Source organism: Bacillus rossius (genome assembly GCF_032445375.1).
Source record: "Bacillus rossius redtenbacheri isolate Brsri chromosome 9 unlocalized genomic scaffold, Brsri_v3 Brsri_v3_scf9_1, whole genome shotgun sequence".
Lineage (NCBI taxonomy): Eukaryota > Metazoa > Arthropoda > Insecta > Phasmatodea > Bacillidae > Bacillus > Bacillus rossius.
In genome coordinates this window covers 9,080,758-10,234,190 of record NW_026962012.1, presented here as the reverse complement: position 1 = coordinate 10,234,190, position 1,153,433 = coordinate 9,080,758, and the positions used below count along the sequence as shown (strand labels likewise).

General features: G+C 37.2%; 9 protein-coding genes and 1 long non-coding RNA gene across 17 annotated transcripts in view; 4 read left to right on the top strand and 6 right to left on the bottom strand.

The window, feature by feature from the left end:
* The window catches only part of LOC134542709 (uncharacterized), a 15,604-nt gene extending 5,285 nt beyond the window's left edge, over positions 1-10,319 (bottom strand). The window contains exon 1 of the mRNA XM_063387176.1: positions 10,102-10,319. Within this exon, the coding sequence (XP_063243246.1) occupies positions 10,102-10,319 (218 nt within the window). The remainder of the gene's footprint in view (positions 1-10,101) is intronic.
* Positions 10,320-23,725: 13,406 nt separating this feature from the next.
* Positions 23,726-44,082, top strand: LOC134542657 (uncharacterized). Its single transcript, XR_010076840.1, has 4 exons — positions 23,726-23,983; positions 24,867-25,040; positions 27,873-27,958; positions 43,741-44,082. It is a non-coding gene; the product is annotated as an uncharacterized LOC134542657 (long non-coding RNA).
* Positions 44,083-54,115: 10,033 nt separating this feature from the next.
* Positions 54,116-82,568, top strand: LOC134542578 (sodium channel modifier 1-like). 3 transcript variants are annotated; one of them, XM_063386954.1, is made up of 8 exons: positions 54,262-54,349; positions 58,845-59,241; positions 60,485-61,022; positions 61,865-61,935; positions 63,053-63,141; positions 68,603-68,809; positions 72,819-73,089; positions 82,381-82,568. In XM_063386954.1, the coding sequence occupies exons 3-8, from the start codon at positions 61,002-61,004 to the stop codon at positions 82,475-82,477; spliced, it is 756 nt and encodes a 251-aa protein (XP_063243024.1). In that variant the 5' UTR covers positions 54,262-54,349; positions 58,845-59,241; positions 60,485-61,001; the 3' UTR covers positions 82,478-82,568. The 3 variants fall into 3 exon arrangements, with proteins under 3 accessions (XP_063243023.1, XP_063243024.1, XP_063243022.1); XM_063386952.1 differs by lacking the exon at positions 60,485-61,022; XM_063386953.1 differs by lacking the exons at positions 58,845-59,241; positions 60,485-61,022 and having other exon boundaries at positions 54,116-54,349.
* Positions 82,569-91,006: 8,438 nt separating this feature from the next.
* On the bottom strand, positions 91,007-101,246 carry LOC134542567 (uncharacterized). The gene is made up of 2 exons (XM_063386938.1): positions 100,022-101,246; positions 91,007-99,734 (listed from the first exon to the last, which is right to left on the bottom strand). Exons 1-2 carry the CDS (start codon positions 101,176-101,178, stop codon positions 99,470-99,472), a joined length of 1,422 nt encoding a protein of 473 aa, XP_063243008.1. The 5' UTR covers positions 101,179-101,246; the 3' UTR covers positions 91,007-99,469.
* Positions 101,247-109,237: 7,991 nt separating this feature from the next.
* Positions 109,238-140,603, bottom strand: LOC134542708 (uncharacterized). The gene is made up of 5 exons (XM_063387175.1): positions 138,428-140,603; positions 137,107-137,368; positions 111,862-112,455; positions 111,364-111,577; positions 109,238-109,510 (listed from the first exon to the last, which is right to left on the bottom strand). Exons 1-5 carry the CDS (start codon positions 140,559-140,561, stop codon positions 109,238-109,240), a joined length of 3,477 nt encoding a protein of 1,158 aa, XP_063243245.1. The 5' UTR covers positions 140,562-140,603.
* Positions 140,604-181,754: 41,151 nt separating this feature from the next.
* On the bottom strand, positions 181,755-850,013 carry LOC134542610 (uncharacterized). 5 transcript variants are annotated; one of them, XM_063386987.1, is made up of 8 exons: positions 849,624-850,013; positions 398,458-398,581; positions 317,260-317,345; positions 272,851-272,946; positions 234,855-234,917; positions 197,630-197,716; positions 184,804-185,041; positions 181,755-182,833 (listed from the first exon to the last, which is right to left on the bottom strand). In XM_063386987.1, the coding sequence occupies exons 1-8, from the start codon at positions 849,696-849,698 to the stop codon at positions 182,679-182,681; spliced, it is 924 nt and encodes a 307-aa protein (XP_063243057.1). In that variant the 5' UTR covers positions 849,699-850,013; the 3' UTR covers positions 181,755-182,678. The 5 variants fall into 5 exon arrangements, with proteins under 5 accessions (XP_063243057.1, XP_063243058.1, XP_063243060.1 ...); XM_063386988.1 differs by having other exon boundaries at positions 182,066-182,833; positions 184,712-185,041; XM_063386990.1 differs by having other exon boundaries at positions 182,066-182,833; positions 184,787-185,041.
* Positions 850,014-879,926: 29,913 nt separating this feature from the next.
* On the top strand, positions 879,927-995,719 carry LOC134542629 (inhibitor of Bruton tyrosine kinase). The gene is made up of 18 exons (XM_063387027.1): positions 879,927-880,179; positions 890,810-891,889; positions 894,791-895,012; positions 898,373-898,594; positions 909,697-909,942; positions 912,163-912,293; positions 913,473-913,634; positions 922,532-922,832; positions 930,307-930,429; positions 939,030-939,247; positions 948,572-948,856; positions 949,159-949,357; positions 952,645-952,964; positions 960,525-960,694; positions 966,541-967,210; positions 967,510-967,746; positions 978,822-979,023; positions 985,939-995,719. Exons 2-18 carry the CDS (start codon positions 891,545-891,547, stop codon positions 986,068-986,070), a joined length of 4,185 nt encoding a protein of 1,394 aa, XP_063243097.1. The 5' UTR covers positions 879,927-880,179; positions 890,810-891,544; the 3' UTR covers positions 986,071-995,719.
* On the bottom strand, positions 905,105-907,033 carry LOC134542632 (uncharacterized). Its single transcript, XM_063387029.1, has 4 exons — positions 906,470-907,033; positions 906,167-906,307; positions 905,832-905,920; positions 905,105-905,704 (listed from the first exon to the last, which is right to left on the bottom strand). Exons 1-4 carry the CDS (start codon positions 906,771-906,773, stop codon positions 905,597-905,599), a joined length of 642 nt encoding a protein of 213 aa, XP_063243099.1. The 5' UTR covers positions 906,774-907,033; the 3' UTR covers positions 905,105-905,596.
* Positions 968,711-978,811, top strand: LOC134542630 (tigger transposable element-derived protein 6-like). Its single transcript, XM_063387028.1, has one exon. The coding sequence runs from the start codon at positions 968,798-968,800 to the stop codon at positions 970,445-970,447; it is 1,650 nt and encodes a 549-aa protein (XP_063243098.1). The 5' UTR covers positions 968,711-968,797; the 3' UTR covers positions 970,448-978,811.
* Positions 995,720-1,040,352: 44,633 nt separating the features above from the next.
* Positions 1,040,353-1,079,811, bottom strand: LOC134542564 (juvenile hormone esterase-like). 2 transcript variants are annotated; one of them, XM_063386933.1, is made up of 12 exons: positions 1,079,618-1,079,805; positions 1,078,656-1,078,799; positions 1,075,741-1,075,878; positions 1,074,711-1,074,870; positions 1,074,387-1,074,572; positions 1,046,867-1,047,072; positions 1,046,241-1,046,403; positions 1,044,170-1,044,348; positions 1,043,065-1,043,215; positions 1,042,745-1,042,871; positions 1,040,954-1,041,079; positions 1,040,353-1,040,695 (listed from the first exon to the last, which is right to left on the bottom strand). In XM_063386933.1, exons 1-12 carry the CDS (start codon positions 1,079,684-1,079,686, stop codon positions 1,040,662-1,040,664), a joined length of 1,683 nt encoding a protein of 560 aa, XP_063243003.1. In that variant the 5' UTR covers positions 1,079,687-1,079,805; the 3' UTR covers positions 1,040,353-1,040,661. The 2 variants fall into 2 exon arrangements, with proteins under 2 accessions (XP_063243003.1, XP_063243002.1); XM_063386932.1 differs by having other exon boundaries at positions 1,040,374-1,041,079; positions 1,079,618-1,079,811.
* Between the last annotated feature and the right edge of the window lie 73,622 nt (positions 1,079,812-1,153,433).

The window sequence follows — 1,153,433 nt, the reverse complement described above, 5'->3', positions numbered from 1 at the left end:
ACTCACTAGGACCCTCAGAATCCCTGCTCCAGGGAGTACTCACTCGGACCCTCAGTATCCCTGCTCCAGGGAGTACTCACTCGGACCCTCACAATCCCTGCTCCAGAGAGTACTCACTAGGACCCTCAGTATCCCTGCTTTTGGGTGTACTCACTCGGACCCTCAGAATCCCTGCTACAGGGAGTACTCGCTCGGACCTTCAGTATCCCTGCTCCAGGGAGTACTCGCTCGGACCCTCACAATCGCTGCTCCAGAGAGTACTCACTAGGACCCTCAGTATCCCTGCTACAGGAAGTACTCACTAGGACCCTCAGAATCCCTGCTACAGGGAGTACTCACTAGGACCCTCAGAATCCCTGCTACAGGGAGTACTCACTCGGACACTCACAATCCCTGCTACAGGGAGTACTCACTCGGACCCTCAGTATCCCTGCTCCAAAGAGTACTCACTAGGACCCTCAGAATCTCTGCTACAGGGAGTACTTACTTGGACCCTCACAATCCCTGCTCCAGAGAGTACTCACTAGGTCCCTCAGAATCCCTGCTCCAGGGAGTACTCACTCGGACCCTCACAATCCCTGCTCCAGAGAGTACTCACTCGGACCCTCACAATCCCTGCTCCAGAGAGTACTCACTAGGACCCTCAGAATCCCTGCTACAGGGAGTACTCACTCGGACCCTCAGTATCTCTGCTCCAGGGAGTACTCACTCGGACCCTCACAATCCCTGCTCCAGAGAGTACTCACTAGGACCCTCAGAATCCCTGCTACAGGGAGTACTCACTCGGACCCTCACAATCCCTGCTCCAGAGAGTACTCACTAGGACCCTCAGAATCCCTGCTACAGGGAGTACTCACTCGGAACCCATAGTATCCCTGCTCCAGGGAGTACTCACTCGGACCCTCACAATCCCTGCTCCAGAGAGTACTCACTAGGACCCTCAGAATCCCTGCTCCAGGGAGTACTCACTCGGACCCTCACAATCCCTGCTCCAGAGAGTACTCACTAGGACCCTCAGAATCTCTGCTACAGGGAGTACTCACTCGGACCCTCAGAATCCCTGCTACAGGGAGTACTCACTAGGACCCTCAGAATCCCTGCTACAGGGAGTACTCACTCGGACCCTCAGAATCCCTGCTACAGGGAGTACTCACTCGGACCATCAGTATCCCTGCTACAGGGAGTACTCACTCGGAAGCTCAGAATCCCTGCTACAGGGAGTACTCACTAGAACCCTCAGAATCCCTGCTACAGGGAGTACTTACTAGGACCCTCAGTATCCCTGCTACAGGGAGTACTCACTCGGACCCTCAGTATCCCTGCTCCAGGGAGTACACACTCGGACCCTCAGTATCCCTGCTACAGGGAGTACTCGCTCGGACCCTCAGTATCCCTGCTACAGGGAGTACTCACTCGGACCCTCAGTATCCCTGCTCCAGGGAGTACTCACTCGGACCCTCACAATCCCTGCTCCAGAGAGTACTCACTCGGACCCTCAGTATCCCTGCTACAGGGAGTACTCACTCGGACCCTCACAATCCCTGCTCCAGAGAGTACTCACTAGCACCCTCAGTATCCCTGCTACAGGAAGTACTTACTCGGACCCTCAGTATCCCTGCTTCAGGGAGTACTCACTCGGACCCTCAGTATCCCTGCTGCAGGGAGTACTCACTCGGACCCTTAGAATCCCTGCTACAGGGAGTACTCACTCGGACCCTCACAATCCCTGCTCCAGAGAGTACTCACTCGGATCCTCAGAATCCCTGCTACAGGGAGTACTCACTCGGATCCTCAGTATCCCTGCTCCAGGGAGTACTCATTCGGACCCTCACAATCCCTGCTCCAGAGAGTACTCACTAGGACCCTCAGTATCCCTGCTACAGGGAGTACTCACTCGGACCCTCAGTATCCCTGCACCAGGGAGTACTCACTCGGACCCTCACAATCCCTGCTCCAGAGAGTACTCACTAGGACCCTCAGAATCCCTGCTACAGGGAGTACTCACTCGGACCCTCACAATCCCTGCTCCACAGAGTACTCACTAGGACCCTAAGTATCCCTGCTACAGGGAGTACTCACTCGGACCCTCACAATCCCTGCTCCAGAGAGTACTCACTCTGATCCTCAGAATCCATGCTACAGGGAGTACGAACTCGGACCCACAGTATCCATGCTCCATGGAGTACTCACTCGGACCCTCACAATCCCTGCTCCAGAGAGTACTCACTAGGACCCTCAGTATCCCTGCTACAGGGAGTACTCACTCGGACCCTCAGTATTTCTGCTCCAGGGAGTACTCACTCGGACCCTCACAATCCTTGCTCCAGAGAGTACTCACTCGGACCCTCAGAATCCCTGCTACAAGGAGTACTCACTAGGACCCTCACAATCCCTGCTCCAGAGAGTACTCACTTGGACCCTCAGTATCCCTGCTCCAGGGAGTACTCACTCGGACCCTCACAATCCCTGCTCCAGAGAGTACTCACTAGGACCCTCAGAATCCCTGCTACAGGGAGTACTCACTCGGAACCCATAGTATCCCTGCTCCAGGGAGTACTCACTCGGCCCTCACAATCCCTGCTCCAGAGAGTACTCACTAGGACCCTCAGAATCCCTGCTACAGGGAGTACTCACTCGGAACCCATAGTATCCCTGCTCCAGGGAGTACTCACTCGGACCCTCACAATCCCTGCTCCAGAGAGTACTCACTAGGACCCTCAGAATCCCTGCTCCAGGGAGTACTCACTAGGACCCTCACAATCCCTGCTCCAGAGAGTACTCACTAGGACCCTCAGAATCTCTGCTACAGGGAGTACTCACTCGGACCCTCAGAATCCCTGCTACAGGGAGTACTCACTAGGACCCTCAGAATCCCTGCTACAGGGAGTACTCACTAGGACCCTCAGAATCCCTGCTACAGGGAGTACTCACTCGGACCCTCAGAATCCCTGCTACAGGGAGTACTCACTCGGACCATCAGTATCCCTGCTACAGGGAGTACTCACTCGGAAGCTCAGAATCCCTGCTACAGGGAGTACTCACTAGAACCCTCAGAATCCCTGCTACAGGGAGTACTTACTAGGACCCTCAGTATCCCTGCTACAGGGAGTACTCACTCGGACCCTCAGTATCCCTGCTCCAGGGAGTACTCACTCGGACCCTCAGTATCCCTGCTACAGGGAGTACTCGCTCGGACCCTCAGTATCCCTGCTACAGGGAGTACTCACTCGGACCCTCAGTATCCCTGCTCCAGGGAGTACTCACTCGGACCCTCACAATCCCTGCTCCAGAGAGTACTCACTCGGACCCTCAGTATCCCTGCTACAGGGAGTACTCACTCGGACCCTCACAATCCCTGCTCCAGAGAGTACTCACTAGGACCCTCAGTATCCCTGCTACAGGAAGTACTTACTCGGACCCTCAGTATCCCTGCTTCAGGGAGTACTCACTCGGACCCTCAGTACCCCTGCTGCAGGGAGTATTCACTCGGACCCTTAGAATCCCTGCTACAGGGAGTACTCACTTGGACCCTCAGTATCCCTGCTCCAGGGAGTACTCACTCGGACCCTCACAATCCCTGCTCCAGAGAGTACTCACTAGGACCCTCAGAATCCCTGCTCCAGGGAGTACTCACTCGGACCCTCAGTATCCCTGCTCCAGGGAGTACTCACTCGGACCCTCACAATCCCTGCTCCAGAGAGTACTCACTAGGACCCTCAGTATCCCTGCTTTTGGGTGTACTCACTCGGACCCTCAGAATCCCTGCTACAGGGAGTACTCGCTCGGACCTTCAGTATCCCTGCTCCAGGGAGTACTCGCTCGGACCCTCACAATCGCTGCTCCAGAGAGTACTCACTAGGACCCTCAGTATCCCTGCTACAGGAAGTACTCACTAGGACCCTCAGAATCCCTGCTACAGGGAGTACTCACTAGGACCCTCAGAATCCCTGCTACAGGGAGTACTCACTCGGACACTCACAATCCCTGCTACAGGGAGTACTCACTCGGACCCTCAGTATCCCTGCTCCAAAGAGTACTCACTAGGACCCTCAGAATCTCTGCTACAGGGAGTACTTACTTGGACCCTCACAATCCCTGCTCCAGAGAGTACTCACTAGGTCCCTCAGAATCCCTGCTCCAGGGAGTACTCACTCGGACCCTCACAATCCCTGCTCCAGAGAGTACTCACTCGGACCCTCACAATCCCTGCTCCAGAGAGTACTCACTAGGACCCTCAGAATCCCTGCTACAGGGAGTACTCACTCGGACCCTCAGTATCTCTGCTCCAGGGAGTACTCACTCGGACCCTCACAATCCCTGCTCCAGAGAGTACTCACTAGGACCCTCAGAATCCCTGCTACAGGGAGTACTCACTCGGACCCTCACAATCCCTGCTCCAGAGAGTACTCACTAGGACCCTCAGAATCCCTGCTACAGGGAGTACTCACTCGGAACCCATAGTATCCCTGCTCCAGGGAGTACTCACTCGGACCCTCACAATCCCTGCTCCAGAGAGTACTCACTAGGACCCTCAGAATCCCTGCTCCAGGGAGTACTCACTCGGACCCTCACAATCCCTGCTCCAGAGAGTACTCACTAGGACCCTCAGAATCTCTGCTACAGGGAGTACTCACTCGGACCCTCAGAATCCCTGCTACAGGGAGTACTCACTAGGACCCTCAGAATCCCTGCTACAGGGAGTACTCACTCGGACCCTCAGAATCCCTGCTACAGGGAGTACTCACTCGGACCATCAGTATCCCTGCTACAGGGAGTACTCACTCGGAAGCTCAGAATCCCTGCTACAGGGAGTACTCACTAGAACCCTCAGAATCCCTGCTACAGGGAGTACTTACTAGGACCCTCAGTATCCCTGCTACAGGGAGTACTCACTCGGACCCTCAGTATCCCTGCTCCAGGGAGTACACACTCGGACCCTCAGTATCCCTGCTACAGGGAGTACTCGCTCGGACCCTCAGTATCCCTGCTACAGGGAGTACTCACTCGGACCCTCAGTATCCCTGCTCCAGGGAGTACTCACTCGGACCCTCACAATCCCTGCTCCAGAGAGTACTCACTCGGACCCTCAGTATCCCTGCTACAGGGAGTACTCACTCGGACCCTCACAATCCCTGCTCCAGAGAGTACTCACTAGCACCCTCAGTATCCCTGCTACAGGAAGTACTTACTCGGACCCTCAGTATCCCTGCTTCAGGGAGTACTCACTCGGACCCTCAGTATCCCTGCTGCAGGGAGTACTCACTCGGACCCTTAGAATCCCTGCTACAGGGAGTACTCACTCGGACCCTCACAATCCCTGCTCCAGAGAGTACTCACTCGGATCCTCAGAATCCCTGCTACAGGGAGTACTCACTCGGATCCTCAGTATCCCTGCTCCAGGGAGTACTCATTCGGACCCTCACAATCCCTGCTCCAGAGAGTACTCACTAGGACCCTCAGTATCCCTGCTACAGGGAGTACTCACTCGGACCCTCAGTATCCCTGCACCAGGGAGTACTCACTCGGACCCTCACAATCCCTGCTCCAGAGAGTACTCACTAGGACCCTCAGAATCCCTGCTACAGGGAGTACTCACTCGGACCCTCACAATCCCTGCTCCACAGAGTACTCACTAGGACCCTAAGTATCCCTGCTACAGGGAGTACTCACTCGGACCCTCACAATCCCTGCTCCAGAGAGTACTCACTCTGATCCTCAGAATCCATGCTACAGGGAGTACGAACTCGGACCCACAGTATCCATGCTCCATGGAGTACTCACTCGGACCCTCACAATCCCTGCTCCAGAGAGTACTCACTAGGACCCTCAGTATCCCTGCTACAGGGAGTACTCACTCGGACCCTCAGTATTTCTGCTCCAGGGAGTACTCACTCGGACCCTCACAATCCTTGCTCCAGAGAGTACTCACTCGGACCCTCAGAATCCCTGCTACAAGGAGTACTCACTAGGACCCTCACAATCCCTGCTCCAGAGAGTACTCACTTGGACCCTCAGTATCCCTGCTCCAGGGAGTACTCACTCGGACCCTCACAATCCCTGCTCCAGAGAGTACTCACTAGGACCCTCAGAATCCCTGCTACAGGGAGTACTCACTCGGAACCCATAGTATCCCTGCTCCAGGGAGTACTCACTCGGACCCTCACAATCCCTGCTCCAGAGAGTACTCACTAGGACCCTCAGAATCCCTGCTACAGGGAGTACTCACTCGGAACCCATAGTATCCCTGCTCCAGGGAGTACTCACTCGGACCCTCACAATCCCTGCTCCAGAGAGTACTCACTAGGACCCTCAGAATCCCTGCTCCAGGGAGTACTCACTAGGACCCTCACAATCCCTGCTCCAGAGAGTACTCACTAGGACCCTCAGAATCTCTGCTACAGGGAGTACTCACTCGGACCCTCAGAATCCCTGCTACAGGGAGTACTCACTAGGACCCTCAGAATCCCTGCTACAGGGAGTACTCACTAGGACCCTCAGAATCCCTGCTACAGGGAGTACTCACTCGGACCCTCAGAATCCCTGCTACAGGGAGTACTCACTCGGACCATCAGTATCCCTGCTACAGGGAGTACTCACTCGGAAGCTCAGAATCCCTGCTACAGGGAGTACTCACTAGAACCCTCAGAATCCCTGCTACAGGGAGTACTTACTAGGACCCTCAGTATCCCTGCTACAGGGAGTACTCACTCGGACCCTCAGTATCCCTGCTCCAGGGAGTACTCACTCGGACCCTCAGTATCCCTGCTACAGGGAGTACTCGCTCGGACCCTCAGTATCCCTGCTACAGGGAGTACTCACTCGGACCCTCAGTATCCCTGCTCCAGGGAGTACTCACTCGGACCCTCACAATCCCTGCTCCAGAGAGTACTCACTCGGACCCTCAGTATCCCTGCTACAGGGAGTACTCACTCGGACCCTCACAATCCCTGCTCCAGAGAGTACTCACTAGGACCCTCAGTATCCCTGCTACAGGAAGTACTTACTCGGACCCTCAGTATCCCTGCTTCAGGGAGTACTCACTCGGACCCTCAGTACCCCTGCTGCAGGGAGTATTCACTCGGACCCTTAGAATCCCTGCTACAGTGAGTACTCACTCGGACCCTCAGTATCCCTGCTCCAGGGAGTACTCACTCGGACCCTCACAATCCCTGCTCCAGAGAGTACTCACTCGGATCCTCAGAATCCCTGCTACAGGGAGTACTCACTCGGATCCTCAGTATCCCTGCTCCAGGGAGTACTCATTCGGACCCTCACAATCCCTGCTCCAGAGAGTACTCACTAGGACCCTCAGTATCCCTGCTACAGGGAGTACTCACTCGGACCCTCAGTATCCCTGCACCAGGGAGTACTCACTCGGACCCTCACAATCCCTGCTCCAGAGAGTACTCACTAGGACCCTCAGAATCCCTGCTACAGGGAGTACTCACTCGGACCCTCACAATCCCTGCTCCACAGAGTACTCACTAGGACCCTAAGTATCCCTGCTACAGGGAGTACTCACTCGGACCCTCACAATCCCTGCTCCAGAGAGTACTCACTCTGATCCTCAGAATCCATGCTACAGGGAGTACGCACTCGGACCCACAGTATCCATGCTCCATGGAGTACTCACTCGTACCCTCACAATCCCTGCTCCAGAGAGTACTCACTAGGACCCTCAGTATCCCTGCTACAGGGAGTACTCACTCGGACCCTCAGTATCCCTGCTCCAGGGAGTACTCACTCGGACCCTCACAATCCTTGCTCCAGAGAGTACTCACTCGGACCCTCAGAATCCCTGCTACAAGGAGTACTCACTAGGACCCTCACAATCCCTGCTCCAGAGAGTACTCACTTGGACCCTCAGTATCCCTGCTCCAGGGAGTACTTACTCGGACCCTCACAATCCCTGCTCCAGGGAGTACTCACTCGGACCCTCAGTATCCCTGCTCCAGGGAGTACTCACTCGGACCCTCACAATCCCTGCTCCAGAGAGTACTCACTCGGACCCTCAGTATCCCTGCTTCCGGGGAGTACTCACTCGGACCCTCACAATCCCTGCTCCAGAGAGTACTCACTCGGACCCTCAGTATCCCTGCTCCAGGGAGTACTCACTCGGACCCTCACAATCCCTGCTCCAGAGAGTACTCACTCGGACCCTCAGTATCCCTGCTCCAGGGAGTACTCACTCGGACCCTCACAATCCCTGCTCCAGAGAGTACTCACTAGGACCCTCACAATTCCTGCTCCAGAGAGTACTCACTAGGACCCTCAGTATCCTTGCTACAGGGAGTACTCACTCGGACCCTCAGTATCCCTGCTACAGAGAGTACTCACTCGGACCCTATTATCCATGCTTTAGGGAGTACTCACTCGGACCCTCACAATCCCTGCTCCAGAGAGTACTCACTAGGACCCTCACTATCCCTGCTACAGGGAGTACTCACTCGGACCCTCAGTATCCCTGCGCCAGGGAGTACTTACTAGGACCCTCAGTATCCCTGCTACAGGGAGTACTCACTCGGACCCTCAGTATCCCTGCTCCAGAGAGTACTTACTAGGACCCTCAGTATCCCTGCTACAGGGAGTACTCACTCGGACCCTCAGTATCCCTGCTCCAGGGAGTACTCACTCGGACCCTCACAATCCCTGCTCCAGAGAGTACTCACTCGGACCCTCAGTATCCCTGCTACAGGGAGTACTCACTCGGACCCTCACAATCCCTGCTCCAGAGAGTACTCACTAGGACCCTCACTATCCCTGCTACAGGGAGTACTCACTCGGACCCTCAGTATCCCTGCTCCAGAGAGTACTTACTAGGACCCTCAGTATCCCTGCTACAGGGAGTACTCACTCGGACCCTCAGTATCCCTGCGCCAGGGAGTACTCACTCGGACCCTTACAATCCCTGCTCCAGAGAGTACTCACTCGGACCCTCAGAACCCCTGCTACAAGGAGTACTAACTAGGACCCTCACAATCCCTGCTCCAGAGAGTACTCACTTGGACCCTCAGTATCCCTGCTCCAGGGAGTACTCACTCGGACCCTCACAATCCCTGCTCCAGAGAGTACTCACTCGGACCCTCAGAATCCCTGCTACAAGGAGTACTCACTAGGACCCTCACAATCCCTGCTCCAGAGAGTACTAACTAGGACCCTCACAATCCCTGCTCCAGAGAGTACTCACTCGGACCCTCAGTATCCCTGCTCCAGGGAGTACTCACTTGGACCCTCACAATCCCTGCTCCAGAGAGTACTCACTCGGACCCTCAGTATCCCTGCTATTGGGAGTACTCACTCGGACCCTCAGTATCCCTGCTACAGAGAGTACTCACTCGGACCCTCAGTATCCCTGCTCCAGGGAGTACTCACTAGGACCCTCAGTATCCCTGCTATTGGGAGTACTCACTCGGACCCTCAGTATCCCTGCTACAGAGAGTACTCACTCGGACCCTCAGTATCCCTGCTCCAGGGAGTACTCACTCGGACCCTCACAATCCCTGCTACAGGGAGTACTCACTCGGACCCTCAGTATCCCTGCTACAGAGAGTACTCACTCGGACCCTCAGTATCCCTGCTCCAGGGAGTACTCACTCGGACCCTCACAATCCCTGCTACAGGGAGTACTCACTCGGAACCTCAGTATCCCTGCTACAAGGAGTACTCACTAGGACCCTCAGTATCCCTGCTATTGGGAGTACTCACTCGGACCCTCAGTATCCCTGCTACAGAGAGTACTCACTCGGACCCTCAGTATCCCTGCTCCAGGGAGTACTCACTCGGACCCTCACAATCCCTGCTCCAGAGAGTACTCACTCGGACCCTCAGAATCCCTGCTACAAGGAGTACTCACTAGGACCCTCACAATCCCTGCTCCAGAGAGTACTCACTAGGACCCTCAGTATCCCTGCTATTGGGAGTACTCACTCGGACCCTCAGTATCCCTGCTACAGAGAGTACTCACTAGGACCCTCAGTATCCCTGCTCCAGGGAGTACTCACTCGGACCCTCACAATCCCTGCTCCAGAGAGTACTCACTAGGACCCTCAGTATCCCTGCTCCAGGGAGTACCCACTCGGACCCTCACTAGGGAGTACTCACTCGGGGCGGGTCCGGAACTTGAGCCTCCTGCAGACGCTGGTCGGGCGGGAGGCCCCAGGCGCGCAGATGCAGCAGTTGCATCCTGGGCGGCCGTGGCAGCAGCACAGGCAGTCACAGCCGTCCATCCCTGGGCCGTGGCTGGGCGCGAGACCTCGTGGCCTGGAGTAAACAACCGCGTGCATGGAGGAGCGTCGAGCCGGGCTCCCGCCATAGAGCATGCGGCATTGGAGAGCCTGCAGCTCGCAGGCACTACCCGAACTCTTCCGAAGTCAACACAGGTCAATGTAAGGTTGTATTCAGTCAGTAGTAGTATGTAAATGTATTTCCTAGATCAGGATGCAGGATGTGGTGGTGGTGTCGGTGTCCGCCATCTTGGATTTGTGACGTCACGGCGGCAAAAATTCCTCAAAATTCCTCAAAATTGACTCAAAATGACTCAAAATTTCCCGTTTTAAGAAAAAAATTCCCGTTTTCGAGGGAAAACTTCCCGTTTCGAGGGAAAATTTCCAGTTTTAGTCCTTAAAAATCCCAACGGCTAGAAATGTCCTGATAGAGGCTTAAGCATCCTTAACTCAAGCCTCAGTTAAGCCTCTATCAGGATGTGACCTTGACCTTTGACCTTGACCCCGACGGCCATCTTGGATCCACCATCTTGGATGACGTCATTTAGTTTTCTCGAACATTCCGGCATTGTGTTATCGGGCATTTTGAATGATGACGTCACCGCTGCAATTTTCGTTACGGCCGCCATCTTTAAATTTATCATCCGATTTTAATGAAAAAATATTTTAAAATTATAAAAAAATTAAATAAAAATTTTTTTAATAACATATTTAAAAAACAAACATTTACAACACGGAGCTCGGAGTCCTCGGTTCTAACCCGACGAGTGCAAAAAAATAAAAATGACGACCGATCCTTCCCCCGCGGTGGCTGCAGGCATACTGACTCCCTCCACTTTTTTTTTTCAAAGCATATATATATATCGTCAGGTAGTATGACGTCATGTCCGCCATCTTGTCCTCGTCTGCTGGAAGCCATCATCAGTGTATCGTCGGCGAGAGTGCGCTGACGTCGTGTTAGTTTAATTCTTATCCGCTAGAGTGCAGTAATCATTTATTATTGCTGTGACACCCGACATATTGTCATTTGGCCGCCATCTTGAAAATCCATAATTATTTAGCTAGAAATTCGGGAAAAATTCCAAAATTCATTAAATAAATTTGTAATCTATATACTGATCGATTAGGTCGACTAAGGTCCTTGGTACGATCTAGGACGATGCAAAAAAATTAAATATAACATCAATTTAACATAATAGTAACAGGTTCGAGGAATTAAACACCACAAGTTCTTTTACAAACATAATATTTATTACATAATTTCTATTCTACTACAGGATCATTTGCGAAAGCCAGCAATCTTATAATCATTTAGTTCCGCAGCGGTGTGAAATGACTAATTCTTAGCTCCAATCGGTTTATACTAGACAGAGTCCAGCCAGAACCTTTACAGACATAGTCCACCTCTTCTTGACAGAGTTTCTGGATACTGTTTTTAACAGTTTGCTTCACATCGTTAGAACTGTAAATTACTGCAGCCGATGTCTTGAATGCACACTTCTTCACTTTGTCATCGAACGGATATGGCTTTCCATATATACAGTCCAACCACAAGTTATATTTCAAAGGTCCGTTTGTTGCTACATCATCAGTAAGCTGATTGATTATGTCCTCTCTGATATCATCAAGAAAATTACAAATGTCTTTCGACTCACCTAACGTATTTAAATAATAGTAGTCCTTCAATGTTCCACGAAATGCAGACTGCGCCAAGTAGAAGCCATTATCGTTCACTTGTAATGCGCCGAACACAGTCGTAGGTTTATTTTCCTGTTCAGACGTCATACCAATCGGTTGCTGCACATCGGTTTTCTTGCTTGTACGCTCACGAGCCTTCAACCTCAACCGAGGAGTCGAAATTTCTGCAGGTAGTTCAGCAGTAGGCACACGGACTTCACCTTTACAGTTTTTCGCATGTCGTCGCAAATTATCAATTCGAGTAAACCATTCATGACACTCATCACATCGAAACTTCATGCGAGATGGATTCTTCGTGCATTTGCTCCGCTCATGTCTTCGTGCATCATGAGCAAATGCGAACGACGTATCACAGTAGCTGCAAGGATACCGTGGTAATAAACACGAACCTTTCAGACCCGATCCAGATACTGACGTTGCCGCAGTTGCACCATTTCCAGGCATTCTCTTATGAACATCAATACATCGTTGTTGCGCCGAAACCTTTACTTTCTGCCGCACAGCAGGACCTTTGCATGCCTTCATGTGCGTTTTCATATTATCTTTTCTGGCAAACTGCTTATGACATTTCTCACAAACAAACATTTTACGATATAGGTTCTTGGCACATTCACTCCTCTCGTGACGCCGAGCATTGCTGTTGTTTGAGAAAATATTGTCGCAGTAACAGCACCGATGTTCGTTAGTTGTTGTCGATTCGGCATCCATTGAAGTCTTCATTGAGGTCGTATCGTCGATCGTCGTGGTTTCCTGCACATCCAGCTCAGTAGTCATTAAGCTATCTTCTGCTGGCGGTACCACGTCTGTTGAAGTCTCCTCCAGTGTTGACATCGACGTTGCCAACAGGATCTGCTCCACCATCGACGACGCTGACGTCATGGTTCCCGTAGACGATGATACAACCTCCATCGAGTTCGGCGTTAAAGTCGGTAAAGATGCCATCGAGTTCGCAAGAACAGGTAATTACGCGACTTATGCACCAGAAGAAACAAACTAGGCGATCCTTACAACACCGACGTCAGTAACAAACTAAGCATCCTGCTGTCTAGGACTCGCTTATATTCATGCACCGTATGGAATAATACGATAGTCAAATCAAGATCAATTTACTAAAATACTAGAGTCAAAACAACATTAAAAAATAGAAGCACCATCAACAAAAAAAGGAAGCACCGACAGCGAAAAGGAAGCACCTTCAAAAAAGGAAAAACAAAAGGAAGCACCGACAACGAAAAGGAAGCACCATCAACGAAAAGGAAGCACATTTGGAAGCACCGACAACGAAAAGGCAGCACCGGCATCGAAAAGGAAGCACATTTGGAAGCACCGACAACGAAAAGACAGCACCGGCATCGAAAAGGCAGCACATTTAGAAGCACCGACAACGAAAAGGCAGCACATTTGGAAGCACCGCCAACGAAAAGGAAGCACATTCGGAAACACCGACAAAGAAAAGGCAGCACCGGCATCGAAAAGGAAGCACATTTGGAAGCACCGACAACGAAAAGGCAGCACATTTGGAAGTACCGACAACGAAAAGGCAGCACATTTGGAAGCACCGACAACGAAAAGGCAGCACCGGCATCGAAAAGGAAGCACATTTGGAAGCACCGACAACGAAAAGGCAGCAACGACAACGAAAAGGAAGCACATTTGGAAGCACCGACAACGAAAAGGCAGCACATTTGGAAGCACCGACAACGAAAAGGCAGCACATTTGGAAGTACCGACAACGAAAAGGCAGCACATTTGGAAGCACCGACAACGTAAAGGCAGCACATTTGGAAGCACCGACAACGTAAAGGCAGCACATTTGGAAGCACCGACAACGTAAAGGCAGCACATTTGGAAGCACCGACAACGAAAAGGCAGCACATTTGGAAGCACCGACAACGAAAAGGCAGCACATTTGGAAGCACCGACAACGAAAAGGCAGCACATTTGGAAGCACCGTCAACGTAAAGGCAACACATTTGGAAGCACCGACAACGAAAAGGCAGCACATTTGGAAGCACCGACAACGAAAAGGCAGCACATTTGGAAGCACCGACAACGAAAAGGCAGCACATTTGGAAGCACCGCCAACGAAAAGGCAGCACATTTTGGATGCATCATCGAATAAGGAAGCACATTTGGAAGCTCCATCAACTAAAAAAGGCAAAAAGGAAGCACAAGTTACGAGATCTAAGTCTTAGTAAGAAATCATAATACAAGAAATAAAAACATTACATTCTTATAATTTAAATTATTTATTTTATTGCTTTACATTATACAAATGCAAGTAAATCAAGTCATTATTGTATGTAGCCAGCATTCCTCAGTTCCTTGATTATGAAGGATATTTCTTTGATGCACGACTAGTTTCCTGCACAAAGCGAACCATGTAGAAGTCTTAGCCGGTCAACCAATATGTTTGGATCTTTCCATGATGTGTAATCATTCTCTTCTACAACCATCTTCCTTGCACCTTTATAAAAAATATTATGATCTCTGGTGTCTTCCGTTTTACCACCAACCGCAGGGTAACTTTCATGTTTGAGACGGTGATCATCACAAGCTTGATCAGATTTATTTAATATATCACGTCGTTTCCATCGTTTCGGTCTCAGGACACCGCCACATTCTTCGATCTTGGCAGCTTTAGGTGCTTCATCATAGTCTATGTCTTTGTCAACAGCCTCAGAGTCACTGTTGCAATCACCGTAGAAGGAATCGTCTTCACCCAATTTACCGTAATAATTCGATGTTGATAATAAAAAATAATAAAAATGCATAAATTTCTGGCTTGTACAAGAACTCTATCTTTGCTCAACAATGATAAGTTTACAAGCTAGCAGAAACTGTTTATGCATTTTTATTTTTTTTATTTTTTTATTAATTTATTTTTATTTTTAAATATTTTTTCTTGTAATTTTATGATATCAAAGAAAACATGTGGTGGTTTTCTCTGTGTGCTTCCGATTAATCTGGTCAATATTATGATAGTTTTCTCCGTGTGCTTCCGATTATTATTGTTAATATTATGGTGGTTTTCTCAGTGTGCTCCTGATTATTCTTGACAATATTTTGATGGTTTTTCCCGTGTTCTTGCAATCATTCCTGTGGTTTCTTCAAGTGTTTCTGACTATTGTGAGAAACCGCTCTCTGCATGGATTTTTTTTGGTCTAATGAGACATGTCATTTTATTTGGAGTTACATTTAATTCGATAATTTCTGCTACTAAATCAAAACTTGCAATATTTTTATCAGGTGGAATTAACAAATATCATTACTCAGTCAAATTAATATTACGCCATGAGACATCTGTGGAGCAACAACATGCAATACGAACTTCCTTTTCCTTGGAGTCTAGCGAAGCCATCCTTCTTTTGCGATCGTTAGTGAGCATCCCGCATCCCGCATAAAAGAACTAAATATTATTTACCTGCAAGCAACATGTGGCGACATCTGTTGTTGAAAAGCAGAACTACATGCATAAAGTACTTTTGCATGAGATATATTAATTCTCGCTGATGAAATATGAAAAAATTTCTATTTAAGTATTGAATCTAATTTAAAACACTCAATTGGAATCTGGCATTAGTCTCAGTAACTAATATGAATTCCGATTTGGGATCTGACGCTGTATCGAAAGAACATAGGTGTAAGTTTTGCAGTAAAGAGTTTATCTTGAGAAAGAATAAAAGACAACACGAGAAGAATGACTGTGTTAAAAATCCACTGCGCAATATGATAAGTTGTGTTCGATGTAGCAAGTCGTTGACGCGGAGAGAGAGCCTAAAAAGACATAGCAGAACTTGTAGCGCCAAGCCTGCGTACAAGCTAGAGGACAACGATGAATCTACTAGCCTAAGGAAGAGTGATTTGCATTACGACAATAATTTTCTTGGCTCTTCCGATCTCGACAAAGAACTTAAATTGAAGAAGGTTGATGATTTACGGAAGAATGAAGACAATGGAAGAATCCTTAACGTGAAAAGTAGGAATATATTCCAGCCGAATTCAAGTAGATCTTTCCTACTTTGTAAAAATGATGGACTCCTAAAAAGGAAGCATGAAGACGATGAAGACACTTCAACATCATCAACATCGAATTATTACGGTAAATTGGGTGAAGACGATTCCTTCTACGGTGATTGCAACAGTGACTCTGAGGCTGTTGACAAAGACATAGACTATGATGAAGCACCTAAAGCTGCCAAGATCGAAGAATGTGGCGGTGTCCTGAGACCGAAACGATGGAAACGACGTGATATATTAAATAAATCTGATCAAGCTTGTGATGATCACCGTCTCAAACATGAAAGTTACCCTGCGGTTGGTGGTAAAACGGAAGACACCAGAGATCATAATATTTTTTATAAAGGTGCAAGGAAGATGGTTGTAGAAGAGAATGATTACACATCATGGAAAGATCCAAACATATTGGTTGACCGGCTAAGACTTCTACATGGTTCGCTTTGTGCAGGAAACTATTCGTGCATCAAAGAAATATCCTTCATAATCAAGGAACTGAGGAATGCTGGCTACATACAATAATGACTTGTTTTACTTGCATTTGTATAATGTAAAGCAATAAAATAAATAATTTAAATTATAAGAATGTAATGTTTTTATTTCTTGTATTATGATTTCTTACTAAGACTTAGATCTCGTAACTTGTGCTTCCTTTTTGCCTTTTTTAGTTGATGGAGCTTCCAAATGTGCTTCCTTATTCGATGATGCATCCAAAATGTGCTGCCTTTTCGTTGGCGGTGCTTCCAAATGTGCTGCCTTTTCGTTGTCGGTGCTTCCAAATGTGCTGCCTTTTCGTTGTCGGTGCTTCCAAATGTGCTGCCTTTTCGTTGTCGGTGCTTCCAAATGTGTTGCCTTTACGTTGACGGTGCTTCCAAATGTGCTGCCTTTTCGTTGTCGGTGCTTCCAAATGTGCTGCCTTTTCGTTGTCGGTGCTTCCAAATGTGCTGCCTTTTCGTTGTCGGTGCTTCCAAATGTGCTGCCTTTACGTTGTCGGTGCTTCCAAATGTGCTGCCTTTACGTTGTCGGTGCTTCCAAATGTGCTGCCTTTACGTTGTCGGTGCTTCCAAATGTGCTGCCTTTTCGTTGTCGGTACTTCCAAATGTGCTGCCTTTTCGTTGTCGGTGCTTCCAAATGTGCTGCCTTTTCGTTGTCGGTGCTTCCAAATGTGCTTCCTTTTCGTTGTCGTTGCTGCCTTTTCGTTTTCGGTGCTTCCAAATGTGCTTCCTTTTCGATGCCGGTGCTGCCTTTTCGTTGTCGGTGCTTCCAAATGTGCTGCCTTTTCGTTGTCGGTACTTCCAAATGTGCTGCCTTTTCGTTGTCGGTGCTTCCAAATGTGCTTCCTTTTCGATGCCGGTGCTGCCTTTTCTTTGTCGGTGTTTCCGAATGTGCTTCCTTTTCGTTGGCGGTGCTGCCTTTTCTTTGTCGGTGCTTCCAAATGTGCTGCCTTTTCGTTGGCGGTGCTGCCTTTTCTTTGTCGGTGCTTCCAAATGTGCTGCCTTTTCGTTGTCGGTGCTTCTAAATGTGCTGCCTTTTCGATGCCGGTGCTGTCTTTTCGTTGTCGGTGCTTCCAAATGTGCTTCCTTTTCGATGCCGGTGCTGCCTTTTCGTTGTCGGTGCTTCCAAATGTGCTTCCTTTTCGTTGATGGTGCTTCCTTTTCGTTGTCGGTGCTTCCTTTTGTTTTTCCTTTTTTGAAGGTGCTTCCTTTTCGTTGTCGGTGCTTCCTTTTTTTGTTGATGGTGCTTCTATTTTTTAATGTTGTTTTGACTCTAGTATTTTAGTAAATTGATCTTGATTTGACTATCGTATTATTCCATACGGTGCATGTATATAAGCGAGTCCTAGACAGCATGATGCTTAGTTTGTTACTGACGTCGGTGTTGTAAGGATCGCCTAGTTTGTTTCTTCTGGTGCATAAGTCGCGTAATTACCTGTTCTTGCGAACTCGATGGCATCTTTACCGACTTTAACGCCGAACTCGATGGAGGTTGTATCATCGTCTACGGGAACCATGACGTCAGCGTCGACGATGGTGGAGCAGATCCTGTTGGCAACGTCGATGTCAACACTGGAGGAGACTTCAACAGACGTGGTACCGCCAGCAGAAGATAGCTTAATGACTACTGAGCTGGATGTGCAGGAAACCACGACGATCGACGATACGACCTCAATGAAGACTTCAATGGATGCCGAATCGACAACAACTAACGAACATCGGTGCTGTTACTGCGACAATATTTTCTCAAACAACAGCAATGCTCGGCGGCACGAGAGGAGTGAATGTGCCAAGAACCTATATCGTAAAATGTTTGTTTGTGAGAAATGTCATAAGCAGTTTGCCAGAAAAGATAATATGAAAACGCACATGAAGGCATGCAAAGGTCCTGCTGTGCGGCAGAAAGTAAAGGTTTCGGCGCAACAACGATGTATTGATGTTCATAAGAGAATGCCTGGAAATGGTGCAACTGCGGCAACGTCAGTATCTGGATCGGGTCTGAAAGGTTCGTGTTCATTACCACGGTATCCTTGCAGCTACTGTGATACGTCGTTCGCATTTGCTCATGATGCACGAAGACATGAGCGGAGCAAATGCACGAAGAATCCATCTCGCATGAAGTTTCGATGTGATGAGTGTCATGAATGGTTTACTCGAATTGATAATTTGCGACGACATGCGAAAAACTGTAAAGGTGAAGTCCGTGTGCCTACTGCTGAACTACCTGCAGAAATTTCGACTCCTCGGTTGAGGTTGAAGGCTCGTGAGCGTACAAGCAAGAAAACCGATGTGCAGCAACCGATTGGTATGACGTCTGAACAGGAAAATAAACCTAAGACTGTGTTCGGCGCATTACAAGTGAACGATAATGGCTTCTACTTGGCGCAGTCTGCATTTTGTGGAACATTGAAGGACTACTATTATTTAAATACGTTAGGTGAGTCGAAAGACATTTGTAATTTTCTTGATGATATCAGAGAGGACATAATCAATCAGCTTACTGATGATGTAGCAACAAACGGACCTTTGAAATATAACTTGTGGTTGGACTGTATATATGGAAAGCCATATCCGTTCGATGACAAAGTGAAGAAGTGTGCATTCAAGACATCGGCTGCAGTAATTTACAGTTCTAACGATGTGAAGCAAACTGTTAAAAACGGTATCCAGAAACTCTGTCAAGAAGAGGTGGACTATGTCTGTAAAGGTTCTGGCTGGACTCTGTCTAGTATAAACCGATTGGAGCTAAGAATTAGTCATTTCACACCGCTGCGGAACTAAATGATTATAAGATTGCTGGCTTTCGCAAATGATCCTGTAGTAGAATAGAAATTATGTAATAAATATTATGTTTGTAAAAGAACTTGTGGTGTTTAATTCCTCGAACCTGTTACTATTATGTTAAATTGATGTTATATTTAATTTTTTTGCATCGTCCTAGATCGTACCAAGGACCTTAGTCGACCTAATCGATCAGTATATAGATTACAAATTTATTTAATGAATTTTGGAATTTTTCCCGAATTTCTAGCTAAATAATTATGGATTTTCAAGATGGCGGCCAAATGACAATATGTCGGGTGTCACAGCAATAATAAATGATTACTGCACTCTAGCGGATAAGAATTAAACTAACACGACGTCAGCGCACTCTCGCCGACGATACACTGATGATGGCTTCCAGCAGACGAGGACAAGATGGCGGACATGACGTCATACTACCTGACGATATATATATATGCTTTGAAAAAAAAAAGTGGAGGGAGTCAGTATGCCTGCAGCCACCGCGGGGGAAGGATCGGTCGTCATTTTTATTTTTTTGCACTCGTCGGGTTTGAACCGAGGACTCCGAGCTCCGTGTTGTAAATGTTTGTTTTTTAAATATGTTATTAAAAATTTTTTTATTTAATTTTTTTATAATTTTAAAATATTTTTTCATTAAAATCGGATAATAAATTTAAAGATGGCGGCCGTAACGAAAATTGCAGCGGTGACGTCATCATTCAAAATGCCCGATAACACAATGCCGGAATGTTCGAGAAAACGAAATGACGTCATCCAAGATGGTGGATCCAAGATGGCCGTCGGGGTCAAGGTCAAAGGTCAAGGTCACATCCTGATAGAGGCTTAACTGAGGCTTGAGTTAAGGATGCTTAAGCCTCTATCAGGACATTTCTAGCCGTTGGGATTTTTAAGGACTAAAACGGGAAATTTTCCCTCGAAACGGGAATTTTTCCCTCGAAAACGGGAATTTTTTTCTTAAAACGGGAAATTTTGAGTCATTTTGAGTCAATTTTGAGGAATTTTGAGGAATTTTTGCCGCCGTGACGTCACAAATCCAAGATGGCGGACACCGACACCACCACCACATCCTGCATCCTGATCTAGGAAATACATTTACATACTACTGTCAGTGTAATACATTTATAATACTTCATTTCCCCCCCGGAAGGATAGGTTATGTTAGGTTAGCGTTATTTAAAACATTCCGTGAGAGTAAAAAATATATATCCTTGCATTATGGTGTTTTCAGGAGCGTTAGTTGAACTTCAGAGAACTTCGGAACCATTCGTATGTGGCTCACGTCCCCGTGAACTGTAGGCTTCTCTGCAGCATTACGGCCAGTCCACGGTCATATAGTAAGGTCTGGCAACTTCCCATACTCTCCAACTTGAGGTCGTAGAACAAGGCTTAGCGTGTCGCTGTGATATAAATCGACACGCCCAGTCTTATCATTTGAGTTTAATGGATGTTTAGAATAAAAAAGAATTTTATTTTGGTACTTTATTTGTTATTATTTCATATAATGTTTATGATTTTCCATTTATTTAGGTACCTCGTACTTGTTCAAAGCTTGGCAATGACTTATAATTTTGCAGCGTGTGTCAGTTGAAGTTGAAGTGGTGAGACTACAGAGCCCAAATAAACTCATTTATCTCTTAAGAGAGCATTTTTAGGTTATAAATGCGTATTTTAACTAAAAAGTTTAGTGTGTTATAACTTGTAATCTTCAAGGAAGGTTAACAATTAAAAATTATACTTTTGTGAACCAGTGCTAATTGGTTTTTAAATGTGAACTAAGCACTTGAATACAAACATTAAAAATTAGTATTCAATTTATAACTGTAAACAATACGAATGTTTGTTTACTTGCATTAAGTTATATTGCTGGATAGCACAAAATAAATTTAAAGAATGAACTTTGCTCAAAGATCAAATTGTATAACACACTTAAATTCCTGTTCTAAATACTCATCTTACTACTTGACATTTAACACATAATTTAAAAAAAAAGACAAATATGTGTTTGGGTTCTGCATTCTTACTTCTAACTTAACTGACAGAAACGGAAAAAATTACAAGTTTTTTCTATGAACTAAATACATACAGAGTTCCTAAATAAATAAAAAATCGTAATCTCGAAAAGATGTTTTAAAAACGTGACATTCTGTTGAACACACTGCTACATCCGGGCGTGTTGACTACCAGCGCCAATAGTTCGCCAGTCGCTGCGATCTTCACTGAGCGGACGGAGAATAAAGTGAAGTTGCCAGACCTATCTTTATATATATATTTCTTGTGTGCGTGTGTATGTCACTGAACTCCTCCTAGACGGCTGGACCGATTTTGATGAAATTTTTTGTGTTAGTTCACGGGGATTTGAGAATGGTTTAGATTCACAATTTGGTCCACTGGAAAATGTTTATTTAATTAATTTTTTATTTATAAATTGTTGTTGATCTTTGAATGGTTTAAGTTTACAGTATATATATATGTGTGTGCTGTGTATTTATTTATGTGATGTTGTTAATCCTTGGATGGATTTTATGAATTGTTATTACATTAAAATTAAAATATAATTGGTTATTGAGATTATTGTATTTATTTATTTAAATAACATTTTAAAGTGTAAATAAATATATAGGTGCAAATTTGTGAGGTGCAGTATTGAAGTGAGTATTTTACATGATTTTTCGTGATTTTAATTATGTATACACGTGAATTCAATACCAATCAACTTAACCTCCAAATTTAAATTGTCAGTTCTCATTTTATTTTACATATTAAAATGTAATAAAAAATATACATTGTGCAAAATATGTAAGGTGCAGTATCAAAGTGAGTATTTAACACGATTTTTCATTACTTTTAATTATGTATAGACGTGCATTCAATAACAATCAACTTAAAATACAAATATAAGTTTGTAAAATAAATTATAACATTATAACATTTATAGTATCTTATAGTAATTATAGTGATTTTAGTTCGACCCGGCAGATGACGCTGCGATTAGATTCAGGTAAATTTCCTGTAAATTTTCGAATTTAAAACGTTTGAACAGAACAACGTCGGTTGGGTCCGCTAGAAAGAGAGCTAGAGAAAGGTATAATATATATGTATATATGTAGATAGAGATATAGAGAACATGTGTGTACCAAATTAAAATAAATTTTTAAAAAAATTGAGGCATTGCAACGCATGTCGGGCATTAGCTAGTATAATATATATCCGTGGGACATGCTGAACGAAGGGAATCCTTTTTTCACAGACGAGAGAGCCAAACACCCGATCGTGCATCTTCGGGTTTTTTTTTGTTCATTGTAAATAAATATGGCGGTGTTCATAAAAGGATACTAATGGTCAATTAGGTTAGGTTAGCTACATTATAAATGCTTTAAAACATTGTGGACGGTTGATTTGGTTAGGATAGATACATAAAAGATACGGAAAAAAAGCATGAACTTCGGGGTTTGGCTCGCTCGTCTGTGAAAAGAAGGCTTCCCCTGAACGAAGTTCTATACATTTCCTAACTCCATGGGTGTTATAGCACATGGTCTATAAACGTTGAGGCTAAACCATGAAGGTGTTAGTCTATGTAGTGCGTGCCCTTTGCGAAGTTGAAGTCACTCTGGCTAGCAAAACATAACGTAATTTCACAAGTGTAATAGCTAAAAAAAATTTGCGGAATGGTACAGATGTCATCAAAACGTAAGTATTGACAACACATCAGCAAGTAATTATCAATAGACATTTAAAAAAAATTGTTTTTACAAACCATATCAGAAATTATATTATAGTTTTAATATGGAAAATATTGTATACAACATCTCTCTAACTCATTATTTTAATGGGATGTACAGCCAACATTTTTTGCGCAAACTAAGTGTTTCACCTATTTTTATCTTTATATTTATCCTAAATTGTTTCTTACAGAATATTTCAACAAAATTTAATGAGTCAATTTTACACTCGGAAAAATTTTAATAATTTTACTTTCTTTTTTTAAGAAGGTATTAAAAATTAACTTTGACTCTATAAAGTTTTAAATATAAATATGCACAAAAATCTCTTACAACCAAGTGAAGAATTAACGATGAAATTCCCTTTTGCAATGCCAATTTTTGATAGTGATTAAATGAACTTCAGATAATATTATTATTGTAAATTTCTCTCTCCACCCCTATTTACCTGTTTGATAAGCCAAATTAATAAAATTGATTATAATTACACTACGGTCTGTGGCTTCAGTTTTCTTTTTTAGGTCTTGTTACGACCCTCAAAGTCTGTGTATCAGTACAGCGACAAATATTTATAAGTAAAGATAATTTAATTATTTTAATAAAGTTAATGATAAATTAATATTATGTTAAATTTTCACAATCATTGTCAAAACTATAAACTAGCTTTCAAGTTAAAGTTGAGGAATTGTGATCAACGTTTAGGCATAGATTGTGGCTCATTTGCTATTGTCTGTCTAGATATCTCCTACTATCTCTTCTCTATGGAATATTTACAATACATTATTAAAGTTACTAATATCAGTTTTATTTTTTCTGTGATAAATGCTTTATCCTCATAAATAACAGCAAGATGTAAAAAATTACCAATTTCAGGTTTTTCAGTAGAATTAAGATATAATATAAACACACATATGTTAAGCTGACAGTACGTGCTGAAAGCACTCAAAATTAGATATGTCAAAAAGACTCTTTTAAGGTTATGAACGCAAGGAAATCAAGTGATAAAAAAAGAAAAGACAATTGTTTGGTTCGTAAATATTTCAGAATTATTCCATAAATTAATTATATTCGTAGTATGTATTTATTGTTAATCTTCACCATCTGATGTTTTATTGTGCAATGTGAACTTTAATCATGGCTTTAATTTAAGACTTAAAGCGTTTGAAACGAAAATACTGCATTGCATTTTCTGTAAAGGGGACACATAATATACAAAATTTAAATTAGAAATAATTACATATATTTAGCTTAAAATATAGGAAGGGTAAAACTAACCTTTTTAATTTCAAGTAATGGTGCTCTTTATTTAGTAACATTTGAACTGAATCTGGGACATTCATTATATACTTATATAGCAAAATCCATTCTATAGCCGCCCTAAGTTCAGCTATGTTAAAAACATTATTTTGATAGTTTGTTTCGACAGCTTTTTTCTTATGTACTGCTTTCATTTCACTTATTCAACTAGTTCAGCATTTAATTCAGTAGTTATCTTAAGATCTGTGGACCTGATGATATAAAAACTATTTGAACTCGCTGTAACAAAGAAGTAAAAGTCCATCAAGCAATTTTAACTTCCAGTAATCAATTAGAGTTATGGTGAATTAAAAAATTTCATCTACTTTCAATATTATATTTTTTTTAGGAATGTTGTAATTTATTATCTAATCATTTGCTATTTGGTAATTCTATTTTATAAAAATAATCTTTATTCTTATTTAAGGAATGACACTTCAGATTTGCCATTTTTGTTATATGTTATTAATGCATCATATTAAAAATCCTGAAGATAACATTTGAAAGCAAGGTGAACATAAAAACTTAATACAAATATCTTTACTATTTTAGAAGATTACGTTACTTAATAGCAGGATAGTGAAAAAAACATGTCTTACTTTGTGTGTGTACAGGCAAGGTCATTAAAAGCAAGCAAGCCCTTATACGAGCTAGAAGACGAGGACTTGAAATCGACCAGCAGCTCTGAAGATGACACTAAAGAGGACACTAAAGAGGACGATAACTTAGTGATGGCATTTATAGTCAACACACAAGTTGTCAAGGACATTGGCAGTATGGCAATAGAGGTATTCACGAGCATTTTTATGTTATAGTAATTACATTTTTTAATGTTTCTTTATTGTGAAATAGGTTGTCAAGGAGTAGTTTTTATTATAACGCTTATATTTAAAAATAATTTTACTCGTCATGGAAAATTTTACTAAAATGTGAACGTATATCAATTTCTGCTCAAAGGTTATAATTGTAACATTTTTAATTTCGTATTTAATCCGAATATTCTGTGATTTCGGTTTGGTTTTACTTTAACTTTTTTTTTCTGTTTTCCTAAAAAAAAAAAAAATATTCAATAAAAAAAATCCTTTATACTTCAATTTAGTAAACCCAATAAAAGTTATTCTCGAAACATTCCTGTAAAAGTGTCTCCTTAAAAGTAATAGCTTCTCCGTTTCGTTTTAAATGTTGTCTCATACACTGTCATTGTTACTTTATTTTCATATAATTATTTTACTTTTAAGGTTTTTACTTTATGAACTTCTTAAATATGTTATTACTTTATTTCAATCACAAAATTACTTGCTTCTAAAACATCAGCTAATATCATCTCACGACTGCAAAATCAGTAAAATTTATCAATAATCGATGTGTGGAGCTGTTACTATCTTACTGCAAAGTCGGTTAAAACGACTACAGAATTACTTACTATAAATTATTTTCCTAATTTGATTAACTATTAGTTTTAGCTTATTTACATCCAAATTTCTCTGATTTGGTGGAATTAGCCACGATTGGCACTTTGTTTACTAAATGCCAAAAAAAAAAAAAAAAACATGTAATTTAATCAAATTAGCCATTTTATATTTTTTTTTGTTTTTAATGGGCATTCTATATGTATTTATTTTTCATAGTTAAGAAATGCAATATATATATTTATATATATATGTATGTACTCAGTTACGAAGTATGTCTATCGAAGATGTGAAATAAGAAAAGTAATCGACTCCCACGTAGCGCGAGAGACGTGTTTCTCAGGGCAGTGACGTCACAGGAGAATATCTCCGCAGCAACGCAGCTCCGGCGAATGAAGGGCGGGTAGAACGTGCACAGACACAGATATGCTAGATGCTGCGTCATGCATTAGTTGCGTAGGAGTATACAGAATACAGAGAATCTTATGGACGAAGAGTTGGACAGAGTAGGCGAAAGTCTACAATGCGTAGTCCTCTTTCATATTCTGTATCTATTGCTGGATTCATGCCAGTCAGCACCTAAAACTAGAGAGGATAGAAAAGCAGCAAAATTTACACACTAGATACTTCATTAATTAGTTTCTATGATATTCACATATCACAGCCAAGACGTGGGTGCATATTTCTTGAAATTATACTAATATGAAATAGGCCTACTAAAATTTAATTTATTGTTTTTGTATTTAATTTTCTACATTTTGTTGTTTTTATATTTCTTATATTTTTTCCTTAAGGCTATTACTTAGTAATAAGGGCATAGACTCTAATATAACACTACTTTAATTGCGACTGTAATGATGATAATTATCGAGGAACTGCCGGCGTATAGAAGTCACAGGCGAATGGAGAAACAACCATTCTTATTTAATCTATATGTTTGTAACGTATAATTTCCAAACCCAGCGCATTTCTGTATCGCAGCTGGAACTGGAGGCGAGGCCTGCCAGGCGGACATAGTCAGCCCTGGAGGTGGAGTGGGGGCTAGTGGGGGGGGGGGAGGCTAGGAAGAGGCTGACGAGGGAATCTCAGCAGTGCGACCACATCATCGGGCCATCCACTCAGACCGCGTGGCCGAGAGGGGGGGGGGTTGGATTCTCCCCCGACCCACTTCTGAGCTTCCAACCGTCTCGAGTGGAAGACTCCGTTGCGAGCGTTCAATTATTCCCCCCTCCTCTTTCCGGTCCCCTGTCCCACCTCTGCCTCTACAAAACAATCTTACTTCCTTACTTTTTAGTCATTTTCCTAAAAGCACCGCCTCAACCGGAATCAAATCATCGATGAAAAAATAAAACTTCATTAGGATACAATAAAATTGCTTTCGTTATTCATTACAAAAAAACAACCTGTAATTACATGCAGTGGTGTACTACGATACCGACATGAATATTCATATTCCAGAAAAATTGATCAAATGAGCACAAAATGAAATTATGTAATGCGCCTACTTTGGTTAGGTATTGGAAATTTTATTTTTTCCCGTAACTCGTTTCCATGCAATGTAACATGTGTTCAATAGTGCATTTAAATTCTCATGGAAGTTTCCACAGGACGTGTGTCTCATTGGTATGCCTCGAAAATGTCGCCGCACAAAATATAGATTTGATTCTTGTTCCTGTTTGCAGAGCTCACGCTAGAACACGGCTTGCATGCAGTTACATTAAAAAATGATACATATTTATATTTTTTTATGTATTTATTTCCGTAATGCTGTTACTTAGAAATAAGGTCAGGGATACTAATATACACTACTTTAATTTAATTTATTCTCCGTTGTTTACTAAAATTTCACCCTCAACGTGCCTAAAGAAGTATAACGTTAATCAAATAATTTCTTATTGGCCCTTGGGTAAGGCCATGTCTGTGGAAATTATTGTGAGCCCGACTTTTTCAAGGTTTGTTAGAAACCGAAATCCTGGTGTTCTGGCATAGTATCTGTTTAAGGTGATTCACAGCCGAGCTTTGATTTGTGCCTTTAGGCGGCCATTATTGGAGGAGGGTCAGGCCAATAAGGATGTCTGCTTAGTATGTGCAGCAGCTTTGACTGTGGCTAATTATTGGATGGTGACCGCAACTAATTACGCCAAAACAAAGAATTTCATTCAGATATTACAAAACATTTAAAATATAATGATCTATATTTTTTGTGTACAGATTGGTCACGGTGTGATGGCGATGTTACGTCTGTTGGAGAAAAACAAAAAATACAAGAATAAAAGTGACTTTTGGGCAGATAATGGGTATGTATTTAGACATTGCTTCATTTAAAGATGAATAGTAGCTGGTTAAAATGGTTGTTTTTTAAACCTTCATATCGACTAACAGATGGGCTGCTTACGTAGGGCTTGATAACACATTCCAAGACTTACGCGTTTACACGGCTCACGCTGTTAGTCTGTGATGACGTCATTTGTAAACATGTCTTTGCTCATCAGAGTTTTCAGAAAAAAAACTTAATATATTTCGTTATAAATTAGTCAAAATTAAAATGATTTTGACTAGTTTTGATTTAAGTAACTGTTGTCCATCATATTTTTTTTTTCAAATATTTATAACTTTTTGGTAAGTAAAATCAATCTTTTTAGAGTGAACGTAGTTTTTGTTAAATAATATTTTATAACATTTGTAGAGAACGTTTATTTATTTATTTTACTTCTTCAGTTACCAAAAAACAATGTCAATACGGTTTTCGCTTCGACCAAACATCACAATCTGTTGTATTTCGACATGTCAACCTACTTTGAGGGTTAGAAAGAATATTAATCTGCACTTTGTGCAAGACCACTCCGCGAGAGTCTCACAGAGAAGTCGTGTATAGTGAAGTGGTGATGGAGTCAACATTACGCTCGCTTTCGGGCCAACCTTAGTCCAGCCTTTGAATATATATACTGTATAGAAGTCGCCAGTCCAGGTTAAAATTTCTAATACGGTTTTGAGGTAGTTGGTTAATTCACCGCCGCAATCGCCACCATCTCTAGGGCATCGACTTGTGGTGGTCCCTAGCGGACAAGTGTCGAACTCTTCAAACACCCCTTCCCCCTCACGTTGAACGACCTCGAGCTGCAGTGAATGATGGATGAGGGGTGTGGGGAATGACAGCGGGCGACAGTGCTGCGCTCTAACGTTTAAATAACAACTAAGACAATACAGGGCGTTACGGCAGCGCACTGCAGCGGTGAAGTTCCCAAGCTGCTCATTTTACGCTCTTGAAAAACGTAGAGTAAATCCTATCCACTCGCGACTTTTATACAGTATATATATTCAAAGGTCCAGCTATCCTCATTTCCTTTTTTTTTTTTTTTTTTTTTGTGATTTCCTGGGCGGTTCAGTAATATTTGCAATTATTGTCATTGTGTCCGTTGTACGTGACTGTCTCTAATGAACTCTTTCAACGAGACAAAAATAAATATATGAATTAATGCGTCCTTCTTTGTCTGGTTGATGATAAAAATATTTCAGAAGATCTTTGAAGAAATGAAATTTTACTCGAGAACGCGAATTGTATAAACAGTTACTCCAGTCAGTTTTTCAAAAAATAACATATCAGAGAAAATGTATTAAGATTGTAGCAACAGTCTTAGACGATAATGTGCTAGCAATTTGTTTTATATTTTATGTTACATCATCACTCATTTCGTTTCCTATCTCTTCACGAATAACATTATCACTAAGCGGTCCTCCATTAACAAGCATTTTTCTTTCGATTTTACTTGGTAACTAAACATTCTTATTTACATCAATGTTAAAATTTTTTTAATAAATGAAATATAAAAACTAGTTTGCCAGTAAACACTACAAACAGTATAGTAAACATTCGCTAATTTCGAGGCGTAAATTTAATGTGTGTCAGGGAATGGTAAAAATCAAGCTATTTTTACTTAAGGAACGTATGTCCCGAAACGAAACCTTGCAAAGTTACAGGCGCGATCAGTAGCGCACAAATTTGAATTTGGCGGGCTTCAGGGGACCAATCACAGGCTGAGAGGACGCGCGATCACAGCGCGGTTGCGGTTAACAGTAGCAACCAGTATCCTGGTGTACAGCATTGTGGACGGCTGGTTGGTTGTGCATTTTACACATTTGGCTTTGGGCAGGAGCATGCACAGAATTCCCTTTCGAAGGGAGGAGAGATATATGAGTCGTATAGTTCCAAAACCTGCCTTTTCCACTTTTGGTGTTTTTACAATAATCAAGGAAAACGTATTCATATTGATCACACAATAAATTTAGCAAGATTTGTGTTTATATCAAAATAAAATGAATCAAAGGGCAGTTTTTTCAAAGCTAAATGTTCAAAAAATGTTAATTGTAGTAGTATAGGATAGCCGGTCCGGGCGCAGGCTTCAGGCTGTGGAGCCGAGAGCCGACTCCGCCATCTTGGATTTGTGACGTCACGGCGGCAAAAATTCCTCAAAATTCCTCAAAAATGCCTCAAAATGACTCAAAATTTCCCGTTTTAAGAAAAAATTTCCCGTTTTCGAGGGAAAAATTCCCGTTTCGAGGGAAAATTTCCCGTTTTATTCCTCAAAAATCCCAACGGCTAGAAATGTCCTGATAGAGGCTTAAGCATCCTTAACTCAAGCCTCAGTTAAGCCTCTATCAGGATGTGACCTTGACCTTTGACCTTGACCCCGACGGCCATCTTGGATCCACCATTTTGGATGACGTCATTTCGTTTTCTAGAAAATTCCGGCATTGTGTTATCCGCCATTTTAAATTATGACGTCATCGCTGCAATTTCCGTTACGGCCGCCATCTTTAAATTTATTATCCGATTTTAACGAAATTTATTTTAAATTTATAAAAAAAATTAAATAATAAAAAATTTAATAAAATATTTAAAAAACAAACATTTACGACACGGAGCTCGGAGTCCTCGGTTCAAACCCGACAGAAGCAAAAAAAATAAAAAATGGCGACCGATCCTTCCCCCGCGGTGGCTGCAGGCATACTGACTCCCACCACTTTTTTTTCAAAGCATATATATCGTCAGGTAGTATGACGTCATGTCCGCCATCTTGTCCTCGTCTGCTGGAAGCCATCATCAGTGTATCGTCGGCGAGAGTGCGCTGACGCCATGTTAGTTTAATTCTTATCCGCTAGAGTGCAGTAATCATTTATTATTGCTGTGACACCCGACATATTGTCATTTGGCCGCCATCTTGAAAATCCATAATTATTTAGCTAGAAATTCGGGAAAAATTCCAAAATTCATTAAATAAATTTGTAATCTATATACTGATCGATTAGGTCGACTAAGGTCCTTGGTACGATCTAGGACGATGCAAAAAAATTAAATATAACATCAATTTAACATAATAGTAACAGGTTCGAGGAATTAAACACCACAAGTTCTTTTACAAACATAATATTTATTACATAATTTCTATTCTACTACAGGATCATTTGCGAAAGCCAGCAATCTTATAATCATTTAGTTCCGCAGCGGTGTGAAATGACTAATTCTTAGCCCCAATCGGTTTATACTAGACAGAGTCCAGCCAGAACCTTTACAGACATAGTCCACCTCTTCTTGACAGAGTTTCTGGATACCGTTTTTAACAGTTTGCTTCACATCGTTAGAACTGTAAATTACTGCAGCCGATGTCTTGAATGCACACTTCTTCACTTTGTCATCGAACGGATATGGCTTTCCATATATACAGTCCAACCACAAGTTATATTTCAAAGGTCCGTTTGTTGCTACATCATCAGTAAGCTGATTGATTATGTCCTCTCTGATATCATCAAGAAAATTACAAATGTCTTTCGACTCACCTAACGTATTCAAATAATAGTAGTCCTTCAATGTTCCACGAAATGCAGACTGCGCCAAGTAGAAGCCATTATCGTTCACTTGTAATGCGCCGAACACAGTCTTAGGTTTATTTTCCTGTTCAGACGTCATACCAATCGGTTGCTGCACATCGGTTTTCTTGCTTGTACGCTCACGAGCCTTCAACCTAAACCGAGGAGTCGAAATTTCTGCATGTAGATCAGCAGTAGGCACACGGCCTTCACCTTTACAGTTTTTCGCATGTCGTCGCAAATTATCAATTCTAGTAAACCATTCATGACACTCATCACATCGAAACTTCATGCAAGATGGATTCTTCGTGCATTTGCTCCGCTCATGTCTTCGTGCATCATGAGCAAATGCGAACGACGTATCACAGTAGCTGCAAGGATACCGTGGTGATGAAGACGAACCTCTCAGACCCGATACAGATACTGACGTTGCTGCAGTTGCACCATCTCCAGGCATACTCTTATGAACATCAATGCATCGTTGTTGCACCTAAACCTTTACTTTCTGCCGAACAGCAGGACCTTTGCATGCCTTCGTGTGCGTTTTCATATTATCTTTTCTGGCAAACTGCTTATGACATTTCTCACAAACAAACATTTTACGATATAGGTTCTTGGCACATTCTCTATTCTAATGTCGTCGAGCATTGCTGTTGTTTGAGAAAATCTTGTCGCAGTACCAGCACCGATGTTCGTTAGTTGTTGTCGATTCGGCATCCATTGAAGTCTCCATTGATGACGAACCAGCGTTCGCCGAGTTTCCCTGTGCAGCCAGCACTAGCGGCATTAAAGTCTCTTCTGCTGGCGATACCACGTCTGTTGAAGTCTCCTCCAGTGTTGACATCGACGTTGCCAACGGGATCTGCTCCACCTTCGTCGACGCTGACGTCAAGGTTCCCGCATTCGATGGTACAACCTCCATCGAGTTCGTCGTTAAAGTCGGTAAAGATGTCATCGAAGTTCGCAAGAACAGGTAATTACGTGATTAATGCACCAGAAGAAACAAACTAGGTGATCCTTACACCGACGACGTCAGTAACAAACTGAGCGACCTGCTGTCTAGGACTCACTTATATACATGCACCGTATGAAGTAATACGCTAGTCAAATCAAGAACCATTTACAATAATAATCGAGTCATAACAACATTAAAAATAGAAGGACCATCAACAAAAAAGGAAGCACCAACAACGAAAAGACAGCACCACCAACGAAAAGACAGCTCATTTGGAAGCACCGACAACGAAAAGGCAGCACATTTGGAAGCACCGACAACGAAAAGGCAGCACATTTGGAAGCACCGACAACGAAAAGGCAGCACATTTGGAAGCACCGACAACGAAAAGGCAGCACATTTGGAAGCACCGACAACGAAAAGGCAGCACATTTGGAAGCACCGACAACGAAAAGGCAGCACATTTTGGATGCACCATCGAATAAGGAAGCACCGACAAAGAAAAGGCAGCACATTTGGAAGCACCGACAACGAAAAGGCAGCACATTTGGAAGCACCGACAACGAAAAGGCAGCACATTTTGGATGCACCATCGAATAAGGAAGCACCGAAAACGAAAAGGCAGCACATTTGGAAGCACCGACAACGTAAAGGCAGCACATTTGGAAGCACCGACAACGTAAAGGCAGCACATTTGGAAGCACCGACAACGTAAAGGCAGCACATTTGGAAGCACCGACAACGTAAAGGCAGCACATTTGGAAGCACCGACAACGAAAAGGCAGCACATTTGGAAGCACCGACAACGAAAAGGCAGCACATTTGGAAGCACCGACAACGAAAAGGCAGCACATTTGGAAGCACCGACAACGAAAAGGCAGCACATTTTGAAGCACCGACAACGAAAAGGCAGCACATTTGGAAGCACCGACAACGAAAATACAGCACATTTGGAAGCACCGACAACGAAAAGGCAGCACATTTGGAAGCACCGACAACGAAAAGGCAGCACATTTTGGATGCACCATCGAATAAGGAAGCACCGACAACGAAAAGGCAGTACATTTGGAAGCACCGAAAACGTAAAGGCAGCACATTTGGAAGCACCGACAACGTAAAGGCAGCACATTTGGAAGCACCGACAACGTAAAGGCAGCACATTTGGAAGCACCGACAACGTAAAGGCAGCACATTTGGAAGCACCGAAAACGTAAAGGCAGCACATTTGGAAGCACCGACAACGAAAAGGCAGCACATTTGGAAGCACCGACAACGAAAAGGCAGCACATTTGGAAGCACCGACAACGAAAAGGCAGCACATTTGGAAGCACCGACAACGTAAAGGCAACACATTTGGAAGCACCGACAACGAAAAGGCAGCACATTTGGAAGCACCGACAACGAAAAGGCAGCACATTTGGAAGCACCGACAACGAAAAGGCAGCACATTTGGAAGCACCGACAACGTAAAGGCAACACATTTGGAAGCACCGACAACGAAAAGGCAGCACATTTGGAAGCACCGACAACGAAAAGGCAGCACATTTGGAAGCACCGACAACGAAAAGGCAGCACATTTGGAAGCACCGCCAACGAAAAGGCAGCACATTTTGGATGCATCATCGAATAAGGAAGCACATTTGGAAGCTCCATCAACTTAAAAAGGCAAAAAGGAAGCACAAGTTACGAGATCTAAGTCTTAGTAAGAAATCATAATACAAGAAATAAAAACATTACATTCTTATAATTTAAATTATTTATTTTATTGCTTTACATTATACAAATGCAAGTAAAACAAGTCATTATTGTATGTAGCCAGCATTCCTCAGTTCCTTGAGTATGAAGGATATTTCTTTGATGCACGAATAGTTTCCTGCACAAAGCGAACCATGTAGAAGTCTTAGCCGGTCAACCAATATGTTTGGATCTTTCCATGATGTGTAATCATTCTCTTCTACCACCATCTTCCTTGCACCTTTATAATAAATATTATGATCTCTGGTGTCTTCCGTTTTACCACCAACCTCAGGGTAACTTTCATGTTTGAGACGGTGATCATCACAAGCTTGATCAGATTTATTTAATATATCACGTCGTTTCCATCGTTTCGGTCTCAGGACACCGCCACATTCTTCGATCTTGGCAGCTTTAGGTGCTTCATCATAGTCTATGTCTTTGTCAACATCCTCAGAGTCACTGTAACAATCACCGTAGAAGGAATCGTCTTCACCCAATTTACCGTAATAATTCGATGTTGATGATGTTGAAGTGTCTTCATCGTCTTCATGCTTCCTTTTTAGGAGTCCATCATTTTTACAAAGTAGGAAAGATCTACTTGAATTCGGCTGGAATATATTCCTACTTTTCACGTTAAGGATTCTTCCATTGTCTTCATTCTTCCGTAAATCATCAACCTTCTTCAATTTAAGTTCTTTGTCGAGATCGGAAGAGCCAAGAAAATTATTGTCGTAATGCAAATCACTCTTCCTTAGGCTAGTAGATTCATCGTTGTCCTCTAGCTTGTACGCAGGCTTGGCGCTACAAGTTCTGCTATGTCTTTTTAGGCTCTCTCTCCGCGTCAACGACTTGCTACATCGAACACAACTTATCATATTGCGCAGTGGATTTTTAACACAGTCATTCTTCTCGTGTTGTCTTTTATTCTTTCTCAAGATAAACTCTTTACTGCAAAACTTACACCTATGTTCTTTCGATACAGCGTCAGATCCCAAATCGGAATTCATATTAGTTACTGAGACTAATGCCAGATTCCAATTGAGTGTTTTAAATTAGATTCAATACTTAAATAGAAATTTTTTCATATTTCATCAGCGAGAATTAATATATCTCATGCAAAAGTACTTTATGCATGTAGTTCTGCTTTTCAACAACAGATGTCGCCACATGTTGCTTGCAGGTAAATAATATTTAGTTATTTTATGCGGGATGCGGGATGCTCACTAACGATCGCAAAAGAAGGATGGCTTCGCTTGACTCCAAGGAAAAGGAAGTTCGTCTTGCATGTTGTTGCTCCACAGATGTCTCATGGCGTAATATTAATTTGACTGAGTAATGATATTTGTTAATTCCACCTGATAAAAATATTGCAAGTTTTGATTTAGTAGCAGAAATTATCGAATTAAATGTAACTCCAAATAAAATGACATGTCTCATTAGACCAAAAAAAATCCATGCAGAGAGCGGTTTCTCACAATAGTCAGAAACACTTGAAGAAACCACAGGAATGATTGCAAGAACACGGGAAAAACCATCAAAATATTGTCAAGAATAATCAGGAGCACACTGAGAAAACCACCATAATATTAATAATAATCGGAAGCACACGGAGAAAACCATCATAATATTGACCAGATTAATCGGAAGCACACAGAGAAAACCACCACATGTTTTCTTTGATATCATAAAATTACAAGAAAAAATACTTAAAAATAAAAATAAATTAATAAAAAAATAAAAAAATTAAAAAAATGCATAAATTTCTGGCTTGTACAAGAACTCTATCTTTGCTCAACAATGATAAGTTTACAAGCTAGCTGAAACAGTAAGGATCACCTAGTTTGTTTCTTCTGGTGCATTAATCACGTAATTACCTGTTCTTGCGTACTTCGATGGCATCTTTACCGACTTTAACGACGAACTCGATGGAGGTTGTACCATCGACTGCGGGAACCTTGACTTCAGCGTCGACGAAGGTGGAGCAGATCCCGTTGGCAACGTCGATGTCAACACTGGAGGAGACTTCAACAGACGTGGTATCGCCAGCAGAAGAGACTTTAATGCCGCTAGTGCTGGCTGCACAGGGAAACTCGGCGAACGCTGGTTCGTCATCAATGGAGACTTCAATGGATGCCGAATCGACAACAACTAACGAACATCGGTGCTGTTACTGCGACAAGATTTTCTCAAACAACAGCAATGCTCGACGACATGAGAATAGAGAATGTGCCAAGAACCTATATCGTAAAATGTTTGTTTGTGAGAAATGTCATAAGCAGTTTGCCAGAAAAGATAATATGAAAACGCACACGAAGGCATGCAAAGGTCCTGCTGTTCGGCAGAAAGTAAAGGTTTAGGTGCAACAACGATGCATTGATGTTCATAAGAGTATGCCTGGAGATGGTGCAACTGCAGCAACGTCAGTATCTGTATCGGGTCTGAGAGGTTCGTCTTCATCACCACGGTATCCTTGCAGCTACTGTGATACGTCGTTCGCATTTGCTCATGATGCACGAAGACATGAGCGGAGCAAATGCACGAAGAATCCATCTCGCATGAAGTTTCGATGTGATGAGTGTCATGAATGGTTTACTAGAATTGATAATTTGCGACGACATGCGAAAAACTGTAAAGGTGAAGGCCGTGTGCCTACTGCTGATCTACATGCAGAAATTTCGACTCCTCGGTTTAGGTTGAAGGCTCGTGAGCGTACAAGCAAGAAAACCGATGTGCAGCAACCGATTGGTATGACGTCTGAACAGGAAAATAAACCTAAGACTGTGTTCGGCGCATTACAAGTGAACGATAATGGCTTCTACTTGGCGCAGTCTGCATTTCGTGGAACATTGAAGGACTACTATTATTTGAATACGTTAGGTGAGTCGAAAGACATTTGTAATTTTCTTGATGATATCAGAGAGGACATAATCAATCAGCTTACTGATGATGTAGCAACAAACGGACCTTTGAAATATAACTTGTGGTTGGACTGTATATATGGAAAGCCATATCCGTTCGATGACAAAGTGAAGAAGTGTGCATTCAAGACATCGGCTGCAGTAATTTACAGTTCTAACGATGTGAAGCAAACTGTTAAAAACGGTATCCAGAAACTCTGTCAAGAAGAGGTGGACTATGTCTGTAAAGGTTCTGGCTGGACTCTGTCTAGTATAAACCGATTGGGGCTAAGAATTAGTCATTTCACACCGCTGCGGAACTAAATGATTATAAGATTGCTGGCTTTCGCAAATGATCCTGTAGTAGAATAGAAATTATGTAATAAATATTATGTTTGTAAAAGAACTTGTGGTGTTTAATTCCTCGAACCTGTTACTATTATGTTAAATTGATGTTATATTTAATTTTTTTGCATCGTCCTAGATCGTACCAAGGACCTTAGTCGACCTAATCGATCAGTATATAGATTACAAATTTATTTAATGAATTTTGGAATTTTTCCCGAATTTCTAGCTAAATAATTATGGATTTTCAAGATGGCGGCCAAATGACAAGATGTCGGGTGTCACAGCAATAATAAATGATTACTGCACTCTAGCGGATAAGAATTAATCTAACATGGCGTCAGCGCACTCTCGCCGACGATACACTGATGATGGCTTCCAGCAGACGAGGACAAGATGGCGGACATGACGTCATACTACCTGACGATATATATGCTTTGAAAAAAAAGTGGTGGGAGTCAGTATGCCTGCAGCCACCGCGGGGGAAGGATCGGTCGCCATTTTTTATTTTTTTTGCCTCTGTCGGGTTTGAACCGAGGACTCCGAGCTCCGTGTCGTAAATGTTTGTTTTTTAAATATTTTATTAAATATTTATTATTTAATTTTTTTTATAAATTTAAAAAAAAATTCGTTAAAATCGGATAATAAATTTAAAGATGGCGGCCGTAACGGAAATTGCAGCGATGACGTCATAATTCAAAATGGCGGATAACACAATGCCGGAATTTTCTAGAAAACGAAATGACGTCATCCAAAATGGTGGATCCAAGATGGCCGTCGGGGTCAAGGTCAAAGGTCAAGGTCACATCCTGATAGAGGCTTAACTGAGGCTTGAGTTAAGGATGCTTAAGCCTCTATCAGGACATTTCTAGCCGTTGGGATTTTTGAGGAATAAAACGAGAAATTTTCCCTCGAAAACGGGAAATTTTTTCTTAAAACGGGATATTTTGAGTCATTTTGAGGCATTTTTGAGGAATTTTGAGGAATTTTTGCCGCCGTGACGTCACAAATCCAAGATGGCGGAGTCGGCTCTCGGCTCCACAGCCTGAAGCCTGCGCCCGGACCGGCTATCCTATACTACTAATTGTGAGCATTATAATGAAATCAAAATTGAAGAAGGCATGTTTTGGAATTAACAGTGGTGTTAGGAAACTTTTGGAATAAACACACATGGATATGACAGCTTTTGAAAATAACAAGAAAACTTAAATTTTCAGATTTAGGTTTTGAGGTGTTTTGAAAATACAAAATTTGAAGTTGTAATCAAGAAATACGTATCTCTATAGAAATGACGATGTTACAATTACATGCAATTAAATATCTTATACATAAATATTACTATAAAATACAGTTACAATCTGTCAAACAAATGTAGCTTAAAATAAAAGCACTTTCAATGTTACACTTTCATTGTAAAGAATATACATATTTAAAAAATATTTATATTCTCAAATCGTTTTCTTCATAGCCACCTTCACAAAACTCGTGCTCCTGGTATGAACAATCCTCAAACTCATTATTACCACTATCTAAATTCTTGTAAAATGAAAGCACTGGCAGGTTTTGCCATATATCTCCAAAATGTTTTTCAAGCAACTTATAAACATCTTTTACCTTCTCCTTTTTTATTCTGTTTTTGCAGAATGGGAGCACTGAGGCGCTAATTTCTTGTACTGAATTATGTTTCTTAACAATGGAACTATTAACACATAAAATGTCACTTCTGTATGCTTCTTCTCCCCTGACAAGCACTAAAGAGCTTTTCTTAGACTTACTGAGGATAATACGTTTACTAGGTTTGAATTTGAAGTGCCATTTCCCAGGTGGTAGTTGGACGTCACTCACAGCTGTTTTCCAATCATAGACTGGGCATTCGGCAGAACCTAGGCAATGTAAAGTTCCATGGTGAGAAAATACCTGCATGTATTCACATGGTTCAATTATCGTATCCTTCCGTTTAATCACTTTCTCAATACGAGCAAACACTCGATCTGCAGGCATTAAAGAATGACCTGTCACGGGAAATATAAGTTCAATGGTATTCACATTTTTTGGTGCCTTAGAAAGAAGCCACTTTGAAAGCATTCCGACGATAATACCATTCTTGTTTTGTCCTCCGCACCCATCTGCAAATAACCTAACTTTATTTACAGAAGGATCCACAGGATATGAACATAAATTATGATATACAGCACTTGCTATTTCATTCGCACCTTTAGGATGATCCTTTTCAGTCCAACAATAAACAAATACATTCCCTTTATCCAGTGTGTCTCGAGATGATCCTCTGCAAACAGTAAAATTAAATATAAATATTTGTCGACTATAGTACGCTGACTGGTCTGGTACTTTAGGCAAAACATGATTTTTCTGGCAGTCATATGACAGAACAAGCGTTTCCTCATTTTTCTCTTTCAAAAGCTGAAAAAATGCTTTAGCTCGCATTGAATGTACTCGCTTCTTAATTATCAGCTCAGATTTCTTTTCACTGTCGTGGCAACGTTTAATTTGCTCTGTTAACTGAAGACACTGAGAGCAAACGTCCATTGCCGGCTGGCCAAAACCTATATTGAAGTTTCTATTAACATAATTCCTGAAAAAAGATTTTGTTACTTTCAAACTTACTTCAGTGCACTGGGTATTATACATTCTCCACAGTTTATTGATCGACAAATCGCTTGGTAAATAATGCCTATTGCTTTTACCTCTGCAGTAGTGGGATTCAAGTGGTTTTAATTGCTCAATAAATTGTGCAATAGATTTGCGCTTTGGTTCATAAGCTTTCGACCTGGTGTCCCCACCTCGGCGTTCATTCAACACCTCACATTTCATGAAATGCTTCTTACAAATGTTTTGTACTCTTGTCTTTTTAACTCCTAAAATGCCTAAAAATGTATTTTGGCAGACAGGAATCTTACCAGGTTCTCCTGGTCTCAATGTTGCCTTCTTAACGTAATACGTTATTGATATACCTTTACGTGAACTTCTTTCTTTTACTGCCCTTTTTCTTTTCGGCAACGATGCACTGCAGTACTTAATAATAATATAATCCTGTACAAGTTTATTTGGTGTCTTGTAGAAAAGAGCATTGAAATGATTTACATCCCTTTTTGTCAATGTGCAGCACTTGTATGCGTTTGATTTGTGACCACATTCGAGCTGCTTTGGTGGACACTTGGACCTGTATCTGAAAATAAATGACATTTGTAGAGTTGTACAATTGCAAATGTAATAAGTATTTATATTCTTTATAGTTATATTTATATTAATGTTTTATAATGTGATTTTTCAAAACAAAAGCTTGCAAATAATATTTCACCCATTGGTGGCGACAACACTTACCTTTCTACTTTCTTTATGTTTTTTATCCACTTTGCAGGATCTCTTGTTCTCTTCCTCCCCCGTTCTGTAGTTTTGATGACAGAAACATCTAGTTCAGAATGTGTGTCCATTATGTGAGATTTATGAAGAAAAACACTATTTAATCTACATCACAGCACAAACTTCTTTCAGATATAACTCAGGAGCACAGGAACACATGATTTCTTTTCTGCAACAAATGAATGTGATAAATTCGAATACAGCCAGAATGTACAGCCTAGAAAAGAAAAATTATTAAAAATACAATTGTTCTGAACCATTGGTAGTTTCATAATAATAATCTTTAAATAGGCATGTTTTGGAACAGAAATGGATATGGCAGACTTCTAAAAATGAGGATAAAGCAGCATTTGGAATAAATTGAAGTAGGCATGTATTGGAACTAATTTAGAAAGGAGAAGGCAGTTTTTGGAAAAAAACTTAGATTTGCTATGGTGTTTAAAATAGGAATAGATTTTTTTTGGTATAATCTGACAACATCAAAGGATGCGAATTCAAAAACAGAAGGTGCCAGTACCACCAACTCATTTTGTGATTTTTGGGGAGAAGGCAGGTTTTGGAACTATACGACTCATATATACCCCTCCACAATTCCCCTTTACCCTTTTTCCGTACGCCTGTGGCTCTGGGTGACTATTCGTTAGTAGTGAGTAACTTGTTGTGACTACAGATTTACCAAACAGAAATAACTCGACCAACTTTACATTCGCCTAGATGGCCGTTGTGTTTATGGTGAACGGGCAGGCGAAACAAACAAACTGCAGTAGGAGCAGTGCGCATTCACCAAGGGCGCTTGCCCAAAACAGACGTGTGGGATGCCGAACAGATGACCTTCGTGCAGCTTCAACGAGCAACTACCTGGAACTGGGCGTCTCGTGCCGGGTATGGCTCCCACATTCGATTACCGGCCCTGGACCCAGGATTGAAGACCCCCCCCCCCCCCCTTCCCTACCCAATTTTACATTCACGTGCTACATTATAATTGCATGGTTATTTCTTACCTACACTCTTTTTTAGAATGTTATTTAACCTGAGAATACAGGGTATAATTATGGTTACTATTTTATAAGTCCAAACTAAGCTATTCCATACTTTTTTTCTACTTTGTAAAAAAATCATAATAGTTAAACGTTTAAGAATAAACATGTGGTCCACCCAGCCCCACCCTTGTGGGGACCATGGTGCCGGGAAAGGGTGATCAATGCACAAAGGGCTGCTGGTTGCTGGTGCGTACGTACGTACGTACGAGCATGCTCGCTCGTCGCTGGCTTCTGGACGTCACTGTTCTGCGTACGTAAACTCTCAGCCAGCGAAGCAGTCCCCTGAAGTTCGCTAAATTAAAATTTGCGCTCTACTCTGTAGGGTTTCGTTTCCTTTCATACGTTCTGAAACAAAACAATTTTTTTTTTTTTTTTTTTGCATTCTCTGCCCACTCATTATGTTTATGCCCCCTAATTTGCAAACATTATTTATAAAATATTTGTTTCACGTGTTTCGCTTTCATTAATGGTGTACACGAGAAAGGGTAAATTACTTTCATCTCTAGCACCTAAATGCATTTTAAGATAACTGAATATAAACAAGTATTTGAAGATAATTTCATAAAGAGTTGCAATTTTCGTTACGTACAAGCAATATATCAACAAAAGTAAAGTATTTACCAGCATTATATCAACAAGTGGTTAAAACCGGGTTAAAACGGGTATAGGAAATTACCATATCTAATATACTTTTGTGAAAATAAAACAAAAAAACTCAGGTTTTCCTTGAGTTTTATTTTCCGGTGTTCTATCATTCCGTTTATACTGATTATCTTTAATTTTCTTGAGCAAAGAGTGCTTAACTTTAAAATATTTTATTGGCTAGGTACCTACTGCTAGGTTATTAATATAACTTGTCCTGGTTTAATGTGAAGAGTACGAAAAAGCAGTGTGTGTTTTATATTTTATCACTAATTGTTGCTTAAAATCACCAATGATGTGTTTTGCAAAATATACTATATTTACTTCCAAATTTAAGCAGTCCTTTCAGGCTTAAGCAATTTGTTGTTTACTATAGAGATTACTAATTCCATATGTTTATATCATTAGATTATTCTTTAAGTCCCAGAACTGTTGGATAGTAATTTAAACAGCATAAATATATTTTTCTTATTCTGCGGACACAATGTTGTGGTCTTACAATGAGTACCTAGTTGACTGTAAACCAACAAATTAAAATCTCTATTATTTGATTTCAATTTAACGTATATCATTTAAAGTGAAATATATAGGCTTATATCAATTTATAATTACATGAATATAATATTTATTTTATAAGTTTAATTTTGAAATTAAATGTACCATGATCATTTTTACCTTCGTATACATGGTCTGAATTTTGTTACACGTTCATGCTCGTCAGTTAAATTTTGTTTGTATTCTTTGCTTTAATTCTATGAAGCCTTCGCAAGGCACTCCTTACTTCAACTGAGAATTATCGGCGGTCACACGCACCCGCCAAGTCGCACGGTCGCTCGAGTGGTGGGTATCGATTACTCTATACATCGATATTTGCGTGCGGAATCGTAAACCAGAGGTCTTCAGACTATCGAAATATTAAGTTTCTCATCGTGAAAATAGTCCATGTCAATAGTCAATGCTTATTAAAGTTTCAATAATTTACGTGGCTAATCCATGTACCTATGTTGGATTGAATTTACTTACTGCCATGAATTATTTATTTCAGAGCACCGAGTAAAACACTTTTTTTTTTAATTACGTGTATAATTCCCGAGTGTCCGCCGAGTTTCCGTAATCACCTCTGTTTTTGTTTCACGTTTCAACATTATTTACACTGTTCTTGTCACAGCATGTAATACTAAGTAACGTGTACCCAGCTGAATTTCAAACTGTTTCAGGAGAAGAAAAGTGATTGTGGACGGAGTAAACTACAAGATGTTGCACCTACTTGAAACAAAAGCTTGGGCAATGGGCTTGCCCACCACTATAATTCACGACAGACATTACTGCTCATTGGGCACTGTGGAGAACAAGTTGGCCGATACTCTGTTGGTTGTATTTGGTGAGAGAAAAGTCATTAAAACGATAACATGCCACTTGGGCAAATTTTGAATCTTGATTTAATGCAGTAAATGTCCAATTACTTGATTCTGTCTGGATGACATCCATTCTCCAGATTCTCGAGCATGAATGTGGAAAGATGTTCGGAAAATAAAATTATTTGCAAGAACAAGTAAAAATACTTATCATTTAATGTTCAATTTACCAAGTACACTTAGAAATCGTGTGAAAATTCATCCTATGGTGAAGATTATTTTTTACTTTAAATCATTTTAATCTTAATTAAACTTCCAATTTTTGTAAATCAAGACAGATTTTCCGGACGGAACATTGCATGTGAAAGCTGTCTCTGATGAAATGATTCTCCTCAAGATTATTGTAAAACTGGATTAATAATTAAATGTCATCATTATTTAGTTGTTACAAGTATATTTTTTTATTTATAATTACTCGCGTTTTATAGCATTATCCCTCTTAAACAAAATTTTATCCTCGATTGTAACATTCCGAACTTCTGCCCACTTGTTGGTGGCAAAATCTTTAAATCGATTAAAGCATCTTAGAGATTCGCCAAACTAAGTGCATTTATGTTGACGACCTGCCATCTTCAGCCCGTTGATGAGGTCGCCAACGAGCTATAATTGCGGATCATGCGAGCTAGTCCGCAGGTAGAGCTGAGAATCGTATCAAGGCATGAGGTCGCCATGTGGTCAGCAAACAACAGGTTTTGGCTCGACGGAGAAATCCTGGCCGTGGCAGCCACCGAGGTTGAAGTTCACTAGATACGAAATGATATTTATGGATTTTCTGACATGATTGTATTTACTCGTATATGTCCCTCGTACATACGCAGCCTGAGACATGGTCTGTCCTAGTCCCGGAGCCTCGACTCTTTGCAGCACATATTAGTGGTCATGTAATCGTGATTGACGGTGACGAACGTAGGCTGTTGATGGATACTTAAGGACGATTCGGCCTTAGGTCCTATGATTAACAGGACAGGCGCCGACGACGTGCTACATTGAAATGTTAACTTGCGAACAAAACACAATTAAGTCTTACACCTAGGCGACGCTTACGATATGCGACTTGGCAGAAACAAACATGGAAACTACAAAAAACTGGAGCCATCCCTCAATAGCGACACTACATAAACAAGAATCGCTAAATCGCATACCGGCAAGAACACGAAAACCAATTGAAGCATGGTCAAAGTATTACATATGTATGAGGCGTAGATTAACCTATATGACCCTGGGCCTTAAATTAATGAAATGCCACATGGGCTGAAAAAAGGCGAACCCTAGGGGTGTATTAAAGGTTAATAACGTGGAGCACACTGTTCACATAATGTGGTAGTCTTTTGCGAGCCAAGATCCAAATATCTCTTGACTAATGTCAATTTCTTGATGCTTGGACTCTATCCCTCGACTATTTGAACTGCCAGCATATATGTGAGTAGGGCGCTGGTATTCTGCAATACAATTGGACACACTGCCCTTCGATTAAACTTCATTTGTCACGAATTTTTTCCCCTAACCTAACTTAAAGCTATGAGTGTGTGGGAGAGGTCTGGGTAGAGAGGACCCTATGATCTAATAATTGCATGTTGTTAGCCATGCAGGGGAGGTAGCATGCATCATGTGCTAGGGGGTAATTGGCTAGCCATGACTAATTCTTCTCACTGGCCTTCCTAGATTAAGGCTCGGCTAGATGGGTCCAGGCTTTGAATATATATACTGTATAGAAGTCGCCAGCCCAGGTTAAAATTTCTAATACGGTTTTGAGGTAGTTGGTTAATTCACCGCCGCAATCGCCACCATCTCTAGGGCATCGACTTGTGGTGGTCCCTAGCGGACAAGTGTCGAACTCTTCAAACACCCCTTCCCCCTCCTGTTGAACGACCTAGAGCTGCAGTGAATGATAGGCGGGGGGTGCGGGGAATGACAGCGGGCGACAGTGCTGCGCTCTAACGTGTAAATAACAACTAAGACGATACAGGGCGTTACGGCAGCGCACTGCAGCGGTGAAGTTCCCAAGCTGCTCATCATACGCTTCTGAAAAACGTAGAGTAAATCCTATCCACTCGCGAGTTCTATACAGTATATATATTCAAAGGTCCAGGTAAGATCTGAGATCATTCGTGCAGGGTGCAAGATTTATGCATTATGCATCCAAGTTGGTTTCAGGACTAACCCTTTGACTGATTTTTGAAGTTATACTTCTTTCGGCGTGTTATGAAAAAATGATGAGAGTGAAATTTTAAGATGCGCGCGCATCACTGTAACACAAAATTAACAGGTTGAAGCTGCGCGCGCACCATGTATCGACATTTTCACGGGAAGATGGCAGACCCACGTGTATGAACATAAACCCAAATTAGGTGACATACCAAATGTATTGGTGTGCCAAATGAAACTTTATGATAGTGAAGTTACCATGGAATTTATTTTGGTAAACTAAAATAGTCATAGTAAAGAGTACATTGAAAGGTTAAAAAAAACAACACATTATTTTGGTATTACATCAAATATAATACACATCTTCCTCGTAACTATCTGTCAGAGCAGTGGTTATACTGCGCGGTCAATATGCTGAAGGGCCGTAGTTCAAAACTCGGCGGTAGGTATTTTTTTTTATTTTTTACTTTTTTTGAAGTTATTGGAGTTATACTTCTTTAGGCGCGTTATGAAAAAATGTTGAGAGTGAAATTTTAAGATGCGCGCGCATCACTGTAACACAAAATTAACAGGTTGAAGCTGCCCGCTAAATCGCTCATTAAGTCTCGAAAAAAAGCTACCAACAAAATAGAAATAGAACCTCTATTAGACGCGCATGTTGGCACGCTCATCTCCTCTGATTACTGTTCTCATATTTTTAATATTATCCACATGTTTCTAGTTTCTACATTCTTAACACGTGTTTTAGTTTCATACTAGTGCGAATTATATACCTACCTGTATGTGCTAATAAATTATATTCAGTAGTGATTTAAATAGAATATTTTGATTAATATTATTTACTATTCGTAAATATTAATAGAAAAATTGTGCTTATATACTTTTTCAAGTGCTCCAATATAATTGAGGGTAACTATCCTTAGGTATATATTATTTATTGATATAAATTAAAATATTATTATTTAAAATAATTAATACTAAATATTATTAAATTATTAATGTTAAATATTTTTTCATTGTTTATTTAATATTTACAAAAGAAATTAATAAATTAAATACAATATTTAATAAAAAATTTGTGATAAAAATTAAAATCGAACATCAAATTAAAATATTAAATTTTATTATTTATTGAATAAATAAAAAAATTTTAAAAATAAATGAATAAATTTAATGAAAACGTTTTGACAAATGAAAAGTGAATATAAAATTAAGATAATAATAAATATTAAAAAAATGAATAAACTAAAAATATTTTTTGAATTTATTATTAAATTTAATTATTTTCTTTTAAAATATTAAATAATCAATAATAAATATTTAAAATTAAGAATCTTATATTATTTAGTACAAATTGTCTTATATAAGTATTAATTATTCTCTAAATTTTTTTATTTAATTTTTCAAATCTAAACTGAAAATTATTGACTGTGTTGACTATCTTTTTCCAGCCCTTTTATTACTTTAGTGTAATTAATTATTTGCATGCAATGAAAAACTTTTTTAATAATGCCAAAGAAGTATAACTTCTCACGCACGTACCTAAGTTCTGTGCCGGAAATTAGGTTTTTCGAAAAAATTTTTTTCAATTTTATTATAATTTTAAATTATTTTTGTAAATTTTATTTGCTTTATAATTTGGTTACTATAGGGTGATTTACACTTTGTTAGGCTGGTGTACTCTACGTAGTTAAACTTTGTGCCAGTAGAATGAAGCACCTTTCCCAGAGACCTATCAGATCTTTTGCAAATCTAAGACTTCGTTGGCAGCCCGTTTGACATTTCTCCCGCTTGCTGGCACGTCCCAGGTCTGTAACATTACTTCACTTCATGACTAAAACTGCATACAACAGCTCTGGACGAGTTGTTACCATTTCTCAGAGACGAGCCTACCATAGCCTTTACCGTCACGAATACGTATTAGGTTCACTCCCCGAAAGTCACGGCTAGGAGGCCCGTTCCCAGCCCGGTTGCGTTTTCTGCCCCCCTTCCCCTTACTCCACCTACACCCCACCTGGATTCTAAAATTTAGCCCAAGAGCATTGCCCAGGCGTGAACTCCGCCAAGCGTTGACCGACTCCAAGGACGACTGGCATAAAAAATGTGTGTGCAAAGATGGACCACACACGACATCTAGCGGCGGACATAGTAACTTCTTCTCGTGTCACGAGCCCGTGGAGCTAACCCCCACAACTTCTAGTGGCAAACTCGCTAACCTCCCCAGCTACCTTCCCCTGTAGGCCGCCAGAGTGCAGCACCAGACTGGAACATTATCCCCAGGTTAAAGCAGACGCCTTGGGCGAGTCGATTCTTTTTTTTATTTCAGACACCCCTCAACAGGTAGCGCTAAAGTCGGCCAGTGCTACCAACTTCGAGACATCAAAGTCAGAGTTTTTATGATGCCCACTCGGGGAACTTCGGAACCTTTCGGTCCGGACCTCCCAGTCCTCCCCCCCTGACCACCACTTTTGGTTGAACATTTACTTTTAATTACGAGACGCGGTTCTTCGTAAGACACTTCGCGTCATGACTGCAGAAGGACCGTTTGTTATTATCGGCGGATCAACGCACTGCAAGACTTCCATCCGGCCGCAACCGACGATGTAGTCGATTAAATAAGGGATGCTATCCCTGTAATCTTTTTTAAGTAGTTTAGTCCGTCTGCGTAGTACAACGAATAGTAGTTATTTTCTTTTAAATAATTTCTTTTTGATATGGTGGAAACGTCCGCGCCCAGCCGCGTATTCGCAGGCTCCAAATTCGGACTGGCGACGCATCGGAAAATAGAAGCCAACTTCCCCGTCTGGTGAGTTATGATCCGCGACATTCCCCAACCTCCCCTTAACTTTTGCAGGCATTCTCTGCCCAGTTTATACTGTCTGTGTACTAGTTCTGATCAGTTTTGATTCGGACTGTTCCAGACAGGGTCCGAGAGCCGGACACCAAGTTGGCATTTTCACCACCCTTCCTCAACATCACACAGGCGCCCTGGCATCACGTTCCCGATTGATCTCCGGGAAACGAAGCCCCGACCTCCGGTGCTTCTGTATCTTTTAACCTTTTTCTGAACTTTCTTAAATTACGCCGTCAGACGAAGTTCATCAGATAAACATCATTTCTGGACTTTAAGTATAATTACTGGGATTGTTTAAACATATTTGTATATTTTTTATTGGTTTATGTATTTTTTAATGAAACCTTTTTATATTTTAATTTAGGGCCGGCCCATATTTTTTTCTTCTTACTGAATATACCTAAGATCTGTTTAAGTACCTACGTAATTGAAATTGTATGTTAATATTTGTGTTAATATATGTTATAAGTTTTCTAAGTATGGAGTAATTATATTCGGACGGAATCACACCTTGTTTCCGTTCATTTCTAATATCATTGCGAAACTTTAAAGATCCACCCAGCCCAAAACAGTACACGCACCCATTTTTTTTCCTAACCTAACTTAAAGCTATGAGTGTGCGGGAGACAGGCTTACCCACCCAGACCTCTCCCTGGGAGAGGTCTGGGTAGGGAAGCCTATTCGCTCTAATTATGCAGGTTATGAACCATGCAGGAAAGGTAGCAGTAACTTTTAAGCATAAATTTAAAAAATACACTATATCATGCATGCACTTAAAAATTGGTGTAGGACTCAGAAAGGACTAAACTAGGTTAAAGAAGTGGGACAAGTACCTATGCAAACTGTTGATATTTTCTAAGTTATCCAAGATTAGTTAATTTGTGGTTGGAAAGATCGCCATAGCCAATGAGGCAGAAATATAAACAAGTTTTACAATCTGAAGAAATTAACAAAGTAGGTAGCTTGGTCCTACATAATAATATGTTAATCTTCTTGTTTGGTCATTATGTTGCCATCAATAGTGTACAATAGGCATAACCTTTCACACATTCCGAACATATTCAGATTTATTTAGTGTTCAGTGTCGTATTACGAGTACATGCCAATTCAAATTTAACTAATATAGGTAACCTAAAAGTAGAAATAACTCACTGGTTATACTTTAACAAGCGCATAAACAGAAAAACAGGCTTCAAACAATACATGGAACAGTAACTAATAATAAAATAATCTATAAATACCTGTGAAAAGTGATTTTACTAATACCTACTTTCTTTCTCCAATTAAAAAATTAGATTTTCGTCCAGTTCGGTTACTACAGCCGAATGTTACACAAGTCATTTTCGTTTATCCTACATCTAGTAACATAAAATAATAAAGGTAGCAGATCATGTACACGTTTTTTATATCAATATATTCAAGAAATGTTAGTTTTAAGCCACTAAATACATATTTACACCAATTTTGAAGCTGAACACCACCACCTGCCCAATGCAATCTTATGAGTGTTTTTCGGAAAATGGAATCTACCAATATGGCGGCCGGATAGTTCCAGCTGATTCCTTCCCCCCCACCCCCGCAAAAAGGGTAATAACCCTCGTCAATCGCACGACCTTGTGCTTACCATGTGGTGATAGTGATGTCGTGTCGCCCAAGGCCAAAATGGTGGATATGACAAGTTTTTAATAGTATTAAAGCACAATAACAATTTTCTGCATTTTAGTATAGAATAATTGAAATTCTTAAGATAGAAATCACTCATTAAGGGGTTTAAAATATCAGAAAGTTACTTTTAATGTCAGGGGTTGCACTAATAGTACAATAATTTAATAAATCCAAATTAGGAATACAATTAATTGTAAAACGGTTATGACCTAAAAAGTGTTGAAACCAAGATTGCTTCATTCAGTGTTGAAACCAAAATTGTATCATTCGGTTTCTATCCCTTCTCTTAAATCGGCTGTAAAATTAACTTAATAATTTAAAAATAATAGTACAAAAAAGTAAAAAAAAATGTTTTTATAATGTTTTGACGTTATACCTCTATGCTCACAAAGCCCCCAGTCCCCAAACCTCTAATATCCATCCCCACTGGTGTCACGCATGCTCGCATAGCATCTGCGCAGGGCCTGTGAACAGGGGCGTAGCCAAGGAAGGGGGGGGGGGTTAGGGGTTATAACCCCCCACCACCCATAGCCTCAATTATTTTTTCTTAACTGAAAGAAGGTTAGCTGAAAGCCTGGGTGTCTTTCTGCCATCACCGGCGTTGACTGGGCTTCCAAAAGTGTAATGATCACTGTGTGTGGATAGAATTGAGACAATGACATGGTGTCATGTAACTCTTCCAGCTAAAGCTATAATTGTTTCCAGGAATAGATCAGTTCTGCCGAAACCCAACCCTTTTTATTCCTTTTTTTTTTTTTGTATTGTCGAGCTTCGAGCATGATTTATGATTTTGAGTGGACGTAAACAAGGCACTTGGATTGATAAAAATATCTTTAATTAATTTCTTACTTCATCACTCAAACAATTTTTTTATTAAAAAATTAATAATATTTTTACCATTACAATATTTAAAGTTAAGTACCGAAAACTGCTAAAATAGCACTATTTTACACCTTAAAATCCAGTTTTTTCCCGGGGGAGGACCCCCGAACCCCCAGCTCTATTAGGGGGGGGGGGGGAGAACATGCTTCTTAACCCCCCCCCCCCATACACAAATCCTGGCTACGCCACTGCCTGTGGACGACTGTAGAGAGGGCCCTGTAAATCCTCGCCTCCCCCTCACCCAAATTAGAATGAATACATCATTTTCATCTGGTTAAAAACCACAAAAAGGGAAATGCACTGTAAATATGTGAATGGTCCATAAAGGGCATTATAGTAAATCAGCACTCATTATTCGTGGGTACTGTCTTCAGTACAATTTTATGAGGAAAGTTTAAGTTTGTAATATTAAATTGAATAGTCTAAGCAAGTGACGAACAATCTTCCCTTTAACTCTAACAGCCAAATATTATTTAAAACATAAATAATCACGTAAACTATAAAGACTGTTAAATTAATGATCAACAATATTTAATTAGGAATAAAATTGCTGTAGGACTATTAGTTTGTAAGTTTACGTAAGAATATTTAAGATTTGTTTGCATGGATTTGGTGCGAGAGGATGCTTCCACCCCTCTCGGGCCCCTTCCCTGTCTCCAGCAGTCTGCATCCAGACGCGGTCCAGAGTGCATGTGTTTCATGTCGCGGGAGTTTCTTCAATGTTGTAATGTTAATCGAGTCGTTCTGTTTCCTCAAATGCCGGGTGATCCTCCCACACACAATTTGCTTACATAAGGGACTGGCCGACTCCCATCCGAGATCTGCGGATACTTGTGTCACGCCCATACCTACCGAATGCACTATCATTCTATTAAGCTATTTGTGTGTAGAATCCACTCCATAGGACTGACCATTTAATGGTATCTCGCGCACTGTCTGTGGGACACGTGGTTAAAGAGACTACCACAGAATCAGGTCACAAATTTTTACAGTACATTGTTTTATAGTGTCTGATGTGCCAAGGTGACTGTGTAGTGTCCCAATAAATGCATGTAATAAAAGTCTATTTACTAGACATAAAATTTTTAAATATTTATAGTGATTTCACCTGTCCATGATAGTTAGGCATCAACATCTTTAGCTGAGTTTGGGAGTAACACATTAATAGTCATAATAGGTCATGAACTATCGCAGCCTCGAACTCAGTGTACCCTTTGGGCCGATTACCCACCTCTCTTTCGTGTTTAGCTCTAGATATTAGCCTGGGGTTCTTCGCGGAAATTCTTATCCACCACACTGAGTTCACCCCGAGGTTTTGAACACAGGACAACAGCAAATTTTGACCTACGTGATGGGTTACCCAATCCAGGATAAGCCAACAGAAGTCAGATGCCCACCTGGAAACAGCCTCCAAAATAATTTAAAAATTATTAATATTAGTCCCTTAAAGCAGGTACCACGAAAAATGGAGCAAAACAATAAAACACACAACATTTAAGGTAAGAATCAAATTCAATAACCTTATTTAAAGAAATTACACAACTAGAAAAAACATTCAACACTTTATTCAAAATTAGGTAACTCTGAGATTGAACATGGTACCTGTAGCATGCAATGTATCAGCGCACATTCAATAAGAGTTACAATAATTTGCTACTACTGTAAATTCTACTGGCTATAATTTTAACTTTCAAAATCGTTTAATTCAAGTTTTCGGACAGTCCTCTCGCGCGACCAATTGATATGAAGTCGCAATATTTGTACAGTCAAACTGGGTTGCCATGTAACATAGCTTATTCCGCCCACATGAATGGAATGGCTTAGGGGATGGAGCTGATGACATACTCGTTAATTGAAGACATCACTGAGAAAACTAAAGTCTCCTGAACATGTGCCGAAAACTCTATTTTTGGTGATCCACCAAGCAGCCACTTAAAGGCATGCCCGGCTCTTAGACCTACTGGTCGGGCGCACACGCACTTGTTCACCACGAATTCTGCTTATCGAATGCTCGTCCAGTACTCTCGACTCGTGCATTTCAAATACATAATTATACATAAAGATATTTAAGTTTAGCCATCACTCCTGTACAGCCTGACCCGATCAAGGCTACCTCCCTTGAGACTAGCGAATGCACACAAGTTCAGCAACAGTCAGCTGGGTCCGGGCGAATGCCTCTTCGTACTCGTCACTATATTACTCTTTACCTTCCTCTCCTACCGGCCCTGGCGGCAGACATTAAAACAGTTTTTATTGGTGTGCAAGTTCGTTAACGTATTTTATAGTTTATACTTGTCCAAGTATTTTAGGCCTCACGAAAAATATACGTTTTACTAAAATAAAAAGCCAAACAAACTAAAAATGCTTAAAAAAAATAACTTGATAAGAATAAGGCTGTCAACTTTCCCTTAAAATAACTAGACAATTGTTGCTATCGCTTAAGTGCCAAACAAATGAAATAAAAGTGCTAAAATTAATTTACTGAAGTAAACAAACATTACTTAAAATTTAGAACCAATCAATAAATATAATTAACAATATTAACCAATTAAAACACATTTACAAGAGAAGTTGCTGTAAACCTCTGGAAACCATTAGGAAACTGGCCACTCTATGCATTCTATCTTCGATGTACTCTACGGTAGATGCACTCTACGGTTGCTGTATCTATGCTTGCGTGTTTATTGTATATTTTTATTAACCTCACACAATGTTTTAAAATGTAAAATGTGTGATAGGTTATAACAGTTATTTACTTTTTACTTGTTTTTTCTATCGAAAAACTGTAAATTCGTTTATTTGAGTAACAATACAATGTCATTTAAAAGAGAAGGTGATGACTATGATTTATTACAAAATTTAAAGGTACCGTTTTCTTTTGATTATCTAACTAAAACTAAGAATATTTTTATATTGTGGTCCAGGTTAGGGAGGGACATAAATATGACACAGGTCAAAGCTTTTTCATTTGATTTGTTACACTCGCGATTGGGCTTTTACCAGGTGGCAAGGAGTTCTCCCTTTTTCTCACTACTTCCCCCCCTTCCTTTTTAGTCGTTTCCTCAGTCCTTTGCATCTTTCACCCTGAGCATGCGTTCCTCCAGCCCAGGGGCGTAGCCAGGGGGGCGGGGGGGGGGGGGTTTATGGGTTCTAACTCCTCCCCCTTAGCCCCGATTATTTTTTCTTATCTGAAAGCAGGTTAGCTAAAAGCCTGGGTGTCTTACTGCTATCACCAGCCACTGCACTGGAGGGGAAGAGTAAGCGAGCCCTACCGATTCTCCTTCCCTTCCCCTACCCCTGTCGCGAGCAGAAGCTATAAGGTTGTGTCGCTGTGACGGGTCCCAAGCTTTCAAATACCTTACACCTACTGTATTTAGCCAGCACGGTAATTATAAGCAGGTGGTGACTGGGCTTCCAAAAGTTTAAGGATCACTGTGTGTGTATAGAATTGAGACGACATGGTGTCATGTAACTATTCAAGCTAAAGCTAATTGTTTCCAGGAATAGATCAGTTCTGCCAAAACCCAACCCTTTTTATTCCTTTTTTTTGTATTGTCGAGCTTCGAGCATGATTTATGATTTTGAGTGGACGTAAACAATTGATAAAAATATCTTTAATTAATTTCTTACTTCATCACTCAAACAATTTTTTTATTAAAAATTAATAATATTTTTACCATTAAAATATTTAAAGTTAAGTACCAAAAACTGCTAAAATAGCACTATTTTACACCTTAAAATCTAAATTTTTTCCAGGGGTGGACCCCCGGACTCCCTGTTTTAATAGGGGGGGGAGGGCACCATGCTTCTTAACCCCCTCCATACACAAATCCTGGCTACGCCACTGCTCCAGCCCCCTTCACTACCTCCCTATCCTCACTAGGAAAGCATGCCTCCCACTTTCCCTCTGAACTTCGAACTGCTCTCTGTACTCACCTCGGTGCACTATAGTTCCCAGCTGTCCTCAGCCCCCTTCTTCCATTATCACCTTAAACAGCCTGACTAACCTTTCCACCCTCCTCCTCCCCTGTAATGCTTCTCACCGAAGTCCTTGATCATTTCTGAGGGACTATGCGTTTTTCCCTCTTGCCCGTCCCACCTCACTGCTCTACGCTGCACTTTCTCCAGTTCCCTTACCACAGTCACTAGGTAGGGAGGGATCCCAGATCACATCATTGGCCTGACCCACGTGGGTCATGGCTGGGGATTAGCCATGTAGGGAAACGTTCACATGCATAGTTTGCTTTGCTTGGGGATTGGCCAGTTACGGTACAATGTATGCCATGTCTGACTCCTCTCTCTTAACCCGTCATTGGTCGCATTGTAAAATGGTACACCAGTGGTCGCGCATGAGCATTTTGCTCACAGACTTAATTTAACGATTAGAGTCATGCTTAACCACTTTTAAAAGGCCAAATATTTTTACTTATTGCAAATGAAACCACTCTGCTTGTTTAAATTATATTTTACATTATTATCACATAATTTTTAAATGTTTTTTACATAAATCATTATCACAATAAACTACTTGGCTGTATAGTGAGTTTCCTTTGTCCGCCTACGAATACATCAGCAATAAATGCAGAAGTGTTGGAAGCAACAGAAAATCACACATTATTCACAATTTCATTTTCTAGCACAAAAATTATTAAATCTACTGAGTCTTTTGAGGGCACACTAATTTATGTTATACATTTGAGACTATGACTAATAGTACACACATTATGCAATAGAGAATTTCTACATCAAAATTAACTGCTTTCATGGAAATTTACATTTTCTAACACCTAACTTTATTAGGATTTTTCAACATTAATTTGGTCAAAATTTTGATCATTGGCGGCTGCTTGGTTTTCAGGTGGTAACCTCTCCGGCAACCATGGTGGAACTTTTGTAAATACAAAGCACAGAATATATATTACATTACTGAAAATTCTAGTGAAAAATAAAATAGAAACATAAAACTATGGAAAGACTACAATTACATATCTTCCTCTGGAATTCCTAAGTACTTTTCCAAAATTATAAAATCTTTTCTCACTTTTATCCAAATTCAGCTTACCAGCTTCCGTAAGCTTATTCCAAATTAATTTCTTATTTTATACGAAAATCAAAAATTGTGTGACAAAATGTTAATATTTACTATAATTGATGTTAATTGATGTTTTATGTAATAGTTGTTATATATTTTTTTTTGTATTTTCAAAAAAATATTGGTAATTATAACACAACTTACCTGTTATGGAACATTCAGCGATTTGTTGAAGAGCCAAAGCCACAATTTTCTTCCCCCGATTCATTTCAATAAGTAATACCACGAAACATTAGATTTAGTCTCACGAGAATATATTCCACGACTAAACACAGCACTTTGAAAACCGAACAGTCGTCACAAGTGTAGCAACGCGACTGGTCGCACTGTGAGCAAACTGCTCATGCGGCGTGCATGCCTGTAAGCGATATCTTATATTAAGGCCAAGTATCAGTTACATCCTGTCAGCCACCTAGTGACTTAATAAGGAAGGTTCAAAACTCAGCTAGAAAAAAGGACACCTCCAAGCAGCAATAAAAACAATAACAATAAAACACTATTTCTGAGGGTGAGCAAAATGCTCATAGCGCGACCAATGACGAGTTAAATCTAGACAAACAGTTTAGGTTGGTCCCAGGTATAACATGAATAGACAGTCATGCAGGGTGTAATATACATTAAGAGTGAAAAAAAAAAAAAAAAAAAAAACAGGATAAAGAGGATGATCTGAATGAAAAATAAAATAGGTACTGTGTAATAGGTAATAATCTAAAGTGAGACTGTTAATAGCGTAGCTGAGAGCAGTTTACAACGCAGTACCATAACAATCTACTTCACCAACATGGTGTTGGTAATGTCAATACCAATTCTACATTCTTACGGAACAAGTGCGGAAATTTGGGGGTTTTGGACAGAATATTTAGGTTTGCACAAAATATTTTTCTTTAAGAAACTTTCTTCTCGTATTGTACCTATTCTAGTATAGAACATAATACCAAAGATATATTTGCCATGTTATTGTATTATATACTACAATTCCACCCAGTTAACTATATTTTGAAATACCCTTTTTTAAAATTTATTTATTCATTTTCAAATATGTTTTATATGTCTCAAGTCTCGTAAGGTACTCTATAGCCCTACGTATTCTAGTATAGAATATAATACCTACTATTCGTACTCTATCTAGGGTAGGCCTACCTATCATATTGAATACCACATTTTCACCTGGTTTAGTATATTGTGCAATACATTTATATATTTTAATTGTTTATTATTTTTTACTATGATTTAAACTTGTCAGGTAATAAAAATCAAACTTCATTCTAGTGTAAAACACAATACTGAAAATATATTCCCTACTCTAATGTAATTTGCTCAAAAACATATTTTGTGCTAAAAAGAAAAAAAAAGAATCTTCCTCATCCAAAACACCCTTTTCCCACGCTAGTACCATAAGAATGTATCGGGTGTAATTACTTCAGCACCACCTTGTCGGGGACTTCATCAAAATTGTTACCATATCGCAATGCAATCTTATAAAAGTTTTTGTTGTAGCGGAATAATCTCTCCAAACCTTTTGCTTTGTTTCAATGTCTTCAATGAGCGCAAAACCAACCTCACTAATAAAAACAAGACATACCTTATGTAAAAAACAAATTCAACATTTTTTTTAAAAATAATATCCCATTCTTGTTGCAAAATGAAATTTGGTGGAAAAAGTCACACAACTGCATTATTGACATATTCTTTTCCAGGCGAATTGAAATTGTTGTTTTTGTAGTTTTATTAAAAAAAAGTATAAAATTTTTGAATTTTTTTCTTTCTCTAAGTTCCCCAAGCATAATATCTAATTAGGCTATAGCCTATTTTCAAGCGGGCTTTAGATAAGCCCTGTTTGAGCTCTCTGGGTACAATGGTTAAGAAACAAGAGACATTTTAGTGAACTAAAGCTGGCCATACATGTTACGGTATACCGGAGAGGTATACCTGCGCAGGTGACCTGTACAGGTATACCGGAGCGTGTGTGCGAGCCACTTCAGGCAAACCTGCACAGGTAAAACAACCTGCGCAGGCGACTGGAGAAGAATCAAATTTCAATTCTTTTTACCTGCACAGGTGTGCTAGTCTGAGCACCTGAGCGTGTGTGTGGGCCGTCCGGTATACCTGCACAGTCTTGAGTCAGTTGTGGCGAATACTCCGACAAGAGAGCTTCGCATTGCTGTGTTCTGTGTTCGTGTTGTGCTTACTCCATTGTCTATTCTCTGCATTTGCGCGCCACTGGTCTTCAAGCCTGTTCTATATTGTTTACACCTTATTGTTTTGCAGTGTTTCCATCATCATGGCTGTCCGAAAAGTGAACCGAATTCTAGAGGAATTCATTGAAATTTACAGATCAGAACCCTGTTTGTGGCGAATTAAGAGCAAGGAATACCATGACCGTGATGTGAGAGAGGCCGCTTATGACAGACTTGTTACGAAATTAAAGGAAATTGAGCCTAATGCGAATAAGAGTTCAGTAGTAAAAAAAATAAACAATTTTAGAAGCAATGTGCGCAAGGAAAAGAAAAAACGTTATATGTCAATGAAATCTGGAGCGGGTACGGACAATGTGTATTCACCAAAGTTGTGGTCCTTCGGTCTGTTCGACTTCCTAGGAGATACCGATGTGCCCAGTACTTCTTCGTCAAACTTGGACGATGAAGATGGAAGCGAGATTGATGAAGTAAGTACACATAAATTACAGCACAGTTTGATAGAATTGGAAAACATTTATTAACACATTTTACAACACAAATTAGATAATACACTTCTCTTTTAATAAGGTAATAAATTGTTTAGAACCAAATGATTTTCAAACACAATACGAGTGTATACACCACACAATAGTTCAGTCTTCTGTTTGTTTCTATACACCCGTGTGTCTTGCCATGAAACTTTGCCTTCATTCACGAAGTTGGAAGTGTACTCATTTCTTAGCTCTTTAGCAGCATTACCTATGTTCCCTTGGTTAAGACGTTGCAACGGGATCATGTTTGATTCTGAGGAATCCAAACCTGGGTTAGAAATAGTGCTGTCACAATTTTCTTGATATGTACTACTTGGAGGGGCGTAAGAGGTTGGTTGTCGTGCGATAAAAAATTATCCAATGCACAAGTTGCCTTCACTACTGTTGTTATGTTTTCTGGTTCCAAATTGATTTGAGTGTGGAAGATCCGGAATCTGGCTGCAAGTATTCCAAAGCTATTTTCAACAACGTGTCTTGCTCTTGAAATGCGGTAGTTGTAAATTTCTTTGTCAGCTGAATCTAGCTGCGCTTGACGAAAAGGCTTCAAAATGTTTGTTGTGAGAGGAAAGGCGTCATCGGCTACAAAAACATAAGGCACTTTTTGGAAATTTTCCGTAACATTACTCGGCTCCGGTAGTATTCTGAAGAACGCCGCCATCAGAATTGCGCCCATTTGTTCCAAAGTCCACTACGAGGAATCAATAGCTAGAATCTACTATTGGAAGAAGTACCATACTGTGTCTGCCCTTGTAATTGAAATAAACTAATCCTGAATTTGCTGGCGGAACTATGTCAATATGCTTGCCATCCATGGCACCCAAACAGTGAGGAAAATTCCACCGATCTTCAAAGGACTTAGAAAAAATGTCACTCCATTTCTTAGTAGAATGAGGAAACTGAAACAAAAGCAAATATATAATATTCTTTTGACGTGTATATTTAAGGGGGGGTCGGCCACATTAAGGTTGAAAAATTTGATTTTCTGTTTTAGTGCAATTTATGTTCTACATTTAATTACCTTTTAAAAAATACCTGCCTGGAAGAGGGGCGCGGTAATTTATTCATGAGATAACAGTATATCTTGTTAATTTTCATATCGTAATATTCATATTCACTATTGATACAAATTCAAATACCTATTTATTGATATCAAGATCTAATAATACTTTTTCCCTTTCAGGAGGGAACTGAAGATACTGTCCAACAGTCTCCCCGCAATGAAGAATCGTCAGAGCAAACCACAATGTCTCCCGTTCATGGAACTCTACCGCAAACAGAAAAACGTTATGCCCCTCTGCGTCCGGATATAGCTCAAAAATGGAAATCTGAGAAACTAAATACAGAAGTTTTGGTTTCAGTGAGAGATCACTTTAAGAAACCTCCACCTCAAGATCACCGCTATGACCTCATGGGAAAATCTTTCGCAGTGAGGATTAGAGGTTTAGAAAAACGTCAGCGTCTGATCGTTGAGAAAAGAATAAACAACATTATTTTTGAAGAAGAAATGGGAATGCTCAATACGCCAACAACTCGGACAACTTATTAGACTATAGAAGTTCAGGCTCTAGTAGGAATACAAGTCCTTCAAATGCAAGTTTGTTCGACCTCAATTCCCAACAAGTCAGAGTTGCAGTACCTGGAACTCAAGAGGAACCTCACTCCTTGGCTAACTACTTGAGTGAATTCAGTGATATTTGATGATTAGTAATAAAATAAAGGTCATTACATGTAAGTGTTTTTACTTTACATACCTGAAGATACCCTTTTTTCAGCACAGTGTAGATGGCCTCACATGTCTCAGGAATTATTTTGCCAAGAGCTTGAGGTGATATGATTGTTGAGTACTTCATGCATTCATAAGAACGACCCATTTCTAAGAATCTTAAAGTGGCTGTAAGTCTCTCATGTGGTGAGATAGATGTTCTCATCACCGTGTTTTTCTTTTGAATTAGGGGCGTTACAAGTGATAGCTATTTGTTGTAAACTTCTTCACTCATCCGCAAATAGTTACGATAATCCGAAGGATCTGAACACAGTTCTTTCAATAACTTTGTATGAGTATACTCACTTCTATTTTGAAGCCAGTTTTTACACCATGTACTGCGTTTTCGTCTTTTTTTTACTGTTCATAACCACTAACAAACCCACCAAAGCAATCATGTCATCTTGTTCGCTCGCCATTTCTCTACTGTAGAAATCCTTCACCTTTCCGGTTTACCGTAGTGAAGAACCTCTCCGGTTTACCGTAACGTGTGTGAGCTCCCGCCGAGGTATACCTGCACAGGTATACCTCTCCGGTATACCGTAACGTGTATGGCCGGCCTAATGTTCACCAAAAATAGCAGTATTTTCTCATTGAAATAGTTTACTAAAAAATAACTATTCACTCAAAAAATTAGGTTTAGGTATACATATTTTTAAGGTTTTTCACAGGAACTAATTATGTAAGTACCAAAAATCATGAACATCCGAGACTACGAGGTTAAAAATATACCTATGTATTATTTTTATTTGTCATGGAATGACCCTGGGGCATGATGTGTTAATCTCTATTTTTCAGCACCGTCGTGTCAGCGAGCTTCTTGCCAACTATGTACCTGAGGATGAAGCCAAATTACTAAGCAATGGAAGGTGAGAGTGTGTTAGTAATGCACGTATATTCTGCTAGAATTGCTTAGTCTGCTGATTCATCTGTAACATGAGCTGATGGCTAACATTTTGCGGTGTGGGCCTTCGAAAATGTTTAATGAAAGTCTTGTGCCAGCATGCTAAATTTTAATCTAATGCAATTTAACAAAAAATATAGGTACCAATTTCAGTAGCCAACTATTTGGAACATGGAACTTATTATACAGTAATACTTTGAATCAAACAAGTACTTTTCTTGAAATGCTTAAAAGGGTTAAGATAAGCCAGAATAACTTTAAAATAAGGAAGTCTGCCAATTCCATAACACAGCTTTGTAAAGCCTGTGAAATCTGGGGTTAAGCATTGCTTTCTGTATTTGTCTGTACACCATCGTTAGACCACAATTTTTGCTGGCTCCTGTTTAATTTATCTTGCCTATACTTATGTAGCAGTTTTGAGGCACTTTTTTTTTTTTTAATCTTGTTCTTCCTAGGTTACTTCAATAGAGTTTCAGATCCTCATAAAATATCACAGTCTTCAGCATGTTTTATCTTCAGGTAATACATAGAAGTATAATATATACTTGCAACATTATACCTCTTTCTTAGTAATCAACCAGTCTACTTATAATAGATGAATCTGTACAGTCTCAGTTGAAACGTGTCTGCATTCTACATACATACTGTTATAGCAACCAATTTCCATAGTTGGTAGGAAATTCAATGGCTGGGTTGTTGCACTGCCATTGGGTGTCATTAGCCATAACTCCATAAGTGTGTAATATAAGGACATTAGGTAGTTCAGAACAATCTTTCATGTACACGTTTATGTTTAACTACCATTTATAAGTACGCATACATTTGTACATGAATTATCTGAACACTTAAGTCAATTTATTCATTTTAGTTGATTAATTATAGTGGAGACGAAGTTCGCTAGCGCATATAGGTCCTTCAGTTTTTGTTTCATTATCTTTTTTTTTTTGTTGGAAGTACCCAAAATTTATTACTTATGTAATTAACCAAGATGCTAAAAAACCATAGTACAGAATAAACATTATTTATGTCTGATGTTTGTATAATTTCTAGTTGCTGAAGTAATGAAAGGTGTTGTTTTGCAGATTAACATGTCTGGTATGCAGTCACAGACCAATATTTGACACAGTTTCTATGCTGTCACTTCATCGTAAAGGAAAGAAACACATTAGTGGTAAGTTGTGTGGTCTTTGTAGAATAAGGGTGTATGCCTCCAGGTCTACTTTATGTATGTATGCCTACAGCTGTCCATGACAACTATGCTTGCTTTGAATCATTCTTACAATGGGGAAGATTAATTTTAAGTGTTTTTTTGGACATACGCCAATGCTGGTTGCACTGGTTGTAGTAGAAAAACGTCAATGCCAGGAAAATATAGATGAATACATAAACACACTTAAAAAAGCAAAATCAACCGATGTCAAAATTTAAATGCATATATTGCACACACAATTCCACAAAGGAATAAGAAAAGAAATGCCACAGACCAGATAAATGCAGTGGGCTGACAACGGTGATACAGTTGCAACAAAAACAGTAAATAAAGACAAAAACAGCGTTGGACAACACAGCAACAAGCAGACAAACCCAACAATGATGCACATCAGATCATCTGGACCGAAAAAGACAACTGAGATGCACAGGCAAACCCAGTGATCTCATCGTTGCCAGCCCGCTGAGTTCGTCTGTGCTGTGACATTTTTTCTGACTAATATCTTCCACGAAATTCTGTGTGCAGGCTATGCCTTTAAATTTTAACATTGGCTGATTTTCACTAGTTTTCTGTGTGTTTGCGGACTTTTTTTTTTATGTGAATACGTCTTTAAAATTGCTTCCATAGTAGGAGGCAATTAAAAAAACAAAAGATATCGAAGTCGGGGAATACAGTTTGGTGTTGCAGCTACATATCTATCATCTTCATCCAAAATTTAATCACACCACTGGATTCGTTACGCTGAGTGAGGACTGTGACGCATCGCGCGCGGTGGAGGGGGAAGCGCCGCCATTTTGAGGTCATTTTGCTGCGTTTCGAGATTTCCATTTAGTAAAAGTTTTGACTCCGAGAAGCTACTCATCCACACCATGCTCACACCACTTTTGCTCCACCCTCATCATAATTTTTTACTTCAAACTTCAGGGAAGCAAATGACGGAGGCCTTCCTTTAGGGTGGCCCCAGTTAGAACCAGGGTATGTTGATTTTAATCAGCATGATTTAAATCATGATTTTAATCATTTTTTTTAATCATGTGATTTTTTTTAAATCAGTGGTTAAAATCAATTTATAATATGATAATATGAACGTTAATATTTCCTATACTGTATTGTTTAAACCAAGTAATCATGCCTACTTTCATAAAAATTGATTGCTGTGAAGATAGAATGAAAATTTAATAGTACTTAATTTCTTCTACAATGTATTTTTAGTTATTTTGAAACACTTGTTAAATATAGGTGGGTGGAATGTACCTTTAAATGTCACCTCATTTTCTCTCTTCTCTCCTCTACCTCATGTGTTTGTGTTGTGTGTGTGTCATATATCTCCTTGGCAACAGGATTGTCTTCCAACAATGTCAAATGCTATTTTTAGAACTGCAGGAAGGAAATTTTCAGTTCTTTGGTATGTCTGGTTGTTACGTTGTATGTTTTGCCCGGCTAAGCACACAGAGAAACGTAACAAAACAAAGACAAACAATGTTCCTTAGGGATTTTTCATTACGGTGGTTCTACGTTATTTGGAAATAAAAGAGTTTATTAAATTATCTTTGTTTATTTTTTTTTTAAAAAAATGTTTTTTCTCATCGTTACATGGCCTCAGTACACAATTTGACAAATGAATTTAGTTAGAAAACATCGTTACTTGCACAGTTTTTTGTCTTTTCTTATACAAATTTTAATGATGTCTTTGAATTTTGATAGGATGAGGTCCAAATACATACCACAGCACCATACATCTTGTCATTGATGGTCGAGGAGTCTTGTCACTCGCCAAAGAAAAAAAAACTTAGTAATGTCCCTTGGTTAATTACATAACTCAAAATCCCAAACACGCATTTACAAAGTGAAAAATATCTTTCTGGCGCCAGAGTGTCGCGCCTGTCCGCTCTTCCTTCTGTACCTTCCAGACTATTCTCAAAATATTACACTAGCAATATCCAATAAAATATAAAATTACCCAAAAAAAATTCAAATACTATGTACAAAATTTAGTAAACAAAGTTGAAATTCATACCATATTAAAAACTTTTGTTTAAAAATGATGTCCTGTAAAATTATAATCTATACTGCTTTAAACAAAACAATTACTGACATTAATTATCAAATATCAAAATTAATTATTATGAACTGGAGTTAACCCTCAAATTAATAATTAAGTATCTCAAGCAGGGTGTCTACTGACCCTGGAAAACTTGGAAAACCTGGAAATATCAGGGGATATTGTAATCAGGGAAAAATCAGGGAATGTTTTTAAAAATCAGGGAATTTTGGTTTGGTAGGTTGTAGTTGGCAATGCAATTTTTGTTTATTGATCAGCTTGCATTGACGTAGCATCATGTGTATCCCCTCCCATTTTTATTTTTGAATGTCAAAAAACGAACAGTTTCCACGTCCATTTTCTTTTATTTACCACCGGATTTGGAAGTGGCAACATATCACTTGATACAAACTGGTTCAAGCTAGTCTGTTATCCTGCTGACGTGACGTGCTGCAGCATGTGCTTCCCACGTTCAGATTATACCGACAGGTGCATTTAATTTTAAGTACCTATCTATGGATGCCCTCAAAGTAAACTGGACATTTTTGTTAGCTTTGAAAATACATATCACACACACTTTTGGTGAAGATTCGCCATCGTTGCTAGAAATTGGTAGCTGTGGGCTTCATACGGTCCATTGTGCTTTCAAAACTGGAATTTCTGCTACACAATGGAACGTTGTTAATTTTTTGAGGCACAGTTACTATTTGTTTAAGCGCGTACCTGCAAGGAGGGCAGATTACATTAGAATAACTGGATCAGAGCTTTTTCCCAAGAAATTTTGTGCAATCAGATGGAATACTGCAGTTGCTGAGCGTGCCATGAAACCGTTACCCCACCTAAAGAAATTTGTTAGTGAAGTTTCTATTTCATCTCTCTCTTTCAGTGTAGTGAAAGTGCTCTTGAAGATAATCTTCTAGAAATAAAATTGACATTCTTCCACTTTTTGGCATCAAAGCTGGAATTGTTTCTCACAATGATACAAAGTGAAGCATCCATGGCACCTTTTCTCTATGATTCACTGGTAGACATTTTATTAGCTTTGGCAGGAAAGTTTTTGAAATCAGAAGTACTGAAGAGCTTTAGGGAGAAACGCAATGTATCTCGATTGGATGTAGATAACCAGGAAAATCTATTGACTGCTAACAGTATCAAGTTGGGTTATGCAGTACGCCATGCCATCAAGAAAGAGAAAGTACCAGAAAAGTCTGTCCTGTTGCAGAAAAATGATAGGACTTGTCTAAAGGTTATGGTAAAAAAACTTCAAGAAAAAAGTCCCCTGAAGTACAACCTTACCAAGGGAATTCCTGCTTATGTCCGTCTGTGGCTTTAAATTCGGGTGTGAGGAAACAGCGTGTGAAGTACAGTTTAGAATGTTGTCTTCAAAACAGGTGGCTATCAGGACAAGAAGCTGATAACATTGAGTGATCATGGAAGAGGATTTTCAGTGAATTCTAATCTGCTGACTGAAAACATGCAGGAAGAAATACTGATCGCACAAAGACAGATGTATGACTTTGTTCAATGTTCTGGAGGTGTAGAGCATGTTGATATCACCAAGTCCATGTTACAGTATGTAAGAAATGCTAGTTGTAGGGGTAAGGAAGCCCTGCAAACAAAACAAAAAGAAAAGGAAGCTACAGACAAGAAGAAGGCAGAAAAAAGAAGAGTTGAAGAGGAGATCGAGGCATTGCAGTTGAAGAAGGCTCGAATGTTGGATTTGGCTCGTTCTGAAGTAAGTGCAATAGACGCAAAAGTTGAGTCACTGCGAAATTAAGGGGAGCTTCCTTTTACTAATGTTTTTTTGAAAAAGGAAGTGTGTGAAATATTTGTAGCAGCATGTTTTATTTGCCATCAATTGAGTCACTTTGATCACGTCTGGAAGAAGGTAATTTTTTTTACTAATTTAAGTAAGTTGAAATACTTTGAAACCCGTCAATGTAATATTATGCAGTTTTTTTCAGTTTCTTGGAATGTCGTAATTGTGTTAAAGAAAACCTGGAAAAATTCAGTTTTAGACCTGGAAAACCTGGAAAAATCAGGGAATTTAATTTACTAGATCTGGTAGACACCCTGCTCAAGGAAATAAGTATTTTAAGGCTTTCCATGAAATTTAACCAAAGTAATTAATAAAACTTCTTAACAACTCGGAACTATCCTTATCTACATATTAAATAATTACTATCTTTCATATCAAAGTTATTCTTAATCAATATTCTTGACCCAAAAAAAAATATGTATATAACAAATCCTCATTGTGCAATGCTACATGGTTTGGTTCAGTCAACATTAAGAAATCAACTGGGTACAGAAAAAGCTGCAAAACTTTTATTTTTGTTTAAAATTTTAAATAAGTTATATTTTATATAGAAGTTTTACTTTGAATACTCTCGTATGTGTGCAATTCTGAGAAGAAGAAAAAAAGGAATTTGTGGTTTTGGTTTAAATTACTTTATTTAGAACAATTGGACTATAAGACTATAAGGGATGACAGAAGTGACAAAGTTACATTTAAATATGATATATTTTCAATGATGTAGTTATTTTCTATAAGACATCTTTTTTTTTAGTAATGTTAACTATGTTACTGTACTAAAAATTTTCATAAAGTGACATCATTAATGTTTCCTTCAAACATTATGCAATTTAAAATGTGGTTATTTCAAAGAAAGAAAATTAGGCTAGTTGTCTTTACAAAATGAATTAATCTGTTATTAATTGTACTGCAGAGCAAAGTCAAGTCATGAAAACAGTCATTAAAATGTACTGTATATTACACAGATTAAAATTTTGTATATTTTAATCAAAAAAATTGTATTTTAATAAAAAAAAAACCCGATTTTAATCCAAAAATCTGATTTTAATCCAAAAAATCAGATTTTAACCAAAAATTCTGACTTTTTTGATTTTTTTAAAAAAATCAGGATTTTTTCATACCCTGGTTAGAACCAGGTGTCTCGCATGTCGAAGCCGCTTCAGCCAGGAGCAACGTGGGGACTATTCCTCGTCGTCTCTCGCTGTGACTCGTGGAGTGGATGTGTAACTGACGGGGCGTCGAGAGTAAATGGTGGGGTGGGGGAGAAGGGGGGAGTGACACAAAATGCCTGGTCCCCTGGCTCCAGGGGTCCTGGCTGAGTTTCGAGATTTTTTTAATGCACAAGTTCGCCCTGATGGTATGGCGAAGTTACATGTTTATTGCTAATGCAGCAGTTATGCAGTATACACAGTTTATTTACAGTCATGACCATGACAACTTTATTATTATTATTATTATTTTTTAGAGTGACGAAAATAAAAAAATTTATACATTAAGTAATGGGGAGCAGATTATTTGCCCCCTGGCCCTGGGGGCCCCAGTGACAGAGCGCGTGCTGGTTGCAGAGCTGAGCAAGTACCTGGCCAGGAAGCGGGAGCTGGAGCTGAGGAGACTGAAGGCGGAGCACGGCAGCTACCTGGGGACGGGCTCCGTGCCGGCGAGGCCAGAGCCGCCCGCGCCCGCACAGAGCCGCCTGCTGGCGAGCAGAACGCCCTACAGCAGCTGCTGCCGGCCCCAGCGTCGCCCGGCCCTGGACGTGTCCTGCCTGCCAGGTGTGCTCACAGGCTCTTGTTTCCCGTTCCCTGCGTTCAGGAGCTCGCGGAGAGTTTCATTTAGAACCACTTGGCCCGTTGTTTGATTTCAAATTCTTTCCTTTTGTTAGCGGGAGTGATAGATATTTTTTTTAGGATTTGGGGGTGTCAGATGTATCCCACCCTACGTACGCCTCTGACTGCATTACGTTGATGAAAACTGACTACAGAAAATCCCACCCGAAAAGTTTTTTTACTCAAAAAGTTAAGCAGTTATTTACTTCATATGTAAAAATGCTGGCGATAAGTATAAATTATTAAGTCTTTTAAAAAACATTTTACATAAGTTTTTCTATTGTAATAGAAAGATAACTTAAAAGCTATAATGAGCAAATTCATAAAAGATATTTATTTTTAGGAACCTCACATTTTCGAACATATGTACACAATGTTAATTTTTCTTTTATTTTATGTTTAATAGGCTATAGCACTTACTCTTTTTGCAGTGTGTGCTGTAATAGGGATTTACTCTTTTTTTTTTAAGCACATTATTTCCTATTAGCACTGTTTCAGTGTGCATGGTTGCCATAAACTTTACAATGTTTTATGAAACCTGTTTGAAATATTTCCTAAACATTGTGTACTATGTAAGGAAATTTGAAATTTAGTTTTGGAAGATGCCAGCATGGTTTAAACCATTTAGGTAAAAACTTTTTCAATCATTTAATGGAATGCCTGAACTTAATGGTGACTAGCTGTTACAAACAGTTTCTCCTGTGAACAAATAAGTAGTAAGTAAGTACTAAATTGAATTTATTTTTCAGAAAGACTACAAATGTAATAATGCTGTAAATAAGCAAAATTTTATAATATTAAAAAGGTCATTTAAACGTAACTTAAATATGCAAAGATAATTTAATTTACAATGTAATACGAAATAATATGGCTAGTGTATGCAAGCCATATGATTAATTTTCGAAGCACAAATACTGTTTGTTGTATGGTAGTATTACTCTACTGCTGTTAACTTTCCTTTAAAAGAATAGGGTCCCAAGAGGACTAGACTAATGAGCGAGCGTGAATGCATAACTATGATAGCACACAATTTATTTTAAATTTCAAAATCCAAAATAAAAAAAAAAAACAACTATTTGCATCTAAAATTCCAAGTTCCATTGTAAGCTTTCCTCTCCTATGTCACCGTGTCTGTGGAGGGAATATACTTAAAACTGAGTAAAATTACACCTCTCCCATCTCTCTAGCTCAGTTATGAGAAAAGCTATGCTGATCTCAAAATATGTCGGTTACGTTTTTTTGGCGGATTTTGGGAAACTTTACATAGCCGTAATTTTGAAATTGTTTGCGATATTTAAAAAAAAAAAAAAAATGGGCATTTTTCTTAATCCAAATTGCATGAATTAATTTAGCGCGATGTTAATTTTACTGCCCCAGTCTTGAATAACACGTCTGTAAATTTCAGTTACCATGAAATCACCACAGGCAAAAAAGAAAGTAAGGCATGACGCTGAGGCCACTTGTGGCGGCCTCAGTCGTCTTGGTTATTACTATTACCTTTATTTTGCGTAAAGTTTATTTTAAGATGAGTAAATTTTTTCAATAACATTATTTATGTGTTTATATTATTTAATGGTGTATGTTATTATTTATTTATAGTAACTTTTTAATCGTATACCTTTTTTATTTTACGTTAAGTACCCTTATTCTGGAGTGGGACTTGCAAGAAATAACCAGAACGATCTAGCGGAGTGAGGGGTGGTGGTAGAGGAGGGAGGTGACGTCAGCTGACGTGACCAGGGGAAGCGACGGCCAGCTGTTTGCAGCGGGGAAGTGTGTGTTTGACCACCGGCCGCGGAACTACTCGGTGGATAGTAGAATTTGGATCCCAGCGATGAGTAACTGGTGTTACGTTACGTGAATAAGATTTAATATGACGGTAACGCCATGACACTTTGGGCGAAGCAACATAAGTGGTGGTATACGAGAACGCGATATTTTGGGGGCCTAGTGCACGGGCCACCGATACAGCGCGATGCAAGAGGCGCTAAAAAGTGAGTGGGGTTTACACCCGACCCCGGCAGTTGCCAACTACAGAGGTATGCTTCAGTAACAAGTAAGTGCGAGAACTGGATTTTGTACTTTGTGCCCGGCTGGTATGACTTATGGAAGACGTGTTTGAAAGACAGAGTGCGGCGACGGGAATTGCTGGTGGAATTTATCTAGACTGAAGGACGTCACTATTTCGTTCCCCCCCCCCCCCCCCCCCCCTCCGTAATAGACTTTGTGGGACTTTGGAATATAATTAAGTTTACTGTAAGAGTGTGTATACAAATGTCGCTACATGCGTTGAATTCAATTATAGCAATTTAAATGATATCTCGAATTAACCTTTTAGATCCCTTTACCCTTTTACAGTACTTAATTTTGAGCAACTTATTTTTGGTAATTCATTATTATAACTATCACAATAGGTTATGCAGGACTGTCGGTAAATTTAGCATGCTAATGATTTATTTTGCGCACTGGCCAAATGTTACATCAGTCCATGCGCGTCTGTTGAATTTAATTTTACTACACTTTCAATATCAGCATGGCAGTGGTGACGCGTATACGGGACTGGCGTGGTGAGTGCGGACGTGTGCAACTACCCCGTTATAAGGGGGGTTGGCCACAACGCCACGAATTCTGCTTCAACTTGATAAACAACAGATGTACAGTGGCGTACAGTTGGCTATACGAGGGGGGAAAGAGATGTGCGCACAGGTCTGACTACGATATCGGATGTTGCACAAACATCAGTTAAGGCAAGTTCAGTTGCAGCTATGGCGTGTAAGAGACCAAATGTTTTTACATCTGCGCGTGTACCGCTCGCCACAGTCCAGGCCGTGATGAATGTCAGTCACACACACACACAAACACAAAGCATCTGCCGGTAACTGTACGTGCACAATCACCTTCAGTTGGAATCATAGTGGAATCATGTCTTCCAAGTGAGAGTGTAATGCATCTTGTTCAAGTATTTGAGACAAAACTAGAAGTATTACGGCGTGCAGAATGTCATGAAGGCCACACTTATGTTGGTTGCACTTAAGATTTAAACAAGTTAACTGTGCGCACAATCGTATGAAATAAGGACTCTATCAAACGTTTCTATGAGTCTAATGTTAGCAGGAATATATTTGACATTATATACCGGAACAGAAATGAACAGATGATTGGCATGGAAAAGGTTGTTAAATGAATGATGCAATGAAAAAAAAAATCACATTCTGACAGGATTGGTGTGAACCAATCTGTGATACGCGATCAAGTACTCTAATTTTTTTAATGTAAAAATGTAAATACCTGGACAGTAATATCTGTTTCATTGCCAGTAACTGATGGTTTGGAAATTCGTGGAAAGGTAAGTGACGTGACTTGAAGGTCATGCCCGGGTGGGCGAGCCAACCAGCCAACTGACAACAAGTACATAATTACATATCTATCTCCCGTTACGCGGTGTCGTATTTGTCATACAAAGTGTTAGATGGTAGGCTTATAAAGATAATTGGTGTAGCATATTTATCATTGAGTGTTATTCTACGCATTAATATTACGTAAAGAGTATTTCCCTACACATTTTGTAACACATTTACCTAGTTAATTAGCAGTTCGTTCTATTTATGGAGACTAATGCTTGAGAATACACATTTTCGAATAACACAAACATTTTTAGGAACGCATTAGTTGTGCTAAATGAAGGATTGATGTACTGAATTCTTTAACTTTTAAAACACTTCAGTTCAGACGTAGTATATCACCCCATATTCTGAAAAGATGCACTAATGTCCTTATTACCTAATTACCTAGAATAAATTAAATGAATTTAAATTTAAATAATAAAGCTTAAAAAAATTCATTCTAGTTAATTTTTCTATTGTTTTATATATTTAGATGGTTGCCTTTAGAGGAAACAAAAGCTTGTGTCTTGCATCCTTCAGTTAATTCTGTATTTATTTTTGTATGTTTTCAGGCCAGTCAGATATGACCCTAAAGAAAGTGGACACCATTAGTCTTCCTTCAGCCAACTCTCAAGTGAGGAGGTACTTAAAAGATTTGTGGAGAAAAAGGCCGTTGGAGAAGGAGGTTAAGAGGCGCAGGGAAAATTTTGGAGGCACGACAGACTGTGACACTGGGCCAACCTCAGAAGTTAATCCTGCAATAACTATAGAAGCCAAGGCTGACACGAGGAAAAGTAATCCTGAGGCAGAAAAAGAGGCTGCATATAGTTTACAACTTAAAATGTGAGTAATTTCATATGTAGTTACCGTTTGGGTCATAAATTTTTATGCTAATTTTTTGTGTTATAAAATGTGCTGCGTCCCATATGCAAAAATTTACATTTTCCATAAAAAAAATTAACATAGCACTGTTGTGGTTGTCTGTATGCCAAAATAACTTGCCTGTGTTGGTTTGAAATTAATATGCCATGAGTAAATATAAAATGTATAATTAAAATATCTCAGCAGTGAGTATAAAGCATCATGAACAGCACCATTAAGCTATGCACATGTGCCGCCTGTCGTGAGACTACCCAGCCACAAGAGGGTAAATCTAAAAATAAACCAGCCAGAGAGCTGGAGAAAAAGGGGAAGGGAATGCATGCGTGTGGCCATGCAGCAGTTTTTATTGTTCTCCCTTCCTCTCTCATAGTTGTGAACTGGCACCCTACACAATTATCACATCTATCTTGACAGGTTTTTGTGACAAAACTGTGTGCAAGCATTATTTTCGTGTGAGATTTCCTACGCTTCCTACTGAAACATTTCATTCAAGTCAAAACTGATGTAAACAGTGTGCTTGTTTTTATTGAAGAAACTGACAAAAAAATTGAAAGGAAATAACTTTCGGTCTTTTCTCTCTTGGGGAAGACGAAGAGGGAAACATGGGTATAAAAAATAGCTTACTTTTCCTTTGTATTTTTTTTTTATAGTGCTTGGGAGAAGGGGGAGGGTGAGGAATGACCATAAAGGATGAAGAAATGAAAGACGGCCCTGGGCCGTGTTTTGAATGTGGCAATAAGCTGAGACACGGAACATAAAGACATCACTTGTATTCTATTAAAGACAGTTACAGGGTGGCCAGCAAGTCAGTATAAAAAAATTCCCTGACTTTTCCCTGACTTTTCCAGGTCTAAAAGAAAATTCCCTGACCACTATAAAATATAAAATTTTTACACGATATAGGGTAGGCCTATCAATGCAGCTACTTAAAATGCATTAATTTCTCAGCAAAGATACAAAAATAATGTGGCAACTATGCCAACACAGAATTACTGAAATTTAAAATTATATGTGAGTAATAAGCAACATGTAATAAATTTATTCAATGGAAAAATTGACAAAAATATGATTACTCACCCTGGCGGCTTCAAACTCTTCACAGCAGTTCACATAAAATAAATTGCACTTTAATAGTGTGTTTATTAAGTAGTTTAAACATTTGATCACACATTTGAAAATAGCATGCCTGTTGATGTGATGTTCAACAAAATGACAAGCACAATGTTCTAAATCTGAATAAAGTTGGTATTGTTAATAAATAAATAAAAATGCTGAAGACACAGGTATAATTACTGAACACTATCCAAAATCTCACTTCTCATGTTTGCTGGCCATAAGTTTCCCACACAGCCATCCTAAATTGTAAAGAAATCACTAGCTGAAAAAACTTGAAACATAAATGTATACACACTTGTTTTCTTTTGTAGCTGCGAACAACAACATATCACTAATTCAAAGACAAAATTTCTTTTTCAATTAGTTCAACTTCCCTTTGTGCATTTAACATAAGTGCAGCTTTTTTTGCCTCGAGCTCCTTTACCAGAGCGGCAGCTTTCCTCTTCTTCAACATTTCCTTTGATAACGCATATTCTGCTTCCTGTTTCTTTTCATTCGCTTCTTTGTAGCGAGCATGGGCATTTTTTACAGAATGAATCAGAGGTTTGGTGATGGTTAACTTGTTCAAACCTCCAACGTTGGTGACAGCATCATACACGACTCTCCTTGCAATCAATGATTCTTCTTTCATATTCACTATCAAACTTTCAGCATTTACCGAAAAACCTCGCTCAAGGTTTGCATTCCCATGGGACAAGCATGTTACCATTTGCATGATCCGTGAAATATGATTAGTGTCATGGTTTTCAGAAAATATTTTAGACCAAAAGTGATCCACACGTTCAGCTTTGCGGGAATACACTTTCAGCTGTTGTTGGATGTGTGGAACAGAGCACAACATTTTGAATTCTCGAGCAGCCTTATCAGCACTTGAACCATCTAACCAACTATGATCTACTAGTTCTGTCAGAAGAACATCAAGTCTCTTTTCTGCAAGAGACTGACTGCTGGCTGCCAACGTGGGATCAAAACAAGATACTGCTCTTGTCAGTTTGTTCTTAAGAGGTGACCTCTGAAGCATGCTGAGTAAAAATTTCTGCAAACACTGTCTAACATCTTGACGGAATTCAAGAATCTGCACTTCTTTTAGCCCCTTTATATTTTTTAATGCACTTTTAGTTGCAAAACCTAGCTTAATAACTTTCGCAGGCATTAAAATATTATTATTACTGATGTCAACTTTAACAACTGAAGCAGCAACTTCAATTGCTTCAGGTTTTACAATGCGTTCCAACTGTTCTCTCATTATTGCAGTGAGACAAGAATGCAAAAATGGAGAAAGTGGAGCATCTGACTGAAATTCAGAAAGAAATGGTTCCAATTCCTCAGCAAACGATTTGAAAAATGTTAACTTTGCAGGAAGAAGAGCATCAGCAATGGCTTCCTTTACAACCCTGAAGCTACCACAAGAGGGAGAACTTTTACTTTTTTCCATTTCATTTACAAAAATAATCACACTTGGCAACATCTGAATAGCCCGCTGAGCTACACAACTGTTTTCAAGCCATCGCACAGCACAGAACTTCACAGGAAAAATTTGAGAATTTGTACATGATGTGTACATTGCACGTCTTGCTGGGACATCTTTGAAGAGATTGTAGAGGGCTCTCAAAAACTCTACAATCCTCCATTTGGTGATCTGCAGTCCCGCTTTGAAAGCACCATGTCTGGGGAAGAAAAGTAAGCTATAAAACATAATAAATTTTTCAGGTAAGGAAATGCAACAGAACATAAATAACTAATATACTTACACTACATGCAGTCCACAACTTCCAATGTCTAACATCTCTTTATCTACACCATCAGCTTTCATATCTGCCTGGAGATCCCTCAAAAACTTGTGGTTGACGTTTGGTCCATCCATAGATATTTGCATAATTTTCTTGGCACTGATAGGAGAAATTCCATCCTTGAATGCAGACACCATATGAGTTGCTGTGGTACGTGTAAGGAACACTGATTTTAAGTAACGAGCTTTCACTTCACTCACAGAACTGTCCCAGAACTTTACATTGATGTCCATCTGTTGCTTTTGTGATACTTTATTAAGGGATTCATCAAATCCAAGCACTAGGAACTCACACTCTGATAACTTGCTTAACAGTTATTTTTCGAAATATGGAGCAAGTCCATAAACCACTGTGTATGCTATTTTCAACCTCTGAAGCTGCATCTTTTGGGCAATTTGGCTGTCAGGAAACATTTCCTTAAACAGAAGAACATCTTTGCCTGCAGACCTGAGTGACTTGTGAGTCATAACAGTTTGAAGACACCAAAGAATATCTGCTTTAGTTACACTGTCATTGAATAAAAAAGTCTTTATGCCTAATCCTTTTGACTTGTCACACTGCTGCTCCAAAACACCCAATGAAGTGCTGACATCAGACTGAATTGCATCAGTATGAATCACATCAGGCTGAACTGTAACTGGATTTAATGCATGTGGCATAATATTTGAGACAGAATCCGTTGAAGTGAAGAAATTCTTCAGTGAAGTAGAATCCCTTGCAGAGTTGCTAGCCAGCATATGGCTTTTAGAAATTACGTGGCTAGTCACCGCACGCCGTCCCATATTACTCAAAGAAAAACTTTTGAAACACAGCTTGCAATATGCCATATTTATGCTTTTGGCATCTCTCTCCAGCCAAGAAGAAAATTGGGGCTCCTGCAACCAGTTCGACTGAAACCTACATTGCTTTTGAGTTGACATTTTTTATATGAAAGTCTGGGCTACTTGCAAACACAAGAACAGATGAACAAAATTAATAAATATAATACTAAGTAATTGACTACACAAAACACAAGGCATTCATACCATTTCCTTACAAAAATGTTACTGAGTTAGCAGTTAACATGAAGTTTAAGATAAAAATCTAAATAGGTAAATATGTAGTGTACGGATTATCGTCAAAAATTTTTTTAAAAATCTGAAATAACTTTCATTTTATGCTCTTTTACGTCCTCTTTTCATTACAGCTTGCGGAGATAAGAAATTCCAATTACTTATTTTGCAATACAAGACCTATGTAATCATTCGACCGTCGCCATTTTATATTTTGCGGTGTGTGCGTGAATGCCTAAATAACAGAAATTTTCCATTAGGTAAGGTTAGTTACATTATAAATACTTCAAAATAAACGGAAATTAAAAATAATATCAATTAATTTTACTTGTTGTATAGTTTTAAGTATTTATAATGTAACTGACCTGACCTAAAAAAACGGGACAAAGGTAGATTAGGTCACGTCAGCTACATTATAAATACTTTGAAACTGAACGGACATTAAAAATAATAAAATTAATTTTAATGGTTGTTTAGTTTTAAAGTATTTATAATGTAGCTGACCTGACCTAACAAACCGGGACATAAGATGAACAGTAGGAACTCACGTAATTTTCTTTTTACTTATTACTTGCGCAACAAATAAAACATTAAAATTTGAAACGTTAAAAACTCTGCATGAGTGCACAGGATGAAAATTAAAAAATTCGATATCTCCAAAAGTATTTCGAATTTCTTATCTCCGCAGGCTGTAATGAAAAGAGGACGTAAAAGAGCATATAATGAAAGTTATTTCAAATTTTTAAAAAAAATTTTGACGATAATCCGTACACTACATATTTATCCCTAAATATCACTTCTGCATTTTAAAGTGTCAGAGAAATGATAATACCAAGCGCCTAATGTTTGATTTAAAAAATACCGAATACAAAAACGAAACCAGCAAACCGCCATTTTGGGGTACAGCCTAACCACAAAATCTGTGTAGAAACACATTAAAATGTAGAGAATACTTACATGATAAAAAAAACACTGCGGCGACATTCCACTTCAATCAGCATTCGCAGTTTCGCATATCAATCACATTAAAAACGTATTACGTAACCAAGAAGTCAATAACGAATAAGTGCATAGCGACGCTCACGTTTCTCGCAGTTGCGCATTTTACATTCGATTACGATATTTTCAACTGCATTGGGTACCAATCTCAATATCTCGCAGTCACGCATTACAATCGATTACGAAAAGTTCGATTGCTCTCGAAGACGTAGTCTGATGTGTTACGAGTTGAACATCACGATACATTTAATAAATACAAACGTGCTTTTCAAATCTTGAATGAAGATTTATGTTTATAAAAGATTTTAAATCGCTAAACACATGACATTTTTCATAAAAGTACATAAACGCAGACTGAATCACTTACAAAAAAATTCCCTGACAGCTAAAAAAATTCCCTGACTTTTCCATGACTTTTCCAGGTTTCCTGGAATTCCCTGACTTTTCCCGGTTTTCCCGGTTTTCCCGGTCGCTGGCCACCCTGAGTTACCTATATGGCGCAACTCATATTCGAGGGCGAACCTTACGGTGAAAATGTTAGATTTTTTGGCCCAAAATTAAGAGTACTGCCGATATGAAGGAGCGACCCTTCTGAAAGTAAATACGGTATTCTGTAATGTTGTGCAGCAAGCAATTAAAATTTTATATTTCATTTTGGGATCAATCAACAGTCTAAAATATTGTACGGAATTAGAATTTTAAAAAAAATGTATCATTCTTAAGTAGAATTTCAAATCATGCTGTCTTTATTTTTAAACTTAAATACCTAGTATTCGTGCCTCATATTGTTTACAAAACATCAAAAAAAAAAATATTTATAAAATAATTTTTCACATCATTTGTTAACGAAATTTGCCCACTTTCTTCTGTTTCAAACATATTATTTTGAATTTTACTGAAGCACGGTCACGCAAAACGCTTTATCATTATCATTAATAGTTCGGCTGGAGCTTCAAGTACGCCATGATGTCAGCTGGTACACTTTCTTAAACTCAACAAAAAGCATTTATTCATTACCTTAATTATGCCATCTATGCAGGAACTATATGTATATTGAATCAAACTAAAACGTGAATATTTGGTGTACTTTTTGTTACATTCTTGCCAATGTAGTTAAAAAAATGTTATGTGAACATTTAATAAAATGTCTACAAATCTGATCCAGTTTATCCGGAGATCCTGATGGAGATCCAGATAAGCAAGGTTTTTCTGTACTCTATTGGATGAATGTTGAAAAGTACTCTACCTTAAGAGACTTTATTTAATGTTATTGTTTGTTATTGGATGTATTAACACAGCTTTTTGTGATTGGTTATTACGTTATTAGTTATTCTCCTTGGAGGAAAAGATTGGCTAAGTTAGTCTTTGCTTGGAGGTTGATCTGAATGATTGTTGTTCAGTTGGTGGCTCACCAATAAATAATAATATATGTGGTTGAAAAGAAATGTCTGGTTTGTGGTTCAGGCAGTGCTTTTTAAACTTTCATTTTGGACAGCCTATATCGGACTACAGGCAATAGTGTAGACTTGGGTGAAACCATGATATTTTCTCTGTGTTCCTCCAAGAGAACAATCTGTTGGCCATTGTACCATAAGTTGCGAGTGATCACAGGATGTAAGAATCATTTATTTTTAGTTAGTCAAAGAACATCAAACATTTCTGAAACCTGTATTCATGTGAGGTACTGTAGTGAATCAATCTTAATATGAACATTTTTCTCTTTGATGTGAATTTGATAGCAGAAAAACTAATTGATAAATTTTAATAGATTTTTTTATTTCTGAAAGAAAAAAAACATTCTAATTCAATATCACCTAATCATTACCAATTTTTCAAATTGTACCAGTAATGTCTTTGATCTTCTGGAGAGTTATCAATTTTTATTTTCCTGAATTGCAAAAGTGTTCTGTTTTATCTTCTGAAGTCATTGGCATTTAGAACTGAATTCATTTTTGAGAATGATACAACTGTAATTATGTGTGATTTCTGTCTCAGCAAAGGCAAATTTACACTATTTAACATTAAAAAATATCATGACTTTAAAGAAAACTTTTTAAACCCATGTGGTGTCTTTGAATTCCTACTAATGAGGCTGACAATATGCAAGCTATATCTAAAGTACATGTGAACGCTATATACATACAAATTTCTAGCGCCAATACCTTGTACAGTACGATACACTGGATCCCTGTTATGTGGAATGTCAAACCAGCAAGGTATGCAACGAACCACTGTTCGGTAATCTAGTCTGTGATGGACACACAATAGTTCACCCCAAGGTTAGTAGAGAGAGGTTGTCTCGATCCCATAAGAACAATGTAGACAGCCCGACACTCCGCTCTGACGTCATCTGCAGCCCCGCCGTTCCCAGCCGTAATACTGCACCCGCTGACTGACGGCTTTCTCTTATCAGCTCGGCTCGTTTCACATGTCTGATACGCAATACTTATAGTATTTCATTTATGCTTTGTTGATTACTGTTAATTATAATCGTTTTGATATGCTTTTCAAATGACAAAATGCTGTGACTGAAAACAAGGATGAATTATTATTTCAACATATTTTTAAGTGACAGTAAAACTTTTCAAAATATCAATGATGAATCCATGAATTTTTAAAAATTAATATAATTAACATGTAACTAGTAAACAAAATGGTTTATTTGTATTTATTTCTCAGCAAGATTATAATGTTTAAAATAATTGCATATCAATTTCTTAGTGTTTAATAAAAGTAGCCATAGCTCATTAAAACGTTTTGGGAATGTTTACAATATAAATAAACTGAAGTTAGATTTAAAAATAAATTTCTAACATGAATAGAGCAGTTTTTCGTGTAATCGTTTCATCCTGTTTTGCATCATACTGGAGCGTTTTCTTCACTTTTACTTCGTCAAATGAAAGAACAACAATGCGTTCGAAGTCTAGCAACGAAGAACGTGCTACATTCAAAAATTCAAACATGTTTACTAGGATACCTTTTCTCATGTCAAATGAAGATGTCCATCGTTGAAGAGTTGAAAGTCCAGGTAATGGGAAGTTAAGTTTCTGTTTTAAAAATAAATAACATCGCTTACTGAAATAACGCAAAGTGAAAGCGAGAGCTATTTCCTCATTGGTCCAGTTTACTCTTTTTTTCAACGAAAGTAATGTCACTTTATTTTTTGAAAAAAAAAAAAAAAACACTTGAAAGAATATTCCGCATGCGGAACTCTAACGAAGAACGTTTTTTTGTTTGTTTTTATGATTTACGTTTTCTTTTTTGAGTTTTTTCATGACTTCCAAATTTAAAACTGACTTTCTTTCGGCAAGAAACAAATTTTCTTTAAGAATTTGGATTTACTTCCTAAGCATTTCAACCGAGTCATTGTTAGAACAAGACTTTGAATGCTTTAACTGACTACAAGAACAGGTTTATTCCTCACTTACATTTTCATTTGAATCTACGATTAATTTACAAAACAATTTTTTTTTGTTTTCCCTGCATTTAACTCGGTCTTCTCGGCGCACACGACTTTCCAATGTTTCTACAGGTGTTGTAATTCCAAGTTTTAATGAAGGTAGAGCATTTTGTTTAAGACGTCTTTTAGCGCATGCATTTAACAACTCAGCTTTCAAGTCGCGCTCGTAATCATCATCTGTAAAGTGATCTGAACATATGTAAGTTGTTTTTGGATTCCACTCACCATCACGTCGGCATTTCTGAACCCACACTTTCAACAGATGATCATCACATGGGAATCGATGATATTTTATATGATTTGTTTCAGGTAAAGATTTTGTTTTTACAAACTATTTGTACACACAGCCACTGTACACCGCGTACCTGGCATTTTATGTTTAAATACAACTTGTTAACAGCGTTTAGCCTAATAAAACAAATTCACTTTAAATTCGTGTTCTTAACGTTTTGCCTGCTAGTTATAATTAACGAAGCACCCGTGCACTTATGATATAAGCAACACCAACATTTTATAACACACGCACTCTCAATTAAACTCCTCACAACAATAACTTCCCCTGAATTACGCTGTAGTTTGACACGTTATTACGAGCAGATGTGCTTGTAATCTAAGTAACTGATAGGAGCGGACGGGCTGGCAAGCCGAGCCGGGGCTGCAAGTGACGCGATGCGCAGAACGATGCGCAAGCGATCGAGGCAACCTCTCTCTAATAACCTTGAGTTCACCCTACCTCTTTGGTGCTCTGGATTGCTGTCTGGTACAGTAATTCTATTGTGCAATGAATAAGTTGTAGTTACTTTATCATTAAATAAATGTTTATTATTTTTTTAAGGTCTGGCTGGATAAAAGATTCCAATGGTCGCTGGATCAAAGACCCAGAGGTGGAGTTTGACAGTGACGAATATGAGCCTCCTCCTCCGCCCAGCTGACAGAAGCTGAGTCTACTATGTCACTCTGTTTTCACACTTGTCTTGTTTACCAAAGTACATTTTGTAATTAAATAATGTTTTTTCAAGAAAATGCAGTTGTGTTCAAACTCACTCACTTACACTTTTTTATACTAGAAAAACTCATTTATATTTGGCTTATTAAAGTAACATTTTGTTTTTTCATAAATCCATTATGTGTACAAAAAATTAAGCAATTTAAAATGATTAAAAAAGAAATATAAAACTTTTCAGAATAATATAATTTTTTTTGCTAAGCCAAAACTACTATACCCCTACACATTGATCTACCATACTTTCTTTAATGAGCATCATGCAATTTACAGTACTAGGTACTTATTCTGTCCTTGAAAAAATTTTTCCCAATTACACCTACAGTTAATCTAAAAATTACACCTTAAATGCCAAAATTTCAGGAAAAAATACCCAGTAAAGGAAGGAAAATAAATGTTAACAGTGCATTACTTAAAATGTACTCACATACTCACACCATTGCAATGTGTTAAAGTTCTCTTGGAGATTTAGTTTGATGATGTTTACTATTAGTGTATTTCTGTATGAGCAAATCCTCATAAATTATTGACTAGTTTGAACGTGAGGTTTAACAGTTGCAATGTTATTAAAATGTAAACACCAAACAGTAAAACAAAAAAAAATTGGTTGTCTGTAAAGTCAGTTTATGGACGATAGTTTAACGTGACGTCATAACAAAACATTGATGAAATGATTGCATACTTTTATGAATAAAATTGAATCATTTTTATTGAATTATCACTATTTTTTATGGATACAAAGGAGTGAAATTAAATCTACAATTTAATTGATAAATTTACTTTTATTAGCACTCATTAATTCAAATATGCTTATTAATTTAATGAACAGATTATTTTAACTATAACTTTTTGAATGAAAGTGATTGTTTAATTGGAATGCTCAAATGGCTCCATAAAATAGTATATTCCCTTGCAATATCGGTTAGGCGGTTCAACCTGATATTAAAATTTCTAAAAAAAATTTTATTTCTCTTTTATGTTTCTTTTTGTTTATTGCTCTTTATTTTCGAAAAATTGAAAAATAACCAAAAATATTAATTAATAAAAAAATAGTTTAGTTAAAGTACTAAATTTAAAAGCTACTTTTGAAAAGCCCGCCTTAACCTATTTAATATAATAGTAGATTCATAGGCCAATCGAGTGGAAGATAGATGCGGCGCAAGTGTACAATACGCGCAACGGGACACAGTGTAATGGGACAATGTGCATAATGGGACACTTTTTTGTGCGTGCAGCCGGCGTTCATCGATTTATTAGATTTCACTTCAATAAACTCCACATTGTATTTTGATAACAATTGAATGGCGCAACCGATCAACTGGCACACACAGATATAATTCATCCATCCATTTGTCAAAAGTATAAGTTTGCTAAAATTTTGATAGTCAGACAGAATTTTTCATAATTTCCCAGATTTTTAGAGCAGTGGAACAACTAAAAATACCAGGGGTTGGTTTTTCAAACGTCCTTATCATCTACATAAGAGCTGAAGATTTAAGATATTGTGAATATTTGGTTCAAGTTGTCCACACAAGTGTGGCAGCACACTATTTTGTGGCTTCTCACTCAAGCACTAAAATTCACGGAGTAGGTGACAGTGCCATCATAAAAACAGACTTCATTCAACACCTAAGATTAGAAAGATGGAAAATGATTGAACATGGCATACTCAAACCAATTTATGGCCACTATTTATATGCACAATAAAATAAATTAATTTTATTGTGCATCTCTAATTGAATCACTTTTAAACCATAAATTCTCGCTAATTTATTTTTATTTGTCCGATTTAGACCAATATATTATAATTTATTTTATGTAAATATGCTGTTTTGGTGGAGTATTTCAAAACTGTATTTACAGTGAATCCTCATAAATAAAAACCCCATTAATTCAAAACTTTCATTAATACAAAGTTTTTTACAGACCCTAGAAATTACATTGGAGTTACTTGTCTAATATAAAAGTATGTTTTTTATGGAATACAAAAATTTTTTTGTTATAAGTTTAAACAATTACATGTAGTAAAGGAGGTTTTAAACAAATATAATATCCCATTATAATTAAAAGAAACAATGTGAAATTTAAACTAATATTACTATATGATGCCATTGCTTTGGTCCAGTGTAGGTTAGGTAAAAAGCTTAAAAATTACATATTCTACCTAAATGGTGTTTTGCCTTTTTGTAGGTACATTTTTTTTTCTAAACCCTTGCTTTATTCTTCTATCTTTCTTACATCCTACTAGCTGCAGTACCCGGCGTTGTCCGTGAGTTAAAGAAAAATGGATAGCGCTATTTGACAGTGTGGTGGACATAGAGAAATGACACACAATTGCTGTTTTTATGTCTATGACCTATGATTTTCTGTTTACCCATGGCGATCGGTTGAACGGTGTAGAAGTTGCACTGCAGCACCATCTAGCTGCACATTACAAAAAAATTGGATAGCACAAAACCTTTCTCCATTAAAAACACTTCGATGAACCAACTTTCATGGCGATCGGTCAAACGTTGTCGGAGTTTATCAACTTCATACATACGTACATACATAACATCCTATTTTATATTTATATAGATAAGTCATCCTAAAATTGTATCTTACAATCCCTAAAAAAAAGTACTGTTGGTGCTGTATAAAATTGTGTGCAAGTTTCCTTTGAGCATATGTATCTTTGGACGTTATGCATGTACTACATAAAAAATGTAATTTATTTTTTTAATTTTTTGTTAAATTAGTAGTTATTTACAAATTGTGATTAAATTTTGTAATGGTTTCATTAATAGAAACTTTGTTATTGCAAAGTGGCAAAATTATGGTCCCTTCAGGTTAGTATTACGTAGAACCCTGTTATAATGTATTTCAAGGGAGCACAAGAAAAAAACATTATAAGCAGGAAATCTCAATTTAGCACTTAACAATGTTCGAGCTTTGTACCAATGGACTCACCAAGCTATGTAAACAACTTTAATGTTAAAACCAAAGATAGTATACTTGATTATCCCGGGCAAGGGGGTTCCCCCCCCCCTTTTCTTTTTTAACCCAGCGCTCTTAGCCGATAGGCCCTACCGCCCTGGGGCCCCCATGGGCATGGATGCGGATACACCGCATACACAACCAGGAAGAGCGTTAGAGCTTTTGGCTATACACAGAGGCTGAGGCTACCCATCCCAGCTTATGTACCACCTCCGGCCCCCTACATGAATTTTCTGAAACAAGCCAACAATTTTTATACTTTGTCTTGTTCCCTGGTTAAATTTTGTTTGTCTTTAAAGATACACTGCCACATTTTTGTGAAATTATCTCATGATTCATGATGATAACATTAAGAGTGAGAATGTCTACTCCTTTGCCACCTGAAAATGTTTAATTTTGGGATTCCTACGTATGAATGAAAAAAAAAATTATTTTTAAGCAATAGAAAACACTTTTAGTTATGCCCTCGCTCAATGGTTGGCAACTTAAATATCGTAGGACTATGTACGTGCATCTGAATACCCACTGGAATGGCAAGGAAGAGAAGAGTTGACTAAGGGTGCCAACTGACACGTAACTATGAACATTGTGTACCTTCAGTATATTGAATAAAATTGTATTTTAACAAACTTCATGTACTGTATGGCAGTGATTGTAAACATAAACATACATAAAGGAAACTTTTTATCGTAAGTGTTGGAATAATTTGGTTTTAAAATATTTTTTCCCCATTTATTGAATGTTAGAAAGCAAACATTATAAGCAGGAAATTACACTATTTATGAACGTTATATGCAGGAAATAACATTGTCCTTATGGGGGAAATATTGGGACTTTAAAAATATGACATTATAAGCAGGAAAACATTATATGCGGGAACATTATAACAGGGTTCTACTGTATTGAGTTTTGACTATAAAAAAAAGTAACACTGAAATCTTCTGTTTCAAAAACAATTGGACTAAAAATAAAACCATAAAATCTTGTCCTGAGTTATGTGTTATCAACTATCATCTCTAATTTACTTCTTGGTGGATAAAATGTTATATCCCAAATATGTAAAAGAAAAATTAGGAAATATTTGTGTGAAACGTAAGTCCAAAAATTACAACAATGCAAAAACTTCTGCCTTAGAACATTCATTGAGTAGCAAAAAACTTACATGTACGGATAGTAGAAAAGGTATAGAAAGCTACAAATCCAATTTTCTGATTATATGGGTGCAAACTTGCTACTCAGGAAAACATTACGACGTTGTGCACACCTCGTGGGATACAACGTTAAATCTTGACCGTATTACGTGAAATATCACGTCTGATAAAAAGAGAATTCAGTACAATAGGAACATGAATAATGAAAGTTATTAATTGCGATAACTGTCAATCACCACACCTTTAGTAAACGGGCTAATGGTGCAGACATGAGCTGACGGGACTAACTGTGACAGCGTTAATTAAGGAGAACAAACACGTTCAAGAAAAAAAATAGTAAACACCCCTAAAACGAAAATCACAATTCAAATTATAAGGTGGAGGCCTACATGAAAATTTTTACAAGAGAAAATAAATTTGTGAATAGTTCAGTTATGGACAACTATAAATAGTTGGGCAACAGTTGAAGAAATTAAAGGCAGGGGTATGCAATAACAGTTATATTAGGGATAAATTCAATTTGTATGTTTGTAAACAATATATGTAGATATTAATAGGTAGTGCTTGGATATTACAGTGAGCGAAATGGCTCCCCAAGGATTCTGTGTAAGCTCCCACTGTGAACACACGTAGATAACACTATGAACATACCCTGAAGTATGATTTTTGCTTCCTATTATGTCAACAACTATAGTTTTTAATTTGTGAGAAACAAATGGCGAAACAAAACATTAAGGTAATTATTACAGATCAACTTTCTCTTAAAATGTTTTACCCCACATATGAGAATAACAGAAATATGGTTAACTACAACTAAAAGACTCGCTCGGGGTTTACACCGTCTGGTGTACTGCGCGTTACTCCCGCCCTGACACTAGGGCTGTGTTGTCGTCACTCGCCTCTTCTGCTAGTCCCTACGTCTTCTACGTCCCAGCAGGTGGCAGACGACGAACACCTGATGGGGCCTCGTCCATGAACAGCCTCACCGGGTCCTCAGCCGCACGGTGGTGGAACTCGGGCTGCTCCGGGTTGCAGACCGGGAAACGTTAGCCATTTCTTTGCTGCAGGAGTCACGAGTTCGGGACCTGGCACAACTCATCCCGTGGCGGCTCCAGAGGCTTGATTCCCTGCTTGTCGTAATAGGGGCTAGCCCCAGGACTAGCACGCCATTGTCAAGTCCTCCCTCGCTTTGCTCGGGTCGTGGATTATTCTTGAGCCGCCTGGTCGTGGATTATTCTTGAGCTGCCTCGCCGTGGTCTGGGTCTCCGATGTGACATCACACCCCCAGGGCTCGAAATCTCAACTCTTTTTCACTCGGGTCGCCTAGAACAAGGGCTGCCCAACCGAGTTTGTGTCTCTTCCAACAGGGGCACCAGAGTCCATCCTGGCTGCCCTTCCTCAGGGTTGCCCTGCGGGGTGACCAAGTGACGAAGACCTCTGGTACCGACCGCGTCGCTTGTGTTGACCATGGTCGGGTTGTGACGTCAGCGGGCAGCATGACCGCCGATGTCAGCCAATGGTGTCGTAGCCGGGTATGCACTCTCCTGGTTCCTCCATCGATGTCCGACGTCTGCTTTGGGGTCTCCACACTTCCCTTATAAATGTATCTCAGGAGTGATTCACTGACTCCCAGTCCATCTGAGCGTTTCGACAACCGCCTGGCGAGGAACTGAGGTCGGATTCATTGTGTCTCGTTCAGGGTAGCAGTTTGTCTCGGAAAAAACAAAACGTTACCGAGTGGCGGCACCGGTAACAGCTCGTACTAAAAGGTATCACTGGCTCGATACCTGACACCATGAACAAAACAAATATTTAATAAACATTTACTATTTGCCCCATATCACTTGCACTGCTAAAACTTGTTTTACTGACTCTTTTTATGAACTTTTTATACCGAGACAGCTCTCAAATGTAAGACAGGCACTTTTCCTATGCATGAAGAGAGCAGTGGAGGAAAATAAAATTATCTATTTTTTGATTACAGTTATTTACAAACATACGAGCATAACCCGATATAATAATTTAATTTTGTTCTTCATTTCATGCAAGATAAAAGTATAGACCACACAAAAGTTAAATTGAAAAATTGTTTGTTTTTGGCCTTTAAAATCATGAGGTTTTTAATATTTTATCATGAATATATATGTATATTTTTGAAGATACTGATTCAATTCAACTTTGGTAGAACATAATTTTGTTTAAGCTACCCATTGTTATTTTACATAATTTATATAATTTTCTTTTGCCTAATAAAAATTTGTATGTGATGTTTTAATTTTTGAAATGTTTAATTTGATTTTAATTCTTAAGGGGTATATTGGTGGAGTGTGAACCATAACTTTTCCTTTAGGGGAATGTTTGGGAATACCCAAAATATGTAGTTTGTTTCATAGCTCGAGAAAACAGTGTACAGATAATGAAGGTGGTAAAATATAGATACCCTGATAGGTTAATAGAAATACATAAATACAAATACCGTATTTACTCGTGTATAGCGCGCCCTCGTGTATAGCGCGCACCACGATTTTTGCAACTAATTCCAAAGAAAAAAAAAATTGAAAATTTTTTCCCCCCATAAATAAATTTTACTAACATTTTGTGGTACCTAATTATTTAAATTGATGTGTGGTGATGCGTCAGGAAAATACATAAACTCTGCTGTCTAAACGGAAGATAATGAAGCGCTATATCGTCACAACTGGTACGTGGAAGGAAGGAAGGGAGGGAGGCGTGCCGCGCTACGTTGCTAAGCTGGCGCGGAGAACTTGATGACTCACCGGTGAGGAATGGAGGAAGCGAAGAAGTTGCAGGGGGGGGGGGGGGAACTGGTGACAACATTCTCTCTTTCTCTCTCTCTCTTTTTACTAGCTTCTGAGCTGGCTTTCTGTAAAGGGGGGAGGTCTAAAAATAAACAAGAGACCATGATGTGCGAGCTTGCGCGCGCGCGTGTGCGTGTGTGTGTGTGTGTGTGAAACAGAGGCCTTGTTGCTTGTGCGTATGTGTGGGGGCTGGCCAGAAACGTCACCCGTCACCCGGCAGTTAACGACTTCCACTCCTCCCCGCCTCCCCCCCCCAAAAAATTTTTTTCCCGTGTATAGCGCGCATCCTTATTTTTTTCCTTTACTTGAGGGGAAAAAAGGGCGCGCTATACACGAGTATATACGGTATGTGAATTTTATTAGTTTTTTCATATTTGAGAATATTTTAGGCCTAGTTCATGTATTTGAATCCTCCAATATGTGAATATAAATATTCACACAAAAACACAATACAACTGTGAAATTAAATGCTTGGATTTAGGAAAATAATTGCTTTTTGTAAATATTAGTTGACAAAAATACAAACATTTGAAAATGAAAATTTTGACAGAATTAAATGAGGGCAAAATATGTATATTTGAATGATTTGAACTGCTGTGTTGAGTGTGGATATAGGTACAACTTACAGGCTGTGTGTATGTGCAACTGTGCTATTTGATGCTGTTTGCATGCTAGCACGAATGTAGCCTAGGCTTATTGCGGCGTTGAGGGTCACAAGTCACAGAGACCTTGCACACCAAACCTTCTTCCAAGCTGCTTGTTTTGGGTCAGGTGGTTAAGTCTCTCCCAGTTCTGTTTCCATCTGACCTACACCAGGTTGCTCAGGTCATGTGATACACAAGAGACGGAATCGGGTGCAAGGCTAATAGTGCATCCTTGGCGTTCCAACGTCTGCTTTTTTCGACTTCCCATTGGATATAGCTTATAAATCTATTATATTTAAAGAAAAAAATTGGCTATCTGTAAAGTCGGTTTACGGACGATAGTTTAACGTGACGTCATAGCAAAACATTGATGAAATGATTGCACTCTTTTATGAATAAAATTGAATCATTTTTATTGAATTATCACTGTTTTGTATGGATACAAAAAGGAGTGAAGTGATATCTAGAATTTAATTGATAAATTTACTTTTATTTGCACTCATTAATTCAAATATGTTTATTACTTTAACAAAGAGATTATTTTAACTATAACATTTATACATGTATGCTCTTTAACTTCTTCCAATCTGTGTTATTCTGTTAAGGATAGGACGATAATAGGAAAAGTAGGAAACAAATGGGAGTGTTTCAAGTTTAATGTGCCTCGAAAAAGTCAAATCGATGGCTGTTCCAATCAAGTGGAAGAGAGATAGATGCGGTGCAAGCGTACAATGAGTGTAACGGGACAATGTGTGCAACGGGACACTTTTTCGTGCGTGCAGCCGGCGTTCATTGATTTATTAGACGTCACGTCAAAAAACCCAGTGATTTTAATAATAACCAAATACTACTGCTACAAAGAAAGCCATTTTACAAAAGCGAAAGATTTATTAAATACACTTTTATAAATTAACAGTACTGTTGTGTGAAATATAAAAATATCAGGTTACGAAAATTGTACTAAAACAGTTGGAACAATAATACCCTAATTAGCACCATTAAAATTAATAAAAAATACCTATCCATTTTTTAGCGGACACAGATTTTTAAGTAGTACTTTTATGTTAAAATATTTTACAAAATTTACTTAGAAACTAAGACTATTTTATCCTACAATAAGAAACTTCTGAAAAACAGGTCAGTCTACACTAGAAAGCTTCTAAGTCGTACAGGGATATTCTTCTGGGGCAAATCCCAAACATTTACGGATAGTACAAAAAATATTGTAGCTTAAAATATAACTGGAATAAAACAAAGGTCTTCGTCTAATTGTGTCTGCATTTTAAATACTGTATTTACCCAATAATAATGTGACTGAATATAATGTAAACCCAAACTTTTTGATCATGAGTTTATGTAAACCACTCTGTGGAATGGAATAGCAATCCAAGTATATAGTACTTGAAAATTAATTAAATTACTGAATTTATTCCATAATAACTAGACCCTTTCTGGTGATTTACATGGTCTTTATTCAAACACCCAAGCCACAGTTAGAAAAAATAAATCCATTTGCACCCTCTTCATCCTGCATCTCTTATTTGTCACGCCTGTGCACAGGTTCAGTAAGCCCCGGACTAAAGTGAGATAAGTAATGCAGTTCATAGGCAGAGCGTGCAGTTTTTCAACTAAGTTGAGGTTCAGGAGGCAGTAATTAACAGTGGTCTAAAGTGACATAACTGAAACAGTTAAAAGACAGCATGTAGTTCTAAAAATTGAAATTTTCCCATTGGCAAGATATGTATAAGTTTGCGATTTTAACACAACCACCACTTTTAGCTTCCTAAGTTTTGAAAAAACTATAGCATTATATTCAGGTAAATAAATACCCTAGTGACACTGCTTTTTATTTTAATCCAATTGTTATCTCTGATTATCTAAGACCTACTTCAAAAGAACTTCTCTTATGTTTTGAATCAACAGTGATTTCTTAAGTATTCATTATGATCACGCAAACATTTTTAAAAACCTTTTCAATGGATTCAAGTGCACAGAGTAATAAATGTATTTACTTTTACACCAATCCCTCACTTAGCACGTCTTCTAATTGCGCGAATTCATTCAGCGTGATGTTAATTTTACTGCCCCAGTCTTGAATAGTACATCTGTAAATTTCAGTTAGAAGGAAATTGCTAAAGGCATAAAATAAGTCGGGCATGACGCCAAGAGGTCTGCTTCAACTCAAACAGATGTACTGTGGCATACAGTTCGCTATACGACGGAGAAAGAGATGTGTGTGCAGGTCTAACTGCTATTAACTGTTGTACAAACATCAGATATAGCAAGTTCAGTCAAGGGGTATTAAGTGTAAAGGACTAAATGTTTTTACATCCGTACATATGCCGCCAGGCCGTAAGATGTCGCCCGGCCACAGACCGGGCCGTGATGAACGTCAGTCTAGCCAGTGGTAGGGAACTCGCACAACACAAAGCAATTCATCTGCCAATTCATCTGCCAGTAACTGTACATGCGCAAGCACCTGTAGTTGGAATCATGGCTTCCAAGTGAAAGCATAATGCATTTTGTTCAAGTATTTGAGACAAAACTAAAAGTATTACAGTGAGCAGAATGTCATGAAAGCCACACTAAAGTAGGTCGCACTTCAGTTTTAAGCAAGTCAACTGATTGCACAATCGTACAAAATAAGGACTCTATCAAAAGTCTGATGTTGTTGGTTGCACTAGCGGGAATATATTTGGCATTAGATACTGAAACAGAAATGAACAGATGATTCACATGGAAAAGGTTGTTAAATGAATGGTGCAATGAAAAAAAAAATATCACAGCCCAACAGGGTTGGTGTGAAACAAGCGGTGCTATGCGATCAAGCATTATAATTTTTGAAAAATTAAAATGGAAATACCTGGACAGTAACATCGGTTTCACTGTCAGTAAAGGATGGTTTGGAAAGGTATGCAGCGTGAGTTGAAGGTCACGCCCGCCCAGGCGAGCATGCCAACCAGCCGACTGATGATAAGTAAATAACCACCTATCTCCCATTACGCGGTGTCGTATTTGTCATACAAAGTATTATATGGTAGGGTTATAAAGATAAATGGTGTAACATATTTATCACCGAGTGTGAATTATACCCAACAACATTATGTAAAGAATATTTCCCTACACATTTTGGAACACAGTAAGTAAATTAGCCTTGCTATTTATGGAGACTAATGCTTTAGAATAAATGATTTTGAATAACACAAACATTTTAGGAACACATTACTCATGCTAAGTGAGGGATAGATGAATTTGTTAAAATAAAAAATAAAAATTTTACAGTGATTTCCACTGAACTTCCTGTAAACAAGCATAAAAGCACTACAACCAAGACCATAAATTAAATACCCAAACACACACACATACATTAAAACTATGGGTAACAGTTCCATATTAAGTATCCAAGTTTATCCCTTGAACCTGATGGCATGATACTCTACATTTTGATCCTGTAGTACATGATGCCTGCGGTTTCGATTTAGTATGTCTAAAGATGACAAAGATAATTGTCTTAAGTTGAATAAAAAGGAAACTATATTTTGTGTTCAACTTAGGATTATTTATTTTTATATGACAAGTTTTTATGTGCGGGATCTTTCGACACACTAAATTAAAACAGCAAGCCTCATGTACCACAGAATTAATATTTACAGGATCATGCCATCAAGATCTAGGGATAAACTTGGATACATGATACAGAACAATTACCAAACTGTGTTACAATCATTTCTGGATTGGAATGTCAAAAAATCACATAATAAAGACCAAGAAAACTAAAATGTTAACAATACTGATATTAAACATTATAACTAGATACTAACTAGATACTACATCATTTTTAAAATTTCCAAATTTGTCAGTAAACAAAACATATTAAATATGTTAACATTTTTGTGGAAATAAACTATTTCTGTAATAGTACTTTTTTATCATACAGATAATAAAAGCTAAAAATTTACTAAATAATAGCTAGGGCTCTTAGTCTAGTGCCTGCCTAAAAATAATGTAGACCTATATGAAAATTTACTATTTACACTACACCTAAGTATGTTGAAATAATTGTATACTATATTTTTTTGAATATAGTGCACTGGTTAGTGGTCAAAATGAGCATCATTCACCTTAGTACACAGATACTTAAGTTTAACATAATATACAGAATTATATTCCAGAGTATTACAGCAAACAAGCCTCATCACAAAGTGACAATACCATTCACAATATTTTTTTTATTATCAGGCAGTTTTCTAACAATAAAAGTAGTAAAAGTTATGTGGGTAATTTCATGCCCAAACACCTAGGACTATGTGCTTCAATACCTATAACATATATAATTTTCCTAAAGAGCTAACGATAAAATAATAGGGTTATTAAATTTTTATTTATGAAACTAAGAAAAGGGTACAATATTGAATCATAAAGTTTTGAAACACATTCTGCACAATTAAAGCCTAGATAAGAAAGCTGTAATGGGTACAATTATCTTATTTTACAGGTTATGAGGCCCATTTAGATGTCCAATTTAATTTATTTTTTACTCGCCAGTGATGTGTCAACATCTAACTTCGGTAACGAGCAAATTCATGTATTCTCATGTAGCAAATAAACTTTTACAAAACTTGGTCATATTTTAACGTAGAAATTTTAAAATAATGTGAAGCGTTATGATATACGAAAAGTATTCAAATAAATTTTCCCTTTTTTAAAACCACCTAACTATAATTCTGTTTAACAAGATGGTACTATTGATTTCTCAGGGCTAGTTGATCAACAAGTAGTACCGAACACTTCACATGAGACATTTCCCTCTAGACCAGAAGTATCAATGCCTGCATTTGAAACTTTATACATACATACTTCTTTAAGCATGTTGAGATTGAAATTTGAGTATACACCAGAAATGAAATGAAATAGGCATGCAAAAACTGCTATAGCCATGAGCCGAAGTTGTCAAGATGGCAGACCCAAATGTGGCAACATGCACCCGTATGTATTAACTTTCGCAAACTTGAGGGATCTACTAAGCTTATTGGTATGCCAAAGTAAGATTTATGGTACTGACAAACTATCCTGGAATACATTATGTAAACCTGAATAGTCATAACACGATATATTTGAACTTTAAAAATACCTATAATTTATTTTCCAGGGAAATTGTGTTGGAACAAACATGGCGTCAAAGATATTTTACTTTTGGTTGGTTTTCTAGATCATTAACAACGCAGCACTATCTTCTAAGTTGTAGTCCAATAGACATTAAAACAAAATAAACCTAAAACAAAGTAGGTATATGTATATTTGTTATTGCTTAAACGACAGATGAGTCCATAAAGACTTCCATGTACTATTATAAAGTTTAATTTTTATACCTATGTGCAGTGTAAATTCTGTGATGCTGATGAAATCAATATTAATGGATGGATCACACAGGTCTGCAGATTTTTACTATAATTCTGAGACTTCCACAAATAGCAGCATCCTGTTTACACATTTTGCCGTTCCATTCACGAAATTACTCCTACCAAATTTTCTATACTGAGAGCTAAGATATTTGCACATCAAAAATTATATAGACTGACATACATACAGAAAAGAAATAAAAAGTATGCTTTCTGTACTTTGTAATTGATCTTTTAACGTTGAAATGGCAATGCTGGATTGTAAAGTGTTCTTCAGTTTTTTTAAAGGGTGTTATGACAAAATACCAACCAGCTACAATGTGGAAAACTCACACACAATTCTGTACTATAATTTTAATGTAATAGGTACTTAGACCAAAATATGAAAATAATAATAAAAACAGTGGCTAAAGTATGCTATGCCATGTTGTAGAACACACAGTGAAAAATAAAAATGAAATGTAATGGGCAACATTAAGGTACATAAAACAGTCAGGTATTGATCAGTTATTAAACAAAATATGAAAATATATTTCTGGTTTTAAACACATAAAAGCAGCAATTTTTCTCAACTTCTTTAACCATCAATATATTTGATAACTGAGTAAACTTAGCAGGATAGCTTTCAGTTTGTGATAGGATATTAATTATTAGATTTTAAAAAAAAACATAAACATTTGCAATCAGCCTAGTCAAGATTTTCTCCATGAATTATTGTTTGAAATGCATTCTGTGATTTTTATGAGGAAAACCACTGTTTGAGTTCAAGGTGTTTGGTTCAGTATGTTACCACCCACCACCTCTGGCTAGCTCAAATTTGGTGATGAGTGGAACATACAGGTTGCAGATCACGAAGAAAGAAGTAATTTATACGCAAAGTTCGATGTATTATCTGGTTTTAATTATTCATTTAAAAATCACAAAATATTTAGCACAACAGAGCACACAACAAAAATTTAACCGCAACCTCCATAAAGGGAATAAAACAAGTAGACTTATTACAAATTACATTATATTGCCAGAATAAGTTCCGGGCAGCGACGGCTGGACAAAACCCTTTGTTGCCTCGCTGTGGGCTTCGCCTACGACTAGGGTCAAAAATTTCTAATTTATTTAAATGTCAGAAGATAAAAAAAAAAGGTTGTTAGGCGTCGCCCAAACCGTAGCCGCTAAGTTGTAGTTCAATATTACATTGCTAAATGATGCGAGCCATCGCCCGACCACGACCTCTCGGCACGGTGCTCATACAATGACTGATCTTACAGCCTTCCTTTCCTTCGTGCAGGCAGTGTCCTGGGCTCGCTGACGTAATTTTCAGCCAATCACGGCGCATGGTAACAGAGGCTTCCACGAAATGCTTACTTCTGTTCCCACGATGCAGCGATTTTGTATCTTTCTCGCACTCCTGTGACCGTGAATCACACGCCTAGCGTGAGAAACAAAGCCTCGATCGTGGAAAAAACTAAGGAAAATCACGTCAGCACGCCTTCCCACACATAGAAGCTAGCAAAAAAAAAAACTAGAAAAATAAATTTATGAAATTTGGAAATAAAAACAATAAACCCAGAGAATTACGTTTACAATAACTTTAAAAAGCAAAAACTTTACATTGAACCCAAAATATGACAAAAAATTTGTAACATATTATTTTAATGGATTGCATGAGGAAGGCTGTAATCTGGGTTGTTACAAGTACATTTTGTTAATTTTTTTTTTAAATAAAAAATATGTTCTGTGGACCATCACCTACAATAAGTAGTTTGTTCTTAATCAAACCAAAACATGATTTGTTATTATGTTATGTATGAAACAATTAATTATAAATGAAATCAGATTATGAAGCACAATCGTATTTCCAAACCAGGTGATTTAGCATGAAATACCCCTTCTTTAAAACTTAGTGAACTAAAATACAGATCTTGTTAGAATGAGATTATTCACAGGTAAGATGTAAATTAATGACATGGAAATCTAAAAATATTGTAAAAAATTACTACACATTTCACTACAAAATATTGTGGCTTGTCTTGCAATAGTCAATACAGCCTATCATTTTTGGCACAAATTGGTCTGGAACTATGAATAACACTAGAATGAGTAGTAGTTCCAGAAGTAAGCTCAATTTTGTGAATCCTTACATATTTACAAAAAAAAAATTCAAAAGCATACTGTATTAAGTATTAGCATTGTCGAGGCTTACCAAGAATGGTTTAGTTACTGCTGTATTTGACTCCTCATTAGTTATAATTCAATTATGTCAAAAATAAAACAAATCAACGATCTTGTTAAGGGCACCCGCCTACCTGGGCACATATATGGTGTGGAGAGCTTCAGAAAACTACTTTATTAGACTTATTTTACTTTACACAAAATTTGTCACAGTCTCCAAAATAACACAAAATTAATACTGTTCATAATGACTCATAGCTCTGTACAGAATAATTTGTTTGATGTCAAGTAAATGGTGAAATTATTCAATGCAGTAATTCTTTATCGACAAGTGTCCTGCAGTCGCGTCTGAAACACAGTATGGCCAAGGAAACATTATCTCTTCAGGACGATGCATTCATGGAATGCTGAATTATAAACATTTTTTGAACAATGTAAATTAAAATTTGTTGTTCATAGTCATCAGTGTAAGCCTGCCACAAGACTTTGAAATTTCCTTTTAGTACTTGGCTTGTACCATAAGTTTGTGTATAACCTTGGGATGTAACTAACCTTAGTTCATCGGACATCTCGGAACTATGTAAAAGTAAATTATTTTAAAAGAGGCAAACTTTTTTAAAATTGTTTTTCTTGGTTTATTTGGAACAGTGTTGTGATTGGAAGATGACCGGTTGGAAGATGGCTGCCATTGCAACCATTTTCAGTCAAGGATAATAAAAAAAAGTAAAAATCATTAATTGTTCTTGATTCACTTGACATCCATCATAAATCATTGAAAGCAACATTTTTATGGAGCTTGAAAATTTTTCAACCCAGCAAATTCTTTTCTTATAGTGTTCTAATGTATGTACATCTAGACCATAGCTAGCTTATGAGGTCAAGACTGTTACAAGGGGCCCACCTAGTCAGGAGTGTATTTGTGTTGGTGAGGTTGGATGATAAGTGTGACGCTCGCTGGTACTACTAGCACGGTTATCACCTCTAAGCGCAAGGCTGTGGACTGATGTGCAGTATTTATTATCATGTGCACACAGCAATTATGATATGTTAATAGTAACCATGTAACATTACATGTCAGATATATGAAGATAAAAATGTAATGTATGTCCCTCTAGTACTTTAAGAATCTGTACTGAGTGTTCTATGCCTAAAAATTTATCTAAAAACACAAGTTTCAGTCATTTTCACACTCCTATAAATATATTTAAAACTAAATACAGAAACAGAACTACTCATTTGCCCCCAGCATATGCTTAAATTCTTTCCATAATCAGACACTAATCTGATATTTTGGGTGGTTTGTAAATGATGTGTGGTTTTATCTCAAGCTCTGCAAACCATATGTGCCCAGGTAGGCAGGGGCTGTAACATACTATTTTCAAGATTTCTCAAATAAGTGAAGTAACAGCTGAATAATCATCATTCAAAAACTGAATTCTGAAGATAAGTTTATATAGTCATACCTGCAATGCATTGTAAATAATACATAAATATTGTTTTACTGGTCCAAAAGATTGTCTTGCTTGCAAATATTGTCTAAGTAACATTAAAAATGTAATAAATATGACTGGTTATATTATTTATGTAGTATGTCAAGCTGATTCCAGAAATCTTTTACCTATATAATGTGCACCAATGTGTCTGTGGTAAGGAATGCACTAGTGTGTGCTTGTTTTAGAATTGAAATGAGACAATTTCTGTTACTTGTAGTGAGTTTGGTGAGATGAACATGATGCGTGTGTAACGACTTGCAGTGCTGTCAGTCAGTGCGCAGTTGCAACAGCGGATTCGACGGGAGGAGTGTTCCGGGTGCGCAGGTTGTATCTCCTGAGGGATGTCAGGCCACCGCCCGGAGTGACAGAGAACTCTGTCTTCACTTTGTAGCTCCTTGGAGTTGGCGGGGTGAGTTCCCTGCTGGGGCTGCAACGCACATGATGCCCGAGAGACGACACGCTACTGTCTGGAGGAACAGCGAACTCTGTCTTCACGTCGTAACTCCTTGGTGTGGGAGTTCGTTCCACGCTCGTTCTGCAACACACATCGTGACGACACTGTAGACCAGGAGCTAATGTCTGTGTGTTCAACACAGCAATGTATAGTACACTCTCAATAGTCGAGAGTTGACGACAGCTTCATAAACCGAGTACTGAAAAACCACGGCACGACATACAAGTAAAATATAATTCAACATTCTGCAAACTAAGGAAAGTACTGAAGTGTTCTGTTTTCAGAATATTAAATATTATTTCCATGATTAGTACATAGAATAAAACTTTTTTGCAAAAACACTCGAGCAAATCATGTTTTTGTCCTACCTGGTTGCCAGAGTATTGCTGGGCAGTCTTTGAGACTTGGAAATACTTGGAATGTTGCATACACCTTCTGCAGCAGGAATATCTTTTTGCTTGTGCTTCTGGAAAATAACTTTTAAAGCATTTAACCGATGGTTTATGTTTTTTATCCATTTAAGACCAAAAATATTATTCTCGGAGTGATTGTAGCCAGAGGTAAAGATCAGTAACACACACAAAATAAGTGCAACTTTCCTTGTCATCCATATCCACCCACTCAATTCATCTGCTTCTTTAATAAGTTTGTTTTCAAAAAAGAATAAATATAAGATATTTTCTAGAAACACATTAACAGACAAAATAAAAACTATACGTAATCTAGCATGGCAAACTTTAGGCTGAACTGTAAAAGCATACATACTTGCAACACTTACAATATAAAACATTACTGTTCCTAGCCAATAATATCTATCTAAAGCCCATCCATTTAGTCCAGAAAATACATCATAAATGGTCAGTACCAATTTTCCATGTTTATCAGCAACAGAGACATATTTTTCAACAGTATTATTCCAAGCAAGTTCGTACTTTGCGAATATCTTATTCACTACTGACATTTTCTGTCTAAATTTGTTCTGAAGATTAATAGTCTCCTTCTGGCTGTGAAGTAATAAACTTTTAGCTTTACTAGATGCTTTTAAATTCTGTGTCAGCAAAGCAGAGCTCACTAGCAAATTATTAATATTTATTTGCGTTCTTTTGTGCCACCTTTCACTTTCCAAAAAGAAGCAGATGTTTTGTACGCTGATAAAAAAACCTGTGTAAGCGTGATAACCTTTCGAGGACATACTTTTAATGCATTGTTTCTTCTCCACGTCACGTAATAAGGCACAGCCATGGCTTTGTAAACCACACGAAGTTACAAAACAATCACTGTATCTGAGCGCAATATCCATTTGGACATGTTCTGTTAGGTTTTTACAACCGTCAATCATGTAATTTATACTTTCTGCCCAACAAGCACTAGTCTCCCCATTCTTCTGTATGTTTTCATAATCTTTCTTGCCCAATTCAAATAACTCGGCTAATTTATCAGTCACATTAAAATATGTATTTGTTTGGAATCCACTACAGACATAAAAATACAAACATAATATTTCAATATATGTTAATACCTTCATTTTGTACGTAACTGTAAACACACAACCAATTCAAATTCAGCACCATGATATTTAAAAAAAATAAAAGTGAATAGTTTGGTTTTGCTATTGGTCGTATTTATATTCTTACACATTGCTGCCTATCTTACAGAAAGAAATTTATCTTCTGAAAACCCAAAAGACACGAATTTGTGTTTATTATTTATACAATCGCTGAGCCGTTGGTAATGATAGAACAAAAAGTTTATGAAAAATATGTTTGAAATTAGGGCAGTATAATTACTAAAGTGGTAAAAAATATAAATTTCTACACTAAATTATGTACATGAAAACCGTAAGTGAGGTGCAAAATATTTTGGTGAACATAATTCATGATTTTATTAACAGAAGAGAAGGTAGCCTCAAACTTCCGGAATAATGACGGTATTCAAAGACGTAAAAATAAAATACATTTTCTTAAAAATCCTGAGTTTAACATGTGAAATAATGCATTTTTGTGTTACGTATTAGCTACGCTAAATTCCCACACGATTGGTATTTTGTTTACTGGAATATAGCTGGAGCAATCTTAGTCAGTGATTATTTTATTTTATAATATTATACTTAAGTATACAACTGTTGGTTGTCATTTGGAAAGTCAAGAGCATTTAACACTCACACATTTAATGTTTGTTGTTTTGTTAATTTTCAAGGGCTCGGTAGAAAATATTAGTTCCCCAAAACTAATCACACCATGTTTGTACATTTCTTACATTTAGTTTAGAGTACTCACACAAGGGAGGGGGGGTAAGGGGTTCAAACCCCCCCCCCCCCCCCCCCTTAGCTACAAATCTTTAATTAATTTCTTATTCATTACTCAAACAAATTTCATATTAAAATTAATAAAATTTTTACCATTACAATATTTAAATTTAAGATGACGTCGTCCGACCAAGGCCACCCTAAAGCCCGACCTGCAACCGCCAGTATTCAACCCCGCTAACGGAACGCGCCCCTAGCCATGGCCCACCCGAGTCAGGCGAGCCACCAGCAACCAAGGTAGAACCCGGTCCCCTAGTAAACAGACCGACATTACAGCCGACCATGTTGCAAAAACGAACACAGAATATTAAACAATATTATGTATAAATTAAAAGTTTATTAACAAAAGTGCGATGTAGGAGTGCCCGGGCACTCACGTGTGTAAATACGTCGATACGTGTGTGTTAGTGATTAGTTAATTAACCATGTGACATAATTATTAACCCCTTGTGTTCGTTATTAACCCCCACCAGAGCAGTCCGGCAAGAGACGAACAGTCGCTGGTGTGACGTATAATTTAGAGGACATAATTCGTAAAGATACTAACTCTAATTTGTAAAAGGGGCGAGTGATGTTAATTAACCTTTCATAATTAATATAGGAATTTAGCGCCCTTAAAATCTCTTATTAACGTGTCACATTAGAAACTAACCTAATGAGGTCAACCCTGACGCGAGGACCACCGAGCCTCGGCCGGGCGCCATGACATCACGCCAGTACAGCGCGACTCGTGGACCGGGGCGGACGCACGTCCCACGGAGAGACATCATCCATTGTCTGCATTGAACACACTTCTGGTAATTATACTCACTTCCTCGAAACCTCTTTTTACTTATCTCTCCGTGCGTACCCGGTCAAATTTTCGGTCCAGGACTTAATCCGGCCGCATAACTTTTAACACCCCCTGCACCACACTTGGTCTGCGGGGTAGTTTCAGCATACGGCACGGGCCGCCTCCCGAAGAACAGAACTTTAACTAAAACCAGTCGCTCCGGCTCTGACACCACCCCGTAAGGGAACTTGAGCGAATTTAGCTGCGGTCCGCACTCCACTACAGTGGACGCGAATACCGCCTCGAGACATTGATTTATGGGATTGGCCGCCTCCAATCGCCCTCACCCCTCTTTTGAGTAACCAGGCTCAGAATCGCCGAGTGCCACGCTAATACGTAATATTTAGTAACTTTGTGCGACGCCTTGAATCTGGAACGTTTTCTCTTGTAAACTTGTGCGACGCGCCACCGCGTAACATTTAATCAACTTGTGCAACGCACCTTCGCGTAACATTTTTGGGAACTTGTGCCACGTCTTATTACGTAACTTTCAGACTAACTTTGTGTAATTGTGTAACTTCTGTATTGTGTGACATCACCCTATGTACGACGTGGCGTGTAATCAACGGTATTACACTAAAACCACAGTCGCATGAATAAACAACACACGTAATTTGTTGCATCCCTTCAGCATCTGATTAATTAACCATACGACTCCCAACCACCGCCAAGTAGGGAATTCCTCAGAACCCACGCAACACCGCCGACGGTCCTAGTGGGCCACGCAGGGCAATCGACCCCACGACCCACCTATCGACTAGAAACAGAGCTAGTCTGGCGCCCACCCGGAAACATTACATCCACAACAGCCATTCCCGCTAGGAGCCACACCGGAACTCGAGCCCGAGACCCCGGACGACGGCATTTGGCGCCCGCTGTGTGGGGCGAAGATAAAAAAAAATCAAGATTTTCTCCATACAAAATTACAAGAACTCTCACGAAAACACGAAAAATTTGAGCCATTATTAAGTCTTTTTTTTTCCCCCGGCCACACCAAGCCACAGCACGGACACGGGATGGCCATTTTGCACAGGCAAAAGTAATTAGGGCCAGACAGGCCGGCACGACAAAGCAAGCGGACAAAGGGGCTTCAACACCCCCCCAACCCCGCTCGACACTCCAGCGCCACATGCGACACAGAGGCCTACGTCAAAGGCCGACCTCCCTCTCCACAGCGGCCATCATCGGCCTCCACTTTGTGCGAGTGTCCGGGCGCCCTCGCCCGTTGCCTCGCACGCCCGTCCGCACCCCCTCCCCAACGCTGACAGTTTTCGACCTCCGATTTGTGCGGCTGTCCGGGCGCTCTCGGCCGTCGCTGCGCACAACGATCTGCGCATCACCTCCGCCGCGGCCATTCTCGGCCTCCATTTTGTGCGGCAGTCCGGGCACCTGCCCAGCCGGCGAGCGCGACCCCGCGCACAGACCTGCCCCGCGCACACAGAGCCACGAGCGAGAAGCACGAACCAACACCGCTAAACACGCACCATAACTGGAGCAACATGTAAACCCAGAACTCCGACGTTGTGTGCGCCCAGTGCGTATTGCCTAGGGGAGCGGATCTACTGACGGGGTCGAGACCATGGTACATGACCTGTCAATGCACCCCCCACAGTAACGACCCACACAATCACTCATGGGTACAACCGTGGGACGGACAATTCCCAGGGAAGAACCACGCACAACCCGTAAAGACGGAAACGGAAACTAGCACCACCGTGGTGAGCACTCGCCCGACCACCTGCACGACGTGCACACACGCCACACAAGGGGAACGCCACGCGCAACAGCCAACACCACTTGCCGACCCGAACCTCGTTACGTACAACCACCCCCAGGGTTACCAGGGCAAGTTCACAATACCTGAATTAGGTGGCCTCTCACATGAGGACCCACGAAGTTTCGTGGAAAACTGTGAAGTGCGATTGACCCGGGCAGGTATACCCGTAGACGAGTGGTCGGGACAGGCCAGCGGACAGCTGCGAGGCACAGCACACGAATGGTGGGACATATGGGGACGTTTCGGCATGCCGTGGACAGAGTTCGCCGGCGCACTAACTCGCCGCTTCGACACCGAACAGGCGTTGGTCGACTGCACTTCGCAGTTCTATGGCGAGCGGCAGAAAGACGGCGAAACGGCCGAACAGTTCATAGCACGAAAACTACGTCTCTTCGCGCGCGTCGACCTGCACGCTCGACCCACGACAGCGCTACCCACCATGACGGCGTTACTCCACACTGGCCTCCAGCCATTCATGCGTTGTTGTCGCCCGGAGTCGGTAGAAGAATACGTGCAACAGGCAGCAGCCATCGAGCAGAACCTGCGCGACCTCTGGCAACAGGGAACACCGGGCACGAGTCGGGGACGCCTCAGTCAGACATCACAACGGGGGGGAGCTGATACCCAGCCACCGACCCGACGACGAGCTATCGAGAACACACCCCAAACCAACGCAACGCCCACCCGGTCAGCATCACAGGACGTCCCGGGGCCACCACTGTGCCAGCGAGGTTGCCCCAATGGTACACGCCACTGGCACAAAGACTGCCCATTACCACCTCCTCGCGCGACCCATACAGTGGTGGGTAGAGAAGTAAAAATAGTGCATCTTGCCTAAATGTGGAACAACAACATACAACAAACAATTTCACAAAATACTAACTCACTATATAATGCTATGATGTAGGGGGGGAAAAAAGTATTGTGAAATGAATCTCTTTGTGATTGAACTACACCTTGAACAAAAGTCTTAAAACACTTGTGTATAAAAAAAATTGTCTGTGTGGAGCCCATGCTTGACAAAAAAAAAAACTTCATACTTATTAGGTATAGGTAGAGATAAATATTAGTATCTATATTGAACAAAAGATAATAATTAAGAATAGTAAGGATGCAGGTATGATCTCAAATAACACTATTATACAATACAGTGCCGTCAGCCGCGGTCTCGTGTTCGAGTCCGGGCGCGAGTTCTAGCGGGGTGGCTGGTCTGGTTAACGTTTTATGTTCCGGGAGGGCGCCAGGCTAGCTCGGTGTCTAACCAATGGGGGTTCGTGGTTCGTTGCCCCAGCGTGGTCCGCTAGAACCGTCGGCGGTATTTCTTGGGAATTTACGTTAAAGAAGAATGCGTGGGCTTGCCGTAGTAGCGACGTGCCTTTATTCAAGGGATTGACGTCACACCATACAATTACTGAGCACAGACATGCCCCTGAGGGCTACTTGTCCGTTGCGGGGTGCAGGCCGGTATATGTTCAATGTTTCGTGGCACTGGTTTCTCGGGTAACAGTATGCAGGCCAAGTACACTTGATGCAAGAGAGGCGCGCACAGATGACGTGGCGCAAAGTTACATTAACAAAGTACACTTAATGAACATTAGGCGCGCACAGATGACGTGGCGCAAAGTTACGTTAACAAAGTACACTTAATGAAAATTAGGCGCGCACAAATGACGTGGCGCAAAGTTTCGTTAACAAAGTACACTTAATGAAAATTAAGCGCGCACAAATGACGTGGCGCAAAATTACGTTAACAAAGTACCCTTAATGAAAATTAGGCGCGCACAAATGACGTGGCACACAGAGTTTGTGGGTGACTGGAGTAAGCCAGTCCCGTAAGCGATTGTTTCTACGCGGGTGCCGTGCCCACTGGGTGGTACACGCACCGCCACTAAACTTGGCGAAGTTTCCCTTGCGGGTTTGTGGTCCGCGCGAAGGCGCGTGGCCTTAAGAAAGTTCTGTGGTTTGCGGGAGATGGCCCGTGCCGTATGCTGAAGAACGACCCTGCGCACCAGGTGTGGTGCGGGGCGTCTTTACGTTTACGCGGTCGGATTAGGTCCTGAACCGTAAAAAACGGACCGGGCACGCACGGAGAGGTGAATAGAAAAAGGTTTGGTTTATGCTAAATGACTATATTTACCGGACGTTACTTGCGATGAAGACAATGGTTGTGGTCTCTCCGTGTGACGTAGAACCGTCCCGGTCCGCGAGTCGTGTAGAACTGCGGAACTGGCATGGCGTCCGGTGGCGCGTCGGCCCCTGCCGCGCCAAGCTTGACCTCATTACGTTAAAAACTAAATGACTGCTTCTGGGAGAGACTTTAAGGTCGCAAAATTCGTAATTAATTGTTTGAGGGGGAATGGGTGTAGTTCGTCTCTAGTCCACTCAGATTTAGTGTGCTTTATAATAATAATGTCTGGTTTGGCCGTTCGGCTCGGTGGCTCGCTCGACTCGGGTGGGCCACGGCCAGGGGTGCGTTCCGTTAGCGGGAGAGTATACTGGCGGTTGCAGGTCGGGCTTAGGGATGGTCGTCGGTCGGACGACGTCAAACGCCCCCCCCTCGAGAAGCCCGACCTTGCGCCGCTTATGGTCCCGCCACGTGGTAGCACCCCTTGCTCCGGCAGCCCTGTCCAGTTGCGGTTCGCGGCTCTTCAGCTGATAGGCCCCGCATTCTGGAGCAGGTGTGCGCGCCCGTGGGTCGGCAGCTGGTAGGTTCGGCGCTCTGGACCTGCTGTGTACGCCACCCCGGCTGTCGCAGTGGTGGACCGGCCGGGGGCGGCGTCGTGGCGCCTGTGGTGGCCAGCGGCTGGTAGGGCCAGCGCACTGGACCTGGTGATTGTGGCCGACTGGGCCAGCATGCGCGCCGCCCCGGTTGCCGTCGTGGCAGGCGTTCCGGGGGCGGCGTCGTGGCGCCGGTGTGGGGTCGGCGGCTGGTAGGGCCAGCGCACTGGACCTGGTGTGTTCGCCACCCCGGCTGCTGCTGTGGCAGGCGGGCCGAGGGGCGGCGTCGTGGTGCTTGTGGAGGCGGGAGTGTTGCCGCCTTAGGGGTGGCAGCACGTCCGAGCTGGCGGGGGCCGTGGCGGCCGCAGCTGGTACACCCTGTCCCTTGCGGATGGGTCGTCCTGGGTTGGCGGCTCGGAGTGATGGGTGGTGGTGTTTCGCTTTGTGGGTCTCCCGAGGTCGTACTGAGCCAGATACCCCGGTTGTCGCCGGTCTCTTTGGGGTCTTCCCGTCTGTGGGGTTGGTGGCGCGGGTTCTGTTCCGTGCGTCGAGTGTGTCCTTGAGTGCTGGCATGTTCGGTTGGTCGGGCCGCAGTTGTTGGTCCCTGACGTCACCCGCTTGCGACCCACTTGCGTAGGGTTGCCTCCTGCGCTCCGGGATACCTGGAGCTTCGCTCGTCTCCGTGTCGTTGGGGTCGAATAGCTGGCGTGGCTCCGGTCCTGGGCGCGGTGCAGGGTTTCCCTCATCGGGTTCGTCTACGAACATCCGGAATGTGGCGTCCGCGAGAGAGGCCGTGTGTCCCCATGCTCCGCGTGTCGGGCTTGCTAATTGGTCCGCGTCAAGTTCCTCTGGTTCCACTGCGATTGCCGTCACGTCATCCGGTTGCGGTGTTAAGTCCCCAGTCGTCATTTCGGTGATCGTGGCATGTTCGTATTCTGTCGTTCGTCCTGGCTGGTGCGGTTTCGTTGCCTCGTGCGGGACTTCTGGCGCGGGTGATAGTAGGTCTTCTGCGTTCTGTGCGTTCGCCTCTAGTATCGGTGGTGCGTCATCGTGGCCGTCACCTGCGGGTGGTGGACGGTGACCCTCCTCAGGTTCGTCGTATCCTGGTGGTTCGTCAAAGTTCTGGTCTCCTGGGGGAGGTTCCCCGGGAATCGAGGCAAGGCGTAAGTCGTCGCAGTGGATTTTACGCACTCGTCTGCCCCCAAGTCGGACCAGGTATGACGTCCTCCCTAGAGATTTCTGCACGGTGTAGGGCCCCCCCCAGCGGGGTGCCAGCCCGGCGCAGTAGTTGCGAGGCGCTGCGGACAGTGGATGTACGCGAGCGTATACGCGATCACCTGCTCGCACCGCGGGGGGCTCCCGCGCGGCTTTGGGGGTGATTTCCTGCGTATAGTTCGTTTGGCGCTGTCTGGCGGCCTCGTGCATTGCTGTTAGGCGCCGTGCACGCTCCCTCTCTCCTTCCCTGGTGTGTGGGACGCCGTGAGTGGCTCACTCGCCTGGTAGTGGGAGGTTGTTCCCCTGTACCATTTCCGCCGGGGTTCGCCCGGTCGCGGCGTTTACGCGGCGGCGGGTACAAAACAACGCGTCGGCGACGTGCTGGTCCCACTGGGTGTGGTCGTCGCCGAGTCTGAGGCGGAGTTGGACCTTCAAGTCCTGGTTCCTGCGCTCAGTGGGGTTGGCCCGGGGGTGGTAGGCTGGGGTGGTGTGGTGCTGGATGCTCATCCCGTTACACCACTCCTGCCACTGTTTGCCAAGAAATTGGCTGCCGTTGTCCGTCAACGCTGATTGCGGGTAGCCCCACCGAGGCAGGAACTCTTGAGTCATGAGTTGGATGATGATGTTGGCCCTCGCGTTGCTACAGGGGTAGGCTTCCGTCCATCGCGTAAACATGTCGGTCACCACGAGCAAAAATCGTTTGCCTCTTGTTGACCTGGGGTAGGGCCCCATCACGTCTAGCGCGATGGTCTGGAATGCCTGTGTTGGTTGGCGGGGTTGTTGTTGTTGTTCGCCGTCCCGTCGGCGTGCTTTACGCACTTGACATTCTTCGCATTCGCGCACGTATTCCCTGACGTCCCTTGCCATCCCTGGCCAGTGGTGGTGTTGTGAGACCGCTCTCTGGGTTTGGTCTGCCCCCGGGTGGCCTGCAAGGTCGTGGTCGTGCACGAAGCGGAGTACCGCCTCGCGTTCTTCGGGTGGCACGTATGTCTTCCAGCCTCCCGCGCCCCCTGGGGCACGATTTAGGATGCGGTTAGCTTCGACTCTCCAATTTGCGTGGGGTTCCTCCCTTAGGCGATGTCGCCGTCGGTCGGCCTCGGGAGACTGTTGTTGGGCTGCTAGTACCCGGAGGTCCAGGTCAGCGGCAGTGTTAGGTGGTGTGTCAGCTCCTTCCTCATCCGTGATTATGCGTGTGCACGTGGCTGGTGAGTGGTGCCAGATGTCCTTCGGCATCTGTTACTTCGTGCTGATCGCTAGGGTGTCTGGATAGCATGTCTGGCAGTTGGTTTTCCTCTCCGGGTACGTGTTCCACTACGAAATCGAACGATTGGAGAAGGAGGGCCCAACGTATCAGCTTCCCCTTACGCCCCTGCATGGTCTGGAGCCAGGTAAGGCAGTGGTTGTCCGTGCGGAGGGTGAATGTCCGCCCTTCGAGGTGGGGACGGTACTTTTTCACGGCCCATATCACGGCTAAGCATTCTTGTTCATTGCTATGATATTTCCGCTCAGCGGACCCGAATTTCGCGCTGGCGTACTCGATGACCTGCTTGTTCCCCTGGTCATCCGTTTGAAATAGTACCGCTCCTACCCCTAGCGCGCTTGCGTCGGTCTGGAGGATCAACGGGCGTTCGGGGTCAATGCGTGCTAAAGTATGACACCTGGTGAACGCGCCCTTTACCTGTTCAAATGCCTGTTGGGCCCAGGTGTTCCAGCGATAGCGGGACTGGGGGGACAGTAAATCCGTGAGTGGTGAAATTACGTGGGAGAAGTTTGGTATGTAGTTCCTTAACCAATTCACCAGGCCGATGAATCGCTGCAATTGTTTCGGTGTGCGTGGGGTTTCTGCCGCTGCAATTTTTTGCAGGTGGGATGGTTGCGGGTGGCTCCCTTCTGCATTAACCATGTGCCCTAGGAACTCTACTTCCCGCGTGCCTAGATGACATTTCGCCAGGTTGGCTGTTAGGTGGTGGGTGGCGAGCCGTTCGAGGACTAGGGCAAGATGGCGGCAGTGGTCCTCCCACGTCTCCGAGAAGACGATAACGTCATCTAAATATGCGAGAGCGAACTGGCCAAGGTACCCCTCCAGCACTCGGGTCATCATGGCTTGAAAGGTTGCTGGCGCGCATTTTAGGCCAAACAGCATGGCCCGGAATTGGAAACGTCGGCCATCGGGGACCGTGAATGCCGTTTTCTCCCGGTCTTGCTGCCGTATGGGCACTTGCCAGTACCCCGACTTGAGGTCTAGGGTGCTGAATATCCGGGCTCTACCTAGACTGGCTACAGCGGTCTCGACGCTGATCCGTGGGGGGGGCGAACTGATTGTCACAGCATTTAGTGGGCGGAAATCCGCGCAAAAACGTAATGTGCCGTCCTTCTTAGCGGCCAGCACTATGCATGCGTTATACGAGCTGTTGGAGGGCTCTATTACTCCGCTGTGTAGCATCTCCATCACCTGTTCGCGTATTACCCGCTGTTCGCGAAACCCGTTCCCGCGAGGTGACTCGTAGATGGGTTGATCGGTGGTGGTGGGGATGGAATGTTCGGCTACCGTGGTGCGCCGTAGGGGGTCGGTGGTCGTGAACACGTCCCGTTGTTCGCGTAAGATCTTGTTCACCGCGGTTTCGTATTCTGGGGGAACGTTATGACGCAAGTCGGCGAGAGTCACGCATCCATTTGCCGGTGTGGGGGCTCGTCCTATGGCGTAGACTACGAACCTTTCGGACTGACCGACATTCACTTTGGCGGGGCCTAGTTCCAGAACGGCGTCGTGTTCGGCCAACCAGGGCTGACCTAGCACGAGTTCTTCACTTAGGTCACTCACAACGATGGCGGTCACGTTAGTACTTAGCTCTCTTAGGCTTACCTGGACGTCAGCGTACCCCACCATTAGGCCGGCGTGTGTGGCGGTGGCCAGGCGTAGTTCACCCCGGTGCGGGCGGAGGGAGCCGGGGGGTACCAACGAGGGGTGGATGAACACGTGGCTCGCTCCTGTGTCCACGAGTGCAATGGCTGGTGTGTTGTTGACCTCTACCGGTATGCGGAGCAAGTTGTCCGGTGGTTGGGTCAGCTGCCCGAGTCTTGGGGGTTTGTGCCCCCCGTGGGTCGTGTTGGTCATCGCGTTTGTTGGGTCGGCGCGGTGGTTCGTTACCAGTGCGTTCGTGTGTGCGGTAGTTCCCGCGGCCGTTGTTGTCTCTGGAAGGTGGGTGGTGGTCACTTGGGGGGTTGGGGGACTCTGTTTCAGTTCCCCCTTGGCCCGGTTCCCGCCGGTTGTGTGTCGCGCGGCCCTTGTTGGCGGCTCTCCCTCTGCGTATTCCCATTCCGTGGGCACTCATTGTGCCAGTGGTAAGTGCCCCTTGGGCACCCCAGTTGGCAGTGAGGCGGTCGGGGGGCTGTGTTGGCGTCCGCTTGAGGCGCCTCCAGCGTGTAGGGGGGGCGTCGGTTGTCGGGGTGTGAGGGCCTGCGTTGTTGGGGCGGTGGTGCCCCTTGGATGGCTAGTGGGCGCCGGTCGTTCGGCGGGTTGGGGTCCTCCCGGTTGGTCCTGCGCGGGTTTCTCCACCAGGCTCTCTGGAAATTTTGTTCCGTGGCTACTGCCAGTTGGACGTAGTCCTCGACGGTGGTGGTGCGTCCTATGCGTAGGAAGGGCTGGAGTTCGTCTCTGAGGAGTAATGTGATGGTGGGTAGTGCCCTCGCTGGTTCTACGAGTGGTGATATCCGGCGGAATAGTTGTAGTTTGTGGGCTATGAAATTTTCCACTGGTTCTCCCTCCCGCTGCGTGCTACTGTAGAATTGTGAGGTGCATTGTACCAGTGTAGCCCCGGCGTTGAAACGGTGGTTGAGGGCCTCTGCGAACTCGGGCCACTCCATGTCGGCCTGCCCCCATAGTTGCCACCAGTCGAGGGCGGGTCCCCGCAACCGTTCGCTGGTCCTCTCAGGCCACTCGTCGACGGTTATCCCGCTGCGTGCCAGGCGCACTTCGCATTGGTGTGTGTATGCTAGGGGGTCTTCGTGAGGTGCTCCGCTAAACTCTGGTAATTTCGCCATGTAGTTCGCTGTCCGCGTCGTGTAGGTATGTGTGGCCTCGGGTTGGGTGATGGCCCCACCCTCGGCAGCGGTGTTGGCGCAGGTTGCGTGTCCGCACTCCTGGCGCGGTTGTGGTTTCGTATCGGTTGCGGCGGTTATTGGTACCGGTTGTAGTGGTATGGTTAACCCCGTCTCTATTTTTCCCTTCCAGATTTGATCCCAATTCACTTCCCATTGTTCGTGTTTCGGGTCGGTCTCCGGTGGTGTTCTGTTCAGTGATCGGCATTGGCAGGTGTTCTGCCAAGGTAATGGTCCCGTTAGTAGGTCCATTGTTCTCGGCCGTTGGCATCGCGCGCATGTCGCGTGGGCTCCGTGGGGCAGCATGGTGCGTGGTTATTGACAGCTGAATTCTGTTGACAGGGCGGGCGCACGTGTTGTCTGTTCGCCAGCGGCGCAGTCTGTGCTGTTAGGCTGTTCCACGCGCGGGCCGCGCTGGCCGGCTGGATGGGTGCCCGGACAGTCGCACAAAGCGGACGGGCGGAGGATTGAAAGGGGATGGGAGCTGTCCGGATGGCCGTGCGAAGTGGAGAGTTGATAGGGGGTGGATGGGTGGGGGTTGAGCGCCCGGATGGCCGCACAAAGCGGAGAGTGAAAAACGAGGGTGGTTAGGTGGGAGGGGTGGCAGCCAGTAGGCGGTGCTGGATGAGGGGGGGGGGAAGCTGCGCGCGCACTCGGCTGGCCTGGCGAGAGAGGGGTAGGCGAGGGGTGGGAAGAGTACTCTGACCGCCGCGCGAAAGTGAAAGCGGGCGGGTGCGGGAGTGACGGGGGGTTGGGGGTGGTGCTGGGCTGTGATGTTCGCCTGCGTCGCACGCTCTGCTGGAATGTCAGCGCTGGGGGTGGGGGTTGATGGATCCTTTGTCCGCCGCTCTTGGTGCGTCCAAGATGGCCGTTTTCTTGCCGTTTGCTCAATTTTCACGTTTTTTGCTTAAAATTTTGCCACACGCAGGGGCGCCATTTGCCGTCACCCGCGGTCTCGTGTTCGAGTCCGGGCGCGAGTTCTAGCGGGGTGGCTGGTCTGGTTAACGTTTTATGTTCCGGGAGGGCGCCAGGCTAGCTCGGTGTCTAACCAATGGGGGTTCGTGGTTCGTTGCCCCAGCGTGGTCTGCTAGAACCGTCGGCGGTATTGCTTGGGAATTTACGTTAAAGAAGAATGCGTGGGCTTGCCGTAGTAGCGACGTGCCTTTATTCAAGGGATTGACGTCACACCATACAATTACTGAGCACAGACATGCCCCTGAGGGCTACTTGTCCGTTGCGGGGTGCAGGCCGGTATATGTTCAATGTTTCGTGGCACTGGTTTCTCGGGTAACAGTATGCAGGCCAAGTACACTTGATGCAAGAGAGGCGCGCACAGATGACGTAGCGCAAAGTTACATTAACAAAGTACACTTAATGAACATTAGGCGCGCACAGATGACGTGGCGCAAAGTTACGTTAACAAAGTACACTTAATGAAAATTAGGCGCGCACAAATGACGTGGCGCAAAGTTTCGTTAACAAAGTACACTTAATGAAAATTAAGCACGCACAAATGACGTGGCGCAAAATTACGTTAACAAAGTACCCTTAATGAAAATTAGGCGCGCACAAATGACGTGGCACACAGAGTTTGTGGGTGACTGGAGTCGGCCAGTCCCGTAAGCGATTGTTTCTACGCGGGTGCCGTGCCCACTGGGTGGTACACGCACCGCCACTAAACTTGGCGAAGTTTCCCTTGCGGGTTTGTGGTCCGCGCGAAGGCGCGTGGCCTTAAGAAAGTTCTGTGGTTTGCGGGAGATGGCCCGTGCCGTATGCTGAAGAACGACCCTGCGCACCAGGTGTGGTGCGGGGCGTCTTTACGTTTACGCGGTCGGATTAGGTCCTGAACCGTAAAAAATGGACCGGGCACGCACGGAGAGGTGAATAGAAAAAGGTTTGGTTTATGCTAAATGACTATATTTACCGGACGTTACTTGCGATGAAGACAATGGTTGTGGTCTCTCCGTGTGACGTAGGTCCGTCCCGGTCCGCGAGTCGAGTAGAACTGCGGAACTGGCATGGCGTCCGGTGGCGCGTCGGCCCCTGCCGCGCCAAGCTTGACCTCATTACGTTAAAAACTAAATGACTGCTTCTGGGAGAGACTTTAAGGTCGCAAAATTCGTAATTAATTGTTTGAGGGGGAATGGGTGTGGTTCGTCTCTAGTCCACTCAGATTTAGTGTGCTTTATAATAATAATGTCTGGTTTGGCCGTTCGGCTCGGTGGCTCGCTCGACTCGGGTGGGCCACGGCCAGGGGTGCATTCCGTTAGCGGGAGAGTATACTGGCGGTTGCAGGTCGGGCTTAGCGATGGTCGTCGGTCGGACGACGTCAACAGATTCACACAAGTAATTAAAATAAAAGTTTTTGCTAATATGTCCAGTGGCATGGTGCACAATAATAATATCAAACTCAATTGTATTCCTCTCTGCCCATATGGGTTGCAAGTACATACTCCCTTTAGTCGGGGTGGCTTCAGTCACAGACGGGTCCCTACCGCTGTGACCAGCCTATGCTTACCATATTGTATGGTTAAACCTGAGTCACACGCCACCACATGGAGGCCGCTCAAGGTTGCTCCAGTGATCACCGATCGTACCAATGGCCCTGGAGTGGTGATAGTTCGATGTGCTACCCCCAAGAAACAACCATGCATACACAAGTGCGCAATTGCGCGAGAGCGCAATAGCAAAAGGGCACGAATGGTCGAATATGCGAGTGGGTAAAGTGCGCGATAGACAAGATGGCAAGAGTGCAAGTGTACAAGAGTGTGAGTGTGAAATTGTGCAAAAGTATGTAAAAGTGTGCAAGTGTGGAAAAGTGTATAAACATATACAAGTGTAAAAATGTTTATAAAAGTGTATTAACATGTATAAAGTCTGTAAAAGTGTGTAATAATATGTAAAAGTGAATAAAAGTATGTTAAAGTGTGTGTAAAGGTATGCATAAAAGTGTGTGTAAAAGTTTGTGCTAAAGGCTGTGTAAATGTGTGAATAAAAGTGTGGGTAAAAGTGTGTATAAAATGTGTTTTAAATTGTGTGTAAAAGTGTGTTTAAAGTTATTTGTTAAAGACTGTGTAAAAGTTTATGTTTAAGTTCCCCACCACATAATTAACTATTTTCCCCTCCTCTCACAGTTACCCCATCACATACATAATTTTATTCTCCTCTCCTGGGTCCCCCAACACGTTCATATTTATTTCCCTTCATGCGATGGGAATTTTCGTAATGCTTGAAAATATTTACCCTCTTAGCAAAGAAGTTTCACTTAAAAAAGGCATTTCTGGTGATTTGGCGCGATACGTCGAGTCGCACTTAATAAATTGCTGTTTATATATGAGTAGCTTCTTAACCTACGAGGTGGGAAGAAAAAAAACCGGACTGAGAGTGTTCTGACATTCGTTGACATAGTTGAGAGTCCTCCCACTAGATGGGGTTAGTATATACCATCACTAAACAGCTGCTCAGAAGGCATCCATTTGTGGGTTAACATTTGATTGTAGTATTGTTAATCTCTCACTGTTATTGTGTTCCGCCTGCGAAGTCGTTATGGCAGATTAAAAAGAACAAAGTGTTTGTTTGAAATTTTGTTTCCTGCTTGAAACATCGGCAATGAAAGCTTCCAAAATGCTTCAACGGGCTTTCAAGGCACTTTAAACATGGTGAGATAAGTTTTAATGTCCATGCTCGTTCTGGGAGTCATTCAACACCTCGAAGCAATGAAAATGTTGAAAAAGTCCTCCTAAAATCAACGAAGTCGTCACTTCACGATGGACGAAATTTCGGAAGAAACAGGAGTGAGTTGGAGCTCGTGCCTGCGGATTTTGACTGACGATTTGCAAATGAGACATGTTGCAGCTAAATTTGTTCATCACCTTCTCAAACAGGATAAAAAGAACATTCGATTAAATTTTTGTCAGGACTTGAAAAAAGAGATTAAAAGTGATCCAAACTTTTTAACCAAAGTCATTACAGGTGATGAGAGTTCGTGTTATGGGTATGACCCAGAAACCAAGCAAGCGTCAAGCCAGTGGAAGACTCCCAACTCCCCCAGACCAAAAAAAAAAGCAAGACAAGTGAGGTCGAATGTTAAGATGATGATCATTGCTTTTTTGATGTTCGTGGAATTGTGTACCGGGAATTTGTTCTTCCTGGCCAGATTGTTAACCAGACTTTTATTTGGAAGTTTTAAGATGTACTTGCGAGAGGATGTTCGGAGGAAATGCCTGGAACTTGGGTGATCAGGTGACTGGTTCCTTCATCGAAACAACGCCCCCACACACAGGGTCCAGGAGGCGACACTCCATGTGAGGAGTCAAGGAACTAAAGACCTTAAAATGTATTTTCTTTAGGCACCAGCGGATGGCACCGATGGCTCTGGAGTAGTCTTAGGGCCTGAGGATGTGGTTCAAACTTGGAGACCAGATGTCGCACAAGAGTGGTCGACAAGTGGAGATATACAATTTAGACCTCTCCAGAAGGGGTGGTTTTGGACACCGGAAGCTCGTCTAAGTGAGGCAATGAATCAAAAGAGGGAGATATTTTTAAGCACAGCACTGGGTTCTTAAATCAGGATGAAAGGGGGAGGCGGGGCTGTTGAAAATGCTAGCACCGTGCGAGTCTTGCTGGGATCAGCGAGATATGAAACGCCATATCGGCCGTGCTTGTTCGGAGGAGGGTGAACGTGAGATGGTTACTTGACTATGGACACATAAACGGGTAACTTTTTGTCGCAGCAACTGGGTGACAGAAAATCTCAGCTTCAGGAAACTAACACATGACCTTGCACACGAGCGTCACTTCTGTGGCAGTATAAAGATGGATTTTGTAGAGTTAGCACGCCTTCTAGTTCTCCTTGTTTGAAACGAAAATGATAAAAAAAAGTGTATCCGCTAGTAAGTCAGCGACTTGTTATAAGCTTATGATTAATAAAATAGTCTCGCTTTCTCTTTATTCTCTTGTACATCCAGGTCATACCAGTTTGTGATAACACTCTTTACATACATCTGCCCACAACTTTATTTTTAAAATTTCTAATCACATTAATTTTTTAATGCACAATTATAGAGTTCAGGTCGTTTTTGTACCTCTGAAATCAACAGTTTTGATTCTGCATTAATTGTTGAATGCCGTGTCGATGCGCTACGAGGCACGAGCACCCTGTTCTGACGTGTTGGTTCGCGGCAGTCGCTGCTACAGTAATGTCGCCTGTGTGAAGGTACAGGTTCAGATACGCTTTTTAAATTGTCCTTGGCGACCGCTCAGTGACTGTTTGGACACAGCGACTCGCGACAGAAATGGAACCAGTTACGTCTTTTTTAGTCGCGGCGATAAGAGAAAGGTCGCTCTTGTGCATGGGTGAATTATAAAGGATTGGTTCTATCAAGAGCGACTTTTAAGTCGCTGCGACAATGTGACAGAAAGTCACCCGTGTGTGAGGGCCCAAAGGTACGAAGCGCAGCCGTGATACGTAACGGCGGCTGTGCCTCGGCCATGATTCTGCACGGTGCTGGCGTTTGTACGTGATCAGGGGCGTGTGTAATGGAGACACGTTTCTTAGCACGGCATGGAAAAGATAGGTTGGGCAGTGGCCCACTTACTCCCAGCGGTAAGGAACAAAACTGTCAGGCTTGAGGCTCGAGTAAAATTAAAATGAAAGGTCTTGCAAAATATTAAGAAAACCTAATAAAAAATAAAACATAGGTTTTTTATAGACAAATCATATAATACTATCTCGTAAAAAAATTAACACTTAACTTGTGCCATGAGATATATCCAAATAAGTGGCACAGAAGATCCTAAACATATTGGTTGAAAGGTTAAAACTTCTACTTGCGTTGCAAAATACTTAAAATTTATCTATAACCAAAAACATAGACTATACTTCATTAAATAAGAGGTGCGGGCTACACACTATTAAATGTCATATATGCATTTGTTAAAAACTACTCTCTTGAAACATTGTAGCTTGACTACAACTGCAACTGTAAGCATTTAGGGCAACATTTGAATATATTTGTAGTAACTATATTTCAAACAAAATAAACTGTAAAACAAAAAAAATTGTGTGTGGATTTGTTTCACATAGTACAATAGAAAAGTATTATCGTGCCCAGGCTTCAAGGCTGAGGTGCCGAGGTGCCGACCGCCACAGCGGCCATCTTTAACTCAAAATACCTCAAAATTACTCAAAATTGATAGAACTTTCCCTATTTCGAGGGAAAAATTCCCGTTTGAGGGAAAATGTCCCGTTTTATTCCTCAAAAATTAAAAAAAATGGAAATTCGATGAACTTCAAAAGATGTTTGTCTTAGAAAGAACCAAAATTCCCCAAGATGGCTTAAATTCCCTGACAACAAACCGCGCCCCTAAGCCACCGACCTTGCCCATATACTTGAAATCTTTAATTTGTTGACCAAAAATTTCCAAAAAAAATTCCAAAAAAATATTTAAAAAAAATTGTTTACTTCAAATGTTTAGTTACTTAATCGCTTTCGGTACTCGGTAGGATTCCCGGCAAGAGTAAACATATAATTTATTAATATTAAATAATAAATATGAATAAAATTTTAAAAAGTAATAAAATTTTTTTAGGTCACACCCAACATCTTTAATTCTAGAAACGTTGCAATTGGCGTTACAGCCGCCATCCTAAAATTCCATAATTTTTATGCTAGAAATTCGGAGAAAAATTTAAAATTCATTAAACAATCAAATTGAAGTAAAACATTATTTAAAAAACACCGTTACAATTTTCGTTACGGCCACCATCTTGTATTCTAGGAAACGTGCTCTTTTCGTTACACCTGCCGTAGCGATGTAGCAAAACAAATAAACAAGTAGGGCACTTTTATATAAAGATTAGGAATTTTAATAACAAGTCACGTATAATGTTGTAATATTGTATGAACATAAAATTTGAAATGACAGTTGAAACTAAATGTGCGCCATTTCACCATGTTTTCCCTTATTATTTCTAATTTGGGTTCTGAAATAATTTCTGATTGTATGTCATGTACGGCTACACCGCGATACCTTTTTGAAATACTTTTTATTATAGTGTGAAGCCAGTGCCCGTGATAAGAATGGTGAAATCTGTCAAATATTTCTGATATAGCCTAGAGTGTTTTATCAGCGTTTTTGAAGATTTCTTAGTTTTATCAACCGTAAGCCAGTAACCAAATTATATATACATATTTATTTGTTGAAAACAAGCGTAAAAAAAAGCAACTAAAATTAAAATACCTAGTAAAATGATTATTTGATGGCTGTGAGAAAACTGATTAAACAATTATCTAAATGTTATTAAATAGCTCTTTTAACACTTTTAGCATACCTACTGATTAATTTCTTCGTCAAAATTCTATGTAGAATGAGAACAGTTCATATTGACAAAATATTTAGTGAGTCACTTATTAAAATATCGTTTTCATATTTGGTACATTTTTCTTCATATTTTTAATATTCAAAAGAAAATCAGGAACCTTAAGGACTAGTGATCAAAGTATTAATGCCCAAAACGTTTTAGTTCATCGGATGTTATTTGACCACTTAGACCACGATGAAAAAATTAATCTAAACGTATGTCAATGATATGATTTAAAGTGTTAGCATATTCATTTTTTGCCAGTTATTGAGGTTTCTTATGACAATGTGAAACCAGCAGTGGTGTGTGTCAAAAAAACTCCTTAAATCAACATATCACTGAAAGAACCATTAAAATGTATACAAAATTTATTAAAACATATCACATCGAAATATTATTTGAGAAACGTAGACTACCTGGCTATAGCATATTCAGCAATCAGTTTTGTGACTTTCATGCCAATAAAACTTTGTTTGCTTGGATTCGTGCCCACAGCTGAAGTGAATGACGAATTCCTCTCCCCACCGTAGCAACGAAGAAACGTGTTGGGCTGGACGAATTCCTCTTTCAAGTGTAACTCAATTCACAAAACCAATAACGCCAGCGGCACCAACTTCCTTTCCTGCCGCAGGACGCACTCCCGAGGGACTGGAGGTTTTTGTCCTGCTAATCGGCTTTCATGGCTTTCATCTCTTATCTCTGCCCATCTTACACATGGCAACACTGCGCGTGTCCCATCTTACATGTGGCAAAACCTGCACATGTCCTATATTACACATGGCAACACTGCGCGTGTCATATCTTACACTTGGCAACACTGCGAGTGTCTCAACTTACACGTGGTAACACTGCACGTGTCCTATCTTATACATGGCAACACTGTGCGTGTCCAATCTTACATGTGGCAACACTGCACGTGTCTCATCTTACACGTGGCAACACTGCACGTGTCCAATATTATACGTGACACAACTGCACGTGTCTCATCTTACATGTGGCAACACTGCGCATGTCTCAATTTTACAGGTAGCAACACTGCACGTGTCGGAGACGATGCACAGTAAAGCTGGGTTCACCACTAAAACAAATAAGCGAGTGCATAGCAGACCTATCAAACGGATGTACACACGACCTGTACGAAGTTGGTTCACAAATTATTGAAATATTACTGTTAATTCTAGCCAATGAAATTTCGCGATGTATCGGACATATGCTCGTAGTGTAAGTAAATAGTAACTATATTAACTACAAACTTCCTACCAGCAGTTTCTGGACACAGTTACTCAACGTAAATATCAATTTGGGTTGTTTAAATTTTAAGTCAACAATTGAAATAACATAATGTTATTTTGTATTTTATTTTATCAATTGTTACTTTCTCTAAGTAACTGCATTAGTTTATTTTGAAATCAGGTATTACCTGAGCATCCCGTCAAAATGGCACCCTACTTTTCCATCATAGGCTGTTACGCCATGTATCCGTAACAGAAATATAATACATTAATTTCCCTTGTATGCACACAACCGTTCTGTGCATAGTTGTGAATCAGTACGTTAGAAAACATGGCGGTCAAATATTTTGCGCACGACATACTGTTTCTATTGCTATAAAATTTCAATTGTGAACCCAGCTTAAAGGTGATGTCACAGTCAGTATTTTTTTAAAGCAACTTTGAACACTGTTTGTGTGCGCAAGATTTGACCACTGTAATGTTCGCTGGGCTGCAGGTAAACAATCAAAAAATAAACAAGTAAAAAATAAGGCCTTGGAAGTGTCAGCCCAGAAAACAAAACAACAATAATTATCACAGAGGTGCCCAGACATTGTACAAAGGAATTTACTTATAACCTACTAGGAACTCTAGGAGGCTATGTGGATCGAGGATGAATAATAATGAAATAACAAGACTGCTGGTTTGATTTATATAACTGCCCTTTTACTAAACTTATTTTCTTAGCTTTTTCTTTTCTTTAATCTTTAAGTTTAAGTACACATGTATTAAAGTACATTAATTATAAACAGAAGGGAGCCCTGGGGCAACAAAATACATATAAAAGAAAAACAACCATATCTCTTAAACATGACATTGCTTTTTAGTGAGCTAGCAGGCTCAAAAGAAATACAATTACATTTTGTGTTTAGTTTGCTTTTGAAATTACTTTAACCAAAATTTTATGTCCTGAAAACTGGCGGTCCTGGCACCGGAGGTTTCGGTAGATTAAAGTCCAGAATAAATCGTTTTATGTAGAAACTTGTGTGTCGACCGAAGTGGGGAGAAAACTTCTGACTGCATGAGCCCAATCACGGACTGCTAATTTGGCAGTGAAGTTCCATTCTAATTTTTTGTCCAATTCTTGAACCTCGCCGAAACAGCGGGGTGAAGTCACGTTAGCTGGCTCCAGGAGTAGGGTTGGCAACTTCCGGCGCGGAAGTTCGCGGAAGCCATGACAAGAAAAAAAGAAATAATTTAGATAAAAAAATAGCACGGGAAGCCAAATTTTAAAATAAGAAAATAAAGGCATCTATACCTTGACGTTGGAGACTACATGACATAGTGTCGAGTCTTGGAAGTAAAACTAAGATGGACTCTCGCGAATAGCGACGTGTGGTCTGTACTGTCCAGATGCTGCCCGCCGAATCTTTGAAAATGGCGTTGGCGCACCTAATTAGAGCAGGTTACTGCGCCGATTAAAAAAAAAGGGGGCTGATGGCCTGAAGGTGTTCGGAGATGCCCGAAGGGGCGAAGCAGATGGCAAAACGCTCGCAGCGCTCTCACCCGAGTCGCAGGTGGACTAAGGTCGTAATCGCATTGCGACTGCTGCCAAAGTCGATTGTGACAAGCGGTCTCTTATGTGAGGGATGAGTAGTGCGCTCTGGCGGCCAAAATGAGAACCTGCCTGGAGGGTCACGGAAACGTCCGCTAGAGTGCACTGGTCGCACTTGCAACCAGTGGACAGAGCAGGTTTAGGGATTTTTCCCGCCGCTAGGCTTCGCTGAGGGCTCTGTTTGAAGGGCGGATGTCCTTGGGGAGACCATGTACCCTGCGAGGGTTCACTGGAGGTCGATGCTCCGGGCTGAAAGTTCCCAGGAAGCCACTGATGGGTGATGAGGGAAGGGGGGTCAGAACTTGCTAAGTCACCTGGGAAAGGCGTCATGTGGACCGTCCCGAGGCGTCGCCGAGGACTGTAATATGCTCCTGGATGTGCTGGCAAACAGCTTACCTATGCTTGCCTCCGAGAAATGAAAGTTTCTAGCGGTGGGCTTAGAGTAGCGTTCGCTAGCACGAAAAGTCATACTGTTACAGGGAAAAAAGGTGATGCAAACCGCGGTCGAGATGCTGCGATCACCAAATGTCAGCAAAAGGTATCTTATTGGGCCTGCGAACAAGCGCAGGTGCACTGGGTTGCACAAGATTACATCGGAGAGTACAGTAATGGAAACAAAATTAAATGAAATTAAAAAGCAACTTTATTGTTTGTTTTCCTTCTTTAAAAATTAAAAATTAAATTTACAATTCAAAACCTGTGCCTTAAAATTATAATAAACGGCACACCACCATGTTTTAGAATATAACCCACTGATTCAAAACTACACCCAGAAGAACGGTCATGTGCATGAGAGAGAGGTCGTACACATAGGAGAGACATTAATATATTTTTGTTACGGACTTAATGGCGCAATAGCCAATATGAGAAGAGTATGTTGGAATTTTGACCGAATTTGGGAATTGTTTATATTAATCTATTTCATGGTGCAATGAATTGTACACAATGTTATCCCGCCTATGGAAAATCAATCATACTTTATATATAGATATGTTACTTGCGATAAATTTACAAAAAATAAATAAATTACTGGACATTTTGTGAGTCGAGTCCACGCACGACAGAAGTGAAACATTTTCCTTATTAGGTATAGATAGAGATAAATTATTAGTATGTTTTAATTGAACAGGATATAATACTTGAGAATGGAAAAGATGCGGGTATGATCTCAAATGAAAAATAATTTCCCTTTTCTGCGTTCTGTTCTCTCATATACTGGCACTTTTTGGCGCCTCTTTTGGCAGTTTATACCCACGTTGCCTTTTATAATACCTCTCATAATATTCTGCCTTTTTATTATTTTAGGCACGATGTTAAATCACGATCTCGAGCTGAATAAAATGAAAGAAAGAAATATAAAAAAAACACTCCAATCGAACATGTATTACGCTTATAAGGTCTTTAGAAATTTCAAATTACAGTTATCACATACCAAAATAAATTACACTTATAAAGCTAACCTCTTAAGTCTATACTTAATTATATATTTCCAATCACACTATCCATATTAACATTGAATTTTACCTATTCAGTTAATTGTACAATTCAAAAAATATTTTCTACGCGAATAAATAAACTGTAGCTACTTTAAATAAAATAAAATAAATAAGTAGCGCCAATCGTTACCCGTTAAGAAAACTAAGGAGCAGACAAACACAAGCAGTTTTACGAAAATTCCGTAGCATCACTGCTGCGTCATTTTTACCTGTCCTCTGCCGTCTCCCCTCCCGGCCGTTACAACTAGCGTATGGCATGCTCCACTACGTACCAATCCCCTCTACACTCTGCCGTCTTTCCAATCGTCCGCTAGTGCATGTGTCGGTGTGGCGTCGCATCGCCGCTGACGCACTCTCCTCCTCTACCGGTTCCCCCACCACGTACCTAACTGTTCCCATCATGCGATCGGAATTATCGCAACGCTCGAAAATTGGAGCCCCCTCAGGAAATCAGTTTCACTTCAAAATATCTTCAAGTTTTTACATAACCTATCATAACGTAATGATACATGCGTAGAAAAAATATATAACTTGTTTTTCTTTCAGGCTGCTAGTAAGATTATTTTCATTACTCTTGCCAATATATGCTAGATTTATAGCAAAGTTTATTTTTACTCAATTAACTATCGCATGGGAATTCAAATGTGAACAATCTTGCAGAGCGGTGCTCAGAGTCATGTGCATGGCTGCTTCGCGTTGCCTGAAGAAGCTGAGTTGCCGAGGACCTGCAAGGAAAACTCTGGCGCGGCGCTCGTATGACGTATCTCCGCCTCTCATCTTGAACATCACCTCGGATCCACTGCCTCACATCTCAGCTAAACTTCATGACAATTACAACTTAACATTCTCTTGCGCCTGTTAATTTACAGCGTTTCATCTTATCATAAATACTCAGGTGATAGCTTTAATAAGAAGTCTATCTATTAGTCCTGACTCTAACATATGAAAAATGTAGGAACCCTTTACAGTAAAACCATTTTGGCGACAAAACTAACCTCATTATTGGCGCTTTTTTCGTCTTATTTGAATCGTACCGTATTCGTAAGACACATAGCAATTTTTCCACAAATAAAAATATTTTAATAAGATTGTCATTTTTTAATTTTTTAATTACTCTCTTACCTCTGTATCAGCAGTTTCATATGTTATAATGTTAAATATTTTCCAGTAATATTAACGAAATACATTTTTATAAACAATATTTCATCATATCACCAATCATAATGGAGTCTTTGGTGGTGGAAAATTTATATTTATATTCAATGTAAAAAAAAGAACATTTCTAGCCAAACAATACTTATAAATGACTATATTTTGGTTAAAGAAGCATAATTATGCGGCATGTTCTTGCATGAATTGCACAATAAGTTACAAATGTTCTTCGCAAAGCTTCAGAAACGAGATAAGTTTTATGTTATAAACGCTTTAATTAGATAATTTTGAATGGTTCTAAATAAACTCCGTACGCTATTTTTGAGACACAGAACATACATTTATGAATGCAATGAATTACCTTCAGCTGTATTGCTATAAACAATAAATCTAAACCAATATAATTTTGATAAAATAGTGGGGAGTGGGAAGTGTAACTGGTGATGATTGGATTTCATAAGGCTGCCTCACTTCTGTACACTAAATAATAATGTGCGAAATTGGAGTCAACAGACGGTTCCCCTATCACGAACTGAAAAATTGAAATCATGCCCGTTAGGTTAGAAGTAAAAAAAAAAAAAAAATTGGTTGTCTGTAAAGTCTGTTTACGGACGATAGTTTAACGTGACAACGTCATAACAAAACATTGATGAAATGATTACATACTTTTATTAATAAAATTGAATCATTTTTATTTTAATAATAAAAGAATAAATACTTGAAATTATAGCCTACTAGTAATCAGATTTTTAAAATTCAAGAATTATTAACCTTTATTGCCGAAATTGTTGTTGTAATAAGCAATGAAAACCACATAAACTTTTCACTTCACTTTATAAACAGTCGAGTGGAAGAGAGATAGATGAAGCGCAGGCGTACAATGAGCGTAACGGGACACAGCGTAACGGAACAATGTGCGTAACGGGACACTTTTCAGTGCGTGCAGCCGGCGTTCATCGATTTATTAGACGTTGTCACGTCCAAAACTCAATTTTATATGTCCAGGGAAGTTATTTATCACATTTTTATTAATTTGTTTTCTCATAATTAATGTAATTTGAAGTATGCATTTTTTAATTATAGATAATTAAATTATTATAATTAAATTAACGATAATTAAATCTTACTATACCAAACAAGTTTTAGCATTCATTAAAATAACAAAGCACAACGGTATATATATATATATATATATATATATATATATATATATACCGTTGTGCTTTGTTATTTTAATGAATGCTAAAACTTGTTTGGTATAGTAAGATTTAATTATCGTTAATTTAATTATAATAATTATATATATATATATATATATATATATATATATATATATATATATATATATATATATATATATAACTAGTAGTAAAAATTTGAGAAAATAGAAACTATAATCCACCAGGGCAAGTATTTATTGAGCAATTGGCTGTTGGTTCAGTTACTGAAACGCTGCAATTACTGAGCTTGAAACTGGTCTTCATTGAGTGCTACTTCATCTTGAAAGTGCAACCACCTTCGTCCTTAGAAGAAGGAATGTTTGAGAAGACTCGATGGACTACAAAGAGTAGTCTGAAAATAGCTCGGAGTGCCACTGGGTGTGGGGCGTAAGAATAAAAAGAAGAGTTGTATTGCGTTGCCTGAGCCACGGTGAAAAAGAACAGCTGCTGCAAAGAAGGCTTTCCACGGAGTGAACTAACTCTAGGGTCGATAGAAACGAATTCTAGGGAAAGTTCTCTAGGTAAGGCTGTACTCATGTGTGTTGAGGTTGAGACTAGCCGGAAAATATATCTAAAATATGAAATTTATAGTGTATGTATTGTATATCACAGAAAAAAATATACGTGTTGAGTTTTTGTATTATTTATCCTGCATTACAGAATGAAAACATTTATTTTGGTCATGAATAAAATTGTTACGTATTACAAAAAAAAATGTAACTTTATCTACCAAATGACACCAGATAAAATTTTAATCCTTATTTTGTAATTTCATTTTTTAATGACCAAAAATGTAAATATTGGTAAACGATACTATGAAAGTATACAAATTAAATAATTCAGCAAAATATGGCAGTTTTAAGAGTTAAATAAGAAAATACTTGAGCTTATACTTAACGTAAATAAATAAAATAATTTGGAAGAAAAATATGAAGGAAGTCTTGCAAGTAAACTCTTAAGTTACCAAATCAATGAAACAAGGAAATAAAAATTCTAATTATATATAGATATTAAATATATAATATAAAATAATTTATAAGATAAAACATCTCAAAAGTATATATAGCCAAATGGGAAGGCGAGTATATAAATGATTCCTATCAGTGGTAGAAAAATATGTTAATTTAGTAGTCACGTAAACAAAATAAAGCCGAAAAGGACTATTTTCTGTAATAAATTGCACATTTAAGTACACCACATATTTATAAAATGTACTAAAATATATTTAACATTGTTTGATAAAGTTAAATAAAATTAAAAGCTACGTCATAATTCTGTTTTATAAATCTTATCCATAAATAAATGAGATAAAACAATACATAATGTCATAGGGAAGGCTTAAAATCAGCATGGAAATGGGGATTGAGTGCGATAGAAGTTTCTTGTTACTACAAGAAACCAAAATAAAATCGTTTCCAATTTAAAAATCTTTTTGTAAAATAAAAAAAATAAGTTTTTTTATGTAAGGAACGTTCCTTATTGGATAGGAAACAGTTAAACTGAAACAAAGGATATATTTTTTCATGCGCAACTAAGCTGATTCTACAGGACATATTTTTTTGTAGTAATAAATTAGAGTTGAATTAACAGTACTATAAAATAAATGTTATCAATTTTGTTTACTGTTGTAGCCAATAAGAAATTCTATGCCATAGTTCGCAATTCCTATGGTTTACTTAAAATAACATATATAGAATAGTTTTGGATTAAGGGCCAGGAAAAAAAAAAACTAAACCAATAGTGAGGAGTATATTGGTTTCCGAAACTACACAAAAAATGTTTATTAATGTAATTTTGTAATAACCTTGTCAGTGTCTTTATATTGTTCGTAGTCTAAACTCAATATAATTTATGTAAGGGATTTTTATAACCAATGACTTACAGATAAATATGTTTAAAATATAGGTATCTAAACTGTCCCTGTATATTAAACCGAAACAATTTTATAAATTGAGCTTTACTAGTACAACAAAGGGGAATTTCACTGTTGGGTAGGAGGGAGGTTCTGTTAAACCTATTACATTCTGTAACTTTTGTATAACAGAATCGGACGCTTTTAGTAGAGCACATTGGTATAAGAGGTTAATTAAAAAATTAGTCAAATTAAAATAATTCCAGAAAATTTTGGAACAATTTTCAGGGAAAAGGCATTCAACATTTCAGTTATTTAATTCGTTTATATTATGCCGTTATTTTAAAATTTATTTTAGTACTTCAACTTTTAGTAAGTATGCAAAGTGATAAATATTTTATCGTTTATAATAATACTGGAATCTGTGTAGAGAAATTCCTTACTTGCAGCAAGATCAATACTCGGATAGGAAAATAACGAAATGTCAGTAGGTAGAGAATATTAAAAGGTTATTTTTAAAAGCATGTGTTTTAATTTCACAAGAAAATGTGACGTGGCCAGTGAGTTGGTGTTATGTTTCTCCTGATGGAAAAGGGAATTATAGTGATATGCGGGCGAACCACACGGGTAAAGCTGCCACCAGTCAGTCAAGTTTAGAGGGGACTGACACCCATAGACCATACACTAACAGAGATGACTCACATGAATGGGCCAAACGACCTTATTTTATGATCGGGCTTTCTCTTATGGGAGGACGTGAACTGAAGTACTAGACACTCAACTATGCGTTGCGATGAAGTTGTGGCTTACTGGCCCTGGAACTACTACAGCCATAGGCATAGGTGCACGCATCACGCCAACCTTCACCACCCGGAAATGAGTATCTCTGTATTTTATAATACACATCTGTACACCAGTAAGATTTCTTGTACAGAAAGCACTGCGGTGGCGACTCATCGCTTTGGCGTGCTGTTTTTTTTAGCAATGCATTCATCGTATGCCAGACGCCTGCTTCCTGTCGCGCGACCATAAAACTAAGAGCTCGCTTCTGCCTCTCTAAGCTGAACTGAAAGCATCGCCCAGAGTGGACGATAACCTGTGGTCAATAAGTCCCACGATACACTGGGCTTAATGTATATGAGAGTATGGCTGTGTGTTAATTCTCAAGGTTTTTGGCCGCTCACAAACAATTCTCTCTTAATTATCTTTCTGTATGTATTATTAATATCTCTTTGATATACTTAGTTAATTTTGTTGATTAATTACATTAATGAAACTAATCAAACAAATTATGGACAATGGAACTGGTTCCTCAAAGAACATCAAAGACCGAAATGATCCAAAATTAAACTATCGGAATTTCAGTGCGGATAAAAATGTTTCTACTAAGTGCTGTCAAGTCGGTTAAGTCTCCAAATGCCTAAAAATATAACAAAAAATACCAATAGTAAGAGGAGTAGGCCTGTTCTAGGACAAATGTAAAAATTGCATCTGCAAAGATGGCGGCCCCCAGGAGTCGCCGTCTGCTAGGGGCCACCATCTTGTGGGCCTGGAAAAGTGTAAACATTGATTACCTAACCCTGACAACCTATCAGCGTCTGCTGGAGGCCGCCATTGTTGTTGACATCCGTCACCTTAGTTCTACCTTTGGTTGCCAGAGCGCGCCACCGTCGCTTCGAAGGCAGGCTGTGTACAAAAAAAGCTGGGTGGCTGGGGTTTGATCCAGGGGACGCAAGAACGTCGAGGTTAGAAAGAAGACTTGTTACCAACCAGACCACGAGACCAGTTGAGGATTAGAGAAATAAATAAAGAATATATGCTTACATTCTAAAAAAAACACTGCAAGTATGTTAAAAACAAATTCCGCCATACTGCTATGTCTAAATATCAAAAGATAAAGTATGCTTAAAACAAACGATGTAATACAAGCTATGTCTAAAAACCCCACACCCCGAATATGATTAAACAAACGCCACCATACTAGTTATTTTTAAAAACCCACCCCCACTCCGAGTATGCTTAAAACAAAAGCCACCATACTAGCTATGTCTAATTATGGCTCCCAGGGAGCGCCACATATGCCGCCTTCTTTAATGCCAACAACCACCACCAGAGCGTCATAACCTCAAAAACCCGCGGACAGAGAGCATCATCTAGGTGTTGTCTGCTGAGACTCCACACACACAATGCGCAATTATAATTCCCCACATAATATTATATATAAAAAAAGCATAACAATGTCTTTATTGTGTAAATTAAAAAAAAATAATGTTCAAAGACTATTAATTTCCCTTCCACTACGTCAAGTAAAATAAACATATGTGCAATAAATATAACATTTAAATAAACCTTACAAAAACGCTGTGTAGGAAAGATTCTCTCTGAGCTGGAAGCTTGCCCATTTAGTAAGAAACATAATACTACCTCTCTTCCACTATGTCAAAAAAGTAGGACCTCTATTGTAGTAGATCACGTCCAAGGACCACCATTTAATAGTACTGGACCAGAGAGAGATAAAACACATCACTAAAAATATGTTGTAGCGATAGCATGTCAAGTAATAAGCCTAGTGTAAAATAAAATGTATTAAGCATATTTAGGACCCCTACGGTGCAGCGAGTTCCACATAGTGTAAGCAGTTGTGCGAAGTGCTAAAAGCAAAATTAAAATAAATCATAGGACCCCTACAGTACAGCGTGAAACGTATAGCTGTGTGAAGCATTAAGTAATTAACATATTCAAAATAAAAGTGTAGGAACGCTCTGCAGCCACACGGGAAACAGCAAAAGCGGTCTCGCTAGACTGCACGGCGTGGGCGAAGCCCCAGAAAAATATGTTTACAACGCTCGTTGGGAAATCTGTTATGGACACCGGCCCGCTCAACTGCCACACGATCGCCAGAAAAATATTATGTATGTTACCTCGGTGCTCAGTAATAAAAAAATACAATGTATGCATATAGGCATAGTTAAAACAGAGCCTTATAATTATAATAATAAAACAGTATCCCTACAGTACTAGCCATCCAAACAGCGTGAAGCGCAGTAAAAGATGCTCAGCGACATGTAGCAAATAAGCATACATAAAATAAAACACTTTAGTGTAGGAAAAACTCACCGAAATGCCACCCGCCCACCCCGGCGACGTATAATGATAAGCAAATAAATAAAAAAAGCAGAAAAAAGACATATTAATAATAGTAACACCTATGTACGCTGTGTGGAGTACAACCCCCCCCCCCCCCCCCGACAGCGTGTAACGATAAGTATATTTATAAAACATATAACAAAGACATATTAAAGCAGGAGCGTTAGAGTAACATGTCTGTACGCCGTGTAGGCAATTGGAAGATTGTTGACAATTCCTCGCGCGACGGCAGCCAGCGAGAAGTGAAAGTTGTTTTTAAACCTGGCCTGCTGATATCGCTGTTTGCTATAGTATCTTGCAGTAGAGTCATGGAACTCGCCTAATCGTGGAACACAATTAAAAATGTACAGCCCAGTGATACATGAAGGTAATCAACTGCTGAATGCATGAGGATACTATGAGTGTGACAAAAAATACCATTAATCAAGTGTAAATAAAAACACAATTAGGTATTAATAAACCAATTAAAACATACCATGTAAACATAACAAAAACAATCAAAATGCTATAGCAGACACACACAAACCCAATCACGAACACAATACAGCGCAATGCAGATAAAATCGCCAATCACAGATTATAAAACATCAGCATCCAAAAGTCCCATGAAATAATATAACACACATCACAAAACAACTCGCTTATTGATACAGCATGATTAAGAGAGTAAAAATCCTTCACATCCCTATACGTAAATAGAGAAAATAAAATAAAACAAACGTGGAAAACAAAAGATTGTCACAACCGCAAGAAAACAACCATAAGATGTAATAAAATAGTGTTACCCTAAAATAAACAAGCAAAACCATCGACAGCAGGTGACACCATAAAATAATAACTATAAAAAATGCCAAACATAACTTCAAGAAAGGTAATAAAAATACTAATACAGTAACACATTGAGGAAATAAATAACGCAGACAGGTAAGGACGGAAACCCCTATACCCCCCTCCCCCAAATTATACCAGATAAGCGACATCACTAGGCTAAACAAAACCTATAAGTAAATCGCAATAGAGCCCCTCCACGCAACTACAGAAAGCCAATAAACCAAAACCAGTCTTTAAAAAGAAATCTATCTACGAGAACAATATTATAAAACTACCACACCAAATGGCATGGCCCGAGAAATGACAACACAAATAAATATCAATAACCATAAATACCTACATCATAAAAATATGCTATTAAGCAACCGAAACATAAGAAATGTCTAGCGCATACACAACAGGAAAGAACAACCATAACACCAAACCCATGAAAAATGCAGGGAAAGATCCGAAACCAAGACCTGTTGACTGATAGGCCAGCACTACATATCACCCCGCTGCACCACCACCAACTGAAGGAACAAGATATATCTCTACAAAGCTTAACGAAGCACTCATGCGACACAAAAATAGAGAACTGTTTCTCTCTGAAAACAGGATGTATTATAATTCGTAAATATAGACAGAAAAATAAAAAGCTAGTGGAACAAACCAAAGCACACATAAGACCTCGCGAATGCGCAAACGAACGGCACAACACCAGAGACAAATCATGCTATTCCTTTGTTAAAAATATTAAGACGCACATACGAGTCTTTAGTGCTAGCCCAGCTACTATACATTCTTTAAATCTTTGCATATGCAATGTTTACATTTGTCCCAGAACCGGCTTATTCCTCCTAATACCAATGTCCTCCAATTTTTTTTTTGTTTGAATAACCGAAAGTAATCTCAAGATCCAACATAGGCTATTAATACAGTTTGACTGGTTCCATGGATTACACATTACCACAATTTTCAATGAAGATTTTAGTCCCACTTGTATCTTTTTGCATGTAAGTGCAACATAAATTACTAGACATTAATTTTTATTTGAAAAAATCTCGTAGGATGGACTTGTATTGCGAAAAAGGATCATATCTTAAGGTCATGCCAAATATAATTATACTTTTTTAAAACGGGCATTTACCTTTAGTAGCGTTGGTTAATTGAATCCGCCCACTGCATATCCTTTCATCCTTGTTCGTTAGCAGTATTACCGGATAGCTCGCTTGCAGAAACCTAGAAGGAGGGCATAACTAAGTTTGCGGTCGAGGCATTAGCTGCAGGCATGAAAGGGAACTGGCAGGAACTTAATTACGCGCCAGCCCACGTTGACTCTTGATCTTCCAGACAGTCTCCCTCCCCAACATTATAGTAGTTGGAAATAGGGGGTTCAAGCACAGGCGGAGGAGCCAGGAGCCGGCCGCCATCTTGGATGACGTCATCGGCGGCCATCCCTAATCTATGCCAATCTATGCCAATCTACGCTAATCTATGCCAATCTATGCTAATCTATGCCAATCTATGCTAATCCGTATGCTAATCTGTATGCTAATCTATGCTAATCTGTATGCCAATCCATGCTAATCCATCCGCCATTTTGTATTTCTAGAAATTTCCACCAACTTCGAATCGTGACGTCACCGTTGCACTTTGTGTCACGGACGCCATCTTGGATTTGAATTTTTTTTTTCGAACTTTGAAATTCGATGTAAACATCAACCGCCATCTTGTTTTCGTCTGCTGGTGGCCGCCATCTTGTTTTCGTCTGCTGGTGGCCGCCATCTTGTTTCGTCTGCAGCAGGCCGCCATCTTGTTTCCGTCTGCTGGAGGCAGCCATCTTGCGACGTCATATAGTTCTGTTGGTCGCCACCAGATAGCAGCAGGGATTATTTTATTTTTTTTCTTTAACTAAAATAATTTCAGTGCCGAGGCTGGGATTCGATCCATGGGACGTGAAAACGTCCAGGATGTCGTGGTTACGAGGCGGACACCTTGACCACTAGACCACGAGACCAATTAGGATATGGTGGAATAAATAAGCTATATATGCCACGTACTGACGTCAAGTTTTATGATAAAAGGGGGGAGGGTGTCTTTGCCTTCCCAAATGCATGAAATTCAAATTATTATTATACCATCGCCATCTTTAATTCCAGCACAGACTACCAGATGGCGCCAAATTCAAATATTAGTTAGGGAGTCGGCAGGCAGGTGTCGCATGCCGCCATCTTGGTTCTCAAGTTGGCTGGTAGATGTCGCCACCGTCGCCATATTTTAGTTCATACAATCGATACCAGATGACGCCACCATCGCCATCTTTAGTTCCTAGTGTTGCTACCAGAGTGTGCCACCGTCGCCATCTTTAATTCTTAAAGTTACCGCCAGAGCGCGCCACCGTCGCCATCTTTAATTCTTAAAGTTACCGCCGGAGCGCGCCACCGTCGCCATCTTTAATTCTTAAATTTACTGCCGGATGGCGCCAAGTGTTATGTAGTCAGTCTAGACAAGTCGGGATAAGTTTGGAACCTGTAGCCATATTATTATTAATTAATAATGTATGTTTATTAAATATGATAGAGTATTTATACAATATTGGTGTTGTGTAGAGACTCTCTCGAACTTTTGAAATTCGATGTAAACATCAACCACCATCTTGTTTCGTCTGCTGGTGGCCGCCATCTTGTTTTCGTCTGCTGGTGGCCGCCATCTTGTTTCGTCTGCTGCAGGCCGCCATCTTGTTTCCGTCTGCTGGAGGCAGCCATCTTGCGACGTCATATAGTTCTGTTGGTCGCCACCAGATAGCAGCAGGGATTATTTTATTTTTTTTCTTTAACTAAAATAATTTCAGTGCCGAGGCTGGGATTCGATCCATGGGACGTGAAAACGTCCAGGATGTCGTGGTTACGAGGCGGACACCTTGACCACTAGACCACGAGACCAATTGGGATATGGTGGAATAAATAATCTATATATGCCACGTACTGATGTCAAGTTTTATGATAAAAGGGGGGAGGGTGTCTTTGCCTTCCCAAATGCATGAAATTCAAATTATTATTATACCATCGCCATCTTTAATTCCAGCACAGACTACCAGATGGCGCCAAATTCAAAAATTAGTTGCCAGAGGCGCCGCCATCTTGGTTCTCACGTTGGCTGGTAGATGTCGCTAGTATCGCGCGCCAAATTCAAAAATTAGTTGCCAGAGGCGCCGCCATCTTGGTTCTCAAGTTGGCTGGTAGATGTCGCTAGTATCGCGCGCCAAATTCAAAAATTAGTTGCCAGAGGCGCCGCCATCTTGGTTCTCAAGTTGGCTGGTAGATGGCGCCACCGTCGCCATATTTTAGTTCATACAATCGATACCAGATGACGCCACCATCGCCATCTTTAGTTCCTAGTGTTGCTACCAGAGTGTGCCACCGTCGTCATCTTTAATTCCTAAAGTTACCGCCGGAGCGCGCCACCATCGCCATCTTTAATTCATAAAGTCGCTACCGGATGGCACCACTGTCGGCCATCTTTAATTCAAGGTATTGTCGCCGGATGGTGCCAAGTTTGAATTTAAAAACCTACAAGTGTTATGCAATGTGTAACCAGTCGAGATAAGTTTGGAACCTGTAGCCATATTATTATTATTATTTATTAATGTATGTTTATTAAATATGATAGAGTATTTATAAAATATTGGTGTTGTGTAGAGTCTCTCTCTCTTCTTCTCGTAGTGGCAGACAGTTGTAGCAATTGTAGTCAGTTTGGAACCACTATACTACATCTCGACACTACTTAGAAATTATGCCTCCACTATTTTACCCGGACTTGGCACCGGGCAAGCATGGAACCAGAGGAGTAATGCAAGGGAATGGCTTTTCATTTGTTTGTAACAAACAAACCATACATCCGATTACATTATCCCAAGTGCCATGCCTGGCTGTGTTACCCCCCCACGAAGCTGAAAAATGAAAACAATTCCCATAAGAACACAAGGGGAGGGTAAATATGTGCAAACATTGAGGGAAAAATAACCATCGCTGAAACATACTTCCCAGCATTAATTACAACAAAAGATGACAGCAAAGAGGACGGGGAAGAGAAGGCCTAAATAAAAAATGTATAAATACATGTGATAAGCCTCCATTACCCAACGTAGCCATGGGGTAGCGTATGTATACCATCATCCTGGATAACTCTTTTGTTATCTGTCCAAGTAAGTGCTAGTTTGTTGGTGCACTCGGAATAGATATCATGGTGGTAGGAGCGTATAGATCGCACTTTTACACGCAATGTAGACTCCTGGTGTAGTGTACGTAGGTAGTCCTCAAAAGTGATTCGGTTTTTAATCACAGACCTTTGCACACCTTTGGCCTTCTTGGTTACAATGTCACTGCACTTTAGGGCGTACAGCTTAGCCCTCAAGCCGATAAATTCTGTCATGGGTCGGCCACAGCACTCATCTTTGAATTTCCCGATTACTTTAGAATTGGTCGCAGAGTGCAGGACATGGTTGGTAGGGTAACCACTCATGTCAAAGTGGTCTAACAGTGCATGGTCAGACTGCAAATCAGAGTAGAAATCATGAGTATCAATCTGATAAATAAAGCTGTCTGTATCCATGTAGGCTAGCTCAAGCCTATCATTATACCTGGGTTTCATCACATCATAATGGAAGTGGTACATCAAAGTCTTGGAGAGGTCAAGAACGGCAAATCCAACATATATTGGCTTGTCGAACATTATTTTCTCGTGCTGAAGGTGCACCAGTGCCAGACTCTGATCATAGACTGTGTAGTCCTTGAAGGTGGGGCGAGCCACAAGCTTGCGGAGGCGCTCTTCACAGCACACCAGCTCCATTACTTGCCTCTTACGTTTCGCCTCCATCAATTTCCCAAAAGTAGCATTATTAGCTAGTTTGAAAAAGTCTTTCTCAAAGTCGTTCTGTGCGGCTTGTCGTTTTCCAGTGTTCAATGCTATGTATGGCTGCAACCATGCTGACTGACGAAAATGTAGGACTCTATGGATATGAGTTAGGCGGAGACCGTGGGAAATTGCTTGTTTGAGGTTAATGTAATGGATAACGTAGTGGGATTTGTTGGAGAGAGTGGTGAGAAGTTTAGATTGGGTAGAATTGGGAGGACACTCATTCCTAGGAAGGAAGGGTAGATCCCGGTGGGACGGATGTAATTCTACTGGATACTCGACGTCACACTCCACAATGTAGCCAATATCACTATCATCAGGTATGCTGGTAAAATCAATGTTCGTATCATTGCTCCACTGAAAGTCACTGTGTGGTAGAGGGCAAGACATGGCCCAACCGTACAAATTGTTGGCATCTAGGTATGCAAGAGACGATGAAGGTTTGGTGGGGTTGTGTGTCTCAGGTGCATAGGCATTGTTTGCCACGCAGTGCCTTTTCATGCACTGTGCCACCCCACCTCGGATGCCTGACTCAACAAATAAATGCATGTCATAATCTGTGAGCAGGTCCAACCGAACTTGGGTAGTCTTGAGCATGGCATCAAAAGTAAATCCTGGTGCACTGACGTAATGCGCACAATCTAGACCATACGTGTCAAGACAAAGGCTGCGGAAGCTCTCGAAAACATCACATAAGATCAAAACATCTGACTTTAGGTATACATCGCTATACTCCCCCAATGTCGAGCAATGAAAGGCATCCCAGACGGTGTGTGCATGAACATAATCCTCATCGCTAATGGTAGAGTCGGTGAGAATGTTAAAGAAAGCCTCCTTGGGCGGTAGCTGTTGTTCGTCCAGACGTTCCCAGGAATCAATGTGATCATATGGGAATACTCCCTTCCGCATGACGAGCGACACACAGGTGGGATCGAAAAACTTCATGGTGGTGACAAACTGTGCTGGTGGTAGGTTATGTGCTAGTGTAGACAGGGAGCATGTCATGAATCTAAGTGTGTCAATGAACTGGACTGAGAACCTATCACCAAGCTTCTTCGAGAATGTTATCATTTTCTCTTCACTGTGTGGTATGATGAAGATCTCCTTAGTGTCATACCCAAGCTGCTTGACAATAAAGTGCTGGTCGTAGCCGAGATTATGGAAGAAGACTACTAGCTTCTTTGGTCTACGACGCAACATGTTACAGCCATTACAGGAAGGTCCAATGTAATTTCCTGTAAAATGATCATGATCCTTCACCCTATAGTTTGATGCAGTGAAGGGTTTGTAGCAGTAGCAGCATTGTGCTGCATGGTTGAAGGTAATGTACTGGGTCCGTGTCAGAGGTGTCATTGGGATGGAGGTAGCATATATATCCTTCACTTTGTTCCCAATTTCAACTATATCCTCCATGAACCTACTCGCAGCATCCACACCTCGGTATATAATCGGTTCCTGTGGCAGGTTTGCTGTAAGGTGTGTGGGTATACGAGCATTGTCCACCTTGATGTATATACCATAGCTATATGGCTCATGCTTCTGGTACTTCTCTGTGTATGCTATATTGGGGTCATGCTGACATGAGTCCACCTTGGTTAGCATGGCCTCGAAGTCTGCATACACAACTATAGGCAGTTTACCCATGTGGTGGAAGTTGGTGAATTCCAGCCTGGGTGGGTTTCCATCCTTGTCTGGAAGCGGCATTTCAACACGCACAGGTGCATGAGGAACACAGTACCTCCTATGTTGTTCCAGGCACTGTTGTCCCGTCATTCCAGTCACTCGGAGTTGATCATCAAATGATTTGAAGCATCTCTTACATATATATATTCTTTCATTGTGATTGGTTACCTGAGACCGTATCAGCCGTGAAAAGTCCGTTATGAGGCAGTAGTGCTTGTGATCGACATCGGATATTAGCAGAAGATCGAAATGCTGCTGCTTCTCTTCATCAACAACCCGAATTGGGACCACCTTATTCTCTTCACCGAGAGTATAGACATTAACTGACACGGTTGGGTTGTGTCGCTCAAAGACATTAATCTGTTTGACTGGTGTAGGGAAATCAAGTCCGTCAAAGTTAAATTGTGTCTCCAGGTTCAGGTATCGTTGGTCAACTCGACACACATTAAATCCCCCAACAAACTTGGAGATAATGGCCCACTTGAAACATTCTTGATCTTCGTTCTGGGGATTAAGTACAGCATGTTTGATAGCAATCGATGGTGGCAGAGGCAGATAGGAAGATGCACGCAGTGGGTCGAGCTTGCTGACACGAAGTTGTATGCACTTCACTGACGTCAGCGACCAGCCAGAACCTTTGCTCATGTACTCGTCCTCCTCCTTACAGATGTTCAAAATACTATTTCGAACAGCTATAGCAACATCATCTACATTGTATAGAGGGATGTTGGGGGTCTTGAAGGCACGCAGGTCTGCACTGTCGTCGAATGGTGCTGGTTTTGCATAATTGCACTCGAGCCACATATTAAATTTTACGGCCCCAGTTGCCTCTACAATCTCAGTTAGCTGCGCAACTATTCTATCCTCCATCGTCTCAAGATATGTACAGATATCCAATGAACGGTCGAAATTGTTCCCGGCTACGAAGGTGCGCAAACTACCACTGAATGCACGAGCCACTTCAACGAAATCATTATTATTATTAATATCTTCTGGCTCAATGGTTGATGTGGCCTGGGATGTTGAGGTATTAGGCAACACCATGGGTTGAACTGCTCTAGAAGTAGAGGCTTGCTGCTCATCACTCACAAGCATTGTGCACCGAGTCGGGAGAGCTGGAGTCGTCGCCGCAGACCCACGACATACCAAGCGGTGTGCTGCTAAATTGTCGCGCCGGGCAAAAACATTTCCGCACTTATCACAAAGAGCATTAACTGCTCGAGCCTGGTTTCCAGTACAGGAATCCTCATGCCTACGAGCATCGAAGGTCCTCGTAAACTGCCTGTAGCAGTACCGACAATGCTTGCTGCGAGATGTATGTGTGCCGGTACAGATCTTCAAATGGCGCTGTAGGTTACCCCAACGAGCAAATGTAGTGCCGCATTTCTCGCAGAGGTGCATTTCTAGGTTAGGTGCGTCTGCACACTGTCGTTCATGACGTAAGGCATTTTTCCAGGCCGTAAATAACTTCTTGCAAAAGCGACAACTAGGACCCATCGCGCCTACCCCTGAACTAACTGAAATATCAGCAGACGTGGATGATGATGATGATGATGATGATGCTATATCTCTTGCTATCAGCTCCGGATCCTGCAGAGAAGCCTCGATGCGGTTCGACGGAGAAGTAGATACCTACCAACGAAATACTAGTTAAAATACTATTTCGAAGAATAACCAGCAGTCACTTGCATAAAAACAGATGAAAGTGTATAAGCAGGACCACCAACTTGTTAAAAAAATTTTTATGTATTACTGAGAACTTGACAAAAAAAAAATGTGTCAACAGTTTGAAGCTGTAATATTTCCTGTGTAAACATAAGCAGGTCACACTAGCTTTATAGTAATTAATTGTACTGGTAGGAAATGTGTGTACTAGCCGACGAGACTCTAACAGACCGTCTACCGCTACGTGATACAGTGCTAGGTATCGTGCGTGAAAAAACTTTATTCATTAAGAATATATTTGTAATGAAATACGCAGCAAATGTAAATAACGAGTTAACAAAAATATAAATAATATTTATGATTTAATAAGGTATGGGACTCAGTAATATCGTGCGCGATGTAAGGAAATGGACTCGCAGTGCATATATAATTTCACGTAGCTCTGCGCTGGGTCAGAGCACTAATGGAAACCTTTCAGAAGGTATGTTGAAGCTCCCCCCCCCTCCCCCCACCCCCACCTCTCTTACACCACTCTCTTCAGACAGGCGGCGCGCGCTTCATGACAGTCTGAGTCGTGTCCCGACATGTCTCGAGCACCCTATGCTGTCAGGGGAGCATTTACGTATAATGAAAGGAAGTAGCTCTGCTGTTTTATTGCTGGAATACTAGACATACTTACACTGATATTTAAAATAAAAACATAATCTATATAAATTAATGTATCGCTGCTCATAGCATAGTGTGCTGCCAACTATGCGTCCTTTTCCTGTATGTGGCCAGACACTTTAGGATATATGATTTCAGCATAAGTACAACAAGAAAAATATTACTTCCTAATGTGGTCCCTACATTGTTCCCAGGGTATCGTAAATGGTTTCATGGCTACAACTGCATGTGACACTACATAAAATAACAGTCACAAGTGTAATACTTTTTACAAGTATGTGTAGGCTTCTGACTGTGGCGGACTGAAGGCTCGTGCCTGCAGTAGGACGTTAACACAGACTACGTATGCATCAGTTGAGACGTGATAAAATTACAGGTTTCATCAGCTGAGGCGAGGTCAAAGACTTGTCCGTACCCTATAGCATAGGACCGATGCCTGAGAGCAGCGGTATATATGTAAGCCGCTAGGATATTACAGTACATTATGTAGACGTCAACTACCACTCAAGTCAAAAATGTGTTTAATAAATACGAAAATAACTATTCTATGGTCAAAAATGTGTTTAATAAATACGAAAATAACTATTCTATGTGAAAATACACTAGTATGAAAATCCATATTACTCATGCTAGAGAATAAAACTGTGTAAGGACATGCACAATAAATTATAAAAACTAATAATGAGCCTACTAGTGTTACAATGGAAATAATTATTTAAAATAAATACATCTTAATTTGTGGCTTGTCAGAATAAATAAAGTCATCGGTCCCCCCGAGCATGTCTGGCATTTGGTTCAGTCAGGGAAAGAGGACTGAGCATGGTTGCTTACGAGATTATGGCTCGCAGACAATAATGCATGCGATACTAGAATTGCACTTGGACGTAACGTATACAGTAAATGTGACTATGAAAGATTTCAATATATAGACATAGTGAACAACTTTTTTTTTGTAATAACATAAAACTGGACGAGATGGGTATCGAACCGCGCACTCCAGACTACGGAGCGCCATGTCTACCAGATAGGAGCACAACACTGTAGCTACGAGTTGCAGAGGGGATCAATGTAAACAGTTTACAACTAACCTACAGATGTGTTAGGAATAAAGCATAAGCGTGCACGATTTGTGTTGGATTTCACCAGTGTGCTTCTACTTATTCTTGAGACGGTAATTCTCCGTAAAGTTTTTTAGATATTAGCCACCACGACACTCGTGATTTGATGTGTGTTGGTATATATCGTAACAAAACTAGTAGATACATGGTTTTTGCAAAAAGAGGAAATTAACTCTCGCTAATGAATTATTTTTAGGAAATATGTTTCAATTTTAAAATATCTGAATGCACCTGAATATATAAGCTAATATAGAATGCAGATCGATGCCTATAGTGTTATCGAAAGGTTGTAGATTTTTAGAGCCGAATAATCTGACTCATCGTAATGATTGCTAGACATTCAAAATGTTTTTAATTTTGAGTTAAATTTAAAATCTAGATGCTTGTTGACGCCACAGTACAGACGTTAACAATATAGATTATTTTTAACTACTGCTTTTGCTTCTTGTAAAATAAATAAGTAGTTGCAAACGAATTTAGTTATTACTATAAGTCGTTAATCTTCAGCCGCGAATAGTGTTACTTCACAACTAATGAAATGCACGAATGACAATACTTTAATATTAATGTGACATGGATCTGAACAATGCACTGTTATACTAATATTTCTTTTATAAACGGGGAGCGGGCATCTTACCTCAGCGGTGAACTGAAGACGTGGACTAGTGGACTGGTAGAACTCGATCATGAAGGCACGATACAAATGGTTGGAGTTGCGCTCGCTCGAGTATATAAAGGATTTCTGTGTGTGACGTCAGTGAGGTCATGGACGAGTCACTAGGGTGGGTTCACACCTGAACGTTCATTTGATGTGTTAGCTTTTAAAAAAAATCGAGTAAATTTATACTGGTTTCCAACACAGGTTCTAAAGATGATGACTGTTTATAAATATATATTTTTAAAAACATTAATTTTTTTTTATATGTTTAGTGGTTTAATTTTTAGTATTAATGCATACCAGTAGTTTCATACATTATAAACTAATGGTATGCATTATTGAACTTCCTTTAGACATGCGTATTACAAAATTAATTTCGGATTTGTTGGGTCTGTTCATTACGAAGGACCTCGCATGAAACCACCTTAAGACTGACCCGTCTCCCACAGGCAGTCAACAAAATTCCTTACCCCGGAAATACTTTTTCCGTCCGGTCGCTGGCCTGGCATGCTGCTCCGAACCGTTGACCTCAACCTGCGTTTCAAAGCATGCACTATTTGCTTTAGGGATTTTTACACGAATAAATATTAATTTGAAGTTATACACTTTGGGGGTTTACTTAAATTAAAGTCGAGAAATACATTCATTATTTTTATTACAAGAAAGTCGACATATACTCGTGCAACCACAGATTGCAAATAATAATAATATATTTTTAAAAACAAGCCATTTATAAAACTTTTAAAATTAAATTTCTCGAGTTACAAACATTGTAATTTTAAAACAAAAAATATTCCACTTCATAAGTAAACTGCGTATGGCTCAGAGCATACTGGTGGTACGTGGTTCATTGTATACAGTTGGCGCATGAGTCTTATTTAATATTATAATAATTAGTTTCACGATTATGACGGAAACAATGTCATACAGTTGTACCAACTTTATTGTTGTGCAACACTTTCGTTTTTTTTTTCAAAAATGGTTCTCTTGCATGTATTTCATAGATGTCACGTGGTACTAACTACCGGATTCGTACAGAGGCTTAAAACTATGTAGGTTACATTGCAGGTAGTTGCATGAAGCCCACCATACTTGATTACTTTCTTCCTCAATGGTGTGGTGAATAAGCCCGTCACACTGTTCCGTCCAACTGATAACCGCGCCGGTGCTACGCCGCAACTCACACTTCATTGACGCTTGTCCTGGACGCACACGTAACGTTTCGGTTGCTGATGCAGCCTTAAGTATGTCTAAGCTTGTGGGAAATTTACTGTCAGGTCGTATATGATATATAACACAGTTGACCTTACTACATGCTTGATTGCGTACATCTAGGTTGTCCTCGTCACAGTTCGACACCCAGTGATGACCAAAGTTGCAGACCTCCAGCTGGAACTGACCATCAGCTGTCACGAAGAACACACGACGGAATCCAGACGTTACCTCTGCATACTCAGCAGACGGATCAAAAGACATTTTGACCACAGTACACGGGTACTGGATGAGATCTATGATTCAACTAGCTTCTTCAGGATCGTTGTCCTCAAATTTATATCACAGTACAAAATTTCAATATGGCCGCTGGACATGTTATTAATTTGTCAACATTTAATTTTCAAAATATTATTTAACTGTAAAAATTAAATGCAATCATTAAATTAAAGATTTGTCTGTTATCAAAGAAACATGTACAGTATACTTAATGCTCTAAGATGTAGATGTTATATAGAATAAAATAATGTTTAGTTGGATGAAGAATATTTATAAATTGTATTTTATGATTTAATAAAATTTAAACAGTTGATATTAAGAGGTGTATCTTAATTTTTGTAACTTAGTTCTGTATCGGGTGCAGATGGAGAATGAGTGTTTAATTGAGTGTTGATTTTTGAATATGAATGTCGAATTAAGTGTCGATTTTTGAAAAATGAGTGGAGAGTATTTATTTCCATACATTACAACATTTAAAGTATGATTATCGCACAGGAATTGTCTCATGTCATTTATGAAGTTGGGTAGTCTAAATATATTTGGTTATTCAATTGTTCTAGCTCCTGTAGCATACGCCTGTTTTGTCTGCTGCGGGAGTGACGTCTGTGCTTGGGAAGAGGCTTTCACAGCAGCGCGTGTTCGGGCAGGAGGAAACACGCAGAGCCACTCAGGGTGTTTGTGCCGTCAACCATAGGCTGCGCCGGGTTTTTGGAATGTGTTGTGCAGGATATTTCGAGCGAGTTCTGGGGCCTCACAGCATCGCTCCACTAACGTGGTAGTCTGCTTCTAACCACGCTCTCATCATCATGGCTTCATCCAGCGACAGCGAAATGGATGATAGTAGGGAGCGATCCCGCAGCCCTCTGCATACTTGGGATAATGTAATCGGATGTATGGTTTGTTTGTTACAAACAAATGAAAAGCCATTCCCTTGCATTACTCCTCTGGTTCCATGCTTGCCCGGTGCCAAGTCCGGGTAAAATAGTGGAGGCATAATTTCTAAGTAGTGTCGAGATGTAGTATAGTGGTTCCAAACTGACTACAATTGCTACAACTGTCTTCCACTACGAGAAGAAGAGAGAGAGACTCTACACAACACCAATATTTTATAAATACTCTATCATATTTAATAAACATACATTAATAAATAATAATAATAATATGGCTACAGGTTCCAAACTTATCTCGACTGGTTACACATTGCATAACACTTGTAGGTTTTTAAATTCAAACTTGGCACCATCCGGCGACAATACCTTGAATTAAAGATGGCCGACAGTGGTGCCATCCGGTAGCGACTTTATGAATTAAAGATGGCGATGGTGGCGCGCTCCGGCGGTAACTTTAGGAATTAAAGATGACGACGGTGGCACACTCTGGTAGCAACACTAGGAACTAAAGATGGCGATGGTGGCGTCATCTGGTATCGATTGTATGAACTAAAATATGGCGACGGTGGCGCCATCTACCAGCCAACTTGAGAACCAAGATGGCGGCGCCTCTGGCAACTAATTTTTGAATTTGGCGCGCGATACTAGCGACATCTACCAGCCAACTTGAGAACCAAGATGGCGGCGCCTCTGGCAACTAATTTTTGAATTTGGCGCGCGATACTAGCGACATCTACCAGCCAACTTGAAAACCAAGATGGCGGCGCCTCTGGCAACTAATTTTTGAATTTGGCGCCATCTGGTAGTCTGTGCTGGAATTAAAGATGGCGATGGTATAATAATAATTTGAATTTCATGCATTTGGGAAGGCAAAGACACCCTCCCCCCTTTTATCATAAAACTTGACGTCAGTACGTGGCATATATAGATTATTTATTCCACCATATCCCAATTGGTCTCGTGGTCTAGTGGTCAAGGTGTCCGCCTCGTAACCACGACATCCTGGACGTTTTCACGTCCCATGGATCGAATCCCAGCCTCGGCACTGAAATTATTTTAGTTAAAGAAAAAAAATAAAATAATCCCTGCTGCTATCTGGTGGCGACCAACAGAACTATATGACATCGCAAGATGGCTGCCTCCAGCAGACGGAAACAAGATGGCGGCCTGCAGCAGACGAAACAAGATGGCGGCCACCAGCAGACGAAAACAAGATGGCGGCCACCAGCAGACGAAACAAGATGGTGGTTGATGTTTACATCGTATTTCAAAAGTTCAAAAAAAAAATTCGAATCCAAGATGGCGTCCGTGACACAAAGTGCAACGGTGACGTCACGATTCGAAGTTGGTGGAAATTTCTAGAAATACAAAATGGCGGATGGATTAGCATGGATTGGCATACAGATTAGCATGGATTAGCATACAGATTAGCATAGATTAGCATACGGATTAGCATAGATTAGCATACGGATTGGCATAGATTGGCATAGATTAGCATAGATTAGCATAGATTGGCATAGATTGGCATAGATTAGCAAGGTCAAAGGTCAAGGTCAAAGGTCATGATGACGTCATCCAAGATGGCCGCCGATGATGTCATCCAAGATGGCCGCCGATGACGTCATCCAAGATGGCGGGCTCCTGGCTCCTCCGCCTGTGCTTGAACCCCCTATTTCCAACTACTCATTATAATTGTTATTTAAACCATTACTTGTTGTTTGTATGGTTGTTAATACATCTGCTGTTTGTGGTTGTCAGTAGTATATAATAGCCGGTCCTGAAACTGGCTTCTGGCTGTGGAGCGTGTGGGCACGTCCGCCATCTTGGATTGTGACGTCACGGCGGCCATCTTGGATGACCTTGACCTTGACCTTTGACCTTGACCTTTAATTTGATCCTCAAAAATCGCCAAAATCCGTCAAAATTGGGCAAAATTTGCCCAAAATTCCTCAAAATTCGCCAAAATTTCCATTTATGTGGAAATAAATTCCGCCAAAAAATCTCAAATAATTCCACAGTTCAAAAATTAGGATTTCGAAAATCCTCAAAAGTCGCTTTGCCCTAGAAAAAACGAAAACTCCTAAAAGCGGCTTAAAACTCCTAAGAGCTAGCCGCTTATAAGCCGCCGACCTTGAAAATAAGGATGTCATGGCAGCCATATTGGATGATGACGTCACCGTTGCAAATTTTGTTACGGCCGCCATCTTTAACTTTTTTATTTATTATCCGATTTTAATGAAAAAAAATTAAAAATTATAAAAAAAAAATCCATTTAATAAAATTTTAATAAAAGATTTATAAAAATTATATTTTTACGACACGGAGTTCGGAGTCCTCGGTTCGAACCCGGTGAGGGCAAAAAAATTAAAAATGGCGACCGATCCTTCCCCCCGTGGTGTGTGCTAGCAGACTGACTCCCACCAATTTTTTTCAAAGCATATAGATCGTCATCTAGTATGACGTCATGTCCGCCATCTTGTCTTTGATGCTGGAAGCCATCATCAATGTATCGTCGGCGAGAGTGCGCTCACGCCATGTTAGTTTAGTTCTTATCCGATAGAGTGCAGTAATCATTTATTACTGTGACACCCGCCATCTTGAAATTTGGCCGCCATCTTGAAAATCCGTAATTATTTAGCTAGAAATTCGGGAAAAGTTCCAAAATTCATTAAATAAATCACTCATTAATTTACATATTGATTCGATCGATTCACGTCCTCGGTTCGATACCCGATCGATGCAATAATGTTTAATTTTATGAAAAAAATAATAATTTCAATAAACCATGTTAAACTTTCGTAAAGAGACTTTAAATCCTCTACTACCATCATCCTATCAGACGTCAAGACTACCATATTGGAAATTCGTAATTTTAATGCTAGAGATTCGGGAAAAAGTTCAAAATTCATTAAATAAATTTGTAATCAATATACTGATTGATTGGATCGACTAAGGTCCGTGGTTCGATCCCTTGTCGATACAAAACAACATTAATATTTTAAAAAAGTACCACTAAAGTGTAAGGTTTAAGAAAATTAAAAACACCGCAAGTTCTTTTAAAAAAACTTTTATTTCATACATACTACACTACTACAAGTACAAAACAAAAAACACTGACAAATTACTAAAGTTTTGTGGATTTCTCGATTCAAACAGTCTTCTTATTGTACGTACTAAGCCTTTTACATGACTTTAAATGTCTATACGATCCGTTCATCACCACAGCCAGAGACGGACTGAAGTTCATATCACTTATATAGTCTCATTAGCCGGTACAACACATGAGTCGAAACAATAACCATGTTCATTATACGTCTCGGAGCATTTTTTATAATGACGATGTAAGCTATCGAGACGTGAAATTAGTTTATTACATTTTATACACTGAAAATGTATTCTTTGAACATTATTAGAACAACCGCTCCTTTCATGTCTGCGCGCATTTGAAGTTCTAGTAAATGATGCGTCACAATATTTGCACTGATGCGATGCACGCTCTTCATGAATTGAAGTCTGGAATGCAGATGGTGAAACTTCAGCTGATGGTGGAACAGCACATATCGAAGTCTCCTCCAGCGTTGTCAGAGGCGTTGCCAACGGGATCTGCTCCAACATCGTCGGCGCCGACGTCATGGTTCTCGTAGTCGATGGTACATCCTCCATCGAGTACGACGTTAAAGTCGGTAAAGATGCCATCGAAGTCTCAAGAACAGGCAATTACGCGACTTATACACCAGAAGAAACAAACTAGGTGATCCGTACACCGTCAACGGCAGTAACAAACTAAGCGTCCTGCTGTATAGGACTCGTTAATATACATTAACCGGTTTGAATAATACGATAGTCAAATCAAGAACAATTTACTAAAATACTAGAGTCAAAACAACATTAAAAAAATAGAAGCACCGTCAACAAAAAAGGAAGCACATTTGGAAGCACCTTCAAAAAAGGAAAAACAATAGGAAGCACCGACTACGAAAAAACAGCACATTTGGAAGCACCGACAACGAAAAGGCAGCACATTTGGAAGCACCGTCATCGAAAAGGCAGCACATTTGGAAGCACCGACTACCAAAAGGCAGCACATTTGGAAGCACCGACTACGAAAAGACAGCACATTTGACAGCACCGACAACGAAAAGGCAGCACATTTGGAAGCACCGACTACGAAAAGGCAGCACATTTGACAGCACCGACAACGAAAAGGCAGCAAATTTGGAAGCACCAACTACGAAAAGGCAGCACAATTGGAAGCACCGACAACGAAAAGGCAGCACATTTGGAAGCACCGACTACGAAAAGGCAGCACATTTGGAAGCACCGACTACGAAAAGGCAGCACATTTGACAGCACCGACAACGAAAAGGCAGCACATTTGGAAGCACCAACTACGAAAAGGCAGCACATTTGGAAGCACCCACAACGAAAAGGCAGCACATTTGACAGCACCGACAACGAAAAGGCAGCACATTTGGAAGCACCAACTACGAAAAGGCAGCACATTTGGAAGCACCCACAACGAAAAGGCAGCGCATTTGGAAGCACCGACTACGAAAAGGCAGCACATTTGGCAGCACCGACAACGAAAAGGCAGCACATTTGGAAGCACCGACTACGAAAAGGCAACACATTTGGAAGCACCGACTACGAAAAGGCAGCACATTTGGCAGCACCGACAACGAAAAGGCAGCACATTTGGAAGCACCGACTACGAAAAGGCAGCACATTCTTAAGCACCGACTACGAAAAGGCAGCACATTTGGAAGCACCGACAACGAAAAGGCAGCACATTTGGAAGCACCGAAAACGAAAAGGCAGCACATTTGGTAGCACCGACAACGAAAAGGCAGCACATTTGGAAGCACCGACAACGAAAAGGCAGCTCATTTTGGATGCACTATCATAAAGGCAGCACATTTTGGAAGCACCATCGAATAAGGAAGCACATTTGGAAGCTCCATCAACAAAAAAAAAAAAAAAAAAAAAAAAGCCAAAAAAGAAGCAAAATTTACGAGATCTAAGTCTTAGTTAGAAATCAGAATACAAGAAATAAAAACATTAAATTCTTATAATTTAAATTATTTATTTTAATTCTTTACATTATACAAATGCAAGTAAAACAAGCCATTATTGTATGTAGCCAGCTTCCCTCAGTTCCTTGAGTATGAAGGATATTTCTTTGATGCATGAATAGTTTCCTGCACAAAGCGACCCATGTAGAAGTCTTAGCCGGTCAACCAATATGTTTGGATCTTTCCATGATGTGTAATCATTCTCTTCTACCACCATCTTCCTTGCACCTTTATAATAAATATTATGATCTCTGGTGTCTTCCGTTTTACCACCAACCTCAGGGTAACTTTCATGTTTGAGACGGTGATCATCACAAGCTTGATCAGATTTATTTAATATATCACGTCGTTTCCAACGTTTCGGTCTCAGGACACCGCCACATTCTTCGATCTTGGCAGCTTTAGGTGCTTCATCATAGTCTATGTCTTTGTCAGCAGCCTCAGAGTCACTGTAACAATCACCGTAGAAGGAATCGTCTTCACCCAATTTACCATAATAATTCGATGTTGATGATGTTGAAGTGTCTTCATCGTCTTCATGCTTCCTTTTTAGGAGTCCATCATTTTTACAAAGTAGGAAAGAACTACTTGAATTCGGCTGGAATATATTCTCACTTTTCACGTTAAGGATTCTTCCATTGTCTTCATTCTTCCGTAAATCATCATCCTCCTTCAATTTTAGTTCTTTGTCGAGATCGGAAGAGCCAAGAAAATTATTGTCGTAATGCAGATCACTCTTCCTTAGGCTAGTAGATTCATCGTTGTCCTCTAGCTTGTACGCAGGCTTGGCGCTACAAGTTCTGCCATGTCTTTTTAGGCTCTCTCTCCGCGTAAACGACTTGCTACATCGAACACAACTTATCATATTGCGCAGTGGATTTTTAACACAGTCATTCTTCTCGTGTTGTCTTTTATTCTTTCTCAAGATAAACTCTTTACTGCAAAACTTACACCTATGTTCTTTCGATACAGCGTCAGATCCCAAATCGGAATTCATATTAGTTACTGAGACTAATGTCAGATGCAAACTAAGAGTTTTAAATTAGATATATTACTTAAATATAATTTTTTAATTATTTCATCAGCGATAATTAATATATCTCATGCAAAAGTACTTTATGCATGTAGTTCTGCTTTTCAACAACAGATGTCGACACATGTTGCTTGCAGGTAAATAATGTTTAGTTCTTTTATGCGGGATGCCTGATGCTCACTAACGATCGCAAAAGAAGGATGGCTTCGATAGACTCCAAGGAAAAGGAAGTTCGTCTTGCATGTTGGTGCTCCACAGATGTCTCATGGCGTAATATTAATTTGACTGAGTAATGATATTTGTCGTATTCCTCCTGATAAAAAAAATTGCAAGTTTTGATTTAGTAGCAGAAATTATCGAATTAAATGTAACTCCAATTAAAATGACATGTCTCATTAGACAAAAAAAAATACATGCAGAGAGCGGTTCCTCAGAATAGTCAGAAACACTTGAAGAAACCACAGGAATGATTGCAAGAACACGGGAAAAACCATCAAAATATTGACATTAATAATCAGGAGCACACGGAGAAAACCATCATAATATTGGCAAGAATAATCAGGAGCACACGGAGAAAACCATCATAATATTGACCAGATTAATCAGAAGTACTCGGAGAAAACCACCACATGTTTTCCTTGATATCATAAAATTACAGGAAAAAATATTTAAAAATAAAAAAAAATTTAAAAAAAAAAATGCATAAACAGTTTCTGATAGCTTGTAAACTTATCATTGTTGAGCAAAGATAGAGTTCTTGTACAAGCCAGAAATTTATGCATTTTTTATTTTTTTTTTAAATTTTTTTTTATTTTTAAATATTTTTTCCTGTAATTTTATGATATCAAGGAAAACATGTGGTGGTTTTCTCCGAGTACTTCTGATTAATCTGGTCAATATTATGATGGTTTTCTCCGTGTGCTCCTGATTATTCTTGCCAATATTATGATGGTTTTCTCCGTGTGCTCCTGATTATTAATGTCAATATTTTGATGGTTTTTCCCGTGTTCTTGCAATCATTCCTGTGGTTTCTTCAAGTGTTTCTGACTATTCTGAGGAACCGCTCTCTGCATGTATTTTTTTTTGTCTAATGAGACATGTCATTTTAATTGGAGTTACATTTAATTCGATAATTTCTGCTACTAAATCAAAACTTGCAATTTTTTTTATCAGGAGGAATACGACAAATATCATTACTCAGTCAAATTAATATTACGCCATGAGACATCTGTGGAGCACCAACATGCAAGACGAACTTCCTTTTCCTTGGAGTCTATCGAAGCCATCCTTCTTTTGCGATCGTTAGTGAGCATCAGGCATCCCGCATAAAAGAACTAAACATTATTTACCTGCAAGCAACATGTGTCGACATCTGTTGTTGAAAAGCAGAACTACATGCATAAAGTACTTTTGCATGAGATATATTAATTATCGCTGATGAAATAATTAAAAAATTATATTTAAGTAATATATCTAATTTAAAACTCTTAGTTTGCATCTGACATTAGTCTCAGTAACTAATATGAATTCCGATTTGGGATCTGACGCTGTATCGAAAGAACATAGGTGTAAGTTTTGCAGTAAAGAGTTTATCTTGAGAAAGAATAAAAGACAACACGAGAAGAATGACTGTGTTAAAAATCCACTGCGCAATATGATAAGTTGTGTTCGATGTAGCAAGTCGTTTACGCGGAGAGAGAGCCTAAAAAGACATGGCAGAACTTGTAGCGCCAAGCCTGCGTACAAGCTAGAGGACAACGATGAATCTACTAGCCTAAGGAAGAGTGATCTGCATTACGACAATAATTTTCTTGGCTCTTCCGATCTCGACAAAGAACTAAAATTGAAGGAGGATGATGATTTACGGAAGAATGAAGACAATGGAAGAATCCTTAACGTGAAAAGTGAGAAAATATTCCAGCCGAATTCAAGTAGTTCTTTCCTACTTTGTAAAAATGATGGACTCCTAAAAAGGAAGCATGAAGACGATGAAGACACTTCAACATCATCAACATCGAATTATTATGGTAAATTGGGTGAAGACGATTCCTTCTACGGTGATTGTTACAGTGACTCTGAGGCTGCTGACAAAGACATAGACTATGATGAAGCACCTAAAGCTGCCAAGATCGAAGAATGTGGCGGTGTCCTGAGACCGAAACGTTGGAAACGACGTGATATATTAAATAAATCTGATCAAGTTTGTGATGATCACCGTCTCAAACATGAAAGTTACCCTGAGGTTGGTGGTAAAACGGAAGACACCAGAGATCATAATATTTATTATAAAGGTGCAAGGAAGATGGTGGTAGAAGAAAATAATTACACATCATGGAAAGATCCAAACATATTGGTTGACCGGCTAAGACTTCTACATGGTTCGCTTTGTGCAGGAAACTATTCATGCATCAAAGAAATATCCTTCATACTCAAGGAACTGAGGGAAGCTGGCTACATACAATAATGGCTTGTTTTACTTGCATTTGTATAATGTAAAGAATTAAAATAAATAATTTAAATTATAAGAATTTAATGTTTTTATTTCTTGTATTCTGATTTCTAACTAAGACTTAGATCTCGTAAATTTTGCTTCCTTTTTGGCTTTTTTTTTTTTTTTTTTTTTTTTTGTTGATGGAGCTTCCAAATGTGCTTCCTTATTCGATGGTGCTTCCAAAATGTGCTGCCTTTATGATAGTGCATCCAAAATGAGCTGCCTTTTCGTTGTCGGTGCTTCCAAATGTGCTGCCTTTTCGTTGTCGGTGCTACCAAATGTGCTGCCTTTTCGTTTTCGGTGCTTCCAAATGTGCTGCCTTTTCGTTGTCGGTGCTTCCAAATGTGCTGCCTTTTCGTAGTCGGTGCTTAAGAATGTGCTGCCTTTTCGTAGTCGGTGCTTCCAAATGTGCTGCCTTTTCGTTGTCGGTGCTGCCAAATGTGCTGCCTTTTCGTAGTCGGTGCTTCCAAATGTGTTGCCTTTTCGTAGTCGGTGCTTCCAAATGTGCTGCCTTTTCGTTGTCGGTGCTGCCAAATGTGCTGCCTTTTCGTAGTCGGTGCTTCCAAATGTGCTGCCTTTTCGTTGTGGGTGCTTCCAAATGTGCTGCCTTTTCGTAGTTGGTGCTTCCAAATGTGCTGCCTTTTCGTTGTCGGTGCTGTCAAATGTGCTGCCTTTTCGTTGTGGGTGCTTCCAAATGTGCTGCCTTTTCGTAGTTGGTGCTTCCAAATGTGCTGCCTTTTCGTTGTCGGTGCTGTCAAATGTGCTGCCTTTTCGTAGTCGGTGCTTCCAAATGTGCTGCCTTTTCGTAGTCGGTGCTTCCAAATGTGCTGCCTTTTCGTTGTCGGTGCTTCCAAATGTGCTGCCTTTTCGTAGTTGGTGCTTCCAAATTTGCTGCCTTTTCGTTGTCGGTGCTGTCAAATGTGCTGCCTTTTCGTAGTCGGTGCTTCCAAATGTGCTGCCTTTTCGTTGTCGGTGCTGTCAAATGTGCTGTCTTTTCGTAGTCGGTGCTTCCAAATGTGCTGCCTTTTGGTAGTCGGTGCTTCCAAATGTGCTGCCTTTTCGATGACGGTGCTTCCAAATGTGCTGCCTTTTCGTTGTCGGTGCTTCCAAATGTGCTGTTTTTTCGTAGTCGGTGCTTCCTATTGTTTTTCCTTTTTTGAAGGTGCTTACAAATGTGCTTCCTTTTTTGTTGACGGTGCTTCTATTTTTTTAATGTTGTTTTGACTCTAGTATTTTAGTAAATTGTTCTTGATTTGACTATCGTATTATTCAAACCGGTTAATGTATATTAACGAGTCCTATACAGCAGGACGCTTAGTTTGTTACTGCCGTTGACGGTGTACGGATCACCTAGTTTGTTTCTTCTGGTGTATAAGTCGCGTAATTGCCTGTTCTTGAGACTTCGATGGCATCTTTACCGACTTTAACGTCGTACTCGATGGAGGATGTACCATCGACTACGAGAACCATGACGTCGGCGCCGACGATGTTGGAGCAGATCCCGTTGGCAACGCCTCTGACAACGCTGGAGGAGACTTCGATATGTGCTGTTCCACCATCAGCTGAAGTTTCACCATCTGCATTCCAGACTTCAATTCATGAAGAGCGTTCATCGCATCAGTGCAAATATTGTGACGCATCATTTACTAGAACTTCAAATGCGCGCAGACATGAAAGGAGCGGTTGTTCTAATAATGTTCAAAGAATACATTTTCAGTGTATAAAATGTAATAAACTAATTTCACGTCTCGATAGCTTACATCGTCATTATAAAAAATGCTCCGAGACGTATAATGAACATGGTTATTGTTTCGACTCATGTGTTGTACCGGCTAATGAGACTATATAAGTGATATGAACTTCAGTCCGTCTCTGGCTGTGGTGATGAACGGATCGTATAGACATTTAAAGTCATGTAAAAGGCTTAGTACGTACAATAAGAAGACTGTTTGAATCGAGAAATCCACAAAACTTTAGTAATTTGTCAGTGTTTTTTTTTTGTACTTGTAGTAGTGTAGTATGTATGAAATAAAAGTTTTTTTAAAAGAACTTGCGGTGTTTTTAATTTTCTCAAACCTTACACTTTAGTGGTACTTTTTTAAAATATTAATGTTGTTTTGTATCGACAAGGGATCGAACCACGGACCTTAGTCGATCCAATCAATCAGTATATTGATTACAAATTTATTTAATGAATTTTGAACTTTTTCCCGAATCTCTAGCATTAAAATTACGAATTTCCAATATGGTAGTCTTGACGTCTGATAGGATGATGGTAGTAGAGGATTTAAAGTCTCTTTACGAAAGTTTAACATGGTTTATTGAAATTATTATTTTTTCATAAAATTAAACATTATTGCATCGATCGGGTATCGAACCGAGGACGTGAATCGATCGAATCAATATGTAAATTAATGAGTGATTTATTTAATGAATTTTGGAACTTTTCCCGAATTTCTAGCTAAATAATTACGGATTTTCAAGATGGCGGCCAAATTTCAAGATGGCGGGTGTCACAGTAATAAATGATTACTGCACTCTATCGGATAAGAACTAAACTAACATGGCGTGAGCGCACTCTCGCCGACGATACATTGATGATGGCTTCCAGCATCAAAGACAAGATGGCGGACATGACGTCATACTAGATGACGATCTATATGCTTTGAAAAAAATTGGTGGGAGTCAGTCTGCTAGCACACACCACGGGGGGAAGGATCGGTCGCCATTTTTAATTTTTTTGCCCTCACCGGGTTCGAACCGAGGACTCCGAACTCCGTGTCGTAAAAATATAATTTTTATAAATCTATTATTAAAATTTTATTAAATGGATTTTTTTTTTATAATTTTTTATTTTTTTTCATTAAAATCGGATAATAAATCAAAAAGTTAAAGATGGCGGCCGTAACAAAATTTGCAACGGTGACGTCATCATCCAATATGGCTGCCATGACATCCTTATTTTCAAGGTCGGCGGCTTATAAGCGGCTAGCTCTTAGGAGTTTTAAGCCGCTTTTAGGAGTTTTCGTTTTTTCTAGGGCAAAGCGACTTTTGAGGATTTTCGAAATCCTAATTTTTGAACTGTGGAATTATTTGAGATTTTTTGGCGGAATTTATTTCCACATAAATGGAAATTTTGGCGAATTTTGAGGAATTTTGGGCAATTTTTGCCCAATTTTGACGGATTTTGGCGATTTTTGAGGATCAAATTAAAGGTCAAGGTCAAAGGTCAAGGTCAAGGTCATCCAAGATGGCCGCCGTGACGTCACAATCCAAGATGGCGGACGTGCCCACACGCTCCACAGCCAGAAGCCAGTTTCAGGACCGGCTATTATATACTACTGTTGTCGTATGTTTGTTCCAATCAGTTTATGTCCATCGTGCTGTATATGAACAAGGTATCCTAAAACTCACGTCCAATTGAGAACTGTAGTTAGGCCAATTAATAACCGTTCTGCATCAAATAACATAATTAAAATAAAAAAATAATCAAATTTTTATCAAAAGTGTTTAAATCCCCACCTAGTACCAAATTATTGGATACTGTAACTAAATATTTTTGTTACGCAATCGTAAATAACCCTTATATTGGTAACAATTAAAAGTAAATTAAAAAATGCTATTCTTTCAGGCAAAAAGTTTTATTCGGGTAAATTCAACTAGTCATAATGACTTTTTTTAAAATACTTTTTTCCCCTAATTTAGCAAATTATTGCTTTAATTATAAATCTTTTTAAAATCCTTTCTAAGTTATCAAATTATTTTATTCATTGTGTGAATACTTAAAGTTACACGGTTAAAACAAATTGCCGCATAAGATGTACAGAGAATTTTTTTTCCCAATACAGCATGTTTGATTTTATTTTGAATTTTTGTTATCAAAAATAGTGTTTTTTATGGTTGCGTAGCAACAATTGTTTAGTCATAGTACCTACATTAATTATGGTTCAGGGAGGAGATAAAAAAAAGGCTTATAACTCGAAACAACGACAATTTTTTGAATTTTTTTTTATTATTCAGAACCAAAATTAATTGGCCCGTCTACTAATCTTGGCTTGACGTTGAGTTTTGGGAAATTCTGTATATTTGTATGTCACAGTGTGATTTTATATGTCTTATGTAAGTGTGGGCTCTTTTATATTTATGGTATTAAAATATCGTACTGGGAAATGATTTAAGCTCTGAATGAAATTAGAAGAAAAAAATTCATGTCTTTAACAGTTATTTCATTTTTTCCAACTAAAATGCGTATTTGATTTGTTTTAATTTAATTCTAAAAAAAAAAAGATTCAATAGTTATTATACTACTAGGATATACTAATAAACACAAAAAAAAGTAATTTTATCATCTGATGCCTAAAAGCTTTAATTTTTTTTTATTAAACTTACCTGTATCACTGATCATTTATGTCGCAGTTAAATAGCGGTATGTACATCATCGCACCACGACTTCATTCACCATGGTACACGGTGCACGAGGCTAGATCACTGTACGTGTAACGTGATGACGGCACGTGTGCCATGATAGCGGTACGCCCTACATCCCTGGGCGGAGGCCTGCAAGTTGCGATCTTGGCCGCTTGGCGCCGCTTCGAGCGCTACCTGCTCGCGGGTGGGTGTTGGGGGGCGGGGCGGGGGTGGCAATGACGAGGGGAGTGGGAGTTGGGTGTCGGTAACTGGAGGAAGGTCCCTCTTAGAGAGCGCTAATTATCGGTAATGAAGGACTGTTTCCTCCTTCCCTCCTCCACTGAGCTCCTCTCCCCCTCAATACGGCAGTTTATAAAGAAGGAAAGTTGGAAAGAAGATGCTTTCGCGACTTGCAAATACAGTCTGTAACTTGAACGTCACAGGAAGTTCAATAAAACATGCTTGTTGTACGTAGTTATGTTACGATTATGACTACGTGAAACATTTATCTGCAACGAATTTGAAGTCTTTTCTATTTCTGTTTGGATACACATAGAGATCTCAAGTCATTCGTTTAGACTCTAGACAAAAAAAAATATTTTGTTGGTGTGATCAAAGTGATCAAGGTGGCGACGCTCTTTGGATCATATAATGCAGTTATGCTTCTACACGCCAATGTCTGAACTAGTGTATTTTATCATACAGTCAGAAATGTTTCTATGAAAAACTAAAATATATATTTTTTGTATAAAGTGCATTGATTTTAATGTTACTAAAAATATTTTAAAGCAATAATACTGTTATACTCTTTTTATCTAAAAGAAGACCAACGAAAAATCGTGTTATTGTTTGTTTATACATGTGATATTATTTGTAAAGCACAATTCTATTAAAACAACTTGTCTAGTTTAGGCGTCATTGGGAATCACATTTTTAAAATATCTTATTCACTTTACAGTAAAAATGACGTTTTAAAATAAGCGATTTTTTTTTTAGAAGACACAAACTTAAAGTAAATTTAGGGTTTAAGTAGCTTTCAATATTTACTATTGTTTCTCGGTATCTTTTTAGAATAGAAATAAATTTTGTACTTATGACTTAAAATGGAATATTTTAAAACTATGTCATAAAACCATCCACGAACCAACGTGGGTAGTTATTTATTTTTTATTTGACAGAGCAAAAATTTTAACAATTAATTTAATAAGTGAGTTTAAAATATAAAATAAATAAAATGTTACTTTTGAATAATATTTTTAGGAAATATTTTTAAACTCAAATATTTAACATAATTAATAACTCACGAAACTAACTGTTTATTTTTAAAAGCCTTAAAAATGAAGAAATTTCATTTGCGAGTCTATAAGGAGAGCAGTTATTTTGATGAATTACTTCCTTAATTTATAGGTCTTTTAATGTTCTTCAAGGTTTTTACATTTTTAATAAATTTCTTACTTTTGTTATGCTATGCGTCCACCTTTATTTATGTACAAAAAAAATGCTAGGATGGAGAAGTTAACTTTGAAGTAGTAAATGGTAATCCAGTTTACCAAGCTAGATACACGATCCAGTTTTCAATTTCAACGCTGCCTCTGTGTTTCCTCGATGGCGCGGGCTTATCTCGTACTTGTCACTTCTTCCGTGCGCTGCTGAACTAATATCACTTACACTGATAGCAATTTCGTAAGTGAACTCGGCGGGTTATCGTCTACCTTCAGACGCCGGTGAAGTTCGCAATGAATTGCAAACAATAGCTAAGCGATGACTTAAGGGAATTTTCTTTAACTTGGAAGGGTCCTTGAGGTGTTTTTTTTTTCGACATCTACTGCTAAACTCAATGAAATACAATACTAACCAAATAAAAGTGGTAATTAACTTTTGACAATTATAATTTGAAGAAGCAAAAAAAAAAACTGTTCGGAATTCTCTGACGCATGAGAACATTGGTTTTCATATCAGACGATAACAATTTTATTAATTCAAAAACCCTATTTTAAAGAGAAATTATAGGTCAAGAAAAATTTTGGGTAAGTTCTTTACTAAAAGAAGGCAGAGGTTACAGAAAATAAAAGGATTGCTATGGCAACCTTTCAAGCTACTATGTATCCATGCATGTGTCTATGCACACTCAAGTTTTATGTAAGTGCGTACGTGTCAGAAATAAGGGAAATATGCAGATAGAGCATAACGTCCGATTCTAGACGAGGGGGGTGAAGCCAAAAGGGGAGGGGGATTTCAGGGTAATAAACGTGCCAATATGGCGGCAGTTTCTTTACAAATGTATAAGCAATACCTGTATTGGAGGTTCATTTGAGAAAAGTGTCAATTAATATCATTACATTTGTATTAGAAGATTCCTTTTAGACTTTTCTTCCGAACAACTTAACTACAGTCGTTAATAAAAGCAGGTTAGATACAAATATAAACAAACATCCGCCATATTGGTATTTGAAAATCAGAAAAAATTGGGGAAAAAACGGCGTCACGTCTGGCAGATAATGCTTCATCTCTATCCTTTCTTAATCTCTGGTACGTGTACGTTGGTTCTCGTAACAACACTTTCCCAGTTATTGTGTGTTCAAGCAATAGTAAAGGTAAACGTCTAGCGGTGTTCACTTTGTAAAAAATTACCTATATAATTTCTGAAGAGTAGTAAGCAGCATTTGTTTTTCTTGCCTAGCCATGCGAATAAAATGTAAGCATCATTTTGTTGCCGAATACTGAAAATTATTTATTTTTTTGTGTGTAAAAACTTAGCGTGACTGAAGTGTGAGGAAAATAACAATTTTTTTTATGTCTTCTAGATATTTAAATGATTGTATGTAATATTAAATTTTCAACAGTTAAAATCCAGCCATTTTTTATATACTAGCTGTGGTACCCGTCCTTATTGGGCTAGATTTCCGTTTCGTCGCAAAGAGCTCTAATGTACTCAACTCCGTTTACATGTTGGCCTACACTCCTATGAAAATAATCAGCATCCACCGTCTTTTTTCTATATTTGTCAATTTTAACATAACATTGATACAAATTATTAATTCAAACGACGTTTGATTAAACTTTAAACATAGTTAGTAGCCTACATATAGTATAATTTAATTAATAATCTCTCCCCAGAAGCTCACTTTTTTCAAAAATTGTACCCCTAAGTTATATTTCTATATATTTTAGGAAATGTGGTTTTTACGGAAGTGTTAGTTTCAATTAAATAATAAGGCTACATGTTTTTACATAAATTGAAAAAACTAATTTCGTTGATAAATACGTTAATAAATATCAAAACGTTCACATAATTATGGAATGTTTGGATTTTTTATCAATAGGCAGAGTATTTATACCCACTTTTATTACCATAGAGTTTGAAATATATATATATATATATATATATATATATATATATATATATATATAAGATAAATTACATAGATATTTATGTTTGTAATTCATGCTCAGTTTCTTTTATCCATCCTTAGTAGATTAGAAAAAATTAATATTTGCAAAAAATGTTTTAAAAAGTTTTCCAATTAGGCGGGTAATTTTAGAAAAGGTTAGGATAATTTTGTAGCTTTATTGTATTAATTTTCATACTAGATATTTTGACGTTACCTCAATTCAGTTCCAGGGCATGTTTTTAAATTATAAAATTAAACTCCACCTCTTTTCACTCCATAAAGGATGGTATTGTATGTAGTTATTTTCACCATTCATTTTACCTTCTGAATGATTGTCTTCGGAAGGATTATGAAAAACGTTATGAAGTTTTACTTTATAACTGTAATTAGTCATGAGTCCTTAACTTTCACTGCTGTGGATTTGGTGTCGTTTAAATTTATTTTTAAAACTAAACCTGTCCTATTTTCATTCAATTGGGAATAGAATTTATTAATTTTATATAACCTACGTGTTATAGAGTTAGTTAGGTAGTAGGAATTGAGTGACTATGCTCCAACATACAATTATTACCTATATAACCAGGATTAGCCCGGATGAACCAAATTAATTTCTATATGCATAAATATTATGTATAACTGCATAAATTTAAAATATTTCTTACAAATCTACCAGAAAATTAAAAAAAAAATATTATTCAAACAAAATAAATATACTAAAATATAGACTATAGTTATATATTTACTGACACAGGATGTTGATATTCTCTGTTAAGGACAGTTGTTTAATGGACGTGTTACTAGTTTTATTTCTATAAAATATGCGTATAGTACAAGTGATTAAAATAAAACTAAGTTAGTTGAAAATTTTCTCATTTTAATATTTGACTTCTTTATTGCTTGAAGAATAAACTTATTTTTCGGTATGAATAATGATACATCATAAACAATTATAATGCGATGATCAAAATAAAATAAAAGGCTTCACACAAAAACACATAAATGCGTGGCAATACGCGCCTAAGAAGTGTAACTTCTTATATAGAGGGGCAAGAATTATTGTAGAGCTACATAAACATATATGAAACGTGTTTAAAATAGATCTTCATTCACTATTATCTATTTATTCAGTTGAATCTGATAAATAAATATAACACTAACCCTATTACCGAAGTTATATATATATATATTTTCGCAACTATAGTTCAATTAATTTGAACAATTAAAAAGAAAACTCTTGGTCCATATCAGTATAATGAAATAGGTATCACTATAACATGGCTTCACCAACGCTTGCTCGAGATTAAGATTGGAACGCTCAATATTCCCCCCCCCCCTTTTATTTTTCGAACACCGAGAGATCTACTCTTGAGACAGCTTCCATGCTCTGACATTGAGCGTTCCAGTCATGAAAGTTTTGAAAAGTATGCGAAGTGTACAAAATGGGTGCATAATTGGCAAAAAAGTTCAACACAGTAAAAATAAATTATGAAAGCTTTAAGTATTTTAGATTAAGAGAACGAATGGAAAAATATTGTAAAAACGGATTTTTTTTTTAAGTTTATCAAAAAGTATGCAAAGTTATGCGAAATTAATCAAAAGTATTGTAAATATGGATATTATGCGAAGTTGTAGAAATGGTAGAAATATTTCTACGTTTTAACATTTTAGTATTTGCAAACTAATTCATAACACAATACCATTTTATTCCACCTTCACTGCTAGAAATTTAAGAAATTTTATGGACTCTTCAACCAATACATATCAAATAAACGAAGTATTATTCATGGACTCAATCAACTCGATCTTTCTACAGATAATTTTTTTTTTTTTTTACTCAGAGGTGAGGGTTGAAGGATAAGAGCTTTGAGTTGCGAGATGCAAAAGTATTTAAATTTATGCATGAGCATGCGTAAGTATGCAAAAGTGAGAAAACCTAATCAAAATATGTTAAACTAAATTATAATTATGTGAAATATGCTAAAATGGGTAAACGTAAGCAAAATTATTCAAAGATAAATTTTATTCAAAAATATGCTTAATTATTGGAATAAATTTGTGACAGAATTTAAAAGAATGAAGTACAAAAATTATTTTTGAATGTGCGAAACTAAGTATTAGTAAGCAAAATTACGCGAAAGTTCGCTAAAAAGTTAAAGTGTGTGAATATGTGCAAAGTGAGTAAAGAGGAGCAAATTTAAGTGAAATTGTAAACGCATGCAAAAGTATGCAATGTATTGCAAATTAGGCGAATGTAAGCTTTTGCTAGCAATAGTATGAAGAGTTTTGTGAAAATGGGCCAAAGTTCGCAAAAGTTTGCAAATGATCACAAACGTGAGAAAAAGTATGCAGAGTATAAAAAAGCGTGCAAAAAATTTGAGAGAGTATGCGAATGTATGTAAAAATATAACGAAGTACACAAAAGTGTGCGAAAGTGTACAAAAGTGCGCAACAGTTCGCAAAATTGCACGTAAATATGCAAAAGAATGGAAAAAAAGAAAAAAAAAAGAAATAGTTTGAAAAAGAATGAAACATGTCCCATTGGTCTAAATGCTTGAAATTAATTCTATCAACATATTAGGCCTGACAGTTCGAAGACTTTGTCTTGACTACTTGAAATATGTAATATTAGCTATCGGCGAAGGAGGTCGTGAGGTTCGGAGATCTCTGGCTTATACGTTTGACATTGTACATGACCTGGTCTCGTGTGTCTCAAGTGTCCGAAGACACTCGGCTTATACGTATAGAATTGTATATTAACTGGTTGGAATGTATTTCCTGCATCGAAAAAAATATAGTATTTCATGTTAGGCTCGAGACAACCTTTTTAATAAGTAGAAACAGGTTTATTATTTAGAGATGCTTTCGTAGAGAGAATTATTAAGAAACTCCACGAAATGTAATAAAAAACTGGATTTGAAATTTATTTTAATTTATTATTACTCTTATCACTGTACGAGAATAAAACCATGAACGGGAATCGATTGAGTCAATCATTATTTTATTACGTATTTTATTGTTGATTTTTGGAATTATTTCCGAATTTCTAGGTTGATTATTACGAATTTTTCAAAGGTGGTCAATATGGCATCATTTTCTTACTAGAGACTGGTAGATGAAGAACTTAAGCAGCTTTTAGCATTTTGAACATGATTTAATAAATAAGTACTTTTTGTCAAAAATAAATAGTTTTGCATTGTTCAAGTATCGAACCAAGGACGGATATTGTTCGAATTAATTATTTTATTAATGAGTTATTTTTTTGATGAATTTTCGATTTTTATCCGAATTTATAGCTAAATAATTACGAATTTCCAATATGGCAGACAACCTGGAAACTGCTCTCTACTTGGTAAACATTAAACTAACATATAGGCCTACATATGTAGTTCACTCTAGCAGACGAAAACCAGATAGCTGCCTCCAGCAGACGAAAACAAGATGGCTGCCTCCAGCAGACGAAAACAAAATGGCGGCCTCGAGAAGACGAAATAAAGATGGTGACCCCAGCAGCTGGAAACAAGATGGCGGCCTCCAGCAGACGAAAACAAGATGGTGGTCATGACATAATACTAGCTGGTGATATAAATCCTTACTTAATATTATAAATGCGAAAGTAACTCTGTCTGTCTGTCTGTCTGTTTGTTTGTTACCTTTTCCCGACTGAACGGCTGAACGGATCGTAATGAAATTTGGCAAGGAGATAGATTATATCCTGGGGATGGACATAGGCTATCATTTGTCTAAAAAATTACATTTTAAACGGGTTAAAAAAATATATCTTAATTTTATGTAATGTGTGTCATAGATATACAAACTGTTAGTGTCATTCCTCTATGTCTGCCGAGCAATAGCTTTCAAGCCATTACGTTACGTTTTGCTATTTTAAGGAACTAAGTAGAGAGTAAGAAAAAATAAAGATCTTGACAGTTTGTAGTGTCGCCATATTTGTTTTAATTTTCAATACCGTTTTAGTATATTACAATTTAAATTTGCAGAAAAAAATATTTCATAGACACATAAATAGTAAGTGTGTGTCATTTCTCTATATCCAATAGGTCTCTCCGCGTCAATTTTCTCCTTGGGGCGAACCCGTCCGCTTACTTAAATAAACAGCTTTTATCGTTGAATGATTTCATGATTTATTTCATGAAAATCTGCTCTCATAAAAAAGTTAGTTTTATAGACATTTAATAGGTGTCTCGCTCTCTCTGAAGATCAATCTATGAATCGTTACAAATTTATTTCCTTTATTTTTTTAGTTTGATATGATACAATATGATTTCACTAAAATAAATTTCTACCCATTCCTATTTTCATTTCCACATTACGAAGTTTCACTTCTTCCACAGGGAGGGACTCAACGCAATATTTTTGCATGCAATTAAAAACTATTTTTTAATGTTGCCAAAGAAGTATAAATTCTTCTTCTACGCGGAGGGACTCCACGCAATATTTTTGCATGTAATAAAAACTATAATGATGCCAAAGAAGTATAACTTCTCATGCGCGTACCTAAGTACACGCACCCATTTTTTTAAATTTAATTTATTCAATGTATATTTTTCTCCCTACCTAGGGCACTCATAATTCTTTTAAATTTCACGTGTATGTTTTCAATGACATTCGAGTTGTACAATTTTTTTTGTTAAATTGGTCATTATTTATACTTTGTTTCATTTTGGAAACATACGTATTTTAGGTATTATGACAAATAAAAAAAATTAGTTTCACTAAAATTCTTAGGATTTATTGTGTGGATAGTTTCAAGTTTAATATTATGTGTACATTAATTCTTAAACTTATAAATTTCTTCTAATTTATTCATTCTATTTGTCAAAATTGTTATTTTTTTTACAGTACCTACTTATTTGCAAGAATTTTGGTTTAGTGTATATAATTTATTTGCTGAGCGTCAAGAGTCTTAGGGCTGCTGAGACCGAAAACCAGAAATATTTATCAATTATGTAATATATTGTTGAAAAATTTGAATTTTACTATTTCAGGAAAGTTGATTTTTTTTATTAATTTAAATAGTTACGTGTAATTGCCATATTCCTTTATTTCATATTAAACATTATGTTTGGTTGAGTGTGAGATAATTTTATTAATGTATGTTTTAATTTCATTTAATTTCTTATATATATATTCTTACCTACCTACTTCTATTAAATTTCAGGCGGATGTTAACATTGTCATTCCAGTTGTATACATTTTTTTTGTCAAATTAATTGTTATTTATACTTTTTGTTTCATTTTGGACTATGTTTTTTTTTTTTACTTAATTCAAAGATTTGTGGTGTGTACAGGGAAAGATATCTCTATTAATTTCTATACTCCTTTGGATAAGCGGAATATTGCCACCACAGTTTTACATATAAACAAATCCTACAAAAGTTTTGAACATTATGACAAATAAAAAATAGTTTCACAAACATCCTTAGTTGTTTTTTTAGTGTGTATAGTTTGATGTTTAATATTACCTATGTAAGTACGTAAATTCTTAAACATACAGTTATTTATTAATTTATTTAGATAATTATTCATAGGTAGGTAATAAGCTTTCTATTTGTCAATATTGTTATTATGGTAGATAGGAGTACAGTAAATACCTACATTCTTATATTCCTTTATATCTCTTTCGATTTGGAGTGTTTCCGAGCCATTCGGATTCGGGGTCCTCAAAATCACCCCCCCCCCCCCCCAGGTGCTTAAAGCCCCAAAATTTGGAAAGTTTAAAAATTTTTAAAAATCTATCTCTTTCGTATTTAAGTGTTTTCGAGCCATTCAGGGTCCTCGAACCCCCCCCCCCCCGCCTCCCTCTGGGAACAAAGCCCAAAAATTTCGATAATTTTAGGAATTTCAAATATCTATTCTTTCGAGATGGAGTGTTCCAAACCATTCGAGGTCCTGAACATCGACTTTCCGCAAAAGTGAAAGCCCCAAAATTTTGAAATATAAGAATATATATAATTGAATGTTGGCATGTATGACGTCGATAAACTCTTACACCGTTTGACCGATCGCCATGAAAGTTGGCACATCGAAGTGTTTTTATCATGGAGAAAATTTTTCTACTAACCATTTTTTTTTGTAACTCGCCGCTAGATGGCGCTGTAGCGCATCAACTTCTAAACCTTTCCACCGATCGCCATGGGTAAACTGAAAACCATAGGTCACAGATACACAAACAGTAATTATGTGTCATTTTTTAATGTCCACCACACTGGACATATCGCTATCCATTTTGCTGTAACTCGCGGACAATATTTCACCCGGTGTTCAGCCCGGGCAAAGCCGGGTACTGCAGCTAGTATGATATATATAAACATCTTAGCATTAGTGGTGTGAGGTGTCAGTCTGTCGGTGGCTTCCGTGGAAGAAGGAATTGTCATTTTTGTTTTATTGTACCTTCACCGTATTCAAACCGACGACTTCGAACTCCATGATGTATGTGCATTTTATAGTTTTAATTTTATTAAGTATTTTTTTTTTTAAATTTTGCCAGATATTTTAGCTATATAATTACGAATTTACATGATGTTGGACATGGCATCATTAATATTAAGATGTTAGAAATGTTTTATTAAAATTTTAATTAATTTTTTTTATTAATTATAAATGTTTTCCGATTTCCTAAATTAAGAAATACTCATTTTCAAGATGGTTTCCGTGACATCATAATCCAAGATATCGGAAAGTTTTTATTAAAATATTAATTAATTTTTTTTATTAATTTTATAACTTTTCCCGATATTTTAGCATAAAAACTATGGATTTTTAAGATGGCCGCAGTAACGATAGTTAAATGGTTACGTCATAATTCAAGATGTCGGCAATGGCATACTAATTGTCAAGGTCATGACCTCAGCGGCTTATGGCGGCTTGCTTTTAGGACTGTTAAGTCGCTTTTAGGAAGTTTCAAGCCGTGGGCATTTTTTAGGACTAAAACGGGAATTTTTCCTCAAAACAGAAATTTTCCCTTCATAATAGGAAAAATTTTCAATTTTAAAATTTTTTGAGAATTTTATGGCGGATTTTTTTCCCAATAACTTGCGATGTGGGCTGATTTTGCAGATTTTGGCGGATTTTGGGCAAATTTTGGCAAATTTTGAGGACATTTTGGTTAATTATGATTGTCAAGATCAAAAGCGAAGGTCAAGGTTATCGAAAAATTTTCTTGTGACGTCAAAATCCTAGATGGTGGTTGTCTTTTCCGGCTTTTCCTGGCGAAGCTTGCCATCGGACCGGATATTACATATTACTAATATTCTTTACCGAAACATTCGTTAAACTTGTTAGAGAATGTGGATTGTACATTTTAATATTTAACTAATTCTAATTATTAAATCTCAATTACAATTTGTTTTCTAAACGGCTTAAGTAGTAAATAATAAAGAATGATTTTTTTAAAAATTGTTATACTATTTTATCACAAATAGGTACAGTCGCACTTCATAAATAAATTCTATATTGTTTTATATTCATTTCACAATACAGGTGGGGTGATCCAAATTTTTATATCTACGAAATTATTTGACTGAGTTTCATTAGCAAGCACATCGTTTGACCTCCTCCTATCACGAATAAAGGAAGTACATGTTTCAGTTAGTTCCAATTTATGTGATGTTTTTCTCTTAAGCCAAAGAGAAAACATATTTATAATTTTTATGGTCTTTCATTTACACAGAATTTAACTTTATTGTAATACAATGGAATAAATAATCATACATGACATCTCCGCATGCTCTTAATTCCAGTTTATAGGGATATTGGATGTGGTAAACAGTACAAATATTAAAATTTTTAACTTACCCAAAAAAACGATTCTGGAAATAATACGCTATTTTATCATAATAAATATCTTTATTTCAAACATTAATAACATGATAAATTACATCAACTTGAAACACACCAACAGCAGGTCGATAAACCAGATATATAACATTAAAATTGTTGGTTTAAACGCTATTTAATGCACAACGTGTGGTAGTGAAAAGGATGAATTAAAAATATAAACTTGTTAACTTAAAAATTAAATCAATACAAAATTAATTTAAAAAATAAAAATCTACCAATTAATTACAAAATTATATGATCCTAATTCTTATGGGTAACATTTAAATACAGTATTAACCAACTTAAGTTATACTATGAATGACCAATTAACCAATTCGAATCCTCTTAAAATATTTTGAAATCAATATTTTTTTCAAATATAAATTATATTTCGTAGTAATTATTAAATCTATTCAATAAAATAATCAATAACTTCTAACAATAAAATTATCGAAACATTTAAACTTTATACTAATATATGCTTACATGTAATTTATTTTAGTTCTTACAACCTGTATATTTTATAAAAGAGAATTTATAAAATGTAAATGTAATAAATTGTTTTAAAAATTATTGATTTTATATAATTCTACATTATACACGTGTGGGGCATTGGTGACATCAAATGGAAAATGTTTATCACATAAATATTCACGTAAGTTCGTGGGTATTATTCCATATACGGTTTTAATTGAAATAGATTGAGTCGGGTGTTTTATATGCGCTCGAGAGGTTTGTCGTTAAGTAAGTGCTCACATCACGCTCGGCTGGTATTTACCATTTGCGCGGATAGTGCTTCGAGAGATTTCTGATTTACGTTCCAGGCCACTATTAAATAATAAGCATCCACCATCAAAACATCGCTTTTAGCCACTAATGTTCATTTACTAACTCCACTACAAGATTATTATGTTGAAGTGTACAAAACTACTGAGACTTATTACGTTGTTCGCTTACCAAACTGAATACGTGATGGACGTATTGATAGAAACGATACTTCTTGAAGGTAATTTGTTTGCAATGTTACTTAAATATAAAAAAAAAAAAACTTTTTAATGTCACTGAAGAATCGCTTGAGCTACTGTGGAAGTATAAAGTTGAAATTTAAGACCTACGAATAATGGTCTTTATTTACTCCTTCTCCAAAACTTCTTAATTTTAAAAGTTACAACAAATTTTATATTGACAGAATACTTGCGAATTTGTAAATGCAATGAAGTGATTTAATACACAAATTTAAAGCACACTAAAATAATATTTTTGAAAAAAAAAAAACATTAATTGTTTTCTATTTTTCGCTGGCTACATAAATGAGATTCGTTGCAGACGGTAAGATTAGTTATTTTTTCTTTACAAAAAATCATAATTCGGCTCAATACAGTGAAATATGGAAGACAAGGTTTTTTGATTTCTTTTTATTCGTGGGAAGGTAAACACGTCAATAGTTAAGAAGCTTATAAATTGATATAAGAGTACAATTTTTTTCACACTATCTGGGTAAAATACCTTATTTCGTAAAATGGACGTAAAGAATAACTGGTTAAAATTTTAAAATTGTTTTTCTCCATTAATATAGTTGGTGTAGTTTTAGTGAGTTACTGAAGATGAGCCACAGACTAAGCACAAATTTACTAAGAAAATGAAACTGAACTTATTTATGTGTCTGAGAAATTACTTAACATTATTGTTTACAATATTTTTAAATACTATAGAAAGTAAAATATTACATACCAAACAATTTACAAGATGCTCATTCAGGAAAAGCCATTAAATTAATAGCCTTGTTATAAAACTGTTACGTTACTAATTGTTAAAGCAATCCCTTTTATTAAAAAAATTAATAACTATAAGCAAAAATTATCATATTTCCGGTGTCTTTATTTAAACACGTTACAAAAATTTACATAACGCTAGAAGCCACTTAGGCCTTCAGTTTCCGTTACGAGATGTTCCAGAGATATGATTATGAAGATGATGGCAGTCTTTCGTGGCAGCTGTCATGGAAATCCTGGCCTTCAGGCTGAAATCCTGCCACAGAGACTCTTTCAGCTGACACAGCTCTGCCACAGCGCTGCGAGTTACCACTGCGAGCTGCCGTCTGTCTTCTGCTCGAATCAATTGCTGCTAGTCACACGCGCAATTTTTTTCCAATAAGATTATATTATCAATATTGAAATGGTACATCAATATATAATAATATTACATTCCAAAATTCGTGCCAGAAAAAAAATTTTTTTTTGACAAAGTTTTTTAATTCTCTCTAACCGCGATGCATAGAGGAGTAGGCAATTGAACCTCCAACATTAATGTAGACTCCGAGCCATACAATACAGCCTTGGTAATCATATATTCTATTCCGACCGCAAGAATAGGATCTTACGACCACTTTCCAATAAAGCGCCACGCTTTAGAGATCACGGCTAACAAGGACCCTAAAAATAAAATGCACTGCCAATATTTAATAATTATATCATTCTGGAAACTATTCATACTTATGTAGAAATTCGTATAGTTTATTTTTAATGTTAAATTTTAATTCATTAGATCTTTTTTAATATTCGTTTTTTGTTTGGTTCTATGTGACAACATTTCGGCTAGAATGTTTGTATATGGCGAAACAAATATTTACTTGCTGTAACAAAACATGGTTTTATCTTGAAAACATTTTACGGGTAGCTAATATGATTCAGTTCAGCTGACAAAATATGTAGTTGAGTTGACAAAACTATCTTTAATGGAGCGTACGCCCTTTACATCTTCGCCCGCGTCAGCAGGGAGTTACCAGACTCTAATTCAGTGAAACGTCCCGCAACGCAACAGAAACGGACCCGGGATCAATGATTCCAATAGTAACCTGGGCCATATTAAAATGTCATCGGTCTTGGCGACCGTTTCTGCCAACGAGATTATACGGCCGCCAAGAAGGTTTCTGAAAATCAGAACATCGCGACTCACGAGCAGTCTCATTGGTGGTCATCCAGCGATCGAAGTCGAGCCTTCATTACACTACGAGAAAGATGCGACCAGACAGTTTTGTGCTACTACTCTACCAATGGCGGCTTCAGGATGACTTTTCGGGAGGGGCTATCGCACAAAGAAAGGTCGTAGTTGCAAAAAATGAAAGTGGTCAGATATTGGCCTTGGAATATTATTTACAAATTACAGGTTTCAAATACAGAACCTTAGTAGCTCCATGCAACTTTTGATGAGATAAAAGTTTAACATATGAAATCAAATATTTAAGTAAACATAAATATACACTAATCAATAAAATTTATCTCGGGGGGGGGGGGGGGGCTATCGCCCCCAACACCCCCCTTCTGGAGCCGCGGTTGTACTCTACATGGTGTTACGAATATTTCTTCTCTTACCAGTCGCCTACAAACTAACTAAGAAGTTTGAAACCTCCGTCCGACTGCAGAGGCGCGGAAGGCCCCCACCACTCCTCGTGGCCACACGGTGGCCCTAGATGGCGCTTCCCGCGCTCCCGACGCTGCCAAGGTGTCAACACTTCCACCCACCAGGGATTGCACAACTTCACAGCTACCCGCATGACGATGCTTTGAGAAGCGATCCATCTGATAACCAGAAGTAGTCATCGTTGAGTTTTTCCCTTCTATGGGATCGATCCTTCTCTCATTCCACACATCGCCGTGTTCTTCTTTTCAACTATAATAAGGGAAAGGTTTTTTTCACCTGCTGAACACTCAAGACTGTCCTAGCGCTGCTTCTGTTCACGTTGAACTTATTCAAATGCTGCCGACATCTCATTTTGAAAATCTTTAGTCGACTTTATGACATTTTCCTATCTTTAACAAATCCTAAATTTTCCTTTCTTTCACCTCTGAGTTGAAGTGATCATTCGCTGACATGCAAAATATATGCTGTCCCTAGTCGCAATATTTTTCTCAAAAAAGATAGGTGATACCCCTACCACGACATTATCTGCTGCACCTGAAACATATACAAGTCTAACATCTACCATTGGCACACCTTCTAGGATGAACAACGATACGTAAGTACCATCAACATCCAGTACACCGATACTCTTGCCTATGAATTCATCAACATCTTTTCGCCAATATAATTATACCATTCACTTTCAAAGCTTCACTCAGGGACTACTCGCCTCACAGTCTACAATGTAGTGTTCTTCATTACATCAATCAAACCAATTTAGGCGGATAGGGGGATTTGCATGGCCTGTACCATGGATTGCAACCACTACCACCCCATGAGAATGCCCACCATTGACGTCGTGATTCTAAGCCCCGGCACTCCTGTCATCGCTCACATTCATCATAGCTTTCCACTCACGAATTAACCATACTCCATCGCAATCATCTGAAGAATTGGAGGCAACCACAGATTACACAAGATCATACCATAAAATCAGGAAAAAACACGGGCCACAAACACCCTCACAGATCATCACTATGAACACCGATACAGCCACCACCACCATATGCTCCCGACCACTTTCGGCATCTCACACATACTTCTTACCACACCCCAAAAACCACTCCATCTCTCTCAAACAAAGGTAAATACATAACCTATGGAGAGCAAATAACATCTAAGTTTATGTTTTATGGTCATCATGGACACCTGGACACATCAATGCTTCTTCAAAATAATGCTTCTCTATCACCACATGGGTATGGTGTCCCTTGGACAGATTTGTCCCAGATTGGCCAGATTTTTCGAGACAATACAAGTACAGGTCCATCCTATACCGACCACATTAAATAGTGGTAAGCCACAAAATTATGCAATCTCCATCAACGCGAGTCTTCAGATGACTCCAGAGCACCAGCTGTCTAGAGGCAATTTACCGCATGGTCGGTGGAGTTTTTACGAGAGAGGACATTAAATGTGGACAGAAACTTCCAGTGTTACTATCGAGTGTTGATTAATAGATTGAAACACTGAGGCCTAATGGTTATTTCCAGAAATATATTTGGCTATCGGCTCGTACAATTGTACGTAAAAGAAGTATACCTATTAATAACTAATTTTATAAATCTTATATTCGTGTTTGTTTGGTTTTTGTAATGTTAAAATGGGATTGCAGTTAAAGTAATATTAAGATTGTGCATTCATTAATTTTAGCAAGATTGCTATAAATGTTTGTTGTTTTTTATTTGAAAATCGCTAGTAAATATAGAGTAAAGTATTCATATTTTAGGTTTGGCGGTACGATTGCGAGAAAAGTTGACATTTTTGGCATCAGCGCCAAGGTATCTTTATACACATTCGGTTTAATGCTGAAAGTGAGATTTGTTGAAATTCTTTTACATTTTTTCCAGTTGAGCATATTTTACAGCCTCGCAAAACTCAGTCTGAAGATATACTGTAGCTTCGAGGAGGGCTGCTAGCAAACGCAAACAAACAAGTTCAATTGTTTAGGGTGGTTAATACCAGATTGTATATTTTTAGAAATTAAATGTTTACTAATAATTTGTTTTGTGCACTTAGCAGTAACTTTCTCCGTTGTTGTTAGGGACAACACCAACACCCCTATTACATAACAATTTCTTAAACACACACTTTTATTTACAACCAATAGGAGGGTATCTAGTCTCAACCTAACGAAGCGACCACAGTAGCTGATATCCGGCTTTACTAGTTGATTCATTTCCTTGGTTTTGTGTATTTTTATTAAACTAATTAATATGATATTTGTGCTTCTGATATCGGACCGCCCGGGTATGTTTAAACGTGACATTAAAGTGACATTTTAATTCAGAATAATAACTCGGAGACAACACATTTGTTTTGGGTTCAACGAAATATTTCCTGATACAAAATATCTGTTTCAGTCAATTATGTATATATTTGTTTCGCCATTCACAAACATGTATCTTTGTTCAGCCAAACAAACTTTTTTTTTCTCGTGCCTACTTGCAGTAGAGACGCAGCAAGTGATTTTCTCGCATCAATCGCTGCACAGGTGTTGCGAAGCGGCAGTTCAGCTGAAGGACACAATGCGGCAAGCAACGATGCAGCGCTTTTCCCTCTGAATGAAACCATCGGGTTCAGTTGTATCAATGTTCCGCTGCACCTTCCAGAGCTATGTTGGGGCGTTTGCGCCGACTTCCTTTGAGGTATTTGTAAGTTCAGTTCTGTTTTTGTTACATTATAGCCATAAGATTTGGGGTTTCTTTTTAAATTTAGTAAAGTATAATTATCAATTTTTTACCGGACATTTTATAGGCTTTGCTACAGTGGTTGAAAGATTGTTAAGTTGGTACTGTGATTCAAGAAAGTTTTGAGAACGGTCGCTGGAGCTTTTGTAGTGTCTACGTTTTAAGTTATAAGTTTGAAAAGGGTAATTTAAATAGTTCGTTGGCTACCGAATAATGAGGATTTGTTTTTCTTTAAGTGTTCTGTTAGGTTCACTGAGCTCTGCGGTGGTTAGAAGCCGGAACTATTTCCATCGGCGCGCTGCGTCTGACCGCGCTCAGCTGAACTCTTGTCTGGCCGAGCGCCGGTGTCGCGGAAGCAGTGGCATGACCAGGGGGGGGGGGGGGGGGCCACCAGGGGAAAGTGTCCCCCCCCCTGAAAAACCAGTTGTCTGCTGCATTAATATTGCCTACAAAAATGATTGTTTCTGAAACCAATAAAATATTTTAATATAATTAATTAATTTCTTGTAGAATCATACAATCTGGCGGTTGGATGTTATGTGTAGTGTGAGTAGATTAATTACAAATTTAGTAATTTTAAGACATTTTTTTCTCTGGCTATTCTGAAATCCTGGAGTGCCCCCTCCGAGGTGAACCTCTGGATCCGCCACTGCGCGGAACTGCTGGTGTCGGAGCGCGCTTGCGTGGACCTTTGTGTTTTTAGTTAACGCGAGATGGACGCGTGTTGGGAAATTACGTGCTCGTCAGGATTTTACCTTTCGCAAAAAAGGTAGGAAAGTGTTTTCGGGCGTGGCCCGCGGAAGCAGCTGACGCGCGTCACGTCGTGTGGGGGTGCAGAAGCATGCTTGCTTTCCCAGACAGCCCCGTGCCACTGGAGTCGCGCCTTGCACGGACCTGCGATCGCCACTGCACCGCTAACAGGTTGAGTCGCAATGCAACAGTGACTGTCCCGAGTCCCGCCAGGAACTTGTTTATCTTTACATTACTGTACAAGTTCGTCCCGACAATGCGCGACATTAAGGAAGGAAGAAATAATACCCACTAAAGTTAAAGTGACCTTTCCCTCGAAATGTAATTACGGCTGTTGACAACCTGCACAGAGGTTCCAGAGTATTTAAAAAACACAACTGTGTGAATTGAACCAGAAACAAGGAAATTGCGCTGAAAACTTCCCGATCATGATAGCAGGGGCCGCTGAGAACTGAGACTGTTGTTTAGAGGAAATAGTTTTTTTTGACAATTTTTTTAATGCCCGGGCTTAGAAATTTTTGTAAGAATTTATATATGTATTTTCTGTAATTTAAATGTGGTAGCCAACTTTTTCTCAAAGTGCTTTTTTTTTTGTTGCAAAAATATGTCATATTTGGTGGAGCAAATTAATTGTCATTTAGTGTATTAAAATTTTGTTATTTTATTCACTCCTAAAGCGTTCCCTACAGGTTTAAGTTTTTGCTATTGGTTATTTTGATGCTTTTGCCTGCATCATTTTCAGGAGAAAAAGAGTCGAGTTGGTCAGACAGATGCGCGGAAATAAATTATTATTTTTAAAAATCATGTTCATGTGTGGCGCGTCTGATGAGATTCCTGGGAGGATGCGGAAGTTCATGGTCCTGCCCCAGGTCAAGGGTAAAGCCCTCCATGCATATTTCTGGTTAGGTAATAAGTATCTACTGTTCATATTGGCGCTTTGTGGTGGCGAGTTGTCGACAAGGTCGATCAGGGACGTCGGAACGTTTTCATAAGTGGTGGTGTTGGGGGGGGGGGGGGGGGTGGCGAAAAGATGTATCATACTTACCTCAGTCCTAGAGCGGGGGGTCCGGGGGCCCTGCCCCGGAAAAAATATGGAATTTTAGATGCAAAATTGTGCTATTTAAAGAGATTCCGAACCAATATATTAAATATACCATTCCAAGAATTTGATGACGTAGTATGTTTTAAATACTACTCTGACAGTAGATGTAGTACAATTTAAATAAAATACCATCTAGGAATTTGCAATAATTTTACAGTATATTGACAATCATAAATTAGATTTTCTAATCAATGTGATCACCAATGCAACGTTTGTAACTACTAGTTGAGAAAAATACTACTAGGACCAAACATTTATTCTGGGAAAAGGAGGGGGGCGAAATGCTACTCTCCCCCCCCCCATGCATTACATCATGGGGGCGACTCGCCCCTGCTGCCCCCCCCCCCCCCCTGTTCCGACGTCACTGAGGTCGGTGATAGACTAAAGCCCTATATTTTAACTAGCTCTCATGTTATTTATTTGATACTTTTAAGTTAGTATAAGTGGATTTGAATTAGCATTTCCTTTATAAATAAAGTCGCCAGTTTATTTCTCAATACGAAACTATAAGTAATAATTACTATTTACTGGTGCTTTAATTATTTTTTATGGTTATCTTAAGTTAATTATAGTTATGGTTTGGCACGTTTTAAAATGTTTATTCTGTTACGTGTGAAACGGATGTTCCTCTAAAATTAAACTAAAGTTATCAAATTTTTTAATAATAATAATTTCACTACTAATTATTAGCTTACAAAAATTTTAGGTACACATAGACTGAAAGCTTTCGCATAACCACTGCTCTGATAATTCTGCTCGTAAATATCTTTATGAAGACTAAAAAAAATTCCGAACAAAATGAGCCACGTTAAATTTATTTTATGCGTGAGTTAATAATGGAGAAGTAAAACTTACTCATTCATACATCACCACATTAACATTCATTTACACATAACATTAACAATCAATTAATCATAGAAATGTATAAATAATCAGGGGAAACTTTAATCTATAGACTTTTAAATAGTTAACGATGGATAAAAAAGACATCCCACACAAAAACATACGTAAATTGAAATTTTACACGAAAGTGGGCTCTGGTATACTGCTCAATCTTATTCAATGAACTATATATTCTCTTAATATAATAGTACTAAATCATGTGTAAACGAAAGAAGAGAAACAATGAACTATCTATAAGAGCCTAAAAAGATTCTGACGAATGAGCCTCAAAAGTTCAGAAGCCATAACATATTTACTATACAATCTAGAAGTACAACTGTTAATATGATCATATCCTTAAAGCAAAATGAAATAAATATACATTGTTCAGACACCATACAGAATACTGCTGTCCATACTGTTCATATAAGTAAAATCCAAATAAAATAACAATAATAATAGTATCTAGGAGCCAGAAATTAAAAATGCCAATGTTAGATGGAACACATCTGTTTCACTTAAGAATAACCAGTACCTTATTTAAATTAAATATGTATCACTACATATATGTTTAGGAATCAGCTTTAGCTTCGGTATTTTGTGTTGTAACATTTCATTATTCTATTTCATGCATTCGGTGGAAGCTCACTCTAACAAAGCGAACATTCTTAAGGCATAACACTTAAGCAAATAAAATATTTAATGTAATTTCCTTTGTGACTCAACTATGAAAAACTTATTCATGAAAATTTTTCACCGACCAGTGTTTTGTGCCACGTAGGTATAGATAAAAATCTTTGCTGGGATAAAAGCCCATATAATGTAGACATCTTGGGAAGGGTTTAATAGATATCTACTAATATCGTGCTTCATATTTTAGAGCGTAATGTAGTTGACTCGCGATAATCCGATAATCCGACATTCGACAGTCCAACACGCTCGGCAGTCCGACGCCGCGTCGGATGACGTCACTGCTGCAGACACAGACACGCACAAACTTGTTGGAGGTTAGAGGCGCCTCCTGCCGTCTGACCCGCGACTCACGGCAATTTCAAACCTGTTAAGCGTGCTTAATGTTGTTGAGAATTTGATTGATGCTACTTTAATTGTTCAGTTTTAATTTTTGTGCTGTATGATGGCGAGCACAAGAGGAATTGCCAAACGTAAGCATAAAACTTTAACGCCTACTGACAAATGGGAAATTATTAAAAGGTGTGACCGTGGTGAAACTCCAACTGCCATTTCTAAAGTTTTTGACATCGGGCGACCTACAGTTCATGACATAGTAAAAAAAAAGTAAAATAGAACAATTTATAAGAACTGTAGAAAATGACTCTAAGAGAAAAACCCTTTGCGTGAGCGAATACCCTCAAGTTGAAGCTCTGTACGTTTTGTTTAAGCAACAAAAAAGCAGACATGCCCCTATTTCGGAAGATATTTTAAAACAGAACAGAAAGCCAAATTTTTTAACTTTGAAATAACCAATTTTTTTTATTTTCGTGCCAGCGATGGCTGGTTTGAAAACGTTAAGAAGTTTCATAGCACTAAATTAAAGTTTCTTAATTCACTCAAGTTTAAACGCCAAAATCGCTGAACTAGGCCTTACGCCCGAGCACTACATTATGCCGATCAAACCGGCTTAAACTGGCGGCAACTCCCAACAAAAACTTTTGTAACGAAGGAAGAATAATAAGTTTCAGGAAGGAAATTTGAAAAAGAGCGTATCACGTTAATGGTACGCGCAAATGCCGCTGAAAGTCATATGTCAAAACTCTTAGCTGTGGGTGAATTCAAGTCCCCACGAGAATTTAAAAGCATAAAAGTCGATTCTCTTCCAGTAACGTACAAAAACCAAAGTCGGGCATGGGTCACTAAATACGTTTTTTAGACTAGTTTTCCAACCATTTTGTACAATAAGTCAAAGAACTTAAAGGAAAAAAATTTGCCATCGAAGGCCTTTTTGTTGTTAGATAATGCTCCATGACACCCGGACAAGGAAGAATTGAGAATTAAGACGGTTGATGGTTACATAGAAGTTTTGTATTTTCCAAAAAGAAATGCACTGCACTGATTCAAGCGATGGTTCAAAATGCTATCAAGCCTTTGAAAGCACATTTCAAGAAGCGACTACTGATTGATATCGTCAGCCAACCTGACACGGACATCACATCAATCTTGAACAGATGTAACATCAATAGTGCCAATGACAATGCAGCATTTGCGTGGCACATCAAGTCAAGTCTTTAACTCTAATAAAATCTTGGGAAAAATTTTTTGGCCGGAAAACCCAATCTTTCCAAAGAAAGACGACCGAAATAAGAAATATGAAGATAACAACGATGTTATCGAGGTTGCGCTTACCATTTGCGATGAAATTAACATCCCGCAAGAATCTGCAGAAGACTTTAGAAGATGGGTACCTATTAGACGATAACCTTGCTTCTGATCTGACAGATGTGGGGATAATCTAGGAAGTTACGGCTCTTGTAGAAGACCTGATTGAGAAGGCCACGGAGGTGAAATGCACAATGACTTGAGATAAAGTTATGTCGGCTGCAAACACTTTAATACGTTAATGTGAGGAGATGGAACACGACTACGAAAACATTTTGACGTTAAAAGATATTCAAGAAAAAGCCACGAGAGACTCTTTACGTATGAAGAAAGAAAAAAAAAAAACTATTGCAGATATTTTTATGCAGTAAATATATACTATAGGAACCTACATAGGTTATCGCTACAATTTGTATTGTTTTATGTAATAAATACTGTACGAATTTATATATTGCATTAGTATATTTCTCTATATGTAACTATATATTGTTGTCATATAATAACTTTGTATTAATCATTTGTGTAAAACTATGCCTAATTGAGTTTTTTATATCCACAATCGCCATAAAACATGTGTTCAATATTGCAAAAATGTATATACTGAGCACCTTAAATTTTCATCCCGTATAAGTAAAATTAAGTTTTATAAATCAACCTTTGGTTATCCGACTTTTTGATAATCTGACACCCTTTCGGTCTTGTAACTGTCAGATTATCGCGAGTCAACTGTAGTTTTCTTGCAATAAGATTTTAATTTATTTTTGCTGAAAGTGGTATTAAATGTTTATGTGACTTTAAAATATTGGGAAATATTTATAGATCCAATTTTAAAATAACATTAAAAAGCCTATTTTTTTGTAAAATGAGTTAAATTTTTTTGACTGTTTATTAAACCGAATGAACAATTATGACAAATCACATATACACTACGATCGAGTATATATTTTTATGCTGTGAAAAATATTTCTATAAAAATGAGAGCTTTTTTTTCTGAAATCTTGAAAATATTTGAGGATATCATGTAGACATAAAACTCATCCATCTGCATGAAACAGAAAAATCACCTGCCGTGCAACAAAATATTTAATTCAAAACACGTAACAATCTAAGATACCCATTGCTCCAAACCACAACATGATTAATAAAGGTAAATCCATTCCATTTCATTAACAAACTAAGTTTAGAAAGGTTTTTTTTTCTTATCTTTCTGCATAAACCTTCATGTTATGTTTACGAATGTCAAAGACCTCTCCATGCAAGGTTTAGTTACTCATACAAACCAATTGTAAGGTAAAAAGACAACCTTTATTAGTGAATATTTTACTGATCAGAATGTACGATGCTTTTGCCTGATACTCTGGATCAGCGTCTCCTACAGAGAGACAGCCCTCATCAGAGTGTCCGATGGTCTCACGTGCCAATCTGGACCAGTTAGTTCAAGGGGAAGATATTCCTCATCAGAATGTCCGATGGTCTCAAGTGCTAATTTGGACCAGTTAGTTCCACTGGGAGATGTTCCTCATCAGAATGTCCGATGGTCTCACATGCTAATCTGGACCAGTTAGTTCCACGGGGAGATGTTTCTCATCAGAATGTACGACGGTCTCACGTACTAATCTGGACCATAGTGTTCTACAAAGAGATGTTCTTCATGGGAATGCCCGATGAGCGGTGGTGCCTAGCTGACCGTCTTGAGCACGTGCTGGATGGCGCAGGGCGGGTCGTGGTCTATGAGTGGCGCCAGGTCGACCGACAAGCTGGGCAGTCCCGGCACCCGGCCGCCACCAGGCCACGGCTCCTCGATGATCATCACCACAGAACAGCTTCCGGCATCTGCAAGAACCAGCCGTGTCGCGCACCGCCGAGCTGTGCTACTCTGCTCGGTCACTGGGCGACACTTGCTAATATACCTCGGCCTGACATTTCACCTTGTGAACATAGATCTAAGTCTGACTTCTACGGTACTGTGGTCGAATGAGCAATTTTTAAAACTAACTTTAGCTGAACCTCTTTCTCATAAGCAAATTTACAGCATTTAAGAAATTATACAATATTTTATACATGCATGAATAAAATCTTGAACGAAATTCGTTTTTTGAGCCTCAATGTGGAACTATATTTAAGATGTTCATGAATCTAGGCTAAGCTGTAGACTTTAAATGTGATTAGTGCAACTCATACTTCATGTTAATTTTTGTTATTATTGAAATTTTTAATCCCTATAAACGTTTTGTTGACAGAACAAATATTTACAGTCTAGAATAATTTGCTTTACAATCTTATATTATTCACTAGAGTCCAGTCTGTAACCAATAGGAGGGAGTCATTCCTATTTTTCACTCAGGGCAGAAACAAATGGGGTAGTAATTCAATTATTACAAGAATGTTGATTCAAGAAGTGTCCAAAGCTAGACCCGGATGATATTCGAGGCAAAAATATACACGTATTATCTGTACGGCACACTGTCGCACACAATTTTAAAATGTAAGATAGGTAATGGACCCATATCACTCTTAAAGTTAAATATAACACTTAACATGAATAATGGCATACGACCAACTACCAAAATCCACATGAAGATGGCCAGTTATCTACAGATTCCATTCCATTTCTGCAGACATACAAGCTAACCTTAAATTTGGCTGGCATTTTATTTCATGCTAACCTGATATACTAAGTCAAGAAATCATAAGTGTTTTTAATTACTGTTTAAATACAACACATTTAAACCGCTCAAACAATTGCCATGAACAGTGACAATAATTGTTTCATATAATGATGTAAAATTAAAAATAATCTTTAATGGTGTGTTCATTGCTGACATCGGCAGTTTTTGTTCGTCTTGAATACTGCATTTGTAATTTCTGTGGAAATTTTTATTTGTATTACAAATATATGTCCGTTATAAATATTTGGAATGTTTTTATTCTGTAGTCATAAATAAATTTCAATATAATGAAAAAAATAGTTTTACAATACATAAATAACCACTACTGTCAATAACACTGAATAAATTGTCAATTTTGTATTAAGAAGTAAAATGATATCTGAGAGAAAATATGGGGAAAATGAGAGATACTTAGCCGTTATAAAAGAAGTATAGAAAAATATTACATAAATTTAAATGCAAACATTTAATAAAACCTTGTGTACAAGAGTTTAGTAATGCAAGATGTTATGTGCTCACTTTTGTTGCCTTTTGAAAAATATTAAACCGCATTGTTATTTTTATTTATACATTTTAATTTTTTAATCTACCTCTTAATATGTTCAGAATAGGTCTGATTCCTTGCGAGTTAATGACCATTATATTTAGTAAGGAGTTTTAAGTTATAAATATGCCAAACATTTACACATTATTATCTAAAAAGGAATTTATAACCATTTTCTAAAGTAAAATTCTAAGAAAACATTAAAGGAACTTAAAAGGGTGCATAATTAAATTGTACTAATAACTATTTATATCAAAACAAGAAGCCAATGAAATTTGCTTGAAAAGCATGCAAACCAGTATTAAAATAATATTACTAAGGTGCGGCTTTCAAAGTTTCTAATATTGGATTAAAAAAAAAAAAAGGTTCAGTTAGGAAAACAATAATCTTCAGCCTTTAATTAACAAAATATGTTATGTGTAGCGCGAAGATGCAAGTGAATAATCATTAGTGCAGCAAAATAAACAAAATAAGTGCTGAGTGAATTCGTGTTCTTACATTTTGCGCAAAGCTCTCCATATGGCCGTGATATGCAATATACTGGTGAAGGTGTTCCCACAGCTGGCCAACTACCTTAGGTGTCGACATACCATCCGGAGAGGAGTTGTCCCGGCAGTGCTTGTCGCACTTCTGGTCGGGGAACTGGACATGCTTGCGGTGCAAGGACGGCACACGGTGGCTGGAGGCGGAGTCGTCGCCCAGCAGGGTGGAGTGCACAGCGGTGGGGCTCTGGGTGGGTGAGGCGCGGGTCTCCTGGTACGTGACGGCTCGCCTGGTGCTGAGGCAGCTGGTAGCGGTGGGTCTGGCGGTGTAGTGGACTGGCGGCAGCTGCGGTCAACAACACAGCGCTACATGCCACCTCCTAGTCGTGGTGGGTGAGGCACTGGTCTCCTGGTACATGGTGGATCGAATGGTGCTGAGGCAGCTGGTGGCGGTGGGTCTGGCAGCGTAGTGAATGGGCGGCAGCTGCGGTCAACACAACACAACGCTACATGCCACCTCCTAGTCGTGGTGGGCAAGGCGCTGATCTCCTGGTATGTGACGGCTCGCCTGGTGCTGAGGCAGCTGGTAGTGGTGGGTCTGGCGGTGTAGTGGACCGGCGGCAGCTGCGGTCAACACAACACAGCGCTACATGCCACCACCTAGTCGTGGTGGGTGAGGCACTGGTCTCCTGGTACATGGTGGATCGAATGGTGCTGAGGCAGCTGGTGGCGGTGGGTCTGGCAGCGTAGTGAACGGGCGGAAGCTGCGGTCAGCACAACAAAGTGCTACATGCCACCTCCTACCTAGTCGTGGTGGGCCAGGCGCTGGTCTCCTGGTATGTAGGGACCTTGCCTGATGCAGAGAGCAGAAAACAGTGGGTAAAGGCGGCGTAGTAGACCGGCGGTAGCTGCGGTCAACACAACATAGTGCTACATGCCACCTCCTAGTCATGGTGGGTGAGGCGCTGGTCTCCTGGTACATGGTGGATCGAATAGTGCTGTGGCAGCTGGTGGCGGTGGGTCTGGCAGTGTAGTGAACGGGCGGCAGCTGCAGTCAACACAACAAAGCGCTACATGCCACTTCCTACCTAGTCGTGGTGGGCCAGGCGCTGGTCTCCTGGTACGTAGGGACCTTTCCTGATGCCGAGACAGCTGAAAGCAGTGGATTAAGGTGGCGAAGTATATCGGCGGCAGCTGCGGTCAACACAACATAGTGCTACATGCCACCACCAAGTCATGGTGGGTGAGGTACTGGTCTCCTGGTACATGACGGCTCGCCTGATGCTGAAGAAGCTGGTGGCGGTGAGTCTGGCAGCATAGTGGACCGGCAGCAGCTGCGGTCAACACAACGTAGTGCTACATGCGACATCCTAGTCGTGGTGGGCAAGGCACTGGTCTCCTGGTATGTGACGGTTCGCCTGGTGCTGAAGCAACTTGTTGCGGGGGGTCTGGCGGCGTAGTGGACCGGCAGCAGCTTCGGTTAACACAGAACAGCGCTACATGCCACCTCCTAGTCGTGGTGGGCGAGGTGCTGGTATCCTGGTTCATAACAGCTCACCTGATCCTGAGGCAGCTGGTGGTGGTGAGTCTGGAGGCATAGTGGATTGGCGACCGATGCGGTCAACACAACACAGCACTACATGCCACCTCCTAGTTGTAGTGGGTGAGGCGCTGGTATCCAGGTACATGATGGCTCACCTGGTGCTGAGGCAGCTGGTGGCTTTGGGTAGGCGGCGAAGTGGACTTGCGGTAGCTGCAGTCAACACAAAACAGTGCTATATGCCACCTCCTAGTTGTGTTGGGTGAGGTGCTGGTATCCTGGTACATAGTGGCTCGCCTGTTGTTGAGGCAGCTAGTGGCAGTGGGTCTGGCAGCATAGTAGACTGGTGGCAGCTGCGGTCAACACAGCACAGCATTACATGCCACCTTCTTGTGGTGGTGGCTTTCGAGACAGTTGCAGCGATCATATTGCAGCAAAAAAGAAACAATGGCAGCAAGTAGCAAATTCCAACTCCTAATGGGGGTGGCACTGAAGTCGGCTGCAGCAAATCATATGACAGAAATATAGAACCAATAACAGAAAGTAGCGGTGTGCCACCACCTAGTGGTGGTAACACTGGAGCCAGCTGCAGCAATCATATGACAGCACTTAAGAAACAATAAAATCAAGAAGCATTATGCCACATTCTAGTGACGGGGGCACTGGAGACAGCTTTAGTTATATAATATAGGATAGGAGAAACAAGAAGAGTAAGTAGCAACATGCCATCTCCTCATGCATCAAGACAGCTTCACTAAACACAATACATCAATGAAGAAACATGAAGAGCGAGCTAAATAATGAAATTTACTCTGAGTTCTGGGTGTGATGTGTATGGAAGTTAATCTCTCTCGTGGAAGTTACTGCAAACGCAAAATCTAAATGTTTTATAATAAGCAATTCATTTCCTTACCTTAGATATATTTATGAATTTTATCGGTTTTAGATCGCTGTTTTTAGATGCGATGGCTTTTATAATGATATGATTAAGAAGTTTTGCCCCAATAGTGATTTTCGGCACAAAATTTCAATTTGAATTTTGATCCATCATTTTAGTAGGAATTTTATAACTTAAATTTAAACTTGTTCAGCCAATTGTAACCTCCCACCTAATCTTTGTTTGGCTAGTCTCCCATTTTGTCCTCAGTGCTATATCTGATATTTTGACGACTCTTTGCGAGGCTAACTTTTACCTCGTATTTTTCAAGCTCCAGTGCACGACCAGCGACTGAAATTCACTCCACCTGTCTTGACCAGCACCACTTGTGGCTGCAGTTTCTCAGGGCTGCTAGTTTCTCAGAGCTCACCTGAGGTGAGCACTTACAGTCATGCCTCATTCTAATGTTCCAGGCCTGTCGAGAACATATAGGTGCTCCGGGTAAGACATTTCTCACGAGCCAGTACCCTCCTTCCCTCTTTTCCACGAATCACCACCCAGAGCATTGACCGGTGCTTAACCCAGGCCAACGATGGCTTGTCTCAAGGTCTGGAAACGATTGTTCGTATGCACCGCCTTTGACCTCTAGTGGCGGAGTTATAAACTACTCCGAGTCTTGGTAAAACACATTCTGCCCCCTAGCGACTCACGCAACAAACATTTCAATGTCGTTCTTTTCCGAGTCACCAGAGAGCTCCACCAGTCTCCTCCATAAGCCCCATGCTTTTAAAGTAGTCTCGTGCGATATGTGCAAGTCGACTTTTCTCTGTTTCGGCTACTCCCCAGTAGATCGGTCACTAACACCAAAGTCGAGATATCGAAGCAAATATTTCTCGACCACTCACTCGGACGTCTTCGGAACTTTTCGGCCCTGTAGCCGAAGTATCCCCTCTCTCTTCCAAGGCGAAACGCCCGATCTAATTAAACAACACAGGCGCCATACCAGGGACTCCTGTGCGCGACTTCTTACTGATACCATCGTTTCTCGGCCAGCTCTAAGAACGATTAAAATTCGCTACTACTACAAGGATGTAGTCGCTTAGTCTAGGGATGCTTTCCCTAAGCTATTAGAAAGCTATCAGTCAGACAGTGCTTTAGTGTAAATAAATTTATAATTTTATAATTTTTTGTTAAATTTAAATTATGTGTGCTTCCGCATTCACCGCGATAGTGTCGGTCTGGATTTCGAGGGTACCTCGGCGAGACTTATCCTGAGTCCCTGTTTTGGTGAGTTTTCAACACCCATTCTCTTCCCCGACAATTTCCTTTTTTGTGGACATTTATGCCTCTTTATAACGACTGGCTGTGAAGCACGTCTAATCGTTTTGATTTAGCTTGGACAGTGTCCCAGACATGGAGCCGAGATTGCGGTTATCCCTGGTCCTCGGTACCCGAAGGCTACTTAGGCGCCATCTGGTAGTCCGGCTCCATCATAAATGATCACTTCCGACAATACTACCTCCAAATTCTCCGCGACACCCACAGCGGGCCATTTCGGTACGGGATGCCAGCAGTTGATAAATTATGTGATATATAAAGTTGTATAATAGATGGACTTAAATTGATGATTATAATTCTGGTATTGTCAATAACCAGATGTACTAACTATAAGCAACACTGGAAATCGTGAATATGTAAATTGGCTATTTGTTTGATATTTAGAATGGATTTTTATTTTATATAATTGCTTTAAATATTTCCGGGCCGGCCCCTATTACCTATAAAATGTTTACTCATTAAATTGTAATTTATGAATGTATTAGCCCTATTATAAATTTAAAGCATTTAACTTCTGTATCAAACCAACTGATTATTAGCAAAATGAGGTTCGTTTTCTCCCGTTACAATTAATTATGAAAGTAAAATAAATAGAAGAACAACTATAGAAGAAACTTGCTTTTTTTAAATTTATTTATTTGATGCTAACGACTCGCTGTCCCTAAAGTGTTTTCAGGGAGACATTGACTTTCTTCGTTGTTGGGCCTTTAGTGTTACCTCTGAGGTTTAAAGTGTTGTTGTTTTGTTTCGTTTCCAGTGCCCGCCACTTCCAAAGTAAATTCTTAAATTTTTTTCTAGAGAAATATAATCAAAGAGACACAAAGGACATAAAAAGTAAAGGATTAAAAGAAGAGAAAATTTGTTTTCAATGTGTGTGTGTGTATATATATATATATATATATATATATATATATATATATATATATATATACTTGAACATTTACATGTGCCTGCTTCGCTATATTATCTTTGAACGATTTGTACAATGGGAGTGCATGACTTGATGTAAGCTTTTGGACATACGCCATTGCTAAGCACATGTATGTCTGTAGAAGAAAACTACTTGTTTAACTATCTTGTTTAACTTCATACTTGAATATGGTCCGATATCTTTCCAATAAGAATTTTAACTTTATTCTTTACTTATTACACATGACACGACAGCAACTCCTTGTGCGCTCAGCACTATATCCGAACACAAATTCATCACAGACGTGCACGCCACGTCGCTAAAGTCCTCTATTTAGCTGGTGAGTCACACTCGTGAACGCAGTGGCGCTGAACTAAGCACAGTCTTATTGGGACAGCAATCACAAATACTTAGCACGCGCAGTTATCTGAGGAAAGATACTGTAGCTTTTCGACTGATGCCGGGAAGCCTTCTTTTCACAGACGAGAGAGCCACACCCGAAGTTCCCCGAAGTTCATGCTAGTTTTTTTTCCGTACCACAACAGGTGTATTTATTTGGGATGTAGCTTACTCATACGTCATACGCAGTCCATCTCACTGTATAAACCGGTGTGGCATTAAATTTTGCGGTCGATCATTTTATGGTTGCTTAGCAAATAACTTTTTAATATGTTGCTATCCAGCGCTAGGAAACGGTTTACATGATTTCACAGAATCTTTAATGTAGCTATCCTAACAAAATCAACCGTCCAAAATGTTTTAAAGTATTTATAATGTAGCTAACCTAACCTAATTGACCATTAGTTGTCATGAGTTGTCCAAAATAAACATTCACGGACACACGGCAAACGAAAAATATGGCGGCGTACAAATAAATACCGTTGCATTGTTTTTGGTCTTTCCTTTTATCAACACCGCCATATTTATTTACAATGAACAAAAAAAACCGAAGATGCACGATTGGGCATATTGGCTCTCTTGTCTGTGATAATAAGGCTTCCCCTTGGTGCCTGGCTAATGGGTCCGAGGTATTGATGCTTGAGTGGAAGTCTCGAGACGTGAGAGCGAGGACCGGCTGGAGCCCAGAGGGCAGATTCGCGACGGCGGAGGCGTGGCGTGGACACACAAGTGAGCTCGCTGGTCGTGGGAACAGTTGTTATCAAGTGCACAGTACCTCAGAGACGGCAGCCTCCATGCGCTGCGCCACACAGCTCGGCGAAAACCTGGCGCGTCGCGTCTTTTGCACGCCTATTCAAACGGGGCAGTCTCTGGTAATTTCTTCTCCTAACGTGACCAAGGTCACCAGTGCATACTGGTATTTTAAATCTTAAAAATTTAAAGATATAATTTTTATTCAACTTTCAAGTAGTTTATTTTTTTTTTAAATTCTAAATTCATTACAAATTTGTTACAAAATATTTTGGTTCAGTTACTAGTTTTAATAATTTTTTTGAATTTAAGATTAAATTATAACATTTGGATCGGTTTGAATAAATTAGTAGATATTTATTTTTAATGATATTTGCAATAAAATCTAAAGTGAATATAAATTTATTAAGGTGCTAGATAAATTTTAGATGATTCAAAATAATTTTCATTTTTTGTTATATTTATGTTGGATGATTGTTCGACTGACTGCCGAGGTGCAGCGCTATTAGCCCAGCTGTTGGTAGCGGTAGTGGTGGGGGGTTAGACTGGATCCAGTCGCGCTGTGAGACCGGTATGAGGAAATTCGCGGGGAATGACCGAGTGCGAATAAATTTTAGGGTGGTATTCCAAGACGTTCGGGTAAGGAAGCGAACAAGCACTGCTTCGTCGGGACACAACCGTAACCCAACTCGCGGCCGTATTCCAGAACGTGTCCGAACTGAATTCCAGTAAGCTAATAGATCAGCAAGCTGGCAACTGGTTCTAACGCATTCTAGCGTACGTTCCGCATCCATCGATATAATTTTCACGACAAAATCCCTGCAACATCAGCACCACCGTACAAAAATGAAGCAGTTTTTTCTAAAATTTGCAAGTACTCTTTAAGTTGCGATTATATGTTGTTATATTAACTAGAGTGTACAAAATGTATTCCAGGATAGTTTCGCTACAATAAATTTTCATTTGGCACACCAATTCGCTTGGTACGTCCCCCGATGTTCACAAAAGTGACTTTATACGAGACAATGGCATCAGATGCGGTTCCACCATCTGTACTAAATCACTGACAAAATGAGCTTTGTGCACGCGCGGATCTTTGTGCAACACATAGATCACATATAGGTCACCTATAGGACAACAAAATCCGTTCGCTATAAATAAGGAACTGGCCGAGTCCTATCTAAGGGTTTGGGAGCGATTTGGTGCACTAGGATTACGGTTATAGCTCTAGTGTAGCATGATCAACCTCTGAACACTTATTTTTATGTCTTGGAATACCGGCCTTACTTCGGCGTAAGTCAGCTGGGGGGAGCCACCAGCGCCTCTGGATGTGTGCATGGTGGTGCAAAGGATCAGCTTTGTATGCGGGTGTTGTTGCACTCCGTGAATGTTTGCTGTGTCTGAACAAGGCAGTTTTCGTTTCCCAGCAATTTTAAGCTCTCCTGACGAAGATTTAAGTGACAACCTTTTTTTTTAAACGTCCTTACGGACATTTTGCAGAGCAGTAACTGTGCTAATGCACTATTTAGATACGGCAATTTGTAAGCCTCAAAAGTTTAAACGAATTTGGTGTGCTGCATGTCAAAGTGTGATGGAAATCTCCCGCAAAATAAAAAAAATTGTAGTTTTATCATAGTTCAAGGGGATTTGGTTTGCAAAACGAGGAAATTTTAATGCAAGTTTCGTCATTCTAATCTGCTGTGTGCAAGGACCTGTTTTTTTTTAATTAATTTTTTTTTCGTGAATATTTTACTTTAATCAGCTGGATTTAAACTGAATAATCTAGTTCAACGAATATGTAACGAGCGCCCCCAGAACTTATTAAAATTTTACTGTTATACCTTACTACTCTTTAAAGAAATATACGGTCATATTCGGCTGTTTAGTGGAACAATATAATTTTTAGATTGCCTAGTTATGCATGGAAATTTGCGCACCACTGATAGTAAGGTAAAGTATTTGAAATGGCCGAGCTATTAGCGTTACTTTGAGGGAATATTATTTTATATAGTGTTGTAAGTTGGTTCATGAGCACCCACACATAGTGTTTTTTTTTAAATTTTATTTTAAAATTTCAATGCATCTTTATTTGCATGTTTAGTCCGAGTTTAAAAACATAATTTGTCATGAAGTTTGGTAAAGTTATCGCACTGCCTATTTTTTTGTGAAAAGCTTTGTAAAAATTAAGTTGGTTTTTAATATAAGTTGGTAAATTTTAAATTTATTTCCTACAAACGTTCATTTACACCTTCATAAATTTTGTTTTAAATTAGTTAATATCTTTAGTTTCCAGGCATTATGACGGAAGGAGTGGAAGCTAATCACTGCGTGTGGATTCTAAAGTAATTTATTTACGTAGGTTTTTATTTTGTTGATAAGTGTAGCTGCTCCCAGTCTAATGTTCGGTAGAGATAACTGACTTACCAAGCAACGAACAAACGCATTATTTATATGTTAGCACGGAAATATTTAACATCTGGTATGAAACTACACTGTAAAAACCCTTATTGTACTTTTAAAAGAATAGTCCGTGAAAACACTGCAAACGGCTTTACTTATTAAATTACAAGGCAGAACTTCGTACCATTTGCAATTTTACAAAGTTCTGCCTTGCAGGTTTACAAGTGATACCATTGTCAACTTGGTTGCTAAGGATTTTTCTTATAAAAAGAACACAATTATACACAGTGCATAGTGTATATATTAACTTAAAGCTAAAGAGACTAGATTTATAGAAATGTAAAAACATCACCTAATTGGCAAAATTATACTTAAAAAAATGTTATGTTTTTTTTACGAAATGTTTTACTGTTGTAAAAGAGATTGTAACAAATATTATTTTTGTATTTGATTACAAGCAACTTTTTTATTACGTATGTTAATGAAAAGTTTTATTTTGATGCATAAAAGACTAAGGTCTAAAAGAAGGGGAGAGAAGATGTTGAGGAACAGAAACAGATAGTTCGACCATCCACCACCGAAAAAAAAGGAAAAACGTGGACCGTGTGCGGGAGAGTTGGGACAGTGATCGACGTAATAGCATGTGAAATCCACAATTTTAAATCGAAGTACTCGAACGACTTGGTCGACGAGTCCATCGCGTCCGTCCTGAGACAACGCGTCCAGCCACAGCAATCCGCCTGGCGACCAGGGAGTTTCTGGCCAAGGAAGAAAATCCCAACCTTGCCACATCCTGCGTACAGCCACTGAATATATTCAATGCTAGAGCCCAGACCTGTTCCCCTGGCTGTAGACTGTCATGAAGGAACTCCATTTTCCGACCGTTCCAGTCATTCAAGACGCCACAACGCAGCCTTCGCAGCTTCCCAGGGAAGGAGTTCCAGGGGCGAACGAGCAATGAATAGAACGTTATCAGCGCTGTGTGACTTCCAAAGGGTCCTTTTTTGAAGATTTTAAAATGTAAGCCATGTTGTCTGTAACAAATGTTTTTTTTTTTTGCCAGTATCAATCCAATTACATTCAGGACAAACCCTGTATGAAATTCATTTATTGAATGTGGAAAGCGATGACACTGCTGTTTTGAAACAAGAACGAAATAACGAAATGTAAAGAAAACAGATTTTTTTTGGGTGATATTTGTTGGCTATATTTTATCATACACATAATTGTCCTAATCTTTTATTTTTATGATGGATAATATTATTTTTTTCGCGACGGAGGGGAGAGGAGGAAGTAAAATGTCCACCAAGCTATCTGAGAGAGGGGGAAAATTAAAATTAATGCATAACTTTAAAAAGGCATTATGTCTATAGAAAGAAATTGCAATGTGTTCTACCGCTTAGATGGCGAAGAAATGATCTTTAAGTCCTTCTTTACATGCCTGTACAAGCAAGGGTTCCAAACTAGAAACTCTTTCATATTAAACTGTCGTCACTAACAAACTGCCATTAGAGAGGTAAGTGACAGTTACCAAAGAAATTTTGATTTGCAGAAATTCTTCATTTGACACAAAAGCTTTGGGTATAATTAAGTGTTGTTAATGTTTTATTGAATTAATTAAAAAGGTGTGGTGACTATCCGCATGTCTTAAACGAACTGCTTTGAACTTCAAGTGTGTGTGTGTATATATATATATAAATATATATATATATATATAAATATATATATATATATATATATAAACAGCCTGGAAGTATATATGGTACGCTTTTCTACCAGTTCCTTTGATCACACTGAAGTCTGTGATTCATGCTACGATACATATTCTGAACCGAATGATTTGAAAGCCATAACGTCGTCTGTGATGAAATATATTTTATTTGATAACTTTGGAAACGAACAAACAAGGAATAATTTATTGAAATGACATACGGAATTTCATTTACCAGAGTCAACACCTAAGATACAAAATATGCAGAAAAGGTCAGTTCTGAAGTACGTGGGAAAGATTTCCCGTCATAATGACAAACATGACATATTACTATCGCATAGAGCAGACACTATTGTAACTGAAAATTTGTGTTGATTTAATATCTTTAAATTTTAAATAATAACAATTTAGTGTTTATTTTGCCCATTTTTGATAACTCAAGAAGCTAACCATGTTACTTCTTGTCACTACTTTATTATAAACAAATGTAAATTTCAATTTAAGTTGTAACTTAAGCCCACCCTGAGAATGCATTCACAGTCAGGACGGACTTGCAGATAAGTGTTTTGACAAAACGTTTTCCTTATATTTCTTATGCTCGCGAAGCATTTTTGCTTTGAACTTTCAAACATATAAAAAGTTGATAAAAGTTTTCATTGGTTAACACTAATTCATTAAAAATACCGGTAATTTTACATTATGGAAAAACTAATCTTACTGTGCATTACCTTCAGTCTGTCTTGAGAGGAACATAGTATTGTCACAAACAATCAATTTGAAAATTCTTCCCCCCCCCCCCCCTCATCATTACAGAAAATTGCTTACCAATTATCAAAAAAAAAAAAAAATTGCGTGTGTTTCTAATGTACCGGGAATGCGCAGAGAATTTATTCATGACCTAGAATCGGTTAGGAACATAAGGTAATTATTATTTTATATCTTTATTGTCTCTTGGAGCCTTTAGTGAGATTGATGATTGAGTTATCATTATGATATATTCAGGTAATGGGATTTCTCTAATGACGAAAAGGCTTCTTCAATAGCATTCGGTGCGTAGCCTACTAAAAACGTCTCTGAGGGCTGTTGCATAATTTGAAATTCACACTAAGCGAAACCAGACATTTTTTATTTAGGTTGTTTGCAAAAAGGTTCGAATTACCTTGTATCAACTACTTGTTTGGATGCACGAGTCCGCTTTGAAGAGCGTCGCCAGTTTATTTTTGAAGGTAGGTACTCATATCATCTATGTATATTTTCTAGACTAACTAAAATGATTGAATGCTTGTGTAAAAGCTCTGGTTACATGTGTTCAAACGACATGTGTTAAATACAAAACCTTGAATTTCATTGCAAAAATTAATTAATTAAAATGGTATGTAATTTAAAAACATTGAAACAAAGTTTGGAAATAAACCCTAAAACAATTTTTTAAATTTAATTTTACGACCTATGATGTTGTTCTTCCTCTCATTTATTTAATTATCTCAACAAAAAATGTTAATATTGATGTCATCACAAAACTCACAGATAAAGGCAAAACAAAAAAATCGTCAATAACAATTCCAACACTAATTAGACTCTCAGTCACAAGCCACGAGTAACTCAACAGCTGAAAAAGTAATTTGACATTAAACAATTCTGAATCAAGATGGGTGACGTTACAGTAATAAATGATTCCTGCAATCTAGTAGCTAAGAATTAAACTGATATGGCGAAAAAAAACTCTAGCATATGTCACATGTACTATGTGACACTAGTGCTCCTTGTATCGATTACTGGAAACAAGATGGTGGCAGCGCCCTCTAGCAGGTGATGTGTGTTAACTAGTGCTCCTGGTAGCAAGTACTGAATATGAAAATGGCAGCCACACCCTGTAGCAGGTGATGCTATGATTTTTTAAATTAAAAAAATTCAAGTTCGAATATATCTGTTGTTTTTTATATATGCACCTTATTTGATACTCGGTCTGGTAAATGTCTCTAAGGCCGTGCTGTCACAAGCGTATGTTTTATATCCCAGATGTCCGAGATTGAATCATCGTGGTTCCAATGTATTTATTTTGCATAAAAATTAAATGTAATATGTCTATAAGGACCACATTAACATTGATAGGTAATTTATACATTTTATGTGCATGAGACAGAGCAATGTTAGCGCTCTCTATGAACAATAAACCAAAAATAAAAATGATGGAATCTAAAATGGTGGCCGCCAGCAAAACAGAAAATATCAAGATGGTGGCGGTGACCTCATCCATAATTTTAGCCACCAGCAGACGACAAGATGGTATCCGTAACGGAAATTACACAATTCTAGGATCCAAAATTGTGCCCGAAACTAAAAGTGCAACGATGACATTAAAAATGTCAAAGATGGCAAGAGTAACGAAAAGTGCAACATTCGGGGAGTGGGACATTAGATTTCAAGCTAGCGGACTTCAGGATGGCGATTGAGGTCAGAATTAAGGTCAAAGTTTAAGGTTGATATCAGAGTTTAGGTTCAAGTTCAATCTCAATGTCAAAGGTCAAGGTCAATGTAAAATGTCAAGGTTAAAGTCAAATGTCAAGTTTAAAGTCTAATGTCAAGGTCAAGGACCCAATATGGTGGACGTGTTATTAGAATTCAATATGTTGACCGTAACGAAAATTACAACGTTCGCGAATTGGGCTGTTCAATAACAAGATGGTGGAATCAAAGATGGCTACTCAAGATGAAGGTCAAATGCCAAAGACATTGGTCATACAAGATAGCAGCCTTGACGCCACAATCCAAGATGGCGGCCGTAACTAAAAGTGCAACTATGACGTCATCATTCAATTTGCCTGCCATGATGTCATCGGAGATGTAGGTTCCAAGGCAGCAGACACCACCTCTCCACTCCAACTCCAGTCTCCGGATCTGCCAATACATACTGCTATGTTTATTTATGACATATATGTTTTTGTTAGTCCCAGATGTTAGTTAATTTTTACGGAACATTATCCATTAAAGCTTAGCGCACACCCTTACCCTTTTTAGATAGTAGTCATCTTCCGCTGTTCCCCTGCCGGCCTTGTACTCCTGGTACTGGGATATCACACACAGCAACGAGTAGATCTGCAAAGAAAAATAGAAGACATGTTACAAATATTATTTTACGGTGGTTTTCCCGTTCTGCGGGAGGTGCTCTATACAGCACTAACATAGTTCTCTTTTCACGCTATGAACTAAAAGGAAAAAAAAATGTGCAATATGGAAAGCATTTGTTTATAGAACATTTATTTTGGCTCCATTTCTTACAGTATACATGCAGCGACACAAAACCGGTTAGTTGATAAAGGAATCGTCTTTGGACTTTAGCTAGCAATAATATAGCAAAGACGTGGAATGACTTCGGGCAACTATAAATATGATATGTTTTTTTTTCAAAAGCAGTATTTTAATATTTTAACAAATAAAATAAATCTGCGTATTTATATATCTGAAATTAACATGACATTTGATCACTGTGTCGATTTATAATTTAATATATTTTTCACAAAATTTTTAAATATCTACTTATTTATTTATATACATCGATTTAGATAACTAGTATGACATATATTTAGAAAATTGCATATGAATAGTTATTAATATTGTTTGGTTTCTTAAAAAAGTTGAATAACCCACTCAAACCAACGATGTGTTAATTAATCCACAAATAACACTTACCTACTTAAGTTAAAATCTAAGAGAACCTTTCTCACAGTACTCTGATAATGTAATGTGGTATCATACCGAAAAAGGTTATTTTTGAAACAAAAAAGAATATCATTCTTGAATTCAGTCTTCTCATTAAAAATTCTTTGGACTGTAAAATAAGTTGTTTAAATCAATGTGATGATCGAGGCGATTGAAACGTTGGTTAGTTGCTCTGGTAGATAAATTTTATGTCTCATAGTCGGAATAGTTTAATAAAAAAACGCGGTAAAAAGCCTTCAATAAAATTTATAAAATACTCTCCAAAATCAAGCAAATTAATGCCTTTGCAGTTTTATGGAATCCTTAATGGATGTAACACACTCGCAGTGTACACTGACACGAGAATTATCTTATCCCAGTTACAGTAAAATAACAATAATGTTCTTCGATGAGCGACGATTAATTGCGAAGAGGTCCGAAGATATGTACGAGTATGTTCGTCATTTGCGACGATAATTTCTAAGTATCATTGGTGTCCAATGACTATGTGTAGCCAAGTGAGCAGCGGAATATTTGGATGTATACAAACTTTTATGAAATAATGGCTGTAATTGGTGTAATGACAAATATGACGATGTCTGAATGAATGTTGAGAACGATTACTCTAGGTTTTATGTTTCAGAGAAGCTTAGTCTTCGTATTCGTGCAGTTGGGTTTGATGTCGTTATAAATTTTACCGAGTTTCTGCGTTTAATTAGTACCCAGATATATCTAATGTATACATGTATTGACATTTTTTAGAAACAATGCATACTATTACAGTCACTTAGGCTAAGCAGTTTGAAGACTATTGGTTCACTTGCTTGTATTTGATTATTTAGTAGGTTTAATTCGCGTAAATAATTCCATACATCATGATTCAGAGACTCGATTAATATGCTTCTATTGTACCTTGAAAAGAGTAGCAAGTGTCAAACACTATTTGCATTTTGGTATGGTCATTTTTATCAATGCTTTTAATTTTGGGCATATACTGTATGCTATTCATTGAAGTAGTGTTTACAATCCGTATGCTTGTGATAGTCCTTACGGTATGCGCAATGCGTAGCCATTATTGTTCTTTTGTATGAGTTAAATGTATTTCAAGTATATTGTTGGAAGGTTCTCCTGGTAGTGAGTTATATAATTAATTTTTTTTTTCCTGAATTCTTATTGACTCTTCGACAGAAGTTAAGGTGCACGGCAACATTGTAGTAGAAAGATTATTTACCTTTGATTTTAAGTGATCTCATCTGGATTTAAAACAATGACTTCAATGCTCTAATGTATGTGTCAAATGTGTTGAGTAAATTGACAAATAATTTGACGAATGTAACATATAATGATATGGTGAGATTTTTTTTTAAATGTATACACATGTGTATTTTCACTAGGCTTAAATTTTAATCTGCTGTATTATTTCTTAATTTTTCGTAACGAAAATGTTATTAAATAAAATTTTTAATATTTATTTTTGAGTTTAGGGAAAAAATTACATTAGGTATAAAGGATAAAACTTTTTTTAAAATCAATGTTCCTTTTAAATTACATTACTTATTAATATTTAACATTGTATACTTTTATTTATAGTAATTATTATTAAAAATCTCCAAAGCATCGGCTGGGTTTGCGGTCAAATTAACGAACCCATGTAGGGTATTTTGATGGAACTGTTTCCTTTATATGAGAAATGGCACTTTCAGATTTGTTTTGGATATTATGTTTAAAAAATACTTTCCAAAAATAAGAGAAATTTTGGCTAGTTTTAAAGAAATTCAAGAAAATTTCATGACAAAAATTAAAAGGTTAATTTCACCGAAATCTCAGAGGGAACAGAGGGAAGCCACCCATTGACCGCACCTCGCAACATACTGTGAATCTTGTATCCGGAGCCGCATACTATACTTATTACTGATGAATAAGTAAACCTTTATATGTCGATACAAGCATTTGTTCAATGTGCAAGAAACTTATTTATTATCGGAAAATATAATATAATAGATTTTTACCCACAATTTAACATAACGTGACTTATATCAAGAAGTAACTGTTTACAATTATTATTTTGATGTGGCTATGGGCATATACTTTTCATTTTATTTTATTCTTAAATATTATTGATTAATATTTAGGTGAATTTTCATCTCTGTTCAACAAATAGGGTGGGAATGAAGGCCACTTTAACAGAGAAAGAGAACGAATTGGTCAAATATAATATAATATAATATAACTACGAGATAATGATAATGGAAAGCATTGATATCATACTTGAGTGATAAAGGAGTGATCTAAATTCTTTGACTTGAATTTTAAGTCGTAGCAATGTAGGAATATTACGATTTACATTGAAATATGTAACTAGATTTGAAAAAAAAATTATTAAGGAAGTGTATGGAAGAAAGCTGAATTTATTTCTTTTCTGGGAAGATAACAAGAAAAAAAAGGTCTGTTTGGAGGAGGAGTTCGTGGCTGAAGAGTATTCGGAGATGTCACAACTGCACAACAGAAGAAGCTTTCCGTACAGCAACTTCACGTTCAGAGCTGGCTCTGTGGACCGCCAACTTTCGTTCGAAGCAGGAGCCTGTTTCACAAATATTTGGTTCCATACGGTTCGGTTAGTTTTCTGTTGCAACCGAAAACGAATGAAACCCCTTCACACATACACGGTTCTCATACGGATCATATTAGGTTTTCTGTTCTCTTTCGTATACTCAGTAGTGATCAGGAAGAGAAGGCCAGCTGTTGCCATATTGTTTCTCTATTGAAAAATTAAAAAAACGAAGAAAGAATACTAGAATTCATTGGGAGCACCCTCCCATCAATTTACGGCAGGAATTTGGAGCATTGTACACCATTTTCCCGAAGCTAAGAGAGCACGAAGACAATTTTTTTAAAAAATTACTTCAGGATACTTATATCAGAAAAACTGCGACACTTCCAGAAAATTACAGAAACTGAACCACGCTTTTGTAAACGCTTTGATTACTTTCTGTTCCCTGGACACGTGTTCGTGACTTACAGAAACCTGATGAAACCTGTTCGTGTCGAGCAAGTACTCGGTGCTCTGCTGTTTCTACTAGGTACCGAGTAGAAACCGAAGCACCGTTTCACACTTGCTGGCAGCGACCGAAAAAGAACCGAAAACGAAAAGATCCGAACGGAATCGCATATGTGTGAAATAAACTTTAAGAAGAAGACGTGGCCTGGCTTCAAGTTACAACACTTGCGAATTTACAAGAGACGGAACAACCATCACAGTAAATAAATATTGGGTCTGGACTCAGCTATTACCAATAGTAGGGAACCATTCTAGCGCTAGCCGAAAGTGATTTTGGGACCAACATGAATGTAATGAGGTTTGAACCTTTATTCTTCAAAATGTGAGTCCATAGATGTCGACAACACGGCAACCTGGCTCTGCTGTGCTACCCTTGGTTTAAAAGAATTTGTATGGTTTTAATTACACCGCTTCATTCATATTTTGTAACAATATTAATAAATATGATTTTTAAATATTTTCTAGTAAAATAATATCCTACAGTATTATTAACAGACAAACAATTGAAATGACAAATCATCAGTATAAGTGAAGTGAAAACATGCCGCTGGTATAATTGAAAACATAACGATGAGCTCAATGATAGAGATAAATAATGTGTTTACAAAGAAAAACTAGTTAAACACATCTGAAACCAACGTTCTTCGGAATTAAACAATAATCATAAAAGTATATGTTTATTTTACTGAAAATTTTATTATTTATAAAAGTAATTATGACTTTAATTAAACAAAGAAACGGTAGACTTACGTTAACTAAAATTGTTTGAAATAGTTTATAGTTAAGAGATCGTCAGTAAAATAGTGTTTATAGATTTTAAATTACTGTGATTTTGTATAATGTGTATTTGGTAATTTTTTATATAGTTATCCTAAAATTTGGTTTTGTTCTTGTAATATCGGACGTCTTTTAATGGCTGGGTAGTAAATGCAAAGTTAGTGTATTATTGGTTTTTATAAGTGCAGGTTGGTATGCTATATTGAAAAACAATTCTCATGGCTTCAATAAAACCTCTGTAGGCCCTATTTCTTATTGGCTAAATATTTGGTGTCTTAAAAACATAATTTGTTTCGGATTTGGTGCTGTGTTTTAAACTATAAGAAATTTTAAAATTATACTTTAAAATTAGGTTTTGGGGAGTAAATTGTTATTACCTTTAAAAATGTAGCTATATAAGGTACCGAGCACTATTCAATCAGTTACCGCCAACGTAGGGCTTCATGCTATTTTGCAACATCTGTAGTTAATTTTTTGTTACTGTAAAACTATTTTCATAATTTTTTTTATTTTAACGTTGAACCATAGCTATTCATTTGCTGCTGCAATCTATTTCAATGGTGTTCTAAACATAAATTCTTTTCCGTTAAGCCGAGAAGTGACACATTTATCCAGCTTGCAGCACTGACAATGATCTCTAAAGATGGAAGAGGTACCCGATTCTCTGCGAAATCTCTGATATTGACAACGTGAATTTAGGAAAGGATTTACAAACCACTCACATATTTGGTGCGCTGAGCGAAGCATTTATTTAACGTTTAGTTTATCTACACATTTTATCATTAAATAGAATTTTTAAACAAAATATTTCTAGAACATTGTTTATTGCTTGGTAAAGTTTTTAATATAAAATTAATGAATACACATTTTGTGTGATTATTAGATGTATTGGTGATAAATCCACATCTAAAGTAAAAAATGTCTGCACTGTTAAGATTTTTTTTTTCAATAAACCAAATTTACGATTTTTTGTTCTTACTCGCAAATAATGTAAAGCGTTTTATTAAATACTTACCGCATAGCATTTCAAAATAATTTTACTTCAGATTTTCTTTTAAAAACACACTTTGGTTCACAAACTTCAAAATATTTTTTTTCTAAGTTCAAAAATTAATTTTATATTTAAAATTTTGTAAATTCATTTCGATAAATGCCTCTTCACGATTACTCAATTCCTCCCAGTATCTGATAGCATACTATATAATATCTAATAATTCTTGAACTCAAAATTCAAAGAAGTCTGAAACGATTACGATCTATATTCAGTCATACATTTACAGACCACCAACAAATGTGTCTCGGAAAGCCGTACAGCACATGTGCTGACGCTTCGATAAATTCGAGTGTAAAATGTTTGTTCGTTTATAGGCAGGAATACGTTTCTAACGCACATGGTGTGTAAAATGATAGTGCGACTACGTGTAGCTGACTCTGTATATAACTCTTGAGTTTAACATAATTAACCACACATAGGCCAATTTTAAGGCTGTGTTAACAGTAAACGTACTCTTAACACGTTAGTTAATACGCAAATAAATAAATTATTTACAATATACACGTATTTATACAGAATAATATAATAACTTTGAAAAAGGTACAGACAATATGTATTTAAAAAAATTTCAAACACGAGAAAGCACGTAAACGGTAATCAATAATACTGCCGCTATTGCTTGTGTAATACCTTCCATGAACTTGACTCCCTAAATTAATGTTACTCTGAGTGCTGTACAAAGCACGTGGCACACTGTAAAATGGGTTGGAAGAGATACGCTAGCGGCAGGAGTGAAGCTATACAGAGACCCGTCTTCAATTGTTACGTCTAGTATGAATTCAAATCGACGCAAATAGATAGGCACCACACATGAAGTAAAATGAAGTCATGAAAAATTTAGAGAAATAATTCATCATCATCATCATCATCATCTATGATTTTACATCTTTACACCATTAACTATCATTATTACCCTGGTGTGACTTCAAGGAATAACAAACAAACCAAAACCAGGAACGCTAGATCGTAGCTAGAATCTAAGTTCTCCCAAGCGCAAGTGTAATATTTTATCACTGCTTCACGTTGCTTCACTGCAAATGTGATTTGGTGCGACGGGGGATGGAGAGCACATCAGCAATGCGATGTCGCAGTCCTCGTTATTCATATTTTGCCTTTCGCACGTTTATCTAGTATCAGCTTCGTGACCCAGATTCAAGTTGGTTCGTTTTACATTGTTGGTTCGCTGACATTTCGGCAAAGTTTTCTTTCACCATTAAAAAAGAACACAAAATAATTAAATAATCTTAAATATTCTAGAATACTTAAATGAAGCATTGTGAAAGTGTGTGTACTTGAATATTTGAAATATCTCGCGGAAAATAATTAAAAAAAATTTTACCTTTAAAATAAAATAGTAAAATATTTTTTTTATATTCATAGGTGATATTTAATAGAACATTTGTTAGTTTAAAATCGATGTTTAATCGCAACGTTAGGTCCTGGCCAATATAATTGTCGGTCCTGTGCATTATTTCTTTAAAGCAGACAACATTTTTACACAGTAAAAAATAAACTGTAATTAATTAGTGCTGAAACTAACTAATAATATATTCAGTCTTCAAGTTACTTAAAATGACTTGGTTTATCTGATATGTTTTTAAGATAAGGCTAACTGAATTGCGGCTGTAGTTTTTTACAGTAATTATTCTTTTTTATATAGTTCAGAATGATTGTTTAGGAAAATGTTTAAAAATTTGTTGAAATGAATATTTTCCCTGGTCTTAATTTACACGTTTTCCTAATTTAACTTTCCCAAAATATTTTTTTGTTTGACCCTCAGTGCGGCAGCTTGCATAGCTTACTTAAGGGATCGGCAACGCGCTAAGGATTGAAGAATTGGGCATCATCAACTTGGCGAGACAACAGTAAACCACGTTGGACCAAACACGTCTTTATTGCAGTATTAGTAGAGACCGGAAAAATTCGCGGATTCAATTCGCGACATGTTACAATTCAAATAATTATACCTTAGTGCTGCTTCTGCCATTAGTTCACTGATAATCTGGAGGACTGAGGGCCAATTAGAGACCCTCACTTGTAGAAGTGTCGAATCACAGGCTACCCAATCGAGACGACTCACAAGTCAACAGACAATGAACAGTTGGCATTTGCCCGAGTGTGTAGAGCAGTGTCGAGGCGTGAGGTTTACGTGAGGGAAAGCAACAACTCCGTTCACACCAAAACAGGAAGAGGGAGGGTGAAGGGTTCCCGGGGGCCCTTCCCCGGAAAAATATGGATTTCAAGGTACATCATGGTGCTATTTAAGTATTTTTCATAACTGAACATTAACTATTCCACAGGTAGAAAAAGTTACATTTTTTTTTAAATAAATTATTTTTGAAAAATAATGTTTGACTTACATTATTCTGATAGTAAAATACCCACTCTACATTACTTATATACTAAGTGGGAGTGTAGTATCATCGATATCTGGTACAAAATATATAAACAGACAACACATGGCAAAGTATTTAAAATAAAGAGAAGAACCTCATAAAAATGTACTAGAATAGTAAAAATTAAATCTTGGTATTTTTCGTACCAACACAAAATAAATTATCTTCATACGTGATCAGAAACACTGTTAACTGGTACGTGTACCAAGAAACTGTCACGACAATCATTCCTGAAACGCCACCTCGCAACCTGCCGTGCCGAACTGTAGCGAACTTAGCCGAAGCAGTCGGCGGAAGAATTCCACTGTCTGCTTCGGCCATGTTCGCTTCAGTTCGGCAAGAAAGCGTTACCTTCGTAGATTCTAACACTTAGTTATACAGCCAAGTGCTGACTGGCGGCGGAGTGAGTGGTCAGTGCAACCACTCGCCACCAGGGGCGCTTGCGTCCCTGGTCACTAAATTCAGTACTGGACAAATAGCAAAGCTGACCACGAGTCCAAGTACCCAACCCCCGCATGGTAGACTCTTTTCTATTCTGTCCAACACTTCAAGTAGTATAGGATAGCCGGTCCTGCGCCTGGCTTCTGGCTGTGGATTGAGTGGATTGTGATTGTCGGTCCGCCATCTTGGATTGTGACGTCACGGCGGCCATCTTGGATGACCTTGACCTTGACCTATGACCTTGACCTTGACCCCGGCGTCCATTTTGAATCCGCCATCTTGGTTCCGCAATCTTGGATGCAACGTAACGGGACACGGCGTAACGGGACAAGTAGGTCACGGTCGCCATCTTGGATCCGCCATCTTTAAATCGAGAGTCCCACTCATTATGATGAAATTTTCGTCTCTGTCGCCATATTGATTTTTCTGTTCCGCTGGAGGCCGCCATCTTGAATACCGTCGACTTTGTTTCTGTTTTTTTGTTCCTAGATAGCGCCAGCGTCGCTTTTGAAATTTTTTCTGTTCCACTGGAGGCCGCCATCTTGGATACCGTCGAATTTGTTTCTGTTGTTTGTTCCTAGAAAGCGCCAGCGGTGCTCTTGATTTTTTTCTGTTCCACTGGAGGCCGCCATCTTGGATACCGTCGACGTTGTTTCTGTTGTTTGTTCCTAGATAGCGCCAGCATCGCTCTGTCTCAACACATAAGGTCTATGTTCCATTACCTACCAGAGCTATTATGGTCCTTATCGACATATCAAATTTATTTTTTTATGCAAAATACATTGGAAGCGCTGTGATTCGAACCAACACAGCTCTGATCTCTAGGTTGGAAAACATACACTTTTAACCACTCGGCTATCGAGACATTTAGCAGACTGAGAATTAAATAAGGCATATAAAAAAATAACATGCATATCGGGACTTGATTTTTATTTTAAATTTTAAATAATAATAGCACTACATGATCGAGACAGATCCGCCATCTTGTATTAAGTCGTAACTGTTGCAATTATCGTTACGCCCGCAATCATTAAAATCCGCAATTTTTATGTTAGAAAATCGGGAAAAATTTTAAAAATCATTAAAAAAATTAATTAATCGAATTAAATAATAAAAATTTAAAAACCACTGTTACATTTATCGTTACGGTCGCCATCTTGGATTATATAAATGTTGCATATTTCGTTACACCCACCATCTTGGTTGAGTACTATGTCATCGTTACACTTTATGTTGCGTCCGTCATATTGGATCCTATTAATGTTGCAATTATCGTTATGGTCACCAACTTGAAATTTAGACATCATCTTGGAAATCCATATTTTTATGGTATAAAATCGGGAAAAAATCCCAATATTCGTCAAAAAATTAACTTATTAGAATTCTGATTGATTATATCGATTCCCGTCCTTGGTTCGAAACCGGTAAGAGCATACAACCGATCCTTCCTCCACGGAAGCTACCTAGACCGACCTCACTCCACCAATACCAAGGTACACATCGTCATCTGGTATGACGTCATGACCGCCACCTTGTCTTCATCTGAAGAAGACCATCATCTTGTTGTAGTCTGCTAGAGTGTGCTGGTAACATGTTAATATAATTTTCTGTTCACCATACCTTTAACCTCGACTGTTGGCATTAAACTTTGTCATTGACCTTGAACTTTGACCTTGACCTTGAACTTTGACCTTGACCTTGAACTTTGAAAATGACCTTGAACTATGACCTTGACATTAAAATTTGACCTTGATCTTTAAATTTGACATTGACCTTGAAATTTGACCATGACCTTGAAATTTGTCCTTCACCTTGATCTTTGACTTTGACCTTGACGTCCATCATGGATCCGTCATTTTATGTTTAGTACATGCTACCAGGAGTACCTACAGCCTGCTAGTGGTCATGGTCATCATCTTGTTTTCGTCTGCTGGAGGACACCATCTTGTGTGTACTCGTCGTACCATAATGATAGTTTTATTCTAACCCGCTACAGTGCAGTAATCATTTGGTGACCTCCATCTTGAAATCATGTAACTATTTAGCTAGAAATGCGGGAATAAATTCCAAAAGTCTCCGAAAAAATCAATTATTAATTTACAAATTGATTAAATCAGTTCCTGTCCACGGTTCGATTCTTGACCAGTGTCAGGAGTAGCTAACTAAAATATTAAACATACTTAATATTTTGTTTTCCATAACCTTTCGCGGTGTCTATTAATCATTCACTCTACGAAAATCACTCAAGTCAATATACCTGACCAACAAATTAAATACAGTGCCGCTATGCTTTACATGAAAGTCTAGTTTTTTGATATTTAGATTAACCTTTAACATGTTCATGTACAAAGTCATCTATACATATAACACAAACGTCTTCAGACCATGAGATCGAGTCATGACAATATCTGTCATATAGTCCATGAACACAGTACACACAGGAAAACGTAATGTACACACAGTACACACAGGAAAACGGAATGTACACACAAGAAATCGGAACGTACACACGGTACACACAGGAAAAAACGGAATGATCACACATGGAGTAGCGGAAACACATGCTTAGTTGGAAATCAGAATACAATAAATAAATCATACTTTTTTAAAATATAAATACTTCATTTATTTTTCAATAGTACACACATGACAGTTAAACAAATGATTATTGTATGTAGCCAAAGTTCCGGAGTTCTTTAAGTATGGACGATACTTCCTCGATATGTGAGTAGTTTCCTCTACGAACAGAAGCCACCATCAGTCTTAGCCGGTCAAAAAAAATGTTTGGATCTTTCCATGATGTGTAATCAATCTCTTCTGCCACCATCTTCCGTGCACGTTTATAATTTTATATTATTAATCTCTAGTGTCTTCCGTTTTAACACCAACCTCAGGGTTACTTTCATCATCGAGCCAGCGATAATCACAAGCTTGATCAGATTTATTTAATATATCACGGCGTTTCCGTCGTTTCGGTCTCAGGACACCGCCACATTCTTCGATCTTGTCAGCTCTGGGTGCTATATCACAGTCTATGCCTTTGTAAACAGCCTCAAAGTCACTGTAACAATCTCCGTAGAAGACATATCATTCACCCAGATTACCGTATGAATTCGATTTCGATGATGTCGAAGTGTCTTCATCGTCTTCTTGCTTCCTTTTTAGGAGCCCATTATTTTTACAAAGTATGGATGATCTACTGAATATAGGCTTGAGTGTATTCTCACTTTTCAAGGTGTTGATACTTCCATTACTTTCAGTCTTCCCGAAACCATCAGCATCCTTCAATATTTGTTTCTCGTCACGATCGGCGTGCTACGGCTTCCATCTTTTCTATATTAATAATATTATTTGTCTTAAAATCTCCGCATTCGTGTCACTATCACAGACGTAAAGGTATCATCATCGTAGCTGTCATCAATATTATCATGAGCTGAATCAATATCACTCATTTTATGATATCGTTTCCACATTTCAGTTGTCAGAGATTAACCGCAATCTATGATCTTGCATGCTTCACAATATTCTCTATTGTTTTCTAGACATCGTTAGCTCCATTCTCATTTTCTTTAAAAGCTTCTGTGTTCAGTTTTATTATTTAATCCTTCATCCCATCATCCCAATCAAAATAAATCATCATAGTATATATATAAAAAAACATCAACAAAGTTCCTGTCATTTAATCATAGGAACCGCTTCATCCTTTCCACCTATAGTATAGTTTTTTGAGCCCAAGAGTCTTTCATTATATAACATGCAGTGTTCTTCAAGAGATGTGGTATACTACCAGTTCTACATACAAATCCATCTTACCAATAATTTGTTTACTCAATAGAGAAAAAAATTATCTCGATATTTTTACGTGATTTAATAAATTATCACTTCGACTAAAATAATTACCACACCTAGTAATTTCTACAAAGGACTCTTTACCCAAGATATTTTAACCATCACCTCTGAAAACAACCATGTCCCATCTATATTACATAGTAAAAGAGGGTTAGAGGAGATAGGTCAAACGACAAGTGCTAGTCACCCATAGGGCAATAACCAAGAGTTCGATACCTATCTCAGTCAATGTAGCATCTATGTATTTTTCTTACCTCATGTAGAAAAATATCTTACAATGTATACGAATTTAAACTTATTCACGTACGACCAGGCAAAGAATTAAAATCCAAGCTCGTTAACTTCAAAGATTTTTAAAAATTCTCGAGGCTAGAGACAGAGGTTTCCGAATGAGATATGGATACAGACACCTGCAAATTAACATTGAAACCTCGCGTGCGGGGAGAGACTTGCAAGCCAGCAGACTGTCACGGCAGGCAGATGTTCGCACGAGACACACAGCCCTACTCGCCTAGAAATGACGGCATTCCGTAAAAGAAACACATGGTTGAAATCATAATCAAGCTCATGTAAAGTACTTGTAGAAATCAGTTTAAAGTAAAAAACGCCACAAGTCTGTTAGTTTTATTTCGGGGAGTAATAAATTATTTCTCAGAAATAATAAATCAAGATCCTATCAGATTTGCTCTAATGTTACGGTATTACAACCAGCACTCTACCAAAACATCCCACATAAAAAATCTTAAGAAAGCAGATGACATGAGTCAAAAATAATTTTAGCAAAAAAAAAAAACTGTCTTCAGCATTATTGATAAAAAAATAATACACACAAACAAGTCAAAAAGGACATTACAAACCCAACCTAAATTACGTGTCACATGTAGTTTATTACATTAAGATAAACGATGCAGGTGAAGAAGAATAAATAAAAAATTCTTTAATTCTATAATTTATTTTAAATTGTACATTTATACACAATAAAATCTGACACTATATTTATTTTTTATATTTCTCAGTCCATGCGACATTCAATATTATTAAAATAAATTATTATAGTTCTTTTTAAGAGTTACAAAATACAAATAATTCATACAGATCACGATACATCAGTTCAGGAGTGTAAGACCTTAGAGGACCAGAAATGTTGATGCTAGAGACCTTCCTTTACAAAATTTATAATGTTTTTTCAAGTATAAATTTCGTGTAACCTATAAACCGCACATCTCACACAGAAATTTTACTGGGTCAATATTTCTTCTGCAGCCATGCTTTTCATGGATGCGTGTACTTCGTAGTCGTTCAAATCGTTTACCACAGTAGCGGCACTGATACAGATATTCAACTCAATTACCATCGCTTCCCCGCTGTACAACTTGCAAATGAACTTTGCTTTTACAATGCCTAATCAAATTACTTTTGTTTGTGAAATGTACACCACATGGGTCACACGGAAATGTCACACGATTAACGTTTCTTCTACAGACATGATTTTCATGTCTTCTTGCATGTTGTCGGTATTTAAAACTTTTGTCACAGTACGTACACAGATGTCTCATCGTTAGACCGTTAGTCACCGATGGTTCGGAAAGTATCTTACTTTCAATGTGCACTGCTGTTGTAGGCGACGAAGTCCCGTATGATGCATGAGCTGGAGATTTCCCAGTCGTCATTGACAGATCATCTGTACTGGTTGTCAAAGAATCTGAAGTATACACGACTGATGCAGAAGCTGGGAATTGCTCACAAAATGTTTTATTTACGAAATGCGTTGTATTTGCTGGTATCGGAGTCTCCTCTGCGTTCGATAACGAACACATTGAAGTCTCTTGGAGTGAAGAGACAGTAGATACAGCCATCATCGGGATCTCTGGAGATGGTAGCCTCGTTACCATCGGAATCTCTGGAGCTTCCCTCATCGTTGTCATAGGGATCTGCTTCGTCATCATCGCCTCCGTCGTCAGGGACACCGGTGAAGACGCGAGACCCTCCGTCAAGATCTCTACAGTCGTTGACCCCGCCACCATTGGGATTTGTACCGATTTCGACGTTGCTACCATTGAGTTCGGATACACATCAATATTCATATACCAGACTTATATGCACTCAAGTCAATCCATCAGATCTGCACTATACCACTACAAGAGGTGGACTGAGGGACCTGCTGTCTAAGACTCGCTTAAATAACAGTGTCCGCTTGTATAATACGCAAGTCAATACATCATTCATTGTTATTACTTTATAAAAATTAGGAATTTCAAGGAATAAGAATTTAAATTATATATTCAAACACTAATCGCACATCATACATACAAGGTTCATTTATACCTACAAGAGGAGCAAGAGTCTGTAATCAATGGAACTTTCAGAATCCAAACAAAATTTAAACTACTCAAATGTAAATTTTATTATGTACAGCTGCACATAACCTCCAACTGACTCCAAATTTCTACAACACATGACTAAATTATTTTATCCGATACCAGGATAGGTCCAAAGTCAATTATTTTTTGTACCTCTCATCTACAGTTCAGGGGAGCTTCAGTGCTGATATAGATACAACCAAGACATGCTCAGTACCACACATCTTCAAAATCCTAACCCTTCAGGGTCGATCCTTGTTAAGCCTTACGTCAAAAGTCTCCGAAACAGGAGACCTACTCTATAATTTTACGAGACATTTTTAAGCTTTTCATAGCACACATCGATAAATATCTTCGTAAATAACCCAAAATATTATCAGACCACTAGCATTCGATTTATGCACATACTGTGGGTCACCAACATATTCATCAACACAATTACATTCTACATTAAGCTCCCCACTTACTTCCATCAGTCTACTAGGCTCCACTCAGCACACAAAAACTAAAAGAAGTCAATTAACAACCTTTTATTTATTTACATTCGGATATTTAACAGCATACCGTCGACTAGTAAAATAATCCTGTCAGTGAACATGTCAGCAAAGTCTACATTTATATAGAACCAGGAATCCATTGAACATTCAGAACCTAGCTACACATACACAGTGCTGGATGCAAGTTAATTCTACACTTATTTGTCATCACTGACACTCATATTACATCATAGGAACTTGAGTCAACACTCATTTTCCATCATTAACATGCACACAAATGCAAATTAACCACCATCGACACTCAATTCAACACTCACTTTCCATAATCTAAACTCAATTCGGCACTTATTTTCCATCATCGACACTCAATTCAACACTCACTTTCCATAATCTAAACTCAATTCGGCACTCATTTTCCATAGTCGACACTCAAGTCAACACTCATTTTCCATCATCGACACTCAATTCGACACTCATTTTCCATCATCGTCACTCAATTCGTCACTCAATTTCCATCATCGACACTCAATTCGACACTCATTTTCCATCAACTACACTCAATTCCACACTTATTTTCCGTAATCTAAACTCAATTCGACACTCATTTTCCATAATCGACACTCAATTTCCATCATCGACACTCAATTCGACACTCATTTTCCATCGATGACACTCAATTCAACACTCATTTTCCGTAATCTAAACTCAATTCGGCACTCATTTTCCATAGTCGACACTCAATTTAACACTCATTTTCCATCATCGTCACTCAATTCGTCACTCATTTTCCATCATCGACACTCAATTCGACATTCATTTTCCATCAACTACACTCAATTCAACACTCATTTTATATCATAGACACTCAATTCGACATTCATTTTCCATATTCGACACTCAATTCGACACTGAATTTCCATCATCGAAACTCAGTTCGACACTCATTTTCCATCGATGACACTCAATTCAACACTCATTTTCCGTCATCGATACTTACTTCTACATACTCCTTCCTTCTTCGACACTCATTTTCCATCATCTACATACAGTAAAATGGAAACATTCCACACACACACACACACACACACACACACACAGATATATATTAATATATTCATACTCAACTCAATTCTTTAAAGTAGCAAACACATGAACTTTATTAGGGCATGAATAACGACACATTTTAATAACAATTTTTAAAATTATATTTATATCAAAAATACAAAAGTATAAAAATTCGTCAGTCAATAAACATTACTAACTTATTATATATACCCTGAAATTCTAAGTTCATCAAGAAAAGCCCTCGTTTCTTTGATAACTGATAAAATTTCGTCATCTTGCGAAACAAGTAAAAGTCGCAACCTGTTCACCAACACGTTCGGGTCTTTCCACGATATATAATCAATTTCACTTGATGACAACATCTTCTTCGATTGTTTGCTGAAAATATTCTGAAAATCGTTGTAATAATGATTATGATAATTTGTATCATCATCATCATCGCTGCTGTCCACATCTTTATCAAACGCACTGACATCTTCATCTTGCATATCCCAGTATTTCGAATTTTTTGACATTGGAGTACCGTCATTGGCATCAAGCTTACTTGCTAATTTTCCAAAAAAATATTCCAAAGTCCGTAGAAGTCTACTATAAGACGTCTTGTCACTTTTTCTGGAGATGTTACTTTCATTATCTTCTACCTTACTTATATCTCCAACACCATCTAAGATATATCCTTTCTCAAGACCTGGAGAGATTTTAACACAATCGCTTTTAAGACTAGGTCGATCAATTTCATTGTAAGACATACTGTCTCCGAGCATATCGTCTCCATCTATGTACTTTATCTCCTGAACGAGCTTGGCTTTACAAGTTTTATAGTGTCTTTTTTAATTCTCTCTTCGTGTCATCCGCCTACCACACTTGCCACAACTTAGTATTTGACGGAATGGACTTTTAACACAATCGTTATTTTCATGTCTATGAGCATTATAGCTTTTATCAAAGTATTTGCTACAGTATGTACAATGTCCTTCAGATCGAGATCGATATTTGAGTATCGTACCTTCACTAGACTGTACGTACTCCATAATGGTTGAATAGCCACTAAAAGTATTTTTTAGGTACTTCGTATTTTTATGTATGAACATTCATCAATTATTTACGAAAAAAGATTATTTTTTTCTCATTTTGACTAAAAAACTCATGTTCCACGTAGTTTTACTACCCACCTTCATATTTCCTCGTATGTTATGTTGTAAAAGCAACCAAAATTGGTTGTAGGTTACGGAATGCTCACTCACGATCTGTTGAAAAATGTGTGCTTCCCTAGATCTCAAGAGGAAGAACATTGACCTTATTTAAAAATTAGTGAATAATATCATGGCCTAGAAAGAATCACAAGATAATCAATTCACAAATTAGCAACCATCATGTATCAGTTGTCTGTATATACAGTCTCTATTGTCTGTATAAGTAGACAATGTTTTGTGTGGGATGCGGGATGCTCCCTAACGATCGCAACAGAAGTAGGGCTTCGCTAGAACTCAAGGGGAAGGGAAATCTTCGTGTGTGATAGCTTTTCCCATTTGTTTCAAGACATAGTAATCGTCTGATTAATAAACTTTGGTTTTTGTGTGATTTCCACCTGTTAAAATTATTTTTTAAGTGTTGATTTGATAATATGACTTCGGAAATTTATACGAAACTCTGAATAAAATTACCTGTCTTAGACACCAAGGACAATACAGTTTGTCTTTCATGTTAATGCTTCTCAGCTGTCTCAAAGCATATTATTTGTCTGAGTAAAGTTATTATTTTTTAAATCCACCTGATAAAAATATTGTAAGTGCTGATTTATTGAAAGAATTTCACTGATTAAATGTAACTCTGAATAGAAATACATGACTCAGTAAGTAAAAAAATCTTTATGCAGAGATAGATCTCTCACAAATAATCAGGAGCACTCGGTGAAAACCATCAGATGTCTAGCCAGGAATAATCAGAAGCACCCGGAGAAAACCACCATAATATTGTCAAGAATAATCGGAAGCACATAGAGAAAACCACCACAAGTTTTCTTTGATATCATAAAAATACAGAAAAAAATATTTACTAAATAACAAATAAATTAATAAAAAAATTTAAATGACAAAATAAAATACAAAAAATACATAAAATTCTGGCTTGTACTAGAACTATATCTTTGCTCAACAATGTAGAACTGGTAGTATACCACATCTCTTGAAGAACACTGCATGTTATATAATGAAAGACTCTTGGGCTCAAGAAACTATACTATAGGTGGAAAGGATGAAGCGGTTCCTATGATTAAATGACAGGAACTTTGTTGATGTTTTTTTTATATATATACTATGACGATTTATTTTGATTGGGATGATGGGATGAAGGATTAAATAATAAAACTGAACACATAGGCTTTTAAAGAAAATGAGAATGGAGCTAACGATGTCTAGAAAACAATAGAGAATATTGTGAAGCATGCAAGATCATAGATTGCGGTTAATCTCTGACAACTTAAATGTGGAAACGATATCATAAAATGAGTGATATTGATTCAGCTCATGATAATATTGATGACAGCTACGATGATGATACCTTTACGTCTTTGATAGTGACACGAATGCGGAGATTTTAAGACAAATAATATTATTAATATAGAAAAGATGGAAGCCGTAGCACGCCGATCGTGACGAGAAACAAATATTGAATGATGCTGATGGTTTCGGGAAGACTGAAACTAATCGAAGTATCAACACCTTGAAAAGTGAGAATACACTCAAGCCTATATTCAGTAGATCATCCATACTTTGTAAAAATAATGGGCTCCTAAAAAGGAAGCAAGAAGACGATGAAGACACTTCGACATCATCGAAATCGAATTCATACGGTAATCTGGGTGAATGAGATGTCTTCTACGGAGATTGTTACAGTGACTCTAAGGCTGTTTACAAAGGCATAGACTGTGATGAAGCACCTAGAGCTGACAAGATCGAAGAATGTGGCGGTGTCCTGAGACCGAAACGATGGAAACGCCGTGATATATTAAATAAATCTGATCAAGCTTGTGATTATCGCTGGCTCGATGATGAAAGTAACCCTGAGGTTGGTGTTAAAACGGAAGACACTAGAGATCATAATATTTATTATAAACGTGCACGGAAGATGGTGGCAGAAGAGATTGATTACACATCATGGAAAGATCCAAACATTTTTTTTGACCGGCTAAGACTGATGGTGGCTTCTGTTCGTAGAGGAAACTACTCACATATCGAGGAAGTATCGTCCATACTTAAAGAACTCCGGAACGTTGGCTACATACAATAATCATTTGTTTAACTGTCATGTGTGTACTATTGAAAAATAAATGAAGTATTTATATTTTAAAAAAGTATGATTTATTTATTGTATTCTGATTTCCAACTAAGCATGTGTTTACGCTACTCCATGTGTGATCATTCCGTTTTTTCCTGTGTGTACCGTGTGTACGTTCCGATTTCCTGTGTGTACATTCCGTTTTCCTGTGTGTACTGTGTGTACATTTCGTTTTCCTGTGTGTACATTCCGTTTTCCTGTGTGTAATGTGTGTACATTTCGTTTTCCTGCGTGTAAATTCCGTTTTCCTGTGTGTACTGTGTGTACATTTCGTTTTCCTGTGTGTACGTTTCGTTTTCCTGTGTGTAAATTTCGTTTTCCTGTGTGTACATTTCGTTTTCCTGTGAGTACATTCCGTTTTCCTGTGTGTGAATTCCGTTTTCCTGTGTGTACTGTGTGTACATTAAGTTTTCCTGTGTGTACATTCCGTTTTCCTGTGTGTGAATTACGTTTTCCTGTGTGTACTGTGTGTACATTACGTTTTCCTGTGTGTACTGTGTTCATGGACTATATGACAGATATTGTCATGACTCGATCTCATGGTCTGAAGACGTTTGTGTTATATGTATAGATGACTTTGTACATGAACATGTTAAAGGTTAATCTAAATATCAAAAAACTAGACTTTCATGTAAAGCATAGCGGCACTGTATTTAATTTGTTGGTCAGGTATATTGACTTGAGTGATTTTCGTAGAGTGAATGATTAATAGACACCGCGAAAGGTTATGGAAAACAAAATATTAAGTATGTTTAATATTTTAGTTAGCTACTCCTGACACTGGTCAAGAATCGAACCGTGGACAGGAACTGATTTAATCAATTTGTAAATTAATAATTGATTTTTTCGGAGACTTTTGGAATTTATTCCCGCATTTCTAGCTAAATAGTTACATGATTTCAAGATGGAGGTCACCAAATGATTACTGCACTGTAGCGGGTTAGAATAAAACTATCATTATGGTACGACGAGTACACACAAGATGGTGTCCTCCAGCAGACGAAAACAAGATGATGACCATGACCACTAGCAGGCTGTAGGTACTCCTGGTAGCATGTACTAAACATAAAATGACGGATCCATGATGGACGTCAAGGTCAAAGTCAAAGATCAAGGTGAAGGACAAATTTCAAGGTCATGGTCAAATTTCAAGGTCAATGTCAAATTTAAAGATCAAGGTCAAATTTTAATGTCAAGGTCAAAGTTCAAGGTCTATGACAAAGTTTAATGTCAACAGTCGAGGTTAAAGGTATGGTGAACAGAAAATTATATTAACATGTTACCAGCACACTCTAGCAGACTACAACAAGATGATGGTCTTCTTCAGATGAAGACAAGGTGGCGGACATGACGTCATACCAGATGACGATGTGTACCTTGGTATTGGTGGTGTGAGGTCGGTCTAGGTAGCTTCCGTGGAGGAAGGATCGGTTGTATGCTCTTACCGGTTTCGAACCAAGGACGGGAATCGATATAATCAATCAGAATTCTAATAAGTTAATTTTTTGACGAATATTGGGATTTTTTCCCGATTTTATACCATAAAAATATGGATTTCCAAGATGATGTCTAAATTTCAAGATGTTGACCATAACGATAATTGCAACATTAATAGGATCTAATATGACGGACGCAACATAAAGTGTAACGATGACATAGTACTCAACCAAGATGGTGGGTGTAACGAAATATGCAACATTTATATAATCCAAGATGGCGAGCGTAACGATAACTGTAACAGTGGTTTTTAAATTTTTATTATTTAATTCGATTAATTAATTTTTTTAATGATTTTTAAAATTTTTCCCGATTTTCTAACATAAAAATTGCGGATTTTAATGATTGCGGGCGTAATGATAATTGCAACAGTTACGACTTAATACAAGATGGCGGATCCGTCTCGAACATGTAGTGCTATTATTACTTAAAATTTAAAAAAAAATCAAGTCCCGATATGCATGTTATTTTTTTATATACCATTTAATTCGCAGTCTCGTAAATGTCTCGATAGCCGAGCGGTTAAAAGTGTATGTTTTCCAACCTAGAGATCAGAGCTGTGCTGGTTCGAATCACAGCGCTTCCAATGTATTTTGCATAAAAAAATAAATTTGATATGTCGATAAGGACCATAATAGCTCTGGTAGGTAATGGAACATCGACCTTATGTGTTGAGACAGAGCGACGCTGGCGCTTTCTAGGAACAAACAACAGAAACAAAGTCGACGGTATTCAAGATGGCGGCCTCCAGCGGAACAGAAAAAATCAATATGGCGACAGAGACGAAAATTTCATCATAATGAGTGGGACGCTCGATTTAAAGATGGCGGATCTAAGATGGCGACCGTTACGTTGCATCCAAGATGGCGGATCCAAGATGGCGGATCCAAAATGGCATCGGGGTCAAGGTCAAAGGTCAAGGTCAAGGTCATACAAGATGGCCGCCGTGACGTCACAATCCAAGATGGCGGACCGAGAATCACAATCCACTCAATCCAGAGCCAGAAGCCAGGCGGGACCGGCTATCCTATACTACTACTTCATCGAGACCATCCTCTGTCTCCTGTAAATTCCTACACGTAATGCATGCCAATTTGCATCCCGCATGAATGTGCCCAGGGTTTTCCCTATGTCTATGCAGGTTTTACCTGGGCCCAACCTATCTCTAGTTATAGTCTAGATTTAAGTGTGAGGGGAGTTAGTCATGGCGCTAATCGCTGCCATGGCTGGCCAATCCCCTCCTAGCACATGATGCATGCGACCCTATCCCTGCATGGCTAATCCCAGCATGACTAGGCGTATAGGCTTCGGCCTGAGACGCACTTAGGTCCCTCCCTAACCCGGACCCCTCCAAAATACACTTAGTTTTAGTTAGATTAGGAAAAAAAATTTTTTTACAGCCAATCCCCTCCTCGAACATTTGTACCATGCCACCCCCCTTCCTAAAGGAAACTACTGCGGCAGCCTTCCTGCTGAAAGCGGTCCTACCAGCGCTTCTAAACCTAGCAACGCTTCTAAAACAGCATGTTTTGTGTGTCAACGAGTTCTTTTCTTATAGCGCACAGTATTGGGTCCCAAGAAGATAGTGTAAAAAATACATTCACCTAACTGCACGAGCCAAAGTAAAATACTATTCTGAATAAAATATTTATTTAAAAAATACAATGTCTGGAAACTGCCTGGGCAAGCACTGCTTGCCTTGCTTGCCCTGACGAGACGCCACTGGTGTAGAGGATAGTGGAGTCTATCCTGGAGGTCATTGAACCCACGATTTTTTCCGGTCTCTAAGTATTAGGTATATAGTTTGGATTTTAAAGAGTTTCTTCATCCATGAATAATTTCTCTCAGAAATTGATGGTTGGTTATTGTAAGTGATGGGTGTCGAATTTGGCTACACTGGCCTGAAGCAGGCTAACCTTACAAGGCTGAAACGAAAACTGCGATATAATGCGTGATCCGTATCAAGTAGAGATGGGCCAATGAAATCTTAAAATCCTCAAATACCATGAAATTCTTAAAATTCGAAGTATTAAATATTTGAGAGAAAAAAAAAATGAAATAAAAATATTATAGGAAATGAAATAAATAAATACATTAAACACTGATAACCCGTACAGTTTACTAGGTAAGTTTTTTCTTTATACCTATCGTGTTACCATTTTCCAAGATATTTTAGTTAATCTTAACATGTAATATCTAAGTAAAAAAAAGGGTGCGTTTACTTATGTACGCGCGTGAGAAATTATCTGTTTTGGCATCATTAAAAATAGTTTTTTATTTCATGCAAAATATTAATTACAACATAATAATAAAAGGGCTGGAAAAAGATAGTCAACACAGACAATAAAGTTCAGTTTAAATTTGAAAAATTAAATGAATAAAATTTAGAGAATAATAAATATATGACATAATTTGTACTTAATATTATAAGATTCTTAATTTTAAATATTTATTATAGATTATTTAATATTTTAAAAGAAAATAAATATATTTAATAATAAATTCAAAAATTTAACTTAAGTTTATTCATTTTTTAATTTTTTTTAATTTTCTTAATTTAATATTCACTTTTAATTTTTATCAAAAAGTTTTCATTAAATTTGTTAATTTATTTTTATAAATATTTATTACTTATTCAATTTAATAATAAATATTCAAAATTAATATTTTAATTTGATGTTCGATTTTAATTTTTATCACAAATTTTTTATTAAATGTTTTATTAAATTTATTTCTTTATTTTGTAAATATTATATACCAATAATAAATATTTAACATTAATAATTTAATAATATTTAGTATTAATTATATTAAATAATAATTTTTTAATTTATATCAATAAATAATACATACTGATAGTTAACCTCAATTATATTGGAGCACTTGAAAAAGTATATAAGAAAAATTTTTTTTTACTTATATTTACGAATAGAAAATAATATTAATCAAAATATTCAATTTAAATCACAACTGAATATAATTTATTAGCATATATATAATTCGCACTTGTATGAAACTAAAACACATGTTGTGAATGTAGAAACTATAAACATGTAAATAAATATTATAAATATGAAAATAGTGATTAGAGGCGACGAGCGTGCCAACATGCGCGACTAATAGAGGTTCTATTTCTATTTTGTTGGTAGCTTTTTTTCGAGACTTAATAAGCGGTTTAGCGTGCAGCTTCAACCTTTTAGTTTTGTGTTACAGTGATACGCGCGCATATTAAAATTTCACTCTCATAATTTTTTCATAACGCGCCTAAAGAAGTATAACTTCAAAAAAAGTAAAAAAAAAAAAAAAACCTACCACCGAGTTTTGAACCACGGACCTTCAGCATATTGACTCTAAGCCTACAGAAGGTTACGAGGAAAATGTGTATTATATTTGATGTAATACCAAAATATTGTGTTTTTTTTAAACCATAGAATTTACTCTTTACTATAACTATTTTAGTTTACCAAGATAAATTCCATGGTAATTTCACTATCATAAAGTTTCATTTGGCACACCAATACGTTTGCTATGTCCCCTAATGTGGGTTTATGTTCATACACGTGGGTCCGCCATCTTCCTGTGAAAATATCGTTACATGTTGCGCGCGCATCTTAAAATTTCACTTTCATCATTTTTTTTATAACGGCCTCAAGAAGTATAACTTCAAAAAATGTTATGATTCTGGAAACTTATTTCGTAAAACTAACACTTAAAGGGTTGAATATTTGTAAAGCATAGTTAATTTCTAGGGGCAGGCATTTTTCGCGAAAAAATATCTGACCGCCTATTATTAGACTGCAAAAAAGGAATACCCGCACCAGCGGTTCCTTCCTTGTGATTGGCGGCCGTCTGCGAGAGAAGCCGTTGCCTTATTTGACCCAGCCACTCAGGATGCGTTTGCTTCCGCACAGAATTACTGTAACTGGTGTTGTAACAATGGACATGTACCTAAAAGAAACTTACCGAATCACGAAAAACAGACAATGCTACAGTGTTATAATTTTCAGCTAGTCTCGGAATATTTTCGCTAAATATGCATGCCCCTACCAATCACTTATATAAATAAATCCCTTTTGGACACTGGAACGAGCGTAAAAGCGCAGAACGCAAACAACTGCCTTGTTACAAGAATTCGCCCACTCATGCTCTCTAAGTTTGCGTGGGTAGCTGTTCGCCTCCGCACACCAGCCAATGAAACGTTGAATTTTATGAGCTGTTAGTTAATTTACGTGGGTTTACGCTGAAGCGCAGGACCGGCTTCAGAGAAGGCTGAAGTTTATCACGGTCACGAGAAAAAAAACAACATTTTAAATCCAAGAACTGTGCTTTAACACATTAGTGGATGAAATTGTTAAATGACCGACGTGTAACTTCCAGGACAATGCATACAGAATTTCCCGTAACTCAAAGTCAAGACGAGAACAGTTAATTAAACACGATTCTGTATATATATATATATAGACTCGTGTTTATATATATATATGAACAAGAATCAAAAGTATTATAATCCCCGACCTACACCAAAATATTGGATACTGTGAATAAAAATTTTCGTTGCGCAATCAAACCGTGGCCACCTTCTCGCCCCTGGCGGGCCTTGAACAGAGTTTATGTTCCTTTGTTTTTCTTGTGTCTTGTGTTCCTTGTTTTTATTTTATTAAATGATGTTTTTTGGTTGGGCCCCCGAAATCAGGGGGCCTCATAAAAAAAAAAAAAACATGCAATATTTTTGGAGGGCGGACGAACGAGTACCGCGACAGTCCCGGAGTTCCGAGAGTGAAGGTGTGACATCAGAAAAGAGGGTGAGAGTTGAGAGACCCCCCTGAGAGTGGCGCGTCGCGGATTTGGACAGGATCGCGAGAGTGTGGCGACTGAGTGGCGCGCGACTCTGTGTGTGTGGACAGGCGCGAGGTAAGGGGCGAACCACTGCTGAGTCTAGCTCCAGTGAGGAGTGCGAACTGCGGAACTCGACAAACTTTGAGTGACTTGAGAATGAACATTTTTAAGTGCCAGTGATTTGTAATCGGATATTTTTTAAGTATAATTATTTATTAATGTAAATATTAGCACTTAATAAAACTGTAATAAAACTTAATTGGGCTATCACTTACGAAGACGTTGTCCACACACTAATTCGCAACATTATATAATATAAAACATAAATACATATAATTTCTTTGTGTGCCACTTATATATAGTAAATAATATTTATCATGTAAATACGTATGTATTGGCTTTTATCATATAGAGTCAGAGCAGTGCAATAACAAAAATACAAATTTAAAATTTTCAGCAAAATATTTTTCTATCGTTTGAACTGTTAAAGATAGGATACTAAAATGATAAATTCTTGAAGAAACTTTTATAATCTATAACTTCTTTTCTTATGAATTTTTCATATGATATGCTAATAATTGATAAAACAGGTCATATACACACACACACACATAAATGCCTGCAAAATAAAATATTTTACCTTGGACGCCTCATTTTTATAAAATAAAGTTTTTAAACTTTGTCTTATTAAGTTTTGTTCCACCAAAATCTGTTCAAAAACAATAGAGTCTTTAAAAGCGCCCCGAATTTCTGTTTAATTTGTGGCGCAGTAGCTATAAATTTGCACCACAAAGCTTCTAGTCGTAATGGGGTTAATTCTAGTATTAATAAATCATTAATAAATATAAAGGAATGAAGCTGTGTGGGCTACTGGTATTCATGAAAGTTTTTCTATGAAGATCCATAAAATGACCATTTATTGTGTAAGATAGAGAAAATGATTTATAATTTTTACATTGTATATAAAATTAAGAACACTCGCAGCCACGCTACCAAGTAAATCTCCAAAACATCTTCATTATTAAAATATTATTTAGCTGCATTTTATTTGAAATTTTATCACGTTAGTTTGTAGTTGCCTTTCTTTATCATAATAATTATATATTTTACATGGTGTTCATTTCACTAACATAAAAACCGGTTTAAATTTATAATTTTAGTCCTGCCGTATGTATATGTGAATATTCGATGTAGATACGAGCGAAGCCTAAAATTTATAACTTTTGTTCCTTGGAACTGACGTTATTGGCATTCACACAAATTATAAAAATAATTTAAAATGATTAAGACAAAACGTAATATGGACATGAAAACATTATTTTTTTTTACTGATGAGAGTTTTCATTGATAAACAACAAAAAGACTGCAGAATTTTAAAGAAATCTTAAACATAATTGTAAGTTACAACAGAATCGTTTGTGCCACTGTGATATCCACTATTTAACCTTCTCAGACTGACCAAAGAGCAACGTTAACAACAACAAAAATACTCTTGAAACTGCCAGTTTCTTTGTACATAAATAACAATTTTATAAATATTAATAAATTTATTTTACGTTATTATGGTGCAAAGCCTTTTACTCGTTAGGATGCCAAATACGTGTGTTACAGTTATGAATGTTGAGCTGCACGTGAGAAAAGTATTAACACACTGTAAGCGACACACCAGTGACCGACCACAACACTGGTAAGCAAAACACACACATAATAATATGAAACTTAATTAAATTTTAGAGAATAGAATAATAAATAGTAACTAAGTATTAGTATCTAAAATAAATTTAAAAAATGTGAGATTTTGGGTTTACTTAAATGTACTTAATATTAGCGAAATGTAAGTCATTGCCACATAAACAAATCAAAACATTAACGTTGTAAAATACGTAATATCATAGTACATGCAACTTACAAGTACTCTATGACACAATACTGAACAAGGACGCCGTTGTAGATACTGCAGCAAGGAGTTTGTCCTGAGAAAGAATGCTAGACAACACGAGAAGAATGACTGTGTTGAAAACCCACTCTGAAAAATCATAAGTTGTTTTCGCGGTAGCATATCGTGTACGGGAAGGGCGAGAGAGAGAGAGGGAGAGAGAGAGAGAGAGAGAGATTAATAAGACATGGCCGATCCTGTAAAGTCGAGCCCACTTACGAGATACAGGTCAATGATAGAGCTACTTTTCTTAAGAAAAATTTGCACATAATTATGTTCATAGAACTCCTGGTCTCGACAAAGAACTTTAATTGAAGTAATTTTATTTTAAGGAAGAATGAAGACAATAGAAGTATCATTACCATGAAAAGTGAGAATACATTCAAGCCCATCTAAAATAGATCCTTCAGGAAGTTTTTATACGTCGAAGAAGCTTCGATGTCACAGATCTTATATTATAACAGTAATCCTGGTGAAGACACTGACTTCTACGATGATGGCGAGAATGGCTTTGAGGCTGGTAACAAGATCAAGTACTGTGAAGAAGCACATAAAGCTGCCATGATCAAAGACCGTGGTGAAGACATGAGACGCAAATGATGGTAACGATGCTATAAAATATATAATATTGATGAAGCTTACGATGTTCAATGGGACTATAGTAATCATAAAAAAATTCATCTTCAAGAAGATGACAGCAGCAGAAGTCTTTTATTGTTCATCATGGGAAAATCCTAACTTATAAGTCGATCGTCTGAGACTACTTGAAGCGGGTGTGTCTTCAGAGTTCGTACATGCGCCTTCCTTCCACCCCTCTCCTCACGTCATTATACTCCTCTCCTACCCCCTCCCTCTCGCCAATAATTTTTTACAGGTGAATTCTCATGTGTCTGGTGTGCGGTGCGCTGTTTCCCCTTAATTTCCCCTCCGCGCATGCGCCATTGTGTTAGGCTCTATTATTTAAGGGCTCGCAGAGCTCATTGGAGCCTCTTATTAACTGAGTTTTAGTAGAAACAACATGTATTGTTGTTGCCGTTCTGTCAGATTTAATCACTTCATAGCTGTTGGTCGTCATAATGTTTTGTAAATTTGTATCTGTTAAATTTTTGTTCGGGCACGTCTGACAGAACTTTACTTAAATTCACTTTGGGAAATAGACGTGCTGGTGTAGCGGGGTTGAGAACTCATGTCTAAAGGATCATCACTTTTAATAATTTTGAATTTATGCTAGCCAGCTTATAACCTTTAGCAACGACGACCACGGTGAATAATTCGCGTGTACGGCCATGCAATCTCTAGTCCGCCGCGTCGAATGAAGTACTGTCAGGTTTGGTAGAGTAATAAACCTTCGTGTAACTTGTACTTTGTCTCGGTTTGTACGTCAATGCTTGAATTTTTGAGAGTCATTGTTTGTAACCGAATTTGTTGGGCTTGCGCGCTTAATTGGGTGCGCAGTTTTTTTGGGGCGTTTAGTCCTTTTACCTTGGTCGTGGTGATTTGCTTTGAACTAGACCCGGGAATGCATGTGTCATAACGGTTTTTTTGTTGTATATTTGGCGTATGTAAATTGATCATTATTGTATTACGTATCTAATCAGTTTCTTGTTAATTGCTTGTTCGAATACGTATAGAGTTTACTAAGCTATAAATGGTTTTGCTATTTTGGTTATACTTATTTGTTTTTCTCTCATACCACGTAAGGGTTTCCTCCACAGTGTAGCTACTCATTTCCTATCCAGCTAGGAACTTCGCATTAACGTGAGGTGTTATACATCGAGTTTGTGGTCTCTTGCGAATTCCGTATCCCAAGGGGCTGCATACTGATGGCTTCACTTAGGTCAGAGAACTGCTTGCACCTCTACGAAGTAGCCTTCATACTCAAGGAACTGAGGGTAACTTGCTACATATAATAATGTGATGTTTTTACATGTATTTGTATAAAATTAAAATGTAAATTATATATTGACCTTAAAAAATGATTGTTTTTCCCCCTCGATTTTTATATCTAACTAAATTGAAGTTTTTGTAATATAGCACCTTTTTCTAAATGTTCTTCCAAATGTGCTTATTTTTTCTTAACATGCTTCTAAATGTGCTTTGTTTTGAATATGCTTAAACATTTGCTTTCTCTTTTTATTATGTCTCCGAATGGCTTCCTTTTCGCTGATTGTGCTTCCATTTGTATTTACATTTTGAATGTACTTTTGGTCGTGTTTCCTTCTTTTAATTGTGCTTCTGATTGTGATTACTTTTTTTTTTTGCTTCCGATCGTGTTTCCTTTTTTTATTGTTGATTCCTTTTGTGGTTATTTTTTTTATTGTGCTTTGATTGTTCTTCCTTTTTTTTGTTTGGGCTCCCGATGGTGCTTCCTTTTCTTTGTGCTTCTGATTGTGCTTCTACTTTTCCAACTGTGGTACATCTGTGCTTCTTTTTTTAATTGTGTTTCCGTTTGTGCTCTTAATTGTGCTTCCGATTGTGCTTCCTTTTTTGATTGTGCTTTCAATTGTGTTTCCAATTCGCTGATATTTCTCCCAAATGTGTTTCCTTATCATTTATTGTTCTTCCACATGTGCTTCCATTTGTTGATAGTGCTTCTGATATTGCTTCCTTTTATGATAATGCTTCTATTTGTTATTCCTTTTTTATTGTGTTTCCGAATGTGCTTCCTTTACCTTGTTTGCGTTTTAGACTGTGCTTCCTTTTTTAAAAGTGCATCATTTTATTTATTTATTTTTTAGATTGTGTTTCCTTTGTTAAATTGATTCGTTTCCGTTGTTTGTCCTTTAGATGTGCTTCCTTTATAAACTGTACTTCGACATGACTGTAATCAGATCATGATTGACCTCGTGATTCTGAGCTAGCTGCCTAGTGTAAACGTCTGATATTGGACTTGGGCTGTTTAAAATGTTCGCCGAGTATCGTTGAAAAATACCTCTTGGTTTGAAGACGCTTGGCCTATACACCTAACATTATACAAGATTTGATTGGAAAGTATTCAATGTATCCAAAAAATTTACTTCATTGGTAGGAACAGCGACAGTGTATTTATTTCATCGCGAAAGGTATCTTGTAAAATGTCTTTTTCCCAGAGAGAAAGATTCATAAACTCCACGAAAAGTAATAGGAAACCGAATTAATATTTATTTTAAACTTAGTTTACTTTTATATCTGGTCTTGAATCGAACCATTGATAGATTTCAAACGAATCAATAAAACTTTTAACTGGCGATTTTTTTATGGTTTTTGGAATTTTTTTACAAATTTCTATATTAATAGTTAGAGGATTTCAAGATGGTGTCCGAATTTCAAGATAGTTGATGCCACATTAATGATTAATTTCTGCACTCTATTGGCTTAGAATTAAACTAATACGGCCAAAACAAACTCTAGTAGATGCCTCATGTACTATGTGATAATAGCACTCGTATGGATTACTGAGAACCCAAATAGTAGCAGCAATCTCTAGCAGGTGATATGTAATAACTATATCTTCTTGTAGCAAGTTCTCAAAATAATAATGGCGACCACACCCTCTAGTGGGTAATGCTTTTATTTCTTTAAAAAAAAATCTAAATATGTGTTACGTTTTATTAACCGTATTTAATTCTCGGTCTGGTGAATTTCTCGATAGCCATGCGGTCAAAGGCATATGTTTTTCAAACCAGAGGTTCGAGCTGTCATGGCTTGAATAACCGTGTTTCCAATGTATTTTGCATAAAATAATTAAATATAATATGTCGATGAGGATCACAATAACATTGACATGTAATGGAAAATCGACCTTATGAGCATGAGACAGAGCGATAATGGCTCTCTCTAGGAACAAACACCAAAAACCAAGATGACGAAATCCAAAATGTCGGCCATAAGCAGACGACATAAAGATGGCGTTCGTACTGGAAATTGCAACGTTCTAGAATCCAAGCTGGTGGCCATAACTAAAAGTGCAACAATGCATTCATGTGTGTCGAAGATGGACGGTGTAACGAAAAGTGGCATATTCGGGGATTGGGACATTCGATTTCAAGATGGTGGAATTCAAGATGTTGACTAGGGTCAAAATTCAAGGTCAAGGCCAAAGTTTAAGGTCAAGGTTAAAGTTCGAGGTTAAATTTAAGGGAAAAGTAGAGAACAAGGTTTAAGGTCAAGTTGAAAGTTCAAGGGCAAAGTTCAATATCATATACAAAGTTTAAAGTTTAAGATCAAAAGTCAAGGTCAAGTTAAAAGTTTAAGTTTATAGTTCAAGGTAAATTTCATAGATCAAGTTCAAGGTCAAATTTTAAGTTCAAATTCAATGTTCAAGGCCATGGTTAAGTTTAAGGTCAATTTCAAAGTTCAAGTTCAAGGTCCTCCAATATTGCTGCTGTGACGTCAGAATTAAATATGGCGGAAGGTCATTTGCTTCTTAATCCTACTCCTGTGCCAGTACCATCCAATAAATACTACCGATTGCATTACACATATCTCAGTCCAATAACTACTTTTAATGCAGTCGTTAATTTTATAGTTGCATGGGTACCTTGCACTCAATCTTTTAGAAGTTTCACTCCACACAAGTTAGTGTACACATGATTTGTCACTCTGCTGTGATACCTCCCACAGTCTAATTATTTGGAACTTCCTTGCGTGCCTGGTCATCCATAATCTTGTTAGAGATTATTTCTCTTCTTCTTGCACCAAATTCTGAAATATTTATCAACTTTTTTTCTGTTGTACAAATTAACGCACCCTTACAGAAGCAGCAACACCTTACTGTCAACAAAAAATTTGTAAACAACTTGTACTTAAATGTAGGTATCTTGAAAGTCCCCATTTAAATACTTTAAACATCGTTTTGCTCATTTGAGTGCAAAATATAGAGTTACAATTTTTATTCACACTCGCAATTCAATAAAAATAACCGACTAAAGCCAAAGAATGACGAAACATTTGAGTGTCTATCTTATGCTGGAAAAATCCTATAAAGTATTGAGTACTTAATTATGTGTGTTTCATGTAACATATAGAAATATCTGAATTAAAAAAAATAGTACAATCCAAATTACGAATTCATCTCACCATTTACTTGTGGATAAACGTTTTATACAAGGCTGACATAATACAGTGGTGTACTAGTCTCGTAATCAAAAGCGGTGTTTATGAGCTTATTTTTAGACAATGTAAGGGGAATAACTTCAGATTAGTTTTCATGAAATTTTAAACAATACAATTTTTTTCTTAATAACTAAAACATTGAATATAGTCTGTTTGACGGGTCCGATTTAAGTCACACGATGTGAATTTTTCTAGCGTCGAATGTATGAATGAACCAAGCACCTTGACCTTAATTAATGATATTACTATTAATAGCTCTACGGTTACCTTGATTTGTAGTGTTCCACATTATTTTAGTTTTAATTCATTCAACAAGTATCTTTCTTGAATAGTAGTTTTTTCATTTTTTCAAATTATTTTTATTTACTTTCAGGATAGTTAAATATCTTTCCACAAAAATAACACACTGCCATTCAATTTAAATTATTTAATATTTATATAAAAATTAAATGATTTTCTTAAATTTACATAATTACATCTAATTTACATAAAAGGTTAGGATGAGAATGTTTGTATTAGGTTTTTTCTTGTGACCCAAGTGTGTTTATTAATTGAGCATATTGCTGATGCACAATTGTTTAGGCTTCAATTTATATTTAATCAATATGTCTGTATATATAGTAACCTTATAGAAGCTATATATAGTAAATAAATAAGTAAATACTTGAGATAAAATATTGATAATAAAGCACATACCCAACAGAATTTTAATTTTTTTTGTATTGAAATGAATATTTTATTCGTCAAAAACAGATAGGGGAAAGCCGTACAAAATGACATAGGCGGGTACAATGGCACACTCGCTTTTCTCCGAAACCAAAGAAAATTAGTTCCGAAAATGAAGTGTAGATAATAGTTTGGTTATTTGTTGCAACCTGTTGCGTAGCCAGTGGTGTCCGTTGGGCCGCGTGAGGTGGACACTTGTTTGTTTGATATTTGCAGTCACGAGTTTTACTCAGATGGATTTTGTTTCTCCGCAAAACTAAGTACTTTTACATTTTAATTTCTTTTATTGACTTGAGTTAGTTGTAAACTTACTAAATAACTTTGAAAATGTGTTGAAATCTCAAAATTCATACAATAATTTTAGTTATTATTTTATAATATTTGAAGTTAAAAGGTGGACAAAATGGCATACCTGTTGTTCGGGTAAAATGGCATAGTAAGTTGTTTGACCCATCTATTTTTTTTCTAATAATGTAAGAAAATGCCTCGCAACTATTCTAGAAATAAAGACCGACAGGGTTGGGATAATTCCTTCATGGAAAAGGCTATTGAAGCTGTGAAAAAAAAATAAAGATATGGGTTGGTTGATGGCTCCCAAAGTGTTTAAAGTATCACAATATACTCTTAGAAGACATGCACTGGAACAAAATAAATCTTTCCTCCAGCAAAAGAAAGGTATGGGTATCTACCTACTTAATATTTTTTAGACTTTCGTGGCTTGTTAGCATGATAAAAGCGCATTTAATCGAGTACCTTATTGTTTTAGACATGGGTAAGTATAAGAGTGTTTTAACATATGAGATGGAACGAGAGCTGGTTAACATATTAATCTAACGGAAACGATGTGGTTTGGATCGACACGGAAGGAAGTTCTGGGATTAACTTACCAATTTTCAGGTGTGAATAATATTCCTAATAATTTTAATGAAGAAAAGAAAATGGTTGGTAGGATTTCAACGCAGACACCCGGACATACGTTTAAGAAACCCAAAAGCTACTTCAGCTGCGAGAGCCCAAGACTTCAACAAGCCACAAGTAGCACTGTTTTTTAACACCTACCAAGACATAATTCAGAGCAATAACATTTCTCCGCATAGGCTCTACAACGTCGATGGGTCTGCTTTATCAACAGTTCTGAGACCCCAAAATGTGTTTGCTTCTACTGGGCGTAAGCAGGTTGGGGCTTTAACTAGTGGTGAAACGGGATCTCTATGACAGTTGTTTGTTGCATGAGTGCAAATGGTCATTTTATCCCCCCGTGCTTAATTTATGCAAGAAAAATCATGAAACAGGTATTGATAGATGAAGCTCCAACCGGTAGTTTGGGCATTGCACAAGAATCAGTTTGGATGACAAAAGCTGTATTTCATAAACGGTTGATGCACTTTCTGTCGCATGTGTAGATGTGCCAAAACAGACGAAGAGATTTGTTTGTGAACTCTGCATAGTGAAATAATTCCATACTGATTTCCAGTACAAATATGGTATGCCATTTTTTCCGCACCACGTACGTCATTTTACCCACTTAGGGCGAACAAAATGGTTTCTATCCAAGATTTTAAAATTTTTCATAATTATTTTGCTATTGATATACGTTGATTGATCTCTATAATTTTAATTAAGCATGAACCGAGGAGTATAAAGCCGCATAAAGTGTTAAAAATTAATAGTAAATAAACATTTGATGACTGATTTTACAACTAGTATGTCATTTTGTACGCCCTTCTACGACGGTCAATTATGGTATAGGCTAGGTTAATAGATTTTTTAAATTTATATTTTTATTAGCATTTAAGAAATTCACAAAATGTGCAGGTTATTTGTAAAAACATTGAGATTTAAATTACTGAAAAAATTATATAAATTAAGAGTAGCTACAGAAAAAAATACTCACATTTACGCCAGCGCACAGAAACACACTATAATTAAACATTTGATTGAAATAGTTTATACATGAAAATGGTTTTAATGCATAACGAATGCAGCTCAAGCCTTAAAAATCAGTCAGCTTAGAAATAGGTAGCAAATAATTAAATCAGACTGTTACGCAGGTTGGTACTGCGTAACGAGGAAACTCGCCCCTGCGGGCTAGTGGGATACCACCCACTGCACGGACTCGGCGCGCGAATTTCAATTGATGCGCGTTGGATAGCAGATCCTCGGGTCCACTCGTGCCGAATCGCCATTGATCGGAGCACGTGGATGTGGTCGGAAGTTTCCGAGCCGCGTTTCCGATTCAGGATGTCCAGAATATTCCTCGCTGTTTTAGTATGGAGCGCAGCGAGTATATAAGCAGGCTGCTAGCACGAGTTCCACAGAGTCTTCTCTCAACCGGCTGCGTGAATAATGCGGTGACCACGACCCGCACCTTCGATCATCGACGCCGAAAGGCTGCCCGCTGAGGTCTTCAAGCTGCGCACGGATGCCGAAAAAGGCGGTAAGAGAGGCCGCAAATTATACAAGTCAGTTACGGACTTGGTAATAATTCCGTGGTAGCCCAGAAACAATTTGCAAGTTGGCACGGGACTTCGGAAGTAAAAAGTATGTGTCGGACTTTGCAGTAAAATGACCAAGGGGAACATAGAAAATTCCGGCGAGGGTCATGAAGTGGTTTGCGACTAGGAGCATAACAGAGTTCTGCTCAGCAATACTTTAAAAACAAAATATATTTTCTCGTTCTATTAATACGGTGAAAATAAAAGGTGCTACTACTTGATTAAAACATTAAGGGCGTAGTGCAGTGGCATTAGCGGGGCTACCAGTCGTGGCGTTTAAGACTACCAATGAACATAAACAAGGAGGTAAATTTTTAATGAAAAACTGTTTTAAAATAATTTCAAGCAACAGCATGTTAGGTGATTTGTCTCCAATTCTCTGCACTAGTATAGTGTTCGTTTTATTACCAAATAGTGTGAATTAAGAGCCGGCGAAAATGTGCAAGTATCAGGGAATCAGCACGGCGGCAGAGGTAGAATAAAGAAATTCGCTCCGTCGATGTTTCCGGTCCGACTGGGGTGATCAGGTCAAGGATCAACGGAAATAAAAAAAAAAAAACACTCGCCGCTATCACTTAAACGACACTGAAGATTTTAGCCAATTTTATTTGGGGAGAAGTGTTGAAATTTAAATTGTGTTAGAAATATCTCGTTCCTAAGTCTCTGGTACTGTTAAAACAATGTCTAATTTTGATCTGTAATTGAAGGTTTAAGTATTTGTATTAAAAATAATTTGTAATTATAACTAAAAGAAAAGGGTCCAGTTAGAATTATTTATTGAGGAATAATTCGTGTGGTTATGAGAAAATGTTTAAAAAGTAGTGAATGGTACGTAATTTTGTATAAATTTATTTCAGGTGTTTTGTTGGTAATCGCTGGAACATGAATTGTAGCAGTAATGTGTAACAGCCAACATAATAAGAAAATTTATATTAATGTATGAGGATTATATGTGTTTGTATAATGTGTGAATAAATCTCTGTACATGCCGTACTAAATATGTGTTATACATTGCTCTGTGTTTCCTTAAGCTCTTGTTGCCATTCTAATTTCCAACGACTAGGTAACAAGACTTAGTTAAAAATTATTACATATAATAATGAAACATTCATACTTACATTTAATGTAAGCAGGAAAAAATCCAAAGTAAACAGAATCGCAGTAATTGGTGTGAAGGTTACCTGCAACAATCATTCAATTGCATATAATTATCGAGAACACATTAAATACTTGACTATAAAGCACACTAAAGTTACGAATTTACTACATTTCCCAAAAAGACACTTGCCCAGAAATGTAATTGGTTGACATTTCCCCGTAAAGAAAGGTTTACAAGAGACATGTAATGACTAGTACTGTAAACAGTGACTCTCTTTATTTTTTCAACATGTGACATTTCCATGAGAACCAGTTATAGAAAGATATAATTAAGGAAAGATAAAGAAAATTAAATATCAAAGCCAATATAAAATCCTTATTAAAAATAGACAAATTTATCGCAAATCGAGCCTTACAACGTTTATTTAAAATTATGCAATATTTGAGGTCTTAAAAATTGTTTCTATTAAAATGTTATTTTATAAATAATAATTTTATATGAGTTTTAAAAAAAAGCTGAAATATTACTCTAGGTTCCAAGAAATAAAAATCATTTTGCCCGGGGAAGTATATTTTATAAGACATAGTGAATGGAAAAAACCTAGGCAAAGTCTGCGATAAACCACCTGCAAAGGGAAAGAAAATTCAAGAGATTTTCGTTACAAGAGGCTTTGTAAATATTAATAAAAAACTGTCGGCAATGGGAATGGAAGAAATGTCATGAAAGAAACAAGAAATAATCTACAGAGATAGAATGCAGAGATACTATATACCTATATATACACTTAGATTTATGCTCATGATTAGAGACCTGTGAATTTCGCGGATTCAATTACCTCCAGGGTAGACTCCAATATCCTCTACACACTCGGGCAAATGCCAACTGTTCATTGGCTGTTGACTTGCGAGTCGTCTCGACTGGGTGGTCTGTGATTCGACATTTCTATGATTGAGGGTTTCTAATTGGCCCTCAGTCCTCCAGATTAACAGAGAACCAATGACAGAAGCAGCACTAAGGTATAATTATTTGAATTTTAGCATAACACGAAATGAATCCGCGAAATTCATGGGTCTCTACTCATGATTGATTTTATTGCGAATTGCCTTAGGGGAGGTCAAAAAAATAACACAGTGAGGTTGAGACTGGGGAAATAAATCTGGCCAAGAGATAAAAATGAACCATTTTAGACTTTCACAAGTTTATCCGCCAGGCTATAAAAAATACCGGGTGATGTTAGCTTACAACACTTGGTGTTTACTTACTGATCAAGTGGAAATGTGTTAAATTCCTTTCAAATAATTTTTTTACGGCCTGTGAAATCATTTTAAAGGTTATTAAGTAGACACCTTAAAAAGGTCTAGATATTTATATAGATATTTATTATATTTGACTAATAAATGACAGAGAAACGTTCAATATTCTATACTTATAATTAAACTCTTAGAGTTGATAAGTCTGTACATTGAATACATTTGAATTCGAAACTTCTAGGATTGACTACTTGTATTATTAAGAATTTAAAAAAATCAGTTTTTAATAATTTTATCTGCTTGTTTGTCTGTTTGTTGGTCAGATTGTTTCGGCATCACTCGAAAACTACTTGATGATTTCAATAAAATAGTTTTTTTTTTTTTTACAAAGGTCTTCGGTTTACTTAAGTTACTAGGCTACATATAATTTTAAAAAATCTCTCCATAAGGAGTTGAAAAATGGGTAAGTATATTTTCAAGATGATTAACTTTGTACATCTTCAAAGCTAAGCATGATAAAACATAATTGGCACAACCAACCATAATTGGCCATTTGGCAAAATTCAACTTCTAAGGGGCGAAATGGCTTTAAATATGGTTTAAAAATAAATAATTATATCGCCTAAGTTGATCAAGCCACAAAAAAGTAATTAAATACCAATAATAAACTTATGAAATCTATCAACTAAAGTTTTACCATTTATCGTTATTCTATCTCTAAGGAGTGAGAAAGGGAGAAATATGGTTATAAAATAAATAATTATATATCTGAATACAACTTCGTATAACAAAATATTTTGGGTTCCAATAATAAATATACAAAAACTATGAAACACAATTTTTACACTTTGCGAGGGTAAAATAATGGGTAAATTTGGTTTTAAAGTAAATGATAATATCTTTGAATTAAAACAAGGATAAGAATAAATATTGAGCACCAATAATAAACGTATGAAAATTATTACTACTTATTTCACCAGTTAATAATGTATTTCATCCACTTATTGTTGAAAAAGTGGTTATTATGGTTTGGAGATAAATAATTATTATTTCAAAGCTAATCAAACCATTGGAAATTTTTTTTTTCAATAATAAACATACAAAACTACCAAAAATAATTTTACCATTTAACGAAATTCATCTCTAAAGGGGGGAAAAGTAGCTAGTACCTATTGTTTTAAAAAGAAAAAAAAAATACTTTTGTACTTATTGTAGCGTCCCGGGACCACATGAGTCCCGACAGACTACAAGACTGCGAGAAAGTCGAAACAATGTTTATAAGTCAGGGTGGGCTCTAGTACCCACAGCGCAGAGCACTAGAATAGGTCTATTATAAAGTAAATAGCAAAAAATTGTCAGTTACTTTTCAGATATGTTGATACAAAAACTTAAAAAACAGCAACAGGAAAACATACCAACAACGTGAGTAAATGATATACAAAAAATTTAAACAGTTAGAAAAATTTACAAGCCATGGTACTTAAATTCGCATGGCAAGACCAGGCCAATAAGAACCTGCCAAATGCAAATACAAAACAGGGCGAATTCCATACACGTTAATATACTTTGTATCTGCAGCAATTATTGACGCATTAAATTTATGAACATTACGCCACTAGGAAATATTAAAAGTATGTTTACAACAGTTTACATTTACGATGCACGCATTAGTTTACAACTACTTTACGTTTACGTTTATTGTTCCACGGCATATTAAAACAATATACATCAAGTAAAGATACATAAAAAAAAGAGCGTGTACTGCTCAAAGGTAATATATTAAATAAACATACCATGTCGTGTTTGCTTTGACAAATGCTAGCGTCACTAGAGTATTAAAGTTATGAACAAGCTTGTACACGCAGCACGCACAAAAGAATCGCGACAGGCACAAGATAACCTGCACGGCATTACAATGAACAGAGCAAAAAAAATACTAAAAGCAATAAATGATTGTTGTTACAAGAAAAATTAAAAAGAAACCAAAATAAGTTAAACATACCGAAAATCTGGCGTCCAAGACACACTTACTCCTTGCATGGCCTCGTGGTCGTTCGTCGACCTCAATGCACAAATATTACATTAATTCTTCAAAATACAAAATTTATACAATTAAATGAAGATGATGGTGCTATCGCTTGGTGCTTCCTTCACGACTTGCCTAGGGGTTACTTGCCTTCCCAGAAAATGAAGCTGAAGATTAGTGTTCCGGATTTTCTGATGCTTAGCCTTGATGCACGGAGATTGTGCAATCAATAGGACTTAAAAATCAATATTTTAGGGTTTTCAATTGTGTGTCCTAAAGATTTAAAAATCGGAAGGGATGTTCCTTATATTATTATGTGTTTATCCCGGTCAACGCGGGTGCTAATTTCCAATAAAAATGAGTTTTACGGATAATTTATGATGGAAACACTATTACAGACAGTGATAACAATGAATAATAGCTGTAGCTTATATAGAGATACTGTTTTTTTCTTGCGTGAAACTAAATACACATTGAAAAGCCAATATTAGTAAATACAAGTAATGTAATTCGTTTATCATTTAAAATTAAAAGTTTATACAATATTTTACCAAATAATACTAATACATATTTTAACTGAATTAAGATGTTGATAGTAATTGTTAATATGAATAAAAGTGGACGTTTTAAATAGCTAAATATGAGCAAAGAATACGTGACTACACACAGAAAAAAATACGTGACCAAAAAGGAACTATAAAACCAAAGTAATCGGTGAATATAGTTGTAAAATATCCAGCGCCAAACATAAAAAATAAAGAGCTCAAATGAGTACGAAGCGTTGTTTAGAGTTGAGTCTCTATGTGGATGCTACCAGAATTTCAACCTAATCATTTTTAGAGGAAACCGTTAACGTTTCAGTTCTTCAATTTTGCAAATATTTCAAATTTTATGTGACTCTTCCGCATTCAACCATCAATCTGCGGAGACCCAGTGACGCAAGAACGTGGGACGAGAACTCGGAAGCTATCGACGAATAACGAGAGAGCGTAGAGAATGCAGTCGGGCAGGGAGCCATGCATGCGCACGAGAGATATAAAAACCCAAGGAAAGGGAGGGGAGGGGACGTGCACGCTAGTTCGTGGACACGGCGATCACACGGGTGTGCGCAGGCTTTCCCAGGGACTCACATCAGCTGGTTCCGCTCCCACGAGCTCGCAGCAGCGGGAGCTACCGGGTTCCACGGCCCCGTTTGCCCCGCCGACCGGAGTTTTTAATTCGCGTCCATTCGCCCCACCCTCCTTCCCGTGACCATTAATACGGCCGGCCCGCTGGACCGCGAAATCATCCCCCCTGAACGGGACGAGTGTGAGAGGGTGCGCTTCGGACAAGCCGGGACCACAGAGAATGCTGGGGAACACGCAGTGTTTCCTTTGTGGAACACGGTAATATATATTGTAAATGGAACAGAATTTTTATGTATAATCACACATACACTTCCAAATTTGTTTATCTACATGAAAAACTAGAGGTGGGTTGTTACAGCAATTTTCGGTATCAGTTCCAACCAGTTACTGATACAGTAATTTACTGGTTACAAGTAGCTGATACTTCTGTATCAGCTAAGCAGTAGCGGTACCAGGAAGCAACAAGGTATCAGCATTCTCGTTACAGGTTACACATCCTCCGTGCCATCATCACCAGCGTAAAAAGGTATCAGTTTTCTCTTTCCACGTTCTTCGTAAAAAGGTATAAGTTTTCTCATTCTACATTCTTCGTAGTCGTAAAAAGGTATCAGTTTTCTCATTCTACATTCTTCGTAGTTGAAAAAAAGGTATCGGTGTTCTCTTTCCACGCCTTTCGTAATCGGAGTCTTCAATCTTTGCAAGGTGCACGCGCTGCGCACTGAGCGTACTTAGATGAGAAGCCTAAGATGTACATCAAGCTCTGTCCCTGCCCGAACACGCCCGAATATTCACCTTTGGCCAACCTCGGGATTTGTTTTATTTTTGCGCAGGAAAAATGAATTCAAATATTTAAGTGGTCGGTTAAGTTAGCTACATTAAAACACTTAAAAACACTATGGACGGTTAATTAGGTTAGTATAGCTACATTCAAATAAACAGAGAAATATAAATGCATATAAATAAACCCGAGGTTTGCCGAAGGTGAATATTCGGGCGTCTTCGGGCAGGGACAGAACTTGATGTACATCTTAGGCTACCCACGCTTCCTCCCCTACATCCTTTCTCTTCTTTATCCCTTATTCGTCGTGCTGCTCCCTCCCCTTTCACAAGCTCCGCCCAAGTGACCGTCATCTGCGATCGGGTTCTGCGCACATTGGCCGTGGTGTTGTTCCAGGTGAATTATAAACTGATACTAAAGTACTTGATACTTGAATAGTGTACTCGTTTGCAGTACTTGTGACAGGCGTGTATCAGTCACAAAGTATAAAATTGATACTCTGCAACCTACCTCTATGAAAAACAACCGTATTAATACAAAATAGTGTTCACTGTAATTCTGGTTTGCTGGGTTCGGGTTCTTACCCCGGCGTTTATGCTTCGTGTTGTCCCAGTAACTCCAACAGTTAAAAGTTGCGTTATTTAAAAACCGTTGCCTGGATAGCCTTTTCAGTGTTTTGCCATGATTTAAGTTGGTTCTGACCGTTTGCTCCTGGTTATTCCTGGCAATATTTTGTTGGCGTTCTCCGCGTGTTTCTTATTATCCCCTGGCAAGACATCTGTTGGTGTTCTACCGATTGGTCCTGGTTGTTCCTGAGGAAACAATTGCTACAATTTTTTTTTTTTTTTTTTTTAGATATGAGACATTGCATTGCATTCAGAGTTTCTTTAAATTACTGAATAAATGTTACCAAATTAAAACTAATAATATTTTAATCAGATGTAATTCAAACAAAAATATTCATTATTCAGTCGATATATAAATTTTAAAATACCCGAGAAACACTAACATGCAAGACGATTTCATTTTACCTTGAGGTATAGCGAAGTCTTCGTTCTGTTGTGACTGTGAGAGAGCATCCTGAATTCCATATAAACATACCTATTCATTTACAACACAACGATTTATTAATGTTTGATACTTGTTTTACTATACAAGTTAAATTGTGTAGGTGACTTCATATATATTTTTTGTTTAAAGCACAAATACTTTTTAAATCACTACATGATGCAATATAAGTTGGTGAAGAGAAGAACTACCTAGCCACGAATATTTTAAAATGGAAATTAATACTAAGCCCATTAAAGCAATTTGGTCCAGTTAGAAAAAATGAAACTGAAATCAGTTGAAGCCAAATGCAATTGAAATCAGCTTAAGCCAAATCCAGTTGTAAAAATTGGAGCCAAATTCAGATGTAGGCATTGTAACCAGGTGGAGCCAAATGTAGCCAGTTGTAGCCGATGGAGGCAAATGTATTCAGGTGGAGCTAAATGCAGGTGGAACAGTTGGAGCCAAATGCAGTTGGAACAGTTGAAGATGTTGGAGCCAAAGTCAGTTGGAACAGTTGTAGAAGTTGAAGCTAAATGCAGATGGATAAATTAGAGCAGTTAGATTCAAATACAGCTCAAGAATTTGAAGGCAAATCGAAATTGCAGCAATTAAAGCAGTTGAAGTTAAATGCAGATGGTGCAGTTGGAGCCAAATGCAGTTGGAGTAGTTTGAGCCAAATGCCGATGTAAGGGAATTGTAGCAAGGTGGAGTCAAATGCAGATATCGCCAAATTTAGCCAGGTAGAGCCAAATATAGTCAATTAAAGCAAATGGAGCCAAAAGTAGTAAGGTGGAGTAAAATGCAGTTGGAGCCCTAAGTGCTAGATGGAGGTGGATCATCATAAAGTATCCTACCTTATCCTGTGATCGTATATTATTGATGAGATCTGCCATACCATATCTTGCGATCGTATCCTACTAATGGGATCGTATACTACCTAATCTGTGATCGTATGTTACTAATGTGATCGTATCCTACCGCATCCTGCTATTGTATCCTACTAATGGGATCATATACTACCGTCTTCTGTGATCTTCTCATACTGATAGGATCGTATCCTACCATATAGGCCTACTGCGATCGTATCCTACTAATGGAAATGTAACCTACCGTATTCTGCTGTTGTATCCTACCAACTTGAATAGTCGACGAATTGTGCGTCAATTTCTTTTAACGTTTATCCAAATATGCGTACTTTTCGTTGAATGTTCGTCCAAATGTGCGTCCTTTTCGTATAAATTTTGTTTAAATGTGCGTTATGTTCATTGAATGTGTAAAGTCGTATTTAGTCAAGACTGAATATTAAATGGTTCTAAAATTCTTGGTCTTTTAGAAATGCTAAAACATTTTCCAGGGATTCTTGGTCCTACAGTAAGCATGAAACATCCTAAGTTAACATTTTTATTCAAAGATTGTTTCCTTATGAATGTTGTACCCATGTAACCTTGTGGACATGTAGATTTGTAGCCTTGTAACCTTGTAGTCTTGTAGATTTGTAGCCTTGTAGTATTGTAGGTATGTTTGATTGTTATTTTTTAATCTTAACTTTACAGTCAATAATAATATTACATTCAAATAAATTTATAAAAAATTAGTTTGGTTTTGATTGATGTATTAATGAAAAAATGGTTGTTTTGACTCGTGTATTGTACCAGTCGCTGCGAGTATATAAGTGAGGCCCAGGCGATCAGACCATCAGTCCACCTCTGGCTGCGGTGCAGTGCGGGTCGTCTTGTTTGACTAGTCTGGTGCGTAAGTCACATAATTACCTAGTCTTATGAACTTGATTGCGTCTTTAACATCTTTAATGTTAACGTGGTTGGATGGTCTGCCATCAACAGTGCAGACTCCGATGGCAACGTTGTTAACAGTTCCAGAAATCCCGATGTTAACGACGTCGTCGACGACCCAGATCCTGTTGGCAATGGCGTCAATAGTTGCACCTACTCTTCCAGGACTACAGAAGATTTCGAAGCTTGAAGTATCGTCAGCATAGCAGACCTAGGAGACTTTTTGTGGTTGCAGTTTCTCTAGTGTGGCCACCAAATAGCAGGACAATAATTGTCAACAGTGATAGTGACAACGACAAAGGAAGCATCAACTGACGGTGTTCTATCACCCAAGTGTGCGTATTGTGATTGACTGATTCAATTTATCCAGCTCCAAATACTCCAATTCTCCAAAGCTCCAATTGATCCAAGTGCTCCAAGTGATCCAACTGATTTTGACTACAAATGAATTAAATTACAGTTTGATCGAACTTGTGCCATTTGCTGGAATGACATTATTATTACTCTCCATTTTCTTTACACATTGGTGATGATTTTTACTTCTTACTGTTAGAAGTGGTATTTTTAGAACATATGATCAGTTAAAAATAATATTTCGTGAAATAAAACAATCACTTTTGAAAACCAAAATATATTTTAATTTAAAATTTTATTTACACGCAAGTAAAACAAGTCATTTATGTAGAAAACCAGCTATCCTTAGTTTTTTGAGTGTGAAGGCTACTTCATTGAAGTGCGAATAGTTTCATGCACAAAGCGAAACATTTAGAAGTCTTAACCTGACGACCAATATGTTAGGATCTTCCCAATATGTGTACTATATCTCTTCTGCTGCTGTCATCTTCCTTGTATGTTTATTATAAATATTAGGGGGAACTGTGCCTAATACCGCACCGCTTCCTAATTCCGCACCCCATGGTATCTCGGCCGGTATGTGCTGCAACATAGCGGCAATAAGCACAGCTCGCAGCTGCGGGCAAAGTATCGTGTCGGTGGGAGAGTATAGCGTCCTCACAAAGATTTGCGTGTGCTAGGAGAGAATGAATTTTTTACTGTGAGCTAAATATTTGTAAGGGGTCACTTCTTCGATTTGTTTCAACAACAAAGGTATGTGTTTTTTACAATTTGACTGTATAAATAGCGTGTCATAATACCAAAGTGTTGCTAGTAGGAGTGGTTATTTTAATTGAAGTTACGTTTTTTGTAAAAATGGCCACCTTTTGTTTTGCTTGCATTTGCCGAATACCGCACATTGAAGTAGTCCTAATATCGCATGGTGCGATATTAGGAATATCTTAAATTTTCTACGACTAGCAGCTTAATACAATACAATGCAACCTACATTACATTATTATCCAGTCAAATATTATACATTATTGTATGTGGCATGTTACTTACATTGTATATAAAACAAAATATGTCATAAGTAGAAAAATACCTAACTATTGAAATTACTTTTGCGTAGTTTGAAAATAGCAGGCGATACATTGGTTAAAACAAACACAGTTTGAAATTGTCACATGCACACACATGCAAGCAGGCTGCCTGTAATGCTATCTGAGTGAATGATTTGTGATGTGTAGCTTACAGTTTTGTTTTGGGGGATGTTATGCTTATGCATTTAAGAGTTTATTTCAAAAGAATTTTGTATATTTGGCATTTTTCTTTACAGATGGCGCCAAAAAAGCGCAAACAGTGGTCACAAGAAAACATGAGAGATGCTGTATTAGCAGTTAGAGGAAAATAAATGGGATTGTCACGAGCATCGAAACTGTTTGATGTTCCTAAATCTTCATTGAAAGACAAAGTTAATAGTCGTGAGGAAGATGTAGATAAACTAGTTTCTACAAAACTTGGAAGGAAGCCAGCATTTGATGATGAAATAGAGGAGGCATTGGTAAGGTACGCATTGGAAATGGAGGCTAAGTTTTATGGCTTAACAGCTGAAGACATTAAACGAATGGCTTTTGAACTGGCAGAAAAGAATGGTAAATGCCATCCTTTTTCTAAGGGAGAAGAAGCAGCGGGATGGAAATGGCTACGTTCATTCATTCAGCCATTGATGGTTGTTATTAAACATTCCCCAAATAGTCTCTACAACTGTGATGAAACAGGTCTCACTGTCGTGCAGCACAAAGTTAGTAGGGTGGTTTCAGTAAAGGGGAAACGTCAGGTCGGAGCAGTATCTTCTGCCGAAAGAGGTTCCTTGGTGACTAGTTACGTGTATGAATGCCTCGGGTCACTATGTCCCACCACTTATAGTCTTTCCCAGAGTCAACATTAAGCCAGAACTGCTTGATGGCACTCCAAATGGTTCTATAGCTGTGTGTCATAAATCTGGTTGGATACAAATAGACAGTTTCCTTCAGTGGTTCCAACAGCAGTTCTTGGCCATTGTGAAGCCTAACAAAGAAGATCCTGTCATATTGGTGCTTGATGGACATTATTTCCATACCGAAATCTTCAACTACTGGAGCTTGCTCGTGAAAATGGTGTGCACATTGTGTGTTGCCCCCCCCCCCCCCCCCCGCCATCCACTGCACAAACAAAATGCAGCCCCTTGATGCTTCATTTATTTTGCCCCTGAAAACTTACTATGCTCAAGCAATGGAAACTTGGCTCAAGCAAAATGAAGGCAGAGTGGTAACTCACTATCAAGTTGGAAGACTTCTGGGAGAAGCTTACAACAAGGCAGTTACTGTTGAAACAGCTACAACTGGTTTCAAGAAAACTGGCTTGTTCCCTTGATACCGCAACATTTTCGGTCAACATGAGTTTGTTAGCGAGCTCAACAGTAGCCCTCTATATAACGATAAAGTAAACAAACCTCATACGACACCGCTCTACAAAACAAAGGAATTCGGTCGTTAGGCATATCAACAGCAAGTAGGCCTATCCAACAAGAGCTTCATAAAAGTCCTAGTGACATCTGTTCATCATCTCAGCATGGTGTCAGGGAGGTCCTGCTGACATTTCACCTGTGCCTTCTCTGAAATCCAACCAAGCAAAAACATCAAGAGGGAGAGGTCGACCAACCTGCCCTGCTGCCGTACTGACAATTTCGCCTTACAAAAACAAGCTATCCGATGATGTGAAAAACATATCTATGAAGGGTAGGACAAAACAGCTACAGATGGGCTACAAGAAGAATATTGAACGAGGGAAAAAAAGTTGTGAGACAGGTAAAACTCTAAGCAAGAAGGAATCTCTTGCGGACAACAAGAGCAACAAACAAAAGAAACGGAAGACGAAGATATCACTGTCTTCAGAATCAAGTGAAGAAGAGATGGCTGAACCTCTGACAGTTTCCACAGATGAAGAAAATAGTGATGATGAAGATTGTGTGTGTGTCCTTACTGCGACCAGTTGTATTCACAAGACAGGCAGGTGGAAATATGGTTCTCTGTACAAAATGTCTCATTTGGTGCCATGAAGAGTGTTCAGTAACAGATTATTACACTTCATTCATATGTGATTTTTGTTTGTAAGGGTAATGCTACAAATATTTTCAAGATTTATGAGACTCGAATTTATTTCATTGTTCTAGTTTGAAAATGCATATTTAAAATTTAGTTTTAATTAGAAACTTTTTTTTTGCAACATACCAGCATAAGAACGATGTAAACTGAACCATTTGTTAGTTATTCTTTTTAATGGAAGATGTGCCAGATATATTAGTTATAAAAAAATGGTGTCCCAAATATCGCACTAGTGTGCGATATAAGGAACACTGTTTTTCAAATGACGAAAGTGCATCAAATCCCTTTCTTTGTTATAAATTGCAAATAAATGAAAATAAAACCATGTCCAACATAACATGTTTTGCAGTAATAACCCTAATATGCTAAACAGCTGTTAATTATTTTTTTAGGAAATTTGTCTCCACATAAATCAGCATTTTCAAAATGGGTGCGATATTAGGCACAGTTCCCTATTATAGTAGTATGTAAATGACGGACCTGGGACAGGCGCCAGGCGGTGGATTGAAGATTGTCGGTCCGCCATCTTGGATTTGTGACGTCACGACGGCAAAAATTCCTCAAAATTCCTCAAAATTAACTCAAAATGACTCAAAATTTCCCGTTTTAAGAAAAAATTTCCCGTTTTCGAGGGAAAAATTCCCCGTTTCGAGGGAAAATTTCCCGTTTTAGTCCTTAAAAATCCCAGTGGCTAGAAATGTCCAGATAGAGGCTTAAGCATCCTTAACTCAAGCCTCAGTTAAGCCTCTATCAGGATGTGACCTTGACCTTTGACCTTGACCCCGACGGCCATCTTGGATCCACCATCTTGGATGACGTCATTTCGTTTTCTCGAACATTCCGGCATTGTGTTATCCGCCATTTTGAATTATGACGTCATCGTTGCAATTTCCGTTACGGCCGCCATCTTTAAATTTATTATCCGATTTTAATGAAGAAAATTTAAAAATTATAAAAAAATAAATAATAAAAAATTTAATAAAATATTTAAAAAACAAAAATTTACGACACGGAGCTCGGAGTCCTCGGTTCAAACCCGACGAGTGCAAAAAAAATAAAAATGGCGACCGATCCTTCCCCCGCGGTGGCTGCAGGCATACTGACTCCCTCCACTTTTTTTTCAAAGCATATATATATCGTCAGGTAGTATGACGTCATGTCCGCCATCTTGTCCTCGTCTGCTGGAAGCCATCATCAGTGTATCGTCGGCGAAAGTGCGCTGACGCCATGTTAGTTTAATTCTTATCCGCTAGAGTGCAGTAATCATTTATTACTGTGACACCCGCCATCTTGTCATTTGGCCACCATCTTGAAAATCCATAATTATTTAGCTAGAAATTCGGGAAAAATTCCAAAATTCATTAAATAAATTTGTAATCTATATACTGATCGATTAGGACGACTAAGGTCCTTGGTACGATCTAGGACGATGCAAAAAAATTAAATATAACATCAATTTAACATAATAGTAACAGGTTCGAGGAATTAAACACCACAAGTTCTTTTACAAACATAATATTTATTACATAATTTCTATTCTACTACAGGATCATTTGCGAAAGCCAGCAATCTTATAATCATTTAGTTCCGCAGCGGTGTGAAATGACTAATTCTTAGCTCCAATCGGTTGCTGCACATCGGTTTTCTTGCTTGTACGCTCACGAGCCTTCAACCTAAACCGAGGAGTCGAAATTTCTGCAGGTAGTTCAGCAGTAGGCACACGGACTTCACCTTTACAGTTTTTCGCATGTCGTCGCAAATTATCAATTCTAGTAAACCTTTCATGACACTCATCACATCGAAACTTCATGCGAGATGGATTCTTCGTGCATTTGCTCCGCTCATGTCTTCGTGCATCATGAGCAAATGCGAACGACGTATCACAGTAGCTGCAAGGATACCGTGGTGATGAAGACGAACCTTTCAGACCCGATCCAGATACTGACGTTGCCGCAGTTGCACCATCTCCAGGCATACTCTTATGAACATCAATGCATCGTTGTTGCGCCAAAACCTTTACTTTCTGCCGAACAGCAGGACCTTTGCATGCCTTCCTGTGCGTTTTCATATTATCTTTTCTGGCAAACTGCTTATGACATTTCTCACAAACAAACATTTTACGATATAGGTTCTTGGCACATTCTCTATTCTCATGTCGTCGAGCATTGCTGTTGTTTGAGAAAATCTTGTCGCAGTAACAGCACCGATGTTCGTTAGTTGTTGTCGATTCGGCATCCATTGAAGTCTCCATTGATGGCGAACCAGCGTTCGCCGAGTTTCCCTGTGCAGCCAGCACTAGCGGCATTAAAGTCTCTTCTGCTGGCGGTACCACATCTGTTGAAGTCTCCTCCAGTGTTGACATCGACGTTGCCAACGAGATCTGCTCCACCATCGTCGACGCTGACGTCAAGGTTCCCGCAGTCGATGGTACAACCTCCATCGAGTTCGTCGTTAAAGTCGGTAAAGATGCAATCGAGTTCGCAAGAACAGGTAATTACGCGACTTATGCACCAGATGAAACAAACTAGGCGATCCTCTCACCGACAACGTCAGTAACAAACTGAGCGACCTGCTGTCTAGGACTCACTTATATTAATGCACCGTATGGAATAATACGCTAGTCAAATCAAGAACCATTTACAATAATACTAGAGTCAAAACAACATTAAAAATAGAAGGACCATCAACGAAAAGGCAGCACATTTGGAAGCACCGACAACGAAAAGGCAGCACATTTGGAAGCACCGACAGCGAAAAGGCAGCACATTTGGAAGCACCGACAACGAAAAGGCAGCACATTTGGAAGCACCGACAACGAAAAGGCAGCACATTTGGAAGCACCGACAACGAAAAGGCAGCACATTTGGAAGCACCGACAACGTAAAGGCAGCACATTTGGAAGCACCGACAATGTAAAGGCAGCACATTTGGAAGCACCGACAACGTAAAGGCAGCACATTTGGAAGCACCGACAACGAAAAGGCAGCACATTTGGAAGCACCGACAACGAAAAGGCAGCACATTTGGAAGCACCAACAACGTAAAGGCAGCACATATGGAAGCACCGACAACGTAAAGGCAGCACATTTGGAAGCACCGACAACGTAAAGGCAGCACATTTGGAAGCACCGACAACGAAAAGGCAGCACATTTGGAAGCACCGACAACGAAAAGGCAGCACATTTGGAAGCACAGACAACGAAAAGGCAGCACATTTGGAAGCACCGACAACGTAAAGGCAGCACATTTGGAAGCACCGACAACGTAAAGGCAGCACAATTGGAAGCACCGACAACGTAAAGACAGCACATTTGGAAGCACCGACAACGTAAAGGCACCACATTTGGAAGCACCGACAACGTAAAGACAGCACATTTGGAAGCACCGACAACGAAAAGGCAGCACATTTGAAAGCACCGACAACGAAAAGACAGCACATTTGGAAGCACCGACAACGAAAAGGCAACACATTTGGAAGCACCGACAACGAAAAGGCAGCACATTTGGAAGCACCGACAACGAAAAGGCAGCACATTTGGAAGCACCGTCAACGTAAAGGCAACACATTTGGAAGCACCGACAACGAAAAGGCAGCACATTTGGAAGCACCGACAACGAAAAGGCAGCACATTTGGAAGCACCGTCAACGAAAAGGCAGCACATTTGGAAGCACCGCCAACGAAAAGGCAGCACAGTTTGGATGCATCATCGAATAAGGAAGCACATTTGGAAGCTCCATCAACTAAAAAAGGCAAAAAGGAAGCACAAGTTACGAGATCTAAGTCTTAGTAAGAAATCATAATACAAGAAATAAAAACATTACATTCTTATAATTTAAATTATTTATTTTATTGCTTTACATTATACAAATGCAAGTAAAACAAGTCATTATTGTATGTAGCCAGCATTCCTCAGTTCCTTGAGTATGAAGGATATTTCTTTGATGCACGAATAGTTTCCTGCACAAAGCGAACCATGTAGAAGTCTTAGCCGGTCAACCAATATGTTTGGATTTTTCCATGATGTGTAATCATTCTCTTCTACCACCATCTTCCTTGCACCTTTATAATAAATATTATGATCTCTGGTGTCTTACCTCAGGGGTAACTTTCATGTTTGAGATGGTGATCATCACAAGCTTGATCAGATTTATTTAATATATCACGTCGTTTCCATCGTTTCGGTCTCAGGACACCGCCACATTCTTCGATCTTGGCAGCTTTAGGTGCTTCATCATAGTCTATGTCTTTGTCAACAGCCTCAGAGTCACTGTAACAATCACCGTAGAAGGAATCGTCTTCACCCAATTTACCGTAATAATTCGATGTTGATGATGTTGAAGTGTCTTCATCGTCTTCATGCTTCCTTTTTAGGAGTCCATCATTTTTACAAAGTAGGAAAGATCTACTTGAATTCGGCTGGAATATATTCTCACTTTTCACGTGAAGGATTCTTCCATTGTCTTCATTCTTCCGTAAATCATCAACCTTCTTCAATTTAAGTTCTTTGTCGAGATCAGAAGATCCAAGAAAATTATTGTTGTAATGCAGATCACTCTTCCTTAGACAAGTAGATTCATCGTTGTCCTCTGGCTTGTACGCAGGCTTGGCGTTACAAGTTCTGCCATGTCTTTTTAGGCTCTCTCTCCGCGTAAACGACTTGCTACATCGAACACAACTTATCATATTGCGCAGTGGATTTTTAACACAGTCATTCTTCTCGTGTTGTCTTTTATTCTTTCTCAAGATAAACTCTTTACTGCAAAACTTACACCTATGTTCTTTCGATACAGCGTCAGATCCCAAATCGGAATTCATATTAGTTACTGAGACTAATGCCAGATACCAATTGAGTGTTTTAAATTAGATTCAATACTTAAATAGAAATTTTTTCATATTTCATCAGCGAGAATTAATATATCTCATGCAAAAGTACTTTAAGCATGTAGTTCAGCTTTTCAACAACAGATGTCGCCACATGTTGCTTGCAGGTAAATAATATTTAGTTCTTTTATGCGGGATGCGGGATGCTCACTAACGATCGCAAAAGAAGGATGGCTTCGCTAGACTCCAAGGAAAAGGAAGTTCGTCTTGCATGTTGGTGCTCCACAGATGTCTCATGGCGTAATATTAATTTGACTGAGTAATGATATTTGTTAATTCCACCTGATAAAAATATTGCAAGTTTTGATTTAGTAGCAGAAATTATCGAATTAAATGTAACTCCAAATAAAATGACATGTCTCATTAGACCAAAAAAAATCCATGCAGAGAGCAGTTTCTCAGAATAGTCAGAAACACTTGAAAAAACCACAGGAATGATTGCAAGAACACGGGAAAAACCATCAAAATATTGTCAAGAAAAATCAGGAGCACACTGAGAAAACCACCATAATATTAACAATTATAATCGGAAGCACACGGAGAAAACCATCATAATATTGACCAGATTAATCGGAAGCACACAGAGAAAACCACCACATGTTTTCTTTGATATCATAAAATTACAAGAAAAAATATTTAAATATAAAAATAAATTAATAAAAAAATAAAAAAAATGCATAAATTTCTGGCTTGTACAAGAACTCTATCTTTGCTCAACAATGATAAGTTTACAAGCTAGCAGAAACTGTTTATGCATTTTTTTTTATTTTAATCTGGTCAATATTATGATGGTTTTCTCCGTGTGCTTCCGATTATAATTGTTAATATTATGGTGGTTTTCTCAGTGTGCTCCTGATTTTTCTTGACAATATTTTGATGGTTTTTCCCGTGTTCTTGCAATCATTCCTGTGGTTTTTTCAAGTGTTTCTGACTATTCTGAGAAACTGCTCTCTGCATGGATTTTTTTTGGTCTAATGAGACATGTCATTTTATTTGGAGTTACATTTAATTCGATAATTTCTGCTACTAAATCAAAACTTGCAATATTTTTATCAGGTGGAATTAACAAATATCATTACTCAGTCAAATTAATATTACGCCATGAGACATCTGTGGAGCACCAACATGCAAGACGAACTTCCTTTTCCTTGGAGTCTAGCGAAGCCATCCTTCTTTTGCGATCGTTAGTGAGCATCCCGCATCCCGCATAAAAGAACTAAATATTATTTACCTGCAAGCAACATGTGGCGACATCTGTTGTTGAAAAGCTGAACTACATGCTTAAAGTACTTTTGCATGAGATATATTAATTCTCGCTGATGAAATATGAAAAAATTTCTATTTAAGTATTGAATCTAATTTAAAACACTCAATTGGTATCTGGCATTAGTCTCAGTAACTAATATGAATTCCGATTTGGGATCTGACGCTGTATCGAAAGAACATAGGTGTAAGTTTTGCAGTAAAGAGTTTATCTTGAGAAAGAATAAAAGACAACACGAGAAGAATGACTGTGTTAAAAATCCACTGCGCAATATGATAAGTTGTGTTCGATGTAGCAAGTCGTTTACGCGGAGAGAGAGCCTAAAAAGACATGGCAGAACTTGTAACGCCAAGCCTGCGTACAAGCCAGAGGACAACGATGAATCTACTTGTCTAAGGAAGAGTGATCTGCATTACAACAATAATTTTCTTGGATCTTCTGATCTCGACAAAGAACTTAAATTGAAGAAGGTTGATGATTTACGGAAGAATGAAGACAATGGAAGAATCCTTCACGTGAAAAGTGAGAATATATTCCAGCCGAATTCAAGTAGATCTTTCCTACTTTGTAAAAATGATGGACTCCTAAAAAGGAAGCATGAAGACGATGAAGACACTTCAACATCATCAACATCGAATTATTACGGTAAATTGGGTGAAGACGATTCCTTCTACGGTGATTGTTACAGTGACTCTGAGGCTGTTGACAAAGACATAGACTATGATGAAGCACCTAAAGCTGCCAAGATCGAAGAATGTGGCGGTGTCCTGAGACCGAAACGATGGAAACGACGTGATATATTAAATAAATCTGATCAAGCTTGTGATGATCACCATCTCAAACATGAAAGTTACCCCTGAGGTAAGACACCAGAGATCATAATATTTATTATAAAGGTGCAAGGAAGATGGTGGTAGAAGAGAATGATTACACATCATGGAAAAATCCAAACATATTGGTTGACCGGCTAAGACTTCTACATGGTTCGCTTTGTGCAGGAAACTATTCGTGCATCAAAGAAATATCCTTCATACTCAAGGAACTGAGGAATGCTGGCTACATACAATAATGACTTGTTTTACTTGCATTTGTATAATGTAAAGCAATAAAATAAATAATTTAAATTATAAGAATGTAATGTTTTTATTTCTTGTATTATGATTTCTTACTAAGACTTAGATCTCGTAACTTGTGCTTCCTTTTTGCCTTTTTTAGTTGATGGAGCTTCCAAATGAGCTTCCTTATTCGATGATGCATCCAAACTGTGCTGCCTTTTCGTTGGCGGTGCTTCCAAATGTGCTGCCTTTTCGTTGACGATGCTTCCAAATGTGCTGCCTTTTCGTTGTCGGTGCTTCCAAATGTGCTGCCTTTTCGTTGTCGGTGCTTCCAAATGTGTTGCCTTTACGTTGACGGTGCTTCCAAATGTGCTGCCTTTTCGTTGTCGGTGCTTCCAAATGTGCTGCCTTTTCGTTGTCGGTGCTTCCAAATGTGTTGCCTTTTCGTTGTCGGTGCTTCCAAATGTGCTGTCTTTTCGTTGTCGGTGCTTTCAAATGTGCTGCCTTTTCGTTGTCGGTGCTTCCAAATGTGCTGTCTTTACGTTGTCGGTGCTTCCAAATGTGGTGCCTTTACGTTGTCGGTGCTTCCAAATGTGCTGTCTTTACGTTGTCGGTGCTTCCAATTGTGCTGCCTTTACGTTGTCGGTGCTTCCAAATGTGCTGCCTTTACGTTGTCGGTGCTTCCAAATGTGCTGCCTTTTCGTTGTCTGTGCTTCCAAATGTGCTGCCTTTTCGTTGTCGGTGCTTCCAAATGTGCTGCCTTTTCGTTGTCGGTGCTTCCAAATGTGCTGCCTTTACGTTGTCGGTGCTTCCAAATGTGCTGCCTTTACGTTGTCGGTGCTTCCATATGTGCTGCCTTTACGTTGTTGGTGCTTCCAAATGTGCTGCCTTTTCGTTGTCGGTGCTTCCAAATGTGCTGCCTTTTCGTTGTCGGTGCTTCCAAATGTGCTGCCTTTACGTTGTCAGTGCTTCCAAATGTGCTGCCTTTACATTGTCGGTGCTTCCAAATGTGCTGCCTTTACGTTGTCGGTGCTTCCAAATGTGCTGCCTTTTCGTTGTCGGTGCTTCCAAATGTGCTGCCTTTTCGTTGTCGGTGTTTCCAAATGTGCTGCCTTTTCGTTGTCGGTGCTTCCAAATGTGCTGCCTTTTCGTTGTCGGTGCTTCCAAATGTGCTGCCTTTTCGTTGTCGGTGCTTCCAAATGTGCTGCCTTTTCGTTGTCGGTGCTTCCAAATGTGCTGCCTTTTCGTTGTCGGTGCTTCCAAATGTGCTGCCTTTTCGTTGTCGGTGCTTCCAAATGTGCTGCCTTTTCGTTGTCGGTGCTTCCAAATGTGCTGCCTTTTCGTTGTCGGTGCTTCCAAATGTGCTGCCTTTTCGTTGATGGTCCTTCTATTTTTAATGTTGTTTTGACTCTAGTATTATTGTAAATGGTTCTTGATTTGACTAGCGTATTATTCCATACGGTGCATTAATATAAGTGAATCCTAGACAGCAGGTCGCTCAGTTTGTTACTGACGTCGTCGGTGAGAGGATCACCTAGTTTGTTTCTTCTGGTGCATTAATCACGTAATTACCTGTTCTTGCGAACTCGATTGCATCTTTACCGACTTTAACGACGAACTCGATGGAGGTTGTACCATCGACTGCGGGAACCTTGACGTCAGCGTCGACGATGGTGGAGCAGATCTCGTTGGCAACGTCGATGTCAACACTGGAGGAGACTTCAACAGATGTGGTACCGCCAGCAGAAGAGACATTAATGCCGCTAGTGCTGGCTGCACAGGGAAACTCGGCGAACGCTGGTTCGCCATCAATGGAGACTTCAATGGATGCCGAATCGACAACAACTAACGAACATCGGTGCTGTTACTGCGACAAGATTTTCTCAAACAACAGCAATGCTCGACGACATGAGAATAGAGAATGTGCCAAGAACCTATATCGTAAAATGTTTGTTTGTGAGAAATGTCATAAGCAGTTTGCCAGAAAAGATAATATGAAAACGCACAGGAAGGCATGCAAAGGTCCTGCTGTTCGGCAGAAAGTAAAGGTTTTGGCGCAACAACGATGCATTGATGTTCATAAGAGTATGCCTGGAGATGGTGCAACTGCGGCAACGTCAGTATCTGGATCGGGTCTGAAAGGTTCGTCTTCATCACCACGGTATCCTTGCAGCTACTGTGATACGTCGTTCGCATTTGCTCATGATGCACGAAGACATGAGCGGAGCAAATGCACGAAGAATCCATCTCGCATGAAGTTTCGATGTGATGAGTGTCATGAATGGTTTACTAGAATTGATAATTTGCGACGACATGCGAAAAACTGTAAAGGTGAAGTCCGTGTGCCTACTGCTGAACTACCTGCAGAAATTTCGACTCCTCGGTTTAGGTTGAAGGCTCGTGAGCGTACAAGCAAGAAAACCGATGTGCAGCAACCGATTGGAGCTAAGAATTAGTCATTTCACACCGCTGCGGAACTAAATGATTATAAGATTGCTGGCTTTCGCAAATGATCCTGTAGTAGAATAGAAATTATGTAATAAATATTATGTTTGTAAAAGAACTTGTGGTGTTTAATTCCTCGAACCTGTTACTATTATGTTAAATTGATGTTATATTTAATTTTTTTGCATCGTCCTAGATCGTACCAAGGAATTTAGTCGTCCTAATCGATCAGTATATAGATTACAAATTTATTTAATGAATTTTGGAATTTTTCCCGAATTTCTAGCTAAATAATTATGGATTTTCAAGATGGTGGCCAAATGACAAGATGGCGGGTGTCACAGTAATAAATGATTACTGCACTCTAGCGGATAAGAATTAAACTAACATGGCGTCAGCGCACTCTCGCCGACGATACACTGATGATGGCTTCCAGCAGACGAGGACAAGATGGCGGACATGACGTCATACTACCTGACGATATATATATGCTTTGAAAAAAAAGTGGAGGGAGTCAGTATGCCTGCAGCCACCGCGGGGGAAGGATCGGTCGCCATTTTTATTTTTTTTGCACTCGTCGGGTTTGAACCGAGGACTCCGAGCTCCGTGTCGTAAATTTTTGTTTTTTAAATATTTTATTAAATTTTTTATTATTTAATTTTTTTATAATTTTTAACTTTTTTTCATTAAAATCGGATAATAAATTTAAAGATGGCGGCCGTAACGGAAATTGCAACGATGACGTCATAATTCAAAATGGCGGATAACACAATGCCGGAATGTTCGAGAAAACGAAATGACGTCATCCAAGATGGTGGATCCAAGATGGCCGTCGGGGTCAAGGTCAAAGGTCAAGGTCACATCCTGATAGAGGCTTAACTGAGGCTTGAGTTAAGGATGCTTAAGCCTCTATCAGGACATTTCTAGCCACTGCGATTTTTAAGGACTAAAACGGGAAATTTTCCCTCGAAACGGGGAATTTTTCCCTCGAAAACGGGATTTTTTTTTTCTTAAAACGGGAAATTTTGAGTCATTTTGAGTTAATTTTGAGGAATTTTGAGGAATTTTTGCCGTCGTGACGTCACAAATCCAAGATGGCGGACCGACAATCTTCAATCCACCGCCTGGCGCCTGTCCCAGGTCCGTCATTTACATACTTCTTATTATGATTTCTGGAGTCTTCCGTTTTAACACCAGTCTAATGATCACTTTCGTCATCGACCCAGTGATCTTGTCATGTTTGAACAGAATAACTTATTTTAACACTTTGTTTCCAACGTTTTGGTCTCATTGCTTCATCACAGTCTTCGATCTTGTGAGCTTTAGGTGCATCACCACAGTTTTCGATCGTGTCAGCCTCAGATGTGTCATCATAGTCTTCGATCATGTTAGCTTCAGGTGTTTCATCGAAGTTTTCAATCTTGTCAGCTTAAGATCGTTCTCCATAGTTCACAATTTCATGGAAGGGACTAGAATTTGGAATAAATATATTTTCATTTCCCATGATTATGCTACACTCTTAGATAGTTTTCATTTTTTAATTATTTGCGAGATCTGGGAGAGTATTTTTTGCATTGACATATTTAATTTTTTCAGCTTCATTATAGTCGTATACTATTTTGCCTTCATTCCACTTTATTGGTGTTGTAGACCCGTCCTCGTTACCTCAGTAAGCTAGTCGTACATGTCTTTAGATGTTTATTTAAGAAATACCTTCGACCAAAGGATTTTTGTCACTGACCAACAAAATAGTTTTTGGCAAGGACCCAAAATACACTCTCTCCTCTCATGGTATTCAGCATTTTTTCCTCAAGGTAATCTTCTTGCTGCAGTATCTAAAGCAATTTTATTTTTGATACAGCTACAGGCAACGAACTAGGATTTATTTTAGCTGCTGCGACTAATACCAGAACCAAACTGAGAGTTTTGAATTAAATTTATACTTAAATAGAAATTTTAATATATCGTCAACGAGAGATAATTTAACTCATACAAAAAACTGGAACAAGTAGTTCCTGTTATTGCCAACATATGTCGTTACATATCGTGTTGAAGTAAATGTTATTTATTATGTGGGATGCGGGATGCTCACTCACGACCGCAAGAGGAGGAGAGCTTCGGTAAACATCAAGGAGAAGCTAGTTAGTCTTGCATAATAATGTTTCTCAGCTGTATCAAGGCTAAGTAATCGACTGAGTAATTAATTTTATTTTTGTTTGAATTTCACCTGATTAAAATATTGTTAGTGATTATTTGGTAGCAGAAATTCACTAACTAAACGTAATTCCGAATAAATTTGCTTGCAATACATGCAGGGATATTTTTCTCAGGAATAACTAGAAACACTCTGAGAATATCAGCAGAAATCTAGTCATAAATAGCTAGGAGCACATGGAGAAATAAAAAAAATAAAAAATATTGACAGGAATAATCGAGAGCACGCAAAGGAAACCAACAAAATATTGACAGAAATAATCTAGAACACACGGAGAAAACTAGCGCACTTTTTGCTAAATCAAGAACAAAGAATTACAAAAAAAAATTAAAAAAAATAATAACAAATTTTACAAACCAATTACCGCTGGTGCTAGAACTCTATCCTTGCTGAACAAAGAAGTTCACAAGTTGATGCAAATTTTGTGTAATTTATTATGATTATTTTATTTCTCTTTCGTGATAATTTAGAATTTTGCTTTAGGCAAAAATAATGTTACGAGTGGGAAAAAAGGGTTCAAAAGAATAACCAAATTATTTTTATACATTTTTATTTCTTACTAATATTAACATTACTAATTAAATCACCACACTTAATCTCTGTTCACAAATCACTTATTATCTGCCAAGTCCACGGTTAATACTCCTCGTTGAAACTATGCTCAACAGTGGTTCGCCCCCTACCGCGCACCTGTACACACACATAGTCTCGCGCACCTGTACACACTCATACTCTCGCGCCACTTAGTCGCACACGCATGGTCCAATCGCTCCGCGTCGCGCCGCTCGCAAATTGGGTTCTCTCATCCTCCTCGCTGAACTCGCACTTCACCCAATTCGTACTTTCGGAACTTAACTCCCGCGGAGGTCGACGTCGCAGCTTTTATGGCCGTGGCCGTCTTTCTGGAACCGACTGGAATGTTTGAGACGTGTCGCGGTATCACCGGGCCGACCTGACGCTCGAAGAGTCCAGAACATCTGCGCTTGTTTACGCCAATCCACGTGGCAGCCTCTGTAAGCCCACAGATTCCCCATGTCACCCAGGTCACCCAGCATCCGTGGAAGGAGGGCGTAAGAACAGGGGGGGGGGGTGAAGCCGGGACGATCTAATCCCCGAAGACAGGCACGTGTGCCGTCAGTGACCATGAGGGGCCGCTAGGCAGCTCCGGAAAATGGCGCGCGTCACGGCCATGTCTCCCTCGTTCGTGAAATGGTATTCGCACGCGACTGAACGAAAACAACAAACCCTTTCCTTTAGTTGTGATCACCTGAACCGGAACGATGATCAAACGAATCCTACATTTGCGGGATTCGGGCCGGGCATGGGTAAAAAAAGTGGTGTGATTTGAAAGAGACGAGAAGACGACAGCTCGCCACGCTCCGAGACAGCGCGCGACTGTCGCCGGGGACTGCGTCACGCGGTGTTGCAGCCGGGAGTGCCACCACCGCGGTCACCGCGCGGTTCAGCAGGCGTGGAAGCCTTCCTTTTCACAGACGAGAGAGCCAAAACCCGAAGTTCCCCGAAGTTCATGCTTTTTTTCACCGTATCCTTAATGTAGCTATCCTAACCAAATCAACCGTCCACAATGTTTTAAAGTATTTGTAATATAGCTAACATAACCTAATTGACCATTAGTATCCTATTATCAACACCACCATATTTATTTACAATGAACAAAAAAAAAACCGATGATGCACGATCGGCCGTTTGGCTCTCTCGTCTGTGAGACGAAGGCTTCCCTCGCTGGTGCTTCTAGCGCGGTATCGCCTCTGCGCGCAAGGCTGCCGGACTGGCGCGCAGTCTTCTCGTCTTGCAGAGGTCAATGATGAAATTTTAAATGGCAACCTTTAGGTGGTGCTGACAAAGAATCATTACCGGGATTTTCATGTCTAAATTAAATATTCTGAACACACGAGTTTTTTTTACACGTTTTCACTCTCTTTAATTTCCAGTTTTTAAACGAAATTCGAATACCCATGCGCCCTCCACGCATTCTTATGTGTTCTTAGTAAACACACCCCACTCTGACATCTAGTGCAGTTCTCAAATCACGTGTTTTCTACTGAAGATCTGCACACCGCATGTGCACCCGTGTAGGCGGGACTATCAAAACTTGGTCTCAAACTCCATGTAGATTTTGTTTTCGTCGTTAGTAAATTTCAGTGCTAGTTATAAAAATTTAATTTGTTACCTCTGTTTAATTTGTAGTTTTTCCACAAATATTACACTCAGTGTGTATCTAATGAAAAAAATATAAAGACACAACAAGGAAGGTATCGAGTTAGAATGTTAGAAAAAGCCCTTTTAAAAAAACTTAAAAAAACCTTGGCGTGTGAGACCGAGACCTAGGGCTCAGTTTTCTATGTATGAAATCTTGTCTGAACGATTGGCTGCAGCAACAGCGCAGTTCTGTCCGGCGAAACCTCCAGTATTTGGTCTGAGCTCAGAGGTCTCAGTTCCACCCGGTCAACTGATAGTTCAGGTGAATATTCAGTCCCTTCAGCTGTGTGGAATATTTTCCGGAAATCAGCTTACAAGGAGGCGCTTAAATTCAAAATGTTACGTTTTTCAATAATAAGTTCTACAAAATTTACGGGGTTCTTGAAAGATGAATATTTCACGTCTTACAGACTTGAAGATCGGTAGTGATGTTCCTCATAATAATTACATAGCCAATCAACTGTGAATACGATAAATTACAGATATTTTTTTAAAAATTTGTACATTTACATGAAAACAACTGTATCACTACAAAATTGTGTTTGCAGTAATACTGGGGCATGATTCTTACCCAGGCATATATGATTTGCGTTGATCCAGTACAGCCAATATTTAAGCTATTCTTATACCATCCCTGAATTTAAAACAAAATAAGGTCAAATTATTGACTATTCTATCATCTTTACATGGTTTTAATATTATGCGTGAATAAAACATCTATTAAAATATAATATTATGCGCCAAATTTCGTAAGAAATACTCAGTATTATCTCTAAAAGCGTATTTCATACATGCGAAAATGACCAGAGTCATGGGTTGTACAAAGTTAAAATATCGTTCTTTTAGTACTGAAAACTATTTCTTGGAATTGGTTTCAAAAGGAATCTTTTGTATTGGTACAGATTTTTTTCTTTACAAGTGTTTCTGACAATCCGCTCCCAATAGTTGTTTAGTCCGGGCACCACCGGGTACTTCAACTAGTTTACTTCATAAATCTTCTAAGTGAAATTCATTAGTGTTAAGTAAAACCATAAATAATGGCTCATAAAGGTACCATGGCAACATTTATTCCTGTGCTACAAGCGTACATGGAAACGAAACTGTCTGGTTGTAGCACACACACTCTCAGATATAGGGTACAGTACCTCAGAAGTAAGCTGCACTGTGGTTGGTTGCCTTTTCTGCTGGAAAGGGCACGCATGCGAATGAACCTCAGGGAAATAAAGGCACACGACCGCAAGCAAGTATCGGACCGGCCATTTGAAGAAGCTGTTGAGAAGAGAGTGCCTCCCGGTAAGATTAGTTTCGAAGATTTTACAGAGTCGTTTCTTGGCCACTTCAAGCAATGAGTTGACATAAAAATGGGAACGTATTCATTTCAACTGTATTATTCGTGGTAATTGGTAATTTAAGTATGATGAGAGAGTTAGGGTTTAATGTTTTTGGTAAAGACGCTGCATTTAATAATGTAAATGTGTTCCAAAATAGTTTTTATATATATATTCTGTCACAAATATACTGTAATTTAATATTTATAGTGCATAATTTATTGTTCTATAAATGTGGTTTATAAAATATAAATAACAGTAACAAACAATTTACTTGCAATAAAATAAAATAAGATAAATAAATTATATTGGTAAAGGGCATGATGAAATACCAATGTTAGTTTTAACACTCTTACACTCTGACGCTTTACAAATGTTTATAAAATATATATAAACACAGGAGAATAATGAATAATTACATAAAATTCCAGATTTACCGTTCAAATTTGGCCTTGCAAGTTAAGGTGTGTGTATGAGTGCTACTGCATTTTTATTTCACAACACTACACTACTGCGATTATAGATTTTTATAGCACAAAAAATCTTCCGTAAACAATATAATAAAGCACAGTTCGAGGTCTCCAGAAACTCTAGTCGGATAGTGTAGCCAGAGCACGGGTGAGACCCGTGACGTCACACCGACATCAAAGTCAGGGCAAGTCCTGTGCTAAATCATACAGACCTTTAAAAGTTTCTTTTTTTCCCCAGATATTACAAAACATGTACTAAAAATGGCACAGAATATCATATTTGAAAAAAAATATCTTTAAGGGAATTTAATTTTTTTTTAATTCTTTAAAAAATGCGAAAAAAAAATAATTTTTTTTGTTATAAGAAGGATCTGTATCCTAAAATGCTCCGAGTTCATGACCTTGACCCCAGTTTGTATCACTGAGTAATCTTCCTCCACAATATTCACCAGTAGACTGGATTGCCCCCCCCCCCCATCCCCCCATACACACACACATCTTACTGCTCTACTACTCCAACCATTTATTACGTCCACCATTGTGACGACACGGTAGCGATATTGGTCCTAGTCAAAACACTCAAAAACTATTAAGAGGTTTCTTTGTCCCGATATTTTCCTATTTTCCTATAGCTGTTACAGAATCTAAGTCTGATGATTTAGTGTCTCGTACTATCTCAGTGCATCGATCCCCTGACTATCAGCGACAAGTAGGAATTTCTGAATATGTCATGTTTTTACGACAAAATTGCGAATATTCAAATAAAATATATTCAAGTTAATAGTTAACATCGTTGTCAAGATGATGGTAACATGATGGTTTCCAATCTGGTTATTGACACAAGTAAACCCGACCGACAAGTGAAGTAAGATGGCTATCAACACCAGCATACGAAAAGAAAATCAATATGGTAAAGTTACAAATATAATCTATACGTGATTAGAGTTTATTCAGAGTGGTTTAAACCCACAAATCACAAGCTGAGTTAACCACCTTTTCCAGAGGCCCAACATACTGCGACAAAGCGGCTTGATATTGTGAGAACAGTGAAGCCATAAAGATAGCATAAAGTTGCAATTTATTTTAGCAAAATCTATAGAAGGTCTGGAAAGGTTAGAACGATAATTGTCTAGAAGGAGCATGAAATTTGGCTTTGCATACTTAACATTTCGTACTTACCATGAACACAATCATAGATACTCTTATGAAAGAAAAGATAATTTCAATTTGTGGTTCATTTTATGCCATCTAGATAGCCGATTATTTTTACCTCTGCATGAATATGTATATTAATATATATATATATATATATATATATATATATACTATAGCTATAAGGAATGTTTGAATAAAGAGTTTGTAAACTTGCTCCTGTGCCTACTACAACCTGAAAAGTTTCCGACCTCAACGTGAAGATGGCAGGACTCGTGAACAAAATTTGGGGAATGTATTTGCGCATTCTTTGGAATGTATTCCTGGAAATTTCAGCCATTTTGGACGTGCATTTGTTTTTTAACAATCGTTTGCGTGAGTCGATGAGCATGTTTTGTGTAAATGAAAAATTGAGAATCTAGCTGTAATTGAATATTTGTTTTCAAAAGGCAGTACGAGTTGGATGTTGTGTACTGAGACTCTGCACCATCATTAACCACAGTGATATTTTGGGCTGCTTAAGCCAAACATGGCCCGTACCAGCTCGGGTGACGATGAACGTTTGCGACACCAAAAACTGGGAAGGGGGAATCAACTCCAAAAAAAAAAAAAAAAGAAGCAAAGACTGTCCTTTTGACCGGGAAAGTGGTGGTGACTTGAAAAAAGAAGAACATGACAGGAGTATACTACGCACCATTACTTGATAAGATGGAGGCCGAAATTGCAGAAAAAGTTCTTATTTGTAAAAATAAAAAAAATTGTTTCACCAAGACAATGCAACAGCTCACGCCTCAGCGTTTGCCATGACGAAAATCTACGAATTGCGGTTTGAACTTATCTATCACCCTTTTTACCCACCAGATTTAAACCAAAATATTTTTTTTTGTTCCATAGGCTAACAGTTGCTCTCTGAGGACAGAGATTTTTGTCATAATGAGAAGGCCATCACCGTATTAAACAACCATTTTGCAGAGAATCAGACAAACGTGTGTTAAAAAACAACTGTGCGTACAAACCGGCTGAAAGTATAGAGAGTATATTCCAAAGCATGTGCAAACCCATTCCCCACTTTTTGTTTACGAGTTCTGCCATCTTCACGTTTAGGTCGAAAACTTTCAGACAACCTTCGTAATTCTTTCTCCCATAAAACTCATAGTTCCAAGTCATTTTCTGATATGCAGCAACCTGTAGCCATAGGAGTTGTGGGTTAGATCCTAGACCCAAAATGTATTATTTTGTACAAACTAAATAAGCTCTAAGTAGTTCAGTGTACGGTTATATTATTTCAGGTCTCAAAGCTTAACATGAATCATTACCACACTTTGTAAAATTCTAAATTATATTCTCAAAGACGTTCGAGAACGTTATCAAAGTGGCAAATCATCCTTAATTTTTTTTTATATCGTTTAAAGTCCTTTACAACTATACGCTTGAATTTGTTTTAACTTAACAAATATAGCACACTTAGTGAGTTTTCGTAGCAGCATAGAAATTTAAAGTTTAGTTATTGTTGTCTCTAGTAGTGGTAGTGAGAGATAAACTGAATCTTTTAATTACTTTAGATTTAAGGGAAAACTTGCGCAATGATTATACTAAACATTGCCAGAGTTTGAATAGTTACCAGACTACCACTGAATTTTTGATAGTATCGGCGCTATAAATTCTCTTAGGAGCGGTAAACGCAGCCAATGGGTCGTGAAAGTCGGTGAAATGATTTAAGGACAGGGAAATGCAGAATGGTCTTCTAGTGGTAAATAAAGTGCAGTAGAATGCAATAGTCTGCTGAAGGTTTAAAACTACCATGCACGTAAAAAAAATTGCGGTAGTACAAAAAAAATTAAACTCAAGGAGTGAAACTCGTTTCTCATTACCTTTGGTTTCATGACGATATAAATTTCAATGCTCTTAACGCATTTAGATTATTAACTTCGCGCCCCCGCGCGAAGTTCATTGGATCGTGTAAAGCATCATTCCCAAATAGAGAGCTCCTAGACCTTAAGTACATCACACATACTTCAAACTTTATAATAGTAATTTTTGACGTGACAACGTCTAATAAATCTATGAACGCCGGCTGCACACCCGAAAAAGTGTCCCGTAACGCACTTTGCCCCGTTAAGCTGTGTCCCGTTACGCTCATTGTACGCTTGCGCCGCATCTATCTCTCTTCCACTCGATTGGAACAACAATCGATTGGACTTTTTCGAGGAACATTAAACTTCAAACACTCCCATTAATTTCTTACTTTTCCTATCATCGTCCTATCCTTAACAGAATAACGCAGATTGGAAGAAGTTAAATAGCAAACATGTATAAAAGTTATAGTTAAAATAATCTCTTCGTTAAAGTAATAAACATATTTGAATTAATGAGTGCAAATAAAACTAAATTTCTCAATTAAATTGTAGATTTCATTTCACTCCTTCTTTGTAACCATATAAAATAGTGATAATTCAATAAAAATGATTCAATTATATTCATAAAAGTATGCAATCATTTCATCAATGTTTTGTTATGACGTTGTTACGTTAAACTATCGTCCGTAAACCGACTTTACAGGCAACCAATTTTTTATTTATTATTTGAGGGCTTTACGTTTCGGAATCATTCAATAATTCGATGCATGAAATCATGCTTTGATATAAATGCTTGAAAAGTGTAATCTTTTCCACTTCTCTTGCTGTTCTACAGATATGTAAGTAACTTGGAACATTTTTTAATCTTTCCCTTGAGCTCACTCGAATCATACACGCAACAGTTGTTTGGTTAGTTTTTAATAATTTTACAAGGTTTAATATAACGACTATCAAAATGATGATTTTTAAAAGAGAAGTATTAATTTTTATTATTTTTTAAAGTATATATTTCGAACATTTTACAAAAAAACCTTCAGTAAAAAATATTTCCCTTTGGACAAATTAGGTTACATTGTTGTTGCAAATTTAATTCAAATATTTTTTAGGGCAGATATAGGTTAAATTGTATAGCAACTCAAACAAATATCCTTCTTTCTGATAGCACAAAATAATTCTAGGGGTTTTCCTCCTTTCTAAGTTTTCGAATAACGTAATTTATTAGACGCAGCTAGTGTTTCTAATATTTTTGAGAAATGATATGTCAAATGATTGCGACAAAAAACATAAACATTAAAAAACTAATAAGCAACAAAAGTTTGAGAAAGGTCCATTGTCAGAAAACAAGCATTTTAAACTACGTAAATAGCATTAGAAAAGTATTATTTTATTAACGTGTTAGTTTTGCGGAATAATAAGTCTTTTACATGTAACTTTAAAAAGGAGTAGTTTTTTAAGAAAACACGTTTTAAAATTTCATATATTAGCTGCCCGCATGCGCTAATACATTATCAGGACATTTTTAAGATCAATTCAAGAAGCTAAACACATTACGAGGTACATTTGTAAAATAAATAACTCTTAATGAATTCACTTTAATTAGATTATTTTATAAAATTTTTACTGTGTTTTATAAATCATAATATCAGTGTTCACTTTTATAAATATTGCGTGCCTAATTATACTGGCAGTTTAAATGAATCACTCTGCTTTATAGAAACGTGATAGCTCCTAAAGGGGATTATTGGGATCAAGGAAACATTAGGCTTAATGTTAGTAACACTGCAGAATATTCGTGGTACAGTTGTTGAAGCACTATCCCAACGCACTGCAGTGGGCGTGAAGTTAAACTCCTGATTAAGGCATATCTGTGTTATGCATAATTTATGCCAAGTATAGTCCACGTAAATATATATTGAAAAGTTTCTCGGGTTGGTTATACCACATAAAATTGGTTGAGTAAGGAGGTAAAATAAAGTAAAAATAAAGTATATATTTGCGCATCGATTCTTCTGTATAAATATTTGTACCAAGAACAAGATTATGTTGCTAAGTAATTACAATTTTCAGTTATGTTTTAGCATTTATTGAACTGAAATAACTCATTGTACTATAATTTAATAAGAAAACTCGGGCCCGAGCCAACGGCCCCGGACCCGGCCGCACCATCACATCATCACCACCCTCACCACCCTCACCACCCTCACCACCCTCACCACCCTCACCACCCTCACCACCCTCACCACCCTCACCACCCTCACCACCCTCACCACCCTCACCACCCTCACCACCATCACCACCCTCACCACCCTCACCACCCTCACCACCCTCACCACCCTCACCACCCTCACCACCCTCACCACCATCACCACCCTCACCACCCTAACCACCCTCACCACCCTCACCACCCTCACCACCCTCACCACCCTCACCACCCTCACCACCAAATGTAAATAGACACTTCACCTCACACAAACCACCTGCCCCCAAGGACTTAAATGTTGGAAGGGACAAAAATATATGTATCTTTAATTGTAAATACCTTAATGTAAATGTATCAGCTGTTCCTTTCCATGTTTTCTATTTGTATTCTCTTTTTTATAATGAAGAGCTAATTTTTGGTGGAGCGGACCCCCTGGGGGGGGGGGGGGGTCTCCATTAAAAAAAATTCAGTGTCTTTTGCTATATTTTGTTCATTACACTAACATTTTGAATTGTAACGTAGCAGAAAAATGAAAAAAAATCAAGACTTTATAGTCTGGAAGAAAGAATTTATTGGGAGTTTTGGGCTTTTTTTTATTTATTTACGTTTACTTTTTTGCCTAGATGCTGTAAAGAGAATTTTTTATTTGGGTCAGAAGCGTGCAGGTTGATTATTATGGTAATGTGTCCCACCAAGCAAGAAAATTTAATTTTTTCCCCACAAATCTTATATTACAGCATGCATTTGTCTTAAATAAAGAAAGCATAACATAAATTATCATATTTAAACCACGCAAAACAGAACAAATTGAAATAAATAAAATTTGTATTTGTATAAATAGTGTTCAACAGTTCAAAGTATATGAAAAATGTAGTGAATTACAAACAAGTGTACCTATGGAATAAGCTTAACTATTGACAAAAAATATTTCAGATTCAATTTTGCAATAAATAAAAAGTTTTTTTTGGGAACCTCAACGTAAACTGTATGTTTTTAAAAATAACCTGAGTTAACAGAGTTATAAATTATTTAAAATGCTGTAAACTTACTTAAAGAAACAAAACATTTAATTTTAAATATTTAAGTTAACACGGGTATAATTTTATGTGTTATTTCTAAAAAATATTAGCACCACATATTTCTACACCATACAATTGGTTTTTTGTTTGCTAAATTATAATTTTATCACCAAACATAATTTACTTTGATAATATTATTTAACATGAACATGTTTGTTGGAAGAACAATAAAGTTATTTTCTGAGATTTTAAGAATAGACCAATTTTAACTCAACGGAATATATAATTCAGAGCAATTGGGTATGAAACGCCCAAACATTAATTTTAAACAGAGTAAAACTTTAGAGCTACTTCAGACCTGAAAGCATCCGTTTTTTAAAGAACAACTATTCATTTAGGTGAACATTCGTTTGGATTAATTCACAAATATGCAACCCAAAATACATAACATGAAAATCTGTTTAAAATATACTACCTGAACAATAAAAAATATCATTTGAGATTCATATGACCATATTTCAAAACATACACGAAATATTTAGGGTTAATATCGTCCTACATTAATACAAAACATGGAAAATCTTTTACCTTAACAAAATTCAGTGCTGTTTCAACAATACTTTATTTTGATATTAATAAAGCACAATATAGTAAAATTGTTGCGCAGTACTTTGACCTAGTTTTCATGCAGGTATACTTCTTTGTTATAGTAAATTTGCAGTGAAGTAAACCTGTGATGAAAAAAAAATTCATATTAATTCAAATTATTAGTTTTAACAAGCGCCGTTGATAGTTTTTACTGTATGTCATAGCAAAATCGGAAGAACGGACCAAGAAAGATGAATACAAAAACACAAAGATAACAAGCGAAAATCATATGATGTCAAGTGTTAAAATGTAAATATATCACAGCGAATTCCGTGGGACGAATTGTTCAGAACTCTATCTCAGCACAGACAAACGTAATGGTCTGACAACAGCGTGAAAGTTGCAACTAAAACAGTAAATACAGATGAAAATCTACTTTGAATAATACGGAAACAAAGAGAGGAACCCAACGATGATACTAGATAGAAAGTCTGTACAACAAACCAAGAATACAGCTACGCCCTTGCGAACCCAGCGAAGAAATAAAGCGGGTATTCTGACAACACAACGGACGACAGTACTGACGAACAGAGCAGGTTTCTTAAGACAAAACACTTCCGAAATTTCGGGAACAGAGATGTGTTCCCATCGTCGTCCATTCTTTGTCCGTTTTTCGGGGTTTCTCTGTAATGCACAGAGCAAACTAACCGTGGCTTATTCCCAAGATAATGATATAAATAAATTTTCCTCATCTCGGGAAACATTCTTATATTTCGAACAACACGTGCATCATTCGGGGAATGAAACAAACAAAATTGACTTAACTTTAATTTTTTTATTAATGGAACAGAGATAACCATGTAAAATACAGTACATGAAAAAACCGAATCACAACAAAATAGTGTTCCCAGTAATACTGTGTTTGGATTCTTAACTGAGAATTTATGCCTAAAGTTCGCCCAGTACCTAGTTAAAGTTATTTGGAAACAGTTTCCTAAATGGCTATTCAGTAATAACTGCGCAATATAATAAACACTATAGAACAAAATAAACTAAAAATTATAAATATACGATTGTCTATGGTATGTTTAAAATTAAAAAAGGGGTTTGTCTATAAAGTCGGTTTACGGGCGATGATTTTACGTGATAACGTCATAAGAAAACATTGATGAAAAATTGCATACTATTTAATTTCAAATATTATTTACAGTTTTTGCAAATTTAATTTAAATAATTTGTTTAAATATGTCACGAACAATTAGTTTAAAAGCCAGCCTTAACCTGTTTGATATTATAGAAGATTTTCTCACACGGTGGTTGGCCGGTTCTTGCACGCTCAGCTCAGGCTGAACGTGACAATGAGAAATGCTTTTTCGTGCGTGCAGCCGGCGTTCATCGATTTATAAGACGTTATCACGTCAAAAACATATATTTTAATTTAACAATCAATTAAAATATAAAATTTTGCCTTAACAAAATTCAGTGCTGTTTCAACAATACTTTATTTTGATATTTTTATTTTTGTAAGAAATACCCCCAGTGTTCATATATGTAAAAATGACCATTGCCATGTATTATAGAAGTTATAATATCTTTATTGTATCATTACAAACTTTTGCCTTGGCAACTGACTTGTATTGGAACAGTTTTTTGACGTGACAACGTCTAATAAATCGATGAACGCCGGCTGCACGCACGAAAAAGGGTCCCACTACGGATGTCCCACTTAGGATGTGTTCTGTTTGCTCATTGTACGCATGCGTGGCATCTCTCTTCATGTTCATTGTACGCATGCGTGGCATCTCTTTTCCACTCGATTGGAATAACCATCGATTTGACTTTTCAATCATGTTTTCGTCGTTTGAATTATTAATATTATGTAATTTAACGATCGTCCACCGATTTTCAGCATAATCGGTACGGTTATTTAAAAGTAATATTGAAAATTCAAATACGTTTTGAACCAACAATGGTGTTTTAAAGTTACACATAATAATTCAAATTACACCCGGGATCTTTTCCACAATGTTTTAAAAAATATTGTTACACATTATAAATAAGTTTGGTGTATTTGGGATGCGTATTGTTATAAAATCGTGTTAATATTATACCCCTACCGTGAACAAAATTTTATAAATATGTATATATAACATTTAAAACTACATAACCTTAATATGGCCTCGTGGGCGTGTGGTTAGCGTGCCTAACACTTAAACTAAAGGTTGTCGGTTGGAAACCCGGCAGCTGCGAAATATTTTTTTGTACTTGTAAAAAAAAATATGGCGCACGCAACATTTCAAAAGTAATAAATATATTTGAATTAATGAATGCAAATAAAAGTAAATTTATTAATTCAATTGCACATTTCATTTCACTCCTCTTTGTATCCATACAAAATAGCGATAATTCAATAAAAATTATTCAATTTTATTAATAAAAGTATGCAGAGTTAGATTTTATCATACAAAAGATTGAAAAATTAAAAAAAAAATCTTCCTCAAAGAATATAATATTTTTAATGCCTAAATGGTTTGGTTGTAAAAACCTATTACGGCTCAGTCTCAGGCCGAATATGATATTTCCTTTCCTTCTGGATCAATCATTTCATCAATGTTTTGTTATGACGTTGTCACGTTAAACTATCGTCCGTAAACCGACTTTACAGACAACCAATTTTTTTTTGTTTTGTTTTTGTTTGTGCTGTGCGCGCACGCGACGCACAGCGCGGACAACGAGCAGGGGCAGAGCGAGCCGCGAGAGGACACTTGTACTGCCGAGTGACTGCGGGTTGCGGACCGCCAGGGGCAGTGGAGTGGCCCGCCGACACCGCGAGTGCCGCGGCAGAGTGGCGCAACTCGCCGCCCGCTACTCCGCCCCCGGCCCGCCGCGGCGTTGGGCGGTGTTACGGCGTAACAGCTTCTGGTCTTCGAGCTCTGTACCGTCAACCACCTCGCATCTACCAGGTGCTCGATTTGGAAGGTCTTCACGAAATTGTTTGCAGTTATGCAGAATGAGCATTATGAAGCTTAAGTTACGTTTCTTAAAAAAAACCTAATTGAAAATAAATCTCTGTCAATAAGATGATTGAAACCATTTTTAATTATTCCCTTCCAGTCGCAAACCCCCCTCCCCTCTTTTTTACAACCCGTGGCCCAAACCGTGGGGGACTGATGGTGCTCGAAGACCTCGGGAGCACGTCAAAATTAAATTAATTCAATTTTCATGATTTTCGAAAAATTAGGGGCAAATGGTCTCCCTTCGAGAGGAGGAATGAATCCCATCAAATCCCGGGCAAATCTTTCACCATGTCCCGGCCGCTTGAATCGGAAACATTCCAAATCGAAAGAGAATCGATTTTAGACATTTCAGAAATTTTGGTAGTGACCCCCGGGCAGATTTCCCACCATGCCTCAGTCTTATTTATACACAAAAAAACATGAGTTTTGCCTATAGCTATAGAAAGTAATAGTTTTAATACCTCTATGACCCTCCCTCCTATCTCCCTCTTCAGTTTATGGTCATGAAATTATTGTATTGTCATCCGGATTACCTTTACTTGCAAAGTGTCCAATCAACACAACAATTAGAAGTAGTTTAAAAAGGTCTTTCAAGTTTTGATTACATAGTTATTTACAAGTGACACTAATAAAAGCATGCTTAAAATCAAGATGATCTAGAATTGAAATAAAATTTCAAGTAAAACTGTTTTGCAGAACCTGAGTCATCAAATGAAAAATACATATTTATTTCCGCAGTAGCCTACAAATTCGACAAAAACTTACAGTAACACAAAATACAAACAGAATCCTCGAGTACTCACTGTGTTCAAGGCGAACAGGTAAATGATGTGGGATATGTCCAGCAGCATCGTGATCACAACCGTCAGTATCCACGGAACCAGCAGCGACCGTATGTCCTGCACAGGAAAAAGAGGAGAGAAAACGTCACCGATGAAAAGTCCTTGCTCGCTTGTCCTAATAACGAATGGAAGTAAAGATCTAACAAAGTGCTAAAATTTCTACTTTAAAGTTTATCTAGACAAAATTGGTCTTACTTACGAACATATAACCCACGTATGTTTTATGAAAAACTGACAACTTAGTCAACTGTAAATAAACTTATGTTTTTTTTTTAACTACAAGTGGTCATTCAATAAGAAACGAGACATATCCAAGTAGCTGAAAAACGGTTTATTTATGAAATAAGAAACTTTCAAAAATTTAATTTGGAATTATTGCAATGACCACTGATCATCTGTTCGATAAGATTTTGTAAACATAACCTATAAATCAGTCAGTTCAAGATGTCAAGTCTGATTGAGAAGACAATATGGTGGATAAGACATCAGAATCTTAAAAAGGAGCTGTGACGTTAAATCCAAGATGGTTGACATGTTATTAGAATCAATATAGCGACGGTAATGAAAATTTCAATGTTCTGTGATTCTATGTAAAGATGGTAGAATCCAAAATGGCGACTGAGGTCAAAGCCCTAGGTAAAAATTGGTTGTCTGTAAAGTCGGTTTACGGACGATAGTTTAACGTGACAACGTCATAACAAAACATTGATGAAATTATTGCATACTCTATGAATAAAATTGAATCATTTTTATTATAATAATAAAAGAATAAATACTTGAGATTATACTAGCAATCAGATTTTTAAAATGCAAGATTAATTCACCTTTATTGCCGAAATTGTTGTTGTAATAAGCAATGAAAACCACATTAACTTTTCACTTCACTTTATAAACAGTCGAGTGGAAGAGAGATAGATGCGCCGCAAGCGTACAATGAGCGTAACGGGACAAAGCGTAACGGAACAATGTGCGTGACGGGACACTTTTTCGTGCGTGTAGCCGGAGTTTATCGATTTATTAGACACTAGCTGCAGTACCCGGCTTTGCCCGGGCTGAACACCGGGAGATATATTGTCCGCGGGTTACAGCACAATGGATAGCGATATGTCCAGTGTGGTGGACATTAAGAAATGACACATAATTACTGTTTGTGTATCTGTGACCTATGGTTTTCTGTTTACCCATGGCGATTGGTTGAAAGGTTTAGAAGTTGATGCGCTACAGCGCCATCTAGCGGCGAGTTACAAAAAAATGGTTAGCATATAAACCTTCTCCATGATAAAAACACTTCGATGTGCCAACTTTCATGGCGATCGGTCAAACGGTGTAAGAGTTTATCGACGACATACATGCCAACATCCAATTATATTATTCTTATATTTAGAAATTTTAGGGCTTTCACTTTTGCGGAAAGTGGATGTTCAGGACCTCGAATGGTTTTGAACACTCCATCTCGAAAGAATAGATATTTGAAATTTTTGAAATTGTCGAAATTTTGGGGCTTTGTTCCCAGAGGGGGGCGGGGGGTTCGAGGACCCTGAATGGCTCGAAAACACTTAAAATCGAAAGAGATAGATTTTTAAAAAATTTTAAACTTTCGAAATTTTGGGGCTTTAAGCACCTGAGGGGGGGGGGGGGGAGGGTTATGTTGAGGACCTCGATTGGCTCGGAAACACTCCAAATCGAAAGAGATATAAAGGAATTTAAGAATGTAGGCATTTTCTGTATACTCCTATCTACCATAATAACAATATTGACAAATAGAAAGCTTATTACTTACCTATGAATAATTATCTAAATAAATTAATAAATAACTGTATGTTTAAGAATTTACGTACATACATAATATTAGACTTCAAACTATACACACAAAAAAAAAAACTAAGGATGTTTGTGAAACTATCTTTTATTTGTCATAATGTTTAAAACATTTGTAGGATTTGTTTATATGTAAAACTGTGGTGGCCATATTCCACTTATCCAAAGGAGTATAGAAATTAATAGATATATCACTCCCTGTACTCACCCTAAATCTTTGAATTAAGTAAAAAAAAAAACATAGTCCAAAATGAAACATAAAGTATAAATAACTAATATGACAAAACAATTTATACAACTGGAATTACAATGTTAACATCCGCCTGAAATTTAATAGAAGTAGGTAGATAAGAATATATATAAGAAATTAAATGAAATGAAAACATACATAAATAAAATTATCTCACACTCAACCAAACATAATGTTTAATATGGAATAAAGGAAGATGGCAACTACACGTAACTATTCTAATTAATAAAAAAAATCAACTTTCCTGAAATAGTAAAATTCAAAATTTTCAACAATATATTACATAATTGATAAATATTTCTGGTCTTTGGTCTCAGCAGCCCTAAGACTCTTGACGCTCAGCAGATAAATTATAGACACTAAACCAAACTCCTTGCAAATAAGTAGGTAATGTAAAAAAAAATAAAAATATTGACATATAGAAAATATTAGTAGGCCCTACCAACCTATGAATAAATTTCGAAGAAATTTATAAGTTTAAGAATTTATGTACCTACATAATATTAAACTTGAAACTATCCACACAATAAAAACCTAAGAATGTTAGTGAAACTAATTTTTTTTTATTTGTCATAATACCTAAAATACGTATGTTTCCAAAATGAAACAAAGTATAAATAATGACCAGGTTGCCAAAAAAAAAAAAATTGTACAATTTTAATGACATTGAAAACATACACGTGAAATTTAAAAGAATTATGAGTGCCCTAGGTAGGGAGGAAAAATATATATAGAAGAAATTAAATTTAAAAAAATGGGTCCGTGTACTTAGGTACGCGCATGTGAAGTTATACTTCTTTGGCATCATTAAAAAATAGTTTTTAATTGCATGCACAAATATTGCGTGGAGTCCCTCCTCGTGGAAGAAGTGAAACTTCGTAATGTGGAAATGAAAATAGGAAGGGGTAGAAATTGATTTTTAGTGAAATCATATTGTATCAAATCAAACTAAAAAAATAAAGGAAATAAATTTATAACGATTCATAGATTGATCTTCAGAGAGAGAGAGAGAGAGAGAGAGAGAGAGAGAGAGAGAGAGAGAGACCTATTGAATGTCTATAAAACTAACTTTTTTATGAGAGCAGATTTTCATGAAATAAATCATTAAATGATGTAATGAAATGAAAAGGTGTTTAATTAAGCGGACGGGTTCGCCCCAAGGAGAAAATTGACGCGGCGAGACCTCGTGTACATAGAGAAATGACACACACTCACTATTTATGTGTCTATGAAACATGATTTTTTTCTGCAATTTAATTTGTAATATACAAAAACGGTATTGAAAATTGAAACAAATATGGCGACACTACAAACTGTCAAGATCTTTTTTTTTCTTACATACTCTACTTAGTTCCTTACATTAGCAAAACGTAACGTAATGGCTTGAAAGCTATTGATCGGCAGACATAGAGGAATGACACTAACAGTTTGTATATCTATGACACACATTACATCAAATTAAGATATATTTTTTTAACACGTTTAAAATTTATTTTTTAGACAAAAGATAGCCTATGTCCATCCCCAGGATATAATCTATATCCTTGCCAAATTTCATTACGATCCGTTCAGCCGTTCAGCCGGGAAAAGGTAACAAACAGACAGACAGACATAGACTGTCTAAGGGTTTCCCCTCTTTTGTTTTGTTAACCCAGCGCTCTTAGCTCGCGCCCTGCCGCCCTGGGGCCCCCACGGGCGTGGATGTGGATACGCCGCATACGCAACCAGGAAGAGCGTTAGAGCTTTTGGCTATGCAAAGGGACTGAGGCTACCCATCTCAGTTTATGCACCACCTACGGCCCCCTACTCCACTCAGCTAACCAGCAAGTTGGATGCTCCCATGCCCTCTGGAATATCACTTCTGGCGCCTACCCCGGTCTCCCGCCTCACACTGGGACTCCTCAATCACCCAGCGAACCCGCGGTCCGGTGGAGGTCTACCCAACCTCTTCCAGCTGTCCAGGCTGGTTACCGGAGCTGTCCTCGTCGCTCACAACGTCGGTACTTCAATGGGCTAGGGAACCCTGATACCTGCCCCTAAAGCACTCGGGGCACCACTCCCAAGTACGAGTCCTACCTCACCAAGAATCCTGGGCCTTAAGAAAACCTCAGCGGGGAACCATTCAAGCATGATGGATTCTTCCCGTACTACGACCAACTTTTGGTCTCGTCGGCAGACTGTTCGCCGGTAGTTTGACCAGACCACCGCGCTTCAGAGTGCAGCCACGAGGTGTCCTCGTCGCCTCGGAAAACCTTCCGACCCGCCGTACCTCGGCCCGGCGGGTTTACAGCCGATTAAGGCCCGGATGTGACCACACTCGTCAGGCGACGACCGCCGTCAACCCCAGCTGGAAAATGGCAACTACAGTGCCCAGGCAGGAGGCACCTGGGGGTTTCCTCGGTACCTCCACCGACTACAAGGCTAAAGGGGAAACCTCGCCGTGCAGTTTACAGCCCGTTTTTAGGCCCGGTCGCCCGACACCGCAACCACCATACCCAGTCGAACTCCTTTACCATGGGCCTGATCCATTCACTATGGGGCCCTTTGGGACCGATGCACCGAGGCTCGGCCGTCGAACCCCCCGGAAAGGTTTCTATCGCATCTGCTGTTGCCCGCAGATTCAGCCCTTTCACCATTTCCGGTCTCATACATGCAATTGAGGATGCACTGTGGCAGAGTTTGACCAGGCAGCGCCCTCTTTAGTTAGAGAGGTGCTATGACCAGAGGTTGGGGAACCCTCCCAACATAGTCACCACGATCCTCCCCCAACAGCGGTGCCAACGTGGAGGCAGAGGGTTGCCACTTGGTGTAAAGAGGCTATATATATCACAATTGGAATTAAACATTATAATAACTTTTTTTAAAAAATAGAATTATCTAACTGGACACTTCAAAATTGTGATTTAGATAATATGTGCTAAATAACAGTAAATGAACAACAATAAAATTCAGAATGAAGTTACCTATCCTAAAATCAGTTGCACATTTGAGTGGAATGCTTGCATGTACAACAGGCACTCAATATTCTATATATAGTTATGCTCATCACTCAATCCCTGACTCTGTCACGCCAAAGAGACCTTGGTGACAAGTGTATCATGAAGCACAATTATTGGTCTACTCCATAGAGATGTATATAAAATATAAAATTAAAGGGTAACAATATAGTAACAGTTGAAATACAGTAACGATGGTATAATTCGCCTTAATTATTAATCTTGTGTTAATTTTTTTTAAATTTTGTACTTATACCCTACCAAAAATCTTTGTATATATATTTTAAATATGCTTTTAATCTATAAGTAAATATTTTTATTTAAAAACAGTTATTTTTTTTTTGTTTTTTATGTATATACATATTTGTATGCCTGAATGTTTTTTAACAGGTTTGTTTCTTGCAATTACGTACTTTTGAATTTTTTAATTATATGAATTTTTTAATTATACTCGCATCTGGCCGCGACTTCGTTTGCGTGAAGTTCATAATTGGTTCCAGAGAATAATGTAAAAATGGGAGAACAAAAAAAATTTATTCGATGAAAATTTCACCCGTCATATCTATACTAATATTATAAAGCTAAAGAGTTTGTTTGTTTGAACGCGCTAATCTCAGGAACCACTGGTCAGATTTGAAAAATTATTTCAGTGTTGAATAGTACATTTATCGAGGAAGGCTAAAGGCTATATTATATTATCAATAAAATTAAGGATCCTTACTAAAAGTCCAATTTTGAATCAAATGCGTTGAAGGGGGTTAGATACAACATGCAGTACACGTACGAAGTGTGTGTTGACCATGCCGCAGGCCCTAGAAGTTTATTTCCTATTGCCTATTAACATTGTTGCCACGCACTAGATGCCTTATCATTCTTAATTTTCCCATACAAGTAAAAAACACCTGTGTGATATTAACAACGAAGCAATCAGTACCCTCATAAGAGTTCAATTAGTATTTTAATACTTTTTATCACTTTAAATCGCAAACCTAAACTATTTTTTTCCTCTCTCTGTGTTTAATTTGTTTTTTTCTTTTACTAATATGATTTTTATTATTTTTAATTAATTTTCATTTTTCGGACCATCAATAATTTTCCTCTCCCGTTACAGTTCTGACAAGGACTTGTGTGTGTGTATGTATGTATGTATGTATATATATATATATATATATATATATATATATATATATATATATATATATATATATATAAGCGAAATACCACTCACTGACTCACTCATCACGAGATCTCTGAAACTATACACACGATTGACTTAAAAATTAGCATAGTTACTCATTTTGTGATGTAGACGCTCACTTAGAACGGATTCTGCCGAAATCCGATCCCAAGGGGAGTTTCGGGGGCGTAATATATCAAAATTTCCAGATTTTGGTAGGAAATCACCATGGCAACGGCTGTTGCTTTGTTGATGCTTCATTCGTCTCTATGGCAACGACTATTTCATTGTTAGTGCAGTCCTCATCACTGTTGAAATTTTGCGGGTACTTTAAATATCAAAAAATGCCCTTTTTATCAAGTATATATATTTTACAGACTTGAAACTTCACAGTAATGTTCCTTATGTTACACAGGATGACATTTTCCGAAAATTAGATCCCATGGGTGTTAAAACCAGGCAACAGTGGGTACTTTGTCTGTATGAGAACAGGATTTTGCATTGTTCATGCCTTCTGCGTCTCCATGGCAACGGGCATCGCGCGGCAGTGGCGTACCCACAAGGAGGGGCATGTATAATGAGCGGCGCAAGAGTGAACTGCCTGTAGACTGCCGTAGCGAAGTACGGGTACATCAGTTTTATGTTTCGTGCACTAGTCGGGAAACCATCGGTGCTATTCATTTTGTCTCCGGTACATTATACAGCATTGTAATAAATTTTCACTGATTTTTTTAGTTTACCATTACTGTAAATGGGAGATGTGGCTTAATTTTTTTCCATTAGTATAGCCGTGCGAAGCCGGGTCGGGCAGGTAGTCGTTGTATATTGCTTTTTATTTGATGTACATATTTTAAGTAAATATACTTCTAGAGACTACATTGTATGATTTATTATTTTCCGCCAGTACGCGGAAGTTATGGGCACTCGAAACTCTTGAGCAACTGACATACAGGTGACCATGTGAGGAGCATGGAGTGCCCAAATCAATTAATGCCACTTCCAGCGTTTGGCCCTGGGAATTATTATTGGTCATTGTAAATGCTAACTTTAGGGGAAATTGCAGCCTCTTTAATTGAAATGGCATATTACTTGGGATTATAGGAATTAGGGAAATCAATAAGCTTTCTCCTTTAGTTTCTCTGTTAAGATTAGTGGCCTTTATGATATTCCTTCCTAGTTCTGTGATACGTAGCCTGGTGCCATTGCACAATCTCGATGCTTCAAGATTACGCATAACTTAACTGGGACGTCACCCTTCAGATACAATTTATGGGAATTTCCAGGTGTTAAACATTCTATATTTGTCACATAGAAAAAAAAAGAAACGAAATAATTTTAATAAAAGAAATAAAAGAAAAGTAAATAATATTTCACTTACAAACACAAACTCAAGCAACCAATAAAAAAAAAAATTCCAACTAACGAAGCAAAATACCCTAAGTAATAAACTATCTGTGTGCCCAATTTCATTCAAATGTGTTCAGCCGTTTTTTCGTGATTGAGTAACAAACTTCCAAACATAAAAACTTTTGCATTTATAATATTAGTTTAACTATGATACGTAAGTGGCGTATATGTTAATACAGCGAGAAGATGTAACAAACACACACACACACTTATATTCTATGACACGATTTTTTCTATTATAAAAATGAATTCATCACTTTTTCGCTCCATAGATATGGAATTTCATATTGATAAATGATCTGTGTGCCAAATTTCATTCAAATCCGTTTGGCCTTGCGTTATTGAGTTAACAAAAATCCAAACATCCAAACATTATTGCTGCGAAAAATATCTGTAAATAGCACAAATACACTTATTCTTATTTAATATATATTTTTGTGTGTTTATTTCAGAAGTTATTTTGATTTTCTCAATATTAAAAGAAATTTAATTAAAAAATATATGCATATCATTTGGACTCGCGTTAAAATTATACTTACTTTGTGTAGTAAAAAAAAACTTTAACTTTGAAAGCAAAATATTAAAAGAAATTAAATAACTGGGCATACATTTTAAATATCTTTGATAAGGTATAAATTCAAACAAATTAAATTTTTTTAATAAATACTTTTTTTTAAATATTAATGTAAACACATATAATATTATTTATTTCATTTATTAAAGTAATCTAGGTGAGTTGTAATTAATAATTTAAAAAAATATGCTGAATGTTTATTCTAATTTATAAAATTCAATTATTTATTAAATTATTATATTATCACTTATAATGAAAATAAATTATACATTCGGAAACATAAAATTACTTTTATAAATATACTTGAAAGTGTTTATATAACAAATTTCTATCACTAATATTTGTAAAAAAAATGTTTTTTAATATATGGACTAGTATTCAATATCACCACTAAAGTATATGATTTAAAGGCAAATATTAAATTTTATTATATATTTTCAGATTGTTGAATTTTTTGCATGCTGCGGGCGTTTTGTAACATCATTTTCATTATTAAGTTTTTAATAACGTGCTATAAGATGTATAACCTACACACTCTGATAAAAATATAATTAAAAATTCACTAAAAATACTTTATGGACACAAAATCTATCTCTTATATTCACAATAAAAAATGTTTTTATAATATAGACCGTTATTCACTATCAACAGCTAAAGTATAAGATTTAAAAGTACACATATATAATTTTTATTTGTATGTAGCTTTTTTTGTATGTATTCTATTTTTCGTCCTGTGAAAATTTCGTTGCATGGTGCGCGCGCATCTTAAAAATTCAATCTTATAATTTTTTTAATGCGCTTAATGAAGTATAATTTCAAAATTTTCGTATATATAAAATTGAATTGTTTGTTGCATTAAACATATTTAAAAGCGTGCCACTCCAACCCTAGTGTGTGTTTACATATAAAAAAGTATGCATATATGCGTTGATTTTTACCTTTGGTTTTATTTGGATGCATTATGCTATACTTGAGTTAAATTATTTTTACAGTTTACGTAAATTTTTTATATTACATGTAACAAAGATAATGCATAATTATTTTAGTGATACTGACAGTTTATAGTTAACCGACAAATGTAAATAATTATTAGTGTCAACTCGATTGCATTATGGTAATTAAAGTCTACTTAAATAACCTTACCTGATTAGAATTTTTACATTGGCTTGATTTATATAAAAATTGTAAAAAAATTTCGCAAGGTTGGTAAAGTGTTTTTAACTAAAAATTGTATCCGGGAAATAATCATACAGAAAACTTTAGACAAAGCTGGAGAGGTGTTGTCACTAAGCACGGCAGTCAAGGTCGTGAATTTCACGAAGACGTGTGATTTGCTTTACCTGTGATTTGTAACAAGCAAATTTTTTACGCATTTTATGAACTTAGGAGAAAAAGTACAACCAAGGCCAATCCACACCGATTTGGGTTTTTTCAATAACAAGTATGACGTAAGTATAAATGTAAAGAAAGCAAAGAATGTAACATAAAATTAGCGAAGTAAATTATTAATTACGATTTTTTTTCGTTATGTTTCTTTAAAGCAATATCTTATATATGTCACATGAAAATCTAATTTTGTTGTGAAATAATTGCTAATGGTTACATAGATTTACAGCAAAAATAAAAACCAGTTATGAGTTCAAACATGTGTCATATCTATTTATATTTTTGACGTGACAACGTCTAATAAATCGATGAACGCCGGCTGCACGCACGAAAAAGTGTCCCACTACGGATGTCTCACTACGGATGTTCCTGTTTGCTCATTGTACGCATGCGTGGCATCTCTCTTCATGCTCATTATTGCAAGCGTGACATCTCTCCTCCACTCGATTGGAACGACCATCTATTTGACTTATCAATCATATTTTCGTCGTTTGAATTATTAATATTATGTAATTTAAAGATCGTCCACCGATTTTCAGCACAATCGGTACGGTTATTTTTAAGTAATGTTGAACCAACAATGGTCTTTACAGTTATCTACACATAATAATTCAAATTAAAAACCGGGATCTTTTGCACAATGTTTTAAAAAATATTGTAAAACCTTATAAATAAATTGGGTGTATTTGGGATGCGTATTTATTATAAAATCGAGTTATTAAAACGAAATAATATTATTCCCCTACCGTGAACAAAATTTTTATAAATATTTATATAACATTTGAAACTAGTTGTTTTCAAGTATGGCCTCGTGGCCGTGCGGTGAGCATCGCTAAAGTCCAATCCAAAAGGTTGTCGGTTCGAATCCCGGCAGGTGTGAACTCTTTTTTTGAACTTGTAAAAATAAATACGGCGCACGTAACATTTCAAAAGTAATAAATATATTTGAATAATGAATGTAAATAAAAGTAAATTTATTAATTAAATTGTACATTTTTTTCACTCCTTTCTATCCATACAAAATAATGATAATTCAATAAAAATGATTCAATTTTATTCATAAAAGTATGCAGAGGTAGATTTTATCATACAAAAGATAAAAAAATTTAAAAAAAATGCTTCCTCAAAGAATATAATATTTTTAATGCCTAAATGGTTTGGTTGCAAAAACCTATTACGGCTCAGTCTCAGGCCGAATATGATATTTCCTTTTCTTCTGGATCAATCATTTCATCAATGTTTTGTTATGACGTTGTCACGTTAAACTATCGTCCGTAAACCGACTTTACAGGCAACCAATTTTTTAAAAATATTTTTATCCTTAATTTTTGGCAAGAAAACATATTATTTTTATGTTATTATTTGTTCCATAAAATTGTGGTATCTGAGCTCCATTTTCCAATTAGTGAGTGTAATCAGATCCTAATTGTTTCATCAAAGAGATTGCCATGCATTTTACCGTGATTAAATGTCTGCTATGACAAACATCCAAATTATCTTCCTGGCAGCCACTTACTCGTTGATAGCAGTTAATTGTAGTGGGAAATTGCGGTTAATTGATGTGATGTACTAGAGAGAAATTAATACATATCTCTGTGCTCTATTTCTGAAACACAATTTGGAAATTAAATAAAAAAAAAAATGTTCTGGAGCTATAAAGGCCATTTTAAAACACGTTTTTATAATGTTCAATTTTTTTTCTACACCTACGTACTTAATAAGTAGTATGTTGTGACGAAACATGGACACAGATAGTTTATTATTTTCTGTAAACCGTATTTTAAAACGATTTGAACTGTATGTTATGATGCTGCTGTTCCCGTATTAATACTGACCATATCATCAAAAACTCTTAAAGTCATCATACTCTAAGACATATAATGATCGTTACGAGGGGCATTGACAAGAGCCCTCTAGGGTGCAATGAAACAGTAAATAAACTTATTTGGCATAATGTTAAAAACATTAACCACACCAAAATTAATATTTTGATTTATAGTGAAGTTACAAGTAGTGTTTAATTTTTAATAATGATGTGATTTGGGTGATTATTGTACAAGGTGCCGTGGCGCCCCTGTTCACTGGCCAATCATGGCTCACCATTTAAAAAATAAAAATTTTACTATTTTTAATTAGCTAAAAAGTTTCTTTTGGAACATTTATTCAACGTGGCATCACGGCATACTAAATCGCCGTATATTTGTTGACAATAGCAGTAATATTGATAGGAATTATCTTAATATAGGTGCCTAGGGTACTTGCGAACGTCTTAGCTATTGAGACATAATAGGGAAACACGAAAACGCATTATGGGTAGGAATGAATACTACTGAAGACAGCCAAGGAAGTCGCACGCCACCATTATTTGTTACTTCTTTTACAATAACATATAAGTTATTGTAAAAAAATTATGACCAAGATTGGGAGTGAAGCATATCAAATCTAATGCTTAGTCTTATCATAGGCAGTTAGGCCATAAGCTGTAAAAAGGTTTTCAACTTATTTTATCGTGATGAACCTCAGCTGAAATTTGTCGGTCAACTCCAGACTCATTCTGTATGTCGTTTGGCTCGTTGGTGAAGAAGATCCACAAACATTTGTTTATTTTCTCTTGTCGAAGAAGGTTTATTAGTTTCAATAATTAGGAAATATGTTTCACCCTTTTAGACTATACGAATTATAATCAACTTCTTGCTTAGTACTCAAACCCAGAACCTCTAATTCGAAAGCTGGCTTGCATCTAACTGTGCAACAAATTAGGCACTCACCTCATTTTTTTTCTACATTGTGAAAATCTAGGAAGATATAAAAAGTGTTTTTAACTTTTTCTTTAGTAATTAAATTATTATAGTCTAAGAAAGAAAATATAATCAAAACATTATTTAAAAATTACTTAAATGTTTTAATACAATTTCATATCAATCACATATTTAATTTAGAAAAAAATAAATTTGTCTATCAATGTACTCAAGGAGAGAGTCAGTAAATTAATATTGAAAAATCATAATCAAGAAAAACGATTGTTTCTTTAAAATGTGTTTAATCTTGTTGTGATTGTTATTTATTGAATTTTATTCAAGTTTAACTATTCTTAAAAAATTTTAATTTTACTCTAAAGAAAATTAGAAACATTTATTTTTAAGAATCATAAAACCATGGCACAATTATGTGTTGCAAAATACATTAGGACATGTCAGGATTGTTGATATATTGGCAATACAGACATTTTAACTCATATGAGTGTGAAAATGATCATAAAATTTTTCTTTGAACAAGAAAAGTAAAATAACTGACTATAATCAATCTATATTCCCTCACGGAACCTTCAACTTGAACCAGCTTTATTCATAAACATAGGCACCAGATATAGGCGTTAACATCATAGCTTCAGGGACAAAGTTAACTCATTAACATGAAACATTCCAATACGTTGATGACGGGCGTTACAGGTAAGTGGAATAAAAAAGTTAAAATAATATTTCATAAGCTCACAAGTCTTAATCAAATTATCTCCTTTTTATTCTAATGAATATTCATTCAATATTGTCTGAAGTATTTTATAATGTCAGCATTTTAAATCCTCTGTTCTTTGTGGCTCATGAAATCTCAAGACGTCCTACTTTAAAGGCGGTTTTATCTTTCTAAAACTTACTATATACGTTATAAAACAAGGCTGGAGATTCGGTTAGGAAAAAAAAATCACGAGTTTTTTAAGACTTGTTTCAAGATGAAATCCTTCTAGGGAAAGCATTAACATTCACCGGGAATTCGCGACGCCCGAAGATATGGTGACACCTCGCCTCAGTAACGCCTTTCTTCGTTGCAGTAGCCATGGCAATGCGCGGTTGGGCGTGCTTTTTCCGAAGGACGGCGAAAAATGTATTTTCATTTCGAAGTCACATTTTGCATCGGAGGGCAACGTTTTATTTTTGTTCACAAATCTAAACTCGCTTGGCGTTGTGGATAAAAGAAAGCAGCTCGAATGTTCTCCTTTTATTGTAGAGTGTTAAAACGTTATCCGATGTGGCCGAACGAAGGAAAACAAAACGGATTGCACGGTAAGAATAACAAAAAACAAAAAGTTTTACTTTAAAATTGATTTCTGTACACACAATAAAATATGTTTCATCAACTCGCATGCAGGAAATCACCCATCAATATATATATATATTTTCCTGAAAATATAAGACATTGTCAAGGCATGTAAAATGATTATAATGTATAATGTATAATGTAATGCCTTAACTTGTGTTTAAAAATATGGAAAAATAATAACACTAGACGGTTATTTTAGTATCAAATATTATGAAGGTCTTGTGACTTTTACTTTTGAGTAACACTGACACCAATAAGGGTGAAAATATATAATTTTGGTTTTTCCAAGTGTGTATTATCAAAAAAAAAAAATATTTTTTTAATTTCATGCCTTTTTCAAATTGATTGTTATTTAATATCAGTTAAATTATACTCGAAATTTAATCAATTACAAATTTTGATTAAAATGAAAAACGTTTAGAATAAAGATTTAAGTAACCACTTTTCTACCTATTTTGCATTGCGTAGGTACATTTCTGAGGGGATGTATGCTAATAATATTTCATTTAAATCCATACGACAATGCTATGACTGAAAAGCAAATAGAGACAACGATGTTTAACACACTTTGATTATAAGTCAACTACAACTTAAAAAACTCTAGTTCACGTTTTACTAAGCTTTTTCAGTATCGCCCAGATAAAAAAATTGGTTGTCTGTAAAGTCGGTTAACAGACGATAGTTTAACGTGACGTCATAACAAAACATTGATGAAATGATTGCATAATTTTATGAATAAAATTTAATCATTTTTATATAATTATCACTATTTTGTATGGATACAAAGAAGTAGTGAAATGAAATCTACAATTTAATTGAGAAATTTACTTTTATTTGCACTCATTAATTCAAATATGTTTATTACTTTAACGAAGAGATAATTTAAACTATAACTTTTATACATGTTTGCTATTTAACTTATTCCAATCAGTTTTATTCTTTTAAGGATAGGACGATGATAGGAAAAGTAGGAAACGAATGGGAGTGTTTCAAGGATGATGTGAAGGAAAATTGCTTACCCAACACCAAGATGCATTAAAAAAATTATATATTTTCGCCACGGACTCTGCAGCAATGCTAGGAGGAACGGGTTAGCAAAGATAAATGAAAATGTTACATTGAAATGCATGAAAACAGAATTACGCCACGGACTCGGTCGCAATGCTAGGAGGTTCAGGTTAGCAAAGAGCAATATAAAATGAACGTAACGAGACACAGAGAAACGGGACAATGTGCGTAACGGGACACTTTTTCGTGCGTGCAGCCAGCGTTCATCGATTTTTTTAGACGTTGTCACGTCAAAAAGTAAATGAAATAAGTAGTAAATTAATGTATGTAAGGCACGGGCTTAAGCTATTATGCCCGTGGTGCCAACCGCCATCTTGGCTTGTGATGTCACGGCGATAATTTTGGATACCTTGAATTTTGACCTGTTACCTTGTTGCCTGGTGGCAATTTTTTGATTCGTCATCTAGGATTCCGCCATCTTAGATTCGATAATATTGAGCCATTTTGAATATTAGAACTTACCGCCATCTAGCACCCCTATAGCAAGCGTAGCAATTTTTGTTACGGCCGCCATTATGAAAATTCGTAATTTTCATCAAAATTTAAATAAAAAATTTTAAAATACATAAAAAATTAATTATTAAAATTTTAATATAAAGAAATTTTGCAAATTTGATTATTGCCTGCCATCTGGAAAAACATTAATGTAATCCAATTTTAGTGAAAACATTTAAAAATTCAAAAAAAAATTAAAAAATTAAATAATATAAAAATGTCCTCGGTTCGAACCCGACGAGGTCAATACATTAAAAATGGCGACGTATCCATCCTCCACGGAAGCCACCGACAGACTAACCTCCTACCACTAATTCTAAGGCAGATATTACTTCAGCCAGAATGACGTCATGGTGGCCATCTTGTTTTCGTTGGCTGGATGTTTCTGCCATCATATTGTTTTTATCTTCTGGATGCTGTTGCCACAACATTACCCTAGTTTATTTGTTTGCCCATGAGAGAAGAACATTTATAAATTACTGTGGCATTCGCCATCTTGCCCGCCATTTTTAAAGTCTTAATTATTAAAAATTTGGAAAAAACTCAAAGATTTATCAAAAAAGATTATGTTAAAATAAAGAATGATTCGATTATTCCTGTCCTCGGTTTGATACAAAAGGTACAGATTTAAAAAAATTTAAAATTTATATATTAAACAGTGTAACGTACGAGATACAATAACTAAAAATCATCACTATCACATGAAACAGCAGGACAGATAAGGAGTTTGCACACATACACCAAGTGCCAGTCACACTCGGGGTAAGGACCATTTGATCGATACCCACCCGCCAAATTTGTAATATTTTTCCTTCACTCATTTCGAAAAATAAATTCCAATACACGTGAAGATAAAAGCGTTCACGTACGACTAGTCAAAAGTACCTAAATGCAAACACGTTAAGCACGTTGTATTTAAAAAAAAATTCTCGAGACTTAAGACCGATGCCGCCCTGACGAGCGTCATCTGGTGGCGCGCGGGAAGAGATTCGCAAGCTTGCAGAATTGTCGGGTGACCGACCACATGGCCTCGTGACTAGAGACCTGCAAAATTCGCGGTTTCGATGGCCTTCAGGATAGACTGCACATTCTCCTGTACACTGGGCAAATAACGCAAGTTCATTGGTTGTTGACTTGTAAGTCGTCTCAGCTGGTTTGTCTGTGATTCGATCCTTCTTTGCTTGAGGGTTTATAATTGGTTGAGATTCGCCAAGATGAATTGTAAGCCAAAAGTAAAATTTTTTAAGAGGTATATGTGTTTGATTTCTAGCCTATCACTGAATGAATCCGCGAATTTGGCAGGTTTCTACTCATGACATGCGAATCAAAGGGTGTTGCTTCCTGGCCCTCCGGCTAACAGTAAAAACGCCTTTGAAATCATAACCCAGTAGTTGAAAAATACTTGTTGGAATCGATCAAAGTACGAAAAACGGAATGAACTAGAAAATTAGTCACCAAAGTAACGTTTTCTACCCGAAAAATTTGTTGTGCGTATACCATAGTTAAAACCAGGCCATATGCAAAAACAAAAAATCACCACGAATAATAAGAAACAATAAATCTTTATACTGACCAGCACAAAAACATTGAAACAAGACAAAAACACTGAATTTTTTGGGTTCGGTATTTTTGTGCTGTCATCATTTGTGGGGGTTTTTTCGTTCTGTTAGTCCATTTTTCTTTGTCTTTCTTTGTTTGTTGACCATATTCCTGTTGTGGAGTATTGTGTGGCGTTAAATCCTGACAACAGCAATTTTTGCTAAGCAATGGCGTATGTCCAAAAGCTTACATCAATTCATGCACTCCCATTGCACAAATCTTTCAAAGATTCTTTATTTACATTTCATGGCCTCGCATTTTCGGTGTGTAATTGCGTGTCAAGTGTGTGTATTGTGTGTACATTGCATATCCAGTGTGAGTATTATGTGTATATTGTGTGTCCTGTGTGTATATTGTGTGTCCTGTGTATATATTGTGTGTACATTGCGTGGCCTGTGTGTGTATTGTGAGTACATTGCGTGTTTTATTTGTACACCGCGTGACCTGTGTGTGTTTTATATGTATATTGCATGCCCAGTGTGTGCATTGCGTGTACATTGCATGTCCAGTGTGTGTACATTCCGTTTCCAGTATGTGTATTGTCTGTACATGCAGTCCAGTATGTGTACTGCGTGTACGTGGTGTGACCTGTGTGTGTATTACGTGTACATGGCGTGACCTGAGTGTGTATTGCGCTTTCTTTTCTTTGGTAGAATGTGTGTGGTTTCGTTAAATGTGCGTAATCAAGTCTGTAGTCAGTTTACGATTGGCCTCGTGATTCGGTTATTCTCGGCCTAAACGTCTGACATTGTACATAGCCTGTCTAAAAATGTTCGCCGAACATCGTCGACAAATACCTATTGGTTTGGAAGTGCTTGGCTAGTTTTAAGATTTCTTGTTTCTTATTATTCCTGGCTATGTCTTTTTGTTTTTTTTTTTTTTTTTGGGAATATGGCCTGTGTTTGACTCTGGTATATACGTACAACAAATATTTTGGGGCGGATATGTTACTTTGGTAGGCTGTTTTCTACTCTCGTTCCGTTTTTCGTACTTTGATCAATTCCAACAAGTACTTATCATGTACTGGGTTTATGATTTCCAAGACGATTCGCCTGTTAGCTAGAGGTCTAAGACTCAACGCCCTGTGCTTCGCGTGTCATTAGGCCAAGTGGTCGATCACCCGACACTTCTGCAAGCTTGCGAATCTCTTCACGCGCGCCACCAGATGACTCTCGTCTGGACGGCATCTGTCTTTAGTTTTGATAATTTTGTTTAAACTATGTTGTTAACGTGTTTCTATTTAGGTACTTTGACTAGTCGTACATGGATACTTTTTACTGCACATATATTTGAATTTATTTTTCGAAATGAGTCAAGAAAAAAAAATACAATTTTGGCAGGTGGGTATCGATCGAATGGTCCTTACCCCGTGAGCGACTGGCACTTGATGTATGAGTGCAAACTGTTTATCTGTCCTGCTGTTTCATGTGATAGTGATAATTTTTAGTTATCGTATTGTGCCGCCAACTAGTATTTTTGGCACAATTCTAAATTTGAATTTTTGAAAAATTCTGTCGCCAGTCATTTTATTATTTTTGCTGCAAGAATTTAAACTTTTTCCGCCTCTTGTACACTCCCGTTTAATCTTTGTCAGACCTGTTTGCCCAATCTTTCCCAGCATATAATTTTGCCTACCATCTAATGACCCAGCATGGCTATTTTTTTATCCCCGCTTTGGCGCACGTATGTCGCCTGTAATTCTTATCCGAACCGTGACAATAACTGCTATGCCCTGCAAGCTATCAGATCAGGCTGTTTCTAAGACCTCGCCTGACGTGAGTACTCCATGGCATGATCTCGAGTCATTTTCACCAACGTCCAGTCACGCCTCCCGGCTCAGTAGAGCCTCGTTCCCACTGTCATCGCAGATTCCACACTCCACCCCCTCTCCAGACTTTCCTGGGAACACTGCCCAGAGCACAGACCGGCCAATAAGCCCTGCCTGTCTCGAGGCCACGACTCCAGTCTCAGAAAGTACTGCCTATGCACTCTAGCGGCAGAGTTGTAAATTATTTCCCCTGATTGTTTGAACGCCTGCTAAACGCCTACCCCCTTGCGTCTCCCACGACAAAAAGTACCCCGTAATTCATTTCCAGGCCACCAGATCGCTGGACTAGTCCCATCCATAAGCGCAATGCTTTAGCAGTCGCCTCGTGTGAGTCGATCTCTCCTTGTTTCGGACACCCCTCAGTAGGTTGCGCTGACATCGGCCAGTACCACCAACTTCGAGATATCGAAGTCAGTATTTCTCGACAAGCCCTTCAGTAATCTTCGGAACCTTTCGGTCCGGAAGCCTAAGCCTCCCCTCTTTATTTTGATTGACGTCGTCTTTTAATTACGAGTCGCTGCCGTCCCAAACTTACTTCGCACCGCGACACCAGACTGACCACACCGCATCGTCGGCATTAAGACTTTACTCCGGTCGTTGTTTAAAGATGTAATCAGCTAGGCAAGGGATGTGATCCCTACAACACTAGTAATTATAAATAAGTCAGTCTGCGTACCTCGTAGAAGTAGTCATGCTTCGTTAATCATACTCTATTATATTTTCTATTCTTTTGAATCTTTGAAACGTCCGCGACAACCGCGAGTTCTCGAGCTCCGCACCCTGGCTGACGCTGGAAGACATCTGCCTGTATGACAGGGTCCAAGGGCCAGATGAGGTTCCAAGGGCCGAATGCGGACCTAACAACACCGCCCTCCAGTCCTTCCTCCAGCAATGGGGACGACTAAGGCGGCCTGACCGCTCGTTAGCAGCAAAACTTCGGCCAGCAATCGTCAAACCTCCATTTGTTCAGTTTTTTTTATATCTTCAGAATAACATTACGTCACGACGTTGAAAAGATCTGAACACCATAAATTTTTCTTTCAGGACTTTAATTGCTCTAAGTGTGTTGGGATTGTTATTAATTAACCTGTTTATTGTTGCGGATTATATTTTAATTGTATCTAAATATTAATGGTAAATTTCTAATTAGGGCCAGCCCATTCTTTAGCTGCTGTAATTTTATATCCATGTTAATTGTAACTGCAGAAACTTAATACATTTGTCAATAAATTTATCAATTATTATCTTATTGTGAAAGTAATAGAAAGTTAAATAATCATAGAGATAATTATATCTAGACGATATCATTATTTTACCTTCTGAATCTAAACTATCCACTAGTTACACAAGTCATCAAGATAGAGTGAAGTGTGACAAATTAATAACAGAACATGGGTTCACTCTGATGTTACGGAAGTGAAACAGTATCATGGACCTTAAGTATTTAAATTATCAATTTAATTAACTCTTTACCGCGTTGTATCAAACCGTGGATAAGAATCAATCAAATTATTATTTATTATAAAAATCGATTTTTTGATGAATTTTGGAAAAAATTTCCAAATTTTTAATAATTAAAGACTTCCAAAATGGCGGAAATATTGCATATGCCACAGTAATAAATGAATACTACACTCTAGTGGGCAAAATTAAACTAATATTTTGGTAGCGCCATCCAGAAGATGAAAACAATATGTCGTCAGCGACCTCCAGCGAACGATAAAAAGATGGCCACCATAACATAATTCTGGCTGACGTAACATCTGTGTTGGTATTAGTGGTGGGAGGTTAGTCTGTCAGTGGCTTCCGTGGAGGGAGGATCCATTGCCCTTTTTATTCGATTGACCTCGCTGGGTTCGAACCGAAGAACGTTTCATAATTTTCATAATGCATCATTTCAAACCAAGTTAGTAACAAATTGCCACCATGGCTTGGCAGCAACACGCCCGATGACACATCGCAGCGACGGCAAACCAACTCGCAGTGGTTACTGTGTGTGGGAAAGTGTTTTTTTTTTTTGGGCAGTGGGGAAGTGAACTGCGTGTACTCTTTCAATTTTACAGAGAAATTCCATGAAAAAATATTTTCGAGCGTAATTTCCTTGAAAATATTTGCACACATGACGGTGTAAGTTTTACAATACTTTTGTTTTAAAATATTTTTAAAAAATATTATTTGGTTTATTTGAAGAAGTAAGTATTGTTCTAACCAAAATTGTGATAACACATACAGTCACATAGTATGTTTTATAAGTCTCACATAAATACGTTTTTTTTTTTTTAATTTTTCAGTATTTTGTTGGAAATAAATTTTCTGAAACAATTCTTCGCAACACGTAACTAATTTTTGTTTTCGCAGTGCAGCACCGACGCGCCGGCGCCGAGAGCGATGAGGGTAATCCCACCGTGTCCCCGGCGGGTCAAGGAGGGGTGTGGAAGAGGGTGGAGGGGGGGAAGATTAGGGGTTGTTTACACACGACGAGACGAGCGCGACAGTCCGTCGCGCGCCAACACCTCTCGCACTCTGCGTCGGCGAGCACCACCGCATCGGCTGCGATGCTGCTGCGAGCCTGATTGGAGCCGCGCTCGTAAACAGCTGATAACGACTTTAAAACGTTTCTGCAAACTAAATCCCACCCTTCCCCAATCCCCCCCATTTTGTTTTAATTTTTTCACCGGGTGAGATATTGCACACTGGCAACTATATCTGTAATTGTTATGTTTGTTTATGAGAAACTAAAATTTAAATTTGCATATATGTTCGTATGAACAACTAAAATGTCTGCACTCTCATGTATTCAGTCCCTGAGTTACGTTCACCAGTTCACAATTGCGCAAAAAATATATTCATTCTCATTTCGCGTGAAGATATGGCATGTGTCAAATGAAATAAAAAAGCGAAATATATAAAAATATTAATAAGAAGAGTTAAATATATAAAAACCCCACCGTATGTTCAGAAAATTACACATTTTACTAACTGTTGTAAGAAACATTTGGTTTGATTATTATTTTCGAAAATGCATCGTTAATATCTTACCCTTTGAGAAAGGTTTGTTTGCCTCAACCAAATATTTGTTTGTATTATGGTGAAATAAATAAATAAATAAATTTTTTTTTTTCAAACAAATGCTTTGTAGTAGAAAAGATTTTGTTGACCCAACAATATTATTTTGTCAAATCAACTTTATATTTGTTTAGGTGAAACAACCCAATTTTTTTTACTCACCAAGTTTGGTTAAGCTAACAAATTAATTTGTAAAATATTTGTTTCACCAAATGTAAACAAATATTACTTTGAATAAAACACACCTTTAGAAAGATTTTCAAAGAAATACTACCTTTAATAGCCGTTATTATGGTGAGACTTTAGGAAAATTTTTATATCGTTTTTTGTTTCGTGGTTCATAAACCCAAAAACCATCGTCAACTCAAATGTGTGTGTGTGTATATATATATATATATATATATATATATATATATATATATATATATATATATATATATATAACAATTTTGTGGACAAGATAACTGTCGCAATTTTTCAAAAATCACTTCCAAAATCACACATAAAATTTAAAAGTGGAAAATCTCGGTCGAGATTGTTAATAGGCAAAATCCGACAAAATGGGTAGAAATGAGGAAGGTTTTTTGAAAAACAGAAAAATCGATGTAACTCTCATAATATGGAAACTTATACAAACTTCTGGAACATTTCAAGAATTTATTGTAAATTACTACATAATATCCTATATGTTCGCCAATATTTAAAAAAAAATGTCTATTTAACATTTTCTTACATTCCATGCAGCGAATATATTTTTAATGTTTTTAACTTGATGCATCCAGCATTGAATTTCTTAAAGAATTTCAAATTATGACTAAAATATTTATGTAATTATTTTTGATCATCAAAAAACTAATTTTCATCCCTTGCCCTAATACATGGTCGTATAATTTTTTTTGGACAAAGGTTTAAGGTATCTAATATTAAGATAGTTATTAATAAATCCCGACGAATTTAATACAAAGAAAGTTTTAATTATTTAATTTAAATCCCCGTTTTTACGGTTTAAGTTAGTTTAATCAAAAAAACGTTTCAGCCAAAGGCTTTAGATTAAGTTTAGGCGTTTTACAATAAATTATAATTGATTTGATAGTAAACCCATTAAAAAAAAAGTAATTACATTTTGTATTTCTACCGTTGTTATTTCCACCCTTTGCATTAAAGGTTTGTATTATCAAAATTATTTCATACGAAAGTTGTAGATAATAATTTGGTTATACAATAAAATGCAACTAATTACATGGTACGTAAATTATTATTTTTTTAATTCCACCCTTTTATTTTTCTACCCTCTGCCATATTTTATGTATCAGTTTGGAATTGATTTATGAAAACTTGCGACAGTTATCGTGTCCATAAATTCTGTATATGTATATATATTAATGTACGTATATAACCTTTTGAGTTGGCAATGGTTTTGGGATATATGGACCATGAAACGTAAACTATATTTAAAAAAAAACGAAAGTCGTACCATTGTAACGGCTACAACAGGGGGTATTTCTTTGAAATATACCTAACAGTATTTATTTTAAATCTACCTAAAAAGTGTTTGATGATAAAAAAAAATTCACTACTACTTTAGTAGACATAATATGAAAAAAAAATTCTAAGCTATTCAATGCTGAATGCACTGAGTTAAAAACATTCAAAATATTTTCACTGCATGGAATATAAAAAAAAATTCCATTTATTGTTTAAATTGTTCCAGAAGTTTATGGAAGCTTCAAGAAGAATAATTTTAGAATAAGTAGTTAGTACGAAATCTACCAACGCCTGTTGGTAGATTAGGCTGTGCCGAAAGGGATTTTTTGACTTGACAACGTCTAATAAATCGATGAACGCCGGCTGCACGCACAAAAAAGTGTTCCGTTACGCACATTGTTCCGTTTGGCTGTGTCCCGTTGCGCACATTGTTCCCTTATGCTGTGTCCCGTTACGCTCATTGTACGCTTGCGCCGCATCTATCTCTCTTCCACTCGACTGTTTATAAAGTGAAGTAACAAGCTAATGTGGTTTTCATTGCTTATTACAACAACAATTTCGGCAATAAAAGTTAATTATTCTTGCAATTTAAAAATCTGATTACTAGTATAATTTCAAGTATTTATTCTTTTACTATTAAAATAAAAATTGTTCAATTTTATTCATAAAGTATGCAATTATTTCATCAATGTTTTGCTATAACGTTGTAACGTTAAACTATCGTACATAAACTGACTTTACAGACAACCAATTTTTTTTTTTACTGTTGTGTGCATGTGTGGAATAGGGAGGCCCAAGGTTCACACCAGTCCATTCCGTTGACTGAACAGTTCCGCAGTACGCCGAAGTACACCGAAATACGCCGACCGTTCGCGCAAAATCGGTAGCACCTATTGTAGAATACAAACGCTTGGAAAAGATGTTGTGGACATCAAACTATACATTAAAGATACTTTTAGAGAGTGGGAACGTTGGTTAGGTCCTGCTAGCCATATTACAAATACTGTAAATTTGTCCACAATTCGTAACTCTTTACTCTTTTTGTTAATTATTTTAAATGTAGCTAACCTTAATTCACATAACTTATAATTCACTCTTTTAAAGGTATTTTGAATGTAGCTAACATAACCAACCTGGCACTATTTTAAAAGTATTTTCAATGTAGCTATTCTAACCTAATCAAACATTCTTAAAAATTTGTAATATTTACACCTAAACTGACCACTCATTAAAATTGCAAACTAATAAAATTTTAGAAGTTTTATTTTTCTTAAAACCATATGCTCGACGTGCTAATTTTAGGTAAACAGAGAGAGAGAGAAACGCGGAGAAAAAAACCTAACATGTACGAACGCGGCCTGGGAATGGAATGGTATTATCCTAGGTTTCTCGCGTGGAATAAACTCCCGTCAGCCCATGAGAGCTTGCTGAGATCGTGTACAGACACTTTTCATGTAATTTTTTCGTTGGCTTAACTTGTCTGTGAACCGAGTGTTTTGTCGAGGGGGGTTATGGCTGGGTTGAAGTGAGTGTGTTGTTTAACTTTACGTGTTGACTGACATCTGTAGTGGTGATTCCTATTAACTACATAGGTAATATTTTCTCTTACCTTAGTTTCAACTTTCCGTCTCTTTAATTTGGCTAAATTGTAAAGACTTGTGTTTTAATTTTATTTTTAGTCATGTTCACCCTGGGTGTAGCAGTTTTACTAGTTTGAGGTCCACTATAGTTTTGTAATGCTCTGATTTTTGGGAAATTGCCTGGCCACGTGTTATCAGTGTGTCCTAACGTTTAGTTCATGGCCATTCTTTGTTTATAACGGTCACAAATGGTGTAGATGATACTACACAAATGCACCTTGTTCAGCTAAGACCAAGAAAAATTTATGTAATTGTTTTCATGTTTGGTTTTTATTTATCGTTTTGTTGTTAAGTACAATGTAATTGGACTTCAATGATGTTAAAAAACCCGATTTAAATAAATATTTCAATATTGTGTGAAGTGAATGTATTATAGCTGTACGTATTTATCCTTGTGAATATGTGTAAAGTATATACTATAAGAATTTATGCCATCCTAATTCAACGTGTCCTTGATTTTCGTATGTAGAAAATTCGTTTTCTTATGGCATAAGTGATTATTGTTACCTTCTTAAGTCATTTTAGTGCACGTGCTTATTATTTGTACCTCGAGTTGTTATTCTAATCGTAACCAGAAATTTTACAATTATGTAAAACAGTTTCATTTATTTTGAAAGGATTGACATGAAACAAAGTACTTAATGTCGCAGATTTTCCATTAGTATCAAGTGATGTAGTTCACTCCGCATAACTAAAAACGCCCGCGATGAAGAGGCTCGTGTTTGTCAGCAAGAAATAATTAAGTATTAGTGCTAGTAACAACCACCAAGTCACCTGAAACAGCTAGAACCCAAATCTTCATTGTTTAAGCGTAATATGGCCGAAGAGACTTTTTTAAAATTTTCTTTGCTTTATCCTCAACGTTGGTTGCATAAAACGTCGATTGGCCGATAGATATCAGTAAAATCTCTCACCCAGTAAGTATTTTTCTCTTAGATTAGTTTTATATAAATTTGATTGCTTTAAAGTGTTTGCTTGAAATAATCTCAAAATATTTTACTCTTTCTATCGTACAATTTAAATTCTATGGGTGAAGACAGTAAAATCAGCTTGTACCTACTTCTACGAGATAACATTTATAATAATTTTTTTAATGTAATATGCACATTACGATATATGTATTCACGATTAGATATGATTTATACAGTCTACAACAAGATGGTACAAAAACCTTTTTTTTGTACTGCAGAACTTAAGACATGTCTTGTAAATTAAAATAATTAAAATGCTCTGAATGTGTAAACCGTGAATGTAAAACAAAATATTTTTTTAAATTAGTTCACATGTTTAAGTTCGAAAACAGTTTATTCTGATCTCTGCATATTAGGTACCATTTTGATAATATAATAGTTAGAAACGACTAACGGTACCCTATCACTTTCATTTACTCTATATTTTAAATGGATTTTGCCACACAACTAAAAATTTACATATTGTAAATTGTAAACATTGATTTGAGTATAAAAATGTAAAATAGCTTATTTTCCCTTTTTTGTTACATTATCAAATTTCCTTTACTTGAGCATTTAATAATATTTCATTACGTAATTTGCGTAACTGCGATCTCTTAAATGAACCCGTACTTAATAATTTATCTTTGAAAAACCAAACATTCAACTCTTACTTATATTTAGTACAGGGATTCTTTAACATGTATTGTGTACTAATGTTAGTTTTAAATAAACACTATAAATTTAAATGTAAACTTAAATTTTATGCATATTGCACAACAAAGAATAGGCCTACGACGTATTTGTAATAACTTTAAAAATAACATTTTGCATTGGTTGAACTATTCGAAGATGGAATAACTATGAAAATTACGTTTATAAGTTGATTAATTATTTGAATAAACTATACGCAATAACTATATGCTTTAGCGTTTAATTAAAATAAACCAATTTGGGGTGTACTAATAAAAAATAAAATTAGAATAGTAATATAATCATGTTTAATAAATGCTATGAAGTTGATTAGTCTCTATAAAGGTACTGCTTATTTCATTGTTTAATATTTTTCAAATCTTTTTCTCTTGAAACAAGAACGTAAAAAATTCTACGGTATCTCTTACAGGTATAATCCATACCACGCATGGTGAAACACAGAAGTATACTTACCTAATTTTGTATTTTAATTTTAAACTATCTAACTTACGTACTTTGTGTTTATTTAACAGATTACTGATTTTTTCCCCTTAATAAACAATACACAATGAAGGAAGAAAATGTATACTTTTTTTTTAAATTTTGCCAAAAAAATGTTATAATAAATATCGAACAAACAATTAAAAGGTTATTATTAAAAGAATCAAATGAAATGAATTTGCGTGACACCATGAAGGAAATGATATTGCGTAAGAAAACTAAAAAAAAAATATTTAAATATACATTTTTACCGTCTGAATACAAGCTACATCCCAAAGGAAGATTTTGTGCCTAATTTAGCACGACACAAAGCAGATGGGAAAAAAAAGAACGTTAAGAACAGAACACTTCAAATATCACCAGAGGGCCAGTTGTGAAAAAAAAAAAGATAAAAAAAGAAATATCCAGCTATCTCATTACGTCTGTAATAAATTTTTTTTTGTCATTCGCACGCCAGAGCCCAGTAGCGTCGTTGAAGCAGTGAAATGCCGGACAGGGAGAGCAATAATGCACTGAGCGAGCACACAGGGAAAAATTCCCCACCGATATTTCCCCCCTCGGTATTGCGTTTCCCGGTATACGATCTCGTGCTTGTTCCATGGAAGCGGAGGCGGCAGTGGCCAGGCGATACGGCCGCGCGGCTAATCTCCTTCCTTGAAGCTCTCGCGCGCACTGATTCCAAAATACATACACAGGGTGAGTCCGAACACGACCAGAAAATTTCGTTTACCATGACAAAATAAGTCAAAAACACCTTTACGTCTAATGTTCTTAAGTGCTTCCCAAGGCTGGAGCTGAACAACATTTTTACTGTAAATAATATAGAAAGAGTAGTATGAAAATGTAGGTCCGGGGACTGGGTTCAGGGCGAGTATTGAGGATGGGGTCCGCCATCTTGGAATGTGAAGTCACGATGGCCATCTTGGTTGACCTTTGACATTGACCTTTGACCGCGACCTTTGACCTTCACCCCGACCGAAATTTGTTTTCTACTATCTTGGATTCCGCCATCTTGAAACCGAGTGCCCCACTCCCTAATGTTGCACTTTTCACTACGCATGCCATCTTGGATAGGTATGATGTCATAGTTGCACTTTTCGGTACGAACGCCATCTTGGATTCTGTAAAATTGCAACTTTTGTTATGGCCGCCATTTTATATTCTGACTTTATGTCCGCCATCTTGTATCTGACATCACAGTCCCTTTTTTTGATTATGACATCATGTACACCATCTTGCCGTTGTCTGCTGACGGCCACCATCTTGAATTCCGACATATTGCTTGTATTGTTCTGCCAGAGGCCGCTAGCTTGGATTACTCAATCTTTGTTTCTGGTGTTGTTCCTAGAGAGCATTAGCATCTCTCTGTCTCAAGCACATAAGGTTGATGTTCTATTACCTACCACTGCTGTTGTGGTACTTATCTGAGTACTAAATTTAATCTTTTATACAGAATAGATTGAAAGCACTGTGATTCGCACATCACAGCTCAGACCTATGGGGTGGAAAACATACGCCTTTAACTGCATGGTCTTCGAGACAATTACCAACCCGAGAATTAAATAAGATAATTTAAAAATAAGAATCACATTTTCGGACTTTTTTTAATTCCAATGTATAATATCATCACCTGTTCGAGACACGATCGGCATCTTTTATTTTTCAATACTCGCTACAGGAGTGCTAGTGTTACATAGTGCACACATCATGTGCTAGAGGGCGCCACCACCATCTTGTTCTCAGCACTTGCTACCAGTAGCACTAGTGTCACATAGTACACACATCATCTGCTAGAGGGTGCTGCCGCCAACTTGTTTTCAGTAATTGCTGCAAGGAGTGCTAGTGTCACATAGTACACATGTCATCTGCCAGAGTGTGCTGCCACCATGTTAGTTTAATTTTTTCTCACTCAAGTACAGTTATTATTTATTTTCAGGGCACCCGCCATTTTGTTGGTCATCTTGGTTGCCATCTTGTAAATCTGTTTTTAGTAAGATAGAAATTCCAGTAAAATACCAAAATTCATCAAAAAAATCCCTTATTAAAATAATGATTCATTCGATCGATTACGTTGGTTGGTTAGATCCTTGCTCGATCCAAAAAATGTTTATTCTATGTAAAACATATTTATTAAATTAAAAATGCTGAAAAATCTTTAAAGTTGCAAAAATTACTCATCTACAGGCCTCCAGTAAGCCTTTGATTACATATTGACTGCTATCTAGATAATTTTTAAAAATATTACTAGAAATTCCGGAAAAATTCCAAAAAGAAGCAAAAAATTACTCATTAAAATAGTGATTGGATCGGAAAATTTCCGTTCTTCGTTCGATTCTCGGTCGGTGATTAAAGTAAAAAACTTAAAATAAATTTTTAATTCTATTTCCGAATTAATTTCGTGTAGTTTATTAATCACTATCTCTACGAAAAAAGACTCATACTAGGAGCCTACCCGAGGAAAAAAAAAGTTGTCTTTGTGCCTCCCATGGAAGTATAATTTTTTCCGATGAATGGAATACCTTCCAACCAGTTCATGTACAATGCTATACGTATATGCCAAGCATCTCCAAACCATTTTCAATGTCAGGCGTGTAGACCAGACATTTCCGAACCACAAGGCCTTCTTCATCGATAAAAAAATAACATATTTCCAGAAGTCGAGACAAATTCTCCGAAGTGTCATATCTAATGTATAAATAAAATCATTAAATTTAATTAGACCAACTTAACAATTCTAAGGTTACTAAAAGCCCAAGAGTCCCTGAAAAATTTGTTAGATCAAGACAAAGATATTTTGAACCAGTAAATAATCAGAGCTGACTTCATATTTGACTACGCATATTTAACGAAACCACACATTTTTAACAAAAGAATATAACACACAATACACACAGTGGACACTCAGTACACACACTGATCAGCAATGTTTTAAATTGGCTACTCAATGAAATGCAAATGAGGCAAGTGTGATTTCAGCAACGTAAACTATATTCTCGAAATACAAAAACGAGAGTTATATAATCAGGTACGTTTTCTATATTAATAATTATAATGTCTTAGACATTAAAAACTTTAGGATAATACATTATTAAATGGTTTGGTTATAATTTTATTTATTTACATACTTGATAATTTATTGTCTTCATTTATTTAGTAAAAATATTTGGAATTAATATCATAGCTTGCTTAGAATGGTATAATACAAGCAATACCCTGAAACTGCGCGAGCGAAGCAATGGGCTATTAGATAGATTATCACGACAGTGTTGTTAGTTGCAACTTCAAAGACATCTATCAAACTTAGCCGTTCAGGTTTTGACTTATTTTCCCGTCATAAACCAGCAGTCGAAGTTTGACGGTTGAATTCTGACTCAGCCTAGATACTACCGCCTCCCAGCTCTTGGGTGCTATAGAAAAACTCCCCGCCCCCTTCCGACCGATCATGGCTAATTTCGACGTGCCTTTGTTTTCAGTGACGGCCGCGCGCGAAGTTGAACAAGCGACGCGGTGAGGTAGGGTCGAAATGACTCTGGAAGAGGTACCGTGAAAAGCGAGTTGGTGGAAATTTTCCTGTTTTCAGGAGAAGCTGAATGGGTGGTACTAGAGAAGAAGAGATAGCTAGGAAAAAAATTTGAACCGAATCACAAAAATCGCTGGTGACAAATCTCCGTGGCAAAAACGTCCGGATCTGTGGTGACACGCGTCGGACGAGAGCAGACAATGAGTTCCCATCAAATCCGGAACAATCTTTTTTTTTAGGTCTTCTCGTAAAACTAGAGTTTTTATGCCACTTTACTGACCCCTTTACCTTTTTTTCCCACCGGGTTTATTTTGTGTTAGTTCTGATATTAAAAAAGGTGCAGAGAAATTTTTTCACTTGCAATTACGCGAAAAAGATTAATCAAGACTTGATTGCCCCAACAGTGCTTAAATTAATTTAACCGTAAAAAAAACTAACTTTATCAGAAATGGTTATTGCTCGTTTAATACAGGCATTCCTTCTAGAAAATATAATAAGCTATCCAACTTTTTATTAATTTTTAAAAAGGAGCTTCAATATAATTTTATGCATATTTTTGACACTTAAAAATATGAAAAGAACCATGTGTATTAATGAATTTTACTTTTATAAAACCGGCATACTTTATCAAAAATTAAAAAAAAACTGTATAATAATTGTATTCCTATATGAGCATCATAATATTTTTTATATTTTTAATCGATAATTTATATTTTGTTTCACTTATGATAAATACTGTAACTCACTTGTAATTATATGAAGAAACTATTTATTACCAATTGGAAATATATGTATGACAATTGATGTTATGTGTTATTACATGTTTTCGAAAATTAATTTTGAGTACACTCCAGGTAGTACATACATTTGTTTTAAACTGAAAGAGAACTTACGAAACTATAAGTTAAATTGCAAGGTGAAAAAAAGAAATTTTGGCTAATTTGTACCCCTTAATAACCTATTGTGGTTTTTCATAAAAGTAATGTATCGCTTGAGGTTACTAGGAAACTGAAAGTATGGTTGGTTACAGAAATAACAATGAAAACGGGAGGCGTTTTATTTATGAACGTGTCATGACGCAAGTAAAATGTTAATAAATGTTTAAAAAGGATGGATCTTGTAAATAAATATAAAGAAATCATATTGAAACTTATCATATGCACTTTATACTAACAGTTATAATTTTGTTAAGAGAATACACACAAATACATTTGGGATTATGACTATAGTTTTAAGATGAAAAACAGTAATAAAGGTAGAAAATTGTACTCTCATATATATCTTACCTTACCTATATCCTACCTTTATCATACTTTAAATATGTTAGGAAACTATTTTTCATGGATTAAGAATACTGCTAAACCTTTAAACAAACTAAATTTTGAAGTGCTCACAGTTTTTAACTGGAATGGTGTGTATCTGTTTTGTAGAACATTCTTAAAATCGTCTGTCTAGGATAAGTGAAGAAACGTAGTTGTACAGAAAGGAGTGCCTAGAAATTCATTTACTGGTCAGTTAAATTCACGTGTTTAAGTTCGCCAATTAAAAAAAAAAAATTTTGTTTACGTTGTGAAAATACTTAAAAGACTGCTGCTGAAGTACGAGGGTACTACTCGAGCTAAAAATATTCGTCGTTACGGGGACGCATCGGAGCGGAAGTAAACGACCAGAGTCCGCGTCGAATGGTGAAACCTTGGAGCGCGCCGTGCGGAACACCCGATCACCGTCAATGGTTCGGAAAGGCAGCCATTCGCGAGCGAACCTCTTCGCCGGCAGTTGCCCGCTCGCCGTACTGCCACAGATGAAACGATCTGGAGTTTCCGGAGCGTACGCGAATATCGGAAAGCCCTCCGTGCAATTATTTCCTTTTAGGAAACACATGTCATGTAGCAGTACAGAAAAAAAATCCAATGATATTTAATTTTATTGTATTTTCATGGTGAATGGTACTAATGTAACGACAAACTATTTTTACCTCTTTCTTTATTTTTAATAATTCTGAAAGCGCTCGTAGGTAATTAAATCTTTAGGCATAAAAAAGTATCCCCTGTGTATCAAAAATACACGTAAACAATGTGTAAATACGAAGAATACAAACAAAAGGCGAAAACTTCAACGAGAAAAGATTCTCTTTGTCGCTTAAACCGTTAAAAGTTTTTAAATAGGGTCCTGTTAAATTTAGGGAATGACAAAACCCCTAAAGTTTTACTGAAAAAAGCTTACTCGCGTAATTTCTTACATCAATGGAACGTATGTTTGCATTAAACACAATGGATGATTATAAAAAAAAATACTTAAAATGTGTAACATTCAATTTCAGAATACGTGAACTTTCTTTAAACGGAATGAATGAAACTCAGTATAGAGAAACTAAAAATGCCTGCAAGCTTAGTAAAAACAAAAGGCCTATCAAATGCAAAAATTCAGTTGCACCCACTAAATAATCGTATGAAAATAATTTACAACGTTGTTAAGGCAAACGTGCAACAATGTTCACGATAAAGAAAATTGGAAACCAAACAAACTCTAAACGCATTTATAAAAATTACGTGACAGAAAATTTGTGGAATTTTTGAATAGATTGAACCTTATTTTTATTCACTGAAGACGTAATACACATTAATAAATTACATCTTCCTATCATGGCTCACTCTTCAACAAAAATTACCACAATAATGTCAAGCATTACAAAAAATGTTTTGGAACTGTACACAGGAAAAAATATTTCCTCTACATTAACAAATGTTTTCTTTTGAAACCAGTTGCCAAGAAATAGTTTGTAATACTACAATAAATATATTTTAAATTTGTACAACATTTGACATTTTGCACATATGAAATACGTTTATTATGATAATACTTATTATTTCTTTAAAAAATTTGTACATTACTTTATATTTTAATTGTGGTTTCATTAAAGTATATATTTTTAAACCATGAAAAATACAGCCGAATATTCAATCATTGGATCTTATTTGTTATTAATGCGTATTAATATGCGCTGTTAAAACTTGAAAGTTATTCAGAGAACGGTTTACAAATAACTTTACCTGTTGGAGGTAATGACACAACACACAGAATAAATTCCCGAGTAAGAATCTAAACACATTATTGCGGCAAACACTAATTTGAAGTGATAAAGTTGTGTTCGTATGAAATGTATATATTTACAAATATTTGTAGTTTTACTCGAATATTTATGTTTTATTTACAATAAAATCGCAGTGTAGGAATCACAGTGAAATAGTGGCCAGTGAATCCAGACTAAAAACGATATTCTACAAGGCCGTAGGTATGAACGACCTTGAATTAAACATATCACACTGGCTGTGACGAGAGCACCAACAATCATAACAAATATAACCCTACGCAGAAATAAACAATAGACAAAACACCAACAAATACTAACTGAGACCGGGATTTTTGGGTGGTTGGCTAAACAGAAATTAACAACAGAGCTACTGAGTATGAATCTTAACATAAACAGGACTGCCCATTGCAGGCATCAAAACAGGAAGCATACCAACAAAGAATGATCGCATGATAACTCTTGTCGCATCCTCGGAGACCCTTACTAACTCTGTAAAGAATACAAAGGCACGCATTACCCATCATTACAGCCAAAACTAACTCTTTCCTTACTGAAATATTTTTTTTTGTAATAAATATGTATACTAGCTGCATCACCCGGCTTTGCCCGGGCTGAACACCGGGTGATATATTGTCCGCGAGTTACAGCAAAATGGATAGCGATATGTCCAGTGTGTTGGACATTAAGAAATGACACATAATTACTGTTTGTGTGTCTGTGACCTATGATTTTCTGTTTACCCATGGCGATCGGTTGAAAGGTTTAGAAGTTGATGCGCTACAGTGCCATCTAGCGGCGAGTTACAAAAAAAAATGGATAGCATAAAAACCTTCTTCATGATAAAAACACTTCGATGTGCCAACTTTCATGGCTATCGGTCAAACGGTGTAAGAGTTTATCGACGTCATACATGCCAACATCCAATTATATATATTCTTATATTTCGAAATTTTAGGGCTTTCACTTTTGCGGAAAAAGGATGTTCAGGACCTCGAATGGTTTGGAACACTCCTTCTCGAAAGAAATGATATTTGAAATTCCTGAAATTTTCGAAATTTTGGGGCTTTTTCCCCAGAGAGGGAGTGGTGATTTTGAAGACCCTGAATGGCTGGGAAACAATAAAAATCGAAAGAGAATGATATTTGAAATTTTTTAAATTTTGGGGTTTTGACCCCTGAGGGGGGTGGGTGTGTTGTTGAGAACCCCGAATGGCTAGTTAACACTCCAAATCGAAAGAGAATAGGTTTTTGGAAATTTTGGGAAATTTTTTAATTATTGGGTCTTTGACTCCTTGTGGGGGGAGGGTAGTTTGAGGACCCCGAATGGCTTGGAAACACTCCAAAAAGTAAAAAAAGTATTCTTAAATTTAAATTTTTTTTCGAAATTTTGGGGTTTTGCATTCCCCCAATCCCCTTACCAGAAATTTGTTGGAGAAGACTTCTTTGGGTAAACGTTCCGCCATCCCCTGGACACTTTAGTTCGTAATGACTTATTTTTAATACAATTTCCTCCAATTTTTCGAATTTTTGTGGCTTTCTCTTTTGAGAAAAAGGAGGGGGGGGGGGGGGGGTAGAGGTTCAGGACCTCGAATGGTTCGGAACACTCCATCTCGAAAGAAATGATATTTAAATTTCTGATATTTTCGAGATTTTGGGGCTTTGTTCTCAGAGGGGGAGGGGTTATTTTGAGGACCCTTAATGGCAGGGAAACACTAAAAATCGAAAGAGAATGATATTTGAAATTTTCTAAATTTTGGGGCTTTGACCCCTGTGAAGGGGGGGGGGGGGGTGATTTTTGAGGACCCCGAATGGCTCGTAAACACTCCAAATCGAAAGAGAATAGGTTTTCGAAATTTTGGGAAATTTTTTTATTATTGGGTCTTTGACTCCTTGTGGGGGGAGGGTAGTTTGAGGACCCCGAATGGCTTGGAAACACTCCAAATAGTAAAAAAGTATTCTTAAATTTAAGAAATTTTTCGAAATTTTGGGGTTTTGCATTCCCCCAATCCCCTTACCACTAATTTGTTGGAGAAGACGTCTTTGGGTAAACGTTCCACCATCCCCTGGACACTTTAGTTCGTAATGACTTATTTTTAATACAATTTCCTCCAATTTTTCGAAATTTTGTGGCTTTCTCTTTTGAGAAAAAGGAGAGGGGGGGGGGGGGTGGAGGTTCAGGACCTCGAATGGTTCGGAACACTCCATCTCGAAAGAAATTATATTTAAATTCCTGAAATTTTCGCAATTTTGGGGCTTTGTCCCCAGAGGGGGAGGGGTTATTTTGATGACCCTGAATGGCAGGGAAACACTAAAAATCGAAAGAGAATGATTTTTGAAATTTTCTAAATTTTGGGGCTTTGACCTCGGCGAAGGGAGGGGGGGGGGTGATGACGAGGACCCCGAATGGCTTGGAAATACTCCAAATCGAAAGAGATATAAAGGAATATAAGAATGTAGGCATTTACTGTACTTCTATCAACCATAATAACAATATTGACAAATAGAAAAACTTATTACCTACCTGTGAATAATTTTCTAAATAAATTAATAAATAACTCTATGTTTAAGAATTTACGTACATACATAATATTAAACTTCAAACTACACAAATATAAAAAATTAGTAGGCCCTACCAACCTATAAATAAATTTCGAAGAAATTTATAAGTTTAAGAATTTATATACCTACATAATATTAAACTTGAAACTATCCACACAATAAAAACCTAAGAATGTTAGTGAAACTTATTTTTTTTTATTTGTCATAATACCTAAAATACGTATGTTTCCAAAAAAAAAACAAATTATAAATAATGACCAATTTAACAAAAAAAAAATTGTACAACTCGAATGACATTGAAAACATACATGAGAAATTTAAAAGAGTTATGAGTTCCCTAGGTAGGGAGAAAACATATATACTTATAGAAGAAATTAAATAAAAAAAATGGGTGCGTGTACTTAGGTATGCGCATGAAAAGTTATACTTATTTGGCATCATTAAAAAATATTTTTTAATTGCATGCAAAAATATTGCGTGGAGTCCCTCCGCGCGGAAGAAGTGAAACTTCGTAATGTGGAAATGAAAATAGGAAGGGGTAGAAATTGATTTTTAGTGAAATCATATTGTATCAAATCAAACTAAAAAATAAAGGAAATAAATTTGTAACGATTCATAGATTGATCTTCAGAGAGAGAGAGAGAGACACCTATTGAATGTCTATAAAACTAACTTTTTTATGAGAGCAGATTTTCATGAAATAAATCATGAAATCATTCAACGATAAAATCTGTTTATTTAATCAAGCGGACGGGTTCGCCCCAAGGAGAAAATTGACGCGGCGAGACCTCGTGGACATAGAGAAATGACACACACTCACTATTTATGTGTCTATGAAACATGATTTATTTATGCAATTTAAATTGTAATATACAAAAACGGTATTGAAAATTGAAACAAATATGGCGACACTAAAAACTGTCAAGATCTTTATTTTTTTCTTACTCTCTACTTAGTTCCTTACAATAGCAAAACGTAACGTAATGGCTTGAAAGCTATTGCTCGGCAGACATAGAGGAATGACACTAACAATTTGTATATATATGACACACATTACTTAAAATTAAGATATATTTTTTTAACCCGTTTAAAATTTATTTTTTTAGACAAAAGATAGCCTATGTAGATCCCCAGGATATAATCTATCTCCTTGCCAAATTTCATTACGATCCGTTCAGCCGTTCAGCCGGGAAAAGGTAACAAACAGACAGACAGACAGAGTTACTTTCGCATTTATAATATTAGTAAGGATTGATATAACTAGCTGCCCGACCCGGCTTCGCACGGCTATATTAATGGAAAACAATAAGCCACATCTCCCATTTACAGTAATTGTAAATAAAAAAATTCAGTGAAAATTTATTACAATGCTGTATAATGTACCGGAGAGAAAATGAATAGCACCGATGGTTTCCCGACTCGTGCACGCAACTTACAAATGATGTACCCGTACTTCGCTACGGCAGTCTACAGGCAGATAACTCTTGCGCCGCTTATTATACATGCCCCTCCTTGTGGGTACGCCACTGCCGCGCGATGCCCGTTGCCATGGATACGCAGAAGGCATTAACAATGCAAAATCCTGTTCTCATGCAGACAAAGTACCCTCTGTTTCCTGGTTTTAACCAACCATGGGATCTAATTTTCGGAAAATGTCATCCTGCGTAACATAAGGAATATTACTGTGAAGTTTCAAGTCTGTAATATATATATACTTGAAAAAAAAGGGCAATTTTTGATATTTAAAGTACCCGCAAAATTTCAACGGTGATGAGGACTGCACTAACAATGAAATAGTCGTTGCCATAGAGACGAATGAAGCATCAACAAAGCAACAGCCGTTGCCATGGTGATTTCCTACCAAAAACTGGAAATTTTGATATATTACGCCCCTGAAACTCCTTTTGGGATTGGATTTCCGCAGAATCCGTTCTTAGTGAACGTCTACATCAAAAAATGAGTAACTATGCTCAATTTCAAGTCAATCGGGTGTATAGTTTTAGAGATCTCGTGATGGTCCTTGTCAGAATTGTAACGGGAGAGGAAAATTATTGTTGGTCCGAAAAATGAATATTAATTAAAAATAATAAAAATATTTCTAGTTTAAAAGAAAAAAAAAACAGAGAGAGGAAAAAAAAATTGTTTAGGTTTGCAATTTAAAGTGATAAAAAGTATTTAAATACTAATTAAACTCTTATGAGGGTACTGATTGCTTCGTTGTTAATATCACACGGGTGCTTTTTACTTGCATGGGAAAATTAAGAATGATAAGGCATCTAGTGCGTGGCAACAATGTTAATAGGCAATAGGAAATAAACTTCTAGCGCCTGCGGCATTGTCAACTCACACTTCGTACGTGTACTGCATGTTGTATCTAACCCCCTCCAACGCATTTGATTCTAATTTGGACTTTTAGTAAGGATCCCTAATGTTTTTGATAATATAATATAGCCTATAGCCTTCCTCGATAAATGTACTATCCAACACTGAAATAATTTTTCAAATCGGACCAGTGGTTCCTGAGATTAGCGCGTTCAAACAAAAAAACAAACAAACAAACTCTTCAGCTTTATAATATTAGTATCTATAGATATGTATGTAAAAGTTCAATTCTTTTTTTAATTTCTTCATTTACATGGAAACAAAAAAATTGTTCGCAGTAATATTGGGTTCAGATTTTTACCGGGGAATTAATGTTTTGTTTTGTACTAGTACCTTTAAATTTTAAGTTATTTGTTAATCCTTCCCTGAATAGCTTTATAGTACTAACTGCGTACAATAATAAACGAAATAAAAAAAACAATTATTGAATATTTTCTTATGTTTTCTATGGTTTAAAAAAACCATAGGTACTTGAATGAAATCATTAATTTTAAATTATATTATGGAACAATGTTTGCAAAAAATAATCAGTATAATCTTGAAAAATATACTTCACACATGCAAAAATAAACGAAGCCATGTGTTGTACAAAGTTGTAATAGGTATATTTCCTGTAGTATTACAAACTATCCCTTGGCAACCGGTTTCCAACGGAAACCTTTGCAAAAGTCAGAAGATTTTTTTTCTTTGCTGAGAGCTCTATCGTCGGTGATACTCACTGACTTGTGAGAGCCATAATGCCCGGAGGACAGAAGCAACCATTCTCACGGGGAATTCCTGGGCTTCCTCGCCGAGTGACAAGTGTTCCCCCATGGCCCAATTCCCGGCACAAGCAACTCCGACTCCCGTGACGTGTGACGCGCCTCATACAGGGCTTCCGAGAACCAATAAAAACGTCGGAATAGAACACACAGTCCACAACTCTTGCACCGCAGCCGTCGCTCACTTTGAAACTCAAGTTGTAAAAAAATTATATATTGATGGAGAGGAAAGAGGTCAGAGCATTTTTATGTTTATGTTCCGGTATACGGCATTTGGTAGAAGTAATTTCATGAATGGTTCGAAAGTCACATGAAACGGAAATGTGTAACTATGGTGCTGTCATCTGTCGCGAACCAAGGTTACCAATACCAAAGGGATACTTTATAGTATTAACTATTTAATGAATTTGAAAAAGATGACCAGTATTTTAATATAACTTCTTGTCGGAGTTCAGTATTTTTTAATTTTTTTTCGCTTTTGTTTGAGTAGTTTTACTATATCATTTTAAATGTCGGTATTCTAAAAAAATTATTCAATAGACGTCGTAGCTGCTCCGGCAACGAATTCTAGCTTCGAGTACGGAAACTACGTGCGATTCGCGTCAAGAAAGGTAGTTAAAAAACAAAATTTTCATTAATGTTTATCAGGCTTGGCATTAATTTAAATAATTCCACGTTAAATTCAGTGCCAGAGTTTCGTATTACAAACGTATTTGCTACATGAGAACACATCATTTTGCTCGTTACCGAGGTTAGATGTGCCACATGATGTACTGGTGAGCACTTCAAGACGTGATCACATGTGTTTTTTTTTGTAACTGAATGTTTTAAATGGTTATTATTCAAGATTTAGAGAAATGATTTTTTAAATTTATGCGGAATTTTGTGGCATTTCCTCCCCCCCCCCCCCCCAACAAAGGGGGTGATAGCCAATGTCGGGAAAATTTTCCAACATGCCTCGCCATCATGTATGCACAAAGAGCATATGTATGTATTGTGCAAAGCTCGAAAGTAGTATTTTTTTTCCTTCTGACTATCCCCCCCCCCCCCCGTATTAAGCCCAATTCATGAATTTATTGTTTTTTATCGGTTTTAGAACAAATGAGATTATTCGTTGAGGGTCGGTGCACGATTCTCTTCGACGATCACAATACCCCGCATAGCACAGGCTAGACATAGCGTGTGACACAAACACATGACATATAGAAACAGTCAACACAACACAAACAGTCGCTCGCCGAAAACCTTTTTGTGTGGTGTGGTAACCCTGAAGAGTGACCCAGTAAACACTTTTTTATTTTTATTTTGAAAATGAACAATTCGTTGAAAAGGGCCAGGAGCCATTCACCGGATTGGCCCCGGTGGGGGGGGGGGGGGGGGGAGAGGGTTTGTTAACCCACCGACGTCCGACTTCGTAATTCACATGTAATACCCGTAATACGCCAAATAAAATCTATAAATTCGGGGGCAATTTCTCCCCCCCCCCCCAAACACACACACACCCGAGGCCCCACTCGAGGCTGTCCGATGGTGCCCTAAGACCTCGGGAGCGCGTCAAAATCAAGGTACCTCATTTTTCCTGACTTTCGAAATCGGGGGAATATGACCTCCACTTGAACCCCGTTCTCCGGCCTTTTGGTTCGGAAACACTCCAAATCGGACGGAGAATCTTATTTTGAAATTTTGGGTGTTGACGATTTTTGGGTCGTACCTTGGCGCATTTCCAACCCAGTCCCGGGCTTATGGATACACAAAAAGGATGGTTATTGCACATAACTTGAATGTAAAGGTTTTCTGCCCCTATGACCCCACCACCCTCCCTATTTAGGTTAAAGTCATAAAAGTATTGTATTGTCATCTGGATTACATATAGGTACTTACGAAGTTTGAAATCGATACGACAGTTACAAGTAGGTGTAAAACTACTTTCAAGATTTGATTACTTAGTTACAAGTGAAGCATATGAAATTGTGTTAAAATGATATCGCCTAGTTCATAATTCTTTGTAGAACCTAAGATTTTAAATGTCTTTGACGCCATGTTTATTTCAAAACAAAATACTATTTTATTTCTTCCAAGCTGCTCTCTTGTTCTAAGGAGATAAAAAATGTACAAGTTTTTAAGTCTAAAAATATGTAAGCATTTAAAAACCAAAAGTTTCATAAAAATCGGAACAGAATTTTTGCGTGAGACTCGAACAAAGTCGTGACGAACGCACCAAGCGATAACGCCTTTCAAATTCCAGGAAACGCCATCTATTGAGGAAATTTAAAACTGATCTGTAATTAGCACCGATAGTTTGCTAGCCGCTGCGAGCTTCACTAAGCGGACTGGTCTTGCCAAGGAGGCTAGGAATTACCTGTGCAATAATTGTGGTTTTATTTCATACATCCGGCTCCCGTCATCATACCAAGTTACAATATACACCGGTTTTTAAGTCAAAAAATAAGTTTTTAAACACAAAACGTTTCATCAAAATCGGTGTAGTAGTTTTCCCGTGATACTAGAACAAACAAACAAACGGACGGATACAGTTTTATACAGTATAGATTTCTTTGGATTCATTGTCTTTTGCAATGTACCTTTTTTAAGAATTACTTTTAGCAGAAATACTTAATAATTTGCAAAGAAAAAACTACTTTTTAACATTTTGTACAGTATGTCAATTCGGTTCCAATAAAATAACCTTTAAATTTATAAATGTGTTTAGTTGTATACATGCAATTGAGCCACAATTAAGACTGTTAAAAATAATTGTGTTTTGTATTAAATTTTGTTTCAAATAGATTAATTTAGCATTAAGTTGCATTTACATAATATTTTTATGCCAACAGTGTTTAAGCACACAGGAAGGGGAGGTCAGCGGACATTTAAATTTCCCGCCGGATCATGACGTCACTACCGGGTAGAGACAGTAAGTTCTTTTACCCTTCTCCATGGTCGTATATCTCTTCCGCTCCTCTCATTTCAGCAAATCCCTACCCCTCCACGCATGCTCACATCATGTGTAGGTGAAATTATTGTAGCATTCAACAAGTTAGGTGTTCTGCTAGTGGCTCTCGGCTACACATTATGTAAATAATTTATAGCTGCAATATGTTTTAAAATCATATTTAGCAATGCCCTTGCATATTGTAATTTTGACTTTGTGGTAGCTATTTTCACATTCTGCTTTTTTGTACCTAGTGTGCATGATAGAAATACAGCTCGTTATGATTACTAGCGTTTTGTGATGAGGTGTGGAGCAGTAAACTGGTTTCGTGACATGCCAGCCTTTTCTTTGGCGTTTGCAAAGTTTGTGAACTGAGCAGGTGAATAAGAGTGATAGGCAGGGGCAGTCATTTTTCGCGAAAAGATCTGAACACTTATTAGACTGCAACAAGGTATACCCGCACCTGTGGTTTCTTCCTTGTGATTGGCAGAGTCTGCGAGAAAAGTCGTTGCCTTATTTGAACGGGCCACTCAGGACGCGTTTACTTCCGCACTGAATCACTGTGATTGGTGTTGTTATAATCGATATGTACATGGGAGAAACTCACCCAATCACGGAACACAGACGATGCTACAGTGTTTTAACTTTCATCTAGTCTCAAAATCTTTTCGCGAAATCTGCATGCCCCTTGTGATAAGGTAAGGCTTGATGTCAACATGGAAAGTTTCTGTTATGCAGCTAACATCAGTGACTTGTCAGGGCCACAAGAACTCACGTTTCAATGTTGATGTTACTCCTCAGGTGAGTTTGTATGCGCGTGATTTTCATGCGGCGTCTCTGCTTGTAGGTCAGCTAACTGTGAAATATGTAAACCTCATAGTTTTGTGTGCCTTCATCTTAAACTTCATTAGTGGCTTTTTATAATGTGGACTGATTCACTTGCACATGTTACTTTTGTATTTTATGTGATGCTATGATGATTTCAATTTGGAAAGTCAGTGTTTTCTGTGAGCACCAGTAATGCACATTGCAGACTATTGAGTGAAACTTTGTGAAACTGGTCGAGTTTGCACTCGTTTTTGTTTGTTCATCATATCTACGTGACCCGAAATGTGCTCAGTTTTGGGCGTAGTAACCGTAAATGTATGTTTGCCATTTTTTCCCCAATGTTTTTATTTGCAATACACTGTGTGGCCGTGACCAGAAAAATAATATTAGATAAATGAACTATCAGCACTTAACTCTTTTGTAACTATTAAAATGCGTGTTATAAATTAATTTTACTCATTGAAGTTTAATCATTATTTAGGCATTTTTGTCGTTAAATTTATAGGAACACTATATTGAAAGGTTTTAACTTTTTATTTTCTATAGCAGACAAGGGAATTGCCAATACATTATAATTTTATGGCAATTAAATTGAGTTTTTTTTAACCTCTCGGGGCCTAATGTATTTTATATGGAGTATTAACGTACTGTCGTATTTGAATTTATGTAAGAAGACTCGCTGTTTAAACAAGGAGATCTTTTTTTTTTGAAGGAGGCTGCTAAAAAAAAATTTATGTACCGATTTCATGCATGTCTTAAAAAAGGGCCTATTTTAACATCGATCCAAATAGATGCAGAACCTTCAAAAATATATCTTGGGGACGCACCACAATGTCGTAATACCACAACGCCGAACGTACAATAACGCCGAATGCCAAATTGACTACAACGCTGACAGCTAGAAAGCTTCTGTGTACCACAACGCCGAAATACATTAACGCCGAAAAATGTCATTGCAGAACTGCCACAAATGTTAGGTTAGGTTGTGGTATTTCGGCGTTAAGATACATTTAAGAAACACACACATTCACTCAGTTGTTTTTCATTTTGCTCCTGTGGCCCCCCTCCCCGCAGCAACATTTTTCGGCGTTATGGTACACGGCAGTTTTCTAGCTGTCGGCGTTGCGGTCAATTTGGCATTCGGCGTTATGGTATTCGGCGTTATTGCACGTTCGGCGTTGTGGTAAAAACCCATACATCTCTCTGGTGATATCTCTCGTGGGGTGGGCATGCAAGCCGGGTGGAGAGGACAGTATGTCACAACCCTCACCTTCAACACGCCGTATATCAGCAGCAAGGACGTGATCACCCCGCATGAGGAGCAACACAGAACCACCACGTTGAACACCATCGTGGCTGCAACACACACCATCAAACATTCCTGTTACCTCTCAGCCCGGTAACAACTCAGAACAAGAGGGTATTATTATTACTGTTTCACAGGAGTTATTTTGTTCACATTGAACTAAACCAAAGAAAAAGATAATGCATGTGAAGTTCCTGATTTTATGAAAAAGAATTTTGATTTTATAAACGTTCATACTGACTCAAACAATACAATGTTTGATTTTTTTTTCTACTGGAAACAAACTTAATTTAATGTTTGACCATTACAAAAATAATGTTATTAATGATGTAAATTTGAAATTTATGTGCAAACTCTATGTTTTGCCTTGTAAAAAAAATATTTAATTTGTTCATTCAAAAAGATTTGTGTTCTGGTGCGTGATTTTTATTTATTTATTTTTCAAGTGTAGATTTTGAGTTTAAAGGATGGCCTTAAAAATTATATCCATGTATATTTTCATATTTTTAATCCTGATATACTCTAATTGTTTTTAAGTCATTTAAACAATGTTATGTTTTTTATTTCTTAATTTATTCTTACATGATTGATATAAGTTTTCTTGGACCATTTATTGATCTTTGGAAACTCCAAATTCGAAAAAAATTCTAATTACCACATCTGTTAATATGTATGCTTGCTAGAACTAGGCATAAAGTTGATGAAAGTGAGAAACCTCGAATTTTAAAGATGAAATTAAATTTTACTTAAACCTTATGTAGTATCCGTTTAATTTTTGTATATAAAAGCAAATGATTTTATTATTTAACATTTAATATTTTAATATTTCATAAATTGTTTTGTGTGTTATTAAAAATGTTTCCCATTTCAAATATCATTCACAAAAGGCACTTCAGAAAGTCAATCTGACCGCGGTCTGGATGCATTAATTCTTTATGAAAGCTCTGGGAACGTAACGATTTGGAAATAGGATAATTTTTAACGAAAAAATACAATTATATTAAAAATATTGTTTCATTGGGAATATTTCATCGTCAACACACTCTGAAACTTTTGAATGGCCGCTAGTATGAATTTATGAAAATAATTTCTACCCCAAAAAAATATTATATTTCAGCTTGAATTATAAACGCGCAAGGCTTTTTTGGGTACTGCAGCTCGCTTGGAGTGTGGGTGCTGGATGAGGGGGGGGGGGGAGGGACTATTGAACAGCGACGCACAAACATCACGCAGGCGGCAGAGAGTCGGAGATCATTGCCAACAGCCATAACAGTGATTTGTGTTCAGGCTTCGAAATGTAGTTTTCTGGAAATTAGCCATGGCGTGTAAACGTTCTCGTCCACTTTATGAGGAGAGACCTTCAATGAATAATGTTTGAAACTACACGGACTGGAAACATTTACTGTCATTCTTCTTCAGCAGCATTTTTTTTTAGCACACTGTGTGTACAACCACACGCATCAAAAAGGAAGATGAATGTGATGATTTCGAGTCTAGACCAGTACCGCGTGCATTTTTTAATTTTCCGACTGAATGCACGCAATACACGTTTCCAATTTCACAGTCTCAGACTCAGCTCGTCAACAATATACATTTTAATGTTTTTTTTTATTCAACAAGTAATGGTAAAAAATAATGAAATGAGGATGTGGTTAAAAATATTTAACACAAATTTAGTTCCAGGCAGATTTTTTTTTCCATTACGCAATTAATTACTTGGGAGATTCATTGTTTTTATTTTATTTGGAAGGAATAAAACATGTTGTTAATCAGAATATATTATGTTTAAATCTAAAACATACTCTCTATACTCCAATCTTTACAGATTTTTAGCCATAAACTGCATAGCTGTGCTAGCTAGGTCTTCGAGAGCCGAGAACACAAAAGGTCTGAACATATATATATATAACATATATAAGCATATATTTATTTGGACCATTTAAAATACATAGAAAAATGAGAGAGAATTTAAAGAAGTAAGGTATAATATTATGCACATCTCACTTTGATGTATTCCTAACTTCATACCTTCTGTGTAATTATTATAGTATCTTGTGAAAGTTTTAACCTATCATATGCCCTGAATACCACTGAAACTTTATTTGATAAATAATAAAATGTGCTCGTTGACTTAACTGTAGCCATATCAAGTTGCTTTTTTATCTTCGTTTATTTATTTAAAAAAAATACAACATTGGAACAAACGATAAAACTAAAAAAAAGAGGTAATTGCAAAGTTTTTATATTTTTGGATTATTAAAATATTTTATATAGTAAAATAACTTATGTATTGTCATAAAAATATCTACACCATCACCAAAATTTTTGACGAGCTAAAACTACCAAAATAAAAAAAATACGTTGTTAATAATAATAATAATACTCGGTTTTATTCGTCTCGTCACCTAGATTGTTACAGACGATCACAATGCAAGTCAGGAAATGAGAAAGAGATCTGTAGTGGCCTATTGTGAGGACTGACATTACATTTACCTGGAGTGATTTCTGGAAAGCGTTTATAACATTTATATGGATGGTTGAAACAGTATTTAAATCATACGTGTCCTTCTTAATTCGAGTTGAACTTTTAACTGTTACGCCAATTTGCTCAGTTTATTGTTTCATGCTTTCATGAGTTTATCACTACAACTATACTGTGTAAAGGTTTGTGACAGTTAAACCCAGGCTTTACGATAAGGCAGTGGTCGAATTTTCAAGACGAAATTCCACTAAATGAATGTTATATTGTGACCACAGCATCGGTAATAAGGTGGCATGGTAAATTTTGATAAAAACTTATGTTTATTTTTTAAATTAATAATGCGTGAGTTAAGAATCGTTCTGAAAAAAAAATAGGTTATGATAGACCTACGCATTTACCTCCACCCATCGGAGTAAACTGTACTTTATCTTATGAATGTAACTTTATTTTATTGTGTTTAAAATTAAAGTTCCTGAAGTGCTCTTTTTTACCTTACAAGCATTCTTGGAGCGCTTTTAATAGGTTTTATTTTGAACAAGTAAATAATTAAATAAATGATACTCAAAACATAAGGTTCTTATATATTCGCCGACATAAAATCATTTTGTTTACAAACAACCGAAAATTTTTACGAGAACATACAGCGAAACACTATAAATAGTAGTTTTCTAATGAAATTAAATTTTTTAATAGTTTTCATCACTGCTTTTGAGAAAAATAATACATTAAGTAAAAATAACCAATACCCTTAACTGAGGAAAAAGGCATAAAATCTTTATACAATATGCGTTTAGAAAGTGATATTCCGCACCCAATCGTTTGCCATCTATGAGTTTTAGTAATTTTTTTGAAGTCTCGATAAACGTCCAGTTATGAAAAGAAAAATCTTGTTGATTCATTAAAATATATTTTTTAACGCACATTAAATATGAAAAAATAAATTAAAACAATCATAGGACCTAGTCGTAAAAATTTCAACTTCGCGAGAGATTAATTCGTTCGCCTTGTGAACTCAACACTCGCATAGCTAACATTCACAAGTTTATAAATGGACAATTTATTTTACTGGTGTATTACATGACGAATAATAAACGAGGGTAGTAAACATAATTATTTCAATTTTTAATTTTATAGTTTTGATATTTTATAAGAAAATCATAATTAATATTTTTGCTATGTGATTATAGCTCATACTGTTAATTAAAAAATTTTTTTAAAGTGTTTTCCTTTACTAAAAATCAATTAATAATGCAGTCCTGGCATGAACAAATGTATGATTCACTGAAATATACTAATTTGAAATAACCGTCTAAATATAAGCTTGGTAAAAAAACACTGTACATTTAGAAAATCATTTATGAATCAATACAAAGTTTTTTTTCCATCAATTCTACAAAACTAGAATTTTTTTTTTAAGTTTTGGTAATACCCAATTGTTAGGTTATTTATTAATGTATGATGTCAGTTGTATGATTTGGTATGTTAGGGTGCAGTGTTATTCTTATGGGACTACGACTTTGAGGTAGATTTCTGTGGAGGCTGGCCACGTCTAAGGATTCAGTCAAGTTCGAGTGCATTTGCCTCTCATTGACTATGATCAGGACATCGGAGGCCATTTTAGATGAATCCACATCCCCCATCCTGAAATCCTAATTTTTTTGGGGATAATCAGGAGTTATTTAGCAAGATATTCATATATTCAGAAAACATCCAAAAATAATCAAAAAAATCGTTTATTAAAATAATCATTGATTTAACCGGTTTCTGCCCTTGGCTCGACACTTGCTCAATGCAAAAATTGTTATTTCAAGTGAAAAAAAGTTATTTATTAAAATATGGAGAAAAATCCTAAAAGAGGTATAAATTTCTCTTTCTCATCCAGCAGCCGGCAATAAATTCGATAGATTCTTGTCCTTGGCTTAGTAACTGTTTGATAGAAAAAAAATTATCTAAAAAACACATTTGTAAAAAATCTTTAAATGTCCTTCAAGGGGTTAAATTCCTCATCGACCAACCGCCGTTATGCTTCCGATGCCATCATGGTCGCCATTTTGGAAATTCGTAATTATTAACCTAGACATTTGGGAAAAATTCCAAAATTCATTAAATTAAGTAGTTTGTTAAAATAATTATTAACTCGATCGACTCCTGTCATTGTTTTGGTTCTTTCCCGATTAAAAAAAAACCTATTAATTTATTTTAATTTAACATTGAAGTGACAGGTTAGAGAAATAAAGCAACAAAAATTCAAGTAAAACTTTCGTTATTTCTACAAGATCAACAAATATGCAAAATAATACCTTTTTTAAATTTCTACAGTCTTCTTAGAGTACGAAGCAGGTCTATGCCTTGTCATATGTTTACAGTCCAGTTATACGTAACAGTCAATAAACCAGGCATGTCCAATTAGTGGCCAGTAACGCAAGTCCAGTGGACGTGAACCTTGCGAACATGTTGTTAAGGACTGGATTAGGTTAAATGTCTTCATCCGACATGTAAGTTTGTTAAATTTTCATGACGTGATATTTGTCCTGGACATTTCATTTCTTCGGATGTTCAAATGCATTATACGTTCATTAGCATATTCGGTCGTCAGATTGAAACAACTTGTTATTGGCTGTTTGTAAAATATCGGAGTAGTATAGGATAGCCGGTCCGAGGACTGGGTTCTGGGTGTGGAGCCGAGAGCCGGCTCCGCCATATTGTATTGTGACGTCACGGCGGCCATCTTGGATGGTTGTGACCTTGACCTTTGACCTTGACCTTGAATTTGATCCTCAAAAATCGCCAAAATCCGCCAAAATTGGGCAAAATTTGCCCAAAATTCCTCAAAATTTCCATTTCTGTGGAAAAACATTCCGCCAAAAAATCTCAAAAAATTCCACAATTCAAAAATTCCCGTTTTCGAGAGAAAAATTCCCGTTTCGAGGGAAAATTTCCCGTTTTTAGTCCTTAAAAATCCCAGCGGCTAGAAATGTCCATATGTAGGCTTAAGCATCCATGTCTACAGCCTACGATAAGCCTCTGACGTCATCATGGATTATGACGTCACCGTTGCAATTTCCGTTACGGCCGCCATCTTTAACTTTTTTATTTATTATCCGATTTTAATGAAATTTTTTTTAAAAATTAATAAAAAATTTACTTAATAAAATTTTAATAAAATACTTATAAAAAACAAACATTTACGACACGGAGTTCGAAGTCCTCGGTTCGAACCCGACGAGTGCAAAAAAATTAAAAATGGCGACCGATCCTTCCCCCGTGGTGGGTGCTAGCAGACTGACTCCCACCACTTTTTTTCAAAGCATATATATCGTCACCTAGTATGACGTCATGTCCGCCATCTTGTCTTCGATGCTGGAAGCCATCATCAATGTATCGTCGGCTAGAGTGCGCCGATAACATGTTAGTTTAATTCGTATCCGCTAGAGTGCAGTAATCATTTATTACTGTGACACCCGCCATCTTGTCATTTGGCCGCCATCTTGAAAATCCGTAATTATTTAGCTAGAAATTCGGGAAAAGTTCCAAAATTCATTAAATAAATCACTCATTAATTTACATATTGATTCGATCGATTCCTGTCCTCGGTTCGATACCCGATCGATGCAAATAATCTTAATTTTTATGTAAAAATACCTAAAAAATGACAGGTTCGAAAATAAAAACACTGCAAGTTCTTTTACAAACATAATATTTATTACATAATTTCTATTTTACTACAGGATCACCTGCGAAGGTTAGCAATCTTACAAACATTTAGGTCCGCATAGGCGTGAAATGACTAATTCTTAGCTCCAATCGGTTTATACAAGACAGAGTCCAGCCAGATCCTTTACAGACATAGTCCTCCTCTTCTTGACAGAGTTTCTGGATACCTTGTTTAACAGTTTGCTCGATATCGTTAGAACTGTAAATTACTGCAGCCGATGTCTTGAATGCACACTTCTTCACTTTGTCATCGAACGGATAAGGCTTTCCATATATACAGTCCAACCACAAGTTATATTTCAAAGGTCCGTTTGTTGCTACGTCATCAGTAAGCTGATTGATTATGTAATGTCTGATATCATCAAGAAAATTACAAATGTCCTTTGACTCACTTAACGTACTTGGATAATAGTAGTCTTTCAATGTTCCACGAAATGCAGACTGCGCCAAGTAGAAGCCATTATCGTTCACTTGTAATGCTCCGATCACAGTCTTATGTTCAGATGCCACAGCAATCGGTTGCTGCACATCAGTTTTTTTTACTTGTACGCTCACGAGTCACCAATCTAAACTCAGGAGTCGTAATTGCTGCAGGTAGTTCAGCAGTAGGCGCACGGACTTCACCTTTACAGTTTATCGAATGTCGGCGCAAATTATCAATTCGAGTAAACCATTTATGACACTCGTCACAGCGAAACTTCATGCGAGAAGGACTCTTCGTACATTTACTCCTCTCATGTCTCCGTACATCATGTGCAAATGCAAACGTCATGTCGCAGTAGCCACAAGGATGCCTAGTTGAAGACAAACCCGAACCAGATGTCGCTGTTACTGCAACTGAATCATTTCCAGGCATACTCTTATGCACATCAATGCATCGTTGTTGTATAGAAACCTTTACTTTCTGCCGCACTGCAGGTCCATTACATGTCTCCAAGTGATGCTTCAAATTAGCATTTCTTGTAAATTGCTTGCGACACTTAATACAACCAAACATTTTACGATAAGGGTTCTTGGCACATTCTCTCTTCTCGTGTCGACGAGCATTGCTGATGTTTGAGAAAATCTTGTCACAGTAACGACATCGATGTTCGTTAGTTGACGATTCGCCATCCATTGAAGTCTCCATCGAGGGCGAAACAGCGTTCGTCGAGGTTTCCTGTACAGTCAGCACTACCGGCATTAAAGTCTCTTCTGCTGGTGGTATCACATCTGTTGAAATCCCCTCCAATGTTGACGTCATCGTTACCAACGGGATCTGCTCCTTCTCCGTCGTAGCTGTCGATAAGGTTCCCGTAGTCGATGGTACAACCTCCGAGTTCAACGTTAAAGACGGTAAAGATGCCATCGAGTTCGCAAGAACAGGTAATTACGCGATTTATGCACCAGATTAAACAATCTAGGTGATCCGTACACCGTCGACGGCAGTAACAAACTGAGCGTCCTGCTGTCTAGGACTCGCTTATATACATGCACCGTATGGAATAATACGCTAGTCAAACCAAGAACATTTTACTAAAATACTAGAGTCAAAACAACATTAAAAAAATAGAAGCACCATCAAAAAAAAAAAAAAAGGAAGCACGCTTGGAAGCACCGACAACGAAAAGGCAGCACATTTGGAAGCACCGACAACGAAAAAGGCAGCACCATCATCGAAAAGACCGCACATTTGTCATTGGCTCCAATATTCATTGGCTCCAATATTCATTGGTTCCATCAGTCTATTGATTCTATCAGTCTAGTGACTCCAACAGTCATTGACACCAACGGCCTTTTTCTTCATCAGCTCCAATGATATTTGGCTAGAATGCTACGAGTCTAAGAGACCATGAGGCTACAATTCTACGAGTGTACAAGACTCCTCCAACTACCTTCAGGTGTATAAAGCTCCAAATGCTCCAACAGCTCCAACACGCAATGTACGCGCAATACATGCAATTTACACACAAAAAATGTAATGATTACACAGTACACACACACAGGAAACGGAACGTACACACAGTACACACAGGAAACGGAACGTACACACAGTACACACAGGAAACGGAACGTACACACAGTACACACAGGAAACGGAACGTACACACAGTACAAACAGGAAACGGAACGTACACACAGTACACACAGGAAACGGAACGTACACACAGTACACACAGGAAACGGAACGTACACACAGTACACACAGGAAACGGAACGTACACACAGTACACACAGGAAACGGAACGTACACACAGTACACACAGGAAACGGAACGTACACACAGTACACACAGGAAACGGAACGTACACACACACAGGGAACGGAACGTACACACAGTACACACAGGGAACGGAACGTACACACAGTACACACAGGAAACGGAACGTAAACACAGTACACACAGGAAACGGAACGTACACACAGTACACACAGGAAACGGAACGAACACGTAATATTCACGCAATTGACACACAGTACACGCAGTGTACACGCAATTTACGCAAAGTACACCCAATGTACGCAATGTACGCAATATATATGTAATGTACACACAATGACTACGCTTCGTTCGCGCAGGACAAGCATTTAATGAAAACGAAGCACGTTTGGACGGAAATTCTATAAAACGAAAGCTCATTTAACGAAAAGGAGGCGCATTCTCTCGTTCATTCAACTTGGTAGGATACGATCTTCAATGATAAGTTAGGATATAATCTCTCCATCAGTCTATGAATCCAACAGTTTATATTTCCATTAGCCATCGACTCCAACAGTCATTGACTCCAACAGTCATTGGCTCCAACAGTCATTGCCTCCAACAGTCATTGTCTCCAACGGCCTTTTGGTTCATCAGCTCCAATGATATTTGGTTAGAATGCTACGACTCTAAGAGACTATGAGACTACAATTCTACGAGTGTACAAGACTCCTCCAACTACCTTCAAGCGTACAAAGCTCCAACTACTTCAGCAGCATTATGTTATAATAGTACAAGGCTACTTGACTACGAAGCTACAAGTCTACATGGCTCCAATTGCGGCATCTGTCTTCGTCTGAATTTTCTCTTTGACTCCAACTCCGCCCGCCAGCATCTCTTCGATCTGCACCTCGATTATGTTATAATAGTACAAGGCTACTTGACTACGAAGCTACAAGTCTACATGGCTCCAATTACGGCATCTGTCTTCGGCTGAATTTTCTCTTTGACTCCAACTGCTACAGCAGCATTATGTTATAATAGTACAAGGCTACTTGACTACGAAGCTACACATCTACAAGGCTCCAATTATCACATCTGTCTTCGTCAGCATTTTCTCTTTTGCTCCCACTGCTCCAACAGCATTATGTTATATGATTCCATGGATACTTTGTTACGTAGCTACAGGTCTACGAGGTTCCAATGCATCATGTTTACGAAGCTTCCAGAAAACAGGGTTACGAGACTGCGAGGCTACAGGACTACGAAGCTTCCAGGACACGAGGCTACATGGCTACGAGACTACATGACTCTAACTGATTACAATAGCACCACTCAGTGGTGAGAGTTAGGTTATCTCATGCAAAAGTACTTTATGCATGTAGTTCTGCTTTTCAACAACAGATGTCGCCACATGTTACTTGCAGGTAAATAATATTTAGTTCTTTTATGCGGGATGCGGGATGCTCACTAACGATCGCAAAAGAAGGATGGCTTCGCTAGACTCCAAGGAGAAGGAAGTTCGTCCATCCTGTTAGTGCTTCTTAGATTTCTCAGAGATTATTTGACTGAGTAATGATATTTTTTTTTTAAATTTCCACCTGATAAAAATATTACAAGTGCTGATTTATTGGCAGAATTTCAATAATTAAATGCAACCTTGAATAAAAAAAATGACATGACTCATTAAGTAAAAAATTCTTCATGCAGAGATCAATTCCTCATCAGTAACCAGAAGCACTCGGAGAAAACCATCAGATGTCTAGTCAGGAATAATCAGAAGCACCCAGAGAAAACCATCATAATATTGTCAAGAATAAACGGGAGCACACGGAGAAATCCACCATAATATTGACAAGAATAATCAGGAGCACACGGAGAAAACCACCGCAAGTTTTCTTTGATATCATAAAATTTCAGGGGAAAAAAATAATAAAAAATAAAAATAAATTAATAAAAAATTAAAAAAAAATAAAATAAAAAATACATAAATATATTCTGCTAGCTTGTGAACTTCTCATTGTTGAACAAAGATAGAGTTCTAGTACAAGCCAGAATTTTATGTATTTTTTATTTTATTTTTTTTAATTTTTTATTAATTTATTTTTATTTTTTATTATTTTTTTTCCCTGAAATTTTATGATATCAAAGAAAACTTGCGGTGGTTTTCTCCGTGTGCTCCTGATTATTCTTGTCAATATTATGGTGGATTTCTCCGTGTGCTCCCGTTTATTCTTGACAATATTATGATGGTTTTCTCTGGGTGCTTCTGATTATTCCTGACTAGACATCTGATGGTTTTCTCCGAGTGCTTCTGGTTACTGATGAGGAATTGATCTCTGCATGAAGAATTTTTTACTTAATGAGTCATGTCATTTTTTTTATTCAAGGTTGCATTTAATTATTGAAATTCTGCCAATAAATCAGCACTTGTAATATTTTTATCAGGTGGAAATTTAAAAAAAAAATATCATTACTCAGTCAAATAATCTCTGAGAAATCTAAGAAGCACTAACAGGATGGACGAACTTCCTTCTCCTTGGAGTCTAGCGAAGCCATCCTTCTTTTGCGATCGTTAGTGAGCATCCCGCATCCCGCATAAAAGAACTAAATATTATTTACCTGCAAGTAACATGTGGCGACATCTGTTGTTGAAAAGCAGAACTACATGCATAAAGTACTTTTGCATGAGATAACCTAACTCTCACCACTGAGTGGTGCTATTGTAATCAGTTAGAGTCATGTAGTCTCGTAGCCATGTAGCCTCGTGTCCTGGAAGCTTCGTAGTCCTGTAGCCTCGCAGTCACGTAACCCTGTTTTCTGGAAGCTTCGTAAACATGATGCATTGGAACCTCGTAGACCTGTAGCTACGTAACAAAGTATCCATGGAATCATATAACATAATGCTGTTGGAGCAGTGGGAGCAAAAGAGAAAATGCTGACGAAGACAGATGTGATAATTGGAGCCTTGTAGATGTGTAGCTTCGTAGTCAAGTAGCCTTGTACTATTATAACATAATGCTGCTGTAGCAGTTGGAGTCAAAGAGAAAATTCAGCCGAAGACAGATGCTGTAATTGGAGCCATGTAGACTTGTAGCTTCGTAGTCAAGTAGCCTTGTACTATTATAACATAATCGAGGTGCAGATCGAAGAGATGCTGGCGGGCGGAGTTGGAGTCAAAGAGAAAATTCAGACGAAGACAGATGCCGCAATTGGAGCCATGTAGACTTGTAGCTTCGTAGTCAAGTAGCCTTGTACTATTATAACATAATGCTGCTGAAGTAGTTGGAGCTTTGTACGCTTGAAGGTAGTTGGAGGAGTCTTGTACACTCGTAGAATTGTAGTCTCATAGTCTCTTAGAGTCGTAGCATTCTAACCAAATATCATTGGAGCTGATGAACCAAAAGGCCGTTGGAGACAATGACTGTTGGAGGCAATGACTGTTGGAGCCAATGACTGTTGGAGTCAATGACTGTTGGAGTCGATGGCTAATGGAAATATAAACTGTTGGATTCATAGACTGATGGAGAGATTATATCCTAACTTATCATTGAAGATCGTATCCTACCAAGTTGAATGAACGAGAGAATGCGCCTCCTTTTCGTTAAATGAGCTTTCGTTTTATAGAATTTCCGTCCAAACGTGCTTCGTTTTCATTAAATGCTTGTCCTGCGCGAACGAAGCGTAGTCATTGTGTGTACATTACATATATATTGCGTACATTGCGTACATTGGGTGTACTTTGCGTAAATTGCGTGTACACTGCGTGTACTGTGTGTCAATTGCGTGAATATTACGTGTTCGTTCCGTTTCCTGTGTGTACTGTGTGTACGTTCCGTTTCCTGTGTGTACTGTGTTTACGTTCCGTTTCCTGTGTGTACTGTGTGTACGTTCCGTTCCCTGTGTGTACTGTGTGTACGTTCCGTTCCCTGTGTGTGTGTACGTTCCGTTTCCTGTGTGTACTGTGTGTACGTTCCGTTTCCTGTGTGTACTGTGTGTACGTTCCGTTTCCTGTGTGTACTGTGTGTACGTTCCGTTTCCTGTGTGTACTGTGTGTACGTTCCGTTTCCTGTTTGTACTGTGTGTACGTTCCGTTTCCTGTGTGTACTGTGTGTACGTTCCGTTTCCTGTGTGTACTGTGTGTACGTTCCGTTTCCTGTGTGTACTGTGTGTACGTTCCGTTTCCTGTGTGTGTGTACTGTGTAATCATTACATTTATTGTGTGTAAATTGCATGTATTGCGCGTACATTGCGTGTTGGAGCTGTTGGAGCATTTGGAGCTTTATACACCTGAAGGTAGTTGGAGGAGTCTTGTACACTCGTAGAATTGTAGCCTCATGGTCTCTTAGACTCGTAGCATTCTAGCCAAATATCATTGGAGCTGATGAAGAAAAAGGCCGTTGGTGTCAATGACTGTTGGAGTCACTAGACTGATAGAATCAATAGACTGATGGAACCAATGAATATTGGAGCCAATGAATATTGGAGCCAATGACAAATGTGCGGTCTTTTCGATGATGGTGCTGCCTTTTTCGTTGTCGGTGCTTCCAAATGTGCTGCCTTTTCGTTGTCGGTGCTTCCAAGCGTGCTTCCTTTTTTTTTTTTTTGATGGTGCTTCTATTTTTTTAATGTTGTTTTGACTCTAGTATTTTAGTAAAATGTTCTTGGTTTGACTAGCGTATTATTCCATACGGTGCATGTATATAAGCGAGTCCTAGACAGCAGGACGCTCAGTTTGTTACTGCCGTCGACGGTGTACGGATCACCTAGATTGTTTAATCTGGTGCATAAATCGCGTAATTACCTGTTCTTGCGAACTCGATGGCATCTTTACCGTCTTTAACGTTGAACTCGGATGTTGTACCATCGACTACGGGAACCTTATCGACAGCTACGACGGAGAAGGAGCAGATCCCGTTGGTAACGATGACGTCAACATTGGAGGGGATTTCAACAGATGTGATACCACCAGCAGAAGAGACTTTAATGCCGGTAGTGCTGACTGTACAGGAAACCTCGACGAACGCTGTTTCGCCCTCGATGGAGACTTCAATGGATGGCGAATCGTCAACTAACGAACATCGATGTCGTTACTGTGACAAGATTTTCTCAAACATCAGCAATGCTCGTCGACACGAGAAGAGAGAATGTGCCAAGAACCCTTATCGTAAAATGTTTGGTTGTATTAAGTGTCGCAAGCAATTTACAAGAAATGCTAATTTGAAGCATCACTTGGAGACATGTAATGGACCTGCAGTGCGGCAGAAAGTAAAGGTTTCTATACAACAACGATGCATTGATGTGCATAAGAGTATGCCTGGAAATGATTCAGTTGCAGTAACAGCGACATCTGGTTCGGGTTTGTCTTCAACTAGGCATCCTTGTGGCTACTGCGACATGACGTTTGCATTTGCACATGATGTACGGAGACATGAGAGGAGTAAATGTACGAAGAGTCCTTCTCGCATGTAGTTTCGCTGTGACGAGTGTCATAAATGGTTTACTCGAATTGATAATTTGCGCCGACATTCGATAAACTGTAAAGGTGAAGTCCGTGCGCCTACTGCTGAACTACCTGCAGCAATTACGACTCCTGAGTTTAGATTGGTGACTCGTGAGCGTACAAGTAAAAAAAACTGATGTGCAGCAACCGATTGCTGTGGCATCTGAACATAAGACTGTGATCGGAGCATTACAAGTGAACGATAATGGCTTCTACTTGGCGCAGTCTGCATTTCGTGGAACATTGAAAGACTACTATTATCCAAGTACGTTAAGTGAGTCAAAGGACATTTGTAATTTTCTTGATGATATCAGACATTACATAATCAATCAGCTTACTGATGACGTAGCAACAAACGGACCTTTGAAATATAACTTGTGGTTGGACTGTATATATGGAAAGCCTTATCCGTTCGATGACAAAGTGAAGAAGTGTGCATTCAAGACATCGGCTGCAGTAATTTACAGTTCTAACGATATCGAGCAAACTGTTAAACAAGGTATCCAGAAACTCTGTCAAGAAGAGGAGGACTATGTCTGTAAAGGATCTGGCTTGACTCTGTCTTGTATAAACCGATTGGAGCTAAGAATTAGTCATTTCACGCCTATGCGGACCTAAATGTTTGTAAGATTGCTAACCTTCGCAGGTGATCCTGTAGTAAAATAGAAATTATGTAATAAATATTATGTTTGTAAAAGAACTTGCAGTGTTTTTATTTTCGAAGCTGTCATTTTTTAGGTATTTTTACATAAAAATTAAGATTATTTGCATCGATCGGGTATCGAACCGAGGACAGGAATCGATCGAATCAATATGTAAATTAATGAGTGATTTATTTAATGAATTTTGGAACTTTTCCCGAATTTCTAGCTAAATAATTACGGATTTTCAAGATGGCGGCCAAATGACAAGATGGCGGGTGTCACAGTAATAAATGATTACTGCACTCTAGCGGATACGAATTAAACTAACATGTTATCGGCGCACTCTAGCCGACGATACATTGATGATGGCTTCCAGCATCGAAGACAAGATGGCGGACATGACGTCATACTAGGTGACGATATATATGCTTTGAAAAAAAGTGGTGGGAGTCAGTCTGCTAGCACCCACCACGGGGGAAGGATCGGTCGCCATTTTTAATTTTTTTTGCACTCGTCGGGTTCGAACCGAGGACTTCGAACTCCGTGTCGTAAATGTTTGTTTTTTATAAGTATTTTATTAAAATTGCATTAAGTAAATTTTTTATTAATTTTTAAAAAACATTTCATTAAAATCTGATAATAAATAAAAAAGTTAAAGATGGCGGCCGTAACGGAAATTGCAACGGTGACGTCATAATCCATGATGACGTCAGAGGCTTATCGTAGGCTGTAGACATGGATGCTTAAGCCTACATATGGACATTTCTAGCCGCTGGGATTTTTAAGGACTAAAAACGGGAAATTTTCCCTCGAAACGGGAATTTTTCTCTCGAAAACGGGAATTTTTGAATTGTGGAATTTTTTGAGATTTTTTGGCGGAATGTTTTTCCACAGAAATGGAAATTTTGAGGAATTTTGGGCAAATTTTGCCCAATTTTGGCGGATTTTGGCGATTTTTGAGGATCAAATTCAAGGTCAAGGTCAAAGGTCAAGGTCACAACCATCCAAGATGGCCGCCGTGACGTCACAATACAATATGGCGGAGCCGGCTCTCGGCTCCACACCCAGAACCCAGTCCTCGGACCGGCTATCCTATACTACTTATCGGGAAAATGTATATATATATATTTATTTTTGCTTGAATAATTTGTTTGTTTTCACTCTGTGCTAGACAAAATATATTATTGCTTTAAAAAAATAGAATATAAATATTTTTTATGAATAGACACAACGAACGTAAAACCTCAAAATGTAAACATATCGGGTGAAAAAAAACGTTAAAAATATTTTTAGTCAATAAAAATAACTAAGTATAGTAAGATAAGTGAAAAAATTTAAGTATGCTGAAGTATTTTCGATTTTGTTTAAAACCCTTTATAGGGCAAAAATAAAAAATGCAAATTTTTTCACATTCTTGGCTCCATTGCATAACAAAGTGTAACTGAAAGACATGAAAATTATTACATTTGCTTAAATGTTATTTCAACTGTTTCAATATTAAAATTTTTGGTGGTTAATTTTGTAACCACCATCCATTTTGGCAGATGAACAAATGGTGGTCACTTATGAAACCACTTAAACGTAAATACGACAAAGTTAAATAAAAACATCAATTTGAGTTTAATATAATAAAAAAGGCTGATGTAAATATATATGTTAAATATGAAAACCATTTTTATAAATAAAATACACGATAAGAATTTTTTTTTAACTACCTCAATACTATTTTTTTTTTTCAAAAATACATAGAGAAATAACTTAAAAACAGTTAGGTAACAAACAACATTGCGTTTTTACCTTCTTTTCATTACACTTTAACCACAAATCGCAAATGTGCATTATAACTAAAATATTTATTTACAACAATGCAACTTGTCCAGTTGACATAAAATATTACAAACAAGAGCACGACAAAGTAACGACACTATTATAATTTTTAAATTTTTTACACAATAATTAATTTGTCTTTTTTCTTCCTTTTTTCCTTTTATTCACGCTGCCAATATAACAACAAAAAAACATATACTACAACTAAAAATATCTAAACAAATATTTTTTCATAAATATTTTGAAATAAACTGCAGTTACATTCACAGGCAGTATTTTAAAAAGTCATAAATAATTTCTTGTTATATGTGTAACCAAACAGCAATTTTGTCTTCTCTGCTTTCTCTCAGTACAAAGACAGATGGCAAATGTCTTACATAATCAAAAAACCCTAAGCAAATGTTGTTACTATCAGCTGGCCCAATAAGTTTGCCTTGGTAGACTTCAAAACTGATGATATAACCTGAAACTACACAGGCTATTACCCACACTTTGAAACCACTCATTACTGGTTTCATTGGAAGATTCTGTTTCAGACTAGATCTGCCTTTGAACCCTTTCATGCTTTCATCCACAGACAAAAACCGACTGAGATTGAATTTTTTTTTTTTAAAACATAATTCAAATGGACAGTTAGAGGTCTTAGTTTATAAAGTCTATCAATGTTTGGTTGATATTTACTTGACATAGCAAAATTGTCATTCAAATTGATAGACCGATTTATTTTCAAAAATCTTGTCAAAGATAAGATGTCAGCTACTCTAGACACACGGAAATTTGGATCAACGGACCAGTACATTCTGAGGCTTGGCAGAGAATGAAATCCCATAATAATAAGAATCCCAATTACAGCTTTCAGTTCATCAACACATAAGTCCAGAGTATGTCCTTTTTGTTCTGCGTACAAATTTGACTGTTCCACTATATGACTCAAAATCCCCAAAGTCACGAACTGCATAAATATTTTTACTGGGGATGCAACCTCTACTTCAACTTTAGGGCCAAATGGCTGGGAAAAACATTTTCCAGAGAAATATTTCGGACTACAATTTTTTTTCTTAGAAAACTTAGGCTGACCTAAACTTTCATTCTGTGGGCACGAATCCAGTTGCTCTTCACATTCAGATGATTCACTTTCACTTATAAAAATTAGGTTTCTCTTAGGCGACTCTGGAAGCACATAGTCTGGATCTGCATCTGTGTCATCACTATCGCTGTCCAAATGAACCGCTAACTGTTTATGAGTTTCACCACATGAATGTGTAGTAGTTTCTGAGGCAGCATTTGATGTGTTGGTAAGTGCTTCTGTTACATTTGTGTCAGTTTGTGTGGTCTCTGAGTTAATTTTTATTTCTTTCTCTTGCACATTTGAGAATGAGGCAGTTTTTTGTGACCTAAGAGGACGAGGTTGGACTGATTTATTAAAACTGCTAGCATCTTCTGCATCAGAATCCCCACCAAATTCAGAGTCACTGTTATTAATATCAGAAACACTATTTATAAGGTTCATAAATTTTCCATAGTCCATTTCCTCCAAAATTTTTTCTGTGTATTTTTTTTGCCATAGTGATGGAAACTGAAAAAAAAATGTTATTGTAGATAGTATTGACCAAAAATACAGCATTATGTGCAATGGGTTAGGTAGAATTGCATAAGTTTTTTGTTGGTTATTATGATAAATGTATTTTTGTACGATAAGTGTATTTTGGTAAGTATGATGTATGTTTTTGGTTACGTTAGTATTACATATGCATTTTTGTTATTATGGTGTATATTTTTAGGATAGCTAGTATGGAGTATGTTTTGGGTTAGATAGTACAGTGTATATTTTTGGGTTAGTTAGTATTAGCAATGTTTTTGTTTAGATAGTATTGTCTATGTTTTTGGTTTAGTAAGTGTGACAAATGTTTTGGGTTAGGTATTATTACCTATGTCTTTGGATACTTAGCAGGGTCATTGGTATTCAGTAAAAAAAATTATTGGCTCCATTCTTTTGGAAACAATGTCATGTAAAAATTTAGAATTTACAAGAACTCAGACACATCACTGAAGCAAATTTAACTCTGCTGCAGTAAATGTATAAAATAAAGTTGCATACTATGTAAATTATTTCAAAAGTGGTCATAAACTTCCCGTCAAATACACTCAAAAGGCTACATAACCTTTCTGATCTGTCCAGACTCCAAGGCGATGGTGGTTCATTTAGTGATCACTTCCAAAAACTATGCAATTAGTTGCAAAAAAGGATAAATATCATCTTAGCGCTTCATTGTAAATATATTATGTGCTTATGCATAAATATGTTTAATATTACTCTACCATAATGAGCTGATGGTAAACTCTAGCAACATCAAATTATAAAATAAATAAATAAATAATTAACATATTTACATACATAAATACTTACTCACACTGCCCAATTTTATGAGTGGTAAAAAAATTTTATGAATAAAGAGAAATGCCGACAAATTTTTTTTCAACAGCATACATTATAAATATAAAGCACAAACAATAAGTACAAGCTCAGAGTAGAACAAACTCACGAAACAAATACAAGTTTGACAAGTATGCGACAAAATATCCTCAAAATGGCTGCCTTGAACAGGTGGTGGTCAGTATTGTAACCACCTGAACTGCACTAGAAAGGCAGCAGTAGCGTCCAATATGCATGAGCCATTTAGGAGATATTGACCATAAACGTTAGTGGTTAGTATGGTAACCACCAACCTATAAAGGGTTAAAATATTCGATAATCTTCTGCCGTGTCTGTTAAAACAGTTATTCCCGAGTCAAATATAATTTATTTATCTTAATTAAATGACAATACGTAATTACTTGCACAAAGCTTGTTTCCATTTTTTGAAGAAAAAAATTTACACGTTATAAAATAGCATATTACTGAGAACTTAAATATATTTCCAAAAAGTAAGGATTATTTCCTTTTAGTGTAAAATGCTCGTATGCGTTGATACAATATTACTATAAATTTATATAATTATAAAAAATACAATTTCAGACAGTGTTAATGCCTAAAGGACTTAGAAAGACAGTATTTTACCTCGCATGGCATTTGACGAATTATTTTCCGCATTATAAGCTGTTGTTTCATGTAAGCTATAGTCGAAAAGGAAGGTGAAAATGTAAGCTATGAAACAAGCCAAATAACGAATTCCATAACACAATAACATGCTGAACACAAGTCCCCGAGACAAGTGTTAGCGGTATTAGCGGTTATGTTCACTTGTGGAGTCATGCGAGAGGGTTAAATGTTAGGACATCGTTTAGCGAGCCTGCTTTATTACATTCATCCAGGAAACCGAAAGTGGCCCAGTTTGGCAGCGGAAGTGGAGAGAAAGGAAAATGACATTAGCTGAGTGCTGTTGGAGAGGGGAAGATAAGAAAAAGAAGTAATTCCTTCTCCCCTCCTCCTCCTCCCAGGGGGATGAACAACCCCTACTCGGGGTCAGGGATCACTGCACACTCAGCGGGAGGGGGGGGGGGGGGGTTTGACGTCTGCACGGAGCAGTTTCTTCACGCCAGACATCTTTCACGTCCAGAGTCTGTTCCGGAAGTTAAGGGTCGAAATTAATTGAGAAAATACCCTCCCCAGCAGCTTGTTGACTGTGAGAACTTGTTCAAGCTACAGTTCGCCTGGAAATACACTCAGGCTTACATGGAACATTGATTACATTGAAACTGGCTTAAAATAATATACATTTTATTAATTATATACATTCCTAGTCACAAAGAAATTAAAGCACATTTATAAATGAGAAATTCGCCAAGACAAGCCAACATTAGGGACCTCGTATTTTTCAAACAAAATTGTTAAAAATGCTTTCAATATACCAAAATTATTTTAAAAAAATGGATGAACAAAAATTTTTTTAGTTACAAATAGGAACAAAACTATTTTATACTAGAGCATACATTATATCAAATATATATATATTGGTTGGATAATGTGCACTAAAATTCTTCTTTAATCTGATGTAAAATAAAAAAGTAACTAAAATTATTATTTTAAATCAAACTAGCAATAACGAAAAACACATCATTTATAAATTTACGTTTATTTGGATTACTCGTATGGCATAAAGGTCAGACGTATGACAATAATTTTCGCCACCAATAAAACTCATAAAAAAATATTTCTCTTAACCTTTTCTATTTTCTGCGTTACCCAATAATCCAACAAAATAACTTCTTATTATTATTAACCAAGTTAATAAATATTTAATGTAAGTTATATTAAATATTTTAAGTTTAATTTTGTGAAATCTAAGAAACCTATAACTGCGCATCTTCGTAATCAAACTAAATGTTATCAAAATTCTTCAGACGTTAAGTGATAGCATGGGAGTCTTGATTTTTGATAACGTTAAGAAAAAAGGAATTTGAAAATTTTTAACAAACTAACAAAATATGGTATTTCAGCGAAAAAATTTGATGTGGCGAACGATGTCTTGAAACTTTTTGTTAGTTTCTATTATTTGTAAACAAAAAATAAAAAAAATTCCTGAAAAATCTTAAATAAATATTTTTAGCAAAGTAAAAAACAATTATCAGATTTTAACATTTTATTACTGTTAAAAAATATTTTACATTAAACGTCATTCCGGTTGTCTAAAACGGAAGATCTGAATGGACTCACTGCTCTACTGACAAACTCTTTCACGTAAGTCCTTTTACTTAGCTGGTATTAACATTTCGTAACCAATCGTTTTAGCAGGACGAGAAAACTTTTACCATCCAAAAGTTATCCCTGCAACTGAAGTCTATTCCAAGTGAAGTGATTTAACGTCCGAATATAACTACAGACCGTATAGCTTAAACTTTTCCTAGAGTACGTCCTAGTGAATGGATAGGGCAATGCATACGTAGTGTCTCTTATTCCTATTTTTTATCAGAGGTAGTCTTAGTACAATGACGATGTCAGAAAGTCAAAACCGGTGGTGATGTGTATTTCAGGAATAGTATCAAATAGATGTGGAACAAAGACATATTCAAACTCAAATGGTTAGGAAAATTATGGGCTGTTTCCTACAGCATAAACCAGTTATGTATACCCGGAAAATGAGTTAAAGTAGCTTAAGTGATTTCTATGCCATATAACACACAAAAATTAGCTATAAATATTCGACTTTTTGCACATGAGTTATGATACGTAACCTACACTTAAAAAGGTTTTATAAAACAAACAAAAAAAATTGTAACACAAACAGAATGTATCCCACATCAAAATACTGGAATGAAAATTTTTGTTTATGACACTTTTTACTGTTCACGTAAAATTGTTTTCTATAAGGGAAAAATAATTGAGCGAGTGTTTCAGTACTAGCCACAGATGTGTAAACATCTAACCTCGGTAACGAGCAGATTAATGTGTTCACATTTTGTTCGCGTTGCAAATAAATTTATAATACTAAACTTGGACAGCAAATTTAACGTAGAATAAGAGTTCATAAATATGCTGATAGACTAATAATTCGCTTTACAAGAACCAAAAATTTTCTGGAAGCGAATCGCAAACCTTCTTTCTCCACCCTCTGCTATAGTTCATTGCCTCAATCGTAAACTTGGCTTAAATACCACCACGTGCAGAGAGCAGCATGACATGTTTAACTATTATTAAAGGCTCCGATAAAAGCGAAAAAGGCATGAAAAAATCTAAGCCCCGGATTTGGATCTGATTTCGACAAGAAATTTTATTTAAAACTTTCTATTTTATTTATCACGAAACAGTTAATCTATAACGAAACAGTTAATACTATAAAATATCCGCACACGTTAAAAATTATATCTCCATGGCATTACTAAAATATTAACTTAATATTAACTAAAAATACATATTTTAACACTAAATATGTGTTTATTTTTTGCTTAAACAACTGAAATCAGGCTAAATTGTTCCTAAAAACAAACCTTAAACTTATTTATTTGATTCAACATTATTTATTTTTAAAAAATTAGAAAAGATTTTCCATAGGCAGGAATTGAATCACGTATTTTGAGGGAAAAAAGTGCGGGCTATACCACAATGCTGTTAAGCCTATTGGAAATTAGGATAGAGAGTATGTATTATAATCAATGTAATGCTAGCTTTCTGGCTTGTTTTAGCACGTGAAATCAATTATTACCATAGCCTTTTTAGTTTACCAAAATATCCCATGATAGTTTCACTACTATAAAGATACAATACGTTTGGTATGTCACATTTTATTTAAGAAAGTGACTATGTATGGGATTATGTTGTTTACAATTATTATGTTCATCGATTTCCGTTCCATTCACAAAATTACTAAATGTAGTAAGTATATCGAGATCTTTCAGCTGTAGAGTGTTGTTTTTCAATAAAGAATTGTTTTTTTATTATTATATAGAACCTAATTTTTTTTCTTTTTGTTTGTAAAAAAATATAATACGCTATGTTTGTTTTACATATTTACATACATGTCCAATTTACATATTCTGACGACAGTGAGGTATTCACTGACCTGTTAGCTGAAACCCACCCAATTTTAATTCAGTAAATGTACTGAGATTGCAAGCACGCATGGTTTGCAGAAACGTGGGTCATTTATCCGTAACGGTCCACAAAATTCTCATATTTGAAACCAATGATTAGTTTTTTTTTTTTTTCAAATCCGTTTTGGTTAAAAAGCAGGTCGCGATGGACGCCGCACGGTTGAGTGACGAAGGGAGGGGCGTGGCCCTGATTGACTTTCTGATCGAAGCGAGGATTACAATAGCCACGTCGTTAGGCATTCTGGTGTCGCTAATGCGCGATGCGTGTAGCCTACCGTCGACCACTGGAGCCGCCACCAGAGCTAGCAAGAACTCCGTAGGACCTCCTGATGGGGCTCGCAGCTCTAACTTATGCCTTATGCTTTGCATGAAAATAATACTAGTGTATCTAATAGTAACAAAACACATACTTTTTTTTTTAATTGCCTACACAAAATAGGTTTTGCTGTGACCAGCTAAAACACTTCGAAAGGTCTCGGAAATATTCAAAATAATGTCACAGGAAGAATACTTAGTCAAGTATATTGGAATTCCGAAAGGCATGCACTGTTAAAAAATAATGAGCTACACAAATATCATATAAAACCAAAACAACTACACTTTTACTAAATTTTGTTTAACATTCCTTGCTTTTGGTGCACTAGTACTGAAAATTCATGTAAATACAGAGTTTTCTATTAGGAGACATTTTTTATATTTATTTACTTTAAATAAATTTGTGTTAAATCATTGAACAATTATTTTAGTAAGTAGGTTCAATTCAATTAATTTTTTTCTCAGGGCGTTCGTTTTACAAATTATAATCAAGTAAAAATATATTTGAAACAAACAATAATTTGTTTTAAGTTACTTCAAATATATTGTCATCATAACATCCGTTAAACCTAAACCAATGAAAATAAAGCCCGCGGATTATTTTCACAAGTTGGTGGTTCTGGTTTAAATGCTAAATTCTAAACGTAATTTTTTGCTGGTTTCTCCCAATAAAAAAGCGTTTGTACCTTTTGACTAAGTGTTTAACCGTTTAAAATTAAAATCATAACTAAGTGGCAAAGAAGGCTTATTTATTAAATTACAGATATTTTTCCATGAACAAAGCACCACTCACAAAAGTTGCTGTATACAAACGTGACTTGAACGGATGTCATTAGAATTCAATCTCAACTGAAATAAAAATAATTTTAACAGCAATTTTGGTTGAATGGGTACGTTTATAATGAACAAAATGACTACAGGACGCAAGTTTCCGCGGGGTGGGGAATCTTTTTTTATACACGTAAAGATTTTAGGAAATTTCATATTCATTTCCGCTATAAAAAGGAATATGTAACACTCGTTTTTATTGTAGGTAAAACAATGGCAATCCGCGGGAAAACAGTTAAAAATTTAGAACATTTTATTATGCAAAACTAGTTACCTTTGTTCTCAAGTGAAAGAAAATAATAAGTGTGATTCCCTTGACGTGAAATCAGAAACTTTTCCCAAAAATATATTTTAGGTAGATTTCAAAGAAATGCTATATCTATTGTAGCCATTACCATAGAGAGACTTTCGAAAAAAAAAATTGTATGGTTTTCATTTCATGGTCCATAGTCCCCAAAACCTCTCCAACTAAAAAGTATATATATATATATATATATATATATATATATAGAGAGAGAGAGAGAGAGAGAGAGAGAGAGAGAGAGAGAGAGAAAGAGAGAGAGGTAATTAATCTGTTCGTGTGTATGTGACTGAACTCCTCCTAAACGGCTGGACTGATTTGATGAAATTTTTTGTGTGTGTTCCAGTGGATTCGAGAATAGTTAAGATTCACAATTCAGTCCACTGTAAAATGTTTATTTAACTAATTTTTTATTTATAAATTGTTGTTGATCTTTGGATGGTTTAGGTTCACAGTATATATATATATATATATATATATATATATATATATATATGTGTGTGTGTGTGTGTGTGTGTGTGTGTGTGTGTTGCGTATTTATTTATGTGTGGTTAATATTTGGATGGATACTAATATGTTTTTATTTTGTTGCATTTTTGCATATCGGTTACTTGCGTCGGAGCTTAGTGTTATTATTACATTAAAACTGAAATAGAATTGCTTATTGAAATAACATTTTAAAGTGTAATTAAAAATATACATTGTGCAACATTTGTAAGGTGCAGTATTGAAGTGAGTATTTTACACGATTTTACATTACTTTTAATTTTTTCTACACGTGCATTCAATAACAATAAACTTAACGTACAATTTTAAATTGTCAGTTCTCATTTTATTCGATGCAACTTATGACGTATTCAACGCCTCTTTGAAAATAAAAATATAAGTTTGTAAAATAAATTATAACATTATAACATTTAGGCCTATAGTTTAAAGTATATTTAAAATTTAAGTTTTATATTTTTAACGTATAGTTTATTTTAAATTTTTTGGATTTACAACGTTTGAACAGGGCAGCGTCTGTCGGGTCCGCTTTAAAGTGTGTGTTCAGGTGGATTCAAGAATGGTTTATATATATATATATATATATATATATATATATATATATATATATATATATATATATATTCACACACTAGCGTACGCAACCGACGTTGTTCTGTTCATACGTTTTAAATTCAAAAAATTACAGGAAATTTCCTTGAATCTAATCGCAGCACCATTTGCCGGGTCGAACTGAAATAAAAATAAAATATTTTTGAATATTCGATAGCGCGGTCACAGCGCTTCCTACCGGATCCAACGTAAAACATTCAAAGTTCAACAACATTAATTAAATAAATTAATTATAAAACATTAATTATCGGATTGATAATATATATCATATATATATATAACAATATATGTGTGTATATATATATAATCATAATATTGTGGACACGTTAGCTGTCGCAATTTTTCATAAATCACTTCCAAACTGATACATAAACTCTAGTAGTGGAAAATTTCTGTCGAGTTTGTTAATGTGCCATATCCGAATAAATGTTGTAGAAATGGGGAAGGTTTTATGAAAAACAGTAAAATCGTATGAAAAATTAAATTCATCAAAAACTTTAGCTGAAACAATTTTTGATGAAATATCATTACTACCGTAAAACATTGGGTTGAAATTAAATAAAATTCAAAACTTTCTTAGTATCAAATTCGTTTGAATTTATTTTAAACCATCTTAATATTATATTAAAACTCGGTGCAAAGCAAATCTTTTTACGACCATCTTATTTGTGGAAGGGATGAAATATAGTTTTTGAAGGTCAAAAAAATTAAATAATTACCTTAGTAACATATAATATGAAATTATTTCTATGCCTTTTCAATGTTGCGTTCTAAACTATTCAATGGTGAATACATTGAGTTAAAAATGTTAGTAACATTTTCGCTGCATGGAAAATGAGCAAATATTTAATTAATTATTTTTTTGTAATATTAGAGAACATAAATAAATTATGTACATTACATTCTTTAAACTTTCAAGAATTATAAAATTTTCCAAAATATGTTTAGAATAAATAGGTATTACGAAATCTACCTACGCCTGTTGGCTGTGCCGAAAGATATGTTTTCATTCAAAGGAATGAAACTGTATCGTTCTGTTGAGTGAAGAATTTTATAACATCATACCTTTTACTTTCCGCGCAAGTGTAAGGGTTTTATAAGTTGGGTTTTATACGCCAATAAACTGCTGGTCTATTGAGGCGTAAAACACACAGTGTTACGGTCAGGCGATCTAGCGGGAAGTGAGAAAGGCACGTTTTATTAGCAATATCGACTGCAAAACTTCATTTAGCAGCTAGTCGTATTTATAAAATTTAAACAAAAACTCATTAGTACTTTATAATATTAACAAATTATTAGTTTTTTTTTTTTATCAAACAAAATTCTATTCCACTTGTGCCCAATCTTGTACAAAAAATAGTGAAGTAATGGTTATCGATAAATATATTGCGTTTACCGAACATTCAATGTGCTGTTAGTTGTTCAAGACAACATCCTGTGATTACTATCCAACAGGAATAACCCTCATGACATCATGGCTTGCACACACACTGCAAATGGAATATGGATGTAACTCCCACAGTATAACAGTTCTCTGAAAAGTGTTTGTGTTACGCGCTACAGCTCACGTCGCATTATGTTCTCTTCGAAAACCTGGCGTAAGGAGCAGATTATTCGCAGACAGCTTTCCGCCTTGCCTTCCACTTCCACTCCCCTTCAACCATCGGTCCACGGAAAAAAAAAACACTTGGCTGTGGTGAGGTTTCCGTCTGTTCTGGCATCGATCTCTCTTTAAGTTGCCTCCGCTTCTCCAGCCCTCTGTGGCTTATACGAACACAAGAACCGTTTCATGGAATCGATTACCACAAGCTCTTGCACCAACATTAAACCAAATACTTCGTGCTCGTCATTGCGCTAACACTTGTCGGGAAGCCTCAGATTCACTTACCCGTTATCTGTCCGAACATGCAAAATCAGAGTGAACATAAAAATAAATTCTTTGATTCATACATTTCTATCATTAAAGAGTATTTAAATTGTCACAGATAAACACTTCCAAGGTTTAATTTAAAAAAAGCGATGAAATAGACGCACCAAAACATACGCCCGTGGGGAAAAAATTATAAATTTTTGCCAGAAATTTGATTCTATAACGTACCTAACTAGAATTTTGAATTTTACATTAGAAAAAAAATGAGAGCAAGTTTTTCAGTACTCGTCAGTGATGTGTAAACATCTAACTTCAGTAACGAGAAAATTCATGTGTTCACATGTTGCAAAAAAACGTATAATACGAAACTAGGGTTCGATATTTAACGTAGAATTCTTTAAAATATTATCCAGCGAGATGAATATTCGAAAAGGATTCATTTTATGGAAACACTATACAAAAGGTTTTTATCGTTAAAATAAATTAAACAGCTGAGTGGAAAAAGGATAACATTCCGGCACTTAAATTATTCGTATTTCTTAATTTAATTTGACTATGGTCTCGGAAATTGTGTACTTTTGCTGTATACTTCTACACCTACAGTTGCTCAATTGTGAAGTTTTTTGATCCAAACTGTAGTTTTTGTACAAATCAGTTTCTCCTATTTTTCTAAAAACATGTATATATGGAATATTAACCTTTTTCCACTCAGCTGTTCAATTATTTTTCCAGTTTGCAAATGGACCGCTAAATGAACGACTGCTGTGAAGTGTTCATGAATAGTAAATTGAAAAATTCTCCAAATAGCTTCAGAAGTGTTAATATATATAGCGAACATTAAGCTATTTTTCTACCTCATCGTTATTATTGTGCAAAGTGAATGTGGTTTATTCAGAACCTTTATGAATGTATTTGCATATATTTTATAGCTTTGACTGACTGGCCAAATTCTACGTTAGTATGTGCGTTGAAAATTCGTAATAAAACTGGATTATAAGGGTCATCCCAACTATTGACTATATTTATTTTTGTTTCCCTCACATGAAATAAACCTATACTTCCCCCGCTATCTGGAGCTCTACGTCTATAGGTTGAGTATTTTTTGGAACATGTTTTCTTTCATACACAGTGGTGTTAGTTTATTTTGTCCACAAGGGCCATGGATCATGTTTTTCATTACAAGGTTGTTGTCCAGGATCTTGTTGTTTATCGGGTATTTCAGCCCATATTATACCATGTATGGAATCTGGTTGCATTTTGTTTGTAAGACATAGCAAAATGTGAGCATGCGGTAAAACTGTTTGCTGCACTTCAAAGGCCTTAGTTGGTCTAAAATTATATAAATATATATTTTCCTTTTGGAGGTCTATTATTTATTTTAGTTTTAAATGGTTAACTCTTGGAAATCAAATCATGTCAATCTTGTGATTTTTGATATGGAAAAATCTGAATTTTAATTTCTGGCCATGCTGAATTACAGGTGAAGGTGATAAAAGGATCTGGTCTCCCAAAGTTTCTTAAATATGTCATGGCATTTTGGTTATTTTTATTCATGCATCTTGGAGACCATGTAAATGAAGAAGGCAATATAACATACTGACATATATTCGAAACATTAACTTTTTGATCATTTACAACAGCGTCTCGTAGATGTATATTTTCATCAGCTCTCAATTTTAAAAAAAATTCCTTTTAATAAATTCAAACCGTTCAGATATGAATTCTGCTACCATATCGACACAATATTGATAAAACGATCCTCAGAAATTATGTGAACTGTTCATATAATTTGTTCTTACCATAGGTCTGAAAACATACATGGTACTGTCTTAGGTCGTGCAGCACCGTTTTGTTGTTGAATGTTGATGCAGTACCCACCATCTCCTCGTGGGAAGAGCAGGGGATACTGTAGTGGGTAATACGATCCATGTAACTCTGAAACTCTTTAAAGTTGACCATCTCAAGTATTTAACACAATATCTCTCGAACCTTTATCTTCATCCACCAAAATAACAGCTACTTCGTCTACAATTACCGCATCATACTTACCACGGTGATCGTCGGGAACTTTTAGATCAGCGTGGATAATCAGTTTTAGATCGTGCGCTGGTCCATTTAAAAAATTATATTTGAAACTTTGCATACAACTGTAATGATCGTGAAGATAATTTTTTTTCTTCAAATTGTCAATTAGATCAATTCGTAGACATGGATTCAAATTTGAACGCAAAGATAGCTGATCAGCTTGGGAAATAACATATATTTGCAAAAATTCGGGTTGCGCACTTTGACCAGGAAGTAAATTTCCTATCAAGTGGTAAACCTGTTCGTGTATCTTGAATATAGGCACGAAATTCCCCGCGGGAATTTCTTAGGCACCAAATGAAGACATTTAAAATAGAGTGTTATAGTGTCTTGTATTATTTAAAAAAATATTTTCAGCATGAATGAATACCTAATAATAATTCTTTCAAAACTGGTGTTGGTTCCGGAATTTCCATTTATATGCTTGGCAATTCTTGAAAATATTCATTCTGCGAATGTCAACGTTGTTTATCTCGGAATAATATACGTTAGAGTCATAAACAAATGCCAAATTTAGGAATTTGGTTTGGCTTCGTGCTCTAATAACATTTTATCTCACTCGTTGTTGGGTTAAACGCTGTAAACGTCCAATACTTGATTCTCGAGCACGGTTTGCGGAAAGTTCGTACATTATGTTCAACCAAACGCTGAGAACATTTAGCACTCGATTCCCTAAGCCGGTTATGTTCGGTATTGTTACGTTGACTGTCCTACCTATTCATACGCTCATCTTCCGTTACATTTTCACACAAAAGTCTCAAACTCAAAATAATTAAAAAAATTAAACAAAACAAGAAAAAAATGTCCGCTATTTATTTCACTTGAAAACCTGATTTTTTTTTGGCAGAAGAATATTTAAGTTTGTCAACAAAATTAAAAAAAATAATATAGCAAATATCAGTTTTCTTTTGTTAAGAAAATAAAATATACTAATATATCTATGGAACTACTAGTATTGATTCCCACCTCCCACCACAATGCATCACCCGCCTGCGCTTTTGCGTCGTTTTCGCTTAGCGTTCTTTCTATCCTCTTTTTTTATGTTTAGCTCCTAAGGGTCACAGTGTGATGTTAATTGCCTAAAACTTTCCTCAAAAATTGGGCTATCAAATACAAACAGAATTTTTCACATCCGACTGGTAGTTCCAGAGATCTGCGCGTTCAAACAAACAAGCTCGTCAGATTTATTATATTAGTATAGATATAATATAATATATAAATATAATATTACGAATGCGAAAGTGTGTTTGTTTGTCCTTCTTTTACGCAGCAACGGAGCAACGGACAATAATGTTTTTTTTGCATACAGATAGTTTGAGAACGTGAAAAACGAATAAATTCTGTTTGATAATAGAATATCATAGGGGGTAGATCATAGACACACAAACAGTGATTTTTGTGTCATTTCTCTCTATGTCGGACACACGGACATACGGTATATTTTCATTGGCGAATCTCACCCTATTAATAAGATCACGGCTGCTAGCGAACCAAAGGTGCAAATAACGCTGTAGTTTATAACTTCGTCAATAGATTACGTCCTTGTTAAGACTTGCCTAGGGGTTACCTGCCTTCCCCGAAAATGAAGCTGAAGATTGTCGTCCCGGTTTTGCTGATGCGTAGCCTTGAGGCTCCGAGATTGTGCAATCCATGGGACTTAAAAATTCAAAGTTGTCGGGGTTCTTTAGTGTATGTCCTACAGACTTGAAAATCGGTACCGATGTTCGTTATATTATGATATGCTTAGCCCGGGAAACGCCGGGTAATTCAACTAATATATATATATATAAATAATATAAAAACACATATATGAATGGAGGAATCAGACGGGTCTGTCATCTTTTAGATATTTCTTTCTGAGTTTTCCATGTTTACGCATTACTCCTACCAAATACCGTATACCGAGAGATAAGAAATTGACATTAAAAAAAAAAATATGGAAAGAAATATGTAGAAGCGCGAAAGTGAATTATTCTGATGTCCACCTAGAGAATATTAAGGAGGTTTCTTTGGTACGTGTTCGGAGGGTGAATTTAGCGTCCTGTCCTTAAGCGGCTGCGACTAGTTACGTGGTGTGTGGGAGGGCCCTTGTTAAAAGTTCTGCTTGACTTTCTAATTTCAAACACAATCTTCCGAGTACTTGTGTGACAAATTTTGTAAATTGTGTTACGAAAATTTACATTCTCTGTCAGAAATGAAGTTATGGTTTAGGAGAAGACTTTTCCTCACAAATAAAGTTGCGACCATAGCTTGTGGTTTGTTCAGCGTACATGATTTTATGTATCAAAAACTTTTTAGTTGTTTTAGTTTGTGTATTAATTAAATGTTTAATTAGAAGTGCCTTCGTAATCGTGTACCTCAGTAAACAATCGTGCTCTCTTGAATAATGGTTGTTATGCGTTTTGCAAACCTAGCAGGCACTGCCGGTTCGGTGATAATTTGATACTACAATTGCTCGAAAATTCTTCTTTCTCGTGAGGTTGAACGCAATAACACAAGACTACCTCTTTCGTTATTTTTTACAAGATTAATAGTCTGGCCCTAAAAGCACTTATCTTTAGTTCATTATTAAAATAGAATATTTACAAATGTAATTCAGGAACTTGGCATGATTGATTACTTTCCTGCCTGCATGTTTGAGAGAGAATTTTTGTGAACATGAGGGGTGTCTTTGATAGGTTTTTTTAACGGACTCATGCCAAAAAAAGTGTTGTGAATTTTTTCCAGGGGATATCATTTCATCTATAATTTATTTTTATCGATTTTTGTCAAATTTATTTGTTTAAACAATTGAAATAATTTACAACGGTTGCAATGAAATAATCCATAAGAACTCTCAAAATATGTATTTCTTCAAAACTGTTACGGAGTGGTAAATTTCTGAATAAAAAATAAAAATTTACATCTGTAATCTATGTGGAAAAAATTAATAGTGAGTAAAAAACATAATTTTTGAAAAATGCAATTAAAATTAAATATGTCCGCCCAATAAAATATTTCTTATTATTAATCCACTAGTATTGAAGAGTTAGAGGTTTTGATTTTTTAAAATATAAATAATCCAGCTATTAGCACATTAACACCTTCAGTAAAACTACACCTTTAACCTATGTTTCAACAAAGTATTAAACAACACGTCTATAAAACAAAGGCAAGAGAATTTTTTTAAAAATTTAATCGCGAGTTTCAGAAAACGTTCTTAAGGGGGTGCCTCCCATTTTAGGTTAAGATTTTATATTCACAGTAATAACACATAAACTTGTAGACTTTTTCAATTGTTTAACTTTCACGAAATGAAAAAAATATATAGAGCACATACTTATGGCATATTTAGCTGCCCAAGTTACATTTTTAACGTTTTTGGGTTGTACAAATAAGGAGAAATTAATTTATTGCAGAACTCAAAGTTTTTTTAAGGTTTAACTGCAATGCCACTGGCTACTTCAAAGAAATGGTTTGAATTTATTTCAAAATTGCATTAATTAATTTTACCTGGCATTTAAAAATTTTCAAATTTGTTACGATTTTGACAGCCGAGAAAAATGAAATGAGTTTTTTTGTGTTTGTGACGGCACAAGCACGGGCGAGCGAGTCGCAGCTTCCTCCTGCTCCGGAGATGAAAGAAGCGGCGGTGGAGAATACGTTCTCGGCGTGTCCGATTGAGCCATTGAGCGGCGGATCGCTTCGCCCGGCGTTTTACCCCCGGGGAATGGCCTCTTTCCTTCTTCGCGAGATCCTGGAGCGAGGGTAATATCTCTCCCGAAGTTTGTCCGGATTGACTGCTGCGCGAGGGGATGTTTCTCGACAAGGAGGAGAGCTATTTCCTGGCCGTTGACTCCTGCGCGGCCGGCCTTGAAGTCTTTCCATTGTCTGCGCCTGGACACCCCTCTCTACTCCCCCCAGGGGTGGCCACGGGACTGGACACCCCGCGCCAGCTAATTACTACTGCATCGACGCACCTGTCAATACACATTTACGTCTGTGTAGAATGCTATTTATAACATTACGTAAGTAACCATAATTTATTCTGTTTAAAAAATGTTAATTACATCTTTACTGTCATAAACTTTAGTAGTTTTAAAACAAAAATTAAATAATTAAAACAATATTAAAAAATTCAAGTACATGGTTGGCTTAAAAAAGGTTTATTTAAAGGGTTTATTTTCAATTTTTTTTTTTCGGGATATTATTTTTTTTTTTTTTTGGGAAGGTAAGAAGAACCTTCTGTGAAGCCACTCTCTTAAATATTAGGGCCCCACAAAAGTCTAGGGCTACCTCTGCGGTCCCTCTCTAAGTTCTCCCCAGCTTGAGAAAATCTTCGGGACAGTAAGTTTTTTTTCCCTCCTTCGCATTAAGGACTCGCTCCATATAAATAGATTGCGCGCGAAGGAAAAAAAAAGAAGAAGTAAAAAGGTCGCGAGAAGCAAAAGAAATGAAGGCGGAAACTGCGGTTGACGGAGGGATGCAAGGTTATGATTTTCCGATGGGAACATAAAATCTTGTTTCCAAAGCGACTTCTGCTCGTTCCCACAAAAACCGTTCCTCCCCCCCTCTCCACCCCCCCTTCTCTACGACAACCGGCTAGTCTTTCCACGAAACGTCGCCCCTCCATAAACGGTGTTCTGTAACCATGGCAATCTGACGGGCGAAAACATCCGCGAACGTGTTACAAGCTCGGTGTTTTATAACGTCGAGGTTGCCGGTGATGAAGATGAAGGAGGGGGGAGGAGGGGTAGGAGGGCGTGCTCGGATTAATGACCCTCTGGATAAAAAAAGTATAAGGTGGCATGAGTTATAAGGTTTTTATAGCCGCGCGTATATCGCGGCGTCAACACGTTCCATTACCCGCAGCAGACCCGGGGATAGGCTGGCTCTGAGGGAAACGAGAAGGCGTCGGGAAGTGTTCCGCCGGCAAGAACCCCGTGGCGCCGTCATTCTGTTTGTGTGTCGGGCAGACAGCGCTGGATGAAAACGGGCTACGACATAACATTGTGACGATCATCAGTTGTACCGAAACGTTTTCAGACGTAAAAATAGAAATGGGAGATTGTAATTTGATCATACAAATCACGGTAAATTAATAAAAAAAATTACTTTTAAATTTTTTATCACAAAAAAAAAAACACGCAATATATCATACTCATATTGCACTTATACCCTAAATATAATCTCGCTAAATAATTAATCTTCTCGTTCCTAAGAATCTGGGAATATATAGGCCTACTTGGCGTTTCAGGATTGTTTTGGTTTGAAAAAATTCGACTACACATTCGAAATATTTTGAAACTCATGTTCGTACCGAGCTGTGGAAACCCACATAATTAATTTCTTGTAAGTGACCACGAAACACTATTATTATTATTTGCCTGAATTTTAACGAATAGTAGATAATTTACAGAATACTTATACATGGCAACGAATTTTTCCGCACAGCACAAAATGGAATACATATATAGTGAAGCACACGATGATTCACTTCGATATAAGTTATGTCATGCGAATGAAATAATAGCTCCAGAAGAACCCACGCGATTTGAAAACCGCTCAAGACATTAGAGTGCTGCCCGCATACAAAAAAATTGGTTGTCTGTAAAGTCGGTTTACGTACGATAGTTTAACGTGACAACGTCATAACAAAACATTGATGAAATGATTTCATACTTTTATGAATAAAATGGAATCATTTTTATTGAATTGTCACTATTTTGTATGGACACAAAGAAGGAGTGAAATGAAATCTACAATTCAATTGATAAATTTACTTTTATTTGCACTCATTAATTCAAATATGTTTATTACTTTAACGAAGAGATTATTTTAACTATAACGATTATACATGTTTGTTATTTAAGTTCTTCTAATCTGTGTTATTCTGTTAAGGATAGGACGATGATAGGAAAAGTAGGAAACGAATGGGAATATTTCAAGTTTAATGTGCCTCGAAAAAGTCAAATCGATGTTTATTCCAATCGAGTGGAACAGAGATAGATGCGGCGCAAGCGTACAATGAGCGTAACGGGACACAGCGTAACGGGACAATGTGCGTAATGGGACACTTTTTCGTGCACGCAGCTGGCTTTCATCGATTTATTAGACGTTGTCACGTCAAAAATAATTAGTAATACGCTGAGGGTGAATGAGTTAATCTGTTTCCGTTTTTCGTTTTAAAATTGTATTTTTTAGAAGGGTGAATATGTCTTGAAAGCGTGTTTTCAGAATTAATTTTAGAAATAAAACATCCGCTAAAACTCCATAAAAATACTCAACGGACTTGCATCACACCTTTGTCTTTAAGACTTTGAAGTTAGTTCTGACATATCATAGTCACCCTCTGCACTACTGGAAGACCGCGCGCCAGTCTACAGCCTAGGAAACCACGCTAGAAGCACCAGCACTCACCGACACAAGTACACCCCTGACTAGGCGGGCCTCTGAATACATTAGTTCCCACCTCATTTGGCGCAAGGAAGCACTACTGCGGTATCGTTGCGTGTGACGTTAAGAAACTGCGAGCTCCTATTTAAGAGAGGGGGAAGTACGCAGCACAACCGGGAAAACCGGGACTCAGAACTACACGAGAATGTAATCCTGACCTCTAGGCCAGGGGCGACTAGAAATTTTCACTCCGATTGCCAACAAAAGTACAAATTTTAACCATTAAAATGTAAAACATACATGTTTATTTTCTTTATTATTTTTAAAAATTAAATACCTTTTCAGGTGAGCAAACCTCTACGGATTATTTCTAACACAAAATTATTATTTTTTAGTTAGCTCGTTGTTTTACTCGCAATCTGAGAGAAAATGTTTTATAAGGCTGATTTTTGCTTATGCAGTCACTTTAAAAACTTCGAAAATTAAAAATATATTAAAAAAACACCCGTTTTGCTTTTTCCTTATTCATAGTAGTAGCCAGCCAAACACACGCAATAAGATGCTCATTTAAATTACTAACGCTGAAAAACTCTTTGCGAAAAATTATTTGGAAGCAGACTCTACCCCAGCAATATATTTTTTTTTGCATGCAGCTGGTGAAGACGAGCTATAACGTAATTTTCATAACTAAAAATTATGATAAACAAACTGAAATTATGAAACAAGAAATTAATAGTTGTTTTGACCACTTTTACTCAAGCGTTGATTCTTTGAGGTCTTCTATACACCTAAATGATCAATGTTTGTTTTATGAGATAATTAATTAAGAGAAAAAAATTCTTCATGTAATTATATTATCCACTCTATGTTAACAAACCACTTTGTCTGCCTGTCAAAAGCGACCACGGTAATATTTTCATTTAGATTCTACAATACGCAAACATACTTTCTTACTTCTGTGACGAATGACCACACAGATAATCAGGCCTACATATTTTTATAATCGTAACTGTTTAATTTTTAAAACATATTTTGGTAATTTGTGTATAAACAGTATATTCCTGCAGTAAGTAAACTCTATGGCGTCTAGAGACCGTTTAAAATGTCAATAGCCGGAACCCCTCTCAGGAAAATTGCCTTAACAAGGAACTTTTTAAGTGAAAATACTTAAAAACTTTATGAACATCATTTGTCCTTACTTTGAAAGATATTAAAAATCCGCTACAGTTACGTTTTTGTTTAACGTGTTTTTTCCCCTGTCTCTGGAGTCAGTGTACCAGGGCAGCAGAGCCAATTAGAGACCTGCTACGGAAAAAAATTTTTTTTTTTAATGAACCATGAAACAATGGTGGTGGAAGGGTGGTTTGACAAACTCTGCCAAATAATCGGTGTATCTTAGCTAAACAAAATATCATCCATCATATATAATATGCTTTTGAAGTGCTGAACATTGTGTTAGTTTGATAGGAAATAGGGCAGTGCTGTGAAGTATTGTTTGTAGGTATAATTCTGCATTTTTATAAACGCATTGACCCTTACTTTACAAGTAACCACTATTGTTATTGAACGCTAGGGACGTGTAGTCACTAATTTAAACTGTAGTGAACTGACACTTCTGAGAAATATTTTAAAAGAAACGTTAATTATTTTATTGTCAAAAGCAACATCCCATTTCTACGTAATATTACGAAAATTGCCTAAAAAGGGAACGTAAAATAAGACTAACACTCATTTGCCCAGTGGTCCGTTTGAATGATTTTGATGCCTACCACTGATTCTTACTAGTCAGAGCCCTTATAATTAAACTAAATCAGAGAAAATTTAACGCTGTTGTGTATTCTAACTTTAATCAAATTGCTTTCGCTAAATAATATTTTCGTTAGGTTTTTAAGATTTGTGCCCACCGTAACAGTCTGACTATTTGCAAGTGTAGGTTGCCAAAGCTTGCTTATCTTTTAAGTATTTTGAAGAAAAAACTGTGTACGGTAACATAACGTAAATAGTAAACAATTTTCTGAGCTAGCGAAAGAGTTTTATGAACTTAGACTATTTAAGAGTTTATGTTGTGTAAAGCAACAGATTATTAATTGCATCGATTCACCATGTAATCTGTTTTAAATATTTCTATAAAATATTGAAAACCATATTTTGTAGTGTTTATTTATTTATAGCGGATCCAATTCCAACTGAATTTAGTAACCCACATTTACCAGTCCTTATTGAGCTATTTTCTACAGGTTCACACACTAGTGTTCATGTGTACACGACATGTCTTGTAGTAGATAATCTATATTTCAGATTAGTAGTTCAAGACGGTCCTTGTATCATATTAAATAATATATATCACACAGTTTATTATAATTACTATATACTCGCACCGTAGACATTTTAATTAAACATTTATTTAATTTCCATATTGCAACACATGTCTTTGCTCCAATAGTTATAAATATTTTAAATTAAAGGTATTAGGTAAGGGATTTTAATACAGTATAATTTTTCATTACACTTGGAACATATTATTATAGTTGAGCCATTAAATTAATTTGAAAGATTTTATTCCTGGATTGTAATAGGTCATAAAAAATATTTAAAAAAATATGTATAAACATATATTGTACAGTTGGACGACACATAAGCTCAACTTTAATTGTTAATAATAGACATATAGGTGAAGATTTATTAGAAAACACATAAAAGGTATGCTTAAAATAGAAGTTTTAATATATTTTCGGTGAATATTAAGAAGTTATTATAGATATTGTATAAGATAAATACATTTACAATTGTTTTATTCTAGGTTAAACACACACATAGGCTTATTGCAGCAAAACGTAATTATAAAGAAAAAAAACTCTTTTGTGTATAAAGCCACGCCCATGAAATGAACTTATAAAACACTCACCAATCAGTCTGCCAAACCCCAGTTCACTAGAACGTATTTCCAGTCCACGCGTGTCCCGGACACAATTGCTTTTTAATGGACTTGTTAATTGTCCTTTGGTTTTCATTTGTGAATAAGGACGAACAAACAATGAATTTATTTGCTATTTAAATTCCATTCTTAAATAGGGTGTCTTCGAAGAAAAATATACCTTTATAAATCTTAATCGCTTTATGAATTTGTATGGAAAATAGTAATTATATATATATATATATATATACATATATATATATATATATAAATAAATAATAAATCATTATTGCGTATTCAAACTGAACGGGGTTATATATTTTGAGGGGAAAAAAATCTTTTAAAACAAAACTGAAGTGTAAAGAAAATTATAAACATGTTTTTTCATTAATGTTGTTCAAAATAAATTGTTTACAACTTAGATATTTACATATATGTTACGTGAATTTTTTTTTGTGCTTACAAATTGTTTTAATTCTATTCCTCAGGATTTAGGGTATTAAAACATAATGCCACTGTAGATAATATTTATCGTAAAATAGATAATAATTTATCTCATAATATGAGTAATTAACTTCTTGTAGAATTTTATATATAATTTAAGTACTCAAGACTGATAAACTTTAAAAGAATGCAGCAGTTTCTAAAGTATTTTAAACCGATTAGGTACTAATAAGTTATGGGAAGTACAATAATTTTAATGTGAACTATTGACAACTATGCCTCCAAGTTAAGTTTTGAATTAAAGCATTTTATATATCAAATAACACTTTTAATAAATAATCACAATTTTATATTATTCCCAGGCATATAATTCTTCTTAAAACAGTGCGATTTCAGAACATTAAAATCAATGCTGAGTCAAATTGGGAAACGAAAGATGTGTTTTTTACGCAAATTATGTATTAATTGCTTTCTTATAAATTAATTGTTCTGTCCGGAATCCAGAATGATGGAAGCTGCAAAATGATTTTAAAAAATATATACATCCAAATATTCACAAAAAAAACAAACAATCTATATTGTTATGTAGATTATGAAATACGTTTAAATTATGCTTATTGAAGTAGAACCGGTTTTAGACGCGTTTATGGTGAAAGTTTAGAAAGCAACAGAACACACAGATCTGCGCGCGCACCATGACGCGGAAGATAAAGAGGTTGATTTTTAACGCGCAAGCGCGTTACTGCCGAAAAGGTTCAGATAGCCAATCAGTCGACCGCGTGGGTCGCCATTAACCCGTATATATTCACTTCCGTGAACAGCGTATCGGTGTGCCGATTAAATATTTATGAAATGAAAACTATCCTGCAACCATTTCATAAACTAGAAAAGGTCACTAAATGAAAAAAAAAAAATTAATTTAGCATAGCTCGTTGAATGATCTCGCAATTCATCTGTATTTGTAAAACGTTTTTTACAAATTATTATTGCATTTAAAAACACTCAATTGAAGAAAATATATTATTACTTATTATTTATTTTACCAATAAAAAAGAAATTAACATGTGATACAGAGTTTAGCGAATTTATTTTTTACATATGTTAGGCATGTTACCTTAATTATTTACTAAAAATATGTAGTGTGAGCACAATAGATGTTAGCGATTAAAAATATATATACTATTTATAAAGTTGGGCTTAGATTTTTTTTTCGTTTTATGTACTAATGTATAATTTTTAGAGCTAGATTAAAAGATGCTCATATGACACACAAAACATGAGGAATATCTCTATAAATATTATATTTAAAAATCACCCCATTGTCAAAGGTGAAATTCAAAGTCAAGGTCAGTGGTAAGGGTCAAGGTCAAATGTCAAGATGGTTACCGTAACTAAAAGTGAAACGTTAGTGAGTGGGACGCTCGATTTTAAATACAGCGTAAAACCATATGGCAACTGAGGTCAAAGGTCAAGGTCAGAGATCATGGCCAGATGTCAAGGTCAAGGTCACTTGTCAATGTTAAATTTAAATGTTAGATATCAAGGTTAAATATTAATATTACGACAGTAACTAAAAGTTCAACGGTGATGTTATTCAAAATGACTGCCATGACGTCAGAGGTCGGTTGGTACCGCCGCACCGCACTCAGAACCCAAGGCTACTCACTGTGTTAATTTCACTTTTACAATGCAAGCAATTCTAAACAATTAAATCGTATAGTGTTCAGTGGTTTAAATAATAACTGCATTGAGTGCTGCCATTAAAATGAAAAAAAAGATACGAATTTAAGTATACCAAATAAAATAAAAATTCAAAATTACGACCAATGGACCAAATAAAACACGGCTACGTTCGGAGTCATTTGAGAAATTACGTAAATACATTATAAACCTCCGTTCTCTAGTCTCGTATCTTTCCTCCTGTTCCCTCTGAATCTACGATTCGTCTTCCTCATTCAAGTCCTTCTGCCCTTGGCCCAGCCACGTGCGCGAGTAGATGATGCATTTGTGTGTCTGTGTGTGGTTTCTCCGGAGCTTCCTTCACATGCCCGAGGCTGGGATCGATGTCTACTCGAGGGTTGCCCATTTACACGCCCAGCCACTAAACAAATGGACGGGTGAGCTTCAATTAAACCGTTCGTATACAGAAAAAGAGGTTTTCTGTATTTTGCACAATTCACAAGAAAACGTTTTACCATATTTTTTTAAATCACTTTAAGAGAGATTAAGCCTCGCCAACTTGCAATTTCATATATTTAAATACCACTTGAAATTAGGCTTCCGTGCTTAATTTTTTTTGATTTTATATGGCTTGGGATTTCACTTTAGCTACTTGTTGAAGTAAACACTCGTGACCTGGGTTGATTATCATGATAGTTTCAGTCACCCGCAGGTAAATAATAAGCTACAGACTAGAGTCTGTTAGTAAAAAATATGTGATTGAAAAAAGGTACAGAAATTCTGGGAGATATGATTTATGCCTTGACATACTAAAAATTGGGATAAATATTTAAAAATTATGAATACCACAGACATATGGAAATATAAAATATGGCGGGAAATAACAGTGTTCATAACCAAAAAATGAAATTAAATATAATAATTTTATAGGTGAGAAGTTACATTACGTCATACACGAGGTTATGAAACACAAATGAATGCTTCACGCGTCAGGAGTATTCAAAGGAATAGGGAATTTTTTTTCACCAATTTTAGGGAACCGTCCCAGAATTCACTTTAAATTATTTCGCACAGCCAGGAAAGACCAAATTTAGAATATCTGGGTTAAAATTTAACCCCGGGACTCCCAAATACAAGTCAAATATTTATCTGCAAACCAAAACGCTTGGTTCGCTTGAGAAAATGAATAAAGATAGATAGTAGTATATGTTGTTTTCTCTGAGCCCTGGTTCTGGCTCCAGAATCAGGGATGGGGTCAATGGCTGACCGCCTACTAACTTCACAGCAGCCATATTGAATGATGATGTCACCGTTGCACCGTTGAAAGGATATCCGGCCCCTAAATGACGGATATGACAACTATTAACAATTAAATAACATAGCTGCTCTCAGCAGAGTTTTATGAAATATGGTTCTGTATTGAAGCGCGTGTAGAACGTTACCGTTTATCGATAACTTGGTGTCTGGTAAAATACACGAACATTGTTGGTCTTGCCAACCTCCGTGATGCAGGTGGATGCAAACTGGTCGTCAGTGAGATGCATTCTGGGTTCGAAACCCGCACATGCTGAAAGGAGTAATTGCACGCGAAATTACAAGTAGTTGCTCTGGGAACACGTTTTCAAGCTGTAATATGAAACCTTAATACCTTTTCGCAACATCGATATACAAAGAAGAAACATATTCTTGAAGACATTTGTTAAAATCATTTTTAATGAAAACTTTTCATTAAAAAACACTTTATTTATTTTGATGATCTGTAAAGTAATTGGTAATTATTATCAAATTTCCTGAAAATCTCACAAAATTACTCACGAATACCGAATTTTTTTGTAAAATTTTTACTAGCCGATAAAATGTTACTTAACAGTCGATTTTAAGGTCTGGTACATAACACACACTTCTAAAGTGCTTCAGAAATTATGTATTTACAAAATAATTTTATAAGTGGAGATCTACATAAAGAAGTTGTATTTTTGGTACAAAACACTTTTTTCATTACACAGTTTACCTACTTTGGAAATGCAGTTTTAATTAACCTCTTGGACAATTTATCACAAAGTCTGTTTGAAAAAAAAAACTAAGAGACATATTTTAAGCTTCAGTAAATTTGATAAACGAAGAAACTATGTTTGCAATCTTCTTATATTTTTAACTATTTCCTTAGGTTATCCAGAAAATTTAAATTTTTTATACGCAACTATTCATTTCTTAGTTATTATATATAGTTTCCTCATTTTTTAATTGATGGACGAATAACTGAATAAAAATTCTTTAAAAAATTTATATTTTATTCGAAAAGTACACTTTACTGATTTATCACGCAAATACTTAGGATAGAAATTAACAGTAAGGCGATTTTTAAATAAATTTTTTTTGAAAACTTTTAATCCATCGGTTTCCTTAATGCAATCTAAAGTAAGTGATATTTAACTTAACGGATATACAGGAAAGGGAACACTTTATACTCAGACTTGTCTTCGTAAATTAACTTCCCTTAATGAAAAAAAGCTCAGAAGTTGGCAACACTACTAATGACGTCGGTTTGGAAGATTAATTTCAGTTCTTATCAAAGAGAAGAAAAAGACAAGTTTAAGCTTTGAAAGTCTTAAATAAAAATTCCCTTACGGAAACTTTTCGTAACGTTATCGGGTAAAGTGTTAAACGTGGTTACGAACAAGAACCACGTGTCGTTTTGGAAGCAGTCACAGCCATTAACTAATGTTTAAAATAATCTGAAGACGCGAAGTGGAATTTAGTTGATAAGCTAACCCAACTCACTTTCTAAATTTACTGACATTTAACTATTTTTGGAAAGTAAAATTAGTTAAGTTAACTGATAAAATAGTTAAACTATTTTATACCATGCATTTTCAGATACTTTTATAAAAAAAATATTTTTTCTTAAAAAAAACTGAAACCTGAGCTTTAGAAAAATAAATGTTTTATATGTTGGGTAAAAGAATTATAGCTTAACTCAGACCTGGATATTAAACGCTTTATCAACATTTGTCGATAATCATAACAAAAACGTACTCTCAGAACACATCTTCAAACAGCGAAACATCCTTTTGGTATAGACAATTTAGATACTAACGTCACACAATTATTCAAATATTATCCCCATGTGATGGGACCGGTGGGAATTCCCTTGAGAGAACCCCTTTTTGTCAGGAGAACAAACCGTTACGTAAATGTTAAGCCGTTACCTGGGTTCTATGTGCTGGAAGACACGTGCTTGTGTTCTGAAACTAGGCGATATGTTTGTCTTCTACCTCAATTCACGTGTTATGCAAATTCTCGTCGAGTTCAAAACTATATTCGTCTGGAATTTCTCTCATACGTCATGTTCAATACTTCGAGCTAGAATAATTTAATAATTTCTAGTCTTGAATAATGTCAAATTAATATTCAGTTAAAATGTGATCCTATTTACTTCAAAGTAGTAGCGTTGTTATTAATGACAAACAAACTGAAACCTAACGAGAAAAAAAAAGAGGAAAAAATAAGCAATGAAAATAATTACCTCGGACTTTTGTTAATCTTACAATTTTTCTGGGAACACATGCAAATCAGAAATAAGTATGGTTAAACAAGTTTTCAATATCCGGACCTCCATAATGCAATTTACTCGTGTAACCTTAATAAATCTTACTCATTTTAAAGAATTTGGCTTAATCCGAAAGAAAATAAGTAAATAAGTTGAACGCGCATTCATAAATTAAGATATTAAGTTATTGACTGATCCAACTTAAAGAAACGGGCAAGCTTACTGCCCTGAAGCTTAACTCTTCTGGCAAAGCGATTTATTTTGTTTCGTTTATGTTGGTTGCTTATTAATCTAGATCAAGGCTTGTTTGTTGGAACTCTGCGTGTCCCGGTGTTCTGAACCTATATTAATATCCATGCACTCAGAGCTGTTTCGATAAATAACTATATCTTCTTCAATTATGCTATTTTTTTTGTTTTCATTTGAAACGTTGAAATGGCTTGTTAAAATTATTCAAAATCCTTTTTTTTCCCCTGCAATACCAGTTAAATTGAAACAAAGTTGGTCCCCTTCAAACAAAACATTTAATAATAATTCACTTACAGATGCAAATAAATATTTGCAGTCCCATATGAACACTAGCTGCGTCAGTGGAAATCAAACATTTGATATTTGAATAATACATATTTTGGTATTATTACGTTACAGGAATGAAGTTATTTTGATGTGCAGTCAAAAATAATCACAAAAGAAAATAATTTCGTTGTTTTAAATAAATATTTGTCACTTTTATTCTTCGTTAATGTTTTGCAACAAATATTCGCACTTATTGCTTTGTAGTAGATACTGTAAAATCATGCAATTGAAGGATAAAAAATAATAAATTTTATTCACCATACACAAACAAAAGTGATCCTGCTTTTAAAAATAAATTATAAAATAAGTGGACACAATAGTTAGAGTGGAAAAAAAAAATTGCGTGAAAACTTCTTGTCGGATGTTTCAACACGTCACGGGCCTGGATTGTGCTGAATGCCCCTAGCGTGACTTTGTGAACTGCAGCACGAGACGAAAGAGTGAGTAGACGATTGAACGCAAACTTAAACGGTAACGATTACTGGAGTAACAACGAGGCAGGCATTAAAGACCACTGCTTGTTAGAGCAGCCAATGCCCCTGGCGCTAAGGAGAATTAGCTTCCGTTGGGAGCCGCAGTGCAGTACCCAACACAACGGAACATCAACTCTATAGTAGGCGAGCCCATGAGCCCAAATGGGGATTTGCTCGAGCTTCGTGGGGACCGCTTGGATTTTGAAGATAAGATGATAGGAAGAATATAAGTTTAAATAATGTTTTCTCTTTCAGCGGTTGTGAGAAGCGTCTACAGGTTTTCACAAATGTAAAAATAAAACATGACATGTAAATACTTGAGCGTGTCAGATATTGATAGTTTAGGTGCCCCAACGTATCTCTGACATCAAATAATATACTAATCTGCCGGCTTGCATGGTGGGGATGGCCATCCAGAAGGGTAGAAAATTGAAAAAAAAAAATATTCGAGCGCTCATCAGATATTCAGAGGGATGTTAAGTGAACCCTAAAAATGCTCCTGTTCAAAATACTGACGATTCGGAAGTGACGCAAGCGCGTAGCGAATTTTAGAAAATGCAAAAAAAAAAAAAAAAAAAAAGTAAAAAATAAAAGCCATATTGATGTACTCGAGCGTGTCAGATTTTTATACAGACGGTTCAGCTTGATGTCCCAGTAATGCTAGCCTAAAATCTGACTATTATTTCGAGGGGAATTCTTAATCTGACGGCTATAAATTTTTTTTATGAATTCAGTTTTTTGTCGTTTCAATAACCTTGAAATGCGACAAATAAAAGAACAAAAAATGAATAAGGTATTTATAAATATATTTTTATCGAGGAAAAAATATTTCTAATAGTTTATAATTGTTGAATTTTTTTCTTTTCAATCTTCATCGTCATCCGAGGAATAATCGTCGTAGGCCTACATACTGCAAATATGATTCAATTGGGCCCTTGATATTAGTTGCTGTTTCCATATTTGTATCCAGAAATCGTTATAACACTTAACACATTTTATTTATTCCATGTAAAGCGTGTTATTCAAGTATTGGAAAGAAATATACCTAAATCAGAAGTATCTCCTAGAATAACTGGTGTTATGACAACATCTTCACAGGCTTCTGGTAGGTGATTACCAACGAAACAGGTGCGAGAGAATAAGAGATATGTAAAAAGTGAAAGTTAAAGAGAGGTATGGAGTTGGGAATACATGATTTACCCCAGCAGCACGCACTAATTTGATTAGACGAATTTTGTTTCTTCGGCTTGTGTAAATCGGCAGATTATATTTTTACTGTTATTTCTGCTTTATTTCCTAAAAAATAAAAATAAGAATCAACCAGGCTTGAGAATGTCAAAACCACTTTTATTTTTTTGCAAGTTTGTGACCCTCCCACTTCCTTACGTTACGCTCAAATTGTCAGATTATTGAAATGCATGCTTTTGAGATAGTAATTAACCCACCTTATCTTAATCTGACGCGCTCGAGTATTTCTGACGATAGATTTTTTTTTACTATTCTGATGGGTTGCCACAGACGCACGTTCCTATATAAAGGGCTTATAAATGGTGGAGATACTCAACCAAATGCAAGGTTCCTCCCTTGTGTTCGTCTGCCGCACTCGAGTAAATCCCAAAATCCCCTAGTGCGGCTTAATACTGCTTTTAAAACTAGGATTTTCCCAGAAATTTCTGGGAAACATATTATATATATATATATATATATATATATATATATATATATAAAATATGTTTCCCATAATTTTTTTTGTAACGGCCAAATATATAATTTAAAATCAAAATAGTAGAAGGATTTTGGTAATGTAAAACCTATATCACTTCACTTTACCGAAAACGTTGTTAGTAAAGTAGTATATTTTCATTCGAGGTGCCGTAAATCTTTACCAAAATTATATAATTTTATAAATTTTAGATGATGAACCGTTTTTCTTTTAAGGAATTTCCGACAGTTAAGAATTTGTTTATCATGAAATTTTAAATAAATAATCCAACAAAAATTATATACTTTTTAACACACAAGCAACATAATGTATTTTTTAAATTGTTTTTATAATGTCCGACAGCTTGATCGTTTAAGCCTTACAGCTTGCAAACTAGGTCAGATTTAAGCAAAAATAATTACGATATTTATTTTGATAAACTTTTAAATTGTAGCGGATGAAGTAAAGTAGAAGATGTAAAACTAATACAATATATTTAATGTTGCACTAAGTGCCAAAATAATCTTACGTTTCACCAAACACTCAATTTAAGCTTGTTGGACTGTCGAGCTTTAACCACGTGTCCGAACTGTGTGAAAATGTCCCAGTGGTGAATGCACGAATACAATTGAGGTACTGGCACTGGGGAGAGAAGCCCTTTAAGATAACCAGGTTTGCCACCGACAATGCGTCAAGTGGTGTTGGCAAGTGGGCTCCTCGCTGGTGGCTGGAAACACAGCGTGACGCAACGAAAGCAAGGTCGCATTAGCGGTTCAATCTGCAGGGAGTAGCGATTGCGTGCGGAGCTTTCAAACTGCGGAAGTGAAACAAAAAAAAACAGAAATAAAAGAGACGAGGTTTAGAAAGGCGTTACTTTTTTTTAGCTCACGTCTACCCCCCCACCCCCCTCCCCCATCAACGAGCGCCATAAATGCTAATGCGGTAGTTTTTTGCACGTGGTGGCAACGAGTGAAGCAGAGCATGTCTACGGCACGCGTCAAGTACTTACAAATTACCCGGGGTAACACCGGGGAATTTTTAATCCAGCAAGACATTAGTTTATGTTGTTTTCCTTTGCTGTAAAAATCCCGTAAATTGCTGTCAAATAAATTTTATATAACAAGTAAAAAAGTAAAGTTTTATCGCCTAGTGACTGTAAAAAAAAATTGTAGCACACAAATTACGAACCACAAAGTGGGTAACATAAACTTAAGAAAAAACTTATAACTAAATTTATTTTATAATTACGAAGATAAATACATATACATATTTCGTGGATAGTAAATTTTTTCGATGAAATTTATATACCTTATCATTTGTAGCTCTAAATAATAAAATAAAATCCTCAGTAAACATTTTGTTTTAATATATAAAGTTAATTTATTATTTTTTTTGTCAGATAAGTATGGTTATAATATTTAGTTTACATCAACTGAAAATAAAATAATTTAGTCTTTATATATTTTCAAAACCTATAGAAAATTTTTTTTAATCGTTATGAAAAACTAATACTTTTTGCTCACTTTATAAATAGTTTTGATTCAAAATTTCATAAACTTTGAAAAGATTGCCGGTCAACTATTTTAATATACTTATTCTGTAACAAACTGCATCGTAGAAATATTCCCGAATATGTTCTGAGACAATTTGTTTTAATGTCACCTTTACTTGACAGTTGTTTAATGTGATACAATGCAGCTTTGTTAAAACTAATTAAAAATAAAGATTTTTTTAAGAAAAAGTTTAGAAAGATTTCAACAAAACGTCTTCATTAATGTTTACTCTAGTTTTACTTAATCTTTTCTTGTGTAATTTTCAGAGAATAGGGTGTTTTGTAATTTTTTAAAAAATAAGTATCCTTATATCATGATACAAAATATCAGTGGTATGCGTATTAGCGCTTATTATGACAAACAGCGATGCACAATGTACTGACAGCATCGCAAGATAATGTTTTGTTTTTACAGTAATAATATTAATATGACAAAATATTGCCGATCTAATAATGTAATGATGATTATTGCCATGGTTTTAAATATTTCTTGAAAATAAAACTTACAAATAAGCATTTAACTGCCAAAAATTTACTGATTTTTTAAAATATTATTAAATTAGTTTTACACAAGTCCATTAAAATGTTTTTTCTTTGTTAATTCTCTAATTTTATGATGTTTTTCCCAGTATTGTCGTTAAAATTAGATAAAACTATCACTAGAATACTAATTGGAATACAAATATTACATTCTAAATAATGAGAAAAAAAAATGAATTAATGAAATGAACAACGAATTAAACTTAAAAAATACTAATTATAAATAAAAGTTTAAGATAATGTGTAGCAATATATATCTATATAGATTTTTTTTTTTCAATTTATGTGCTTTTAGGTTTTACAGATCCAAAGATTGCAAAATTAATAAGTATATAGGTTTGTTATTATTGCAGTCGAGTATACATACATTTTTTTTCATGAATGTGATATAACATTGAATCTGTTTTCCTGTGTAATTGTTATTAAATAAAAAAAATAATATCTGCAGAGATACGAAAATATTTATATATTAACTTTCACCATCCTACTGATTCTATATGCTGAAATATCAGTTCATGAGATTTTGTTTATTTCTTATGCGTTCACTTGTAATGTTTTTTTTTAACGATTCTGTTAAACAGTTATCATCATCCTAAGTAAGGCAAGCAGCGAATTACTTTCAACTTTTCGAATACTTGCAGGAAATTAATCCCTGTGAAATAAACTGAAAAAAAAAAAATATTTTTTTTTAAAATCCGGTAAGTTAATTAGTTTAATCGAACTCCTGGATGGGCTGACGACTGCTCCCACGAGAAGTATCCGCGCTGCAAATCCCTAGAGGACGACTGTCGAACATGCACGGGACTTTGGCCGTCAGCTCGGAGCAGGAAAGTTGAGTGATTCCGGAAGTTCTCCAGGCAGCCAATGGGAGCTCCAGAGTGTCGGGGAGACGCGAGGACCCCGAGAGGGGAGCAAGACGGTAGCCGTTTCACGGGGCGATGGAGGAAAACTTGGGAAGTGTTCGTCAGGGAGAGAGAGATGGACGGGAGTCGGCATGACGGAGCTGCTACGGAGGCACATTCCTTCCGCACTGCGGGGGAAAACTATCTTCCTCACCTGGTGGCTTTCCACCAGTATTGCAAACGTATTTACACATGGATGAACCTTTAAAAATTGGTTGTCTGTAAAGTCGGTTTACGGACGAAAGTTTAACGAGACAACGTCATAACAAAACATTGATGAATAAAATTGAAACATTTTAATTTAATTATCACAATTTTATATGCATGCAAAGGAGTGAAATGAAATATACAATCTAATTGATAAATTTACTTTTATTTGCACTCATTAATTCAAATATGTTTATTACTTTAACGAAGAGATTATTTTAACTATAACTTTTATACATGTTTGCTATTTAACTTCTTCCAATCTGTGTTATTCTGTTAAGGATAGGACGATGATAGGAAAAGAAGGAAACGAATGGGAGTGTTTAAAGTTGAATGTGCCTCGAAAAAGTCAAATCGATGGTTGTTCCAATTGAGTGGAAGAGAGATAGATGCGGCGCAAGCCTACAATGAGCGTAACGGGACACAGCATAACGGGACAATGTGCGTTACGGGACACTTTTTCGTGCGTGCAGCCGGCGTTCATTGATTTATTAGACGTTGTCATGTCAATAAAACTTTAACATTTTAGATGCGAGCAGGATATTTTTTTTTTTTTTTTTTGAAAAGAAAAACATCTCACAGTAGCCTTTATTTTACAAATTATATACCACTGAAGATGATTTAATCACAATGAAAAATACTTTTGTAGCATAATATTGTTATGATAAAATCTCTCTTGTGGTGAAAACAATTTGTGGTACCTTTACAGGACTAGGCGATGAATTGAAAATGTCTTCTTTAAACACCATGAAAAAAAAATTCTTATGTTCAAAAATAAATAACAAGATACGATTATTTATTTTAAGCTATATAAACGAAAATGTGCAATAAATAATAAGAGTTCATAGTGAGGCGCTTTTTATAATCGCCAAATATATGAAATGCATAACCGAAGAATACACATTGCATCTTTTTTCAAGTTTACTTGTATTCGTTTTGAATTTGCTGCCAAATAATATTTTTATAATAATTAAACTTTTATTTGCTTCAGTAATTTGACTCCTTTCGGAAAATTTTACGATACAATAATGTTTGTTCGGATAGGTTCTAGGGCCCATGAGATTTTAAGTCTTGTGCAGGTGAACCGTTAATAGAAAAACTGCTTTCTAGTGCAGGGTGAATGCTTTGAGTACCAGCGCCGGTTCTTAAAGTTCTCACGCTTATAGTTAGTTAACACGCGAAACTTTGCTATCCAGACTGTAAGACTGTGCCCACGAAGGAATAAGCAAACTGCTCGTAACTTCTGAGAAAGGATGGGCAGGCGTGAGTGTATTGGGAATACCAAAGTTGGTAGCGATAAGTTCGTGTCGTACCGCATATTTAAAGTTCTATCCCATAAAATACCTTTTTCATGTCCTCATTTTATTTTAACATTTTGCACTGACATGTTCTGTTATTTTTTACTTATCTTGGTGTTTCATATAAAAAAACCAATGCCAAATTAACTGTATTGCAAAAACGAATTTTTGTGATTTCACTTTAATCGAATGTCACATTTTAATCCCCAGACAAAAATTAAGTTTGTTGTGACCCAAAATTATTATATTTTTAAATATTTGCCACTCAGAACCATGCTCATACCCGGTTTTAGTAGTCCTATATGTAATAATCATTCAACTAAGATACTTAAAGTTTTATCTTCCTTTTGATTATATACTAGTTTAAATTTTAAGAATGTAAACCGATAAACGTCAAATTATATTTATTTGTTAGTAATAAATCATGTAATTCAGGGAAACAGATAATAAATAACAACAATAAGGCAAAACTATGATTACAAATTCACGTACGTATCCTATACGGAAGCCAAACACCGAAATACAAACAGCGGAATTATCTCGCCGTGGGTACAGAATCCTTCCGCCCGGAGCATAGTGACATCGGCGGAGCTTGTTTGGCTGCAGGACGCAACACAGTGGTTGGGGGAGGGGGAGACACTGAAGAGATTCGGCGAGCTGATACTCCACGGCGAACACACCCACCCCTGGGGAAACAACCCCGTCCCAGCAACAACCTGTGTGCACTCGCTTGCTGGGATCCCGGTCACAGGTCGGGCGCGGTCGGGGATGGAGATGCACTATTTAAACTCATTTAACAAAAAAAAATTATATATCTGCTTAAACGATCTGAACTAAAATATAAATAAACACCAGTTGATGCTTACTTTATTTCCTGTTATGTTGGAACTGTTCACGCTCATATTTATATATATATATATATATTTAAAACAATATTTATTTTTAATAAATAAACACGATCAACTGCTTACCCTTTTTTAAAATTATTTCTCTAAAGCAAAAATATTCCAGATAGACATAGGCTACTTAATATTTTTTGGAAAAAGGCGGGCCATATCCTTTCTGCAGTATGTACAGCTGTGTCCTTTTAATACAGTAAAGATAACGAACGGGTATCCATGTTAGCTTCGGGGACTAATACTAGATGCCAACTGAGATTATTCATTAGAAACAGACACTCAAACAGGAATTTGAGTAATCCATCAGTGATAGTTAATTTTCAATTTTGAAAGATTATTGGCCAAGTAGTTTTACTTTTCAACAACAGAAGTCACCACATGTTGCCTGGAGGTAAATATTATTTATTTTTCATGTCGGATGAAGGATGCTCACTCACGATCGCAAGAGAAGGAAGGCTTCGCTAGACATCAAGGAGAAAGAAGTTTTCCTTGCATGATGTTGATTCTCGCATCATATTATTTGACTGAGTAGTGAATATTATATTTTTAATTCCACCAGGTAGAAGTATTGTAAGTTCTGACTTAGTCACAGAAATCCAGCAATTTAAACGAAAGTCTGAATAAAATTTAAAGTCTCACTAGGATAAAATTTTGTCATGCGGAGATTGAGTTCTTTAGAAATAATCAGTAGTACTCGGTGACCATCAGTAGAAGTCTCACCAGGAATTACCAGAAGTACTACACGGAGAAAACCATCAAAATATTTACTGGAATAATCAGGAGCACACTGAGAAAACCAACATATTATTGACAGAAATAATTAGGAGCACACGGAGAAAACACACTCTACTAAATCAAGATCAATTAATCACAAAAAATAAAAAATAATAATAATAAAAATAAATGACAAAACAAATTAAAAAATTTTAAAAATTAATTAAACAGCTTTTCCCAGATAGTGAACTTTTTTCAGCAAGGATAGAGCTCTAGCACAAGCCAAATAGGTTTGTAATTTTTTTATTATTATTTTGAACGAAGGATCACCGTTGTCTGCGTCGCGCTTATATACTCACGGTTGCTGGTATAATATAGGAGTCAAAACAATGAACATTTTTCATTAATACACTAGTAAACCCATGCATATTTTCGTTTAATTTAATATATAAGCTAATGTTAAAGTATTTTAACAATCGAATTTTAAGTAAATTAATTTCGCAATTGATTTACAAACACTGCTCCAATTACTCCAACCTAATTGGTCTCTAACTGCTCTGCTCCAAATGCATTTGGTTTTAACTGCTCCAATTAGTCCAAATGTATATGGCTGCAACTGATTTCCATCGTATTTTACTCGAACTGGCCCTTATTGCTGGAATGGCTGTACTAATACTCTCCAATTTGAATATCATTTGTTACAATTTTTACATATTTAAGATATTAGCTGTATTACGAGAATACCATCTTACAAATTATACTAAATGAAATTAAAGAATATTTTCTTTGAATAGCGAATGTAATATACTTTTCACTTTTATGTACATGTAGGTAAAACAAGTCATCATAGTATGTAGCCCCACTTATTACTTCACGAAGTAAAGTCCATGTTTCTATGTTGAAGGATATTTTTGCAGCATTTTGCGAAGCAATTAGAAGTTTTAACCTGTCGACCAATATGTTAAGATTTTCCCATTATTTGTAATCATTTTCTTCTCCCGCTGCTATCTTTCTTAGAGGTTAGTATTAATATTTAAACGATCTTTGAAGTTTTCTGATTTAACGTCGACCCCATAGCCATTGAAATAGTCACCGTTCCAGTGAACATTATAGGCATTATCCGAATAATTAATTTTTAATACATCATTTCCATCGTTTTAGTTTCAGCGCTTCACCAAAATCTTCGATTTTGTGACTTTTAGGTGCTTTATCACAGTCTTCGAGCTTGTAAGCTTCAAGTGCTTCATCACAATCTTGAATCTTGACAGCTTCAGATTGTTCTTTATTGGTCACAATTTCACGCAGGCGACTTAAATTCGATGTCATATTTTTCATTTCACATGATCATGCTAATTTCTTGGTTAGTTTTCAGCTTTAAATCATTAGCGAGATCTAGGATAGTATTTTTAGCATTAGCATTTTTGTATTCTTCGTGATCATTTAAGTCGTCTAATATTTTGCCTTAATTCCAATTCCTTGGTGTTGGAGATCCGTCCTCGTTATCTTAAGTCAGCTTAGTTGTGGAAGTATCTTCGACCAAAGGATTTCTGACACTGACTGCAACTAAATAGTTTTTGGTAAGGTCCTAAAATACACTTTGTTCTCTTTAACGCTTTTTTTTTCTCATGGTAAACTCTTTACTGCAGTTATTACAATGGTGATCTTTCGATAAAGCTGCAGGCAAAGATCTGGAATCAATATTAGATTCAGTGGCTGTGGTCAGATACATACTGAAATTTCATTTCGAAACAAAATACTTAAATAGTAATTTAAATAATCCATTTGCGAGAGTTGATGTTCCATTGTAAAAGACTCATGACGAAGTAGTTTTGCGTTTCACCAACAAATGTCACACATGTTGTGATGAGATAAATATTATTTATTTTTTATATAATATGCAGGAAGCTCTCTTACGGTCGCAGAAAAGGTGGGCTCCGCTAGATCCCAGGGGAGAGGAATATCATTCTGAATAATAAAGTTTCTCAGCTGTTTGAGGCATAGAAATCGACTGAGAAATAAATTATTGTTTGAAATCAATCTGATTTAGAATATTATTGGTTTTAATTTGATAACCTAAACGATGGAAACAGCGTGTTATATTTCTTATTATGCTTATAATACTCAATGGAATGGTGACGACTTTAATGGCTATTGAGTCAACATTAAAACAAAAGACTTCAGAGATCTTAAAAATATTTATAACTTACCTGTAAGAAAGATTAAATGCTGGAAATGCATGCACCACCAAACACCCATTGACCATAATTAGTGAACTAAGAAGTAAGGCTACATTCAATAATGACTCTTTTTAATGCTTATACATAAAAAAAGAAGAAAAAAATACATTCTGGATTTAAAAAAAATTGTTCTCGTAATATAATTTCTAAGACGGAGTCTCGTAATACAATTTCTATCTTAAATATGTAAAAATAGTCACTAATAAATAACAAAATGGATAGTAATAATAAAGTTATTTCAAGTATGTGGGCCAGTTAGAGCAAAACACAATTAAAATCAGATGGAGCCAAATACAGTTGGAGCAAGTGAAGATGTTGAAGCCAAATTCATTTTCAGCAACTGCAGAAATTGGAGCTAAATTCAGTTGGAGCCCAATCTGTTGAAGAAATTGGAGTATTTGGAGTGAAATGCAGTTGGTGTAACTGGTGCCACGTGCAGTTGGAGAAATTGAAGCAGTTCAAGCCAAATTCAGTTCAAGCAACTAGAGCCGTTGGAACCAAAACCAGTTGGAGCAGTTATATCCAAATTCAGTTGTACCCCAATGCAGTTGGAGCAATTGGAGCAGTACTCGTTTACCATTTGTGAAAATAATTTACTTAAAATTCGTATACAAAAATCCAACAAAAGAAAAAATATTGGATAGTAAAATAAACAGAAATAGTCATGGTTTGCCTCGTATATTTATGATAACCGTTCATTGTTTTGTCTCGGAATACCAGCGACCGTTAGTATGTAAGCACGACGGGGTCAATGGTGATAATTAGTTTGTTACTGACTACGGCGGTGTAAGGGTCATCTAGTTGTATTGAATAACATGCAAGTCTAGTAATCGCCTATTATTGTAAACTGAACGTTTTATTTCAATTACTTACACAGAATCGATGTATTTTTACCAACGAAGTCACAGACCCCGAAGACAGTGATGCTGAGAATGATCGAGGATATCCTGTTGTAATGTATATTATCAAACCAACCTTGATGGAAGCGACAACGACATTGATGCAGATCCCAGTGGAAGGTGTACATCGTCTCCGACAAAACTAGAGGAGAGTTTAACAGGTGCAGAGTCGTCTGCAGAGGAATCATTTATTTCGTCTACATCATTAATGAGTTCGACTATGGTAAACTTATCACAGATGACTACTGAAGCTACAGCACTGTCTTTCAAACATCGATGCCGCCACTGTGGAAAGATGTTCTCAAACATCAGTAATGGTTGACTTCATTAGAAGAGAGACAGCGCGAAGAATTCACATCGCAACGTGTTTGGCTGTGAGAAATGCACAAGCTGTTTGACGGGAAAGCAATTAATATAGAAACACATTTGAAGACATGCAAAGGCGGTGATGCGCGCCAGAAAGTAAATGTTTGGCTGCAACACCGATACAGAGATGCACTTAAGTGTACTGCGGGAATTAGTACAACAGCATTAACATGGTTTGAGCCTTAAATGGTTCGTCTTTAGACAGAGAATGCTCCCAATTACAATAACGTCTAACGATTTGAAGCAGCCTGTTAAACACACATCCCTTCACGCGGTACCAGTGGAAATTACTCTAAGGTAATTGCAAAAGTGGGCTATGCCAGGGAGTCCTCGTCCCTCTACATCCTCAGTTGTGGAAAATAAGTGTCTGGTAGGCGGAAGAGCCCTCTCCGTAGGCCACTGCTGATGGTTCCGAAACCTTACCCGGTTGTCAGCACAGCCCGGCCACCAGGCCGTGGTTGCCAAAGACCGTGGTTTCTAACATGCAGAGCCATGTGAGGCGTAATGGTAATAATGGCCTGTCCTGGGCGGCGCTTCTGACCTGCAAACGACTGCGACCGGGCCCCGTGGGAGCCAGAGCCAGAGGGATATCAAATGGGCCGTTCCTGAGGGTTCCAGCTCGCGAAGTGACGATGCAGACAGAACAGGGGCAGCTACCCCGTCAGCTTACGGACTAACAGGCTAGAGAAGCCCCTAGTGCCATGAAAAATTTAGGCAATAATGTAGGATAATGAATCGTTTACTGGGGTCATTCTCCCTGAGGTTTCCTTAAAGAGCCCGGGCAGTGTGGAGCAGGACTAGCTCTGGTTTCAGTGTTATTACTTTTAAAGTGGTCGCTCGGAGCTTTACGAGCAAGCCCCAGGAGTCCCCAATCCTAAACAGGTGGACGGGTGAGCAGCGTTACTGCTCCGGCACTAGCCTAGACAACTTGTAGAGGTCTGATAAGTCCTCCGCTCTCTGGGTGTTCTGAAGGGTTACAGAGATGCGAGAGGTGCGGATAGGCGCCATTACTGCCTGCTGGAGGGGCATAGCCAGCAGAGAAGCTATTGGTTGCTGAGCGGTGCCAGGTGTAGTGTGGTGTCGATGCTGAGATGGGTGGCCTCAGCCTCTCGAAATAGCTCTTCACCGACGCCTCCGGGCCGCGTTGAAACGGCGTATCCGTGGCCCTCGCCACACAGGACCACGCCATTTCCCGTCCGACTCAGCCCCTAACGTGGAGTAGGCCTACCTGCCGGGCCGCAAGGGTTAGAAAGCGCGTGTAATAAATTCTGCAGCGCGCAAGCTTACAGAGATTGTCTGTTAAAAACCCTATCGAGAGAATCTGTCGGGAAGAAAAAGACTATGTAGGTAAAGGAGGTTTGTCTCTAACTTCAATAAACCGATTGGAACTGAGAATTAGTCCCTTCAAGCCAATGCAGAACTTAACGTTTATTATATTTCAAACTTTTGCAAGTGTTCCTGTAATAGTGTATAATCTACATAATAAATTTTATTTGCAAAAATAAAAGGTGTATTTTTATTTATTAAAACTCACACTTTTATCGTAAAATATTTTAACCATTATATTAACTTTTTTGCATTATCCGGTGGTTGAACAAAGTACTGGAAAAAAATCGAATAATTTTAATGATTTTTGAAAATTTTTGAAAATTTCTTATTTAAAAATTACAGCTTTTCCAGATGTGACTGGCAGATGCACGACGGTCTAGTAATAAATACAACTGCACTCTAGCGGATAAAAAATTACCAATATAATGGCAGTGTACTCTAGAGGATGAAAACAATTTGGCGGCCAAGATGGCTGACAAGATGGTGGGCGAGACAATAGTTGACTGTACTGCAATTAATATTTCTACTGCGCTCTAGCGGGTAAACAATAAACTTATATTGAGGCAGCGAACTCTAGCAGACAAAAACAAAAAGGCAGGTCCAAGATAGACGCCATGATGTCATACTGATTGGCGTAATATATTCCTTGATTTTTGTGGTGGAAGGCCAGTCTGCTAGTAGCCTCCGTGGAGGAAGGAAGGACTCTTTGCCAATTTGTCCTCACCAGGTTCGAACAGAGGACTAGATTACATAAATGTTTTTTAATTAGAATTTTATTTAAAGAATTTGTTTTGTTATTTTTTTTTGATAAAAATTCAAGATGGTGTACATGAAATAATAAAAATTGGCGGAATTAAAATGGCGAAAATTTCTAGAAAACAAAATAGCGGAAATGTCTAGAAAACCAAATTGTGGATGTGACATCAGAACACATTAAAACGGAATGGCGAGATACGTGATGGCGGTAGTGACATTATCCTAATGGTCAAGGTCATCGGCTTGGGACGGTTTGGTTTTAGGAGACCTTTTCCGCTTTTAGGAATTTTCAAAACAACAGATTATTTGATAACCAAAGTGAGAAATTTTCTCTCAAGCGGAAAATGTTATTTTTTAAATTTTTTTACCAATTTTTTTGGCAATTTTTTTTTTAAGACATGACATCTTGGCGGTGTTTGGAAATTTTCGATAAATTATAATACATTTTTGGCGAATTTTTAATGTCAATGTCAAAGGTTAAGGACAAAGGTCAAGCTCAAGGTCATGCAAGATGGCCACCATGACTTCACAATGCAATATCTATCCTCACTCTGACTCCAGTAGAAAGAGCATGATGTATATACTACTTATAATAATTCTTTAGTTAAATCAATTATAGGTAATAATTCTAAATTATTGAATATTATCTTGCTTATTTAGGTTAGTTGATATAAGGAGGATATTTACTTAATGTAAATTATACTTCGAAGAAAATGTTGTGTAATGAAATGTTTAAGATATGAAAATATTTTTTGGTTAAATTTTTCAACTTTTTCCAATAAAAAAATCAGGAAAGGAAGCTTTTTGAAAATTTAAAATTTCATAAGAATATTTATCAAAATCTTCTCAAAGGTGTGCTTCCATGTGTGTTTTTTTAAAAATAAGTTGACATTAATTTTGTATCTGCAAGCATAATTTCCTATAAAACTATATAAAAATTCGGTCAAAGGTTTTCACCAGTACCTATATTTTGTGGTACGCATCAAAATTATTAATGTTTCTGTGAGCTACGCCGAGGAAAAAATTAATCTTTGATCAGCCATAAAGCTAAAAGCAGAGAATAAAAAAATGAGCACTTTAATATAAAAATAGGATTTTTTTTTCATTGTTTTTGAATGTAAGGTATTTTTTAAATTATAGTTTTAATTGTTTCGGTTACAAATGTTGCGGTTTGGTTCGTGTTTGGACGGTGTCTAGATGTTTTTTATTTTCGTTTAATCTCGAGTTTATTTTTATTTTTTTGGTGCGTGACAGATTTGAACGTCTGTTGCAGCCGGACGGCGGTCCTTCATTAGTTCCGCCGGTGGGTCCCAGGGGCGCCATCATCGCGCTAATGGCGACCTCCTGCCCCTGCCCCGCCCCTCGCAAAACCTCGCAGGGCGGACCGCGGTCACCGTTCTTGTGTCGGGGTGTCGCGAGGCCGGGGATCACCCCCCCCCCCCCCCCCCACTCTCCTTCGCGTGGGGCGTTCCGCGGACAAGTCGTTACCCGCGCTTTTTGCGGCCAGCGCGCGGCGCGGCGGTCAGACGAACGAGCGCGTCGCCGCCGGGCGAGTTGTGACACCTCACGTGATAACACGCTCTCAACAAGGATAACAAGCTATTTATTTGCAAGGGAAACCTAATATGTACATCAAGCTCTGTCCCTGCCCGAATATTCACCTTCGGCCAACCTCGGGATTTGTTTTATTTTTGCGCAGGGAAAATTAATTCTAATATTAAAAGTGGTCGGTTAGGTTACGGTTAGTTAGGTAAGTATAGCTACATTAAAATAAACAGAGAAATATAAATATATATAAATAAACCCGAGGTTGGCCTAAGGTGAATATTTGGGCGTGTTCGGGTAGGGACAGAACTTGATGTACATCTTAAGCTTCCATTATTTGTACACGCACGCACACTTTGAGCGAGCGGGACTTAAATAAAATAAGCAGTTTAAGAGCACGCAGTATTGTTAAATTTTTTGCTAATTTAAAAAACCTAATGGTTACAAATCAATAATTTTAGCATATTTCATTGGCTGTTCGTACCGTATTTACAAACGGATACACGTAAACGTCACGATTACTTGACTTATTAAAAGTCAAACATTTAAACAAAACTTAATAATAGCGATATTTATAATTGACGAATTACAATATAAAAAAAATTACAAAAATTTTGGCTTCAACTAGAATTCTAACCTTACTGAACGAAAGAAAAGTTCACAAGTTGCAGAAGCTGTTTTTGTAAATTTAATGATTTTCTTTAATTTTTTTAAATATTGTATTTCATTTTAATTACTTTTTTAAATTTTAATTTTTAATTGTTTAATTTTTTAATATTTATTAATTTTTGTATTTAATTGATCCTGATTTAGGAAAACGTGAGTTAATATACTCCGTGTGTTCCTGAATATTACTGTCGATATATTATTGGTTTTCTCCATGTGTTCCAAAATATTTCTGACAATATTGTGGCTGGTGTTCCCATGTTTTCCTATATTTATTCATGGCGAGACTTCTGCTGATACTTTCCGATCGTTTCTGATTATTCCTAAGAAAACAAACCCTGCATGTATTTTTTTTTCTAAAGGAGATAAACTATTTTATTCAGAGTTTCGTTTCCAAAGTGAATTCCTGCTACCAAATCAGCACATACAATAAATATTTTTTATTTTGTGGAATTAAAACACAAGAGATTTATTACCAGACAATTGCTATGACTTAAAACAGCTGAGAAACACTAACATGAAAGACGAACGTACTTCTACTTAATGTCTAGCGAAGCCCTCCTTCTCTTACGACCAAGAGAGATAATCCCGCATCCCACATAAAAAATAATATTTGCCTATACGTAACATGTGACGCCATCTGTTGATGAAAAGTAGAATTAATTGCAACAAGTTTCTTGCATAAGATAAATAACTATCGCTCATAAAAAAATCAATCTAAGTAATTGTTCAAATTTGAGAACCTCGGTTTGCATCTGGAATTAGTCGCAGAAGCTAACATGTATACTGGTTCGTTGCCTGTAGCTGTATCAAAAAGACTTTGTAGTAAATAAAGGAGTTCTCTTGAGAAATAATGCTAAACGTCATGAGGGAAGCGAGTGTATTTTGAGTCCTTACCAAAAACTTCCAGTCAGTGTCAGAATGCCTTTGGTCGGAGATATTTCTTGAATAAATACTGCAAGACCTGTACACCTAAGCTGACTAAAGATAATGAGGACTGGTCTAGTCCGACAAGTTATTTGCACCGTCCGCAAATTTTTAACGTCAGAAATCGTATCAAAACAATGTTTCAATAAAATGTTGCATTAAATTCGGTCTTGAAACTTTACTCTAAAAGTGCACAAAGAAGTTTCACTACAATAATAAATATTATTTTATGAAAACATCGTAAAGCCACGGTCATTTCGCTGATCTTTTGCGTACAAAAGTTGACTACAGGCATATATTCATCTACTTCACGATGATGATTGGACTACAGTACTCTTGACACGCCATAAACGACCCTAAGCCAGTCAGAAACAAGGAGAATAAATGGTTTATGAATCACTTTAACTGGCCAAAGGATATGAGGTTGCGAACCAACGAGAATTCTAAAATGGCTTGATTATGTGCAACTTGAGTTAGCTTAAGGTGAATTGAGTCCACATAAAAATCGTGGCTCTGTTTGCATGCTCTGAACAATAAACAATTCCTGTATTAATAATAAAACATTTTTCTATTTATATCGTCACAACCGTATTTTATAAATATAATTTTAGTCCCATTAAATTTCATTTATTTATAAAAATTTACTTTACAAATTTATTATTTCTATTTTTTATTTATAATCAGTAAATTTTTTAACTAATATATTATTAACCCTGTGAATATATTTTATAAATGTTAAATAAAGTTTAAGATTATAACTAGGAAATTTGGCTTCAAAAATGGAAAACAATAAGGATTTTTGAAGTGAAACTACTTTGGGCGTGTTGGGAGTAAAATTTCAAGGCCGAATTTTAATGACATTGTAGTGAAATTATTTCTGACGCTAAAAGGTTGCGGACGGTGCAGAGAACTCATTCCCTTGAGCAGGCTCCACGTGGCGGCGTGCGGCGCAGGTTGAACCCCGCCATGCTGCAGGGATAGGCGGGTCGCGGCGGTAGGGACCCGCCTGCGCCTGACGCCATCCGACTTGCTGGCATCTAGTAAGGGAGTATTTGGGCAGAGGGCAACACAACGGGGTTTGAGCTTATTGTTGTGCACCGCGCCACTGGCGACATCTGCAAGAAAATGTTATTTCAAGAACGTATTATTTAAATTTCTTTTGTAAATCAGTTTTGTTAAACAATGTTATATGAGTATTGTTTAGCTGTGCGTCTATATATTTTTGATAGTATAATGCTTTTAATGTTTTATTTTGACAGGTTAATTATTTCTCACGAATTATTATTTGATAACTAAATCGCACACTCTATTTAAATGATGAGCCCACGAGCGTGTAAATATGTTAGGTCCATGTAAGAATATGCTAATAAAAATAAGGTTTAACAAATCCCGTGCATGGAGTATTAATTGCATTTTGTTTAATTGTTCATTATTTATTAATTATTTTTGTGGAAAAATGGTTATAATTTAAAGAATTACCGTAAGGGAAGGTAAGTGACATTTAGTTTTCCGGCCGCGGAACTGAGGACATGTAATTGTTCATTCATTAGACGGAAAACTTTACCAATGTCTATGACTGCTTTGCAATATGCCAATGTAGTTTGTGGGCATAATCTGTTACACTATAAATCAATGATAATGTAATATTTGCAGAACTATAAAATCAGTATTTGTATACTCGATCACATCCAACCTATACGTTATATAAATTAAGTTGAAAACAATTTTATTAAGCACAATCCTAACTTTTATATTTATTAAAGAGATTTTCTTTATTGTGTATTAAAAAGTGAGTAATATTTTTTTTTGTTATAATTCAATATTGATTGATCAATAATTAATAATCTTAGCTGTCATTTTGAAGTGAGAAATAATTTTGTTAGTTCATGTTTATTTATTTATATTTTAATCAAATTTCAAATAAATACAAAAAGTAAGGATTCTTAAATACTTGAAAAAGAAATGATAGCCAAAAAAAACCTGCGCTGTGTTATCTTGTTAATAAATTGTATAAATATTATTTCTGTGTAATACTTAGTAATATTATATATGTGGTTGAGAATAAAATTTATCAAAGCTGATTTACTTTTTAAAACTTGTATAAATCGTAATCAGAATTGCCTTTATGCTGCAGTAGGGATCTTTAAAATCTTAATATAACATTTTATGGTGTGATTATTTCAAGAGTAATGAATATTTATTGTTAATTAATCAATACTGATTGGTTAGTAATTACCAATATTCTTATCAGTTAAAGTTTATGTTTATATAAAAAATTGTGTTCTTTATCTCACTCTTTCTGCCGTTTTACCCCTTACGATGTACTTACTTGCGTTTGAATTGCCAAAGAAGTTTCACTTCTATCACATGAACTTAGCTACACGCTATTTTGTTTGCTAGTAGAAACTAGTTAATATTTCAAATATTCTCTCCGCATATAATCTCATGCACAAGATATCATTAAAACGAGCTACCGTGGTGCAGAAGCAGGCTGCTAGAGTTTCACGAGACGCGCCTAGGAGGGGGGAAAGCTGTTCAGGAGGGGGGAAAGGAATGATCTTCAGTGCACTTCAGCCCCGGGGCTCGGAGCTCGTGCACTGTCCGCCCCAATAACAGCCCCAACGAGCCCCGGCGAGCCAGCAGCTGCAGTCTAGGAGCGCCCGGGGGACGTGTGGAGCGGGTTGCAGACCCGCCCGAGTGCAGGCGGAACGGTGCCGTTAGAAACAGCCGCCGCGCCGCGCCGGCAGTGAAGCAGTGACGAGTGTGCGGCCGACTCTCCAGGGGAAAGGACGGAGATGCTGGGCGTCACTGAGCTAACAGTGATATTGTAACCACGCTGTTAGGAATTACAGTAAGTCTACAAACATTTCAACGTATTTTTTTCAAATAAGCGAACTGTTTTTCGTAATTTCAAATAACAGAAATTTTCAAATGGAAATTTATAAATTTTTGTACGCAAGGTAAACCGAATAATGGAGAGAAAGAGAAAGAAAGAGTTTATTTTAAATAAATTATTTACAAATTTTCAATGATTTTTGGTATATCGAGATTAATTTATTAGATTAATGTTTAAAGGTAAGAAATAAAAGAATGTGAATATTTTTATTCAATTTTTTAAGGGACAGAGGAATGGTAAATACATGAGCTGTTATAAAGTTCTAAAAAGATGGATGTTAATGATACGAAAAGGTTTCGTAGCAACAAAGGCAAAATCGCAATAAAGATTGTAAAACAATAAACCTGTCAGCTCGATGCTACAGTTATGCTCCTAGACCACACGGTATTTTATTAGAAACGTGTTAAACTGTAACGAGAATTAGGCACATAACTGACTATCGTACGTACAACAGATACACGCCAAATTTATCAGTGAAACTGTTTACAATTATTATAAAAATCATCAGTTATACAGTAGCGTCTCCATTATTTTTTAAGACAAATATGTATATAAGTTTTTTTTAGTATGCAGATAGCCAGCTCACGTTGGTAAGCACGATATTCCATTTTAATGCTTTCGGCTATAAATGAAGGCTTAGCTGACAAGTCCTTAAGCTAAGAACTACACTTAAATTATCATTATCTCGGACTAAATAAACTCACAGACTTAATAAAGCAGATCAGAGATAAATGTTCAAAAATACTATAGTTCTCTTGCAATGCTGACGCAGAGTTGAATTAAATTATCATGGTTTGAGTTTAAGCTTGTAAATTTCTAGATGATAACACATTTCAGAAAAAATATTTGTTCAAAGATATGATTTCCCTACGTTGCGGATTGGTGTGATTTATGTACAAAATAAGTGACTTTTAAAACCGTATCTTAAAACCATGATTATTAAGGGAATCGTACCATGAATCTAATGTACGTTAGGTATTACATTTTTTTAACCCAGAAAGTTTGTCATCACTGGTTGCCACACCCGACTTCAAAGATGTATGCGCCTATCACTGAAAATTATATTTTGTATGACATGTTTTTAAAATAATTTACCCTTATTATTTCGTAAAGTATAATTTAACACTTAGCAGCAGTATTTAGATGAATGAAACCAGTACAAAACATGTACAAAATGTTATGAAACAAAAAATTTAAGTTGTCTGAATTTTATTGTTAAGCATCAACGTTAAGAAACACAGTCAAACATGCAAATACATGTTTGTTTATATTTGTATGTATACGATATATAAATATATTTAGAGGATGTTATGAAATTTTCTGGTATAAATTCAATGGTTGGTGGAAAATGTCACATATAGCCATGCTTGTCAAAGAAAAAGAAAAAGAAATCCTGCAAAATTACAGGCACGGACAGTTACGCGCCGGCTGCCTGAGAGGACTGAGTACTGAGAGGACTGGGGGAACTTAGAGGACTGAGTACTGAGAGGACTGGGAGAACTTAGAGGACTGAGTACTGAGAGGACTGGGGGAACTTAGAGGACTGAGTACTGAGAGGACTGGGGGAACTTAGAGGACTGAGTACTGAGAGGACTGGGGGAACTTAGAGGACTGAGTACTGAGAAGACTGGGGGAACTTAGAGGACTGAGTACTGAGAGGACTGGGGGAACTTAGAGGACTGAGTACTGAGAAGACTGGGGGAACTTAGAGGACTGAGTACTGAGAGGACTGGGGGAACTTAGAGGACTGAGTACTGAGAGGACTGGGAGAACTTAGAGGACTGAGTACTGAGAGGACTGGGGGAACTTAGAGGACTGAGTACTGAGAGGACTGGGGGAACTTAGAGGACTGAGTACTGAGAGGACTAGGGGAACTTAGAGGACTGAGTACTGAGAGGACTGGGGGAACTTAGAGGACTGAGTACTGAGAGGACTAGGGGAACTTAGAGGTCTGAGTACTGAGAGGACTGGGGGAACTTAGAGGACTGAGTACTGAGAGGACTAGGGGAACTTAGAGGTCTGAGTACTGAGAGGTCTGAGAGGACTGAGAGGACGTGCGGTCGCAGCTAGTGGCGTCGAGACGAGGAGCAGACGTGCACAGTGAGCCACACGCGCCAGACTCTGGCTGTCTCGTGTCCGACGCCTTTTGTAGAATCAAACCACCCGTTTCATGCAGAACGCGTTAGTTTTTTTTGTAAATTGAACAGAAATATGCATGTTTAGTTACAGATATATGTTATTTTTTTTGCACTTACATGAAAAGAACTGTATCACTGCCCAATAGTGTTCGTAGTAATACCGGGCTTTTATGCCTTGTGTTATCCCGGTATCTCCAATAGTTTAAGTTATATGTAAACCATTCCCTGAATAATTCTCTAGGATTAACGACGCTCATAACATTTCCGAACATACAGGATAAACATAATTTATACAAACACGTATACATATAATTAATAAATTAACTAGCTTTCTCGTTAAAGTATGTAATGATTTCTATGTTACAATGTTATTTTTAATTTTTTTAAACTTACTTACACATGTAAGTATGCACTTATCAACACAATAAATAAATACTTATTGCACAAACAGAAAAAAAACTTAGTTTTTACCCAGCCTGTTTAGGCCCTACTCGTAGCGCGTGAAGACAATATTTGTATTTTTAGTGATATAGGCACCCAAATTAAAAAAAAAATTATCATTTTACTTATGTGTATTTCATACATTTGTTAAAGATAATTGATAATGTTTTATTTATTTAAAAAACTATTTCAATTTATAGTTCATAGGACAATCAGGTGTAAATGATCAATGTACTCCAAATCAATTACCTAACTTTAAGAGCTCACTAAGCGTGAAATATATTGCGGTTGTACTGGACATTACTAAACATGAAATTTTCTTACCTCAATTTCATTTCGCCTTATGTTAATCATTAACATTAATATTCTCATTAGGGGGCTTATAAATCGTGGCAAATTAAAGTAAACTATCCACACCCCAAATTTTACAACAGAAAACACTATTTAGTAATTTTTATTTCATTAGATTTTTTAAAATGTTGAAAAATTTAATATACAATCAGATTTCCTTCTGTACCTTGCAAATTGAGACATGTTAAAATAATAGGTCAAAGACAAAATATTTTAATTACCACCAAAAATACCTTTGTGTCTTTCAAAATTATTTTCGGCCTTTAGTTACAATTTTCATGAGTATATTTATCTCTTTAATAATATAATATTTTAACCACCGATATGCATGAACGAAAATTATTTTCTGGGCAGAGTACAACGTCACACCTAGGTTAATGAAATCACATGGCGGATTTTGATTTAATTGTAGTCTATGTATTTGAATAAATACTAGTTTTTGTAACAAATATTTAAAATGCCTCTCATCACCATTAAAATGTGAAAATAAGTAACATCACTAAAGCAAATTGATTGACGATACTTCTTAGAATTTTTAATCTTTCTCACTCTGTAGTCATTTATACTTCAACATTCTTGATACAGAATAAGCTTTTCTAGCTCAAAAGATTAAAAAATGCTGTGTTTTTTCAAAGCAAATTTGTACCCTGCTACATTGATTAATTTTATTTAATAACATCGTTTTCGTAATTCGAAGGAATGAAACCATTTAAACTGCCAAATTTCCATAAACCAGCAGTCTTATTGACGGATTAGAAGTTCCACTGTCGGTAAATTTAAAGTTTTTTTTACAGACATTAATTTCGTTTCAAACTAGTTTAAATTTTCACTAATAGTCAAAAAATTAAATACTGACATAAATTTCTTAAGTATATATCCATTTAATTAGAGTTTTGTGAGAAAATTTATGTATACGAATCCTACTATTTCTAATAATAATTTTGCGTTTGTTCCCCAACAATACTATTTCATCCATTATAAAGTTTAATTATTTTAATTTAGAGCCCATGCAGCCAAAAAAATATAATTTAAACAATAAATAAAATAACATAATAAATAATTACCAAGGTTTAACAAAATATACATAAAAATTTGGTAATTCAAATACTAGTCTTGCCTATATAATGATATAAATTTAAGAAAATAAATAATTTTGTCCAAATTGGTTTTGGGAAAATCTGCTTCTGTAAATGTGTTACTCATATAAAATTGACCGAAATTTAATTTGTTTACAGGGGTTTTGATTTTGTTAAATAAAACAGGACGCATACATAGCCCAATGCTGCATTGCTAGAAAAGTTTTCACCGTTACTTATTTTTCTCTAGTTTCCTGCATTTTTATGTTACCAATGGCCATCGGGTTCTTTAGTGCTTACAAAATTCAATTTTAAAATTATGTCATAAAAATTTTGATTGAATCTGTTCGGAACAAAAAAATATTCAAAGCTACACAGAAAATATTAATTTTATATCAAGTCATTATCACTAGAATATGTACACATTGGTTGTTACAGTTATGAGAACTAGAAATCACAGGAATTACACATGCTTAACCTTTTTTAAATCAAACTTTAAAGAAAATAACATTCCAAGAATTTAAGATATAATAAATTTAGCAATCTCATTTATTCCATCAAAACATTTGAAATAAATACGCATGTTCGGAGAAAAAAAATTGGTAAAACCATATTCTAGCATAAGCTACTCAGTAAGAAGGTAGAAAATGTTTTTTTTTTTTTTTTTTTTTTTTTTAAACATTGATTGAAGACATATTTCACGCTGACGTATCTATGCGAGTTGGGCCTGCAAGAGGCAGATTATTATTATCTTACGGCCGGCATCCTCACGTTCCCTCCCACATATGCGCCCTAATAGGTTAGGGTGGGGGTAGCGTTCCAGATCCTTTTTTTAATACATTCCAGATCTTTTAAAATAACAGAATTGCTAGGGATCGCTCCCTTTTGTTGATCGGGAGGAAATGAGAGCTTCGGAAACAGCCAGCGGCTGGGGCCGCCTGCCTGCAAGAGGCACCAGGACTCTTTGATTCACTTGCTGAAGGAAGTTGCTCCGGATATCCGGCAGGAAAAGAACATAACTAACAAGCTGTAACTCGCCGCAGGCTGCCGCACCTAAACTCCCACGGGCGGGGAACTTTCCCAGGAAGTAATATAAATGTCGACTCCCTTCCTTCTTCCAGGAACTTTCCTCCAGGCTTCACGAGTCCTCCTGCGTCCTTCATTCGACACGGAGGTCCTTCTCAATAGTTTATAATGCATTCGCTGGAAGGAAAATCCAGAAATAGTCACATCTTAAACCAGTTACAAAATTTATTTTTTACGTAGGGAAAGAAACTTTAAATTTTTTTGGTCTCCAGTCTTTTTTCCACAGAAATGCGTTGCCTTAAACGTTCCGTTAGAAATACTCGTATTTAATTATTTGATTTTTTTTCTTTCAATTTTCTGTCTTGTAACTTGTTTACAAATATTGACGTATAATTTATACAGACTGTAATTTAAAAACAATTCAAATATTTTGTGGATAATGAGGGTTACAAATGCATGAACATTCATTTGAAAAATAGATTCCCTCAGATGAAATCACATAGTACTAAAAATCAAAACTTTGGCAGAAATTGTTTTTGAAGTAAGTCTTCACTAAGTGCCGTGTTACAATATGGAAAAAAAAATAATGTGCGGATTTCATGGCTAGATTAATACAGTTTTTAATTTCCTTCGGAAAAAAGTTTTTAGAATTTAGGCAGAGCCTGACCATGGCTTGGAAGGTGGGTGATGGTTGTGGAACTATGCTCCCGAGTTCTGAGGCACCCGGTGGCAGAAAGTGAGCGGGGATTGATGGCTATTATTCGAAATCGCGTTGGTACTTCAGATTAGAAAGTTCAACTCAATGGCAGTGGTAAAAAAGGATAAGAATTGGCACGTAAAATTGGCACGGTGTAAAATGAACACCTCTGGAATATGATAGTTTGTCCCGTTTCAGGTATGGCTGTCGTGACCTCAAGAAAGTCGCAGTGTTGCAATAGATTATAAGTGTTATAGTGTCACTGTAATCGTAAATTGCAGATTGTAAAATTTATAAATCAACAATCTGAGAAAGCAACTTCGTTCGCGGGGATAACATTGCTCACAACAGAGAATTAGATTTAAAAAACAGGAAATTTTATTGACAGAACCTTAAAAATTTATAACTACAAAAGGTATGGAATTAAATTGATTAATAATTGCCATATTATTTATATTTTTATTATTTTTAAAATATGTTTTCAGAATTAAAAAAAAATGTAATAAATTAAAATGAGTTTCAAAAAAACTTATACACGTCATTTCTCAATGCCCGTGAAGCAAAAATATGGAATTATGCTTTATATTGTGTGTAAACATATAAGCTCTCGGTGTACGGCATTTGGTAGGAGTAATTTCGTGAAAATGTAACGGAAGTCGATGAAAGGAAATGAAACACAAAGATGTCGGACTCAACGTGTAGCAACATTAACCCGTATATAATAACTTGCTTAAATATTAGGGGACATACTAAACGAATTGGTGTGCTGAATGAAACTTTATGATAGCGGAACTACCCTGGAATATATTTGGTAAACTAAAATTGACATTGTATAATGTAATCCCAAGTTTAAAATACCAATGAAAAGTGGCACTAAAATAATGATACTACATATTATCCTTGTTATTTTCCAACGAGCTTGGTAGCGTTGTGGTAAAGTGCGAGCGTCTTAATCTTGAGGGATGTTTTAAAAATCAAGCCAGTGGAAAACGTTATATTATTTTAATAACATAAATTATAATATTACTATTAAATCAGCTTAGTAATGTTAATATCTGTTTTTAGAAAGTATTAAGAGGCTTATTTCATTAGTTTATGCAAAAACAAATACAAACATATACTTAATGTTATAATATGTGTTTGAAAATCTTTCAAGTTAATATTTTAGTAATGCCATGTAATTATAACCTCTAAAGTGTGATAAAATATATGAACTTTTAGTGAATATTAACAATATGGATAGCAATTTAATACAATTTATTATTGAAAATCCGGCAAAAACCGGGTTTTGGTAATTTTATCCAGTCATTTATCGAAGCTGTGCTACTGTCTGTGCATGATGGTGGCAAGCAATGTTAACGATTCACGCAATGAATTCTAGCGGCGGGCACATAAAGCAAGTGTGTGATTAGCGTCTAGAAATTGTAGTATGCATTAAAAAACATAATATTTTATTGATCAGTATATTTATCACCCTAAGCATTATTTTAAAGAATTGCTCTTTAAAGTGTAGGGCCATGTTTTATGAGCATGCTTATTTGCAAAATAAAAACACGAGAACACAAGAATTTGCTCGTAACCAAAGTTAGATGTAACACATCACTGGCGAATACCGAAAAACTCAAGCACGTTTTTTGCTACTTAGCTAAGTCAAGATATATTATTAATTTACGTTTTAGTCTAGTCAATCCAAGAGTATTAAACATATCTAAAATTATTCGCTATCATAACACAAATATAATGTGTACAAATTAAATGTAGTTAAATTATAACTTACATTGTAATACTTAAAATAAATAATTTTAAGATCAATAATAACATAACTTGAAAACCATTTTGAAAAAAAAATTAAAATTACACTTTTGTTTGACGACTAGGGTTAGTTACAAATTAAAATCCGTAGGATTTTTAAAGTTTAATCATTTCATACATCAAAAAAATAAATTTATGTTTTATTTAAAGTATCTAATTTAGTTAAAGAAATATATGTTGTACATACAAGTATTTGAAAATCAGAAACGAAATTTGGAATGTACTATTTGTATAAATGTTAAGATCTACAGACGCATGAATGTATAGTTTTGGTATCAAACTGTTGGCTTACACTTTTTTTGTCTAGATTTAAATACAATTAATTCAAAATGCCAAATTATATAATATGATTGTATTAAAAATCTAGAAGTTCGTTTTTTGTACAAGATATTAAATTTTTTTTGACAATGTCAGAAAATATTAGTATGTAACAAATCACAAATTTATTTGCTGCAAATTAATGATTTCGCACATGCTAAATTAAAAAAGTTGGAATTTTTTTTTAAAAATTGTAATTACAATTTTTAATATTTATTTCGACATAAACAAATAATTTTTTGTCAATAAATCCTTTCTCCTACTGCAATCACACAAGTAAATACAGAGTTATTTTAGCTTTATATTTAAAAAGTTATTTTTATATTTGTTTATGCAGGTGTGTTATCAAATTTATTTTAAAAATTTATTTTTGGATGTCCTCGTTGATTTCTCTTTCCAAAAACGTTATCACCCATCGAAATGTTTATGTTTTTTAAAGCGAAGTGATATTTTATCGTTGATACGCAGCAGCTATCAGTGAAAGGATTTTGTATCAACTTTCAAACAATTTCGTTATAAAAAAATGTTTGCAGCAGACCTGTGAAAACACAATAGCTGCACGCGTGGTCACGTCGCGCAGACCGAACGAGATAGATAACAGTGAATCGACCGATAGTTCCTACAGGTTACGAACGCAACGTGCTGTACAGTATGGTTCAGCGGGTTGCATCATACATTCGTTCAGGCGTTATTTTACACACAATATGCGATATGAAACTCAGAGGAAAAAAAGGGCCAGATAAAGTGTGAAATATGCTATCACTTACTAGAATAAAATGATGAAATCTTCGTTTATATCACGTACAATGAATTTAAATAGAATTTGATAAGCTTCTTTTGAATAATCGATTTTATAAAAAAAAGCAAAAATACAGAATTTTAACAAATTCTGTTTCCGAACAAAATAACATTTGTCTCACTGAAATCTAAAATTAATAAAAGAAACATCTGAAATTGCTTAAATTAAAAATTAATAAAACAAAAAAATAACACTCAATAGAGTTTTTGACGTGACAACGTCTAATAAATCGATGAACGCTGGCTGCACGCACGAAAAATTTTCCCACTACTGATGTCCCACTACGGATGTGTCCTGTTTGCTCATTGTACGCAAGCGTGGCATCTTTCTTCATGCTCATTGTACGCATGCGTGGCATCTCTATTCTACTCGATTGGAACGACCATCGATTTGACTTTTCAATCATATTTCCATCGTTTGAATTATTAATATTATGTAATTTAACGATCGTCCACCGATTTTCAGCACAATCGGTACGGTTATTTTAAAGTAATGTTGAATATTCAAATACGTTTTGAATCAACAATGGTGTTTACAGTTACACATAATAATTCAAATTACACCCGGGATATTTTGCACAATGTTTTAAAAAATATTGTAATACATTATAAATAAGTCTGGTGTATTTGGGATGCGTATTTCTTATAAAACCGTATTATAAAAACGAAATAATATTATTACCCTACCGTGAACAAAATACGTATAAGTATATATATATATAATATCTGAAACTTCAATATTACAGGTTTGGCCTCGTGGCCGTGCGGTTAGCATCGCTGACTACCAATCCAAAAGTTGTCGGTTCGAATCCCAGCAACTGCGAAATTTTTTTTGTACTTGTAAAAATAAATACGGCGCACGCAACATTTCAAAAGTAATAAATATATTTGAATAAATGAATGAAAATAAAAGTAAATAAATTAATTAAATTGTACATTTGGTTTCACTCCTTTGTATCAATACAAAATAGTGATATTTCAATACAAATGATTCAATTTTATTCATAAAAGTATGCAGAGGTAGATTTTATCATACAATAGATAGAAACATTAAAAAAAATTCTTCCTCAAAGAATATAATATTTTTAATGCCTAAATGTTTTGGTTGCATGAACCTATTACTGCTCAGTCTCAGGCCGAATATGATATTTCCTTTTCTTCTGGATCATTCATTTCATCAATGTTTTGTTATGACATCACGTTAAACTATCGTCCGTAAACCGACTTTACAGACAACCAATTTTTTTGTTTTTGACGTGAAAACGTCTAATAAATCGATGAACGCCGGCTGCACGCACGTAAATAGTCCCGTAACGCACATTGTCCCATTACGCTCATTGTACGCTTGCGCAGCATCTATCTCTCTTCCTCTCGATTGGAACAACCATCCATTTGACTTTTTCGAGGCACATTAAACTTGAAACACTCCCATTCGTTTCCTACTTTTCCGATCATCGTCCTATCCTTAACAGAATAACACAGATTGGAAGAAGTTAAATAGCAAACATGTATAAAAGTTATAGTTAAAATAATCTGTTCGTTAAAGTAATAAACATATTTGAATTAATGAGTGCAAATAAAAGTAAATTTATCAATTAAATTGTAGATTTCATTTCACTCATTCTTTGTATCCATACAAAATAGTGATAATTCAATAAAAATTATTAAATTTTATTCATAAAATTATGCAATAATTTCATAAATGTTTTGTTATGAAGTCACGTTAAACTATCGCCTGTAAACCAACTTTACAGACAACCAATTTTTTTATATAAAATTGTTTATAAAATTAAAAAAAATGAATAATATATTTTATAAAAGTAGTACATAATAGTAGGTACTGGCACTGGGTGGTGGGTGGGAATTGAGAATGGGTTTAATCACAGACCATCATGACGTCACGGCGGCCATTTTTGTGTAAACTGTCCTCCTTAAAATTACTCAAAAAAGGCAAAAAACTCTAAAACTACTATAAATTTCCCTATTTTTAAAGAATAATCTACGTTTTTATGATAATTTCCTATTGTTCCCTCAAAAATGCCAGAGTTTTGAATGGTTTCCATTAAAGCTTAAATTCCTCATTTACAACCTCCAATAACTCTCAGGAGGAGTGTTTTGACCTTTATCTCAGCCAGCAACTTGGCTAACATCACGTCCGAAATCTGGAAATTCCGTAATTAAAAAAAAATCGGGAAACTTTTATGAACTGAACATTCCGCCATTTTGAAATTCATTAGCCATATAAATAACCCGTAAATTTAAGGCTAGAAAATTAAAAAAATAACTGTTATTAATATAATATTAAATATTATATTTAAAGTACTCAGTCGGAACCAAGGATATTTGATTAAAAATGGCGACAAACCCTTCCTCCACAGAAGCCACAGGCAGATCTACCTTCTAACACTAATACCAAGGTAGATATTACATAGGCCAGTATTACAACGTCGCGGCCATTTTGTTTTCATCTGCTACAGGACATTATCTTGGATTAGACATTTTTTTTCTACTAGAGGTTGCTACCACGTTATTAGTTTACTTTTTACCCGTTAGAGTGCCGTATTATTTATTTCCAGGGCACCCACCATCTTGTAAACAATCTTGGTTACCGTTTTAAAATTTGTAATTATTTAGATAGAAATGCGGGAGAAAATCAAAAAATCATAAAAAAAATTACACATTAAAATAATTATTTATTGGACCGATTACTGTTTTCGGCTTATCCGTGGACTGTAAAAAAATATTATTTAAGATTAATTACTTTAAAAAGTAACACATTCTAAAAAATTACAAATTAAACATTTATTACATATTTTCTACTCTAGTACAGGAACACTTGCAAAAGATAGCCACTTAATGAACATTTAGTTCTAAATTGGCTTGAACTGACATTCTCAGCTCCAATCGGTTTACTGAAGACAGATCCTTTACTGAAATGTTCAACATTTACCTAACAGGGTTTCTAGATACTGTGTTTAACATACTGCTTTATATCGCCAGAACAATAAATCAGAGTATCCATAATCTTAAAAGTGCATTTATTCACTTGGTACTAAAAAAATATACAGTTTACCATGAACACATTCCAGTCACAAGTTGTATTTTAAAGGTCCGTACGTTGTTATCTCATCAATAAAATGATTTATAATGTTCTGCTTGAAATCGTCAAGAATTATATCTTCTTATGTCGACGAGCATTGTTCGAGAAAATCTTGTTACAGTAACGGAATCGATGCTGGTATGTCGTCAATGCACCTTCTAAGGTTTCAGCTGTAGTGTGCTGAATTAAATAATGCCAATATGCAACATGCGTACTGTCGAAAACACAGTCGGTCAGAAAGCAGGGCCGGATTTAGGGGAGGGCAACCGGGGCGAAAGCCCCGGGGCCTCCACAAACGGAGGGCCCCCACAAATCCTTTGATATTCTGTTTGCGCTGCTTTACCTTTACCTACAGTACTTTGTACATACATGATTTTATTATTGTTAAATATTAACAGAAATATTCATTTACACTAAAATTTAATTGAATATAATTCTGTCTCCGATTATATTTACGTATGTTTTTTAAATACTGAGAGAATATACTTGATTTCACAATAAATTATTTATTGGAAAACTCGACTGAAAAGAATTGTTAATTTTATTTGGAAAATAATTTTGGGCCAGGGGGCCTCCGCTCCTCTGTTACCCCGAGGCCTCCAGACCTCTAAATCCGGCCCTGTCAGAAAGTTAGGTTTGTAGTGCTCACTAGTGATTATTGAAATATTAAATGATTGTTATTAAAACAATTATTTCTAACAATTCTGTGCAAGTAAGTTTTATATGATAAAATTTTTATTGAATATATATAAATTGTGAATGTTAACTTAATGTTTACCACACATTTTGTTGTTTAGTAAATGAATACAAAGATAATAGCTAATACTTAGAGTTTGTAGCTAAAGTGAAATTTAGTTAAAAAATGATAAAAAATAATAAATAATAACTTGCACGAAGAATAGGCCGTTTATGAACATTTAAATGCTAACATTTTGAATAGTTTAATTTCAAATACTTAGTGAGTTACGTTTAAACAACGTTTCTTAAACCTTAAAGTTACTTAAAATACTGCTATTCGTTGTTTTTTATTTTTGTAACAATAAATTAGCTATTTATACGAATGTTTGAGTGATATGTTTTGATTCATACATACTTTACCTAGGCTATTTGGTAAACGGAATTGCTTGTTAATAGTTAAATAAACATTTTTTTTTTGCGATTTTTTTTTAGTTTTGTTTAAAATAAACTGTGCACTTGCGTGCGCGCCCGTAATATTTTGAGAGTCTGAACATAAAATTTCGAATGAGTTTTTAATGATGCCATTGGCTATGGTATTTTAATCCAAGTTTTCTCAACTTAAGTTGTTGAAAGTATGACCACGGTGGTATAAAGTAAAAAAATACAAGTGGGAGATTACTGGTTTATTCTCCACCCTGCAAAGTTTCGTGAATAGTTTTTAAGTAATGCACTATAGTCTGATTATTCAATGTTTTTATATTAATGCCTAAAGTCCCTGCAATATTGTTACATTGTCATCTCAACTTTAATTTAAAAAAAAACATGAATTCGCATTTTTTCTACCCAAAAAAAGGTTAGATAACTTCAAACAAATATTTATCCTGTCGCACTACCAAAGTAGATTATAGGACTCAACCCAATGAAATTTATTTATTTAAATTATAATTTTAAAAAATATGCTTCACAGCGTCGAATGGATGATTGGATAATTATATGCTTTTTTGCATTATCTAGCGATTAAATAGTGTTTTTGAACCTATATATTTGCGTCGAATAGAAAAGTATTTCTGCAATCTTTTAAACTTACAGTTACATAACTCATTTTTAAAAGATAAATTCCTTTCGCTGATGACATTCATACGAACATTATTTTACTTTCATAAAACTTTTTAATATCCTATGTATTTTTATAATTTAAAAGATTCTTTGAAACGAAAATGACCAAAATTCCCATTTGGCGGATTCCTTAAAACAATTTACAAATTCTTTAAACCTTCATTTGCATAATTTATATGATAAAGATTCGAGCAGCTGTTAAATGTGTCAATATAATGTAACTATGCAAGTGACTTTTTTTGTCGTCGTAACATTCCAAAATTATTTAACCTAACTATTTTGAAAGGTACTGTAAAAGCTATGTTACACTGTCAAACTTTCGCTTCCAACAGCTTATAATATGTTGTGTCAAATAAAGTTGGAAGGTTATGAAGTTACAGAAAATGTTCTAGGGCAGTCATGTTTATTTGTCAAGTTGGATTACTTGAGTTTCCATTAAATACTTCGAATGTAGAACGAGTTATAATTCATAAGTTGGATGAGATCAGCCATGCCTAGCGAAAATGGAAATTACATCCGTTTCCGTCACAACGAATCCTTAATATGGCAAAGAACACATGGGTAATTAAAGAAGATAAAAATGTCAAAATAACTAAAAAATAATGTTAGTATAAATGTCGTATGTAAAATAATGTCACATATAAAAAGGAGTTTAAGTGTATAGAACTCTTACAATTTCAAAAGATTTATTTAACTATGGAAAAAGCATTAACATGAGTTAAATGATGGAGATTAAAAATTTAATAAATGCACAAAAATCATAACGCAAATTCTAATTTTTCAAACAGCAGTATGATGGGTAATTTAATTTTAACATGAGATTAAAGGAGAAATATTTAATAACAAAAAAATTCATAGTTTAACATGAATTAAAACATATTTGAAGTTACCTGGACAAATTAACTAAATGTAGAGATTTGGAAGCCATTTTCTGTTAAATATTACCCTTCCAAATATATTCTGAAAGTGATTGGAAACAAATAAGTGAAAGTATGACAGGACCTTAAGCAAATGGTCGACTATGTCAGAGCATAGAAAATGAAGGGGAAACAATAGAACGTGCCGCCAAATGCTGCTGACCACTCACCGTGAGAGACGTAGGCTACTGCGGCTCCAGGAAGCTCGGGCTGAGCGGAGTGGTGTGGTTGCCCTGCCAGTACAGGATAGCGTGCCTTCCAAATGCTTTTGACCACTCACCGTGAGAGACGTACTGGGGCTCCAGGAAGCTCGGGCTGAGCGGAGTGGTGTGGTTGCCCTACCAGTACAGGATAGCGTGCCTTCCAAATGCTGTTGACCACTCACCGTGAGAGACGTACTGGGGCTCCAGGAAGCTCGGGCTGAGCGGAGTGGTGTGGTTGCCCTACCAGTACAGGATAGCGTGCCTTCCAAATGCTGTTGACCACTCACCGTGAGAGACGTACTGGGGCTCCAGGAAGCTCGGGCTGAGCGGAGTGGTGTGGTTGCCCTACCAGTACAGGATAGCGTGCCTTCCAAATGCTGTTGACCACTCACCGTGAGAGACGTACTGGGGCTCCAGGAAGCTCGGGCTGAGCGGAGTGGTGTGGTTGCCCTGCCAGTACAGGATAGCGTGCCTTCCAAATGCTGTTGACCACTCACCGTGAGAGACGTACTGGGGCTCCAGGAAGCTCGGGCTGAGCGGAGTGGTGTGGTTGCCCTACCAGTACAGGATAGCGTGCCTTCCAAATGCTGTTGACCACTCACCGTGAGAGACGTACTGGGGCTCCAGGAAGCTCGGGCTGAGCGGAGTGGTGTGGTTGCCCTACCAGTACAGGATAGCGTGCCTTCTAAATGCTGTTGACCACTCACCGTGAGAGACGTACTGGGGCTCCAGGAAGCTCGGGCTGAGCGGAGTGGTGTGGTTGCCCTGCCAGTACAGGATAGCGTGCCTTCCAAATGCTGTTGACCACTCACCGTGAGAGACGTACTGGGGCTCCAGGAAGCTCGGGCTGAGCGGAGTGGTGTGGTTGCCCTACCAGTACAGGATAGCGTGCCTTCTAAATGCTGTTGACCACTCACCGTGAGAGACGTACTGGGGCTCCAGGAAGCTCGGGCTGAGCGGAGTGGTGTGGTTGCCCTACCAGTACAGGATAGCGTGCCTTCCAAATGCTGTTGACCACTCACCGTGAGAGACGTACTGGGGCTCCAGGAAGCTCGGGCTGAGCGGAGTGGTGTGGTTTCCCTACCAGTACAGGATAGCGTGCCTTCCAAATGCTGTTGACCACTCACCGTGAGAGACGTACTGGGGCTCCAGGAAGCTCGGGCTGAGCGGAGTGGTGTGGTTGCCCTACCAGTACAGGATAGCGTGCCTTCCAAATGCTGTTGACCACTCACCGTGAGAGACGTACTGGGGCTCCAGGAAGCTCGGGCTGAGCGGAGTGGTGTGGTTGCCCTGCCAGTACAGGATAGCGTGCCTTCCAAATGCTGTTGACCACTCACCGTGAGAGACGTACTGGGGCTCCAGGAAGCTCGGGCTGAGCGGAGTGGTGTGGTTGCCCTACCAGTACAGGATAGCGTGGCTTCCAAATGCTGTTGACCACTCACCGTGAGAGACGTACTGGGGCTCCAGGAAGCTCGGGCTGAGCGGAGTGGTGTGGTTGCCCTGCCAGTACAGGATAGCGTGCCTTCCAAATGCTGTTGACCACTCACCGTGAGAGACGTACTGGGGCTCCAGGAAGCTCGGGCTGAGCGGAGTGGTGTGGTTGCCCTGCCAGTACAGGATAGCGTGCCTTCCAAATGCTGTTGACCACTCACCGTGAGAGACGTACTGGGGCTCCAGGAAGCTCGGGCTGAGCGGAGTGGTGTGGTTGCCCTGCCAGTAAAGCCGCTCCTCTTGGATGGAATTGGACATTATCAGCACCGTTATACCGAAGTAGCCCTGGAACATGAGAGCCAACGCATTTATTAACATCAAACAAATCACACATAATATTAACTTATTTCAAACATGATCCAAACAAAGAGAATTGTTGATATATTTAATCCGCTAAAGATACACTACATCAAAAAAGTACGCAAGTACTGGAACACTCACAAAACATAAAAGACTCAAAATATTATAATATGTCTACATTTCCCACTTAAACGATAAAAACACCAGGAACCAACAGTTTCTTTATTAAATATATAAAACTACTGGAGCTTTCAATCATTTTTTATTTTTTACAATTTTTATTTTTAAATTGACAAGCTGTTTTTAAAACGCTACATTTCGAAATATTGAAAAATTGCGTAAAAGTTAAAAATATTATTTGTTCATTCAATTTATAAATGAGTGTGCATAAAAGTTTTAAAATAAATTGACAGTAAATCAGTTCCATGAGAATGATTTAACAATTCTAGAAAAATAATTTTAAAATTAAAGTTACAAACAATAAATAAATTCATATTAGACAGTATTTTTTTTTTCGTATCATCAATAATTAGGTAGTTCAAAACAAATTAACTTAAAAACCCTAGTTATAAAATAGCAAAAAAGTATTTTAATGGCGTTTAAGAAGAATGCATTTATATACTTTAAGGCGTAATTTTGGAAAACTCCAATAAAGGGAACAGCTGCTTTGGAATGTTCTACTCGAGTAATCCTTAATATTAACCATACCACCTCGTTTTGTTTGTGTTAGGATATTCTAAGGACATTTACAATCTTAATATTAAAAGCATTTTTTTACTCAAAAAAAATTGGTTGTCTGTAAAGTCGGTTTACGGACGATAGTTTAACGTGACAACGTCATAACAAAACATTGATGAAATGATTGATCCAGAAGAAAAGGAAATATCATATACGGCCTGAGATTGAGCCGTAATAGGTTTTTTGTAACCAAACCATTTAGGCATTAAAAATATTATATTCTTTGAAAAATAATTTTTTTTTATTTTTTCTATCATTTGTATGATAAAATATTCCTCTGCACACTTTTATGAATAAAATTGAATCATTTTTATTGAATGATCACTATTTTGTATGGATACAAATAAGTGAAATTAAATGTGCAATTTAATTAATAAATTTACTTTTATTTGCATTCATTAATTCAAATATATTTATTACTTTTGAAATGTTGTGTGCGCGGTTTTTATTTTTACAAGTACAAAAGAAATTTCGAAGTTGCCGGGATTCGAACCGACATCCTTTGATTTAAGAGTTAGCTACGCTAACCGCAAGCCTACGAGACCATTTTTAAATAAAAACCTTTTTCAGATGTCATATAAAGATTAATAAAAATTTTGTTCACGATAGGGGAATAATATTATTTCGTTTTTATAACACAATTTGATAACAAATGCGCATACCAAATACACCAAACTTATTTATAATGTGTTACAATATTTTTTAAAACGTTTTGCAAAATATCCCTGGTGTAATTTGAATTATTATGTGTAACTGTAAAACACCATTGTTGGTTCAAAATGTATTTGATTTTTCAACATTACTTTTAAATAACCGTACCGATTGTGCTGAAAATCGGTGGACGATCGTTAAATTACATAATATTAATAATTCAAACGACGAAAATATGATTGAAAAGTCAAATCGATGGTTATTCCAATCGAGTGGAAGAGAGATGCCACGCATGCGTACAATGAGCAAACAGGACACATCCGTAGTTGGACATCCGTAGTGGGACATCCGTAGTGGGACACTTTTTCGTGCGTGCAGCCGGCGTTCATCGATTTATTAGACGTTGTCACGTCAAAATACTCTTGTTACCCTTGGCATTTAATTTGTTTACAATTTGTTTTGTACTAGCGGTAGTGCTCGTTCTTGACGGTCATCGCATGGCGTTCTGTTGCACTAAGCTCTGCATTCATCTATATTGCTATAAGTATTATTGATACACAACGTATGATTATCATACAGTTGGAAGCTAAACAAAATTTATGTTTCTACTTTAATAATTTTGTATAAAATTTTTAGTATAAACTTGCATGTCCATATTTGTATTTCTTTTGATATCAAATCAATTCCACAACAATAATAAGTAAATTTCTGTCAAAAATCAATAACAATTATTTTCATTGAAAACTGATATTCCAAATTCAATTTAAAGGGTTTAATGAGGAATTAGAAAATGAGCATATAAACTAAATATTAATTATTGAAATTTTATTTTAAATTACGGAAATCTTGTAAATATACTTATGTTGCTTTACTTACAGTCATAGGAAAGTTTTAAAATAAAATTTTAATTTAAATAAATTTTTTTAGTAACAAGTACACATAAAAAGTTAATTTATTTTACATCAAAATAAGTTATCAGCGCTCAAAATTTTATATTTAAAATAAACTATATGTAGTTAGTTACTTTCATTACTTTCATAAATGTATCAATTTATTATGTTAAACATTAATTATATAAGTACAAATATACAACGAAGAAAACATAAATTTACAATCCTTGGCTTGTGTCTTCCTGACAACCTTTACACTTTAATGGAGTGTCGTTGGATAGAAGTTTTCTCTTTATTCTGAATTTCTTTTTTAAAAAATGTAAAGTTTTATCTATGTGTTTGTAGAATTATGTTTTAACAGATTAGGTTTAAAAACTTCTCACTTTCAAACGCGTTGCGCTTGGCGGGTCTTGCTGTTTAACGTCCGGTCAAAACATTCCCTGGGAGTTGCAAAGCTTCTTGAATTGCATTTCGGGTGTGCATTAGAAAAAAATTTTATTTACGTCAGCTGCAACTCGATTTTATAATGCGTCCGTGTTGCCTTCTCTTCTCCCGTTGATCGTCCGCTGGGAAGAGGAGGGGGGGTGACCTACTTCCTCCCCCCCCCTCCTCGCCAACTCCTCAGCAGCGTCGCACCACTTGAGACGCGTCTGCCGGAGACGCCAGGTCGTCTTGAGGAATATTTACTATTCGCATTGCCGTCGCTTCGGGGTCCGTGTTTCTCACGCCGGCTCGCCGGAGAATGCACCCCCTTCTCTCTCTCTTTCTCTCTCTCTTCGTGTACCCCAGTCCCTCCATTTTACTTTCGAGCGGCATCGAACTCCTATTTTGCCTGCCGCCGGGAGTGCTGAAGGACTCGCTATCTTCCCCACGTCGATCCTGGTTGACGCGTCCCACTGCGTCACTCTCGTCCGCTCCCACGAGACAGCTCTTCCCCGTCCATCCGTGTTGGGTCTTGGGCCGTATGTGATACCTAGAGACCTGCGAAATTCGCGGTTTCATTTCGTGTTATGCTAAAATTCAAATAATTATACCTTAGTGTTGCTTCTGTCATTGGTCCACTGTTAATCTGGAGGACTGAGGGCCAATTAGAGACCGTCAATCATAGAAGTGTCGAATCACAGGCCACCCAGTCGAGACGACTCACAAGTCAGCAGCCAATGAACAGTTGGCATTTGCCCGAGTGTGTAGAGGATATTGGACTCAATCCTGGAGGTCATTGAACCCGCGAATTTCACGGGTCTCTAGTGATACCTAGAGACCTGCAAACTTCGCGGTTTCGATGGCCTTCAGGATAGACTGCACACGCCCCTGTACACTCGGGCAAATAACGCAAGTTCATTGGCTGCCGACTTGTAAGTCGTCTCAGCTGGTTTTCTCTGTGATTCGATCCTTCTTTGGTTGAGGGTTTATAACTGGTTGAGATTCGTCCAGATGAAGAGTAAGCCAATAGCAAAATTATCTAAGAGGTATATGTGTTTGAATTCTAGCCTATCACCGAATGAATTCGCGAATTTTGCAGGTCTCTAGTGATAGCATCACTGAATGTTTCGACGTTTGACATTTAATCACAGTTTTTTAGGGTGTTTCAAATAACTCGGGAACCAATGTCAAGATCGATTTGATAGTACAAACACTATAATTGTAGACTGTCGTCAAATAATGCGAATTTGACATATTCCTAATGGTTATCGAATGAAATCGAAAAAAAGAAGTCAGTGCTGGCTTTAATCAGAAGTGATGATCTAATATCTAACCATCTTGCATATCTTACTATCGCCCTGCCGTCTATATAAAAAAAAAATCCCAACAGGTGCAAGGCACGTTGCGACGGGGACGCACCACAACGCCGAAATACCACAACGCCGAAAAATGTAATTGCAGTACTGCCAGTTAGGTTAGGTTATATTACGCTAGGTTAGGTTAGGTCAGGTAAGGTTAGGTTTGGTTGTGGTATTTCGGCGTTAAGGTGCATTTAAGAAACACACAAATTCATTCAGTTGTTATTTCGGCGTTGTGGTACACAGCAGTTTTCTAACTGTTGGCGTTGTGGTCAATTTTGACATTCGGCGTTATGGTATTACGGCGTTGTGGTAACGACCCCTCGTTGCGACCAGCACAGCGGCGGCAGTAGCACAGTAGCAACATACGACGCCATGTTAAGAGCACCGTAGTTCATAATTGGGAACATTCGACCACGAAGCTGATATGCGGTAGCACACACGAACTTGCGTAGTTTCAGGTGCGCTGAGGGTGAAATTTTGGTGAGTAACGGAAATGAAATAAAGTGCGCGCGCTACACGAACGGAAATATATATAATATGACGAAGTCTACGATGCGCAAGTGCGTTTCTGCTATAACCACCAACGAGTTGAAGTCGTCCAGATGGCCAACCGCGTGTGATTGAATTAACCTGTGTATATTCGCGTACGTGAACATACATGGAATCGTACTAAGCGTATCGATGTGCTAAATAAATATATGTGATAGCAAAATCATCTTGGAATACATTTTATAATCGTTAACTAGCACAAAAATTAATAATCACAAATTTAAAAAAACGACGTAATCATGGAATTACTCCATTAATAATACAGTATTCTTCGCCTTCTCTCGTTGTGTCTGTGTGTTCCAATGGCTTGGTGCGTAATTAACACATGAATACTAACATACTTTTTCAGTTTTTACACAACTGACTGTTGCATTTGTAACACTTTATTTTAAGAAAAATATATCCTCATTGTTTTTTTTAATTATTTATTTTAGAAATGTTTTATACATAGGTCAGTATGTTGTTTCAGTTATTTTACAATAGGAAGGCGTATAACTTATTTATTTGATTATAATAAAGTAACATTAACAAACACTATAGAATTATATATAAATAATGGTTTGTGCTTGTTCTTTTTTTCATACAAATCTACATTTTTAATCTTAATTAGATGCAATTTATCGCACAGAACCTTTAAAACAAGAGAAATGTCATTATCAACATTATACTTCACAAAAACCACAATTTCAAATATTATTGATATATTTATGCAAACAAAACATTTCAAAGAAGACAAAAATTACTGTCTACATCTGAATTTAAATGAAAAAAAATTCTAATTCTACCGCTATTTTTTGGATTCGAATAAATATCTTGGAAAAAAAAAGAAGCATCCTTACATTGTTTAATGGTTGGACAATACAGAGTACTTCCGCTTAAATTTATAGCTACTTACGTGCATTGGGCTGTAAAATATTAATCTTTTTTAAAAGCTATGTTACCAAATTTTCATAAACCTTTGTAAATATTAATTTCAAAACAATTAGAGGTATTAAATTAAAACGAAGTATAACTTCCAGCGCGAATACATAACGTAACTTTTTGATGTGTAAACATTTTAGCTCTCAGTATACGTCATTTAATAGGAGTAATATCGTGAAAATGGAATGAAATCGATGAACGAATATGTGACACTTATATAGCGAACCCACGTGTAACAACATAAAGCCGTATATAATAACATTAGAAAATATTGAGGTAAATACCAAGCGTATTGGTTTGCCGAATGCAAATTTACAAGAGTGAAACTACCCCGGAATATATTTGGTAGACTAATATAGTCATAGTAGAAATTAATCTGAAGGAAAAAGATACCTTAGAAAATTAGCATTACAATGATAATAATACACATTCTCTTCCTATATTCCCAGTTGGCTTAAAAGCACATCTGTATAATGCACACTAGTTAAAATGACAAATGGACTTTGCTCCAATCCCGCCACAGGTTTTTTTAAACTTATTTAAGTAAAATGTAAATAAAATAATATTCTATAATAATGTTGAATCAGCTCAATAAGATTAAAGTTTGTTTGTAGAAAGTATTTGCGGACAGATTTCAGTTCTTTCAGCAAAAACAAATGTACAAACATAAAATTAGTTTTATATGTGTTTATAGAAATTTCAGGTCAATAATTAGGTAATGCCATAGAAGAATAACTTGTTACGTCTTTGAATCTCTATAGTATTAACTGTTTACTCAATTTTAACAAGATATGCCGTATTTAAATAAAATTTTCTTGTCGAAAATCAAATCAAATGCCGGGATATATTGGACTGCAACATTTAGGATGAACAATACTTAAAAATGATAGCGCCACCTACGTAATGCCATAGAGAACCACCAGTGTGGAAAATATCTTTAACGCCATGTTTTTACCAAAACAATTTTCCTGTCTAATTAATTATTACAGGTATATTTCAAGTTCCCATTATATTTTGTTTTGACTTTTCAAGTTTACAAAATGTATTCCAGGATAGTTTCACTACCATATACAGTTTACTAATACGCCTAGTACATCCTCCGATGTTCGCAAAACAAGCATGGTTCATGTTGCACACGTGGTTCCGCCATACTGATGACTTCGGCTCGTGGCTATAGCAGTTTCTGTATGCATTCACATTGGACTTTCAACATTTTAAGTTTCCGTTGTGTATCGCACGTTCATTACATTGCACTTATGTTGCGAATTAAAATATCAGCTTCGACGTTCGTAAAGATGTTTAACCTCAGAAAGGCAGGCGATGATAATTCCGGTCTAAGGGGAAATGTCACGTGTTCACCGTTGAGATTTTTACTGCGACGCGCTCGGTACTCCTGTTGTTTGGCTATCCCCGAAAAATAAATAGTAGGCCTACCATCTTATTGAACTAGAAATAGAGTTAGGTTTAAAAAAGAGGAAAAAATTTCACCATTTTAGTTTCTAAATTAATACTTTTCGTTTATTTATCACGCTTGGTGTTATTTTTAAGATTTCTACTCTAAATTCTGTGTCACATTTTCGTATTATAAGTGTATTTGCAACACGAGAACACACAACGTTGCTCATTAATGATGTTATTTTTTTTAATGCAGGGTGAAAAATATCCAAACATAATCAACAAGAATTGAGTGAAAGGGAACGACTGTAAACAACAACAGCACAACCAATATTGGTCAATGAAAACAGTGTAAGCGGTCAACTTTCCAATTAATGTAAAAATACCCACCCTTGCTTGATCGATGAGGCTGCAGCAGTCTCACAATGTATGTGGCTGGATATGGCCTTTATATTTTCACCTAATGTGATTTCGAAAAAGCAGGAAAACCAAAATCAGGATAACTAAAATTGCACTGAATAAACTGTTAGTGGGCCACCCAATTTTTTTGTGTCTCCGAAATTATAAGATTATTTGTGTTCACATAAACATAGTTTTATAATGTTTACAGTGTGGCTTGTAAAGGACTTAAATTTATTTTTCTTCGCAATATAATGGTTTTCTTTGAATTTCATAAATGAGTTGTTATTGTCTCAAAATACTTAAGATGGTCTAAAATGGCAAAAAAAAAAATTTATGGTAGCCATGAAACTGTTTTATTTATTGGCAGGATTTGAATCCGTGCGCTTCCTAGCATAAATCCAGCGATTTGCCATAGTGCGACCACAAGGCGCACAATGATAAGCAGCAAGGCGTGAAAGCAGGCAGGAATACTTTTCAATGGCCGATTAAAAAAAAATTGAATATCACAACGAACTTTTTTTGAGAAGTGATGGCAAAAGAGGCGCCCTATTGTTCATTGCTGATTCACCCCGTCGTCTCCGTTCCATAAGATTTTCTTTTCTTCTACGGGATGAATTTGCATTTGACTGAAAAACTTCCACTGCATTTTTATCACAAAAAAATTACTTATAAAAAATCACTACGACAAACTGTCTAAAAACATTTCCCAAGTTTGGTCTACGTCTTTGAAGTTGGAAGTGAATAAATGGTTTATTGCAAATAATAAAAAAATTGTTTGAAATGTAACTATAAACTTCTTTGTAATTTATAGTTGAAAAAAGTATTTCATCGACTACAAAAACTGGTGGCTACCATAAAATTATTTCATCAAAATAATTGGAGATTACACCCTTATTACCGATTAACTTAAGTAGTATAGGAATGGGGCTTCTGGCACAGGATTCAGGTTGTGGTGTGTGGTGGGGTCAATGACCGACCGACCTCTGACGTCACGGCGGCCATCTTGGATGACCTTGAACTTGACCTTTGACCTTGACCTTGACCCCGGCGGCCATTTTGGATCCGCCATCTTGGATCCGCCATCTTGGATGACGTCATTTTGTTTTCTCGAACTTTCCACCATTTTGATTTCCGCCATTTTGAATTATGACGTCACCGTTGCAATTTCCGTTACGGCCGCCATCTTTAACTTTTTTATTTATTATCCGATTTTAATGAAAATTTTTTTAAAATTTATAAAAAAATTCAATTAATAAAATTTTAATATATTTTTTTTAAAAATTGTACTTTTTAGACACGGAGTTCGGAGTCCTCGGTTTGAACCCGACGAGGTCAAAAAAAATTAAAAATGGCGACAGGCTCCTTCCTCAATGACGGCTGCTGGTAGACTGACTTACCCCCACCACTTTTTTTCAAAGCATATATATCGTCACCTAGTATGACGTCATGTCCGCCATCTTGTCTTCGATGCTGGAGACCACCATCTTGTTTTCGGCCGCTAGAGTACGCTGACGCCATGTTAGTTTAACTCTTACCCGCTAGAGTGCAGTAATCATTTATTATTGCTGTGACACCCGCCATCTTGTCATTTGGCCGCCATCTTGAAAATCCGTAATTATTTAGCTAGAAATTCGGGAAAAGTTCCAAACTTCATTAAATAAATCACTCATTAATTTACATATTGATTCGATGGATTCCTGTCCTCGGTTCGATACCCGATCGATGCAATAATGTTTAATTTTATGAAAAAAAAACAATAACTTCAATAAACCATGTTCAACATTCTTAAAGAGACTTTAAATCCTCTACTACCATCATCCTATAAGCCATCAAGACCAACATATTGGAAATTCGTTATTTTAATGCTAGAGATTCGGGAAAAAGTTCAAAATTCATTAAATAAATTTGTAATCTATATACTGACTGATTAGATCGACTAAGCTCCTTGGTTCGATCCCTGGATGATACAATACAACTTTAATTTTTAAAAAAATACCAAAAAAGTGACAGGATTGAGAAAATAAAAAACACCGCAAGTACTTTTAAAAACTTTTATTACATACATTCTAATCTACTACAAGTACAAAAAATAATACACAGACAAATTACTAAAGCCTTGTGGATTTCTCGATGTCTGCATCTGCCACCCACGAATTGAAGCGAGGTGGAAAGCCCCACCACTTGACGTAGGACAGTCCATTTCTTCGTTTTATAATCTTCTCCACCAAGTACATATCAGGATACAACGTAGGCTGAATCTCTTCGGCATAGAAGCCGCCACGGATAGGTTTGTGGTCCAAATCTTCGAGGTAGTAGGTCCTAGGCTCTGATTCACGAACATGTGTCACACGGAAAAGTTCGGGACTCCAGTTCGCAGTGAAACCTTTCTCGAAGATACCTTTCTGCTTGGAGATTCGCACAATGTCGCCGACGTTAGCTTTACGCTTTCGTGGATCTTTCTTCTTCGTGTTGGGAAAAACTGTTTGAAGCAGGCGATTATTCTTTACGTCCTTTGGCTTCATTTTCGTGGTAGAATGCACAGTGGAATTATACTCGCTTATTAGTTTCGGCAAGATGTCAAGCCACTTGTAATTTCCGTTAGCCGTGAACTGCCGCCACATCTTGGAACGCAAAGTTCTGTTAAACCTTTCGACAACGGAGGCTTTGACGTTACTAAATGTAGAGTAGTGTTTGATGCCATACTTCTTCATCAAAGCCTTGAAGGTCGCATTGTAGAATTCTTTCCCGAGGTCCGTTTGCAGGTGCGACGGTACACGTCCATCACGCAAAATATTGTTCATGGCCTTGGATACGTCAGTTGCAGTCTTTGATTTGACAGGTCTAGCCCAAGCGAACTTGCTATAAACATCGATGACTGTCAACATGTACTTGAAACCTTTATTCAATCGGGAATACGGTATCATCTCAACAAGGTCCGCCTGGAATAAATCATCAATTCCACGAACTATGACTTTGCGACGAAGGTATTTCCGTCTAGCAGGAGCATGAAGTTCGCGAGCGATTCCGGTTCGACTCATTGTATGTAGCCGGCTTCCTTCAGTTCTTCAAGTATGGAGACTATTTCGTTGATGTGCGAATAGTTTCCTACACTAAGCGATGCATGTAGAATTCTAAGGCGATCAACTAATTCATTAGGGTCATCCCAATATACATAGTCAAATGTCTGACCACTTTCTAGCTTTTTTAAACCTTCGCCATGTATTGTTAGTTCACTGAAGAGATTAGCGAGAATGTCCATTTTTTCATGATCTACGTCTTTATATACACCACTATCTGGATCGTTATCGCGAAAATGTGCATTGGTTAGCTCTAGCAGTTTTTTGTACTCTTGTAAGTCGTTGTGAGAATATCCTTTAGGTACCCTGCGAAACAGCAATTCGTACAGACCCGGAGTCCCGCGCGTTTTGAACTCTGCTACGCGCACGATATTTCCTGGTAGAAAGTCTATTTCTTTAGCACCGAGGAACCATTTATTATGTTTTCTGTACACTCCGTAGGTCGTGTCATTATTCCGGCTCGTAAACGATATCAGGTATGGTCGGACCATTGCATTAACTTGATGTCCCTTTTTCGGTATTTTTTTCTTGTGCATGGACTCTGTACTTGTTAAGTCCTCTTCTTCTCGATCTGGTTCATACTTTCTCTTCTTTACAGTCGGCATTTCATCTTCAACTTCTGTCTTCACAATGAAGGCTGGTTCTTCCTTGTTTTTAAGTTCGTCGAGCCGACTAGTGATTGGTTTAAATATCTCCTCATTTTCCATCTCACGTGCAAGTCTGGTTCGTCTAGCAAGTAAATATTTTTCGCGAACAGACTGTATAGCTCGATGAAGGTCACTGGCCAGGTCCGACATTGTACTGGCTGAAAACTTATTGCAAGACCTCCTTTTATACTTTTTTATTCGTTCGCAGAAACTTCTTTCTTGTGTTTGGCCAAATCTGAATTTGTTGACGATTGAGATAGTGATGCTTTCAGACTACTTTGAAAAGTCCTCAGATCGTCCCGTCTTTGTGCATTCGAAACTTCGATCATGTCGCGAATGCGAGAATCCGAAGCTTCCACGCGCTGGTCTATGGCTACGAGGTACTCAAGTAATTCCTTTTTCACCCCGTCTATTTTTTGAGCCAGTAGCGAAATGTATTTGCGGATAACGTCGTCATGAGACTTGAGAGCAGTACGTAAGTCTCGACTGCTACGACCGAATTTCGAAATGCTATGACTCATGTTTGGTGATAAACTGATCGAAACCTCGTCTGTACCTGCCCTTATATAGAGGCCAGTCTTTGACTATAACTAGGAATCCGTGTTCTTCTTTCCAACACAAGGAGCACATGTCTTTGAATTCCTGGAATGTCATGTCGGTGTTTACGTGATCATCATAAGCGTGGCGTAAATTAAGTTCGTCCATGCGAAACAAAACTATGACATTTGCGTTGTCTCGTAGGAGATGTTTTGGAATACGACTGTACGTCTGACACAGGTAAACGCAGTCTACCTTGGCGTGTCTGCCCATGGAAAAGTACTCTTGTATTATGCCTTGTTTCTCGCACATTACATCGTCGAAAACAAACACGGAATTGGCTTTTGCTTCGTTTGGAGGTACAACATCGGTATTATCGCTAAACGGAAAATACTCCAGACCATCCACAGATCGTAGAACAGTTGCTAGGCGCTGGTACTTTGGCTGTTGCAACGACTTGGAATACAAGTAAACGTTCTCGAACCGAAGACCATTTGGTTCCTCCAGTAAACTCAGTAAAACACACGTTTTACCGCAGTTGGACGGACCCGCCATTATGCAACGTACGGCAGAAGGCAACAGTAAGCCATGTCGTGATTCACGCGCACTAAATACATCGTCTTGCGTAATGCGCACGGGCAAACACACGTCTTGCTTGACGACCTGCATTGTACTAAAGTAATTGTATAAAATCAAACACATTTATACTTTCTGGTCAGTTGTGCGTAATGACTCGAAGAGGTAAGAACAAAAAACACATCGGCGCAGGACTCGTGAACTCTCTGATAAACAATCTACCATTCGAGCTACACATTCCCGGCTACAGATTTTGCGGCCCCGGCACGAAACTAGCGAAAAGGTTAGCTCGCGGTGACGTGGGCATTAATTCTCTCGACGAAAAGTGCAAGCAGCACGATATCGCATATTCATTAAGCAAGGATCTGGAATCCAGGCACCGGGCCGACGAGATATTGGCACAGGAAGCCGAAGATATAAGTAAATCGTCGAACGCGGGACTAGGAGAGAAAATCGCAGCGTGGGGCGTATCTAAGATCATGAAGGCAAAGACGAAATTAGGACTGGGTGCTCGTCGAACCAGCTACATCAAGTCAAAGACTAACTCACGCAAGACCAAGAAGCGCAAGATCGGTGCAGGCGTGCAAAAAGCCAAGCAAAAACTACAGACTCTCGACAAGAAGATTATAGGAGGATTTCTTCCTTTGCTTTTGCCTGCATTGGGTGCTCTCGGAGGCCTTATCGGTGCAACGAGCGGTATAGTGCGGGCAGTCAACACTTCGAAGAATGAGCGCAAGCAGTTAAAAGAAGCACAGCGACACAATGCCAGCATGGAAGCCATTGCCATCGGTAAAAAAAACGGCGCAGGACTGTACTTGCATCCTCACAAGACAGGACGAGGCATGAGAAAGAAACGTGTAAAGAGAAAATCCTAAGTTCCCTACCGAAACGACCGCTCACCAACGTAGATTTAATAAAGTACGCACGCAAACTGAAAATACCAAATTTCCGCGGCGTGTTTATGCGAGACACTTTGCCCAGCAAGCCAAAGACACGTGAGTGTGCCATAATTAATTTAGACACGTCGGCGGGTCGCGGCACGCACTGGGTGGCGTACATAAAGTCTGGAAAAAAAGCAACTTACTACGACAGTTTTGGAAATTTACGCCCTCCGCCCGAACTGCGACAGTACCTGGGCCGGTCCACTACGTTGTTTTACAATTACGAAACGGAACAGAAGCCTAATCAAACAAACTGCGGACACTTGTGTCTTCGCTTTTTAACAAACAAAAATTAGCTGACAAATAAAAATTGCTACTTAAAGGTTGTGCAGTGATGTTAATTTATTAGTCATGTCGATAACACTTACCCTGACAGGTCACGCATCTGAGCTGCGGGTGGTTAATTTCCCGCCTCTGGATTTAGACGGAGAATGGTGTATCGGACTCGTAGATTTTCAAACGTATAATGCCATACCTAATATCGACGAAGAAAATTGCAAGATCTGCTTCCTGAAAAGTTATGGGACCGCTCATGAAATACGGTTACCTGTTGGCTCTTACGAAATTGACGACATTGCAAATTACATCAGGGATATGTTACCACAGGATGTAGACTTTCAACTGCGTGGAAATCCAAACACTCAAAAAAGCATTCTAACATGCAGTGAAAATGTCGACTTTACGAAACCTGGCACCATAGGTACGATGCTCGGATTCGAATCAAAGGTTTATGATACGGGAAGAACGTACGAATCTACACGCGCAGTAAACATTTTGCCTGTAAATGTCATAAGAATAAACTGTAATTTGGCAAGTGGAACGTATCTCAACGGAAGACTAAGCAACATGCTGCACGAGTTTTCGCCGATGGTCCCGCCAGGATATAAACTGGTTGAAGTACCGCAAAGTATCATTTACGTTCCAGTCGTCGTGAAGTGCGCACACGAAGTCGTCGTCCGAATCGTTGACCAGCGAGGACGATTGGTGAATTTTCAAGACGAAGAAATTACATTACGTCTGCACTTGAAGCAATGGGCATAAAGTTCGTAACACCGAACAGTTATAAAAGAAATCGTATTGGCGTGAACAAGAACAGTTCTCTACCAGACATCGGTGCATTAACACCTGACAACATAAAGTATCTTCTCAGTATTGGACAAGTGCCGAATAAATATGGAAGACGAAATCCTCAACGTGGAAGATCCGGTCATTTTTGATGACAGCATTACGAAAATGGAATTGCACGAGTACCAGCCTTTCCTGCTCGGACCGTACGCACTACCATCGGAAGTACGCATTGCAGTACAGCACCAAGATATTTGTACTTTACCTTCGCAGTCATTTCTACGTATAAGAGGCACGCTTACAAAAGCGGATGGTACGCATCCGACAACGACGTCAATATCCTGCAATGGTATTCTTCACCTAATCGAACGCATTACTTATGTACTCAATGGTGTCGAGGTAGACCAGACGAGAGATGTAGGCATAACATCTGCTATGAAAAATTACCTTTCGCTCACGCCAAATGAACTGTCTGCTGCAAAGATGGCCGGTTGGGCTCTCGAGGATGAATATAAGCTTCCGGTTTATGCCGAAGGGAAGTTCGAAGTTTGTGTCCCTCTGTCCATGCTTCTTGGATTCGCTGAGGACTACAAGCATATAATCATTAATTCGAAACAAGAGCTCGTACTGCTTCTAGCCAACACGCACATTAATGCAATTGTCGCCGCTGCAGAAAACCCTCAAGATGTCTCGCTAACACTACAGTCTATCGAGTGGATGCTGCCCCACATCCAAGTAAGCACCGTTGAACGAGTCAAGATGTTGAAGAACATAGAAAATGGCAAGAATTTCGATGTGCCATTCCGATCCTGGAGCCTGGAAACTTATCCTGGCTTGCCTCATAGTCAGCGTATCAATTGGATAGTAAAGTCCAGCTTCGCTACGGAAAAACCAAGATACATCATCGTCGGGCTTCAGACCGGAAGACAGCTCAATGCAGGAGTAAGTCGCTCCGTATTCGATAACTGTCAAATACGTAATGTAAAAATATTTTTAAACAGCGAAAGTTATCCGTACGTTGACATGAACATGGACTTTGAAAGTGGAAGATTCCTTCTAGCATATCAAATGTATGCCAAGTTTCAGCAAGCTTACTATGGGCGGAGTCAGTCACCGATACTGAGTCCCGACAGTTTCAAGAACAAGGCACCGTTAATGGTGTTTGACGTTTCCAAACAGGATGATCGAATAAATTCAAACATCATCGACTGTAGGATCGAGATAACGACTAGCGGAAATATTCCACCAAACACCTATGCTTTTTGTCTGATACTTCACGATCGGCTTGCTTCGTACAATTGTCGAGACAAACTTGTGAAAATTCTGACATAAATACTGTTTCGTTTTCGATAATAATTTAGTTACGACCGAGCATTGCTAGCGACAAGATGTACTGCAACCTGCAAGGTTTCCAGAGTCAAAATGGATTCGTGCTCAAGGAAATTAGCGTCACCTCTGGAGACAAGACTCGAACCCGCAGCTTCCGACCTCCGTATCCGTGGAAACTACTAGACGAAAAAAGTAAACGGTCGAACGAATGGTTATGTAAATACTATCACGGACTAGAGTGGGACGAAGGAAAAATTCCGTACCACCAAGTGAAAAACACTATTGGAGATTTACTAGTTCAAAACGAAATAATCTACGTTGCCGGACCCGAACAGAAGAAATGGCTACGAGAACTGTGCGACGTTGGAGCAGCTGAAATCGTAGATATACAGACCGACTACGGCTGTCCTTCCCTGCGCAAGCTTAGTGCAATATACGACATGCAGCCATGTGACAAGTTTGAACGTGTCTCTGCCTGTACAAACTCGCAGCTAATGCAGAAATGGCACACACAATATTAGTAGGAGCCTGCATATATAAATGGCGTACATACGTACGTGCCTTCAGTTGACGTTCGACCTGCAAGAAGATGTTTACGTTTCATCCTGCTAACGTGTACGTGAGCGCAAGACCTAGCTTCAGCAGTGTCGAGTACAGCTACTGGGATTCCGGATATCTACGTACATATACAGAAACCTGTGATGGAGGTGCTCAGCATTGGCGGTTTGCGCACTTTCCTGTGTCCTACGAACCGACTCAGCAGCTGGTTGCTTGTTGCGAACCTGGAAACTGTGCCGTCTATCACATGAGACCACACACAATCCTTCCTGCTAGCATCGTTGAGGTAGTCGCCTCGTCTGCATGTGCAACACCAAACATGAGCGTGTTGCAACCTGTTGCGACCTGTGATGCTTCTACGCAGACGCCCAAACGGTGTGTGTCTCGTCGTCGCAGTTCAGGCAGTGAATCTGTCCCAACTAGCACTGAGCCAAAGCCCAGGCGTAGACGTGGTCACAGACGTCATCGACCATGTCTTGTCGGAGTTGTCAACGTCACAGAAGATGACCAGCTGGAAACCTGTGTTCCTGATCCTGTGGCCTGCGAACCAGTTGGAACCGGAGTCAACGAACCAGTTGGAACCGGAGTCAACGTGTCAGTTCGTGCGGCATTAAAGACTGTGCTTGTAAAAATGCTTGATTCCTTAACCTAATATGTATTTGTGTACTTTTTATAAATAAATGTGTAAAACTGGAACTCGTGTGTTTTTTATTTCTACAATTTTTAGGTACCTAATAAAAAAAATTTTAATACAGACATTATTTTGACTCATGAGGTATACCAGTAGACCACGGGTATATAAGCGAGGTTCAGACGACTGGACCCGCAGTTCACCTCTGGTCGCGGTGCAGTACGGACGTGCTCTCTCCATTAAGTTTCGTGAGGTTTAGTTATGTCGACCGGAATAGAATGTTTACCGACAGCAGCGATGATGGAGTCGGAGATCCCGATACCATTTGCAGAGGAGACCACGGCAGCGGAGGGCTCAATGGCTGAGGTGTCGACAGCTGTGAAGATCCCGATACCTGCTGCAGAGGAGACAACGATACGTGCTGTTCCACCATCAGCTGAAGTTTCATCATCAGCAATGGATTCTTCAACTAATGAAGAGCGTACATCGCATCAATTCAAATATTGTGGTGCATCAATAACCTGCAGTGGGTTTCTGACAATCTCTCGAGAGACATATAAGTGCGACAAATGCGATAAGGTTTTTTCGCATTGTAACAGTCTGGACAGTCACAAGATTATGTGCATAGGAAACGAATCAAGTGATAGTATGCTTCCATACCATCAGACATCATCATTTATTGCCTTACCTGAGGCGATAGTCAACAAAAGAGCAGTAGTCAATTGCCAAAACTTCAAGGACCAGTTTTGTTTTAAATGGAGTATTTTGGCAAGATTTGTCGAGGGAAGTCATCAAAACCGTGTTGATAAGAGGTATTATGCTTTGGAGAATAAGTACAACTTCGATGGACTGTGCTATCCGCCACCGTTAAATCAGATAAAAGTTTTTGAGAAAAATAACCCTGAAGTCTCAGTTAATGTGTATGTGCTAAATGAGGATAATAAGGTGTGTCCGATTCGGGTAACCAAACAAGAAAGAAAAAATCATTTCGATTTGTTGCTTGTGACAAGTGAAGGCGGTTCTGCACACTACTGCTACATCAAAAACTTCTCCCGACTTGTGAGACCCCAAGTTACAAAACATCAACATAAGATTTATATGTGTAAGATGTGCTTTAAGTATTTTGCTAATCGACCTCGAAAATCAGGACTCACAGCTATACAGTGTCTTGAACAGCACAAAATTAAATGCGGAAATAAATCTTAACCAAGACTTTAGTAATTTGTCTGTGTATTATTTTTTGTACTTGTAGTAGATTAGAATGTATGTAATAAAAGTTTTTAAAAGTACTTGCGGTGTTTTTTATTTTCTCAATCCTGTCACTTTTTTAGTATTTTTTTAAAAATTAAAGTTGTATTGTATCATCCAGGGATCGAACCAAGGAGCTTAGTCGATCTAATCAGTCAGTATATAGATTACAAATTTATTTAATGAATTTTGAACTTTTTCCCGAATCTCTAGCATTAAAATAACGAATTTCCAATATGTTGGTCTTGATGGCTTATAGGATGATGGTAGTAGAGGATTTAAAGTCTCTTTAAGAATGTTGAACATGGTTTATTGAAGTTATTGTTTTTTTTTTCATAAAATTAAACATTATTGCATCGATCGGGTATCGAACCGAGGATAGGAATCCATCGAATCAATATGTAAATTAATGAGTGATTTATTTAATGAATTTTGGAACTTTTCCCGAATTTCTAGCTAAATAATTACGGATTTTCAAGATGGCGGCCAAATGACAAGATGGCGGGTGTCACAGCAATAATAAATGATTACTGCACTCTAGCGGGTAAGAGTTAAACTAACATGGCGTAAGCGTACTCTAGCGGCCGAAAACAAGATGGTGGTCTCCAGCATCGAAGACAAGATGGCGGACATGACGTCATACTAGGTGACGATATATATGCTTTGAAAAAAAGTGGTGGGGGTAAGTCAGTCTACCAGCAGCCGTCATTGAGGAAGGAGCCTGTCGCCATTTTTAATTTTTTTTGACCTCGTCGGGTTCGAACCGAGGACTCCGAACTCCGTGTCTAAAAAGTACAATTTTAAAAAAAAAATATATTAAAATTTTATTAATTGAATTTTTTTATAAATTTTAAAAAAATTTTCATTAAAATCGGATAATAAATAAAAAAGTTAAAGATGGCGGCCGTAACGGAAATTGCAACGGTGACGTCATAATTCAAAATGGCGGAAATCAAAATGGTGGAAAGTTCGAGAAAACAAAATGACGTCATCCAAGATGGCGGATCCAAGATGGCGGATCCAAAATGGCCGCCGGGGTCAAGGTCAAGTTCAAGGTCATACAAGATGGCCGCCGTGACGTCAGAGGTCGGTCGGTCATTGACCCCACCACACACCACAACCTGAATCCTGTGCCAGAAGCCCCATTCCTATACCTACTACTAACTTATGTGATGTGTTTTTTTTCCTTTATTTTATTTTTTATTTTTTCAATTTTACGACAGTGACAAGTTTTGTTGTAGTTGCAGAATTTGTTTAGTCAAATTAATTTAGACGCTTAATGTTATATCCTGAATTAAATTATTACCACTCTACTATTTTGAATAAACAAGTTTTTTTTAAAATTATATATTGGTAGTCGTATATCAGCATTGGAAAGTATCACTTAGGACTTTAAGTAACTTTTTTCGTGATGAACTTAGAGACGTGGTTTGTCCATAGAAATTAGAGTCGTATTTTATACGGCGGAAGGATGAAACATTATTTCCTCGGTCCTGCACTCGGAGGTGCTGGCCGTTGAGAGATATTGCGCTGCAGTAGCATTGGAATATCACCTCGCTCGCGGATGCAATATCCCAAAGTGCGTGCATCTTGGAACCTGAACAATATGTGCGGGATGTGCACGCGCGGAAATATTGCAGGAAACCTTTTTTTTTTAAAAAAGCAAAAGTGTAACGTCATTATAACCATATATGTTTTCTGAGAGATTCTTCTTAGCGTCTGTAGCAACACATCCAGTGTGACAGAGAATTCTACTTATAATTTTAAAGATTTTTATTGTTCTTTAGTGACTCGGCATTGCATAATCATAATGGATGAAATAAGTTACCTATCTCGTACCTAGCAATAAGATTTGTAAGTAATGAAAATAAAAACATTTTGTGTCAGCATGACAGGAAATAAATTATCTACTTAAAGTTTTAAAATGTAATATTACAAAACGGAAAATAATAACATAACAAAAAATGAAATTTTGCTTTGACAAGTTTTATAATGTTTTTACGGTAAAAGATTTTTTTTCTGTCTCTCACAAATTGCATAATTTTTTTGTGTTTTATCAATTACATTATCACTTTAAAATAAACTCACTGAAATTAATTTTGTTTCTCTCCTTTCAAAATATGTACACAAATATGATTATATTTTAATATTTAATTTCAAAATGTTTGTTCTGACATTTTTCTGTATCAAATTATATAATTAAATGAAGAACAAAAAACTAATCCTCTGAAATAGATTGGTAAAGTAGGATTTAAATAACAATAATAACACAAATAGTTAACATTTTATTAAGTGGCTATGCCAAACACAAAGCCATGCAGCATTTAAATAAAATGTTTGAAAAATAGGCAATCGTATTTTGTTTGTAATTCTTCAAAACTTATAATAAAAATATTTAAATCATTAAAAAAATTGTGTAACTAGAAAATTTCTTTTGCGTTCACATAAAATGCTAAAAATATTTTTTGGGTATAGAAACTGCGAAGGAAAGTGAAGGAAAGGTTTTGATTAATCGTTTGTAGAGTCAAAAAAAAATGTCTATAGAATTATTCGTATAATATGGCAATAAAAATTTTAACGAATTTATTATCTCCGAGTATTTACGATTTTAGCTTAGGTTTATTTTTTTGAAACTTAAACTGCAGGGAATTGACAATTTTTAAAAAATTGTTTTATGATTATTTTGAACTGTTTATTACACGGTGACATCTTAGACTGGTAGTTTAGGTGTGCGTTATTACAGACCTGTAATCGAAAGTGAAAATAAAATAATGCATTACCCATATTTGAATGCCAAAATATTTATGTTGTTCAAACCATTTTGTAACATTTCTTTTATATACTTAATTTCGAATTATGTGTTAAATATAATTTAATTGAAAACAATTTTAAGGAAAATTTTTGATGTAACATTCGCCTGACTTATTTCATATCATAGATAAATTTTTACTTAAATCTGGAATATTAGGGGTCTTGATATTTTTAAGTAAATAATTGTTGCTCCACCATAAAACTGGCAATTGTAATGCAATTATTTCGTTGAAATAATTAGATAGTAACGCCTTTAATTTAATAAATTCTTCGTGATATTTTTTTTACCACTTATTTCAATGATATCACTCCACGACAGTGAAAAGTGTCGCAGTGGTTTTAGAACTTGTTAGATAAAATTTATCTATATGCTTAGAGTGAGGATCATATATATATATTATAAATATTGTAATGCCAGTTTTGTTACTATTGTAAAACTTATAATTACTTTATACCATGAATATTTTAGTTTTCTAAATATATTCCAGGATTGTTTCACTATCATAAAGATTCATTTGGTACACCATTACGTGTATGTCTCTAATGTTTACGAAAGGAACTATAAACAGTTTTATTATATGACGGAAAACAGTCGTTTATCTTGAAATAAAAACAACTAACGAAAGCCTTGAGAAGCATTTCAGACCATAATTTGTAAAATAATTTTTCTTTTGAACCTACAGAAGAATTTTGTCGATAGAATTCAGACTCACGCTTTATACAAGTAGAAAAAACATAGGTTCCCCACCCTTCTTTCCGTAAATTTTAATGGGTCCATTGGGAAAGTAAGCTAATAGCATACCATACTAATATTTCACACTGTTGGTTTTTAATAGACGAATAGCTACAGCCTTCTTAGCCATTATATTATATGTTTATTATATTGTCGCGGTTCAAAATTTTCCAGGGTTTTTGAAATCAAATTTGGGGACTTTACTGATGGGACTCTGTGCTGGGCTGCTCTGTTCACTCGTCGGCACAGGTGGCGTGACCATGTAATTGGGGCACGGGGCTGGCGCGACGCGCTGCTGGCTTGCAGATCGCACATTTTTTTTTTGTAGTTGGTTTGTTCGGCCGGCGCTGGCGCGACCACTGGGGCGCGCTGTCGTAACAGGCCGCGCGGTGTGGCCTGCAAGTCTGGGTGGAGGGGGTAGCGTGCTCAGCTGACCTGGTTAGCTGTTTGTAAATTTGGTTTCAATAACCAGGGGATTGTACTGGTAGGCGCGGCGGTGCGCGGAGATTTAAGCGGAAGTAAAAGAGAGGTCGAAGCTCACTTTGGCAAAGGCCATGCCTCACGTCAGTGATAACGAGTAGCCTTAGTTTATAATATCAGTTGAAGCTCACTCAGGCGGAGGCTATGCCTCTCGCCACAGTAATAACGAGTATCTTAGTTCATATTCAAGGTAGGCTTACTAGTCAGGATGTTGGCCGGAATGGTAGCTGGTTAGTAGAGTCCAAATTTGAAAATTTAAGTTAGTTCGGCTTTTCAAGAGCAGGAGAGGCCCCTATGTTAGTTATAAAGTGACGTATGAAGAAATGTTCAGCTTGTATAAAAATGTGAGTAAAGAACTATCTTTTCATAGCTGTAATGATAAATTCTGGTTTTAGATGTTCTTAAGATAATGCATTAGAAATGATTAGGGAATAGTTTGGTGAAGCTCTTTCTCTCTTTCTCTCACTTGTATGGTCGTTTAGTATTTATCACGTAAGTTATAACTGATGGATAGTTGATGTGAATTTTAATTGTAATTTTAATCATGATCTGTAAAGACTGCCTGTTCCTTGAGACTGATATTGCATATTGGAAGTTTAAAAACCAAATACAAATCATTTAAAAATAAGTGTTAAGTTATTTTTAAAAATCTCCTTTAGTTTATCTTTCACCAGACATCCCATACGGGATGACTGACGTTTCGATCCTAGAATGAAAACTATTTTATCAAGTGAAGTGGTGTTGGAAGAATAAACCTCTTGTTAGCCTAAACGAGTATGTCCTCTGAGTTAAAGTTTTCCCTCCAATGAAGTTAAAGAATACTCATTATAGTTTTAGATTGATTGATTTCTGATTGATTTCTTTTATTTAATTTATTTAATTTTTTATTTGATTTTTAAAACACCAAGTACAGTATTTTGGTATCAAATATTCCTCAGCTCACTATATATTCTCCAATTTTAATCTTCTGCTAATAGAAAATTTTATGTAACTTCCTGAGTTCGTTTATTTTTCTACGCTGATGTATTCAGAAATGTAGTGGAGTATTACTGTTCTCTACTTAAGTTTCTCTTGCTCTACCAAACGACTAATTTATTTCTCTAATTCTCAAGGGAAAAAAAATAGTTTCAATTTCTTTTAACTATTTTTTACTTGTTTTGTAACCTTTAACCCATATTTTCTTGACGCTATAATTCTGAACACAATTTGGCTTATTTACGTTGTATGTGGGCATTTAATTTTTTTTTGTGTAGTGAAATGATAAGGTTATATTTTAACTCTTATAAATGGTTTTCCAAATGTGTTTTTGATACGGTATTTTAATATTTTGAGTTTTATTAGTTTCTGTGTTAAATACCTAGTGGTTATTTTTTTTTTAATAATTAATTACCATATAATGTTATCGGCTTGGTTTTAATATACCATTTAAAATAATTAACAGACAGTTTGTTTCTTTCCAATAAATAATTATTCATACTGAATGTTCAATGCTACATTAAGTATCTGTGTGCATATTGTATTCTAAATACGTTCCAAGTATCGGGTAAAAATATATAAAAAGAGATTTATCATTTACACGTACGTTAGGCCCAGTTCTATTAATTACTTTTCCCTCTATGACCATTCAAAATTTAGTCCATCGTATCCTATGTATCACCCATCCTGTATAAGAGATTTTTCTTTCCTTTAAAAACATGATATTAAATTTCTTACCTTTTGCTTTCTGATGTATAATGATCTTAGCTCTCGGTATACGGACTTTGGTAGGAGTAATTTCGTGAATGTAAAAGAAGTCGAAGTTTAACCACGGTGCCAAAGTCGTCAATGGCCGAACCACTTATAGCTAAATAAACCCGCATATAGTTACTTTCATAAACATTAGTGGATATACCAAACGTATGCGTGTGCCAAAGGAACCTTTATGATAATGAAAGTTCCCTGGAATATATTAAGTAAACTAAAATAATCATAGTAAAAAGTAATTACAAGTTTTAAAATACGTAAGAAAACGCATTACAATTTATTTTTATAATACTTTTTTTTTTTTGCAAATTCCCAATGGACTCCATAGCAGAGTGGTAGAGCGCGCGTTTGTAAAGCTAAGGGCGAATTTTTTACGTGGTACAAACCTCATCACTAGTAATTTTTACTTTTTTAATAACAATATAAATTTTAATAATAATGCTGAATCCTATCAATAAGATTAAGGTTTATTTGTAAGAACTATTTACAGACAGTCTTTAGTCATTTAGGCAAAACTATACAACTATAAAAAACTATTCTCACGAAAAGAAAAAATAAAGATTTAAAAATCTTGAATCAGTAAAAATTAGAATTTAAATTTGTTTAAATCGAAATCATAAATGAAAACTAATTTCGTACTCTTTCAAATAAAAAAATAGAGAGGTTGAAAAATAAATTAGTATAATAACACCAGGTCATTCAATCACAGTGTAATACGAGTTACATCTCACGTAAACGTAAACAGCTCAAACTTAAAATATATTTTAAAGCAACAATCTTTATTAGATTATAATTGTTTAAATCATTTAAGTCTACCTTTAGCAAGGAATGTTAGTTTCGTGCCATTCCCAAATAAATAAGTTTTTGAAACGTGACATATTTTTACCAAATGTCTAACTTTTTAAGACGCACGTATAATATTTACAGTTTCTAAATTTTATTTATTTAAAAACATTTTAGTTTTATGTAAAATATTTTCAGGGTGGTTATTTTTCTCAGGCAATTTGCTAGTCAAAATGCTACAACTTTTAACAGCAGTACTTGTTAAAAAGGTTGTAATGCGTTTTGCCTTTGAAGTGTGTCTTGTTGCTCTTAAAATGAGATAGAGAGAGAATTGACGTCCAAGTCACACTTAAAAGAGTTTATGATAAAATACGTATACATATTATATATATGGCTGGTTGCTGAGATTAAAGATGTTTTTATGGGGTCTTTAAAAATTCATTGGGAAATCTTTCACAACGTTCGCTACGTTTATCTCAAGCGAAGAATCCAGGATGGTATACAAACCTTGGGCACCTTGGTGGGTTGTGAAGGGAAAAAGACGTAACTTAAAATGTCGCAACTTAGAACACCTCGTGATAACAATTATCAAAAATAAAAATATTATCTACAATCTGTTATAGTTAAGATCAATTGTACTTTCAAACGCACAAATTATGATTACCATAATTAAAATAATATTAACATATAACAACTATTAATTATTTAATTATAACTTTGAATCGGGATACCTTCAATACTCTCACGACCTATGTGGGGAGAACTGGCTTCGTAAGGGATACCCCAATCAAGTTTTCAATTAAGTTTTATTACCGGTTTACTAATTACTAATATTTACATAACTAATAATGATTGTAATTTAAAATGTCCGATCACCAATCACTGGCACTTAAAAAAATACTTACTCGCAAGTCACTCAATTTCTGTCAAGTTCCACAGTTCTCACTCCTCACTGAAGCTAGGCTCAACATTCGCCCCTTACCTCGCGCCTGTCCACACACACAGTCTAACGCCACTCAATCACACTCTCTCGATCACATCGCTCCGCGTCGCGCCACTCTCGAGGGGGTCTCTCACCCTCTGCACTCGCGGAACTCTCCAAACTCTCGCCCGGAACTCGCTAGAAACTCACACGGGACTCTCGCGGCACTCCCACAAAATCCAGTGTCGCTTCTTAGGTACCTGTGGTGCCCTACTTGAAGCAACGAGAGCGGTTGTGACGTGTCGCGCTATCCCGGGCCGACCCAACGACCGAAAAGTCCAGAGAGGTGGCGCCCATTAACGCCACTCCGCGCGGTGACCCTGCGGAATTCCAAGGCCACTCAGCGAAAGATAAAAGCACCGAGGAAGGTCACTGCAGGGAGAGGAGGGGGTGTGAGGGGTAGCGACGACCCTTGTAATCCGGCCAGGCGCGCGTGGCATGCTTACGTCAGTGGATGACACGTGACTCCAGTGGCCGTGCAGGGCCGCCAGCCAGCTCCGAACCTGGCGTCGTGGACTGGTCTCTCACCTTCGTAACAGTACATACTATTAGTACCAGTCTTGCATGAGAAGTTCGTTTTTTTTTTTGTTCTCACGCGACTCCAAACCACATGTGTAGCATAGAAAATAATGACATAGTCGTTCTGCGGATTTTAAAACACAACTTAGAACATTAGCACAACAGGAAAACTCAACTTAAAGCTTGTTTAAATAAACCAATAAATAATAATTTTCTTGTGAACTTGTGACGAACCCAAGACGTTAAGAGATAATGCAAGGCCGTAGCCAGGATTTTGCTGAAGGGGGAAGAGGGAAGTGTCTAGTATAACAAATACATAATTTTTTTATGAGTAGAAAATCTTTGTAATGGAATCTTCGGAAATTTTAATTGAGAATTGTGTTTCACACTAACATCTCAAGTGATAGAAGAATTTTAGTCGGCTACTTCAAAGTAAAAAATAAATAAAACTGATGTTTTAGCTTGAGAAAAGAAATTGGGTAATTTTAAAGTTTATTTGTTTATTTTTATTTAATTTTTTTCCCAATACTTTGTTCTCGAATCAATTGTTTTATTTCGTGACATAACGATACAAATTCATGTTAACAAATACATGTCAAGTTTGTATGAAAGTCATACTTACATATGTGCATACTTGGAAACACATTTCTGTGTATTAAAATAAATACACTAATGTTGCCCAACAAGGATCACAATATTTCCAAAGCGATATATTTGTAGGGACCGGAAAAATTCGCGGGGTCAATGACCTGAATGATGAACTCCATAGTTCTACGTACACTCGGTCAAATGTCACCCACTCATTGGATGCTGTATTGTGAGACGTCACAACGTAGCAGCCTGTGATTAGATAAAGCTTTGGTTGCGTGTTTCTCATTGTCCCAGATACATCCAGGTGAGTTGTGTGCCAACAGCAGAGGCAGCACTGAGGTATAACTATTTGTATTTTAGCCTATCGCGAAATGAATTCGCGAATTTATCCGGTCTCTGTATATTTGTAACCTCGTGTAGCTGCATTGCTGTTATGTTCTAGTTCTGTTTTTACATGCTTTATATTAGCTTCACCTGTATGTTTGTCTGTCCGTCTGTAACTCTTTCGACTAAGAGTGAGTGGCTCATCACTCTAAAATGTCCCACCAATTTAAGTACGTTCGTTAGCCGAGCGGTCTAAGGCGCGCAACTTCTGTGACGTCAGCTTTCGGAGTCAGCGATCGTGGGTTCTACTCCCGGCCACGCCGAAAAAAAAATGAAGTTTTTTTTTCCGGTAAATTCTAAGATTATATCCATACATCTAACTGTAAATGATTTGGAGAGACTTTACCATTTCTTTGTGACGTTGCAACTCCAAATAGTTATCTCAGATGGTAATAGGTAGTGTCGGTAACTCATTTCCCTATGATAATTATACATAAATATAGTTTAAAAAACTAAAAAAACATGCTTTTAAAGAATATCAAAACTAAAAAGTTAAAAATAAATTTTGTTTAAAAAACTAAAGAAACAAGCTTTTAAAGATTATCAAACTAAAAAGTTAAAAATAATTTTAAAATTTAATTTATGACAATAGTATATAAGCAATACTAGTATAAATGAGAAAAAAGCATGGGGCGCTTAATATACAAAAAATATGGCACAAAGCGCCTCAAGCTTTTTTCTCATTTATACTAGTATTGCTTATATACTATTGTCATAAATTAAATTTTAAAATTATTTCCTTCTCCGGGGCCACGTCCCTGGATGCCGTGCCACGAGGTCACGTGACTGCTCGGGTCATGTGGCCGGCGGGAGTGAGCCAATTAGCACGGCCCACTTCCGGCGCGGGAATGTGCGGCAGCGGAATGTGCGGCAGCCGTCAAATGGACTCAGTCCCGGCGCTGGTGGAGGGGAGCGAGCCTTGCTTAAGTCGTCTTTTTGAAATACAAACTACAGCTAATGCAGAACCCGTTGGCTTCCTACTGATTTCAATGTACAGCCACAAAGAAATTATATATTTTTTTTTACATAATATGAAAATAAAAAATATATATTTAAATCAGTGTTAAATATTGTTACGAACGCAGACAGGACCGCGACGGGCGCCAGGTTCGGAGCTGGCTGGTGGCCACGCACGGCCACTGACGTCACGCGCGGTAAATTAACGTAAGGCATGCCACGCGTGCCTGGCCGGATTACAAGGGTCGTCGCTACCCACCCCCCTACGATCCCTGCGCAACGTCCCGCGTCGGGATATTTTCACCTTTAATGGCCTGGGAATTCCGGGCTCACAGAGGCTGCCGCGTGGAGTGACGTGAATAAGCGTCGCAGTTCTGAGTGTTTCGGGCGTCCGGTCGGCCCGGGATGACGCGACACGCCTCAGCCGCTCTCGTCCTTTCGAGAAGGACGACATGGGTATATAAGCGACGACGCCGGCGGGAGGCGGTCAGAAGAGCGAGCGATTGTCTTGCCAAGCTCCAGTGGAAAGCTTTAATGTTTCAATGATAAGTATAAAACTAATTGTTGTGAACAGAAATCTTGAGTGCAGCAATTAAACTTATAGTGTATAAATTAGTTATAAATAAAACTGTACTAATTAATTCGGCTATCCCTTCGAACCCAGTTATCTCCCCACATAAATCGTAACAATGTCAAAAAATTGAAGAAAAAACTTATATTAATATAACTTATGTAATGGAAAGAACAATAATATTAATTTCGAGGCAGCAGAAACTATTATAGTTATTATTTTAAACGATATTTTACCTTAAAAAATGTTTTGTCATGTGTTGAGTAAGTTTTTTGCTAAAAATAAATTTATTTTTAGTTCATGAAAACCTCAAAAGGATTTTTTTTAAATTATTGAAAACTAATAACTATATAAATATTGTTAATAGTTTTTCTGGTGGTTTTCTAGAAAGTCCCCCTGGAAAAGATTACACTGAATAACCTAGACGGCGAAGAATCGTTATTAGGCTCATTATTAAAAGTAGTAAAATAAGAAGTAAAACTAATGCAAAATTAAGGGTCTTAGAATTAAACCTGCATAAAACATCAGCTGAACAAGTTTTTGTTATTTGAGTGCTAATTCTGTAGACAAAGTGGCTACACGTTGTTAAGAGTGTCAATAGGAATAATAAAGTTTTAGAAAATCATTAAATGTATTTGAAATTATCAAACCTGTATCATACAGTTATAAAATTTCAAAGTTTAACTAAAAATAAGATTTTTTATAAGTAAATGAAACATTTTATTATTCAAATATATTAATCAGTGTATAACAAATGTTTAAGAGCTTTACTTGACCTGGTATTCAAAAAATACAAATCGCCACAAGGTTTCTGAAAAATATGTGACCATTATACTTAATTGAACATTATAAAAAAGATTCCAAATTTTTTTGGAAAAAATCCAAAGGGATCATTGAATATTTATTTAATATTGTGAAGTTTTCTATTTACATATAAATAATTACCTTGAGGTAAATGATTATTATATTTTGGTTCCTATTCAATTCCAAGAATAAAATAATTTTTCTACTGAAATTTTTTTTGAATACAATAAGATCTTCGTCCATTTCCTGAGCCTAATTTTTGTTGGTATGGTAAACTACAGCACGTAAAGCGAAAACTAGTTCCAAACATTGATTTAGTAAAATATTTTATTATTTTTTCTTTTACTTTAATAAACTAGTTATGATTAGTTATACATGTTTATATCTGTATCAAGTATACACCTTCTGGGGAAATAATTTTTTTTATCACAGAGACAACGAATCCATTTAGGCGTTCGGTGGCTCTATACCTATAAATGCATTAACTTTTTCAGACCTGTTAAAAAATCTATAATTTAAAGAAATTTTCATGTAGTTTTATTGTTGGTAACAGTTTAACAAATTTCAATGTAGGTGGTGGCAGTTACTGTAGTTGGAATTTTTTAGAAGTGGCTAAAGCGGTTTAGTGGTCAGATCACTAGTCTTTGATTAAGTTGACACGGGCTGAATACCCGGTGGAACCAAATTCAAGTATTTCTCTGGTGGGATTCGCAGGGCAAGTTGCCGTTGGGAAGTAAGATAGGCCTATTATCACTGTTCTTCCTTCACCCTGATCAATGTAAACATTCGCTGCTTTTCTCAGTTCTTCCCTCGTCGTCACCTCCATTGATGTTGAGAAATCACAGAACATTTATAGACTTTCCTAGTAAGAATGCATCTAAACTAACGGAATGATTCTTTGTTGGTCCATATAATTTGTTCTTCGAAGAATCTGCGCTGTATTACGACTTCTGTGTTCTACGTTCCGTTGTAAACGTGGGAAACAGCAGTAGGGTTGAAATAGCGTGTGTTTCTTGTTGAATTAACAATTTTCTGTTAATGTTCCAATTTGATCCTTGTGGGCTAATATTCAAAGTAAATAAGCTCAGTACCCGTTAATTTATGAAAATTTTACGAAGAATTCATTCACGAAGATCCATGGTTTGATGAATCATTGTAGCCACTATTGCTCGTTAATTAAAGGATGAATCTTTTCACAGTATGTCGAAGATGCTCTAGAATCTTATTTACTAATCACTTCATTAAAATGATTTTGAAATAAAATATTGTTCAAAAACCTTTTTTTATATGTAGCAGGTTTTAAATTAAAATCTCACCAGAAGGATGGTTACAAAATTAGAAGAAATCATGTTTTATTTTAAGGCAAATACCAACTGTTATTAAGTTAGGGTAGTTGATTTTCTGTAAAACTGAAATTTAAACCATCTTAAATCTCATTCTCGTACCAGATAGACGGGAAACTTAAATTGATATCACTTAGAAACATAATTTTAAATTTCTTTGCCTTACACGGGATATGAATATAGTCAGGTAGCAACGCATTAGCGATCCTAGCCATGGGACTGATTTGGAGTTTGCTCTGTTTGTGTGGTTTACTGCTTCGTAAAGTCTTAGCTCCTCACAATTCAGTGCTCCTCTTACAATAGAACAGCTTTAAGTACAGAAGTTCTTTGAAAATTCTGCTCGTAAAGACATTACATTGCATGTTGGGCACTTCTTTAAAATAATATTGCTTTTGAGGAAAACTTCGGTTAATTTAGCCAAGTTTCTCGTGCTGCGTAATATTTTGCAACAATTTGTTCCATAAACGACATACTACCGTAAACAAATCGTTCATAAGGTGGTTTATGTAAAAGTATCAGATACTGAACGCTTTTGTTGGTATCTCGTAGACCGTTAACTTACTACCGTTGTGATAGAGTGTACTTAACGTAGGAACGCCTGATTTTAAAGAAGGCTATAATTCCTTGACCACACCGCAAATCAAACTTTCTTGAAGTTTCGCATGATACTTTAGTTCTAATCATGATATTACAGGTTTTAATTTCAATTAAATAAATTTAAGACAGTTGCCATTATTATTTATTAGCTAGTTATTTTTGTGTGTGACTTATTTTCAACACTTGGTTTCAGTGCAGATTCTATAATCTTGACAATACCTAATTTTTCTTTAGAAATGCTAAACATCTTATATGGTTGAATTATTAAAAAGGTTTATATTTAAAAAGAAAAAAATATTTATTTGGACCCTCGCATTAAGTCTATGTGTGTTATCACGTTCTCATTTAATATTTTTAATTAAATATTATTTACAAACTTGTTCATTAATTAATATTTTTAAATTAAGAAAGTTTAATTATTTATAAAAACAATATAGTAAGAAAATGAGCAATAATCTAATATTTGGACACTCACTGATCAATCTGATTTTGTTAGTTTATTAAAAACTATAAAGCCAATTTACATTTAACTTTCTATATTTCTTTATGCAAACAGTATAATTCCTTAAAATATTATTGTATTCAATTCTTACAAAGTTTTCTGTTAAAAATGATAATGCACTCTTTGAGTTTCTCCAAATAAAACGACACTAGAATTTAATCGTGATATGCTTCCTCTGTATCGCCCGCCAATAAAACATACCTCCGTAAATCTCTCCTAAGTTTGAATGATCGTTGTGGCCTTTGTCAAACTATTGGATTGTAGAATTCAATTCCTATTCTGGCGGGTATGATAATTTCTTTAGTTAAAAATAACTCTCACTCAGAAAAAATTAGCGACTCTATTTATTCTTGCTTTCAATGTTATACCAATTGTTGTTTGCATACATATGTGCTCACTTAGACTCCTTTAGGTTAACCATTTGAACAATTCCAGCAGTCAAATCATTTATTACTTAAACGATTAAAATGTATAGTTAAAATACATAAGAGACGTTTTAACTGTGTGGACAGCTGCAATAGCACCAGTGAGAATTTTTTCAAAGCTCTATGTATGTAAGTGTAAACTATTTTCAACGAAATCTATATAAAACTGGTACAAATTATTTAAATTTGAATAACAGACTTAAGAATTACCCTGAAATTATTCTATTTTTGGCCCAATAACTTAATATTATAAAATAAATATGTCAACTATTTTGTAAAGGCTTGAATTATAATTTCAATTTCATTTCATTGCAGAAATCCTGTTGTTCATTTTTCATTTTACTTAATACCCAGTCAATGCATTTAATGGTAACGGACGAGTGTTGAACATCGAAAATTTAAATTGAATAACATCGATACTTATTAAAGTTTAGGTACAGCGCCTACCATGGGCGTAAAGTTATTTTATTTGCATATACTTACTATAATTTTTAAAACATTAAAAATATTCCATTAAAATATATTTACTATAACTCTTTTATGATTATGTAGCAAAGAAAAAAAATATTTGTAACTCTGTAGATACAATGACATAAATCAATTGAAATGATTCTTAGAATTATTAAAAATGTTATGACGATTGGTTTATATTACATAAATAATAGATGCATGCATGCTATGAAAGCTTTACTGAAAAATAAAGCAACGGAAGTAAACAAAAACATTGCTTTGATAGTATGAAAGGCACGATACGTGATTGACCATACTTTCCACTCTTCGTTTGCGAAGGGATATTTCAGTTTTACAGGTTTCAGACGCAGTTGCGTAATTTCCTGCGTAAAAGTTTGTCTATATTACTCACTCCAATACTTTGACAGCATAAGAAATATGTCACATAAGTGGCGGCATTGAATTATCCTTAGTAGTAGCAGCTAATAAATAGACAATATCATGATGTCAGGCACAAGTAATACATATGAATATTCATATGAGGTGGAAGTATTAAAGAAACCTTTATTCCATTAAATTTTGGTCTAAAAATGCTGTGCCAAAGGCTTTAGCAATTTAACTATAAAATAAAGCGGTCAAACACTTGTTTTTAAGTAATATCTATCGTTAACTGAAATAGATTAAACATTTTGTCACTTAGTTGTTCTATAGTAGTATAACAGGATATTTTTTTAAATCTTAGCCGACTTGGAGAAATTGTCAATGAAGTATAATGGAAGCATTCTTGTCTTAAATTGTTCCAAACAAATACTATAAAAACATATTTGTAATAATAACAAATATTTTTAATGGAACTTTTTCAATTAAAATATGTTTTTTTTCCTTTATAAATTTATTAGTTCTTTTCTTTCAGGATTTCAGAAATTCGTTTCAGTTTTAAGAAAAAAGTGGCCACGTTAGATTTTGCAGGATCCGGTATGATACGGTTTTTTTTTGTCTGACATATAATTACATTGAAAGAAAATTATTGCTTGATGGTGATAGCTTTATATATATAACGTGACAGTTTAATATATTTTCAAAATAATGGGCTCATGTTTCTCAAAAATGTCATCTTGTGTTTTCTGTCAGTTATTTGACTTAATACGAACCGTTTAATAACTGGTCATTATCTTCTTCTCTTGTCATTAGCCATTCAAATAAATATAATTAAATGAAGTAAATAATGTCGTAACATCCACTTTTCTTCCTTTTTATTGCAATGCAGTGTTTAACTCTTGTGTGCTATAAGGAGATGGAAAGTAATTGCCAATTAGTTACAATCCTAACTATTTTAACCCTGGTCTTGAGCCCATTTAAACTTCTGTTTCAGTTAGCTGTGTGTAATATTTTGAGCTGGACAGTTGCATGTCAGTTTTTAGGGTTATATCAAGTATAAACAGTGGCGTTGTCATGTTATTGTTGCAACTTGAGGTTTTATTTGACAAAGGGCGATGCAGCAGTTGAATTTATGTATTTTACAAGCGTAAATTATTAAACCACATAAAATAATCCAACATTATAAAATTAAACTATATTTTGTTTTATTATGCTCATTACTGTGCGCTGTTGATACTGATAAGCTATTCAGGGAATGTTTTATAAATACCTTTAATGTATGTACTGGGACAACCCAAAGAATAAAACCCAGGAAAGAACTCGAACCTAGTATAACTGTGAATATTTTTTTTTTGTGGCGATACGTTTCATTCATGTAAATGTACAGATTTAGAGAAAAAATTATATAATTTTACACCATTATTTCAGTTCTACTTACAAAAAAAAATTAAGTGTGTGACCACACAAACACATTTCACAAAGGCTCTTAATTTAAAAAAAAAAGTCGCAATGTCAGGGTTAACTATGGTAGAAATAATATTCCATTGAAACTCTAAATACGTAAAATATTTAGTGACATGATTTAGGCTACTGGTGCACCTACTATCATTTTTATAGAACTGTGGGTGTGCTCGGCGAGTCCCTTTATGTTCTCCTTTAACCCCATCCCCTCCTCTATTCTTGTGTACACAACGTTCGTCCAAATTGATTTTCCTTCACTTCTAGAATTGGTTTCTCCTTTTGGCGAAGGAAGAAAAAAAAATTCGCAATTACTCCGCCGACCGCAGGCGCAAGAACACAGGCTGGAGCGCACTTTACGCGGAGCCCACTGACCGAACACTGATTGATAGACCGAAGCTCTTGGAACGAGGAGAAGGCATTGCCTCCGACGTCACCGGACATGTCTCAAGTTGGGCAGCCAGCGGCGCGGGCCCACAAGGGCGACACACTGGTTCGGTAAGGGATGAAATTAACCATCTCTGGTATGTAAAATATGGTAACTGCATATGAAATACAGCCCAAATAAACTAACAGTTCTAAAAGAACGAATAATACATTAGCATACTCTAGCAGAGGATAGATAATAAAAGTTGATGATATAGCTTATGATTGTGTAACCCCAAGAAGGTGGATGTAAACATGAGAATATGGGAAAATTAAATACAAAAAGTTAGTTTTTTTTTTAGTGAAAAGGGAATGCATGAGAAAGTTAAATACAAGATGCTGGATGTATGAAAAAAATGGAGGGAGGAGGAAGACTATGATGATTATGAAGAGGAGGAGGAGTAGGTGGGATCGGGAATATTAAAGGATAAATGTGTTGACGACATAGTCTAACATTTCGGTAGATATGTATTGTTTAAAGGTATGATAATGTAACGTAAGATGGTGATTGTGGTTTCATTAGTCTAAAGTTAATGAGAACATAGTACAAGATGGTAGCAATGATGTCATGAGTCAAAGGTGATGCGATGGCATAATCCAAAATGGTGGAAAGTTCTAAAATTCAAAAAGGGGGACGTAAATTATGTAATCCAAAATGGCGATGGTGATGAAATAAATCAATTGTGATGATGAAAATCTAAGATGGCTGCATCCTGCAGATGAAATCAATATGGTAATATAACCATTTAACGAAAAAGCGCAATGCATATTAGTAGTGTGGGTGCTTGATGATGTCATCGTAACGGAAAGTGCAACACATAGGAGTGGAGCATTCGATTACGAGATGGTAGAAAGTTCTAGAATTTTAAATGGTGAATGGAAATGACATAATCCAATATGGTGGCAGAAAATGACATATTCGAAGATCATGGACGGACATTACATAATAAAAGATGGTTTTCAAAATAAGTGGAATGATAGAGCATGAGAAAATTGAAACCAAGATGGCGGCCATAAATTACATGTTCTATTATGACGACCGATGTTCGTTCGCTATAGCAGTGCACGGATATGCAAAACCACAGCTCTAATATTTACAAATAAATTGATATTATCCAATATTAAGGACACATTTGAAACAAATATTTCATGCATGAACCCACCCGTCAGAAAGAATTATCAATTCCCCTTAGTGGAAAGTTGGGTGGTTGGTAGACCGAACACTAAATCTCTACGGGGTATTGAGTGCCTCCTTATAAAATAATTGTTGGATGGAAAAAATCTTATATGGAAATTTTGGGGAAAATGGGAAATTTTGAGGGAAAAACGGGAAATTTCTAAGAAATTAGGTGGGAAAAAAGGAAATTTTCGTGAAAATGGTGAAGTCAGGAGTCAAAGGTCACGCATTCTGAATCCTGCTCCTGGCTCCTCTGGTACATAATCATACTACGTACTGAAATAAATACATTTTACAGTTAAGTATCTCGAAAACAAGAATAATTTTTAATGCAAATCTCAATGATTAGGCCTGCAATATTTATAGTTGAAGTAACACATCTTAGCTTTGATTATGCGGGAAATGAAGTTTTGCACAGAAAAATTTGAAAATATTTTTACATGTTTTTGTTTTAATCTTTACACTGTAACAACTTTTCGAAGAACAGAAATTGTACAGAAATAACATACATTTTGTCTTAACAAACATTTTCTGAACTTATTATATTTACATATATTGTATCTTTGTTGTTTTGAGTTACATTACTATATTATCTATAGAAGAGGTTTTGTTTGTAACTTTTACTCTGTATTTTATATTACTAATTTGAGTTCTGTGTCAGTACATGAATCGTTGAAATAATTTATTTCAAAATATTAATGTACCATAAAAATTTCTAATAGGACCCTAAACGTTTCCGTAAGTGGAATGAAGTAAAAAAGAACTGTTTATTCACTCATTTTCGTTAATTTAAAATATGAAAATCTAATCTATGGGAATGTTTTCGTAGTTTTAATACATTATCTATATTTTTAAACATTACGTTTTAGTTTAGTATGACTAAGCAATGAGAAACGTATATGCAAAAAATATTTTATTGTTTAATTTTGGATATATGTATACTTATATATAATATTCGTGACCTATGTGTGTGAATTGTCTTCAGATTATTGGAACCAAACATAAAAATTAATTATTTTAAATAAATATTACTTGCTATTTAGATTCGTAGCCAACTGTATTGTTTATAAGATCAAGATAAATTTGTCTTTATTTTGGTCTAAATAAAATTTTAAAATTTGTTTTCGTCAAATTTTTTTTTTGTTTCAACTCTTAAAAACTTCACTATAATTTTACATGTGAATATGACATTTGTTGACAGGAAAAAATAATTGCCATTTTTTAAATGCAGAAATTAGTTTGTCATAACTTCTGCGAATCGCTATTTGAGGCTAACTTTCAGGCTCAATATCACTTGACAGCCTTCAGGTCAGGGTGATAGAAAATGTGATTGTATCTAAGGCGGATTGACAGCCATTTCCCATGGCCACTGTAGGGAGTCGTTATCAATATCGGAAAGGAAAAATAATTATTTCATGTTGAAGGGCGTGGCTCGCCTTTGCAAACACAACGTCAATCCATCACCTCCCACTTTCTGTGTCATTTTGTTATTCAGCCACTGGAGTGATGTTGCATTAGGCCATATTTTTACTCACTTTATTTTTAAAGGTAGACTGACTGCAGAAATGGATTGGCGTAGTTTCTGTTGCAAAAGATTTGTTAAATAAAAATTATTATTTTAACTATAGCTAAAAAAGTTTTGTTTTTACATTAATATTTGACAATATTTATTAATACAAATATATATTAACATGAACAAAGATCAACAGGTTATAAATTTAAAAAAACATATATTCTGGCTAAACAATATTAAGATACAATAAAATAAGCTTACTCCTTTACAAATAATGATTTTTTGCTCAGATGGAAACTAAAATTTTTTTTTTTTATAAAATATTTTTAGATTCAAATTCTCAAATTATTTTACTCAGGAATTAAAACAAAACTAAGATGTAACTACTCCTAATAAATTCCGAGTGCTTGAAGAAGAAATTCATCAATCTTTAAATTATCAAAGAAGACAGCCACTTAAGCCACTACTCGAGAATTTTCCACTATGTGCGCTGCTTCTTTTCCCTCAAAGTACTTTACGGAATATTTTCCCACAGAAAGAAATGGTTCTTACTTGAAAAGAAAGGGAGTATGAAATAGCGATTGCTGGCTTTTATACTTTAAATTTTTAATGTACTATACTAACTCAAAATAAATGTCGCTACATAAATTATAGCCTGTTTCTTATGTTACTTGATAAAAAAAATATATATCAATATTAAAAAATACCTTTAAGAAAATGAATATTTTTACCACGTACATTTATGAAATGAAACAGGACATTTCAGTAACAGTTGAAACGTATTTTAAACCTTTTCGTAGTTTGCTTGATTCGAAAGAAAGAAAAAAAACTACTGGTTTTCTCATAAGTTGATTTATTCAACGAAAAATGAAGTTTTACAGAACAGTTATTGTAAAAGAAAGTTTCGTAAGGTTTAATATGATCTAACTTATTAAAACTCATAAGAATTACAGAAAAGTATAAGCAGACTGACAAAGTGCCATATTGACATCCAGCCTCAATCACTGGTATCAAAACTTTACATTTTTCTTGTGCAAAGAAATCATTCACTAAGGAGAGTTATTATTTTTTCAAAACTTACCTCTAAGTGGATGATGTAATGATTCAAATTTCATAACACTAACATAACATAAAATTTGGAATAAATATTCCATATATGTTGTAGGCAGCAAATAAGGAGTTATATAAAAAATGTTTTACAGCGAAGAATTTTTACTGCAGAAAAATAATTACTAACAAAAGATTTTTGAAAGTAGGCCCTACCCTGAAAAGTGTAACGAACACAAGTTTGTCTGTAATTTTTTAAAATAAAATTTTTAATGATTATTTAATGTCCTTATAACAAAAAAAACCTTATGGTTGACATTTATCACTTATTTTCAACTATTAGTAGCAGGAAAATCAAATTTTAAGAAAATATATCTTTTTTAAATCGGGCATATATTACAAATTTTTTAACTAAACATTTTAAACGTTCAAACGATATTTCAAAGATTTATAAAAATAATAACTCAACACAAATTTTAATTTTACATCAACATTTAATAGTTATTATTTTAGGATTCAGCATTGCATGAAGAAAATTTGTAAGTATAGGTTTTAATACTCGGCTTCTCCCACCATATTTCATTTTATTATCACATATTTTCATAAAGTACTATTTATTCGAAGGTTACATTATATAATCATTGGATTTTTAATACGTAAAAAATTATATTGATATAAACAGATGTTCATAAATTAAGTGGAATAGTTTTAATGGATGGTAGTGTATGCCACAACAGGCTATTTTTGATAAATTAACGTATGTCCAGGAATGTAACACTGCCGAGTTGCAGGTGTGAACACAGCGTGCGAATATGGATTTCGCGCGCGTTGGGACACCTCGCTCCACTGACTGAGATGACGCATGACGTCAGAGCAATATGACGTCAGAGCTCTCCGCCGGATGCAGGCTGCAAGCCGGACCAGCAACTGCCCACCTCCGTAGCGTAGTCGGATGCACACAGACTTGCGGCCCGAGGGAATTCTGGGTTCGAGTCCCGGGTAAGGCATGGGTGTTGATTTGAATGCATAGATACTTGATTGACAAATGTATGATAAGGTGATTCGAACGAGGAAAATTGACGTATGACAATTGGCGCAAGCTGTACGTCACATAGAATACTAAAAAAAAACACAAGCAATCAGCAAATGTCAGTTCATAAGTTTTCACTACGTAGTGTAGCGAGTAACATGAGCTAAAATTTCAACAGGCAACAAAAGAAAAAAAAAACACTTTTAAACCGACGAAACGACACAGACAAATTCGAAACGTGTTCTCTTGTCTTTGATTTCAGAGAATGACAAGTTTTATTTATTACAATCCATCTTGTTCGTACTTTTTGAATGTAGTTCATGTATTGCAAACAGGATTATAAACGAAGAGTTCCCGCCACTCACAAAGCTTATTACTTATTTTATTCTAAGCAAATTATGTATACTTTTAATGTGGGTCATACCCACCACACTGACAGAGTAATACGATTAATGGTAAATGCTTTACAATAAACAGCTTATTGCATTTGGAGATGGATAAAGGACACATACAAACACGAGCCACACACGCCTCTACAGTTGTCAGAAACAGCCGAGGGAACCCGCTTAGAGCAACACGCGAGGTACATAGATTCACACGCAAGTGTCAGGAAGTAGACCGAAACACTTTCAAATAGGTAGCTTTCGTATGACCTTTACACGCCGTTGGCATGCTCAAATGTAAACATTGAAGCCTGTTTATACATACTCGTATTTACCTCTATATATTTTAATACTGCATTGGTCATCTTTTTAATGCTATCAATTACTATGTATATAAAGGAAATAAAACCCACATTTATGTAACATATTTTCCTTTGATTTATGAAGGAAACCAGCAATGTGATTGGTGGTAGATAATCTTGAATTTCTCAAATTGCGATAAATATATTTCATGAGTAGCAGATAATGTCAAAACCAGAAATTTTTGAATAAAAATAAATGCGTGTGACTAGCCACGTGACGACACTAAGAGCAATCATCGAAAATAAACAGTTGTTTGACCCCTCCCATACATTTCATATAATGTTTTTGTCTCGTTGAAATTCTTTCCCTATATTTGGTGTTTTTTTATTCTGTATCAGTTTACTAATTTCATTCAATAAATAACACAATTTCTTTATTGTGCATAAAACACATTTACAGTCCGTGATCGAATCATGGAGTAGGAGACGGAGCGCGGTGTCGGAATCGAGAGCAGCTATCTTGGATCTGTATCATCATTGCCACCAACTTTCGTTTTTATCAAATTACTCTAGTTTGGATTTTGGTGTGTGACATTCAACAAGTATTTTAGGAAAAAGTCCTTGTGTAAATTCATGTCCAAGGCCGGGGATTGAAATTTTTTCAATTATTTTTTATTTTTTTTTTCCGGATACTTTATTGATATTTTAAAATATAGGTGGGTTTTGTGCTGCTATTTGTGCATGATGGTAGCAAGCTACTATTACGATTCAGACAGCGAAATCAAGTGGCAGGCGCAGAAAGTAAGTGAGTGATTCGCGACTAGAAATATTGGTATTAAAAAAAAAAGAATATTTTATTGATATATATATATATATATATATATATATATATATATATATATATATATATATACTAGCTGACCGACCCGGCTTCGCACGGCTATACTAATGGAAAAAAAATAAGCCACATCTCCCATTTACAGTAATGGTAAATAAAAAAATTCTGTGAAAATTTATTACAATGCTGTAAAATGTACCGGAGAGAAAATGAATAGCACCGATGGTTTCCTAACTCGTGCACGCAACGTACAACTGATGTACCCGTACTTCGCTACGGCAGTCTAGAGGCAGATCACTCTTGCGCTGTTCATTATACATGCCCCTCCTTGTGGGTACGCCACTGCCGCGCGATGCCCGTTGCCATGGAGACGCAGAAGGCATGAAAAATGCAAAATCCTGTTCTCATGCAGACAAAGTACCCATTGTTGCCCGGTTTTAACCACCCATGGGATCTAATTTTCGGAAAATGTCATCCTGCGTAACATAAGGAATATTACTGTGAAGTTTCAAGTCTGTAAAATATATACACTTGAAAAAAAGGGAAATTTTTGATAATTAAAGTACCCGCAAAATGTCAACGGTGATGAGGACTGCACTAAAAATGAAATAGTCGTTGCCATAGAGACGAATGAAGCATCAACAAAGCAACAGCCGTTGCCATGGTGATTTCCTACCAAAAAATTGAAATTTTGATATATTACGCCCCCGAAACTCCCCTTGGGATAGAATTTCCGCAGAATCCGTTCTTAGTGAGCGTCTACATTACAAAATGAGTAACTATGCTAAATTTCAAGTCAATCGGATGTATAGTTTTAGAGATCTCGTGATGAGTGAGTCAGTGAGTGGTATTTCGCTTAATTAACTTCTAGCGTCTGCAACACACACTTCGTACTTGTACTGCATGTTGTATCTAACCCCCTCCAACGCATTTGATTCTAAATTGGACTTTTAGTAAGGATCTCTAATGTTATTGATAATATAATATAGCCTATAGCCTTCCTCGATAAATGTGCTATCCAATACTGAAAGAATTTTTCAAATCGGACCTGTGGTTCCTGAGATTAGCGCGTTCAAACAAACAAACTCTTCAGCTTTATAATATTAGTATAGATATGTATATATATCACGCTGGCCATTATTTTAAAGAATTCTAATTTAAATTGCGTGCATGAGTTTCATATTTGAAGTTTATTTATGGCACGAACAACATGAGAACACATGAATTTGCTCGTTACCGAGGTTAGATGTTTACACATCACTGGCGGGTACTGAACGACTCGCATTTTATTCTACAGTCATTGAGGTCATTTTTATTACACCGCTACTGTTGGATTAACACTAAACATTTTTTTGCCAGGGCCCAGCCTTTACATGGACATACAAACTGTGTGCAACTCTTCTTAAAATAAACCACGCGATTTGAAAACTGATCAAAATATCCGAAAAATGTTTATGAAAAGCATTTAAGAATACGCTGAGGGCGGGTGAGTATTTCTGTTTGGAATTTCGTTTTGAATCTGTATTTTTGGGAGAGTGCAAATGGCTAAAATGCGTATTTGAAAAAAAAAAAAAAAGTATAAAAATGCAGGTGAACATTCTTCAAAACAGGCTTTCAATGCAAGTTTATCTTAGTTTCTAAGACAAAAAATATCATTTTTACCATTCATATCTTGCATGAACTAAATATTACGTGAAGGTCTTGTGCTTTAGAGATGATACTGTGCTAAATGCACCAGTGAGCGTCGCATTTACTATTTCGCCACACTAACACAATTGCACGCATGAAGTGAAGAACAGTTGTGGTTTTTAATCAAACAAATTTCAACATAGTTGTGAAATACTCAAGAGTCGAAACGGACAGTATTATTTCCTTTGCAGTATTAAAAAATTCTGTAATGACATATTGTATGTACGTACAAGCTACGCATAATACGGACTTTTCCATGTTGAAAGTTGCAACTGCGTGAGTGCACACAATTTAAATAAATCACCTTAACTGAAAATTATAAGAAAAATATATTTATGATATTTAGAATGTAAAACATGTCAATTATGTATTTACCTGACCACAGCACAAAAAAACCCTTACAAATTAAACTAAAAAAAATTATCAAAGAAAAATCATTCCGAAATATTCCACCCTTTGTTGCCAAAAACGTCCCTACAATTCTGCCTGTGTGTCCATCATGGCAATATACTGGCAATCTACTGATAATATTCCAGCTGTGCACTTAAGGTACCAGGCAACTCCGAGGTAAGACATCTCGGTTCATATGATGTCAGTGGTCAAGATAACGCACAACGTGCATTTCCAGCTTCACAGCTTTATAATAGGCAGTGTATTATTTATTTATATTCATCTACTTAACCATTTTTTTTTTCAACAAAAACAATTAGGCTTTCACAGACATAAAGCTAAAGGTGATATATTAGAGAACGTACAAAATTAGGCTAATACTGTGTTTTAATATTACAATAATAATAAAAGTTAAAATATAAGTTAAATTGTTTCGATTTTCAAAAGAGTTTTCAACCACAGGATCAGTGCATCGCGTTCGACCAAGCCAGAAGGCAGATCGCAGGCCCATCACGTGTCGCCAGCCGCTTGCTCCATTCGCGAGGACCTGCTGGCGTGCTACGAAGTGGAGGAGGTGTGGAGGACGAGGTGGAGGAAGAGGAGGAGGACTGATTTATCTCCGGCGGTCGCCGACTCCGGCTATTGCCCGAGGCCCCGCCGCTGACGAAGAGAGATGGCGCGGGTCGGGGCAATTGCAGGCGGGGGAGGGACGTCTTGCCGCCATCCTCTTCCTCCGGGTCATTTCCTTCGCTGCTGCGCCGCCTCCAGCCAGGGCTGCCGCCTCCACCCAGGGCTGCCGCCTCCACCCAGGGCCCTGGACGTCTCCATGGGAGCGGGCACTCGCGAGCAACCACCTGGGCTCCTCGCGCAGGGCTTAACACGAGGGTTGCTCGGTGACTAGTCTCAACTTCAAGTCCAATACCTAGGGACCTTGAAAAATTCGCGGTTTCGATGACCTTCAGGATAGTCTTCACAGTTCTCTGTACAATCGGGCAAATAACGCCAGTTCGTTGGCTGCTGACTTGTGAGTCGTCTCAACTGGTGATTGCCCGTGATTCGTTACTTCTTTGGTTGAGGGTTTCTCATTGGCCCAGAGTCGCCCAGACGAACAGTGAGCCAATAGTGAGGGAAGCTTTAAGGTGTACGTATATGAATTTCAGACTATCGCGAAATAAATCTGCGAATTTTTCAGGTCTCTACCAATACATTACATTTTTTTCCAAAAAACACAAGAGTTAAAATTTATATATTTTTTAATTAATTAAAATGAAATTACTCAAAGAAAGATACCTACTAGATAAATTATGCACGAAACAATCACACCTAAAGCATACAAGTAGCCCTTATTATCAACTAAGTGCATTTATACTGAAAAAAACATTATAAAAACACACTTATGGTTTTCTTGCCATGGTTTCAATATCCGAAAAAAAAAAAACATTTTTTCGCAGGTGATAACAATAAAAATTGTGTATTGTGTTTGCTCATCTAATTCCAAACAAACGCTTAAAAATTGTTTCAATTATTTTAGCGATGGCATTATTAACGACGAGATTACCCCGCACTGAATATTAAATCGCCAGTGCGTCAGTGTGTACGACAATGTGAGAAGACGATGTGTTTGTCAAGCTCTGGAAGATAAAGCTGGGATAAAAGACGAGTTAATAATTAGAGTGGGGAGTAAGTATGAGACGAACAGAAGCAGCATGAAAATTTGAAGAGGGATGGCGAAGTGATTCAAACAAGCCAACGAAGTAAAGCAGATTAGTGCACTGTCCCTAATTCATTAACTTTCCGAGATGATTATGAAGAGAGTGGAAAAAAAAATATCGGAGAAGTAAAGATGAATACCAAGCCATTTGCTGACGATTTTATGGCGTAAAGTGAAAAGGAAGGCCATGTGCCAATGCAACTAACAGCATGGAGTGAGGAAGTGAGGAAACGTGTTAAGAGACTTACTACAAAAATAAAGTGAAGTGATGTTCATGACGAGGAACAAATATGGAATAATGATATGCATTGAATTAGATGGTGTTGAGTTGAAAAAGGTGGAATTCTTCAAGAATCCAGCAAGTGTATTGGAGGAAGGGGGAAAAAACAAGTAGAAAATTCTAACGAAAGGACAACAAGGAGATGAATTCCACAGATGTGTGAGAGATTTAGTGTGGAAAAGAGACGTGCCATTAAAATGCAAACAAATGTTGGGCAATACTTACTATGTGCCCAAAGTCGCTTATGGGGCATAGAAAACAGAGATCGTGGGAAGATCAGAGCATTAGGAGTGAAGTTTATGAGTTGTATGTTGGCAGTTAGGAAGCTGGACAGGATCAGGAATGAGATGGTGCAATCAAGAACCGAACTTGAATGAGATCATGGGAAAAAAATAGAAAAAGATTGTATGCCCATGTGTAGAAAATGGGAAAAGAGGGACTGCCTAGGAAAATAATAGAGTTGAAGCACACTGGAAGAATGCCCCAAGGAAGACCAAGGAGGAGGTGGGATGAGCAGATGGTTGAAGGAGTGCGGGAGAGGGGATAATAATGGATCAAAGTGAAGGAGGAGTGATGGTGGAATGTCAGAGGGAGATTGAAGCATTTTACTTTGTTGGCCGGGCCGTAGGCAGGAAGCAGTTAATGTTGTTGTGTAAAGCTTTCTCATTCTCTGAGCCACTAACAAGGGGAGGTCGGCTACTTGTCACCGGTTTCTTCCGGATTCACAGAGTATGTAAGGCTTGACGATAAATTGACGCAAGTGGGAGCTCAAGATGGCCAAGCGTTTAAGAAATAAATTATCTCATCGAGAGAGAGAAATAAAGAAAAAAATTCACGTCCCGAGAAGACCGTATCAACATACATTCCATCGTACATCAACAGTTTATCCTCACCAATATTCGGCAACATTATGCGTTCGCTGCACAACTGTGTGATGAATCTTTCATGATAATAAAAAAAAAAATATTTTTCTATGGATAATTTAAAACAAACATGTAACTGTAAAAATGGTTTGATAATAATGTGTGCAAGGTGCTGAAGAGTAAATGCTTCCCCTATTTTTGGGATTGATATCACCTCAGCACATGCAATAAATTGATCAAATGTATGATACTAAAAGTGTCTAATTTTATAGGGAAAGTACTTGGGTACGCTTTAATTACGATCCTAAATTTTTAATGATTTCGCGCCTGTCAAGATCATGACGCCCTATGTCTTTTGTAAAAAATAAATACAATAATCATTATTTAGGTTCATTTGTGGCGTTAGTATTGTAAAGCGTAAATTAAACCAAAGAAAAATGTTTTCGCAATGAGACTCGTACCCACGACCCTCTCATTACGATTTACAATTTTTGCCGCTGCGCCAACAACTGCTTTAAGCTTACGCTAAGATAAAATACATATGTAGTGACCTATCCGTGACAAAAAAGTATTTCCTAAACGCTTGGTCATCTGGGGCTCCCACTTGGCGTCACTATTATTTCTAGTCAAGCCCTGCATGTACTGTGAATCCTGGCGAAACCAGTGATGACGAGTAGCCTACCCTTCCACCCGCCCTCCCTCGTTAGTGGTTTGATTTTGATTACTATCTCCATGAAATTAATCTTTACATAAAGTGTTATTTATTTAAAATTTAACGTATAAAATGCTTTATTGGTTTTGCTTGTTTAGCTAGAGAGAAAACCCGACTCGAGTTTGATTTATTTAAAATATTGAAGTCTATACAAACATTAATATTTTTCTCAGTATGAAAAAATCTGCCTCTATATTTTCTTCTCTTATATTGGTATTTATAATTCAATGCCTGCAAATTAATTAAAATTAATTTTCCCCAAACATTTTACAGTAAATTACGATATTTTAAACTATTCGACTGAAATAAGTTATATACTTCTCTGTCACCGCATTATTTAAAATTTTGGTAAGAGGATTGCAAAAAACATTAGTATAAAAACACAAAAGAGCAATTAATTTTGAGGGCCGGACCATATCTGTTTTTTTTTCTTTCTTCAGTCGGAAATAGGTAGCTCTGGTCCAGTTGAACTATTTGTGGTCCAGCAGATGGTAGCGATCACCGCATCGGCACAGTGCCTTGGCGGGAAGCTGTGCTCTGTCCGAACAGCGTTCGACCCCTTCCCTTCCCCACGCCCTCCCTCCGGGACCGCTGAGGGCCTTGCGGGTCTCGGAGCAGATAACAGCCCGCTTCGGGCGGTGCGAGGGGGAACCTGCTATTCACCGTCCTCGAGTCACACGTCGCGATAATCCGCGTCCGCGCAACTGCGGATTTACATTTTTTATTGCGAAAAAGAAACATTGGTTTTATTCGATGGGTTATTTTTACTTAATTTCCCGTGAAATTTCGTTCTTTATATCTTGGGAGGGTAGGATTTCGTACCTCTAGGTGATCGAAACTAAAATTAAAAAAATCGGTTGTCCGTAAAGTTGGTTTACGGACGATAGTTTAACGTGACAACGTCATAACAAAACATTTATGAAATAATTGCAAACTTTTATGAATAAAATTTAATAATTTTTATTTTTATAATAAAAGAATAAATACTTGAAATTATACTAGTAATCAGATTTTTAAAATGCAAGAATAATTAACCTTAATTGCTGAAATTGTTGTTGTAATAAGCAATGAAAACCACATTAACTTTTCACTTCACTTTATAAAACAGTCGACGAAACAGTTCACGTGTAGATGACTTGTAATTAATTTTAAAAAATGGCGTTTAGCCATAAAGTTTAAATATAATTATGAACAAGTTTTCATATAAATAAACTGTATTCAAATATGTATCATCAATTATATGAATCACCATAATTTTTTTGTCAATTGTAACATTACCTATTATTACTCCACTCGCCGACAGCGTAACGGAACACAGCGTAACGGGACACATCGTTATGGAACAATGAGCGCAACGGAACACGAGCGTAACGGGACACTTTTTCGTGCGTGCAGCCGGCGTTCATCGATTTATTAGTCGTTGTCACGTAAAAAAAGTTTGGTTGGATTAGGTATGTTATATCAATAAAACGTGAAATTGTTTTTGACGTAAATAAAGTATAAAATAATTTTTTTTTCGCGAGAGTAGAATTGAGCATGGCTAAGTAATCGTTATTACAATGTAATTTTGTTTAGATTTGGTCAATTTTTATCAGTAACATCTAAAAATATTTCAAAGAATGAAAATTATTGCGAAAATTAGTTTTGATTTTTTTTCTATGAAGGGTGGGTTTTCGCATATCTCCGTGAATGTAACTTAATTGAAATGTTAGTTGAAATATTTCAACAATATTGAAAATAGTCCGACACCGTGTGTATTTTAGATTCTCAAAAATTTCTCTTTTTTTTAAACTCCGTTGTGAAGTTGCACGAGTGAGCGGTGAACATGGCGTATGTTCGGGACTGATCGGGGGATCAGTGAATGTCAGGACCCTCCCCCCCCCCCTACACAAACCCAAAACACGAGTCTCGCCGTATCTCCCGCACGCAGCGCTCCTGGTGGCAGTACAGAGAAGTGCGGTGAACCTTCGCCAATGGACGAGCTGACACGAGCGATTGAACCACCCCTTCCCCCCCCCCTTCTAAAAACTATCCGACGAGGACCTGCAGTGTTGACAGAGGGGAAAGTGGTCATTTGACTGAGGATGAAAAGGGGTAGGGGGATAAACCCTGCAAGCCTGAAAGCATGTGACGCAACGTGACAAGACCTTGATGATTCTTCCAGTTTTAATCTTTGGTTTTTCGCTTAAAAAAAAAAAATTTTATTGAAATATTTTTTACGAAACTTTTGACGTGTCATCCAGCTGTGGAATTCAAATATTCAACTTTTTTTAAGTTACAAAGAAACGAAACTGTCAGTCAGGCAGAAATTTTATTAATATTTGCCTGACTTAAAAAAAAAAAAAAAAAAAAAAAACATATAACGTCAAAATGTATTAGGAGAAAAACTTTTCTAAATAACACGAAATACAGTTCTCATGTAATGGAACATCCTAATAAATTGTACTAAATATAAAATGAAAATAATTGTATTGCAGTCAACCACAATAGTGGGTAAAGCCTAACCTGAAGGCTCAGCCACACGTACCAAAATGATTTCTTCGGTTTTTGGACATTAATATATGATTTATCTAGACAGCTCACCAGATGATATGTTTCGTAAGAAATGTTCTTCACCAGATATTAACTAAGTAGCATTTAACTGTGGGAGAAATTTCTCAATTGTACTTCTCGCAAGTGATGTTTGATAAGTTAGTGACGGAACAGAAATAGCGAGATATTTATAGTCATGAATTACAGGAACACACATAATAATTTAGTAATGACAAGAAAAATAAAATAACAAACGTGTTAGGTTTTTGCATTTATTTAATAAATTAGGTTATTCATAGGATTTATTCGAAACGTTAAACTTCAAAAGAATATGATAAAATCTTCAAATCTTTCACCAGTTATTAGTAATAATTTCTGCTTGCATTGATAACTAAACCATTTTGGTAAACCAATTTCTTCTGAGTCACTCAATAACATTTATTTTTATTTAAAGCTGGGAAACACGGTAAAATATATTAGACAGTTTAGTTTAAAAAATAATTAACCATAAAATTATAACGTATTAAAATACAAAAGTACAACAAGGTGGATGAAACCAAACCATCACTTGAAGTACAAGTAGCCATAGCTCGCCACAATGACATGCGATAGGACTCGCGTTACACATAATATAAAATATTGATAAAAAAATTAATTAAAAATTGTTTTAAAATTTTTAAATACATACAAAGGATGTTTATTTAAGACGTAAATTCAAGTTTTGTGACATACTTTGCAGTAGTATAGTTCCGCGGGTTCTGGCGGTGTCACCAATGGGTGGTGTCCCCGATCTTAGAAATTATGTACACTTACGTCATAATTTCATTTTTTAAATCAAAAAACTCTTAAAATTCATAATTATGATTCAAAACTTTCCTGTATCGATCAAATATCCATTTTAATTGATGTTTCCATTATTTTATTTTAAAAAAATTTCAATGGTCGTTTATTTAAGAGAGAGAACATTTTCCACAGGGAGAAATTACATTTCCTTTAAAGTCTCAATATGATTTTATGACAGTTTTCTTGTCCGTAGCCACCTTACTTAAGTTTCAAAAAATTAATAAATGTTGATAATTCATAAATTATATTGTATAATTTTGGTATTAATAAAAATGCTTTCTGTTAATTAATTTAGAAGTACTTGCTTCGAAACTACCAAAAACAAATAATTAGAAAATGTTACTACCGGTTTACTAAGTATTACCACATTAAAGATGTATTAAAATAAAAACCACTAGATTGAGAAAGCAAACATTAAAAATCTCTGTAAAAATTAAGTGAGTTTCTATTTTGCCTTTATAGTAATAAATAGATCATCTATTTAGTATCGATGTAAGATAACGTAATGTGATCTTAAAAAGTGCGAAACAATGAGTGTTTATGGTTATTACTTTGCTTATAAATTTAGTAATAAAATTGTATCAATTTTGGTTCTTTATGTTCGTTTTTAAAACTGTTTTCGTTCACATTTCCACACGTTTTGAAATAACAGGGACTAATGTTCAGCCAAACTTTATTCCATAATATAAAATTTTAGTAACATATACATACACTACTTCTACATTAAATTAAGAATAGCAATTGACTCATATAAACTGCATAACATTAATTTGCTTGGTTCGTAATAGCCCGTTTATGTTTTGATTGAAATTCTCTAGGGGGGTTATTATAAAATTTTAACTTGACTTTGTAAAACTGCTAGAAGAAGCAATGTGGCAGGTTAACTGTTTGTCCCACATCGATGAAAACATCCAACAGCGTGCAGTTGCGACGATCGAAATGTTCGCAGCTGCTGAATGGCAAGGATTGCGCTCTGGTAATTTGTCCCGTGAAGGGCTTCAGCCACAGAGCAGCGCGGAATGAGAAGTCCGAGGCAACACAATTCTTGAGCGGGCAGCGACGAGAGGACACACATCTCAGCGTCAGACACAGCAATTCCGTTTCACCCGTGTTGTGACGTCATCTGTAGCGCAGCGCTTTCCTCTCCACGAACAAAGAGAAACATTCCTCGAGCAGAAGACAACTCTAGCAAAAGTCATTAATTAGCCCCCCTACACCCACCAAATAAAACTTTAACATCCTCGCGAATATATGGTTTCCATTAACTGTCTGAAGATACCGTTCTTATAGCGCGAATGCAAGTTACACATCACTACGTATTCAGGACTTGCTGAAGTTCATTATTTTACTTGTATATCTGCAATACACATAATGTTAAAATTTGACAGACATACGTCAGCTGTAGGTTAGTAACGAAAAAAAAAACACTGAGTTGAAAAAATAAATTAGACTTATACTTATGGTATAAAGAGATTCCTAGCCTGCTAAACGCTTTTTAAGTGTACCGTTGTATAACTTTGGCTTTTATCGTTGAATGAACTAAAAATTAAAAAAAATTAATATTATTATTTTTTGTCCAACAGCCAAATAATGCACCAAAACTCTGTTTATCTAAAAGCGTGGAGTGCACTATTTTTTTTTTTTTCATAATGACTATATCCTAAAATTAGCAACGTGTCAAAATTTTAAGTCAATCTATCGACTACTTGAGAGTTTTGCGAGCACAAAAATACAGAGGATGTGATTATATATATATATATATATATATATATATGTATGTATGTATATATATATACATACATACATACATACATACATACATACATACATACATACATACATACATACATACATACATACATATCCGTATCTGCCCTTAAAACACCAGTGGAGAAACAAAACGCTACGGTCATAAAATAAATACATTGGCACGACTAATGTTCGCAGTTAACTAAGCCCACTCTATTGCATGTTTCATCTTCACTATGTCGTCTTCAATTGTGCGTTAGTATTCAGGTTTTTATTTTTATATTTTATTTACCCGTGTGATTTTCATCGTAACATTAAAATTCATTTTCTTGTTTTAAAGTGTAAAGTTTTGTTTCTATGATTATGTTTTTCACTGTGTTCATTGTTGTAATATTTTCTGCCGATTTTTTTATGCTTGATAGGTATTTAATCACCAGATAATCTGGAATTCTTCCTTATATTTTGAATATGCAATTGCATATTTACTTACGCAAATATAAAGTAGTAGTTATCAATAAATTTGGTGTGTCGGTTTATTACATAAATATCCTAAATAAATTATAAAACATCATTGCACTAATCATAAAAAGTATACATTTATTTTACAGGACCATACCGGCCAATACGTATTTTTTATAATATAACACACACGTGTTTAACAATAATATTTGTCCCTCCAATTGGAAAATTATTTACAAAAATTAAAGAAAAACGTATATTTTCGTATTATTTAGAAAAAAAAATTTTAATCCATCATTATTATTATTGTAAACGTGTTTCTTTACTTAACAAGAGCAATAAAATTTAAAACATGATTCTGAATAATTATTATTGCCAAGAAACACCACCTAAAGCAGAGATGTGAGTCAACATTATAATGACTAATGTGAGCATCAAATGTTGGAAATGTCTCGTACTGAGCGGATCATAAAAAGCGGATGGATATTTGCAAAACTAAGGTTGGTGTACCATGTAAAGCCAACATGCAAACAGGATCCTGCTTCAGATCCAATTATTTGACAAGCACTCTTGCGCTGCAGCTTTGCCACAAAAACATCACCGACGAGTGTTATCAAAGCCTCTTACTTCCAGTCTTGCCCACGCCAAATGTCCCGAACTGCAAAATGAGGAGGTCCAAAATTAATTTCACTGTGGGCTAAAATTGGTAACGGGTTACCGTTCGATGTATGTCAAGATATTTTATTATCGGTTACAGTTATCTGCTTTTATACACGTGTGATCTTCTAGGTTCAGGGTTCTTTGGATTATTTGGAGAAAACCTCAAGAATTAGTAACTAATCTCAGCCTACTAATTTATTTTAAGTTTGAGTAGTATAGGTTGGCCGGAACTGGCGCAGGGTCCAGGGTGTGGAGCTGTGTGTCCGATCCACATCTCTGACGTCACGCCCATCTGTGTCGTCATGGCGGTCATCTTGGATGAGCGTAACGGGACAAAGCGTAACGGGACACCGCGTAACGGGACATAACGTAACGGGACAAGTAGATCACGGCAGCCATCTTGGATCCGCCATTTTGGATGACGTCATTGTGTTCTCGAACATTCCGGCGATGTGTTTTCCGCCATATTGGATGATGACGTCACCGTTGCAATTTCCGTTACGGCCGCCATCTTTAACTTTTTTATTTATTATCCGATTTTAACGAATTTTTTTTTAAAATTTATAAAAAAAATCCAATAATAAAATTTTAATAAATTATTAATAAAAAATGTACTTTGACGAAATGGTGCTCGGAGTCCTCGGTTCGAACCCGACGAGTGCAAAAAAAAATAAAAATGGCGACCGATCCTTCCTCAATGGTGACTGCAGACAGACTGACTCCCACCACTTTTTTTAAAGCATATATATCGTCACCTAGTATGACGTCATGTACGCCATCTTGAAATTTGGACGCCATCTTGAAAATCTTTATTTATTATCCGATTTTAATGAAAAAAATTCCAAAATTCATCAAAAAATTAACGTATTTGAATTCTGTTTGATTATATCGATGTACGTCCTTGGTTCGATTCCCGGCAAGAGTAAACGGTCGATCCTTCCTCCATGAAAGCTACCTAGACTGATCTACCACCAACAATACCAAGGTATATATCGTCAACTGGTATGACATCATGACCGCCATCTTGTCTTCATCCGCTGGAGACAACCATCTTGTTTTCGTCTGCTAGAGTGTGCCGATAACATGTAGTATAATTATCTGGTCACCATACTATTGTCCTCAACTGTTGACACTGAACATTGACCTTGAACTTTGACCTTGACCTTGAACTTTGACCTTGACCTTGACATTGAACCTTGACCTTGAACTTTGACCTTGACCTTGAACGTTGACCTTGAAATTTGACCTTGACTTTGAAATTTGATTTTGACCTTGAAATTTGACCTTGACCTTGAAATTTGGCTTTAACCTTGAAATTTGCCCTTAACCTTGAAATTTGACTTTGTCCTTGTCGACCATCACGGACCCGACATTTTACGTTCAGTAGATGCTACCAGGAGCTACCACCTGCTGGAGTATGCCATCTTGTGTGTGTACTCGTATTATAGAGTACATTTCCATCTGGATAATTTTATTCTAACCCGCTACAGTGCAGTAATCATTTATTACTGTGACACACGCCATCTTGAAATTTGGACGCCATCTTGAAAATCCGTAATTCTAATGCTAGAAATTCGGGAAAAAGGTCAAAATTCATTAAATAATTCACTCATTAAAGTAATGATTGATTAGATCGATTCCCGTCCTTGGTTCGACCCCTGACCGATACCAAACAACTTTAATTTTAAAAAATACCACAAAAGCGACAGGTTTGAGATAATAAAAACACAGCAAGTTATTTTAAAAAATACTTTTATTACATACATACTACACTACTACAAGTACATAAAAAACACAGACAAAGTACTAAAGTCTTGTGGATTCCTCGATTCAAACAGTCTTCTTATTGTACGGACTAAGCCTTTTACATGACTTTAAATGTCTATCCGATCCGTTCATCACCGCAGCCAGAGACGGACTGAAGTTCATATCACCAGGGTCCCACTTATATATTCTCATTTGCTGGTACAACACACGAGTCAAAACAATAACCATGTTCATTATACTTCTCGGAGCATTTTTTATAATGAAGATGTAAGCTATCGAGACGTGAAATTAGTTTTTTGCACTTATTGCACTGAAATTGTATTCTTTTAACATTATTAGAACAACTGCTTCTTTCATGTCTGCGAGCATTTGAGGTAATAGTAAATGATGCGTCACAGTATTTGCACCGACGCAATGTACGCTTTTCATTAGCGGAAGAATCCATTGCTGACGATGAAACTTCGGATGATGGTGGTATCACATCTGTTGAAATCTCCTCCAATGTTGACGTCGTCGTTGCCAACGGGATCTGCACCTTCTCCATCGTAGCTGTCGTCAAGGTCCCCGTAGACGATGGTACAACCTCCGAGTTCGTCGTTAAAGACGGTAAAGATGCCATCGAGGTCTCAAGAACAGCTAATTGACACGACTTATGCACCAGAAGAAACAAACTAGGTGATCCTTACACCGCCGACATCAGTAACAAACTGAGCGTCCTGCTGTCTAGGACTCGCTTATATACATGCACCGTATGGAATAATACGCTAGTCAAATCAAGAACCATGAACAATAATACTAGAGTCAAATCTACAAATTAAAAAAGAGGATCATTTGATCGAAAAAAAATTCGATCTCTCCAATATACGCCAGGCTCCAAGAGCTACAATTCACGTCATTCATCCATCCAAAATTTGCTCCTATGCTTCAATTGACCATTAGCTGCAAGTGCTCCAACAGCTCCATCAGCTCCAACACGTAATTTACGCAATGTACGTGCAATACATGCATTTTACATGCAATAAATGTAATGATTACACAGTACACACAGTAAATGTAATGATTACACAGTACACACAGGAAACGGAACGTACACACAGTACACACAGGAAACTAAACGGACACACAGTACACACAGGAAACGGAACGTACACACAGTACACACAGGAAACTGAACGTACACACAGTACACACAGGAAACTGAACGTACACACAGTACACACATGAAACTAAACGGACACACAGTACACACAGGAAACTAAACGTACACACAGTACACACAGGAAACGGAACGTACACACAGTACACACAGGAAACGGAACGTACACACAGTACACACAGGAAACGGAACGTACACACAGTACACACAGAAAACGGAACGTACACACAGGAAACGGAACGTACACACAGTACACACAGGAAACGGAACGTACACACAGTACACACATGAAACGTAATGATCACACATACAGTAGCGGAAACACACACATGCTTAGTTGGAAATCAGAATACAAGAAATAAAAACATTAAATTTTTACTTTCAATATTTTATTACTTCTCAACATTACACAAATACAAGTAAAAGAAGCCATTATTGTATGTAGCCAGCTTTCCTCAGTTCATTAAGTATGAAGGATATTTCTTTGATGCACGGATAGTTTCCTGCACAAAGCGAGCCATGTAGAAGTCTTAGCCGGTCAACCAATATGTTTGGATCTTTCCATGATGTGTAATCAATCTCTTCTACCACCATCTTACTTGCTTGTTTATTATAAATACTTTTAATATCACAATCATCCCAGTGACCATAATAAGCGTTATCAGATTTATTTATTATAACACGAAGTTTCCATCGTTTCGGTCTCAGGACATCGCCACATTCTTCGATCTTGTCAGCTCTAGGTGCTTCATCACAGTCTATGCCTTTGTCAACAGCCTCAGAGTCACTGTAACAATCACTGTAGAAGACATCCTCTTCACCCAGATTACCGTATGAATTCGCTATCGATGATGTCGAAGTGTCTTCATCGTCTTCATGCTTCCTTTTTAGGAGGTCATCATTTTTACAAAGAATGGAGGATCTACTGAATATAGGCTTGAATGTATTCTCACTTTTCACGGTGTTGATACTTCCATTAGTTTCAGTCTTCCCGAAGCCATTAGCATCCTTCAATTTATGTTCTTCCTCACGATAGGGTGAGCTAATACCATCACGCTCAGGACAAGGAAAATTATTGTCATAATGCAGATCACTCTTCTTTAGTCTAGTGGATCCATCGGTGTCCTCTATGCCGTAAGTAGTCTTGACTTTACATGTTCTACCATGTCTTTTTAAGCTGTCAATTCGTGTTAACAACCTGCTACAACGATTACAGCTTAACATGTTGCGTAGTGGGTTTCTAGCACAATCATTCTTCTCATGACGTCTAGCATTCCTTCTCATGACAAAATCCTTGCCACAGTATCTACAGCGGCTTCCTTCCGATTCAGCTATAGATAACAAACCACGATCCATGGTAGCTTTTGTGACTAATGTTAGATACAAACTGTCAATTTTCTCCAATTGGAACCATTTCTTAAATAGAGTTTTTGAAATATTTCATCAGCGAGAGTTAAGTTATCTAATGCAAAGCAAATTGATGCAAGTAGTTCCGGCTGTCGTCAACAGATCGCGCCACGTGTTGCATGCAGGTAAATAATATATATTTCATTAATGTGGGATGCGGAACGCTCACTATCGATCGCAAAGGGAGGTTGGCTTCGATAGTATCCAAGGAGAAAAAAGTTCGTCCTTCCTGCTTGTGCTTCTCAGATTTCTCACGGTCCGCCATCTTGGATTACGACGTCACGGCGGCCATCTTGGATGGATTTGACCTTGACCTTTGACCGAAACCGCAGGAATGATCGCAAGCACACGGATTAACCATCAAAATATTGATAAGAATAATCAGGAGCACACGGAGAAAACCATCATAATATTGGCAAGAATAATCAGGAGCACACGGAGAAAACCGCTACAAGTTTTCTTTGATATCATTAAAATACAAAAAAAAATTAATAAAAAATTAAAAATAAAAACGAAAAAAAAATTCAAACATTCTGGCTTGTACTAGAACTCTATCTTTGCTCAACAATGAGAAGTTCACAAGCTAGCAGAATGTTTGAATTTTTTTTTCGTTTTTATTTTTAATTTATTAATTTTTTTGTATTTTAATGATATCAAAGAAAACTTGTGGCGGTTTTCTCCGTTTGCTCCTGATTATTCTTGCCAATATTATGATGGTTTTCTCCGTGTGCTCCTGATTATTCTTATCAATATTTTGATGGTTAATCCGTGTGCTTGCGATCATTCCTGCGGTTTCGGTCAAAGGTCAAGGTCAAATCCATCCAAGATGGCCACCGTGACGTCGTAATCCAAGATGGCGGACCGTGAGAAATCTGAGAAGCACAAGCAGGAAGGACGAACTTTTTTCTCCTTGGATACTATCGAAGCCAACCTCCCTTTGCGATCGATAGTGAGCGTTCCGCATCCCACATTAATGAAATATATATTATTTACCTGCAAGCAACACGTGGCGCCATCTGTTGACGACAGCCGGAACTACTTGCATCAATTTGCTTTGCATTAGATAACTTAACTCTCGCTGATGAAATATTTCAAAAACTCTATTTAAGAAATGGTTCCAATTGGAGAAAACTGACAGTTTGTATCTAACATTAGTCACAGAAGCTACCATGGATCGTGGTTTGTTATCTGCAGCTGAATCGGAAGGAAGCCGCTGTAGATACTGTGGCAAGGATTTTGTCATGAGAAGGAATGCTAGACGTCATGAGAAGAATGATTGTGCTAGAAACCCACTACGCAACATGTTAAGCTGTAATCGTTGTAGCAGGTTGTTAACACGAATTGACAGCTTAAAAAGACATGGTAGAACATGTAAAGTCAAGACTACTTACGGCATAGAGGACACCGATGGATCCACTAGACTAAAGAAGAGTGATCTGCATTATGACAATAATTTTCCTTGTCCTGAGCGTGATGGTATTAGCTCAACCGATCGTGAGGAAGAACATAAATTGAAGGATGCTAATGGCTTCGGGAAGACTGAAACTAATGGAAGTATCAACACCGTGAAAAGTGAGAATACATTCAAGCCTATATTCAGTAGATCCTCCATTCTTTGTAAAAATGATGGACTCCTAAAAAGGAAGCATGAAGACGATGAAGACACTTCGACATCATCGATAGCGAATTCATACGGTAATCTGGGTGAAGAGGATGTCTTCTACAGTGATTGTTACAGTGACTCTGAGTCTGTTGACAAAGGCATAGACTGTGATGAAGCACCTAGAGCTGACAAGATCGAAGAATGTGGCGATGTCCTGAGACCGAAACGATGGAAACTTCGTGTTATAATAAATAAATCTGATAACGCTTATTATGGTCACTGGGATGATTGTGATATTAAAAGTATTTATAATAAACAAGCAAGTAAGATGGTGGTAGAAGAGATTGATTACACATCATGGAAAGATCCAAACATATTAGTTGACCGGCTAAGACTTCTACATGGCTCGCTTTGTGCAGGAAACTATCCGTGCATCAAAGAAATATCCTTCATACTCAAAGAACTGAGGAAAGCTGGTTACATACAATAATGGCTTCTTTTACTTGTATTTGTGTAATGTTAAGAAGTAATAAAATATTGAAAGTAAAAATTTAATGTTTTCATTTCTTGTATTCTGATTTCCAACTAAGCATGTGTGTGTTTCCGCTACTGTATGTGTGATCATTACGTTTCATGTGTGTACTGTGTGTACGTTCCGTTTCCTGTGTGTACTGTGTGTACGTTCCGTTTCCTGTGTGTACGTTCCGTTTTCTGTGTGTACTGTGTGTACGTTCCGTTTCCTGTGTGTACTGTGTGTACGTTCAGTTTCCTGTGTGTACTGTGTGTACGTTCCGTTTCCTGTGTGTACTGTGTGTACGTTTAGTTTCCTGTGTGTACTGTGTGTCCGTTTAGTTTCCTGTGTGTACTGTGTGTACGTTCAGTTTCCTGTGTGTACTGTGTGTACGTTCAGTTTCCTGTGTGTACTGTGTGTACGTTCCGTTTCCTGTGTGTACTGTGTGTCCGTTTAGTTTCCTGTGTGTACTGTGTGTCCGTTTAGTTTCCTGTGTGTACTGTGTGTCCGTTTAGTTTCCTGTGTGTACTGTGTAATCATTACATTTATTGCGTGTAAATTGCATGTATTGCGCGTACATTGCGTACATTACGTGTTGGAGCTGATGGAGCTGTTGGAGCACTTGCAGCTAATGGTCAATTGAAGCATAGGAGCAAAATGTAGATGGATCTGATGACGTGAATTGTAGCTCTTGGAGCCTGGCGTATATTGGAGAGATCGAATTTTTTTTCGATCAAATGATCCTCTTTTTTAATTTGTAGATTTGACTCTAGTATTATTGTACATGGTTCTTGATTTGACTAGCGTATTATTCCATACGGTGCATGTATATAAGCGAGTCCTAGACAGCAGGACGCTCAGTTTGTTACTGACGTCGGCGGTGTAAGGATCACCTAGTTTGTTTCTTCTGGTGCATAAGTCATGTCAATTAGCTGTTCTTGAGACCTCGATGGCATCTTTACCGTCTTTAACGACGAACTCGGAGGTTGTACCATCGTCTACGGGGACCTTGACGACAGCTACGATGGAGAAGGTGCAGATCCCGTTGGCAACGACGACGTCAACATTGGAGGAGATTTCAACAGATGTGATACCACCATCATCCGAAGTTTCATCGTCAGCAATGGATTCTTCCGCTAATGAAAAGCGTACATTGCGTCGGTGTAAATACTGTGACGCTTCATTTACTATTACCTCAAATGCTCGCAGACATGAAAGAAGCAGTTGTTCTAATAATGTTAAAATAATACAATTTCAGTGCAATAAGTGCAAAAAACTAATTTCACGTCTCGATAGCTTACATCTTCATTATAAAAAATGCTCCGAGAAATATAATGAACATGGTTATTGTTTTGACTCGTGGGTTGTACCAGCAAATGAGAATATATAAGTGGGACCCTGGTGATATGAACTTCAGTCCGTCTCTGGCTGCGGTGATGAACGGATCGGATAGACATTTAAAGTCATGTAAAAGGCTTAGTCCGTACAATAAGAAGACTGTTTGAATCGAGGAATCCACAAGACTTTAGTACTTTGTCTGTGTTTTTTATGTACTTGTAGTAGTGTAGTATGTATGTAATAAAAGTATTTTTTAAAATAACTTGCTGTGTTTTTATTATCTCAAACCTGTCGCTTTTGTGGTATTTTTTAAAATTAAAGTTGTTTGGTATCGGTCAGGGGTCGAACCAAGGACGGGAATCGATCTAATCAATCATTACTTTAATGAGTGAATTATGTAATGAATTTTGAACTTTTTCCCGAATTTCTAGCATTAGAATTACGGATTTTCAAGATGGCGTCCAAATTTCAAGATGGCGTGTGTCACAGTAATAAATGATTACTGCACTGTAGCGGGTTAGAATAAAATTATCCAGATGGAAATGTACTCTATAATACGAGTACACACACAAGATGGCATACTCCAGCAGGTGGTAGCTCCTGGTAGCATCTACTGAACGTAAAATGTCGGGTCCGTGATGGTCGACAAGGACAAAGTCAAATTTCAAGGTTAAGGGCAAATTTCAAGGTTAAAGCCAAATTTCAATGTCAAGGTCAAATTTCAAGGTCAAAATCAAATTTCAAAGTCAAGGTCAAATTTCAAGGTCAACGTTAAAGGTCAAGGTCAAAGTTCAAGGTCAAGGTCAAATTTCGAGGTCAAGGTTCAAGGTCAAGGTCAAAGTTCAAGGTCAAAGTTCAAGGTCAAGGTCAAAGTTCAAGGTCAATGTTCAGTGTCAACAGTTGAGGACAATAGTATGGTGACCAGATAATTATACTACATGTTATCGGCACACTCTAGCAGACGGAACAAGATGGTTGTCTCCAGCGGATGAAGACAAGTTGGCGGACATGATGTCATACCAGTTGACGATATATACCTTGGTATTGTTGGTGGTAGATCAGTCTAGGTAGCTTTCATGGAGGAAGGATCGACCGTTTACTCTTGCCGGGAATCGAACCAAGGACGTACATCGATATAATCAAACAGAATTCAAATACGTTAATTTTTTGATGAATTTTGGAATTTTTTTCATTAAAATCGGATAATAAATAAAGATTTTCAAGATGGCGTCCAAATTTCAAGATTGCGTACATGACGTCATACTAGGTGACGATATATATGCTTTAAAAAAAGTGGTGGGAGTCAGTCTGTCTGCAGTCACCATTGAGGAAGGATCAGTCGCCATTTTTATTTTTTTGCACTCGTCGGGTTTGAACTGAGGACTCCGAGCTCCATGTCGTAAAAGTACATTTTTTATTCATAATTTATTAAAATTTTATTATTGGATTTTTTTATACATTTAAAAAAAAATTCGTTAAAATCGGATAATAAATAAAAAAGTTAAAGATGGCGGCCGTAACGGAAATTGCAACGGTGACGTCATCATCCAATATGGCGGAAAACACATCGCCGGATTGTTCGAGAACACAATGACGCCATCCAAAATGGCGGATCCAAGATGGCTGCCGTGATCTACTTGTCCCGTTACGTTATGTCCCGTTACGCGGTGTCCCGTTACGCTTTGTCCCGTTACGCTCATCCAAGATGACCGCCGTGACGACACAGATGGGCGTGACGTCAGAGATGTGGATCGGACACACAGCTCCACACCCTGGACCCTGCGCCAGTTCCGGCCAACCTATACTACTAGTTTGTTTTAAAATTAAAAAAAAATTGCTAACATGTTTCAATTTTGATGAAGAGAATTAATATAATAAAAATTTTACTTTAATAGGAACTTAAAAATACGTAGGATAAATAATTTTTGATTATTGATCAGAAAATCTTATCACGCCATCAACAAAAGTCATGACAGCGCAAACAAATTAATATTTCAAAACAGAATATCATATAATTCGAAAGGAACATTAAATGTTTCATTAAAATGAGAATAAAATTTAGTAATACTGTACACAAAAAAAAAATTCCTAATATTTACTAGAGTAGTAGATAAGATACAGAGACGCTATAATTTTAATGGAAGTTAAGTATCACGATTACTATTATTTTTAATATAACTTTTATAACAATGAAAATGTGATAAGATTGGTTTCAAAATTATGAATATATATCAAATCACCGATGAAAACTAGGCAGAAGATAGTATGCTAAGCAAAAATAATATGCATGAATAGAAACATTGTATTTATTTCCATTTTTTGATTCAATCTGTATGTAGTGGAAATGTGGTATGTTGACTTTTTTAGTAAAATATATATATTTTTAAAGCAATTTAGTAGGAGGTAAGAAACTGGCCAAAAACAATACAATAACGTATTAAGATATTTGTTTTGTTTTTCAGAACCAAACCGCCAAGGGTCCTACAATGTGATAAATTTAAAATAATATAAAAATTCATTTCTCCAACGTTAATTAAGCAGGAGGCAAGAAACGAAAAAAAAAATATACATATACAGTATCATACAAGGTAAATCCTTACGAACTGGAATAAATGATGATAACTGATGTTCATTTTATATTAAACAGCCTAAATATTCGATGTTCTTTTTTTTTCATTCACACCATTCTTGGTGGGAATCTGTTGCGACGCACGCATGTGAACTGCGCGCGTTGCGTTGCTCGAACTCGTCAATGCTGCGAGCGAGCGCGCTTCACATTGGTGTGTTTGTATGCAGCATAGTAACTCCATGCTTATTGCGATTTTTCAGTTTATTTTTATTTCTACTATTTACTCCGAATAATGTCAGACAACTGTCCTTACGTTTTTTTTTACTTTGTCACGTATCACCCTTTTGAGTCTTTGATTTACTAAAAGTAATTCAATCTCTAAGGAGGATGGGGTGAAAAGGAGATTAATGGTTTAGTAATAAAAAAATCACTTCTCCTAAGATAAAGAAATACTTAATAGGAAAAAATATATACCTAAACATACATATTAAAAATACACAATTCTCATTACCTTTGTCTTCCCCTAAGAGGGTGAAATTTGGTTACGTTTATTATATAAAGAAAAAAAATATCGAATCTGCTTAATGAGGTGTGTTATTTACTGTTTAAAGATTTTTGTGTGAAAATATATGTGTGTTTTTATAATCATAATATTACTTATAAATCTTAATAAACGAAAGGTACAAAACGTGTATTAATAATAAACTTACAAAAACTACAATCACCATTTTAGCATTTTCCAAAATTCCACTTTTTAGATTTGTAGAGAGGATGAATTAACATTGTAAAGAGCAAAATTTATCAAATTTAAATCATTATTATTGCGAACTATGCATTTATTCTTTAATGATGTGTAAGAGTTACGTGTTTGTTTAGTGGTTAAACGTATTTCGATTTCTACAAGATAACGCAATTGTAATTTTTTATTTTAAAAATTAATAAAATATTAATATAGCTATTTAATTTCGGGTTTTTACAATGTTACTCTTAAGAAGATTAAAGTGGTATAAATTCGGTACTATTGGTAAACGTAATTCACTGAATACACGTACTAAACGGGATTAGTAAACTTTAAAATATAAATTTTACACTGAAAATAAGGTTGTGTTCTTTTTACAGTTCCGTATCTAAGAAAAGGAGGAAAATGTGAAGAGTTTTGAGTTTGATTTCATTACCAATCACTGTCTCTATTAATTCACTATCACAAAGATAGTGAAGCTAATATCTTTACATCCTCTTCAGTTGAAGCTCTAAGGCGAGTGAAGCCATATTCTTGTTGTGGCCAGTGAGGTAGCATTGTTTTAGGTAATTATTTCAATTATTTAAAAATTTCTTTCAATTAATTAACAAGTAGCTATTTACAGACAACACACATGTGACGGTGAGGACGTGGGTAAAATATGTCACTTTTCGAGTAATGTCGATGGATGTGAGTAGCACTATTTCCTCGGTCTGAATGACGAACCTTTAGTAGCATTCGTTGAAATTTATTTTTTAAAACACTCTGCAACTATGCGTACACCCGATATCCTATCGTGTTGTACAAAAAGAAAATTCAATTTTTTTTTTCTCTCACATAAAATACTCCAATTACCAAAATACCAATTACACAGGTTTTGATCTTTCTATAGGATTTCGTTTATAAAGAATAAATTATTATATTGGTTTATTTAATGAAGAATCAGAAACCAATATTTAGTTAAAACTAAATTCCACAAATTGCATCGAACCGAAACATCAATGTTCAACCAGATAATGGGCTATTTTAATATCATCCGTTCAATGATAAACCAATAATCAATAAACAATATTTGCAATATTCAATAGGTCTCAGTTCCATACAGCCAACCACTGGACTTCAATTGTTGAGTTGGAATACAACAAAAAATGCCGTTAGTGAATTCCCAAAAAATTCTTCCCTTAGGAGGTTTTTCATATTTTGTGCTTTTCTAACTTTTCACTCTCGTTCTGTTTGACATTAATTTCAGATATTTACATAGTTAACAAGAAATTTTATTGCATCACTTGAAAGATCATTATATCAACCATCATAAAATCATGTATTTAATTTCATAGCAACTCAAAAGGATTTCCAATATTGTATGGCTTAAAATTTTTTAATGTGAAATATTTTGTACTCTTATTAGAATAAAATTTAAAACATACCACATTTCATCAAATCTCATAAAAACGTTTTCTTCTAATAAATTTCATACATTGGTGTATTCAGGTATTAAAATTAAGTTGCCGCAGGGTTAGAAAATGATGATTAAATGTTAAAAAAATGTAGTTCAACTATAATTTAGTAATGCAAGAAAAAAAAATACTTCTTTTATTAAAAATACAAAAACGAACGGTTCGCATTTAGCAATTAACATTATTCTTAAATATTTTACACAAATATATCTAGTGAAAAATCCATTAAATCGAGTTTTCTATTTTTATATAAACTTCGAGAAGTTCCTCTTAAAACCGACGAATATATATATTTTTGCTCTTTCTCATATTTTTTCTTTTAGAAGATGTACTAATATGACTTGAAAAACTTCCTTGGATCAATAGTATCGAAGAGGGACAACACAGTTTTCGTACACTCGGAAAGATGTCATCTGTCTTGTAAGATGTCCCGACGTAGCAGCCTGTGATTCGATACAGCTTTGTTTGAGGTTTTCTCACTGGCCAGGAGTTATCTAAATCAGTTGTAAGCCAATAACAGGAGCAGCACTTAAAATAACGATTTACATTTTGACTGTCACGAAATTAAATTAATAAAGAACCATTTTATTTCTTAAAGTTAAACATCTCCAATTTAGTTTTTGCAAAATAAAATGTCTTTGTTTAATATATTAAAAACTTGTTAATAGTTCCCTCCCCTACATAAAAATATGTCAGTTATGATAATTTTTCTCTATCAACTGTGAGTAGTGTAATGTATAGAAAATTTCCTCAAAACGTCTTTTAACCGGAAATTCTGATTCATCGCTCATTTAATGGACACTAAACCATTATTACCACATTAAAACAGTATTAATTTTATATTGTGTTTTACAATGAAATAGTCAGTATAAATATGAAAGGTTGTATAAATATTATAATACAAAATAAATTACCTACTCGTGGTTTCTTTATGAATTAAATGAACAAGACTAAATATTTCTACGCGCATTCCACTTCTAACTAATTAAAGTGCATATATCAAATATCAGGAATCAATATTGCAAACAAATTACTGTAATAAATGTCTTTCAGAGCCAAAAAAATTTCACAACTATCATTTTAAAACTATAATTAAGCATCAATGTCAAGTAACGACTAACCCAGATACGCACAAGTTATGAGAAAATAGTACAATGTTTTCTTGTTCATTTCTATATGTTTACTATTTTCTTAACAAATATTTGTCAAATCATCGAATTCATTAATTTTTCCAATGCTTAAAATAGTAGATCACATTATTTTGTAACCATTTATTAAATAACATAAGTTTGTAAGCCTGTATTGGGTAACTACTTAAAAACGAAAGAATAATTTTTATGATAACATAAAATTAAAAAAAAATAAGACAAATAAAATTTATCATTTCTTCAAAAAATATATTACAGGAAGTATATAATATGTATTTTAGTAGATTTATGTGGAAATATTAACATATTTAATTAACAATAGGGGGCCTACATAGTTTTTCGGAAACCCAAGTGAAATAATTATTTTTATTTCCAAACGAGAAAGTGTTTATTTATGTAAGCAACTTATTGACTTAATTTAAATCATAAATGTTATATTTACCTGGAAAACCAAGTTTATGGATAAATGAAAAATTTTTTAAAATATATAAACAATTTCAGTGAAAATGTTTTATAATACAAATTAACAAGAATTATAAACAAAAACCCCTTTCATAAAATCAATACGGGATTTGTGACCTCTCTGAAGAAACATATTTTTTTTTTCACCTTCTGAGAAATAATATTAATCATTTTCTTGGCAGTTCCGTGATAACACTTTTCCGTTCCGTGCGACTTCCGTTCAGTTCATGAAATAAATTACTCCTTAAATGCCGTAGCCTAAATCGAGTGATGAGATGTAACACATAAAGAAGTTGTGTTCTGTCACGTGTGAAGGCGACGTACGCTAACCAGCTTCAGCTGCGGTATTCGTATGCCCGTCCCGTCGGCGCTCTGCTCGTGTCGCGTCGTGTCGTGTCGTGTCGTGTCGTGCGCAGAGGACACACCTCATCATTCTCTTTGACTCCGCAGCCGGAGGGTCGGCTTGCTGCGTCACGTAGCAGCAGAGCGCGCAGTGATTGCATTAGGGGTGTGCCTCGAGACCTGCTGTGCTGGGGACAACACCTCTATTAGCGCGAGCTGAGCGCCTCTTCTACAGTGCACTGGCTGCAGGGCTGTACGCGTCTGTGCTGTTGGAAGGACGGGGAGAGGAACCAATAACACCATCTAGCAACAACTTCTTCTTGCTAGAGACTATGTCTGTTGGCTAGCTCTGCAATGTCTTACGGCTTGTAAAAATTAATTTTGGTTAGCATTGCATTGTATTATGGCTATAAATAAATTATGTTGATTAGCACTGCATTGTATGTATATTGACTAGAAACAATGTATGTTGGCTATAAACAATGTATTATGTCTAGCAACAAAGTCTTATGGCTAGCAACAATGTAGGCTAGTAACAATGTATTATGAATAGTAACATTGTATTAGTTCTAGTAACGATATATTTTGGGTAGCAACAATGTATGTTCGTTAGCACTGAAATATCTTAATGGCTAGCAAAAAATTATTTTGGCTAGCACTACGATGTATTATCGCCAGCAAACATGTATGTTGGTTATTGTCACGACCTTGACATACTTCCACGGTCAAGGCCGACAAAATTTCTCCACACGCGCGCTACCAAGAGGGTCAATCACACAGCTGCCCGAAACAAGCTGTCTAAATTCGCTTCCTCGAAGCCTGAGTCCCCACCCCCTTGAGCAAGCAATGTGAGATTACATAAATTAAAAAAAGTAAGGAAAAGCACTTAATGATACACAATGAAACACAAATGCTGATCATATACCATTTCATAACCATTCATATCAGGGTTTTCTCTTTTATCGGGTCTTCATTTTAGTACCAATAAATTAAGCTACCAAAAAAAAAAATTAATCAGATATATTTTTCCCTTGACCAAAAAATTGATCTTACCTTACTTCCGTTGATATTCACAACCAATGTGAGCGCAATAAGTGATTTAGTTGGTTATAAGTAGGATAATATTATAAGGTTTAAAAGATAAAAGCGGTCCCAATACAGGCATACGGGTCAATCCAAGGCCAGTCTGAATATAACTGCTTAAAATAAATCAGTAGCAAAGTTTTAGTTGTAAAGATGGAAATATTATTTTAGTGTACGAGTATTATTTTTAGGTTAAAGAAATTTAAAACAATTATGTTACCAAATTAAAAGAGTATATGCTTTACGAAAAAATGAAACAATGATGAGGTATGCATGTATTTAAAAATTGCAACAGTATATTAGATTTTAAATAATTTATTTTTAATTTTGAAGTAGGAATGATTGTTTCAAATTTGTAGTAGTACGTTATATTCTACATAAAAGTCAGGAAATCGAAGCTAATAACGATGTTATTAGAATTAACGGAAATTAAGATTAAGTATAAATCCAAGCTATACAACCGCTTCTGCTACAACAGATAGTTTCTTTTAAATGTCTTTTGTTTATCTTACAATACCTACGTAAACAGTAAGGAACAAAATCATAAAATATGAACCCGGTTGTCCGAGCGTTAAAACGCCGGTTAGCACGTTAACGTGCATGCGATGCAAATCGGATAGTGTTGTAACAACAACGGCCAGAGATCGCGAACAGAAAACAAGAAGCGCTTCTTCGTCCACTCAGCGCAGGGTAGAGGAAGCCGCGCGCATTCGTCACACCCGAGGGAGTGACTCAGAGCCCGTCCCCCCCACTCCACCCGCAGGCGAGGATCGTGGAAGTGGTGGAGTCGGAGAGATGGTAGTCATCAGGCCCCTCCATGAAGAGTCTCCCGGGAGTGGAGGGGGGTGCACGAATCCTTCACCGAGGGAAGAGGGGAGGTGGATGGGTGGTCGCGGCGTGAACCTGGCGGCGACAAAGCGCTCCACTCCTCGGCGCCCCGACTCCGCGCGTCTCGGGAGTAATTTCCGGACGGCGGTGTCTCGCGAACTGAGTGAAGAGGAGGGGTTTGGGGGGTATGAGACCGGTAGTAAACGCGGAAGCGAGGCGGTGGGCACTTCCTGGGATCTATTGAGCTGTAAAGCGCTCGGAGCGACGTCAGAGGTCGTTCAAGTGTTTGAAAACAGTTTCTTTATTTTCAGGAAGTCTTATAAGTAGTTTCAAATTAGGAAGTCTGGTGAAGGTTTCATAGAAAATGTCAATGACTAGCCGCCATAGAGGATGTTGAGTGACATTTTACCTTCAAACTTCCATACTTTATTAAAAACAGACCCATGACCTTTCTATCTAAAACCTGGTTCCTACTTTTAAGGGAATTTATATTCTTCAAACATCCTGAGTGGACATTTTCCTTCGAGAGGAAACGGTTCCTTAAAAAATCCTAACTGACATGTTGAATTTTACCTTGGCCCCGGCGCTATGCTTGTTTTCTAAACCAATAGTAAACAAAATCCCTTTCGGAACATCCTACAGGCCTGGATAGAGTTCTAAGTACCTACCTATTTCTTCTGAAAATGTTTTGGAAACTTCTATAAACTCCTGTAACATTTTAAGGACTTAATGTACGTAACATCCTTTAAATGTTCTCCAATAATCCAAAATAATGGATGAAATATTTTCTCATATTCCATGCAGCAAAAATATTTTGAATGTTTTAACTAAATATATCAATCATTTAATAGATCAACGAATTTTATATAATGCCTGCTAAGTTAGTTATGCAATTATTGTTGACCTTCAAACACTTTTACACACCTTGCACTAAAACATGGCCGTATAAAAGTTTTCTTTGGAACAAGGTTTGAAATAATATTAAGATGGTTAAAAATAAATTCAAACAAATTTGATACTAATAATATTTAAATTTATTTTCAACCCCTGTTTTTATGGTAAAAGTTCGTTTAATTGCGCGCAGCATGCAACCAAAATTGACAAGTGTGCTAAAACGTCACAAATGGTTTAGAAACTTTTTATTTTCAATATATTTTTCATTTATCAAATTTGCCGTACTAAACAAAAAACCCAAGTCGTATCTGCGAAACCTTTGACTCCAGGCTCCTATTTTTTCCAGCACAAACACAAATATTATTTTCCTTCAAATAAATATTGGTACTGTCAATGTACAGCGGTAATATCATACTTTTATCAACTATTATATTTTACGTGTGAATTTATTATTAAAAATGTGATTTTCCACATATAATTGCTATTTTTGACATTTTGGTTGTGTGATTGTTACACATAAAAACTTATATCTGCACGGCCTTCTGGCCAATCAGAGGCTAGCATATAAATTTAAATAAATTTTGAATAAACAATTTAAAAAAATATTTCTTATAAACTGGTGATTCGGGACTATATGACGTCCCTGTGAAGATCAGTGGAAATTTGATACTGATAGCTTAATTCAGCAGGATCATAACGATACCGATGAATTTTTAAATTACTGAATTATATAAATTAAGTGTGCACTATAATACCTAAAAAGGTATTGAAAATAGGATTATTTTTATGTAAGTACAATTTCACCAAAACTATCATCACCTACACCCGAAAAATACAGCATCTTTTGGACTAGTACTAGATGGTATACATCTAATTTGAAAACAAAATACCGAGTTAAGGTAACATGAAACTAATTTCAGTAATAAACACTCACAGTTACAACCGAAGTATTATAAATATAAATTGTCATTTCTGAACCAGTTGTATTTTTTGAAATAGTCTTGCTGCGTACCAGTTAGCTGCAAAAAACCCATCTTTTACTAAAATGGTGACATACCTAATAAAGTGTGGTGTTATTTGGAATAATATCTTAACTATGACCATTATAAAGACTTTTGTTCCCCATATGTGCTCGACCTATCAACTGACAAGTATGAAAATCTTTTGCAAATTAAGTAATAAAAAGGTACTTGTTTCAATAGTATATTACAGATTATTAAATTAAATATAGTTAAATAATATCTTAAAAAAGAATAGTAGAAAAAATTAAATTGAGAGAGTGAGAACATTAAGTTTCGTGTATTTGTTATATGTATGATCATGCCCCTACAAAGTTTGCAGCTCAGTGTAATTTTACATTGCCAATATTTTAAAATTATTTCATATATTAATGTTAACAGCTTATAATTTATTAAGTATTTGGTTTCCCTCGATACATTGTATGTATTCATGTGCTACACCTTTCCTTATAGCACATACTTTTTTACCTGTCTGCCTCATATAAACAATACATTTACTGTTCACTACAAAGTGTACTTGTAATAATATATAAATACAGCAATGAAGCAGCACAACAGGATAAAAAATAGGGTATATACAAATATAAAGATATATGTTTCTTAATCATATTCCATAGTGATTTATATATTTAATTAGGTCCATATAATAAAAAATATTTGCGAATATTAGCATAGAAAAAGTGATATATAACTTTTTCATGTGATTTTTTATAATCAGATAATGTCTCGTATGTGTAATTTATTTAAATTATATATAATTAATTGTACGTCATTATTAATATATAATTAAAACTAATAAATAAGAATGAAAATACATCATAATTACTGATTATCATTATGAATTAAGATTCATAATTATTATTTTACTTAATTAAATAATTAATTTTATTCACGTTGTTACATTAATATCGAATATTGAGTATATATAAAATGTTTTATTTGACTAAATTTATACCTTACCTTACGAATGTATAAAATAACTATTTATTTTAATTTTATTAATTATTGCATGTTATATGTTAGTTAGTATTTTTTCATTATGCCAAGTCAGTATAACTTCTAACCAGCTACGTAAGTAGACCTACATGCGTCCATTTTTTCCAATTGGTTTTTATGGCGTGACGACAGCCAGTTCACTGGATACAACACTCAGATACACAAACAAGGATATCTGGAAATGAATCGTTCACGCCAGCCAGTTACCCGGTTATTTCATGGAACTGTGGAAAGCAGGGGTGCTTATCTGTTGGATTCGCAAGGGTTGGCCCGCGGAAATTCCGGGGAGGTGGGGGGAAGGGGGCGAAAGTTTTGCACGCGGGGTGAACCGACACAAGTCATATCTGGATAGGATGCTTGCATGTCGTATACTGCCCATATTTTGGCCAATATGTATGCCATAAGCAGAAAACTTCAAATTTACGGAAAGCTTTCCATAAAACATAGTTTACACTATAACGTTTATCCGCCCGTTTCAGAACCACTATTTGGCAACCGCATCTGGGCCCCTCAGTGAAGGACTTCTTAATTCCAGGCAAGCCACCCTCCTCACACGGGAAAAACGTCATGGCCGGACCGGTATTTAAACCCGTGTCTGGAAATAAAATTTGTAGTGTCTATTTTATTGTTGGTTATCTACATAAAGTACTGCTCGCAGCATGTCCAAAGATAATTCCACAAACTTTTGTACATAACATTTTACTTTTTGTTTGTATTTAATAGCTAACAAAATTAGATAGGTTTTTATTTATATTTATACACAGCTTAGCGCATGAATACAAGACACTGGGATCGAAGCAATGTTATTGGTGCTCTGTGCGGAATGATACTGAAACTAGAATTGTCGGGACCACGGTCGTTGAGACGTCAGGACTTCTCGCCTCCCGCCGAGGCGATAAGGGTACTGATTTTTCGTAACTGGGATACTCGACGGACGTTTCCGTTAGCCGGTGAGTTTTCTCGGGGTGCTCATGTTTCTTACGCCCATTCATTCTGTCGGTTCTCCATCCTCGTGTCTCCAGTTCTCATTAACTGTTAGTGGCCTTGAAGAGTTTTTTTTGCTATAATCATTATTTCTGGAATATGTTCATTTAACCGCGAATCAAAATAATTTTCATTTGCAAGGCCAGTTATAAGATGGAAAACAGTAATCGAAATAGTATATTTTCGCGTATATTTTTCTCTAGTTAATTTTCCAAGCATTAACATTTACATTTTCTTGCGTCATATTTGTTTTGTAGTAAAGTTATTGTAATAAACTTGCGTTGTCAGAGCTCCCACCAACTCTTTTAATGATAGGATTTATTATTTTATTATAATTTTAAAAGTGGTCATTATAAATCAGTTAATTTACAGCAATTTAAAAATCCTTATTTAATTTACTTCTGACATAAAAAACATAATAAATTATTCTTATTTTAAAAAAAACTGTATGGCTTACATTATTTTCCACCGGTAAACAAGTGGATTATTTGCTGTGCAGAGTAAAAAAAACGTTTTCGTAAAAACATTGAACTCATTTGTAATCAGCCATAATTTTAACTAATTGCTAATCACTCTTCCGGACCGCGCTGCTCTCGCAACGCAACGCCACAAAACGGCGTGCGATATGTATTCTTCCCGCGGGCAATATCGCGCACGTCGGTGCAGGTAAACACAGTGTTTCCGAGGCGATGAATAATCGACAGCAATTAAACAACCGCGAAAAACCCCCGGGAATAATACTTCCCTTCGGCTATAACGAGGTCGGCGCGAAACGAGATTAACAAATGTTACGCCGTTTGTGCGCGCTCCGCACGAAACACACAATCGTGTCCTCGCATAAGGGAAAATCAAATGAACTTAACACTAACACAGGCAACTATGTAGTAGTTGGGAAATTTTCATTCCCGTAGGTATGTTTATGCGCTGCTTTGTTTAATTCATAGTGTAATAAAAGTTTTTAAACTGAACAAAGAAAATAAATTATGAAATTAAATGTATCTTTGATCAAGGTACAAACGGACGGACAGAACTCTGAATAAATTATTAAAAATATATTTTAAGAATATTTTTATTGAAATGTTTAAATAGGATTTTATCATTAAAACCGGTGACTTCGCCCGGTCGCAAAATCCATTACTGTTTTCTTAACCCTTAAAACACGTAAACGACAAAATTATGCATGTGAGTTTATTTGTGTTTTGGAACAATTACCTCAAATTTCAATAAATGACCTATCTTTTCTTAGAAATATGTAGTGTTCAAGTTTTAGGAATTTTTTCAAAAGGATTTAAAAATACCTATTACCACCCCCCTCCCCCCCTCACCGTAGACAAAAAAAAATTGTTAGATACTGTGACATTTGATACGCAATAACTAATAACCCTACTATTGATAACCATTTAAAATTTAACTAGACATGCTATATGTACTATTCCGGGAAAAAATATTTTGAATACTTATGCGGCAAAATAAATTTAATTGGATCATACTTAATCTAAAAACTAACTACTTTATGATAGCAGCAAATTATTAGATAATATGGCTATTTATAGCAAATAACTTGAATAGTTAGCTAAATTATTGGGTTTAATTTGCGAATAGTCAAAGCTAACCGATTAAAATGGTTGCGGCATGAGTCGAGCAAATAAATATTTTCCCCAAAAATATCTATTGTTTGATTTTATTTTGAATTGCTATCTATAGTATAGTTATGGATTTTTTTTTTCCCCCAGTTTAATTTGTAAGCCAGACGTCGCTCTCTGACATTTCTGCGCGACCCGCAGAAAGTCCGTTCAGGAGCCGCATTATGACTACCCATTCATGTCGCGAATCTGGGGTTCTTCCTGGCCAAGGCCACGCCAGTTGCCTTTTGCCTGTTGTCACAAAGTAATGTTCGTCTGGAAAGGATCAGAAACGAGTTGGAAATCCAGGTCCGGCCATCCTCCAGGCAAATGCTTCTCTTACTGTCGGCCATAAGGTCGACTCATTCCTTTAAGCATCAAGCAAGTGAATATCCCCGTGGTTAAACAAACACTTATGTATTTTATCCAAAAGCCTCCAAAAATGTTATAGTTCCAATGTGTTTAGTTAATTAATAATCCTTTGGCACAACATGAGTGTGTATATATCTATATATAACGGAATTGTTTGACGGACATTCCAAAGCTCAAATTTTACTTATAACTGAATCGATAGATAACATGGATTTTATATCGCACTAGCTGTTCTACCCCGTATTCGCCATGGCAGTATACAGGTATAAAACCCTCGCACAGCGCAATATACACAAACCTCCTCTTGGGTACGCCATTGCTATGCCTTGAAATAGAAAGAAATGATTGAAACGACGCAGTGCCCTTTAGCATGGATACACAAGAAGGCATCAACAATTAAATACCTTTTAACAATGCAATGGCGAAGTTTCAACAAGAATAATGAAATTCTTCTTCAAGCGGGTGGTTCCCTCGAATCCTGACCAAACCAAGTAACTTCTTCGTGTTTCGAAGGTCAAGTGAGCAAAATTTGCATAGATAACAGAGTAAAACGATGGTTTAGTTTAAGAAATAAACAAACTGTAATTATACTTTAATTACATAAAACTGAATCCAAATTGAAAGCTGTGAAATATAGGGGGAACAGAATAGATCACACAAGATAAATGACAGATGCTCGTTTAAACCACTAAGTCATACTTTGTCATTTCCTAAGATACTATTTTAATTAAACATTTTTTATGTATAGTAGTATTGGAAAGGGGCTCCGGGCACTGGGTTCTGGGTGTGGATTGTGTGATTGTTTACATTGTGACGTCACGGCGGCCATTTTGGATGGTTGTGGCCTTGACCTTTGCTTGTCAAAATTAGTCAAAATTCACCAAAATTTTAATTGATTTGGAAAAAAATTCCGCAAAACAATCTCAAAAAATGTGTAAAGTCAAAAATTAGGATTTCGAAATCCTCGAAAGTCATTTTGCCTTAGAAAGAAAACCTGTTACATATAGAGGCTTAAGCATCCATGTCTACAGCCTCCGATAAGTCTCTGACGTCATCATGGATTATGTCATCATAGATTATGTCATCATGGTATATGAGGTCACCGTTGCAATTATCGTTACGGCCGCCATATTTAAAATATTTATTTATTATCCGATTTTAATGAAAAAAAATTAAAAAATATAAAAAAATTCAATTATTAAAAATTTAGTAAAAATATTTAAAAAAAACTTTTACGACGTGGAGCTAGGAGTCCTCGTTTCCAACACGGTGAGGGCAAAAAAAATGGCTACCGATTCTTCCTCCAAGGAAGCAGCTGGCAGAAAGACTCCCCCCCACCACTAATATCGAGAAATATATCGTCACCTAGTATGACGTCATGTCCGCCATCTTGTATTCGTCTGCTGGAAGCCACCATCATGTTATCGACTGCTAGAGTGCGCTGGCGCCATGTTAGTTTAATTCTTACCCGATAGAGTGCAGTAATCATTTATTATTATTACAGCGACACCCACCATCTTGTCATTTGGACGCCATCTTGGAATCGTGTAATTATTTAGCTAGAAATTCGGGAAAATTTCCAAATTTCACCAAAAAAATTGACAATCATTTTACAGATTGATTCGATCAGCTCCTGTCTTTGGTTCGATACTCGATCGATGTAATAATGTTTAATTTTTGGTAAAAAAAATAATAATTTCAGTAAACCATGTTCAAAATTTTTAAAGAGACTTTAAATATTCTACTACTATCAACCTATAAGCTATCAATAAAAACCATCTTGTAATTTCGTAATAATTAACCTAGAAATTCAGGAAAAAGTTCAAAATTCATTAATTAAATTTGGAAACAATATACTGTTTAATTAGATCGACTAAAGTCCTTGGCAATATTCTGGACGAAGCTGAAAATAAATTTAAATAACAGTAAAGTGTCAGGTTTGAGAAATAAAACACCTAAAGTTCTTTTACAAACATAATATTTATTACATAATTTCTATTCTACTACTGGATCACTTGCGAAAGCCAGCAATCTTATAATCATTTAGCCCTGCATAGGTGCGAAATGACTAATTCTAAGCTCAAATCGGTTTTACACTATACAGAGACCAACCAGATCCTTTACTAACATAGTCCTCCTCTTCTTAGCAGAGTTTCTGGGTACTGTGTTTAACATTGCTCCATATCGTCAGAACTGTAAAATTGTAACGCTCAATGTCTTGAAAGAACTTCTTCTCTAGGTCCTCGAACGGACACGATTTACCATATAAACAATCCAGCCACAAGTTATAATTTAAAGGTCCGTACGTTGTTACTTCATCAGTAAGCTGATTATTTATGTTCTACCTGATATCCTCAAGAACAATTAAAGCGTCTTTAGCTTCAAATGCTCCAAAAGGCTCCAAATGGCTCCAACAGCTCCAAAAGGCTCCAAATTCTCCAAAAGCCTCCAACAGCTCCAAATACGCCCAAAACGCCCAAAGCTCCATCAGTCACTGACTCCAACCGATTTCAATTACTTTTTTCTATCGAACTTGGTATAATTACTTGTATGACTTTATTAGTATACATGTTGACTGGCAGTGGTAACTTTTTTACACCTTTAAGTTATAATTTTTATTTAGATATCAGATTTTGAGAAATGGTAGATACCATCTTGAAAAAAATTTATTAATTTTTCTTTAAGTTTATACACATACATTTAATTTAAGACATTATTGTATGTAGCCAGCGTCCCTCAGTTATTTGAGTATGAAGGATATTTCTTTGATGTTCGAATAGTTTCCTGCACAAAGCGAACCAACCAATATGTTAGGATCTTCCCATGAGGTATAATCAATCTCTTCTGCTACGTTCATCATCATCCTTGCATGTTTATAATAAATATTATTATCTCTGGTGTCTTTCATTTTAACGTCAACCACAAGATCACTTTCGTCATCGAGCCAGTGATAATCACAAGCTTGATCAGGATAATTAATTTTATTATGTCGTTTCCATCGTTTTGGTCTCAAGCCACCATCACAGTCTTCGCTCTTGCATGCTTTTAGTGCTTCAGCACAGTACACGATCATGTCAGCCTTAGATGTGTCAGCACAGTCATCGATCATGTAAGCATCAGATGTGCCACCACAGTCTTCAATCATGTCCGCATCACAACCTTGATCAGGATAATTTATTTTATTACGTCGTTTCCATCGTTTTGGTTTCAGACCACCATCACTGTCATCGATCTTGCCTGCTTTAGGTGCTTCAGTACAGTACTCAATCATGTCAGCCTCAGATGTGTCACCACAATCTTCAATCATGCCAGCTTCAGATTATTCATCACTTATATTAAACCAGCAAAATAAAATTCACTGAATCCACGAAAGCGCAGTGGTTTTAGTTATCCTTGCCTTTGTACCTACAGTCAGGGTATCCGTAATGAACCAATCAGTGATATCTGAATGTACTGAAGTTCAGTTGTAAAAAAACACGAAAATACAACTTACAGCTAGTAAAATGTCATATATATATTTCAGTACTTTAAATGATTGTGAATGTTTAACTTTCATGATTTATAATCCCCATGTGTACATGTCTGCTATCGTATGTAGCAGACTTTAAGTTAGCAAATATAACAGCAGTACTACGTTCAAAAACTATAGCTTTATTTGAATATTGTTTCTTAATATCAAACATTTACTTTCTATGTTGAAGTTTATGAAGTTTTAGTACTTTATACGAAAGCAAATATAAAGGTGTGATCAAATTTGTAATTTTATAGAACTCCTACACTGAGCTGTAACTACAACACTGAGAGAGAGAGGGCTAGATAACAAAAGCCGGGAAGATAATGAGGGTGCAGTGAATGGACTTCCCTGCAACTCGCACCCTCGTTGTTGTCAATTACGAGTATCCGGTAAAAGTTTCGCACGTCGCCACACTCTGCCGGAGTATACGAGCTGGAGCGCACGACTTTATAATTGGCGCAAGTTCCCGGCGAGCTGGTGGTTTCCTCTCGCGAAAGACGTCGTTAGTTTTTAAAAAAAAAATTATTATTAATTATATCGCCTGATGGCACTGTTCCATCTGTCACCCCGTCGCATCGTTGGCCAATTAGAAAGCTATCAGTAAGATTGCGGTTCTTTTCCGGGTCTCCCCTTTGTTCCTCCTCATGTTCCTTCCCCATCCCTTTCGTCTCTCGCTTGTGCTAGTTCTAAAGTTTGCCCTCTGGCGGCGCACTTTCCGTGGGTTGCGCGATAACGACGGTCTCAAGCGAAACACGAGGGGGGGGGGGGGAAACGAAGGGAAGGGAAGAGAGATGTAAACGAATCCCGGCAAGGGCGAAAAACCCGATCAGTTCCTCTCACTGGGTGGGATCAACCCGCCACGCATAAACACGTGCGGCCAAGACCCTGTGTAATGAACGGTGCTGCTATCTCTGGACTACTGTGCGTAACAAGCCATACAATTAACGCTGGAAGTTAAGTTTCGGTCCCTCGCGGAACTACCAAAAACGGTCGTTCGTGTAAACTCACCACGAAAACTGTCTAGAATTTTCTGTTTCTTCGCAAAAAATCGTCACCATTCATGTAATAACAGTTAATAAGTTTAGCATAACACCAGTAAATATTCACTCAGGTGTTCACGTCAATTATTAACACTCGCGAAAAATTTTAAGAAATTTAATAAACACTTAACTTAAATATTTGCAGATGAAATTTGTGACGATGTACGAAATGTGATAAAACTTCCGTGATACATTTACATAGATATCCCTTGGAAAGTATAGGTAATTTTAAAATGACGTGAGAGACAGACTCTTGCTGGTATTTTTTTTGTGATTTACTATCTAAGTCCGACGAAAATAAACAATATTCTTTACATGATTAAACTAATAAGGTCTATGTATACTAGTGTCGTCAGTCCTTGCTCTAGGAGACGCACGTAAGTATATGGCAATTTGAACACCCAGCTGGTAGCAGCATTTATTAATTTCCAAACAATATTCTACCAAAATTAAGTACATTACTGATGATAGCAAAAACACTGTTACAAATAATATATGTTCCCAAAACTAAATAAAACAGAGAATTCCAAACATTTTTGAAGAAGGTAAGTAGGAATAACAAATTATAATAACTTCCTAAATTATGGTAATTGACTTAAATTCCAACATTAGGCAAGCAAATGACAGGCTAATCCATACTAAATAACACATACCTCAAATATCACACTTTATAATAAATAACCTTTCAAATTTTGTTAAATGAAAAAGACCAATAAATTTGCCTGAAACATGGCAACTACCTGCTTATGAGCCTTTAAGGGGCCCGCCTCGTCGGGGGTGTATGTGTGTTAGTGAGGCGGGATGATAAGCGCGACGCTCGCTGGTGCTTCCAGCGCGGTATAGCCTCTAAGCGCAAGTCTCTGAACTGGCGCGCAGTCTTCTCGTCGTCACAGGATAACTGTGAAATTTGAGCGGTGACCATAACATTATATGGCGGAGAAATGAAGATAAAGGTGTTATGCAAGCCCCTTAAGAGCTTTCAAGAATCTGTACTGATTGTTTTATGCCTAAAAATTACTCTGAAAACACGCGTTTTAGGCATTTTAACGCTTCTAAAAATACAGTTTAAAAACTTAATCCGAAATTAAAAGTACTTTTCGGTCCTCAGCGAACTCTTAAATGCTATTCGTAAATAGGCCCCACTCGGATATCTTGAGTAGTTTTGAAATCGCGTTGTTTTTCCTGAAGCTCTGCACACCGTATGTGTGTCCAGGTAGGCGGGGCCCTTAAGCACTCATTTCTTCTACTCATACATGTCTAGTAAAAATTGCTCAGCAAAATTTTAACAATACAACAATATGTTTAAAATATAAAATTTATAAATTCTGGTATTTAAAGTTTCTCTGGACCAAGGTATTTACTTTAAAGTCCATTTTTGTTCGTGACTACTTAACTTCATTTGTAAGACGCTTGTTTTGGTAGTAAGTTATGTTAATTTAAGATCCGCACCAAAAACAGTTCGATATGCATTTACGATTAAATAAATTTTGCACATTTGCAGACGTCTTGGCCAGACGCGCAGCTCGGTAGCGACACACTAGTTGAATGGGGCACGAGCAACTGCGAAACACTGATGATTTCGCAGGGGCAAGACTTCGAACGCCGGAATTTACATGCTTAACTGATGATCTTAGAAATAAAAAGCAAAGAACATTCAGTTTTCCAAAGCTCGGCACTTTTGCAATGCCAAGAACATTTTCCAGGTTGCACGCTTCGCCGAAGGTATGACCCTCGACACACACACACCACGGGTAGTGCCAGCTTGCTGCCTCCAGTCACGGCCATCTCGTAGACGAGTCTCCCACACGGGGCACTTCTTACGTCACGTCCGAAAACACATTTTCTGAGCGAAACGGACCGCCCAGCGCTCGAAACCTACACCACTCGCGCCTCGCACCTGTCTCATCCGCACTCGCCTCTTCCCCTCTGCCGCACTCGTCCCTTCGCCTCTGCCGCACTCGCCTCTTCCCCTCTGCCGCACTCGCCTCTTCCCCACTGCCGTAGTCACCTCTTCCATACTGCCGCACTCGCCTCTTCCCCGCTGCCGCACTCGCCCCCTTCGCCTCTGCCGCACTCGTCCCTTCGCCACTGCCGCACTCGCCTCTTCCCCTCTACCGCACTCGCCTCTTCCCCTCTACCGCACTCGCCACTTCCCCACTGCCGTAGTCACCTATTCCATACTGCCGCACTCGCCTCTTCCCCGCTGCCACACTCGCCCCCTTCGCCGCTGCCGCACTCGTCCCTTCGCCTCTGCCGCACTCACCTCTTCCCCTCTAACGCACTCGCCTCATCCCCACTGCCGTAGTCACCTCTTTCCCTCTGTCACACTCGCCTCTTCCCCTCTGCCACACTCGCCTCTACCACCTCTGCCACACTCACCTTATCCTCTCTGCCGCACTCGTCCCTTCGCCTCTGCCGCACTCGCCTCTTCCCCTCTACCGCACTCGCCTCTTCCCCTCTGCCGCACTCGCCTCTTCCCCTCTGTCGCACTCGCCTCTTCCCCACTGCCGTAGTCACCTCTTCCATACTGCCGCACTCGCATCTTCCCCGCTGCCGTAGTCACCTCTTCCATACTGCCGCACTCGCATCTTCCCCGCTGCCGCACTCGCCCCCTTCGCCGCTGCCGCACACGTCCCTTCGCCTCTGCCGCACTCACCTCTTCCCCTCTAACGCACTCGCCTCATCCCCACTGCCGTAGTCACCTCTTTCCCTCTGTCACACTCGCCTCTTCCCCTCTGCCACACTCGCCTCTTCCCCTCTGCCACACTCGCCTTATCCTCTCTGCCGCACTCGTCCCTTCGCCTCTGCCGCACTCGCCTCTTCCCCTCTAACGCACTCGCCTCATCACCACCGCCATAGTCACATCTTTCCCTCTGTCACACTCGCCTCTTCCCCTCTGCCACACTCGCCTCTTCCCCTCTGCCACACTCGCCTCTTCCCCTCTGCCACACTCGCCTCATCCTCTCTGCCGCACTCGTCCCTTCGCCTCTGCAGCACTCGCCTCTTCCCCTCTACCGCACTCGCCTCTTCCCCACTGCCGTAGTCACCTCTTCCATACAACCGCATTCGCCTCTTCCCCTCTGCCGCACTCGCCTCGTCCTCTCTGCCACACTCACCTCTTTCCCTCTGCCGCACTCACCTCTTTCCCACTGCCACACTCGCCTCTCCCTCTCTGCCGCACTCGTCCCTTCGCCTCTGCCGCACTCGCCTCTTCCCCTCTGCCGCACCCGCCTCTTCCCCTCTGCCGTAGTCACCTCTTCCATACTGTCGAACTCGCCTCTTCCCCACTGCCGTAGTCACCTCTTCCATACAGTCGCACTTGCCTCTTCCCCTCTGCCACACTCGCCTCATCCTCTCTGCCGCACTCGCCTCTTCCTCTCTGCCGCACTCATCCCTTCGCCTCTGCCGCACTCGCCTCTTCCCCACTGACGTAGTTACCTCTTCCATACAGTCGCACTCGCCTCTTCCCCACTGACGTAGTCACCTCTTCCATACAGTCGCACTTGCCTCTTCCCCTCTGCCGCACTCGCCTCTTCCTCTGCCGCACTCGTCCCTTCGCCTCTGCAGCACTCGCCTCTTCCCCTCTAACGCACTCGCCTCTTCCCCACTGTCGTAGTCACCACTTCCATACAACCGCACTCGCCTCTTCCACTCTGCCGCACTCGCCTCTTCCTCTCTGCCACACTCACCTCTTCCCCTCTGCCACACTCACCTCTTCCCCTCTGCCACACTCGCCTCTTCCTCTCTGCCGCACTCGTCCCTTCGCCTCTGCCGCACCCGCCTCTTCCCCACTGCCGTAGTCACCTCTTCCATACTGTCGCACTCGCCTCATCCTCTCTGCCGCACTCGCCTCTTTCTCTCTGCCTTACTCATCCCTTCGCCTCTGCAGCACTCGCCTCTTCCCCTCTGCCGCACTCGCCTCTTCCCCACTGACGTAGTCACCTCTTCCATACAGTCGCACTTGCCTCTTCCCCTCTGCCGCACTCGCCTCTTCCTCTGCCGCACTCGTCCCTTCGCCTCTGCAGCACTCGCCTCTTCCCCTCTGCTGCACTCGCCTCTTCCCCACTGCCGTAGTCACCTCTTCCATAAAACCGCATTCGCCTCTTCCCACTGCCGCACTTGCCTCTTCCACTCTGCCGCACTCGCCTCTTCCTCTCTGCCACACTCACCTCTTTCCCTCTGCCGCACTCACCTCTTTCCCTCTGCCACACTCGCCTCTCCCTCTCTGCCGCACTCGTCCCTTCGCCTCTGCCGCACCCGTCTCTTCCCCACTGCCGTAGTCACCTCTTCCATACTGTCGCTCTCGCCTCTTCCCCACTGCCGTAGTCACCTCTTCCATACAGTCGCACTTGCCTCTTCCCCTCTGCCGCACTCGCCTCATCCTCTCTGCCGCACTCGCCTCTTCCTCTCTGCCGCACTCATCTCTTCGCCTCTGCCGCACTCGCCTCTTCCCCTTTGCTGCACTCGCCTCTTCTCCACTGCCGTAGTCACCTTTTCCATACAACCGCATTCGCCTCTTCCCCTCTGCCGCACTCGCCTCTTCCACTCTGCCGCACTCGCCTCTTCCTCTCTGCCACACTCACCTCTTTCCCTCTGCCGCACTCACCTGTTTCCCTCTGCCACACTCGCCTCTCCCTCTCTGCCGCACTCGTCCCTTCGCCTCTGCCGCACCCGTCTCTTCCCTACTTCCGTAGTCACCTCTTCCATACTGTCGCACTCGCCTCATCCTCTCTGCCGCACTCGCCTCTTCCTCTCTGCCGCACTCGCCTCTTCCCCTCTGCCGCACTCGCCTCTTCCCCACTGACGTAGTCACCTCTTCCATACAGTCGCACTTGCCTCTTCCCCTCTGCCGCACTCGCCTCTTTCTCTGCCGCACTCGTCCCTTCGCCTCTGCAGCACTCGCCTCTTCCCCTCTGCTGCACTCGCCTCTTCCCCACTGCCGTAGTCACCTCTTCCATACAACCGCATTCGCCTCTTCCCCTCTGCCGCACTCGCCTCTTCCACTCTGCCGCACTCGCCTCTTCCTCTCTGCCACACTCACCTCTTTCCCTCTGCCGCACTCACCTGTTTCCCTCTGCCACACTCGCCTCTCCCTCTCTGCCGCACTCGTCCCTTCGCCTCTGCCGCACCCGTCTCTTCCCTACTTCCGTAGTCACCTCTTCCATACAGTCGCACTCGCCTCATCCTCTCTGCCGCACTCGCCTCTTCCTCTCTGCCGCACTCATCCCTTCGCCTCTGCCGCACTCGCCTCTTCCCCTCTGCCGCACTCGCCTCTTCCCCACTGACGTAGTCACCTCTTCCATACAGTCGCACTTGCCTCTTCCCCTCTGCCGCACTCGCCTCTTCCTCTGCCGCACTCGTCCCTTCGCCTCTGCAGCACTCGCCTCTTCCCCTCTGCTGCACTCGCCTCTTCCCCACTGCCGTAGTCACCTCTTCCATACAACCGCATTCGCCTCTTCCCCTCTGCCGCACTCGCCTCTTCCTCTCTGCCACACTCACCTCTTTCCCTCTGCCGCACTCACCTCTGTCCCTCTGCCACACTCGCCTCTCCCTCTCTGCCGCACTCGTCCCTTCGCCTCTGCCGCACCCGCCTCTTCCCCACTGCCGTAGTCACCTCTTCCATACTGTCGCACTCGCCTCTTCCCCACTGCCGTAGTCACCTCTTCCATACAGTCGCACTTGCCTCTTCCCCTCTGCCGCACTCGCCTCATCCTCTCTGCCGCACTCGCCTCTTCCTCTCTGCCGCACTCATCCCTTCGCCTCTGCCGCACTCGCCTCTTCCCCACTGCTGCACTCGCCTCTTCCCCACTGCCGTAGTCACCTCTTCCATACAACCGTATCGCCTCTTCCCCTCTGCCGCACTCGCCTCTTCCACTCTGCCGCACTCGCCTCTTCCTCTCTGCCACACTCACCTCTTTCCCTCTGCCGCACTCACCTCTTTCCCTCTGCCACACTCGCCTCTCCCTCTCTGCCGCACTCGTCCCTTCGCCTCTGCCGCACCCGTCTCTTCCCCACTGCCGTAGTCACCTCTTCCATACTGTCGCACTCGCCTAATCCTCTCTGCCGCACTCGCCTCTTCCTCTCTGCCGCACTCGCCTCTTCCTCTCTGCCGCACTCATCCCTTCGCCTCTGCCGCACTCGCCTCTTCCCCTCTGCCGCACTCGCCTCTTCCCCACTGACGTAGTCACCTCTTCCATACAGTCGCACTTGCCTCTTCCCCACTGCCGCACTCGCCTCTTCCTCTGCCGCACTCGTCCCTTCGCCTCTGCAGCACTCGCCTCTTTCCCTCTACCGCACTCGCCTCTTCCCCACTGTCGTAGTCACCTCTTCCATACAACCGCACTCGCCTCTTCCACTCTGCCGCACTCGCCTCTTCCTCTCTGCCGCACTCGTCTCTTTGCCTCTGCCGCACTCGCCTCTTCCCCTCTGCTGCACTCGTCTCTTTGCCTCTGCCGCACTCGCCTCTTTCCCTCTGCTACTACGTCACAGATGTGGCTCCAGCGGCAGGCTAAGTCTACCCAGCACTTTAAAAATTGATAATTTGCAAATATAACTTTTTTACAGAAACGACACACTTCATTTTTTCATAAAGTTTAATTTTAAAACTATAAGAAAATGAACTTTACAATCGCTACAAAATGTTTTTGTCTGCTGTTCTAAGGGCAGTTTTCAATTAAATGAAACGATACATTCACCTGAAGATTTGTAACGTTTAACAATAAAGTATGAGTTGTGTTCTAATATTCGCCTTATTCTACCACAAGTTAAATATTAACAATTATTTTTGTGACCTTTATAGGTATTAAAGTGTATTTTGATGGTATACAATTATGCATTTATAATAATTCTTATGAATAATAATTTATTACACTGGTGAGTACTGAAAGCCACGCTGACATTTTTGTTTATACTATTTATAGCTTTACTGAAACCATAAATTCTAATTACTTTATCCATTAACTCTTAACGGAAATATAACTATATTTAATTGCCTAAGTTTTTACAGAGCCGTTTTCATGTTTTGCCAATTAAAATTAATTTACTACAAGAGGTAACGTGAATACATACATACATAGGCGTGTCTATGTGTGTGCGCGTGTGTGTTTGTGTGTGTATACATCCACAAGCTGACCCGTGCGAATATTTCTCATTTTATTTTGCTCAGTCATGAATGGTAATATAATATTTGGGAACAGGACAAATGCAAGTAATTATTAATTAAAGGGTACTGTAAATCCATTAAAAATCAGATATTGGCTTTTTAATATTTTTTCTTAAAAATACTTGAATACACTGTAATAATTTATAATTTTATCTATTTTTTCATTTGGTTGTAAATATCTTTAACTACAAACTCGTGTAAAAGCCACCCATGTGAAAAAAAAATGTTCTAGTAAATATAATCCTGACTTTTGAAGCGTCGGAACTTGTGCTTTATTAATGGTCATAGCGAAGGCTACTATATTGGGAACTTTTTCTCATAATTTGAAATGTATGGTTGAATCGGAAGTTGATTAGCGTAAAGATTTCTAATTTAAATAATAATTGCATTTTTCTTTAAAAGAAACTGCTGCATACATTTCGAGAAAAAATATAAAAAGCATATCAATGTTATTGAAATCAGGAGAAGTATAACGTTACGTTGCAAAATCTGTAAAGTAATTAAAAAGTTACATAAATTAAAATAAATATTAAGATTCAAAAGTGTAAGGTACTCACTTGTGATAAGACGTTGATTTAATTCTGTTTATTAGCGCGTTAGACTACGTTTGCGTCAAGATACTAAAAATAAATCCAACAGCTTTTGTGCATGTTAGTTGAACAGATTGTTAGTAGATGGCACCCTCTTTAAATGGCCCTGCTATTATGACAAAGCATAGGATATTTATAACTTGTTTCAAAAATATTTTATTAACAAAAACAATCATTTTCGATTATTTGGTTAATTTTAGTAGTTAGAATAATTAATTCTGATGATTAGAGACCTGCAAAATTCGCGGATTCATTCAGTAATATGCTAGAATTCAAACACATACCTCTTAGATAATTTTGCTATTGGCTTACTGTTCATCTGGACGAATCTCAACCAGTTATAAACCCTCAACCAAAGAAGAGACGAATCACAGACAAACCAGCTGAGACGAATTACAAGTCGGCAGCCAATAAACTTGCGTTATTTGCCTGAGTGTACAGGTGTAAGTACAGATTATCCTGAAGGCCATCGAAACCGCAAATTTTGCAGGTCTCTACTGATGATGTATTAAGGGTTATGATGTTTAAGAAAAAATTAACTTTTTTTTTAAATTAAATAATTTTTGATTGTTTTCTTATTTTTCGTCATTAGCAATTAAATGAGTCTTCAAAATGATGTCTCAGACATTAATTTTGATGAAGTATTAAGGAACATATGCCGTACCGATAAATAACACCTATGAAAAATTATACACACACACACAAATATATCTAATATATAAAATTCTCGTGTCACAGTTTTCGTTGCCATACTCCTCCGAAACGGCTTGACCGATTTTGATGAAATTTTTTGTGCTTATCCGGTATCTATGAGAATCGGCCAACATCTATTTTTCATCCCCCTAAATGTTAGGGGTAGTCCACTCCTAAATTTTTTTTTTATTTTTTAGACAAAATTTTTAATTTCTATTTTTTTTATAATGTGCCATCAAAAATACATACAACCCTAAATTTTCACCCTTATATCACCAACCCCTAATTTTTAATAGAATTTTATATTTTTCAACCCCGGTCGATAGCTGATCAATTAACACTTGATCAACCTTCCCCGCCTACAGCGAGCTCATTACCTGGATTAACACATAGACCACATATTAAAATGAAATTCCATCCCTAAGGGAGTGGAAAAGTGATAATTTCATTTTATAACAGAAAAAATCATAGGTCAAAGACATACAAATAGTGAGTGAGTGTCATTTCTCTGTGTCTGCCACATGATCATACACATAGTAAGGTCTGGCAAATTCGTATTTTTCTCCTTGGTGAGACCAGCCCGCTTAGTGGAGCTCGCAGCGGCTAGCAAAATAAAGGTGCTAATAACAGTTTTGTTCTTAACTTCGTCAATAGATAGAGTTGCCTTGAATTTTAAACGCACCATCGTTTGATGCGTTTGTCATGTCTTTAATTTTCGTTTGTTTGTGCCGTATGCGTTCCTATACCATTCATCCGATTGCGATGAAATTTTGGTGAGTTGTTATGCGCATGCCCGTGAAGGTTTCTGAGACGGTATAACTATTTTGCAATAGGTGGAGCACGAATCGTTTCAAAAAATTAGTTTATTTCATATTATATAGCGGCACTTCGTCGGTTTTTGTTGTATAAGTGCGCACGCATGACACAATTGATTTAAAAATAAAAGAGAGACAGAGATAGTGTGATATATAGAGAGTGAGATAAAGAGAGACAGAGAGATAAGTTGAGATAGAGCGAGGTATAGAGAGTGAAATGGGTTAGATAAACAGATATACATGTATAGAGCTATATAGAGATTTATATATAGAAGATATAGAGATAGTGGGAGTTATATATATGTAGATATAAAGAGATAAATATAGATAATACATATATAGATGTATATAGAGATAAATACACATTTGGAGAGATTGATATATGATTTTTATATGTGGAACTACTTCAAACATATTACAAAACAAAACTGAATGAGGCATTGCAATGCATGCCGAGCATTAGCTAGATAATGGAATCTTTTCAATATTAGTAATCTCTTATTTTTAAGCTTTCATTGTTATAGAGTCTAGACTACATACAGATCACCAATTTTTAGATATATACAGGTAAATAACTATACACTGGCAGAACAACGTCTGTCGGGAACTGAAAGTGATATAAATTATTTTGCACACTTGACATTCAAATTAAGAAGACAATTACTAACTGCATCTGATTTCGAAAAATGTCACATTCACCCTGTGTTCAGCCCGGGCAACGCCGGGTACTGTAGCTAGAAATTCCCTAGAAATAATTTCTATGGCAAAACAACGTTTGCCGGGTAAGCTAGTACATATATATACATATGAATACTTTAAGCATTTAAAATTTTCAAGAGTAATGGAAAAAATATTTGGAAGAATTATTACCACAGAAAACGTTTCAAGTGCACATACAATTTTATTCGCTAGTAAATTTAAATTCAGCAGTGAAAAATTCTAATATGCCTACAAAACTATTAGGAATAAAGTTCGTATACCTCTTACACTTAATAAATTCAAAGATTGTATGGCAAATATGGTTTCAGAGAACTGAGTAAACGACAGTTTATAAGATTGTTTCCTACGCTAACGGTTAGAAACCTCAAAATCATGATTTTTGATTTTTGATCATGCACATTTCTAATTTAATAAAAGTTTAATTTTTCAACTGTCAGAATCAAGTATTAATAAAACGTGAATTCTCGTTCCTCCATAGTAGCTTATCCAGAAGCATTTCAACGGCTTTCAGTTCCCTTTATTAGAATATATTAAAAAAAATTCAGAGAAGTAAATTATACAATTTTATATTACAGTTGTATTTTTTTGGTTGGCCTTTATTAATTCATATTTTAATCGCATAATATTATTTTACATAGTTTTAACTGGTGTTGGTACTTAATTTAGCTAAATTAGTACGGACCTCACAAAATTTTGCATGTGTAACAAGTTTAGTTTCAAATGGAAATAAAAAGGAAAACCTGTTCTTAGCCTACCATCATTGTGTCCACATTCTGAGGACGTTACGTGACGGTAAGTAATATTTTTGGCTTGTTTCAAAAAACATTAATTTGGCTCTCTTGAAAGTGTTTTCTCTCTTTTGAAACGTTTATAAACAGTTAGTACTTTTCCGTATGTCTATATATTCCAGATTAAACAAGAGCACGGATGAGTTCATTTAAACCAACCTTAAGGTCTAATGTAGGAACGCGTGGGTATATATATTTATTTTTTTGTTTTTCCTTCAGTCAGCTCCTCGAGAGGACAGTCCTGTTTTCCCCGGCCTTCTGTCGGACTGCGGTCCGTCAAATAGGGCGTTTCCTTTGAGCAGTACCATTGAATATATATATATATATACACTAGCTGCAGTACCCGGCGTTGCCCGGGCTAAACACATGGAGCTTTATTGTCTGCGAGTTAAAGCAAACTGGATAGCGCTATATGACAGTGTGTTGGACATAGAGAAATGTCACACAATTACTGTTTGCATTATTATGATCTATGATTTTTTGTTTACCCATGTCGATGGGTTATTTATTATTTAATTATATATATTATAAAGACCATTAATCCAAATAAAAACTATCATATCTCTCAAGTTGGAAACAATTACGCTTAAATGCCAATTTTCATCGAAATCTGTTGACTTGGTGAAGAGTTCACTGGAAACAATCATCAGGACACTGGATTTATATATATATATATATATATATATATATATATATTCAATGGCAGTTCCGAGCTTGTCGCGGGACCGGGGAATGACCGCTTAGCTGCAGTACGTATATCTGCTCCCGGCTGACCGATAAACTAGTCCCCAATCCCCCATAACCCACCCCCCCTGGCCCGGGCAGAGCAAGACAGATAGCCTAATAGGTGCAGATCCCATCGGGCCAGGGATGGGATTAGCCGCTGGCCCCTTCCGTCTCCTTGTCATTGCCGGGAGTTGTCGCTTTGTATCGACACGTGGTCCGTAAATTACTGAGCTTTCCTCGCGCAAAGTGAGTTCAGAGTAGGTGCAGTCGTGGGCTGACCACGTGTCTTAATTGATGACAATAAATATTACAGAGTTTACTAGAGCGAAATAATACTCGTAAGTTATGATCACGCTTCTGTCTGCAAATTACTGCCAGTTTGGTGAATGTCTGTGCCTACGTATTAAAAGTTGACACTTCATGTACTTTGAAAAAACATCAGCGCCTGAAAAAAAACAACTTAAATTAACATCATAATATCTACATTTAGCAGGCAATTGCAGCTTGGGTATTTTTACCGAGTCGTATGTTTTTATATAACTTGTAAAGATGTCTCGTGAGTGCCCCGTCTAAAGCAAAATGAAAAGTTATTTAAGGACAATGTAAATACTTGTTTTAAGAAAATCTGATTTAATAAGTGTTGTAAAATTAAACTTAAATTAAAAAAGTTCACTACAGTTATCATTACCCAGTCACATATATAAAATAACTAAAATACTGTTAGTATATTTACTTATTCCCTTACATCCAGTATTTATCTGTGAACTATATAGCTTTGAAATAATTTAAAGCTCTCATTTGACGTAAACTGCTTATTCGATTACTTAGGGGGATAAACGATCGGAATAAAATATTGATTAATATTCAAGGAGAGTGTTGTTGAATGAATATAATTTACTGAAAAAAATAACTTGTTTATTTAAAAATAAATAAATTTATATAAAAGCTTGAAAATCCATACACCTATACTACGTAGTAAAAATTTAATCCGTTAAAGAGCTCTGTAGTTTTTCCATCCTAGAGGATAGACATCCTACGGCTCAAGCAAATGACGTGGAAGTAAGGATAATGCAAGTTTTTTCGCCCCCAGAAATGCTTCGAAGATGCTCCAGCGAAAGAACATCAAAGCTTTGGGATAACATACAATGAACTAAGTTATTTATACAGAACGTAGTACCTTCAGAGCAGAAATCGGTTTAATGCTACGGATTTTCAGTCAAATTAAATAAATTGTTTTAAACTTTCCCTACGGGTAAAACAAACATAGTAATTTTTTTTTTGTTGACACAGCATCAAAATGTACTCAACCTTATCTAATGGTAAAAATGTTTGATTTAAAAATTATGTGCATTGCACAAATCTATATAATAATAAACTATGTTAAACGATATTTTATTCTATTTGGATAAAAACTTTAAAATTATATTTTCTGAATGTTATTTAGTTTCTTAATTTTTTTTCTACATCGTTACCCATTCTCATAAACTACTACACTGGTTTAGATTTTCTTTTGTTTTTAAGGTATTTCGATACATTAAAAATTAGGCTGTTCATTATTATGAAATATAGCTCTTTACATGTGTTGAAGACGGCACAAAAGAGTAAAGGCCCGAGATATGAATAGTAAAAAAATAATACTACCAACTTTATTTCAAAGTTTTAATAAATTTTACCATTAAATTATCTTAAAAAGGTTTTTTTTTAAATATTTATATTCTAATGCACTAGAACATGAGGTACAAAAATTATTTAAATAACATACTTAAATAGATACTTATGTTTTTATTTAACTTTTGACAATTTAAACGCAAACCGGATGAAAATATAACACATATCAACCTGAATGAAGAAATATAGCACAAACCACGAAAAAATAGAAAGCCTTCCCCGTGTTTCAATTATGTTTAAATTTTATAGCAACAGGGTGAAAAGAGCAAGTAATTTAATAAAACTAAGCAATAATTACATACACGATATGCAACGTGGTGTGTTTTTTATTTCTTTCAGTAAATTTGGTGAAAAAAAGGATAATTTTGGTTTATGAAAGAAAAAATTATATGTCTAAAACTTAACAAGATAGATTAAATAAATCTGGTATTCATAACAAAACTACAATTTCTACCAACACTTTGTACAACTTACCAAAATTCTCTTACAAATGCAATGAAACAAATGATTAAAATTTCGTCTACTAAGAAAATACAACTGATACTAAGATATAGTCTATTAATAACTATCATACTCGAACTACCATACTTTATTCACTTCTTTTATAATTACCTTCTCTATGTTACAAGAGGAAAAGGTTATGTTAAATAGTTAAAATTTATAATATCCCTAACTCTACTGAATGTGAAGGTAATAGTACAAGTATGAATAAAATGTGTTAAATGCTGCGTGATATGTTTATTTTATTGTTTGAAATTTGACCGCTAATAGGGTGAAAAAGTGGTATGATTGGTTTTAAATAAAAAAAAAACACACTATCACAGTTTTTTTTCAAGCAGGGGGTTAAGTATTAGGCAAAAATAATAAAAATACATTAACTACCAGTTAGTTTGTTACAGTTTAATCCAACTTCACCCACACAGGAAATAAAAGAAAAGATTTTGGTTTTTTTAAGGGTCTATAAAATTAATCGTATCAAGCAATAGGAAAATATTTTACATACAGAAAAATTTACACATTATTAATTTTTTAAATTCTCTGAAAATTTTATAAAAACTTGGTTATTAATAAGTAAAATTTGATCTCCATAAGAAAACATATTTGTGTCTAATCAGTTCGGGTTTAAAGTATTAATGACAATTATTAATCAACATACAAAAAAGTTATTTAAAATATCTCTAATATTTCCGAAATTAAACACCTTAAGAGGTTAACAACTTGTTTGATAGGGTTTTTATTATTAAAGCTATCACTTGATATTTAATATTTATTTTTATATATACAGTTAAAACCATAATTGATAAAAAAGTGATAGTTGATTTTATTGCGTTATTATATATATTTTTATTCACAAAATTAGTAGTTTAAATTGGGTTTACGTTGTATTATTTTACTGGAATCAACAAAAAAAATTAAATGTATATGTTTGGTTTAAATTATTGTCATATTCTAAAATAACTTAGCGATTTGTTTAAAAGTATTTTATACTGAATGGTTTAAAATTAGTTTATTCGTTTCATCAAACAATTAAATAATATTTTAAAAAATTCTTTATTTGTTAAGCATTCATAAAAATATTTAAAATAAAACTTACGCTATCTAAAATAATTTGTTTATATTAAGAAACGTGATTTATAAGGAAATACATTAAAACCTCTGTGAATAACTTTAAAAGTTCTCATGGTTTTTGAATGGCCACCGAGATAATTTTCGTCAGTCTACGGCCTTGCGCTTAGAAATGATACTGCGCTGGAAGCATCACCAAGCATTATACTTATCATCCCGCCACACTAACACAGATACACCCCTGTCTAGGCAACCCCCTTAAACGACAATATCCACGAGTGCTATGGTGAATAATGACTTAATTTTATCACTAAAAAAATTATATTTCGTTACTAAGGATCGCAGACTATTGTCTAAGGTTGCCTCAGTAGTGGGTTCTAGCTGCTTCGAAGACAGTCAAACAGTGTTTTGGTAAACTTTTCAGTTTTCCATATTTAGGGTAGGAGAATACAGCTTTCACGAAGGAGAAATTCTATACATCGGTGAACCTTTCGTCTTCTACGCGAATAGAACCTACAAATTAATCAAAGTCAAATTATTTCATAAATTTTTGATTAAATATTTTGCCTTTCCTCATAAATATAGCTGTGTAATTAAGTATAATTTAATTTTTTGTAACCAAATATTATCTTGGCGTAAGAATCTATTGCCATTAGATGATTTTATATTTTTCTTCATAGAAGCACACAGATTTGCATGATTGTAAATAAAATCATTCTCTAAGTCTCTCTTTGCGTTTTTTCTTGTCATAGTTAAATTTAACTCAGATAAAGATATTTAATTTTACTATCATGAAAATTATTCTTAAAATTTAAATTATCTCTCGAGATAACATATATTAATATTTCTTCGATAGGAATTTGTTTCCTTGCATTAATTTAAGTTTTATTCGTTTTATACATATTTTATTGTAATTTTAATAATAAAAATATATATTTACACTATATTTATGTAAGTTTTACTTGGCCCATATGATATTACATAATCCTTGTCACATTTAACTATAATCTGACATGTATCATTTCATTTAAATAACTTACTGGTGTTACATAATTTTTCTTTAGAAGTTTTTGAATATCTTTTTACATTACAAATTATTTGACACCGACTGTATTGTTTCTTAATTAAAATAAATTGAAATAATTTATAGCTATTTAAAACAATATTTTTAAAAACCAAAAACATTGCTGTTAATGTAGTTGCAAATATTAATGAGACTCTTACTTTGTCTTGAAAGAAACGTTAACTTTTCGATTGGCCACAACACTTGAGCACTTGAGCATTTGAACTTTCTTTAAGATCATCGTTTTTCACCATAGATGCTACTTAAGTCCTAATGATAACCAAACCCAGCAGTAAGGTAAATAAATTTGATTTTTTTGATAGAAGACCAAACCTGATAACGTCTACTAAATTTTTATGTTGATAGAAGTGTTATAATCTACCTAAAAATAATTATTAATGCATTATTACATTTTACGATTGCGTAAGATTATAAAATATAATTATATAGACACACATTAGTATATAATTTAAAATGTATATATATATTTAGGAAAAAATAAATGCTTGGTATCAGGCTGTTTATAACAGGACACAGAATGTCATAATTATAATTTTTAAGATACATAATCCATCGGTTAAATGTAATTATTGTTTCTTTAATACAACCCCATTTTTTTAAAATTTAAAACATCGAAAACACTACTTGCTACAATGTCTTTGATCATGAATGAAACAGCATGGCTCATTAAGGGAAAGCGTTATTAATAAAAAGAGTCAAGAGGTAAGTCCCGTCGAGGGCAGGGCCGGTGCAGGCTCGCAGCGGACTTGTTTTGATCACGTGATTGATGTTTCGCTGTTGTTTCCCGTCGCAGCTGCAGCGCGCGCTGCCGTGAACAGCTCGTCAATCAACGAACAAACGGCGAACAGATTGCCGATGATTCACCGGCAACACGACAGCGTGTACTGTTTACACCCGACAACGGCAACGTTGTTGAAAACTGCCGCTTTTACCGTTTCTCATGGTTCGTTGAAGTTCGCAGCTAAGCCAGTTGTAATCACGGAGTTTTAATAATAACTAAATTATTGCTAAGGTAGAGTTAATGTACTCTTATACAGTCTAAAAACTTGTGCAAGTAAAAGCAGCAAAATGATCGTAAAATAACTGACCTTTTCCCACTGAATAGAGCGTTCAACGTTGTTATGTAATTCATGACGTGCGTTCGATTGCAACGTAACTGCAATAAAACGTCAAAATTGAAACGGAGTTAGGCCTTTAAAATGCTTTTAAGTAACATCGAACTTTTCACATACCCATTTCATTTATTTTATCTCTTATTATAAATGTATTATTTAAGGTATCAGTTAAAGATTTCATGAACATATTCAGTAATTCATATTCTTCACTAAGCTTGGTCGAACAGAGCCCTTCTAGAGAGACAGCGGCGGGATAAGTATAGCCGTTATAACAGGACTTTCTGATGGACTGCTACCAAGAGCCATACCGTGTCGAACGGTACCAGAAAGGGTGGCTGACTTGTCTCTTTCTTTCCTCCTGGCCAATGGGGAAGCTGTATTTCAAGGCTGGTCGTATATTAAAATTAAAACTATTTTCCAAAAAAATTACATTAATAATGATTCCAATTTAAGAATGTCATTTACCAGTATATAAATGTAACAAATATAAACACTCAAAAGCTCACAATGAAACTATGGCCACAAAGATTAAATGTGGACATGAGGTTGGAGCTAAATATTTTCGAGGGGAGCTGATTGGTGGACGGGAGAGCTCCGGGTCTGAAATGGCCTCCTTGAGGGACAATGTGCCAAGGAAAAACGAGCGTCTCAATTCAGCCTCGGAGGCGTACTGAAGTATCCGAGGTCACTAGTATTTGACTCAGTTCTGGTGCCTGAAGCGAAAACGCCGACCCCAGGGAATTTTATCGGCTTTTGGAGAGCGCGAGACAGTTTGATTATTGATAATAATAATCCCGTCCGTGATTTACGATACTATCTTAATGGTAAATAAATAATTATAATGTTAATTTCATCACAAATGGAACTTAAGCAACCAAGTTTTACGAGAAACCATTTTCGAATACAATTGTTATACCATTTGTCTGAACTCGTAATCACAGTCTTGTGATTTTACCCTGTCCTAGCCGGATCGAAGAGTAAAACTGATCAAATGTCTTAAATGCAGACATTCCTCGGAATTAGGGGGAAGGGGGTTCAACTTACCATAAATGTGCAATAACCCCTATCATGCCTAGCTGGTACTGTATGATGAAATGGGCAAAGCGAAATATACTAATTCGAGAACACTAAATAATTTGATTGTTTATCGTAGTTGTCGTTATTTTTAGAAGAGCACTAACTTCTTCACTCAAATTTGTAATATTTAAAGACATAAATTATTAATTTGTAATGCTAGAATAGAATAATAAGAAACTATTTAACTTCACTTTGTTAAAATTAATTATGTTAGATATTAATTCATATTATGAATATTTTATTGTGGAATGTTAAAAATGTAACAAATTTATGACAGTATGTGTGATGAAACTTCAAGAACTTCAACACATTTCGAAGTTTCAGGCAATTTTAGTGAGAAGAAAAATTATCATTGTTCGAGGTAACGTAGGAACTAAAAGGCATATGATAAGACATTCAATATTAGAAACTTGGTTGTTAATAACAAAACGCACAAAATAATAATTTTTAACATTGCTCATGGTATTTGATTAGGTATTATAAATTAAGTAATTGCAAAGACAAACCCTTATATATTGTCATACGCAGAGAATGTTTATATTTCTTGGAACAAAAATTCCGTTTTCTTATTAAGGGTTCAGACTATACATAAAGGGTTAGTAATTGTTATAATGGGTAGATGGTGCTGTATAGCAATTTTCCTAAAAACACGGGACTCTTATAATAAAAATCGTTCAAAATGTTTCGTATAAAAACATTACGTTGGTGGTATTTATGTTTTAATTCTGCTTTCGTGTACACATACAAAACATTTTTGGTGACCCCTTTTCTGGTAGTTCCTCTTACTGTAGAAGAATTTCAATTGAAAGATTCCATTTCCATGGGCTTGCGTCACAAGAACTGAATCTCCACTAAGACCGAGAATTATTTTTCTGCTTTATGTTTTCGCTGTAGACGGGAAACGCCAAAACATGTTATAAATATATCTTTGTAATTTATTTCCTGTCTGTCGTTTTTTGCTAGAAGTTAAAAAAAAAAATCCTTGTTTTGGCTGCCACCTGAGCTAGAAGTGAAGCATTACTCTTCAAAAATACACTTAAACGATAAAACCAACATTTCAGTAATTCACTTCGACAAAAAAAATTAAAATTTTACATAATATCAAATAAAATATAATTATGTCAATGAAATTTACAACTGGGAGACGGGTTGAGAGTGTGTGTCCTCGTGTCTCCATCTGTGTGTTCACAAGGAGCTGTGGTCAACAGCAGGAGTTTTACAAACCTACGTGCTTTTAGGTTCGGGATGTGATAACGAATATGTACGTTTCAGCAGCCGACTGTCGTCTCAAAGTTATGTGAATGCTTATTTGATAGAACGATATATTTTTTAAAGTAAACACTATCATACTAAAAACATACCTTAAAAACATTCAAAATGTCGATAAATTTTTTTTCACAATAACAAATTGGTTAATAAAATTTTTAAAGGAAAAAACTCTTTGTCTTTTTCAGCTTAACGGAAAGCACATCATCGTAACGTTTCTTCACGGATGCTTGCCTAAGAGTGGGGAGTGGGGTGCTCAATATTTTACCTCCTCCCCCAATCCGCTTATAAATCAAGCATATCCTGAGCGTTGTAATCTTCGTCACTCTCTGCTTCTGCTCACATTATTGGCTGTAAATAAGTTTCACTTGAAAAAATGAATCAAGGCTCCCGAGTGAGAAATTCATGAACTCCATACTAATATTACAAAAGTTTGAAATAAATAAATAAATATTTAATATTGTATAATATAGTTCGTTTATTTGGTGCGTAGTTTAATTTATGTGGTAACATACTTTATACATTAAAGTTATACCTGATCAAAATTCACGGCAGTTTGTTTTTTTAAACAATTTTGTTGGAAAAGCTGGCAAAAACCGTTACAATGTATTTAAGTTTGAAGTGATTTGGTATTGAATTTTTAAAAGTTTCATAATTGTAATTAACTTTCAAAAGTATTATTGACAGGATATATTAAATGCATAAAAGATTACTTAATATGGCAAAGAGGAATGGACCTGTGGTAATAAAAAGACGCTCTCAGGGTTGACAGTAGCCATCACATGCGCACCAGACGTGTGAGAAAGGGCAGGTGTATGACGTAACAGTGGCGGCTGCAGGTTTAATTTTTGGGTAGGCCTGGACTGTTCCGCACATCTAACCTCGATAAAGAGAATATTCATATGTTCTAATGTTGCAAATGAACCTATAATACGAAAATCGCACACCAAATTTAACGTAGATATTTTGAAAAATAATGCTGAGCATGATAAATATAAGAAAAATTTTCGTTTAAAGGGGGAAAAAATACAAACTTTCCCTTTGAAGCCTATTTATAATTCGGTAAAAAACATGCTACTATTGCTATCTCTGGGCTAGCCGAACAACCGGACTATTAAAGGCGTTGCACATGTGGACGCTGGACATGTGACGTTTCCCCCCCTAAACCATAATTATCATTGCCTCTTTTTCTGAGGCTATGCATCTTTATGCCCGTGGAAGGTGATATTTTAGTATGCACGAGCATTGCTAAAATAAGCGTGGATTACAATACGTAAATTTGACTGGTTGAAAGTCCAGTGCGCATACATGCAGAAACTGCTTTTAGCCACGAGCCGTAGTCATGATGGTGGACCGACGTGTGGAAACATACCCCTATGGCTTTTTCGCTAATATCGGGGATGTACTAAACGTACTGGCGTGACTAAGTAAACGGCATGGTAGTAAAACTATCATGGAATATATTATGTAAACTTGAAAATTCATAATAAAATATAATAGCAACTTTAAAAATACATATAAGTAGAATATAATAGCCGGTCCGAGAAGAGGCCTCAGGCGGTGGAGCCGAGAGCCGACTCCGCCATCTTGGATTTGTGACGTCACGGCGGCAAAAATTCCTCAAAAATGACTCAAAATGACTCAAAAATTCCCGTTTTAAGAAAAAATTTCCCGTTTACGAGGGAAAAATTCCCGTTTCGAGGGAAAATTTCCCGTTTTATTCCTCAAAAATCCCAGCGGCTAGAAATGTCCTGATAGAGGCTTAAGCATCCTTAACTCAAGCCTCAGTTAAGCCTCTATCAGGATGTGACCTTGACCTTTGACCTTGACCCCGACGGCCATCTTGGATCCACCATCTTGGATGACGTCATTTCGTTTTCTCGAACATTCCGGCATTGTGTTATCCGCCATTTAGAATTATGACGTCATCGTTGCAATTTACGTTACGGCCGCCATCTTTAAATTTATTATCCGATTTTAATGAAAAAAAATTTTAAAATTATAAAAAATTAAATAATAAAATTTTTAATAAAATATTTAAAAAACAAACATTTACGACACGGAGTTCGGAGTCCTCGGTTCGAACCCGGTGAGGGCAAAAAAAATAAAAATGGTGACCGATCCTTCCCCTGTGGCGGGGGTGCTGGCAGACTGACCCCCACCACTTATGTCAATGCACATATACCATCAGGTAGTATGACGTCATGTCCGCCATCTTGAAATTTGGACGCCATCTTGAAAATATTTATTTATTATCCGATTTTAATGAAAAAAATTCCAAAATTCATCAAAAAATTAACGTATTTGAATTCTGTTTGATTATATCGATGTACGTCCTTGGTTCGATTCCCGACGAGAGTAAACAGTCGATCCTTCCTCCATGAAAGCTACCTAGACTGATCTATCACCACCATTACCAAGGTATATATCGTCAACTGGTATGACATCATGTCCGCCATCTTGTCTTCATCCACTGGAGACCACCATCTTGTTTTCGTCTGCTAGAGTGTGCCGATATCATGTAGTATAATTATCTGGTCACCACACCTTTGACCTTGACCTTGAACTTTGACCTTGACCTTGAAATTTGACCTTGACCTTGAAATTTGACCTTGACCTTGAACTTTGACCTTGACCTTGAACTTTTACCTTGACCTTGAACTTTGACTTTGACCTTGACCTTGAAATTTGACCTTGACCTTGAAATTTGACCTTGACCTTGAAATTTTACTTTCTCCTTGAAATTTTACTTTGTCCTTGAAATTTGACTTTGTCCTTGATGTCCATCCCGGATCCGTCATTTTATGTTCAGTACATGCTACCAGGAGCGACCACCTGCTGGAGTACACCATCTTGTGCGTGTACTCGTATTACCATCATGCTAGTTTTATTCTAACATGCTACAGTGCAGTAATCATTTATTATTACTGAGGTACCCACCATCTTGAAATTTGACCGCCATCTTGAAATCATGTAATTATTTAGCTAGAAATGCGGGAAAAATTCCAATAGTCTCCGAAAAAATCATTTATTAATTTACAAATCGAATCAATGGATCCCTGTCCACGGTTCGATTCTTGACCAGAGACAGTTGTAACTAATTATTAAATAAATGTTAGGTTCTGTTTACCACTACCTTTCGCGGAGTTTATTAATCATTCACTCTACGAAAATCAACTCAAGTCAATATACCGGACCAACGAATTAAATCAGTGCCGATTAGCCTATTATGAAAGTCTAATTTTTCAATAATCTGAATAACATATAAGCCGTTCATGTACAAAGCCACACATATAGATCAATTGCCTTCAGTCCATGAGACCGAGTCATGTCATTATCAGACGTATAGGCTAGTCATTTCAGGACCACATGACCTTCGTAATCCATCGTGACATTTTTATACATTCTAAAGGACCAAGTAACCTTGTAAAATATTTTAGTAACACCAAGAGGTGATAAACTAGTAAATATTCAATCACTACATTTTGTACTACGCGCAATCAACAAAAAAGGAAGCACCAACAACGAAAAGACAGCACCACCAACGAAAAGACAGCTCATTTGGAAGCACCGACAACGAAAAGGCAGCACCGCCAACGTAAATACAGCACATTTGGAAGCACCGACAACGAAAAGACAGCAGTGACAACGCAAAAACAGAACATTTGGAAGCACCTACAACGAAAAGGCACCACATTTGGAAGCACCAACATCTAAAAGACAACACCGCCATCGAAAAGGCAGCCCATTTTGGAAGCACCGACAACGAAAAGGCAGCACCGTCATCGTAAAGGCACGAACCGCAAGACCGGGTCATGTCAATATCAGACATATAGACCATGAACTCAGTACACACAGGAAAAAGGAATGTACACGCAGGAAAACGGAACGTACACGCTGGAAAACGGAATTTACACTCAGGAAAACGGAATGTACACGCAGGAAAACGGAATATACACACAGGAAAACGGAATTTACACTCAGGAAAACGGAACGTACACGCAGGAAAAACGGAATGTACGCGCAGGAAAACGGAAGGTACACGCAGTAAAACGGAACGTACACGCAGGAAAAACGGAATGTACACGCAGGAAAACGGAAGGTATACGCAGGAAAACGGATCGTACACGCAGGAAAACGGATCGTACACGCAGGAAAACGGAATGTTCACGCAGGAAAACGGATCGTACACGCAGGAAAACGGAATGTTCACGCAGGAAAACGGAATATTCACGCAGGAAAACGGAATGTACACGCAGGAAAACGGAATTTACACGCAGGAAAACGGAACGTACACGCAGGAAAACGGAATTTACACGCAGGAAAAACAGAACGTACACGCAGGAAAAACGGAACGTACACGCAGGAAAACGGAAGGTACACGCAGGAAAACGGAACGTACACGCAGGAAAAACGAAACGTACACGCAGGAAAAACGGAACGTACACGCAGGAAAAACGGAACGTACACGCAGAAAAACGGAAGGTACACGCAGGAAAACGGAACGTACACGCAGGAAAACGGAACGTACACGCAGGAAAACGGAACGTACACGCAGGAAAACGGAACGTACACGCAGGAAAACGGAATGTACACACAGTACACACAGGAAACTAAACGGACACACAGTACACACAGGAAACGGAACGTACACACAGGAAACGGAATGTACACACAGTACACACAGGAAACTAAACGGACACACAGTACACACAGGAAACTAAACGGACACACAGTACACACAGGAAACTGAACGTACACACAGTACACACAGGAAACGGAACGTACACACAGGAAACGGAACGTACACACAGGAAACTGAACGTACACACAGTACACACAGGAAACTGAACGTACACACAGTACACACAGGAAACTAAACGTACACACAGTACACACAGGAAACGGAATAAGGCCGTGAATAAGGCCAGCTGGTGGGTATCTCGTGACTCGCCACTCTATGGCACCACCGGGACGCGGGGACCCCGTCAGCCCGCCACAGACGCGCGCCACCGTCGCCCGTGTGGAATTTCCCCCGCGTGAATAAGGCCAGCTGGTGGGTATCTCGTGACTCGCCACTCTATGGCACCACCGGGACGCGGGGACCCCGTCAGCCCGCCACAGACGCGCGCCACCGTGGACCGTGTGGAAGTTCCCCCGCGTGAATAAGGCCAGCTGGTGGGTATCTCGTGACTCGCCACTCTATGGCACCACCGTGACGCGGGGACCCCGTCAGCCCGCCACAGACGCGCGCCACCGTGGACCGTGTGGAAGTTCCCCCGCGTGAATAAGGCCAGCTGGTGGGTATCTCGTGACTCGCCACTCTGTGGCACCACCGTGACGCGGGGACCCCGTCAGCCCGCCACAGACGCGCGCCACCGTGGACCGTGTGGAAGTTCCCCCGCGTGAATAAGGCCAGCTGGTGGGTATCTCGTGACTCGCCACTCTGTGGCACCACTGGGACGCGGGGACCCCGTCAGCCCGCCACAGACGCGCGCCACCGTCGCCCGTGTGGAAATCCCCCCGCCAGCTTGTGGGTGTCTCATGACTCGCCACTCTGTGGCACCATAGAGTAATAGTAAGTAATTTTATCAATTTGGTTGAGAATAAAATTTAAAAAAGTAAATTTACTTTTTTTAAAACGTGCATAACTTGTAGTTAGAATTATTGTTTTAATGCTATAGTTGGGGTCCTGAAAATCTTAATATAACATTAAATGGTGTGATTATTACAACGGTTAGTAATATTTATTTGTTAACTAATTATTATACCAAAAATGATTTATATCGAGTGAAGTTCTTTTGAAGTGAGTAATAATTTTGTTGATACATTTTTTTTTTTGTAAAATGGTCTTCTTTCTCTCTTTTTTTGTCTCTGAGTGGGCCATGTGCAATATTCATAAGGCATCCCTTTCAAGCATTGGGAGGAATATCAACGACAATAACACTTAATAAAAGAGTTAGAAATTAAACTCCAGTACAGAAAATTTATAATCTCGGTATTTAAATTTTCGGTTAGCTAAATTTTTTATCTCAATGAATCTCACTGTAGTTTAAATCATGTACGTTATTTAAAGTATTCTCATAAAATTAAAATATATAATCTTGAAAAACTAAGTCTCGTAAAAAAATTAATCATTTTAAATTGTATAAGATACCCAAAAAATTGTAACCGCGTTTAGTAGATTAGACGTTGAATTATGTTAAATACTTAATATTATCGTGTGGATAGTAACACATGCGTATTAATGTACGAGACTAATTCAAACTTATTGTACTTTTTAAATGTTTAATTTCTTTTAACATTTAAATAGACTTTTGACGAAATGAACGGTATTTATGTTTCATGAAACTGGTAGAAACGTGTCCTTAACGTTTGTTAAATTATGTATTTACGAAGATTAAAACTTTTGATCTTTTGAAATTAAAGTATTTAAAAAATGAGGTAGCTTATGTATACACTTCCAAACACCTATAAGGTAACGTATATTAGAGTTTTCTAATGTTTTCTTATTTTCTAATTTATTTTTATTTATTCAAACACTCATTTTAATTAATCATATTAAATAGCTGTCGAAACTGTATTCTTTCATATTGAAATAATAAAAATGACCGCGTGTAACTCAGTAAATGTGATATAAGTGAAACTTCTTTGGCAATTCATACCTTAACTAGTAAGTAGCCTATATCGTAAGGGGTAAAACGGCAGAGAGAGAAAAAGAGAGAAAGAAGACAATTTTCCAAATAAACATGACTTAATAAAATTGGTACTCACTTAAAAAGAACTTCACACAGTATAGATTATTATTAATCAATCAATCGTAATAAGTTAACAATAAATATTACCAACCGTTGACATAATCACGCCATTTAAAGTCATGTTATTTAAGATTTTCTGCAATCCAACTACATGAAAACAATTCTAACTACAATTTATGCACGTTAAAAAAAATCTAATTCTATAAATTTTATTTTCAACCAGCAAAACAATTTAGACAATTTAATTACAAAATTACACAGCACGGGGTTTTTTCGTTTCATTTAATTTTCAAGTATTTAAGAATCCTATTTTTTTTATTTGTAAGAAATATATTTAAGTAGATATACATTAATAAACAGGAATATAACATTTATTAATCACTTACAAATAACAGCTGAGGATAACAATAATTATTGAACAATAAATAATAATAAATATACTCACTGTTGAAATACACCATAAAAAAATTTGTTTTGTAACTATCAAAGCTAGGATTGATTATTATAATTTAGTACTTAATTTAATTTAATATTGTTTATAGGTAAGATGTGATCGAGCATTATATTTGACTGATATTGTAGTTCTGCAACAGATTCTTCAATAGGCTGCATAGTCATACTGCATTGCAGTTATAGACATTGATAATATTATGTCGTCGAATGAATGAACAATAACAAAATGTCCGCCGCTCCGCGACGCGAAAACTTAACGATGCGGACCTACCTCACGGTAATTATTTACATTATAACCGTATTGGCACAAAGTGAAAATACAAACAATTAATATTTCACGCACGGGTTTTGTTTAAACATTTTAAACGCTCATATTTTTAGTTAGACTCAACAAATACACACTCGTGGGCTCATATTTATACTACGGTGTGTAGTTAAGTTAATGAAATAAATTGTAACAAATAATTACTCTGTCAAACTTTTGCGTGTAAAACAATATACCAGGAAAAAATATTTAGTTACACATCTAAAACAGTACTCATATAACACTCTTTAACAATAATGATTTACATAAATAATAAAATAATATGTACTTGAAAGAACACCAATTTAATGCGAATATGTTCCGTGGTGTCGTGCACAATAATATGTAACCTCAAACCCCGTTTTGTTGCCCTCAGCCCAAATTTTCCTTTACTAGATGCCAGCAAGTCGGGGTGGCGTCAGGCGCAGGCGGGTCCCTATCCCTTGAACCATACTGTGCGCAAGGTATGTTCAAAACGTCACAGCATCCTTCAAGCTGAACCAGCCAAGGATGATTTTAAAAAAAAATTGTAAAAAACAAGGTTTCTTAAGAAAGCAGGAGGTGTAGGGGTAATTACGGCGCACCATCTAAAGAATAACCCAAGATCCATGCAAGACTAATATTTATTCACTTTAGCAACAACCTCTAACATAACAAATATATAAACCGATGTCTCAAGCGTAACAAAGAATTAAAGGTTAATACATTTAAGTTGTTTCTTAGTAGTCCATCATGATTAAATGAACAAAGAAAGTTATCCTAGCTTTTAGCATAAAGACACACATACGATGCGCAAGACATACGTGTATACAACTAGGCATATTTTAAACAATACATCTAGATCATGGCGCCAAAAAAATAACATCAGGTGGTGACGCAATCGGTAAACGAGATTAGAAACCAATATCTGTAAACCAGCCTACTTTAACCAGGTATTTATAATGTTTCCCAGTGACCTGCAGTCAGACCAGATATTTAAATCAAAATCACAACACACTAAATATTGACGGCGCGCGAGCCATTTGGTCATGGGCGAAGAGAGAACAACAGGTAAGAAAGGAGAACTTAGAACGTGGCCAACGAAAGGGAAAAATGGACAAACACAACTTTAGGTTAACAAGCCACTACATACCAACACACACTTTGTTAAAGTTCTATGTTACTCACGCCCATGAGCACGGCTTCGACGTCACCAAGTGCACAAGTGCACACACCAAACGTCAAGGCAGACTGCAGGTAGCGACACCGCTAGTAGCGGGTTTATATACTAATTAACTAGGGGCGGAGTAAGCACACAGGGGAGAGGGGAAGGAAGGGGGGAAGTAGCCCGAACCGTCCAGACTGAACTGGCTTGACCGAGCACACTCCATCGGAGGGGTGGCAAGGAGGGGAGGTGAGAAGGAAGCAACCACAGATACAGAGAGCGCAGTCACGTAGTAGCCGGAGGACAGTGAGATGTGAGTAGACACGTAGCAGCCGGCGGACAGGTGAGACATGCGTAAGCACGGCTCACCCTGCAGCATGGCGGGGTTCAACCTGAGCCGCACGCCGCCACGTGGAGCCCGCGGCCCGCCAGTTCTCTGCACCGTCCGCAACCTTCTAGCGTCATAAATCATTTCACTACAGCGTTTCACGAAAACGTTTTAAATTCGGCCTTGCTATTTTATTCCCATCGCGCAAAAAGTAGTTTCAACTTCAATAAGAAAAAGAAATTCAGTGCGCATAATATGTAATCAACCAATTTTAAGAGACGTCCTAGCTTTAGGTCGCTCGAATTAAAGTAAACAGTGTTAAAGAGTTTCTTAAATAAATTATTTCGCTACAATCTTGAAACGTTCACTGGTGATCTTACACCGTGGATTTAAAAACCCGCTACGAAGGTGAAGCCAAAAGCTACAAAAATTTTATTATACTTTTATAAGGAAATATTAATTATAAACATGTCAGAATTTTCATAAAAATATTCCATAAATTTTATGACTTGTAAATGTGAATTGTAAGAAAGAAATATTTGGTCTGTGCGGTTTTTTAAAAACATTCATTTACAGAAAAAAAATATATTTTCGACAACTGAAAACTGTAATTATGATTTCTGATCTTGCTGCTGCACACGCAAAACAAAACAAAAACCCGGTTCCTCGACGTAACACCACCTCCCTCTCAGTGGCAGCGAGGCAGAACTGGCTTGATTGATAAAGGATCCTCCAACAAAGTAGAGACCCCTCATTTCAGCGCAGATGTTTTCTCTCACCACTTCAAACTTGGCTTCAGTCCGCAGGGAACTTCTAACTAACGGGCGAACTCTACGCCTCTCTCTCTCCAGCCCCATCCCTTCTTCCACCGACTCCCTGTGCCCCTTCACCCTCCCGGCGACGCAACCCGCGCTACCTCGCCGCCACTGCGGTTGCAGGGAATCAATCATCGTACGTGGGCGCGCCTAATGCGATCGCCTGCTGCCTGTGCTGCTATAGTCCATCGCACACTTAGTTCGCCGCACCCACCACTGTTGCCAGATTGACATTTTTTACAAGCATCAAAATTCCTCTCTTTTTTAAAACGATCGATAATTATAAAAAGTTTCAATATTTTTTTCAGTTTCTCCATTTGTTGATTTTTCTATAACCGTAAAATAGTGTATTTTGACAGTATTGTTACATTTGTACGCATCGTGAAAGAAAAAAAATAAAATATAAACTGCAATTATTATTTCACACGATGAACTGTATTTAGCAGTCGGTTACTAATAATGTCACAGACATTACATAAATTGTGTGCATAAGTAAAAAAAGCCAATTAAAAAAATCATATACGAAATTTGTCGGCAAAAGCAATTGAAACCAAGATGGCACCTTTTAATTACCTTTCTTAAGATAAAAAAAATATCAGATTTTGCTTTTGATGAAAAACAAGAATAAAATATACTTCCCAAATTCTCATTATAAAATGACGTTTAAAAAATAAATTTATTTTAAAAATTTATAAATGCTTTAATAACATTATAAATTTTTGTCCAAAAATTTGTTGATTTTTGGTTATCTGACGACAGAGCACACTAAAACAAGGACAACTGTTTTCCAGCCCGAAGGCTGACTCAAACTCAACCTATCATCCTAAAAATGCACCCTTTTAGGGTAATTTAGGAGTCAACTTCCAGATCCAGTTTATTTATAACCCAGCCCTCTTGGCATAAGCCTTACAGGCCTGGGGCCCCCATGGGCGAGGATAAGGAATACGCCTTATACGCGAATCGGGAGAGGTGCTGGATCTTCAGCTATGACCAGAGGCTAGGGCTACCCATACCAGCATAATCACCACCTTGGACCCCTGTCTCACTCAGCTAACCAGACAGCTGACTGTCTCTTGGACCTTATCAGCACTGCTGGCACCTACATCACACTGTGCCCCTTAAAACACCCAGTGAACCCGTGGTCCGATGGAGGCCTATCCAACTTCTCCTAGTTGTCCAGGCTAGTACCGGAGCTGTGTCGTCACCACGTGGACTCCGCATCGGGCTAGGGAACACTTGGAGCCAGTTATCGGAGCACCACTACCAAGTACGAGTCCTACACAATCAGATCCAGGGTCGTAGAAGAAACCTCAACGGTGAGACCACCGTTATCTCCACTAACCATAGCGTTAAGCGGAAAGGGAGGTAGCAGGGCAGTCTGATGTAAAGAAAAAAATCCTAGGTCGAAGTAAAGTGAATTTATTACCTGTACTTGTCCACAAAATTAATACTGTACTCATTACATTGACCGCTTCCACAGCAAATTTACACTGTCACAAAATATTAGTAGGAACATTCATAATAGTGATCAATTATTACCTTTAATAAATCTATTACTTTTACCAAAAATAATAACGCACAAATATTAAATGAAAGTATGGAGGGGTTGGAGATGGTAGTCGCAGGCCACACCACATGCCTCAGGCTGAGTCAATAACAACTCACAGATATTAATAACCAGACTCCAAATACAGCACAGGTTATGCCAGCATAACTTTGTACTCCCCCCAAGAATATATAATAAGGTGCATACATTAACAGTACAGGCTGTGTAAAATACTTTCAAAAATAAATACTTAACAATATTTGTAAAACATCAACGAGAAATCACTAATTTCCACAAATAAAACCATGTACCAGCATGTATCTTAACAGAACTAATTTTAACATTACTTCCTTCAGATAACCAAATCTTTAGAGTGTGTATACATAATGGAATATTAATTAACTTTAAAAAATATACATTGTTTCAGGTACATGTTATATAGAACAGTTAACTGGTAATAATACAAGGTAAGATACTTTAAAACTTGCAAACGAACGACGTATGTGTATATACATCTCTCTTAAAGTTCAATATACTTTTACATCAATATTTTATACACGCATACCTGCCTCAAAGTATAACTTCTTTTTCACTACAAGAAAAACGTAGGAACACATCTAAATGCCTACAATATGCACCATCGAAAAAACCCATCGACAATATGTCACTCTGATTATTTAATTTTCCTCAATAGGAAAAAAAATAACTTTCTCTCTAGTAGCGCTCTCAAATTAAAATATTTTACTGTATCTTACACCATATAGTCAACGCTCACCAACAGGCAAACTTGAAAATGATAAAAGATTACTGAAAATATAAATAGCTGACTGTGACACTTTTCATTTAACTTGCGGGTAGTCTTAGCAAGTTCACTCACATCTTGTACTCCAAATTCGGGGTGATGCTAAAACTAAGTGCCAAAAACTTACTTTGCTGCCCAACATCGCTCATCATGAGCAAAGGAAAACAGCTCAAATCCTCGTCAACAGTAAACAAAAACGCTTACATAAGGCAGGTCTCCAAAACATGCTTCAAAGAATAGCAACCTGGCCGAAAACACAGCAGTGCCAGACCAAGCGGAACTTCCTGGTTAAATGCGGTAACCATCCACCACGATGAATTACATTAAACTCGCCACGTTTGCTGTAATCGGAATTGAAGTACAACCAGGCACCAAGCCGTTTCACTGCAATAGCTAGCAGCACGAACTCGTCGCAAACACCACTCGTAAACCATATTGCTTAATATTGCCATAGTATTCTCTGCAAGAGCTAGCAGCATGCACTCGTCGCAAACCCCACTCGTAAATCGTATTGCTTAATATTGCCATAGTATACAGCGGCTCAACTCCACTCGAAGTTACATCGTCGACAGAACGCCCCAAAAAAAAACGCAACGTTTTCAATCACAACTCGCCATACAGACGCAAACCTCACATAAATTTACTTCCCTAGCCCTACCAACAGCTGGCTACGGCAAACAAAAATTTCTCCATCGTGGCGCTACCAGCGCGCAGCGTACAGAGACCTCCTACGACAAAACAGAGAAGTACGAGGCAAGGTTAGTTCAAAACCACCTCACCAGAATGCGTAAGCATTCACATAACCAGCGCGGTCACAAAGAAAACAAAAATGTGACGAGCGAAGCTAACGTCACAACGGGACACCTTTCACTTTCACGGATCGTTCCCGTACTACTACTACTAACTTAGGTGTCTTCTATGAGCACAGACTGTTCGCCAGCAGCTAGCCGACCAGCCGTGTATCGGAGCCACTCCACTGGGTCTACCTAATCTCCTCGGATGACCCTCCGACCCGCCGTACCTCGGCCCGGCGGGCTTACAGCCGATTAAGGCCCGGACGTGCCCGGACTCCTCCGACGGCGACCGCGAAAGCCGCGGCTAGAACTAACCCTCCAGGCTGTGTACAAGAGCAGGAGTGCCTCGGAGTTATCTCGGTACCTCCCTCGACCGCTGGGCAGAGCTCAGACGGTTTACAGCCCTTTAGGCCCGGGTGCCCCTATTCACGCCAGAGACGTTCTCAGTCCTTACAATTACCATGGGCCTTTCCTAATTGACTATGAGGGACCTTTGGAACTCAGGCACCAGGTCTCGGCAGTCCAACCCCCCAGAAAATTTTCAATCGCATCTGCTGTTGTCCTCAGTTTCAGCTCATTCACCATTTCTGGTCCCAGCCAGGCAATTGAGGATGCACTGCGGCAGGGTTACGCCCAGCATGGTCCTCTTCAGTTAAGGACGCAGCTATTACCAGAGGACGAGGATACCCATCCTAGCATAGCCAAAACCACGCCCCCCAACAGTGGTGCCACGAGGAGGCAGAGGATTGCCACTTGGTGCGGAGAGGCTATATATTCGCATCCTTGCACCCATTCCGTGAACCTGTTGGATCATGTCTCGGATACTAGAGCCGGCAACAGCTCCGACACCTCAGGGGACAAATACCTTCCCCGCGGAGTCAGGCCCACTCCCGCCGCTGAAACAAGGACACTGCTAACAGCAGATATCGTGCATTGGAGGGGGAAATGTTTTTCGGTATTTTTTTTTTTGTTATTTTTATGTATCTGTACCCGCGACTACGTTCATTAGGTATTAGGAGCGGGTTGCCGTTTCATATAGGTCCGTCAAAAGTATTTTACAAGCTGGAAATATGTTGCAAAATGACAAGACTAACAAGTCACACGAGTATTTAAAGAGCTCTTTTATGTCGAATGATCTAAAATATAAATAAATCTTTGTTACACGTTGTAATGAATAACGGAAATTAATTATTTCTGTATACTTTTTTTAATAGCATCGGAACCTTTTCAGTTTCACCCATAATTTAAAAATAAATGATCCTGGTTTATTAAAGAAAAATTTGTATAATTTCTTGTCCCTAGCATTAGTGGTTTTTGAATTAATTTCGAAAAGACAGGGAAAAAAACAATCACCCCACATTTTTAGTTATACCTACTGAGTTGTGGTGCATTATTTGGCTGATGTACATAATTACAATTTTTAAAATGATTTTTTTTATATTTAGTTAATTAAACGATAAAAGCTGTTTTTTTTTAGTTTTTTAAACTATTAATTGATAGTTTTTAAGTCTCGAAAATATTGAATATGAATAATTGAAACAAATTAACAATTCTAAATATGAGTTATTAAAATATTTATTTGTTACAATTAAATTTATATTATTAATAAATGTTCACATAATCTATTCATTTCAGCTTATGCGTGAACATTACATGGAACATTTTTTTGTAATCTTATAGCAATCAAGTTCTTCTATAGTTGGAGAGCATCCCGTAACTTTACTTGACTAATAGCTACGTAAGCCTGTCCGGCAGCCAAGAGACGCGATCCCAAATAAACAAATGCATAATATACAGTGCAGCCTTGCTCAGTATTAATGGCAACATACGCCTTTCAGCAGTACCATAGCTGTATTTCGCTGGAAACTGAATGGCTATTGGTTTAATTATATGTACACCATCTGTGCCGAAATCAACATGAACTGATGGAATATCCGTATCATACACTTGATCACGCCGGAATAGTGGCCAGATAATTTCAGATATAATACCCTTATTGCTATTAATGAACCACGGGAACATTTCCCACCATAACCCGACCTCAGAAACACTCTAAATCTAAAATAATATATTTTTGAAATTTCACATTTTAGCGGTATTGCAATCCGAGGGGGATAAAGATGAAGCCAGGGCACATTATTTTACCACAAAACGACCTCGGAAAAACTCTAAAACGAAAAGATTATACTTTTAAAATTTTAAAAATTTTGGTATATTCCCCCCCCCCCCCCCCCCCCTTTTGCATACACGGGCACATTTCCCACCATAGCCCGAGCTTTTTGATCGTAAACACTCCAAATCGAAAAAGTGTTTAGTTGTAAATTTTCGAAATTTTGCATTTTAGCAAATAACCTCTCCCTCCCCCAATACATAGGGTAACAGTCGACCCCGGGAAAATTTCCCACCATGCCCCGACCTCATGGATACACAAAAAGACAGGTTATTACCCATAGATCGAAGTTAGTGGTTTTTTGACCCTCTGACACTTTCATTCCCCCTTAACACTAAGGTCTTAAGGTATCAAAATATGGTTTTGTCTGAGATTCTATATATATATATATATATATCCTATATATATATATTCAAAATTTCAACACATTTCGATGGAGTAAAATGGGTACAAATTGAAAGGAAATATTTTATTACAGAGTACATTCATACATACATACAGGCGGAGCTAATAAACGCATGGTAATAAAATTTAAAACTAATTTTTTTGTCCAACAGCCAAATAATGCACGACAACTCTGTATAACTAAAAGCGTGCTGTGCTCTCTTCTTTCATTTTCGAAATAACTATATCCTAAAATTTTAGTAATGACAATATCCTAAAATTTTCGTAATGACTGTATCATAAAATTAGTAATAGAAAATTAAGACCATTTATATCCAGCACCCCAGTACTAATTTTAAGTTCATTGGTGTCTAAGTTTATGTAGTAATTTTCGTAATGAATGTATGTATCCTAAATATTTCGAAATTGATAAAGTCGCACTCTGGGCACGTTTTCCACTATAACCTGACCTCGTAATCGAAAAGAATAAATTTTTTAAAATTTTCAAAATTTAAGGGCCATATTCACTTCCCCCCCCCCCCCCCCCACCACCACCTCACCCGGGGCACATTTTCCACCAAGACCCTACCTTTTGGATCGGAAAAACTACAAATTGAAAGAGCATTGGTTTTTTTAATTTTTAAATTTTGTGACTTTAACCGCCTCCATCTCCCCTTTTGGCACAGCTGAACCCGAGAAAAATTCCCAATATGCCCCGACCTCATTGATACACAAAAAGCATGGTTATTACCAATAGCTCGAAATGAGGTTTTTTTTTTTTTTTTTGGACATTCTTGACTCCCCCTTAATACTAAGGTCTTAAGTGATCAAAATATTGAATTGTCGGAGGTTCATTATACGTATACAAAATTTCCACACTTTCGGGCGTCGAAAAGTAGGTGAAAATTGAATGGAAACACTTTATTACATATTCCATTCATTCATGCATACATGTCAAGCTAATATAACAGCGTGATAAAAATACACGTGTGCAGCTTTAGCGATCTTTGCAAATCTAAGTTCTAGGTAGTTCCTATGCCACGCCAAACCACGGTGGCTTCAGACACATAAATCACTACCCGAACTGATTAAACTAGGCGGCTAAAACACATCGTCTACAATGACACAAATGCTTAACCACCAGTTAGTATCTAGATCTCCCCCAGGAGCTGAGCCAACGAGCCGTACATACCGTTGCCACCCCTCCGTCTGCCCAGCTGACGACAGAGCGCTGGCGCTAACCGCCGGCTCGTTTACTATTCTTGGCCAAGTGATGGTTGTTTATGTAGAACTGTTTATTTTCAAGCAAGTGCTCAGCCGGCTCAGTAAGAATAAACCCAGCGTCAAGAAGACAACACAAATATCCAAATATCCCTTAATCAAACCAAACACAATTAGTTATAAACTCGCTCAAGTTATTACTACTGTCAACACGTAATCCTTTCCACAATAGTACATTGAAATTTAATGATTGCTACAATGTATACTATATTTACTTCATACAGTTAAATAATAATAATCAGCAATTACTGTGATTTACTAAACAACTGACAGTGTTATTCTTTATATTGGGTTGATCAGTTCTTTGTGCTTTTAAAGGGAAAGCTTTGGATTAATTAAATTAAGAACAAGCTTCATGTCTACACGCTACTGAGAGATGAATTTAAACGTGAATATAATTTATGTCAGGATAGTTATTTTGATTATTAATCCAATGGCATACAGTTTTTGTACTTATAATAGTTTCAAGGCTGCATTAATTAATTTCTGAATTACGTACAATTTATCCAATTTATTTAGTTATAACTTTATTAAAATAAATAATTGATAGGTGTAAATTTTTAAAAATGTGGGATTTATGTTGTCTAGAACTAACATTTTTTTTTAATGCCTACTGTGGCTGAGTTTGCAAATTATAACTTTATGGAAATATGGTGAGAATGTGGAATATATATAGTTTATAGACTCTTCTCAGATAAAGTTAAAAGTTTTTGATACTATATTATACTCACTCTTCTTTAGCACCCTATAAACTTTGAATTATCCATTGTGCTATATGAATTTAAATTGTTTTATTTTTATTCCTATGCATTAATTAAAATTATTGCTTACAGGGCTTATATTAAGAAAGAGCTACCCAACTAAAAAAAATATCTGAAAAAGATAATGCATTACGAAAGATTTACTCATTTATTTTTTTATATCATATACAAGCATAAATTTTCGAAAATTTCGTTTTGGTTAAAGATACTCGGAACAGTGTCCCTGATGTAACACTATAATTTTAAGGTCATGAGTTTTAACCTGTTCACTGTCTGCAAATATTTCTCTAAGATATTTAATACTAATGCAGCAAGTCGAAATGTGCTCCATCCATTCCCTTATATTGAAAGTATTAGTAAAATAATTGTAACAAAATTTTTGCCAAAGTTCTAATCTCAAATTAATAAATAAATACCTGTATAACACTTAAAAAAGGTATTTTTTTAATTGACGCGTTTATAAAATTAAATTACATTAAATAAAATTTAAATATAAAAAAAATGTTTTTACGCAGATACAACTGTAATCTTTCAGTTACGAACGGTTATTTGTCATAAGTTACATTGAAAAGTGTGAAGTGATTTAAAAGTGATATAGAACGACGGCCTTGCACCGTCCTGGACTGACATCACTTTGGATATAATTGAAAGAGTTTGATGGGCTGGATCTAATGGAGCAGAAAAATTTAATGTACTTTGTCAATAAAGGCTGACAGATTGACAGGAAATATGTTGGCGGAGCCTTCATTTACTGTGAAGAGAAAATAAATCCTCTATTGGTTCAGGTTTACCAAACACGTTAAAAGGTACATTTTTCCCACAATTATCAGAATGTAATCCAGTAACTTCATTGTGAGGAATAAAACAAAATATTTTATCCTTTAATTGAATAAATGTTTCGTCCATAATGTGCGTGAATTTGTAAAGTGTTATCATTTAGAATTAATTAAACTTTTTACGTGTCACGCTAAACTTACCCTCTATACAACATTGATCATTATCGATAACTGAAAACCACATCTGTTAAGATATTTAAGTAATGTTAATTACTTTAGTTAAAAAAATTAAATGATTTGTGGCAGAGGTCTACAAATTTGAAATAACATTATTTATTTCTGCACTCTTTGTTTCTTTGAATTATTATCATGAAAATAAATACAACATTTCCAATATTTTTGCATATTTCCAATAACTTTGGAAGAATTTTTTCTCTATTGTAACAGTATATTAAACATTTATACGTAAACGCATACTGAATTTTTGCGCTACAAGTGCTGCTAATATTTTAGTCTGTAATATTACAACTAATAATTATAAATAATGCTCACGAAAACCAGGAACTTAAAAACCGTTTTAGTTAAAAAAATTTCACGGTTGACTTTTAGAACAACTGAACCAAAAAAGTACATAACCAATGAAGTATATCACCAAAACTAGATGTAGGAGATATAGGTGCCAAAAAATTGAGAAACGGAGCTAAGACCATATATGTATAAAACAATACTTGAAATTACATTTTTAAATATTTTCTTGCATAGTAAAAACCTTAAACTTAAAAACCTGAAAATGAATATAGATATAGATTTTAAGGTTTTTAAGTTATAATATTTTATAATATGACTATCAACTTAATGTCCGTAACTTTACACTAACAGAATGGTTAATTTATATTTTACTACCAGAAAAAACATCGCAAGAAAAACAAACTAAGGCCAAACAATGCCACATCAAACAAAGTAACAACTAACATTTAAATATAAGGTTCAACAACAACATTTAGAATTATACTGCTGGCCATTACAAATACTTAACTCTCCGAAACACCCATTCGGACACGCTCCCTCCCTCTCTCTCTCTCTATCTCTATCTCTCTCTCTCTCTCTCTCTCTCTCTCTCTCTGTCGGCGTGTATTATTCCTCCATGGTCAGCTGATGGTCTGCTGCTCCATAACTAACTGCACAACACACGAGTATATATACCCTACATTTGTCTCCCTTCCCCTCAATTGCCACGCAATTCTTCAGGAGGATATCGAAATTTAGAGAACGTTACCGAAAGTTCTGGATTGATCTTCAGTACAGTCAAAACAATTTATACTCAGATGAGTCTTGGTTATTTATTTTTCTTCTTCTTCTTCTTCTTCCTAAGAAATCGGTTGTTGCCCCTGAGTTTTGAGCTGTATCGGAAGGAACACTGATGTTTTCGCTTGAAGTGCACAGTATTTTACTAGCACACAGCAGTGCCTTATCTATGACTTCTGATGGTCATATGATGTAATACCCTCAGAAATGTAAACAGGTAAGTTTAGTATTTCTCTCGTGTTCGTAAATATTTTTAAATGCAGAAAATAAAACATCAAAGGTCTTGGGACCAAATACACACAGTCAGATCAGGTTTCCATCAATGAGGTAACTTTTAAATGATAAAAATAAGTAAAAATATATTGAAATTCAGAATAAAATTTACTACTTTGATGTATTTTGGGAAATACCACTGAGAACTTCAGATCAGCCGTCAAGGCGACAGATAGTAACTAGTAACTCAACCAATCGCTACTAAGACTCAAAATCAGTCATGTGCTTTGTTAATCAGAGAGCTTCGTTTGAATTATTCCTGTCAGAATAAACCATGAACTGTAACTGTTATCATTTGGAATTAATTAAATTTTTTTACGTGTAACGCAAAACTTACCCTCTATACAACATTGATCATCATCGATAACTGAAATCAAATTCTGTTAGAATATTTAAGTAATGTTAATTACTTTAGTTAAAAAATAATTATTAAAGCGCTTTGTGGCAGAGTTCTACAAATTAAAAAAAACATTATTTATTTACGCAATTATTGTTTCTTTGCATTATTATCATGAAAATAAATATTATATTTCCAATATTTTTGCATAACTGCAATGTAACTGTTACTGTAACTGTAACTGTTACATTCAGTTAGAACATATGGTACTCTTAAGTACGTTATGCACTCTAAGCCACATATCTGAGACAGAAGTAATAAAAAATATATATATCAATTCTATCAAAAGGTTAAACCTACTTTAAAACTATTCATCTCAATTTTACCTAGTTAATCTCTTGATATATGTTAGCATATATTTTCAGTTAACAGAGATGCTAAAAAATATCTGTCCGAATTTTTTATCATTCTCAGTAAACATAAATCAGTTCCTCTTTATGGCCAGTTAGAAATTTGGGTAAGGTATTCGTTATGAACGCTTTGACAGTTAATTTTATATTTTTCTGTTGGCGTGATTCCTGGTTCGCAGGCCGCGGCGCGGCAACCGGCCGTGGGAACGAGGTCAAAGGGGCAGAGAGTGTAGTTGGGGGGAGGGGGGGGGGTAGACGCAGGTGCAAACCCCGCACGTTTGAGCGGTCGATGACTTTGATTCGGACGCGCGCCGCATCTAAATACGGCCATCGATCAGCCGGCGTCTCTGTCGAGCCGAGCGAGCCCTCTCTTGGTTTCCGAACCAGCGATACAGCGGAGCGTTCAAACTAGTTACAACGAACGGCAGTCGGAAACCGTAATTAAAAACGGTATGTATGTACATAATTTAACGTGAAATGATAGAAAACACCGGTAAAAAAATTACAAATATAAATCTTCGTGTAATTTTTTTTTTCACTTAAATGTATGGTGGATAGCAGAGTTTCCATCGTTTTTGGCGTATTTTTACGCTTGTGCTCAATTAAAAACACCTTAAAAAGTTTAAAAGTGCAATTGCCGTGGTTTAATTAATATGTCATAACTGTTGATAAGTTAATTTTTTTTTTTTTACTTTGTGATGTACAAATTGTCATATGCAAGCATGATTTTTTTTTATTTCCCACAACTGTGAGTTGATTTAACTGCATCGTTAAGTAAATTTTACAATAACACTCAATATGTTCATTTTCACTACAACAAAAAATTTAAAATGAGATATTTGTGCTGGTTGTACAAAAGCTGTTAGTAAATAAGTTTTACTTCAGAGCTATTATTAATTACATTTCTTCAATTAGTCAAGCAAACACTTCAAACAACTTGAGTAACCCAGCGGAATATGATACCTACGAAATTATTAATTTTTTTTTTAGTTTAGCGTCTTATCCTCTCATGTATCCTGCATACTAGTAAATCTTTTTATAATGTTAATATCACAAACATAACTCAATGTAAATTAAATGTGGTTTTGTTAGTATTAATTAGAAAGTACAAAAATTTTATTAACATATCCTTGGTAGTTGTAAATTAGTCTTGACATTTAAACAATTACCATCTACGAGCCTAAAAATTGAGTGTAATGACAAAAAAGCTGATTAATTTAATACTTGTCACTGTTATTTTATCCATATAATAAAAATGTAATTTAGCAAATTACGTATTTTAAGAACATATATATTCGTACATTTTTACCGAAGCCTGTAACACCATTTACCTTTTTAGAAACATTAGTGTAGAATTACACAAATTTTACTATTTTTTTTTAAATAACACGGCAAAAATTTAAAATTACTTAACCTCTGTATATTTAAAATGGAATTTTTTTTCTATTAAAGATTTCAAGGTTACAGGTATTGAGTTGGCTTTCTTTAAACGTGAACTCAAAAGGATCGTCTTTAAGTATTAATAAAACTTTCAAAAAGTTATATTGTGCCACTCAGATATACTTTTTTTTTCCACGCGTATATTGAACCTGTTAAAATATGAACACAGACTGGCATCGTTTAAACGAGGTTCTAGCTATCTGAAACTACGAAGAAACAATTCCGTTATTGATGGTCTATTTTTGTCGAAAAGTCCGTCATAATTAACAGTAATTTAAAACATTGCACAACATTTTAGCATATATTGCATCGTAAGAAGCAAAGATAACTGAAAATAATTTAATATAAATTTTTGCATGGGGTTTCACTGTTAACAATTATTTTTTCTCCTCCATAACAAGTCTCCAAGGTTTTATATAATGTGAGTTTGATCATTAATTATTGTGCAAAAGTAAGCAAACTTTTTTGATGCTATTTTGTCAAAAAACAATAATCTTCAAACTGTTACAATAATTTATTTAAAACGATGATTTGATAGGTGCTACAAAACATTTAATGAACAAATTTATAAACATTTAACATTCCTCGATTGACTAGCGACATGAGTTCGTAACAAAAAAAAAGCAATGCACACATATTTCATTTTAGAATATGTTTACAAGTTTTCAAGCAATGTAAAATACTCAGAATCTTCACATCACAACGACTTTCGAATCAAGTGCAATTTTTTTTTCTGTTTTCAACCGAAAATTATTTGATCGTTAGTTGAGAATACATTATGTTTATAATTAAATTTTTACATATAATTCAAGCTTATTTTTTAACACTGAGAACTTTTATCACGTTAATTGTAAAGCCTTCATGAGTATCTCACAAACAAGGACTCAAAGCAAAATAATGTACTCAGAAATGCGGCACAGTAACCATTAAAAACATAATGATTTAAAATATTTATATTATAGTTATATAGATTTAAATAATCGCTTTAATGTTCACAGACGTTTAGAGTATTTGATTAAAATATAGAACAAATAAATTTGCGCGTTTACTTTTAACAGTAAAATAAAATAAGAAAGTAAGTTTTGTTAGAAATATTTAATTTTGACGAATATTATAAATACGTTTGCTTTCGAATCAGTGCTAAATTTTGCTACAACCTGATTTTTAAATTGTGTTAGCTGCATCTTAATTGTTTAAAGATGTGAGCAGGACATTGAATAACTTACGAACCATTTCAAGGGACAATTAAACCGTTCCTTTTGCCCCTGCGTAAAAAAAAAAAATTTGTCTTAAATCCAAGAATTGCATGAAAATATTAGTAACAAAAATATATTGCTTACAGACAGAATTTTATCTGAAAAATAAAAAAAAAACAAAGTTTGTTTGTAAATAATCAGACTTGTTGCCCGACCGACTGGAAGAAACCTTTTAGATCATAAGACTAGTAACCTATAGGTAGAGAAAAATTCCCGAATTCATTTCGCGATAGGCTAAAATACAAATCTTTATACCTCAGTGATACCTCTGCTATTGGCTCACAACTCACCTGGATGACTCTGGGCCAATGAGAAACACCCAACCAAAGCTTTATCAAATCACAGGCTGCTACGCTGGGACGTCTCACAAGGCAGCAGCCAATGAGCGGGTGGCATTTGACCGAGTGTACGTAGAACTATGGAGTTCATCCTAGAGGTCATTGAATTCGCGAATTTGTCCGGTCCCTACCTAGAGGGAAACTGTCCTTGAAATATTTTATTGGGTAGTGGGTTAGATGTCCACGTAGCACGTCCTAGCGAGCAAACATCTGATTCCAGATGACGTCCAGAAAGCAGCTGGAGTTTGCGCGCGACACAGAGCCGCCATATTGGAGCATCGCCCCCCATCCTCCACGTCCGCCGACGTAAAGTCCTTCCAGGGAGCGGACCAAGTTTACGAGCGATGTTCCAGCGGGGGCATCCATCAAACGACGACAGGAAATTATCCCGTGAGACGTTTACGTTGCGTTGCGGTCTCCCGCCGCGAGAGGCGCTGCCTCGGGAAGCGGTCTTTATTCCACTCCTCGTCTTCGCGCTAAAGCAATATCCGTCATTTGTGCGCGCGAAGCAGTTGTCTCGTCAATACAATGACCTTTTCACATTTCGTAATGTTATTTGGCCCAGACCGAGCATTCGTCGGTTATTAAGTTAACTAAAAGGAATTATTGTTTTCAGCCGTGCTCACCATAATCGATGTGTCTAGACAGTCTGCTTGTTGACGACGTAAAAGTAAAAAAAAAAATTAACGAAAAAAATATACAAATGTTTTTCATTCCTCTATTAAATGGCTATATGCGTTCGGAACAAAAAAAAACAATACACACATATTTTATTTGATAATCTGTTAACCAGTTTTCATGCAATCTACAATTTCCATAACACAAAGACTTACGAATCAAATGCAAAAAAAAAAATCGTTTTCAACCCAAAATTATTTCATTATAAGTGGAGAATGAGGAAGTATAATGATCAGTTATATAATACCTTTATTTGGGTACTAGGATGTTATCGGCTTTTTTTTTGGCAGATCTTCAAAAATCTTGCTAGGTACTTATTGAACCTCCCATGTTTTAATTCATGCCTTGGTGCACACCGTAATAGCAAAACCTTTCGTCAAAATACTTTAAGTTTAGAAGAATAAGAGCAAACTAATAATTATGTAATTATTATTTTTACAAAATCAATACAAAATCGTTGTTTTCAACATTCCTGAGCTAACCAACACAATTAATTTCCTTGTTTATAAAATATCACGCAAACTTTAACAAGTCAATAGGTCCCAAGCTTTTTTTGGACCTAAAAAAAATTTCTCGCTCGTAAGCAGATATTTGTTGAAATTTCAAATAGTAACCATTAAGCATTTTCCTCCAGCAGTAAAAAGTAACATAAATGTAAATAATTTAATGTTGTTTATATAAACTAATTAATTCTAAATACTAAGTAAAATAAAACATTACCGTTACATTTATCAGTACTATTTCACTAATCTCATTCTAGGAAACATACTTGAAAAAATATAAGCTAATCAAGAAAACCATAGTTAATAAGACTATTGAAATTTTTCAGTTCAAAACTGCTTTATTGTGAAGAATAAACAATGCTAACAAAAGTTAAGAAGAAATTCTTTGCACAGAAAATATTATTAAAATATTTAAGCGAAATTTAAGTACATTAAAGGTAATTGAGTTTACATAGTGTGATACTAGTGTTACGATTGGTGGCTTGAGAAGACAGTAGTCCCGTGACACAAATTACAACGCAGCTAGTAATTTTTGGTAACATTCATTGACATGCAATGTAAGATCATAACCCACAAAAGTGCATGTGAAATTTTTTCATGCAAGTTTATGTCATTTCCTTTGCATTTGATTTTTTGATTGGTTGGTGTCAGCTCAGTTTCTACCGACTTTGTAACGGGGACTGGGTCCTATGGTGTTCATAGGGGGCAATGTCGCGTGAAAGAACAGCCCGCATATGCCACCCTTCACATGCCACCCTTCACAACCACCAATCACAATGATCAAACTATTTTTCATAACTTGCAGTAAGCAAACAAAACTTTTTTTTTAAATAACGCCTTGAATTCATCTTAACGGGTAGTTATTGGGTTATGTCACACTAAGCGGTTCTGCCTAAATGAGGCTAAAACTTCCGCAGCGATTTTTTTTTTATATGCGACACCTTATCGCTTGGCTCAATGCATTTTGGTAGGAGTAATTTTTTGAATGCGACGGAAGTAAAAGGAACGGAATTGAGTAAAAGACAGTACTGCTATCTATAGCGAATAGCGATAACCAAAGTTTACAAAGCCAAAGGGACAACTTAAAGTATTAACTGTTTAATGAATTTTAACCATAAGGGAAGTATTTCAATAAATTCCTTGTCAAAAATACAGTCCGAAAATGGTTTCTGCTGGTTTTAGAAGTCTCTTTCGATTTAAACGGAGCCGTTTCATTACATAGTTTAAAATTGTCGCTCTGCAAATCGAATGACGTTGCTTTTTCCAGCAGCGAATTCTAACGGTTGGTGCGAAAAATACGTGTGTTTCGCGTGCATATATGTAGTCGAAAACACAATTTTCGTAGTCTGTATATTTATAACATTAAACATTTTTAAAGGGAATTCTAGGTTGAATTTCGTTTCTGAGTAACGTAGTATAAGTATATTTGCACATGAGAAAACCTGAATTTGCTTGTTACCGAGATTAGATGTCGCACATCACTGGCCAGCACTGAAAGACTTACTCACTTGTTTTTTGGTTGAATATTTTTCCGACCTTTTTTTTAGAGTGCATATTGTAAGACTCTCAATAATGCACTTACAATAAGTAAATTTGTCAAAATCCAACATGTACACAACCGATCCAGATGAAATGACTGAGTCGAAGCTGCAAACCACTAAGGTCCAACCGTACGGTGGGACACGGACCTTAGAAGCGTCGATTTAGTACAAAATGCGTTTTGTTTAAGTGCTAGCTTGTACAGTTAAGTCTTAGATGTACCACCTATATTCAGACCACTCGGTATTTTGCAGACTCAAGTCAGGCTTATGTTGAACTGATCAATCATTTACACCTTCCGGACGCTTTTGATTGTTCATCAGTTACTTTTTTTTTTTTGCAAATCTTGTCATTTTAAATCATTTGTACGTAATCCAAGCTATTTTATAGTGATTTGTTTTCACCGGCATGATTAGTTGAGAGGATTGTCAACAAAAACGAATGAGGATTCTCAAATCAATGCCAACTCTATGTTTTAAATTATTTCTAACTTCTGTTATAATTGATAAATGTAAGATCAGTCCAATGTTTATCTTCCCAAGCCTATAAGGGTTTGATGCAAGTATGTCACGTGACTCCCACCAAATCGACAACCATTATATTCCTGGTGCAGCCAAAATCCTGATTACTCGCATGTGTGGACTGACGCTGTTATGACAAGGTGGGTTTTCTCGGGGTTCTCCTGTTCCCCCAACCATTCGTTGCTTCAATGGTCAATTTACATTTCATCATCCTTGAAGGTTTCTAATGACCTCGTTGTGGACGAGACGTAAAATTTTTTTCATTAATTTAGTTTGCTCAGTACATTAAACTAAGAAATATAGTTATGTCACATTATTATCCCAAGTAAATAACGAGATACATTTTATTTGTAACAAAAAAAAACTTTTAGGAATGATTTCACGCCTTCAGTGCAATGTAAATCTATTTTGTAAATGGAATAGAAATATTTTTATAAAATAACAAATATTTGTAATTTTTTACGTTTATATAAAAACGACGGTATCACTGCAAGTAACATTGATCTCGGATTTTTATCAGGGCAAATATGCTAGTGATTTCCTAGTTACTCCAATAGTAAAAGCTACTTGTAAACCGTTCCCTTAATAGCTTTACAGTATTAATAAGCATGACACAACGAATTAAAGTTAAATTTGTTTAGTATTCGAATATCTTTCAATGGTTAAAAAAATTTGCGTCAATAAAACACCAATTAAAAATATAAAATTAGGTGCCAATTTTTGTAAGAAATACTCATTATTCGTTTAAAACAAAGTATTTAATACAAGCACAAAAATAAGCATTCACATGTGTTTTAAAAATTTAAATATTTTTTTTGTAGTATTAGAAACACTATTTCTTGACAACTAGTTTCCCAAGGAATCTTAAAAACAAACTGAATTGTTTCCTGTTTACCGCTTGATTAGTCGCTGGGAGGGTGGGAAGCCATTTGACATCAGTGCACCGGGCGGCTAGACAAGAGGGAATGATGTTTGACCAGCTTCTCCAGAGGGGGTGTGCGGCGCGAGATGGGGTGTGGGGGGGGGGGGTAGGACCCCCCTCAGGGAAATCATCGGAGTGCCGTCGGAACCCCTTCAGGGGGTGAGCGCGATCATCCTTGCGATTCTTATCGATCACGAGGAGATACCACCGCGAGTGTGTTCGACTGCCGGCGGCCGCTGCGGGCAGACCTAAGTCGATACCTTGTTGCACGAGGTAGTCCCTGCGAGGACGGCAGGAGGACTCGAGTTCGAACCCTGGTGAGAAGCATCCTGATCTCGGCTTTCAATGCCTACCCGAAAATTTAAGGCACCTTATAACCTCCTAGTAATACATATTTCTCTTACAAAATCCCAAAAGGCTCGTTTGCACAGCAGTATATCATGCGCTTGTAAAGCTCAAGAACGAATTTTTGACGTGGTTCAAAATACGTCACTGATCAATAATTTTAATATTTGTAATAACATATTAATATAATATTTAATAATAATAATCTTTATGTATGTCAAAAAATAATGATTTTTGTAGGAAATATTATAAGACGTTTTTCAGTCGTTAAAGCAAAAAACAAATAAACAAACATTTACTTAGTGGTATAATGGATGTTCTAAAATGTTACAGGTTAATATTTAAATATTTCATAAACTATGCCTTATATAGTGTGCGGAAACTCTAAAGCATTAAGGTTTAAGTAAATTTTAACAAGCTGGACTGTATTTTAATAAAATTACTTGTCGAAAATCAGGTCCAAAGCCGGGTTTAGAAATATTACAAATCGTTTTCGCTTTTATTAGAGCTGTTTTAATAACTTATTATTTATGGTTGTTCCATTATGCTATCTGCGCATGATGGTTGCAAAAGCAAATTTTACGATCTGGCTGCGAATTCTAGCAGCAGGCGCAGAAAGTGTGTTTTTTGCATCCAGAAAATTCATTACTTGAAAAGGGAACACATTTGTCAGTATATTTATGAAGCTCTGTATTATTTTAAAGAATTCTTCGTTTGATTTAGGGTCTTAGTTTCGTATTAAAAGTTTCATTGCAACATGAACAACTTTTGTAATTCAAACGTGGTGCCTTCTAGCAGAAGATACAGTCGTTCTGTGATGCCCTCTGGAAGCCAAAGCTGTAATTAAAGATGGCGCCCTCTGGGAAACTCTTTTATAAAATTAAACATAGCGCTTTTTCACTAATACTATAGCCTTAAAGACATGCTATGAAATTATATAAATATACCTTATTTATTTCTTTATTCTAAAAATCGTCTTCTAACCTACTTGGTACAGGTACATACTCGGCTACTTAAATAAAGATTTTTGTACAAAACAGTTTTTTCGGGAACACTAGTAACACCTACCTTTGAACTTTGGAACTAACATGGCGGCCAGCAGCAGAACAATACAAGATGGCTGTCACCAGCAGAATAAAAAAAGATGGCAGACTATAAAATGGAGGACCACTGCAGACGACGCCAGAGGAGAAGGGATTTCAGACTGGATGTGTTTGTGTGTGATGCCTAGGAGCAGCGCAGGAGGCGCCGGGGCTCCTGGATCCATTTGTGTCGATTCTGAAATGGTCCAGAACCCCCTCGCTCCCCCTACATCATTGGCGAGTACTATAAAGAAGACTAACTCTTTTTTGTTTTTAATTTTGAAAATTTGTGTTCATGGATGAAGTGGGAAGCAAACAGGAAATTCTTTTTTTTTTTTGTGTTTGAATTATTAAGGATTTTGACGTGACAACGTCTAATAAATCGATGAACGCCGGCTGCACGCAAGAAAAAGCATCACGTTACGCACATTGTCCCGTTACGCTGTGTCCCGTTACGCTCATTGTACGCTTGCGCCGCATCTATCTCTCTTCCACTCGATTGGAACAACCATCGATTTGACTTTTTCGAGGCACATTAAACTTGAAACACTCCCACTCGTTTCCTACTTTTCCTATCATCGTCCTATCCTTAACAGAATAACACAGATTGGAAAAAGTTAAATAGCAAACATGCATAAAAGTTATAGTTAAACTAATCCCTTCGTTAAAGTAATAAACATATTATAATTAATGAGTGCAAATAAAAGTAAATTTATCAATTAAATTGTAGATTTCATTTCACTCCTTCTTTGTATCCATACAAAATAGTGATAATTAAATGAAAATGATTCAATTTCATTCATGAAAGTATGCAATAATTTCATCAATGTTTTGTTATGACGTTGTCACGTTAAACTATCGTCCGTAAACCGACTTTACAGACAAGCAATTTTTTTTTTTGTGAAATAGTTCAAGGATATTTCGATGGATATTACAAGATCGATCTTCAGTACGGAGTTGTTTAATTATTTCGCCATAGCAGAACCGTTGGCTCGCACGAAGGTAGGCAGCGCGGCAGCAGCGGTGTCAGCTGTCTGAGAAGTGCAAGGTGCGGAGTGGTCCCCTCCACGCCGCGCCGGCCGAAGGCGAAGGCCGAGTCTCCCCGCGGCGGGGATCGATAAGGGCGCCTCGGGGGGTTCCCTGACCTGCCCCAACGTGTCCGTCCTCCACTCCCCCGCCGCCCCCTGCTCCAGCTGCGTTTCCCCTGTAGCCACGGGCCCGGATTCATTTTCATACTGCAAAAGTTAATAACTTAAAAACCAATACTTCTGAAAATATTTCACGTTTCTATTAAAACGTGATAAAATAAATCCAGTGCTTAAAATATTTATGTTTGTTATTTTACAGTAAAAGTGTTTAATATATATATATATATCAATATTCGTCAGTTTGAAATGTTTTTATACAAAATAATATTTCACTGACTAATTAAAACATAATTTAACTGCATAGGCTGCGTAATCAAAATTTCTATAGCACAAATATTAAGACAGGTTTACAGAAAAATTAAAAAATCTTTGGTCAAATAATTAAAAAGGAAATCCATAAATTCTTTACGTAATGGCAAATTATATTTTCCCCCTATTGTTTCATTTTCAAACTACTTCATTATTTCTAATAGACTGTTTCATATGATACGTACGATATAAAGATTATAGGTAAGCGACTTAGGTGTGCGCCGAGTATTGCCCCCTGGAGGCAGGCTAGCCGCTTGTCACTGCCGCCTGGTGGCGGGCCACCCGCTAACTTGAACTATCGCCGCGCGGGCCCGTCGCCACTTTCAGACGTTGGCTGCCCTGCGTCGGCCCTGACGTCATCGTCACGTAATCCAGTGGGACATTCTATAAAGAAATGCTCGTTACGAGGCTTGCTGGTATAGACAGAGGACCCCAGCAGGCCGAGAAGCAGATGCAGAGAGAGAGGAGAAGAGTGTGTGCAGGAGGGGTCGTTACCACAACGCCGAAATACCATAATGCCGAATGTCAAAATTGACTACAACGCCGACAGCTAGAAAACTGCTGTGTACCACAACGCCGAAATAACAACTGAATGAATTTGTGTGTGTTTCTTAAATGTACCTTAACGCCGAAATACTACAATCAAACCTAACCTAACCTAACCTAGTCTGACCTAACCTAGTTAACCTAACCTAACTTTTGTGGCAGACCTGAAATGACATTTTTCGGCGTTAGTGTATTTCGGCGTTGTGGTGTTTGGGTCGGCGTTTGGGCATCTGAATAGATACATCACAGATCGTAACAGGTTGCAACACACACAAGTTTGGTGCTGTAAGTGCAGACGAAGCGATTACTTCTTCCATTGTGGCTGGAAGGACCATGTGCTGTCTCGAGTGATGGACAGCACAGTTTTCAGGTTCGCAGCAATCTAGCAGCTGCTGAGTCGATTCGTAGGTCACAGGAAAGTGCGAAAAACGCCAGTGTTGAGCGCCTCTATCAAAGGTTTCCGTATATGTACGTAGATACCCGGCATCCCAGTAGCTGTACCCGACACTACTGAAGCTAGGTCTTACGCTCACGTACACGTTAGCAGGATGAAATGTAAACATCTTCTTACAGGTTGGACGACAACTGAAGGCATGAACTGTTGCACACCTTTTATATATGCAGTCTCTACTCACACTGCAAGTGCTATTTCCGCACAAGCTGCAAGTTTTTACAGGCTCATACACTATCAAATATGTCGTGGGGCTCGCCTCAATATATTTCACAAAGCTTGCGCAGTGGACAGACGTAGTTGTTCTGCAAGTCTACAATCTCAGCTGGTGTTTTACACAATTTGCCATTTCACGAAAATGAAGCTTGATTTGAACAGTGTGTTTTCCAACACAAAGAAGAAAGATCCACAAAAGCATAAACGTCGGTGACATTGTGCTAATCATCAAGCAGAATGGCGTCTTCGAGAAACGTTTCACTGCGAATTGGAGTTCCGAACCTTTTTTGTGTGGCACATGTTTCTGAATCGGAAACTGGAACCTACCAACTCTAATATTTGGACCACAAGCTATTAGTGGTGAATTCTATGGATAAGAGATTCAACATACGATGTATCCTGATACATACTTGGTGGAGAATATTCTCAAACACAGAAATAGTCCATACTATGTCAAATCGTCGGGCTTCCCAACTCGCTTTAATTCGTGGGTAGCAGATGCAGATCGACAAACGCTTGTTAATTGTTTGTACTTATTCTTGTAGTAGTATAGAAGTTATGTAATACTTTTTTTGTACTTTAGTTATTTTGTTTCTCATATCTATCAAATTATTCGTTATTTTAATTAAATTAACGTTTTTGTATTGAATAATAATATAACCAAGCACTGCATGTGATCGAAACAATAAGTAAATTAACAAGTAATTTTTTGATGAATTTTGGATTTTTTCCAAGATTCCAGCTTAAAAATAGAGAATCTCAAGATGGTAGTGTAATGTCATATGGTGTACGCCCTGGAAATAAATGAATATTGCACCCTTGCGGGTACAAATTAAACTAATATGGCGGCAATGCACTCTGGCAGACGTTGTGTACGCTGGTGGTCCTGGTATAGATTATTAAAAACAAGATGGCGGCGACGCCCTTTAACAGTCTATGTGTGTTAAATAGCGCTCCTGGTAGAAAGTTTATAAAAATAAATATGGCAACTCGGTCTTGAACTGGTAATGCAATTTTTTATCAAATTAAATAATAAATACATGTACAAATGATAGTTATGTTTATATACCTTAATTAATTCTCAAACAATGAATGTCTCGATGGCCATCCGGTAAAATGCGTATGTTTTCCAACCCAGAGGTCCAAGCTGTCATGGTTCGAATCACCACATTTCCAATGTATTTTGTTAAAAAAAACATAGTTATTGTGTCAACAATGTCAAAAATCTAATTTATGTACATGAGGCAAAGCGATGCTGGTGATCTCTAGGAACAAACATCAGAAACAAAGTTGTCCGTATCCAAGATGGTAACCTCCAGCGGAACAGATAAAACCAAGTTTGCGGTCGTGTCGTCGTCCAAGATAGCTGCTTCCAGCAAACGAAAACAAGATTGCAGACATGATGTCAGAATCGAAAAAAATAATGCTGTGACATTATATCCAAGCTGGCGGAAATGTTATAAGAATCAAAGATGGCAACCATAGCGAAAATTGCAATGTTCTGGAATTGGGACGCTCGATGACAAAATGGCGGAATTCAAAATAGGAGAATCATCAAAATGGTATATCAAAAAGGCCGCCGGGGTAAAGCTCAAGTTCAAATATCACAGTCAAGGTCATTCATAATGGCCACCGTGACGTCAGAATTCAATATGGCGGCGCAAGGAAAAGTGCAACAGTTAGGTACATCATTCTATATGGCAGCTGTGACGTCATCGGAGGTGTAGTTTCTAAGGCATCGGATGCAAGAACCACCACCCCATCCAGGCACCAGTCCCAGTACCGGATATTATTTACTAGTTTCATATAAAACTCTTGTAGTAATTACAACCATAAATAATATATTTTTGAGGAATTATTTACCGCTATGTATCTTACGATTAAAAAACCTAAAAGTTACACATTAAATGTAAAAACCAATTTAGGATTAGCTGATTTAGTGAGTGGACTTTGGGTAAATTGCCCTTAAGTGAAATCTCGTGTTACAATTATTATTATTTTATCAAATACGAGAAGATTGCATACACTTTTGAGCGGACTTGGCACATCCATTTCCCCCGCAGCTAGCTTCGATAGTCGGGCCGTCAGCAGCGCACTGCCTGGGGTGGGACTGTGGAGTCCAGACTGTTGGGATCCCGTTTAGCTCGCCAGCCAGGGATCTAGTGGGACACGCTTCAACTTCCCCGCCCAAAGTACTCGCCTCTGCAAGCGACGACTTCCCGCCGCGAACCCTGTTCAAACATCCTGGGTGACCGCGATTAAAACATTGTAACGAGTTCTCTCTTTCGCGTTTCTATATCCTTTTTCTCCTTCCCTGACCTAGCGCTCTCCTCGACTTCTCGCTCGACAGACTGAAACGACAGTACAAGCGAGAGAATATTTTCTTTAATTCAGTGCATGCTTGTGCAAAAAAAAAACATAATTCATTTTCTTCATTATCCTAACTGGTTTGAAATGATGAACAATATTTCGTTCTGTGCTATTTTTTTTTTCCTGCATGTTTGTCCCCATCACTTTGTACAAGTCTGTATTAATATTTTTTTTTTGTTGTCAACTGACAATATAATAGTTTAACGAAATAAAGTAAAAAAATAATGTCTTTATATCCATTTATTTTATTATATATTACAAAATATTATACTATATGGTTTCAATTTTAATTGGTTAACCTATTGGGCTATAATAGAATTCAGAAATTTTGTACCAGCCAAAGTAGTACCGCATCTACGATAGACTAATGGAATAATTTTTTAAATAAATATTTCATGAAAATATCGATTGTAGGGTTTCTTTGAACTAGTGGTTAGAAGGTTACGAGTTTATTATGGTTTCAAAAACATATTTTAATAAAAATATGACGATTCGCAAATGTGAAATCAAAATTTAAAATTAATAAAAACATTTCCACTGGTTAACTAAATCATTGTTATTTCAAGTTTCTTAGATATTTTTTTTTGGCTGATAAAACACATACATTGGAAAATTAATCTACACTATAAAGCCAAATTCCCTGCCATAACAATAGTTTATTTAAATACGAGCCGCTGCAATGTTATGTGACATCAAACAAAACTTTTGTTTGGACATATAAATGTACAGTTAAAGAATGCCTGCACTCTCATTTAAATAGTGCGAATTAATTTTGAATATATAAGTAAGTAAAATTAATAAATAAAAAGTTAGAGTTACGACACATAATAATGTAAACAACCAGTCCACCTCTGGCAGTGGTGCAGTGCGGATCGTCTAGTTTGACTCGTCTTGCATATAAGTCGGGAATCTGGGAAGTCTTGAGAACTATATGGCATTATTAAAATCCATTAACGAAGGCCTCAATGAATGGCCTAACCATCAACAGCGCAAACCTCGATGGCAGCGTAGCTGACAGCTCCAGAGATCTCGATATGACGACGTTGATCCTGTTGGCGACGGTGCTAACATTTGCACCTACTCTTCCAGCACTGCAGGAGATTCTGATGCAAGCAGTATCGAAAGCACAGAAGAATTTGAAGACTTACATGGCTGACTTTACACCGGTGTTGCAATGGTCGTCGACAGTGCCAGAGACAAAGATAAATGAAGAAGCAACTGACGGTGTTCCATCACCCGACTGTACGTAGGCTACTGTTAAAATACAGGTATAAAAAAAATTGAAAATTCGTGATTATGTAATACACAATTGTAACAATACTTCTGAACGCATTAAATATCAGTGCAACAGATATTGTAATCAGTTTTTACGTTACAGAAACTTGATTAAGTACATGTAAATTTGCAGAGAATATTCATCGAAATCAAACTGCATATCAGTGATTAATCATTCCAAGTGCAAAACGTCATAAAATGTACCACTGTCCTTTTAATGAAATCGAGAACTCTGTAATCTTTTGAAAAATGTAGTTTACCCATTAGTCGACCTGATAAACTGAAAATTTATAAAGGAACCGCTTCGTAATTTAAGACTGTACATATCAAGTAAAGACAGTAATATGTATTATTTCTGTATTAGAGTATAATTTATGTAATATAACTTTAATTTATTATTTTGTGGTGCTTCTATTTCTCCAACCTGTCATTTATATTTAATAGTGAGTTCTCGAGAATGCATGTCCAATGTGTGCATTGCGTGTCAAGTGTGTGTATTGCGTGTCAAGTGTGTGTATTGCATGCTCATTGCGTGTCAAGTGTGTGTATTGCGTGTCCAGTGTGTGTATTGCATACGCATTGCGTGTCCAGTGTGTGTATTGCATACTCATTGCGTGTCCAGTGTGTGTATTGCATGCTCATTGCGTGTCAATTGTGTGTATTGCGTGTGTAATATGTGTCATGTGTGTGTATTGCGTGTCCAGTGTGTGTATTTCATACTCATTGCATGTCCAGTGTGTGTATTGCATGCTCATTGCGTGTCATGTGTGTGTATTGCGTGTCCAGCATGTATATTGCATACTCATTGCGTGTCAAGTGTGTGTATTGTGTGTTCTTTTCTTTTGTTGAATGCGTGTCGTTTCATTAAATGTGCGTAGTCAAGACTGTAATCAGGTCATGATTGGTCTGCTGGCTCAGAGACGCTTGGCCTATACGTACTGATTGGAAGGTGTTCCATGCATCACAAAATTAGACTTCCATGTTAGGCACAGCGACAACAAATTTATTCCGTCGGACAGGTATCTTGTGTAGAGTCGTTTTTCGTGGAGGGGATGATTAATAGACTCCACGAAATTTAATGGGAAACAGAATTTTATTTTATTTTAAGCTTTAGTTACTATTATCACTGGTCGAATATCGAACTAAGGTGATTTAACCAATCATTATTTTAACAAGCATTTTTTTTTTCAAAATTTCCCAAAATTCCAGCGTCAAATTAAATTTCTTTAAGATAGCGGACAGATATCAAGATGCCTGGCATCCTGTCACTGCACACTAGTGAGGAAAAAAAAAACTAATATGGCTGCAGTAGATTCTAGCAAACGAAAATTATATATCGTTTCCAAGATGGCCACCTCCAGTAGACTAAAACAATATGGCCACCATATTTTCATACTAGCAACCGTAATACATACATTGGTATAAGGTGGGAGGTCAGTCTGGCGGTGGCTTAAGTGGAGGAAGGATTCGTCGCCTTTTTTATTTTTCCCTGACTGGGTTTGATCAGAGGACACCAAACTCCATGACTTCAGTGCGTCTTTAAATTAAAAGAGTAATAAAATTTAATCATATTAATTTTAAAAGTTTCCGCATTTTTATAGCATAAAAATATGGATTTTCAAGATGACAGACATTTTTTAAATTGTGAAAGATATTTTTATGAAAATTTTATGAATAATTTTTTATAAATTATAAAAATGTTCCTTATTTCTTCTGATGAAAGTTAAAGATTTTCATGATGGTGAACTTAACGTAAAGTGCATCACTATGGAGTGGGGAATTCGATTCCAAAATGGCGGAATGTTCTAAAAACCAAGATGGTGGAAAAAAAGGGTGGATCCAAGGTGGCCGCCGGGGTAAAGTTTAAGGTCAAAGGTCAAGGTCATCCAAGATGGCTGCCGTGGCGTCACAATCTAAGATGGCGGCTGATACCTCGACACCTCAACCTGGAACCGGTCCCAGGAGGAACCAATGTATAAAACTGGTGGTATTTATCTTGCCATCAGTAAATAGTGACCGTCGTAGTACCTATTCCCTGACAGCAGGGTTTTCTTATTCACTTCGTGGATGACTGGGGCAGAAACAGACTATCTTCACGCAATATAACTTTGCATGACTTTTTTGTGCAAGCGAGCGTAATAAAGTTAAGCTTCAGAATAAAGAGCTTCTTTGTCGAGCAAAAACGTAAACAACTTGCTTTGCACTCTGACTTGAAGTTAACCTGATTACCGTAAATTGCTTCCCACGCAAGTTAGGGCTGGGCATACAGAGACTTGTATACACGAGCTGTGCAACATAAGAACTGTTCTAGTTTACACTATCGTTTCGGCACAACTACAATGTGAATAAAAATTAGATTTTTCATTATGGCGTAATAAAAGGCGCACATTAGTACTTACATGCATGGATTTTTTTTGCTAGTAGTTCTACCGCAATTAAGCTTACTTGCAACGTAAAAAGAAATTAACTTTAGTAAAATACCAGATTAATTCAATCCTAACTGTTTTTGAAACTGTACGCAACTGGGTCAGATGGAAATGGAAAAAAAGGACGTTGAAATATATCTTAGGACGTGCGGATTTCATCAAATTCAGATGAAAGGTGACATTTTTTTCCATTTGTAATACTCACGCCTAAAATTGCATCGCGCGTGCCGTACAGTATTATTGCCTCATGCTTTTGCTTCCATGTAAACGAGACCCCACGTTCTTGTACAATATTTATTCTGGGCACGGTGTTCGTGGGTTCTGTTTCCTGGAGTCTCCGCCGGAGATCCTTGCGCGCGGAAGGGTCTCGGTGGGTTCGCCTCGGGCAAATACCTCCGCATCGCCGCCCGGCCGGCGGTAAACAAGCCGGGTCTCCTTCAGCAAACACGCCGTCAGCAACCCTGCTCCAGAGAGCATCCGACGAAAACAAGTCCGAATTAAAACTAATGCTTAGAGACCTGTAAAATTCGCGGATTCATTTCGCGATAGGATGGAGTCCAAATACTTTTGAAGTTATTTTGCGAATCACGATCATTCCAGTCAACAGGTGTTACGAGTCGTTAACCAATCAGCAGATGTAATTTGCACGAGTGCGTAGAGGATCATGGAGTATATCCTTTAGGGATTTGAAATCGCGAATTTTACAGGTCTCTACTAATGCTCGTCAGCGCGGGAGCTCGGCCTTAATTACACCTGGACGTCGCGCAGACGCGACTCGCCAAGGCCATACTGCTTACAACCACGACGTGTAACATCTCAGCTCTCGGTATACGTGGGTTTTGGTAGGAGTTTTTTCTCGTGAATGAAACGGAATAGTGTAACCACGGTGCCGCCATCTGTGACGGATGGCGCAAACCAAAGTTAACAAAGCCAAATGGAAACTATATAGTATTACAAGTTTACTGAATTTTTAACAAATTGGGCATGATTTTGATACGATTCCTTGTTGAAATTCAGGTTTAAAGACGAGAATATATATATATATTTTTTTTTTTTTAGTGTTTTTCGTTTTTATCGGAGCCGTTTCATTAAACCTATCGCTCTGCAAATCGAATAATTCAATATTCTGCGTAAGTAGTATATATTGGTTGGTACTGGCACAGGATTCAGGATGTGGAGCCAGGAGCCTGTCGGCCATATTGGATTGTGACGTCACGGTGGCCATTTTGGACACAAAAATTCCTCAAAAATGGATCAAAATGACTCGAAAATTCCCGTTTTAAGAAAAAAATTCCCGTTTTCGAGGGAAAAGTTCCCGTTTCGAGGGAAAATTTCCCGTTTATAGTCCATAAAAATACCAGAGGCTGAAAATTCCTAAAACTGGCATAAGTATCTATGTCTACAGCCTCCCATGAGACTCTTTTAGGATTATGACGTCACCTTTGCAATTTCCGTTACGCCCGCCATCTTGAAATTCTTTATTTATATCCGATTTTAATAAAAAAAATTGAATTTATAAAAAAATTCAATTAATATAATTTTAATAAAAACTATTTAAAAAACATACATTTACGGCACGGAGCTCGCAGTCCTCGGTTCGAAACCGGTAAGGGCAAAAAAAAATAAAAATGGCGACCAATCCTTCCCTCACTGTGGCGGCTGACAGACTGACCCCCGCCACTTATGTCAAAGTATATATAGTCACCTAGTGTGACGTCATGTCCGCCATATTGAAAATCCGTAATTTTTATGTTAAAAAATCGGGAAAAAATTTAAAAATAATAAAAAATAATTAATAGAATTAAATATTTTAAATTAAATAAAATATTACTTAAAGACCACTGTTGCAATTATCGTTATGGTCGCCATATTGGATTATATAAATGTTGCTTGTTTTATTATGCCCGCCATCTTGTTTGAGTACGATGTCATCGTTACACTTTACATAACGACCACCATATTGGATCCTTTTAATGTTGAAATTCACGTTACGGTCGCCATCTTGATAATCCGTAAATTTAATGCTAGAAATTTGGGTAAAATTCTAAAATTCATAAAAAATTAACTTATTCAAGTAATGATTGATTCGAAACTTAAATCGATCCCTGGTCGATACAAAACATAATTTTATGTAAAAATACCGCAATAATGACAGGTTCGAAAATAAAACACCTCAAGTTCTTTCACAAACATAATATTTATTACATAATCTATATTTTACTACAGGATCACATGCGAAAGCCATCAATCTTATAAATATTTAACCCTGCATAGGCGTGAAATGGCTAATTCTTAGCTCCAATCGGTTTATACTAGACAGAGACCAACCAGAACCTTTACAGACATAGTCCTCCACTTCTTGACAGATATTCGGGATACCGTTTTTCTAACAGTTTGCTTCACATCGTCAGAACTGTAAATTACTGCAGCCGATGTCTTGAATGCACACTTCTTCACTTTGTCATCGAACGGATATGGCTTTCAATATAAACAGTCCAACCACAAGTTATACTTCAAAGGTCCGTTTGTTGCTATGTCATCAGTAAGCTAATTGATTACGTTTTGTTTGATATTGTCAAGAAAATTACAAATGTATTTCGTCTCACTAAACGTATTTATATAATAGTAGTGTGACATTTGACAATGTCACCTGTGTGGTGTTTGTTTTTCTGCATCTTTGTGTCGCGCTTGTTTAGATACGTGAGCGGCTTTTGTTGTGCGGCGGCGGGATAGCTGAGTTGTCTTTGTCCGTCTGATAGGTGGCGCTGCGCCGCGGTTGCCGTGTGAAACAGGCGCAGCAGCGTTACTGGAGCGTGTGATTTAGGAGAAGTTGGTAAGACTGCTAGCCTAGTGACGTGTCGCGGCAGAAAGATGAACAATGAAAGATTTGTGTTTTTGGTTTTTTGGAGCTGAAAGAAGTGGGTGAGTCGTCGCTCGGAGCTGAAGGAAGAAGTTTGTCGCTCGTGGCCGAGTGAGGAGTGTCATTTGGGTTTCATCGAGTCATGTATGGTTCGTGACGCGAGAATATCAGCGCGAAGAGAAACGAGCCCAATAGGATATTGAAATGGGCTAGAGTTTAGCGACTGGCAGTGAAGTTTCGTCTACAATCAACAAGGTGTTGGGTCGTGATTATTAGACATGAATGCTACGGAAATAATTATAAGTTATTTTAGTTTTACTTCGAGAGTTTGAACTGCGGTGTCAAGAAAAAAATGTTCCTACGAGCTGCTACTTGGAGATGTGAATAATAGCATGGCGAATGGAGCTGTTATGCGCTGCGGGCCTTTACTGTCTACCTGCGCGAGCCCTGTTTATCCTCGTCAAGATTATGAGTTTACATTTCTACGAGAATTTACATGGACAGTGGTGACGAGTAAATTGTCTCATTTTTCGCAGTTGTAAATTATAGTTGTGGAAATTAGGAATGCTAATGGACCTGTAGTGAGCCGCGGCGTTTGACTGTCCGAAGCTGTGAGCCCTGTTTACCTTCTCGGAGTCTACGAGTTTACAGACCAGCGGGAAAATGCACCGAGAGTTCCGGGGCATATGCTAATTTTTTTTTTGTTTTTAACGAAGAAATCGGTGGGAGGTGAGTGAAGAAAAGAAGTTACGAGGTACGAGCAGAAGTTTTTTACGAGCTACGAGGTGGTGGGAAATTGGCTTCGCAGCAGTGTCTACACAAAGCAGCGTCCCAGTATGTCGGATGTCACAGCTTTAGATTCTGCGTGGGTGTTTTTAGTGAGCCTTCATTTCTGCTAGAAGATGCCTGAGGTCACATGTGGAGGTCGATGGATTGCAGGATGCAGTCTCTTCCCGTGTCGGCGCAGTTGGTAACTTCATATAAACTGTAATTTTGAGCCGCCCTATTTTGCATGTTGTTTTGGGAGTCGTTTGTAGTTATAATTATTCCTGAGAAATTGCCGACAAGCTTCACAACTATATTAGTTGTAATGTTAATACTACGCTTAGTAAACTATTTTAATAAATGTCCCATTGGGTAGGTTTGCGCTGGCCTATAGTTAAACATTTCTTTGTGAAGATATTGCAGACAAATGATAGGTTGGTAGTGAACTTTGTAAAAAAAATAATATTTTTAAGGAAACCAACACTTGTAGACGCTGTTAATAAATTATTTTATATAACTTAATTTATTCCTGCAGGCTTTTCTACTTTGGTTATTGGAATAAATTTTGGCATTAGAGTTGGTGCTCTGAGAAACGACACATGTACCTGATAATGTTTAAAGTATCTATTTTTGTACTAAATAATCTTCCTGGCAGAGTTGGTGCTCTTGTACTTTTGCGAAGTTAAAAGTAATCATAACAACCTTGCTAGCTACGCTTATTTTGTAATTAACATACAACAGACTGGAATAATGTGTACAGTTGAACTTTAGTAGAATATTTTCCCTTATTGTAATATTCTGTAAAGAAGTTTGTAAGTAAACAAAGTATAGTAGTCGGTGCTAAGAGTTAAGAGTACAACCAGCACACTTAAGAAGGAATTTGTTTACTTGCGTCAATTTAGTGGCAGGTTCATTTCTAGTATAAGGCCTGCAATTTCAGAAATTTTGTAATTTGAATAATACCGAGTGTTTTAAAGTAGCATGGTACATGGTGTGCCAGGTTAAATAGCATGTGTATTTACAGTTAATGTAATCAATTTGCCAGATGAGTAACTATAGATAAGGAAGTATCTGAGCCAAAATTAATTTTAATAAAGGTTGTTAAAGCTGTAAGAACTTTATTTAGTGTTTTTGCTATATTAAATAACCTTGTATGTTTTTATATTTTCCGTATGTTAATATTTTAAGGGGATGTAGGATTTTTAAAAAAAAAAATTATCTATCGGTGTGCACCAGCGGAGGGAGGCTTTTTGATAAAAGCTGGAATTGGTCCGGGGCTGAGAAAATGTGGCCTGTTCGGCAGAGACGCTTGCAGATGGTAAAGCCTGTCACTCTCCTTAATGCGAAAGACCTATTGTTCCCCTTGTAATTTTTAGAATCTGTGTATATCTTGAGAGTTTGAGTTATTTAACTATATAAGTGAGTTTGTTGTCATTGATTATTACCTTTTTTGGCTGATGCCTTGTATTGCATTTCAAATTGTGGAAGTAATTTTGATTTTTAAATACAAACTAGTCATCACCATAGATTTTTCTTTTATTGAATATCCTCCCCTTAGCTTGTCTTTGGTTCCTACTTTTGGTCAAGCGTATAAGAGGAGGGTTTCAGTAGTCCTTCAACGTTCCTCGAAATGCAGAGTGCGCCAAGTAGAAGCCTTTATCGTTCACTTTTAATGCTCCGAACACAGTCTTAGGTTTAGTTCAATGTTCAGACGTCAAAGCAATCGGTTGCTGCGCATCTGTTTTTTTGGTTGTACGCTTCCATGTCTCCAATCTAAAGCGAGGAGTAGAAATGTCAGCTGGTAGTTCAGCAGTAGGAGCACAGACTCCACCTTTACTTTTTTTTCGCATGATGTCAATTCGAGTAAACCATTTAAGGCACTCATCACAGCGAAACTTCATGCGAGAAGAATTATTCATGCATTTGCTCCGCTCATGTCTTCGTGCATCATGGGAAAATGCAAACGACGTATCACAGTAGCTGCAAAGACACCGTGGTGATGAAGACGAGCCTTTCAGACCTAATCCAGATACTGGTATTGCAACAGTAGTACCATTTCCAGGCATACTCTTATGCACATAGATGCATCGTAGTTGCACCGAAACTATTACTTTCTGCCGCACAGCAGGACCTTTGCATGTATTCATGTGCGATTTCATATTATATTTACTGGCAAACTGCTTATGATATTTCTCACAAACAAACATTTTACGATATAGGTTCTTGGCACATTCGCTCTTCTCGTGTCGTCGAACATTGCTGTTGTTTGAGAAAATCTTGTCGCAGTAACAGCACCGATGTTCGTTAGTTGTTGTCAAACCAGCATCCATCGAAGTCTCCATCGAGGTCGTATCATCGATCGTCGTGGTTTCCTGCGCAACCAGATCTGTAGTCATTAAGCTCTCTTCTGCTGGTGGTATCACATCTGTTAAAATCTCCTCCAATGTTGACGACGTCGTTGCCAACGGGATCTGCTCTACCATCGTAGTCGCTGACGTCAAGGTTCCCGTAGACGATGGTACAACGTCCACGAGTTCGACGTTAAAGTCGGTAAAGATGCCATCGAGTTCGCAAGAACAGGTAATTACGCGACTTATGCACCAGATGAAATAAACTAGGTGATCCTTACACCGTCGACGACAGTAACAAACTGAGCGACCAGCTGTCTAGGTCTCGCTTATATACATGCACCGGATGGGATAATAAGCTAGTCAATAAAGAACAATTTACTTTAATACTAGAGTCAAAACAACATTAAAAATAGAAGCACCATCAAAAAGGCACCACAATATGGACGCACCGTCAACAAAAAGGCAGCACATTTGGAAGCACCGCCAACGAAAAGGCAGCTCATTTGGAAGCACCGACAACGAAAAGGCAGCACATTTGGAAGCACCGAACACGAAAAGACAGCTCATTTGGAAGCACCGTCAACGAAAAGGCAGCACATTTGGAAGCACCGCCAACGAAAAGGCAGCTCATTTGGAAGCTCCGTCAACGAAAAGGCAGCAGCATCATCGTAAAGGCAGCACATTTGGAAGCACCGACAACGAAAAGACAGCTATTTGGAAGCACCGTCAACGAAGGGGCAGCACATTTGGAAGCAACGACAACGAAAAGACAGCTAATTTGGAAGCACCGTCAACAAAAAGGCAGCACATTTGGAAGCACCGCCAACGAAAATGCAGCATATTTGGAAGCACCGACAACGAAAGGCAGCACATTTGGAAGCACCGACAACTAAAAGGCAGCACCATCATCGAAAAGGCAGCACATTTTTCATTGGCTCCAATATTTATTTGCTCCAATATTCATTGGTTCCATCAGTCTATTGATTCCATCAGTCTAGTGACTCCATCAGTCTAGTGACTCCATCAGTCATTGGCTCCTACAGTCATTGGCTCCAACTGTCTTTTGTCTCATCAACTCCAAATATATTTGGCTTGAATTCTACTAGTCTAAGAGACTATGAGACCACAAGGCTATGAGTCTAAAAGGATCTAGCTGGTTACGAGTTTTACATGGCTATGAGACTACATAGCTAAAAGACCGAGTGGCTACGAAACTAGATGTTTTTGAAGCTACAAGAATACAAGTCTACTCGGCTCCAACTACTCCAGCAGCATTATGTTATTAGATTGCATGACTACTTGTTTACGTAGCTACAAGTCTACGAGGCTACTTGGCTACATAGCTACAATTCTAAGATGTCCCAAGACATCATGACTACGCGACTACGAGCCATGAGGTTACGAGTCTACGCGACTACGAAACTTCAAGTTTACGAGACTGCAAGGCTACAGAGCTTCGAAGCTTCTGGAACACAAGTTTACGTGACTGAGAGGATACAGGACTTCAAGTCTGCATGAGTTCTTGACTACGAAGCTACTCGTCTACAAGGCTCCAATTGCCGTATCTTTCTTCGACGGAATTTTCTTTTTGCTCCAACTGCACCATCAGCTTTATGTTATAAGATTACAAGGTTACTTGCTTACGTAGCTTCAAGTCTACGAGACTCAAATGCATCATGACTACGAGACTACGTGCCATGAGGTTATACGTCACTATACGATTGCAAATCTTCAAGGTTACGTGATCGCGAGGCTATAGGACTATGAAGCTTACAGAACGCATGGTTACGAGACTGCTTGACTAATTGGCCGCGTGGCTACGATACTTCATGTCTCTAACTGACTAAAATAGCGCCATTCAGTAGTGAGAGTTAATTTATCTCATGCAAAGGTACTTGTTGCAAGTAGTTCCGCTTTTCAACAACAGATGACATCTCGTGTTGCTCGCAGTTAAAAATTATTTATTTCTTTTATGCGGAATGCCTACGTTTGGAAGTTTTCACCGAGTGCTTCTAATTAACCTGGTAATATTGTAGTGTTTTTCTCCGTGTGCTCCCGATTATTTTGTTAATATTTTGATAGTTTTCTCCAAATGCTTCTGATTATTCCTGGCTAGACTTCTGATGGTTTTCTCCGAGTGCTCCTGATTATTATTATCAATATTTTGATGGTTTTTTCCGTGTGCTTGCGATCATTCCTGTGGTTTCGGTCAAAGGTCAAGTTCACACCCATTCAAGATGACAGCCGTGACGTCACAATCCAATATGGTGGACCATGAGAAATCTGAGAAGCACTAACAAAAAGGACGAACTTTCTATTCCTTGGAAAATAGCAAAGCCATCCTTCTTATGCGATCGATAGTGAGCAACCCGCATTCCGCATAAAAGAAATAAATAATTTTTACCTGCGAGCAACACGAGATGTCATCTGTTGTTGAAAAGCGGAAATACTTGCAACAAGTACCTTTGCATGAGATAAATTAACTCTCACCACTGAATGGCGCTATTTTAGTCAGTTAGAAACATGAAGTTTCGTAGCCACGCGGCCAATTAGTCAAGCAGTCTCGTAACCATGCGTTCTGTAAGCTTCATAGTCCTATAGCCTCGCGATCACGTAACCTTAAAGATTTGCAATCGTATAATGACGTATAACCTCATGGCACGTAGTCTCGTAGTCATGATGCATTTGAGTCTCGTAGACTTGAAGCTACGTAAGCAAGTAACCTTGTAATCTTATAACATAAAGCTGATGGTGCAGTTGGAGCAAAAAGAAAATTCCGTCGAAGAAAGATACGGCAATTGGAGCCTTGTAGACGAGTAGCTTCGTAGTCAAGAACTCATGCAGACTTGAAGTCCTGTATCCTCTCAGTCACGTAAACTTGTGTTCTAGAAGCTTCGAAGCTCTGTAGCCTTGCAGTCTCGTAAACTTGAAGTTTCGTAGTCGCGTAGACTCGTAACCTCATGGCTCGTAGTCGCGTAGTCATGATGTCTTGGGACCTCGTAGAATTGTAGCTATGTAGCCAAGTAGCCTCGTAGACTTGTAGCTACGTAAACAAGTAGTCATGCAATCTAATAACATAATGCTGCTGGAGTAGTTGGAGCCGAGTAGACTTGTATTCTTGTAGCTTCAAAGACATGTAGTTTCGTAGCCAAGCGGTCTTTAAACCATGTAGTCTCGTAGCCATGTATAACTCGTCAAAAGCTAGATCCTTTTAGACTCGTTGCCTTGTGGCCTCATAGTCTCTTAGACTCGTAGAATTCTGAGCCAAATATATTTGGAGTTGATGAGACAAAAGACAGTTGGAGCCAATGACTGTAGAAGCAAATGACTGATGGAGTCACTAGACTGATGGATTCAATAGACTGATGGAAACAATGAATATTGGAGCCAATGACAAATGTGTTGTCTTTTCGTTGTCGGTGCTTGCAAATGTGCTGCCTTTTTTGCTGTCAATGCTTCCAAATGTGCTGCCTTTTCGTTGGCGGTGCTTCCAAATGTGCTGCCTTTTCGTTGACGGTGCTTCGAAATGAGCTGTCTTTTCGTTGTCGGTTCTTCCAAATGTGCTGCCTTTTCGTTGTCGGTGCTTCCTTTTTGTTGACGGTACTTCCAAATGAGCTGCTTTTTCGTTGGCGGTGCTTTCAAATGTGCTGCCTTTTCGTAGACGGTGCTTCCAAATGAGCTGTGTTTTCGTTGACGGTGCTTCCAAATGTGCTGCCTTTTCGTTGTCGTTGCTTCCAAATGTGCTGCCTTTTCATTGTCGGTGCTTCCAAATGTTATGCCTTTTTGTTGGCGGTGCTTCTTTTTCGTTGGCGGTGCTTCTTTTTCGTTGGCGGTGCTTCGAAATGTGCTGCCTTTTTGTTGACGGTGCGTCCATATTGTGGTGCCTTTTTGATGTTGCTTCTATTTTTTTTAATGTTGTTTTGACTCTAGTATTAAAGTAAATTGTTCTTGATTTATCTAGTGTATTATCCCATCCGGTGCATGTATATAAGCGTGTCCTAGACAGCTGGTCGCTCAGTTAGTTACTGTTGCCGACGGTGTAAGGATCACCTAGTTTATTTCATCTGGTGCATAAGTCGCGTTCTTTCCTGTTCTTGCGAACTCGATGGCATCTTTACCGACTTTAACGTCGAACTCGTGGACGTTGTACCATCGTCTACGGGAACCTTGACGTCAGCGACTACGATGGTAGAGCAGATCCCGTTGGCAACGACGTCGTCAACATTGGAGGAGTTTTCAACAGACGTGATACCACCAGCAGAAGAGAGCTTAATGACTACAGATCTGGTTGCGCAGGAAACCACGACGATCCATGATACGACCTCGATGGAGACTTCAATGGATGCTGGTTTGACAACAAATAACGAACATCGGTGCTGTTACTGCGATAACATCAATGTTCGACGACACGAGAATAGCGAATGTGCCAAGAACCTATATCGTAAAATGTTTGTTTGTGAGAAATATCATAAGCAGTTTGCCAGTAAAGATAATATAAAAACGCACATGAATACATGCAAAGGTCCTGCTGTGCGGCATAAAGTAAAGTTTTCGGTGCAACAACGATGCATCGATGTGCATAAGAGTATGCCTGGAAATTGTACTACTGTTGCAACGCCAGTATCTGGATCAGGTCTGAAAGGCTCGGCTTCATCACCACAGTGTCCTTGCAGCTACTGTGATACGTCGTTTGCATTTTCCCATGATGCACGAAGACATGAGCGGAGCAAATGCATGAATAATCCTTCTCGCATGAAGTTCGCTGTGATGAGTGCCTTAAATGGTTTATTCGAATTGACAGTTTGCGACATCATGCGAAAAAATGTAAAGGTGGAGTCTGCGCTCCTACTGCTGAACTACCAGCCGACATTTCGACTCCTCTCTTTAGATTGGAGACACGGAAGCGTACAACCAAAAAAAACAGATGCGCAGCAACCGATTGCTATGACGTCTGAACATGGAACTAAACCTAAGACTGTGTTCGGAACATTACAAGCGAACGATAATGGCTTCTACTTGGTGGAGTCTGCATTTCGAGGAACGTTGAAATACTACTATTATCTAAATACGTTTAGTGAGACGAAATACATTTGTAATTTTCTTGACGATATCAGACAGAACATAATCAATTAGCTTACTGACGACATAGCAACAAACGTACCTTTGAAGTACAACTTGTGGTTGGACTGTTTATATTGAAAGCCATATCCGTTCGATGACAAAGTGAAGAAGTGTACATTAAAGACATCGGCTGCAGAAATTTACAGTTCTGACGATGTGAAGCAAACTGTTAAAAAAACGGTATCCCGAAAATCTGTCAAGAAGAGGAGGACTATGTCTGTAAAGGTTCTGGTTGGTCTCTGTCTAATATAAACCGATTGGAGCTCAGAATTAGCCATTTCACGCCTATGTAGGGCTTAATATTTATAAGATTGATGGCTTTCGCAAGTGATCCTGTAGTAAAATATAGATTATGTAATAAATATTATGTTTGTGAAAGAACTTGAGGTGTTTTATTTTCGAACCTGTCATTATTGCGGTATTTTTACATAAAATTATGTTTTGTATCGACCAGGGATCGATTTAAGTTTCGAATCAATCATTACTTGAATAAGTGAATTTTTTATGAATTTTAGAATTTTACCCAAATTTCTAGCATTAAATTTACGGATTTTCAAGATGGCGACCGTAACGTGAATTTCAACATTAAAAGGATCCAATATGGTGGTCGTAACATAAAGTTTAACGATGACATCGTACTCAAACAAGATGGCGGGCGTATTAAAACAAGCAACATTTATATAATACATTATGGCGACCATTACGATAAGTGCAACAGTGATCTTTAAGTAATATTTTATTAAATGTTTAATATTTAATTCTATTAATTATTTTTTATTATTTTTAAATTTTTTCCCGTTTTTTTAACATAAAAATTACGGATTTTCAATATGGCGGAAATGACGTCATACTATATATACTTTGACATAAGTGGCGGGGGTCAGTCTGTCAGCCGCCACAGTGAGGGAAGGATTGGTCGCCATTTTTATTTTTTTTTGCCCTCACCGGTTTCGAACCGAGGACTCCGAGCTCCGTGCTGTAAATGTATGTTTTTTAAATAGTTTTTATTAAAATTATATAAATTGAATTTTTTTATATATTTAATTTTTTTTATTAAAATCGGATAATAAATAAAGATTTTCAAGATGGCGGGCGTAACGGAAATTTCAATGGTGACGTCATAATCCTAAAAGAGTCTTATCGGAGACTGTAGACATGGATGCTTAAGCCAGTTTTAGGAATTTTCAGCCTCTGGTATTTTTATGGACTAAAACGGGAAATTTTCCCTCGAAACGGGAACATTACCCTCGAAAACGGGAAGTTTTTTCTTAAAACGGGAATTTTTGTGTCATTTTGATCCATTTTTGAGGAATTTTTGAGTCCAAGATGGCCGTCGTGACGTCACAATCCAATATGGCGGACCAGCTCCCGGCTCCACATCCTGAATCCTGTGCCAGTACCGGCCAATACATACTACTGGCGTAGCTTCTCCTGCAACGAATTATAAAGGCGAATGAGGACACTTTATGTGATTTGCGATAAGAAATATAGTTGTAAACACAATTTGCGTATATTTAGCACGCTCGACAGTATTTTAAAGAATACTTCATTAAATTTCGTGTCCGAGTTTCGTATTTTAAGTGTTTTTGCTCCATGAGAACTAGCAAATTTGCTCGTTACTGAGGTTGGATGTTATACATCTCTGGCAAGAAGTAGAAGCCCCGCTCTTCTTTTTTTTTTTTTTGGGGGGGGGGGGGGGGTGGGAGGGCTTACTTGTAAATGGACGAATAAGGAGGCAGGAAGTCGAAGATCACCGGCCGGCTGAATCATCGCATGGATCTAATGGCAAACGCAGAGATCCCTCTCCAGCTAACAGAACGGTAAATCTTTACATACAACAAAGTTGTGACAAGTTTCATTTATATCATTTTCACGTTTATCAAACTAAATAAAAATATTATATAATACTTATTTTCCAGTTTAATTCTTTGTCCGTCTTAAAATGTGCTTTTATCTGACTACGCAATAGATTGTAAAGCTTTTTATATGAAATATTTCTAAATAATATAAAAGCACATTTTTGAAGTGTAACTTCTTTGGGCGCGATGTCAGTGAAATTTCAACGCCAAATTTTAATACATTTTCTTTTGTGAAACATTTTTTTTCCTAACATAACTAATTGTATTTTAGGAGGGTCCAGGTTCAGGAGGGACCTAGGTGCGTCTCAGGCCGAAGCCTATATGCATATTCATGCTGGGATTAGCCATGCAGGGAGAGGGTCACTTGCATCGTGTGCTAGGAGGGGATTGGCCAGCCGTGGAAGCGATTGATGTCATAACTCCCCTCACTCTTAATCTAGACTAAACTACTAGTTAAGTTTGGCCCGGGTAAAACCTGCATAGATAGAAGGAAATCCCTAGTCAAAGTCATGCGAAAGCAAGTTTACATGCATTAAGTGTAGTCTGGATGAAGAGTTGGACAGAATAGAGTGAAACATTGTTATGAAAATATTTCTGACGCTAAAAGTTTGCGGACGGTGCAGAGAACTCATTCCCTTGAGCGGGCTCCACGTGGCGGCGTGCGGCTCAGGTTGAATCCCGCCATGCTGCAAGGATAGGGACCCGCCTGCGGCTGACGCAACTTAACATGGGCAGAAGCCAACACAACGGGGTTTGAGGTTATTACTGTGCACCGCGCCATGGACCATCTTAGCAAGAAAATGATTTTCTTTTAAATACGTATTATTTTAATTACTTGTGTAAATCAGTGTTGAATGAGTATTGTTTAAGCTGTGTAGTTAAATATTGTTTGCTGGTATAATGAACTCACGCTTTAGTTTGACAGTACTTATTCGTCAAGTATTAATTGATTAACTATATCACAACACCGTTTTATAATTATGAGCCTACGAGCGTGTAAATATGTTAGGTCCATCTCAAAATATGAGAGTTTAAGAAAGTTTAAACAAATCCCGTTGCGTGGAATATTAATTGTTTTTATTTTCATTTTGTGGCAATATGGTTATAACGTAAATAATTACTGTGAGGATGGTCCGTGCTGTACAGTTATTGCATTGCGGAGCGGTGTACATGTTACTCATTGTTCATTTACACTGATAATTAATTAATATTGATTTATCAATTATTATTGATATCCTGAACTGTTATTTTGAAGTGAGTAATATGTTTGTTAATTCATGTCTATTTATTTCTATTTATAACAAATTAATCACAATTATAAAAATTTAAGATTATTAAACACTTGAAAAAGAAATTAAAGCCAAAATTTCCGCGCTGAGTTATCTGGTTAATTGTATAAATGTTTTTTTCTGAGTAATACTAAGTAATATTGTAAATGTGATTGAGAATAACATTTTTCGAAGTTGAGTTACTTTTTAAAATGTCTATAAATTGTAGTTAGAATTTTTTTGTGCTATAGTTGGGTTCCTGTAATTTTTATTATAACATTTTATACTTCTCGAAATTTAATGGGAAACTATTTTAACTAATCATTATTGATTGATCAATAATTATTAATATCCTGAACAATTATTTTGAAAAGAGTAATAATTTTGTTGATTAATGTTTATTTAGAGAAAATTTCTTCTTTCTCTCTTTTCCTCTCGCTGCCGTTTTCTCCTTAGGATATACTTACGAGTCGAGGTTTGAATTGCCAAGGAAGTTGCACTTCTATCACATGAACTGAGTTGCATGCGCTTTTTCTATATTATGCGTGGTAAATTGTATTAACATAAGTAATCAAAAATTGTTTTAAATTTAAAATGGTTTTTTGTTTGAATAAGCTTGTTATTATGTCTACAATAGTATTTTTTAAATATTATTATTACTCTTACAACTTTTACGTATGGCTTAGCAGGAAATTTGCCAAGAAAATAACCAATGTAAATTATATAATTGAATTCTTTAATGAACTATACATGTAAATGTTAATCTTTCATTTTAGAATATAAAAAATACTTTTAGAAGTTAAAGAATGTTATATCTGTCAATTATTTTTTTGTAATTTTGTAATCACGTGGGATCCGAAAAAATTCCACATCTATTTTTAAACTTTTACAATATTTTTTTTTAATATTTTAGGAAAATAAAACTAATGTAAAAAGTGCTTGAGTGCAAAACAATGCTTTATTACGAAATAAAAAATTCAACCCATCAAACACGAATAATTTATTTCTCAATGTTTCGTCCACATCTGGATCATAAAATATGATGTGGGGCGATAATAATGTGGCTTTATTTTAAAAAGGTTTGGGGGAGGGAAGACTGGGAAAGGCAAGAAAATAATCTCTGACTCCCTGAAAATTCTGTTACTTTTCTTACTTGCTTTTATTATTTGTGCACTCCACCACCGTAACCTACTATCCTATCAAGACCTGTCCTAAGAAAGACCTGATGATGTTCTACAATTTGTTTTACATATTTAAGTGAAATAAAAATAACTGTGATAAATGTAATTATAACTTTTTACACATAGACAAAATACATGTCATGTAGAATTTGCAATTGTTGTCTATCGCAGAGAATAAATAAAAGTTGTCGCTGCAAAATTTAGAATAATTTTGTGTTTTTAGTGTCATTTTGCGACAATAGTATTTCATATTTATTTAGAAACTTAATATAATTTAAGCATCGTCCTACATGAATAATCGTCTATCTGGCAAAGCTTTCACAGTCAGTCAGTGATTTGTAAAATATTTCTTTGCCTGTGGTACGCTTTTAGTATTTATTTCAATTACGTTAATTTAGTTTTTGTGATGGTTGACCAAGAACCAAATTTTAAGTGCTATGTAAATTTTTTTGCATTGATTTCATTAAGGTTATAATAAAATATTATTGCAGGGTATTGAACCTTCTGAAAAAAGTTTTCAATCTTATCATTTATTTTCCCATATAAAGCATTAATTCTTCACTTTTATCGCAAAATCAAACCATTATTAATATAAAAGACAAAGTAGTTATTTTTTACACACGTATTTTGATATCATAACCCTCAAAATGAAAGGTTTTGATATTTCTCTTATAAACTTGTTTTACATTTTAAAGACTGTTCTTCGCAAACTTGTCTTAAAATTTTTACAATATACGTTCTGTTTTATTCCAAAGTAATATAGACCTATACTGAATGAATATTTGAACAAAACAGCATGAAAAGTAGGGTCTGCTGAAAACAAGAGGCATGTGTATTTGAAACACCGCACCGTTTAAATTTTTTAATGTCTAATTTTTCAATAAAATCCTGTTATTTTAGCAAATATGCAGTGATTGATATGATTTTTTTCAATGTTCAATAATTATAACTTGTATTTCATATAGGTATCAAACCTTTTTTTCACTATAAATTAAAAAAATTAACATATATGTAACGGTTTATCACTAAATTTTTTTACTGTTTTTTTACTAAAAAAATGTTTGTTCAAATTTATTATAACACAGTCATAAGAATCCTTTTTAAGGTATTGAACATTTACTCAGCCAAGACTGTCATCTTCGTGATTTCATTTCAAAACGGCAAATACCTCGAAGCTAAGGGTATTTGAACGACTTAGAGTAATGTTTCAATTTAGAGGGAAGAAGTTGGTGTTGAATTTTAAAGCGCATTTTACTCCTAAGCTAAACATTTAATCACCATCATACTCCATGTATGTTAGATATTGCAAAGGACGTAACCGTGACTAATAAAGTCTGCTTGACTTATGTGAGGTAAATATTTATGTGAGCACCTGGTCATCAAACTGTCAAATAACAACGGACTGGCATAAAGCATCGTCCATAAAAATCTTTAAGACCACCATAAGCATTTTTTTGTATTATTCTTTCCTTCTTGTACGTTTTCGCCGTAAAAATTAAGTCGACATTCTTTTTAATCAAAACGAGTGCTGCGATTTTAACGCAGGGCAATGCTTTATTTTATCATTTAATTTTTGACTCTAATCTTTTATTGAGTTTTACTGGAAAATAAAATATTTTAAGGCTTATATAATATTGTGCAGTATTATGCATTGAAATAAGACAAACTGCTATAATTTTATGTTGTCTCGAACTTGTGCTGTATGAAACAACGTTAAAGAAATTAAAAATTCAATTTCACTTTCACAAAAAAGTTGTCCTGCTTATAGTGGAAATTAATTCCCATAAAGTTGTACATGTTTTCTTTAAGTGAATTAGAGTGGACCTACTATAATTTAAATTCAATAAATTATTTTTATTAAGTAACTAAAACACTACATTGTAGGTTTTAAAACACACACAAAACCAACTTTTTTTTTCAGTCTGTTAATGAAAATGCGTTCTTTATGCCTGAAAAAAATTTGGTAGAAAATTTATGTAACTAAAAATATACAAATTAATGTTGCTAAATATACAAAATACAAATTTATATTGCTAAATATAAAAAACATTGTGTTACTAAGTATACAAAATTCAAATTTATGTTGCTAAACACACAAAAAGTTCGAAACTGCTTGGCAGTAATTGAATGGGTGACAGGGAATAATACAGAAAGTAATTTTTGTTGACACACGTGTCCGGAATCGCAAGCCTGCAACGTTATAGGCACGAAAATAGCGCGAATATATGAACATAGCACTTAACTCTTGCTGAGAGCACGTGTCATTTCAAAGTGTAGTGGCGTTCAAACGTTCCGCAGGAATCAGGTGACGAACCGGACACAAGACTTCGGTATTCTGGTGCGCAGCACAGTGGAATGTTTGCTTGTGGTAAATTTACACGTTTGGCTTTGGGCGAATAGTGCTGTGTTGACTTTTTTTATTACGTGCGGTTCTGCTATTACACGTTCGGCAAACATCAATAGCACGACAAACGAATGCATATTTTGCTGTAACAATAGAGGTAAAAAGTTAGGGAGTAGGTGTGAGCAATTTTGCTACGTAAATCACTGAAGCCGAAGTATGAACGACTCTTCACTACTCTTTGTGATCTGCATCCAAAACATTTGTTTTAATTTTTGTAAGAATTTAATATAGTAGGGAGAAAATATGGGAAACTATGACCAAATAGCATTGGAAAAGCGCGAGGCACTTTACTGCATTAATGTAAAGCTATTTTAAACTCCACGCTGCTAGTTGCCATTACTGTGAATAGTTTCACACACCTAAACGCTTAGATACAATCCGCAAATCCAGTTTCCCTGACAAGATTTGATTCCCATTTTGTCAATTTTACAATAATTAATAAAATGAAGGTGAACTCTAATAACTTACTGATGGTGCCGTTAATTTTTGATTTAATGGTACTCACTACAAATTTTTTCTATCAATACTATTTAGTTTCTTTCGATACATATACTGAACATTTAATATTAGCATTTATATAATGGTTTTGCTAAACCAGCGTTATAATTTTTTTAACTACGAACAGACACCCAATACATATACTCATAACTCCTACCTATTAAAGTGTTCTGATGTAATTTTCTGCTTTATTGAAGTTAAAACTTCTTTAGCCGCGTTGAGCAATTTTTGGTAGGGGCAAAACTTACGGGTTCGCGTCACCGACATGCTAGTGCCATGTTGTGCGAGACTGGCAACGCGCAGCGGCCTGTGTACATGTATACGCATATATACATTAATTTATTGTATATACTCGACTGTATCATGTGAGTGTTGGACTCTTTTTGCATGGGTAAAATTCTTGTGAGTTCGCGTCACCGACATGCTGTAGTAGCAGTAAGTGAAGTTAAACTGACTACTTAAATTTTTTAAGTTGTGTATACTGTGCACTACACAGGGAACACATGACCTAGGTCTGACATCACTGATCATAGCGAGGTAATGAATATTTACGTAATTTTGACATACGACTGACAGGCATCTGTTGTGACTAAAACATTATGTAAGGATAAATTATATCATGCTGACATCATACTGATATTAAACAAAAATAATTTTCTTTCATAAACTTGACGTAGAAACGATGTCAAATTACACATTTAAAAACAAAGTTTTAAGTTTTCAATTCTGTCAACAGTCCCCATGACTGCCTTTTCGTTTGTTATTTTTTTGACGTGATAACGTCTTATAAATCTATGAACGCCGGCTGCACGCACAAAAAAGCATGACTGTTCGTCACGTTCCGCCTGAGCCAAGCGTATAACAGGTTAAGGCGGGCTTTTTAAAAGCAGCAATTTAAAAAAAAAATTGATATATTTGTCCAACTTCGTCGTTTCAAATTAACAATTTACTAACATTGATTTGATTTTAGTTTATTTCTATAACTAATTGTCGTGATTATATTTAAACAAATTATTTAAATTACATTTGCAAAAACTGTAAATAATATTTGAAAATTAAAAAGTATGCAATTTTTCATCAATGTTTTCTTATGATGTTATCACGTAAAATTATCGTCCGTAAACCGACTTTACAGACAACCCCCTTTTTTAGTTTTGGCACACGCTTCCCTCGCACAGAATATAACAAATTCTAGGGCAGTATAATTAAAACTGCTTTACGGCAATTGAGACGGCGTGGCCTCTAATTCACTCCCACTGGAGAGCCCCTGATTAGCACAAGCCGCTAATCAAAGGGAATGTGACCAAAGACGTCATAGTAAGAAGCTACTCCGAGGAGATCTACCTACTCCCCCTCCAGTAAATACGAAATACAGTGTCCCGATAGCGGAGGGTAACTCTAAAAAAATTCAATAATTCTCGCCATAAAGCTAGCAATGTATAGAGGGATAAACCTTCATGAAACAGGTGTAGAAATAATGAATAAAAGCTGAAATGTCAATTGAAGATTAAAACGAGACTTCACGAAAATATATGACACAATTCAAGTGCTTAAATCCTGGGCCATTTCATTTTAAAAAAAAAGTATGGTAATATTCACGAAACTTGTATAAAAATAGAAGTCTTTCAGTAGCCTACTCGTCAATAATGTGTAACCATCAAACCTCGGTAACAAGTCAATTCACGTGTTCTCATGTTGCAAATGAACTTATAATACGAAACACGGACAACAAATTGAACGTATAATTATTTAAAATAACGTCGAGCATGATAAGTATACGAAAAATACTCATTAACATTAATCCCCTTTTAAAAACTTATCTATAGTTCTGTCTAACAAGATGGTACCATTGAATCATCATGGCTAGCCAAACAACAGGAGTATGAAAACGCGCTCCATGTAAATGCTTCAACGCTGAACATGTGACATTTACCCTTATACATGAATAATAATTTCCTGCATTTTCGAGGTTATACTTCTTTTGGTGCGTTGAGGGTGAAATTACAGTATGCACTATAAATTCAATAAAAGAAGGTAGAATGGATACAAAAAATGCTGTAGACACAAACCGATGTCGTCAAGATGGCGGATTCGTGTGTGGAAACACGTGCATTGTTGCGAATAACGGTGGATGTACTAAGCGTACCGGTGTGCCAAAAATAAACGTTATGGCAAGTACTCTATCCTTGAAGACATTATGTAAACTTCGTATATTTACGGTTTTCTCCGTAAATTTTTCTGGTACTGAATCCCCGAAAAAATTCTTGTTATACCAGCAATAATATCAAAAACTTTTTAAAACTTGTGCGAAAGCACTCTTATTTCTTCTACGTGTTTGCTTGACCTAAGAACAGAACTCGGAAGACGAAATACGGCATAGTTTCCACGGAGATCAGGTTATCTCAACATTACGAAGAACTCTTCGATTTAGGTGAACTCTTCGTTGGAATGTCCGTAAGTTTTCTTGTGACTTATAAGAGTGTATCTCCGGCCGGGACATCCCTGCAGGGCGAGCAGAGCCAAGGGCTTCGGCCTCCAATTCACCCCACGTGTATCGTTCGTTCCCATTCCTCTCCGTCGGGTCGCTTTGTCACCTGCTTTCTTCTTTATTGTCCCTCCGTCCTCCAGGCCGGGCGAGAGTGCTCTGTCTCCGAGGCTCAGCCGAGACTCGTCTGGAGGTGCACACTTGACGCCTCCTCGCGTGGCCACAACTAGGACTGCATTTACAGCACAAACACGGCCGTATTCAAGGAGGGTAATGGAGCAGCTGACCCCTCCTCCCTATTCCGAAATAAAAAAAGAATAGAACAAAAAAAATTGGTTATCTGTAAAGTCGGTTTTCGGGCGATAGTTTAACGCGACGTCATAACAAAACATTGATGAAATGATTGCATACTTTTATGAATCAAATTGAATAATTTTTATTGAATTATCACTATTTTGTATATGGATACAAAGAAGGAGTGAAATGAAATCTATAATTTAATTGATAAATTTACTTTTATTTGCACTCATTAATTCAAATATGTTTATTACTTTAACGAACAAATTATTTTAACTATAACTTTTATACATGTTTTCTATTTTACTTATTCCAATCTGTGTTATTCTGTTAAAGATAAGATAGGACGATAATAGGAAAAGTAGGAAACGAATGGGAGTGTTTCAAGTTTAATGTGCCTCGAAAATGTCAAATCGATGGTTGTTCCAATCGAGTGGAAGAGAGATATATGCGGTGCAAGCGTACAATAAGCGTAACGGGACAATGTGCGTAACGGGACACTTTTTCGTGCGTGCATCCGGCGTTCATCGATTTATTAGACGTTGTCACGTCAAAAAAGGAATAGAACAAAGAAGAAAAAAACTTTATTTACAGAAAATTTTGTAACTAATCTTCAGTAGCTATTGTTCAAAGTTTTTGTTCCCTTTCGTTATTGTTTTTAATTGTATGGTCAAATTCACCATCTTCTTTCATGAAAGAAGTAGAATTCCAGATGATTCTGTTTGATTCCGAAAAAAAAAATGTTTTAATCTAGTTAACTTCTGTTACACTCTATGAACATTTTTTAAATCCTGCAATAATTCCAAGGTGGTTTTCTGAAAAGGTTTTAGCAATGTTTAAGAAATTTCAAATAGATGTGCAATGTCCAACCACTTTCCAGTTTTTATTTTTTTTTACGGTGTTGTGGGTGGATTTCAATAAAATTATGAGATTTCCGGAAATTTTTTACATAATATTCGGTTTTATTAACTTAACATCCCAAACCCGCTTTAAAAAATCACAATAAGTACATTTTAAGCATGCAATAATTATTTTACCTTCTAAATACTAATAAAGAAATTATTTTCCGAAACACGTTTTGACATAACCAACCCTACTATAAGATTGATGACTATAACAAAGTCGCAACAAGAAATAATTACTCTCTTGTTAAACAAAATATCGAAAGGGTTACAATTTCTTGTAAATGTTCTGAACGTTAGTGAAATCTTTGGTCTAATATTTTTAAATGAATCTCTAAGGACTACTAAATTTTTTAGTTCTAAACTTATATCAGTGTATCGAAAAGTTACTCTAATGGTAGTTTTTATGGCCAATTCAGATTATGGCCATGTCGTTCTTGTCAAAAATGGTAAATGCATCGATTAGAAACATTCGAAACACTTTGGTTGCGTGGAAAATGCGAAAAAGGTTTTATTGATTCCCTGAGGAATAATTGAGGATATTTAGGGTGCTTTGCACGTAACATTTTCAGAATGTTCTAGAAGTTTATAAAACTCAGCAGTGAAGTTTACAGAATATTTTAAAATAATATTAACTTCGAGATTTACCTGCGCCTGCAAACCTATATGAAAGTATTTATTTTTTAAAGTGTTAAGATATTTTAATATTAGTTTTACGAACCTAATGGTTGTACCGGAAAAAAATGTTTAGGTCTAAGATACGTGTCATATTAGTGATACGTTTTTCTGAATTTTCTTCATATTATTATTGTAATCAAAGGAAGTTTGCAAGTCAATTTTAGCTAGGCTGGTAGGAAATAGATGGAAGTGTGATTTGATTGACTCCGCCAGGATTCGAAACCGGTTGTTTTCCTCCTTCCTCCCGAAGCTCCTACTCAAGACAGCAACATCATAGAGAGTGTTTAGAAAGTTGAATTTTTTCCCCTTTTCTAAATATTACAAGTTCACAAAAAAAAACTAATATTACTATTGGAACCTTCTGTAGGTCTGAATTGTATGTTTTTTATCTTTTATTTTACCTTACGGGGAGCAATCATTCTTATCGCTTCACCTTTTGTTGCCTTCGAAGAAGAATTTGTGTTATTTATCACACGAGCAACCTACAAATACCGGACTCCCGCCGGACATGGGCATGCTTGAGTCATGAGAAATAGTTCTCGGATGTTTCCACGACGGGCTGGAAGCAAGAAAGGAATTTCTCATTTTCAGCACTTTTTTTTTTCATTTTTTTCCCCCTACCACCAGCGATGTAATATCTATTTTCCCCTCGGGGCCTTTGCGTTCCGTACGAAGACGTTAGAACGAAACGAGCGTTTAATGTGGGTCTCCATGTGTTTCGTGGCTGGAGTGTGGGAGAAAAAATTAGCTGTCGAGAGAGAGAATCTTTTTAGCAACGTGCGGCAAAAGGCGCCCGGCTGCGCGGAACGACGGGCGAAAAGTTCCAAAATCAGAGCGTCCGTGTTGTCCTTTTTTGTTTCACGTTTTCTGTGCGGCGAGTTGGGACCGTTCTCACCCACGTGTTATGCTTTCACAAGCATCTGCAGTTCTAGTTCAATCTGAAATAGAAAGTATCAAGAGCAAAGATTATTGATTAAAACTTTATAAATCTTGATGCTATTCATTCAAGATTGACATTAAAATTAAAAAAATATATATAAATATGTGTTTTACAATCACTTGTGTGTGGCACGTATTAATTTGTCACGATAATTTACATGTATGACAAAAAGTAAATAAATTATTATTTTTTGTCCTGATGCTTTTAAAAGAAATTATCATCATTACTTCAAATTTGTATACCTTTGTTGTACAATGTAAAAATTAATAATACAAATATATATATTTTTGTAATTTTCTAGCCAATTTTTTTCTTAACTATGATATCGTAAATTTTTATAAACTAAATCACTTTTTTTTCTTATTTTAAAATACTAAAGAACAGAAAGTTTCTGTTTTGGCTAAAAGTGTATTTTTCACACGACCCATCTCGCGACGGACAGCTCCGAGCTTACAGGATGCAGCGGGATACGTGACGGCTATCAATCGGGCGCGTCGATCCACAGGGATGCTCTACGTGTGTCAAGTTGGCGACCAACAATGCTAAGATCAGAGAGGGAAAATTTCATACTGGCTGTCACAACATGACATACCTATATTTTAACCCCGCTTTGTGCTCCAAAGGTTAGCAACTTAATGAGTTATCCAACGTGATCTTGTCATTTAAAAAATTATTCGAATGAACTTGTTTGATATAATTTTATTAAGAACTTGTGAATAAATATTAGAAAGCTATAAAGTAAGTTAAAAAATTTGTTATCTAGAGTGTAAAATAAACAAATATTGCACGGGTTGAGATGTAACTGTAACGGCGTGAAGCACAAGAATCGTATCTTACGGTTCTAGTTTACGACTTCCAACTATTATTTACACTCCTTCCTCCTGTCAAAGATATTTTTTTACGCTTTTCTGCTTTCACTGTTTGATATTCAGATCCTGCCGCCTTTCCCTTGGTTTTATTTTATTCTATTCTTTTTTTTCGCCATAATCTTCCCATTTTATATTCTTCTCAGGCAAACTACACAAGACGGATTGCAGGGAAAGTGCTGCTGAACTTTTGCAGCGTGAAATGGCCCACGCATCCCTTTTCGACAACAAGAGCCCTGCACTGTGAATTTATGTATAGAGATGCATGACTTGTCATGGCATTGTTGTTGTTTTACAACATCCCGCTGCGCACTTTCTTGAAACATTTTATATTCTTCTTCTCAAATAAGACTTTAGGCTACAATAACCACCACTTGCACTCCTTTGCATCGTACGACAATTTTATAAACAAAATATCCTCGGATATTTTTATCCTTTCACCTTCAGCTATAAGGAAATATTAGCCATTTGATTTTTAAATTTATTTTAAATAAATATAATAAAGCCTTAAAAATAAATAAATAATAATGTAGCTGTATGTATTTTTCCTTCAGTGGCGCTAGAAAAATTACTAAAAAACACTTTATAGAAAATGTCATATTTGTATTAATGTTATATTTAGTTAAAATTATTTAGTCATCTTCGCTAATTAATATTTGAAATTTAAATCATGCAGGTGCTACTATTTATAATAACGACAGTTTACGGACAAATCTTTTATTACTATATATGTGTAATCATGAAATTTTTTTAAAAAATAAAACCTTATTTATTTTTATCAATAATATAAGTTTATTACTATTGTTTTAGCTATCTTTAGGAAGTTTTGATAGATGCTAATGTTGGAAAGCCAAAAGCCACAAATACAAAAGTATGTAATATTAAGTTATGATTCATTCATTAATGTCAGACAAAATGTCCTACTGGCCTTGAAACATGGCAGCTAAGTCCCGACGAGCGGCTCCTCTTGGTTGTTGGCGTCCTCACCCGGGGCGCCACAAGCAGTTCGGAGCCTCGTCCGTTGCAGGGGAATTATTATGTGGCCTGCAGCTCTACGCCAACGGCCAAAGGATCAACTTGTTCCAGTTCAAATATCATTCGCAATTCGGTATCAAATATCAGCAGGTATAGCCTACGTTATTCGTTATCAAAGACCAGCATGTATACGTTACACCCATGCCTTACCCGGGACTCGAACCCAGGACCCGTCACACCGTAAGCCGGTGTGCATCCGACTACTCTACGGAGGTCGGCGTTGCAGGGGATGACTGGCTGATTGAGAGGTTCCAGTGGTAGAACGGGGTAGCCGCCAGCAACGCTTAAAACGCATAAGGGCTTAGGACGCAGCCAATTGTCTGGTTAGCTGAGTGTGGTGGGGGGTGAAGGTGGTGTCTATGCTGGAATGGGTAGCCTCGGCCTCTGGGCATAGCTGGATCTCTAAAAACCTCTCTTGTTTCGCGTATACGGCGTATCCGTATCCACGCCCGTGGGGCCCCCAGGCCGGTAGGGCTTAGGCTAAGGGTCTGAGTTACCACTAAAAGGGGGAGAAATCCTTTATACAGTTTTTCTTCTTTGCTGCTGAACGAGCTGAGGATGAGATTATGTACCCCATCAGACGATTTCGATGCTTTCGTCGAAACGTCTAGACCAGACTGGACAGCCACCTTAGATGAGCGCCATCTCCACTTTTGACCTCTGGGCGGGAGTTCCGAGGATTGCCGAGGTTACCCGAACTCGACCAGGCAGCTCCGCCGCACTCAGGCAGCCCACGTGCTCCGTGTGCGACGGGACAGTATCACGCTTAGCAGGGGCACACTCGTATTTATGTTCGGGTACACGGGTACCTACAACAAGATAAGGAAACTGATATGTAACCCTCACAACTATGCATTGTTAAAAATAAACTTTTAGGGATATTATAAATATTATAACTTATATACATTCCAATGAAATGTTGACAATTATTTTTTTTAATCAATACGGTAGTAACTTGAGGAATTTTTACTATGTTGTAATCGGGGTACTCAAATTCCGTCACTACTAAGCAGTTGGCATGAGCATCTTCTCATTAATCGTTGTATTGTCTTCAGCAAGGTTCTGCTGTTGTTTAGTGGTGGCATTTCTGAAGTCAGTTTGAGAATATTGCTTTGTCATCACCTAAACATATTAGCGCACGCCCTGCCACAAAACAATAACAGTGAATCTGTGATACACAATGCATTTTATTTTTTTAATAAACAGCACAACCACAACAACAACAGTATAACCACATTTTAGCAGAAGTTTTATCCCCGAAATTTATATTCCTCCTCAGTTTTTGTTATTCCAAGGACAATATATTTACTTAATATTTTTTTGCAATTTTTTTAAATTTCAAAAAAAAAATCACAGACAACTATTTATTAAATGGTAATTTGTTATTTTATGGTCGCCTGGAATTTTTCTTAGAACAGCAAAAAAAAATGCATTTTTAAATCGTAAATAATTTTTCTTGTTTGCATGTAGTGTTTGAAAAGTTAGGAAAATAAACATTCCAAAACGGTAACGCTCGAAGAACATGTTAAATTAATAGTTCCGAAATATTGGCTTGTATTAATGCAATTTTGACAGTTAATTCTTATATCTGCAAGTCACAATCAGTCAAATGTTGCTGGCGCAATGATAAGGCCGGAATAAAAATATAATTTTGTAGGATTTAAGAATTAATTAACAATTATGTTTTCGCTGCATTTTTCGACATTGGATCACCTATGGTTCCATGTAAAGATGGTTATTAAGTTGGAGCAGTATCTTTAGATTTTTTAACCAAAATATCCTTTCTTATTAAATCACCCAATTTAAATCGGAAATTTGAATTTATTTTATTGGGTTGGTAGTTAAATACCAAATAAATTTTAAGAGTACGATGCACTTCTTGTAACAAAAAAAGTATTGTTATTTTTTATTAAATAAACGTATGAATCCTCGATTCAACCTAGTGAAACCAATATGTATTATTTCAGAACTCAAATATATATTTTTGATTAAATTACTTTAACTTTTAGTCTTTAGTGTTTAAATTTATATTAAATTCATATTTATTTAAGTTTGACGTATTTTAAAAATAGATAAATCTGCTTGTAAATACATATGTAAGTTAGTTGATTTGAAACCTAAATTGCTTCCATATTAAATTAAAAAATTTCCTATAATATTCTCATGTTATATTGGGCAAACCCCATGATTGAATTCTATCATTTAAATGTTTCTGATTAAATTGAATATTTTCTTTCACAATAATATTTATTTCAGAATTAAGTGTACCGACAAAAAAAAACTCTTCGTGCACTTATTCTTGATTAATCTGCCAATCACTGGAAATAATTTTTTGTAGTACCTTACGTAAAGTAAATTTAAAAAAGTATTATTTCTTTTGTGTAAACAAGTTAATAATTTTTCGTAAGCTCAGTCCCCAATGGTCTCACACAGTTTACAATAGTACAAAACCAACATTGAATTTATTTGCGTACGTGTATAAATGAAGCTCCCGTTCATAGGGAGAATTTGCCAAAATAACTGTGTGAATATCACGATTTAAATACACCGCACTAGCAGTACGTTAAATTCGCAGTTACCGAGGATATTTAGCTTTATAGATATTTTAAGACGGTTGTAAAGCGTCCAGGGTAAATATAGTGCTATTCACAGTGCCCCACAGAAAGCTCCAATGCTCAAACAAACTCATAAAATGCAGGTATACATGAGCCACTTAAATAATTTCATTAGCTCTTCAAATGCTGTGTCGAAACTACATTGTTTTTTTTTTGGTACGATAATTAAAATTTTTAAAAAAATAAACTTTATAAAATTAAAAAAATATTAATTAATAATTTGTTTGGAACATTTGATCGTCAAATTTTTTTAATGAAAATAAAACTTAGTTTTAAAATTTATTTTATACCATCTGTTTCCTTGAAACCATTACATTTCAACAAAACTAAAAAAACATTGTTTAAAATTAATATATACTCTTTCTTAGTTCAGAGCAGCTTTTACAAACATCGCAACCACAGTAATCGTTAAATATATTTTTACCTACAATATGCATGTGCCAAATTTTATCTTAAATATTATAGTTTAAAAATTGGCAGTATATCCTAATTTTTTATATATATATTTTATGACTGAGAAGATGATTTACAATTATTATTGTGATTTTCATACGACCCATGTTTTGGCTACATAGATGTTAATATCTTTTTACTTTATCATTTCTGTCTTTTCAAAACTTTCCCCATTCCTGTTAAAATCAAATTATTTATGAATTTTTGTAATCTTTTCAAAAAAGTGGTAAACTAAAAAATTAATTTTAAATTTTAACATTTTTCACAGTATGAGTTTCAAATTACTATAATTCAATTGGTAATTATAGATTGGTATACACACGATTTCATTTTAAAAACTTTTTTCTTTGAAAAAAAAATGTATTTTGTTTCGAACACAATAACAGACTAAATGCCACCGTGTCGACGAACTGGATGGCTTGTGGCTACGCAGAACGGCGGTCAGCAGGGTGCCAACAGCACAGGGGAAAATGCAGCACTGGTAGCGCCTCTTCCGACACCTGCCCGAGAGATAGTATTGGGGGGCTCAGTCCCACTCGTGAACGTTGCACTTTCCGTTACGTTCCTGTGACGCTTCGCCTGGACGTAACCTACCGGCTGTGATGCCGCAGTCACACAATCGGCGCGACGGCGCGGCGACGCGAACGTTTCCAACCAGTCGCGTGAGACACGTCAATGACGTCACCACGACCGAAACCGCGGACGCGACAGACCTCCCGATTAGAAAATAAAAATATTTTACATGTCCATCGCGTCGCTGGCGCGGCGTTACTGAAAATGCGTGCTTTTTTTTCTTCGAAAGAAGGTTAAACTGGAGCATTAACAATACCATCAATATTCGTGTATTCCCAAGTGTTTAACTAAATTTTTTCTGTGAATTATATCAAAATTGAATGTTAAATTTTTATTCAAACAAATTTCTGAATGAATGATAGCCTGCAAGCATAGATGGCTGTCGTATTTTCGGTGCGTTATGTAACAGCGAGACACATTGTATTATATGCAATCGCTTAGTTATGGTTGTCGCGCGGGTGAACACCGCATGTTCACAATGACGCGGTGTTTTGCCTGGCGACGCATCGTCGGGCTATTGAGGTCCCGCAGCAGCGTGAGGAGCATGGTGGAGTAAGTAGGGGGGGGGGGTTGTGTCGGAGCTGCCTATTGTCCAGCGCACAAAGGGCAGTTCCTCAGCCACCAGGCGCCCAGCAGGGGAACTGGGGCGCCTCTAGCGGCCGTCGAGAGCAGCACGCGTAGTCTGTCGTCGGCCACCTGCCAACTGCCCCGAGAGCTACCCAACTATAAGGGGTGTATGTGTGTCAGTGAGGCGGGATGATAAGCGCGACGCTCGCTGGTGCTTCTAGCGCGGTGTCACCTCTGGACTGGCGAGCAGTCTTCTCGTCGTCACAGGAAAACTGTGAAATTTGAGCGGTGACCGTTAAATTATATGGTGAAGAAATGAAGATAAATGTGCGATGCAAGTCCCTTAGAATAGTATAGCATAGCCGGTCCTGAAACAGGGTCCAGGGTGAGGTGCGAGGTGCCGAGCCACATCCCTGACGTCACGTCCATCTCTGACGTCACGGCGGCCATCTTGGATGGTTGTGACCATGACCTTTAACCTTGACCTTGACATTTTACCTTCAAAATGTGCCAAAATTGCCCAAAATCGGACAAAAGTTGCCCAAAATACCTCAAAAATCGTCAAAATTTACATTTTTGTGGAAAAAAATTCCGCCAAAAAATTTCAAAAAATTCCACAATTCAAAAATTAGGCTTTCGAAAATCCTCAAAAGTCGTTTTGCCCTACAAAAGAACCCAAATTCCTAAAAGCGGCCTAAAACTCCTAAGAGCTAGCCGCTCTAAGCCGCCGAGGTCATGACCATGAAAACTAGGATGCCATGGCAGCCATTTTGAATCATGACGTCACCGTTGAAATTTCCGTTACGACCGCCATCTTTAAAATCTTTATTTATTATCCGACTTTAATGAAAAAAATTTAAAATTTATAAAAAAATTCAAATTATAAAATTTAATAAAGTTTTTATAAAAAAAAAACATTTACGACACGGAGCTCGAGGTCCGCGGTTCGAACCCGGTAAATGCAAAAAAATAAAAATGACGACCGATCCTTCCCCCCGCGGTGGCTGCAGGCATACTGACTCCCACCACTTTTTTTCAAAGCATATATATCGTCACCTAGTATGACGTCATGTCCACCATCTTGTCGTCGATGCTGGAAGTCATCATCATTGTATCGTCGGCGAGAGTGCGCTGATGACATGTTAGTTTGATTCTTATCTCTAGAGTGCAGTAATCAATTATTGCTGTGACACCCGCCATCTTGAAATTTGGACGCCATCTTGAAAATCCGTAATTATTTAGCTAGAAATTCGGGAAAAATTCCAAAATTCATTAAATAAATCACTCATTAATTTACATATTGATTCGATCCGCTCATGTCCTCGGTTCGATACCCGATCGATGCAATAATGTTTAATTTTATGTAAAAATAATAATTTCAATAAATATGTTCAACATTCTTAAAGAGACTTTAAATCCTCTACTACCATCATCCTATCAGACATCAAGACCACCATATTGGACATTCGTAATTTTAATGCTAGAGATGCGGGAAAAAGTTCAAAATTCATTAAATAAATTTGTTATCTATATACTGAATAATTAGATCGAATAAGGTCCTTCGTTCGATCCCTGGTCGATACAAATCAACTTTAATTTTAAAAAATACCACAAAAGCGACAGGTTTGATAAATAAAAACACCGAAAGTTCTTTTAAAAAAATTTATTACATAAATTCAAAACACTACTACAAGTAAAAAAAAAACACTGACAAATTACTAAAGCCTTTTTGGATTCCTCGATTCAAACAGTCTTCTTATTGTACGGACTAAGCCTTTTACATGACTTTAAATGTCTATCCGATCCGTTCATCACCGCAGCCAGAGACGGACTGAAGTTCATATCACTTATATAGTCACATTAGCCGGTACAACACATGAGTCAAATCAATAACTATGTTCATTATACGTCTCGGAGCATTTTTATAATGACGATGTAAGCTATCGAGACGTGAAATTAGTTTATTGCACTTATTGCACTGAAATTGTATTCTTTGAACATTATTAGAACAACCACTTCTTTCATGTGTGCGAGCATTTGAGGTGATAGTAAATGATGCGCCACAGTATTTGCACTTATGCGAAGTACGCTCTACATTAATTGAAGTATTCAATGCTGATGAAACTTCAGATGATGGTGGAACAGCACATATCGAAGTCTCCTCCAGTGTTGTCAGAGGCGTTGCCAACGGGATCTGTTCCAACATCGTCGGCGCTGACGTCATAGTTCCCGTAGTCGATGGTACATCCTCCATCGAGTTAAACGTTAAAGTCGGTAAAGATACCATCGAAGTCTCAAGAACAGGCAATTACACGACTTATGCACCAGAAGAAACTAACTAGGTGATCCGTACACCGTCGATGGCAGTAACAAACTGAGCGTCCTGCTGTCTAGGACTAGTTTATATACATGCACCGGTTGGAATAATACGCTAGTCAAATCAAGAACAATTTACTAAAATACAAGAGTCAAAACAACATTATAAAAATAGAAGCACCATCAACAAAAAGGAAGCACATTTTGGAAGCAACATCATAAAAAAGGCAGCACATTTGAAAGCACCAACAACGAAAAGGCAGCACCATCAACAAAAAGGCAGCACATTTGGTAGCACCGACAACGAAAAGGCAGCACCATCAACGAACAGGCAGCACAATCGGAATCACCGACAACGAAAAGGCAGCACCATCAACGAAAAGGCAGCACATTTGGAAGCACCGATAACGAAAAGGCAGCACATTCGGAAGCACCGACAACGAAAAGGCAGCACATTTGGAAGCACCGACAACAAAAAGGCAGCACATCTGGAAGCACAAAAACGATAAGGCAGCACCGTTATCGAAAAGGCATAACATTTGGAAGCATCGACAACGAAAAGGCAGCACCGTCATCGAAAAGGCAGCACATTTCGAAGCACCGACAACGAAAAGGCAGCACCGTCATCGAAAAGGCAGCACATTTGGAAGCACCGACAACGAAAAGGCAGCACATTTGGAAACACCAACAACGAAAAGACAGCACATTTGGAAGCACCGACAACGAAAAAATGCAGCACATTTGGAAGCACCGACAACGAATAGGAAGCACATTTGGAAGCACCGACAACGAAAAGACAGCTCATTTGGAAGCACCGACATCGAAAAAAGGCAGCACATTTGGAAGCACCGACAACGAAAAGACAGAACATTTGGAAGCACCATCAAAAAAAAAGGAAGCACATTCGGAAGCTCCATCAAAAATATGAAGCTCATTTGGAAGCACAAGTTAGAAGAACTAAGTCTAAGTTAGAAATCAGAATACAAGAAATAAAAACATTAAATTCTTATAATTGAAATTATTTATTTTATTTCTTTACATTATACAAATTCAAGTAAAACATGCCATTATTGTATGTAGCCAGCTTTCCTCAGTTCTTTGAGTATGAAGCATATTTCTTTGATGCACGAATAGTTTCCTGCACAAAGCGAGCCATGTAGAAGTCTTGGCCGGTCAACCAATACGTTTTGATCTTTCCATAATGTGTAATCAATCTCTTCTACCACCATCTTCCTGGTACGTTTATAAGTAATATGATCTCTGGTGTCTTCCGTTTTAACACCAGCCTCAGGGTAACTTTCATTATCGAGACAGTGATCATCACAAGCTTGATCAGATTTATTTAATATATCACGACGTTTCCATCGTTTCGGTCTCAGGACACCGACACATTCTTCGATCTTGGCAGCTTTAGGTGCTTCATCACAGTCTATGTCTTTGTCAACAGCCTCAGAGTCACTGTAACAATCACCGTAGAAGGCATCGTCTTCACCCAAATTACCGTAAGAATTCGATGTTGATGATGTCGAAGTGTCTTCCTCATCTTCATGCTTCCTTTTTAGGAATCCATCATTTTTACAAAGTAGGAAAGATCTACTTGAATACGTCTGTATTATAGTCTCACTTTTCAAGTTAAGGATTCTTCCATTGTCTTCATTCTTCCATAAATCTTCAACCTTCCTCAATTTAAGTTCCTTGTCGAGATCGGAAGAGCCAGGAACATTATTATCGTAATGCAGATCACTCTTCCGTAGTCTACTAGATTCATCGTTGTCCTCTAGCTTGTACGCAGGCTTGACGTTACAAGTTCTGCCATGTCTTTCTAAGCTCTCCGCGTAAACTACTTGCTACATCGAACACAACTTATCATATTGCGTAGTGGATTTTCAACACAATCATACTTCTCATGTTGTCTTCTATTCTTACTCAAGATAAATTCTTTGCTGCAAAACTTACACTTGTGTTCCTTCGATGCAGCGTCCGATCCTAAATTGAGATTCATATTAGTTACCGAGACTAATGTCAGATACCAATTTTACGTTTTTTTTTTAAATTAGATCCATTACTTAAATAGAAATGTTTTCATATTTCATCAGCGAGAATTAATATATCTCATGCAAAGGTACATGGTGCATGTAGTTCTGCTTTTCAACAACAGATGTCACCACATGTTGCTTGCAGGTAAATAATATTTAGTTCTTTTATGCGGGATGCGGGATGCTCACTAACGATCGCAAAAGAAGGATGGCTACGCTAGACACCAAGGAGAAGGAATTTCGTCTTGTACGTTAAAGCTTCACAGAAGTCTCATGATATATTAATTGACCGAGTAATGATTTTTTTTGTTTCCACCTGATAAAATCCTTTATGCACAGATCAACTTCTCATCTGTAACCGGAAGCACTCGGAGAATACCATCAGATGTCTAGTAAGGAATAATCAGAAGCACTAAAGAGAAAACCATAAAAAATATTGTAAAGAATAAAAAGGAGCACGCGGAGAAAACCACCATAATATTGTCAAGAATAATAAGGAGCACGCGGAGAAAACCACCATAATATTGACAAGAATAATCAGGAGCACACAGAGAAAACCACCATAATATTGAAAAGAATAATCGGGAGCACACGGAGAAAACCACCAAAAGTTTTCTTTGATATCATAAAATTACAGAAAAAAATTTAGTAAAAAATTTAAAATAAATACAAAAAAATACAAAATCAAATTCTACTAGCTTGTGAACTTATCATTGACGTGCAAAGTTAGAGTTCTAGTACAAGCTAGTAGAATTTTATTTTGTAATTTTTTGTATTTATTTAAAAAAATTTATTAAATTTTTTTCTGTAATTTTATGATATCAAAGAAAACTTTTGGTGGTTTTCACCGTGTGCTCCCGATTATTCTTGTCAATATTATGGTGGTTTTCTCCGTGTGCTCCTGATTATTCTTGTCAATATTATAGTGGTTTTCTCCGCGTGCTCCTTATTATTCTTGACAATATTTTTTTTAATGGTTTTCTCTTAGTGCTTCTGATTATTCCTTACTAGACATCTGATGGTATTCTCCGAGTGCTTCTGGTTACAGATGAGAAGTTGATTCGTGCATAACATATTTTATCAGGTGGAAACAAAAAAAAATCATTACTCGGTCAATTAATATGTCATGAGACTTCTGTGAAGCTTTAACGTACAAGACGAAATTCCTTCTCCTTGGTGTCTAGCGTAGCCATCCTTCTTTTGCGATCGTTAGTGAGCATCCCGCATCCCGCATAAAAGAACTAAATATTATTTACCTGCAAGCAACATGTGGCGACATCTGTTGTTGAAAAGCAGAACTACATGCATCAAGTACCTTTGCATTAGATATGTTAATTCTCGCCGATGAAATATGAAAACATTTTTATTTAAGTAATGGATCTAATTTAAAAAAAAACAACGTAAAATTGGTATCTGACATTAGTCTCAGTAACTAATATGAATCTCAATTTGGGATCGGACGCTGTATCGAAAGAACACAAGTGTAAGGTTTGCAGGAAAGAATTTATCTTGAGAAAGAATGGAAGACAACATGAAAAGTATGACTGTGTTAAAAATCCACTTGGCAATATGATAAGTTGTGTTCGGTGTAGCAAGTCGTTTACGCGGAGAGAGAGCTTAAAAAGACATGGCAGAACTTGTAACGTCAAGCCTGCGTACAAGCTAGAGGACAACGATGAATCTACTAGACTACGGAAGAGTGATCTGCATTACAATAATAATGTTCCTGGCTCTTCCAATCCCGACAAAGAACTTAAATTGAAGGAGGTTGATGATTTATGGAAGAATGAAGACAATGGAAGAATCCTTAACGTTAAAAGTGAGACTATAATACAGCCGTATTCAAGTAGATCTTTCCTACTTTGTAAAAATGATGGATTCCTAAAATGGAAGCATGAAGACGAGGAAGACACTTTGACATCATCAACATCGAATTCTTACGGTAATTTGGGTGAAGACGATGCCTTCTACGGTGATTGTTACAGTGACTCTGAGGCTGTTGACAAAGACATAGACTGTGATGAAGCACCTAAAGCTGCCAAGATCGAAGAATGTGTCGGTGTCCTGAGACCGAAACGATGGAAACGTCGTGATATATTAAATAAATCTGATCAAGCTTGTGATGATCACTGTCTCGATAATGAAAGTTACCCTGAGGCTGGTGTTAAAACGGAAGACACCAGAGATCATATTACTTATAAACGTACCAGGAAGATGGTGGTAGAAGAGATTGATTACACATTATGGAAAGATCAAAACGTATTGGTTGACCGGCCAAGACTTCTACATGGCTCGCTTTGTGCAGGAAACTATTCGTGCATCAAAGAAATATGCTTCATACTCAAAGAACTGAGGAAAGCTGGCTACATACAATAATTGCATGTTTTACTTGAATTTGTATAATGTAAAGAAATAAAATAAATAATTTCAATTATAAGAATTTAATGTTTTTATTTCTTGTATTCTGATTTCTAACTAAGACTTAGTTCTTCTAACTTGTGCTTCCAAATGTGCTTCATATATTTGATGGAGCTTCCGAATGTGCTTCCTTTTTTTGATGGTGCTTCCGAATGTGCTGTCTTTTCGTTGTCGGTGCTTTCAAATGTGCTGCCTTTTCGTTGTCGGTGCTTCCAAATGTGCTGCCTTTTCGATGACGGTGCTGCCTTTTCGTTGTCGGTGCTTCCAAGTGTGCTGCCTTTTTTCGTTGTTGGTGCTTCCAAATGTGCTGTCTTTTGGTTGTTGGTGCTTCCAAATGTGCTGTCTTTTCGTTGTTGGCTTCCAAATGTGCTGCCTTTTCGATGACGGTGCTGCCTTTTCGTTGTCGGTGCTTCCAAATGTGCTGACTTTTCGATGTCGGTGCTGCCTTTTTGCTGTCGGTGCTTCCAAATGTGCTGCTTTTTCGATGAGGGTGCTGCCTTTTTGTTGTCGGTGCTTCCAAATGTGCTGTCTTTTCGATGACGGTGCTGCCTTTTCGTTGTCGGTGCTTCCAAATGTGCTGCCTTTTAGTTGTCGGTGCTTCCGAATGTGCTGCCTTTTCGTTTATGGTGCTGCCTTTTCGTTGTCGGTGCATCCAAATGTGCTGCCTTTTCGTTGATGGTGCTGCCTTTTCGTTGTTTGTGCTTCCAAATGTGCTGCCTTTTTGATGATGTTGCTTCCAAAATGTGTTTCCTTTTTGTTGATGGTGCTTCTATTTTTTTAATGTTGTTTTGACTCTTGTATTTTAGTAAATTGTTCTTGATTTGACTAGCGTATTATTCCAACCGGTGCATGTATATAAACTAGTCCTAGACAGCAGGATGCTCAGCTTGTTACTGCCGTCGACGGTGTACGGATCACCTAAATTGTTTCTTCTGGTGCATAAGTCGTGTAATTGCCTGTTCTTGAGACTTCGATGGCATCTTTACCGACTTTAACGTCGAACTCGATGGAGGATGTACCATCGACTACGGGAACCATGACGTCAGCGCCGACGATGTTGGAACAGATCCCGTTGGCAACGCCTCTGTCAACACTGGAGGAGACTTCTATATGTGTTGTTCCACCATCATCTGAAGTTTTATCAGCATTGAATACTTCAATTAATGAAGAGCGTACTTCGCATAAGTCAAATACTGTGGTGCATCATTTACTGTCACCTCAAATGCTCGCAGACATGAAAGAAGCGGTTGTTCTAATAATGTTCAAAGAATACAATTTCAGTGCAATAAGTGCAATAAACTAATTTCACGTCTCGATAGCTTACATCGTCATTATAAAAAATGCTCAGAGACGTATAATGAACATGGTTATTGATTTGACTCATGTGTTGTACCGGCTAATGAGACCATATAAGTGATATGAACTTCAGTCCGTCTCTGGCTGCGGTGATGAACGGATCGAATAGACATTTAAAGTCATCTAAAAGGCTTACTTCGTCCAATAAGAAGACTGTTTGAATCAAGGAATCCACAAGACTTTAGTAATTTGTCTGTGGATTTGTTTTGTACTTGTAGTAGTGTCGAATTTATGTAATAAAAGTTTTTTTAACACAACTTGTGGGGTTTTTATTTCCTGAACCTTACCCTTTTCTGGTACTTTTTTAAAATTAAAGTTGTTTTTTATCGGGCAGGGATCGAACCAAGGATCTTAGTCGATCGAATCAATCAGTATATATATATATATCAATTTTATTTAATGAATTTTGAAATTTTTCCCGCATCTGTAGCATTAAAATACGAATTTCAAATATGGTGGTCTTGATGTCTGATAGGATGATGGTAGTAGAGGATTTAAAGTCTCTTTAAAATGTTGAACATGGTTTATTGAAATTATTATTTTTTACATAAAATTAAACATTATTGCATCGATCGGGTATCGAACCGAGGACATGAGCGGATCGAATCAATATGTAAATTAATGAGTGATTTATTTAATGAATTTTGGAATTTTTCCCGAATTTCTAGCTAAAGAATTACGGATTTTCAAGATGGCATCCAAATTTCAAGATGGCGGGTGTCACAGCAATAATTGATTAATGCACTCTAGCGGATAAGAATTAAACTTACATGTCATCAGCGCACTCTCGCCGACGATACAATGATGATGACTTCCAGCATCGAAGACAAGATGGTGGACATGACGTTATACTAGGTGACAATATATATGCTTTGAAAAAAAGTGGTGGGAGTCAGTATGTCTGCAGCCACCGCGGGGGGAAGGATCGGTCGTCATTTTTATTTTTTGCCCTCACCGTGTTCGAACCGCGGACCTCGTGCTCCGTGTCGTAAATGTTTGTTTTTTATAAAAACTTTATTAAATTTTATTATTTGAATTTTTTTATAAATTTTAAATTTTTTTCATTAAAATCGGATAATAAATAAAGTTTTTAAAGATGGCGGTCGTAACGGAAATTGCAACGGTGACGTCATGATTCAAAATGGCTGCCATGGCACCCTAGTTTTCAAGGTCATGACCTCGGCGGCTTAGAGCGGCTAGCTCTTAGGAGTTTTAAGCCGCTTTTAGGAATTTGGGTTCTTTCTAGGGCAAAACGACTTCTGAGGATTTTCGAAATCCTAATTTTTGAATTGTGGAATTTTTTGAGATTTTTTGGCGGAATTTTTTTCCACAAAAATGTAAATTTTGACGATTTTTGAGGAATTTTGGGCAATTTTTGTCCGATTTTGGGAAATTTTGGCACATTTTGAAGGTCAAATGTCAAGGTCAAGGTCAAAGGTCAAGGTCAAAGGTCAAGGTCACAACCATCCAAGATGGCCGCCGTGACGTCAGAGATGGACGTGACGTCAGAGATGTGGCTCGGCACCTCGCACCTCACCCTGGACCCTGTTTCAGGACCGGCTATCCTATATGGTGAAGAAATGAAGATAAATGTGTGATGCAAGTCCCTTAGAGCTTTTTATAATATGTAACGGTTTTCTTTTACGTCTAAAAATTACTCTGAAAACACGCGTTTTAGCACTTTTCACTATTCTAAAAATACAGTTTAAAAACTTAATCCGAAATCAAAAGTACTTTACCGCCCTCAGCTAACTCTTAAATGCTTTTCGTAAGCAGACCCCACTCGGATATCTTGGGTAGATTTAAATCGCGTTTTTTTTCCCTGAAGCTCTGCGCACCGTGTGTGTGCCCGGGTGGGCGGGGGCCTTAAGGGGGTTTGATCTCGCCCTCTTGCAATTTCAAATACTTTACAAAGCGCTTGCAATGAAGCTTATGTGCAAAAATTCATTCATCGTGACATAGTGTAGGACTTAGCTTTGCCTACTTTTCGAAGTCAGCGCCCGTTTAACTGTTGTGACAGTTGTGATAAACCGCGTGAAACTGATTTATGAGTTTTATTAAATGTTATTGAAAAGACGTTACGTTGCCTATACGCACAAAATTCAAAGTTGATCTTACTTTCCTCCTTAGTAGTCCGGGTATTTTGAGATTCATGTCACTCTGTGTCTTCAGTGGTTGGACAATCACCAGTAACTACAGTATACTTGTTAATAAAATTAATAGTTTTAGAAACATTGATACCTCTTTAGAGACACGTACAGTTATGACATTTTTGTCAAATCATATTTGTGAAAGTGGAAAAACTGTAAACAGAACTCTTGCATTTTTAATTGTGCCTGACGTACATTTCCGGACTGTAAGCAAGTGTAATGTCAGTATATGCTAAACTGTGTTTTAAAAGTAAAAAAAAATGCTTTTTTTAACCGAGTACCTTAAGATCACTGATGCAGGTGTATATATGTCCTTTTGTGTGTCAATATTTAAAACATGTAAACTGCGTACGTTTAATTGTGCTGACCACAAGAATATACATACATATATAAAAAATTATTACTACTAAAATTTGCAGTTGTGTAGGTTATCCACTTAAGAATCGTTGTCCAGTAATCATTTCACTATTTTTGCACACCAATTATCACGTTTACAGTTATTAATTTTAACCTGCCACATTTGACTGATATTAAAAGCATGTAATTTACATGTATTTATTCTATCTGGCTGACAATAATCTTCCTACATTGATGTTAGAATAGTAAAAATACCAGGCACCTAAATATAAGTTATTATTATCACTTCATCAATGGTTATTGCCTACCCTCCAGGAGAGTCCTATATATTATAATCTTTACATGGTGAACAACGTTTGGGCATCACCAGTACCTTTACACAGAGGAAGTGTACAATTTTAACACAAAATTATATAATAAAATTTATGTGTTTACGTACAGCACGAAAAATAATCACAAAATTTAAAGACGTTTATCTTGAGAGAAGGCATTGGTTTAGTAAGAATTAATACATCAGGTAAGATAAGTGATAATGCTAAGATTCGATTACAATTATAAACAGGAATTTTTTTGTTGGTTTCAGAGACGATATTGTGCTATTGTTTCTCCGCGTTGATCATTTTCTAATGCCAATAGTGAAATATTAGAAATTAGAACTCAGCACTGAGTCGGTAAATTGTAAATAATTTAAACTGACTTTAGAGAATCTTACCAGCATGGTCAACTTAACATATTAAGTGAAATTTCATTTAGTCAGTTTTGTGCACAGTTGACATAATGCCAAACCAAACTCAAAATTGAATTTTTTTTTTTTTTTTATTTGTCGGTTTTCTTTGTACGGATACGATCTGCTTTTGTTCCCAAGTCAACATTTTGAAGACCGGAAATTTTCGGAGATAAAAGAAACTTCTTGTTTCATGTTTCTTTCATTCCCTTGCCCTTGGTGGCAGCAAGGGATGAAGGTTTCGCGTTATTTTTCTTCGCGTGTCGTGTTGACCCGGGAAGCTTGACGAGATAAGCTGTGACCAAGTTCCCTCCCCCCCTTTCCTTCTCCACCATCATCCGTCGACCAACTCGGGTCGTGTTGTTGTCTAGACGACCCCCCGCCGTGCAGAAGTTCCCACGGAACATTTTCGCAAGGGTTATCCTCCCTTCCGCCTGCGCCTGGAGTATAACCGGTGGATTATCTGTACGTCACGTGCTAGCTCCTTACAGACAACCCCCATTCCGACCCCCCCCCCCCCCCCCCGCAAATTCCACACACATACACACGTACACCAACAAACAGCGCCTGAGATCTTACCCGTCTCTTCTATGTTCACAAGCCTGTTCGTTTATGGAAGCCTCAGAGCTGTAAAGTGTGACATTTCTACTGCACAATAACACTTTATAAACCAGGGATTAATTTTGCTGCATCGCTCTTAGGTTACTTATTAAAGGACAAGACTTTGTATTTGTAAATACACTATTATTTTTTTCGAGCGACTGCTTATTTTGACCAGTGACTGTGAATTAAACCATTATTTTACATTTGTCTGAAAACGCTTTTAAGCGGGTCTTTTTTTTTTTTTTTAAAAAAAGTTTGTCGTTTCAATTAATTATATATTTTTATTTTCTAACGCATGTATGTTGCCGAAGTTTTTTAGTGACACAATGATTATTTTTGGTATTGTGCTACGTAAATGTTTTTTTAAAAGTGGAGTATTTTATTAAATTTGTTTCATAAAAAATCTTTTAGCTAACGGTTATGACGGCCAGGATACTTTTAGTATTGTTATTACTGAATTTGAATAGAAATAATAATTTCCAATAATTTTTTTCTATATTTAAATTACATTGAACAAATTTTACTCCATCTCTGAAGGTACCTGAAGTAAAACTGTAAATTTTATTTTATATTTTTATGAAAATAATTACAACAATTTTAGAATTTCTTTTCCAAAACTTTGTTGTCTCAAACTGATATCTTATTACTTTATCAAACAACATATTAAATTTCATTACAGTATCTTTCTTATTAACACTAAAAGTTTTAAATTAATGTACGTTTAAATAAGCAAAAACGTTTTGAGTTGTATGAAGTAATAAAGCAATAAATGTTAAACAAACCCAAAAAATTCAGAATAACTTTAACAAGTCGTGAGTGAAAGACAAATTAATTATAAAATTACTAAACATAGACATTCTTGCATGCCAGTAAATTCTTTAAACCTTTTTAGAACACACAAAACTAGTATACAAAGGTATTCTTCAAAACTTTTTTGGGTCCTTGGTGATTGAATTTGCAAACGCAACTCAGTAGCCAAGAAGTGAAAAGGCCTCTTAAATATCGGAGATACCATTTCCATCTGCCTTCGTTAAAATATTTATCTAAATAGCCTTCGAAACATCGTGACTTCTATAACCATGACTTGATGTAAGTTTTTGGACATAAGCCATTGCTAAGAACTTTTTCTGTTGAAGAAAAACTAAAAACTAAAAAAAAAAAAAAAAAAATAATAATAAAAAAAATAAAAATAGCCAAAAAAGACAAAAAACACAAAATTAAGCAAAACACTGCTGTTGTCAACAAGGATATAAACACCACAAAATATTACGTAACAGGAATATGGCCAACAAACAAAGAAAATATTAATTTTGTGTTTTTTTTGTCTTTTTTTTTGGTATTTTTATTTATTTATTTATTTATTTTTTATTTTTTTAACAGAAAAAGTTCTTAGCAATGGCGTATGTCCAAAAACTTACATCAAGTCAGGCACTCACCTTGCACAAATCTTTCAAAGATAACTTCTATAACCATGTGTAATTAAATTCCGAAGTTTTATTTTAAATAATATCCACCGTATGATGTTAAAGTCATTAAGTTTCTCAAACTCAAACGGCTTCAATTATTTAAAATATTTAATAAAATTAACCCTTCTATAATTTGTGCTTTGAAACGAGTCAGCAGTTGCAATCAATTTTATATCAACTTTATTTTAAAACCTCAAGAAGTGTGAAATTCCGTATATAATACAGCATGATGAATATTTCTGTCATAATTTCTTACTGCTAAAAAAATAAATAAAACTTGAACTAGGATTTTTCTCAGCCGTTCAATACGACGGGCTTTTCAGACTTAAAGTGTTTTCCGAACCAGTTCAAACCAATATGCTGCTCGTAAGCTTGAGTTTCACCTAGCAGTGGTGGTCAAGCCGACATACTTCGTTCAAAAATCTGACTCGTTTTTACAGAAAGCCATCTTTTTTGTTTTGTTTTGAAGTTTAAAACATAGCTTAATTCGTTAATATGTATTTACATAAGTTGTAGTTTCTACAGGTTTTATTCTGTCTAGTAAGGTATTCGTAAGTACTGCCTTTCCACATTTGCCACAACCTAAAGTTAATATTTTTATTGTTAAGTTTTTAATTATTATTATGCGCATTTCAAAAAATACGATAGTTTGAAACAGAAAGTAGACGCATTGGAGGAAAAATCTAACAGGTGCATAATTTTAGCCATGATGCTTACAATAACTTTTCATGAGGATGCATAGGAAAAGAGTTTCTTGAATGACAGATTTTATTTTTGAAATTGCCTTTAGAGTAGTAATTTATTTGATGAATTTTTAGAACATTGTTTTATTGATTAAAATTTCAAAGTTTCTGTTCGAGTTTATCCTAACATTTGCCGTAAAATGAAATAAGGTATTTTTATGAGAATGTTGTGGCAATGTTTGCAGATCGATGATTGTACTCCTGATTTTCACGATTGGACCTTAATATATCTCAAAGGTCTAGCATTATGCTTCTGCGCTTAGCCATGTAACATAAAAATCTTTTAATTCCCTTTATTTCACACACACATCTATTTTTCTTATTTATCCTTCCAAAACAAAGATGTGGAGACATATTTTAAGTGATTCAGCATATTTATACACATTATCGCTTAAAATATTTGTTATTTTTTTAATAAAATATATGTTCTTTAAATGTAACTTGTAAGAAACTAGAAAAAATATCCTTCCAGTAAATTCGATTTATCTGGGACATCTGAAACGTTAGAATCCTTTCTAATGAACTTTTCAATAATCATTAAAGCGAGAGTTGAGGAAAAAGCATTACACTCATTTCAATCGAGAAAAGCTTAGTGTTCATCATTCATGTAGAAATTTCATAGCAGATTGTCTACGACTGAAAAATTTAGGTTTATTAAGTAAATAAAAATGTTGCGTAATCTTAATACTTGAATAATTTTAAATCTTGTAGTAGGAGATCAAAGACTGAAACATTCTAATGATCACAAATATGGTTCAAACTATACTTTGTTTGACTACAAACATAAATGCAGTGAAATTGACGTCCATTACCGTTTGGGCATAAAAATGTCTTTCATATTTTTGCTAGTCAGTAGTAAAGTTCTGCGATGATGATAAAAAAAGGTAATTCTATAAAGAAAAATAAATAAAAATAATGGATAAATCTTAGGCACTTTTGCAAATAAAACATAGGAAAAATTGAAACAAAAATTATTAATGCGTTGGGAAACTATTAATCTTCAAATAAATCACCGTAAGTTACGAAAATTGGGATATTAAATTTCAAATTAAAAATCTTATTTCAATTTCGTAATCTCGCGAATGTATTATGATTCACTAACAAAAATTAAAAGCCAAATTTCTAATTATTTAATAAAGCATCTATTTGGAACAACAGTAATAAATTATTTCGAGGATGAATGTCAAGAAAATATCGATCAAATGAAAGTAACGAAAGTGGGACATGTCTGAAGAGGAGTGTTATTAACTGTTTGCTCCGGACTGTTTGCGTTCAACACGGAAGTTTCTTTCTCCCCTCGAAGCTTTTAGTGACCTCAGGAAGTTACACAGGCTCTACAAATTGCTTTAGGAGGCGCGTGACTTCACTCCTAGTTCATACATTTTGAAATATAAAGTTAAATGTAGCTTGTAAGCTCTTTAAAATATTTACAATTATTTAACATCACGATTTTGATCCGTATTCGTCGTAAAATATTTAAAAAAAAAAACAATTATTAGATACTTTGTATTCATTTATATACTCACGCCGTTAAGTATTCAACAAAATTCGTGTAATGCAGTAACTGAAAGATTATCATGGATGGAAATGAAGTAGCTACATTATGAATTAAAAGAGCAAATGAATAGTAAGTAATATTTTTTTTAATGTTGACATACTTATAGTGTGCTTTTAAAATGTACTGTTTTTAAAAGCAGGAGTATTAATGCTAATCCGAAAAGTCTTTTTAAAGCTTTATAAACAAAGATTATCGAATATTGATTTTTTTCCTATTAATTGAGCACTTTTTCTTACCAAAGCTTCCAATATTTTCTCAGGATATGAAGAAGATTTATGCTTAAAATTAGTGTATATTTTTTTCTCCTTAATTCACTGTACACATTCGTAGCGTTTTAATTTTTTTTTATCTAGGTATGCATATAAATGCACGTTAATGTTTAAAAATTCCTTTAGTCATTCAAAATATACTTATCAAAAGCTTAAAATTAAATTAATTCACAAGAATGACATATCAACTTTTCCTAAAAGTACATTTTGGCTGGGATTACATGTTTACGTCAGAATAATAGTTTTTGTTTCAAGCTAATGAAGATTTACTCTTGCGGAGAGCGTGACAATTTCTTTTGCGGTGTGGTAGGCGCCACTATTTATTGGTAGCAAACACATTTCTAGGATGGGAGAAGTAACGAATTGGCTCTGATATTTTGGGTTTCCTAATGAAGTCGGATCTTGCGACTTTATAATCCTCCACTGTCATGCTAGTTAATTTACATCTTAACATCGTGATTTCTAAAACAAGTAGATTTTAGGTGAAAAATTCAAAAATTGTTATCTGAAAAGTTTACTACGAAGTAGTTTAGGTAAAAGAGTATATTGCACCAATAATCGTTTAGTAATTTTTTTAACACATATATAACTTTATGATCATAAATAAATAGTTTCAAGCGAAACGACAGTTTGATTGGGATACATTTCAGAAACTCAATAAAAAGTACATATTTCAAATATTCTTAAAAATATATTAATGTTAAACAGTAAAGTGGCGAGACAGTAGTTATTACAAGAATTCTTATTGTTTTCGAGTAATAATAATTTTCACTAGAAGCTGCTACGATCTTCTATAAAAAACGGTGTTCGTTTTTTATAAATTTTTTATCTTGTTAGCTGTTATAGTCATGGTGTAAGCGTTTTTTATTTCATAACATTTTAAAGTGTTTATATTAAAATCCATCGATCAGTTTCTGTAATCAATTTAAATTGTGGCTGACAGTCTCGTTTCAGATGGTAGAGGGGAAAAAAAAAAGCACTATACGCGGCTGGCTACCGAAAAAAAAAATGCTTTCCCATAAAATCCATCCCGTCAACTACGTATTTTTTTATAACACGCGCTCCAGGGTATTGTAGTCGGCGTCGTAATGAAAGCAGCTGTGTGGGCGGCGCGTGCATTCGGAGTTGTAGGAGCCGCGGCCCTTACTGAGCCGCGGTTGGGGGAGGATGGGGGAGGATGGGGGAGCTTGTTGGGGGAAGATGACGTGCGGGGGTCGTGGGTGGTGATGAAATGCCGCGATGGCGCCGACGCTGGTGATGCATAGCCCCGGGTCACGCGACTGCTTCCCCCTGCGAGGATAACGACGTAACGAACGGAAATGCGGCAGGTCGTGTCTTTTCAAACAAACGGAGTGACTCGAGTTATCGCTTGTCCCACCCTTAGTTTGCAGTCGCGTTGAGATGCACAAGAAGTGCTGCCCTCGTTCCCGAGTGCCCTGTTGCCAGATGTACGCCAGGGAACGCTCGGGTATAATACTCAACTTCATACCGTGTTTTTTTTATCTGAAGCATTATTTTGTTAACATAAATTTGGAATGTGAATTTCGTTTATTCATATTCTTGTTGTAGTTAATCAAGAAAATCATATTTTATATTCACTTTTTTAATTCTGCGGAGACGTAACTGAAAGACGCCGTATTGATTTCAAACATTTTTTTTTCAACAAATTATTATTATTTTTTTTATTTAATGTTATAAATTTTCGTTCCATTTTAGCAAAGCAGATAATTTAATGGAATGTAGTGTTATAAATAGTGACAAACTGCCACAAAAATTTCTCGTGTGAAATAAAAATAAGTGTTTAGCACTGACTTATTGATGTGTAACATCTTAGCTATCGCTATGCGACAATTGATAGGTGTTATTTCGTGATTGGGACGGAAGTCGCATGGAACGTGAATGTGTAAACACGGTGCTGACATCTTTGGCAGATTGCGCGAACTAAAGTACACAACTCCAAGGAGAAATTCTGCACTATTAACTGTTCAATGAACTTAAACAAGATGGGCAGATTTTTGACGTGACAACGTCTAATAAATCGATTAACCCTGGCTGCACGCACGTAATAGTGTCCCGTAACGCACATTGTCCCGTTGCGCTGTGTCCCGTTACGCTCATTGTACATTTGCGCCGCATCTATCTCTCTTCCACTCGATTGGAACAACCATCGATTTGACATTTTCGAGGCACATTAAACTTGAAACACTCCCTTTCGTTTCCTACTTTTCCTATCATCGTCCTATCCTTATCAGAATAACACAGATTGGCAGAAACTAAATAGCAAACATGTATAAAAGTTATAGTTAAAATAATCTCTTCGTTTAAGTAATAAACATATTTGAATTAATGAGTGCAAATAAAAGTAAATTTATCAATTAAATTGTAGATATTATTTCACTCCTTATTTGTAGCCATACAAAATAGTGATAATTCAATAAAAATTATTTAATTTTATGGATAAAAGTATGCAATAATTTCATCAATGTTTTGTTATGACGTTGTCACGTTAAACTATCGTACGTAAACCGACTTTACAGACAACCAATTTTTTTTTATAAAATTTATTGTCGAAAAATAGGTCGAAAGCCGGAATATTGTATGTTTTCAAAACTTATTGCTTTTATCGGAACCGTTTCATTATAAAGTTTAACTTTTCGCTCGGCGAATCGAAGGTTCGCTAGTCAACGTAGCTGCCCCAGTAGCAATTCCTAGCGGCGGGTGTAGTAACTACGTGTGATTCGCGTCAAGATAAGTAGCCTAAACTGCATTTATCATGCTCAGCATTATTTTAAAGAATTCTACGTTATATTTTGTGTTCGAGTTTTGTATTGAAAGTGTGTTTGCAACACGAGAACAAATTAAACGTCTATTTACCGAGTTTAGATGTTACATATCTCTGGTGAGTAATGAAAGAATGGCTCACATTGGTTTTGTCTAGGTATATACATACATACATATATATATATATAAATATATATATGCACGTTGATGACTAATTATTATTTGGTGATTAAATATCTATCGATACCTAAACTTTAATCAATTCACAAGCATGACTCATAAGTTACAAGTTTACTCCTGAATTATTGTTTTTATTTCAAAGTTATTCAAAAATTAGTCTTGCGGATAGCGTAATTTTTTTTTTGCGGTGTGGCAGGTGCCACTAAGTTATCGGTAGCAAAAACGTTTCTATGATGGGAGCAGTTACGAACCGGCTCTGGCATTTTGTGTTTCCTAATGCGTTTGAATCTAGGGACTTTATTCCTCGCCACAATCATGCTGATTAATTTGTACATTAACATTGTGGAAATCGTGGTGTTAAAAACCTTAGGATTTAAGGCGTTACATGTAAAATTCTATCAGAAAAGGATAACTAAAATTAATTTACGTAAAAAAGTTTATTTACTCAATAATTGTTTAGTCCAAATTTTAAACACATATTTATCTCTATGGTCTTAAAATTAAATAGCATTAAACGAAATGGCAGTTTGAATGAGGGGTGTATGTTTGTTAGTGAGGCGGGATGATAAGCGCAACGCTCGCTGGTATTTCTAGCGCAGTATAGGATCCAAGCGCAAGGCCCTGAACTGGTGCGCAGTCGTCTCGTCGTCACAGGATAACTGTGAAATTTGAGCGGTGACAGTAACATTATATGGCCGAGAAATGAAGTTAAAAGGTGTGACGCAAATCCCTTAATTTCAAGAATCTGTACTGGTTGTTTTACGCCTAAAAATTACTCTGAAAACATGCGTTTTAGCCATTTTAGTTATTATAAAAATACAGTTTCAAAACTTAATACAAAATCAAAAGTACTTTTCGGGCCTTAGCGAACTCTTAAATTCTTTTCGAAAGCAGACTCCACTCGGACATCTTGAGTAGTTTTCAAATCGCGTTGTTTTTCCTGAAGCTCTGCGCACCGTGTGTGTGCCCGAGTAGGCGGAGCCCTTAAGAAAATCCAAAAACTTTACAAATTTTAACTATACCAAACATAACCATATATACGTCAAAATATCATAATGTTAAACTCTAAAGCGGCAAGGGCAGTAGTTATTACAATAATTCTGAACTTTACGGAGATTATAGTTTTATAATCATCCCTATAATCTACTACGGTGTGTTTTTAACAAAAAAAAAATATAGAGCATTTCAGTACACGCCAATGTAACATCTAACATCGGTCACGAGCCAGGACATATGTTTTCATTTTGAAAATACACTCTTATGAAACGAAATTCTAGCACAAAATTTAACGTTATAATTCTTTAATGTAATGCCAAGCGTGGGAAATATAGACAAATTGTGTTTTCAAAAAAAATTTTGGACGCAAATCACACGTATTTCCGCACCCGACGCTTGAATTCGCTGCTGGAGCAGCTACGTCAACTATCGAATCATTCGATTTGCAGAGCGACATTTTAATTTTTATAGTGAAACGACTGCTATAAAAGCGAAATAGACTTCAAAAAATACCAAACCCCGGATATGGACCTGAATTTCCGACAAGGCATATATATATTTTTAATATTGCCCAAATTGTTGGAATTAATTAAACTCTAATACTATAAAAACATTTCCCCCTCTTTCTTTGTAAAATTTGATTCGTGCCATCCACCACAGATGGCAGCACCATACTTGTTACACATTTCCGTTCCTTTAAATTTGTCGCATTCACGAAATTACTCCAACCGAATGCTGTATGCCATGAGCTAAGATGTAACACATTAAAAAAATTGAAGTAACCAAAGTTTCCATAAAATTTTGTTTTGGATTTTTATTTTATTTCAGACTCACTTAAGCTTTAATAGTACTGCCAATAAACATTAGTTCACGGTATTATAAAGCTTAGAAAATATTTAAACCAAAAAAATATATATAATCATATTATAATTGATGTTGGTGTAAAAAATAACACAGCTTGGTTCCATTTAGTCTGTACTGCTAACTAAGAGTGATACGCTCTATAGAGAGCCCCTGAAATCCGATGACCCGCGATACACACTGTATCAACCCGTGTGACGCGACACGCGACGTGTACAGTCGTCCACAAGACCGGAAAGGAATTTGATTATTGTTTGAATCGGTATTTCAGTTGCTGGATCCAGTGTTTATTTTTCGTTGGTGAGACATTCAAATATCTAATTGCAAGTGTTATCAATCTCGAGTATGCAATAATGTGTATTTTGATTGCGTGTATATATGTATATATACAGGAATGAATAACTAAACCATAGTTCAAATAAGACTAGTTTAATTTAAAGCAATAAAAACGCGACAACATTGCGTTGGCACTGGACTATTAATTAGAACGCAATGTCTCTGACAGATTAATTACTTTTAACATTTTTGCGGACGTACGTAACTGTTTCGCAAATGTTTTCAAAACTAAGAATTCAAAATGCAAGTTGAACACGTACAACTATGGTTGTGTCAGAAATATTGTAATGCGCATTTAAAGCCTGTCAGTTTTCTAACGTATATAAAGAAGAAAAAAGTCGGTACTAGGACTACAGATAAAAACATTGCGTTCACCACAAAATGCAAAATGGTTAAACAGCGATTTACATATTTCATGTCGAATTGAGGTTCTTTGTTAAAGCAAATTTCAAGTCCTGTTACTTGCAAACATACACAATGATTTATAGTTATAGGTGTGTGTTGTGTGTGGCTTCAAACCGCTTAGTTTTACGTCCCTTATTTAGATACACCAGTTTATTATATTATTATTATTATATTGTGAATTTCCTCAGACTTTCACACATTTAAACCAAGAACCCATTATTCAGGAATGTGAAACAAAACGGCGCAAACAAGAGCGAAAAACGTTAATTTTGTCGACAGTAAATTAACGTGACAGCCTGCGATTCGTCGGACGTGGTTTAGATGGATGCCTTTAAGGCACAACAATCTGAACTTACTTCTTCTCCGGCAGATGTGATTTCATTAACTGAAGACACCTAGGGTAAACATGCGCTGGAACATTTTGAATCAAAATTTATTAAAGATACATTTATTTTTACTTCACTTCGTGTTCTCGCCAGAAGCTAAATAAATATTATAAAAAATTTTTTGCTGTTTTTTTTACATAGGGTTTAATTTTGTGATAAATTTCTTCTTGTGGAATGAAAGAACTAGAGGATTAGATGAAAATGTATCTCAAGTAATATCTATTATATTATTGCCACATGAAACAAACTCAGGGAATTTACTATAGCTTTAGTAGGCCCTACTTAAACGTTGCACTTAATGCGTATATATTAAAAAAATAATAACAACTTAAATTTTTCAGAACGTACATGATTTTTTTAGCAAATGTTTGGTAAATACAACTTCACAAGACATTATAAATTCCACTTATAGAAACAAAATATTTTTATGAATGATTCGAATTTTAAAAAGTGCTGAATGATTGAAATACTTTGTATTACATATTTTGTATTGCAAAATTCTCAACCAAAATTTTGTATGTACTGTGCTGACTTAACAGATTATTAAAAAAATATACAAATCCAACAAGAAAAAATTTAAATTATTCAATCGTGTTTAATACTTTTAAGCATTTAGAAAACATGTTTCTGGTATTCAAATGTAAGATTATTATTCTGGTTTAAAAAATAACATGCTTATTGAATTATGAATAATTAATTTCAAAACCCTCACGAGGATTAAACTTTGGTCTACATTCAACTACCGGATTAAATAAAATTCACTGATGTAAAACGTACAAACATGAATTAATGGTTGATTTGTTGGGATGATATTGGGATTGCGGTGCTGTAACAAGTACATTTTTAGTAGCAGAATACAGCAGAGCGTAAGCCCAGCTTAGCAGCGCGGGGCCTCGCACACCCCGACATTATGCAACCCGCACATCCTCGGGCAGCGCTTCACTTGTTAAAGCCCACAATGCAACGCGGTGGGATTATTCCAGCCGCGCCTCGTCACCCCCGCATTGGTTTCCGGCCCGAAGTCGCACAATGCGGGAAGCGTCCGCCAATCACAGCTCGCCACGTCACAGGGATGCTTGTTGAGGTTATGTACCTCCCGCGGAGCGGTCGCCGAACCTAGCAAAGCCGAAATGTTTAAAAATCTAATATTTCCAGCTGTAATGCTCTCTACCACGTGGAGTATGTACGACCGTCTCAGTACCCAGATACTGGTATTGCTAGCTGCCATTCACATTACCACGTGAAGTATGTTACGAGGATGCTATAGACGAGGCAGGCCAGTGTTGCGAGGCTGCTGACGACAAGGTAGGTCAAGTAGCACGGTGCGCCGGCCAGAGGGGGGCCTCCTCCCGTATACATGTATTTCCCGTTCCACTATACGGGAATCCGACTAGTTGCGGCGTATTTCCATCCCTCTCGAAGGTTCGGCAGGTCCCCAGAGCCCCGTGGCAAGAAGTGGCGTTACCAGGACACCACTGTTCTTGTAGCTTCGAGAGTTATGTCGCGGTACCTTTAACGACGCGACAATTCGGAGGGGTACGACACGACACCATTACAGGGAGGGGTATTGAGCGGTACATATAAAAGAGAGACCAACCTGTGAGCGGCAGTGAAGTGAAGACGGTAAGTGACCTCTTGACGAGTGATAAGCGGGTGACGAGCGGGCCTCGTGTGTGAAGGTTGGTGCATCGCGGACTGTGTCACGGCGCGGTTGTGTGAGTAGTGCGAGGCAGTGTGTTGAGACCGAGGTGCGAGGCGTCGAGTCGAGCTCCAGTGGGGAGAGTTAAAAATGCATTTAATAGTTAAAAGTTAAAATAGTAATTAATTCGTGAACAGATAGTTAAAATGCTATAATTAAATTAATAGTGAACTTTAGCTAAAAAAAAAAGGACACTTAATTAACTTGGCGATTCTTTCCTGACCTGCATTTCCCACCCTTGACACTACGTTTTCACAATGTTATTATGTACACTATCAAATTCTTTCTATTTTAATGTAAAACCTTTAATTACACAGGCCAACAATAATTTTGGTGCCGGGGTATTTGGAGCTGATTTCATATGAATCTGGTGCCCTGAATTCAGATATGACATTAGCTTTATACCTAAGAGGTCAAATGTCTAAGATAGAAAGTTTTAGTGAAATGTACGTTTTACTTTTTGTTAGGTTAAATTCACGAATCAAAACTAAATATCAAATACGAACTTCATATTATTAAATTACATAAATATTTTTATATTACATAAATATCATTATATTATATAAATATCATTAGTATATACTAATATTATTATATATATAATAGTACCAAGTCATCGATGGAACCAACTAGTCACTCAACACTTCGGAAAGCTTCCTTTTCGTGAACTTCTTGAATATATCTTGGAAAAGAAAATCATCTACCATAATGTGCGTATCCCATATTACTTCATAGCGGTACTCCATAATTTTAATATCTTAATGAAATCTTTCACCTTGCTCCTCACTGCTGTCTCCTAATTTTTCAGGAATACGGTCCAAGTGGCTGTATAAATAGTGCACCATAATACTCATGTTGCACCCAAGGGATTTGAAATTTTTAAGCAAATCGTTTACCAGTTCAACATGTTTTCTGCTTTTCTTTGGCCCAGAAATTTTCCGACAACTGCAACATTTGCAGTCCAGTATTTTCGCTCAGCCTCATTCACGGAGTTTAAGAAGGTTTGGTTCTTAATGATTTTTTTTTATTTCTGGGCCATCAAATATCCCTGCTATAATTTGTTCCTTACTCGAGTGAGGCATTTTTTCCCTTATAAATACGAAGCATGATCCGTCCTTATCAAGATCCTTTAAAATCTTCTTCATACGTCCCAGCTTGAAATGCAGTGGAGGAAAGATGATTTTTTCTCGTTCAACTAAGGGTTCGTTAATAACTTTTTTTTTCCTCCAACGACCATGTCTTCTCTCTTAGGCTCTCTTGTCTAACCCACTTTCACATTTTGTCTTTCGCATTTTGCCTGTCACGGTTGGACAAGTTTTACGGACGCATACACCATACTTACAAAGATAGCGGAATTATTAGATTTTAAAGGACCAGCCTAAATTGACACAAACAGAGTATAATGTCCTACAATGAGTGAACACAATTTAAAAATTTCCGAAGATTTCCTTGGGATCTCTGTTTAAAAAAAGGAAGCAAAGGATATTTTAATCTTGGTGTAGAAATTTTTTTTTCTTCTAATTTGGTTTCAAAACTGTATTGTTTAGGAAGTAAAAAAAAAAAAAAAGAGAACAAACAGGTGTTTTCCAGATTTCATTTAGGTATGAATTTCTCATTAGAGTTTCTTGTAATCACCATGGACGCGTGAATTACATATTAATCGTATTTCTGCCTTCAAGTGTAAACGTTACCACACTCTGCACCAGTTAATAGCATTATATTTACAACCGATAAGACACTTAAAGCATGAGCGAGAGTCACAAATGTCACGCGTATTCACCAGCAAAAATAAAACGTTGGCTATGCATACGACTTACGCGTGGTACAGTTTGAAATGATTCCCTTGGGTTTTCTGGTAAATGGTTATTATTTTTGGACTGACAGGTAGCACTGTAAAGAATTTAAAAAATAAGAACTGAACTAATCATTTCCGCCTCAGAGATGAATAAATTTCTTATTTCATCTTTTGCCGATAGCGTCTTGCATAAAATTTGTGCAGAAAATATTACAAAAAGCTTTGCAGTAGTTCCCTTTTCATTAAGCTCCTTCCTCAGAACTTAATTAACTAAGTTTTTTTTTAAATCACCATAAAACACATATTTCAATTACTGTTTTTTATTGAATTTCCATTAATGCATGAATTTAATTTTAAAGTTATCATTTTAATCAAACATTTTTTTTATGAGACAACTTTATCTTTCGACGTGCCTGAAAATATCTTTTGAAATAAATAATTGTGCACAAAGCTCATTAGCTGTCAGTCTCTCACTGAGGGATAAACTGCTTGTCCGTGAACATTTCAAACTAATAACATTTTCAGCAAAATGTTTTTACTGAGGATAAACATACAGACGCCAGTTAGCCAATTTCACTCAAATTCCGCAGAAGACAACGCATTAGTTATAGTAATTTTTTAAGTAGCCTATAGGTCTACTGTTTTAGTAACAGTAACTGAGATTATCAGTTACATTTCCTTTTTGAGTTTTGTGTAAATACAATTTTCAATGGCTGTAGAATTTGTAAGAGAAAACTTATTTTTTGACATGACAACGTGTAATAAATCGATGAACGCCAGCTGCACGCACGAAAAAGTGTCCCGTTACGCACATTGTTCCGTTACGCTGTGCCCCGTTACGCTCATTGTTCCGTTACGCTGTGTTCCGTTACGCTGTCGGCGAGTGCAGTAATAATATGTTATGTTACAATTGACTTAAAAATAAATTATGGTGATTCATATAATTGATGATAGATATTTGATTACAGTTTATTTATATGAAAACTTGTTCATAATTATATTTAAACTTTATAGCTAAACGCCAGTTTTTAAAATTAATTACAAGTCATCTACACGTGGACTGTTTCGTCGACTGTTTTTAAAGTGAAGTGAAAAGTAAATGTGTTTTCATTGCTTATTACAACAACAATTTCGGCAATAAAGGTTAACTATTCTTGCATTTTAAAAATTTGATTCCTTTTATAATTTCAAGTAGGGCTTATAATTTTTTCATTATTAAAATAAAAATAATTTAATTTTATTCATAAAAGTATGCAATCATTTCATCAATGTTTTGTTATGACGTCACGTTAAACTATCGTCCGTAAACCGACTTTACAGATAACCAATTTTTTTTATTTATTTACACTTTAAACAATGTACTCTTTTTCATTACAAAAAAAAATATTTTTTTTATTATGAAAATCAGACTGATTCCTGGGTCATGTGTTACACTTTGAGCAGAAATAATAATTTTTGTGTTATTTTGTGTGCGACGGGAAAATTTTCTAGTCGAAAGGTGACTTTCATTTCCTCACACACTATAGTCTGCACCACTGGGTAGATCATGCCCCCCACAAGGGTGGGGCCGGGTGGACTCTGGGTCCTGTGCCCGGGCCCATCCCTGTTTATTCTTAAATGTTTAACTATTACAAGTATTTACACACTAGTAAAACATATTGAATATTTTATAATTAAAGCTTAATTTGGACTTACAAATCAGTAACCATAATTTTACCCTTAATTTTTTTAGGTTAAATAACATTTTAAAAAGAGTTTAGATAAGAAATAACCATGCAATTATAATGAAGCACGTGCCTGTAAAATTGGGGGGGGGGGGAGGGGGGAACCCGGCTCCTATCCTGGGTCCACGACCCGTAATCGAATGCGGGGACCATGGGGTGAATCAAAAATCATAACCCAGTTCTCTTCTCTAGCTGGTGCTGAAATTTATGAGCATGCCCTGGGTATCCGCGGTAATGCCCGCGGATCGGCTGCAGCTCTGACAGGCGTGATGAGTGCATGGGCTGTGAGATAACCGGGAGACTGATGGCCTCATCGGTGGCAGGACGCCGCGATGCGGAGGCAATCATGTCGCTCCATGTACACACTCCGACGGCTGCCCGGACGTGTTTGGTTTTCGCTCAAGTAATTACGACCGCCCACGCATACATGGTCATTCCGACGTAATCGGCGGACCGTGGTCTAGTTTATTTTTCATTATATTTACGATTTCTTTGCTTCTGTGAGTACAGTGCCATCATGTTTTGGTCTTTTTATTTATAACTTTGTGAGTTACATATTTTGTATGAAAAATTATAACAATATAATCTACTACTGTAGATAATTCGTTTCAAAGAAAACATTCCTGATAATTACCATTCGTTAACGAGTGAACAAAAGCAATAACGATACAGAGCCAAAGCTCTGCTATAACTGCTTAATTTTTTTTACCAAAATTTTTCTTTGAATGCGGTAATACTAATTTTCAAGTAGTTATTTTATATGTAAAACATACCTGTGTCTGTATCTCAGAAAAGAAAAGAGACGCCAAAAAAAAAACATTTTAATAAAAAAAAAAGCAAAATTTTAACAATTAAGCAGATTGTTAAGAAAAAATAATGAAATAATCCACATATAAATTACATTTTCCCTAATTCTACATAATCCTAATATTTTTGTAAACTTTAGTAAATATTATTGAAAATTCTTTTTTGACGTTATTTTGAGTCGTAAAATCATTTTAATTGCGAGGATGAGCTCAAATTTATGTTTGTATTTTTAAAAGTTTTTTTCATAATATAAGCTAAAGAAAAATATAGACATCGACAATATCCCAGTTGCCAAAATAAAGAGAAAATCGTAATTATTGTTGCTTAAAATAATTGGAGGAATCAGTATTAGATTTTAGCCTTTGCAATCGAATAGTGATGCACTAAATAATATAAAATACCTGACCCATGGTATAAAATATGAACTAATATTTTTTTTGCTAGTGAGATAAAATTAATGTAAAAAGAACGTATACGATTAAATATATTGTCGCAAGGAATGGAACTTGGGGTTGAATTTTTCTCTGATCTGAATTAAAAGACACCATAAGAGCAGTAAGGTACCAATAACCTAGAATTATTATATAGCTCTACAGGGAGTAGAGATCCGGATGCTTGAATTAAATCTCCAATTCTAACCAACATTATTTTTATTTTAAAAATAAAATGATAAAATTTCAATAATTTTATCATCGGTTTTACTTTACTATACACTCCTTATTCTAACAGAATTACAAAAAAGTTACACATGGAAATTTTTAATAAATCAATTAAACAATATACATTGTGAAGTCTGCCGTTCCAACACAAAAAGGAACTTAAATTTATTATTTTTTAAGTTATTAGATTATTTGTGTAGCATTTCCTTTAATATGCATTCTTAAATTTATTTTGAACCTAATTTTCATGATTGGCCGAATGCCCATAATTCAAATACATTGATCGAAAAGAGATTTAAAGTCAATGCGTTACATTACTATAGAGCGAACAAAACTTGAGGTTTTTAAAAACTTTTTATTTATCATAAATAAACACAGCTACGTGTGCCAGGTGCCAGAATGATTCTCGCAGATCACTGGCAGTCGGACAGCATGACTGACTCCAGTGTCAGCTACTCTTTACCCCGCCCTCAAATGACTGTCCTTAAATCATTGTCTCGTCGCCGTACATACCCTAGAAAAAAGTTTTTTTTAGAACGTTCGCGAAAAAAACTCAAGCAACTGCAACAATAACAACTGGCCACGCGGTGTTGTCAGTTCTCCCACCACCATCGCGCCGACATAGTAGGGCCTACAGGGGTCGGCGCACCGCGAATCACGTGCCGCGTGCGGCTCTTTTCATTGGCTGTTACTGCTCCGCAACTGACAGTGCTGCCACAGCACAGAAATAAATCAAACGGACCAATCACAAGGCATGTCCTCAACCTTCTCGCTCGCACATACCATTGCACCATCCAGTCTCCGCACTCGCTTTTTTTTACTAAAATAACCAATTAATTAATTTAATTTAGATTTTATTGTTTTATCAACAGGGATATACTAGCGATTACCGTACTTTTTTTTTAATTTACGTGTTTTTTACTCCTAAGTAAACTTTATTTTTAAGAAAAGTTGAATTCGCAACTAAAATATTTTGAATTTATCTCTTTTTATCGCATTAAAACTACATTTAGCCTAGAAAAAGAGAAAATAGGTGTTGTGGCTCTCAAAAAAATCGGAGAATCTGTTTACTTGATATTTCGCTCATCTCACTCGCAAGTCTGCCGACCTCTGAGACAGTACAACAAACAGGCGCCAGGTTGCGACAGTTTCCCCATTGAAGACAGTCGCCTGAGCACCACGGTCGCACAGAACCGCGATCTCAGCTGTTCTGTGTAAGAGACCCGGTCGTGCGCTGAACTACCCGAACTTGTGAGTAAACGCGCCGTCAGCTGTCCACTCCGAGGCCCCGTCACGCCACGTGCGCCGGTAAACTCAGCGCAACACCACATTATGTACGGTGCAGCAGAAACCCAAAATCTAACGTTAAAGTGATCCCACCTGCCTCAGAAACTATGTACGAGATTAAGAAAAAGAAAAAAAATATTTTAACTCCTTTAAAATATATTTGATACAAATATTTTTTGGAAGATTTCGTTGTTTGCTTGAATAGTATGTGAATTTGAATACAAATTTAAGTATCGCTAACTGAGAAAATTTTAGTTATAAATTAATATATATTTTATTAAAATAGGGAAAGAAGAATTATTTGAATATGACGGCACGCACAACGACGCAAAGTAGTATTTCAGAACAGGGTGCTGGTCACAATATGGGTAGTTGAACAGCTGCTATCATACATAGTGCAACTATTTAAAAAAAAAAAATTATGGACTAACGAAAGTGTAACAATCCGATTTTTGTTAGCCCAGCTTCTAGCAGAAAGAGTGTTTCTCGCAAAAGTATGTCAAATAAAAACCAAACACAAATAACATAAATAACATTATTTTAGAAAACATCAAGCATTCCAAACGTTACGCTAAGGGCCGGTGTGACTAAGCTTTTATGCCGCTGCAGTTAAATCTTCTGCAGCATTTCTTTTTTGTGAACATTCATTTGACAAATTTTTTTAGAGGATACAATGTTGGTCTCTCAAAAATGCATTAAGAAAATTATGGGTCGGCTGTATCTTGGATTACTGTCACCAGGAATTTGTTTCGTGAATTTCCATCACGCTGAACGGGAATGATGTGTATAAAGGAGCAAATTTAATTTTAAATCACGCAAATCGGTGTATTACTTTTAGAGTTACAGCTCTCATTGAATTTAATTCGACGTTCGCAAACACATATTAACTAAGAGTGACTGACTCGGTGTCAAAGGTCGCGCAAATTACGATAATTAGGAAAACTTGCTGGAATTTGACAAGACATTATATTAGTGAATATCTGTCGAAAACGTTTGTGAGAAATTAATAAATTCAAGAAAAGTTTCGAGTAAAATTGAGAGAAATAGTCTTTAAATAATAGCAATGAAGATAAAATAGAACAATCAACTATTAAAGTTGTACCATGTTCCCTCTGCTCATTGTACCAAAACGTTGGTAATTAATACAAGGACCTTGCCCTTAGTAAATGGGTAGCCTTCTTTTCACAGACGAGAGAAACACTGGAAGTTCCCCGAACTTCATGCTCGCTTTTCTTTTTCCGTTCTATCTCATTGTATAAACCGGTGTGGCATTAAATTTTGCGGTCGATTAGGATAGGTTAGCTACATTATAAATACTTTAAAACATTGTGGATGGTTGGTAAAATTAGGTAAGTATAGCTATATTAAATATAGTGTAAAATCATTTTATGGTTGCTTAGCAAATAACTTTTTAATATGTAGCTATCCAGGGCTAGGAAACCGTTCACATGATTTCACAGTATCTTTAATGTAGCTATCTTAACCAAATCAACAGTCCACAATGTTTTAAAGTATTTATAATGAAGCTAACCTTACCTTTTACAATGAACCAAAAAAAAAACCAAGATGAACGTTCGGGCGTTTGGCTCTCTCGTCTGTGAAAAGAAGGCTTCCCTTAGTACATATGAGCGGGCCCGAGCCTTAGATCGGCGACGCCTGATTGGCCGCTGCTGCGCGCCTAACCCGCCTCTCCCCCATTACCTCGACGAGGTCATTCACCTGCCCCCACTCCTGCGACGACCGCCTTCACCACAGGGCCAGTGGGGCGCAGGTCACGTGATTGGAAATGCAAATGCCCGGCGTAGACCCAACCGCCTGATTGGCGCGTCCCCGACGACCGACACTTAATGAGACATCCGCCATTGATGGTCAACAGCGTCGCGCCTACGTATATAGCGCAGAGTACACCGACACGCATAGTCGCGATTCGTTAGTGTTTGAGTTCGTCCACGTGGTAAAACGGGGACAGCTTTTTTTTTGACGTGACAACGTATAATAAATTGATGAACGCCGGCTGCACGCACGAATAACTGTCCCGTTACGCACATTATCCCTTTACGCTGTGTCCCGTTACGCTCATTGTACGCTTGCGCCGCATCTATCTCTCTTCCACTCGATTGGAACAACCATCGATTTGACTTTTTCGAGGCACATTAAACTTGAAACACTCCCACTCGTTTCCTACTTTTCTTATCATCGTCCTATCCTTAACAGAATAACACAGATTGGAAGAAGTTAAATAGCAAACATGTATAAAAGTTATAGTTAAAATAATCTGTTCGTTAAAGTAATAAACATATATTTGAATTAATGAGTGCAAACAAAAGTAAATTTATCAATTAAATTGTAGATTTCATTTCACTCGTTCTTTGTATCCATACAAAATAGTGATAATTCATTAAAAATTATTCAATTTTATTCATAAAGTATGCAATCATTTCATCAATGTTTTGTTATGACTTTGTCACGTTAAACTATCGTCCGTAAACCGACTTTACAGACAACCAATTTTTTTATCTTTATCTACAGTTATCTAATATCTTCATGGACTGTCCTGAAATAACACCAGTTCTACTTAGACTTTTGACTTCACCTTGAATTTAAATGTATAAATATGTAATTTGCATACACACGTTCAAAATTTTTACCGCTTTAATGCTATAGCACATCTCATGATTTATTTATTTTCTGTTAATCAAGTAAAAAATATATAATATAAGTGTATGTTTGTTGTGTCCTGAGCGCACATCCCCGTGGGAGCTATCTTGTCTACAGTTTTTTCAGCCTGTGGAGCAGACACCCCGCAATACTCGCGTGTCCATGAAGAAAGCCTAAAGTCAAGGTGACGTGTGACATGCGAGTGGGAAGGGGACGCACCACAACGCCGAACGTACAATAACGCCGATAACCATAACGCCGAATGCCAAATTGACTACAACGCCAACAGCTAGAAAAATTCTGTGTACCACAACGCCGAATTACCACAACGCCGAAATATATTAACGCCGAAAAATGTCATTCCAGGACTGCCACAAAGGTTAGGTTAGGTTAGGTAAGGTATGGTTAGGTTAGGTTAGGTTAGGTTAGGTTAGGTTAGGTTAGGTTAGGTTAGGTTAGGTTAGGTTAGATTAGGTTAGGTTAGGCTAGGTTAGGCTAGCCTAGGTTAGGTTAGGTTGTGGTATCTCGGCGTTAAGATACAATTAAGAAACACACACATTCACTCCGTTGTTTTTAATTTGGCTCCTGTGCCCCCCCTCCCTGCAGCATAATTTTTCGGCATTACTGTATTTCGGCGTTGTGGTACACAGCAGTTTTCAAGCTGTTGGCGTTGCGGTCAATTTGGCATTCGGCGTTATGGTATTCGGCATTATTGTACGTTCGGCGTTGTGGTATTTCGGCGTTGTGGTAACGACCCGAGTGGAAATACGAAAACAAAAAAGGTTTCTGCCAACTGTTTGAGTTATGACGTCATCCCGGAAGGCGGCCATCGCTGCTACCAGAAGAGAGAATGTTCTGGGTAGTCTGGCTGGCCACCTGGACGGGTATACAAAACCCGCAGATGGACTCGCTCGAAGAAGCGCTGTCGCCGAGAGCAGCCGCCCTGAAGAAGACAGCTGTCACTACGCCACCCGAAGCTCCGAACTAGTCACCACAACGTCACACGTTGCTCGATCTCAGCTACACGTCGAAGTATGGTATACCAACGAGAGTTTAAGTCCAGATGCTGGTTATAGAACATTTTCCACACTGCAGGTGGTATAAATTTTTCAGGTGCTGATCACTGCAGGAGGAGAGGCGGAAATTTTTCAAGTCCGAACTGGACTTATCCATTGGCGGGACTGTTGGGAACAAGACTGGACTACACATTTAGCGGACATAAGGTTTGGACTTAACCTTCTAGAGGAGTGGTTATGGTGACTGTTTCGTTGAGCTACTGGGGTAGGCGCCAGAAGTGATGACAACTCCAGAGGGCTAAGGGAGCATCCAAATTGCTTGTGAGCTCAGTGGAGTAGGGGGCCGGAGGTGGTACATAAGCTGGGATGGGTAGCCTCAGCCTCTGTGTATAGCTAAAAGCTCTAACGCTCTTCCTGGTTGCGTATGCGGCGTATCCGCATCCATGTCCATGGGGGCCCCAGCCTGGAAGTCCTTATAGAAAATGAAGGCTGGGTTATCAAAAAGGAGAAGAGATCTTCATAACTTGTTTCGTTGAGCTAGTCGGTAAGTTGGTCGTATTAGATGGTTCTTAACCCGATCTGGACTTTGATTTTTTTTCCCGATGTGATCAGAGATGGTGAGGATGAATACGTAAGATTACGTAACATATGAAAGAACTGTTACGCTTACGCGTTGAAAAGGTCGCTATGCCGATTTTGGGCTTAATGAGAGGGAGCATTCATGGGAATAATTATAAGACTTTTGGTGAATTTCGAAAATGCACCCGCAGTGTTCACAATAGTTACGTAAGGCTGATGACTCAGCTGGACTAATCAACGAGGTGATCCGCACGGCTGTTGGAGTGCCATCAGGGGCTCACGGTGGGATATGGTGGCTGGACGAGTACGCCCGGACAACACGGCTCCCAAGGCGAGTAGGAACTCGCTGCCGCCGCAACGCAATACAAGCAGCAGTTATTTCCACACATTTTCGGTGGTGTTAATTTCCATCACTTAACTTTTTCAGTGATACACTCTACGCATAAGCGTTCCAACGTAACATTCTGGCTGAGACTTTTGTATAATTTTTTGTTTTGTAATTTTGAAAATATTCCGTTTATGACTCTTTAATAACTGAATGTTTGATAATATAATGGTAACTTCTTCCTTCTCTTAGTTCAACGTGGATGATACAGATAATTATGCATATTATCGCTTGTGTGAAAGCAATTGAATTTTAGGAAGTTTTGGCTGTTTTTTAACCGATTGGTATCAAATAATAATTGAAACATTTGTTAAGTGGAATAATTTCTGACCCAATTATTATACATATTCTTATGTTGCAGTGTGTGTACATTGTGATTATTTGCTTTTTAGTAATTTTTAAACAATTGTGTTGCAGCCCCGAATCAAGTAACCACGTGTGGAAACTTACCAGTCAGCTTGTTTAGACAAGGGCAAAGTATATTGTTGAAATATAATTTCATTATAATAAATTATAGTGAATTCAGTTGTGATTAATAAATATGTAAAGCATCTGATTTAAGTTCTTTCCGTTGTCACCCCACAGTTATAACATATTTGTAAGCTTAAAATTATTACATGTTAACTCTTTTAAATGTCAGTACAATAGATAATTATAATAATTATTAGTAAAACAGTTTTATAACATTTCACAAACATTTTAATTTTCATATTTTGGTTTGGGATCTTTCAATCCATCAAAAATAATAAATACTTAAGTATTCAAAGTATTATTTTACCTGCCTGTTTATGCACATTGTATAAAATTTTTAAACATACAAAAATAAATTTGACTCCAAACTAGTTGGTTACTGTTTCAATAATCATAACATTTGAGCAATGTTTGTGGTCTCAAAAGAACTCACAAACCCTTGATACATGATTGTGACACTTTAGCACTAATGGCTACCCATCATCCAAAAATAATGAACAAAATGGGGAGTGTTATTTCGAAAATCTTTAAGCTTTTGCATAGCAGACAAAATCTTATTCTAATCACCATTTTTTTCTTCTTGAGATTGACAGTAAAATTGCTGAAATAATTATTAGTAATGAATCTGAACAAAGTTGTTGTTTATTCAACTCTCAATACATAAATAAATATCTCCGGTTTCTCCTGGAGATATGAGTCTTCCAGTTTTGCGTGAAGACGCCGTGTTTCGCAAATGTCGGCGAGCTTGTCAGTCACGTGCGTGACATGAATCAAGGTGGAGCGATCACGTCTCCATGACACGTCCACTTTACGGCGCGAGTGCCGAAGCCCCGATAGCCGCATGGCGCCAATCAGTTTGCCTACATAAACTTTACTGCGTTCGTTACGCCCCTGGGCCGCAACGAGGCAGTTCGACGAGGGCCGGCCGATAAAAAAACAAACAAACAAATAAATGAAAACGGGTGGAACTGCGACGCGTGTGGCCTATCGGCACGGCGCCAGATGCGAGCAGCTGCAGCTGCAGAGGCAGCAGGAAGATAGAGCACGGGCGAGTCTGCGCTGTAGCGAAGCTTTACGGACAACTTCCGCGTTGCCTACGAACACGTGACACGTTCGCGTTAACAATCAGCGTCAAGTTTACACACAAAAAAAATACAAAAAAAAAATGGGTGCGGCTGTGTCATGGACACGGCCGTGTTTGTACGTGAATGCGTGTACGTAACAGGTAATATGTTCTATAAAAAAAATATGCATTTTTTTTTTATTTTAACACCATATATATTCACTGTTACTATTTTACACTAATATTATATACATGCAATCGATAGATTTTGACGAGAGCTGACGATTGAAACTGAAACGAACGTCGTAGCTACTCCGAGTCAAAAGTTATACTAAATGGAAATCTCTAAACACAGAAAAATGACTTCAAAATGGCGGCGCTTCCCCCTCCACTGCGCGCAATGCGTCACAGTCCTGACTTGACGTAGCGAATTATTTGATATATATATATATATATATATATATATAATTATTTAGCTCAGAATCCACTATTGCAAATTAAAAGGGAATAATATTCAAGGTTTTCCCTTAAAGTTGGTACAAATCTTGGTACGGTGCGTAGAAGCCTCATCGCTCCACCAGATCTACAAACGACGTGTGGAGCGTCGGCCAACAGCGAGGCAGGTCGGGAAAGAGCGTCATCTTCCTGTTTTCTCACGCGGTTCTCGGTGACCGAAGTGTGCGACGAGACGAAGGCAAAACAGGGAAGTTGATTCCTGGCATCGCTTACCTTCTGGCGTGGTTCAGGTGACAAACCACCGGGTTGATCACTCAGTCTCCCCACTGCATACGCAAACCAATCCATTTTAAACGCTTACTTGTCATCGAGGGCATTTGAGGCAAACACGAAGCGAAACTACGTGGTGATGTAGCGACGGGATGCAACGTTTGGGGGAAAACGGCGTTCAAAATGAGTGACTCCAGAATCCTTACTCTGACAAAAGTCTCTTCTCATTGCTTGGCCTGTCAACCGCAGCAGTTGGTTGCAATGATCAAGTGTTACGCTTATTTGTGTATAAATATATAAAAGGGGTATCCGAAAAGTTGTATTGTAGGTCAAATATTTTACAGTTTCGAGTGTGACATACCAAATAAAGACCTGAAAGTTTCCGAGGTGAAATATGTAATTGTATAAAAATGGCAATATTATTGACTCACGTCATTATTTTCCGAACCCCATGGCATAAATATAAAAAAAAGCTTAGTCTTCTAAGGTATTATTGTAAAATACTGAAATTAATTAATTTGAGCCCCCATTTTAATGTACATAGTACAAATAAACAGAAATAAACGAGGAAGTGGATAAATCTTTTTTTACAACTAGTGACCCAACTCTCGTCTCTTCTCCAGAGTGGTCTCTGGTACCACCGGGAACTGAGAGATTACGAAAAGCAACCTCTCGTGGATTGAACCAAAGAGTATAGAAGTAAGCAGATATTTCACTCCCAAGTTAAAAATGATTCTGAAATCGACCTTAAACGATTCTGACACTGCCAACCACACATCATAAAACCGAATAAATTTAGTTTTGTCCCGAACGACATCAGGATCTAGGACTCATTAATACGTACTAGCGTGGGCGTGCTTTGACAGTAACAAGGGCATATATACAACATTTAAATTACAGGGGCTCAACGTGCAGAACAAAAATTGCACTTCTGATGAGCTGAAAACATTCTGTTAAATCCTCTAAGATGGCTCAGTTCTGGCGGAAGGCCGACTCCCTAGTTAACTTCTAATGGGAAGCCGCAACTAACAATATGAACATTTAATTTAAATAATACGGGGAAAAATTTCTAACACCTAACTTTTAAAAGAGAGCCTTCAAAATTTTCGGTGCTCAAAATAATGGAGGACAATCCATATATAAACAATCAGCGGCCTTATATAAATTACTACTAATTTGTTAGCTATAAAAAATTGCTTGTAATATTTAAGAGTTTGCATTTTACAAACGATTAGCCAACATTTGGCTTTTAATTGGGACATAAATTATTAACACTTACACTACTTACAATCTTCTTAGTGTATTTGCTAAAGTTCTACTTTTAAAAGGTGAAATATTTTTAATATGATCTTAACATTAAAAATAATAGCAACCGTTCAAATCAAACTTAATTTAAGATATTGGAAAAGATAGATAAACATATCTTCAGCTAACTTCTCTTATTCAACGTTCTCCTTAACAGGGACTGGTATTTTTTTTAAATATAAAAAGTAATGAAATCCATTAAATTATTATTGGCAAAATAAATTAAAACTTTATATAAATATAATTTTTCTTAAATACTTTGGAATTACAATTTGCGGTATAAATGAATAAAAACGGTAATAGTTTGGTTTTAACCATATTTACTTAGTATTGATTTTTACTTGGCGATTCGTGTGTAAACAGAGGAAGTGACATAGTGTCCACTAGTTCACTATCTAACTATTTTCTTTAAAACTCTTTTAATATTTTTCTTTTAATACAACTCTTTCACTTCTATTTTACATTGATATATTTGTGAGTATTTCTTTGATTAGATTCTAAGGTTTGGCAGTTACCTTTCCTCTCTGGTATTTTTGCATAGGTTGGTAAGACTGACAAGAGCCTTTCTGGAACGATCTTCCACCTCCGGACTACACACAACGCAACCCCCGATCATTTACGTGAACTAGGCATCTGGGACCCACCTGCCTGCGGTTGTGTCACCACCCTGGTTGATATTAATCATTTGTTGTTTGAATGTACTACCTACTGTCCCATCCAGACATAACCTATACAAACAATTAGGTGCTCTCGGGTTTGAGTTTTCCACTTCGGTACCCCTCAAATCTCTTCCGGTCCACACATGAGGTCTGTACACTTATTTCTTAGTACATGACATTCGTACTTAATTGATGACTTTTCCTTGGGACCCCCGGCCAGGGTGCCTCGTTCTATACACCAATGATCCCGCTACGTGGCCTATCATACAATTGGTCGACGGGCCTCAACCACCAAGATAGGTAGTCAGTTCCTGTCAGGTAAAAAAAAAAAAAGTGTGCTCCACCCATTGCTCATTGCTCAGTCATGACATCTCATGAGTGAAGTGCTTGTGTGAAGACCTGGTTGTGTTAGTTCATATTAACGCAGTTTACTCCGGCGTAGTCGACCTTGCGTGCATCTAGTGCTGGTTGTGGGCGAAAGCCGACAAACGTATAACCACAAAAAAAATATTATTATATGAAAGATATAGTCATTTATATTTTTGTATTTATGAACTTTTAGACACTGTAGATATTTTACTAAATAATATTTGTTTTCATTGGTGTGTTTACAAATACTTTTTTTGTATAAATGTTATAAATGTTTGCATTCGATCGCCGTGGTCAGTGACGTGATACTCGGCAGCGTCCAGAAGGAGGAGGGGGGGGGGTGGATGAAGAGAGATTTGGAGTCCAGCAGACGTCCCGTTAGGACGTGTCTGTGCGCGCGCGAACGGAGTACCAAATGCGCGCGTGCACGGGGCAGAATAAGTTTCAATACCGCGGCCTTTGAGTGTAAAGTGCGGAATTACGTGACGTTGTTAGGGGCGTGGCGCGGGAATTGTGCCACAGCAAGTGGCTGTGACGCGGCTCGGGAGTGCCAACGACGCGCAAGGGAGCGGCAAAAAAATATCAAACGGTATCGGAACTTCGTTACGAGTGGCTTTCAAGTTGGAGCTGCCAGTTCCTGACTCAGCCCGAGGTCCGAGCGTGCAAGAGCTCGGGTCGTGGCCGTTGTTTCGACCGCCTTGCCCGCTGCCAGGGAGGAATCTCCGACTAGCAAAAAAATTGGTTGTCTGTAAAGTCGGTTAACGGACGATAGTTTGACGTGACAACGTCATAACAAACCATTGATGAAATTATTGCATACCTTTTATGAATAAAATTGAATAACTTTTATTGAATTATCACGGTTTTTTAAAATGCAAGAATAATTAACCTTTTTTGCCGAAATTTTTGTTGTAATAGGCAATGAAAAACACGTTAACTTTTCACTTTACTTTATAAACAGTCGACGAAACAGTTCACTATTAAATGTAAGTTGTGTGCTGCCGCTGTCTTTCTTCTCCACGAACGCATAGGCCAATCGAGTGGAAGAGAGATAGATGCGGCGCAAGCGTACAATGAGCGTAACGGGACACTACGTAACGGGACAATGTGCGTAACGGGACACTTTTTCGTGCGTGCAGCCGGCGTTCATCGATTTATTAGACGTCACGTCAAAAATTTCAACTAAGTGACCAGCCCTCATGGCCGATTCGACGACGAACTATCTACAAGCTATCGCTGAAGAACGAAACGCGTGATCTGGTGCAAGTAACTAACCGGAAGATACACGTATAATTTACGTAAAAAGTGCCTTGCCCGGCTGAATAAACATCTGTATCTTTGGCACTCCACTGAGGAACAAACATTTTTGCGAAATCTTTTGAAAAGTATAAATCAATTTTCCATTTGCGAAAAAGGATTTAGTTTAAAAAGAGGTTATTCTGAGAGATTGTGTACAGGAAGATAAAGAGATCTTTTTTAAGTTTAGAAGATAAAAAAATTATAAAAAGTATCACATTTTTTTGCATTTTAAAATTAACTGCATAATAGATTAGGAATTAAAATATGAAAATTTGGTTATGTTTTCAAATTCAAATATTTTCTTACGCACTTATAATATTAATAAGCAATGTTTGTATTTTTCATAGAAAAATTAAAATATTATATTGGTTGTATATTACACTGTGCTCACAAGGCTTTTGATGACATTTTTATAAAGTTACACCAGCTCAGCTGCTATGTAAAAAAAGTTATAAGTTTGATGAAACTTAAGATATTTATTAAAAGTTACCTAAAATCTTTTTTTTAATGCCTGCAATTTTTCATAGACATTTCTGCCAAAATATTTGGAAAGTGAATCATAGTAAGCTGGCTAATAAAGGGGTTTTCTCATACACGGAATGTTAACGTAAACATAATCAAGCAAAAAGATATTTTATTATTTTTGCGAAACAGTTGTCAGTTAACCATTATGATGATGAGACACTTTTCTAGTGTGTGGTGACGTGTGCCCCGCCCCTTTTGAAGAGGGAGGAGCTACAAGGAGGAGGGTAAATAATGAGGGGATTTTATTGAAATAATACTAAGCAAACTCAGAAACAACTAATACGTTGGATAATAAAATTTTGATATCTGTATTCTTTATTTCAAATAAAGATGTAAATGTATCATATATCCTGAAATAACGGGAGATATTTGTAATAACGTGATTTTTTAAAATTATTTCAAGCAAAAATTTAACCATAGAGTAAAAAATGGAATAAACATAGTTAAAATGAAATAAGAGCGAGTTTAACAATTTTTATACTTGAAATGAAAAATAGCTAAGTCTCATTGTATCAAAGTAAATGTATACTTGAACATCCTAAAATGGAATTTTTAAATTTAATAAGTGATCTATACTATAAATGAAAAAGGCCTACTCATATCCACTTTCAAAAATATCATTTTTGAAAAAGGTTTTGTTGTAAAATAAATATTTTATGCATCTGGAAAATTTGTTGTGTCTAATACTTATTTAGTAAAATGGTTTATTTTAAAAGTAATATTTGAGCACTTCTCTGAAATTGTGCAAGCAAAACTGCAGGCTCTAAACTAGTATCGTTATAAAATACGCAGAAATTTCCAACACATTCATTGTACCTAGTTACATGCTACAATTGTCGCACTGAAAAGAAGTCCTGTAAAAAACGTTTTATGAAAAATATTGCCAGGAATATTTTCTTTAAAAACCAAATATTAAGTTAAATTTTTATATTTATATTTAAAATGGATTCTAAAAATAATTTCGTCACCAGAAATATTTCAAGTAAAGAAATAAATAGTTACTGCTTGGAACACTACTGTACGCTGAAAGCTAAACTCGCATTTGGGTGTCGGGCAATCTGAACACCTTAAAGTGAACCACGCACTATCCGCATTGAGTCTCCACCCTCGTGCAAGTGCGCTTTTTAAAACCCGCCGACAAGCTACATCCAAGCAGATTTAGGAAGAGTTCCCCTTGGGGGGGGGGGGGGAGGGGGTTATTCATGGAGATAACTTCAGAAGCCACTCACTACAGTGGAATCCTCTACATCGCGAGGAGTTTCATGAAAATCACTTAGGAGAAAAAGTTCTAAAATAAATCATAACTGGTAGCTCCGATGCTTTTGATATGCATTGGGACAGGGCAGTATTTAAACCCAGTAAGATGGCTTTCAGTTATCTACACGTATGTAAAACACTAAAATTTTACGGAATTTTATTTTATTTTTTTTTTTTCATTACGAAAAAATGTTCCGATGCGCTCCACTTTCCCTTAAAAGATTGTGCGCTTTGCACAATAAAAAAAAAATTTTTTTTGCCTGTATTCATATTTCTTGCGGTACTTTTTTTTTCAGTGCTCTTAACGCCCATTAATTTGAAATGAGGTTTTTTGTTACACTGGTTTAGTTTTTCCTCCGTCGCCTTCGAATTAGACTGCGCGTTGCTTTCCCGGACAAAGGAGAGTCCAATTTTACTGCTCATTACTGAGGTAGAAACAGTTACGCCCTGAAATATGAGACTATTCTTCACTGCTGTTCGTCACCTCCTGCGCCCTCCCCCCAAATACCAATAACCGCCTTCAACCTCGTGAAGGAGCTGTAAGAGCCTTGTTTCCTTCCAGAGAGCAGAAACTCCTGGCGATAATGAAGTAAGATCACTTAACGTGACGCGAATTCCTGCAAGATATTTTTTTTGTCCACAGGTAGGCATTCGTCACATAACAATATAGTCACCTGGGTTTTTATGTAATAACTTCAACCGTGTATATTTGTTCAACTGTGTACTAAATGTTGTTAAAATCTATTGATGCATAGTGATTTTTTTACTTACAAAAAAGGCGCAATAATCTGCGTAATATTGGGTTTTCATAAGAGTTAAATGTTTCATTTTTTGATTGAAGTTTTAATTTATAAAAAAATGTATTGTCTATTCTTTTAAGTTTTATTTAGTGTAAAGTCTAGTCATTCATTTTAGTCGATCAACTTTATTTATATAAGTTATCGTGTTTTTTTTGTTTTAAATGGGATGAATATCTTTCGACTAAACAAGAAAAATTAAGTAAGTTTACTACTTATTTAGAAGAGATCCCTCAATGTTGGGTAACTATGACGAAAGTATATATTGGCCAAAAATACACGATAAAAACTTCATAACCAAATTCTTATTTTTATCTAACAATTGAAGCTAAGGAAAGTTAACACCAGTTATTTCATTATCGTGTTCAACGGGCATACATTCTTGTTTACTATTAATTGAATTTTAATTTTTTGAATGTTTTTTTTTGTAACGGCCACGGATTCATTTTTGTGTGTAGCTGTCAAATCACGTGTAATTGAGGGGTCCCAGTGTGATGTGGGTGATTGGGGTAGGCGCCAGCAGTGATGTCAAAGTTTAAAGGGCTAAGGACGCAGCCACTTGTCTGGTTAGCGGAGTGAGGCAGGGGGTGAAGGTGGTGTATATGCTGGGATGGGTAGCCTCAGCCTCTGGACATAGCTGGATCTCTAACACCTCTCTTGTTTCGCGTACACGGCGTATTCCGTATCCACGCCCGTGGGGGCCCCAGGCCGGCAGGGCTCACGCTAAGAGGTCTGGGTTAACAAACAAAAGGGAGATAAATCCCTTATTCAGTCGTACTGTCAAATCACGCGTGAATTTTAGTTTTCTTTAAAAAACTAGTAAGGCACGGGCCTATTCTGTCAACAAGGTGTGTGTGCGTCGACTCCTGACTGGGCCCAGCTGGTCGTCCACGCTGGTCGGCGCCAGCTCTCGCCGGCCCATGTTGCTGTCGTCGCTGGCTCGCAAGTCCCGCCTCACAGGCTCGCGCGCCACAGCTCTGCGCGTCACTCCGCCACGTCATCGTCGTGCACCTTCGGCCGTCCTCGGGATTGCTCGGAACACCCAGTACCCACTCAACACTTGGCGTCCATTTAGCATTTTAACGACATTACATTAACAAAATGGCAAAAACCAATAAAAATGAATATTTTCTAATTAAAAACAAAAATGAATAAACTCACGTAGGCAACAGCTAACTAAACAATGAAGAAAATTACCGGAACCGGTACCCTATGGACCTCATTTTGTCTTCCGCTTGCGATAGCAGCGCAGCACATTACTGTTGCAACGGGCGGTGACGAATAGTCCGCCCTTCATCAAGTTTCACACCCCGCACGGTAACCCCAGCGGGAGGGTGCCACGCCGGCCCGAGACGGAGAGATGTGGTACTTGAGGTTTTAATTAAGGGGCGCATAACCGTCGCGTCACCTCGTCATGCGCGCGGGCCGGAGGAAGATGCGACCTGCATGCAAGGCTGCGCAGGGCTGCGAACAACTCTGCCACCAACTAGACACTCATCTTCTATTGGGATAGAACCAACGACCCTCTGCTCATGGACGCTACCGATAACATATAATATGTAAAGAAATTTAATGATAAAACGAAGTTGTTGTGAAATAATTATCAGCAATGTAAACTACTGAAAGGATAAAAAAAAATCTAAAATCAAGAAAATTGCAAAAAAAACTATGATTTACCTACTAAAAGAAAATACATTCCGTAAAAAGTTAGAATTTTCCGTTAAAAGACATTCAGAGTACAAACTTTTACATTATGGTTTTCATAGTACAAACTATTGTGGCCATTTGGCAACTCGCAATTTAACTGAATTTAATTTAAATTAGCTTGTAATAATATGTCATGATTTTTACGTATATATTTTTATTTATTTACTCTATTTAGATATTTTAAGTATTGTCATTGTGCCTATTCTAATTTAAATTTATTTTTTTGCTTTTGATTATTCATAATAATTATTATTATTCATAATTTTTATACAGCATTTATAATTTTGAAAGGCTTCGGTTATGCTTGAGAAGTGACCGTCGTGAAATACTGTTTCACTGGATGGCTGCGGGTAGCGCTCAGAGCAGGAGGGGTGGGTGGGGCTACTGGCCTAGGCACTGCATGCCTTGCGTGTGATTGTGCACAGTGCGGTGTCTGTTACTGCACGCCACGTCTGCACTTAGCTAAGTTAACACGTCGGCCCTAGCGATTAAGTTGGCTACAAAAGCGAATAAACTTCACCAGATGTCAGTGTTATACAAAACTCGTGAATTTTGAACTGTCTGTTTTATGGTGTAATAATTTTACCAACAAACCTTATAACGTGCCAAAAAAGTAAATTTCAAACAACCGTCCATGTCGTAACGAAATTTAAATGAGACGTTTATTTAACTTTTTAGTTTATTCCACATAAAATGGCTATACTCGAGTTTTAATGGTTGCAAATGCGATTATTCAAACGTTATGCTGTACGTTTGTGACTTAATGCAGAATTAGGTTGGCATCAATCTGACCTTACTACAAATACGTCACGCTACGTCGGGCCTTGTTCGACGATATGCATAAAAGGCCAATATCAACGACCAAGTTGTGGACTTACGAAATCAACCTTGGGTTCGAGAAGATATTCTAACAAGATTTCGCAAATAAATTTTCAACACTGTTTGGCGTTTTTAACGTCCCGGCTAATGGTACAGGACTCAAACAGCTTTGAGATCAAATTTGTTTTAAATAAGACGTAACACGTTGAAGAAACTTTCAAACGTAACCGAATTTTCACTATGTTTATTTTTTTGAGGGATTTTAATATTTAACTTAATATTTAATTTATTTAATATTGTTATTTACTTATTAAGTTTATGCCCGCAGTATAAAGGTTGTTGCTTATACTGTGCTCCTAGTTAACATCAAGATATATTTTGTAAATATATGCATTTTTGTAATGTGTGCAATTTTGCCTGATATAAATAATGTTGGTGCTCCATTCGAAATTTATTTCAGCTCTACTACAAACCAGTCTGTTTGTCTTAATCTGTTGCTATTTTTAACTTTATTTTAATCTCTACTTTTGTTACAACATCACACATTGGGGAAAAGGGGAGGGGTTACAACTAAGATTGGGTAGCAGTTGATTGGATTCTAATTTGTTAGTTATCTTAACTGAACCCATCGCACAGCCAGTGTAGGTGACATGCGGCCTCGTTAAGTGCAGTGTGATGATGGCTCGCACTAGCCAATAGCCTGTGGCATCGCTTGGGCAGTATCACGTCATTGCTGACATTTTACCATTTGTTTGTGTTTCAGTCCAACAAATTTTAATAAAGAAATACACAAAAAAATTGTCATGTGTTTACATATTTTATTCATAAAAAAACCGCTTAATAATGTAACTTTAAAGTAAGATAATTAAATTGTTATTATACATAAGTATCTGATTCTATTTCCCGTTTTAATGTCTTTGAGGAGATATTTCACCTTTATGAAATCACACTTTATTTTTTATTTAGTTTATGAAATAGCCCATTAAAATTTGTAAGACATTCCTATTACATTTATTTTATTTAAAAATATGCTTAAAACATTTTTAATCATGCCATATTAAATACACCTACAAAATTTTAGGATCTTTGAAACAAATGCATCTTTATTTAAAATGTAGATTACAGGAATCATGTTTCTTATTGAACGTATAAGTTGATTCTTAGTTATGCTTAGTATTACTTAAGAAAAAAATTAGTTCGTGTACTTATGTACGCGCGTGAGAAGTTATACTTCTTTGGCATCCTTAAAAAATACTTTTCATTGCATGCAAATAATTAATTACAATAAAATAATAAAAGGGCTGAAAAATGATAGTCAACCAGTCAATAAAGTTCAGATTAAATTTTAAAAATTAAATAAATAAAATTTAGAGAATAATAAATATGTATGACATAATTTGTACTAAATATTATAAGATTCTTATTTTAAATATTTATTATTGATTATTTAATATTTTAAAAGATAATAAATAAATTTAATAATAAATTCAAATATTTAATTTAAGTTATTTCAGTTTTAAATATTTATTATTTGCTTAATTTAATATTCACTTTTAATTTTTTTCAAAAAAATTAAAGTATTTTGTTCATTTATTTTTATAAATATATATTATTTATTCCATTAAAAATTAATATTCAAAATAAATATTTTATTTTGATGTTCGATTTTAATTTTTATCACAATTTTTTTATTAAATGTTTTATTAAAATTATTACTTTATTTTGTAAATATTAAATAACCAATAATAAATATTTTAACATTATAATTTATTAATATTTATCATCTATACTAATATTATAATACTGAAGATTTTATTCGTTTCTTTGAACGCGCTAATCTCAGAAACCACTGGTCCGATTTCAAAAATTCTTTCAGTGTTGGATAGTACATTTATCGAGGAAGGCTATAGGCTATACCTATTTTATTATTAATCACATTAGGGATCCTTACTAAAAGTCCAATTTAGAATCAAATTAGTTGGAGGGGGTTAGATACAATATGCAGTACACGTACAAAGTGTGTGTTGACAATGCCACAGGCGCTAGAAGTTTATTTCCTATTGCCTATTAACATTGTTGCCACGCACTAGATGCCTTATCATTCTTAATTTTCCCATACAAGTAAAAAACACCCGTGTGATATTAACAACGAAGCAATCAGTGCCCTCATAAGAGTTCAATTAGTATTTAAATACTTTTTATCACTTTAAATCGCAAACATATACTATTGTTTTTTCCTCTCTCTGTGTTTAGTTTGTTGATTTCTTTTACTAGAATTATTTTTTATTTTTAATTAATTTTCATTTTTCGGACCATCAATAATTTTCCTCTCCTGTTACAATTCTGACAAGGACTTGTATCTATATATATATATATATATATATATTTATATATATATATATATATATATATAAATATATATATATATTTATATATATATATATATATAAGCGAAATACCACTCACTGACACTCATCACGAGATATCTAAAACTATACACCCGATTGACTTGAAACTTAGCATAGTTACTCATTTTGTGATGTAGACGCGCAATAAGAACGGATCCTGCGGAAATCCGATCCCAAGGGGAGTTTCGGGGGCGTAATATATCAAAATTTCCAGTTTTTGGTATGAAATCACCATGGCAACAGCTGTTGCTTTGTTGATGCTTCATTCGTCTCTATGGCAACGACTTTTTCATTGTTAGTGCAACCCTCATCACCGTTGAAATTTTGTGGGTACTTTAAATATCAAAAATTGCTATTTTTTCAAGTATATATATTTTACAGACTTGAAACTTCACAGTAATGTTCCTTATGTTACGCAGGATGACATTTTCCGAAAATTAGATCTCATGGGTGGTTAAAACCAGGCAACAGTGGGTACTTTGTCTCCATGAGAACAGGATTTTGCATTGTTCATGCCTTCTGCGTCTCCATGGCAACGGGCATCGCGCGGCAGTGGCGTACCCACAAGGAGGGGCATGTATAATGAGCGGCGCAAGAGTGATCTGCCTGTAAAATGCCGTAGTGAAGTAAGGGTACATCAGTTGTACGTTGCGTGCACGAGTCGGGAAACCATCGGTGCTATTCATTTTCTCTCCGGTACATTATACAGCTTTGTAATAAATTTTCACTGAATTTTTTTTCATTTACCATTACTGTAAATGGGAGATGTAGCTTAATTTTTTTCCATTAGTATAGCCGTGCGAAGCCGGGTCGTGCAGTTAGTTAATTATATTATATAATAATATTTTAATTTATACCAATAAATAATACATACGTATAGTTAACCTCAATTACATTGGAGCACTTGAAAAAGTATATAAGCACAGTTTTTTTACTAATACTTACGAATAGTAAATAATATTAATCAAAATATTCAATTTTAATCACTACTAAATATAATTTACTAGCACATATATAATTAGTACTGGTATGAAACTAAAACACGTGTTGTGTATGTAGAAACTAGAAACATGTAGATAAATATTATAAATATGAAAACAGTGATCAGAGGTGACGAGCGTTCCAACATGCGCTACTAATAGAGGTTATATTTTTATTTTGTTGGTAGCTTTTTTTCGAGACTTAATGAGCGGTTTAGCGAGCAGCTTCAACCTGTTATTTTGTGTTGCAGTGATGCGCGCGCATCTTAAAATTTCACTCTCATCATTTTTTTATAACGTGCCTAAAGAAGTATAACTTCAAAAAAAGTTAAAAAAAAAAAAACTACCGCCGAGTTTTGAACCACGACCTTTCAGCATATTGATAGCGCAGTATAACTACTGCTCTGACAGAAGGTTACAAGGAAAATGTGAATTATATTTGATGTAATACCAAAATAATGTGTTTTTTTTTAATCTGCAACCGCGCTGCTGCGTAACTCCCGCAACAGCGCGATTAACAACTCTTCCCCACACTCATGCCCCAAGGCCAACCAAAGGTAAATAGCTTGTTCCCTTATTCCCCGGGCAATGTGTGAGTACCATTATAAAAACACAAAAAATTAAGTGCAGTCAACATTTACTATCAGACCTACCTAGGATTACAACCCCCTCCACGTATACATTGCATGAAACACATAGATGCCCTATACAAAATATATATATATAAAACTATAGTTAAACAAAAAATCTAAAGTTTTTATTTTTTTTCTGTGCGCGCACTTTCCCGTTTGCTCGCGGCTCATACGGCAGTCCTCATGATAATACGTAAACGTACTTGAACTGAGTCCGTGCACTCCATCCAAATTATGACTATGTGGGCCCGAGTGACAAGTTCATTAACTTCTTTAAGTTCATTCATCCACTACAAAAATTATTGCCATCCTGAAGAAAGTCAAATTATGTTGCGAATCACAGTCTATTTTAGCATTTAGTATTTCACAGCCCCGACCTTCGCCTATTCTGGCCATAACAAGTATGAGCGTCGACTCCTTACTTTGAGCATGTTGAGTGGGGCCCCAGCTGGTGGTCAACGCGCCTCCGCGACGCTGCCACACCGCGGGCCAGACGGTCGCACCGAACCATCCTCCTGCTGTCGAGTCCGGCTTGCAAGTCCCGTACCGCACACTCGCGCGCCACCGCTGAGCGCGTCACTCGGCTACGTCATCATCGAGCTTCTTCGGCCGTCCTCGGGTACGCTCGTAACAACGACACCCACACATGACTAGACGGCCGTTGAGCAAACGGTTTCACGTTCTTAGAGTCCTCCTAATGCAAATAAACATAACTGTGAATAATGAAATAACAATAACCAAATAATTAAATTATTAATTACAAAAACAGTTACCGGAAACGGTAACAAATCTTTAAATTTACTCTTTAATATGACTATTTTATTTTACCAAAATAAATTCCATTATAATTTCACTATCATAAAGTTTCATTTGCACACCAATACGTTTGGTATGTCCCCTGATGTGGGTTTATGTTCATACACGTGGGTCTGCCATCTTCCTGTTAAATTGTCATCACATGGTGCGCGCGCAGCTTCAACCTGTTTATTTTTGTGTTACAGTGATGCGCGCGCATCTTAAAATTTCACTTTCATCACTTTTTCATAACGCGCCTAAAAAAGTATAACTTCAAAAAAAAAATTCCAAATTTTTCAACCCTCTCCATTTTCCTCACAGTGATGCCTATGTGAAATTTCAGAAATATATATTTAGTAAATATGGCAAAATCCGAGAGTATTCTAGATCGCGATACCATAACACTACTGATGATGTCACAAATATGGCGTAGCTTACGTCATTACCACCCTTACTTTCTTTCGGGACAAGCGCAGGAATATATTTGTGTTTGGGCGGGGAACTGTTTACACAATTTTTTTTCACGCATTTCATTTTTTGATTATTATTTTCTTCGGTATCGATAAATTAAATATGATCCGTTACCTCCTTCATTCAACATTCACGCTTAATTCTTCCATCCATACTATTTTACATATTAGACTTACCCTTTTTTCGAAGTAATTTCACCTGAACTTTTTTTTTTCCTTTTATGAACCCAAACATTGTTTATTAACAATTTACACGCATTAGTTGCCAAAATTTCCTAATTTTTCGTAACTTATCTTAATTAAAACAACGAACATTGCACATTACAAGCCGACTGTAGCTTCAATTACTGCCACCAAATCACAAAGCAAAAAAACAAGGAGAGTAATTTGCTCCAATGAAGGCAAACACACATTAGCAAGTCTTTCAGTACTCACCAGTGATGTTTAACATTTAACCTCGCTAACAAGCAAGTATTCTCGTGTTCCACACACAACAATTGCTTCCCAAACAATGAAACAGCTACACACAAACATTGTCTACTCCATTGCTACCAAATCATGAAATCATACTCGAATCCAACCTCATTATCCCATTGCTATGACGTCATAATTTCTTCTATATATATTTTTTTTTCTGTAAAAAGCTTTCGCTTTTCCCGGCATCGCCATATAAAAAAACAACACAAAATCCATCAACCAAATAAAACCAATTTTATCCCGATAATGTTCACCGTAGATGTAATCTAAAATATATTTTTTTAAACTTTAATTAATAGTTAATTTAAATTTATCTTTCTAATATTGATTTAATGGATCCATTAAGTTTTTTCTTTGTTTTGAAATAAAAGTCATTCTTTTTATATAAAAATATGTGATATTTGATATTTTGGAGGACCTTGAATTAGATAAGGTAGTTTAAGGCACGTTTATTAATAATTTCTTATATCTTAAAATAAGTTTGATTTAGCGAGAACATAATTTTAGTATTAAAAAAAATATTCAAAACCATTCACCCCGTAAGAAATATAATTTAAGCAAGTAGCTTGAAAAAGTTTATAAATTTGGCATGTTAATAAATAATACTGCGTAGATTACATTCCGATTTAATAGTTTGAGATATTTCGTGCGCTGAAATAATGAGGCGGTGGGCACTCCTCTATGTACATATGCTAATCTGTTTGTTTGCCTGGTTATTTTCATTCTGGCGCAAGCCTTGGTCACGTAGCCGTTTTGTATTCTTTGGTTGCAAAATTATTAACACTGTGCTTTTGTAATTTTTAAAAAAAATTTTTATTTGTAGCATAGTAACATTATTTTTTTACTTTGATAGGTTTGTATTTTTCGGTCGGTAGGGTGTGCCACCGTATTAGATTCGCGTACTGTAATTTGCACGACTATATGCCTAGGAGTGCCACCCTGTGCTGCGATGTAGTACCATAATTTTATGCGTGTTTTGTTGGGACGCACGAATGTTGCGCGCGCCGCGCATACGCGACGACGACTTCACCGTGTCACCTGCTGGCAACAAGACGTCCGGGAGTGGGGCTCTCGACGCCTCCGTGGGTCAACCCTGGCCGTCTTTAGGCGGAGGCAGCACGACCGTGAGACCGCGGCCACTACCTGGCCACTGGTCAGATGTCAGAATACTCTGCCACTAAACATTCATCTCACATGATTACTGGTTATTTAGAAGAAAAAAGTACTCAAAAACAAATTGTAATTCTCTTTTAGACTTTGCGAGAGCGCTGAACACAAATCTGAATTTTCCGCACAGCCGTGCGTTGGGAACTACTTGCGACTTGCTGGAAGCTATGCAAGAATGTATTATCTTCCCGTTTTGCTTATGAGCCTTGGGAACTTTAAATTATTTTGGCAAACTTTCCTCGCGCCGGCATCACGAGACACTTTGCGGCGATCATTTTCGCGGAATTGTGCGCGCAAGGTAACCGCTCCCTGCGACGAGTTTCGCGCGTTAGACAGTGCCTGCGGCCGCCCAGTGTAACTCCTCCTGGAAACAAGTACTTGTCTGAAGTTTGGAGGGGGTGGGTGTGGGGCTCTGACAGGAGCACTACACTAGCCGGACATTGTACGAACTGTGGGCGAAGTTCAGATTCTGGTATTTAATAATTTGGCGCGGACATGCAGTAAAACTACGAAAATTAGTTCGACCGTCCTCAGTAAACATTTTCTGCCTAGACTTCAAGTGTGGAGTCACCATCTAAGATAAATTATATTTTTAACATTTCGTCACTTATCAGAAGTTCGAATAAATAAAAATTTAAGTTGGTACCGAGAAAATCACTAATTTTCGGCACATACTGGCCCGCTGAAATGTGGAGTATATGGTTCAGACAAAAAAAGTTAATGAAAGGTTAAATACGAAAAATCTAAATTAAAGATAATAAGAGAATACCATATTTATGAGGTGGAAATAAAGAAAGTTGATCTCAGATGTAGTACATGGTGTAGATTCGCCAAATTTCTACTATGAGGAAGGCCTAAAGCCACCGAGTAAAAAATGGAACAATGTCCTTGAGATTTAAGTGAAAAAAAAATAGGGAATGTACACTCCTGTAAATAAAATATGTGGTATGGAATGACTGTATATAAGTATTTCCAGAACAAACCAAAGAAAGTAATAAATACTTAGCCCACACATTCTGAAACTGGAATCGATGGAATTAATTTGGTGCTTGCTCGAAGAGCAAAGCAAAGCCCAAGCAAAGCCTTACTTTCAGAATCTACAATTGTTAGCTGAACATAGGATCAGGCTGTCCATGATCTGACAGGTGATCAGCCCAACAGACTGGAACAGAATATGCATAGGAGGGAAATTCCCAAAGCTAGATTGGGAGAGAAAACCCAAAATATTAACACCTCAAAACGTCTACAAATAAAATTAATATCAGATTAGTGACTTCAGCCAGGTCAACTCTGACTGGTACTTAATAATAATTTACAATTTAAAATTTGATTATATTAATGTATTGTATTTTAATTATTGAATTTATTATTCAAATGTTTTGTTTAAAACATATTAATTAATATTAGTACTCAAATTTAAATACTTAAGAGAAAGAAAATCACAAGTTACAATATAAATCAAGATGGACAACCATATTTACATGAGCATTCGGATCTTCCATGGCCGACATATGGTTTAACACAGCATTAGAGGGGGTTTGAACAGAGGTCGTCCAAAGGTGAGTGGTGGGAAGAGGTGAGTGGTGGGAATGAAACTACAAGAGCACTCGGAAGAGTTCATGAGATATTTCGCCCAAAGGACCGAAAGTATTTTAGCTTTGATTTTGTGTTGCTCAATGGTTAAGCGTGACCTAAGTTCTACATTAGAAACACACAAAAACTAAACCTTTAGCCATCTGGAAGTCTAAAACTTCTAACAATGTGAGATAATGTCATCATAATGATGCAAAAGAAACTACTGACTTTAGGGAGAATGCAAAAATGATAAATTTTTGTGTACCTAGTTGTACAAGCTAGAGTGCTCAAAATTTGATAATGCAGCTATACATCATGCTATAAAGATTATTCTTTACAACAATTTAAATGGAAGAAAATTTGATAAAAATATCGTTTTAAATATTTTAATTAAAAGTCAATGAAAATTATTTGCATCAGAATTCATAATTACCAAATAAAATATTTATTTACTTACAAAATTATTGATTTTTAAAAATCGATTATGTAGAATAACCTATAAAAATGTGTTTTTAAAACATGGAATGTTGTTCAATGTTATGAAATTACTGTGAAAATCAGAAACTAAAGAATGAACTGTGTTTAAACAAAAATTGTACCTGGACAACCATAGAAGATTAGCTGAGGAAACAATAGGAAAAGTAAAATGAAAACCATATCAACATTTGTGACACGGACATTGACAACTGAAGAAATAATTAGTATGCATTTAATGTTTGATAAACTTGTGAATGAAAATGTAAATTTACAGTTCAGTTGCTGACAGAACAATCGATTCAAATACAGTCTGGAACACAATAACGTACGGTGCATAATTCCTAGATGGAGCATCAGGTGAGAATAGGAATTTCGACATTGCAATGTCAACGTGATGCATTGAGATGCATTTGGCTCAGAATGCAATTGAATTTTTTCACTACAAACGATGGTCGCTAGCCTCCTGGCACGCTTCTGGATAAGGTCTAGGCATGAACCTCTGCAAAATAAGACTCACAGGTGTTGCAGGAAGATAGGAAGATGAACGCTGCAGAACTAACGAACACCTTGGCGCAAAACTTTGACTTCTAGTAACGTAACGTCGATCCTAAGGCTAGTGTCAACGTCAACAATCTGCCATACCTGAGCCAGGCTCACCTGCTCTCAGACCTCTGCTACACAAATTACTTTATCTTAAAACGTTCCTGACATTTACTGAAATCATAACACGTTTTCCTTGTATGCGTGTGCGTGTGTGTGTTCATGTGTCGTACACGTACACAAGCTTGACGCACGTCATAACTGAACATGACGTGAACAGTGTCTTTGTTACGATCTGTCGTCATTCCAGCACTCAGCAATGACAGTGACGTTAGAAATGCCCTTTGCTTGAGGCAGCAAGTATGAACGTCTGATGTGTTCTCTGTATGCTGTAATGTGAAGCGATGCTTGAGACACAATGTTATGCGATGTTGCACAAAAATTATGAAACCTCTGACATCTTGGTGAAAACCGTAGTCACTTCTCTTATTCTGTGACCATAGCAACCAAACTATTCCAAATACCTTATCTCGGGATATTACAATAACTACACGGAGTAGTTGCTATGTGATTTTGTAAATCCCGGTGGAATTAACCTTCTAGCCGGACGATAAGGTAAATGTAAAAATATAGTTACGTTGCAAAATGAGGATAACGGTAACCGTATCGCTCGGTATCAATCTTGGTGGTTGTCCACAATGATATTGATGGGAATTCTATAAATATAATATCGTTCCGGTGCAGAATGAGGATAACGATAACCGTATCGCTCGGTATCAATGTTAGTGGTTGTCCATAATAATATTATTGAGAATTTTACAGAAGTTCAGGGCGTGTGCGTTATGTGTGGTTAATTACTTAAAAAGAATGTCCACACGCGCGTTGCTATGTGCAACGGGCTTTCAGGCTTGCATTATACAAAGTTGAAAAATCCGTTGCGAGCTTAACTTTTTGTGTGTTGCGACGTGCTCTGCAACGGGCTGAAGCCACTGTTGATACGCCTGAGTAGAAATACCTGGTTTTTTCTTCAAAGATAGCACAGTCGATGCATCTCAATTTATTTTGTATCAGGAGACCATGCAGCCTCGGATAGTCACGTGCGGTGCAGTCTTATCGGTAGCTCGCTTATACGGCCAAGCAGACACGAAGCAGCTGATACGGCGTGCAAGTTAATCTGCTTGTACAAAGTTTGAAAAAGTTTGCATGTCACGACGTATGCACTTTGTAATCGTCGAGAGTATTGACCACCTTAGGTACACATTCTACTCCAGTGTTCGTAAACAAATAGCATGTCATTATTCATTTAATTATGGCGTAAACTTGTAGAAATTGCGTTGACCGCAAGATTTACGGTAAACGTTGAAATAATTGCATCCTATAAATTTTATTCAATACTTCTTCGTATCATTGACATAGAATAAGCTGACGCGACACCGCGTCTAGTACGTATCCCAACTCACGTATATACCTGGATGAGCTTAGGTCACGATCAGTCCGTTATCAGGCTGCATGTGCATTGAATGTGCATCGGACCGACGTGCAGATGTAGGCATTACGGTGCAACTTGTGCTACAATTACTGCACTCTAATGGGTCCAGCGTAACGACTAAGGAGTTTACATCGTTGCATGATAGATTTATGTCTCGTGATTCCAAAAATACCACCCCCCCCCCCCCCCAACCGCTACCAACGAGCCGTAACTTTGAAGTTACAGCCTGTAGTGCGCTCTTGTGTTGCACTGACTGTATCGATAGCTCGATGATGCGGCCAAGACACGGAGCACCTGGCTGGCATGCAAGGTTATCTTGTACGAAGTTCAAAAAAGTTAGCATGTCCAGACGTATGCACTTTGTAGTCCTCGATTACTGACCATATTAGGTACAATCTTTACTCCAGCTTAAAAACGAACAGGATAGGAATCAACGTCAGGATTGAAGGAAAACAATTGTATCCGGCATTAAAGTTGACGTAGTATGATAAAACTGATGGTGGTTAGTCCACAAGCAGGAAGGTTTGATTTTATTCCAGAATTAGCCTCCATTTGCGTCGGTCGGTTAAAATGTTTCCAGTTATTACCCCGGATTCGGTATCACTAGGCCATTATATAGCGTCAACAAATTCCTCATTGAATGCAGTAGCTCGAGAACCATCACTCCATAAACAAGTTCATCCAGAGCAACCCTGTGACAGAAGACCTCGACATCAACGTCTGTCCTTTATGTAAGTATCCAATATTCAAATTAATTATATTATGCATTTTAATACTTCTCCTGCGCATTCCTTCCAGGGATGGAGCACCTCTTGAATAACTGAATTTCATATTTCGTTTCTTTCCATTTGCAGCTACTGGATCCAAATCCCAGACTCTAGAAGACTGATAAAAGACTTGAAATGCCCAGGATATTATTAATACGTGAGTATATCATTTCTACAAACTCATATCAACGATCCGTCGACCAAGTAGTCGTGTGTGCCTTTCGGAACGTCTTGTAAGCTCCAACTAAATTAATGTTAATTTATCTTTTTTCAGGCCACCGATCTCGCTCGGTCCCGTGTGAGACCAGCACGCAACGTAGGCAGAAGATAATCCGACGTCGTGATGAAATCGCGGCCGATGAGAAATCCAATCTTACACGAGAGGAAGGGCTGACACGTGCATCAATAATGAAAATAATAATTATTATTAGTATTCTTTTGGATTACCTCCTTTTGTGGGTATTTGTTTTTTTATATAAAATTATTACGCAATACATCTTGGTATCATTGACATGGAATTAGCTGACGCGACACTGCGTCCAGTAGGCATCCCAACTCACGTATATACCTGGATGAGCTTAGGTCTCGATCGGTTCGCTATCAGGCTGCATGTGCATTGAATGTGCATCGGACAGACGCGACGTGCAGATATAGGCGTTACGCTGCAACTCGTGCAGCTACTGCACTCTGATGGGTCGAGCGTAACGGCTAAGGAGTTGACATCGATGCATGATAGAGTTGTGTATCCTGATTTCAAAAATACCACCCCACGCTACCGCCGAGCACTAATTTTGAAGTTATATCCCTTACGTTCTTGAGTAACTGACTGTAAATGGACTTAATGTTCGAAATTTATCATCTTGGTGCTAGCTTAGGAAATTTGTGGAAAATACCACCTACACATTACACGAATTGATTTAAGAACCTTTTCACACAAGGTAAGAGTGATTGCACCTCTTTCGGTGATCACGAAAAAAAAAAATCAAACGAAAGCTGGACACATTGATGGGTGATTATTTTGAAGGTGTTTTGCAACGCAAATAAATGGCATGAGCAAATGAAGTGTGGGAATGTTTTCATGAATAGTAAAATAAAACAAATGAGATTTGAGTAATTATTTATTATAAATATGTAAATTTTAATATTACTTTTGTATAAAAGCAATGTCTAGACACCATTTAAATTATATTAAGCATAAAAAGAAAATTTGCAATTATTGTTGAAAGGTTAAATACCAATAAGGATATGAACCATAACACAATTTATTTAAATATAATGTGCTTAGGATAGGGAAATGGTGGCAGTACATTAAATTTGGTTGGAAAAATTTATTTATCGATGTCATATTACATTTTTTAATTTACAAAAAAAAATCGGAAAATTATCAGGTCCAAATTTTGAAGGAAAGGAAAGGAAGGAATGCACAGAGTGGTGAGCCCGATGTTACAGCGGCTCTAAGACCACTTTGAAGGTGCACGTGTGTTCACAAACACGCGGAGTACTTTTGGGGAGGGGGGAGGCAGCGCGCGAAGATTTATCTCTCTGGTCCGAGGACGTATGTAGTCGCGGCAGCTGGTCGCCCGCCCGAGGCGGGTGACGGTTGTGAAAAGGGGGGGGGGGGGAAGGGACTTAACATCGGGAAGCCATCTTTTCACAGACGAGAGAGCCAAACGTCCGATCATGCATCATCGGGTTTTTTTTTTTTTTTTTGGTTCATTGTAACTCATGATAACTAATGGTCAATTAGGTTAGGTTAGCTACATTATAAATACTTTAAAACATTGTGGACGGTTGATTTGGTTATGATAGCTACATTAAAGATACTGTGAAATCATGTAAACGGTTTCCTAGCCCTGGATGTATACATATTAAAAAGTTATTTACTAATCAAGCATAAAATGATTTTACAGTATTTTTAATGTAGCTGTACTTACCTAATATAACCAACCATCCAAAATGTTTTAAAGTATTTATAATGTAGCTAACCTATCCCAATCGACCGCAAAATTTAATGCCACACCGGTTTATACAATGAGATAGAACGGAAAAAAAAAAAAAAAGCGAGCATGAACTTCGGGGAACTTCGGGTTGGCTCTCTCGTCTGTGAAATGAAGGCTTCCCCTTAACATCACGCGACTCGGGAGGTTGGTAGGCCTTAAAATTATCGCGCGCGGCGAAAGACGCGCAACCGGGAGGGGCTGGGAACGAAGATTGGTAGCCCTGTCGAAATGGCGGCGCGCATGAGCGCCGAGGTAAACACGTTGCAATAAATATGAAGCCGCTCTAAAAAAAAAGCCAAACGGGGACCGGAAACTGCTTCGAAAGAAAAAGCTGGCACAGGTTTAGAGTATAAGGAAAGAGAGAAGCAGCCAAAGAATTCCGATAACAGAAACGAGAACCACTTATGCCGGAGGATCAACTGGGCCAGAGCCGAAAATAAAAAGAATAAACCTCAGAACTAGTAAACAAAAGCTAACAATTAGCTTTGAAAAAAGGAGGTTGTCTGTTAAGTCGGTTTACGGACGATAATTTTACGTGATAACGTCATAAGAAAACATTGATGAAAAATTGCATACTTCTTAAGTTTCAAATATTATTTACAGTTTTTGCAAATTTAATTTCAATAATTTGTTTAAATATAATCACGAACAATTAGCTATAGAAATAAACTGAAATCAAATCAATGTCAATAAATTATTAATTTGAAATTATGAAATTGGACTAATATATAAAAAATTTTAATTTGCTGCTTTTAAAATGCCCGACTTAACCTGTTTGATATCATAGAAGATTTTCTCGCACTGTGGTTGACCGGTTCTTGCACGCTCGGCTCAGGTGGAAAGTGACAATGAGTCATGCTTTTTCGTGCGTGCAGCCGGCGTTCATCAATTTATAAGACGTTATCACGTCAAAAATTTTTGGGCAGAAAATAATTTCACTACAGACACGGACTCATAAGAGATCACTAAATATTTGAAGCAAAATCTATTAATCAAAATAAACTGGGCTCGCTAGGCATAAGCACACAAACAGGTCATTTACTATCATGAAAGAAACAATATTACGGCAAGTGGATCACAGAGAAGTTTTTTCGAAACTTAGTATCGTGCTAGGTGCAGCTTACACAAAATAGCAAGCAGCTATAGTTAGTTGTAAAATATTAACATAAAAATTGAAAATATGGTTCACATATACCTTTGTTATTAGTATAAATATTATTTTCAATAATATTGATAACTATTAACATTTAAGTTTTAAAAGTGTCGGAAGAGATCACCTACTGTAAACTATGTCAAAGGAGCACGTCAGCACTAGATTACTCATGAACATGCACTTTTGTTTACAAACAACAGAGGGGTTGCCAAGCAACAAAAGCACGTGCAGAGAGAGACGTGTAGTAAGTTGGCAGCACTAGCGCCAAAGAAAAATGGCGGCGGGCATGGCACGCTGAGATTATCGCCCGGAAGGACATGCGACATGAGGCAGACGTCTCAGCTGACGGACGAGCCAAGGGGAGGGCAGACAAACAAAACACTAGCGCACTGGCACACGTGAAAGAAAACTTGCGTAAAATGTAAACACTGCAAAAAGAAAACATTTTAATTTTTCTAGTAAAAAAGCGCTGCTGTCACATAAAAACATACGATTAAAACAACCAAACTTAGCCTGTTGTCCCGTTAATAATATTTTAGCAAATGAAAATACGTCTGTCAAAGAAATTAGGCCATCAGAACTGATACTCTGTGACTCAATCACACGTGAATACAAATAAAGAATAGGTACACTAAAATGAAGTGGAAAAAAGTCGCATAAATTTTATGATTATATTTGGTAAGTGTAAGTAGCTAATAATATGAAATGTTAAGTTTTTCTACTGGGATGCTGTACACATACTAAAACACTTAAACAATCATTACATTCATAATTCAAAAATTTGTACAATTTATAATTTGAAGTAATTATGGATTTGAAGATTTGCACGGAATGAAACATCACGAAAACCCTAAAAAATAGTAACCACGTTCTACTACAATCCTTGTTACGCTGCTTCCTTAGAGGTATGTATAGTCTGTGTGCCCAGCCATCAGATAAGCAGTTAAGGGCCTTGCCTACCCGGGCACACATACGGTGTGCAGAGCTTCAGGATTTCATAACTACAAGATATCCGAATGGGCACTGCTTACAAAAAGCATTTAAGAACTCCCCGAGGGCTGAAAAGTACTATTGATTTCGGATTGAAATTTTTAATTGTATTTTTAGAAGAGTTAAAATGGCTAAAACGCATGTTTTCAGAGTAATTTTTAGGCGTAAAAGACCAGTACAGATTCTTGAAAGCACTTAAGGGACGTGCATTACACCTTTATCTTCATTTCCCCGCCATATAATGTTACGGTCACAGCTCAAATTTCACAGTTAATCCTGTGACGACGAGAAGACTGCGCGCCAGTTCAGAGCCTTGCGCTTAGAGGCTATATCGCAGTAGAAGCACCAGCGAGCATCGCGCTTATCATCCCGCCTCACTAACACACATACACCTCTGACGAGGCAGACCCCTTAAAGTGGAAGAAGGTGTGCATGAGAAGGAAAACAGGAAGAAATTCAATGTTATGAAAGTATGCAGACGCTTATATGCAACCTGCATCTAAATGGATCGAGAAGTTAATCTAGCAAGAACAGGATTTCTGAAAGAAATGAACATGAAAGCAAATAATTTTGGTTTGAAGCTCGTATTAACTAATTCATAGGTAGATTTTAAATCCAGTGTTAAGTTAACTAAAACAACTGATGAAAAAGTTCAGTACGTTTAAATAAAAGGAATCTGCTAAATGCAAAAGGAAAACTGGCCAGTAACAAAATGTTTTAAGTAATTAGGAGCTTAGATGATTTTACTGACTACAATAGTTAAATTCATAATTGCTTCTCTTTTACATGTTTTATAAATTAATAAAAATGTTATTGTTTTATAAATAAAATCCAATTAGATATTCTATTTTGCAGATGAGTTTTCATATTTTATGATATATAAATCAATTTTATTGGTCTTTATTTATATTTAAAATTCTATCCTCTAATATTAAATTGACGTACTTAGATAATTACATTCCATTGGACCTGCTAAAAAGTGCGCCCTGGACGCGTGGGGGCAGGGCGGATGTTTGTCTGGAGGGCTGGTCGCTAATCAGGGAAAGTCACTGATTAACTCCAGCCTTTGACAGAAGCGCATATCCCGAGAGATGTCCCAACAGAGAAGTCAGGGAAGAAAACTGGAGTAGAAAAGTCCCCGACAGGTAAACTCACTGCACACAACAAGAACAAGTAGCGATAAATAAAGAACTAAAAGAGAAACGAATTGATGACAATTACGAATCGAAATATCGATCGAAAGGTAAAGTTGGGTTGGTGGTTCCACTTACCGTACACATGGAGGTGTCCAGAAGCTAATCCATTGTGACGAAAACAAACTCAATGTCTGAAGAGTATGGCAGTAGAAAAACCAGAAAAAAAATTACACATTAGAATTAAACTACAACATTAAAGAAAAGTAGGCTGGCGAGGGATTGAATCCCTTAATTTTACTAACTAGGTGATGGTTATTGCACCGGGGACACACTCCCGAAATAGATGGTGAATATCGGTATAAGTAAACCAGGATACTGCACCACAGACACTGTCCCTAGGAGGCTAGCTGTCCCCGGAAGGGGCAGAAGAAATGGGGGAGTGAGGAAACTCATAGCGTGGTGCTGGTGTGGGAAGGCTGCGCCGGCCTCTCTGGCAGGGAAGCCTAAGATGTCCATCAAGTTCTGTCCCTGCCCGATTACACCCGAACAATTCACCTTCGGCCAACTTCGGGATTTGTTTTATTTTTGCGCAGGAAAAATGAATTAAAATATTAAAAGTGGTCGGTTAGGTTAGCTACATTAAAACACTATGGACGGTTAGTTAGGTTAGTATGGCTACATTAAAATAAACAGAGAAATATAAATATATATAAATAACCCGAGGTTGGCCGCAGGTGAATATTCGGGCGTGTTCGAGTAGGGACAGAACTTTATGTACATCTAAGGCTTCCCTCTCTGGCACGTAGATGTTATCGTCATGCAACACGGGTGTCTAACAGGCCGTGCCTGGGGGCGCGAACCCTGCACAGAGCACTGGAGGCGGTACTTGCGGCCAGGCGGGACAAGCATGGCAAGGTTAGCGCTTCTGGCCACTTAGCGCAGTGGAACTGGCCGTGTGCGGACAAACTGCTTGAATCTTAAATAATAAGGACCCTCTTTGATTAGAAAAATTAAAAAAAAAATAATGTGATCCCCAGAACACTTGTCAGAATTACGAGTAAATAAAAAGGAAGATGGTACCCAACAAAATCACCAATTTGCGGCGAATAACGAGTCACTCACCTGTGAACGCATCAGCTCGTAACGGCCGATTCAACATATTGCCATCCGGGGCAGTAAGCGTGGGCGAGGCCAGAAACCAAAGTTTCTACAACTCGCTAAGTGCATAGTAATTCAGGTGCACCCCACACTGGTGAAGAATCATTTGAATCGACGGCTGGGGTGCGTGTCTTGTGGGATAAGTTTGGCACACGGGCCTGTGTGTGCGCTGGTAGGTTGTGTAATGCTATAAAAGTTACGTGTGTCTAATTCGGCGGGGGAGAGTGAAGCTCCCCACCAGTCGGATCGGTTAACTGGCGTGATGCAGTGTCGTGTTGGTGTGCATTAGAGGCTTGACGGTGTGCTGTAATTTAGAGTGACCTAGTTAAACTATGAAATTCCATTGGCACAGCTGGGGTTCGATCCACCGCCCCGAAGTGCTTGTCAGCAACAGTTCAGCAGCGTGCCGACTGCGCTATCGTAGCTCGCTCGTGACGGCAGCGCGAGTGCTGGGACGGAGTGCAGTAGAGTGTCTTCGTGTCTCGGAGGAAGGCGAGTCGGCGAGTAGCGAGTAGCGAGTGTTCCCGGCCGAGCAGGCGATCATCACCACCAACAGCGAGTAGCGGCCACAATCACTACCGCGAGGACAGGCGCTGGTTGACTTTTCTTACATTTCTCAACACTAAAGAATAATCGTTAAAAATACTGCCCACTGGATATTTTGAGTTTGTCCTTCATTACGGAAATTAATGAAAAATATATATTTTGGCTAATGGATAGATTGAATTTGTTTCTGAAGTTGAACAGATCTTTATTACAAGAGTAAATTTTGTTTTGTATCATATTTTACTTACCCGATTTAAAATATATTTTGTTCAGGGTTTAAGATTTGAAATACAATTTTAATAGTAGTTTCGTGTTCTTTAAAATTGAGGTTATTTACGTGCGTGTAGTGGCAGTTTAAGCAGTGGTTATTTTATAAACATAAAACGTAATTTTAGCGAATCCCATTTTTAATGAGCAGGGGATATTTCAGTTTCATGTTTTTGCTTAAAAATTGTATTAGCCAATCCCTTATGTTGCCAAGTCTTTACAGTGTCGGTTGTTTGGATGGTTCCTGTAACAAGGCAGTACAGTATGGCTTGTGTGCAAAGATGGCATTGTAAGAAAAAACTGTGTAGGTTTAAGGGTATTGTCTGATTTCGTGTATAAGGCTGTTCTTAAACGAATTTTCTTGTTACGTGGTTCATAATTGGAGTCAGATCAACCACAGAATATTGGAGCTAAACATTAATTTTGTTTTTAAACTTGGCATGTAACATGTTATGAATGTTTAAGGTTGGAATGATTAAATTATTTGTCCCTAACACTTCCAACCACTCTTTGCCCGTATTGTTTAGTCATTGTTCTCCTTTCTTAGCACCATTGACGACGAGGGGTTAACAGCGTGATTAAAATCGGAGGTATTTATTCATCTTAAAACTAAATTTTTCTTTTTTTCCACCGCTTAGGTATTAGTTTTGTAAAATGTTGTAGTTGTTTGTTTCCGTATTTTTATTATTGTTACTCATTATATATGTTTGATGAATTATCAGCTTTGAAGATGTAATTATAATTCCTAACACAAAATATACACATTTTTCACCCCTTTGGTGTTGAATTTTGCCTAATGTTAAAATTTTGTTCGTTTTTGGTATGTTTAATATTGATACCTAATATATTTTCTTGTGCTTTATGAAATTGGAGGCATAATTTTATATTTAAAAACTGTATTTATGCCTTTTTCACTCTCATGGTTTTTATTTCGAAAATATTTAAATTAATGGTTGATTGTTTTGTTGCATTTTTATTTGGTACCCAATATATTTACTTGTGTTTGATGACTTCGAAAATATAATTATCTTATAAAAATAATGGCCCCCTTTATCACTCCTTAGGAGTGGAACTCTTTACTTATATGCAGCCTAGTGTTAAAGTTACCCAAAGATCTTACTAATAAAATAGTTTCATCAAAATCCGTCAAGAAGTTTTCGAATGATGCCGGAACAAACAAACAAGAACTATATAAACTATATTTTTGTTCTTCAAATTTTTTTTTAATTTTTTTTAATATAGGTACACATTTTTTTTACCTCGAACAGTTTTATTACTGGTATATAAAAGAGGAAAATAAAAAAGGAAAATGTATAAAAAAAGTTCCTGAATATATATTACTTGCGGCACCTCAAGGCATGCTTCGATTACACTCGAAAATTTTCTGTTTTTTGTATAAAAAAAGGGGTGGGCAACCTTTTTTGCACTATCACACGTTAAAAAATATGATATTTTTTTTTGTTTTCATCTGATACACACGCGCGGAGAAAACACGCAGAGGTGCAGATGTTCGCTTGAAGACCCCGAAGCGCTGGCGTGTGGCCTCATCATCGGCCCACAGGGCCCGAGGCACCAGCGAGATGCCCACGAGAGGATGTTAAGGGCTGTAAGGGCTGAGGGGGTGAGTGTACTCGCCCACCGCCTCCAGCCCTTACACGCGCCTCTCGGCCGCAATATCCACGGCCCTAACACGTGATGCGGGGATGACCGGACTAAACAACCATCCCCTTTATCTCTGCTACACCGGATATTGGCAACCTAAAAGAAAAAAAAAAATCCTCCTCCAGTTAACAGCTCGTACTTTTCGCGTATGTCTTATATTTAATTGCATGAAATGTAATTAAATTTTCTTTACATCTGCACAAAGACCTTTGAAAAAATATATATTTAACATAAATAAATGGTTTCCTCTAATAACATTTTAAGAAAATTTCACGTCTTTTTTTGTTGCTTAAATTATTAGTAGCACCATTTTTCCATGAGCTTTATGATATAATAAATTAAAGCTTTCGTGCTGATATAAAAAATGAAAGTGTATTCTAGTAATTCACTGCTTGAAGGGGATTCTTAAAACATTTTATTTTTACCCTAGGTGGTCAGGAAGAGAATAAAATAAAAATTTGCTACTTAGTATATTTTTAAAGAAAACAATTTTGAAATAGATGTGCAAATAATTCTTACTTAAAAAACTTAAACAATTAATCTGTAATTTTGTCATATTAAATTATAAAAACATTTTAAATCAAAATCTTTTCTAATATGAGTTAAAAGAGAAATAAAAACGTGATTAAAATAACTGTCTGTCATTACTATAAATGAAAATGTTGTAAAAATATTTTTTTCTAATAATTTATTACTTAAAGAATAAATATTAAATGTACCTAAATTAAAATACATTTTAAAAAATTTTGAACATAAATCTTAGAAACATATGAATTAAAAATAACATTATAAAAACATAGCCTCAAATATCGTAATAATGCCTAAAACAATTCCGCTTTGGAGTAAAAATTAATTTTTTTTTACATTATTTTGAAAAACAAATCCTGAATAATATTTCACATTAGTATATATACTATATAACATTATTGTAATTTCATTATCGGGCTACAAGCATCATTTATATACTAATTTTTTACAATATTATTTATACTAGGTGTTTTGAAGTGTTTTTTTTTTTTTTTTAAAGAAAACAGTAATGTAAATAAAATTCAGAGAAATAAAGTTTGTTTATTCCTTGTTCTAATAAAGGATAAGATTATTTGTTTCGTCATTATTTAAATGCCTTTTGATGATATAAGATATTCAGTTTGTCATGTACACGTATGTAGTAAATTAAATGATGCTGCTTCAACCCAGGCATGAAAATAATAATTAATAAAATCCTATATTCGTGCAAGAAACGAGTACATCTGTACATTTATATATCTAGACATAAAATGGAACTTTTTATATGAAACTAAAAAAAATATTATAGCTTTGTAAAAAAAAAAAAGATATTTTCTCTTAATTGTTTCATTCAAAATAAATCTCTTTGAAGTTTTTAAAAACGGTGCCGCATGGTTGTTAACAAATGTAGCTTTGAACGTCAGAAAAAGGCGCAAACCATGGTCTTAAATTGCCAGAGTAAAATATGCCTAAACTGTGTTGAAAATTTTAATTTTTTATTATTTTTAATGAGTTATATATAGGTTTGATAAAGTTATTCACTGCAAATATAATTATAACTATATAATTTTAACTTTATTTAATACATCTCATAAAAACGCAGTATGCATTAAAACAATTGTGGTTTGTAAAATACTCCAACTTCAAGAAGTCGCTATATAAGAAAAGAATTTTTTAACGAAGGCCATAGAAATAGCTTAGTATAATTCAATGTACATACTGACAACATATTAAAACGCGATTAAAACCTGAAACAAGAATGTTAAGCTTATTTAGGAATTTTTTGTGTTTAAGTTTTTTTTTGACGTGGCAACGTCTAATAAATCGATGAACGCCGGCTGCACGCACGAAAAAGTGTCCACTACGGATGTCCCACTACGGACTGTTTGCTCATTGTACGCATGCGTGGCATATATCTTCATGCTCATTGTACGCATGCGTGGCATATATCTTCCACTCGATTGGAACGACCATCGATTTGACTTTTCAATCTTATTTTCGTCGTTTGAATTATTAATATTATGTAATTTAACGATCGTCCACCGATTTTCAGCACAATCGGTACGGTTATTTAAAGTAATGTTGAATATTCAAATACGTTTTGAACCAACAATGGTATTTTACAATTACACATAATAATTCAAATTACAACCGGGATCTTTTGCACAATGTTTTAAAAAATATTGTAACACCTTATAAATAACTTTGGTGTATTTGGGATGCGTATTTGTTATAAAATCGAGTTATTAAAATGAAATTATATTATTCCCCTACTGTGAACATAATTTTTATAAATGTGTACATAACATCTGAAACTATTAATTAACCAGTATAGCCTCGTGGCTGAGGGGTCAGCGGCGCTGTTTTTTAATCGTAAGGTTGTCGGTTCGAATCCTGGCAGGTGCGAAATTTTTTTTTGAATATGCAAAAATAAATACGGCGCACGTAACATTTCAAAAGTAATAAATATATTTGAATAATGAATGCAAATTAAATTAAATTTATTAATTAAATTGTACATTTCATTTCACTCCTTTGTATCCATACAAAATAGTGATAATTCAATAAAAAATGATTCAATTTTATTCATAAAAGTATGCAGAGGTAGATTTTATCATACAAAAGATAGAAAAATTAAAAAAAATTCTTCCTCAAAGAATATAATATTTTTAATGCCTAAATGGTTTGGTTGCCAAAACCTATTACGGCTCAGTCTCAGGCCGAATATAATATTTCCTTTTCTTCTGGATCAATAATTTCATCAATGTTTTGTTATGGCTTTGTCACGTTAAACTATCGTCCGTAAACCGACTTTACAGACAACCAATTTTTTTTCTTCAGAATTTCTAAATGTAAATAAACATGGTGACGAAAGCCAACAAAAAATTTAGTTTGCCCATATTTATGTGGTGTTCGAACGAATTGTGTAAGTAGTATATAATAGGGCATTTTGCCGCTGGTGCTGTTTCTAGAATTAAGGATTGTCAGTCGTATTAGGTTGAGACGTCACGGCGGCCATCTTGGAAAACCTTCACCTTCTAAATGACTAAAAAATAGTACAAAATACCAAATACACTCTTAAAAATTACCTTATTTCGAGATAAATATTACTTTTTTAGAGAAAATTTCCCATTTTATTACTTAAAAATGTGCACAGCTTGAATTGTCCCAAAAGAGTCTTAACATTCCCGTGTGCAAGCCTCCAATAAGACTCTGAAGGGGATATTTGACCTTGATCATAACTTTAAACCCTAACCTTAACTTAGAATTTTGACATTGACCTTTTACCTTAACATTGTCATTTGACCTTGAACTTTAAACCTGACATAACCCTTTGAACAAGACCTGGACCTTTGAATTGATATTTGACCTTGACCAGATATTTGTCCTTAACCTTGACATTTTACCTTGAAATTGAAACTTAACCTTGAACTTGAAACTTGACCTTTAACTTTGACATTGATCTTGACTTTTAAAATCAGCCAACATCTTGGATTCCGCCATTGACATCGAGCGCCACAATACCCTAAGGTTTCAATTTTCGTTACGACTGTCGTCTTGAAAAGCCGTAATTACTATCCAATTTTATTGGAAATAATTTTTTAATTAATAATTTATTTGATTAGTAAAATTTTCATTCAAAATGTACTTGCACCATGAGTTTAGGAGTCCTCGGTACGAATCCGACGAGGTTATCGATGGATATATGGATCCTTCCTCCACCAATGGCAAAGCAGATCTTATTGCAAACAGTATGACGTCACGGCAGCCATCTTGAGTTCACCATCTTGTTGTCTCCTGATAAAGGTCGCTATCTCAATTTCTTCTGCTAGAGGGCACTCTCACCATATTAATATAATTTTTTCCTGATAGAGTGCAGTACTTTTTGCTACCGTGGTGTCCACCATATTTTCAGCCATCTTGGACACCATCTTAAAATTCAGAAAATATTAATTTAGAACTTTGTAAAAAGTTCCAAAAATCATTAAAAAATATCACTTGTTAAAATAATGATTGATTTGATCTATATATCTCCTTGGTTCGATTCTTGCTTGATGCAATAAAATATAATTTAATCAAGTTTCAAAAAAATGACAGGTTCGAGGGAAAACAACAAAACATAAAAATAAAAAATCTATTTCAGTAATTCTATAAGTACAAAAAAGCAAATTACAAGCATTTCTACATTACTGTAGTCTTCTTATAAGGCTAAGCGAGTCCTTTGCATTCCTTGACAAGTGTTTTCATGGCATCTCCACATGACAGTCAATTAATCAGCAACGTCCAATCAGTGGCCCACACGTACAGTAGGTGGCCAGGCGCATCCAGTAGGTTGTCAGAAACATCTAGTCAGTAACCAAGAGGAATTTTTCTACTACATATATTCAACGAACATTTTAAAAAGTTCATGTACAAAATTATGTGCATATGCCAAGCGTCTCCGAAGTAAGATTTAATTTTTCTTCGATACTCGACCAACATTTTAAACATTTTAAACAGCGCGTACCTAGCCACTGACTGGACAGTGACCGACTGGGCCTACCTTGCCAACTTGCTGGATGTGTCTGTCCACCAGACTGTACAAGCGTGCTTGGCCAACCGACAGACACTCATAGCTTACATTAAGACGTGGCTGGTCACCGGTCACGTGTCTGGGCACTTGATGGACATGTCTGACCACCAACTGAATGTGGCTGGCCACCTACTGGACGTGTGTGGCTACTGATTGGACATGGCTGATTAATCGACTGTCATGTGGAGATGCCCTGAAATCTCATGTCAAGGAATGCAAGGGACTAGCTTCGCCTTCTAAGAAGACTGCAGTAATCGAGAAACGCTTTTTGTTTACTTTTTTTTTACTTATATAATTTCTGTAATAAATTCTTTATTTGCTAATTTTTTTGGTTTTGAACCTGTTATTTTTTTGGTAATTTTAATTAAATTATATTTTATTACATCAATCAAGGATTTAAATTATCGATCGAATCAATCATTTTTTAACAAGTTAATTTTTATCAATTTTTGGAACAATGTCATGTTTAAAGGTCAAGGTAAATGGCAATTTCAATGTTAAATATAAGGTCAAATTTCTTGATCAAGGTTAAAATTCAAGGTCGAGGACAAGGTCCAAATTCAATGTTTATGTTAAGGTTCAAGGTCAAGAACAAGGTCAAAGATTCCTTTCAGAGTCATATTGGAGGCTAGTCCACAGAGACGTAAAGTCTCTTTAGGGACAATTAAAACTTTTGACATTTTTGAGTAATATAACGGGAAATTAAATATATATATTCTCTGTAATTTTTTGGAATTTCGTAGAATTTAAGAAATTTTAAGGTATTTTGAGTCATTTAGAAGGTAAATGTCTTCCAAGATGGCCGCTGTAATGTCGCAATCGAACATTGAGGACACACCTTTAATCCCAGCACCGGCACCAACGCCAGAATGCTCAATTATATACTATTTACGTACTTGGTAAAATGTGACATTTGTGGCGTCTTGCGTTCTTGCGCTAGTGTCATAGTTTTTAAACAACGCCTAACTTGAACCACGCGAAGTAATTGTTCGTTATTTAAGTTAAGATTTTCATAACGTTTATTATTTTTATTTTTAGGTGAAATTAAAATATTTGCTTGTTTTTTAGATTATTTGACATTTTAAGTTTTAAGCTGATGTTGGATAACCTATTACTGTGTGTGTTGAAATTAACCAGGGTAGTGGTAATTAAACGAATGTCGACCGCGCGCTGGGGTGATCCTGCGACGTGTTCGCTGAGGCGCGCCTGACGGCTGCTCGTTTTGATCGAGTCGAGAAGTCGAGAAGTCGAGAAGTCGAGAAGTCGATAAGTCGAGTCCTGCCCCTCGGTCGAACCTCTGGGTCTTCCGGTCTGCGCTCCCGGTCCAATTGCGACTTCCTGCTCGCGGGCGTAGCAGACCGTGAGTCCTGGCTTTGAAGACGATGACGACGATGGCGCCTTCAGACGGTTCGCGCCGCCATGCAGCAGGCTCTAATTGCAGCCAGCTACCGTCTCCCGATCTCGCGGGAGTGCAGCCAGAGTTATCTTAGCTGCAAGTCGCACACTTCCTGCACCCACAGGTTCCGCAGAAACCTAACTCCAAGCAACCTAGGTGGTAATAAACAGGGAAACCTGCAGTTCACAGGGTCGAGATCAACGTGTGAAAAGTTCAGAGGTTATCCGTAGGTACCGGAAAAATTCGCGGATTCAATGACCTCTAGGATAGCCTCCATTATCCTCTGCACTTCTCAAGTAAACACGCGTGTTCATTGGTTACTAAATTGTGAGTCGTCTACACTGGGTAGCTTGTGATTCGACTCCTTCTTTGGTCGATAGTCTCTCATTGGCCCAGAGAGCTCCAGTTAAACCGCGATCCAATAGCAGAACCCGCAGAATTATACACATGTTTGAATTTAAGCCTATCACGAAATGAATCCGCGATTTTTTTCCGGTCTCTAGTTATACGTGGTTTACCGATCGTCCTTGAAAAAAATCATATTATTGCAAGTATTTGCATATTTAACGGTCACAGAGCTTTTTTTTAAATAACGCTAACCTAACCTGACATAACTTGAGTTTTATTTACAAAAACCAAAATTAACCTAACCAACTCTCTCGGGAAAAAAATAAACAACTCCGTAATTTTTACACTAACTCACCCTAACCTAAACTTTTACTTCAGTCAAATTCGGTTGTGGTTTTGGCTTTCGTCCCTGTGAACTGCAGACTATCCGTTTATATACGTGCCGCTCGATAACCACATTAATTTCTAGTGCGATAGTGGCCCAGGAGAGCGAGTTTGAATAAAATGTGGTTTTAGTACATCATAGAGAAACTAACGGAAACTATTATGTAGTGCTGTGGACAGATTTATGGATTTTTGTTTTTTGGATTTAAACATTTTGACAGTCGATAGAGTAATATCAGAATCACATGGTATTGAAAGTGAGTTAGTAACTTATTTTAACGTGTGTAATATATGTAACGTATGTAACGGTCATTGCTCGAATGCTCGGTTTTTTTTTTTTTTAAGTTTTGCGCAAATTAACGAACAGAATAGAGAGTAATAGAAATGTGAAACTCTTTGGAAGATATAATTGCCCTGTTGGTTCCAATTATAAACAGTGTATACTTTGTTATACAATTTAATAGTTCAAGTGAATGGTTGAAAATGGGAAAATAAATTCTTTTTTTCACAGGTGATAATAGAGGTTTTTTTTCCCCAAAGTTTTTAACAACTATTTACTTTTACCGTCTAACACATTGATAGCATTAGCAACACTGTATACAACGCTGTTAGTGAGATGACGTAGAACTACAGTGAAAATACATTCGCTTGCAACAACATTTCAGTTGGAGCAAATTTTAACATGGTAAGAAGGTAAAGTTTGCTACTTTCAGTGTCAACTTGATTGCGTGTTATTTGATGTGCAAAGACTTACATTATTATAAATTCTTAAGTCCATCTGTAAAGTTTCACTATTAACGCGCGTGGTGAACATTGTGTTTGATTCAAACATTTGGGAAGAGCACCGTTTCATTGCTACATTTTTCTGCTCCAATCTTCAACGATTTAACTGAAATCTGATAAACATAATTTGGAATAATGACCTGTGAGAAATTATAATCCCATCCTGATAAAGTTTAATTCTTTCAGCAGCAACTGTATTGCGCCTGTTCAGAAGCGATACTTCAAGCATGCAGAATGAAGCACAGTGTAAACCAATTTGCAGGTGGATTCACGATTGAAAACATATCAGTAACATAGAACACGGATGCTGTGCACCAGATTTGACCACTTTGTTTTCGAATATACTAGTTCACAACAACTCAAAGTATGTCCGTGTGCATGTAAGAGATGACGTGTGCCTAAAAGGGAAATTAATATCTGTAATTAAAGTTGAGGAAACATGGCAAAACGCCGAATGAGATGAGAGCACGGTGGTATTTTTGTGAGTTGTGAATTGAATTTATTTATAAGTCAGAAATCTGAGTAAGAAATTGTTGAGGCATTACATTGCTCAGTTTATTATTACTACTCTAAAAAATAAAAAATGTCAATTATATGTAGAACGTTACTTGGGATAAATTTTACCAGAATATGTAAATTGAATGGAATTGCTTACGAGTTAGTATAAAAAATTATAATACAGTTGAATTATTATGCTGCTGGTCAGCTGTAGTGGAATAGTCAAAAGATAGTTAAAATTATTATTTACGAAAATTTTCAATAGACGTTGCATTCATCGCGAAATATCATTGGCTAAAAATAATGCAAAATAATTCAATTGTGAACCGATTTCCCACAGGTAGTGAGCACAGTCAAGAAAATAGAATATTTTTTATTGCTTATTTGTTTCAACCTAGTTTTACTTCACTTATGACTTTTTTTTCTGCAACACTTAAGAGCGATCATCTTAAGGTTGGCTGAGAGGAATATTCGAGTTGCATACAACGTACGGAGCAGCAAGCTGCATGTACCAGCAGCGATTAGATCTCATAACTCCACACACACAATATATTTAAATTGATTGAAATATCCCAAATATATATTGTTTTTTTAAACCTTTTGTTTTTGTAACTGAAGACATTTAGACGGTGCCCGACTTGCTGCTATAGTAACTTGATACTTAATTTTAAAAAAACGAAGGTTCGGAGAGTTCTTGCAATTGAAATGAAGACGGTATATACTCACAAATATACGTTAAAACGGGTTGACTGGCTGGAACTATGCCATTACAAAAAGGGCCAGAAAAGAGGGAAAGGGCGGAAGCTGCTGGCAGTATCTCTGCCCCACGACAGCCATTGTTACCACGGAGGCTCGCCCACAACTAACTGCGCCCGGCGTAGACGTGGCTGGAACCGAACACGCATTTATTTGTCCCCACGGTCCGAGTCAACGACGCGTAATGCACGCACATTTAAATCACGTGCGTCGGAGAAAAAGAAAAAAAAATTGGTTTTCTGTAAAATCGGTTTACGGACGATAGTTTAACGCGACAACGTCATAACAAAACATTGAATATATGATCGCATACTTTTATGAATAAAATTGAATAATTTTTATTGAATTATCACTATTTTGTATGGATACAAAGAAGGAGGGAAATGAAATATACGATTTAATTGATAAATTTACTTTTATTTGCACTCATTAATCCAAATATGTATATTACTTTAAAAAACTGATTATTTTAAATATAACTCTTATACATGTTTGCTATTTAACTTCTTCCAATCTGTGTTATTCTGTTAAGGATAGGATGATGATAGGAAAAGTAGGAAACGAATTGGAGTGTTTCAAAGTTTAATGTGCCTCGAAAAAGTCAAATCGTTGGTTGTTCCAATCGAGTGGAAGAGAGATATATGCGGCGCAAGCGTACAATGAGCGGAACGGGACAATGAGCGGAACGGGACAATGAGCGGAACGGGACAATGAGTCATCCTTTTTCGTGCGTGCAGCCGGCGTTCATCGATTTATTAGACGTTGTCACGTCAAAAAACTTCGCTCGCAGTTTGCTTGCGATTAGTCCGCCGATGTTTTGCGCCGATGCCACTGGATCCTTTTGAGATTTTTTTCAGGCCTGGCTCATGTCATTGCACTCGCTCCCGTTGCTTCGACGCCAACGCGTCGAAAACGAAACAGACTGCGCCCACGTACCGCCGAGTTTTCCTTCAAAGACTTAAGCTTCCATCAGTTCTCAAGTCGATCTTTTTTCTCTGTGTAAGGGTCGCCGTTACGTGACTTTGTATCAGACAACCGACTCCCGAATGTATTTCCTTGTTGTGTGGACGTCAAAAAAAATTCTCCTTTCACGACTAGTTTCTCTCTGGTTGCAGTTTTGAAATCAAAGGACAAGTATTAACTATTAGGAAACCTTAGTCCACCAGCTTTGAAAAGAAACATAAATTTAATCTTACGTCAACTTCAAGATAACTACACACTATACCATAATTTTAAATATATCTTTGAATGTTTTTAAACATGTATTTAGAGTTATTAACTTGTACAATTTTTTGGGAAGTTTCTTTTAAATACAATATACTTTTAGATTTGTTTAGAAACAGAGAAATTACATAGAAAATTAAAAATTTAAATCATTTTAAGAAGGTTACTATAATTTATTTATAGTGAAATAAGTTCTGGCGTGACAGAAAGTTCTGTAATAGGACGTGAGTGCAATAATTGCCTGGTGTAGAATTGACTGTTGCACATGCAGTTTACTCGCTACGAAATCGCTTTTCGGACTAAGTGAAATAAACAATCTGACAGGTGAAATCATGTAATTACCATTTCTTTATATACACTAAACACTAACAAAACCACTTAAGGTTTTGATCCCACAATTCAAAGAACTGTGTTGATATAGTAACATTGTAAAAAAAGAAAGTATTTTATCAATTCAAAAAGTCTTTAACTAAAGCAGTAAACACAATAATACTACATGTGTATATAAAAAATTATTAATAACAAAGCTATTCAGAAATACAATATTAAAATTAGAAATAAACGAGTTTGGTTTTTTATGAATATAACACGTGATATTTACTATGTACCTTTTTGGTGTTTTTGGTTACATACATATTATTTTCAGGAAAAAAAATTAATAAACGTGCGTTTCACTTCATTTAGAAGAGTATGTCAGATAAAATATTTAAATACACGCCTGTTTCATTATTGAATCGATTATACTCCCTTTCAATTTAACGTTTGTTTTAACTTGTTTTATTATATTTATAATTAAAATAAAATTTGTTATTTTTTTTTTTTTCACCTTTTAGGTTTCCAATTTTTTAGTATTCGTAAAACAGTCACATCAAATGTCGAATAAAAGTAGGCTACATATGATTGGATTATATGTCACGCTCAATGAAACACAACTCAATAAACTCAAACTCCTCCCTTCTTTCCACCCAAAGGTTTAATATAAACAAAAGCTGTTCTTAATTTTTCTCAAATTTTATTTTTAAACGGTATGCTAATACATTAGCCAAGAATATTATACCCGACTGCAAAGGCCTATTTAAATTATAATTTTAAGTTTTCTGGTATTATTATATATTAAGATTTAATAATATAACTCATAGGTTAAAGTAATGAAACACAGTTTCACACTCTCCTTTTCTATTTAAGGTATTGGCGAGTACGGCACGAACGAGGATTTCTTAATTAAAATATTTCCACATAATATATAAATAAAATACAAAATAATTTTATCTTTTATCAACTGGTTCTTCTATTAAACATTTAGTATGCACCCTTGGAACTAACATTTTTAAAACCTTCAGTTTTTTATTTTAAATAAATAATTTTTTTGGACTACAAATTGTACACTGTGCCCGAAGCCTAACGTATTTCACAAAAAAAAATACTGAATGAGCCATCATATTTTGAGTGTTTTGGGAAAAGTAAAGGATATAATTTTTAGTGTTAAATAAATCATTCTGTATTACTTGATTTTAATTCTTTCAAAAAATATTGTTATATTATTTTTACTGCACGTATGGCTTAAATTTCTCGCAAAAACTTGACGACTTAAACAAAAAATTATTTTCAGTTTTTTTTTTTTTTCCAATATATAAAATCACGTGAAAATTTCAAAATAAATATTTTGTATGTTGTGTAAGTATTTGCAAGGCAAACCCGAAGTAAATTATTTTGACATAAAAAGTTCAAAAGTTTTAAAAACACTTTAGTATTGCTGCAAGCGAAATGCCTCAATACATCGATTCCGTCGATAGAAAGAGTTGATAATATCGATCTTTCAGGATACGGTTAAAAAAACAATTTCTAATAGAATTTTAATCTTAACGAACCTTCTATATGCTAACGAGTTTTGGCGCTCGAGACCAAACTGTGTCCAGCACTGCGGTGTATTGGTTAAAGTGCCGAAGCCACTATGATGTTTAAAGAACCAACACGAGGGAAATAAATGTACACAAATTTAGAACCAAAGCATCCGGAGTTCAATCAACTTCGGCCAAAAAGTAATCATTATAAACTCCGTACGGATTATAAGACTACACTAAATAACAAATATATTCTCTTTTCGTTGTTCTATCTTTAATTTTATGTCCTAGATCCTGTGTAGCACTACCAATAAATAGGGAATACATTTTTTAATGTGTAAGCATCTAACCTCTCGGTCGACGGCATTTAGTAGTAATAATTTCGTGCATATGTAACGGAAGTGTATGAACGGAAACCAAGTAAAAACGTGTAGCAACATAAACCGGTTTATAGTAACTTTCGCAGACGTTATGGTACATATCAAACGAATTGTTGTCCCAAATGAAATTTTATGATAGTGAAACTATCCTTGAGTGTATTTAGTAAACTAATCTAGTTATAGAATAAGTAATCTCAATTTTAAAATTACCTATGATAGTTGGAATCACAATGATTGAAATACCTAGTCTTCTTGAAATATCCCAATAGGTTCGTTAGCTCAGTGGTAGAACGTGCGTATGTTATCCACCAGGGACATGGTTTAAATCTCGTCACTCGATTTTTTTAACAACATAATATTTTATATAATAATCTCAAACAATTTAAGGTTTTATTCAAGTAATATTCACATATTTATTTCAGTCGTTTTAGCAAAAATTTAATTTACAAACATATACTTAGTGTTATAATATGCGTTTTAAAATGTTTCCTGTTAATATTTTATTAATTCCATGGAAGTGCAACTTCTAGCGTTACGGAAACATTACAGTAATAACGTTTTAAGGAATTTCATCAACATGGGCAGTATTTTGATAAAAATCCTTGTCGGAAATTAGGACTAATGATGGGATTTAAGGAATTATTCACGTCTTCTTCACTTTTATCAGATACGTTTCTGATAGTTCAAAATTGCCGTTTGTTTCGTGGTGCCATCTGTTTGTGAAACAACGTTTACGATTCAGGCAGCGGATTCTAACGGCGGGTACAAAAATTATGTGTGTGACTCACGTCTATAAATTTTTGTATGTACTTGAAAAGTTCATATGTTATTGATCAGTATATTTATCAAGCTCTGGATTATTTTAAAGAATTATACTTTCAATTTCATTTTCAAGTTTCGTGTTGCAAGTTTATTTGTAACATGAGCAACATGAGAACATATAAATTTGCCCGTTATCGAGGTAAGATACACATCACTGGCCAGTAATGAAAGACTCGCTGACATTTTTTTTGTTTTACTTTGCAACCTTGGTAGCCTTTAATATTACAGTTAATTAAATTCCAGTTTACCAGATAATTTGTAAGCATTCCTTCAAAATATACATCAGTTTTCTGATAGTTTACGGATACGTTTAATTTCATTTTAGGCAATCTTTTTTTTTTTCTATTTGTGTGGCAATTTTTGGTATGGTAAAATTAAAATGACAATTAAAATTTTCCAGTTAATTGTTACTTAAAATAAACCTATACCAAAATAAATATTAATCTTTAGCGTTTATTATCATTTTTATTTAAAAATAATTGTGACTGCCGGTGCCCTTGCTTGGGTAGGTTTGCTTCACAAAAGACACAACAGAGAAGTCCCGAGATCTAGGCTCAATGGAACTCCGCCCTATAAGTGTACAGATAAGTCTCAGAATATAAATATATGCGCCGACTGACTCATCACTTGGCTCATACAACAAAGTACAATCTCAACAAGGTGTTAAGAAAAAAATACTAATAAAAATATTTTAAGCTTGTTGAAAAACGGAAATACTCCAGAGATCATACCATAATTTAGTATTAAATAAAATATATATCATCATATAGCTTGATGTAATGATTATTTTATGTTATATACTGACCTCAATATAACTTACATAATTTAAATATTAAATTACTACAATAAATATATTATTTTAAAAAAACCTGTTACGCCATTTTGGCAAATAACATTTAACTAGGAGTAACACAAAATATGGAAATACTTTGTTTTAAATTTTGTAAACAATTAAATTTTACAATGAAATGATCTTTCTTTAGGTTATATCAATTCGAATTTTTATACGATGATAGATGTGTAGAGGTCTAAAAAAAGGGAAAAGTTCATGTGCAAATAATTCTTCATGCCGAAAATAAAATTTATTGCAGAGACTCTCCTGACATTGCCGGCAGCATCCTGAGGCCACAAGAGGAGGAGAAGGACTCACTCCTGTACGAGAAGTTATGGGAAATTAGTCAACCATGGGCCCGGATGTCTCACGCCACAAAAGGCCCACTAGAAAAATGGCAAAAATTATGACATCGGTCAATAATAAATACTTAAAATGATTCCAGGGGGAATAAACCAAGAAACTCACCCAAAAGGTGGCATGGAGCAACAAAATCACCACATAATCAAGTGGATTTTAAATAAACTAAACTACGATGTTTACATGATGGATGACCACAGGAGAAGGGGAACACCAGTGTCACCTTCAAAGAAGTAAAACTATCATAGATATAAACACAAGATGTCGAAACTGCTAGTCTAAAATTTCACCAACACAGGGTTTGTTCCTAAATCATAATTAAATATTACAAAGAATATTATTTAAATAGATTAAGATATTTAGCTTCAAAATTTTTACTGTCCATTTGTTTCTCTGTAAATCTTGAGGCACTTCACAATTATTTTCGATTTAATTTAATAACAAGTTTTACGACTTTGCATTAATTGATAGTTGCACGCATATTTAAACAATCTTAAGACTTAAGCACCTTACCTGAAATTACTAAAACAATTACAACCTACATAATGTCCAGTTTGCCAACAAGAGAGAACCAAAAATTAAACAATTTGATCATGTACCACACAATAACTGTGCAATGGTGTATTTTCCTTATCAAACCGGTATTTGTCTTTCTAGCACAAATATGAATTTACTTTTTCATATGTTGGTCGCCCTTTTTTTCTTAAAAAAATGTTTGGTAGAAAACTACGATACATTTTAAAATTTTATTAAAAAAGTTTTAAGTAGTAAAATAAAAAGATCCTGCAGTTCACTACTGTAAAAATATTAAAAGTTATTATAATTTTTTTTATTAAATAGGCATTTTAAAACATTTTCTATGTAAATGTGGCTACATTTATTTATAATTTGTTCAGTAGAACTAAGTTAACTGTATAAAGTTAATTAACTTCCAGAGAATTTAATAATTTAATAAATAAAAAATAGAGCCATTAAAATTTAAAATATTCTTCATACCTTTTCAAAAATATTAATTAAAATAAAAAATTTATAAATAATTTTCAGCAGTAAGAAATATCAAAATTCTGATTGCTTTCATTTTCTTGCGAAATACATAGTTAACATACAAATTTTCTACATTTATTTTAAGTTTTACTATCAATGAAAAATATACAATACTAGGCAGTTAAATCTGTTGAAAACTAATTAATTAAAGTTATTGAATATTTTACATTGACTGCATTATAGGTTATAAATATTATATAGTTAAATTTTAGTTGTATTAAATCTCAGTTGCATGTATGCAAATGCTCAAAGTTTAACTTTTTATGTAAATAAATAATCTCAAACAAATGTTTAGTAAATTTTAACCCTATGATTACAATTACTTGATATATTTTCTAATTTTCTTCCTTTGAGGCAAACATTTTAATAATATCATTTTACGTTGATTGTATGAATGTATTCATGAAACATTTTATAAAATATTACAGTTAATATATTTTGTTTACAGAACCATCAATATAAATATTTACATTACCTTGCAGCACGCATTCATGAGTTTACACAATCATGGTAAATACAGTAATTCGTCCAGAAACGCGCGTTTGTCACCAGGAGCGACTGAAGGCAGCAGTTTAAGAAAGAGAGGGAGAATGTTTGCTTCTTCAGATGCAGCTAAATAGAACAAGATAAGAGTGGGAAGACAAACGATTGCGAGGCCAAGGCGGGCGCCGAGAGGAAAAACAAAACAAAAAAAACAATCGGAAGGGTGGAAAATCCTCAGGAAAAACTTGTCTTTCTCGATGTCCATTAGTTCGGCTCCGTTTGTCGCCTGCAATAAGCTTAGGTGGGATTTTTGCTGGAAGTGTTTTGTTAGACGTTGAGTAGAAGGCTGTCGGGATAAGACATAAATCCATTGTAAAATACTACTACGGGTTAGAGTTGTATGGACAATAGTTTTTTCTTCTTGATTTTTCCATGGATTTGCAATGAATAAATGTGTTAGTTTACGAAATAGTATTACGAAAACGTGCCCAAAGAGCAAATTAATAAAAACCTGTGTATTATCACTATATTGCGATAGACATAAACAAAAGTAGCAGTCCAATGGGAAAGGCGATGGGAACAATAAATTTCCTAGAACCAAAACATAATTTTAACGATAGCAAAAAATAATTATTTACTTTAGACCATAATAAACTTTAAAGTAATTTAATTATTTTTTGTAATTTTTTACATTTTCGTATGCTTCTGTAACGACTATGTGTAATTTACTGAAACTCCCCAAATCTAAAACTAGGTCCACAACTGACTACTCCTCAGTAACCACATGTTATGAATAGTGAGAAATTAAATATATTTTTCCAAAATAAATATAATTTTAATTTCAAGAGATTTTTTGTTTTGGGGTAATTTGGTGTTAAAACTATTTTGACGTAAAAATTTAGCCTAAGTATATAAAATATTACTCTCTGTTAATTTGTTATAATAAATATTTACCTAACAAATCATACATACACGGTCGGGAAGCCTACGATTCACTCGTCCTTCTGGACATACCAGAATACTCACGTTGGCAAGCCTTCTTTCAACAGACGAGAGAGCCAAACCCGAAGTTCCCCGAAGTTCATGCTCGCTTTTTTTTTCCGTACCACAACAGGTGTATTTATTTGGGGGAAACCGTTTACATGATTTCACAGTATCTTTAATGTAGCTATCCTAACCAAATCAACCGTCCACAATGTTTTAAAGTATTTATAATGTAGCTAACCTAACCTAACTGACCATTAGTTATCATGAGTTGTATATTTATTTACAATGAACAAAAAAAAAACCGAAGATGCACGATCGGGCGTTTGGCTCTCTCGTCTGTTGAAAGAAGGCTTGCCAACGTGAGTATTCGGGTATGTCCTGAAGGATGACTGAGTCGTAGGCTTCCCCCAACGGTCATCTAGACAGGTCTGGCAACTTCCTATCCTTTACCTTGCCGTGTCTCGTCCACTTAGTTCACGGCCATGTAACTAACGGCTCTTTATTCATATTGTGTAAATGGGAGTTTCGCATAAAAGTGGGCATTTTTCAAACTATTTTCCGTTTTAAAATTTCGGTTACAGTTTAGGATTAATTTATTTGTAAGTTTTGTAGAGGTGAAATGCTTAGTATTAACTTTTAACTTTGCCGCAGTTGTCTTAGAAAGTTGCAGTGTTGAGCATGTGGATCCTAAAGAAACTGGGATATTACATAAGAAAGCGTGTTTTCAAAGTTAATCGCACATTTAAATCAAGAATATTCGTTTGCTATAAATTTTAATCCTTAAGCAAGTGTAATTCTTTCAAATTAGATTTTTGAGATAAGGTAATGTGATACAGTACGTTTTATTTAGTCATAACCTAAAGGCCAACGAATAATATATGTTTATTTTAGCGTTTGTATTCAAGAGTTCCGCTTACATGTAATTAACTATTTAGGCATTCAAATTAAAGGGAAGTATTATCTTCCTTCTTATTTATATTATGTATTTTTAAGTGGTACTTTCTTCCCAGAAAAATAATTTTTTAATTGAAATTAATTTATAAACATAACCCAATATATATTTGTTAAAAATTAAGGACTTGTAATTAGTAACTAAAAATATTTTTCACTTTCACGTATTTTTATTGCATGTAATGCTTGTAAATACAGCTAGCAAAAGTGGTGGATTACTTTACAAAGGAGTTTTATAATAATTTTAACATATATTCGTTAATAAAAATTATGAACTCTAAAAAATTCAAATACATTGCTATAAATGAGAATTAAAGTTTAATTTTTAGCAGAAATATGAAGGTTTGAGCCGTAACAATTACAACCAGGGGAAACATAAGAGAGAGGCGTTCTCTCTCATCGCTTCAGCTTAACTGACAAATGCGCAGATATTTTAAGGCATTGGTATTACCAAGCAACCAAAATAATGAAGAAATAACTAATCTGGAAAACAATTTAAAAACGGAATTAGCAAATGCATTATATACGACGCTCTGATTTAACACAACGTTAATAGTAGGCTCTACTACTACTAGCACCGTAAGTTTGCATTCCACCGTAAACTTCACTTAGTTCATGTATGCCGCCTGTAAGCTAGACTACCCGTCGGCACGGAATTTTCCTGACCTTGCTCTTTTCTCTCTCCTGGGAGTTTAGGCTTCACTGCTACGCTCCACGTCCTGCGGGTGAGTGTGGGAGTTAAGGGGCTGGCGAACACTCGGAGCGATGAGGGGAGTGGTGTGAAGAGGGCGGGTACCCCTTGGCGAGCGGTAGAGGGCGACGAGAGATGAGACTCGTGCGCGTATATCGAATCATCGAGGATCAGGAGCATCGGCGGACGGTGTCGTGGCGCGGCTAACGAAGGATCATTACGATGCAGTGTGTAAGGACCGAGGTGCGCGTTAAGAGACGAACAGTAAAGAAAGCCACTGTCGAGTCGAGCTCCAGTAGGAAAGTAAACAGTGGACTTACGAAGGTGTGAATAATTTTGTTATTTATTTGATAGTGTTCAAGTTTTGCTGATAGATAAAACAGTATTTTATTAATTGGACCAGCTTTCTGGAACTGTGTTTCTCTACTCATAACAATATAATTGCCGATGATTTTTTCATTCGGTTACTATTCATTTCATGTACACAATTTCTAATTTTTTTTTTTGAGAAAATTAATACCGTAATTATGGTAAAACATTTAACGAACTAGAATATTACAAAAGTTAAAATGTTAAATATTGAAAACCAATTCAAAATGGCAGATCCAACTCTGAAGTCGGTGCAGTGATTTTTGACAAGTTATTGTGGCAAAGGATTTTAACAAGAAGTTTTTTTGTATCATCTAAAAAATTATTCCTATGTTTTTGTCATACATTCACCGGTTACAGCTAGAACATTGACCTATAAAAATTCTTTGCCTTTAGTTACTTACTGTAAATTATTTTCTGCTCTTAATTGGCAGATTCTGACATCAAACATGGTAGACCATTCAAAGTTAAGCTTATCTACAATTTTGGTTCAACATTAAGTTTTTATCTCCGTCGGTTTAACCACAAATTGAATCGGAAATGTAGATTGATTTTGATGCTTGCACATTTTCACATATTCAGTTATTAGGGGTTTATTGATAAGTATTCCTATTTAAAAATTAAGGTTTATATTTTTTTGGAAAATAAGTGAGTAGCTTAATTCATCTCTATGTAATACAATCTGAAATAAAGAACCATATACAAGGACTTCCTTAACACGTAAGAATAAAAAAAAAGCTAGTTGAAATAATCTGTGGCATTATCTTCTCACAAAAACAAATTTAAAAAAAAAACTTTCGCTGAGGTCAAGAAGGAAAGAAATAAATAGCAAATCTGAAGAAAGTCTAACTACCACAACATTTCCCATGAAAAGCTATTTGCAACAAAAAGAAAATAAATTGCCATATAGTATAATTTTTTAAAACGGCTGGAATTAGAAAAGGGGGGGGGGGGGGTCGAAGAAGGAAACAAAAACAAACATCCGTTGGAAATAACTGTGCGGAGAAGTTCTACTTTTACAGCCCGAGATTGCCTTCGACCTGGGAACGAAGCTCCTAGCGGCGAGCGACCGCGTATCGACTGGAAGAAACAATCGTAGTAGCGTGCTCGGCAAACTGGGCTTCGAGGAACACACACACAAGGACAGACAAAGAAAATATCTTCCTGTATTTTTTTTTGCGTCGGAATGTTTCTCTGCATCTGCCCCTGCACCGCACTCTTCCCGGCTAACAGCACGCTGCCTTCCTGGGAGACAAGGCCTGTCGCAGACACAAACAATGTCCTTTCTCGTAATTTAAAAGTCCGGAAGACGAATTGCTACCAGGGTCCACGGTTCTTTCTTTCTCTCTCTCTCTAACTCTCTATCTAATCTGTACCTACTCCATTTCGGTTATCATGTGTACCTCATAAACCTAGACAAACTGAACTGCCGTATGCACATCTCGGTCTTTAAAATCACGTCTGCATGGTTACATGGTAAGTTTGTGAAGCCGTTTTTTTCCTTCAATTAATTGGCTATACCATATCACAAATAGTTCGACCCCCAAAATATTAGCATACATGAAATTGTTTGCAACGTTAAAACAGTTTTGAATGACCAATTTTATTAAAGTGACTGTTTTTAACGATTATGATTTTCATTCATATTTACTTGCCATCATCAGAAGTGATCTTACACCATTAAGGTAATTTAAGGTTTGTTCATTAATCATTGACAATATATATAATGAAGTTTAATTTGATGAGAAGATATTATTTATGTCACAAACATATTTAAAGTCATTCAACGTTTATGAAGTAAAATTTCAGGCAGTAGTAAAAGAAAATTGGTATATTATCCATACTTATAAATCATACCGCATAACTTACATCCCGCTTAATTAGCTCCGAATATATTACTTTTATAATGAAAACAAACTGACCGTCTTTGCATATATTTTGAGGTTGAATACATAAAATTGGCGAAGGTAAAAAAAAACATACTATTAAATCAAATTAATTTCTTTATTCTTAATCAGTTTCTTACCTCGAAGTTAAAAAAAAATTAATTTATGATTTATTTGTATACAAACTAAGGTACTCCTAAATTACTGCATTTTGAGTCGAAATTTGAAAAATGGTGAAAGAACACTCATTTTTTAATTAAGTTAATTAAGCTCAGTTCCTTACATACAGCCTTATTTACTATGAAGATATGATTTTATTCCTTATAAAACAAAATTTAATGCCCTTTACACCTCCTTAAAAGTCAAATTATAGAAAAATTATAAATAAACAATTTGTAACTCTATAAGTTCTTAATTTCTTACCTATAGATATAGTAGATTTGGAAGTGGCATTTTCTCAAAACTTAACCTACTCTTTTTACACCACTCAGTACCGGAATGGTGAAAAGTGGTTAAATAATATGTATATATAATTATTTATCTTTAAAAAATATCTAGCCCTTAACACCCCTTAGGGATTGAATCACGCAAAATTATAAAATTGAGGTTAATAGTTTTTTGTATGTTTATTATTTGTATCCAATATATTTTCTTATGCTTTATGAGGATCGGTGATATAATTATTTATATTAAAACTAAATTTACCCCTTTGCTCCATTCAGGGATTGTTTCTCTAAATGGTAAAACTGTGGTTGGTAGTATTTTTATTATTGCTACCTAATATATTTTATTATACTTGATAAGTTTCGGAAATATTATTCCATTTAAACCAAATTTAACCATTTTCACCCGTTAGGGGTTGAATTTCGCAAAATTGTAGACTCTTTGTTGGTAGTATTCGTATGATTATTATTGATAACCAATTTCTTTTCTCATGCTTGATTATATTCTAAGATATAATTTATTATTTTATAACCATATTTACCCCTTTTTCACACACTTAGGGGCGGAATTCTGTTGTTATTTAGAGCCTAGTTTTTAAGTTAGTCAAACACCTCACTAATGTAAAAAATTACTTAAAATCCGTTAAGCATTTTCAATTGATACTGGAACAAACAGACGAACAGACAGACAGATATTTTAAAAACGTTTTTTTATAATCATAAATAATATTAATAGTAATTTCCATTACTTTTTTGAAGTAAAAACTTATTAAGCCACGCTGAGCGATTTTTGGTTAGGGCAAAATTTATGGGTTTGCGTCACCGACATGCTAGTGATATAATAGCAAAATCATTTTCTCACGTACATTTGACGTAGAAATGACGTATTACACATTTAAAAACAAAGTTTTAAGTTTTCACTTCCGTCGACAGTGATAAGGAGTGGTGGCATTTTCACTTGTAGTGGCATTGGACTGACTAAATAATTATTTTGATACCTCCTCTTTGGTCCTAATAGCCTAGTATTTCAAACAGAGACTTGTTTAAGAATAATTAATTTCAGTTATCTTTCAGCAAGATACAAGGTGGTGGCATTGCAGTGCATAATCACTACTTCTCTTCTCCTAACAGCCTAATACTATCAAATGAAACGACCAGCTCAAAAAGCGTTTTAACAACGGCTGGGTGCCATAGTGTTAAGTATTGAGAACACTAATTAATGAATGGACTCTTTTAGTGGTAGTGGGCTGACAAATTAATTCTTTATCTTCTTTCTAGTTCTTATAGCCTAGTATTTCAAATATAAAATTCTTTATGAGTAAGTAGCCTCAAAATTACCTTATCAATAATATTGCAGTTATCTTTCAGTATGATATTAGGAAATTATAAGTTGCAAGGTGGTGGTGGTGGTGGTGGCATTCTGATAATCAGTGTTAAAGATTTACACCTCCTCTCTGCTCCTAATAGCTTTACACTAAATTATGATATGGATATGTCAAAAAGCGTTATTTACAACGGGGTCATATAAATTTACACCTCCTCTCTGCTCCTAATAGCTTTACACTAAATTATGATATGGATATGTCAAAAAGCGTTATTTACAACGGGGTCATATAATGATAAGAAATGCGAACATTGATAGATAAATCATCAACATAACAATAAAAAGTAAACTTCTGTATTTGCTTTTATCAGTCGTTCCGGTACACTAGGCAGCGTTACTATTAGCCAGTGGAGCCTGAGAATATAGTAACCTGCTTTCTGCTGTTTATTGGGTCGAAATATTGCCAGTGTGTGATATCAGGAGATTATTAGATTTTGAGAAGTGGCATTACTGTGTATAGTATATGTATTCAGTGTTAATGTTGTTCACTCATCTCTGATCCGAACAGCCTGATATTATATTTTAAAAAATCCCTTTGTGCAAATCCTATAGGCATAGGTAGATTACGAAGACCATTATCTTCCGGAAATATTCTGGAAACATTTATAATCATCTGTACCATTTTAAGAACTTACTGTGTGTGACATCCTATATGTTCTCCAAAATTCCAAAATATTCGATAAAACAATTTCTCATTTTCCATGCAGCGAAAATGCAGGTATTTTTCTACCTATTATAATATACGGAAAGATAACAATGAATGGTGACCAGGTGCCTCAAATACTTTTATTAACAACAAACATCAATCCCAAGTCGGGTACAATTATTACCATAAACTTTATTTATGAATTTTCTCTATGAACCTTGCAACATCGGTACCTCAACTAAGGCTTAACTGCTCCAAACTTCGTTCACACAAGCGTCTGCAATGAAACATTTACTGTTGAGGACACAAAATAATTTGACATTTTGGGTGGTCAGCTCCAGGTGTGCCCTGTTTATACGCACCTGCGGAAAGCGGTTACGACGAACCACGAGTTCACCAATCAGTTGCCCTGCTTTGATAGCGTCCTCGATTTGAACATTTTGCCACGGGTTCTGTACCTCCCAGGGGTTCACCTGCATGATGTGAGCGCTGCCTATCCCTTCAGGGGCATCTCGTCACACTCAATCCTCTAAGTTTGAGCGTATCTCTTAGTACTCGCCAGTGATGTGTCATCAAATAATCTTGATAACGAGCAAAGTAACGTGTTCTCAAGTTGTTGAATGTTGCGTGTAATCTTACAGTACGCAACTCGGATACGAAATTGAATGCATAATTCTTTGAATTTAATGTAGATCGTGATGAATATACTGATACATAAGATATTCGCTCTTCAAACACCAACATTCCCGGATGCGAACCACACATACTTTCTTCACCCGCCACTATGACTCGCTGTCTGAATCTTAATTTTTTTTTCTTTCCACCATCTCGCACAAACATCGTCACAAAACAGACGTAAATTTTAAACTATTAGAATGAACTCCGATAAAAGCGAAAAAGACTTGATAAATTCCTAAACCCTGGCTTTGTGCCTGATTTTCAAAAAGTAATTTAATTATAATACTGCCCATTTCGTTAAATTTTATAAAAAATTAATAATATAAAATTTTTGCGACGTTAAAAGTTATACTTCTGACATTACTTAAATATTAATTTATTGTGATTTTCAAAAGTGTAAAACATATTTTTCCAGTGACGCGGTTTGAACCACGTCTAAAATTTGCCCTTCAACGCGCGCTCTGCCACTGTGCTACCGAGCCAATTGGGATTTTAAGGAGTATATTTATGTTAATAATTATTGTAATGCCAGTTTTCTTACGTATTTTAAAATGAATAATTAATTAAATTTATGACTATTTTAGTTCTACAAATATATTCCATGGTAGTTTCACTAACATATTGTTTAATTTGGAACACTTATACGTATGGTTAGAGACCGAAAAAATTCGCGGATTCAATTCGTGACATGTTACAATTCAAATAATTATACCTTAGTGCTGCTTCTTCCATTAGTTCACTGTTAATCTGGAGGACTGAGGGCCAATTAGAGACCCTCACTCATAGAAGTGTCGAATCACAGGCTACCCAATCGAGACGACTCACAAGTCAACAGCCAATGAACAGTTGGCATTTTCCCGAGTGTGTAGATGATAGTGGAGTCCATCCTGGAGGTCATTAAACCCACGAATTTTTCCGGTCTATACGTATGGTATTTTCCCTAATGGTTATTAAAGTATCTATATAAGGGTTTATGTAGCTACACGTGGGATCGCCATTTTTACGACTTCGGCATCGTGGTTCCTACACTTTTCCGTTCATCCGACTTCCGTTCTATTCACGAAATTACTCCTATCAAGTGCCATATCTTTAAACATCAACATGTCTCGCTCAAAAAAAGTTTAATTACGAGTGGGTTCGATATTGTTGGTAAAAATAAAATTGGTTGTCTGTAAAGTAGGTTTACGGACGATAGTTTAACGTGACAACGTCATAACAAAACATTGATGAAATGAATGCATACTTTTATAAATAAAATCGAATCAATTTTATTTTAATAATAAAAGAATAAAAACTTGAAATTATACTAGTAATCAGATTTTTAAAACGCAAGAATAATTAACCTTTATTGCCGAAATTATTGTTGTAATAAGCAATGAAAACCACATTAACTTTTCACTTCACTTTATAAACAGTCGACGAAACAGTTCACGTGTAGATGTAAGTTGTGTGCTGCCGCTGTCTTTCTTCTCCTCGGACGCATAGGCCAATCGAGTGGAAGAGAGATAGATGCGGCGCAAGCGTACAATGAGTGTAACGGGACACAGCGTAACGGAACAATGTGGGTAACGGGACACTTTTTCGTGCGTGCAGCCGGCGTTCATCGATTTATTAGACGTTGTCACGTCAAAACGATAGATATTGATGATTTGTAAATGAAACAATTAAAAGTTAACTACTGTATTTGCTTTTATCAGTCGTTTTGGAACACTTGGTAGTGTTATTACTGGCCAGGGAAGTATTGGAACCTGCTTACTGCTGTGTCTTTGTCAAAATATTTTTGTACCAATGTGATTGATATTAGGATATTAGTTGGAATTCTTCAACTGTCTAAATATGCGTTGCATCCTAATATTCTATATTGATGATAAATTTGTTTGGAGAAATAAATATGTACTTAACAGTAAATTGTGAAACAAAATCAAGAATATACGTCTTAATTTATGAATGTAGGTATTAATAAATTGAATATAAAATAAAAATAAGTTTTATGTTTGTTTCGGAATCGCTTATAAAGTACTAAATGAATATCAAACAAATTAATTTTTTTTGGTAAGACCTTTTGCTAACTTAATCTTTATGTGATTATGAAATTCCACACATAAAAGGATAGAAAATGTTAATTTTTTTTGTTACAGTAATTGAGTTTATCTTCGAACCTAACGAAAAAATGTTAAAATACTGTTTACGAATATTAAATATACAATAATCACTTACTTCGTTTCACCTTTATTCTGTAATTTTACCTCTGAGGTAATGGACGTGGTAGTTTTAATGAAGTTAAAAAAACATGTTTACGAGAGTAGTAGATAAGAAAATGTATATAAAATATGTACAAACAAATTTTCGTACTGTGTATGTTAAATTTTTCAAAATTATATTGCTTAGGGGGTAAGTTTGTGTTTATAATTATATATATTTCTAGATCTAATAAGGTGTATGAAAAACAAACTACTAATCAATTTTTAAAATTTCTTTCAATTATTTATATGTATTTTACACAATATTAATCTTAAATTCCTACCACATATAGAAACATTTCAGGGGATTTTTTTTCCTTTCAAGCTAAAATTAAGCCGTGACTGTAAAAACCTCTTTGTTCATCATTTATAAAGCTTTAAAAAATATTCAGTGAGAAATCCTAAACCCTTCAAAAATTAATTTTAGTTGTTTTGATGTTTTGAATACAATTTTAAAAATCACACCAAACCTTTTTTTTTAAATATTTTTTACGCAGGAATGTCATGTCAATATTTTCACAAGCATAAAGTTCATCTCGAAAGATTTACGCTTGCTACTTTTAACACCACCATATTGGAATAATAAAAAACATTGTTTGTTAACTTTCCTATGTTTTTCAATACAATATTCAACCTAATGCATCTCCGTGAATTTATTTAGAAAAATATTTAAATGTTTTTTTTATTAATAATAAAATAAGCCTGTTCTATTTTCTTAACTTCAGTTCACATCTGGGGATAATGCGGCTTTAATAACCTAGCTGTAATTACTTGAAGCCTCTCAAGCACACGCTCATTCTCATAGTCTCACTGAAGGGCTAAGCCATCTGTCCGGTAGGCGTGCCAACTGCAGCAGTGCCGCCACTGCCCCCGGCTGGGCCGCACAGCGGACCACCGAGTGGTTGGCACGCCTGTTCGCAGTACGTGGTCCTCCTTTCCCCTCCCACGGGCCTTACCCCCCTCCCCCCACCCGGGTCTTCGTGCCCGGCCACGTCCAATCTGACCGCCCCATTTAACCGGCGCGCCAATCGAACACCCACTCCCACCCCTTCTGCTCGCCAACCCACGTGGACACACCGCTCCATTAGCTCCGCTCGCCGGCAATTAAAATGTGGTAATAAGTGCAGTTCAGATTGGCCCCGACGCATTTGATTTCCTCGCAGGACGCTTCGCGAACAGCGCTGTCACACCCATCGTGTGCGATGGCGGTAGCGACTGTTCCCCTGCTGAATCAACGTTTGAAGATTTTACTGTAAAAATTTAACCACGAAATTATTTTCTCCAAAATGGCGTTGAATATATTTAGGCTATCCACAGTATGAATAAATCTGTGCTATCTCTTCATTTCAATATTGGTCAAGGATTGTCAAAATGGTATATTTTATTGTGACTATAAAATACACCTAATATAATTAGGGACAGGAAAAATTCGCGGGTTCAATGACCTGCAGGATGAACGCCATAGTTCTACGTACACTCGGTCAAATGTCACCCACTCATTGGTTGCTGTCTTGTGAGACGTCCCAACGTAGCAGCCTGTGATTCGGTAAAGCTTTGGTTGGGGGTTTCTCATTGGCCCATAGTCATCCAGGTGAGTTGTGAGCCAATAGCAGAGGCAGCACTGAGGTATAACTATTTGTATTTTAGCCTATCGCGAAATGAATTCGCGAATTTTTCTGGTCTCTAAATATAATGTATTAAAAGATAGTTGTACAATTATAAAGATTAGTTAGTCACACCAATACGCTTTGTATATGCCCCGATTTTCACGAACGTTAATATACATAGGTGAAACACACGTCTACGCCGTAAATTCGAGCACCGTATTTGGGAACACATTTCCGTTCCAATCAACTTCCGTTCGATTCTGGAAATCACTCCCACCAAACGCCGTGTGCCTAGAGCTAAGATGTTTATACATCGAAAGAAAATATAGTGCGTTTGATGCACTTCGGCTGGTTTCGGAACAGCTGCGATGCAGATCGTCCGCACGATGTAAGCAAGTGTGTAAGTGGGTAGTCAATTTTGGCTTCATTCTAGTATTCAACTCCGTGCGACAATATACTCAAACATACCCTTACCGTCGGGAAAAAAAATAAAGGATCTTTCAAAATAGCGAAAATATAGATTGCACAGAAGCCTTCACGCAAACAATTGACATCAAGTAAGTAAGAAATAAGTAACAAATACATACAAATTAATATCAGAGGTGAAAAGAAAAAAATTCTCGCAACAAAAATAGATTAAAAGAGCTGATTGTTTAAGTGTAGGTTACCTATTAAATCTTATAATATACACAAAATCGCATCGACGGTAACAACACCTGTGTCAACACCCTGCAACATGCAACAATTCTCAATAATAAATTAATCGTGACACACGAAAACAAATAAACACGCCTTTTCCTAAAAGCTGTGGGAGAGGGAGGACAATATATACGAATGAAACAAGCAGGACCACCATTTTTTCGAGATTTCTGAGTCTTCCACACGGACGCAGTAGCGTGTTACGCATTTGCGTTCATTTAAATTTCGTTTCATTCACGAAAATACTTTTTACCAAATTCCGTATGCCAAGGTATGTACTTATATAAAATGCCTCAAACTAATACAATAATTATCGTGTCATCTGAATAAAGTTTCTGAATTTTTACTTTAACTCATAAAGAGTTCACAGAATTTTTAATACTACGTAATACAAAGAATACAAATTCCATTGGTATAATATCCAGCAAAATTATTTACATTTTTGAGGTACTCTTTAAAGTATGAGATCTTGCCAGAAAATTTAATTAAAACATCGTATATTAGCCTCAGCGCTATTAATATCTTTCCTCGGGCAATCTCATTAAATGTATGTTTAGGTTTCATACAAAGCTATGTTTTCTTAGCGATTTAAATTTTCCAACTTATGTTTATATTAAGTTCATAACTTTTCTATCTGCTCTTTTTTTACCTAAACTTGTTTATTTTAGTGAAATGCCAATTTCACTAAATTTTTATCCTGATTCATTTTTCAACAATAGCAAATGTTTTAAAAATGCAATTATTAACAGGAGAAAACTTAGAATTGCGCAATATTTTAAATAACATGCTGCCTTATATTTATCATATTTATTTCATATCATATATCGTTATACATAGGTGGGCCATTTATTCTTGGAGTCATATCAATTTACGTTACAGTAAGCAAGAGTTAGGCACATAGTAGGCCTAATTAATACAATCTCACACTGTTATTATATTTCTTTATTTTCATTTGCTTTTACAAGGTATGCCTATGTATAGGCTATTTACATCCCAAAACAAATCGAAAAAAAAAAAACTTTGCAAAAACTCCGTCTAATTTCATCTCCAGGCAGATCCATGGTGAATTTTTTAATATATGTTTAACGGCTTTTGATAATTGGCTGAGAAAATTCTTGCATTTAAGGAAAAATGCAATAGTTTAAAAAGATTTTAAATATAATTTTAGGAAACTCTCATTCAGTAATGGGGATTGATAAATTAATTAAAGTTAACGCATTTGAATAGTAAATCAAAGGTTTTATAATAAGTTTTATAAAATGTAGATTTACTATTCATATTATACCAAATATGTATGTAAAATAAATAAAATAATTCAATTAGAAACTAGGTTAATATTTGGCTTAGAAAAATATTATCTTATAATAAAGTATTTACATCTTCAACTTCAATTAGTGTGGACTAGGATAAAGGTTTGTATTTGTCTATAGAAACGTGCTCAAATTATTTTAGTATTTTAAACACTTTCAAAGAGAGAATTGTAGGTTTTAAATAAAAGTAACAAATATTTACTTTTTTTTTTGCATTTCGATATTTCACCACAATAATTATTATTTAGTATTCAAAATACTGACTTAACGAAAAAAAATGTGTTTGCCCCAAATGTCGTTGGAAGCAAGATACAGGCTTGTTTCGCTTTACTATGAATACAGGATGAACAATGGGAAATATTTAACCTCATAAAATTAAAAACTTATTCCTTGGAAGGTTTGAGAAAACGATTTTATTTTATTTTATTTACATTTAGGTAAAACAATGTAAAAAACTTTTCAAAATTTATTCTTCATTTAAAAAGAAGCTATCTTTCACCTTATTAAGATTAAAAATATGAAAGGCCAATTCATTTCTGACAATAATTTGGCATTTATTGATTTCCATTTTTATTTATATTGTGATGGTTATAAAATAGCTTAGATAATAAGATGATAGCAAATTATGGAATGGAGTTTAAGAAGAAAAATATTATACCTATTATTCAAACTACTGATTACATTCAAATATTCCAAAACCCCGTTATCATAGAGTTACCAATAAACCGAAGCCCTTTTGGGGAAAAAAAGTGATTTGAATATTTAATAATTGTTTCTTAAGAACTGCATTCTGACATGTTCTTATTCCTACATGCGTAATAACAGACGTATAAAACTTATATTTTTCTTTTAATTTTCTTAATTCTAGTCAAAACTTATTTCTTAAAAAAATTTATATGCATTTTAAAAATATTTTTCCAGGGAGCTTCAAGTAATAAGGAATTTTATAACATTTTTTTAACATATTCATATCTAATTTTATTTTGTAGAAATTTTAATATCAACTAAATTTATTTTGTGTGAAATGAAATAATATGATGGTAATTGTAAAGTTTAAATGTAGTATATAAATTCGTAATAATTTAATTTAAAAATTGGTTTGTTTAAGAATGAAATTTAATGTGCAGTGACTGAAAGGTGCGAAATGTCACGATATCGACGGTAAACATTCGCAAGTTTTATTGATACAACTACTCTATTTATTAATTTCATAACAAAAGACTTAACATTATTTTGGTGTATCCCTCCATGAAATCTATTATTTAAGTCTTTAAATTACTCATTCACTTGATAAATAACAATACTTTTTTTTGGTAACCACCCCATAAGCTGGGTTGTAAAATTAAGCCTTATAAAAAATGTTTCATGCCCAGTGGAAAGCAAAAGTAAAAGTTTTTCACAAAATAAAATATTTTTGTCAAAATTAAATGTTAAAGTCTACCAAAATTATAATCACGCTTGTTAAAATTGAATCCAAATTCAGAATGGCAAATTTATTAAAAATTGGGTTGAATTTTTAACAGGCTTTTATTAGCTTCACTTGTAACTATGTAATCAAATCTTGGAAGTCTATCCACTTCTATTTGTCGTATCGATTTGAAACTTTGCAAGTATATGTAATCCGGATGACAATACAATAATTTAATGAGAGTCATAGGGTAAAAAAAAACACTACTTTCGAACTATTGGCAATAACCTTGCTTTTTGTCTATCCATGAGATTGGGGCATGGTGGAAATTTTGCCTGGGTGCCTACTGCCCCCTCCCTACCAAACAGGTGGTGAAAAAAAAAAATTAAAATTTCAAAACTCATTCTATTTTGATTTTGGAGAGTTTCCGATCCAAGAGGCCGGGGCATGGAGTAAAAAGTGCCCGAATTATGAATGGGCCACCCCCCCCCCCCCTTCGATGGTATGTCATTTTCCCCTCATTTTTTTAAAGTCAATAAAATTGAATTACGTTGATTTTGACGTGTTCCGGAGGTCTTCGAGCACCATCGGACAACCTCGGGTTGGGGAACGGGGGTCTTTTCCCCCCGAAATTTTCGGGTCTTTGAAAATTGCATTTGTGGTGCATTTTGAGGTGTATTACTTAAATTTTAAAAAAATTAAAAAGTGATGACATTACATTTTATGACAATGACTTATAGAGGGTGAAGGGGGTGGGTCAGATGGGCAAAAAACCACTACTTTCGTGTTTTTGGCAGAAACCATGCTTTTTGTGTATCTATGAGGCCGAGGAATGGTGGTTAATTCACCCGAAGTCGACTGCCCTTGTTATTGTTTTGGAAAAGTAGGGGGGGGGGGGACATATAAATAACATTTCGAAAATTTTCAAAATCTATTCTCTGTCCATTTGGAGTGTTTTCAAGCCTTAATTAATGGACCACATCCGGAAAGAATGTAATTATAATTATTTTCGAAATGTTTACAGCGTTTCTCAAATTTGAACTACAATATTTATAAAATATATTCCTCTTATCTGCGTTTACGTAATAAATTATTTAGTTAGGGGTTAAATATATTTGACATAAACGTAGACCTCTCTCTCTCTCTCTCTCTCTCTCTCTCTCTCTATATATATATATATATATATATATATATATATAGAGAGAGAGAGAGAGAGAGAGAGAGAGAGAGATCAAGTGTGAGTTTCGCTGTTACCAAGATTTCTACCTCAACGCTAAATCGCCTTCTACAGTTCCACTTCAACGTTTTCTGAGGTATGCTACATGTTTCATTATCATCGAATGTTCCTCAACTAGAGCTTCTTTCTGATTGTGTATGGTTTTGTGCAGATAGCTTGTTACCAGATATATATATATATATATATATATATATACATGTATATATATATATATTATATATATATATATTTATTTATTTATTAAGCGTTGTGTGCCTTCAAAGCGTTTCCTTTAAACGAAAATGGTTTTATTATTTGGCCCTAGAAATGGTCTACGCTGCCTGCATCCGGCGCGCCTCGCGAGTCTCGCGCCCCTTGTCTCCTCGGAGGGTGGTGTGCCTTATGGCGTCATGGCTGTCGCGAGGTGAGGCTGCGCGGCCAGGCGATGGTCGCATTCATCCGCGCTCTGCCGCGCCGCGTGTCGCCGCTCCACGGACACGCCCTGGCCGCGATTGTTGCGTCGAGGCGCGTCGCCCGCCGTTTCTGCGTCTTTGCCGAGCAAAACTGACGGCAAATATAACCTCGCTGGCTGTGAAACTGAAATCCGGCGAGGTTCTTTGTGTGCCAACGTACTGCAAGTGCTTCGCCATTCGTATGAAAATGTATACCTACATACAGCATAATAATAAAAAAAATTACTTTTATAACAGCCCCAGAACATATAACTGAATGTCTTGTAAAACAAAGTAAACAATAAAACATACACATATGCATATAAAAATCTATTAAAAATCATACTGTCCATTTTTTGTAACTACCAAATATGTAATCAATGGATAGTTTATCTTAACGAAACTAAGCAGAAATATTGTATTACAATTTTAAACCTAAGTGTCGTTTGTCATTTGAAGGCGTTTGTTATCGAATTCAAACATGCACGTCAGACTAGCGTGGTTTTCCAAACAACTATGCCAGTTATTTAAAAAATTAAGCTTAAATTTTTTGGATAGTGATGTTTAAAATTGAACTAGAAATGTGTTTATTTACATTAAAATTAAACTCAATCATACAACCAGCCATTTTTTAAAATTATTATATATTATATAATCTTGTAAGTTTATATTAGGCTTTCAACTGATGAAAACATCAAGTTTGTCTCTTTTCATTTCTCACCATCATAGGAAAATTGAAGATAATACATTTTAAGAATTTCAACAAGCAATTCATCATAAAAAATGGGAATGTTGGTCTAAGGTTATAGTTCAGTAACTACTTGCAAAAAAGGATCATTTGAACGAAGTGAAAGAGATTAATCAAGGCACCTCTGGCTACATGACGTAAAAGAAGCGATAATACTCGTAAATTGACTATTAATCATAAAGGGAAAGAAAAAAACTGGTGTTTTGGAGACTGAAAGGTGGCGGCAGGAACTACCAAAAATAAAGAATGTTTTGAATAAAGCATCATTTAAATTAATTTTCAGTGGAAATTGCAACAAATGTGTTGCATTGAAGAAAAGAGCGTAAGCCCTAAACATAAGCCCTTGACACTCATTTTAATTGTAAAGCTACACAGGAAAATATTTTCTGGATTATTAATTATTACAAAAGATTTCTTTCGAAACCAGTTGCCAAAAATGAGTTTTTTAATACTACAAGAAATATATTTTATCATTGTGAAGGGTACTTGTTGCAAATCAGCAAATAACCTCTAACCCACGCTTAGATAAAAATAAAAAGTACCCTCACAAAATATGTACCTTAAAACAAATGACAAAGTCCTAAGCTGGAATAGGAATGGCTACTAGAGGTGTGTTATTGTAGGTACAAGCAAAGTTAAATTTTATCTTTACGTCTACTTTAATTATTATCCTTTAAACTGTAAATAGGTACATTATAAATAGATACAAATAGTTTCTTACTTAAAATGCTTTTACATAGTTAAATAATTCGCTCAAACATGTATAATACTGATCCCTGCAACTGTAACATTCAATACTTGTACAAAATTATAAGCATAACATGAAACCATTATAGTTTACATTATCAGGTCCCGTAATCGCACTCTCGCAAAGAAAAACTAGCCAGCTGTGAATGGCAAAAAGAGAGAGAGTCAAATAGATACAGCGCATCATGCCTCAAACGGCTTAAAATATTAACGTAGACCAGACAACAATACAGAACTGGCAAAGCAAGATACAGTCACAACAAACAAAAAAAAAAGGAATTGAAAAATTATTGAGCCACAAAACCGTACGTACCACGAGACATCTTGACATGGTTAGCCTATTGCAAAATTCCAAACGTATATTTCCAAGTGGCAAGCTGAAACAAATTTCAAAAGGCTACATAACGATCACATGACGTTAAGAACAGGGCCACAACCTGTTGGTGCCCAAGCACACAAACCCAAGTTCCGCGAAGAAGATTCCCATGCCGAGAGCTTGCAAGCACCGTACCCCTAACTGACTTAAAAAATTACAAAAGGAACTGCATGCTGCTAAAATGCAAAGTGACCCGACAATGTCGGTAGCTACAGCTAAAAAAAGCCTCGAGGCCCAGCGCCGAAATTCCTCAAAATGCCGCGCCCCAGAAGGGGAACAGCGCAAGCACCGTAAACCTGAAGGGTGGGGGATCAATTACCAGTAGGAAGGAGAAGGAATCGTGACGTATCTAAAGGGGAAAGAGGGGGAATGGGTAGGAGGGGTGACGACCACGCCGCGCCGAATTCAAAGTACATGACGTTGACATAGCTTAATTTTTGTGCATATATGAAATAGTATTTTTGAGATCATACTGAATATATTTACGATAAATGCCATATAATTTTATATTTTAATTTATTTTTCATTCAAGCATCATTTTTTAACCCTTGGAAAAATAATCAAATATTCAATAATTTGTATTTATTGTCTTTTATAATTTTTATAAATATTCGCAGTTAATACAGGAAAGTTATTCACGGAACGTTTTACAAATAACTTTAACTATTAGAGGTACTTGTACCACACAAACCTTAAATTCCCGGGTAAGAACCCGAACGCAGTATAACAGCGAACACTAATTTTAAGTGACAAAGTTGACCATGTAAATGAACAAATGTAAAATATCTGTAATTTTACAAGAATATTTCTGTTTCATTTACAAAATAAATGACAGCGTAGTGCTACGTTTCGTCTTAACTATATCACCAAGTATAGAAAGGTAGTATGAATTGTTGATTAATGTTAGTTTAAAATTTAGGACGTGTTTATAAATTCAACATTTATATTCATCATTATTTATAAATAATTAACAAAGTTTAATCGTTAAGACAGATCATACGTAACATATTTCCTGAGACTGTAATGGTGAAAAATAAAATGAGGCAATTATTATAAAAAAATTAAAAATAAAATAATACAAAAATTTTAAGGCAAACATTTTTTATGATTCAAATAATTATATAAAATTAGTAGTTATGAAATAACGAAGTTATAGTTTTAAAACTATGTAATGGGTAAAATATGTATTGTGTCCATGATGTCATTCAATTAATATTTCGCCCCAATGAAGTAACCGGCCTCCTGGCACAAGAAAGTACACAATCGAAGAAGCAACACGGATGGACCCCAAAAAATAACCAACAGAGTACTCTGTCGCTTCCAACCACAATACAGTTTTATAATACTTGCAACAATGAAGCTTCAAGCGGTAACCCTTACTTTCATAATGTTAAAATAAGGATAAAACTGCGACGCATGTCTGGCTAGAAATTGGATATTTATTACAGGAATTATCAGGCTTGTAAACTATTTAAAAAAAATCATATTAAGACATTACACCTTAAAAATAAATGTCAGGAATAAAAAGCTATGAGAGTGCTACAGTCTAACGAATAATTTTTCCCATATGGTGTATGTGAACATATGCCGCTCAGAAATGATTTATAATAAAGCATTTTTTTTCTAAATGTCTGTGAATTACTCGTCACATGTAGGATTGCCTGTTCGGCCGGTATTCCAAGAGACAGAAATAAATGTTATGGTGTTGAATGTGCTACACCTGTACCCTAACGTATTCCTATGGCACGGTAGGACACGGTCAGGCCCCAATTTTTAGGGAACGGATTTTGGTGTTCTGCCCGTTGCTGATCTGTATCCCAAATTCTGCGCATGCGCAGAGCTTACTATTTTGGTTGATTTCGTTCAGATGTCGGATCCGCGTCTTGAGCCTTTAATTCGCATAAAGTAATTGTTTTGATCATCGGGGGGACGCACTAAGCGTGTTGGTGTGCCACATGAAACTTTATTATAGCGAAACTATTCTGGTATACATTTAATACACTTTGATGGTCATAACAATAAATAATGACAACTTTAAAAGTACTTGAGAATGTTAGAAAGGCCATTCTATTTTTGTGCGACGGTGCTGATATATCTCTAGTATTTTTGCCGTCACAATTGTACCGATGGTGGCGAAACGTAAAGCTAGAATGAGTTGAACCCAATTTCTAGCCTCGCGCAGGGAATCGTTTATTAAAACGGTGGCCGTTTTTTATCCTTACTGGAATTCTGCTTGGACACGTTCTGGAATACAGCCGGCGAGTAAGGTTATGGTTGTATCCCAACAAGGCAGTGCTTACTCGCTACCTTACTCGAACATCTTGGGATACCGCATTTAGTGTGCCGTTTTAATGTATAAAGTGACAACAACCTTATTTTCAATATTTTTTTGGATAAACTTAACTTGTATACCACTGCATTTCTTCAAGAATAATTATGTTTGTGAACCACATGAAGATATCAAAAACAATATTTTGAACCAGTAATGAGAAGTAAACCGCTGCTAGAACTCAATACAATAAACTTTGATAGGATTATCAAGTTAGAATTCTAATAAAAGATTCAACTTAAAATATATATTGTATTCCCAAATTAAGAAATGAGTCAAAATATTCAGAATATGGCTGTGCATACTTTAACATTACTTAAACATTATTGTGAAAAAGTTGGAGTTGGTTTAAAACTTTGTCTCCGCTGTTTTAGAGAAAGCTGTTACCTCATATATTAAAAATTGCACGAGATACGTATATTTCATGAGAAATTCCACACAAATCTACCCATTAGCTTATTTTTCGATATTTAGGGTATTAATTTACTTAAATGATACTGGAATTAAAAATATCAAAGTTTTCAAAAACCATAGATAATAAATTATTTTAACATACTTATGGATTTAAAACAACCACAGAGTTATAAATAAACGCACTTACCATTTAACTTAGAATTTATTTATATATTGAAAACCCTGTTCAGCCTGTTTATTTGACTAATTCATTAATAAAATATAAAAAAGGTATTTAAAAATTGTACATTGAAATGACTGAACTCGTAGGTACATACATTTCCAAGATATGATCATCTAAACCCGAAGAGACAAATATTTACAAGCCAATGGTAAGATATTTAACTAAGTTAAGGTAAGCTTTCTTTCTTTACTTTAAATAGCATTTCAAATCACAGCTGGCACAGCAAGCACAAGCTTGCACGAAGTTCACCAGGTACCTGGGTGTGAGTTCGTGTTAAACTCCCCTCCCCTTCCACGCGCAGGCTGTCTGGTGTACCTCAGCGTGCAGACTACCGCTTTGACCTAGTTCTCCGGACACGAGGGAACACCCTCTGCGTGGTCCACTGCTAAAAAAGGAGGTAAGAGTTGTAGTTTGTCCGCGGGCTAGGCTACAAGCCTCCGAAGTTGGGATAATGCCTCGCCGTCGTCATCCACTCGCAGCACGCGCCTCTGAAGTTGGGATGATGCCTGGCCGTCGTCATCCACTCGGAGCACGCACCTCCGAAGTTGGGATGATGCCTTGCCGTCGTCATCCACTCGCAGCACGCACCTCTGAAGTTAAGATAATGCCTTGCCGTCGTCATCCACTCGCAGCACGCGCCTCTGAAGTTGGGATGATGCCTTGCCGTCGTAATCCACTCGCAGCACGCGCCTCTGAAGTTGGGATGATGCCTTGCCGTCGTCATCCACTCGCAGCACGCACCTCTGAAGTTGGGATGATGCCTTGCCGTCGTCATCCACTCGGAGCACGCGCCTCTGAAGTTGGGATAATGCCTTGCCGTCGTCATCCACTCGCAGCACGCGCCTCTGAAGTTGGGATGATGCCTTGCCGTCGTCATCCACTCGCAGCACGCGCCTCTGAAGTTGGGATGATGCCTTGCCGTCGTCATCCACTCGGAGCACGTGCCTCTGAAGTTGGGATGATGCCTCGCCGTCGTCATCCACTCGCAGCACGCGCCTCTGAAGTTGGGATGATGCCTGGCCGTCGTCATCTACTCGGAGCACGCGCCTCTGAAGTTGGGATAATGCCTTGCCGTCATCATCCACTCGCAGCACGCGCCTTTGAAGTTGGGATAATGCCTCGCCGTCGTCATCCACTCGCAGCACGCGCCTTTGAAGTTGGGATAATGCCTCGCCGTCGTCATCCACTCGCAGCACGCGCCTCTGAAGTTGGGATGATGCCTGGCCGTCGTCATCCACTCGGAGCACGCGCCTCTGAAGTTGGGATGATGCCTGGCCGTCGTCATCCACTCGGAGCACGCGCCTCTGAAGTTGGGATAATGCCTTGCCGTCGTCATCTACTCGGAGCACGTGCCTCTGAAGTTGGGATGATGCCTTGCCGTCGTCATCCACTCGCAGCACGCGCCTTTGAAGTTGGGATAATGCCTCGCCGTCGTCATCCACTCGCAGCACGCGCCTCTGAAGTTGGGATGATGCCTGGCCGTCGTCATCCACTCGGAGCACGCGCCTCTGAAGTTGGGATGATGCCTTGCCGTCGTCATCCACTCGCAGCACGCGCCTCTGAAGTTGGGATGATGCCTTGCCGTCGTCATCCACTCGGAGCATGCGCCTCTGAAGTTGGGATAATGCCTTGCCGTCGTCATCCACTCGGAGCACGTGCCTCTGAAGTTGGGATAATGCCTTGCCGTCGTCATCTACTCGGAGCACGTGCCTCTGAAGTTGGGATGATGCCTTGCCGTCGTCATCCACTCGGAGCATGCGCCTCTGAAGTTGGGATAATGCCTTGCCGTCGTCATCCACTCGGAGCACGTGCCTCTGAAGTTGGGATAATGCCTTGCCGTCGTCATCTACTCGGAGCACGTGCCTCTGAAGTTGGGATGATGCCTGGCCGTCGTCATCCACTCGGAGCACGTGCCTCTGAAGTTGGGATGATGCCTTGCCGTCGTCATCCACTCGGAGCATGCGCCTCTGAAGTTGGGATAATGCCTTGCCGTCGTCATCCACTCGGAGCACGTGCCTCTGAAGTTGGGATAATGCCTTGCCGTCGTCATCTACTCGGAGCACGTGCCTCTGAAGTTGGGATGATGCCTGGCCGTCGTCATCCACTCGGAGCACGCGCCTTTGAAGTTGGGATAATGCCTCGCCGTCGTCATCCACTCGCAGCACGCGCCTCTGAAGATGGGATGATGCCTGGCCGTCGTCATCTACTCGGAGCACGCGCCTCTGAAGTTGGGATAATGCCTTGCCGTCGTCATCCACTCGCAGCACGCGCCTTTGAAGTTGGGATAATGCCTCGCCGTCGTCATCCACTCGCAGCACGCGCCTTTGAAGTTGGGATAATGCCTCGCCGTCGTCATCCACTCGCAGCACGCGCCTCTGAAGTTGGGATGATGCCTGGCCGTCGTCATCCACTCGGAGCACGCGCCTCTGAAGTTGGGATGATGCCTGGCCGTCGTCATCCACTCGGAGCACGCGCCTCTGAAGTTGGGATAATGCCTTGCCGTCGTCATCTACTCGGAGCACGTGCCTCTGAAGTTGGGATGATGCCTTGCCGTTGTCATCCACTCGCAGCACGCGCCTTTGAAGTTGGGATAATGCCTCGCCGTCGTCATCCACTCGCAGCACGCGCCTCTGAAGTTGGGATGATGCCTGGCCGTCGTCATCCACTCGGAGCACGCGCCTCTGAAGTTGGGATGATGCCTTGCCGTCGTCATCCACTCGCAGCACGCGCCTCTGAAGTTAAGATGATGCCTGGCCGTCGTCATCTACTCGGAGCACGCGCCTCTGAAGTTGGGATAATGCCTTGCCGTCGTCATCCACTCGGAGCACGTGCCTCTGAAGTTGGGATAATGCCTTGCCGTCGTCATCCACTCGCAGCACGCGCCTCTGAAGTTGGGATGATGCCTTGCCGTCGTCATCCACTCGCAGCACGCGCCTTTGAAGTTGGGATAATGCCTCGCCGTCGTCATCCACTCGCAGCACGCGCCTCTGAAGTTGGGATGATGCCTTGCCGTCGTCATCCACTCGCAGCACGCGCCTTTGAAGTTGGGATAAAGCCTCGCCGTCGTCATCCACTCGCAGCACGCGCCTTTGAAGTTGGGATAATGCCTCGCCGTCGTCATCCACTCGCAGCACGCGCCTCTGAAGTTGGGATGATGCCTTGCCGTCGTCATCCACTCGAAGCACGCGCCTCCGAAATTGGGATGATGCCTCGCCGTCGTCGTCCACTCGGAGCACTCGCTCGCCTGAAGCCTCTGGCGCCCTACTCGTTCGGGGAACCACCCGTCTCGTCTACGGGAGGCTGAAGGCAGCAGGCCGCAGAGGCAAAGCAAAAGAAAAAAAAAACCTAAAAGTCAGTCATGAGAACTGTCGACAAAAGTGAAAACATAAAATTTTGTTTTTAAATGTGTAATATAAATGATTTTTTACGTCAAATGTACGCAAGAAAATGATTTTGGTATTATATCACTAGCATGTCGGTGTCGCGAACCCATAAGTTTTGCCCCTACCAATAATAACTTTAAAACTAGAAGAAATGAATTTTTTTCATTGTAAGAATAAAACATTATTAACTTGAATATACAAATAATCAACATGATCTCTAATAAATCAATAACCTGACATTTGAATTAATTCACATCGTAAATAAATAAAGAAAAGAAAAAAATAACCTCACCTTAACTACCAACTAAGAAAATAGCCAATACTCGCAATATATACCACACAATAACGTTAAAATTTCCTTGGAAAATAAAATAATATGAAAATCTTATAACCTTGAAAATAGAATAAATTAAGTTTTATCCTTGAAATATGAAATAAATTAACAAGTTACGTGACCATGTCGATGACGACTTACACGAATTTACTCCCTATCCAAACCTTCCTATATAAGTTTTCACTTCAAAAAGGCCATTGACGTAAAGTTGAAAAGCGATCGGGAACGTCAGCGAGAAACCAATACAATTGACTGCATGTGTGTTTCGCACAAAGGCAGTCAAATGGCGCAGTGGCAAGACACTGATCCGTGATTCCAGAGAACCTGGCTCGGAATCCCGAAACATCAGGAAACTGCTCCGATTGCTCCTTGCCTCAGGCCACGGCTGATATCTTCCAGTTGGTACAGTTCACGTGTCGTTGTTCTCTGGTGACCTCGGTCTGGATGGAACGTAAAGCTCAAGCAACTGTAACGCAACTGGAATTCTGTATTTTTTTTAGAACAGAATTATTCACGTAAATTTACAGATATTTGTAAATTTGTACATTTACATGAACACAACTGTATAACTAAAAATTAGTGTACGCAGCTATACTGGATTCTAATTCTTACCCGGGGATTTATGCTTTGTGTTGTCCCAGCACCTAAACCGTTCCATGGATAGCTTTCCAGTATTAACTGCGTACTTAAAGAGCATAATAAAATCAAATGACCAGTTATTGAATACATGATTATTTTTCCATGTTTTAATAAAAATGTATGCTTGAATGAAACATCAATAAGAATATAAAATTATGCGCCAATTTTCGTAAGAAATAATCATTATTATCTTTCATTAATTTATTTTTATTTCAGTATCATCTTTCAAGTATATTATTAATTCATGCAAAAATAACCATAGTCATGTGTTGTAAAAAGTAGGTATATTTATTTTATTACTAGGAACTATTTCTTGGCAACTGGTTTCCAAAGGAATCATTTGTAAAAGTACCGAAAATTAGTATCTATGTGTATTCACGTATTGCCTCGTAATGATTTGAAGGTTTGGCAAATAGACTACAAAAATAATAAAAATAGTACCATGCGGGGAAAAATAACTTTTTTTTTAAATGCACGGAAAATTTATTCCTCTTTTGTTTCTAAGTTTTGAGCAAATTAAACCAGGAACTACTAAAATTGTGTTTACTTCGCAATGCACAGAGTAATTTTTGATGGACAGTGTTATTGTGACAGGTGACTGTGCCGTGTGGGAGCAAACTTTTACTTGTGAAACCGTAAATCCACGTATGCAGGATTGACAGAAGAAAAATCAAAATTTTAACGCAAATCAAAATATCATAAAAAATAAATATTGTATTTTTGGTAAATATGTCTATGTACTGAACATTAACAGCACTTTACTTTGTACTGGCGAAGAATTTAATTCAAGTTAAATTTGATAGGGCCCTGCAATAAAACTCACTCAGTGCTTCAATACGTACATTGAAAAAACGTAAACTAGTACGCACAAACGCAGATACATATGCGCGGTTAAACTTGAAATGTCGTGTACTGTTACATCTTTCAATTTTCCAGCACAGAATTATTATATTGCTTATTTTCAATATTTCCACTGTTTTGAGCATTTATTTAATAATACTACTATGTTCTATGCTTAGAGAAAGCCGTATCTGTCTCATATAATCTCTAGGCTAAGGCAGGCTTTGTTAGTTCAACAATGCTGCTGGCATGACCAGTGAAAAACCATACAATTAGCGTGAATTTTCAGATTCTGTAATATATCACATGTATGTTAACTTTTATATTTATAAATAGTTATTATTAATCTAATGAATATTTGCACAAGAACTGTTTTTGTTAACAGTCCTGTGTGTCTGTTGTGAAATTAACCGCTGTTGTAAGTTTGAATTATCAGCCAATCAGAGGCCACTTTTGTTAGAACCCAGAGGCTTACGGGCGTAAATGAGAGTAAAAATAGGAACTTTTTTGACGGCATCCCTTGGGAGACGCGAGATAGACTAGCTACAAGAAAGTAACATATTTTAGCTACATTAGACCATCCAAGTCTAAGAGATGGTGTTTTAACGACGTGGTATAAATATATGTAAATAAGAAAGGGCTTATCCTGACGGATAAAACAATTAGGAGTGCAAAAAGGTATGTGTTACAGTCCTGTACGCGTGCTAACAAAATTTGTAAGCCCTGACTCCTAAATAAATTTAACTGTGTAATTAGTTTCAACCACGTAGCAACAGAAATAGACTGAAAACGTTATCTATTAGTTGAAATTAAATTACTATTGGGCTTAACTATTAATTCTCCAAGGTAAATATATTACAACCAGAAGTTAACTGAGAGGGGACTTTCGTACTAAAGACTTATCATTTTTGACTGAGCGAAAATGAGGCATAAGTAAAAATCAGAAAGTAAACTGTAATTTTACATCTAGTAATTTTTTTTATATAAAATAATTTCGGCATTATGTCATGCGTGTGAATTTACGTGAGAGAACGAACATGAACTGAATGGACCATTGAGATAACTTTTGCGCAACCTAATTCCTGTTGTTTCTTAATTTTATGGTCCCTAAAGAGGAGTTAATTGCTAAACTATATTTTCTTATGGGTGCATAAATATGGGATGCTCACTATTGAAATTGTAGTCATTTGTTCCCGCACAACCCATAATTTTTATTTTCTACTATTGAATAAATGTTATCCCTTATTAGTTTTATGTTATTTGTTTTTTATTTGAAATAAGTAGTGCTGCAAAGTTGTATGTATATATTTAAACTATATCTGTGTCGAAACTCATGGTACACGGATACTAAAAAGAGAATTGACAGAAATTGCAACCAACCAGCAGAGACTAACAAAACTGCAAATACACGGACAGGTATACACACCGGTCAAGAAAACTTCCTTACAGAACTCTTACTTACAGTCGCAATTTGAAGTTCTTATCACAGTGATAAAATTTGTTAGTGAGACCCAAAATAAATGAAATGTTTATAACATTCTATCAAGTGAGTTAAGCCGCTGTTACTGAAAACAATTTTTACAAACTACTAGTACTGACTGCGATAGTAATGCAATGCAGAGAGGCGAAAAGGAAAAGACTGATTATTTGCACAAAACATTAATTCTCGCATGATAAAAGATTAAAAGATTAATTTATAACAAATTACATCGCTGAAGTATTGAAAATGAATGAGCATCCATTTAATTGTGATTGACTTAAAACTCTAGGTCCTAGTTATTTAACACATTTATTATTTTTATTTTATAACTTGCACTTTCTATTTGGTTATGTACCTATTCATTTCCCTGAACAGTCTCAATTAAATCATTGTAGCGTTGTAATTTTTTGTGTATTTCATTTTCTTGCTAAATAAATATTTTTGGCAATCTTATCATGTTTAATTAAACGACGCGATGCTATTGGTTTCTCATCTATGAATTAAACGTATCGATAAGTGTTAAAATATATAATTTAAGTTTCAACATCCACACAAAAACGTATTTATACCAAATTTTTTAAAGGTAGATTGGTAAACGCCAAAAATTCTGTGGGAACTGGATAAGAAATAAATGAGTAATTAAAAAAACTCTTGTTTAATCATTGATTTTTTTTAGTTAAAAAATAAATAATATGGCAATTGTATGTTAGATTATTTCCGCTTAAAGGGTGTTTTGTCTCAATAATTTATTGATGTGAAATATTTTTCGTGAATTTTAAATCGTTTGTATTATTTCATTTAAATTTTGGTTGTCTAAGTACGAAATGTTCATGGTTGGGTAGCCTACTTAAAAATTAATAAATCGACTTATATTATTGAGTTTTTCCCAGAAGATAAAGTGACATACATTATAAACATTATTTAAACTTAATTGAAGTTATATAGTTCTTTTAAAAAATTATTATTTCCAAACAAATAAATCTTTTTTTATAATTCGTAGATAATTTAAAATACATCAGTTATCAGTAATAAATAATAACCACTAAATTTAATGCGCTTGCAATTAGTTTAGTATTTGGGTTAGGCAACAAAAGTGAAAAAAAAAATTGATCACAAACCAAAATTTAAGAAACGGATATTTTTAAGTTGTCATATAATTATCGATTTTTTAAATAATAAAAATAATAAAGTTTCATGTAAATATTAAATAACGACTTCGACCGAGATAAACATGACATTGTGGTGTCATAGATCACGGTATATAACCGAATCTAACATGACAAATTTATGAATATTAAGTACTCAAGGATTTCTGAACCCAGTTTAATTTGGTAGGTTTTGTAACGTCAACTTAAGGGTAATCAAGTATCCAAAACGATTTTATTTTTATGCCGGTAGTTGGCACTTCTGTCATGTGATCGTAAAAATGGGCAATCATAAAATTTTAAATTTATTTTCAGTTTAAAAATATTTATTTGAAATACGAGAAATTTTTCTTTGTGTTTTATGTTAGTCTCAATTGGATTTTTTGATAAAATTTATTTTAATTGCTTACAATTATTACTTTTTATGGAAACATTAAAAATAATGTTAACACACAACCATTGCAATTACTTTTTTTTGTTTGGATAAAAACTTTTAATAAGAAATATTTAAGTAGCGTGAAGTCAAGATATAATTTCAGGGAACAGATATTTTGTGTAGCATTTCGTTAAAACATATATTATATTATTTTGCTGTGGTTTCAAGAGATACTGTAATCCTAAATAATATACAATGAAAAATTAATAATTTTGAAAAAAAAAACTATTTACATAAAAACTTAAGTTCAAGTATTAAACACCAACTGTAATTTAAAATTTTTTACTTTATATTTTTTGATTCTGAAAATATATTTTAAAAATAACTTTTTTCAAATAAAACTTGAAAATAAAATACTTGTTTACGTGGACGTTTCTAATCCTTGGTGCACAACTACGTGACGCGAAACCATTCAATCACTTTTCTTGGGGTTCAGTCTCATCCATCATTTTCGGTTGGTAAATTTCCATGACAATCTGTTAATTGTAGCACAATATAAGTGATTTCAGTTCTATAGCTATTACTATACATGTTTCAATAATTTTTTATATACAGTTTATCATCATATGTATGCCACCTCGTGGGCTACTTGTAAATAGACCAAAACTTTTGACCAATGTCTAGTTTCTCTCACAATTTACACATCGTTAAGATTGTGAGAGATTTATTTTTATTGAAACAACCTAAGTTACCGCTCACCGTACGAACTAAAAAAAAGAGCACGCGCGTGACTATAAGAGGTGACGCAAAGCATGCGAAACTCCGTAGCGCACTTGGATGTGTGCCGGCTTTCGACGCGAGAGTTCTGGGTTCGAGCAATAGATGTAGATTTGTATTGTATGAATACGGGAAAAATTTTGTGATTTGTAAAAATTATTTCTCGATAGGACAATAAAATCATCCAAATTATTTCAATAAAAGTGGGACAGTTGGCTCGTTATAAATAAATATTACTATCGATGGAAATATTAAAAATAGTAAATCGCAATTCATATTCATTAAAGATGATTCGGTTTCAAATCACGTGACAGCTTTCGTGTGTTTCTTTATTCCAAAGACAGTGTTTCCTTTTTTTAACTTAGCTAAGTTATAACTAGTACTTAAACATAATAGCGTGAAAATTAAAAAAAATATAAACGAGTAAACATCTAACCTCGATAACGAGCAAATTGATGTGTTCTTATGTTGCAAATACACTTTTAAAACGAAACTCCGACATGAAATGCCGAGCGTGATAAATATACGCAAAACCGTGTTTTTAACTACATTTCTTGACGCGAATCATTCGTAGTTTCCGCACCCACCGGTAGAATTTTCTGCCGGGGTCGACTATTGAGCTCATTTGATAGCTGACCGAAATTTTAAAACTACATAATGAAATGGCTTTGATTAAAGCAAAAAGGCTTGATAAAATACGAAAGCCCTGCTTTGGACCTGATTTTGGACCAGAAATTTTAACACTAAAAAAACTACCCATCTGGTAGAAATTTGTTAAACATTAAATACTTCAAATTTCCCGCTTTGGATTGGTGAAGTTCGGCTCGCGGCATCCGCCACAGATGGCAACACCGTTTTACACATTTCTATTTCACAGTGCCGTTCAACAAATTACTCCTACAAAATGCCGAGAGCTAATATGTTAACACATCAAACGTTGTTTTAATATTAGTATTGGCATCAGGAACAAAGTACGAAGTGCCAATGTCCCAAGGAGGGCGGGGTGGCCGGAACTGCGGAAGGCTGCCGCTACTCTGGCCGTACGAGGAACTCAGAGGCCATCCATCTTCCCGCCGCTGGCGAGTCTGCAAGCTGACGGCCCGCCGATGTGTTAGTTCCGAGGGAGACGGATTGACGGCGGGCACAACAGCGGCCTCCAGTTGGAACGCAACTTGACGGTACCGGGAGAGGGGAAAGGTGCCAGGGGCTGTCAGCAGGCGTCCACGAACTCTTCCTCTGCTCCGATACCTGGTACCTGGACGAGTGTGGTCCTGCCTTCGTTTCCCCTGGGCAACGGAGATGCCTTCTTCCGGAGCAAGCTCGTGGAGTAGCTGATGCACGCAGTACACTTGTTCCACACATCCTATACCGTCGGGGATAGAGACGGGAAATTGTTCGTGGTTGAATTGTAAAGTATTTTGTTTGGTAATTTTCCGAGAATATCTAAATTTAGGCTGTAATATATTTTTGAGTTAGAAATGATCAAACTAATCTAGAATATCTGATTCAAACAATCCTGTGTTTCCTCTTCATGCATGAATTATGAAATTGTAAATACATAAATTTAGCATCGAATTTTTCTGAAAGAACTACAAAAATAATGAAGTAAATAACTTTTTCTGAATTTTTACATTAATAATTTATGATTTATTGATGTGTTGTCATTTGCCACCACCATGCATTTATGTACAACATTATACAGGCAGGATGTTTAAAACATAGCAACTGATAAAATATTTACATACGTAATTCAATTAAAACAAGTAGCTGACTAAATAGAATGCGAATAAAGACATAACACTTGGAACATGATAGTTACACGCAGTAGGCTATTAAACACAAATCATATTACTTGAGAAATAACAGTCATTTGTATACTTGAAATATTTTTGCATTGACAATACACCCTTTTTACTGTGTAAGGAAATTTTGCATGCAGTCTGGACAAACAGCCACCTGACACTTGCTACAGATATATCGTGTCCTCTTCTTGCATATATCATCACGACATCTCATTTCACGTCCTTCTGCTTTCTTAGGCCAGTGTTCATAGCCATCAAATCGCACCTGCGGTGTTACTGTGAGTGGTACCGTCTTCTTTCTTGATAGTACAGCTTCTTCCAAACTAGACGGTCGAACTCTTTTTCTTACTTCGGTTGTACCAAGAGCAATAAGTGCATGTGCCACAGATGCTTTGAAGGTCACAAATTTAATTTTTTCATTCTTTTCTTCTTTGAATGAAATCCACGCATTTCCCAATGCCATGTTCAGGAGATGGAAAAATACACGCAAATACCATTTCTTTGACTTGAATCCATGTGGGTAGTGAGCAACCATTCTGTCAGCTAAGTCGACCCCACCCATGTGTCTATTGTATTCTCCAATAGAGAATGGACGTGGTATTTCCAAAATGGCCTTTGTTTTACGGTCCCATCTGTGTACCTCACTTTCAGGTTGAGCTCCAGCAAAAGAAGATATTGAGTGAACTTCTTTCTTGTCCATCCAAATAACCACCGTAATGTTATCATCAGATGTCGCAACTGTAGAACTTCCTCTCTGTAGAAGTTTTCCTGGAACTAGTTTCTCTGCAACCCCTGGAGCCCTATTTATTCTGAGGGTCCCCTAAACCAAAATGTCATCACTCCTTAGTTTGCGAATCAATGGTATACTTGTGAATAAATTGTCTATGAACCGTTTGTGGTTCTTGCCTTTGATATCATGACATAATTTCATTACAGTATCACCAACTGGGCCCAAAGTGCTGCGACTTTTCTTATCTTTCCCACTGTAAAACTCGAAACACTGTATGTATCCAGAAGAGCTTGCTCTAACCCAGACTTTGAACCCCCATCGTTTTGGTTTCCCTCTAATATATTGTTTCATTCTACTCCTGCCCTTGAAAGGTATGATCATCTCATCAATTGCAATATTTTCTTCAGGGCTCTGGCCAGCATGGAATGAATTATGTAGGGCAGTAATGACAGGTGTCAAATTCCAGAAACGATCTGAAGCTTCGTCTGTAGGCTTAGACTCATTGTTTACAAAATGAAGAAAGCGTTTTATTTCCTCAAAGCGATTTAGAGACATTGCATTACAGATCAAGTCAAACCACATACTCTGAATTTAACTCCAATACATTCTCACACTTGGGTAATGAATGTAGGTCATGATAATATTTATTCCAAGAAAAGTTTGTATTTCCTTCTTCGTCACTTTGAAATTTATTTTACCACACTGGAAGGAATATTGGTTTGTCTCAAATACAATTCTATCAATCAAGTCATCTGGGAAAAATGATTTCAAAAAATCATAAGTAACATTTCCTTGAACATTCACACTGTGACTTCCGGTAAATGCTGGAAGGGGGAACATTACTACTGAAAGCATTGTCTCTTCCAGCATGCCACACAGTTCTTTCCCTAACATGATCTGTAGTTGGTGGGGCTGGGGGTACTGCAGCTGTTGTGTTGGAAACCAAATGATTGGAAGTCGGTATATGTGCAGCTTCATTATAATCAGAATTAAAAATACCTGAACAATCTTGCCTTTCACCACAGTCCTCACCACCTTCATCGCTGCAAAAACTGGCTTCAAATCCAGATGGAATATCTGATTCTCCAAGAGAAAATAAATAGTGCAAGGCCTCATCCTCTGTCATTCGTATCTTCGCCATAACAGTCCTAAAACATATTTCAACACCGTATGTATAACATCCGAACACTTATTTTGATATTCCCATTAAAATATCGCTATAAATAAAATAAAAAAATTAAGAAAATAATTTGTCAATATGTTCCATTTATGCATGGTGGTGGCATATGCCACGATCATAATTTTACAATAATTTTTCACTTTTTTCCGTTTATGCATGGTGGTGGCATATGCCACCATAATAATATTACAAATTATTAATACTCAAAAATAACAATTATTGTGGTAAAAAAATTTAGCCTCTATATTTACATTTGCATGCATATCAAAATAATTTTTACTTACTTCTAAACCGCACATTAATGTGTGAAAAAAAATTTCATTTTCTCATAAACAACAACATGGCGCCATACCAACACGAACTTCACTAAGAAATCTGCTGGAGAGGTGGAGACAGGTGCTGCTATCATTGGCACGGCTGGTAAACTTCATACTGTTGTCAAGTGACATCGCCATGCGTTTGTGGATCTCTTTGGTTCAAGATTCTATTTTTTTTTCTCGGATAAGATAGGGTGTTTTCATTTGACACCGTCATGCATGAAGGGGTTAATGATGTATAAAATATCATTTAAAACAAAAAAAATGTTAATAAAAAGGTGTGGGTGCCGTGAATAAGACTCCATTAATAACAAAACCTCATTTGATCTATTAAGATTCATTATTATATTTCCTAAAGTCGGAATCTACGAACATCGTACGACAACTTTATATTCATCGTGATAAACGATTTTAATTTTGTCACAAACATAAATACAAAACACTCTGGCATATATTACGAAACTATATTTCTTGCATGGATTTGGTTTTACGGGCTATTTCTCTAGCTGTGTAATATCCACTTGTTTAAATCCTTCGAAACGTGTGTGTCTCAAGGAATTCTTAAAGAAAATATAAATATATTGTATCAGATATTACAAGAGCAAACAGCAGATGGCTTTTTCCCAGAATAAATTATTGCTAGCTCTGAGGATGAAGCATGCCTTTTGGTAAGTACGTAAAAGTTGCTGTGGGGATAGAATAGCTGATCAATTCGTAGATGCAATTATTAAGTATTAAATTAAATTTGGCAACTACCAAATCCCCACAAGGGTTTCCGAATAAAAGTAGCTACAATTGATGGCATTATCATCATTCGAAACAAACTTCTAGTTTTCTGTTGGTATAGGTGAACTTGGGAGTTTAAACTAGTGATTTTTCTTTAAATATACCAACGTTTAAATTGGTACAAACGTTTACTTTATACTCCAATTAAGACATATTGCCGTATAAATAGTCACTTTAGGTCAACCAACCACGGATTGAAAATCTAGTAGATTTCTATTTATCCCGGTAGACTAGACAGTGTAGCCTACTGGAAAAATATGTTTAACTATAACTAATGACGAATCAGTAAAACGTATGAGTTGGTGACCGTACCACTGCCAATAATTAATTGGTATAGTTTCAACAGTGAATTGGTCGATATAAACCCAAAACATTGGTGTCATTTTCTCTGATTAGAGTATTTATAAAATTGTATGCACAGTTTTGAAGAACTAATTATATTTTTGGCCGTTGGCATTAGTTGTGATGGTAATACATGACTGGGTTTCACAGTTCTTGCAAAATTGTGATTGGTTTCTTTTCTTTCGCGATGTGAAAAATAATCCATGACATAATAACAGAAAGTACGAAAATTTAAAACATTTTAATTTTCATAATACTTGCCTGAATTTCTTAGTATACCTTAAAAACCAATAATCTCTTTGGTTAATACGTTTACGGAAATTTTATTGTCATAGAGCTATTTCTTGAGATGAATTTTGTTTTAAAAACATTAGAATTTTTTTCGATAAATACACCTCGAAATTCTCATGATATTTTTATAAAATTAACCTGTTCTCTAGCATTAATCAAGACGAGTTATCAGTTATCGTGTGTGCTAGGGCGTCACACTGGTGTGGCAAATAAACTGGACAAACAATAGTACCTACTTTGAACTTATTAAGCTCCGTAATATAGCAGATCTGAATAGCCTATGTAAATAAGACTATATTTAAAGTGGTTCTATGTTTTTGAAATTTAAATATCTTTATCTTTTTTAAGTGGGTACATCTGATCCTACAGCGACTCCGAGAGCATGTCATTTAATAATGGGCATTTTTTTTAGTTTCCAAACTGCCTTATCAAGACCAAGAGTGACCAGTAGAAAAATTTTATAGTTAAGATAAACAATATTCTTGGTTTTGTTTTGCATCTTAATTAAGTGTGACGCTAATGATTCAAAATTAAAGGTGCAAAGAAAATTTAATTTCAACACTATGACGCAACCTGTATCACAAGCTAGAATTTCAAGTACCTGCCATGAAAGCCTGAAATAAACTTTAAAGTTGAAGATAAAGTAAAGGCTGTTTGAATGTTCCTGAAGTGCATATAATATTATTCACAAAACTTTAATATACTTTAAATACATAATTTAGATATTATATGGGATTTATTTTTGTTAAATTCTGTTCGTCAGCGAGGGAGTCCGGAGAAGACAGGCTCAACGACAACAGAACAGGGAAACTGCGGAAGTAATGTTCCCTGGCCTGTTAGTAAGGAACTATCCCAGCATTTTCTCGGAGTGATTGCGAGAACCATTGGAAAGAGAAATAAAAGGAACAAAATTTGAACCCGGTTCTTCGCAATATGAGTACAGTGACTTACTTACCACTGCGTCACCGCGCCCCACAAGAACACTTTTTTTGATGTGTAACGGCTTTTTACAGGAGTTATTGACGTGACAACGTCTAAAAAATAGATGAACTCCGGCTGCACGCACGAAAAAGGATGACTCATTGTCCCATTACGCACATTGTTCCGTTACGCTTATTGTACGCTTGCGCCCCATCTATCACTTTTCCACTCTATTGCAACAACCATCGATTTGACTTTTTCGAGGCACATTAAACTTGAAACACTCCCATTCGTTTCCTACTTTTCCTATCATCGTCCTATCCTTAACAGAATAACACAGATTGGAAGAAGTTAAATAACAAACATGTATAAAAGTTAAACTTAAAATAATCTCTTCGTTAAAGTAATAAACATATTTGAATTAATGAATGCTAATAAATGTAAATTTATTAATTAAATTGTAGATTTCATTTCACTCCTTCGTATCCATACAAAATAATGATAATAATTCAATAAAAATGATTCAATTTTATTCATAAAACTATGCAATCATTTCAATCAATGATTTGTTATGACGGTGACACGTTAAACTATCGTCCGTAAACCGACTTTACAGACAACCAATTTTTCATTTAATTCCACGGAAGTAGAATGAAAGTAAATGTGAAACGATGTTGCCAAAGTCGTCGAGATGTTGGACCCACTTGTAGCAACATAAGACCGTATATAGTTACTTCCTCAAACATGAGGGGACATACCAAACGTCTTGGTGTGCCAAATAAAACTTTATGATACTGCAACTACCCGGATTACATTTGGAAAACTAAATTAGTCATAGTAAAAACTAATCTGAAGTTTTTAAAGTATGTAAGAAAACTGGCCTTACAATTATTCCTACAATTTTCCTACTCTTTAGTTTCCAACAGGATCGTTAGCACCGTGGTAGGAGCCTGCATTTGTTGAGCACGAAGGCGAATTTGTGGCGTGTTTCAATCCTCGTTACTGGAAAAAACCTTTTGACGTGACAACGTCTAATAAATCGATGAACGCCGGCTGCATGCACGAAAAAGTGTTCCGTAACGCACATTGTCCCGTTACGATGTGTCCCGTTACGCTCATTGTACGCTTGCGCCGCATCTATCTCTCTTCCACTCGATTGGAATAACCATCGATTTGATTTTTTCGAGGCGCATTAAACTTGAAACACTCCCATTATTTTCTACTTGTCCTATCATCGTCCTATCCTTAACAGAATAACACAGATTGGAAGAAGTTAAATAGCAAACATGTATAAAAGTTATAGTTAAAATAATCTGTTCGTTAAAGCAATAAACATATTTGAATTAATGAGTGAAAATGAAAGTAAATTTATCAATTAAATTGTAGATTTCGTTTCACTCCTTCTTTGTATCCATACAAAATAGTGATACTTCAATATAAATGATACAATTTTATTCATAAAAGTATGCAATCATTTCATCAATGTTTTGTTATGACGTTGTCACGTTAAACTATCGTCCGTAAACCGATTTTACAGACAACCAATATTTCTTAAAGTTATAATATTATATCATAATAATGTTTTATCAGCTCAATAAAGCTAAGAAATTTGGTAAGAAGTATTTACAGACTGATTTCTATTGTTTATGCCAAAACCAATATAGAAACAAATACTTTGTCATATAATATTTGTTTTAAAATGTTTTGATTAATATTTAAGTAAGGCAATAAAAGTGTAACTTATATCTATGTAGCATTAACTATTTAAATCTTTTAACAATATTGAATATATTTTAATAAAAGTTCTTGTTGAACTTGTTCGGATTCAAAACCAATATTTAGGATTTTTTTTTTTAAATCGGAGCCGTTCGCTATCGTTTTAAATTTACGTCAATTTTCTTATTAGTACTGCTATCTGTGTATGATGTTAGCAGCAACGTTTACAATTTAGGCAGTAAATTCTAGCGGCAGACGCAAAAAGATAGTCTATGATTCGTGTCTAGAAATTTTGCGAATATTTTATTGATCAGTATATTTATCACGTTGGGAATTATTTAAAAGATATCTACGTTAAATTTCGTGTCCGAGTTTCATATTATAAGTTTATTTGCAACATGAATAACATAAACACACATGAATTTGATCATTACCGATGATATATATTAACTCATCATTGGCGAACACGGAAAGACCGCTCACACTATTTAATACGGACTCTTAAGTTGCTGAACAACTACTTGAGAGTCGTGTTACAATATCTCCAGAAGATGAATAATTTTTTTCACTAAAGCTCTTTGATTATTTTATAATCCAGGTAAATAAATTTTTTAATTCACTACGTACTTGTTACGCCAAGCAGAACATCTGTTTTTAAATTTAAATATAGTGAATCAATGAACACTTGCTTACAGAGGCAAAAAACTGGTATCTTTTACATGGCTAAGTTTCCTAACTGGCAACTGGGCATACAGGCCAGTTGGCACATTCAGGCTAAAATATATAGAATATTCTTAAAAGGATCTAAATCTATAAATTAAAATACCAAACCATTGATTCCCACAAACTTTCACTAGAACACATCGCCAGCATACACAGACGCAACCAAAGTGAAGTTAATTATTAATTAATATTAATAACCTACAAAATTAATGGTTTTAAATTTCTTTAGTAATAAGTGTACGAGCTTGACATTCTTGATACAAAATAATTAGTTCCTCTTAGTGCAAAAGAATTCAAAATGTATACTTTTTTAAAGTAATAACATTTAACTCCAGCTAACAACGTTTCCGCAAACCAAAGCAACGAAACTTGCAATAAGTCATGAAGCAGGTGTTCTCACCAGCAAATAAAAAGTTCCTGTGTCTGAAAGTTTAGAGGTTTTCCTAACTGAAATTATTTTTATTGAAAAACCTATTATTTTTTATTTATTTTCTAATAAAATATATTTTTTAATGCAGCTGTACATAATTTTTGTGCACATAGTAATTTAATTGGATTTTTCCAAACCAACTCAGTCACCCAGTCATGATAATTTTATTTCTTGTTAAAGAGTATCTTCAGGGGTTATCACTTTGATTTTTTATTCGAATATTATTTTGAATTTTTATTATAGAAATTGTGATGTAAATCTTAATTATCATAGTTGATTTAATACTGTTATTACTGTTATTATTTAGGTTTTCTTTGAATATTTAATTTGTGCTTAATTTCAGAGAATACAATGAGCCATTATTAAGCCTCGAACAAAATCAGATAAATATTATATTCATTTATTTAGTTATCCATAGATACTATATCTTAGAGATAACTCATATCCAAATTTTCTCGAAATAAAGTCTCAAATCGAAATCCTAGAGAGCAACACGAATAAACCCCTCGAATCCGATATTTGGTGCCAAGAATCAAAAATAAAATAACTTAGAGTAAACTAAAAATTTTAATTATGATGTAACTTTATAACCTTTAAATTGTTTTTCCACTAAGTTTCCAGAATGAATACATATTGTAATTTTATTTAATTTATTACATGTTAAAAGTTAATCATGAGGAATGGTTACATGTTAAGTACAAAGAAAAAAATATATTAATAAACTTCAGCGATATTTGGTGCTGTTTTTATTTTATTTCTTCATTTCCTTTAATATTATTCCTCGAATCTGTTTTTTTTAAATATTGAATCCTTCAGGTACCTAGGATTTTATGGTATCTGAGGTTCTGATTGGCTCATACCTTAAGACCGGAAAAATTCGCGGATTCATTTTGCGATAGGCTATAATCCAAACTAGTTCAACTTCTTGCTGATTTAGTGATTGGACCACAGATTACGTTAATGACTCTAAGCCAATGAAAAATCCCCAACAATAGAAACAGCGAATCACAAGCATTCCAGTTGACAGGTGTCACGTATTGGTAGCCATTTCAGCAGGTGTAATCTGCACAAGTACATAGAGGATCGTGGAGTCTATCCTAGAGGTCATTAAACCCGCGAATTTTTCCAGTCCCTACTCATACCTAATTATTCATATATAATCATTGGGCTCGTAACCGCCTCTGCTTCCCGCGTGAGCTGATGACGTCTGTGGCGACTCTTGTGGGTGGAGGGGGGGGGGGGGGGAGTCATGAGCCCCGACTGGTAGCTTCCGTCCCACACGGAGTAATGAAAGGCCTCGCAGTCGCCGAACTTTGGAGCTTGCCGTAATGACACGTATAGGTGACCCCTGGCCGTGCATTACTTGAGCGAGCTTGTGACGACCTCGGAATTCCCAGAAGTGTTCCCGGCCGTGAGCTACGCACGGCCCGCAAAGAGCAACTCGGAGTTAGGACTTCACTGCGCGCCGGATACCTGCCACCCTTCGTGCCACGAGACCACGGCAAGCTTTTGTTGATTTCCAGAATACATTTGGTTTATTTGGTGGAGGTAGTGTGAAATCACGACGATAAAGTAATTATTACACCACGTTAAAACATCAAACACTGACAACGGTGGAAAAAAATGTTTATTGTAGCTCTCGAGTTCACGGATATAATATATGACGTGCAGTACATAATTTTACGACCTATGTGGGGAGAACTGGATTTCGTAAGGGATAGCACAATTACTTTTCATTGCAGCTTTATTAGTTACTAATTTTAATATTAATAATAAATAATTGTGCTTAAAAATGTCATATCACAAATCACCGGCACTTAGAAATGTTTATTCGCTAGTCACTCAATGTCTTTCAAGTTCCGCAGTTCGCACTCCTCTCTGGAGCTAGGCTCGACAGTGGTTCACCCCTTACCACGCGCCTGTTCACCAGGGTCGCAACTAGAGTTTCTGGCACCCGGGGCATGAATGGATTCATGCCCCCCCCCCCCCAATTATTTTTGCACATACCACACCAATAAAGCGGGGGGTCCGGGGGCTCTCCCACGGAAAAATGGTGCTATTTAAGCATTTTCCATACCTACATGTAACAGTTTCTGTGCTACTGTAACTTTCATGCATGAACCCACTATGTCCATAAATTAGTCCGTATAATCACTAGACTCGTTCATTAAATATGTTGATACGTTATATTGTAAATCAGATTAGACATTCCTGGCATGTGCAAGTTAAAAAACCTTTTTACCAGTTACCAGTTGTAGTAGGAAGGAATTACAATGCAAGCGATTTCGGCGCCCCCACACAGCTTTGCGCCCGGGGCGTATGCCCCGCTTGCTCCCCCCTAGTTGCGGCCCTGCTGTTCACACACACAGTCTCGCGCCACTCAGTCGCCGCACTGCCACGATCCAGTCGAACTCCGCGTCGCTCCACTCTCGGGTGGGGGGAGGGGGGCTCTCTCACTCTCATCACCGATGTCGCACCTTCGCTCTCGGCACTCCGGCACTGTCGCGGGACTCACTCGGGATCTGCTCGTTATTGTCGACACACTCTCGCCGCACTCCTCGCGGAATTGTCGCGGAAGCCGGTGTCGCTGCCATAAGTACTTGGGGCGCCCTTCTCGAACCGACGAGAGCGGCCGTGACGTGTCGCGTCATCCCGGGCCGACCCGACGCCCGAACAGTCCAGAAAGGCGGCGTCCCTTCACGCCACTCCGCGCGCTGGCCCGCAGAATTCCCAAGGCCTCTCAACGATAGAAAACAACGCCGAGGCAATACGATGCGCGGAGGGGGTGGGTGGTAGCGACGACCCTTGTAATCCGGCCAGGGGCACGAGGCATGCCTTACGTCAGTGTACGGCATGTGACACGGCGTGTGACGTCAGTGGCCGTGCAGGGCCGCCAGACAGCTCCGAACCTGGCATCGCGGTCTGGTCTCTCGCGTTTCGTAACAATAATAAATCCATTGTAAGTGACAATCTTTTGTGTTAGCCCTTCAAAATATTTTTTATGATGTTACAACATTTATATTTTATAGTATGACAAAACTTGTCTTCTTATAATTTTGGTTTTAGTTCCTGCGATACAATATATATATATATATATATATATATATATATATATATATATAAACGAGCGCGTGTAACTCAGTAAGTATGGTAAAAGTGAAACTTATTTGGCATTGTAAACCTCGATTTGTAAATATATCGTAAGGGGTAAAAACAGCAACGTGAGAAAAAAAGTGACAGAGGACCATTTTTCTAAATAAACATTAATCAACAAAATTATTACTCATTTCCAAATCACCGTTCAGGATTATAAAAAATTATTGATTTATTAGTAATGATTAATCAACAATAAAATTTGTTTATGTAAATTTCAAAACTAGGATTGATTATAATAAATTAGAATTTAATTTAATTTATAGGTTAGATGTGATCGAGTATTAATGATTTTGTAGTTCTGCAAATATAACCTTATAAGCGAGTTATCGTGCAACAGATTTTGCCCATAGGCTACATAGGCATACTGCAATGCTTTTATAGGCATTGATATAATGTTCTGCCGTCGAAAACTAAACGGCACGGACCATCATCACATTTGCCACACAGTGAAAATAAAAACATTTAATATTCTACGCACGGGATTTGTTTAAACTTTTTTTTTTTAACTAACTTATTCTTAGTTGGGCTCAACATATTTACAGGCTCGTGGGGTCATAATTTCATTACGGTGTGTGATTTAGTTAATATAATAATTATACGGGACAAATAATTACCTTGTCAAACTAAAGCGTGAAATCATTATACCAGCATTGTATTGCAACGTAGCACACGTATAATACCGTGATTATTTTATGCACTGTAGTGCTACTGCTTTATTGTTGAGCGGTATATTTCAGCCAGCTAAGCCTCACTGATGTGTGAGGCAGCATCCCTCACGAAGATGGACCAAACTACTCACTCTGGCGGTATTCCAATCACCAGCATGCAACGGGCCGTACGCTTCCAAAATTTCATATAATAAATTTTTTTGAAATCTTGAAAGCGCCGCGCTGCCGAGACGACGGCTAATCACAAACGGTTTATAATTACATAGACACCATTTATATAATTACAAAAATTGTTCTCTCTGACAAAGATTACAAAAAAAAATAAGGTCAGAAACAAAAGAAAGTTCGAAATGAATGCTTACAGCACATGTAAACAAATTACATCCTTCACTGGCAGGTAGCTAGGCAACTGTAAATAAACATAATAAACACTGCTGACAGTACTCTGTACTGGTTTATCCGTACAACCTCGCTTCCAATATATTTTGTATAGAAAATTAAACTTAGTATGTCGATAAGGACCATAACAACATTGGTAATGGTAATGGAAACTTTACCTTACGTGGATGAGACAGAGAGATGCTGGTGCTATCTAGAAACAAAATGCAGAAACAAGGATAGCTGTATCCATGATGGCGGCTGAAGTCAAAGTCAAAGATCAAAGGTTGAGATCAAGGTCAAAGATCAAAGGTCGAGATCAAGGTTAAGGTCAAGGTCAAAAGTCCAGGTAAAATTTCCAGATGGTGATCATAACGAAAAGTGCAACGATGACGTCATCGGAGATGGCTGCTGGGGTCCCAGTCATAAACATGTAGCGACGGATACGCACGAACATGGCCGAATCTTCACTATTGGTAAGCCAACAGGTCTTCAAGCCATAAAGCCTTTGTCCCATAAGATTAACATTGCGCCGTATTCCCTATTTCACACTACTCTTAAGCCAAAGCCAAGACTTTTCATGTACTGAAAAGAATGATCTTTTAATGTACTTGAATATTAAAATGATATATGAATGCAGAATTAGAATTTATATATCTATTTCATCACAACATTATTTTAAGTAAACATAATTCAAAAAAGAATTTGGTTATCGATTCCTGTTCAGATGTGTGTGTATATTTGTTTACATATTATATACACATACGTACCCAAAGAAAGCAAATTTTATGTTGTGATTAAGGCAAGAATAGTTTTAACCTTCTTCTTTACTCGCGTCATATTGATTTCAGCTTTGATGTTTAATGTCACAGTGGTTTTCAGCTTTTTTTTTCTTTCATTCGTGTTGGTATAATGTAGTTTTTTCTCCCCGCCCGATGGTGGCGATATCAGTTGTGGACGTGTCAGCAAAAGGGGGGGGGGGGGGGGGAACACCACTACGTATCTGTGAACAGTTTCGTCGGGGGAGGGGGGTTTATGGGAGGTGGGTGTTATCTGGGAATTGCTTCATCTCTCGAGAGACTCGTAGGGGAATGCATGTGACCTTCCGCAACCTCTCTCTCGCCGTTAAGCCCTTGTCGTCGCCCACGCTGTTTGCAGTGGCGGGCACCGGAGCACGCGGGGAATCCATTCATCACGTCAGTTTTTACCGTCAGCGACGGGATGAGACGGGTCAAGGCGGGGGGTCGGTGAAGAGAGGGGGTGAAGTGGACCACCCGTATGCACCGCTGTGGAAGGGTGTCGGGGTGGGTTAGAGAGTACCACAAAGGTCCACGCGCCTTGCACTAGTCGAGCTCATGGGCTCTACATGCGGAGACTAGCTCTTCACTACCGGACTGCCTTGCTTGGCTTTTTGGAAGATCAATGCAATACCTCTGACGTGTGCTTCAATTTGTCTTAATACATTTTCAGTGGAGCACATGTCATTAAAAAGTTTTTTTAAAATTACTTTTACAAATAAAAAATATTGTTTGGCTGTATCCTTATTTTTATTCAATATAAAATTTGCATAATATTCACAGAAAATGTTAATTATTAAAGAAATACAAAAAAAAACATAAATAATAGTGAAAGATAAATAACCCACTTCATATAAATAGTTTACGTAATGTTTCCTTACACATTCTTCGGTATTTGTGGCTTACATAACAGCAAATATTATCTCACAAAAAAAAAACTTACATCAATATGTTTCAGTTAAAGAAAGAAAAAAATGCAAGTATTTACAACTAGATATTCAAAGCCATGCAAGATGAATTTAAATCACTTGAGAATTCTGATCGAATCTAGACTAACTTGAATACCACCACATGTTTCAAGACTTCAATGCAAATATTTAAGTCAATCTCAAACCGAGTTATGACTATGAAACACCTGTTTCTCTAATAAAATATCTTTAATACATCAAAGATGCCATAAATAACCTCTGGATGAGGTGTTATTTATTGATTATTATGTTGAATAGTTTTGATTGAAAATTTTGACATGAAAACTTCACATGCAATATTTATCAAGAAATTCAATTGTACATTTTCGTACAAGTCTTTTATATAACTTTTTTTCAAATAGGTATTAACAAAGGTAGTTATTTACATACACGTAAAAATATTAATTCATCGATAACTTGTATAATTTAGCAACCACACTAACACGCATGAAAAACTGAAATTAGGGTAAAAACTGACTCAAAGATACATGAAAGAAAGTATGTGAAATTAAAACTTAAGTCTCTGTTTTACTTTGGCTATTTTCATTTCCGTTTTCCAAATTTTTATACAACAATGCAGGTAAATCCTGGGTTAATACCTACTTATTGGCTTCTGCGTTCAGGCCACACCCTTGTCGCTTCTGTCATTTTTTCGCCATGCCTTCTTGCAGCCAATGTCAAGGGCGATTTAGGGTTTTTGTACCGTTCGAGGTCATTATTTCATATTCACGTCCCACACAACTTAACTTGATGACTTTTAGAAATATAACTTCTTTGAGAAATCACGCTAAAAGAACGAAGCATAGGTTGCGGATGGTGCATAAAACGTTTGAGCCTTGGTCCCTTGAGCGGGCTCCATGTGGTGGCGTACGCCTGACGCCATCTGCCTTGGGCAGAGGGCAACACAACGGGGTTTGGGTTCATAATTGTGCACCGCGCCACGAGCTACATTCGCAAGAAAATGGAACTCTTTCAGGTACGTATTATTTTAATTACTCGTGTAAGTCAGTATTTTTAAACAGTGTTATATGAGTATTATTTTAACCGTGTAACTAAATATTCTTTCCTTGTATTATTATTTCACACTCAAGTTTGACAGGGTAATTATTTGTCGCGTATTTTTATTTGACTAGCAAAGTCACACACCGTATTATAATTAGGAGCCCACGAGCGTGTAAATATTTAAAGTCCAACTAAGAATATGGTATTTTAAAAAAGTTTAAACAAATCCTGTGCTATTAATATAAATTGTTTTTATTTTAATCAAATTTATTAAAACTCAAATAAAGTTATATTTCTTTAATACTTTGAAATGAAATGAAAGCCAGCTGTTAATTTTAGAAAATTGTTATTCCCCCTTTCTCTTTCTCTCTCTCTCTGCCGTTTTACCCCATACGATATACTTACGAGTCGAGGTTTGAATTGCAAAAGACGTTTCACTCCTATCGGTGTACTGAGTTACATGAGCTCTTTTTATAATTGGCTGAACTTTCACAAAATGAAAAATATACATCTCATACTTGTTTCTTAATTATCTGGCATAGTTTTATTGTTAACGTTTTTATGCACCATGTATAAGGAGAATTAAATGGAATATAAAAACTGGGATTCCTTAAGTATAAAGTCAACTTTAGTGTCTGCTATGTGATATGGTTTGATTTCTTTCATAAAAAATTATTTTATTACCTAGCCTTTTATAATCTTCAGAATTTTTATAATTTTTAAAGGCTACCGAAAATAAATGTTTCCGAAGAAAATTTAAACCATATCACGCAGTAGCCACCGGCATTTTTTAAGCCTAAATATTTTTAGTCATTTATTCTATTTGGTTTCTTTATCGATACTGCTAGATCATATTAAAAATTAAACTTTGCAGCTAATTATGCAAAACGATTTTTTTTTTCTTTTGGCAACTCAAAATATCTACAAGTTTAACCGCGTAAAAAGTAAATACAAAATAATGACCCTGAACAAGACATAAATCCTTTACATCTCAGGTCTGGTGTTCTGGCCCAGTATTTATACAGGAGCAAATCACAGGTGAGCTGCTATTGGTCCCTGAGGTCAGCCCTGATGGAAGGATGGACTGGCCAATCAATCTGTGTAGGTGCCGCAAGTTTGATTGGGGCTAATTCCTTCCTGATGATCGTTCATGACTACTGTAGAACATAGATTTCCATACATTACTGAATCGGTAGCCGTCTCCTGTATTGATGTTATTAGGGTGTTTTATTTTTTTCTATGGCCTCATTAATCTCTGGTTGAAGTTGGCAATATTTATGAATATGTTAGGCTTAGTAGAAGTGGATTTTACCTCTTTAGCGGTAAAAAATAAAATCAAGAGTATTTGTGATGTTTGTTTTTCGTTCTCAGTTTCTCAATCATTGCTTTAGTGCAAACTGAAAAAATAATTCTATTCATTCATCCGACACCCTCAGACGTTTCAGAAAATTGTAAAGCTGTATAGTTTCTTGTTTGTTTACTTTTCGTACCCAAACAATTTAGCTGATTGGTATCTAAAATACGATAATATTATTTAAAAAATAGTTTCATCCCGTTTTAATCCTTTAAAGGAAGAAATTTTGTTTTAAAACTATCATAAATCCTCACCAACAATAAAATTTCATCAAAAAAATTCAAAGGTTTTTGAAAGATGTGAGAATGTATAGACAAATAGACACATTTAAATTATGTATGCCCTTAGTAGTTTCGTTCAGTTTGGTCATATATTTATTCAATTCACAGACTTCTTCTCCCGCATGATTTTATGACTTATAAGTACAGTAAAACCTCGTTTATCCTGCCCTCGTTGTTGCGGATCTCCGGAGAATATAGAGCAGTTTTAAATATAGTTTATTTAATGTTCACGTAGAAATGACAATTGTATCTACATATCTACAAACAAAGACGGTTAGCACACGATGATGTACCTAAAGGTGCTTCATTCACGTGCCATACATGTTTTCAACACAAGAAAGTTGACGAATTCTTTGTTAAAAAATTATGTGAAAAGTTATTTTTATATATTTTAATGACTTGTAAACTATATAGGGTATGTTTACAATGTAGTATTGTTATAAAAACATAGTTCTTTATCGTACTAAACTGATAGTCTGCTTATTTAAACATTTTATTTTTGCTTATTACTCATATTACATGCATCATCCGGATTTTAGATTGTCCGGATTGACTTTGGTCTCAAATAAAACGGTTAAACGAAGCTTAACTGTATGGGTAAATAACACTAATAAATTTTGAATTCAATAGATTACATTGCACAGTACTTTTAATGAAAATATTTCATAATTTTGTGAAAACTTACAACATGTGAATGAGGGTTATAAATACTTTATATTAAGTTAAAAAAATGTTCTATGTGTAAGGTAAGATCCCGAATATATTTATGATGGTTACGTTTGAAATCTCTCCGAACAGAGCCTTTTTTTCCCTGCATTATTTTTTTTTATTTCGTCATGCTGTATAAAACAGTATTTGTCCGAAATTAGTTTTTCTGTCGTATATAAGCTACACACGGTAAATCAGGAAGGCAATTTGTTAAGTGGAGCAGCACGAAATAAAAAAAAAAATTTCATAAAGCACAAACAACCACAGTAACTTTGAGTTTCTCGCAGTGATTGGAAAAGAAAAACGCGTTCGCATATATGACGAAGTGTTGCCTCGTGCTAAATCTCTCAAGCGTGTTGGAGAGCTTGCAGTGGGCACAACCGTGAATCAATTGCAACAATAAAATAAAGTTTTAACACTGGTATAGTGTTTTAGCTTTGGAAAGACCTTACAAACAAACCAATACATTTAAAAGTATAATAAAAATAGTTGAAAGACATGCTAGTAGATAAAATGGAAGAGTCACCATCGGTGATTTAAAAAAAAAATGAGCCAGTCACAGATGATGAATAACGTAAGTTACACGTGAAGAGAGAGAATTGCGAACACTTGGAATTAATTAAGTATAATATTATCTCCAATTACTTGCTCTATTAACATTAAAAATGCAGTAGATTTATGTTATCAAAATTGTTATTAATTAATAAGAAATAACAGAAAATGTTTGTGATTTTAATAAGTACGTTTACAATCTATTATAAGATATATTTGCTTTTAAGCCAAGACATAGTTTAATAATTGGTTGATAAAAATTGTATCGACACAAATTAAAAAAATATGTATATTTTTGTTGACAAACTGTATCACTCCGTACGAAATGACATTATAAATTAAATTTTAAAAACACCAGAAACTCACCAAAATACTCATCACTCCAACGATATTTTAAAAATTTAGTTTCGGTCTCGCAAGGAAAGTTGATAATTTCGTTTGTCAGTCATTAAATTGCTCTAAAAGATATGTATTACTTCTAACACGATGCCACTATTGCATTTTGTGGTTTTGCCATACATATTTTCAAAAAAATATGCATTTAGTATCTTATAAGTAGTGTAAAAAGTCCCACTTTTAACGCCCATAAATTAAACTTAGTAACAATTTTTTTGAAACAATTGTCAAGTAACAAAAAAATATATATATGTTCTTAAATAGTATTGTTGACAAGAAAGTGAGTGAGTCTTTCAGTACTCGTCAGTAATGTGTAACATCTAACCTCGTTACCGAGCAATTTATTGATTTCTCATGTTGAAAATATACTTAATACGAAACTCGGACACGAAAGTTAACGTAGAATTATTTAGAATATTGCCAAGCGTGATACATAAACGCAAATTGTGTTTTCAACTAAATTTCTGGACGCAAATCCGCAACCGCCGCTAGAATACGCGGCCAGAGCAGCTACGTTAACTTTAAAATCGTTCGATTTGCAAAGAAAAATTTTAAACTTTATACTGAAACGGCTATGATAAAAAAAATACTTGAAATAAACACATTACTAACACTCCAAACGTGCAAAATCAAACTTGGGCACAGGTCTTTACTATGGGGTGTTACATCCTTAAGTTGATAGATATATACTATCGCAATTATGTATTTATACATATAAAAAACCGTCTTCAATTTTATTACACTATTGTTGTAGCTATATATAAATCGAACATATCCCAACACCACCAAAACCTTAAGTGTTCTTATCTTCTAAACTATTGGTTTTAGGGGGAAAAATCATATTTATTTTCCTTTATACAGCCAAACTTTTTTTTTTAACAATTTGGCAATGTAGGTTGTAAAATATATGTACTTTTATCACTTTTGCACAGGTGTTATTAATTAGTTCGTTGATATTCTTGAATGTACCTACACACCCTGGGAACATTTTATAAAATGAACTATTTTAAAATCTAAAAATATTAAAATCCTTTTTAAGTATTTATTTAAGTGGAAAATGGTAATCCTTCTCATCCTTTTTTTTTAACCTATATTTATTCTGTTTAACACGATGGTACTTAAAATAAAATTGAATGGCACGCACTTCCGTTCCTTGACTTCCGTTTTATTCAATTATTCCGAACTAATGCCGTGTACCTAGAGCTCAGATGTTGCACATAAAAGTCCAAGCCCTCGAACGCGAGTTTGGAACCACACACTCCGGCTGGGTGTGCCATTGAGGGCCGCTTGCAGAGCCAGGCAAGTGAAGTCCGAGCGAAAACTTGGCAGGTTAATCATATTGAAGAATGCTCCACTTTGCCTCAAGTCACGACTGTGCAAGCCCGGGACTGCCAGGAGCTCCGCCGGCCAGTCTTCTGCGCGATACAGCCGCTTGTTGTTGCTCCCGAAGGCAGGGCTTAGCTCGCGGCCCGGCGGCGTGATGTGCATTATCCCCGGGCGCCTTGTCCGGCGCTCTGCCGACGCTAATGCACGCGCCGAGTCCTGGAGAGCAGGGCGCGCTCTGCAAACTGCGATACCCGCCTCCCGCTGACTCTATGCGAGCAAACCCCCTCGTAGTGTGTCGTCCAGGCCGATCCGCTCTCACATCGTGAAGGACATTTTCTTGATCACCATTCCGGTTTTCCGCGGTCGCCACAGATTTGCTCAAACGTAAACTCCCGCGAAAATCTAAAACAATAAAAATAAATTCCCTTTCGGCACAGCCTAACAGGCGTAGGTAGATTTCGAAGTAACTTTTTCTTCTGTAAATGTTTTGGAAACTTCTATCATCTCCTGGAAAAATTTAAGGACCTGAACATCGTCTCATATTTCATCTAGTGAAAATACTTTGAATGTTTTTAAAACTCATTAGCGTACAGCATTGAATGTCTTAACGAATTTCATATTATGCCTACTAAGGTAGTTATGATATTATTTTTGACCTTCAAACACTATTTTTCATCCCTTCCACTAACCCGTGGTCGTATAAAATTATTCTTTGAATAAGGCTAAAGGTTATATTAAGATGGTTAAAAATAAATTCTGACAAATTTAATACTAATTTTTTTTAATTACGCCTGTATTTACGGTAGGCCCTGATAGTTCGTTTCATCAAAACTTGTTTCAGCCAAATGTTTTTGATAAAGTTGAGGAGTTCTACAATAAATTATTACGTATTTGATAATATATCTTTTAAATAAAAAAGTAATTACATTTTTTGTCTTTCTACCCTTGTTATTTCCACCCCTCGCATTGACTGTTTGTTACATAAAATTTACTTTATACAAAGGTTTTCAGCAATACGTAAAACGTTCAACCAAAAAACATTAATTCAATAGAGTACATGGTAGGGAAGTTTATTTTCTTATTTCCATCCTAGATTTTTCAAACACCCCCACTAATGGTTTGTATTAAAAAATTGTTTCAGACAAAAGTTTTAGATATAAATTATAATATTTTCAAACAATGTATACGGATTTTATGTTATGCCTACTAAGGGAATTAATAATTCCTTTTTGTAATTTATTGGACGCTAAGAAAATTTAAATTTATTTATACTTATATCTAGCTCCAGACATCGGACAGTCCCAAATAGGCTAGCACTATATAAATACAGAAAATAATACATAGACAAAGCATACAAACATGGAAAGAAAATGTGTAACAAAACAATCATTAAGAGCAGACGCGAATATAAAATGTGTTAGCCACAAAAAATAAAATAAACATATTTAAAATAAATAAAAAGCAATGTGAAATATATATGAAATACAAAAATTTATTAAAATACTTTTTATTTTTTTAAGGATATAATCTTTCTTGTGGTGCAATTTAATTTTTAAGATTAAAATAATTATAATTATAGTAATTATCATTTTCGACTATACGCAGGGCTGGTAGATTAGAGTTCAGCAGGAACGTCTCTTTGTCGAGAGGCTACACAATACTTCCCTGAGTCCCCTCCACCAGCCACCCATGCTGTCTTACTTGCTACATAAATGTAACCATGTCAAAACACAAAGAAAATCACACTAGCAACTTTATTACATCATTAATACATCCTGTTACGAACGCAGACCGGACCGCGGCGCGCGCCAGATTCAGAGCTGGCTGGCGACCCGAACGGCCGCTGACGTCTACGCGCCGTCAACTGACGTAAGGCATTCCACGCGTGCCTGGCCGGGTAACAAGTGTCCTCGCTATTCCTTCCCCATCATTCGTCTCCCACCGCACAGGCCATTGTCAGTGATCGTTTCAGTGGCCTGGGAATTGTTCGGGTTTCCCGAGGCCGCCACGTGGAGTGGTGCGAATAAACACCGACTTTCTGGACTTTTCGGGCGTCGGGTCGACCCAAGATGACGCATCACTTCAACCCCCTTCCCTTAAGTCGGTTCCAGAAAGTCTGCCAAGAGTATAAAAGCAGCGACGCCGGCCTCCGCGAGAGTTCCGAGCGAAGAGTGGAGCAGCGGAGAGAGTCTCCCCCTCAGGGAGTGATACTGGCGATACCCGTGCGACCAGCGAGAGGTGAAGAGGGCAAGTGGCCCTTGCTGAGCGAACCGGACCTATCGGGAGGCGATACCTGCGGGTGCAGGCCTGGCGAGCCAGTCGGGTGCGACGAGCGATAGTTGGGACTGCACTGCGGCGCGGTGTGGCTGAGTGGCGAAGGAAGCGGACAGAGACGGGCAGAAGAGCGAGCCACTGTCGAGCCAAGCTCCAGTGGAAAGTGTTAATGTTTCAATGTCCAGTGTAAGACCAATTGTTGTGGACAGACATTTTAGGTGCTTCAATTAAATGCATGGTGTACACATTAGTAATAAATAAAACTGAACCAATTAATTGGGCTATCCCTTAAGAGCCCAGTAGTTCTCACCATATAAACCGTAACAATACGTTAGACCATGATAATTAATAAAAGGACTAAAAAATTTACCACAATTATTGGTATAAGCAATACAATGCATAAAAAATACATTTATGTTATTGTGGTGAGGTCATCAACATTGTCCTTTTTGTGGCTGTAGGCTGAATCAAATTTTGGAAAGACTAAATACACCTTATTATAATTTTCTCATCTACGGCTGAGGGCCATTCATTGAAAGTGTAAGTATTATATAATTGTAAAATTTTATGACAGTTTATTTTCATATATTTGGAATTAAGCCTTTAAAAATATATAGAAATATTTTGAACGCTTACAGTGTGCTTCTGTGATTGAGTTTCAAATTACAGAACTGATAGGGGCATAATATGTTAACAATAGAGATAATATTTAGATATGTACTAAAAGATAATGTAGCTTTTATTAAATACAAATAATATAAAAGTTTATCTTTCATAAAATAAACTAGTTTCACATAACAACCTTTTTTTTTATATAAATCACTAAATATTAAATACACAGATTGTACTTGGAAAAATATCTACAATTATTAAAATTGGTATGCTACCGGACACATTAATTATAGAAATTTAATAAATGCTTATGTATCATATACTGAAAAAAATATAACTTAAGTACATAAATTATTTCAACTTGCTTTGCTCTGTTTGGTGAGAAAATAGGTTCGAAGTGTAAGACAAAACTCTGAAAGGGTACTTGATAATAATACTAAGGTTACTGCTAGCAATATTTTTAAAAACTTGCATGTCCAGGTGTAGTTGTTGAGTCAAGTAATTAAAATATTATATGCCGAGAAATAAATCACAAGCTTACGGGATAAGAAATCATCAAAAAAAAATATGTATAGTTACTCGAACAGTTTTCAACTTTCATTGCAGAACAGTGTACTACTGTGTACTTTTTAAACCAGTATTATAAATTACGAGTTGTGAGAAAGTTTGAGGCGGCAAATCTTTGCCAAGCTGGCCTTCTGGTTTCATAGAAGCTTGTAGCTTTTGTCCTGATACAACAGCTAAAACTGCAGGCACGGAGGTTTTCAAAGGTTGCTCTTCAGGGGTTTCAGTGGTAGCATACTTTTTAATTTGAGATGTATTATTCAGAGAGTTTAAAACTATCTTTCGCTTAAAGGACTCGGGTTATTCTTAAGCTGATAATAACCGTTAGGTTAACATTAAATTTACTTTTTATCAATAATCACAAAATATAACTAAATAGATAAACATTAAAAAAAATTTTTTTTAATATTTACCGAACTCTTAAAGTATAGGAGACCGGGGACAGTTGTAACAGTGTACGGTTGAAACACGGAGTGAAAGAAGCAGCTTTCATATTGGAACGTGTTTTTCAGTGTTTAGTGTCGCTTCGAGCGCGTCATACACGTGTGAAAATAGTAATTGTGTTTTTGGTAGCAAAAGTAATTATTTTTTGGTTATTTTGTTTATTGGTCAGAAGTAGTATAGGAAAGTATTTTCTGCGCCTGGCGCCGGCGCGTGGATTGTGATTGTCTGTCTGCCATCTTGGATTGTGACGTCACGGCGGCCATTTTTGACTCAAAATTCCTCAAAATTCCTCAAAATTGACTCAAAATTTCCCGTTTTCGAGGGAAAATTAGGATTTCGAAAAACCACAAAAGTCGTTTTGCCTTAAAAACCACGAAATTTCTGATATAGGCTTAAGCATCCTTAACTACAGCCTCCGAATAGCCTCTTTTAGGATTATGACGTCACCGTTGCAATTTTCGTTACGCCCGCCATCTTGAAAATCTGCAATTTTTATGTTAGAAAATCGGGAAAATTTTTAAAAATCATTAAAAAATTAAATAATCGAATTAAATAAAAATCTTAAAAATCACTGTTGGACTTATCGTTACGGTCGCCATCTTGGATTATATAAATGTTGCATATTTCGTTACACCCGCCATCTTGTTTGAGTATCATGTCATTCTTACACTTTATGTTGCGTCCGTCATATTGGATCCTATTAATGTTGCAATTACCGTTATATTCGCCATCTTGAAATTTAGATGCCATCTTGAAAATCTTTATTTATTATCTGATTTTAATGAAAAAAATTTCAAAATTCATCAAAAAATTACCTTAATAGAATTCCGATTATATAGATTCCTGTCCTTGGTTCGAAACCGGTGAGGGCAAAAAATAAAAAATCATAAGATCCTTCCTCCACAGAAGCCACCTTCAGACTGACCTGCATCCACCAATAACCAGGTATTTACCATCAGCTGGTATGACGTCATGTCCGCCATCTTGTCTTCATCCGCTGGAGACCACCAACCTGTTTTCGTCCGCTAGAGTGTGCCAATACCATGTTAGTATAATTTTCTGGGCACCATACCATTGTCCTCAACTGTTGACCTTGAACTTTGACCTTGACCTTGAACTTCGACCTTGACCTTGAACTTTGACCTTAAAATTTTGACCTTGACCTTAAAATTTGACCTTGACCTTGAAATTTGTCCTTGACCTTGAAATTTGACCTTGTTATTGTCGTCCATCATGGATCCGAAATTTTATGTTCAGTACATGCTACCAGGAGCTACCGCCTGCTAGTGGTCATTGCCACCATATTGTTTTCGTCTGATGGAGGACACCATCTTGTGTGTACTCGTCTTACCATCATGCTAGTTCTATTCTAACCCGATACAGAGCAGTAATCATTTATTACTGAGGTGCCCACCATCTTGAAATGTGGACGTCATCTTGAAATCATGTAATTATTTAGCTAGAAATGCGGGAAAAATTCCAAAAGTCTCCGAAAAAATCAATTATTAATTTACAAATTTAATCGATGGATTCGTGTCCACGGTTAGATTCTTGACCAGTGACAGTTGTAACTAATTATTAAATAAATTTTAGATTCTGTTTTCCATTACCTTTCGCGGCGTTTATAGTCCATTCACTCCTAAATTCACCTAAATAATCACTCATTCAAGCAATGATTGTTTCGATACTGGGTTCGATCTATGGTCGAAGCTAAAAATAAATTTAATTTAAATACCAGATAAGTGTAAGGTTCGAGAAATAAAACACCGCAAGTTCTTTTACAAACATAATATTTATTACATCATTTCTATTCTACTACAGGATCACTTGCGAAAGCCAGCAATCTTATAAACATTTAACCCTGCATAGGCGTGAAATGACTAATTCTTAGCTCCAATCGGTTTATACTAGACAGAGACCAACCAGAACCTTTACTAACATAGTTCTCCTCTTCTTGACAGAGTTTCTGGATACCGTTTTTAACAGTTTGCTTCACATCGTCAGAACTGTAAATTACTGCAGCCGATGTCTTGAATGCACATTTCTTCAATTTGTCATCTAACGGATATGGCTTTCCATATATACAGTCCAGCCACAAGTTATATTTTAATGGTCCGTTTGTTGCTACATCATCAGTAAGCTGATTGATTATGTCCTGTCTGATGTCACCGAGAAAAGTACAAATGTCCTTCGACTCACCGAACGTATTTAAATAATAGTAGTCTTTCAACGTTCCACGAAATGCAGACTGCGCCAAGTAGAAGCCATTATCATTCACCTGTAGAGCACCGACCACAGTCTTAGGTTTAGTTCCATGTCCAGATACCATAGCAATATCTTGTCAAGAGCAACTAGCTTTAAAAGGACAAACGTGGATGCGTTCTACGATAACCTGAAAAAAGTCATGGACAGGTTTTATTTCGAGCCACAAAACATTTATAATGTCGACAAAATAATTGTAAGTACTGTTTAGACTCTTAACAGAGTGGTGGCCAGACGTGGTTCGCGCCATGTTGGATCGGTGATTTTAGCAGAGCGGGGCACTTTCTTCATAATTTCTTTCGCTGAAAATGTGTTGGAAATGTCATACCACCTTTTATTTTATAAGGGACGACCCTTAGGTGCAGTGGAACAGCAAATACTTCGGGTTGGATGCAAGACTGTAATTATTTTATTATTTTTCAGACATTTTCAAAAACACACAACTGCTTCTAAAGTATTTTTAGTCCTAGACAATCATGCATCTCGCATCCATGTTAATGCTCTGGATTTCTGAAAAGACAACGGAATCATTTTACTCGCACAACTTACAACCACTAGATCGATCGGTATCAAGAAAGATATAAATTCGCAGTGTGATGCTTGGATGCTGAAACACCCTGGCAGAACATTGAGTATTCATGACATATACCTGGCATTGTGAAAAATGCTATGCCACTATCTCTCACTCCGGCCAATATCCAGGCTGGTTTCAAGAAAACTGGCATTTGTGCATTCAACCGCAATCTATTTACTGACCTTGATTTCGCATCTTCTTTTGTGACTGATCGACCAAATCTGAATGAAGCGAATCCGATAAGTGACAATAACATTAACGCAAATCCATTTGAAGTGAATCCAACACCCAAAGATGACAGTCCTACGCCGACTGTAAGTCTTTCTATTTTACATATAGAAGTCGCTCTAACAAATCCAAACTTAGAGCCTGTGCAGTTTTCTCTAGGTCCTCCAGTAAATCCTGCACACAAAAATGAAACTATTCCCAATCAACGAACGATTCGCCGAAATCATCAACGAGCATTGAGGTTTTTTTCACCTGTATTGGTGAAAAATGACCCTAAGGCACCACTCAGAATGACGATGAACATACAAATAAAAAATAAAAAATGTACTATATACACAGATACACCTGAAAAATACTCAATCAGAAACGAAACTGAGGAAAGAGGAGAGAGAGAAAAAATGCAAAAGAAATTGAATTCAATTTAAAAAAAAAAATCTTTAAATTCTAATTCCAAATATTAAAATCAGAAGATGACCAAAAATATAACAGTTATTTGGTCTTAGATATTGTTAATTATTATTTGATTTTTTTTGCAGAGAAACTCTTTTTGTTACATACGTTTTATAATTTTTACCAGCTGTAAAGTCTAATTACTTAAAAACTGATAATGTACGATTACATGTTCTATTATTCTGCAGTTGAGGGGCTAATTTTGTTATTTTTGATAGATTTTATTGGTTTTGTAAATTTAAGTTTTTCATTTCAAAATAACAATGAGACTGATTCTGAAGTAAACCATCAGTGCTGGGTCTTTATCATTATAAATATGGATGAATAAAAATTCTGAGATTTTGAATTATAAAAACGTGTAAAACAACAATAATTCTCTTTAATATTTCAGTGCTACAACTGATTCCATTCACTATTACAACCGGCCCTGGCAAGGGATCAGTTGAAACATTTTCCACAGATTTTGTTGAAATGCCTTCAAATGCTTTTGTAACGCAGATATTGCCAATTTTACCTCATTCGTTTTTTTTATTCCGAGAACTAAAATTTAAATAAAGTAAGGTTTCAAATACGCAAAGATAAATATGTTGTTCCAGCGAGCAATTTAGTCAAAAATATTTCAACCTTTCCCATTCTCCTCTACCCATAAATATCTAGATAGGGATTTTTTTTCCCAAGTCAAATGAAAACCACACGTACAACAAAATAATATATACAAAAAATTAATAATTTTTAATGGTTGCTGCAATAAAATTAGCATATGCAATAAAACGTAAATGTCTCCAGCTGTATTATTAGAATACATGGTGCAGAGGCAGTGTTGATAAGGAAACTGGCATGTGTGATTTGTTCCCCAAATAATTTTTGATGCTCAACGTGAAAAAAAAAAACTGGTTCACACTTTATAGTTAAGAGGTACTTAATGTTGCTAGTAGGTGTTGTATATGATATTATATAAGTAGGGCCCTGGATACAAAATGCATAATTCTTTAAACAGGTTGTATAAGCAGATCGCCATCTTCATTTTCTAGTGTAAATGAATAAATATTTATATTAAAAAATTGTACTTCGTTGGGCGCGATTATCACATTTTCACATTTCTGTCCCTTGCATATTGAAATTATTGCCTTGTTTAAAAAGTCTGTTTTTGGAATCCCACAACTTTACATTATGTTCGAATTTGCACGAAATAAACTTTATTACGGCTTCTGGAGCAACTTCTTTTAAAGAAGGGACAAGAAACTTGATACGTCAATTACCGGTTTTAAAGAACGGAGAGCAATTTTTAATAGTGTTAAAATTTCTTTTGCGCCTGTTTGCTAAATATTTTAGCATAAAAACCAGAAAATAATACTTTTTTTAAAAAAATTAATATTCTGATAAACGGATTTATTTCACCATTTCTTTTATCCGCTTGCACCTCTAAGCACAAGAAGATTTTTCGACGTTCATAGCAATTTGTAACGCGTTCAGCAGGGGCACATCTTCTACATAGAAAAAAATGTTCTGTTCTTTTACAAAAGATTCCTTTGGAAACATTTGACTAGGTATAGTTTGTAATACTGCAAGAAAGATATTGTAAATTGGTACAACACATGGCTATAGTTATTTTTGCATTTATGAAATACATATTTCTAGATAATACTGAGTATTTCTTACGAAAATTGGTGCATAATATTATATTTTAACTATTTTTCATTCAAAGCATAATATTTTGAAAACATATATACTAAAAACATATATAATCTATAGTTCAATGAATGTAAATTATATTTTAATATGCTTATTAATGTTTACAGTTAATACTTAAATACTGTAAAGCTATTCAGGGAACAGTTCATAAATAACATTAACTATTTGGTGTACTGGGACAACACAAAGCATAAATGCTCAGGTAAGAACCCAGGCGCTAATTTGTAGTGATGCAGTTGTTTCATGTACATGTATAAAATATCTGTGATTTTACAATAATATTTGTATTCCATTTACACCCCTTCCCATTCTTTTAACTGGGTACTATTTATTTCATTTGCCGCCTCCCCATTTTTATTTATTTTTAACATTTGTGGACTCTGGGCGTGCGCGGGTCCAACTCCCGACAGTTAAGCCGTTTTGGGATCGCCTCTCGCTCATTCATTCGGTGACCTTGACGATGATGAATAGTTAGGGAGAAAGTGCGTGGTATAGGGCGTCGAGGATGCGTTTAAGTTACTGTGAGTTTCTTTCCTTGTCGCTGTGGCATTTGATGGCGATACCTCTCTCCTGGCGATTTCATCTTTCCGATTTGTCTAAATTTTGTTTTGGCTGCCGCCTTGTGAACTCACTTAATTGTAACATCAGCTCACAAAAATCATATGGGGATATCACCGAAACCTTTTTAAAAATTGAACAGATAATTCGGAAGTCGTAACACAGCTTAGTTAGTATGAAGACTCATTTATCTGTTACAACAACGAACCCTTAGTACTTTCGGTGTTTAATGTTTGTTGAAAACTCCGTAAATTAAAGTAATTTCTAAGATTGTACCATCGGCTCTCTGATCAGTCTAATTTTACAACTGTCGTAGAACCATGGTGGCATAAGTTTATGAAGAGGCTATCTGTTCTTAAAATAAAGTCAACTGGGTAATTAGAAATTTTAAAAGAAATTTCCATCATGTTGTGAGTATTGTTAAACAAACATGATCACAACACTTCTGCAAAAAAAACATTAAACTTCATTATAACAAAAAGTTAAGCCATGCAGATAGTAAAAATTGTGTGGGGGTGGTTATCATTTTGACTTCAAATATCAACATGGCAAATATTGCTCATATCCACTACCCTACTTCTTACCTCCACGGTAAGAAAAAGTTATTTAGTTTTTCATTCATAGTTTTTCACCGTTGAGTAGCATTAATTGACTTCGTGGCATTTTTATTACTATCATTTCAAAACTAAACTGAAAGTTCAAAATGTATTGTAGGTCGAGGTATACACGGGAGACGGCACGTGTGCCCAAGATGGGTCATGCCAGGCACGTGGGCCCGGCCCGGTAACTGTTTCCTCAGTTGAATGCACAGCTCAGGGAGATAAATGACTCCGGCAATAAGACCATAGAAAGGTGGAAGAAAAGCCAGCATCAGTCTTGAAGCCATTGAAAGAACGCTGAGGACAATGGGGTTAACGGACAGTCACGTCCAAATTTTCGTGGCATAGGAACAGGTGAGCTTCATCCACACAATCCGTGTTTCGCCACACTCATAAATAAGTTTACAAAAAAAAAGAAAATTGCAAGTAAATGTAAAAACGTTATCGGCCAAATCCTAAAGCAGGTAAGGTCCCTTTCAGATGAGGTGGTTTGGTTTCTTCAACTAAGTTGCCTTGTTGACTCAACTATAGTTGAATGCCGCGTGAAGGTTATTTTTGGGCTGGTTTCACAACAGGGAACTTGTGGAATGAAATTTTCTTCCCAACGGGAGGTCAGTACGATGTAGAACCCGAGGTAAGCAGAATAAATTATTGTATTTGCTCTCCTGCAAGAAGAGAAGCCAAAAAGGAGGTAACTCAGTCGAAGAAAAGTCTGCTTCTTTTATAAACTGCTCCACAATGAAACCGACAGGTGGAACGCCCTCCATTACGACCTCGGTGGACTCAACTGGGCGACTGGTGCGACGGAAGAATGCCGAGTGGTGTCTTGTGTTGAGTCTGCTGGTGAGCGGCACAGGTGCCTATTGGCCACACGCCAGAGCGGAAGGGTTGTCTGCATCATTTGATACGTCGCTACACTCCTTGAAACCCGTCCGTTCAACTAGTGGAATCATTGTAGTCGCCTCGTCTGCAAGGGATCCAACCAACCCCTTCGCTCTGCTGCGTTCGTTTCCGGATACCAGGGATATGCGGCATCAGGATGCCTCGACTGGTATTCGAGCGCATGCTCAGTGTTTTACAATGGTCGGTCTAAAGCATTATATCTTGAGCGGGAGACAAGATGTTTGACCAAATGTTTTTACTGATTAAAATTATGCATTACCATTTATTTAATCTTAACTGCTCGATATATTCACCTTTATTCCAAATAATATAATATAATTTGGAAATAATTTTATACGTTTAAATTGTATTATTCAATTAAGTATTTTACCTAAAAAAACTCAATTTTAATGTTAAGTATTTAATGTTATTCGTTTAGCTCAACATAAATATATAATAACACATATCCGATACTCAAGTTTTTAATGGGAACATTTATATATATATATATATCAGTTTAATCACATTTCAAAATGATATTGTATTGTTTAATATATTTAGGTACTGCTATTATTGCTGTGTTTAGTTAAAACATATTTATATATATTTTTAATTATATTACATGACAGATAATAACTATGAGATTTGTTTATGAAGTTGTTACGACTTAATATTCAACGACAGACTTTTGATTTAAACCATTAGAGAAAAAATTATACTTTTTCATTCAGGGGGCTTTAAAAATAAAAATACCTATGCTCTTCAACCTATGTTACTTTAAAGCAATATTATGTTATCCTAATTTTATGCTCAAATATAGTGTCGGTACTGCTGATAAATCTTCAATTTTGGAGTGTGAATTCTAATTGTAATTTAAATTTCCTTCTTACTCTATGAATGACGCATGAACTTTCACGTTGTAAACGTTATTTTACAACTAATTATCCATTTAAGTTGCAATTGTTTTACTAAAGACAAAATTCAAAACGTTATTGACGCAAAATAATTCCTTTGAAATATTCTAATTATTTGCGGTATTGTTAAAACATTAATTTGTACAGATAAGGATGGAATACCATACCTAAAGAAAAACAACAACAATAATTAAAACCCTTGCTTCTCTGAACTAACAGCCATAAAAACAGCCATATGCTCATGCTTTAGTAAAACACTCATCCCATTTTAATATAAATTTTTTCCAAAAGAAATTAATTTTTAGCGTATTTTAATGCAAAATAATAAAGATTTCTCAAATATTGTTGCATTTTACCATGATAAATATAAAATTAATTGTTTTATTTTTAAATGAGTTAGAATTAGTATTTAAAAAGGCCGATGACAGGAATTTCCAGGTCGATAAATATACCTATAAATAATTTCAGCTTCTAGACAAATTTGTTAACAAAATAATAGAATAAAAAATATTCACTGATGCTACAAATTTAAAAAAAAATCATACTGTAATTTAACATGATTTTCTTCAGTATCAAATGCTCTATTGTTATTGAAGAATGTTTAAGTAATAACAGATCACTGATATTAATTTTAAGTTGGCTATGTGGAGAAAGTATTAAATATGTGACTGACCTAGTTCTTCGCGAACATTATTGGTACTGGAATTCAGCCAAGTGGATTTAATAAAGCCAGAGCAATAGAGCATTTAACGTTTGAGTTACTTTAGCAAACCTCTTGGCTAAGCCACCAATCATTTCCAGTCTGCTGCGGCTAAGTTTTCTATGACCGACTCATCCGTGAAAAGAGTGTATGTTCAATAGCTGTAAATCAAGGAAACTATCCAAGTTTAAAACATCAGAGTGGAAATTCTGTGGACAAACTCAATGCTGATATTTAACTGCATTGATTATTATAAAAGCGTAGGCACGAAAAAAAAGCTATATTACGCAGTAAAAATATCCTGTTCTTGCTTCACAAGACTTAACATCACCCACTAAATTATGCATGGAACACGAAAATGACTGTTAGTCCACGGTGACACCATTTCTTACAATAAGTATACATGAAAATGTAATGACGTCAAACTTATTCACTGCCAGTAAGGTGAGTCGACGATATAGTGTTATCAAATCGCAAATAAAACAGAGTAATGATTAATGTTGTACAGGGTGGAGCAAAAGGTGTGTACAGGTGTGTAACTTACAAAAATGAGATTTATTTTATTTTAATCAGTATACTTCCCCATGGTGAACATCAGCAGCGATGCATTTGTTGTGCCCTAGGTGCGCGTGTTCTCCCTTGGTTTACATGTGTTGTTATTATTTAGTGAGAACTTGTACTCGACGCCTGCAGGGCTTGCAACCCGCAATGCTAGCGCGTCTAGCTAGCCGTGTGGCGTCCAGGCAAGCAGTGGTTCTGCCTGGAAAAGAAAGTGTTCCAGAGATACAAAAAAAATCCTCCTTTTGTCAGCATCCGGAGATGACGACACACCGGAAGGCGATCAGTGCTGCGACTACTTATAAGACTGTTCTAGAAGGTGGGCCTAAAGAGTTTGTGGCGTAACTGCCGAACACTGACTAAAGTCACGTTTTCATAAAACCCAGTTAAATACCCGTGTAATTAATCATATATAAATATTTTTTTAATATATTTTGTTCGCACCAATAGCCTGGCACTTATAGTAAACGAATTTTGTATAACAGATGTTGTTTAGCATTTAACTGCCCAAGCTAAGTGTATTACACTGTTAATTGGGCATTAATATTTATATTTGATTATTGTCCAAAGGGTATGGATGTAGAACTGCAAATTATTATATATATGCCTTGTATTGTTAGTGTCCATCTTTTAACATATCCACTTTAGGATAGTATAAGCCTAATCAATATAACGCTTCACAATGATTAGTAAATTGTTAATTGCTCTTTTTGAAATCCTATTGGCCAATGTATAATTTTGTGAAGGCAGTATCAGTAAAGTAACGTTTATTTGTTACAGTGTCATCACCGAGTAACGGCCAGTATAGGCTGACAAACTTTTTCCACCATGAATTGAAGTATTGTTTAATGTCACTCACGGTATTTGTTAATGGCTTAATAATGAATGTGTTTCCAGTTATTGCGTTCCTGTCTATGTTATTTATGTTATCACCTGTCAACCCAGTGGCAACATCTTGATGGAGGAGATTTCGGAACACTTCGACCGCTTTTCGGCACATAGGGGTATAGCGGAGATTTCCTCCAGAATTTGCATCTTCAATTCTTCCAAGGTGTGAGGACGATGTTTGAAAACCTTTTCCTTGCAGTAACCCCACAGGAAGAAGTCACACATGCTCCAATCCGGTCAGAGCTGGCTCCGGATTGGAGCGTTTTTGACTGCTTCCTGTGGGGTTACCCCAATGAACAGGTTTTCAAACATCGTCCTTACAGCTTGGAAGAACTGCAAATGCAAAGTCGTGTGGAAACCACCACTATACCCCTCCCTATATGCCGAAAAGTGTTGTAAGGGTTCCGAAATAGCTTTTATTAATGTATTGCTGCTTATGGACACTATATTCCTGATGTAATCTTCAAAACTTAATTTTTAAAAAAAATGATGATGTATACTGATTCCAAAACAACAAATCTCATTTATGTAAGTTGCTCCGTTTTTTTCTTCAATAGCCCTTTAAAACCGATATACAACTTTTGCCCCACACTTTATAGTTCTCAGAGAATATTGGGAAGTGTAATTAACCATCAGTAAGAGAATTCTGTAATTCGAAGCCACTTGCACTTCTTTGGCGACAACGAGTAATTAGGTATAACGAGGCCTTTTGACTGCGGGTACATTCACTGCACATTACAAACATTACTCTGAAAACTACTAGAAAAAGAATTTTCTTTTTTATATAAGTTTGAAAACAGATTACTTACATCTAACATGTAATCGTTAACATACAGGCAGTAACATTGAAGCCCCTTGAATGACGAATTTATGTACCATATTTTAGCAATAAAGCTTATTTCAGAAAACACAAAAGGCAGCATCAAGTGTATCATTAGTGAGCCAACGTAGAATAACAACTTGTATGTGAAATTTCACTTCTATCGCGGGTGGCGGACACGCATGCATGAGTAATTATTAACTTTTAGTGATGTTTTTTGCTTTGGCTTCTTTATTTAAACCAAATATATTTTCATTTAAAAGCTAAAAGATGGAGCATTCAAGAAAAAAAATAAAACACAGAAAAATGTATCACCAAAATGAGTAAAAATCTTAATATTTGTTTATTTTTAAGGATTCTGAAAAACATAATTAAATATTATATTTGTTTAATAGTCATACTTGCAATGTTGGGTTGATATAATTTATTGGTAATACTTTTGGACATTTCTAGAAATTGTTTTATTTTTTGTTTCACTAACAACGCCATTTATATGACAAATACAAGAAATTATTGACTGTAATATGTAACGCTAGACTTATCCTAGTATATTATTATTTACAAATAAATTTCCCTCAGATGCAATAACAGTAGCACCATTTTTGTAAGTAGAAGTCCAATTCTAACTCAATTAAAAGATATGGTTCTTGAATGTCTGCCGAGTTTTGCTCGTATAAACTGTTCTGCGCTTGTATGTGTAAGCTGCCAACGAGTACTTCAAACACTCCAGGTAAACTCGTAAAGTTACTGGTACTACCCAAGCTCTCGTTCAGGGGTTTGGCAGGCTTCAGACTGGTTCTTTTTCTTAATAGTGAGATTGTGTCTGACTCAGCCTTAACCATGGGATCCTTCAGTGTGTTAAACTGCATTCTTTAACAAACTAGCCCCGTTGAAATATATACCAGATTTTTTCAACACTCAACAAAGTCTCGTGTATCAGCTGTAAAATGCCAGATTTATTTATTTTATTTTACTCGGAATAGAAATGAAATTATGCTCTCAGTGAATTAAACGTGTGTTTAAATTAAGATTTCGTGTTGAATATTTTGTTCCAAACACTGCGCTCCAGCTTGGCAGAACCAACTCTGCGCAAGAGGAGACGCGGGCCAACCACGCCCGTTCCTTTGTCCTGCCGGCCAGTGGGAGGACAGTACATATTTCGAAACTTGTTAGGTATTATATTTAAAACTATTTCCCAAAGTATTCAACTGATGTTAGTTTTGATCAAAGAATGTCATGTAACAGTGTTTCAATGTAACCAATACAGAAACTCAAAAAATTCGTCATACATTTCTGTCCATAAGGATTAAATCTGTCTGCCAGGGAGGAGCCTGTGAGTTGGAGGGTCTCTAGTTGGTGAACACGGAGAGTCCAGGGACGCTGGTTGGTGGACCTGGAGAGTCCAGGGGCGCTGGTTGGTGGACATGGAGAGTCCAGGGGCGCTGGTTGGTGGACATGGAGAGTCCAGGGACGCTGGTTGGTGGACCTGGAGAGTCCAGGGGCGCTGGTTGGTGGACATGGAGAGTCCAGGGGCGCTGGTTGGTGGACATGGAGAGTCCAGGGACGCTGGTTGGTGGACCTGGAGAGTCCAGGGGCGCTGGTTGGTGGACATGGAGAGTCCAGGGGCGCTGGTTGGTGGACCTGGAGAGTCCAGGGGCGCTGGTTGGTGGACATGGAGAGTCCAGGGACGCTGGTTGGTGGACATGGAGAGTCCAGGGGCGCTGGTTGGTGGACCTGGAGAGTCCAGGGGCGCTGGTTGGTGGACATGGAGAGTCCAGGGACGCTGGTTGGTGGACCTGGAGAGTCCAGGGGCGCTGGTTGGTGGACCTGGAGAGTCCAGGGGCGCTGGTTGGTGGACATGGAGAGTCCAGGGACGCTGGTTGGTGGACATGGAGAGTCCAGGGGCGCTGGTTGGTGGACCTGGAGAGTCCAGGGGCGCTGGTTGGTGGACCTGGAGAGTCCAGGGGCGCTGGTTGGTGGACCTGGAGAGTCCAGGGGCGCTGGTTGGTGGACATGGAGAGTCCAGGGACGCTGGTTGGTGGACATGGAGAGTCCAGGGGCGCTGGTTGGTGGACCTGGAGAGTCCAGGGGCGCTGGTTGGTGGACATGGAGAGTCCAGGGACGCTGGTTGGTGGACATGGAGAGTCCAGGGGCGCTGGTTGGTGGACATGGAGAGTCCAGGGGCGCTGGTTGGTGGACATGGAGAGTCCAGGGACGCTGGTTGGTGGACCTGGAGAGTCCAGGGGCGCTGGTTGGTGGACCTGGAGAGTCCAGGGGCGCTGGTTGGTGGACCTGGAGAGTCCAGGGGCGCTGGTTGGTGGACATGGAGAGTCCAGGGACGCTGGTTGGTGGACATGGAGAGTCCAGGGGCGCTGGTTGGTGGACATGGAGAGTCCAGGGACGCTGGTTGGTGGACCTGGAGAGTCCAGGGGCGCTGGTTGGTGGACATGGAGAGTCCAGGGGCGCTGGTTGGTGGACCTGGAGAGTCCAGGGGCGCTGGTTGGTGGACCTGGAGAGTCCAGGGGCGCTGGTTGGTGGACCTGGAGAGTCCAGGGGCGCTGGTTGGTGGACATGGAGAGTCCAGGGACGCTGGTTGGTGGACATGGAGAGTCCAGGGGCGCTGGTTGGTGGACATGGAGAGTCCAGGGACGCTGGTTGGTGGACCTGGAGAGTCCAGGGGCGCTGGTTGGTGGACCTGGAGAGTCCAGGGGCGCTGGTTGGTGGACATGGAGAGTCCAGGGACGCTGGTTGGTGGACCTGGAGAGTCCAGGGGCGCTGGTTGGTGGACATGGAGAGTCCAGGGACGCTGGTTGGTGGACCTGGAGAGTCCAGGGGCGCTGGTTGGTGGACCTGGAGAGTCCAGGGGCGCTGGTTGGTGGACATGGAGAGTCCAGGGACGCTGGTTGGTGGACCTGGAGAGTCCAGGGGCGCTGGTTGGTGGACATGGAGAGTCCAGGGACGCTGGTTGGTGGACCTGGAGAGTCCAGGGGCGCTGGTTGGTGGACATGGAGAGTCCAGGGACGCTGGTTGGTGGACCTGGAGAGTCCAGGGGCGCTGGTTGGTGGACATGGAGAGTCCAGGGGCGCTGGTTGGTGGACATGGAGAGTCCAGGGACGCTGGTTGGTGGACCTGGAGAGTCCAGGGGCGCTGGTTGGTGGACATGGAGAGTCCAGGGGCGCTGGTTGGTGGACATGGAGAGTCCAGGGGCGCTGGTTGGTGGACATGGAGAGTCCAGGGACGCTGGTTGGTGGACCTGGAGAGTCCAGGGGCGCTGGTTGGTGGACATGGAGAGTCCAGGGGCGCTGGTTGGTGGACATGGAGAGTCCAGGGACGCTGGTTGGTGGACCTGGAGAGTCCAGGGGCGCTGGTTGGTGGACATGGAGAGTCCAGGGGCGCGGGTAGGTGGACCTGGAGAGTCCAGGGGCGCTGGTTGGTGGACATGGAGAGTCCAGGGACGCTGGTTGGTGGACCTGGAGAGTCCAGGGGCGCTGGTTGGTGGACATGGAGAGTCCAGGGACGCTGGTTGGTGGACCTGGAGAGTCCAGGGGCGCTGGTTGGTGGACATGGAGAGTCCAGGGGCGCTGGTTGGTGGACATGGAGAGTCCAGGGACGCTGGTTGGTGGACCTGGAGAGTCCAGGGGCGCGGGTAGGTGGACCTGGAGAGTCCAGGGGCGCGGGTAGGTGGACCTGGAGAGTCCAGGGGCGCTGGTTGGTGGACCTGGAGAGTCCAGGGGCGCGGGTAGGTGGACCTGGAGAGTCCAGGGGCGCGGGTAGGTGGACCTGGAGAGTCCAGGGACGCTGGTTGGTGGACCTGGAGAGTCCAGGGACGCTGGTTGCTGGACCTGGAGAGTCCAGGGGCGCGGGTAGGTGGACCTGGAGAGTCCAGGGACGCTGGTTGGTGGACCTGGAGAGTCCAGGGACGCTGGTTGCTGGACCTGGAGAGTCCAGGGGCGCGGGTAGGTGGACCTGGAGAGTCCAGGGACGCTGGTTGCTGGACCTGGAGAGTCCAGGGGCGCGGGTAGGTGGACCTGGAGAGTCCAGGGACGCTGGTTGCTGGACCTGGAGAGTCCAGGGGCGCGGGTAGGTGGACCTGGAGAGTCCAGGGACGCTGGTTGCTGGACCTGGAGAGTCCAGGGGCGCGGGTAGGTGGACCTGGAGAGTCCAGGGACGCTGGTTGGTGGACCTGGAGAGTCCAGGGACGCTGGTTGGTGGACCTGGAGAGTCCAGGGGCGCGGGTAGGTGGACCTGGAGAGTCCAGGGGCGCTGGTTGGTGGACCTGGAGAGTCCAGGGACGCTGGTTGCTGGACCTGGAGAGTCCAGGGGCGCGGGTAGGTGGACCTGGAGAGTCCAGGGACGCTGGTTGGTGGAACTGGAGAGTCCAGGGACGCGGGTAGGTGGACCTGGAGAGTCCAGGGGCGCGGGTAGGTGGACCTGGAGAGTCCAGGGACGCTGGTTGGTGGACCTGGAGAGTCCAGGGGCGCGGGTAGGTGGACCTGGAGAGTCCAGGGGCGCTGGTTGGTGGACCTGGAGAGTCCAGGGACGCTGGTTGCTGGACCTGGAGAGTCCAGGGGCGCGGGTAGGTGGACCTGGAGAGTCCAGGGACGCTGGTTGGTGGACCTGGAGAGTCCAGGGACGCTGGTTGCTGGACCTGGAGAGTCCAGGGGCGCTGGTTGGTGGACCTGGAGAGTCCAGGGACGCTGGTTGGTGGACCTGGAGAGTCCAGGGGCGCGGGTAGGTGGACCTGGAGAGTCCAGGGGCGCGGGTAGGTGGACCTGGAGAGTCCAGGGGCGCTGGTTGGTGGACCTGGAGAGTCCAGGGACGCTGGTTGGTGGACCTGGAGAGTCCAGGGGCGCGGGTAGGTGGACCTGGAGAGTCCAGGGACGCTGGTTGGTGGACCTGGAGAGTCCAGGGACGCGGGTAGGTGGACCTGGAGAGTCCAGGGGCGCGGGTAGGTGGACCTGGAGAGTCCAGGGACGCTGGTTGGTGGACCTGGAGAGTCCAGGGGCGCGGGTAGGTGGACCTGGAGAGTCCAGGGGCGCTGGTTGGTGGACCTGGAGAGTCCAGGGACGCTGGTTGCTGGACCTGGAGAGTCCAGGGGCGCGGGTAGGTGGACCTGGAGAGTCCAGGGACGCTGGTTGGTGGACCTGGAGAGTCCAGGGGCGCTGGTTGGTGGACCTGGAGAGTCCAGGGGCGCGGGTAGGGGGACCTGGAGAGTCCAGGGGCGCGGGTAGGTGGACCTGGAGAGTCCAGGGGCGCTGGTTGGTGGACCTGGAGAGTCCAGGGACGCTGGTTGCTGGACCTGGAGAGTCCAGGGGCGCTCGTTGGTGGACCTGGTGTGTCCAGAGACGCGGGTAGGTGGATCTGGAGAGTCCAGGGACGCTGGTTGGTGGACCTGGAGAGTCCAGGGGCGCGGGTAGGTGGACCTGGAGAGTCCAGGGACGCTGGTTGGTGGACCTGGAGAGTCCAGGGGCGCTGGTTGGTGGACCTGGAGAGTCCAGGGACGCTGGTTGGTGGACCTGGAGAGTCCAGGGGCGCTGGTTGGTGGACCTGGAGAGTCCAGGGGCGCTGGTTGGTGGACCTGGAGAGTCCAGGGGCGCGGGTAGGTGGACCTGGAGAGTCCAGGGACGCTGGTTGGTGGACCTGGAGAGTCCAGGGGCGCTGGTTGGTGGACCTGGAGAGTCCAGGGGCGCTGGTTGGTGGACCTGGAGAGTCCAGGGGCGCGGGTAGGTGGACCTGGAGAGTCCAGGGGCGCTGGTTGGTGGACCTGGAGAGTCCAGGGGCGCGGGTAGGTGGACCTGGAGAGTCCAGGGACGCTGGTTGGTGGACCTGGAGAGTCCAGGGGCGCTGGTTGGTGGACCTGGAGAGTCCAGGGGCGCTGGTTGGTGGACCTGGAGAGTCCAGGGACGCTGGTTGGTGGACCTGGAGAGTCCAGGGGCGCTCGTTGGTGGACCTGGTGTGTCCAGAGACGCGGGTAGGTGGATCTGGAGAGTCCAGGGACGCTGGTTGGTGGACCTGGAGAGTCCAGGGGCGCTGGTTGGTGGACCTGGAGAGTCCAGGGGCGCTGGTTGGTGGACCTGGAGAGTCCAGGGGCGCTGGTTGGTGGACCTGGAGAGTCCAGGGACGCTGGTTGGTGGACCTGGAGAGTCCAGGGGCGCTCGTTGGTGGACCTGGAGAGTCCAGGGGCGCTCGTTGGTGGACCTGGTGTGTCCAGAGACGCGGGTAGGTGGATCTGGAGAGTCCAGGGACGCTGGTTGGTGGACCTGGAGAGTCCAGGGGCGCTGGTTGGTGGACCTGGAGAGTCCAGGGACGCTGGTTGGTGGACCTGGAGAGTCCAGGGGCGCTCGTTGGTGGACCTGGAGAGTCCAGGGGCGCTGGTTGGTGGACCTGGAGAGTCCAGGGACGCTGGTTGGTGGACCTGGAGAGTCCAGGGACGCTGGTTGGTGGACCTGGAGAGTCCAGGGGCGCTGGTTGGTGGACCTGGAGAGTCCAGGGACGCTGGTTGGTGGACCTGGAGAGTCCAGGGGCGCTCGTTGGTGGACCTGGTGTGTCCAGAGACGCGGGTAGGTGGATCTGGAGAGTCCAGGGACGCTGGTTGGTGGACCTGGAGAGTCCAGGGGCGCTGGTTGGTGGACCTGGAGAGTCCAGGGACGCTGGTTGGTGGACCTGGAGAGTCCAGGGGCGCTCGTTGGTGGACCTGGTGTGTCCAGAGACGCGGGTAGGTGGATCTGGAGAGTCCAGGGACGCTGGTTGGTGGACCTGGAGAGTCCAGGGGCGCTGGTTGGTGGACCTGGAGAGTCCAGGGACGCTGGTTGGTGGACCTGGAGAGTCCAGGGACGCTGGTTGGTGGACCTGGAGAGTCCAGGGGCGCTGGTTGGTGGACCTGGAGAGTCCAGGGGCGCTGGTTGGTGGACCTGGAGAGTCCAGGGACGCTGGTTGGTGGACCTGGAGAGTCCAGGGGCGCTCGTTGGTGGACCTGGTGTGTCCAGAGACGCGGGTAGGTGGATCTGGAGAGTCCAGGGACGCTGGTTGGTGGACCTGGAGAGTCCAGGGGCGCTGGTTGGTGGACCTGGAGAGTCCAGGGACGCTGGTTGGTGGACCTGGAGAGTCCAGGGGCGCTCGTTGGTGGACCTGGTGTGTCCAGAGACGCGGGTAGGTGGATCTGGAGAGTCCAGGGACGCTGGTTGGTGGACCTGGAGAGTCCAGGGGCGCTGGTTGGTGGACCTGGAGAGTCCAGGGGCGCGGGTAGGTGGACCTGGAGAGTCCAGGGACGCTGGTTGGTGGACCTGGAGAGTCCAGGGGCGCTGGTTGGTGGACCTGGAGAGTCCAGGGGCGCTGGTTGGTGGACCTGGAGAGTCCAGGGACGCTGGTTGGTGGACCTGGAGAGTCCAGGGGCGCTGGTTGGTGGACCTGGAGAGTCCAGGGGCGCGGGTAGGTGGACCTGGAGAGTCCAGGGGCGCTGGTAGGTGGATCTGGAGAGTCCAGGAACGCTGGTTGGTGGACCTGGAGAGTCCAGGGGCGCTCGTTGGTGGACCTGGTGTGTCCAGAGACGCGGGTAGGTGGATCTGGAGAGTCCAGGGGAGATGTTTGGTGGACCTGGAGAGTCCAGGAGCGCTGGTTGGTGGACATGGAGAGTCCGGGGGCGCTGGTTGGTGGACATAGAGAGTCCAGGGGCGCTGGTTGGTGGACCTAGAGAGTCCAGGGGCGCTGGTTGGTGGACCTGGAGAGTCCAGGAGCGCTGGTTGGTGGACATGGAGAGTCCGGGGGCGCTGGTTGGTGGACCTAGAGAGTCCAGGGGCGCTGGTTGGTGGACCTAGAGAGTCCCGGAGCGCTGGTTGGTGGACCTGGAGAGTCCAGGAGCGCTGGATGGTGGACCTGGAGAGTCCAGTAGCGCTAGTTGGTGGACCTGGAGAGTCCAGGGGCGCTGGTTGGTGGACATGGAGAGTCCAGGAGCGCTGGTTGATAGACATGGAGAGTCCGGGGGCGTTGGTTGGTGGACCAAGAGAGTCCAGGGGCGCTGGTTGGTGGACCTGGAGAGTCCAGGGACGCTGGTTGGTAGACCTGGAGAGTCCAGGAGCGTTGGTTGGTGGACCTGGAGAGTCCAGGGGCGCAGGTTGGTGGACATGAAGAGTACAGGGACGCTGGGTGGTGGACCTGGAGAGTCCTGTGGCGCTAGTTGGTGGACCTGGAGAGTCCAGGGGCGCTAGTTGATGGACATGGAGAGTCCAGGGACGCTGGTTGGTGGACCTGGAGAGTCCAGGGGCGCTGGTTGGTGGACATGGAGAGTCCGGGGGCGCTGGTTGGTGGACCTGGAGAGTCCAGGGGCGCTGGTTGGTGGACATGGAGAGTCCGGGGGCGCTGGTTGGTGGACCTAGAGAGTCCAGGGGCGCTGGTTGGTGGACCTGGAGAGTCCAGGGACGCTGGTTGGTGGACCTGAAGAGTCCAGTGGCGCTGGTTGGTGGACATGGAGAGTCCGGGGGCGCTGGTTGGTGGACCTGGAGAGTCCGGGGGTGCTGGTTGGTGGACCTAGAGAGTCCAGGAGCGCTGGTTGGTGGACATGGAGAGTCCGGGGGCGCTGGTTTGTGGACCTAGAGAGTCCAGGGGCGCTGGTTGGTGGTCCTGAAGAGTCCAGGGACGCTGGTTGGTGGACCAGGAGAGTCCATGGTCGCTGGTTGGTGGACCTGGAGAGTCCAGGGACGCTGGTTGGTGGACCTGGAGAGTCCAGGGGCGCTGGTTGGTGGACATGGAGAGTCCGGGGGCGCTGGTTGGTGGACCTAGAGAGTCCAGAAGCGCTGATTGGTGGACATGGAGAGTCCGGGAGGGCTGGTTGGTGGACCTAGAGAGTCCAGGGGCGCTGGTTGGTGGACCTAGAGAGTCCAGGGGCGCTGGTTGGTGACCTGGAGAGTCCAGGGACGCTGGTTGGTGGACCAAGAGAGTCCAGGGGCGCTGGTTGGTGGACCTAGAGAGTCCAGGGGCGCTGGTTGGTGGACCCTGAGAGTCCAGGGACGCTCGTTGGTGGACCTGGAGAGTCCAGGGACGCTGGTTGGTGGACCTGGAGAGTCCACTGGCACTAGTTGTTGGACCTGGAGAGTCCAGGGGCGCTGGTTGGTGGACCTGGAGAGTCCAGGGACGCTGGTTGGTGGACCTGGAGAGTCCAGTGGCGCTAGTTGGTGGACCTAGAGAGTCCAGGGGCGCTGGTTGGTGGACCCTGAGAGTCCAGGGACGCTGGTTGGTGGACCTGGAGAGTCCAGGGACGCTGGTTGGTGACCCTGGAGAGTCCAGTGGCGCTAGTTGGTGGACCTGGAAAGTCCAGGGGCGCTGGTTGGTGGACCTGGAGAGTCCGGGGGTTCTGGTTGGTGGACCTAGAGAGTCCAGGAGCGCTGGTTGGTGGACATGGAGAGTCCGGGGGCGCTGGTTTGTGGACCTAGAGAGTCCAGGGGCGCTGGTTGTTGGTCCTGGAGAGTCCAGGGACGCTGGTTGGTGGACCAGGAGAGTCCATGGTCGCTGGTTGGTGGACCTGGAGAGTCCAGGGATGCTGGTTGGTGGACCTGGAGAGTCCAGGAGCGCTGGTTGGTGGACATGGAGAGTCCGGGGGCGCTGGTTGGTGGACCTGGAGAGTCCAGGGGCGCTGGTTGGTGGACATGGAGAGTCCGGGGGCGCTGGTTGGTGGACCTGGAGAGTCCAGGGGCGCTGGTTGGTGGACATGGAGAGTCCGGGGGCGCTGGTTGGTGGACCTAGAGAGTCCAGGAGCGCTGGTTGGTGGACATGGAGAGTCCGGGGGCGCTGGTTGGTGGACCTAGAGAGTCCAGGGGCGCTGGTTGGTGGACATGGAGAGTCCGGGGGCGCTGGTTGGTGGACATGGAGAGTCCGGGGGCGCTGGTTGGTGGACCTGGAGAGTCCATGGTCGCTGGTTGGTGGACCTGGAGAGTCCGGGGGCGCTGGTTGGTGGACATGGAGAGTCCGGGGGCGCTGGTTGGTGGACCTGGAGAGTCCGGGGGCGCTGGTTGGTGGACCTAGAGAGTCCGGGGGCGCTGGTTGGTGGACCTGGAGAGTCCGGGGGCGCTGGTTGGTGGACATGGAGAGTCCGGGGGCGCTGGTTGGTGGACCTGGAGAGTCCATGGTCGCTGATTGGTGGACCTGGAGAGTCCGGGGGCGCTGGTTGGTGGACCTGGAGAGTCCGGGGGCGCTGGTTGGTGGACCTGGAGAGTCCGGGGGCGCTGGTTGGTGGACATGGAGAGTCCATGGTCGCTGGTTGGTGGACCTGGAGAGTCCGGGGGCGCTGGTTGGTGGACCTGGAGAGTCCAGGGGCGCTGGTTGGTGGACATGGAGAGTCCGGGGGCGCTGGATGTTGGACCTAGAGAGTCCAGGAGCGCTGGTTGGTGGACATGGAGAGTCCGGGGGCGCTGGTTGGTGGACCTAGAGAGTCCAGGGGCGCTGGTTGGTGGACCTAGAGAGTCCAGGGGCGCTGGTTGGTGGACCTGGAGAGTCCAGGGACGCTGGTTGGTGGACCTAGAGAGTCCAGGGGCGCTGGTTGGTGGACCTAGAGAGTCCAGGAGTGCTGGTTGGTGGACCTAGAGAGTCCAGGGGCGCTGGTTGGTGGACCCTGAGAGTCCAGGGACGCTGGTTGGTGGACCTGGAGAGTCCAGGGACGCTGGTTGGTGGACCTGGAGAGTCCAGTGGCGCTAGTTGGTGGACCTAGAGAGTCCAGGGGCGCTGGTTGGTGGACCCTGAGAGTCCAGGGACGCTGGTTGGTGGACCTGGAGAGTCCAGGGACGCTGGTTGGTGGACCTGGAGAGTCCAGTGGCGCTAGTTGGTGGACCTAGAGAGTCCAGGGGCGCTGGTTGGTGGACCTGGAGAGTCCAGGGGCGCTGGTTGGTGGACCTGGAGAGTCCAGGGGCGCTGGTTGGTGAACTGGGAGAGTCCAGGGGCGCTGGTTGGTGGACCCTGAGAGTCCAGGGGCGCTGGTTGGTGAACTGGGAGAGTTCGGGGGCCACTGAACAGGCTCCCGCGAAGGTCTGTGAGCAGAGGAGGATACAGCCTGGGTACCGCCTCGCAGGCGAGCTAACGTGCCCGACCCTCGAGGGGTCACGACACCGTGTAGTAACAGACCCAGTTCTGAGGCCAGAAGCGCGACCGCCGACCACGGACTATTGTAGCAGCCGTTGGAGGGAGCGACTTTTTTCGCAGAATCGTAAGTACGTCCGCGATTGACGGACACATCAAACGTAATTCTTATTATGTAAATTTGTAAGTAACTGATCCTAGCAGCCAAGTTCAATGAGTGGCAATTTCCAATTTTTAATTGGGTTTCTTTATTTGTCAGCAACCACAGTCTCGTTTTATTTTTTACCCTGAGCATAGCCACGGCAATAACAGGAAAATGTTCGAGAAACGAAATGGACATCTCTTCCATTAAGGAGTTACGCCACAATATTTGCGTTTGCATATTTTTCACACTTTATTTTCAGGCAACTTAAAGTTTAACAAGCTTAATATAAAAACATAACGGAATGTACACACAATTTTGCTGATACAAGCTACAAATTTTTTAAATGCTAAGCGTGTTCATCTGTTTGTCCTTCTTTCACGCAGCAACGGTGCATCGGATCGACATGATGTTTTTTGCATTAGACAATTAGTTTATGCGCTGGAGAGTGACATAGAATACATATGATTATGAAATTCCATCTATAGAGGGGGTGATAAAGGGGTAAATTTAGTTTTATAATAGAAAAAATATGATGTTGGTCGTTGGCACACAAACAGTGAGTCTGTGTCACTTCTCTATGTCCGTTACACGGTCATATAGTAAGGTCTGTCAACTTCCTAACCTTTTCCCTGTCAATATCCGTCCGCTAAAGAAAAGCTCGCATCTGCGAGCGAACTAAGGGTGCTAATAACAGTTTTGCTTATGACTTCGTCAATAGATGGTTTTGCCTTGAATTTGTAATGCGCCATCGTTTGGTGCGTCGGTCACGTCTTGCCTAGGGGTTAATTGCCTTCCACACAATGAAGCTGAGGATTGGCGTCCCGGTTTGGCTGATGTGTAGACTTGATGCACCGAGACTGCGCAATCAATGGGACTTTAAAATCAATATTTCCCGTTTTTCAAGCGTATATCCTACAGATTTGAAACTCGCCGGAGATTTTCCTTATATTATGATGTGTTCAGCCCAGGCATCGCCAGGTACTTCAACAAGTGATTTATATATATATATATATATATATATATATATATATAAACATTATCTAACAAATTCGTCAAAGTCCACAATGTTGCCTTGACCCGAAAGGCTCCACGGGCAGATATGCAAGGATCGTTGAAACAATTTAAAAGGTCAAAAATTGCTGACCTCCTTAAAATTCCTTTTTCTAAGGATCTTTTAAACTAAACGCTTTTATAACCAGGTATTTGGAAACATAATGAGTGCCTTAAAACAAAGTATACTGTTTCATTGACCAAAGATATTCCGGACATGTGGGGGAAAACGTGCAAAAAATGATTAACACTTGACCATGAACAAAAAATTTACTTAACTTTTATAATCTACTTTAAAGCTCAATGCCTTTTTTGTTTAACGCTTATTTAACAAGTTGGTTGGATAGGTTACGACGCGCAAATTATCCTGCTTGTCTCATTATTTATAAGCAAAAATTTCGTCGTTGAGGGGTTCAGAGCATGTATAGATTTCCTTTTCTTACATCTCGCTTTAGTTCATGAAAATCAGGCGATCTTAACTCCATCGTAATAATTTTTGCTTTGCACGTGTCTGTTTTCTGTGGCTACACCATTATTTTTTCAACTGCGCATACGTTATTCTGAGACTCAGCATCTGAATGTTTGTCAACCAAGGACAAAAGTTAATAAAATCAAGCAAAGAATCATCAAACAAACCTCTCTATATCATAAAACCACAACAACGGTTTGTTGGGAATTTTAATGTACACGCATCGCATGAGATGAGATTTTTATTTTAAACAAGAGAGTGCGGTGTAATTTAGTAGGTGTTTATATACAAGATTCTCTGCAAATTATTGACATAAAATCTACAATAACATATGAACTCACAAAAATATGTGTTAGCAATAATCCATTACGTATATTATTTTCATAAACGTAAAAAAATATATGTTAAAAACGCTGCTCGTATGTATTATAATTTCTGGAAAGAGAGCAATGTGAAGATTATAAAGAAGGTTTTAAAAAACTCTTAATTTACTGCCCTCTTAAAAACACGTTATTGGTAAAAGTACCTGTCCCCTGTAGCTTAAAAAGTAATCAGCTTATTTTTTGTTAGCTTGTTTCGGTGAGGAAAATGAAACAATGAAACAAAAGAGGGTTAAAAAAAAAACGAATTGAGTGTGGGGGATATAAATCCATGCAGACACAAGATTTTGATGACGAGTAGTTCCAATTAAGGATAACATAAAGTAAAGATTTTCATTAAAGTATTTTCATATGGAGTCTGTCTCCATTATCAAACAATTTTATAACTACAAAATGTAGGGAAGATTTGAAAAATTTGTGCTGCTTATATAATTTACTTATTACGAAACACTCCAGAATCAATTTTAATTTATGTGATCAATTATTAAGTTTATAAACAAACCAGAGAACAATTGTCACAATATTCCGTCCTTAGAATAACGATGAAACACAAATCAAAAACACATGTTTAGATATTAACCTTTAAAATCACTTTTCTCTTATGGTAAAATTTCTTGCTAAAAAATCTAAAGATTTTTTGTTTTAAATTTTACCAAGTCTTAATCTTAGGCCTTATCGCTCTTTACAATAATAAGATTTTTATGTTGTAATTTTGGATCGCACTCAAATTAACTTCAAAGCATTAGGATGAGAGTGATTAGAAATTATAATCTAAATAGTGACTTAAAAGTATATTCCGTTTACGTCAGTTGACAGTTAGGCCTACGTAAATTGTTAACTTTAGTTGTAGTTTTGGGGTTAAAAATTACTAAACAGAGTAACATTTTATGTATGCTCACATTACCATTATTTAAATTTTATTAGAAAATAAGCGTAGAAAATGTGAAATTTCATCATGGACACTTGTCCTAGACATTTTATAATAAAACTATGGTAATTAGCAAGTATTAGTATGTTCACTGTACTTTTTTTATATTTGGGTAAAGAAAATGCATCAAGGTTTTATAATTTGAAGGCATTAAGAGCATAAAAAATTTAATTTTTATTACATACAGGGATCAAAATCAGGCTCGTTATAACGTCATATGCAATAGCAATAGACAGCTTTAACAAGAAACAATGCGTGGTATATGGTAATTTTTCTCAAGCGGAGAAAGAGACAAGACCGATTTACAAATTTTATGCGAGATGGATAACTCAATATATAATTACGTATTAGTAACTTTGGAGTTAGTAACCAAGATATAGAACCACACAAAGAGGATCACTCAGGCCAATTATGAACCATCAATGCTGTGCTGATTCAAAGCTATCAATGTTTGATATAACATCTAGCTGTAACAAAAGTACAATTTGTTTTAAATATTTAATGTTATTTCCTTTAGTTTGTTTTAAAATAATTGTATTTTTTGTTAAATAACATAAATATAACTCATTTGTTGATGCAGGAAGTTTAGTTTAATTTGATAACTAACAATTGTGTAATATTTATTATTGAATAAAATGTGTTGAATTTTAATGTTATTATTTCGTTCTGTGAATGTCTGCAAATATCATAATATACATTCTCACGAATGCGCAACTTAACTGCTGCATCGTTTTTCTTAATCTGAGCAAACGTTAAATTTTCGTAAAAAAAAAGGGTTACATTATACAACAGCTAAAAATATTTTCCTGGAACATGTGAGATTTTGATAGGAATTTATACTTAGTAAAGACATTACATTAACATATATATGACCAAAACAGGACTTGAACAAAAAGTGCTCAAGCTATTTTTTATAAAATTTTTTCGCTGAAATTCAAACGTCATTGGAACCCCTTAAACCCTCCAACTATGAAGAGAGAGTGTAACATTGTAGTTTCCAGGAGTTATTGAGCAAAAACTACATGAATTCGTTTGTACATAACGTTTGAAATGTCAGCATGTACCAAGAAATGTATAAGGCCTATGTATTTATAGACTGAGTTATTCGTTAAATAAGAAAAGAAACCAATTTAAATGCTTCCTTACCACAACTTCTTGATCAATGGACATAAAAACTGTTATTCAACATGTATTTTGTTGAGAATTTTTAAATAACACTTACGAGCATTATTATTTTTTACTGATACTTTTACTTGTAGTAAACAAGAATTGTAACCAACAAAGTGACGGGAAAGTAGAAAACAGTAATATGATACATTTATGTGTAAAACAGTATTAGAAATCACAGAAAGCTCTCAGGAAAATTTCACAACACTTCATGCATGCCAAAACCCGTATTTGACATCACTAAATAAAATCTTGGATCACCGTAGTGTAAGTTGAGACTTCTGGTCCTGTGAAAAATCCTCCGACTCATAATGACTGTATAAAACATTTTAAAGTTATTTGATATGGTTACGAGTATTCTATAAGCGAGGCTACGAGTCAGGCCAGCGGCCCGCTGGCCCATTAGCCCACGGGTGGGGCGCTGTTCATTAGCGCCACTCTCCTACCCCTAACCCGCGCTTACCCTTGCTCAGCACTTTATTACTGAACTCTCAGTGGCTATGGAGGTAGCAGATCGTTCCCAGAGCCCATCGCGTGGAGTGGCGTAACTAGAACGCCATTTTTCTGGGAGGTTTGGGTGTCAAGTCGACCCTGATGACGCTACCCTTCAAAGGGTGCGAGACCATAAAAACGGTGTGTAAAATATGCGACGCCAGCCTCTGTGGCAGTGGAGTGCAGTTAAGTGAAGAGGGTGAGTGATTCCTTGGTGAGTGATAGCGGGCGACGAGCGACAGGCTTAGTGTGAGGACACTGGTGCATCAGGACTATGGTATGTGCGACGGACTAGTGAGTAGCGCGAGGCAGTGTGTTGGGTCAGAGGTGAGTGGTAATAGACGAGCAGTAGGGAGAGCCATGGTCGAGTTGAGCTCCAGTGGGGAGAGTATACTGTGGACTAAACGAAAGAATGATTGTCTTTTGGACAGACATTTTAAGGGTTGTAATTTAATTAATAGTGTAAATAGTAGTTGATAAATAAAACTGAGGTTACTAATTGGGCTATACTTTTCGAACCCGTTTTCTCACTCGTAACAATATTTAAAAGTTTTTTAAATAATTTTTCTAAAGCTATAACTTGTATTTCTGGTTTCTGCAAAAACCATTACTTTCCTGGCGTGATTCATTTATCAATTTAATTTTTACGGAGAATTTATATGTATTATTTGATGACTGTAAATTGAAAATTTATAAAAAATTAGTTAATGTTAACTAAAAACTAAATGTAAGTTAAAAATGTGTCATTAAAAAACTTCAGTTTTAAACAAAGATTTAGAATAATCTGCAAGTTATCATTCTTAAACATTATATGATTAATGTTTTTAAAACAAAGAGCAGTCTAAATATTTTAGATCATTCATTTTAAATCACTGTAAATGTAAAAGACCAAATTCTATATTAGGCGGTACTGGATTACTTAGATAATTTGTAATTTAAAACGGTGATGTTTTTAAGAAGGTGTAAAAAGTAACAAAATCTTTAACAAAAAATTGAAGTTTGAATTAAAAAGTTTGATACGGTCGTTATAATTAAAATTTTATTTACAAATTTATTCATGAATCAAGAAGAGTGCCAATATTTTTCTACAATTATGAATCGAAAATTATTTATTTAATATATATCTGACATTTAAATTATGCCACAAAAATAATTTAAGTGGAAATGGGATGAAAAGTATTAAATGTTGTCAATATAAATTTTTGGGAAGACCAGCAGCGTGATGTTTTCTAGTCACGTCACTGCGCCTTTATTGGTTTAAATATTGTCCTTAATTGCTAAGAGGTAAGCATTGTCTACTAAAACTGTGTTTTCCCCATTTTGAAAGTTCCCCGTAAGAACTAGGCAACCTGCGTAGTTTTAATCTTTTCTAACTAACCTTCTTTGCTCGCTGTATGCGAATTAGGGAAAATTTGCAATGCAAACGAAGCTACGGAAATCCCGCGTTACGGCCATCCAACCAGCGCATTGCTGTATTAACGTGAAGTGCCAAAGCACTTACTTTGTGTTTTCACATATCTGTATCTTCAGTGTCATCTAAACGAAGCAAGTGCTTTGTTGTGACAGCTTATTAATCGCATTACACATCTAGGGCTATCTGCGAGTGTATCGTACCCTAAACTTGGCACTCATGGTTTTTATTCTTGAATAAATCATTATTGAGCTTTATAAACGTCACATTTGTATTTTTATGTAGGACATATTCTGTTTTATTGGTAATACCAGTCCACTCTCTAAAATATTTGTTTTAACATATTCATTGACCTTTTAGGTTTTCTTCATTAATTGTTAACACATTGACGATATTTCGTTTATTATCATTATTTTTATTGGTGGTATTTATACATTAAATACCTAAACATAAATTTCCCTAAAACATAAGATTACGTAATTTACGTAATTCATATAACTCGTGGAACTGTGGCAAAGAATGAATAAACAGTAAGAATGAAACATTCAAGGGTATAAGATTATAATGTTTAGTAGGCCTACATATAAAATCCTACATCCTACCACAGTCAAAACTATAACCATTTCCTGGGGGTTTCATATTGAAAGACCAATATATAAATTTAAAATATGAGCGAGACTTTCAGTACTCACCAGTGATGTGCAAAACATCTCAACTCGGTAACGAGTGATCTAATGTGTTCTCATGTTGTTCATGATCCAAATAAATTTATAATACAAAACTTGGAAACGAAAGTTGAAACAATTTTTTTTTTAAATTTCAAGCTTAGAAATAAAGTGATAAATAAAATGGTCGCTTTTCAAATACCAAAATTTTTGGATGCAAATCACACACATACTTTCTGCACCCGTCGCTGGAATTCGGCTGCCTGAAACGTAATCGATGCTTGTTACTATCAAACGCAGATCGCAATTAGCAGCACAAAACCACCCGAGATTTTACACTATTGAAACCACTCCGATAAAACCCCGGCTTTGGGCCTGATTTTCGACGAGAAATTTTATCAAAATACTGTCTATCTAGTTAAAATTCACTAAGCAGTTATTACTTTAAAATTTATGCACAAGTTATAAGTTATACTTCTAAGGCATTACTATAATATTAACATAAAAATTTTAAAACACAAATTGTAACACTAAGAATTTTTGCTAAACGAAGGAAACCATTCTTAGAATACTTCCTACAAACAACCCTCAACCTTATTAAGCTCATTCAAAATTATTATATTATTATATTATAATTTTACTTGAAAAAATAAACAAATAATTCCAGTGATGAGAACTAAACCACGCCCCTTAAAGATCTAATGTGCGTGTTCTTCTAATGTTCTACGAAGCTTCTAGGAAATGTAGAATGAGATTATGTATTATAGTTATTGTCATGCTAGTTTTCTTGCGTATCTTAAAAGTTGTAACTACTTTTAACTATGACTATTTTAGTTAACTAAATATATTCCAAGGTAGTTTCACTATCAGAAAAATCATTTGGCACTTCATTGTTTACGAACGCGACTATATACGGGTTTACTTTGCTACACGTGGGTCTGCGATCTGTGTGCCACAATTCCGTTCATCAACTCCGTATCTTATCACGAAATCTATCCTACCAAATGCCATATGCTGAGAGCTAATATTTATGCACATCAATACTTTACTAACCATTTATTTGTATCGTCAACACGTCGGACAACGCGCTACAATGAAGGTGCTGGCCAACAAAGGGGCAATGCAGAGAACCATCCCATGAGTGGTCTTGATTGACTTTGGAAAATAATTTTAAACCAAAATTGGTTACGTAGATGGATTATGAAACCCATTTTCTCCCAAAGAAGAAGTGACAATACAACTGCAAGTTATAAGGTTTTTTTTTTTTTGCATATTTCAGGCATTGTTAAGTTTCCTTTTGTGTATTCGCCACAAACAATACAAAATTCTAGGAGCCTTTGAAGTGTACTAAAATAACAGCTATAATTGTCACAAAATAAAATTCAATTTTAATGCATTACAAACTGATTAGTAAACTTAATAAAATAGCTCGTAAGAATAATTAAATATTCCTAGGTTAAATGGTGATTTCATCCTTTGTTTTTAAGGTTAAAAATATATTTATAACTTTAATCGTAGATGAAATTTACAATGATAGGAAATAAAATTATTTTTTATTCGTTTTGAATTGATGCTTAGAATGAAATAAAATAATGTATCTGCTTTAATATTTTTTAAATTTTTTAAGTATTAAATTACTATAAAATTAGTTCCCTAACAAAAAAATAAAACAATAGCCTAGTCATAGTAAACCTCAGATTTTTCTTAACATTTATTAAAGAAAATATATCATCATTTATGTAACTGATTGTCAAAGAGGTGTATTATTTAAGGATATAATTAAAATATTAAAGAATACTATGTTTCTAACATTGACATTATGCTATTATAGATAGAAAATTAAATTTCAATAAGTTCACCGTAATTTATATTTCCAGCATCATGGTTTCTAGGAAATTCAATATACTTCTTATTTTTTCTTGATTCAGACAACTTTAATATTATTTTTGTCCTGAAAAAGAATATCTCGTTTCCAGCTATCTCGGGAGATGACTGCCTTTGGCTGTCTGCCTCTCTGTGGCCACTGCTCCTCACACTCACATCAGGTTGGCCTCAAACCAAATAAACCATTTTCGGACGTGATGGCGAAAATTCTTGCTTCGCGTTTCCTTGCCAGAGGCGTCTAGTGCGGATAATGTAGGAATACGGACAGGAGAATGGACGAGCAGCGAAATGTATGAATGTCCGCGCTCAAGTTTCTGCAGGGAGGAGACTGCGCCAAGCCGTAGGGAGTTCGGCACTGAGTTTCCTCGTAGTACGGTTGTTAGAAGCTAGAGGGAGGCTTAAAGGGAAACTATTCGTTTCTTTGTTTGACTGGGTTTAAAATTTCAAGGTTCCGCAGAGATGCTCAAGGATCAGTCTCACACGCCAAGTCGCTTGTTTTAATTTATTCGTCTTTACTCTTTTCAAGGGCTTATACTAGAATTTTAAACTAGCTATCTTCCTGGCATTTGGTGTTCTGCCGCAAATATGTTCATCAGATATTCACTAAGATGAATATGATGGGTGTAAAAGGCAAGTGTAAGTAATTATCATCTCTTCCACGATTTTTTTACGCCCATGATATTTAAGTCAATGCATGTTGTAAATACCTGTGACAGAACAAAAAAAAAATTGGTTGTCTGTAAGGTCGGTTTACGGACGATAGTTTAACGTGACAACGTCATAACAAAACATTGATGAAATGATTGTATACTTAAATGAATAAAATTGAATCATTTTTCTTGAATTATCACTATTTTGTATGGCTACAAAGAAGGAGTGAAATGAAATCTACAATTTAATTGATAAATTTACTTTTATTTGCACTCATTAATTCAAATATGTTTGTTAGTTTAACGAAGACATTATTTTAACTATAAATTTTATACATGTTTGCTATTTAACTTCTTCCAATCTGTGTTATTCTGTTAAGGATAGGACGATTATAGGAAAAGTAGGAAACGAATGGGAGTAATTAATGTGCCTCGAAAAAGTCATATCGATGGTTGTTCCAGTCGAGTGGAAGAGAGATAGATGCGGTGCAAGCGTACAATGAGCGTAACGGGACACTGCGTAACGGGACAATGAGCGTAACAGGACAATTTTTCGTGCGTGCAGCCGGCGTTCATCGAATTATTAGACGTTGTCACGTAAAAAGAAACGGAATGGAGGTATCGAATTTAAATGTTTAATTTAGCCCTTATATAAAGCAATATCAAAAACCGTGTGAGACCACCGAGACTAAAGGTGAAGCTCTGTCCGAGCCCACGCGCTACAGTTTCAGAGCTACCGTCACCTGAAACCTTGGTGAAAAACCACCTGACGAAAATCGTAAAATAACTCTGAGCATTTGACGGTGTGATGATTCTCAAAAGTCACACAAAATTTAAATTCTATGTTATTACAAAAAAAAATTGTTACATTTCTCTTCCTCAGATGTAGTACAAGTAGTATATATAGTAAAGAGGATCCTGAGTCTGAAGATGGAGCATAGTGTTGGTGTTAGGGTCCACCATATTGTATTTTGACGTCACGGTGTTCATCTTGGATGACATTGATCTTTGAACTTGACCACCATCTTGGATTTTGACGTCACAGGCACCGACTTGGTTTTTTTTTTTTTTTCGTTTGCAGGAGGCCACCATCTGGGATGACGTCAAAGCTACCACCTTGTTTTTTTTTGTTCTGCTAGAGATCGCCATCTTGTATTATGTAATGTTAGCCTTCTTGGTTTCGGCTCGTTATTTCTAGAGTGCGCCAGCATCGTACGGTCTGATGCAAATAAGGTATATATTCAATCACCTGTGTTATTATGGCCTTTATAGACATATTTAAATTTATTATAAAGATACATTGTAAGAGAGGTGATTTAAACCATGACCTCTCAGACCTCTGGAATGGAAAATGAACACCTTTGACTACACTAACATCGAGACATTTACCATGTTTTGAATTAAATAACTGTTATACAAAAATACTTGCTAATAACTAGGGGCTTCACTCGCTCAATTTCAGAGTATTGCTAAAATCTTACCATTGAAAGAGTATATGTGATTAATTCCAAATATTCTTACTAAACAAACGGACACAATAAATTGTCAGGCCCATAAAATATTTATTTCATAAAAAACCATTTAATAATTATATTTTTAAGTGGTTATCCCTATGTCTTTATGATTTTTAACATCTATTTTATATTACCAACATCTCTAACAAGTTTTAAAGACAAAAATTACGTCGAAATAACGAAAAACGCCTTCAGCGCTTAGCCAGTGTAATTAAACCTTTACGTTGCTAAAATACCATTGCATTAAATTTCTTTCTCTTTTATAACAAGGACAAAGATAAAACATAGCCATAAAAACAGTAAGTTGGTGGACGTAATTGGCTAATTTTATTGCAATGGATATTTCATGCAAAATTTTTATAGGCAGGTGAGAACTATGGTCTTTATTACAATTGAAAAATACAATTGCTATGCTCTCGATGCTGCAAGGTATAAAATTTCAAATAAGCATCATATATATAGTTTTAAATATTGAAAAGATTTTAAAGCTGCTATTGTTCAGAACTGTTATACTAGGTAAGTAACAATCCTCTGCGCATAAACAGTACTTTATCGATAAGACTCGCGATACTTCAAGTTATTAAAACGCATTTTAAAAATTCGACTCATTTTTTTTTTATTTCTGTTGACATCACTAACAGTTATTTTACGCGAAATTAGACACGTGCTAACTCAGTTTTAAAACATTTGTTTGGGAATACGTAAAGGAAAGCAGGTTTTCGTTCGTAGCTCAAAAGAGGACATTTTCCTCTAAAACCACCAGTAAACAGATTACGTTCCCTGAAAGCAGGCTTTTGTGGCACAAAAACAACTTGTTTGCAGCCGGAGCATGTTTCACAGTTGGGTGTTGGTTCCTCGGCCCCGACTGTAGGCAAGGAGACGTGATTGTCTCGGAAGTGTGGGCTCGAGTTGTTGCGGACGTGCTAGTGTTTGCGAGGCGGCTCGAAGGCTCCGTGCGGGTGGATGCGGTTCGCGCTGTTAATTAGCCGCGCGTATCGGGGATGTGGCGCGCGGTTGGCCGCCGCAGCGAGCGAGGGGCGGGGCGACGCTGTGTCGACCAATCTCGAGCCTGGGACTGAGCAACGCTTCGCCGAGAGTTGGCAGCAAGCCTGCCGCCGCCATCAACCACCGAACCTGAGCGCCGCGCCGGGTAGGAAGCAAAGTTTTTTTTTTTTCCTCGGGATGGTTGCTTGGTCCTGTAATCAAACGTGGTTTCCTGCGGATTCCTTTTTAACGAAATGCTTGTTTCAATACACTGACGACATTAAAATGCATAACTTTGGTTATAGAACAAACTGTAATACACAACATCACTTATTTCGGTTACACAACATTAGGTACAAGTTTTTCGTCTCTCTTTCTCACTGAAATAACTAGACAGCTTAAAAAAATTATGTCACGCAGGTGGCGGCAATGAATTATACGTAGTAGTAGCTATTATATAGACAATATAATGATGTAAAGAAACAGTAATGCATGTGTAAATGCCTATGAGGAGGAAATATTTTATATAAACCACTAACTAAACAGTAATTTTTACTTAAACGAATTTATATTTTGAAAAAAACCTAGTGATTATGTTTGGTTTGGAACTATTTAAAACAATAAACTATTTTCAGCCAATTCCACTAATCTGCCAATGCAAAACAAACACTCAAAGTATTCGTATTTGTTAAATTTTTTTCTCAAAAATATACCTTTTAACATATTTCTTAGTCTTATTACTACTCAATAATTGTGGATTTAATTTCACACAAATTTATGTTGGGAACAAGATGAAAATAAGAAAGTACATAATTTTACACCTTCCTGAACCTTTAGAATGGTAGCTAGCAATCAATTCACAATCAACTTTCCTTTAAAAAAAATAATTTTAACTAGTATATTAAAATATTAATACTAGTGATATAATTGCAACAATTTTATTTTATGACGCAGATCAGTTGTAATAATAAGTATGTTGCAATTAATTTCAACATAACGGTATGAGCTAACAGTGAAAATTAGCTTTGCCTCCTTAAACTTACAATTTAACACAAAAAACTTAGGCAAACGTAAAGAATTTAAAAATCCATTTTTAAATGTTTTACCTTCTTAGTCTTTTGGTATACTAAACGTGTTTCTTGCTAATGTGTGCTTATCCCAATCTAAGATATGGTTAGTTATTATTCTATGTTAATGACCGTAATGAACGACTATCAAATTGGTGAGCTTGTGATCCATAAGAATAGATGAACTGGCTATCTCGTAAGTTAGAACGTAAAGTCTGTGTTAGCCTTTAGAATAGATTTTGTTCAAATGTAACATCAGAGCTAATAACGAAACTTTGACAACGCTTGTAGAGCTTTATATCTCGAAAGGTTTTTAAATTTACTCAACTTTTGACATTTTATCTCAAAGAGCAATTCGTTTAGCGAAATCCATAGATTCCTCTCGAAAACCAAAAGATAAAACTAGAGAGTTTTCAAGGCGCACGAATTTCACAGTAGTAATCCACAAGGTGGCGCAGTTCTAAGACAATGTATTCGACTTTCTGGGGGTCCAGCTTCGAGTACCTGTGCAGCCATCTCGATTTCAATAAAACAAGCAGTGTTTCATTTGTTATTATATAATGACATGTTAAATTTTCACCATGTTTACGCTGAGAATAAAATGACTTATATTTATAAAAATTAAATCAAGAGACAGGAAAATTGTACATACATTAGATGAAGTAGAATAATGTAAATAAAACCTATATAAAATCTTCTATTATTTAATGTTAAAAAGTGTAAAATTCTTGAATCCAATAAATATATTTCTTAATTTGTATTTTCCTAAGTTGCATATAACCTTTAAATGTGTATGCAGTCTTTATTATTTAAATGTAAATGTATTTTTCAAACAATATAATATTAAAAGTAGTTGTCACACTAACAATAATAAAATATCCCCATGCTTAATTTAAAGAAATAACTGTATAATTTTTATTTCATTCTAATTTTTTTATTTATAAAAACTTAATTACATGTTTGCACATTTCGTTATAATAAATAGTATTTTAAATTAAAATATTGTTCCAGAAATTTTACTTTTTCCTTTCTGCAGTTTGTTTATTTATTTTTCGAACGTAAAGTTTAGGAGACTATTAAGTTTATCAAAGAAATAATGCTTATAAATAATAAAATCTCCCATTTTCTTTGAAAAATATGTTTTGCAATGATTTAATCATACACATTGTAAAACAATAGCGTTACATTACAAATTGCATACCATATTTCATAATACTTTAAAACTACAATTCGGCACAATAAATATTACTTTTTTAGTATGAGTATACATCAAGGAAACTAGATTTGAAGGGCATATTTTGATATATTTTTGTTGAAGGTGAGATTTTTTTAGTTTGAAAATTAGAAACTTGACTTCCTTTAGTATTAAAATGAATGATAACTTTGGATAATGGTTGAAAAAATCTTTCTAAAAACACATATTTTCTGTTTTTAATTTTTTTTCAAATAATTTTTAAAGAAGGAAAGAGTTTAAGTAACATTCTTAGAAATAAAACATAAATTCTTTCATAAATAGATAATCTACGCCGAAATACATCGTACTTATATAAATCAGGCTTGACAAATATGTTTGCACTTTAAAAAATTTTGTATGAATATAATGTGTGAGATTGTGCATGAGTGAGGTTTAAAATCAGGCCATTCTCTTTGTTACTGCAGGAAAACAGACAATCTTCAAAGTGCGGCAATAGGTCCGGAAAGTATATCTCAATTAATTATTATTTAAGGTTGTCTATTAACTAACAATTATACTATTTTTTAAAATTACAACAATATAAAAAATTGCCAACAAATGAGTCATATCTTCGTAAGTCCATTTTTTTTTACTCTTACCACTGGAGCTAGACTCGAACGCGGCTCTCTCTACTGCTCTTCTTTTACCGCGCGCCAAGGTACCAACTGACTGCTTCGCCCTCTTAACTCGTCCGCCACACAAACACCACCCTTGATGGTATTGTCCCCGCACACGAAGCTCGTTGCTTGTCGCCCCCTCTCGCTCGCCGAAGTGGTCACTCACCCTCTCCACTTCACTCGCTTTCACTCACTCTCGCACTCACCCGCCTCTGTCACCCTCTCGCTACTCGCTGCAGGCTGGCCTCTGTCTTAAATGCCTGCCGAGTCCCGACATGGAAGGATCTCGTAGCTCTCAGATGTGTCGCGTCATCAGAATGCCCTGCCCGACTTAACGGTCGGAACTTCCAGAACAATGGCGTACTAGTTACGCCACTTCTCGCAGACGGGTTTCTGAAAACTCGCCGAACCCTCGAGGGAGGTAGGGAGGCGCCGCGCTGATTGGATAACGGCAGAGGGGTGGGCGCTACCTGCATCACATCCCTCCCACAAGCAGCCTCTTAGCCACCATCCTCATTAAAATACGAGAGAGAAAAAAACGAACCAGTCCATTTAACAACAAATATTTAGATTTTGTTTCTTTCCAAAATACTTATATAATTTCGTTGCAAAACCGTATGAAATATAAATTAAATTTAAAGTTAGTTTATTATTTATTATTTATTATTTTTAAAACAGACCTATTGTTTGGAAAACACATAAAAAAAAACATATAGGTAAAAGTATTTTGTGTATGAGCTCACATATTTATTACGTTTTGGTCAGTTTGATTTGAAGTCGGGTCAGTTGATCGACTTGAGCCACAGTATTTACAACCTCAGAATAAAAAAATCCGTTACTTCACTTCGAAGCGGAAAGGTGCTGTGCATTCGTCTGTGTCGGGAAGGTTCGAAGGCGCAATATCCTCCCGCGTATAGGAATAAATAAAAAAAAAACCTAAATGACGCTACGTATCCGACTGGTTAGGAACTCACTTGCGATAACTTAGAGCACGTACGCTACGTGCGGGTATCCTCATGCATACTGCAGGCGGAGGAGGGCGGCTCTAATGGAGGCGGGCGCCAGTTTGTTCTGATCGCTCGAGCACTCAACTCCGCTTCCAGGCGGTCGGATACACTTGCGCTCCGGCCAGTATTTTCACTCGCAGTCCCCGGAACTGCCCGACTGCAGTCGCAGTAGACAGGAAAAAAAAATTGGTTGTCTGTAAAGTCGGTTTACGGACGATAATTTAACGTGACAACGTCATAACAAAACATTGATGAAATGATTGCATACTTTTATGAATAAAATTGAATAATTTTTATTGAATCATCACTATTTTGTATGGATACAAAGAAGGAGTGAAATGAAATCTACAATTTAATTGATAAATTTTCTTTTATTTGCACTCATTAATTCAAATATGTTTATTACTTTAATGAAGAGATTATTTAAACTTTAACTTTTATACATGTTTGCCTTTTAACTTGTTCCAATCTGTGTTATTCTGTTTAGGATAGGACGATGATAGAAAAAGTAGGAAACGTATGGGAGTGTTTCAAGTTTAATGTGCCTCGAAAAAGTCAAATAGATGGTTGTTCCAATCGAGTGGAAGAGAGAGAGAGATGCGGCGCAAGCGTACAATGAGCGTAACGGGACACTGCGTAACAGGACAATGTGCGTTACGGGATACTTTTTCGTGCGTGCAACCGGCGTTCATAGATTTATTAGACGTTGTCACGTCAAAAAAATCTTTCAAATGTACGCCTGGGATTTTTTTTTTTCAACATCTTCATATTTGTCTTGACACAAATCCTTAGTTAATGAAACACGTGAATGAGGTGCATATACAACAAATTGTTACTATCATATGACTATTGAGAAGACCACTCCTTCATTATATGCATTAATCAGTTGTTTTACTTACTCGTACACAACAGTAATAACACATACACGCATTTCTTGGTTTGCAAGTGTCTTTAAGATAAAATATTTTTACGTGTATAAAAACATTGAATTTAACAATAGGATACAATAAATAAATAAAAATATGTATTGTAAACATCGAAATACTAAACCAATCCTTTGGGTTTGAATTATTAAAGATTTTATCAAAATAAGATAGAAGTTGGTATTCAGTTCTTCTACGCCAAAGGCAAATACAATTTTTTTTAAAAAAAAGCAGACAAGTTTCTGTTAATAACAGCATTATTTTCAACATAATCCAAAATTGGTGATTTTTGGCCTCTTATATTGCCTAGAGTGATTCACAATTTTTTTAATGACATAGACGCGTTTTTTAAATTTATATTAAAACTTTCTTTTGAACCGTTTATTATCTCTTTTTTTATTGGAATGATAACAATATTCATACTTTGAAAACAAAGTATGAATATAATTGAATTTTAAACTTCATAAGTTATGTCAATAAAATAGGTATTAAAATTGGTAATTAAATAAGATAATTTGAAAAAAAATAAACATTATCAAAATGGTATCATAAGTAGGTTAATTATCTATTCAAGTTTGTTTTGAAAATTACGTTTTACTCCTTTAAAATATAAAATTTATTTAATGGCAAATGAAAAAAATATATTTTAAATATAAATACTAGCATAAAACCCGCGGCCTCACTCGCGCGATTTCAAGTATTGCTCAAATTTTACCGTTGGAAAAAAATAATATGATTAATTCGAAACATTTCTACTAAATCAGTATGCACAAAAAATTTGTAAGGTGCATAAAAGATGTATTTTATAACCAAACCGTTTAAAAAAAATTTTTAAAAACATATATGCGTATACATTTATAATTTTAAGTATGGATCAAGTATCGGATTTAAAACTTCTGTTTATGAGTGTGCGAGTAGGCCTATATATTTTACCTTAATGAAATCACACTTTCCTCCTTTTCAATTCATGAGGTAGAAAATTTAAAAAAAAAATTGTTAAACACGCGCCTATTTCATTTTTACTGCGTTTATGCCATTGTTTACACTAACACTTTCATTGCTATGATCAAAGCTATACTTAGAATAATTAAGTCATTTCACCTAATAACAAATACTTTCCATTATTTAATTATATTTGATACAATCGCATCTATACTTGAAATAAAGACTACAGATATCAAATTTATTATCTAAAGTATTATATTATTATTAGTTTGCTTAGTTTCTTTAACAAAAATCACAAATTTTTTATCCCTCCCATTTTTTATATACGAATGCACACTTAAAAATTCAGAACTAAGTAAATATCGCAATATGCTTAAAACCCAACTCATCCAGTTAGTTATTCTTTTTACAAAAGATGTGAATTCCAAAATAATTATAATAAAAGTGTATTTATATTAATTTTTAATTTATATTGCCAATGCAGGTTTTATGTATGCTCGATGAATGTATTAGGTACATAAGATTTTATTTTTTAAATAATAGGCCTACTAACCCTGTTACAACTTAAAAACGTTGAATATGAGAAGATAACTGATGTTATGTTTATTTATCATCTCCGATATCTAAACTTCAGAGATACGATTTTTATACTACAAAAAGTTTAACGCCCTTTCACCACTTTTAGGTCGAATATAAAAAATGGTAACAGTTTCATTATACTAAATTATATTTTTGTACGTTTTCTTGCTCAATTTTTACCTTCATTTTAATTTGCTTGGGTCTATGATTTGTTACTATAAAATCTAACGTGGTCTCGATTTAATGCTTTTGGGATCGATTATCAAAAAATGGTAAAAATTTCTATACGAAATTAACTATTTACGTTATTTTTGCTAAGATTCTTATATCCAGCTTTGATTGGTATGGAGAAATTAATTTTTTATCATAAAACCAAAATAACTCCCTTTTCACACCCTTAAAATAAGAAATCCTGAACTTGAAAAAAATACCATTTTTAACTCTATATGCTAAATGTTTATTCTTGATTTCTAATGCTGAGATTTGGATGTATGCATTTTTCTTTCCTTAAACCAAACTCAACTCCTTTTCCGATTTGGGGTGGAATCTAGCAAATAAGTAAAAAATTATTGTTTATTATTTGTACCATTAATTTGACAACAAAACGACCAATCAGGATAGCCCTCGCCTGCCATTGGCTGTGCAAGGAGAGGAGCTCTAACATATGTAAACCCATGGTTTTCCAGTGTCCAATATCGGTCTGTTTGTGCCTGATGATGGGAACAGGTGTCAGTTCCCGAAACGTCGCAACTGTTCTCATTGGAAATGTTCTGTGTTCGTCAGTGTTGTCGTCGTTGTGTTGTTCATAGTACTTGTTTATCTTCATCGCTGTGTTTGTATGTTTGTCTGCAATTAATCTGTCTCGTCGTTGCTAGCCCACTGTGTTCGTCTGTGTTGTTATATTATTTTTTTATGAATAAGTTCCTTCAACGGAATTCTTGTGCTGTCTGATATGTATATGTTGAAAAAATTTTTGTCCGAGCTGTAATCGTTTTTTTTTGTCCATAATACTTGTTTCGTTTCACCGTTGGTTCCTTTTGTCCGACATCAGCTGATTTAGTCTTGTTTTCTGTGAATTTTTTATCTTCATATATTTATTTAATTTTTTGATTTTCGGAATTTTTCAATGACAAACAGTGCAAAACTGGATTGGCGTATGTCCAAAAAAACTGCATTAAATCAAAAATCCCCATTGCATGAATCATTTTAAGAACAAATTTTCTGCTCACTCCATTTGATGAATATTTTTTTCCCATAAATTTTTATACAAAAACTTTAAAGTATTTCCATTTAAATGAAAACTTTAGCAGCAGTTTTACATGACTAACAACGATATATTGCAGTAGTTTAATAAACTCTCATAAGGAGAAGCCAAGAGGGAACTAAGGTGTGGCGTTTATTAGAAATATGCATGCGAATGCAGGATAGTTATAAGCAAACGCTTACCAACAGTGCGACAAAACACAATAACGCCACGTGATGTAGAAGTTAATAACAAAAACGAAGAGGAAAAAAAAAATCATCACGTTGGCGATTGCACAATGTTGCGAGGAAAGTTGAACAGCGAGGAGCGAAGGAATGAGCCCATACTAGCGTCTGGGGGAGAGGAAAAGAGAACACACATGAAAGTAAAAGTCTCGTTTTGCTTGCGAAAAGCGGGGGATATAGCTTTATCTGGCATTCGGGCAGCACTGGCTTAAGCCAGTCCCAGGAATAGAGGTCTGCTGATAGTCAGCCATACAACTCCTCAGCGGACAAAGAAGCGTGCAGCTTTGTACGTGAGGCGTTCCTGCAAGCGAGGCGAAAATGAATGTTCACTGCGTTTCTAAAAATAAAAAAAGCATCGCTTCATATTACATTTTTCGAGAACGTGTATCATAAAATCACACATTAACCCAAATCAGATTTGTATCAAAAAAACACTTTGAAATAAAGTATTGCAGCGTTATTTTTCAGGAGTCCACCAGCTTTATCGATTGAAAGCTGACCTCCGTAATGTAGTCGGGTGCGCACTGGCTTACGGTACGAGGGGTTCTGGGTTCGAGTCCCGGGTAAGGCATGGGTGTAAGTTTGTAAATGTTTAAATTTATCACCGATTTGTCAAAGTCAATACAACTGTCACACTAAACTATTAAACTATAACAAATAATAAGTGAATAAAGGGAGGATGGTTGTCTAGTTGGTGATGAAAGTCAACAGCCAGTCAAACATTTTATGAAAAAATTTATCCAAAAATATAAAAATTCAAATTAAAAAAATTGTTGACTTTAAAGTCGGTTTACGGACGATAGTTTAACATGGCAACGTCATAACAAAACATTAATGAAATGATTTCAAACTTTTATGAATAAAATTGAATCATTTATATTGTATTATCACTATCTTTATGGATACAAAGAAGGAGTGAAATGAAATCTACAATTTAATTGTTAAATTGACTTTTATTTGCACTCATTAATTCAAATATGTTTATTACTTTAACGAAGAGATTATTTATCTATAACTTTTACAAATGTTTGCTATTTAACTTCTTCCAATCTGTGTTATTCTGTTAAGGATAGGACGATGATAGATAAAGTAGGAAACAAATGGGAGTGTTTCAAGTTTAATGTGCCTCGAAAAAGTCAAATCGATGGTTGTTCCAATTGAGTGTAAGAGAGATAGATCCGATGCAAGCGTACAATGAGCGTAACGGGACACAGCGTAACGGGACAATGTTCTTAACGGGACACTATTTCGTGCGTGCAGCCGGCGTTCATTGATTTATTAGACTTCACGTCAAAAGTCAAATCGATGGTAGTTCCAATCGAGTGGAAGAGAGATAGATGCGGCGGCACAAGCGTACAATGAGCGTAACGGGACACAGCGTAACGGGACAATGTGCGTAACGGGACACTTTTTCGTGCGTGCAGCCGGCGTTCATCGATTTATTAGACGTTGTCACGTCAAAAAAAAAGTGACTAGCGTGTTTGGCTGGCGTGCCAAGGGGCCCGGGGTCGATTCCCGGCCGAGGAGGAGATGTTTCCAACCTTCTCCCTGGATTCAGGACTGGGTGTTTGTGATGTCCCTTTAAACCTCACCCCGCGGGAAGACAATAGCCAACCACCGCAGCATCATCCTGCTTCGGCAGGCATAGGGATGTCGCGACTGTCATCGCCATTGTGTGCCTGCGCTCGCGACACCCAGTAATAGACGAAACTACTCAGCATCACCACCTCACAATAACCAGTTCAACTGACAGCTTATCACAATTGAAGTGGTTCTCGAGTGAACCATCGCTTCTTTTATTACATTCATTACTTTTACCTAAAACTTGCATGTGTAATTTTTTGCGTAAAATATTTATTTAACCGTTTTACCATAAACATGAATTAATAAAATATCCACTATCACATCTGTGGTTAACGCATGCTGTTTAGGCTAGAGAGATTATTACTGTAAAGCTGCGTGATATTTGCGTGAAAGCCTGTCATACTTTTGCCTCCTCCCGGTTGTGGAGCATCGAGACACAACACGAAATTAACATTTCCTTGCCAAACCTCGGTGGCATCTTCTTTTAATGACAGCATCGATAAAAAAATAGAACGTATTGTTACAATTATATAAATTACTTTCACGATGTATTAATAAGGGTAATAAAAATATGAAATTGTATAAAACATTTTAATATGCTTTTATTATATAAAGAACATAATATAAGAACAGCAAAAAAATGGGGAAATTTTATATAAAAACTTTAGATTTTCCAAACCACTTTAGAATATGTACCGATGTACTCAAATAAATATTTACTACAATAACAGTATACATGAGTGTTCGTTCAGCGAATAAAATGTGGAGTCCATAGTACTTATTTTCATGATTGCATTGCAATTTCCAAAATTTGAATTATAAAAGTTTTTATATGGAATAAAAAATTTGGTCTAGTTAATACTTGAAGTTTTTTAAAATTATTTTAGTGGTACGTGTTTAAAATCCACTATCACCACAACGCCGTAAAATATAAACAAAATGTGAAGTCAAAACACAAGACCCGGGACGGTCTGCTACGATGTCCGGTTGAACCTCCGATAGCCTTGGGTTCGAGGCTGGAGAAAGTTCATTTTTGAGGGATAGGCGTGCGTTTTTTACAAGGCACAAGGACAAAGAAACATGGCAACAGATTTATCACGCATCAAATTAGAATAAAAATTGGTTGTCTGTAAAGTCGGATTACGGACGATAGTTTAACGTGACAACGTCATAACAAAACATTGATGAAATGATTGCATACTTTTATGAATACAATTTAATCATTTTTATTGAATTATCACTATTTTGTATAGATACAAAGAAGGAGTGAAATTAAATCTACAATTTAATTGATAAATTTACTTTTATTTGCACTCATTAATTCAAATATGTTTATTACTTTAACGAACAGATTATTTTAACTATAACTTTTATACATGTTTGCTATTTAACTTGTTCCAATCTGTGTTATTCTGTTCAGGATAGGACTATGATAGGAAAAGTAGGAAACGAATAGGAGTGTTTCAAGTTTAATGTGCCTCGAAAAAGTAAAATCGATGGTTGTTCCAATCGAGTGGAAGAGAGATAGATGCGGCGCAAGAGTACAATGCGCGTAACGGGACACAGCGTAACGGGACAATGTGCGTTACGGGACACTTTTTCTTGCGTGCAGCCAGCGTTAATCGATTTATTAGACGTTGTCACGTCAAAATATAAACTAATCATACAAAATTGTATTCATGGCAAAATTCTTTTCCGAATACATGATTCAAAATATCTATGCATTCATGAAAATACTAAACTGTACATTATATTTACCGTGACAGTGGCCGTACTGTCAATCCTATTTTATTCTCAAAACTGAATGAACATTTACTTTTAAGCCTCATATTGTGTCATAAATATTTAATTGAACTTGTATTCAAAACTCTTGCAAATAATTCAGTATTTGATAAAAGTATTTACTTACGAAGTTAAAACCAAAGTATATTAAATGAAGTACATTTCTACGCAGGTCTGTTTTACGGTTGGCTTTTACCAGCATATAAGCTTTCTTCGTACTTATTTTGAACATTTACTTATCACTAGAAACGATTTTAAGTTTTGGTTGTCAACAGTGAAATTTATGGATCCGTTCAACCGCAAAATATAATATGTCATATATATGTTAATTTGGTTCTCTGTCGTTTTCCTCGGTAAAATAACTCTTTAAAAATATTTTAAAACTTTCAAAAGTGTTACGACTGAAGTCATTGCACTTTGAAGTGGTGTTATTTACGGGGCTGTTATTTTTCTTTAGCACATACGAATAAGAATATCACTTTCCCATTTTTCACTTTTACCTACACCAATTTTAGATAGTTGGTTACTTTTCCTTTCAATTGTAGCCCTTGAGAGTTTCTTTCACCAGTTTGTTTCCATATTACATGTAATAAAAATCCTGTTTTTCAACCTCCAATTTTTTTTAAATTTTACTAAGTTGATTTCAAGCATACTTTTGAAGCGCTTATTACTTTTATAGAAAAAATAATGTTTAAGTGTTGGTCTTTAACTCGTTAAAGTGTGATGAAAAAAATGCCCTAAACAAGTTTCTTCTTTGAACGAGAGCCTCAAACATAAAATATAACGTAGTCTAAAAGTAGACAAGAGTGATGTTTGGGAGGGATGGGTTATGGAAGATATCACTCCCTAAATCCTAAATAATCTGTCCAAATAAATAATTACTACTAACATAAAGAAATAATTTGAAAGCAAACAGAGAACAAAATTAAATTATGCGTACGCTCCTAGTAGTATGTTATGTGGTAGGGAACAAAGAAAATTATTCTTAGAATTCAGGTGTAATTTATTTTAAATATAGATTCATCTCACGTATGTTTCCTCTTCACACACATAATAAAGAAGTTATTAAGGTATTCTCTAGTAAAGACCAAAATAACGTTTCTCTAAGTCAGTATCGTACTACAAAATTTCATTGGTTTACAATTAATTATATTCACTTCATTTATCTGTAGTAGTATACGAATGTATTTCCGGGCGCAGGCTTCAGGCTGTGTTGTCTGTGATGTTTTCCGCCATCTTGGATTGTGACGTCACGGCGGCCATCTTGGATGGTTGTGACCTTGACCTTTGACCTTGACCTTGAATTTGATCCTCAAAAATCGCCAAAATCCGCCAAAATTTGGCAAAATTTGCCCAAAATTCCTCAAAATTTACATTTCTGTGGAAAAAAATTCCGCCAAAAATTCTCAAAAAATTCCACAATCCAAAAATCAGGATTTCGAAAATCCTTAAAAGTCGTTTTGCCCTAGAAAGAACCCAAATTCCTAAAAGCGGCTTAAAACTCCTAAGAGCTAGCCGTTCTAAACCGCCGAGGTCATGACCTTGAAAACTAGGATGCCATGACAGCCATCTTGGATGATGACGTCACCGTTGCAATTTCCGTTACGGCCGCCATCTTTAACTTCTTTATTTATTATCCGATTTTAATATATATTTTTTTAAAAATTATAAAAAAAAATTAAATAATAAAATTTTAATAAAAGATTTATAAAAAAATATATTTTTACGACACGGAGTTCGGAGTCCTCGGTTCGAACCCGGTGAGGGCCAAAAAAAAATTAAAAATGGCGACAGGCTCCTTCCTTAATGGTGGCTGCAGGCAGACTGACTCCCACCACTTTTCTTAAAGCATATATATCCTCACCTAGTATGACGTCAGGTCCGCCATCTTGTCTTCGTTGCTGGAGACCACCATCTTGTTTTCGGCCGCTAGAGTGCGCTGACACCATGTTAGTTTAGTTCTTATCCGCTAGAGTGCAGTAATCATTTATTACTGTGACATCCGCCATCTTGAAATTTGTCCGCCATCTTGTCTTCGTTGCTGGAGACCACCATCTTGTTTTCGGCCGCTAGAGTGCGCTGACACCATGTTAGTTTAGTTCTTATCCGCTAGAGTGCAGTAATCATTTATTACTGTGACACCCGCCATCTTGAAATTTGTCCGCTATCTTGAAAATCCGTAATTATTTAGCTAGAAATTCGGGAAAAGTTCCAAAATTAATTAAATAAATCGCTCATTAATTTACATATTGATTCGATCCGCTCCTGTCCTCGGTTCGATACCCGATCGATGCAATAATGTTTAATTTCATGTAAAAAATAATAATTTCAATAAACCATGTTCAACATTCGTAAAGAGACTTTAAATCCTCTACTACCATCATCCTATCAGACATCAAGACCACCATATTGTAAATTCGTAATTTTAATGCTAGAGATTCGGGAAAAAGTTCAAAATTCATAAAATAAATTAGTAATCCATATAATGATTGATTGGATCGACTAAGGTCCTTGGTTCGATCCCTGGCCGATACAAAACAACTTCAATTTAAAAAAATACTAAAAAAGTGTTAGGTTTGAGAAAATAAAAACACCGCAAGTTCTTTTAAAAAAATTTTATTACATAAATTCAATACACTACTACAAGTACAAAAGAACACTGACAAATTACCAAAGCCTTTTGGATTCCTCGATTCAAACAGTCTTCTTATTGTACGGACTAAGCCTTTTACATGACTTTAAATGTCTATCCGATCCGTCCATCACCAGAGCCAGAGACGGACTGAAGTTCATAGCACTTATATATGGTCTCATTAGCCGGTACAACACATGAGTCAAATCAATAACCATGTTCATTATACGTCTCGGAGCATTTTTTATAATGATGATGTAAGCTATCGAGACGTGAAATTAGTTTATTGCACTTATTGCACTGAAATTGTATTCTTTGAACATTATTAGAACAACCGCTTCTTTCATGTCTGCGAGCATTTGAGGTGATAGTAAATGATGCACCACAGTATTTGCACTGATGCGAAGTACGCTCTTCATTAATTGAAGTATTCAATGCTGACGAAACTTCAGATGATGGTGGATCAGCACATATCGAAGTCTCCTCCAGTGTTGTCAGAGGCGTTGTCAACGGGATCTGCTCCAAAATCGTCGGCGCTGACGTCATGGTTCCCGTAGTCGATGGTGCATCCTCCATCGAGTTCGACGTTAAAGTCGGTAAAGATGCCATCGAAGTCTCAAGAACAGGCAATTACACGACTTATTCACCAGAAGAAACAAACTAGGTGATCCGTACACCGTCGACGGCAGTAACAAACTGAGCGTCCTGCTGTCTAGGACCCGCTTATATACATGCGCCGGCTGGAATAATACGCTAGTCAAATCAAGAACAATTTATTATAATACTAGAGTCAAAACAACATTAAAAAAATAGAAGCACCATCAACAAAAAAAAGGAAGCACATTTAAAAGCACCATCATCAAAAAGGAAGCACATTTGGAAGCACCATCATCAAAAAGGCAGCACATTTGGAAGCACCAACAACGAAAAGGCTGCACCATCATCAAAAAGGAAGCACATTTGGTAGCACCGACAACGAAAAGGCAGCACATTTGGAAGTACCGTCAACGAAAAGACAGCCCATTTGGAAGCACCGACAACGATAAGACAGCACATTTGGAAACACCGACAACGAAAAGGCAGCACCATCATCGAAAAGGCAGCACATTTGTCATTAGCACCAATATTCATTGGCTCCAATATTCATTGGCTCCATTATTCATTGGTTCCATCAGTCTATTGATTCCATCAGTCTAGTGACTCCATCAGTCATTGGCTCCTACAGTCATAGGCTCCAACTGTCTTTTGTATCATCAAATCCAAATATATTCGGCTAGAATTCTACGTGTCTAAGAGACTATGAGGCCACAAGGCTACGAGTCTTAAAAAATCTAGCTGGTTAAGAGTTATTCATGACCGCGAGACTGCATGACTAAACGAGCGCATGGCTACGAAACTACAGTTCTATGAAGCTACATGGATACAAGTCTACTCGGCTCCAACACGCAATATACACACAGTACACACAGGAAACGGAACGTACACACAGTACACACAGGAAACGGAACGTACACACAGTACACACAGGAAACTGAACGTACACACAGTACACACACAGGAAACGGAACGTACACACAGTACACACAGGAAACGGAACGTACACACAGTACACACAGGAAACAAAACGTACACACAGTACACACAGGAAACAGAACGTACACACAGTACACACAGGAAACGGAATGTACACACAGTACACACAGGAAACTGAACGTACACACAGTACACACACAGGAAACTGAACGTACACACAGTACACACACAGGAAACGGAACGTACACACAGTACACACACAGGAAACTGAACGTACACACAGTACACACAGGAAACTGAACGTACACACAGTACACACACAGGAAACGGAACGTACACACAGTACACACACAGGAAACGGAACGTACACACAGTACACACACAGGAAACGGAACGTTCACACAGTACACACAGGAAACGGAACGTACACACAGTACACACAGGAAACGGAACGTACACACAGTACACACAGGAAACAATTCGTACACACAGTACACACAGGAAACGAAACGTATACACACAGTACACACAGAAAACGGAACGTACACACAGTACACACAGGAAACAGAACGTACACACAGGAAACGAAACGTACACACAGTACACACAGGAAACGGAACGTACACACAGTACACACAGGAAACGGAATGATCGCACATACATTAGCGGAAACACACAGGCTTATTTGGAAATCAGAATACAAGAAATAAAAACATTAAATTTTTACTTTCAATATTTAATTACTTCTCAACATTACACAAATACAAGTAAAGGAAGCCATTATTGTATGTAGCCAGCTTTCCTCAGTTCCTTGAGTATGAAGGATATTTCTTTGATGCACGAATAGTTTCCTGCACAAAGCGAGCCATGTAGAAGTCTTAGCCCGTCAACCAATATGTTTGGATCTTTCCATGATGTGTAATCAATCTCTTCTACCACCATCTTACTTGCTTGTTTATTATAAATACTGTTAATATCACAATCGTCCCAGTGATCATAATAAGCATTATCAGATTTATTTATTATAACACGACGTTTCCATCGTTTCGGTCTCAGGACATCGCCACATTCTTCGATCTTGTCAGCTCTAGGTGCTTCATCACAGTCTATGCCTTTGTCAACAGCCTCAGAGTCACTGTAACAATCACTGTAGAAGACATCCTCTTCACCCAGATTACCGTATGAATTCGCTATCGATGATGTCGAAGTGTCTTCATCGTCTTCATGCTTCCTTTTTAGGAGTCCATCATTTTTACAAAGAATGGAGGATCTACTGAATATAGGCTTGAATGTATTCTCACTTTTCACGGTGTTGATACTTCCATTAGTTTCAGTCTTCCCGAAGCCATTAGCATCCTTCAATTTATGTTCTTCCTCACGATCGGGTGAGCTAATACCATCACGCTCAGGACAAGGAAAATTATTGTTGTAATGCAGATCACTCTTCTTTAGTCTAGTGGATCCATCGGTGTCCTCTATGCCGTAAGTAGTCTTGACTTTACATGTTCTACCATGTCTTTTTAAGCTGTCAATTCGTGTTAACAACCTGCTACAACGATTACAGCTTAACATGTTGCGTAGTGGGTTTCTAGCACAATCATTCTTCTCATGACGTCTAGCATTCCTTCTCATGGCAAAATCCTTGCCACAGTATCTACAGCGGCTTCCTTCCGATTCAGCTGCAGATAACAAACCACGATCCATGGTAGCTTCTGTGACTAATGTTAGATACAAACTGTCAGTTTTCTCCAATTGGAACCATTTCTTAAATAGAGTTTTTGAAATATTTCATCAGCGAGAGTTAAGTTATCTAATGCAAAGCAAATTGATGCAAGTAGTTCTGGCTGTCGTCAACAGATGTCGCCACGTGTTGCTTGCAGGTAAATAATATCTATTTCATTAATGTGGGATGCGGAACGCTCACTATCGATCGCAAAGGGAGGTTGGCTTCGATAGTATCCAAGGAGAAAAAAGTTCGTCCTTCCTGCTAGTGCTTCTCAGATTTCTCACGGTCCGCCATCTTGGATTGCGACGTCACGGCGGCCATCTTGGATGGGTGTGACCTTGACCTTTGACCGAAACCGCAGGAGTGATCGCAAGAACACGGAGAAAACCATCATAATATTGGCAAGAATAATCAGGAGCACACGGAGAAAACCGCCACAAGTATTCTTTAATATCATGAAATACAAAAAAAAATAATAAAAAATAAAAAATAAAAACGAAAAAAAAAATTCAAACATTCTGCTAGCTTGTGAACTTCTCATTGTTGAGCAAAGATAGAGTTCTAGTACAAGCCAGAATGTTTGAATTTTTTTTTCGTTTTTATTTTTAATTTTTTATTATTTTTTTTTGTATTTCATGATATTAAAGAAAACTTGTGGCGGTTTTCTCCGTGTGCTCCTGATTATTCTTGCCAATATTATGATGGTTTTCTCCGTGTTCTTGCGATCACTCCTGCGGTTTCGGTCAAAGGTCAAGGTCACACCCATCCAAGATGGCCGCCGTGACGTCGCAATCCAAGATGACGGACCGTGAGAAATCTGAGAAGCACTAGCAGGAAGGACGAACTTTTTTCTCCTTGGATACTATCGAAGCCAACCTCCCTTTGCGATCGATAGTGAGCGTTCCGCATCCCACATTAATGAAATAGATATTATTTACCTGCAAGCAACACGTGGCGACATCTGTTGACGACAGCCAGAACTACTTGCATCAATTTGCTTTGCATTAGATAACTTAACTCTCGCTGATGAAATATTTCAAAAACTCTATTTAAGAAATGGTTCCAATTGGAGAAAACTGACAGTTTGTATCTAACATTAGTCACAGAAGCTACCATGGATCGTGGTTTGTTATCTGCAGCTGAATCGGAAGGAAGCCGCTGTAGATACTGTGGCAAGGGTTTTGCCATGAGAAGGAATGCTAGACGTCATGAGAAGAATGATTGTGCTAGAAACCCACTACGCAACATGTTAAGCTGTAATCGTTGTAGCAGGTTGTTAACACGAATTGACAGCTTAAAAAGACATGGTAGAACATGTAAAGTCAAGACTACTTACGGCATAGAGGACACCGATGGATCCACTAGACTAAAGAAGAGTGATCTGCATTACAACAATAATTTTCCTTGTCCTGAGCGTGATGGTATTAGCTCACCCGATCGTGAGGAAGAACATAAATTGAAGGATGCTAATGGCTTCGGGAAGACTGAAACTAATGGAAGTATCAACACCGTGAAAAGTGAGAATACATTCAAGCCTATATTCAGTAGATACTCCATTCTTTGTAAAAATGATGGACTCCTAAAAAGGAAGCATGAAGACGATGAAGACACTTCGACATCATCGATAGCGAATTCATACGGTAATCTGGGTGAAGAGGATGTCTTCTACAGTGATTGTTACAGTGACTCTGAGGCTGTTGACAAAGGCATAGACTGTGATGAAGCACCTAGAGCTGACAAGATCGAAGAATGTGGCGATGTCCTGAGACCGAAACGATGGAAACGTCGTGTTATAATAAATAAATCTGATAATGCTTATTATGATCACTGGGACGATTGTGATATTAACAGTATTTATAATAAACAAGCAAGTAAGATGGTGGTAGAAGAGATTGATTACACATCATAGAAAGATCCAAACATATTGGTTGACCGGCTAAGACTTCTACATGGCTCGCTTTGTGCAGGAAACTATTCGTGCATCAAAGAAATATCCTTCATACTCAAGGAACTGAGGAAAGCTGGCTACATACAATAATGGCTTCCTTTACTTGTATTTGTGTAATGTTGAGAAGTAATTAAATATTGAAAGTAAAAATTTAATTTTTTTATTTCTTGTATTCTGATTTCCAACTAAGCCTGTGTGTTTCCGCTAATGTATGTGTGATCATTCCGTTTCCTGTGTGTACTGTGTGTACGTTCCGTTTCCTGTGTGTACTGTGTGTACGTTTCGTTTCCTGTGTGTACGTTCTGTTTCCTGTGTGTACTGTGTGTACGTTCCGTTTTCTGTGTGTACTGTGTGTATACGTTTCGTTTCCTGTGTGTACTGTGTGTACATTGCGTGTTGGAGCCGAGTAGACTTGTATCCATGTAGCTTCATAGAACTGTAGTTTCGTAGCCATGCGCTCGTTTAGTCATGCAGTCTCGCGGTCATGAATAACTCTTAACCAGCTAGATTTTTTAAGACTCGTAGCCTTAAGGCCTCATAGTCTCTTAGACACGTAGAATTCTAGCCGAATATATTTGGATTTGATGATACAAAAGACAGTTGGAGCCTATGACTGTAGGAGCCAATGACTGATGGAGTCACTAGACTGATGGAATCAATAGACTGATGGAACCAATGAATAATGGAGCCAATGAATATTAGAGCCAATGAATATTGGTGCTAATGACAAATGTGCTGCCTTTTCGATGATGGTGCTGCCTTTTCGTTGTCGGTGTTTCCAAATGTGCTGTCTTATCGTTGTCGGTGCTTCCAAATGGGCTGTCTTTTCGTTGACGGTACTTCCAAATGTGCTGCCTTTTCGTTGTCGGTGCTACCAAATGTGCTTCCTTTTTGATGATGGTGCAGCCTTTTTGTTGTTGGTGCTTCCAAATGTGCTGCCTTTTTGATGATGGTGCTTCCAAATGTGCTTCCTTTTTGATGATGGTGCTTTTAAATGTGCTTCCTTTTTTTTGTTGATGGTGCTTCTATTTTTTTAATGTTGTTTTGACTCTAGTATTATAATAAATTGTTCTTGATTTGACTAGCGTATTATTCCAGCCGGCGCATGTATATAAGCGGGTCCTAGACAGCAGGACGCTCAGTTTGTTACTGCCGTCGACGGTGTACGGATCACCTAGTTTGTTTCTTCTGGTGAATAAGTCGTGTAATTGCCTGTTCTTGAGACTTCGATGGCATCTTTACCGACTTTAACGTCGAACTCGATGGAGGATGCACCATCGACTACGGGAACCATGACGTCAGCGCCGACGATTTTGGAGCAGATCCCGTTGACAACGCCTCTGACAACACTGGAGGAGACTTCGATATGTGCTGATCCACCATCATCTGAAGTTTCGTCAGCATTGAATACTTCAATTAATGAAGAGCGTACTTCGCATCAGTGCAAATACTGTGGTGCATCATTTACTATCACCTCAAATGCTCGCAGACATGAAAGAAGCGGTTGTTCTAATAATGTTCAAAGAATACAATTTCAGTGCAATAAGTGCAATAAACTAATTTCACGTCTCGATAGCTTACATCATCATTATAAAAAATGCTCCGAGACGTATAATGAACATGGTTATTGATTTGACTCATGTGTTGTAACGGCTAATGAGACCATATATAAGTGCTATGAACTTCAGTCCGTTTCTGGCTCTGGTGATGGACGGATCGGATAGACATTTAAAGTCATGTAAAAGGCTTAGTCCGTACAATAAGAAGACTGTTTGAATCGAGGAATCCAAAAGGCTTTGGTAATTTGTCAGTGTTCTTTTGTACTTGTAGTAGTGTATTGAATTTATGTAATAAAATTTTTTTAAAAGAACTTGCGGTGTTTTTATTTTCTCAAACCTAACACTTTTTTAGTATTTTTTTAAATTGAAGTTGTTTTGTATCGGCCAGGGATCGAACCAAGGACCTTAGTCGATCCAATCAATCATTATATGGATTACTAATTTATTTTATGAATTTTGAACTTTTTCCCGAATCTCTAGCATTAAAATTACGAATTTACAATATGGTGGTCTTGATGTCTGATAGGATGATGGTAGTAGAGGATTTAAAGTCTCTTTACGAATGTTGAACATGGTTTATTGAAATTATTATTTTTTACATGAAATTAAACATTATTGCATCGATCGGGTATCGAACCGAGGACAGGAGCGGATCGAATCAATATGTAAATTAATGAGCTATTTATTTAATTAATTTTGGAACTTTTCCCGAATTTCTAGCTAAATAATTACGGATTTTCAAGATAGCGGACAAATTTCAAGATGGCGGGTGTCACAGTAATAAATGATTACTGCACTCTAGCGGATAAGAACTAAACTAACATGGTGTCAGCGCACTCTAGCGGCCGAAAACAAGATGGTGGTCTCCAGCAACGAAGACAAGATGGCGGACAAATTTCAAGATGGCGGGTGTCACAGTAATAAATGATTACTGCACTCTAGCGGATAAGAACTAAACTAACATGGTGTCAGCGCACTCTAGCGGCCGAAAATAAGATGGTGGTCTCCAGCAACGAAGACAAGATGGCGGACCTGACGTCATACTAGGTGAGGATATATATGCTTTAAGAAAAGTGGTGGGAGTCAGTCTGCCTGCAGCCACCATTAAGGAAGGAGCCTGTCGCCATTTTTAATTTTTTTTTTGGCCCTCACCGGGTTCGAACCGAGGACTCCAAACTCCGTGTCGTAAAAATATATTTTTTTATATATCTTTTATTAAAATTTTATTATTTAATTTTTTTTATAATTTTTAAAAAAATATTTATTAAAATCGGATAATAAATAAAGAAGTTAAAGATGGCGGCCGTAACGGAAATTGCAACGGTGACGTCATCATCCAAGATGGCTGTCATGGCATCCTAGTTTTCAAGGTCATGACCTCGGCGGTTTAGAGCGGCTAGCTCTTAGGAGTTTTAAGCCGCTTTTAGGAATTTGGGTTCTTTCTAGGGCAAAACGACTTTTGAGGATTTTCGAAATCCTGATTTTTGGATTGTGGAATTTTTTGAGAATTTTTGGCGGAATTTTTTTGCCACAGAAATGTAAATTTTGAGGAATTTTGGGCAACTTTTGCCCAATTTTGGCGGATTTTGGCGATTTTTAAGGATCAAATTCAAGGTCAAGGTCAAAGGTCAAGGTCACAACCATCCAAGATGGCCGCCGTGACGTCACAATCCAAGATGGCGGAAAACACTACAGACACCACAGCCTGAAGCCTGCGCCCGGAAATACATTCGTATACTACTATCTGGTTATAAACTGCAAAGCTGTGAAAACTACATAAGCTTAAATAAAATTATTTCTAGCTTTTGTCTTTGATGAATTCTCGGAATGCAATATTACAAAAACTTCGTTCAGGTAGTGCTCAGTAAAATTACAAAAAAAAACTGTACTTAATTCCTTTTATGAGGTTCAAAGAAATAACAGTAAGCAGGAACTTGTAATAATTAATTTAATTATTACTATAAATGTAATTACAATTGGAAAAGACATATAAGGTAATGAGTTTTGAATTTTTATTCGCACTGAGAGCCGAAAATTAATATTTATAATCGCAATATTTTTACATGTAAAAATAGTAAATATTTTTATGAAGTAATAATTAGTAACAAAAATGTCAAAACTTTATGAAACCAAATTATAAAGAGCCTTTACTTAAAAAAAAAAAACATTACAAGTACTGGTATAAATAAACTCTATAGCTTGTGACTAAAACCTTCAGGTCTAGTAGCTTTGTGAAACAATATGAGCTACTGGTATCAAACAAATAATTACAATATTTTCTCCGCTCTCCAAAAGTATGTGATGGGGGTGAAATTGGATAGCTGAACGTTTAGAATCAAACTGACATTTTGTTTTAGGAGTAGTAAATATTTTCTATAATTTTCCTTTATGGTTGGATATTAAGTAAATATAAAAATGTGGTGTTGAGTGTCAATGCATAAAAAGATTATAATGTGGTATCTCCATTATAACAAAATTTTCCTAGACAGACGTTTTGCTCAGTTGCGCAAACTTAAATATACTGCCTGATTTTGATACAATGTTATTTTTTAACAACACGAGCTTTGACACCTCGGAAATTACGGCCACCAAATATGTTTTATTTATTTTTAAAAAAATCAACTTTATGTGTGACGTAAACTTAAACGTTAATGGAAACTGGTGTCACGCAGTAACGCCCAGGAAGTGTGAAGGCGACCATACGGTCCTACTCGTCACCGTAGGTCGGAGCCTCTAAAACACCGACTAAGAGCTCATAAATAATGAGCCCCGCCGGTGCTGGGGCTTCAAGCTTCAAGCTTCAAGCTTCAAGCTTCGCCGCGCCGCGCCTGCCGCCTCACGAGCGAGGCGCCTTTGAGACGAGACAGCACCGCGAACCCTCGGAGAAGAAGCAGAGTGTTGTGGAGGGTCGCGGCGCGTCGCGCGGGAGATACCTCAAAGGGGAAGCTACAGAGGAGGCGAGAACCTGGACTTACACGGCCACACGCTGCTACGTTGCTTGAACAGCAGGTAAGTGGGTTAAGCAAAACACCACACAATCCTTACCGTTTATGGCCGGTTTCACAATGTGCGTTCTAAGACTTTGATATTTTTTTTTCCTACTGGATAAAATCTGAACAAAACACTTGAACAATGATTATTAACATAATTTTTCTCAGCTTACCTTTACCTATATGGATATCAGCAATGATAATCGTCGCTTAGCACAATAGTGGCGAGTTAATGCAGAAAGTTCAAGATAAATTTGGCAACAATGCAATAACATTTTACCTCGGGAGGGCCGTTGAATGTATTTTTTTATACTAATGGTTAGCAAAAGGAATTAAACATTCATGAAGCCTTCTGATAATATAAAGCATATTTCATCTTATAAATACCTGTTCAGTTTATTAAGTTACTAGAAAAATAACTACTCAAAAATTGAGGAATCTGAAAAGTACATACGTGAAACCTTTGGAAACAACACTATAGGTTATATTCAATAAGATTAGTTGTTTTAGGATAGGTGCCTTCAAATTTGCAAGAAAATCTATTTAACATACAACGGAAAATTAATCAAATAAAACCTCTGAAATAGAATAAGTAGAATAATAAGAAGCATATGGGTTTCAGTTAAATAGTCATATTTCACAATGTTAAGGAAAGTAAAATAATTATTAGTAGAAAGTACTAAAAAGTAATTAAAAATCGAAAGCTAGGTAACACAAAGCTTCTGAAAATTAAAATTTTACTTTTTATTAGTACTCGTTTCAAGCTTTTTTGTTTACAGTTAACATGAATAATTTCTTAAATCAAATAAAACCGTTTGAACCGCGTCGCACAAAAATTACCCAGGAACATATAATTTCCCTCATGTGTTCCCCCAATAATTCACTAGCTTGTTTCTTATGACCAACAGCACCATTTTGCTCTTCGATCTTCGATATAATGATTTTAGCCCAAGAAATATCAAACAATCATTCCGCTGAACGTTGTGCAAACAATTTCGGGGACTAATCAAACTTGGCTCGCATTAACTGAAGGTCATACGTTTTCAGTCTGCAGCATACAGACGGCAGCAGTGTCGAGGGAAGTAGGTTCATTTCTATTGGTGGGCTGTAACGATTTCAAATCGCTACACTCGACTGTGCCACGGCAACCTAATGGTTGATGTTTTCGTCACAATATAGCTGCTCATGTGGTCGGCCTTGTCACATTTAATTTTTTATTTAATAGGTGTTGCTATACAAAACAGTCTGAAATATGAATAGGTTTCGCTAAGTAAAAGCTACTATTCAATACAAACGTAATTGAAACGAAAAAAGGGCATTATTAAAGCTTTAAACTAAGTAAAATCACGTTCATTAGGAACACTTAAAATAAAGGATTAAAATAAATTGAAAACAGGATTTCTGATAAATTCTTTGTATATGATCTGAATTTCAGTTATTATTCTACAGTTTTTACGCCTGATTAGAAAAATAACCTTCGTGAAGTCCGTACAAATTTCGGACATGTCAGCTCGCACTGTGTTGATCGGAGATCTTTGTCCGTGTACCAGCCCGACGGTCAGTTCAAGCCAAAGTTCCCTATTGATCTTCGCTCAGCGCTTGAAACATAATGGTGCAACAGAAAACGTGGTTTAACCGTGACCAAACCAGTTATTTAAACAATATCACTCCTGAACTCCAATGGCTAGTCCGTCCAGCTTTGCGCCATGCTGTACTTTTAAGTGAGGAGTCCTTGCAGCCTGTATTGAGTTTATCAGTAGTAAGGGTGTCCGAGAAACCACACGCTCGTAGTTTGTTAGTTTGTTACTTGTTGTGATGTCAGTGGGGCAGCGCTGTTAATGTATAGTTCCGTACTCAGTATGTATTTTATGAATTCATGTTCAGCGAACTGCCGCGAAATCCGAGATATAAATTTTTTATTGGTATTTTGTCTATTTTTAGTTATTGCAAAGGTTTTGTTCTTCTTTCAAATTAGTTCGGTGTACATAAACCCAGCTGTTCACAGCACGTTTGTTACGTGAAGATCGTCTAGGCTTTAGACCCTGTCGCATCGCGTCTTAGTCTGCATTAACTAGCCACTATTGTGCTAGGCAACGATTCTCTCATTGCTGAAGTTTCAATGTAGTAACTGTCATGCATGACATGTGCGCTTAATTTTGTTCAGGCTGAAGCATTATGAGGAAATGTATCTGTTGATGGACGTTGTAATTTAATTGGGTAACATCATTGACGACAGTTTCAGAAACCGGTTATTAGTAAAATAGGTGTCCAGCATTCCAAAGATGCAACAGGATTTATGTGCTTTTAAATTTTAATTGAAGTTTTCTGTGTCATAAACATTATGGTGCGATTGCCGAAACTATGCTGTAAAAAATGTTTTTTTATGAATGTGTTCCTTTTAATAACACAGACAGAAAATTTATTAAAATAAAATTCTAAAGTAACATGCTTCCATACGAAAAATAGAACTTCGAACTACATTTTTACTCGAAGAGAATTTTGATCATAAAGTGCAAAAAGTTATTATAAATACCTGTATGCGAATTAAGTTTATCAACCACAAGTCATTATAAGTTTATTCGAGTCATAACACAGATTAAGCAGAAATCATCCGAGGACCAGACACATTTAATTAAATTTCGTACAAAAGAATTTATTTTTAAATTTCGTGTTAATTTTCAACGCAACCAAAAATACAAAATATCACATGTATTGAAGAAACGAAAAACAATTATATTGAAAACAGTCCTATAAAAAATTTTAAAATAATACCTTTAAAAATCCATGAACATTATTTCTGTGTGAATATCATGGGATTGTAGTGGGTTCTGCTGACAGCTTATTCTACACAAATTAAAACAAAGACATTTAAAACAAGACTGTCTAACTGATGATTATATACCTGAAAAATTCGCGGTTTCGATGGCCTTCATATACCCCTGTACACTCGGGCAAATAACGCAAGTTCATTGTCTGCCGACTTGTTAGTCGTCTAAGCTGGTTTTTCTCTGATTCGATCCTTCTTTGGTTGAGGGTTTATAACTGGTTGAGATTCGTCCAGATGAACAGTAAGCCAATAGCAAAATTATCCAAGAGGTATATGTGGTTGACTTCAAGCCTATCACCGAATGAATCCGCGAATTTGGCAGGTCTCTACTGATGATTCTCCCGTATCGTATGTATGATGATTCGGACGGACCTCAAGAGAAGATGCCACGGGCCGCCAGTGTGTCATGTGAGCTCCAGTCGAGGCCAGACGCGCGATGCCGGAATTCCAATGAAAGGGCCGAAGTGTCGCATCGCAGAGTCGCATCCTCGACCCCAGCTCCGCCGCCGGCTGTGACCCCGATGGTCGTCACACTTCCCTGCTTATTGCCGGGATTCCTTCCGCAGGGAAGCCTCGCGGTTCACTTACCCCCGATCAGTTCCGGGCGTATCCGACACTCGCTGCTCGCACGTGCAACATCCACGTCGGAATGGAAAAAAAAAAAAAAAAAATGCGAGGTTTCATACATTTTCACGATTTTAGACTAGATACTTTTTACTCAACCCAACTAATCTGTTATTTCGGTTAAAGCCACCTACACCTATCATAACCTAGTCTCCTAAGATGTAAAAAAATATTGGTTGTCTGTAAAGTCGGTTTACGGACGATAGTTTAACGTGACAACGTCATAACAAAACATTGACGAAATGATTGCATACTTTTATGAATAAAATTGAATCATTTTTATTTTAATAATAAAAGAATAAATACTTGAAATTATACTAGTAATCAGATTTTTAAAATGCAAGAATAATTAACCTTTATTGCCGAAATTGTTGTTGTAATAAGCAATGAAAACCACATTAACTTTTCACTTCACTTTATAAACAGTCAAGTGGAAGAGAGATAGATGCGGCGCAAGCGTACAATGAGTGTAACGGGACACAGCGTAACGGAACAATGTGCGTAACGGGACACTTTTTCGTGCGTGCAGCCGGCGTTCATCGATTTATTAGACGTTGTCACGTCAAAAAATACTTTAACAAAGAATTTACGTATTATTTTGTATGTAACCTAACTTAATGTCATGATAATATTCATGTACATAATTCTGTCCTTCTGGAAGGAAAGAAAGTCATAGTAAGCACATTACCTAGATATGTAACAAACCTAATTTGAGCTAAATGTGTTTAGGTTTTTCCCTTAGCCGGGGGGAACACCAATAATAACCGCACCTCTGTAGCGGCTGCGTCTCCAGCATATGACATCAACAACCTTAGCAAACACCTTAAATCCTAACCCCGTCGTGCACCATCTTGAATTCAAAGCCCTGAACGTGGGTGCAGAATAAATCAACAAATTTACAAAAATTAAAACAATGAGTCTAAATACTAATAAAGCTCTTAAGGGTAGTAATAGAATTAGTAAATATTATACTCTTACACTTTAACGGTTAATTTTATACCTGCATATTCAACATTTAAAGTAAATTTTGTATCAATTTACAATAGTGCAGTGAATAGGGTGTTACAAACGTATGATAACACATTTAACTGCATTATTAAATAATATTAAAAATTATACCACATAATGCTATAAACACGTTGGAGCACCAAATGACATTATAAAGGCTTTACATAAATACAAAACTAACTTACCTAATAAAATATTAGTGTCTACATTAAAAAATTAAAATCAAACTGCCAAAGCTGACCTACTTAAAATAATTTTAAAAATTCTCAAGTCCATTCTCAGGGTGGGCGGGAATTTTCACCGACGTGGCGACGTGCAAGCAGGCTCTTACGACTCTTAACATAGTCTGTCTCAGGCCTTTATGTAAATTTATACATGTCTTACGTTGTGAAACTACGCTCCAGACGTAACTGCATATGACTGTATGCAAATGCCACAAATCTTTTAAACAGGCACTGCAAACTTATTCGCGGTCTCAATCAGCAGGGTTCTCGTCTCTATTAAATTTCACAAAAAATTGGTCGTAGTTGAGTCTGACCAAAAATTCGATGCTCAAGGACTGGAGCAGGTGTGACTTACTTGGTCGTACCTCAAGGCATGCCCCTTGATCTTCCTTGTGTCGCGCGCCCACAGCTCCGGGCTGGCGAAAGTAGCGATACGGCCCACAAACGGACTGCGCTGTCGCTTCTAACCAGACATCAGCGCCGCAGCTCGTGTTCAGAACCAACGTAGTTCAATCTTCACGCGAACGTAAGGAAACGTAAACACTCAACTCGTGGCCTATTTAACGGCCATGGTCCGGCCCGCGAAAGCCCAAACGCGCAGACGTGCACTCCCCACCAACGACCACACAAACATCTGGAAGACTGGAAACTCAATGTTTTTTTTTTCTGTACCCGCATACAATTGCCGACTATACTGACATCTATGAATCTATAAATGAAGTAACATGATCGAGAGTGCGTGACATACTGTACTGAAAAAATCTATTGTCAAACGTTATTTAAAGTTCGAGAGCAGGCACTAAATAACTATCACACGCACACAGAACATTCTTTACAATAATACTAGAATCTGTCCACGACTTCGTCTGCGTGGACTTTAGAATTGAATCCAGACAAAAATGAAAAATGTGAGAATAATAAAAATTATAATTGGATAAATATTTCACCCGTCATATCGTCGTATACTGTTTTTTGTATTTGATGCACATATTTTAAGTTAATATACTTCTGTAGATGACATTGTATGATTTATTATATCAACCAGTACGTGGAAGTTTTGGGCACTCGATACTCTCGAGCAGCCGACATAAAGCTGACCATGTGAGAAGCATGGAGTTCTTAAATGAATTCCTGCCACTTTAAGCTTTTGGCCCTGGGACTTATTATTGGTCATTTTAAATTCCACCTTAGGTCAAATTGCAGCTTCTTTAATTGAAATGTCAAATTACTTGGGATAATAGGGATTAGGGGAACCAACACGTTGTCTCCTTTAGCTGCTTCGGTAAGAATAGTGGCCTTTATGATATTCCTCCCCAGCTCTGTGACACGTAGTCTGGTGCCATCGCACAATCTCGGTGCATCAAGATTACACATCATCAGAACCCTCTGCTTCAGTTTATGGGGAGGCACGCCTGTTTCTTCCAAGGTGTTAAGTAATTATTTTGTGTATAATTCCATACTGTCGTCACTGCTCATCACCGTGTCAATTGATGTGTATATTTTTGATTCACCGACTAACCCTTCCAATATCTTTTTGTTAATGTTATTGACGGACTCATTATTTTTTGCGATAGCATTGCCCTCTCCCACAATCATTCATTCTTGCTTATATTGTTTTGTAAGTTCGGAAAAAACGTGTGAAATAAGTTCCTCTTCTGTCGTCACTGAATGGCAAAAATCATTAGTAAATTTAATTTTACCATCTATGTTTCTAGACGACCCTCTTCGATTGACAGAAGATTAGACGCATAGACACCTGATTCCAAATCATTGAAAAGTTGTAACACAGTGGCGACGCCTTCAGACATGCATTCATCTCATCCACCGCTGTACCCCCCTCAATGGGAGTCCCGATTACACCCGAACAATTCACCTTCGGCCAACTTCGGGATTTGTTTTATTTTTGCGCAGGAAAAATGAATTCAAATATAAAAAGTGGTCGGTTAGGTTAGTTACATGAAAACACTTTAAAACACTATGGACGGTTAGTTAAGTTAGTATAGCTACATTAAAATAAACAGAGAAATATAAATATATATATAAACCCGAGGTTGGCCGAAGGTGAATTGTTCGGGTGTAATCGGGAATGGCAGAACTTTATGTGCATCTTAGGCTTCCCCCCCTCAATGAAGGGCAGTGTCTGCTTGAAATCACCAGCAAGCAAAACTACAACACCTCCCATCAGAGCCTGGTTGCCACGGACATCTTGCTGGCTGCGGTTCAACGCCTCTAAAGGGCGCTTGTGCGACATAGTTCCACACAGTTAACTCGCACAGTTGGAAGAGTGCACCGCGGTTGCTACTTTACGCTGATGTTGCATGTGGGGGCTTCTTCGCTCGCAAGATTTAGTGGCAGTTTAAAAGTAGAATGTGCAGTTCGTCCACCGTTAAGAATCGTTGCAGCGATTCCCGAGGAAGCCACAGCCACGACTTGGTTACAGTCCTTGCGAAGCCGGGCCAGCAGTATGTTTAGCACTAATGTCTTGCCAGTACCCCCCGGTGCGTCAAGGAAGAATAGTTCCCCCACCACCACTATTTACGTGCTCAATAATTAAATCATAAACGTCGCGCCATTTCATTGACAAAAGTAGCTAGGGTTCTCTTACAACATCGCTTGACAATCCTCCCCTTAATTGTGGTGTGGGCAAACTGAATTCTGCCATATTTTGCCCAGAGAAGTTAATATTTTTAATACTCTATTAATGTCAGAGCCTCAATAATTACCAAGACTTGGTCCGTGTCCTGTAGCCTATGCGCGATATCCTCTGGCAGAGCATCCTTGTATTTATCCCACAGCTGAAGAGGGTTGGAGAGGCCGCCAATGCTTCCTTAACTTGCAAACAGCTCTCTGAGTTTGGTGGCTGAGCGACACAACACTGCTTCCCCCATCAATATTTTTTCAGTGCTTGGGAGTTCGTCGGACCTCGCACTTGATTGAGCGACATGCATGCATTCGAAGTTGCTAAAGCGCGTCTCCAGCATTCACGCCTGGCCAGCCCTCTAAAGGTGTCCTCTGTGCACGACGCATACATTATTTTCTCTATGCATTCTAAGTGTAATAGCGCGGTACTTCAGCATGTAATAGGTTTAGGCTTCGGCCTGAGACGCACTTATATCCCTCCCTAACCCGGCCACTTCCCAAATACACTTAGTTTTTAGTAAGGCCAAAAAAATCAATTTTTCATTAAAAAAAATGGTTGTCTGTAAAGTCGGTTTACGGACGATAGTTTAACGTGACGTCATAACAAAAAATTGATGAAATGATAGTTTAGTTAAAGTACTAAATTTAAAAGCTACTTTTGAAAAGCCCGCCTTAACCTATTTAATATAATAGTAGATTCATAGGCCAATCGAGTGGAAGAGAGATAGATGCGGCGCAAGCGTACAATGAGCGTAACGGGACAATGTGCGTAACGGAACATTGTGCGTAACGGAACAATGTGCGTAACGGGACACTTTTTCGTGCGTGCAGCCGGCGTTCATCGATTTAATAGACGTTGTCACGTCAAAAAAGGTGCATTAAAATTTGGGCTTTAAATTTTACTCCCATCGCACCCAAAAAAAATTCACTTCAAAAAAATGGGTGCGTGACAGCCACGCCCGTTAGTAGTGAAACTTCACAGATAGAGGGATAAAATTGTGTAGGTTACAAAAATTTTGAAACAAGTGCATATGAGTGTATGCGAATGTACGTGTATGAGCGTGTATAGGAAAGTGTGCAAAGATCCGAGTGCGGATGTATGCGTGTCCGCAAACATGGAAGTGTGTTATAAAGCTGACATGTCATCGAGCGCCGCTGCTGCTATCTGTATTCTCGACAAGTAAATTTAAAGCTAAAATATCAAACACAGTGTCACAGTACAAAATTGTATGTTCAAAATTATAACAAACGGGCCGTCTAAAAACTTGCCAATAGTCTGAAGTAGACTGAATATAAATTATTTATAAAACGAAATATATTTCAAAATTAAGCTGATCTTAACTTACGTAAACATTATATCATGAAAGTGTAAATAAAACAAAATAATAGAAATATATTTCCCTCTAACATTTGGTTACCATTATTATTTAAGTTATATGATTTTGATTATTTCACTACCAAATTATTTTCATATTGGTTTAGCTTCAGTTTTTCAAGCCCTTATTTTATAAAAGAACCGTTTTCAATGTATTGACTATTTCTGTGTACTCAGGTCTCCTTAATGAAATTACCTGCTCGACTAAACCAATCCTTCTGAATTATTTCAAGTAGTCAAGATTATGTTAATACTTTAATACACTAGTCATTCATGCACGATGCATCTTTTCCTCTCCTCTTAATGAGTTTTACTTAATTTTTTACGCTTGCGCATTTCATTAGTAATTTTCAAGCACGTTGATTAATTATTTATTCCTTAGGGGACAGAGAGAGAAAAACAATCAAATTCCCTCGCAGTGTTTCTTGATTAATAACATGCATTATTTACTCGCAGAGTAATTATTCGGTGAAAAACGTCCTCTAGCGGCCTCTTTCTGTGTGTGCTCGAGAAACGTTACTGCCAAACAAACGAGCATGTTGCGTCCGACTCATTCAACCCTCTCGCGAGAGAGAAGGAGAACTATAAGCTACAAGCATGAAGTCAGGTTTTGATCCTTTTTAATCCGGTCATGACACACCAAATAATTCCTGGGTGCGAAAGACAGTACGCTTAAAAATACTCCAACATTTGAAACAACCAGCAGGAAAACGACGACTCATTTGTAGCTTTGGCCGCCTTACGGTGTGAATTCAAGAAACATTTGAAGTCTTCGTAGCAGTTCTTTGTTTTCAGTTTTCGAAATGATAGGGTGAATGATTAAAATGAAGGTGCTGAGACAAGTGTTTTCGTAATTAATTTTAGGTATGAATCTCTAGTTGAGGATTTTTGAAATATTGAAATCACCGTACTTCATTTATTTTATGTTTATATTAATTCAAACGCCAATATATATTAGGGTAATTTTTTTACAGTGGTCCCTGTTCTCCAGCTATCGAATTAATTATTATTGTTAGTAATTACTACAGATAAACTCATGATTAGATGTACACCTAAGCGATTGTTAAATGGGACATGTTTTCAGTGATTTTAGAATAAACAATAATTTTCTAAGAAAAAAAATACATTTTATACAGGTATATCTTCAAAGGTTGTATTTTACTCTCGTAGAAAAAAAGGTCTTTACATACAATGAAACTTATCAATATAATTTAGAAATTTCTAAAAAAATAGTCGGCTTTATCCTGTAGTAAAAATCCTGCCGCCTGACTGGCAATCAAAAGGTTTTGGGTTAGATATTTCGGCAGTTCATTAATTATTTAAGTGATTGTTTATTCAATACACACGAAAAAATTTTAAACCATTAAATAACTCCTAAAAAATAAACATTCGTATGCTGATACAAATTAGAATTTTACCCTTTAAGGGATTGTGTTAATTTAAAAACTTTGTTGTAAAAATTCAATGGGTTTTGAAACAATTTAATATTTTATTTGCGTATGGTTACATTTACATACGACGATGTGAAAATATAACAACATATATGGCCAATATATCAATCATAGAAGTTGTACTTTTATCCTTTTGATGGTATTTTTACTCAAACAAAATTGAAAAAAAAAAAATATTGGCACGTGTTAAAATACATAATGTTAATAGAACCATTGCTAATATTAAAAATGCCAATTTTTTAAGAATTTATTCATAACGGAAGAGTAAATTACAACATGAATACGGTTCCATTTCATTTAAAATTCGTCTCGGTGTTCATAAACTGATATAATGCCTGTGTTCAGGATTGAAATCATAATATTCACGTGAAAATAAATTTTAATGGACATCATTTAAGACTATGTATGTAATAAACAATATAAATGATCTCGTACAACCTGGAAAGTGATTAGTTAAGAGATTAAGGTCTTCGCTGCATGAGCATCCATACAGTGATAACAGACTACACGATAGTTGTTGCCTTATACGCAAGTAATACGACACTTTAGATTTCTAGAAATTATGTCAGTGAGACAGAGTTTAAATAAAGTCAATCAAAAAATTATTTCACTAATGAAATAAGCCAGCAATTTTTTTTTTCAGTTGGATTAAAGCTGATTGTATAATGTTTGTATTGGTTTAAGTAAACATGTACTAGAAAATATGTTGAAATTAATCGTGTCTGTAAATCAGTGTTGGGTTAATTTTCCCGATGTACTGCTCATTTTGTAAGCTACACGTCATTGCCTTGCTGGGTTTCAAACAATAAACCTGGCAAAGTAAATCTTCTACCGAAGCAATTTCATTTGTTACAGAATGAAATGTGACCTTGCGAGACGTTTGGTTCTTTAACGTAGTCTGTAGCGAATCGGTTTTTCAAATCTATAGAAACAGAAGAATGGTGACTTTAAAAACTCAATAGGATAACTTTTTTGGTAGTGGTTAATTTTTTTAACTAGAAAAATTTAGCATCAATAAAATGAAACTAAGTATTACATTTGATTAATTAAAGTTTGTAATCATTCTTAATCAGCAAAATAATGCCTATGTGGCGAGAGATTTTTTTTTACTGTTCCAAATTTACATCACTATGCAACGATTAAGTACTTCCAGGAAATTTAAAAGAAAAACAAACATGATTAAATTGACTGTTTTCTTCCTCTAAATAAATACAGCTTACCTTAAAACCAAAATTGAAATACAACTTAAAAATTTAAATAATGAATTTAAAAAAAAAAACTAATCTCTCATCAATGGCTTGCTACCTCATCAACCTTTCCATGTAAATCATTTCATAGTATCTGAAGCACTCACACAAACGCTTTTCTTTCCAGCTACGCACAATTTTTTTTACTAGGAAACTCCTGCGGCTACGTTTGTTCGGGAATATCGGCGGAGAGAGGCCGGGACCATGCGTGTGATGTGCGGGAAGAATATATGCATAAATTTATATATATATGTATATGCATACGTGTGCGATCGCAGAAACTAATTCCCGAAGGGGCGACCTCGAAACACAGCATCAGGATTCTCGGCGCGTCTGTGACGAGAGAGGCAATGAATCGAGCCCAGCAGATAAACCGCAACACATAAAAAAAAAAGCGCGGGTGTTTTGTTTTGGGGCGGAAGAGGGAAGGGAATCGGAAGAGTGAGCGGCAATCAAGGTTAGTGCCCGCCGGGGAGCGCAGAGGGGGTGCGGAGGCGCAGAGAAAGAGGGAACTGCTGCAAGAGAAGGGTCCACACAGGGGAGGAAGGTTTGCGATGATGGTCCTGCAGTCAGGTCGACGGTCGAGCTGAGGTCCAGACCATCACGTGCAGCTCTCCGACGGATAGTCTCCAGGTTCGAACGCCAGTCGGGCAGCGCGGTCTGTGATCGACTCCCCCGTCGACCTATCGACGGCGACGCGTCACGACTGTTCCAACTGATGCCCCAGCAGTGTCAGATCCCGCGTACTTCCAATATAGAACGTATGTAGCATCCTTCACACATGTATTTTCTATCGATAAAAATTAAATTTAATGTGCGAACCATCTTACAGGTTTAACCAGGGGCTCTTAAATCAACGAACGTGTGATTTTTACGGTTTCTGTCAAAAAGTTTAATTTTTTAAACCACTTTGAAAACTTTGTCCAATATAGCAGGTCCGTGGTCATAAATGACTGTAATATCAATAAAAATTAAATCTATATTGCGAACCATCGTACAGGTTTATCCAGGTGCTGTTTAATCCACGAATGTGTGATTTTCATGGTCTCTGGCCACTCATTCTGTGTTTGTACTGCTGAATTAATATAATGCTTTAACTGGAAGTCTTCAGATCCATGCTACGATGTATGACAAAAAATTTCTACCTGAAATCGCTTAAAAATAAATAAAACCGTTATTTATGTTCCAAATCTATGTTTTAAAAAAATATGTTGAAAGGAAGCTATATCGTCTCGTTCGCATCAGATTTTAGGCAAAATTTAGTATGATTTGATAAAATTATGGGTAGTATGACTACCTAGCATGATCAGCACCAGTCTCAGACAAGACTTTCTGGACGGAACTGGACTCCCGGCATCCACGACTGCCGCCGACACATTACCAAAAACATTCCTCCGCCGCTGCATTCGAAGTCCCGACCCGCTAATTGCGACCCGTCACATAATCACAGAATCCCCAGCCTTGTTCATCTCATCCAGGACCCCTCAGTCTTCACCACCGGCAAAGCCGATGACGAAAGGGGAATTGGTACGTTCAAGGGTAGCACTGCAGTAGCGTAGACGGCAAGACATCGCCTCGACATCCCACGGCATCACCCGTCGACCCCTATGAGTAGCGTGCCTCGTCAGGTACCAGGCACAAGACCAAAAGTCATAAGATCGAAATTTTGGTCTTATGCCTTTCGGTCTTGTGCCTTTCGGTCTTGTGCCTTTCGGTCTAGTGCTTTTCGGTCTAATGCCTTTCGGTCTTGTGCCTTTCGGTCTGGTGCCTTTCGGTCTAGTGCATTTCGTTCTAGTGCCTAACGCCAGAGTTAAGACATATTCCTAGCGAGAGAAATAATCAATTTTTCGGTCTTGTGCCTTTCGGTCTTCTACCTTTCGTTCTTGTGCCTTTCGGTCTTGTGCCTTTCGGTCTGGTGCCTTTCGGTCTGGTACCTTTCGGTCTTGTGCCTTTCGGTCTGATGCCTTTCGGTCTAGTGCATTTCGGTCTAGTGCCTAACGCCAGAGTTAAGACATATTTCTAGCGAGAGAAATATTCAATTTTTCGGTCTTGTGCCTTTCGGTCTTGTGCCTTTCGGTCTTGTGCCTTTCGTTCTTGTGCCTTTCGGTCTTGTGCCTTTCGGTCTGGTGCCTTTCGGTCTAGTGCATTTCGTTCTAGTGCATTTCGGTCTAGTGCCTAACGCCAGAGTTAAGACATATTTCTAGCGAGAGAAATATTCAATTTTTCGGTCTTGTGCCTTTCGGTCTTGTGCCTTTCGGTCTTGTGCCTTTCGGTCTTGTGCCTTTCGGTCTTGTGCCTTTCGGTCTGGTTCCTTTCGGTCTGGTACCTTTCGGTCTAGTGCATTTCGGTATAGTGCCTAACGCCAGAGTTAAGACATATTTCTAGCGAGAGAAATATCAATTTTTCGGTATTGTGCCTTTCGGTCTTGTGCCTTTCGGTCTTGTGCCTTTCGGTCTAGTGATTTTCGGTCTACTGCCGCGTACCCGCCTCGTTTCCTGCCCCGCAGAATCCTCTGCTCCAGCATCAGGACCACATCTCCCGGCGAGCAACGGGCCTGCAAGAACCGGTGCCGTCGGAGGGGTACTGCCTCGTCGTGATTAAACAGATCACATGCACACCGTAAATGTTTTTTTTTTGTATACTTGGCATTGGGTTGCTTTAAAATGCCCTGATCTACTAGTTGGAAGTAATTTATTCCCTCTAGTAAGTACAATTTTACTTGTTGAAACCGATAATTTTTTTGCACGTGTTCTTACACAAAAAAAAACAGTTTGAAGCGACCAACAAAAAACCTGAAACCTCGAATAAAAACTTTAACACTTATTTCAGGAAATCTGTATTATGATATCGTGAATTGGCCAAGTGCCAATATGGCAGCTCTTTCCATAAAAAAAATAACATTTATCATGATGATGAAAAACGTTTGAAAACTTCGCTTCGAAATAAGAGAAGGCAGTGCTTTTTTCCTAATATAACGCCATTTTTCAAGCACAAGCTTCGCTAAAACTCTTTGTCACTTTAATCCGAATATACTTTGTGAATAAAATACAACAAAAACAGTAAACCCGAAAATCGTTTTGGTTTTGTTTGAATATTTTACATCAGCTATGCACACTTTGTTTTCGTTTTTTTACTGTACTTTCATCCTGACGATGACAATTACACTTATTTCCAAAGTTTCAGGAACGGTTATTAGTGGAACAGTTTTTGAGTGACTCCAGTCTGAAAATCTTTAAAATATGTTTTGAAAAATAAAATAGTCTTGGTAACCTACGTTTTCTGTTTCTCACTGTGTGGGAATATATAATTAACTAATAATCTTCCTCTAACCAATCGTTATCTCAAACACAAGAAATATTCCTTTTAATATGCTTACTAAAACATAAAGCAAGATAGGATGTCATTATTGACCGATTGGGAATTATTTGTGTGTTAGGCAAAAGTTATATCACAATAATTGCTAGTAATATTGACACTAATTCTTGGCTTATTTAATGTTATGTTACAGTGTAGACAGTATTTTTATAAATATGCATGAATTCATTTCAAGATAAATAATTGAAATATATTTACTTTAAAACATTTTCCAGGATATAGAACATTTTTGTGTACAACTTATACACTCACAATCACGCAAAGACTGTACAATTAGTTTTGTACAGTTACTACAAATATCTTGAGTTTATCAAAATTAATTGCAATAGGACGTTATCGTTGCACAATTTTCTTACTTTCTGCATTAATATGGTAAAAATTGTCCACAAAGTAAAACGCATAACAATTTTAATGGTGACATATCATTTAATTAATATAACTGAAATATGAAACTATGAAATAAAGCTTGAAACATTTTTAGAGGTCTTGTAATGAATAACATGTAATAATACAAATAACGTTTTAGTTTTTAGAACTATTTGATCCATTTATACCTATATATAATTTTTGTACTATTTTTAAAATTCTTCCTACAATTGTACAATTTCTAATTTCCAATATTACTTTTCTATTTCAATTTTTTGTATAAACCTATGTGGCACTGTCCTAAATATTACCATCATTTCTTTACCTTTTTATTTTAGACGTAAAGTTTATCCTTGCGCTAAGTTTTAAACATTTCATTATAAATTTTTTGTGAAAAATTACTTAACTTTTGGGATTCTTCATTTACGCAGTAGCTACGAACTTTTCTACTATTCAATCAAATGAATTGAATGCTACGTCAGTGAAGAAACGCAATTTCCTGCTACGAAACGTTTGAAGTATGTCTACCAAGTGCTGTTAAATGTGACTATATAAAAAAAAAATAGTGTTGGTGGCCATTCACGACACGAAACGTCATTGCATCTTAACAATGCCTTAGCTGCTAAACACTAATTTATTGTGCTGGTAAAAGTACGTTAAGAATCAGTACAGTAAAAAAACCACTGGTTTTATGTTCGGTTTAAATTTATCATACGGTAGAATTCTTTAACATCCATTGTAAAATTCACAGTAAGTACATTTTTTATGATATCATTCACAAGTTTATATCACGTTTTAATGCTAGGCGTATTATCATTATAAATAGTTTCAAACTATTTAAAACACAAAATATGTTTTGTTATAATTTTGGATGGATGCTTGTGTTAAAACGCGGGATAACCTTTCACCGAAATTTGTAGAAATTAATTTTGCTAGTGAGTTCGCTTGACGCAACGTTTAATTGGGTTAGTAGGGCAGGAATTCCAGGTCAGAGCGCCAGTTTCCGAGACATTTTGGGAATTTACTCTGCGGCCGCACGCTGCCGCATTCCCTGTGGTCTCTCGGCGGGTTCAGGCGAACTTGGGGTTGGCCACTGGTCTCTCTTCTCTCTATGGGCTTCCAGCTTTCTCCGCTTTCCTAGCGACGGAACTCTGGTCGAGCGCGAAGAACATGCAGCAAGAACATGCGCCATGCGGAGATCTTCATTTCCATGCTTGCCAGAGAACTAGCTGTCTGATCGTAGCTCCTCTTCAAACTGAACAACATTGTAAACTCACGCAGATGTGTGTGAATTATTTTGTTTGGATTTCCACCAACAGTTCTTGGTAAGTTACGTTACTGTTCCTGTGACTTTTGCTTGCTGTTTAATCTAGCTTTAATCTAAAAAAAAAATATCGCGTGCTTGCGTTATAAGTCAGATGCCTAAGCTATATACATGCAAAATGTTTAGTGTAGTCATTTGATACAAACAAAGTCGTAGACAGAAACACTAATATTCATTTACTTTTATGAGTCATGATTTTTTGTTACAAACGTTGTCACTTCTGCAGGTTTGATTGATATGGAACGTAGGATTGCTACTTTTGGAAGGATGGACGTACATAAAAAAAAACATATTTTGTTTACAAGGATGATACAAAGAGGGTACGCAGTGAAATACTTCCATGTACTTGAATCATTCCTTCTAATAATTTTTTTCTTTAATAGATGGATTATCATATGATATAAAGAATACAAATTTATCTGTAACTACGCTTTTATAAACAATATGTTTTGGTATTAAAACGAGGTGGCAGCGCAGTAATAAAATGCTGAATCCTTTCCCAGGAGGACCTTGAATCGGCCATTCTTATTTAGGCCTTCCAGGATTTTCCTAAATCACTTGAGGCAAATACTGGCATCTTTGAAACCTTGGGGACATCATGACCGATTTGTGCCCTAATATCCAGTAATAGACGGTAACGTCTGTATGCGAGCAATCTGACAGAGCTCTTTCTAAGTGGTATCACTTCTGTATCGCTAATTATTTTCCAGATATTTTGAAAATATACCAGAAAACGCAGATATGTTATTGCAGTGTACGTTTAGTATGGCCAAGATAAGAGATATATTCATTTTCTGACATACTTGTGGCCCTCTTAATATCTTGGGTACGTGGTACTATCAGAAGTGTACCCCGTACATATTCTGAAGGATCAGGAAACAGAATTTATTACTAAAATATGTTTTAAGATCTCAATGAAACTTATTACAGGAAGTATTTTCCAGGGCGCATTAGTTAAAATAACGGAACAAACATTAATAAAATACAGAAAAAGCATAAAAAACAGAAAATATTTTTTTTCTGCAGATTCAGAATTTAAATTTTAAATTAAATAAAATTATTATTACTTACCTTGCAGCTGGGTTATCTTGGAAACGATACTCTTAAGTATAGAGGACCATGAAATTTAAAAGAAAATGGGGGGTGATATTTTTAATGATTTTAACCCGGCTCTGCAACATTAAATATTACTTTTTTGCTACTCATAACACATTGATATCATAAGCGAAATATAAAATACATCAATGATCCAAAAAAAAAAAAAAAAAAAACATTTCGTCCTTTCAACGAAGGGAAAGAAAAATCCTCTCCTCAGGATAATTCGAAAAGTTTTGAAACTTGGCATACTTACTTAGAGGTGTCTAGTGATGAATAATTATACTAAAGTCCTGATGAATCGAAGGTGAGCTCTAGCGCCTTAACATAAAACATTGTCACTTTTAACGGGTTTTTTTATCTCTTATACTGTTCTTCGTAGCTAAATTGTACTTACATACAAAAATAAAGCTTATTAAATTTGCTAGAAAAAATTTATTCCTAACAATTTATTTCGTTTCTGTGATAGTTAGAGAGTTATATCGTAAACTTATGTAACTACCCATCTCTCATGCCATCTTCCCTATAGTCGGTAAGTGTTAAGTTCGACTTCTCTCCTCATTTAAGCATACTTATATTAAGCATATAATATTAATTCAAATTGAAGCTCTTTCAAACGAATATTAATTGGTTTACGAATAAGATGTCTACTTGAATATAAATTTTTTGATGTACTCTTAAGGCACAGATATCAAATAAGGCCATGCTCCTGAAAAGCCAGAAAGCTATAAAGCAAATAGTAGCGGCTCAAAGAGGAAAGTAGCTGCAAGAGTCGGAATCTCCTTTAGTATTAATTTCATTTCGCAAACAGTGCTTTTTCTGCGTCATTTTACATTGTAGATAGTAATATGGTAGTAAAAATTTGTTGGCTTCACAAACTTGGTAAGCTTATTCTATGTATAAGTTAACATTCAAGATCAAAGTATAGTACATCAATACACATCAGGCAAAGTTATTTATTAACTCTCAGAAAATTAAGTTGTTAAACAGTTAAAATATTGAGTTAAACATTCCAATTAAACATATAGTGTAATGACAAATGCAATGTCGTTTGCTCGACGAACTCCCTGAAGAGTCGTTCCAGGTTGTCCTGCGATGTCTTCCCTCTGGAATAGCTAACTGCAGGTATGTCACTATCGAGAGAGCAGGTTGCATCGGTTCGCTTGAATTTCATCAAACACTTGGGTTGTAGTACATTGACGGCGAGAACATGGTTACCCCAGAAATATCAGAGTACAGTACACTCGTTTCTCTCGCTCGTATCGTAATACGTATCTTCATACCAATTGTAAACCCTTTTGACGTGTCAACGTTTAATAACTCAATGAACGCCGGCTGCACGCACGAAAAAGTGTCCCATTACGCACATTTTCCCGTTACTCTGTGTCCCGTTACGCTCATTGTACGCTTGCGACGCATCTATCTCTCTTTTTTACTCGATTGGAATAACCATCGATTTGACTTTTTCGAGGCACATTACACTTGAAACACTCCCATTCGTTTCCTACTTTTCCTTTCATCGTCCTATCCTTAACAGAATAACACAGACTGTAAGAGGTGAAATAGAAATCATGTATAAAAGTTATAGTTAAAATAATATCTTCGTTAAAGTAATAAACATATTTGATATAATGAGTGCAAATAAAAGCAAATTTATCAATTAAATTGTAGATTTCATTTCACTCCTTCTTTGTATCCATACAAAATAGTGATAATTAAAAAAAAATGATTCAATTTTATTCATAAAAGTATGCAATCATTTCATCGATTTTTTTTTGACGTCGTCACGTTAAACTATCGTCCGTAAACCGACTTTACACACAACCAATTTTTTTTTTAATTCACCAAAACCATGTCATTTACTCTCTGGCCCCTTCATGCTGAATATATTCCAGCATAGCGTAACTCTGCTTATGTAAGCTACGTAAACCCGTGTGGCCTCTTCGTCCCGGGCCTGAATCGTCTAAGTGCGAAGCAGGATTAAGACACAACAACTGTCAAGCCGATCACCGACCAGCTCTTGGACCAATCATGCCAACAGCCATCAATAAGCCATCCGCCAAATTTTTCTAAAGTCCCAACGTGTAGTTTGCATTTCGTAACAACCGCAAGTCCCACAGCGACAAGTTGCGAGTTGAAGTCCATCCCGGACTTGGAATATTTTTCCACCTGGGGCTGCTGGGCTATGACCTGAAAAAATATTTCATCACCAGCTCACTTCGGTTGAATAAACTCCAAGTCCAGTTTTGACTTAGCCTAAGGGTGTTACTATCTTAGACGTGGCGGCGACTATGGGCAACATGACGTTCTTGCAGAGTCGGGGCTTCGGGGCGGCGGCATGAAGTTCTTTTGAAGAGGCTCTCCTCGGAGGCTGACTGCGCATGGACCTCTCAGTCGACGCCCCTTACACACCCAAATCAACGGACCTCAAACAAGCCAGAGAGTTTGGACAGTCGATCAGAAAAGATGGCCTACTTCCTATGACGTCACTTCCTGACACAGGAGGAGTTTTGTTTTTCCTGTGACACTTCTTTGGCTGTCGTAAGTCGGGTGGCCTGTACCTCAGGCTTCATATGCAAATACGGATGTCTACCTCCCAGGCTTCAAAGTCGCTATGCAGAATATCACCGAAACGGCAATCAGTCCCGTTAAATAAGTTAGGGGGATGCACTTCACCCAATAACACAGTAATTATTAATAAAAATTATGCAACAATTTTGGTAAGAAATACTCAGTATTAACATATTTCATATATACAAAACTGGTACTAAAACATGTTTTTTCTGTGTATTGCATAATTAGTGAATATCTGTTGAAAATATTTGGGACAGAACAACAAATGCAAAGGAGATCCTGAGCTGGAACTTCAGAAATAGACCTGACATAGTTTTAATGAAGATAAAATGGGAAACTGAAAACGGCGTATGGGTCCGAGACTTAAGGTAAGGCCTGGAAGGTCTACAACGACTCTAAAACAATCTAATGGCTGTAACTGCCGAGGTCAGAGATAAAACCATTGAAACTTGAGTCATCATACGAGCATGATGCCTTGGCATGCCTGACCACAGAGGCATTCATTATATTTGGAAATGAACAATCATGTTTACACAAGTGCTAAATTTTCTGGTCTGAAATAACACAAGGAATTCACAACGGTACAGATACGAATAGTCTTCAATCTAGTTACACTTTCATGCATTCTATTTTGAGATTGAAACTGACCGACACTTTTAATTTCACTGTGGTTTAAAGTAGTTATGAAACAAATATTCAGTCTTTTTACTGTTGATTACTTTTTTTACACCATGTTGACTCTTATATAAGTTCATTTACTGCCGGATTAACCACAAAACCCGTAAGTTTCCAAAGATACCATAACATCTATTTATATATAAACGTCTGGATAGTAATAAACGGTATTTGACATAAATTTAAGGTTTAAATAATTGAAATAATGAAGGTCAGTTAAAATATAATACATAGTTTATTAGTTAATCTATAAAAATATGTTTTAGTCACACCCTATGCTGATAGATTATGTTATTATAAAGTTGTCTGGCGTTAGTCAATAATCATTAAAAAGTACCTCCCTTTTAACTATAGTATATTTTCAGAACCCTACAAGTGGTTTTACATTTTGTAACAGTTTAGTTTAAAGCAATTTATTCAAATAACTGGATTAATGCAAGCCAATTAAGTTCCTAATGCGTAGAAATTTCGAGGCATGTTGTTAGCGAAGAAGACGTAGCCTCAGGGCTTTTTCACTTACAGACGATATAAAATATGTAAATTTTCTATGTTCAAGGATTTTTAAAATGAAAGCTGAATGTATTCATCTGTATTTTTGCCACGGTTTACATTAAAAATGTTAAGTTTATAAAATATTGCTGCAGCGCCTACAATAAATAATTTAAATGTTTAAAAAATAATAATAATTTGAAAATCTATAAAATTCGCGAGAAAAGTATGCAAATTTAAGAAAATTACCCAAAAAATATTTTGCTGCGATAGTTATTTTTTAATGCGTTAACCCAAAGAAATATAACATATTTTTATAACTCTTGGCAAATAAAACAATTATTTTAGCAGTTCGGTGATAGAAAGATTTTATACTTTTGGTATTTGGTATTATTTCAAGTAGGGAAAAATGCTAATACATCTGTAAAAATTTAATTAAATATAAAATGCTATATTTAATTTTGAGGAATTTAGCAAGTCAGTACTTACAAATGTACTAGGAAAATGATTTATTAATTTTTAAGAGAACAAGCCATTTAGTTAAAGGTAACAAATGTCACGAGTTTATATTTTTACAATAATACATATATTTTTCAAAATAAACTGATATTAAATTGTTTAAAATATTTCAGAATTTAAATATATGTTTACCAACAAAGGTCTAACAATTTTAATAAAAATATAAAGTATAGTTTAGTTATTTAAAGAAGTAATGCCTCGTGTTGCAAAACTATTATTTTTTCTTATAAAAACATTTTTATCATTTTTTTAAATATGTTCTGAAAGGTTTTGTAATAAGCACGTTATGCACACTTTTTTGCAGAATTGCTAAGTAAAATGTGACATATAAATAATTGGGACATCAGGTGCAATACACTCATTTTTCATTCCATCCTTTTTATGATACCTGCTTCTCCAAAACTTATATGACACTAGTTCATGTATCAAACATCCCGATCATGTGTCATTTACGTTTTATTTATAGCACTATTTTTACATTCTTGGCCTAATTATTTAAAATGTATAAACTTAATCTTCTGTTTAATATTATTAAAATGTAAGAACAAATTTCATTAATAAAAACAAACGTGTATGTTTGAATTTTTAAAAGATAAGTTATGATAGGTGACATAAACAATGTCTTGTCAAATAAGGTTTAATTTCAGATTTAAATTACAGATAAATTTATAACGAATATGTAATATAAAATTTGAATTATTTGTCGTGGTGAAGCGCCTGCTAAAATAATATAGCTATATCTAAGTTTAAAGAAAACTTAAATTGGTAATATTTTATCGATTTTTAAAATTTTATATATTTGTTTGTGAAGCCACCCTTAAGTACGATAGTTTCAATGAATGTATCAGTTGTACAAAAATTGCTTGATATTTTATGCATTCGGGGAATAAAACTTGCTCCGTGCGTGTGGCTACAAACGACTATTTGAGAAACTCCATATTCGAGGCCGGATTCACCATTTTCCCGGCAGCTGTTGTTCAAATGTTTGCGGACGATACAAAGAGAGTCGCCTCGACTAGAAATCCATTTCTTGCCTCCCGTTCCTTCCATTGTTATGGTTTCCTGTTTCTTTTTACATCCCAAGCATACGCATGGCTCGTGTAGTTTCAAGTTTATTGTATGCTATGAATGACGCAAGTTTATTAAATTTGCTTGTGTTCTCTAACCATGTCAGGAAGAACATAAAAAAAATTGTTTTGTTTTCATTCATGAAGCTTCATTAACCTCGTAACAATTGAACGACAATGCAAAACCAATTTAAGGAACCAATTCGGTTTCCTAAGATTGTGTTAACATATACATTATTGATTTTATTCATACATACTTTATTTTACATTTAATAAAGTAATGGTCATAGAATAAGCTACCATTGTTATATTATAAAAGTACCGTGCTGTTTAATTACATTATGTTAAAATTACATTGTAGTCATTATTCCAGAAAATATTACCATTTATCTGAATATGCAAACTGTGATTCCATTCAAATATTTGTTCCACTCTTTTTCAACAGGATTTGATAAACAGCGCATATATTTGGCTTGTAAAAAAAATCCCTTCGTTCTTAAAATTGTCATAAAAATGAATACATGGGTTTGCAATCGATAACCCTCTATATCTTATTCACATTATGCTCAAATATTAGCTACAAGTAATTTTTGTTGAGACAGTGTGATTGAGCGTTAGAACATTTTTGTCACGTATTTAAATATATGTATATTTGTATTTGCAGAAGGATTTTAAATTTGACCAAGAAACCGCTGGGTTGGAAAACATATACCTATGACCACACGATCATCGAGACATTTAGAAGTCTGAGAATTAAATAAAGTATATTAAAAATAACACACATATTCGGGATTGTATTTAGTGACAGAGCGGCCATCTTTATTATCAGTACTATCAACGGTACTATGAACGCTAATGAACACACGTTTTGCTAGAGGACGGTGACGCTATCTGGTGTTCAATGCTTACTACTAGGAATTCTAGTATCACATACCTAGTGCATAGATCGTCTACTAAAGGGCGTTGCCTCCATATTGGTTTAAAATTTACCTGTTAGATTGCAGAAGTGTATTTATAACCATAGCATCCACAATATTGTCGACCATCTTGAAATTCTATAATTATTTACCAAGAAATTTGTAAAATATTCAAAAAATAATAAAACCTTATTAATAATCCGATAATTGTCCTTGGTTTGATATATGGTCGAAGCAAAATATGTTATTTTAGGTTAAAAATACTTACTTTATTCAATTTGATGACAAATCCAAAACGAGGCTTTAATTCCTAGTTTACCAGCCTCCAGTAAGACGCCAATGTCATATTGGCCACCATCTTGAAAATCTGTAATTATTAACCTATAAATTCAGTTAATGTTCTAAAAATTATCACAAAAACCACTTATTTATGTAATGATTCATTCGATTCATTTCATTCATTGGTTCTATCCTTGGTTAATACAAACAGTAATTTATGTTATAAAATATTTATTTAATAAATCATCCTCACTGCAAACAAGGACTCCAGCCCGGCTGAATAAATATAATACTGTTAGGAACGCGAGAGAACAGACCGCGATGACAGGTTCGGAGATGGCTGACGGCCCTTCACGGCCAATGGCGTCACGCGCCGTGTCACGTGTCATCCACTGACGTAAGGTATGCCACGTGCGCCTGGCCGGATTACAAATGTCACCCCCTTGAGAGTGGCCCGACGCAGAGTGACGGGATCTAGAGAGTGCGACTGAGTGGCGCGAGGCTGTGTGTGGACAGGCGCGAGGTGAGGGGCGAACCACTGTTGAGCCTAGCTCCAGAGAGGAGTGCGAACTGCGGAACTCGACAGATATTGAGTGACTGGCGATAAACAAATTTTTAAGTGTCAGTGATTAATGATCGGACATTTTTTTAAGTACAATTATTCACTAGTACTGTAAACATTAGTAATTAATGAAACAGTAATTGGAAAAGATAATTGGGCTATCCCTTACGAACCCAGTTCTCTCCACGTTAAATCATAACAATACTATGTAACTATGCATACAATGGAGGCCAAAACTAAGCATTTTCTGCAAAGGGCTCTTTTAACAATTGGCTTTATCATGACGTGGTGAACTGTTGGTTTTATTGAAAGAAATGCCTGAGTACAGACCCCTATATGGTGAAGTAGATAGTACTGGTTTTTTTAACCGAGTTGACTGCTCTTGATATACCATTAAAATCTTCTTCCATATTTCAACCAGAAAGTTATCCAACGAGTGTAGCGCTTCTTGTATCGATTACTGAAAGCAATGTGGTGGCAGCGATGTGTATTAACTAGAGCTCCTAGTAGCAAGTATTGAAATTAAAGGTGTTGGCATTGTACTCTAGCAGGTGGTTCTATTGTTCCTTCAAATTCAAAAACTTACAAGTCTGAATATGTATGTGTTACATTTGGATACCTTATTTAATATTCGGTCTGGTATATGTCCCGATGCCCGTGCGGTCAAAGGCGTATATTTTCCAACCCATAGGTTCAAGCTGTCATGGTTCAAATCACCTTAGTTCATATATATTATTTATAAAAAAATTAATTTAATAAGTTGGTAAGGACCACAATAACATTGGCAGGTAATGGAACATCGACCTTACGTGCATGAGACAGAGCGAAGCCGGCGCTCTCTAGGAACATACAGCAGAAACAAAGATGTCAGTATCCAATATGGTGGCCTCAAGCAGAACAGAAAATAAACCAAGATGACGGCCATGATGTCATCCAAGTTGGCGACCTTCAACAAATGACAACATGATAGTGGTCTTGCTGTCAGAATCGAAGAAGTTACTGTGATTTCAGATCCAAGATGGCGGACATGATATTAGAATTCAAGATGGCAGCCGTAAAGAAAATCGGGGAGTGGAATATTAGTTTACAAAATGGCGTAATTCAAGATGGCGACTCAAGGTCATCTAATATGGATGCCGTAACGTCACAATCTAATATGGCGGACATCGGCTACAGCTCCAGCGCCAGAAGCCCCCAAAATATATATTACACACATGTCACATCACAAATGTTAATAATATTTTTTTTTGCTTGCAGGGATGTCATCTGCAGAGTCGTGGGAACGCCGTGAATACCGCTCCACTGTGTGCTCGGAAGCTATTCTTCAAAATCGTTATCTTTAACGACCGCGCTGCCCATAAATATGAGAACAGTCAAAGCGCAACGCGGACAGAGATATATCCCAGAACAAACAGGGACAAGCGAGCAGTTGTTTTTACGACCGAGAAAACTGCAACTTCCGCGCCCCTGGAAAAAAAAAAAAAATGTATGTCGCGGATCCTCCATGAGTTCCCGGACAGTAATTGAGCAGACTTGGGTTTTGCATCTGCAACAGCGCGGTTTGAATAGGTGGACACCGGGGGGATGTACGATCGCAGAAGCAGAGACGGCTGCAATGTCGCAGTCGTAAACCACCGACTGTTCCGTTTGTGCAGATTCACGGACCGAGAACCGGCGCGCCGTAAAACGAGAAATGTTATAAGGGGAAAGGGGGGAGTTGATTAAGAGCTCGGAGGGTGGCGCCAGAGTTGTTATTCCTACGTTGTTACCTCTTCTTCATCCCACGGCTACTCTTTGGTGGTGGCTGACGACTATTCTTTTCCGCGGAGCTCCTACCTTCAAGTCCGCAGACGGGAGACTTTACCACGTTGTTAAGCTCACGAGTGCTCTGCTTTGCTTTATGAGATAATGCACTTGCACCTCTTCTGCAGTAGCATCTGGATGAGGCCACGGCGCTCCCACGCCCAGGTGAGAGAGACAGCGTTGCCAGGTGTGGATGAGACACGGATTAACCTGGCATCAATGACACGTGGATTTGCCACGCCTGGATTGCGCGCTCTGTTTCCGCATTGGTATGTAAAACAGCGTAACCACAACTGGAAGTTGAAATTCGTTTCCACAACTACACGAGAGGCAGGGGTTATCACAATGCAAAATCCCGCGCGGAGTTTTACAGATCTGGTCAGGACACGTTGCTGACGCCACAACTGAATGAAGGAGCAGAACCGCGACTTCCGGATATTTTACAGTATAACCAATACACGCGCTAGCTTCGCCTTTTTTTACATGAATTTTCTTTTTTTATCGCTTGTTGTGTTAGCCTTGGTAATTCTAATGTTTTCACGTTTACAATCCATACAACTAGCATGATAATATTCAGAGTTTATTGTACCTACTCTAATAATGGGGTTATGCTCTGCACATAAGCAGCAATGTTGTGATATGTAACTTGTTAAATACGTATTATTTAAAATAATATTGATTACTTTTTTTACTTGTAATGGTTGTGAATCTTTCGCTCAATTTTCTTTGTATCTTTCAGCAAAAAAAAAAATAATAATCAATACTTCTACTAGAGATTGTCTCATCCTTAAATTGATTGCTATGTGCATGTAAATGGGCCTTTACTCGCTCTTTACAATAAACAATTTATGACATTTTTGCTTCCCTTTTTTTCCGGTGTGCTATGTTGTCAGATGCACACTACAGAGCGCAACAATTCCAGACACAACGTTGTAATGTAATGAATATTTTTTTATAAGTAGATAACTGAAATATTTTTTTTGTAATTTAAAAAGTGGATTAAGAATTATGGAAATACATGACCCTGTCGTATTTCATCAAGATCATCACTAGACAATATTAATTTTTATAAGGAGACATATAATTGAAAGATACCATCTTTAGTAGTACCTATATATATATTAGCCGTTCCTGAGCCGTGTTCCGGCTCGTGGATTGAGTGCATGTCCGCTATCTTGGAATGTGACGTCATGGCGGCCGTGTCGGTGTCAAATTACCTCAAAAATGACACAAAATGCACATTCCAAAATAAAAATTTTGTTTACAATATAAAGAAAAACATTTGTGAAGCATTTGTTATCAAATTCATGGGGCGACTGAACAGCGCCCCATTGGAAAGGGCGCCTTTCAGGTTTTTTCAAACACACACACAATTCTTTAAATCCTGATAGGCTGCCTTTCCAGAACGAGTTATTAACTGAATTTTAAACCGAAAAGAATCCTGAAATGTGCCCCATTGGAAAGGGTGCTTTTCAGGTTTTTCTACATAAGCAAGAGAATTTGTAAAATCCTGATAGGCTGCCTTTCCAGAACGTGTTATAGACTTCCTTTTAAGACAAAAATTATCCTGAAATATGCCCCATCGGAAAGGCCGCCTTTCAGGTTTTTTCCTTGTGCGCATACAGTTCGTAAAATCCTGATGGGCTGCCTTTCCAGAGTTGGCTGTTCGCTTTGTTTTAAGCGAAAGAAAACCCTGAATTGTGCCCCATCGGAAAGGCCGCCTTTCAGGTTTTTTCCTTGTGCGCATACAGTTCTAAAAATCCTGATGGGCTGCCTTTCCAGAGTTGGCTGTTCGCTTTGTTTTAAGCGAAAGAAAACCCTGAATTGTGCCCCATCGGAAAGGCCGCCTTTCAGGTTGTTTCCTTGTACGCATACAGTTCGTAAAATCCTGATGGGCTGCCTTCCCAGATATTTTGGTCATTTTGTGTTAAGCCAAATCAGTCCTGAACAAAATTATACAAATACAATTAAACATTAGATATTACCAGTGGGTGAAATTAATTTTCGGAATAGTATAGACCTCCATTCCTTACATAATTTTAATACGCCTGCGCGTAATTGTTACTTTAAGAATTGAGTGCTTCTCTAGTATTTAAGACCAGTAACATATTACATACTCATTGTTCCGGAAACAACTACTGATGGCTCTAAAAGCAATGCATGGGTTTTCCAGCAATGTAAGTTGATCGTGTGATAAGGAATGCACGATGGCACATAAAAAGTCTTTGAAGGAGTTAGACAGAACTATGAAAGATCTACGAAACAATAAAAACATATTTGGTGGATCGATGATTTTGTTAGCAGGAGATTTTCGTCAAACATTACCAGCGATTCCACGGTCAACGCCAGCGGATGAACTCAGTGCATGTTTTAAGTCCTCTATTTTGTGGAAATACGTTAAGATACTAAATTTAAGCAATAATGTGCGTGTGGAATTACAAAATGATCGATCTGGAGAAATATTTTCTAAACAACTAATTGACATTGGTAATGGCAAAATCCCTGTAGAAATTTTGACTGGCTGCATTTCATTTCCTGTCAATTTTTGTAAGTTTACTGAAACAAAAACCGAGCTCTTACAAAAGGTGTTCCCAAACGTCGCTCAAAATTACAAAGATCTTTTTTTGTTGAGGAACGTGCTATATCAGCTGCGAAAAACACGGATGTAGATGAAATAAACTTCAAAATTCAAAATCAAATTGCCTGTAAATTAAGGACATACTACAAATCAGTTGATTGCGCAACTAATCAAGATGATGTCAACTATCCCACAGAATTTTTGAACTCATTGGATTTGTCAAGATTGCCACCCTATAATCTTCAATTGAAAGTAGGATCAGTAGTAATAATGTTAAGAAATATTAACCCTCCGCGTCTTTGTAACGGTACACGTCTAGAAGTGAAAAATTTACTTAACAATGTGATCCAAGCAACAATTCTAAAAGGAAAATGTAAGGGAGAAGAAGTGTTGATACCTCGCATCCCAATGGTAACAACTGACATACCATTTGAAATTAAACGACTAAAATTTCCAAGGCGGCGTGCTTTTGCTATGACTGTAAATAAATCCCAGGGTCAGGGTTGAGTGTTTGTGGCGTTAATCTTGAAAACCCATGTTTCTCTCATGGACAGTTGTATGTCGCCTGCTCCCGCGTTGGAAAACCGTCAGCTTTATTTGTTTACGCGCCAGGCAACCAAACAAAAAATATCGTATACCATAAAGCATTAGAATGAATATCAACACATTTATAAAGTATTGTAGTGTACGAAATAAAAATTATTTTTGTAAGTAATCGTCGTTTATTGTTGAGAAAATAATTAACGTGATCACTCAAAAATACATTTTATTTATTTAATTTTTTTTGCCATCTTTTGCCAGAACGTGAATCCCTATTTCCCTTGGTCACGGCAGCACGAGTGAACGTCTGGACCGATTTCGCTAATTCTTTTTTCTTTGTTTGTTATTGTCAGGAGAAGGTTCTTATGAAGTTGCGTGGAAAATTAGAAAATTTAACAAAATAAAAGTTCGCGCGATTGATCGAGCTGCCTCACGTGCTAACGTACTAGGTGCACTGTTACCACTACCAGATATGCGAATAATCAGTCAGTCTTTCAAGGTAGGGAGGTAGGTGGTGGGTAGCTATGTCAGAGTAGGTTCGTAGATAAGTAATATTGGAAGAATTCTAAGGACAGGATAACGTCTGTCGGGTCAGCTAGTATACGAATAGAATTTGAATAAGTATTGCTCACATTGCCACAACTTTTCAAAATGATTGCAATTTATTATGATCGATTTAAAATGATCGAGAAAGTTCTAGAAATTTTCCGAATGACCTGGAAAGTTCCAAAATGAGTGCAATTGATTATGATCTATTTAGAATTTTCGAGAAAGTTCTAGAAAATTATAAAATGGGTGCAATTTATTATAAGCGATTTCAAATGTTCGAGAAAGTTCTAGAAATTTCTTGAATGATCTAGAAAATTCTAAAACGAGTGCAATTTATTATAAGCTATTTAAAATGTTCGAGAAAGTTCTAAAATTTTTTGGATTGGTCTGTAAAGTTCCAAAATGTGTACGAGTGTTATTATTGATCTAAAAGAACGAAATCGAAGTGATGTACATCTAAATATTCTAGAGTGATCTGGTACTGGAAATTTCGGTGTCTGATGGTATATAAACCGAAATTTAGTGCCTTTTTGTCAATTCAATCTTGTTTGCAGTCGAGTGAAGGTCAATTGGAATGAAGAGTAAACAGTTACAGAAAAAAATCGAGTGATTTTCACAAGTGAAAAAGAACAAACTATTTGAATGTTCTGGAATGTTCTAATACTAGAAATTTCGGTCTCTAATGGTATATAAACCGAAATGCAGTGACTTTTCGGCAGTGTTATCATTGTAACAATCAAGAGATTTTTTTGTGTAACTTTATTACATCGTTGTTATATATATATATATATATATATATATATATATATATATATATATATATATATATATACACACAAAATGCCAAAGCGGAAAAAAAGTATCTACCAAATCTAAAGTGGATTCACAAAGAAGAAAAGTAACACGTCAAAATGAAACAGAAGAACAAAGGGAAAAACAGCTTTCAAATATTTGTCAAGGCGTGAAAAGACTTATAGAAAATCAAACCGAAGAAGAAAGAGCACGCACTAACGAAGAAACCCGATCCCGAGTCAAATCGATTCGAAATCATCAGTCTGCTGACCAACGTGAATTGGAAAAGAGAAAAAGTAAAGCAACAATGGGCACTCTACGCCAACAACAAGCTGCTACACATGAGAGTTTAGAACTTCAGGCATTCGATTATGATTGCCAAAAAAAAATATTGTGACCATCCAAATATTGTCATAGGAAAAATGGATACGATATGCGAGTATTGCAATGCACGGAAATTCATGGGAGAAACTGCTGGTATGTGCTGCTCAAGTGGTAAAGTCAATTTACCAGCATTAAATGTACCACCACCAGAATTACTCGCATATATGAATGGAGAATCACCAGATTCCAATCATTTTCTACAAATTATACGTCGGTACAACTGTTGTTTTCAAATGACTTCATTTGGAGCTACTTTAATATGCCAGGAAGAAAATTTCAGTCCAGTTTTCAAGGTTCAAGGTTAAATTTATCACCGAGTAGGGTCACTCATGCCGATGTCTAATGAGACTCCAAAGTTTCTTCAAGTATACTTTATTGGTGACGAAGACCTTGAAATAGATCAACATTGCTCTCACATTCAGGGACTACAACGAGACATTATTCAAAAATTATGTCTACTTCATAATCATAATCACCTAGTCAATGTGTTTTAAACTTATTTATACCAAATGGTTGCAGACAATCATAAGACTGTCATTCGCGCAGATAAACGACCAGCCGGTCAACACGAACGAAGGTTCAATGCACCTCAAACGAACGAAGTTTCTGTAGTAATTGTTGATAACGAATATAGTCGTCGTGATATTATTATCCAACGCCGAAGTAATCAATTGTAACGTATTGCTGAAACACATCGTAGTTATGATGCACTACAGTAGCCGCTAATTTTTTTGGCAAGGTGAGGATGGTTATCACTTAAATATTCAACAAATCGATCCAGCTACAAATGTCGAAACTAACAAAAAAGTATCAGGTATGCAATTTTATGCTTATCGAATTATGACGATAAATGGTGAATTTAACCATATTTTACATTGTCAGCAATTATTTCAGCAGTTTATTGTGAATATGTATGCTAAAATTGAGATGGAAAGATTAAAATTTATTCGCCATAATCAACGAAAGTTGCGTTCGGATGAATAGGCTACATTCATTTGAACGATGCTATGATGAATGATGGAAACGTCGATAACATGGGAAAATTGGTCATTTTACCATCTACGTTTACTGGAAGTCCACGTCATATGCATAAATATGCTCAAGATGCGATAACTTTGTCAGAAATCACGGCCGACCAGATTTATTTATAACATTTACATGTAATTCTTCATGGGTGGAAATAAAATACGAATTACAATATGGACAGGCGGCCAGTGATCGACATGATATTGTTGCCCGAGTTTTTCGTCAAAAATAAATTAAATTTATTGACGCCATCGTAAAAAATCAAATATTTGGTGCTGTTACCTGTTGGATGTTTTCAATTTAATGACAGAAACGAGGATTGCCACATTCTCACAACTTAATTTGGTTCAAAATAGAATTCAACCGAATCAAATAGATTATATCATCGAGGCTGAGTTTCCAAACCCGGAAGAAGATCCTGATCTTTATAATATAATAGTGAAAAACAAGGTTCATGGCCCATGTGGTGAACTAAATAGAAGATCTCCGTGCATGAAAGATGAAAAATGTACGAAACGTTATCTGAAGCCACTTTTGAACGAAACAATCACCGGCGAAGACGGATATCAGAAATACAGACGTCAACCACCAGAATAAGGCGGATTTACAGCTAAAATTAAAGTACGAGGCAATGAAGAAATTCAAATTAACAATCAATGGGTAGTTCCATACAATTCACTTTTATCCAAAATGTTTAATGCCCATATCAATGTTGAATACTGTAGTTCTGTCAAAAAGATTAAATATGTGTGCAAATATATTAATAAAGGCAGTTTTTATGGTAACCAAGAAAACCAGCATGATGAGATAATACAGGATCAAATGGGTCGTTACATCAATACCAACGAAGCGATTTGGCGAATTTTAAATTTTCCCATTCACGATCGAGATCCGCTGGTTCTTCATTTATCCGTCCACTTAGAAAATGGACAACGTGTGTTTATCAGTACAGAAACGGCACAAAACGTTGCGACAGAACCACCAAAACGAACAACATTTTTCGAATTATGCCAGAAAGATCTATTTGCTAAGACTTTAATTTATTCAGAAGTACCAAGTTATTATACATGGAATACAACTTTAAACAATTTAATTCTCGAAAACGTGGAATGCCAGTAGAAGGACATGATGGAGTATTCAAGAGTAACACAATAGGACGAGTCTACACAGTGCATCCAATAAACGTTGAATGTTTCTATCTACCTTTATTACTACACACTATTCGTGGCCCAACGTGATTTGAAGACCTAAAAACTATCAATGGTTACATTTGTGAAACATATCGAGAGGAATGTCAAAGATTAGGCTTACTAGAAAACGATAATCATTGGGAGTTAGCTATGAACGAAGCAGTCCAAATGGCAACAGCGAAACAAATTCGTGAGCTATTTGCAATTATATTAACTACATGTAATCCTTCTAATCCAAATCGACTATGGCTTAAATATCGAGAATATATGAGCGATGACATCTTGGCTGAACTACGACGACAAAACCCGGACTTAGAAATTTATTTCAATGAAGAAATTTTTAACAATTTTTGATTTTGATAGAAGATAAATGTTTAACAATATCTAACCAAACGTTAGTACAACTAGGTGTTCAATCTCCTAAACGAAGTCATTTGGATGCTATGAACAGTGAATTTTTTAAAAGAAACAAATTACAAAATCGACGAATTGGGGCTTTACATCCAACACAACAAACCCTTATTAATTTAGAGTCAAAAATAGGCATATGATATAATAATGTATAATTATAGAAAACAGCAAGGTGGCATAATATTTTTAGACGCACCTGGCGGTACCGGGAAAACATTTTTAATCAATTTAATTCTAGCTGAAATCCGTGCAAATAAAGAAATTGTTCTCGCCCTAGCATCATCGGGGATAGCGGCTACACTCATGGATGGTGGATAAACAGCGCATTCTGGTTTTAAATTACCATTAAATGTATCTGACTATGAATTTCCGGTATGTGACATCACAAAATCATCAGCACGTGGACAAATATTGAAACATAGTCCAGGAAAGATATGAAAAAAACATGGACAAATTGCAAGAAAAGGTTTTTTACATCAAAATTCGCAGAAAAATTCGTAAAATAACATATCCAAAATCCACCGAAATCCACTATCATTTGGTACCTTCTTCCCGGGGTTTTGTCCCGGAAAAACGCGAAAAAAAAAACTCAAAAACGGTGCATCTGACGACAAAACCTGTAGAGACAAAAATTAAAGAACATTAACTTTTCCATAACATATCCAAAGTTCAAGCAAATCCGCTATAAATTCTGCTTTGTTTTTCGGGATAAGTCCCGGAAAAAATATTAAAAATGAAATAAATCGAAAATTGTGCACTTTACAGCATACCTAATGGTTTAAGAAAAAGATAAAGTAAACAATGTTTTTCATAATTTATTAGAATTTCACACAGATCAACATTTAATTGGTTTTTTTTTTTTGTTTTCCAGGAAATGTCCCGGAAAAAAGTTATCAAAAGAGAGAGAAAAAGGAAACCTTGCACCGAACTACAAAATGAATCGTGAATTAAATTAAGGGCAAAAAAATTGCATTATATAATTGACCTTTATCACAATTATGGATTAGCAACTACTGTATTTGATGGATATGGGAAAACTCACAGTACTAAAGACACAGCACACATGAGAAGAACAAGAGGTAATGCATCACCTGTAGTTGAATTCACAGGAGAAATGCAACTATCACTCCGTAAAGATATGTTTCTTTTGAAGGAGCGAAATAAAGGACAATTTTTAATGTTATTAGCAATACATGTACGCGAAGCAGAATGTCCTGTTGTCGAAGCACCAGGTGATGCAGATATTTACATTGTCCAAGAAGATCTAAAATGTGCAAAATAACAGTTGACAACAGTTATAGGAACAGACACAGATTTACTTGTCCTTTTACTCTACTACTTTGACCCACAATCACATAACTGCTTGTGTTTAAAAAGTGAACAAAGGCAGAAGAAAACATATCACATTAAGGAGCTAAAGCTGAAGCTCGGTGATGAAATTTGTAGTAATATTATTTTCTGCCATGCATTCATGGGATGTGACACAACATCACACATATATGGTATAGGAAAAGGGAAAATAATGGATCTGATCCAGAATGACAGTGCCTTCAGGCAACTTGCGAAAGTATTTTCAGATAGTATTCCCAGTGTGTCAAAAGAAGACATTGTAAAATCGGGAGAACAGCTGCTAGTACGCCTGTACAATGGGTCGAGAAGTGACACACTCGACACTTTGCGTTTTAAAGTGTTTAGTGAGAAAGCAGCTACTAGTTCCAAATGTGTACAACCAGAACAGTTACCTCCAACTAGTGCTTCAGCTCGTTTCCATTTCTTAAGGGTTTTCTATCAGATATACTGTCATGGATCAACCTGTAAAAACCGGCGTGAATTACCTCCCGAGGAATGCAATTACTGTGACGGCTTTTAAGGTAGGGTCTTCCTACATATCCATGCATGTTTATTTAGTATTGTGTGTTGCAGAGTGCATCCCAATGTGTGTATATTTTTCTATTTCTTCTCGAAACAGGTCACTGGAAATCTTGTGTAAATTTAATTGTATGGTATGTTTTGTGAGAATGGACGTGTCGAATCTTTCTTTCAAACGATAAACAGTTGAAATGAGTCTGGATTTTTTTTCTTCTGGAAAATAATTTTGGTACATTTCAAAAACATTTAAACACATCAGTAGTAGGTAAATGGGCATACTGGATCAGGGTTCAGGGTGTGGTGCCGGTGCCGGTGTCCGCCATCTTGGATTTGTGACGTCACGGCGGCAAAAATTCCTCAAAATTCCTCAAAATTGACTCAAAATGACTCAAAATTTCCCGTTTTAAGAAAAAATTTCCCGTTTTCGAGGGAAAAATTCCCGTTTCGAGGGAAAATTTCCCGTTTTATTCCTTAAAAATCCCAACGGCTAGAAATATCCTGATAGAGGCTTAAGCATCCTTAACTCAAGCCTCAGTTAAGCCTCTATCAGGATGTGACCTTGACCTTTGACCTTGACCCCGACGGCCATCTTGGATCCGCCATCTTGGATGACGTCATTTCGTTTTCTAGAAAATTCCGGCATTGTGTTATCCGACATTTTGAATTATGACGTCACCGTTGCATTTTCCGTTACGGCCGCCATCTTTATATTTATTATCCGATTTTAATGAAAAAAATTAAAAAATTATAAAAAAAATTTAAATAATATAAATTTAATAAAATATTTATAAAAAACAAACATTAACGACACGGAGCTCGGAGTCCTTGGTTCGAACCCGACAGAGGCAAAAAAATTAAAAAATGACGACCGATCCTTCCCCCGTGGTGGACGCAGGCATACTGACTCCCTCCACTTTTTTTTTTCAAAGCATATATATATCGTCAGGTAGTATGACGTCATGTCCGCCATATTGTCCTCGTCTGCTGGAAGCCATCATCAGTGTATCGTCGGCGAGAGTGCGCTGACGTCATGTTAGTTTAATTCTTATCCGCTAGAGTGCAGTAATCATTTATTATTGCTGTGACACCCGACATATTGTCATTTGGCCGCCATCTTGAAAATCCATAATTATTTAGCTAGAAATTCGGGAAAAATTCCAAAATTCATTAAATAAATTTGTAATCTATATACTGATCGATTAGGTCGACTAAGGTCCTTGGTACGATCTAGGACGATGCAAAAAAATTAAATATAACATCAATTTAACATAATAGTAACAGGTTCGAGGAATTAAACACCACAAGTTCTTTTACAAACATAATATTTATTACATAATTTCTATTCTACTACATGATCATTTGCGAAAGCCAGCAATCTTATAATCATTTAGTTCCGCAGCGGTGTGAAATGACTAATTCTTAGCTCCAATCGGTTTATACTAGACAGAGTCCAGCCAGAACCTTTACAGACATAGTCCACCTCTTCTTGACAGAGTTTCTGGATACCGTTTTTAACAGTTTGCTTCACATCGTTAGAACTGTAAATTACTGCAGCCGATGTCTTGAATGCACACTTCTTCACTTTGTCATCGAACGGATATGGCTTTCCATATATACAGTCCAACCACAAGTTATATTTCAAAGGTCCGTTTGTTGCTACATCATCAGTAAGCTGATTGATTATGTCCTCTCTGATATCATCAAGAAAATTACAAATGTCTTTCGACTCACCTAACGTATTTAAATAATAGTAGTCCTTCAATGTTCCACGAAATGCAGACTGCGCCAAGTAGAAGCCATTATCGTTCACTTGTAATGCGCCGAACACAGTCTTAGGTTTATTTTCCTGTTCAGACGTCATACCAATCGGTTGCTGCACATCGGTTTTCTTGCTTGTACGCTCACGAGCCTTCAACCTAAACCGAGGAGTCGAAATTTCTGCAGGTAGTTCAGCAGTAGGCACACGGACTTCACCTTTACAGTTTTTCGCATGTCGTCGCAAATTATCAATTCGAGTAAACCATTCATGACACTCATCACATCGAAACTTCATGCGAGATGGATTCTTCGTGCATTTGCTCCGCTCATGTCTTCGTGCATCATGAGCAAATGCAAACGACGTATCACAGTAGCTGCAAGGATACCGTGGTAATGAACACGAACCTTTCAGACCCGATCCAGATACTGACGTTGCCGCAGTTGCACCATTTCCAGGCATTCTCTTATGAACATCAATGCATCGTTGTTGCGCCGAAACCTTTACTTTCTGCCGCACAGCAGGACCTTTGCATGCCTTCATGTGCGTTTTCATATTATCTTTTCTGGCAAACTGCTTATGACATTTCTCACAAACAAACATTTTACGATATAGGTTCTTGGCACATTCGCTCCTCTCGTGCCGCCGAGCATTGCTGTTGTTTGAGAAAATCTTGTCGCAGTAACAGCACCGATGTTCGTTAGTTGTTGTCGATTCGGCATCCATTGAAGTCTTCATTGAGGTCGTATCGTCGATCGTCGTGGTTTCCTGCACATCCAGCTCAGTAGTCATTAAGCTATCTTCTGCTGGCGGTACCACGTCTGTTGAAGTCTCCTCCAGTGTTGACATCGACGTTGCCAACAGGATCTGCTCCACCATCGTCGACGCTGACGTCATGGTTCCCGTAGACGATGGTACAACCTCCATCGAGTTCGGCGTTAAAGTCGGTAAAGATGCCATCGAGTTCGCAAGAACAGGTAATTACGCGACTTATGCACCAGAAGAAACAAACTAGGCGATCCTTACAACACCGACGTCAGTAACAAACTAAGCATCCTGCTGTCTAGGACTCGCTTATATACATGCACCGTATGGAATAATACGATAGTCAAATCAAGATCAATTTACTAAAATACTAGAGTCAAAACAACATTAAAAAATAGAAGCACCATCAACAAAAAAAGGAAGCACCGACAACGAAAAGGAAGCACCTTCAAAAAAGGAAAAACAAAAGGAAGCACCGACAACGAAAAGGAAGCACCATCAACGAAAAGGAAGCACATTTGGAAGCACCGACAACGAAAAGGCAGCACCGGCATCGAAAAGGAAGCACATTTGGAAGCACCGACAACGAAAAGACAGCACCGGCATCGAAAAGGCAGCACATTTAGAAGCACCGACAACGAAAAGGCAGCACATTTCGAAGCACCGACAAAGAAAAGGCAGCACCGCCAACGAAAAGGCAGCACATTTGGAAGCACCGACAAAGAAAAGGCAGCACCGCCAACGAAAAGGAAGCACATTCGGAAGCACCGACAACGAAAAGGCAGCACCGGCATCGAAAAGGAAGCACATTTGGAAGCACCGACAACGAAAAGCCAGCAACGACAACGAAAAGGAAGCACATTTGGAAGCACCGACAACGAAAAGGCAGCACATTTGGAAGCACCGACAACGAAAAGGCAGCACATTTGGAAGTACCGACAACGAAAAGGCAGCACATTTGGAAGCACCGACAACGTAAAGGCAGCACATTTGGAAGCACCGACAACGTAAAGGCAGCACATTTGGAAGCACCGACAACGTAAAGGCAGCACATTTGGAAGCACCGACAACGAAAAGGCAGCACATTTGGAAGCACCGACAACGAAAAGGCAGCACATTTGGAAGCACCGACAACGAAAAGGCAGCACATTTGGAAGCACCGTCAACGTAAAGGCAACACATTTGGAAGCACCGACAACGAAAAGGCAGCACATTTGGAAGCACCGACAACGAAAAGGCAGCACATTTGGAAGCACCGACAACGAAAAGGCAGCACATTTGGAAGCACCGCCAACGAAAAGGCAGCACATTTTGGATGCATCATCGAATAAGGAAGCACATTTGGAAGCTCCATCAACTAAAAAAGGCAAAAAGGAAGCACAAGTTACGAGATCTAAGTCTTAGTAAGAAATCATAATACAAGAAATAAAAACATTACATTCTTATAATTTAAATTATTTATTTTATTGCTTTACATTATACAAATGCAAGTAAAACAAGTCATTATTGTATGTAGCCAGCATTCCTCAGTTCCTTGATTATGAAGGATATTTCTTTGATGCACGAATAGTTTCCTGCACAAAGCGAACCATGTAGAAGTCTTAGCCGGTCAACCAATATGTTTGGATCTTTCCATGATGTGTAATCATTCTCTTCTACAACCATCTTCCTTGCACCTTTATAATAAATATTATGATCTCTGGTGTCTTCCGTTTTACCACCAACCGCAGGGTAACTTTCATGTTTGAGACGGTGATCATCACAAGCTTGATCAGATTTATTTAATATATCACGTCATTTCCATCGTTTCGGTCTCAGGACACCGCCACATTCTTCGATCTTGGCAGCTTTAGGTGCTTCATCATAGTCTATGTCTTTGTCAACAGCCTCAGAGTCACTGTTACAATCACCGTAGAAGGAATCGTCTTCACCCAATTTACCGTAATAATTCGATGTTGATGATGTTGAAGTGTCTTCATCGTCTTCATGCTTCCTTTTTAGGAGTCCATCATTTTTACAAAGTAGGAAAGATCTACTTGAATTCGGCTGGAATATATTCTCACTTTTCACGTTAAGGATTCTTCCATTGTCTTCATTCTTCCGTAAATCATCAACCTTCTTCAATTTAAGTTCTTTGTCGAGATCGGAAGAACCAAGAAAATTATTGTCGTAATGCAGATCACTCTTCCTTAGGCTAGTAGATTCATCGTTGTCCTCTAGCTTGTACGCAGGCTTGGCGCTACAAGTTCTGCCATGTCTTTTTAGGCTCTCTCTCCGCGTAAACGACTTGCTACATGGAACACAACTTATCATATTGCGCAGGGGATTTTTAACTCAGTCATTCTTCTCGTGTTGTCTTTTATTCTTTCTCAAGATAAACTCTTTACTGCAAAACTTACACCTATGTTCTTTCGATACAGCGTCAGATCCCAAATCGGAATTCATATTAGTTACTGAGACTAATACCAGATACCAATTGAGTGTTTTAAATTAGATTCAATACTTAAATAGAAATTTTTTCATATTTCATCAGCGAGAATTAATATATCTCATGCAAAAGTACTTTATGCATGTAGTTCTGCTTTTCAACAACAGATGTCGCCACATGTTGCTTGCAGGTAAATAATATTTAGTTCTTTTATGCGGGATGCGGGATGCTCACTAACGATCGCAAAAGAAGGATGGCTTCGCTAGACTCCAAGGAAAAGGAAGTTCGTCTTGCATGTTGGTGCTCCACAGATGTCTCATGGCGTAATATTAATTTGACTGAGTAATGATATTTGTTAATTCCACCTGATAAAAATATTGCAAGTTTTGATTTAGTAGCAGAAATTATCGAATTAAATGTAACTCCAAATAAAATGACATGTCTCATTAGACCAAAAAAAATCCATGCAGAGAGCGGTTTCTCAGAATAGTCAGAAACACTTGAAGAAACCACAGGAATGATTGCAAGAACACGGGAAAAACCATCAAAATATTGTCAAGAATAATCAGGAGCACACTGAGAAAACCACCATAATATTAACAATAATAATCGGAAGCACACGGAGAAAACCATCATAATATTGACCAGATTAATCGGAAGCACACAGAGAAAACCACCACATGTTTTCTTTGATATCATAAAATTAAAAGAAAAAATATTTAAAAATAAAAATAAATTAATAAAAAAATAAAAAAAATAAAAATGCATAAACAGTTTCTGCTAGCTTGTAAACTTATCATTGTTGAGCAAAGATAGAGTTCTTGTACAAGCCAGAAATTTATGCATTTTTATTTATTTATTTTTTTTTTATTAATTTATTTTTATTTTTAAAGATTTTTTCTTGTAATTTTATGATATCAAAGAAAACATGTGGTGGTTCTCTCTGTGTGCTTCCGATTAATCTGGTCAATATTATGATGGTTTTCTCCGTGTGCTTCCGATTATTATTGTTAATATTATGGTGGTTTTCTCAGTGTGCTCCTGATTATTCTTGACAATATTTTGATGGTTTTTCCCGTGTTCTTGCAATCATTCCTGTGGTTTCTTCAAGTGTTTCTGACTATTCTGAGAAACCGCTCTCTGCATGGATTTTTTTTGGTCTAATGAGACATGTCATTTTATTTGGAGTTACATTTAATTCGATAATTTCTGCTACTAAATCAAAACTTGCAATATTTTTATCAGGTGGAATTAACAAATATCATTACTCAGTCAAATTAATATTACGCCATGAGACATCTGTGGAGCACCAACATGCAAGACGAACTTCCTTTTCCTTGGAGTCTAGCGAAGCCATCCTTCTTTTGCGATCGTTAGTGAGCATCCCGCATCCCGCATAAAAGAACTAAATATTATTTACCTGCAAGCAACATGTGGCGACATCTGTTGTTGAAAAGCAGAACTACATGCATAAAGTACTTTTGCATGAGATATATTAATTCTCGCTGATGAAATATGAAAAAATTTCTATTTAAGTATTGAATCTAATTTAAAACACTCAATTGGTATCTGGTATTAGTCTCAGTAACTAATATGAATTCCGATTTGGGATCTGACGCTGTATCGAAAGAACATAGGTGTAAGTTTTGCAGTAAAGAGTTTATCTTGAGAAAGAATAAAAGACAACACGAGAAGAATGACTGTGTTAAAAATCCCCTGCGCAATATGATAAGTTGTGTTCCATGTAGCAAGTCGTTTACGCGGAGAGAGAGCCTAAAAAGACATGGCAGAACTTGTAGCGCCAAGCCTGCGTACAAGCTAGAGGACAACGATGAATCTACTAGCCTAAGGAAGAGTGATCTGCATTACGACAATAATTTTCTTGGTTCTTCCGATCTCGACAAAGAACTTAAATTGAAGAAGGTTGATGATTTACGGAAGAATGAAGACAATGGAAGAATCCTTAACGTGAAAAGTGAGAATATATTCCAGCCGAATTCAAGTAGATCTTTCCTACTTTGTAAAAATGATGGACTCCTAAAAAGGAAGCATGAAGACGATGAAGACACTTCAACATCATCAACATCGAATTATTACGGTAAATTGGGTGAAGACGATTCCTTCTACGGTGATTGTAACAGTGACTCTGAGGCTGTTGACAAAGACATAGATTATGATGAAGCACCTAAAGCTGCCAAGATCGAAGAATGTGGCGGTGTCCTGAGACCGAAACGATGGAAACGACGTGATATATTAAATAAATCTGATCAAGCTTGTGATGATCACCGTCTCAAACATGAAAGTTACCCTGCGGTTGGTGGTAAAACGGAAGACACCAGAGATCATAATATTTATTATAAAGGTGCAAGGAAGATGGTTGTAGAAGAGAATGATTACACATCATGGAAAGATCCAAACATATTGGTTGACCGGCTAAGACTTCTACATGGTTCGCTTTGTGCAGGAAACTATTCGTGCATCAAAGAAATATCCTTCATAATCAAGGAACTGAGGAATGCTGGCTACATACAATAATGACTTGTTTTACTTGCATTTGTATAATGTAAAGCAATAAAATAAATAATTTAAATTATAAGAATGTAATGTTTTTATTTCTTGTATTATGATTTCTTACTAAGACTTAGATCTCGTAACTTGTGCTTCCTTTTTACCTTTTTAAGTTGATGGAGCTTCCAAATGTGCTTCCTTATTCGATGATGCATCCAAAATGTGCTGCCTTTTCGTTGTCGGTGCTTCCAAATGTGCTTTCTTTTCGTTGTCGTTGCTGCCTTTTCGTTGTCGGTGCTTCCAAATGTGCTTCCTTTTCGATGCCGGTGCTGCCTTTTCATTGTCAGTGCTTCCAAATGTGCTGCCTTTTCGTTGTCGGTACTTCCAAATGTGCTGCTTTTCGTTGTCGGTGCTTCCAAATGTGCTTCCTTTTCGATGCCGGTGCTGCCTTTTCTTTGTCGGTGCTTCCGAATGTGCTTCCTTTTCGTTGGCGGTGCTGCCTTTTCTTTGTCGGTGCTTCCAAATGTGCTGCCTTTTCGTTGGCGGTGCTGCCTTTTCTTTGTCGGTGCTTCCAAATGTGCTGCCTTTTCGTTGTCGGTGCTTCTAAATGTGCTGCCTTTTCGATGCCGGTGCTGTCTTTTCGTTGTTGGTGCTTCCAAATGTGCTACCTTTTCGATGCCGGTGCTGCCTTTTCGTTGTCGGTGCTTCCAAATGTGCTTCCTTTTCGTTGATGGTGCTTCCTTTTCGTTGTCGGTGCTTCCTTTTGTTTTTCCTTTTTTGAAGGTGCTTCCTTTTCGTTGTCGGTGCTTCCTTTTTTTGTTGATGGTTCTTCTATTTTTTAATGTTGTTTTGACTCTAGTATTTTAGTAAATTGATCTTGATTTGACTATCGTATTATTCCATACGGTGCATGTATATAAGCGAGTCCTAGACAGCAGGATGCTTAGTTTGTTACTGACGTCGGTGTTGTAAGGATCGCCTAGTTTGTTTCTTCTGGTGCATAAGTCGCGTAATTACCTGTTCTTGCGAACTCGATGGCATCTTTACCGACTTTAACGCCGAACTCGATGGAGGTTGTACCATCGTCTACGGGAACCATGACGTCAGCGTCGACGATGGTGGAGCAGATCCTGTTGGCAACGTCGATGTCAACACTGGAGGAGACTTCAACAGACGTGGTACCGCCAGCAGAAGATAGCTTAATGACTACTGAGCTGGATGTGCTGGAAACCACGACGATCGACGATACGACCTCAATGAAGACTTCAATGGATGCCGAATCGACAACAACTAACGAACATCGGTGCTGTTACTGCGACAAGATTTTCTCAAACAACAGCAATGCTCGGCGGCACGAGAGGAGCGAATGTGCCAAGAACCTATATCGTAAAATGTTTGTTTGTGAGAAATGTCATAAGCAGTTTGCCAGAAAAGATAATATGAAAACGCACATGAAGGCATGCAAAGGTCCTGCTGTGCGGCAGAAAGTAAAGGTTTCGGCGCAACAGCGATGCATTGATGTTCATAAGAGAATGCCTGGAAATGGTGCAACTGCGGCAACGTCAGTATCTGGATCGTGTCTGAAAGGTTCGTGTTCATTACCACGGTATCCTTGCAGCTACTGTGATACGTCGTTCGCATTTGCTCATGATGCACGAAGACATGAGCGGAGCAAATGCACGAAGAATCCATCTCGCATGAAGTTTCGATGTGATGAGTGTCATGAATGGTTTACTCGAATTGATAATTTGCGACGACATGCGAAAAACTGTAAAGGTGAAGTCCGTGTGCCTACTGCTGAACTACCTGCAGAAATTTCGACTCCTCGGTTTAGGTTGAAGGCTCGTGAGCGTACAAGCAAGAAAACCGATGTGCAGCAACCGATTGGTATGACGTCTGAACAGGAAAATAAACCTAAGACTGTGTTCGGCGCATTACAAGTGAACGATAATGGCTTCTACTTGGCGCAGTCTGCATTTCGTGGAACATTGAAGGACTACTATTATTTAAATACGTTAGGTGAGTCGAAAGACATTTGTAATTTTCTTGATGATATCAGAGAGGACATAATCAATCAGCTTACTGATGATGTAGCAACAAACGGACCTTTGAAATATAACTTGTGGTTGGACTGTATATATGGAAAGCCATATCCGTTCGATGACAAAGTGAAGAAGTGTGCATTCAAGACATCGGCTGCAGTAATTTACAGTTCTAACGATGTGAAGCAAACTGTTAAAAACGGTATCCAGAAACTCTGTCAAGAAGAGGTGGACTATGTCTGTAAAGGTTCTGGCTGGACTCTGTCTAGTATAAACCGATTGGAGCTAAGAATTAGTCATTTCACACCGCTGCGGAACTAAATGATTATAAGATTGCTGGCTTTCGCAAATGATCCTGTAGTAGAATAGAAATTATGTAATAAATATTATGTTTGTAAAAGAACTTGTGGTGTTTAATTCCTCGAACCTGTTACTATTATGTTAAATTGATGTTATATTTAATTTTTTTGCATCGTCCTAGATCATACCAAGGACCTTAGTCGACCTAATCGATCAGTATATAGATTACAAATTTATTTAATGAATTTTGGAATTTTTCCCGAATTTCTAGCTAAATAATTATGGATTTTCAAGATGGCGGCCAAATGACAATATGTCGGGTGTCACAGCAATAATAAATGATTACTGCACTCTAGCGGATAAGAATTAAACTAACATGACGTCAGCGCACTCTCGCCGACGATACACTGATGATGGCTTCCAGCAGACGAGGACAATATGGCGGACATGACGTCATACTACCTGACGATATATATATGCTTTGAAAAAAAAAAGTGGAGGGAGTCAGTATGCCTGCGTCCACCACGGGGGAAGGATCGGTCGTCATTTTTTAATTTTTTTGCCTCTGTCGGGTTCGAACCAAGGACTCCGAGCTCCGTGTCGTTAATGTTTGTTTTTTATAAATATTTTATTAAATTTATATTATTTAAATTTTTTTTATAATTTTTTAATTTTTTTCATTAAAATCGGATAATAAATATAAAGATGGCGGCCGTAACGGAAAATGCAACGGTGACGTCATAATTCAAAATGTCGGATAACACAATGCCGGAATTTTCTAGAAAACGAAATGACGTCATCCAAGATGGCGGATCCAAGATGGCCGTCGGGGTCAAGGTCAAAGGTCAAGGTCACATCTTGATAGAGGCTTAACTGAGGCTTGAGTTAAGGATGCTTAAGCCTCTATCAGGATATTTCTAGCCGTTGGGATTTTTAAGGAATAAAACGGGAAATTTTCCCTCGAAACGGGAATTTTTCCCTCGAAAACGGGAAATTTTTTCTTAAAACGGGAAATTTTGAGTCATTTTGAGTCAATTTTGAGGAATTTTGAGGAATTTTTGCCGCCGTGACGTCACAAATCCAAGATGGCGGACACCGGCACCGGCACCACACCCTGAACCCTGATCCAGTATGCCCATTTACATACTACTCACATCACTAACTGAAAAAGGAATATAATTTAAGTGACTTTAAAATATATTATGGAAAATGAATATAGTTCGGATCTGACATAATTTGACATGGGATACAATGCTTTCTGTTGTTTAGCCTACATATTCAATACTTTTTCCGTGGTCGATCACAAAATAAAATCTATTTACCAGATTTAAGTGAATTAAGGATATAGTATAGGAAATCTTGTGTGCTTCTGTTTGTCCCACCGAAACTTTTTCAATATGATGTTCCGTTTTCGTTTTATTGAATTTTGAAAGATTTTCCAGGACGAGTCACAAAAAAAACTATATACATATGTAAATATATATATTTATATATATATGAGCAGATTTTGGTGAATTTAAATTATATTTAATACAAAAAAAGTAGGTGTATATAGTTCATATGAGCACAGGGGAGGGGGGAGGGGGATTCGGGGATTCGAGGCGGCCATCTTGGATTAAGCCACTTCCGGCAGCCATCTTGGATGACGTCACTTCCGGAGGCCATCTTGGATGACGTCACTTCCGGCGACCATCTTGGATTACATCAAGTCCGGCGGCCATTTTGTTTTCTAGAACATTCCACAATTTTGAGTTTCGTCCGCCATCTTGAAAATCTTTATTTATTATCCGATTTTAATGGAAAAAAATTTAAAATTAAAAAAATTAAATAATCAAATTTTTAAAATAAAATTAAAAAAATATTATTTAATAAAATTTTAATTAAAAATCTACGCATCGAACACCCCACTCCTCTAAATTACAAATACATCATCTAGCACCCCCACCCCTCTGTTACAATAACATCGTCATCGAACGCCCCACTCATCCCTTTTTACAATTTTTCGTTACACCACATTCTTTAAAATAAATTTATTATCAAAATAAAAAATATGTACCATCGTTGTCTGCGGAGGCAGCCATCTTATTTAGTGGAGACCGCCACCTTGATTTCATCTGATGGATGTCGTCATCAGGTGTAGGTTTATAAAGTACGTTAGTGTATATAAGGTCGAGTTACAATTCTCTACCAACATTGTTATGAACCTTATAGACCAAAATCCACAGAATCCACAAAATACTCAAAATCCACAAAATCCACAGTCATTTTGTTGTTGTAACCGACATTTTTTCTTAAAGTCTTATCACTTATAGGTTTTAACTAAAATATATGTTATTAATACTATCGTTGTGGATGCGATAGTTAAAGTAATGATAATTTAAAAAACATTTATCACTCCATCTTAGCGGACCAGAAATTTTTCAGAGTCCTAACTCACAAGTAATATTCTCTTCTCATGTTTGCGTACTAGTGTTTTAAAAGCTGCATGGAAGCAGATATTTTAATGTTTGTGTATAATTACATTTCACCATTCTGTAAGACATTTATAAGTATCAGTACCTCGTGGGATATTGGTTCTATATTAAAAATAATAAACAATATGTAGGTAAAATGGTATTTATTAAATTAATAACATATTTTACGCAACAAATATGGAGCAAAAACAGAAACTACACATCAAAAAACTGAAACTTACAACAAAAATGGGAACTATACATCAAAAACATAAACTGTAAGTATAACAAAAATGGAAAACTGTACAACAAAAACGGAAACTGTACAGCAAAAACATAAACTGTACAACAAAATGAAAACTATAAAACAAAAAACAGAAAAACTATACAACAAATGGAAACAACTACCAACCTGCCAAACTATTTAAATCAAAAACTATTTACTGAAAAAAAAAAGTTATTCGTCGCCTCCAACATATCCGTGGGGGACTGTGTGGATACCATCTTCGCAGATCAGCCGTTTGTCGTCCTCCCACGTTATGGCCAGCTTATTGCTGTACTCAGTATAGAGTATGTGCTGACGGGAGCGAATTGCTCTAACGCCTGCCCTCATTGTGCAGTGGTCTTGCAGGGCATCCAGGTAGTCATCGAATGTTATGTGGTTTTTGACCACACATCGCTGGATGCCCTTGGCCTTTTTCTCGCTCTTACCACCGCACCTGTAGGCGTAGAGTTTAGCCCGTAGGCTTACAAACTCCTCCATCACTTCTCCCCCACATTCATCTTTGAATTTACCGACAACTTTCTCGTTGATGGGGGAGAAGCAAGGGTGGTCGGAAGGGTAGCAGCTGGTGTCGAATTTAGCCATCAGTGTAGGGTCGGCTTTGAGGTCATGGTAGAAATCATGCGTGTGAATCTCATACACAAAACTGTCTGTATCCATATACATCAGGTGAATATTGTCATGGTAACGGGGTTTCATGGTATTATAGTGGAAGTCGTACATGAGAGTCTTTGAAAGATCTAGTACGGCCAGTCCGGCATAAATCGGCTTGTCGAAAATGATGGTCTCGTGATTAAGGTGGACTAGAGACAAATTCGGTTCGTACATTGTACGGTCCTTGAAGGATGGACGACACACCAACTTCTTGAACCTCTTCTCAGAGCACACCAACTCCATTTTGAGCCTCCGCCTTTTATTTTCCATCAGTTTACCAAATGTCGAGTTCACAGCGAGCTTAAAGAACTCCTTCTCGAACTCGTTGGCTGCTGCTTTCCGCTTGTTGGTATTCAGCCGAATATAGGGTTCCAACCACGCCGACTGCTCAAACTGCAGGACTCGGTGTATCTTAGTCACTCTCAGCCCATGAGATACCGCTTGCTGTAGGTTTTTGTAGTGGACAATGTAGTGCTCTTTATTTTCCAGCGTTGTCATGAGCTTTGATTGTTTTGAGCCGGGCGGACACTGATTTACGGGGAGAAATGGCAGGTCTTTATGACTTTCGTGGAGCTCGGGAGGGTACTCCACATCACACTCAATAATGTAGCCTGTAGGAGAATCATCTGGGACAGACACGACATCAATTGATGTGTCTGCCCATTGGAAATGCCGAATTGGAAGCGGCAGACACATCGCCCACCCGTACAAATTATTTGCATCAATGTACTCCAGGAATGTGGATGGCTTGGATGCATCATATGTCTCAGGTATGTAGGAGTTATTGGCTACGCAATGACGTTTAATGCTTTGCGCTACTCGCCCCCTAATACCAGCCTCCACAAACATGTACATATCATAATCGGTAAGAAGCTCTAGCTGTACACCTGTGGTTCGAAGCATCGCATCGAAAGCGAACCCTGGACAAGAAATATAGTGAGACGGATCTAAACTATATGTCTCCAAACATATGGAACGGAAATTCTCGAATACATCCGCCAAAATCAGAACATCCGTCTTTAGGTACAAGTCAGCGTACTCCCCCAAAGTAGCACACTGAAACTTGTCCCAGACTTTCACCGCATGAGCGTACTCCATCTCTGAAATCATGGAATCAGTCAGACTATTGTAGAAATCATCGATGGATGGAAGACTAGTATCATCTAGTCGAGCAAAAGAATCCACAAAATCATACGGGAAGACACCCTTGCGGGTAACCAACTCCAACTCATCAGGCGCGAAAAACTCAGTAGTACTTATAAACTTGTCTGCAGGCAAGAACTCAGCGAGCGAAGCAAGACCCCGACTCATAAAACGGAACGTATCGACAAACTGAATGCTGAACTTATCATGTAACTTCTTGGAAAAAGTTATCAGCTTCTCTTCCGAATTAGGAATGATGAAGATGTCTTTACTATCATACCCCAACTTCCTGATAATGAAGTTCTGATCGTACGCCAGGTTGTGGAAGAACACAATCAACTTTTTCGGTCTGCGCCTGAGAAGGTTGCAGTCATTACATGCAGGCCCAATAAATTCGCCGGTGAAGTGATTGTGGTCACGAACTTTCTTTACAACCCCTCCAAACTTTCCTCCACAGTAGCAACAACACCTTGCTTGCAGAAAAGCAGTGTTCTGTGCATGTGTGAGCGGAGTCATAGGAACATATGTAGAAAATATTTTCTGTACGTCATGTCCAATCTCCACAATGCGGGATATGAACTTATCCTCTGCGTCACAACCGCGATACAATTCAGGCTCTGATGGAAGTGCTGAAGTGAGGTGTGCAGGAATGACGGTATTATCAGCTTTCACGTAAATGCAGTAGCTGTATGCCTTATGCTTTTGGTACTGCAGCGTGTATGACTCATCAGGATTCGGGTGACACGTATGTATTTTCTCTAGAATAGCTTCAAAGTCGCAATATACCACGATGGGCATCTTGTCACTGTGATGGAAGTTTTTGAACTGCAGAACAGGAGGCAAGCCATTCTGATCGGGCGATGGCATCTCCATCCTAACAGCAGCATGCTGTTTGCAGAGCTCACGGTGTTTTTCCAAACACTGAAGACCAGTGAGCCCGCTAACCCTATCCTGATCATCATAATGCTTGAAGCATCTTTTACAAACATGAATAGCGTCGTGATGTGTAGTGAGTTGGGACCGAACCAGGGCAGAAAAATTAGTTATGTATGTGAAATGGGATGAATCGTCATTGACCAAGAGCAGAAGATCGAAATGATTTTCTTTTTCTTCAGGAGCGACTCGTGCAGGGAACAACATTCAGATTCTCGTCGATGCTGTAGATGTTGATGGAGACTCCAGGGTTCTGTTTTTCGAACAGTGGTACATATTTGCTTGATTGGAGTAGGAAACTCGATGTTCGTGAAGTTGAACTTCCCCTCCAAGTCATGGTAGCGCTGATTGACACGATCAGGATTCCGTCCTTCCACGTACTTCACAAGAATTGACCACTTAAAGCACATGTGGTCTTCTAGATTTTGCGGATTTATCACTGCGTATTTGTCTTTGATGCATGTAGGTAATTCGATGTAGGAGCTGGCACGGAGTGGATCGAGCTTGTTTATTCGTAATTGAAGTCGCTTAACGACCGACAAAGTCCATCCGGACCCCTTCCCCATATAGTCTTCCTCCTCCTTGCAGATCTTAGAGATGGAATCGACAACTGCCTCCTCCACCTCATGAACTGCGTAGAGGGGGACATTCATGGTTTTGAAGGCCCTCTTGTCTTCACTGGCATCTACTGGTTTTTCGTAGGCGCATTCGAGCACGATATTGAATTTGAGAGGTCTGTTCTCTTCAATCTCCTCCACAAGTTGGTTTATTATTTTGTTCTTGATGGAGTCCAGGTACGTACAAATATCCTTGGCAGAACTTGACGTATTTTCTGCCACGTACGTCTTCAAGTTACCCTTGAAACCCACTTCGGCGGTGATGAAGCCGTGGGTATTGGACAAACCAGTCCCGGTCACCACCTTTGTTCGGCTGGTCGAAGGCTTGGGCGTAACTGCAGGCTTAACTGCTACCATCCTCTGCTTCTTTGTTGGAGGCGGAGCAGGGCCCTTGCATACCTTGATGTGAGCTTTTAACTTATCAGCCCTGGCGAACTCCTTAGCACAGTTGTCGCAGGTATGTGCTATGCGGTTTGGGTTAAGACCGCAAGCCGACTTCTCATGTCGTCTAGCAAAATCAGCACGGGCGAAGGTCTTGTAGCAGAAGCTACACCGCATGCCTGATGTCGTAGCAACAGCTCCAGCACATGATGCAAGGTGCTGCTGCATCTTATCGCTGCGTGCGACCATCTTTCCACATAGGTGGCACTGCTGGTGGTCACGATGCTGGTTCTTAGCACACTGACGCTCGTGCCGGTAGCGGTTGTGGCCTGCCGTGAATGTAGCAGAGCAGAAACGGCATTTCTGAACAGTAGACGACATCATCACGACAATCGGTAGACTGGTCTCAACGTACGGAACACGCAACGGTAACTCGACGCACGGAGAACTATAACAAAAGAATTAAGAATACAGTGTAGCTAGATGTTAACACGAAAAAGTTGCAAACATAACCTCAAAACTCTAGCCCTTAAGCTTACTAACCTAAACTGATAGCAATGTAACTAAATAAAAAGGTTGCAAATGTAACCTCAAAACTCTAGCACTCAAGCTTACTAACCTAAACTGATAGCAATGTTACTAAATAAAAAAAAGTTGCAAACATAACCTTATAACTTTAGCCCTCAAGCTTACTAACCTAAACTACTAGCAATGTTACTAAATAAAAAAAGTTGTAAACATAACCTCAAAGCTACTCCTTCAGGTACAATCCTAAATAAATGCTAGAATATTTAAAGTACTGATAAAAGTTAAAGCTGAAAAATATTCAATGCTAACTAAAAATGATTGATTACATAACCTCAAAACTACTCTAATTCACATCCCAAAAATGCTAGAATATTTAAAGTAGATACTGATAAAAGTTTAAACTGAAAAAAAAAATTCTGGCTACCTACATATAAGTGTACAGAGAAAAAACTAGCTAACTGATAACCTACAAAAAAGCTGAGAAACATTCAATGTTAACGAAACATGTAACATACCTCAGAAAACTATGAAGTGGAGCTGTAGAACACGAAGTAGCGTTGGCGGTAGAAATCGTGGTAGCAGCGAAACTCACACACGAACTAGCTCACTCAAACTCTAAGAACACACTGAAGCTCCGACAGCTAATCCCGGCCTTTTATAGCCTCGGACCTGCCTGTTCTTGGAAAAACCATTAGGAACAGAGTATTTCTGTTGTATCCGTCAATAGGAATGTAGTACATGAAAGTACCATTGTCTTCGGAAAAACCCAGCATGACTCATTTGCATGTCGTAGCAGGTCTGTGAGGGGTGGGGTTAGAAATGTAACCTGACAGCCAAACATGGGAAACCATTCTCGGGTAAAACCACTAATGACCTAGGTGATTAGAGATTAGTGCCGAGTGGACCCAAACAATAGACTTGACCGTGCATGTCACGACAGGTACATTAGTCCGCGACTTTGTAGTGCCATGAGGCGCTCAGGAATGTCTGAGCCTGCCACAAACAGCTCGTCAAAGTGTCATCTCGAAGCACTCGAGCTGCAGTCATGACGCGCATGCTACAACAGGCCCGTTAGTCACCGACTTCGTGGCGCCAAGCTGACACTCGGGTAGACAGGTAGCTAAATGATAATACTAGTAATGCAAGGAAATAAATAATCGGGTATGTTTAATACATTTATTTAAAAGTAAGAACACATTACAAAACTAAAACATTAAAAATTTATTCTACATTTATTATGACCAACATTCGTTTAAAAATTTTTAGCATTTCATTGCGAACAATCAGTTGAGCATCTACAGTATGACACAATTTGCTGATGTTCCAGGAACCAACCCTTTTCACAAACATTTAAGGAGACATTCCTTAAGCTCTCTTTTCATTGGTCAAATAAAACATCTCACTCTCTTTCCCTTTTACAACGATGCTGCTTCATCATCACGCTAAAATTCTGTAAGACCAAAAAAAATTTACTTCTCTTAAACCTTACGGTAGAAATTTCATCCTAGGTTGCTGTTACTGCATCTAGAAATTAAAAATTATATTATCTCATACAGGTTTTATTTACATGTTAGACTTAACCATCCTACCACACACACGCACACACATGCACACACTTACACACACATGCGTGCGCATGCGTGCACTGAGATGAAATACATACTTGCCCACATAATGTACTTTTATTTACAAAGGCAACATATTAAAACACGTAATATTTAAATTTTGTGTAGATTGGACGGTACCAGACACCATACTGCAAAACGAGCGGACAACACTCGAGTCTTTACTAGGATTGGGCTGACGGATTGCCTCTGGAACGCCCCTGTTGCCTTCAACGACTCGGAATTAATACTTTTATCCATCAAAAAACAACAGTTTAACTAAGCAAAAATACACCCCACACCCCTCAAAAAATTGTTATTACACAAGGCATTATTTACATGGCAGGAGACCGCGCATGCGAAGTGCGCAGCTTCAGGTTAGAAATATTGATTAAAATAACTGCTAAAGATGCTAATTTGTTTATGAAAAAATTGCACATGAAATACAGACACTTGGTTATTTACACACACATACATACATACATACATACATACATACATACATACATACATACACACACCCTGCATGGCTTCAGAAGGAAGTACGATATTTTGAAAACCAATCAAGACTTACATTTGTTTATGAAAAGGAGATAAAAATTAAAATATTTTCAAAGTTAATTTTAGAGATGAAACATCATGTGCAAGTCCTTGCATGCGAGAACATTTTATTACGCAATTATCTTCATTTTTCTCAAACCATAGGTCTGATGTCTGGATAAAACACAAATCTCATACTTAACATGTGTACTACGAGATGACTGCACGCCAGTCCAAGCCCCCTGCGCTTAGAGACGAAACTGCACTAGCAACGTTAGCAAGCATTGCAATTATATCGCTTCACTAATGCAGATTCACCTCTGACTAGGTGGACCTCCTGAAACAGTAAACATAGGACAGTGAAACACATTAAAATAATGCATTTCAAAATATTTGAATAATATAAAACACTGCATATTTCTCGAAAATCACCACGCAACTGACTGCCCTTTCAATCACAATTCTGCGAATGCTATCACAGAATGCTATATTTAAAAAGAAAGGATCATTCATTCCTTCATTATAGAACACAGTAATACATCACATGAAGAGAAACAAAAAAGGCACACACTTCGTTCTTAGACTCGTGCCGCCTCCTCGACAGAGAGAAAAGGTTTACACATAAAATAGTATATATTTCTTTTCCAGCGATGAAGCTGTACTAATATCACCTTGACAAGCTTAGATGATCTAGGGAGAGACAAAGTAAATATATTAACAAAAAAAGTCGACTAAAAATCATTTACAAACAAAATACTTAATATTCCTTCGATTACATATTTTTCTCAATTTAATAAATGAGAGAACAAAAACATTTGCTTAAATCACTATTTATCAATTTTAAACTCTCGTGTACATCAGGAAAATATATGTAGTATCAGTCATTATTAGTTGTAATGTAAAAAATGCAAAACAGTTTCTTTGTGGGGTGTGGAATGCTCACTCACGATCGAAAAAAGGAGGGGCTTTGCTGTAACACAAGGGGAGGGGGAAACCATCTTGAAAGTTGACGTTTCTCATATATTTGGATATATAGTAATCAAGCAAGTAATAACATTTGGTGGTATAATCTCCGTCTGATTAAAGTTTATTTGCTAACATGAATTCACAAATTAAACGAATTTCTAAATACATTTGCTTATCTTTTATAACAAAAAATGCACATATTGATTGTTTTATCATGAATAACCAGGAGAACACTAAAACACCAACGAAATTCTCGCCAATAATAACCAACAGCACACGAACAATAGAAAAAAACGATTTGTCAGTAATAACATGAAGCATGCGGAGAAAATCACCTAAATATGGTCAAGAATAACCATCAGTACAGGTAGAATACCTATAAAGTCTTGACATGAAAAAGGCTGAAATGCACGGAGAAAATCATCAAATTATTGTCAGGTAAAAAAAGCAGAAGCACATGAAAAAAAAAATTCTAATACCGTAAAGTTGAAGCACACGTAGAAATCTATCGAAATTTCATGTGAAAAAATAGCAGCACTCAGAGAAAACCATCAGGGAGAAGATGTCGTTTAAAAACATAAATTATCAATTTTATGAAAAAGGTCAAATTACATCCTGCCAGAACTCTCATGTTCCTTAAGCAAAGAGTTCACAAGCTGGCTTGTGCAAGAACTCCCATGTTGCTTAAGCAAAGAGTTCACAAGCTGACTTGTGCTAGAACTCTCATGTTGCTTAAGCAAAGAGTTCACAAGCTGACTTGTGCTGTAACTCTCATGTTGCTTAAGCAAAGAGTTCACAAGCTGACTTGTGCCAAAACTCTCATGTTGCTTAAGCAAAGAGTTCACAAGCTGACTTGTGCTGTAACTCTCATGTTGCTTAAGCAAAGAGTTCACAAGCTGGCTTGTGAACTCTTTGCTTAAACAACATGAGAGTTCTGGCTGGATGTAATTTGACCTTTTTCATAAAATTGATAATTTATGTTTTTAAACGACATCTTCTCCCTGATGGTTTTCTCTGAGTGCTGCTATTTTTTCACATGAAATTTCGATAGATTTCTACGTGTGCTTCAACTTTACGGTATTAGAATTTTTTTTTCATGTGCTTCTGCTTTTTTTACCTGACAAGAATTTGATGATTTTCTCCGTGCATTTCAGCCTTTTTCATGTCAAGACTTTATAGGTATTCTACCTGTACTGATGGTTATTCTTGACCATATTTAGGTGATTTTCTCCGCATGCTTCATGTTATTACTGACAAATCGTTTTTTTCTATTGTTCGTGTGCTGTTGGTTATTATTGGCGAGAATTTCGTTGGTTTTTTAGTGTTCTCCTGGTTATTCATGATAAAACAATCAATATGTGCATTTTTTGTTATAAAAGATAAGCAAATGTATTTAGAAATTCGTTTAATTTGTGAATTCATGTTAGCAAATAAACTTTAATCAGACGGAGATTATACCACCAAATGTTATTACTTGCTTGATTACTATATATCCAAATATATGAGAAACGTCAACTTTCAAGATGGTTTCCCCCTCCCCTTGTGTTACAGCAAAGCCCCTCCTTTTTTCGATCGTGAGTGAGCATTCCACACCCCACAAAGAAACTGTTTTGCATTTTTTACATTACAACTAATAATGACTGATACTACATATATTTTCCTGATGTACACGAGAGTTTAAAATTGATAAATAGTGATTTAAGCAAATGTTTTTGTTCTCTCATTTATTAAATTGAGAAAAATATGTAATCGAAGGAATATTAAGTATTTTGTTTGTAAATGATTTTTAGTCGACTTTTTTTGTTAATATATTTACTTTGTCTCTCCCTAGATCATCTAAGCTTGTCAATGTGATATTAGTACAGCTTCATCGCTGGAAAAGAAATATATACTATTTTATGTGTAAACCTTTTCTCTCTGTCGAGGAGGCGGCACGAGTCTAAGAACGAAGTGTGTGCCTTTTTTGTTTCTCTTCATGTGATGTATTACTGTGTTCTATAATGAAGGAATGAATGATCCTTTCTTTTTAAATATAGCATTCTGTGATAGCATTCGCAGAATTGTGATTGAAAGGGCAGTCAGTTGCGTGGTGATTTTCGAGAAATATGCAGTGTTTTATATTATTCAAATATTTTGAAATGCATTATTTTAATGTGTTTCACTGTCCTATGTTTACTGTTTCAGGAGGTCCACCTAGTCAGAGGTGAATCTGCATTAGTGAAGCGATAAAATTGCAATGCTTGCTAACGTTGCTAGTGCAGTTTCGTCTCTAAGCGCAGGGGGCTTGGACTGGCGTGCAGTCATCTCGTAGTACACATGTTAAGTATGAGATTTGTGTTTTATCCAGACATCAGACCTATGGTTTGAGAAAAATGAAGATAATTGCGTAATAAAATGTTCTCGCATGCAAGGACTTGCACATGATGTTTCATCTCTAAAATTAACTTTGAAAATATTTTAATTTTTATCTCCTTTTCATAAACAAATGTAAGTCTTGATTGGTTTTCAAAATATCGTACTTCCTTCTGAAGCCATGCAGGGTGTGTGTATGTATGTATGTATGTATGTATGTATGTATGTATGTATGTATGTGTGTGTAAATAACCAAGTGTCTGTATTTCATGTGCAATTTTTTCATAAACAAATTAGCATCTTTAGCAGTTATTTTAATCAATATTTCTAACCTGAAGCTGCGCACTTCGCATGCGCGGTTTCCTGCCATGTAAATAATGCCTTGTGTAATAACAATTTTTTGAGGGGTGTGGGGTGTATTTTTGCTTAGTTAAACTGTTGTTTTTTGATGGATAAAAGTATTAATTCCGAGTCGTTGAAGGCAACAGGGGCGTTCCAGAGGCAATCCGTCAGCCCAATCCTAGTAAAGACTCGAGTGTTGTCCGCTCGTTTTGCAGTATGGTGTCTGGTACCGTCCAATCTACACAAAATTTAAATATTACGTGTTTTAATATGTTGCCTTTGTAAATAAAAGTACATTATGTGGGCAAGTATGTATTTCATCTCAGTGCACGCATGCGCACGCATGTGTGTGTAAGTTTGTGCATGTGTGTGCGTGTGTGTGGTAGGATGGTTAAGTCTAACATGTAAATAAAACCTGTATGAGATAATATAATTTTTAATTTCTAGATGCAGTAACAGCAACCTAGGATGAAATTTCTACCGTAAGGTTTAAGAGAAGTAAATTTTTTTTGGTCTTACAGAATTTTAGCGTGATGATGAAGCAGCATCGTTGTAAAAGGGAAAGAGAGTGAGATGTTTTATTTGACCAATGAAAAGAGAGCTTAAGGAATGTCTCCTTAAATGTTTGTGAAAAGGGTTGGTTCCTGGAACATCAGCAAATTGTGTCATACTGTAGATGCTCAACTGATTGTTCGCAATGAAATGCTAAAAATTTTTAAACGAATGTTGGTCATAATAAATGTAGAATAAATTTTTAATGTTTTAGTTTTGTAATGTGTTCTTACTTTTAAATAAATGTATTAAACATACCCGATTATTTATTTCCTTGCATTACTAGTATTATCATTTAGCTACCTGTCTACCCGAGTGTCAGCTTGGCGCCACGAAGTCGGTGACTAACGGGCCTGTTGTAGCATGCGCGTCATGACTGCAGCTCGAGTGCTTCGAGATGACACTTTGACGAGCTGTTTGTGGCAGGCTCAGACATTCCTGAGCGCCTCATGGCACTACAAAGTCGCGGACTAATGTACCTGTCGTGACATGCACGGTCAAGTCTATTGTTTGGGTCCACTCGGCACTAATCTCTAATCACCTAGGTCATTAGTGGTTTTACCCGAGAATGGTTTCCCATGTTTGGCTGTCAGGTTACATTTCTAACCCCACCCCTCACAGACCTGCTACGACATGCAAATGAGTCATGCTGGGTTTTTCCGAAGACAATGGTACTTTCATGTACTACATTCCTATTGACGGATACAACAGAAATACTCTGTTCCTAATGGTTTTTCCAAGAACAGGCAGGTCCGAGGCTATAAAAGGCCGGGATTAGCTGTCGGAGCTTCAGTGTGTTCTTAGAGTTTGAGTGAGCTAGTTCGTGTGTGAGTTTCGCTGCTACCACGATTTCTACCGCCAACGCTACTTCGTGTTCTACAGCTCCACTTCATAGTTTTCTGAGGTATGTTACATGTTTCGTTAACATTGAATGTTTCTCAGCTTTTTTGTAGGTTATCAGTTAGCTAGTTTTTTCTCTGTACACTTATATGTAGGTAGCCAGAATTTTTTTTTTCAGTTTAAACTTTTATCAGTATCTACTTTAAATATTCTAGCATTTTTGGGATGTGAATTAGAGTAGTTTTGAGGTTATGTAATCAATCATTTTTAGTTAGCATTGAATATTTTTCAGCTTTAACTTTTATCAGTACTTTAAATATTCTAGCATTTATTTAGGATTGTACCTGAAGGAGTAGCTTTGAGGTTATGTTTACAACTTTTTTTATTTAGTAACATTGCTAGTAGTTTAGGTTAGTAAGCTTGAGGGCTAAAGTTATAAGGTTATGTTTGCAACTTTTTTTTATTTAGTAACATTGCTATCAGTTTAGGTTAGTAAGCTTGAGTGCTAGAGTTTTGAGGTTACATTTGCAACCTTTTTATTTAGTTACATTGCTATCAGTTTAGGTTAGTAAGCTTAAGGGCTAGAGTTTTGAGGTTATGTTTGCAACTTTTTCGTGTTAACATCTAGCTACACTGTATTCTTAATTCTTTTGTTATAGTTCTCCGTGCGTCGAGTTACCGTTGCGTGTTCCGTACGTTGAGACCAGTCTACCGATTGTCGTGATGATGTCGTCTACTGTTCAGAAATGCCGTTTCTGCTCTGCTACATTCACGGCAGGCCACAACCGCTACCGGCACGAGCGTCAGTGTGCTAAGAACCAGCATCGTGACCACCAGCAGTGCCACCTATGTGGAAAGATGGTCGCACGCAGCGATAAGATGCAGCAGCACCTTGCATCATGTGCTGGAGCTGTTGCTACGACATCAGGCATGCGGTGTAGCTTCTGCTACAAGACCTTCGCCCGTGCTGATTTTGCTAGACGACATGAGAAGTCGGCTTGCGGTCTTAACCCAAACCGCATAGCACATACCTGCGACAACTGTGCTAAGGAGTTCGCCAGGGCTGATAAGTTAAAAGCTCACATCAAGGTATGCAAGGGCCCTGCTCCGCCTCCAACAAAGAAGCAGAGGATGGTAGCAGTTAAGCCTGCAGTTACGCCCAAGCCTTCGACCAGCCGAACAAAGGTGGTGACCGGGACTGGTTTGTCCAATACCCACGGCTTCATCACCGCCGAAGTGGGTTTCAAGGGTAACTTGAAGACGTACGTGGCAGAAAATACGTCAAGTTCTGCCAAGGATATTTGTACGTACCTGGACTCCATCAAGAACAAAATAATAAACCAACTTGTGGAGGAGATTGAAGAGAACAGACCTCTCAAATTCAATATCGTGCTCGAATGCGCCTACGAAAAACCAGTAGATGCCAGTGAAGACAAGAGGGCCTTCAAAACCATGAATGTCCCCCTCTACGCAGTTCATGAGGTGGAGGAGGCAGTTGTCGATTCCATCTCTAAGATCTGCAAGGAGGAGGAAGACTATATGGGGAAGGGGTCCGGATGGACTTTGTCGGTCGTTAAGCGACTTCAATTACGAATAAACAAGCTCGATCCACTCCGTGCCAGCTCCTACATCGAATTACCTACATGCATCAAAGACAAATACGCAGTGATAAATCCGCAAAATCTAGAAGACCACATGTGCTTTAAGTGGTCAATTCTTGTGAAGTACGTGGAAGGACGGAATCCTGATCGTGTCAATCAGCGCTACCATGACTTGGAGGGGAAGTTCAACTTCACGAACATCGAGTTTCCTACTCCAATCAAGCAAATATGTACCACTGTTCGAAAAACAGAACCCTGGAGTCTCCATCAACATCTACAGCATCGACGAGAATCTGAATGTTGTTCCCTGCACGAGTCGCTCCTGAAGAAAAAGAAAATCATTTCGATCTTCTGCTCTTGGTCAATGACGATTCATCCCATTTCACATACATAACTAATTTTTCTGCCCTGGTTCGGTCCCAACTCACTACACATCACGACGCTATTCATGTTTGTAAAAGATGCTTCAAGCATTATGATGATCAGGATAGGGTTAGCGGGCTCACTGGTCTTCAGTGTTTGGAAAAACACCGTGAGCTCTGCAAACAGCATGCTGCTGTTAGGATGGAGATGCCATCGCCCGATCAGAATGGCTTGCCTCCTGTTCTGCAGTTCAAAAACTTCCATCACAGTGACAAGATGCCCATCGTGGTATATTGCGACTTTGAAGCTATTCTAGAGAAAATACATACGTGTCACCCGAATCCTGATGAGTCATACACGCTGCAGTACCAAAAGCATAAGGCATACAGCTACTGCATTTACGTGAAAGCTGATAATACCGTCATTCCTGCACACCTCACTTCAGCACTTCCATCAGAGCCTGAATTGTATCGCGGTTGTGACGCAGAGGATAAGTTCATATCCCGCATTGTGGAGATTGGACATGACGTACAGAAAATATTTTCTACATATGTTCCTATGACTCCGCTCACACATGCACAGAACACTGCTTTTCTGCAAGCAAGGTGTTGTTGCTACTGTGGAGGAAAGTTTGGAGGGGTTGTAAAGAAAGTTCGTGACCACAATCACTTCACCGGCGAATTTATTGGGCCTGCATGTAATGACTGCAACCTTCTCAGGCGCAGACCGAAAAAGTTGATTGTGTTCTTCCACAACCTGGCGTACGATCAGAACTTCATTATCAGGAAGTTGGGGTATGATAGTAAAGACATCTTCATCATTCCTAATTCGGAAGAGAAGCTGATAACTTTTTCCAAGAAGTTACATGATAAGTTCAGCATTCAGTTTGTCGATACGTTCCGTTTTATGAGTCGGGGTCTTGCTTCGCTCGCTGAGTTCTTGCCTGCAGACAAGTTTATAAGTACTACTGAGTTTTTCGCGCCTGATGAGTTGGAGTTGGTTACCCGCAAGGGTGTCTTCCCGTATGATTTTGTGGATTCTTTTGCTCGACTAGATGATACTAGTCTTCCATCCATCGATGATTTCTACAATAGTCTGACTGATTCCATGATTTCAGAGATGGAGTACACTCATGCGGTGAAAGTCTGGGACAAGTTTCAGTGTGCTACTTTGGGGGAGTACGCTGACTTGTACCTAAAGACGGATGTTCTGATTTTGGCGGATGTATTCGAGAATTTCCGTTCCATATGTTTGGAGACATATAGTTTAGATCCGTCTCACTATATTTCTTGTCCAGGGTTCGCTTTCGATGCGATGCTTCGAACCACAGGTGTACAGCTAGAGCTTCTTACCGATTATGATATGTACATGTTTGTGGAGGCTGGTATTAGGGGGCGAGTAGCGCAAAGCATTAAACGTCATTGCGTAGCCAATAACTCCTACATACCTGAGACATATGATGCATCCAAGCCATCCACATTCCTGGAGTACATTGATGCAAATAATTTGTACGGGTGGGCGATGTGTCTGCCGCTTCCAATTCGGCATTTCCAATGGGCAGACACATCAATTGATGTCGTGTCTGTCCCAGATGATTCTCCTACAGGCTACATTATTGAGTGTGATGTGGAGTACCCTCCCGAGCTCCACGAAAGTCATAAAGACCTGCCATTTCTCCCCGTAAATCAGTGTCCGCCCGGCTCAAAACAATCAAAGCTCATGACAACGCTGGAAAATAAAGAGCACTACATTGTCCACTACAAAAACCTACAGCAAGCGGTATCTCATGGGCTGAGAGTGACTAAGATACACCGAGTCCTGCAGTTTGAGCAGTCGGCGTGGTTGGAACCCTATATTCGGCTGAATACCAACAAGCGGAAAGCAGCAGCCAACGAGTTCGAGAAGGAGTTCTTTAAGCTCGCTGTGAACTCGACATTTGGTAAACTGATGGAAAATAAAAGGCGGAGGCTCAAAATGGAGTTGGTGTGCTCTGAGAAGAGGTTCAAGAAGTTGGTGTGTCGTCCATCCTTCAAGGACCGTACAATGTACGAACCGAATTTGTCTCTAGTCCACCTTAATCACGAGACCATCATTTTCGACAAGCCGATTTATGCCGGACTGGCCGTACTAGATCTTTCAAAGACTCTCATGTACGACTTCCACTATAATACCATGAAACCCCGTTACCATGACAATATTCACCTGATGTATATGGATACAGACAGTTTTGTGTATGAGATTCACACGCATGATTTCTACCATGACCTCAAAGCCGACCCTACACTGATGGCTAAATTCGACACCAGCTGCTACCCTTCCGACCACCCTTGCTTCTCCCCCATCAACGAGAAAGTTGTCGGTAAATTCAAAGATGAATGTGGGGGAGAAGTGATGGAGGAGTTTGTAAGCCTACGGGCTAAACTCTACGCCTACAGGTGCGGTGGTAAGAGCGAGAAAAAGGCCAAGGGCATCCAGCGATGTGTGGTCAAAAACCACATAACATTCGATGACTACCTGGATGCCCTGCAAGACCACTGCACAATGAGGGCAGGCGTTAGAGCAATTCGCTCCCGTCAGCACATACTCTATACTGAGTACAGCAATAAGCTGGCCATAACGTGGGAGGACGACAAACGGCTGATCTGCGAAGATGGTATCCACACAGTCCCCCACGGATATGTTGGAGGCGACGAATAACTTTTTTTTTTCAGTAAATAGTTTTTGATTTAAATAGTTTGGCAGGTTGGTAGTTGTTTCCATTTGTTGTATAGTTTTTCTGTTTTTTGTTTTATAGTTTTCATTTTGTTGTACAGTTTATGTTTTTGCTGTACAGTTTCCGTTTTTGTTGTACAGTTTTCCATTTTTGTTATACTTACAGTTTATGTTTTTGATGTATAGTTCCCATTTTTGTTGTAAGTTTCAGTTTTTTGATGTGTAGTTTCTGTTTTTGCTCCATATTTGTTGCGTAAAATATGTTATTAATTTAATAAATACCATTTTACCTACATATTGTTTATTATTTTTAATATAGAACCAATATCCCACGAGGTACTGATACTTATAAATGTCTTACAGAATGGTGAAATGTAATTATACACAAACATTAAAATATCTGCTTCCATGCAGCTTTTAAAACACTAGTACGCAAACATGAGAAGAGAATATTACTTGTGAGTTAGGACTCTGAAAAATTTCTGGTCCGCTAAGATGGAGTGATAAATGTTTTTTAAATTATCATTACTTTAACTATCGCATCCACAACGATAGTATTAATAACATATATTTTAGTTAAAACCTATAAGTGATAAGACTTTAAGAAAAAATGTCGGTTACAACAACAAAATGACTGTGGATTTTGTGGATTTTGAGTATTTTGTGGATTCTGTGGATTTTGGTCTATAAGGTTCATAACAATGTTGGTAGAGAATTGTAACTCGACCTTATATACACTAACGTACTTTATAAACCTACACCTGATGACGACATCCATCAGATGAAATCAAGGTGGCGGTCTCCACTAAATAAGATGGCTGCCTCCGCAGACAACGATGGTACATATTTTTTATTTTGATAATAAATTTATTTTAAAGAATGTGGTGTAACGAAAAATTGTAAAAAGGGATGAGTGGGGCGTTCGATGACGATGTTATTGTAACAGAGGGGTGGGGGTGCTAGATGATGTATTTGTAATTTAGAGGAGTGGGGTGTTCGATGCGTAGATTTTTAATTAAAATTTTATTAAATAATATTTTTTTAATTTTATTTTAAAAATTTGATTATTTAATTTTTTTAATTTTAAATTTTTTTTCCATTAAAATCGGATAATAAATAAAGATTTTCAAGATGGCGGACGAAACTCAAAATTGTGGAATGTTCTAGAAAACAAAATGGCCGCCGGACTTGATGTAATCCAAGATGGTCGCCGGAAGTGACGTCATCCAAGATGGCCTCCGGAAGTGACGTCATCCAAGATGGCTGCCGGAAGTGGCTTAATCCAAGATGGCCGCCTCGAATCCCCGAATCCCCCTCCCCCCTCCCCTGTGCTCATATGAACTATATACACCTACTAAAAAAGTCTTTAATTTTAGTCCCGACTTTCTTTGACTACGATACAACGTTTTCGTTTTGTCTTTTTTTTTTCAGGAAATTTTCTGGAAAACCAAAAACCTATTTTGTGTGGATTTTTGTGAATTTGTAATATATTATGAAAATCGTTGTGTACTTTTTCCTGAAGCATTTTGCTGTAAAATGCGCCATTTTCAATTTATTTCAATATTTTAGGTTTTTCCGGGACGAATTCCAGAAAACAAAATATTAGTTATTAGTGGATTTTTGTACATTTTTGATATATTATGATACATTTTGCTCTCTTTAATTTTAGTGTCTATATGTTTCTTCGTTGAATGCACCGTTTTCCAGTTATTAATTTATTCCGCATTTTTCCGGGACAAATCCCGGAAAAAACTTCACCAAAATAAAGTGGATTTCGGTGGATTTTGGATATTTTATTCTACGAATTTTTATGCAAATTTTGATATAATAAACCCTTTTCTTGCAATTTGTCCATAAATCGACCCCTTTTTCTCATAAAATGCCTGGACTAACAGTGCAAAGCCATTATGTGGGACGAAAGCACAATGGCCCATAGAAAATCACTAGAAGCACTCAATAGAACATTTCAAGATTTACGCGACAACACGAATATAATGCGAGGTGTGTTGTTAATACTATTAGGTTGACGCCAACCGTTAGTGCTCCTCGAATCCGCACAGACCGCTATGGCGCGTCGCCGCCTCGCCCCGAGCGTGTGCGACGTAAACGCACCTGGGTGCAGGGTGGTGCAACGCCTCGAACATAAGCTGCCCCGCCTAATCGACTGTCGCCCGCGCGATAGTCGACCACGGGGGTACTGTGAGGTGACCTGATTATCTGGACTTTGTAATTAACTTTCAGCGCTCTTGAAAACGATCTTAATTGAGTAACAGCTATGGTTAGATGTTATTTGTAATTCTGGACTTTAGCGCCATCAGGCGGCGTGCATGGCCCGGGATTACTTTTGCACACGACACGTTTTCGCGGGAGCGAGGCTGGGGAGTCGTGCGGACGTCACAGCCATCGCCAGTTGATCACCCCCCTCCAAGGGGACGAGACGCGGGTCGCCCGCGGAGCCTCTCGACCTCCGCCCTTGCCGTCCCTACCGGAATTGCGTGAGTTTTAAACCCGTCAGCTCCGAGCCTCGCGGACAGCCCGGCTAGTCGACCTGAGTTCACCGATAGCCTTACTTAATTTGTGCTCATCACCGGAACTCCCCGTGTTACGTGGATCCTTGAACAGTGTGTATAAATTCCGGAACAGTTTAAGATTAGTGTAGAGTGAAGTGTGCACGGAACATTAGGGTAGCGCGGTACAAGTTTATCAGAAACGTGGCCTGTAGAGCCCCGCTCCCAGTAAGCGGACCATGCACGACGCAGTGCGTGTATAGCGTGCCTTGTAATAAAACACTCTAAATATAGCCTCCGCGTATCTGTTATAACACCCGTAGCATAGCGTCCCTGGTGGCTAAAACAGCCGGGGGTAACTCTGACGGAACGACCCCTACTGCCTGCCGGCCACGTGGCGACGTCACGCCCTGAGCCAAGAGTCTCGGCTACGCACTAGCACGTAATTAATATTGCTAGTTGGCGCCCAAAAGCAACACCACACCCTTAATATCACCTCGGCAGAAGGCAGAAGGCGTCAAGGTGATTTTCATCAAACGCTTCCTGTCATTCCCAAATCAACGCTGGCAGATGAAATTAATGCTTGCTTAAAGAAGTCGTCCATATGGGAACACGCAAAAATAATCAAATTAACAACGAACATGAGGGCGCACATTTCAGGAGATGAAAAGGCACAAGAATTTTCTGAAAAAATTTTACAAATAGGAGAAGGCACCTATCCCATAGACGAAAACACTGGCCAAATAACATTAACTAATGAGTTATGTAATGTTGTTGAAACTCCTGAACAACTTATTAATGAAGTATATCCAAATATTGTTGGAAATTATACCAATTCAGAATGGTTACGCGACCGAATTATTCTAGCCACGAAGAACGACATTGTCAACGACATCAACAACATCATCCAGGAAATGATTCCGGCGGAAGAGAAAATTTACATGTCAATTGATACAATGATTGAGCTAGAAAGCATTAATTTCCTACTGAATTTTTAAATTCATTAAATGTTTCAGGAATGCCATTACACTGTCTTAAATTAAAAATTGGTTCACCAGTTATTTTATTACGAAATCTGAACTCACCGAAACTGTGTAATGGTACGAGATTCAGCATCAAACAGCTACAAAATGACATCGAAGCCAGTATAATGACTGGTAAAGAAGAAGGAAAGATAGTATTTATACCACGGATACCTTTAATATCAAATGGATTGCCCTTTACTTTTAAACGCTTACAGTTCCCGGTGAAGTTGGCTTACAGCATGACCATTAACAAAGCACACGGCCAAACATTCGAGTACTGTGTAGTTGACTAAAGGAAACCATGCTTTGCTCACGGCCAACTATACGTCGCATGCTCACGAGTAGGATCACCTCGAGATTTGTTTATTTACAGTCCGAACAACAAAACTATAAATGTAGTGTATAAGCAAGTGTTTAAAAAATAAATTTAAAAAAATAATACTAAAATAAAAACGGTATTGTATAATATATGTCAGTATATAATGTAACGTGTAATATGTAGGCTATATGAATAATTTAATATGTAAATATGTAAATAAAACATGAATTTTTCATTTACTAAACTTTTTCTTAAAATTATTTTAATTCGTTAATTAGTTTACTCTATTAGATATACTCTATATACACCGCATGTATAATGGCCGAATAAGTCTCTCAATATCGAAAATAGAAATCACTAATATCAATGTTAAAAAACTTATCCTTATATATTTTTTATACCATTAAACATGCGATATATCTTAACCCGAGCAACGCCGGGTATCGCTGCTAGTGCTTAAATATAATATTGCAAGGAAACTAAAATGGTTCGTTTTGTCGCACACCATAAGTTGAATAATAATTTGTACAGACATACATTGATTGCATTTTGTGTGTAAAAGGGTTTTATCTGCGCCGATCATTCAATAATAGGGGACAATTTAAAATTGTCTTGGAATAAAATAAAGAGTATAAACTGTCTGAGTAGCCCATCAGGATTTTACGAACTGATTGCGTATAAGAAAAAAACCTGAAAGGCGGCCTTTCCGATGGGGCACAATTCAGTGTTTTCTTTCGCTTAAAACAAAGCGAACAGCCAACTCTGGAAAGGCAGCCCATCAGGATTTTACGAACTGTATGCGCACAAGGAAAAAACCTGAAAGGCGGCCTTTCCGATGGGGCAAAATTCAGTGCCCACAACTATCTAACGAAAACTAAAAATTTCTGAAAGGCACCCTTTCCAATGGGGCACAATTCAGGATATTTTCCCGCAAACAACAAAGCAAAAATCAAGCCCTGGAAAGGCAGCCTATCAGAATTTTGTAAATTGTTTTGCATATGAAGAAAAACATGAAAGGCGCCCTTTCCAATGGGGCATATTTCAGGATAATTTTTGTCTTAAAAGGAAGTCTATAACACGTTCTGGAAAGGCAGCCTATCAGGATTTTACAAATTCTCTTGCTTACGTAGAAAAATCTGAAAGGCACCCTTTCCAATGGGGCAAATTTCAGGATTCTTTTCGGTTTAAAATTCAGTTAATAACTCGTTCTGGAAAGGCAGCCTATCAGGATTAAAGAATTGTGTGTGTGTTTGAAAAAACCTGAAAGCGCCCTTTCCAATGGGGCGCGATTCAGCGTCCCCAAATTCATAACGAAACCTCAATGCGTGAGGAAACTAACCACTTCGTCATCTTTCCAACACTAACGCTTATGGTAACGGAACAATTTATTTTTTATTTTTTGTGTAGTGCTTGTTCGTGCATTCGTGTGAATAGCGGAACACGGCCTGTCACCAACTAGAACAGCGCGTTGGCAGGCATTGTGCGTGTGCAACCGAGTGAAGAAAGTGCCAAGCTCTGAATTATATATACTCTAGCAACCCGCCACGGCTTCGCACGGGTAGCAGAGCATTTACGCCTACAATTTTTTTTTTTCTGTTTTAGTGTCGTATCAGCCTGTTGCGTCGAGCATGTGGGTAATATTAATTAACAATGATAACTCTTGCCGAACGAACATATTACGTTTAGATGTTACACGTGACAGGGCAACCTACAATTGTCCAGTGTGAAAAGCATTGAGTGGTTAAGTCAATTCCAGCAACTTTCACAGTTTGACTTTGTGCTTTATTAATAGTCATTCCAAATTCTAATTTAAATTGGAAACTGGAGCCGTTTGAACTGAAAAGGTAGTTCTGAGTGTATCATCAGTATTCTTGGTAGCACAAATTTCTTAAATTAATTTTTTTAGAGTCTCATACCGTTGCTAAGTTTATGTGGGTTTAAATTTCTCATTAATATAAAAGGCGAACCTACTTTTAATATTTATTTGTAAGGAGTAATTCCGGGAGGTGTCAACAAATTTCAAAATTCAGTTGGAAAATGTACTGCCTCCTCCCTATCCGCGACTGTGTCAACTGAGTAGTAGATTTGTGATGATACTTTAATATTTGAAATAAACAAATAATTTATTTTACTAACTTTCTCATTTCTACGTAATAGTATAGCCCTTTCTTGAAACCAATTTAGTGTCTTGGTGGTTATGTTACTAATACCTGGATATACCTTTTCAATAAATTCCTCCACGGTTTGCTCCAAATGACATCGATATTATGATTGATATTGGCATTAACGGCTTGAAATTCACCATTACCTACTTGGAGTAAGTATTCAGAAAATTTCCTATCACGGTCAAAGAACAAAAGAGAGGTCTCGTTCCACAGTCGACTCTCGAACTATTTGGGAAGCATGTCTCTCACGGTCCAACGATAAACGGGCGTTACGTTCCAACGACGACTCTCGTACTCTTTGTGAATCATGCCTTTCACGGTCCAATGATAAACGGTCTTCCCTCTATGCATCATTTTCATTAATTCGGAACAAGCGAAGTCTTTAGGCAGTTGACGTACTGCGTCCTTTATTCGATCTTCGTCTAGGCGTGAATACTTCGTGTGAACCTAAAAATATTACTAAACAATAATCAGATAAAATTCACTCCAACAAAAGTAAGTTTACTATTACAAATTTTAATCTGAAAACAAGTACCTGTCTACCTAAAGACAACGCATAAAAAATACGACCTCCAATTTCTAATGTAACCAACATCGACATTTAACACCTAATTGAAAAAATAATCATTTATATACATTACAATTAATTTTAATGCGAACAATAAAATGTATGTGTAATACTCAAAGATAAACACATGATGTGTCCACTCGCTTCGAAAGTCAGTTTACTATAGGAAAACGTGCGCTTTATCGCTCGGCTATAAATTAAACTAATGGTGCCAGTTACCATATTCAAAAATCATCATCATAACTGATAATAATCAGCTTAGCTGGGTTTTGTTTCTCTTTTTGTAGTTGCAATAACCATCGTTGAAGGGTTAGTGATAAAAAAAGTAATGGTTTGTGGGCGTAGAGAAATTATTGCACTCACAGGTTGTATATATACCAGACGACGTTTTCTGAGTTCAACTACAGTTATTGAGATTTTTTGAAATAATATCTTAATCAAAATATAAAAAATAACCTAAAGCACTCAGGGAAAATGTAGCTTCATATTAGTAAAAGTATTGTTATAATTGGATCTATGGTTTCAGAGATTGCCCCTAACATTCAAACACAAAAACATAAAAAGATACTTAACCTAAAATGAAAACAGAAAAAAGGTAAAGCCATACAAACTTAAAAAGATACCTAACCTAAAAATAAAAACAGACAGAAGGTAAAAACAACAATGATAAATAATATAATTAATATATTAAAAAGTGAAAAAGTATAATTAGAAGTAAAGTAAATAACATTAAAACTAATACATGACAAATTATCGCTTACAGAATAAAAGAAACAATATAAACTTCAAACGTACATAATACAATTACAATATTATTTAGTAAGAAATAAACAAAGACAAATAAACGGTAATAAAAACAGTTTTAAGAAATTATCTTAACCACGTGTCCCTTTTTTATTTACTCCAGGCATCATGTCAGTAGGCCAATTTTTTAGTGGCCATAGAAAAAAAAAGTTTGTACATTTGGTGGCTATAGAGAAATTACACTCACAGGTTGTGTGTCTACCAGGCGTCAATCTTGCATTAAAAGCATTCCCACATTCACAGCCAATTTACACAAAGCCTTAATGAATTATACACATGGACCTTCCTCATGAATCACACCGTCCATTGGTGAAAACCTAATGAAAATCCATTCGGTAGTTCTTGAGTTTATCTCATTCAGACAGACAGACGCGGTGGGAGGACTAACTTTTAAAATATGTATTGATATCACTTTTTGTGGACACGATAACTGTCGCAATTCTTCACAAATCACTTTCAAACTGACTCACAAAATCTAGCAGTGGAAAATCTCGTTCGAGTTTGTTAATGGACAATATCTGACCAAAGAGGATTTTTTTAAAAAACAGAAAAACCGCTGTAACTCTCATGATATGGAAAATATCATATCCACTTGAAAGTAATACCAAAATATTTTGTCTTAATAAGTTTTTTATACGACCAACCATACATAACTGCAAAGGGATAAAAAAACAAGGTTGAAGTACAAACAAATCATAACTCCCTCACAGGAACAACATCGAATTTTTGCAAATTTTGTATTAATATTATAATTTGTATCTAAAACTTATGTCTGAAACAATTTTTGGTAAGATTAATCAATGCTACAGGCAATTGAAAAAACAAGGCTGGAATTTTAAATAATTCTTAATTTCCGCACCAAAACTTGAATGATTATCAATAACTTTTGTTTTAAATAAATTTAATACGACCTATCATGATTTTAAGGGGTAGAATAAATAGGTGTTGAATAACAAAAAATTCATTACTCCCTTAGTAGACCCATTATCAAATCCGTACAAATTGTTTGTAAATATTATAATTTTTATCTAAAACTTATGTTTAAAACATGTCTTGAAAATACAAACCATTATTGCAAGGGGTGGAAAAAACCCGGTGTTGGAATGAGAAAATAAATAAAACTTACCTACCCGGTACACTATAGAATCCATTTTTATTTTTATTGAACTGTTTAAATATTTAATAAAAGTGTTTTTAAAAAAAAAATTGGTCTACCCGACCAATAATGCAAGGATGCAAATAACACTGTTTGAATGTAAAATAAATATTTTTAATAGATATAGATACTATCATATTTGTTATAATTTATTTTATCGATCCTTAACGTCATCTAAAACTTTGACTGAAACAAATTTTGATGATATGAATTATTACCGAAAAAACATTGGTTGAAATTAAAAAAAAATTGAGAACTTTCTTGGTATTTAATTTCTTTTGAATTTATTTGAAACCATCTTAATAATATCTTAATCCTTGGTACAAAGTAAAAATTTATGCCTAATATGTTATTAGTGCAAGGGATGAAAAATAGTGTTTGAAGGTCAAAAAACTTAAATAATTACCTTAGTTGGCATATCGTATGAAATTCTTTCTAAGTTATTCAAAGCTGCGTTGTAAACTATTGAATACTGGATACATTGAGTTAAATATATCCGTAATATTTTCGCTGCATGGAAAATGAGCAAATTTTAATCGATCATTATGAAATATTAGAAAACTTAAGTATGTTTAGTACATTAAGTGCTTAAAATGTTCCAGAAGTTTAAAGAAGTTTCCAATTTTTTTTTTTACATGATAAATAGATACTTCGGAATCTACCTTCGCCTGTGGGCTGTGCCAAAAGAGAATTATTTTTTTTCTTTGGCAGCGACAAAAAGAAGCACGCGGGTTTCTATTCTTGCACTCGCGGCGGCGGGAGCGGCGAGACGAACGCGCGACGCCGGATACACAAACACGTCGCGCGAGACCTGCACTCGGTGAACAACTCCAGCCGGCGCGAACACCTCTTGCCTGGCTCCCGCGGACTCCTCAAAGGGAACACGTCACCGCCAGAACGAATCAGCGCAAATTTAACTCTTTTGAAACAAGAGTTAGAAAAAAATAAACTAAATGTCAGTCGTGGGGACTGTCGACAGAAGTGAAATCTTAAAATTTTGTTTTTAAATGTGTAGTACGTCAAATGTACGCATGAAAATGATTTTGGTATTATATCACTAGCATGTCGTTGACGCGAAGCCATAAGTTTTGCACCTACCAATAATAACTTTAAAACTAGAAGAAATGAAGTTTTTCCTTAAAAGAATAAAAAATTATAACTTCAATCTACAAATGATCAACATTATCCCTAATAAATCAATAACCTGACATATTTGAAGAAATTACATAGTAAATAAATAAACAAAAGAAAAACATAACCTCAACTTAACTACCTTCTAAAAAATATCCAATACTCGCAATATGTACCACACAATAACTTTAAAATTTCCTTTTAAAATAAATATAAAATTAAAAACTTGTATCTTTAAAAATAGAATAAATTAAGTTTTATCCTTGAAATATAAAAAAATGTGACCATGTCGATGACGACTTACATGAATTTACTCCCTATCCAAACATTCCTACTGAAGTTTTTACTTCAAAAATCTACCATTTACGGTTAGGCCTGTCTGTGCGTTGCTTCGACTAAGCGAATCAAGCGAAGCTCTTTTTTTTTTAAATCGATTTGACTTGGTCAGAAAATTTTCTATTCGTTTTATTTTAATCTTCGGTTGTGATGCAAAGCTTTGCGTGTGATGTGAAGTTTCAAATTTAATGCAAAGTTTTAAAACATTGTAAGTTAATGATTTTTCTCTCGAAAATAACTTTTTTGTGTTGTATATGTTTTGGTCGAATAAAGTTGTTTATATAACAAATCAAAGAGATTTCTCCGTTTGCTTCTATGAATGCTCAATATTAATTTTATGAATGGATTGTTTTAATTTTTTAATGTTATTAATAGGGCCCAATTGGTTGATCACTTAATCAGTTCAAACATTACAAACGTTTAAAGATTTTTTTATCTTCAAACTTGTATTTTATAAAATATGTTTAACACAACATTGACGAGAACAAAATTCTCAAGTCGATTCGACTTCTCGAATATTTTAAATATCCGATTTTATATTCGCTTCGCATAAATAACTAGTGCTCGCACAATCCTAGCTACGTATAACTAACAAGCACGTTCAGACCATGTCTGAGTTTGCCTAAAGAATATACTTATATTTACTTTTACCTGGAAGTGACATCAGGAAAGTCTGTACAAACTGAAATGAAGTTTGCATATGCACGTAAATGAATATATTTGCTGTTTGCGTTCTTACAGGTAAAGTAACATCGCAATTTAAAAAAAACATATTGAAGTGGTTTATTTGAGTGAACACTAAAGTAATTAAAGGATTTAAATTATTTTCACTTTATATTTGAACAAGAATAGAATTTAAAAATATTTTTAGTGGTTTAAAAATAAATCCAAACAAATTCATGCAAATATACAGGTCGCATCTTAAGAAAAAAACTTAAGATTTTTGCCTTAATTAACGTGGTTGTAATAAAGTGTAACTTTTAAAATTTTCAGCTAAAATATTTTTGCTGGGATTTAATTGATTCAAAATTAATGTTAATAGTTTTTTCTAACCTATACTACTTCAAGAAAGCTGGCAATTACGCGCTACAAGGTCAAGAAAGTTATAAAATATTTCAAGTTTATATATGTGTACTTGGATTCGTACACGATTTTAGTGTCCTAAATTAAAGCAATTGATTTAGTATCTGTTTATATACTTTAAAACACTGCTTAAAATGCCATATCGTCCATTATTGTTATTAGTATTATTTAATGACTATTTAATTAAATATATCTATAGCTCTATTTAACTGTGTATTCCTCAATTATTAAGGGACAATATACTTACTTAGGGTTATCTAATAGAGGTAAAAAATTTACGTAGGTTTTCATAACGATCAATTGCGTGACATTTTACAGCTAGGAAATAACGTTCTGTAAAAAATCTGGTGACATAATCTGCAACTAAGCATAACACTCAAAAGTAATTTCGTGCTTTAAGCCCTTTTACCATAGAAGTTTTATGAATGGAGACAGTCTAGAGGGAGTGTGAGAGCTAATTCTAAAAAACTTGAATTTCTGGCTTATGGAATTGATCACTTCTTCTTTTACAAAAAATAAAAAAACATATATTCTAATTTATTTATTACTTTTGTTTAAAACCTGCCATACAAATTAGTTCAAAACGACTACAAATCCGAAAACCGATACAAACACAATATAACACGAAAAATAAAACTACTTATGCTGAAAACGACATTAAAAAAAGGTAAAATTTATTCGTCAAGTTTATCTAAATAACCGTCTATCGATGTTTTTTAAGCATTTTTAATATTATAATAATAACAATTTAGATAATGAGCAACTCAGAGTGCAATGAGAACTAATTGAGTTAAGGACTTTGATTTGTCGAATAAAAGAGTACATACAAATATTTTTGCTCATACTGGCAAATAACGTGAGCAAAAAAAAATATTTTGCAAACATGCAATCAAAAATCTTGATGAATAACAAAATATTTTCTTGTCGAAATTAATATAGGCTAATAAATGACTTTAATTGACTTTATTTCTTAATATACTTCGTATAACGTTTCATCTTATCAGACAGAGATAATAAAGCAATTTAATTATTTTTAAGATATATATTTTTTTAATATTTAAGTATAGTTTAATAGGCACAAACATAACCTCAACAACTGTTTCCCAACCATAGTCATTTTTACAATAGAATACATACATATAGGTGTGTGTGTGTGTTATATGTGTGTGTATGCTTGTGTGTGAATTGGTCGGTGTATCAGCTTTTCTAGATGTAAGTATAGAAATCAACATAAATTATTAAACATTTGACCAAATGCATAGCCACCCCACTTTTTACTTATTAGCTTCGTTTTTATGATGAAGATATAAATTTAGAACTCATTAGCAGCTATATAATGTTATAAAATTATAATGACAATTTGATAGAAAAAAAACATTATTTTTATGATACTACTATCTGTGACCGGAACTCCACTTATAATAATTATTAATGAGTTGTTAGTTCATACATGTTCGACAAGTTTACTAACCAACCGTTAATTAAGAATACTTTTGTAGTGAGAGATTTATGGAGCGACCTATTTTCTACAGCCACACTCATGTTCAAATTTTATGTGGAAGAACAAATATCCAAAAAACAAAGGGAAAAATCTAAAGTGAATCTAAATTTTGCGTAGTAAAAAAACACTGCCTCTTTTTTTTTTCTCCAAGTCATCAGTCTGCAAACTGGTTTAAAGCAACTCTGTATTCCTGCCAAGCGCTTCAACTCTTAAATATAAGCTTAGCATAATCTATCTTTTTGTTCCTTCGAAAGTTCTAACCCTCTTTTTTACTAACATAACAAATGTAAATATAATGGTGTAATTTAGAACATTTCCAGCCAATATATTTCTTTAATTTGTCAAATATCCACACTAAATTCTGGCCTGCAATATGTGTTATTATATTTCAACAAAAGTATGTCTTAAACTTATCGGTAAAACCGCGTTTTTGATACTTCTTGTTAGCTCTAAATAATAATTATGAAATATGACAAAATTTTTTTTGTTCATTTGAAACTACATAAACTGGTTTTAATTAATTTTAGATTGTAAATAATGATAAAAGTTATAATAACAAATACATTTATCATTTTAAAAGCTCACTTTAGATGCTGCATTTGGAACTTCACTGATGTTACTTAAGAACTGAATAAATATCAATCAATTTTACGTTTAACTGAGACCAGAGCAACACAAACAACCCGCGACTTCCGGCCTCCATATCCTTGGAAACTACTGCACAAAAAAAAAACATTAGTCCAACGAATGATTATGCAGATTTGACCACGGCTTGGAGTGGGACGAAGGAACAGATCCAAATCATTAAAGTTAAAAACAAACTTTGAAGATTTACTAATGCGGAATCAGCAAGGCAGAATTTACGCGCCAGGTCCGAACAAAAGAAATTGCTTAGCCGTTACCAGTTGAGCCATATAAAGTCATTAAATAAAACTTTAAAATAATCCATTCATAATAATAATATTGAGCATTCCTGAAATCAAACGAAGCACCTTTTTGACGTCACAACGTCTAATAAATCGATGAACGCCGGCTGCACGCACGAAAAAGTGTCCCGTTACGCACATTGTTCCGTTACGCTATGTCCCGTTGCGCTCATTGTTCCGTTACGCTCATTGTTCCGTTACGCTGTGTCCCGTTACGCTTATTATACGCTTGCGCCGCACCGACAGAAGTTAAAACTTAAAACTTTGTTTATAAATGTGTAATATGAAATAATTTCTACGTCAAATGTACGTAAGAAAATGAATCTGATTACTAGTATAAGTTCAAGTATTTATTCTTTTATTATTAAAAAAAGTATCATCTGTCGGCGAGTGCAGTAATAATAGGTTATGTTACAATTGACTAAAAAAATATGGTGATTCATAATTGATGATAGATATTTGATTAAAGATTATTTATATGAAAACTTGTTCATAATTATATTTAAACTTTATAGCTAAACGCCAGTTTTTAAAATTAATTACAAATCATCTACACGTGAACTGTTTCGTCGACTGTTTATAAAGTGAAGTGAAAAGTTAATGTGGTTTTCATTTTATTACAACAACGATTTCGGCAATAAAGCTTAATTATTCTTGCATTTTAAAAATCTGATTACTAGTATAATTTCAAGTATTTATTCTTTTATTATTAAAAAAATGATTCAATTTTATTCATAAAAGTATGCAATCATTTCATCAATGTTTTGTTATGACGTTGTCACGTTAAACTATCGTCTTTAACCGACTTTACAGAAAACCAATTTTTTTTATCTATTAAATAACCAACTTTATTGAAGCAAAACATAAATAATACAAAAAAAATTAATTACATGACAAAAATCTTTAACTTCCAATGTTTTAAAGCTTTGCAACCAATTTGAAGCTTTACATCAGACGCAAAGCTTTTCATCACAACCGAAGCTTCAAATAAAACGAATAGAAAATTACCTGACGAAGTCAAATCTATTTTAGAAAAGAGCATCGCTTGATTCGCTTATTGAATCTATGCACAGGTCTGCAGGTCTGCATGTCTACAATTTCTGCTGTGCCTGGCGCAACCTGCAGCTGATGCGGAAATGGCACTCACAGTGTGAGTAGAGCCTGCATAAATTTAAAATGCGTGCAACTGTTCGTGCTTTCAGTTTTCGTCCGAGCTGCAAGAAGATTTTTTTTAATAAAATAACCTGAATTAAAAATTTAGCCATAAACATTTCCTGTTAAAAATTAATCAAAATAATTTTTACACATAAAATTGATCGTGTAAATTTTACTGTACTACAAGAACAAGAAAATAAACATATTTTATTCTTCAGTGAGCAGAGTCTGAATGATCTCTGTTGCAATCGATCCATATGGCTGTGTGTCCATCAACTACCTCTTCCTTGACATGCTTCTTCTTCACGACAGATTGAATCATTCACATCATTTACAGAATATTTTATGTCATGCGAATGCTCTTCAGTAAGTCTGGTCTTGAAATATCTCAGGTTTGCCATAAGTACATTCCAGGCACAAATTATGCTTCACAGGAGAGCCCCAGGTGCAGTCGTGGTCGCAGAAGTCGTCACCCATGTCTCACCGAGGCAGTCGACGCCGAAGAAGATGTCCAGCGAACCAGTTGGAACTGGCATCGATGATACAGAACCCAGGGTCGACGAGGTTGTCCGTGCAGCATTAATGACTTTGCTTACGAAAATGCTATATGCCTTAACCGGAAATGTATTTGTGTATTTTTAAACAATTAGTTTGTAAAACTTGAATTTTTTGTGTTTTTATTTTCACAGTTTTAAGGTACCTGCATTTTAACCTGGTAAAAAATTTGAAATGTGTTGTTTTAACTCACGTACTATACCAGCAACTGTGGGTGAGATCTACGTAGCTGACAGGTCCCTCAGTCCACTAGTTTGTTACATAAGTTCGATAGAGTTCTTGAGAACTCGATTGTATCCTTTAACGTCGACCTTGATGGATGGCCTACCATCGATAGAGCAGACCTCGATGGCAGAGACGTCGACGGCGTCGGAGATCCCGATACCAGCTGCGGAGGAGACCACGACAAGTGCTGTACCCATCGGCTGAAGTTTCGCCAGCAACTTTGGAGACTTCAACGAACGGAGGACGTTTTATCGCAGCAGTGCAAATACTACGAAGCATTATTCACCACAACTTCAAGTGCTCGTCGGCAAGAAAGAAGTGGATGTCGAAATAATGTACAAAGAATACTGTTTCAGAGCAGGAAATGTATTAAATTAATTTCATGAATGGAAACCTTAAAACAGCATTATGTAATCTGTACTGGTTCAGTTAAGTGCAAGCAAGAACCTGTTTGCAAATTCTAGGGTAAACCTTTGTGCTAGCTCAGCATGCTAGACATCATAAAAACTGGAACTGCCCACTAAACACGCCGTTACATTCGTCACAGTACGAAAAGTGTGGTGTTTTGTAATGACGCTCTGGATCTTTGGCGATCCATTCCAAACTTTGTGAAGGTAGAAACTGTTTTTGTATTTGTAGTGTAGAATTTATGTAATAAATTTCTTGTTTGTAAAATAACTTTTGGTGTTTTTTTTCTTGAACCTGTTATTTTATAATATTTTTACTTAAAATTAACATTATTTCATTAATAAAGGATCGAACTGAAGTGATTGAATCAGCCAGTAAATGAATAAATTGTGGTGGCTATAACGAAAAATTGCAATGCTAGAGAGTGGGGTGTTTGATAGTGGAAAGTTCTAGAATTCAAAATGACAAAAAAAAATGGTCTATCCAAAATAGCGCCCAGGGTCGTCAAAGTCAAAGGTCAAGGTCAAGGTTATCCAAGATGGACACCGTGACTTCAGAATTCAAGATGGCGGTCGGCACCACAGTCTAGAAGCCTAGCGATGGAACCCATTTTATATACTACTATAGAATTATCTCAATACTATTTTTTTAAATGTAAGGTTATTTTTTATAAACGAAATGTCATTATTTGTTTAGGTATGTGAAATATTCTTGAAAATTACGACTAGAGAATTTAAACACATTTTTAAGTTCACATGCAGAAGGTATCTGGTAGTGGCAAACATTCATGATGTCAGAAACATGCATCCATTTATTATTACAATTGGATGTACTCAAATATATTATGAAAAAGTATTACAATCTGCATATAACTGCAATCAAACTCTGGATTTACTGCGTTTTTTTCAGTTTAGGATACGTTTCTTGAGTATAAAATATTTTCAGTATTTTTAAAGAAATAACATAATTTTGGGAATTTTTTTATTTATTCGTACTAAAATATATCTGAAAACTTACGCAAAGTACTTACATATAAATAGCAGTGAGTCAAAGTGCTTGCTAGAGCGTGTAATGAGAAACAGAAATTGTGTTACGAAAAGAGGACATCCTGAGTTTGACCTAAATTACTTTCTTTTTTTTTCTTTTATGAAGGGCCTACGAAATTACTTGCAGAATTGAAAAACAAAAAAAAAATTAAATTTTTGTATCTTATATTAAAAAAAAATTACAGGAAGAAAAAAAAGAAAGCATCTCTGCTGCTATGTTCTAATGTTTCTTTAAAAGCAAACAATAAAACAAAATGTCAAACATCAAATTTGTATACATTAAAAACCTGTAATTTGCAATATTCTTTACATTTTAAGCTTTAATAGTTTCAAAAAATGTTATTGATAAAATACCTATATGGTCACAAAAATGTTTCATATGTCAACAAATAGGCGAAAATAATGTTTTTTTTTGTAATTTTAGAGAAATTATGCACTTCAAATCGCGGTTCCTCTAAACAAGTAAATATTATTTTCAAATAATAGATAATTAACTAATATGTTATAAAACTGTTTGCAAATTCCTTAAATCAATGAAGGTAAGGTTTTTCTTCGCAAAACCATAACTTCGTGTTTTAATTTTTACAAAACGTATTAAAATGAAGTTATAAAGTGTAATATTAAAAAAACAAAGAGCAGAAAATCTTGCTAAAATGAACCTTTACACACGAAGAAAATTAATGATGATGAAAATAATGCTAGTAGAAGTTTCTAAATGGATAACAAAGTTTAAAATTTATTATGTACTAATGGCATGTGAATAAAAATCAAATAAAAATTAATATTTAAAAAAATGTTTACGTTTTTAATAAGATGTTAAAAATTTATTTCTCTCATAAACTCTTAAAAATGAATAATGAAAGTCAGAATTTGTATCGTATTTTATAAATTTTTTAGCGTCCAGCCATTAAATTTACTAGCTATGACATCTAAGGGATACAAATTCCAGTTTATGTTTACGGGTGGGCAGGCGAAGTTAAGAGTTTGCAAGGTGTGAGAAATTTGGTACTGCAGCGAATCTAACACGAGGCTCATTGGTTGGAAGCGAGTGATCTGATAACTCAAACAACCCTAGTATGATTAGAATGATCTGTTCAATTCATGAAAGAATAATAAAACCATTCTGTCAGACACTTATTTTCGAGCAGCTAAGGGTTACACGATTTCAATTACGCAGTATGCTAATATCTGTGTGAAAGTTTCTGGACTCGAATTTCAGTCAAAAAAGGAATGGGTCTATTTAATTATTTAGCAGTCCACCTAAGCCTTTGAAAATTGTATTTTATGGTATCAACATTTGTCTAGATGCAGAAATAGCAATGGGCAGTAGCCCTAATTTATATCCGTAAGTATAAATACTGAAGTAATCATTTAAAATTTAAACGTCTTAAAGAACTAATAATATTTTTGTTAAGTTTCAATTCATCGAGCGTATAAATTATTTTATACACCTACAAAAAATTACTGCATTAAAAAATTATAATATTTTTGGTTGTTTTCAACTACTTATTATTTGCATCGTAAAATCGCTAACCAGCACTTACCAGTTTTTCAATAATTTAAGTAGTCAGAGATATTTAGCGTGTTTGGTCACATTTTTGGTTCAAATAAATTTCAACATAAAGTTCGGAATTTGAAATCTTGAAAAGAACAAATAATATTTGTAAGGATTTATCAAAGTATATTTTTTTTTTCTTAATTTTTAGAACATACGTAACGTTTTCTCCTAGAAAAGTATTAAAAATAAAAAGTTCGGAAAAGTACCTGTATTTCATTTTTGGTTTGTTTCTTTTTGGCTTTCTTGTGCCCACGTATGTATTTTAATAAATTGAAAACAATCTTCACCTATTTCATAAATAGTTTTGTCTATGAAAAGTAAGAATGCTCTGCTGTGATACTTTTTGCATAGGTAGAAAATCAATGGCCTGAAAAAGCATTTCAGCTATCTCTACAAGTTGCTACTCGTAAAGGAATATGAAGAATCAGTGGTTTGAACATGGAAGGAAATAAGCGTCCGTGGCTGTGGGATTTATTTAACATCGACCTGTGTTTCCTCCTAATTAAGTAATTTGTTTCGTTCAACCATCTGTTGAGTTTCAGTGTGATTTCACAAGAGCATTTTCCTGCCTTCACAAGAACATTTTCCTGTATTCACAAGAGCATTTTCCTGCCTTCACAAGAGCATTTTCCTGCCTTCACAGCAGCATTATCCTGCCTTCACAAGAGCATTTTCCTGCCTTCACAAGAGCATTTTCCTGCCTTCACAAGAGCATTTTCCTGCCTTCACGAGAGCATTTTCCTGCCTTCACAAGAGCATTTTCCTGCCTTCACAAGAGCATTTTCCTGCCTTCACCAGAGCATTTTCTTGCCTTCACAGGAGAATTATCCTGTTTTCACAAGAGCATTTTCCTGCCTTCACAGGAGCATTATCCTGCCTTCACAAGAGCATTTACCTGCCTTCACGAGAGCATTTTCCTGCCTTCACAAGAGCATTTTCCTGCCTTCACAAGAGCATTTTCCTGCCTTCACCAGAGCATTTTCTTGCCTTCACAGGAGCATTATCCTGTCTTCACAAGAGCATTTTCTTGCCTTCACAAGAGCATTTTCCTGCCTTCACAAGAGCATTATCCTGCCTTCACAAGAGCATTTTCTTGCCTTCACAGGAGCATTCTCCTGCCTTCACAAGAGCATTTTCCTGCCTTCACAAGAGCATTTTCTTGCCTTCACAGGAGCATTACCCTGCCTTCACAAGAGCATTTTCTTGCCTTCACAAGAGCATTTTCCTGCCTTCACAAGAGCACTTTCCTGCCTTCATAAGAGAATTTTCTTGCCTTCACCAGAGCATTTTCTTGCCTTCACAGGAGAATTATCCTGTCTTCACAAGAGCATTTTCCTGCCTTCACAGGAGCATTATCCTGCCTTCACAAGAGCATTTACCTGCCTTCACGAGAGCATTTTCCTGCCTTCACAAGAGCATTTTCCTGCCTTCACAAGAGCATTTTCCTGCCTTCACCAGAGCATTTTCTTGCCTTCACAGGAGCATTATCCTGTCTTCACAAGAGCATTTTCTTGCCTTCACAAGAGCATTTTCCTGCCTTCACAAGAGCATTTTCCTGCCTTCACAAGAGCATTTTCCTGCCTTCACAAGAGCATTTTCCTGCCTTCACCAGAGCATTTTCTTGCCTTCACAGGAGCATTATCCTGTCTTCACAAGAGCATTTTCTTGCCTTCACAAGAGCATTTTCCTGCCTTCACAAGAGCATTATCCTGCCTTCACAAGAGCATTTTCTTGCCTTCACAGGAGCATTCTCCTGCCTTCACAAGAGCATTTTCCTGCCTTCACAAGAGCATTTTCTTGCCTTCACAGGAGCATTACCCTGCCTTCACAAGAGCATTTTCTTGCCTTCACAAGAGCATTTTCCTGCCTTCACAAGAGCACTTTCCTGCCTTCATAAGAGAATTTTCTTGCCTTCACCAGAGCATTTTCTTGCCTTCACAGGAGAATTATCCTGTCTTCACAAGAGCATTTTCCTGCCTTCACAGGAGCATTATCCTGCCTTCACAGTAGCAATAGGTCTCACGCGACTGGCGTCCCTAGACCCAGTGCAAGTGCTAACGTCATGGCGGTCCAGTCGCCTCACACCGAAGGTAAGTCAGGTGGTCTTAGCGGCGGGGTCCAACAAGGACTGTCCGCAGCTGAGAAACGTGTCGCTTTCCGTTGTATTGAGCGGGAAGGCCACAGTTTACAGGGACGAGAGCCACATCCGAAACAGAAACCTCGAACATACCTACTTTGCTCATCACCATACTCGCCACTCAACAGAGCCACAAACACTTTAAATTCGGTTGTCAACACAATTTAAGACACATAGGATTTTGTTGCTTTTCACAGTAATTAATGTCGTGTCAAAATTAATGAGTGGTTTGTTTTACATAATGTATTACTTTGCGTCAAGTTTTATCAATCTCGCTTTCATCTTCACACAATATATTATAAAAAATTATCTCACAAAAAATAATTCATTATACTAACGCAGCTTAAAATATAATTTATTTGATTGTTTTAAGTTAAAATAACATGTAACTAAAAATACAATTTTTAATATTAATGAAATATTTTAAAAATTATAACTACGACAAAAACATTAATATTTTATAAGTTAGTAAAACAAAAGTATCAGCTTCACTAATTTACCAAAACGTTAATATAAATATATTTATAAACTTACGTACTTTAATGATTGTATACAAAAACTGCTTCTACCTAACGCTACCGTATATCTGACATACATAGAGACAATCAAAGCAAGATTTATTAAACTTATTAGTATATATATCCCCTGAAAAAGTTTTAATTTTGTAGCTCATGGAACAAAAATTAATTAATTGAACTAGTTTGCGATGAGAGCTCAAAAAATAGTCACATTCAAACCACGGTTATAGATCACCAGCCAGAGACAAAGTATTCAGACTCCAATATCGTATAATTACCAGCCGAGTCGTATCTATAATGGCGCACAGACATCCTTCGACAGAGCACGTCCAACAGAGTGCTCAAAACACACCGAGCACTTCTTTACACAAACACGAGAGCATGTATCCAGCCCCAATGACCGTGGCATCACGTCAGACATAGGAACGCTACCAGTTGATTATGACCAACTATATTTCATAAGATGCGGTGTTATTTAAAATGAACTTTATTTAAGTTACATAAGTAACCTAAATGAAATTTTATTTTATAATTTTTCATTACAATAGTGTTCTAAATAATATTGTAATATTTTATTGTTTAACTAATAACTCTTTTTTTTGTACTGAGTTGGAAAACAATACATTCTGATCCAGCCTAATAATAATTATTTTCACTTTGAAATAAAAAAAATTTAAAATTTTTTATTGCATAATAATTTGTGCTTATGCGGTAACCCATTCATACTGCAATGCTTAAAACGACTCATAAGAACGTGAGTGCAAGGCAGTGGCTTATTTCCAAAGTATTTGCGGGACGATTACCATCGCGAAGGCAAGCTCGGTGCCTTTTAAATGCTTTGGGTTTTTTAAGGTCATTCGGTCATTAAGGGTTGGACTTAATGCCAAGGGGCCGCCAAGATCACATTTGGATTCAGAAGCAGTACTACACAGCCTTGATGCTCATCAACTGAGCATTTGTTTTGAATCTAACCATTCGTTCTGAGATTGTGTGTTAAAGATTTGAACACGACTGTTTTACTCGCAATGATACATTGTGTTTCATTTTCAACAGTAGGTATTCATTTCGTGTCTAAGTTACCATGAGTAATTTTTGAAAGATTTTGTACAAAAAAATTACCTACATATATATTGTCCTCTCATAAAATGAGAATATTTAAGAACTGTCCTTGAAATAAAAACTATATGATAATTCCTTGATTACAATATGTATCAAGTAACATGTCTATCTAATACATCAAGCTAACATGACAATTCATTATTTATATATTGAGAAATTAAATTTAAACATGGAGAAAAAAAATCTTAGAATGTAATAGGGTATTAATTCTAATTCAGACATTACAAATTATATAATTTTTCTGACACAAACATTGTGTTACCAAATAAAACTATGCAATCTAATAATTAATTGTTGCGAATGATATATTTCTTACCTTTTAGAAGTATCATTGCTGCAAATGATAAATGCCTTAAATTATTTTGAATTAAACTAGTATAAAATTGTTCAAGAGTGTAACATTAAATATTAGTATCTCACCCTTTAAAACCAAATAATTTTATATTGTAATTTTATGCTCTACATTTGACGTATTTGAAGCATAACCATGCATAACTATGGATCACAAAGTATTTGATATTTTTCTTCTCATATTTAACTAAGAATTTGTTTCTATGTTAGTAGCCTATTTCTTAGCGTATATGAGGAAAGGAATGCAAATTAGAAGCTGCAAAAATTAAAATTAACTTTTATAGCGTTCGAATATAATGTTAATTAAAAGATAAAATAACAATGTTTAAAAAATTGTTTTCAATAGTTCAGTAGTTAAGGAAAACCATATTTTAAATAGTTTGTTTTATTAGATCCGTAAGTCTTCGGTGTTAGAATCAAAAAATTTACTTCGCGTAGTTTCATTCTCCTACGTCTGTGAATATTTTAAGAAGCAAACGTGTACTTATATTGGAATTAGCCATGCAGCTTATTATTTGAATGAGACATAGGTGATTATTAAAAACTAATAATCGGTTTCGTTTAAAATTGTTCCCGATTATCTTTTCGCCAATCATTTCTTAAAGCAATAAATATGTTTTAATATCAACACACTTTTTAAAGGGTGAAAACTTTATTTGTAATGCTAGAGTCACCTCTAAAATGTTTTTTTTTTTTTTTTTTTTTCGTGTGTAAATACTTTCAAATTATTAATTATGAAACTATACTTTTTATGACAATAAATTACATCTTTAAAAAATTAAATTCTCCTGGATATAAATATTTATAAACACTTCAAACTTTTTAATAAAAATTGTATGCTGCAACGTTATTGAAACCACATATAAATATCTATAGCCACACAGGCATATTAGACCGCTGAGAAAATTGTAATTGTAGATCTTCATTTCCTGTGTTAGTTATCGTGAAAATTTATTGTATGGTTACTGTCATTAAAATCATATGTTAATCACAATGTATGAGAACTCCAATCTTACTAAGCTTTCTAAACAATAAATAATCTAAAACAAATTCTGGTTGCTTTATGTAGTGAAAACCAAATTCTCGTTTCATTTAACGATTGGTATAAACGTTGGTAAAATCGTAAATAGCCAGTAAAACTTAAATTACATTTTCTCTAAGTGTTCCAGTTTAAGCTCCGATATGATAAACTTAAAACTTTAAGTTATACATTATGCTTATTATGCCGGAGGTCTTCACGTTTAGGCCTGTTCACAGACCAGATTCTTGCAGACAAGACAGTTAATATGATTCTTGCAATGGGCAAGATTGATTTGATACATTTTTAGGGACAAACGACATTGCTGTTTTTCAACGTTATGTCGCTGTTAAGTTTTCACTTTATTCGTCTTGCCATGATATTTTTTTTTTCTGAATTATTCCTTCCACGAGTTTTTCTGTGCAGTCTATGCATTCACACATTTGACATCGGGAGATTTTGTCTTGTTTTTTTCTGTGTATTTTTGTATTCATATTTATTGTGCATACTTGTGGTTTGTCTATGACATACAGTGAAATTCCCCTTTATTAATTTTACTAAGTCAGCTAGAGCTAAAATTTTATTTTACTTATAACCGTTTCAAGTAACAACTAACATAATAGTGTTGTGTGTTCTGATAAAATGTTCGTCCACTAATATTAATTATTTAATACTATTAAACACATCAGGAGTTATATTAACGATTAAAAAATTAATTAATTAATATGTCGATAATATCTGGACATGAGTTATGTTATTCGTGGACATGCGCAATGAAAATGTGAGTTTGGCAGGTGATCGTGAACTCGTCATTCATACCACTCGCACGTAAGGCAAAATGGACCGTATGACGTGGAAATTAATTCTGAAAACACTTGTATGTTTCGAAGAGGTGGGTGAAAATTCTCTCGTGTGTGTGGGAAAAAATAAAAATATTTTTTTTTTTCATTCCGAGAGTTTGACGGAATCTTGGAACGAGGCGACGGGGGTGCAGTTTCCAGGCGAACACGTGATGACCGCTGGGACCTTGGAGGGCGGAGGGGGGAGGGAGAGGCGACCCTGACCTCACTCACCATGGTGTAGACGGCGCTGGCGTAGCTGCCCTTGCGCACGGAGCGCCAGCAGCAGCACGACTGGAGGATGGCCATGCTTGGCAGAGGAGCTCTAGGCACGCTCTAAGCTACGCTTCCTCCGCGTCGCGCCTTTCCGACCCGGCGACGAAACCCTCCCTCAGCACCATGCTTCCCGAACAGTTGCCGCCATGGGGGTCCAACAACACATATATATTTGCACTTGCTTCCGAACGCAACTGCACGCACGTCAAAGATGCCGGACCTGGAATAGTTATTATTCGTTTTCATCGCCCATGTCACGTGTGTTTTGTCTCGGCGAGTCCTCGAGGGGGGACAGAGTCTCGCTGCTGCCGCGGCCGAGGGCGTATCTGCGCTTCCCGCCGGCCGACTGAAGAGATTCCCGCTCTGGCACGCGCCCTACGTCTGTCCCCCCTCCACACCACCACAAGGGAGACCAGAACTCGGCGACGCCATGCGCATGCGCAAGGGTGCTTCGCTTCGCCGCGCCACCCCCCTGTTCAAAGAGACGGCGCCCGGAGGGGAATAGAGGAACAGAATAAAACTTTTTTTTGAACTGTTCCTTCTCGCTGACGTGACCGCCGTAAACGGAAGGGTTTTTCCTACCTATTGATGTGGTTGTTCGATCCTTGTGCTCCTTTTTTTTTTTCTCCTTCTCTCTCTCTCTGTCTGTCTGTTGTTTTGAGTTTAATTTGTAAAGCGACTCGAGGGCGTGAACCTCTCAGGTGAATGAACCTTGGCTCGAGGTGTTGCCAGCAGGTTCACTGCAGTGATGACTGCGTTGTTTATGAGTGCATTTGTTTTACTTGTTGCTACCCTGTAATTATGACTACGAACAGGTGAATGAGAGGATATATTTTTCAGCCTAATTTTCTCTTACACATTATCCTAAGACATTATTTACCAGCTAGTTGGATCCTATCGCATACTTAGATAATGTAGTCTGAAAATGAGTCATTTTTAAGCATTAAAATTTTTTTGTTTCTTATTATTACTATTAATTTTACATACAAATATATTTTCGCACAACTTGCGATCAACATAGAATCAGTCTGTTAGAAGATTAATGATTAAAAATAATACACTTTTTGATGTGTAATAAATTTACCTCACGGTATACGGCAATTGGTAGGAGTAATTACGTGAATGCAGCGGAAGACGATTATAACGGAAGTAGTTCGACTTGCCCTGAGAAACCCATAGTAAAATCTTGTTAAACAAATTATTGTTAGGTGTCAAAAAAGGGGGGTGGGGGAAATATACCTTTCTTTTTCTTAAAAAAATTCTTTACTTGTATTTATCACGCTCGGCATTATTTTAAAGAATTATAAATTGAATTTCGTGTCCGAGTTTCGAATTATAAGTTTATTTGCAATATGATAAAACATACATCTACCGTTTTCAAGGTTAAAATGTTTACACATACATCACTGACGAGTACCCAAAGACTCGTTTACTTTTTTTTCCTGCATTTAATTTTGGTTTTCTATTCTTCTTTCGATCCGGTTAAGTAAAAAACAGACGTTGCCACAGTAAATTCATGCATTGGACAAAGGTCATTGTCATGTTTCAGACACAAATATTGATCAGTAACTCGAAGTCTAGCGGCAAAGTACTTTGTTTGGACTATTCGAGCATAATTTAATTTCTCACTTGAAGACAATAACGGGTCCTGGCTCGCTAACAGAAACTCTCCTCTTTACTCTTGTCAACCAAGGATTATACACAACATAATGTAAAATATTTAGTATGGCGGTTTATTTCTCGTTGTTTGTTGTCCAGTCCTCAAATCATTAATTCATATGCCTATGCACGAATTATTTGTATACCAGACTTCTACACCTTTGCAACCCGTACCGTTGGCTACGATCATATTGAGAATTTATATTACTTTAACTTATCTGCGTTTGCAAATGGAAACAAACTGACAAATGTTTCTTACCAACTACGTTGCTCCTTTTCAAGACATTCTGAATGTTTCTGCACATTTATGAACTGCGATGTTTTTTTAAGGTGTCTTTAATATATGTACTATAAATATAAGACGTGAGATTTCAATTCAGTTATTAAAATTACAACACTATCCCTAAAATAAAACTTTTAAATATTATTTTTAATATATTAGTTTAGACATAATCTAGACGCAATAGCCACAGTAAAGTATTCTATGATCTATCTCTATTACAGCATTTATAGGCATACGGTTCTAACCTACTGATACCGAAATGCGAAACACTTATATCATTTATTCATATCTCAGATGACATTAAGAGTGTATGCTTTGAGGAACGGTATTAAGAAAAAAATATTGGGTAAAGAATAGAACACAACTGATGCCAAGAGACCATATCCGTTTATACCTTCGATGATTTAGGGAAAACATTTAAACGGAGATCAGTAAAGCTGGGTCTGGATTCAGACTGGGGTCAAATGCTCTACAACTACTAATCTATATTAACACAGTGCTAATGTGTACAGATTACAAACGTTATGATAATATTATCATGTTACTAATGAGTCTAGGAGGCACCGGAATCAGCAAGCACTTAGCACGCTTCCTCTTCAGATATTCTGTTATTTCAGCGGGGTATGAATAATTTCATTTCGCTGTTTGCTTTCTAATCCTTTCCTTTTGTTTGCGGTGCAACGGAATCCTCGGTGCATTATTTAAGCCACCGGACGCATCGCCGACCTCCCCTCTTTCCCCCCTCCACCCTCTTTTCCTTTTTCACGTCACTCTTTTATTCTTGTGCATGTGCCTTCCCCTCGTGCGCCTCTGCGCTTCTGCAGGGAATAAATACCGTTTGATCCCATTCTGTGGTCTCCAGCGGACAGTAATGTCCAAGCCCCCAACCCCCCGGTAGACTCTTTTCTACTCTTCCAGAACCATCCTTCTGTTTCCCGTAACCAACCTGCTTGATATTAATGCATGAATTTTTGCATCCTGCATGTAAGTGCCCAGGGTTTTCCCTGTGACTGTGCAAGTTTTACCTGGGCCTAACACTTATCTAGTAGTTTTAGTCTAGAATAATCAGTGAGGGGAGTTAGTCATGGCGCCAATCGCTGCCATGGTTTAGCAATCCCCCTCCTAGCATATGATGAATGCTACCCTTCCTGCATGTTTAACAACATGCATGATTAGAGCGTATTGGCTTCGGCTTGAGACGCACTGAAGTCTCCCTCCCTAACCCGGACCCCTCCCAAGCACACTTAGTTTTAGTTAGCTTAGGTCTCATTCTGGTCTAAAATTTTGAAAGGGTTATTTAATTCGTGTTCCGCGGCGCTCACGTCCAACATGTCATGGCCTGAGTAATTAGCGCTAGTTCGTTGTTTGCTTGGTATGTGGTGGCGATATCCCTTAATATAGTTTAATATTTCCATGACCATATTTGTTCTTCGAAATTCTCTTTGATCTGCCACCTTACAAATTATGTCCTAATATAATGATTTTGCTTATAATTGTAACACGTCTAAAGTTTATTTTGAATTGAGTATGAATTTGGAGTCAATCCATGTTAAGTTTCCGAGTGTCGCGTGCTTGTGAACCTTGATGTCCTGTGCGTCCCCTTTCCGATTGACTTGCAGGGTCAGGGCTGGATTTAGGGGAGGGCAACCGGGGCGAAAGCCCCGGGGTCTCCACAAACGGAGGGGCCCCACAATAGATACTTCGGAAAAAAAACTTGCAAATTCCGACAAGTAAACACTAGTAAACATCTTTTCCTTTGATATACATTTTTCGCTGGTTTAACTTTACCTACAGTACTTTGTACATACATGATTATATTATTGTTAAATATTAACAGAAATATTCATTTACACTAAAATTTAATTTCATATAATTCTTGTCTCCGATTATATTTATGTATGTTTTATAAATACTAAGAGAATCTACTTGATTTCACAATAAATTATTTATTGGAAACTCGACTGAAAAAAAAATGTTCATTTTATTTGGAAAATAATTTGGGGCCAGGGGGCCTCCGCTCCTCTGTTGCCCCGAGGCCTCCAGACCTCTAAATCCGGCCCTGTGCAGGGTAGTTTTATTTTGCTCATTTTGGACATTTTGGTTTTGATTTCTGTAACGCTGGCTTACACTTAAACTTTCCGGGTTCTCGTGATGTGTCATGAACTGCGAATAGGATTGATCATTTCTCACTTGCCATTTGTGCATTAGAGTGGTGTCATTTTCTTTGTTGCGCCGTTTCTGGTTTTCGTCTATGCATGTCGTTTCCCTGGATCGTTTTCGTTGCGATCGTATATCCTCGTGTTTGTGAATAGTGCAAAGTTCACCATTTTTTATACCGTGGCATAAGCTTTAGTAATTGTTTTGCAACATCCTCTATGGTGCGATGTACAATTTTTATAATATTTCATCAGATACAATTGGTAGGTATCGTGTAATACTTTTTTTGTATTATTCTTTAAATGTTTTTCTATTGCGTTATAACTTTGATAACTGTAAAAGTTTTGTATTTAAGCATTTTGTCTTATAAGTTTGAAATATATCCTAACGCTTTGCGCTATTTTGGGATATTTTTAAAACTATCATTTCATGGGTATTTATGGGTTGAAAATTATAATACGTTCGTTATCTTGGCCCACAGGCGTTGTAGTAATTAACTTAATTTTTTTATATATACGTAATTTTGAAATAACTTGTCTAAGATTTAAATTGTTAGTAAAAGTGTACGAATTTAAGTACTTTTCCTATCATAAACTCATGTAGGCACGACTGCTGCTGCTGCTCGGAACACTGTTCGTCTCCAAGAGTTTTCATTTGGATTGATAGATTTGTTTAGGATTTTGGTGTTAATAATCCCCCCTCATCGCCCCAAACCATCCCCAGTACGCCCTTGTTTTATTTGGACTTAACCTCTATTTGACCGCGAGGTCATTAGAGACAAATTAATTCAACACTAGCGAAATGAATTGGACTTGGTATGTTCTAATAACTATCCCAGCACTTGCCTGAAGCAATTTCAGGCAACAACAGGAGACTGAATTCAGAAAGATATTACCAATACACCACCTCCTGCCATACACATATTCTCTGACTTTATATGATTGACTCTCAATGATTTTAACAAACGGATGAATGACCCTGAGCCATAAATATAAATGTATGCGTTTACTTGTGTATATGTGCTAGCAGATAAACTTGTGATTTGTTTTTTATTTACTTATATTTTGGACTGCAGATATTAGTTTGAAAAATAATATAATATAACGCGGCGTTCATAATGTTAAAGAGAACCAACAAATGTTTATATTTTTGAAACCATGTTTGTTCCAACACAAATTTCTTGTCTGGAAATTTGAAAGTTTTTTAGTAGTGATTATGTATTATTATAAAGGTTTACAAAATGTATTTGGCACGCCAGTGTGTTTGGTACGTCCTCCGATGTTCACGAAAGCGAATGTACGGCGGCATGCCACCACGCACGCGTCCGCCATCTTGCCGACTTTGATTTGTAGGTGTAGCAGAAATTAATATTCGTAATGTACTATTAATCTGTTATATTTTATTTTCGCTGCATTTCCGTTGCATACAAATATTTCACTCTCAACGTGCCTAAAGAAGCAAAATTTCAAAAAAGGGACAAGTTGTGAATCGTGTGCGACCCAGTCCAAAATATAGTAAATGCCTACAATAAATTGGGCTGATTATGAAATAGGACCGTTCAGTCAAACCGGAGCGAAAAGAGGGGACACGAAATAATATCCATTCGACGTACGACAAACTGGAACAACTCATGGCCGGCTTCAGTGCACCTTTAACGGAAACACTCGTAACTTCAGCACTCCGCGCGCAGACGTGAAACACAACGAGGTCAGGAGAGACGAGAACACAAATCACGTGAGCACTTCGCCGTCGGTCCAATCGCTGGACGAGTGGCGACGCCCAGCTGACACGGTTCCGAAGTTGAGTGGGCATAGTGGACTCAACAGGACAATGATCCAGAAAACATTCATGCAAAAATTAATTAAAAAATGAAAAAAAAACTAACAAATAAGGATAAGAAATAAGGTCTTTCGTTACTCAAACTACACTGATATTAGGAAAGCGTATCATTCTCCCAAAGAATCCTTTAAAATTGTAATATATCGAGACGACGCAGTGATATGGCAATCGACGTGCGTTCTAGAGGTCCCTCCTTCGAAGCCTGCTCCGAAATTTCTGTTAATTTTTTTTCATGGCTTCCGTAATCATTCCAGGGAAATACTGTGATAATTCTTCACAATAGGACTTGGCAGAGTCCTTTAACAAAATCCATGTTGTCCGTTTTTGTGCTTTTAAATCTCTATTACCTTCATTGACAAAACTTCAAGCCAAATTAAAATCTTAAATAAATAACAAGTTTATAATACTTCACTTTACATGCTTTTCAAGATGGATATGTAGACAAATATTTCTTAAAGAATAAATATGTATGTCATTACAAAGAAAAAAGTTCAAAAAAAATATTTACACGTAAGAGCTTGTTCCTTTCGTTATTACCAATTTTCCCAGAAAGTTATCAACATCATTGAAGCAAACATTAATATTTCTTTACTTATGAACACTTGCATGTTTCACTGGTGGATTTAGTGAAGAACGATGTCAATTTAGCTCCGTATTTGCGTAAGGTTTGCACTTCCTTATTCCTTGCACTTTATACCATCTTGAAATTAGCAATTTAAATGGCCTGTGATAGAGAATCATCCCGCATTTCCATAACATCTTTTGGGGAATAATTAAAGTATAAATCTAGATTGCTGGACTGGGTTTGGAAAAAAATCTCCTACCAAATGCAGATCCAGTATTGAAACATTGCGGTGCTTCGATCGTTAAATATGATAATGAAAGTTCTTAAAATTAGAAATATCAACCATCATGTGGGATAATAATATATAACACTCATATAAAACCATTTTAAGTTATTACCCATTTTATTAAATGTGATAAACTGCTCTTGAGTGTGCTTGAAATCATGGATGAAGGAGAGGGAAAGTGTTTTAGAATTCATTACTTAAAAAAAATTAATAATTATTATCACCACCATTTTTAAACTTTTTATATGTACCATTTTCGTGGTAAAATGTCCGTGGCTACGACTAAAACTTAAGTATCTAATTGTACGTTTAAAAATGACTAGTAAACTATTTTTTTTTTCTGTTGATGTTATTTTATTAATGACATACATTTGTGTTCTTCCTGAGACCACAACAAAAAATTACTGTTGTTTGAAATTACAGACTACCTACATAAACAATGCTGTAGAAAAGTGTCATTTCGATATTAAAAAATAAACAATATATAAGTATAACAAATTTGGTCATTATGAATTTCAAAAGCGCTAATTTAACTTTATCATGAAGTTTCTACTCACACACAAATTTATAAAATCATCTGAATGAAATAGGTCTGCAGGGCTTAGATATGAAGTCAGGGCGATCGAAGAACTCTGTACCTTCTAATTCATATCGACGTAAGTATTCAGGTATGAATTCAGGTCAGGTTAAACTCGTGGAAGAGGCGGGAGGTAATAACTGGTTATGCGTAGTAGAGGTTTCACAGGCGATCACTCACGCCAACGCTACAGAAGTATTAACTAACTCTAGACCGGCAGTTGATTCACTCAGGATTCATGCAGTTAGTTGTGTACCTGAGTATATGGCTACGAAATTTCGTTATAAACAATAATCATGTTAAACTACAAAATTACTTTTACAGGTTTCTTATATTGCACCCTTGATTGTTTGAAAATGGAGTATGTTTAAAATTTAGGCTTACGTAAATATCACCAAATAAAATTAATTTAAATTGTTAAGAAGAAAAAAGCATTTTTAAAAAAATATTATTCTTTTGAGTGTTTAAAAATAATGCAAATTATATTTTATATTTTAACAGTCATTCTTTCGAAAGTAATCAAGTGAAGATAAATTATTTGGTAAGAATAATAAACATTAAAATTTAAATAATAATTTAAAATTTTCCATTTTTACACATTTAAGAAGGTGTGATAGGGATTAAATAAATGCTATTACATTAATCCCAACATATGTATCAAATCAAGAGATAAGAAAATGGCCATAACTCAATATTCAAATTACATATTCTAAGTTTAATTTCCAGTAAGTAGAATAGGAATGGTGTGTGACGCCACGGTGAAAAGTTAGGATTGAGATTTTCATTCCTCCATCTGGGATTTTGACAACACGGAGGCCACGTTGGATGAGCGAGACCTTAACTTTGACCTCAACATTGATATTTCACCTCAATCGCAATTTTGAATTCCACCATCTTGATATTTAACATCCTACTGCCCGAATGTTTAAATTTTCTTTATGGCAGCCATCTTGAATTCTAATGTCATGACCGCCATCTTGGGTCTAACATCACAGTCACTTTTTCCATTCTGTTGACACACCCGCTATCTTATTGTCGTCTGCTGGAGACCACCATATTGAATGATGTCATGACCACCATATTGTTTAATACGTTCTGCGGAAGGTCGCCATCTTGGAAACCAAATTCTTTGTTTCTGCTGTTTGTTCCTAAAAAGCACCTTTCTGCTCTGTCTCGTACTCATAAGGTCGATTTTCCATTACCTGCCAATGTCATTGTGGTCCTTATCGACATATTGAATTCAATTTTTTCTTCTACAAACTAAAATGGAAACGTGGTATTCAAACCATGACAGCTTGGACCTTAGGGTTGGAAAACATACGTATTTGACCACAGTAGTATGTTTTGGTTCCTCCGGCGCCAGGGTCGAGGGTGTGGTGCCTGAGGTGCCGAGCCACATCTCTGACGTCACGGCGGCCATCTTGGATGAGCGTAACGGGACACAGCGTAACGGGACAAGTAGATCACGGCAACCATCTTGGATCCGCCATCTTGAAATCGAACGCTCCACTCATTATGATGAAAGTTTCGTCTCTGACACCATATTGAATTTTTTCCTGTTACACTGGAGGCCACTATCTTGGATACCGTAGACTTTATTTCTGTGGTTTGTTCCTAGATAGCGCCAGTGTCGCTCTTGATTTTTTTCTGTTCCACTGGAGGTCGCCATCTTGGATACCGTCGACTTTGTTTCGGTTGTTTGTTCCTAGATAGCGTCAGCGTCGCTCTTGATTTTTTTCTGTTCCACTGGAGGTCGCCATCTTGGATACCGTTGACTTTGTTTCTGTTGTTTGTTCCTAGATAGCGTCAGCATCGCTCTTGATTTCTTTGTGTTCCATTGGAGGCCGCTATCTTGGATACCGTCGACTTTGTTTCTGTTATTTGTTCCTAGAGAGCGCCAGCGTCGCTCTGTCACATCACATAAGGTCGATGTTCCATTACCTATCATAGCTATTATGATCCTTATCGACATATTAAATTTAATTTTTTATGCAAAATACATTGGAAGCGCTGTGATTTGAACCAGTGCAGCTCTTATCACTAGTTGGAAAACATACGCCGCCTTTAACCGCTCGGCTATCGAGACATTTACCAGACTGAGAATTAAATTAGGTATATAAAAAAATAACATGCATATTCGGACTTGAAATTGTTGTAATTTTAAGTAAAAATTGCACTACCTGTTTGAGACAGAACCGCAATCTTGTATTAAGACGTAACTGTTGCAATTTCCGTTACGGCCGCCATCTTGAAAATCCGCAATTTTTATGTTATAAAATCGGGAAAAATTCCAAAATTTATCAATAAATTAACTTAATAGAATTCTGATTGATTATATCGATTCCCGTCCTTGGTTCGAAACCGGTGAGGGTAAAAAATAAAAACCATCAGATCCTTCCTCCACAGAAGCCACCTACAGACTGACCTACCACCAATATATATGTATACATCGTCAGCTGGTATGACGTCATGTCCGCCATCTTGTTTTCGTCCGCTGGAGACCGTCATCTTGTTTTCGTCTGCTAGAGTGTGCTGGCGACATGTTAGTATAATTTTCTAGTCACCACACCTTTGTCCTCAACCGCTGACCTAGAACTTTGACCTTGACCTTGAAATTTGACTTTAAACTTGACCTTGAATTTTGACCTTGACCTTGAACTTTGACCTTGACCTTTAAATTTGACCTTGACCTTGAAATTTGACTTTGTCCTTGTCGACCATCATGGATCCGACATTTTATGTTCAGAACATGCTACCAGGAGCTACCACCTGCTGGAGTACACCATCTTGTGTGTGTACTCGTATTATAGAGTACATTTCCATCTGGATAATTTTATTCTAACCCGCTACAGTGCAGTAATCATTTATTACCGAGGTTCCCCCGCCATCTTGAAATTTGGGCGCCATCTTGAAATCGTGTAATAATGTAGTTAGAAAAGCGGGAAAAAATCCAAAATTCATCCAAAAAATCACTCATTAACTTACATATTGATTCGATATTTGGTTCGACCCCTGGCCGATACAAAACAAAGTTTAATTTTAAAAAAGTACTAGAAAATTGAAAGGTTCGAGAAATAAAACACTACAAAGTCTTTTGCAAACATAATATTTATTACACAATTTCTATCCTACTTCAGAATCACTTGCAAAAGCCAGCAATCTTATATACATTTAGCCCTGCATAGACATGCAACGACTACTTCTTAGCTCCAACAGCTCCAAATGCTCCCAATGGCTCCAACAGTTCCAAATGGCTCCAAATGCTCCAAATGGCCTCCAAAAGGCTCCAACAACTCCAACAGCCTCCAAATCCTTAACACAGCTCCAAATGGCTCTAAATTCTCCAAACGGCCTCCAAATGCTTGACAGCTCCAAATGTCTCCAGCAGCTCCAAACGCTCAAAATAGCTCCAACAGCTCTAAATGCTCCAAATGACTCCAAAAGGCTAAAAATGTTCCAAAAGGCTCCATAGTACTCCAAAAGGCTCCAAAACGTTCCGAAATGCTCCAACAGCTCCAAATGCTCCAACAGCTCCAAATGGCTCCAACAGCTGAAAATGCTCCAAATGACTCCAACAGCTCCAAATGCTCCAAATGGCTCCAACAGCTCCAAACGCTACAAAAGCTCCAAATGCTACAACAGACTCCAAATGCTCCAAAAGGCTCCAAAAGGCTCCCAATGCTTCAAAAGGCTCCAAATGCTTAAGACAGCTCCTAATGCTCCAAAAGGCTCTAAAAGCTACAACAGCTTCAAAATGCTCCAAAGGCTCCAAATGCTCCAAATGGCTCCAACAGCTCCAAAAGGCTCCAAATGCTTCAAAAGGCTCCAATTGCTCCAACAGCACCATCTTCAATTGGTTACAACTGATTCCAATTATTTTTCTTATCGAACTTGGCATGATTACTAACATGTCTTTATTAGTATACATTTTGACTGGCAGTGGTAACGTATTTTGCACCTTTAAGTTATAAGTTTTAGTTAGAATTCAGATTTCGATAAATGGTAGCTACCATTTGGAAAGAAAATATATTAATTTATCTTCAAGTTTATACACATACATTTAATTTAAGCCATTATTGTATGTAGCCAGCTTCCCTCAGTTCTTTGAGTTTGAAGGATATTTCTTTAATGTTCGAATAGTTTCCTGCACAAAGCGATCCATGTAGTAGTCGTAGCCTGTCAACCAATATGTTAGGATCTTCCCATTAGGTATAATCGATCTCTTCTGCTGCGTTCATCATCATCATCCTTGCATGTTTATAATAAATATTATTAATATCTGGTGTCTATCGTTTTAACACCAACCACAAGGTCACTTTTGTCATCGTGCCAGTGATTATCACAAGCTTGACCAGGATAATTTATTTTATTACGACGTTTCCATCGTTTTGGTCTCAAACCACCATCACAGTCTTCGCTCTTGCATGCTTTTGGTGCTTCAGCACAGTACTCAATCATGTCAGCCTTAGATGTGTCAGCACAGTCTTCGTTCATGCCAGCTTCTGATGTGTCACCACAGTCTTCAATCATGTCAGCATCACAAACTTGATCAGGATAATTTATTTTATTACGTCGTTTCCATCGTTTTGGTCTCAGACCGCCATCACAGTCTTCGATCTTGCCTGCTTTAGGTGCTTCAGTACAGTACTCAATCATGTCAGCCTCAGATGTGTCACCACAATCTTCGTCATGCCAGCTTCAGATGATTCATCAAAGTCTTCGACCTTGTAAGCTTCAGGTGGTTCTCCATCTTTCACATTTTCATGGAGACGACTAGATATTGGAGTAAATATATTTTCATTTCTAATGTGGTTACAACTTCCTTCGTTTGTTTTAAATTTTAAATTATTATCTTGACCTAGACCAGTAATTTTAGCATTAGCTTTTTCGCCTTCGTTCCTCTTCCGCGATGTTATAGCCCAGTCTTCGTTATCTTTATTCATCTTAATTGTACAGGTCTTGTAATGTCTATCCAAGTAATATCTTCTTCCAAAGGATTTCTGACACTGACTGCAATGAAATGGTTTTTGACAAGGACCCAAAGTACACTCGCTTCTCTCTTGTCGTTTAGCATTCTTTCTCAAGGTAAACACCTTGCTACAGTATCTACAGTGATGACGTTTTGATACAGCAACAAATCCCGAATCAGGATTCATATTAGTTACTGAGACTAATGCCAGACGCAAACTAAGAGTTTTAAATTAGATATATTACTTAAATATAATTTTTTTAATATTTCATCAGCGAGAGTTAAGTTATCTAATGCAAAGGTACTTGATGCATGTAGTTCTGCTTTTTCAAAAACAGATGTCGCCACATGTTGCTTGCAGGTAAATAATATTTAGTTCCTTTATGCGGGATACGGGATGCTCACTAACGATCGCAAAAGAAGGATGGCTTCGCTAGACTCCAAGAAGAAGGAAGTCCGTCCTTCCTGTTAGTGCTTGTTAGATTTCTCAGAGATTATTATTATTTGACTGAGAAATGATATTTTTTTTTAATTTCCATTTGATAAAAATATTATAAGTGTTGATTAAGTAGCAGAAATTCACTAATTAAATGTAACCTTAAATAAATAAACATGACTCATTAAGTTCAAAAATCATTCATGCAGAGATCAATTGCTCATCTGTAACCAGGAGCACACAGAGAAAACCATCATAATATTTGACAAGAATAATCAGGAGCACACGGATAAAACCATCAAAATATTGAAAATAATAATCAGGAGCACACGGAGAAAACCATCAAAATATTGAAAATAATAATCAGGAGCACACGGAGAAAACCACCATAATAATGACAAGAATAATCGAGAGCGCACGGAGAAAACCACCATAATACTTGACAAGAATAATCAGGAGCACACGGAGAAAACCACCTCAAGTTTTCTTTAATGACATGAAATTACAGAAAAAAAAAATTAAAAAAAAAAAAAAAAAGAAAAAATTCAAAGGATTCTGGCCTGTACTAGAACTCTAACTTTGTACAACAATGAGAAGTTCACAAGCTAGCAGAATCCTTTGTATTTTTTCGTTTTTATTTTTATTTTTTTTTATTTTTTCTGTAATTTCGTGTCATTAAAGAAAACTTGAAGTGGTTTTCTCCGTGTGCTCCTGATTATTCTTGTCAAGTATTATGGTGGTTTTCTCCGTGTGCTCTCGATTATTCTTGTCAATATTATGGTGTTTTTCTCCGTGTGCTCCTGATTATTATTTTCAATATTTTGATGGTTTTCTCCGTGTGCTCCTGATTATTATTTTCAATATTTTGATGGTTTTATCCGTGTGCTCCTGATTATTCTTGTCAAATATTATGATGGTTTTCTCCGTGTGCTCCTGGTTACAGATGAGCAATTGATCTCTGCTTGAAGGATTTTTGTACTTAATGAGTCATGTTAATTTATTTAAGGTTACATTTAATTAGTGAATTTCTGCTACTTAATCAACACTTGTAATATTTTTATCAAATAGAAATTTAAAAACGAAAAAATTCAAAGGATTCTGGCCTGTACTAGAACTCTAACTTTGTACAACAATGAGAAGTTCACAAGCTAGCAGAATCCTTTGTATTTTTTCGTTTTTATTTTTATTTTTTATTATTTTTTCTGTAATTTCGTGTCATTAAAGAAAACTTGAGGTGGTTTTCTCCGTGTGCTCCTGATTATTCTTGTCAAGTATTATGGTGGTTTTCTCCGTGTGCTCTCGATTATTCTTGTCAATATTATGGTGTTTTTCTCCGTGTGCTCCTGATTATTATTTTCAATATTTTGATGGTTTTCTCCGTGTGCTCCTGATTATTATTTTCAATATTTTGATGGTTTTCTCCGTGTGCTCCTGATTATTCTTGTCAAATATTATGCTGGTTTTCTCCGTGTGCTCCTGGTTACAGATGAGCAATTGATCTCTGCTTGAAGGATTTTTGTACTTAATGAGTCATGTTAATTTATTTAAGGTTACATTTAATTAGTGAATTTCTGCTACTTAATCAACACTTGTAATATTTTTATCAAATAGAAATTTAAAAAAAAATATCATTTCTCAGTCAAATAATAATAATCTCTGAGAAATCTAAGAAGCACTAACAAGAAGGACGGACTTCCTTCTCCTTGGAGTCTAGCGAAGCCATCCTTCTTTTGCGATCGTTAGTGAGCATCCCGCATCCCGCATAAAGGAACTAAATATTATTTACCTGCAGGCAACATGTGGCGACATCTGTTGTTGAAAAAGCAGAACTACATGCATCAAGTACCTTTGCATTAGATAACTTAACTCTTGCTGATGAAATATTAAAAAAATTATATTTAAGTAATATATCTAATTTAAAACTCTTAGTTTGCGTCTGGCATTAGTCTTAGTAACTAATATGAATCCTGATTCGGGATTAGTTGCTGTATCAAAAAGTCATCACTGTAGATACTGTAGCAAGGTGTTTACCTTGAGAAAGAATGCTAAACGACAAGAGAGAAGCGAGTGTACTTTGGGTCCTTGTCAAAAACCATTTCATTGCAGTCAGTGTCAGAAATCCTTTGGAACAAGATATTACTTGGATAGACATTACAAGACCTGTACAATTAAGACGAATAAAGATAACGAAGACGGGATATAACATCGCGGAAGAGGAACGAAGGCGAAAAAGCTAATGCTAAAATTACTGGCCTAGGTCAAGATAATAATTTAAAATTTAAAACAAACGAAGGAAGTTGTAACCACATTAGAAATGAAAATATATTTACTCCAATATCTAGTCGTCTCCATGAAAATGTGAAAGATGGAGAACCACCTGAAGCTTACAAGGTCGAAGACTTTGATGAATCATCTGAAGCTGGCATGATTGAAGATTGTGGTGACACATCTGAGGCTGACATGATTGAGTACTGTACTGAAGCACCTAAAGCAGGCAAGATCGAAGACTGTGATGGCGGTCTGAGACCAAAACGATGGAAACGGCGTAATAAAATAAATTATCCTGATCAAGTTTGTGATGCTGACATGATTGAAGACTGTGGTGACACATCAGAAGCTGGCATGAACGAAGACTGTGCTGACACATATAAGGCTGACATGATTGAGTACTGTGCTGAAGCACCAAAAGCATGCAAGAGCGAAGACTGTGATGGTGGTTTGAGACCAAAACGATGGAAACGTAATAAAATTAATTATCCCGATCAAGCTTGTGATAATCACTGGCAAGATGACAAAAGTGACCTTGTGGTTGGTGTTAAAACGATATACACCAGATATTAATAATATTTATTATAAACATGCAAGGATGATGATGAACGCAGCAGAAGAGATCGATTATACCTCATGGGAAGATCCTAACATATTGGTTGACAGGCTACGACTACTACATAGATCGCTTTGTGCAGGAAACTATTCGAACATTAAAGAAATATCCTTCAAACTCAAAGAACTGAGGGAAGCTGGCTACATACAATAATGGCTTAAATTAAATGTATGTGTATAAACTTGAAGATAAATTAATATATTTTCTTTCCAAATGGTAGCTACCATTTATCGAAAACTGATTGCTAACTAAAACTTATAACTAAAGGTGCTAAATACGTTACCACTGCCAGTCAAAATGTATACTTATAAAGACATGTTAGTAATCATGCCAAGTTCGATAAGAAAAATAATTGGAATCAGTTGTAACCAATTGAGGATGGTGCTGTTGGAGCAATTGGAGCCTTTTGAAGCATTTGGAGCCTTTTGGAGCTGTTGGAGCCATTTGGAGAATTGGAGCCTTTGGAGCATTTGGAGGCTGTTGTAGTATTTGGAGCCTTTTGGAGCATTTGGAGTCTTTTTGTAGCATTTGGAGCTGTTGAAGCCATTTGGAGCCTTTTGAAGCATTTGGAGGTTGTTGTAGCATTTGGAGCCTTTTGTAGCGTTTGGAGCTGTTGGAGCCATTTGGAGCATTTGGAGCTGTTGGAGTCATTTGGAGCATTATAGCTGTTGGAGCCATTTTGAGCTGTTGGAGCATTTAGAGCCATTTGGAGCCATTTGGAGCATTTGGAGCATTTGGAGCATTTGGAGCTGTTAGAGCATTTGGTGCTGTTGGAGCATTTTGGAACTTTTTGGAGCCTTTTGGAGCCTTTTGGAGCCTTTTGGAACATTTGGAGCCTTTTTGATTCATTTGGAGCTGTTGGAGCCATTTAGAGCTTTTGGAGCTGCTGGAGACATTTCGAGCTGTCAAGCATTTTGAGGCCGTTTGGAGCATTTGAAGCCATTTGGAGCTGTGTTAAGCATTTGGAGGTTGTTGGAGCTGTTGGAGCCATTTGGAGCATTTGGAGCTTTTGGAGCTAAGAAGTAGTCATTGCACGTCTATGCAGGGCTAAATGTTTATAAGATTGCTGGCTTTCGCAAGTGATTCTGTAGTAGGATAGAAATTGTGTAATAAATATTATGTTTGTAAAAGTCTATGTGGTGTTTTATTTCTCGAACCTTACACTTTTCTGGTACTTTTTTAAATTAAAGTTGTTTTGTATCAGCCAGCGGTCGAACCAAATATCGAATCAATATGTAAGTTAATGAGTGATTTTTTGGATGAATTTTGGATTTTTTTCCCGCTTTTCTAGCTACATTATTACACGATTTCAAGATGGCGCCCAAATTTCAAGATGGCGGGGGAACCTCGGTAATAAATGATTACTGCACTGTAGTGGGTTAGAATAAAATTATCCATATGGAAATGTACTCTATAATACGAGTACACACACAAGATGGTGTACTCCAGCAGGTGGTAGCTCCTGGTAGCATGTACTGAACATAAAATGTCGGATCCATGATGGTCGACAAGGACAAAGTCAAATTTCAAGGTCAAGGTCAAATTTAAAGGTCAAGGTCAAATTTAAAGGTCAAGATCAAATTTAAAGGTCAAGGTCAAATTTAAAGGTCAAGGTAAAATTTCAAGGTCAAGGTCAAGATCAAAATTCAAGGTCAAGGTCAAAGTCAATTTTCAAGGTCAAGGTCAAAGTTCAAGGTCAGCGGTTGAGGACAAAGGTTTGGTGACTAGAAAATTATACTAACATGTCGCCAGCACACTCTAGCAGACGAAAACAAGATGACGTTCTCCAGCGGACGAAAACAAGATGGCGGACATGACGTCATACCAGCTGACGATGTATACATTGATATTGGTGGTAGGTCAGTCTGAAGGTGGCTTCTGTGGAGGAAGGATCTGATGGTTTTTATTTTTTACCCTCACCGGTTTCGAACCAAGGACGGGAATCGATATAATCAATCAGAATTCTATTAAGTTAATTTATTGATGAACTTTGGAATTTTTCCCGATTTTATAACATAAAAATTGCGGATTTTCAAGATGGCGGCCGTAACGGAAATTGCAACAGTTACGTCTTAATACAAGATTGCGGTATTGTCTTAAACAGGTAGTGCTATTTTTACTTAAAATTAAAACAATTTCAAGTCCGAATATGCATGTTATTTTTTTATATAACTTATTTAATTCTCAGTCTGGTAAATGTCTCGATAGCCGAGCGGTTAATGGCGGCGTATGTTTTCCAACTAGTGATAAGAGCTGCACTGGTTCGAATCACAGTGCTTCCAATGTATTTTGCATAAAAAATTAAATTTAATATGTCGATAAGGATCATAATAGCTATGATAGGTAATGGAACATCGACCTTATGTGATGTGACAGAGCGACGCTGGCGCTCTCTAGGAACAAACAACAGAAACAAAGTCGACGGTATCCAAGATGGCGGCCTCCAGTGGAACACAAAGAAATCAAGAGCGATGCTGTCGCTATATAGGAACAAACAACAGAAACAAAGTCGACGGTATCCAAGATGGCGACCTCAAGTGGAACAGAAAAAAATCAAGAGCGACGCTGACGCTATCTAGGAACAAACAACCGAAACAAAGTCGACGGTATCCAAGATGGCGACCTCCAGTGGAACAGAAAAAAATCAAGAGCGATGCTGGCGCTATCTAGGAACAAACAACAGAAACAAAGTCGACGGTATCCAAGATGGTGGCCTCCAGTGTAACAGGAAAAAATTCAATATGGTGTCAGAGACGAAACTTTCATCATAATGAGTGGAGCGTTCGATTTCAAGATGGCGGATCCAAGATGGTCATCGTGATCTACTTGTCCCGTTACGCTGTGTCCCGTTACGCTCATCCAAGATGGCCGCCGTGACGTCAGAGATGGACGTGACGTCAGAGATGTGGCTCGGCACCTCAGGCACCACACCCTGGACCCTGGCGCCGGAGGAACCATAACATACTACTGACCACACAGCCATCGAGACATTTACCAGACCGAGAATTAATTAAAGTATTAAAAAAATAACACCATATTCGGTCTTTTATTTTTTTTTTTTGAGGTCATATTAGCATCAACTGCTAGAAGATTTTGCTGCCATATTTATTTTCCATATTGCTACCAGGAGCGCTAGTTAACAGACAGCGCCTGCTAAAAGACATTGCTGCCATCTTGTTTTCAGTTATACTTTTAATGTACTAATGTACTAAATGTTATTGTTAATATGTGATATGAAAGACAAAGAACTTAATAAAGAAGTGACAATGTCAGACCAATAATAACATATTCATGCTCACTTCTGTGCTCACAAAGCAATCTGTTGAGGTCTCATCTCAGGGTCCTATTTTCGTTCGGCCACACCATCTTCCGCACTTCGCCAATCGTGAACATTGCCGCTTCTGTCCTGTCTTTGTGCCTAACACAGAGTGATAATTAGGCTTCAAATAGACCTTAATTACACAACTACAGTTTTATATAACTATGATTAGTTATTGTTCATTGCTACTATTTAAAGTTAAAGAATTTCAGCATCTAATTCATATTTCTCACTGCGCATCCTCTGCTGTACGGTTACGTTGTACGGCGTACAGATAAAATAAAATATTTATATATTTTTGCATATTTTATTATGATAACTACTGTGATTATTTAATAATACTGTATGAGTTACGTCCCGAGTGAACTGCTTAACGATAGAACTACAGAACTGTCATGATACAGCCTAGCATATATGAACATTGGACTGCACATAATACCTTCAAACCTAACCTGATTTCCTATTTCTGTGATTGTTGTAATTTTATTTCTGTTATTTCTAATATTTTTCACCGCACATATTTTTATGTACAATATTTTCACTTTTTTTTTTATTGTTAATTACTTTCATAACATACCTGTTCTTTGCTGCGGTGATAACAGCCGTAGGCTGTATTGATATCTGCATCCAGCCGCTATAGCCCAGTGAAATTAGTTTTTTTTTTCCTGCATTAAATCATGTAGTTCCAAAAGTTCCAGCAATGTGTAGAGGGAGGTCACGTGAACAACACCTAATAAAGTCCCACCGATTTCCGGTGCCGCCAAGGGGGGGAGGGGGGGTTAAATGTCCAATGTTTAGGTTTTTTGCGGATATCTCGAAAACGGTGAGTCGCACAGAAAATATTATAGTTATCCAACTTAAAGCTTATTAAATTAACTACAAATTGGTGTATCATATTTATCTCTATGTGTTACCGTCTCAGAGCAATGAGCAGGCGAAAATGAAAAATATTCTGAAAATTTTGTAGCGCTTCACGTTTTTCGTCAAAGTTTCCCACACAGTTATTTTCCATTCAATGTGACAGGAAATTCGTCTGAAAATAAGTTGTATAACATTAAATTCCCTTCAATAATATGTAGCATTTACTAAATTATCTACAAGCAGTGAAAAGTTAGAGCGTTTTGAAGTTAGGGGTAGATTTCGAGATTCCGCTGCTTAACTGCTCATTTTTTTTAATTTCCGTTTTCAAGGGTTTTAACTCTCTGGAGCACGTTATTTATTTTTCATGTGAACAAAAATTGTTTTGGTTTCCAAAACAACTAAAAATATATATGAATGAATGTATAAATTATATAATATGAATATATTATATAGTATTCCATATTTTTATGTTATATTCATATATGAATGTAAACATTTTTTATTTATATAAAATGTAATTTTTCTCACCATAGTTACAAAATGGTAATAAGTTAAGTATCAAACACTGTACATAGCACATTTCGTCCATATTTGCATGTACATATTGCACACATTTATCATGGGTTCCAACTCAAGTGTCCCTAATTATCGCTATACACTGTTAAAGCATGTCGTAACCTATATACCAAGGCACCATAATTTTAGTATAAAAAGGTAACCACTGGTGAAGATAAAAATATGTAATAACCTGTATTTTCTTGGCTTCTTGGTGTAGGCCCTGCCAGGAGATTGTTTTGCAATGTTTCGGCAGTCATTGCAGCTGCCATCATCATGTAGACTAAGTCTGACTGGACTGTCTACCTTATGATGGCAGCTGCAATGACTGCCGAAACGTCGCAAGACAATCTCCTGACATGGCCTACACCCAGAAGTCAAGCATATGCAGATAACGGCGGCGAAAGTCTGCGATCTTTATTAAGTAATACCCTAAATACTTTAAATTAAAAATTAAATGCAAAATTAAAAATATAGGTTTACACAACCTAATTCCCGGTCACCCTTCCATCCTATCAAACGTTTCCAGCTGTTGATACTCCTCATCGTCCAACTCTTCCGACTCCTCTTGAATGGGAGGATAGTTAGTGCAAGCACCGTGGCAATTGCCACATACAGGTGAGGAGTGTATACCGGCTTTCCGACACCCACATCTCATACCGCAACCTGTGACACAACGACAAAATATAGAGTTGAGCACGCTGTCAGGTGCAGTAGGGGCCTTGGTCTTAATAGAAGTAAGATATCCCTTATATTCTCTTGTCCAACCCCAACATTCAGGGTCGATGGATTCATTTCCAAACCACTTTTGGACCTGTAGGAACACTCTGCACGAGTGATGTAGAGCAGCATATTTTGTAGGCGGCAATGAAGGCAAGTTTGCTTTTATCTTGGCTGGCGATTTGACGAAGCACATGTACCTGTGAATATAACAAAATATAACAACATTTATTCATCAAACAGCATGCTTCAACTAAGTTATTACTTGCAACACAAAAATGAAATGTACCTATGATGATTGAGGTCATGTTCGTGGGGTGGGGTCTGATAAACAGTAGCAAACATTTGTTCCCCAGCTTCAGCAATGTCTCCTGGAGTGGATGTGGAGTAGTAAAACACATCAGCGATGTTTTTTTTGTTTAGTGGGATACCGCTGAAAACATTTGACTATGGCTGCTTTACTTTTCCCATAAATTGCAGAAGTGGTATCACATCCATTGAAGCCATGGATAAAGAGAATTTACTGTCTGAATGGCAAGGCCTGAAGTTGTTGGGAGTAGTACAGCCTGTCTTCTGTGTTACCTTGTCCAGGCTTCATGAAAAACGCATTCATGTCTCGTGGTGTGAGTGCCACGAGTAAGACGAGCAGGTCTACGTCCTCGCCAACTACTACTACCACTGTTTAATGAGAGTTATTTTCTAATCCACACCTGACAATGCTGTAGTCAGCATCTCCTTTGGCTATGGTGAACTGTATGCCTTTTGCACCCAAAGCCTGTGCTAACATACTAATCAGCTTTGTTTTATTCCTTTTGTTGGAAATAAAGTTTTCCTGCTGAACAGTAGCCACCATGCTCTCATCAAAGTCTATGTCCAATGATGTTTTACTTGATGCTCTTCTATACTGTTCAGCTTTTTTCGTCGAATTAGTGTCTTTGTAACCATCGAAAACCACAGCAGAGTTGCAGCCGTAATGATTGATGATGTAAGACACATATTGATCGCAGATGGAAGCGAACTTGGTGTTGTTTTTCCACTTTACTCTATGAAGGAGGAAGCCACCATCGATTACTGTGAAAATGTTTTTCAGGTTTACTCTTTGATTGCATGAAGGAAAGGTATCGTAGAGAGCTGACATTTTCGTTTTTCTCATGATCCCTTCATCAAAAAGAGTCATGGGGTATGGGGCTAACTCACACTTCAACTGCTCTTCTACAGCCCCTTCAGTTTTCTTTGAAACTATGGTTCTTTGGAAAATCATTAAAGGCTCGACCACCACTACTTCGTTGTCCATTTTGACAGTGTTTCTCATAGCAGCCAAAGGGACTACTACATTCTTCTTACATTGCTTAATTTCTGCAAAGTTCATTCCAAAAAAAGTTTTCATTGTACAGGTTCCGATTTCCAATGCTTGGTAACAGTTGATGTTGATGGTTCCTATTACTCCAGTTGAAAGGGACATCAAATAATCACGTTCAGGAAAAGGAGGGTGATCAGCCAACCACTGTGCAAGCTTCCTTCTGTCTTGGTCATCTCTGCTTATTCGTGATGCTCGAAAGTCAACATGATGTTCTCCATTCATAGAATGGATGACAGCAAACTGCTCTAGTGAAGAACATATGGCTGTAGCTGTGCATTCTCCTCCAACCCATTTCGCCAACACAGAATCACTTGACGTCGACCCAAGTGTCTCCTCGGCTCCTTCAGGCCGTTATGCCTCGTCAACGTCCTCCCTTGTGTCCCCAGTGAAGTGCGACGGCCAGGGACGCACCCGCGTGCGCCCTAGCGGGCTAATGAGCCTATTTGTGCTAGAGATGATTCTGTGTTTTGTATATTTTCTAAATGGTCACGGGCCTCAACGAGTATGTAAATATTGTATATAAGTTATTAATTCTGTAAACTTGTTGTGATTAATGTTTCGTTTAGCTGTGAATGTTCTGTGTTTCCGCAAGTATGCGAGTATGTAATTGCAGCCTGGCGCGCCGCGAGACGGGGCTCTCTCCCACGCCGGCCGATTTCCCCTCCCCTCCCCGCAACACGTGGGTGCCGGCCCGCGGGCGGGCGGGGAGAGTCAGTCGTGTTCAGGGCTCGAACGAGGACGGTCGAGTACGCCGCTCCGCGCTGCTCGCGAGGCGCGTACCCGGAGCTCATGGCCAACCTTTCGTTTTCAGTTCACGAGTGATACGGCAGTCAAGCTGTCTCCGCGAGTCATTCGCCGCGTTACTGAGTTTACGAGTCGTCAAGTGACGTTACCAGCAGAGTACGGCAGCCAAGCTGCCTCCGCGAGTCATTCGCCGCGTTACTGAGTTTACGAGTCGCCGAGAGACGTTACTCGCAGAGTATTCCGGACCGTGGACGTGCCGTTGCGGGACTCAGAACTTCTATCGTCTTACGGAACGTTACGTAACCGGGCGCGCGCGCACGGCGCTTCTTCGTGGTGTAACTTAACGGGATTAGTATTACGTATAAGCAGCCTCAATCTGTGCCGGGACGTCATAACGGACCATACGGTGTTACGTGAGTCTGGGTCGCCGTGGGAAGGGAGCTGGTTCCGCGGCGGTTCCGCCAGGCTGCGGCAGGGTCATAAATCGTTAATAAAAGGGGCTCGTGAAAACCGTCAACACCGAATCGTTATTGGAACAGTTTACCAATATTCCTCTCCACCTAACTCCTCCCTCCAGGTCCCGCAGTTCCCGGTCCCGGCCACGTTGGCCTGGACCCACTCTTCGCAGAGCAGTACGGGCATAACTGGACATTCACGCAAGCAGGGAACCGGGGGCCTCAAGCCGAGGGACGTCACACTAATGCCTCTCCCTCGTGTTAGTCCCCCTTCACTTTTCATGTCATGCATCAGTGTCACTTCAATTGCCAATCAGACCACACTCCAGCCATTAGTGTACCAGTTCTATTTACAGTGTAATATCAACGATCTATGAAATCCTCATTAACTTCAGGGTAGCGAGTTGTTAGTCCAATCATGTCCTGAACATAGAGATGTGTACATTTCGCATAATGAAAATGCCCACTGGCATGGAAGAATGGAATCATCTGTTGGGCGCATGTCAAGTGGCCTTCCCAATTACCAGTCCGCTGTGCTGCAATGAAATTTTTCAACACCACCATTTTAAAGTACTGCACCTATAAAGCTGATGTTGGCCCAGCATCTTTCAAATGTAACAGCTCATTGCTCAATTTCTGTTGAACGCTGGCAAGGGAGGCATTTATTTTGATTTTTTCTGAAGTTATTTCTTCCGAGGTTTTAAATAAGGTCAATAGTTCTTGCTTGTCATGTGATGTAATATATTAACCTTATAAAATGATGTGAGACAAAGCTGTCTGCACCAGTAAATGTCCTCTCACAGCTCTGCTGTAAGTCTTTCCACTCAAAATTTTGTCGACAGAGTTAGGAGCAAAAACAAAGCTCAACAGTTCCTTCAGCCCACTCCCCGCCATTGTTTGACCAATGCACCCCAAAAAGGACATAAGCATATGAAACCCACCAAGTATCATTTCCACCTTGCCGAGCAATGGATCATCATAGCTTGAAGCAACGATTTCTCGTGCTCCAGAGAGTTAAAGCCCTTGAAAACAGAAATTAAAAAATGAACAGTTAAGTAGCGGAATCTCGAAATCTACCCCTAACTTCAAAACGCTCTAACTTTTCACTGCTTGTAGATAATTTAGTAAGTGCTACATATTATTGAACGGAATTTAATGTTCTACAACTTATTTTCAGACGAATTTCCTGTAACACTGAATGGAAAATAACTGTGTGGGAAACTTTGACGAAAAACGTGAAGCGCTACATAATTTTCAGAATATTTTTCATTTTCGCCTGCTCATTGCTCCGAGACGGTAACACATAGAGATTAACATGACACACCAATTTGTAGGTAATTTAATAAGCTTTAAGTTGGATGACTAAAATATTTTCTGTGCGACTCACTGTTTTCGAGATATCCGCAAAAAACCTAAACATTGGACATTTAACCCCCCCTCCCACCCTTGGCGGCACCGGAAATCGGTGGGACTTTATTAGGTGTTGTTCACGTGACCTCCCTCTACACATTGCTGAAACTTTTGGAACTACATGATTTAATGCAGCAAAACCAACATTTTTAGTCTAATTTGACTGGGCTACTAGGCGGAAGTGCCGCCGTGCAACCGGTAGTGTGACCGGAAGTATGTAGAGGTTTTTTTTTTTTTTTTTTTTTTTTTAAAGGCGTGTCTTCGTTTGGGATTATCCCAACTCCGGCCTCAGTAAAATAACTTAAATTTAATTAAAAGTTGTAAAATCAGGAAAATAAGTGTATTAAGATAATCGGCATTGTTGAAACTCCAGGTGCGAGTGTTTCCAATGTGTCCCTGCGCCGATGAGATAAGTTATTTTCAGCTTCAATTTGAAGCCTATTTTGGAAGCTAAAGTTTAGCCATCTTGCCATAGTAGCGTCCCTTATAACGGACTTTTGCAAAAACGCCCTTGTTGACATTTTGAACCATTATAAAGCCATTCCAGTATCCTGTTATTGGCAGTTTAAAATACATTGGAACATTGGATTTAATTAAATTGGAATTCCTACAGTAATTACATTATTATTCTACTCAGAGGTATGATGATGGAACTTATGTAATCCCTGAGTTATAGCCGAGGCATAAGTGAGAAAAACTTGAGAAAACTGAGTTAATAATTATTTTTCCTAGATTCTTACCGCAACTGATAAACTGTAATTTGAGTGAATTTTGAATTTTCCTCACCTAAACTGATTTTCGTCAACGGACCATTTACGAACCATATTTTGAATTTAATAAACTTTTGTATTTATTTCACATCTGTGCCGCCCTCTATCCGGTATTTTAAAGCTGCTATACATAACCAGGAAAGCCAAAATAAACAATAGTAATTTTTTTTCTCAATCTGCACTGACAAATCCCAGCACAAAATAAAGTTTCAATCCATAGTGTTTTGCAACTGAACTTGTTATTGTATTGTGTTTTTTTGTGTGTGTAAGTGTGTTGTTTTATTATTTAATTAATATTGTTGTGTCTCAGTTACAAGCTACACACACTCTTCTGATTTCAATCATTATATCTACCCATTATTTTATCTACTCCAACCATAGTGATTTACAACCTACTCTGTCTTCTCAATCCTGTTTCAAACGATATTAAATCACCTGGAATTTACTTGCCTTCTACTACAACAATTAAACTTTTATAAATATTTTTTTTATACAGTTTCTGTCCACCACCTTTTGGTATTCACTTAAATCAGTTGTGTGTAAGCTAAGGGAAATAACACAGGTAGTGTTACAAGGATACTACCACCTGCAAGTGAACCTACAGTCTGCAAACAAGTGTGTAAGTGTAAGTGGGATAATACACTGTTCTGATGCATACATACAGCATAGCCTCCCACAAACTAGAGACAAGAGAAGTAGACCTCACCAACACATAGTTACTACACTCTACTATAAATACTTCTCTTCAACACTCATCCAGATACTCTCGATCCCTTTCTTCGACCTCTTGAAGCCAAGTTTCCATTCCGAGCTAACGGTAGATGGGCGGTGGGCTAAGAGCCGACAAAGAAGGCCCACTTCAGGAACAAGGAGTAATGTTAAATGAATTGAATTTTATTTGTCAGCAGAAACAAAATTATTATATCTTAGTTAAAATTCCAAGGAGCTACAAATAATTTCATAAAAATAATATCCAGCAAAGAAATGATTCTAGCAGTTTTTTTTTACATTTTCTGTTCCAAAATATAACCTCATTCCATTTGTTATTATTCCAAAACTACACATATCCATTTTGTAAATCTAAATTTGGCCTTATCAAAAATAAAAACAGGAATATACTAAAATTATAACAAAGAACAATATTTAAATTAATGTTTGTTATATATATTGACACAGAGAAGCTTTTTGGCTATAAAGTAAGAGCAAACCTATAGAGTTTGGTCCGTATAGATTTTGTGTTTTCCGACAAATTACTTGACATGGAAAAGACAACTTTTGGACCTCCAATCTTCATGTGATCGAGCATTCTAATAGATTGATTTTGTAGTTCTGCAAATAGCCTATCACCTTATATTTGAGTTATATAGTACAAAAGATTCTGCCAATAGGCTACATAGACATACTGCAATGCACTCATACATTTAAAGGATTTGATATAATTCTGCCATCCAATGAAAGAACCACGACAATATGTCCACCACTCTGTGACGCGAAAAGTACATGGCTCAGACCTACTTCACGATAATACTATACATTATAACATGACGTCGTCCCGACCATGGCATCTAAGCCTGTGCTCTGCACCACTAGTACCAGATCCCGTTTTCAGAGCGCACCCCTATCCCAGCGGGAATGAGTCAGGCGAGCGCCTCGGGCGTTATCCCACTAGACTCAAATAAACTTCAGGGCATGAAACCCCGGGGGCTCAACCCCATAAAACAATTAAGGAACACGACATTAGGACACAATTATTAATTCACAGGCATTAAACAAGTGCGCCGTAGCTACTCCGTGCGAGCACCGCACGCACGGAGTAAACAACGAACCTCATTACCAGTCACCGTGGCCACTGGCCTTAATTAAAGTGCCCGTGACAATGATCGAGTCAGATTAGGAGAAATCCCACTAAAACAGTTCACAGTGAGACAGTATGTTAATAAATTTACAGCCGCCAACTTGATGACACAATTAAAAGCATTAAATACTCTTAAACAGTTCTTAAGCCTTAAGCACCCAATTACCAGGTGCTATACCTTTTAATTGAACACCTGGAACGTGTTTTTAGCTTATAATAGAGTAAATTAAGTTGATATAAATTTTTGGCACCGTCTCACAAAGGAGGTGAAAGATTCCCTTCCTTGCAAGGCGGCCATGTTCGGCAGTCTCCAACCACTCTGCACCGGGTCAAGACGTGTGTCCGTGAGCAGCCTTCAATTTTGTTCCACAGATCGTTCACTCTGTAAATGACTTAATAACTAAACCTTTGTAATTCATTGCTGCTCACGTAGACTCGGCATGTATTTCGCGGACCCAGGCTTATCTCGACCTTTTCCTTGGTGATTCCGCACCGCGTCGCGGACAACGCAATTTACGGCACTGGCCGACTCCAGCCAACTCAATTTCGTTAAGATCGCCGCTCATATGCCTGCCGGCTACAACCTCACGTAAGTGTAGAATCGCATTTAGGACCACGCTGATTGAGCCCTCCTAAGACAATTAACTTTCGGCGCTGGCCGCCTCCAGCGATCTAATAATCATGTCCCCACGAGTCTGCCGCGGCAAATTCACAGTGTTTTGTTTTGTAATAAGCATGTGTTAGTGTAATAGTACAATGGCTCAGATGCCGCATAGCGCATTATCCTAGCTTTTATTGCAGTTCTGTCACCCCATATTGTATGTGTAGGGAGTACAACGTACCCATGCATACCACCGGAGATGTCCGTGGATTAAAAGCTAATTTAATATAAACTGTGTGGTTACGATTATGAGAGTGCACAGATGGTGTAGTTCATACATGAAGCTCGGCATGTGACTCGCGTTCAAGAACAGTTCAATAATTGTGAATCAAATCAAAAATATCTGGCGAGAGTACCCATTATTAGATTATGCGGCCACTATAAATAAAATATTAGGATAATTTAATACTATTGTAACTACATAGTCGATAAAATAAAGACTAAGGGGCCCGCAATGTAAAATGTAGTTTACTCTGGTGAGATGAGTTATTGAATTGACTGGCATAATGGATTTCACTCGCCACTACAGACCTGCTTCCTGCGAAAACATGCCATTTGAAAAAATGTAATGCAAGCTGTGTTTACGGATAATCGCTTAAAGACAAAATGAATTACTTGTTATTTGAGACTCTTCCCTGTGGTAAAACATTGTTTAATGAGTGTTCCATTATTTCATATTAACCACTATCCTAATGGTAACCTGCGTGATGTCACTGGGTCGATTCCCGCTTGTACGATAATCGACTTTGGCAGTGGCGTCGGGTGTTCTCATCATCGCACCAACCTGACCTGCAATATGCGCTCGGGTGCTGAGGTGGTATATCGGTCTGCGCGAGTGCTTGAAGGCCTTGGGTGACGTCAAACCATGGAAAGCCTACAACTCACGTAGTTGCGGTTCCCTGCAAGAATTTCCGAAGATTTCCGAAGTTTTGCGTTTTGGTATTAATGCCACTTCAGCCGCTAAATCAGAAGTTTACAATGAAAACAAGCATGATGTGACTGACCTAACCTAACCTAACCCTTCGATTTTTTTAATTTCAATTTTTGAGAGAAATCCGAAATTGCACGAACGTGGTAGGGAACCGAAACTACGTGAGTTTTAGGCTTCCCGTCAAACCATATTGCCACAATATGAATTTAAAAACAATTAAGATTCAATGCATGGGATTTGATTAAACTGGTTCTAAAATATTCTTAGTTGGACTCAACATACTTATACAGTTGTCGTTTATAATTATAATACAGTATGTGATTGAATTAATAGAATAATTTATGACAAATAATTACCTTTTGAATAAAGCATGAAAACCAATATACCAGCAAAAAAAAATTAGTCACACAGCTGAAACAGTCCTCGTAGGTACAACAATATTTAACAATACTGATAGGTATACATAAGTAATGAAAATGACACGTGCTTGAAAGAACATCATTTTCTTGCGAATATGTCCCATGGCCGGTGTAAAACAATAGGCTGAAACCCTGTTGTGTTGCTCTCTGCCCAGATACTACATTACTAGATGCCAGCAAGTCGGGTGGCGTCCGGCGCAGGTGGGTCCCTACCGCCGCGAACTACCTATTCCTGTAGCATGGCAGGGTTCAACCTGAGCCGTATGCCACCACATGGATCCCTGCTGAAGATTACGAGGCCCGAAGATTTATCTGCACCATCCGAAACCTATTAGGGTCAGAAATCGTTTTACAATAATTTTTCACAAAAAGGTTGCATTAAAATTAGGCTTTGACTTTTTAATCCCATCAAACTCTAAGAAGTTTCGCTTCAAAAATCTTCTTCTATATAATTATAAGTTTTTTAAAATTTTTAATATTTACTAAATTGAACCTTTTTGTCACCCCATTTTTTTTACCAGAGGCTATTTGTCAGAACGTCTTGTCGGCGTTGTGTTGTCACAAAATTATGCAACGACGTACAGCTGTTTTTGCTTCTGATTTGGTTTTCTGTTACCGAGTCGATTAGGAATTTTGGCGTCTTGCCGCCTGTTATTGAGATGCCCTTGTGAAATAGTTCGTATTGTATGAATACTTTTGTTATATACACAGGAAAAATGTTTACGGCGTGTTTTAGTGCTACTATTGTCACGGCAACTTTTGCTTTTGTTGATTCGTTCCTTTGCTGTCTGTAATAGAGGTAAGAAATGTCTGATTTTTAAACCCAAATAATTCCATCCGAGCTAAACATTTAGCAGTGGGTATTTTATTCCTTTGTATTTGTGTGTGATATTGTTGTAAAATGCACTTTTCTACGAAAGCTATTATAGGATTCTAAATTGAGTATTTCTGTTAATATTTACGTAGCCCCTTGATTTTGATCTATTTAAATACTGTTTTTACGGTGCTTTAGATATTTTAATAATAAAAATAGATTAATAGTAACTCAGTGCTAAATTATTTGACGTGCTCCATGTAGGTTTAAATTTGGTAAATATTTACAATCGCGGTAGATGCCAAAAAAAATGCTAAAAATCCGAAAATACTTTTATTCTATGCTCTTTCACTTCCTCTTTTCAAATCAACCGGCGGAGATAAGAAATTCCAAATACTTTAGGAGATATCGAATTTTTTAATTTCATCATATGTAGAGTCGCGGTAGATGCCAAAAAAAATGTAAAAAATCCTAAAATACCTTTATCATATGCTCTTCAACTTCCTCTTTTCATTAAAAGCGGCGGAGATAAGAAATTCCAAATACTTTAGGAGATATCGAATTTTTTAATTTTGCAATACAAGACCTGTGGAACCATTCGAGCGGCGCCATTTTTGTTATTTTGCCGTGTGTTCGTGAATACGTGAATCGTGAATGCGTAATTAATAAAATGGTTGATTAGGTCAGGTCAGTTACATTATTAATACTTTCAAACTTAGCCGACATTAAAAATTATTTTGTGAATTAATTTTAATGGATGTTTAGTTTTAAAATATTTATAATGTAACTGACCGACCAAACAAACCCGGACAGAGGGTGAACAGTAAACTAAAATGGTCGATTAGGTCAGGTCAGTTACATTATAAATACTTTAAAACTAAGGTGATATTAAAAATAATGTGAATTAATTTTAATTATTCTTTAGTTTTAAATTATTTATAATGTAACTGACCTTACCTAACAAACCCGTAACAAAGGCTGTACAGTAACAACTCACGTAAATTTTTTTTGTTACTTATTACTTGCGCAACAATATCAAAATAACAAATAAGACTTTAAAATTAGAAACGTTAAAAACTCACGTAAGTTGGAGGCGGTAATTAAACACCGTTTTAAACAATAATTGAACTAAATAATCACGTATTAGTTCATTTGAATTCTGGCCTATCACGAACAATCACGTGACGACATTATCCAATAAAAAAAATAGATACTCGTACGTAAACAAGAAACAATGGTGCTCGCACGCCACAGGAATGCGCTGGTTTTGTGCTGAAATTTAAAAAATCTATATCTCCTAAAGTATTTGGAATTTCTAATCTCCGCCGCTTTTAATGAAAAGAGGAAGTTGAAGAGCATATAATAAAGGTATTTTCAGATGTTTAGCATTTTTTTTGGCATATACCGCGACTCTACATATGATGAAATTAAAAAATTCGATATCTCCTAAAGTATTTGGAATTTCTTACCTCCGCCGGTTGTTTTGAAAAGAGGAAGTGAAAGGGCACAGAATAAAAGTATTTTCAGATTTTTAGCATTTTTTTTGGCATCTACCGCGATTGTAAATATTTACCCACACTTAATCTTGGAAGTTGTGATAGATAATAGATTAAATTATTCTCTAGTGCTATTTGAACATCATGCTGCCAATTTATAGTGTGTCATTTTAATTTTTTTCCTGAATTTACCAGCAGAAAATTTCTTGTATCCCATTTTTTATTTAGTATTATAGTGTTAGAAAATTGTCTTGTAAGAAATAAGATGAATAATAATGAAAGTCAAAGTTTGGCTGGCTTAAGTCAGGTACATCAAAATCTATTATAAATGTAGCTGACCTAACATTACAAACCTTTCACTTAAGTTTCTATTCATCTGATGCATAACACACGAGGAATATTGTCATTAATTGTTTTCTTGTGAATTTTTTTACTTTTTTGGATGTTCTGTCCTGTTTAAGAAAAGTTTAAAACTTGAGTGGAAAACCTTCCGGATGTGATAACGGTAGGCAGTGTAATAAATATGTGTTAATTATAAGACACCTATCACTGGTAATTATAAGGATACAAAGTCTGGTGAATATTAAAATGACATGCTTCAATAAGACACATCTTTATAAGTCATCTTGGCTAACACAATGCCAACCTTGCAACTGCACATTCATTACATCATTGCCAAGCCTATAACTTTAGTTCATTACATTTCACTTTCCACCCGATACATAGATCCTTTACGTGTGATAATCACTTAAGTATTTAGGTCTGGTACAAACTCTTTCACTTTGTGCTGATATTTTCATGCATGCCTCACTCAAAGTTGCTTCTAGCCTTTGTTTTTCATTCTTAGCCTTATTCCAAGCATCTTCAAACTCCTTGAATTAATTCTTGTCTCTCTGGCACCTATTCTGTATTAACTCTGTTGCCCCTGAAAGTCTGAGATTTATCAAAAATTCTTGCCCACTGCTGTGATTCCTTTCAATTACTTTGCCTTCCTTTGTCATTATCCTGTTATATTTTGATCTTTAAAGTACTAAGACTAGAATATGACCTGTCCTGTCATACCTCAATTTCTCCCCTTTGGTTTGTATATTACATTTTCACCTTGTTTTAAGGATTTCAAGTGTCTTTGTTTCCCTTTTATTTTATTCATAGTACAAATGCTGTGATCTCTTATAACAACGTACCTAGCTATTCCCATAATCAGAGTGGCCCAAACTGAGAAAATGGTAAAAAAATGCAGTGAATTCAAAAGGGCCTGAGAAAAACTGCGAAAATGTTTTGAATTTTACTTAATTCCTGGGAAAGTTCTGGATTTGGAATCTGCACAGTTTTTATATTTGACATCGCAGCATCTGAAAATTATCGGGAACATGCAGCGAACCTGTACGTTGGCAACAACTGGAGTAAAATGAGTGATGCCTTAAAACAGGCTGCTGTCATAGACGAAGGGATGTGAAATAACAATTGATGAAATATATATGTTGGAAATATATATATTTACTAAACTGTCATCTGTATTTTTGTACCTAATGAACATAATTTGTGCATTTTTATTTTATATTTATTACTGAAAATTTCTTTTTGTTTTCAGATTAGTGCTTTGTATCATCATATATTAAAAGTTAAAAAAATATATATTTTACTATTTTATTGCTAAACCTGAATCAGTGGCCATTTTGCATGGTGTCCTTTCTCTCATTACTCAGTCTGTAAAATATTAACATGCAACTTGGCTTTCTTCCGAACATCATTTCACCTGCTGATTTCCATTTATCTTCTAAGGATGTGTTGTTGAGTTATAGTGTAGTTTGACAATTTTTTTATAATTTTTTTTACTGTATATATGTTTCACAAATAACCTGTTTGGGGATATTGAGGACTTGACATAACTTAACTTACATTATTTTGCAAACTGCCTAAACTTGGTGTTCAGAGATTGGTAAACATTCACTACATATGGTGTCTGGTATCCTGTCGTGAAAATACTGACTTCAACTCAGTGGCGTAGCCAGGATTTGCGTATGGGGGGTGTTAAGAAGCATGGGCCCCCCCGTATTAAAGCGGGGGGTCCGGGGGTCCTCCCCCGGGAAAATTTGGATTTTAAGGTGTATAATAGTGCTATTTTAGCAGTTTTCGGTACTTAAATTTAAATATTGTAATGGTAAAAATTTTATTAATTTTAATATGAAATTTGTTTGAGTGATGAATAAGAAATTAATTAAAGATTTGGAGCTAAGGGGGGGGTTCGAACCCCTAAAACCCCCCCCTGGCTACGCCCCTGCCTCAACTATTGAATTACGTAGATTCTTTTGTAAAGTAGTCAGCAAAAAAATGTATATTTTTGTTTGAGAGGTAAGAAATATAAATGCTGGTACTGCTCATGTGTACATTGGTTCGGAAACATTCTTATTTGGGTACTTGCATAGCTGACAATTTGAATCTAAATCATCTATTTGCTTGATCATGTTCAGCCAGTACTATTGCTGCATTACCTGACTCTGGGTTTGCAATTTGAGATCCTTTAATGATTATAATACTTTTTGTTAAACTTTTTGTATCGTAAGCCTTAAGGTACTACTATGTGTTTACTCTGAAAAATTAGATTTTCAGCTATTTGCAAGACACCCCTCAATTAAGTATGGTTTTACGTTTACCTGTTCAGGAAGTCTGACATGCTTAATGGTCAAACATGCAATAATATCTATTTAATGACTTGCAGTTCTCCATCTATTTGCTTGCTCTTTTAATTAACCTAGAGTTTGTGATACTGGTAATTTCTCTTTCACCATTCCCACATTGGCTTTTATATCCTGACCTAAATATAGATTGTAAGTTTTGGGTATGTCTAGTCTTGACAATGCATCTGCAATAATCAGCTCTTTCCCTGGCCAAATACTACAAGGTGTAGTCGCAGTCTCGTTCGTTGCACTGTAACCAACATTCATTTAACAGTATTTTGAATATTGTCAACATTTCAATATTTCAACTATGAAGCTAGACCTCGGCAAATACTGTTGAAACCTTTCACAACCAAATACTATTGCTAGTGTTTTTTCTTCTGTCTGGGCATAAGTTTTGTTCTACTTGATTGAGGGTCTTATTAGCGTACACATCCGGTAAATTATTGGGCAGTTGCAGATCTCCAACTATTACTGGATGCACTAATTACCTGATAACACAATATATTTTACTTTATCAAAGTATTGCTGTACTGGTTTAATTACTTGCCAGGAGCTGTCTGTATGACTTCTCATGTTTTTCTATCCACTGCCACACTACACATGTCCTTGTAATTTCCCCTAATGGGCAACCTAACTCTGCCCCTAGGGGTACAAATTTTGAAACATATATGACTTTTCCCAAAAAAAAAATGTCATCAACTCTTTCTTAATGGCTGGTGTTGGCATCTCATCAATAGACTTTCACATCATAATGCCTTGTGGACCCAATTTGTTACCGGCATTGTTGACTTCTCTGACACTAATTTGACATTTGGATTTATTAAATCTCACCCCACATTCTCTTGCTCTCTGAAGAATCAAGAGTTCTTCTTTTATCATGTTCTTCCTTGATTATTTTCTGGGATCGCAAAGTCATCTATGTATGCTGCTACTCCAGGTATTCCTGCAAAAATGAAATTAGAGCATTTATAGAAAATCTCAGGTGCTAAATGTAACCCATGGCAGTCTAGTGAACATATACTGCCTAAATACAGTGCTAAAACTGGTGAGCTTCTGACTTTCTTCATTGAGTTCAACTTTCCAAGAATCCCTTAAACTCATCTAAGGTTGTCAATACTGTACCTTGGCACCTGTCATTTGTGACACGTAACTCAGAAAAAATTGGTAGTGGATGATATTCCTACATAACAGCTTCATTTAGATTTTAGGATTGATTATGCTCATATGTGTTTTTTTTACAATAATGAACTTATCCAAGGAGTTCATTCAACCACTGGCTTTATCATTACCAACTTTTCCAACCTTTTCAATTTATCTCCTATGATTCAAATAAATGAAAGGGAAGTTTTGTTGTTCTGGAAACCTGTGTTTGTGCATCATCCTGACTCACTAATGAAACCAGAGAAGTGCATACGTATATTAAACGACAACATGTAAATCAGAATCCTACTTGGTAGCAGTACTTCATACATTTATAGAACGTAGTGTATGAATGTTACATCGTCAAAACCATCAAAATTTATATGTAACCCAAACAAGCGAACACCCTACAAAAAGTTTCAATATAAAATAAATATATTATTTTTTGGGTTTTGTCAATCCTTGGTTTCATGTGACATTGTTATATAACTCACAAATGCAGGTTTTTTTTTTATCAAGAGAATGTGTTTTGGGTTGGCACAGTGTTTGTCTAATAATTGCACCATGCTTATGAAAGTTGAATTTTCATAATTCTCTTAGTTTATATTTCAAGAATTAGTAAATTTTTTCATGAATATTGAGATTGAAATACCTAATACAGGAGCAATTTGGCAGAACCCATTAACTAAAAACAATCCGAAGAAAAGCCTTGGACAAAACCTAAATTTTTTAAGAATACATTTGCTAACTAAAATCGCTAACTCCTATTTAAAAAAAAAAAATTGACCACAAGATCAAGTTGTAAAATACATTTCTTGTGCATATTTTGTATGTGTGTGAAAATAGGACAGTTAAAGAGCTAGTTATAATTCAGATTTAGTCATTAATCAAACAGTTTTTGAATACATTTTTGAAGATGTATTTTTTTATTAGTGCCAGTTACATAATATTGTAATATTATTATAGGGATAAAATGATGTCTGTAACCATTAGCATAAATGTATGAGACATTTTTTATGATTAGATAGATAATTTGAGCAGGACCAGCTACTGATTGTGATGCAGGTTTACATATTTCTGTGTGCTTTTTTTTTTTTTTTAATATGTTCAGGGGTATTGTTTTTTTTATAATTCTTATTCCTAGGTTTTTAACCCATATTATGTAGTGACTAAAACCTTTAATTGGATTTATTTGCACCAGAAAAACAATTTTTTTTGGAACTTTTAGTTTTTGTCAGATAAGTAATTGTTTTCAAGCCTCACTTGACTTTGTTCTGATATTGAACTTTATCACCAACTAAAACACTATGGTTTTCCAGACATGATAATATTGTAGAGATAAGATAATTGTGGAATTTATAAACTAAAGGGCAAGTTCATTGATCACTTCCACTGCTTGCTGGCATCCGATCGCAATCCACAAGATGGGCGGCCACTTCTTGGGCCCTGAAGCTCTTAAGTATGCCGTCTCTCAGTTATGAAACTATGCTTCCAGATACCCCTTCTTTCTGTATGCCTTCGTATGGCTCTTTCAACGAAGCCCTCTTCAGTTTTTCATGCAGTTTTTGTGTGATTGGGTGTACTAATGATCAACCGCTCCATGTTAGATTTGTCGTGGATTGTAACTTGGAGATTTTAACAGGATGTATTCTTGGCATTAAAGGTTATTCCCAGTTTTCTTTATTTGTGCCAGTTTATTTGGTTTGCTTCTTGGCACCCCTACCATCCTCTCATTCACCTTTATTCCTCATTCGGGGAGCAATGGTAACTGAGTGGTCGCCAATGCTATACAGGTTCAATTTCTGGCAGGGTCATAGTGGATTTTTCGCTAATGGGGAATGTGCTGAAGATAGCAGGGTGTCTGTGAATTTTCTTGTGATATTTTAAGCTGGAATTGCAATAGCCTATCGCCCGTCCCTCCTTCATTCATTCGTTTTCTCTCATAAACTATCTATCACTTTCTTTCTCTTTTACTCTATCTTACTCATATATTTTTTACTTGTAATATAAAGGTCTGCAATTTTGTTGTTGACAAGGCAATATGTATGTATTATTTTTCAATCTTCCTGTGGAAATTAAATGCTTCCTGTACGGAACATTTGTTAGGACTCTTTATTTAATAAAATATTTTTTTTTATTTAAATAAATAAACAAGTTTTTTTCTATATTATTACAATTCAGAACTTCTTTTTCTTGTAAAGTTTTCATTTTTTTCTGTCATGCATCTTACATGGACTATCTTTTTTGGTCCAAATATATTCAAATGGATTGTTAAAAAGTTTTTACTGAAGGTTTTTTTGATAGACATAATGGGGTTTCTTCAGTGCATGTCATCAAAAAAATATCTCTGTAACAAGTTAGGGCTTTTTGAAGTGATCTTAGCTGAGGGGGGAAACAATTTTCGAGCGTTAACGAAAATTCCAATCGCATGAAGGAAAATAGCTTGAAAAAGTTGGAGGGGGAAACCATGAAAAGAGGGGAATAGTTAGGTACGTGTCCACACTTTTGCCCACAATTTTGCATTCACTTTTGCACATAATTTTTCACACACTTTTTCACGCACTTTTGCACACACTTTTGCACACACTTTTGCACATTTGCTCATATTTGCACATACTTTTGCACACACTTGTATGCACACTTGTATGCACACTTGTGCAAACTTTTGCACTCTCTCATATCTTTCAAAAATTTGGCACACTTTTGCACACTTGTGCTCTTGCCATCTTGTGCACTTGCGCACTCATGCTCTTGCGATCTTGCCACTTGCACAGTCGAGCATTTGCGCCCATGCACTCTTGGGCTCTTATTCTCTTATGCTCTCACACTCTCACGCTCTCACGTACTCACTCACTTGCATATGTGCACTTGTTTCTTGGGGGGTGGCGCGTCAAGCTATCCCCAATCTGAGGCAGTTGGTGCAGTTGGTGATCGCTGGAGCAGTCTTGAGCGGGCTCGACATGGTGACATGTAGCTCAGGTTTAACCTCGGACTACACATGTCCATTTGGACAAATAGTGAAACTGAAAAAACTACCTAATTATCAAAATTCGCTATCTGCATCCATCTTTTTCTGCTTCTTCTAAACTACATACACTGTGGATTTTGATCCGGTTTTCACCCTCATTTAGAGAATTTCTTCCAGATGGTTTATGTTTATAATAAATTCATATTACACTTTAAAAAAGATAGAGAAATCTCAATGTTTTTTTATTGAAGTCATAAAAAGATGCGTTTTGGATGCATCCATGGATAACACTGTCTAATACATAACTGATACATCAAAATAATGTATTACAGAAGTTTAGTTCTTTAAGTGTTTTACAGAAAAGTCACCCAGCATGTGTATATCATCTAAAGATGACACACAATAGATAACAATTTTTTTCCTTCAAAATTGGTTAAAAAATAATCAGTTATTTGCAAAGATTTTTTGGCAGACATAGTATTAATCATTTTCTAATTTAATATGTTGGTTACCTCAAACATTTAATTTAAATCAAAATTTACATTAGACCACATATGCGATGTATCAAACCATACTTTTAGTGTGATATTATTTATTAGGTAATTATTATTCTTGTTGGTTTTTCTGTTATGCTTAATTAGTTTATGATTGAAGTTAGTTATATCGGTAGAATTTAGGTGCTGGCAGCACATACTATGGGTTTTTATTTGTCAGTTTATTAAATAAATAAGTTGGTGTTTTTATTTCACTAATAATTTATTCTCTGTAGTTAAGTTCATTTTTTTCAGGATGTCTCCCCAGTAATTCTTATTGTTACTTACGAGTATTTACTTATTAAATCTAAATGGTGCCACATTAGTGAGATCACATCCATGCAAATCAGGGGCGGGTCGCTAGTGTGGGATAAAATAAAGTTTTGGTAATGTTCTACATGAAAGATTGTAATGATTTGAAGCTGTTACCCAGGTAACACTTAAATGTGGTTCTACTTATGATCACTCACTCATTTTTATTAATAAATTCTCTTCACTTTGACAGTGGAATACATGGGCCTAGGTTGGTTAAAGCATTAAGTTTGGTGCCACCATGTGATTCTAGACGACGCAGACCTGGCTGGAGCTCCTTCTCAGAGCGTGAAGTGAACCAAGTGTGGAAATAAAGAGACCTTACCCCTATCAGTAATGGCTTGTGCGAAAACCCTGTCCGCTTTTAGTGTCGGATATGTTTAAACATACATACTGTCTTGTGAGCTCTTGAGGCCATCCTTAACACGTGGTTGAAAAAGCATAACTCAGTCTCACAGTTAACTACACAATTTATTGCAGCACATCACCCCTACACATCCTCTTGTACACCTTGCTGGATTGTGGATGAAACTGGGCAATGACGACTCCCTAGCACTCTTTCGCGAATACAGTTTTGAGGATTCAATTTCTTGCGATGAAGATTTTAAGATTTATACATCATAAATTCAATAAAATATTACACGTGAGAATTCTTTAAAAATAACCCTTAAAAAAAAGGCCAGTATTTAATTGAATGTTTAAAAGTGTCTACTTCAGGAACTCTGGGCTAACCTTTGAAATTGTTTAGGATATGGTCTCATTGCAAACAATCTTTAGACAAATAAAGGCAACTGGACATATTTGGACACTTTGGAAAGAAACGATAAACCTTGTGACAAATAAGAAATGTATGTACTTAGGGGACTTTAATGTGACTTTTTAGTGGAGTATTTGGCGCACAGTTCAAACTTTGGCTCACGCACCCATCACTTGTGACGTACATGGCGATAAAATATGGTAGACCTGGGAAAGGGATTGAGGGTTGAGGAGTCATCGGGTTTAACTCAGGTTAAAGTCCTGGGAAGACGTTGGTTTTATTATTCTTACAGACATTATTTTTGCCTCTACTGCATATCTCATTGTTTTCTTCAAATCAGATAAGTTGCAAAGACAATCTGTTTATCAGCTAGATCTTTGAAAACAGTCCCTAAGGCATCCGTCTATGGTGTGTCTGCACCTGGACTTTCATCCTTTACACAACATTTGTGAAAGATTTAAGTTAGTGCATTAATGTGACCATCTTCAAACACTAGTAGGATTATTACAAAAAAAAATATTTATTTTATTTTCTTTGCGATGTAGCTTATACATTACAACATTGTTCTGTCATTTCTCTTCATTACATCTGGCTTCATTACTACTGGCTTTAGTGTTTAAGCAGTGTGGGAGGAAAGGTGGATTCAACATTATATCAGTGTACAGTTTGCTGGAATTTAGTTTTAAAATGTTTTGAAGGCTGTGAACTTACGCCTGGTTCTGTTGCAGGCTTGCTTCCTGTCGATTATGGCTGCTTAAGTCCCCTTGGTTGCGTGTGGCCCCCCCGCGGGGGGCAGTGCACTGTCGAGGGGCTGTGCATCATTCGAACGCTGCTGAGATCACCGCTAGTGGTGGGAGCACGTTGCATGGAAGATCGTCAACTCGAGCTTGTTTCGGAACTGTTCTAGTCACGCTGCCAGGCGCCAGAGAGCTGTACATAATAAGTTTCACCACCAGTTTGTATTGAAATTACACAGTATATGTGTCGTGTGTACCTTTTGTAAAGGACCTAGAAGATTTCTCTTCAGCACTAGTTAATGGAAGTTATATTTTTGTAACTTATGTTTAGTTAGAGACTGTTGCTAGTTGACGGTAACATTTTGTTTGTTCTTGAAAGCTAGACTTCCATGATCCTTGTATAGTATAAAAATGGCTGCAGGTAAACATGTGGCTGCGCTTAATGTATCTGTGGTGAATGTGAAGTGACCTTGTTAGTGACCAGCAGGAGTGTGAAGTGAATCTCACCATCCATACCGTCGTACTTGGGTAATTTCTTACCGTCATTTGGTGTCTACTGTATTCTGGTATTAAGCTGAAATTAAAAATAGGTAATTAATTTATAAAATTATAATCTTCAATCTAGTTAGTGCTTCCAAGAAACATAGTTATTTTTAAGTTTTCGAGAAAATAGCAAATAGGTCAGAACCTTTTTTCAAAATTTCCGATACACATTGAAAAGCGAAGATGTCTAAGTTGGCACACGGGGCCCCAGAGCGGGACTGCACCCAGCGCTGTTGCTCGCGGCAGCACGGAGACTCGCTGGTGGCGGCCGCCTCGAAGCGGGGCACGCCTGATGCGCAGTTGGCATCGTTCGCGCGCTGGCTGTGCGGGAACTGTGGGCGCGCGGTCGACCGCAGCGGCCGCACAATGCTGCACCTGGCGGCCTCGTGCGGCCGCGCCGGTGTGGCGCGGTGGCTCGTGCGGTCCAAGGACGCGAGCGTCAATGCCCGGGACCTCGAGTCGGGGTACACGCCGCTGCACCGCAGCATCTTCTATGGCCAGATCCACGTGGCAGCGGCGCTCATGAAGGTATGTTCCTTGAGTAATTATTAATTATACACTTAGCATAGCTGATTCATGCTTTTCTGGTTGTAACTTTCTCGTCGTTGTCAGCCTACTGTGTTTGCCTTTGCTGTCTTTTTCCTGAGGTGAATTTCTTCTATGGCATTCTCTCTTTTTTTCTGAGCTTGTATACTTTGTATTAGCTGAAATAGGCTTGTTTTCCATATGTTTGTGTATTCATATTGTCCATTTATGAGGTTTTTTTTATAATGACATCATGGACCAGCAATGGTGTGTGGTATATTAAGGTAGATGTACCAGTAGTCGTCATGCTAAGAAGAGTTTTATAAAAAAAAAATTGTGTACATAACCTTGTAGGTGTATTACTGCCCCTACATGTTTGTTTTTAACCTCAAACTTTACTCTACAATGCTATCCAACACTCTTCGATAAACACAAATTATTTTTGTAGATTTATTATTTTGAAAAAAAGTGTGATTTCGAGCCAGTAGTCGTCATGCAAATTTTCGTGTTTGCCAGTGTTCGTCACATGTTTGTGCCAGTATTCGTCATGTGCGATTTCGGCTGCATTAGTTTTAATTCATGGATCCAGAATGATAGTATTGTACTATTTGGGCTTCAAATTTTATTTGGTACTATATTTTAAACATCAAAATGGCATTTCATAAAGATTGTTCAGTAATATAATGAATAATCCTAATTAAATTTTGAATTTACTTACAGCACTCACGGAACAAAGAGGGACAGCACATAGAGCTGTAGCAAACCGAATGTATTCGTTACTGAGTAACGGGTGTGCCGTCTAGTAACGAGTAACGAAACGTTACACACGGCTGCATTTTGTTACTCGCATTTCTCGTATATTTTACGCATGCGCGCGCATATTCAATGAATTTACGATACAAAGAACGATGTTTGTTTATTAATAAAGTATAATTTGGAAATTCCTCGTCTAAGTTTTTTTACTGTTTATTAAAGGTATTATGTGTGTAGACAAAGTTTGAGATTGGAACAGAAACAACGTAACAAAGTATTTTTTTACAAATTAGAAATATGTATGTTTTTGTTTTTCACTATCGCGTATTTTCACGTTTTTTTTTGTTCTTATCTTAAAAGAGATATAATAAAGCCGCTCTAATGAGATTTAATTGTTTCTTGGTTAACAAAAACTGTTTAATTATCAAATATTGTTAATTGTTTATATTCTATTTATTATTATTTACGCGACGTCATACTGTACGCGTACGCAATACGACTCAATTCGTTGCTGCAACATAACATAGCATGTTATGCGGTATCACAAGTAAAATATAAAAATGAATCAGGGCCCGCCCATCTTCCTACCCAAGGGCGATTTGCCTTTGTGTTTATCGGACAATGTGTTCCTTGGCACACTATTTTTTTCCGCTGCTCATTTTATACTCATACCATTCGCTACATCTTTAAGAGCAGCTTCCATGGCTGACTCTTCATACAACAGTATTTTCCGTTTTGGCATTTTGCCCTGTAATTAAAGAACGAGACACATTACAATGTTTAGTTTACTTATCAATGTCAAAATATATATTGAATGACCCCTAAATTAATGTAAACAACAATGCCTACACAATTTTTGCAATCAATAAAGTAAAGTAATTTCCGACCCAGAAGTCGTCATACACATGCATCGGAAGTCGTCATAGGTGACGACTACTGGATCTGATCGTAATAACGTACTTTGTCTATTAACAACAACGAAACCAATATTATTTAAGAACTTTAGGGTGTAACTTAGCACAACTTTAAATAAAATATTAAATGTACCAGTGCTCGTCAGGTATGACGAACACTAGCAATACAAGGTTTTTATTGATCCAGTTTTCGTCACCCTAACTAAATCATACAAAGAAAACGAATTTTTTTAAATAAACACTTTCACCTCTTCAAGAACATTTAACTAACACATTCAGCACAAAACATCACGAATAAACATGAAAAATTACAGAATTAGAAGTAAAAATCTGCACTAACGTCCTTAGTGTTTTAGTATAGGAATTCCCCTATTTATCTTCACTGCTCTACGAACTTTTGATGCACGGACTTTTTTTGATTGAAAATAGTGTTTGTTCCGAAAACTATTGTGGTAATTTCAGCTAGAACGTCGACCAAATTTTTGTCAATATTTAAGTTGGCGATATATTGAGCTACTTCACTATTATTTACATTTGAAGTTGCTAGTGACGACCATTGGAGCAGTGACGAGTACCGGGGCACTTACCTTATATGGTAAATTATGAAGGGATGTTGTGTGCAATTTTGTATTGTAATCACCATTGTGGTGTTAATGTGAAAATGTTAGCAAGGATCAATGTAAATATATTATAGTAGGTATACAAGTAAATAAAAAAAAGTTTTATTGAGTATTTAAATTGCAATACGTGGTGTCTACTGACATACCAGAAAACAATCATTTCATAAAATTAAAAGTGAATAAATATTTATTTTTTGTTATCTATATATATTGGTTTCACCTTATTTAGAGGCTTTGTTCTTTTCTAGGATCATATCGTAGTTCCACATATGTTAGGAATTTGTGTTTCAGTGTTAAGGAGTATAATGTTACTGTGCAACCCACACAGATAGTCAAATTGTATTGAAGGGTATTAAAATAAAACAAATATGTCTTGCGGTGTAACATTTACTGCTAGTTATTGTAGTTGGATCATAAGGGTTGGAGGTTATTGATCTGGCCAATACTCCGTTGTGGTTCCAGTACTAAAATTAAAAAGTGTAATGCAAGTACTAAATGCATCTAATTATCTGCTGGTTATTTTTAAAACCTATATACATTAAAAGTCCAACCAATGTACCTACTGTGAATTATTGGGTCTCGTGGTTGCGTTTCAGAGAGGGTTCTTTGTTCCGCAGCTTGGTGCGAGCATCACTGCAATGGATTTCGAAGACCTGACCCCGTTGGAGATCGCGATGAAAGATCGCTTGCCAATAGTAAGTTACGATCTGAACGGGCCGTGTGAAGTGTACATTTGGGGCACCAACGCCAACTACACCCTGGGGACGGGGACCCAGGCGAGTCGGCCCCAGCCGGAGCTGCTGGACCTGTTCCGCAAGCAGAACATCAGCGTCAAGCAGGTTCGCTCGTGCCGCCTCCAGCCAGCTTCCGTACTTGCTATCTCACGCAAATCTTTCAATCTCCTCCCTTATTTAATCTGCTTATCATAGTCTAGCCTCTACCACTTCCAGTAATGTCGGGAATAGTATAATTTAAAAAAAATTCATTAACAGGTAACGAATACAAAATACTAATTTTTTAAATTTATAATACCAAAATGCTGTTGCATTTATGATTCAATTTAAGTTAACTTCGTAAACTCTACTAACCCACATAGTTCGTTATTTCTGCATGGCACCAATGATGCCGTGAACATTGCCATTTTGATATTGTGTGTAGAATATTTTTGGTGTTTCTTGTGTGAAAAGTTCTGAAAGCTCCATAGCAGTTGAAGTAATAGACTGTCTTCTTTAGTAATTTGAGTAATGTTGTTTAAGAATATATTCTCGTCTTTCATTGAAGTGGTGTCTGATAAAAAAAATTCTGAAAACGGTACCAAATCTACTAGAGACTAATATCGGACAGCTCTATATGACTTAAACTTTGAACATTGTGGGAAAATAACCTAGCAGCAAGAGTTATGAATACCGTACAAAATATTTTATTGGTGAATTGAGCCAAACATGGTTAAATTCTTTTTAGGAAATTTGAAGCAATGGTGGCTTATTTCCCCCCACAAATATGTATAATGATTAAAAAAAAGTTTGTCGAAGAGAAAATATATTTTTGTTGTAATGTTGGTACCATGATTATTAAACAGATAAATTGTTGATACTGGGCATACCTTCTGCCATCTATTGAATTCTAGGTTTTCACACAAAAAGGTTAGAGCTATCTGGTATTAGTGTCTAGTGTATTTGATAGTATCTAATTAAAAACTTTTATCAAAGAACTTTAATACAACTTAGGAAATCGATTGTATTTTTTATTAGTTGAGAATTTCAAGAATTAATTTTGTATCTTTTCACCGTAATTTGAGTTATTTAGTCATTAAAAAAATAAAAGTTGTTTGAACAGTATTTTGATTTATTCTTAGTCACCAAAAGAAAAACATGGTGACTCACAACCTACAGTTCCATTTCATTTCACTTGTTTCTTATCGCTCAATCCTACATAAAAAAATAACATCCCTTGATTCATCTTTTAACCAGAAGTATAAAAATTCCAGGTAATTCTCTCGAGTTTTGGTGGGGGGGGGGGGGGGGGGTGTTCTGATCAGGGGTCAGCCTGGGGTCCAATTACAAATTATTACAAAAAAAAAACAGAAAAGTTATTTAGATGTACGAAAAAGGTTAAACTCAGTCTGGGCCCCGATCAGCAGGCGTGAAATTTGCGGTCTCACCGACTTAAAGCATGATGACGCGAGTTGCCGTCACGCAACCTCACACGGTGACAATTGAGTGACAACTGAAGGGACAACAAAGTTGTCTTCCCTTACAAGGGCGTAAACAAAGGGGAGGCAACCCCATGTGCCAACTGACCAATCACAGGACATGATTCAGAAAAATGACCATATATGGAATGTTATGCTGCGAAAGTATTTTTCTGAAAGTTTTGATGGACACATCACACTACTGCATGGCTCTCCCTGATTGGCAGGCGAGGCAGCGTCCAGCGAAAGTTCTAGTTCATTGCTGCGCAGTTGTGCGCCCATGTGCTGGGTTAGTCCAGCAACGCACTAACTTGAGGCGTTGAAAATAACTTGCTGGTGACAAGAGTGTCACAACTCTGTCTCCCTTTCTTTTTAAAACTTCTAGAATGTCAGTCTTACTGCCCAGAGTGTGCTTTATAATTGTAAAAACATAATTAATATACATATTAATGATAACTGATTAAAAAAAAAAATTGAAGAGAAAAAAAAATGAGAAATAAGTAAAAGTAATGAAAAATCTAACCAAAATTAATAATTAATATTCAAGTACAAGTAAAATATTTTAAATAACTATGCGTAATAAATGAGACCATGAATATGAATTATTAAAACAATAAGAAACCATCAGCAACATAAATATCCTCAGTTAATTGTTTAAAAGTACCGTCAGTTGGGGTGAAGTTGACCAGTGGGGTGAAGTTGACCATTTTTATGAAATTTGTTTTGTTGGCCTGACACAATCCAGGCAATGAAGATAAAAATTTATGTGGTTATGTTTTAAAATCTAGGAGAGTTTCTCTTAAAAGAAGTGATTTTGGGACTGAAATTACAATTTTAGACAGAAATTTAGAAACAAATAAAAACCAAGAACTATTTGTTATTATTAATAATGTTGTTAATACTTTATTGCTGCCGGGTATGATAAAAAAATAATTGCAAATAAAATTGCTATGTTTGCTGATTTGAGAGGATAGAAGAGTAAGTAAATAATAAAAATTGCCAAATAAATAAAAATTTCTAAGGTAAACTAATTTTATTGAAACTGTGCAGTTTATTTAGCATTTTGGGGTGAAGATGACCACATGGTCATGTTCACCCCAATGTCTAGTAATTTATGTTGAGAAGTGTCTAATTCAGAAAACAGTTCTGCCTCCTTATAAACTAAACAAACGAGGCCATTATGTGTTCCAAGAAAAAGTGATAGCAGAATGAACTAGAATGGAAATGCCGTTCAATGTTTACTAACATATAGTTTCAATTGTTATTTCCAGTAGCTTACCTGTCGTTGTTTGGTCTATTTTTTCTATTATTTTAAGGTTTACTTCACATATCAGTTACATGTTTTATTATACTAATAAAAATATATTTTTGGTTATTGGCTGTTTTCATAACTTGTAGGTTCCTCTATTTTAGGAAATAACCATCAGTCATATTCTGGAATAGCCTAAATGATAATGTTTATAAAATATAAATTCAATTATTTTCCAGTTTTGCGCACAAGTATTTTAAGTGAAGTCACCTTAATATTGATAGGTGGGTAAATAAATCTGTTCACTTGAGTTTTCATTATTGGCAGTCTAAATAAATAACACTTTATTTTGTTCTAAATTGTTTATATATTTTTTATTAAAGAGTAAAAATTCAAAATAAGATTTTTTTCTCAAAATAATTTTTTTGGTGTTTCTCTTACTTAACCCTAATACTAGCAAGGTGAAAATTACAATGAAAATAAACTTAATGGTCACATTCACCCCACTGGGGGTGAACATGACCAATTACATAAAAAAATTAAAAACATCATTAAAATATTAGTAATTTTTTCTTTCAATGACAGCATTTCAGAAAACAAGTATAGATCTATACACGTACATAGTTAGATAAATAAACATATTAAAATTTGTTAGCAAAAATTCATTATGAAGATAAAATCTGGTCACCTTCAAGTGTTACAACACAAACATGTCATCAAGCATCGTGAACACACTGCTAGTTACCCTGTGTCGTGCAGGTGGTGATGCACAAGTTTCACTCGATGTTCGTGGCGCACGACGGGCGGGTGTTCTCGTGCGGGCACGGCCAGGGCGGGCGCCTGGGGCTGGACTCGGAGAAGGCGTTCCTGATGCCGTGCCCGGTGAAGCTGCCCGTCAGCCAGGCCACGGGCCTGCATGATGCGTGCGTGCTGGCCAGCGCGGGCCGGGACCACACCGTGCTGCTGATGGAGAGCGGGCAGGTGATGCACGTGTGCTATTAGTCAGTATAGCTTTGCAGTGATTTTCATCCACTTGTTTTTCGATGAAGAGAGCTTTTAGGTAAGCATAATGATGTTATTCTTAGTAAGATGTAGCACACACAATGATCAAAGAGATATTTCCCATCCTATTTACAAATGTCTAACATATCACAATATGTTTGACCAGGTGCAATAAAGAATTTCGATAACCTAATTTTCATACATCAATAGGAAATTCGGAAAAGCATTTAATATTTCTAAATGTCAATTTTACTTAACGGCGCGGGGTTTGTTGGACTGTTGGAGAATTCCGCATGTCTGCGCTAGTGGTACTGTTCAGGTAGCAAGGAGCGCTCGTATCTCCGTCTCTCTCGCGCGTGGGACCTCTCTTTCTATTAGGTTTGGGCATTCCCGTGTAAGATAATCTCCCAAGTCCCGTGACAGAAAGGGGGTGGGCTGCCATGTTGCCTAAATTGCTAGCAGGTAGAGACATTCTTGGAAGTGAGGTCATTCATTCCTGCCTTTCTGTTGTTTGAAGAAATCAGCTACCTAACTTACTCTTCGCTGCTAGACATGCCAGACTCTGGCTTTGAGTGTGAACCTCAACACTTGTGGAAGAGTGTTAAAACGTAAATAAGAAAATGGTGTTACTTTGTAATATAATTTTTTTCTGAAAGGCACAACATTTCAAAGAATACAAATTAGAGACAAATCGCCCAGAAATCAAATATAGTAGCCAAGACACATTAATTCAGGCCTGCCGTTTTTACGGATTTTATCCGTTTTCACGGATATTTGAAGCTTAAAACGGACTAACGGATAAACGGCGACATTCACGGATATTTACGACGCTTCGCCGATATTTTCATATTTGAATTTTGTTCGTGTAAATATTTACATTCAACTACCAATTTGAAGTTGTCAAACCATACAAGCATCCAACAGTAAAGCAAACACACACATTACGTGTAGCGCCATGGAACTTCCAATCCCTTAACCACAAACCAAAAACATTTACTCCCAAATAGCGCTTCATGAAGTACAATATCTATGGTTTCGGGGAAATGTTTTTTGTTTGTTGAGTTAAACGCTAAGAAGTGTCATGGCGTCAGTAAACATTGGTCTTTTTTTGCCATTACATTGTTTTAGGTGCGGCATTTGTTTACAAACTTCTTACGTGATTTAAGTTGTAGTTTTGGTCTTAGCTTGATTGTGATGGAGAAAAAACGAAAGGCTTCACCGGACAGATCATTTTATAAACAGCGTTATCGTAAAGAATGGGAGCAAGAATTGAAATGGTTGAGGCGTGGCAAAACTGAATTTTCCGCCGTTTGTTTGACTTGCAACTCAGAACTGAACGTGACAAAGGGCGGCTTGAAGACGCAAGTTCATGCGAAAAACCAACGAGCTGCTGATCAGAGTTTTCTTTGACAAGTTTTGTAACCAAACCAAACAAAATAATTGATGCGGAACTGTTATGGGCGAACTTCGTTTGTGAAAACAATTTATCTGTGAAACTCAGTGATAATTTCATGAAACTTGCCCCGTAAATGGTTCCAGATAGTGAAATCGCAAGAAACTTTCCTTGTTCTCGCACTAAAACTAGCCAGATAATTATTCAATCTTTGGGTACATCAGCTGCAGATTATGTTACCTATGCAATGAAAACACAATTTTTCACACTGATGATTGATGAATCAACTGATGTTACAGTCACTAGGCAGGTTGTAGTGTTAGCAAGGTTCTTTCCATCTGAGATTGTTGAAACTCATTTGTACAAAGTAATGGCTTTGAGTGGTGCTGCAACTGGAGAAAATCTGCTGTGGAAAGGGTTTTTTCTGCAATCTCAAGATGGTTAAAACTGTTCACAGATCGTCAATGGAATCACCAATGTTAAATGCGCTGTTGCATTGCAGAATGAGAACATCTGCAGGTCTGGCTTTCAAGCCCACTGACGAGATGCGGAAAAGAGCACAGAACATGAAAAAGTAGCTAGTTAATGATGTGAAATACATTTTTTTTTTTTAAACTTGTAAATAACTTCAGTTGTATGGATGTATTTATAGTTTGTAAATAAGAAAAGCACCAAAGCCTATACTGAAGAGAAATTTTTAAATTTCTTTTCATTTTATTGTGATACCAACTATTAGTTTTGTAAAGTAAGTGGCAAATCTTAAAAATTATTTACATTCATTTGATTTTTTTAAAATTATGTTTTGGAATGCAATGTATGTATATTTAAAATTACCACGAAAAATAAATTATGTCAATTACGGCTATAAATTTTACAGGATTTTTAAATGCTGTAAAGACCATTTAGGAACCTAATTTGGTGGCAGGCCTGGCATAAAGTGTCATAGTATGAAATTAATGGGAAAACATGTTTTCCACTGCTTTGTAAACTTGCAATGCAGGGGTGGAAATGATATTTAGTAAGCTCAGCCTTATCAAGACAGCGCACAGGTCATGGCTTGAATCGCCAATGCTAAATGCTTTGTTGCATATCTCTTCTAGGAAGAATATGGCAGAATTCCAGCCAACAGAAGAAATGAGGAATAGGGCAAAACATCTGAAAAAGTGATATTTAAATACTGCCAGTGGTGAAGTGTAGGCTACGTGTGTGTGTAAATACCTGTATAAAGTGTTAAAAATTGAATTGTTTTGATTGAAGTATAGTTACGTACATTATGATCAAGTAATTTTCATAAAAATTCCATATTTTTTTGAATTTTTTAATGAACAGGATTTTTCAGGATATTTTATATTCAAAACAAGGATATTACAGGATATTTCACATTTCAATCAAGGATATTGTTTTCAAAGTGGTGGCAGCCCTGCATTAATTTACTAAATTGCTTTTGGTGAGATATTTAAAGATAAAAATTTGATTTTACCTAACAGAATACTATTCAAGAAATTAGTCTGTATTACGGTCAAACTAAATTTTATAATGTTTTATTAATATACCATAGTTCTTGGAAAGGACTGTAGTAGAAATACAGATGCACAGCAGGAATTTTCAAATAATATTTATTTCAGAAATAATTTTCTGTACATAATTGAACATATGAAAGTTATTATATGTTTTGATTAATATATATCGATAAATCATATGCACATGTTAAAAATATTGGTTTAAAATAAATTTTAAGAAAAATACATAGTTACAGGGAAGTTATGTTTTTTTTATGGCATACCATCCATTTACGCTTTAAAGTAAATTTTTGCAGTTTTTATATAAAAGTGAAATTAGCTGATTTTATGACCGTGCACAAATATTACTGGTAAATTTTTAAAATTTTTAAATTATGTCTTTAAATAGTTCACGTATATGACTTTCACTACACCAAAACTTAGCAAATTTCATCTAGTATTTTTTGAGATCCGTATTGCATGAAAAGAAATGCTACAAAACTAAACTATGAGCTCATGAGGCTCACAAAATACCAGTTTTATAGACAATTCTTAACTTATGGAAATTTGTTTATATGTAAACATTATAGAGGTCGGCGGGTACCCGTCTTTCCGGGTATTTTTCGGGAAAGTTAAATTACCCGTGGCTCGGGTCGGGCACTTTTTATACCCGAAAATTTTCGGGTCGGACGTCTAATAAAGAAAAAAAAAATCTTGGTTAACTTGCCATTGCCGTGTCCTGCTGCCACGGGAAATGACCTGCCGTGTCTATATATTATGCTGAACACACAATATATTTGCTCAAATAAAAAAAAAATACCAATACCGTGGGTACTTAAAAGTCTAGATAAAATTAGCTAGTAGGCCTAAAAACATCGTGAAAAACGTAACGTTTATAGTCGGCAATGAACATTTTAAATCGCAAAATATACATATTTTATAACATGGAAAGTTGTTTTTATTTCTAAACATGTAATAATTTAAGTCTAGGCATGTAAAAGTCCTAGTAATTATAGCAGCAGACAATCTAAAATGCACGAGGGAAAAACGTAAACTCACGAATGTATAAACGTAACAGGAATGTCGGGAATATTACGTGGCTGCTTGTCTGATACTGTTTTTATGTCACAACTTAGCCAAAAAATACTGGTACGAGACATAAACTTCACAAGATAAAATTAGTGGAGTCTTGGTAACTGTTTTATACTGATTTTATAATTTCGTAAGTATTGTACAGTTGACGCATATTTTTTATACTAACCATTTACAGTAAAACACCGTTTTAACGAACTTCATTAGAGCGAACAATTCATTACTACGAACTATGCCTTTGGTCCCGTCAGACGTCCATATAACATAACGTAAAAAAATTTCACTAGTACGAATTTTCTCGTTCAAATTTTTTAAATATTCTATAAATATTCATTTGAACGAACACTTTTCTGCCCGGCACGGTAAACGACAAACGGATAAAATCGTCGCCATTCACCCACAAACTGCCATCTTATTTATTTTGATACGCGCCATAGATGACTGCAATGGACTAGTGTTGAAATTAATGCACAAAACTAGTGTAGCGACTAAAAGCGCTGCATTGTGGTGTTCGCTGACATTACTCTTTGTTCTATGCTCGCACGACGTGTTTAACCGATGCGAAGTGCTACATCATAAAGTATTGCTACACACACATCTCTGGTCGTTTTCTTGTTTATTGTTTGAGAAACGTGCGGTAGCCCACAACTCACATAGTTTCGGTTCCCTAGCACGTTCGTGCAACTTCGGATTTCTCTCAAAAATTGAAATTATAAAAATCGAAGGGTTGTGTTAGGTTAGTCACAACATGCTTGATCTTCTGATTTAGGGCCGGTTTCACCAACAGGGATAATGCTATTTTATCGAGATAAAGTTCAAAAATATCTCGATGTTCTAGTTGTTGTGTTTCATCACACACTTTATCTCGATTTTCTGATATTATCGAGATAGAATACTTAAACCTCGGAATTTGGTGGATAAAGTGAGAATATCTGGATAAAGATGTAAAAATCAACAAACACATCACAGCATGCATTATATTTTTGGAGGAAATATGGCTCGGGCGATGTATAATTTAATTCTTGAGGACAGTGATGATGAAGAACATTTTCGCGAACGTCGGCCACGATGGATTCAGGAAAGAAGCGATTATTTTGAATTGTATGACGAGGATGATTTCAAGATTCACTTTCGTCTTTCTAAACAATCGGCTATGTTTGTACTTGAACATATTGAAAACCAACTAGAGTTCCCTTCTGACAGGTAGGTTTATTTGATTCTAAACATCCATTTAAATTTTCTAATTAAATCTAGATTACTAACAGTATTTATTTTTACTTTTAGGAACATGTCAGTTTCACCCATGAATCAACTTCTTGCAACACTTCGTTTTTATGCAACGGGATGTAACCAGCTGTCTGTTGGGGACTACGTTGGTTGTAGTAAACCCACAGCACACAGAATAATCCACAGGGTTAGTTGCGCAATCGCTGCTCTTCGGCCTCAATTCATAAGATTTCCTGAGACCAGAGAAGAAATTCATTCGGCCCAAATGAAATTTTATCAGATTGCAAAATTTCCCAGGGCTATTGGTGCAATGGATTGCACCCATGTCAGAATACAGTCACCAGGTTTGTTAAGAATATCATTGAGCATAGGTTCAAAGTGAATGATATGTCAAGGCATATTGTTAATACAGAAAATATTTTTTTTCAGGAGGAGAAAATGCAGAGTTGTACAGAAATAGAAAAGGGTACTTTTCTATCAATATTCAAGCCATTTGTGACCCAAATGTGGAATTCAAAGATATTGTTGCCAGATGGCCTGGATCCACACACGATAGTACAGTCTTTAATAACAGTAATAGAAGAGCATTCTTTGAAAGAGGAGCATATGGAGATTCGGTATTGCTTGTGGATTCAGGCTATGGTTGTAACAAATATCTAATGTCTCCATTGAACAATCCCACAAGTCGTCAGGAACATCTTTACAACGAATCGCAAATACGATCTAGGAATCCAGTAGAACGAATGTTTGGATGCTGGAAACGGCGCTTTCCAGTCTTAGCTTTAGGACTGAAAGTCAGCCTAGAGAATGCTTTCCCAATCATTGTGGCAACTGCAGTGCTGCATAATATTTTGATACGAGCCGGCGAAGAAATTCCACCAGATGATCCTAACATTATTTGTGAAAAACCGTGGACTGAACTGCTGGAGGAAGGTTACATTAGGGATCAAGAAGGAAATGTGGAGAGAAGGGCCAGATATGATGTAGTGAGACGGTCATTAATTGAGAACTATTTCAGAAGGTAAGAACAAATAATATTAAATTTATCCGATTGCATATACAAACTCCTATCATATTTAATAATTTTTGTTGTCTCAGTTTGTTGTAGATGGCCTCGAGAAAAAATCATCAACAAATTCGTGAAGATGTTGCAGCAAGGATCAAGGGACAAAAACTGTAAAATGGTTTTATGTATAATTGTTATTAGTCAAATAATTAGTAATGCTACAAATATCAAATATATATATAGATAATGATTTTCAATAGAACTATGTTTCATTACAAATATACGAAATCAGATGCTTTGAAATGCTCATTGTAAATAGAGTTACAAAGAAAAATTGTATACAAATTACATAAAACATAAAATTATAAACCATCCAATTCTTTCTTTAGTTTTTTAATCTGTAGAGTCATAAATTCAGTCTGTAGCTTTTCATGATTCAGCCTTTCTTGTTCTTGTTGCAATCTCACTTGACGCAGTTCTTTCATAGCTTCATTTTCTTCTGTTGCATATTTCTTACATAATTCAATTAGTTCAATTTTAGCTTTATGGAGGGCACTTATTTCATTGTTCTTGCTGGACTGCAATTTTGGCCGCCGTCTCTGAGTCCAGGAAGACTTCCCCGCGATGTTTGGCAACTGACACTCAAGGACTGATTTTGCAACATTGTTACTATTATCGGGAATATGGTCTCTTGAAGTACTTTCACAGTTGCCTTGCTCAGTGCTTACCATAACCGTTTCTTTGACACAAGGGAATATCACTGGTCAAACTGATGATGTTGAACTGGCATTATTTTGTGGTACAAGAGCAGGACATATGGGGCCTCTGAGCATTGAGGGAGTGTAGTGGGACCAGTCTCCATTAAGAAGTGTCTGCTGAAAAAAAAAAAAAGAAGACACTGTTATGTGAAAAATGTAAACATTCATCGTACTGTTAAGTTTCTTTGTTACGTTAATGTTATTAACATTTTAAACTGCTTTGTAATGTCTGCTACTTTACACTAGTTTGAGTCTCCAGGGTAGCAATGTCCACCATCGAACCTATTTCCAGCTCTACGACTGCATTTTCTTCTGTGTTGTTTGATTCACCTGGAACAATACTATTCTGGTTAGTTCACATGTGATGTTATAAGCACAACAACTTAACGGTTTAACAAAATAATACATATAGGTCTAACATTTCCAATGTTCGACCAAATATGAGACTTCTTTTATGTAAGAATGAAACTGATCAAAATTATTTTAATCAATCATCTACATCATTTACTACACAGAAAAATGTACTGAAGGAGAAGGCTATGAAAAACCATTACTTTGTAGGAATACTGTACTTACTTATGCATTGTAATGTATTGACCATTACTGCATCTGAGTCTGAGTCAAAGATATTATTGTGTCCTTTAACTACAGGTTTTATTAAAGTATATACGCGGCCCAAAATAGGGTCATTTGTACACTTTGTGGGGGGTCCTCCACCTGAAAAAAACAATGTATTCAATTTAATTAAATTAATTGTCAATGTACATTGCCATTTGTAAAAATATATTAAACCACTTCCTTTCACTTTGTATAGTAAGTCACAAAATAAAATGTTACATTTTGTAATACAAGTTGAAAATATTTTTATACAAAACATACCTGTCCCAGTTACCATCTGAACTTTTTCGTCTGCATACTGTTTCCGTGTCGTCTTCTTCAGATTTTCCCAAACAGATTTCAGGTTATCTGCAGACCTGTGATGGACTCCTGACACACAGTTGAAACTACTTGCAATAATTTGCCACTGTTTCAATTTGTTCTGTTGTGTTACTGCATCCGTGCGCTTATTTTCAATTATGTTAAAATGTTCTGTCACCAAATCTAACAAAACAATTTTTTCTTCTGGTGATAAATTCTTATTTCGTGGTTTTTTGGCGGAACAAGTGTTTTCTTTAGCTTCCATTATCTTTATTATCGCTACACGACTTGAATAACAACAAACCTACTCGCGATATTTGTTTACTTTTCTTCCGAACATCGAGATTTCAAAAAGAAAATCGGGATTTTATAATGAATATCGAGATATTATTATCTCGATTATCTGGGAAGAGGATAAGTCGTGGTGAAACGGACACAAGATCATCGCGATTAAAATTCAAGTTTAACTTTTTATCTCGATAAAAATATCTCGATTTTCCATTAAGTTTATCTCTGTTGGTGAAACCGGCCCTTAGTGGCTGAAGTGGCGTTAATACCAAAACGCAAAACGGAAATCTTCGCAAATTCTTGCAGGGAACCGAAACTACGTGAGTTGTAGGCTTCCCAGAAACGTGGCTATACTACATGTATAACTTATTTTTACATGTGTAGGGTGCATTTGTTTTTATAGTTTAAAAAACCGTACAACTGAACATGTCTTCTAGGAAACGACTTGAAATGTTAAAAGCAGTAGATAAAGAAAATAAAAAGACTGATGTGGCTAAAAAGACTGATGTGGCTAAAAAGTTAGGTATCTCCAAATCAAAATTATCCACAATTCTCACCCAGCGATCCAGTTTGAAAGACAATAAAATGTAAAAAAAAAAAATCCTAACTTTTAAATTTTATATTTTTGGTTTATTACAGCATTTTTGCAAACAGCTTGTCTTGATTCCAAAGGTAGGCTTACTGCTTTGGCAAACAACTTACCTACATATTTCTGTATTGTACATATACATACTAGTATGTATGTATGTATGTAGTATGTATCTTGATCCCAAAGTATAGCTGTTAAAGTAATTGATGCTTGTACCACTCATATTGGTATTAGATTTTCTACTTTGTTTTTTAACAAGATCGAGTTATGTTCAAAACCCCAAAACAGGCAATCATTGTGATTTCGGTATAAAGAACTTCATTATAACAAACTGCCATAATTTTGGTCCCTTCGTGTTCTTTATAATGAAGCTCTACTGTATTTCTGGGGATCGTAAATAATGAATTATTGGTATCAAGACATCAAGATGAACGTAAACTTGAACACGTCATGGCAGCGAGAAAACTGGTGCGTATACCAATAAACTGGTATTAGAACTGGTACACGGGAGGTGGAGCTTATATTTTTTTCCGCTAAGCTCGCATCTATTGGCTGGCTGCTGATGGAAGGTCACGAGTCTGAGCGGAGAGTACTGCACATGCGCAGCTCAAAGAACAGAGAGAGCCAGCCGGCGGCCACGCCGCGCCGTAGCAACAGCTGATCGAGTACAATGAATGACCTTTCTCCGCGCACGGCGCGCTATTGACGGTAATTTACATCAATTTGCCGCCCCCTTTTTTTAATTTTTAGTGTGGCGCAATGCGTATGTCTAAAGTAGCCCGTATTTGTTCTGAACGCTGCAGGATGGGACTGTATTTTAATTACCTAACTTTAACGTTCTTACAATTTTTCATATTCAATTTTAATTTATTTTTTCGAAAATCTGTACGTACGACCGAGGTGTACGTACGAACCGGGGGCCGTACGAGCGAGGTTTTACTTGCTGATTTGAACACGTTTTTAAATGCTAAAATAATGTTTTAATATTTTAACTACAATAAGCCGTTTTCCAAGCATCGCCAAAACAGCAAATCATTATTTGCGAATACCTGCCACAGAAGTATCCAGTGAGCGTGTGTTCTCAAGTGCTAGCAATGTTGTGACACACAGGCGGGAACGGCTGTCAGCAGAACATGTAGAAGAACTGGGTTTTTTTGCATAAAAATCAAAAATTAGGCTAAGTAAAAACTGTTTGATAGGGTTGTTTTTTATTTGAATTGCAAAAAAAATTCATGTTGAGCAATGCTGATTTTATAATTGGATATAATGTTTTAACTTATATTTATTAATTTTTTTAAGTGTATTTAAGATACAGTAAAAACATTTTGCAATAACAATTTCCAGTTTCATCAGGTATGTTAGAAAGACAATACCCGACCCGACCCCAAATTTTTTGTGCAATTATCCGACCCGACCCGACCCGGCTTAAAAATTTACTACCCGAAGACCTCTAAAACATTATTTAAACACTAAAATCAGGAATAAAAATTTTTGGGTTAAGGTTCTAATCAGTTTTGTAACACATCTGTATGATTACATGGTAATGGGGTGAGGCCTTATTTTTACAGCTCATGGTATGCTCCATGATGGGTGGAGTTGCCAAAACTATTGGCTGAAGTGTAGTATTTGCATTGTGGAAACAGGTTTTAATTTCATGGAAATGGCTGGTGACAGTGATTCTAATTCATTCTTACTAATCATCCTCAGATGTGGTAAAGCACTATTCCCTTAAATTTTAAACGTGACAGTGTGGCTATGACTGGGTAAAAGGTGACATTAATTATGTCGCAGCATGCTCTATCCTAACACTTATGATTCTAGTCATTAGTGTTCAGGTCTGTTTGTGTTGGAATTTCATTGCTATAAACTAGGTATTTCAGATTATCTGTAATTATTATTGATTCAGAATTCCATTAACTGGAATTACGACGTGATATTTATTTATTATGGGGGAAAAAAAACTTAATACCAAGTCCGTAATATTGTCTCTTTAACAACATTTCATGCAATAAATCTTGAACACATCCAGTTAGGCTGATTGCATTTCAACTTATTAGGAGTGATATAAAAACAAATTTATCCCCAAGGAAATTCAAGAATCCAATCTTACAGCATTATCAAATTTTAATATGTCTGGTCTTTTGTAAAGTTTTTCTAATTTATAAGTGGATTTTACATTTTTATAATTTTTAAACTAGGTATTAATTTATGGTTTAGTAAAGATTGTTAATTATTTTCCAGAGTCTAGTATTTGGCGTGATGTGATGACTGTGCCCGGATGCTGGGAGCAGCGTGTGTGCCGTGCTGGCAGGTGCTGACGTGCGGCCTGAACACCCACCACCAGCTGGGCCACGCCCCTCCCCCCGCCCACCTGCTGACCCCCCGCCCGCTGGCGCAGAAGGCCACCAGGGCCGCGGGGGAGGTGCGGGGGGTCTGCGCGGCACGCTTCCACACGGTCGTCTGGGGCAGCGCCGCGCTGCTGACGTGCGGCCTGAACGCCGGCCAGCTGGGGCACCCCCGCGCCGCCCAGGAGCGCTCCGTTGTCCTGCCGCGGCTGGTCAGTTGCGGGGAATCCCACACCGACCGAGTGTCGCCAGAAACAAACATCATCCTTGTAGCGAGTTTATTTGACACACATGGTCACACAGGTTCAGTAATTTGTTTTATACATTTAATGAGCACTCAAGGCTATAATTAGTCGAAAAGTTTATTTTTATTTTTTTTTGTGGTGAATTCCTGGCATCCATCACTTAATAAAAGCTAGGTTTTAAAAATTTTATTTTCCTTTTTAATGAAAATAAAATATATTATATAGAAGTTTATTTAAATGTTAAATTAATTTAAGCTTAGTAGTTAATTCCATCAACTGCTTGTATTCTATAAAGACGTTCAAACATATGAGACATTAATATAATACGCATGTTACATGCTTTGTGCCAGCACACTGATCTGTATTAATCTATGTTGTGTGATGATTATCATTATTTACACTGAAATATACATCTGGGAAACTGTTGGAGATGTCTTAACGTACAAATACAGTTGTTTAAGAATTCAAAATGCATCACACATGTGATGATAAAATGGGAAAGCTTTCTATTCCCATGCTAGCATATTTATTTCTAGCCTTGTGTGTACATCAGCTGTTTCCAAACTTTTTCTGGCCTATAGCCTTTTTGATTACCAAGCAGTTGCTCTTCTTTCTTCTTTAAGATGAAAAATATACCCAGGTAAGTTAAAAAAAAAAAATTATTCATTTTTTTCCTTGCAGTCTGTTATTGTAACTTTTGAGCAGATGGTTTTGCTTGCATAAATTTATTGTGGCTGGCATTTTTGTAAATTGTTTTGCGCACAATGCATTATTAGTAAGGTTTCCAGTGAATGTAATTTTTATTAGAATGTAAATTTCATCCTATCAAGTTAAACTCAAATATTAAAAAAAGTCCCAAATTTTTCCCAGGAACTAGAGCTGTACCGATACCAATTGGCAGAAGCCGATTTTGCAGATTTAGTTGAATCTACATTTCTGCCGATTCACGATATGCTCGTTCAATTTTGGCCGATATTATTGAAAAAAGTGCTTGTCATAACCTAAAACTTCACCAATACCCTGTTCACTTTTCGTACTACTACATACTTTGAGCTCTCATCATTGCTTAGCTACGTGTGCCAGCCATATATATCAAACCTAAAAACATCCTATGTTTTAATAACGTTCTTGAATATAAAGCATTGTAAATAAATATGTCACCAGCACGGTAAAATTAGATAAGAACAAAAACTTGTTTTTTTCTCGTGCATGGTACCACTAAAAACAATGAAAAATACCAACTATTGAACTACAAATAAATGTTTATAATATTATGACGGAGACATTTTTAACTAACTTAATTAAAGTTTTTTAAATGGAATTTAAATAAAATAACACAATAATATAAGCCTTCACGTAACGTAAAGTACTTTAACTGTTTCTTGTGCAAAGCTACCACATGAAATGCATTTACATATGAATATTTGGTAGTATGAATTTTTGCCACTGCATGTGTTAATTTGGTATTAGTATTGCCATTCTTGAATTATAATCATGTACTAAGTCTCGCAATTCGGCAGTACGAAGTTAAAAAATTGAATTTAAAAATTGAATTTTTTAACTTCGTATTTTGTCAATCAAAATATTTCATAATCACCTATTATAACATAATCTTATTTTATGTAATTACTTATTAAATAATTAAATTTTCCAGCCTCCATTAGTAAATTCTTGTTTCAATAAGCAACTAACTGGTCGTCAACATACAAATGAAAATGAGCTAAAAATATGAATATAAAAAGGAGAGTTTATGTTTTGTTTATAAACTAACATACATTTGTGTCAGCATTGCATGCTTTTCTAAAAATGAGACATTTTGAGTAATTTAGTAAATTTATAAAAAAATTTCAACTAGAATGTGTGTTCTTTTGTATCAGTTTGGAGTCGGTGAATCGGCAACAGTTGAATCAGCATATCAGTGTATCTGCAACAGTTGAAACTGCATATCTGTTTATCGGCAACAGTTGAATAAGTATATCGGCAAAAATTTGTGAATCGGTACAGCTCTACTTAGTTTCAATGAATTTTGAAGGCAATTACTGATTTTGTGATGCATTGTGTTAGGAACTTAAGGATTTTTTACAATGACTACACATTGCAGGTTTTTTGTGTGTCTCACTTGGAAAAAGTTATGCACTGACTGAGTTTAGGCTGCATCGTGTTACTAATTTTTTTTTGTTAATTTAGGTGTCATCACTGAACCACAAAGACTGCAACATCACGCATGTAGCGGCGAGTGATGGAGCCACTGTTGTAGTAATGAAGAGGGGCGACATCTACGTATTGCATGAATACCAGTGCCGCAAGATAGCATCTAGGTATTTTCCAATGCGGAATATAACTTTTATTAATACATTTCAGATCAAACTGAACATAGTGAAACATAGGCTAATGTACCCTTACATAAAAATTGAAAACCCTCACGTCGATACAAACCTATGGAGTTTTGGTTTTGTGTTTCAATTTGGAATAGTAATGATCGAAAATAACTTAAAATATTTTATCAACTGTAAAACATGCCAAATAACTTTTTTTTAATATAGCCTTTTTGTCTAAAAATGGGTGCTATTTGAACAAGTAAAATTTTAGTGGTTGGTAAATTGAAATCTTAAATTTAGACTTTTTGATTTGCTTCCTGGCAGAATTGAATGTTCAATTTCAAAATGAAAATTTATCAAAGTGAGAAATTAAGTGTGTGAATATTTGTAAACAGGAATAGTTTTGAATAGCAATGAACAAACTATTCTCATTGGTTCGTCGAATTTCAAAACATCAAGAATCAGAATTTTAAATATTATTAATCAAACCAAAACAGGAATGAAAACCAAACAAAATAAATATTTTACTTAAGATGTATAATATTAAATTTATAATATAGTGGGTTGATTGAATTTTGTTCCTAAGATACATTTAATATTTTAATATTCTAGTAAAAATAAATTGTGACAATTTTACCATTTATTATTCTGCCATTGTTCCGTTGCCATACCAACTGAAACTCGATGATAATGTTTGCAGGCTTTCACGGCAATTGTCTGAAGTAGCTTGGATTCTGGGTTGTAGCCGTGAACTTGGCAAGTAATTCACCGACGTTTCGATAGGTAACTGCTCCCTGATGATGGCGACTGCAATGTCGACCGAAACGTCGGTGAATTATTATTTGCCAAGGATACGGCTACAACCCAGAAGCCAAGCTACTTCAGAAAACTCAATGTGCCATTAGAGGGTAAGCATAACACCACAACCGACGCAAGTTGCAGGCATGTTTGGATCTTTTGGTTTTATTGTAGTGTGTTATTGCTGACAAAATGAGAATATGTAGTTTATATATAAGGCCTGTGCGAAGCTTCGACTAATGATGCACTGAATGATGTTACTGATGCACAAAGGTTTCATTGTGGAGGTGCAGAACCATTCAGCACGTGGTAGAGCTGCAGTGTCGGCCAGGTGTGGGTGGGGCGGCGAGGGTGACGGGTGGTGGTCGGTGGTTGGCGCAGGCAGCTGGACGTGGAGAAGGTGGAGGTGGTGGGGGGCCACCTGGACTCCCGGCTGGACGCCGGCGTGCTGATGGACCGCGGCGGGCAGCAGCTGCGAGTGCTCGTGCTGACCAAGGCCGGGAAGCTGCAGCTGTGGCAGGAGTCCTCGCTGCAGCTCACCAGGTTCGGCTCCTCAAATATCAAACTATCCTCAAATATTTCATATGGCATGCATGAGTTGATTATCATTATACAGTGAAATTTTTTTACGCTACACAGGAGTCCAAGAAAAAAAGTTGAAAAATAATGATATACAGTAAACTTCTGTTAATTGGAACCTCCCATTGCCCGCAATAAGGGTGGGTAATCCGTTCCACGTTACGGCCCGCCTTGGATTTATTTTGCACCATTTATTTGTATTAAGTATAATACTAAACACAAGTGAAGTATTCGTGTACTCTCTCACATTGGATTGGGATGTAAACAACACAGCACAGTCTCGCCATGCTGTCTTTCTCGGTCTTTTTCCATCTGCTGGAGAAGTGGCAGTCACCCCACTCCTTCCTTGTATTTAATATTTTTTACCCCTCTGCAGCAAATTATTCTTTCTTCTCAGTTCCTTGTCCTTTTGTAAAACTGGCTCGCAGAGAAACTAGTGCCATGAGGCAGGAATATATAAGTAGCACTTCTGTACACTAATTCTCAGAGGCGTGCTTTCAACACCTAACAAGGAAAGTTTCTATGAATCAAAGATGGATGCAGCAACACGTGCGCATATTGCGGAGCCGTGGCTTCAGTGTTAAGTCGTGAAATGTTGCAGTAACTAGCATGGAAAATAAATAGCATGAGAAAACCATATGGTTGGTGTCATGAAAACTTGTAATGATCGACACATGAAGATATTAACATTGCGCAAACTGTGCACTGGCTAGTTTGTTTTTAGATTTTATCTGTGTCCTTTTCTCCAGCCGAATGCCAGCTAGTGACCTCTCTCACGGCGCCTGCTGGGCCAACAGGCGGGCAGAAAGTAGCGTAATGGCACATAAAAGGAACGAGACTGGTGACTGGAGAGGAAACGTAGCAGTTAGGGCATCCCTTAGGATTGGAGTGTTACAAACGTTACAGCTCAGGAGGTGGGCAATGCGAAAGGGTGAAAGCGTCGAACCAAACAGCTTCCAGACACTGTAACAGGGTGGTTAAAAATATTGAACGGCTAAGCAAAGAAGTGTGTTGGAGCGTTGCCATCTTTTTTTTACAGTTTTAGAATGCAACCAGATAATAATTAATTAAACTAATTTTAACCCTAAAACCATATAATCCAAGCCCGGATAATCGAGAGAGTAGTGTGTGTATGTATGTGTGTATATATACACAAATATTTGTAAATATACATATATATTTATGTGGAACCATAATACAGTTGAATGACAAAAAAAAGAAACCAAATCGGTGATATCTAGAGATGGTCATTTATAGCATTTAAAATAATAACATTTAGCATTTTGAATTTGAAATTTAGCATTTTGTAGCATTTTTAAAAACAAGATTTAGCCAATTCTCTCATTTTACATTACTGAAGAAAAGTATACTTTTAAAAAGAATTAAGTAATACACATATTATTTATTAACAACCACAGAAATAAAGATCTAACACAACTACAAAGATAGCCTATCTTGGCAGGTTTCCAAACAACTTTTTAGCATTTATGAGAGCAATAAATTGAATACTTAAAATTACAATAAGGTAGATGTACCAGTAGTCGTCATGCTAAGAAGAGTTTTATAAAAAAAAAATTGTGTAAATAACCTTGTAGGTGTATTACTGCCCCTACATGTTTGTTTTTAACCTCAAACTTTACTCTACAATGCTATCCAACTCTCTTCGATAAACACAAATTATTTTTGTAGATTTATAATTTTGAAAAAAGTGTGATTTCGAGCCAGTAGTCGTCATGCAAATTTTCGTGTTTGCCAGTGTTCGTCACATGTTTGTGCCAGTAGTCGTCATGTGCGATTTCGGCTGCATTAGTTTTAATTCATGGATCCAGAATGATAGTATTGTACTATTTGGGCTTCAAATTTTATTTGGTACTATATTTTAAACATAAAAATGGCATTTCATAAAGATCGTTCAGTAATATAATGAATAATCCTCATTAAATTTTGAATTTACTTACAGCACTCACGGAACAAAGAGGGACAGCAAATAGAGCTGTAGCAAACCGAATGTATTCGTTACTGAGTAACGGGTGTGCCGTCTAGTAACCAGTAACGAAACGTTACACACGGCTGCATTTTGTTACTCGCATTTCTCGTATATTTTACGCATGCGCGCGCATATTCAATGAATTTACGATACAAAGAACGATGTTTGTTTATTAATAAAGTATAATTTGGAAATTCCTCGTCTAAGTTTTTTTACTGTTTATTAAAGGTATTATGTGTGTAGACAAAGTTTGAGATTGGAACAGAAACAACGTAACAAAGTATTTTTTTACAAATTAGAAATATGTAGGGGCCGGAAAAATTCGCAATTTGCGATAGATGCGATTTTTTTGCGAATTTTGAGGTTAGATGCGATTTTTTACTAATTGTTGTTATAAATGCTATATTTGCGAAATCGCGGTAAAATTGCCATTATCGGGCGAAAAACCACTATAGAATGCAACAAAATGGCTTGAACACACATTCCTCAAAGTATTTTTTTTGAAAATAGCCACCATAACACAATTACCGTAAACAATAGCTTCTGACAAGGCTTGTTGAAGGAATAAAATCCGAATCCTAACCTTTATTTATAAAACATTCCTTAACCAAATATCACGCATGATAGTATAGAATAAGTAATTTTGTAAATTTATTCTTTACGATTTACTCAAGATACCGTTGAATGTTGTTTAGAAAAGAATGTTCACACTACTTATCGACGCAGTTATTTTGTTTTGTTAGATCACATCACGTTCGCCTACGTTCGCCATTGCATCGTGTGTTGCCTGTTCATGAAGAGTATCTAACCTAACAAAACAAAATTTCCCGGGAAGCGCATCACGGAAACCAACAACCTAGAAAATATCTAGGTCGTTGACGGGATCGTAGTGAACTTGCAAAGATAAAAATGAAAATATTTTAAATGCTGAAAACTACTACAAATATTTTAGTACGCGGTTTTTTACATTCGTTGATAATCACTTTAGTCTTCAAATTTTTTTTCTGATCAATATTTTACATAGGGACAAATCATACATTTTGTGGTGCACATTTAGCGTACTGAAGTTGGTCAACTCGAATCGTCAGTTTGTTTCCATCTGAAATTACTAGTGGTCAAACGTTTGTTTACAAATACCGTTTAATGATTTTGGTTTGTGTTAAAATTCGTCATAATGGGTATAAACACTATTACAACTTCTTGTATTGTTATGTAACTTTAATATCTTATGCAAATTTCTCAAAAATAGATGCTAATTTCTGGAAAATAGATGCTAATTTTCAACATCATAAATGCTAATTATGTAATAAATAGATGCTAATTTTTCCAGGCCCTAGAAATATGTATGTTTTTGTTTTTCACTATCGCGTATTTTCACGTTTTTTTTGTTCTTATCTTAAAAGAGATATAATAAAGCCGCTCTAATGAGATTTAATTGTTTCTTGGTTAACAAAAACTGTTTAATTATCAAATATTGTTAATTGTTTATATTCTATTTATTATTATTTACGCGACGTCATACTGTACGCGTACGCAATACGACTCAATTCGTTGCTGCAACATAACATAGCATGTTATGCGGTATCACAAGTAAAATATAAAAATGAATCAGGGCCCGCCCATCTTCCTACCCAAGGGCGATTTGCCTTTGTGTTTATCGGACAATGTGTTCCTTGGCACACTATTTTTTTCCGCTGCTCATTTTATACTCATACCATTCGCTACATCTTTAAGAGCAGCTTCCATGGCTGACTCTTCATACAACAGTATTTTCCGTTTTGGCATTTTGCCCTGTAATTAAAGAACGAGACACATTACAATGTTTAGTTTACTTATTAATGTCAAAATGTATATCGAATGACCACTAAATTAATGTAAACAACAATGCCTACACAATTTTTGCAATCAATAAAGTAAAGTACAGTAGAACCCTGTTATAATGAATCTGAAGGGAGTAGTTTATATGTTCACTATAGAGGGGAAACTTTATATCTGGGAAAACTTTTATATTGGCAATACATACTCAAAAGCAAAATCCTAACTACACATAGGCCTAAGACAAGAAAAGAACGAATGAAAATACTCAAAGCAACAGTTTTATGAGCAAATGCAGATATTATTTTTAATGCACTATACATGTACAATCTTTCTATTAATGGTTTTTCAACATCTGCGTATTTTCCTTTTTTCAGGCGTTTAATAGGTACTCTGTGACGTACTCGCAGCTTGAGAAAGAAGATTGTTCAGCTTGTTTAATATTGTACTTAATGTGGATGTTGTAATTCCCAGCTCCTTTGCTATTAACACGTCCGGGACAGTGGGGTTAAAGACTACCTTTTCAATAATCTCCAGTTTATCTCGCACAGATATGCCTTACGTTTATTACAGCGTTTTTCTCCCCTTTTTTTATGTACTTATTTCTTATTGAAGCACATTTGCAGCTTAATAGCACGAAATTATTTTTACCGTCAAAAGTAAATAAACGAAAAATAACGAGTCTGGCGCATCAAAGATCACTACATATCATTTAGTATCGCAGTTGCTAAAGCTGGAACGACATTTTCTCACTTTCTATGGAAAAATTTAGTAGACAGAGTTCTATCTAGTGGTAGTCTTACGAACCTTCCGCGTTTTTCTCCCCTTTTTTTATGTACGTATTTCTTATTGAAGCACATTTGCAGCTTAATAACACGAAATTATTTTTACCGTCAAAAGTAAATAAACGAAAAATAACGAGTCTGGCGCATCAAAGATCACTACATATCATTTAGTATCGCAGTTGCTAAAGCTGGAACGACATTTTCTCACTTTCTATGGAAAAATTTAGTAGACAGAGTTCTATCTAGTGGTAGTCTTACGAACCTTACTCGATCAAAATGTCCGAAACGTGAACGATATAAATGAGACGTAAAAATATTGAATTTGCTGCTATAATGTACATACGTATTTGTGTTCCGGTAATTTATTTTTAATTTTGATAACATATTAAATGTACACGCATTCACCCATTCTTTAACTATGCAGGGAAAACTATTTTTATTTTCACCAAACTGATCACCATTTCTGGCTACACGTAGCATACCGAGGCCACTGGAATACGACTTGTTTATAATATGAACAGTGGACAATCGAGTAGCGTATTGCGGAGAAAAACTTCAATGTGATCCAGAATAGACGTTTTGTGAAAAAACTTGTAATTATATGAAAATATGGAGATAAATGTGCATTATGTCGGCAAAATTTGTTCGTGGTACGCGGGAAAACGTATCAACATTGACAAAAGTTGTGCGCTATATCCAATAAATTAATACATAACCTCACACCATTTTGCCGGGACTGAGATGGAAATTCACAATAAACGGGAATTCATTATAGGCGGGTTCACTATAAACGGGTTCTACTGTAATTTCCGACCCAGAAGTCGTCATACACATGCATCGGAAGTCGTCATAGGTGACGACTACTGGATCTGATCATAATAACGTACTTTGTCTATTAACAACAAAGAACCAATATTATTTAAGAACTTTAGGGTGTAACTTAGCACAACTTTAAATAAAATATTAAATGTACCAGTGCTCGTCAGGTATGACGAACACTAGCAATACAAGGTTTTTATTGATCCAGTTTTCGTCACCCTAACTAAATCATACAAAGAAAACGAATTTTTTTAAATAAACACTTTCACCTCTTCAAGAACATTTAACTAACACATTCAGCACAAAACATCACGAATAAACATGAAAAATTACAGAATTAGAAGTAAAAATGTGCACTAACGTCCTTAGTGTTTTAGTATAGGAATTCCCCTATTTATATTCACTGCTCTACGAACTTTTGATGCACGGACTTTTTTTGATTGAAAATAGTGTTTGTTCCGAAAACTATTGTGGTAATTTCAGCTAGAACGTCGACCAAATTTTTGTCAATATTTAAGTTGGCGATATATTGAGCTACTTCTCTATTATTTACATTTGAAGTTGCTAGTGACGACCATTGGAGCAGTGACGAGTACCGGTGCACTTACCTTAAATATTTTTTAGCCGTGTTCATGGCCATAGTTGATGAAGAGTGCACAAATAATGTTATTGAAACTGGTTTTTTTCAATTTTCGCCTTCTTTTGTTTTTTGATTATGCCAGAAGCCGTTGCTTGCTGTTTTACCGACTTTTTTCCTTCATCCGATTTCTGGGTGAATCTTTTTTTTGCAGCCTGACGTTCCTCAGATTTAATGTGCTTTTCAAGTACATCTTTTTTTTTTTCCACTCCAGACGGCGATTACATAAATTGCACATTAAAATATTCGTATCACTTCGTAGAATTGTTCATTTTTGTATTCATTTATGCGATCGCGAATGGAAATTATGTTTCATCCCATTTTTACCACGAGAAATAACAGTATACAACATATTCACGAGTATGCACGTAGTATTTGTAAACACACCACCTTCCACAGACTGCACAAGAACGCGGCTTTCACGTGAAACACAGACAGAAAATGGGCGCGGCGAAGCAGAGATGTTGCAATATGGTGGCCTAAAAACTTGTACTCTGCAAGATGACGGACACTCTACAGCTAGTTGTTCTTTGTTTTGTTGACAATCGCGAGGCACGGATGTCCATTTTTTATTCAATATTTACGAACAATAGTGTTGTGAATGATGTGACAATAAGATACTTGTGCTGAATACGCCATAAAATGATGGTTTCTTTTGATACTGAACTGAAACTAAATATGTACAATCGGTAAATAAATTGTGTAGAGTGAAGATGAATCTACGTTTTTTACCTTGATTTCGCATTTATCTCGGAATAGTCTATATTTCACATTTTATAGCGGAAAAAATATAATTTAGCATATTTTCGCATCTATTTCGCGAAAACGAAAAATCGCCATCCCTGGTGATATCTTAAACCATAAAATTTGACAATTTTTTAGTTATAAAACTGTTTATATACATAAAATAGGGAATTTTTAGTAATATTTATTCATTATTATCTATTATTATTTGGATATAATAACCATGTATGTATTTTGTTATAGAAAACAAATACAAATTTCTCAACAAACCTTCTTAGTTTCATACATGTGACACGTTTATAATTTAATTTTTTTTGTCGAAGGGTCCTATTTGTTGTATGTAAAAGTAAGGAATTATAAAAAAATTCTGTGTTTATTCGAAAAATATTTGATTGAATATCAAATATTTATCTAATAATCACAGACTCCTCTCAATGTAGCTTTGCATGTGCCATGAAGCACATGTTCCTAGCTCAGTTCGGCCATCCTATTTTTTTTGTTTGTGTTTTCCCAAAAAAAAAAGTCTGGGCTAATGCTTTGTCATGGCATGGTTGCTACAGGACTAGAAAACCGGGAAATGTCAGGGAAATTAAAATGGTCAGGGAATTCCGGGAAATGTCAGGGAAAATTTTAAAGTTGTTTATAATTATATAATTCAAACAAAGCTTTGTTTTGATGCGCTCGTACCGCTACCGAACGACTCCGCTAAAAGGCTGCTGCTTAAGGCACACGGCAACTGCAACTTTTTTTTTTACTTGGTCTACGATTGTCCGTTGCAATAGGCTGTTACAACCACCCACCATAACTTCTGGCCAATCCAGGCACTCGTTTGTTCACTAGCGAACCCGGCCTTCATTTTTTCGTGTTTTGATCCTTTTTAATTTGCCCTTGAACTTTGTGTTTTGTTCCGTTCCATGCAGTGAACTACAGAACGGGCATGGCGTCGTTTATCTTTTGAAGGCTATTTTCACGTGAAATAAGATGAGTACAAAGCTTATTACGTGAATTTAAAGGCGTTGTTTCAGGTGAAGTTAGTTTTTGATGTGATCATAAGAAAATAAAGTGCATTTTGATAAAGAAGCAATACCAATTCTCTTTTTTGAAAACTACCAAGCTGATACGAAAACACGTGACTTTTGTGTGCGGTTATGTTTTTGCATTTTTTCTAACTATTTTTTTTAATTACTTTTTTTTCCAACCGTTATAATCCGTGAGTTCTGTTGCGTGACACTTACATTGTGTATTAAAAAATATCCATAACTGAACATGTTTTTCCCCAGAATCGTTAGTTAACATTGTAAGAATGTAAGAGTAGGCCCTATTGCATGTTGTAATGCTGCTATTGTAATTCTGTAAGTAGGCCCGTTATATTGCTAGGTGTGAATTTGTAATAGTTTTTGTATTTGAGTAGTAATATTTTTTTAAGAATTCATAAACAATAATTTGTTAACCTAACCTGAAAATATTAATATGTACTTTATTTTTAGCTTAGAGATGTCGAAGAAAACTACTTTTAAGGATAATTGGCTCAAGAAGTCATAGTTTCAGCATATCAAACCCTCTGCTAAAAACATAAATTCTGCGTACTGCACTTTGTGCTACAAAATTATTCACAGCAATATGGGCCGAAGAGCTCTCACCAGCCATGTCGAAGGAAAAAAACACATTCGCAATTCTGCCGTCAAAATAACACAATAAAAAAACCTTATTTTACCTCATGTTGAAATTTTTATATTACATTTAGTCATATGCACGTTAATATTTATGGTATGTACTTCATAAGAAAGTTAGGGAATTTTTCTCTTAAATTTCTGGAAAACAGGGAAAAGTCAGGGAATTCTAAGATTCTATTTCTGTAGCAACCATGCATGGCCAATTTATTTCCCAATAGTATCTTATTTTTCTGTAGTGTGTCATTGATTCCACGACCTTCTTTGACAAGGTGTTTACCTTAAGTTAAAAAATTCCTTTTAATGTTAATTTTTACAGTTGCTGTGATGATGATAAACAGAAATTTTTGTAAAAAGTAACACAAAATGGCAGCATTATCAGGAACCATAATTGTTTCTTGCAGATGTATCTTCAACTTGAACCGCTTGGTGATCGTGAAGGACATAGCCATCAACCGACAGCACCTGCTGCTGGTCACCGCGGACGGCGAGGCGTTCGAAGGGGAGGTGAAGGCCAGGAAGAGCCGGAGGCTGCACCAGTCCCCGGAGACGCAGCCCAAGGTCCCCCAGAACAAGTGGTCGGCGTTCAACGAGTTCCTGGAGAAGGGGGAGTGTGAGGTGGTCGCCCTGAAGAAGATACCGCACATCCACAGAGCTGTCTCCGTTACGTCCGATCTGAAAGGGAGGAACTTCGCAGTCATTCAGGTGCAGTACCTCCTCTCGTTGCAGTCCTTGTAATGTTACCTGCTTAAGAAAACAATGGGAAAACCAAACATATTATGCTTCTTAATCAAGAAATTTATTAAAAGGGTAAGTAAAAAAAGTGTGTGTTTTATAGGTTAAATAGCTGTGATGATCAGTAAATTTTCTGTACCTAATAAATACTACATGAATAACAGTTTACTTCCACCATTTTAATTGGGACAGGAAATTTTAGTGAACTGCAAAATTTAATCCGGTCTGTTGGAAATTAATTATTTTAATGACATTTTTATATGCGAAATACGGACAAAGAGCTCACATTTACATTTTTTTTAACTTTTTTATATTTTCATTTGGGTTATTAACTGCTGCCAAGTAAATTGTATTTTAGTTCAACAATACAAAGAGACATTTACTGCAACTTTTAGTAGTTGTTTTTGGGGTCGCAACGTCTGTTTTATTATGTTATGCGGCATATAAGGTACTATTGTGCACATAGTGGTATGTTGATTGTGACTATCGATTTTATAGTGCATCTATTTTTTGTGCTTTCGCAAACTATATACTTGAAACTTAAATGTTACTAGTATTATTTATTTGAAGCATTTGGACAATTATGCAGAGTAAAATTCTTAATTGCATTTGGTAAAGTTTAACTTGTAAATTATTGTTGTTTGTTTTGACAATTTCATTTGTGGTCCTTTATAAATTTTATAGCTGGATTCTGCTTCTTAATTTTTTTTCGGATGTATGATAATATTATTTCTGAACACATACTATCTTTAAAAATAATTAGCTGTTACTGCATAGTATTTACATTAAATGTGCAAATGATTTGGCTGCACAGCAGTAAAGTGCAGGGATATAATGTTTGATTATATTGTGATAGTATAACATACGTTAATGTTAGAATCTTTGTTGAAGTATTGCTTTGGACATTCGTATCCTGATGCACAAGCAAATGGAAACAGTCAGAAATGATAAGAAAATTGTGAAGCAAGAGCTTCATTTTATATTATGATATACTACACCCTCTATTTATTGATGAATAAATGTGTGTTAGTACATGCACGTACTCTATTATTTAGAGGTTTAAGAAAACCCGTCCAGTTACTGGACGAGGTAACATTGTTAGCTAATTTAGATTACATAATTATATTTATATTGTAAGATTTTATAAAATTTCCTAGAAAACATAAAAAAAATTTGAAAAAATCTGGAATTTAGTTTTGCTAATTTAATTGTTATCCTGACCTTGCAACTTGAAAGTAAAATAAACAAATGTTAATATAAATAAGTGCCAGAATCAAGTAAAAGTTAGCTGTAAGTGTGTGTTTAATGCTGCAGGTTGGGTAAGATGCCACAGTAAACAACTAAAAGTGTGAATAACTTAATCAAAATATGTAGTATGAGCTCATTCCTCATAAGTGTAATAAAGCCTTGCGGAGAAAAATATTCACAGTTTAATTTGACTTTGTGGATATTTTATAATTCATTTGATATTCGCTTTGCATCAAAAATCTAGTGTTCGTACAGGTTATCTAATACTATTAAACAAGCAATTATTGTGTGTGTGTGTATGTATGTGTGTTTTGTGTGTGTTTTGTTGTCTGTGTTATGGTGTGTGTGTTTTTTTGTGTGTACACACACATTAGCAGCTCAGAAATGGCTAACGTGATTATACAAAAAAAATTGGTTGTCTGTAAAGTCTGTTTACGGACGATAGTTTAACGTGACAATGTCATAACAAAACATTGATGAAATGATTGATCCAGAAGAAAAGGAAATATCATATTCGGCATGAGACAGAGCCGTAATAGGTTTTTGCAACCAAACCATTTAGGCATTAAAAATATTATATTCTTTGATGAAGAAATTTTTTTTTTAATCTATCTTTTGTGTGATAAAATCTACCTCTGCATACTTTTATGAATAAAATTGAATCATTTTTATTGAATTATCACTATTTTGTATGAATACAAAGAAGGATCAGTGAAATGAAATGTACAATTTAACTAATAAATTTACTTTTATTTGCATTCATTAATTCAAATATATTTATTACTTTTGAAATGTTGCGTGCGCCGTATTTATTTTTACAAGTACAAAAAAAAAATTTGCAGCTGCCGGGATTCGAACTGACAACCTTTGGATTGGAATTCAAATGATTTTTATTCTACATGTTTACACTTTACAGAAGGTAGCGATGCTGACGGCACGGCCACGAGACCATACTTGAAAAATATTAGTTCCAGATGTTATATACATATTTATAAAAATTTTGTTCACGGTAGGGGAATAATATTATTTCGTTTATATAACACGATTTTATAATAAATACGCATCCCAAATGCACCAAACTTATTTATAATGTGTTACAATATTTTTTAAAACATTGTGCAAAAGATCCCGGGTGTAATTTGAATTATTATGTGTAACTGTAAAACACCATTTTTGTTTCAAAACGTATTTGAATATTCAACATTACTTTTAAATAACCGTACCGATTGTGCTGAAAATCGGTGGACGATCGTTAAATTACATAATATTAATAATTCAAATGATGAAAATATATGATTGAAAAGTCAAATCGATGGTTGTTCCAATCGAGTGTAAGAGAGATGCCACGCATGCGTACAATGAGCATGAAGAGAGATGCCATGCATGCGTACAATGAGCAGACAGGACACATCCGTAGTGGGACACTTTTTCGTGCATGCAGCCGGCGTTCATCGATTTATTAGACGTCACGTCAAAAAAAATTCTAAAAGTTACCCTTAGACTGGACATGGCATTGAATAAATGTAAGCAAGCTAACAGTTTCTTGTTTGTGTACTGATTGACCATCGCTGCGCTATCTCTTAATTTCAATGATAAATAATGATTGTCAAATTGTAAAACTAATATTTTAATGTATTTTATGTAGGGGTGTGCAGGATCCCGACGCTTGGGGAAAAAGTCGGGAAAATAGGCTTCCCGAAATACCGGGCGGGAATTTAATTACTCCCGAATTTTTCGGGAAATTGTTTAAAAATGTACAAATGTGTACTAATCATGTAAAAATGTTTTCTATCAATTCAAATTGTTTTTACAACAATAATTTTTATGGATTCGTACATTTTTGAAGGGTTACCATACTATTTAAACGCAAAACATCTTTTAAACGTATGCCGATCAAAGCGACAGCTGTGGTGTGCAGTGAATTATGATAATCGCTTACACATATCTAATTGGAATATAAAAAACGTACACGGAGTACCTTAAATGTTGTATGCGTTCTTAAATATATTTCTTCAAGGGTACAAATTTGCAAGATACGTGAATAGTCAGTTATATAACGTTATTGCTAGTGATGGGCCGAGACTCGAAAATTCGAGTCGAGTCAAGCGAGTAGCATCAGCTCGGCTCGGCTCGGCATTCGAGTTTATATTACTCGACGGGGCGAAACTCGAAAGGAAATTCGGGTAAAACTCTATGATAAAATATAATAAAATTGAATTACAATAAATTCTTAATATTAGAGATGTACGAACCTGCAAATTTTTAAGTCGAGTCGAGTCGAGTCGAATTATACAATAATTAGTTCGAGTCGATTCGAGTCGAGTTTGTAGATCATAAATTCAAGTCGAGTCGATTCGAGTCTGAATTTTTATTTGAATCTTTGACACTTAAGTTGAGCTTGAATATTTGCACTTTACTGCTAAGAGTCCTTAGACTGGCCCACGTAATCAAATATATTTAAAATACAAGTATTAATACAAATAATTCATTTAGAAGAAATTCTTAACTGATATAATACAATTCAATAATTGAGGTATAGAGCATAGAAAAAAGTATTTTTTGAATTTTTAAATTTTATTTAACAAATATTGCCCAACTATGAAAATTAAAAAAATTTGATATCTCCTAAAGTATTTGGAATTTCTTATATCTGCCGGCTTTAATGAAAAGAGGAATTTAAAGAGCATATAATTAAAGTATTTTTAGAATTTTTAAATTTTATTTAACAAATATCGCCCAACTATGAAAATTAAAAAATTCGATATCTCATAAAGTATTTGGAATTTCTTATATCTGCCGGCTTTAATGAAAAGAGGAATTTAAAGAGCATATAATTAAAGTATTTTAAGTTTTTAACATTTTTTTTCGCAAATACCGCTCAACTACATATTTACCTTATTTTGGACCGAACGAGTTAGCTGCGGCCTGCAGCATTCACGAGTCAATAAAAAAATGAATATAATTTAGGCTTGTTGGCGCGAAGGTTAGGTTACGTTTCACACAATCATTAGAACATTTTTGAAAACTTTCACTTATGGGAAGTGTAAGGCCGTGCTACAATTAACGCAACATTACAATAAACGTTCCCATAACAAATATAATACATTTAAAGATTATTGCTACAACACTAACGCCGTTACGTTGCCGGCCAATCGCAAGCTGGCACTTCCAACCAATCCATGCTTTTGTATTTGTATTAAATAGTTACACTTTATAAAATACTTTATACTTCATAATTAATTTTAACTTGCCACTTAATTTGGATAGCAAACAATTATACAAAATGCACTCTCGCCGAACGTAATAGTGTAAACAAACACGGAAAAAAAATTCATGTTCGCCACCCTACACTTCCTAAAATTAGTGGAGCACAGTTGTTTTTTTTAACTGCCATTTCGTGATTGGTGGCGTATCAGTCGCAAACATGCGCTCTGTAACACAAGTATAACGCTACCGTTAATTTATTATTGTAACGTTGCGCCGATTGTAGCACGGATTTACTAAAAAAAAAAAGTAATATTTGGGCCGATATTAAGATTATAAAATTTAATTTGTGTTTTGTTTATTAAAAATGTGTTCGTCTTCTTTGCTATGTGGTCACACCTGTTAAGTTGGCAATATGTAAAACTAAAATATAAATAATATGGCCGATTGTCGTCATTGTTTTTAAGTACGTGTTTCGGTCTTACGTACGTATTTTTAGTGTCGGCTGAAGTCACGTAAGGAGATATTAAGAATTGTAATTCAATTTTATTATATTTTATCATCGAGTTTTATCCAATTTCCTTTCGAGTTTCGCCCCGTCGAGTAAAATAAAATTCGAATGCCAAGCCGAGCCGAGCTGATGCTACTCGCTCGACTCGACTCAAATTTTCGAGTCTCGGCCCATCACTACTTAATATCTCCTTACGTGACTTCGGCCGACACTAAAAATTACGTACGTAAGACCGAAACACGTACTTACAAACAATGACGACAATCGGCCATATTATTTATATTTTAGTTTTACATATTGCCAACTTAACAGGTGTGACCACATAGCAAAGAAGACGAACACATTTTTAATAAACAAAACACGAATTAAATTTTATAATTACAATATCGGCAGAAATATTACTTTTTTTTTTAGTAAATCCGTGCTACAATCGGCGCAACGTTACAATAATAAATTAATGGTAGCATTATATTTGTGCGCATGTTTGCGACTGATACGCCACCAATCACGAAATGGCATTTAAAAAAAACTTTGCTCCACTAATTTTAGGAAGTATAGGTTGGCGAACATGAATTTTTTTTCCGTGTTTGTTTACACTATTACGTTCGGCGAGATTGCGTTTTGTATAATTGTTTGCTATCCAAGTTAAGTGGCAAGTTAAAATTAATTATTAAGTAGGTAAAGTATTTTATAAAGTGTAACTATTTAATACAAATACAAAAGCATGTATTGGTTGGAAGTGCCAGCTTGCGATTGGCCGGCAATGTAACGGCGTTAGTGTTGTAGCAATAATCTTTAAATGTATTATATTTTTTATGGGAACGTTTGTTGTAATGTTGCGCCAATTGTAGCACGGCCTTACACTTCCCATAAGTGAAAGTTTTCAAAAATGTTCTAATGATTGTGTGAAACTTACACTAACCTTCGCGCCAACAAGCCTAAATTATATTCAATGTTTTTTATTGACTCGTGAATGCTACAGGCCGCAGCTAACTCGTTCGGTTCAAAATAAGGTAAATATGTAGTTGAGCGGTATTTGCGAAACAAAAATGTTAAAAATCTGAAAATACTTTTATTATATGCTCTTTAAATTCCTCTTTTCATTAAAGCCGGCGGATATAAGAAATTTCAAATACTTTAGGAGATATCGAATTTTTTAATTTTCATAGTTGGGCGATATTTGTTAAATAAAATTTAAAAATTTCGAAAATACTTTTATTCTATGCTCTATACCTCAATTATTGAATTCTATTATATCAGTTAAGAATTTAACCTAAATGAATTATTTGTATTAATACTTGTATTTTAAATATATTTGATTAAGTGGGCCATGATATAACAAGACAACCATCTAAGGACTCTTAGCAATAAAGTGCAAATATTCAAGCTCGACTTAAGTGTCAAAGATTCAAATAAAAATTTAGACTCGAATCGACTCGACTTGAATTTATGATCTACAAACTCGACTCGAACTAATTATTGTAAAATTCGACTCGACTCGACTCAACTTAAAAATTTGCAGGTTCGTACATCTCTAGTTATTGCCATCAACATCGAATATTTAAACTAAAACCACTGTGTGTCCTTAGACACAAACAAAACACATGTGCAATCCAACCTTTGCGCCAAAGATACAAGAAATACTAGACGTGCGTTACATAACGAAGAGTAACCGTTCGCATTACTTGATAGCAGTGGCGATGTAGAGAACTGTATTGGCACTTTGAAAAATATGAAATCACGTAGTTTTACACCACTGCTTTGGGAGAAAAAAATAGTTGTTTACTGTTTAGTTTGGCGGGCTTTGTCGGCTGACGTTACATTATTAAGGCTTGTGCAAAGTATCTATTCCTATTTTCGATGCCGTTGTATATTAAAACAAACTAGCAGCCTACAAATAATGGAGGTCGTAACTGATCAGCTTGTTACTTGTAAACCTAAAAGTGTTTGGAAGTATTTTGAACGTCTGACAGACAGTAAATTCCTGGCAAAGTGTGTCTCGTGTGAAAAATTTTTGAGATGCGAGCATGGTAGCACGTCTGGATTACTAAGACATCTCAATAAACATCCCTCTATAAAAAAAGAATTTGAGGATGATAAAAAATATGAAGTCGCTGCTGAAAAAAGGGCCAGTGAAGCAGACAAAAGAAATAGCAGCAAAAAACAACTAACTTTGCAAGAAATTTTGAAATGGCCATCTTATATTAGAATTAAAAATTTGCTTTTTTTTTTTTTAATTTTCCGGATCCCGTCCTGTTTCCCGCGGGAATAAAATATTTTTCCCGAAAGTTTTCCTCACTACAAAAACCTATTCCCGCACACCCCTAATTTTATGTCGTCACGAATTCACAACAAAAAATGCCGAGCAAAGCTCGGTCGTCCAGGTACTAACACTAAGAAGTAGTTATTATTTTTATTTTGTTGCAGTCAGTTCATAATTGGTAATGTTTATACCAATTTTTGTTTGGTTGTTCACATCAGGCTCATCCCAAAGCCTGTTTGTTGGAGGTTCCACAGGTGGAAACATCAGACATGAGGGAACACATGCTAAGCCTTCTTCAAGAAGCACATGAAGATGATACCATACATGACGTGGAGTTTCAGGTAACCACAGTAAACCTTTACAAAATATATTATAATATGTCATTTTGGACCAATACTAGTGTGTGAGGGTTCTTGGAACCATTATCAGTTATTACCTGGTACATTTTTTCCTTGTGTACTGCCAATTTTTTTAAATTTGCAGATGTATTTTCCCTTCAAAATTTGCTCTTAAACTAAACTTGTAAAGAAAATTCTTGCTCAGTTGTTTTCAGAGGTTATTATAACATTGATTTAATGTCAGAGTAAAAAAAAAATTAATTAATAAATTTTTGTGATCTATTAATTTTTCTCAAATCTAAAATATGTTTACTCAAATCTTACCTTTAAATACTGTGTTCAAGCATTCAGCCAGTAATTTAATACTTTTGGTGCTGCAAAAGAAATTATAATTAATACTGACTTAGACGTCCAGTTCCAGAAATACAAAGTGTTATTTATTTTTTTATTTTTTACGAAACTAGAGAAACTTGACATGTCAGAAATATTGGGTTCGTATTAGCACTTTGCAAGACGAAATCTCGCGCAGATAAACGGTGGGCAGATGGTCGCATAAATGACACAATAGTTTTGGTAAATTCTATTTGGTAAAATCCAGGTCAGCTTTTTTTATGTCCTACAAAAACAAAACTCCTTCTGGAAGATTGAAAATGTTAAGCATTTCATACATATAAATTCTGATACTTAATAATTTAGTCTTTTATTAATATATAGAGTTTTTTTTAGGCATGTATAGTTTTTAAACTGTTTAATGTATGGATTACCTCATACCCAAGTAGTCTTAATTATTTCGTTTAGACTAGTATTTGGTATGAACTTTGTGCCGGAAATTAGGCATTTCGTCACCTTTTTTAATTTTTTCTATAATTTTAAAATTTTTTGGGGTTTCTTATTTTTTTAATTTATCTGGTTGTTAATGGGGGTGATTTACTTTTTGTTAGGCCGGTGTACGCCACGGATTTAAACTTTGTGCCAGTGGACCGAAGCCCCTTCCCAGGGGACCAATCTGATATTTTGCTGTCTAATGTGGACATGGTCAGCCCGGTTGAAATTTCTCTCGCCTGCAGTCACGTCCCGAGTTTGTAATTTTAATTCCCTACATGACCAAAACTGCTTTGAGCAGCTCCTGGGCTGCAAGCTGCTACCTTTTAGAGGCCTGCTGAGAAAAGCATGTCTCGTCACGAAGCAGTCTCCAGTGGAGCTGCGTTCCCACCTTAGTGGCTATTTCTGCCCCCCCTTCCTCTCTCTCCTCCTCACTTTAGTTCTGAGAAATTAAGCTAAGAGCAGTGACCGGACGGGACGATGACCTGATGCAAAAACCTTCTCCCGGGTCCGACAGACACATCCCTGACATCTAGCGGAGGAAAAAGTAACCGCGGGCCTGGTCGCCAGTGTGCAGAGCTTACCCTCATGACACCTGGTGGCAAGTCTGCTCACCACCTCAAGTAGTTCCCCCTTACGCCGCTAGAAAGCAGCGTCGCGGTGCCATAAGGCACTATGCTTTCCTCTCGCGGCCCGGAGAAGTCGATTGTTCGTTGCTTTCGTTTCGGTCCGGTAGAGAGCGCGCATGTCGTGTTGTTGTCGCGCCCGCCTCGGACTCCTTCGGAAATTTTCGGCTTAGAACCGAACCTACCCCCTCCTTTGACCCGGGGCCTTACCGCCCGATTTAATTAGGTGCTTTGTCCGATTGCGAGGACTCAGCCCTCTGACCTCGGCTACTGACCACGTCTCCTCTACGTCCTAAACGCTAAGAGGGTTTTTGCGGGAACAGTGATTTTCGTGTGCACGAGAATGTAGTCAGCTTGCTTAAGGGATGTGATCCCGTTTGTACAGTAGCCAGGCAGAGGTAGTTTTTAGAAAAGTCATGCGTTGTTAAATTTTTTATTTATTCTTATTTAATTCTAAAAATTCCGGTTTCGTCCGCGCATCCTGACTTCTCGGTCCGCGGCATCCTGATGTCGGCGCGGGACACCTAGTGAGCTCCGAACTCTACACCCTGGTTGACAGGGTCGAAGTGCTGGAAAGACAAATTGCTCCCAGCTCGTGGTCCTGCACCTCCACTGCGGGTCACGTTAGAAGAGAGGTTTCCACGACCCGACGTTATTTTTTGAAGACCCGGGTGGTAATGTGAAATCAACATCCCCCCCCCCCCACCTTCTAGCTATGAACTACATTAATCGAATGAATAGCCTACCAGCGAACAGTGCTTTCCTCAAGAATATGTAGAGTCAATAAAACTAATCATCGATGTATTAATTGGACAAATCAAATTTTGGTTTGATACTAATAAATTTTTGTTTATGTTATTGTTTGTTGTTAAAGTTGAGTATATGTGTTATACTAATCTAAGGGCCGGCCCGTTATCGAAAAACTTAATATATAATTAATATATTAATTGGGAAACTGTTAAATGCCAAATCAAATGAAAACGGAATTCATTATTTACCTTTTTTAAATAAAACAGGGAACCTATAGACCAAGCTACTTGTGTAGTGTTAATTTATTTATGATATACCTTCTTCCCGTAAACGATCCACCAGCTCCCCAGTTGCTTGTGTCAGGGAGTTCCAAATTGTCTTTTTCTCCACCTCGTGCCACCTCTGGTCAATAAACTTATTTTTCTTATATTTCTTACCTAGCAAGTTTCCAAGGCTCTTTTTAATTAATTTAAAATAATTCAATTTTGAGATACGAGGGGCGTTACAATTGGTAGCAGAGCGTGGTTTGGTCTATAGGCATACCTAAATCGAGTAGGCATACCTAAAATAAAAAAATAAAAAATAATAAATATAGAAAAAAAAAAAAAGAAAATTAATTAAATTTTGTGATGGCAAATTTGTAATAATAACATTGTAAACTGATCGCTGGTACACCCTGTAGTTATATTGCTTTTCAATTTTACTATTTATTTTGAGTTTTACGTCCCACTGTGATTGAGTTTGCGCGCGGTGAGACACCGCGCGGCCTCCGTCGCGTCGGTGCGACGACCCTCAGGCAGCGTGCTTTATCAAGCGCGCGTGTCATTCTCCCTGTCATCCTCTTCACCCCTCCCCCTCACGCCTCACCGGCTGGAGGAGGCAAGGTCATGTCGTTGCCCCCGTGTCTGGCAGCGAGACAATGCGTTGCAATCTAGTTTGTTCCTCACGGCCGACAGTGCCCTGAGTGTCTAAATTCCTCCTTTTATCTGTGTTTTTTTTTATAACACATCCGCCTGCAAAACAGGCCATCTTTGTAAAAAAAAAAACTCATCATAGAAGTCCTTTCGGACATCGTGGTATTTTTTGTTTTGTGTCTCGGCGCCTTGCGCGCGCCGGCACGTTATCTCTTCACCACATGGCAGGGCCGCCAACCACGCGGAACTCTTCTCTACTCCACCCACGTATCACGTGTTTTGTAAACAAACTACCCATGCATTGTATGTCCTATTAATATTATTTTAATGTCACCAAGACAGGCACTATAAATAATCTATACTGCATTAATTCTAGCAGCAAAGTATTTTCTTAATCTAGGGTTACTAAATTGTAACATAATATGCTTATATAACTTATAATAATATTAACAATACAAATAATATGATAATATAAACCTTTTGTTTTAGCTAATGTTAAGAAACTTCTATTGTTTACATTTTCTAAGTATCTTAAAATTAACGATAAAGTATTTTAATAGTACTTAAAATAAATTTATAAAGGGTCCATTCATTACATAACATAAAATAAGAATATGTTCTTAAGTAATTTTAACAAGTACTCTAATCCTATTGCATCGTTCACAAGCAAAGTGAATATACTTCGACGTACCATTTCATTGTGTCACCATACACACCCATGTGCCTAGCTTTTGTTTGGATTTATTTCGTGATCACCCAACGAGAGGTGCAATCACTCATGCCTTTAAGGAAAGGTTACTGAATTAAATTGTTTATATACACGGGTTGAATCCCCAATACTTGTTACGCTAGCCATGAGGTGAGGAATTTATTGTAAGATAGAGTACTATACCTTTTTTTTTAACGTCGAGTTTTCTATGAGCAATTTACCAATTAATCTAAGAATACAAGGTAAAGGATAAATAATATTTTTGTAATTATGAATTTTGAGTAAACAATTTATTAACTTTTATATTTTTTGGATCGGTGTTTATTTCTATTATAAGGTGGTGTACAGCCATGTATTTAAAACATCTAAATTTTTTTCATTATCCATTTTTCATCCAAATTTGTTGATCTTTCGGGTTTCAAACCCGAACTAACTCAGGGGTGAAATTCCCTCGTAGGTATCTCTGCTTCAGCCTGATGGTCTGATCAACCGTCAGAGCTTGAACATATTGAGCCTATGTGAGTTAATAAATGTAGGTATCCGGGACCGAGGTGTATCTCGCTTTTTAAGCAAGTATTAAATTCATCATTTCGTCTGATCCATCGTCAGATTGTGCAGAGCTATGACTCAATGCCTTCGACTTCTTATGGACAGCGAAACAATTATGTACAGGGGTTATATTCCCAAATTTAGTTTGTAAGTTACGGGTTACCATACCCATTTACAGGGGTTACAATCCCCATTAGTCACTGAGTGCTCAAGGACAAATTTCCCTTGTTTCGGCCTCAGTGCTTTTCGGCCTCCCTCACAGCGCCCATTTTGTGTTCCTACACGATATCCAAAATCTGAGATCAACGGGATGAATTTCATTTCATTAATATAACAACGACATAAATAGTTGTAAGCATACAGGTACTTTAAATTTAAGCTTTGAATTTAATATTTTTTATTTATTAAATGATTTTAAGGATTTATTTTAAATAATTCAAACCAAGTTTAAATGGAACCTATTTAATTATAAACCTTGTGATTGACTTATAAAGAGTTACAGCCAAAGGTCATGGAATTAATTCTGCTTTATTACAAGTAGTAGGGCAACAGGCATCCTTTTTTTGCTCAATAATAATAATATAATCACGCATATAAAAATAAGTTATTCCCCGAAATTTAGTAGCTACGAGGTGACTGCTCACATTTTAATATTTAAGGTAATCACCGAGAAGGGTGAAATACTTTCAACCCCCAACGAGAGGTCCACTAAATTAATTTGTGTATGTTTGAGCATCCCGTTTCTAGGCTAGCACAAGCTAGGTAATTTAAGATATTTTAATTTTTAATTTTTACATACCTTATTTCAGTCTTTAACAAGCCACTTGTCGCAAATAGTTTTACTTTTTTACTCAGAAATACCCCTCTGATATTTTTTGAATCTTCATGAATCTTGTTCCACGATTTCATATATTTAATTTCTGATTACGTTCTCTTTTTTATAACCATAATTCGTAAAGTAAGCAAGAATAATGTTTGTAGTGTTTTTTTTTTGTACTGATTTTGCGTTAATACTTGTACATGTTTATTTCTTTATTTTCCCTTGCACGTAAATGTGATGTACAGTGACGTACATAGAGTCTGAGCACTGAAGCTGTCACATCTAGCCATTTTTCTGTTTTCTTTTGCATTCTACCCCAAAGTTGTATTTCTTTTACATCGTTATCGATGAGATTGTTTATTTAAATAAGAGCTACGTGACTTCCAGACGGCAAACTGGTTTCTTTTATGTGTTTTTCTAAAATAGGAGCTAGGTCAAGCTAGCCAACGAGCGGCGCAAAAGTTAGGGTCCTCTGAGCCAACGAGCCATGACCAAGGTCCTCTGAGTGAAATATCTCATGACCATTTTTGAGTGTTCTTTGGGTTACATTCCCACCACTCATCTTTGGACGGCCTATGTTCAAACCCCCTCTCAGGCAGTGCGAAGCCTATCAGCAGTCATGGAAGATCTAACTGCTCCATTATGATTTATCCCTTTTTTGATTTATAATTGTTGGTTTATTGCATTTTACATTTCTTTAAATAATTTAAATTTGAGTGCGAAGAGTCGTTAATTTATCGTTTTGTTTCCAGAATACTTTAAATAATAAATATTAGTTAATAATAATAAACATCAGAGTGGTATGCGCTGAAATTTCTTAATTTATTGAATATTTAATATTTTTAAATTCATTCTTTCCTACGGATGGTTGATCTGTTGGGGTTTTCATCCCCAATCATTTAAAATTCCGCCATGGGAATACCACCCTTAGGCCCTGTGTCACTCTGGGACTGAGGCTCTGTTTCGCCTTCGGGCAAACAGCAAATTTGACTGTCTTCTCCATCGCCTGACTGTGCAGGGCGGAGTCCCAATGCCTTCGGCTTCTTATGGAAAGACTATTTTCAGGGGTACACAAATCCCCACCTTTCATAACTGGCACCCGACGGACCAAGTTCCGGTTCCGGCCCAGTGTTTTCTTTCGGCCCGCCTCACAGCACCCATGTTCAGAGTTTTTGTCACGTGACATCATTCCCAACATCTGAGATCAACTTTCCTAATTACATAATTCACCGTTAAGGGTGATTTAGACAATTATAATACACCTTGGATTTGAACAAAATGTTTTTTTATAAGTAGTAGGATACAGGCGGACCTGGTACTAGTTTTACTGAGCAGGGTAAGTGTTTTTTTTTTATTTTCCCTATATGCTCCGCATTCAAGCGGGGGAGTATGTGCCGGAAATTAGGCATTTCGTCACCTTTTTTAATTTTTTCTATAATTTTAAAATTTTTTGGGGTTTCTTATTTTTTTAATTTATCTGGTTGTTAATGGGGGTGATTTACTTTTTGTTAGGCCGGTGTACGCCACGGATTTAAACTTTGTGCCAGTGGACCGAAGCCCCTTCCCAGGGGACCAATCTGATATTTTGCTGTCTAATGTGGACATGGTCAGCCCGGTTGAAATTTCTCTCGCCTGCAGTCACGTCCCGAGTTTGTAATTTTAATTCCCTGCATGACCAAAACTGCTTTGAGCAGCTCCTGGGCTGCAAGCTGCTACCTTGTAGAGGCCTGCTGAGAAAAGCATGTCTCGTCACGAAGCAGTCTCCAGTGGAGCTGCGTTCCCACCTTAGTAGCTATTTCTGCCCCCCCTTCCTCTCTCTCCTCCTCACTTTAGTTCTGAGAAATTAAGCTAAGAGCAGTGACCGGACGGGACGATGACCTGATGCAAAAACCTTCTCCCGGGTCCGACAGACACATCCCTGACATCTAGCGGAGGAAAAAGTAACCGCGGGCCTGGTCGCCAGCGTGCAGAGCTTACCCTCATGACACCTGGTGGCAAGTCTGCTCACCACCTCAAGTAGTTCCCCCTTACGCCGCTAGAAAGCAGCGTCGCGGTGCCATAAGGCACTATGCTTTCCTCTCGCGGCCCGGAGAAGTCGATTGTTCGTTGCTTTCGTTTCGGTCCGGTAGAGAGCGCGCATGTCGTGTTGTTGTTGCGCCCGCCTCGGACTCCTTCGGAAATTTTCGGCTTAGAACCGAACCTACCCCCTCCTTTGACCCGGGGCCTTACCGCCCGATTTAATTAGGTGCTTTGTCCGATTGCGAGGACTCAGCCCTCTGACCTCGGCTACTGACCACGTCTCCTCTACGTCCTCTGCGCTAAGAGGGTTTTTGCGGGAACGGTGATTTTCGTGTGCACGAGAATGTAGTCAGCTTGCTTAAGGGATGTGATCCCGTTTGTACAGTAGCCAGGCAGAGGTAGTTTTTAGAAAAGTCATGCGTTGTTAAATCTTTTATTTATTCTTATTTAATTCTAAAAATTCCGGTTTCGTCCGCGCATCCTGACTTCTTGGTCCGCTGCATCCTGATGTCGGCGCGGGACACCTAGTGAGCTCCGAACTCTACACCCTGGTTGACAGGGTCGAAGTGCTGGAGAGACAAATTGCTCCCAGCTCGTGGTCCTGCACCTCCACTGCGGGTCACGTTAGAAGAGAGGTTTCCACGACCCGACGTTATTTTTTGAAGACCCGGGTGGTAATATGAAATCAACATCCCCCCCCCCCCCCCCCCCCCCACCTTCTAGCTATGAACTACATTAATCGAATGAATAGCCTACCAGCGAACAGTGCTTTCCTCAAGAATATGTAGAGTCAATAAAACTAATCATCGATGTAATAATTGGACAAATCAAATTTTGGTGTGATACTAATAAATTTTTGTTTATTTTATTGTTTGTTGTTAAAGTTGAGTATATGTGTTATACTAATCTAAGGGCCGGCCCGTTATCGAAAAACTTAATTTATAATTAATATATTAATTGGGAAACTGTTAAATGCCAAATCAAATGAAAACGGAATTCATTATTTACCTTTTTTAAATAAAACAGGGAACCTATAGACCAAGCTACTTGTGTAGTGTTAATTTATTTATGATATACCTTCTTCCCGTAAACGATCCACCAGCTCCCCAGTTGCTTGTGTCAGGGAGTTCCAAATTGTCTTGTTCTCCACCTCGTGCCACCTCTGGTCAATAAACTTATTTTTCTTATATTTCTTACCTAGCAAGTTTCCAAGGCTCTTTTTAATTAATTTAAAATAATTCAATTTTGAGGCACGAGGGGCGTTACAACTTTTATCACATTTGCTTTACAGGGGTTTTATTATGTGCATAAATGTTATTACTGACGGGTGTGCCTGGAAGTTGGCAGCACCACAGAGTTTTAATGGTTTCTTTCTCAGTTGTTGCCTTTTGCAGACTGGCCAAGGCCGCCGCGTGTTCGCCGCCCACAAGTTCCTGGTGGCCTCTCGCAGCGAGCCGCTCACGAAGCTGGTGGCGGAAGCCGCGGGAAGGTGCGACGGGGGCGTTCCGAGGGTGGAGCTGGCCGGCGTCCACCCGCAGATATTCCAGCAGCTGCTCCAGTTCATGTACACCAACACCTGCGACCTGCTGCGGCCCGGTCCGTGCGCCATCCAGTACGTGCCGATCCAACAACACTTGCAGACGTATTTTCTAGAGATGTGCGAGTACCCGATATTTTCTGGTATGGTTCGAATCCACAATTACCCGAACCCAGAATCGTTGTACGTACATGGATTCGAACAGTATTACGAATATTCACAAAAGTTATAAATTAATTTAATACGGCTCAAAAATACTAGCAGTGAAAAATAAAATTAGGCTACTATTACGTAAGTATTTATAACATGATGTATCAAAGAAAGATATGTAAATTAAATAATTAACACAGTGACATTAAAAGAATGTTGAGAGCTTAAACTATAATTATGAATTTTGTCGTATAGCAAACTATAAACTAAAAACAATTACATACCTACAAGAAAAAAAATGTTGGCTATTTATTGTAGAAAAAATAGTTTCGTTTGCTGAAACGTTTATAAAACTGAGATTTCCCTGTGGGGTGCAGTTTATTACGATTGAGTTGGAGAATTGAATATGTTTTGGTTTTCATATTTTAAAGTGTTTATTATTAAGTTTACATAATTATAAACATTTCAATCTCAGTGTAATAAATAATTGCCAGTAATTACAGTTAGAAAAAATATAACAAACATTATTTTTAAATTAATTAGTTATTTTTAATTATTCTGTGCTTAATATTCTGAATCGGATTGTATCTCAAATAGTGTTGGGCCGATTCCAAAAATATACCGATTCCGATTCCATTTTCGATTCTTAAATTAAAGGGTCGATTCTTCGAATCCGATTCCGATTCCTTAATTTTTATCTGACAATGTTCAACAGAGTAATATACTCAGAAAAAAAAAGTTTGTTTATGATTTTAAAAATGTAATTGTGTTGTGTTTCATTTTCTGTGCAGAAATTAACATTATATACAGCTTATATAATGTTAAAAAGTATGTTCATAGTTCATTACCATCAAGTTACGCTACCTTGAATTTCTAGCACAATTTGGCCTTTTAACCTTGCATATAGTTAGATGAAACACTTGTTCAAACACTGCCAATAATCAAAGATGTCTTATGACGTAAATTGTAAATAATGTTATAACTTAACCAACTTTAGATACCTACCTTACATTATCAATTCAATTAATTGTAAAAAAAGAGGTTCGTATGGTTAGGTTAAGAATTTAATTTTCAAGCACAACTAAATAATGATCCAAATAAAATGTCAATATAACCTTGTTTATACATATTTCAAGGGACCAGGGCGAAAAAAAATAAATAAAAAGAGGGAAAGGTAAAAATAAAACTTTATTATCTCATGATGGAAATGACAAGAAACAAATATGCACCACACTAAAATAAAATGTCAGAGATGCTTACGTCTTAATATATTACCTAGAACTTAATTATCTCACTTGGTGAAAAGAATAAATCCATCCAGTCTTGCAGTTCTTCACAACCGTAAAGAGAAAATAAATTTTCGGTTCTTGAGTAAGAAAGTTATGTGCATGTTTTAGCATCTCAAAATTTCCACATTTTATGGTGAGATTTTCTTACACAAAATATTTAAACTCTTCAAATAATCGCGTGTTAATATTTAATTCATTTCAGAAATTTATCGGAAACAATTCTGTTAACTAACACAACTACTTTAAAAAGAATGTTTATGTTTGGTAATAAAAATTTACGAACGTTTCAGCAGCAATGTTTAGAAATTCAGATTAGCCAACAGCCTTTCCAAAATATATCTAATGTAAAACGAGCATCGCTGAACACGCACAAGAATGCCGATATACAGCAATTTGGTTATGTTGCTTTTATACTTATTTTAATATAGTGGCAGTAATCCACTCTGAATTTGGGTAAAATCTCATTCAAAAATTATTTCATTTTAATTCTTTGAAGTTTAAAGTGCGGAGATGTGAAACATCTTAATTTTCACGTTCACGTCACCAAAGATTTGGTTTATGGCCGTATGGTTTACCATGGCAGGTAGCACAAACAAAAAATTAGGATGTTTACAATGGCAAATGTAGCTGCCATGATCAAATAGTTAACGTTTACATTATTTTACTTGCCGTTTACATTTACATAATTTTCTTTAAACATTATGGTTTTGCCTAATTATTTTTGAAGGTTTACTATTAAATGCAGTGCTGTTACAACGTAATTTCCGAAAAATGCTTTCGCTTAAAGCGGGAAAGTAGATACTGCATTTGTACTGTAGGGAAAATGGCGGTGCAAGTAAATAAATACGTTAATCGCCATAATACGGAAATCAGTTACGTAAAAAAAGATTGTATTATGTAGTTTAAAAATTATATTTGCATGCATTTTAATATTTTCTTACATTGCGTAGGAGATGTATTTTTCAAACTTAAAAACAATGCAGGAATCGGTCACGGTCGATTCCAAAACCATTGTATTCTGAATCCCACGATTATACTGGAATCGGTGGAACCTACCGATTCCGGAATCGGAATCGACCCATCACTAATCTCAAATATTGCCAGGGATTCGACTCGGATTCGAACCGAACTGAAAATCAAGGATTCGCACATCCCTAGTATTTTCCATACAAAATTTGCTCTTAAACTAAAATTGAAAAGAAAATTCCTGCTAAATTGTTTTCAGAGCTTATTCAAACGTTGATTTACTGTCAGAGTAAAACAATAATTGATAAATTTTGGTGATCGATTCATTTTTCTCAAATTTAAAATATGTACATACTTGCCAACTTGTACGATTTACCCGTAAAATGTACGGAAAATCATGTTATTGTACGATTGTACGGCCAATCAGTTATTTTACTGGTTCTCCGACATTTTTACGTTATTAAAATACGTTTGTACGATTTTGGTATCGTATCAGCGACAGGATATCAAGGTCAAATAAAATACGTCCGTGTCAATTGTTTCTTCATTGGTTACTACAAGCCAATCATCGCGCAGTTTATGTTGTGTTTATCTTTTGGGCATGTATTTTTTTTTTTAGCAGTCTTGGAGTATTTTAGCGCGGAATAAAGTGTTGTGGTTTGAATACGGTTATATAATTATTTTTTTATTTAGCTTGCATTAAACGAAATGCGTAGTGCTACGTAAATAATTATTTAGAGATGCGTGTATTGTAATTGCGTTTGTGGCATCAGTACGATTGTATTGTTTACAATATGAGCGGAAAAACCAAGCAGTACTCGCAGGCATTCAGAGACGTGTATATGCAAGAGTTTCCGTATATTATTAAGTCTGATAAAGGTAATACGTATGCCTTCTGTAAGGTTTGTCGTTGCGATGTAAACATTGCACACGGCGGAAAAAACGACATTAGAAATCATGGCAAAACCACCTAACACAACAATAACATGAAAAGTGGCGAAGAAAATACGAAAATTCAGAATTATTTTGTGAAAACTGAAAGCGTGGACAATGCCGTCATTAGGAGTGAGTGTTTGTTCACGCATTTCATTGTGGAACATAACCTACCGCTTAGTGTGGCCGACCACGCCAGGCCTCTAGTTAGGAAAATGTTTCCTTCATCCGACGTCGCAAAGAAATATAGCTGTGGCAGAACAAAAACATCTGCTATTGTTAAAGAAATGTCTGCAAATGCTACAGAGGATATTGTGACGCATTTGCAAAATGGCCCTTTTTGTTTGTCAACCGATGGGAGTAATGATTCCGATTCCAAACTGTATCCAGTGGTGGTTACGTTTTTTGACGAAAATGTGCAAAAAATGGTCTCGTGCATTCTTTCGTTGCCTAATTTACAAGGCGATGCAACAGGTCGTAATATCGGCAGTTTGATGTTGGCAGAATTGGAACATCTTAAAGTACCCATAAAAAACATGATATCATTTTCTGCAGACAATGCTGCAGTTATGCTTGGACATAAAAATGGTGTGGCAGCTGTTTTAAAAAATGCTCAGGAGGGACTTATTGTAATGGGATGTTTGTGCCATTTGATTAATTTGGCTGCAGAAAAGGGGTCAAGTTGCTTGCCAGTAAAAATTGACGAAATTTTAATAGACATTTATTATTATCTTAAGAAAAGCAGCAAACGAAAAGAAAGTCCGGCAGAATTTCAAAATCTACACAATAAAGATGCTAAGAAGATTTTGAAACATGTTTGTACCAGGTGGCTGTCATTGGGTAGAAGTCTGACTAGATTTGTAGATCAGTGGGAACCTTTGTTGAGTTTCTTCAAGAAAGAAGTCAGTCATCAGAAACCACAGTGTTCGTCACTGACATCTTACAGGATTCCGAAAGAGAGTAACAAATCTGGAGAGAGGGTAGGCATGATTCAGAAACCATCAGGTTCTTCACTCTTGCCCAAAGAGAACTTCACATCAGTAGGTAAGACAGATAGATGTTCTTTCACCATCGTGTTCTTCCTCACCTTCAAGCATGACAACCAAGCCGTCTGGAACAAAAGAATCTTTTAATTTTGTAAGAAAACAGTCAAGTAAAAGAAAAGCAGATGGTGATCCTAAGGTCTCTTACAAGAAAATGGCTGGTGCAGTCTTGTCAGTAAGTGATTCTGACCTTATTTTGAAAAGTAAAAGTCCAAATTTAAGTCGTGAAGAAAAGCTGTTTTTATTTCTCTCAATGCCACTGAATAGAGCTTTCTGCTTGTTTTTGTTGCATGTGATACCCTCATTTGAAAAAGTAAACATAATGCTCCAAGCATCAGAACCGCAAATTCACATTTTGCGACACATGCTCTATGACTTGTTGAAAGAGATATTATCTAAGTTTGTTAAGCCTGCTGCTATCAAGAATGTGGATATTCTTGAAGTTAGCTATCATGCTGTTGAAAATCAGAGGCAAGACTCTGATATGGTTATTGGCTTTCAGACTTCACAAACTGTAAGTGAATTAAAAGCATCTGACAAAAAAGTGTTTTATGAATCTGTGAAAAAGTATTTCATCACTGCATGTGACTATATTGTTAACAAGTTTCCTCTGAAGAACGAAGTTTTGATGAAAGCAAGTGCTGCCAACATTGAGGGCATTGAAAATGTCAGTTTCTCTGATGTTGAGTACTTCCTGAAATTGTTTCCTGTAATGTTACCACTTAAAGACAATGAAACAAGGAGCATGGCCATGGATGAACTTCACAAACAGTTCATTTCCCTTCAGCTGGAAGATCTTTCTTGTTTAACACAGAGTGCCAATATTGTGGAAAAATGGGTCAGTGTCTCAAATATGAAAAGCATAACTGGGGAACCGAAATTTGATAGACTATCTAGAGTAATGTTTTCCATACTCACAATCCCTCACAGTAATGCAGAGTGTGAGAGGGTGTTTAGTTTGGTCAAGAAAAACAGGACCCAGTTCAGATCCCAATTGTCAAATAACTCTCTTGAAAGCATTTCTGTAATTAAATCCAGACAAGTGGGTTTTTGCTATGATCAGAAGTTTTCTGAGAAATTTCTTCAAAAAGCTAAGAAAGCTACTGCAGCATCACTGAAGCATTTTCCTTAAGAAAAAAAAAGCTAGTTCGAAAGTGTTGTAAATAAGTTTGTAGGCCTATATTTAATTACATACCTAGATAAGAACATGAATTGAGTGCAGCTGATGATGGGTGCAATATTGTGTAAACTTCTATATCAGATGTGTGTGAAATATGAAATTCACAATATTACAATGCAGATGTTTAGCTAATTTAATAGCTGTATGTACTTTTTTGTTAGATAGTATAAAATATACAGTATTTGGTTATTTGTTATGTTTAATCGTGGAGTAACCAAATTGCCGTGTTTGGTTTACGCTATAATTAATCATTTAAAATTTCTACTGGATTGGGAATTTCAAAAGTTGGCAAGTATGTATGTATGTTTACTCAAATCTTACCTCTTAAACATCTTAAAACTGTGTTCAAGCATTCAGCCAGTAATTTAATACTTTCATTGCTGCAAAAAAAATTGTAATTTTAACTGACTTAGACGTTTAGTTACGGAAATACAAAGTGTTATTTTTTTTTTTTGTTGCAAAACTAGCGAAACTTTACATCAGAAATATTGTTGCAATTTACTGCTTTATTCACCTCATTTGTAGCCCAACCTTGTCAACTTGCGAACAGTTTAAAGGAAATATGTTAGAACTGTTGTCTTGATATATTTATGTTCATTATTTATTTGGATAAAAGTCATGAATATGGGAAATTTCCAGCGTCAAGACATCATACAAACAGTACCTCTCTTGTGTAGAAGTAAAGTTTTGTACATTTTGGCCAATCATCCAAAGCCTGTAATGTGAAAAAATTTTAAGATTTCTGTTTTTACATACAACAATTGTTTGTAACAGCCACGATCGTGCCTGGCTGAGATGACTACTGTTCCTTGCACTTACATAAATACTTGAAAAAATATTTAATTTGAAGTTGCAGTTAGTTGGGTGTTAAGTTTGTTAATGATAGTTACAGACTGTTGTTGGTGATTCTCAAAATTAAAGAATTGAAATGAATTTAGACTTTATAGTCTTCTCATGACCGAAAATACATATTGCTGAGATAACATGACTTCTTGGCCCAGCCCATAAACAATGACTGATGAAACAAAATACACAAAAGAAAAATCACAAAACAGTACAAACTGGGGACTTCCCTGGAAAGGCTGCCTTCGTATTATCTATATTATTATTATTATTATTATTATTATTATTATTATTATTATTATTATTATTGTAACCTATATTCGGATATTCCCCGGTCAGAGAGCTCTCCCATGGTCCTGTTGAATGTCTTAATCTCTCTTTTATAATACAGTATGTGATAAACTATCTTCTATCATCTTGCCACGGTGTTGGGCATCTTTTTTTCTTTTTACAGAAACCACTGTCCTACGTTTTAGAAATGTCACAAACACACTATGAATCATATACAAAAAAGTATAGTTATGTAAAGAACATTTTATGTGAAACAAAACTTGGAAAATCATACTTACATAAATAGTATCCTAGCCAATAAAGTGAGAACCAGTAAAATCACAGACTGCTTTTCTGAATGAAATAATTAAATGTCAAAATTACTTATAAAAATATTAAGAATTATAAAATACAAGAATTAAAAAATAGGTCACTATGACTGTGGACCATATAATCCGCTGATATACTGCTGCCCTGAAGAACATAATGGCATAAAAAAACTCTTTAAATGCTACATGTTACATGAAAGCTATATTAAAAAATCCCCTATATGAAAGAATTGACTTTATATTTTGTGTAATTATATACACCGGGGTGTCTTCAAGTCAAAAAAGACAAAAAAAAATTAACGAAACATGAATGGTGGTCATTAAATAAACATTTACAGTGCAGGATGTCATGAAACTTTAATTTACAGCAGCCTTATGTGAACATGTTTGTTTAGTAATGCCTCACTTCAGTTTATAGTCACTCATTAAGTAAAAATTATTATTGAAGCCACTCCACTTAAAACATGTGGAAATAAATTGTGAAAATGATTTAGCTTTCTATCAGAAAATTCTCTTGTGTTCTTGTGAATAATAAATCAGTTTTGTATTGTGTTTAATTTTGCTTATTAGTTATTATATACCTATGGGAAAATCACCCAGCGAAATGGTCTTAAAATTGATTAACCAGTATTTTTAGACATCTGCACACATGATTTGACACTTTTAGAAGTTATTTGTAAAGTGTCAAAGTTTGTTTGACATTATAAACTTTTAATGGAGCTTTACTTAATATACAGTAGAATCTCGTTATAGCGAGCACGGTAATAGCGAGAACACGGCTATAACGAGGTATTTTTGAGGAATTAACGGCGTGATCGCTTGAAGCGCGCTTTTGTTATTTGTCTGCTTTATCTCCACCCCTCTGGCTCGCCACTAGACATCTTGCCGTTGACCCCTGTCACATTCTTCAGCCTTGCAGTCGCCACCTAAGTGCGTGGCTTTAAAAATAGAATCCCATCCTTTCTTTCTTTTATCAAACTTCCGTTAGTTATCTGTGCCGTGTGTAGACAAAGTTTGAGATTGGAACAGAAACAAGGTAAGAAAGTATTTTTTACAAATTAGAAATATGTATGTTTTTGTTTTTATAATCACGTATTTTCACGTTTATTTTTGGTTGTTATCTTAAAAAAAAATAATATTAAAAAGCGGCTCTAATGAGATTTAATTGTTTCTTGGTTAACAAAAACTATTAATTATCAAATTATTGTTAATTGTTTATATTCTATTTATTATTATTATTTACGCGACGTCATACTGTACGCGTACGCATACGACTGAATTCGTTGCTGCAACATAACATAGCATGTTATGCGGTATCCGAAGTAACGAGTAACGTAACGATAGTAACGAGTACTAATTGTAATAGTAACGAATACATATGGGTACGCATTTTTTCGTTACTTTTACACCTCTAGTAGGCACTATAGTCTTTATTTCCGAATCGTTAGGACAGTTTTCTTGTAACTTTTGTTTCGGTCAATTGTTGGAGTATCTGTCCGGGAAAGGGGTGGTGATGGTTTGAGTTTAATCCCAAATTTATTTTCTAAAAAAGTTGACAGGTTTCTTTAAATGAAAAAAGTATAGTTTTCCAGCGTTCATTTCGTTTGAGGTGTGCGTGCGTTGCCGCAGCCGCACTCCTGCTTTTTTTGTAAGGAATTAAATAGTTGCGCTACACTAGCACCACCTGTTAGCAACATCCCAAACCAACATGGCCGCCAGCAGACAGCCCGCGTCGACAATAGATAGCAGGACAATGCTGCGTCGGCCGCGGGCTGAGATGCTATACTTAGATGGCGTGGTAGGGTATTCTGGTTATTTTGACGCAATCTGTGATCACATCCGTACTTATGGGGTATTGTTTTAAAGAGAATTCACACATCTGCTCACAGAAATTAAGATTTCGTTAATATAACCTGTTATTTTCCAATTATACAGGTTTAAACACAATTTTTATGCTATTTTTGGTTAATTTTTATTTTTTGGGGGCCGAAATTTGTCCAATTCGGTTATAGCGAGGATAAAACCCGGAACCGTGACACCTCGCTATAACGGGACTCTAGTGTATGTGCACATTAATTTGGAAAATTTAAAATGTTGTGTTTCTGGTTTTGCAGTATTGGCATGAAACCTGGATATTTGAGTGGCATTAATTGTGTAGTCAATAAATGATTTTAATGTATTTAAAAGAAATGTGCAAGTTTACATGTCGGTAAAATACATTTTTTTGGCTTTATTCAAAACAAGAAGCAACACATGAACCTGGGTTTACATTTAAGTTAACACATTTGCCCAGTGTCAATTTAATTTTTTTTATTTCCCCCCTACTATAATAAAAATTATTTTTGTTACTCAACTTCAAAGTTTCTATTTATCATAAGTGATTTTCTGTTTTGTAGAGTTCCCAAGTCCAGCCCATCTGATAACAAGAATGTGCTGGGAAACAAACCTAATGTGGATGTGAATGAAATGTTGGATTCCACTACATTTAACTCCTCTACAGTTAGTGCATATGAAGTGATTTTAGCCGAAGGAAAAAACAAGAAAAATAAAGCAAAGCAGCATTTTATGAAGAAAGTTGGGGAAGACAATGAAGGAAACTTTTGTGATCCAATCAGGCTTGCACAAGAAGCTGCCAAGAAGTTTGGTTTAATTACTCTCCAGAAAAAACTTGATGGTGTCAGGTATGCATATAAGATACTTTTCTACACTTCTTGTAACTTCTGAACAGGCCAGACTGTGGTTTAATGAGAAATTTCACAAGGCAAATATTGTACAGGTTTTCTTAATACCTAATAAATAAGTGATGCGTAATAGTTAAATAAGTGAGCTTTAAATTTAGATTTAGAAATAAAATAATGACACACTCAAATTTATTTATAAAAAAGTTATTTTTGGATTATTTATTTATATACTGTGGCCAGTAATTGTAAAAGTTGAACAGCCCTGCCTAACTCTACACATTCACATACACTTCTTTGAACAGGTATGAGAATGGCCTCATCGTGTCCAAGAACAACCGTCCTTGTCAGCCCGCTGAAGTGTCGTTCGACCACAAGAAACACAAAGAGCTGTACGACGTGACGCTGCGCAGCGAGGATGGCAAAGAGCTGAAGGCGCACAAGTGTGTGCTGGCGGCACGCCTGGATTACTTCAGCAGCATGTTCGGCGGTGGCTGGGCTGAGGTAAAGACTGTTATTCGGAAAACTCTGGATAAAAGTCTGGAAAGGGACCATTTCCGAACTTCGGGAAAAATAATTTTTCCTCTCGGGATAGTAACTTGGGAATAGGAATTTTCTAATAGTCAAAAACTTATGGCTGGCAAACTAATTTTTATTTTATATAAATACATGCTTATGTTTTCGTCTCCATTTACATTACGTAACAACAGCATCTTTGCCTTGATTGACCGAACAAAGCACAAAGATATCACAAAATAAAATATTAGAACTATCTGTGAAATAATTCAACTCTCATTCATAAATACCCTCAAAAATAAAAATTCAGACCAAATAAAATACTCAAATGTTATCAAACATAGTTTAAATACATTTATTTTTACTTTTGACAAATGTGAACATCTTTACTGTATCTTTAGGTTATGTTTGAAAATGAACTCCACGAGAGCAGCTATTAACAATGTTGCAAAACACATAACATTCGAAATGATAAAAACTCAGTTTTTATCAAAGAAACGAAAAGGCGCCAATATCGTTTTAAATTTTTAGGCCATATTTTCTCTTCCGTTTTCAGAAACGTTCGGAGTGGTTTTTAGTTTTTTCAGTTTTTTATCATGTATGATCAAAAGTAAATTACGTAAAATGAGAGTGTGATTTAAAAGTGGACGTGGCAATTGTTTATCGTAAATTTTATGAAATAAAAACGTGTGGGTTCTAAATTTGGCATATCAGGCAGAACTGGCATAGGTGATCCAGGTGTTACTTCAGCTCCTATTTGGAAATTGTTCAAGAAACTACCTAATAACAGGATGCATTGCACTTTTACCATTCTGTCAAGGTAAAACCAAGAATTGAGGTTGCCAGTGAACATATTTTCTCTAGTGCTGGCCATATTATCATACCAAAATAACAAGAGAACATTTTGAAGAATTGGTATTTCTGCACAAAAATTTGAAGTAGAATAGGCATGAGGTATTTGTTTTTATTTCCATTATGTGTTACTCATTATTTTTTCCTTAATTGCTAATATTTTTTGTGAACATAAATCATTTGCGCTATTAATGTGGATGGTTTATGCAAGACTTATAAATTTGCACATTTAAATAGTAAATATATTTTTTTTATGCATGCCAATTTAAGTGACAACTACATTGCTCTTGATCCCTAACCTGAATATCCAATATCTTTCCCAATTGAATCCTGTCCGAAAGTAAAAATGCCATTCCTGTCCACCTCTAATTAATTTGTTTTAAAAGCATAAGAGTTTGGTGCTTCTTATAAACATTGTTTAATGTTGTCGCGGAAGACTGAAGTTCCACAAATAAAGGCGTAGCTTGGCGATAACTAAATGTCAACCCAAATCTTTTTAAATGCAAATACCTTTGCCTACCCTTTAAAATGAAATTTTTAAAGAAATAAATAAAACATAAAATTAATGAAGCATAACTAAATAATTATATTATACTCAATCTGCAAGTAGAGGAGGAATATTTTTTAAGAATATTTACTTGCCCCCTTAAAATATATATCTTTGAAATGTTGCTTCAGAAAGTGTGCACTTACTGTTAAAAAATGCCAACAACCTTAAAACAGAAAGGGCAAAGGAAAACTGTGTGAAACATGCACGACTCACACCCAATTAGATACCGAAAACCCAATTAAGGAAATTATACTTTTCCCGCAAATATTCATGCACAACTGCTAAATGTGCCAAATCTTTGTACATGGTAAGCAATATCTTTAAACAGAAATTCCATATTAGAAATCTCTAATTGTGCATTTTATGAAAACAGATGCAAAATTGAATATATGTACTTATGTATATTATTTCTAAACCACTGATATGTTTGTTGCCTAAATATTAAAGGGAAATCTGCAATAGGCCTAGGTGTGCATGCATGTTAGTAACTTTTGTGCTATGTTTTCTTAAATCAAAAACACTGTGAACTGCATTTAGTTTGGAGCAGCAGCAGCAAATAAATCTTACAGGTTTGAAACTAATGTTCTCTTCATCACCTGTGGTATAAAAATGTAAACATGTCATAAATATGAACTTCAAATAAATTGTTTAATTGGGAATTTTACTTTATCAGCATACACTGGTAGAGTGCATATGTTATGGAATATCAAACATGCAAGATAACATTTTCAAGCTAAAAATTTTCTATTTTAGAAGTTTGTACCGAAATTGCATTTCAGTAACTGGCACTACACATTGAGTCACATGACTGAATCTTAATTAAAATTATCCCGTGAAGAAAAGGTTCTTCAAAAATGATTAGGGATGACACTACTCACTGTGGACCAAATTTCCACGCTGATGGTAGACTTTGCCTCAGCGATATCCCTCGTCAAACCAGCTCACAGCTGATGGTCATCGTGAGGTAGGGCATTGCACGTACAAATCTTGGAGTCCCTAATTTCAGTCGATGTCCGCATCTGTCTGTAGTTCAGCATGTTCACCGAGTTCGCGCACTCAGCTGCCTTGTCACCCACGACTTGTGCGCAAGCAGCACAGCACAGCGCGAAACCATACAACTGGAGAGTTCATATTTCTTACAAACTCATTGAGCCCAAAATAAAATAAAAAAATTAATTTTAAATGTTCTTATATGCCATTTTAAAAATATATATAAATGAAACTATTCAAAAGAAATTGGTAGTGAATTTTTTTTCTGTTCAAACTAAAAAGTTATAAAAGTTATAAATAATAAAGTAATAGAATATGGGCTCCAAAAGTTTTTAACCACAAATGAACCAAACAAAATCCAATATAAAAATGATTTAATTTTGAAGGGGTGTCAGCTGACCTTACAAGGGGAGCAATATTGATAGATATTCAGAAAAAGATCACAATGATTTTATGAATACAAGGAGCTACGGTGGTGGTTGTGGTGAGAACATGCCCCACCTACCAAGGTGATTCCGGTAGCGTTAAACCTTGATTTTTCGTAGGTGGGGATCATGTGGGACGTTGTGGTGAGCTTGTGGGTTTTCTCACTTATCATTCAGTCAGTGCACCTTTCTCATGTTATTTCTAATAACTCCAGTATAAATAAAAATTAAGCCTTCATTCATTGTGTTTGAGAAAAAATGGATTCAGTAAAAGGTAGCTACAATAAATTATATATGCTGAGTTTTAATTTTATTCATCAGATTTTGTAACTGCAGGTAATTAAAAAATGTTTAAAAAGCAACTGTAGTTTTCATACATCTGCATTATTATTTGTTGGTACATTTGTGAGAGTGGTGTGTCAAAATGCTTCTCAGTGTTTACCTTTATTTTGTTACAGGCCCAAACCAACAGCAAAGCTTTGAGCATTCCTGTTCCTTTTGCGATTCTGGAAGTGTTGGTGGACTTCCTGTACCGTAACGATGCCACCTCTGTGTCCAACTCGGAGGATCTGGACTTCGTCTGCAACGTTTTGGTGCTTTCGGACCAGCTGCTGATAAAGAGGCTGAAGGAGATTTGCGAGGTTGCTCTGGCGAATCTTATCACCCTTAAAAATGTGGCCCATTTTTTACAATTCTCAGAGACGTACAACGCCGACCAGTTGAAGCTTTGTTGCATGCAGTACGTGTGTCTGAATCTGCCAGCCATTCTAGAGTCCAGGTAAGTTGTAAAACCTTCGGTCAGGTATGATGAATGAGAAAATTGAAACTATATTTATCTGAAAACCAAAAAAATTTTCTTTTAAGTTAATAGTATTTTGAGCATTCACAATGTCAACTGCTACAGATTATTTGAAATCATAAAATATTTATATTTGTTAACTAGCTGCCCAACAGGCTTCACACGGCTATACTAATGGAAAAAAATTAAGCCGCATCTAAATAAAAAAAAATTCAGTGAAAATTTATTACAATGCTGTATAATGTACCGGAGAGAAAATGAATAGCACCGATGGTTTCCCGACTCGTGCACGCAACGTACAACTGATGTACCCGTACTTCGCTACGGCAATCTACAGGCAGATCACTCTTGCGCCGCTCATTATACATGTCCCTCCTTGTGGGTACGCCACTGCCGCGCGATGCCCGTTGCCATGGAGACGCAGAAGGCATGAACAATGCAAAATTCTGTTCTCATGCAGACAAAGTACCCACTGTTGCTTGGTTTTAACCATCCATGGGATCTAATTTTCGAAAAATGTCATCCTGCGTAACATAAGGAACATTACTGTGAAGTTTCAAGTCTGTAAAATATATATACTTGAAAAAAAGGGCAATAAAAAAACAAATTAAACACAGAGAGAGGAAAAAAAACTAATTTTACAATAATTATTAAATTACTTCCATGTCCAGACCGTCTGTAATAATTACTTATAGCATAAAACAGGGTTCAAATGAGTTGCATGTTAGTTCCTCCGTCGCCCGCTAGGGAGCGTCCTTGTTCGTGCTTGGACTTATTAAATAACAAAAGATCATGAAGTTATTAATTAAAAGTCACTCACATGTATAGCCATCGTTACACTGTTTTGGGGCGGAAAGAAAAAGAATTACAATATTAATTAATATGTATTAGGGGTGCGGCGCACTGCAGCTAAGCGCCCTCTTGCCGGGCTAGCAACACACGCACACACGAGCGGGAGGTTTGAACAGAGATGGTGGTTGGGCGGTGTCATATCGGGCTCAAAGGGGCCGCAGGCCCGGACGACGTCAATTGCCCCCTCCGAAAGTAGGCCGATATGACAGCGCCGTTTGACAGATGGATGGGGGGCGTTGCCTGTACTGTTTACGTCGCGCACTCCCACGTGGCAATGTTGATGTTTATGTTTGTGCGGGCAGGTGGCAATGTTGACATGAAGATGGGCGAGCAATGTTTACACGATGGCAGAGAACAATGTTTACATGATGGCGGGCGAGCAATATTTACACGATGAAGGACAATACACACGGGCAGAATGGGCGCTGGCTGACTAACCTTGTGGGTGGAGACCCACCAGTTGTCCCGAGCCCCAAATCTGCGTCAGCTGCGGCTGCGGCGGCTGCGGCGGCTGCTGCAGCTGCTGCGTGTGACGGTGCGGCGGTGGCCAGTGACCTATTTCATAAAACTACAAGTCTACAAGTTACAAGTAACTTTGCTAGTAACTTGTAAAAACTTTGATAATGTTGTTTCATAAAGCTACAAGTAAATACTTGTAGTTACAAGTGAAATGCTACAAGTTACAAGTTAATTTTACAAGTAAATAAATGTTTTTGTTTCATAATCAAACTTGTAGCTAGCAAGCATTTGTAACTTGTAAGAAATTGCTACCAGTGTAAATACATAGGTAGAATATTGTGTAAGTCCAATTATATTAGTTGTAAATCATTAATAAGTCTATGCTTGTGTATAGAATGATATTATAACATCTTAGAATACAATGGATATTATTATATTTACCGATTCTGATGAAGATGATATAGATATTGAGGTTATGAGGCGACCACTTAATTTTAGAGAGAGGTTGAACATGGGACTTGGCATGGTATTTGAGTATAACGAAATGTTCCGCATGAGTGCTATTAAACTGGAGGAGCTAGTACAAGATATAGGTCATATATTGTATCACCCTACACGAAGAAATAAATCGTTATCTGCAAGGGAACAAATATTTGTCTCTCTACATTTGTTGGGAAATGGTGGACAGTACCATGCAGTTAGAGATATGCATGGTATTTCCAAAGCAACAGTACACAGATGTATCAAAACATTTGTAAATGCTGTCAATGAAATCATTTTTATCAGCATACACTTCGCAACTATAACCTACAAATTCGTTACATAATCAAAACACGAACAATAAACAGCTGACTCGTAAACTTGTAGGTATGTGTTACAAGTGCACCAACTTCTACAAGTCAAGCAACTTTCTTTGTGAAACACTTCAGATTCTCACTTGTAAGAAATTCCCTTGTAACTTGTAACTAGTAACTTGTAGACTTGTAGTTTTATGAAATAGGCCACTGGGCGCCGGCCGGCAGGGGCGGCGGCGACCAAGGTCAGGCGGCTCGTGGCAGACGGGCAGCAAGCGCGGGCGGCGCTCGGCACGGCCCGGCTCAGCCTCGCCAACAGGCGGGCGCTTCGCAGCCCGTCGTGACAGGCGGGTGACAGGTGTCGAAGTCCGGGTGATGGTCACGTTCGGTGGTGAGACGGTCGGGCGTCCAGGCGTCGTGGCGTCGACCTGCATCGCGACAGGTGGATGCAGGGAGCTCAGGCGACTCTTCACGGTGCGGCGTCCCAATGTTGCCAACTTGCGACATTTGGGTGGCGTCTCGGGCGGCGTCTCGGGCGGCAGGGCACTTGACCGGTGTTCCGGTACTGCGGCGATCGGCGTCGGAATCGGGCGTCGTGGTGTCTCGGTCGTTCCTGCCGTCGCGTCAGGTGGGCATGTAGGCGGCGTCAGCGTCGGCGTCGCGCGCGTCTGTCTCACTCGGCAGGTACAACCGGCTGTGCTTCGAAGTCTGGCTGGCACAGAGGGGCAAATCCGGGCGGGCACAGAGGAGCGAACCCAGGTGGCGGGGAAGCGCTCAGGCGTCTCGGCGTCATGGCCCTGGACATCGTGTTGCAAAGCGTCTCGTTTGCGACTGCGCACTCGGTTGGCGGTGACGAAGGCATGATGACGTCGAAGCCAGGTGGTGGCGACAAGGTGGCACGAAGTGTCGGCGTCGAGTCTGGCGGTGTCCGTGGCGAGTCGTGTGGCGGAGACGAGGCGGGTTGCGCCGGAATGGACCTGGTTGGCGTCGGGACGGCGGTTCGGTGCGGTGGCGAGGTCATTCCGGCGTCGGGAGGTGTCTCCGACACGAGGCGGGTGCTGGACGGCGTGGCAGACTGCGGCGGGACGGTCGTCGTCGTGCGTCGCTCGGTTGGCTTCGGCGAGTCAAGCGTCATCACAGTCGGGATGAGTGGCGTCAGGTCGGCGAAACGAGGTCTTGCTGGCGATGATGCGTTTGGACCAGTGTCGGGAGACGTCAGGTCGACGAGAGGTGCCGGGGTTGGCGGCTCCGGGACAGGAGGTGGCGGGAGCGGAATTGTCGGCGTCGGGATGGCGAGCGTCGGTGTCGGGATAAGTGACGTCGGGTCGACGAAACGTGGTCTTGCAGGTGATTGCGTCATCGGACTTGTGTCGGGAGACGTCAAGTCGATGAGCTTCGGCGTCGGCGTCAGGACGATGGGCGTCGGCGTCGGGACGACAGGCGTCGGCGTCGGGACGACAGGCGTCGGCGTCGGGACGACAGGCGTCTTTGTCAGGGCGGTAGGCGTCGGTAACGTAACACGTGACGGTGCGGGTGACGTCAGGACGTACCTTCGTGGTGCTGGTGTCTGCGTCGTGTGTGAGGAGTCGGCTTGGTGCTGCGGTGACGTTCCGGCAACGGGCGGCGTCCTTAACACGTGATGCGTCGGCGAGTCGAGCAGCGTCTTTTTCGGCGTGGTTGGCGTCGGCGTGAGCGGCGTCGGCGTTTCGGGAAGCGTCGAGGCGTGTCGTGGAGAATTTTCCGGCGTCTCTGCCTCGTACTGCGCCTGGGTGGCTAGGTAGGCGGTACATTGTGCGCACGTAAAGGTAAAAAACTTGTGCAGTATTGTCCATTCACGTTCGCCGATACAACAACAATGCCACAGGCCGGCACATTCCTGGCAGCGGTATCCCTCGCTACTACCTCCAGGACACGACCTAGCGCTACACTTCGTCACCCCGTGTACGCGGTACTCCGTGCAGTAGCCACACTCATATCCGGCGGCGGTCCTGCCATGCAAGTCCCAACTCGGGCAGGGGAAGTAACACCCGATACACTCGTCTGCGTACATATTTACCCACGTGGTACTCTTTACACGAACAGTCCTCCCATCCACGTTCTCACGAACTACTCACGAATCCACATCAGTACTGCGGTAACTTACTGCGCTCGGAGTGTGTTGTTTTGGTGAGGAATGCAGCCAACTGGCTGCTCGCTGCGAATTCTTGGAAGCGCGCGCGCTCGGCTGGTCACGTGGCCGCTTGGTCCCGTTATCTCTCGCGCTCCGGTGCACAACCGCCTAACACGCGCTAACTCGTGTGGGCCTGATATTCGCGACACGTTCAATATCTCGCCCCACGTTGGGCGCCATTTGAGGGCGTACTGGTGTTGAGATGGGAATATCGGTCGAGATTAATGGGCGCCACCACGTGAGTGGGCACATGGACCCGGCTGGAAAACTCTTAACTCAGGGCGTTACGTGGCCCGTGTGCGGCGAGATATTAGCCCTCCTGACTTTTTACGTACCACCTGTCCCTAACTAGGCCCGCTCTCAGCGTCGGGCACGCTCCTAATTATCGCAGTGGGCTCTTAGGGCATCCCACACGCCGCTGACAAGGTTAAGGACCCACGTGGCCCCCGAACACAAAACACGTAACTCAGTTAATTGGTTTTTATTTTACTCACGGTACACGTCTTTACACGATCCTCCGTTGATACAGCTTTAAACGCCCGAGGCACGAATTAGATTAGGTGAGGTGGCAAACCACACACGTGGTCGCCTCAAGGCACAGACACATCCGCCCTCGGCCGGCGGGAGAGAAAGACTGGGATGAGCTCATCGCTTGCGGGAGGCAACATGGCGCTCCTTCGCGCCGAACACAATTACCGTTACAACTTTGCTGTAGCGTGCCCCGGGTTACTATTAGAAAATACATAACTAATTTTACAATAATTATTAAATTACTTCCATGTCCCGACCGTCTGTAATAATTACTTATAGCATAAAACAGGGTTCAAATGAGTTGCATGTTAGTTCCTCCGTCGCCCGCTAGGGAGCGTCCTTGTTCGTGCTTGGACTTATTAAATAACAAAAGATCATGAAGTTATTAATTAAAAGACACTCACATGCATAGCCATCGTTACACTGTTTTGGGGCGGAAAGAAAAAGAATTACAATATTAATTAATATGTATTAGGGGTGCGGCGCACTGCAGCTAAGCGCCCTCTTGCCGGGCTAGCAACACACGCACACACGAGCGGGAGGTTTGAACAGAGATGGTGGTTGGGCGGTGGCATATCGGGCTCAAAGGGGCCGCAGGCCCGGACGACGTCATGTTTTTATAAACCCAGTTTGTTCATAAAGATATTGTGTTTTTCAACAAATATTAGACAAATATATTTTTAAATACTAATTTTACCAAAATAGTATTATTTTGGCTTTTATGTGATGCATTTTTACAATAAAATAATTTGTAATAAATATGTCTAGGGAAGGACTATATGGAATAAAGATAAATGTTTGCAAGTGTTTGTGTGTTTGGAATATGTATTGACATCAGGAGTGTAAATGAGTTACAAATAATGTTATAAGAGATTAAAGTTTAAACATAGTAAAATAAATTTCTTTACAATCCATTTTTACATGATGCATAGAAATTTCATGCAAAAAAAAATTTAATACATTAAAATTTTGTATTTAAGTAAAGTTATGCTGAAACATTAATTTATATTATGACTTAAATCTTGTCCCAGGTTATGAATGATGAATAATTACAAAAATCAGAATTGAATAAATTATTGAATAAATATTTTTTGTTAATTTCTGATTCAGTGAAAACTCTTAGATTCCGATTTCTTCTCTTGCCAGTGTGTACATTGTTCACATTCTTAGTTAAGTGTAATGTCATGTAGAATAAAAACTTATTTTTCTGGTAATTAAATTATGTCTGTTCTGCAAAGAAAGTTCAAAACTTATTTTAACTCTGATTCAATTGCAACTAAATCAAGTTTTATACAATCTGTGGAAAGTGGAAAACTACAGAAATTTGTTATTTTTACTGTCTGCATTCCCTTATTTCCTGTCATTTGTTCTGTGCTATTTTGGTAGAGAGGTTGTGAAGGGCTCATGTACACATAGCTATTACTACTATTTGTATTATATTTTAAATATAATTCAGAAAGTGCCTTGGGTGACAATGGTAGAAGTATCAAATGCATGATGCACTGAGTATTGCTTCATGCACCTGTTAAGAGTTAAGGCACTAACCCTTTAATTTTATCATTGGAAATTGTACATATAACTAAGTTCAATGCACATTTCTTGGGTAGTTTACTAGTTTCATAGAAATTCAGTTGAGGGTTTTTAGATACAGCAGTGTGCAAATGCCTATTTTGGCCATTTTGAATGGCTTTAAGAAATTGTTAACCCATTGTCAAATGTTTTGAATGTAGGAATACCACGTAGTCTTAAGGGCATTTTTGTTTTCATACCATGACAGATTTTTTGTATGTTCTATAGTTTCCTCTAAAATAAGTATTGAAAACTCTCTACTGTTGACCCCTGAAGATTGTTCAGCACCTAAAAGATAATTATTAACATATTAAGTGTTATTTGAAATACTGTTCTACTTGCAGATGTTATAAGAGTTTTAATATTCGTGCAGTAAAATATTTTCTGTCTAATCAAAGTATTATTTTTAATGTTTTAGTTTCCGATCCAAAGTAAATAATGATTACAGGAGTTTTACTTTCCAGGTTAAAATCTAATGCTGCAGACTACTATATGGCATAATGATTATTTATGACACTAAAATTATTATTTTGGATTGAGGTGTCAAAATAATCAATATATTTTGAGAATTTTTCTCAAAAAAAAATTCTCATGGGGAAAATTTAATTTTGTCTAGATTTAGTCAGCATCAGTGGCTTTTAACTTGGAAAGTATGTATGAATCTTGTAATCTTTTAAATTTTTTGGGTAGGCAGCCAAAATATCAAAAAGATGACTTTGACATCTAATTATGTAAAAATAATACATTTGATAGTTTTTGAAATTCTTGAAAACTATGTTAGTAATACATAATATATCTGCAAGTAAAACAATTTTTAAGTAAGTGTTAAATACAAGCTGCTTGGTGCCAAATACGTTTTAACAGAGTTTTAAGTAATCATCCTTTGCTCAGGTTAACACTGTCTGCATTTTTCATTGCTAAGTTCTTGTAAAATGTATTCAAATTTCATCAGTTGATTAGAATTTAGTGTAAACCTAATGATGATTTTTAAGGTTGGGAGTATTTTTATTTACTTTCAAGTTTTCTAGTATTTACGGAATTTAAAATTGGATTGACGTGTGATTTATTTTATTTTTAACATGTTTGTGCATAATCCATATATTTTTTGACGATTTTGATGATGTTTTTATTACTACTGTTAATTAAAATGTGTTATCTGTGCAGGGTTTTAGACCTGCTGAGTGAAGACCTCTTGGAGTGCTTGTCCAAGTACTACTGCGAGCTTCACCCTGTCATGAGTCGGAGGATCATCACTCCGTACGCGGATGCTCCCAGTGACGACCTGGTTCGCTGTGTGTGGGAGTCCTATCCCGTATCTTGGGAGGATGGAGTGGGTTAGTGGTCGAGAGATGTGCCATATCATTGGCTGCATTTAATTTGTTCTATTATAAACATATATTTATTGAAATCAAAATTTTAACTAGGAAACCCTGCAATTGTTTAGCATTGCAAGTATTCAGTGTCATTGTTATTACTCCAAAACGTCCCTAACGGAGTTAGGTGAATAAGTCAGGTGCAACCATCTATAAAGAAGCTTAAAGTAGAGTTAAAAAGGGAGAGCAAAAGTAGTAAATGAAAGCAAAATTACAAATTATGAAATTAAGTAACTCTTGAGTTTCAGTGCATTTATCCTGAAACAGCTTTGTACATGGACATTAAACTCTTAAATGCTAAAATACTAGTGCACCATTCAAGAAATAAATAAGCCAAAGGTACACATATAATAAACTTACAATAAAATTACTACAGGCCTACAAAGTTTGGTAAAATAATAAACTTAGAAAAAAAAAACTAATAAAGTTTACAATATACAAAAATATAATGGGCCATGCTAAAATAATACATATTAATATTAAATGAATATTTAAAGAGTATATAAAATTGACAGACCAAAATTTAAAAAAAGGATTAAAATGACTATATAAATAACAAAAAATCTTCTGTCCTAGCAATTTGCATTAAATGTAAGGCATGCTTTTCTATTAAATCTTTTATTGAAGTTATACTACTTTAGGTGCATTATGGAAAAATGATGAGAGTGAATTTTTATGATGTGCATGCACCATGCAACAAAATATTCATAGGATGAAAAAAGGCTTCATACAAATAAAAATTAAATGTGTTTTTAAATCTTTTACTTAAATGATTGATTTTGAATACTGGTCCATATCATTAAAAACTAGGGATGGGACGAATCCACATTTTGGTCGAATCCGAATCCTTGTTCGAATCCTCAGTGTTTGTCATCGAATCTCGAATCCCAGTCCCACACTAAACTTCAAATGTTATTAAAAAAATCACACATTTATTTTAAAAAAATACATAGGCCTATGTATTAAAAAAAAGCACATGTGTATTTATAAAAATTATAAAATAAGTGCATAGTGTATACGCCTGATATAAAATAGAGACAAATAACCTCAAAAACCACACATGTAAGTTTTCATCTGTCTAATTCTCTGTTAAATTAATCCTTCCTATGTTTTCAATAAAATATGTTTGTATAACAGACACTATTTAAAAAAAGTTATGTTTTTTTCTGCAATGTTATATCATTGAAGGTTGGAAATGATCGAGTAGTAATGCTAATTGACAAAATACAGCGTAGTTTATCTATGTTTGTGCTATTTCCGTTACCTTTACAATATAGTTTAGGTATACAATTTTCTAGAGCTGGATGAACCTCAGTTCTCTGGTTTCGAACCGAACCATAGCAAAAAAATTTCGAACCGTGCCGAACCGAACCTCATACAGAAATAATTGTTTTGAATTAAAATGAACCGACCACCAGCATTTTGGTCTTTAACTGAATGGTGAGAAAGAAAGGTTCTCCAGCCATATGTAAAATTAAAACATTATATAGCTTAGCTTTATTAAAACATTGCAAAACATTTTATTAGTAAAGTTTATACAATAAATAATGAAGGTAAGAAAACAGGGTAAATATGTATTGTACGGATTAGCGCCAAAAAAAATCGTACAAATATGAAATAACTTTCATTATATGCTCTTTTACGTCCTTTTTTCAAAACCGCCTGCGGAGATTAAAAATTCCAATTACTTTTGGAGATATCGCCGTTCTTATTTTGCAATACAAGCCCTATGTAATCATTCAACAGACGCCATTTTATATTTTGCCGTGTGCGCGTGAATGTCTAAATAACAGAAATTTTCCATTAGGTAAGGTTAGTTACATTATAAATACTTCAAAATAAACTGAAATTAAAAATAATATCAATTTATTTTACATGTTGTATAGTTTTAAGTATTTATAATGTAACTGACCTGACCTAACAAAATGGGACAAAGGTAGATTAGGTCAGGTCAGCTACATTATAAATACTTTGAAACTGAACAGACATTAAAAATAATAAAATTAATTTTATTGGTTGTTTAGTTTTAAAGTATTTATAATGTAGCTGACCTGACCTAACAAACCGGGAAAAAGGATGAACAGAATAAACTCACGTAAGTTTCTTTTTACATGATGTATTCGTTCACGTGAGAGTCCTAAGATCCACATAAAGTTCTGCCATTCCCGATTACACCCGAATATTCACCTTCGGCCAACCTCGGGATTTATTTATTTTTGCGCAGGAAAAATGAATTGAAATATTAAAAGTGGTCGGATAGGTTAGCTACATTAAAATAAACAGAGAAATATTAATAAATAAACCCGAGGTTGGCCGAAGGTGAATTGTTCGGGTGTAATCGGGAATGGCAGAACTTTATGTGCATCTTAGGTTTCTCCGTTCGGGAACATCGCAAAAAAAAAAAAAAATGATACTTGTAAACAAGCAACTGTTATCGCCGCATGAGTGCACAGGATGAAAATTAAAAAATTCAATATCTCCAAAAGTATTTGGAATTTCTTATCTCAGCCGGGTTTAATGAAAAGAGGAAGTTAAAGAGCACAGAATAAAGGTATTTTCGGATTTTTAAATATTTTTTTAAAAAAAATCGCCAAAAAGTGAAGATTAAAAAATTCGATATCTCCTAAAGTAATTGGAATTTTTTATCTCCGCAGGCGGTTCTGAAGAGAGGACGTAAGATAGCATATAATGAAAGTTATTTCATATTTGTACGATTTTTTTTGGCGCTAATCCGTACAATACATATTTACCGAAAACAGTTTAGAGAAAATCATATACTTTTAATTCATGAAGAAGTTCCATCTAAATTTCCAAAAGACTATCTTCCTTTTTCAGTGTACACCAACCTTCATTTAAAAAAATATAATATTATAAAGATGACGAACATTCAGCATAAGGCCACATAACATATTTTTGTGGTAGACATAACCTAACATTTTCAATAAGTAAAACTTTTTAATAGGACATAAAAAAAAGTCGAATGTGAATTAAGTTACCTATCTACCTACATTACAAAACCCGCTGACTGCAGTTGCTGTTTTCTTGGACGAATGCTGCTCGTCAGAAGAAACTTAGACATTTTTTGGGGTGGTTCTGGGTCATCTGGGTCGTCATTATCTTTTCTCCATTTGGAAAACTTAAACGACGTAAGCCTGCTCATCGCAAATCACCTCAAGAACAATTATATTGTAAACGTAACGTAATAAGTGTGGTTATAGAAATTTGCGTCGGAATAAAAGAAAACATGAGAAATAATGATGGCTGCCGCGACTACGCTAGTCAACTTAGTACCGTACTGTAAAATTTACTGGACCAGTACTTTTAATAAACAAGATTAAATTAATATTTTCAGTACCTGACTGTTATAACCAAAACGGCCAAAGAAAATAAATACATCCCAGTAATTTAAAATACGTACCTAATTTACGTAATCATTTTCTACCGCATTTGTCTTGTGTTAACTTGATCACGTTAGTTTTGCCGAAATACGAGTGTTCTCGTACATGCGCTTTAGTTTAACGTATGGGGTACGTAATCTTTGGTGATTTTACAACACTTCTCGTACACGCACTATAGTTAAAGGTATAATATACAATACCTTTGGCATTTGTACGATAATTTATATTACGTAGTACGAGAAATGCATACAAAATTCTCTAAAGTAAACAAAAAACAAAGCGCGCCTATGTGAAAAAATGCTATACGAGTTATGCGACAATTAATACAGTAGAACCCTGTTATAATGAATCTGAAGGGAGTAGTTTATATGTTCACTATAGAGGGGAAACTTTATATCTGGGAAAACTTTTATATTGGCAATACATACTCAAAAGCATAATCTTAACTACACATGGACCTAAGCTAAGAAAAGAACGAATGAAAATACTCAAAGCAACAGTTTTATGAGCAAATGCAGATATTATTTTTAATACACTACACATGTACAAACTTTCTATTAATGGTTCTTCGACATCGGCGTATTTTCCTTTTTTCAGGCGTTTAATACTCTGTGACGTATTCGCAGCTTGAGAAAGAAGATTGTTCAGCTTGTTTAATATTGTATTTAATGTGGATGTTGCAATTCCCAGTTCCTTTGATATTAACACGTGCGGGACAGTGGGGTTAGAGTCTACCTTTTTAATAATGTCCACTTTATCTCGCACAGATAATGCCTTACGTTTTTAAATGCGTTTTTCACCCTTTTTTATGTACGTATTTCTTATTGAAGCACATTTGCAGCTTAATAACACGAAATTCTTTTTACCGTCAAAAGTAAATAAACGAAAAATAACGAGTCTGGCGCATCAAAGATCACTACGTATCATTTAGTATCGCAGTTGCTAAAGCTGGAACGAAAATTTCTTACTTTCTATGGAAAAATTTAGTCCACAGAGTTCTATCTAGTGGTAGTCTTACGAACCTTACTCGATCAAAATATCCGAAACGTGAATGATAAAAATGAGACGTAAAAATATTGAATTTGCTGCTATTATGTACATACGTATTTGTGTGGCGGTAATTTTTGTTTAATTTTGATAACTTATTAAATGTACACGCGTTCGCCCATTCTTTAACTATGCAGGGAAAACTATTTTTTATTTTCACCAAACTGAGCACCATTTCTGGCTACACGTAGCCTACCGAGGCTACTCCATTACGACTTGTTTATAATGTGAACAGTGGACAATCGAGTAGCATATTGCGGAGGAAAACGTTAATGTGATCCTTAATAGATGTTTTGTGAAAATACTTGTAATTATATGAAAATATTTGAGATAAATGTGCATTATGTCGGCAAAATCTGTTCGTGGTACACGGGAAAACGTATCAACATTGACAAAAGTTGTGCGCTATATCCAATAAATTAATACATAACCTCACATCATTTTGCCGGGACCGAGACGGAAATTCACAATAAACGGGAATTCATTATAGGCGGGTTCACTATAAACGGGTTCTACTGTACATTTTTTATTTTGTCTGCGCTTGAAACTGTTGAGGCGACGATTATGCGATAAAAGTCGGAATATTACAAGTAATGGAATTTTGTTGTGTTGTTTTGTGAATGGTCTCAAATGGGGGTTAGAAAATTATAAAAACGTATTTTTTTTTTTTTAAACGAACGTTCGGTTTTTCGAAAATATTTTAAGAAGTTTCGAACCGAACCGAACGTAAGGGTTCGGTTCGGTTCGAAATTTTCGAACTTCGGCCAGCACTACAATTTTCAATTACTACCTAAAACTCTTAAAAACCCACTTAGAATCCCACCTCGAATCCTACCTCGGATCCTACGAATCCTCGAATCCATAGGATTCGGTATATTCGACGAATCCAAGATTCGAAAATCCCATCCCTATTAAAAACATTTATTTATTGTGAATTTTGGTGATAGAAATTGTGTTTATAAACTTTTTAAAGTGTATTTTTATAAGTTATGTTATGTTCCCGTATGTAAAATTTATTTGCATTATAAATGGTTACATTATTATTTAATAAATAATTCAAATTAATAAATTAGAATAGGTATTCATCATTTATTGATTTTCATTATTAATAAATAATAATCATAATTATTTTAATTATTATCTTAATTATTTTACCTACTTTATTTTATACACATTTTTATATTATTGAATGCTTAGTATTTATTTAATTTTTTTTTAAATTTGATTGTCTTTATACTATATTGACTGTATTTATAATATCACTCCAGTCTTTTTATTATTTAATTTCTATTAATTTTTTTTTGTTTTTGCTATAAAATGAAAACTGTTTATAGCAGGGCTTAAAATATGTGTGTCTTGCAGATGCTGGATTTATCGAGGAAAAGCATAAAATGGTGAAGGGAATGAAAAAGAAGACACGAGTCCGTAAAACAAGTTCTAGCGAGGGGACTGCAAAAAGTGGGAACATTCGTCTGCGAAATGAATCCGTCAGTTCTAATGAGGATGTGAGCCAGCATTGTGCCAGCCCCATCAGTTTCGAAGAGCTGACGGAGAAGCAGTGTTATCCAAGCATAATGCCAAGTGACTTGTCTGACTCAAAGGACATCACACTATCCCTCAGTAAAATTACTGGACATGCACAGGAAACTTGCGACAAAGAAAACAATCAAAGCCTTTCGTGGGTAAAAGTGCTGAATCACAGCAGCAAGCAGCAGAAAGTTGTGCAGGCTAGGTTGAAAGTGGTTTCTGCCATCAAGGAATGTCCGGAGATAATGGGCGAACTGCCAGAGAAGTTTACAAATCTGTCAGCAGCCCTTAAAGTTCGACCTGTGGAATCATCTAAACTTCAGCCTGCCAAAGAGAATGTTGCCACCTCGCCGAGTAGTTCTGCAAGAATGATAGCACCCAAGGCAAAGAGCCAAAGTCCAGTGTTTGTACCAATCAACACGGAAAATTTTCCATTACTGCGGAGATCACCTCCATGTCTGCAAGATAACGTACCCACCATTAGATCTCCTGATGCTAAACTCAGGTGACTAGTGGTTGGTATCTACATTGGTAGTGTAGAATGATTTCAATGGAAATACGTACATGTACCTATTAACTTTTTTAGTCGGCAATATTATTGTCTATTGCAACAATTTTATTTGCAGTATTAAAATTTTTTAAATTTTTTCCTAAAAATATTTTAATGATATTTATTTTCCTGGCAATAATTTACTATCCTGACAACTAGATACTAAGTAGTTGGGAGTTGCTTAACATCTTCAACAACTTCGTTGGAAATGTTGCCACTGCTTGAACCGCGAGTGTGTTGTGTGTGGTTGGCAGCGGCGGCGAGACCCGCAGAGTGGCCAGGCTGTCCCAGAAGCAGCGCAAGAAGCTGGCCTGGGGCCAGAGCAGCTCCCCGCCCGCCGACCAGGCGGGGCAGAGGGCGGGCGCGGCGTGGGGCGGCGCGGCCAGCCCGGAGGGGGGGAGCCCTGCCGCCTCGTTCACGCTGCTGGACGTGATGCAGCAGACGCGACAAGCCAGCGCCCCCATACCCACCCCGGCCTGCAGGAAGCTCAGGTACCCACTGCTCTCATCTCGGAGTAAAACATTACAAACTCTTTACTGTTACAAGGTACAAGGCGTAATGGAATTCAAGATGACCTATATTTTAAGTTTGACTTGGGCCTACGTTTGTCTTACTCAGATATTAAATACAGTGAAACCTCGTTAATACGATATTGGTTAATACGAAATTCTCGTTATTACAAACCTGTTTAAAGTCCCTGCAACATGAATAGGATTTTCATCGTTAAGACGTTTGTTTATTACGAAATACCGGATATTATGTAATTCGAAGTTCCATTGTGGCCAAAAGCGTGTTTTCGTGTATATTTAATATCTGATAATACAAAGTTACTTTGAATTTTAGTCTTAAAAAACGTGCGCGGTAACTCCAAAAATAGATCATATTAATGGCATTTTAAAATAAAAATACGTACTCAAACACAGTATAAACCATTATTGCACAGCGATATTTTACGAATTCCACACATGAATAATAAATAATATAGAATATAATTCCACTAGATTACTATATTTTACACAAATAACTTCCAAAATAATACGTGCTTCCTATTATCGTGGTTAGAAAAGTGTACATCGGCCATGTCAGTAAACAACAGTTTTGCCATCATTAGGCCGTTAAAAAGTTCACAAAGAAAATATCAAACGAAATTTAGATAAAATAAAGTACAGAAATTACATTGTCGAATATGGTTTAAACTCCTAGAAATCATATTATTTTCTTTCTGCCATAACCAATTAATATTTAGTATCTCAGCGAGGTCATTGAATAGAAAGAACAGAACAACGAACAAGTGACGTCGCCATATTGATTGAAGTTTGAATCGTGTACGTGTAGTCTCAGTCTCGAAAATTATAAATTTGTTTGTGCTACGTCTTATTGGTCGTGTAGATGTTCTTTTGAAATCGTGATCTCATATGATTAGCATAGCTTAATTTGTTTCGTATTATTATTTTAAAGAATATATTTTTATTTTTTGCCTCGTACCAGTGTAACATGTATCTTTAACGTACACGTTCGGCGAAGTTATAAACATAACCAAAAATGGAAAACAAACGAAAAAGAAATGATTTAACAATTGAAAAAAAGTTGCTGCTTATACGGGAAGTAAACTTAGGCGAAAAAACCAAAAGTTGTATTGCAAAGGAGTTCAATGTCCCATTGTCAACATTATCGACAATAATGAAAAATGAATCAAAGATTAAAGAGCACCATGAGAAAGGAGGGAGTTTGAAAGGACGAAAACGTATGCGCGGCGCTAAGTACGACGAACTTGAAGAGAAATTGCTGGACTGGTTTAATCATTCGCGGTCCCAAAATTTGCCTCTATCTGGGCCTATCATGAAAGAAAAAGCTGATATGTTGGCATTGAAAAGTGGAGTTGATGATTTCAAATGCAGTAATGGGTGGTTGCAGAGGTTTATGCAAAGACACAATTTGGTTTTCCGTAGTGTGTGTGGTGAATCAGCGGATGTTGATAATCAGAAAGTTGAAGAGTGGATGGAAATATCAAAAAATACTATAAACCAGTACAGTCCTAGAGACATATACAATATGGATGAAACTGGTGTATTTTATAACCTTTTACCAGACCATACCATGGCCTATCGAGGGGAGCCCTGCCATGGTGGCAAGAGAAGCAAGGAGCGTATCACAGTTGCATTGTGTTGCAATGCTGATGGCAGCGACAAAATGAAACCTTTGGTTATAGGAAAGTTTTTGAAACCACGCTGCTTTAAGGGTGTAACTAATTTCCCATGCCAATATGAAGCCAACCAAAATGCATGGATGACCTCTAAAATCTTTCGTGATTGGTTGTTGCGGTTAGACAGAAAAATGGCTATCAGGAACAGAAAGATTCTTCTTCTCCTTGATAGATGTGCAGCTCATTCTTCTGAGTCACTGAAATTGGAAAACATTCAGTTGGTGTACTTACCTGCCAACACCACCAGCATTTTGCAACCTCTCGATCAAGGAATTATTAATAATTTAAAAAAGATATACAGAAAGAGACTTGTCCAATTTCTCATCCGTCGCCTGGATGCCAAGAAACCGTTAACAAAATGGAATGTTTTGGATGCTATTCGAAACATATGTATGGCTTGGGATAACATTCAGCCTACAGTGATACAAAACTGTTTCAAGAAGTTAGTCCCAGCAGTAGCCACAAATGAAGAAACTTCAGTCCCTGAACTGCCAAATGCTACAGAGAAATGCAGTCCTTGTGGTAGTTTCAGACCCAACATGCCTGTTCCCAGTGGTAGTTGTGCCACAACTAGCCTACCTCCATGGGAAACTAGCGACAGTGCTGAGGATGGTGGTGAGGAATGGGACATTCTTCAGAATAAACTAAATTTCAGTAAACCGTTTGACAGTTTTGTGCAAGTAGATGACTGTCTTCTAACATCACCTACGCCAGATGACTTTGAGGTGATGGACTGTGACACCATTGATTGTGGTGAAGTTAACACGGAAACAATAGATTCTGAAGAGCCACCCACACTTACACTGCCCAAAAAAACTGAAGCTTTGCAAGCTCTGAACATACTGGAAACAGTAATACAGTGCAGCGATACTGACACCGAAACAATCAAAGCCTTTGATCAACTGTGTGGCTTTGTCCAAAGTGTGTTCAAAAACAATGAGAAGCAAACCAAAATCAGTTCATTTTTTTCACCTAACTCTGCTCAGTGATCCTCTAGATGTGTGTAATAAATTGAAGCAACATGCCATACATAACTGTAAATAATTTTGTGTTATTTGTGACTTTTTTGACTTTTTATTTTATTTAGGTGAAACATGTTTTTACTTAAGAGAATGCTCTTATGCAGGTATGTACTACATAACATATTTCTTGTTTTATATAATCGTATTGTCTTACAACTATGTACTATCTACATATCTTGAAATGTTTTTAAAATCGGTAATTAAATATTTTTTTTGGTTGTTTTGACATAATGTATGAATTATATGTTAAAGTATGGTTATTACAAACCTCGTTATTACAAAGTGGGTAAATTTCTGTCCCCTCAGGTTTGTATTAATGAGGTTTCACTGTATTATGTTCCATATTAAATTCAAGTAATAATCTTTATTTGGACTCTGGATAGTGTATTTTATGTGTGCAGTATTTTGCAAGTTGTCCGTTTGCTGTAAGTTTGCATTATTGGTTCTTGGTTTAGTACTTTATAGGACCCTTCTTTTTTATGTGTGTTGCAACGTATATTATGTATGTAGTGTTCGCTCTATATAATGTGCGTTTATCTACTCTTACCTTAAATTTCAGTATGGTCACCTAAAGTTTGGGTGGAATCACACTTTGCTCTATTTGTTTTATAACTCTTATCATGTGATATTAATTCTGTTTTGTGTCTTATCAGCTTTTTTTTAACATAGAATCAAAATATGTATTCAGGAACCTTTACCGTGTTTTCTCGCATAATCGTCGCACATTTTATTCTAAAATCAAGTTTAAAAAGTAGGGGTGCGACAATTATGCGGAAAAAAAATTTTTTTGTTAGATTAAGTATTCATAAAAACAAAACCCATTCATGGAAAGTACATTTATTTACAAAGTGAAGTATAAAAGAGCACGCCAAACAATTTAATTTGTCATGCAACAAAAAACTTTCTTGAACTTTAAATAGAAAAAAAAATTAAATAGAAAAATAAAATCTGTGATCAAATGCAAGCCGAATGAACACGTAACAACCATAGTAAACACCACGAGTGAGCGGAATATGAAATGTAGTTAACTCGGTTCTGCATTGAGAGCACGCGTTGCATGCAATCGGCGAGATATCGATATTGGACTATGTGTGCGCGCTCTATACGGGAAGCAACATACCCAAACAGTAATGATTGCAACGAGCGCTGGCTACATTTTTGTAAGCGGTACACTGTGGGGACGCAGACAAACAATGAAGATTATAACGTTTAAAAAGTCTTTAACAGAAAATTTACACATTAGACAGCTTCGTATTTCCGTTATTTAAATAAGTACGCAGTAATTTCTGAATAAATATTATATTTATACTTTAAAATACATCGTTTTATATGGAAAAGATACCTAGACAAAGCACTCGGCATCTAATAGCGGGACCAAAAACATAATGCGACATTTACGTGAGAGGTTTTTTTTCAATCCAAAATTTGACGCCCTAAAATATCGTTGCGGCGATTACGTGCATGCAACAATTATGTGCATGCGACAATTACGTGCATGCGACGATTATTCGATAAAAAATGGTACTGTATATCACAATCCTTCACAAGCATGAAACAAATGTCCATAGCAACCACAAACATACGCTGTATTGTTTTGATGAACAACCTTAACATAAATATTAGGGGTGTGCGGGATCCCGACGCTTCGGGAAAAAAGTCGGGAAAATAGGCTTCCCGAAATGCCGGGCTGGAATTTTATTACTCCCGAATTTTTCGGGAAATTGTTTAAAAATTTACAAATGTTTACTAATCATGTGAAAATGTTTTCTATCAATTCAAACTGTTTTTACAGCACTATTTTTTATGGATTCGTACATTTTTGAAGGGTTTCCATACTATTTAAACGCAAAACATCTTTTAAACGTATGCCGATCGTAGCGACAGCTGTGGTGTGCAGTGAATTATGATAATCGCTTACACATATCTAATTGGAATATAAAAAACGTACATGGAGTACCTTAAATATTGTATGCGTTCATAAATATATTTCTTAAGGGTACAAATTTGCAAGATACGTGAATAGTCAGTTATATAACGTTATTGCCGTCACCATCGAATACTTAACCTAAAACCACTGTGTGTCCTTAGACACAAACAAAACACATGCGCAATCCAACCTTTTCACCAAAGATATAAGAAATACTAGACTTGCGTTACATAACGAAGCGTAACCGTTCTCATTACTTGATAGCAGTGGCGATGTAGAGAACTGTATTGGCACTTTGAAAAATATGAAATTACTTAGTTTTACAACACTGCTCACGAGTATCTAAACATCTATGATTTTGCTTTGGGAGAAAAAAAATAGTTGTTTACTGTTTAGTTAGGTGGGCTTTTTCGGCTGACGTTACGTTATTAAGGCTTGTGCAAAGTATCTGTTCCTATTTTCGATGCCGTTGCATATTAAAACAAACTAGCAGCCTACAAATAATGGATGTCGCAACCGATCAGCTTGTTACTTGTAAACCTAAAAGTGTATGGAAGTATTTGGAACGTCTGACAGACAGTAAATCCCTGGCAAAGTGTGTCTCGTGTGAAAAAATTTTGAGATGCGAGCATGTTAGCACGTCTGGCTATAAAAAAATAATTTGAGGATGCTAAAAAAAAATGAAGTCGCCGCTGAAAAAAGGGCAAGTGAAGCAGACAAAAGAAATAGCAGCAAAAAAAAAAACAACTAACTTTGCAAGAAACGTTTAAATGGCCATCTTCTAATATTATAATTAAAAATTTGCTTTTTTTTTAATATTCCCGATCCCGTCCCGTTTCCCGCGGGAATAATTTATTTTTCCCAAAAATTTCCCGCAGTACAAATACCTATTCCCGCACACCCCTAATAAATATGTTTATCTGAATTAACATTGCTACTCTACATCTAAGTGTTTTCAAATCAATTCTTTACGTTTGTGGATTATGTTGTCATTAATTCCAATGTTTATATTGAATGAACGTAGGTTGGTGCTCAGTTTACTTCTTCAGTCTCAGGTTTTTAATAACTAATCCAGGAATATTAATTATTGGTAGCCAGAGAAGGACTTAAGGTTTTTTCTATCTACAAATAGTATCTTTCTGGTGTTGGATGATAAGTAGGGCACTGAAATTTTCGCGAACCGCGAAATAAAGCGAAATAACGCGAAATGTTAGCAATTTTAATTAAAACACGAAATTACACACAAAAAACCCTTTTCGCGAAATTGACCCGAAATCTGCTTACTTGTACACGATTTTTTGACTGGAAAGGTCAATTAAATTAATAACAACATAGACAACATTTAATAATCAGTACAGATTCCTAAACACAAATTTCCCACCTAAAGACTACTTTATTAACCACTTTTCATCTTCGTTCATGTATCAAAACAAACATAATGGCTTCGGTACTAACTGTATAAATACGACTTTTGCGAGACGTTTTTTGAGTTCGAAAGTATCGATTCAAGAATCGAGTTGTATACTTCGCTATCACGTTTACGCTTAAAATCATAGTTTTCTTCCTGTATTTCATCAGTTTAACATTTCCATACGACTCGGTCCCATTTACGGTTTATTTAATATGAGAATCGATACCTTAAAATGAAATTACCGCCTGCGAAAAATGTTTTGTAAAACGTGTGAGTTAATCTCTGGCTGCACAGATTACTACTACGGCCATGTCACGAGGAGAATAATAACAAAGGCAAGTCTATGTTATTGTTTACATAGATCGTGACGCTTTCGTATGAAAGATATTTTTTGTAAATGTAAGCCTTGTATGCTCAAAAAGCCTAAAGTAGTGACTGTTTTCGATCGTGCACTCGAATTTTAAAGTGAAGGCGGTAAATATGTAGTTAAGCGGTATTTGCGAAAAAAATGTTAAAAATCCGAAAATACTTTTATTATATGCTCTTTAACTTCCTCTTTTCATTAAACCCGGCGGGGATAAGAAATTTCAAATACTTAATTTTATAAGGAGATATCGAATTTTTTAATTTTCATAGTTGGGCGATATTTATTAAAAAAAAAAATTAAAAATTTCGAAAATACTTTTATTCTATGCTCTAACTTCCTCTTTTCATTAAACCCGGCGGAGATAAGAAATTCCAAATACTTTAGGAGACTGAATTGTCAGTTCTGGAAACATGTCTTTTATTCATGTAGGCCTATTCTTTTAATGATTTTTAAACTCTGATAATGTTAAAATTACTTTTATGGAACTCAAAATCATTCGTATAATTTGAGGATTATGATTGTAGTATGGTTTCTATTTTTATGTATTGGTTTTGTATTTTTACATTTTTCTCCATGATTTTAGAGAGCAGTTTTTTATGACGAAATGAGACTATTTTTATGACGAAATCAAGATATTTTTATGACGAAATCTGTTAATTTTATTTACCATGAAAGTGGGGCCCTAATGATAAGCCAATCATCTGTGCTAAGGTGTAAAAAAGCATGTTGAACTGTGTATTTAAATGTTGATAATAATTTTTTCCAGTAAAGAATAAAAACAAAAAAATATGTTACTAGAAATTCTTTTGATTTCAATCACCAACTTTACCTAGAAATGAACCAACTAACTTTTAATATATCAAAGTATTTTTCCTATACAGCAATGAACTGCGCATCAACAGTTATTTTTTTTTTCTTCTTTGGACTTGTTACTTTTGGATTTCCTTGCCGGGCCAGTCAGAAATGTAACTTTAGTTAATGTACAATTTTTCAAACCCCATAATTTAAAAAATACATTCTGTATATTGTAAAAAGTGACCAAGTCAAAAAGTGTACATGAGATTTAATTATTTCTGTCTAATAAAGGGCACAAGTAAAACTCAAAAAAGTGCCCATATACAGTATTTCAATCAGTTTGGCAAGGAATTAAAATGTTGCTATTTTGAACAAGTAACTAAAATATTTGTTGTAAAAAAAATTGTTGAAGTTAAGTGCCTCCCATTTCAGTTCATGATTTGATTATATATTTTTAGTTATCACAGATAAACTTGTTTAGACTTTTTAAATGGTTACTTTCACAAAATGAAAAATACATGCATCACGTACGTTTTACATAATTAGCTGTGAAAGTTACAATATATTACAATCTATTGTGTTCAATCTTTTACAATTTAAAAGTCAGTTTTACAAATTTTCCATTTTGTTTTAGATTACTTATAAAAGTGAGTGTCTTAATCGCTGAACTAGGTCCATGTCCTAGACTTAAGTTTGCACCCGTATCTAATTTATAATAAATGAAAGTAATTTTAACATGGTCCGAAAATGCAATGGTTTTGTTTTTGTTCCTGGGTAACTATCATGCAAATCATGAAGTTTGAGTCAGTGTTGATATTGATATAAAGGGGAAGTTTTTGTAATAGATTGAAAATATATACTAAGCAATGCTTTCAGAAATTTTAATTGCTTTTAATACTAACCTTAGAATGTTTTTTATGAGAAGTATTTTTTAAATTATATATCCACTATATATAGTAAAAAATTATATAAATGAATGTGTGTACATTATATAGTAGAAACTTTGTACCATAGGGATGTTTATCATCAGCTTCATTCATCAGCAGGCCACAGGGACCGTGTATTTATTATTTTAAAATCACATTACTTAGATATTTAAATCGTAGAGCAGAAAGCACCCTTAATACTGAGAAACTATTCTTGGATCCAAAGTTACTCTTGTAAAGTTAATGGATAATCCTTGGGATATGTTCACTACGTAACTGACTTTAAAAGGCCTTATGGGTAGGGACAAGATTTTAGGGTTTTTATTTTTAGGTAATTTTGGTTTTAAAATGGGAGATTTTGATGTTATTGTTTTTGTTTTTATTCGTTGTCCTTAGTTATAAAATAGTGTTTTATTCAACAAACACAAATATAAATATTTCTCAACATCTATTTCAACAAAGTGGTCACATTTTGATTGATACATGATGCACTTTTACAATACAATAATTTGTAATAAGAATCTCTGAGATAGAAATACTCAGAAAATTAAAAATAATTTGGCCAATTTTGATGTCTTTGAAAAAATGTGCCCAATCATTGTGTAAAAAGTGTTACCAACCTGAGATATAAATAAAATGGAATCAATTTTCTGCGATTAATTTAGTTTATACTTTTCATACAATCTTCGTGCTAAATAAATTACAACTATTTTATCCACAAAATAAAAGATTACATGATAATGATTTGATTCCAATTTTGTAAAATTATTGATTAATCTCGTGATCTTAGTTGCATTTGTTACGTGATGTAATGACATGCTTTTTGTTTAATAGCATTTCACCATAATCTTGTCCCTATTATGAGGAAGACATTCAGGAATGTCAAATCCGGTAAAAAAAAAAAATTCTGTATGCTATGTGAACAGTTAAACATTGTCTATTTGATTTTCACACTGGCACTATTCAACTATGCCCCTGACTGACATAAGTACTAGTATGAGCATACTACAACAACTGCCCCAAGTCAAAAAGTGGAAAAATTGAGATTAATTACCATCTGCTTAATAAATGGCAGAAATATACCTCGAAAAATTGCCCAAGTTTAGTATCTCAATCAGTGGATTAGCAATAATAATGTTGTTAGTCTGAGTATAAATACCTAAACTATTGTTCAGTAAAATTTTAACTGAATCAACTTAGTGAGTTTTGCCACTTTTTAATTTGGGGTCACATTTTACAGTAAACTCCAGATACCTTTACTCCTATGGTACACAACTGTTGCCTCTCATGGTGGAAGGAAACTTTATATTAATCTCAGGATTGCTACGGTCAGGGAAAACCTGGAAAACCGGGAAAAGTCAGGGAATTTCATGGAGCCTGGAAAAGTCAGGGAAATTAAGAAACATACTGGAAATTGCATAGAATTGTTACATTCTTGTAAAATTTACCCAATACATTTTCGCCCAACTGCAGTTCAAATTTAATACGTCACCGACATCAAAACTAACAAATAAATAAATGAATAAACGCTTTACGGACTTTGCATGACGATCTGTTGTGCTGTGCAAAGCGATCGATACTTCCCGCGATTTAGATTAGTCAATCGTGACAGCGGGAAAAAAAATGGTTATGATGGCTGAATTTGCTTTGTTTTCGTGAGACGTTAACCGTTTTGTGCTATAGATTACGGATATGAAAATAAAGGCCTGCGGGCTTATCTTTGGCTTGGAGTGTGTGTGTGAATAGTAGTTTGTTAAATTATAGTGTGTGATTTTCAATTATTTTGTAGAAATGGTAATATGAAAACCATTTTCCATTGTTTACATTGGTTAACAGCATGAAGAGGAAACTTTGAGCGCTTTATTACTGCGTAGTTCGTTATCAAATTAGTAACCACCACCTTAAATACGATAGTGTGTGTGTTTTGCCTTGATTCCAATAGCATGGACTTTATATACATATATATTTAAATAAATAAACATTGCATGTACGAAAATTTTGGAATGTTTTTAAGGCGACGTTAATTTCAAACTTGAAATGAAACAAACATGGAAATCAAAAAAGTCTCAATTTAGTAGAAAAGGTTTTTTTTTTTTTTAAGAAAACTGACATTACTTTCTCTGAGAATTAATATGTAAGATAAACGAACATCATAAGCAGTAAACATGTGATACAATTTCTGTGACATTTTACTACAAGTTTTTCCCAGCTTTTATAAATCTATTTTTTTGTTTCTGCTCATTTGTAAACAATATGGACCTAGGCCCTACAGTGTGTGATCTGATATAAGAAAGTGGTTTTCCATCATAGCCCTAAATTTATGCCTCTGCTTTTTGAAACTGTGAAAAGCTATCCCAGTTCTCTGAAAAGTGAGTTGTTATGAGTAAGTATATTTAAAGATTTTTTTTTGTTTAGTGGTACATATTTCACTACATTTATACATAGTTTTAAAAAAAAATCCATGTTTAGGTACATTAACAGATTATATAAAATTTATTATCCCTTAAGTGTAGTTAGTCTCGACACTTACTGTTGAAGAAAAAATGTGCATTTCCAGATATACTAAAGCAATCCCACATGGAGTATTTCCCTATATACCGACAACAGCTTGTCAGGGACATAAAGATTTTGATCAATTGCAAAAGACATATATTAACAGTTCAATATGTGTGAGATAAAATGCCATATCCACACTTTCCGCCTTATGCTACCGAGTACAATTATTATTTTAATGGCCTGGAAAAATTTTCATTTAGACTGGAAAACCTGGAAAAGTCAGGGAATTTCATATCTGAAAATGTGTAGCTACCCTGAATCTGGAGGTAGTTATAACTTGGTATAGTAGTAATGAATGACGTCCTTTGCATCGGCCAGCTGTAGTTGGAGCCAGTGTCTGTGTTCACTGTATGAATCAGCTGGGCCGTGCCATCTGCCATCTCCCCGCCTGAGCAGTCGCCCCCGGCTCTGAGCAACCCCTGGCAGAAGATGGGCACGCCGCCCGCTGCCGCCCTGGCGACCAGCCCTCCGCCCATGAGCTTCACGGACATTGTGGCCGACGAGAAGAAGCAGCGCGACAACTGGACCAGGATGAGGGCGAAGCCTCTGCAGCTCACCCAAGTGAGTTCTGGCAGCGGTACAGCATTTTCTGCCCACTTAGGAAGTGTTCCCTCTAGTCGTAGGCTCTTCAATCCAGAACAAAATACTACTATAAGTAGGGCCACGCATATTTCGCGAAAAGATTCCGAGACTAGCTGAAAGTTAAAACACTCTAGCATCGTCTCTGTTTCGTGATTGGGTGAGTTTCTCTCAGGTACATGTCAAGTGTTACCACACCGATCACAGCAATTCAGCGGGGAAGCAAACGCCTCCTGAGTGGCTCGGTCAAATAAAGCGACGACTTCTCTCGCAGACGGCCACCAATCACAAAGAAAAAACCGCTGGTTAGGGTATACTTTGTTGCAGTCTAATGGGTGTTCGGATTTATTCGCGAAAAATGCCTGCCCCTAACAATAAGTATTTATAATTTTTCATACAAGATGTGAAAGTGCATAGTACCTACTACTTGGAAGTTCCAAAACATATATTTTTCTGGTAATAACTTTTTTTTCAAACTCGTGTGCAGATGCTAATAAAATTCTCGTAATTAGTTTGTGTACACTTAAAATCCTGTACGTATTACTAACTTCAGAACACATATAGTTCTGTTTACGTATTGTATAAAGATGGGCTGAGACGTGAAAACTCAAGCCGAGTGGAGCGAGGAGCTGCTGCTATATGTACTTTACTTGAAAACAGAGTTCATTTCATTCTACTCCACAGGACAAGACTTGATGGTATTTACCTTTGATTTTATATCAATTTCTCATCTCTTTTGTCCTGCACTTCCTGTGCACTTTCTGATAACACATTTTTATGGATGTTAGCACAATTATACTTAAATCCCAAATAAGCATTTTTTTTTTTTTTTTTTACTTTTCAGAGTTAAGACATATCAAACACAAATATAAAATATTATTTTGATTTAACAAGTAATACTATTAAGGAACTTTTTTCTCTTTTATTGGTACATATTATGTGCTCTCTTATTATATAAAAAAAATAGTATCTATTAATATAAAACCATGTACACCGAAAACTTTTGCTTTAAAAAAAATTAACCTACAGGTAAAACATTATGTCAAGGGATATGATGTCTTCTCGAATAGTGGTTTTAAAATACAAATTTTGGTCTGAAATACAGTTATTTCCACTAGTTGATCGTTGCCATTTCTAAATACTTCACGGAGTACATCATATATATGTAACACAGGTTAAAAGTTTTAGTAACAAATTATTTGTCTCAAATTTTTTTTTTTTCAGTCTGCATTTGTACACTCCTCCTGCCTCAATCTTTTCAAACCAAACTCAAAATCTCAACAAAGGAGAAGAGAAAAATGCATTGACTTGAAAAAAAAAAACTACCTTATTTACTCGCATAATTGTCGCAGCAATTTTACCAAATTTTATGGGGGAAAAAGTGAGGTGCGACCATTATGTCAGGAAAAATTAATAAAAAAAAATTTTTAAGTAAAATTTTTTAGTAAATCACTTGAAAATGCTAAATTAAAGAAGTTAATGTGTATCTAGGAACATAGTACCTAGTCGTAATATTTATTTACAATACATGCAAAATAAACAAAAAAAACTTTTGGTTACAAGAAGTTTGGCAGAATTAAAATATAGTATAAACACAAAATTGCGAAAAAATCAATAAACAAAATACATTTCTAAAACACATTCAGTCTAAACACTCACCAAGTTTATCTATTCATTGTCTGAACTAGATTCTGATACATCAGATACATTTGCAGGGACGTCAATGTCATCCTCGTCGCTGCTGTCGTCACTCAGGGTGTCTACTAGGTTACGAAAGTCACGAAAAAGTCACGAATGTTGTAAAAGGTCACGAAAGTCATGAAAAAGTCACCATTTTTAAGTATATTTTGGTAAAAGTCACGAAAAAATTAATTACAAGGCTAATGTATATTTCTTGTGCACTGATCTTGTATATACCATATTTTTTGTGCTTTTGGCAGCTTGTATTTTCAGGAAAATCATTGCTTAAGATGTTCCCACACAATACATTTTCCCGTGTTTAACTAGGCCAGTCCCGCCATTTTTGCCATAAGACGTTTGCTTTAAAATCCCGTCCAAAATGTTGCTTACAGCTTCTATTCTCCTACGTGCAAAGTCATAATTTTCACATAGAATGAGAGAAAATTTTAATAATAGCGATTTACTCTTTATTTAAAAACAAAAGTCCATTAGAATGCTGTGAAAACGTAATTTATTCCATTCTTGTACCTTACACGCTTAAAACAAGGATGGTATTCGTTCCGTGGCGGCCACGGCGTAGTCAGTTTCATTCTTACTCTACAGAGCGCACAACGATCGCACATAATCGATTGTAGCTGTCAAGGTGTCAATGCGCGCGACCCGCGTCCATATCGATAAGTTGTTAGCCAAATGGCGAGCGTTCATAATCTAACTTATATCGTTGAGTTCGTTTGTTTACTGCCTGCTTGTGTGTACGAAACGGAAATTTATGTTTGGCTAGGATAAAAGAAAGCCAAATATTTGTCCACAAAATGTGTGATGTATTTTCGTGTCTTGGTTTTGTTAACGACTATGTTTACAAATTACAAAACACAAAATCTCTAAATTGCCGCCACATTTTATTTTCAAACTGAAATCATTGTCGAAGAGGTTAAAGTGCTACGGAATGAAATTGTAATATTTTCTATGATATAATGTACTGAAAATGTTTGCCAATTAATGTTAAAGTGTTTTAGTGCTTAAAGTACGGCGAAAATTGGCATGCGGAAAAGCAGATATAATTAATTTTATTCAATTAAGTTTCAAACTAACCGTCATTTGTAGGCTTAACTTATGTCTTTTTTTTTCCAGCACTTAGGCCTATACATTTTGATAAAGAAAAGCAAACGTCCAATTTTTCATTTTATTTTTTATGTAAGGTATAGGCTACACTTAATTTTATAACATTTAAAAATTATACCATTTTGACAAGTTTCGTGGTCACACTTCAGTAGAAAATGTCATGAAAAAGTCAAGAAAAAGTCACTAATTTTTATTTTTGTAACTCAGTAGACACCCTGTCACTGTTCTGGCGCCAGATCGTGTCATCCTCCGCACTGTCTAGCGCACACACACGAGATGCCAGTCTTTTTAAAACTCTTCACGATAATCTCATGAGTGATGAGACCCCAACTTTGCATTATCCACTCACAAACCAATAGCAATGATGGTCGCTTCAGCTTATTCCCTTTCGTCAGTTCTTGCGTCCCACTGGCCATCCACTCCCCATACACGCGACGGAGATGTCCCTTGAACGGCTTGTTCACAGAGATATCTAGGGGTTGCAGCATCGATGTCAGGCCACCTGAGATGGTAGCAATATCAGTCCTCGACTCCTGCAAACTTCGCTTCACTTCCTCAACCAAATGAGCGCTGAAGCTGTCCCACACCAACAAGGCCTTTTGTTTCAGGAGACACCCTGGCCGTCGCTCCCACACAGTCTTTACCCAGTCCTTAACGAGCTCAGCATCCATCCAACCCTTTTCTTGAGCACGGACATGTATGCCTGGAGGAAACTTCATTCCCTTAGGCAATGTCTTCCGCTTGAAAATTACGTAAGGCGGCAACTTCCGCCCGTCGGCCGTCACTGCAAGCATTATTGTGCAACACATCCGCTCATTCCCAGCAGTGCGTATAATTATGCTTGACTGCCCCTTCTCTTTGACCGTAGTGTTCTGCGGCATGTCAAAATAGACCGGCGTCTGATCTGCATTAGCTCTCTGCGAGAGGAGGTAGTCATTTGTTTGCCGCACCCGCAGAACGAAACGCTGGAACTCGAACACTTTGTTTTCAAAGTCCTTCTGCAACTTCTGGCAAAGGGATGTCCTCCGCCGGAGTGAAAAAATTTTCACGTCGTATAAATCTCATCGCCCACCCACGACTATCCTTGACCTGGGCGTGCGGTATGCCCCGCGCACGTGCTTCGTTTCTACCCTTGCACATGATCATTTCTAGAGAAACACTGCACGCGTTGTTCCTTAACTCACGAATGTACTCAGTCGCTTGCGCATCCACTTCAGGAAACTTCCCATGCTTAGGCCCTCGGAAAGCTCGCCTAGATGAACTTGTGTTATTCAAGTTGTCTTTTTGTTTTCGCCAGTCACGAACAAGTTTTTCGCTTACTGAAAATTCTCTTTCCGCTGCCTGATTTCCGTGCTCTTCTGCAAATGCGCAACTTGAAAGCGGCAGTATACGAATTGTATTTACCCATATTCTCACAAAATGAACTTTCTCAAACTCTGCAATTACCGGTACTTTCCACTCCAACGCAAACGAGATAAAACAATGGCATCACAGCATCTTATCTTTAACACACATTCCTTCCTCCTACACTGCCAATTAGGACATTTCGCTCAAGGTTGGACCAATGATAAGCGTCACACGCCACGTGAAAGCAGGCTGTTCCATTGTGTTTACGGCTGTTCCGATCTTGCCACACGCCACATGAAAGCAGGCTGTTCCATTGTGTTTATGACTGTTCCATTCGCGCCTCAATCGCCGTCAATAAATTAGGTTGCGACGATTATGGGGAGAATCTTAAATACCAAATTCATTACCTCAAACAATGGGTGCGACAATTAAGCGATGGCGACGATTATTCAAGTAAATACGGTAATTATAAGATGGTTAGGTTTAATTATGCTTGACTCCAAAGAAACACTTTCATAATAATCAACCGCAAGACAAAAGATCCTCTAAAAATAAGGCAGGTTGTGTGAAAGGCTCATGCCCAAAAAATACAAATCGCAATATGTCAAAAGCATCACTCATTAATGTGAACTAAAAGGGGCTCTGCAATTTATACCAGTCAGGAACGTAGAAGCTTCACTTACAGCTGCGTCTGTTTGCACTTCATAAACTAGTATAAAGATCACCATTACTATCTCTTACCAATAATCTCATCCACAGACAATAATCTAGACAGTGCTGTCAGTCTACCAGCTACCATATTCCATTTATACTATCTGAAGTGATGGATGAAAACTACTTCCCTTGATGTTTTGATACCTAGGTAATCACTAAGTAAAATTTGACACAACCTCCTTAGTTGAGTAAATAAAATTGGGAAATTTTTCATGGAAAATTATCAAGTCTCTCTCTTGCATGAACTATGCAGGAATAATAGTCTTCCATTTCATATGTTTCACCTCCAGTTAGTGGCACCTGTCTGGCCAATCAGCAATATTATAAACAAAACCTATCAAAATCAGGCCGCTCACACATGGTTTTATATCTGATAATTTTATTCGTGGTACCAGAAAAAGAGTGCGTTTCTAGGCTGGAAATAACTGGGTCAAATCACTGACCCAATTTAGTCATTACCTCCATGTAACTTCCAGTAAATGGCAGACAAACCTGGAATAACAGCTAACCGACCAACATGACCAGCTGCAGCATGGTACAAAGCAAAAAATACAGCCTTGGTCTGTATTAATTACCACAACAGCGATAAAACCAGCACCAACCACGCCTGCATCATCTTGCCGAAACCATCACAAACGACTTCTAGGTATTTCACCAACACAAGTACATAAACTTGCACGCAGTTAAAATAGCAATTTTTTGCAACATAAAATTTGTTGGCACACAGGTTACTGTCTCCATGTCAAGGTCTCGACTCTCACCTCTACAGGCGCACAACCCATAACGCTCTGCTCACCCAAGCTCGGACATCCTCGGCTCATGCAAAAGCTCACTCTCGCTACTTCGTGCTTTAGCACGCAACTCCTAGGTGCGGACACTTCTCTGGTACCTGGCACGCCACATGCCCATCACCCGTATTAACTTAACACCAGGAGCGTCTCGCAGGCGTGCTCCAGGGCGCCAACCTCACCAAAACAACACTAGATTGTGGCCAGTGGACATAGCCCGCCACACAGTGCCAGTTAATATTATCTATGAACATCACAAATGTGATACGTTGCTCTTTGTGCTGTGTGTACAACACATAGTTACACATATCGTCATATTTTTGGTTATTTAGTGAAAAAGTGGGATCACTTTGTGTACAAGAGAAGCGACAACACATTTTATATTTACACCTGATGTTCTTATGTGGAGAAAAACTTAGTTTCCCGGAAAACATCAGTACAAACGTAAAAAATAATACTTTATTAACCCATCTTCTTGTTTGTTTACACTTAAAAATTTAATTCATCTTGACGTAGTGATAACTTTGGTGTTGTGGTAATTATATCTTTTGCTTTGACTAGCTATTGTTGGAGCCAATAAATATTTTAGGCCAATAAGCAATAAGTACTTGTAAATGGTATGAGAAAACATGTTATACAATGTTTTTCACGTATGTTTAGCCTTGTCCCTTGGTTTACATTTAATTAAGTTGTGATTAAATCGTCTAGAAATGTAAACTTTGTGTAGAGTCTGCTCTGTGTATGTATGCCAAATGATAGGCGTAAGTGTGTTACTTTATTTAGTAAAAAATCATTAGGAATTACCAGTTAAAAATTTAGCTAACCCAACCTAACCAACTATACTTAATATTTTATAGTACTTTAAATGTACATTACTAATCACTCGTTAAAATTGGAAACCACTTGAAGTATGAAAATACCCTCTTATAGAATTATTTTTAATTTTTTTCTTCTTTTTTTTCTTGATGAGTCTTTTCTTCAGCATGACCAAAAATTCTTCAGCTTTAATTCATAGGGTATAGAATACAAATTTCAAGGAAATAAAATTAAAAAAATGGCTTTTGGTACCAATGTTTTATAACATAAATTTTTTACACCATCATTTTGCACTACTATTGTGTTCTAGTGCAGACTCTTGGCACTGCTTTTGCCATGTTTTAACACTGCTGTTGGTCAATTTTATTTACCGTTCTGTGGTGTCCTAGATCATGTCCGTGCTTATTGTTTGTCGTCATAATGTTTCCAGCTGGAAGACAAAGCAATGGAGGACCTGTTGGTATTTTACAATGCGGCCGGAGCGATGGACGAGCGAATCACTGTGCACCGCGTGTCAACCGGCGCCATAGCAATGCCTGTGTGGATCACTTCACACCACTGATCTGGACCTGGTCACTTCACGTTCTCACGGTCACACGTGTGTGTTGTAGTGTGGTAGCTTCCTAAATGTGCTGTAGTTGTTTGCGTATCACAGCAGCTTTTTAACTGCATTGAAGTGTTTCATTGAATTCTATGCTTCTGGCAGTCACTTTGTTGTTATATTACCTAGCTGTGTCATCTAGGGATGGATGGTATCATACTGAGTAAAGAATGTAATACAGCTTCGAAAATTTCTTACTTAAATTTTTTAACTGTTCTGTTGCAAACTAACTGCAATTTTGAAATGTATGTAATGATTAAAATCAGGTAGTTATTTGATTTTTAATTTACCAGTGTTAAATAACAGTATTAAAAAATTTATGTTTTCTACGTTGCTATTTGGTTTTAGTGAACTGTCATGTTCTAGATTTGCTCTATCTTCAGTATTGTATACCAAAAAAGTTTTCATAACTTTTATGTATAAAGTTAATTTTAAAAAAAAAGGTCTATTATTGTTGAGTTTGTTACCTATTAATGAAATAATAATATCACATTGGTTTATTATACACATAGATCATTTTAGAATCATTACAAATTTAGCTGTATTCTAGAGTAGTTATTGCTAATGTTTTGAGTGTTCATTAGAAAGACTGTCAAACCTTATTAGCTCTCTTTATTAAGATCACAAATTAAACTCTATAAAAAAATAATGTTTACGTTAGCAACCTGTTGTTTTAGTAATGTATTGTATTGGAAAGTTTACCTGTGAATTATCTGTGAGATAATTATTTTTATGGAATGCTGTAGATTGTGTGATTTTGCTTTTTTATAGTGAATAGCATGTACTTTGTACTAGAGCTGGGCGGGATGGTAGGAAAAAAAAATATGTTCTGTGGGAATCAGGATGATTTCAAGATTTATTTGAGGTTAAAATTTACAAACATTTCCATTTATTTTGTAAAGGAAAAATATTTTGACCCAGGTCTTGTGATTTTATTGTTAAAGAGATGGGTAATTTTCACCAACCCCAAAATACCACAAAATAATTTAATTTTATGATAGCGGCAAATTAAAACAAAAAAAAAAATTATTTGTGAAATCATGATATTAGCTTGTATTTACACCTTTAACTAAAGCTATTCACTCATTTTAGTTATTTGTGCCATTCAGCAATAGTACAAACACTTTTATAGTAAAATTTCACTCCAATCTGTCACTTTTATTTACATTAATTAAACAAACAAATGTTATATATGTAGTCAGTATTTTTATTTTTGAACAAGATTCGGGCCGCTACCGTTTCACGACAACAGTAAAATAACTTTTATTATTATTTTTATATTTTAAAAGATGAATACGTGCTTGTTTACTAACATGCCTGTGAATGCTTTTACACCTCTGTTATAGTTTTGAGTTTGAAGCACTAAAAATGGTGTGTTACTTAAATCAGGTAAATTGCAGTGCTATCTTTGAAAATAGTTAGGCAAGAACATTTCCGCAAATTGTAATGTACTACACTGCAATAAATTTTGGAAATTGGATTAAAATTATCTCCTGCCTGATGTTTCAGGAAAGGTACGTTTTTGTTTTTTCCCGAAAAATCAACATCCCGCCCAGTTTAACTTTGTACCTGTAAAAATGTTTTGTTCCTGCACATATTAAAATTGATCTTCTACAATGATTTCTCAGTTAATTTATACGTAAATTTATTGCATTGCAGAGTAGTGTAATTTACCATTACCATCCCTAGAAATAAAAAAAATGTAGAATAACTTGTCTCAAATTGTATTATCCTCTTGATATGGTATCTGTATGACAAAATATGTGTCCCATTTATATTTGCTGTATTGGGTTCTATGTAGTGTTTACATTACAACCTCCCTCCCTTCCCCCCTCGAAGATAGGTACTCTGTTCGATTTCCATGGTTTTGAAGTAACAATGCCAATATTATTACGGTAGCGCTGTCATAGATTCAAAGTAGCGCTGTTATAGATTCGAAGTAGTGCTCATAGATTCAAAGTAGTGCTCTCATAGATTTGAAGTAGCACTCTTATATATTAAAGTAGTGCTTTTTTCTTTTATGTGAATTTTTATTTACATGTATGCACAATGGCAATGGCATTATGTAGCATTAAATACATTGCAGCAAATTAACAAAGTTTCAAAAAAACTATATGTATTTTGCTCTTTCCTTAACATCTTTTAGCTTCCTTCATTGTGTATTTATTTCTGATGATGGCCCGAATGTTCAACCAATGCTTATATTATGCCATCCAGTATGTCAACAAAATCTCTGAAGAGAAAAGCCAGAAGCTTTTCAGGGCTAGTTTACCTCGTGCCTACCAGGATGTGCTAGCGACGAATCATGGCCTACACACATTCAGTAAACAACAGAGTCGGTAATTATGTTAACAGGTTAAGGTAATCTTTCTAATAAAGAAAACATTTGGTTTATGAGTTTTGAAATATTATTAGAATTGAATTATATCCACTATATTAATACTGTTATTTTGCTTCTTCGAGGGGTGGGTGTTCAACCGTTCAACCTTTTTTTTTATTTATCCTTTTTAATAATTTTGCAATAACAGTTTAAAACTTTTGGTAGCTTCTGTTTTTTAGTTCTGTATTACACACATACTGACAGTCACTGTGCAAAATCTTGTGATTGACTATACTTTAGTGTGTATAGTAATATATACATTCATAGCTACTGTAGGCCTTTTAAATTTCTTTAATTTTCTTTCGTAGTTTAATTATTGATTTTGGTTTTAATTTTTACTGAAATGGTTTTCACAAGGATGCATTTCTTGAAAATACTTTCTTTTGCACCCATAAAAATCCTAAGTTTAATCATGTCATAAGTTGGTATATCCATTTTCACCTTACTTATTAAACTAGTTATTTAAATTACATGTAGTGAAATTAATATGCATTTGTTAATGTTAGTTTTTTTTTTAATGTGAGGCCTATAATAGTTGTGTGTGATTTAATAAAATTGCTTGCCGCGGATGTATGTGTTTCTCGTAAATTTTTAATATGCTGTAATTTGTAACAGATTTACAGTATGTTCTGTAAAGAATTGTTACTGTCATGTAAACGTGTCAGCACCTTTCAGCTTCTTTGGAATTACAGTTGTGTGTGCTTTGTAGTAGTCAAACAGTTTATACACAAATCATTAACTAATTTTTTTTTCCGTTATCAGACTTGTAAAAATTTCAAAACTTGCAACTAAAAATTATTACTATTTTTCTTGGTTTGATTTGGCCGTTGGTGTTAAATAATTATTGTATAGCTAATGTACCTTGCTCTCTGTTTAAAGAATACAACATTTAACTAAATATGATGCAGTGCTTTCTGAGTGTGAATGTATTTATTAACTTTAGTTACAATAAAGAGTGTTTTTTTTTTTAACCTTACATTTATGAAATCATTGCCCTACGTATTCACATTATGCTGATACTTAATGCAAATTTTTAAGTAATGATTGGAATGTGGCCTTTGTGTTTGCTGGTCTGCACTGAGTTGAATTTCATGTGTATACAAAAAAAAATTTTTATGACGTTACCGCACAACATGACTTCCCGTCTAATTTGTTCAAACATTTTGGCCTGCCATTTTCTCCGTAAGATATACGTTATTTTTTACGATGTAAGATTGCCCAAAAACTTTGTTTCCCATATTAAAAAGGTTTTCTTAAAAAAAAAAAAAAAAAAGTTTGAAATCCATTATTTGTTAGAATATTACCATTTGCTTATTTTGTTGCACGGTGGTTAAAAATTAAATAAAAATACAATAAATCAAATAAATCAGTTAATTGAAAACTATTATTAGTTTTCTTTAACTTCATTTGGGGGAAAATTGTAACTCAGAGGACATACCTACTCACTTAGGCTAACAATTCTTACAATACCACTTAACTTAGTTTTTATTCTAGGATTGAAACGTCCTTCATCCCATACTGGATGTCTGGTGACAGATGAATTAACAGTAATTTTTAATTGACTTGCATTTTGTTTTCAAACTGCTAATAAGCACAATCTCAAGAAACAGGCAGTCTTTACAGATTATGATTAAAATTGCAATTAAAATTCACAACTATCTCCCAGTAATGACTCGTGTAATAACTACGGAACGACCATACAAGAGAGAGAGCTTCACTAAACTCTTCCGTAATCCTTTCTGGTGCTTTAACTGAAAGATCATCTAAAACTAGAATTTATTATTACAGCTATGTAAAGATAGTTCTGTGCTGACATTTTTAAATAAGTTGAAGATTTCTTGATCCATCACTTTAAAACTAACATAGGGGCCTCTCCTGCCCTTGAAAACCTGAAAAAACTTTACATTTTCAAACTTGGACTCTACTGACTCGCTACCAAGTCGGGCAGTATCCCGACGAGTATGCCTACCCCGATGGCATCATGTTTGGTTACGTTTTTACCTGTATAGAGTGCGTGCACATAGTCAGATATGAGTTTCGATAGCTCACCAATGGCATGCAGCTGAGTGCTGAGTAAATTATATTTGATAGCCCGCACTCTCTCGTCACGGCAGCTTCGGTTGCCACGTGCTATGGTAAACCATACGGCCATAAGCCAAAACTTTGGTGACGTGAACGATTAAGTTCAGTTTCATATTTTCATATTTATATCCTTGAAGCTTTAGTGTATTATGCATAAATAAGTTGTAAATACAACTTCTACCTAAATACCCAATGGATTTCTGGGCCCCTATTAAAATAAGTTTTGAAGTAACGTACCAAATTCCTGTAAATACGGTGTCTTCATGAATGTTCGGTGATGCTTGTTTGACCACATTAGAAATATTTTGGAAAAGCATTTGACAGCACTGAATTTCTAAACATTGCTTCTTACAACAGAAACGTTTGTAACCTTTAATGTAAACAATTGTTTTCAAAAAGTTTTGTTCCTTTGATAGAATTGTTTCTGATAAAAATCTGAAATTAATTAAACGTTAACACGTGATTTATATACAAAGTACAAAAAATAGTTGTGTATGAAAATGTCACAATAAAAAGTGTACATCTCTTGCTCAAAAACCAAAAATTCCATGTTCAACTATTAACAATTGTGAAGATATGCAAGGTTGTCTGGATCCCTCCTAAGATGTTTATAGAAGACAGTTCTTTGAAAAAGTCTGAACAAAATTTTGTTTTATTTGTTCGTTTGTCATTTTATCTCGAAGAGCATTCATATGCACAGATATTGTAAATGCTACACTGTCTTAAGAGGTTTTGCAATTGATAGGATTGCAGTAGGTAAAATGTAGATAACACTGGGATTGCATTTGTAAAAAAAATTTATGTGAATATGTCTTGAATAAATGCCGTTAATATTAAAAACGGAAAATAAAAAAATAAAATGATCTGCTGGTTTCATTTGTATTTTTTTTGTGGTTAAATTTACTTTTTAAAATTTATTTGCAATGAATTGTATTTTAATGTGGGAAGTATATTTTGTTACCTTTAATTTTTACTTTTTATTTATGTAATAATTTTTAATTGTGAAGCTAGTATGTTTGAAAAAAATATTTTCCAATATTTAAAGTAGTATAGTGCAGTTTTGGAATAGTTATTTATTATGTAGCTATGACATGATGCAAACTAGAATGATTGTGGTTTTGCATATATAATTGATCTAATAAAATAATTTTTTTGTGTATGTTCGGTACAGAAATTATATATTTATGTTGATTTTTTAAAGTTTATTATAGAAACATGTATATGTAATTTTTCTTAGTTGTAAAGGAAATTGTTTGTGAAATACATATTCCTGTCTGTGATGGTGTGTTTCGAACAAACCGTATTCAAAACAAAACAAAATAAAATTTATCCAATTACATAGTAGTAAATGTGGAATTAAAGTCCATAAATGAGTGCTTCGTGTTGATCAGCACTGATTCTTAGTTGTCATCCATTTTTATTAGTAGAGCCAAGATTTTATGGTGTTATAGAAAAACAAATTTCATCATTAAAAATAGTAGATTTGATCTTAAGATTCAAAAAATATTAAAACTTGTGTAATAATAAGTACATATTGAGCACAATTACATTGATAAACTGCTACAACAATTTGTGGTAAGACACTTCATATTGATGAAAGTAAGATAAACAAAAATCTGCAATTAAATCATTCAATAATAATAACAAAATAAATGTTAAAAGCCCAAAATAGTTAGTATACATTTACATTTTATTGTAATGTTCTATGGTCTTTACCCCACTGTATGGTATCATCTATAGACTGCTTTTATTTATATTACTTTGAAAAAACCATGGATATAAACTAAATAGGTACATATTGTTTTTTACTTCTTAACAGCTTAGGTTTTTAAATAAAACCGTAAACCTAAGATTTATTGAATTAATTGTATATATTAATAGCTATTCTGAGGTAAGACAGGTGAATTTTGCTGCATTGTAGTATTATGAAGTGTTATTTACTTCCATTTCAGGGGTTGGTGGTGTATTGACTTCCATTTCGCTGTTATTTCCATTTTATTGCTGTTCACCATATAATCTTGCCTTTATTTATTAGTGAAAAAGATTGTTTAATTATTATTTTGTTGGAAAATTTTAGAAGAAAACTAACTGTAGTGCTTTATTAAATATGTATCTAATAGTTATGTTGTATTTGAGTCAAACAAAACATATAATTACGATAGAAAGTAGTATAAACATAGTAGCTTGCCAGATGAGATGAAAGGTAGAAGCTTGATGGAACATGGGGATAAAAGGGTGAGTTTGGTGGATTGCTTTTTTGTACAGTTGTTTTGCAAACCTCATTATTCCTTCAGTTTTTTTAATATAAAAATGTATTTTAACTCTGAGCCATCTATGAAAGTAAATTGTACCTATACATATAATGTATACAATATATTCTTTTTTTTTTTCCTTTCATAATTATTTTGGTGTCACTGTGTGAAGGACACTAATGTTTATAATTCACAAATAAGCAATGAACTAGTATATGTATTTTTAAGAGAGGACCTTTCAAAAATGTGACAAATCTGAAACTTTTCTACTAATTTTGTTCACTTACTTTAATAATTGATTACTCACCGCCACATTAGTTAAACTTTACTTTGAACTTAATTGAAATAATTTAATTGGTGACAATTAAAAACATTTTATTTTATAAAGCATGTGTTTATTATTACAATGTTACAGATAGTATTGTATTGATTTGGATTAATGTCCATTTAAATATACCTGTTTATAACAGTCTCACAGCTTCACATTGGTTATATTGAATTGGCAAATGATCTTACATATTTATCTTGCCATTCTGTGGAGCCATATATAATGAATGGACTGGAAACATATTTCAATGATGGTTTTGTAAGGTGTTCATTATATAATCATTAATCATGATTCAGCCATATCTGAAGTCAACAGTCCTGCATTTTCCAATTCCTCACTTATTAACAGTTACTATTTTTTTACATTTTTCATGTGTATTTTACCTGATTATTTTTAATTAAGTATCATAGTTATTCAGTGGTCAGATGACTCTAAAGTGACCCAAGTTTTATTCCGGGCAGGGTCAATTATGGGATTTCTGTTATTGGGAAACGGAGCAGGCCTTGCCATGAGCAGCAGGTTTTCTCATGGTACTCCTGTTACCCTCACCACTGCATTCTGTTTCTGCTCGAATGCATTGTTCATCCTTCATAATTTTCTAATGACCTCTATGTCAACAAGACAGAAACTCGTGGTCATTATTTTAGGTAGTTTTGCAACTCAATACAAACTACGTATTTAAGAAAAAAAATTTGTTTAGTTTATTTTAAACTGTAATGTAGATATTCAGTTGTCATTTATAACATTTGCTTCTATTATTGTAAAACTATTTACATTTCATAAATTTTTGTGTGCATGTAAAGTAGTGTGGTTGTATATGTCAATCTGCACAGTGTTAAAATTATATTCGCTAGTAGTGTCCTATGTTAATTGAAAACATTTAGGAAGTCTGTGTTTCAAGAATCAATAAAATGTTAAAACTGAGTGGACATTTTTTCTTTTTTAAATTTTCGTTTGTTATGTACAATGAAACCTTCTGCTCCATAGCTATGAAAATGTTTTGAGAGGGTGAAATGATACAAGTGCATGTAGGCTATTTAGTATATTTGACAGGACTGTTGAAAATTCAGTCAATTTACACCCATCATAATGTTTATGAAATCAAACATAAAATATTTCTTCCCCATGAACTAAAAATGATAAATATGCACTTGAGGTATGTTAAAAAGGGAAACCTTCTTATCACAGACGAGAGAGCAAAATTCCCGATTGTGCATCTTCAGAGTTTTTTTTTTTGTTTTTTGTAAAGGTTAGGTTAGCTACATTATAAATACTTTAAAACATTGTGGACGGTTGATTTGGTTAGGATAGCTACATTAAAGATACTGTGAAATCATGTAAACAGTTTCCTAGCCCTGGATATATACGTATTAAAAAGTTATTTGCTAAGCAAACATAAAATGATTTTACAGTATTTTTAATGTAGGTACCTATACTTACCTAATATAACCAACCATCCACAATGTTTTAAAGTAGTATTTATAATGTAGCTAACTATCCTAATCGACCGCAAAATTTAATGCCACACCGGTTTATACAATGATATAGAACGGGGGGAAAAAAACGAGCATGAACTTCGGGTGTGGCTCTCTCGTCTGTGAAATGAAGGCTTCCCGTTAAAAATTGTTTCTGGACTGAATATCGTATTCAAAAATTTAAAAGGTTTTCAAATTAGAATTGGGGACTTAAAATTGGCTTTATTTGCAACCTTTTTTTTTTACGTATTAATAAGATAATTAGTCAACCGAAACATTATAAATACATGCCTTCACTTTTTGATTAATTGGATTTGTGAATGTAGAAGGGTAAATAAAAATTATATTTGCATTTTGTTAGCAGCAAAAATGTGATACAGAAACACTGCTGACTTTGATTTGTTTAAGGTTTGTTAAGAAATTAATAAAATAATGATTTTAACAGTCTTATCTTTTTTATTCAAGTTACTTCTCAAAAAATGCAGCTTGATTTATTACCAGAGATTGTACACAGAATTAAAACATGAAAACCATGATACAACATATGTGTTTTTGCTCTCTCATTCTCCCATGTAGCCAGTTGTACACAGACATTTTTTAGTTAATCTGTGTGTTGTGCCACCCGTGGTATTGCAAGGTTCCGAACCCATCTGAAATTGTTTATGAAACAGGTTCCTTAAAATTTGTTAAGACACGTGAACTAAATCATGAATTATTGGTGACATTGGATATAATTTTATATTCTTAGCCTATCAGTTTCCTGCCCATGAACAATTCGGTGATAATTTATTACCAATTCTATACTACAGTTTTATTTGACCAAATTTTTCAGGCAAATCCTTCACCAAGGTATTTCATTAACTAATGATGACATGGGTTATTTAAATTTTTTGTTTTACTTTTGATGTGTAAACATCTTAGCTCTTTGGCATGCTGCGTTTGGTTGGAGTATGTTTGTGAAAATTAAATGAAGTCGACTAAAAGAAATGTGAAGCATAGATCACGGACCCACGTGTAGTCACCCAAACAGTAGGAGCAATCTTGTGGCATGGTGAAAATTGAGAGTTTGTTATGGAGGATAATATTTGTAATGTTAGTTCTGTGATTAATACTCAGCGAGCATTTCTCTTTTATTTGAACTTGGCCTACATGATTCCGTTCCGGATAGAAAAAAATTATTCATGTTTGGATATAAAGTGTTAAGAGCAACAGGTTCTGCACTGAAAAGAAAATCGCTTGGCCGATCGGACTGTAACAGCTGAAAAATGTGGCGCGTGTGAGAGCGTCCATCCAGAAATCTCCAAAGCATTCAGCATTTAAATAGGCACCTGCGCTGGGATTTCTGATAGGAGTATAAAAAAGAATCCTGCACAGAGATTTTCACAAGCACACATACAAAATGATGGTTACCCAAGAATTGAGAGATTTCGAAACTTGCAGAGCTGTGTGCGAGGATGTTCTTCAGAACAAACCCAGGGCGCTGAGTGGATTTCGTCTGATGAGGCCCATATTCACACGTCAGGTACTGTAAATAAACAAAATTTCTGCTCTTGGGCAGCTGAAAACCCCCGTAACTACGCAGCCCTCATGTGACAGTTTGGTGCGTCGTTGCTGAATTTGGTGTGTGGGTTCCGTATTTTTTTCGAAGAAGATGGGCTAACGGTAATGGTTATATCGAATTGCTGCTGTCACATGATCGAGACCTTCCTCGGACTTAGGTAAAACCAGTTTGTTGGAGACCTTGGAGAAGGAGAAGTCTGGTTCAAAACAAAGTGGAGCTTTAGCTCACATTTCACGGTGATCTCTAACAATTTTAATAGAGTAGTTTCCTGGATGTCTTTCAAAGAGTGTTACATTAGCTTGTTATAGCCTCTAAGCGCAAAGCTCTGATCTGGCGTGCAGTCTTCTTATTGGCACAGGATAACTGTGAAATTTGAGCGGTGACCGTAACACAGCAGAGAAATGATAAAGGTGTAATGTGTAATGCAAAGCCCTCAAGTGTTTTCAAGACTCTGTACTGGTTGTTTTATGCCTAAAAATTACTCTGAAAACAACGCGTTTTGGGTGTAATTCGGTTGAGGATACGTCACCTCTTAAAACTCATAAACTATGAAAGCTACAGAGCTGAATTAAATATATCATAGTAGAGCAGTCTTTGCTCCTGGTCGATTCGAACGACTCATCCGGTTAACATTTGCAGCGATGACGTAATGAGCGTTGGTGGGGAGCGTCGAATGAGAAGTGTCGCAGGTATCGAATGAGCCAAAAAAAATAGCCGTGAGATATGAGCCAGTGGGGCAAAACGAACCCCCGAACGAGGCGCGAAGATTGAGCTCGAGCGAGCCTCAGCCGGCTGCCTCGCGAGAAGCCACGGGGAAAGCAGAAAACTGTTTGGTAATGGACGTGGATATGCTCTCAGATGATTCTGATGCTGATATGGAGTCAGTTGAGCCAGTAGTTGTGAAAGATGGATCGATTTTGTCGCGGTTTGGTGTCGCAATTTTTCTGGCTTGGCCGCCCGACCAACTAAGACACTATCGAATTCACGTAAAAAAAATATATAATAAAGCAACGTCAATTTTTTTTAAATTATTGTATTTATTTCATTCGCAACATTTTTGTTCAGCGTGATTGAAATTCAGGAAACAAACCCTGGGGGCTGTAGTCCAAAATACAGCAGAACAAAGTGTTACCGTCAGTTGGGGTAACATTGGCCCTTTGAGGGTAACTTTGGCCCAAGACAAAAAAAAATGTTAAATCATGTTACAACTCTTCAAAATATTTATTAGATGTGATGATACATATGTTACATATGTATCATCACATCTAATAAATATTTGGAAGAGTTGTAACATGATTTAACATTTTTTTTTTGTCTTGGGCCAAAGTTACCCTCAAAGGGCCAATGTTACCCCAACTGACGGTACCGTAAAATAACTAAAATTTAATTTAATTTTTGAAATGATTTTATCGTCACAACGAATCACCTCCGCTAGCACTTGAATCGGTTTTCCATCTATAATTACTTTAAAACTAAGAGAAATCCTTTAAGTACGTAATCGAGTGATGTGGTGCCATGGTAAAATGTTGGACGTGCATTCGAGAGGACACACATTCTAATCATGGACTAGCCATGGTTTTCATAAATCACACCTGGTGAATGCTGGAATTGCTATCAGCGCCATTGAATGAGCCGCGAGCCAAACTAGCGATAGTACATTCATATTTTTCCTAAGCCAACTAACAAAATTGGTTATGTACATAATGCCTGTAAAACAATATCGTTACGAGGATACTAGAGGCGAGGCAACGAGGCAGGCCAGTCAGCCCGACGCGCCGGCCAGCGAGGGTCCAAGAAAGGTCTCAACTACCGGAAAGGCAGCACTCGTCCCTCTGAGGTGATCCGATTATGAGCGGCGCTTCTCTCCTTGTCTCGAGTGTTCGGCAAGTTAGCAGAGCTCCGTCTGCGCGAAGTGGCTAAGACTAGGACGCCATTGTTCTCGAATCCACGACGCAACACTTCGAAGAGCTACGAGTCATTTCCAGGTTGGGACTTGGCGAGTAGGAAAGGTCGCGTCATGCATGAATGACGAGAATATAAAAACAAAATCTGAATTACTTGACAGAATTCGATTAGGTTTGTTTTGTCAGCTAGATATTTTCATTGCGTACACCTGAATGTACCTTTCCAATCCTCTTAATAAGAAGGCCGGTTGCGGCGAGTAGTGTGAGACTGGTGAGAGGAGTGAAGTGAAGAGGAAGAGTGACTCCCTTGGCGAGCGATAGCGGGCGACGAGCGACGGGCTTCGTGTGCGAAGGAGGGTGCATCGGGGACAGTGTCACGGCGGACGAGAGAGTAGTGCGAGGCAGTTTGTTGGGACTGAGGTGTGCGGTAAGAGACGAGCAGTCATAGAGCCACTGTCGAGGAGAAGTTCACAAGCTGGCGGAAATTGTTTTGTAATTATTTATTTTTTGTTATTCACTGATCTTGATATAGGAAAACAAGAGTTAGTTTTTTCCATGTGTTCCTGTTTATTTCTGTAAGTATTATGTTGTTTTCTTCATCTGCTTCTGATTATTACTGTCAATATTTAGTTGTTTTTTCTATGTGCTCCTAATTATTCCTGTTAATAATTTTATGGTATTCTCTGTGTGCTCCTGATTATTCCTGTCAATATTTTGTTGGTATCTTCAATTGCCTTTCATTCAAAGTGAGACTTCTGTTGGTTTTCTCCGTGTGCTTGTGGTTATTCCTGGCGATATTTATCCCGATATCATCCGAGTGCTTCTGGTTATCTATATATATAAAAATGAAACCCGTTTTCCTTGGTCACGGCATCACGCGTGAACGGCTGGACCGATTTCACTAATTTTTTTTTTGTTGTGTTTGCTATGGTCAGGAGAAGGTTCTTATGAAAGAAAAAATTTAACGGAAAATTAGAAAATTTAAGAATACTGAACCACCATATATAAAATTATTTCCAAACTAACCCAACACTTTGTACAATATAAATATTTTTAAAGTAACCTTATGACGTTTGACATAGAATAGACAGAATGTTTGCTGCAAATATCTTCAAAGAGGATGTAAAGAAACTGTATCGTTTAGGAAATATTTATCAACATTAACGTTTTACTACATATTGTACCGGTACATTCGGTACAGAGCTGCTGGCGCAGGCTATTCTGGCTGTGTACATTCTGCCTAGGCCATTGTCATGCCATAATTCGTTATTACTGTGTTGCAGTTTAAAAATAGAAAAACAAATCAATACATTATGTAAACATTTTCTATGTTTGTTTTTGTGTGATATACTTGCTTATAAAGAAGAATACAACCGTTTTCTTTAATTTACAGTTGAATTTTCATTTTTGAACTTTTTTAATGTAAATTTATGTCGTTTGACATATAATTGTTTTAAAGACTAAGAAGATTTTTGTTTGCTAATAAGTGTTTGTTAATCATGGTAAGTTCACAGCTTCATATTGATTTTTAGAACTTTTTGGTGACTACACAATACTATAATTTGGTATACATGGTTATACAAAAAAGGGATGAGAGCTTTTTATTTTCAGTTGGATTTTCGTTTTTAACAATGCCACCAACCAGACGTACAAGCTTAGGCCGCAGAACTCGAAATACGGCAAGTCAAAGAAATATACGAGCAAATCAAAGTGATGAGCAACGCGAAGCGCGAAATGAACTTGAACGGAATCGATATCAAGATAGGAATGTTGTGTTTAATCCCCACAGAGCTGCATTCAGTTATAATGTGGCAATTGATTACAGTTCAGAGCAAATTGTTGCTATTGGACTAATGAATATTGTGTGTCCACATTGCAAGGCATTGAAATTTAAAAATGAAGCCCCTGGATTGTGTTGCGCCAGCGGCCAAGTCAAATTCACGCCATTTGTACCGCCACCTAAGATACCTAAGATAGGTCAGCTATACAAAATAAAGTAGTGCATCATTGCTACGCTAAGACGGTACGAAGTTCGCCGGGTCAGCTAGTTCCTAATAAATCAATCCCTACGTGTAATTTTATTTATGTAATGAGACCTGCAATTTTATTCAGAGTTTCGTTGCTGTTACTAAATCAGTACTTACAATATTTATAATAAGGTGTAATTCAAACAAAAATAAAATCCATTATGCAGTAAAACAATGTATCACTATCATGCAAGGCGAGCTTCCTTCTCCTTGATTTCTGGCGAAGCCCTCCTTCTCTTGTCATCATGAGAGAGCATTCCTCATACCACTTAAAAAAAGTAACTGTCTGTACAACACTTCGAATAAAAGATTCATTAATGAGTCGATTACAATGTCTTGAGACATTTCAGAAATGTTATCATACAATAAGAGCTTCCTTTGCCTTGATGTCTACAGAAGCCCTCCTTATCTTGCAATCGTGAGTGAGTATCCCGCATCCTACATGAAAAACAAATAACATTTACCTCCATGCAACATGTGGCAACATCTGTTGTTGAAAAGCAGAAATACTTGGCCATGCATCTTTCAAAATTAACTCTCGCTGATGGATTACTCAAAATCTGTTACTAATTAAACATCTCAGTTTGCATCTAACATTAGTCGCAGAAGCTAACATGGATCATGGCTCGATGCCTGCATCTGAATCGGAAGGACACCGCTGTAGGAGCTGAAGCAAGGAATTTGTCCTGAGAAGGAATGTTAGATATCACGAGAAGAATGTTTTTATTGGAAACCCACTACGCAAATGTTAAGCTGTGATCGATGTAGCAGATTGTTTACACGAATTGATGGCAGAACTTGTAAAGCCAAGCCCACTTACGAGATAAAGGACATCGATAAAGCCACTGCACTAAGGAAGAGTGTGCTGCATGAAGTAAATAATTTTCTTTGCCTTGAACATGATTATGTTCATAGCTCTCTTGACCTCGACCAAGAACTTAAAATGAAGGATGAGGACGTTTTAAGAAAGATTGAAACCAATAAAAATATCATCACCATTAAAAGTGAGAATGCATTCATCCCCATCTCAAGTAGATCCTCTATACTTTGGAAAAATGATGGACACTTAAAAAGGAATCTTGTAGACGATGAAGAAGCTTCGTAATCAGAAGAGTTGGAATTCTCACAGTAATCCAGGTGAAGATGCTAATATCTACGATGATAGCGACAGTGATTCTGAAGCTGGTCACAAGACCAAACACTGTGATGAAGCACCTAAAGCTGGTATGATCAAAGAGAGTGAAGAAGCCCTGAGACAAAAATTATGGAAACTACGTGATAAAAATTATTATTCTGATCAAGATTACAATGATCACTTGGACGAAAGTGATTTTAAAAATATTAATAACAAACAATCCAGGAAAATGAATATAGCAGAAGATATTGATTATACGTCATGGAAAGATCCTAACATATTAGTCGATCGCCTGAGATTAGTAATGACATCGATTAGTGGTGGAAACTACCTGCACCTCAACGAAGTAGTCTTTATACTCAAAGAATTGACGAAAGCTGGCTTCATACAATTGTGTTTGGTTTTTATACAATTATTTGTTTGTATTAAAGTAAAAAATATATTTATATATTGTGGGTTTCAAAAATAGTTATCTTATACCTCGATTTCTGATTTCTAAGACCGAGTTCTCGCGGCTGTGTTTTTAATGTGTGCATTGAATGTCGAGTGTGTGTATTACATGACCATTGTGTGTCTTTTAAGTGTATTGCATGTCCAGTGTGTGTATTGCATGTCCAGTGTGAGTATTGCATGTCCAATGTGTGTATTGCGTGTCCACTGCATATCCAGTGTGTGTATTGGGTTGTTCTTTTGTTGAATGTGTATTGTTTCGTTAAATGTCCGTATTCAAAACTGTAGTCAGATCATAATTGGCCCCATGGTTCGGAGATCCTGACATTGAACATGACACGTTTAAAATGTTCGCCGAACATCGTCGAAAAATACCTGTTGTTTCGGACACCCTTGATCGGTATGAAGATTTGTTGTTTATTATTTATTTTTTGGTTGCATATGACTTGGGTTTGGCTTTGGCAAAGGCACTAACAAAATTTTCAGGGTGCAAATATTACAATCGTAGGCTAGTTTTCTACTCTCGTTCCGTTGGTCATACTTTGAAGCCGTTCCAACAATTACTTTACATGTACCATGTTATAGCTTCAACCATGTTTTTACATATTGCAGTGATGGTCGTTGCGACGCATACCTCGAGCGAGCGGCCATGTGGACTACCACCCAACACTTCTGCAGACTTGCAAGTCTCTCCCAGCGCACGGCACGCAGCCACAGACAGGCCTCGTCCGGGAAGCCTCTGTCTCTAGCCTTGAGAACTATTTTAAATCTTCGTAGTCAACATGCTTGACTTTGAATAGTCGTACAAAAATACTTTTAACTTCACATGTATTGGAAGTTATTATTATAAATTATTTCTACACGAGGCAAGCAAAAAATAATAGTTGGAGGTTGGGTGTCGATCACATGGTCCTTTCTACGTGAGCGACTGGCACGTCCTGTTGTTTCATGTGATATCGATGTTTATTAATTATTGTATCCCAGACCTTAGACTGTTTGATATACAATTAATACATTTATTTATTTATCTACTGCCTGGTATCAAACCGCGGACAGGAATCGATCATTATTTTAACAAGTTTTTATATTTAAGGAATTTACCCTAAATGTCTTGCTAAAAAATTACAGATCTTCAAGATGGCGGCCAAAACGGCCGATAATATGGTGGACGCCATTTCAATAAATGATTATTTTACTGTATAAAAAATAAACTAATATGGCTACAGTGCCCTCTAGCATACAAATACAATATGTCGGTTCCAAGATGGAGGCCTCCAGCAGACGAAAACAAGATGCCCGCCATTACACAATATCTGCCTTGGCATTAGTGGTGGGATGTTAGTCTGCTGGTAGCTTCAGTGGAGAAAGTATCCGTCGTCTAATCGAATGACCTCTCCGGGTTTGAATAGAAGATTCCATGATGTGAGTATTTCATTAAAATTTAAAAAAATTAGTAGCCTACTTAGTTTTTAAATATTCCCCATCTAAATAAGATAATATATAAGGATTTTCAATATGGCTGACTGTTTTCAAAATTGCAGGGTCGTGTTTTGTAAAAAAAAAAACATATTCTTTGAAGATTTTTTTATTTATTTTAAAATTTGTTGCAAATTTTCCGATCATAATAATTGATTTTAAATATGGAGGCCATTATGAAAATTTCAGCGATGATGTCATAATTCAAAATGGCAGAATGTTCTAGAATACAAAATGGTGGATGCAAGATGGCGGCCGTAAATACAAGTGCAATGGTGATATCATCATCTTCAAAATGGTGGAATTGTGTTTCTACATATAGCCTTATACAATTTTATAATTAATTTTTTATTGATTTAAAAATTTTCCAATTTAAAAAATAATAATTACAAATTTTCAAGATGGTAGATATAATGAAAATTGCAACGATGATGTCATAATTCAATATGGTGGAAATTTATAGAAACCAATATGGCGGAAACCAAATGGTGAATTCGAACATTCGAAATTAGTCTCAAAATATATAGCCTCAAAAGACTATTGCCTTTGAAAGAACAAAATGTCCTAAAAGCGTCTTAAGACTTTTTAAAGCAAGCCGCTCTAAGCGGCCGAAGTCACGACCTTGACCTTGACCATAAACTTGAATTGCTTTAATTTTTGACCAAAAAATTCTGAAAAAAATATTAAGCAATGAAAATTAAATAAACTAGTGGATTTTTGCAACTTAACACTAGCGTTTGCCTGTATTATAAATGTAAAATGTCTGAAAGATTTTATAGTTGTTCAAGGAGCAAGACTCAAAACTATTCTTGTCATGTGTTTAAGGTAGATTTTGAAGAAATACTATTGTAGCCATTACCATGGTGCGACTTCCGAAAAATATTTATATAATTTTTCGTTTCATGGTTCAAAGACCCCGAAATCATCGCCAACTCATAAGTATATATGTATATACATCACAATTTTATAGACACGATAACTACCGTAATAATAATAAATCTAACATAACTACCAAACTGATACATAAAATAAAGTAAAGGAAAATCTCAGTCGAGTTCGTTACTGGGCGAAATTTCACCAAAGGGGTAGAAATAGGGAAGTCTTTTTAAAAACATAATAATTGATGTAACTCACATAATCATACATACATAGCATTCATTTGAACATATTATTACGAGTATAATGTGGGGGAACTGGGTTCGTAAGGGATAGCTCAATTAAATTTATGGACGTTTCCAGAACTTTTACAAAATAAGTAGGTACTTCAAAATCTACCTACGTCTATAAGCTTTGGCAAAAGTTTTTTTTATTTTTTTAATTTTAAATATACATTGTTCTTGCAATTTTTTAGATGTAAATTCTGGTAGAGAACTAGTGTATTTGAATGCCCACGCACTAAAAATTTATAATTTTTTGTCACTCGTACACTTTTGAGGTAGTTTCTTATTCGAATACGTGGCAGCCTTTAAATTCTAGGTTTAGATGCAAGGTGATTAGCGAGCCGAGTGCACGCAAAGTAAGTTCTGGTTGAAACTTGGTGGAATCCAGTTGCAGATAAGTAAAACGGTATTTTTTTTCACCTTCTCTTCTTCTCTTGTCTTACTCCGCAGAGACGAGAAGAGGCGTGTGCAGTTGGCAGGCGTGTGTGCGCTGACTGCTTTGCGCTGACAGAGTGCTGAGGGTCGCCTCGGCGGAGGGTTGGCAGCCCTGCAGAGAGAGAGAGAGAGAGAGAGAGAGAGAGAGAGAGAGAGAGAGGGACAGGGACAGGGACAGGGGAAGCCAGGCTCGCCAACTTTGAAATGGTAATCCTGGCTCAAAGCAGCAGCGGAGTTAATTCTAGACAATGGCAGTTGATTACTGCTGTGAAGAGAATGAATTAGGGCCTTAATGCCGGGGAAACTACCCCCGCCCATCTAAGCCCGGGAATAATGGAGGAGGTGTTAAGGGCTGGAACGGAAGGTAGCCGGCAGCCCACACGACAGGAGTACGGAGGGTAGGAGAGAAAAAAAAACCTACCGACTGGGGAGTGAGTGCGTGCCCTTTAAATGACAGCATGTTTTATGTACACCTGAGGCCTGGTGATGGAAGCTGGGTGCGTCTTGCTGACCCCAGGAGTGGCCATGTAGCTACGGTAGGGAATATGACCGTTATATACGTCCAAACGAGCATCACAACAAAAAAAAATCTCAAAGATACACTAGACAAAATTCTGTAAATTTTCATGGCACTTTACTTCCAACCGAGATTTATTTTACGCGTAAATAATTAAGAACATGCCGTGCGTAAAGCACGAGTTTTCTTGCGCTAGAGACTTCATAGTTTCGGCATCCGCCAACATGGTAATAGATCCCAGGGTGGGGAGGGGGCAGAACCCCCCCCCCCCCTTTCCAGGAATTAAGAAGCCTCTTACTGAGGAGGCCCGCTCGCACTTTCAAAATCATGGCTGTGAAATGGGTTGATAAAACGTGAACGTCAAAACTATGTTTTACGGAAAAATCTTTCTGCATAATTTACAGATTTATACTTATTGCATGCATATGGGCCAACATACGGGCAGTATACAACAGACAGGCATCTCATCCAGAGACGACTTTTGTCTGTTGAAACCCACGCGCTAATCACGGATGACGCGGATTTCCCTTGCGGACAGTTGGCACCCCTGCGAATGTGGTTTCCAAAGTTTTACTTTAACTAACTCTTTGAAACTGCAGCCACAGGGGCAACAACTTTTTGTGGACTGAAAAGGTTACAAAATACAAGATACTTCAGGAAAATTTCGTACAAAAATCTTTTGGTATTACAAAATAATTTGAGAACAACTTTAGGCGAAAGGCGTCACACGGCAGCTGCGTGTACACACGTGTACGGCATGTTGCATATCATTGAGGCGACCTCGTCACAGCATTTACTCTAACGCACAACGCGCAGGTGCATACACGGGAGAATACAGCACATGTTAGAATAACGCCTGACATGATACGGACATTAAAGAGTTGTAGTTTTGAGTTATCATCCCTACTTTCTTTAATTCCTCCTAATCCAGTCCCATGGGTAGCGAGGGAATCTTACGAGAAAGCAACGCTCGTTTCTTTTAAACCTTTTTGACCAGCAGGAGAGGATTAAAATTGCATTAGAACACTTATTGCTAAAATAAGCAAAAAACCGTGATCTATATGAGTTAAGATTAAACGCAGTGGCAATAAACCATTCATAAAAATCGATTTTGTATTTAACACCAATGAAAACTTCAGCAAAGGAAACAATATAATTTGTTTTCCTAGAAATCACTCATGCGTGGCTGCTTGATGGATAATTTTAGATCATGCAAGAGATGAAGTCTACCAAAACTATGTATACTGAATTGATTAAATAAAATGTAATTAAGGTAATACATATTTATCTCGGACAAAGAAATGATTGAGAAAGTTTAAGATTCGGTCTCACACACCATGTTCATCTCCAGAACCTATTTCTGTAAACACTAACACTACTGATCTTTTGCGTATATTTTTTGTCACCATTAGTTTTAACAGATATTCACTCAGTGAAATATGAGGTCTAAAAGTCGAGCAAGTGTAGGTAGTTACTATCACTTGCGTGAATTTTCGCACCCATTTTTATTTATGAAAACTTGTTGAAATTTTTTTTATGTACCTTGTTAGATTTAATTGAATATCGCTTAGCTAAAAAATAATAAAGACGAGAAAAAAAATGAAACAGAGCCTACGTTTTGTTTGGTCTATGAATTAAATTTATGGTTCACACGAAATAGTTTGGACCGACTGTTTTTGCAGCGAGTGAATATTTGTTTTTGTTTCGTCGCAACCTTGTCTCCTCGGTGCGGCTGGAAGTGGCGGCTCGCGGCGAATTAAGAGCGACCGACCCGCCGTTGCGGTGTGGGGGAGGGGGGAGGGGGCAGGGGGCAGGGTGAGCAGATTCCGCGGCCCGTGGTCCTGACATCTCCCCTTCGCCCGGGAGAGAGACAGAGAGAGAGACAGAGAGAGAGGTTCCCTTTTAAGTGTCCTCTCCCCACCCCGCGCGGCGATCCTCATGCGAGTGGTGTCGAGGGTGGTCGAGTGTCCTTGGGTCGGTGTGCCGGGGGGCGGGAGGGGGTGTGTGTGGGTCTGAGTACCCCAGGCCTCATCCCCCGTGGGACCCGAGCCAGAGTGGAGACGCAGCTGTGCCCCTGGTCAATTCCTCCCTCCCCTGCCGCCCTCGTACCCTCTACCAGGGACTCCTTCTCAATCTCCATTCGATCAATGGCCATGAATATCGGGTTCCAGTCCTCTCCCCCCGCCCTCTCTTCTGTTTCTACTGATGGCTGCCGGCATAAAAACACTCTTGGCGGAACTTTCTTTTCCCCTCCCGGAATCCTCTCCGGAACACGTAGCTGCTACGGCGGGTTGGGGCCCCATGTCCGATAGTCACTGCCGCCCCCGTGTCGCACGCAGACCTTCGGGCCGGCCGGAGGAAATGTATTCCTCGAAATACGGGAGGACTTTCGTCCTCGTCGACTACAGCGTGTTCGCGACAAAGTGGAACTGAAACAATGTACGTCGATGGATATTTCGTTTGCATCTTACTGTGAACACTTACACTACAGCATCACTAACAAATATCTCTTACCAAGTTTTTACGTAGTGAGGGGGTAATCCTTGATGAAACTCTTAAATAACCGAAGCAAGACACAGGCAGGCTTCTCAGCCTAGCCTAACAGCACCATATTTTTGATCACTAACCAAGAGTCTCCACACCCCCTGGCGACCTCACCACCTTGGCGGGAGTTTAAAACGTCCTAAAGATTCAACAATGGATATAATACAACCCCCAATTTTTTTTTATATAAGGCAACTCAAAGTTGATTAGGTTGATTAGTCATCTTATTTATCTTTTAAAAAAATGAGTTTTCAATTTGGAAAACATAATACAAATGTTTCTCTTGGATGTATGGAAAATTTAACACATTTTCCAAGCCAGGTGGTCATACATAAAGCCTGGATGGGGAAATTGGCATGCCAATTCTTCGGTGTTTTGTTACTGTCATCTGTGGCATGGAGGTGCAGAGACAACGCAATGTAGATATTATTTAACACGGGCCAGATTTCAACCCGTGTGTTTGACTTGTCAATTGATATTGTTAGGTGTCTTGAAATAAATCACTGTAAAAATATTAATTTTTAATTAAAATAAAGTTTTCTCTCGTGAAATAAACAGGGCATTGGTTTAACCAGTTTACAGATCCATCTGCTTGACGAAAGGACCAAATTCACAAAATTCTCCATATAAATCATTTTTGTAGCAGTAATGACATAGAATTGACAGTAAACCTGAGATTGCCGACTTATTATTGGGAACCTTGTAATTGTGGGAGAGTTTGCTGCTGCCAGAAGGGTGTTTCAAAATGAGAAACTGGCACTGGAAAGGTAAATAATTGCAGGATGGAAGAAAACGGGAGAACCCTTATAGTACCCACCTCTCATTAAGCAGGCGTCCCACGATGCAAAACCCGCTGAGAATATATCGTGTATCACATATGTATTATTGTATACCTTATTTAATTCTTAGTCTGGTAAAGGTCTATTTGGCCGAGTGGTCAAAGGTGATTGTTTTCCAACTCAGAGGTCTGAGCTGTCATGGTTCGAATCACCTCGCTTCCAAAGTCTTCATGTGACCAAAAAAAAAATGTTCTCCTTGGCCATTAAACACCTTACTTTTCTACCAAGAAACTCTATATCAATGAAGATTGATTTGATATAAATAATTGATAAAAAAAGTTTTAGTTATGTTTTAACATTCAAGCTGCCAAGGGGATGTTACAGCTTCTGAGAAAAATCAATTATCTAAACTTTCATTTGAACTTTATTATGTTACTATAAAATCTAACAAGTTTGAATTTTGTGACTTTGTGTATTGGTCACGAGACGTTTCGTGTTAATTTTCTACATTAAAAACATTTAAGGACATGAGAGAAACATAACCTTATCTGTATACCATGTGGAATCATCATATTGTTACTTCACAAGTCATAGATAGGCTACTGCTGTGTGCTGTTTAAGACAGTTCCCTTCAAGAAAAATAATAAGGGTTCCTCCAAAACAACTTCAATCTCAGGGGTACCAACAGAGTTCATAGCAAGAAGAAGACTACAGTCTGAAAATTCATCTGTGTATTGATACTTTGGACTACATTGAAGAACCTTCTAGAAATTTCTGTAACCTCCCCAGTCTTTCTATTTCATTCAAAGAGTTTGAGAGTCAATAAGAGGGAGAGGGGGAGGAATTAATGGGTATAAATACCCAGGGTTTTAGGCAGTTCAGTATGGAGCAGCAAGGACCATCAAGACGACGCCACCATGAATAAATGACATCAGATAGAGAGAGAAAGAAAGAGAGGCATGTGAGTACGGAGGTTATCGGAGAGTTTAGTATAATTTTTGTTCTTTAATTTTTTAATGGCCAGTAATTTTTTTAATATTAATATGTTTGCTAAATCGTACAAGGTTTCTTGTAAAATTCACAAATTTTTTCTCGCCCTTTTTTCCTTGGTCTTTTGTGTGTGATGAACCTGATAAAGTAAATATTAGTTTTTGATGCTCATAAAACTAGTCTGTTTTCTCTCTGTTTTTACACCTTCTGTGCTGTTTACTTGGTGGCCATGTTTGTTTCAGAGAATTAAAAGTCACTTAACTCTCCAAAGCCTTGAAATTATCTGTAATTGTATGTTTTGTTATTTTACAGAGATTTAAGACCTTGTCGCTCAAAACATTTGTTATAATGTAACTTGAGATATATATTTAACAGTTGGAAATATTTTTGAGATAATTTCGTGTAATAAAAAACAAAAAAAAAATAAACTAACTTTATTTTTACCTAAAAAAGTAATGATATAAGATTATAGATTTTTGTATATTTTATAGAAAGTTTGTTTTTTTTCTATATTAGTTTGATATTTACAATTAAATAAATTTTATAAAATTTTATTGTTTTGTTAATGTTCTGCAATCTTATAAAGTTTTAGCATTTAGGTAATTTCCACTGATTTTCATTTAATATACAGGCTAGGCCCCATCTGGGCAAGCAAAGTGTTTACCTTGTTATTTGGTTAAGCAGTTGGTGCTTGCAGCGAGTGTTTGGGACCAGATGGGACCGGCCTCATTTCGATGAGAGTTGCAGAGGTTCCCCGTGCACTTCAAGTTCATACCGGGTAAGAATACCCCGCATACATTCGTTAATAGCCAACCAAGAGGTGGGGCATTATTTGGAATTGGTTTATAGAAGAAAGTCAAGATAATTATTTTATTACTAAATATGACACTGGAACGAGAATATCTTTTTAAAGAATTTTTACAGTTCGCAACATTGTATTAGTGATTGAAGATAACAAATCACTTTACAAATATTTGGGATAGAATAAAACCGAAATGATTAAAACTGCTGGAAAACAGGTGATCTATTAGCTGGTTTCATATTTTATCTCTATAAAACGTAAAGCTAATGGAAATTTATTTTTCCTGTTAAAATGAGGAGGCAGAATTCAGACATGGCCCTGGCTGGAGACGCTGCACCTTTTGTTTGCTCCAAAATTATGATGAGAACCATGGGAGCTGTTTTACTCGTTATTGCTGTGTGATTTTTAAGGCAGCTTTATCATTTGAAAAAAACTATAGGTGTTTATTAACATAGGTATGATTAGCATATTTTGACATCTTAAAAAGACATCGTTAGTATTGTTCCTGTGAATTAAGCTGCATTTATTGGGTTCATTCAATTAACTGGCTGCGACATTTTACCACATTGAATCAGTTAGGTAAGAAAACAGCTTGGGAAATGTTGACAGGTGTCCCTAAGTCCATGCAGTAAAATGTAAATGAAGAAATACAATTAATGATAATTTCACTTACAGCGGACTTTTTTATCTACAGTCCAGGCAAGCTGTCTTCCAATAATCCTGTATTCGGAGTAATGTGACAATCAGAAGTTTTTGCATTTGTTTGTAACCACCCATTTACCCCAAAGTCTTAAAAATATAATTTATTTTTCTAATGTCAAACAAGCTTTAACTTTGCACCTGTTGTCGCTTGCACCGGTATTTCAAAATATGTTTGAAGAAAATGTTTTTGTAAATTTAGGGAACCTGTCGGAACCAGTAGAATATCGAGGATTTAAAATGGGTCACAGTGTGTCAACGTCCACTGTTTTTTTATAACTCAAAAATGCCATTATTCTTAAACGTATAACTTTAAGACCATATATAACACATCCAAATTGGTGCCAATATTCTTAAATTTATAACTTTGACTGCTTCAAGATGCATGTTTTGGTCTGCCAGTAGTAAAGTCGCGTTTAAACAAGAATCATCCAAACGTCTGAACAGGTAGATAGCAAATAAGGAGTAGGACTACAGTGATTATACTATTGTTTCTAAGTATTTAAACTATTCTAAACACTTTTATGCTTACATCTATAGGAGTATCTGTTTACTCGCATTGTATAAGATTGTTAACAATGATGAGAACTACTTAAAAATGTATCACCTTAAAAACCATTTTAAATTAATTTAACTATGCAATAGAAATGAAGAAAACATATACTGAGAGATTTTAACATAAAAATGTTTATAAACGGTAACATGTACATCAACCATGCATAATAAACATCATATAATTTGCAAGTATTTAAAGAATAAATGAATATTAATTTAAAGAGCACCGCAAAACAGGTATTTTTAGGAATATGTATATTCTTATACATTTTTTAAATATATAATAGATTTTTCATATTTGGATACTAAACAGAAACACTAATGTACTAATCTTATTAAGTGCATCAATTTTTTTATAAAAGGCAGCGCTCCATTGACTTTACATAATTTAATACAATAAAAAAATTTGATCAAATATCAAGTTTATACGAGTGTTCAGTATTAAAAATATTCAAGATGATTCTTTTAAACAAATTTAATACTAAATACTCATGGCACTTAAGAGTTATCTGTATGTAGGTGACAAGTAGGTTAAACTTTAGGCATTAAATAAATTATGTGTTGAGCTTCAACGAAGATATATTTTTAGTAATAAAATGTGAAACATGTCTATGACCTAGAAACCATTGACTTCTAGAATTAATAATTCTGTTCCTTGAAAGTATGTCCCCTTGAAAGTATGTGTTCAAATATAGAATTCCGTCATAATTAGCTTTTGCAGCGTGCCTCTCCCAAACATGGCTCTATCCTTCATGGCCGAGAGGCGTGTGTGACTGGCCGAATGGCGCGGATTCATCAGAAGCAGCGGAGAGATTGTTTGGGAGGTCGTTATCTCGTCGTCTCGGCGATAAGGCAGACCTCTCAGTGGTAATGAGAGGCGGGTGGTTCTCCGATCACCCCTTTTCCCCCCTCTCCCCCACAACTACGACACGCATAAAGACCGGCTTCTTTCCCTGCAACCCTTTAAGCCCGGGTATTACTGCACCCCTGCTTCCCCGGGTTGCCGGCTGGAGGATTCCAGCCTAACTGCTTGTTGCCGACTTAAAACCTCCCTTCCAACCCCTCCTCCGCAAACACCCACCCCTCCTTCTCGTCTTGATTCCTTCTTCCCTCGTTGGGCTGCTTGTTTTTTAAAACCTCTTTAAGGACACGAACTCCCCCGCGAGCAACACAGGACCAAGTCCGAGGGTGGGCAGCAAGTGTTGGCGCTCTGCTTCAAGGCCCCAGGTAGAAATTAAAAGAGGCCTTACGAGTTAAATCATAAATTCGAAAACTGTTTTAAAACTATTTATAAAATTCACAATGTTTACTTGGTTTAATCTAAGCAACAACACTGACAAAGATGTCGAAACTACATTGGCTTGTGGACCAGTTTGTTGGGTAGCAACTTGGGTGCCCTTCCCCAGAATTCTCTGAAGAGACATGTGTATAAAAGAAAAATTGAAATAAAAAAGTTTAAACTCCTGTAACTAGACACCTTATTCAACGAGGGACTGAATTAATAGGCTACCAGCATACACCTGAATTGCGTTCTCTTTGGACCGTAAGGTGGTTTTTGACACGCCCCGAAAGCCAATAGACCAATATGAAATTTTGAAATCCAAATGACCAAATAAACTGCAATGCGGCTTGAGGGTAAAATGTATCAGCAGTCGATGGACAACAGACAACGACTAATTTGTGTGTAAGTGTACGGTACCCGAAAAAACGCTAACTAGGCAGGTCTCTTGTTACGACTTGAAATAAAAGGGGGGTGGGGTTCCTTGTGTCGGAATGAGCCAAAGCGTCTTGCCTACGCTGTGTGCTTCCTCTTGAATCAAGAGGAAGTGTGCTGGTGGTTTGAAGGGAGCGCCTTCGTTACTGGCAGATCTCGGGGTGTTTCCCAAGCTCACAGTTACACTCATCGACTCATCGCGACACCAATAAAACTCGATTGCGAGATGACTCGATGAGTGTAATCACGAGCTCATTACAAGCCCTTAAAATGAACGCTACGGTATTTCCTACAAGTAAAACTTCTTTGATGTCCCCTTCTTTCTTGTGACTCAAAAGCGAGCTCTACTTCACTTCACTTCACAATTTTCTTTACCAAAATAACAATTACATCGTACTTGTGAAATATAAATCAAATGCTTTGGTCGTAAATTTCACGCTCTATGATTCATGAACGATATTTTTCAATCCTTTTTTTACAGTCTTACGTCATAAAAAAACTGATAATACGAAACTGTGGAAAGTGAACGAAAATCAAAAAGAAACTACACTTTTTTTCGTAATGATAAACTTAGAATTAGCCTCCGTGTGTTTAGATTCCACCTTGGTAATATATGTACTCTGTGGAGATTTACAGGTATAACTCAGGTTTAATGATTACATTGGGCATCTCCTTCGTGCCGTTATATTCAAACGGATCGAGGAAGTAGTTTACAGCAAATGTTATCATTACAAATACCAATGTAGTTTTCTTTCCTCTGAAACATCTAATTGGCACTTAGGTAGGCTACACGATATTTACCGTGTGATCGGTTTGCCTTGTGTTATTATTGTCCTAAGGTTTCTATTAAAATCTCCACTTCTTTATATATATCATTTAAAAGTACATCCACGCATTAAAGTAAAATTTTATCGTATCCAGTTTAGAATGAGGGGAATTCAAATTAAATTTTAATAAAATTGTTTGGTTACGCCGTATTTTAAATGTGCAACGAAGGAAAAAAAATTACTTTAATGTAAGCTGGTATACATAGTTGTAGTGGATGCGGACTCTTTAGTATAAGATAAAACATAATATTCACTAAAACACGTAACGCAGTGGAATATGAAGAGTCACCTGGGTCACTCTTGTACAGATTTCACGCTTTAAAAACCCCTCTTCTCTTCACCCCGTCTTCACTTCGTTCCATGTCTTAATCTACTTGTCAATGCAAGAGAAGCGCGGAACGTCTTAACATCTCAACATGACTCGCGCAAAAGAAAAAAAAATAGAAAAAGTTTTTCTTGCAGTATGAGCAATTCACTTAAAAAAAATATCCTACCCCTTTGAAGGTAAAAATAGCATATTTTCCCAGGACTAAGGCTAGCCTTTAAATTGAATTATTTCACACTTCCGACTTCATGGCTTTTTCCAGAAAAAATATGTACCTTTAGCAATGTAAACACAAAAAAAAAATATATGTCAAACATTAAAATATTGGTTTATAATTTGAAATTTATATTTTATATTTTTATATAATTTGAAAACCCTTCAGATAAACCTATTGACAAGTCATATTAAAAAAAAATATTTTGATATTAATGTACTTTTATTAGAAAATTAAGCGACTACAACTTAAATTATGCACAAAGTACTGATAATTATATTTCCAGACTAAATTCTGAATAGGTGTAACTTAACTTACTCCTACGCACCTGTTTTCATTGTTTAGAACGAAACACAGAACTATAAAATGGGAGTGCGGAGTAATTTCTACGAAAAAACAAATTTATCTGAAAATAACAAAAATGTCCTCATTTGTTAGACATGCATTTTTGTTAAAACGAAATAAATTATATTATTACTAGCAGTGTAAATATTATATTCCATTAAATTTAGTCTTGTCATTTCAGATTTTTTTCAACAAAGAGATTCTGATACCATTGTGGTACTTAGTGTAACTAGAACAGCGCTCCTAAATCTATTTCGATTGTGACCGTAATTTAAAATTAATCTTTTACCAGTTTGGTTGTTGTGGTTGCTAGTAGCTGACCACAATTTTTTTATTTTTTTTCCCCTGTTTTGGACTTAGTATCCCTGAATTGTTCTACTCCCGTCGAACACTCAAGTGCTGCGGGTGGCCAACCTTCCAGGCAAGTTATCGCCACTGGTTTTCTCGGGCCTCGGCTAAAGCAATGGAGTGGTGGGGGTGAACATTTGACCACGTGACCATTCACGCGACTACCACCACTTCTTTCGACTCCGTCGAAGTAGGAGTAACGTGGACCTTCTGGGTGATTAGAGGAAGACGGGGAAGCGCGTACGAGGAGTATATACATGTACCTTCGATCTGAGCGATGATGGACTGGATAATTTCTCTAACCAACCTCGGTCAACCTGAAGCTCTATCCACTCCTGAGTGTATGCCCGATGCACCAGCTCGTGACAAAAGTACTAAATTAATAAAAGTTACCGAATAAAATATATTTTAATGTTTAATTATATATTTAAATTCACAAGCGAACATCTAACTTCCCCTTCTTAATTAAGTTTAGGCTGGCTCGCAGCCGAGCAGGAAACGACGAAAGTCACCCCCCAAAACAACCAGTTACGACCAAACCAATGCGGATAGAAATGTCCAAGTGCCCAACCCCTGCATGATAGACTCTTTTCTACGCTGTCCAACTCTTCATCCAGATCCATCTTCATCCATCGCATAATGCATGACTTTTGCACCCCGCATGAATGTGTCTATGCAGGTTTTACCTGGGCCCAACTTATCTAGTTTTAGTCTAGTATAGTCAGTGAGAGGAGTTATTCATGGCGCCAATCGTAGCCATGGCTGGCCAATCCCCTCATAGCACATGATGCATGGTTAACAACCTGCATGCTTAGAGCGTATAGACTTCGGCATGAGACGCACTTAGTCTTCCCTACCTAGATTCCTCCCGCACACTCATAGCTTTAAGTTAGGTTAGGTAAAAAAAAATAGAGCACAGAGAGTACTGGAGGAAGAGCATGAAACACAACTCCGCGAGCGTCATCCTGCCACCGCCCAGCCAGTCCACCATGACGTCACTGTGCTCGAATACGCATCGAACATCGAATGTGGACTTAGTCTCTGTAACAAGCTCAACTTACATGTTGCTTTGGAAATCGGACTTAGCCCAGCCGTCGAGGAGGGATCGGAAGGCAGTGCTGCGGAAAGCGACTTAGCGAAGAAGGTAATGCGTCAACTCGTGGACCGAGTTGGGGACTCTGTGAAAAGTAGCTCTACTGTTTTGGGACCTGCGGAAGATGGAAGGTAGCACCCGAGGTCTGAAAATGATCGCCGTTGAAGTCACATTTTGCTCGCGAGGGAGTACGGGATAGTGATCAGAAACTGTGAAGGAACTACTCGTATCTCAAGTGTGTGACTGTGGTGGTTGGTTTGGGGCTGGAATGTCATGGTATTGTTACGATAAACCCGACTTTTAACTTTCTTCCCAACAGTGACTTCTAACCCCGAGTGAACTATTATTGACTTTGTGTAAGAGGGTTGAGAGGTTGACAGGGAACTGTTTATTTTTTAGCCTCCTGGTTTGGAAAATGACAGGGGCGGACATGCCGGACGTGGACGAAGAGGGCTGTTGCCTGTTCGCGCCGCTGTGTCGCAGTCGTCGGGGCAACTCGTTCCTGTTTGGAAGCGCGCCGTGGAAGCCCGGCTAGAGCGCTGTTGGGGCAGGAGAGCGCTAGTCGGCAGGCGTGCTGATGGAAGACCCCGGACAGGACTCCCTAAGAACTCAAGACGAGTGTCCGGCCAGTTGTCACCCACATACTCAAGCTTTCTCGTTACAGTAAAATAAGGAAAAATTTCCTTCAAAGGTTAATAATCAGAATTCCACATTTATTGTGAATTTTTAATGGACATATTTACAAAAAAAATGAATATAAACATACGTTAAAAGGTAAGAAATAAAATACGTGTAAAAGCTGCAGTCTGTTTGAAAATGAATCTAATATTGTCAGAGTCAATATGCAGGAATAAAATGGTACGGTATCTTTGATTGTTAGACTGTGGGGTGAAACAGGTTTAATACTCATTCAATACACTAGTTTAAATTGGAGCATAAAATCAGTAGTAAAATTATCAGAAATTATTGATATCTATACTTCGAGTTCATAACAACTAAAGGAAAACATACATATTTGTAAAATGTGACAGCTGCCTCAGATAAGAGACTTCAGATTTTCTAACTGATATTCTATTTTGCTCCGTACTCGCTTTCATGGATTTTACTTGAAAGCTCGGCTTGCATTTAAACACACTTATTTTACCTAATACATAAAAATTTCATTTTTACAAATCGCTATATAGCATTGAAGATTGTGTCCTGAAGTATTCTATTTTCTGCCAGATACGTGTTACACGTTATTTTAAAAAAATCTATATGAAACACTTTTCGATAAAAAAAAAGTTAGGAAAAAAAATATTTATCATTAAAATTTTGTCTGACTAACTGAGCTGTAGTAACTTACCAACAGTTAATTTCCTGTGTATTCTTCCGCTGAGTAACGCCTAAAATATGGCTTCTGTAATGTTGGTTTGAAATACTACTTTAAAAAGAACTGAAATAAGAAATATACGAAAAAAATTATACCAGGCAGATGGAGCTGAACTTTGAGTGCGATATTAACACGTGGATCATATTGCTTGCAGATTTTCTTACCTGAATCCTTCTTCAGTCTGAGTGTTTAAATATCTCCTCTTAAATAAAATACTGTGTTATTCTTAAATATAACTCATAGCATGAATTTAGTTTTTTTTCCCGATGGATTTCTTTATGGGGAAAATATAGCTGTTACCGTTCCACCTGCCACCCCTCTCGTGAATGTAATCTTTTTGTCAACGCAAACGCTGCATTATAGCATTTGTGTTTCCCGGGGGACACATCATAAATCTCGATACCAGTTGTAAAATACGAGCGTCACTGCAAACTATACAAACTTTGCAAACTATAAGTAGAGCCAGATCATTCAGATTTATGTGTACTGGCAGGTGTTATTTACGAAGGCATTCTTATTTGCCCTGCTTTTCTGTTAGTTTTTGAGCAACCAAAACATTATGACTCAAATTAAATTAATTATTTATTTTGTAATTTAAATGTTTGCATCATTAAATTAATTTTAAACTTGTGAATATTAAGTTGTGAGTTAACGTTTTTTGATTATAAAATTTAAATTTATGGTCGTTTTTAATGTCTGATTTTTCTTATGGTGCTTGACAATAATTTGGTCTTTAGGAACGTGTTTTTTAACAAGCTATTTTGAGTTATTCGAAACTTGACATGAAGTATTATTTACCATGTCTCCTTACATCAACCTCGACCACAATAGGCAGTATCCATGGCTGTCGCAGTTTGAAGAATTTCCATTGGACTGCGAGGTACTGCGTTCGAATATCGGGTGTATATCTGACTGTGGTCCATTAAATTGTGTTTTGACAGGTTGTATAATGAACCAAAAAAGTCTTTCAAATAGGTCAAAATATTTTAATACTTCGAAAACCTCACATTGATAATTTTATTAGAAAAAGTCTACTTATTTTAGTTCAAGTGACGAATTTTTTTTGCGATACTTACGTTATCAATCGATTACATTTAGATTTTATGTGGTTTATTAACTGATACAAACAAGTAAATCGTGTAGTCCATAATACGCACTTTATTTAAACAACATTTATAAACCAATTAAAATAAACTTATTTAGATACAATTAGGTTACTTGAAATTTGTTTTACTTACTTCAGTTTATGTATTATTATAATGACATGATAATGAAGAAAATAACTTACTCGTATATAATTCTGCGATTCAAAAGATATGCGTTCATTTAGTGTACAGGCCACCTATGATAAGTATTCGACCGAGAAATTCCGGAGATATTGAGAACCCCGGTGACACAGAAATAACTATTCGTCTATTACTTAACCATTCTTAAAAAAATATATACTCTTGAACTTGAGCTATAGGTTTCAGGTTTAAGGAAAACCAACGTTTACATTGTGCGACATTTATTTCGTTTTATTTCCAACTTTACGATGTATTTTATTTGAGTTTATTTATATAATTATATAAATTTCGAAATATTGTTAATTTATTTTCGTACGATTCTTTGACTCTCTTACCTTTGGGACAGGGTAAAGTACTGTTACGATTTATTAAAATGAAATAATAAATCGTCGTGGGAAAACGACTGGGTTCATAAATGGATAGAACAATTAAAGATTTTATTACTACACAGTTTTATTGATTGCCAATATTTGCATCACTAACAAATACTATTCTAAAAATGCACTAATTACATTAAAAAATGTTTATTCCCCAGTCACTCAGGTTTTACACACCGCACACCTTGCTGGGCCGCACCTCTGGCGCAACTCTCGCCGCAGCACCCCTCGTGGACCACCGTCGCGGGACTCCGTCGCCGCACTCCGCCGCCGCCGTCGCACTTCCCTTCGCCGGGGATTCGCTCGACGCTTCGCTCGGAACTTCGCTCGGGACTCTCGCCACACCCGCGGCACTACCGCGCGGATCTACTCCCAACTCCCAACTCAACTCTCGGAGGCCGGCGTCCTGGGCTTATATAGGCCCAGGCGCCACTTCTAGAAGTCGCGAGCGCGGCTGGGGCCAGTCGCGTCATCCCGCGCCGAACCGACGCCAGATGTATAGAGCAAGACGTCGGGAGCTCGCGTGACAGCTGTTAGGTGTCAGGTTAACCCCGCCGAGACAGAGCGCCGCGCGGGTAGTGGAGGGTTGGAGGGAGGGGAAGCGACTACCCTTGTAATCTACCAGATCTACCAAGCGCGCGCGGCACGTCTCACGTTGCGGCGGCCACGTGACGTCAGTGGCCGTGTGGAGCCGCCAGACAGCTCCGAACCTGCGTGCGCCGCGGCCTTGCTCACGTTCGTAACAGTACAATAAGGGAAATATATCAGGGATGGAATTGATCACTGATGGTAAGAAAACATCCTAAAATTGGTGTGGAGTGGTTTAGAGTAAATAGTGAATATTGAAATCAGAATGGACTAGTATTAGGACTAAGGTTTCTTGAATACGAGTCTTAGTTATTTGCGTCTGCGCCACCGCACTTTTTTGATGTTTATAAGTGCCAGTTGTTTTGAAGTGCCGTCTATTTACGACGTGGCATTTGAAGTAATATAGCCACTACCCTGCTGCAAAGCCAGGTGTGTCTGAACTCACTGGAACTAACCACGTGGCAACTATCGTGTTCGCCGGCGACAGTCGTGCGCGCACGAGCGTCAAAACGGAACGGTGTCCCGCGGGTCGGCGCGTCGCTGCGCTCGTGCAGTGGGCGGGACGTCGTTCCCGATCCCCGATCCCAGCTTCCCGACTTAAGGGCCTCTCTGGCTGTGGAGTTCCCTTGCCAGGTACTCTTCGGGACGCCACCGGCTGACGTTTTTGCCTCGCGGCGCGCGCAAGGGAGTGGTTTTGCGTCGAAACTGCCCCAAACCTCGCCCTCTGGCAGGCACCATCCCTCATCGGGGAGAATTTCCCCAGGTCTGGTTATCACGGGACCAGAAGGCCCAAGAAAAGGGTTCCGGGGAGGAGGGGTGGTGGGCTATTAATCACCCACCTAAATGTACGCAGCTGAGAACATCTCACCCCCTCCCTGCTGTTTCCTTGACGCCTGGCACTAGGATCTCATCGAAGGTGTCCTGAGAACCGAGGCTGGATACACCCGAGGACATCTTGTGGCATCGGCGACCTTCTGGCGTTCGACGTGAAACTGTTCCAATGCAGTGCTGATGGCGCAATCCGGCAAATGTCAACATTTTGGATTCGTCTTCGGTCAGCCATTCCTGTTAACACGAGTACTATATTTAAATAATAAATGTTTTTTATTGTGCTTTTTTCCAAATAATAACACATTACTGAGGCAATATTTCCCCATTTTAATGGTTTCTTAAGTAAAATAAAATGCTTAGCAAGAACTAAATAGTTCTCCTGGTTAATTGGAACGAACTATGGCTTTTACTGACATGGAAAAATCTTGGTTCTGAATCAATTAAGTTTCTTAGTTTATTAATCGCCCGACCAAAACACTGTAGAAATACAGAGATAAAATATTTACAAACAAAAAGTGACTTAAGACAATATGGACTGTCAAAATAAAATAAAATAATTATTATTGTTATTATTCGTCAGCAAAACAATTATAAGCGCTGTATCCTTAGAGAGATATCACTTCGTCGCGTGATCGATGTGGAGTGACTGAGTAGGGTGTATTGCTTGACATGTTTGTGGGAAAGACTAGAATTAGATGTGGTCACTTAGAGAAACACTTGATTAATTTTCCTTAATTTTAATTTATATAGTTTTTATTCCTTTTTTTCATAAAAAAATGTGACCGCAAATAATTGCTTTCAGTAAAACATTTGTAGGAACCAAAAGGTATGTGTTGAAAGCAGTTTGGTTTGCATTTTGCTATAAAATATTTTCAGTGTGTCAAATATATTGTTTTACTTCTTTAATATTAAGAATTATGTGAAATTAAATCACTAAAAATGCGCTAATAGTAGAATTTTGGGTAATGTAATCTGCTTATTTAAACTTAAAAAAACTGATTTCAAAGAAAAAATCATATACTTTGCCGATAATGTTTGAAGTCTTTCCCTGTACAATAAATAACATTAATTTATGGTCATATGGGTTAATGAATTTTTTGTTAAGTGAATGTGCGAAACACTGTTTAATACAGGAAACCAACAAACCAAATTTTGTGCCCAATAAGGAAAGAAAAAGGGATTTGATTTGTTTTACCCATGTATAATTCATTAAATTGTTCGAAATAAAAATTTAAGTTTCTTGAAAATATTTTAAGTCAATAAATATGATTTGGGCGTATGAAAATATAAGTAGTTTTTAAAAAATAGCGATTTGGTAAATGTCTACTTGCATTTTAAACTAAAAATATTAGTAGTCACAAAAAAACTAAATCTCACACTTATGACCAGATCACAGCAATCAGGAACGTGCCACATTGCTCACAGAGACTAGAGAAACGCTGTACACAGAGAATCCACTTACGTTTCGTATCAAAATTTCCTCCTAGTCATTTTCATATCGATCGTTGGCACCCTTTAGAGATGTTAAGTTAGTACAAGACAAATCTAATCTTTCAAAACAACTTTACTATGGGGTTTATTTGGTTGAAATGATTGATAACCTTTGTATCAGAGTGTTAATCATCAAAGTGGTTTAATTGATTCCAGGAAGAAAATTTTTTAATTTATCTTTCATACTTACAATTATTTGACATTTTTTTTTACTTGAGATGAAAATGTGAATAAATTTAGAGCGATGTATACAGAAGACAAGTAAAAAATAAACGTTTCTAATCTGAATCTAAATCAGTAACGTTTTATGTTTATATGGACACGAAAACTTTTCAATTTTCCGTTTTGGTAAACGATAAACATAAAACTTGCTACTTGATTTACTGAACCATTTGTGTTTTTTCCCATGAAAATGCATAGCCAATTAGAAAGTAAAATGTTCGCGATGAAGGTACGAACGAGTCGACATTAAAAAAAATTACCCATTACCAAGAAAATATCCCATGAAATTATTACACCAGCTGGGTCCCATTTCAAAAAGTAGTCACTAATCTATCGACATTTTTAGGACTCAAATAATTAAAATTGGTAATTCCAAAATTTGATAGAACGTTAATAGCAGGGAAGGGGCCGATAAAATCCTCAAATACCATCAATTCCTTAGCATTCAAAGGATTAGATATGCTAGGAAAACGATTGGAAGAAATAATTTAGAGGAAATTAAGTAAATTAAAAAAAAATGTTACACTGGCAATATCTGAAGTTTAATAAATTTTTTTCTTCATACCTATATTATTACCATTTCCCAATGTATTGTTATTTTAACATGTAATTGTATAAAGGTAATTAAAATATATATTGATTATGAGAACTTAGTTCATAACTAAAACATTTATAAAGTTAAATGTTTCAGTACCATAATAAGTCGTTTTTATTTCTTGTAAATTATTTTTTCTGGAACCCTTGAGACCAAGATTGGGATTCGAGGGGTGTATTTAAAGTTCTCTTTGGGATTCGAATTTGATATTCGGATTCGATTAATTTGGGTTTTGACCAATCACTTGTAAATTGTAACTTATTTGTACAGTAGACGTTCAAGTGTCTTGCGTAATTTACGCAACACTAAATATCGACTTCATTGTCATCAGTTAGAAACATTGCTTGCTTATAAGTGCGAGAAGGGTTTGTGTGTGTGTTGGGGGGGGGGGGGGGAAGCGTGGTAACTTCAGCGGTGCTGTAGGCTGTACGCTGGCTTTACGTGAGAGAGTTTCTGGATTATGTTTATGGATAAAGCATAACTGTAAATTTGTGTTTTTTGAAATTGACAGCACGCCAAATTAAATAGCCACAAACAAATTTTGCAAAATAGTAAAAAATTTAAATTAAATTTAAAAAAAAAGGAATATCGAACTTGTCACCGTACTTAACTGACACAACTGTGAAATCTGAGTTCGTGGGTTCAAGTCAGAATAATTATATAATCTATAATATATTAAATTATGAGTCATTCTGCGTTATGCCCTATGGCATGAATTAAGACCGTTTATAAAGTTAGAAATATAGTAAACCATTCAGAAATTGACTCTCTTCACAAAAATAATTATTAGTAAGTAATCCACGAATACTTTTTTTTGTGCTAAATTTTCATCGACAGATACATAATTTAGTTCGAAAAATCGACAGCAAGGAAGAAATAGGTCACTGTTCATACACTGTTAGAAAATATTTTCGTATAGTTACGAAAAAGTTCTCTCAAAAAATTCTTTACAATAATCTGTTGAGATTCTAAAACTTTATGTGAGTTCAATGAAATATCTGTAAATGGTTTATTCATATATTGATATTTTTTGATTAAAATATATGGATATAAAAATATTATTGTGATTAGAAAAGTACGGCGTATAAAAACTAATCAAACTAAAAAAAATATTTTTTTTTTATGGTTTAAACTCGAATTAGAGAATAATAATTTAATCACTCTTATTCCCAACTATTAAAAAAAAAATTTTTTTTTGGCTCGTTAGATGAATTTTTTTCCAGTACCAACGAGCCATCCATTTACTTCGATGACATATTAATTGACTTATTGAAATCATTTTGACAGTATTTTGACAGATGTGGCTCAGCACAAATGTAACTCACGGCTTAATCGGGACTCGACCTGCGGAATCCCTGCTCCCCGAATCCGGCGTGCAACCAACAACGCAACTACGACGCCCGCTAACTAAAAACTGCGTACAGTTGTAATTTAGATGGTAAATAGTGCAAGGGTCAACTTACTGTCGGAAATTTATCTTCGTCTGTTTTTGGCAAACATTGTTCCTTACCTTCATACTTCAAGATAAAGGAGCACCTGGTATTACTTTGCCAGCTGCAACAGGCACAGGCTTGCTCGAACTCCATCGGCATAGGAATGCTTCGTGTAATCTCGGCAATGTTCGCCGTCGACCACCCAAGCTGTCAGATGTACGCCAAGTTCCGTAATTTGTTAAGTACGCAGATCAGATCCCCCCTTTTTTTTTTTTTGGGTGTTAAGGACCAGACTAACGTAAATTTAACGTGTGCATTTCTATAAATGTTTTTATTACTCTATCAAAATTCTTACAGTTTACGGTATACGTGATTGCTGGGAAACGCGGAAAAAGAGATGGACGTTCTGGGATTTGAAAAAAATTGTACCTCCACTTCGCCACTTCGCTTCGTATTAGAGGTCTTGCTATTAACGCGCCTACAATCAGAGGATAGAATACCGCGGTTTAGCCGGTACAGTCACGTGAGCTGCACTGAACGGGCTCGGCGGGAACCCAGTGTGTTTCGGCAGCGAGCGCCACCCGGAAGAACGAGGGAAGGGCAAGACGGCTGGCGCTGAAGGGTTGCACGCAAGACGTTGATCGATGTTCACAGCAAACAGTTCCCCCACCCCCTTCTGCACAGGGGCGCACCCCCTCTCACGCCTTAACCGACTACCCTACCCTCCTAGGAGCATGACAAACACCCCACCTTCTCACTTCCCCCCACCCGACGAGAGTGTAGCTGACATAACCCCTGCAACTAGAACGGCGCGATATTAAGGAGGCATTTGTTGCCCCCTGAAGACGGGGGAGCAGTTCGCCACTGCCACGTGCGTCTGCTCGCGTTTCGGGTTTCACGCCCCCACTTCTTCGAGGAAGCACTTATCCGTTCCGTTTCCACAAAAAATATAAAAAAATGAATGTTTATATTTTTTTTCCGTGTTATTGCAAGTAATGAAGCAGAGTTTATTAAGAAAAACCATCTGCAGTACCCAGCGTTGCCCGGGCTGAACACAGGGTGAAGGGTAACTGTTTAGAGATCAGATGTAGTTAGTAATTCTCTTCTTAATTTGAATGTCAAGTGTGAAAAATAATTTATATCACTTTCAGATCCCGACAGACGTTGTTCTGCCAGTTTATAGTTATTTACCTGGTCTGTATGTAATCTAGACTCTATAAAGCAATATAGAAAAAAACCTAATAATAAGGGATAATTAATATTGAAAAGATTCCATTGCATTGCATTGCATTGCCTCATTCAGTTTTGTTTTGTAATATGTTTGAAGTAGTTACACATATACAAATAATCTATCCATGTCTCTATCTACATCTATTGTCCTATATATCTATGTATCTCTCTATCTGTATTTATCTCTTTATATTTACATACATACCTCACAGTATCTCTATGTATTCTATATGAGGGTACTGATTGCTTCGTTGCTAATATCACGGGTGTTTTTTACTTGTATGGGAAAATTAAGAATGATAAGGCATATAGTGCGTGGCAACAATGTTAATAGGCAATAGGAAATAAACTTCTAGCGCCTGCGGCATTGTCAACACACACTTCGTACGTGTACTGCATGTTGTATATAACCCCCTCCAACGCATTTGATTCTACATTGGACTTTTAGTAAGGATTCCTAATTTTATTGGTAATATAATATATCTTATATCCTTCCTCGATAAATGTACTATCCAACACTGAAAGAATTTTTCAAATCGGACCAGTGGTTCCTGAGATTAGCGCGTTCAAACAAACAAACTCTTCAGCTTTATAATATTAGTATAGATTATGCTATTTAAATAAGAAAACACTATTTATAATGTTTTCAGTGTCCATGATAGTATAACATGGGTTAGGTGTTTTTTCTTTTTTATGTACATTCAAGAAACAAACGAACCAAATTCGCTTTAACTATTATTTCCTTTCATCCTTAGGTTGAACCATGCAAGATGTCACATAACTTATGTGACCACAGTCACTACTTATATCGTGGCTTCCGGGTTGAGGCCGCGTCTGTGAAAATGATGATTTGCCCGTTGTCTTAGCGTTCCACATTGCAGACATCTCCAAGGGTGATGAGCAAGTGAATGTATATTGTGCAGTGTTAGAACACCTCACATTAAATTGTTAATCGTTCTTGAAAGTTACTGCATTGTGGCATGCCAAAACGTCAGGGAACATAATTTCTTACGGACGTGAACAGAAGTCCAGATGAATAGTTAGTTACAAGACTTCAAATTGGTGTCGTGGAAAATATGGCAGTAAAGTTTGATGAAATTTCGTCGTAAATCCATTACTAAGTGAGTTTCGGCTTAGCAAATAAAGTCAGATTAAGGTAGATAAATTTGTTGCGGTTTTGCAACCAATCAAGCTTAGTGGCTGACAAAATATCTTAGAGCCCAACGCCAATCAGCAAAATCCATGATATCTGTGATTTAGTAAACTTATTTTAAAAGAGAGTGGTCTTTGCCACTAGTTATTTTGTCCTCAACATTGGCCGGAACACACCATAGATATTGAAACAATGTGACAGCTGTTGTCAACAGAATATAAACACCACATAATATTCCATAACAGGAATATGGTTACAAACAAAGAAAAACAAAGAAAATGGACTAACAGAACGAAAAAAACCCACAAATGATGACAGCACAAAAATATTGAACCCAAAAAAAATTCAGCACAACAGTTGAAACGAGACAAAAACACGACGAAACGAAAAGACGAAACAAACAAAATAATTTTCCAAAAAACAGAAGAGAACGAAAAAACCCCCACAAATGATGACAGCACAAAAATATTGAACCCAAAAAAATTCAGCTCATCAGTTGAAACGAGACAAAAAAAAAACACCACGACAAAACGAAAAGACGAAACAAACACAATAGTTTTCTAAAACAGAAACAAGCGACGTTTCTACTGTTGTTACTGTTGACAACAGCAATTTTTTGCTTAATTTGTGTTTTTGTGTTTTGTGTTTTTGTAGTTGTCGTCTACAGACATACATGTGCTTCAGCGATGGCGAATGTCCAAAAGCTTACATCAAGTCAACATCTATGTTATTAGAATTTAACACATAGATACACAGAATAGGAATGTTACGAAAGGAATCGCATATATTCAATGTCAAGGAATAATAGTAAACCAAAGAAAAAGAAATAATTATAGCCTGGCTGAGAGTCGACCCTGGAATGTACATAGGTATATTTCCTTGACTTTGTGTAACCTCGATTCGTCTTCAGTCCATTGACAGAAAGTTATGAAAGTGATTACGTGTCTGATTAAATTGCTTAATAAAATTTTAATTTTTTAACCTGGGGCCCATTAAATTTGTTTACTCATAGCTTGACTCATAACATTTCGTTGGAGTTAAATAATAAATTTTAATTTAAAAAATAATATTAAATTATCTTGCAACACATTTGCATCGACGTAATTTAAACGACTTATGACAATTCAATCGTCAAAACTTGGTAACATATTTCATTTTACAGAAGATAGTCACATGTTCGGCCAGGTTATGGTTTTATAACTACGAAATATCTAACGTAAGAACGGGAATAGTTCACGTAATTTTGAAAGATATTTTTTGAGACTGTTATCCATAATCTTCTGAAATAAGTTTTCTTATTGAATGACTACCTATACTTCACGTATAAAATTAACGTGTTAAAAAATGTTTTGGAGTCTTATCACGCTGCTAAACAGATCACACGCAAAGCTATAAGTTCACTTACAGCAGATTCAACATTTTACTACTTTTATTCAATAAATACAGGTTCATCTCAGATTTTACACAGTTTTTATATACCCACTTAAAATTTATTACCATTCTGGATGTATCAAAACGTTTTTTTTTTGTTGCAGCTTTAACACATATTTAAAGGAAGATTGTGATATCTTATGCTAATTTAGCATATACATAAATGTCAAGGCACGTAATTTATTTTATAGGGAATTTAACATATGCTCAAATTTTGCTTTAAATTTAAAAAAAAATATTAAAAAAATTAATTTTTATATTTCTTCTTTGTTAGTTTTTAAATGCAAAGGGGCAGATTTCCTTAGTAAATGGCGCTATTTAAATAGGAAAACACGTTTAAAAAGTTTTAGTTATTGTGATACTATTTTATGAAAATAGTTCTGGAAAAAAATTAATTATAAACTTCATTTTATATATTAAATGACCTGATATTTGATTTGAGGAACTTCTTTTTCTTTTTCTATTATTATTTAATTGGTATGCATATGTTGTGCTTTGTAGGGAGATTGACGACTGGGTTTAAATAGTTTATAACAAGAAACTTAATAAAGGTAGTATTAAAATGGAAATAAATCAATTTTTAATTCAAGGAAAACAAAAAAATAATGGAATTATCCTGATGACTGAGCAGCTGTAGACTCTTAATGATATTAGGCATTGAATCTTATTAAAATGATTGTACTGGAAAACTTGCGCTCTTTTATAGATCAGAATAAAATATTTACGAGTAAAGATTATATATAGTGCTACTAGCTTCCATAAATTACATACATATTAATTACATAACATGGGCTAAGAATTTTTTCGGTTTGGTGTACATTAAAGAAACAAATGGACCTATTATTGTCTTGGTACCACACAAAAAAAAACTGCTTGAATAATTAACAGTACACACGTATCTTCACAGCTGAAGAAAAATGCTTCAGTTCTAAATGACCTGAAAACTGAGACTCACTTGTATTACCGTATGAAACGATACGAGGCCATGAACTTCAAGGCGTCATGGTAATAAGGAATTACTCATTTTATGAGCACCGAGTTGATGTCTAAATCGTTAAGAGTGGAAACAACAATCTATGAAGTCCTACCACTTCAAGTAATTCTGTGCAGTAACCAAAAAACTTAACACTTTTTTGTAGTAGTGTCTGAACATAATTTCTCTGCTTAACGTGTAGAGTGGCATCGGCTGGTATTGTAAATGTTCGGCAAAGTTCGGATTTGGGATACTTTTGGCATGCGAGTTAAGTGACCTTTTGCCCTCCTCCCACTTATCTAGTCAGCTGATAGCGTCGAGAGATCATCAGCGTTTCTTACGTCACTTCATAAAGAACGTTATTTTTGGACTTCAGTACTTGTTTAACACGCGTTTCGGGTACACAATTATACACCGGAACTAATAAAAATCAGATAGGATTTCAATGGCCCGTGACTTACAAATTTTTTTAATAAAACACACTCGGCTCGACGAGGAAAGTTGATGAACATAAACGCTTTTGGCTGTCTCTCTTCACTTCCCTGACTGCCACGAAAGCTCGAATGACAAATGCGTGATTCTGTTCAATTTTAAACTTTGTGGTGATTAGCCAACTATCCCTAATGTACGAGGGAAAAAAATGAAGGTCTCACATGGTTGACATCAAATCTACTTAAATGACAGGTCTACAAAATATGAGAATTATTCAAGCGATTACCCTCTTCATGAAAGAAATTCTGGCAAAAAAGATGTGCCCAAATAGACGTATTGCCCAAATAGACGTATTGCCCAAATAGACGTATTGCCCAAAAAATCTGGTTCTGAGTATTTCTTCGATGCGGTTAGTGCAATAGCAGGTACGTGTACAGCTTACACAATAAACTATGCCACCAAAATAAATGTAAGCACAGACAATACATCGGATTATGATAGGACGGTCGAAGTAAGACAGTTTATGGCCAAATATGTAGCCACAGCTATACGGTCTAATATTCTTTAAATGATGTAGTTACTTTACTATGTGGTCCCAGTGGGTTCAGTTCTACATAACAATTATTCAAATTGCGAAATAAGATAACTAAACATATATACAGTAATTTATACACAAGTTTAGTTTATACGCCAGGTTGACTTTACTTTAAGCATTTTGATACAGTTAGCTGCATTATGATGTGGTCACTATGGTTCGTATTCGAAGGCAAGTAAAGGGGGACTCCGCCTGTAGTGGATAAGAGCTTAGCGCTGCGGGTAGCAGCTGAATTCCTCCTAGCGCTGATTGAGGGCTGGCCTAGGGTAGACTCCCTTCAACTTCAAGATGACGAGGGATACTGGCGTCATACTCACTAAGCGAGAGTTGTGATTATAATTCTCATTCCCGTAGAACCTTAAAATCTTGAGAACAGAGTCTGTACACAATTATTATTCGTGGCCTATTAAAATCACGGTTGCCGTCTGTTGTAATCTAATGCATTCCGTTTGCCGATAAAATACTCCGAGAATCTGTATAAGTATATACAAGGCTTTATAGATAGCGTATATCCAGCCAGGACTCAATTTCTGCAGGAACTTAAAAGAAACCCAAATTAGATCTATAATCAGTGTCATAATACCACTTTAAATTTAGCAACGCAAACATAAAAATAATAATATATATTAAATTGTAATATGTTAATAATTGTTTCGCATTTAACGCATAAAATAGCAGCACTTTATTGTTTACATCTGTAAATTATATACGTATAAATAAAACAAACGGCTTGGATAGAATATTTAATTTTTGTAGCTGCATACGAGCGATTTATAAACAATAGAAAATTCTAGATTAAAAATAAAATAAAGCTGAGAGATCTTTACAGAAATGTATTGACTGCGATAAAACTACTAACTGGTTATTTCCACTTTAAACCACTTACAACATTTTTGTGATGAATTGTAGACAAAAAAAAGTTTTAAGCAACTAATGGCTTTCCATATTTCCTTTAAGTATGGGCCACGTAACGGCGGCAACAGGGCAGTTCAGGTTACACTCCAGGCAGTATTCCTCCAGTAATTGAAGTACGCGAGCCTGTGAGCTGTCTCGTGCCACGAACTCCGACCCACCACGCAGTTTCACCCCTGGACAGATTGTCGTGTCTGCGACGGCGACGCCGCGAGTACAGATCAGCTGGAAGCGTCCTGGCTGGCCGTGGGCGCTAGCTCGTTGAGCTCATGAGGCGAGGGTCGCGCAGCTCGGCCTGACTCCAGCTCATGAGCGCCGAGTTGGTGATCGCTTTAGGCTGTGTCGCACGCGACATGTTGGTTATTACATATATCTTTTTGGTGAGCTATGAAACATAAAGAAAGTAATACTTCTTATGAACACTCGGGTGACGCACCTTATGGTACTCATAACACAGGATTATATACTAACGATAATAACCATAAAAATAATAGCTTTGAACCAGAAAATTAAATTATCAAAATGGCGTCTATGAATCCAGTGAAGTTTGTGCCGCGCCTGTATCACAGAGGAGAACTTGAAGTTTGCGGTGCACCGGTAGGTGACCGAGAATAAGGTTGGAGGAACTAACTCTCTGCCGTTCCCGGCAGACGCTTATCATTACACTCTCCAAGTCGGAGGACAGGAACCCGCGGAGCTGGTCAAACATGCCATTCAGGGGGTTGTAACTGCCCCCTTAGCTTCCAGTCGGCCCGGGAGGAGGGACCGAAGGGGGGGGGGGGAAGAGAGGGCTGACCCAGGTCTGTTTTATTAGGATAATCATTTGCTAGGGTCCTCGGGGCGAGTGGGAGCAGAGGTCGAAATAACCGTGAAGAGGAGACGGGTTTCCTGCAGCTGGGCTTTAGGCGGTGTGGACCAGAGGGAGTCGTGGACGCCTGCAGAGCAATGTCCACACGCCACTGCGCGCTCCGAGAATGTCTCCAACGAGGCGACATTACCCGCGACTCGCCGACTATCACTCGTCGCTAGCTCAGCGAGTGCCCGTCACAATGTAGCACCAGGACGTGGCTACTCGCTCTGCACTCTGCCAGAGGTCCTGTTCAGATTCCTTGATGCGCGTGGTTTTAGCAACCGGTGGTTTCCTAAGATTTATAAGGTTTATAAAAATTAATAAAATTAAAAATGTAACAGGACTTCAAAGGCCTATACCTTATCCAGCTTTATTACCTTCGATGATCTAGCAGTAAAATACACTATTTGAAAAAGCAAGCAGAATTTTAACATATCAGCGTTTTTTTTTTAAATAAGCAAGTTTTTTAATGTCGTGTGAATTCCCGTTATATAGTATGTTTGCCCAGTTACACTTAAGTAAAACGTTTGATACAGTGACACAGATAATGCATTTTACTTACTGGCTGATATAATTCACTAAATTTACAAAAAAAAATTGATAATGTGAAGAAGGAAGCTCATTTAGTGCTAATGATTATCATTTTCTTTATTTTAATTTAATAAAAAAATATGTTACAAGCAAATTTTGGGAGGCATATTGGCTTAAGCTGCCGCTGTTATATGATTTATTGTTTTCCACAAAATCGGCTGGTAAAATGTATAGTACTAGCCCATCTGTAAATAAATTTCGTGGTATAACACTATATTTAGAGGAGAAGAAATTTCCTTACTATAAACGCTTGCTTTGAAAAATCTACATTGAACTTTTACTTTACTGTTGAAGAAACTGTTGTCTAGCATGAACCCGTTAGCTATTGTAGTCGACAAAGCTATTTTATTTGCTCAGTTTTGGTTTCGATTGAAGGAAGTTCGCCTACCGCTACGAGTACAGATAATATAATCAGAGAGGTATCGAGCGCAAAGTATCGCATAGAAAGATCTTGAGCGTGGCTTGTGCTCTAGAGTTCACGCATATGTGTGGTCGCGAGGCCGCTAAGATGTAATCCTTCGCTCGCAGGCTTGTGATTGGTCGAGAGCGCGCTCGGCAGTGTCGCGCTGCGCACGAGGGAAGAAGGGAAATAGGAGAGAAGGAGAGACAGAGAAGCGGACGGGGGAGGAAAAAGGAATATGATAAAGGCTGAAATATGTCTCCCGGCGCCGCGCAAGCAATCCCACACCTCGGCAGTGTCGTAAAGCATGGTCGCAGTATGCTTTCGGGAGGGGGGGGGGGTGTTTCGCCTAGGGGGTTGTAAGGAAGGGATGGCGAGAAGGGTTGCGGAGGAGGGGGTGGTCAAAATGTCGCGCGAACCTTCTCCCCTCACCAACAATCCAACCCCTCGACAACACAAACACATTGTGTGCCCAGCCGCCTTGGAAATGTTTCCCCCCATAAGCCGAAACCATAAGCCATATTCTTACACTCGGCAATCTTCGTGTTCTGAAAGTCAAATGTTCTTTTTATCATAGTCTTCTCCCCCGCCTTTCTTTTTTTTTTTATGGGCCTGCGCCCTCCCTTACTGCCGGCCTCCCAGATTTTAAATGTGGTCATAGCGGGCCGTATCTCTGCCGAGATGGGCCGTAATGCCAGGGCGCGAGGGATTGCCGGGCATAGTTCTGGCACGAGGCGGGCATGGCAAGCGCCTCTGAGTTGTCGGCACGGGCAGCGGCCAGCCAGGAGACAAAGTACGGTCTGTTGAGCGCCTCTTTGCCTCGCCGCACGGAACACCAACTTTACAATGTGTAACTTCTTGTCCGTAGATGTGAACACAACCTCATACTACATCTCTGATTTCTCTTTCATTTCAATGTAAGTGGTTTAAGCGTTATATATATTCATTAATAATGTGAAACGGGAAACTATTTTACAATGAATATTTAATTTATTTTATGCAATTATTAAAATTATGTAATTTTTTATAGTTAAATATCAATACTAATTAAAAACTGTTTTAGGAAAAAGACTGTACGTTGAATGAACTAATAAATAAATTGAAATTGGCTAGTATTATTTAGAACTATAAAAATATATATTTAAATTTTGTCTGTTTTATATTGGATTGCATAAGGTGTGAAAAGGTGGTTGGTTTGGTTTTATTGCGTAATAGCTAATAACCCGTGGCTTCGCTCGTACTATTTCTGAGTACCCTATTGATACAATCTTATTATTAAAAAATGTGTGGTTAATTCCAAACATTTTAACTGAATAAATAGAAAAAAAATTGCCAGATGCATAAAATATTTATTTCATAACATAATTCTTTAAGTTTTTGGAGTAGTTATGCGTAGGCCCTTTTTTAAGTAAAGTTTAACTATCTGATTTTAAAACTTCTGTTTCAGAGTGTTTGAAGATATATTTTAACTTAACTAAATCACACGTATCTCCTTTTCATTTCATGAGTAGTTGTATGTTAATTATTGATAGCCAAAATCATTCATTACGCTTAATTAAACATGGAGTTATAATAATTAATCTTTGAAACAAACCTCTTTTTCACCTCGTAGGGAATGATATTCGCCAAATATAAAAATTGGTTATTTTTAGTGTTATAATTAATTATCGTTAAACCATATTTACCTATTTTTCACTCCCTTAAGGGTGGAATTATGTATTTAGACACAGCCTAGTTTCGTAGTAGGCTAAAGATCTGTCCATTTATAAAAACTTCATCAATATCCGTTGTTTCCGATTAATGCTCGAACAAACAGAGATAAAATGTTAAAAACTATATTTTTGAGTTTTCAATAATTAAATAGCCATTTTCAATAATTTTTTTTCCATCATTTCATTCAAGGTACAAACTTTTTGTCTCGAACAGTTTTATTATTAGTATAGATCAAAGTAATATCTCTGAAGATAATCAAGTGGGATGTAAGTTATGCGGTATGATTTATAAACATGAATAATTTAACAACTATTTTTTACTACTTCCTGATATTATACTTCTTAAGAGGAATGAAATATTTTAAATATGGTTTCAAAATTAATAAATAATATTTATTGATCAAATAAAAATGAATTTTAGATATTGGCAACGATTAATAAACATAACTTAAACTACATTCTCTAAGTCAATTTTCTCCTTTCTACCACGTTTTAATTTCTAAAGGAATTGGATTTTATTTGAAAAAATAACTGTAATTTATTTATCAGTATTAATAAGATAAATTTTGAATAAATACTAATGTAAATTTATTATAAATATTTTGTATTTCACATCTGCAATAAGAAAAGGGATAAGTTTGATTTTATTTAGTTAATGCATATTACCATATTTACTAAATCTGTAGTTCTGAATTTCCACAAAGTTATCCCCATTGGAAAATATGACAAGGGTGAAAAATTAAGAAATTTTGATAAGCATTTTTAAGAATAAACTCATATGTTAGACAAGATTTTCATAATTGTACTCAACAAAATAAAAATTTGTTTAAAAAATCTTAAAACATTTTAAGTGACTTAAGTAAGGTGAAATTATTTAATTATTCTGAACATAGCTATAATCAAAATAAATGAAATAGGACACGTAGAATTTGGAATAATCTAAATTAAAATCAAATAGCCACGTGTTTTACCATTCTTTAAATTGGCTACTTCATGAAATGTAAAGGAGGTTATTAAGTGTGATTACATCAATGTTAAATATATTTTTGAAAACACTTAAACGAGAGTTATTAATTTGGGTACTTAATCTATCAAAAATTAAAAAGGCTTAATAATAATCACATTAGAAAAATTTCTTGCATGGTTTTGTTTTAGATTTATTCTTTTATTTACCTGAATGATAATTGTGTCTATTTCTTGAGAAAATGTTTTTAATTAATTACATATTTTTATTAAAATGCTAAGATATCAGCAATACTTTGAAATCGTGCGAACATAGCCGCGGGTTATTAGTCGTTTATTGATAAGCATGTTTTGTGGTGAGATAACAATAATCTCTCAAGTGTGAGGATTCTCCCTGAAGGACACGCGGCAATCCTGAGACTTAGGCATGTTCTGAACTGCGCGCGCCTTGTACCTAACCTCCCGCTCTGCATGCAAGGCGGACTCTAGCAAACAGAAGAATGAAGGTACCGATTGCCGGGAGGAGTGTTGTGTGCTCCAGAGATGTAGGCTGATGCGACAAGCCAGAGGGAACCATGCTAGGAAGATCCGGCTTGGCACTTCCAGGGCCGAGGGACGGAGGTAACGTGGAAAATAAACATTTCTCGCACTCTTCCGTTGGTGTGAAATTCGGCCTCAGAAAAAAAAATTGGTTGTCTGTAAAGTCGCTTTACAGACGATAGTTTAACGTGACAACGTCATAACAAAACATTGATGAAATGATTGCATACTTTTATGAATAAAATTTAATCATTTTTATTGAGTTATCACTATTTTGTATGGATACAAAGGAGTGAAATGTAATCTACAATTTAATTGATAAATTTACTTTTATTTGCACTCATTAATTCAAATATGTTTATTACTTTTACGAACAGATTATTTTAACTATAACTTTTATACATGTTTGCTATTTAACTTGTTCCAATCTGTGTTATTCTGTTCAGGATAGGACGACGATAGGAAAAGTAGGAAACGAATGGGAGTGTCTCAAGTTTAATGTGCCTCCAAAAAGTCAAATCGATGGTTGTTCCAATCGAGTGGAAGAGAGATAGATGCGGCGCAAGCGTACAATGAGCGTAACGGGACACAGCGTAACGGGACAATGTGCTTTACGGGACAGTTTTTCGAGCGTGCAGCCGGCGTTCATCGATTTATTAGACGTTGTCACATCAAAAAACCTATCCAAACACTAGAAATGATTGTATGTAACGTAATAGAATAAAATAAAGTTCCTTATGATGCTGCTGAAAAAAAAATTACGCAGTTGACGGACTCGCATGGATTTTTGTTGGCTTGAGACCACTGTACGGAATACCCTCAGCCCATACGCAACGATGAAGTCTATCTTGTCCGGCAGGCGCCGATAACAGGCTTGGAATTGAAAAACTTAAGAATTATAAACGTAATATGTATATCGATGAGAGTAATGCCTCGAATATCCAGTTTATGATTGAATAAGTGATCGTTAATTCCCACCAATTTAAAAATGGCGAGAATGCAACCACGTTATATAAACTTAATTTTTATAGTTGTATATGTAGGCTGCATTTTTAAGTGAATTCCAGTTAGGAATATTTGCCGATTAATTATCAGTATTACACATATGGCGAGTCGGATGCAGGATACAGGACGAGGATATAGGATGGAGTCAATGATCGACCACCATGTTGGATTGTGACATCACGGCCTCAATCTTGGATTACCTTTCACTTGAAATGTGAATAAAATGTGATAACTAGTGTGCAATTTGTCACATTGATTACATTTTCACATAAAACATAAAACATAAAAGTCTTAAAAAATTAAAAATATATACATATATTTCGTACATAATGGACTTAGGTGTTCTCTGTTCAACCACAGCAAAAAATATAATAAAATAGTAATAAATATTCCAAAAAAGTTAAAAATTTATTTAAATACTTAAACGAAAACTGCACTTACGACATATATTTCTGAGTTCTTGGTTGGATTCCCAATAGGGTAAATAAAATAAAATGTTGCTATCCTTATTCCACAATATTTAACAGACGCTGACTATTATCGTCTGCCAGAGTATGCTGACAAAATATTGGTTAGTTAATTATCCGTTAGAGTGCAGTTCTGTCAGTCACCAGAAAGTCAACTGTTGTAATGTTCGCCATTTCGTTGGCCATTTTGGCTGCCATTTTAAAAACCCGTAATTATCATCTCAAAGAATTCTGGGAAAAAATTAATCATTTTATAAATTTAGCTATTAATACACTGATTGATTTGATCGACTCCTGTTGGCCATTTTAGATCCAGGTAATAAAGAGCTTCTTATATTGTCCTATTATAAAACATTCTAGTTTATATTACAATAAACAAAACAACACATAATTACAAATAATTTTAATTATACTGCAAGTGAGATACATACAAGCACATTATTAAAGTCTTCAGCGTTTCTCAATTTCCGCATCTGCTGCCTAAGAACCGCCCGTTTCTTAGTTTGATTATCTTCTCCACCAAGTAAGTGTAAGAAAACATCGTAGACTTAATCTCTTCGGCACAGAAGCCTCCGCAAATAGGCTTGTAGTCCAAAACTTTGAGGTAGTAGGGCATATGCTCCGATTCGCTAACGTGGGTGTCACAGAAAAGTTCAGGATTCGAATTCGCAGAGAAACGTTTCTCGGATACACCATTCTGCTTGGAGATCCGCAAAATGTCGCCATGTTAGCTCTACGCATTCGTGGTTATCTTCCACATCATTGGGCTTAATCTTCGTAATAGAATGCACCATGAAGTTATTTTCGCTTATAAGCTTTGTCAATTATATCCATCCAATTGTAAGTTCTGTTAGCCGTGAAATGACACCATATCTTGGTGCGCAAAATTCCTTTAAACAACTCGACTATTGAAGTTTTGACATTACTAAATGAAGAGTAACGTGTCATGCCAAACTTCTTCATCAAAGCCTTGAACGTCACAGTGTAGAATTATTTGCCAAGATCTGTTTGCAGGTGTGACATTACATAAACGTCTCACAAAATATCGGCCATGTCTTTTGTTATGTCAGCCGACTTCTTCGATTTCACAGTCTGGCCCAAGCGAACTTGCTTTTCACGTCGATGCCCATCAACATGTACTAGAAGCCTTTGTTAATTCGGGAACAGGATCCACCTGAAATAAATAATCCAGTCAACGCACAAAACCTTGCATCTAAAGTGTTTCCATCTTGCAGGAGAGTGAAGTCTGCACGCGACTACAGTTCAACTCTTGTTATCAAGCCAACTTCCCGCAAGTCCTTCCTGTATGATGAATACCTATTTTATTGCGTATGAAAACATTCCTGCACTACACGAAGCAATAAGTAGTCTTAGGCCACCGGCTAGTTAGTTCGTGTCATCTTAATGCCCAAATTCCAAGTTCTGGCCACTTTCTAAATTTTTGAAACCTTCACTGCAAGTTCACTGCAGATATTAGCGAGAATGAATATGTTTCATTATTTTCGTCCTGATATATAACCTATATTACTTTCTATATTGTTATCACTTAAAAGAGCATGATTAATCTTTAGCAATTTTATTTTACTCTTTCATATCCTTTTGAGAATATAATTTAGATTCCCTGCAAAAAGCAATTCGTACACACCTGAAATCCCGTAAATTTTATAATCCTCTACAATTTTTTGTTTTATTTTTAAATGTTTATTTATTTAGCACTTAAGAAACATTTATATATTTAATTGTAAAACTCCATAGGTCGTGTCATTCGTCTGACTCCAGAAAGATATCAGGTATACCGAAAGAGAAATTTTTCGAACACAATTACTTCCTTGGACTTTTCTTTGCTGTTTAAGCATGTAAGATTTAACCTAAACTTTAATTGACGTGTTTCCAGCGTGTTCAAGTACTTGTGTTTGTTTGTTTATTTCTGGGGACATTCCTATGACAACCATTATCTAATATAAATAGCGCATGTTTAACATATATCAGGCTCCAAGATGAGATTGTTAAAGTCTTTCTTAGGTCAGTACATGTCTCATAGCCGTGCTGCAAAACTTGTTTCAGTTCACATTTTTTTAAAATTAATCTGCAGTCCTGCATGTCATGCAGTGTCTTGATCATTGTAAACCCCCTGTGAGTGAAATGTTGGCAGTAAGCAGATTCACAAAAAAAAAAAAAAAAAAACCCTCCCAACTCTAGCCTTTACTGTCGGTCTTTGCCAATTAAATTTATCCTTTTTTTCTTATCTGGATCTGCTTCGAGGCTTTGGGATTAATTATTTCCAGGACTCAGGTGCAAGAAGAGATGGGCTAGAGACATAGGATGTGAGATTAACTAGAACCACAGTGGATTAAGAGAGGTCAAAGAACAAAGATAATTTTTTTCCTTTATAATCACAAAATGTTTTTAGTTGTATTTCGAATATAATCAATTACATTCTGAAGTGTACAAAAAAAATTAATTGTGATGTAATCCTAATTATAGTAGGTAAAAGCTATCTACATAGCTACAACACGAGTTACTCGAACTCAAGTCTAGTCATCTAGAGTGGCGTATATCTTAACCCACATGGCGAATCTCTCCGCTTGCAACTTATCAAGGTCACTTGTGCTGAGAGCAGAGTCGATGTTCAGGTATGGCTTCTTGGAAGACGACACGATGTCCCACTGCGAGGCTTTGGGATTAATTATTTCCAGGACCCAGGTGCAAGAAGAGATGGGCTAGAGACATAGGATGTGAGATTAACTAGAACCACAGTGGATTAAGAGAGGTCAAAGAACAAAGATAATTTTTTTCCTTTATAATCACAAAATGTTTTTAGTTGTATTTCAAATATAATCAATTACATTCTGAAGTGTACAAAAAAATTAATTGTGATGTAATCCTAATTATAGTAGGTAAAAGCTATCTACATAGCTACAACACGAGTTACTCGAACTCAAGTCTAGTCATCTAGAGTGGCGTATATCTTAACCCACATGGCGAATCTCTCCGCTTGCAACTTATCAAGGTCACTTGTGCTGAGAGCAGAGTCGATGTTCAGGTATGGCTTCTTGGAAGACGACACGATGTCCCACTGCGAGGCGAAGCCCTCAGCCGGGTTCCTGGAAGGTCCCAAAATAAAAGTAAATGCATTAAGGGGGTGCCATCAATTTCAGGTCATATTTTATATTTATATTAATCACAGATAAACTTTTAGATTTATCCATTGTTTAACATTCACGAAATGAAAAAAATATATATACAGCGCATACATTTTGCGTAATTAGCTGCTGAAGTTACAATTTTTTAACGTTTTTGGGTTGTACAAATAAGGAGAATTTAATTTGTTGCAAAACTGAAACTTTTTAGGTTTAACTGCAATGCCACTGGCTACTTCATGATATGGTTTGATTTTCTATCACAAAAACTCATTTCATATTTCTACGCTGTCAAAATCGTAATAAATTTGAGAGTTTTGAAATGGCATGTAAAATTAATTAATAATTTTTTTGAAAGAAATTCAAACAATTTCTTGAAGTAGCCAGTGGCATTTTAGTTAAAAATAAAAAGTTTCAGTTCTGCAATAAATTAAATTCTCCTTATTTGTAGAACCCAAAAATGTTAAAAATGTAACTTTGTCAGCTAATTATGCAAAAAGTATGAGCTGTATATATTTTTTATTTCGTAAAAGTTAAACAATTGAAAAAGTCTACAAGTTTATCTGTAATTACTGTAAATATAAAATGTTGACCTGAAATGGGAGGCACCACCTTAAACATAATACCACTTTTTTTTTGTACTTTTGCCACATTTGTATTGATACAGTTTTATTAAATATCCTTGTGCTATGTTTGCGATAGTTTAATACCAGCCAAAACATGGATCTATTCAATTATCTTGAAAGTCCTGAAGTTTTCATATTGCAGAATTTTAAGTTCTTCACTTTAGTTTAACAGAAAAAAATTGAATTCTTCGTAATCACGAGCAAATGTTGCTGGATGATAACAAACTACACATTGTCAGCTGTACACCAATGCATGGTTTGTTCAGAGTTCCTAGAGGCAACCCATCATTGCATTATGCCTCCGCCTCGTCATCCACTTTCCCATCGCCAGCAACTCCAGGCTAGCCTGACACGACGTTCGTGATGCTGAGATAGGGCGGCAGGGTACTGCTGGCACAGTAGATGTACGTCCTATCGTATCTATGAGTGACATAGAGCCATTAATTATCAGCTGTCAACTGGAGTTCAGAAACCACGTCTGTGGTGTGTGAAGATAGGCACATGTCATAACATCCTCTACTTGGCTGAGATAACACAGAGATTGCTACAGAGAACTTTGGACTGTCAGAATTACTTATTAATTGATTGACATACTTATGTATTTACATTTAAGTGAACTTATTTAACTGTCGTGTTCTAAATAAATCCTATTTAATTTTTTGAAGTTTTGCTAACACATTTACATGCCAAGCTTTTCCACCGCCAATCAAAAGTTTTACATTTATTAACTTTCTTTGAATGATTATTGCAACGGGGAAAATTGATTTAGAACATTTTAATGGACATACGGACATACGCCATTAAATGGAGTTTATCAATAAAATGTTCTTAATTGAATAACTTATTAAAAGTTTAAGCACTAGTATTTTTCTATTTTTTTAAGTATATAAACTAAAAAAAAAATACTACAAATTTATCCACTCGGAAATACCAAACCAAGTTTAAACTTTTGCTAAGTTCATGAAGGTATGTAATAATGAATACAGGCTGGAAAGAAACTTACCCAGTTTTAGCGAAATTGGTCCACATGGTCGTCATCTGGTTAAGCACTGTCATTTCCGTGGAGTTAGATGCAAGTTGTAAGCCGTCAACTCCAAATAAGTATCCCAGATCGTCACCATGACTCGCCCCTATAAAGTGTTTATATTTGTTATTTTTGCTAAGTGTTCAGCCGAATAGTAATTACTTTCCAACGGTTCATTTAAGCAAGTATTCCGTTATCTTTAAAATAATTTCAAAATTCTCGTTAGTTAAATTTGGCATTGACTTTGATGCCATCAGTACAAAACATATCTTGACTTGAAGACAATCGTGAGTACAAACCTCTGAACGGGTAGTCGAATTGGAGTAGCTGCGAGAAGCTGAGTAGGCCCACGTAACTGAACCGGTACACATACAAAGGAGTGGTGTAGTTTCTGGTACGAATATTCACAGACCTCCGCACACCGCTCACGAAGTATGCATCTGAATACAACTGATGGAAAAAAAGAAACACTTAGCTGTATTCCATGAAACAATTGTCTACAGTACTCGGTATTTACATTTGCTTGATGCACACAAGTATCATTATTTAGTTAATAATTTGACAGGTTATCCCAAATACTATTTCCCCAAATACTATTTCCTGGTCGTATAAAGTAATATAATCGTAATATATTTACATTATTCATGTGTTACATCTTAGCTCTCAGAATACAACATTTGGTATGAGTTATTTCCTGACTGGAACGGAAGTTGCATGGAACGTAAATGTATTACCATGGTGCTGCAATCTGTGGCTGACGGGATGAATAAAAGTTCACAAAGCCAAAGGGAAACTTTATATCATTAACTGTTTAGTGTATTTAATAAGATGAGCAGTATTTTAATAAAATTCATTGTCGAAAATCAGGTACAAAACCAAAGATTAGTAGTTTTTCAACTTTTTTTTGCTTTTATCAGGGCCGTTTCATTATATAGTCTAAAATCTCGGTCTGCAAATGGGATTATTTTATAATAGGCGTAGTAGCTCCGGTAACAAATTTTAGTAGCGGCTGTGGAAATTACGTGCGATTCCCGACAAGAAATTTAGTTAAAAACACATTTCTTTTTTATACATTTATCACGATCGTCAATATTTTAAAGAATTCAACGTTTTCTTTTCAGTCAGATTTTCGTATTATAAGGGAAGTTGCATCATGAGAAAACATGAATTTTCTCGTTACCAAGGTTAGATGTTATACATCTCTGGCAAGTACTGAAAGACTAGTTCACATGATTTTTTATAGTTTGTGTTATTGACGCACATGTAAAGTCTTAACTAACTAGTAACGTTTTTTATACGATTTGTAAAAAGGAAAAAATAATTTAGCATAGTGATGATAGTAATAAAGAGATAATATAATATCCAGGTGACCAGAAGCCATCACATCGTGAAACTGTCACCCACACTGACTAACTCCTCTATGTTGTCCACAGTGGGAGTGACGTCACCGAAGTACATCTTCTTGATCTCGGCAGCCAGCGCCACCGACTGTGGCGATCCTAGCGGCAGATTCAGTTCGGGAGGCACAAACAGCTCCATGTCGTTCAACAGTTGCGTCCACAGACTGCTGTTGTGAACGAAGTCTGAAACACGTTTGTACTTGCGTTTCAGGCATTGTTTTACTGAAGAGATGGACTCTACATTACTTTAGAAATAATAGCTGTAATAGATTTTCTACAAAAATTAATAATAACTATAAATATCAATGATAGGCTATAAACTACATTTACACGCGTTTATCCATAATTACGTCCTTATGTATATGAATACTTAATCATTGGTATAAAAATAAATATAGTTAAAAAACTAAAGAAACATGCTTTTAAAGATTATCAAACGAAAAAGTAAAAAATAATTTTAAAATTTAATTTATGACAATTCTATATAAGCAATACTAGTATAAATGAGAAAAAAGCTTGAGGCGCTTTGTGCCATATTTTTTGTATATTAAGCGCCCCATGCTTTTTTCTCATTTATAATAGTATTGCTTATATACTATTGTCATAAATTAAATTTTAAAATTATTTTTTACTTTTTAGTTTGATAATCTTTAAAAGCATGTTTCTTTAGTTTTTTAAACTATATTTATTTTTAACTTTTTAGTTTGATATTCTTTAAAAGCATGTTTTTTTTAGTTTTTTAAACTAAATTTATGTATAAAGTAAAAAAGTTAGATGTATGGATATAATCTTAGAATTTACCGGGGAAAAAAAAGTTTTTTTTTTTCGGCGTGGCCGGGAGTAAAACCCACGTTCGCTGAATCCGAAAGCTCGCGCGCCTTAGACCGCTCGGCTAACGAACGAAATGAATTTAGTGGGACATTTTACAGTGATGAGACACTCACTCTTAGTCGAAAGAGTTACAGACGGACAGACAAACATACAGGTGAAGCTAATATAAAGCATGTAAAAAGGGTTAATTTTTTCATCTAATTGAATATTAATTGCATTTTAAAATTATTAATGGGAATACTGAAACCACGTGTCAGGTTGTTGTTGCAATTACTTAAGTTTTCGCGAACTTTCTCGACAGAACATTTATTTCGGGTGTGTACGGCGACGAGAGAATGATTTAAGAACAGTCATTTGAGGGCGGGGTAGAGAGTGGCCGACACTGGAGTCAGTCATGCTGTCCGACTACAAGTGATCTGCGAGACACATTCTGGTAACCCGCAAGATAATGACGCGTAGCTGTGATCCTATTTCTGAAAAAAAAAAAAATTGAAAATGCTCAGGTTTTGTTGCCTGTTGAATGTAACGCATAAACATGAAATCTCTTTTCGTTTCAATCAGTTAAAGCATGGGTGTTCGGCGAAGCATAAAAATGGAGTTTAAACAAATTCTAACTTTGCATGTTAAAGTAAATTTTACTTGAAGCTTATAATTAAAATTATTTAAAGCATCTTTATAGTTATTTTTTTATTGAAACTAAAGAAACTTAAAAGTAATATTTTTATTTATTTTAATATACATTTTTTTGTTAATATTTTAAAAGTACTTTTATAAGAATAGGTAACATATGGACGTGTGAAATATAGATGCAATTCATACTTTAGTGTCATCTTTTAACTTTTAAATAAGACTGAGTGTTCGTTAATTATGGAGTTTTCTTTCCAGCATACAGACCTCCATTCCCTGTAGAGGAAGATAATAATTTTAGTTTATTGTTACCTTACCGCCCTAATGTCTTTTAATTTCAAATCAGAGATGTTTCTGTCACCAGTCCCCTTCCTTGTGAGAGTGTCATTGTAATTTATAATTATTCTTTAATGGAAAATCTATTACAGCTACTATTATCTAAGTAATTTACAATCCCACCTCCGGTTGAGACACGTTAATTATGCTCTTGATTCAAGACTGATTTTATACATGCCCTACATTCTTGTTTATATGGGTAAATATGTGGTGTCATTGTGAACACGTAATAGACTTCATTTTATTATTTAATATAAAACTGTTCTGGTGATTATTCTTACTTTGGGCGAAGTACTTCCCCTCCGCCGAGTTGAACCCTGTGATGTAAGGCACGTGCTGATAGTTGCCGGACTTGAGGATGCTGAGGGGAGAATCAGGCAGGAAGGCTTCCTTGCCACTCTCTCTGGTGGGCATGAATGGTATGGTAATGCCCCCGAGGACATCCTACGAATGAAATATTGTTAGCGGGTAGTTTACTTTTGCAATAAGCAACATATCATGTTTAAAATGTGTCTCCTAGTTGGCCACATTAGGTTGTTTGGGGACCGTTAAAATAATTACGCATGTCTGGAAATCCAAACGATATCACCACAAGTGTTAAATGGTTATGATGACATACATCCAGTACATGTACTTGAGGATCTATCTTAGTCGTTAAGACTATTTCCGTAAGTATAATATGAACTTACCGGCGATGTTGAAGTAAACAGTACTAGACTTGTTCACTTTTACTTAAATAATGTAAGTTCGTATTTAAATAAATTTTTAATTGAATCACTTGATGTTTCAATTTATTTTGTGGCCTACAATTCAAGAATTTTGGTGGTATGGATTTGCAAGTAGGTATATGACTTGTATCTTACAGAAAATCATGTAAAGTACTTTTGTAGAATCAAGTATGTCTTACTTCAGTTAAAAGAGCGCTTTCTTGGGACTCGACAAGCTTGCTTGCAGACACGTTCTTGAGGAACGTCGACAAAGCATCTTCGTCGCCGGACGCGAAGCCGAGTACCTCTCCCAGCCTAAACGCCCGCTGTCTGGCCGGGCTGGGCTCGGTGTACGCCCATCTGTCGATGGCGCTGCCGCTCTGCGATATGGCGCGACGGAACAGACCTGGCCACAGACAAACACCAGAACAAGCTTCACTCTTGACGCAAGGATGTACTCTATCGGCTATGTTAATACATCCCGAGAAGCTTTTTCTGGGGTTTAAATGTGAAATGCTTATACAAATATTGCTTATAAATACGGCCCAGTTAGCCATCTGAAAAATCAAACCGATAGCAATTGGGCTCCGGTAACAGGGTCCAGGGTTAGGATTGAGAGGATCAATGGCCGACCGACCCACGGCGTCATGGCGACCATCATGGATGACCTTGACCTTGAACTATGACCTTTACCTTTGACTTTGATCTTGACCTTTGACCTTGAACTTTGCCATATTGACATCGAGCGCCCCATCCCAGAATGTTGAAATGGTTATTACGGCCACCATTTTGAAACTCCGTAATTATCATCTGATTTTAATGGGAATTTTTTTAAATTGATAAAAATATTTACTTAACAAAATTTTAATTAAAAGAACTTACATTTTGAAAATTGTCCGCCATCTTCAAATTCTGTATTTTTAACCGATTTTAAAAGGAAAATTTTTAAAATTAATAAAAATAAATAAAATTTTATTTAAACGGTACTTACGTCATGGGATCCTCGGTTCGAGCTTGGTGAGGACATCCTGACCTGTGTGGTGACAGCTGACAGACTGACTACCTCCTCACCCAAACATTTAGATGTATGCTTGCCTAATTAATATTTTTATATGCCTAACATAGCAGTATACATTTTATGAATATGTACATTGGTAAAATATATATGCTAAGAATATTGATGTTGTGCTATGCCTAGAATAGATATATGCTAAGTAAATTATTATGCAGGGCATATCCTTACTAATATTATAAATGCGAATGTGAGTTTGTTTGGTTGTTTTTTGTTATGTTCTCACGCGGAAACTACTCAACCGATCATCATGAAATTTTGTACGCATATTTTCAAGGGTATAGTAAAAGGCATAGAACACTTTTTATATATAAAAATATTTTTCAATATTTCAATAAGTAAATTAAATAATTCGCCAAACTAATATTGTAATACCGACGCTCAATTCACTATTCAATTTTTTTTCCTGTCATCACCAAGCAATACTTAAACTTTTTAAATTTTGTGGTTATGTGTCTTTATTTTCTTCGGTGATGGTTGTTTGGACTTTGATACTGAAGGTTATATTTTACTTTCAAGAGAATTTTGTAATTTAGTATAAAACGATGTGGATCTTATTACTCAAGTTTTCCCGGACTTGCAACCAAATTTGGATAGTGATCAGTGTTTGTGCGCCAGAGCAATATTGGTGCCAAAAAATTATATCGTTAATAAAATCAACACTTATATTTTAAAAGAGGTGCAAGGGGAAATGAAGGAGTATTTGTCAATAGATACATCATGGATACAGAGCAAAGCACTTCATATCCTGTGAAGTTTTTAAATTCACTTGAACTTTCGGGTGTACCCTCACATTAACTTCAAATGAAACTAAATGTACAAGTTATGCTTATGCGAAATCTAGATGCTCCTCGACAATGTAATGGAACGAGGCTTCAAATCAACAATTAGGGCAGAATAAACTTCGTGCCACTATTTCAACAGGTTTCGAATTCCAATTATCCCCACTGATTTACCGTTCCAATTCAAAGAGTTCAGTTTCCAATCAGGCTTAGTTTTGCTGTTACCATCAACAAAGTGCAAGGGAAAACATTGGAGGTAGCAGGGGTGCATTTGGAAAAGCCATGCTTTTCCCATGGCCAACTATGTGTAGCCTGTCTGTGTGTGTCCAATGCCCGAAATCTATACATATTTACACTGGATTCATCATAGGGAAAATATTTCTGCTCTGCCTTTTCGGTAGTCTTCGTATGTGATGTGGTGGGAGGAAGGTTGAGAAAGTCATTGGGGTCAAGGCAGGCGAGGATGAGCTGTAAAATCAACGGGTGGTCAGGGATTCGGGTTGGGGGGGGGGGGGGGGGGGTGGGTTGACAAGGTCTTACAATGGCTTAGGTAAAGTGGTTGAGGAATACCATGAAGAAGAAAAGGGGGGGGGGGGGGAAGGTCCTAATGTTTCTATTCCCTGCGCCAGATTGTAATTTTCTGTATCATCTTTAGTTACCGGTGCACAAAAAATAAATCTGTGAATCATTCAAAGCTTTCCATAAGGTATCTGTAATGCATTATGAAGTGATGAATGAAAAATTATCACATAAAATTTAAAAATTATATTCAAAATTAAAATAATGTCAAAACATTGTTTCATAACATATTATTTAGATTTAATACATTTGCAGACCTTTTATAATAGAAACGGGTACAACACTTCTCTTACAGGTATACTTAAAAATCGCCTACACAGTTGTGAAAGTAAAAAATGCATATAAATAGATAGGTATACAATTTTGTTGACTAAACTTTTTTAATAAAATCCATAACTAGTGAAAAAAAAATTGTGTACAATATTCAAACCATACACTTTACATAACATTAACACAATCTATAGTTGTTAAATTATGTGTTAAAGAATGTTTGTAAAAAAATATGTTATTAACTTTTATTAAAATACCAGACACTTTTTCATTTAACCAAATAAAAAAAAATCAATTATACTTATTTTGTAAACGTATTACCCTTTATTTTATTTGTTGAAAGATAAACATGAAACGGTAAATTATAAAACCATTACAGAATGGCAATTTTAACTCTTAAAAATATTAACATTATCAAACAACACTTTAAAATAAATATCGCGCGCTTTCACGGTCATGGCTTTGCCTTTGGGTTCCAGCCGCGTCACATTGTAAGTTATTTCGGCGTTGCGGAGTGCATTGCAGCCTCTATCTTTAGGGAAGCAGCAGCAGTCGTTTCTTACCTACTGACAGTAACAGCAAGTAGTAGGTTACTGACGAACAGTAGGTAGTAGGTTACTGAGAGTAACAGTAGGTAAGAAGCGACTTCTGCTGCTGCCCTGAAGATGGAGGCTGCAACGCACTCCGAAACGTCGGAAAGAACTTCCATTGTGACGCGGCTAGAACCCAGAAGACAAGAACATTTATTAAAATGTTTCTAATTGATTTGATTACTTAATGTATTTTAGTAAATTATTGCTTATTACCATAATGTTCCTGATTTGTTATGAAGTCGCTTGAAGTCTCGATTATAAATGACTCCGACATCTTATCATGTTTATCATCGGCCAAACATTATTACATTTGCAAGAGGAATTACCCCTCAAAATGTGCCAGCCAATTTCAAACTTACCATACATAGTTTATCAAATACAGACACAAATGCAGGCTTATTAGTACCTATAAATAAACACATGATCTTTATACAAGAATTCATTTCTCAATTATTGTTTTTATACATTCTAGATAAAATGGCTTCTTACATTAAGTTCTGGTTGAAATACACTCAGCCGAGTTCACCAATGCAGAATATATCCCCCTAAATGCTTGATACAAAAATAAAAATGTTAACACTGACATTGCAATTATCTTTTATTTAAATATAAATACGAATAATGTTAAAGGAATATATCGCACATATATATCGAATATTGGATTATTTCATATATACAATTTTAAGACTGAATCTCTCCCCACAAAATGCTGAAATAGCAAGTTAGAACACATCAAACGTATACTTATTGCAAAATGAAACCTTTCTTACAAGCAGGAACACTTTCCCAAAATGTACATGTTAATAATTTATGCAAAACTTGATACAACGATTTTATCTTTAGTGAAATTCTATCACATGCAATATAGTAAGCACATAACTAATAAGTTACACTATCGCACTGAAAATGTATGTATGTAGTTAAGAACTGAACAATGCATAAAACGACATACCCAAAAACAATACAGCAATATCATGCGTTTGTACTAAAGTATCAAATGCAAACGTCTTGTAAAGTTCAGGTGAGTGTAACATGTGGTATATTTATAATGACTTACATGAGACGATTTCATTATGAATGGTGATAAATCAAATTTAAAAACACAAATTTCTTCTTGTCTTCTTTGATTCGGATTCATCATTGTTGGCAATAGCTTGTACACTTTTATTTCTTCTGGAATTTGATGGTTTCTTGACACTAAGTTTGTGTTGTCTTGCAGAAAATTCGTTCATAGCCTTTGTAATATAGTCAGTATCTCGTATGGGCAACAACCGCGGTCATCGCGGGTCTACAAGTTCTGGCAGCATACAGTTTAAGTAAAACTTTGTCAATTGCTGATCCATTTGATCCTTCCAGAACAGATCATCTCTGTTAATATTTGTGGTTTTAATTCCATTTGGAGTCCAGAGCCCGAAGATGCAGTAATTACGCCTTGTCACATGAAGTTGCCCTTGAACTTGGTAAAAAAAATGGTGATTCTTATTAATGTCTGTTACAGTTTTTTTTTGTCTCGAGATATGTTCCAAAATGTGCATTTCCTTTTAAGAATTAACTCATCAGGACTTAGAACTTCTGGCTTTACTCCAGAATATGGACATTTTACTTCCACAATACCATCTCTTTCAATCAGTCCATCTGGACTGGCCTCTAGAAATTGTATTTCTTCATCACCAAACAGTCCACATGCCTTTACTTGTACATCACAAGTCTCTTCCAGCTTTTTCACTGCCTCTTTTTCGTGATCTCTACCCGATATCATAGCATCTGTATCGAAATCCTCATACAACAATGTAGCCACAAATTTTTGGCATGAAGTATGTGGTTTACGCCTACAAATAGTGCCAAAATTAGAAGCTGTCAACAATTTTCTCCTAGTTTATTTCCACAGGCCGCACTCCCTTTGTAAAAGGGTACCATTCTGCAGTTCTGATCTTCAAATGTAGATGGTAAGGATTTTAAAAATCCTTCCTTAGCTAGGTTGTAACCTTCGTAAGTCATGTCTGGCTTTTGAGATTGGGCACTTTCAAAGGGAAACCTTGAGGATTTAGAGCTGTAGGTGGTAATCTTGCTCACATACTGGGTTATTAACATTTTGAGATTACAAGTGAATATAATGTCATATGTTGAGCGGACATAGGACTGAATTGTATATTTAGTTGTGAAGCCCTTTCATAGCAAACATTATATAAAAGCTATATTCAAGTTGAAATCTGTTAAATATGCTTTAATGGTATTAAAATGACATTAATTTGTGTAGCATAGGGTAGTAACATGTTATTATTATTGGTTACTATAAGATATGGATGGACGCTGTGATAGTGTGAGTATGCGGAATTCCCCCGACCTCATATAAATATTTACTACACCTTCACGGTAGTACTGAAATAAGCTAAATGAGTCTATTTTCAGGTACATAGCGCATCTATTACATTGATTTATAAGTTCTTTATTTATATAAAGTTCTTCGAATATTCCACGTTTTCCATGTTTTTCTTGATGATGGACACAATGATTCAGCCACTTTGAAATAATTTTTTCTGTGTTTTGTTTTCAGATAGAATTCCTGAATAACTTTTCATTGAAAACCAAATTTTTTTAACAGCCATTTGCTCTGATTTTTGTAATTACTCCCAACATAGATATTGGTGGAAAGTGTGTCTCATATTGTACATGTACACATGAGCATGTGTGTGTTCTCTATCTCTCTCTCTAAAGCTATCAAGTGTACATAATAGCAAAATAATAAATGTCAGCTGATATAATTTAAATTAATTATTTTTATATAGATGTGTGTAAATAATGGTATTGTATTAACTTATAACAGTGGTAATATCTGAAATTATTTTTACTAGCAAAATTATACTAGGTTGCAAATATGATGGTATTAACTTGTGCTATACATATACATTTTTATAAGTATGATATGCGAACAACAAAAGAACACACATGTGTACAACCATAGAAACATATTATTAATTTTTAGTAATACAGTATCAGGCCCATTATAGTTGCACAGCTAATTTTTATAATTGATACGTTTCTGTATTTGTGTTTTACTGTGTTTACACGTAATACCGAGTACACACGCGTTAACATAAAATTATTGTGGTAAATGCAGTAATATCTATATGCAACTGTTTATATCACTCTAACGTATGACAGTTCGATTTATCTTGTAAATAAGGTTTGTAGTTATTTTGAGCATTTAATTTAATATGAATTAATTTTGCTACCCTCGGCTATTAATCTCATGGATGAACATGAAAATCAGTGTCTCTAGTTCTGCTGGTTTGCTACGAGTTACGAAAAAATAATGTGAAAAATATACTTTTTCCAATGTACCTTAATAATGTTTTCATTTAAGTCAATAGTAATAATGATAATAATGAACTAAAGACATGAACACATATTTTAGTCTTCTGGTCTCTTAATTAACAAGTCACTTTCATGGCATCCAAAAAGCCTCCTTTGAAATTCCAGGCTTACCTCATGAAAATGCAGATTGTAGAAACTTCACAATTCTGACTAATATAACATCAGACATCTACCTGAATAATAATAATACTCGAGCTTCCGAATTATCAACATCGTAATATCAAAATAATATGTCTTGCTGAACTACTCCTGAATTTATTGCAAATACATCAATATTGTGTGCACTAACCAAACTAGACCAGGTCATTTTTATGAAGTTCCTTTTCTTCTGCACATTCAAATTAAGTTAGCTTTCCAACAACGCGGTATTGTGACGTCATTCTCTGAATAGATTTTCTCATGCATACTTGCAAAACTGGATGAAAAAATAGCCGTTATTAAAATAACAGATTAAATGACTTAATCATAACATACCACATTTTCAAATAACATTTCCAATTGAAATGAGTGCCAAACAAAAACAATAAAATGTTAAATATGAATAACTATTACTATGTTTAATGGTAAATCAATGTAACAAGGCGTTTACTAATTTAATGTTCCTATTATCTGTTTTATGAATCACATAATGTTTTATTTAAATTTTTGATAAATATGAAATATTTGCATTCAGGCCATGTTTTCATACTGATCTGTACGTCTACCCCGAACAGTACCTTAAATAAGAAAGAATTATTCATATCGTTTGTAAGAAGTATTAAATATTTCTAACATTAAAATTAACAAACTGATATATGTATGTATGAATAATTCTATGAGAGTGTATTTTAGTAAACTATGTTGTGAAAGAGATCTAATAATTTAATGTAGGCTAGTATTCCAAGACACAAAAATAAGGGTTCAGGTGTTGAATCTGCTACATCTGTACCCCAGCTTTATTCCTTATGCACATTGCCACTCCAGAACCCTTAGATAGGACACAGTCAGTCCCTTATTTTCAGGGGACGGATTTTGGTGTCCTATCCATGACATAATGTTGCACAAACTTCTGCGCAATCGCAGAGCTCACTTTTTTGATGATTTGGCGGGCCCGCGTCAGGCGGTATACACTCGATTTCGTTAATGTTGGGGGACATACCAAGCGTATTGGTTTGTCAGATGAAACTTTATGATAGCAACAATTTCCTGGAAAACATTTTATATAGGTACTTTAATAATAATAACAAGCAATAATCCTTACTTAAAACATACTTAAGAAAATTACAATAAAAAATCTTCAATACCCCCAGTTTCTTTTACGTTCAGGCCTATATATCTTGTCTCGGTAGCAGAGTGGTAACATGCAAGACATATAGAAGCAAGAGTGTGGTTGGTAAAACATTACAAACTCGACAGTGGGAAAATATTTTACTTGTTTTATAGTAGTTGGAAATAGGGGGTTCAAGCACAGGCGCAGGAGCCAGGAGCCCGCCATCTTGGATGACGTCATCGGCGGCCATCTTGGATGACGTCATCGGCGGCCATCTTGGATGACGTCATCATGACCTTTGACCTTGACCTTTGACCTTGCTAATCTATGCTAATCTATGCTAATCTATGCCAATCTATGCCAATCTATGCTAATCTATGCCAATCTATGCCAATCTATGTCAATTAGTATGCCAATCTATGCTAATCCATATGTTAATCCATGCTAATCCATATGTTAATCCATGCTAATCCATATGTTAATCCATGCTAATCCATCCGCCATTTTATATTTCTAGAAATTTCCACCAACTTCGAATCGTGACGTCACCGTTGCACTTTTCGTCACGGCCGCCATCTTGGATTCGAATTTTTTTTTTCGAACTTTTGAAATTCGATGTAATCATCAGCCGCCATCTTGTTTCGTCTGCTGGTGGCCGCCATCTTGTTTTCGTCTGCTGGTGGCCGCCATCTTGTTTCGTCTGCTGCATGCCGCCATCTTGTTTCCGTCTGCTGGAGGCAGCCATCTTGCGACGTCATATAGTTCTGTTGGTCGCCACCAGATAGCAGCAGGGATTATTTTATTTTTTTTCTTTAACTAAAATAATTTCAGTGCCGAGGCTGGGATTCGATCCATGGGACGTGAAAACGTCCAGGATGTCGTGGTTACGAGGCGGACACCTTGACCACTAGACCACGAGACCAATTGGGATATGGTGGAATAAATAATCTATATATGCCACGTACTGACGTCAAGTTTTATGATAAAAGGGGGGAGGGTGTCTTTGCCTTCCCAAATGCATGAAATTCAAATTATTATTATACCATCGCCATCTTTAATTCCAGCACAGACTACCAGATGGCGCCAAATTCAAATATTAGTTAGGGAGTCGGCAGGCAGGTGTCGCATGCCGCCATCTTGGTTCTCAAGTTGGCTGGTAGATGTCGCTAGTATCGCGCGCCAAATTCAAAAATTAGTTGCCAGAGGCGCCGCCATCTTGGTTCTCAAGTTGGCTGGTAGATGTCGCTAGTATCGCGCGCCAAATTCAAAAATTAGTTGCCAGAGGCGTCGCCATCTTGGTTCTCAAGTTGGCTGGTAGATGTCGCTAGTATCGCGCGCCAAATTCAAAAATTAGTTGCCAGAGGCGCCGCCATCTTGGTTCTCAAGTTGGCTGGTAGATGGCGCCACCGTCGCCATATTTTAGTTCATACAATCGATACCAGATGATGCCACCATCGCCATCTTTAGTTCCTAGTGTTGCTACCAGAGTGTGCCACTGTCGCCATCTTTAATTCCTAAAGTTACCGCCGGAGCGCGCCACCATCGCCATCTTTAATTCATAAAGTCGCTACCGGATGGCACCACTGTCGGCCATCTTTAATTCAAGGTATTGTCGCCGGATGGTGCCAAGTTTGAATTTAAAAACCTACAAGTGTTATGCAATGTGTAACCAGTCGAGATAAGTTTGGAACCTGTAGCCATATTATTATTATTTATTAATGTATGTTTATTAAATATGATAGAGTATTTATAAAATATTGGTGTTGTGTAGAGTCTCTCTCTCTTCTCGTAGTGGCGGAAGACATCTCGAAGGTAGTGTTAGAATTTATGTATTAAAGCAATCACTCTAGCTGAGGAGACTAATAACTTATAGTTACAATTCAATAATAGCGGCAATTAAATGTTTTGAAATTAAAGCAAACAACGTAAATGTTAAACACATATTTATTTAAATCTTATTACAAACAGCAAGGGGTAAGAACAATCGATGATTTAAAAGAAGTAAATAACGAGTAATAAAATCACATAATATTCACACACTACACATCATAGTGACAAAGGCAACATTAACTCGAGACCCAATACCTAAATATTAAGCATAACTACAAGTTATATAGAGTATAATAAACTCTGAAATACATATTAAAGAGAAAATTGATATAAATAACATTATACTTTGCTCAATAGTTCCAGAAGTAATGAACGTACAGCTACACGGGCAATCTCAACAGTTCTTTCATCACTAGTGTTTTCTGTGGAACATACTTGAGTGGTGTCTTCACTGATCGGACCTAGATGACTGAGATCTCGGGTTCGACTCTTGCGAGATGTAGGAAGGCGAAGCTGACGCCGGCGTTTAGGCTGGACTGCTACTGATGTAGTAGGTGCTGGCGATGTAGCACCCATCTGGGTACAGGCAGTTGATGTCTGTACTGGCGAAGTCTGGCCACATGCAGATGCTGGTGGTGACCGAATAGCTGGTAGGTTGAATGCATGTGCGAAAACCTCTTCAGGTGTTGCAGGGAGAACTGTATCGTCTCTCATCATATTCACACTACAATGTCCATAGCCCAGACAGTTGATAACTTCTAGAGGTGTATCATGAGGTCCTGGGTTTAAAACCTGTTTCACGTGAAACACAGCGTCACATCTCTCCGAAAAATGTTTTAAAACCCCGTCGATAGACTCACTGTAATCAACAGTACCTAGACCGGGCGTTACACTGGAGTATATCATGTTCGGTTGAAAGTTAGACATCTTGGTTAACTACTTCTGCTGTAGGTCCGTACACCACCACAGTTTCAGCTCGACTGCCATCGCACGAGGCGAGGGTCGTATTTAAAAATATATGTATCACTTGGATAAATATGTCTGTTATGCAATTCCATAGAGTAGAGCATTTATTAGAACAGTCCATTGTTAAAATTGTTTTCAGTTGTATACTATACTCTATGAGATGTTAATTGCTGATTCACTTACGTTTATAAAGTTAGACGTTAGATTTGCTCCTAGCATGAGATGCGATGTCCGTGCTGGTCTCCCCACAATTGATGGAGGTGACGGTCTCTCTTTGATTGATGTAGGAGGTGATTGACGAGATGCAATTGGCAGTGGTTCGACAGCGATGATTGTTGGTAACATTGGTTCACGAGCAGGTTGAATTGTAGGTACATCTCTAAAAACTTGATGTGCGGACTCTATTGGCGAACGATCACGCTCAGGGGATCGTCCCCACGGCTCTTCACGTGACCAGCGTCGCCCATGTTGTCTGCAGTACTCGATTTCAAACCAATTGTGTAGAAATGTTTCCTCATCCTCTGCTTCACTTGGTATGTCCTCTAAGGGTATGGTCCTAATACATTCACACGTATTCCGCCACAAGCTGTTGAAATCATTGTCATGGCGTGAAGACATAATAACAACCGCACGAACCTTCAGATTGCTTCTTAGCTTACAAATTTAACTGAAGGGTGTGAAGCGGTAGAGTCTACACAGTAGAAAGCTGCAGGATGTGTACCAATGATGGTTAACGTAGGTGGTGTTGTGAATAAACCCATCACACTGTTCCTTCCAACTAATAACTGCCTCCGGATCGGTGTTGCGCCGCAACTCACACCTTACTGAGGAATAGTCTGGTTCCGAGCTTATAGTTTCAGTCGCTGATGCAGCCTTAAGCGCTTCTAATGTTGTAGGGAATGTACTGTCAGGTCTTAGATAATGGACGACACAATCTACCTTGTTGCAGGATGTCTCGATGATGTCCGGAGCCTCCTCGTCACAATCACTGGTCCAGTGATGACCGAAGTTGCAGACCTCTAGTTGAAAGTATCCATCCTCGGTGATGTAGTTCACACGGCGAAATCCCGGCGTTACTTCCGCATACTTTGCAGACGGATCGAACGGCATTTGCTTGAATTTGTAGCAGCAGCACTATACCCACTCGACTATGAGTTGACTGCTGTGTCTAGGGTGTTGATGTCAATTTATACCGTTAGGACCCCCCTCCAGTCCAGTCACATGTACCGTTGCTTCCGTTGTTGTCCCCACCGCCTTGCTGACGCCCTCCAACATTCCAACGCGGTGATCAACCATCCAAGCCCTAAGCATGCTTGCATTGTGTCTTGAGATCGGACCTGGACATGTATTATTGCACGTGTACAATTTATTTAATTCTTTCAATGATGGACAGTCATATTCTGCTTGTACATCTAATATTAGCACATGATGCTTACAATAGCTAGCCAGCCACCGTTTCTGCTCTATTCCTACAACCAATACAGGTCCGGTCAGATGACTTGTCAATATGTTGGGTATTGAAGCATAAGGAAAGAGTCCGTGTTCCCAATGTAAACCATGAAAATTTCTATTGAGCCAAGCATTTGTTTTTTGATGCTTCCTGGTGAGATATCGCCATTTAAATGGAGGTTGAAAGTTACGTGTTATTACATTTCCTTCTTCATCTGCAATGCTAAGTTCCTTGATAATAAACCCATACTGACTAGAGAAGCCTTGGAGGTTTACACATTTCGTCATGGCGGTCGAGACGAGACTAAGCCAATATCCTTTCTAGGTCAGTATTTTAACAGTTTTGTCTCTTGGGTTATACGATACAAGTCTATCATGTAGTATAATCGCAAAGGCTTGAGTTAAAGCAGGGATGTTCCTTGAAGTTGTAACTTCAATTTTGCAATCTATTACATTTGAAGCAATCCTTTCATCCTGGCGAGATACATCAAACATAAACAGAGTTGCTCTGTCTTTGAAACTTTGAGGAGTCAAAAGCGGTGCACATTGCCGTCCATAGAAACTCGACTGGAAGTTTGCATACATGTTATATGCAAGTAAGTAATACCCATTAGTGAAATTGTTTTCTAAATCAATGTAGGGGTAGCTTTCTGAGTTGAGGTATACTTTGATATTCTTTACGTCGCAGTGATAAAATCTCGATTTATCAGCATTAATGGTGTTATGTCTAGCAGTTTGAAATGCTACGATTATATACCGTGGCTTCTCTGTGGAAAAACTCGATTTCACATTCCAAGAAATTGTTTGAGCATGTGGTAAACTAGGATATGATTCTATGCTCCACGATCTAAAAGCTAGGTCGATATTTTTTCCCTTCTCCACCAGTCGAAGAAGCCGTGTTCTTTGGGATGGTGAAACAGTGATCTGTGGAACAAGCCATTCGAAGCTATTTAGAGTTAGTGACACTTGTTGTGGTTGGACACTTAAATCTACAATGGCATTAGTAAATGTATTTGCCAATACTATCACTAGCTCTTGCTTTGCATTTATGATAATATGCTTATAGTCTTCTGCGAATCCGAGCAGATGGTTTAGTGGCACACAAATCTCAAACTGTCCAGCTGCAGTAACAGGAAGGCTGTAGTTCTCTTCGAGACTCCACCCTGACATTTCACTAAGTCCATTTTCATCACTTGTGCGTGACAAGTAGTTTTTCACGGTAGATACAGTCCCCACATCTCGACACTCATCAATCTGAACACCATTCAGCTCATATGCTATCCGACTCATCATATGCATTATTCCATTGTTTATAATTTTTGCATTATCCGGTGCTGTACCATCTGCCTTGGTGAAAGTGCCACGTATGCGTAGAATGCTCTTGGAGATTAGAGTGTAGATATCAGCATTTTGTATTGAAATTCTTACCTCAGAGCTTGCTTCATAGGGACCATGTAGGAATGGCCTATAAGAATGGTATTCACTTTTGGTAATGTCATCATCGTATTGTATCGGCTGTTCAATTTCTAAAATACTATCGGCCATTTTGATTAACTTTATACCCCAAATTCTTAAGTAAGCGTACGTTTACACGTGTTAGTCGCTTGAGGTCTCGTGATCCACTGACTCTAGGTTTCGTCACTCCCCTACCTTTATACAGATTAAAGTATTTCACGCCCATATTTCCTCAGATGTAGACGTAAAGTGATTTGTTCGTTTCGAAAGTTAATTAGGTAACCGTCCTGGTCAACAACCCGCACAATCAGTTCCTGTATTCTCTTGACGGTGACTGGAGTATAAATGAGACTTTTTGGTAGTTCCGTTATTTTATATCCGGGTGGTACAAGTGGAGCAAACTCATGTAGCGTGCTGTTTACCTTTCCGTTGAGAAAACTGTTGCCGACGATATTGGTTGTAATACGTATGACGTTCACTGGAAGGATATTCACAGCCAGTGTTGATTCATGTACTATTCCTTCCTTGTAGATTCCAGCTTCAAAGCCAAGCATGCTTCGTAGAGTATCATTTGCACGAAAATCTATTGCTGCATCACTATACATTGCACACTGTAGTGTGTTGGGGTTGCCTCTTAGTGTGAAGATGATGTTAGCTGGTAGCTTTTGTTTCACATACATCTCAATGTCCGCAATTTCATAACTGCCTGTTGGTAGAATCAGCTCGTGGGACTGCTCTTCACCCTTTAAGATATAACGAAAATAATGGTTTGTTTCATGTACATTAGGAATGCTATTATAGCTGTGAAAGTCGACAAGAGCCATTTCCCACTCTCCACCACTAAGTTCCAATGGAGGAAAGTGTGTGGAACATAGTTCCGAACTGTTTCCCGTTAGTATTAACGTAATCGACATTTCAGGTTATACGATTACGTCTCTCTATGTGGTGCCACTTTCCCTCGTTTTTGAACTGTGAGCCTAAACTCTCACTTGTGTTTCTTATATACAGAGAGCAGAAACTGTATGCATAAATGACCACAGTTCCATGAGTTTATTCTCTGCTGCCTAGTATAGTTGTAGGTTATATTTGATGGATTCAAATATTGTCTTAGTTCCAGGGGTGGAGGTAAATCTCCAAAACTATCGTAATATGTAACATTCAGACCCTTCTTGCTAAAGGAAACCCAATGACTTCCAGGGCCTTCAGAGGAATCTAAATTAATAATAGCACATTCGTTATGCCATGGTTTTCTTGGTAGGTTGTTCCTCATAAACACATCTCTAAAGTAGGGAATTTTTAATTTTTTTATTGCTATCTTTAAGTCTTCATTGGTAAGAGGTCGTTTCGGTAAGTTATTTATTATTGTTTCTTGTTTCCCTTCTTCTTGCTTCTTGGTTTCTGCCTTCCTCCTCCTCCCATCACTGGGTAAGGTTGCAAGAAGAGGCCGGACCCGTTTTTTGAAATGTGTGCTAGTGCCTGCATTTTAGCATTATGCTGAGCATTTTGACTTAGCAATTTCACCTGGTTCTTAGCAGTGTTAACAGATTTGGCTATGCCTGCAGCTCCACCAATCAAACTACCTAGCGCAGCCAATGCTGGGAAAATAAAGGGCAACAGTCCACCCTTCTTTATGGGTGCTTTCCTATTCTGTTTTTTCTTCATAGGTTTGTGTCTTATGCCCGATCCAAGTTTACGTTTAACACGCATGATTTTATTTACACCCCAAGCCGCAACTTTCTCCCCGAATTTCGTCCCTGAATTCTTTGCAATTTGCGCAGCTGTGTCTGCTAATATACCATCTGCTATGTGTCTGTCACTTAGATTATTGCTTTGCGAATAGCTAATATCATGCTGCTTGCATGCTTTGTCTAGAGAATTTATGCCTGAGTCACCACGTGCTAGTCGTTTCGATAATTTCGTCCCTGGACCACAGTATTGATATCCTGGCAGGTGTAGTTCAATTGGTAGCTTGTTAATAACAGAATTTATTAACCCTCCACCTTTCTGTACCTTCCTTCTTGCTCGAGTCATAACAACGAACTGATAGTATTCTTTATAAGTATGCCTGTTTTATAGGTTTACACTCAGTGTCATGGAGCTCGTAGCACAGAGCGAGTCGTTACCAGTATGCATCACTAATGATGATGAAGTAGATGCTTGTGATTCGCGACATGGGTCTTTATTACCCTCAACTGTTCGATGCATAATCGCAGGCCCATCCAACTGCGGAAAAACGTGTGTACTACTGAGTTTACTAGAGGAACCAAACGGTCTTCGGTTCGAAAACGTGTACCTATACTCGAAATCACTACAACAGCCAAAGTACTTGCGCTTAGCCAATGTTCTACGCTCGGTGGAAGGAGTGGAGTATTTTCCATTTAACGATAATACCAATGTGGTGCCCCCTGACGAAGCGAAGCCTAATTCGGTGATTATTTTCGACGATGTTGCGTGCGAGAAGCAAGGCATAATTAAAGAGTACTTTTCCATGGGCAGACATGCCAAGGTAGACTGCATATACCTGTGTCAGACATATAGCTTTATACCCAAACATTTGCTCCGCGATAACGCGAATTTTATAGTACTTTTCCGCATGGATGAACTTAATTTACGTCACGCTTATGATGATCATGTAAACACAGACATGACATTTAATATTTTTAAAGATATGTGCTCATTATGCTGGAAACATGAGCATGGGTTTCTGGTGATTGTAAAGGACAGTCCCCTACTTAAAGGACGATATCGTTGCGGATTCGACCACTTCATAGTTGTGCATCATTGAAGAATGAACAATAGCGTCTCCAAGTTTGGTGGTGGGAGTCTTAAACGTCAGTATGAGTCGTGTTTGATTCCTACATATGATGGACAATGCAGTGCGGATGGTAAACGTTTGAAACGCGTGGCTACACCTAAAGATCCTGATGATGCTGTTAATAAAAACTATGTTGACGGTATTTCCGGATTGATTACTCATGCCTTAAGAACCATTTCGGATGAGTTTAAGCAATGGTTTACTGGACTCAATAGCTCACTCACTAACATGAGAAGTGTACAATTAGAGCTTACCAACTACTTGCATACTATGGAAACGAATAAGCAGCACTCTGTGGATCAACTGAATAAAAATCTTTCTGAAATGCTAATAAAATTAAGTGACATGTTTACTTCGGTGTTGGAAAATAAGCTCTTTTCATTTGAAGGAAAGTTGCGTGAATCGATTTTGACTAGTGTTAAAGATGTGCTAACATCAAACTTAACAGATGCTTTCCAGACAATAAGTGTAAGTAGCATAGATAACACTCAGCGGTTTACACAAATGGCTCGCACTGTCGATAGCATGAAGAATGATATACATAAATTACTTTCTCTCATCAATACAGGTTCGAAGCCTGCTGCTCCTAAACCAATAGCTCTACCGAAGCCTGCGACTCCTAAACCAATAGCTCCCCGTACTAAGCCTAAGACATCGTAGGATGTAAAGCTGGGTACACAAGTGCGATTGCTCTCACTTTTATCGGTTCGGGTTTAGAGCTATATAAGACTTCAGTTATCTCGTTTGTCTTCAGTTATGTCGCTCGAGGCAGATAAGCTAGACCACGTCATTAAGAATGTACGTGCTAAATATTTATTAGCAAAACGGGCTCGCCTAGAGCGTAATGAAATCAATGAAGCTATTTTTCAACCAATTACTTCCCGACTTGAAAAGGTAGCACCTGCGCCCATTGTGAAACAAGAACCCTTACAATCTACTTTTAAAAACCCTCAACCTAAGGCTACATCTAGTAGCAGCGATGATGATTTACCACTGAATCTATGGTATAGGAAACATCAGAATTCTGAACCTACTACATCAGATGAATCCAATACCGATGAAGCACAAACATATCTAAGTAATTTTAACCCTAGAGTAAATGATGTCATATATGGAGTATATCGTCGCAAAAACAGATGGTTTATAGGAAATTCAGAAATTTTCTTTCTCCCCAAAAGTGAGGTACGTGTGAATGATGAAGTTGTTTGGGCTGCACCTGGCTTATACGAACTACTATTCACACGAGATCCATCTGTATACTCCGACATGGCCTTAAAACAGTATAGACATTTACTTGAAATCACGAATGGATATTTTAAAAATAATAATGCTTTGACTGGACAGTATAAGACATTGGAACATCCAAAATTCGGCATTATATACCACATGTTTGGAGGTATCGGGTCGCAGCGGAAAGGTAGTGGACTAGTGCAAAAAACATTTGATTTGAAGCGCAAAAGAGACTATATTTACTGGGATGATCCAAACGAGTTAGTTTCTCGACTTCGCTTGTTACTGGCTTCACAATCAGCCGGACATAGTGGTCACGATAACGAAATACTCTCTATTCTGGAAGAACTGCGTGAAGCAGGTTACATATCATGAGTAAAGCTGGGATTGCCCGAGAGCTTCATGCTCCTGCAAGACGGAACTACAAACGTCGTAAGGTTATAGTGTATGGTCTTAATGATTTATTTCAGGCAGACCTTGTTGAGATGATTCCATATTCACGAATAAACAAGGGCTTCAAGTACATGCTAACAGTCATCGATGTGTATAGCAAGTTTGCCTGGGCCAGACCTGTACAATCGAAGAATGCAGCCGATGTAACCAAGGCTATGGCAGACATTCTGCGTGATGGGCGCATACCGTCACACCTACAGACAGATCTTGGCAAGGAATTTTACAATGCAGCCTTCAAGGCTTTGATGAAAAAGCATGGTATCAATCACTACTCCACATTTAGTAATGTTAAAGCTTCTGTAGTAGAAAGGTTTAACAGAACATTGCGCACCAAGATGTGGCGTCAGTTCACAGTTAATGGTAATTACAAATGGTTGGATCTTTTGTCGAAACTCATAAGTGAATATAATTCCACAGTGCATTCTACCACGAAAATGAAGCCTAAAGATGTAAAGGATGATCGTCTGCTTGGGACTGTATTCACCAACACGAAGAAGAAAGATACACGCAAGCATAAAGCTAATGTTGGTGACATTGTGAGAATCTCCAAGCAGAAAGGTGTCTTTGAGAAAGGTTTCACAGCGAATTGGAGTTCTGAACTTTTCCGTGTGACACATGTTCGTGAATCGGAACCCAGGACCTACTACCTCGAAGACTTGGACCACAAGCCTATTCGTGGTGGCTTCTATGCTGAAGAGATCCAGCCTACGATGTATCCGGACACATATTTGGTGGAAAAAGTTCTCAAACGAAGAAATGGCCGGTCTTTTGTGAAATGGTGGGGTTTCCCGTCTCAGTTTAATTCGTGGGTAGCAGATACAGAAATCGAGAAGCGCTAAAGGTGAATAACACCTCATTTACATTTTTTTTTCAAGTACTTAGTCATGATTATTGTTTATACATACATTGCATTATTTAAAGTATGATTATCGCACAGGAATTGTCTCATGTCATTTATGAAGTTGGGTAGTCTAAATATATATTTGGCTATTCAATTGTTCTAGCTCCTGTAGCATACGCCTGTTTTGTCTGCTGCGGGAGTGACGTCTGTGCTTGGGAAGAGGCTTTCACAACAGCGCGTGTTCGGGTAGGAGGAAACACACAGAGCCACTCAGGGTATTTGTAAATGTTGTTTGTGACATTCCCGGGCTAATGGAATGTGTTGTGCAGGATATTTCGAGCGAGTTCTGGGGTCTCACAGCATCGCTCCACTAACGTGGTAGTCTGCTTCTAACCACGCTCCTATCATCATGGCTTCCACCAGTGTTTACGCGGAGAGTGTTTGCGATTGTAATTTAAACAGTGTTACGATGGACGATGTTCGGGAATTTGTAATGGATGTAGTACGTCGCTACATAGGTATGGACTTTAATGATATACATTACCACCTTACATCCTCCACCCTCAACATTCTCACTGAGTTCCCTGAGGAAGAGGTATTTATTACCTATTTATATCATGCTGTTATGACCTGCATCGAGGCCGCAAAGGAAGCGCAAGAGGTGAACGAAGATGTGGATGAAGGAACGGATAGTGGCTTGGGGGATAGTGATGAAGACGAATTGTAAATTTGTGTGTACTACGACACCAAGGGTTGTTACAACCAGTCTGACATTCAGAATCCTAGAGACAACATCAGCACTGCAGCCTTGCAGTCATACCTGTAGAACTAGCATCAGCCTTGCAGAGCTAGCACAGCTTCACACATCAGTTATCGTGAGTACTGACAAAAAAAGTCATTATTTCTCTGCAACATTCAGTGCCTCACATCACAAAAGGGGTATGTGGTTAAGCAACTTGCAGCAATGTTCATCGAGGACGGTGATGTATTGAGGACCTATGAATACATATTCAAACCACCATGTGACTGGTCCGAACTAGACAGGCTGTCGCAAAGCGAGAATCGTAAACTGACTTATGAAGTGCATGGACTCTCGTGGAACGAAGGTGAAGTGAGCTTTGACCAAATCTCATCAGTGTTATGTGACATCGTCAACCCTGAAGAAGGAGATGTAGTATACGTCCTAGGAGACAAACAAAAAAGTATCTTTAGTGAACTGTGCAGTGCCAACATTGTTGATTTACATAATGAAAGAAACTGTCCTAGCTTCAACAAACTTTTAAAGACTTATGGAAACCGCCTGGATAAATGTATAAAACTGTATGGCAAATTCCATTGCGCCCATTGTAATGTTCAGCTACTTAAATTCTGGCTATTCGACCACCCATACTACTATGTATAATTGGGTCTCGAGTTAATGTTGCCTTTGTCACTATGATGTGTAGTGTGTGAATATTATGTGATTTTATTACTCGTTATTTACTTCTTTTAAATCATCGATTGTTCTTACCCCTTGCTGTTTGTAATAAGATTTAAATAAATATGTGTTTAACATTTACGTTGTTTGCTTTAATTTCAAAACATTTAATTGCCGCTATTATTGAATTGTAACTATAAGTTATTAGTCTCCTCAGCTAGAGTGATTGCTTTAATACATAAATTCTAACACTACCTTCGAGATGTCTTCTGCCACTACGAGAAGAGAGAGAGACTCTACACAACACCAATATTTTATAAATACTCTATCATATTTAATAAACATACATTAATAAATAATAATAATATGGCTACAGGTTCCAAACTTATCTCGACTGGTTACACATTGCATAACACTTGTAGGTTTTTAAATTCAAACTTGGCACCATCCGGCGACAATACCTTGAATTAAAGATGGCCGACAGTGGTGCCATCCGGTAGCGACTTTATGAATTAAAGATGGCGATGGTGGCGCGCTCCGGCGGTAACTTTAGGAATTAAAGATGGCGACGGTGGCACACTCTGGTAGCAACACTAGGAACTAAAGATGGCGATGGTGGCGTCATCTGGTATCGATTGTATGAACTAAAATATGGCGACGGTGGCGCCATCTACCAGCCAACTTGAGAACCAAGATGGCGGCGCCTCTGGCAACTAATTTTTGAATTTGGCGCGCGATACTAGCGACATCTACCAGCCAACTTGAGAACCAAGATGGCGGCGCCTCTGGCAACTAATTTTTGAATTTGGCGCGCGATACCAGCGACATCTACCAGCCAACTTGAGAACCAAGATGGCGACGCCTCTGGCAACTAATTTTTGAATTTGGCGCGCGATACTAGCGACATCTACCAGCCAACTTGAGAACCAAGATGGCGGCGCCTCTGGCAACTAATTTTTGAATTTGGCGCGCGATACTAGCGACATCTACCAGCCAACTTGAGAACCAAGATGGCGGCATGCGACACCTGCCTGCCGACTCCCTAACTAATATTTGAATTTGGCGCCATCTGGTAGTCTGTGCTGGAATTAAAGATGGCGATGGTATAATAATAATTTGAATTTCATGCATTTGGGAAGGCAAAGACACCCTCCCCCCTTTTAACATAAAACTTGACGTCAGTACGTGGCATATATAGATTATTTATTCCACCATATCCCAATTGGTCTCGTGGTCTAGTGGTCAAGGTGTCCGCCTCGTAACCACGACATCCTGGACGTTTTCACGTCCCATGGATCGAATCCCAGCCTCGGCACTGAAATTATTTTAGTTAAAGAAAAAAAATAAAATAATCCCTGCTGCTATCTGGTGGCGACCAACAGAACTATATGACGTCGCAAGATGGCTGCCTCCAGCAGACGGAAACAAGATGGCGGCATGCAGCAGACGAAACAAGATGGCGGCCACCAGCAGACGAAAACAAGATGGCGGCCACCAGCAGACGAAACAAGATGGCGGCTGATGATTACATCGAATTTCAAAAGTTCGAAAAAAAAAATTCGAATCCAAGATGGCGGCCATGACGAAAAGTGCAACGGTGACGTCACGATTCGAAGTTGGTGGAAATTTCTAGAAATATAAAATGGCGGATGGATTAGCATGGATTAACATATGGATTAGCATGGATTAACATATGGATTAGCATGGATTAACATATGGATTAGCATAGATTGGCATACTAATTGGCATAGATTGGCATAGATTGGCATAGATTAGCGTAGATTGGCATAGATTGGCATAGATTAGCATAGATTAGCATAGATTAGCATAGATTAGCAAAGTCAAAGGTCAAGGTCAAAGGTCATGATGACGTCATCCAAGATGGCCGCCGATGACGTCATCCAAGATGGCCGCCGATGACGTCATCCAAGATGGCGGGCTCCTGGCTCCTGCGCCTGTGCTTGAACCCCCTATTTCCAACTACTTTTTATAAAACGTATTATAAAATTATGTACACTATAATGCATGTAAAATAAATTTAATAATATTTTAAAGTAATTGCTATTACATATATCACAATCCATCGACGGGTTCTGTTACTTCACATAGAAAGGTCTATGGCCCTTAGTTTTTTACTTTATGTAGAATTAAAATATATAATTACAATAAAAATCATCACATGTATTTGTGCGCGTAAATAATTAATTTTGCATCTTCTGTGCTGTGAAATATTTTTCAGTTACCAAATGTTGATAAGAATTAAAATAATACATTAATACAATTCATCCTGTGTAAACCAGACACTGATTTTTGTTGTCTTCCTTTACTCTCATGTACCGTAAACACAAAACAAAATGCTGTAAAGAGACACGTCAAGTAGTGTGCTCGTTCTGCAATGCGTAACTGTTTCTAGCCTCACGCAAGGCACCGTTTATTAAAACAGCTGCGATCTGTACCTTTACTTTACTGTAGTTGTAATATATTTTGGGCACGTTATGTAATACGGCCTGGAGTTAGGTTATGGTTGCATTTCGACCTGGCAGTGATTATTTTACACAACCGAGAAAAACAAATAAAAATGCTCTTTAATTTAATACGTAATATTATAAACACACATTTTATAATCTTTTCTACCATAGTTGTCTCGATAGGTTACTGTTCCAGCGAGCTGAGCTATGGGAGTTATTTGTCAAAACGCAAATTCCTTCACTCACTAGCATATTGATTGACTACTAGAAATTTTAGAAGTGTTTCCATACGTAGTACCTCTGGCCTGTAAATCTTTTTCCTGTATGCTGATAAAAACAATGTAGCTTTGCTAGACTTCCGAGCCATTGATAGCTACACTTCTTCTGGCGAGTTGCGAACCTCAGTTTTGGGACAGCTCCACAGGAAGTGGTAACCCCCACCCCCTGCACCATTCACTATTGTTGTTGTCAGGCTCGGGCAGAGTCCTGCGCCCAGCAGGGGTCAGCTTAGCAGCTCCACAGGGGGGAGGGCTCTCGCTGTCTACACCTCTTCTTCTCTTCTCTGCCTCCCACCATGTTTCCCGTGCGACGATCATATTTTTGGCCCAGCAATGTGTGCATTACTTTAGAAATACATAATTTTCATCAAATATCTCAAGTTCAACAGTGAAGACACAGAAAGAAATTTATTTTGTAAGGTTAACACTATGTTTCCAATGAAAAATATTTATGAAATATTCAATTAGAACTTATGAAAATCATGCTGAAACAGCTCAGAAATAGTACTTTCAATGCGGGATAAAACTTATTTAACCCTTATCCGGAGACGTGGGGTCTCTGTGACCCCAGCAAAACTTTAACGTGTTGCCATCTATGTGCAGTTCAAGGCACTTGCTTGTGGTACCATCTACCTTTCGCTTGGATATCACATAGTCTCCTCCTGCAGTGTCAGATTTGTTTACGCTGTCTGGCGCTAAATATCAGGTCGCAAAAATAACTTGGGGTCGTAGTGGCACCACGTCACCAGATATGTTTCTATCTCTGAAGTGATAAAATGGCTTCTAAACGAACATGTGTGCGTGTGGGCGATCCAGATTATGACGAAACTATTTCTAAGTGGTTGAAAGATATTTTTAGTGACTTAAGTGATGAAAGTGTGTGTGGAAAAGCAATGTGTGATGATTGCAGAGCATGCATGTGCAAATACTGTACTACAGAGTGACTTTTCGTACAAATTTAATTTTTTCAAACAATGTTCGACTTTAATATATTTTATGTAAAAATGCCATTTTCAAAATATATAAGTATGCATGTGCTTTCTAGTTAGCTAGATTATATATTTTGTTGTGGTTTAAGCATTGGTTATGCAAGGAAAATATTTGGGAGGAAACAAGTAATTTTTTTTTGTTGGGAAAATTTATCTGTTGTAGTTTTATGAAAAAGTCTTATTATTCGTAGAAGTATTCTAGATTTTGTTTTGTCACTATATCTATATTGAATAGCAAATAAAACTTTTAGGCTACCATCTGCTTATTTTTTTTAAAAAAGCAATTATTACAAATAGGCATTTTAAGATTTATTTGAGCAAGCACCAATGGAAAAAATTGTATTTTATAATTGGTAAATAATTATTTACTAATTTATTTTTAAATTTAATTAATAAGTATAAAAAATGAATGAAATAATTTTACATGGAACAAAAATAATTTCTAATCAGTTAATTTCTACAAAACATTTTGGGGTCTGAGGGGCACCACGTCACCAGATATGTCAAATATTTTCACGTCACCGGCTAAGGGTTAATCCAAAAAATTTAAAAAAATTATTCACTAAAAACCTTCCTTATACCTTTCTATATTTATCAAATTTTTTTATTTCTTTTCGGTATTAAAATTACGCTATTGAGACTTGGAACCGCGAGACCCTGCAGCACACAATTTTAGCAGCTGTGATGAATCCTCTTAAAATGTTCGCCGAATATCGACGAAAATCACCTCTTGGCTACTGACTAGATGTGTCTTACCATCTACTGGATGCGCCTGGCTATCAACTGGGTGTGGCAGGCTACCCATTGTACATGCATTTCTGACTACTGCATAGAATTTTTAAAAATTTTGTTGGAATTTTTTTCCAAAAAAACTGGAAATTCTGGTGATTTTGGCGAGTATATGCAAATTTTGGGTCATTGTTGGTAAATTTTGAATATGAAAATAAATGTCAAGGTCAAACGTCATTGTCAAAGTCATCCAAGATGGCCGCCGTGACGTCACAATCCTCAGCACCTCATTCTGAATCCTGGTGCCCGACATACATTTACATACTAATTTTGTACTTATCCATAAAACAAATTTTTATGTAAGAACAACGCGGAAGGGTTAAATTTTGAATGTATTTTTTTTTAAAAAAATCACGCGTTCTTGTTCTGTATTTGTTTAGTGACCAGAAATAATGTTTTTTGCACCTGATGGTGGACTGAGGCTATTGGGTCGCGTTCAAAATAATGTGTTTAAGAGATACTTTCCTCGCGCTATTTAATAAATATGAAGAGATTTACTGCTAAATAACACGCAAAGAAGCAAATGTTGAAGAATTAAACTTAGTTAAGCTCCTTAAACTCTTTGCGAAATTAATTCATCTCAAATATTCATTTTTTTCTTTGACTGAAGGAAAATATGTTGTTTTTTTTTTTTTGCTAACGATAATGGAAAGCAAAGCGTCGATGACTTTCATGGTTTACAAGTAATGAAAATTAAATGCAAAATCTATCCAGTCAGATTGTTTTCTTTGAAAAATGTGTCAAAAATATTTTAATCATATTGACATTTTGACTAAGATTGAGACCAGAAATATTAATTTTTCGGGCTTTATTTTTTTTACTCATTTTACTGAACATTGAATCGAAGTGCTAAGCTGTTTTGTTTCCTCTTATATATAAAAAATAAGGTACAAATTTAGTGCTTTCGAATCGATACTTTGTTTATACTGTATTGTAATAAACTGCAAATAATTTATTTATCTAAGGAATTTCATATAGTAATTTAGTTTGAATCCAATGGTTAATTTTTCCTTTTAACAATTTTGTTTGGAAAACCAATCAATTATTTGACTAAGTTCATGTCATCAGATGTTCATCAACATAGTGTACACGTTGGAAATTCGTGGTATCTCTCCTATGGCTACCTGCACATTGATATATAATACATATTAACGGGTATAATTCATTTATACATTTCAATGGAATTTTCGTTGTATGGCTATGAGTGTGTTCACAAGTAGGCCTACAATGCTAAGTATCAATTTGTTCGTAATCATAAATTAAGAATAAATTATTTTAATTTTATTTAAAACTTTCATAAAATTATTTGTTTCATGGCGTGGGTGAATGGTGAGTTGTTAGGTGTTAGAAAAATATTGTGGTTGAAGGCGATTAATCGCTTGTACCATTTATTTTGTTACTATTTTGATTATGCATTAACATATTTATATTTAAAGAATTTTTATATATATACTTATGATGAATTTTTGTTTAATACTTCTTATTTTGTTTTTATTGCAAAATAGCATCCACTAACTTCAAATTTACACCACAATAAACTTATTCTAGCCTTGTTATGGCTTTTGTTGCATTACCAAAGATGAAAATAGAAAAACCATAGTCACACAAGAGGTAACTCTCTTTTACCAAAAATAGAGTGCCACAAATCAAGTAATACTTATTTCACAAGTGTTCACTATGAATACAGGCTGGCGCCCTTTCACCAAGGAAACACATTGTGACTGCCTAGCAGCAGAAACACAGAATTAGGACCACGAAAGGAGGGGATGAACGGTTCTAGGATTGTCCCAGCGTTTGTCTGCTACAATTTTGGTATGCCATGGATAACCAAAATTAGTTTGTTTTAACTGGGAGGCGAACTGGGTTTTTACGGAATTCAAGTCAATTAATTTACTGATGAGTCATCTTACTCGTTATTTTCAGTAGTTGTTTTATATCAAATTTTTATTTCTTTATAAGAGAAAACCAAAAGTTTCCTCTATCATCCGGTCTTTCTTGTGCTTAAAAAATCGATAGGAATTCATTCATTCTTGAAATTTTTTCGGAACTAGGTTAAACTTAAGAACAAATGTCATGCTCCTGCAACTGTTGAATTCTGATTTGCTCTCTCATGGTGATATATATGGCTTATACAATTCAAGCTATCAAAATTTGGCCACACGAGATACTTCTTTTCAACATCGGACCCCTAGGCATTGCAAGAATATTACATATTACGGCCCAATTGACGCGTAAGACATGTGGGAGGGCGTAAGCAATGAGTTAAGTAGTGACGTGAAACAAATATGCTGCTTGGTGTCATTCGGTCACGCATCTTTTATGTCTTAATATTAACCTCGCTGAGTACATAAAACAACAACTACTAAGAGTATTATATTACAAATTATAGCTATATGAAACGTGTGATGCCTAGGGGCAGGCTTTTTTCGCGAAAATATCTGAATGCATATTAGACTGCAACAAGGTATATACCCGTAACTGTGGTTTCTTCCTTGTGATTGGCGGTCGTCTGCGAGAGAAGTCGTTGCCTTATTCGACCGAGCCACTCAGAACGTGTTTACTTCCGCACTGGATCACTGTGATTGGTTTTTAAAATATCGACATGTTCCTGAATAGAAACTCACCTAATCACGAAACAGACGATGCTACAGCGTTTTAACTTTCATCTAGTCTCGAAATATTTTCGTGAAATCAGCATGCCCCTAGTGATGCCTCATAACAATGACGTGTTATAAACTACGCTGCCAGACATAAAATAATCTGAGAGTAAATCATCAGTTCTCGAGAAATCCACTGTCGATGCGAAACGGATGTATTCACCTTTGGTGGCTGGCGAGAGGATTTGCAACTCCACGGACGCGGCACCAGCGCTCTCCCCGAATATGGTCGCGTGGTCCTTGTCTCCTCCGAACTGGGCGATGTTGGCCCGGACCCACTTGAGAGCGGCCAGCTGGTCCTTAAGGGCGTTGTTACGGGACACGACAGAGCTGTTCAGGCCGAGGAACCCTGCGAACAACCATGTTCTCCACCCTGCACGATCCCATTACGACTACACGTAAAGATCACTTCGAGATCAGTACATCAAGCTTCATCTCGAGAGACAATGCTCCGATAATAAACCAACTTGATTTTAAATTTGTTTACCTAGTACTCCCAGTCGATAGTTGAAGGTTACTAGGACGACTCCTTTCCCCACCAGATAATCAGGATTGAACAGAGGAGCATTTCCAGATCCTGAAGTAAATCCTCCTCCATGAATCCACACCATAACTGGCAAGAGATTAACTTTAGATGAGCTTGGAAGCTGCAATAAAAAAACATTTTGGTAGGACATGCATTAAGTATTAATTACATGACTTACAACATTAAACACAGGGATGGAACAATCGTAATCTTATGTCTTTCTTTGGGAACGAAGTATATGTACAATTTTAATTTTATTTTATTGGCCATTTTTAAGTGAAAGTACTTAAGTATTTTCTGACGAAACTCATAGTCACACTATATATATATATATATATTTATATTTATATATATAAATATATATAAATAGAAATATATATATATAATATACACACCCGTTTTCTACTTTAAATCTATCCATATAATCCATTTACATTTAAAAGATGAACTGTTATGGGGATATTTAAAATTAATCCTCATGTAAATGAAAAAAATTGTGTAAATTATTTATTTGAATTCTACTTTTCTGTATTCTGTATTTGGTGACCCCAAGTAAGTCCAGAGTGTGACAAGCCTTCGAGTTGTCTGTTGTTTCCTTGAGGAAAGTTTTGAAATACTGTAGAGGTTCCCATTTGATGTATGCTGTATGCAGTTGATTAGAGAACATGATATCCCATCCTGTATCCTGGGTTGCTTAGAAATTTTAGAAATTCGAAAATCTCCAACTCGACTACTGAATATTTGTGCAGTTGAAAAAAAAGTTCTCGATGGTTGTCATTTCGTTATAAAAGACGTCTGTTATAAAAAAAAATTCCCATCGTAGCAGAAAAACAAACATCAATACATTATTGTCTCAGGAATGAAAAAGAAATGTGATAGGTGACAATATTAGACTGAATATTTTTAAAGACCAGAATTAAATTATTTCACTGGACTCTGTTCACGGGTAAAAAGAAAATTGCAGTAATAGCTAGTTGGGACAAGTCCTTGCCTGCGGCGTGTACACGTTGAGGTAGAGGCAGTCTTCAGAGCCCTGCGCTACCGACCCCACATCGGCGAGCTGCGGGCAGATGGAGCGGTAGAATGTGGCGTTCCTCACCCCGGTCCAAGACTCGGCCGCCGCGGGGGCCTGCGGACACACAACATCCCTAGGGACTGGACAAATTTGCGGGCTCAATGACCTCTAGGATAGACTTCACGATAATCTATGTACTTGTGCAGATTACACCTGCTGAATTGGCTACTAATCCGTGACACCTGTCAACTTGAATGCTTGTGATTCGCTGTTTCTTTTGTTGAGGATTTTTCATTGGCTTAGAGTCATTAAGGTAATCTGTGGTCCAATCACTGAAGCAGCAAGAAGTTGAACTAGTTTGGATTCTAGCCTATCGCAAAATGAATCCGCGAATTTTTCCGGTCTCTAACCATCCCACGGTGACACATAGGGGCGTGCAGATTTCGCGAAAACATTTAGAGACCAGCTGAAAGTTAAAACACTGTAGCGTCGTCTGTAATTCGTGATTGGGTGATTTTCTCCCAGATACGTATCGATTGTAACAACCCCACTATCACACTGATACAGTGCGAAAGCAAACGCGTCCTGAAAGGGTCGGTCAAATGAGGCAAAGACTTCTCGCGCAGACGAACGCCAATCACAAGGAAGAAACCACAAGTGCGGACATAACTTGTTGCAGTCTATTAAGCGTTCAGAATTTGTTTCGCGAAAAATACTTGGTCCTAGTGATACATCACGCATTGCACAAAAATATTTATATGTGTGTGTGAGCTAGTCTTACAGTACTTGCTAGAGATGTATAACATCTGACCTCGCTAACGAGCGAACTTATGTGTTCTTATGCTGCAAATATAATTATTATACGAAACTTGCACACGTAAATTTAACGTAGATTTTTTTTAAAATGCAGAGCATGATATCCACACTAATTATATTGACGAAAAACATACCCATTTTATCCCATAGTCTATGTTTTAAATATATATATTCATCTACTGCGCTTGGAATTGTAGTTATTATATAACGTTTCAAACACACAGTCATTTCAAGAAGAATAAACAAATATTTTGAATGGATTAAATACTTTGCCTACTTAAAGATTTATGTTCTTATTTTTCCGCTAAACACTATTTTTTCACCCCTTGCAGCAATTCATATAAAAGGAAGGTTTTAGATAATAATAAAATGTATAATAGCTAAGAGAAATTTTCATAAAATTACTACCAAGAAAATTATATATATTTTTTGTCCTTCTGTCACTCTGTCACCATCCGCAGGAATAAATGATTGTAAAAACTTTTCAGACTAATTTTTATATGATATTTATAAAAATTAGAATAATCTATTTGAATGGATTTGATAGTGTGCCTACTAAGGGAGTTATACATTTTTTTGTCCTTCAACCACTGATATTTCAAGTCCTTGCAGAATGATTTGGTCTATTCAAAAATAATTTCAGCTTATACTTTTGGATGATAATTAGAGGGCTTATGTAAATTTTAATGTATTTGATAGTGTTCCTAGCAAAGAAGCTGTATTTCAAACATTTTTCCATACATCTTACAGTTAAGTTTGATCTCATGAAAAATTATCAGCGACAAAAGTTGCAGGTCATGTCTAAAATGTGTACAGTAAATCTAAACGGACTTAATGTTTTATCTACAAAGCAAGTTATTCACTTTTTATTATTTATTAGCTACTTATAAAACCTCTTGTATAAATAGTCAGTTGTATCAAAATAGGTCAGAAAAATATTTAAAATAATACTTAGAAGGTTAAAAACAAATTTGAACAGATTTGATAGTGTGCTTACTAGGGGGGTTATGAATTACTATATCCTTTAGTCCCTAATTTCTTACCCCATACAGGAATGGTTAGGGATATAAAAAAATGTTTTGTAAAAAGGATTTTTATAATATCTTGTAGGTTAACAATAAATGAGAAAGAATTTGAAAGTGTAAACAGTAAGGGTATTGTAAATTATTTGCCTGTTAGTTCCTGTTTCTTTCACCCCATGCAGCAATAGTTGGTATGATAAATTGTTTGTGACAAAAGATTTAGACGATATTTTGAAAGTTTAAAACCATTTAAATCAGATTGGTAGTGTGACTACTAAATGAGTTATTAATTTTTAGTCCTAAAACCCCTGTTTTTCCACCTCTTTCAGCTATGGCAAGTCGTATCAAAAATTGAATTGAACCAAAACTTTTCGCAATGAAAACTTCGAATGGTTTCGATATTATTTTATCAAACCAAGAATGTTATAGTTAACTTCAGTTTGAAAATAATAATAAAATATCTAGCCCTATAATCCAATTTTGCCCATTAAAAGATCTCGACCGAGAATTTACAGCACTATATATTTAAGGTTTCTTTCCGGGAAGAAAAAGCTCAATATAACGGCAGTTAAAGTGTCCACTTATAAGTGATAGGTATATAAGTTTTCATGTGAATATTATGTATTATTTGTTCGGAAATTGCTGGCCACTAATTTAATGGGTGACAGGGAATGCCAAACCAAGAAATTTTTGTGAAGCAGAGCATGTCCGGGAACGTAACCCAGCAAAGTCATAGTCGCGAACAGTAGCACGCAAATTTGAATTTCATGGGCATACGAGGATGCGAGATCGCAGAGCAATGACGTTCAGACAAACGTATTTCGGGAAGTAGGCGACGAACGGAGCTCAGACGTTTACAGTTAGCCATTTACTGTAGCAACCAGAGCAGTCTGAACGTGGTGCGTTTACATGTTCGGCTTTGAGTGATTAGAGAATTGTTAACTGTTGCTGACCACGATATTCTGGTATTAAATATCTGACAAACAGCAATTGTACGGCAGTGCCGTAAAGCTTTACCTTTACTTTTACTGAAACAAAATGGCATAGTCCTACCTTGAACCTGAGGTCTCCCACAGGAGGCTGGGCATAAGGTATTCCTAGGAAACTGTAGAACACTCCTCCCGTCTTCTCCGAGGTCACCTTCTTACCTAGGAGATATCCTTGGGAAACTTTCACAGTGTTGTTTGACTCTGAAGCCTGCGAAAATAAAGAAACAGAAAGAATTGTAATGTTTCGATACCATTATATGATTAAGATGTGTATACTACACGCCCAGGAAACTATAGAACACATATAAATTTGGCTCCTCTAGTTACGTTACAGTGCGAAAATTGCATGTGGGAATAACGAAATACTTAAGACCCAGATGATAAATCGGTCTATTAGTGTCTTAAAAAAATACACGTTAGATAGCCTGGGTCGTTTACTAGCAGGGAATAAATTTAAGGAATTGGTGAATGTTGTCAGAAAACTTTAATTTTAGTTCACCCCACTATCATACTTCATCACCTTCCCCCTGTGCGAAAATTCTATCCTCTAGCAAAGAGTTGGAGAAGCAGTATTAGGAAAACATGGTCTCTGAATATTCATGAACTGGAAAGGTATGGTCTACACTAATAAAATAATTCTAACTAACAGCACAGTTAACCAGAACCAAGTGTTTCAAGTTGGTTCTCTGGTGCTTGTTTAGTGCCCTCCATCAGCGCATTAAGATGCTCGATGTTTAGATAACGCGTGGTCTCGCCAAGGTGTCACCATATTATTCCTACTGAGGTTCTTGACACATCATCGAGGGAAAGACCCTTCGACTACTACCTAACACTGATCCGTAGGAAGACCCTTCAAACACTACCTAACTCTGGCTAGGACAAGGTCCTTCGACTACTATCTAACTCTGATTCAGTTAAAGCTCTTCAAACATTTCCCTAATGCTGATCCTGGGCCTTCCTGAGAGAACTTAAAATAGAGTAGTTAAGAATAGTTAAAACTTTCATACAAAACTTTATTTTACTTACGTATTGAAGTCCTTGTATGCGAATAACCATGCTGAGCGCCAGAAGCACTGAAAATAATAAATTGTACATTTTTTTTTGTTTCCAATATTCACTTCTCTATACATGCATACATTTACAACCAGTCTATGTTTTTCCTGGTGGTTTTTATTAGCAGAAATACAATGGTTTTAGCAACAGCAGATAACTATTCAGATAAATGAAAATTCGGTTCTGTTTAAAAGATTAAATATTTATCATTTGAGATAGTGTGACCTGGGAAATATCAAACACTTGAGAAGCACTTCTGTCCCTAAGCGCACATGATGTCATACAGTGATAAAGTGAAACACAAGAGGTTTTAAAAATACAGTTAAATTGAATTATTTATCTTGACTACACATGCCAGTTTTAAAATCAATGTCCCTTCAATTTTATATTAAGCATTGAAACATATAAGTGCCAAATACGTGTGCTTCAGAGACGGTTTAAACTATTAATGTGATCTATATATCACTAGCTGATATACCTGTTCTCCTCTACGTAAGTCTACAGGCGAACCTTCCCGCACTGGAAATTATAATTAACAGACACGAAATTTCCATTTTTGGTGGTGCTATATGACTTACGATAAAATTATGTACCTATAGCAGTTATTTAACTATTTTTTTAATTTGATATAGTGTGCGACCAGTCAGTGAGTGAGTGGGTTTTGGATTTAATTGTTAGTGTATATAATTAATCCTGCTCCTTATTGTTGCCATGATCTTTAACATAACTTATAAACGACATAACATTTATCTTTGTAGCCTAAAATTAGAATCATAGAGATTATAAAGTTACGGCATAAAACCAGTTCAAACAATTAAAAATAAATTTATAAGATAACAATTTTTCTAAATTTCAGATTTGAAGAAATTCCTGCTAGGTAAAACAAATCTATTAATATAAAATAAACCAAAAGTATTTTAACTTCTTAGATATAGCTCTGATTTCATTCAAAAATTACTAAGAAAAATTTAAAAAAAATAGTTTTTGAACATTCCTGCTTCAAAATAATATCATATGTCATTTCTAAATAATTAAAAACTTTAAAGGGTTTTGATTATATGATATGTGTACGCTTTCAAAGGAATAATAAATACCTTTCATTTATACTAAGTATAAAATGGTTCAGTCCCTACCGGTATTCTATTGTAAAATACTATAAAGTTAAATTACCAACTTTCCTTGTGGTTACTCCACTGCCGCTCTTGAGTCAACTACTTTTTCTCCACCACCTAGTAAAACAACCACTGGGCATCATTAAAACGGCACTAACCTTCCTCGTTGGTTCACCACTGCCCCTCATCGAGTGCACACCACTGTTCTTCCTCGTGGGTACGTCACTGCAATTCCCCTCAGGTACACCTCTGAACCTCTTCGAGTGCACGCCACTGTTCTTCCTCGTGGGTACGTCACTGCAATTCCCTGCAGGTACACCTCTGAACCTCTTCGAGTGCACGCCACTGTTCTTCCTCGTGGGTACTTAACTGCAATTCCCCGCAGGTACACCTCTGAACCTCTTCGAGTGCACGCCACTGTTCTTCCTCGTAGGTACGTCACTGTAATTCCCCGCAGGTACACCTCTGAACCTCTTCGAGTGCACGCCACTGTTCTTCCTCGTGGGTACGCCAATGCAATTTCCCGCAGGTACACCTCTGAACCTCTTCGAGTGCACGCCACTGTTCTTCCTCGTGGGTACGCCACTGCATTTCCCCGCAGATACACCTCTGAACCTCTTCGAGTGCACGCCACTGTTCTTCCTCGTGGGTACGCCACTGCAATTCCCCGCAGGTACACCTCTGAACCTCTTCGAATGCACGCCACTGTTCTTCCTCGTGGGTACGTCACTGTAATTCCCCGCAGGTACACCTCTGAACCTCTTCGAGTGCACGCCACTGTTCTTCCTCGTGGGTACGCCACTGAAATTCCCCGCAGGTACACCTCTGAACATCTTCGAGTGCACGCCACTGTTCTTCCTCGTGGGTACGTCACTGCAATTCCCCGCAGATACACCTCTGAACCTCTTCGAGTGCACGCCACTGTTATTCTTCGTGGGTACGTCACTGCAATTCCCCGGAGGTACACCTCTGAACCTCTTCGAGTGCACGCCACTGTTCTTCCTCGTGGGTACATCACTGCAATTCCCCGCAGGTACACCTCTGAACCTCTTCGAGTGCACGCCACTGTTCTTCCTCGTGGGTACGTCACTGCAATTCCCCGCAGGTACACCTCTGAACCTCTTAGAGTGCACGCCACTGTTCTTCCTCGTGGGTACGCCACTGCATATCCCCGCAGGTACACCTCTGAACCTCTTCGAGTGCACGCCACTGTTCTTTCTCGTGGGTACGTCACTACAATTCCCCGCAGGTACACCTCTGAACCTCTTCGAGTGCACGACACTGTTCTTTCTCGTGGGTACGTCACTGCAATTCCCCGCAGGTACACCTCTGAACCTTTTCGAGTGCACGCCACTGTTCTTCCTCGTGGAGACGTCACTGAAATTCCCCGCAGGTACACCTCTGAACCTCTTCAAGTGCACGCCACTGTTCTTCCTCGTGGGTACGCCACTGCATATCCCCGCAGGTACACCTCTGAACCTCTTCGAGTGCACGCCACTGTTCTTTCTCGTGGGTACGTCACTACAATTCCCCGCAGGTACACCTCTGAACCTCTTCGAGTGCACGCCACTGTTCTTTCTCGTGGGTACGTCACTGCAATTCCCCGCAGGTACACCTCTGAACCTTTTCGAGTGCACGCCACTGTTCTTCCTCGTGGGGACGTCACTGAAATTCCCCGCAGGTACACCTCTGAACCTCTTCAAGTGCACGCCACTGTTCTTCCTCGTGGGTACGCCACTGCAATTCCCCGCAGGTACACCTCTGAACCTTTTCGAGTGCACGCCACTGTTCTTCCTCGTGGGTACGCCACTGCAATTCCCCGCAGGTACACCTATGAACCTCTTCGAATGCACGCCACTGTTCTTCCTCGTGGGTACGTCACTGTAATTCCCCGCAGGTACACCTCTGAACCTCTTCGAGTGCACGCCACTGTTATTCCTCGTGGGTACGCCACTGCAATTCCCCGCAGGTACACCTCTGAACCTCTTCGAGTGCACGCCACTGTTCTTCCTAGTGGGTACGTCACTGCAATTCCCCGCAGGTACACCTCTGAACCTCTTCGAGTGCACGCCACTGTTCTTCCTCGTGGGTACGCCACTGCAATTCCCCGCAGGTACACCTCTGAACCTCTTCGAGTGCACGCCACTGTTCTTCCTCGTGGGTACGCCACTGCAATTCCCCGCAGGTACACCTCTGAACCTCTTAGAGTGCACGCCACTGTTCTTCCTCGTTGGTACGCCACTGCAATTCCCCGCAGGTACACCTCTGAACCTCTTCGAGTGCACGCCACTGTTCTTCCTCGTGGGTACGCCACTGCATATCCCCGCAGGTACACCTCTGAACCTCTTCGAGTGCACGCCACTGTTCTTTCTCGTGGGTACGTCACTACAATTCCCCGCAGGTACACCTCTGAACCTCTTCGAGTGCACGCCACTGTTCTTCCTCGTGGGTACGTCACTGCAATTCCCCGCAAGTACATCTCTGAACCTCTTAGAGTGCACGCCACTGTTCTTCCTCGTTGGTACGCCACTGCAATTCCCCGCAAGTATACCTCTGAACCTCTTAGTGTGCACGCCACTGTTCTTCCTCGTTGGTACGCCACTGCAATTCCCCGCAGGTACACCTCTGAACCTCTTCGAGTGCACGCCACTGTTCTTCCTCGTGGGTACGCCACTGCAATTCCCCGCAGGTACACCTCTGAACCTCTTCGAGTGCACGCCACTGTTCTTCCTCGTGGGTACGCCACTGCAATTCCCCGCAGGTACACCTTTGAACCTCTTCGAATGCACGCCACTGTTCTTCCTCGTGGGTACGTCACTGTAATTCCCCGCAGGTACACCTCTGAACCTCTTCGAGTGCACGCCACTGTTCTTCCTCGTGGGTACGTCACTGCAATTCCCCGCAGGTACACCTCTGAACCTCTTCGAGTGCACGCCACTGTTCTTCCTCGTTGGTACGCCACTGCAATTCACCGCAGGTACACCTCTGAACCTCTTCGAGTGCACGCCACTGTTCTTCCTCGTGGGTACGCCACTGCAATTCCCCGCAGGTACACCTCTGAACCTCTTCGAGTGCACGCCACTGTTCTTCCTCGTGGGTACGTCACTGCATATCCCCGCAGGTACACCTCTGAACCTCTTCGAGTGCACGCCACTGTTCTTTCTCGTGGGTACGTCACTACAATTCCCCGCAGGTACACCTCTGAACCTCTTCGAGTGCACGCCACTGTTCTTCCTCGTGGGTACGTCACTGCATATCCCCGCAGGTACACCTCTGAACCTCTTAGAGTGCACGCCACTGTTATTCCTCGTTGGTACGCCACTGCAATTCCCCGCAAGTATACCTCTGAACCTCTTCGAGTGCACGCCACTGTTCTTCCTCGTGGGTACGTCACTGTAATTCCCCGCAGGTACACCTCTGAACCTCTTCGAGTGCACGCCACTGTTCTTCCTCGTGGGTACGTCACTGCAATTCCCCGCAGGTACACCTCTGAACCTCTTCGAGTGCACGCCACTGTTCTTCCTCGTTGGTACGCCACTGCAATTCCCCGCAGGTACACCTCTGAACCTCTTCGAGTGCACGCCACTGTTCTTCCTCGTGGGTACGCCACTGCAATTCCCCGCAGGTACACCTCTGAACCTCTTCGAGTGCACGCCACTGTTCTTCCTCGTGGGTACGTCACTGCAATTCCCCGCAGGTACACCTCTGAACCTCTTCGAGTGCACGCCACTGTTCTTCCTCGTGGGTACGCCACTGCATATCCCCGCAGGTACACCTCTGAACCTCTTCGAGTGCACGCCACTGTTCTTTCTCGTGGGTACGTCACTACAATTCCCCGCAGGTACACCTCTGAACCTCTTCGAGTGCACGCCACTGTTCTTCCTCGTGGGTACGTCACTGCATATCCCCGCAGGTACACCTCTGAACCTCTTAGAGTGCACGCCACTGTTCTTCCTCGTGGGTACGTCACTGCATATCCCCGCAGGTACACCTCTGAACCTCTTAGAGTGCACGCCACTGTTCTTCCTCGTTGGTACGCCACTGCAATTCCCCGCAAGTATACCTCTGAACCTCTTCGAGTGCACGCCACTGTTCTTCCTCGTGGGTACGTCACTGCATATCCCCGCAGGTACACCTCTGAACCTCTTCGAGTGCACGCCACTGTTCTTCCTCGTGGGTACGCCACTGCATATCCCCGCAGGTACACCTCTGAACCTCTTCGAGTGCACGCCACTGTTCTTTCTCGTGGGTACGTCACTACAATTCCCCGCAGGTACACCTCTGAACCTCTTCGAGTGCACGCCACTGTTCTTCCTCGTGGGTACGTCACTGCAATTCCCCGCAAGTACACCTCTGAACCTCTTAGAGTGCACGCCACTGTTCTTCCTCGTTGGTACGCCACTGCAATTCCCCGCAAGTATACCTCTGAACCTCTTAGAGTGCACGCCACTGTTCTTCCTCGTGGGTACGCCACTGCAATTCCCCGCAGGTACACCTCTTAACCTCTTCGAGTGCACGCCACTGTTCTTCCTCGTGGGTACGCCACTGCGATTCCCTGCAGGTACACCTCTGAACCTCTTAGAGTTGTGCCGCCAATTTAGATTTTCGGCCTTATTTTAAAAAATTTTCAATTTTTTTTAATCTGAATTTTACGTATTAAATTTGCGACTCAATTTAATTTTTTCCCCCTCAGTGTACTCTCTCACCTAAAGTTTGTTATAGCAGTGGCCCTGCCAAGTTCCCAAGCCTAAGTTCCCCCCCCCCCCCCCCCAGCATTCTCGCCGACGCCTGCTAAACTCAGCAGGGCGATTCAAATTTTCCTCGCCTAGCCACACGCCTCCCGTCTGTCATTTCGATCCCCTTTCGTGACAGGAACTGCTGCCATCGACAATCTCTCACGACGAGCTCAGATCCGAGTAGCCGCATGACATGAGCACCTTTTGTCATGCGCGGCTCATGTCCCACCCGACGTTAGCATAACGTCTCGTCACGAACGGCCGTCGTTTCTCACAGACAGTGCAGTCTCCCCATCCCCCCCCCCCCCCACCCCATGTTTTCTCAGAAGCAGCCCGAGGACTCTGAACGGGCATTTCTCCTGGGCATGCCCCGCCAGACTCTTCGGGGCCATTTGCTAGCGCCAAACGACTCACCCGTGCCATCTAGTGGCACTGTTTTGAACTAAATTACCCCCGAACGCCTGTAAGTAGGCTTCCCGCTCGTCCCGGAGCTGTCAGCTAACCCTTAGTTTCTCGTGTCACCTTCCTAGGGAGCAGCACCGCCCGACCAACAGAACTTACCCCCCCCCTTTTTTTTAAATTTCCTTTAGCCCCTTCGAGCGACCCCCACCAAGGCGTCTTCGGCCAATCAGCTAATTTTCCCTTCCCCTCGAGTCCCAGCTTCCCTGGGCTAGCCGATGTTACCTCGTGCCACGTAGGACAAAGGGGGAGTTTTTCTTGAGCTCTCGTCGCGAACGGTCGTCTTAGAGACTTGGCTCCCGCCAATTCGTCGGTTTTTCTTCTTTTGCTGTCGGAGAGCTCCAACAAAGTCTAGGCATGTGATTACCAGAGTTTCGGGAGTAGTCCCGTCTCTTTTTTCTAGTTAGCTAGTTGGTTTTTTTATTATTGTTTACATCACCGTAGTAATCTAGTTATGTTCGCTTACGCGACCCGCGTCCGCGAGTGCCATCCCGTGGACCGTTTTCTTCGGAATTCACCCTCAGCAGAATGAGGGTGCAAAGTCCCAAGTTCCAAAGTTCCGGGTTCCAAATCTCCGGAGTACCACTATCCCAACCTCTTGGGGTTTCGGCTCCAACTTCGCGGAGCCCCTGAAAATCGCCAGCCTTCTCCGGTGACCGGGAAGCTATTGCATCTCAACGACATTTTCGGCAATAAGTCCAGATCATGCTTGTGGTACAGTACATTCTTATTTCTCCCAACCCCCTCGTCATGGCCAGTCTTCGGTGAACTTTTAATATTGTTAAAATAACAGAACTGATTTTACGAAGGTTTTATTATAAGACAAAAGACTACGCAAAAATTATTATTAACCTCTGTCTATGTTCTTTTTTTAGAGGGGCCCCTGAATTAGTAAATTGAATCTGTCTAATATTATTATGTATTGAAATTGTAAAGTTATAATATGTCCGAAATTCAGAAAATACCAACTACAGAAATAGTTTTTTTAAATTCTAACTTTAACAAATAAACAAGGGAATATGGCACAATCACCCATGTTGTATTTTTTTTATCTAGTTGTTTATTTTTTTATTTAACATTAACGATCCACAGTGTTCTCTAAGGTTTACTTGAGGAACACCATTTGGACATTCCGTTTCTCCCCTGTGCCCTCTGGAATTTTCAACGAACATTTGTGTGGCTATAAGCGGCTTCCAGGACTATAAATAAAGGTACTACCCAATGGCACAAGCACAAAGGGGGGTTCAGAAAATGGTAGCAGAGCATGGTTTGTTAAAAGCATACTTTATAAGCATAGTTTAAGAAAAAAAAATTTTAATTTAAATTAATAAATTTTTGATAGGGTATATTTTAAATAGAACATAAAGAGAGTTCAAGAAGTGATAGCAGTAACTTTAGTTTATATAATTTATCGGATCTGTAATAACGTAATTTTGCATCAAAACTGTGTTTATTGTGGTCATTGCTATTATTTTGGCTAAATTACAAATACTTTCAAACTAAATGATAATAAGTGTAAGCAGTTTTTTTTTTTAAATAATTTTTAACTTTAGTTTATAGTATTGTAAACGTTGACTGGCCAATTAACGCGTATTTTTATATCTATTTTACTATAGTAAGTCTTTTTGCATGGAAATTTTCACTCACCATTAGAATTCTTTTATCTCCCCTTTATTAATGAGTATGTGTACGTATAGTCCGATATTTGTTTTTACGGACCATAGAGTGTCCGCCATGTTGAATATGGCCGCTGCACATCAGTAGACAGGCGAGTGTTTCCTCGCGCCTCCCAGCTGACCTCCCTACCCACTCCGTTTCGCGGCCAGTGTTCGGCTGCGCGCACGTGTGTTATCAGTTAAACGTGCCTCCACTACGGCCTTCCTCTCCCCCCCCCCCCTCACACCCCGGCAACCCAAACAGCGACGGGCGCGGTGTCGACTTATCTAATCAGCGCGCACGCCCGCCGAGCGAGAGGAACCTCCCCTCCCTTGTGTTTAAAGGTCATTACTCCTGACAAACGTAATTTTTGCGTTACAATTTGTGGGTTTAGAATCTGTGCGACCAGGGTGGCGACCAGAAAGAAAAAATAATAAGGCTCCTTGTGAGTTACTAGTATAAGTTAAGTTAAGAGTGTTTTTATGTTTAGTAAATAAGCCTAGGGTAAGGTTCAAGGTCATTGTGAGCAGAGGCTCACTCCTTCTTAAGCCTTCTGTGGTTTAAGGGTACACTAAATTTGATTTTCACTATGATTACTCCAGAGTATCTTTTGAAAGACGAGGTGATCCACGAGTTAGCACTTCGTGGGCAGTCCACTTCAGGAGACGCCCAAGAGCTGAGAAAAAGACTCAGGTCTTGCCAACCACAAACACAACACTCACTTCTAAATTTGAACTTAGACCCTCTTAGTGAATTTACTGTCACCACCAGTAAATTCCAAGATATTGCAGCATTTGCAAATGTAGTGTCCACCGAAACAAATAAACCCCACATATTAAGAATGATCGCCCGACTCGATCACGTTGCCACCAGGCTAGCAAACCTGGTAATATTGTCAAAAGGCAAACTAAATGGGGTTTATCAAAAGGAAATAGACAAATGTCGTCAGCAGATCCCTACTCTCCGATTCAAGTTGAGAAATAGACTCAATGCTCTACAAAACACAAGCCTCGAGGCGACTGGGTTAGTTCCCGACATCCAGACACAAAGGTCTGAAGTGAACACACCACCCCTCGAAGAGATTAAAACTGACACACAACGAGCACAAACACAGACCACTCAGGGCGCATCATTACCAGTCTCCCCTCCACTCCTCCCTGCATCACCTTTTCCAGTTTCATTTTCCACAAATCAACTTCCTAGTCGACCCACATTCACTACTGTCAGTCAGCCATCCACCCACGTGTGGTTTCCACCCGGGACGGTCATCAGACCAATACCGCAGACTGTTACCAAGGACACTTACACCAGACCTCCTCCAGAATACTCCACATACCCTTACCAATCTGTGTGTTTTCCACCCACCTCAGGAGCCATTTTCAATCCATACCATCAATTCACATCTCCCTTCTCATCACTTCAAACCACCCCTGAACGTCACCCCTCCCCCTTGGCATTTAGCATCCCAAACACACCCTCAGCACAGCCAGTCACATCAACCTCGACAGAAATAAGGGCACAAACAACTGTCATGTCAACCATTCCAATACCCGATCCACAAATACCACAGGTCAGTCCCTCAACCACATACCTTCCACTCGCCCCTGCCGCCCCTCTTCCGCGACACAACCCCCACCCCCCTTTGTCTAATGAACAACTAGCGACTACACAGCACCAACCACCAACATCAGAACCTCCATAGTTGGATAGCCATAGTTCGCATTTCTACAGCAAAATTCCCCACCCAGCCGAAAGGCTACTAAATAATCTACCTGAAACCAATGGTTTGGACCCAAATAAATTAATTGACTTTCTACGACAACTTATTAGGTTGCACCAAAAATGCAACATACCAACGAGGGAACTTTTCGAATTAGTTTTCCCCCTTACACAGCCGCCCTTGAGTGAAAGAACCTCGGTGGCCATTGAAAATAATTTAACTTTTGATCAATACCATGCAGATGTAATAAGTTTTTTTATTCCTGCCAGGATGCTCACGAATCTCAGGCTTGACTGGTATAATAGATTACAACACAGGAATGAGCCTTTGTCCAGATACATCGCCGACATTAAAGAAGCGGCCCTAGTTCTTCGTTTAGGAGTCACAGAGAATGAAATCGTATCAAATATTCTTGATGGCATTAATCCTGCCGAAAGGTCACGAGCGGTCTGCCAGACCCGACCACAGAACTTTGCCGAGCTGGACAGACTGTGTATTCATGCTACCAATGTAGAATTTGCCGATTACCAAAGGAACCGCTATCCAGATTTCCCGGCTAATCATCCCATTTTCTCGACCTCCCAAAACTCTAACAAGGGAAGCACGAACACTAACAATCACCCTAAATCACAGCCTCACAGTAATCACCAGGGAAATTATAGGCAACAGCAGGGAAACATACCATTTTGTGAATACTGTAAGAGATCCGGGCATGTAATTGAACAATGTTACAGCAAAAACAAACAGCCTTTTCACTACCAACACAAACCAAAAAACATGTAGGTAGGTGGCCAGAAAGTTTTCTTTCTGTGCCACCAAATAAACAAACTGATTGGCATAACTCAGTCAATGAAAATCGCCACCCTCCAGGCGAAAACAAGACAAAACGAAAACGCAAAAAGAAACAAAAAATTTCCAAAAAACCGTCCAATTCAAAACAAACCTATAACCAACAGACAAACGCATTGGCAACTAAGTCTAAAAACATAAAAAATTATAATGAGCCTACAGAGTACTGTAAACACTGCATCAAACCAAAACAAGACAAGAGGACCTGTCATAATATTTTTGCAAATTTACCTACAGTTTTACCTTATGCCAAAACCTTAATTGGCAACCACGAAACTCCAGGACTGATCGACACAGGCTCAGTCCGAAGTTTCATTTCTGGGCATCTGTTTGAAGTTTTACAGAAAACAAAAGTAATTCACAAAACTGAACCAGTTAATATCCAATGTGTGACTGCATCAGAGCAGCCATTAAAAGTGAACACTATCGCCTTACTTAAAATTAAAATCGACTTATTCTCCTGGACTTTCCCATTTCTAGTTGCGCAGGATCTAGCAACAGATCTTATTTTTGGATCAGACTTCATAGCCAAAACAGGATTGATAATTGATTTGCAAGCAAGAAATTTTAAGTTTAAATTTAATAAACAAGTTAATATCTCTTTTGATTCACCGGGAACAAAATGTCAGGGTAAGGTTAAAGCCATTCGCACAAGTGTCAAAGATGGAAATGAATCATATTTGGACCATCTTACACCAGCTCAACAAACAGAGGTACAAAATTTATGTAACTGTTTTTCTGATGTTTTGACAGAAAAATTAGGACGTACCCACCTTATTGAATTTGAAATTAAACTTTTGGACAAAACGCCAGTGAGGTGTCACCCTTATCAGTTGTTAGGACCCAAAATGCAAATTATGCGAGAACACATCCAGGACTTACTTGATAAGGATGTGATTGAGCCTTCAACTTCTAGTTATTCGTCACCTGCTTTCTTGGTTCCCAAAGGTCAAGGTCACCGCCTAGTTATCGACTATCGATTAGCCAATCAGAAGATAGACGTTGAACAAATTCCACTCCCTGACCTCAATTCAGCTTGTCATTGGTTTAGTAAGGCCAAATATTTTAGTGTTTTTGACCTAAATTCAGCTTACCACCAAATACCTTTAACTCCTCAATCCAAACACATCACCGGGTTCTGTGTACCCTGGAACCTATATCAGTATAAAGTAGTCCCTTTTGGAATAGCTACTGGCGCACAAGTCTTAACTCGCCTCCTTGATCAAGTTTTCGGCGATCTTAAATTTAAATTTGTATTCAACTACTTAGACGATGTTGTGGTCTATTCAGAGTCCTTTGAGGAACACATAACTCATTTGACTCAAGTCCTGGAACGATTACGCCATGCTGGCTTAACTGTAAACACAAAAAAGGTGAAATTCGCTGTCCCTGAAATCTCATTTTTGGGCCATATTATTTCAAGTAAAGGAGTAACGATTGATCCAAGCCGCACACAGGCTATCGTAGATTTTCAGCCGCCTAAAGACACTAAAGGCATTTCAAGATTTATTGGCATGGTTAATTTTTATTCCAAATTTATTCCTAATTTTGCGGAACAGGCAGCTCCACTCAACGCCCTGAGAAAGAAAAATTCAGCATTTAAGTGGGGCCCAGAACAGGACAAAGCATTTAATTACTTGAAACAGGCAATCATCAGCCCACCAGTCCTCCGAATGGCAGATTTTACTAAGCCATTTATTCTCCAAACCGATGTATCCAGCGTAGCTTTGGGAGTAGTATTGTCCCAAGACTTTGATGGACACAGACAACCGATTGCTTTCGCCTCGCGCACTCTGACTCATCAAGAAAAGAAGTCTTCATCCGTTTACGAACTCGAGTGCCTAGCTGTCGTTTTTGGAATAGATAAATTTAGGCAGTATCTTGAACACAAAGAGTTTTTGTTAGAAACCGATAATCAGGCCCTTGCTTGGCTTTTGGCCCACCCCAAACAATTAGGCAAACTTGGCAGATGGATTGCAAAAATTTCATCACTAAAGTTCACCATTCGGCATATTCGAGGTTCACAAAATATAGTAGCTGATACTCTTTCTCGAATGTTCGAGAACCCCTCCAACTCTAATCTTCAGGAGGAACCTACGATTTCGTGTCAGGCACTTCTAACCGATTTCCCTTTAGCTTTCTCGGATTTGCAGAGTCATCAAAACTCAGACTCCTACCTATCACAAATTATTCAAGACATGAAATCAAATTCACCTCCAAAATACTATAAATTTTCAAAAGGACTGTTGTACAGGCGCACAAAACAAAGCAAAACATTCAAAATTGTCCTCCCTCAAAACCTAAGAGACATGGTATTTAGGTATTATCATACCTCACCGATTGGAGCACATCTGGGCACCTACAAAACAATTGAACGCATACGTCGCCATTTTAGCTGGGACGGAATGCACAAGGACATTGCTGAGAGAATAAAATTGTGCAAATTATGTGCACTGAGCAAACCCGCTCAGAAAACACGATTCGGATTCCTTACTTCTGATGTGGCCGAAAGACCAATGCAAAAATTATTTATAGATTCTGTGGGACCTTTCCCCCGATCTAAAATTGGACATTCCATGCTTCTTGTATGCATAGATGCCTTCTCCAAATTCGTCTGGCTCATTCCACTCAGGAGAGCTACAGCAGAAACTACAATAAGAGCATTGCAAAACAATATCTTCAAGATATCTGGTCTACCCTCTATTATTGTATCAGATAACGCATCCCTATTCACATCCAGACAATTCAAAAATATGTGCTTCTCACATGGCATTCAACATGTGACCACCTCCCCGTATTATCCACAGCCTTCTCATGCGAAACGTTTCAATCGGAACCTCCGGTCTGCTTTAATAGCATACCATGCGAACTCGCAGGATAAGTGGGATACCAACCTTGTATGGTTACAGATGGCATTTAATTATGCTCGTCACGAAGGACATAAAACAACACCTTTCGAACTCATGTTCACTTACAGACCCAACAACCCGCTCTCAAATCTCTGGTCCTTAAATGATCTTCTGCCAGACGACCCTCGTGATATAAAGGAAGTTTGGAGGCGTGCTCAGAAAAAATTAAACCTGGCCCATGAAACCAGTAAGAAAAGGTACAATAAGGGACGTGCTGACAATCCCTATAGAATAAACGATTTGGTGTTGTGTAAATCACACACACAAAGCAAGGCGATCGATAAGAGATCAGCCAAACTCGCCTACCGTTGGAGTGGTCCTTGGCAAATCCAACGTTTTCTAACACCAGTAACAGTCGCCTTAGCCGACCCCAGTTCTGGTGCCTTCTTTACTCGTGCGCATATTTCGAACCTGAAGAAAGTGCATCCTAACCTGAAGTAGGTGCCTCCTTCTTCCCTTTTTACTCCGAACCAAGGAGCTGAAGTCAAAAATTCGGCATGCCTCACTCAACACGTGCTGTTGAGTCTGAACACAAATCCTAGGTCCTAGTTATAAGAAAAAAAACCATGGTACTAGTTTAAAAGAGTGCTGGCACAAATTGTAAGTGTATTAATGCAGTAAAGTTTACATGTATGTTAGGATAATATGTCTAGATTAAAGTGGCGCCACTTAGTTCTTAAGTTTGTTTATGAAGTGTTATCATGTGTGTTAAGTATTAAGGAGACCGTTTATTGTTAGTAGTTTATGTTAGTCGATTATGGTACAGGGTACGTCGGTCAGTTCCCTTGACCTTTTGCTCACTTCTGGTCGCTTACCCTGGCTCCGCCTTTCAGCGGGGGAGTATGTGCCACCAATTTAGATTTTCGGCCCTATTTTCAAAAAATTTTCAATTTTTTTTAATCTGAATTTTACGTATTAAATTTGCGACTCAATTTAATTTTTCCCCCCTCAGTGTACTCTCTCACCTAAAGTTTGTTATAGCAGTGGCCCTGCCAAGTTCCCAAGCCTAAGTTCCCCCCCAGCATTCTCGCCGACGCCTGCTAAACTCAGCAGGGCGATTCAAATTTTCCTCGCCTAGCCACACGCCTCCCGTCTGTCATTTCGATCCCCTCTCGTGACAGGAACTGCTGCCATCGACAATCTCTCACGACGAGCTCAGATCCGAGTAGCCGCATGACATGAGCACCTATTGTCATGCGCGGCTCATGTCCCACCCGACGTTAACATAACGTCTCGTCACGAACGGCCGTCGTTTCTCACAGACAGTGCAGTTTCCCCATCCCCCCCCACCACCCCATGTTTTCTCAGAAGCAGCCCGAGGACTCTGAACGGGCATTTCTCCTGGGCACGCCCTGCCAGACTCTTCGGGGCCATTTGCTAGCGCCAAACGACTCACCCGTGCCATCTAGTGGCACTGTTTTGAACTAAATTACCCCCGAACGCCTGTAAGTAGGCTTCCCGCTCGTCCCGGAGCTGTCAGCTAACCCTTAGTTTCTCGTGTCACCTACCTAGGGAGCAGCACCGCCCGACCAACAGAACTTACCCCCCCTTTTTTTTAAATTTCTTTTAGCCCCTTCGAGCGACCCCCACCAAGGCGTCTTCGGCCAATCAGCTAATTTTCCCTTCCCCTCGAGTCCCAGCTTCCCTGGGCTAGCCGATGTTACCTCGTGCCACTTAGGACAAAGGGGGAGTTTTTCTTGAGCTCTCGTCGCGAACGGTCGTCTTAGAGACTTGGCTCCCACCAATTCGTCGGTTTTTCTTCTTTTGCTGTCGGAGAGCTCCAACAAAGTCTAGGCATGTGATTACCAGAGTTTCGGGAGTAGTCCCGTCTCTTTTTTCTAGTTAGCTAGTTGGTTTTTTTATTATTGTTTACATCACCGTAGTAATCTAGTTATGTTCGCTTACGCGACCCGCGTCCGCGAGTGCCATCCCGTGGACCGTTTTCTTCGGAATTCACCCTCAGCAGAATGAGGGTGCAAAGTCCCAAGTTCCAAAGTTCCGGGTTCCAAATCTCCGGAGTACCACCCTCCCAACCTCTTGGGGTTTCAGCTCCAACTTCGCGGAGCCCCTGAAAATCGCCAGCCTTCTCCGGTGACCGGGAAGCTATTGCATCTCAACGACATTTTCGGCAATAAGTCCAGATCATGCTTGTGGTACAGTACATTCTTATTTCTCCCGACCCCCTCGTCATGGCCAGTCTTCGGTGAACTTCTAATATTGTTAAAATAACAGAACTGATTTTACGAAGGTTTTATTATAAGACAAAAGACTACGCAAAAATTATTATTAACCTCTGTCTATGTTCTTTTTTTAGAGGGGCCCCTGAATCAGTAAATTGAATCTGTCTAATATTATTATGTATTGAAATTGTAAAGTTATAATATGTCCGAAATTCAGAAAATACCAACTACAGAAATAGTTTTTTTAAATTCTAACTTTAACAAATAAACAAGGGAATATGGCACAATCACCCATGTTGTATTTTTTTTATCTAGTTGTTAATTTTTTTATTTAACATTAACGATCCACAGTGTTCTCTAAGGTTTACTTGAGGAACACCATTTGGACATTCCGTTTCTCCCTTGTGCCCTCTGGAATTTTCAACGAACATTTGTGTGGCTATAAGCGGCTTCCAGGACTATAAATAAAGGTACTACCCAATGGCACAAGCACAAAGGGGGGTTCAGAGTGCACGCCACTGTTCTTCCTCGTTGTTACGCCTTTGCAATTCCCCGCAGGTACACCTCTTAACCTCTTCGAGTGCACGCCACTGTTCTTCCTCGTGGGTACGCCACTGCAATTCCCCGCAGGTACACCTCTTAACCTCTTCAAGTGCACGCCACTGTTCTTCCTCGTGGGTACGCTACTGCAATTCCCCGCCGGTACACCTCTGAACCTCTTAGAGTGCACTCCACTGTTCTTCCTTGTTGTTACGCCTTTGCAATTCCCCGCAGGTACACCTCTTAACCTCTTCGAGTGCACGCCACTGTTCTTCCTCGTGGGTACGTCACTGCAATTCCCCGCAGGTACACCTCTGAACCTCTTAGAGTGCACGCCACTGTTCTTTATCGTGGGTACGTCACTGCAATTCCCCGCAGGTACACCTCTGAACCTCTTCGAGTGCACGCCACTGTTCTTCCTCGTGGGTACGTCACTGCATTTCCCCGCAGGTACACCTCTGAACCTCTTCGTGTGCACGCCACTGTTCTTACTCGTGGGTACGCCACTGCCACGCCACATGTGTCTACCTCTTACGTGCCCCGAATAAAAAAAAATACTACATCGATGTTTTTTTTAAAAAACCATCTTATTGCACAAGAAATACATTTACTTTAATAATACATTGAATATTGATAAATCCAAACTCGCTGTCTTCGGTTGCACAATATTAGGTTTTTATAAATACTAAGCTATTTGTATTACATTTTTGCCTTTTTTAAGGAAGGTTAAGCACTAATATTTAACACAATATTACCACAGAATAAGTATTCAAATGGAGATGGCAGTTTTGGTAAGGTTCAGAATAAAACAATGTTACCGACTTTACACGACTGATGTAGGTAAAGGTATACAGTGTTGTAAATGGTAAAATAACTCTAAGTAATTAATTATTTACATTATTCATATAAATTTTCTTACACATAGCTTTTTCACGACGAAAAAAAATTACTCCCTTTTCATACATAAGATGAAATACAGGAAACAGAAAGAAAAAAAAAACACAATTCGTAACAGTATATGCTTGTTGTTTATTCTAAACTTCTAACTCTTAAATCTAATAAATTTGGAATCATGCATTTTCTTTTTAAACTAAACTTAAATCTATTACACTAGTAGTTTTTTTTAAAAATAATATTTTTATAAAATTGGATTAATTATTATTTTTTATAATTTTTTTATCTCTTCCCATTAAAATTTGATAATAATTACGGACTTTCAAGATCACGACAGTGACATCATAATCCAAGGTGGCGGAGTGTTTTTATTAATATTTTATTAATTAAAATTTTTCATGAACTTAAAAATATTCCTGATTTTCTAGGATAAAATTTACGTATTTTCAAGATGGCGGACGTAACGTAAATTGCAACGATATAGAATCCAAGATGGCGGCCATAACTATACATGCAACGATGACATCATACACAATCGAAATTGCGACCGAACGAAATGTGCAACGGTGATGTCTTCATTCAAGATTATGTATTTTTTTTTATTAATTAAAATATATTCCTTGATTTTCTACCATAAAAAAATAGGGTTTTTTAAGATGGTGGTAATAAGAGGATTGCAGCGGTTTCATCATAATAATTTAAGATGGTGGGTGTGATGTAAGAATTATTTTTAATGTAATTAATAATTTTTTTAGTATTTAATTAATAAATTAAATGTTTATATTCGTTAAAACCAAAATCAATTATTATTTTAATAAGTGATTTTTTTCAAATGAATTTTGGAATTGTTTGGATAAAAATTAAAGAATTTTAATTGTATAGTCAAAGGAAGGTAGTGAACTCGGTGGCTTAGGGGCGGCTTGCTTTTAGGAGTATTGCGACTTTTTTTTAGGAGCTTGGGTACTTTCTAAGGCAAAAGTCTTTTGAGGCATTCAGGATTTTGAATTTTTGGATTTTTAGGAATAGAACGGGAAATTTTCTCTCAATACGGAATATTTTCCCTGGAAATAGGGAAATATTTAAATTTTTGAGTCATTTTTTGTAATTTTTGAGTCATTTTTGAGAAAGTTTGAGTCCACGTTGGCCGCCATGACGTCACAATCCAAGATGGCGGTCGGCTTCTCCGGCTCCTCCTGCGGAAGCCTGGGCCAGAAGTAACTATTATATACTACTGTAGTCCGTAACTGTCGAAGATTGGCGTTATTTCCTTTTGAGACACTTGATGGTTAAGGTTTACCCTAGCTGAAATCTACTTAAATGCTAATGCATATTTGGAGTAATAACTTGTGGTTATTACTACAGGCCAAAATTTAGCGAATTCATTTAACAAGTTTAACTCCAAAATGTGAATGTTTTTTGCGACATCTTCAATTGAGCCAAAGTTTTGACCTGACCCAATTTTGTCTAATCTAATACATATCGTTGTTCCAAATATGCTTTTTTCCTGTCACACCGTGGTCCCACACTAAATGGGTAGTAAAATTAGATATCGCTGTAACACAACGGTATGTGTTGTCTCAAGACGAATTTCTGAAATTAAATAGCGTTAAATCATCTTTTGGCAGATGATGTCGATGTGAAAATGTTTGTATTAACTTCCATACACACGTAGCTTAAAATAAGTCATTAAAATACACAATTTTATAAATTGATTGCGTGATCATTTTGTATTATCTGGTTTTAGCATTACATATGTTAGGTTCAAAACGTTGTATTACATAACGGCATCGACTCACATTTATATTTACTTTGGTTTTTATAGTAATAATAATAACAACGAATTACTATAAATTAAAAGTCTAAGGTATAAACCGCAAACAAATGTAATTTTTTATAAGTTACTAGATAATGCCCGGCATGCGTTGCAATGCCTCTATCAATTTTTTTTTGTAATTTTTTAAACGTATACTAAGCATTTCTCTTTATCTCTCTAATTCTCTATCTCTCTATGTATATCTCTATAACTCTCTCTATCTTTCTATTTATAACTCTATCTCTCTATATATCTTTCAACATATATATCTCTATATATCTTTCTAGCGGACCCGACAGACATTGTCCTGCCCAAATGTACTTTTTGTGAGATATGGATATGGCGGTAAGTATTTCTACGCTGGACATTTTGTATCATCTCATTATACATACCCCTCCTCTTGGGCACGCCACTGCCGTTACCAAAAACCTTTCCCATGGTTACACAGAAGGCAACAACAATGCAAAAGCCCGTTGCCATGGAGGCTAATTATTAATTATCAACAATGCTTAGTTTTTTTGCTTTTAAAGCGTGTTTTTTTAGTTTTTTCTTAACTCAGAATCGAGATAAAATATCCAATTGTGAATCTAAACCATCCTCGAATCCCCGTGAACTCACACAAAAAATTTCATCAAAATCAGTCCAGCCGTCTAGGAGGAGTTCAGTGACATACACACGCACACAAGAAATATATATATATACTAGATAATGCCCGGCATGCGTTGCAATGCCTCAATCAATTTTTTTTTGTAATTTTTTAAACGTATACTAAGCATCTATCTTTATCTCTCTAATTCTCTATCTCTCTATGTATATCTCTATAACTCTCTCTATCTTTCTATTTATATCTCTATCTCTCTATATATCTTTCTAGCGGACCCGACAGACATTGTCCTGCCCAAATGTACTTTTTGTGAGATATGGATATGGCGGTAAGTATTTCTACGCTGGACATTTTGTATCTTCTCATTATACATACCCCTCCTCTTGGGCACGCCACTGCCGTTACCAAAAACCTTTCCCATGGTTACGCAGAAGGCAACAACAATGCAAAAGCCCGTTGCCATGGAGGCTAATTATCAACAATGCTTCGTTTTTTTGCTTTTAAAGCGTGTATTTTTAGTTTTTCTTAACTCAGAATCGAGATAAAATATCCAATTGTGAATCTAAACCATCCTCGAATCCCCGTGAACTCACACACAAAATTTCATCAAAATCGCGTACAAACAGACAGCTAGAAAAAGTACTGTTTTATTATAGTAAGATAGATAGATTATTCTTACATGTTCGCATCCATGCAGTATATGAAAAATCAGAATGCATAGCCCCACACCTATAACTATACGTATCTGCTGCCCACGACTTTTTCCGCATGGAATTTTGTATTATCTTGCACCATTTAGAAATTTAAACATTATAACATAACAGTTGATACAGTTGTAGTAGTTTTCTTATGTTCACAAATGATAATTTTTCTCACCTCTATTTCAGTCTTTGCAATAAAAATATGTTACTACCTAAATTTTGAGTAAATATGTTTCTACTTTCAAATGTAATGACGGGAAGACACTTCATAAAATGTCTTTGTAAACCACATTTACTGTTTTTTCCGTCTCGAGCTAGAATGTAAAGATTGTCTGCATTACTGACCCGCGAGCAAGCTACATACATTTCAGAGAGAGAGAGAGAGTGAGAGAAAGACACCTATTGAATGTCTATCTAACTAATTTTTTTATGAGAGCATATTTTCATTAAATAAATCATGAAATCATTCAACGATAAAAGCTGTTTATTTAATTAAGCGGACGGGTTCGCTCCAAGGAGAAAATTGACGCGGCGAGACCTCGTGGACATAGAGAAATGACACACACTCACTATTTGTGTGGCTATGAAACATGATTTTTTTCTGCAATTTAAATTGTAATATACAAAAAGGGTATTTAAAATTGAAACAAATATGGCGACACTATAAACTGTCAGGATCTTTATTTTTTTCTTACTCTCTACTTAGTTCCTTACAATAGCAAAACTTAATGGCTTCTAATAATGCGTTTCAATTTTTGCTTTTAAAGCGTGTTTTTTTAGTTTTTATTAACTCATAATCGAGATAAAATATCCAATTGTGAATCTAAACCATCCTCACTATTTGTGTGGCTATGAAACATGAGTTTTTTTCTGCAATTTAAATTGTAATATACAAAAAGGGTATTGAAAATTGAAACAAATATGGCGACGCTATAAACTGTCAGGATCTTTAATTTTTTCTTACTCTCTACTTAGTTCCTTACAATAGCAAAACTTAATGGCTTCTAATAATGCATTACAATTTTTGCTTTTAAAGCGTGTTTTTTTTAGTTTTTCTTAACTCAGAATCGAGATAAAATATCAAATTGTGAATCTAAACCATCCTCGAATCCCCGTGAACTCACATACAAAATTTCATCAAAATCGGTCCAGCCGTCTAGGAGGAGTTCAGTGACATACACACGCACACAAGAAATATATATATAAAGACACAGATGTTATATAATATATATATATAAAATTCACATATATACTAAACCGTGTGTAATGAATTTTTGTTGTGTGTACAATTTACTGTCATTTATTTTGTAATACTTGTTTGCCTTTGAACCAGAACTGTCCTAATTCGCCTTAATTAATTCTTAATTGCGAACCTTAATTTATATTAAGCTGTGAAAAAAAAGTATTTCATAAGATAGTTAAAGACATATGCGTTTAAATAAATTAAGATTCTTGTACGATGTTTAGTGGGTTTACAAAATTTATTGAAAAAGTAGGGCCTACTAGATACGTTAATAAGTAAGTTTATAACTTTGTAAAAAAAACCGAAAGCTTGTATCAAATTTTGCGTAGCTTTGCTGAGCTCTTGTGGAGGGCAGCAGCACCCTCAGGGGGGGGGGGGGGGGAGGTTGGTCTACTGCTGATGACGTCACAAGCCTGAAGCCTAGTGGGTGTTGCCCTAGACCCCCCAGACTTGGTGCCTGCTTCGTCCTATCTTGTAGGAGCTGACAAGTCCGGCCTCACAGAGGGAATGTGTCGCTCTGACGTGCGCGTCCTATTCCATAATTATAATAGAACCATATTCAAGTTTCGATCGTATTAGTGCTGTATAGAGAGAGAGAGAGAATAGAGTCAATATTTGAGGTGTTGAATGTGATAAATTTAATTAGACCAAGTATTTTGTTAGATACCGAGATATTGTTTTCAATGTGAAGATGAAATAATAGTTTTTGATCAAGTAAAATTCCTAGGTCTTTGACATGTTGAGATTTGGTTTTAGGTTAGTTATCAAGTTTGTATTCATATTGCAACGGGTAGATTTTTCTAGAGAAGGTAATGATAGCAGTTTTTTACAAGTTTAGATTGACAAAATTATTTGTGCACCAATTCGCAATTTCTGTAATATCACATTGAAGTAGATAGCTGTCATCCCCTACGAAACATTTTAAACATTTAATAGTGTTTTATTTATGTGTAACATCTTAGCTGTCGGTCTACGGCATTTGGTAGGAGTAATTTCGTGAATGGAACGGAAGTTGCATGAAACGGAAATGTGTTACTACGGTGCTGCCATCTGTGACGGATTGCGCACACCCAAATTCATAGACTCGAAGGGAAACTTTACAGTTTTTAACTATATTAATGACTTTGAACTAGATGGTCAGTATTTTAATAAAATTTCGTGTCATAAGTCAGGTCCAAAGCCAGGGTTTTGTAATTTTTCAAGTCTTATTCACCTTTTTCTTATCCTTTACATTGCATAGTTTAAACTTTCGCTTAGAAAATAGAATGATTCAATAGTCAACGTAGATGCTATGGCAGCGAATTCTAGTGGCGGGTATGGAAACTACGTTTGATTCGCGTTCAGAAATGTAGATGAAAGCCCAATTGGCGTATATTTATCGCGCTCGGCATTATTTTAAAGAATTACATTTAATTTTGTGTCCGAATTTGGTTTATTTGAAACAAGCGAACACATGAATTTGCTCGTTACCAAGGTTAGGTGTTTCCCATCACGGGAAAGTACTGAAAGACTAGATCACTTTTTTTTAAAAACTGAAGTAAACAAGCTGAGTTTGCGGGATTGCTTCAGTGTTTTCGCAAAGGAAAACCGTAGATTTTTGAGGCGGTTTTGTTTGGTATTTTTTATTCTGTTCCGGGTAAGGGCCATCTCGTGTGTGCCTTGGCAGTGGTGCGGTGCCTTAACCAGCACTTCACATCCCGAGATTGGGAATCCTTCTTTTCACAGACGAGAGAGCACGCCCGATCATGCATCTTCGTTTTTTTTTTTTTTTGGTTCATTGTAACTCATGATAACTAATGGTCAATTAGGTTGGGTTAGCTACATTATAAATACTTTAAAACATTGTGGACGGTTGATTTGGTTAGGATAGCTACATTAAAGATACTGTGAAATCATGTAAACTGTTTCCTAGCATGAACTTCGGGGAACTTCGGGTTTGGCTCTCTCGTCTGTGGAATGAAGGCTGCCCATCCCGAGAGAGCGGCCCAGTTGCACAACCATGACTGGCCAGAACTGTGGTGACCGCCTCTCCAACAGTCATTCCACTGGTATCTCTGAGTAAACCACTCCAGCTTGATCTCTCGACGACGTGTCAACCAGATACGCAGCAACATCGCTCTACTTCGGAAAACATTCACGGTCATTACAAAATCCATGTAAAATCGCTTAGTTATACATGAATAGGTGCAGGCATTTTTCGCGAAAAGATCTCAACGCCTATTAGACTGCAACAAGGTATACCCGCACCTGTGGCTTCTTCCTTGTGATTGGCGGCCGTCTGCGAGAGAAGTCGTTGCCTTATTTGAACGAGCCACTCAGGACGCGTTTGCTTCCGCACTGAATCATTTTGATTGGTGTTGTTACAATCGATATGTACCTGGGAGAAACTCACCCAATCACGAAACACAGACGATGCTACAGTGTTTTAACTTTCAGCTGGTCTCGAACTTTTTTCGCGAAATCTGCATGCTCCTGTACATGAACATTTAGTCTGAGGGAGGAAAACATAAGGTATACCTACGACTTGTGGCCAAACTTGAATATTACTGGTGGTAATAGCACTCTAAAATAAAGGGGTACAATATATATTTTTTAAATACTAGTAAATTTATTGAGATGAATTATCAAATTTATGTACGGTATTTCCGTGATATAATACTAGAAACTGATAAACATATTGTGAAAAATGTTTTCCCTGCACATTAAGAACACAATATATAGCATTTTTTTTACAATTCAATTTAACCTTAGATTTGTTTGACTTTTCTTTGTGATTAACATAGTGTGCAAAATGATAAAAACTAACGTCTTGATGGAACACACTCCGGTTTGTTCTGGGAGGCACACCGCGAACACAGGTTCTCATTTAAACGGTCTCGTAACCTGGATTGTATTGAAGAAATACGACTCTAGTTTAACATTCTTTTATTCTTCAGACACGTGGCCATTAAAATTATTAATCTTAATTAGATAAAACATTAATCCATGAATCAATGTGCATGAGCAAGACACTGAATGTAAAAACTTTTGCAATAATATTATATTCTCTGTTTTGAACATAGTTTTTATAATCAAAATTAAAAAAAATGTATTTTTACTGTGTAAGATTACTTTAATTTTTTTTAATAGGTATGTACTTTAATTGTTACAAGTTAATTTTAGTGAACGTTTTAAATTAATTTTCTTCGTCGGATATCTGGCCAGGCCAACAGAGTTCTGGGGCCCTGTGGCCATTACAACAATCGGCCGCTGGGGCGTCTATTACATCTGGCAATTCTCGGGATTGGCTTCAAAGCGTCCATTCGCCTGTAGCCTCTGTATCTGGCCCCCATATTATTTAAAACTTCCTGTCGTTAATGGATTTGAATTTATTTATAAATGTCACATATTATTAATTTAAGGCGTGCTTATATTTTTTTTATCGGACAGTTTCATACACGAAACGAAAAAAATATAATTCAGTAAGCTATTATATATAACTAAGATGTTTTGGGGGCGAATACCTGTAGATTTAGGCTTTATTATATGTGAACTGTAGTAAATAAATCGCATGTGTGGTGCATAATTTCCGTTACAGAAAGGTTTTAAAACAGCTTGGTATTGAAATGAAACTTCCTTGGGTGCAATGGGGGTAACATTTTTTTTTCCTAGCCTAAGTTAATTCTAAGTGTGTAGGGGAGGGTCCAGGTTAGGGGAGGACCTAAGTGTGTCTCAGGCCGAAGCCTATACACTCTACCATGCGGGTTTTTAACCATGCAGGACAAGGGCGCGTGCATCGTGTGCTTATTGGGGTTTACTGGCCAGCCATGGCTGCGATTGGCGCCATGACTGACGCCCCATTGGTCGCCTAGCTTAAAAGCTAGCTAATGTGACCCAGGTAAAACCTGCATAGACATAGGGAAAACCCTGGGCCGGTTCATGCGGGGATCAAATAACATGCATTAAGCAAGCAGGTAACTACTGGACAAGAGGGAAGAAGGGTCCAGGTAAGAAGAGTTGGAGGGGCTGAAAAATCAACCATGCTGGAGTTGGGTGCTTGGGCCTTGCGGCCCGCATTTAAAGTTGGGAGCTCCTGGGTTATTATTAACCAGGGGTGCAAGAGCCCCCAGGGGCGGGCGACTTCACTCGTCAGCCCAGCCACAGCTGCCCAGGCAGCCACAGTTAAAACATAAGTGGGCAGACGAGCCAGTAAACCGGCTCGAACTGCGGGCGCACGGAGCGAAAGGCAGCCTGACGTTGCGCCATCTTCATCTTCCTTCTTCAGGTTAACAGCAGTACTTTTCAAGCCAGGGTGGGGGGAGGGAACCAACCTCGCCACCCAAAATCCCCGAGACGGTTTAAGGTCACGCCGCTCGAGGCTACTGCTGCCACAGCTACAGCAGCCCCAGCTGAAGGTTCCTGATGTCTTCCTTCAGAGTTCCGATGCATTTCAATTCCATTGCGCGCGCAGCAGTCCACAGCTCCGCAAGTTCCAGCCCGCAGTTCGTCTACACTTCGCTACTAAGGCACATCGAGCTCCCCTGCGGTGCCTTCGCCGACGGAGCTGCTTCCTGCCACGCGCCGAGCTACATTCAGGCAACCTTTCACCCCGACAGCCGTGATAACGACTCCACAGGCCGGCCATTGGTCCGCGGACTGCTATTGGTTATTCACAGCCACCCCAGCGAGATTGCAACTCTCGAGCTGGGCTCCCGTATCCGCCACCCGCGGGACGCGGTCGGTAGCAGTTGGCGCTGCTAGGCCGCCCCCAGCACGCACACAAATCCCACACGCACTGCCAGCCTTCGGTTACCCAATAGGTCGCAGGGAACTCCCAGCCAACAGCCCGCGAGAGAGATGCGCACGCCCCGAGAGACAACCACCGACCGGTAACATATTTTTTTTTTTCCTAACCTAACTAAAACTAAGTGTATTTTGTTTGGGAGGGTCTGGGTTAGGGAAGACTCTAGGTGCGTCCCAGGCCGAAGCCTTTACGCCTATTCATGCTGGGTTTAAGCCATGCAGACAAGGGAGCATGCATCGTGTGCTTTTTCGGGGATTGGCCAGCCATGGATGCGATTGGCGCCCAAAAAAGACGGAAAAATGGATGCGGACGGTGCAGAGAACTTGTCGGACTCCTTTCCCTTGGGCAGGCTCCACGTGGCGGCGTGCGGCTCAGGTTGAACCCCGCCATGCTGCAGGGATAGGCGGGTCCGACTTGCTGGCATGTAGTAAGGGAGTATTTGGGCAGAGGGCAATACAACGGGGTTTGAGCTGGCCATATTAACAAAATGGTGTTATTTTAAGTATCTATTATTTTTATTACCTTTGTAAATCGGTATTGTTAAACAGTGTTATATGAGTATTGTTTTAACTGTATCACTAAATATTTTTTGCTGGTATACCTAATGCTTTTCAGGCTTTAGTTTGACAGGGTAATTATTTGTCACGATTTTTTATTTTATGAACTAAATTGCACACTGTATTCTAATTATGAGCCCACTAGCGTGTAAATATGTTTTGTCCAACTCAAAAAATAAGAGTTTTAAAAAAGTTTAAACAACTCCCGTGCGTGAAATATTAATTGTTTTTATTTTCACTTTGTAGCGATATGGTTATAATGTAAATAATTACCGCGAGGAAGGTAAGTGCCGTTTAATTTTCGCATTGCGGATCGGCAGAAATGTTACTCATTGTTCAATCATTTGACGGCAGAACATTATCAATGCCTATTAATACATGGCAGTATATCTATGTAGCTTATTGGCAAAATCTGTTACACTATAACTCAATGATAAGGTGATATTGCAGAAATACAAAATCAGTCTATTAGAATGTTTGATAACATCTTACCTATGCATAATCTATACTCATATTATAAAGCTGAAAAGTTTGTTTGTTTGTTTGAACGCGCTAATCTCAGGAACTACTGGTCCGATTTGAAAATTCTTTCAGTCTTGGATAGAACATTTATCGAGGAAGGCTATAGGCTATATTATATTATCAATAACATTAGGGATCCTTACTAAAAGTACAATTTAGAATCAAATGCGTTGGAGGGGATTAGATACAACATGCAGTACACGTACGAAGTGTGTGTGACAATGCCGCAGGCGCTAGAAGTTTATTTCCTATTGCCTATTAACATTGTTGCCACGCACTAGATGCCTTATCATTATTAATTTTCCCATACAAGTAAAAAAACACCCGTGTGATATTAACAACGAAGCAATCAGTACCCTCATAAGAGTTCAATTAGTATTTAAATACTTTTTATCACTTTCAATCGCAAACCTAAACTATTGTTTTTTTCCTCTCTCTGTGTTTAATTTGTTTTTTTTATTGGCCTTTTTTTCAAGTATACATATTTTACAGACTTGAAACTTCACAGTAATGTTCCTTATGTTACGCAGGATGACATTTTCCGAAAATAAGATCCCATGGGTGGTTAAAACCAGGCAACAGTGGGTACTTTGTCTGCATGAGAACAGGATTTTGCATTGTTCATGCCTTCTGCGTCTCCATGGCAACGGGCATCGCGCGGCAGTGGCGTACCCACAAGGAGGGGCATGTATAATGAGCGGCGCAAGAGTGATCTGCCTGTAGACTGCCGTAGCGAAGTACGGGTACATCAGTGGTACGTTGCGTGCCCGAGTCGGGAAACCATCGGTGCTATTCATTTTCTCTCCGGTACATTATACAGCATTGTAATAAATTTTCACTGATTTTTTTTATTTACCATTACTGTAAATGGGAGATGTGGCTTAATTTATTTCCATTAGTATAGCCGTGCGAAGCCGGGTCGGGCAGCTAGTATATATTAAAATTAAAACTTATTTATTTTAATAATTCCTGGCCTTGATATTTACTTAACAAATTGTATTTGTGGTTTGAGTTGATCATATTTATTGATATTCTGAGCTGTTGTTATTTTGAAGTGAGTAATAATTTTTGTTAGTTAATTTTTAGTTATTTCAATTACAATCAAATTTTCATTAAAAACAAAAAGTTTGCATTCTTGAATACTTATTTGAAAAAATGACAGTCGTAAAACCCCGCATTGTGTTGTCTTGTTATTATTTAACTGTATAAATGGTTTGGCTAAGTTATAATAAGTAATATTATAAATGTGATTAGAAGAAGAAAAATTATTGAAGTTGATTTTATTTTTAAAACGCGTATAAATTGGTGTTAGAATTGATAATTGGTTTCATGCTCTATTAGGGGTCCTGAAAATATTAATATGACATTTTAAGGTGTTATTATTTTAACAGTGAGTTATATTTTTTGTTAAATTATAATTATTGATTTATCAAATAGATATCTTGAGCAGTTATTCTGACGTAATTATAAATTTGTTAGTTCGTGTTTATTTAGAAAATTGTCATCTCTCTCTCTCTCTCTCTCTCTCTCTCTCTCTCTCTCTCTCTCTGCCGTTTTATCCCTTACTATATACTTAAGAGTTAAGGTTTGAATTGACAAAACATTTTCACTTCTATCACATGTACTGAGTTACACGCGCTCTTTTTTTTTTTTTTTTTTTTATAAAAGGCGATTTGGTGCATGAAAGTTAATAAAAGACATTGTAAATATTGGAAAATAAAATTACGTTATAATACGAGAAAAATTAAATACTATTGTATACAATAAACGAAAAAAAAGATTAAGAAATTTTGGATAAAAATGCGTCCAACCTATCTCACATGCACACGACCGTACTATTACCTAGTATTTGTGTATCATGTTCGAAATAATGGTGGCCCATGATCTGTGTTCCAGATATATATTTTTTATATAAAAATCCAACTTCACGCTTTGACGTTAGCTCTCCCAATCAATGAGAACTTTATTCAGTGAATAAAAACATTATATTTTTAACATTTAGTTATTAGTTTTCTTCTTCTCCTCACCTCCCGCGAAAAAAAAAAAAACAACACTTTTGGCGAAAACTGTCAGAGCAGTTTATAAAATAAACAATTATTCAAATAATACATGCAACAAAAAAAATTTCCGAAATTCAAAATGGTAGATTTATAAATTACGAATTCCATACGACCAAATAACACTTCTCGACTTCTCAAGTTAAATAATACGGGTATTAAATCTTACCTGAGATGTCAATTCTTACCTAAATGATCACATTTCAAATTTAATGTGAAATTTGAACAACACCATAATCTAAGATGGCGTCAAGGAAAACAATCGGGACTTTCAGCTCAACATAAATATTGTTCTGCCCTGATTGGTGAACCAAATATCAGAAAACATTCTGAGCGTATACAATCTATATGATTTATTTTGTATTCAAATAATGTAGCACTTGTGTACAATGCTATATCTATACTAATATTATAAAGCTGAAGAGTTTGTTGGTTAGTTTGTTTGAACGCGCTAATCTCAGGAACCACTGGTCCGATTTGAAAAATTCTTTCAGTGTTGGATAGTACATTTATCGAGGAAGGCTATAGGCTATATTATATTATCAATAAAATTATGGATCCTTACTAAATGTCCATTTTATAATCAAATGCGTTGAAGGGGTTAGATACAACATGCAGTACACGTACGAAGTGTGTGTTGACAATGCCGCAGGCGCTAGAAGTTTATTTTCTATTGACTATTAACATTGTTGCCACGCACTAGATGCCTTATCATTCTTAATTTTCCCATACAAGTAAAAAACACCCAGTTAAGTTTTTTTTCTATGTTGCTTTATAGAGTCTAGATAACATACAGACCAGGTAAATAACTTTTAACTGGCAGAACAACGTCTGTCGGGATCTGAAAGTGATATAAATTATTTTGCACACTTGACATTCAAATTAAGAAGACAATTATTAACTACATCTGATCTCTAAACAGTTCCTCTTCACCCTGTGTTCAGCCCGGGAAACGCTGGGTACTGTAACTAGTTTTTAATAACAATTGTAACTTATTCATTGAATAAACTTTATTAGTGTTGAACTTCTCTTGTACTTAATGTTTCCTTCAAAAATCAAAATTAAAAGTCTATAAGCCAATGATATCAAATTTTTTAAATCATAATTTTATAAAAGTTGCGTTAAACTCCTCCTACTTGTACTAGTGAAATAACCCCTAAATTATTCCAACGTGACTTGTCAACCTACATAATTATTTCCCATGAATCACTAAGACCAAGAGACTGACAAACAACCCATAGATCTGCCACCAGCGCAGGCGACAAGAGCGGTTGTTAGCTGTTTTCACTCCCTGATGGCCCCGGCAGTTGTTACATAAACCATCCGCCGCGCTAATGACCCATTGTCGCGTCTGCCGTCAGAAAATTGCAGCGCCGCTCAACCGTCGAGGCGCGGAACAAAAGGAAGGGTTGCGTCAAACATTCAAAACTCCTGAGACCCCACGCGACAATGAGACGCGCCACTCGTGCCGGAAGAGCACGGCGAAGTTGGAGAGTAGTTGAGCGCCCTGCCGCAAGAGTGCAGGAGCGCGGTCGCTTTCTTCACGCACCGAGCTCCCCCAACCACCCGCGGAGTATGACGTTTCTCTTTTTTCATCCTTTTCTACGCGTGCATAAAAATTCTATTGTTTTCTCAGGTCAAGTTTTGTGGAAACAGAAGAGTGGAGAACAGTTGCGTGGAAAAAACCATACAAGTCATTTACGAAAAATTTTTTTTTCGTAAGACATGCTGATAAACAAGGAAGATTTGGAGCTCACCACAGAAAATTTTTCAACTCAAAGCCAAAAATACATCTAAAGACTACATTTAAATTACTTGAAGAGTATTAACTTAAAATAAATCGATTTCATAGTTTTTCACTGCTGATAATACATAGAAACAAAACATATTGTTTTATAAATGAGTAGAAAATGAATCTGAATATACAAACTCACTGAAATGCAAATTTCTGAGGAAGTGTTTTGTTGTATGTTAATGATGACATGTTTGAAATAAATTTTGGATGTCAACAGTTGTTTTAAGGTGTGAAAAAAATACATTTTAATTTTGTAATTGCGCAAAGATTTGCTAGCTGACTCCAAGCATCAAATATGACATTTGTTTATTTTTATTCATATTATATCATAGTTTTAAAAAAAGATATTGCAATTTATGATATTTATATGTTATTTAAACATATTTATGAAAGTACTTCAGTTGGCTGAAGTACTACAATTATATTTGGTCAAGAAGTGACTTATTTGTGTCATTTACTCTTAAAAATCGTTGTTTTACCGGCTTTTAGTCTTATTTCACCTTTTAAAGGCATGATCTCATTGGCCTTAGTAAATAATTTGTCTGAATTTTTTTTCTTTACTTCGCCCATTTTGCAGATATTTCAAACCGATATATCCTCGACCTTTTTGACGAAAGGAACCCTGGAAATTTAAAGTTATGATAACCTAAAGATTGTTTTATTTGAAATTTCTGTACTGTAGGAATAATTTAATAATTTAATAATTTAAATGAATATTTCAATGTTCAGTGGGGTAATTATCTTCATGAGTAAAGCATTCGCTCAGACGTGTTACGACAGTTAAATATGGAAGAGCGTAATGTTTTAGGATTTTCTGAGTAAAGACACTTTAATATTACTTTGACCTCACGTCGACACTTACTTTAGAACTTTAAGATTCCAGTAGGAAATTACAAAGAGGTATTTGAAAACAGTGATCGAGGACGTATACTCGTATAGTGACAATTTAGCATGAATCACATTTATAAGCACTGATTCAGTAGCCAAGTGGTTTGGAAGTCACTATAATCTCGAAATTCTGAGGTAACTACCGCTATCTCACACAAAGAATAAAAGTTCTTTACTGTCAGGTGTCGTCGAAAACAATATATGGACATCTGAAGGCAGGCCAGTAACTGATCAACTGGCAACAGATTGGTTACTGTCCTGTTCAAGGGAGAATGGATCTCCTGGACACTAAGGCATTTGGGTCTTAAAGTGTAAGATTTTCATACGACTATATTCCAAAGAAAAATGACAGCAAGATCTCTAGTGAACTCTCTTCTCTACGATAAGAGACTTGGGCTGAAACTGAAACCGGGACTAGCTCCTATAAGATCCTTGCACTATGGTTTAACATAAATCAGACGATACTGATAGGTCAGTCAGTGTTCTTCGCTTATAGCACATGCCAAAAAAAATTGTACAATTCATTGCACAAATAAAGTTGATCACAGGCAAATCAGGGAACAACATTCGTTGGTATAAACTGTAGGGATCATTTACTCCAGTGGAACAATTTCAACAAATATTCAATTAAATCTCACTGTTTTGGAACCAATTTCAGCATTTTAAATTCAGGGTTAGCACATTTATCCCTGTATGGCAGACAAAGATCATCTGAGGGGACATACAAGCATCATGTTTGGGTATGCATCATATTTAACAATACTTACAACGTCGGGAAACACCACATTGTGCACCCACATTCTTCTAATCAAAGAAAAAATACTAAACCTAATTTCTTTGATCAGATTAAACTTATTTAACATATGATCAAATGTATAATGGTAATTACAATTGAAGCTTCCTTATGTTTGGATTTTTAGGACATTATTTGTTTTTTATATGCAATTTAGGAAAAATTTATAGCAGTAGTATTTAAATGCGCCGTAAATATCAACAGAAAATAGCTTTAATGTTAGTATACACATCAAACAAAAACGTTGTTTGCAGCAACATAACTTAGCAGCGTGGCTCTTATCCAACCTTAAAATGAAAAATCAGTTTTGTAATGTACAAGTGCCAAGACATATTGTGAAAGCAGTGCGATGATGCACCTTAGAAATCGTTTCACATGAGCTTCCCTCTAAAGACAAATTGGAGTATTTCTTGAAACAACTGTCTTTTTTATTCAGCTGAAGAACACCCAGAGAGAAGAACTGGCTCACGATGAAGGGTCGAAGCAGAGAGCTGAGGTAAAATCAGAGATGAGGGGTCACACTTCGGCTGGTCCACGGATGCGTTCTAAGAAATCATTATCTCCGTGCAGCATGAGAGGGTACTCCAGTATCAAATCAGCTGGACATGGTTTTCTGGTCAAAAACCGCGCTGAGGACGATGCTTCGTCCGTATTGACGTAATCCTTTCGCCTGACCCCAATTAGATGTCGCTCCTGTTATTGCAATCACGACAGTTTAGATGTATAAATACGTAAAACTATAATTGTGGAGGTCCCACCGCATCAAGCCTCCCTGAAAAAACCGTGTGACGAAACATGCTCATTTACCTTTATTCTATATCTATGCATTTGGGCCTGGGAAATTGTTTAAACGTGTCAAGATGGTATAAAATAAAACATTTTTTTCCCCTTTGGGCTTCACCTGGTGTCTACATGGAGATCATAGGACACGGAAAGGGGTAGTCACACCCTTTAGGGTTGTCGACCTCCGACGTCCTGGGAATGGCTGGCCGAAATCGGGGCTGAAGCCGTCCTGTACTGGTTTCTAGTGCGTTTGGTGATTTCTAGTACCCCGTGGCGCGGATTCCCGGCGCAGTCCACCAACTCACCAGCCACTAACTGTCATCCCGCTGGTGCAGATCACCGATGTATTTCGGGGAGTGCAGCAAAGGCGACCCTCACATGATGTGCCCGGTCTGCCCCTCTCTTCGAGTTCCCCTCTTTCTCGCGCGCAGGGCAGGCAACCTTCCCGCCGAAGTACAAGCAGGGCGGGCCATGAAATATTCATCGGCGACATATCTCCCTCCTTGCCGGGCGGGTCGCGCACTCTCGGACACACACACACACACACACACGACTACTCGCTGGAGTGCATCGCGCGCGCCAAGGAGCCGGCCGTGATTTAAACCGGAGCTTCTCATTGTGTCCGCCAGGAGCAGCAGCGGGAAGAAGCTCTATTAATATTTCACCGCCATTACACGCTCGCCCCTGCCCGCTTTGGGGGAGAGGGATGCCATATCGTCGTGGCAGGGTTTCCCTCCCCCTTGCCCTGGGGAGACACGAGGCTCGAGTATTTGCATGGCTCTAGACCCGTCTGGTTGACGGACTCCGGGTCAGGGAGAACTTCCGCTCTTTCGCTGTGCCGGGTTTATATTCACGCAATGACGCGTGTACGCTACCGCAACTAACGCATGAAAATCACGGCGTTTGCAGAGCACGAAAGTTGCAAGACGTCGCCAAATCTACAACAACAAAAATTTGGAAAACCCTAGAAAAAAACAAATGTTATACTTGTTTTCCTTTTTTAGTCCTTGTATATCATCAAAGAGTGTGAAATTGTCAATAACTTTATTTTAAAGTGGTTTTACTTTACTATGTGATAGTTCAACATATGAAAATGCAATGTACATATATAGAAACAACAATAACGGAGGCATCTATACATGTAACATCTGATTCTTTAAAAGTTTTCAGAATACTTCACTTCAAATATTTAATTTGGAACCGCAAGCAAAAAAAGTAAGAAGTGAAAAATTGGCTAATGCGCTGAGTTTTGGGAATTGAACATTATAAACGGTTATCTGAAAACACGTTATTTTACATTTTGTGTTTTTTCTGTTTCTTCCGCAGTTGGTTAACTCAGCCCTGGAAGTGAGCATATTCCACCGATAACCTCTAAAACTAGTGACGCATTCGTAGAGTGGATGAATAGGTGGATCGTAGATCGAGTTTACATTTCTTCGCATCATGTAAATTTACAGATCGCTGACCAATGGTGTTCTACAACATAAATTGTAGAATTTTAATCGAAATATACATATATATATATATATATATATATATATATATATATATATATATACGGTTTTTAAGTCTATTATTTCTAAATACAAAATTTAAAGATACACTTTGTGGTAATTTTTGCTGAAATTAGTTATACTAGGATTAAGAGCATGCCAAGTATAGTATATGCTTGGCTTATATGTTTGTACTGGAATTTATAGTTGTCATAGGGTGCACTGAATACATTCTCAATAGTACTCGTAACTATTTTGCGTAACATTTGCATTCAACCGGGCCGTTATCTTATTTAGTCATTGTTTGCAATGGGAATGATTGATTAAATACATATTTTAGAGCTAAAATTTTTGACACTGTCCAAAGATTGAACAAAGGACAATTATGGCTCAAATCAATCACTACATTTATAGATAAAATTTGTAAAAATTAATGGAATTGTTTTGATTTATTTTTACAGATTTTCATTATGGTTGCCAAGATGGCTTCTGTGTAGAAATAATATATGGCTTTTTCAAAGCATGGGGGCGGGGTTAGTATGTTGCTATTCTCCATTGAAGAATGATTAGTTAAATTTGCATCATTTGTATTCGAACGGACGACTACATGGCTCATCACATAATTGATGTTTCATTAGTTTTTTATTTTAATTTTAAATTTATATTTGTTATAAATTTATAATAGTAAACGAATGTATCTCCAGACACAGACTTCATGCTGTGGTGCCTGTGGTGCCGACCGCCATCTTGAATTGTGATGTCGCGTTGGCCATCTGGAATGACTTTGAACTATTAGCTTTACCCCGGTGGCCATTTTGGATCAACCATATTGGTTTTCTGGCATTTAGGATCCACCATCTTGGATTCTAGAATATTCGGCCATTTTGAATTCGAGAACATTCTGCCATCTAAAACTTCTTAGCATTGCAATTTTCATTGCGGCTCTCATCTTGAAAATCCTTAAATATTATCCAATATTAATGCAAAAAAATCATAAAAAATTTAAATAATAACATTTTAATTAAAAAATAAGTTTTTCAGTTTGAAATCAGCGAGGTCAATAGATTAAAAATGGCGACGGATCCTCCCTCCATGGAAGCCACCGACATACTGACCTTACCATTAATTCCAACGCAGATACTACGTCAGCCATAATGATGCCATGGCAGTCATCTTGTTTTCGTTGGCTGAAGGTCGTTTCTGAAAATATACTGTTTTCGTCTGCTAAATAGTGCTGCCACCTATTAGTTTAATTTTTGCCCACTAGAGTGTAGTATTCATATATGATTGTGGCATCTGCCATCTTGACTGCCATCTTGGAAGTATTAAAATTAATACGTTAGAAATTCGGAAAAAATTCTAAAATTCATCAAAAAATTCAGCAGCTTATTTACTGGCTGATTCGATTACCATAGTTTGATCCTTAATAGATGCAATAAGTTTATTTAGGATAAAAATACAATAAAAATGACAGGTTCGAGAAATAAAACTCCACAATCTGTACAAATAAAAAATTTCTAACATAATTTCTAGTTTACTAGAAAGACAAACAAATTGGACACTGATTCTTTTCAATAATATTTGTCTCACATTTCATTTTGTGCAGTTCAAGACACTGTATATCTGTTAGGCCTGATTTTCGAGGTTGATCAAAAGTATATTTAAAGCACATCTTACACACATAAATCTTGCGCTGATCTTTTGTAACCTGAGGTCTGACGAGTGAAAAGATTTTGATGTAATAGTAGTCTGCATGATTGCTTCAATTTGTCACAAGTAACAAATCAATATGATTTATTATTTGTTGTTTAAATACAAGAACCGCGCTCACCTTATTATCCACATTTAGCACATACACATTAACTGATACTTCAGGATTATTTTTCCCAAAATGTTTTATCTGAATTAATAGTGGTGGATAGTCCAGACCACTGAAGTTTTACTTATTCTTCAAAGCATAATACCTTTTATCAATACGATTTTGGTGACTTCCCTTGACAAATCTTGCCAAAATACTCAATTTAAAACAAAACTGATCCTTCGAGTTCAGGCAACTGACTACTGTTCTTTTGATGACTAACGACTCAGTCAAAACAATAAATGATGATGCCTGATGGTATTGAGGTATTGTATTCCTGTGCACATATTCTGGTTACTATCTGGACTGTTACAATGTGAAAAAACCTTATTGCATTTGCCACACTTATATGTCTTCCGAGACAATGTCAGAGACCTACTGCGGGATATAAGATGCATTTTCAAGTTATCATTTCACCCTAATTGTTTATTACACTTGTCCCACAGAAACCGTGTTCTTTGTCCATTATTCGGACATCTGTTCTTTTCATGTCTCCAAGCATTTGAAGTTGTGGTGAAAGACAAACTACAGTACCTTCACTGGCGCGATGAAATCCACCATTAATTGAAGTCACCAAGGTCGGTGGCTAAACATAAACCGTGGAAGTCTACGATGTCTCTTCTGCATTTGGTGGCGCACACGTCCATTGCAGTGCTGGAACAGCAGGTGCTGATGTTGTCAAGAAGATCTTCGATGCTGCTGGCAGGTCTCTGTCGCTGCCATCAGGGCCCCCGATTTTGATGGCACACCGCCCTTCGGTACCGCTGCAGCTGTTGGCTCTGTTGTCAATGAGATCTGCACTGTTGATGGCAGGCCTTCCCTCCAGGTCTACGTTTATGAAGTTAATGATGCCTTCGAGATCACAGGTCTAGGTAATTGACTTATGCAACAGACTAGTCAAACTACATAGATGATCTGTACAGAACCGTGGCCATAGGTGGACTAAGGGTCATGTCGTCTGGACCTATCTTATATACCAACAGTTGTTTCTATACTATGTAAGTCAAAACTACAGCTTATTACATTTTTTACTAGGTTAAAATACAGGTAACTTAAAAAAATCTAGAAATAAAACACACTAAGATCATGTTTCACGAATTTATTTTAAAATACACTAATACATATCAGATTAAAGCATTAAGCATTTTCGTAAACAAAGTATTTAATACTGCATGGATGGCCTTTTAAAATCTGGGGGCTGTCTCATCGATACCGCTTACAACTGGTTCGCTGGTCTCAGCTCAGGAACACAGGTATCCGACTGGTCATCCTCTTCGGTGACAACTTCGGTGAGACATTGGTGACGACGTCTGCGACCACAGTCGTGGATTGGCTTTGACTCAGTGCTTGTAGGCACAGGATCACTGACTGAAATACGAGACACACATTGTTGGGCATCTTCGTAGATGTCTCATGTGATAAATGGCACAGTTTCCAGGTTCGTAGAAATCTAGCAGCTGCTGAGTCAGTTCGTAGGACACAGAAAATTGCGAAAACCGCTAGTCTTGAGCACATCCATCACAGGTTTCCATACATGTGCCCAGATATCCAGCATCCCAGTAGCTGTACTCGGCACTACTGAAGTTGGGTCTTACGTTCATGTACACGTTGGCAGAATTAAATGAAAACATCTTCATACAAGTTGGATGGTAACTGTAGGCGCGAACCATTGCACGCCTTTTATATATGCAGTCCCTACTCACACAGCGAGTACCATTTCTAAATTAGCTGTGAGGTTGTAAAGGCACATACTCGTTTAAACTTGTTGAGTCTGCAGGTCTACAATTTCGGTGGCTCCAACACAAAACCTGCTGAGCCATTTATTATGCTCAAGCCCAGCAACATAAATGATGCCAACGAGAATTCTGAAGTGGCAAACCTTCGAGAGTGTTTTTCATTTGGTGGTACGGAATATTACCTTCATCCCACTCCAGGCCATGGTATATTTGCATAGCCATTCATTCGAGTGTTTACTTTTTTCGTCCAGTACTTTACAGGTATCCGGAGGCCAAAATGTGCGGGTTCTAGTCCTGCCATCATCCTCGTACGTGACAGCAATATCCTTGACGAATCCATTTTGGCTCTGGAAGCCTTGTAGGTTGCAGTACATCTTGACGCTAGCAAAGCTCAACCGTTACTGAATCATTCTTGCAAATGCACCAATATTTATGAGAGAATTTTCACAAGCTTGTCTCAGCAGTTGTACGATGAAAGTCGATCGTAACATATCAAACAGAAAGAATAAGTGCTTGGTTGAATGTTAATGCTCGTAGATATCTCTATTCTATATTCGGGGATGTTTGAATTTATTCGATCGCCCTGTTTGAAAACATAAAACACCATCATTAACAGAACCTTGTTCTTGAAACTGTCGGGACTCAGTTTCGGTGACTGTCCACGGCCATAGCACGCTTGCTGAATCTTGGAATATTTTTGATATGCGAGAAGAAAACTTCCGTTTTCAAAGTCCATGTCCATATTAACATACAGGTAGCTTCTGCTGTTTGAAAATTTTTTTATGTTGTGTATTTGACAGGTATCAAACATGGAGCAACTCACTCCTGCATTGTTGAAGTTCGGCCACTCAAAAAGTCTACAAGTTTGACCATTTGTAACCTAAACATGGAAAAATGACCTGGAACGGGACATGGGTACGCACTTGCGACGCCGCATGCGCTGGGAGCAGGGGTGATGCTGCGTGACTCCGCTCGGGTTTGTGGTGGGTCGTGGTGGCACGTGGGTCGTTCAGCAGAAAGCCCAGCTTGTGGCCGAACTGAAGGTGGCTGTCGCTGTTTGCTCTCACGAGAAATACCTCCAAACGATGAAGCTCTCACTCTGTGCATAAACCTGCTCAGGGAACCTGGCAGCGTCGAAAAATAATATATTTCGGCCTACCAAGAACATTGGAGACAGAAGTGTAACGCAAAAGGCAGTCCTGCCCAAATAATAAATTATTTGTTGATGATAAGATTTGGGATTCTAAAAAAAATTCAAAGTGTTTGCGCAATTTTTTAAAGCTCCGCGTTGAGAAAATTCAAATACTGCGTTAAATAAAAACCAACTAGAGGCAAACGCAAATGGAATTTTTTTTTAGTTTTTCACCTGAAATTGTGTTTATCAATCCATAGAAGTCATGCTGAAGATGACGGTATTCAACGTTAACCACTGAAAAGTCCGTTAAAAGCTTTCACATAAACCGTCATTATTTTAGAATCTTCTAAAAACTTTTGAGAAATTGTTTACTTCCTAGTTTTTTTTTCTGTTCGTGTTTGTAAGTCGGTGCTTGGGAACGTTGAGACAGTCAACGTAGCTGCAAAAAGTGGCTGCTGCTTTTTCAAAGGGCTTTTTTTTTGGGGGGGGGGGGGGGGGAGAGAATTGGTGTGCTTCACTCATTTAAAAAGGTGCCGAGAGGCAGGAGACATTTGAATTTCATGAAAAACACGCTAAGGGCTGGTTGGTCGTTAGCAGCGACGGAGGTTTCTCGTCCAGTGACGCGCCATCCAGTCACGCAGTATTAGATTTAAGTCAGTAATGTCCTAAATTATTTTGCATTTCTTATTTTGTACTTTTTTGGGATTTTCAATTGAATCAATAAAACAACCATAGCAAAAGTTTTATAAATAGTTTTTCATCATTTCAACAATTGTAATTTATGGTTTTGAGAAAATTAAAAATAAAATTTATTTTTAATCCTTAGCGATAAATAGGAGCATAAAATCGGGTATTATAAACATTTTAAATAAATTATTTGTGCATAGCCTTTATAATTTCACAAATAAGTTTTAAGATATTGTTTATAAATATATAAATAGATTCTGTTTTCCACAATCCCCGAAAATCTTAGGTTTCTAGGCGATTTGGTAAACGGAAACGAAATTTTTATTGTTTTACGAATGTAATCTATAAATCAAGAAATAGTCTACCAAAGGATAAACTTTACATTCAAAACTGTATACAGTATGATTGATGCCCTATATTTATCATAGGATTAAAATGTTAATTAACTGTTTGTTTTATGAAAAACATAAAAGAAACAACAAAAAAATAAAACCATTTTTAAACAACTACCCACCTTTTTTATGATTTTTTAAAACATGACTACATGAGCCATCAGTAGTGTGCCGAATCAGTGCTACTTTAGGCACGATTTTTTTTATTTTCTTAGTTTTACAAAATTTTAAATTTTTTTTTTACATCTTCAATTTTCTTCCTTCAACCGCTGCTTTCGCCCCATCCAAACTTGTTCGGTCGAGTGTACCGGCAGGTTAGCTTGTTGAGCAGTATAGTGCTCTCACCGCCGTTTCCCACCAAATTTGCTGGGTCTAGCCGACTACAGGGCTATCATCAGCAACGGTATCCACTGGCCGTCGCGTTTAGTCACGAGTTTAGCGCTAAGCGTGACGAAAGTAGCCGCCCTAAGCTTCCCATGGTCACCTCCACCCCTTCTCGGAGGTGTGCTGAAGTTTGCGGTCTCTAACACGTTTTGGTGTCCTTTTTTCAAGCTCCGTCGCACGTCCTGGTCCACAGCGGTCATCGGCCAGCCGTGGCAATGACCAACCTCAAGGCCAAAATCCCCCCCTCTTGCAAAATGGCGGCCACCAAGTGCCGCGACAGTCTCTGCGAGACTCCGATCTGCATGCCCACGCCATCTAGCAGCGAAAGTACGAACCAGCTGAGAGCGAGAGCGCACTACTGACCACCCTATCCCCACCAGGAGAAACGGTCGACCTCACACTCAGTCGATAGGTCGCCGGAGCCCTTTTTTTTTCTTTCGGAACCATTCGGGTTCCCTTCGGGTTTTCCGAAGCCCCTCCCCTGGACAGGCGACCAAAGACAGCTTTAATTAGGCGAGCCGGCGCCATTTTTGACGATTCGGCAGGCAGCACGCGGTAAGGGCGGATCTCTCTTCGCAGCCCGAGACAACGCGCTTCTGAAAAGTCGTGAACGGCTTTCTCTAAAGCATGTAGTTGGTTATCGACAAGGCCATGTGCCTCAGCACTCAATTTTTAATTTTTTTTTGCTGCCCGAAATAGTTTATTTTTTGAAATAGTTTTTTTGTCTTTACTTATTATTCTTCATGGCGACAGCAATCTTCCGCGTCGCGCATCACCTGGCCATCTACAGGGACCGACCTGATCTACTCCACCCCGCAGCTTAGACGGGGATCAAGAACTAGGATGAGAGATTCCGCTCCAAATTCAACTCCCATGCAGTTCATGAGTTAGTTCACCGAAATTCATCGCCTCCTGCAATCGGAGAATTTCTCAAGAGTGCCAGCTTTCAACATATTTTTCCCTGAGTGGAAAAAACCATAAAATAATTTATAATTCTGAACAACCAGTTTCAGAACACTTTTATTCATTTAACGAGTAAATGTAATTTTTTTTATAATTTGTCTTATGAAGATCCTGCGCGCTCAATATTCAATGGCCTGTAAAGTTAAGAAACCAAATGACCTAAAATTCAGTCAAATATAACCATGGTTACTTATTATAATATCTCGCCCCGGGGCCTCCCATTTGGTTTATTGTTTAACAATATTTAATGTATTAAGTATAGCCAATAAGGTCAACAATTTTCTTGGTATTTTGTTTCGGCTGTAATGCCATGGGTTATCTTCAGTGGAATAAGGTTTGTAAATGAGAAATAACAGCAACAAAATCATTAAGTAAATGCCAATGTAAACCAAACCAGATCTTATTATTTTCTTATCCTTGGTCACGATCCACATAACATTACCAAGTTTTAAGGAGGTTAATCATAAATTTGTTGTGCGTGCGCTGTGCCCCTATGGGTAATGTGTTTAGTGCTGTTTCTGCCTGGCGCTTCCACGGCCAATCTATATTTGTTCTTTAGACGAACTTTCATATTGAGCGCAGCGGCACGTTACAAATTGGTAGCAGTTAGCATGGTTACGGTTACAATGTGGTAGCAGTTTGTGTGGTTATGGTTACTCTTAAATTGTGAACTGTATTTTGGTTTGATTTATGAGAATGCTTTAAATTTATTTGGTATAAATATTTTTTTTTGTTTGTCACTAAGATTTTCGTTATATAGTCCTAAAACTGGCTTAACTTTTTACTAGTAAGTTTGTAAGTTAAAATTTCAGTTAACTTCCAGTGACGTTTTTCTTACGCGGCCCGAGGTCGCCCGCGAGCGTCAGACCCCAGCTGTGAGCTTATCTTGAGGACGTGTCCCAGCCACCCCTCCCCCGTCCCTGCGCGCCACTTATCTCTCACAGCGCAGTTCGTGGTTTCGTCTTCAGTTCACCGCCCTGTGCGTCCTGCACGACCTTCGCAGACCACTGTCCGCCCGCCGTGGCCTTGTTCCTTTCTTTTCTCGAGCAGCAGAAGTACCAAATTAATGTTGACTAAACTAATATATTTTTCATTATTTTGGGCACATACTTCCCGACCTGCTGTGGTACTGATGATATTATTAAACTAAGCTAATTTAAGAGTGTCTTATGTATAGGGTTTAAGGTAATTCTAAACAATAAGTTTAAGTTCTACGTGGGTTAGTTTTGAACAATCCACACCAAAAATGTAGTTTATTTGTTTGTATTTGTAAGATTGTACCAACTTCAAAGAAAAGTAATTGCAATCATGCCCACCCCGGAGTACCTCCTCCGTGACGAGCTAACATACGAACTCAAGTTTCGAGGCTTATCAGACCTCGGCGACGTGGCCACGCTCCGAAAAAGACTCCGAGCTGCTTGCGCCGAGGAAATACAACCACACATTACGCACCTCACAAACCTAGACCCGTTGAGTGAGTTTAATTGTGTTTGTAGCAAGTTCTATGACATACACAGCTACATCAATTATGTCGGAGAGGAAACAAACAGAAACAACATTCTCCGTGCGTTAACTCGCTTGACACATATCGGCACGAGGTTTACTAACCTCAAGATAGTAGCCGCAAATAAATTAAATGGAATCTACCAAACCGAGATTGACAAATGTAGACAGCAGATCCCTGCCCTATGTTTCAAACTGCGGAGTAAGTTGGACACACTTGATCAAACATCCCTAGAACCTGTAACTGCAGCTGCAGGAGCAGAGTTTCACACTCAATTACCGCAACCTCCAAAACAAATGGAAACCGGAGGTAGCCTAGTCCCTACACCCCCTCCTTTACCCTACTCCCCTCCATCACCACCAGTAACACCACGCTGTGAGACATTTCCTGTCATCACCGCAACAGCCATTAACGAGCAGTTTTCCTCCGCGAGTGTCATGGCGACTGGTGATCACCAGAGCACCAAGGTCACCTACACCCATCCCAGCCAATCGTTCGCAGCTCACCCTTTCCATCGCCCCAAACCCATATACCTCCCCTCCACCTCACCCGCCATTTTCAACCCCTATCGGCAATTCAGGTCCACCTTTTCATCCCTTCAAACCTCCCCGGAAACCCACCCCATCTCCTCGGCCATTGGAAGGTCAGCTTCGTCGCTGCTAAATTTCACTTCCGACCTGGCAGTAACTTTGCCACATACCTTATCCGTGCCACCCGGTGACCGAGTAGAGTCACAACTGCCATACATCAGCCCCGCCACCTCATACCTGCCATTGGCCCCGCAGGTATATCAGACTCAAAATCATCCACAACCTCAACCAACTCCACATCCACCCCCTAATCCAGCACCGAACTCGGTACCTGTATTCTCTAACTCAAATCAAGCAGTTGGAGGTAGTTTGTATGCTAAGATTCCACATCCCGTGGAAAGGCTCTTAGCTAATTTTAAGGAAACCACAGGATTGGAACCCAGAAATCTAATCGAGTTTCTCAAACATTTATTTAGGGTCAAACAAAAGGCTAATCTTCCGGACAGGGAACTGCTGGAAATCATTTTTCCCTTTACACAACCACCCTTGAGTGAGCGAGTTACGCTCGCGATTGAACAAAATTATTCATTTGATCAATTTCACGAAGATATACTAATTTATTTTATTCCAGCCCGTTTGATGACCAACATCAGGTTGGAATGGTACAACAGGCTACAACAAAGAAATGAAGCCTTACCTAATTACATAGCAGACATCAAACTAGCCGCTCAAATTCTTCGGTTGCGAGTGTCTGAGAGTGAGATAGTTTCTAACATACTTGATGGAATTAACCCTCAAGAAAGATCGCGGGCAGTTTTCCAGGCCCGACCACAAAATTTTGCCGAGCTTGATCGCTTGTGCATCTCCAACACAAATGTAGAATACGCAGACCACCAGCGAAATCGAGAAGCTAATGTCTACACCCACAACAATACCAGAATAACAGAAAATAAACAGCAGTATTATAACAAAAATTCGCAACAAAAAACAGCAATGAACAAGTCGCTAAGCCTCAAAATAAAGATGAACGGATACTTGTCTGCAGGTACTGCAAAAAACCCGGGCACTACATTGAACAGTGTCGTGCAAAAAACTATCGCCCAAACTATTAAAATATGCGAGACTCAAAAAACGTGTAAATCGCTGGCCAGAAAAAATTCTTTCTGAGCCAGCCGCCCAAACAACAGTTAGAAATTTTTCCCTTCACACCGGCCCTAATGCAAAATTCGACCAAAAACTTCAACAAAACACAGCTTCCCCACACAGAGAAAAAAATAAACTAAGAAAACAAAAACAAAGGCGAGCTAAGAAAAACAAAGCTCGTCAAGTCAATCAAATGGAACATTGCAACACTGTTAGGCCTATGTGCAAAAGATGTAATTGTCCCCGAACCACGGACAAAAGAACGTGTCATAACATTTTCGCCAATCTACCCACAGTTCTACCCTATGCCAACACAACCGTAGGAAAACAAGAAATCCCAGGACTAATTGACACGGGATCAGTGCGCTCGTTCGTGTCGGGCAAGTTCTTCAGAAAATTACAACAAGGTAATATCATTCACAAAACACAGCCCATAGATATACAGTGTTTCACAGCGGCGGATAAGCCTTTGAAAGTAAAGTTTGCAGTTATTGTTAAAATTAAAATTGATTTGTTTTCGTGGACTTTTCCATTTTTGGTAGCTGATGATTTGGCCACTGATTTAATATTTGGTTCTGATTTTATTGCAAAAACTGGCATGATAATTGATTTACAAGCACGTAAATTTCATTTCCAATTTAATAAGCAAATTTTAATTTCCTTTGTATCCCCCGACACGCAGAGTCAGACTCATGTCAACACCATCCAGTCAGTTTCGAACGGCGAAAACAACGTTTCACTTGCCCATCTCAGTCACGGACAAAGAAAAGAAATAGAAAATTTGTGTCACAGTTTTCCAGACGTTTTAAGTGAGAAATTAGGACGCACTCATTTAACTCAATATGAAATAAAACTTTTGGACAAAACCCCAGTTCGGTGTCATCCGTACCCTCTGTTAGGACCAAAAATGCAGGTAATGCGTGAACACATACAAAAACTCTTAGAAAAAGACGTCACTGAGCCTTCAGCCTCAAATTTCGCTTCCCCAGCCTTCTTGGTACCTAAGGATCAAGGTCAAGGTCACCGCGTCGTTGTTGACTTTCGTAAGGTGAACCAACAAATTGAAGTAGAAATGACGCCATTACCAGATCTAAATTCAGCATGTCACTGGTTTAGTAAAGCCAAATTGTTCAGTGTGTTTGACCTTAATTCGGCTTACCACCAAATACCACTAACCCCAGAGTCAAAACACGTCACCGGATTCTGCGTGCCGTGGAATCTCTACCAATACAAAGTAGTACCCTTTGGTCTAGCCACTGGCGCACAAGTGTTAACACGGCTTCTAGATCAAATTTTCGGCGATCTAAAATTCAAGTCCGTTTTCAATTATTTGGACGACGTTGTTGTTTATTCAGAAACTTTTGAAGAGCACCTCGCTCATTTGCATGAAGTCCTTAAACGACTACGCCATGCCGGCCTAACGGTCAATACCAAAAAGGTAAAATTTGCGGTACAAGAAATTTCTTTCTTAGGACATCTAATATCTAATAGGGGAGTAACCATAGACCCAAGCCGAACACAGGCGATCAAGGATTTTCAGCCCCCTAAAGATGCTAAAGGCATCGCCAGATTTATCGGCATGACAAATTTTTATTCTAAATTCATACCTAATTTTGCTGAGCATGCAGCACCATTGAATGCTCTACGTAAAAAAAATTCAGTCTTCAATTGGGGTCCAGAACAAGACAAAGCATTTTCTTTCCTCAAACAAGCCATAATTAGCCCTCCAGTGCTCCGAATGGCAGATTTCAGTAAGCCGTTCATTCTTCGGACTGACGCCTCCAGCGTAGCCATAGGCGCAGTTCTCTCACAAGAGTTTGATGGTTGTAGGCAGCTTATAGCTTTCGCCTCCCGCACCTTAACGCACCAAGAGAGAAAAGCCTCTTCGGTGTATGAACTCGAGTGCCTTGCTGTAGTTTTCGGCATAGACAAGTTCCGGCCCTATTTGGAACATAAAGAATTTCTGCTGGAAACCGATAATCAGGCCCTTGCTTGGCTTTTGGCTCACCCCAAGCAATTAGGTAAATTAGGACGCTGGATTGTCAAGATTGCTTCTCTGAAATTTAAAATTCAACATATTAAAGGTTCACAAAACATCGTGGCAGACACCCTTTCTCGAATGTTCGAGTCACCTTCCAATTCCTATATTCAGGAAGAAATTCCCATTGCCTGCCACGCATTGCTCACAGATTTTCCGCTAGCCTTTTCGGATTTACGATCCTACCAAAATTCGGACCCGCAACTGTCTGACATAATTGCGCAAATAAACTCAGGTTCACCCCCAAAATACCACAAACTATCTAAGGGAATTCTTTATCGAAGAACTCAGCAATGTAAGAATTTAAAAATAGCCTTACCTCAAAATCTCAGGGACATGATTTTTCAATATTATCACTCATCACCTTTAGGCGCACATTTAGGCATTTTCAAAACTATTGAAAACATCCGCAAGCATTTCATCTGGGACGGAATGCATAAAGACATAACCCAGAGGGTCAAATTATGCAAGTTGTGCAATTTGAGCGAACCTGCCCAGAAAACACAATTCGGATTTTTGAGTTCCGATGTGGCTGAAAGGCCCATGCAAAAACTTTTCATTGATTTTGTGGGACCCTTCCCAAGGTCAAAAGACGGAAATTCAATGCTTCTAGTATGCGTAGATGCATTCTCAAAATTTGTGTGGCTAATCCCTGTTAGAAGATCCACGGCCGAAATCACCATTCGAGCCCTCCAAAATTATATTTTCAAAATATCCGGGGTACCTTCCATCATTGTTTCCGATAACGCCACAAACTTCAAATCGAAAATTTTCAAAAACATGTGCTTTTCACACGGGATTCAGCATGTGACCACAACTCCCTACTACCCCCAGCCTTCACATGCGGAGCGTTTCAACCGAAACCTCCGGTCTGCCTTAATAGCATTCCATGCGAACTCGCAGGATAGGTGGGATTCCAATCTCGTGTGGTTGCAAATGTCTTTCAATTCCGCCAGACATAAAAGTCACAAAACAACACCGTTTGAACTCATGTTTACATACCAGCCCAACACCCCACTCTCTAATCAATGGACGTTAAAAGAGTTACTACCAGACAACCCCAGGAACATTAAGGAAGTCTGGAGTAGAGCTCGTAAAAACCTGAACTTGGCCCACGAGGCAAGCAGGCAACAATATAACAAAAGACGTTATCCCAATCCCTACAGAGTAGGCGATTTAGTGTTGTGCAGAGCACACACACTCAGCAAGGCGATCGACAAGAGATCAGCCAAGCTTTCGTATCGCTGGAATGGTCCCTGGCAGATACAACGATACCTCACTCCAGTCACGGTCGCTTTAGCCGACCCCACCTCCGGCGAATATCGCGCGCGCGCGCACATATCTCAGCTGAAGAAAGTGCACCCGAACCTAAAGTAAGGGCACTCTTCACTGTTTTCCTTCTGCAAGGAACAGCGCCAATTCTTCGGCATGCCAAACTCAACACACAGTATTGTTATCAAAAACCCTAGGTCATAATTATAAGTAATATAAAAAACCATGGTACTAGTTTATAAGATGTTTAAGTTAAGAAGTGTTATATTAAGATGTCTAGTTTTAAGTGGCGCCACTTATTCAATAAGTTAGCTGTAAGTTTTAGCTCTTATTTAAACGTGTAAGAATTCTTATCGGTTGTAAGTAGTTTACTACAGTAGATCCTGGTACAGGGTAAGTCACTTAGGTTTGTGGTGGCTCAAGTTGGCCACCCTGACTCCGTCTTTCAGGGGGGAAGTATGTGCCGAATCAGTGCTACTTTAGGCACGATTTTTTTTATTTTCTTAGTTTTACAAAACTTTAATTTTTTTTTTTTACATCTTCAATTTTCTTCCTTCGCCCGCTGCTTTCGCCCCATCCAAACTTGTTCGGTCGAGTGTACCGGCAGGTTAGCTTGTTGAGCAGTATAGTGTTCTCACCGCCGTTTCCCACCAAATTTGCTGGGTCTAGCCGACTACAGGGCTATCATCAGCAACGGTATCCACTGGCCGTCGCGTCTCGTCACGAGTTTAGCGCTACGCGTGACGAAAGTAGCCGCCCTAAGCTTCCCATGGTCACCTCCACCCCTTCTCGGAGGTGTGCTGAAGTTTGCGGTCTCTAACACGTTTTGGTGTCCTTTTTTCAAGCTCCGCCGCACGTCCCGACGCCTGGCCGGCGAAGAATCCCAGGGCAGGTCATTCACCGGACATACCCCCCACCCCGTCTTGGTCCACAGCGGTCATCGGCCAGCCGCGGCAATGACCAACCTCAAGGCCAAAATCCCCCCCTCTTGCAAAATGGCGGCCACCAAGTGCCGCGATGGTCTCTGCGAGACTCCGATCTGCATGCCCACGCCATCTAGCGGCGAAAGTACGAACCAGCTGAGAGCGAGAGCGCACTACTGACCATCCTATCCCCACCAGGAGAAACAGTCGACCTCACACTCAGTCGATAGGTCGCCGGAGCCCTTTTTTTTCTTTCGGAACCATTCGGGTTCCCTTCGGGTTTTCCGAAGCCCCTACCCTGGACAGGCGACCAAAGACAGCTTTAATTAGGCGAGCCGGCGCCATTTTTGACGATTCGGCAGGCAGCACGCGGTAAGGGCGGATCTCTCTTCGCAGCCCGAGACAACGCGCTTCTGAAAAGTCGTGAACAGCTTTCTCTAAAGCATGTAGTTGGTTATCGACAAGGCCATGTGCCTCAGCACTCAATTTTTATTTTATTTTTTGCTGCCCGAAATAGTTTATTTTTTGAAATAGTTTTTTTGTCTTTACTTATTATTCTTCATGGTGACAGCAATCTTCCGCGTCGCGCATCACCTGGCCATCTACAGGGACCGACCTGATCTACTCCACCCCGCAGCTTAGACGGGGATCAAGAACTAGGATGAGAGATTCCGCTCCAAATTCAACTCCCATGCAGTTCATGAGTTAGTTCACCGAAATTGATCGCCTCCTGCAATCGGAGAATTTCTCAAGAGTGCCAGCTTTCAACATATTTTTCCCTGAGTGGAAAAAACCATAAAATAATTTATAATTCTGAACAACCAGTTTCAGAACACTTTTATTCATTTAACGAGTAAATGTAATTTTTTTTTATAATTTGTCTTATGAAGATCCTGCGCGCTCAATATTCAATGGCCTGTAAAGTTAAGAAACCAAATGACCTTAAATTCAGTCAAATATAACCATGGTTACTTATTATAATATCTCGCCCCGGGGCCTCCCATTTGGTTTATTGTTTAACAATATTTAATGTATTAAGTATAGCCAATAAGGTCAACAATTTTCTTGGTATTTTGTTTCGGCTGTAATGCCATGGGTTATCTTCAGTGGAATAAGGTTTGTAAAGGAGAAATAACAGCAACAAAATCATTAAGTAAATGCCAATGTAAACCAAACCAGATCTTATTATTTTCTTATCCTTGGTCACGATCCACATAACCTTACCAAGTTTTAAGGAGGTTAATCATAAATTTGTTGTGCGTGCGCTGTGCCCCTATGGGTAATGTGTTTAGTACTGTTTCTGCCTGGCGCTTCCACGGCCAATCTATATTTGTTCTTTAGACGAACTTTCATATTGAGCGCAGCGGCACGTTACAGTAGACATGCAAAATTCGCGGATTCATTTATCGATAGGCTAGCATCAAAACAACTATACCTTCGTGCCGCTTCTGCGATTGGCCCATATTTTGTCCGGGGAACTGTGAGCCAATGGGAAACACTAAACCAAGAAAGTGCCGAATTACGGACAGTCTAGTTGAGACGTCTTACGCGTCAGTAGCCAATAAACAGGTGTCATTTCCGCGAGTATTTAAAGGAATGTGGAGTCTATCCTAGGGGTCAATGAATCCGCGAATTTTTCAGGTCTCTAGTCATCAGGAATTTATATAATGAACTAGTAACTAAGGAAGGAACATTAAGGGTGGAGACGACGGCTCCGAGTGAACGACATACTAAATTGCAGTCGGGTATTTCCCGCAGAAATATCTGGACGCTCAATAGACTGCAATAATGTGGGATTTCGCCAGAGATTTTATCCTTGCGGTGCGCGTAGGTTTGTGAGAGATTCCATTTCCTTATTGGGACAGGTAATTCAAGACGCACACGCTTCCTCCCAAAATGGCTGTGATCCGTGTGCCGATTGCGGGGACAAGCTTCTGATACACATTCAGCCATTAACGAAACGCAATCGACTTTGCTTGTTTTAACACACTGCTACAGTGTCAAATCTTTGTGCGTGCCGTACAATGCACGCCCCGCCACAAATTGCCGTGCTTTATTTCACACGATTCGTGCTCTGGCACCCGCAGAACAGACGTGACAATTAGGCGTGGCATTAAATTCGGTCGCGTTTCAGTAAATAACAAAATAGTAGTAGGTAGACAGTGAACATTGTCGTAGTTGGGGACTCAAGGAACCGGGGGGGGGGGGGGGGGAATTTATTTGGGGAACATTTTCCTGTCCGTTTGCTTGTAAATGACCATACATTGCGTCCACAGAGTGGGCACGTAGGAATACGAGTGTGTGTATTTACATTTAAAATAAAATTCCTACAGTATAATATTATTGGGAAGCACCTTAGTCGTCCGTTGAAAAATTATGAATATAATCAACATTTTTATTTAATATATACGAAAGATATATGAAAAATTCAATTTCTTTAACTATTGTAACAATTAAAAATAATGATATATATGTATAATAGTAAATACACATTTAAAAAAAAATATTTTTAGTGTGTTAACTGTCTCTTGTGGAAATTATGATAATTTTTAAGTCGATGGTCAGCCGACTTTAACCAGCGGTAAAACCTCCAAAGTATAGTTTATTTAAAATTAAGTATACAATTTTATAGTTTCCTATTTAAAAATATTGTTTTTAGATAAATTTCTACGCAATTTTGCATACTTTTTTCAAGGGTATATATTTAAAATAAGTTTCGGAAATACTTTTATGTATCTATAGGTATGTATGTAACGAAAAACTCCGACTTCTCTTTCCTCAAAAGTGATTTCTTTTCCTGTGTTTTTTAAAATGGCCTGCAAGGAATATTTACGATAGCGAGGGTGAGCGCGGTGCGACAGTAGGCTTTGCTGGGGGAGCCCGAAAGTGTTAAATCGCTACTTTCATTCCGGCGGGCCGGATGTTTTATTGGCTAAATCAGAAGATTGAAACAAGTCACGCTTTGATACAATTTTTTTTCCTCACCCAACCTTTTCCTTGCAAGGTGATGATTATAATGAAAAAAAAAAAGTCGGTAGAATGAGGAACGGAGAGATGAATAATGGTAAAAAAAAAAGGATGCGAGAGAGGAGATTTTCGCTCCGAATCGAGAGGTCTTAATGGCATTTTCTGCTTCCGTTGAGTGATTTGCTAAGGACGAAAGAAGCAGGCGGGCGAAGGCTTTAATAATGACGCCGACGCCGAAATGACGAGCGGGGGCGGAAAAGATTTCCCTTAGTTCTCTCCTCTTCCCGTCTTCCTCGTCCGTACAGTTTCTTACACTTCCTCCTCCCCCTCCAATTCTGTTAGTCGTAGCAATGCGACGATTTCCGCCAGCTGCTTATTTCTACCCTTTCTACACCCCGTTCCCCCCTCTCGAGTAGAACTCAAGCCCTTCAGCACCTCTACAGTCATCTTCAGGATTTTTTGTTTTGGACGAATCTTTAGGGCACCGCTTTCGGGCACACAAGAATTAAAAAAAAAGAAAAAAGGAATAAATAAAACACTCAATATCAGCGCAAAAGCGAAGGGAATTGTGCTCAGCATGATAAAACAGATAAATTCTTTACTCATCCAAAGCTGTAGACGTGAGTGACTTAACGTAATTAATAGCTTCTTCCTCTCTTATCCAGAACGAATCAATATTTCCTCGGTACACTACACGTTAGGACAACAATATATATATATATAAAATATATATAAAAAAATATATACATATATATATACTTTTGGAAAATGTTCATTTTAACTGCTAAACAAATGGTAACAATTATAGAGAGGTAACAACAATTTAGAGTTGTTGATTTTGTGTGCTATTATGTAACAAAATCATTTGTAAATGTAAATAAAATTTTCTTGGCCCGAGTCACTAACTGTTTTTTTTTTTAGACAAAGTTTTTATGAATACTGTCCGACACCTGAAGTGATTACTTGCTTGAATGTTTTGTTACTTTGTGCCTGTATGGCGAGTTTTATTCCTCTTTTCCTCTGAAACGCGCAAACGGAAGAAATGACTCACATAAAACTTATTATTTTACATGTGTAGGAGCTTATGGTTCTACATTTAGAATTATAGCATTAAACAGATAAAAAAAATTAAAATATTATTTTATATTAATTTATTACATAGTATTTTTTGATTCAACGATGGCAGAAAATTTTTTTTAAATGCATTCACGTCATTGACTTCGAATACTTCGGTAGGATTGTGAGGAGTGAGTTAAAATTTTTAGAGAGTAACTTTCCTTCATAATATCAACCTGCAGACCGACTCTTTCTTCAACCCCCCCCCCCCCCCCTCGTACAAACCACCATATTTTTAAATACTTCACGAACCAAGAAAATTATCCGCGATCATCCCCCCTTTTTCCTAAAATTGATACTAATCTTTTAACTATTACAGAATTTCAATATGGTGGCCAAGATGGCCTACCAAATGGCGGATGAAAAGGTTATAAATTATACTGCAATATAGGTAGTGGGTAAAAATTAATCTAACATGGTGGCTGCACCGTCTGACAGATGAAAAGGAAATGAAGAGTTCCAAAATGGTCGCCATGATGTCACACTGGATAACGTAATATATTCCTTGGCATTAGGGGTGGGTGGACAGTCTTCTGGTGGCTTTCGTGTAAGACGGACTTGTAGTCATTTTTCTTCGAAAGACCTCACCGAGTTCAATCCGAAGACTCTATGACGCAAGTAAGAAATTTAAATAAAATTTCACTAATTAACTTTTTATTAATTTTATTTTTTTTCTCTATTTTTCAGCATTTAAAAAAACGGATTTTCAAGAAAGCAGCCTAACGAAATTTACAACATTAGGGAGTGGGACATTTTACTACAAGATACAATTAAATGGCGGATAAAATAATACAAAGTGGTGGCAAAACCAAATGGCAGCCAAACAAAATGGCGGAATACAAAAATGCGGACTCAAAATGGCTGCTGAGGTCAAGGTCAAGGTCAAAGTTCAAGATCATCCAAAATGGCGGCCATGACGTAAGAGGTTGGTCGGACATTGACCCCACCTCACACCTCAACCTGGAACCTGTTCCTGGAGCCCCATTCCAATACTACAATACTACTCTTCCCCATTTCTACTCCTTTGGTCGGATATTGCCCATTAACAAACTCGACCGGGATTTTCCACTTATATATATATATTTTTCAGTTTGGAAGTGATTTATGAAAAATTGTGGCAGGTATCGAGTCCATAAAAAAGTGATATATACATGTATAGCTATATATATACACACACTCTTTAGATTTTACGATTGCTTTTGAGTCTGTGGACATTGAAACGATAAAGTATAGAAAAATAATCCGAAATTTGCACCATGGTAATGGCTTAAACAGGAAGTATTTATTTTAAATCTGCCATATATTGTAATTTTTTACAACACATTTTTAGGTTATTTGTGCATCAATGCAAAAGTCTTTTTTAAACAATACTGCATATTTCTTGTTGCGCTTACGAAAGTTAGCTCATTGTTTTAATTTGTTTATGTTTTATGCAACAATAAAATATTTAAACCACAGAAAATATATTCTTATATACCACAATCAAATATTATTTAGTTTTGTTATGTTTAAAATATTAACAGTTAATATCTGAAAACTATTAAGGAAATGGTTTACGAATGACTAACTTATTATAGGTGCTGAAACAGCAAAAATCATAAATTGAAGAGTCAAAATTAGAACCGATTATTACTGCGAACGTTTTTTTGTAGCGATGCTATTGCTTTTCTGTGAATGAACAAACTTACAATTATCTGTAATTTTAAAGGATTATTTGAATTACATTTACAATTTTTTTCGTGTGAATAGCCAATCAGAAAAAAAATAGTTTTATAAAAAATTATTTTAACCTTTATAAAACATAAGAAAATTTAAATAGTGTTTTTAAAAAGTACAAAAAATCTGATATATTGATATAAATTTTAATGAGTTTATTTTTAAAAAACTGGGTTTCTATTGTAAATAGCTGAAACGAAATGGTGAATAATTTTGAAAATATATTCTTGTAAACAACAAATATAATATTTTTTGTATAAATAATGAATAATTTTTTCTTAGTTTTACAATAAATATTGAACACTATGTCGTTATCCATTGCAGTATTATTTTAAAACTTTCATACACCTTTTTGCAAAGCAATAATTCCAGACAGTGCTGAAACATCCTGCGACTGAACATGCTTGTCTCGTGTATGAAACTCTACTCAAATATGAGTAAGCCTTGAAACGTTCACATGTGACATTGGTAATTGTTTAAATTCAAGCCCACTAACCCCATGAAGCATAGGCCTTAAAATTACTTATATTATGTTACTGTTCAAGTGTATGTATGTCGTGCGCGAGCAAGTGGACTTTAAAGTAGTGTACCTACGTGGTTTGCCAGCCGGCAGAAACACAGCATTGGGGGCGTGTTCTTGTGGCTGCAAGGCACCCATCCCACTGGCCTGGTTCGCTCACTGACATGCACACAAATTTTAAAACGTTTACTTGTTTTTAGCTTTAAGGTGGAGATCACCTATAATTATTTTCCTCGCGTTTCGTCTTGCCAAACTGCAGTCACCTTCAGTGGCAATTAACAACTGAATACCTGGTTTTTTGGCAGAGTATTAATGAAGGACAAATAATCATTTGTTCGGAATTTTGGCCCGAACCCAAAAGCCAAGAAGTATTTTATACTCTGGCAAAAATAAGACTAGACTACGGTAGATGTTTTGAAAAAAAAAGTCAAAATGAAACATGTTACACATAAAGGGCTTATTGGAATAAGTTAAAACTATTAAAACAAAACAGAGGTTCAAATACTGGTCTACAAATGTAACATTTGGGTCCAAAATATATCTATGACATTAACACAATTTTAACCCAGTACCTAAACCACAAAACCATTACTACAAACGGTATCCTATTAAATGCACGGACCTGAAGTCCAGTACAGGTTTTAAAATTCCGTACAAAAAAATATCATAACTTAGCGAAAGCCTGTAACCAGAAATCATTTTGCTAGTAAATCCCTCATAGGTGTCCGGGTAAATAATAAAAAAAAAATTATACATTTCTTATTTTAGTCACACAAAACTCACACAATATTCAGACAAAAGAAATAAGTATTCACTTCTTCAAAATGCATTTCAGGTTCACTAAGTATTGAATTCGGCTCCGTGACCCAAACTCTGTGGAAGTAACTAGCCTTCCGTAGAAAGAAATTTTCTAGAAAATTGTTTCTTATGTTTGGTTTTTGTTATTTCTGATGAAAATACTTTTCCGTTTATGTCATAGAGAAATTAAATGTTGGTAATTAAATATTTTCTAATAATTCAATATTACTTTTTGGGGTAAAACACTCTACATTGGCAGAAATTATGTAAAAAAAAAAAACGTAAGAGAGTCTTTTAGTACTCGCCATTGATGTATAAACATATAACCTCGGTAACGAGCAATTTAAAATGTTCTCATTTTCATATATAGGTACTTATGATACCAAATATTCGTACAATATTTTGTATAATTCTTTAAAATTATGACGCGTGATAAAAATACGACAAATCTTTTAATTTGCATTGCTGGAACTGAATCACACGTAGTTTCCGCACCCGCCACTAGAATTCACTGCCGGAGCAGCTACGTTGACTATCGAATCATTCGATTTACAGAGCAAAATGTTTTAACTAAAACCCCAGATTTGTACCTGTTTTTTACCAAAAGGAATTTAAAAAAAAAAATTCCCATCTTATTAAATTTCATTGAACAGTTAATACTATAACGTTTCCCTTTGTCTCTATCAACTTTGGTTCGCACCATCTGCCACATATGGCAGCACCGTGGTTACATATTTCCGTTCCATGCGACTTCCGTTTCTTTCACGAAATTACTCCTACAGAATGCTGTATATCAAGAGATAAAAATTAAAAAAAAATTTCGAAATGGCATCTAAATAATTTATATTGTCCAAGTATAGATTTGTTATTATACCCTTTTTTATAATTGTTTATTCCAGTATTCGTCGAAAACTACTAGAGAGATTTTGATAGAAATTAATTATTATTAGTTTTTTACATAACTTATTCACTAGACTATAGATGATTAAGAAATTCCGTCCCAAGAGTGAAAAAGGTGTAAATATAGTGTTAAATTAATTAGTCGATTTTCCGAAGCTAATCAAGCATAAGAAAACCTATTGGGTATTTAAAAATAAACATAGCAAACTGCCAATAAAATTTATAATTTTGCAAAATAACACCCCTAAAATGGTATGAAAGGCTTTAATTTGATTAAGTGATATAAAAATAATTCTTATAGTGATGTCCCTTTCAGGTATTAGAGCTGATGTATCTTTGTAATATTTAAAATCTTATTTTGGGTATTTGTACATTAAATTTGTAAACTAAAAGCTTAAACGTGAACATATTAATTCATCTAAATAAAGACTGACACATGTTAATTTATTTTTGTTAAAATAATATCTAACTTTGTTTATGAACATATTATAGCAAAACCTTTAAATAAAAACTGTATTCTCTGAATTGTTGACATTATACGAGTATATACACTATGATAAAGGTAGGTATTGTTATCATTGTAAAAGATACATCTAAGTCCTACCTACAAACTGCGGCTGCAGTTTAATACGAAAAATAAGTTGAAAACATGTAAAATACTATGAGTCCAAAGTGTTTCCCAGGGTTGGTATGTTTTACAACCACCACAAAACTTGTCCCTGTTTTCAATCGATATCGTTGAAATAATTTTTGCAGTTTTTTTAGCAATTTGTTGCAAGAATTTTGAATTTAGTGGTGGAACGTGTTGTAACTAGTGCCCCTTTTAGGTAGCCTTTATATTGGTAGAGTAGGTTAAAAATTTAATTTTACTAAACGTATCCATTCTTTTGTGCCTTCATTTCCTCCAAATACTTTTATGTTAGAAATTTAGTTTGTATGGTGTTTACATTTCATTTTTATGGATTGATTACTATTCATCCCTACATATCTATCCACTCATGACATTGAACTAAAAAATTGCTCGAAAATTTATTGCATCCGATAAATAAAAGTTCTGAATGCGAATACGTAGGAACGATATCATTCGTAATCTCAAAATATACTTGAATTTGTGTCTAACTTGTGTAAAATGTTACTTTCGTCATTTAGGACGCAAAAGAATTGAGTACAAGAAAAATGCCACTAAGTATAGATACAAAAATAAAATAAAAATAAATTATAGAAAATATATTGTTATTGTTAGCATGAAATGACTATTTGTGAACACATCAATCACGCAAAATAAATGCTTTGGCCATTCAGATGCCACAACAGTTACAGTTATTTGATCTTAACAACATCAGTTTACATTGAGCATTATGAGTGTTGACAACACACATCTTTTAACTGAGTTGTTAAAAATAGAACATTTAAGGAATGTGTAAAATTTTTAGGTTATTTTCGTACGCCACGACTTTTCAATAAATAAAATATTAACATTCCGAAAATGGTTTCTTTGAACACTAATGACATTCTTCTATCCACCCTGAAAACAGTGTTTCAAAATTTCTACTGGTTAGCTAGTGTGTGCATTGATGTTCATACTGAGATACTTTTTCAACCAAAGATGGAATACAAATTTTGGGGCGTGTGAATTTGACCACTTGAATGAAGTCATATCAGGGTTTGAACAGCTTCGAGCATGCTGACGACGCAAACCAGTCGCCGGGCTGCGCACAGGAACCCGGAACCCGGTTTGCAAATGGCGGAGGAGACTGGAGGGACGGACGGAGGAGGGCTCATTGTGTCCGTGAAGGTTCGCCAATCTCCGCTGGAGTGTTTGCGGCTGTCCTCGAGCCCCGAGTTGTCGCCCTCCGTCAATCAGCCGCACCTCGCGACAACAAGGGCTTAAGGGCTCCGCCTACTAGGGTACACACATGCAGAGCTTCAGGAAAAACAACGTGATTTCAAAACTACTTAAGATATCCGAAGTGGGTCTGCTTACTGAAAGCATTAAAGAGTTAGCTGAGGGCCGAAAAGTACTTTTGATTTTTGAAGTTTTTAAACTGTATTTTTAGAAGAGTTAAAATTGTTAAAACGCATGTTTTCAGAGTAATTTTTGGGCGTAAAAAACTGGTATAGATTCTTTTAAGCACTTAAGGGACTTGCATTACACCTTTTTCTTCATTTCTCCGCAATATAATATTACGGTCACCGTTCAAATTTCACAGTTATCCTGTGATGACGAGAAGACTGCGCGTCAGTTCACAGCCTTGCGGTCAGAGGCGACACCGCACTAGAAGCACCAGCGAGCGTCGCGCTTATCATCTCGCCATGCACAGATACACCCCTGACGAGGCGGGCCCCTTAACGTCAACAAATTATTTTCGCCACAGCCTACAGGCGTAGGTAACTTTCGAAATAACTATTTCTTCACTGTAATATTTTTAGAAATTTCTATAAACTCTTGGAACTTTTTAAGAACTTAATGTACCTACATAACATCATAAAAGTTCGCCATTAATCAAAAAAGATCGATGAAACATTTTCTCATATTTCATGCAGGGAAAATATTTTGAATGTTTTCAACTCAATGCATCCAGCATTATGTTTGCCTACTAAGGTAGTTATGCTATTATTTCTGACTTTCAAACACTATTTTTTTATCCCTTGCACATGGAGGTAAAAAATTTTAAAAATAAATTCCTTAGAATTTGATAATAAGGAAGTATTAATTGTTTTTAATTGCAGTCCATGATTTTTCGGTAATAGTTCATTTCATCAAAAATTGTTTTAGCCAAAGTTTGTAAGTAGTACATAAAAGTATGTCCTCCACCTGGGTTCTAGATGTGGGGCCGGAAGCCGATGTCCGCCATCTTGGATTATTACGTCACGGAGGCCATTTTTGGTGTCAAATATCCTCAAAATTCTTCAAAAGGAATTTAAATTCCTAGGAATTTATCTATTTAAAAGGAAAAATTCCCGTTTTGACGGGGAAGAATTCCCGTTTTGAGGGGGGAAAATAATCCCATTTTGTAACCCTAAAATGCCAGAGGGTTGAAATGTCCCCATTGAAGCTTAATTTCCCCAATTACAAGCCTCAAACAAGCCTGCGGAGGCTTTCTAAAATGTTTTCCGAATTTTAAGTTTAATGATCACAGATTTTAAAAATGCCAACCAAGACGGCTGACAAAATGGCGGGCTCCCTGGCAATAAATAATTACCGTACCTAATACAAATGAAAGTAATATGGCACCAGAGCCCTCTAGAAGACGAAACCATTATGTTGGATCCTGGTTGGCGGCCTTTAGCAGACGTAAACAAGATGGCCGCCATGACGTCATACTGGCAGATGTAATATATTCCTTGAAATTGGTAGTGGGATGTCAGTTCGCCTGTGGCTTCCGTAAAGGAAGGAGCCATCGCCCTTTTTTCATTGAAATGCCTCGCTGGGTTGGAACCCACCAGTACCTTTTTTTATAAAGTTTTCTATTAAAATTTAATTATGTACAATTCATATGAATTTTAATTTTTTTTCCGATATTCATGCTTAAAAATGCGGATTTTAAAGATGGCGGACGTGACGAAAATTGCAATGATGGCGGTTGAGTTTATGATCAAGGTCAAAGCTCCACTCGAGAGGTTTATTGGAGGCTTATAATTGGGGAATTTAAGCCTCAATGGGACATTTTAGCATTTTTTGGGGGATAAAACGGGATATTTTCCCTGTAAACGGGAAGTTTTTCTTCAAAATAGGGTAATTTTGAGGAATTTTCAGGTTTTTTAAAGAAATTTTTCACAAAAATGTCAGGCGTGACGTTATGGTGCAGGATAGTGGACATTGGTTCCGGCTCCACACCCAGATCCCAGGCACAGGACGTACTTTTATATAGCTACTACTGTATTAGTTAAAGTTTTAGGAGTTTTACAATAAATTATAATGGATTAATAATACATTTACAAAAAAAAAGTTGTTTCTGTATTTTGTCTGTCTCCTCTTGTTATTTCCACCACTTGCATTTATAGTTGTTACATACAATTTACTTTAGACAAACGTTTTCGACAATAATTAAAAAGTTAAAAAAAATTAACTTGATAGTGTTTATGGTAGGGAAGTTTTATTTATTTTCTTATTTTAACCCCAGGTGTTTTAAACCCCCTTTAATTAATGGTTGGTTGTATCAAAAATGTTTTCAGACAAAAAATTTGATAGTACTTATAAGGTTTACACACCACCTGAACGTATTTAATAGTGTGTTTATTAAGGGAGTTATGCATATTTTTGTCATTCAACCCCTGTTTATATCACCTTTTGGAGTAAAGGCTGGTCGTATAAAATATTATTTCATACGAATCTTGTAGATAGAAAATTAAGGTTTTGTAATTAAAAAGAACGGATTTAATATTGTTCATGTTACGGAATATATCAATTTTTTGTTAACTACAGCCTTTATTTTTTCAACCATCTCAAACAATGGTTTATTCTATCAAAAATTGTTTCAGACAAAAGTTTTAGAAATTAATTATAACATTTACAAACAATGGGAAGGATTTGATAGTATACCTAAAAGGGAGTTATGATTTTTTTTTGTCCTACAACCCTTGTTTTTTCAGCCTCTTGCAGTTATGGTTGTTCGTATCAAAAATTTATTTAGACAAAATATTTTGTTATTATTCCTACGAGCTATGATACGTTCAAACGGATGTAAAATTTCCAATATTATGGGAGCAACCGAATTGTTTTTTTCTTTTTTTCGTAAAACCTTTCCCATTTATCCCCTCTTGGTCGGATACTGCCCATTAATGAACTCGACTGAGATGTTCCACTACTAGATCGTATATTTTAGTTTGGAAGTGAGTTGTGAACAATTTCGGCTGTTATCGTGTCCATTATATTGTGTTATATACATAAACACGCATATATATACAAATATATACTTTTGAGTTGACAATCGTTTTAGGGTCTAGGGTCCATGGAACGAAAAACTATATAAAAATTTTCCGGAAGTCACACCATAGTAACGGCTACAATAGGTAGTATTTCCTTGAATTCTACCTTTAATTTCAGTGAGTCTTTCAGTACTCGCCAAAGATGCGTAACATTTAACCTCGGTAACAACAAAATCCACATGTCTCATGTTGTAAATACACTTATAATACGAAACTTGGACATGAAATATAACGCCGAATTTTTTTAAATAATGCTGAGTGTAATAATTATAAGCAAATATTGTGTTTTCAACTACATTTATTACTGGAAGCGAATCACACATAGTTTCCGCAACCGCCGCTAGAATTTGTAGCCGGAGTAGCTACGTCGACTATCGAATCATTCAATTTGGTGACTGAAAATTTAAACTATATAATGAAACAGCTCTATATAAAGCGAAAAGTCTTTGAAAAATACTAAACTCCAGCTTTGGGCCTGATTTTTGAAAATGAATTTTATTAAAATTCTGCCCAACTTGTTTAAGTTTATTAAACAGTTGATACTTTAAAGTTTCACGAAGTATGGTTAGTAATAGTTAAATTTTTGCTAGAAATTATGTTTTCGTGAAATCTTAAATTTAGGCACAGTAAATGATAAACCGCCAGCTGCGATCGATAATAACACATTAAATTGAAAGTTATCAATGAAAATACACCATCACTTCAGCAGACGTGCCTATGCACGTTCCTGTCAAAGATAGTAGTTAGTTACTCCCTTATCAAACGCAAAGATTATCCTCCGCAGCCATCATTGCTAACACCTGAGCGCAATTAGTCCCACTCATAACGGATTTTCAATTTTTCTCTTATATAATTTAGAAAATATAAATTTTTTAATTTGTGAAACATCTTAGCTGTCAGTCTACGGTTTTTGGTAGGAGTAATTTCGTGAATGGAACGGAACGCATGAAACGGAAATGTGTAACCACGGAGCTGCCATCTGTGGCGGATGGCTCGAAATAAAGTTCGCAAAACAAAAGGGAACTTTTTTGTTTTAATTTTTTAGTGAATTTTAACAAGATGGATAATATTTTAATAAAATAACTTGTCGAAAATCAGGTTCAAATCGGATGTTTTTTTTCAAGTTCTCAAGCTCTGAAAGACTATTGAAGTTGTTTCATTATACAGTTTAAAAATTCGGTCCACTAATAAAATGATTTATTAGTCCACGTTAAAACTCTGGCAGTGTATTCTAGCGGTGGGTTTGGAAACTACGTGTGATTCGCGTCCAAAAATTCAGTTGAAAACACAATTTGGGTACATTTATCACGCTCAGCAATATTTTAGAGAATTCTGTGTTAAATTTCTTGTCCGATTTTCGCTTTATATGTGTATTTGAACATGAGAACACAATAATTTGCTCGTTAATGAGAATACATGTTACACATCTATGGCGAGTTCTGAAAGACAAGCTTACATTTTTTTTTATTTGGGGCGTGACTATGCATTTGTCGTATATTTCTAATATTACATTCCCATTTATATGTTAATTTATTTGAAAAGTATATTTTTAATCAACCAATTCTGTAAAATGAAATGCATAAAAGTAATTTTTTACTGTAAAAAATAATTTATAAGTAAAATAATGTATATACTTTGAATATAAGTGGTATTCAAAGGAAATGAGTTTAGTTTTAACTTTGAATTATCTAATTTTTGCCTACATGCTCTATTTTGGAATTGCGTGGAGAAAATAGGTTATTTCATGGGAATGACAACCACTGTTACTTCATTAATCCCAGTTCACAAATGTTTTCTTCAACCAGTCGTCAAAACAACGTCCTGTGTTGCAGGCTGGACAAAATATTTTGAAATCCAAAATGCATGCGCCTAGTTCCCCTTAAGAACGCGTATTGAGGAGCTAAAGCACAGAAGATTTCAGACGTATTGATGAAATTGCTCAGTGACTACTACATATTATCTAACTTACTTCAGTTTCCAAAATTTTACAACCACGTGTCTTTAAGTGCAGACAAAATGCCATTCTTGTGTACAAAATTTTGAAAATTTTGAAAATGTGTGTAAAAATTAATGAGAATGGATACAATTTAATTCAGTACTATTAAAAGATTACATCATTATGCGAAAAGTTTATATGGCAACAAGCAAACTTTGATTATATAAATGGGGAAATAATATATGTATTCTTAATATTCGATAATTAAAGCAATATCTGTTTATTAGTTCAAATATTCTCCAAGAATATAAATTTTAAATTTAATAAGTCGTTAAAGATCTCGAAAATAAAATCAACTATATAATAGGTAGGCCTATTTCATATTTAGAAAAGTTAAACCTCCGTATGGAATATTTTAAAAGAGCACACATACAAATTATTAAAAAATGATCATATTCACTTAAACATGCCTACTGCAATTAATTCACTTTAACTAGGCAACGTAAATTTGGTAAATTACAATAAGAAGTCATTATATTAATATACTTTCTATAAATATAACAGTTGGTAACTCAACACATTACTTTAAAAATAATGTTTATTGTGATCCAAATTTTGAACGTACGTCTTATTGCGTATGTAAGTTTTAACCGTAAGCGTTTAGTTACGTCAGTGATATGAATAATATCAGGAAGAACAGAAAATGTTGTAGGTATTTCAAACTATTTGTAATATTTAGTTTTGCGCACGTGAGATCTGTTTCTTTATGAAATAATGTAGTTTTAATCTAGCAATTGCTTTATATGTATGTTACGTCATGATAGACGAAGTATTAAAGTTTAATTTTTTTCGGTCAGGGTGAAGCTGGAACGTTATTGGCTGATGCCCTCGGCCGCGCAGCGAGAGAAGCACCGACGGCGGCCGACGCGGTCTGGAGAGGAGGTTGTCTTCTTCCAAGAGGTCGCCGCGCCGGCGCGACGCTGCGACACCTCGAGTTACCCCCCCCCCTTCCCCCCCAGCCCCGCCAGTGAGTCGAGAACCTCGCGAACACGAGAGCCGGGTGAGAGCTGCGATCTCGAGCACCAAATAAATAAATGAAATGAGTTCTGGAGCGACGACGGGAGAAAGAGGCGACGCGGCTGAGGAGGTCGTTGAAGCCGGGGGGGGGGGGGGGAGGTGGCAGGGACTTGTTCAAATGCCAAAGTAGTTTTCACCTTCCCCGTTCATCGGGGCGGAGCGCTGCAAGCAGAGAGCCACCACCCCCCCCCCCCCCCAACAACCCACCCCTTGCCAAAACCCTCCCACATGCCCTCACCAACTACAACCCCCCAAGACACGCTCGCTCGGGTACCCAGGGAGGAGGTGTATAGGCGTAGCAGGAGTTCGGGCGCGCACCCTTTCTCGAAGCCTTATTGCTGCTTCATTTTGAAGGGTTGGATGCCCTTTCAATTATTAATTACACACTTTACGGCGCCCGCTCCTCCCTCTCGAAGAAGCGAGTTCAGGGATTCGTTGTCGGGAGCTCGCACCAAGGGATTCTGGATGAGCTGATAGGCGTTCCGGGTTGAAACTTTCATCGCGACGCGCGTGTGTGTGAGAGGAGCGCTCTGCAGTAGGCGTGCGAACGGGAAAGACGTTGGGTTCATTGGCTTCTGCGGGCAGCTCAAGGGCAACGACCTGTGTCAGCGAAGACCTACTATCGATGGGCAGCCCAGGACAAAAACATGGAAATCTCGCAGTTAAAAAAATACGCTATTATAACGTTAATTAATTTTTTTTCAATGATGCTCACAATCAGAGTAATTGCTATAGAATATGTTTTACTAACATAGGCTACGCTATTTACCATAAATGTGTTTTAAATAATGTAAATTTCGTTCCCTCTTATGGCTTTGGCAGTGCATCTAAAAATGTTGTGTGTCACCTGCAGTTTGATTCCATACACGTCCTTCATCACCGGAAATAATAGAAATACTTTTAAAGAAAATTTCTGTAGATGATAGGAAACGTCCGTAAATACTTTTTTTCACACACAAACATTCAAACTCAACTTGTGATTAAATCTGTATCGCCTTGGAAGAAGGGAGGGGTGTGAACAGGGTGCTTTATTTTTAAAGTCGAATGGGCTTTGTGGTGTCTCTCTTGCCTTGTCCCTTTTATTTCACTAATTCGAGCGCTTGTTCAAGTAGCCTTATTTTTTTCCCGTCCGGAATACCTAACGCATACCAAAGTGATACAGGCTGAATATATATTACCCAGTTTTATTTTTCTTTTGCAATTTAAATAGTATAGTTTTAATTTTTTTATTGCAGTACATCCGGATTAATGATTGGTTAAATATCACTTCAATATTATGTGAAAAGTAAGAAGATCCTCAAGTTTTGCTATTGATATAAACTTAATCTTGTCAATTGCTACGAAATGCTAGTATTAGCCTTAATGAAATAACAAAACATTATGTATTCCATTAATATAGAAATTTTCTTTAAAAATGGTTTGTAACAATATAATTTATAACAAGACATGTTAAAATTATTGGTTTAAACATTAATAAAATTTAAAAACTTATTCTAGCGGTTTTATAGATATCTAATATGTTATGTTAACTAATTAATATTGTTTATTACAATAATTAGTGCGTTATTATAATGTAAAATACATTAAAAAAATAATTTGGCGTCTATTTTAATTATTTCGGAAACAAAAATTCAAAGAACAATTTGTTACAACTTAATGTTTATTTCCTAATTACTTTATTATAAATTAAATATATATGTAATATATACTCATTTTAGTAAGAGTAACAAAGACGTATTATGTTTTGAAAATAATTGAAAATAAAAAAAAAAGTTTAAGAGGGCTTTACAATTTGGATAATAGGCCACTCATACAAAACCAGAACTTTCTCCAATTTTCTTGAAATAATATATTAGTATTGTGAAACGGATCTGCTAATTCTAAAATCCAGTACTTTTACTACTTTGTTTGTGTTTGTATGTCGCTGTAAGCAGCATAGTCCACTTATGCATGGTCATGTTGTTTTCAATGTAGTTCTAAAGATATTGCCATTAAAAAACCTTAAATTTTAAACTTGATACCGTCAAGGTTAACGATATAGTTTTCACGTATTTCTAGTACTGTGTAGAAAAACCTTGAAAATACTATTACAAACAACAAATAACACATATGTACAATTGTTTACAGATAACAGCACATATCTAGGTATATTTAAATTATTTACATGATTATCAAATCTAACGATATCCAACTAAATCAGAAAAACCTCCGTTAAATCAATATGAGAAACTAAATCATTGAATGAATACAATAAAAAAAAATAAACGCAATTGCGTTACATTTTTCGAACGTGTTTTACGTTCAAAAATCAAAAATAAAGTAAATATAACTCGAATTGTTATGAGGTATGAATTTTGTCTAATATAAACCCCGGTGTAAACGAAATGATCTTTATGATGCATAGTGGCTTCGCTTGAATTTTAATAATTGCCGTCTTGAAGTTCCAGACGATCGTACGTAAAACACACGTCGGTAAACGTTACGTTCATTATTATTTCGTTGGAGTTGAGAAAGTTGTCAGGGAAATATGATGTTAATGAACCACGCAGAACGACTGCCTGGCGCGGGTCGGGTGGCTAAAGTAAAGGGCGCGGAGGTTTAATCCAAAGTTTAATTATGTGCCTGCGTTATAATTTAAAAGGAGGTTCCCACCTCTCTCTTCTTCCTTCTCCGGCGGAGTGTTCGACCTCTCGCCCCAGGCGGGCTCCGTCGTCTTCGAGTCAATCTTCAGGTCGCTGCGTGTTCATAATGTGTGCTTAATACCGCCCCCTTCCCGGAGGTTTGGAGCAGCGGAGGGGGGTTGTGCCTAGGGAAAAGGTTGGGGTGGGGAAGGGGGCAAGACGTCGGAATAAATAAAGCGCACGAAGAGGGTGCATTTCCCGCTAGAGCCTCCTCTTCGATACGCCAGGGTTTTTGACAAACTGCCGAGATCCGCCCCCCCTTTTTTTTCTCCCTTTCCCATTCTCGGTTATACAACCCCCCACCCCCCAACTTTCACTACATTTGCTCCTTTCTTCAGCCAAAAAGATCTTCCCTTTAAAGAACAGTTTGTAGAAGCTGCAAAATACACCACTCGAGAAAGATTTTGCACCATCGGTTATCTTATAAGCATTATGTATGTGTACATTTTCCAGATACATGAATTCTTTTATCGTTAGGTTTATACAACAAAGTTTAATTCTGGTGTCATCAAATGTGACATCTCATTTGCTGTGCGCAACAGATTAATATATCACATATTTGCAATGAAATCAAGGAGGTGTAAACATTTTTGAGTTGTTTATGTTGCCAATCTATACTTGAAAATTTACCTGATGTCAGCAGTGAAATTATATATATTGTTACGATTTACTGCGGGTTAGTAAAGGATAGACCAATTAAAGATTTTTATCACACAGTTTTATTGATAGCCACTACTTATGTCACTTACAAATAATCCTCCAAAATGGCAAATAATCAAATGCACTTTAAAACAAAATGTTGCTTCCACCAGTCACTCGTTTCACACACCTCGCTGGGCCGCACCTCTGGCGTAACTCTTGCCGCAGCACCCCTCGTGGGTCTCCGCCGCGGGACTCCGTCGCCGCACTCCGCCGCTGCCGACACTTGCCTTCGCCGAGTATCCGCTGGACGCCTCGCTCGGGTCTTCGCTCGGGACTCCGCCGCGCCCGCGACTCTATCGCCCGGAAACTCCGCCGAGGGAGAACTCCCGACTCCACTGAACTCAATCACTCCCTGCCCTGGAACCTTCGTCCAAGGACTTCGCCACTCTGCCGCACCCGCGGCACTATCGCCCGGGAACTCCGCCTCGGGAGAACTCCCGACTGAACACTCCGAACTGACTCTCTGACTCAGACTTACTCGAAGGTCGGCCCCACCTCATTATATAGCCCTTGAGTTCCCGTCCAGAACAATCGGGCATGTCTCCGAGATATCGCGCGACCTTCGCTGTCGAAATGCCCAGAAACGCGTCGTGAGTCCTGTCGAAGGACGCGGCGGCTGCTCAAAGAACGCCGATAAACGCAACAAGCATCGTGTTCCCACAAAACGCGGCGATAAACATGTCTGAGTCCTTTTATGCCGCAGTGCGGCCTCTTTTAAGTAACTCGATCTGAGGCAGGTGCGCACTGCGAAGGTCAGGATGTCGCGAGATAGTATGGCACGAGATACCAGGGAGAGGATGCGGGTGGAAGGGGGCGCAGACAGGCCGAACAAGCGCGGCGACGCCAAGCACTGCAGCCAAGCGCGATCGTAACAATATATTATAACAAAGTGACTGAAAGCCCTAATTAAATGTAAATAAATACAAGCCTATGTGATGATGTAGATGTGTCCTTTGTGTAGGCATGCTTCGCCTAAAGTCGAACTTGGACCATCGAACAGACTGAGACAATGCTGCGTAAAAATATTTTACGGCAAACACTTGGATGTATACAGATTACCTTTCGTCGAAATTGGAGAGGTAGATGAAAGGTGATGAGTCACAAATGCAGCATTGGTGGAATTAACGGGTCGAGAATAAAAGATTACAACAAGAAAACCCGCCAGTTGTGACCAAAAATTCAAGGAATGCTTGACAGACCTGAAACAAATATAATCATAAATTCGAAAATCATGAGAGACGAAATAAAATATCTATATTGTTTGTTCAGAAAAAATACAAAGAAACCAGATATGTAAAGAGGCTTAGGATATTAAAATTACGATAAATATTACTTCTGACTCGTACGCATTGCACAAAAAACACTATGGAATTAATATGTACTCACGAAAAGAACACAAATTATATCATCTTTTTGAGACGTGCATGCTATGCCATACGACCCCGGCGACAAAACAGGGATTGCCAAATGTTTCTGACAAGTACCCACTCATATCACGTACCACACGTGGATGTTTTATTTACATGTTGCAGTCAAATGTGTGATTATCAGCTACGAGAATTGGTAATCTATGTTTGCTACACTTGTATTTTGCGGGTAAACAAACAGGCAACAACTTATCTCAGCGACGTTACTGCAATAATGGGTACAGTACAAAAGCAAAAACTTGTTAATGCTTATTTAAAAATAGAATAAACGCTGATATAAAGTTAATAATTTCTGCCCCCTTTTTATAGTTTAGGCAGTGCATCTAAATTGTTGAGGGTCTCCTGAAGTATTATTCTGCAGATGTCCATAATCACTAAGAAAGTTTCAATCGACGATTTTTTCACACACAAACAATCGAATCCAGCTGGAGATTTTATCAGTATCTTATTGCTGCGTGACAACATGAAGGCTGGTTTTTATCCCAAGTAATGGAATCAGTTGACCTGGATTTAAGACCAAGCGAAACCGCCAGAAGAAAATGGAAGCAACTAAAAGGCGTACTATGCTATAAGCTGGGTGGTAGGCTGGGAGTTTATGTCCCCTTGCGAAGCCCACACTGTCAGTCAGCGATAGACTGAAAAACACGGTTAGAAATAACAGTAAATGCACGGATTTTTCAAGGAAGAATGCGGCTAAAATAAACGAAGATATAATTTCAGTTAACTGAATCTTCGCAGAAACCACATCGTATATCAACTGCCACATTTTTTCCCCGGTATGAACAGGGTAATTGCATACATGGTATAAATAAGTGTTTTTTCGCCAGTCTTAACGAGAATTTTTATAGATATATCAAGAAAATTCTTGGGGGCTCATTTTCAAATATCGTGAAATTTGCACCCATAAATTTACGAAGATAATGATAAATTAACGAAGATCACTGGATAATTTTTAACCAGCGTTTTTAGTAATTTTAAGGTGAAAATTTTTCTGTAAAATTTTCTGGGACAAATATTGAACGGAATGCCTTCTACCTCAAGGAAAATATCTTCACCCAGACGTTTCGGTATGACGCATAAGCCAAGGGAACTATCACCGAACAAATAGAGCCATATATTTTTTTAAAATGTTTTTTATGACCAGAATATTGCAGGTGGCATGTGGATCACCAGCCAAGATATTTTTATTGTGAACATTGGCACCATGGTATGAATACATTACGATGGTGCTAGCTGTCTGATTGCATTTGTTGTAGCCTACACCAATTTTTTAAATATAGGTTTCAAAGAAATACATAAAACATATTGCAATCTTTACATGGAGAGACTTCGGAAAAATTTCTAATTGGAAATTTATTTCATGGTCCATTGACTGCAATACCATCGTTATTGAAAAAGTTTGTACATATATACATACCTAGTTCACTTTTAACCATACTAAATCTGACGCATTTTTTTAGAAACTACTTCTGTGCTGATATTAGAAAAATATGATGAAAAATCTCGGCTGTGTTTGTAAATGTGCAAAATTGGACCAGAGGGTAGATAAATAAAAAGTTAAAAAAAAAGAACAGAAAAATGCTATGACCCTGATACCCATAGTATGAACATAGCGCATAATTTTGGATTTAGTGTACCTAACTTTCAAAACTAATAAAAAAATCAATTGGCATGAACAATTTTTGATAAGGCATAACATTTACTGCAAAAAGTGGGAAAACGTTGACGACCTTTATCAAAAAAAAATTAATTAGTTCCTTGGTCAGCATTCTATTATTGAATCCGTTAAGAGTTATTGTAAAACAAAACAATATCTGAGATTTTTGGTCGAAACCATTTTTTTTGTACTACCCACTGTTACTGCAATGGCTGGTAAAACAGGGGTTAAAGGACAAAAAAATATATTTCTCCCATAGAAGACCTAGCATAGAATTCGTTTCGATGTATTGCAAAACATCAAAATATTATCTAAACTTAAATAGTGTTTGATATGACCATCCATTACTGCGAAAGGTGGTAACATGGTGGTTGAAGTACAATCAAATGCATAACTCGTTTAGTAGTTGCAGATAATATCCGTTAAACAGTTTTGTCAACCATCTAAATATGATACAAAAATTAGTTTCAACAAATTTTTATATAAACGACCATTATCATGGATAGAAATAATAATAGCAATTCCACTTAAATTTATTTTAAAATTATAATAACTTTCTAAAATATTTTTCTAACACAGTTTTTAATACAGTGAGCTACTACGGCAAGGGATGGAAAAAAAATTAATTGCAAGATCACAAAACTAATGATTTCTTTGTTAGGCACAGTATCAAATACGTTACCAGTTATTTTAAATCTTATTGAGAGTACGTGGAACTATTTTATAAAAATAATAATAAAATGTTACAACCAGCCTTTCTGCAAAATTTGAGAAAAATTTCAAAATCTACCCACCGTTGTAGAATGAGCCAAAAGGGTTTTTATTGTTTTACTGTGTATCTTGTGGCTCCAACTCTCTACCTTATCGTATTTAGTTTGTTGCTTTTGTGTCATGCTATTTGAATTTGTCGAATGATACTTAACAAACGTTTTTATTACTTGGGCTTATTAATCTGAGTGTGTTCAGATAGTACGACCATTTATGTTAGCGTAGATATATTTGTGAAATTATTCTATAAAACGTTTTATTACAGCTAAATGACTCAAAATTGCGTGCGGAAGAAGTGGAATAACTTTGGTAATAAGGTTTTCACAGGTGTACCACCACTTTTATTAGAAACATGATTTTATTATTAATTGAATTGTTCAAAACAATTACTGGTATTTAATTGAAACAAACCAAAAATTGTAATATAGAATTTGCGTCTTATGAGTACACAACTCACTTCGCAATAAATTCAGAGGAAAAGTGTTAGAAATGATATAGTCGTATTTTTCTGGTCTGAAATCACCTGGCGGGTGTTAGCGGTGTTTTACGGAAGTAACCTGACTATATTTTGTGTTGGTGAACTAGGGATAGGATCTTCTTGACGCCACAAAAAATCCAGATGTTTGTTGGTGAGTACTGAGTGTGTTATTCGGCCGGAGATGCTGACCTCCAGCAAATGCGCATTTCTTAGCGGCTTAGTATCGATAAGAACAATATTTTAAAAATAAAGAAAAATTTATATTTTATGAGACATATTTTATAGACAACAGAAATAAAAATAACTATAAAAATATGTTATTTTTTCTTAATAACTAAAGATGCAATCATAATAGGTACCTGAAGAATATTAAAATATATTACATTCAAAAAATGTTTAATTTATAACATCACTAGATTATAATATTGATGTTAAAATGATAATATGATACCATTTATATGAAAA

Coding starts and splice junctions, on each gene's coding strand:
- LOC134542578 (XM_063386952.1), top strand. CDS start 58,858: ATGGCTGTCCGAAAAGTGAACCGAATTCTAGAGGAATTCATTGAAATT. Junction 63,142..68,602: donor AGGAAAGAAACACATTAGTG/GTAAGTTGTGTG, acceptor TGCTGGTTGCAG/AGCTGAGCAAGTACCTGGCC. Junction 73,090..82,380: donor TATAGTTTACAACTTAAAAT/GTGAGTAATTTC, acceptor TATTTTTTTAAG/GTCTGGCTGGATAAAAGATT.
- LOC134542567 (XM_063386938.1), bottom strand. CDS start 101,178: ATGAAGGTATTAACATATATTGAAATATTATGTTTGTATTTTTATGTC. Junction 99,735..100,021: donor AGCAATACTCTGGCAACCAG/GTAGGACAAAAA, acceptor TGTGTGTTGCAG/AACGAGCGTGGAACGAACTC.
- LOC134542708 (XM_063387175.1), bottom strand. CDS start 140,561: ATGGGTCCTAGTTGTCGCTTTTGCAAGAAGTTATTTACGGCCTGGAAA. Junction 137,369..138,427: donor AACATTCTCGAAGAAGCTTG/GTGATAGGTTCT, acceptor TTTTCAAACTAG/CTAATAATGCTACTTTTGGG. Junction 112,456..137,106: donor TATGATGTGATGAAACCCAG/GTATAATGATAG, acceptor CCTGGCACGCAG/CGGGATAACCGTCGACGAGT.
- LOC134542610 (XM_063386987.1), bottom strand. CDS start 849,698: ATGGCCATCCTCCAGTCGTGCTGCTGCTGGCGCTCCGTGCGCAAGGGC. Junction 234,918..272,850: donor ACCTGTTCGCCTTGAACACA/GTGAGTACTCGA, acceptor TGATTGTTGCAG/GTAACCTTCACACCAATTAC. Junction 182,834..184,803: donor GGACAACTCCTCTCCGGATG/GTATGTCGACAC, acceptor TGGTTCTTGCAG/ATGCCGGAAGCTGTTCTGTG.
- LOC134542629 (XM_063387027.1), top strand. CDS start 891,545: ATGTCTAAGTTGGCACACGGGGCCCCAGAGCGGGACTGCACCCAGCGC. Junction 891,890..894,790: donor TGGCAGCGGCGCTCATGAAG/GTATGTTCCTTG, acceptor TTTGTTCCGCAG/CTTGGTGCGAGCATCACTGC. Junction 939,248..948,571: donor CCCGGTCCGTGCGCCATCCA/GTACGTGCCGAT, acceptor TCTGTTTTGTAG/AGTTCCCAAGTCCAGCCCAT.
- LOC134542632 (XM_063387029.1), bottom strand. CDS start 906,773: ATGGAAGCTAAAGAAAACACTTGTTCCGCCAAAAAACCACGAAATAAG. Junction 906,308..906,469: donor TCAGATGGTAACTGGGACAG/GTATGTTTTGTA, acceptor TGTTTTTTTCAG/GTGGAGGACCCCCCACAAAG. Junction 905,921..906,166: donor CAATACATTACAATGCATAA/GTAAGTACAGTA, acceptor GTATTGTTCCAG/GTGAATCAAACAACACAGAA.
- LOC134542630 (XM_063387028.1), top strand. CDS start 968,798: ATGGAAAACAAACGAAAAAGAAATGATTTAACAATTGAAAAAAAGTTG.
- LOC134542564 (XM_063386932.1), bottom strand. CDS start 1,079,686: ATGTACAATTTATTATTTTCAGTGCTTCTGGCGCTCAGCATGGTTATT. Junction 1,075,879..1,078,655: donor TGGGAGACCTCAGGTTCAAG/GTAGGACTATGC, acceptor GTGTGTCCGCAG/GCCCCCGCGGCGGCCGAGTC. Junction 1,074,573..1,074,710: donor CTATCGACTGGGAGTACTAG/GTAAACAAATTT, acceptor GGTTGTTCGCAG/GGTTCCTCGGCCTGAACAGC.